At 37.2% G+C, this 1,153,433-nt stretch overlaps 4 protein-coding genes across 10 annotated transcripts; 2 read left to right on the forward strand and 2 right to left on the reverse strand.

Annotated features, from left to right (window-relative positions):
- Positions 1-4,740: 4,740 nt before the first annotated feature.
- ZNF277 (zinc finger protein 277) lies at positions 4,741-62,335 on the reverse strand. The gene is made up of 12 exons (XM_087766149.1): positions 62,287-62,335; positions 38,336-38,534; positions 35,072-35,160; positions 32,995-33,077; positions 20,803-20,894; positions 19,304-19,414; positions 15,993-16,125; positions 8,816-8,883; positions 7,567-7,663; positions 7,019-7,061; positions 6,128-6,302; positions 4,741-5,101 (listed from the first exon to the last, which is right to left on the reverse strand). Exons 1-12 carry the CDS (start codon positions 62,318-62,320, stop codon positions 4,909-4,911), a joined length of 1,317 nt encoding a protein of 438 aa, XP_087622275.1. The 5' UTR covers positions 62,321-62,335; the 3' UTR covers positions 4,741-4,908.
- A 221-nt stretch (positions 62,336-62,556) lies between these two features.
- On the forward strand, positions 62,557-316,669 carry DOCK4 (dedicator of cytokinesis 4). 4 transcript variants are annotated; one of them, XM_087765670.1, is made up of 54 exons: positions 62,557-62,741; positions 149,009-149,092; positions 150,091-150,131; positions 152,523-152,578; positions 154,500-154,596; positions 158,798-158,946; positions 160,283-160,367; positions 162,019-162,170; positions 184,670-184,751; positions 185,354-185,414; positions 187,340-187,472; positions 189,024-189,112; positions 204,572-204,697; positions 220,978-221,102; positions 222,623-222,785; positions 224,342-224,448; positions 225,105-225,261; positions 231,027-231,124; positions 231,229-231,312; positions 231,403-231,503; positions 232,217-232,298; positions 233,347-233,517; positions 234,956-235,148; positions 243,011-243,138; positions 245,328-245,462; positions 249,929-250,027; positions 257,022-257,116; positions 264,639-264,714; positions 266,314-266,414; positions 267,086-267,144; positions 269,299-269,447; positions 270,992-271,077; positions 276,383-276,409; positions 276,572-276,667; positions 278,410-278,470; positions 282,106-282,199; positions 285,925-286,073; positions 287,814-287,900; positions 289,185-289,289; positions 291,548-291,689; positions 292,307-292,473; positions 293,778-293,864; positions 295,562-295,738; positions 299,182-299,265; positions 301,081-301,200; positions 301,555-301,676; positions 301,965-302,085; positions 302,622-302,703; positions 302,922-303,031; positions 304,185-304,352; positions 306,522-306,594; positions 309,135-309,248; positions 310,195-310,256; positions 313,558-316,669. In XM_087765670.1, exons 1-54 carry the CDS (start codon positions 62,705-62,707, stop codon positions 313,981-313,983), a joined length of 6,075 nt encoding a protein of 2,024 aa, XP_087621796.1. In that variant the 5' UTR covers positions 62,557-62,704; the 3' UTR covers positions 313,984-316,669. The 4 variants fall into 4 exon arrangements, with proteins under 4 accessions (XP_087621796.1, XP_087621798.1, XP_087621797.1 ...); XM_087765672.1 differs by lacking the exon at positions 304,185-304,352; XM_087765671.1 differs by lacking the exon at positions 276,383-276,409.
- Positions 316,670-337,772: 21,103 nt separating this feature from the next.
- On the forward strand, positions 337,773-818,046 carry IMMP2L (inner mitochondrial membrane peptidase subunit 2). Of its 4 annotated transcripts, none has more exons than XM_087766618.1 (6): positions 337,773-337,831; positions 354,905-355,042; positions 362,520-362,623; positions 661,405-661,470; positions 718,168-718,270; positions 817,554-818,046. In XM_087766618.1, exons 2-6 carry the CDS (start codon positions 354,908-354,910, stop codon positions 817,671-817,673), a joined length of 528 nt encoding a protein of 175 aa, XP_087622744.1. In that variant the 5' UTR covers positions 337,773-337,831; positions 354,905-354,907; the 3' UTR covers positions 817,674-818,046. The 4 variants fall into 4 exon arrangements, with proteins under 4 accessions (XP_087622744.1, XP_087622743.1, XP_087622745.1 ...); XM_087766617.1 differs by lacking the exon at positions 337,773-337,831 and adding an exon at positions 342,326-342,462; XM_087766616.1 differs by lacking the exon at positions 337,773-337,831 and adding an exon at positions 342,807-343,180.
- On the reverse strand, positions 545,077-580,842 carry LRRN3 (leucine rich repeat neuronal 3). Its single transcript, XM_009466123.2, has 2 exons — positions 580,331-580,842; positions 545,077-548,106 (listed from the first exon to the last, which is right to left on the reverse strand). Exon 2 carries the CDS (start codon positions 547,753-547,755, stop codon positions 545,629-545,631), a length of 2,127 nt encoding a protein of 708 aa, XP_009464398.2. The 5' UTR covers positions 547,756-548,106; positions 580,331-580,842; the 3' UTR covers positions 545,077-545,628.
- Positions 818,047-1,153,433: the final 335,387 nt, after the last annotated feature.

Consider the following 1,153,433-nt stretch of genomic DNA (forward strand, 5'->3'; position numbering starts at 1 on the left):
ATTCCTTGAATCAGGGAAGCACTTATATAATGTATGTTTTGTGGGGTCCTTTTGCTACATTTTAGTGGTTTCTATGCTTAGGTCCATGATTATAATTTAACCTGTATGTGCCAAAAGGTAACCAATTGTCCTCCTGTCCCCAAAGCTGTTGTGAGAACAGAGCGGCAGAGGCTAAATGACTAGTTTTAGGTATTTCCTATGTAGCTACCAAAGCCAGTTCTCCATTCCAGAAGGCAAATCATCTGATCCATGTAGATACCTACCTTCAGATTAAATGAATTCCATAATAGTAGGGTAGAATTCAGCTCTAAATTAATATAACTAAATTTAGGAGTCCAAATGTAGGTGAACAGATGTGACCTAGGTGTCTAAGTTTCCATTATAGTTACTGCAGCCTAAAAGAGAGATTTAGCTACCAGTCAAAGGTGCTGGATTTAGCTGCCTTGTCTTAGATATGCCTCAATGCTATCTGAGATACTCCATGGTATTGGAAATGCTCATAGGCAGTTGACAGAACTGACACAAGACCTCTGAGAGAGCAGCACCCTTCAGGAGCAGCAGCTGGAGACCACAATATTTTCAAGCATCTCAGATGACACTAGATGTCTGTGGGAAGGGAACTGAATAATGTTTTATGTGCTTACTTTAGGGTGAGCTGAATGACTCTAGGATCCACAGAATACATTTATTGGTTATAATGGAAGCTTAGACATTAGGCTCACACGTAACCTACACACAGGCAGCTCTCAGTCTCAGGATGGTAAACCAGATGGACAGAACTGTGTTCCGAGGAACATTCGTGGAAAAAAAATGCTTTTATTTCTATCTAAATTTATGCAAAGATGACTGATGTATTTTTAGTTGTAAATATCCTAAATTCCCCCGCTCTTCCTATGGAGAGAGTGAATTTATCAGGGATGTAAAACACCAAATTTGAGTTCAGCTAAGGGGTTACATGGTAATTTCTAGAATAGTTACCTTATCTGTATCTTCAGTAGCAAGAGTCTGGGAAAAGCTGTGATATCAAATCCAAGAAGCAACTAAAATTTTCACTGGTGGAAGAAGCCAAATTAAGTGTGAGTTAGTAGCAGAAACTTCCAATACAAAAAAACCCCAAACATCGGGGAGAACAGCACATTCAGTGCTCATGGAGAAAAGGAATTCATTTTACATGAACTAGGCTCTTCACGCAACCACTGTTGCGTGTAGTATTTCTACGGCAGCTGATTCTAATGACTATTACATGGAAGCAGTAGTCCCTTCCAGGGTTACAAATAACCTGTTCCACGTTTAACCAAGTCTGATGTACCTGGCAGAGATAGATGAGGGCACAATTTGACCACAGACACTTCGGTAATTCTATTGTAACTAAGGCCCAGAAAGCATTATGACTTAACAAAAACTTGGGGAAAACAAAGTATTTTTCATGTTGCCTCTGTGAAACACAACTTTTCTCCAGGGACCTTTGATTCTCTTTTGCCTTTGTATATGTATAAGTAAAATGCAAATAACGCAAGATCATTTAATACAGCACCAAGTCATAAGCAAAGCTGTGAAATTGCTGCTGTTCAATGGCAGTGGATGGTAGATGTTGCCAAGATCTATGTCCAGTGTCCACTCTGGACTTGAATTTGAGCGTGGAGACTGGTAACCTTGGAAGAAAGCGACTGTACTTCTGTTCACAGTTCAGTTTCTTGTGTCAGACTTAGGTCAACAACTCTGTAAAATGGGAGAAAGAGAGAGATACTGTACCAAACATCCCACTCACTAGTAGAGATCTAACCGGAATTCAGAAGCAGCGATGGCACTGAGAGATGACAATAGCAGAGAGACTTTTCAGAGCCTTATTTAGGTGTTTCGCACATTGGTTACCATTTAGCCAGCTGAGAGCAGACACTGACAGTTCTCTCACAGCATGCCAGACAAATGTAATACAGAAACTGAAAACAGTAAGCATCTTAAATGAAAGTCAACGCCCATTAACTTGTTAAGTCAGATGAAGTCTGCAAAGAATTGTCAGAATAAATTGTGCATGGAGGAGTATCAAAGACATAATTAAGGTATTTGTAAAAAGGGCAGGAGGAATTACTGGTTACCAGGACACAAGGCTTTTTTCCTCCTTTTATCCAGGTCCTTCTAAACAAGGGGACAGCTTTACCTAAAGCAAAGTAAGTGTGTATAAGGAGTCAAGATCTAGGCTAAGAGGAAATATTACGGTAAGAAATGTGCATTGGACTTAAACTAGCGTAGCTTTTTTCATACCAATTAGCACCACTCATTCTACTGATCTGACTCTCTCAAGAGCATTTGCCAACCCCAACTCTGGCTTTGCTTGAGATAAAAAAGCCAGACACTGGCTTTGCTTTAGATAGAGGACAAGAATGCCTAGGGAAAATTGTGGCCATTATACAAACAAATATAGTATGCTCCAGCAAAACGTCGATTAAAAGCATCATGGTGCTAAATGAAGATGCTAAATTTTTACTCTAGAAACTGTACCCAACTCTCTCTGTGAACCTATGGAGACTTTAAACCTACTTTGTTGCTTGCTGTTCAGATTGGAAGTAAAAAGGTCAACCCTAATTTGACTCCTCATGTTCCTTGTATTTTCAGTGAACAGTTACACATGGCTGATTTTTTCCTAAGTACTTTTTCCTCTTTACTCACAAAAGACAACCAATCCATGTTATTTATACAATTTCTCTTAAGATATTCTCTTAATTCTACACTGATAAATTGCTACTTCAAATTTCTGTTAGAACCAGGAACAGCAGTCATTCCATATTGCTGATATTAACATTCTTGATTTCATTTTGTAGGGATTTGTGTGACTCAGCATTACGTTCCTCATGATTAGGAAACGTTTTGCAATTCCACTTTATGATATATCAATAAAATTTTATCTTTCCCTTAATGTGCCCTTCTGAGATGAGCCTGCCATAAAACACATTCATGTGCTGCTGATTTAGCCATAGTTCTCTTGCTGATTTTTTCCATTGCTCAAGACACTTATCATTAATGTAAACCCCATCAACTCTTACTCCCACCTCAGCTAAGAATCTGACTGAAAAGCAAAGACTGGAATCAATTTCTAATTTAGGAAGAAAATAACTGCTTGGGAAGACAATTACTTAAGAGGGAAAACAAAATAATCAGCAGCAACAGCCGTTGCAATTACTGTGTGAAATTAAGAAATTTAGAAATGCAAGAAGTACGAACTATAGCTTATTTAAGACGGTCAGATGTTCTAGTTCAAAAATATTGGGGTTGTTCCTCCTAAATTTTTGTACCAGTTTAATCAAAGCCAATGCAGACATATGACTACATCTGCTCCCTTCTTTTGTCTGTATCCTCAGCACCTGCTGAACCACTTCTAGCCCATCTCCTCTTGACAGTCAGATATTGCTTCTGTCTCGGTTTCATTGTGCAGTTAAGTGGCTGATCTGTCTTCCGCAGTACATTCTCAGCATCCTCTTGTTCTAACTTATCTCCAGAGCACTTGGGCCCAAAAGAAAATAAGAAAGGGGAAGCAGAGAGAGGTGCTAGAGGGTAATGGGTAATGCCAGGAGAAAGCAAGTTCAATGCAAACTAAAAGAAACTGATGCAAATATATTGCAGGGTGAATTAGGTTGGATATGGAAGCTTAGCAGAACATGGGTAAAGGTTTGAACTTTAGCCCCTGCTCCCAGGGACTGCTATATAATTCTCAATCACTGTATAATGACAAACAACAACTCTTATTGACAGCAATCTATTTCAGGTAAAGAGCGCTGTGCAAAGGTAAAGCTATGGCTTTGAATCTTCCCAGGCAGGGAAGGGCACTGAGCCAAGACTCCCATACTTTGAACAAGTGCTCTAACGCCGACCTAAAGAAGAAAAAAGAATGTGCTGCCAGTTTTGAAAGCGGTTATACATATTATGGAAAGCCAAACTTGAACTCTGGAACTACTTAAGACTTCAGAGGAGAAAGAGAAGCAGGAATACCTAGTTTGGATCATCCTAGCAGGACCTATGCTCTGAGCTGCTTTGCCGTATCAAGACTGAGGTGCTTTCTGGACATGCTGAAGACTTTCTGTTACTTTGGGAACCTTAAAGTTCAATATTTAAGGAAATATGGTAACTTTAATGGACAGTTGTGTTGAGATTTTGAGGATTTATTTGGATTTATGTCTGCAATCCCCTAAGTCATTTCTTTTGCATCTCAGTTCATGACCATACAAGAAGTCTACTTTAAATTCTTTGGATCTTTGAGGAAACCAGGATTGCAATTGTTCCTATGCTTTTTTAGGCTTTAGATTGGCAGCTTTCCATGCAGTCAGATATCCATGGGCTTTACCGGTGTTTCTGAGACAGTTTTCAGAACAGGCACCATATATCCTATATATTGATGATGAATAATAGAGATATACAGATCCGTTTTCACTTTGAAGAAGGTCTAAGGTTAAAAATACCAAAATTTGCTATACATAACAGACCAAGAATTAAATTTGTCTCTTTTCCGTATACTAACAGCAATAACACGTAGAAGATTGACTCATTGGCTCATACATCAAGACACATTGTCTCAATTGTTTGTGCCTCTCACAAGATGGCCTTAAAATAGAACTCAGATTCTAATGTATTCAGAAAAAAAAAATAAAATGAAAAAGCCCATTTGTAAATAATACTACAAGTATTCGGAGAGCCAAGCAGAAAATCCAGCATTTAATTTTAAAATAAAGCTAGAATTTAAAGGAAGATAAACCAAAAAAGTTTACATTTAAATTTTATTTAGCATTCCCGTTCATGTAATATTTGCCCAGTGATAACATTTATGAGTTAAACTGTATTCCAATATTAGTGAAAGAATGTTTTTTTTTTTTTGTCTTGCAGAAGAAACACTCAAAGTTCAGCAACTGTAATTCAAGGTCAAAGTTTCTCCTGACTCTTGTTCTCTTCATATAGGAGCTGGTTTAAAACACTGCTCTGTTTGAGAGCTTTTAGATTGGATATATCTTCACTTACAACAGGGATATCTTCACTTTGATCCTCAGTTATCAGATCTTCACTGTCTGACAGTGTACACAGGAGCGTATCATTTTCATAGGTAGGAAAATAATACCTGAAACCAACAAGGCATAATTACTAGCCACATATTTTGTTTGAAAGAGGCAAAGCATATTTTATGAGATTAGATTTTAAAAAAGGAAAAATGAGAAAGTCTGGCTGTCTGCAATAAGAGTAAATAGCACACCCAAAAAATCAACCGGCATGTACATCTTAGAAGAGTCATACAGAAGAGTTGGCAACAGACAAGTCCTTCCCCCTACTTCTTCACCTGTATGTTGTCACAACTGAGGCCACAGATCCAGATTTGTCCCATAACAAATGCTGAACTGAGATGCTTGAGTTAGAACACTCCCTGTGCTTTACCACCTATGGCATCATCCCCCAGACCTATGCAGCCCACTTACTTACAATCTGAATCGGTGTTATGTTATGCTCTCTCTATTTGCCGTGGAGAAAACTAAGGGTAAACAACCAACTTGTTTTGATGCCTGAAGTTAGGTAGACATTACGCATATATCTACACTATACATGCAAAAGAAGGGGTTTACTAGCAATATGTTTACTAGCAATGAGATATGTGCCAGATGCCCATCCCAGGCATGATCTGCATCTGTGTAGAGAGCTAATGGCTGGAAGAATCTCATGCCTACAAGTGGGGCATTTGAGATGTCACTTTGGTGCACAGATTCAACCTTGGTTCCACCAGGAGGGAAGGTGCTCTGAGTGGACCGCATATGCCTTTCACTGTTCACTGCACAACTGCAAATACAGGCAAAAGACAATTTTGCAACAATGAACTTCTCTAGCCTACTGACTTGACAGTGCAGACACAATTTATGGAGATAGTGCATCCCGGATACTACTAGAAGAGCAGTATCACATGTACATTTTAGCTTCAGACAGTACAAGGATTTAGAATTCTGAGTAGTTTTGAGACCACTTATTATTTTATCTGGTCCAGTAGAGCTGCGGAGCTCAGAGCACTCTTGCACTAGTAAAAACCAGAGGTTTCAACTTACTGTTTTACAGACATTATCAAGTTAACAGTATAAATGCTGGAAGAAACGTGTGCCCTTACTGTGGTTGATCCCATGTAGACCTGGCTGGCAGGAATGTAATGTGTTTAGTCTCTTCCATATGACTTATCAATCCTCCTTTAGACTGAAATTTCTCCTGGCAGTTGTAACAACGACAATGATGGATTTCTCTTCTGATGAAGTTCACTAGCTTTACTTGCTGATAAAAGTTCAGACCTGGGAGAGACGGTAGTGAACAAGCACTTGAGGAACATGAGACTTAATTTACAAATGCTTTCTTGGATTAAGCATAAAGATTGATAAGGGTTTACTGAAGACCAGCACTGCCTGACTGCTGTAACTTAGCAAATTAACTGAACAAATGCTTTTTCCCAGCTGCAGGGGAACTAGCCCTTCTTTTATTGTAAAAATTGCAAACACCTTGCTTCCTCTCAGTCTACAGCAGAAAGCAAACATTGGATGAACACAACTTAGAGCACAGCCTTCTAACTTGCAAGCAAGTCTTAGCAGGAATAACAACAGCAACAATAATTATAATGATAATAATGATGATGACAGTAATAATGATAGTAATAGTAGTAGTAGTAGTAATAATAACAATAACAATAATAATAATAATAATGACAAATAATTCTTCCAGGGCTCCAGCAGCCAGACCTGGGACTCATAGAGTGGGTGTTTGTAGAAGCTACTCTGCAAAAGAATCCAATAGTTTTAAAGAAAATATCACACATCCTTGGCACTAACAACAGTTCCAGAAAAATAAAGTGTTCTTGGTGTTCTCTTGTCAGCTGGCAGAAACAGTTTCCATAATGGAAAAGTTAAATGTCCGAACAAAAGTCAAATTGATACAGTTGTTTTCCACTATTCTTATGATGTGTTTTTCTCCACACTAGTGGCAAATGCTGACAATTACAGCATCTCTTACTCACCATGCTCTGACTTTATTTTAGGAAAGTCAAATCCATGTGATTTCTGGAAAAACAAAAAAGGAAAGAATAAAATATCTTATTTCCACTACTTCTACTATTCCAAGTTAAAAACAGCTCAGCTTTTCATAGACTGCCACAGACATATGCATGTAGACGTGCAAACACTAATACCTGAAACAAGCCCCCAAAAGTTTTGTTTGATCAGAAACTTTTATATTGTTAAACTGCAATGCTCCTGTTAAATAGTCTGTTAAAAGTGAAACACAGATGCTAACCATCAAATGTATTAAATCATCAAATCACTATAATATTAAAGATGCTACCTCTTTATTTTCTGTACCAGTCTGGACACTCACAAGTAATAGCTAGTCATACTGTCTTGACTCCTCGGCATATTTTAGAGAACAGATGCTAGAGCTGCATGCAGTACTTTAGTTCTGCGCTAGAGAGGGCATTCTAATGCAGCAGCTGATTTGATCTTAACAAAGATTCTACAATCTTTTTAATTCCAAAGTGATGAAAGAACTGGTATTTAAAATAAGTCTTACCTGCATATGAAGATACAATTTTTCTGTGGTGTCTGCTTGTTGTTCACAGAATAGGCAAACTGCACACACAGGATGCTCTTCCCAGTCAGACCAGTCTCTTAATCATAAGAGTCAAAAAGATTCATTTAATTGTGGAAAAGAGAAGAGACATTTTGTGAAAGTGCACTTCAGATACTGCACTCACAGCACTAGAAGTAAATCCAGAGAAACTGGGTACTTTAAAGGGGTAGAAGAGACAGTATGGATTTATAGCTGGATACATGATTAGAATCTGGTTTACAGTCTAAAAAAATTACAAATTCAAGAATAATTGAGCAGTTACTGCAGACAGGCAGTTAAGTCCTACTTGAATTTGCCTGCACTAACAAACCAGATCTTAACTTCAGATTCTATCCAGTTTGGCAAGTCATCAAATATTGCATTCAGTGTTTATTTTTATAAGGTCTTTTAAAATTCTTTTATACCTTTCTAATCTTTCAATACACCAGCCAAAGACATAATCATCAGGCAGAATTCACTCTAAGTGTTATTTACTTATCAAATATTATTTTTCCTGAAAGAGACACTAATTTATGCTACATTTAGACATGCTTTACAATACTTTACCAACACATCTATTTAGAACTCCAATACTGCTGAAAGATAGAAATATTATTGCAACCAGGTATGATCAAGTAAAATTAAGCTCAAGGCACAGACAGAACCAGTAAGGTCAGGGGCCCTGATACCCACAAATTACTTCCTGCTTATTCAATTCTCTACAGCCAAGGAAGCCACCTCTGCAGTGATCTGAGGGCCTGGACCACAGAAGAATGCAGAGGAGAGGTGGATGTTGCCCTCGATCAGCAATGTTGAGAAGTTTCCTTTGAAATCCTGTTATCAGACTTTTTCATACCATTTCTTTCTCATGCTGACATTTTTGATGCTTTCTCTTGATTTTTAAATTTGAGCAAAGACCATTTGACCGTTTTCTAGTACAAAAGTAAAAAAAAAAAAAAAAGTTTTGCCTACATCATTACAAACCCAAAAGGCTGTTGTTTGAGCTATATGCAAATGAAAAATAGGCTTGTGGTTGAAATATGAAATTTACAGCCCTTGTTGTGGGCAAGTGTCCAACAATTTGGAGTTGATTTGATTGGCATAAATGAATTTTAACTGTGTACTAACTATGCACAGTATTTACCCTGTAACTACTTTCAACAATAATGGTCATGCAAGTCTTTATAATGGGCACATAAGTAACTCTTACTCTTCTAGGTTATCTAGTAATTCCCGGTCATCCTCTGACTGCACTTCCTCCCAGGACTTTCCAAATTCCTGGGGAGAAAAAAGAAAAGAAAAAGAAAAAGAAAAAACATTTCCTGATTCACGTCACATTTTATGTATCAACTGAATGAACATCTGGGAAGTCACAATCAGCATCTTATTTTGGATGACTTTGGCATTTCAGTGAGTTAAAGGTAGCCATACAACACGGCTTTAGTAATAATTTTTAAAACAACAATTTGTTTTGTCTTTTAATGGGGCATTCCCCACCCTATGTCTGGGAAGAAGATGATTTGGCACAGAGCTCTAAAGAAAAGGATCCAAGCTCTGTGTAAAACTAGAGTGTTGCAACACTACCAAGATGTTCCCGAGGTGGGTATGTTATCACTGCCTCGAGTTTGCCATTGCTCATTCCAATCTGCTTACCTTGCTCTTCATGCAGCATATGCTGCTTAAACAATGCAGCTATCGCACCTGAGACTTTAGTTGGCATAGCTACACCAGTCAGCGCTTGTACCTTGTACAAGGTTATGTGAGTAAAAACACATGGTGTAAACCTAGCTAGAGAGTGCTCCAGAAAGGCAGTATGAGCCAGGGCATAGATTTCTGAGCTAGGCTCCAGTTTCTCTTCCATCCTCTTCACAGATGTGAATGCAAGCACATCTATTCATGGTGTTGTATTCTTCCTTTTACTTTTTGTGTTGTTTATTTATATCTTAAAGACCTTCAGCACAAAGTATATCACAATACATTTGTGCAGCATTCAGCACAATGACAAGCACTCTCAGCGTGACTGTGATATAAATAACAGGCAATAAAAAGCTGAAGTACCCTACTGAAATACCAGCAGTGATCTTTAGCTAGTGTTTTTCTTTCCTCTGATTCTTCCTGCCTTTAAAAATAAACCAGAGCAAACTAACCAGTAATCGAAATAGTATTTTTGAACTAGTACTTCTGACGGCTGTGAAGGATTCACAAAGATCATAGTTGACGATCTTGTCTCCATTAAAAAAAAGGCAGCTAATAAAAAGATCATTCTTTCATTCAAATATTCCTTCTGATAAGTACATTTAATAACATCCTTAGTAACAAGTGTTATTATTGCCTTTATGGTTGTTTGGAAAAAGAAGGAAAAGATATCCATCGTTTAACAATTTAATGAGAATTTTCAAAGCTGTTAGTGTCTATCAGGTAAATGATAAACAAATGTCTCTAGACAGCTCTAAACATAATGTCATCATATATTACAGAATGAAAATTCAGTAATTAATTCAGTGATGCTACACGGTAGTGTGTAAACTCTCTGAGTTACAGGGGAGACTCATTAATGTCACCGTTACTGTGAGATAACATGAAGCCATTAACACCACTCACCACATGTTCTCCCAGCTGCACACTAGTTTCCTATGGCTGCTAATGTTAACACCTTAATGAGAGGATAGTGGCTCACAACCACTGCAAAATGAAGACGAATGCTCACAATTTTTCCCCTTACCAGCTTGAAGTATACATGCACAAAAGAGTATGTTTGAAACAGCAGCCGATATTAAGCTTCACCTTTTAATTAAAGGTGAAAGGGGAAAACCCAGCACAAGCTTTGTTATTGTTGCTGTTTCTTCATGGTGTTTCTGCGAAGAAGGCAGAGAAGGATCTTGTAAGAGGTCTCTGTTTCCCTCATCTACTTATATTCACAGGAGGAAAAAAAAAGGAAAAAAGAAAGAGCTAATCAGGTCTTGTATCACTGGAAAATTGCATGGTGAATGGATAACTAGGGACACTGTGATGAAAGTGCCAAGAGACTGAGGCTGAGCATTTGGGTGGGAAAGAATTCATTGAAACATTCTTTAAACTCTTTCAGGTTTTTTAATTTTTCTTTTTTTAAAAACACTTTCTCAATTCTACGGCTTGATGGGGACCTGGGACCAAGGGTGCCTTTGTTAAGTATTCAGCTTTCCTTGCTCTTTCATCCAAGATGCAAGAGCTCCCAGCAATCATCTCCAGAGACTCCCAAGAAATTCTTAACAAAACCAGAGGAAAAACTAGACTTGACATTGTTAATAGTTCAAACAGTAGAAAGCGCATAATTAAAAAACCTGCAGGCCTTGCTATATATCTAAGGAAAAACAACTTTTTTTTAGAAATAGTTCCTGTGTATCTCTCAGAGTGGAGGATCCTACAGAAAAGTGAGGAGAGCATGCAAATGTGTGTGCTTTGATTTCCTCTTCCAAAACGAAGTCTAAATGCAGAGATGAATTGACTCACAAGACAATTTATCTTCTCAACTTGAGCACAGTTTTAAGGGTTCTACAGGGAGAAGGTCTGCGTGCTTCACTGAGGCAACACACCACAACTTGAGAAGAAGTGCTGAGATGGGAGAAACTAGAAACAGCAGCTGGTATCTCAAGCAGTTTTCCCAAAAGAGCAGTTACTGAACTAGATGCAAATGTAGTTCCAGGCCTGTAGAGCTCAGAAACTCCAAACAGATGCTGCTTTTCCCTGCAAATTTCCTCTTACCCTTCTTCTCACCTGCCTTACTGCGATTATCGGAATTGTTTTATATTGCTGCAGAACTTAGAGATGCTTTATCACATAGAAGAGATGGTCTTACCCCAACATTAGTTAATAGACATTGGATGAATTTTAATATGAAGTGTTCCCCCACTTGGGGGATTTTATTAATTCTTGAACTATCGCCAACTGATGAAGGGTTTTCCTTTACTATTTTGCAAAATATACCCTACTTAAATCAAAACAGGCTAAATATAAATAGTAACATAACAAAACATTCCCCTAACAGATAATAACGATGATTTAGGACTTGGCAATAAGGAGAAAACATCTTTTTATCTTTGAGGAAAAGTAAAGGCTTTATGAAACAAGTTTTCTAGTAAGTAACAGGTACCATTTTCAGCTGTCTAGCTTAGTCATAAGTGCATTCGTTATAGTGATGCTACTATTAGTCTATATATCTATATATAGACTAATATATCTATATATATAGACTATATATATCTAATATATGATGTTACTATATTACTACAGATTAGTAGTCATTAGTCAATTTGAAAATAAAGATCTGTGCTTACTGCAAAGCATACTCTATACTTAAAATGCTTCTGGTAACAATCAGGTGAACACAGAAAGGCCCTGTCAGTCTGGATCTGCCTCTGTTCCTTAGGCTGGGAATAAGAGAGTTTTAATACTGTCTTCTGCTCTTTTATGGCCACCAGCAGGCACCACATACTAAAAAGTTCTTCCCTCCCCATTTTTACTTGACTCTTTGTGCAAGGTGAGTCATGGGGCCACAGGCTACCACAAGCACAGAAACAAGAACATTAGGTTGGAAGTTTTTTTGGAGAAAAGAAAAATAAGGTAACCTACACATGTACCTTGGATGCATTGTTGCTCAGTTCTTCACCCTCTAAAACCAGTTGGTGTTTTTCAATTTATACTTCAAGCCTTTCCAAATAGGATTGGTATCATCTTCCACACTTACACAATACTGACAAAATACCTCCAAATCCACTGGGGAAGTGACCCCACTGCCTTTCAAGTAATTTGCATAATTGCAAAACTCCCGCTCTAATTTAATGTAACTATCTGATAATAAACTTTTGATATTGTTTATGAAAAAAAAAATCAATTACACAAGCACAGGACAAAAAAAGCCTCTACTCCTACTAATGATCACGTGTAATACTCTTATCTGTGAGCAACAGAATACTAATCTGTGAGCAACAGAACATGTCAACAATATGGGGGTAGACAAATCAAAGCAGCTTGTAGGTCATGACAGAAGTTGTAGAAAGTCTCAGAATACCAAAATATTTACAAAGGAATTTGCTTTTATATTACTCATTGCTATGCCAAATTGGAAATTTAGGGGAGGGAATTACCAACACACAGACATAAAATGTAACTTAGGTTATGAAAACAGATTCTCACAACTGCACAAAAAACACAAGTGAAGCCAAATGCAGAATGGAGGGAAAGGAAGAAGGCAGGCAAGCCTACTGCCCTAAATGAAATCAACGGGAGCTCTGCCATCAGCTTAAGATGTAAGAACTGGCCAGAAGATCAATTCAGCAGACATTCTCAGGACATCTGAACAAAAAGGCCTTAAAACCTCTCAGTACAAAAGCCACAAAATAAAGGAAACTGCCAGTTCCAGCTTAATAAGACTATTTTACGCAGTGCTTGGTGAAGATAATATGTAATGGAAAATTCTAAAAAAAAGGAAAATAATGTCTGTAAGATGTTATACTAAAGAACTATCCATTTAAATAGCTTAAGATCCAGTTGCTATTCAGAAAAGCTTTATGGTGCACATCCTAAAAGTAAAGTGGATAAGACTGTGATAATATTGATGTTTATCATTAGACCTACTTAGTCTTATAGTCTCTTTATGATGAAAACAAACTTGATCAGACTGGCATATAGAAAGATCTTTGTTACATTCTCAAAATTCAAATTTTTCTGTGAAAACATACCAAAAAATAGATAAATTGTATGCCTACATCTTTAGGTCAAGATGAATTCATTAGTAAATTTTGAAACAGTACATCTATCATTTCAGATAAGATATCTAATCCATGTCTGTGTCTGTGAAATTGTATAATTCCCCTGGACATTTAGAGCAATGCAAAGCACAGATCTTTAAGGCTCATTGAGAAGTCAGTAAAGCTTGATAGTACACATTAAAAAAAAAAATCCTCTAGTAAATTGTGAAGTGCTGGGGGAGAGGAAGCAAAATCACTATAGCAAGTCATTACAGAAAGCAGACCTTGCATAACATCTAGAATTCATTGAATACAGACTCAGCTAAAAAAAAAAGAATCCTATCACATTAATATAATCTACTGTAGACTACATATGTGCTGTAGAGAATAATGTTATTTCTCCTTACATGTAAAGGCCAATCTACTGAACCCCCAGTGAACAAATTAAAGTTCCTCCCTTTAATATTTTTCTCCTTTGTACAAAAATAAAGGGTTTAACAAAGGCTATTTTTGAAAGCAAAGACTTTCTACTACATAGGAACTACCCTAAAAATTTCATGTTAATGAAAAATTTAATCTCATGGAACATTAGTGTGCAAATACACTTTTTATAACGAACTATTTTATAAGTGTTTAAGACAGAGTTTTTAGTCTGTTTTTAATCCTTTCTTCCCAAAAAATCCTTTCTTTAAAAGAAGAAATGTCAGAAGTTCTGATATGGCTACAGTTTGAAGGATGAGAAAGACTGAGTAGAAACAGTCCACTGGGTAGAACGTACTGAAAGATAACTGAAAATGTGTGGAAAGAACATGGCTATAGCAGAGCATATAGATCCAGACAAAAAATTGTGATCATTCAAAGTATGTTCCAGAAGAAGCACTGGCAGCACACTGGTACAAACCTTGCACATGCAGACCCCCCTGCCCAATTTGAAACATTTTGGTGGTTTGACATATCTTATTTGAATTATATTTACCATCCTCTGTCTGTAATAGCAAGGACCTGAAGAATACATCTCTAAGTGATGCTGCTAAGTGATTAATACCTGAATTGGTTCAGGTGGTGTAAGAAGTTACTCTGCAAAGCCCTGCCTAGAATACCAGCAATAACTGAAGAGGACCGAGGCCCTGACTTAAGCACTGTCCTGTGACTGCCCATGCTGTTCAGTAGTTTGCACGCTCCGTGGCTACGCCAGCAGCACTACCCAGACAATGCTTGAACATGGTTCAGGAAGTGTACAGGCCACAGATCATTCTCAGTAGACAGCATGGACTAGGCCACCGGTTTTGGAGCAACTGGAGAGAGTGGGAAAAGAGGTTAGGTATACAAATATTAGCCTTGCTGTTACAGTTACTTTGGCATATTCTGCTTGTTAACATGACACAGCCACTGTGCCTGCACTGATGTTATGACCTCCCTGCACATCTCTAAAATTTCTGAAGGAGTATCACATGGTTCTCTCTGCTTCTGGGCAGTCAACTAGCTCAATTTCCTGATCAAAGCTGGGACAGATTCAAATCCGAACAATGAATGGAAATTAGAGACAGAAGGTAATTTAAAGAGAATGCCAAGTTCTGAAAACATAAGATTACCTGCAGGACTAGCAGAGAAGAATGGAACTATTAAAATTACTTAAAACAATTACAACATTAAATTGAAGTTTGTTAACTTGCAAGGAAGAAGTGAATGCTCAGTTCTGTTGAGAAGCTGAGAACATCTACGCTGCAGAACTCTACAACTTTTTCCCCACTGTGCAGCAAGTACAGGTCAGTTTTTAAAGCAGTGATACAGAAAAGAAAATACAGGCCTCAGATCATTGATCTTTGGAGGGCAAGTATACAGAATCACAGAAGGAATTCTCTCCATCTTGGGTAGAAGGGTCTTGGCAGAGCATGAAACATACATCTTTTTGTTCTTAGTATTCCAGTAAAACCCAGGGAGAGAAATTAAAGGGAAAGAGTAGGTAAAACAGTCAAGGATGCCTATTTATAACCTGGATATTAACACATGTAGAAGGCACAAACACTAGTTCAGGTGGATTATAGTTATTTCTGGCACAGAATGTAGCAGCTTTCAAAGCAGCTCCTATATCAATGAGTTGAAGACAGCAAGTAAAAATCTGTTACACATACATCCATACACACTCTCAAAGGTCTGAGATAAAACACATTAATACCTAGCAACATACACCTACCTGGAGGCTAAAAACAAACACTTACTTTTTTATTTCATTTATGTATCTTTCATTTTCCTCCTCTTTGCATTTCATTTAGACTCTGAAGAGCACTTCCAGCTTAAGGTTTGTAGAAAATAAGCTCAAAGCCAATAGCATTCAAGTTAGACCTCCATTGACTTCATTACTCTATCTCATTTTCCCTTCTGGTTATTAAAGCAGAGACTGAACACTAATGACAGGATGATTAGCATCTCTTCAAGCTGCATTCTTGCATCTCTCAAAATCAATTCTCAACAACAAATGTTTACTATTCCTTAGTTTAACAATTATCCAGAATATCATATCATAAATGAGCATATTTCTCAAGAGTACTTCATTTGATTTTTGACCTTTGTACTAATTGCTGGTTTGGAATTACTCACTTTTAACAAGATACTGTCTGTATCTCTTTAGTCAATATACTAATTATTCATAGAACCACTTACCAAGTAATTAATGATATAAAATTTGTCATATTCTTTGTTTTTGGCATTGATTCTGCGATGCTGCTTCTTTCTCATGTGATCTTTAAGTGTGTTTTTGTCTCTGAAGACTTTTTCACAGTATAAACACTGCAAACTAAGATAAAAAGGTGAACAGGTCAACATGTTAAAACGAAACTAGTACAAGATAATATCCTTAAATTAGCTGGAGATATATACAGTAAGATTAATCCTAAGCATGTGAGAGCAAGCTAAATGAAAAAGAGAGTTTATTTGAAAAAAAAAAAGTACAAGATAATCTTAGATCACAGTAGAGTCAATCAAACACAGAGATGACAAAAATGACATAAAATGAAAACATAGATAATAAAAAAGTTTACTGTTTGCCCCACATGCAAAGTGGGAGAAAATAGTCCAACCAAGGGCACGGGAGGGCTGCTGGTTAGTCAGTATGTGAACTCTTAACACAGCATGTTCTTCTGCTGGCATCCAATCCATCAGTAACTCTTTCTTTGTAATTTAGAGTGAAAAAAACCAAACTCTGAATGTGCTACATATCTTTAAAGACAATTTAAATTAGCTAATCAGAAGTTTTATACTTCTAACGCAACAGGGAGGCTAAATGAAAGTTTGCCAGGGTGATCAATGGGTTTTGAAATCCCGAGAAATCAAATTTAGTAAATAAATTCAGACACACACACACGTATATATATAATAATTAATGCATATGTATATACATACATATATGCATGTACATATATACACATATATAGACATGAATTATTATATATACACACACATTACTTGAGAAGGTGAAAACATTAATTAACAAATGAGAATTTTACCACAGTATGTCTTCCAGAGCAATTCAAACAAAACAGAAGTATACGTGCTGTCTTAAATTCTCCATTACGAGCACTATAAAATAATTGTTCTCTCCACTGTAGTATCAACTGACACCTGAAAGTTGAGCCTATAAAGCATTAAGTCAAGTCTCTTGACTCAGACAATGGACTATGAGGACAGTAATCTGCATTTCAGCCTAAATGGGCAATTCTCCCTGAAACAGATGATGGTCATTTTTTTCTGGCAGAGATGTAGCAGAGCCCTGAGCTTACAGTAACATCCTTGTTTACTGAATGTAGGTCTTGAGCCTCTAGTTAGCCAAAGTGCCAAAACATTTTTCTTACAAGTGATGGCTTACATGTCCTATGGAGATAGAGACAGTTTCTTGGGCTGTTTGAAAAATTATCTTTGCAGGGGGATAGGGAAAACCCCTAGAAAATAATGTCTCATGAAATAAAAACTTTGTAAGTGTGGTATTATATCTTTGTATTGGAGATGCTGGATAGCAGGAAAAAAAACTTGATGGGAGGGATAAACAACAGCACTTTAAGACACAAAACTCAGGGATATTAAAAAAATGCGGTGGCTCTGAATTAAAAAGATCACCTTTTTTTTTTCTGCTTTATCTGCTTACTCACAGATAAAAGCATGCTTGATTGTACAATCAGAAGGAGTTTTAACAGTGTCTGGGTCAGGCCTTTCTGTGTTTTCCCCAGGGTTTAAGATATAGATGTTGAAGAAGAAAATTATTTTCTTACTCGAGCATTTGCCCCCACAAAAACCATTAAAATTGTGCCTAGAAGGTCTGTACCTACACCCTGAAAACTCTCATACTCCTTCAGCAAAGGTGCATCCAGATTCCCCTCAGCTCTTGTGTGTGGAGCAGCAATTCAGGATTCTCAGTATCTTTTTGCCTTCCAAGAACTGCTGTAACATTTAGTCTTACTGTTAAGGAAGTTTTCAGTTCTCCTTGTGCTGGCAGCCTCAAAATCTAAATACTGCCTTGTTGGTGAATGATAGGTCCAATGGCAGAATATATCTAAGAATTTTAATATCTGCTTTGCTCCACCTGTTAACAGCAAAGTGTTTGCTCTATTTGTGAAAGGCATTTCCAGGAAAAGTACTTAATGTTTTTCCTCAGCGTACACAATGTAGTCATGCTATTTGCCTGAAACAAGATTTTTCTCCTCTTAATAATATTGTCAGGTACTATTCTACTAGCATAGCTATTAAGTTTTCTTAGCAGTAGGACGAGTGGCCTTTCACTGCTTTGGAAGCAATTTCAGCATGTGTATAAACTACAGAGAGGACTGGCTTTGAGAAACCTCCATCTAAACGAAACCCTCAGGTCCTACTCATAAATAGTAAAGCTGCAATTTATCAGTGAGCAAGGTACCTCAGTGCATGAGGCAACACCTATGATAACATAAAAGGCATTCTTAATACATCTTCATTTCTGGAAGAAGTTAGACCTGTATCTGTTGTGACTGCACATTCTTTGTCAGGCCAAAGACTAAATTAGAAAGCACTGTTGGCTTTCCCGTTCTTTCAATCTCTTTTTTAAATTTTTTTTTCAGATGTACAAACCAATGGATCCTAAATTTACTTGGAAGGATATTTAATCTAATTTTCATATCCCAGTTTTCACAAATCCCAGTGTTCTGCGGCTTTTCATAACTAAGCCTAAGATTTAGGCAAATTTCTCCTACAGTCTTTGATTACAAATTCTGTTAAAATCTAATAAACTTGTTAAAGCTACAGTTTCACTCTTAAGGAAGTACATTTTCTGCTAGAGCCCAATTTATATTTGCGGCATACTTCATACTGTCCCATTGATGAAATCCATAAAGGGCACTTAGATACTTGCAAAGAAAACTCGAAGTGAAGAGTTTCTTGCTCTTTGCAACCCAAGTTCTTCTCCCAAATTCCCTTTTTAACTTCTTCAGCAATCTCAGGTTTACATGTTTCTGAGGCAGCATATACACTGGCTTTCCCCTTCTGCTCTGGGATGTACTCTATAAGCAGCAAAGAAGGGAGAGACCAAACATCTCATGTTATCGATATACAGAGAGGCAAATGAAGATTGGCATAAGAATGCTGCATTCGGTGATTAAAAAGATGTTTAGCAAAAAAAATGTTATGATGAGAAGGAAGAACATTAACTCTAACAGTTATGAGAAAAAGCGATGTGCTATTATTCATTTCAATGGAAACCGTGCAATGCATAACAACTGAAGCACTGCACGTGACTCCATTTTTCCAGCAAACACATACTGCGAATTGTTACGAATTAGCTTTCAATAAGTCAACAAAAAGCCTTCTAAGAGCACTCACAATAAACTTACATTCTCTCTTTGTTTCGTCTTAACTAACCATGAATGTTGAATTTATTTTAACTCAACTTATTTCCAAGGTTAAAAGAAATATGAGCTAAGTTCATTAAAAAAAGCAAACAAAAAACTACTTACTTGTTGAGCTTCTCCTGTAATACAGCCAAGAATTCATAGCAGTTCACAATGTTATCTGGCAGCCCAATGTTAAAAGAATGCTCTCTTGCCATATGATTGAGGAGGACAGATCTACAAAAGACATTCAAAAATAATATTACATATTTTTGAATACATAGAAGAATTATTCAGCTAGTGACTCGAAATAAACCAATTGTTCTAAAAATTCACAAAAGCCAACATTAAATAAACAATGATAGCATTGCTGCCACTGCTAGAAAAAAAAGAATGCAACTTCATTGAAATAGGAAGTTTTCAATTTCAGCTCTACTGAACATTCAGTAACATTTCAATTGCTTAATCCGTGTGCATGCAATATAATCCTTTAAATGAAAATTACAATATAGCTTATTTTGACCCTCACTGTTAGCTAAGCTCATTTATTAACTTGAATAAGCAAATCACATGTTTCAAACAACCGTCTTGAGAAACATTCTAAAAGGCCATTTGTCAGTTTTCTCTGTGCTGGTTAACAAAGCAGAAATTCTTGGGTGTGATATGCTTTTACATCAACATTGCTTCCCACAGCACTATCACCACAAACAGCACTCAAAAATACCAATGAACAAACATAATGGATGTTCAAGTAAGTTATTATTCTAATAGAGGTATACTGGCTAATTCCTTAGGTGCCTCAACTTCTACATTTGGGGACTAAAGAAACATCCAAGTGTTAACACTGGTGAGCCTTGCTTTTACCACAGTCCCAGCACAATTTTCAAATCACATATTATGTGAGACCCAAGAGTAAGCAGAGGATGAAGTTCTTGGGGGCTGAATGATGTGAACTTCACTACACCGGGTAGTAAAGAGAACAGGACACTCACACAACATTGGGATGACCTGCATGGACATAACCCCAGGTTCTTCTACCTTTCCAGAGTATCAGAACTACCCATGCAAAAAGACATTCAGCGATAAGACAGTCTCTCCAGCTGAAACAGATCTCCTGTGTAAAGCCAGATGTTCATCGGAGCAAGCACTTGAATGGAACTCCTGCTCGCACTTCCCTGATGCAAAGCACTCCATTCTCACTCTTAATTTTCCTCCCTTCTTTTTCATTCTATCTTCAAGTTCACACTGGTTTGGTGAGGTTTAAACAGGAAAATGTGTAACTGGATAGAAATATATTTTAACAGCCATACTGGCTTAAACAGCTCTCCTTGCCACTAAAACAACTGCTGAAAAACTTCTCTTTAAAATGATTCAGTTCCAAACTCCAGCTTACTGTGTAGTATAAAAAGTTGTACTGGAATAATTAAAGGATTAAAAAGTGGGAGGGGGTCTATTTAAAATGGCACTGCAGTTGAAAGAAATATTTAAACTATACCTTAAAATGAATTCTATATTCTGAGTCCTACCATTAGGCAGTAACTAGTTCGATGACATTAATATCCTAAACAAAGATGCTGAGCAGATATGAAAAGATAAAACAAAAGCAAACAAGTTAATAAACAAACCTGTTTCCTGTGAATTCTTGATCACAGAACATACACATACTATGAAAACTTCTGTCATATCTCTCTCGCTGCTGCTGTTCTAGAATTTCTCTCTATGAAAAGACACAGATACAGTTATTCAGATAAAAAATAACAATAATTCCATTACATAAGCTTATTGTACCTCTTTATCCTTACTGGTAACCATGAACATACAAAATTAAAATGTGCTGCTGAAACAATCCAGATGTTGGTATTTTTTGAGGATGGGTTCTCACAAAAATTACAAATATAATTACAGTATGGGCTCCAGTCAAGTTCCATGAAAATTCTCCAAGTATTACGCAAGGTGCAAGAAACAAAGACTATCCACAGTGAGATTTTATGCAGCTATTTAAATAATTCTGTATATAACATATCAGTTTATTGTTTCTAATTAGGTTCAGATTTACTTCTGGTATTAGAGAACAAGTTTATGGGTAACCATAATGCCCAGTTTAATGATAAACTCAATTTTACATAGCTAATTGCAGGCAATCTAGAGGACTTTTTCATAATATGGAAAGATGACAAGAGCCCTGGCAATGTCTGCAAGGAGCTATGGCGTGTAATAAACTCAGGGAAAAGGAGAAGCTGATTGCCTTTACCATTGGTCCTGTTTAATGTAGAGCAACAGGCTAGGCTAGACACTTTACAACACCTAAACACAATTTTCCTAACAACAACAAAATCATGCAGCAGGTGGTTTTCTCTGGTGCTGTAACAGCAGCAGTGTAGTTATACTGTGGAGTTACTACACACTTCAGATGGAAAGGTCATAATCTTCTGGGACATGGGAGAATCGGTGTTTGGATTAAAACAGCATATTTTCAGCCTGGCAGTACACTACCCTGCACTTGTGTTTTAACTACAGAAAAATGGTAAAGGATTTATTTTCTGTGCAACGTAGAGGTGCTACTGCCTGCTTTCTGACATTCGGGATTCTGACTGAATTTCTTAGGGGATTTTCTCAATCTCTTTATCTCCTTAGAGCTGGCAACAGTGGAGCTTTGTGTTTCTCACCTACCTCTTTAGTACCTTTCTTGTGTGGATTAAGGCCCAAACTTCCTCACAGTCTACATGTAAATTCACATTCAGCTATGCCTGTTGGGTAAGCTCCATAGAAGGCAGAAAAGAAAGAAAAGTAAAGGAAAAAAAGAAAGAAAAAGAACCCCAAAAAGAAATAAGAGGAAGGCTTCAGCTATCATCGTTATAGGTCCAAATGTGTCCTCCAGCATGGATGGGCTGGTGTGGGCCTACCACACCACATTGCATTGCCCACTGAGAGATGGCAGGAAGCTGATATTGGGCAAATAGATGTCCTGTTCGTTTCTTTTCCACAAAGAGCAGCATGCTGTATCCAGCAAGGGGCAGTGGGATGAAAAGGATGCCTGCTGGAGAGCACAGGAGCGTGCCACACCTGAGTTAGATTTGGCCTAGGGCCACTGGCCACCGTAGGGGACAAGGGCACTGTGCCTTAGCCTGTTTTAGGGCCCGCATTCAACCACACAATTGGGGACCTGTAGCTGTTGCACATTAGCTAAGAGTCTGTTACCCTGAAAATGCAGATCCTGGGGCTTTTTTGTTTGCTTTTGTACTACAAGGTGTGCATTTTCTGTTGGAGTCATGCTCAGCAGCACCTACTCAAATTCCAGGCTATATCCACTCACGTCCTGCTGCTTATGCAAAGTGTCAACTAACAGAAATAAAAATTCCTCTTTTTCAGGGCTGACTCCTGAAAGAGATAAATGGAGCATAACACGTCTTGTGAGAGCCCTTGAGCAGAGACGCAATTAAGTAAGGATGTCTGTCTGCTCCACATGGGCAGCGAACATCCCACAGCACGTCAGTAAGAACCGGGGCTTTCTCTGGTACTCGTAGCTATCACCTTTCTCCGCTCAGCAGCACGTCTGATGTGGTTTGGCTAACCTTCAATTTGAAGGCATCTGCATGTAGTTTATATACTTTGTAAAAAGCACTAGAAAGAATCTAAAAGAAAATCAAAAGATACCATGTACAATTCAAACATTAAGATAGCAAGGGTTCAAACCCCCCCCCCCCCCCCCATTAATGTTATTCCAATGTAGCTTCCTAATTGTACTCTACTAGGAGGAAAAAAAAAACGTTCTGCAATATTTGGCTGCCTAACTCCAGATTCCCATCTCATACAAATTGCTTACTGGAGCCCTGGTGTGCCGCTACTCCCAGTTATGCCTGAGGGGAAAGGAGAAGCATACTGTATCCTCCACACAGACGGTGCTCCTGCTATGCTGCTCTCTCACCCTTCCCGTCTATTTTCCAAGGTAGACACTCCTTTTATCAAATGTTGGCATCATTCCTTTCTAGAGGGAACTTTCTGAGCCAGCAAGCAAATCTTGCACAGGTGAGGAATTAAAAGCACTGCTTCAAGTCAAGTACAGCGAAAGCAAGAGGTCTGCTTTTCTTCCCTACAGACACTCCCAAACACCCTTCTACCACTGCTCCATTGCTGGGACTCTGAAGGGAGAACAGCAATTACAATAACTTGCATAAAACTTTTGAGATTTTTCTGAGTGGAGACTTTCAGCTGGTAATGAAAGTCAAGCTTAAACTGAAGTTACGAGGCAAGAATTGAGTAATTTATTTTAATACCTGCACCAGTTTTCCAACCTATTGGAATTGTTGGGGTTGTTAGCATTAATTCATGGCTGATACTAAGACAAAAAGAACCAAAAACATTTCAGCCATGAATATTTTCCAAAACTTTTTTAGGATACTGTGTCATATCAAAGTATCAGAGAATGAGAGGGCAAAGTCACTTGAGGAAAAAGTAAACAGATCACAAAATACACATATATTAGTTTTCTTTTTCCATAATGAATAAAAGAATTGAGCACAGACAGAAAAGGTAATCCAAAACACTACAAAAGTAAGTGAATCAAATGTCACGGCTTGATATCAGGAAAATAGTTTACAATACAGTTTGTTGAGTAACTCCTAACCCCCACATCTTTTTATCTTTTGTGAGATGTTCTGACAGCTATTTGTCCTCCACTCTCTCTGTCATATTCTATGATTTGCTAACCCTGCCCCTCCAAAAATCCATTACTTCACAGAAGACTGTCAAACTAGTCGTGAAACAACCATTGACAGAACAGATATCCCCACTGATACGAAGTAGAACTGAAATTACAGAGGCTTTTAGTCTAAACTCTTTGTCCCCACAAGCCATACGAAGCTTATGAGATCAACCAGGCATTGTCAAGAATAAGTACTGCTAGATGACAAGTTCTTGTAAGCACATTTTTAGACAGAGCCTAGCTCAAATAAGCAGTAGATATGACTGTTGAAGTTGGCAGCTTCCCATGGAATAGCTTTAGGAAAATTCTACAGGACATAAGTGGTTGATCACCTTCAAATGTGGCAAATGGAAGCTGGATATTACTGATCATAATTACATGCAACAAAAATGCAGTTGTTTTGCGGGAGTACTTAATGTATTCAATAAAATCAAATTCAGTTTTAATCCAATTCCCCTTTTTTCTGTCTGGAAAAAACCTCTTCTATAGGTCTTAGTCATACACTTTCTACTATATGGGTGATCTACCATAAAAAAAATCCAACCAAATTACAAAACACTACCTATTCTGCGTTTTAACTAATAAAAGAAAAAAACATGGTAAGGACGTGTAACTGTTTGTACCAGGATGATCATCTTTAAATACACCAGCACACTAAACTGCTAATACAAAAGCAATCTGATCATTTGCATGACAATTTGTAATTTGGAGTCTAGGAAAATGTCCTGCACATTCATGATGCTCAGTTTGAGGTTGTGAGGAGCTCAGACTTTCTCCTAGTAGATGGTAATTTAAAAAGTGCCTGAAAAAGAATGTGCCTGTTCCTCTCCTAGGAAGCAATATTTTGGAAGAAATTACCCATTTTTTTTCCAGAAGTGCTTAAGCACTATGCATCAGCAAGAATTCACACTGATAATCAGTAAAAGATGAAAAATGCATACTTGCAGCTAGTAAGCACTTTTCCCTAAACAATTACTTTGTCTCTGGTCTATAGTTCAAGAGACATTCAAGACATACAAAATGACTTCAAAAGTTAAGACTAAAAACTAACCCCATCGAATGCCAAAAGCTATGGACTCAGGACAGTTGGTTTTATGGCACATTAGACTTTTCTGATATTGTCATTCCTGCTACCCTTCCCTCCAACAGACAGTATACCCCAGGTGTTAAATTGTGTTTCTTTATTGCTGTCAGACCACTGCTTTTTTTTTTTTTTTTTTAATCATAAACTCCTTTACTAACAAGGCCCTCATGAATAATTCACATAGCTATGTAAATGCATGGCTTGGATCACTGACATAGAACAACCATTCACAACCAGCACTCAGCACAAGTTTTGCTGCTTTTAATTCCAACCTGAAGAAAGAATTGGTGGTCAAAATTTTGCCTGTTTTTTCCAACTACATCAGTTGGTCCAACAAAAATATATTACAGTCCAACAAAAATATATTACTTCTTTCTCCGAACCCTGTCTCTTTATAATCACAGCACTTCAGATACATAAGAAATTAAGGCAGAAAGTACTTCTCTAGCTCCAAGATAGAGGCAGATTAAACTGCACACTGACAAGATCATGCAGTGACTTTGACTGCAGTGAGACCTGAATTTATCATTCCTCAGTCCAGGAACCCACTTGTGGATTGAAGGACTGGATTCTGCAGTTCAGTCTGTAAAACTGAGCTAACAGCAGTATGTGTCTTCTTTTTTAAGATGTTCAGGACCAAAAAAAATTACTGCCATAAGCCCTCACAAGGCAAAGTCCAAAGTTTCTCGTTGAAAGACTTAAACATACAAGTAATCTCAACATACAAGTAATCTCAACTTTAAGTATTTCAGTACTGGGCTGGATTGGGGCAAGAGCATATTGTAGTTTGGGGTTCTTGTTGGCACCTGCCTTGCCAGTTCTGGTCCTTCGCTCTCATCCTCTCTAGGCAAGAGACTAGAAAGACAGCATGTTTACAAATGATCACTTAAGAGCAGTTCCAATGAAAGCTTTTTATAAATGATGCTATATCCTCTGGGGAGGTAGTTTGCCTGAAGATGTTGCTTTGAAGAGGGAACCATGAATGTTACAGTGTGAAGGACTCAAACATCTGAGCACTCAGTCACACTGTTGTGAAGAGTGCATGATCACAGGCCACATTGCTTCTGTTATGATAACGGATTCATTAATACTACTCAGAGTGTCTGCCTGAGAAATAAGGTACTACCAGAGATAGCAATGTGGGTGCGAATTTGGATCTAAATAATATAAGACAGAGACTTCAGAATAAGAATACGTATTTTATCAAGCTCTCCTAGATAATCTCTCAAACACACAGTGTGTATCTTTAGTTGTAGTTTCTTCCAATTTAAATAAGAGTTACATTTCCCTGCTGAGTGCTCACAGAAACTAGCTATTGCTGTAGGCAAAGGAAGCCAGTGAAATAGATTCTGGGCTAAAAAAAAAACAAAACGAAACAAAAAACCATGCTGACAGATCACAACAAGAAGCTGCTTATACACTTTACTGGCAATAAAACAAACCAGCACAGTACTGAGTCAAAGACCAGGACTGGTGACACTTGAGATGCACTACAGTCTCTTAAAAATTTGCCAAGCACATTATTTGACAATTATATACACCATTAGGATAAACTGCTCTTGGAATAAGAGAATTACATTTGGTTTTGTGTCTACAGTTTCCTCAAAGATTGGCTGATGAGCTTTAGATTGTGCTTGTAGCTGCTAAATAGGAAAAATATTTACAAAGAATCATGGTGTCGGAAACTTCATGTCTCTCTAAAGACCTGCAATCTTAGCTGTATATCAATAGCTTGTCTCCTAAGGTCTATATTCAGCTTCTCGCCTTACTGATCACTGTATTCAGTTCTACCACTTCAAATAGTACTCTCTTGCCTCTTGAGTACAGAAAAAAATAATCTTCCAACTCTGTAATCATTATCATGCCCTCTCCAATGTCATGTCAAGAAGAGTGCCTTTTCTTTAATATTATCAGAGATGCCTGCTGCAGGAGCCCTTCAGGAAACAGCTTAGCTGTACTATGCATGGGAATACAATAAAATTGTCAGGATAGAACGTCCAGTCTGGAGCACACTCAACACTTTTGAAGCCAGCTGTCACATCATCCAACATACATGTGTTTGCTGACTACTTTGTGCACTTTACACTCTCATCCAGTGAATGTGAAAATTCATACATAGTTCAAGAATGTCACAAACAGAGCCCCACTGGCTAGACAGACAGACTGGCACATCAAAGACTAGTCACTAAGGAATGAAAGATGATGGCATTAGAGACACAGTCTTGGGACAGAGAAGAGACAAAAGCAATGGGGCAGTGACTTACTATCTTCCAAGAGATGCTGCCTATCTGGAGATGAAACTGAGAGTACTCCATCTGGTACAGGCTGATCACTCAAGTGGGCATTCCTGACTTTTTACTAGATACTCTGATAAGATGTTACCACAAAACGCTGTGAACAAGAATGAAGTAGGAAAAGGAATGGGTAGCATTTTCCTGAATCTTTTCAGTTGAGTTGAAGGCACAGGCATAGATCAACATCTTCTGGAGAGGAATATATAGCTACAGAAACAGTGACAAAATAGGGAGCATTTAAGAATATTATCATACAGCTGGGGAAACAAAGTCTACCAATGAGTCCCCTGACAAAGAGAAAGAGGACATCAGCTTGTCAGCTAAGTGGGGAGACTTTAAACTAGGTTTGAAAGGACAGCAACAAAAAACCCAGAGAGAAATACGAGTTGTGACCAACTGGAAAAACAGGAAGTCGGGAAGCAAATGGTGGTCATGAGGGGGAAAGCATATAAGAAGGAGAACAAGCTCGACAATCTGCTGAACCACAGATCCTAGGCAGACTGAATGAGTACAAAGACCAAACTATAACTTAACTGGCATTACAATAAATTGGCAAAAGTCTCAGGATTGTAATACGAGTGTTACAAATTTATCATGAAACCTCTGAGGTGCATTCTCCTGACTCTTATTTTGGATGACAAGTTGCCTCTTAAGCATATGGAAAATGTTTTTTTCTGTACCTTATCCTTGATTGCAGCCTAGTCTTCACAGCTCAAGATCAAAGTGAACAGTGGGAATGAGTAACAGGGATGGATATAAGGGATTGTTCCCCTTGCTTGTCTGTCCCACTTGCTCTTAGGTTCTTCCTCTCTTCCCTATCGCTCCTCTTCTTGAGTTGACTCAGCTACTGAAGCGATACAGGCTAGAACCTACACTTGAAGAGGCTGTAATCAATGACAGGTCAGATGACTCAGGCTTTGAAAGGTACTGTGACACTGATGTAGAAGACATTCTTACAGCTTGTTCAGGAAGCTGAGTCAATTACAAAAGGGAGGAAGAGTTTCATATGATGAAAACTAAGTAATGTATGACGTATGACTAAGTAACGTAAGACGTATGGAAAGAAAAAGAGGGTTGAAATTACAGTAGACGTACCACAGGCTGCCAAGCTGAAGCAGGAGAAAGGTGAAGTTTGTCTGAACTAAGACAACCAAAAGAAGATGGAGACAGGCTAACACAGTAAAACGGGATAGCAAAAAACAACCTCCTGCCACCCCGAAATACATTAGAAATAAATGGCAAAGAAAAGCAGAGATCCATTACTTAATGTAGGAAGAGACCAAACACAGACAAAAGAGGAATGCTTGCAATATTCAGGGCTTCAGTCTTTGCAGGAAAGGTTAATTATGTCACAACAGTTAATGAAATGCATTTAAAATAAAAGAAACAAAGAACCAAGACCAGAAAAGGGTAAGAAAGGGTTAAAAGTTGGACGTTATACATATTCAAATCTGACAGAATTTACCCAAGAGTCACTACGGAATTAGATAAAACGATTTCTGACCATTAGTGTGACAAGTCTTCAAAAACCCATGGAGGATGGGCAAGGTTCTAGAGTGCTTGAGAAAAGCAATTAAATACTGAACATAGGCAAAGAAGGACCTATAGAATTTCAGATGTAGGTATTAACATGCTGACATTATTAGCTGCTCTGGAAGCACTTCTGATGTTGCATTACACTATACCCGGCTAGTATCTTGATCCCTTCCACTGCATAGCTTCAACTTCTTGAACCTTGTCTTAGCTTAAGCTTGTGACAAACTGGGGATCGTACAAACAGCTCATCCTGGGAAGCCAGTATAGCTGAGTCCCTCTTCCAGTTTTGGTGAAGACTCCTCTTCAGGGTCTATTTACTGTCAGGAAGAGCAGCCTCTTCACTTAAAACTACGAGTCACATGACAGGAGAATAGCTGCAAACATGACAGCAAGACAAGGTCAGTGCTGTGGTAGGAAGTGTACATTTAAAAAAAATAGGTTTGAGCTTTTTACCTTTTTTAGAAAAATCTTACAGATAAGCCCAAGTGGCTTATGCTGACACTGCCCCTCCTAGTATCTTGAGTTTTGCCGCCAGGACTTCCTTGCTTGGTACTGCTTCACAACTGCGAATTCTTTGTCAGGACTGTGTTTTTCCAAAAGACCGTATCTGTTTTGTATTACACAGCCTTGTCTGCTATTTCAGCAAGCTGTGCTCTCTAACCTAGTTCAGGCTCATTCCTTGGCCTCTCTCAATACATCACAGTCACCATAATGCCTCTGCACGACATCCACCTTGGCTAGCTCCCCTGCTGCAATACAGCCTGAAATATTCCTAAACCGGAGTTTCAAAACTGCAAAATGAAACGCTTCAGCTAGCACATTTTAAAGACAACATTTGTCCTTGTTTAGGCTTGCTGTTCGAGACAGCAGTTAGGATTCAAAGGCTGCAGAAAAATTACCAGAAGTTGTATAGTTCTGGTCTTTATTCTGCGCAACTCACATGAGCCCCATTTGTCAGCTCACTCTTAATTGCTGGACTTGTCTGGAGGTAAAAGACTTCGCAAAGCAAAATAACTATTTAACTTGCAAGTCAACACTCAGATTGCAGCAAAAGGAAATGAAAAAATAAACAGACTACATTGCTGTAACTAAAGCTGTGACTCCATCAGCTCCAACTACAGCTGCAGCTTGATTTCACAAAATCCTTCTGTAAAAACTGGAGATACAATTCTGATATTTAAACCACTGTTAATAGCAAAGGCTATTTCACACCATAATAAGAATGCATACCTCCTTCTTTTCTAACTTAATTACTCCATAAATAGAACCAGCACTTGCTTTGGGCTAAATCCTGCACTCTTTTCTGAATTTGAGGAAATGTCTGTTTGCAGAGGAGATGAGACAGCCCACCTGCCAACAGACTCTGCACTCCCTTGACACTGGCAGCAGAGAGAAGGCCTAGTTGGAATAGGACTGCATAGCACAAAACACCACAAAACCAGAAAAAAAATGCCCTTTAAAAAAAGAAGTACAGTGCAATGTGTAGCAGCCAGGAGTTACTGTTACAATAGACAGTTCCATGGAACTGCGTGCCCACGTGCAATATTCAAGATGTCTTTCATAACCTCAAAGGGATTATAGGAAACTGGAAAAGGTACAGAGAAGTGCAACAATGATGGACAGTGAAGAACCACCAGACAGCATCCTCAACCTGACATCACTGAATCATTGAGGTTGCAAAGGACCTCTTGAGAGCAACTAGTCCAACCCCCATGTCCAAGCAAGGTCACCTCGAGCTGGTTACCCAGGACTGTGTCCAGTTGTGCTTCGAATATCTCCACAGATGAAGACTCTACAACCGCTCTGAGCAACTTGTTCTAGTGTTTGACCACCCTCACAGTAAAAAAGTGTTTTCTTGTTTTCAGAGGGAATTTCCTGATTTTTAATTCATGCCCATTGCCTCTTGTCCTGTTGATGGGCACTACTGAGAAGAATCTGACTCCCTCTTCTTCATTCCCATCAAGTATTTATACACATTGATAAGATCCCCCCTGAGCCTTGTCTTCCAAGCTTAACAGTCAAAGCTCTCAGCCTCTCCTTGTATGAAGGATGTTGCAGTCCCTTAATCTTAATCTTAGTGATCCTGCGCTGGACTTGCTCAAGTAAGTCCGTATCTTTCTTGTACTGGGGAGCTCAGCACTGGACACAGCACTCCAGATGTGGTCTCACTAGTGCTGAGTAGAGGGGAAGGATCACCTCCCTTGACCTGCTGGCAACACACTTCCTAATACAGCCCAGGATGCTGTCGGCCTTCTTTGCCATGAGGGTGCACTTCAGCACATGACTAATGAAAGACATAATGTAAGGTAGATAAACCAGGAGACAAACCATGAATGGTTTGGATAAGATTAAGGACGAATTGTTCACTACCTCTTCTAATACAAAAACCAGCCAGGTGTGAGGTGACAGGTTCAAAAGGACCAAATAGATGGTTCTCTCCCAGTGTGTCGTTAAGCTGTGCAACTGCTGCAGGAAGCTGTGGATACTGGAAGTTTGTGTGGGTTCAGAGTTGGAGGTTCATGAAAGAAAAATCTATTGTGTTAATAAACACAGATACAATGTTGCTGAATTAGGAAATTCTTGAGCTGCCAATTGCTGCAGACTAGGAGAATATTTTGAGAAATAATCACCACCAGATCAGAAAAGGGCAAACACCACAGACACTTTGCTGCTGTCAAGGATAAGATAGTGATCGAGACAAACCTTTTTTACTGATCCAGGACAGCTTCTCTTACAACGAATTGGAAGAGAACCATGCTAGGCATGAGTGCATCGGCTGCTTTTTTCTGAGTCCACACCAATCCAGTGGACTTACACAGGAATGCAGATTTCAGCTGAGGCAACTCCAACTCCATGGGAAATCCTCAGTGGCAGAACTACCGCAATTCTCCTTTGCAGGAGCTGGGATCCTATGGAGAGCTGTGTAAGACTTGCACATCCTCCACAGGTTCTGGGGATTTGCTAGTCATGTGCCGCAAGCTGCAGAACGTTACTTTAGCCAGCAAACTGAAACAGCACTCATAGGGTAGTTGAACCAAATGGATTTTGCCTGCCAATCCCAATTTTCCTGGGGACTGGAATTTGTTTTTTTGTAAGCATCTCCTTCATTCTGAATGCTTATGATTTAAGGTGTCTTTAGTTCCATGCTGTGTATGTACAGACTTGTAATAGAAACATACCAGAAGAAACAGCATAACAAAGGGTTAAAAGGCCTGGGTTGACAATTCCCAGGACACAGCTGCCAGCAGTAAACTGAGGAACATATTTATGTAAAGACCATAAGGCCTGCACTCTAACACCTCACAGTACAGATGACTTGCCAGCAGAAGACCCTGCATCCTAACACAAGGAGACTGGCAACAGGGCTGCTACGTATCACATAACATTCATTTTTAAATTAGCCCAACAGCAAAAACAGACTCCAGATGTGTATTTCAAACAAGAAAACAACAAAAAAACCCCAGTGGTCAGCAACCTGGACTAAGACTCATGGAAGCTGAAGTTAGCAAGAGCTTAACGTGAAGGACCACCCATTCAGGACTGTCAACTCCTAAAAGATACGAGATGTATGTCCAAAGTACCAGGTTGCCATCACCTAGTAGCAAGAAGAACCAGAGCGGTTCATGAGGACTCAAGAGCTGGCATTTCTTGTCCCTTGCATCTTACAGAAACAATACTGGTCAGGCTTCCTCCACTCACGCACCGTGGTGCTTGTGAGTGTGAGAGTGTGAATTCATGAAATCTGGGTAAGAGAGCGTGAATGCACAAACCCAACTTGCTTGAAGATTTTGTAAGTAGGTATCACCTTCCCTTTTCACAGTATCACACATTGAGTTTTATTTTGCTAATTTCCCTACATGTATATTATTACACAAAAGATAATGTGTCAATGCATTGCAGATTCCTGCAAGAAGAAAAATGTTTAGCACGTTCAGCCTTTTTCAGTGCTCTGGGTGTATTTTCCACTCGTGTGGAACACTGACATAAAACCTGTAAATTTATTCCAAGGAAAAATCTATTATAAACAAGGAGTTTGTGTATGTTTGTGCAGCAGCTAGGGAAATGAGCTTAAAAAAATATTAAAAATCAGAATTTTTTAGTTTAGCAAAAAATGCTTTCACTTTAAAATGAGCACTAAGTTACCATATATTACACTATGGAACTGTTTACCTCAAAAAATGAAACAACAGTAATTTCTTACCAGTCTCTTTTGCTGAAGCTGTTCTCTAAGTAATCTGTCTTCTGGTAAAACATCACATAGAAGAAAATAATTGTCCTGTTCTTCTGTAAAGAGATTAGGAAATGTGGGTAAGGGATGGGAAGTTGCAGCTGCTTTGAATATTTCTGGCACCTAATTTGCTAAATGTTTGGAATGTGTTAAGAATGTGAGAACGTGTTTTTTAATCTATAAAACTCAGTTATTTTAATTTAATAATTTAATGAAACATGCTTAAATATTTGTATATACATATTTATAAGATCTTTACATTGTTTATACTGTGGTACAAAACCAAAAGTCTTGCATAGGTTTTCCCCACTACCAGCCTTATTCTTTTTTATGATGGTTCTTCTGGAGACATAAGGCAATTTTAATCATTTACATTGGTTACAGTATAAAGTCAGCATGAAAGAAACATTAAATCACTTTTAATTTTATCTTGCATGTGGGATTTTCAGTTGTTTCCCTAAGTAATTGTCAGTTTTCAGTAGTTATCATCATTTGGTATACCCTCCTCTTACCCTGACTGATCACATTACCTTTTACCATCAGATCTTGCTCCATCTCCAGATATGCACCACAAGTGTTTAGTAACACACATTGAGACTTGCCTAATTTACATTTCTACTTATATGTTTTAGCCACATTTTATGTTTACTAACCTTTTTACTATTTATGTTCATATCCAATTTAATAATAAAACAAATCTTATTCAAATGAATTATCTTAAAATTACTCATCATGTAAGAAAATATAAAAACACTTTAAAAATATTTTGCATTTGAAAGTTACTCATTTATTAATCAAAGGGTTATGTGGCTTGTGAACTGAAATGATCATTATTAAGTCTTCTACAATTTTAAACTTGCTAGATTTCAGCCTTTCCCATCTTTTCATACAGAAGCCTCTATGAAGAACAGACACACCCTGATTTACAAGCTATCAAATTTGAAGGAGATAGCCATTAAAATTAAAAAAAAATCTGTTAACAAACACACAACGAAGTATTCTCATTGTCTTCTGGAAGGGCTATTGATGGTTTATAATTCTGGCATGTTCTGGCATTCAGGCGCTTGATTTGCAATTTTCAAACTGAGTGGTAAGTGTTAAAATTTCAGAAGCAAAACCATACATATGTAAGAGAAATGCAATTATGGTCTTTGGAGTGATTTTCATGTTTTCTACGACTATTTTTCTTAAACTTAATTTGAATAATTAAAACAATTTATTTTCATCCATTTTGTACTCAGTTTTCACCTTCCACCCATCTCCGACACTGGCTGCATGCGTTTCTTCCTCTCTTTTAAGATCTCCATGGAGAATTAAAGATGCAGGAAAGACCTAACGTTCTCTTATCTGCTTTTAGGTAAACTATATTTTTCTGTTAGAAAAGGGGAAGCCAAAGAAATGCATCATCTACTTGGGAGAAAAACACTTCCTTCGCACAGTCATCACTGTCCTTATGATGGAATGTCCCACTGTGCCAATGCAGCAGAACCGTGAAGTATGGTCTTTGGTCTTGTGTTGGAGCCCAGAAAAGGGCAGTCTTTGTACCCCTACCATGAAGATATTGTCTCCCAAAACTCTTGGGGCAGTAAGCACTGTGGCAGGGGAAAGGAAGGGCGATTGGTGGAAGCGTCCATGATGTCCAGGAAGAGTTAGTGGCATCAGTGGGGGTGGTGGACAGGGTGAAGTCAGAAAAGACAACTCACTGGGAATGTTTCTCCACATTTCTGGAAGGACTGTCATCAATTATTCATGCAGTGGGTACCAAAGCTTCCACAGCCATGATGTTAGCAGCTCTGCTTCTAGGCCTTGATTTGTAACTGGCCCTAATTTGACAGCGCATTTAAGCACGTGTTGAGCTCACCCTGACTCAGCACAGTGCTGAGACACGTGTTGCAATCCTTGGAAAAGGTAAGTTAAGAGTTAAACTTTACCTCTGTGGTTTCCTGACCAAGTGTCAGATTACTTCACACCTGGCAGATCAAAGCAGCAGTATATGCCAGAAATTATCAGACGAGCTGGCCAACAGAGAGTAAACAAGCAGCATATTTACCTAATGGAGCTTCCGAATTTGTTCTTATCACACTACAAAAGTCTGTGATGGGCTGTTCTGCAAACCTCTTCTTCCAGTACAAGATATATCTTTAAAAATAAGGGGGAGATGATTAGTGAAAAAGGAAACATCAAAACAAGTTTAATAAACAGTTGATTGGATCTCTCTTTTTCCATCCTCTACATTCTTAAGTGTTTTGTGTTTTTTTTTTTAATTCCTGTCTCTGTTTTTTCTTCCTTTAATCTAGTTTTCCAATTCATTAAATTCATTCAGCTTCATTAAAACTGGGTTTAACCATCCTGTCAAAGTGAAGGACTCAATAAGACAGATTTGCATTAACCTTTACATAAACACTGTGACCTATTCACATCTCAGACAGAAGTGCCACTCAGATGCATCTTTATTGAAAAGATACACTACACAGTACTCTCAAATTCCCAAAATATTGTGGTTTGTGTTCTGCAAGATGCAGGCAGAAATCTGAAACCTGGTAAAAACATCAACTTGTCAAAAGTGAGGTTTTGGCAGAGGTCTCCTGTGGAGTTACAGTGAAAGTTGTAGATTGGCAGACAACTAGAAAGACAGAAAAATGAAGCCCCCCAAACACCTGGAGATAGGATAGCAGACAGAATAAGGAAAGCCCTAAACATATCTAGAAGGTTTAACCCATCAACTACAGTTTAGAAACATTCCTGTACTAGGATTGTACCGTAGCAGCATTAACAGACCCCAACTGAGATTAGGTTCCCACTAACTAGAAGCTACTGTTGAATCAAGAAGAAATCATCACCTTCAATTATATGATGAAGGGAACCAAGCAATCCTTGTGCTAATTATTCAGAATCTTACTATAAAAAAAAAAAATCTGAAAACACTTAAGTGCATGCTTATACTTATGACTCGTGTGTGATATAAAGCATGTGAGAGTCTGTAAGGTAAAGGCTAACTATTCAATGTCGGCTTCCTATTGACATGCCATCAAATTAGGAAAAGAATCATAAAAAAATAGATATCATTATCATGAGGACATTTCTAAATAGTTGTAGCTTTTAATACTTGTGCAATCTAAAAGTTTACTTGCCACAGCTATCACATCCCATGGTGGTTCATATTACCTCTATTCACCATCTATCTTACTATATGAGGACTTTAACTGCAGCAGCCAAGGAATCAGCACGTATCTGTTTCTGCTAACTTTGACATGGAGAGGATTAACCTCCAGTACAGCAGACAGCTAAGAACAGTGAAGCCAGCATGCATGGCTGAAGCTCATTCAGAGGCATCATTAGATGTCAGTAAGTGAGAGGTGAGCGTTCTGTTGTCCCCCGCCTACTCCACTGCTTATAATGCACAACGAAACAGTCTTGGTGCTACAAGCAAGACAGCAAGTCTTCCAGAATAAGTCATCCTTGAGCTTTTAGGACATAAATGTGCAAATGAAGGGATTTCAACATGCCATTTAGTCTGTCCCCTGCACTGAAATAAATGAACACCGTTCAGACAAACTCAACGTAACCATAACCATCTGTGTCCTGAAGCTTACTGTTAAGGGATTTCATATCATAACACTTAACCCAAATAATCAATGATCAAATAAAGCCAATGCCTTGTCATATTTCCAGGGAGAGAGAATGAGTGATCAGTGTCCATGCGTGATCATGTCCAGTCATGCAGTGGAAGCTTATTCTCCTTATCTCTTCCCCTTGCCCTAATGCCAACTTATCTTCACTCTTCCAAGTTAAAAAAAAAAAAAATAGTTTTCCATTAGCATTGCTTTTCTCTGTATTCTCCACTTCTTGTAGTTCTGTCAAGAAATGTATTCCTAAGACTGACTGTAACTAATTGCTAAGTATAAAAAACATACTATGTTTTCATAGTTGTTTCCCTGTATTTTCCACACTTCAGTTTAACACCTCCTTTTTTTGTGCATAGTATTAGAGCATTTTACTGATATTCAGTACAGCAAATAAGTGAAGGCACACTTCAGAGTAACAACTCCACCATTTCACATCCTGGGGCCACTTTTTGTAAGATTTGGCTACCTTCCAATTGCGTTAGCAGCAAAAAGAATCTAAATGGACATTTTCTCGAAAAGGTGATTTTAAAATACATTTCTATTAACGCAGAATAATCCCCCAAGCATACTTAAACTGGCAGTCCATGACTGAGCAGCTCTGATCTCTTTATTTATCTGAGGAAACTAGCATTATCTCCAAAGAACATTGCATTCTTGTTATGCCTGCTTTCAGCATAAAACCAAACAAAAACAAGTTATCAGTTTTCATTTTTAAGCAACGTTAAGCTCATACATCTGAATAAGGATTTATACGGCTTACATTTCTCTTCCTAAATTTCATCTTAATGTTTCATTTTTTTTGCATCTTGATAGACACAAGTTATTGGCTTTGGCTGAGTAACTAAACAGAAGACCTATCAGAAAACTCCTTTTAGTTGAGAAATTATCCAGCTAACATTTAAACACTGCACAGAACTATCTATAAACTGGCAGGTACTGCCTAGTCTACCGCCTGGCCCATACATTGCTGTGTGTGAAAGCAAAATGCCAAGCAAGCGCCTAGTCTCTGAAGTTACAAGCCAGCTGGGGCCATGCCAGCTACTGGAGGAAGTTAAGAGAGAGAAAGCCAAATGTGACCCTGCTGAGATGATCAATGACACAGCTGTAGAAGGAGTCACGGTTGCCTGTAGATCACAGTACTGTATAGTTAAGGATTAAATGTGATTTCTACAGGGAAATCCTGGCATCCTTAAAACAGGGCAAATGAATTTCATCCCAGAATGTGAGAGATCCTGTGCTGAGCAGCTTCTGCATACAATACACAGCTTTAGGACGTTGTACAGTGGAAGAAATAATCTTGTCCTATACGAATAAAACCCAAAATTAGGAGAGTTGATTGTCTAGAATGTGCTTTACAAAATAAACAGCTTTCTAGCTTGTACGTAACCTGTTGATTAGTGACAGGACCTGAGAAGTCCCTAGGATACGTCAAAGAATGTCTAACATAGGAATTGCCCTGTATTCTAATATCGAGTCCCCTGGTCCCAGCAACATCTAGGGGCTGGGGAGGGGAATGGGAAAACAACCTTATAATCCAACAACAAAGAGCTCATCAAAAAAGTAATAAAAATCCTCCCACAACACCCCATTGCTTTTTAAAGTATTTTAAAAATATGATCTCTAGTTTTCTGAAGCTTTCTATAACATCTGCACACATACACACTCATTTTAAACAATATAACCCTTACCTTCTAAAATCTGCAACCAGTTTCACATCTGCTATGACGAGTTTGTGTTCAATAATCATGTGCTTCAGGAGCTGGTTTTGTTCTGCTAAGAGATAGCATTCTTTGCAGAAAATACAAGGCACATCGGGAGAACTTTCTACAGCAGCAACACCACCTGGACTTTCTGGCAGAGACAGAGGCTCCAAAATACACTCTGAATCTAAAATAAATTAAAAAAAGAATTAATTTTGACTAAGTGAATAAATCTACATCACTTGGAGTACTTTTAGGCAGTATATGTAAAAGCTGCTTTGTTGGGTCCCAGTTTTGTTGCATTGATCACGCCAGCAACAAGGTGCTTGGAAGCGAGTTGACTGCATTATTTCCAAGAAGGGTGGTGGCAGGTTAGCACAGCACAGTTCTCAAGTATCTGCTCCAACTGAAACTCCCATCTGACATCAAGTCAAACGGACACAAGTGCTCTGCTTATTACTAAAGGAAGTTTTATGATAAGAAACCTACTTTTCTTTCTCTCACTACCTAGTCTACCTGTTGTTATGAACGAAGCTACCCTCTTTGCCACATTTCTTATACTATCAGGAAGGCTTTAGACTGCACAGCACAAACTGTTTTGTATGTTGATTTCTCCTAATTGTAATTTTATTTATTGCACAATACTTATATCATTTTCTGATTGACCCTTGAAGGTCTGTATGCATTTGTCTTGCCTTTTTTTAGCATCTTGCTTACTGTTCTGTGACAAAGGAAAAGACTATTCTTGATAAATATTACTGCCACATGGAAGCTTATGCCCACTGAAATACTTCCTAAGTGTACAGATGTTGCGGAGGGGCCAGCCATACCCCATGTGGAAAGGTCAATGGCCCGTGTTTGTACTACACTGCACCAGTCAGACGTAGGTTGCTCAAATGACAGCACACAGAGATGAGTCACCGGCTGATGTTCTCTAGGTTCACTGCTGTTTGTAGTTCAACAAGTGGGTGGACTGCACAGAAGTGCAGTAGTACTGCAAACAAGCAGACAGACCCAGGGTATATATGTGTGTCCCCCATTTAAACAATAGCAGTGTAAATTCATAAGCTCTTCCACTTATATGGAGGTATAAATTAGTGTAATTCATTAAGAAACACTGTGTGACCAACAGATTTCAAGAGCTGGCCCCATTAGCCTAACTAAATTCCAGTTGTCCAGAAATAAACCGTGGTGTTCATTTTCCAAACAAATCATATCTCTGTCTTTGGTAAGGGTTTATCTTGGAAGCAAATGATAATTTCAATATGTATCTTCGATTTCAGCTTCATCAATTTTGGATAAGAAAAGGAGAGTAAAAGCAAAGAGAAAAAGCTCCCCAATAATTCTTCCACTCTGAGGATGAAAACTGAAAAGAAAACATCATGGGTCTCCTTGATTCTTGTAATATGAAGTTAACTTGTGCAGAAGGAGAATGAACTCCATGCCCCTGGATTCCTGCAGTGACATGAACACCTCTGTAAAGAAAAGAAATTTCACAGAATCATGGAATGGCTGAGGTTGGAAGGGACCTCTGGAGCTCATCTGGTCCAATCCCCCTGCTCAAGCAGGGCCACCTAGAGCCAGCTGCCCGGGACCATGTCCAGTCAGCTTTTGAGTATCTCCAAGGATGGAGACTCCACAGCCTCCTTGGGCAATCGGTGCCAGTGCTCGGTCACTCTCACAGTGAAAAAGGTGTTTCTTGATGTTCAGACAGAACCCCCTGGGTTTTGGTTTCTGAAGATAACTAAAGAGTTAAGAAAAAGGCCATCTCCCAAACCTAGTATTTTGTCACACAGGAATTTTAAAATGTGTAAGGTTAAAGGAAGTTGAATTAACAATATTTATCAGATAGAAGAATCAAGGTATGACAATTTTCACCCTACAAAATTCACATGTATGCATTATATATTGGCAAGCACACCAAATCTGATAATTTGATAACTTGTCCACATGGAAAACTTGAAAAATAATTTAAAAAATCATAGCCGTTTAGGTTTTTTTCCTAGGAAAATAAGCTATTGAAGCAGTGCTCCCCCCCCAACCTCTGCCAAGACTTTGAAATAACCAAAGAAGGGCTGCAAGTTTCAGAGATGGACCTGGGAAATTCCTGAAAGTTCTGTGATGAATTTCAGGTAAAGGAAGAGGCACGGAGAGGGTAACAGGACTCTGCCATCCATCGCACATGCTGTTCAGCAGCGGCTGGCCAGCCCGTGTGGACATGGAGTGCTCCAGAGCAGGCACAGCATGTGCCCCGATGGCTGCCTGATGAGGGTGCTGCAGGGGACAGAGGGTAAGCTGGAGCTACTGGGAGCCACAGGTGGGAGAGGGTACAAAATCAAAGGAAATAGGGCTTCATCAGTTCCATGCTGCTCCTGGAACAACATATCTGCCCTGCACAAGTGTTGAGGCTTCTACTTATGACATTTGAAAAATAAAACTTCTTGGAAAGGCAGTGACTTAGCTGAAGATTGATGGTCAGGTTACACTGACAGCCCATTCCCTTCCCCCAGACATTTTTACTTATTAAGCTGGCATTGTATAAATTGTTCCATTTTTTCTTACTTTAAGAACAGCAGCTGCTACACTAAGTGCTAGAGCAATTTTCATGAAAGGGTCCGCTCTCCCAAGCAAAACTGATGTTACCTGCAAGATTCTAGGTTTGTGCATTCTTACAGTCAGTATGAGTTTGTTGCCTGAAGAATCATTAAAACATGTTTACTGAGAAAAGTAGAGCAACTTAATTTCCTTTGCAATTGCTGACTCTCACTGATGCCAAGAGAACTAAGAAGATACTCTGTCAGCCAGTTCAGCTGTGCCCAGCTTTTTGTTCATTTTTGGTTTAGGTCTTTTGCAATGACCTATTTAAACATTTACAAGTCCAAATAAACAAGTGCCTATCTGCCTCAACAAACCAACTTTCAGAAGATAGGTGTGTGTGGCAACATAGACAAGGAGCCGATACAGTTATTTAGCACGAGTACTCGGGAATAGCAATTGTTTGGGTTGGAAGAACAGAGCTGTTAATCTTTAATTGTAGTGGTGAGTTGCAGAAAGGAACAAACTCGGGTGAAGATTTTTTTGCTGCCCAAAGACAGTAGCTAATACTAAAAGAGAAGAACTTAAATATAGACTACTGGACTGGTGTGGCAATTGCAGAAGCTTATGCAATTTATTTCAAAGGCACTTAAAGGAGGAGGTGAGGGAAAAAAGAATCCATGAAAATATCTTTGTACTCATCTGCTGTAATAAAACACTGAACAAGAGAGAAATGCACAGAGCTGAACAAAGATGCACAGCCTTTAGCGTAGCACTTAATGGACTAACACATAACACAAACATCAAAACAGTACAAATATAGCTAAGCATATTATTGAAATCTCTGCAAAAGCAGCTAATTCGGATGCTGTATTTGGAGCAGAGTGGCCACAGGTACTGAAGAAAAGCTGTTAACTAAAGCACAGCTAAGGGCTAACAGGGAAATAAAAACACTCAGATTGAGTTCTTGGACTCCACCAGGACTCCCACATGCAGAGGCACTTGAAAATGAGGGAAAAGCAGCCCGCTTTTCTCTTAAAATCTAGTGCCACAAGAATGACTTCGCAGGGTCAGATTAAACATCCATCTAGTGCAAGTGCCCTGGCCGACAGTGGCAAGAAGAATTACCTAGGGAAGTGTATAAAAATAGGGTAAACAAACAGTAATCACACAAATAACATAGTCTTCCAGAAATCTGAGGGTGGAGAGTTTAAGTCACAGGCTGTACATGTACCTCACTTTAACAGCATTTTATGGCTTTCTTTTTTTCCATGGATTTGTTTCAGCACTGTTTGAAATCATTCGTCTTTAACATCTACAAAAACCTGCAGCAACATTTCACGTTCTCTTAATGGTCCTTCATTCCTTGTTGCCCATGTTCAGCTCTTGGCTAGGTCTACTCTACCCTTCTTCATGTGCTGAGCTGGGGGGGGTGGTTTGAAAACGCCCCAAGTGTGGAAGAAAATGGATTTCTATATCAGTGCAGTTTGTCCTCAGTCTCTTCTCTATTTTTTTTTATTCCTAGCATTTTATTTGCTTTTAGGATCATTGAATTAACCACTGAATTATCTTCAGTGATTTCAAAGTCTCAGAGAAGCTGTGAATCAGGTGTTAATGTACAAGACAGTGGACATATTCTTTGTGTTCACTCCCATGTGTGTTACTCTGCTTTTTTTAACACTGAATAACACTTTTTTTGTCCAGTTCACTCAAATACCATGAGATTCTTCTGCAATGCTTCAGTTGGCCCTCCTGCTTACCACTTGGGTAAAAAAAATGTGTATTAACAGCAAAATCTATCCCATAACCCCCTTCCTATTTGTGTCTGTGGTGAACAGCACAGGACCTAGTTACTTATGAGAACAGAGCCCTAAAAAATCCATCCATTAAGTTTCTGCCAAATCATCCTGTCACCACTGAGTTTTCCTCCACTGCCTAATGGAAAAACAGCACGACTGTCATGCAAACAGATATCCTAAAGGCTTCACAGAAAGCCCACCAAACCCAGGAACTAAGAAAATCCCTCATTCACAGAGTTGACAGTTGACACCATGTTGTCCAGCCTTTAACAGGACAGATAAAATTGTGGTCTTTTACAGCTAATTCAGAGCTAAAAAATATAGATAAGTAGAAAGAAGAGACTAGAGGAATATATTCTTTGAAAGCAAAGACTAAGAAGTATACCCAGTTCTTCAGTGGAAAATAAAATGAATACTTTGAAGACATTTGACAATGAGATGGTATAGAGAACAATTTGGATTACACAAATTACTTTCAAAACTAGAATAAGCACTATTGTTTGTTATAAGCACCCATAGGATACCTAGTGCAATGGAATCCTGATCCCTGCACCAGAACTCTACACACCATTACAACAGTGATAAAAGAAAATTTAAAAAAGGCTGCCTGTTACAGAAATTACATGGCTTCATTTTAAGTGTTGTTACAATATAGACCAGTTAATCTTCACAGCTAATGAAGCAACAGGCTCGAAATGGATTCGTTTTCCTTACTGGAACATTTTTCGTTTCAAATACAATTGTTCTCAACTCAAAACTAATGTTAGTTTGCACATTAAGTAAACGTTACACCCACACAGTTATAATACTGACTATAGCAGTACAGGCAATGTACTCTACCTGCACAATCACACACGCAATTATCACAAAGCAATATGCCGTGTAATTTTATGGCCAATACATGATGTGAGTATCAGAAAGAAAAGGAAGGAAAGATTTGGCATTTGAAGGTGAGTTGTGAAAGGCAAAGTTGTCAGAGATGGTTTAGCCAGTGTAACAGCTTGCTGCCACCAAGAAGTGAAAGGATGTCTCATTATCCCGTCTTTCTCCACCTTATCCTACCACTCCTAACCATCTACTACTGCTCTTCTGCTTGTGCTGGCTCCTATGCTTGCCAAATCCTTTGACGAGTCAATTCAGCTCTTTAACCAGACAGAACTACTCACTTCTTTCTTTTTGCTCAATAATGTTGAAAACGCTTACAGAAGAGTCCACCAAGTGCAAGAGTGAACTAAGGAGTGCATGGTGAGAAGCAGCAAGATGAACAGCACCTTCCTCTTCTCAGCTTCCTCCTGTCTTCTCAGCTTAACAGCCTCAGCTGTTTCATTTAATTTTACCATAAGCATACCTTATAAAGTGTGCAAGGTTCCTTCGAAAGCATTACACACAAAGGAAAAGAAAACAGTAAGGTTTTTAAACTGTGCCTCCTAACAAGGATATCCAGCACTGGCTTCTGTTCGCAAAACCTACTGTTGTCCGCATAGGCATACGTAACACACTAAATGCAGCAAGAGCTGTTGTGCTCAATTCTTCTTGATTGCACGTCTGAACTATGTGTTCTGACTAGATCTGGGGACCAGTTGAACACTGCTGCATAAATTACATTCTCTAACTGGAAAGTGGAGGTACTGGGGTTCAGATCAATGACATAACTTCACTGTTACAACTCCTAACTCACATGGCTTGGCCCTGGGGTGCAACCTGCAGCCAGGACTTGAGCACCGGAGCTCGGGGAGAGGCAGACCCCTCCAGCAGGCAACCAGCGAGCTGAGCAAGGAACTCCTTACATCAGTCTGCAGGGAACGCTGAGGAGAGGGGCACTCGTACCCTTCTTTTTGAAGCTTTGCCACCAGATAAAAAGGAATAAGAGTCATGAGACCAAAAGGAAAGGAGATAATATGAGTCCAAAGACAAGGGTTTTTAACTAGGGAAGAAGAAATCTAACTCTTTTTAAAAAGATTAAGCATTTTATTATCAGATGAAGAATACTCTGAAAATTCAAGACTGCACATGGTCTGAGAAATGAAATTATGAAAGACGATTTCATACAAATTGGCTTAAGACACATATTTACAAGTTTCATGTCATTTTTTGCAGTTTATGGCGCAACAACAAGGCTTTAGGTTGAAGAGTGTATTATGTAAATATAGACATGCAGAGTATGTATTTATAAGCCCACTGTTGGTAACACAAGGATAATGAAACAAAATATGAACATCTGCTGGAATGTTAAGTGTCTTTCTAATTAAATCCAGTAGTTGAATGAATCAATTCATTACCAACAAGTCTGGTTTATTATCTCATTAATACAGCTGGTTAATATTATGAGGAGATTAGCACAAGAACTTGAAATGATCCTAAAACAAAAATGAACGCAACAAAGATATACAGGCAAATAAAGGAGTCTAAACAATGAGTAAAAGACTGAAGTTTTTAGACGTGTAGGGAACAAAGGGGAGAAAGAATGACAGGAAAACAAAAGACACCTAGCAAACCTGGCACTCCACACGAACAGCATAACAGATGCCGACTGGAAAACAGAAAGGCTGAGCACCCTCCCCCAAGCTCACACTGATTACATGGCAAAACCATTTAGTTATCAAAATGACCAAACCCCCAGATATGGTACATTAGGGAACCAAGCTGGATTCCTATAGGTAATTCTGCACAAAACAGTGCTGCACTTAAAACTCTTCGGGAAATGAGTAGTTTTAAAGCTTTGTCTAGTATTCAAGTTTTTTTTGAGCTATAGTGAAAAAGAATATTGAGAAGCACCAGCTTGACACTTGAAATACACACATGACAGCTTCCCTGTTTTGCAGCCTTGGCACTGCAGCATCTATTTGTTGGCACAGCAGCATTCCCTAATTTGTGGTCATATTCTTGGAAGAGATTTTACACTGATTACAGGATTTTTCCTTTGTTTTCTGGAGTATGAAAGATAGATGACTAATGACTTGCCAAATAAACAGTATTCAAAAACAAAACTCAGAATAATGGAAATAAAACACCCTGTCATCATGCTCACCAATACTACATGCAAATATGTTCCTTAGTGAAAGAAGAATCAATGTACATAACAATTTCCTAGCTCTATATATTAAAGCACTCAAGTACTTCTATTAAGTTGAATTATCATTGAGTCTGAATTCACGAGGAATTATTTAGCTATTACTTCTGCTTGTTAACACGCGATGAATGGTATTTAGTTAAAATGTCCATGTGCTCTAGGAGACAACACATCCTGTAGCTTCCCCCAAGATCAGCCAGTTTAAACCGTGCCCAGTTTTTCATTGAATGCAAATGAGCACTTCAAAAGAGTACTTAATCCTACAGCTAAACCTTGTCAGTTTTACAGAAACTGTACATATTCTGCAGCATCCGCTGTCTGGGAATATGAAAATTTTACTCCAGTCAAATGACAGTTTTAAGAAAAGCTGTGAGTTACTAAATCCTAATATCTCAGGACTGAGTTTCTATAGAGCAGGTGTCTGCTGGGAGCTGGAACTAACAGAAATACAACTGTGCTTAATAGCCATATTTAACAGGGCTGCTCTGTCGGGGAGCTTAGGATGTTGCAGTTTCATTAGCATTAACAAGTGTTGCTATGGGTACCGGAGCACAGGCATCAGAATACAAGTGAATAGGAGTGGGAAAGTGATTAATAAAAATGTGAAGTGTTGGAATTTTAATAAAACAAAAGCAATGTGCTTGCCAATAAGATCATGTTTAAATAATAGACTACATTATTGCCCAGTTCACCAGCAGATATATGCCACTGCTCATCATCTTTCTGCTTAAGCCCGGAAAGGCAAAACCCTACATCAATAAAAATAAAGACCAGAGCAAAACCACTGTTCTCACATTCAGAGGGACACACACACACTGATGAAAGTGACCCTAATAAGTATTCATTACAATATTTAAGTGCTGATGTTAATATGCAATTTATAAATATTTAACAAACTACAGACAGGTTCTGTGCAAGCTCGGAGCCACATAATACCTCATTTCTGCGTAAATGTCATGGACTCACATTAGCGTAACTAAACGCAGGGTTTGATATCTTGGTCACAAACATGAAATGATATTTATCTAATTCAGAATGAAATTTTGAATAATTTTATTACACCCTTTAGAGCTACTCTGATTTCTTATGACTGTTGTTAAGCAAAATCAGTACCATTTCTGTTTACAGAACACCTAAAAGGTGAAATGGCAGTATCACAGGAGTATCTGTGCTGTACTCAAAATACATAGCCAATTCCTACTCTTAGCAAAACTAGGGAAACATGTCTTACCCTCATTACCAAAAGAATGTATGTTTACCCATTTTTTCCCCCCACCTTCCCTGTCCAAAAGCTGGAATTAAAAACTGCGCAGCAACAGTAATTCCCACGAGGGACAACCCATGTGATGATTAATTAACAGCAGAACTTCTGCTTTGCTATTTCATTAAACACTGAAGGCTGTAGTTTCGACTCTACCTACAGCAAGTAATTCCTTGATTTCAGCAACATCTTCAAAATATCTCCCAAGTCTTAATACACCCACTCTCATCCACTTTTGCCAGTCAATAAATTCTTACTGATTCCTTTGGAGGTGCTTTAGGATTTAGTCATGTTGCTTTCCCCCTGCTATGGGTGCTGCTCTGGGCTCGCAAGACAGACCCTGCCTATTCCCTATGAGTTGCACTGTGATGGGTATGCAGTTTTTCATTACTCCCATGGCTAAAACACATTCTCGAGTTTCAACACGCTGGTGTTTCACACCTGTGGCTATAGCTGCCTTTCTAACCCCACTCTGCCCGCTCCTGCAGGATGCCCTTACCAGAGTCTTCTTCCTCGGAACAACTTCAGCACTCAAATCTCCTCATGGGTGTGACAGCAATCAGGAAACCAAGTTCAGTTTAATTACTTTATGCAATTTTCCATAAAACTTAATTCTCATTTCCTTCTACCCCTCCCTCTGTTCCCTGCCTGCTACCCAAACCCGCGCAGTGCAGACGTGGCACGCATATGGGTTACACCACCAGCCAGCAGTCTCCCTTCATCTCCCAGCTCTCTCCTTCCAAGAACACTTGTTTATCTTTACTTTTGTCATACAATCTCCCCAAAGTTTTTCCCTTCCTGAATTTTGGCCTTGGATGCAGTTTTCCTTGCAATCTTTGTGGTTAGCTCTACGAACATTTATTTGTGCAAACATTTTACTTAGGTGAACAATTTTATTCAGTTCAGCGGGCTATTTGACTTGTTATTCACCTCAATGTATTTGCAAGATGAGAACTGTAGATCACAAATACATGGAGGCTGTCTTAAAGAACATCTATAAACAACTACATCTGTCTACACTTTTTTTTTAATAGAAAAGCAATAAAGCAAATCAAGATGACTCTGAAGTGGTACTCAATACTCGGTGGTCTTCCCTGACATTTTCTCCATACTTAAATGTTTATTTTTAAAAACTGGTAACTATGAATCACTTACGCTTGCATGAATTATTATACTGATCTCCAGAATAATAGGACACTTCAACAAAAAAGATATTTTTGAAGTAAACAATACCAGCCTTTTCTTGTTTAGTGTGATCACATGACATGGTAGACATGGAGAGCCGAGATCCACATTATGTACTAAAATCAGGGATTAAGAAGCAATGATTAAACCTTACCCTATTATCTGGAAAGGCTAACAAGGTAATTATGTAGCCTGAAACTCAGAACATTCAGTTACGAAGAAGAGGAAGAACTACACAGTGCTAGGTTAACGGCTGGACTCGATGATCTTAAGTGTCTTTTCCAACCTAAATGATTCTATGATTCTATGTGTATGCGAATGTAGTACTTGTGTGTGCTACCAATGCTGCTGTTCCGCTGACTCCTCTGCAAGTATTAGCAAGTTGGACATAGGCATGTCTTAGTTTCCATGTACTGTGATTGTGACCTTAGCTCTTCCACAAAGAAGAGGTCTTAACAGTGTATTTAATAAAGATAGTAATACTCCTTCATTGCTACGATTTATCTTTGCGGTGCCTTTAACGACTACTGTACTATGCCTAGTGTCTTTTATGCCAGCATTGCTACATAAAACCTGTTAATTAGTTTACTCTCTACTTCTTGTTATCATTATTTAGTAGAGATCAATAATTCTTTATTACAAGGATTTTACGTATCTTTTTTCTTGTCACCTGTCCTTTTCCTCTAACAGGATTCAATTCCCAAGCACGTTTATCCCCTTGATGTTAAAAGGATTGTCTAGTGGTCTTTTTAAACGATTGCTTTACATTCTGTAGCTAAAGGAAAGGCGGTGTGATTTTCCTTTAAAAACCTAAAGCCTGCTTTAGCCATTCCTATGAGACAGCCCCATGTCATTATGACAGGAATTTTTACCATGCTCCTGACTAAAATGTTTGCATCACAGTGTTTCTAACTCTTTCCCACTGGCAGACATTCCTTGAAAAAGGCAACTATTTGAGAAAAACAACTAAAAATAGTGTGAAATTTTATTTTTAAATGCCACTTTAATTTTTTTCAGACTCATATGAATTAGAACTAACCTCAAAGTGCATCCTGAGAAGTCCCATTTCTGGGAACCTGATGTACGTGGATGTCATACCGACCGAACAGGTTGAAATCTCTCTCAGGTATTCTGAGAGAGCTTCCTGATACTCAGAAAGCCTTCAAGGCTGAATCGTTCAACCGAATTTTGTACTTAATGAAGAATCAGTACGAGGAAGAGGCCCTGTGGTGTTAGAAGCTCTGTGATCTGTTGCTGCTTTCTCAGTGAACGGGAGCTTTTCCAGATGGAGAGTAGCAAAAGAAGTTGTTTCTACTTTTAGAATCAAACCTCTATAAATTGGTATTCAAACTGGAAAAAACAATGTCTGAAAAGGACAGTGCATTATAGAGTGCAGTGATGTGGATCAACATAGTTCAGCCTAATTGATATCTTAGCTCAGGAAAACAAACCTCGGACTGTATTTCAAATAATCCGCTATTTATATTCTTTATAAATAAATTTTTGAAAATTAATTTCAGAAGAAAGTATTTTCAAGTCAGAGCTCAAATGCTAATGTCTTACAGATCAAAGGGACTATATCAAATTTCTATGAGCATATTCTGACTTTGTCCCAGAGTTTGAAATAAGTATTTTTGTGATACTGGACTTATTTACCTTGTCCTTCACAGATTCATTAAACATATGACACAGATCTTGACTTCTTAAGTATGATATACACTTACTAACTGATACTGCTAATGGAGCTCATGGACATGGACGGTAAAATAATTGAAGTTAATTTCCTCAAGAAACAGAATTAGAATGTTAGAATTAGTGATACAAGCTGTTTATGTTTTTCAGGCAACATTTTGCTAACTGTATAAATACATGCAGACTCCTGAACATTAAATTAGTACAGTAATAACACAGGCTGCATGTTTTCATCCCATATAAGACAAAATCAAATTAAAACCTCAAGCAGGATGTTTTCTATTACATACCAGCCTTCAGAGAAAAATCTCGATCTCATTTATTCATGCATTACTGAGTCATAATAAAATTCAGTGCTGGCACACTGGTCAAGACAAATGCTAGCAAAATGCTCCAGTGACAGCAGCATCACTTATTACGGCATGCATTTGTTTCATAACCATTCCTGTTTTCATATTGTGAGCCTTGTGCACTCCCACCACGGGACTGCCAGGGCTGACCTGGGGCACCTGGTACGAACTTTGGCAGAGGTCCTGAGTCATGGGATGCTGCGCCACGCTTCCCTGCGCTAGCCACCAGCTCTGTCCCCCTTCTTGCACCTCTCAGCACAGCTCTGACCCACACAAGTCCTGCAGTCCCTGATCACCCTCCAGCTGCTTTGCACATTGGCTGGGTTTAGAGAGTAGTTTTGGTGCACGTGAACTAGATCCATCGGGAGTCCAGATATATTCGAAATGCATCTCAACCCCTAGCAGAGACATCTGGGTCTAAACTAAGGAGCATTGCTTCAGACAGCTTTGAAACACCTGCACATTGAGGCTGTTTGGTGTGGGAAGGCTGACTACATAAAATCCAAAGCAAAACTGCCAAACCATGCAATATAGTTGCAGGGACGGCGGCACTGATTGTCTTTATCTACTGTGCCTTATTATTTGTTAATGTGGACAGAGCCACACCATACCTTACCAGCTTGTGAGGTTGAAACAGATGGCATATCCAGTTGTAAAGCTTCTGCACCACAGGGATAAAGAGAAAGCTTTTAACCTGCTACTACTACAACGATCTGGAGGACGGGATCAAGTGCACCCTCAGTAAGTTTGCAGATGACACGAAGTTGGGTGGAAGTGTTGATCTGCTGGAGGGCAGGAAGGCCCTACAGATGGATCTGGACAGGCTGGATCGATGGGCCAAGGCCAATGGTATGAGGTTCAACAAGGCTAAGTGCCAGGTCCTGCGCTTGGGTCACAACAACCCCATGCAACGCTACAGGCTTGGGGAAGAGTGGCTGGAGAGCTGCCTGGAGGAAAAGGACCTGGGGGCGTTGGTCAACAGCCAGCTGACTATGAGCCAGCAGTGTGCCCAGGTGGCCAAGAAGGCCAACAGTATCCTGGCTTGTATCAGCAATAGTGCGGCCAGCAGGACTAGGGAAGTGATTGTCCCCCTGTACTCGGCACTGGTGAGGCCGCACCTCGAGTACTGTGTTCGGTTTTGGGCCCCTCACTACAAGAAGGACATGGAGGTGCTGAAGCGTGTCCAAAGAAGGGCAACGAAGTTGGTGAAGGGTCTGGAGCACAAGTCTTATGAGGAGTGGCTGAGGGAGCTAGGGTTGTTTAGTCTGGAGAAGAGGAGGCTGAGGGGAGACCTTATTGCTCTCTACAGCTACCTGAAAGGAGGTTGTAGCAAGGTGGGGGTCAGTCTCTTCTCCCAAGTAACAAGTGATAGGATGAGAGGAAATGGTCTCAAGTTGCGCCAGGGGAGGTTTAGATTGGATATTAGGAAAAACTTCTTCACCAAAAGGGTTGTCAGGCACTGGAAGAGTCTGCCCAGGGAAGTGGTTGAGTGTCCATCCCTGGAGGTATTTAAGAGACGTGCAGATGTGGTGCTTAGGGACATGGTTTAGTGGTGGACTTGGCAGTGCTGGGTTAATGGTTGGACTTGATTATCTTAAAGGTCTTTCCCACCTAAATGATTCTATGATTCTGTACTACATAGTGCAAGAAACAGGAGCAGCTGTTCTTTGGGGTTGGAGCCACCAATGACAAATGGGAGGATGACATCTCAATGAGCAAGAATCAAACAGAAGCAGCTGGGCCATTTCACACTGGTCACTGTCTGTCAGTCATAAAAATCAGAGAAAAATACAGGAAAGTGGAAAAAAGACCATTTGGAAGAGATGGTCCAGTGACAGCACGAGGCAAAAAAATCAACAGGCACATTCAAGAAACCCAGTTGAAATATATTACTAAGAACAGACAGGTATCTGTCTGAGAGTTTTGGACCACTAAAGGCACTGACAAAAGTTCTACTACAATTTCTCATTTACAGCTCTACTATGGCGAACTATTAGGATAGAGTGACAAACAAGCAATGAACATGGAAATACCTGCTGGGAAACCAGGCAGACCTTGATATCAATGATCAGACATCAGCCTTGCAACTATACCATTCCCTATAGTGCCAAAACATTACAAATTGACAGTTACTGCTGTACACTGATGATCTAAAATCATTTATAATCAGAGAATAACTCAAGCAAAACACAATGCCCTTTTCATTTGCTTCATAATTACAATTTGACTGCTATAACATGTAGCATATTTTGAAAAATCAATAAAAACTCTAGTTCAGCACTCCTGGCTCCATACCATAATCAAAGTATCAAATATGAGTACTATTCCTGTACGAAGTAGTTTGAGCACTCCACATCTGTACAGCAAAAAAGTGTTATTGCTTATACTACAGGGCATAAATCTGCCCCATGAAGTGAGGCAGAGAAGCTCCCTAACATGAAACTGTATTGCATAAATAGCTACACACATTACATTTGTACTCTTACATAGTATCTGGCTTATTCTTACTGAGGAAAACTGCTTGTGCACCCCCAAATTACCTAACCCTACTGTTTAGCAGTTTGGCATCTTTCAAAAATTTGCACATTATATTGCAAGCTAAGCAGTGCAGTTTCAGTGTTATTATGCAGCTTTAATGGTGCTGACCAATACATCGTTTAATTCAACAATTATCAGGTCATTGGACACTAGTTTTTTTCCTCTCCAGTGACTGTAATTAATTACTGATGGCTTGAGACAACAATTCTGCAAAGAACCTGCACTTTCACATACACATTCCCCTGACTTCAGTGAGACATCGGTCAGGATGATATGCCCAACTCTTCACAAGCACAGACCTGCTTTGAAGTTGCACAAAACTAACCCTATCTTTTCCCTCCCAGTTCTTCAATGCCATGATCTTCCCCACATTGTGCGGGGCTTTTATTGATGCAGTATTTAAAGCTATTTTAAAAGGTCAGTAGAAAGACATTCAGATGCTTCCAGGGTTTTCTCTTGGCTTCAGCCTGCTGGAGTTTGTGGATGAGAATGTGAAGCAGAAGCCTCAGAGAGAGTCTGGGAACAATTGTAGTTCTAGGATGCAGATGTTCACACGAAGATGCAGAGTTCTAGCAGGGGTCGCAAGACACGACATGGTGGAAGGAAGCACACAGGGCTGGGAAAGGTTATGAAGGCTGTTTGGACAGACAAGAATTTCACCTATACTGAAGTTAAAATAGTTAACACTTGTAATTTCATAATATTTAAGTCCTTCTCTTCCTTTTTTTCCTACTGTCTGTTCTTATCACAACCGTATCCCAGTTTAAGCCCTGTATCCCTTCATCAACAAAGCTGGCTAAAGTCTCAAAGGGAGAATTCTATCTCCTGTTTATATGAGAAGCACACCTTATGGCAGACAGCACTGGCTACAAGGACTTACAGTTTTGGTGTTCTTTCAGAAAACCTGTGCTCCCCAGTAAAAACAAAACAAAACAGTGAACAGGGTGGTTCAACAGGCATAATAAACTATCCTGGCATCTGTGGCACACTTAGAACATTCAAAAAACTTGTAACACATCCCTCGTTCACACCTCTACATCTAAATAAAGCATGTCCACATCTATTGTTTGTTTGGGCAATGAGAAACCCTTTCAGGTAAGAAGCAGGTATGGGCTAATACTGAGACATTTTAAAGTATTTCATCAATCTGTAGACTGATGAACCACCACTCACTGTTGCTCCACTGCAGGTAAGAGAAGGCCTGAGCAGAGATTTCAAACAACTTAAAGGCTTTAGCATGCAAACACGTTATCGTGTTTAACTGTTTTGTGGTCCACAGGCACATACTCACCAGGTAGCCTGAAGCAGCTTACTTCTCAAAGAACTCCAGTTACTATATACAGCAGCTGATACGTGGTAGCTTGCTCGTGTATCAAAGCCTTTACCTGCTACTAAGCAGGCAAGAATTGGCTTAGATTACTGGAATTAAATGCAGCTGTATGTCCACTAGTAGACAGTTAAATTATATCTAGCAAAGATAAAGGCCATCCATCTTCTCTTTTTCAGCTATAAAGCTTTTCTGAATTCAGAGAAAACCAAACAGCAAGCCTTTATTGGGTATTTTTGGAGAATACAGTATATCCTGTGTCTTGTGCTAACGGCAGCTATGTATCCACGCTGAGGTGTGGGGGACACCCCTTTATCTTCAGATAAAATACAGTGCACATTTGTAACGCAATTATTTGTAAAATTATGACAGGATCACAGGCAGTTCCGATCTGTATTACCAAGCAATACAATCCATTACTGATTTTATTAATCCATTACTATCCATTTAATGAAATACTTAGTTTCACTTGTATATTTTGCCATCGTCAGCTTTTTTTTAAGAATCGTGCTGTGGAAGGCTAAAACCACTAAAATCTTATTGTAACATTACATGAAAGGATTTTGCATTTTTACTCTTCAAACGCAGAAGCACATAAAAGGTGCAACTGTAACTTGGTAATTTCCAGCCCTCCATAAGATCCACATGCCTACCAGGTAACCATTCAAAATGGCTATGAGATTGAATTTTTGATTAAAAATCATAACAAATGTTCTTAAAACATTTTAAAATAACACTGTTTTAGGAGATTCATTCTTGTAATCATATTAAAATAAATTGTGTTGCACTGACAGAATTAGCAAGTGAACTTATCCTCCAGGTGTAATTGCTAGTCATTCAGTTCGCAATGACTAACCTCTGTCAAACCAAGATCCTTTATAGAGCTTATAATGCCTACTGGTAGAATGAATCTCTCCTTCCCCTCTCCAAAATCTATGGTACGGTGGAAGCCCTAGGTCTTGAAATCCCCTATTGAATGCATAGGTTTAACCCAAGAAACGGATCACCGGTGGTACTCTAGATCTGTGGAAGCCCCTTGTGGGAGAAGAACTGAGGATGCAACCATGTGTGTGGACGATTGGAACTGGCTGAGGTTTTAAGGAAGGGTAGCGAGAAGGATAACAACCTCTAAAACCATCAAATAGAAAAGGGCAGATACGGGTGGGCTGGGTGAGCCCATCAGGCTAACGTCCGGAGGAACTGTGATGAACAGACAAGAAGTGGCAGCTGTATGCTTGGGGCAATGGTTGCTTTATCACCTGGCTGGGGTTTTCACCCATGGCAGCGTGCAGCCAGCAGCTCCCTATTCACAACCACGCACGCGGCGGATGTTTGAAGAGGAAGGAGGTAACCCGCTCACTCAGGGCTGATCTGCATAGGAGGGGTAATATAAGGATGTGTGGGATGGGAGGGCATCTGGTTCATTACTTTATTTGGCTAAGGACCATTCAGTATAAGAAAATTAACAAATAACAAGGAAAGTGGTAGATTAAACACAAACACACACAAACATTAATGAGCAGGTGATAACAGAGACAGTAAGTTGTCTTTGGTCACTATAGGAACTAATGCCATGAAAGGAACTACTCAGCCTTGAACAGGTTCAACCTGAACTTTGTCACTGATAAGGAAGGGGAAATGTGATTATCGTATGTATTATGGTATACGTGAGGGTGTTTGTGGAATTGCGTGAAACTTGCTAGGGGGGATCAGAAGCGGCTTGTGCGATTATGTTTATCTTATTATGGGAAATTCAGAGGAGGGGCCAAAGGAAGAAAGGGAAGAATGGGGCGTGAACAAACATCAGAAAATGAAAGTGGGGAATAAAAAGGGCCAGTTGCATTTAAACAGGCTGCTGGTCGGTATGCTTCTCTGGTCAAACCCTGCACCTGATCACCAAAGTCTATCCTTTCTTCTTACTAAATTCTTTCCTTTTTTTGTGTAATTCACCCTCGGTGTGAATATGTGATACTGCTGCAAGGCTTAAGAGCCAGCAGCTGCAGGTCACAAGGTCTGCAGGTCCAGGAACCAGCAGCTAGAGGGACCATGGTGTGTCTACGTTTTCCTTGTGAATTTAACCCTGTATGCTTTGTGTGTGTATGCGTAATTTGCTAGCAAGGTTCAAACTGGAGTAGCCAGTGAGTAGAAGGAGACCTGTATCTGGAAAAACTCAAGGTCTGAGTCAGTAGTTGGGCAAGGGGCCTGGGGTCCAGCCATGGATGGAGTCAACGCCTGGCAAGGCAGTCCAGCCAAAGCACTTAGAGACTCTGCTAATATTTGAGGGATCCATGACCGTGGGGTACATGTGAGACAAGTGTGAGTGCATGTATCCATTTTGATAGCCAACACCAAGTTGGATTTGCTAGCAAATAGGAGGAAACCTGCATTCTGGGTAAGAGGGCCCAGGCACAGATATCAGACGGGTTTAGAGGTCATGGTAATATTCAAGGGATCCATGAATGAGGGTGTGCTTCTGAATCTGACACTGACGGTGTCTGTTTTCACTAGTGCACTTCAATCCTGATCAGTCTTTGCCATTCCAAATGGGACTCCAAAGTACCACCCTCCTTAACCCTCCACATCTTGAGAACTGGCTTTAGCGCAGAGCACAGCCACATATATTGCTGCTGTTGCCATTTCCCTCCCGACCTGGCTCTCCCAGGGAAAGAGGATTATAAAGGGAGTAAGAGAAGCACTTTCCCTTTCTGGAAGAGCTATAAGTGGCCAGGTGCCACTGCTGGGGAATCCCTTTAATTGCTCCTTCAGCAGGGCCACCCTGATGCATGCATGAGCTTTACCTAAGGTGCCCTGCAGCACCGTACCCTCTAAGATAGCTTGGAGTAGCAAACGTGAAGGAAGCTGTCATTACAATGCCGCCATCAGAAGCAAGTTACCAATAGCCTGGGGACATAACTTAAAAGTGGAAAAAGGGAAACACTCATCCACTCCCCTCCTTACTTCCCAGCTTCCAAAGCAGAAGTGAAGCAGCAACATGGAAGCCAAATCCCACCTGTGTTTTAGCATGTGGGAGCCAAGAAGTCCCTTGCTTTCCCCACTCCTGCAAAGTTTTTGGGTGGACTTTAAGCTACCAAGCTCAGTAGGCAGAAGAGCTACAGCGAAACTTCATCTTTCTGACTCCTAATTTGCTCCTGTTTAAGGGCAGAGATTATGGCACTGCTGAGAGCCAGGTACTTCTCATGGCAGTTGTGCTTTGACATGCTTTGCCTCTCAACCTGTCATGCTGTTGTGGCTCCATTGGGTCTAATGAAGTCTAATCCTAGGGAAGAAGGTGCAGGAACTATGATGAGAGATCACACTCATGGAGAGGCAGGAGTGGCAAGGTGAGAGGGGATGATACACAGGAATTAGAGGTGGAATTGCACAAAAAAAAATTAAAGAAAAAGAAGAATGGATCAGCAGGGGTGAAAACAGGACCCAGAAGCAGTTTGCAGATGACAGCTGGTGAGATGCATGGCAACAGGAAATGAGTGGTGGGACCAAAGGCAGAGCTGTGGGCAGGGAAGGCTGGCGGTTCGGAAGGGGGCAGGACAGAAGGAGTAACCGAGATGGGTGTGGGAGACGGCAGGGGCAGGAGGGACCAAATTAATGTTGGAGAGTGACAGGCTGAGGAACTGTCATTAGAGAATCAGAGGGGCCTTCTAGAGACAGACAACAGCTGAGGAACAGAAGCAACAAGTGAGAAATGAAAAGCAGGCTCAAACTAACTGAGAGGACAGCATGAAAGGCTGGAGAGCCATAAAGGACAAAAGTGGTCAGCGCAGAATCATAGAACCATTTTGGTTGGAAAATGCCTTTAAGATCATCAAGTTCAACCGTTAACACTGCCAAATCCACCACTAAATGTTGCATGGGGTTGTTGTGACCCAAGTGCAGGACCCAGCACTTAGCCTTGTTGAATCTCGTACAGCTGGCCTCAGCCCATCGGTCCAGCCTGTCCAGATCCCTCTGTAGGGCCTTCCTACCCTCCAGCAGATGAACACTCCCACCCAACTTGGTGTCATCTGCAAACTTACTGAGGGTGCACTCGATCCCCTCATCCAGATTGTTGATAAAGATATTAAACAGAACTGGCCCCAATACTGAGCCCTGGGGAATACCACTTGTCACCAGCCACCAACTGGATTTAACTCCATTCATCACAACTCTTTGGGCCTGGCCACCCAGCCAGTTTTTGACCCAGCGAAGAGTATGCCCACCCAAGCCGTGAGCAGCCAGTTCTCCACGAGAATGCTGTGGGAAATGGTGTCAAAGGCTTTACTAAAGTCCAGGTGCACAACATCCACAGCCTTTCCCTCATCCACTAAGTGGGTCACCTTGTCATAGAAGGAGATCAGGTTAGTCAAGCAGGACCTGCCTTTCAGAAGTGAATAGACAAGCTGGATCGAGCCCTTTTTTTGCTGATACATAAGCAGATGGGGAGAATCATGAAGAAAATTAACTGGAAGCTAAAACACCCACCAAAACCTTGGGCTGGTGGAGGTCAGAGCAGCAGAAGGGATACCCTGAGCACGTGGCAATGAGACAGCAAGCCCGACTTCTGCAGCTGAAACGGAAAACAGGGCAGAAAAGGTGCTAAGATACGCAGGCCGATGACTGGGCCCTGGCCTGAGGTTTAGCTAACATGAGAAACTACTGGGCAGGACAAAAGAAAGGTCTGAACATAAATAACAGAGTGAGAAGCTGGTAAAAGTTGCTGAGAGCACGGTGAGGAAGGGCTGGCTTTCAGGTAGTTAAGAGAGGTGTTATGTGAGAGACAGCCAGGCTTCAAAAAGGCTTGGGTGTGACAGTGTTGAGACCTTTTGGGGAGTGAAATCTTGCAAGGCACACAGGGCCAAGGTAACCGTATCAGTGATACTGGGTGAGGCTGAGATGGCCCAGGTAAAAGCATCAGAAATACCAGATTTGGTTATGCATCAGGCAGTGATTGTCAAGCTGGAGTAGTCGGTGAGCAGGAAGAGACCCTCACCTGGAAAGACCCGGTGTCTGAGCCAGTGGCTGGGTAAGGGGCCCGAGGCCCAGGAATATTGAACAGACTTAGAGCCCACATTGATATTCAAGTGGCCTGCAAACACGGGCGTGCTTGCGAATCTAAAGAGGAATTGTGTTTTCCCTAGTGAATGTCAATCCTGATCAACCAGAAGGGAGGAACAAGACTGGGCTATCCCTATTCTTGTTTATGCGAGTGCTGTCAGTGTTTTTGAGGGTATGATAAAGGCACTGCTCTATGGGTGCCTGTGTGACCAACCATTTTTTGTGTTTGTGCGCATTGCATGTCTTGAACGCACGCTCAGCCTTGCTACTGGCCAGACCTGCAGGCAGGAACAGCAGCAGCTGCATCCATCAACCCAGACGGAGAAACCTCTCAGGTCTGAGAGTACATGGGGCTGGCTTTCAGCGACCAGGAAAGAGGAACCCCTGGATCCCAGAGTCCACTGGGTTGAGTGGCTCTCATAGCGTCCTTAACAGAGGGAACTCAGAGCTGAGCTAAAGAAGTGATGCTTACAGTATCAGGAACAAAACAACTTTCACTAAAGTATCCTCTAGGTAGCAATGAAAAAGATAGACTTCTGCAAGACCAGTCAAACTTTAGTTTTCCACAGTAAACTGCATTCCCTTAAAAATGGGACACAAGAGAGAGATGGGGAAGGAATAAGAAAATCATGCTGTGCTCTGGCATGGTATACTCCAGCATCATGGTATTAAAAAGCACTTGAGTACATTAAGACCCTGAGTAGGGAACCGTAACTGTCAGACTGCCGATGAAGCTATGAAAAACACACTTCCAGATGAAACCTCATTTTAAAATCCATTGACAGATGCTGTAAGAAATGTTGATATGTAGCATAATTAATGTAGACTGAACAAACTGTAGTGTGGATAGTGATATGTTTATTACAAGCCACTGGGTGAAGGCTGCTGGAGGGAACTAACTAGAAAGCAACACAGTCCTGGATTACTATATACAAGCACAGGCTTTCCTGTCAATAGGAAACTGCAAGACAGGGAAAAGTATTTTATTTAAATTTCCTACATACTGTCTCCAAAGAAGTGATACACCTTCTCAGGTGCATATGCAAGTATGAGATGTTGCTAGAGTGAATAGCCTTGTAGAAATGAAACCTCTGAAAGAATAAGGATTTTGCTCAGAGACAGGGAAATGATAAATATTAGGGTATGGTATTTTCTTTGCCCACAGACAACATGATTTATAGTATAAGATCTGTTTACCCTAAACGACTGGGCTCTAAATGAATAATTTTGAAAAGGCTATTTCAGCTGTTGGCTAGTCTTGTCTTTGTTCAAGGGAAGAAGAAAGATGCGGTCTGAGTCTAACACAAACATGCTGTAGTCAGTCATGGTTAACATGACAGACAGCATTTAAAAGGCTGTGGCAGAATTTCATGACTCCCAGCCAACATGTTGGCAGCCCTCGCTTATGGAGGCAGGGATAGCTTGGGTGTACGTGGAAATCTATAGGCTGGGGTAGAAGTTAATTTAGCCTGGCACCTATTATTTTGATTTTCAATAGTGACTTTTACACATTTCATCACTTAGAGACTCCAAAGGATCTGCCAGGGGATGCAAGGCAAGTTTGGGAGCAAAGACACCAAAAAGTTCACTAATCTTGTCAATGAGAGTTCGAGCTCACTAATAGGAAAACAGCACAGGTCTCTGAATTCCAATGGCAAAAACTTTTTTTCATACTGGTGCCAATGTCTTTATAAGAGTTACCTGGAAAAACCTCAGGGTAACCTCATCATCTGTAGTACTCCACAGACCTATATACAGTTTCACACAGAAGACTTGCACAGACAAAAGTGACCGTCCTTTTCAACAGCTAAAACGGCACAGCTTTGCCTCTGGGTGCAGTTACACTAGTGTGGAAGTACCCTAAAAGGCTCACGCCAACACACTGCAACACATAAATAAAGTAAGAGTACTGCTTTAACTGCTAGCATAAATAAAGTGATATTACTTTTGTGAACAGAAGCAGAGCACATAATAGAGAAACAACGCAAAGGTCACTTAAAAGATCACTCGCTCCCCAAGTTTGACAACTAGAAGGGTAAACATGGAATAAGTGCGTTCTAACTCTAGGTTTGAAACTGCCTGCTTGAACACGACTTTTCTTTACGTTGTGTCCTTCACACTATCGGCGACTTAAAAATTCAACATAACTTGATAGTAGAAGCTAAAAGACAACCTAAACTGAAAAAAAATTAAGCCACTTTCCTCTCTTAAATGTGAAAATGTTAAACCCGATTTTTTGTTCAGCTCAAACTGAAATCATCCCTTAAAATTTCTAGTTACCAGTTCACAGTAATGATTTGCTTGGAGAACATTTTTTCAAAACCAGACACGCTCATCTTAGAGACAGCCTGTACCTGGTGAGCCCTGCAGAGCAGCATCGTATCACCGGAGTTTTGTCCTTTTTTCTATCTGTTCCTTCCCCCAGGACACGAAGATGTAACTCAGGCTCTTGCTCCTGCCTCACAACGCCTGGGTTTCTCTCAAGAGAAAGACAGAACTCACAAGAACCATTTCAGCCTGGGAATTTCTTGCAGTGTACCTACAGTGAGCTCTAGCTAAGCCGCCTGTGGAAGGCCATAGGCATACAGGCCTCTCAACACGGACGGAGACCTCGCTGTTCTTGCTGCTTAAGGTGCCTGACTTATCCCTGGCCGTCACCCCCGACAGTCCATTTGTGCTCCTCGCTGTACACCATCTGCTTTTCTTTATCTCTGCACATATATGTGCTGAGATACGGATTTATATGAGAAGTCAACAAGCCACCCAGACTACCAGCTCCACGTCCCCCCTCTCTGGCACACTGCCGGCACCAGCTCCCTCTCCAGCACAACTCACTGTTGAAGCCTCTCCCAGTCCCCTCAGCTTCGTGTGCCAAGCTCGGGGCTTTGCTAAGAGGAGGAATGGCACCAGCAGGGCCAGAAGAACGACTTACGTCCCTTGTAACCACCGCTCCGACGGGCGGCCGGCGGGGCCCCCCCGGCGCCGGGCCCTGCCGGCTGTCCCACACGCGTCCCCCGCTCCCCGCCCCCAGTGCCCCGCGGAGCCGGCCCCGTCCCACCGCCCGAGCCTCGGGGCCGCCGGGAGGAGGGGAGCGGGGGGGTCCCCCCTCGCCTCCCCGCAGCGCACTCACCACCCCGCGCCGGCGCCCCGCCGGACGCTGCCATGCCGCCGCCGCGCCGCTCCTCCCGCCCCGGCGTGAGGCGGCCTCCGGGAGCCGAGCTCCGCCCCGCCCCGCCCCGGCAGGGAGCGCGGGGCCAGCCGGGGCTCGTAGTCTCTCCCCCGGCCGCGGGCGGCGAGGGGCGCGGCCGCGCCGAGGCATTACGTTCCCCGGCGTGCAGCGGGACGGGGCATATAAGTGGCTGGCGGCGAGCGCGCTTCAGTCAGTCCGCCCGCCCGGCAGAACAATGCTTTCGCCGCCGGGGCCGGGCAGCCGCGGCTGAGGCGCGGCGGGAGCAGCCGGGCAGCGGACGCGCTCGCCGGCCACCGCCGCCGGTCCCAGCGGAGGGGCTGCCGGCCGGCAGGGGGGCGGGCGCACGCACGCCGCGAGCATGTGGATACCCACGGAGCACGAGAAGTACGGCGTGGGTGAGTGAGAGGGCGAGCGGGGCAGCGCGGCGGGCGAGGAGCGGCGGCTGCCGGCGGGGAGCGCATCCCGCGGCGGAGCGGGCTCGCCCCGCGGGGCCGGCGTGGGCTGCCGCCGTCTCCCGCGGGAGCGCGGCGGGGGTCGGAGGTCCCGCCGGGGCGGCGGGGGGGAGCCGTCCCCTCCTCAGGGGCGCAACAAAGGGCGGCCGCTGCCCGGCGCCTCCCGCCGCTATCCCGGGGATGGGGCCGGTCCCCCGCCTCCGAGGCGGGCGCTCGGCTTCTCCCCGCCGGCGCTGGGTGGAAAGGCTGGTGTTTCGCGGGGAACAAAGCAGCCTTAAAAAATACCGCTGGGAGCGGCGACCCGGCGGGGAGAAGGTCTCCGGCGGTGGCGGCGGCGCCCCGGGAGGAGCGGGAGCAGGAGCGGGGCCGCGGGCATTGTTCGCGCGCCGGGGGGTTTTGTCGCTGCTTCGGTGGAAAGCAGACAAAGTGTCGCTTGTGGGAGTCGCGCTTCCTTGCCTGTTTATTCAACTCTGCCCGGTGCAGGGCTCCGAAGCCCGTTGGTTTGACTTACGAAGTGGTCAGGGAGGCTCGCTGTGATTTTTCTGGTTTTTTTTTTTTTTTTTGACACCACCTATTAAAACCGCCAGCGCTCGGTGAGCTCTGGTGGCTCGTCCCGGACAATAGCCCCCTCCGACAGAGATGTAGCTGAACTGTTACACAGACCTACTAGCGTAGTAAGCAGCTTTCGGTCTGTTTACGTCGCGCTTGGACGCGGGGTTGCGTGCATTACGGAGAAGCGGGAGGAGCGCGGAGCCTCCTTTGTTGTTGCCTGCGCGTAGCGGCGCCCCGGTGGGCGCTGAGCGCGGCAGCCGGCCCCGCGCCGTGCCGCCCCGTCCCGTTTGGAGTTGGTCCCAGATGCTGCCGCCCTCCGAACGTTAAATTATAGAGATCATCGCTGGGATTTATTTTCTTGGCTTCTTTATTTGCCAGGTCACAGCTGGGTTGCAAGATATTGATTAGTCCTGCCACCCGCCTTTCTTTACGAGGATGGGCAGAGGCTTAAAAATCACTCTGGGACTCCCTGGAATGGCATGCTGGATATTAGCACTCAAGTATTTCAAGCCGCAGCCCTGCTCTTAGTCTATTTTTTTTTTTATTTTTGAGCATAGTATACTGTTTCACAGCTGAAGCATTTTTTTCCTGATTTATGAGCTGAAAATCACTATGGAGCATCTTTTCTAATACTGAAAACAAGCAGCCAAACACTGGTCCCTTTATGTGAATAACTGCCCCCTGGTTGCTAAACAAGTGATATTCCTTAATAAGATTTTTCTGTGTTTAGTAAACCTTTTCAGGTTTACACATAGATCACTGTCCAGCTCTTCCTCGTGTACCGCGGCTGGTATCCCTGAAATCTTATGCCTGCTAAAGAGATACAGTTGCGATTTCTCAATAGTGGGCTTCCTTTGGATCAACCAGAAAATGCAATGCACTACAAAGATCCTCTTTATTTGTGTAAATATAATATAGTCACAAAAAGATGCTTATTCTTATTTAAATTCATTCCATGGTTTTCTGTGATTTGCCTTCCAAAGGCTATTCAAGATAGTAACAAAAAGCCACTGTTCAATTTGGGTCCTCTATACCCCTAGGATGGGAGTGATATTTTAGTTAATGTGACCATTGCAAAATGTTGAAATACTAACCTGAAGTAATTTTAATTTTTCTCTTGGACTGTGTTTTATGCTATGTGCTCACTCACCTGCATGATGAGTGCTGTCTGCAAAATCTTCACACCCAATTGTCGTATAAGCTATTGTGCTCTATAGCAGTGGTAGGGGAGGGAGGAGAAAGAGTTGTATCTTGCTGTATAATTTTTTTAAACTTAATGTAAAGTGAATTTCATAGCTCAAACTTGCATTTTGTACCACAGACCTGCTCATATATTTTCTTTTTTAGTGATGGGATTATTATGTTTTCAAACGGTTTTTTTTAATACTGATGTATTTATCTGCCCTGGTAAAATGGGTGCATTATAAAACTCCTTTGAGAATCCCGATTAGTTGTACCAAGCATATGTATCCTTTGTGTAAAGAGCTCAGGCTCGCATCAACATCAGATCTCATCTGCATTTTCAATCTGAATTTTGCAGCACATGCTGTGTGGTGCACATTTCTACTGTGACATGCCAAAATGGATGAATAACCAGGCAACAGCCACCTGGTTGCACTGAAGGGTTGCTGGTAACCAGGTGGCTGTTGCTCACTTACACAGCCTGACTGATTCCCGCTTTGAGGGGTAGTTAATACAAGTAACAATCTTCTCTTCTTCAAATATTTAAACTTCTGCCTGCTAGCCACTGGTAATATCTAATTAAGTTTTACTGAGCAGGTTACTTTACTCTGAGTTCATTTACTAGTAGGCAGATACACTGCCAGTTCATTTACTAGTAAATAAAAATACTGTTGTAATGAACATTATTACACATATGTGACACCCTTTGTACTGCAGTTATATGTTTTTATTTCTAAGGCTGTAGATTTTGTCAGTTATGTATTATCCCTCAGGATGCTAAAGGTGAAATAAACATTGGAATATTTCTGGTTCTGAGAAAGTTTGCTTTGTCTGGGTTTTGATATCTTTATTTTCAGAACAGAAGGTTAAACTTCTGTATTTTGCTTTGAAATTCCATATGTTTTGAATCACACCTTCAGCTGTTGTGTCAAACTACTAGTGATGGCATTGCACAAAGGATCCACTGGTCAGTTATGTGGAGTATTTACATCAGCATACTTTGTGCTAAGGGTGGGAGAGGTAAGATTTTTTGCTGTTAATAGTATCTAAATCTGGTAGAAGTCAAATGGAGTTGGCTTTCATAAATGCTGTGTGCTGTTCTATGTGCATTTAGAACCTAACAGAACAGTATTGTTTAGAACAATAACCAAACCTTTTGTTAGTGAGTCATTTAAGACTGCGTAGCTGTGGATGCTCTGCAGGCAGCAAACCGGTAAGTGTAGCTTTCAAAGGTGACTTTTGCTGGTGGGTGCGAACTGGAAACTTTTAGCTGTAATAAATAAATCACAGGACTACATAATTATCTTGTAGCTGCTCTTTGGAGTGAAGGTACAAGTTCTGTTAGATAGCCTGAATATAGAGGATCAGTTTTTCTTTTTGTCTCACCAGATCTGCAGATTTACCTAAATCTGCAAGGATGCAGTTATGCTTTCTGGAACATAGGTGATTCGCCTTTTTCTACTGAGCACAAAGCTTCTCAGCATTTCTTAGGAAGGCATTTTTTTTTGGATTAGGATGGAAAGATTAATTAAGGAGAATAATTAAAAACAGTTGCTGACTGCATCATCAAATTTATAAGCAGAATGGTATTCCAGATCCTGAAGTCATTCCGTACAGCAAGATATACCAATTTAACTCAGACAAGTTTAAATAGTGCTTGGTATTTTTAGTGTGGTTAAGCCATAAATCTGCCTTCCCAAGGGGGTATGAAGTGTGGCCATCTCCTATTTTATAGACAGAGAAACGGAAGGATCAAATGACTTTGTGCTGTAAGCTGAGGCTTATAGGAGGAAAAAGACGGGGTGTATTAGTTGATCACAGGAGCAGTATTGACTAGCACCTATACAAAAGCCAAATTCAATTGGCTTGTGCCGTGTTCTTCTGAGTTGCAGCCAGACTAGTCTTGCTAGCAATCCTCTTGAAAGACAGCTAAGACATCTTTATCTTCATGCTGTAATTGCTTTCTTGACTGCAAGCTAACTTCACTGTAAATGAGCTTGGTTTGTTTAGTTCAACAACAAAAAGACAAAAGACTATTATGTGGTTAATGTCATGTTGTATCTCTGTCAATAACCATGCTAGACTTCTAATATAATGTGTTTTAACACAAACACTTCATCAGCTTCTCTTCATCCATCCCCAAATAGTACAAATGAAGCCTTCAATCTTATTTCTTCCATTCTCCTTTGTTGATCTTGCCTCACATTTCTATGTGGAATTCAATTTGTATTTTTGCTTTACACTAATATGACCACTAATAATGATCTATATCCAAAGGTTCTGTCAATCTACCTTAAAATTGTTTAGGGGTGAGGCAGGGCAAAACATAATGCATTTTGGGACTCATGAACCCCATTTGGCTAATGAACAGTTGGAGGAGTATCTTTGTTTTCTTGTTACAGCTTGTGACTGTAGGTCTGGTCACCTACCAGTAGGTGAAGGTGAGGTACTATGGGGCACTGAGTGAAGTTGACAGGATACCAGTGCTCCCTTCGCTTCACTGGAGTGATGGGAGCCCACTCTCATTTTATGAAATACTCTGTAAGTTCTAGCTATCTGAGGTGGAAAATGTGTGGGTCTTTGCTATAGCAAGCTTTTTGACATGTGACATATTGTCATGGAGTCTTTTACATCAGTTTGGGATGTCAGTGAGATAAAGATGATATTTTCCTGGTCTTCTAGATAAATAATAACTTTCAGTATCTTTCAAAAATGCAGTGAACTTGACTCACAGCTTTTAGACAAAAAAAAAATCACTGACTATATTCTGTTGGAGAGCAGAATATGAAGGTTGAGATTTTTTAAGTCATTCTGGTCATAAGACTAGCCTTAACTTGAAGTGTTGATAAAGTAGTGAAATTGCCTTAAAATAAGACTAAATCAAGATTTTTAAATAGATTTTTTTAACAGCTGCCTCCAAAAAATCTAGAGTCTTTAGTACGGATGTGATGATTGAATGCCTTTATCTCCGAAGGACAACCCAGAGCTGGTTGGTTCATTAACACCTTCTTACATAGCACCCTTCAGAGATCTCATCTTTCCTATTCACTACATATCTGGAGCTACTGGGGAAGATTTTTGAAGGCTGATGTCATTTCACGGTTAGCTGTGTACTGATGACACTGTGCTTTTCTTCCTCTTTCACTGTATTGAGGGTTTTTTGCCACCATTCTCAGTGCTGGACTTGTGTGGCTATTAGCTGGGTCAGATTGAGCCAAAAGATGATGGAACAATGGTGAATTAAGTAACGTAAGGAGTGAAGGTGAGAATGTGGTCTCCCTGCTGAAAGGGAGAATGCTTTTTTTTCTTATCTAGCATAGGCTAATGTAATCTGTGATTGCTTCTGGGAGCTCAGACAGCACGTGATGGAGTTGCTATCTTCTCTGTCAAGGAAGCTATAATTGGTTATTTTACTCCTACCACACAGACATCAGCAACTTTTTGCACTGCTGCAAGAGTGTCTGTCTTTGAGACATCTCTTTGCTTCCCTAACCTGCAGCCCAGAAATGAAACTTCAGAATAGAACAGGGTTCCACATTTACAGCGTGGTTCAAGGTGAACATGTTATCTACCACATTCCATAGTTTCCAGCTCATTTCTGAGTGTAATTCACCGTGTAGGTTTTGGTCTATAAAGTTCTCCATAATTTGAGTCTTGGGATCAGGGAAAATCCTGAAACATTTTGACTGTTTGGATCATTTGTAACACTTGAATGTATTCAAGCAACTGAGACAAGGCACTGTCAGCAGAGAGTTCACACCCCTGGGAGATGCGTTGCTTCATTTCTTTAGTTTTGAGAGACTGAGTGTTGTGCGTGGGTGTGTTTTTGGTGGTTTTCTTGCTACTGGATTTGTAGTTGATTCTGTGAAGGTACAGGGGAACAAACTAGATAACCCCTCAAAGCCATTTCAAACCTGTCTTTGTGGTTCTGCACAGAAGGGTTGAAATGCAAAGGTTTTGCTTCACTTTCAGTCTGGAATTTCTTTTGTTACTGTGGGGTTTTGCATGTAACTGTGTATGTCATTGAGTAACCTTCTGTTTTGCTTTTCCTCATTTTCTTTCTGTTTGTCTGTTTGAGGAGCTGGGCAGAATGCCTTTAAGGTGACCACTGTACCCTTCCCAGTCATTTGGAAGCCAGGAGACTAACCTGGGGGGAGATGTCCCTTTTTATTTATTAGTCACATGCATTTTGTTGTGAATATCTCTAACATTATGTAATACAAAGGATTGGTTTTGTGTTGGAGGTGATCAACAGAAACATAAGAAAGATATGTTTAGAAAGAGTTTTGAGAGATTTAATCTGTACTACTTTCTCAAGGCCAAGTCAACTCTGTCACTTCTGAAGGATGTTTGCTGGCATGTTCTTTGAAATGCTGATAATGGAATACCTGCAACTTCTGCAGTCAGTGCTTAGTAATCTTACTACTAGAATGTGTTTAGCATTGGAGTAGTTTTCCTCTTGCATGTATCGTTATGTGTATATGAAGACTTGCCAATACTGTCTCCTTTTCCTTGTATGAATAGCTCCAGTTATTTCGTCCCTTCCTTGTAGATGATGATGTTCTTATCTTTGACCAATTGATCTATGGCCAAAACCGGACAGAAAAGCTTTATCAGGTAAAGCAGGCGAATCTTTTTAGTGTGTGCTGTAGGCAATGTGTCTGCTTGTCATTCCTGGTGTGACGTTTGTTCCCCTTTGCAATAGGATCGCATTGACTCATGTTCAGTCGGGAACTGCTAATCAATCCTTCAGATCCTTTTCCGGAATACTGTTGTCTAGACAGTCATTCTCCCATCCTGTATTAGTCAGCTGATTTCTGCTTATGTGTCCTTAGTGAACAGCACCTTGTTTCCATACTATTTCTCCTATTTGTCAGCCACGCTGGCTCCCAGATTTCCTTTCTCACATAAGCCTGTTGGAAGCACCTTGTCTGACAGCTTTGCTGTGAGATGCAATTTAGGAACTGTACTCACTAACAGAAGTGGAGCTTGTTAAGAGAAGCAATGCATGATGAACAACTAAAGATGCTTGAATGCCACAATGATTTGCCATTAGTTTGCCTTTGTATGTTTAAAGGAATGTATTTTTCAGATCTTTGCACTGACAAGAGACTGAAGTGATAGCTGTCTTCTGTTTCTCTTCAGAATGCATGTTTCCAGTTATTCAGAATGCATGTTCACAGTTACATAGCTTGAAGATGATATGATAACTTGTCAACTTTGCATTCTTGGGCACCTGAAATGTTTCGTTTGAAAATAATGCTGATCTAACTTCCAGATGCTCAAGACTGGATAGGAGAGCTGCAAACAGTGCAGGTCTGAAAGTCACCTGTGCCACGGGGACAAAGACAGAAGCTTGGATTTTGCAATTTGTAATGCATTGTGCTTGCTGTTTTCTGTTGTTTTGAGTAAGAAAATAGGATGAAATTAAATCAGTTTTGCAGGATTAAAATATTATGGGATGAGGCAAAAAAATGTGCTCATGTTCTCTTGAAGGAGAGCTAATATAAGGGGAAACTCCTGCTGATACTGATTGCACCTTTCATCCTTCTCCAGTTAAGGAACAAAGTCAATTTATTTTTTTCAGATTCAGGTGCAATTATTTGTCTACTTTGTTAATAGTAACAGCTGAAATTATTACAACTGAAAGTGGGTAAAGTCTGCTTACTCAGCTCTCTAGTATGTTGAGTTTTGTTTTCATGATAGTTTGTGTATAGAAAACTGCAAATAGTAATGAGGTAATAAACCCCAAAATGGGGTTGTTAGTTAGCAGAACTTGCAATAAGGCGTTTGAGGCATAACTTAAATTCATTTCAGTTTTGCTTTCTGTGTTACTGGATTTCAAGTGTGTGTGTGTGTGTCCTTTCAGGGCTCTGGAAGCAGGTGGTGGCTGGTCTTAAGCAATCAGTAGCTAAATGATGAGCTTGTTCAGCTCTTTCTGCAGCAGAGAAGAAATGGAGTGCCCTTAAATCCATTGCTTGGGATTTCTTGATTTGATTTTTGTTATTTGCACTGAACTTATGATTTGAGTTTTATTTAGAAATGCAAAGTGAGTTCTTAACTGTTAAGGTGTGTACTGACATATTTTCATGGATAATTTGCATTGAGTGTATGGGAATCTATATATGCTGTGGTTAAGAGGTGAGCACCGACTGCACAATAGGGACTCTTCTGTAATAGAAGTTATTGAATTCTATTCAGTTATTTTTAAAACAAAGCAGTTTCTTTCACTGTCATAAATCATTGACCACATATAATAGGATCATGTTTCATTTCTTGAAACTCTTTGAAATTACAGGTTGCAGTCCAGAAAGCAAATGATTACTCCATGAAGCCTTTTTAACTTTTCTCTGGAGTAGTGTAGTGAGCTAAGCATGTATGAGATGTTGGAGGTGGGGAACCAGTGCTTCTGGTGCTTTGTTTTGTTACATAAGTTAACAACATAGTTGTTTAGTTTACAACCCCGTGCAGTGCTACAGGCTTGGGGAAGAGTGGCTGGAGATCTGCCTGGAGGAAAAGGACCTGGGGGTGTTGGTCAACAGCTGGCTGACTGTGAGCCAGCAGTGTGCCCAGGTGGCCAAGAAGGCCAATGGCATCCTGCCCTGTATCAGAAATAGTGTGACCAGCAGGACCAGGGAAGTGATTGACCCCTGTACTTGGCACTGGTGAGGCCGCACCTCGAGTACTGTGTTCAGTTTTGGGCCCCTCACTACAAGAAGGACATGGAGGTGCTGGAGTGTGTCCAAAGAAGGGCAATGAAGTTGGTGAAGGGTCTAGAGCACAAGTCTTATGAGGAGCAGCTGAGGGAGCTGGGGTTGTTTAGTCTGGAGAAAAGGAGGCTGAGGGGAGACCTTCTTGCTCTCTACAACTACCTGAAAGGAGGTGGTAGTGAGATGGGGGGTCAATCTCTTTTCCCAAGTAGCAAGTGATAGGACGAGAGGAAATGGTCTCAAGTTGCGCCAGGGGAGGTTTAGGTTGGATATTAGGAAAAACTTCTTCACCAAGAGGGTGGTCAAGCATTGGAACAGGCTACCCAGGGAAGTGGTTAAGTGCCCATCCCTGGAGGTATTTGAGACGTGTAGATGTGGTGCTTAGGGACATGGTTTAGTGGTGGACTTGGCAGTGCTGGGTTAATGGTTGGACTTGATGATCTTAAAGGTCTTTTCCACCCTAAACAATTCTATGATTCTTTGCAAGTTAACTGCAAAAATTGCTATTTGTATAATACAATAATGAAATACAATGGGTAACAGCTTGATCCTTAATCAAGCTGTAGATATGTCATAGACTATTTAAGTATGAAATAGTTGTACTTATATGAAGTAGCATTCATGCTTTTGTAGATAATGTTACCCATAAAATACAGAATATTATTTTTCTGAGGAAAACCCCTGTATAAAGATGGCTATTTGATTTTAAATGTACTGTCTTTTTTGGGGGGGGGAAGCATTGGAAAACTTCAATGTCATCAGCAGTTCATAATGTTACCGCTGATTTCCATAGGTACAATGGAGGTACACTCCCTGAAACGAAGTGGTGTAGAGATGGGTGACAGGTTGTAAATGCTAACTTTTTTGTAAGTAATAGTGGTAGTTTTCATAAGGAATAAAGTTGGCTAATAGTTTGTACTTTGCAGGAATGTGCCTCTTTCCTAGGCTGTGCGGTTCCTTTCCTAACATCTGCACTAGGTCTGTTAGTACAGTGAGGATACAGAGCTTGACTTGCAATTTCTGCCTTTGCATGGGATTCAGAATTGCTCCTTCTTGTGTTAACATTGTCTCCCCTCTTACTGTGATAAAGAAAGAAATAATCTGAGCACGTATTTTTGAAACAATTTAGTGGACAACAGCTGGCAGAGCTGCTGTGTTATTCATGGTTAGTAGTGGAGACTTTATTAAACATTCTTCACTTATCTGTCTCTTCCCTATTCCTCTACCTTCCCCCCCTGCCCCCAGCTTCCTTCCTTTTTTTTGGTCTGTAAAACTTCAGACAAAAAAAGAGGAAATCCTAAGCTGGAAAACAGAAGATTCCTGTTCTTCTATTGCAGTGTAAGAGAGCACATGTTGGTTCTGTACAGAGTTCATTACTGTAGCTATACTTACTTCTCTTCCTCCACCCACCCATATCAGAAGAAAATTGAATAGCTAATTATAACTCAAGCCAAAATGATATTACTTCATGATATCCTTTCTTCCACTTAAAATAACAAGACCCAAAAGCTGAAATTCTTCTCATTGGGCCAGATGTAGTTCTGAGTGCTCAGCTGTGTTGAACAAATGGGCTTATTCCTATTGCTCACTAGGTTAAATAGGTAAAATAAGGGTGGAGATATCTGCCTGCACATATTTTGCCATTAATTTGTCTTGGGAAAATATGTCAGTGATAATAGTAGCATCTCAAGTTACAGATTCTCCAGTTGCTTACATAACTGGTAATCTAAATTCAATAGCTTAAACTGTTTTTCTTTTTTTGCAAATCAGATTGGAAGACAAAAGACTTGTCTTGTCTTTTCTGCATACAAGTTAGGCTTTTTGTAATGATTTAATTATCCAAAGACTTTGAACAATTTCTTTCTACCAATTAATTGAAAAAGCATAGTAGATGATGGAAATAGGTAAAATATCAGAATAATACGTATTTTTCCAGGAAAGTGTGTGGTGTTCTTGCATGTGAGGCAACTGTTGGTTTTACAGTTTAATCTTCTTTGCAGATGGTATTTGGAGATGCAACATGGTAAACAATATTCAGAGGAATCTGAGGTAATGGGCTCTCCAACTTCTGAGACAGTAATATGGAAATCACTTACTCCATAGTCACCTGTGGAGTTGTTTTTTTAAGCTACTTGTCAGTGGTTGCTTCTGGAAAACACCACTGTTTTGGTTTTTAATTTTTTTAATAGGAATAGTAGTTTTATCTCAAACTGAGCAATTATAATGTGCTTTAACATAGTATTTAAAACTTGTGCCCTTGATGAAAAGCCTTGGCTTCCTGGCAGCATGAAGGATGAGTGGTGTCAGTCTTGCTGCTGCTACTTGTCTGTTCAGTGTTAGACCACATCTACTGCTCTTGTATCTTCAAGCTTAAGTGTGGTCATGCTTGTTTACATTCAGAAAGTTCACTTGAAAGCCTTTAAGACTGAAAATTGTTGGGTTTTAGTGCAATTGCATGCAAAGGCAAGTGTTTCCTTTGTTTTGCTTCTGCAAAGACTCCATTTTACTGAATAGGCTGGGGCTTGAAGAGCAATGCCTCTAAAAATGTGTATTTAATAGGTATATTGAATAACACCAGTTCTAAAGATGACTGAGAAAGTACAGAAGTTAGTTGTCGTATTAAACAGACACAAATTATGCAGTTCCCTCTTTTCCCAATGTAATTGGAAAAATGTAACCTAGTAAACGGAAAAAGTGCAACTGTAACATTAGAGAAATCACACAGGTTTTCATGATGATTCTTACAAAGATCTGTTTGCATTTATATTAATAAATATTGCCTCCAGCTCTCTTTTTGAGCAGCCAGCTAACAGCATCATAATTGAGGCGTAAATGTGGTTGTACAGCTGATGGGGATCTGCGGCCTTCATCAGTGTGGTTTGCCTCTCTGTGGGTTCCTCAGCAAAATAGTGACCAAGTAGAAGGGGACTGGACTGATGTGGAGGTGCTCGCTTTTAGAGAAGCAGAGGTCCAGAATAAACTTATTTAGCTGATAAGTGTTGAACGGACTCTTTTAAACTACAAGTTGGAATCTTTTGGCTAATCTATGAAGTGGATTTATTGTTTGTAGAACTGTCAAGCTTGGTTTTTTAATGACCTCTGAAAAATGCCACTTATGTTTTTACATACCTTATGCAAAACTTCAAAAGCACTCTGTAGACTACAAATAGCAGGTTTTATGTAAAAAACATGGGGGTTGTGTAGCATAGGAATATGCACAGCTACAGTAGCATATGTTAAAGTAATTCAGGAAACTCAAAATAGCATATTGTCTTGAGTACGTGTGTGTGTGGGGAAACTTTGGTGAGCAGAATGTAATTGTCTGGGGACCAGCATGACTGTGGCCAGGCCAGCTCTGGTGCTCGCCCAGCTCTGGCCATGTGCTTCCCCCCTGCTCCCTTGTAACAGCTTCTGTGATGAACAGTTGAGATGAGCTGATCTGGCTGAAAACTAATCACTTTTTGGCAGGGAGGGATTTCTACTGGATCAGCACCTCTATCTGGGCTCTGATTGTCTGCCAGAGTATGTGTGCCAGTGTGGGGGAGGTGAGGGAGAGTACAGCTGGGAGTACAAAAGATGGCAGGACCCCAGTGCTCTTCATGTGTCTTGCTCGAAGTGCCTTGCAGCCGCAGTGTATCAGCGCTTCCTCGTGCTATACTGGTGCTGCCAAACAGCGGGGCTTTTCTGCTTTGATGGGGATGTGGCTGCAGGGTTAGCCTGCTGGGTGTGTGGCTCTGAAGGCACTGGCTCCCTTGGCTGCTGAGGAGGGGCTGGCTTGCTGCTGCGCAGCTGCTAGCCCTGGTGCCAAGGAAGTGGCCTCGCTCAAACCTGTAGGCGCATCAGATGAGGTGTAATAGAAAGCTACAGCCCGATGAGAAATTTTAGTTGGCCTGTCAAGAGTAATGGCTGTTTTCATGGGACAGGAACAAATAATGAGCTGAAGTGATAGTTTAATTGTATGTCTTCTCATCCAGCTGTTTGGTCTGGATTCATAAGTCTGCTGTTTACTGAACCCACTGTTACTTCTAAAACTCTTCTATGAATTTAGGTTACTTCTACGTGCTAGTGCTGTTCAGATACAGTCTTAATTTGAGCACTTTGACTAGCATGGCAGTAAATGCTTTCCTATTCTAGAGGCTGCTTAGTAAGCAGTTGCCTGTCCTCACTATCTCAAACTTTGTCTCCGCATGCAAAAAGCAGAATTGTCCAAGCACACATTTTGGACATTAAGTTGGGATTGATTCTTGTCGGCTCTGAGCAGGCTGCTGAAATAGTTTGTGTGTACCAAGATTAGAAACTAAAAATTCTAAAGGTGCCACTTCAGTTCTGTGGATGTAAAATTTGTCTAATTTTGCCATGGAGCAAAACTTTTGGAAAAAGGTAGAACAATGACAGATCTGAGAACTGGTAAATGTACAGCAGGAGTTCAGTGAGATGTAAGTAACAAAGTAAAATGAGTACAGATGTAATGCTTCTAACATCCTTTTGAGAGGTCTGTGTCTCATTGCTGCATCCAGAACTTAAACAGGTAAACTTTGAGTCCTTTCAATATAGTAATATGGGAAAGAAATATAAACACTTCTTCTGCCTGATATAATCAAAACCCATATTTTATAATGATAACACATAATAATGTGGTTGATATGAGAACTTGAATACCCGCAGATTAATGAGAACTGTGGCTTCTCATAAAATGATCGTTCCTAAGCATTGCCATTGCCTTGTCAGTCAGAATAATTCTGGGGATAATTCTGAGGAAAAAGCTTTGGCAGTTGTTACTTCAAACTATCTCTACTAGTCTTGTCCCATTTTCTTCTTTGCTGTGAATGTCTCTGTGATAGCCCTCCTGGAAACCATCAGTGGAGTGCCTGTGCATCCTGCACTGCCACAATCGTGTTCCCTTCTTTTGACTCTTGTCCCCTGTCACCCAGCTCCTTTGACTGTCTGTCATTTGTTTAGGTCCAAAAACTGTGACTCAAGCTTAGAGAAAGTACTCTCCTGTTAATTATGCAATGTTTGTTTTGTACCATGAGTAAGTTTTGGACACATAACAAGCATTTTTAGCACAGGAGGAATTGTTTGATTTGCCTGTGATCTATGGGGATACCAGACTTCTCAATGTCTGTTAAATGTGAAACAGCATCCTTACAACTTCTCTGGTATGGTAGCTATAACGCTAGGGGATCACATACATGATATCCATCCTACTGGAGGCATTTTCTTGGGTGTCTTTCCCTCCTCTTTATAATTAGAGTAGTTGTGTACTGACTTCTATGTTCAAAGCATTTTTTATCGAAAACACCCACTGGGGGTGTGTGGTGGGTGTACTTGATGTACAGAAATGTAAGAGAATAGGAACTGGAATGTGATACATAACCCGTGTATGTATTTTTCAAGTTTCTTCAAGTTGGCAGTTGTCTCGCTTGTGACACTTCCAATTGCTGGGTGTTTTCAACCAGTTTTCACACAAGGTTTTGGGTTTGTGTGTTCCTGCTGTTCAGCCCTACCACAATGAACTAGGAGGTGAAGGGCAGAAGAAAGAGCTATCATATGTCTGATAATCACTGGGATGGCTCACATCCAGATTCTGTTTATGAAGAATTCCATAGCATGACCTTAAAATATGTGACTTGTCTGAAAAAGTCAATATTTACTACTTCCTCCGAAGTCTTGAATCCTTGATGCCCCTTTAAAATTTAAGGGGCAGGTAGTTGTTATCAGGCATCAATATTACTGTTGCTTTTTTGCAGAGATAGCTTAGATAACCCTTAGCCTGCACATCTGTATACATTCTAATTGGGTTTTTTACAAATCTACAATATCAATTTGCAAAAGGAAGTTCTTTATGGGTGATATCTTGTATACAAATGTAGATACAAAGACAATTTAATGATAAAATACACAAGTGATTTGGAAAAGAATAGCTTGGTCCCCTCAGATCTATATTTAATAGGAAAGCTGTTTGGGCAGGTCTGGCTTTGCTTCTTTTTAGTTCCAAAGGTTGGATACTGGGTAATTCCATCATGTGGTTGTTTTTCTTCCTCTGTGGAGGACTTTAGCTCCAGAAATTCATGTGTGTAGTTCAGCCATAAAATTCTTCGACTTTTTCTGAGTATTAGTTATTACATACTAGCTAAAAAGAAATTTGTGTTCTGTATGGATGTTGACTTAACGTGTGAAGGCATTCCTGCAGCCTGTGGTATGTCCTGCAGGCCCTGGGGAGGCGAGAGGAATGCTGTGGCTTCAGATGTCGCACTGAAATGCTGACACTGCTAGTGTAAAATGTTGCAGCACATACAGTATAGCATACCTGATTTAAATATCTCTAGTTGTCCAATCTTAGAGATGGAGCAGGATTTGATATAATTTGCTTTGTAATCTCATATCAAGCTCTCTTCAAGTCAGCATTATGCACTCATGTGTGGGTGAATAGCACTTGGCAGGCTTTTCTGGCATGTGGCTCTTCTAACATCTCCTACAGTAATGACGTAGAACCAGAACTTCTACCCTTCCCCCTACTTAAATTACCCATGTGCTTCTCCCAAATAACACAATCCTTTCTGTACTTTCTGTACAACATTAGTTTCAGGCTAAATTAGTTTATTTTTTCTGATAATATGAAAAGAAATTTATTTGTACAGTTGTGTGGAGATATATACAAAGATCTTGGGCCAGTTTTATGGTTAACTTACAAACGGCTTTTAGAAACTATTTGCTTTGTTAGTCTTGCAAAGGTGAATTGCTATAAATCATGAAGTGAACTGAAGACGTGTTAAATATGTATTTTTATTTGTAATTCTTTGGAGGGGCTTTATTGAAAGTATTGTAAGCTTGCAGGTTGTTGCAGCAGCTTCAGTTGGAAGTGAAGGGAGACTTGGACAGATGTGCCTAGGAAGTTACTTGGCAAACCCAATAGAGGATGGTCAGCATTGGCTTGCGAAGAGACTGGGTGAGGGATTATGGAGCCTAGGTAAAGTGACAGGCAGAGACAGAGGTCAGAATCGCTCTGTGGTTTTATCAGGTCATGAAGTGGGACTTGCAGAAGGGTTTACTAGTGAACTGACAGAGGGAAAAGCTGTAGTCAGGCACAGAGTGAGGAGGAGTTATGACTGTAGTGAAAGGCACAAAAATATATGAAAGTGTGGGAAGCTTTGTGAGAAGCTTTCTTTATGCTCCACTGATGGCCTCTTTGTGGCATCTGCTGCCTGCCTGTCCAGTAGGGAAGCCATAATTAAGGTTTGCTGCAAAACTTGCAGAATAAGGATGGTGGGGGCAGCAGATCTTCTGGGCAGTTGTTTCTAGACAACATGCTGGCAGGGGTTATGGTTTGGACAGGATATATAACATTACTGGTGGTGCTAAATGGATCTTATCAAAGCACACTTCAACATCTTGACATGGTCTATTTCTGAAGTGCTTGATTCAGCTTGAATTTTCATGGTATCTTGTTTTGTTGTGTGGTTTTAGGTAAGGACTTTGGATTTGAGCTTTCTGTAATCAGTTGTATTATCTTAGTTTGTAGGTCATGCAGGTTTTAGTTTGCTGGATAACAACTCTGAGAGATTCTTGAATGTTGCTAATGAGCTTTGGGCTAATCAAAAGACCTTGTCCTGTGGTGCTAAGTAAGGGCTTGCTGTTCTCTGAGCTGTTCCTGAAGATAGAAAATTCTCACTTCCAGAAGGCTGCTTGGAAACTTTTGCCTCAATGTTTAATTGTGACCAAAGAAGAGTGCTTTAACTGGGAGCTCACAGGGTCATGCTCTTTCCTGTGTTATGGGCTCCAACTATTGAGGTGCTAGTGGATTAGCTAGGAATAGGCAGTATTGAGCTGCAACTTGAGGATTTGGTTGCTTATGTGACCTACAGATGACAGACGGTGTTGATTTTTGAAAGATGTAGATGCTACAGATGTTATCTATATCTGTAAGGTGTTAATGCTGCTTTGCCAAGGTAGTGGATTCTGTCAGTGTCCTGTTGCTTATGGGAATCAAGTTTGAATTTCATTTGTAAGTGAACTTTCAAGTGGCAAGACCGATCTTAATTAAGCAACATGTTCACTTGGCTTTAAAATAAATGCTTTGTTTGCTGTACAAAACATTAGCATTCCCTGTATTGTCTGCCATCTCATTTCACCTCAGTGAAATGTAGAGACTAGTAGAATTTGTCTACCAAAAATACCATTTATTAAATAAAATGAAGTTCAGAAGTGTAGAAAGTGATGAATGAATGATATTTTTTTTTTTGTTGAACTAAGGTTGATTGCACACTGGCGGACTCTTTTTGGCTGCTGCTTAGAGCTAGGGTTCTGGGGCTGCTGGCAGGCACTTTTTGTTAGAAAACAGGGTGAGTGTGTGTGAGAGTACATGTGTACCAGTACTGCTCAAAATACCATAACAAAGGGCTGTTGCAGAGAGTGATAGGAGTTGAACCTGTATTATCATGAACTGTGCACAGTAGGAGCTCAATGAATGCCTGCAACATTTTTGAAGTGGCCTTTTTATTGATGAATCACAATAGATAATATTACAATGTTTTAAATGCCTATTTTCTATAGTTTACTTCTGTAATCTCAAATGTGTATTTGAAAATGCTGTCTGTTTTCTTATCACTAATATGATTTAAGTTTTCAAGTAATACAGCTGTGTGTCTGTTGTGGGAGACACTGGTGACCTTACTAAAGACTGAATTCAGGCCATTCGGCTACCATCCAAATGCTCTGCCAGCTTAGCTACTTGACCACCTGCTTCTGTTTTTCCATTCCCTTTGCAAATGTAGGTTTTGTTCATTTTCTGGCATCTCAGCATTGCCTTTTGTAAAAAAGAAATTAAATCATGTGGGTAAGGTCTATGCTGTAGACTGCTTAGGGGTCTTTGCAGTTCTTGCAGTCATTTGAATTTTCATTAGCCATTCAAGTGTGAGTTTGGAAAAGAACAGAGGATGACAGCTTCTGCACCTCCACACTTGCTTTCCCCAATGTGCCTCATACATTTCAGACTATAAGGCACAATGGCAGCTGTGTAGTTCTGCTCAGTCTCACTGTAGCTTTCCTGCTCTGCATGACCTTGGTGGTTATCCCCAGTGGGAAATGTGCAGGTAGCACTGATATGCTACTGGGGTGTGACGGTATTCCTTAAACTGTCAAAACATGCAGCTTAAGTTCTTCATTCATATTTTTCAACATGAAAAATTGAGGAAAAAGGAAACGGGGATCATAAATTTGACTTGGAGACAAATGGTAATGCCTTTGAGTATGAATCCCTTAATAACCTGATGTGGTTGGAATGTTGAATGGGGAGTCTCTGGTAATGAGTTACATTCCCACATCTACTACTGATCTGCTCATTGACTATGTCCAAATTACATGACCTCAGTGCCTGGTTTGTAAAGCAGCCTGCTGAAAAGCAGCCTGTTGCTGCTGACTGAAAGCTTGTGTACTTGTAGCCTCTGACATAGCTGAGATAGTTCAGGAGTTACGTCTGTGGTTGGTTGGTGAAAACTAAAGAAAAAAGGGTTGGCTGTTCTGTGGCTTCTCACTGTGTTAAACGCTGCCATTGGCTTCCAAAGAGTCTGTCTCATTTTTGTCAACAGATACAACCATGATGCTGTGCTTTGGGTGCACATGGAGATTAAGGCACTAAATTTTACAATAGAAAAATCTCAAATTACTTCTGGTAACAGCATGAATGCCAATGGATTGTTTTTATCTTATGCTTTTAAAAATGCATTAATAATGTGGACAACAAAGTTCTCCCCTGTTTTTTTCCACTGTGTCTGAAGGCTGCCCTGGAGAAGCCCTACGAGGCCATGGCACACTTCCAGCCTGTCCTGACAGTACCCATGGTGCAGTGAGTGCTCATAGCATCAGTTGTGTGAAGCCACATTGCATCTCTGCAAATGCCTGGTGGTACCATGCTGCTCAGAATGCATCTCTACCTCACACTGCCATCCACGTACATAAGTATTGCTGAGTGTAACTCACCATCACCTCATAGTAAAAGAGGTTTTTGCTTTCCAGCTTTCACCAGCTGTCTGTCTCTAGAGACTAATGTATGCATCTGGTATTCACAGGCGTGGTCTACCTGAGTGAATAGATGGAATACTGCAGAAGCTGTGCAGATGTTTGGAGAACACCTGCTTTTATTTTGGTGTTTGCTCCCATTGCATTCTGTAATACCTGTAAGAAATAGCATCTTTCGAAAGGTGACTTGACTACCTGGACTGTCTTCTGCTGGTTGTTTGGGCAGAAGAAAATAAGTTGAGCAGGCACTGGTTATGGATTTGATCTGCATATAGCTATGCACATGCTTGCAATATTGGCTGGACAAATGCGATGTTAGCTGGCTCTATTGCTTGTTAGACAGATGACAGTGACTTGGCAGTGCTGCAGTGGGAACTTTGGCCTGTGAGGCACAGACTATTAAGAGGATTGAATGCCTACATGTTCCAGCATTTGAAACAGTATCTATGTTAGAATGATGTGATCTGGCATCAGGATATGGTTGTGGAGACTCCACTGAGAGATGGGGGGAGGGGGGGGACACAACGCTGCATGAGGTCCATGTAGATGTGGGGTTTAGAAGTTTGCCGGATTGTCCCTGTAGTGTCTGGAGGTCCCAAGGTTTCCCCTCTGACATCCTAGAGGATTGCCCAGTTAAAGGTTAGATGGTGTAAGTTGTCAAGAAACTTAACTTCCTCTACGCTGTCATGCTATAGAGGCTTCAACAGAAACATTAAGAATTCTTTAAGAATAGCTTACTGTTTTTTGATAATTTATTTAACAGAAGTGGAATACTTGAGCTTCCACTTTTAAGCTTTTTACAGTAAATATTTATGTTCTCTTTTGATTTTTGTCTATTGGGTACCAAAGATGTACTTTAGAGCCAGTGTTCCTTCACTCATTTCTTTCTTTTTGTCCCCTGCTTTGTAAAAGAATCTACCACAGAACAAGCCCACAACACAAGATGATAAATCGTTGTTTAAAAAAAACAACAACAAAAACCCAAAAAACCCAAAAATTTCCTGAAACAAAATACAAAACAGTCCAACTTCTACCAATGAGTATGTAGTATTCTGCTTTCAGGATATTAAACAGACAATGAAATTAAATAGTGCACATTGAAAAAAAGAAATCTCTTTAAAGCTAGTTACTTGTGAGCATTCAGAGTTAGGTGGGGGGGAAGAAGTCTGGCTTAGTGTCCTCCGATACAGAGGAAAATTTCTGGTGTTTTCTCCTGTTTATAAAGTTTCTATTTAACAAGTGGCAAAATATTGTATAATAATTGTATATTATAAAGATCAGTTGAGGAAAACATTACCTCTTTGAACTGTTTGCTGTTAGTCTTGTGCAAATCTATTTTAGTGTCAAATGGATTTTTAGTGTCAAATGGAGATTTTTTTTTCTGTTCAATGGTGTACAGACATGTCACTAAGTAGTGGATTGCTATATGCCAGCAATGTGCCACTGCAAGTTTGAAGTAGTAGTATTTGGATTAAGATAACAAATAACAGCTTTTCTTGATATACACTGAAGAGACACTTGTTAGAGCATCCAAACTCTCCAGACACTTATTTACTTTTTTAACTAGTGGTGTGCTCAGGATATCTGGGCTTTAAAAGCCTGCATAGATTTTGACAGATGTCTGTTAGGAAGAGTTTAAAAAGGTGATGAGGAAAAATGAGTATTTTGTTTCCAATTTTTAATTGTTAAGTAATCAACATAAAGCCCAGGGGTTTTGTGGCTAAAATTTAGGGCCATATTTCTCAAAATAAATGCAGAAAATTGGAAATTCTGTGATGCAATGCATTGTTTTATCTTATTTTCTTTTAACCTTTTCAGTCTTAGACATTTTGACACGAGATGCTATCAATGTCAAAAGCAGTTAGGTGTAGTAACACTTGGGTTGAGAACTGATTATCTGTTTGCCCTACCTTGTTAGGTTATTGAAAGAAGAAACAGGATCAATATTCTCTTTGCTATTCTCCAGACATTGCCACTGGAGAAAGACTTAGACTTATTCTGGCTTAAAGGTTTGACAGTTGACTTTGTTATGCCACATTAAACATGATGTGAACATGCCATACATGAGCTATTGATAATTCTTGTTTAGTCTGGAGAGAGAGAGGTCTTGGTTCTCAAGCTGTTATGCCCAGTAGAGTCTTAAGTGCATGAATAAATCTTTATTGCATTAGTTTGCTGTGATAAGTTTAGTCAGTGTGAATGGCCAACAACTTGTTGCGGGGGGATGGGGACTGATGAGAGGTGTTTGAAAATATTTCCTGCAAAAAAAGGACGTGGTGCTGTTAAATCTTTTTTGTTAGTATTTAAGCTTCTTTAAGGTCTGGAACCAGAAAGGCCTTGTTATCAAAAGCAGACTTCATGACAGACAGATCTGAAGTACCAAAAGAAAATCAAACTCCTATTACCCATTTCTGTCAATTGGACTAAAAGCTTGGCAGCTGCTGGGAGAGAGGAGCAAGCAGAAGGGAAGGGGAAATGGACAAGGTAAAATTGGAGTTTCCTCAAAAACGTCCAGTTATCTTGAGGTATTTCTGAAATGCTTTTATTTCCTGTTGATATTTCTGCTTGATAGGAAGATTTTTGGTAGTATCTGTAATGCAGGATAGGGATTAACACTTTCAGCAAGACCAGAATATTTTTTTGACAATACTTTCATTTATTTCTAGATTTGGCACGGTAAATCTGGAAAACTTACTTTCTGGACTCTAGCATTTTCTTCTGTAGAAACAGCTGCTTTTATAAGATTAATAGTTTGCTTTTTTAAAATTGCTCATTTTCCTTATGGTTTATGAGGGTGTCAACACTATCTTATGTTTTAAATAGCACTGGGATTCTGTGTCCTTCAGGGTTTATACGGACAGCCTGTTAGCTCTCCCAGTTGACTTGAAAATTAGAGATGTCCCCTATAGTTATAGGAAGACAAAAGGTCTGTTGGTTTTGAGTAACACTCAACAGTTATTTCTTATACTTCAGTTATTTCTAATACTCATGTATCAAATAAAAGGAGACCTTGAAGTCCACCACTATTCAAGTTCAGGTTTCACCTCTGAAATTTCCTCATTAGCTACATCCATGACTTGTTAGTTATACTCTGCACATAGTTTGGAGATACAAAGTGGGCACAGACTAGAAGGAAAAAGTAGTGGAAAAAATCTGAATGTGGTAAGATGAAGCCAGAGAGAAGACATTTAAAATGCAACCTTGAAACTGTCAAGGGAAGTATTTGAGAGAGGAGAGTTGGAGGCAGTGGAAGGAGGAGTTGTGAAGAAGGGGTACAGAGGAGGTCTGCCTCTGGCTGTTGTGAAAGTCTGCTTAGGCCCATGAATGTGGGAAGATAAATGAATCTGGAGCATCACCTGTTGTCTGTGGTTTAGCAGCATCCTCTTTATTAGTTATCTCAAAGTACTGAACAGTGGAGATGAGATGTCATTTCCCCCTTTTCACAGAGGGAAGTAACATCCAGTCTGTCCAGCTGGTGCTGACTGACTGGGAATGCAGGTGCTCTGGTTCATTCTCTGTGCAGGCACTTCGTATACTGCTGATGTGGGCTGCCATTGCCCTTTGCAGCCTGAGCTGAGCAGGTGTGCTCAGCCCTCTTGTAACCTCTTCCTCAGTTAATTCCCAATAAATGTCCTTGTTTCCAGCCCTCCTCTTCAAGTTCTTCTTGCATGCCTTGCAGCAGGTCACTGCGGAGAGAGTTAATGACAAGAAGTCAATGGGACTGATTTGGGGAAGTCAAAGCTTGGAGCTGTGAAAGTGGAAGCATCCCAGGCAGGAGCTGCAGGAGGGGAAGTGAAAACAGGCTGATGAGTAATAGGCAGATGCCTGTCCAGGACTCCCTGTGCTAACTTGTTTGGGTTTTTTATTCACATCCTCTCACCGCTCTGGTGCGTGTACGAGAGCTCAGGCCTGATGCAGACATACTCCTATTGCTTCTGTTCTGTCTTGCCTGGCAAGTGCTGAGGTATATGCGTGTGTGCCTGCCTTCCCTCAGGCCCCTCTCAGTACCAGCTTGGAAGGTGATGGAAAGAAGCTGCAAAGGCAGTTCTTCCTAATACCTGCTTGTAGCACAAAAAGCATTTGAAATATCTTTTGATTCAAAAAGTATGGGGAAGGCTTCAAATTATTAACTAAAACACAGCATATTACTTTCATATAATAGTTTTTAGAGTTCCTGGAGGACATCAATAGCAGTGGCTTAAAAGCTATCATAAGTATATTTAGTGTTGAGCATGCTGGAGTCCTGAGGCCTTTAGGTTCTATTGCAATAGAAATAATGGCCTCTGTGGTCTAGAGATCTCCACCCTCATCCATAACCAACATGTATGCCTTACACTGGCCACACGTCTTATGTAAAAGTTCCTTGTACCTAAACGTTAGCAGGTGGGTGTAAAGCATACTTTGAGAGCTACCTCTAGTCTGTCTGTCTGACAAATGTCAGTGTGGATAGTCTGGCTTGAGGCTGCACCAGGTAATTGCTGAGAAAGTTTAGAAAAATAAACAATCTGAGTCATGATGTGAGAGAATTTAAGACTTGAACTTGAGAATGCTTTGAATATGCTGTCAAAGCACTTATGTATGCTACATGTAATTAAATCTAAATTAACCTCCACTGCATACTTGACTATACAATCTAATAAACATGTATATGGGCTGAGGTGTGTGTCGTGCAATGTAAATGTTGGAACACTGCTATATTGGGGTAGGTGAGAATTCAGTAGGTTAGAGTGCCCTGGTCAAGCCTCATGGCAGTCTGGCATGTGAGGAATCAAGACTTACCATGGGCCATCTTACTCTGATAACTGGTCACCTTTCCACGTTTCACATAATGCAAAACACTGTTACAATTTTCAGCTAGTGTAAATGAATTTGGAAGTGGACATAATGGAGTGGATTTTGTTTTTTATCAATGCCTTGTAAATCTGAAGTAATACTACTGAAGATACTTGACCTTACCTAAACCAGAGAAAGAGGGGAGAACTTGGCTTTTTACTGTAAAACCAAACATATGTAACTTGATTTTAATAAAGTTGATATTTATTTTTAATAATTCATAGAAATGTATGTTAAAATGGATCTTTGGAGAAAATTTTATTGGTGTTACTTCAAGTAGATCTATTGTTTTAATGAGTCATTTTAATAAGGCATTATGATTGGCAGCTTCTCTAGTAATTAGCAGACAACTTCTTTCCTGTATAAATTGCTTTTTTGATATTAATGAATATAATACTAATCAAAAACCACTAACTCATAAAAGCAGGCTAGTGAAAAGAAATAATTACTGAGAGCTACAAAGACTCAGGAAAATACTGTGATTTTTCTCAGTTAATTTTAGTTTCTAAAACCTTCTGGAAGAAGAGCTTTGAGATTTGTTTTTAAAATTGAACTGTGCCTGCATTTCTCTCCATGCACAGAAAAAACTGTTATGTGCTAGTCTTCAGAACCAGTTGTAAATTTTTTCCAATGGGTCTAGCATTTCTTGCTGTGTCAATGTACATATAGTACTGTCATTTTTCTTGGACTGGCACAAACAAGTGCCTATGATGATTGAAGTGATTGACAAAATGAAGTAAAGTCTTTGTATTTTAGGAACAAGAACTCTGATAGAGATGAGCCCTGTTAGAGATCTTCCCTGTCTGGGTTTATTAATCTGTGCCAGTATTTCTGTAAGATATGAGAGCACCTTTATCTTATGGAAGAATAAATGCCAGTCTCTGTTTTATAAATTCTTTGCAGAGAACAGTTGTTCTGCTACAGTAGACAGTGCTCAATGTAATGATCTATAACTTTTCTTCATGAAACATGGAAGCTGTCCTAAATTTTTGAGCTACTCTAGAAGGAAAGTGATGTGTGCTGTTGTCTTTTCTAGAACTGTAGAATTTGTTTAAAGTAACCACTTACCCCAGCAAATATTTAGGATATCCTTTAAGAAACACTACTACTTCTATTTTTAATTTTTTTCCCATGCCACTTTCTGCAAAGAAGTGCAAGCATAGGTTAGACTTCAATGGACTTTTTATTCTTTCCTTTACTACATGTCGTATAAAGTTTTATGCTTAGTGAATATTGACAAGCATTTCACTATGCAAGGCTGTTAAAACATGGTTACCACACCTTGCTTGCCAATATTTTTTGCTGCAAGTGTTGTTTAGCTCTTCATTGCAATCCCTTCATCTTTGGGACCCATTGTTGGACTCTGTCCAGCATGTCTGTCTCTTGTACTGGGTACAGTTTTTTGGGTTCCAGGTTGGGCCTCCCCAGTGCTGAGTAGAGGGGAAGGATCACCTCCCTCAACCTGCTGGCAATAATTTGTCTAATGCAGCCCAGGATACCATTGGCCACCTTTGCCACAAGGGCACATTGCTGGCTTGTGTTCAACTTCATGTCCACCAAGACCCCTTGGTCCTTTTCTGCCAAGCCGCTTTCCAGCTGGGTGGTCCCCCACATGTACTGGTGCATGGGACTGTTTCTCCCCAAGCATAGGACTTGGCACTTCCCCTTGCTGAACTTCAGGAGGTTCCTGTCAGCCCATTTCTCCAGCCTGTTGAGGTCCCTCTGGATGGCAGCCCAACCCTCTGGCATACTAGGCACTCCTGCCAGTTTTGTATCATCAGCAAACCTGCTGAGAGTACACTCTGCCTGTGTTGAACAGGATTGTATGTAGTATTGACCCCTGGGGTACACTGCTAGTTACTGGCCTCCAACTAGACTTTGTGCCATTGATCGCCACCCTCTGGGCCTGGCCATTCAGCCAGTTTTCAACCACCTCACTATCTGCTCATCCTGCCTGTACTTCATCAGCTTCTCTTGGAGGATCTTATGGGAGACAGTGTCAAAGGCCTTACTGAAGTCCAGGTAGACACTATCCACTGCTCTCCCCTTGTCTACAAGGCCAGTCATTCCACTGTAGAAGGCTATCATGTAGGTATGTGTTTGTACAGATGTGTGTTTAACTTGTAACTCTTGAAGTGTTGCTCTGACCAGGTTTGCTTCAGAATCTGTATTATTTAGACCATAAATCTCTTTGTAGGTTTCCACACTTGAAGCTATGAACTCTTCTGTTTAAGATAAATGTCTAATGCTATGCTAATTGAAAAGAAATATATTTTATTAATTGTGGAATGCCTTAATGGTATATTTCAAGCTCAATTTTCAAGCTTTGGAGCATCTGTAATTATTTCCAGATTTTTTTAAAATATATTTCATTAAAAGTAACTAAGGTGTGGTCTGCTGTAACTATATCATTAGTCCCCTGCTTCGTCTGATCTTATGTGATTAAGCTTATCTGATTGTAACAAGCCTTATACTGTGCAATTCAAAGATAAAATTACAAGAACTTCTACCACATATTTCTGCCTTAAGGCTTAATATAAGCAACTATGAAATGAAACTTCAGCTTGGGGACAGTGTTATGGGTTTTTTTTTCCCCATCTGCTAAAACCAAATAAAACCCCCCAAAGTGTCCCATAATTGTCAGGTTGCCATGGAAACTAACTTTCCATAGCATTGTTTTGGAAATGGATGTCTTATGTACACACTCGAACTGATTCAACTGCAGCAAAAGTAATAGTAAATCAACTATGTGAAGGTAACCTTAAACCTCTTGCTTAAGCACTTTTTTGTGTAAGTCTTTACAATGAGAGAGTTCATGTAATGATGTTTTTACATTTAATTTCTGTTGTACTTGTCAAATAGAACAAGGGTTTCTGCTCTGGTGACTTTGGCTACCTGCTTTTCCTGAAGTTATAAAAATGAATGACAAAAGAAAAGCTCTAGTCCTTTTGGATGAGATTGAATGAATGCTCTGCTGAACATGGTACAATGAATTTCCTTGGGTCATTTCATATTATGGGCTTTGTTTGAGGCGGTTTCTGTGTCCCTTAACTGAATTTGTAGGACTAAAACTAAGGAGAACTTGTTAAACTAGGAACCTTTAGTTTAAAATGTTCCAGGTCGGGTATTTTAACTTTGCCACAGTAATGAGCTACTGAATTTATAACTAAGTGGAAGGACGTGTGAGATATAACTGAAAGATTTAGGTAATTGTGGAATAGTCACGTTATTATGTAGAAATGAATACCTTTTACAATTGTAGGGGAGTTTGCCAAACTGTAAATATTGGTCTGTGGCACATGGTGACATCTTCCACAGCAGAGATACAGAACCTCTCTGAAGTCACATTTGTCTGAGCTGGGTCCTAAGAGGTGGTTATCAGGCACACAGGGCTACTGAGTTTCTCTCACCATAGTCTTGTCCTCAGGCTTTGAGCATGTCCTTGGATGGTGACACAAGCATCACTAAACATCTGGCATCCTTGATTACACAGAAGGAAATAAAGACCAAATTTCTTACAAAAAGTCACGGACAAATTTCAATGCACTTTTTTCTGATGGCACACCTGGTGAATAATATACTGTTAGTACAGTAAAGACCCTCTCCTTGTAGCATCAGATGCAGAAGGGAACAAGCATTTTCCATAACTGTAAACAATGATTTTTTTTTTTTATTTTTATGTTTGAGGAGAGGGAGTATCTCTTTTTATCTTTACCATATGTCTTCAGTAGATGCCGCAGCCTAGGAATCACAGTGCAGAAGGTGCAACGGGACAGATGTTTTCTTCAGTTCTGTTTTAGCTGATGTTAGTTGGCTCTCAGGAGTGCCCCAACCTACTTGATCCTTCCAGAGTCTTTACATCTGTGCTGGGTGATGGGCTAGGAAGAGCATGACTTCTCTAAATATCCATTCCCAGAGCTCCTAAAGGACAGGTCTGAGGAAAAGACTTGGCAGGATCCTGGCAGATGTCATTATAGTTGAAACAAAGGCCCAGGAAGGAAGAGGGTTGGTGAGCATGTGTCTAAGTATCCATATAATACTTAATACAAAGGTTTTGGAATGGTTTAAAATCTTTCCCCTTTACAAACAGAAAATGTTTGTACAGGACTGGTTTGGGGGAGATACTTAGAGTTGCTCTGGGGGTCCTGGTAACTGTAGACCTAGTACAGAATCAGATAATGTATGATTAATATTTAAACCTTATCACAGGCTTCTTTCAGTGTTTAATGGAGGCAAAAACTCCAGTTGCCTTTTTAATTTTTAGCAAAACTCAAATATACTTCTTTAGGAATTAAAAGTATTTTAAGAACTTCAACTGTGGGATTTGCATTGCTCATTTGTCCTTTAATTACCTGCTGGCTGCTGTCAGCCACAAATTTCTTGCAGTATAGTTTTAGCCATAGCAATTATGCAATAATACATAGGTCCTGGGCTGGGAATATGGAAACTGCGTTCTATTTCTGTCTGTTCCTCAGTTTTGTTTTGTGACATGCAGCAAATCACCAAACCTTTCTATGCTCATTTGTTAAGCCTAGGGAAAAAATGATATTCTTATATTTGTGAAATATTGAAGATACTTCAGACAATGAATTGATGTGTAGTGTATATGGTTTTTTTACTCCTTTAAAATACTTAGATATCTTTATTTCTATTAAAGTTCAGAGGAAAGTGATATTAAACTCTCTTAACTTGTATATCTTTGCGTAAAAGGGAGTTTCTGAGTTACAGGATGTCATGGTTGAGGTAAAGTATAAAGCATGGAACAAAGTTTTTAAAATGTAATTGTGTGTGAAAGTAGCTGTGCTTGCTAAACAATCAAAACAGTAAACAGTGTTTTGGTACCTGTTGGTTCTGTTCTTTTCCATTTTTACAACATAGAAGTAAAAAAGTTTATCCTGGCATTAATTTTGTTTAACTGTATGCACTCACATCTATGGAGTGCTCTGGTTCTTTTTGGAATAGCTGGAAACAGCACACCTCCAAGAAAAACTGACGTGCAACTTGTTAATGTCATAATTAATTAAAAAGCAAATTAGATTTGGTAAAATATGTTGTATTCCCAAGATCAGTTGTAATTCTTTGGAGATGAAGTGCTAGGTTGAGGGCTTTCTCTGTTTTTATTAATTTTAGAGTATAAGAGAAGATACTTGGGCATAATGGAAGGAGTAAAAAGAGTGAACAACTTTCAGTACGGACCTGCTTTAAGTATACTTCAGTTGCTCCAGTGTAAGGCTTTAATTTCACTTCTGCTCAGAAGAAATTGAATTCTTTGGTTAGAACAATAGAAGGAGATTTCTTGTGATGCCATGGAGCCTGGCTCACAGGGAGGAGCTGTCACCTGTCAAAAGTACTTACAGAGAGTACAGATCGCTGCATAAAATAAACCATATTAATGTTTACCTAGGGAGTCTATAATATTGAAATGATTGCCATGAGTAGACCCCAGCTGTATGTTGATAATGAGAAGTCATTGTGTTTACATGGTAATTGTTTTTTCTAAAGACATATTTTGAAGTAGCAGAGTTAATTGGGGTCAACCTCTTGGCTGTTATGTGTGGGCACGGTTCCATTAACTTGAGCTGCTCCTGTGGTAAGCTTATCCTTTTATGATAAAAATTTATGGCCCTCATGTTTTAAAAGGATTGAGTATGGACATTGATGCTTCTTTGCATAGAACTGGGGATTGTCTTTATTTGAAGCTCTTTGATCAATGTTTGATGAACAGGGTGGGGGGAATTCTTAATGTGACTACTTACATCACAGGTAAAACCCATTTAAATTTATTAGCTGCATATATTGTGCCTGACTTTGTCATGAAGTCTTCACTCCACTGCTAACCCCTGTTTTTCTGTGGTACCCTTAAATGTGAGGAAGAAGTAGACCATTTTCTCATGGCTCAATAGCTTTTTGTTTTCTGTCTCTCCTGAGTCCTCCACGAGAAGTGAAGTTGGGGAACATATGCCTCTGAATTTGATCTAATTAATAGTGTCCATGATGTGGCTGAGTGACAGATCTGTACCTCCTCACATGGTGGAAGAAGGTTGGGCAATACTCGCTTTCCTTGGCTCCACTAAGGCAAAACAGCTATTTCAGCAAAAGGGCTGAGGGTTGTTGGCAAAGTCTGACTGAACAGTGACTGAATGTTTATTCGTGTTCAAACAAACACATTTTATGTAGACTATGGAATCAGGCACTTCTGCCTGAAGAAAGCAAGGAGTGAGAGGAGAATAGTTCATTGTTGTGTATGATGTGCTATTAAACGTTTAAAAATTTCACTAGATATGATAAGAGTCAGCATGTAGAAGTTATAAATGTACAGTTCAAAGGTGTATCTCCACTCTCTAAGCCTGCTTCTGCTAGGAAAACCAGAATGAAATAAAGGATGGAATGAGAGATTGTTTTAAAGACTATATAACTTCAGGTGATGATACTTAAACAGTCTAACAAACTTCCCGTTTTTTATTGTGCTTGGCTTTATTCTTTGAACAAAGCAATTCTTGAATCATGATTTCATAACACTTTGAAAAAAGTCAAAGGTTTTGACTAAATTTAAATAGACTGATACTTGGACTATTCACGTCTGAAATAAAGAGCAGCAATAACTGTCAAGTGGTAAGAACATAAAGGAAATCTCACAATTAAACTTAACTTTAGTTAGCTGTGTTGGGAGCCATTTCCTTATTTCTGTAAGAAATTGATGATATTCAGCAGAATTTTAGGTTTTCATGTGAGTTACGTAGGTCAGGATGTCAGTAGGTTGGTATCAGAATTCCTACCATAGCTTCCATACTTAAATTTTTAAGCAGATTAGGAAAAAGCACATTGCATTATTCTCCTGTGCTTTGTATTTTAAAGAATCTTCATGTGCTACTTGCTTACAAATAAAGGGTACCATACCTAACCATTTAGGTTTTCTTTTGTCCTTTGAAAAATGCCTTTTTCCTAGGAAGGATTTGGTTTCAAATACTGAACTTATCTTTTAGATAAACACTTACTTGGGCTTATAACATATACTGAATTCCTGTAGAATAGTAAGACTTCTTTTTGAATTGTAGAAGTTCTGTGTGGTTTTTATGGTATGGTCTTAGAGGTCTATTGTCCCCTTTGTAACATTAAACAATGTCTGGTGGTGATAATGAGTTGAGCATGTATATGAAGGGAAATATTACCCCTTAGTGGTTTTTGAAGAATTGCTGTGGCAGATGTTGTTCTTGGAAAGAAGGTATTTTCAGGATTTTATCACCAAACAGTTTTTAGGACATTGAGTAAGAGTTGAAGAAAACATTGAATCTTTTGCCACGTTGTAATCCAAAGAAAAAAGATACCAAGAATGGAAGGAAATACTAAAAGGAAAGACTTAAATACCTGATTTCATTCCAAGTATATGAGATTGGGATACACTTTTTAAAAGCTGCCATACTTAATTAAAAATGAAGCAACTTCGCAGACCAGAGCTCTTTGAAAATAACACATCATCTCATCCACTGCTTTTTTGACTTTTTTTCTGTACGACTTTCCTGGGTGAAACATCACTCATTCCTTCCCATTAAGCTTATGCTGAAGCTCAGCATTTCTTTCAAATGTATCCATGATTAAACAATCACATAGCATATAACTACTTTAGGTTTACTTTTGCATTCAGACACTCTGCACACAAGAAAAACCAAAAAACTAAAAAAACAAAAATCAAAGACTATAAACACTAGCAGAAAGTTGAGATGGATTATTTAAAGCTTGTTGCCATCTTGAATACTGGTTCTCAAATATACAAGTATTTCACTTTTTTCCAGTTCAGGAAGAAAACACAACAAAATAATTGCACTTGCAAGTTGGAAGTATTATTCTAGCAAGGGAATTGCTAAATGCCTTTAATTGCTGATAACAATTCACAGAGGTTGCGCAGCTGAATATCCTATACTTTACCCAATTACTATGGCTATTGCTTTCAGTTCCTTGGAGTTGAGCTTGTTTCTGTCTTGTCTGAGCTGTGACCAAGCTTGGTAGGAAGTGTGTGGCCACTCGAGTTTTGGTTTAATGTACAGCTTAAGGAAGTAATCATCTAAAAGCTTTGATGTATGAACAAATTACCTTGAGAAACACATTACTAAGGACAGGTGCAGGCAGGACATGAGGATATTTACTTGGAGACGAAGCAGAGTACTTCATAGAAGGGCCTGTTTCTTTTCATTGATTAGAAAGGAAATCTGATTTGCAGGTGGTAAGATAAACTCCATTCCATGCATTTTAGGGAAAGTCTAAAATGCCAAAATCCAGTCTACAACCATACAAGGGCCATCCTGGTGTGCCTTTCTTTGCGTTCAGCTCTAGCAGTAGTGTATCCCTGCTGCTTCTGTGTTTTGCATAGGACAAGGTGGAATAGGCTGAATGTGGAGTTGGTGGGTAGTAGTGTGTGTTTTGAAGAACTGCTTTCAATTGTGCTTTTCGTGTGATTTAAGTTTAGGCGCCCTACTATCCTGTTAAGTGGGACTTAATTCCATGATCTCTATGCAGAGTTATCAAAATGCTCTCAAAAAAACCCCAACACTTCCTCCCTCCTGCAAACAAGGTAGAGAATGTCAGGTCCCCCGAACAGCAGTGGTCGGTTGTTTTAGAGGCCTTATTGTTCTAATTCCCTACCAACTGCGTTGAGTCTGAGTCTGTGGCAAAACTGAGCACATTCAAACTCTGAATTCTGCAATAATGAGAGAGGTTCTCAATGACATTTCCCAAGATAGCAAATTCTCTGAATGATTAGCTGACCTGGGAACTATGGGGCTATTTATACTATTTATGCTGTAGAAAATTCTGCTCTCACTCAAAAGTTTCATCCTTGTGGACACTGGCTCTGTAGCTTCTTTTTACTTTGTCTACAGCTTTTCCTGCATGTCTGTTTTTTTGAACGCAGCTCTTCTAGTGTGCATTATTTCTCATGACATTGGGGATGTTTAATGTTTTAAAAACAAACATACAAAAACACTTTGCAAGGTGACAAAGACCAAGCCAGGCAATAAAAGTGCAAGGTATGAACTCTGTGGAGTAGATGGCTGGTATTATTCATGGTGTATGGGGAGACAGGAAATGAGAAACTGGCTTATGAATTCTGATGGGACTGATAACCATGACAACGGTGGCTAATACAAACTGGACTGCAGTATAATGTATGGTAAAAGGTATTGAGGAGGTAGCTTTCTGGGGGTTTATTTTAAATTTTGCCAGTGAACACTTGGAGTTGTGTCACTTGAAATATGTAATTCTGGGGTTTATGGAAATGATAACTGTTTAAAACTTAGTGTAATGTATAATAAATGCATCTTAGCACATAATTCTCCCAAAGTAACTTATCTTTTTTATAACATTGCTGCTGCTTAATTGAATATCTCTCAACTGTTGTTCAGCTTACTCTGTTTGATACAAGGAGCTTAACTTGAATATTCATTTGCAGCAATCCCTTCCTCTTAACTTCCTGCAGGTAAGTAATGCGCTGTCCCTCATCGGTTTTAAACTGTTGGCCATAAGTCCTTTGCATGCTATTCCTGAGCTAAGGGTTTGGGCATTGGAACAGCAGTAAATTGCTTTAAAACAATGGAAATGGGGAAAGATCAAGCAGGATTTAGCAGGAGTTCAGGAAATTAGTCATCTATCAGTGTCTTATGGACAGACTGCTTCACTTCCAAATGTAAACACATAGAAAACACTAAATGCTTGCATTTGTGTCTGAAACATCAAGAGTATAAGGCTGAAAGTTTGAGGATTGACTCATATGACTGTATGTGTTCTGTGTTTCTTAGCTTCCCTGAAAGTTTGGAAGGCTATGAATGAAAGTACATTGCAAGTCAGATTGCCATACCTATGTATTTGATTAATGTACACTGTCTATTAAATGAAGATAATGGAATAGCCAGTTACTGGTTTTGGTTGTGACACCTAACACCATACCTCACCACCCCAATTTAATAATCTATAATTAGATAACTATTAGAATTTTTTCTTTCACAATAACTACAAATTAAAAATAAAATCATATTCTCTACCTATGTGTGCAGACAAGAAATGGGAATTGAGAAGTTGAGGTAAAATTTGCGTGTGACAAAGATCTATGTTACTGATAATACTATTAATAACTGTAAATAAATTGGGCTGGAATAGAACTACCAGTATTTCAGCCATGCTTAAAAACAAATGAGCTTTTTTCTTTTTTGCACACAACAAAATTGTAAAATGGAAAATTATCTTACAGATGGATCATGTAGCCTTTCTTGTAAGAATACGGAAACCACATTTTTAATTGGAGGAGTGATTCATTTCCAAGAGGCCAGGGTCTGCTTCAGTGGGAGGTGTGAAAAGAGCTTCTTGGGAGCCACAGAACCTGCCAATGGGGAAGGTCTCCTCTTGATTACAGGGTAGTGGATGTCACCTAGAGCTTGTGGGTTTGTGACCTTTCAAAATAGTTCATATTTTAAATATTGCTTCTAATAGTGTTGGGTACTCTTGCAAATATCTGGTTCTTTCTGGCAGTTTTACTAAGCACTTGCCTTCTGTTTCTTTCTGTAATTAGACACAGTAATTACTTGTATAAACAAGAATTTCTATATGAAAAAAATTTTTTGTTACCAGTTTTAATTTGGTAGCCTTTCAGTTGCATTGTCTACTTGTAATTTCATAAGAAAGGCTGAATAGATGTTCCTGACCTACTTTCTCTGTGCTGTTCATTATACTGTGTATCTCTACCATGTTGCCCCTTTAGGGACTTCATTTTTCAGGGGGAACAACTCCTTCGAATATCCCTTCATTAGGATGCATTTCTACTGCTCTAATCTAAAATTTGCTTTGGCAAAATTAAGAAGCTGTGGTCTCCATATTGTCAGTCCTCGGAGAACGTTTTTCTTCTTTTCTGATATTTGTAAGAAAGCTTTTGCAAGGAGTTACTTTCCCCAGGGAAACTTTCTTTTCTGCCTTGTTCATAATTCACTGACAAAACATGTTGCTGTTATGAGATGGAGTACCTTGCTGTAGGTGGATTCTCTTACTTCCAGATACTTTACCACTGTTTCTCTCACCCTCTGGCAAGATAAAGATTTTTCCAGGACAGAGAAATGAGCTTTTCTGTATTTAGATACTAAATTACATGTATGCAATTGTACTTCTCCCTCAAGGTAAGAGCAGTCATACCTAAAAATCACAGCATGTCCTAACTTTAACTGTTTTCCTTATTTCATGACTTTACTGCAGTAGAAGGGTTAAGGAAGCATAAACTTTTTTTTGTTTCTTCAAACAGCTGTTCCCTACTAGGAAAAGGGGCACTTGGATTGGTCCTAGGCAATGGCTAATGTTGAATTTGGTGGTTCATCCAGAGCAACTATTTAATGTGCTATTTCAACTACTACTTCAGTTCTCTAGACAAACTATTTTTTGACAGTGGCTGGCTGAGCTGTACGACTACGGGGCTGGTTGAAAAATTGCTTTTTCTTTCGTGCAGATGAGTTGGCATATATGAGTCTTATTCAGTGACTGACTCCCTCTAAGGCAGTGTTTCAGTGGATGTTTATTAGGTATCTTAAATTCTCATGACTTAGTTGCCTTCTGTTACTACTTTATGGTGGACAGTAGTTACTTTTTGCCACACATAGCTTAGTGGGTGCTGGTTGGGGGAATGCTTTACTGGAAGAGAAAAGCTTTCACAAGTGTGGGATTTCTTTCAGGTTTTGTGTAAAGTCACTGTTCAGGACAAAATCTACTTATGTTTGTAGGATTAGGCAAGTTAGAGTTAGGAAGAGGGATGTCCCTGCATGTTTCCACATGTATTGGGAAACCTTAAGCTAATCATGTGGGCAATCTTTGCCTGATCATGGACTGGACCTGCTATTCTCTTAAATGTTTGAGAAGGTATGTTTGAGAGAGTATATAACTTAAATTGGGTTAAAAGTTCAAAAATGGAATTTACATACAAAAGCAAGCTTCTTGCTTTCCAAAAGGCAATCCATAAAACAGGGAAGAAATGAGTATTGCTTCTATATTCAGAAAATATTTAGAGAAGAGAGGGAGGGAGATAAACTAAGGTACACTGCGTAACTCATTAATTATATTCTGACTGGCTGCATGTGTGGAATGAAATTAAGAGATGCTCAAGAAAATAGACAAATATTCCAAAAATGCCTTCTGTCTAGAGTGCCTTCCAGGAAATGATGGGTAAGGTATTAATGGGGAAATGACTTCTAGGCAGTCACAGGTAGTTTTATTTTCCCAAAGTCGAAGTCTGGGATCAAGAAGAATATTAAGTTATTAAAAATTGCTGCCTGGAATAGGTATTCTGAGATGGCAACATGTATGTAAGTAAAGGAATTGCAGACACTGCAGTACTCGGGAGTCAGCAGAGCATGAGACAGTGCAGTACAACAAAGGCTGGGGGGTGTGCAATATGTGTCTACCATGTAGGCACAGCAGTGTCCACTGCATGCCTGCTTGTGTTCATGTTAGCTGCCTACCTCAGGCTCCTCTAGCCTATATGACAGCCATAGCTATGGAGAGAGGCAAAAATACTGTAGTTCTCCTGTGACCCTTCCTTTCTGCTGGTGCTACACTTGTGTGAATGTATATAACATCGATCTGGAAGCAGCTGTTTGGGGTGACTTTAGCAACACAGCAATTGCAAGCCCTGAAAGAAGAGTATCTTGCAAACAGAAATTGTTAGTGGCCTCTGAGTAGCAGTCATGTTCTTGGCACCAGCTTATAAATGAGCCTGTATGTTAATACATTTAGCAAGTAGTTTTGTTATCCTGGGCCTATGCTGAATGATAAAGGTGAGCAGCTCACCTTGGGAGGAGAGAGGTAGGCATAATGGAAAGCTATCATGGTATGTGAGATTGCAAGGCAGGATAAGTTATCATTTGCCCTGTAATCATGACAGGATGCCAAGAAATGGGATGTTATAGTGCAGAGATCTACTTTGAAATCAGGTGAAATGTGAATTTCATGCTGTAGAGAATGCAACTGTAGGGCTGTCATTTCAATATAAGTCCACAAAAGAGAGCAGAAGAGAAGTCGGGGATACAGCTGTAATGAGCTTCTCTAATGGTTGTGAAATATTTCTTCTGTCTTCCTACTCCCTCATAGGGAGTGATACTGGCAGTGCTGGTTCCTCTTTTTCCACCATGCCATATTTTGAAACCAGAGAAATATTTTTAGAAGCCACTTTTCTCTTGCATTCTTTGAATGTAGCCTGTCCCTTTTGGAACTTGTAACTGTGTCCTGCACTGAAGTCCTTTATTTTCCCCAGCTCTTCATAAAACAATCTTAAGGGAAGGGGGGGAGGTGGAAAGCAAGTGGGCAGTCTTAGTTTTTTTATTACTGTCTTCATTTTGTTTCCTGAAGACTGCCTCTCAAATCTGAAAAAGCTAAAGCTGTTGGGACAGAACTCCTTCTACCACTACTGGGGTTGTTTCTTTTACGATAAGGCTTCCATGGATATACAAATTCAGAATAATGGTGCATATGAAAAAGAAACAAGGCAAGATGTAAAACACATGTACCTAAGCACAAAACCACTTAACTTGCTTAGAGTCAGTCCACAGCTTGAGTCAGTGGTTAGAGTCTGAAGAGAATCCCTGAAAAATGCAGTTACTCCTTCCATGCAGAGTCAACCTGGAAGCACAGGAAATAACAAGGTTGTTCATGTTCATTATGCCTATGATACTTCCCCTCTGCCCCCTTAAATGTTTGCTTTCTCACTTAATATCTGTTATCAAAATGGTCCTAGTACTCACTAAATGAATGATTGTGAGATTTAAACTACAGAATGTCTGTGCACTTGCTGGCTGTCTGTGTAGAATGTACCAGTCTTGTGAAACATTTTTTTTTCCTGTGTTTTCTGAGATATGTTGGTTATGAGCTGTGTATTTGAGTGTCAGTGGCCTTGGGTGATGTGCCAATTGCTGAGCAGTCAAACATGTGCAGTTCAAAGCAGCTCTGAACATTGTGCAAGGGGAAACATATTTACACAATCTGAGAAATCTGGTTGGATGTTCTGACATACTTGGTTTCAGTCACTGGAACTGAATTTTGATTTTTCTCCTTGGGTAGTATTTGCATCTCAAGTATTTTAGAAATTACAGTCCTTTTGGACCAAACAGTTTCTGCAAATTCAGCAATGGGAGGAAAGGCCGACCTAATTGGCAAATGCGAAGTGAGTTAAAATCTCTAGTGTGGCTAACTGGAAACGTGAGAGCTGGAGATGAACTTTATTAATAAAAATTGCTCTTGGGAAGAATTGAGAAATTTTATTCAAAGAATTGATGAGGTATAGACAGAACTTTGGCTTGAAGTTGAGGGTTTCTTACAACACTTCAGCTAAATCAAAATGCAAAGGAAGGACACTTCATCTGATGTGGGAAGAGAATTGAATAAAGGTTTTGGAAAGACAAAAATGACAAACTGCTGGTGTTAACTTCACTTAGTTATTTACAGCCACCAAAGTGCTGAATGAGAACTTTGAGGAACTTCCACCCTTTTTCCAAAGAAATGTCAAAAGTTATCAGGTGTGGTCTAGAAATTAAGAGAAACTTCTAAGGCTGACAAACACCAGAAAGGCTTTCCTTGGCTTAAGGTTTCATTTGCAAAAGAAAATTAGGATACAGGTACCATACTACTGCACACTTGATGTAACTATAATTTTTAAGTGCAAGACATTCTAAACAAACTGTTGTGGTTGAAGAGGAGGAACAGAAAAACAGAGCAACCATGTAACAACAATTCCTATGCTGAATGCGTATTGCAGTTGACTGGTTTTCAGAGGTTTTCCCTATGCTTCTAGAATCTTGGTTTGGAATAGACTGCAGGATCTCATGCTGATCTTCTCTATTCTTTGCTAGCTTGGGAGGAATGTGTGTGTATTGAGAACACATATGCACAGCTACTTCTGAAGGTTATTAAAGAATTGCTTTAATACGTTATTGTTTTGAATCCAATCAATGAGCAATGATTTTGATCCTCACTAGAAGCTCTTATTATGCCTGAAATAGTTGTTTTGGAAATACAAATAGCCATTGGTAGAAAACTCCTACTCTGAAAATCTGAACTAAATGTTGTTATGAGCTTGAGACATGCTGTCCAAAAGTGCTTCTTCCATTTTCTGTCACATTATTGACATTATGAAAAAATTACATACCTCTTAGACATTTGTTTACAATGAAATGTACCTGTTAAATTGAAGCTTGAAAAGATCTTTCTATTCCTGCTGTCCTGCTAGATTAAGGAATAAAATATTAGGAATGCATTAGAAGGAAACTTGGCTTCAAAGCAGAAATTTAAGAAATGATGGAAACATTGTGGGCGCACACCTTTTCTCCTGCAAATTCCACACATTATGTAGACATCAGTTCATTCTCCTTCTGCAGTTTGGATTTTCCAACTACAGCAACATTCTGCACAAGCATCTTCTGTGGCTTGACATGTGTGTGCACACATGTACCTAGAACCTGTCTGGGATGTCCTCCCTGTCTCCTCTCTTTGAGTGGGAATATGGTTGTCTTGTACATCTACAAGCACAAGGGATGCTCAGGAAAATGCTGGCCAGGGTAAGAGCTAAAAGCACTTGGTGTAAAGGGTTACCGAGACATTAAAAATGGTAATTGCAGAGATTAAATGGGTCTCTGACTAGACTTGTGTATGCATGAAAAAAAAAAATTGGTGCTTATCATAAAGTTCTGTACCAGTTTGAGCTAAAAGGAGTGAAATGAATACTTAGGCATAGCTAACTTGTCTAAACTGACTGTTCAACATAATTTCCATAATGGAGAAGGAATTAAAGAAAAGATAGATTTTAAAGTGGCTCCTCCAAGTATATTAAGCATACATATAAGTTGTATAAAAAGTTAAATGATGGCTGCTTTGAGCTGTTTACATGAAGTAAAAATGTAGCCTGTAACCCTGAATAATGCTTTCTATCTCATTTAAAAATTAGATGTCTTTACAATTCAAGATTGCTATTCTTTGTTATTCTCTGTGGTGGGAAGATACTAACAGAATCTTAGTTGTTCTATTTAAATAGCAGGTGGAAGCAGCTAATAACTGGTTCAGGTGGGTCATAGAAGGATTATGATTCAAGAAAACTGGTACTAAGGACAAACACATATACTGGTGTGGTGGGTTGACCTTGGCTGGCTGCCAGATGCCCACCCAGCTGCTCTCACTCCCCTTCCCTCTGCAGGATGGGGGAGAAAGTAAGATGGAAAAACCTGTGGGTCCTTCCCATATGCCACAGAAAACCTGCTCCTGTGTGGGCTCTCTATGGGTAGCAGCTTCCTTCAGGACATACCTACCTGCTCCAGTGTGGGATTCTCCATGGTCTGCAGGGGGATCTCTGCTCTGGCACCTGAAGCATCTCTTCCCCCTCCTTCACTGACCTGGGTGTCTGCAGGGCTTTCTCACTCCTTTTTGTTCCCCCCTGTCAGGCATTTTTGCCCTTTCCTAAATCTCTTTTCCTTGAGGCACCACCATCTTGGCTGTGGGGCTCAGCCCTGCCCTGCCCTGGGTCGGTTGGAGCCAGCTGGCACCAGCAGCCCCTGCTGCCAGCACATCTCCATGGACACCCAGTGCAATAAGGGGTTTGTCAGCTGTCTCAGAAAAACTACTGTCAAATTACTTGAGGAAAAAAAAACAGAATAAGTGACTGGCTTTGGTATGTTAAAACACTATTTGACTAATCCTACATGGCAGATTTCCTGTTGGGGCTTTTCAGGACACCTTGCTGGGCTGACCAGGCAACTCAGAATTAAGGGATAGTGAAACGTGAGTATTTAGCCTGTTGGTACATATATGGATTTAAAACCGTGTGCTTAGTGTTCCTCATCTAGTTTTTTCAACTTTTATGAAAAAACTTGCTTAATGTGATTTAATAAGTAATAATTTTAGAGAGACCTTGAACAAGTGTGAAATATTTGTGACCATATACTTGATCTCATATAGGTGTAAACTTCTCCCAGCTCTTACCCTGCCCTTCCCAAACAGACTGCAGTTATGTGAGTGTCTTTCTAGTGACATGTATACAAGACTTCAAACACTAAGAACTTGCACACCCTCCGCCCCCAATTTAGAAACCTGTTAAATTCTGTACTTTTATCTTCACTCAAAATAGGATTTGGACTTTGTAGCCTGTCTAGAGAGTCATTAAATTTGGCCTCTTCTTGATCAAAAAAGATATTAATTCAGGATCAGATTTGTTAGTCGCATTTGAAAATAAAACTTGGAATATCCTTTCTCAAGCAGAGCCAGAAAGTTGTAAGAGCTTCATGTGTGCTTTCTTTCATTCAGTCTCATCTGTGAAATTATAAGTTGTTAGAGTGCTTGCTGGACTAAGCCCTAGGTAGGGGAAGGGAGACCTCTTCTCCCTGGTCCCTGAATGCCAGTCCGGTTTAGGGCTAGAAATGCGTAGAGGCTATCGACTGTAGGAACCTACAGAAGTAACTTCTGCAAAAGCTGTTAAGGGCTTTTGTAGATGTCATTTGTGTATTTAGAAACGTGATTAAATGCATGGTGTACAGTTAAAATGACATCTGAGTGAGACACCTTAAAATATATACTATAATACTAAATGTCTGATCAAAAATAGAATGCATTTTTGAAACAGCCTGTATAGGACAAGTCTGAGCTTCCATTAAAACCTGAGGGCTTTAGCAGAAGCTTTGGTGTAAGATAGTGAGTGTGTGAGCCAGTTTACTTGATGGGCTGTAAGGAGCAATTTATTTTTATCTGAAAGTAGAAGATGGCTGGATGAGGAATTGTGCACCTCATGTTCATCGTATGCATTCAGTGCCTGAATTCTTATGCAGAGCTCTTTCTGATTTGAGGCTGAAGAAGCTAGCATACAAAAAGATTTTTTTCTTTTCTTTTTGAAGTAAAATATAGATTTGTGGTAGGAGCTTTAAAATGCAGGGTCCTCCGAAGAAGATCATTTAACTGCAACTATTTAAATTTGTCTGAATTTAGCTATCCAGCAATCTGGGTACATGGTGTCCCTTACCCTTTAAAATATCGACATGGGACTTGGTGGATGTGGTAGTTATAAATGTTCTAGAGTGCTTTGTAGACTTTGGAAAACATTTTGAAAATGGTTACTACTTATTGTTCCTCATATAAATATTCAGAATTACAGTGGAAAACCTACCTTTTTTTCTCTCAAAGCTGATTCTCTCTATGCTTTCAGGAATCTAGACTGTTGCTTCTTTGTGGTTAACTGCTGAGCTGCTTCTGTATGTACTGTGTTACAATCAATATTACTTAAGCTTGTGGCTTTATTGTTATGTGGTAGTACATTCCTGAAGTAGACTGTTTTAGTGGCAGAGCAAAAGTTGTTGGAGAAATATTTCCCTCCAGCTGCCTGAATGCATATGTATTACTTACATTCTCATTATTTGCATAATTATCATCTTGCTTTGCTGATGTGTAAATCTGGAGCAGATGTTATGGTATGCTTATATAGATATAGACTAATGGAACCTAATTCTGTCTAGGCCTTTTGGACACTAATTCCTTTAGGTATTCATGTCTACAGCTGATAGGAGAAGCTTGGAAAAGAAAGTTCTTACACTTTTTTATATATTGGATATGAAAAATTAAACCATAGTAAGTTTCTCTTTGTAGCTGAAACTTCCAAAATGAATCTCGGACATGTCTTAATGAAGACACATTTTCTCAATGTCAGATGAAGTTATTGACAGCATTTGTAAATAGTAACTAAAAAAACCCCCAAACTCAGTTCGTTAATGTGTTAGTCTGCTCTTTAAACTTCTTCCTTCACTTGATTTTTCAGGCAGGTAGTATAGGGTAGCCTGTGGCCATGTGAAGATTTCTGCTCTGCAGCTCATAAGAACAAGGAGGTTGCTGAACAGCAGTAATTGTTAGACATTGAGGGCAGGCTGTGAAATGGCGTGGGCTAATTAGTTGTGACTTCAGCTGAAAGATGGCACCTTCAGGAGATTAAGCCTGTATCTTGCATTGAAGTAGTATTGTTCTCAAGTAAAGACTCCAGACTGGAAAATACTTCTATAACTGTTTATTTTAAATGGAGTGAGTAAAATATGTATACCTCAAAGAAGGGAAGAACCTAGGTAATCTAGGTAATACTAGGAACATAGTACAGGGACACTTTAGTGATTCTGCAATAGTTGCCTTGTTTTTGGCAGGATTTGACCTCAGCTAAGCATCAGCCATGAAGGACCTGAAATGACTCTAAAACTAAACAAGCATTGTTGCGTTGGTTGGGTTCTGCATGGGTGCAGCAAGTGTACAGGGCCAGCAAGGACCTGGCACGGTGCCCTGGCAAATAAAGCTTCCCAGAATCCACAGAACTGGGGGTGCAGCACAAAGCTGTATTGAAACTTGTGTGCCTTGGAGTTTACAAGCCTTGGCTATGCTCAGATAGAACATGAGAACTGGGGGATTCTGCAGCATGCAGTCCGCTGTGGTCACAATTCAAGGATTATGGTCTTAATATACCTGAGCTGGTTCTGCATAAAACTAGCTCAGCTTTATAGCCAAAGTGAGTAGTAACTTCTTCAGATCCATGCTGGTGCTGGAAGTAATACAGCTGTTCAGCCAGGCATGTGATCATTCTTGTCTCTGCCCCCCTTGCCATTATTGCTTTGTAACAAGAAAACTCATCATGGATGCTTGAAAGGTGTGTCTTTTGAAGATGTTTTCTAGCCTTTTCATCAGCTTTCTTCCAAAACTTAAGAAGAAAAAGTTGAAATCATAAATGTCTCAGCTTGCTATTTAGCGCTGCACAATGGATCCTAAATCGTTCAGCCTTATTTTCTGATTTGCTTACTAATGCTTTTCCTTTAAACTGTTCATGTTGGGGTTTCGACTAGGTGACCTTTAAAGGTCCCTTCCAACCCAAACTATTGTATGGTTCTATGCTTGTCTTTAAAATTTGAGATCATCAGAATCGCTTTCTGTAATTTCTGTAAATGCCTGTTCTGCCACAAGAACCTGTTAGAGCTTCCTACTATGTCCATGGAATTTGAGCTGGAATTTAAAACAGGAAACTTCTCCTGTGCTAAATTCAGAGCAAAATAAAAAGTAAAACTTTAAACTAACACTCGTGTCCTGCCATTCTCTGTGATTTGTATTATGGTTGGTTTAACTGCTGCCAGTAGGTGTCTTGTGATAGTTACTCAGACTAGCTCCTAAAAAGCATTGTCATATGTGGTATTGGAGGCATCTCTAGTAGGACTGTTTGCATACTGAAATAAATGTAAATAGTAAATTCTAAGAGGCTCTCATTTCAATCAAAATTTAAAAACAGCTCAATATTAAGTTGATGAGAATACTAGCCTTGAGTATGTTTCTAGAACAGATAGACTTTAAGTGTCTGGCTTGCAGGAAGAATGTTAGTATTGATGGAGAAAAGTGGAGTTTATACTTTGTGGCCAAGAATCAGAAGACCTGCATCCTTCTGGTTCAGCTGGTGCTGGTGTGAACCTTACTGAATGATGTCTTCTCTCTTCTTTACCCTCTGTTTATGTTGTAAGGTATTGTGGGTAACAACTTGCTCTCATTACTTATTTGTACAGTACCCAGCATGCTAAGACCTTCCTCTGGTGCCTTAGAATATTAGAGTAACAGAAATATTAAGGGGGAAAATACAATAGAAATACTACAGAAGTATGCAAGTGAAACATCAATGATTAAATAGCCATCCTAATATACAGCAAAGGTAATAAGTTTAAATCAAGTCTTTTTTTAATCTTTCCTTGATGGCTTATGTTTAAAATAAATAACAACCCAAGCAAAACCAAAAGACCTGTAAGAAATTGTTCCTGGTTTTACCTCTTTCATCCCTTCTGCCTCCCAATCACTAACATTGTAAGAGAATTCTTTTCAGGATTTTTTACCTATTCCAGCAACTTCTTGTTCACTGCTTTTATTTCTTTTCCATGCCTCTTCCCTCCACATTGCAAACCAAGCAAGGAGTAGGATGGGACAAAGTGTTTCATTTTGTAGACTATTGAAAGCACTCATGTTTTCAGGCTGAATTCTACTTCCCTACAGGCTTGATTAGATGTTGAGATCTGATGGAATACAAAGATGTCTGGTTTTTATGGTTAGTTATGCAAGTTGTGGATTGTACCCCTGTCCTTTCATCCCTAATTGCAGCTTTTAGAGATGATTCAGCACAATACTTAAATAGTACTTGTGCACTTAAGGGCTTTGCTGAATTTTGATATGGGACACCAACCAGAAATGCAATTGAATGGGGGAGAAAAGCAGCAACTCCAACCTTTGAAACATAGGTAGATAACATGGAAAACTACTGGTCTGGGGTTCTGTTTTATGTTCCCTGTAAAAAGTCTTTTTTGTGGGATGGCTGTTGCATGGATTCAAGTATGTACGATAGAGCTGTACTAGATGCGGTCAGTTTTTTTCACTTACCAGCTACTTCTGCTTGTTTTGAAGGTATACTTCTGATGCTAGAATTTTCTTTATAGACATTTAAGAAGCTTCTTGAGTTGCAATCAGCCTCTGTAAAGCCACTTCTATTATAGTAATCTTTTTGAAAACTACCTAGTCTTCAGCTACTGTTTTAAGTAAACAGGCTTTTCAGTTTCTTCTAAGACAAACTAGTGTCTCATCAATATGTATTTGCATGTGTTCCCTTTCCCAATTATGTGAGAGCTGGAGGAGTAGCCTCTGCCATTGTCAATTCTTTGTTAGAAATGAATAAGCAGTTGATGTAGTATCTTGGGTGTAATTCCAACGTTTTTGATAACACTTATGCTACTGTCTTGTTGGCAGTAAATATATGACTATATTGCCATTATTTATATACTGAGGAAAGGAGTACAAAAATACCATGTAAAGTATGTTAATTCTTTTAAGAATTGGCATTGTTTTGCATGATCACAGCTGTAGCTGGGTTTTTTCCCCTGTGTGCGATGATGCAGATAAAACCAGATCTTGCAGCATATTATAAACTGCTAAAAAGTCATCTGGATCTCATTTGCTTGTGGAATTGTTATTCTAGTCTGTGGTCCCTACTGTGGACTTCACTACTGTGAAGATGAATAAGAAGCAAAATAAAGTGTATGTCATGTAGAAGGAACACTAAAAACAACAGACTGTGTGCTTTAGCTACCTTCCACATGCTGCTGATGCAAAAATCCTGTTGAATTTGGTATTAAGTTATAGTTAAGAGACTTGTTGTAGTGATTTCTTGTATTTCTGTGAAGAGGAAAGGCAATATGATCTGCATTAGCTGATGTACTTAGCATGTACTTATGCTCATGAAACTCATGCTAAATTATTTCAGTGCTTCACTGGGTAAATAGGAACTTAAGATTTGATTAATTCACTTTTTATGGCAGTTTTTTATGTCTGAATTTGTACTTGATGAAGCTTGGAAATTTTTGAAGATTGAAAGGTTTCAGTAAAAACACTGGATACTAAAATCTCTCAATACTTTAATTGTGCATTCAGCACATTCAGGTTATGTTTTTAGTCTATGGGAAGTTCTAGCAAGTCTGACAGCAGAAACCAAATTGATGCATCTAGGTTAAGTTGGTTGTAGAAGCAAGTGTAGAAGCAAGAAATGTGTTCTATTTTGCATCTGTGACTGACTTGTATAATTAGTGTTAATCAATATTGATTTGATATCTTTTCCTAGAATTATATGGGTTTTGTTAAATAGTTTTACTGCTTTAATTCAGTCTTGGGGAGCTTTAATAATGCTAACAAATATATTTGAAATACAGTTTCAAAAGCTACTGTTATAAAGCTGTATTTTTTTCTAGTTATGTTTCTTATATGCTGTAGACTTCTGAGCCACCACTGTAATAGCTTATTTTGAGATTTGGCCAGGATAGTTTTAAATGACAAATCTGCTTTTCTGTCTCTTTGAAAGCATGCGATAGCTTAATCTTACAAATCTGAACTCTTGCGAGAGTTCATAGGAAAAAGGATTGTTGGGGTGCTGGTCCCTTGTTCTGTTAATGCTGATGTAAATGTCTTGATGTCACACGCTTTTATCAGGTGAATGGTGATTAAAGAGCATGATTGGGACTAGTATTTCTTGTCTAGTAAATGTTGATGGTCATATGTTTATATAACTTCAAAGAAGTTAAAACAATTATTGTTTATAGGATGTTGAGCTAGCAGTAGAGGACAGGTTTCTGAGTTATTAAAAGATTTTGGAGGAATTAGGTCCCTTTTTTCATTTCAGCTTTTTGAATTTTATCATAGAATGCTTTTAATACCTGCCTACACATTTTCTTGACATTATCTTTAGAGTTGCATGAGCAATTTTCAACATTGCTCTCTGTAGCTCTTCAGCTGTTCAAAGCCTGCTGGTGTTAATGAGAATTGAGACTATTGTTTCCTCTCTAGTAATTTCAACTTCAGTTATAGCAGTCTGAGGAAAAATGATCAGTTCTCCTTAAATAACATCAGAGTCTGCATTTTGTGGTAATGTTTGGTTCACAGCAGTTTTAAAAAAAAAAAAATTTAAGCTGTTTATGCCTACCAGTCCCTACTACTTTCTGTGTTCCCCTTCACAGTTTGCTCTGCCCTCAGCTTTTACTGTTTTAATCTTCTGAGTTGTCCCTTTCTGTTACACCCCCAAAATCCTTCGGGTTCAGTTCTCATGAAGTATGCAGAATTTACTTTCTTCATCTCCTGCCTACCCCCCCCCCCCTTAGAATTCCATTAATGCTTAATATAACATTTCCAGATTTGTAAACTGAATAAGGTGCTTCCAATTTTAGTACAAAATGAACTTGGTAAAATAACAATTGAAGTTGAACCTTGGCTTTAAACTTGCTAGTGGCTGCATTGCTGTTCTAGAGATCTTGTGTGGATGGCTAGCTTTGAGTCAGCTTCATTGGATACAATGAACAGCCTAAGTAAAGGCTCACATTTAAACTAAGTTGTTTTTTGGTTGCCAGCAATAAGTAACCTCTTGTTTAGCTGGGATTATAAGTATTAAATTGTCCTGAGGATCTACTAAAACATCTTTATATACTAGACAAAGCCTTTGTTTGAAACTGGATTTCATAACTTTGATCAGGCTGCCTGAAAGACATGCACGCATGTAACTTATGGCTCATGGGAGAGAGCTGAATTTATTCATGTTTTAATGTCATCAAAATTGTTAAGACTTAATTACATCTGCCTGTAACTTAGTTTCTGCCCCTGCTTTGAAGACCATTCTAACTGATTCAACATGCTAAATCTTCATTTTTGGTGTGTAGATACAAAAGAAGAAAAATGCACACATGGGAAAAGGGTATTTCCTTCTAAGCCAAATACAGTAGTAAAAAATAGTTCTATTGCATTGTTTGAATTAGTCTTTAAAAACCCACTTTTGATTAAACTAGTACCCCCGACTTCTTTAGAGGCTTTCATACAATTTTTTTGTTTCTCTATGTTACTAGTCTAACTTGAAGCCTGTCATTACTTTTTTTTAATCCACTGTGGCAGAGGGAGATGCAACTCTGAGCTATGCAGGTGCAGTCGGTTAGCTTGCACATGACTGCTGTGTTCTCTCCTTGGCTTTTAAAGCAGCACAATTTTTTTGGTCTTTGCCAGTTCCTCTCAGTAAAGCTTACCAAGAAAATGTTCTGCATCTTGCTGACATGTTCTTTCTCGTCTCATTCCTGGGGAAGAAATGCTGCTTCATTCTCCCATGTCTCTCAGACCCAGACTACTTGTAGCAAAACTGATGAGCTCAGATTCCTGTGTCCAATTAACAAGACCTCCCTTAGTCATTAGTAGTCACTGATCTCAAAGACAGTGTAGCTAGGTACAATAGTACTCTGTTTTGGTCATGATGGAGGCTAAAGGTGGGATCATGGTATATAAAAGGTTGTGCTTGCTACCATAAAGATCCTATTTTAGCACAAGTGTGTTAGACATTGCTACAGTTCAGATTTGTAGCAGAGTGTGTACCCTTCTCAGACTATGGCAGAGTTTGTGGAGGAGGCTTATTTTTGTGTGATGTTTTGGTGCACTAAAATTTGTTATGGGCATGCTTGTATACTATCCTAAATTTTTATTTCAAATTCTTATGTTAGAACATGGTATGAGAACATGTTCCCATCTCTCCCAGGCTGAAATATGGTATGTGATAGTACTTCTGCCTCTGGTCTGCTGCAATGAGAAGCAGGTCAGTTCTGGTTTACTCTGCAGCATGTGGCTGGAGTCATATTCAGAAAATTGGTGCTTGTATTTGGCTGGCTTATGGGGCAATAATGGGACCTAGTGTTCTCCATTTACTAGGGCTGGATCCTTTTTCTGGACAAAGCTAAAGGGGTCTTTGGTTCATCTTTCCGTATGTTTTTAAACATCAATAAATAAATGTATAAATCAAATTTCATATCATATAATTTAACGTTGCAAATACTTGCAAAATAAATGGTTTTATTTTTACATTTAGCTTATAAAATGAGGCCTGTGTTCTATTTTCTGAACTTCATTCTTCTGCAGAAAAGGAAAACTAAGTCCACAGTTAGAACTTTCAATCTCCAGCTTTCATATTTACTGCGATACTGGAACAGACATTGCTGCAGTTGTGTTTGAGAAGCTCTCTGGTGTTTTAAAGTTTAGAATTAGAAGTTACTCTTATGTTAAATTTCTTTTGTGCATCCCAGACTAATTAAGAATTCATTAACATGAACTGCTTTGCCACTTCTTATTGGTCATGAGCCTAGAGGTGTAGAATAAAATCCTTGAAACTTATTTCACCTTCTAACTAGAGTGTTTAGGGACCAATCAATTCTGAAGTAATATTCCACTAATGGTAGTGCAGCACTTAGATTGGGTGCACACACACATTTCAATATATTGTAATATATGTAACCTGCAAGCTCTGTATTAATGTGTTTACTTTGATTCCACTTTGTTCTTTGTGTGTATGTATACTTATGTAAAATCTTTGTCATACTGGGTATGATTGTTCCACTTGTTCTGCTTGCACTTAAATATCTGGAAGCTCAACTTTCTTGATGTTTTTAGTCCACACTGAGTGTTTTAAAAGGGGGAGAAAAAATCTGGTATAGCCCTGCAAGTTCTATGTGGAAAAATCCATAAATTTCACCTAATGACTATAATCTGCAAGATATTTTAAAATAAGCCTATAACATAAACAATTAGAGAAAATGGAAATGTGGTAGAAGGTGTACTTGCTGCCTTTCCTATTGCATTATTAAAAAAGTAATGTTCAGCATTCCTGTCCTTACTAGAGCTGGTAGAGAGCCCCCAGCCTTATGAGGCTTTTCAGTCAATATGGATTTGCAGAGCAGTGTAGATGGGGAGATCCTTTTAGCATCAATCTCAAAAACCCAGAAATCCTCAAAGAAAACAAAGAAAGTCTAATTCCATTAATTTTTCAGTCTTTGGACACTAAGCAATTGAGAAAGGGACCAGAAGTGAGATCAGTTCCAGAGAACTGATACTGCTGTGTTATGATCTGTGAATCATTTCAACAAGTAATTCACTTTACTTAAGCTGAAGTCAGCTGAGTTCTTAGTTCCCCATGCTCTCTAGTCAGACTTGAGGAGAGGCTTCTTTCTTCTTCTTGGGCACTTCCTGCTGTGGTAGGAGATGTTACATTGTTGAATGCTAGAGTACACTTCCAGTAACATATAGCAGCTGTAAAGACTGGATGCTATTCTGTAGGTAAACTAAACTTTAAAAAAAAAAAAAATCAAACCCCACCAAAAAAACCAAAACCAAACCAAACCCCAGAAAAACCCTCAAAAAAACCCAACAGCTCCCCCAACCCTGAAGTCTTTTATTGCTTTAAAGAAACTGAAGTAACATCTGCAATATAGTAATCATCCAAGTAATGCTTAGATACCCATCATAAATTTAGTTTGTGGAAATCATCCATTGATTGTAATTGAGCATAATAGACATACTTTCCAATGGCCTTCTCGTCTCCTATTTTTAGAATCTACATCTTTTCTTTGCCTGAGGTGTAAATGTTTAATGATTTGGTGTTTCTCTCGTTATTAAATTTAATAGTATTGTTTGTGGGTAAAAGATGGATTATGGACTGAAAGGTTTCCAGAGTTGTGGGGTAAAGGCAGGAGGTAATCAGGATGCCTTTGCTTCCCAACCAGTCTGATCATGGTCAGTGGAAAAACAGAGGATGCTCTGTTGTCCCTGGGATACCTCAGCTCATACCCGAGGCTACAAAATCAGATGCTGTGGGGACCTTGTCCTGTAAAGTACACAGCCTCCTCGAGTAAGCCCTTTCTCTCTCCCAGGTCTTGATGGCACTTTTGCGTTTGCCTAATACTTGACACTTCAAAACGCTACAGATTTTTTTGTTAACTGAGCCAGACTTCTACAGATGGAGGAGGAACTTGAAAAGGAGGCTCACAGTAGCCACATGGCCTGTGACAGGTCTCTAATATTAATCAGGCCTCTGGGTAGGATATGCTTTGGAAGGCTGCAATAGCTCATGGCATTTTTTCAGAAACTTGTGGGTGCTGTCAGGAGTACTCAGTATCCTTTTTTGTTATATTTCTGGGTTCTTGTTTTTCTTTAAAAAAAAAAAACCAAACCCAACACAACAAACTGCACCCACCAAAAATTCTTTGACTCCACTGCTCTCATTTTCCTTCCCCTTCCATTTGTTTGCATGTATTCACTACCTCCTCTATTTTGCACACATTTACTCTCTGGTTTTGCGGATTGTGTCCCAGTTTGCCTTCCCAGTACAGGTTTTAATTTTATAGGATAGGGTTTGGAGCTGTTCTTGCTGTGGAATCCTCTGGAGACAAAAAGCAATAAAATGGAATCATCAACCTCCTGTTTGAAATGGGAATATTCCTTCTCATTACCTGGCTCCTTTCTGGAAGGAGAGGAGGAAAATAAGAAAAGGAGACTGCTGCCATGACTATAGCTGCTACCACCACTGTTATGATCATGTAGCTCCTGCAGCCACTCTCACTGCCAGCACATGGGAGTAATTAACACTGAGAGAAGATCAAAGATGTGAAGTGCATACCCTGCTTTATGTATCTGCAGAACAGCTAAATCAAAATGAGAACTCAGCAGAATTATGCAAGAATGGCAAAGTTGGATGCTTTTTGTTTCAAACATGACTTGAAAGCATCACATACTGTAATACTGTAGAAGTAAATTATTAATGTAAACAAAGCTCTGTGCTGCTTGTGAAGCATTTTTCATATAAAACTGCACTGCTGGCTGTCATGGCTGGTGAAGGCACACTAATCCTACAACAAATTACTTCCTAGAGCTCTTGGATGGTATCAAAGGTCCAATTGGAAGCCATCATTGCTCTCTGCTCCAGTGTTAAGATACCAGTTTTTCTATTAATTGCATGATGACTGTTAATTTAATCTACAACAGATCAATGGTAGTGAACTATGGAGTATGTTATTTCTGTTGAGTAGTAAGTGAATGGGATGTTTGAACTAGCTTAGTGTTCTGTTGAAAAGGACAGCAATTGATTGATGTGGAAAAAATGAATGGGAGAATAGCACTGTAAAACACGTGCAAGTCTTTTTACCCTTTCTACCCTTTCCTGATACTTCACTAAAGTTATGGTCACAATTTCTATAGCATTCATGATTTCTGTGAAATCATCGCTGACAATCTAGGGAATAGCTAAAATTAAATGCTGTTTGCTGTTTTTCAGAAGTATGCTATCTCCTCTGCTCAACTGTTCTGACCAACTCCTCCCTTGTCCTATGTGGAAAAAAATCTAAAGTATTGCCATGACTCAAAATCCCAAATTACAAGAAATGAGCTGAAAAATCCATTTAATTGAACTGTAGCTCAGTTGTTTGTGCATCCTATTGATAGGTTTAGTTTCAGGCCCATAGAATTCTTAGATTTTTTTTTTCTGTGATTTTTTTTAATGAACCCTCAGCAATAAGAATGCAAACAGTCTGAGATTTAATGACTGCTACTGCCAAGAGAGCTGTAGCTGATATTTCTACTTCCTCCTTGTATCAAAAGATCAGTATTGTCTTGCATTTGAAAATCCCAATTACTTTCTAATGTATTATCAGCTAGATTGTGTGGTATTTAATATAATGGAGTTTTGAGCATGTCTTGCAACTCTTGCATACAAGAATTCTTCTTTGATTCTGATAAAATACTACTTTCTCTTTGTACTCTGAAACAGGAAGTTAGAGGAATTAACTCTATATCAGAAATTTCAGTAAATGAAAAGGAATTGATTATTAGGAGGGAGCAGGGAGCCTCTTCCATGAAGTCTTGGTGAGCTGTTGTGAAAGGTTACTGTAATAATACTAGCTGTGAGGGGAGCGGTTCCTATGTACCTGTCTGGCCAGGGACAGGAGATCAGAGTGCCAGCTGCCTTTTGGTATGGATGAAGAAGCAGTAACATGCAGGCAGTTCAAGAGATGAAAAAAATAGCTCTTTTAAGCTATGGCATCTTCATACGTAAACCTTACTCCCTTCAACTGTCAACAGGAATTTGGATAAAGGAAGATAGGAGAACACAACATTGTTTTAGCCAGTGTTGCAACAGAAGGTTTTTTTCTTAAATTTTGTTTCTTTTGCAGATGACTTAAGCATTGAAGGAATTCAAATGGGTACCAGTTTGAGAAAACGGAAGGAATGTATAGTATTTAGGCCATGACTGAAATGTTTTGCTCTTGCATTTTATAAAAGCTTATAATGCATGTATAGAAATGTTTGTAGAAGACATGATGCTGTTTTAATATTTGTCAAATGTGCGTAAAAGGAGTACAGGAGTCTTGCAGTACCCTCATTTTCACTATGGTAGTAGTCTTTAACTCTGTCTGAAAGTATATATGCTTTGTTCTCAGAATTCACTGATTGTCAAATCTGATTGCTTTGAATTAGACTCTTTTATCATTAAGAGGTTGATGTAAGACAAGCAACCTTTTTTACTGTTATGAAGATCTTAAAGAATTCTGGAAACTACATAAATGCTAGCTGTATAGGGAGCATCTAATGTCTTAAGTTGAATAAGAATTGCTATCACTCACATTACTAGGCAGTGGAGGCTGGTGCTAAAAAGACCATTTCAAAATGCAGGTGCATGACACTGCAGTAATGGATGCATTTAACAAATGGGTTTGAAGTTCACCTGAATAAAAAAAGTCAGCTTTCTGGCTTCTAGTTGTGCTTTCTTCAAAGATCAGAATCACAGGAAAGCAGAGGCTGGAAGACACCTCTGGAGATGATCCAGTCCCATCCCTCTGCTCAGAGCAGGGTCAACTACAGCATGTTGCTCAGGGCTGTGGCCTGTTGAGTTTTAAGTGTTTCCAAGCATGGAAACTACATAACAGCCTGTTCCAGTGTTTAGCCAATCTCACCATGAAGTGTTTCCATTGCATTTCAGTTTCTGTTGCCTGTCACTGGGAACCACTGAAAGAGTCTGGCTCTGTTGTCTTTATGCACTAGTGCAAAACTGTTTGTACACATTAATAAGATCCCCCTCTGAGCATTCCATTCTCCAGGCTAAACAGTCCCAGCTCTCTCTGCCTTTCCACATATATTGTGTGCTCCAAGCCCTTTATCTTCATGGCCGTTTACTGGATTCACTCCATAGGTCCATCTCTCTCTGGAGAAGCCCAGAAGCAGTTGGACTAGATGATCATTGTGGGTCACTTCCAACTGAAATCTCCTCACCTCTCTTCCCTTCTTGTACTGGCCCTGGCATTCCAGCTGTGTCTTACCTCCCTTGGTCTGCTGGCAGTGTTCTTCCTAATGCAGCCCAGGATGCTATTGGCCTTCTTTGCAGCAAGGGCATGTTGCTGACTCCTGTTCAACTTGGTGTTCACTAGGGTGGTCAGGTTCTCTTCTGGAAAGCTACTTTCTAACCAGTTAGCCCCCAGCTTCTACTGGTGCAGGTGTACTGGTGGGCTCTGAGCTTCTGGTCTGGTGGCTGGAGGGAGTGCATCACCATTCTTTACAGACAAGGCACTGGGAAATCGCAAAAGGAGGTTTTTGTAGGGACATGTCTCTATGACGGAAGGTGATCATTGTACTGATGTGTACCTATGCTTCTGAAAGCATCAGTAGTAATTCACTCAAAACTTACTGTTACAATAAATGTGTAAAAACATTTAAAAATTTACTATTTTAGCAGTTTCCACTAACATGTTTAGTTTGCTCTATACATATGTCTTATGCTTTTTGATTATGTAGTAATTATAAATTGTAGTGAGTACACTTTAAAAAATTCCCAAGATTTTCAAGACTGATCAGAGAATTTTGAGTGATGCTTTGAAACTTTTAAAGGAAAGCTTTACTATTAAAGCTGATAGATCACCACTTAGTGGAAATCAGAACTCCCTTTAGATGTCCCATTCTTTATTGAAAATCTTGGTGTATAATGTAAGGAAAGATATGGAAATAAGTGCATAAGCAGGTCGAACGGCATGTAGTTTAACTGTTATCAAAAGGGGGTTTTTTGACTGATAAACTACTGTCAGCCCTCAAAATTTCTCACTGATTAATGAAAACCTCTTTTGTGACACTGGTTTGGGAACACCACTATTTATGGCCTCCTGTTCCACCACTGGTATGCACACCACAGTTTGTGAATGACAGATATGAAACTGAGATGGTTAATGTGTGTGTGTGTGTGCTCCATAAGCCTTGCTTATAAACTATTGTCAATTATTTCTGTTAATTTGTTACTTGAAAATAAACTGTTTTACTCTTGATGTATCAATGTAATGTAAATTAGTAATGTAAATGTAAATTATTAAATATGCCATGAATTGTGATATTATGTCCAGGCAAGCTTTATTGCTTATATAATGTCTTTTACTTTGAAAACACTTTATGCATGCTATATGCTGCTCATAGTCAAAACTCTAGTGGTAATGTGGAATAGATAATTGCAAATAATAAGACTCATGCATCTGATATAAAAAAAGTGGTGTAGCAAACATTTTTAGCTTTCTGCTTGGATCAGATAGTTTGCCAGTCTTATCTTTCCTATACCATGCATTGTTGAAAAGAAGGTATATGCAATTTAGATTATTAAACAGATGTGACTGCCTAAAGCCTGTCAAACCTACTGTAGCACTAATTAGTTATTTTTAAGCTTATATGTTTCTGCATTGAAGGACAGGATTTGAAATGAATGATTATGCTTAACCCAGTGATTTTTTTTTTTCCTGGCTATTCAGGGTCTGAAACAGCACTGCATTGACTAAAATCTTCCATAGGGCTCTACTATGTAGTAGGAAATAGCAGAGACATGCTGTCTATACTGCAGCCGTTTCCACTTTCCTAGGATTAGTTAACTGATTTCTCTTATTAGAAAGACTCAAATGTTGTGCAACATGAAGTACTTCATGTCTTATTCCTGCCTTTAGAGATTGATATAAACAGATGCAGATTGGTTTGTGAGCAGAATTGTAAGCTGTATTTCAGTTGTGGTGGGATTTGAAGATTGATTGAAGACGGTGCAGTAATGCTGACACAACCTTCAGGTAATGCTGTACCTGCTCGGTATTGCCAGTACCTTGTGGTGTGTAACACTTCATCAGCATTCCAAGAGTCTACAACTTTCTACTATAGTAAAAGCTTTCTGTTAATATAACCAGATTTATAGATTTTAAAATAAATAATTTCTCTACTTGTGTCTAAAAATCTATTTATTTAAATGATGTATTAAATAATAAATGCATTTTGTGCAACTCTTTCTTATGGGCATTATGTAGTACTACTAGGAGGATGCTTGAAAATGCTTTTCAGGTATTTCATAAAATGGTAGCATTATCAGCCATAGTGTTGAAAATATTATTTTTATATAAGTAATTTCTTTAAATATGGAATTTTGGCTTGGCTGTTATGTGCTGAAGACAGGTGAGGACCATTTTGTGTGCCAGGCAGTTTCCCTGAAAGGGCCTGGTTGTTTGGCTGACAGCTGAGCTAACCTAATTCAGCTGGAAAGTGGGACAGAGTTCAGTTGTGCAGATCACTTCTTGCACTGAGTTATTGACTGTGTTTGCTGCCTCTTCCCTGAGAAATTTCACATTCAGCAAAATCAAATGTATGTGCAGTCTCCAAGGCCCATTTATCAAATGAGAACAGTACCTGAGATCTCAAAGATTTGTTCAATACTTTGAGAAATAAAGTAGTAGCCTTATATTTCAGTACTAGCTTTCCCATACTCGATTTTGATTCTTAAACTGCAGGAAGCAATCTATAATGTTTACTAGAAAGAATGCTATTTGTATTTAATTATTTTCAAAATTAGAAGCATAGACATTTGGCAACATGGGTCACAGTTTTTAAATTGTCCTCTGATCCTTCAGTTGAATGCTTCTACTTAATTTTTTAATATGAACTAAAAATTTTCATATTTAGATCTTACTAATCAATGCATTTTTTTAAATGTTATGGCAATTTATCTGTGCATATTGTTTTCCTAGGTATTGTGTGAGTCTCTATCCATTTCTATTTGCTGAAGATTTGAATAACTGAAAACTATATTTCATTATGCACAGGGCAAGTAGATACTCTTTCTTTAATACAAGCCTTCATGCTTAGGCTTTTCTGACTCCCTGGGAATGCAAGGAGCTTACTTTTACTTGAATTGTGTATGTTTAATGGCTGAAAACACAGAATTTTAGTGACACACACACACTCCCCTAACACTGAAGAAAGCTGTGTTACTAAAGTTTTAATGTCATGGGGATAGAGAGGGACTCTCTTCAGAGAAACATTGATTTATTTTTCTTTGATTTACCATGTTGGGGGATTTTTTTGGTAGACTTTATATTCCTTTTGGGGGAATTTTTTTGGTGGACTTTATATTCTTTTCGGGGAAAACTTTTTCTATCAGGTGTGTCCACATGAGGAAGTAAAGTTAGAGGTGAGAATGCTTTTTTCTTTTTAGTTTGGGCCGGGTGGACTAGGTAGCCCAAAAATAAATGTCTCTAATACTAGAAATGTATTTTGCTTGTGGTAGTTGTTCAGATAGGACCAAGAAGAACAGAAGTGCTTTTATGACTTTCAGTATTGCTGTTAAATTAGCAGTTAAAGATGCAAGTTCCACTCAGCTAAATGCTGTAACAGCATACAGAAATACATAACTGCAGTAAGTAATCTCTTTCTTCTCTGACACTCTCTTGTCTTTACTTTTCTATTTCTTTTCTATGAGATAATGTCTGGGAACGTAAGACTTGCGATATTGTGAAGCAATTGTAATTGAGGCATTGGCGTTTGCTGCACTAGAAAAATGAAATAAAAATGATTTGCTGCATAGTTAATGTTAGCTATGGAAACCTCTCCACACAAGTGTCTCTAAGGAGGGTGGCCATTAATAATGTTGAGCTTTGTGACGATTTGGAGAGGGCCTTGTTTCTGCCTGCCATGGGAGACAGCACAAGGATTAAAGCATAAGTGCCAAATGCTTCATAGCTTTTCTCCTTCAGATTTCATGCAAATTCCATAATGGATCAATTTGCATATTCCTGGGTAGCTTGCATATCTTGTTTAAACTCTGTAGTTTTGTTCTGAAGGTTAATCTTAGTAAACTATGTTTATTGTTTCAGTGTAAGATAGAGATGGGACAAGTCTCTATTACTCTGCTTATGCCTCACCTTGATCCCAAGGGCATGGGTTCTTTTTGAGCAACTTGACAATTTGGGTTTTCATTGTCTGCTTTATTTTTATGGTTCTGCTAAGCACTAGACACTGCAGGGAGTTTGTGCTGTGGCAGCCATCTCTGAAATCCATTTGCTCAGGAGGTGCCACCAAGCACCCAGCTGAAGTAAGCACTATTACACACTGATGTGTGTGGGCCTGCAATAAATGTTCAGTTGAAAGAAGTGTTACAGCACTAAAAGTGCAAGTTAAAGTTGAGGCTCACCTTCCCTGTCAAATGGATTGAAGGCAGAGTCTGCTGCAGGTCTGGAGTTTGTGGGTTGACAAATACCTTTGATTTATGGTGAAGAACAGTCTGGTGAAAACCCCGCACAGCCACGTAAGTTTTGATGCATGGATAATGAAAGCCTTGGAGTTGAAGGTATGGAGAAGGTTTAAGTAGGATTTAGTTGAGCTATATTTACTCTATATGAACCTTTTCAGAATTTGTTATGAACTCAGTTTGTAAACCCAATTTTTTGTCACCTAGTCTCTTCTTTCTTGTTTCTGTGGGCTCTTGAGCTATTTGTTATTTCAGTTTCTCATCCTGTTTGTCTCCCTGTAATTGCTTATAACTAGTCTTATCAGCCTCTCCAAGACTCCTGAATCTTGTGAAATGTTGGTCTTTAGAATAGTCACTTGCTTTGGATGGTCTGTATTGAATCAGTATCGGATAGAGCTGCTGTAGTGGAAAGTGCTGCATGAGCTGTGAAGCTTTTATCAGCCCTCCCTCAAGATACATTGTGTGAGAGGGGAAAAAATGCGAAGAGAATTTCACCTGAGGGATGGTGGAGGTCACTGGAAGATGGTTGGCAGCATGAAGCAAGAAGAAACATCTAAGGTGCTACAAAGAACAAAACTCTCTGAGAATTTTTCCCTGCCACTGAAATTAATGATCACTAGAAATTAAATAGAGAATATTTGGACTAAACAGCACAGCTCTTTCCAGTGGGATATATGTGATCAGTCATCCCTGGAAGGTGCTGTTGACTGGTATCTTAACTAGACTAAAACTTGTATGCTGCAAGATGTAATTTTGCATTGGTAGAGGAATTCACTAATGATTCAATAGATAGCTTTTATTTCTAACTTTTGTTCACTTAAAATGCAGACCTAGAATGTTAATTTTTCATGGACAAGTAATTTGGGTAGAAAAGAGCAAGATTTGCTTTTTAACCCCGACTTGACTGCTGGGCTGTGTACCAGCTCAGTCTTTGTAAAACTGTATCAGTAAGGATTTCAAAATGTACAATTCTTTGTATGCTAACAAAAAGGTTCAGCTCCTTGGTGTTGGAAACACCTTGTTACCCTCCTGTGATTGTTTGTTCCTACCTTTTCATAGATACAACTTGCTGATTGTGTGATGGTGGGGGTGGTTGTTGGGGTTTGGGGTGGTTTTTTTTGTTTGTGGTTTTTTTTCTGAAAAGGAAGTTAAACTTGAATGAAACTTTTATTACTTAATGGGCCTATTTTTTGTTGGTCTCCTAGTGAATGGATTTGTTGCCTTAATCTCTCAACTTCCTGGACTCAGCCTATTGCCAGTTTCATACAAATATTTACATGTATCTGGTAAAAGCAAAAGTGAAGGACCTTCTGCCTTCCACTCATTGTATATGTTTGATATTTTGGTTCTGTTGATGGTTTTTAAGGGATAGGCATTCTTTTCATGTGTTTCCTCCCATCTTCCCTTTAAGGTAATAGGTACAGCCTCTTCTTTTGTTACTCTTAATTTTTAGTCTTGTCAGAGAGAGAGTGCACTTTTTACTCTAATACACTGAAGTGAAAGGTGTTTCTGTTTGATTGTCATGCAAAGCTGAAATCTGAAGTCCAGATGTCTGGTTTTAGCTCTATTGCATGCTGCTTGTTGGAGTTTGTGTTCAGTCTTCTACTTCTAAAACAGCAATGATTTTATCCACCTCCCTGGTTTTTAGGGGCTATTTTTTTTTCACAATAAGGCTGTGCTCATGCTTGTTTTGCGCTATTGCAGGGCATACCCACGCTTTCTAGGAATTTTTACTTCTACTTATTTTTATCTTTAAATGCAACTTAAAGATTTTCTGGAGACACTCATTATTTGACTTTTACCTGCAGTCTATCCTAGTGTGTTTCAGATGACAAATGCAGTTGTCATCATTTATTCTTTCACTGTAATTATATAAGTTTTAGTTAGGTCTTCCTACTTTGATATGTGTAATGTATGTCTCTTTTGTTGCAGTATGTCCAGGAATGTGCAGATCCAAACAGCTTGTATTTCATCTTGAACATTTTTCTCCACAGAATACCTTTCTACTGTTTATTTTACTTTGGGGGAGGTTCTCGTGGGCATATCAGTAGGGTCTACAACCTGGTAGATGTGCTTGAGCAAGATGTAGGAGTGCTGTTGATTCTAGGGGTTCATCAGAAATCCCTCTTTCTCTGAGAGCAGGGCTTAGGCAAAGGACTCTGTTCTGAAGAACACAAGAGCTTCAGGCTTTATTTAGACAAGTCTGTCTTCATTAAATAGAAGTTGTATTCACTGTAGTCTCATCTGAGCTGGGTACAAAATGTACAATTACATAGCTTTTAAAGGAAACAATTTCATGGGACTACTGAATAATAATTTTTCTTCCTCCTTTTGAAGATCAAATGGATTACCCTTAACATTGCTTCTGAACAGGACAACAAGCAGGAAGACTGTAAACATAGTAAAAGGGCTCTTCAGGATTTACTTGATAGTTTGGGGTTTTTTATCCTTTCTTTTTATGCATGGTTGCAAACTCAGCTTGAGAACTCAGAATAAATTACAGCATATTCAAGGTGGAAGCGACCTCAAAGTCTCTAGTCCAACTTTCTGCCTGAATCAGGGTGAGCTGTGAGATGGGACCAGGTTACTCAGTGCATTATCCAGTTGGTAGCCCTGAAAACTTAGTTAGGGAGACTGCACAACCTTCCTGAGCAACCTTTTGCACTGCTGGACTGCCTCGTGTTGACTAAGTTTTTTCCTTAGATCCACTCAGATAGAAAAAAGTCTAGGAATTCAAAAGGAGGAGGAAGGAGGAATCTGTCTCACTTACATTTCCTACCTCCATTCTTCTCATTTGTAACCTTCTCCCTCTTACTCTTCTGTCTGGCCTCTATTTTAACCTCAGCTCTACTGCCTCTCCTAGTGTCACTGATGTGAAGAATACATCTCCTTTGAATGTCCCACAGGCACTCCTCTTTAAAAGTTTGTAAAGATGATGATAAAAGTAACCACAAAAGGAAGCTAAGGCAAAGAATGCTTTACTAGTGGCATTATGTTTAAAAACTTTTTGCCTCCTTGACACTCAAAGCCTGGTACAGATGGTAAGCAAAGGAATACGCTATGGTTATTTTGCAGTTTTCCTTTTCTGTTTAAGGATAGCATGATATGTGTTAAAAGCGTATTTGAAATATTATGCTACCAGAAGCTACGACATAATGAACACTTTTTTCACAAATTTTAAAATGATATTCTACAAACTGCTTCAGTAGGAAAACTGTAACAACATGCATACAGTTATTTCTGATTTTTTTTTTGCAATTTTGGTAGGTTAAAGTTTTGGTAAGTTAAATTTTTTGGTTAAGACATAATTTTTTTTTTGTGATATCCCAGAGCTGAACCTCAGTTTTGCACCTAGAGGATATTTTATGAAATTAAAACAGAGGTACTGTATTTTGTTAGAATAATAGTTGTAAAATTAGGAATTAATGTAACAAAAAATACCAAAGTATGCAGAAGGAGGTTTCAAAAGATGATGGCATGGAATTTAGTGGGTTATTCAAAGATTAAAAGGTTAAGATCTGCCTTTAAAGACTTGAAAAAAGTGATGGTGGATTTTACGTCTAAAGTCTAATGAATTTAAAAACTGATTGTGTGGTACAGACTTCCTCTGAATGTAAAGTCAATAAGTTGATATCTCAAGGGAACAATGCTGCAATCGGTGTTACTACATGTTTTCATCCATGATGTAGTGGAAGGCTGTACAAGTAAGATGATATGGCCCAACATGGTGGTGGTTCACTGCTGTTCACATTAATAAAAACATAGTGAAGTACTAGTACCAGAGTCTCAGACCAGTGGAGCCAGGCAGAAAACAAAGAAGTTAACTTGCACTAGTCAGTTATATTAAGAAAAAAACAACTTATTCATATAATTTTCTGACTTTCAGGTTCCTCATTTGGAGGCTGGGAGAGGGATATTAGCAGAATTTGGCAGTTTAGTAACAACAGATCCTGTTCAAAAGAGGAATTTAAAGCAAATAGGGTTCTTTAGCTGTTTTGAAAACAGATAAGAAAAATGTGGAAAGTATATCCATTGAAATGGTGATTTGCCTTCAGACAGAGTAATGTTCAATTCTAATGTCACAGATAAAACTGAAGCAGGCTAGATAAGTCAATCTAATCTGTTCTAGGTCAAAAATCAAGTTAAAATGGTTGTTTACAGATTTATTAGTGGGACAACATGAAATGATAGAGATGCCAAAAGCTAATTGGGAACTGAAAGGCAGTTTCATTACCCAAATGTGTAGATGGTGCTTTAGATAAGATGGTTGCTGATCATGTTGTCTAACTTGAAAATCTGGAGATTATCCAGAAATTTAAAAAAAAAAAAAATGGAAACCAGTTCATGCAATCTCATTCACCTCCTGGAATAACTTGAATTTCTTGTAACAAGTAGTTTGATTAAATTAAAAATTTTAAAAATCTCTCATAACAAATCAGCTCACAAGTGATTTAATACAGTTTACACTGGGGAAACGATTGTATCTGGTTTTGTAAAAGGCAGATGTATTAAGTAACCTGCGGTCTTCCTTACAGCGTACTAAATTATGTATAAACTTGCTATGTGAATATAAATTTTTCTTTTCTACCTTTTTCTTTCCTACAAATCTGTCAGCATAAAGAATAGCTGCTTTCAAGCTTTTTATCCTGAGCGAAGGTCATTTCTAGGAATGAATGTGCTTTTCTTGATAAGATGTGACCTACAGAAAGTGGATGAGAGCTTCAGGCTTTGTTTGGGGTAATAATATTTAATACAGATGAAAATCTTTCTTTTTGAGGACGTAGAACCTATTAAAATTGTAGTAACCGCACATTTTTCTTGTCATCTGGAATATGCAAATTAAATGCACTGTGGCAGTTAAAATTTAGTTACATAAGTCATCGAACTTCGAATTGAAACTTAAATTTTCTAGCTGAGGAAAAAGGAACAAGAAAGTTATGCATCTAGAATGCTGTGCATGTACCTTTTTCAAAAACGCAAACCAACCAATAATGGGTTGCTGGAAACCAATGGATGGTTGAAAACTTTCTTACAGAGAAAAGAATGGAAAGTTAAGTTTTGCTGGTTTTCTGTGTGGAGAGAAGGGTACTTAATCTCATTCAAGGGAACATACCATGTGATTGCCCAAATGTTTTAAAAATGCTCATTATCCTCAATTGGAAACTGTATAAATGCTACCATTTATTAATATCTAGTTTCTGTGCATTTAGATGTCTTGCTTACTTGTTAGATGCAAAAAAAAAAGAAACTTTTCCTTGATATGAAGACAATTTTGAAAGTAACTTGGAAACTTCTGAATTTCACCAGTGTCCTGAGCTGAGCAGCTTTGCAGTGGAGTATGAGGCAGATATTCAGCTTTATTGATGCTTAGCATATGAAACATATAGGTCATTTTCTCACAATTTTCACACCAGAATTTATGCTCAAAACATCTCGGGCATAATGTTATGGGATTAGAACTGCATATAGAAGGGAACAAGCTTCAACAGACTTAAGAAGCAAAAAGTACTGAACTCTAGGGAAAATTTAAAATCAGAAAGCCAGAGTGGTAAGTGGAAAACATGCATACAACCCTGTCCTTATCAATGCAAGACATACTTAATGAAATGATAGATCACAGAAGTGGTGTCAAACTGTTTAAAAAAGAAATCTTTTGTTCGAGGATGATACTTACATGTTTAAGCTGCAGATAAACATTTGCTGCTCTGTATTTCTAGTTTTGTAACGGATTGTTCTGTGTGCGCAGTGATTTCTGAGGCTTGAGTTAATATGCTTATCCTCCTTGCTGTTTTGCAGAAGCCTTTAAATTTTAGGAAGTGAAGAAAGTCCCTTTGCCTAGTCAAAACCCAGAGGTACAAGGAAGTACAATGTCTGCTTTTATTCCTTTGTTAATTATTCATATTAATTGCACAGACTGCTCTTCCACTTGTTGAACTCTGTTTTGTACCTCCCAGTTTTTATCTCTTGACTGTTGCTGAAGGTATGTTCAATAGGTATGTTTAACAGGTGTTTGTACTAGGTGTTTGTGTAGGTCTTGCTGTAATGGAGATGCATGGCATGTATAATGAAGTGTGTGGTTTACGGGATACACCATAGTTGCCTACTTTTAAGCAAATATGATGCTTCTGAATGATGTTCTCTTGCCAGACCTCGAATGTCTGTCTGTTTTCTTGGGGAAGTTGGGGGATTTTGAGGCCTGAGAAGAATGATACAGTGAAATAGTTCAGGTTTCTATCCATGTTTGATTTCTTGGTCCTTTGTTATGCAGTGGAGGAACACTGTTTCATGAATTAAGGTAGTTAAGTGAGGAATTCCCCATTTCTTTGGTCCTGAGAGCATTAAATGGATTGTTACCCCAATAGCTGCACCTTAGTTTGCTGGTAACTACAGGGTATGTAAGGTATTTGAAGTAGGAACTTGCCATGTATACCCTGGTCAGTTTAGCAAGAAAGAATTAAAAGAAGCTTTTAAAGTTGCACTTTATGGGAACTTTGCTTCTGCAACAGGTGAGCACCAGTGGCTGCAATGTCGAGTGCGCGGCAAGCCAGTGGATAATGCAGTTGGGCCTTTTAGAGGGAATGGCCCATGTACTACATTCAGGCTCCCGTCTTCAAGCACAAGGGTAAAGAGATGTACATCTGCATTCTTATATTTAATGCTTATTGTTTGTTCTGTGAAATACAAAATATGTAATCTACTTGTGTTTCCGTCAAGAGATATAAACAAGTAACTTTCAAACTTCTCTTTACTTGTGTGTAGGCTCACTTTCCATCTTTTACTTATGTCTCCAGACTTGGACAAACACTAAATGGAGAGACTGGCAAATGTGCCAAAGCTGGAAATTAGGAAGCAAAATCACTTGTTTTGCCTACAATGTCCTCATGTTTATGTCTCTTTAAAATAGTTGGCAAACTCCCAGAATATTTGAGGTTTGTTCAAGAGTAATACAGCTGGGTGAAAAACTAGCTGCAGACATGATGTATATGTAAGTGATAGTTCTTAAAAAAATACCAGCAAACTAATTTAAAAATATTAAATGCTTTATTCATTTGCTACTTTTAGTAGTTTGATCTTACATAGGCTTCTTTGACTGTGGTCATGAATTCTGCCAGTAGTGACCATGCCTTTTGTTCCAGGTATAGTAACTAAGCATGATGCTTTGTTGCAGGTCTGTCAGGTGAATGAGAAAAATAGTGATTTTAGACTCATGTTTTTGACTAGCTGTTCAAACACTGGATTTCTGGATAAGCAAACACTTTAAGCTCCATTTAAGTGAGCAGCCATTCCTGAGATCGTTTCAGACTCCTCTTTTTCCTTCTTCCACTCTTAAAGATGTTCAGATATATTTTTATAAACAAACCCAAACACTTTTTTGACTCCTGTGCTATACATATTGTACTGTTGACTAGTGTCTTCTAGACATTAGAACTGTTTCTTTGGGCTTGTCTTAACTGAAGGCTTTTTGCAGTAATAAATACCTTTGTAAATGCTGGTTGATATTTGTCTCTTAAAATGAAGTGGTTAATTATTTTGTGATTGCTAGTTTAGATGTTGCTGGAATGTTTAATCTGGGCTACAGATATCTGTAATTTACTCTGGCATGTCTAGCCTGATCCCTAGGGTAAATTGCAATTTTTTTTAGTTTGGAAAAAAAACAGTTTGGGATTGCCTAGCTAACTTTGACAGTTATATTTATGGCAGCATAATTGGTTCAGTCATCTTAAGTTTAAAATATAATAATGTGACAAACTTATTTAACACATGCTTAGAAAAGGGTATGGGGGAGGTAATTGAAGAAACACATTGTCATCCTTTGGGACTGAGATACTAATGCAAATCTTGGTGAGGGGTTGTGTTGGTTGCTGGTTTTGTTTGTTAGTTTTCTTTTTTTTTCTTTCCCCTCAGTGTATCCTAAAACTATGCAACAGCCAGTTGCACTACAGTTACCTTGGCTGTCTTTCTGGAATACTTGATTTGCCTTGGTTTTGTAATTGCCTGTTCTGAAGGGAGATGGCCAAGGCCCACCACTAGTGTTAGAGTAGGACAGAGGAACGTGGTAACTGCCGAGGGTGAGAGCACGAGGTTTGTTGTGGTGGGCTCAAGTAATGGAAGTGGAGCTTTGTCCCACCTTCAGGCTGTTGGTACTGATGTGCTAAAAAGCCAGTACTTCACAGATGTTAACAAGAACTTTCCTGCTCATGGGGAAGAGAATCTTGGCTACAACTTCTCTTCAAGTTGAATAAAAGTCCGTGTTTATCACAGTATCTCTGTGATTATGTAAGTCTAGCCCCAAAATAATACTTGTATTACAGCTGTGGTTGGGAAAATGAGTCTACAGGGGAATCTAATGCCTTGTGGTCAGCTTGAGCAAATCCCAGAAGGCAGGATGGGTTGCTCTGTCACTGAGGTCAGTGTGCTGAAAGAGCTGGTTTCCTATCTTGCTTCCTTTGTGGGATTTGTGCCCATAGCTACACCCGTTGGCAGCCGTGAGATTGCAGTGCCACTGGTGCCCAGCCCTCTCCAGTACTGCTTCCTTCGGCATACTGACCTAGAATACTGCCCTAGATCTGTTTCAGAGGATTTCTTTTAATTTTCCCCTTCTAGCTTGTCAGAAACCCCCTCAGGATGTTAAATTGGTTGGTAGTTGCGATGTGATAAATTGGCTGCTAATTAGTTTTTTCTAGAAATGTTAGTTTTTACCTTTTAATTTTTTTCTACCCTGCACTTGTTCTGACACATCAGAATGTTAATTAATCTTGTTAATTCATCTATTTGTGTAAAAACAGATCCTGTAGGCTACTGTTGTTTCCTATTAAATTTTGGCCTTGTACAACTGTAAACTAGCCAGTTCATTGACTACCAGCAGTTGCAAACACTTGTGGTGTCCCTCCATTGCCAATTTTTTGTTTATTGCAGTGCTTTTTTATGATAAATCACAACACTGAGGCTCTCATGCACAGTAATTAGTATCAAGTCACTTCATACTGAAGTCCTTAACTGTCAAATATGAAACGCTGACTGTCTTTTTTTGGCCTGTGCCTAAATAAGAGACATAAATAATGCTCTAAAATAGGAAAGGATGCTGATGGCTAGTCAGAAAAAGCGTTCATCTTTGAAATGGTCAATGTAATCCAGAAATCATAGCAATCTGCTACTTGTTTAATGGCTTACATGGAATGACTCTTCTGGTCTTAGTCCCATTCTCTGAGGGCAAATGACCACATCATAAAAAAAAATAAATGTAAACACTTGCTGATGTCCTTTGAAGAAAAAAAAGAGAAGCCAACAACTGAATGCCTTTTTCAGCATCTCCAAATTCAGCACCTCTCTTTTCTTATAAGATTTGAAGCTCTTTGTAATTTCCTTTATGCCAACAGTTAATCTTCTCTCTGGATAAATATCAAAATCTAGCTGTGTGAGAGCTGCTAGGTTTGTCTTAGCATTGTTGGGTGTCACTTCAGTATGACAGTGTGCCTTAGTGTTTCTTAGGTTATGGCAGACTCATGTTGTGTTTCAGCTGCACTTGCCTAGTGAGAGTTATCTGTATGCTACCCTTTCATGAAAGTGGGGTCCTGGTGAGACCACTTGTGATCGCAAAGAACTCTGTCCTGAAAAGATGCTGTTCTGACCTTGTTGGCACTGAGTGTTTACAGTTACCTGTCTAGGTAAATGTTATATTAAAAGGATATTAAAAATATTTAAGAATACATATGTTTCTAAAAGATTTCTCCACTTAATTGCTTCATTCCTCATGGATAAAAAGTTTCTACATTTCCTCCCTGCCTCAGTTTCCTAACTTTTCTGGTGCTTGCTTTTTTTGCTTACATTGGAGTTTTTGAAAAGCTCATTCTTACACTTCCCTCTACCTCACAGCACATCAACTTTGCATCATTGATGCAATCCCTTTTTTCTAAGAGTTCCCCGGTATGGGAATAAGCTGCCTCTTTCTCTCTCCTGCAGAACCTTTCTGTGACTTCCTCAGATTCCTCAATTCTTCCACTTCCTTTTGCTGCTTCTTCCAAATCTCTCTGCCTCCACCCACCTGAGACCAAGATTTGCAAAAATCTGCATTAATAATTGACAAAAATGATTTTGTCTTGGAGATTTTTCCCTTTATAATGAACTTGGTCTGGTTTCCACCGATAGAAGTCATTAAAGTTTAATGATCCTTGATTCCTATTACCCACCCAAAGGCCAGTTGGCTAACACATGTCACCAGCCTCTTGGCAATGGAGAAAGCACTCATGGTATAACCTTGGCATGGATAGACAGATACTCTAAACTGTTGCACTTGATATTTAAAGATATTTAAATATTTAAAGCCTTATTAAACAGTGTTAAGAAGTTCTGTTCTGGCACCTTAAAGAAGATTCGGGTTTGGAAGATTCCCCTACAGCTACCTTGATTACAAAGCAAGGCATCTGAAAACATGACTGTATATTGACAATAAAGGCAAGTCTAGTACTGTGGCTCTTAAAAATGTAGAGAACAAAACACAAATTTTATGACTCATGGTTGCACCTAGTCACTGTATTATATCCAGTATAACTTTCCCTACCATAACCATTTTTGTTTTTCCTTTTTGTATCAAAGCCCTGGAAGTGTACAGTACTGAAAATGTTGTTTGTAAAAAATGGTGTAAAGAAATAAAAGAAAAAACAAAGCTGCTTGGCAGCAGTTACCTAGATTACTTCCTGGGTATAATAATCTAGAATAAGATTAACATGCTATGTTGAATGCAGTGTTGGTGCCGTACCATCTCACTTTTAACGGATGATACCATGAGTGCAGTGCTTTATTCCCAGGGTGAAATCTGAAACACTGAGCTGGAAACAAAGTCTCTAGATACAGTAACTGTCTATCAGAATATACCTTTCAGATTTAAGAATGAGATTTGGGAGCCACTTATGAGAATTTTACTTACAATGAAGAATTTTATCCTCAAGTGTTGGCCTTCCCTCGGACAAAACAAAACTGTTTTGAAGTTCTAATATCCTAAATGTTCAATTAACTCATTGAATATAGGGAAGAGACAAATTTCACTTAATTATTTAACTTATTAAGTGTTAAGTGTTGAGCATATTAAGTACTGAGTCATGATTACAGTTTGCAATATAAGGAAGCCAGACACTTTGCAGACTTTGTTCATTCTTGGGTCATTTTTTCTTTGTTTTATCAATAAACGTAACTTTCAGGATGTGCTGAACATTACGATAAATGTGGTTACATAAATTTTACTTACAAATGTCGCTCACGGAGAAATAACTCTGGTGTTTTCCTCTTTACCTTTCACAGGTACATAATTGAATTGGAATTTGTTCTAAAATACTTCTGTGCAGAAGTTAAATTAAATTCTCCATTAAGCCTGAGTTCTGAGAGTATAATTTAAAAACAAATATATATAAATATATGTATATTTTGAACTACAATTTCTATATAATGTATTCAGTCCCTTTAATACCTTCTAATCATAGCATTTAAGATAATACTGAGGAGCCGTAAATCATAATTAAGGAAAAAAATACTGGAAGAAGTCTAGATCAATTAGAAGTGGTCTAAAAGCACATGGTTTTTCATTAACACTTATTTTTAAAGGTGTGTACATAAGTATTTTTCTGTTTGCAGAGACAATGGATCCTTTTGTAGTTGAGGCTTGGTCAAAATCAAGCGAGGGGGAAGAAGTATCAACATTGCAAGGAAGGTGATTTGCATACTATTACCCCTTAGTCTTTGCTTTCTGTCAAATTTTAAGCTTGCTGTGACCTACTTTAGAGTCTTATGATGAGATTAAGAATTCCAGTAAATTCTATGTTGCAGGCTACAGTAGTTTTAGCACTTGTGTTTACATTACCACTTTTGTTTTACTGGGAATAATACACAGTTTCTCATGGTAAGCCTTTAAGTCCTTGATTCATTTACCTCTACTGATTCTTGTTTTTTCTTTGTTGTTTTTGTTTGTGGATTGTTGGGTTTTTGTTTCATTTGTTTTGTTTTCTAATTATGTAAGAGAATACTGTCTTGTTTTCATGATTTTAAGTTTCTAAGTTATATCAGGCAAAATATTGCAGCTGTAGGTTCACACCGGCTGCTCCAGCAGTCAGCTTTATTATGAATTCCAGGGCAAACCCAACTGGAAACATTTGTCCTGCACCAAAATTTTGTAAGTCATTGCCAGAGTATTCTTTTTGTCACCACAGCTATGACAGTCTGGTAGTGTCTTTGCTTTTCCCATCTTAGTTATACTAGAAATACGAGAAAAGCAAAACCCACTCTGTCACTTGGGTATTTGTGGCTGTATGGCAAAATGTAGTGTCTTGCAGAGGTGCCAAAGTGACTCTGAAAGACATCTCTTGGATACCAAAATTAAGATTAGATGCCTTTGTGTGGTTAGTAGGCATGAGTTAATCTGCTGAGAAATGGGTATAGTATAGTATATATGGGTATAGTATAGTATAGTATATTTTATGGTTGGACCCAATGATCTTAAGGGTCCTTTCCAACCTAAGTGATTCTATGATTCTAGTAGTGGCTATTTTGCCACTTGTGCTGCTGCTTCACTAGAAATCAGTATATGTAATTCTGCATGGGTCCTGTGTTGTAGTTTATGAATAATCCATAGTTTTGAAAAGCATTAACAATTTTATAGTTGAAAAAAATGGAATTAAGTATGAAGTTCTAAATTGCAAAAGATATGCTTCAAAAGATGGAAAGAGTTTTTTTAATAAGGGAGGAGTCAAAACTGGAAGGCATCTCATTCAGTACTACCCTAAATTCAGGAGACATGAGAAAATCTGAATTGCCTGAGTTTTGCTTTACTATAATTTGGTTAGCTTTTTTCAGTATACTTGGAATAAGTTAAATACACTTAAAGTATTATTAAAGGGAAAAAACCTACCCTAAAAAATAAAAGCAGGAACACTATTGTCCTGTCACCTAATTCTGTTTCCCAGTCCTAGCTGTACAAGTTTTAAATAGGGCTCATGTTGATGAAACCAGGTCAACCCTGAATATTTTATGTAAATCCCTAGTCCTAATGGAGTACATTCATAGCTCAAAAGCCTACCTGGGCAAAGCAAGGTTGAATCATTAAGGTATCTCTTAGTCTTGATTTGGTATGTACTTGCCCTACATTACAATAATTCTATTCATCGGTTTAGTACTTGTAATGGATGCCAATCTCCACACTTAGTCAGGCCATTTCTGTGTCCTGGGCACTACTGTGCTGCTTTTAAAGGCACAAGTGAAAGATCTCTTCAGTTTAATTCTAATTCATCCATCACTGTTTGCTCCTTTTATTGGTTGTTGCTTGCTATGTGCCAATGTTAGTGGTTGTTTCAGTCCTTAAAAAGAAAAAAGGAGGGGAAGGAATTGAAACAGTAAAATAGAAATGATAAGGCAGATGAAAATAAACACATTTAATTTCATAATCAGTACGCCAACTTTTTTCAGAAAAGGTGAAGTGTTGGTAGGGGTATTTCAAAATAAAATTCATAGTTTGTCTCTTCTCATGTCTAATCCAGCTGAAATATAAAGGCTGCAAATTCTACAAGATGTACTTGAGCAAGAATATACTGTTTCAGCTTGCTTGACATCTCCAGTTCTTTTGGAGACCGAAAGCATAAAATTGTCTAATTTCCATACATTTTAGAAAACAAGTATGAAAAGTCATAACACTTTACTTACCTGATGTTGCTCATATGTAATTTCCTTTCTGTGACACTTCAGTGGTTTACATGCAAGCCTTCAAGAATTAGGTAGGATTATGTTGGTCACATAATGGTATCTCTTCCTGGCATGACAAGCAACCAAACCACCGATGAGTGTAATTATCGTATCCATTAACATTGCTGCTGGTTGGAACTAATGAATTTCAGTGCGAGCCCAGCAGTGATTGCTGGCTGAGCTTTCAGATAATCCCAGTGAAGTAGAAAAGGGATTCCTTTTCATTGGGATGGTGATTTTAGAGTTAAACTGCATATTTTTATAAGTGAGTTGAATATACTATATTTAAATTGTTTAAGAAAGTTACAAGCAATGTTGCAAGCCTTGGTGTGCCTCTTACTTTCCTCTTCCTCCCCAAGTTTAACTGTGTATTGAGTTGCAAATACTTTCCTACTCCATAAAATGTCACTTTGATTTGGTCTCTTCAATTTGCTGTTAGGAAGAATAAACCCATTACAGGCTAGTTGTGTTATTGATTGTTTACATACCTGTAATAGCTTTAGTTAGTGGGTACGATTATGATATGGATCAAAACCTGCTGCTGAATCAAATCCAGAACAGTGTTTATTCATGTGTGGTGCTGCCAGTGATTCTGTATTTGAGTTGGTATCTCAACTATTTAAATTCAGAGGTCTTGGGCAAATGATTTTTTGAGAAGGGAAGGGAATAATGCAGAAGTACTAACTCATGCAGTTGTTTTAAAGCCAGATAAGTAAAAACAGTAATTTTCCTTAGAAAGTATGTTTGTGCTTAGCAGTCTTAAAATTCAGCATTTGGTTTGGTTCTCAGCAGCTCACTTTTTTTTTTAATGGCTTTGAAAATCTTTCCTTTAAAAAGAAGAAATCTCCATATAGTAGATATGCCACAGGGTGTTCACCTTATCAGCCCTGAGGGCTTGTTTTGCTCAATTTTAAAAACATCCTTGTGGTATACTGATCATCTAATTTAATAATTTTCAACACCTGTATATTGCTGCTTAAGCTGAAGTTGATATCAGAAACTGGTGGAGTATAGGAACTGAACAACTGTCAAGCTGGATCAAGCCACAGATGTCTCTCACCTGTCCATTAATCCTTTATTGGGAAAGTGTATAAGAAATAAAGGAAGTATAGATTCAGCCATAGCTTTTAGAGACTTCCAAAGCCAAAGGGTGCATTAGGACTGTTGTACGTAAGTCCTCCTATATCTGTAACCCCTTTTTAAAACTTCTCCTGTTTTTGACCTTCACGGAGTTCTGTGACAGTGATGTTCTGTAACTTGATTATGCCTTTGTAAAAATATTATTTGGTTCATTTCAAACCTGCTGCCAGACCATTCATTCCATGAAGCTGTTATGCTTTGAGGAGAAGGAAGGGGATAATAATTTCATCTTCATTTTCCCATGTCTTTTGTGATTTGCATACCTCTGTAATATCTTGTCAGTTAGATCTCTTTTCCAAACTCAGTTCTTCGCTGCAGTGGAGGGTGATGCATGCCCTTAATGAGCCTTCCTGTCTTTCTCTAACCAGAACCTGTTCTAGTTTTTCTTCCATTTATTCCAGAAATGTGGAAGAGAATTTTGTGCAAGTGGGTGCTTTACCATGGATTTTGGTAGCAGCAGAACTTGAGTACTGCAGCAATTGGTTTTATATAGGCTTTAGAGCTTTGAACATGCTGTGCATTGGCTATCATGTGCCACTTGCCATAAGCTGACTCTGATTAAGCAGAGTTTTGCTTATACCTTACTGTACATTTTTTTGTTTGCTTGTTTATTGTCATGGTGGCAGCTACAGCTGTTATCTGAAGCATTGACCTTTGAGATAAGAGTGTAGGATAGTGTAGAGGTGGTGCTCTTGATGCAGATAAAAACTTATTTATCTGCTTGGTGTATCTTGCTCCTGCTTCTATGGGTGATGTTACTGTGAGACTCCGAAAGAATTTTTTTCTTAGGCTAGATTGGGGGGAGCTGTGGTTTCTTCACCTGTCTTCTTGCCTAGTGGATTCCTGAGCACTGTCATTGCTGTTGGGCAATACTGCTTTCTTAGTGCAGCACCGTACATCTGCAACTTGGTCTTTGAAAGAAGAAAACTGGGGATTTAATTGTGGCAAATAATTTTTATCAACATTTCTTTAAAGAATAAATTGCTTTGAGATGTTAGTGTTCATAACAGAGAAGAAAACATCATATAAAGAATTCCCAAGGTAATTTGCAACAATCCGTCTTTACTTTCTCTGTGGACAGTGCAATTCTGAGCATTAACTGCAGAACACTGACAAGATACTTCATGGTACGGTCACACATGTAATTATTGTTTTGGGTTTTGTAATTTAAAATGGTAAGGTCTGGGTGATTTATTCCTGCCAATTGGTTTCTGAATTAATATGTCCTTTCTAAGGGTGTTGAAACAAGAAGCAAAAAGCCCAATAAATTGGGAACCAATTTCTGAAGGCAGATATTAAAATTTTTAATGGCTGTGCAATGGAAGAAATCCATTCACACTCCACTACCTGACCAAACAATTTGTTCAACCACATGCATAAAAAGTATGATCACTGTGGTTTATCACTTAGTAAATGTTCATTTTCATGAAATTTACCTATTTGTGGAATCTCTTTTTGCAAGGGGTCTTCTGCCTGTGTTTCATATTCTTGTTTCAGAAGGGCTTTTCAAGCATGGGAAGAAAACACAACTTTGTCCTTTCCTTACTTCAGATGCTGGATAAATCCCATGAGGCCTTAGTTATTCTATCTGGATCCCCAGGAGGCTATTAATTGTAGGGCGAAAAAAAAACCCAGTCTTTAAGAAAATGAATGATTTTTAATTAGTATAATAGTCAGCTGTGTGTGATGTGATGAATTGTGGCACTGTGGCCAAGTCTAGCCTTGGTGTTGCTGTTTGTTTTCTCCCACCCTGGGAGTGGTCCCTTGCAGGGCAGCAGCCTCCTGGGAGGAGGCTCTGCTCTTCTTTGCTACTGGTTTTGCCTTGACTTTCATTTCCCTTCATTCCCTGCCTCATCCATGACCCTTTCAAGTGAAGTTTGGCAACTTTTCCTTTAAGCCTGTGAGTTTTGTACCTCAGTTCAGTGCAAAACAAGTACATAATGTGGCTTAATGGTGTGGACAGTGGCCAACAAGATTGCAAATCTGCTTGATTTGAGTTAGCTTATTTCAGCTTTGTTCCTAATGTACTGGCAGACACCAGGCTGACACAAGTCTTTTTACCTGTCTCTGCTCATTTTTCTTATTTACAAAAGAGGCTTCTTGTAGTTTTTCTTTAAGAGTTTTGTAGGTTCTTTCATCTGGAGAAGGATGGAAAAACTCCTTAGTACTACAAGAGAAGTACTTGTGTCCATTTTGCCTGGAACTGCCCAGTTGCTTGTCAAGACTGTGACTAGTTTCACTCAGGAAGTATTAACATGGTACAGGATGGTAACATGTCTCCCAGTAATAATTCTTTAGGAATACATCACTGTTGTCCATGCTTTCTTGGACCCATGGTATCCCAAACTTATTCCTAGGCTTCTGTGCCAAATCTAGAGAAAGGGGTAGGGAGGGAACTGTTACAATGGCAGTGATTTTTAGTGACTCTCCCAAGGTGTTAAAACCAAAAAAAATCATCTTGTCTCTTGAAGTACTCGTACATAAAAAGATAAATGTTCAGATGCAGTGATGAGTTGTAATATAAACATTTAAAGAGGACCGTTTGCTGATACGCTTCCTTCTCCCAACACATCAAACAGAACAGTTGCACCCTTGGCAGCAATCTTCATTATCCTAATTGGTTGCATATACTTGTCAGATACATTTTTCACATGCTTTTGTGTGCTTTTATAAACAGCCGCCAACTGAACCTAAACTCTCTTCACCCTTGATTTTGGAGTAACAGGCACTATTCTTAAGCAAGCATGAGCAGAATGTGAGGGTTCTGATTTTTGAAGAGGATCCTACAGTTGCACTTCTGAAAGTGCACTGTAACATCACAGAGATACTGTTAAAAGTATATATCCAGGTAGCTTTTTTAATTTTTCAGAGCTTTGATTAGGAAAAAAGTGTATGCACTTGCTAGATTTGTTTTAGTCATACACTTTAAGATACTTGTGGGATTATGTTAAATATCCCTGAAGTTTTCAATTTTACAGAGATTATGGATTAGTGATGAAACTCTGCAGGGCTAAATACACTGAATTCTGCTGGCTCAACTATTGAAATTAGGCTGAAAAGGGCAGTGGTTATTTCCAACCATTCAACCTAATAAACCAGCTTAAAGCCAGAGTGGGATGCTTAAACTTGCGTTCAGCAGTCTCTGAGGATTTTCACAGGAGAAAGTAGTTTTGCTTTGCTAGTCCTGATAGCTGTATTCCAGTCTATTTGAAATGTCTCTCAATTACACTAGATCAAGAAAGTTCTGCCTCATTTAAGATAAAAAACATGTGCCTGGGTATTTGTAAGTGATTTGTAATCATGATCTTCCTTAGTTGCACTTAATTCCACACCTTGCCAAACTGTCCTGTCTTTCAAGTGGTTTTCTGATACTCAGTTTGTATCTGCAGAGAATTGACTGACCTGTAGGACAGGCTACAAAAGCTCACAATTACAGTTTCTTTTTAATGTTAGCTAAATTGCACAATTTGTTTATTGCATAAGTTGGTAAGGTTTTTGTTTCATTACTGAAGAAATGACTACTCATGATTAAAGCCATATTCCAATAATTTTTGATGTGCAGCAAAAAATTGGCATTTACTATTTAATGAATATGTATTGTAAGTAACAATGTAGTTAAGGCTCATAGCTTACAAAACCAAAATAATTTCTTGAGTTATAAAATGCTAGAGAGAACATTGCAGGTATGTTAAAGTCAAAAAAACAGAACTCTTAGTGGTAAAATGAAAATACTGAAAATAAATTATAATGAAATAATTGAATGTCAGAGAACTACAGATTGCCAGGACACTAAAACTCAGCTGAAATATAATGATAACAGACAAGCTGAAGAATAGCATTGCAAAATTGCAAGATGTGTTGATTTTTTTGGGGATGTTTTTTTTGGGGCGTGTGTGTATGTTTAAGTTTCAGTGATGTTTTTTCTTGTCTTCCACTGATGGCAGGTCAAGCAGAGAGCTAAACCCTGCTCTTTCAAAGGAAATACAAGAAAATTGGACCGTGTTTCATCTCTAAGGTCATTTGATGGACCTGTGTGTTAGAAAAATTTTCCTGTGGAAGATGGGTGCTATGTCTTTTTTGTGTTAGTGAAGAAAACTTATGCTCTGCTTTTCTTGGCTTCCTGGAATGCTATTTATTACTTGAATGGGAGTAAACAGTGAAATATTAAGGGGAAACCAGTCTCATTTGCCAAACTCTTTGATACCAAACACATGGAGTTTCTCAGCTACTCTACTGTTGTCTGTGTTCCCCTTCGGTGGCTCTGATAGTTGGTGAAGAGTAATGCTGCAGCTTGCACAGCGGTCTTGTTTTCTTTGCAGTTCACAAGACTACAGCTCTTCTGAGCTTGGGTTGCATGGTGCTACTTGCAGTTTGTTAAAGACTGTAAAATTGTGCCCCCCAAGTTCAGAGCAGCATGTTGTGTTATAATGCTTTTGGGGAGGAAAGAGGAGAATGGGGAAATGTGTGGTTATTAGACTTTGGACCATACCCAGTGTTCTCACATAAAGTCAGCATGAAATTGTAAGGACATACTCATCTATTCAAGCCCTACTTTAAAATAATTGTTGTCTTTTTATTCTGAAAAAAGTGAAGTGTTTTCTGGGAGATATCTCCTGTGCCTATAATTATGTGAGGCATTTGATTTTCCTGTTCAATTTCTCCTGGCTTTGCAGGGATATGACAGGTAGTCGGTGAACCTTCTGGCATATACAAAAGTATCACCAGGGATCTGGATTTGAAATCATGTAGAAATTAATCTCTCTTAAATTTAATTTTTTGGTGGTTTTGGTGAGCACCACCTCATGCTTTAAATGAGGTCCAAAGTGAACTGAAGAGTTGTCATGAGATCTGGTATCTGCGGTCACAGGGCTTCGTTGGCTTTGATGGACCTAAGATAATGCACTTGTGCTGTGAATACATTAACCTCCCTTCTTTACCATACCTGACACTTACAGAAAGTTAAAAAAAAAACCCAGGGGTTTATTTGATTTTAATCAGAAACTTTGGTTTCCCAAAGGCTGTGAACAAAACATGAAGACTTTTTCAAAGTCTCTTTAACTTTTTAAAGTTAAACAGCAATAACTCTTTTCCTTCGTTATCCTATTAAAAATTAAAGTAATTACTTAACGAAGTTTGAAAATGCTTAGAATGTTGGAAATACTTAGTCTTAATAAAAGACAGTGAATAACATAGCTATTTTTAACTAAAAAGGTTGTTCTCATACACAATGTCATCTTAACATAATCTACTTTTTTCCACTCATTCCTTTCTCCTAGCTGGATTTTTAAGCTGTTGCAGTTTCCAAGTAATGAAGAAAAATGACACTTAATCCACACACTGCTCAAGATGGCAGTCTTAGAGCATCGATACTGCATCTGTAGCTCTACATTAGAGAATTGTAAGTGAGACCAGCTGGTTGGACTGCATGTAGACTAGTTTGTTTATTATAATTTGATTGAATGCATGGAATCTATACCTGATTGTACTGAGTCCGCCTTGCCTTCTACTGTGATGCCTCTGACAGGTTTTACATTGACATTCCTTCTCTGTAGAGAAGACTCCTGAGCAAATTCATAGGGAGGAGCTGTGTCATCTATTAATAGACTCTAGGGTGTACTAGATTTTCTAGACTTGTAAAGACCTGTTTTATTTTCTTTTTACTTTTAAATTCCTGGTTCTAGAAGTAGTGCAAATCAAGAAATTGCTCTTAGTGAGGGCAAGATGTAGACATAACAAGATGCAGCAGGAGTTCAAGAAATATAAAGGGTTTAACTAGATATTTGATAGAAGAAAACCAATGAAATCTCATACGTGCAAGGACAGGGACCCTGGTGGTACATGCTGAATTATATCCGTTTTGGTGTTCTAGATTGGCAGCCGTTCTCAACAGCAAATACATGCCATCACTTGTTACTTTTAGTGCTCTTTTCTAAGATATAGAGCCTAATAGCTAAGGTACCCAAAGTAAAGAGTTAGCAAAAATATTTGCAGGTATTGGGAGAACCGATCAAGCTATTATCAAGAGATTATAAGGTTCCTGCCTGTAGCTGAGATGCAGGATGAGGAGAGCTTGACAAATGTTCAGACAGTCACACTAAACTGATTATCTATGTTAGAATTGTCCTGTGGTTTTTGGAAGCATTGTAATCGGGGATTTGAAAGTGATTACCTTGCTGAATTCAAATGTTCAGACCAGCACAGGAGGGAATACAGTCTGCTGCAGCTCTGTGCCCTTTGTGTATTTCAGACTTGGCATTTGCCTTTTCTGTATAGGTAGCTGGTGCTATAGCAGTAGGAATTCCAGGTAGTTTTGTTTTGTTTTTCAGACAACTGAAGAACAGTTGTATATAAGTATTCTACTTTATATAGTATTTTCAAAGCTTGGATGTTGACACAAACTTTTTTGATTTTTTGATGTGCCGTGAGGTATTTTCATGAATAGCTGTTCAATAAATGTTCTTATTAGGAAAATTCCATGCAAGCACTCATCTCTTAAGAACAATTGACTGCTGCACCTGAGCAGAACTTCAGATGTTCAAAAGCCACACATGGCTCAGGAGTCCTGGACTGTCATTATCCGAGCTATGCGTTTGATCCTTTTAACTGTGGTGCACATGTACAGGCAAGAGAACTTGCATTCCTTCATTTCAGTATAAATTTGAGTGTTTATCCTCAATCTGCAAGAGATTTAAGGATTGCTTCTGTTATTGAAACTAACATTCATATATATATATTGTTTTTTGAAAGGAGATTAGATTGATTCCCCCCTACCCCCTCTGCTTTTCTGTCACTGTCTTCATTAGCTTGTTTTTGGTTTGCAGCAAGCCTCCTAGGGTATCTGTAGGCAGCACAACGCATTACTGAACAGATGCATGTATTAGAAGCATGAGCTTGTAGCTATGCTATCATGCCACTCCATCCAGATCAGTTTGTATGTAGGCAAAGCTCAGTGCACGTGATGGCCTTTTACAGTAAGTTTTGGCCATTCTGCATTAGCAAAGTTGTATGCCTCTGTGTTTATGTGTCTAACAATTCCGCCTATTTAGAAATCTAAAAAGGTTCTTCAGCTTCTTTTGAGGAGAAACAGCTTCATCCTGGAAAACGTACAGCTAAGGTGCAGAGAGGGTGACAAGAGATTGCTTATTCAAACTTTCCCACAAGAACAAGGGGACATGAAACGAAATTTTAAGTGGCACTGTAAAACAAGGAAGACTTTTCGCCGTGAAGTGTATCTAAACTGGAGAGCTTACTGTGACTTTGTGGACAATGACATTATGATGCATGTAAAGCCTGGTTAGGCAAAATAATAGAAGAAAAATCCATCAATCGTTGTTGAAAACAAATACCATGTCTGGCTCAGGAGATCCCTGTGCCACGAAATGCTGAGAGCTGTACCGAGGGATGCTTGCATTGCTTATCAGTGGTCAGTAGCTTCAGACATGAGTTTACGAACAGTATCCTGGGTAGAGTCCTTGGTCTGTGTTGTGTGGTTTTTTTTTAAATGGCTGTCCTGATGATGTGCTCTCTCTAATGTTGCATTTTCTGCAGCTTACAGTGCTGAATGTCTGTTGTATTTCCTATCCACAAGTACATATCAACAGATGTCTTTATTGCAATAATGTAAAAAACTCACTGAATCAGAGCCTTCCTCAGAGGAAATGTATATACATCTTTACTCATCAGCTGAAAAATTGCATAAAAAGTTCAGTTTTCAATCCTAAAATAAAAATGCAACTGTAATTATTGTTTTAATTAATATAATTCCTTTATTATGTTAAGAGCTCCCTGATTTCATTTATTACAACTTTTATTTTTTTCAACTGTTGAATAGAAAAGAAACCCCTTGAAATGGTTGTACCTGAAAGTCTCAATCTGGTGAAAGAATGGCACTTTAAATGCAGAATAACAACTTTTAAATTTGCTTTTGCCACTGAGAGGACCTGACTTCAATTATAGCAGATAATATCTGGAATCAATAATATCTTCTCGTCATCTGTTAGGAGGAGAGGAACAACAATGTCTGCTTCATTAGTTCTTATATGCAGATCTCCAGTTATTTCAGGCATAAAGATTTTAAGAATATAACCCCAAGCAAATCTTTGAAGTGGGCCACTCACCCCTGTTACCAGCTAGTCAATTCCTTTTCTATCAGAGCATCTTGCTCCCTGTCAAAACCAGTCCCTCTGACACAGTGTTCCCACCCTCCAAATCTCTTATTTTCCAGTGTGTCTTTACCACATTTCTGTGTGGTTCATATACTACCTCTGACAGTTGGGGCATCATGACTTAGGGCATTGAACTGGAGTCTATTTTTTACTCCAGCATTTAGCATGCACAATATGGCCAAGTAATTATTAAAGTAATTATTGAAGTAACTTATATTTTTCTACCCTGTATCTTTTCCCCCCTTTCCTCTTTCTTCAGTTGAAGGACTGTTTTTTATTATGTGAAACCTGAGTCTGCTGTTGTGGTACAAATGCTCATTTCTGAGGTATTAATAGTTGCTGTAGATGTTGCTTCTACTGCTATTGATTCCTTTATAAGCGGGGGCGTACATCCTGCTACTCAGCCAGGAACTGCAGTGTACTGTGTGTCTCCTTTCACAGTGTTGAGCTTAATTTCAACTTGTGACAGGGGGACATCTTCAGCACCATGTCACATTGCACCCTTTGTGGGGAGACATTTTCCTCTTATAAATGGCGTGAAGCTAGCCATGAAACCCAGCATGCTCTTGGTGAGTCTCAAATGCTTCTTTATAATGCTAACTCACATGTAAGATTTGAATGCACTAGTTGCAAGTAGAAAAAGAATCTTGTTTTATTTTTCAGAACAGCAATGCTCTCTGTGCTGTAGATGAGCAGAAGGTGAGTTCCTGCACCAAAAACCTTAATTTAGGCTTTAATTAAGACCTTGGGCTTGAATTACTCTTTTTATATGCCAGGCGCTGGCGTATGTAAAATTGTCCAACAAAGTGAGCGCAGGCAGTGATTTGGATGAGAGCAGAAAGATGAAGTTTCTTTTGAGAAGCTGAACATAGGAGTTCCATTGGATTATTCCTTTTCTTTCCTCTTTTTCCTAATTGGAATGGTGGTCTGATATGAAGGGTCACACATGCCCTTGTAGTGAAGAACTTTGTGAAACACATAGAAAGGATGTCTTGTAAGGTCTTACGTCACATTCTTGATTGAACTGACTCTGTTCTATTGAAATGTAGAAGAATATTAAGAAAATATTAGTACATTTGATTAGTTTTAGCAGTTAATCACAGGCAGGTAACTTGTTGTTTCATAAAGGTTCGTCTCTTTCTGAGTATCTCTCCATAGCTCTCTGAAATGGGTTGTTTCATAACTTGGGATTCACTGTACCTACAGTACCCTAAAAATTTTAAGCTTGGCATTAAACCCGAAGATGCTTTAATATTGCATGTCACTGTAGTTCTCACCATATGATTTCACCTTCTGTATGGCTTAGGTTTTTGTACTGTGTTATTGTCTTGCTTTCTTATCTTCTGAGGACCCTTTGGCAGCAAGAAAATATTTAATAATGCCAGTTAGCTGCTGTATTTGAACTCAGTTTCTAAAACACTTCTGAGAATATATCCTCCTACAAACTTTTATTGTGGAGTTCCACATTTCTCCTGTGGCTGAGAGGTGATTGAAGAGGGCATCAATCACTATGCCTGTGCTTGAAACACAAACAGGACATTTATATGACCTTCAGGTACTACAATGACAAAAAAAAAATGTACCTAGATGTAAGTGCTTTTGATACTTAGCTTCCTGGGGACATGCGTGTGGACAGCACATCTGCAAAGACTGCAGATACTGGTAGGTGAGCTATATTCAGAGTGGATTTCTCTTCTTCTGTCTGTCCTCCTTTTCTAGGGTCTCTGCTATCCAGTTGCAATGGAAGTGAGAGAAGGTGATAACCCCACCAGCTACTGTTATAAGAATGAAAATGGTGCATATTTGATATACATGGCTTGGTGAATGCTGTATATATAAAAAGTCCAGTTCTGAGTGTGATAGATGTGTACTGCTCTCAAGTTAGGTTGAGAACAGCTTGAGCCACGGTCACTGCAGAGTGATTATGTACTTATTACTACTAGGAGAAAGAATTAAGGAGCATCTGCAAAGTGTTGCAGAACAATGTGGTCATTGGAGGAAAGGGCGAGAGGTTCAGTACATCAAATTGATATCATGGCTTGGTTGAGCACCCTTGGTCCTAGCTGAACCACTGAACCCTGGGATCTTCTCTGGTGGAACTGTAACTACCTCCTTCCATGACTTCATCATTATCTTCCCTGTAGTCTACTTATGTATATACCCCACAGATAAACTAAAAAGACATGAATAGCCACCTTCTGTCTCTATTCCAATTCTGTAATGCGACTTGATCAGTAGAAAGTTAGCCGAGTAAACATTTGTGTGATAAGTTTATTTGTGGATCCCTGTGTTTTGCGTTAAATTCTCTGCTGCTCTGCAGTGCACTTCTGTTTAGAGTGGCATTGCTAAAGACCATGGGCTGCCTATTTTGAGCCTGACTTCTCTGCAAGACCTCTGCAAGAATCCAGCCAGAGTTTTGTGAGTGGATCGGGTGAATGTGCTGGCTCAGTGGTACAGGTGATGCTCTCATTTCTTTCTTTCTTTTTTTCTGGTACTCTGCAGGCTATCCTAGAAGATATTTCAAGGTAGACATTTTTGTCTTCCATACATGCTCTGAAACAAATTCTAGCTATTTTCTACACTATATCAGATTTCAATCTTTTTTTGTTCTAAAAGTTTTTTTAAACTTCTCTTAAAAATAGAAAAAGAAAAGAAAAATCTTCAACAGATCTAGTAACTAAGTAATAAAAACTGAATGTCACAGCAAAGTCAGATCATAACAATGTGACAGGATATATTGGCTCTTAAGGAGAAAATTACTGTCATTTTTTTATCTCATGAAGTTTAAAAATAAGACATCACACAAGGGTTTGGTTTTGCATGCTTCTTCTGTTAATTCCTTAATTTTATTTCAGTGGCTGTAGGTGCTATTTTGGCAGGCTTCATAATTTAGTTTTGCTTCTTGCAAGCTAGAAAGGTGACCAGGATGACTCCTCTTATTCCAGTGTCACAGAGGAATTTATACATTGTCTTGATATTCAGGGAGTTTTGTTTTTATTTTAATCTGTTCATAGTTAATAAGCTGTTTTAATTTTTAGATCTTTGTATAAGAATTAACTGAAAAATTCTCATTTTTCAACCCTTAGACAAACCTTTCCAATGTACAAATGCTGTCTTGCAACTAACTCTTTTAAAAAATAGTGTACTTGATTGTGGTGGGGGAACCAAAGTAGCTCTTTTTATTTCATAATGCTTATCTCGGGGTATTTTCTTTGAATATCTTGGAGACTAGGAGCACCAAAATGAACAGAGATTGATTCAATACACATGTCGGGGGTTGGAGTGGGGGAGAAGCTCAATGCTATAAATACTGGTCACATGTTACATCAAACTCTTAGGGACTGCCCAGGCACATAATCTCACAGGCTTTTTTTGAATGGATAAATACAGACTGTGGGTTAAGCATAGGGGTGATTTAGCAATGACTGAAGTGATGATTGAATTCAGTGAGTTTTGAGGGCTTCAGATTCTGAGGAAAGATTTGGCAAAAATGTACTTTTTTACATTTTGGTACATGCCATCCTATGTATAAACTGTATCCCGTTGGTTTACTCTTAAAATCTGGAACTTTCTGGCAAAGATTCATGAATGAATCTTCAGTTTTCGTGGTTGCTGACAGCTAATCTCTCAAGCTGCCTTTGAACAATGTGACAAGCACAGGCGGTGGATGACAGGTTATATTGTGTTTGAGTGTAGTCTCTGCCTGTGGTGGGAGAGACCTCCGACAGCAGGCAAGAGCTGCCAAAATGGATTGTTGTGACTCAAAATCTTGCAGGTCCTTTGGTGGAAGAGTAGTTACTTTATATGCATATCTGCATCCAGGGGGTTTCCTTTTGGCTTTTACATGTGAAGATTTGTTCTCATGCCTCTGAGCTCGTGTATTTTTTACTTTGCTGTGAGATTTGGGGTTTCCTATCTAGATGGATAGAGATTTGATAGCAGCAAGACTGCTGTTAGGTCACTAAGTAATTTTGTGCATCGTGCCCTACTGGTACTGGCAGAAGGCCGTTTCCCTCTTAAACTTCAAAGTTAAGGTCCAAAAGAATATTACTATACAGAGAATCAAAATCACTATTGCTTGGTCTCATGGCCTGAATTAGATAATATATTAAGTTCAGAATTTCAAATACAGTAAGCACAGTGTTGAATAGCTGACCTGCTATCTAGCATGTTAATGGATTTTTAGCGTTTGTAGGAATGAGCATTCTGAGTGGCTTTTGAGAACTATATTTTTGGTTCTGAGTGAAAAAAATAGCTGGCTATTTTTTTTAGCACTAGCAATACAAGACTTAAAATTTGACCATTGTAAGTACTTGGTAACATATGTGCTCTAGTGGACATTCTGTTTCTGAGGCATGTTTTATCTCCAGCAAGGGAAGCCCATTTCTGTAGCTCTTGTCCCAGCTTGAGCTCATGGCCTGGGATTCACTGGCTTTGGGGAGGCTACAGGGGAGACTGTGTGCCCTTCATATGTTTTAGTGAACAGCATGCTTTACTGGTCTCCACCCCCTAACTATTTCCTCACATTTGGAATTATACGAAGTATTGGGTTTATAGCATCCATTAAGCACATGTGAAATAAGGTTTTCCTTTTGTGGTGTGTGGGTGGTATAGATAGCAACAAAAATATTGGCACTTTCAGCTTGCAAAATTCTAAGGTTTGATATGTGTTAATGTGAGAATTTGGAATAAAACGGTTTCTGTCCTTCAGGGTAGTTATGGTCTAGCTAACAGTGTTCTCCAGTACAAGCTTTCCATTCATGTGTAGTAGGTTTTTAAGTGTTTTGGGTTTTTTCAAGTCCGGTATTTTAAATTTTCTTCTCATAAAAGTGGCTTAACCTCTGATTCTTTCTACAGCTTATTAAATTTCAGTAAGCCTGTTTGTTCTAACACTTAACTTCTCCTGTTAATATACTATTTTTAAGATGAATAATTTATATTTTAATCTTGTAAATAATTGAAACTTATTATCATTTTCAGTAATAGCTGGTTTTCGAGGGACAGTCCCACATGGCATATCACTGGAGATTGGAGACACCGTTCAAATATTAGAGAAATGTGATGGTGAGTTCACAGGTTGGAATTCCAGGGATAATGAAGTTTCATATACTGTTGATTTGAACCCCATTACTATTCATTTACTTTCTTAAATTAACACATTCTTGAAATCAATAATATAATACATTTTGGCCTCTTCATTTCTTTCACAATTCCAATGAGCTCTAATCCCTATAATAATGAATTTGCAGTTCATTCCTTTTATTTAATCTCTGTTTAATAAACATTCATAGAGGACAGCAGTTAAAACAGCAAGTTCTCATTGTGATTTTTCTGCTTTCTTGGTGTTCCCAAGGGAAGCCTGGCTGCCATCAAGACCCTTTCAAATGATTTCAAAGTCCATAAGTTTAAATGTTAAAGCAGTGTAAACATTCTTTTCTAGCTGTTCTGAGGAAGAGAATGCTAATGATTTTAGCAAGTGTCCATTACTAGTGCATGAGAAAAAGTTGCATTTCTTTCATAATCTACCTCCTTAATACATTACCTAAGGCTTGTCTGTCAATGATTTTTTGATTATTTATGATTATATAGGTATTTTTTGGTTTCATATCAGGATTATATACTGTTAACCTTGTAAGAAATTTTCTTACAGAAAGCACAGGATCTGTTCTTTTGAATCGGGTGTATTATGATTTTTGTATAGTAATGTGCTTGATAGATTTAGAACATGAAGTCCAAAAATGATTTGTAAATGTTTACAGTGAATATGAAACTATTTCCCTTTTGACTGGTGTGGTGTCTAGTGCAAAATATACCTGGGTTACATTGTTAAAACGTTTGGGGATACAGGGTTAAAGAGTAATTCCTGAAATTGTGTGAATTAAGTCATCTGAGGGTGAGCTGTTCAAACAAAATACCTTTCATTGTATGGAAAGTCTTTTAGATGAGTGCAGTCTGACAGCACTGTGTAATTGTCATATCTGTCCAAAAGGGAAAGATGAAATCTGTTTTACATATGGAAATGATTTGCATACTTTAAAAAGCAAAATGTTCTTTCTTCACAGGATGGTACAGAGGATTTGCCTTAAAAAACCCCAATGTTAAGGTAAAAGTCAATTGTAGTTTTGCATTCTTTGGCGAAAATGTATATTTACTTTTTAAAAGTTCATAGTCTCCATGTATGTATATAATGTTTACTCTTAAAATAAAACTAGAGCTTAGTCAAGTATATTATTGAAATTGCTTTACTTAGATTTGGACATGGATTACACTTCTGAAATGTTCCTGTGTATTAGGGTGGTACACTTTACAAATCTGAGGCTCTCGTGAATTTTCTTTCATTTACGATTTTTAGATTGTGAACTCAGAGGAAGCTAAGTTGAAGGGAAAAGACTACTGAGAATACAAATTGTAAATACTGTTGGAAAAGTTGGTTGGACTGTGCCCACTTTTCTTGATGTTTTGAATTAATTTAGAGCAGCCAGTGGAGACAGCTAGTTTATAGGAGCCACATGCAGAATATCAGCTGAATAAAAGATATGTATTGTCATGTAATATATGTGGTTCTTTTTATTTTTCTTTGTCGTCTTTGATTTCCATAGTAGTATAGCTGATAGTACTCTACACCAGACTTCACTGATTTTTTTTTCTACATTCAGTCATGAAATATTATGAAATTCATATTTCAGTGTTTGTTCATGTTGAATACATTTAAGCTTTACCTATCTTATTTGTCTTTCTATTTTCTTAATCTGTCCTGTTGACTTGCCTCTGTGACTGTAAAGATTGTTTTTCATATGGGAACCCATTTCAAGATTTCCTTTTTTTCCTCAACATTAGTACTAGAGTTTTTAGTCTTATTAAAGCCATTGAAGAAAGATCTTAAATCATCTGTTGCTCCTTTAACCTGCATTGTAAGCTTTGCTTTTTTCTTTTTTCATTTCCAAGCCCCTTCAGCTGCAAAATAGGGCACATATATGTTAATTTCCGAAGTTTCTAGGGGCTCATATCATAAGTCATTGGCCTTCTGTGCCTAGCCCTGCGGGCTCTGCTCATAAATTTCCTTTGCTTTATGTGGAAGATCAATGTGAACAATAAATTTAGTCAGAGTCTAATCTGATGTTTACTACTTTGACCTTATTGATACATATTGCAATTTGATTTATAAGACATGAGTGGTTGGGATTTGTTATTGCATCTTGTCTTTTGTTGCAATTCTCACCACATGCTTGCTGTCAGTCTTGCTTTCTGGTCTGTCAAATGTGTTGATAGAAGTTATGAACAGGTTTTCTAAACATGACTTGATGTGTGAAGAAATGAGATATATATTTTCTGCTTTCCTAGCATGAATGCAAATAGTTTTCTGAATTGGATTTTTGAAGGGAGTCTCTCCGAAAGTAAAATAATAAGCGCACCTTGTAACTCCACTTGTTATTGGTACCGCTCTGTCAAGATTCTTCCTTTGTTATTCTGCCAGCTTTGATGTTCAAAGAAATTATCTGTGAGAGCTGGTCTGCAGTAAGCGTGCATATGCAGCCATCCTGTTTTCTGGCACATCGTTACAAGTGCAAGGCTGTACATCTTACTGTCCTTGGCAGATGATCTCCTGAACTACTTTATGTTACAGAAGTGTAGGAGTATTTACAAGGGCAGTTGCCTCCGCATAGTAGATGCGTTTTTGTTGAAGGTCTAACGTCTGTGTTAAAAGAAAATGGGGCACCATCATCACAAAGGAAACCTGTATGCAGCTGTACTTATTATAAAGAGAACATATATGTATTTTCCCTAATTGCATTACGTAACAAGCTGTAGCGTATTACGTTCCCAGCCTGAAGCTGAGTTGCTTAATTTTGCTTATTGTTCTGATTTATGAAGGTTAGCATGCTGTAAGAGCAGTAGGACTGTTGCAGCAATGTTGTCCATTCAAAAGAATGCTGGAGAGCCCTTAAATAACTACAAAAGGACCATTCCTGACACTGAGGCTCTTTGGTAGGCATCTACCACAGCTTTCCCATGCACTGCAGGGCATAGTAGCCACCAAATAAAACTTTATTTTGACTACTTTCTGTATTAACTTAACTTTATTTTGATTGAACTTTGACTTTATTTTGCTTTATTTTGAAAATCCCTATCTGAAGATACTATTTTTAAGATGCTGTTGGTAAGATATCCCCCACAGTTGGTTCGTTTCTTGTCAAGGTGGGAATAATAAATAAAAATATCAAGGATAGGTGAGCTCTCAAGCAATCTTCTACATGTTCTACATGTGTTTATCTTCTAATTTTCTGAAATACTGAAGGATTTAAACTCTACTGAATATGGCATTTTAGATTCTGTTAGATCTATACTGAGTATACATTGCATTCTTTTTTGTGCATGTGTTTTGGTAATTATTTGGAGGACTTGTAATTCAGCATGCATTTGCATGTTAAATGGTACTCCATATCTCATGTAAGGGCAGTTTTTTGTTTTTAGCTAAACAATTTTTATTTTTCAGGGCATATTTCCGTCCAACTACATTCACTTGAAAAATGCCTGTGTTAAGAACAAAGGGTAGGTGAAATGTTCTGGATTCAAATATTTAAGCATGGTCAGTTGCTTGTCCCAAAGATCTTTTGCTTATAAGATAAAGCAGTGATTTCATTATGTTATAATATCATATCTTCAGCTTACTGCCACAGGACTTGAAATGGTTGTCCTTAACTAACCTGATACTTCTGCATGGTCATAAAATTGGAGTGACGTATTCTAAAAAGACATGGAGTACAATTGGGAATATCAGTCTGTATTGCCTCGAGGAAAGAGAAAACGATTGCTTGTTTTCACTTCCTGTTAAGTTTGGCTTGAAAAAGGTATTGCCTTAATTAGAAGTTATGCTGTACAGAAGCTGGCTATCGGCCTGCTGTTTAAGATTAGTTGTTTTCTCTGAGGACAGCAGCTGTATCATGGCAGATAACTGGCATTTTACCAACAAATAGTAAGATAATGTATCAGTTCAATGGCAAAAGATTTCACTAAAACTATAAATGGAGATGTTTTTTCCTTTACTTCTTTTCTTCAAGTGATGAAAAGCCAATGTTTATTTTTGACAAGTGATCTCTCTTCATTTTTAGACGAGTTAATAAAAACCAGAACAATTGGTTAAAACTAGTTAAATTTTGTTTTGGAACTCAAATGTTCTGACTAAAACACTCATTTTTATTTTTTTAGATGGAATACTTACCTTGACGGTATCACTTTTAAAAAATTTTTCATTTGTCAGTGATCTTAGTTCAACACAGTTTTACTTGATTTGGGAGCGTTCACATTGTATCATTTATTTAGATTTATTAATAGAGAACTGATAGGTAACAGTTTAAAACCTGTTTAGGTGAAGATATTTCTTATCATAATAGATGGATGCCTAAACATCAAGTGTAGGTGACCTTTATTTTGGGAGCATGAATGAGTGAGTAGAAGGTCGATGATTCATGATGAGCAAAAATAATCATGAAGACTAATAATATTAAAAAAGTCTCATTCCCACTGGTGAAAATGGCTCTACATTACTGCTAAACACTGTTTGTGATGGAGTTGAAGCCACATGTGGCTTGTCATGCTCTAGGATCCTTTCTCCTTTAAAAGTGGTTGTAGATAAAACTGAGGGTTCAGGGAAATAAAATTGTTATAAACCATCACAATAAAACAAAGCTTAAAGATAGAATAATTTTTGTTAGCAGACACCATGACAGTACTTGCAGGGAGTTCAATCTTTGGTGCCTCTATTTTCTTTGTTAGTATGTTTCCTATTCAGGCCATGTGCCCTACAGCACATCATGGCCGGGGCTGTCACATTGTTACGTTAACTTGATAAGAGTGAAATAATACCATGAGAAAAGTAATCCAGGCATGAATGCAAACCTTTGAAATATACTGTGTGTGAGAACAAAGTGGAAGTGATGGTGGTATGTAAAGTGATGGTGTGGTGGAGAGCTTGGTCTTGACCAAGCCAACCCAGCTTTTTCTTGGCCAGCATCAAATAGGCAAGAACTTGCTCACACTGTATTAGGTTTCTTTTGAGTTTTTATATCCTCTTTCAGTTGAAGGAATGGAATTTCCTGTCTTATTTCTATAAACAGAGATGTAAAGAATGGCAACAATCACTGGTTTGGAGTATAAGCTAAAGCGGCAAGATCCCTTTGGAAACTGTGGGAATTACTCTGCTGTGAAAGTAGTTTTTGACATCCTTATCTCATAGTAAAAAAACTCTCACTTTGACTTCTCTGGACCAAGACTTCCCATGAGGATAAAATTATTTTCACTCAAGACTTTTCCATGGGGGTTAAACGAAATATACAAATAAGTGTCATGGGCTGAAGGAGCACCCATGTAGGTTGATAGACATCACTGTTGGCAGGAGGAAGTCTTTATATTAGTAACTGCAATGGGATTTGTAGTGCTTGTGTAATATCATGTGTTCTTCTGCATGTTACAGACAATTTGAAATGGTTATTCCAACAGAAGATTCTGTTATTACAGAAATGACATCAACTTTAAGAGACTGGGGAACAATGTGGAAACAACTCTATGTGGCAAGTACCCTGAATAATGTTGCTTTGATTTAATGCCAGCTCAAAAGACAGTGTTGTTTAGGTGCTCTAGTTTAATTTAAATATGTATTTCAGAAAAAAGCATTCAGTTTGGTTTTTAACTGTTCTAATTATGGCTACTACTGCTGCTAAACTTCAGCAACTTATTGAGTCTTGTCCAGCTTCATCCTGTAGCTGTTGGATCTAAGGATTCCTTTGTCTGCTAAACTGAAATGTTGGAAATAAGTGTAACAAACAATATTGGTATTTTCTAGAAATATATTAATGAAAATCTCTCAGCCAGTTGATTTGATTTATACGCATTTTCTCAATGTTTTTGTTTCCTCTCACGTCCAGTCACAAGTGCTGAGATGTGTCCATGCTATTTGACCAGGAACTCTTGCATATGACTTAGATCAAGGGATGCCAGCTATTGAGTCCTCATTGCTGAGGGAGGCTGGGGCGTGATTCTTGATTAGCAATAGTGAACTGATTTTGGATTTGCCTACCACACATCACAGAAATGGATTCTGGTTTTGAAATTCTTCCTTATCTCACACTTTTAAGTTTTACTTAAAAGTCCCATGTTTCACAGTTCTCTTGTTTTCCTTATCTGGATATTTTGTGGCTCTGGTCTTTTTCTCCCTCTGACATCTTCAGGTCAGTTTGTTTCTCTCCTTGTTTGAATGAAATAGCACCTCTGCTGTACCATGGTTATTAGTGCCTACCTTTCCTTATTCTGTCATTTCTTCTCGTACTTTTTATATACATTTTCATATTTCATTCATACCAGTCTTAGTAATTCTATTACAATTCCCTACAGAGTGCCCCTCTATGAAATTGTTCCACTTTAGATACTTAGTCTTACCTTTCTGTTTTACTATCTTAGTAGATTCCTCTTCTCAAATTTCACTTTAAATCATTTTTTTTAGCCTTAACCATTCCTGTTTTCTGAACTTATGCTGTATTTTCTATTGCATTTCTGGACTAAGAACTGGATATACTGTTCCAATAGCAGTTGTGTGAGCACCAAACACAAAGTAGCAATAGGCAACTATTCTTTCTTTCTCAGAGAACACCTGTGGTGTGTGTTATTTCTATAATTTCCATTTACCACTCCATCGCTCTGTGCTCACTCTGTAAATGTGGCCTCTCCAATTCTGTAATTACCTCCCTTAAAAACTTTAGTTGAAGCAAAGATTATATCAATAAAAACGTTTGTGTTTTTTTTTAATTAGGGTAGGGAAACTTTTTTTGCATAGAGAAAACTCTTCCAAACTCAGCCACCTGATGGTTTCCTATTTATAGTCTTGTTTTGAGTCACTAGTCAGTTAAGCAGCTCTTACTCCATTATATAAATCATACTGATGTGGGATTATTCTACTTTATTTATCTAAATATTGTGCAGTATCAATAGGATCTTGGATACAAGCTCCCTAGACTGTTTTTTACTCCCATGTCTCCTGAGAACCTGCTGCAATCTCCCATTCTTTTGAGAGGTTTCAGATCAGTGACTTACTTTTTCACTGTAAGAAATCATACCATTTCCTTCTCTTAATTGGCTACCACCATAGATAGAAATTTTTTTGTTTCAGTGTACTTACAGCACACAGAAAGAAACCAGTTCAATATCCCCCTTTATTCTCACTGAAATTCAGCCTTCCCTGACCATTCTGCGTCTTAACTTTTTTTGCACATCATAATCTAAGACATAATATTTGCTGTAATTTCTTTTTTCCACGCCTACTTCTGTTTCCTCTATTATGCCTACTTCTATTTCCTCTGTTAACTTTTTTACTTGACTGTAGAGTTGTGTTTTTAAAGGTTTAATTAAAATATTTTAGTGTTAAATTGTGATTTGCATCGTGATTGTCTTCAGTTTTTAACAGTTGACCTAATCTACTACATTATAATCAACCACGGTTTGGAGATGGCAGCATGGGCACATATAAAATGTAATAAAAACCTGTTCACTTATATCTAGATAGTCTCCTACCCCTCATCTTAACTCATTGCTGAGTCGATAATTGAGTTAAATTGTGAGAAGATTAGCTACCTTCTGCTTATACAGGGGCTGCTTCTGCTACATAAGAAACAGCAATGAGTGGTGCCAATAGACCTACTACAAGTCAGGATGGTACAGAAGTAGCCAGTCTGTAACCTTTTTGAGATGATTGTATGGATCGTGTTCAGAGAGGCTGTTCAGAACCAGGTGACCTTTCTGAAACCTGCAATTGGAGCAGTTGCTAATTTGCTTAGTGAAAGTCTTTATACAAGAACCTACAAAATCAAGTATTTGTTTGTCAAGTACTTGTTTGTTGCATTCTAAGTAATAGAGTATCATTTTAAACTTGACAGTGAAATCGTGATTAAGCAGTATGAACAGTTTCAAGAACAGAAACAAGAGACTTCCTTCAAAGCTTGTTTGAAACTTCTCTAGATTATAATGGGAAGTAGTTTTCTTGAATGTGTGAAGTGTATCTAAGTGTGACTGCTTTGTGTATATTAGCAAGTAGTCTATTGGCTTCTCCTGGAACAAAGGAGCAAAAATATGATCCCTTAGTGTAGAGACCTAAATCTATAAAGGAAGCACAATTGCTTGTGGATCCACTCAGCACTTTGAGATACAAACAACTCAGACAAATTCTAAAGCTTTAGAAAAGAAAGGATACCTGAAAATGTTATTTTGAGCTTAATAGTGTTGTTAAACACTAGCATGTCTCTTGTATTCCCATGAATAATTTACTTCAGTAGAGCTTATCATCAGATACTGAAAACAAAGATGCACTGGAATTAGTATTTATTTGATTTGTTTTTTTAACTGTAGAAATGAAATTTTTATACAGTAGTGTCTGATGGAAAACTGAAAACATACTATCAGCTTAGTTCTCTATAATATTCCTATAAAGTCTCTTTTGTCTCTTGCTCCTAATTCAAGGGCTTTTTGTATAACTTTTTTGTTTTCTTTTACTTATAAAGTTCATATATTCCTATTCTTACTGAAGTTGTTTCTTTTTTGGCAACTTTTCTCTTCACTGCTGTTGTTATTGCATCTTCAGAATACACTGGCTTGCTTTTTTTTCCAAACAAAACCAAGACAAACAATAAATTAATGCCCATTTTAGTGAGCTTATGAATTGAAGGAATGTGAAATAAAAAGAGCAGATTTATCAAATGGCAGTTTGTCAGAGCCCTTGGAATATCAAAGTTATTGACAGAGAGTAATGGTGCTTCTAAGTGAATTTTAAGTTTTCATAGCAATTATGCAGCAAAAATAGCTGAACTTTGTTTTTATGCCATTTGTTCATAGGGAGAAAGAAAAGGGAAATGGGCTTAGGGTTTTTTGGCAAGAATTTGCAGAACAAATCTGAATAGGGATGTTTTTTCGATTTTGTGTGATGCATCACTTAAGTGGAGGTTGCAATAACTTCCTCAAGCTAAAGTTTCTCAGAAAAACTATATCAAGTAAAACCACTTAGAATTGGTGAACGAGGAGTTAAAAGAACTTCTGTTTGGGAGGAAACTGTTATGGGAAATTGTTTATGTCCTTACCTGGTATTATAATTAGAGTAGGAGGATGTGGTTTAAAAAGCGATCGTATTCACATCATTTCTCCTACTTCATCGTTAGGTGAAGAACAACTGCCTGGACAAGATGCTGTCTATGTGATACTATTTACTTATGGCTAGACAGTAGTGTGTACAGTTCTATCCATGCAAGAAAAAGTTAAAAGGACATTAACACTCTGGTTCAGAGTTTGCATGCTAGGAGCTATTACCTTTTTATTCCCTTATGCATATGAGTTCAAACAGTTTTGAATTACGTCATCACATACTCAGTTTGGATGAGACAGCAGCACAAAATAAACATGCCCTTGGAATAAAACAGTGCTATGGCATGAAACAATTTTTTTGTTGAATTTTTGTTATATCTGTCACATAAATTAGACTGTGTTAACATGAGGCGTAAGGAGTTGGAGTAAAATTTTGGAGTGAGTGTGGTGCAAAGATGGGGTCTGTGGTAAGCTGAAATGATTTTATACACGTGCACACACACATGTGCAGGTTAAAATGGTCACAGTACGATGGGAAGAAAAAAGAAGTAGAAGAATAAGGAGTTTTCTTGATTTCCCCACCATATCTGTGTTATTAGGATTGTCAGTTTATACAGGTGATGTAGAGGCAATTATATTTTTATCTCACAGAGGAATGAGGGGGATCTCTTTCACCGACTGTGGCACATAATGAATGAAATCCTAGACCTGCGAAGGCAGGTCCTTGTCGGCCATCTCACCCATGATCGAATGAAAGATGTCAAACGACACATCACTGCTCGCCTGGATTGGGGCAATGAGTGAGTAAATATAATAAATGAAAATAGTGTAATGTAATTATAATGCCACAGCTTTAGGCTCGTTGTAGAATGTTGAAATGAGGAACAAATTTGACAGGCGTTACCCTTTTTTAATGGACTTTCTCCTTCATTGTTTTTCTGTCCGCTATGTTTTAACAGTGAAAAGTGACTCGTCGTTTTATTTTGCTATTTTTCTGTTTTTTACATAGCAGTGGTATGGTCTACAAGAGAATTGCATTGGAATATCTGCAGCATCCTTTTACATCTTCTTAAAACATACCTGGCCAGATTCCTATGTGAAGCAGTTAGCATAGCTCTGTTGTCTTAACTGAAACTATATTGGCTGACATTGCTTCCTTTTTGACTTGTGTCACATGATTCAGTTCCTACTTGGGCATCTTTAACATACATCTTGCTACTATACTCTGCATTTTTCTTTTATCTGAGTAACTAATAAGAGCTAATGCAAATTGTATTATCTTTTTTTTAAAGTGAGAAAATGGTTAAAATACCTTTGGCATTTGGGTGCTGTTTCCAAGGTCTTTTTCTTTAGCCTATATTTATTCACTTGAACTCTGACTAAATGCAGCACTATTCAATAGTAGAATTAACTGAATTTCAGGGGTTTCTGCTATCTGAAAGCCTAAATACCTATCATAGTGGAAGAATTGTGATTAACTGTGTATGATTAGCTGTCTGCTTAGAATTTTGTGCTAACCGAATGGAATTGTGATGGTTTTTCAAGCGGTCAGTTCCTAGGCTTTAAAAACATATTTTTAAAAAACCTAATCTTTCAAGTTTTTCTAAATTCAGCATGACTGCCCCATATGTGTTCTTAATCTTTACTGCTTGCCGCTGTGCTGAAAATAAGTTTTATTCCTGTTGACTCAAGTTCATTTCATTATTTTGTTCAGGGGATACAGCCAAGCAGCTTTGATGCCATCCAGTCCAAATTAAAAATAAGCTGATGTTTTGGCATTTGGTGGATTTTCTTTTCCATGGTTGTCATTCAAATTGATAATACAATTCACATTGTACAATGTTCACAATAGTACAAAGGACAGTATCCATTGTACATAGTCCATAATGTGAATCAGATTTAAAAATTGTGGAAAAAGTATTCTATTAATGTTACAAAGTGAAAGGGGAGGAATTGTCTGTCAATGGTGAATACCGCCAAAATACATTAAAACAAAACCAAACCCAATTGTAGAGTACCAGTGAACATGTACATTGTTTGTTGGAATGTTTCTGTTAAATGTAAATAGAAGCAATGAGTTAATTTGTTTCCTTTGTATGTAGAAACTACTTAACTGTTGTTCCATTTCTCATACAGACAACTGGGACTTGACTTAGTTCCAAGAAAAGAATATGCTATGGTGGATCCTGAAGATATCAGCATTACGGAGCTCTACAGGCTGGTATGTAAATATAATACTCAGTACTTTTGTTATCAAACTGCATACTGATGTTTTGATGGCAGCTTTCTTCTACTTAACCAAAAGTACTTTTTTGGTCATATAAACTGGCATTTCATAATGTAATGAGTTTTACTATCAGAAAGACGTTTTCTTTTGAGCAGTTAGGTCATCTCTACATCTGTATGAGATGCTTTTATTTGACATCAAATTTGTGGGTGCACACATCTCATTTTACATGTTAAGTTTTATTTTCTGATATATCATTAAAATTGTGACTGTTAACATGAATCTAATCATCAAGAAAAGCTTATGAGACTCTCTTTCATTAGAGCTTTACCGGGCCCATGAGTCCTGTTAGATAAGATTTGTGGAAATATAATGATATGCTCATGGTAGAAGTATTGTCACAATTAATCATACTGGGCTATTGGTCTCTTCTAATATATTAATGTAAATAGCAGTTAAACTGCATGGGAAAGCTCTCCTTTGGGTATAAAAGCCCATCTTGATTTACGAAAACCAACACTGATATTTCTTATTCTGATTTAATCTCCAGTGAGGTCTAAGAAAACTTGCCAATTCGTTTATGTGGGCTTTGGCCCATATTTAAGTTCTGCAGCTGTTACAGATATACAGTTCTGATTCTTACTTGCTTAAGACTAAGCTTTTATTTAAACTAAATTTTATTTATGTTAACTTTTGTATTTAAATATAGAAGAAAGCAAAAATATAATTGCTACAATTTTCTGTGGAACTGAAGTTATATTATTTTTGATAATTTTTAGATACTTACATTGATAACTTGTAATGTCAAGCCTAATAGTAATTTCTTCATGCTAGAATCAGTATACCTTAGGGTAGTTTCAAAGTCATATGTGATCTTGCGGAATCCTGTTGAAGCACTAGATGAAATACAGTGAGGAACCATTAATCATAAGAAGAAACATATAGAGGAAGAATAACCCAGAAACTAATAATGGAACTCATGGAGTGCACTCTCAAAAATAGAGGGGGGAAAAAAAAAAGCCCAAGATAACCTCAGTTTGAAGACTAGCTTAGAAAGATTGCTGTTTAAATTATTTTTAGTACAACGTAAGAGAGAAATAGTACAACTTAGTATTGTCCTACTCTTAATGGGTGATTACAATGGTGAAGGTACAAACCGTGAAGTCAAATCAAGAGAATTTAGTAGCTGCTATATAGCAGTTTGCTAAAGATTATAAAATATGGACATGGTTTTTTCCATTTTAAAGTACTGGTATTTAGTCTTCTGCAAAAGCATTTTTTGTGTGTTTGAATACTAGAATATCAGATGATTAACTATTGAAACCAGCTATGAAATACTATATTGTTACAGCACAAAGCTTTAAAGTGGCTTAGAATTTTCAGAGTAGAAAAAAGGTAAACCTCTAGAGGTTACTATTTTTTTCTCCTAGAGATAATTATGATGGATTGCAACACAGGGAAAGCCACTTCCTTGTGTTCTCAGATTAAAAAAAAAAAAAGAAAAAAAACTATTACAAGCTAATATTGAATTAAAAATTTAAAAATTGGGATTAAGAAAGTAGTTCAGTATTACATTTTTTACCTCTGTTTTGAGATTTTTACGATTAAGTCAAACTGGCTGCTGTGTTGCTTGTGGTATTTTTAGATGGAGCATCGTCATCGAAAAAAAGACACACCAGTACCAGCTAGCAGCCACCATCTCTTTGTTCAGATGAAAAGTCTAATGTGCTCCAATCTCGGAGAGGAACTGGAAGTAATCTTCTCACTCTTTGATAGTAAAGAAAATCGGCCAATCAGGTACAATATGATTTTTCACTGGAATACTGATTTTACATAAGTTTTGTCAATATAGACTGTATGTCTTGATCCAGATAACAAATTTCACACTTAGAAACAGGCAGAATATTGTCTTGATTCAGGATAATTTTTTGCTTCCTTTTGAAATTCAGTTTCTCTACTTAATAGTGTGTAGTATTGTTTCAGATTAAATAATGTATATTTCCATATTGTTTACCTGTTTCAGTTAGTTTTGATGTGTAGAAACATATATACATGTATGCCTACAGAGTGAATGTTAGTTCTGTGAACTAAAGGTCATTTTTCAGTATCTCTATTTGCCTCTCTCCTAATCAGTGCACATTCAAAACTTAGAACTGTTGCTTGCTCTGTAATATTTGAGATTAATTCTCCGAGGTACATGAGACTGGAGGGCTGCCCTTAGTCAGTGAATTAAGACTCTTTTTATAAAAGAAACCTGTACTTCAATGAGGAGGTGCCTGCTCTTCAGTGAAACAGTCAAACCCAATCTCACATCCACTTAGGGTTTGTTTGGCCTCTTTTTTTCGGCTGGGAACTGATCCTGGAACCATTCTTTTTCTGTTTGTCGTAGTGCTTAAATTCTGTGAGAGCCCTGAAAACCTTTGCTTTTTTAAATATTCAGTAGTTATTTCTACTCCCAGCACACTTCTGGCCAAGAGAGAACATGGGAGTGAGTAGTAGCAGAACCACTATGCACTTAATAAATGTGAGCACAGGAGGAGAGCAGAGTAAGTGCAAGAGCTTTGTAAGTTCTGTTTGAGTAATATGCCAGGAAGACTGAACCAGTAAATGCTTGTGCAGTGGTGATGGGTGTGGTGGGTTGACCCTGGCTGGACACGAGGTGTCTGCCAGGCTACTCTATCACTCCCCTCAGCTGGACAGGGGAGAGAAAACATAACAAAGGGCTCCTGGATCAAGATAAGCACAGGGAAAGATCACTGGCCAGTTACCGTCATGGGGAAAACAGACTTGACTTGGGGAAAATTGATTGATTTGATTGGTAGTAAATTAAAAGTAGAGTAATGAGAAATAAAACCGAATCTTAAAACACCTCCTTTCTTCCCGGCCTCATCTTCGCTCCTGAATTCTCTACCTCCTCTCCCAGTGGCACAGGGGAATGGGGGTTGCAGTCTGTTCATCACACGCTGTCTCTGCTGCTCCTTACTCCTCAGGGGGAGGGCTCCTCACACTCTTCGTCTGCTCCAGTGTGGGGTCCCTCCCACAGGAGATCTCCATGAACTTCTCCAATGTGAGTCCTTCCCACAGGCTGCAGTTCTTCACAAACTGTTCCAGCATGGGTCCCTTCTATGGGGTGCAGTCCTTCAGGAGCAGACTGCTTCAGCCTGGGTCCCCCATGGGGTCACAAGTCCTGCAGGCAAACCTGCTCCAGTGTGGATTCCTCTCTCCATGGGTCTGCAGGTCCTGCCAGTAGCCTCCTCCAGCATGGGCTTCCCACGTGGTCCTTTGGGCATCCACCTGCTCCAGCGTGGGGTCCTCTGCAGGCTGCAGGTGGATATCTGCTCCACTGTTAGCCTCCGTGGGCTGCAAGGGGACAGCCTGCCTCACCATGGTCTTCGACATGGGCTGTAGGGGAATCTCTGCTCCAGCACCTGGAGCACCTCCTCCCCCTCCTTTGCTGACCTGGGTGTCTGCAGAGTTGTTCCTGTCACATATTCTCACCGCTCTCTCCAGCTGTGGTGGTTGCTGTGCAGCAACTTTTTCCCCTTCTTAAATGTTATGACAGAGGCGCTACCACTGTTGCTGATGGTCTCAGCCTTGGCCAGCTGCAGGTCTGTCTTGGAGCTGGCTGGCATTGGCTCTATCAGACATGGGGGAAGCTTCTAGCAGCTTCTCGCAGAAGCCACCCCTGTAGCCCCCCCACTACCAAAACCTTGCTATGCAAACCCGATACAATGGGAGATCACCTTCTGGTCAGAAGGCACCCATTCATCATTTGCTGCTGGTTGTTGGCCACTGTATTCTCTGCTCTTTTCACAATAGAAAGAACATGTTCTGGAGGCAACAAACATCATCTCCTTTAAGACTGGCCACTAGAGGAATGAAAGACTAGACTTCAAAACAAAAACCACTTCAACTAAGACAGCTCACAAATGCTTGAAAAGAAATATAAGCTACTGCCGTAAGCCTGTTAATAGGTAAAAAGTGTTACTCAAAATGTGTACAAAGCCATGACTGTGTACACTAGTTGTTGTCTTGTATATCGTAATAGGAATTTGGGAACTATGTGGAATTTGGGCTGAATTTGACAAAATTATATCTGTGCTTTGTAGCTGGGCAAATAACTAACCAGTGCTTTGAAGGAAGATTATACTGAGTAAATTGATTTTTATTGTTAATGAAATCTCACATAAGCAACTATTCTTACAATGTTAGCTGCTAAATACTGACACTTCATTTTGGCCTGCACTTTGGATATTAGTCACCAAAATGCAGTTTACTGTCATTTCTGAGAATTAAATGTGCATCAGGGCACATCTCTTGTGTTCACTCCAGTGAATGCCACAGGAGGTGATAGATTTAGGAGAGAGCTTCAGACCTTGACAAAAAACAATTTGGGTGTTATGGATTGCTGAAAACAAGGTTATGGCAGCAGTGGTAGTATGAAAGCAAATGGATTGGATTTCATGTTCACATGAAAGCACACATTCTAGAGCTTTGTCACATGCTTGCTGTGATCTGACCTTTAGTTATTGATTTCTGACTCCAGTGTCTGTTTGCAGCTGCTTTATTATGTGCGAACTTCCTCATCCCATTACTGGCAAACCTTGAAGTATGTTGCCATGAATCCAAACTGCCTTCTAGGACATGGGGGGAATGACAAAATGAACTTTGTGAAGGTGGTTTGCAACCATCTGCAAAACAAACAAACATACACCCCCACAACAACAAAACCACAACAAAAAACCCTCCCAAGAAACAAACAGATGTCTCAACATGCTGAAAAAGCTGAAACCAAGAGAGTTTTCACAAGAACAAATTAGGTGCAAGGTATATCTGTATCACAGGATGAACTCTGGAATGCAGAGGTGGCCAAGCTGGAGATTTATATGGTCTTTCTGGACTAGACCTGGAAGTGACATAACCAGGTTATCCCAGAGTTAAACCAAAGCTAGTTGGTCTTGGTGCACAAGAGTATGGTATGATGTATAATTTTTATTCAGTACAAATGGGTGGGATAGTTCAGAGATCTTTAGGCCCTGGTTGATGCATGCATGAAATGAACAGCCTGCCTCAGAAAGATGATGTAAGAGAGGAGACAGTGTCTGCAGCTACTGCAGTTCACACCCTGCAATGACGCCAAAGCTTACTGGCAATAATAGAGTTGTGGAGCCTGGATATGAGGATTCTTCTGCTTGTTTCTGATGACAGTGCAGGTCAAAAGCTGTGTGTGGCAACACCTTAAAGTCTGTCACAACCTAGCTGCTGTTGGTTTCCTAAGTTGCTGTCTTGTGGTCCAGTAGAAAAACACAATGAAAATAATAGATGAAGCTTGTTAATAGCACAGATAAACTTAAGGAACTATACATGATAATTTATTTCCTGAAACAAAGATCTTTGATTAAGAATAGAAGTATATGAATATACGTGACTTAAAATGTATTTCTTCAAGCTGCTGCTTATGGTATTAGAATTTTTGGGTTCTGTTTCTTTGGACTCTGTTGCTTTTTACCTCAAGTTTCAGTTTTGCAAGCACTATATTTGTACCAAGCTTTTCTCAGGTGGGTAGTCCTGCTTGTTTTAATGAGACCATTTGAATGCATAATGTTAAGTACAAGCTCACCGGTGCAACTGCTCCAAAAATGTGGCTTTATGTGGATGCTAGTATAGTGTTCGTTGTTCATCTGATGTAAATTGACATAAAGCAAGTGATCTCTGTAGCCTCTTGAACAAAGAGTTCATTTGGAGAGAGTAAAAATAGCAGAAGAGAGATTTAATGATAGAATTTCTGCTCTGATATTTTTCTTAAGACTAACTTAGCTTCTTATGAGGTGGACCTACAAATGTAAGATTGATCTCTATATTTCATCTTTTGTAACCTCAGGTTTATGTAATTGAAATAGCAGCTTTAAAAGATTGTTGGAGCACTAGAAGCAATGTTATCTGATTACTTTTTTAATTGATTGCATATCTTTTTCCACAGCCTCTTTTTGTTTTATGTTACCCGTTTTTTACATTCAGCTGTTCGAACAGAAACATTTGTTCAAGTATCATGTTTATAGATACTGAGGTGGGGCAAGTATCTACAAAAAGGAGTAGTAAGGCTTTAGGAAGGTTGAGTATAGCAGCTCCCTTCCTAGTCCAGCTGCAGACTAGTGCAAGAAAAAGCAGCCTCTGGGCAGGATGCTCTTATTCAAAATGGTTAGCAGCATTTGGAAAGAAATACAGCATGTTCGAGCTCATAGCTCACCTGGCTTCTTCATGTTACAGGCCTGCAAGGAACTGCAGCATATAAATGATATTTTGCAGCATTTTTCTTTGAGATTATCTTAATGTATAAATCTATCTGTATATTGTTGCAGAGTTTATACAGAATATTTTCATTAAATTTTGAGTATTTATACATTACTGATAAGAGGATGTCATTTTTACTAACATGCATAAAACAATTTTTTTGTGATAGTGACTTGGCAAATTTGCAATTACTGATTTTTCTGATCAACTGTAGTGTCGAATACTTTGAAAGGGTTTGATTTTTCTCTTCCTTTATTTTGAAAATATCTGAGTTATTAATAATGTGGATTAGCATGTTACCATGTGGAAAAGTCTGCTTTGGAAAAACAAGGAAAAAAGAAGGTACTTGATAACATAGGGAAGGTATGGTTTAATAGCTGAGCTTTATATCTAAGTGCAAGAATAAGGTTGTCCTTAGGCAACTGTAAAGTTGTAGTTTTCTCAGGCAACAGTAAGAACTGATCAGGCTTACAATATAGTTATTGAATAATGAAAGGTAATGAAACTTTTTGTTGGTTTTGCTATAGTTATAGATTCTCTCTGAAAAAAGCATACCATAGCAACTGAGACAAACCAAGTTATAAGCAGAAAGCACAGTGTGTTAACAGTTCTTTCATTTGACTTAGTGGGACTAGAATTGTGTGTCTAATATGAAAATATAAGATAATTACACACTAAGAACAGATTAAAAGAATATAGGTGTTTAAAGTAGGAAGAAATTTAGATATCAAATTGAAAACTACAATCCTGAATGTCAGCACACAAATTTTCTGATTCTTGTGACCCATGTATTTTGCCACAGGAACTAAGTTCAGTAAGTATTCTTAGCTTAGTAAGTATTCTGGATTCTAACATGATGCAATGTTAGATACTGTTTGTCTTTGTAAAGACAACCAGAGGAGGAAAAGGAGAATAGTAAAAAGTGTAAAGGGAATTACAATTATTACAATATTTTAATGATGATTGCAGTAGCTTAAGAGATAGTTCAGACTCCCTGGAAGATAGGAAATGTAAGTTTGACTATTCAAAGGCAGAGCAAGAAATGGAGCATGGGTCTTTCTTTTCTTAAAGAAAAACCCAATCTATTAATAGAAATCTGTTCTTCACTTACACTACACTCTTGTTCCTCTTTATTTAAAAAAAAAAATAAATAAAAAAAGAATCCAAAGTGGTCACTGCATGCTTTATATTTAAATTTAGTATTTGCTCCTCTTTGTCACCTATTCTTTCTCTGATTAATTGTGCTTCATTAGAAAAGAATTGGTCCTGAAAGAACATGCAAGTATATCTTCAGGACTGGGGGGGATGCCATCAGGCTCTGGACTCTGAGTAGATGGAGTTATCTTTCTGTAGTCACGACTAAGTTGTCAAGATTAAGACATATGCCAATGCGTAGCATTTCCTTTTTCTTTAATTTTAGAAGGTTTCATGATGAATAAATGGACTTTAGGATTGGAATCCAGCTTTAGTTATTATTATATTTAATTTATTATTGGAATCCATCTAAGCTTAAGATCTTTGTGTGAACTGCGTCTCTAGACTTCTCTTACAGTCTACAGAGACATCGTTATAGTCAGTGAAACCTAGAAAGAGATTCAGCTGATGAAATGCCTGTGTCTTCTTTAGGGCATGTTGGCTAGCTCTTTAAAATCCATAGACTGTATTGATTAAAGAGCTGCTCGGTATACTCTGAAGTAATTTTGAGCTGAATCCATCCTGTTTCTTTTTTTTGTTTTCTGTTTCACTATGTTAGATCTCAAATTTGAGCCTTCAAGTTCAGTTAAGAGTTGATGCTGAATTCATAAAGGCTATAGATACTCAAAATTAGTTATCTGACTTCTTGACATTAGCCCCTCAGAGTGGAATCCATAAGAAAAGCACTCTGAATTTGCTCTTAAAATATTTGCAAAGGATTTAGAGTAAATGGATCAAAAATAAGTGATATATGTATATATAAGTACAAATTTACTACTGTTGCTTCAGTATATACTGAAATTCTTTTGTTAAAGCAAGCGTGGTCTGTGTGTCTTGTTATTATGTTGTGGTAGGCAATGTACATATTTAAGGAATATTCTTGTAATTTAACATATAAATTGGTGCTCTCATTGTGTGACCTACCAGTGCATTTCTAGGATAGCACCTTATTTTAAAATAAGAGTTGGAAATTAAAGCCATAAATGCATTAAACCATTATTGTGGTTATGATAATGTGTCTTAGTATCCCTTTAGTGCTTTGAATAAAAGGAAAATTAGGTAAATTTAAAACTAGGTTATTCTCAATTAAATATTTTTTTCATGTTAGAAGCATGGATAAATGCTCATAATTTTCCCAATGTACTAAGGATTAGATGATAATATGTTTTTCAGGTGAGATGTGAGAAACTGTGATGTTGAAATGAATTAGTGACTTTCCCAGAGAAGAAATCTGATGTCAATAGTGGCAAAAACATTAGTGTGGTGCTTGGGGTTCTTTTGACCTTGTTGTGGTTTAACCCCAGCCAGCAACTAAGCACCACGCAGCTGCTTGCTCACAATTGCTTACAATCGCTCACTTCCCCCCGGTGGGATGGGGGACAGAATCAGAAGGGTAAAAGTGAGAAAACTCATGGGTTGAGATAAAGACAGTTCAATAGGTAAAGCAAAAGCTGCGCACGCAAGCAAAGCAAAACAAGGAATTCATTCACTACTTCCCATCGGCAGGCAGGGTTCAGCCATCTCCAGGAAAGCAGCGCTCCATCATGCATAACTGTTACTTGGGAAGACAAATGCCATCACTCTGAATTTCACCCCCCTTCCTCCTTCCTCCCCCAGCTTTATATACTGAGCATGACACCATACGGTATGGAATAGCCCTGTGGCCAGTCTGGGTCAGCTGTCCTGGCTGTGCCCCCTCCCAGCTTCTTGTGCACTGCGCCGAGCATGGGAAACTGAAAAGTCCTTGACTAGTGTAAACTCTACTCAGCAAGAACCAAAACGTTATTCTTATCCTACATCTAAAACACAGCACTATACCAGCTACTAAGAAGAAAATTAACTTTATCCCAGCTGAAACCAGGACAGACCTTCAGACTTCATAACTGAAGATTTCTCTAGATTGGTAGCAGCTGTGATGCATCACTTGCATGTCACTTCGTGTGATCAGTGCCCACTTTGGCCAATAGGGATTTTTTCTGTCATCTTCAGTAAACTAGAGATAGATATTCTTTTGTGATCACTTGCCATTTGTTTGGGACAGTATGGGACTACTTTTCTCCAGGCTTTTTTTGTTGCTGGAAATTGCTATTAAAAATAACTCTTTCTAATTGTGCTGGCATCCACAGTAACATCAGTTCTATTGTGTTAAGGTAGATGTAATAATAAAATACAGGTTTGTTTATGACTTTATTACTGCTTATTAACAATAATGAAATTACTTTGCAGACTGTTTCTGTATTGGTATAATTGTCTAACGTGTGTCTTCATGCTTTAAGAGGCTTTTTTGGACATGAATATTCTAATTCCTGTATCAAAGCAAGAACTGTAGATGTTTGCTCTTGATAGTCAAGTATTTAAATCTGAGTGATGACACACTTACGCACTTGATGCATTAAGACTACAGTTGCAAATCATTCATTTTCTACGTAATTGGTGCATACTAATTTCACTTGACTGTGTATGCACATGTATATATCCATATTTTCTAGCTAAACGAGCTGCTAGGAGTAATTTTTGCTATCACTTAAATTAACAATAAACAGCTGAAGTCAGCCCCTGATGATTCCTCGAGTTTTCTCTGGTGCGTTCCTGTATCTTTTTCCATTTGCCTTCCCTTCTCTCTGCTTTGCAGTTTTCTTTCTTAGAACAGTAACAACCTGAGTGGGACAGAGCAAGTGTGTGAATGGCACTGCTTTAACATGGTACAGCCATACAGCTTGTCCAGTAAAATTATTTGGTTTATGCACTATTACATCTTCTAACCTTACATTCCTCTTCCTATTTTATTTCAGTTAAGGTCATAAGCCCTGTTTTGTGTATTCTTTAGTTTTTTGTTCTTTAAGAAAGTAAAAAGCTATCTTGATGATGCTTTAATTTGTAGAACTAATTACACTATTAGAATCCTAATATACAGGCAAAATTTTTAGCATATACAGTTGTAGAGTAGTGTTGTTACTGTATTTGGAAAATGAAAGAGGTCCCTGATCACATCTTCTCTTGAGGCTTTTTTGTCTTCCAGTTCAGTCCTGTCTTCCTGGCCACTGCTGAGCTCTTACTGGCTACTTAGAGTTGTACATCTTAGTCTGTTTCTGAAGTATATTATCTCAAACATACTCCATCTAGATCTATTGAGAGTCCAGACGGTATTTAATTAGTGTTGTTAAGAAATGCTTTTATAAAATCTGTTCCTTGAATCTGGCATGCTCAACAAATGTTTGAGAAAAGCAAAATCAGAAGGACTTATCAATTTAGTACTGAGCTTTGATGGTTTGTTTTTATATCATCTAATTTTGGTATAACTAGATGAACAGTTTGAAAGTCTGACTGCTGTCTACTTCAGCAAGTAGTTCCAGCCAGTGGAGCAGCAGTTCATGCTAAGCTGAATGTTAACATGTGTAAATGTTTTAAGGATTTTACTTTGGACTAACTCTGTGGTTGTGAGGACTGAGTGGCAAGAACATATGTTCCAGTTTGGTTTTATGCAGAAGAAATCCAGTTCACTAGCTTAGACTGTTCTGGGTTGTGAATCAAAATGTGGAGATGAACAGAATTTCTTCAAAAGCTAACACCTGATTCAAACTAACCCAATCATGTAGATCACAAAATAGTGTATGTAAGATGGATATTACAGGATCATAGTTTGAATGGGGGAAAATCCTGTAAAACATGGAGTAACTCAGCTGTACTCATGTAACTTTTTACTTTGGGAGTTAAATGACTTTTTTTTTTTTAGCCTTTACAATCACATTACAAAAAAAAAAAACTGAGTTAAAAGGGGATTATAGACACCTGGATGCAGTTGACTTAATGTGAGATGCACTTACAAGAAAATAACTAAGTTTAAACTTTAGGTAAAAGATAGGACATTGTTAGAGCTCCAAAGCAAGACTGGAAATGAGTGTGTTCAACATTTCAGCAGAGTGCAACAGTCCTATGTTCTTATTCTTTTTATTAGCTACTTTTAAGGCTTTTCTATGCCTAAGAAATTATCAGTAGCTTCCGTTCCGTAAAGCTGGAATATGAAGATACTTAGATTCCCAACATTTAGAATACTAAAGAGTGTAATGATAGTTGTTTGCTTTGGAGGTATCTTCTTCTCACCAGCACAAAAGTTAATGAAATTAACATCTTTTCTTGCTGTTAGATCACACTTACAAAGCCAGTAGTATGTACTTCAACAGATTACACAGTTACCAGTTTTGTAGTGGCAGAATTTTGGAGAAATAATGACATCTGATGATAGTACGTGCTTTTCTCCCATGCGTACTTGTATCATTTACCCAATACAGCAGTTTGTTGCAGCAGTGATGACCTTAATGTAGCCGGAGGGCCCATTTACACTGGAGCTCTAAGAATACCAATCCTTTAATCAAACATATATTGAGGTTTTTTAATCAGATCCTGGAAAGATCTCACTTATCAGCTTTTAATAGAAGCAGTTTAACAAGTTGCAAGGGACAAAGTAACAGCTGTTTTCCTGACAATGTGCATTATTCACTGAGACTCTGTTAACTTTATTTCTCACCACAGGAATATTCTGCTGTTACAATAAGAGCAAAAAAACCAAAATCCCAAAGGAAATGTTCATCAAATGACTGTGTTCAAAAAATCAAATATCCCAATGTCCTCTGAAATACCTACCTTTCCAGTGTCGATACTGTAAGCCTGTAGTTGTATTCATAGCACATTGCTATCCAGACATCTTGCCTGTTTTTATTTTTTAAAGAATTTTGAAAATACTGACAACACTGGGCAGTGTATTATGACAAAGGGAATGGAGGGTATTAAGCCTGCTCCCTACATTGGTTCAGTTTAGACTGTGGACCCTGTTCTTGGCATTGATGAGTATGCGTAAGAATGCTGCATCATCTCCTGCCCAAAGTCCCAGTTGCTTTACTGACCTTTACATTTATGTAGAGTTTGTGCCTCTGTGTTATGCCAACACACTGCTGTAGAAATTATTTTTCTTAAATCTATAATGTGACACACAGTTCTTCTGTAGTAGTGTCTTTTCTAAACCATTTTCTTAATATTATATTTCTTTCCAAATAGCAATGCTATTAATAGGACAATTTCAAGGCAGCACTTCAGAAAGATGGAGTGCGGTAAGATTTTTCTTTCATTGATATACGTGTTGTGTCTGTGTCAATAAGATATGAATGTCTGATCACAAATGATTGATGCCTCTGGCCCTATCTGTGTGAGGAGCAGAGATAAGTTGGCATGCTAATCCTCCTTTTCCTATCACCTTGAACAACCTTGTTTGTAACTATCATATTGCCCTCAAATGAGCACAGCAGCACAAAGAGGAATAGGCTGTTTATCCAAGGCCAATGAAAGCAAACTGCATTTTCTATTTTGTGAGCTTTTGATTATATGCTTAATGATTGTATAAACTCCAGACCATATCAAAGAATAAGATTACCCTTCCTTTGCGGTACTCTCAACCTCACCTTTTTAGTGACATTCATACACATCATCAATCTTCTTATGACTTTCTTTGAGTTCTGCTATTACTTTAAATTGGTTAAATCACTTGCTGAAAGCTGAAATCCACATTTTGTTGGTCAAAATATTCACTACTTTGTGTTCTGATTTATTTTTATCCCCCCGCCCCAAAAAGCCATAATATCATTTTTTCCCTTTAAGAAACAAACACTCCCCTCCTCCCTTATTCTATGAAAATCTTAAAGGATTTTGATATAGTAAGAGAATGTTTATAGGCATTTTTTTTTTGCAGCCTCCATCAGCATCTTCAAACTTTGAGATCTGCTCTGTTATAGCACAGCTCAAAGAACCTGACTTTTAATTATCCCTCTATCTAAAGTTTACACAACTGACTATTATTAATTGTTAACAGTCAGAATAACAGCAAGGAAGGGCTTGGATACCTCTTGAATCAAGCTTGATAATACATTTCCATTACCCAGAAGGCTCACTACTAAGAACCCATGATATCTTTCTTCAAAGGTATCCCTGTGGCCTCTCTTGAGCAAGAGCTCAAAGATTCAATATTGCTTTAAGCATGTAAGTGGGTTACACTTGAGTTTCAATATCTAGTTTCCTTAGGATCAGTGCTCCAGACATCAGCGCTCTAAATGCAGGAGACTTGAATAGATAAATTCTTTGTTGCTTCTAAACAACATTGAACACTAGACCACAAAGGAGATGGAGAATGTATTTGTGAAGCTGTAGGGTGTATACTCAGTGCAAGGCTATGGAAGTTATTGAAGTACAGGAGAAGAATCCTGTGCGGATGGTCCTCTGCCTAATGAAGAATGTTGCATGTTGCTGTGAGGAACAGTTTATTAATTATAGTTGTTTGAAACTTCAGGGCAAGTAAAGACAAGTGGTAAAGTGTTGTAGTATGGCAGAGGTGCATTAATTCACAGAGGTGGAAGATGGAGAACAATCTGTAAAGAACTGTATTTCTGTAAAGACCCGAATGACCCAGTGGTCTCTGTGCTGCCTTTATGTGATACTTACACATAATCACAAAATCATGGAATGGTTGAGGTTGGAAGGGAACTCCAGAAGTAATCTGATCTAATGCTGCTAGAGCTGGTCGCCTAGGACCATGTCCAGATGGCTTTTAAATGTCTCCAAGGAAGGAGACTCCACAACCTCCCTGGGCAACCTGAGCCAGTGCTCAGACACCCTCACAGTAAAGAAATTGTTTTCTGATGCTCAGAGGGAACCTCCTGTGTTTCAGTTTGTGCCTATTGCCTCTTGTCCTGTCACTGGGCACCACTGAAAAGAGCCTGGCTCTGTCCTCTTTGGACCCTCCCTTCAGATATTTATATATGTTAATAAGATCCTCTCTGAGCTGCCTTCAGGCTAAACAGTCCCAGCTCTTTCAGCCTTTCCTTCCAGTCTCTTAATAATCTTCATGGCCCTTCGTGGACTCTGTCTAGTATGTTCATGTCTCTCTTGTACTGGGGAGCCCAGAATGGGACACAGTGCTCCAAGGGTGGCGTAACCAGCGATGAGTAGAGGGAAGAAGGATCACCTCCCTCAACCTGCTGGCAATAATTTGTCTAATGCAGCCCACGATACCACTGGCCTCCTTTGCCACAAGGGCACATTGCTGGCTTGTGTTCAACTTCATGTCCACCAAGACCCCTTGGTCCTTTTCTGCCAAGCCGCTTTCCAGCTGGGTGGCCCCCCACATGTACTGGTGCATGGGACTGTTCCTCCCCAAGCATAGGACTTGGCACTTCCCCTTGCTGAACTTCAGGAGGTTCCTGTCAGCCCATTTCTCCAGCCTGTTGAGGTCCCTCTGGATGTCAGCCCAACACTCTGGTGCATCAGGCGCTTCTCCCAGTTTTGTGTCATCAGCAAACTTGGTGGTGTCATCAGCAAACACCATGCCACATCATCCAGACCATTAATGCAGACCTTAAACAGGACTGGACCCAGTATTGACCCCTGGGGTACACTGCTAGTTACTGGCCTCCAACTAGACTTCGTGCCGTTGATCGCCACCCTCTGGGCCTGGCCATTCAGCCAGTTTTCAACCACCTCACTATCTGCTCATCCTGCCTGTACTTCATCAGCTTCTCTTGGAGGATCTTATGGGAGACAGTGTCAAAGGCCTTACTGAAGTCCAGGTAGATGCTATCCACTGCTCTCCCCTCATCTACCAGGCCGATCATTTCATCATAGAAATTTATTAAGTTGGTCAAGAAGTTTTTAGTTCAGAACCACCTGCTAATTAATTTCAACTTCTTTATGGTTCTTTTCATAGCATGCTTATCATGCAAGTGTTTCATGCTAGAAATGTTATTTTGGACTTTGTTGTTTATACAATGTGTGCATCTATTGTTCCTTTCCATGTTTTTTCCAAACACTTGATTCTTCATTTTATTCTAACATTAGAGAAGAGAACTAATTAGGTTTGAGAAATGGTTGGGAGGGCACTTTGAAAACAGATTTGGAAATAATTTTTGGTGGTGCAATGTATTTCAAATACAAAAGCTAGAGAAACGGAGAAAGAATTTTTGCCCAGAGAGGCTGTAGAAGCCCCATCCTTAGAAACATTCAAGGCCAGGCTGGATGGGGCTCTGAGCAACCTGACCTAGTTGTAGATGTCCCTGCTCATTGCAGGGGGATGGACTAGGTGACCTTTAAAGGTCCCTTCCATCCCAAAGCATTCTATGATTCTATATATGTGCATATATGCACGCACATTAGTTGATAGTCAGATTTTCTGCTCCTGTATGTACAATATCTGATTGTTTGATATTTGTTTTGTGTTTCTGAATGTCATGGAAATTCAGAGGCTTTATTAATAACGCTGCATAGAGAGAGGGGTTTGTTTCTACCATTATCTATGAGAATTAATATAATACTGGGAAAAAAAGTGTGTGTGGTTTTTCCCAGTTGTTTAAGGATACGTTTTAACTGTATCTCAGACTAAGTTACCTGATCCCAATAGCACAGAATTTCTGGGAAGAGTGAACACCGACTGGAGAGGTAGAGTTCAGACTGGACTTTGTTGTAGTTTTTAAGCAACATAGAGTTTTTGTAAAGAAAAAACATATGTACATGAAAGTGCTTAGTACGATGCTATATTATATGCTATACAGAATCTAGGTGCTCCTTACAATTTTTAATCTATCATTAGGTGATAGGCTACTCTGCCTTTTCCCCTTAAAATACTATTTTTTAACATGTATAACTTTCACTTCATTAACACTGTTCCCTGGAAATTATTACTCAGATACCTCCACATTTTCTGTGGATGCTTTTTGTCTTGAAGTAGTCTTGGATCCTGACTTTCTGCATGCAAATGTGCCTGTTAAGCAGGGCGGGGATTGGAGCTAAAGGAGCCAGCAGGGTTTCTGGAAAGAGGGAACAACCTGTGGGAACCAGAAGCAATGAACTAGCTCAGGGGTACTTTTCCTTTATAGTATTTCCACAAAAGCATAATCTGCACTTCTACTGGATCACAGCATAGAGTAGCTCAGTGTTATTTTCAATTTCCTGTGCAGTATACACAAAAATGTCTCATCTTCCACAGTATTAAAACTGTGCTACAGCAAATTGCACAAAACCAATGCATATATATCTATACCTTGTAGATGCAGGAGAAATGAAGCATCTTGGCTTTTCTGGCTAGCAGACTCTTAAACGAGTCCTCCATTCTAGTTTAGTTGCTTATTACTCTGTTTTGTCCCTCCTCAGAAACAAGATAAAAGAAAACCAGCCTGGTTTTATTAACTTTCTGCTCATTCAGGAAGTAGTCCTGATTTTAGCAGGGGGGTTGAAACACCTTGAAGGAAATGTAAAGGTGACTTTGGCAAGAGAGCAGCCACTGCTCTATTAACAATCCTTTATGCATTTGGAATAAAAATGCCTCTTTAGATTGGTAACTTGGTATGTACATTTGTGAATGTTGTTGTTAATTTTCAAAAATTTTTGTCATCCTTTATATATATACACACACACTCTCTCAGTATATAAGCAGGTTTAATTATTGCATTATTGGCTTTGTTTAAGACAAAACACCTGGTAATTTGCCCTTGCAGACAAGAATATATTTGGTATGATTGTAATTGGAAGTAAATACAGGGTTATAAAAACAGCTTGAAACAGAAGCATGAAGTTCCAGAAACTTCAAAAGTTTCCCTTCAGAAAATGTGCCTCATTTTTTCCAGTTATTCATTATGAGCAGAAAGATTCCTACGTGCAGAAATATAGACAGGACATATATAGTCAGTCAGCCTTTTCTTGGCAGAAGTAGTGAAGTAATAAGTCATAGGGCTTCTCCTCTGCTTGGATCCTGGGCGAGGAGAAATTCTGGAGTAGGACTTGTCAGAGGAGATTAGCAAAAAAGTTGTTTCTTGGTCCCAGTCAGAATGGAAATGTGAAGGATGTGCCTCAAGTGAATAATACTTTTTTGCTTGAGAAAACTGACTTGAACTGCCTGCTGTGGAGTTCCTCCACGTTAGAGGTAAGAACACTAAAGTGCTGGCCCAGTCAGTCAGTGTGCCCTATTAATTACACTTTCATTTGTTGTTTTACAAAGCAAAACAGTTCTGAAAGTAGAGTAAAAGTCACGCTCACTGACTGATAGACTGACCCATAAAGTATTCAACACACACTAATCAAACATTGGAACTTGGGCCTGTTATCTACCCCATGAGTATTCAGGCTACTTTACCTTATGGTGTGAGGAGGATTTGTTTGTGAGTTGGGTTTTTTTTGTTGTTGTTGGTTTTTTGTTTTGTTTTGGTTTTTTTCTTTCACTGAGTCTGGTTTTGACCTGAAAACTCTATTTTTGGATTTAGAAACTCTTCACAGGAACATACTAATGGGAAATTTCAAAATCAGTGCATTGGTGTCTTACAAAGATTTCTGTAGGTCTGTTCTCTTTCTCCCTTGTACCTATCAATATTTAATTTTTTTTAGCTTTCAGATATCAATAGCAAAATTATATTTTATTTATCCCTTGCAAGTAAGTAACTTTTTTGGTACCCCAGTTTTACATACTTATCAGTGGCAATAGTATAAGCAGTTATGATTTATGTAGTGGGAAGAACGTGTGTGAAAGCAATGTTTGGCGTAGTTGCGTCCTCCAAATGGCCTTGTGATAGTTTCTGTAATAAATGTCTTTTCTACAGATTTATATTGCCCTTCATTGCCAGGTGGTCAAAAGGGTTTGTCCTGGCTTTAAGAGGTTCTAGGTGTTTTAATAATACTTCTTTTTACAAATCATTCATTAATCTGAATTTGTCCAATGCTGTGTAATTTGCTGTCATTAATGGGACATTTTTGATAAATTGCTCTTTAAATACTAATCGTTCTTGAATTGCAAGAGAATAACATTTTACTTCAGGGTAGTGTTCCAACTATTTTTTGAGGAGTTGACATTTCAGCGAGCCCATTTGCATTGGCCTGACTGCCCAGACTGTCCTATTCAGCAGTTGTACGGGAGCTGCTGCATGTGAATTTGCAGCAAAATAACTATATTTGCGGATAAGTAAAATGAGGTAGATATGGTAGGAATGAGTTTCTAAAAAAAGGCACAAGTGTAGTCTAACAAGAAAATGCTTTTAGAAGGGTTTGGTTTTGTATTTTATGGGGAGACAGAGCCTGGTTTTAATCATATCTTTCATATGCCCTCAAATCAATAAATAGACGTGTTATTCCCAGGTGTGAGGGTGTGTTAGAAATTAGTTGTATTTAATGATGTAGCTCCGTTCCTCTCATGAATATCCATATTCAGTGAAACAAATGTGCCTACCTATCTACTGTTTAAAGATTCTTTCTCAAATATCTTCTACATGCTGTGGTTGGAGTAAGGGTGCTAACTTATATAGGTCTTTGATCCGATTTTGTGTACATAGATGCTTCTTTAAAGCAGACAAACCAACCCAAGCAAGAGGAACCTGTGGTATTGATTAGGTCTCTCATATGCATTAACAAATAACCCTCTTACTGTTTGTATTGTAAAAATTAAAAAGTAACAGGAGAAATAGTTGTTTTTAATTGCAATGATGAAAGTGCTGCAAGGGATGACCTGTCTTGTAGCTGGTGCAGCTTAAACAACTAGTTACGTTTGGAAATGAATGCAGTGTTAGAATAGAGGCATGTGCACCAGCCATGGCATATTTGTGACAGATTTAGGTAATGAGATATATTCAACACTAGTAGTATTCTGGTGGGTTTACAGATCATCTTACTGAGAACGTATTGCAGTCACACCAGCTACCGGCAAAAGGCATTTCAGGGTCTGCGCAAAAGAATACAGATTTGCCATTTGTAAACCCTCAAATGGTAATGAATACATAGGAGCCCAGGTGTTGTTGGAGGGAGGGGATTTTCTTAAATGCTTTTGTTTCCCTTCACTTTTACGAATTCCTCCTGCTCTCTGCAAGTTTAATTTCCATCTTTGGGGAAAGATACAGCAAATCTGTTTGTATCCGTGCTGTTACCTCAGTCAGTGACTAGGATAATAATTGAGACTGTAATTCAGCTTAAAGGATCTGTAGGTCTGTGTGCTGATAATGCTGTGCTGCAAAACGTTTATCCGTGGTGGCAGACTAATCTCACTATTACTGAGAGCTGCAGCTTCTGGTGTATGTTTCTTTAGTTGTAAATGCCTGCTGATAGATTCCAGCATGCTGTCTGTCTTTTAAAACTCTATTGTCATCTTTTGGCTCCTGTGATACCTCATGAAAAAGAACTTAAAATCTCTGTTTCCTAAGTAACTTGTTATTCTTTTCAAGAAATGTGTAACGCTACCTTTCAGTTAAAATGCAGGTGCAAATATCTAAACTAATGTAGGGTGTGTTCATAAAAATAGGGCTTCACAGCATAAAGCTAGCATTTGAAAATGTTTTTCTTCTCCTTCTCCCATGTTATCAGCATGGGTAGGAGATATGAAGATAAGCTTCGATGCAACATCATAATATAATTTTGATTTATTTTTGTTAGTGTTAATGCTTTGATCTCTATCTGAAATTGGCTGAAATCTTATTTTTATTGTTCTCAGTCTTCCTTTTTTCTCCCCCTTTGCGCATTGCTACTTATTTTACAGTTAGAAATTTGGGTGTGATTTTTGTAAGTGCATAACAAAGTTAAAATACAGGGGCTGACTTACTGTGGAACAGCTTGTACTTCTACGTCATGTTGGCACATTTATCATTCAGTTGTTCTCTGATTAAGAATATACTTTTAAGGCTTTATTATCTTTACTTCAGTAACATGACATGTTGTACCACATTTCTCTGCATTTCACCACTAAGCATGAGGGTAATATTTTTGTCTGATCTTGGTTTTATGAAGTCAATGAGCCTTTAGCTGTAAATGAAGTCAATTCAGATTTAAGTTCTTAATGAACGTCTGTTATTGGTGTTCTGGAATGTGATACACTTGAGCTGCTGAATTATGTAGCAGTATTCTTTTGTTGTCTCTCGTTATTTGCTTTAGAAATCACTGTAACCTATATTTAAGTAGAGAGCATTTATAAAGATGTCTGAAAGTGAAGCTATATCGAGAACTATGACTGTTTGATGACATAGCTTTACCACAAGAATATGCCATGTGGTATAAACCTGGCTGGTTCTTTTTTTGATAGTGTGTTTATAAATCATAGAACAAGCAATCTGTCTAGACTGGTAATGTGTGACTGGTAACATTTTCCTGCTAATACTAAGGAAATAGGGGTCACTTATGAAAATAGAACGGTTTGTGGCCATGTTTCTTTTAAACGTGTGTGTTAAGCCTGCAGATTTGGAACACATTGTTACTTCACTAATACATGGGAAGTTACAGTACAAAAATCCCTTGTTGACCTTCTTAAATTAATCTCTTCAGCATTAGTTATTTCCTTATTTTCAGTAGGAAGACAGCAGAATTTAAATGTTTGCAGCACATTTAAGTGGTGAGATTTGTGCTCATAAATTCATTGCAGTCTAAACTAGAATAAAGTCGTCTTAATACAAAGGAAAGGTATTTCTGCTTTGGGGTACTGCTGTGTGTATTTGCCATATATGTCTATGTGCAACTGACTGCTGAGAAAACTGCTGTGCAGTAAGATACTAGCCCTAGACTTAACCCTCTGGAGTTTTTGCTGCTGTTTGAAGTGAAGATTTCAGATATTGGGAATTCTGTCTTTGTTTTAGGAAGGCTGTTTACTTTCCTCAACCATTTTCTAACCTGTTTGTCTCTACAGAAATCCTTTCAAATGGTATATAAATGCACATGCTCTCTGTACATTGTCATTTTTTTTCTCATAATCTTATAACTCTAAATGCTTGTATTTGCTCCTTGGTAATGTTCAAAGGTAACCATTTTAATCTGAGCTGTAACTGTTGCTGTGATATGTTTCAAGCAAAAAAAATGTATCAAAGCACTGAACAAGGATTAAGACTTATTTTTTTTTATTTGCTGTTTTCAGTTTGCTTTTTTCATCGCTGCTGGGTCCTATGCTTCAGTCAAACAAAATTTCAAATTCAAATGAGGAAATTAGATCTGCATAATCATTACACGTCTGTTGCAATCAGTGTATTTCTTTGTGGCATGACAAAAGTCCTTGGCTTTTAATTGTGTTATGAATCATAATCTCATGGTCTGTAAGTATAAGCAGAGCTTGAAAATTTCATAGCGTAGTGGATAGTGAGTAGGAATCTTTCAAAAGATGTGCCTTTGTTTCTGCAGAATGTAAGCTTCAATAAATATAGAATACACTCCCAGTTAAAGTCAGTATTTGCCAGTTCATAGGTAAAGTATGAAGACAGCGTATCCACAGCAAGGCAGTTTTGTGTTGAATGGTATTTTATTTTGAACCAACATGTTTACTTGTTGCTTTAAAGACAAAAAATGCAGTGGAATGTGGTGTGTACATATGTAGTATTTTTAAATAGTTCTACAGGCTGAAGATAAGGTGGTAAAATTCAGAATCGCTTTGTATTGGCCAAATTCATGTTGACACGTACCAATGCACTGCAGTCTTCAGTGCACAGAAGCTGTGTTGTTACTGCTGGAACAGAGACTTTTTTCTTTTTATTCAGTTTTGTATGGTGCCTACCATAATGGGGTCCTAAAGCTTTAGCTGCTTTGGTAATATAAATAATAATTCTTGGTCAATGTACAATAACTTTGTGTGAGACCTATAAAGACAGCTTTACACTTTTTTCACTGTATTTTCCAATATTGCAAATGAGCTAAATCTAAATGAAAGGGCAGAATTATTTTGAAAACCATTTTTAAATCAACAGCAAAATACCAACTTGTTTCTCTGTAAAAATATACTCACATAAACAGTCTTTAAAACTCAATTTTAAGGTTTCCATGGAGACCTAAGCTGCAGAAGTTGGCTGTATCATAAAACATGAATGTTTCTGGGAAAATAGGATTTTCATGCACTTTGAGGTATTTGAGTTCAACTCCACTATTCTTAGGTTCTGTCTTTTATGCTGTCTGATAAAAAAGCTGCATAACTGAGGATTGCACAAATGTTTTCAAATAATCACAGTGAAAAGGTCTAAGTGTTTGTATGTTCAGCCTGGATAGCTGGCACATAAAAAAGTGTTCCCCAGACATAGCTCTTCAGAAATGTGCTCTTGTGTAACAGCATCCTGGGCTGTGTCAACAAGAACATAACCAGTTGGTTAAGGGAAGTGATCATCCCTTTCTGCTCAGTGTTGGTTAGACCATGCCAGTTTTGGGTCCTCCAGTACAAGACCAATATTAATGAACTGAAGTGAGTTCAGCAGAAGGCCTCACATTGGTTGCAGGCAGGAGCTCCTGCTTGGGGAGGTCAGTCTGAGGCAGTGGGGCTTGTTCAGGCTGGAGAAGGAGCTGTTTTGAGGAGAGCTAAGTCACGTTCCTGTACCTACAAGAAGATCAATAACATCAATGGTGCATGGTGGGATGAAAGACAAGGGATATAAATTGAAACAAGAGAAGGTCCATCTGGATATAAAGAAAAAATTGAGAACAGTCAGATACTGGAATGGTTTTTCCAGAGTGGCTGTGTGGTCTCTGTAACTGCAGGTTTTCAAGACCCAACTGGCTAAAGCTCTGAGCAAGCTAATCTGACCTTACACCTGACCCTGCTTTGAGCAGGAGGTTGGATTTAGAGGCCTTTTGAGGTCCCTTTCAATGTGAATGACTCTGATTCTGTGAATCATCGATCCAGATTTTCTACAAGGCAAATGCTGGTTCAATAAAGATTTAATTAGTCTCTATTGAGTTGGATCTTATCCAACATATTCCTAGTGATTTTCCAGCTGCATTTTGAAAAAGCAGTGGATGGTATAGAGCAGTGGTAAACCACATTTAGCCTCCAGGATAAGCAGAAGAGGTGGATACAACTGAGAAAAACCTAGCTGCGCTTTGGAAACTTGGTTTCCGATTTGAGCATTACAGGGCATCTAGACTCAAATGTCTGGCCAGCTGGGGGTAAGAAGATGAAAAGAAGCATATATAGCACTTCCGACTCCTTTGCTTTTTCCATCTTCTACATTTCTCACTGCAGAAATATGGTTGTTACATTTCCTATGAGGGTATATCTTGGAGAAAATTATCCAAAGCATGAAAAGTTTGATTTTTTTTTTCATAAACTTCCCATGCATGAATTGCCAAGTTTGCTCGAAGATTATTCATAATGGCCCTACTATCAAATAGGAATGTTACAAAAAGTAATTTCTCTTTCAGTGGGGTCTTATGCCGCCTTCTATTCTGAAATAAGAATTCTCTCCATCTCCCTACTAGTGGTATTAGTACTTATATCAGCTGCAGCATTTAACATCCCACAGTAGATTGCAAAACAGAATTCCGAAAAATGAAATTTGCCCTGATGGAACTTCTAAGACTCTTACAGGACTGCTAAAATCAGTGTACTCTAATGAGATATTTTGGAGTTAAGTAAGAAAAATGTCCCCTAGGATCATCTTCCTGTCTATGAAAAAGAATATCAGTTGAGTACGAGCGTGGCAATGTTGACGTTTGTTTAGCAAGAATCAATACCAACATACTACACACCTAATTTCAGTTCTAGGATAAATGGATTTTATTGCTTGTGTTTCCCTGTGTACTAGGATATACAATATCATTCTTCCAAATGGCAGTCAGCCTGCTATTTTGTATTGAGTTTTCGGTAATTTTATTAAATGATCAAGTAAATCACTACCCTTCACTAGTCTCTCCCCTTTTTTTTATTAATATGTCTGAGACTTTTATAAAAGAACGAAATAATTTCTTTCTATCTTGAGGAAGGTTGCATCTGGAAACAAGATCAAAATGAGGTCTGCATTGCTGTAGTGTTGTTCAGCATATCTGTCATATTTGTTTTCTTACAGTGAAAGGTTTTTTTTAAGACTGAATAGAAATGGTTTGCCAAAATGTCCAGAAAAGCCTGAAAGACACTGTTCTCTCTTTGTGGTGAGTTCTTCCTATTCTCAATCTTTGTTGTGCTGTTTTTTGAAAATAGAAGTTGGATTAAATTATTATTCTCTGGTTGACTCAGAACTGCTCCCTAAGCTTTTACATTGTTATGAATATCAACTCTAAAGGCTAGTTAAAGTGTATTGCTGAACTCCCAAGCTGAATGTTTTCTGGCAATGTGGGGACACTCATCCGAACTTCTACATGGGCATATGTACTAGTCTTTCTCCCTGCAACAAGGACCAGATAGTTTTCCTCCTTGTGCATTTCGCTCCCCAAAGATTGTTTGTGCAGCACTCTGTACTTTCAGAATATTAGGAATTGCACAAATGCATGACTGCCATTCAAGGCACACAGCAAGTCTCTTGTGTCCTCCCACTGATTTTGCTATGCTACAGCATATTCTAGCCCGTGATATTTTAGGACAGTCGTTCTGAGTGCCAATTCAAAGTGTTAAAGGGATAATTTGTTAGTGCTGTATAAATGAACTCACTGTTCATTTATCACTTCCACTGACAGTGAAAGCAGTGTGTAAAGATCTCTTCAAATGTCACAATTTAATCAGGAGTCATAAATAATGAGGTTCTGATCTTGTGCAGGATTTGGGCAGCAGTGAACTCAGGAAGGACATCTATATCACTGTGCACATTATCCGAATAGGTAGGTATAATCGTCTGTGAGTAGAAATCTTGCATTTCTTAGACATATGACAGTAAATAAAGAAAACTGCTCGGGGTCACCTTTGGGATTTGTTAGATTAGCTAGGCCTTTGAATATTTTTTTGGAAAAGAAAATGCCTGGTTTTTGATGGAAAAATTGCTTTGGATTTCTCAGCATTGTTTTGTGTTATTTTTCAAGTGTACTGCTAACTGAGTTTAGATGTAGGATGTTTTTGTTACTATCACAAAACAAAATGAAAGTGTCAAATGTGACTGTCTTAAGATGATGGAGGTGTTACTAGGGAATCCATTCTTGTTTCAAAGACTAATTTCAAGCATCCTTTGTCAATAGAAAAACTTGCCTAGAAATTTAGTGTACCTAATTAGTATGTAATATCTGATGTATATCTGAAATTGTTCGGATGAGTTTTTGTCTTCTCCCTGACCCCTTTAAAAAGGGGTAGAGGGAAGGAAGTGGAGGAAGTCTCATAATAACTTTAATCCGTGATGCTATAGACAGCTGTCAAGTCCTCTAGAACAAAGCGGAAGAAAAGTGTGTGTTAGGTATTTATTTTAAGAAGTTATCCTCTGGGCTGTACTGATGTGAAACAATAATCTTCAGGCCTGCTTCTGACCTCTTAGATATATTGTCGTCTTTGTAAACTGTCTCTGTAGTTGCATCAGTACAGTACTAAATATAACTTTTCTTCCTATTTTTGAAAGGTATTTTGGTTTGAAATATGGTTGCTCTAACTTGTGCTAAGTTCAGAAACAACTTGTTACAAAGTAAACACTATTTTACAGCTTTGAGGAATAATTTTTCCTTGCATTTTCATGCTGTTTTAGTGTTTCATCATAATATCAAAGTACTGTGTTTTGGTTTTGTTGGCAAGGATTGGGAAAAAGTATGGTAAACTGATGTAATGCATATATATTTGGTAAGAACAAATGCTTTAAAGAAGAATAAGGAGTAGAATTTTTCCTATTGTATAGTTTTCAAATATGTTCTCTGTCAAGTTTATAAATGACCCACTGAAATATTAAAAGGTTAAAATAAAATTTATATGCTGCATGGTGTGAAAATGAACAATTACTCTTCTAGCTGCTGTGATGCATAGGAATATTTGGAGGAGGCATTGCCCTGCAGTGACTGCAGCCAGAGGCTTTTCTTGTCGGAAATTAAGACTTGGTGGGAAAGATACATAGCTGCCAGTGCACAATTGAATAAAATGGTTAGAAAGAGTGCAGTTTCAAATGCCAGGAACACATCAAGAAGATTGATCAATTATATTTAAATCAAATAGAAGAGACTAGGAAAAATATTTTGTTTCAAATCTGTTTTCCTTGGCTGCCTTGTTTCTTTCCTTATCATAAATTGTTCTTCTGCCCTTTGTCATCTTTCCTCCCTGTGTTTCATCTCTGCTTGGTTTTTCTGTAGCTGGTCGATTATCCTCTTGCTAGCCAGTTGCCTATTTGGAAGCAGCATTTGATTACTAAATTGTAATGGCTCAATCACAACACCTCTCATATAAGTCATGAGTATCAACAACCACAGTAAAATAATTCTTATTGGACAGCAAATGTTGAACACTCTGTCATGTCTGAACTCTAAATTTAATTTGCTGGTGTCATAAGTGTGCTATCACTGGGTATCAGAAAGTGTTGTTTGTTGAATGGAGGTCATGAGAGGATGAGCAGTACCTCTGGTCTGACACCTTTCAAGATCACCACATATTTAGTGGACTTCCTATAGCATTTGTTATCCTAATGTAGTATGAAGACGGACCAGATTCACAGTGAGTATACTTGGCATCGTCTGCTCAGACCTGTCACCATACTGAGCTGGATTGCTCTCTGCCTCCCTTCTGTGGTTTTGAGAGAGACAGTTCCATGGATTATGCATCAAATATGTATTTTGTTTGGCAGGACGAATGGGAGCTGGAGAAAAGAAAAATGCCTGCAATGTACAATATAGACGGCCCTTTGGCTGTGCAGTCCTCAGTATTGCAGATTTGCTGGCAGGAGATTCAAAGGATGACCTCGTCTTAAAAGTATACATGTAAGGAATGCTTTTTTCCTTAATTTTTAGAAATATCTTAGAGTCAGTTTGCATCAGAAGCAGTGGTGTTAAATGCAGTGTGAGTAAACAGCTGTTGCTCCTTTCTGTTCCAAAAGAGCGGAGGAGCTAATTTCTGGGTTTTTGTCACAGTTTGGAAATTTTGGCTAGTTGTACAGATGTGTTTATAGAGTGGGACAATATTAAAGATAAAGGTTATATCTTTTTAGATCTTTGTGTATGTTTCAGCATTTTTCACATCCTTGTAAGACCTTCTGGAGCTCTCTTTTTATGGCAACGTGAAGTGCTTTTAAGACTTGTTCAAATGTCTTGTGCTGCCTAGGCAGCTAGTGAAAGTACTTTATAACTACGGAAAAAAGCAGACAGTATCTTTTTGTGAAATTAAGCAATTATATAATGGGGATAACAAAAGTGTAAAAGGCAGTTAGTGCTGGAGGATGAAAACTCAAAAATAGGTTTTAAAATGAATGGTCGATTAAATAGTGGATTTTGGCTGATAGTAATTGGAAGAAAGTTCAGTTTTCTAGTTGTAGCAACACAGTGCATGTAATTTCCTGCTGATCTTGGACATTACAGTAAGAACTGTTTTGTGGAGTAGTCTGTTCTAAGTACATAAACCTGGAACACACATTGTCATGCACCTGAGGAAGTTCTACCCCTCCCAGGTTAGCACTTGAATCTTGAAGACATGGAATTATTTCAGGCAGCCTTTCTCCTCTCCTCTGTATCACTCTGCTGCTAATTACAGCTGCTAGAATCAGTGCTGCAGAAAAGCACTTTAATGTGACAGTGGACATGTGGGTTGGCTCTTATTTAGACTCCCAGGATGTTAAAGTCCGAATAAGTGTTCAGTGTTGGCTAACAAATTGTTAGATTTGTCTGCCTATTGTATTCTGTTTTGGTTTTTTTTTAAATCTTGCCTGCTTGTTTTAAAATAACAAAAACAATGGAAGATGAAATGTTGCTCAAAACCAGATTTCATGCTAAGACTAACTCCAGTCTAAACCATGAAAAGTGATTATTAGAACATGGTCAGTTTTTCCTCATGGAAAAGCAGATATATTTTCTAAATGTATACTGAAATGTAATTTACTCTTTCACTGACTACCTCCTGAAAATCACATCCTGTTTTAAATAACTTTGAAGTGTACAGCACAGATTTTTCTGTCTGTTAAGACTGGCTCCGAGTCCTGCATCTCCTCTTGAGTGTCACAAGATAGATTTCTGTGTGGTTTAGTGCTGAGGGATAGATCTATACAGATGATGAGCTTGGTCACAGCTGAATTCCTGAGCATAATTGGTCATATCTTTCTCCCACCCTTTGCCACAGAAAGCAGATATTTCCATGGTACCTTTCTCAAATGGTAAGAGCACTCTCACCCTTCCCACTGAGACAGGCAGTTTCATGGGGCTTTATTAGCTCCTATTGTGTTATTGGTTTCATGAACAAAAGAGGATTTGTTTAGAGATAAGTGGTGAAGCCAGTCTGAAAAAACTTGTGTTCCTGTTTCAGAGTTGTTATCTTTTTTCTAGGTGCAACACAGAGAGTGACTGGTATCAGATCCATGAAAATATCATTAAAAAGCTGAATGCACGTTACAACTTGACAGGCTCCAATGCAGGTGAGCAAGTTGCTATATTTCTGATTGTATTCTTAGGATGTTCTTAGTTTGCAAATGAAGTGGCTCTATTTTAGAAGGACTAATGTCTATGAAATAAATGTTTTTTTACATAGAGAAAAATACTTGTGTTAGGTGAAAATGTATGATATTGCTGTTCATGTGCACATTTAGAAAAAAGTCACTGAATTTTCTTCAAGGAGCTACGCAGTTTTATTCTGCGCTGAGGAGCTACAGTTTGATGTGGAGTTAAGGTCACATGTGGGGCTGGTCAAATTACTGATCCGTGTTGCTTGACGTTTCTGCTTCACTTTTTCATTAGAAATATAAAATTTACTATTGACATTGTATATTAATTAAACTTAATGAAAAAATGAAATGGGAGCTACCAGTGCTATTGGCCAGCTGAGCAAGATGCAGAGTTGATATTTAAGAACTTGCCAACAGTCCTCCATAGTCAGCTATATGTCACTGTAACTGTCATCAAAATAAATTCGGGTGTGAGACTTAAGAAATGGGAGACAGCTGACCTTTGTTATAGTGAGATGGTGGTTTGACCCATAGGATATGTTGGATTTGCTTTTTTTTTGTTGTTTGTTTTTTTTAATACCAACTTGTTAACTTTTTCTGAATGCTGTCATCCAGGGATGGAGTCAAACTTAAAATGAAACCTGAAATGGAAGCTTATGAGTCTATTTTCCTTGTGTTCAAATATTGTTTTGTCCTTGTGAAAATATGACTATAGAAAAATCTGACCAACTAATTTTCCAGGTTGTACTATAATTGTAATCCCTTTCATGTAGTAGACTTCATGCTCTTTTAACTTGGTTTCAAGCATAATGATTGATTATCTTGAAAATGTACATTCAACAATCTTCAGTGATAACCAAGAAGCACATAGAAAGCTTATAACTTCAGTCTTGATAAGTAACATATATTTAACCATTTCTAATACTGTTATTTTCTCACATAGAGTCTAGCCACATATATACATATATTTAAGGTTTAGAATATCATGCATCTTATTGGACAATAAATATAAAAATCATGCAGTGAAAATACAAGAGCACATTACTGAGTAAATATAATGTTGGGCTTCTTAAATATGTTAACCATATTCATGAAGAACAACCTGCTCTTGGTCATTCTGACTGTCCATGTGATACCTGCTTACTCTGTGATATATCCTTATCCTATTCCATTCTTATGAAATAAGAGTTCACAGTTAAATACCCAGTTGTCCTAGGAGGCATTGGATAAATTTGAATACTCTTAATTATGTGAATATTCAACATGAAAGGCGTGTGGGACATGATTTTTTTTCCAGGTTACAGGGGACTGGAAACTAAAGCTAGCAAACTGAAGATCAGTTACATTAAGTTTTGTCAGGGGAGAGAGGCAGAGAGAAGAGCAGCACAGAATTCCAGTAGTGCATATGAAGGTTAAGAGGGGAAGAAGCAGTGAGCAGTAATGCCACTTTGAGTACTGAGCAACTAAAAGATAAACTATGAAAGGTTATTTACATTGCACATATGAAATTTGTTCCTGTGTGACTGCTTAGCAGCCTGAAAAAGCACTTGCAAGGCTTTAGCAGTACATTCAGATACTTCTGCTGACACCTCATGGAAAATATTGTTGTTGTGCTAGTTTGTATCTTTCTTTTGCTGTCTCTTTCTCTAACACTATTGAATGGCTGGTTCTGAAGCCTCATTAGCCTTGTCTGCCACCTTATAGTTGTCAAAAAAGGAGAAAATCTTGCATTACAGGAGATAGGGGTCTTTTCTGTCTCTTAGGAACCGTTGCAGGTATGAGCCAAATATAGGAAACCTTGAATTTTTGATTTATATCGCACTTGCTCTTTTTAAATCATGTTAAAAAGACGTAAGAAAGGAGACATGGTAAACAAACAACAGCAAAGATGCTTCAGACCATTGTCTATGCTCTAGGCTTGTTCTCTCTTCAGATTCTGTCCTGTACAGTTTCTTTCAGCTCAGGAGATTTTCACACAAAGTCTTTAGTTTCCGCAAATTATGTCCCACTGCTGAAATAGTTTGAGATAATTCATAATATTCTTCAGAAAAAAAATTCTTCCAGTTTTCTGGGGAAAACTGAAAAGGAACTCAAAACGTACTTTGTCTTGCGTGTAAAACACATATTGTCTATATGTTATTGACTATAACATTATTGACTATAACATTTGTATATAGCATTCAAACCCCCACTCCCCACTACTACTGAAGTAGTTTTCCACTTCAACTCATGATAATTCTTATGTACAGAATCCTCTTGCATCTTATTCTCAGCTTCTGTCTAAAAAAGATCCAATAAAGGCAAACGACTGTCACTTCTTAATACAGCCCAGAAAGGAGCAGGGGACAGACATTCATCCCCTTTCCTCTTCTCAGTGGATGCAGGAATGGAAGGACTCAGTCTCATGGATAATTTAGCATCATTTGGCTGGAGTGGGAACTGGAATGCGTTTTCTGCATGAATTTCTAGCATTAACAAAGGGTAGAGTAGCAAGTAGTGCATCGAATTCCTATACACCACTAGTCTTTGTAGCTGGTGTCAGGTATCAGCTTACTGGAAGACACCTGGTTGCTCAGTGCAGGAGATCAAACCATTAATGCAATGACCAAATTGTACAGCCTTTGCTGCATTTAGTAGCATTGTTATTTCTTACATTGAGTTTGTAGTATTTGTAGAATAAGTACTATTAGATCTAGATGATTTCTTAATTATTAGGCAAACCAGGTTTCAGTAATATCTGGAGTGGAGCTGGCTATAAAAACTATTTTTCTTATAATTTTTTCTTAGAATTAGAAGCTAGTTACATTGATTTAAAATGCAAAAATCTGTGGAAAAATGAATATTCCTGCATAGAGATCACACCTAATTACATCAGTCTTACAAGTCAAATAACACATTTCTATTCCTTTATCTGTAGGACCAGAGATCAGTGAAATGTATACTACAGATACAGAAAACAGTTACTGGCTTATCTCAAACCATATAAAATAATCCTTTATTCCCTTATAGTATATTTTAGATAGTGAAGCCTAGCCAAAGTCAGTGCTTTCATGTCAAAGCTCAGGCTTCTGTAAAATGTCAAAATCTTTGTAGTGTTTGCAGTGTGGGTCATAGTTGCAGATCTTATTCTTTGGGTGTGACTGTGAAGCTATACTCTGGACCTTTCTTGGGGCTACAATAAACAAAGTATTGGATGTGGGCTGCTTTTCTCTTTAATAAAGCAGGCACTAATGCACGAAGTGCCTTGTAAACTGTTATTGATCATATAGCTGCTTCATTTGCCCACAGAATTACTGTCCTACCAATGAACCTGTTGATTTTAAGAATGGTTTGAAGTGCATTTTAGGACAAGGGGCAAGAAAACGAGGCCAAATCTGGTTGTCAATAAACATGGTTTTATACCAAAATAAAGACATACAAATCAGAGAATGCAACTCCAATTCTACATCCTTACGCAGAGTCATGGATTTCTTTTGTTCTTCTGATTTTTAGTATGAATTTATCACATGCAACTTTATATTCTTGCCTATGACACTACTTTTTTTTTTCCCCTTCCAGTTCTTCAGACTTTCAAAAGTTGAAATGTAACTTTTTTAATACGGCACATGATGATGGAAGGAATGTCTAGTAATTGGAGCAGTCTTTTATGTCTAGTGTTTGGAGCAGTCCTTTGGGCTCTGAAGGTAGAGGGTTCTTGTCCACAAAAATTACCCATTTACGACTATGAGCAAGTTACACAGTTAAACAGTGATGGTTCTTACTGTAATCCCTACTTAAACACCATCAGCATCTTCAGAGTACCTCCTTAGGCACAAGATCTTCCTGTAGGCACCTAAAGCTAAGGTAGCTTTCATTTCCACCACTGCTTGAACTTGAGAACAGGTGGGTACCTGGGTGCATCCAGGACAGTCAGGATACGAGTAGGCTAAATTTAGCTTCCTGAGCACTAGGCTGGAAAAAAAAAAAAAAATGCTGGAAATGGTTGCTGTCACTCTTGTGCTGTTTCAGGGAATATATAAATATTCACTGGGTTTACTATAGAAATAATTTACTCCAGTGTTTGAGACATTCTTCAAAGACAGAAAATGTCTCAGTTCAGATTCTGATTTGGAAAAGGATTTTCAGTCTCTCGCATGTCCCAGATGAGCATGCTAATCACTTGGCTTCTCAGACTTCCCCGCAGCAACTATTCAACTTTGTATACAGTCAGAAAATATTCATTATACCATGGGGAAAGTGCAAGTGGCTCTAAAGCCTGCCAAGCAGCACATGATTTTCCTAAGTGTGATCTGTATTCATGTCCTCTTAGCAAATCCTATAAAAGAGAGATTCAAACCTTGGTCTTGTGTTAGATGTGAATATTCTCCCCAATGAGTTATCTGATAAAAAGCATATTAAAAAATTGATGAAAAATGCACTCCAACTTCTTTCTTTGCCCTCCTTTGAGAAGAAAGACTGGATGGCTTATTTTAGTCTGGATCCAAATGCAAGCTTTGGACTCTTGTGTGGATTGCATTAAAATAGTGAATGTAGTGGGAAGGTCTTTTCTGTGCCATTATCTTGGCATGCTCTGATGAAGTAGACAAAAGTGATGTAACCTAATTGCATGTTTACCGAATGCAGTGTAGTAGCAATGCCAAACCTACATTGCAACTCCACTGGAAACACTGTTAATTGTATGTTAACTTTAATTGATGGGAGGGCCTTAAGCTTTAGAGGAAACATTCCACAATGGTGGGATTTCTCTTGCCACTCCTGACTTGAGCTTTTTTTTTTTTTAATATGGTGGCAGTGTTAATTTTTTAGCTGTTACATAGGGGATCAAAATACAGCTCTTGAGAAATCTACATAAATCATATCCTCTTGCATGCAGTTTATGTCATAAAAAGAAAAAAAAAAGTCAGAAATCACTATGTTGTATCTGGTAGCTGGCAGGAATGTGAATTTTTAATTATGGTGGAGGCAAGACCTGAATTGGGAGGCTGTTTTTAAGACAAATTCAGGTTATGGTTTGATTTGTAAAAGATTGTCTTAAGTCTGTCAGCCACAAACTGTTAATTTCTTCCTTTAAAAGAGAAAGATGCACAAGTAGATTTTTCAAATGATTAGTTTACTGTCTGTAATAAATTCAAACTTGTTTCCATGTACCTGTGCAAAAATCTGCAGGCAGAGGGTCATCCAAAGTGATGCTGCCTAACAAAAGGAGACCAATCAATAAATGAGCAACTGCATAATGCACTGATAGAAGCATGGAGCACTTGAAGCCCATATTGTTGACAGATGTTTGCCAAGAATCCCATCATGAGGAAGGACAAACTGTCATCTTAGGTGGGAAAGTTATTTGTTAAATCATACAGTAAGTTAGGTTGGAAGGGTCCTCAGGAGGCTATGTGGTCCAACAGCCGTTCAAAGAGAAACCAACTTCAAAGTGGGATCTAACATTTTTGAAATTCAGTGAGGTTGCTCATTCACAGGCACATTTCATTATACTGCTATCGTTTTAGTTCAAGCAGACCAAAGTAAGTTTCCTAAAGCAAACATCCTTGCTTTTAGGGAACTATTACCTTATTTGTGGGTTTTTTTCCCCCAGCGTACATGTCAGTTGATACTAAATCTCAGTCTAGCTCAGTGGTCGTATACGAGTTGGTCAGAGGAAGCATGAGGTAGATGAGCCCAATGCATGAACTCACTGACAAGATGCAAGTTCTGAGACAACTATGGCAATAGAGGCAGTTGGATAGAAACAGTGGTATGTGCTTTGGGGCAGTATATGCCTTCCCACACCCATTTACCTGCATTCAACACTCTTGGCACTCTGATAATATCTTTTCTCTGTGATTACTGTCAAACACTGAGAAATTTAAAAAAAAAAAAACACAAAAAAAACCAGGTGGAAAAACAGATACTTTCACTATTTCATCTCCTATTTCACAGAAGTAAATGTGAATTAGTTTAAATTTGGCTTACAAATTCCTTGATTCAGAGGGGAAAGCCTGTTAGAGTCATTATTTTCCTTGCAGTGAAGAAACTGCGGAGGCCCCATGAAGTGATATAACTGAGGAGCATCATTTTTCCACACTTTGTATGATGAAAAGAGATCAAATACAGCAGGGAATTAGTAGCTCAGTGTAAGCTTACAGAGTGCAGTATTTCTAGGAAGGGAGTTGTGGTAACTTGCAGTATTTTCTAGATACAAGTAGTGTGACTATGTTTGCGTGACACTACCCCAGCAGTTCGCAGCATTACCCCACTCAGAGGTGTTGCAAGGAGAGCTTCCTCCTGTGAATCAGCATGAGAAATGTCAGATAGGAAACAAAATGCGCATTCCCTGCTGGGAGCAGCTATAGCTGTTGGCCACAAAAAGGAGGTGTAGGCTCACAGTGGAGAGATGAGTGGAGCAATGTCTGGTGAAGAATGAGGGCAGGACCGGTAACATAGTTGACAGAAGATAGAACAAAGTTGGTAACTTGTAGGTAACTCCTGGGCACAGGATTAATCACATCAAACTACCTCCTGCATCTGTGCTCAGCTAAGAAAAGATCCCTGGTGTTTGTCTGTTCTTGGCAGGGTTCACAGATGTGTCAGTGGTGCTCTGAAATCTATTTTGTATTTACACATCACTAACATTTAAACAGCAAATGCCTTTATTTAATTACTCTAGTTCTGTGACAACTTATTAATCTGTCAGTTTTAATCTTTGTTACGTTTTGTGACAAGGAGATTGTGTATTCTGTTTTGATGTGTTTAAGAATTAGTTGTCACTGAAGGCTGCTATTTGAAATACATTTAAAATAAGAATAGTGCTCATATGTGCTTTGCTAAGTACACAGTGAATTAAGGCATTCCTTTTTGTTCTCAACAAATGCTAAAGCTGAAAGATTAAATATATAGAGAATTTTGCACATAAATTGTTGTTCAAGAGTATTTGGCCCTGAATGACAACTTTGATGTAAAAAAAGCCAGTTTCAGAGCAGGTTTTTAGACAAAAGTTTTTAGAACTTTATTTTTTCAAGTACTTTTTACAGCTGGATGATATTGTTCAGCAACCTAATGTTAAACCCTTTTCCCAAATTCAGGAGTAACCGAATCTTTAAAAGCTGTAGCCTAATCTAGCATGCAATATTAAGTATGGTAGTTTTGGGAAAAGATATTAATCCTTAAAGGTGGCAGACTCATAGGCCAGTCATGTAATTTTGTATATTTTTGCAACAGTTCAAGCTTGTGGTGTTGTCTGTGAAAGTTCTGGCTTTACCATAACGACTTAAAAAATCAAATTCAAGGTAGATTTTTGGTGTAGTTATCTGTAAGTGTCCTTCATATAGCACAACTTGTACACTGTGCTGAAGGTGAGGGCCCTATTAAAGTTAAACTCATACTGTGCTCTTGGGTGTTGCTAAAAGACTTGTTTTTAGAGAAGAATGAAAAATGTGCCATTGCGATACTGTCAGGGACATCTTATATCCAGTAGAAGCCATTGACTTGCTGTTCATCTCAGTACTGAGATTATGCATGTGATTGAAATGGCACCCAATTTAAACCCTGAAATTCCTAGCTAAGGCTACATAATGAGAATAGCTGGCTCATATTTCCATCTTGGAGTTGGGTTATGTCTTAGCAGTGAGATTTTTATAAGCCTTTTCCAAAAAATCATTCTGCTTGCTACTATTAAATAGTGTTGTTGACTTCCTTTATGTACTGAAAGAATAAAAAGTCTTAAGACTACTTCAAATGATAAATTATAGAACATATATGCATGATTTTAGCTCCTTCAAGGGTTATATTTACAAATTCATTACAAACATTACCTGGGCTTCTATGGTGGTGGAGTTTTGTTTTTTGACACTTTCTTTAGCTCCCAGTTAAATGTTGACTGTTTCTTTATTTGAAGTAAGACACATAATTGGAATGTAAGTAGCTAAATTTCCAATACAATGGTGTGAAAGCGGTTTGCATGGCAGAACTGCACTTCATGAAGGAGAAAATAACAGGTGTTTCCCTGGAACTTTGTCTGTTGTTTGCACTAGAAGCAATATAAAACATTTATAATTGTAAAATTGTGTATTTTGTGCACTGCCTAGTATTCTAGTTAACAAAACAGTATGTAAAACTGACGGTTTAAAAATTTTTGAGCAAGATGATTTGCCTTTGCAATATAGCAATGTAGTATGGAAATGGATATTTACAGGCTGTGTGTATTGTTAATAGAAAAGGGCATCAGTGGGCATACTAAGAACTAGAGAAATTATTGCTGAGATCTTTATGGTATAAGGAGGTTAGACTACACGCTTATAATAGTCACTTAGCCTCCTGGTCCTTTAACCTTCATTGTATGGTGATTCTAGCAAGAAATACTTGAGGCTCTACCATCTCCTCTGTAAAGAAATTCCAAGCCAGTTTTCTTGTGATAATGTAATGCCATTTGCATTTAAGTGTTTGTGTTCCATGTGACGAAGGAAAAAAATGCAACTTTCCACACTTGAGGGCATTTCTGACAAAAGCCTTAGGTACAAGAGCTCATTTAATTAAGGAGCTCCAAGAAAGTTTTCAAAATTTTGCAAAGGTTGTTTTTCTTACATTCTTTTTTACTGAGCTAAAAAACAGAATTTAAAGCTGAGGAAAAGAGAGAGTCTGGAGTTTCCTTTGATAATTCAAAGTAATCACGAAGTCTTCAACAAGGCCAGTGAGGATTGAATCTACCTCTCCTTCTTTTTTTTTTTTTTTCTCTCTCTGTTCCCAGCCTGTAACTTGTGGGATTTACTACATAGATTTTGTTGTGGCCAAATTGCACCAGATTTATACAATTATTTTTCCCAGATCACATTAAATCAATAAATCATTTGTTTGCTAATAACAATGTGGAAATCTACTGGTTTTATCTTTGCAGTGGTAATTTGGACACTTGAAATACTACCAGAAATGGGAAGACCTGTATGCTTTCAGAATACTTTTAACACCCTTAGGCAGCTTTATTTGGACAGATGCCTTACTTTATTACCTTTCTTAAAATACAAACAGTGCTGAATAGCATTCTGTCCAAGTTTTTTTTTCTGTCAGCTTCCTGAGCAGCTGCTAGGCATTTTCTTCTTAATATGATCTAGGATTCTCTGCTGCCAGTAGATAGAAGCTGAATGTAAATGGCTTCCCCTCCCTGCAGAAGCTCAAATGCAAATGAGTGGTCTGTAAGCATAATGAACAGTTGCCTTTTGTCATAACTAAATGCAGAAATCAATAATGCAGTATAAAAGCTGTTTTAAGGTAAAATGAGAGATCTAACAAAAATCTGGAATGCTTATTCAGCAACTTGTCAATTTTCTGTATTCTTTCATCTGAATGATAAAAATAATCTGTGGTGAACTATGGTGCTAGTTAATTGTGAGAAGTTTCATGTGCTTGCAAAAGAAAGAAAAGCAGATCTGTTTACAGTACAGCAGAGTTTTGTAGTAATATTTTCAAAACTGGAGTAGATAAAGAATAATAGCTAACACAAGAGGTTTTAATTACCACTAGGGAGGTAATGGAAAATTTTTTCTGAGGGAACAAAGCTACACTCTGTACCTAATTAAAGAAAATGTGCCAGTCCTTCAGAGACTGGGTAATAATTTTCATTGTTGTGTTTTAGCTCCTAATGTTCTAAAAATGCAAAATTTGTAGTTATGAAGTTTTGGATAGATTCGAGGTCTCATAGATGGCATAATGATCATCAACCACAGTCAGATGCAGTGTATGGTGGCATGTTGCAGTTTTCTATTTTGCTTTGTCCATGCATAGCTGTTCCAGCAGGAATGCTCTAATTTTTTCTAAAGCAGAAAATTTTGTCTAGTGCATGAAATGAGATGAGAAAGAACTGATGTTGACATGCATCATCAGACTGGAATAAATTAAAGCTAAAGGATATTACCTTCGTTATGTGACAGAAAAAGTATTCATGTTTCCATAGGAGAAAATGAACTAACTTTCTACCTTTGTATACAAAAAGAATACCTCTGCATTCTTTTGACTGCATTCCTTTTCCTTCAGTGACTTCTGTTTTTGGCAGACTGGCTGCTGACCAAATTCTTTGGAAGCTTGCTCCACCTTGACCCTGTCTCATTACTGTCTGGTGATTAAACCTTCCTTTCTAGGAGCAGTAATGTTTCCTCTCCACCCCTTCCTTTCTTCTTCATAGAGATAGCTTTAATCACTTGTACATTGAGTTCAGTAGCTTTCTGGCCATTATGGTATTCAAAATTCTGGTTACATTTTGGTGAGGAAGGTGGTGTCTTTCAACTAGTCAGTTCCTTTTCATTCTACTTTGTTTTGCAGTGTGTCTGAGGGACTCCTTGACTTCAAATAAATGTGCAACCTTCTGAATCTGAATTGCTCTGTGACATGTCAGTATTGTTTAAATGATGTTAGTTAACTCTGATAGTCAGGTAACTTGATTTATAATGAGGATACAAACTTTAGTCCCTTGTAAAAAGTGAATTATTCCATCTTTTTAAAGTACCCCATGACTTTTATTTCAGATGCGTGGTTCCTCACTCATGATGGGTGTCTAGTTTCTTTGGCAAGTGTATTGTATTTTTGTAGACCCATAACTATGGGGTTGCTGTGGCTTGTAACTGGCCACAGGCTTTGTGTTTAGCTAACAGCACAGTCCTCTACCTATCTGGCTTTGGCTGGCTGGACTTGTCTTAGCCTGCCTGGAGGTTTGTTCTGACTTATAATTTATTATTTTGTCATTAGATAACCGCTTTTACATCTACTTTATTTTATCTCTTGCTTAGCTTTGTACAATTGTGTGGTGTAACCCACTTTGGTATATATGTTTTGTATTTAATAGATAGTTATAACATGTAGTTACACTGTGTAGAATTAGCTATCTATAACCCTAGACTAAAACAGTACATAGAAGAGTAAAGACATGCGACCATAACTGAGGCCTTGAAAGTACTGGCATGGAATGATACTAGAGGCCCCAGACCTATGAACAGCTCACCAGTGGCCAATTACTGGTCATCAAATAGTGTGACCTTGAGAACAGGATAAAACCAGTTTTAGGGGAACCAAAGAGAACAAAGAACAGATATGTGGCATATATAGAACACATCATATATGATGAGTGAAAATGTAATGCAGACTTGCAGACCAGTGAAGAAATAACAGGGTGCAAAGCACATTAACAAACATAAAAATTACTCCAAGAGGAGCCTAGAGAGAGAGGAGGAAGAAACAGGCAACATCCTGCTCCTCATGGCAAAGGACTCGGGATGCTGATAACTCAGTCATCATACACCACCTTCCCAGGTTGAAACCATTGACCCTAAGACCCCAGAGGGGCAATGGAAGGGTGAGCAAGGGGTAGATACTGGAAAGATTGTGTGTATGTATGTCATTTTAACAGTATTTTGTTTAGAGTGTTAGTATCATTGTAAATGGACTAATAATAATGTCTTTGGTTAGACTGTTATAACTTTCATTAGGACTAAAAATAAGTTTCTGGCTTTTCATATACAGTGCATTCCTTTTGCCCATCACAAGATCCTGAATCTAACAAATCAGTGGGAATTAAAGCAACCTATTCTGTAACTTGGGTGTCACACCTCAGTAACAGTATGCATCTTCTGATTTTAGGCCCTTAATGCAGAGGGGTCTAGTTTCCTTGCAAAATTAGTGGAGCTTTGAGAGAGCAATCAGAACACTTAACTGGGGATTGCCTACTTCTTATTGATTATATGAAGTCCTTATGCTCTTAACTTTAGTGTTTTTACCAGATTTATCAGATCTTCTGCTTCCCTTGCTGTCAATTCCCTTGTCATTTGGCAACTGGATCCTCAATGGCAAGATTGTTAACTTGAAAACTTGTTTTTTGGAAGTTCTTCAGACTTCCTTCCCTGTGCATCTTTACTCTCTTTCCATTCTGGTTTAGTTTTACTCTTTCCTATTGTACTGGACTGTTTACACCATATAACATTTTTAAGTAACTCTGCTATCTTTAATCCAATGTTCTTCATTATTCTGAAGAGTTGGGGGTTGTATACCATTTATATTCCAAAGATATATTTAAACTGTAGGTAAAATGACTAAACCACGTTATAAGTGTGTTCACTGAGAGATTTTCTTGATGCTTTTTGGATACAAAAAGATGTGTCACGTCCCACCTGGGGAGGAGGGGGGAGGAGTGACAAAGATTCGCAAATCCTCTCGGTGTGGATTAAGGTGGGCCAACACTCAAGGTCCGTACACAAGCACCAGCTTTAATAGAAAGCTTCTATAGAGACAAATATTGAGCACAAATATTCGATACCCACCAACCCTCTCACAGTTATATTCACCCCAACTATGCGGTTTTACAGAAAATCAAGGTAGGCTATGCAGTACTTGACTTCAATTTAACAAATTTAACAACTTAATCACCTTAGGAAAAGTGAAACAAAAAGAGAGAGAGAGAAAATCACCAGTCCTGGATCCAGCGTTGGTCCTCACCAACAAGGTGAGGGAAGCAGATGATTCTTATAGAGATGTTAATTCTGCGCAGGGTGCTCGGTGAGAATAATTCCACAAATCACGCACGCATGAGCACGAACGTAAACACGAGTACCGGTATGCACATGAGAACACAACACACACAAACTACAGCACATTTATCAGGCTACATGATTAGTATAAACCTGCCTAAATTTACACTTATTGGTTAGTGATTAACATTTCGTACACTATTGGTTTACTGTATTTAAATTAGCCTTGCTTGCTATGTAAATTAGCACGCATGCTCCTTTCAGGTGTGGGGGGGCAAGTCTTTTCAGTCCTGAATTGAGTCGGTGGTCGTGATCTCCCCTCGCCACATTTACCTTTCACCTACTTTCTGCAGTTTTATCTTCTCTGGCCACCATCCAGTCTTTGGTGCCAAGATGTTCACTTTTGTCAGCTTGTTAGCTCTTCTTCAACGTTAGAGCTGTTAGTTTTCCACAGTTTGTTATCTTTTAGCTCCCTCCCAAATTCCTTTCCCAAGGCACAAGTGGTTAGTAGTTTTGCTAATTGGAAAATTAGATCAGTGACCAGTCAAAACCAAGAGGAGTGATACTAGGACTGTCCCCCAGGCAGTAGGTGGGGGGGGGCGGGGGGAATTAAGATGCTTCACAGACCATGGGGAATGGGGCCGAGGCAAGGCCACCCTGTCTCCACAGGACTCCCTCCCTCACCCTCACTCCAGGGTACGTACTGTCTGGTCCTGGGGCCTAGCGACCATCGCTCTGCATTGTGGTTTTAGCACCAGGCTGTTTGAGACATCTTGTTGTTTTACATTAGCATTTCTCTACAAGATGACTCTTCATTTTCTAACAATGAATGCTGTGAAGTACAGAGCTCTAATACCTTTCTTGCCTTGCATGAGCAAGTACTTCAAATCCTTGACAGGCAGCTTATTTCTCAAGTTAAAACTATTTTACCATTGATAAGGTTTTTTGACATTTATCTCATTTTTGAGCTAAATAAAATTCGTCAAGGAAATCTTTGAAATATGTGCACAAAGAAAACTGTAGTACTAATTGGATTTGAGGTCTTCAACTTTTTGTTTAGAGAAAACAACTTTACTCAACACCAGGCGGTGTACAATATCTGATTAATGCTGTTGTAATTGATGCACTGGCAAATGTTTTTTAGGTTTCCAAGGAAACGGTACAGTAGGGGCATATGAGGGTATGAATATATATATGTGTGCATAACAATTTCTTAAAATACAAAAAAAAAATTGGAGGTGGGCTAAATATCCATATTTGTAAGTGAGCTATACCCAGCCTAGCACTTTCCATCCAGCAATGAAAATCTTTTCACCTGCTCTAACAGTGTCTGAATTTTGCCTGTGTGACTTCTTACCAACCTCCTGTACCACCAGCTGACCACAATGTGGTTTTTGTTTTCTCATCTACACCAATAATAATTGTCACTGCTTCCTAAAAGTTGTTAACTGGATAACCACAGAACAAATTCCCATTACAAAAATAGTTAATGTCCATGGCATTGAATACAGTCCTTAAAATAGAATAGACTTCACTGAATGTTTTTCCTTGTAAGATTTGTTTATGTACTCAGTTGGAGATGTGTAGGTGAGCTCTTTTTCGTAAGAGAATGGAAGTCTGGTCAGAGTATCACGTTTTCTGGAGTTGCCAAGATAATAAAATGTAAGCGTAGGTAAGAGGAAGAAGATAAAAGTTGTCATGCTAATTAGACCTCTGATCTCTTTAGTGCAGTAGCCTGGACTGGCAGTACTTAGTACAGATTTTTCAAGCTCTGATTTAAGAACCATCAAACTTCGAGTAAATTTATTCAGTTAAATAGTAACATGGTTGTAGGGGAAATTTCTTCCAAAGCCCAAAGGACTGATGACCTTGTTGTTCAGTCTGTGTGTAAGTATTATTTACTTACGTATAATCTAAAGTTAATTATGACTCTCCTGAGTTGTCTGTTTATCTCCAGTTGTTCAGTGTATGTGAAGAGTTTGCTCTTATCTTCTCCTTGATCTGTATGTTGACATGTGATATGCTGTACTAATGTTGAAGGTCAGGGAAGATCAATCTTTACAAGCTGTATCATCCTGACACTTACCTCGGTGATTATATTTGAAATAATGAAAAGGCATGCCTGTAGTTTTTGTTAATGTCAGCTGTAATGAAGTATACTGTTTGCAATTTATTTGTATACTGCACATATAGTAGATGAAGTTATTCTTCCTTGGTTCTAGAGGAATAAATATTGGAAAATGATTATATGGCCACCCTTGCATTTTTCATGTCTTCTAGCAAACATAGGAAAGAGCATGATTGATTAAATCTGATGAATATTGGAAAAAAGTTGTCAGTCATTATGAAATTGCTGTGCCTAAGTAAAAAACATTGATTATGCTATATTGGTTTATTAGAGTTTGAGATCTTTGATTAATAAGTTGTATAATTTTCTATTGGGTTAAGCGATGCATTGTAATGAGACTTCCACATTTCTCCCCTAGATAGGGACCATTGTGTTTGCACCTTTTCTTGCATACCAATGAAGGCAGCATTGTGTTGAAGAAAGTGAAAAATTGAAATGGTAGCAAATACTGATTGACATTTCACTAAATTGACATTTTTCTAATTCTTTTTCCAGTTAAGGCCCCAGTCCATCCCTATTGAGATAATTTTGATCCAACATGTCATCGTAGTTCAGTTACACATCAGTAATAATTTGCTAATGCTTTTTTCATGGGTAGTTGTCAAGCCTTTATTAATTTCTGGATGTTGGTATCCTTCCTAAATACATAAAAAAACTTGAGGTGCATTGGCTTGGTATTATTGAACTTCCTCTGAATTTTCTGAGTTCTCAGGAATGCATATACACTTGCAAGTATTTTTAAGAAGTACTGATGACCATAATCTTTTTGAATGTCTTATTTTTCCTTGTTTTTTTCTTCATTTTCAGGTCTGGCAGTTTCTCTTCAGTTGCTTCATGGAGACATAGAACAAATTAGGAGAGAGTATACATCCATGTTTACCCATGGAGTATCCATAACAAGGAAACTAGGTTTTTCCAATATTATAATGCCTGGTAAGTTAAAAAGAAAAAAACTTTCAATAAGCAGCAGAAGAAAGAACTAATGAGAAATTAATTGGTTTTCAACTGCTTTCCAAATAAATACTGTGTTCTAAAACTTCTTAAACTTTTTCAGAGACTTTTGTTAGTTTTTTTCAGATAGGAGAAAATGGTGTCTCAGTGGCCCCATTGCATTATATATTGTATAGTTACTGTGTGAGTGTGAAAAGGGCATACAGCCATAGCAGCTGCCTTTGAGAGGGAACCCCACTTCATAGAAGTGAAGATGACTGAATGCAAGACTGCTGAGCTCTATGCAGAGAAAGATAACCAGCGGAATATTATGTTCTTAAGAACTGGTAGCTTTCTAAATAAGGATTCACAGAATTTCACTGACACTGTAGAGCTTCTGGTTTCACCAGGTTTGTGTCTCAAATACTGGAAATGAAGATACTAGAAATAGATAATAATAGGGATGTAGAGGCTTTATTTTGATTATACTGTATGACAAAATGTGCAAATACTTAAACAGATGCTAAGGCAGGTAGAAAGATTGTGTCAATATGAATGTGAAGAAGCAAATACAGGAAGAAGATTACAGTAATATCTATAGTTCTGTCCCTGAAATGAAATTTTTAAGAAGTTTAATGGGTTGCAGGAAATTATAAGGCGAATGTCTCTTTAAAGGAAGAGCAAACTTGCAAGCAGACTAGTTTGGCATGATTATGGTGGTGTGTTGCTGCTGAGAAATGTTGCAGGGAGGAGCTTGCATCTTTAGTTTCAGCTGAGTCCACACACAATACTTTCTGTCTCAAATGTAAATAATCCTCAGGACTTGCAGATTTTTAATACAGACTACCTTCTTCTTACAAAGATCTGTCTTTGCATTCCTGTGTACCTAATTCAGAAGTAAACTAAGGTTCTGAGGCAAGAATAAATAAGCTTCAATACTTCACTAATCAAGGAGGTCTTAAATAGGCATTTAAAACTCAGTAATGAGACTCAGCTTTAGCTATGGGCATGTATTTTTCTTGAACTTCTGCCTGAAACTTGACAACTGAGAATTCACTCTTGTGTTCTTACTGCCAATTAAACATCTGTCCTTCTGCATCCTTGATCAGTACTACTAATCACATAAAACAAGCACAGAACACAAGTTAATAAAATAGTTTTAGCGTTACAAAAATACTCTGCTGGCATGACTGCAATATTTAGAACAATAAGATGCATGAGTCAGGTGCCATTTTATTTAAAGGTAGATTATATATATGTATGTTTAATGGAAGCATTCAATTGAAATCTTATGGCTTATTAGCTAGGGTTTATTTGTTGTATTACTGTTGGATTTGTAATTTGAATCAAATGAGTATTGCAGATAATATGGCTGATAACAGTAGAAGCAGTTTTACTGAGCACGCTATAACTCCCATTAAGAAACCTTTCTCCGTTTATCTATGATCTAGTGACCTTCTGCTCTGTTATCAAATTTTCTAAGTTCTATAAATAGCTCTTCTATCCCTTGACTTTCCAGTTGTGAAATAACGTGATGTACTAAACTGCAAAAACCATGTTATAGCGGAGTACTGTGTAGTCAGCTGCTGGAGGAGTTTCTCAACTCAGGTTCAAAGAATGTGGAGGCTCAGTTTGTCCTTTTTTTATTTAAAAAAATAATATATGGGTTCTGGTGTGCTGCTTTCTCAGTCCAAATGTATGCATACCTCAGTTTAGAAAATGTACAACGTTTATTCTATGTTTACTGGCATAGAAGAGGTTTCTTCTAAAGAGAAAATCATCTCACTCTTGCTATGAGGAGTTCCAAGGGCTAACCAGAGCAGTATGCCCTAGGCACTGAAACGCCCAGAGGAACCTGGCCTTTGAAATGCTTTTTTCTTTTAAAGCTCCCTTTCATTTTGTTTCTCTTCTAGTGTCGTTTTTCAGAGATAAATTAGAGAACTTCATCTTTTGCCACTGGAAATGGTCATTAATTAGATCTTACTTTATATTTTTGTTGAAAGTAAGTATGTTGCTGTGGATAATTAGCACTTAGGTTAGGGTTCTGAACCAGACTCTCTTGAATTATTCAATAAGAAATACTTCATGCTGCTAAACTACAGTATCTCTTTTATAAATGCCATATTTTAAGTCTCTTTCCTATTCTGTTGTATTTAAACTCTCTGACCTTCATTTTTCGTTATATCAATCCTCTTCTCTTTGGAGGTTTTCCTGTTAAAAGCTACTAGGATCAGCATACATGCCAAACCAGAATTTCGTTCACAATAATAATGCATGTTTTTATAGAGCAATGCTTTTCATGTCACTGGAGCCTGACAGGGTGAAGCCACAGAATGCTTCTTCCAGCAGAAGAACTCCAAGTGTTTTAGGATATGAAGTAGATGGCTAGAAAAAAGCATATATGACTCAAAAAGGCTCCGAAATAACTAAGTCACTTTATTCTAGCTGACAGAAGAAGGAAAGGCAGTGAAAGTATTATTTTGTGAGTCTAATTAACATGCATTTTCTAGGTTTAACTGGGTTGTGTAGAGTCTGCCCTTAAATCCACTAGTAAACTTCCCAGCATCCTAGTGTGGCAGTCTGCAGATGTACAAGCCAGTATTCTTGGAAAGCTTTGTACAGCATCGAAGAACAACTGCGCTTACACCCTGAATTTGTCTTCATTTCCTGAAAGGACAGACAACCACATCATTACTTAGTATATAAAATTTAGCATTTAATATTTACAAACATACTATACTTTTTGAGCAGTACTTGTATGTATCTATGTATTAACATACGTAATAGGTGATGGAATATGAAAGCCCTTTTGTATTTTTCTATACATACTTTTACCAGCTTTTTTGCTGTTATATGTAGTGCACTCTTACGGAATCGGTTTCCAAATTTGACTTAGAGTGTCTGTATCAGCGCATAACTTCAGTGCTGCATATGCTCATGTGTTCTAGCGCATATGCATGAGCATATTCTTTTGCATCTTTGTGGAAGATATCTAATTCCATAAAAAAGCCTGATCATTAGTGTGTGTTGTCTGGGGTTTTTAGAATTGGAATGAACCCTAGCACAGCTGTTTGTCTAAATGGGGACTTACTGGAGGAGCCATAGCTCCCTGCTAGGACTGTCAGTTGTACACAGACTCTAAACTATCATGTGGTAAGCATCTGTCTAGTTGCACATCTTCCTTTCTTGTGCTTATCAGACCAGAACTGCGTCTGCTTTACTTTATTTAAGCTATGCTGTTCTTAATAGTGCTAAGGCTGTTACTGGTAGTAGTAGTCTTGATTACTTGGTACATTCAAAGCCAAAATCCATTCAGCATGAGACACTAGCATATAAAGTAAAATAATCTCATGTCTTTCTGAATTGCTTTTTATTAAGCAATTCAGTTAGGTCCAACCCTTACTTCCTGGAACTTTACCTGCAAACTTACTCTGTGCAGCTTTGTCTACAATATCAAAGATAATTCTAATTTAAAACAGCTATAGATATGATTTTGAAAGGCTCTGTATCTTATAGAGGACAGCAGCTCACCTCCAAATGTCTTGGTCCATAAAACATACTGCAGTGTATAAACAATTGGCCTGTTGGCTGACATCTCAACAGATTTTCATAGATGGATATCAACTAGCTATAGACACCCCGTTTCAGCTTATGATCTGAACTGGTAGCATTACCACTCCTTGCTCCGAGTTAAGATCAGAGTTTGTTTCTTCCTGTCTATTCAAATTATTAAACTCTTATGATATTAGAAGAGGTTAAAGAATTGACAAGTCAGTACAATAGTATTACTGACCATTATTTTCCTTGTGCATAAGCTTAGATGGTCTATAATGCTGGTATCTATAGCTGAACTAGTCAGTCCTGACTGCAGAGTTCTTGGTTTGTAGTCCTTCACTCTGAATTTTTTGGTCCTCTTCTAATCCTGTGATATCATCTCACAAATAACATAGCTAAAGACTCTACATGAAGCTGCTGTATTAATTTCTGCAATGGAATTTTAATACTTTCGGACTTATATTTGTCAAACAATGAAAGTTGCATTTTGTTTCTCAATGTTTTGTCTTTTTTTATGATTTCTGCTCATTCAGCAGATAGAATGAGCTTCCCAGGATGTTGCAGTGCTTTTAAGTTTCCTACATTAAGCTTTCATATGCTTAATTTAGGAAAAATAACTTAGAGTTTTTACCATCCCATCTGCATTGCTTTGCATTTTTCAGCTTTTAATTTCATTAGATGTCCTTTAGCTGTCCAGTTAAATCTCATCAGAATTCTGTCTTTGAAAGCTACTGAATATACTCATTACTCCTTCATCTGGATTATTAAGAAGTCTTTTATTCTTTTCATGTGCAAGTACACGCTCTCCCATCTTTCTAACTTTCCATTTTCAGAAGCTTTTAAAATGAAACTAGAACTAGAATCTTTGTCTTTTTATACAAGTGATCTCACAAAATGCTATCCATGTGATAACATGCATTTTTCAATGATGTGAATTTGACTAGGAACATATTCCCTCTTTCAAAGCTTAGAATAAGAGTCTGGAGAGCAAAAATGCAAAGAAAGCTAAGGAATCTGTTCTCTTCATCATGGTAAATGTCTGTATCTGTCAGTGTGCTTGGACTTAGTAAAGAGCTAGGATTCTAGGAAAAGAAATATGTCTGACACACTTAAGCATTTTTCTCCCGTGAGCAGTGGTATGAATTTTTTTCAATCTTCTTCATCCTGTGTGGAGTACAAACAGCCTAAATTTAACACCTGCTATTGTTTGCTGTTCTGATTTCCAAGAAGCCAGAAATATGTATTTTTAATTACTGAAAGTAATATTGCCTGGATATATTAGTTACACAAAATATGTTTAAGCAATATTGTGGAGTAAAGACACCCTGAATTTTGACCTTTCATGAAACTGTAGTACTCTATGGGGAATATGCTCTGCTTCCCAAATCCTATTTTAATACTTTCTTAAAGCTTTGATCCTGTCTACCAAAGGAATTATCATTTCTACAAGTCACTGGAGAAAACAAGGATACTAATACATGACTCTGTACTTGATTAGACAAGTGCAAGGAACTTCTATATTGTTTTCCTTCTCCTTCCTATCACCTCTGTCTTATTTTCTTGGTTCATTAGGAACTGAAGGAAAAATAGAAGAGAACTATGGAGAGGGAGGAAAGGCCAGAATTTAATTGGACTTCCCTTGATTTAAAAATCTCTGGAAGTGACAAACAGGGAAAAGGGTCTTGTGCAATTTATAGTATTTGGAAGAGTAAGCTGGCTTTCTTTTGAGCATAGAATAAATAGTAGTGATGCATGAGAAGTGTATATGAGGATAGTTATGGTTTGGAAGTCTTTCTTCAATAAACCAGGTAAGGAGCACTAGCAAACTAATAAGTGAATGCTTTAGCACTGTAAAAACGTCTTTCAAAATTCTGTTGGAAATATTTTCTTTATATTGTAGCTATTCAAAATCAACAGGTCAAAGTTTTCTGTTAAAAAAGCTTGTAAGTCTTTTATTCCCCACTTGTTCAAAGCAACTTGTTTTACATCTCATTGTTAAAAGGAAGAGCAAAAAAAAAATAGGTCAGAGCAATTGGGTCTTAAGTGGTAGATCTACAATCCGTTTGAAATCTGTAAGTATTGCGGTTTGAGAATCCCTCATAAAGGACATTTCATTTGCTTAATCAGGTGTTTTCTGATGAGTTTTTCTTAGGGCTTGTTGAGAGTTTCTGTAATAAAGCTGAAAATGCAGATAATGTTCTGTTGAAAAAGGAATCTGTTTATTCATCTTTGCCTTTGATTTAAATGCCAAACATTACTTAATCCAATAGTAAAAAGGTAGTAGCATTACCAAAGTCATCAATGCTCCTGAAATTCAAACACATGCAGAGTTGTTTTAATATTTGGCTTGTTTATAAACAAGAATATCAGAGATAATATTAAAACTAGCTAGCAGTATGTAAATAATAGAAATGGTCTTATCTCTTTCTGCTCATCCCCTGTCATATACTTAAATGCAGACGCACACCCTGCCCCAAATAAGTTTTGTCAAGTATCACCCAGAGGGTCCCAATCTCAGACCTTTTCTTTGTATGTATATATTTAAGCACAGAGTACAAAATTTTTCTCATTCTTGAGTCATGTGTGAATATTACTCATAAATAGTAATTATTATGAGTCTATGCAAAAGCTTCTTGCAAGTAGCAAAGTTGTTCTTTGCCACAATAACGGAGAAGTCAAGGACTTCTGTATGAGGAGAAAGCACTGAACAGACAGCTTGACTGGTGGTTGTCATAGTCTTTAAATCTGACACACATTTACTGGCAGTTTCAAGCATGTCAATGAGATTTGCCCTGTTTCTTAAAAGTGATGAATGCATTTGCTGATAAGCAGCCAGCCTCTCTTTTGGTGTATTCTACAATGTGAAACAAAAAAGAAATTGTTTCAATAATGGGATTTCACTTCCTACAGTGATGAAATTCTTTGTGAAATGCAGTGTGCCTGTATCTTCCTGAGCTGATCTTCTTAAGAATGCCCTTCTCTCACGTAACATCCTTCTGATGATTTTCATGAATGATGCCAGATTGCTTAACTTGAATGTTTTAAATTTTTTTTTTTCTCATTAAACACAACTCTGGATCATATGTAAGAAATCAGGAAGGCAAGGCAAGAGGCCAGCATGGCTGAGTAAAGATGTAAGAAGGGTGAGGGTAAGAAGGAAATACACAGGCAGTGGAAACAGGGACAGGTATCCTGGGAAGAGTATAGGGACATTGCCCAGTTGTAGGGATGGGGTCAGGAAGGCCAAGGCGCAGATGGAGCTGAACTTGGCAAGGGACATAAAGAATAATAAGAGCTTCTACAAGTATTTCAGACAGAAAAGGAAGGTCAAGAAAAGTCTACCCCACCCCCCCCAAGGAATGCGACTGGTAAACTGGTAACAACAGACAAGGAGAAGGCTGAGGTACTCAAACTTTTTTTGCCTTAGTCTTCACTGGCAATCTCTCTTCCCACATGTCTTGAGTGGATGGACCTCAAGGCAGGGACTGGGGGAGCAAAGTCCCTCCTGCTGTAAGAAAAGATCAAGTTCAAGACCACCTGAGGAACCTGAACATACGTGTCTGAGACCTGACGAGATGGCAGTCAAGCAAAGTCCCCAGTGACTGGAAAAAGGGAAACATTGCACTCATTTTTAAAAAGGGTAGAAAGGAGGACCCTGGGAACTACTGACCTGTCAGCCTCATGGAACAGATCCTCCTAGAAGCTATGCTAAGGCACATGGAGGACAGGGAGGTGATTCGACACAGCCAGCACGGCTTCACCAAGGGCAAGTCCTGCCTGACCAACCTAGTAGTCTTCTATGATGGAGTGACTACATCAGTGGACAAGGGAAGAGCTACAGATATCGCATATCTGGACTTCTCTAAGGCCTTTGACATGGTCTCCCACAACATCCTTCACTCTAAACTGGAGAAAAATGTATTTGATAGACGGACTGTTTGGTGGATAAGGAATGAGTTGGATAGTCGCATCCAGAGGGTAGTGGTCAACAGCTCAATGTCCATGACCAGCTAGAGATCAGTGGCAAGTTGTGTCCCTCAGGGGTCTGTATTGGGACCAGTACTGTTTAATATCTTCATCAGTGACATAGGCAGTAGGATTGAGTGCGCTCTCAGCAGATTTTCAGATCACACCAAGCTGAGTGGTAAAGTTGACAAGCCTGAGGGATGGCATGCCATCCAGAGGGACCTGGACAACTTCAGAAGTGGGCCCATGTGAACTTCGTGAGGTTCAACCATGGCTAAGTGTAAGGTCCCGCACCTGGGTTGCGGCAATCCCCAGTATCAGTACAGGCTGGGGAATGAAGGGATGAAGAGCAGCCCTGCCGAGAAGGACTTGGAGGTACTGGTAGATGAAAGGCTGGACATGAGCCGGCAACGTGTGCTCGCAGCCCAGAAAATCAGTTGTATCCTGGGTTGTATCAAAAGAAGCATGGCCAGCAGGTCGAGGGAGGTGATTCTGCCCCTCTACTCTGCTCTGGTGAGACCCCACCTGGAGTACTGTGTCGAGCTGTGAAGTCCTCAAGTACAGGAAAGACATGGACCTGTTGGAGCCGGTCCAGAGGAGGGCCACAGAAATGCTCAGGTGGATGGAATACCTCTGCTATGAGGACAGGCGAGAGAGTTGGGGTTGTTCAGCCTGGGGAAGAGAAGGCTTCAGGGAGACGTTATTGTGGCCTTTCAATACTTAAAGGAGGCTTATAAGAAAGATGGGGATACAATTTTTAATATGGCCTGTAGTGATAGGACATAGGGTAATGGTTTTAAACTAGAAGAGGGTAGATTCAGACGAGATTCAGTCTGAAGGAAGAAATTTTTTACAATGAGGGTGGTGAAACACTGGAACGGATTGCCCAGAGAGGTGGTAGATGCCCCATCCTTGGAAACATTCAAGGTCAGGTTGGACTGGGTTCTGAGCAACCTGATCTAGTTGAAGATGTCCCTGCTCATTGCAGGGGGCTTGGACTAGATGACCTTTAAAGGTCCCTTCCATCCCAAAGCATTTTATGATTCTATGAAATCACCAAAGTTCAACTGCCAGAAAGCATTAGCAAGAGTTTAGTATTGCTATAGTATTCCAGGACTTAACCTCTTCTCCTCCCACCCCATGCCCCCAAGTTAATATGTTACGTGTTAATAAACACATATATTTTGATAGTTAAAGTATTTATAACCTCCAGGTTGTGACTACTGCAAATATGATCAGCTTGTAGTGTAACTTGTTGAAATTTAGGTTGCATGCTGGTGGTCAGTGCTGCATCACCCAGACATAGGGTCACCTACTTTTGAACTGAGCTCTTCTGTCTTGTTCCCTGTGTTTCTGTAAACTGCTTGTTCTTATAACTTTAGCTGTGCCAGTTCCAAGTTTACTGGGTTAAAAAGGGAGTGGAAGATTTCCTGCCCTTGTCTTTTCTCTTCCGGTTTTGCTTCTTATTGTCACTGTATCAGCATGGATATTAACATCATAGATTATCCTAGTTGCTAAAAGGCATAGCATGGATTGATCCAAAGGGTAGGAGGGAAGATGGACTAAGGGACCCTAGCCCTCTTCTCAAGTTAAAATCACCTTCTATATGTTTTTTTGAGATCCTCCCACTGACAGTAGCTACACAGCTCTTGTTCTATTCTACAAAGTATTCTAAGGAGCTTTTCTCTAAAACATTTTGCATCCACAAGATTTACATTCTGGATAATACCATTTTGTCTGTGCCACATCCAGAGATTTTCAGTCTTTACAATTGAAATTGTTTTAAGAGCTGTTCAAGTCATGTTTAGGGTATGAAACAAAGCCAACTCATTAGCTTGTATTTTAGAGGGATGTAAATGAACAGGAACTTTCTTTAACCAAAATAATGTTTTCTGCTCCTTTTCAATTCGTGGTTCTAAAGGACCTATAATTCTGAGGAAAGCTTTCAAAAAAGCAGTTCCTAACAAAAGCTCCTAGTGAGTTCTGTGTAATTATTTTTAAATTAGTGGCTGCTGTCAGGACAGTTTAGATTTGTGGACTGAAAGCTATAACTATCAGAGATGCTATCTTGTTCAAATACAATCATGCTGTGTTTTGTTACAGTACTAAATAATCAAATTGGAATTTATTTTGCTAGAGAGCTTTTCAAGGATAGCTGGCAAACTAAACTTTTCTTTCTAACAAAAACAGCTACCTTTGATCTTTGACAGCTATCTTCAGCTTGAAAACCTTGTTCCATATTAATATGCTACAAGAAATTCTACAGTTCTAAATGTGGTTGTAATACGGGAAAAGTCTTGTTATATCATCTGTGTTCCAGTTGTAACTTACAGCTTCCTCAGTGTAAGTTTAAAAACATTTTTGTGATGAAGGATGATCATTACTTTGATGCTTAGGTTAGGTACAAATGTTTCTAGAAAAATAAGAGAACAAACAATACATTAATGCAAATGGTCTCCTGATGCTTGTCCTGACCTGACCTTCTCCTTACTAGTGATTACCTGTCTTGTTCCTGTCACCTGAGGTTCAGTGGGAGCATTCAAGCCTCTGCAAGCTGGGGGCAGCTTGCACGTAGGTCCCATAGATAGCTGGGGGTACCCCCTGTGAGCAGCAGCAGACAAGGCAAGAAGGGTTTGCAGGCTTTTCCTTTCTCAGACTACAAATAGTGCTTTCATGATATTTTTGCCAGGTCAAAGCTGAAATGTATTGGCAAGACCATATGACCAGTACTGCCAATGCTGTGCTCTATGCATCTTGATTTAGCAACCCAGACATTTCAGTTCAGCACCTTTCACATACAATTAAATTCACTTGCTAGAGTAAATGTCCCTGTAGAATATGCACTTAACACTTGTGCTGCATGGGAAAGTTAAAGCTGTATAATCATCCACATCACTGCAGCTTTACATTTTTTTGTTAAATTCTATGGAACTTCAATTTCCATTTAGCTCTAGCCCTCACTTCATAGTAAAGTTCTTGCTGCAGTGCTTCAGTCTGTGGCTTTTAATATTTAAAAATCTGGTTTGGGTTAGCCAAATACATGAAATAATATAGTGTTAACTAAGTAGTGCTAAAGTGTTGTGGTTAATGGGTCACTTCTGTAATTAGGACAGAATATACTGATACCCTTTTTCAACACATCGCATTATTGTCTGAAAAACAAACAGCTTCCCTAGATACACTCTTTGATCCTCACAGTTCTTCTGTTTTTATGAGACGGCTTATTACTTCCTATCTGCATGGGGACCACCACCAGCCTTTTTTTTTTTTTTTCTGCTTTGCTGTTTGTCACCTCACATCCAACCTTCTGCCTTACTTATGGCTGCTTGTAACACGTTAACCTCATTTTTTTATTGGGATAGTGGCGAGAAAATAGCTGTGCCAAGATTAGCAGCTTTTTAAGCAGTGAAATGATTCAGACAACACAGAAATGCAATACATGTTGTCTTTTAATTTGCTTTTCTCCAGCTTCTGTTGACTCAGCCCATAACGCACATCTCTAGATGTGAAGGGCACTCCTAAGGAGACCTAGGTGGTTTAGCTTCACAAAACATGTTTAATGATCTTAGTGTGTGTGGTCCACCGTTCTACAGTCTTGTCTTACCCAGAAAACTGTATGTCAGTCCTAGACAGAGCTGATGTATAATGGGGTTTGACCCTATAATGGTCAACGGTGCTACTAACTGGGTGTTCACATTCATTGCACGGTCCAGAAGCCCTGGTGAATTCAGAAAGCTTAAAGAAACTGTCACAACAGGAGTTGGGGGATGGACATGCTCCATAAGAACAGGCAAAAATGAGCTGCCCTTTCTTTTGAAATAAATGCTTTCAAATGATCTAGATCTTTCATACCACACAACTTCATTATAGGTAGAGGTAGGTTTCTCACCTCAAAGTTGAGCGTGATTTTTGATACTGTTTTCAGTTGCTTATTCCTGTACCAAACTTCATGCTGAAAATAATGATTGGATGTTTTCACTGAAACAGATCTAGAGAAGAAGACTTTGTATTTCTCAACATGGATATAACCTGGAATAAGTCTGTTGCTTTTTTCATCGTGTTTCAAGTTTCATATCTGATTGAGATTCAATCCTATGTTTTTGACCAGTAATTAAAATCTGATGTACTGTGCTATATAAGATGTACCTCTCTTGTTTCTGCATAAATTCCTTGCTTTGGTCAAGTATTAGACTGTGAAAAAAATCTCAGTGCATATACACCTAGGAGAGATTTGAGTCATATAGATACTTCAGCTGAGAAACTGTTTGTACTCACCAAAGTCTACCTCAGAACTCAGATATTCAGCAGGACTTTCCCTTTCAGTGCTACTTATGACTGTAATTGCCCCTCTTAGTGAAAATAAGATGATTTAATCTGTCCGAATTGTCTGTCTGGTATACTGGTTAAGGCAAAGATCCCACAGAAAAATGATGTATGTTTTTGTAATCAATTGTGTAATTGCAGTTGCTATAAATTAAAAAGATCAGTTAAAGGAATATAGATAAATTCAACAATTTGCTGATGTTTGAATACTTTATAGAGGAAGTTGGAGTTGTTTTTACTGGAAGAGGGATCACAAAAGAATGCCCTAACTTGGTTTTACACAGACAATCTCAGTTTTTGGAGAGAGAATTTCTGTTAAGGAAGATTGACGCAATGGTATTTCTACGTTGGGGAAGTAAAAGTGATTAAGATAGCTCCAGAGCAATATATTGAGGGTGAAATAATTTTTTTAAATTTGGATCCAAATATATTTGTCTAAGTTTTTATTACAATTTTCTTTCCTTTTTCCTTTCCAGAGTGAAATTTACTTTCCAAATCCATTTTCTTTTTTAGTCAGCTATTTTCTGATAAGGCTTTATGCTTGATTTTTACAATTCCATTGACTTTTGGATCTTATGAGCTTTTGTTCCTAATATGTTCATACAAATATTGTGCCAAAGATTTGTCAGGAGCCTGCCTTTAAGTTCTTAACGTTCCAGTACACTTATCTGAACTGTGCAAGTTCAATATAGTTGGTTTTCTTCCATTTTGGTTACAAGTAGTGATCTTTTGTAAACTAAAAGTGAAAGACGTGTGAGTACAAATCCAGACACAAGCCCAAATTTAAATGAAAACCTACATTTTTGTAAAGATTATAAAATGTCAGATATGCTACATACTTTTGAGAAAAGGAAGCTGCTGTTACATCTACCTGATGCAGATTGTACCCTTGATATATAGCCCATAGTTTACATTCTTTTTGATTAATTTTCCAGTCTATTTCGGTTATCTCCCTTTTGCTTTTCTATCCATTTCCATATAAAACATCGTTATTTCTCATACTCTTCTCTTGGATTTAATTTGCCTTGCATGATAATGGAGAAAATCTGGCATTTGCTTTCAATAACATGACCCATGTGTCTTGATTTGCTCTGAGACATTGAAAACAGAGTAGAGCTACCTGAATTGGATGTAGATCAGGACAAAATTCATCTGAACTATCCTCTCATGACACTGATTACAAACCCCGCCAAGGTTCTGTAAGAGGACAACAGGACAATATCTGTGAAAGTACATCCTACTCCTGTGTCTTTTTTTCTCAATGATTTTATTTCTTTATTGATTGATTTCTTTATTGATTTTACTGTCTTTATTGAGGTGAAACTCAATGGGTTTGGATGTTTTTAAAAACCTTAAAAGGCAGACACCGTTTTTGAAAGCCTGCTTAACTTTGGTGAAGCTCTAATTACTTTTTCAAGAAATGCTTTCCTATTTTTGCATAGAATCATAGAATGGTTTGGGTTGGAAGGTACCTTTAAATAACATTTTTAAAGATCAATCATCCCCGCCTCCCCCATAGACAAGGACACCTTTCACTAGACCAGGTTGCTCAAAGCCACATCCAACCTGACCTTGAACACTTCCATTGACAGGGCATCCACAACTTCTCTGGGCAACCTGTTCCAGTGTCACTTTCATTTAAATCCTGTACAATTTACTCTATTTAAAAAGGAAAAAAATATGGTTTTCACTGAGTTTCGTCTGGGCTAGGTCATGAAATTTGTGGTGGAAGTGGTTATTTGGTTATGTTTTTGTGAAGACCCCATGGAAAACTGAAATCATTTTTTGCTGATAAATAAAAATGACTGAAGCTAGCACAAATGCATGTAGTATTCAGGTTAATCTTTAAAGAGAAATTGCTGCAACTACAAGTTGTGTGTTAAAATCAGTTATATAACAAAGCTTCTCTTTTTCATTATTTTGTGTTGTCATTTTTCTGACTGTAAGACTCTTGAAAGCAACCAACTACCAGCACTTACTAGAACCGATCCTAGTGTAAGTGTATGCTAAGCAAGGACTCAACATATTGTATGCTCTTAGGTGAGCATAACATACTAGCTTCTAAAACTTGTAAGATAAAATATTACTGCGATGTGGAAATAATCAGAATCTAGTAGTTTTAAGGGTAATTTTATGACCTGAATAAACATATGAACAGTTTCACTGATTCACATCAAGGGCTTGTCTAGCTGAGTGTTGTAAACAGACAACTAAGGAAGAGTAAGAACTGAGCATGCATAGATGCATGAATGGTAATTACCCCCTGATGCTCTCCCAGCCTCCAGCTATGTTCAGCTCAAGGGATTCCCTGAGCTGCTTGTGATCGTCTGTTTCATATACTTTAATGGATCTTCCTTCCACAACTTCTCCATTCTTCTGTTGAACCTTTTACATTTCTCTCATTCATAACATCCTTCAGAAAGGTTTTGGTTTGTTTTGTTTTGGGGTTGCTTTTGTGTTAGTATTTTTACAAACCTTGCTGTCCATTACCTGAATAACCACCACCCTTTGCTTATTTTGAGCCTGACTCCCACCGAGAACCAGAGATGATTCAATGATTGCACACACTTATTAGTAATTCAGCTCTTTCATCCTTGACTTCACACAAAACTCTTAAGTGAATACCATCTGGTCCTGGTATTTGTTTCTGTTCATTCTGTCTAGCTGTACTCTAGCCTCTGTCCACAGTTGTTTCAGAAGGTAATTAATAATAAGGTAATACAATAGTAGATTTTTGCCCTTTTTTTTATGGGCATGGTTCTTGAGGGCTTGATAACATAGCAGTTTCCTCTTTTACTATTTTTTTTTCCTGTGGCAATGGTTTAGATTGTGCTTTGGAGGAATCATTTAATTATTTTACATACAGTGATGGAATAATGTTATAAAAATATTAGAAGACTGTAGCAAGATCATTGCTTTGGTACTTAAAAATCACTGGAGAGTTGCATGCAGTAAAATAAATGCAAGAAATGTGAAACATGAGAGTATCCTAGAAAGTGCAAGTAGGCCAAATTCTGTTTGCATATTAAAATGAAGCCAGAAATTAAAGATGCACTAATTATTTAACAGTTACATATCTTTTAGGTTTACCCACGGTACAAGTATCCATCTCATGTTTGACTTCTAAGTGGTACACCTATAAATACACAAAATTGTCATACTTGACTTCTTTTCACCAGTGCTCAGTGAAAATCTGCTTTATTAAAAGAGGATATTCCCATTATGCTAAACTTGCATTTCACTAGATTAAAGCATATATTCTCAATTTCTTTTTCTACCAAATCTAGAAATTAGAATTTTAGAAGATGCTCCTAATTATGATGCTGTTTGTCCTTCATTTTTTAGTGTTTCAAAAGGAAAGTCCAATTGCTTCCAAGTAGTTCTAGTAATGTTTGTCCAGGGCTAGATGAGTTTACACTTTTTAGAAATAGATTTAGCATTTTCAAACAGAACAGGGGCTTCCCTACCATGCCACTCCAGTCACCACCCTTACTGCTTTTCCCTGCCTGTCTGCCCCCCCCCAACCGCCAAACAATCTTTATTCCTTTCATCAACTATAAACTTTGTGGTTTGTGTCAGTTGAAACTAAAATAAAATTACCATTGATCTCATCCAGAAGATCTGGTCACAGTCTGACAGAATACTTAGCATGCTAACATAAGAATGTGCAAAGAATTTAAATTTAAATGTGCTAGCAGTTTTTAATAACTTGTACATACTATGTAACACTCAGGTAGTGTCTGTCTTGGATTTGTAGTTTGAATGTGTTGATGAAGATTTTAATTTCTCTGAAGCCTTTCCAACAAGAAAAAAATAAGCTAACCAAGAGTAACTTTTTGCTAGGAAACTTTGGAACACCCTGTCAGGGTAAAATATGTTGAGAACTTTTAGATCAGAAAGACAGATTCAAATGCTAGCAATCTGGGAAGCCTGCCCTTTAATGGAAAGAACACCAACCTCTTGTTTTTTGCTTCTTCAAAGTAATATCCTTTCTTTTGAGATTAAGTGTAGAAAAGTTGTAATCGGTTCTTAAAGGAGACATTAAACAGAGAATTGTAAAGATTACAAATGAAAAAAAAACCTTAATATTGCCTTAGATTAAAAGAGGAATTAAATGAGGTGAAGCTAGACACCAGCTTCGGTATAGCTGGAGATGCTACTGTAAAGACCAAGAAGAGCTAACAGATAAGTAAAAAAACCCTGGGACACGGTTTAGTATGGTAGATAACTTCTTGGGCTTTTAGAAGGCTGAAGCTTTGTTGGTTTTCTTGGTTTATGAAAACAATTGTTATTATTTAAAATCCAAAAATACTGATAAATTGTGGGTGTGATACTATCCTTTGTTTGGAAGAGAAGATGGAAGTCTCCTAAAGTACTAAGAGCAAAAAGGAAGCAAGTTGAACTGACTTTTGCACACTTTGTGTTTGGTTTTTTTATAGGGGAAATGAGGAATGACTTATATATCACTGTAGAAAGAGGAGAATTTGAGAAAGGAGGGAAAAGCGTGGCCAGAAATGTGGAAGTGACAATGCATGTCGTGGACAGCAGTGGTCAAATTTTAAAGGTATCTTTGTTGTATGTTTTTCCTTGCTGTAGTTAATTTTATGTATACTTTTTCAGATATAAATCATCTGTGTCATTATTTGAAGAGTACAAAATTGTTTTGGAAGGGTTGTGTTTATCTTTTACTGTCTTTAGATATTCAAAGTATTTCAACTTTACTTAAAACCTTTAAAAAATGCACATTTGTTTTACTTCCTTGATCAATTACATGATTTGGATAAACACCTATAATTGCCAACCAAATAACTAATGATTCCATTAAGATGCTGGAAAATGTTGAAGCAAGATCAAGTTTTGGAGAATTATTTATTTCAGAATAATTCTTCTTAGAAGGTATGCATTTCCTCATGTTACACAGAACATGTTTTGATCATTTTCGAGTTTTTTTTGTCCGATTTTAATAAATCGGAGATCCTTGATCCAAAAATCACCACCATGTATTAATAAAAGAATAAATTAATGCTCTTTCTTTTCTTCAGATTTGATTGAATGCTGCTGGTGATAGATAACAAACAGGCACTGTTTTATTTTTAATTTTTTAATTATTAATAGTGTCTGAGATTTTTTTCTGTACCAGAAGATTTCTGTTCGCCTTCAACCTTTTCCATACATATTTAGTGTCTTTTTTTCCCTTTTATTTGAAAGTACTTTTTTCACATGTTCTGCATTATATTGAGGGCTGTGGGGTGACAAAATAAAGAGAGGCTGACGCAAATAGTCTGGTGCAAATTGTGTGTGTGTATATGTGAAGTGGGATTGTGCGTATAAATGCATGGCATGCAATGTATGTATGTTTTTGTATATATAAAAATATATATACATATGCATGTGTGTATATATATCCTTTCTATATATATAAATACCCATAAAAAATAAAGGATATTGAGATGCAAAGGTGATCCCTTATAATTGCTGAGGAGAAAAGCTACAGGTTACCTTTCCCACAGAGAATTAATAGGTATCACCAAGTCAGGACTTACACAAATCCATTTGCCTACTTTGCTATGGAGACACTATGATGGGTGTTGCAAAGGCAACAAACATTTTGCTGCTTCTTAATCAGGGAATCCAGATTTCTTTCTTTTTTCCTGCTGGGACGTGTCACTGCTAACAGCAGGGTTACAGGCTTATTTCAGAGGACCAAAGATCTTACTCCTGGGCTGTTCTTGTCTCAGTTAAATTCTTGTTTGTTGCTTGGGCATAACACTGGATGCATCATGCTGTGTCATGGGACTTCACATCGCATTTGTTGCTTAAGCCTTCCTAATCACCCAGTTCCCCCTATATAATACTTCGATTCTCACCAGTGTGGATGATTCTTGCCACTTTTTCTAAGCAGCGAATATTAACGAAGTGCTACTGGTTTTGTGGGTTTAAAGATATTAAGCATTATACCACATGTGGCATTTATGAGATGAATGTAAATATTAAATAGTCTTCCTTGTAAGAACAGTCCTTGATGACATCTTACCAGTGAACTAATCTGCCTTTAACCTCTGATCAATACTTTTTCTTCATTAGGATTTTATCTCGTTCGGCTCTGGAGAGCCACCAGCCAGCGAGTACCATTCCTTTGTGCTTTACCATAACAATGGTCCCAGATGGGCTGAGCTGCTGAAACTTCCTATTCCTGTGGATAAATTCAGAGGAGCACACATCCGCTGTGAATTCCGGCACTGTTCCAGTAAGTGCTGTTCACGACTTCTGCTCGTCTTCTCCTTTACAGCTACAGTCAGCACATGAGTTTCTGTAATATCTCAGGAAGAAGGCAGCTGCATGAACTTTCTCTAACAGTTTCATGACGCAGTTTCTCAGGCTTGCAGCTTTACTTGGTGGAACTCAGTGCTTTGGTAAAGCCTAAATACCAGGAGAAACCAGTCTAGTTTTATTAAATAGAAATAGGCAACATTGCAGCTGCAAATGTAAACAGAATTTCAGGTAAACTCAAAATGCAAATTTAGAATTTACCTGGTGAATTATCTAAAATTATACCTGTTCCTTAGTACATGTTTAGCAATCCAACCAGTGGGAAGCGTATGTAGATACATCGGGGTCAATTAACGTCGCTTTTGTATTGCCTTTTTTTGGTTTTTATAAAATAAAATTTCAAAATTCTCTAAACATTCTGAACAATTTTAGAGATGATTTTGAGGTAAGAATTGAGGTCTGGGTGTATGTTCTGCATAGCAAGGTATGTGAGACAGGTTTCATAGCTATGGTGCTGACTGCTGTCAAGCTTGTCGAGAAAGGTGGATAAAATTGTATGCCTTTTAAACTGCCGCTGTTGTTTGGCTCTTTTTGGTAGTGTAGATATAGCAAGATTTGATTATTTGGATTGCCTTTGTGGAAAGTGCCACATACTGGAAGTTACAGTGTATTTAGATTTCGGGTACATAAACTTAAAAATGTAAGGAACAGGTAATATAGGAAGAAATTTGCATTGATTTCTTTTTAATATTTCTTTTATAAGCTGTGAAGTAATAAAGTGGTATGTTTCAAACTGATGATACTTTTTTTCCCCACAATCTTTGATATTTTTGTTATGGTTGCCTACACCACCTCTGTGCTAAACTGTACTAAACTGTCATATATACACATTTGATGAAAAATTGGTTGATTTTCAAAAGTGTTCAGTGTCTGCACTCATTGGCTTCAGTAAAATCTGTGCCGTCTCAGTGTTTTGTAGTCTGCTTTATGTTTAGGTGATGAGTTTTGGAATTTGAGCTTAGGCATCCAAGTTTGAAAATGTTATCTGCTGTCTAACATTCATGTAAGGAACAGTGACATCTTCAATCGTATCTATAGAGGCAGATGCCTTATTTGAAAATAGAAGTGCAGTGTAGCCTGAGGCTAAAAATGGAGACCAGTAGGTAGAAGCTACTACAGGGGATAACTGTCAGAAAAAAAACCCTTTTCTATTCATGTTGGACTGGCTAGGTAACATTCATCTGGGTTTCCTGGCATTCTATATATTGCTAAGACTAGATATTTGTTGGCTTCTGTTATTTGTTGTTAATAAATACCCAATCATGCCAGAATACTGTTTTCTGATTTACAGTGAGATAAAAGAAACCATTACAGGAGATTAACGTGCAAATCAGAAAAGAAATTTAAGATAATCTTAGTCTGACTAGCTGCAAATAGCTTCCGGTATACTTTCTTACATTGTATTATATCTATTTATTTTGTCTAAATATGTAATAATAACTTTAAGTGCTGCTATTTACATATGTATTTCAGCAAAAGAAAAGGGTGAGAAGAAGTTGTTTGGCTTTTCTTTCGTGCCCCTGATGCAGGAAAATGGGAGGACTCTGCCAGATGGCACCCATGAACTCATTGTACACAAGGTAATTTGAATTAGTAATCAGTAGCTGCAATGATTCCTCTGGAACATACTTTAAATGCCCAGAAACATTAGGTTGAGAAAGTCTGTATTCATTACTAAATGAGTGATAATCTTGTCACCATTAAAATATCCATCGCTGATTGTTTAATATTAAGCTTCCTGTTACAAACTGCATTTGAATCTAGGTATGTGTTTTAGTGCACAGGTTTTACTAAGTCTTGCTATTGTATTACATTGTATTTATAACATGTAAAGTGAACCCCATGATACCCTCTTACTGAATTGCTGAAGTTGGAAAATCAAGCAAGCTCATTTATGCAGATCTACTCAATGCTATAATTTTTAGAGATATTTCAGTTTTGTGGAATTTTTGTTTTCACATTTAACAACTATCTCTTTGTTCAGAGGATTTGATATACTCCCAGATAAATTTTACATTTTAATACCCAAATTTGTAGCTATTCATCTGACATATCCTGTGCAAATTTGTTAGCTTCATATCTGACATTGAAGTCTACGATCCAAAACCAAAGTTGCAACAGGCATAGTGAAAATTCTTCTATTTCTGGCAGAGAAACAATAATAATTTATATAATTTAGGGATTTGGTCCTTTGGTTTTATGCAGTACGGTTATTTTAACTGGTTTGTTTTCACAGTGTGAAGAAAACACAAACCTTCAGGATTCTGGTCGCTACCTCAAACTCCCCTTTTCAAAGGGAATTTTCCTAGGAAACAACAGCCAAGCAGTAAAAACCACTAAAGAGTCCTTCTGGATTACATCCTTTCTCTGCTCCACTAAACTCACACAAAATGGTAGGATATGTTGATTATTTAAAACATGATGAATTCAAATGTGATAGCTAGCCTTTACTGTGCCAAGCAAGCATGGATGTACTCAAAAATAGCTTATGTTCTATCCATTTTACAAACTGGTTTTCTTCATAATTTTTTATATCCAGATGGAAACCAATGCAGCATGATAAACCACTGATTTTAAGTAGTTCAAGAATGCTTTTTAGATTAACATGATATTGGAATCAAATGCGGCACTCTTGGAATCAACTATCAAAACCCAGCTGCTTTACAAAACCTCTTAATCTGTTTGTTGTAGAGTTTTTATGAAATACTTACTGTAGGCTTTAGGCTGTGGCAGTTTGGTTTCAATTAGGCACATACTGTTTTTTTGTTGTATCACTTCTCTTCCTTAAAGCCAACAAACACTTACTACTACTTATTCCAATACACTGGATATATGGAGCAGCAGATAGAAATACATGTGTTTGCGCTCTTTACTATTGCTCTGTATAAAATTCTTAAGATTTTTGTTTATTTGCTATATTAACTACAGTTTGTAACTGAAACAGTTTTCCACAAATTTCTAAATATTGTGTATTTGCTTGGCAATGTGTTTCTGAACCATTCTTTGATATCCCCACAGTTTTATACTATTTTTTCTGAGCTGTTTATCACAGTTTTAAGATGTCTCTATTGTGTGTGAATGACTGTCTTTACCTTTGTTATATGTATGATGATAAAATTGCTAATTGCTTTCAAATTGATTATAGGTGTTTAACAACTAGAGCAGCTTTTTAAATTCAGTAGCATTGATTTTCACTGTTCAGTAGCAAGTGTCCAAAATAGAACTATGTGCAAATAGTAAGTGGTCTGTTTCACTGTGCACATCCATTCTGTATTCTCATAGCAATTAGCTTCAAGGTAATAAAAGTTAGCCAATAAAAGATTTTCCCAAAGGTTGCTAATAGGCAATCAGAGTCTAAATTTACTTCAGTTAAAGGCCTTGATTTAGGAAATCACATGAATCTACTGGTACTTACACATGCATGAAAGTGATGCCCAGATCTTAAGTGATAAATAGTTAACTGATAAATAGTTGTGCTATTGTCTGGGGTTATAATACTAATTTATGTTCACAGTACAGGAGTTATTTTGTACTTAATGTAAATAGATGTGTGACATAGGGCATAAAATTTCCTTTTTTTTAACCATATTCTGAGTAAGAGGGTGTAGAATATCTGAATAATATTGATCCCCTTTTCAGCTCTGAAAGAGTTAACAATTATTTCAGCAGTACTTCAGAGGGTGGAAATATTTTCAATAGACAGGCTCATATTTTCTCCAAGGATCTTCTTTGGGAAGTTCATCTTGGTGAGTTTCCAAATCCCCATTCTTTTAAACAAAAATTTGCCAAAACCTATTGCATGCTCAGAAAATGAACATAGAGCAAAGCATGTGGATATTTGGTCATGTGAGCATTATTTCAGTTATCCCTGAGAGAATGTAGCATATTTATTAAAAAATACAGGAGTAAAAAGATCTGTGTATTTACTTTTTTAGTAAACATTTGTATTAGTATTTTTGGAAATTGCTGATTATTTTTTAATCTGTTTTTAATTTTGGAGATTTTTCTGAAGTTCTCCGAGATCTGTCTGTGTCTACAAACAACAATGTCCAGCCTGGAAATGCATTGAAAATTCTGCTATTGGTCTGGCCATGGGGTGCGGGAGGACCCCAAACCCAGACTTGTAAAGGGTGTGACTGAATTAGGCCACAGCTTTACTAGCTTGCTGAGAAATTTTACTCAGCTGTCATTCTCTCATTGATTGTTCCCACATGCCATCAGCTCTCATGCATATTAAAATTATGGGGACTGGGGGAAGGAGGCTGTCTCCCAGTTGTTGGGATCCATAACTTCCTTACCCTGGGTAATTTGGAGGGGTTTTTAGGATTATTTCCAACGAATTTTCAGAGACCTTCTAACCAGGGGAGTCTGTGCATTCATCAACGTATCTCATAAGAATACGTCCTTATCTAATCTGTCTGCCAATTAGCTTTTCCTTAGGTTGACTTTTGATCCTGTATAGTTAATCAGTTAATGATAGCAAAAAAGTATACCAGCTTTTATATATTATATTCTTAGCTGGGTAATTATATTTCATTATCCTAAAAAAAAAAAGCAAGAGAGAACACAGTATTTTTCTACTGAGTAATTATCAATACAGTCTTACTTAGTTTTTGACATATAGGAGGGATCTCTGCCTGCTAGAGACTCAGGATCCATCCAGCAAGTCAGAATATTTTAGCAAGTTGGCATCCACTCGTTCCTCAGCACTGATCGGCACATTCCCAGTAAGCAGCTGTTCATCAGCAGAGCAACATGCCATATAGCATGTCTATTGCAAGGCAGAGGTGTAATTTCTCTTTTGCATTTAAAAAAAGCCAAACTGGTGATTAATAAAACAAAAGTAATGAGGCAGCTTTCCTGAGTGACCCCAGTTTAGAAGGGAGTGTTGGAAACCACAGAAGCAGCCTGTTGGAAGAAGAATGTAGACCGTCAGTTCTGGAATTCGGCTTTTTCCTTTTGAAGTGCAATAGTGCTACACCAGGCCAATTTCTGATGTCTCAGGATTTATAGGAGAGATGGAAGGATCATCCCAAACCACTTCCTTTTTACACATGATTCTAAACCTTTTCTTAAACCTAGCGCTTTGGATTTAAATTACGGACTTTGAGAAGGGAAGTGCTTTGTTTGGTAGGAATGGTAGGTCAAGTGTAGCCTATTTTTAATGTACAAATCTGATCATGAATAAGAGAAGGCATTGGAAATGTTTTTCTTCAGCAAATTTATCAGCAGCATTGACTTTTTTCCTTTTCCAAAAGTATGTTTTCCTAGTGGGCCTATTTTGGAGGACAATTTTATATTCTCATTTGTCTTAATACATGACACATTGCTATCCCTTTCCCTTGTGATTCACATGTCAGATTTTCTATTCATGTCACTTATGCTTGGGCTATTTGCTAATGTTATCTCAGCAATGTCTTGCCTCCTTAGCATTTTCCTTGAAATAAGTGCTTTGAAGTGAGTGTCTGACACTTACTTTCTCTTTCTTTTTTAATCCCCCAACAAATCCCGAATACTGAGTGTCGGCTATCTTCCCACCAAGTTCCTCCAGCAAACCTGTAAAGAAATATTTTTCCTGCTATGAACTGACAGCTTTAGCTAGTCTCACTGCTCCTCAACTTAAGTTAAGGCTTAAACAGAATAAAGTGCAGAAATCCATTTAATTATCCAAAAGACAAATGCAGTTCACTGGATTTGTAATGCTTGTTTCTTGAAAATTCCTAGCAAAAGGAATAATAAGACATATCATTTGTCCTTGATCTTTGGGATGTGTCTCTGATGCACGTGTGCGACCCTTCAGCACTCTTAGTGCAACTCAAGGATCTCTTTTAATCCAAAACATTCCATACTAGCACAGGGTGAAGCAAAGCAAAAAAGAAATGTATAAATGCATAAAAACAATTTGTGCCCACCAACATCAATTAAGGCAGGAAAATATTAGTGGAATAGCATGCAGGGTGTTTGCCATTAGCACCTCTGGCAGATTTGTATATAGATGGAGATTTATTTCATGTTATTGAAGACAGAAATAGTACTCAATTTCTTGTTGTGGGAGAGAGGAGCTTTCCTGGAGCAAACTGGGAAAGAAATAACACAAATGTTACTTGAGTGTGAAAAGAGTCTGTGGTAGAAAGCACCCAAATAGTTGCTGAACCAGGAGGAACACTTGCTATTAGCTACTTAGTTTGATAAGTACTGAGAACATTTCAGAAGAACTGGATCCTTCTAATACATTGCTGGACAGTTCTCGACTAGACCAGTGGTTCATCTTAAACTGATGGAAGGATTGGATGGTGGTTAATTAAGGTTTTCTGCTTCAAACGGCCAGGCTTTGAGAAATTCTGAAAAGCTGGTTAGTGAAATGTGGAAGTAGTAAATGTGAATGTAAAGGAGCTTGGGGATTTCTTTAATTCATTGGTTCAAAAATAAGTGGAACTTTGTGCTCTGAATACAACTTGAAAGGAGCGCTGCATACATGAGTGAGTGTGTCACGGGCAGAAAATGTGAGGAGTAAGTAGAGAACCTGCAACAGAAGGGAGAAAAATAACAACAATGTGTCAGAGTTCAGCAAGGGTCAGGATCAAGTGAAAACTGCTGAAAAATGAAGCCAAGTTTGCAAAACTCTGTTTTAGGATATTGAATGGTATGGGACATGAAATTCCCAGTCTCATAGGGAGGAGGTTTTTTTTAGTACGTATCTGAAGCTGAAGGCAATAACACATGACCCAAGAGTAACGAATATAGTACCTACATTTAAGACAGGTGAAAGAGTAGATATGTTAACTGGGCCATCACCCTCCGATGAATTTCATTCAAGTATTTACAAGAAATCATGGATGAAAAAATGGACATGTAGCTAAATGGAATGTGCTGTAAGATGAGTTTATCAAAGACGTATCATGCCAGAATAAACTTCTTAATCTTTCTTTTCAAAGGTTTTTTTTAATCATTATTATTCTTCAGAGGAAACGTAGTAGATCTAAACCATCTGGACTTCAATAACATACCGCATGGGAAATTAGAAAAGATAGAGAAAGAATTTTAAAACTGGTAAATAAGGGCTAAAAGGGAACTAGCAGGTTGCACTGTAATGGAAGGAATTTCCTTCCTGAGTGGAAGGAAAATATTACTAGATCTGAAGAATTAGGCCTGGGATTGGTCTCTTGTTTGGAGGGGTGGAAAAGGGTGGGGATAGAAGTTGCTTCACTAAAACCTGAGACACTAGAGAACCTGTTAATGAAATTTACTGCTAATATGTAGTTGAAAAGGCTCATCAATTGAGAGGGAAAAATCAAAATCTGATACAGGTAACACAAGGTAACTTTGATTTAAATAATTAATAACAAAGAGTAGAAATTAGATCAAATTTAATGGTACAAAAGGCAGGATCATACCCTAGTGGAAATTCTTGGAGGTTCTGCTGTAGTCAGGGAGCTGAACAGTATTAAACAGGAGAAAGATCTATTGGTGTCACCAATATGATGCATGTAAAAAAAAATCCCAAATTCTAGAACATATATCAGGTGTTAACAGCAGACATATGAGCTTGCTAATGATATAGAAAACAGTGATGTAATCTCATCTGTAATGTAGTTACCATTTTGGTCAAGAAAGCTGAAGGAGAATGAATTAAAACTGGAGGAAGTATGAAGACACTCAGGTATTTTTTTAGCTCAGAGGAGTTTATTTTCCAGAAGAGGTTGTGCTGCTTATTAATAAAGCAAGATCTTAGAGGCATTGTTTGTTCTCTAAAAAGACGTAGGAAGATGAGTATTTTAAATACATACAAACTAGTAGTTAGGAGACTATTTCTAGCTGTCAGATGACAGCTCTGGAAGACATCCTTCAATGGGACAAGAGACGGCAGAATAATTCCTTTTCTTAAGATGGTAGTTGACAAATATTTGAACAAGATTGCATGATATATTTGCCACAGGAGACTGATTTTAGTGACCCAGTATTATATTCTGTTATTTCTGTTGGTGGAGCAATTATGGGATGGAATGAAAATTTGTTGTTGGGCAGATCATATTATAGCAAATCATGAGATGTTTTGTTTTAATGAAGCCAAGTTTTGCTGAGTGGACTGTAACAGTAGAATTTAAAATTGGAAATGCTGCTTTGCTTCCAGCTTTAATCTTGCATTTTGTTTTTGCAGGAGATATGCTTGACCTTCTGAAATGGAGAACCCACCCAGACAAAATTGCAGGATGCCTCTCAAAATTAAAAGAAATTGATGGTTCAGAAATAGTGAAGGTATATACCATTCTATCCTTCTAGATAATATGAGGGAAGTAATGCATTTGTGTGTCAAAAAGCACCTATTTAATAACAAACTGTCTCTTATTCTCTCAAATTAGTTTCTTCAAGATACACTAGACACTTTATTTGGGATTTTAGATGAAAACTCTCAAAAATATGGATCGAAAGTATTTGATTGTTTGGTAAGTTTCATTTTATGATGATGCTTAACACTATTTAAGAATTAAGTAAAAAAGAAAAAAGCTTTTTTTTTTTTTCTCTCTCACATTTAGGTTCACATAATAAATTTGCTGCAGGACAGCAAGTTTCACCACTTTAAGCCAGTAATGGACACTTACATTGAAAGTCATTTTGCAGGAGCACTTGCATACAGGTGAAGTCTGTACTTTTTCTATCTGATTTGAATACTGACAGTTATTGGTAAACTAAGCAGAATCAATCATTAGGTTAAATTAAATGGTATCATTAGAAATAAAATGCAATGCTTATATGAGTGCCCAGATTTAGGCCATTAAAAAAGAGTAAAACAACTTTAAGTTACCTGAAAGGTTACTTGCTCTAACATTGGCTTCATTTTTAAATCTTTTTCTTCAGTGGATTTCTTTATTTGAAGTACTTTGAAAAACATAGGAGCCTCAACATCATCTAGCTGCAACTGTGTTCACTATCTTTGTAGAGCAGTGCACTAATAAGCATCTGCTGTACTCTCTGTATTTATTTGCTGCCTAGACTTCCATTGAAACCAATGCAGTTTAATGAGACTGCAAACTGATGCATGAACAGCAGGGATAGTCCATGCTGGCAGGGACTCTTCTGGCTTAACTGAGCTTGCGTATCCCTGTCAAAATCATTCTACTGCATATGTAATGCTGGTATTATTTCCTGTTTGTTAGAGATCTACTAGGTGGTTTCCAGCAGACTGAAAATTAAGTGTAATGTTGGGCCTGTAGTGATCAGCAAAATCTAGTCGTGTATATTCTATTTTGTCAGTGTTTCTCATATGACGGATATTGGTTTGCATTTTAAGTGCAAAGTTAACCCTTCTGCCACTTCTGTGTTATAATACTTTCTGATGTGGTATTCTAGGGATCTTATAAAAGTACTAAAGTGGCATATCGATCGAGTCACTGAAGTAGAGCTGCATGAGCACATACAGGAAGTACTAAAGGTAATAAAAGTCATCGAAGGCAATTATGTATTTGAATGATGTATTCATACAGTACCAACAGGTTTAACTTAGGAGATGAAGCAGAGTATGTATAAATGATGGAATGGTAGTACTAGTTCTAGGGAGTTGCAGACTCTCTCGGTGCAGTCAGTTTGTTCATCGTTCTCTTTTGTCAGTAAGTTGGTCAATGTAGCTTACTACCACTAGACTCTCTAGCTCTATTTTCTGTACTGAATGAGGATATACATGAGTAAGAGTTAAATCTAAGAAATCAGATGTTGATTGCATTGGTATTATTAATGTCTGTTGCATAACTGAATCTGAATGGCAGACGTGCATGCTGACTTAATGGTTCAAAGCTGACATCAGGGAACTCTGCTGAAAGTGGTGGGTTTGATTGCTCTTGCCCTGTTTTGTACCATCAACAAAGCACAGCATGGAGTCAAGCTGAGTTGTACAACACAATAATTCCATTTGGGACAGGTGCTACAGTCTGGAAATAAAATTTCAACGTGGTACCCTTCTGTGCTTTTCTGTGCTGCTGTTAACTTAGGTGTCTTGCTAATAAGAAAGGGCTGTATTTTTAATTTATGTTCCAACAATTTTGCAACTTAATTTAAGCTTTTCTTTTTTTTGTATTATCTCGTTAACAGCTGACAGGAAAACAACTTTTACCAGGCAGAGAAATTCTAAGAACAGCTCAAATGTTTGAGCCTATTTCTTATATTGGCCTTGTATGTTTATACCATACATGTTTTTGTAGCCAAAGACATGCAGGGGATTGGGGGCGGGGGGGGGGCAGTGTTAAGGTTTTGCAGTTTTCCATTTGTTAAAAAAAAAGTGTTCCCTGGTTTGTAGAGATTATGAAAGGCAAGGGAAGAGCATTTCTGAGTATGTGCTTTTCAATAGAAAGATTTGGCAGTATTAAATAACATGATGTCCTGTATCAACCCTTGTCATTGTTTGAATGATATAATTATTGCATGTGTTCTATTTAAAGGTGAGCTGGTTCGTTTTTATGAGTTATCTCCGATTTTGACATTTGTAGGCACAGGAATATATCTTTAAATATATAGTTCAGTCTCGAAGGTTATTCTCTATTGCCACTGGTGGACAAAATGAGGAGGAATTTCGCTGCTGTATTCAAGAGCTTCTTATGTCAGTACGCTTCTTCCTTTCCCAAGAGAGCAAAGGAGCTAGTGCTTTATCCCAACTACAAGTAAGTTTTCAAGCATGTCTTACTGCCACTTTCAATCTCCAATATAGAAAATGTATGTGTGTCCTTACCTATATTCCCAGGAAACAAAAAGTGTTTTTGCTAGAGCAAAATGGCATTTTCAGGTCATCCTCATACCTTTCGTCCTGTAGTGTGAAATTTTCATACCAGCAGCTTCTAAATATGCTTGGCAAAGATAATCCCAAATCTAATATTTAATTTTGGACTATCATTATATTATAATTATTATATTGCTGGATACCAATAAAGTAATTTCACTGTTTGGGGCATTTTACAGCTTAGTGTAACCACATTGGAACTGAAGAATTTGAGCCATACAAAAGACTATCAGAGTTTTTATGCTTTACAGAAAACTTTTAAGTCTTGCTGAACTGTATATTTTAATACTCAGCTGGTATCTTTATTTCAATTGAGACTACTAAAATTGACTAGTGCTAAAGCGCAGAGGCAAAACACACAGGAGACAGCTCTCTACATTAAGTGCCATAGATTTACCAACTTCTACAGCTCATAGATATACTGTCCTCTTTCCCTGTTTCTGTAACCAACGGTGTTTAAGACCTGTTAAGAATTATTAATTTCTTAAGCTCTGTAGAAGATTGTTCTTCCAAGAAAATGGCAAATCGGAACAGAGTAGAGAGGTGGTTCTTCCATCTCATGTAAGCAGGTGGAGTAAAAAGATAATAGCAAAACGACATAAACACATTTGGAATTCCTCTTCAGTATCTTTAACCTTGTATATCATCTGTTCTGACACCAGTGTGAAGAAGATATGAGTAGCTTTTCTCAATCAGGAGGATTTGGAGAGGAAGAAGGGAATGTCAGTTCTTGCTTCCTGTCTCTGGCATTGCCTTCCTTTCTTTTCCAGTGTTTTGTTTCCATATTCGCTGTACTCACCAATGAATTTCTAAATGTATTTTAGGATTGTGGAAGTGAACCAAGACTGCCAGTGCTGTCTCACTCTACAATAAAAATGTTCGTTATTTGAAAAACAGAAGATACGGAGGCTGTTACATTACTTATGTTAAAACAAAGCAAACCAAAACAAATCCACTCAAATCTTTCTTCTGATTTCAGCTGGCTTCTGTTATACTTTTAAAATTTTCCTCTCACTCATAGATCATGAAGAATCTGTAAAGTATAAATATTTTTATTCTAAGTTGAACTTTTTACTTTCACTTTGTCCTGGGAGAAATGAATAGTCATTAGATAATGCTTAAAGTAAAACAGTCACAAGTGTAAGTGAATGGGAAGATATTTCTTCTGAAAATATGACCATTTTTAAAGCTACTAACTACCCCTGAAATGTAAAACCAGGCTTTTTTCTACAGTTGCTTGAATTTCTATACTTATTTAAATTCTATAAATGTCAAAACTATACTGCAATATCTAACTGTCCATTTTTGCCCTTTTCCTCTAGGCTGTATTTCTCAGCTCATTTCCATCGGTGTACTCTGAACTTTTGAAGCTCTTTGATGTAAGAGAAGTGGCAAATTTGGTTCACGATGCTCTGGGCAGTCTGCCAACAGTCATGCATGGGGATGAGTCCCTTCAAGCTGTTAAACTGCAGAGTATTGGAAAAACTGTAGAGAGTCACCTGTACACTAACCCAGGTAAGGTTACCCTGGGCTGCCTGCAAATAAGGAACTCAAATTGTGTGGTTGGTATAAGGGCCAGCAGGTGTTGAAGGGAACGGTGTTGCTCGGAGTAGTGCTTCCTAAGGAGCAATTCTGGAAGCACTGCTCTGTACAAGCTGCTCATTTACAAGAATACAGTTGGTTAAATTTAGTGGTTTGTTTCTTTGGAGGCAAAGACTCTTAAAATATAGTTTTGTTTTGATCTACTGCTGGCAATATGTCTGTGAAGGAAGTTTGCCTTATACTTTTTAAGTGATTATAAAGGAAAAACTAAATTGATTTTTTTTTTTTCTTTATTTCTCCTTTGGGGGCAGTTGAGCAAACAGATTTTCACTTATCCATTAAGTCTTATTTGTGTAACACTTCCTAGTTCAGCACTTTCAATCCTCCATTTCTTAATGTAGCATAAAAATGCTGTACAAATGCAAGTGATAGTTGGTGCATGAAGTATAGAACAGCATAATTATTTGCTATGTGGAAGAAGCTGTGTGGTGGTGAGCCTGACATTTTTATTTTCTATTCTAAGTGAAGCCCATAGAAGTGACCAAATATTAAATTTAGGATGAACTAATTTTAAAATAAAAGAATGAAAATAGAAGAGATTTAAGGAATTCTAATAAGTATTAATTACTCACCAAAAGCCCTCTTGAGAGCTGTTTGGGTATTGGCTGATGATGTTCAGTAGAAACAGTAACTTCTACCTTCTAAGACATTCAAGATAAACACATTACAATGATGAAGGCTCTGCAAAAACCACCAGGATATGCATAAATATTTTGACATGCTGCAAAATAAAAGAAGGTATCTTAGAAAATCTTTGTTTTTAAATGCTTTCGGTGATTGTACTTTAAAAGTATGAGCTCAAAAAAATGGGTAAGAAGTATTGGGTCCTGGCTACTTTACTTCATTCTGGTTGTGAAATCAGCTTACCCTTTCCCTTGTGAGCCTTCATGGCAGTCCCTTCCAAAACAGTTAGCTCTCCCTGCAGCTGATTGATCAGACCTTTGATACCCTGAGTAGATGATGACATATTCATGGAGCAATCTTAAGGACGCTCTAACTTATGTTTTTTATTTTCCAAACTACTTAGGGACCAGGTAGCATCATTTCCATTTTCCTCCCATTATCTCAGTTAGGTCAGCCTAACCAGAAGATCCAAATGAATGAATGTAATTAGAGTTATTTAATGCCATGTAAGGGACTCTTGGGGACTTTCTTGGAACTGTAAATCTGCTTTCAGCTGTATGACAATTTCTTTCGTTTGTTTCCTTTTGTAAAAGTGTTAGTTTTTTATTCAAATCCAGTTTCGTTATTAAGAAGTCATGTGAGTTGGTTTGGCTATAAAAGCAATGAGAATTACATGTTAAATTTTACATGGAGTGCGGGTTATACACAAATAGAATATAAATTTTTTAGACCACAGGGAAACTGATGTGAAAGACATTAGGCATAATATAAGCTCCCGATGTCCATGATAGGAAGCTCAGGCAAACACTTGTACAGTATAATTTTAGTCATCATTAAGTTGAAGGGTCACGGGGAGATCGGCATCTTGGTCTCTTTGCCCTTAATGTTTTATCTCTTCAAAATACAAAAATATAAGTAGGCTTTTGCTCAGTCAATCCCTAGAAGGAAGTCCTTTTAAAATCCTCTTGGGAAAATAAATATTGCACTAGACTATGTTAATGTCCAGAGTAAACTGTACATCTTAATGTGAAGTTGAGGCTTGCTGCTGTGAAAATAATTGATTTCTCCCCCAGATGAAGATGATGAACGCTGCAAGCTGTGGCGCTAGCTAACACATTGTAACTAGTTGGAATGCAGGAAGTAACTACTTATTCAAATGTCTAAAAATGAGGAGGGCACTTCTTAGATAACATTTTCTGTTATCTGGAGCTTGCTTGGAAACAAGCGAGAGTAGTTTAGCATGGAAGTTTTGCGCATTTTGTGCTTTAAGGGCCTGAACGTCTAACATGTTAGCTCCCACTGCTGCAGAAATCAACTGCACTAAAGCTATGCTTTCGCTAAAATTGGGAGATATATTTCATATGTTGTTGAAAATGGAAACATCAGACATGCGGGGATTGATTTAAGGTGCCCAAGCATGGATGTTTAGTACAATTTCAGATGTATTTGATGTATCTGGTCTCCACCTGCCTCTCTAGGGAATGCAGGTTATATATTGTAGTTACTGATCATGTGTGGATAGGATGTCTGAAATGGCTCTGCATTGAGGCTTTCATATAGCTTGCATACAACCTTTTTCTATTTCAGTGATTTTAAACTTCAGCTCTTCCAATAGGTAACAACTACAGAGATGTTAAAAGGTGTCAACAGCAGTTATCTGCCTAGCTCCTGTGAAAAGTTTGTGTGTGTTAAGGCCTTACTTCTGTTTTTCTATATTGACTTCTGCATCTCTGTAGTACACTACATTGGGTGTCTAAAAAGAAACAGATAACAGCTTTCCTGCTGATAAAGACTAGCAGTATTTTTTTTCCCTCTTGGCCTTTCTTCCAGTCTCCTGGTATTTTGGGTGTAACTCTTTGGATGCATCCCTGTTGATACTTGTAGAATCGCCAAATTGATGACCTGCGTAGGCCTATACCCAGAAGATTTTCCATGTTTGCCATTTCCAATACATCAGTAGTCTAGCACTCTAGTTGTCTTTTATGCATTAAATATTATTATAGTTTGCTTTGGGGAAGAGTTAAGGGCAATAACAGAGAAACACATCTTGAACAATGTCCTTCTTGACATGGTTAAACAGGAATTAGTAGAATGCCAATAGTTTTTTTTCCTCTAAAGGCACTACTTTGAGCTTGGAAATTCAATAGCTATGAAAACATGAGGTGTGTAAGTGGAACATTTAGGTTTCTTCCTCCAAAGGGATGAGTTTTCTTGGAATCACCACTGATCAAACATGTCAATTACCAGAAGAGAGATTACATTAGTAGGTAAAGTCCTAAAAAAAGAAAATCTCATATTGATAAAGCCTGTATCTTAGCCTAGTTATAATCTGTGGTGCAACTCTTTAACACATGGAGAATGTTTTTACAAGGCAAGAAACTTTGTGTCTTCCCAAAACATGAGGATTTGGACCTCTGCACAAGAGTAGCTGGGTAGCTTTTCCTTTTCGTGAGGCAAACTGTTCAAAACAAATAGAGGAGGGGTTTAATTCTCTGACCATTTACACTATAGATATCACATGGTATATATGATAGGTACAAATAGATAGATAGATATAATATGAAGCTAGGAAAAATCCTGAGGTGATGTTTTAAAGATATCTTCGTTTTATTTAATTTATTTTACATGTAAAGTTTTATGTATTTTGTTTTCTATATAACTTATTCCTTATTTGGTTTTTATTGTTTTCCTTATTTTACACTGAAACCCACTACTAATAGATCAGAAAAATGATAATTATCTATTTGTTTTCTTTGATGTTGACTGCTTCCCTCAGTCTGTTTTTGTGAATGAGTTCATCTAAGAATTACATCCTGTATATCACAGGAAACTGTACATGTAGGAAACTCTGCTTCAGTAGTCATTCAGAAATTAATATCTGACACAATCAGTAAGAATAACTTAATATCTTTGAACTGCCTCGCGGAAAGGACGTTGTTACATGTTAGACTTCCTATGGGAATGAAAAAAGTTGTTAGCAAGTTCAGGAAAAGATACCATTAAATAAGGAGGTTTAGTTCTAGAAGCTAGATATTATGATTTCCCTCTTATTCCATCATTTTTTCAAAAGAATCAAAACTCTTTAATGAGACTTGTAAGATATCTCAGTAATCACTGCAAGCTAATTGATTGCTCTAAAAATGCAAAACGCCTATCATTATTGAAATTGTTGATACAAATCCTGAATTAAATTTAGCTAAAATGCATTAAACTTTACATACTAACACAGATTTGAAAAAAGAGAGTCCATTTTTTCAAAACATAAAGATTTTACACATTGATCTGTAGTACCGTTTTCAAATACTCCAAGATCTTTTTCAGATTAATTAGTATTTCTTAATTTGTCTTCCACAGCAATATACTATTCTTTGGAGTTGTTTGTGTATGTGTGCTTCTATACACACTTGTGGGGGGATGTATGTGTATATATTGCATACAAAAATTCAGCTTTTATTAGTGCCTCTATAGTGGAGAGCAGAAAATGTTTTGCAAAAGCTTTGCAAATGATGCTTTGCATCTGTGGCTCTTCTTTAGGCCAAGAGAGGACTTTCTCAGCCATACCTGTGTTGTCCTTCTGCACTACAAGCAAATTTTTTCTTTCAACAGAAAACAGTTCCTCATAAAATTTTTTTTGAAACTGACTGCTCTGAGAACAGTGACGTGTCTGGCTTAAGTGTTTTCTTCTCCTATCACCCTCAAATCCAGTGGTTCTTCCAAACAAGGAGGTGTAAATTGAATAGGTCCAAGTAAAACTATCAAAACCAAGAGCAACTTTCTTGCTTCTCACTGTTCAAGGAGAATGCTGTTTATTTAAAATGTTCAATTACACTAATTCTTTCTCCAAGCAGACTGAAGTTTTGACCATCTGTTCAGCTATTGAAATGAATATAATCTTCTTGAAATTAATCTTTAAAATACACTAGAATAAAGGAAGTTTTGTATGTCTGTGCAGGTGCTTTACCACTAGCTGAAAAGCAAGGAGGAAAGTTGTGCTGTGGGTTAAATATTAAACATTAACGTAGCTTGCATAGGAAAGTCACAGTGATTGCCCAGAGTAGTCTCTCTAATTATTCCAAGTATGTACTCGAAAAGCTCTATGTCATGATTTTCTTCCTCTCTTTCTACATAATATTTGTAAAGGGCAAGTATTAGCATTTTAAATAGTCAGCTAATTTGCCTTCTTGCACAGAAGAAAAATTAGGACAGTGACTGATGGCTAAGAGTTCTGATTATTGCACTGTTCCTTGCGTTCATTAATTTTTCTATATACAGTGGCTGACATTGAAGCTGACAGCTTTTAATAAAAAGAATAACCTGAGACAAATGTAGACTACGTTCTCCAAACTTTCTCACATAGTCCGTGGTGTGGCTCAGAGGTGAATATGCCAGCTCTCCTCTTCTGTAATACCACTACATCTCTCCACCTAAACAGGTCAAGACAGAGTTATTTAGATTATGGGCTTACGAGGAATATATCTAAAGCTGTGTTATATGTGGTAGTTAATTGAGTAACTGGCACTGTTCCCTCCCATGTACAGTTGCAAGTCATTGTAAGATGCTTTTTGCTAATCTGTTTGGTCTTGGTAAAACAAATTCCTTATAGTTTTATGGAGCTTTTGCAAAAATGGGATACTTGAAACAGTTGAATGAGGATGCTCAGTTTTGCCTGAGATGCTTCAGGCCATATCTTATATATGAGTTGGCTATTTACAAGTCAAGTCTTGCTACACCTAGATTCTCTGGTCTTCAAAATGGATTTCGTAATGCTGCACTTACATGTAAGCAGCGCACAGAGTAATGGGCACCTCAGAAAAGGTATCAAATCCTGTGTGTGCTCCTCAGGAACCTGCCTAGAGTTAACCAACAAGAAACACCTTGGCACAGGGCTGCTCCTGTTTTCTCCTCACCTTCTGGGCTGAGGGATTTGAGTAAGAGAGAACCTGCTGTCCTCAGAGGACCTGTGGCCCAAAGGATAAGGCTCACACCAGTAATGTGTGAAAGAGCTGCTCTGACTGCTCTGTGTCAGTTGTGGAGCTGAGTACTGATTTGAGCATTTGCCTGGGAATGGAAGACCAGGTTCAGTGTTCTGTCAGCCTGGAGTCAGCTTCCTATCACCTGCCTGCCACGAGAGTACCCCAACCGCAGAGCCTCAGGCTGGTTTACACAGTGAACCCTTCATCTCTTCTCTTGAAGAGGTGAAGAATTCTTCAGGTAGTGAAGAATTCAATACAAGTAAGCCTAACAGAAAGCAGGGAAAAGGAGCCATCCCCTGTAACCTAGAGGTTAGGTCTTTTTTATAGGAATGGAGAGTCCTGCTTTTTTTTTCTTCAGTTAAAGGCATTAGCTCTGTTTTTTCATCAATCAGTAATCAATAGGCAGATTTAGTCATGGAGATCAGAAGCTAGCACTTCCCTAATCACAGGTCTGCACATTAGCCATCTTCCGGCTCGCTTTCCTTTTGACCCTATAGATCTTGACGTGGATGGGTTGGTGGCAGCTGTGCACACTTGACTTCTCAGACTACCTGGGGCAACACTTTAACCTTCTGTTTTTTAGACAGACAAAAAGAAAATGCCTTGTTGCTTTGGTTGAGATTTTTCTGCCCAGCTGCAGTACTACAGGCAGATATGAACTCTCAGGCCAGTCCTGATGAAAACCTATTAAGGCACTTGCAGAAGTAAACAGTCACTGGATAGAGGCTATTTGTTTCCCGATTTTGGGTTCCAGTACCACTGGTTTTATATTCATTGATGGCCTTTTGCTTATTGCCATACAGTTTTTCTTTATATTTTTCTTCAGTAGGAAGATATATTGGAATACCTGAATAAATAATAAGCATGAAACACCCATTTAAAAAGAGCTGGCAAGCTTTTTTCAAAAACAAGAATATGCTTAAGTACTGTGTACAAATCAACCTGTCCATATGATTTGTCTTGTGTTATACAGATAACTAGACAATGAAAACAAGATTAGTGCCGTATTTCAGTGAATGAAAGTAGCATTCAACAAATAAAATCTCAGAATAAATCTTTTTCTCCCTCCTGGAAGAAATAGAGGAAAAATTTGAAGGGAAAAAAGTGTTTATAGAAAGACTAATCCAAACAGTACCTGGTTGGAAAAATTATTTTAAAGGAGTAATTTTCCAGCTAGATAAACTCAATTTTTAGGAAATAATTACATTAATGAACAAAGGAACTGAGTAGATGAATATATTTAGATAATGTAGCATATAATCATCATTAAAATTTTAATAGAGGAAATGATTCAAGTACATTTATATGAGAACATCATTTCTCAATTATGGAACAGATCTAAAAACAACAATAAAATGAAAACAGACAACACCCATTCCATTTATCAAGTTGTAAATAGGTGTTTAATGTGTTATCAGGAGTGTAAGTATTAGGGCTCTTACCATTTAGTGTTGTCTTTAATTATAAGAAAAAGAAGCAAGAAAAGGTAGCATGTTAATGAAGCTCTTGCATAATTTTGAGAGAATTCAGGGCTGAAAATAGCACCAAGAGCTGCGTTTAGAAAACGAAATAGAGGAAAGGCAAATCATTTTACATAGAAACCAGTAGTCTAAATTGCTCATACTCAGTAGGAGTGAGGAATGTGGAAAAGTGAAAATCCTGAAAGAAATCTGGAAGTACTGCTTGTCTGTAAAGTAGAACTCATTTGTAGAACATAAGTTCAAGACGAAGTCTGTTGTGACCTTGGCTTGCAAAGGGATCCTGTCACATGGCAGGGAACACTAGAGCATAATTTCACATTATTTTGAATATGACTATTAGTGTGCTAAGTTTTTGGGTTTTTTTTTGTTTTTTTGTGGTTTGTTTTTTATTGCATGACAGTTCAATAAATACTTAGAATTTTCTGTTATATATAGTATATTCCACACAGTGGTGTGTTTATCCACCCATGATATGACATACTGACCTTCAGCATATTGTTTATTCATCAAATATTTGCTTTAGGATATTTTGATTATGAAGTAAAAGCTTCTGCTTATCAAAAATGTTGGTTAAACCAAGTAAAAGCTGCTGCTTATCAGAAATACTGTTTTGGACTGAAGACACATTTTATTTCTGTATTAAAATTAAATGATTCTATGAGAAGCTCCTACTCATAAAACTTCTCATTTTTTCCAGATTCTCGATACATTCTTCTTCCAGTAGTTTTACATCATCTCCACATGCATTTACAAGAGCAGAAGGACCTTATAATGTGTGCACGTATCCTTAGCAACATATTTTGCCTCATCAAGAAGAACAGCTCAGTAAGTAAACACCACGTCACATCCACAAGGTGTTGAACTTCTTTATATGGCTCAATGACATTTAATGACACAAACTGGATCTTCACTAAGTCCATTTTAGAGTTCTCTGTGTAATGATTCTGCATAAACATGTCATTTTGATTTCTCATGAGCCTTTTCTTCCCATGCAGAAATATTTTAATTGTAGTGCATAGTGTTCTGCCAAGCTTTGACTCCTTGAGTGTTATGTTGGACAGAAAGAAATGTCCACTTTCTTTTAGAGGCATTTTCTATTGTGGGCTGTTTAGTCATAGGGGACACAGTGGTGATACGGGTAAATAGATTGATATGAGTATTGCAAGGGGGGTTACGGGGGGTTACACTTGGCTGTTAGTTGATAAACTTTGTGGCCAATTTCTGATGTTTGTGTTTGCAAATTCATCTGTGAAAGCTGCATATAAGAGAGAGTTTAGATAGGTATATTGCAAATATGAAGACGATGATGAGTTCTGACAGGCAAAGGGATATAATACAATTAAAAACAAACATTGCCTGTAGTTAGTGCGGTACCTACATATTAAGGCCAGCATACATTACATTGTAATGCATTAGTGAGAACTGGGTTTTGTGTTTCTTCATACCACTGTCAGCAATTAAAGTTGCTCCAGCAGTGATTTGATATGGATGTGGCTTGCAGCTTTGGCACTGTAACAACATTTTCATTGGAGCTGCTCTTGGATTAGTATAATACCTCATCACAAGATAAAGTGATAGATGATAAAGCATAGCTGTGGTTTTGGATTGGGAGAAAGGCTTACATATCTGGTCTTAATTTCAGGAGATCTTTCATTTGGAGTCATCAAGCCAGAGATGTACACAGTAACAAGTGGATGTCTACATAAAACTCTCTCCAATGTTCAGGATATGCAGCTACTGCTTTTAGTAGTCTTTGAGTCATTGAGAGTATTCACAACTTGGTGACTTTGATATAATTTTTGTGGATCGGTTCAGAACTTCATTGCTTCCATGGTAATCAAGATCATTTAGAGACTGAGGGAACAGGTGAATTTGCAGTCAGGCAGCTTTGAAAATTAAGGTGGTTGGCCATTCTCATAGTAGTTTGTACATGAGTCCTCATGGTTGATACAGCTCCTAAATATACTGTATACTGTCTGCCTTCATGAGTAGGATAGTTAATAGTTGTTTGATACTAGACAAAGTGACAGAGAACATGGCCGTGACATTAGACTCATCTTGAATCCAAACAGGAATTTTGAGTTTTGTTAAAAATCATATGCTTTGGGTGTGTAGGAAGCAAAAAAAAAAAAAAAAAAAAAAATCACTCCTACACCTCAGTGTCAGCAAAGTTGAATGATTTGTTTGTCAGCTGAGTTTTAGTTTGATTGTGTGCATTTGATTATGAAGTGTTTCTTTCTGCGAAGAAATGTCATCTTAAATTGGGGATAAAATCACTCAGATTAAGATGGTGGTGTCTGCTGCAGTGGAGACAGAAGACATTGTTGAAGCAGGGAAAACATTTCCATCTGAATTAAAAAGGAAAAGTAACTACAACTTGACTTCATCAAGTGTTTTCATGCATGTAATTAAGGTATCCCTGGTCTCTTTTGGCGGTGAACATTTTGGTTCCTTTGTATCGATGTTGCGTACAAGTGGTTGTAGGCTTACATAAATGACTAATTTGTTTGTGCTACTCAGTTGATGGGAAGCAATGTAGCTGGTCCTTACTGCTGAAGCAGGTCTTGAAGGTTGAGCACCATCTGCTTGTTTCTGGTGGTAGTTTCGAAGTGTGAAAACAGAATTCTACTTTTTGGAATTTAAGCCTCTCTTGGCAATTTCCCCAGAAAATATATGGGTGTTACCTATAAAAATCTTGCCTGAAAAGTTCTTATATATTATTTACTGCTTTCTTCTAAACGTTAATTGAAAATAGAGCTATGCTAATTTGATGAACGCTTACATATTCAAAGTCATCCCTGTAACTGTCCTCTATATTTCAGTACAGTGTAATTAATTGAAAACTGTTAGAAAAAAATCAATAGGATTAAACAATATCTTAATTAGAGAATAGTTCTTGTTGCTCAAATGTAAAATTCATAGTAAAACTATCATTTGTTTCTAAAACAACATCAAAGGAAATATGCCTGTGGTCATCTTTCTATTTTAAAATTTTAAATGTTTTATTATTTAAGGAAAAATCTGTCCTGGAAGAAATTGATGTGATTGTAAACAGCCTGCTAGATATTCTGTTAAGGACCATACTAGAGATCACCAGTCGACCACAACCATCAGGCTCTGCTATGCGCCTCCAATTTCAAGATGTGACTGTAAGTTTTTTTTATAATGAAATAGTTCACAATTGTCACTGGTTGGACAGCTAGACTTGTGACAATATTGTCTTTAGATTGTAATTCACAATGTCAAGATTTTGGATATAAAGCAGAGAATGAGGAGAACAAAAAACTTATCTTGCATTTTGTTCATTTTCATTGGAAATAGTAATTTTTTTCAATAAATTTATTTATAAATTGTGATCCAGAAAAAAAACCCAAAAGATAAAATTTCTTTTGAGTGTGTTTGAGGTCAATAATTATTTCCTTATGTTTCTTTTGTTGACAAATTTAATAGCTTTCTGAAACTCTCTTTTTGAAAGCCTGAAAATGGAAAAGTATCAATCAATAACGTTGCATGTCCTAAAATGCATGCATTTTTACATGATGAAGCAGCTCTAAAAATTCCTGTAGAATCTGTGATGCTAACTTGTACAAACCCAAATTTATTAGTTGAAAGGCATTGTTCTTGAAAGAACAATGAAAGGCTGAGCATTTGAGCTTCATTTCTACCACATGGAGTAAAGAGGATGGATTTAGAAGATTAACAAATGATATTTTGGTCAACCTGCTGTAACAACTCATGCAAAATAGAAGGTTGAAATGCAGGCATTTATGAACATGGATGAAACAAAATAGTGTTATTTTGCTTTGTTTGCAGCAAGGTTCCCAGTTTACTTTTGAAGGGCAAATCAGTTCTAATATAGCAAGGGATATGACTCCAATATGAGGTGAGGGGGTGACATTTTGTGCAAAGAACGTACTGTGCTGTGTGAGTTACCATCCATTATATGCTTAATTAATTAATTGCCCAATTTTTACACTGTAATGGTTTTTGTTATTGAATAGATGGTTGCTTTTCAAACCTGAATTTCCTCTGAGATCAAGCATTTTAAAAAGCATTTAACAGCTGTGGGAGAAATGTGGTGTTGGGCTTTTTTGTTTGTTTTACTTCATCCCACAGAGAACAAACATTATATGGAGTGTTTTATGGAGCTGACCAAGCTCTGCAGTAAGATAACACCATGCTTTAATCACTGTGATTCAGCAGGACTATACATCTAAGAGTTTGGGGGTTTTTTTCTTTAAATTACAAAATTACAAACGTACGCTATGTGGCATATCAGACCATTACAAGAAAATCTCAGCTGAAGTAAGGATTGTAGTATTAGACTGTTAGTGTAGCAAAGCTCTGAGCTTATTGGTTTCTTCTGAGATATCCGCTTCCTTGAAGATTAAGTTTTCATAAAGCACCATGACAGCCTAATTCTTTCACACTATCGAAAAATTAGACTCTGAAAGTGCTTTCAAGTTGCAAAATTTTCTTTTTATGCATCAGAAAAGCCATGTCACTTTCACCACAGGCATCTCAAAGAATACTTAATGTGGAAGTGACTCACAGCACAGCATAAGGCAATTATATACATTTATGTAGTAACATCATGCAGTATGGGCTTATGGCAACACACAAAGCCGGATTCTTGGAACTATTTGTAGAGCAAGTATGATAAAGTACTCAATGTGAGTACAGCAGTAAAGTGTTCTGGTACGTTACCATTATTTCAAGTTGCATGTATCATAAAATACTGTTTGTGAGATGTATCATGACAGCACACTGGATAAAATTTTGTCATGCTTTTGCATCAGATATAGTCTTCATTGTGGAAGTAGTCCCAAACTCATCTCAGCGTGATCTTCTAGGCCCATGTGTCAATGTTTTTCTGCACAAAGAAGCAACATAAAATCAGGTGGCATCAGTCTGTGCGCTGCCGTAACTACACCATCTCTTTCGTCTCAAGTAGTTTCGATACTTTGGTACCATTTCAGTTTTCAGTGAAGAATCTTGTTAGATGGTAACCTGCGAGATGGATGTGATGCTTTAAACTGAGCACAAAGATGACGTCTTCAGGGTGTCAGTGTTACAGATGTTGCACTAATAAACATTGAATTTAATGCAATGGTAAAAGTGAAACTTCTGCTTTAGGATGTCAGTGATTTAGCCCTTTAGATTTCCTTAAGAAAAATGCATTTGCATATAAAGAGTTAGCAGAAAGCAATCCAATTAAAGTGAACGTTTATTGATTTCAGATCTTGGAAGTTCAGTCCCTCAGAACCTAAATGAATTGCAATTTAATTGTGAGCTCCATGTATTTTAATAATTGTGCTCCTTAAATAAGACACAAAAAATTACTTAAGGCTTCTACCTAAGGGAATTGGATATACTGCTTGGCTTGACTTATGACACTAGAATCAGATCCTAAATAGTTTTTATCAAGGTCTTTGTGTGTGGAGTTTGCTTTCGTGCATGATTTGCATGTACCCTGACTAATTAGTTTGTGGCTAACACTGGCAGAAATCTTACAACATACATTTTTGTGTTGAGTTCAACAAATGCAGCTGAATGTTCATTGTTATTTTAAAAACCAGCTGCCTGTATAGCTACCTACATTTGAATTAAAAGCTCAAATTTAGAAGTCAGTTAACAATTAGCTAAAGCTGGTACCCTTTTAAAGCTGATCTGTCTGTCAACTATAATAGTACAGCTTTCTATAATAGACTGTGATTTTTAATGTACTACTATAAGACAAAGTAAATGTGGGAACATCGAAGGAAGGTGACTAGAAAAGACTGCTTAAAATGCTTAAGCAAGAAGGGAAGTATTCAAAAGGTTCATACTCAAGCTAGCAATCAGGTAAGCTTACACTTTTTACTCTGCTTATTTTGGCTAATTAGCCAAATCTGAGTGGTCTCGGATTTTATAACTGGAATAAAAGTCTCCAAAAATTGTGCCTATTTAGATGAACCTGCATTATACTAAATGGCATGATAAAGTCATATTGAGGTTAGATATAATGAAATTGAAAATATTAAAAAATAATGGTAAAAGTCTTTTTGTTTTCTGAAGAGAACCTGATAGGGTTGGAAATCAATTTTCAGATATTTATGAGATGGCAGCTGTAACCTTGATGGTTATGCCCAGTGCATGAAGATTAGGAGACTTTGTAGCCTTAGGATATTGTTTTGAGAATGCTGTGTTCACTGTAAAAAACAATGGCTTTGCAGGGACGTAATTAATTTGGGATCTTTATTTCAGTGTAGAATCCTATTATGAGCAAGGCTATTATTATTTTATTACCAGTGAAAGCCATCACCTCACACACCACCCAGTATACAAGGTGTAATCACAAGTGAATTAGGCCTTCCAATGTAAAATCCAGAATACCCGTTTCTGTGAAAACATACTCCTTTTTTTATATTATTTTCTGTTTTTAATGAAAGATGGGGGGAAATCTTTCCAAAATTGGACTTGACAAACTAAAGAAAGACACCCTTTTAAAGTACTGTTATACCTGTCTGTTTCCCCCAGTCTCATTCCCCATTCCTGGTGGATAGAGGGTAGAAGTGTATTTCCCGCTTTTTAACAGGCTTGTAAGATTTCAGAATTGTTCTTAAGCACTGGGATGCAATCCATACATTTCACTCTTTCCTGTCCTCATCCATTCTGCAGTTGGACCAGACTGATACCATTCAGTGTTTCTTCCCATTTCAAAAGTGAGCAAGTATACAGGAAAAAGAGAGGGAGAACCTATTCCTTCCCATAATGTCTTGGTCAGTTGATTGCTCACTGGAGATACCCAATGCTATTTTCTGCTCTTTTGCTCCTGAATCCCATGCTGTTTGAAGGACAGCCTGGTGAATGTGCATCAGTAGAGACAGGGAGGAATCCGCACAGCAGTCCAGTAAGTCCCTCAGCTGCTCCCTGGAGCATCCCTTTTCTGGAGTGTGGAGTGTGAATCCAGGAATTGTCACTGTGGGAGAGAGAGGTCTTGCCCTATGATTAAGCTCAACTTCTGGATATATGTTTTAATGAGAAATTCCTCTGTAGGTCCAAGGAAACTTCTGATCAAAACATTTTCGAGGTTTGTTCAGTCCTATAAATGAGTTTTCTTTTTGACAAACATGTCTTTTGTGATGAAAAAAAATGTTTTGAAAAAATTCCCAGCTCACTCCATTAATTTATTCCCTAAAGGAAAACAAAAGCATTCTTCCCAGAACTGTTGCAAAATATTTTTGTTTATATTTGTTTCAAAACTGAATTGACTAAAAGGTTGTAATTTTAGCAATCTAAATCTGTTTAAAAACAGATACAAGGGAAACAAATCACAAATCAAAAATCAAACTTTTACTGGTTTAGCCCTTCTGGAACTATTTCAAATAGGCTTTGCTAAGCAAGTAAACTTAATTTGGGGAAAAATCATTCTTTAAATGGGAAGGAAGTTCATAGCAAAGTTAACGTATTTTCACCAAATATGGAGTCTTAAGAAATAATGTTTCCTAATTGTAGATTAATTTCTCTTGCATCTGTTATTTATTTTTAAGTGCTTATAGTATGACACTTTAAGCTTAAATGCAGAAGACATTATAATATCTATTATATTTCTATTCTTGGCTTATCTGAACAGGGGGAATTTGTCTCCTGTTTGTTGTCACTCTTGCGACAAATGACTGATAGACATTATCAACAGCTTCTTGACAGCTTCAACACAAAGGAGGATCTGAGGGTAAGTAACAGAATTGTCTTTCCACTTGTTCAGGTCTCTCTTTATTTCTCTTTTTGATTTACCTCCCTTTAAGATATTTCTGTGCTTTGATGAAATGCCTTGGTATTTAAATGCAATCTGTTTTTCAGATTAGCCAACTTTTGCACAGGCTTTCAGGTCTACTTAGGTCCACTCTTAGGGTGGGGTTAGGATTCTGTTGCTTCTACAATGACAGCAGATAGAATGGGGATGGGGGGCACTATATAATAGCTTTAAAGCCATAAACTTAGCCTCAAAGCCTGTTTTAAAGGTTAAATCTAGTCAATCTAAGGTTCTGCTTGATTCTTCCTGCTAGGCAGTTGGGTGGTGTTTTTGTTTTATTGTATGTATTATTTATTTATTCATTCATTCATTCATTAAATCATATATGTCAATGGCAAACACGGCTTGAGAAATGCCTATTCAACCAACTCTCCGCTTTTCGTAACTCTGCAGCAAGTCCATTGGCAGGAGGACCTGTCAGACTTGTAATGTCTATCTACCCAGTTTGATCATGGGAGAGAGTAGCTTCACAACGCTTTCAGGGCAGCTTCTACCAATTTCATTGATGGAGTTACCAGGTTCATGGAGATACAACATTTTTAATTCCCTTTTGGAGGAGGGGGATGGATTTTTTAAAAAATGTTTTAAAAGTTAAGATTTCCTGTATAAAGGTATATATTAAGACTGCCGCTCTTCTAGACCCTGTGAAACTTATATAGTACCAAATTTAATCCGCACAAGAAATCTTGAGTGATCACTTATACCCATTATTCAGCCAGTGATCCTAGATAGGAGAGTACTAATGTCCTAGTGTGTTAATCTATTTTTAGATGTTACTCTTAAATTACCATTTGATAAACTTAAGTACTAGCCTGAAAAGGGGAGTCTAGCCATGGTGCAATTTCAGATTTCCTTCAATTCCTGATAACTGTTTAGAGCTGTTCTGAAAAGAGCATGCCATCCGTGAGTGCTTTTTTTTTTTGTAGTGAGATGGTCATATTGATCTCAAAAGACAGAAAATACTGCTGAGAAGTTCTCTATTATGAATCAAAGGTACTACCTAGGAGTTACATAGGGTGGATGCTTTTTATACTAGTATTACAGCATCTGTTTTCATCTAGTATAGCTGCTATCCTTAGGCAATTTTTAGTATATTTTGTGGAACCTAGGCATTTTTTACTGAAAATATTTTCCCTTTTGTTTTAGTTCTGAGCAGGTCTATATTCCTAGGTTTAGACTTTTATATTTCCTAGAGGTTTCAAGCTTGATTTCTGTTTGATGTATCTGTGAAATACAGTGTCGAGTTTATTCAGACTGTCTTGCTTCTAGAACGTGAAAAATCTCTAGAATTAATGCTTGAATGGTGTTTGATTTGACACATTTATATTCCCCCCACGCACATACCCTACTATTATACAGAGACATATGGAAAGCAGCTGTAGCCAGTGCCATCAGCTATCAAAATAGAGGTCTTAAGAACTCAAGCCCAGAGTTTATTTCCATTCAGATCTCATCAAATCAGCATCACCTCCACCAGTGATTCAGTGGCAGTAGGTTGATCATAATTAATGCAGCATTCCTTCTCTTCTGAATCTTAAATAATATATTGGTTTTTTTCCTCACTTGGAAATATCAAATATCACTGAAATGTGTATAACTGAGAGCAAGAGGGAAGCATGAGAGCTAGTGTGTGAGGCTGACACTGCTGTTAATCATGAGGTGATTGTATATGACTTAAATGATCTAAACCATCTTGCCACTTACCTCTGTATTTTTCTGCTTTGTTTGCCAAGTGTGGAACTTCCTTGGTATTCTATACTGCTTTAAGAAATGACATCAGTATGAGCAAATGAAGATTCACAAGGTGTAAATATCTGTGATAACACTTTTTTTTTTTGTCAGATATGCTTTTAGAGGCTGAACTAGTAGCCATAGTTAATCTTGTGGGTAGTATGTACTTTGGGATTTAAGCTTCAGTGGTAACTACCATCAGCTTGCTGTATTTTTGAAACCTCTTTTTGCTCCCAGTCAGTGATGTTGAAGTGGATAGGGTCTTCCCTAAGCCACATTACAGGTTACAAATCTGATAGGGGGTGTGCAAGGGACTTATCAGAGTGTAACCCAGGCCTTTGAATTGCTACCTACTGTGTTTTTTTGCTTTGACTACCTCTGTTTATAATTAGCCATCTATACTGAACGATTAGGCACTGATATCACAAGGTATCTCTTCTTTCTTCCAGACTAATTCTCAAGGCAACTATGTCACGTGCTTGCATGAATGCATGTTTGCACAGCATTTGTGATACTATTGAAAAAATCCCCCCACCAAACCACTTCTCCAAACAAAAATTCACTCATGCAAGTACTTGTAAAAGGGAATGAAGATTGTCATTCATTCTATCGAAATATATTTGCAGTTCTTATTCTTTTTTTAACAGTCTATAACAAAATTATTAAAGACTGTTTCCAGCTTGTTAATCACAGTATAGCAAAATGGAGGCTTTAAAGGAATGACATGTACACATTTTTATGACATGCATCTAAGTGGTGCTTTAAACAAGTGGTTGTTTATGGAAATATTTCCTTTATTTTGTAAATATGTTTATTTTAAGTAATTGACATGGTGACTGTTTTTATTTTAGTCAGTTCTTTGAGAGTCAGGTTTTTTCCACACAAAGCAGAAGACAGAAAAAGCATTTTATGTTTGAAAACATGCAAATGAAGTAACAAAGAAATGACAGGGGATTCATGGCTGAGTGGTAGCACTGGAGACTATACTTCACTCACTTTTTTGAAACATTGAATTTAATGAGGCAGTAATTTTAAATGCTTTCTTTTATCTTTCAATATTATTTTAAAGATATGCTCCTTTTGCTTTCTACAAAATACCATCATCTTCTATTAAATATATTTTATAGAAATTTATAGAACAGAGGCGCCCTTGTAGGCGGATATTTGCTGCCGCAAAAAAGCTCAGATATAATTTATGACAAAGGTAACAGTGGAAGTTATAAATAGGAGGAAAGAAGTGGGAAAGTGAATGAAAAAAACAGTATATGTTAGCACAGTGCAGCTTTGACCACAGCAGGGTGGTTTTGGTTGATATGTGTGTGTTTTTTAATAGATTAAAAGAAGACAAAACAAATTGATAAGCACCTGCCAGAAGGTCTAGTTTTTATCCATTGGCAGTGTACCCTACATAATGTGGCAGAACAGATATACAGGAGAGATCTGATGAAGGAAAAGATAATATTTCATGGGGATGGGTGTAAACCTTACTAGTTCTCTCTGATCCCTCTCTTCCAGCTAAAGGAGCCTGAACAGGGTAATGTGGGTTCTGAATCCTACCACCAAGTGCAATTTATTCCACTGTTCTCTAATGACCCCTTGGACACAGGCTGTGTGAGGTCTGTAGGTATGGGGAATGTCTCTGGTGGAGAAGCTCAATTCTTCCCCTGCTATGCAGCGACATCTGCTCACGTATGGGACTTCTGAAAGGATGAGTGCTGGGGCAGAGGAGTAGCTCTGTAACAAATATTTGGGTGGCTTCTGATGTAGATTGAGGAAGCAGTGAATGAAGGAAGATCTGGGAAAGGAGTAGGCCACAGGATGGATGAGTTGTCCAGGCAGAGAGGGGTCACTGTTCATCCTCTTTCTTATGGGCACCTTGTCACTCTGAAAAAAAGCTCTAGGATGCTCTACAAAGACTCAGTCTCAATTATCTTGATAACTCTGCAGTGTGAACCAAAGCAATAGATGATCAAGCAATTAGCTTCAAAGTGGACTGTTCACCCAAACTAAAATGCTAACATAGATGCACTCTGAGCGATCCCGTGAAGAGTCTGACCTCCTTTACAGAGGATTTTACATGCATACAGGGAAATGTGAAAGAAATTCCAAGGCAGTTTTTGATTAGATGAATAGCTGGTTTTCAGTCTTTCAGAAGGCCGTGCTTCTCACTTAATCACAGCTTGATAATTTCATCAAGCAAATATTCCTGCTGGAAGAAACTGAACTATGATATTGTGATATTATTTAAGTGGTGTAAGATAGTACTAGAGCTTATGTACACTAGGTAGGAATATTAAGAGATGGTATTTAGAGTATGTAAAAGGACAAAATTACTCCCTTGCTGTCTCTTAAGATAGCAGGCATATGAGACATTAATTATATTTGTACTCAACCAACCAAATGTTAGTTCGCTTACACTGCTGGCAAAAATCTTTAAATGTTAAAATCTGTTACTAAATCATTATGATGTGTTCAGCAGAGCAGATACAACTATGAAACACAATAGTGCAAAGGAAACAGTTCAAAATATAGTTACAAAATTGATCTTCCGCGAATGGTACTTCATAGCAACGTCTTGTGACGTTTGGACCATGAAACAAAAATGAGCACTTGCATCCTGCAAAATGCCAGGCATTGAAATGATGATCAAATCATTTTATGGAATTGCTTTTATTATTATTATGGGTGGGTCCCTTGGGAGTGAACATCATGAGCTGTGCTGACACATGAAGGATACCAGCACATTAATGGCAAAGTATCAAACTAGTCAACTGGCATTTTACCCTTTGGTTATTTTCATGCTTATAATAGATTCCTAGAGAAATGTATTACCAAATATACAAAAACTGAATCACGAAAAACTAAAGTTAGCTACAGATTAGTTCTGTTAACAGAAGCTTAATACTTGTATCTTGAAAATCTTACAACTGACTAGTTTTCCTAAAGTTTTTTAGAAGGTATCTATTTCTTTCAGTTATATTTCAGCTTTGAATTATACTCCATTTTGTTTATATGTTTTTAACACGTAGTCTAACAAAGAGATCTTCAGTCTTATTCAGGCTTTTCAAATGCCCATTTTGTATCTAATATCACTTATCACTCCATTAATGATGCAACTTTCTATTTTTTCTGTTAAAATTAGAAATAATTAGCCTGGTGTTTATGATTCAAAATTTAATGCCAGTGTCTGTATTTGCTTTGTTTTAAAGTTTGCCTGGAATAAAAGATTTATTCTGGTTTTAGCCTAGTTACCTAAAGAAATGAAGTATATAATCTTCCTCTCTGTCTGTCATTCTTTTCTTAATGACTTTTGAACCAGCTCATGAGTTGGAACAGGCTTCTCAGGGCAGTGGTTGAGTCCCCATCCCTGGAGGTATTTAAAAGACATGTAGATGTGGTGCTTAGGGACATGGTTTAGTGGTGGACTTGGCAGTGCTAGGTTAATGGTTGGACTGGATGATCTTAAAGGTCTCTTCCAACCTAAATGATTCTATGATTCTAATTTCAGCAGGCTTTGGCAGTGGCCCGTGGGTCTCAAAGGCACTAAGTTTACACCTCACGCAGCCCTTTGGTTTTAAGTCCTTAAACAGTTGCTTGGTTTTCCAAGAGGAGCCATTTGGTCTCTTCAGTTCAGCAGCCAGTCAGTTAGCTCCCTAACACCAGCAACATGTATTGTGTCTGGACAACACATGGGATAAAAATGGGATATGGGAGAATTTGGGACGTTATTGCGAGGTGACATACAGCAACATTCGAGGCATTCCCATATTGCTGAGCACAGAGCTGCAGGGATTACAGTACAGGGAAGGGAGGTAACCCCTAAAGAAAAAAAAGGAGCAGGCAGAAATGTTGAAATTTAGCTACAAGGTGCAAAGCTATAGGAAAGCAGTCTGGAATAAACGTGTTGCTTGTAGAGCTACTTCTTTATCTGTAAAGCTGGTCACCTGCATTCAAACACTGTTATCTGCAATGAGTGTTGTTTATGCTCTTTAATACAGAGAACTTTTTGGCATCTTGCTCAGAAAACAGGTTGTCTCTTTTATGTAATCTCTGGTGGGTGGGCGCAGGGATCTCAGCTGCCTTTCCCAGTGCCTGCATTCGTCCCCCTTTACAGTGATTCTCTAATGAAAGACATCTGTTGTGCAATGCCTGTCATCTACGCTTTGGTAAATGCACTTGAGAATGTATTTTGGTGTTCAAAATTATTTGGTATCCTTTGGTTGTATCTTCATCTCATCTGTGTTTCGGGCTAACTCTCTACAAGTGTGGGCAGAGTCAATACAAAACATTTCAAGGTCAGGTACCACACCGATTCTGTTAGGCATGTTATATCACTTACCTCATGCTCTTCATGATCTCAAAAGTTCCATTTTGCTTACTAAAAAAATACTGGCAGTACTATACACAATCGAGATGAGCCATTAGAAATATTACCCTTGTTGGTAGTTTTATTTGTGAAAAGAAAAATCTGAAAAACTGTGTGCTGAGAGGAATAGTTTAATTTAGTTATTTATTAGTGGATTAAATGACGTAGGAGATGATGAGGCTAAAAGCTCTTAAGCAGTGCTTTCTACATTCAGAGTAGCTCATGTGTGTTCACTGTTTTTATAGATTCAACAAATGAGGCAGAATGGTTAAGTGACCTGCATACAGACAGCTGCAATAACAGTTCAGGGGCCTGGGCATCACTATTGAATTCACTGGGCTTTGCAAACCCAATGATAAAATTGTCCTTACACTTGCTCTCTTTCCCATCACATAATGCTGCTTTTAGAATAAATCTGGAAAGTGTTGAAAACCTGGCATGATTAAGGAGATATTCAGAACTCTGTAGTGTTTGTAAAATGCTTTTTTGATTTGCAAATTGTTCTCAGGATCGCATTTGTGGAAGTGTATGGGTGGAAACCAAATGCATCTTTGACATTTCTCTTATGCATTGCTGTCAATCAAATGGCACATTAAATTATTTTCCTCCTTTTAAGAAAACTGATTTAAATCACTATTTGAAGCTTTCTTGGGGAATCAAAAAAATGAAAAAATATTCAGAGGTGTATCTGTGTTGAAAATAAATGCAATTCTGTGATTTCTATAATGAGTTTTTGTCTCTGATTAAAATATTTTTGAAGCTCACCACTCTTTTTAAAGCAACAAAGGCATATGACTGCTTGTTTTCCTTCCAAAGGATTTCCTGCTGCAGATTTTCACTGTATTTCGGATACTAATACGACCAGAGATGTTTCCAAAAGACTGGACAGTGATGCGTTTGGTTGCAAACAAGTAAGGCATTTTTAATGTTAATAAAAAATATGGGTAGTATGCAATGATCATGGTATAAATAAACAAAGTTATATGATGTATGTAATAAAAATTCAAAATATCTTTTATAATGCTGGCTGCAGTTTTTCATTTTTGAATTTAAGATTTAAAATCTCTGGACTTATTTTACACAATAAATTCATAATATAATCTGTACCTCTTTCTATTCTGAATTTCAGTAAGCCCACATAACTGGAAACTCAGAAACACTTTTAGAGAATGAAGATGCTAAGCATCAACAGCTTTGTTTTCCAAGTAGCAAATGACAAATCTCAACAGAACTTCATTTCAAATCTGTTTGTTGAAATGCTGAATTGGTAAAGATTTGTTTGCTCTCAAAAAGGAATTATCTGCTGTAATATCATTAATGATGTTTTTGCCTGTTTGTTAATTTAGTGCTCATCAGAAAAATCACAAATTAAAAACTGCAAATCAGGAAATGAGATACAGCACAGGCAATGGTAACGTAGGGCTCTAAGCATTGCCTAGTGATACTTTGAGATGTAACCTGCCTTTGAGCTATTCTTTCTTTGCTCAGGCCTTATTTTTAGAGAAACAGGTTCCCAGTGTTCCTGAGAAGTCATTACAACAGGTCTGAAACTATTGAATTTTATTTCACTTATATCACCAGCTATCCTTTTTTGTAGGCTTAGCTTTAGATCAGATAAGCCAGCTGACCAGTCAATTATACAAATGCAACTGTTAGCAGAGGAGGGGGGTTTTTTAGTCAGACCTAGGAATCCAGAATTTAGGATTGACTGAAATTTTCATGGTACGTATTGCAGTGCCTGGTGGAAATAGGTTTTTAGTCAGCATTGTGCCTGCTGGCTCCAAGGAGAATTTAAATTCATGGTGCTGTACAGACTAGTAGTAACAATATTATTGTTACAATTAAATTTGGCAAAACTTGCTTTCATATATATATATATATATATATATATTTGGGGTGTGTGTATGGATATGCAAGCATCATAGTATTTGTTCAAACTTTGTCATGACTTGAAAAAAAATAACATTTTTTGCTCATTTTTATTACCTTGCTTAGTGTTGCTGATCTTGCCAAGTTTTGAATTCCAGCCAAAAAAAAAAAAGTTAATAATCAAAGAATGGATATGATCATTTGTTTCTGTGTATGATATTACAGAAGATATGGCTGATACCAGCCTGCATCTGGTAATCACAATTAAGAAATAAATTGAGAAACACAGGAAAGAGGGGAAAAAACATAGGAACTTCTAGACTAAATATATAAGCTAAGAAATTGTTATATATTCCAGAAACAGCTGGCCTGGCAGATGGCTTTGCAACAGCTGACATGTACAAAACTAAGATTTAGGAACGACCTTGGCACGTGTTTCTCAGGCTGGTGGTGTTCAGATATGCTAAAGATGATGATACTAAGTTCTGCATAAGGAATATTTACTTGCACCAGCATTTTACTTAGCATCACACATCTCCTTTTATTAATCCATGTCGTGTTGTTTCTGACTATCTAGGAGGTGACTCTATGTCCAGTTCTGTCAAGCAAAGAAGATAGGCAGAAGTTGACAATAACTGCTGGTGGGAGTTGGCCATGAGAAGCCGATCAGATCGGGTAGCTGAACCCGATAACACACAATTGCATAAGCATTACTGCCAGCAAATGGGATGTAAACACATCTTTTCCAGTTCAGCATTCAGTAACTGCTTTGCTAGGCTTTTGTTCCTTTGTGGAGGAAATGCTGGTTTGCTATGAAACAGGGGATTGGCCAGGTGTACTTAAAAATGTGTTGTGAACTGAAGGCTCATCGTTCCGATGTTATATATTTATGGCTTAGTTTCTGTTCCTTTTTGAGGCAGCAGAAAGGAAAATCCACTTCTGTTCTCAACTGCAGAGCACTGGTTTTTCTGGAGCAGTTTCTGAACAGGAGGTCCTGCCTTTCACTGGTGTCCCCCACTGCCATTGCAATGGCTGCCTTCCTTCAGCTTCCCGGGGGTGTTCAAAAGCCCAGAGCCACAGAATAATAGCATTGCTAGAATTGTCCCAGCCCAAAATCTTTCAGTGCAAAGGGAAGAGCCTAGAAGCAGAATGAGAAATTAGGGCACTGCCTGCACCACGGACAGAAGCAGCTGTGAGCCATTCTCCCTGAGCTTCACTCGATGAGTCAGAGCGCTTCAAATGATCTGAGACTCTTCAGAATTGAAGGCAAAACTTCTTGAACTCCTTGCTCCTCCAGCCATGTCTAAAAGGAAAAACTAGAAGGTCTAGCCCATGTTTTTAAGAGCATAATCAAGTAATCCATTAACATTCTGGATCTTTTCTAACTCCTGCTTCCCAGGAATAAAATGACTGTCGTGTTTCCTGTGTCAGATGGCTGCCTTCTCGGCTGTCTGGGCTTCAGCCTGAGAAACGGTAGCTAATCTGAAGGCAGTGTGTGTCTTGGGAGCTTCACCCATCACTGCAGTCACATCACCAGCAGCGTCTTTTCTCTCCCCTGTCCCTAGAGTGATATAAAAATTCAACCTGTCTGGTATTTACAGGAAGAGATATTTAGCCTGTCTGAGCCTAGGGAAGAAATGAGTCCTAGCAAGGATATAATCAGGTAATAAGCTTTTCCTGGGGGGGGGGGCGGGGGGGGAATACTCATTTTTTCCTCTTATTTTTATATGCAGAACTTCAATTACCTGGAAGATTTTTAGGTCTTAAAATGCCATAATGCTTTCAATATATTATATTTGTATATAAAAAATATTTCCCTCCCTGGCTTCTAGATTTTTTTTTCTTTCTTGTTGCAGTGTTTTCAGTAATTATGTAGCATCTGATACTTGGATGCTGTCTGGTATAAAAAAAAAACCAAAAAAAAAAACCAAACAAACCCTGAAGATACTGTGAGCTCAAGAAGACAAATCTGTAACTATCCAGAAATTAAGATACTTCCTGATGATGCATGCATGATCTGTAATTCTGAATGTGCGGATGCCCAACATGAAAAAGTATTAATGGCTAGTATTATAAAACTACCAAGTGACTTCCAAAATTTGAGAAATAAAGTGACATTTTAAAAGGCAGACTTAGCACTAAAGCAGAGAAATAGATCTTTTTTGAATTGTGTTCTGTGCTGGAAGGAGAAGAACATGCAAAAAAATCCTTAATGTTTATTAGCTTCTAGCAGTTGAGCAATGAGACAGAAATTAGCTCTGTTTAAAACTGCATAAGCATGTGATATCTGTAGGGAGCTAATCAGCATACATTCAGCAAAGCAAAATAATTACTTATGGTTATCCAATATTTCTAACATGGATATTACTACTGAGTGGCAAAATATGTTTTTATATATACTATGGAGAATATAGTTTTAATTTCTTTCATTATAGGGATAGACTTTCTACATCAACTAAGTAGTAAGCTAGCTTACTGGCCTTCTAAGCAAAGCTTCTATTTGTAACTGCAAATGAACACCACATAATATAGGAAGATGTCTCAATCAGTTGCCTAGCGCCAGAGAGGAATCCAAAATCCTATAATAAAACAGGCCAGACTAAAATTGAAACTTCTTGATATCTTCATAATGTCTCTCTCAACTGAAAATCGCTGTGTAATGGTCACTTGCTTACCTTACCCTAAAGTTAGGAAAAGGATCACTTATCTAATGCTTTAATTGACTGGCATCTTTTGAGAGCATTTAACAGAGTCAGCTGAACTCCAGATATGTTGTGTTTCATTAACAATTGAGGAGGTTTTTGGAGAGCAAAGTGAGTTTCCATTACTTGCTGAGCTAAGATTTGATATTTATAACATATTATGCATATGTATTACGGAACAATGAACTAATTTTCCACTGCTCTTGGTATGCAAGAACCTTTAATCTTAAAGATCTCTGTATGGTTTACTATGTATATCCTTTCAGCATTTTGTTGAATGGTAGAGATGCTAGATCATCCAATTCTCAATTTGAATTTTATAAGCATACAAAATGGATGTGTGAATATTCTTATTTATAGTAAAATAATTGATCTGTAAAGTAAGATCTACTATAGTGTTGCTTATACTAAAATTCCAAGTGTATCTACTGATAGCTGGGCATAGGGACTTTAAACAGAGAATCCTTTTGGTTATCTAATTCAGTAATAACTGAAAGACATTATTATTATGTGTTAAAAAGTAACTCAAACGGAATACACAGTAAAGGAAGACATCAAATTAGCATTAGTTTCATCATTATGGCTGCTTTGAAGAATCCTGTTAACTCCCATGGTGTGGGAGTCTGAGACTCCTACAATGAACAAAAATTCTTGCTTTTATGTAATACAGAGTGTTGCTAACAACGTTCTTGCTTTTATGTAATACAGAGTGTTGCTAACAACTGAACCTGGCATTCAGTCTGTCACAAGCAGCGTATATATACGTAGGTATGCATGTATCAATAAGTTTATATACATAGGTATGCATATATGAATAAGTTTATATACATATAACAATGGATATACACACATATATGTGACTCTAGGTTCATTTCATTTATTTATGAAATATGAAAAACTTGTTGTTCAAACACCTCTGTGCTTGTAAAGATTTCACTCTGAAATAGCAAGGGATGAAATGAGAAGCTGGTGTTATATATTTGTCCCATATCAGAATGGAAGAGAGAGCTTTCATTTTCTACTGTTGGCTGCCCAGGCAAAAGACAGGTTGCCAGAGCACGGTCCAGGCAGCAAATGAGTAGTTGAACTTCTGGGGGCTACTTTGGAGTTTTCAAACAGGTTATTGCGGAGAAAACTTGATGGAAAAGCCACTCTGTCAAAAACGGCCTGACCGGACCCTGGGTTAGCATTCTGTATATGAGCCCAGAATAATTTATTAGCTAAAAGCAGAGGTTTTTCTCCTGTAAAACAGTCAGTCGCTGTGAACAAATTTGTGGCAGGTGGTAAAAGGAAGAAAAGCAAGTCTTGTCACAAACTCAATGTTTTCTAGTTTGATATTCAAATGGATTTTAAATAAATGTTGTTGTTGTTTTGAAATCATTGGCTGGGAAGCAACTTGGAATGTGAGTATTGTATCAGATCAGGCAGCTGTCCATCTGTCCTCTGGCTGCTGTCTCTGTGCATTTTTACTTTTTTTTTATAGAACCTATATTATTGGTAGGAAAAGAGGAAAGATGAACCCCCAACCTCAGCAATGTTTTCTGTCCTACCTGATTTTAGTTTGTTGTGGATTCAGAATAACAGATTGTGGGTCAAAAATGATGGCTTCATCTTTCTATGTTCAGTCTGATGTTTTGAGGGTTTTTTTTATCTACAAACATATATACTCTCATTCTACAGATCCACATTTTATCAACCAATCCATATCATATCTTTGACTTACCAAATAAATCAAACCTGAGCTATGTTGGCTATAGCAAGAAATACCTGCATTGCAGTTATTCTGTTATCTCAGGAAAATTCTGGAAAAAAATATTCTAAAAATTGCATTTGAGATTTCTACTCCAATCACCTTCTCTATAAGAATTTAAGCAGATCTTTTTCTTCAGTTTCACCTGCCATGGAAGGAATGTGGCAAGAAAGGAATTGTCTCAGACATAAATAGAACTATGTAATGTAAGCTTGGCAATATGTTTGCACTTCTTGAGATCTTGTGGAATTTTCTCTTGCATACAGTTTTTCAGAGATTTATTTACTTTGGACTTAGGTTGAAATTCTACATAGCAATAGTTCTGTTGAACTGACCTCTTCTATCAGAACATCTTCCTGAAATATGCAAACTATTTCCATTTTGTGAAACGTGCTATAAATGAAATCATGCACAATAACAACGACAGGACTCTTATCCGTGCCTTGATTATTAGCTTTGCTTATCTTAGTTTGTTAACGTTTCACTTTTGTCTTCCATGCTGCAACAAGGAGTGCTGTACACACACTGTAATTCCCCGTTAGAGAAAAAGTGGGGTAAACTGTACAGATGATGCTAAACATGGAGCACTACTTTGCTAGAAAAACTACAGTGTAATTGTTGAGAAAATAATATGTATGACAATTATATTTGAGCAATGGAACTAGAACAAATGAAACTTGAGAATCAAGCAGTGTTCTAAAAACAATCTTGGTCTTGGCTGTTACAAGTGTTCAGACACATCAAACCAGAAGGTAAAGTTTGGCAGGGACAGGCATTTTGAAAGTAGAGAAATGGAAGCAAACACTTGAACTAGTAATAAGCTAAATGATACATAGCCATTTTGCATTTATAAAATTGAAATGTGAAAAAAAATAATTTGTCTCCTAGGTGGGTTCGTTAATGTGTAATTCTTCAGTATTGTGAAGATGAAAAATATTATACCCTTAAAATATATATATTGCTGTTGTTATATTTAATAAAATGTATTTTGTCTTGAATGCATTGCAAAAATAGTAGAAAATGAAGTCCAAAGCATGGAAAGGGAAACAAATTTTAGCATTGTAACAGCATACAGGTCAAGAACCATGTTCAAAGAAGTACTAGATATATTAACAGTAGGTAGATGGCAATTAAATGAAATGTGTAGATGTAACCTTTTTCTCAAAAGGTCTTTAAACAGTTGACTGTTGTAAAATACATGAGTGTAACAGTGAAAAGATCATTCTATGTTTATCTTTTTTCCTCCCCCATAAGCACCCACTACTGACTACTTTCAGAAATAATTTAATGGTTTTTAAGGATTTTTGGCTTGACTAAATATGTTGATAGACACAAGTGCTACAGAGGTTAGCTTAAGGGTTGAATCATTGAAATGAATTATATTTAAATAATCTTTAAGGATGTTCTGTTTCTGTGGATTACCGAACTTGGTTGCTACAATGTGCAAGGCTGTTATTGACTCCTGGTGACAACCACTGTGTAAGGATTTTGGTCATATATATTTATCTAAGATAGGTTAATGTAATTCAGGCAGGGCAATGTATGACCGTTTGCAACATATGAAATAAGGATCTTTAGATGCAGATCTTTCTCGCAGAGGTCATGCAGTTTTGCTTTTATCTGTTGTCATTACAAAGACTCTTTGTCTATAGGGCTGTAATATTATATATTGGTAATTACTAGGTATTTTATATTTATAATCTATACGCGCATATTTTCAGTACCAAGAAAGCTGAAAGCAAATTGCCCAACTGTAGGCATTAGTGCTAGTAGGACAAAATGTGTGTTAGATCTGGTATCGGCATTATTTGCGGAACAAAATTTATGGTTTGTCTTTTTGATCAATTATATTCTTCTATGCAGAACATCTGTTTTCAGCACACATTCTTACATCATACCTATTTTTATTATTTTTTTCTTAACGTGCATATTTTATTTTCTGTCAATAGGTGCTGTTAGTAGTCAGATATTTGTATATGTTTAAAATGTAATATTGAATGCCACCATACATGCTACATCTATTTCTTCATTAGAAAATTGTCTGGCTCTGAGTATTAAATATGAATTTCCACTTAATGAAAACTACTGTCTTTTTCATTCTTTTCTTCCCAGTGTGATCATTACTACAGTCTTGTACCTTTCGGATGCCCTTCGTAAAAACTTCTTAAATGAAAACTTTGATTACAAGGTAGAGTAAATGTGTCTAGCATAAGATAGATGCAATAGCTGCTACATCATCCTGTGGCTTGGTTGTTTGTTATTAAACTTAGCTCCAGCATCTAAACAGCTAAAACATATACTAAATCAGCAATTTCAAGTGCTCAGAGATTTTTTTCTTAAATAGAGGACTATCTCAAAAATCAGGAATGCTGTGGGTATTTTAATTTCTTCTTATTTTTCATTTTGTTATTTCATCATCTATGTTAGACTATTCAGGATTTTTGCATAGCAATTTTTGTGATTATAGAAACTAATTTTATCATTTGTCATTTTGAAGTTATTGCAGAAAGGAAAATTATTCCATTTTTGAATTGATGCAAATTTATCAAAAATGGGTTTGCATTTCTGTAATTTCTCTCAAGACCAATTAATATGCTGCATAATTAAAATTAGAAAATTATGACACTGCATGGTGAATGTAGTTAAAGATGTTAATGAGCACCTCATACAGTGAGATATGGCACCTATGATAAACTGTGAATTACGGAATGATGCTTTCAGAATCCACGTGAGAACACCTAGGAATGCATCTGAAAAGGCCCATTCCCATGGAAACCTGAACGAATATTCTGCCCAACCCAGAGACATTAGTCTAATTGCTTCATCATTAAAAGTGCAGGATTTCCTTTCTAGAGAAGACAGCGAGCTCCTGTTGACTTCCAGCAGAGTTGTGGGTGCTTCTCTGAAAATCCAGGCTCCTGTTGGAGAGATTGGTGGGAATGCAGATTTATCTACTTCACATAACTGGACATGAGGAAGCCTATCCTTAATGAAGTTCCACAAGTTCAGAGGCTAAAGCTGATAAAAGAATTGCCTGTAGACAAGGCATCTATGTTCCTTAAACTTGCTTAGCAATGTTGTTACTCTTCTGCAGAACTGCAGTGTCTGGAATAGGGCTCCCCCTACACTTCTTTCTTCTTCCTGCCATGGAACATCAATAATTGGATTATAATAATTAATATTTTAATGTATTTTAGCTTTATCTTTAAATTTATCTTTACATCTTCTAAGTAGAAGATTCAACATCTGATTCATAAAGCATGTGCACAAAACATCTGTATATTTGCAATATGTTAACAAAACCTGGCTTCGGTTTTGTCCAGTGAAGCCTGCAGCAAGTGAGACTTGCAAATAATATTATAAAGTAGGATGGGCCAGAGAATGACAATTCTGTTATGTGATAGCTTTTGAGATGTCAGATTTTTTTTTGTTTTTGGACTTAAAGGCATAACTTTTTCTAGTCTTCTATTTAAATATACCAAAAAATGTTTCCAAATTTAGAAGGTAAGGTTTTCTGGTTTGGAGGGATAAAAAAAAAAAAAATTATCTGCAACTCTGAAACCTTTACATTTAAGAAATGTAGAATATGTAAAACAGATGTATTTCTGCTGAACATTTTGAGGTTGCTGAAAAGTATACTTGGATGCAAAGAAATTTAGTCAAAAACAGTTTAATTTATTAGTTGAGACTGAAACAAGTGACGTGATTTGAAAATTTGCATCTTGAGTGGTCATAAAGTGGTGGTACTGAGAAAATGAAATAACCAAGTGCCATATGCTTATTGTAGATATGGGATTCCTACTTTTTTCTTGCTGTCATTTTTATAAACCAGTTATGTCTGCAACTGGAGATGTTCACACCTTCCAAGAAGAAAAAGGTTTTAGAAAAGTAAGTACTGCTGTCAGCTTCTAGAAAACTGTAATAGATCAAACGCTTTTTAAGATGCGAGGCAAGGGAGGTTGCAAAAAGGCCTCCCAAAAAGGTAACTGTAACAGTATTTCCACTGACTAGAATGAGAGTTGGCTCTGGCCCTTTGTATAGGCCTTCAGAGCTGATAGCAGCCTTCGCAGAAGTGCCCAAATTGGTTCAGATATTGGGAGAAAAATAGCCATGTTGTAGCAGTGCCAACACTAACTTCTAGTTCATGCATAAATTGTTTCGCACTTGTTCAGGTGTTTCTGCCAGGCACTGCACTGTTGTCTGTATGAATTAATTGTATTTCTCTAAGCTAGAGCAAAACTATTTGTTTTCAGAGAGAACTACAGCATATTACTGCAAAAAATAGCTTTTGCTTCACAGCTGTGTTACTGATGTATAGCATTTATAAAGAATCAGTATCAGTATACTTTTGACAATATTGCAAATAAACCTGGGTTTAGGAATCTTTTAGCTGGGTACAATGAAAAGAGAAAAAACTTGGAAGAAATCATCACTTTTAAAGTAGTTTTTTATGGACTACAGATGAGACATTTCATTTAACTATGTCACAAAATGGCATATGAACTTGATTTTCTTAAATGACCTTTCACTGTTTTGCTTTATATTTTAATACATTGCAGATATGGTGACATGCGGGTAACAATGGGATGTGAAATCTTCAGCATGTGGCAAAATTTAGGTAGGTAATTAAACACATCATCACTAGCTTGTAAAATGAAAAACAATTATTATTTCTTCACCTATTAAATACACTTGCCAGTGATAGAGGAGTTGTTGATAATTAAGTTCACATGAAGTCTTGATTCAAGTTTAGGAGAACCCTAGTCATATGTAGTTCCCTTCTTAATAGCTAAATTCAACTTTCTAAGCCTTGATACTGTATCTGACCTATCCCTGTTCCTTCAAAGAGAACTGAAAGAATACCATCAGAGAAAATTAGAAAAGAAAGTACTGCTCTTTTTGAGCAGAATTATTATGCCTGGAAATATACTTATGTTCACAATTTTAGTTCTGTTGCCAAACAGTTTAAGGAACAGACATACATCTTAATTCTGAAGCTCTCTTGAGATGCTGGATTTGCATCAAATCTTCCCCTAAATCCTAGTTGCACTAAAATATAAAGGCATAAACAAATCAGTGACTGATGTATAAATGACACATTGGACAACACAAGAAGAATATATGTGTGGATATAAACTTAGGAACATTTTGGTATTTATAAGCAATAACTGTGCAAACTGTTTGAAAGTATGAGCCTCACAGAAATGCAATTAAACTGATGCTTGGGAAAAAAAATCAAAACTGAGTAGAAGATTTGGACACTACATTTGTCATCTTAATATTTCAATTATTCAATAGTTCAGTTCATTAAAGGGCTCATTAAAGATATGAAGATCATCGGTGGTTACTGAGATACTGTCATCTCAATTCTATACATCTCTTGCCCAGCCAGATATGTAATTGCAAAAAACTGGTCTTTCTGATCAGCCTGTACTAGAAAGAGACATGTTAAAAATAAGAAACATTTGCTTATTAATATCTTGTTAACATTTGTTGTGTAGCATATTTTACTTATTTACAGTATTTAGTATTGCTTACTCACTCTAAGGCATCCCTCTAAATTATTTGGATACATGATGGGTATTTCTAAACTGGTATATCAAGGATCCACTCCTGGGTCCCATCTCCTTCCTGCATGCTAGGATAAGAGCTTAGTGTGTATCATCTCCCCCTTCACATTGTTTTCTGCTGAATGGAAACCCAGTATGCAGGCAAGGAGAGAATCATGATACCTTTCAATAGGGGCGAGTTCTGTCGGGTACAATATGGAGTTCATCTGGTCATGTGTCCAATTAAATACTGTAGTCAGAATATTTCATATAATTGGTGTTACGCTAGTCAGCATTTTACAGTTCTCTTAGCAGTAAGAGTCATCATAAGCCTCCATCCTTGTACAGTCACCTTGCTTTCATATGGATATGCATCCCAGGATGTTTCCAGCAGAGGGAATTCTGGATTTCCTAAACACAAACACCAAACAGAGCAGCAGGCAGGGGTTACTGTCCACGGGAATACCCAGAGGTGGGCTGGGATGGAAATGAATTCCCAGCTGGAAAGTCAGTGCATCGTGATTCATAATCCTCCTATTCTGAAAATATCGGAAGTCTTACGCCTGGAGAACTGGAACTAAATGGTCAATCCTTACTGTATGCCATTTCTAGCTTTCCTGACAAGAACTTAGTTTTGTAGTTTCTGCTAAGTAGAATATGGAGAGTTAATGGAAATTGTTTTAGTACTGATTTTAAAGTGAGTTGTTTTGAGAACAGCTGAGTCACATCTTCCCGTTCCTGCAGTCAAAACATGTACTTCCATTTCTGTACTCACAAAACTAAAGATAGGTGAAAATCAAAGTACTTACCTCTTTTTGATGAATGTGTAATATCAGACTGTTAACCATTTTGTAAACGCAAGAATGTAGAGCTTGGAAACCAAACCATTCCCGTGAAAAATAAATGAAATGCTCAGAGAGGGCTTTGTCTCTCTTCGTTCTCCTTCTTTAAGACTAACTTGCGATAGAGATTGCCCACTGTCACTTCTGAACTCAGTATTGCATAATAAAATCTGATAAACTGTTGGCCTTATATTCTTCTATTGTCTACAGCTTTACTCTGTACTTTTTGGGCTTAAGAAATAGCCCCTGCTGTGATGGACATGAGATAAAAAAACTGTAGGCATTTAGAGTGCTATTTTTTAATTTTTGAGATACTTGGATTGCTTGGCAGCTTACAGGACACCCAATTCACATTCAAGTTCATGTTCATCTTCATTTTAGGGGAACACAAGCTTCACTTTATTCCAGCATTGATTGGCCCCTTCCTGGAAGTGACCTTGATCCCTCAGCCAGACCTGAGGAATGTCATGATTCCCATTTTCCATGACATGATGGACTGGGAGCAAAGGCGAAGTGGCAACTTTAAACAGGTACTGTATGTGAAGCTGTTCATAAAACAGGACTGAAATTCAAGCACTTCAGACAGTGCTGGTCCCAACCATTAGTGGTTCAGGGTGGAGAAGGTAGCCACAGCATTATACCTGTTGGAGATGGATTACCAGGGTTTTTCCTTTTTACTCTCTGCAGGGGTAGTAAGATTCTGCAATTAATGGTATCATGTTAGTAATGTAAGATGAGGGATAAAATCCATGGCCTGCTGAAGTGAAGAACAAAACTTGAGTTGTCTTCAACAAGGCGGATTTTGTTGTGGTGATTTTTCATCTCTGCTTTACAGCAGTACAGTCTACTGGTTAGATAGGATTCAACTAGTTTCCTTCCCAGTTAGTAAGAAAAAAGATCAGATGGTCCTTCTGAGGAATGTTCTTCTGTAAGGATCCAAGTATTCTTGCTGCTCAAACACCACCTTAACAGGCTAGGAAGGAACGACCAAGTGTGCCATCTGCTCCCGCAGCTCCCACTCAGTTCTTTCAGACTGCCTCAAACCATTTCTCAGTGCCCTCCTTCCTGCTGCTTCAAATGAAGGAAAGCAGAAGTATTTGAATTACTCCCAGGCAATCATAATGCTTAGGGTGGGAGCTGTATCTGAAACACAAAACAAACTATTAAGAACGGAGGAGTGCATGTGATGTAAGTAGGTAGCTTTTCACTATCAATATATAAGCTTATTGTTAAAAATCACCATAGAAATGTTAATGAGGAGTGAGAAGGAAAAAAATCCGCTTGTTCTGCTTCTCTGTGTTCTCAGCTTGGGTTTAAATGTAAATTGTAGTAGATTTATTCTCTAATAAAATATCTTGACAACAGCTTGGTTTCTCCCCCAGACTTGTGGTTGCTAATATATTACTGCTGAAAAGGAGGTCTGAAATATTAACACATAGTGTAGCCTCACCTCTATATTTTTTTTATAATCAATACACTTAGAAATATGCATTAAGTTTCTTTGATAGCTAATACGTAAATCCAACAAATTGGATTTCTAACCAAGTACACTGACAGGTAAGGAAGGTTGGGAAAGTAAATCTGAGCGCCCAAGTGTTCTGAACTATACAGATATTTATGAAAATTAATTTATAAAGAGTGGGGTGCAGGTCAGAAAAGATGATATTTTTATTGATGTCTAAGAAAATGGCTTGTGATTACAGCCCTGCAGTGAGAATTCAGGCAATTTATTTGGGCTGTGTGCTTTTTGTCTGACTCCATAAATAGATAGCTGCCTTAGCAGCAGCAAATGCTACTCAGCCTGTAGTTTTAAAGTCACGTTGCTCAATTTAAATTAGCTCCCTCCCTCAAAAAAAAAAAAAAAACCCACACCAAAAAAAAGAAAACCCCACAAACCCTGGGAATGATAACAGCTTCAAAGAGATGAAGTGACTTATCAGATTTACATGATTGACCAGTAATTCTAAGATATGCATTTAGCAAAGTCCCTTACATAAAAACAAATCTTCCCTCAATTTTCTCTAATCTCATTAAAGGAAAAAGAAGCTGTTTACACCACACTTATATGTTGCAGGTGGAAGCAAAACTGATTGACAAACTGGACAGCCTAATGTCGGAAGGTAAAGGTGATGAAACATACCGAGAGCTCTTCAACAGTATGTGAGTAATATGTTTATCTTACACTAATTCCTTGAGTTCAGTTGGTTGTATCAGATGCTAATGTCATTGTAGAGAAGTAACGCTTAAAACAGTTGGGAATTTCTTTTTTTTTTTTTTTTTTTTCTCCTCCTCCTGAAAATCTGAGGAATAAAACATTTTATGGTGTTGTATGGCATCTGTAAAGTCTGGCTGTACTCCTTGCATACAGCTATAATTGGGAAAGGCTAAATCTGTTATATCACAGAACATTCTCTTTCTCTACCTGCTAGTTTTAAAATCAGAAAAGCAAGAAATGCTTTATAATTGTATAGGGTGCAGGTAGAGCTCAAATGGAGCATTTTGAAAACAAGGCATGAGAATTCAACAAAAAGCTGTTTAACAAGTGATTTTCTGTTGCCAGAAACTTGTACTCATCTGTGTAATGTCACTTGTTGATTTCTTGATGTATATGATTTTATTTATTCTGCTAATCTTATTTCTTATTATTTTCTTTTATAAATTACTTGTTAAGCTTTTAGTATATTTTAATAAATGACATATCACTGAAATCTAATAGGAAAAGCTAATAATAATGCTGAAGTCCCTAAGGTTACCCATAAGTTTTCCCATTGACTGAAATAAATGATTGTCACAGAGCACAGGTACAAAATAACTAGCTGAACTCTCTCTCTGTTGTTCCTCAGAACTCAATTCCACCTAAGTGGAAGGTTTCACTTATTTCTGGTGTGTTTAGTAGATGTATTGTTCCTCCTCAGGATTCCAAGCTGTGTGTTCTTCAGTACTTTGATCTTTGTCTGTTTATATGGCTTCTTAACCATTTCTTCTTCTTTAAGTATTAGTTCTGGCTCTGTTGTCTTTGCTTAAATAACAACATTCAGATCTTGGTGTCTGTGAATAGCAAACATGTAATAATCTGTAATTGTACTGAGTTGAACAAAATAAGAGTTCCTAAACATGTATGATTCTATGATTTACAGAAGCAAAAGTGGGTAGAGAGATTAGGCAGAATATTACGGAAATGGATGAATAATGGTAAACAACAGTATAGCATGCTAAAGCAGAACTTTCTTGTAATTAGTCATGACATTTTTCATAATCTGAGTAAAGATAATAAAAGGTAAGATGGTTTCAATATTTTAGTAACACAGTATTCTAATTTCAAAATGAAGTCATTAAGGGAAAAGCTCTAATTATAAAATGAAGCCTAAATGCATTCTCATGTGCAAAATACATCAGGATGTCTGTCACTGAAATAACTTAAAGCTCTATAAGAAAGCATATTGGTATGAAATGCAGTTCTTAATTTTTTTTTTTTACTGTTTTGAGTTAGATTTAAACTGGGGGATGTTAAGATACAATGAAAAATGGTGAGAGCCTTTTATAAATCTAAATGCTGAAGACGTAGTCATAGTAATTTAAATTGCAAAATGTCTCACAGCATCAGTGTACTTGTTGTTTCTGTTCTGGTATAACAGAAGTTAAAACTAAACTCTTTGGGAAATTTCAGAGTAACTGCTCAAGTTCACTTCCAGCTTAAGAAAAAATAGTATTTATCATTAGTTTTTTATCTGAGTTTAATTTGACTCATAAATTAACACCTCTCAAGAGGAGAGCTTGCAGAAGATACTAATCTAAAATGGAGGATGACAGTGTTCTAGGGTATGTGAAGGAAAATGATTAAAATCAGATGGACAGTTTAGGGAGCTGAATGCAAGGGACGGGACCAATTAGCCTGAGGGTTTTTTTTCCATTTCTTCCACGAGTAATTTAAACTAAGCAATATTAGTGTCTTTAGACAGTGCAAGAAAGCAGACTTGTTTAGGCTGAAGTGACAGATGTGTTATGTACCCAAGGACTGTGAAACAGTAACATAGTTTTGCAGCAAGCAGTGGTTTTGTAGTCTTTAATGAAAGCAAATGCTGCAATATACCTCATCTTTTTGAAGATTCGGCATGGTTGGTTTTGATAGGTATAGTTGGGAGCCAAGGGGATGCACATGCCTACTTTGGATACAGTCTAGTAACTGCAGTGGGTGTGACATGTTCAGGTTTTGTCATGCTTTTTGTTTATTTTGTCTGAATTGGAAAATGAATTTCAATCTCTCAACTTCCACGTTAACTGTTCTTTTTCCAAAGACAAGCACTTCATCTTTCTTGAACATCTTCTGTATTAAAGGACAAATTATAAGCCTCTCCAGACATATCTAAAATATTACGTGCTTAGAATTCACTGCTTATAATGGCATTAGCTTTATCAAATGAAAATAGTGAAAGTAGGGGGAAGATTACTGCTGTTTGGTTTGAATCAATGTCTTTCTAGAGATTTGAATGTAACCGCTCAGTGATTAGCTCCTGATGTCATGTGAAGAGCTGCAAAGCATGGAATAGTGAACATTTTGCTATCATGAGAAACTAGATATTGTAATTGGTACCCAGTGTAATCGTGGTATGAAAGGTGTCCTGATCTACATTTATACTGTAACACTGCAATTGAATTCCTGAGTTAATTAGCACAGAGAGAAGAATGATTTCACTTTATTAAACAGTTGTTGGTTAGAACAAAATCCTTGGAAGCCAAGGGATATACTCAAGTAGCTCTTTTGTTCTGAATCCAGTGGATGCTGCCAGTTTATTACTTCTGCAGCTGTATTCCAGTTTGGCCTAACACAAGCCATTTCAGGTTTGGAGGTTAGGTGGCCACATTATCAAAGCACAAAACCTGGGCTAGTGAACTCCACTGGGGGCCTGACGACGAGGCTTCTCTTTGAAGAAATTGGAGCTGACATTCAAGCTGAGCAGGCATTTAATACCAAGCTCTGCCAGTTTGTGGGTGATTTCTCTAGCCATGAAGCTATTATATAAGAAGTGATGACTGCTACCTCTCCCATGCCGTCTTCAGTTTTAATTTCTTCTGCCAATTGCACGACGGAATTCAGTACTGCCCGGTCCATTAGACTCTTGTCTGGACTGAGTCTTTCAGAGCCCTTCTGAATATTTTTGTGGGGTTTGGGTAGCTCCTCACTGATCTCTGAACTTTTGCAGAAAAGTTTGACTTTGACCCATCTGACTAGATGAGGGAACCTGTGGCTATATAGGGAGGTACCTGGAGGACTTGTACTCCAAAAGAGACATCCAGATGTTTTAAGGCACCTTTAGGATTAGATGCCTGAGAGTTTGTGGTCTGAGTAACTCTGTGGCTTCAGCATATAAAGTCCACTTACTACATGACTGAGCTAGCCTGAACATTGTTCTAAGCCTGGTGCTCATTCCTGGAGAGCTCTGATCCTCTGGGTCCCCACTCCACTCTCTTATTCTTGGGAACAAACAAACAAACAAACCCAAACCAAACCAAAAAAAAGAAAAAGCACCAAAACCCACAACTGTTCAGGTGAGCCCAGATGTTAGGCTATAGTAGCACGGATAAGGCAGAAGTGTTTGCATTTTCTGGGTTGTTTATCCCCCTTAGTGCTTTATAGAACATAGCACCTTGGCTGTGCTTTGGGACCTGTAAGTACCGGGAATTTAATTCTATCTAGATACAGCCATGAGGAAGCCAAGGGATATGTTTGAGTAGCTCTTTCATTCTGGGTGTTTGTTCTGTGCATTGTGGTAAAAGATGTATGATGGAGAGGAGTAGGCCTGCATCAGAAGGCAAGTCATAAAACTGTTCAACTGATGACATTGATGTCAGTTTGAATAAGTACGTTGAATGTATCTACACAACCCGTTCGTGGAAATAGTATATTTATAATGAATATGCCAATACATTTATAAAGAACATGCATAAGTCAAATACAGATGAAAACCATCTGTTTTAAAAGCGAAGTCAGACTTCTGCTGTTTTTTCTACAGGAACTGTAGGTAATTATTTTGATGAATTTAGGTTGAAATGTTCCTGTTTAACACAGAGTTGAAAGGCAATAGAAAGGAAAAATCAGTGTAGTAATGAGTGCGTAATAATGTAACAGGCTCTACTCTTATTTCTTGTTAGACAGAAAAACTTTTATTGAAAGGAACATAAGGGGTTTAAAAGTGAATTAAGTTAGCCTGTGTATTCTATGTGGAAAGCAGAGATGCCAGATTAGTGCTTCAGCATCTTCTGGTTAAGGATGGCCTTGTCATCTATCTCTGCTATAGCAATGACAGGTAGCCAGTCTCTGAATGTGAGGGAAAGACATCTGATTGCCTCCTAACGAGAAGGAGTCTAAGATCGATATAAGGGTACAGAATGAAGACCAATGTTTCCTCCTTGCTTCCAGCAGAGCACAGCTTCATTTAGGCCAAATTAGTTTGGAGAATTGCATCTGTGACATCCCCCTCTATGTAAGGAGCTGAACAGAGCTGGAGTGTATAGCTTATGCAGTTGGCATGTAGGAGTTATTGGGCGCTGTTATATTTTTGGTGAAATTTGGACGTAGGAGTTTTATGGGACTGAACATGCTCAGTATAGATGAAGGTCAGTGGAGCTGACAGCTTGCCCACTGCAGACAGAAGGTTCGGAGATGCTATTAACAACTCTGTAAAAAGCTCTGAGTATACGGATGTGGTGATTTTCAGAGACTTCTAAGTAAACCATACCTGAGTGCATTTTCAGGGAGACTGCTAAAATATCTCCATGGACATGGTATCCCTCTGAGGTCCTGCACCAAAGCATAAAAGTAACACAGCCCTGTAGATAAATATTTCCTTGTTCATCCTCAGAGAGGAAATGTTGGAAATTCATGCCTAAATGATTAATATTTGATAAACCTAAGCAGTGAAAATCAGAGGCCTATAACAGAAAGAAATATTAAATATAATTTTACTGACAGCTCCACTTACAACACCATTTTGAAATCTTTTCACTTCAATGTGTAATCTGCATTTACATTAGTGTAAGAACTCAACACAACAGTTTTTAATAAAGAATCTTATGACAATTTAAGCTAATGGAATTTTACATGTGTATGATAGTCTGTTGTCAGAAGGAAATATTAAGTGAAGAAGGAGAATCGTCTTATTAAAATCCCTTACCCATTCTTAAATTTCATGTGTACTGAAATACTAGAGAGGAGGAAAAGTCTTTGTTAAAAAAGTTGAGGCCCAATTGAGAAGGTATATTGAGTTGATAAATAGTCTTTCCTAGGTACATCTTTAGAATCCCCATTTTCTGATGTATCAGCATGAAATGAACATATGAATTTTATGTAAGAGTTCTGTTAAATCTTTGAGATATTAATATATTCTGAAAAATAGGTATTTGATATATTTTAACCTGATGCAGCTAATATAAAAATCATTTGTTTTGTCAATGCTTCCTGGACTAGAATTCCACTTTTTGGTCCTTATCCTAGGTAAGACATTGTTTGAAAATTGTGCTTCTTGGGAGGGTGTTTGTAAAAGAAAACCTAGCTATCAAAGATGTTGCTAAGGTATTAAGGTACTGGTAAAAGCAGAGTGGTTGTCATAGTGACCGTTAAAAATAAACGGTGAAATTGTTCTGGCTTTTTTTTCAGTCTACTGAAGAAAATTGAGCGGGAAACATGGAGGGAAAGTGGCGTTTCGCTAATCGCCACTGTGACTCGCCTCATGGAGAGGTTACTGGACTACAGGTGAGTGATTATCACAATTTATAAGTAAGGTTGTCATCTTCAACATATTAGGAGGCAAACATGGTGATCTTGTGCAAATGGCAACTGCACATGGACACATCAACTGTCCGTGCTCAGGACCTCTGACAGCAGCTGCTTAGTCAACAGGAAAATGAGACAAGCTGGCTGAAAACCAACCAAGTAGCCTCCCCATGGTATGAAGATTCAGTGGCTTGCATGAGTTTCCTACCAAGGAATACAGGAACTTTTGGTAGTAGGTTAGTGACTCAAGTCTGTCTGAAGACACAAAGCTCAATACTAATCACCTGACAGTTGTTTTACAGAATATGTAAAATTCTTATCACTATGTCAATCATGCGTAATTGTAGTGTCAGCCAGCACAGTAAGTATGTATACAAAGATATGATCTCTGGGTGAGAAGCTCGCATCTGACTGTACCACATGAACAAAGGAGAGGGAAATAAGAGATATACATTCCCTTTCAGGAGTGGGAGACTAAGAGGGATTTTCTCATCACTTGTGAAGTCTGTGTAGAAACTTCAGATTTCAGCTTAGTCCTCCTTATTGCCATCAGTTATAGCACTTTGTAGAGCTTAAGTGTTAGTTTTTTCCCTTGATTCCATGGGGGACACATGGTAAGACTTGCTACTCCACTTGCTATCCCCACTGATAGTTTGAAAGGAAAGCTATTTTGTCAACAAAGAGACTGAACCCTTAATTTCTAGAAGCCTGGCAGTGCTATTCTTCTTCAGGGATCGGTTGGTTTACAACCTCCAGGGGTCTCAATCCAACATCTTTCAAAACAGTTGCGCATACTGGTGGTTATGAGAGTATTTGGGACGATTGTTTAGCCATGTATGCAAGAATGTTTTAAAATTACATTGAATTTCTTTTAGTGACTGCATGGTGATCTCTGCCTGTTGTTTTTGGTTTGTTTTTTTTTTACTCCAGTATGGTTATGCTGACACTATTTTTCCCTTTGTGATAATCAAACTCTGTATGGTTCCTTTTTAACTTTTGACTTGGGGGGTCAGATCTGTTGCCTCCTCAAACAATAAATGATACTAATTATAAAGTGGTACTGAGGAAGATCTGGTGGATCTTGGAGCATTTTGCAGAGGAGGTCAGTGTCATTCTGCTTTTTCACAGAGAAGGAGCTAATGCTGTAATTCCATGACCAATTTAGATGTACACTGTCTCTGAAGAAAGCAGACTCATCCCTGCTCATTCCCTCGTTCACATCACCCTCTTCCTTGTGCCAACACAAGCGTGTTTGCTGCACTTTGGTGATCTGACTGATGTGGGCTAAAACTAACCCAGCAAAAGATGCTGCCTAACCTGTATCTCTTCCTGAGGTTTGTGCAGGCAGCAGTGCAGGACTGGGAATGAGTGCCTGAGAGCAGGAGGAGAGTGGGACTGCCTCTTTTGGCAGCCATGCTAGCTTCTGCTGGCATGATTTGAGTACGAGGTATGAAGAAACCAAATGATGTCCAGCAGTCACCTAGCAAATCAATGACAAAGCCAGAAAAAAACACGGACTTTCTTGACAATTGAGGTATTCCATGTCCTAGAAAAGGAGGCATGAAATCCCTTACACACCTGGGTCAGCTGTTCACCCAAATGCTTTTGGGTTGCATCATTTCAGTCAGCTTGCCAAGCCAAATATGTCTGTTTTCTGAGGTGTGCTTCACTGTAAGAGGATAAATGTCATTCCTTTTGACTTTCACTACTTTCTGTTTTAGGGACTGCATGAAAATGGGAGAAGTGGATGGCAAAAAGATTGGCTGCACTGTTAGCCTTTTGGTTTGTATAATATTTTTTCTTTCCCTTTTTGATTTCAGTTGAGCATTTTCTAGTATACAGCCACACATTTGAATAGGAGGTACCTTGCTTCTTGATGCAGTTTGAGTGGAATAATACTGCACTTCAGATCACTGATTTTTTTCAGAGTGAGATTGATACAGGGGAGTTAGTCTTCCTTGGTATTTTATATTTGGGCTCTGAGAGATCTCTAAGACTGCTTTATTCAGTTTTCAGTCTCTTCCCACTGGACAAACTTCACCAAAGCGTTTTCCAAGTTTAATTGGTCTCTGACTTCATAGAAACAAACAAGCCTTTCCTCCTTCCCGAAACCCAACAAAACTTACATGATTTCTCCTGTTTCCTTTCTTCCCCAATAACTGAAGCAAGTTGGTTCTTATGACATACAATATGGGATATCTTCTGAAGACTGCAGGCTATCTCTTCACTTCCCTATAGAATAGCCAGAAATGCTGCTCAAGACCTCCTCTGGTCAACAAATCAACAGTGCAAATTTGTACTACGAAAAAGATTTCATTTTTGTTTACAAGATGCATTTTGGTTCTAGGCCAGTTTCCACTGACAAGTTTGTTGACTTCCATTAACCTTGGAAAGTTTCCATTTTCATGGTGAATGTTTTGGAAAGCTATATTTTTAGCCAGGGAAAAAAACAGAATAAGCTGACTTGTAATTCTGCATTTTTGACGTCAGTGAAACAATTTGGTATCACTTCTAAGCAGCAGTTATACATAAGAGAATAAAGGATTTCTTCAGTAGGAAAATAGTGCTCTCTAAATAGGGATGGTTTACTACATAGCCATAGAGCAGCTGGCTTTCTGTCAGAATATTTGGCATGATCTGAATACTGTAAAGCACCTGGATTATTTTCATCCTATCACTATGGAGTTTTTAAACTATTACTAGCAAATCATCCAAGATTTGCACAAAAAGAAAATTTAAATATTTAAAAACCCCAAAACACCATAATACTTTTTAATGGGATTTTCAATGACTTGCACAGGCTAAGGCAGATTTCATATCCTAATACTTTTCAGACAAGTTTTAATACTATTTGCACACCAGAGAAACAACGAATGCTAAATTTTGAAAAGGAAATTTCAATTACAGAAGTAGAACACAAATTTTAAGATACTTGCTTGCCCATATGATGGATGAACTGGTTGTCATCTCAAAAGATTTTTCATGCAATGAGTAATTAGAGGACTGTATAATGTTAAAATTATTTGAAGTCCAGAGGAGGAAGCAATATTTCATTTTTCACCAGTACTTTGAAGGTATTCTGACTTCCAAAGATAAGAGGACTGGTTGGCATGAAAAGAGAATTTTTATGTTGTTTTGTCATAGAAGTATATGCTATTCTTCCAGAAAATAGAATTGTCCAAGTTAACCAAGTTATCAAATTTACTGGAATTATGCCACGTCATGAAATATGCAGAAGGGGTATGCACCAGCAGCAATAACGTAGATGAAAGGAGAAGGAACTTTTTTCCTACTCTCCCACCCTCTGGATCATCTGGGGTAATTAGTAAATGCTTGTTTGGAAAAGCTGGTTTAAGAGGTGTTTAATGGAGTTAGTTCCTTATGCATATGAATCACCTAACTCCGATTTGAGAGTTGAATTTCTAATGAAGGAACTCTGTCATCAGAGTTGTACAAAAGCATTGAAAGTATACTGAGTAACTTCTGGTAACTCACTGAGGAGTTTCTCAGGCATCTCTGGTCCTCATTGGGGTTTGATATTTAATTGTTATTTCAGGTTCTATTAATTTAAAATTATATCTTCTTTTTACAATGGGGACATTTTACTGTGATGCTCTATGCTGGCATATGACATCATGCCATTTAAGTAGAACATGTCCACATTGCCTGTTTGAATGTTGTTTTCAAGCTGTTTTTTCTTAGGAAAAAAAATCTTTATTAATTAGAGAAGTCTACTTTTTATATCATGTCCCTTTTAAAGATTACATCTGTTACATTTTATATCTTGAAATAGTTTGTTGAAAAATCACACAACACCTTTATTAGCAGGATGTATTTGCTGAGCTGTGACTGGGTTGTCTTGCTGTGGTCTGCCTTACAGACCAACTGGACCTTGTCAGAGCTGAGCTTCAGAGAAGAACCAGTTGATTTGTATAATTCAGATTTGTGACAAGTACTAGAGCCTTTAGTGCTTAGGGGTAAGAGCCAAGAAGTCTAGTACTGCAGTTCAGTGCTGTATTCTGTCTTAATCTTTATGCTTTATTACTCACAATTCTGTATTGTAGATTATGCTTTTTTCAGACAGGTAAATATGAACATACAAGCAGATATTTTTTCATTTTCTCTTCTGAAGAGAAGCATCTGTTCCTGATCTATACCTTGTGGGAGGAAAAGAGAAGTCTTTGGATTATAAAGGCAGATGGTGGCCTAAAGGGGGCATGTCATTACAGAGCTATTGATATGTAGTCATTTTCTCAAGTCAGTTAAAAATATTTTCCCTATAAAGTGTTTATTTGATATTTTCATAATGTTCCTCCCACCTTTCTGTTTGATAATAACTCAGTTTAGGAAACAGTAGCACGGAAAAAGAATACTGTACAATAGGGGAAAAATTTTGGCCGCTCGCTTAGAGTTCGAATTAGTAAGTGATTTGAATAATAGAACAGAAATTGTTAATTCCTAATAAGGACCAGTACTAGATTCTTCTATCCTATAAATTTTTTATTAACCAAAACAGATTATCCTGAATGTTAAGTGTGGCTAACGGGGACTCTAGCTGCATGTCTGTAGTGAGTATGGCAATACTTGTGAACAGTGCTGTAGAGTTGTGCTCCTCTCCCTATAACTTTTTCATACACTGTTTTTTTAGGGCTTGCAAATAAATAATGAGTGTTTTGAACTAAGAGTTTTGATGTTGCATTCTGTATTTTACCCACGTAACAACAAATAGCAGTTATACATCCAGAAATCTATAGCCACTTCTAAAAATTTTGTCCTGGATATCACTTTAGAGTGCAACTTTATATATTTCAATCATGCAATGCAATATCTGTGCATTAGTTACGAGTTCCCAGCATCGGTTAGAGCTAAAGAAATCATGTTTTTCACTCAGGATTGTGCTGTTTACATCACTGAATAGTTCTTCGTAAAGCTACCAAAGTCCTTCTGGCATTTTGCTACGACAGAAGGAAGAGTAGATGTACCAGGCAGTAGGTATTTTGTTCAAATGTGAATACAAAAGTCAGAGTACTGTCAATATTTTAAAATCAAAATACAGCTTTCAGCAAGATGCTAAATGGCCTAAGTAAGGCTATGTGGGTGCACTTTTTGGATAGATTAGTATTTATAAAGAAAGAGCGGTCAGATTTCAGTTCTATCAGGTTCTTCCTCTTATGTCCTATGAGAATTTAAATTAAAAAAACATTCAGGAGCATGTTGACTTGTCTACTGAAAATCTACTATTCTATTTACTATTTCCTACTGTATTACTGCAGTTCTGTGTAATGACTCTGTACATGTGAAACTTTCAAATCTATGCGTGTATTTCTAGAGCATTATGTTTGAAGTCTTTGGTTTGTAACCACTGTCATATATTTATTAACTACTACATTTCATTACAAAATTCAATTTTATTGCAGAATTTTTATAAGACTGAACTGAACAAGGAAGAGATGTATATTCGCTACATTCATAAGCTGTATGACCTACATCTGAAAGCACAAAACTTCACAGGTAATTGAGTACAAACTAGAAAAAGATATTTAGGACTGGTCCATGATTTTCAGTCTTTTGTAAACCTGTAAGCCGTATCCTCAGTGCAGAACATACCAACTTAGGCAACAGCTGAGTTTCCTTGCACAATTAATCTCTCTCTCAAATATGGCTTTTTTTCAGCCCCACAACTCTACTACTTGCTGTGCCGTGTTGAATGTAAATGACTGCTATTGATACACACTAGCAATAAATGTGTGATACGGTCATTCTTCACCCAAGAGGAGTCAAGTTTAGAGGAAGTTTTTATGAGTCTATTTGGTAATATCTGAGCCTATGTACTTTTTTGTAATGCTGCTGGTTAGCTGTTTGGTGTGGTATTCCTGCACAGCTATGTTTCAGAACTTAACTTTTAGGTTAAAAAAAGAAAAGAAAAGAAGACTCAGATCGCTTACTAACAATGAGACATACACCCTAAAACCTGTAACAAGTATAGCGTTTTGCTGATGTCTTTCTGAGTCTTCGCATACCATGTTTGCAGTACTGTTGTCCAGGATTTCTCAATGCGAATTTAGTGCCAGAGCTGGCCGTTATCTTTTAAATGAAGAAATAAGTAGATAATGTGCATGGTTGTTTATACAATGTAAAGTGCACTTCATTTGGGTAACTACATGCCATCAATAATTGTTGGAGAAGATAAAATCAGTATCTCTTTAAATTAAACAATCTTTGGTTGCTAAAATATTTAACGGACCTTATAATACCTGCATCTTTTCCCCGGTGTTTGCAATTGCAACTGCATGTGTTCATAATCTCTCCAGAATTTTTTCCTTCTTAAAAGCAGGTTAGTTGGCTGGGTGTCACTAGTAAACAGGCTACAGGTACCTACTGCCACAGCAAATTTCCTTATGCTTTTCTGCTATCCATAGGAAAGATCCTTTGCTTAGAATTTCCACAGTCCCTTTGCAGTTTGTGGGTTCAAATTGTAGACTAGATAGCAGGATATATTAAGGAGAGCGATCCATTTTCTCATGTGACCTGGCAGTAGTGAGTCACAAGAGAGTTTTGATTATCAAGCAGTATCTTTGCCACAGCTGGCTTTTGTGCCAAACTGTTAATTTCCTGATTTTACATAACAGATCTTAGTAACTCTTTAAGCAATATTGAGTTCCCTTTACACACTGGCTGCTAATATGTGTCCAGTTTACCTTCAGCAGTGATATGAACCTAATTTTTTTTAATTGTTTTGCTATCCATTCTTATTTTAAACAGTATTTTGCTCAAAATTTATCTCCAGGACTTTGTTGTATTTCTTGTGTATTTATTATTAACATGTGTGATTTTTGCATTCTTCGCCATGGTAGATTCCACAACTGATTCCCCCCCCACCATGAGAGCCTTAAGGAAGGATTGTCTCACACCCATGGCGTTGGGATAGAGACAGTCTTTCCACTAGAAAACAGACTTACGTAGTCCATTGCCTTGCCTTATCAATCAGTGACAACATACAGACCTCTTGTAAATCAGCTGATCTAAAGTACACGGGAGCAGGAAAAAAAGTTTGCTACTTCAGCAGCATTCCTGTATGTTGCAGCATTAGTTTACTAACTGCATAGTTTCATTCTAGGGATGAAGCCAGCTTGCCCTTAAAATAATTTTTCTCTCCTTTCATAGTATGATTTACAGGACTGTTTCTAATAATCGTCTGTAAAGAAAAAAAAGTCCTTTTAATATAAAACGTAGCTTCAAATCTTTCTTTACCCAGCACTCAGTTACAGCTATAAATATAACTCTCTTGAGGCTGAAGCACATAAATGCACTGGTTCCTCTTGTGTCCCCTCAGTCACCTGAGAAGTGTAATGAGATTGTATCTATCCGTCTTTGAAATGTTTCGTTTTTTGAATCTTTCCTGTATAAATTGAATTTCCCACATCGTGAGCCAACCCTGTTTTTCTCCTTACTGTTTTGGTGCACAGCCAATAGTTACAAACCTCTCCCAAACATACCAATATGTTATTTGTTATGCTGGCCACAGCCAGACATAGGATGCTGGGTAGAGGGACCCTTCAGACCTTTTGTCCAGTATGGCCATTCTTATTTTAGAAACCTTCTATATACATTTATGGTAACTTTAAAAAATATTGCTATGGCAGAAAAAAATCTGTTAAAACGAAGGACTTGCATGCCAAGTTAGAAAGGAAGGGTCATAGTGAGCTATCCCGACATGTATTTATGCTCTGCTGTCTTTTGCTTCCTTATCGTTTTGAATGATTTGTTGTTATCAACTTAATGGATTTTTTTTAAATTGGTATGTAAATGTTCTGCATATTTTGAGTACCAAACTGTAGCTTGAAATTATGACAAAGTCAAGCAGCCTAAAAGCTGGGTGATGCCAGAATTAAGATTGTCTGCACAACTTCAGCTGTCTCCGTTGCACATATATGTTGCAGTGCAGCATCATTTTGCACCATGCTTAGCATTTTGCAACATTTTGATTCAAAGCATACTCTCCCACAAACATCTGCTGCAGTGATGGTTTTTCATCCACGGGTTCTTAAGCTGGACATGTTAAGAGGAACACTACTGTTACAAAAAAACTCCATACAGTTTGGTTTAAGTCACCTGTCTTATGGGAACTCATATGGCAGAGGCAGAAGTAGGATATGGTTGTCTTGGGCAACCTTACCTTAGCATAAAAAGTACTTTAGTACTTTATAGTTATTTTTTCCTTTATGTACAACATATAAAACCTGCAATAAAATAAGTCCAGTAGGCAACTTCTTCCTGCAATGCAGTATGTCTCCAGAATGTGACCTGTCTGTACTGACTGATGCAAAGTGGTCCTGTGAGTGGAAAAATTCCAAGAACAATAACTTGGAAGACAATAATGCATATGTGGTTAGCCAAATTGAATTGTCATAATCAGTAGTAATTCTGGTGTTTTGTAATTGGCCAAAGCCTGACTTTGCAATAGAGAGATTCGTTTAATATTAGTTTTAGTGTACCGTTTCTGAAGAATTCTTTAAATCAAAGTAAAAATAATAATAATTTTGATATTCCCAGATAATTTCTCCCAACCATGATCTAAAGATTACTACACAGTTCTCTGACCAGAGAGCAACAATAGGTTTCATCTTTCCAAACCTAAAAATAAATAAAATTTTAAAAATAAAAATATTTTGGGTGCGCACTTCTAAATTATTTGTTATGGTAGAGTGTTAAGGCTCAGCTATGAGGGATTTATTTCTATTATGTAAAGAATGGAGTCTATTAAGCACACATCTGCCTCTCCATTTCCCTCCCAGCCCTGATCTCTTTTGGACTGTGTCCACAGTCCTACCTACCTTCTTTCCTCTTTCTTTATTGATGTTCCTCAACCTCTAGCCCTTGTTCCCTTGCTCAGACAGTAGAGCCATTGAGAGTTTCTCCTAAGTGGTAGGGAAGACTAGGACTAAGCAGGAAATTGTTTCTTAATTTCTCTGTCACGTTTGTATTGTCAGACTCCAGGAAAACTGTCCCAGTGACTCCACTTTAAACAGTGTGTGAAAATTGTAAGCTGAATTTATTATACCTATAGACAGTAACTCTGTCCAAAACCAGCATTACTATCTGTCTTATACTTGAAATAAATCAGTTACCCATTAAAAAGGTGTATCTCATCAGGAGCATTCACATTTCTGTGTACTTTGTTTGGCTGTTTTGTTTGTTTGGTGTTCATAAGTACTGTGCTATAATTTGTCTTGTAGAGGCTGCCTACACGCTCCTGCTGTACGATGAGCTGTTGGAGTGGTCTGATCGGCCACTGAGAGAATTTCTCACCTACCCCATGCAAACAGAGTGGCAACGTAAAGAGTGTCTCCATCTGACCATCATTCAAAACTTCGATAGAGGAAAGGTAAAATAGTCCTATTTTACTGAGCGGATAGTTTAATCATTTTAGGACATTACTTCCAGGGTTGTAGTCTTTTCTCACATAAAGGGGCACTGTTTGTCATTGCCTGATTAAGCAGTTACTTAGCGACACAGTAGGCTTCTTCTAATCCTGTGTTTGTATCCTAGAAATCCCACACTTATATGTGAGAATAATTTGCACTTCTGTAGCAATTCGCTTTGTAACTGTCAAAGCACTTTATAAAAGATAGTATAATTTCTCCTCATTTTAAAGGTGGTGAAAATGAGCCATATAAAGCTTATGAAATTCGCTTAGTGACCAAGTGAGGAAAAAACTCAGGTGTCTGGATTATAAGGACTATGTTTACACCTTATAAATCATGTTGTGTCTTCTTGAATAGCAATTGCAGAATCTCTAAAAAGAATGGATTTTGGGGATCACAGTTCATTGTCATCACTGAGAATGCTGATTCTGAATTAAGCGAGAGTAATTATCCTGTAGTCTAAAATTTTATATATCCTTTGTGTGATGATTTGTCCTGCTGATAAACAAGCAATTGCAATTTGTGTAGCTAGTGTAATATCCATGTAAGCCTTGTAAGTGTAATCAAACTGATGTTGATCACTTTTTTCAGAAGATTCTGTAATCAGCTTAGAGTTTAAATTATATGGTGCAATAACGTATTTTCCAATCTAGAAAAATTAAGGAGGATATGTTAAGAATACAATTTTAAAATGTGAAAGTCATACTGTGTTGATTCAATCTCATATGTAGTATCATAGAATCATAGCATACCAGGTTGGAAGGGACCTCAAGGATCATCTGGTGCAACCTTTCCAGGCAAGAACACAGTCTAGACAAGATGGCCCAGCACCCTGTCCAGCTGAGTCTTAAAAGTGTCCAGTGTAGCAGAGTCAACCACTTCCCTGGGGAGATTATTCCAATGACTGATTATTCTCATTGTGAAAATTTTTCCTCTCATGTCCAATTGGCATCTCCCTGGGAGTAACTTGTACCCATCACCCCTTGTCCTCACTCTGTGACTCCTTGTAAAAAAGGGAGTCTCCATCTTCTTTGTAGCTCCCCTTTAAGTACCGGTACATGGTGACGAGATCACCTCTAAGCCTCCTTTTCTCAAGGCTGAACAAACCCAGCTCTCTCAGCCTATCCTCATACGGCAGGCTTCCCAGACCCTTGATCATCTTGGTGGCCCTTCTCTGGACTCCCTCCAGCCTGTCCACATCTTTTTTGTATAGTGGGGACCAGAACTGTACACAGTATTCCAGGTGTGGCCTGACAAGTGCTGAGTAGAGAGGGATAATGACTTCTTTATCTCTGCTGGTGATGCCCTTGTTGATGCAGCCCAGCATCCTATTGGCCTTCTTGGCTGCAGCAGCACGCTGTTCACTCATGTTGAGCTTCCTGTCCACCAGGAGCCCCAGGTCCCCTTCCACAGAGCCACATCTCCATCAAGAGAGATGTGTATCACTTGCAATGACTTGTATCTTATGCAGTGATAGTCCTGTAAGATCATTTATTAAATAAGTCTCTAAATATATTTTCGATCCTTCAAAGAATTCATCAGTATTACTCAGCAGCTATCAGTATGTCTAATGGACAATACGTTCAAGTAGTTTCAGTTACTGGAAGTATGACTTAGTATAGAAAGAACAGACCACTAATAAATCACAAATTGTCAAACAGCTGCTTTGAAATTACTGAACATCTTTTACTTGCTTGCAGTGTTGGGAAAATGGCATTATCTTATGCAGGAAAATTGCAGAACAGTATGAGAGCTACTATGACTACAGAAACCTCAGCAAGATGAGGGTAATGTACTTATTTACTGCTTAAAAATATGGTCTGTTTAATATCATATAGCCAAAATGAATCTTTCCTGACACAGCCTTCCTGCTTTCTCTCTGTTTTCTTAGAACTCTAAGCACTGGTTCTTTCTTCGTTCTTTCTGATACTTTAAAGATTATTCAGTCTTTCCTTTTCTTGTCTGCTTCTGATGGATTCAGTTTTATATTACAGCTTCCTTTTTAAATTTCCTTTACGTGTAGGATGCTTGCTGCTAGGACTGACTGAAATATACTTAATACAGAGCTGATTAACAGCGTTATGCAAAATTCTCAGCACAAAGCTATGTGGCAGTACTCCCTGTGATCTGCTTATTCCATATAAATTTAGATATCCCAGTGGCAGAATCCTGTAAGCAAAAGCAAACTGACTATCATCATGTGAAGAAAATAATTAGTTTATGCATGTTTAATTAATTGTATTTAATGTGTTTTGTCTTTGAATTAGGAAATATCTTTCTACTATATCTGTGCCACCTGTGTTAATCCAAAAATGGATTATGTAAATCCAAAACTGGATTATGTAATTCCAAAAATGGAATGCAGGAATTTCTTACAGCAATATAACTAGGCAGCTGTTGATATCATATACACATTAAATAGCTGTCTGCATTACCTAAAATAGGACTAATACTGTTTTTCACAGTATTAAAAACTTAGGAACACAAAATGCTTTGCTGAAATATCACCAGAAAAAGGGAATTTTGACATTAAGATCACTTTGTGTCAGTGTTTTGAGTGAAATAAAAGCAGGATGTATTGATCAAAAATGATGTTAACTGCTATTGTGAGATTTCTAAAGGAACTTACATTAGACACTTAAATCTGGACACAACTCTTTTGAATATGGAAATTGGACTTTGCTGACTAAACTGACCACATTACTGCCATGTGTTTGGATGATTAGCAGATTACTGGGTCATGTGTTTCAAACTGTGTTTCTATTACTTCCATTTTTCATTAAAGAACTATGCATGTTGTCATTAATCTAATATTTTACCCCTTTAATATAGGTACTTCATATTTAAAAGCATGTTTTTTTAATTCTTGGAAACTTTCAGGTCACTAAGAGGTATAAGTATTTAATCTGATGCATTCAGAGACTTCTAGATGTCCTTATCATTGCTCAGAGGTGCACTGCGATTCCAGTACACCAGAGCAGTGTGCTAAAAGACCCTCCCTTTTGTGATAGCTTAAGGTAAAAATATGTTTTCAAAAAAGACTAATTGCATTTCTTATCAATCTCACCCAGATGATGGAAGCATCTTTGTATGATAAAATCATGGATCAACAGCGTTTGGAGCCAGAATTTTTCAGAGTTGGATTTTATGGGAAAAAGTTCCCATTCTTCTTGAGAGTAAGTGAATTGAAAATAAACAGAATGGAGTAATTCTGGAATTCATGCTATCAGTCATAATCACTTTCTCTATGTGAGAATTTGATCATACCATATACAAGTTCTTACCCTATGAGAAACAGGGAATTCTTTGCAGTAATTGATGAAATATCTTCATGTTTTCAGGGTTAAGAAAAGGTCGTGTCTAATGGAAAGACAAATACTAGGCTTCCAGACTCCCACATAAACTTAATATTCCTGTTTATGTTAGAAAACATGCACCTATACTAATCCACAAACCAACATCATCTTTTCATGGTAGTTTGTTCTGTTCATCCTGTTCTGCTTCTGCTGGTGGTCTCTCAGAATGCTGTCAGAAGAGGCATCCCTTGGCAGTGGGACATCAGTAATTTAGCATTTGAGTAATTACACTCCCAAGTTCCATTTTTTTTAAAATTACTTAGAAATTCAACATGCTGAGTTTCATTGATCGTCAATGTACTAAAGCTGACAAGATACATAAAGTTACCCTTGAACATTAATCTTGGATTCTGAAGTTACTGAAGTGCCCTTGGAAATGTTAGTCCTGTTTACCCTGTTCCCCTCTTCCACAGTCTGCAGTGGTTTAGCTGCATTGACTGTCACCTTGGGAAGAGAACAGAATCCATCTTCTTCATGGAGTCACTGCAATCATAATTCAAGCTCCTCTTCCTATGGTAGTTCAAATAAGTGACGAAGGAACTTTGCCTTTGTGGTGGGGAAAATTGCAAATTCCAAATGGTAAATATAGCATGAAACTCTCCCTTTAAAAGCAATGCATAAAAAGTCTGATGGGCACATAGTTTTTGATATTACCTAGTAGTCATCTGAATATAACATCTGTATAAACCAATTCAAAATGTTAATTAGAAAGAATTTAATGTTTAGATTACTAAAAATACGTCAACTGATGAAGTAAAAATACTAGAAAAAGTTGCACAATAGTGCAGGCCTCTCAGACCTGTAGGTCTCTTACTGCTTATGCATCTGCCCAGGAAGTACTTATGCATTTTCCAAGTGTACATAGCACAGATTTATGGTTGCAGCACCAACAAGGAACACCTCAAAGCTTACTACATTTGATTTAATTTTTTTATGGCAAAGCAGTTTGTAACTCTGGCTGTGTTTGCTATAGAAGGAATACTATAAAATAAAGCTTTCAGATTTTAATTTGTAGTTGCACAATAACACTATGGCAGTTGATTTCTTGCAGCGATTCCCATGAAAGTCCAGGCTCTCAGAATTCAATGCTTCCTGTCTCTGTTGTCAAGATAGAATAAAGACAACAACTGTTTCTATCTAGACCTGCTTCAAGAGGAACACATTAGTAATGACTATTTAGAATTTTCTAGTATAGATTTTAAAAGGAAATTCATTTAACAGTGTTTTTAGAAAAATGGTTAAGATATTTCCTTCTTTCAAACATGTGTGCAAGGAGAATCAAACCAAAAAGTGCTGTCCACAGCTACAGGAAGCCCTCGGCACCACCATGGTCAGTGACTAGTTCCAACAGTACTCCAGATCCAGGAGTCTCAAGTTTACTATAGGTTGTGTGTTGTATCTGTATTGATGTTGTACAATCTCAGGAAAATAATGGTGCAACTTCATAGTGGGCATCCAGGTAAAAGAAATTATGTTGGAGCCAGGAGTATTCTTTTACTTCATATTGCAAAAACTGGATAATTTTAATTTACCAGGCTGATAATTCATAAGCATGTAGAGGACAAGGCAAATTGAATGCATTCTACCATTTTGTTATGCGTTGTTTTTCTTCAGAATTGTGTAACTTCAAAGCAAAGTTTCCTAGTTCCTCATGGAAAGGACTTTCAGGCCATTTCATTGTCTTAACTGTCTGTTGCATTATATTTTTGTTACATATTTTATACAATCTGATAAGTTGTATTAGTTATATATTTTAATCCAATAAGAACAATTTCTCCCTTCAGATTTTTATTAACGCTTTAAGTATAATTATTTGATTTTTCCAGACTTTTGAATAAAACATACTTTATATGGTAAGATTTCCTTCTAAGTAACCTGTTCTTTCTAGATTGCTTATTTTCATTCTTGCCTTTTGTTTCATATTTTTTTCCTTCTTAAAATGATGTAAAAATTGCCCAGAAAGTCTATATTTAAGAGCGCGTGTTTGGATCTATCTAATGATACCCAATTATTTTTGCATAACTTGCTCTTGTTTTGTGGTTTGTTTTTTTTTTTTTTTTTTTCCATATTCTGCTCAGAATAAGGAATTTGTTTGCCGAGGACATGACTATGAAAGGCTGGAGGCCTTCCAGCAGCGAATGTTGAATGAGTTCCCGCATGCCATTGCTATGCAACATGCTAATCAGCCAGATGAGACCATCTTTCAGGCAGAAGCACAGTGTATCCACATAATCACAAACCCATACACTGCAGTTACGTCTTCTATGCTTTTAAAAAATGTAGGTACATCTATAGCCAATTTCAATCATGATGTGCCTCCACTGAAATAAATGGTAGGTGAGAATTCCCTTGCAATTTGTCCCAGTCACTCTGTTATGTTTGGAATTTTTTTGTGTAATTGTTGGTTTTATTTAAAAATCCCTTTGCAGGTTATTAAGATTCTTACTTTATCCAAAAATACTTGTAGAACTAGCACCGCTGTGATAATGGTGTATCAGTTCAAGTTACAGTAATTCAAGTTCTTACAATACAACAGAATGTTAGCATGGCATAACACATTGTGTGTAAGAATATATTTAATTAAATCCCTTTAGTCCATGTACTATTCCATGTAAGTAGCTGTATTTCAAAAATATGTACAAAATTTTTAACAAAACAGTACAAAGAAATCCCAAACCATCAAAAAAATCTCTCTAGATCCTTTTCCAAGCCATTAATAGTCTAGAAGCATTTAATGATACACACTTTTTAAAGAGTTTTTCTTTTGTCATGCTTCAGGAGTCAATATGCTTTGCTAATTTGAATGAAGTGGGATAGCCTTAACTCTTTACGTGTAGATTTGCAGATTTATGCAGTGACACCAATTCCAGAAAACCAGGAAGTCCTGCAGAGAGACGGCATTCCCAATAACATCAAGAGCTTTTACAAAGTAAATCACATCTGGCGATTTCGATATGACAGGCCATTTCACAAAGGGACTAAGGACAAGGAGAATGAATTCAAGGTAAAATACCATGCCATTTCCCAAGCTACTGGACCTATGGATTTATTTGTAACATCAACAATAGTTGTGTTATTGAAATGTCATCTACAGTTGTGTTATTCAGCTGAGTGTGGTATAACAAATTCTCTGGAGGAGACAGTAGCTCAGGTTTGACTATTTCACTTCTCATTTTAATTAAAATAATATGAAAAATATATGGGAGATGGGAAGGTCTTGTTGTGTATGGGAATAGGAGAGAAAAAAGTACCCATTTGTTCTTGCATCAGTGATATATAGAAGGCAGAACTGGAGACAACAGAGCGGGCTCCAAAGAAGTTTGTAAGGCAGATAGGAAAACATGGTTAAGTAATCAATCTGGGGTATGGATAGGATTGCCAAAAGTATATTTCCCTAGAGCAAGGGAGAGACAGTTTTGACTAAACTGCAGCATAATGTTCTGTTCCTGTGATATCAAGACTAGAAACTACCTCTGAACTTAGAGATTGTCTCGGGGAAGAGCAATAGTTCCTTCCCTAATATGTAAAAGACTTCTGTTCCTCCTAATAAAAATGTCACACTGAAAATTCACCTTACATTCTTCTGGCATAATTTTAATTCTGACCCATTAGAAACACTTACATCCTGACGCAGAATATATTCTGGTATTCAGACACACACAGAGAATTATCCCATAATAATTTTGTTATAAATTTAGAGGAAAGAACTGTAAGGGTAATACATTAGCTACATTAAGTCACTGCTGCCCTCTAATTAAAGCTTAGAGCTTTATTTTAAGTGTACAGCTTATATATATTTTGTGTACTGTCCTATGTGTTGATTTGTCATTTTACAAACCTCTTGCACAGTGTGTTTAACAGTAGTACATTTGAGTATTCCATCAACCATGCATTGTGGAATCTGAAATAGGATTCACAGAGGAGAGCTGGTCACTGTGTGATCTGTAAGTTGTTCTGCTTATGAACTCTATCTCTTCTCAGATGTTATCTCGGAAAGGAAATATTAAAATGCTAATTTAGTTGTGAGTGAGTTTTGGAGATTAGGGGACAGCGTGTAATATAGAATAATACCATGCTGAAGAGTGAAGAATCAGCAGAAATTACTGCTTAGTAGTAGATCCTAGGAAGTAAGGAGAAAAGTGAATGTCTTGGGCTTCTGGGATAGATATTTCAGTGGAAATTTGGATATTAATACTTTTTTTTAATGTATACTGTTACTTAAATGAAGGTATTCATAAAGACAACTGGGAATAATTAAGAAAAATACAGGAGCAAATTCATGAGATAAATTGGTTTTGTATATTGTAGAGTCTATGGGTGGAGAGAACCACACTGATCTTGGTGCAGAGTTTACCTGGGATATCTCGTTGGTTTGAAGTGGAGAAACGTGAAGTAGTAAGTATGAGACTGACTGCAATACGTATTGTGGGTTAATTTACTTCCTCATCCATATGTTCTTTGATGAACTACTTTAAGATTTGGTACCCATATCTAATTTCACTGAGCAAGTTTTCAAGCTGGCTACAACAAAATTATTTACAAAGTATTTTGAGTTGTCTGATTTCTCTTATCTTGAAAAGTGTTATTAAGAACCACCCTTATGATTCATTTAAACAGTTGAGGAAAAAAGAAGTTGAGAACAATAATGGGCAGCCAAAGGCAACATTTAATGTCAGCAAATGACTTTCTTAAAACTCAGCATGATGTAACGTTTAGTACTTAGAATATCTATAGCTTAACATATCTTTCAGTGTTCTTGAAAAGTAAACATTTTCCAAGTTCCTGTACTATACTGAATGCCATGTAGGTATATCTCTGGTCCGCCTAGAGCTCTGTTGAAGTTCCCAGATCTCGGCATGGGCAGGGAAGCATGCCTACACAGAACCTGTAGGAACAGGGTCTAATGTAGCAATCTGTTACTGACACATTGTAATTTCTTCTCCTGCCTTCTTGTTATATTTCTTAGAAAATCCTTAAATACGTTTCAGATGTATTCAGGAGTGCTCCTCATATAAAGATCTCTAAATAATTGGTCAATTGTTGAGCCCAGGAGTATAACATCTGTAACTATTTTCCTTCCTGTCAAAGCCAGTCTTACAATAGTCCCATTAAATATAGGGATACCATTGTACAACTGACTTTCTCTAAAACTGTATTGTGGTTTTCTTTCATAATAGCAATAAAATGTCATTTGTTCACCGTCCTCATATTCTCCTGTAGAAAATCAAAAATGGAATTTAGTAAAAATCAAAAAATTGTGTGTGACATGAGAAATTTTATTAGTTGACTCCTACTGAGTCCTTAGTAGGTTAATATGAGCCCTAATGTGAAGATCCTCAGTTTACGATTGCGTTACCATTATAGTCACCATTTCCAAAAGTTAACTGTAATAATTTTTCCTGGGTGTGTACTAGATCATGACTCAGATTTGTGCTTGTATGTTTTGGTGAATTATGGCAGCTGCAGGCCTGTACTCTTCCCATCACTTACCTTTCGCTTTTCCTGCAGTTCATGCTACCTGTGAGAAAAGCTTCCTCACCCGCTAGAAAGGAGGACAGGCACATCCCGCTCAAGGACTGCCCTTGACTATAACTTGATTATCATTTTAGCTCAAAGCTTATATTGAAACTCCTCATCCATAATGTCTAGTTGTTGACTTCACTTGGGAGGGGGGAACTAGCTTGCCCATACTTAAGCTCTGCTCTGTGCCCTTAAGCATGGTGAAGCTCTCCCTGACCTCAAGCCCAAGAAGTTACCAAGGACAGTTTAGCCCTGAATTCCAACGGTTCCACCACAGGCTGAAGTGTGTGAGTGTTTTGCAGCAAGGGCTGAATATCTCTCAAGGTCAGATAATTAATCTATAAGAGAGGAAGGGTTGTTTATTTTGGTCCTTGATTACATGAAAAAATTATCTCTGTGCTCCGAGTGTACACTCAGAAATTGTAACCCAGGTGAGAAGAACTTTTTCTGCCCCAATACTCTAGAACATAGAATAACGTTGTTTTCCTTTAAGAAATCAAAAGTTGCCTTTAATATATTTCATCTTTCAACTGAAGATTAAGTATGTTTGCAATGTTCCTCCCTCCTTTCAGGTGGAAATGAGTCCCCTTGAGAATGCCATTGAAGTCTTAGAAAATAAGAACCAGCAGCTGAGAACGCTGATTAGTCAGTGTCAAACTCGACAGATGCAAAATATTAACCCTCTCACGATGTGTCTAAATGGGGTCATTGATGCAGCAGTTAATGGTGGAGTTGCTAGATACCAAGAGGTAAGCAATTTTTTTTCTGTTATTAAAAATCTGTTATAAGACAGTTTCTTACTGATTTCTTTCTCTGTACAGATGAAAGTACTGTATCAATAATAGTTTTAATTATACCTATATTGCAGTTTTGGCTGAGGTGATGTTAAATATGTATACCTTTACTGAAACAACCGTTTTGCTGCAGATAGTCCTATAAACTTACTCCAGTAATGAGTTGATTTACAATTACCTTGCATTCTTTAGTAGTTCGTTTGGGGATTTTTAATGGAATAGTTAATTGTAACTATATTATTATAATATATTCCCTCCCCCCGCCCTTCTAGGTCAGGAGCTGCTTCTGGGTGACCAGTAAATTTACTTTTGTGTGCTGACATTCTAATTTTAAGATATATATGTATACACACACATATAAAATTCTTAAGAAATTTATTATCTTGATGAATCATGTTTTTCTAGATCCTTCTTCTTTCTCTTTTCCCAGTTTTTAAGGAAAGCTATTTTCTGAAAAAATCTAGTAAGAAATAATACATATAATTAAGAGAAGTCTAACGCTGGATTTGTTCCCAAAAGTTGTTCCTCATTATTATAATTTCTGAATCACCTTAGGAGAACCTTAAATGTTTGGGATGCTGTGTTTCCACAAAGTTCTGTGGAATTTTGAAACCGCAGTAAAAAGAATCGAAGAATACTTTTTTTCAGCCCAGCTTGATCTTCCTCCTAATAGTCTTATGAAATACTTGAGTCTGCTGGTTGTTCCTTTTCCATTGAAAATGTCAAGTTGAGTAATATTCTGTCCACTTGTCTCAAAGGCTGCAAGATTCAGTGTTCACTCCAACAGTGTTAAATTTGATAAAACTGTATCTAAATTAAACTACAAGAAATTGAATCTGCTATAGTGTTAGAATCTGTCAGCAAAACTGCAACGTTATGAAAATTGAGACTAAAGCAAAGCAGTACCATGTTCGATGTTTCCCAGCTGCCTTTAAACAACAACAACAAAACTGTTTAGTACAGTAAAGCACCACGAAAGGAGTCCCTTGAGAAACAGAGTCATGTCAGAGCTATGTCTGGTTTGAATTAGCAGTGTCAGAGCTAGCTCAGTGTCTCTGCATAGCTTGCCATTCTTCATGAGCATATTAAAGGTTCTAGCTTGCTCCTTTCTTATCTTTTTCTTAGCTGCAATTCTTGATCTAGACAGTCTTCATGTTTCGATTCCCTTCTGTCCTCTCCTCCTTTCTTGCTATATATCTAAAATAGGACTTCTCACCAATTTGTGTTGTAAACACCAAAACTGATAGAAATAGTTGAGATTTGGGTTTTTTTCCTATTGCACCTTCACTCTCTTTCCGTGTCCCTTTTTCAGTCTTTATATGTCTTCCTGCTGTCACTTTTTATCTTCTACCTTCCTTCTTTTCCTCTCCTCTGTAAATGCTTTTCTCTGCCTATCTGTTTCATTTGCTTTTGCCTTCTGCCCTGTACAAAGCTCAAAACTCAGTCAGTCTTGGAGCATGTGGTCTTGAGGTAAGCATGACCATGTCTTTACATATTACCCTCTTTTCCTTCGGCTAACTTTCAAGCTTTAAGAAGTGTAAGACCCAGCAAATAATGCTCTTGGGCCAGCTGCTGCCTTCTTGATTCTGCCCTCCTTTCCCTCCCCCCCCACCTTCCCTGCTCCTGATGGGATAAAAAGCACTTTGACCAGTATTGCAGGTGTTAAAGCTATGCTTTCACTGGTTTCAATACAGGAACATATTCCTGGAAAATCTACAGAAGTAATTATTATTGTGCAGCACCTTCCTGTGTGCTAAAAAATGGCTGTAGACTGAACTACTGATTTTTTTAAAATTTTTCTGAACACTGCTGGAAGAGTGTGTTTTGTGCCCACTAACACCTCTCAAACTGCAATTTGTACTGTACGTTACATTTCTTTTAGCTCCTTTACATGTGCTAGAAGAGTAGAGGCGCTTTCCCGATTAATTATTGGAAACCACCGGTTCCAAGAATGTTACCGGATTTAGTCAAATTCTGATTTTTTTTTTTTTTTTCTAAAGTACTGGTGACTTTATTTGAAGTTAGAGTATTACGTTTCTGACTCATATTACAGATCTGTATAAATCTCAGCCCAAAACCACTGGGACACCACCTGCTTGACACTGAAAGAACATTAAGCTTGTAGCTGAGGGGGTAAAAAAAATCAGCTGGTAGAAGTTTGGGATTTGGGATTTTAGCAAGTATCAGAGGGTTCCTTTTAACAATTTAAACATGAATTCTTGTAAGTCTACTTAGTGAAAGGAGCATGTGAAATAAATGTTCTTCATTAGAGTATCAGCATTTTCTAGACAGGTCTCAGCACTTCCTTGTTACGGGTTGTCACAGTATAAAGTTTTGGAACTGAATCAGAGGAAGGCGTATACTTATCTCCAGCTCCACTGCTCCCCATGTTTACTAATGATTCTGCATAGCAAAGACTTTAACAGCTGAAGTTGGATGGAGAACCTTGTAAAAAGTATGTGATGGAAATGCTAAGACAGGTGCAAAAGGAAAACGCAGCACAGAGCAGCCACTATTATCCTCTCAGCTCTATGGATAGAAAACCATGTATATGTATAGGTATGCGTACGGACACTTTTTGTGACAAATGCATTCTTGAGAAGGTCTAGAAATCTCCCAACTGAGCAGCTGGGAGCTTTACAGAACAGTGTCAAGAATTGTTGTAAATTCAGTATAATCCCCTTGCAGGGTAGGATAGGTGCCATGTTAAGAAAGATGCAGTCAAGAACAAACAGGGGAGTGCTATGTCCAGGCCATTGCTGGTGGGTAAAATGACTTCGGGGTACTATAGCTGGTGCAATTTGAGCATTGGAGATGGGGTGGAAAGTCATGTGAGCTCATGAACACACCTGGATGTTCGTCAGATGCTCCTGAAGTAAAAAGTTTGGCTTTTTGACATCAATGTCACTGTGAGTTCTTTAAAACATTATTTATATGAAGAGTGAATAAGATGATGATGTCACAGCTCCAATACATATAATAGCATACAATTCCATGCTGTTCTTAAGCTATCTTTATATTTAAGGGATAATGAAGCTCCTAGTATGAAAAGACAGGAAAATCTAACTCTCTGTAATTATTTGAAACTCCTATGTCCCAATTAATGGGGAAGGGATATTTAGTTCAGGTGACCTGTGTTTGGTTTCAACTCTGGTGTGCAGGTTTCCAAATTTGATTCAGGATCTGTGCTGGACAACTGGTAAATTCCACTCAAGAGTGGCTACATCTTATTTGCTCATAGTCTCCACCAGTGCATATGTGAATAATTAATTATTTAGCATTTATTATCCTCTATTGCAGTAGAAAGGAGCTTTTGTTTCAAAAAATATCTAGAAATTTGTTTAAAAAACAGTGGTGTGTTCTTACTCTATGTTACTTTGTGATTTTATTCTGCTTAGGCATTCTTTGTCAAAGAATACATCTTGAACCATCCAGAGGATGGGGAGAAGATCACGCGCTTGAGAGAGCTGATGCTCGAGCAGGTAAAGTGGGGAAAAGACTGACTAGGTGGCCTGCTCAGCTGTTCTAGCTAAAAGTGTCCCAAAATAAAATATAAAATTTCAGAGGTAAATAATAGCCCAGTAGTCTTCAGTATCTTCTGAATTAGATTCTAAGTAGACAGCAACTTCCTATACGAGCAGGTTTCTGGGTCACGTTAATATTTTTTTCCCTAGTCCTTTTCCTCATCATATTAATCACTTCAAACTATTCTAAATTAAAGGTTGAATGAGTGGTAAGTTTTTGTCTTGTGATGCTTATATGCAAATATTTGCACACCACATTTTACCACTACTACAGAATAAACATTGTCTCATGGAAACATTTGATGGCTTCAGCAAATATTTGTATGACGTATTTTACCAATACTACAGAACAAACATTTTCACTACAAGGTTTAGCATAAGAGCAAAAAAAACCTGAAAAATCTTATTACAGTGGAAGACATCTAATAATAATTGCTGAAGTAGGTAGGCAGTAAACGAAACACCAAGTGATTAAATTAAACAGATGAGTATGCTATGCATTATATGATTTTTGCAGCCTCAAATATGAAGTGTCCCCATTTGGAAATGCTGAAATAAATTATATTCATTAAATGATCTTACTAAGTATTTCAGCTTTTTTAACTGACATTTACCTATCTTTGTTCTATGCAGCATGTTGAAATTTCAAACTTTATTGCCAGCTTGGGATAAAGAGGTCAGAGTATTGGAATTTAGCAAGATGGAAATTCCATTTTTCATCAGCATTGTGGTATCTTTTGGTTGGAGCAGCCAAAGGGACAGATCCTCAGACAGTACAAATCAGAATAGGTTCACTGAGCTCACTTTAATTTCCTTTAGATAACGTATAGTAATTTACATTGCAGTTTCATTTTTTTAAGCTGTAGTTAATCTCACTAACCCTTACAATTTAAAACTGGAGTTAATAACTTCCTATGACAAAAACTTGAATTCCAAGTGACAGCAGTTAAACCCTGTGGCACCCACAGATGATTTAACAGAAAACGCAGAGCATTGAGAAGGGGCGGGATGGCTCTGTGCGTGGATGGATGTGCTGCAGTCCTGACCCCGGGTCAGTGAAGCTGTGCAGCTGTGTGCCCGCTCACAGGCTGCCTGAAAACGTCAGCCAGGAGCTCTCATCCAAAGATATTACAGCATAGTGTAGCTATGTTGTTTTTAAATTTGACTTTATCTGATTCCTCATGTAACCAATTCAGTATTTTAAATGCCTGTGACCAAATCTGAGCAAGATTAGAGTTTTAGCAAGGTTATTCTGAAGCTTGTTATGCTTTGTGTCAAGAATACACATAAAGCCACCACTTACTGAGGTCTCTGGGGAGTTATAATAGGATAGGGAACCATAGATCATTGAAAATATATTACAGGGTCTCTGGTGGATGTGGCCATTGCTGCTGTTTCATGCTTTTTATAGCTGTTCTTGTAGAAAACAGCTCTTTATTTAGGGTTTAGAATGCTCCTTTGCAAAGTTGCCATTTATCCAGATTTTTCACTAATTTATCTATGGTGGTTTCTTATATTAGAGTTGAATTTGCATAGGCCAAATCTTTGGGAAAGTTGAATAGTAAAATGGGAAGAGGCATAAATCCTCTTGTGTATTACTGGGTTTGGCTTTAGGCCTTGTTTGATTACAGGTCTGTCAGGGATTTAGATGCTTTTAATACAATGTGCATTTTGTTGGACTTTTTTTTATTAGTATCCTAATTGATGATGAAAGCTTAAAGAAAAAGGATCAAAAATATATTCTTCCCCTCTTTCCTCCTGTCTCTTCTGCAGGCTCAGATTCTAGAATTTGGCTTGGCAGTGCACGAGAAGGTGGTGCCGCAGGACATGAGGCCATTGCACAAAAAGCTGGTGGATCAGTTCTTTGTGATGAAGTCAAGCTTGGGAATACAGGTATGTAAGCAGGTGCATGGATAAACCAGGTTTAGCTTCAGTAAGGGCTGTTTCATTTTGCTAAGCAACAAATAGTGACATCTTTTGGTTGTTTGCCCACATTACAACTTGCAGAAGTATTACAGTACCACAAAGTGAAGAGAAAGTTAATAAACTTTCCATACAGTGCAGAGACAAATAGTCACATTTTACTAAAGGGAAATTATCATCAGTGGAAAGTTAAGATATTTTTCTTGCTAATGATGAAGCTGATCCAAAATGCAGATATAACTATTCAAATGACTAACTGTATCTTACAAAATGCTTAATAACATTACGTTCATTTTAATTATTCTTCTTGTAACAACTCACCAGGAATTTTCTGCCTGTGTACAAGCTAGCCCTATTCATTTCCCAAATGGAAGTCCTCGTGTATGCCGAAATTCCATACCTGTTTCTATGAGCCCTGATGGTGCCAGGGTAATACCACGACGCAGGCAAGTTAATTTACTAGAAACTGATAGATTTTGTTACTCATGGAAGATGACCCGTAAAATACTTTTATTGTGTGCACGGTTCCTTGTATGGTCCGCATGAAGTATCTTCAGTCATTAATAGCTGATATATATATATATATATATATACTTTCTCCCTTCCCCCCCCCGTCCCCCCCCCCCAATAACTCCAAATTAAACTGTGGAGATTAATAAACATGCGCTGTTTTCACATGAAAAATTATGACTGGCAACTAGAGTTAACCATTTTGTATTTCATTATTCATATAGTCCCTTGAGTTACCCAGCTGTCAATCGGTATTCATCCTCATCACTGTCATCCCAAGCTTCTGCTGAAGTCAGCAATATCACTGGGCAATCAGAAAGCTCCGATGAAGTTTTTAACATGCAGGTACAAATTATTGTAATTCTTCAAACTAAACAGAATCTTTCTTACAAGGCTATTTACTAAATTAATGCTTCTATCATTTCATTCAGAAATCTAAAGTTATTGCTGATACTTCTTTTAAAAAACAAATCTTTAAATGGGCTTTTAACCTCCTTAACTTAGAAAGAACAATTTTTATGTAATTGTTTTTTCTTCTTTAACTTAGAGCATGAATTTTTTACAAAAGTAACATGCAGTAATGCACTGATGCAAAGTCATCTGACCTTACATAGACTTTTCTGTCCATTTGTCACAGTTATGATGTAATTATTTCAATATATTAATTTCATTTCTATTTATTTGATATTTTACTACATGTTTGTGTAGTTACATTAATGCTTTTTATACTGGTTTGCTATTTTGAAATACTGAAAAACTAGTCTAATAAATTACAAGTTCTTGAAAAGTACATTATAAATTTTTGAAAAGTATGTTATAAATTTTAGTTTTCCAAACCAGTAAGTGTCATGTGGTAACAACAGCATCTCTTCTATACGCAGCCTAGTCCATCTACCTCAAGCCTGAGTTCCACTCATTCTGCTTCACCTAATGTGACCAGTTCTGCTCCATCCAGTGCCAGAGGTCAGTGCTCGTCTCCCATGGTAAACCAAATTAAATGGTTCTTGATACATTACACAGCTGAATTTCTGCATGATATCACTGGTCAGACATCAAATTTAGCCAATTATATGAGAAATAGGAATTATTGGAGATAGAGGATTTCTTTGTCATAAGTGTAGAATTGAAATGTCTGAGTTTTCACTGCATGAATTTAATCACTTGACACATTTGTATTCTAGCCTCTCCTCTGTTGTCTGACAAACATAAGCATTCCCGAGAAAACTCTTGCCTGTCCCCAAGAGAGAGGCCCTGCAGTGCTATCTACCCTACTCCTTCGGAAACCTCACAGGTAGGAAGCTTGTTGGGAGGCCTCTGAACACAAGTAGCTAAGAAGACGATAAAGGTGCTTGTTGAACTTCAAGCAGATTCAGTGTCTGCTCATTGCTGTTAATTTTCAAGGGGTTTTTTTTGTTTTTATAAGCAAATGCTCAAAAATATTATACATGAAAGAGATGTGAATAGACTACATGGTGCTTGATCGCATTTCTGCTTGATTTGTCTAGGTTTAGATCTGGTTTTGATATTTACTCACTGCAGTGAGAGAGATGCAAAGACTTGCCAGATGACACAGCCTGCTTGTGTGAAACAGCAGCGTTGGTTCAATCTAGGGAAGAAGAAAGAAAGAAAAACCGTTATCATGGCAGTTGTCCATGTTGACCTCCCCTTTATTTCTTCTGAAATAGCTAATCCTAGCCACTGTGAGATAATAACCCACTCCATGTGGCAATTCCTTTTTCTCAGTGTAGTTTCAGAAAAGAAAGATAGATTTTGTTACTCCAGAGAAAAGAATGAGTTGAGTTCTTACCTTAAAATTACTGTTACGTAGGTCTGTATGAAATTTGTATCTTTTGAGGTATCGGAAATACAAAATGAGCTTGGTGAGCTGGCCAATTTTGAATCCTTATTTCATCTTTTCTTCTTAATGGACCTACTTTCCTAAAGTGCTTTCCTTTAACACAGTTGCTCTTTTAACCCATGCTATCACACAATGCACTTCTTGCTGAAGCTGAGAAAGACGAGAATATAAGTACAGTGTGAAAGGCCCTCGTCTCAACACTCTTATTTTCACCAGAAATTTTGCCTCTGATAAAAAAACCACCTTGGTAGTCTATGATCCTTTATTTTATAAATGATTTGTTGGTTTCTCATTAGTTGTATTCTTGTCCCTTGCTGCTTCAGTTATTGAATTGGCTTTTGATTTCATTTTTTCCTCTTTTCTCTTTAAGCCCTCATGCTGTTACCTGAGGGCTTAAGAAGTAATACTGAAGCTTAGCCAGACTTAAGGGCAGTTCTCAGGAACTACTTACTGATATATCTACTGGGCACTTTCTCAGTGGTAGTGGAGCCAAACCAAACATACAGGAAAGACCAGGAGATGTTCTATAAGTAAAGCGGTTTTACAGTTTGCCGCAAAGAAAAAATTATCCCATTTTTGCTCCCAGACTGCAAACTCTTGCTTTGCCAAGTGGAATGTGACTTCTATCCCCCACTCTACCCGAGATTCGATAAGGGAGGCTGAGGAGCTCGTAGGCCCAGTCTCCACTCTCTCTGAGACTCGCCCAGCAGGAAAATCTCCCAATCTGTCTCTACCCTCAGTCTCCCAAGAGAGGGTAAGTAGAAAACTAACTTGCTCGTACAGTGAAGTATGTTTCAAAGGTGAGAAGGTCTGACAGTTTCTTTCTGCCCTCGTAACCATAAATGAGGAGATATCTTTCTGGGGAAAGGTGCAATTTCTTTCTTTGGTGCTCTATTCCCCAAGCAGTAAAAATGGACCATGACCAGAAACAAAATGCTGATTCTCTGCCTTCTGATTAAAAAGAGGAAAATAAATCCTCAGGACAATTCTGAGGAGATATCTTAGAGATACCTGCAACTCTCATTAGAATTTAGAGGCTCAAACTGTTCCTTGTCCTTTCTATTTTTGTTCTAACACCAGTTAACCTTAATAGTCTTGGTTGGAGCTTCACACTAAGTTCATGAGGAATGGACCACCCATTTATGAATGTCTTTGTTATGGCTTAATGAATGCAATTTTCACAACAGTTTTTCAACTGGGAAAGATGAGATACACAGGCAAATTCCTGCACTTGAAGTCCTTTCAGGCCATAGCTACCTCATTTAAGGAAGTTTGATGGACTTCATAGAACAAGACCACAGCAGTACTGTATCCGCTTCCCTCATTGAAATTGATGCTCAATGTTATCTATGTACAGGTGTTTTCAGTCAAAATCCATTTGTGCTTGCTTTTTGATCTCTGGCTGAGTGATTGTACAGTGTCTCTCCATCTTTTCCCATACTCTGAAGAGGAATGCCTGCTGCCATTGACTGGTCAACAAGCCTCCTTAGTTTTTGCACTATTATTCTTTCTAATGGAGCTTTTTGGGTTTCACATTTTTGAGTTTTTTTGTGTCTCATTAAACATCCTGTGATTGCTCTTGTTCTTCCATACGGTTTTATATTTCATTATTTTAGTATGTCCTCGTTTTTCTGTATTTCATTCAGCTTTTGTCTCTTTACCTCCGCCAATTTAGTTGCTTTTTCAGCCTTTGCTCTTTACCTTCACAACAGAAAATAGACTTCAACACTTGCCCACCAGATCCTGATGCACTGCAGACTCACTAGGCAGTGAACATTCAATCCAGACCAGGCAGGAACATATGATCACATTTTCCGTCACATTAGAATATGCATGTAGTTGCACCACCTTAGTTTAATGGTAACTCCAGAAAAACAGATATTACCTGATCCAGTAGGACTCTTGTACAGCATGGATAGGCAAACCTAGTGTAGCTCAAAGTCTACCAAAGCATTCTCTCTGAGATGTTGTTTCAAGTCAAGTTGAATTGGCCAAGTATTTGTTCCTCACTTTGTAACATGGAGCTGCAACATTAGACCAATGATGATTACTTCGCAGCTGGGTTTGCCATCTGGTGGAACCACAGCATAGTGCTTTGCTGATTCTGCTTGGTCCTCTGTGAACAGAGGAGGAGATATAACAATTGGATTTGATTTGATTTGGATTTCACTGATTGTCTGATCTTGCTTTAAAAAAAAAAGGAAGGAAAAAAAAGTAAAGTTTGTCTGTTTTCATTTCCTTTGGAAAGTACATCTGAATTACTTGTAGAATTAACTGTATGTTGTTTACATCTGTTACTAAGATAAACTAGTGACCCATGGATTATTTGAATGCTGCCAAAAGAAATAACTAGTGGAATCTTAAAATTGTTTCATAAATTCACTGTGATTTTTTTTTTAAATAAATATTCAGAAAAGGAAAGACAAACACACTTTATGGGTCAGCTCTTATCCACAAGAGAACTAAGAACGCTGCTACCAAAAAAGTCAGGGTTGGAAATAATACACTGCTCTTCTAAGATGACAGCTGTGACTTGGACATTGTCAAACATTACACCTTGTTTAGATCCTGATTCTGCAATGAAATTATCGCAAATCTATCCCTGCAGTTGTTTAGTAATCTATCAAGATACCACTTGAGGAATGAGCCTTTTTTTTTTTTTGGGAGTTGGAAACTGTCAGAACTCAGTACATAATAATCCTCCCCCTGATTCCAGTGTGTACAGTTTTCAGAAAACTAGTCTACTCCCTATTTATATACACATATTTTTATTAAACTATTTACGTTCTTAGGTGATGCTTATCACTCTACCTCCAAAGTAGACCTGTGTGGCGGGGATAATAATAAAAAGATACTTGTTTTCTTAAAGGCTACTGAAATACAACAGCAGCTATGCATAAACCATGCTGTTCTCAATTTACAGAGAATGCTGTTTAATCACATTGGAGACGGTGCTTTGCCACGAAGCGATTCCAATTTGCCTGGCCCTGACAAAGGTGAGTGGAAATGCTGCATCATACCAATCTTAGAAGCAATGAAAATATAATTAATCTGTCATATTCCTTTAGAATGCTAATTTTTTTGAGTGTATATTGTCATCTCCAAGTTTCAAAACATTCTAACTAACTAAATTATGCTAACACTCAAAACACTTTGCCAAAAAGGGGGCAACATGGTGTTCGTTTGAACTGAGTGTTGCACTCGGAAGGGCCCAGAAGTTTGCGGGAAGGGGGGATGGGGCAGCAGGTTGCAGCGGGCTGCCTGTGAGAGCTGTCCTTTCTGCTTCTCGAGAGACATACGGGGTGATGAACCCTGGAGATGAACTTCTGGAGACTGGGGCAGAGAGAAGCTAAAGAGATGGATAGAGTCCTGGAGTTTGGTACCTGCAAGTCCTCTTTACCACATATAAGTCACGGTGCTTTTGGTTACACTTTGATGGAAGAGAAAAGACCAGTTAGTGGTTTGTTGGTGGTTTGGGTTTTTGTTTTGTTGTTGTTTGTTTTGTTTTTTGTTTTTAATTAAAGTAAATGAGAAACCTATGAATTTCCATAGACAAAATATTGCTTTCTATAATTTTGCACATGGGGAAATTCAATATTGTTGGCACAGTTGTTGTGCCAAGATTTCATGTGCTCCACATATATAACATGCTCCATTATTTCATTATGCTCTGCCCTTTGGTGGTACCCTGAATAAGGGATACCGTAAAACAGGTGTATTGAAAATAAATATTTTAAGAATATACTGTAACAAGAACTGACCAGGAATCAGATTTTCATCAATAAAAGCTGATTTTCATAAGTATTTTTGTGTCCAAGTTTTTCTGAAAGCTCAAGTGTGGAATTTTTCACAGGGCTGAAAAACATGAAATAATTTAACATGGAAATGGAAAAACTTTTCCACTGGCCTATGCAGCCAAGTACATTACAGAATTGTTAAAATAAAATATTCTCTCCTGGAGACTTTAGGAGTCCAAAGAACTGACTGCTTAGATGACTTAAAAGAAAAAAAAAAAAAGGCTTGTCAAGAGTTTCAGGCATTTGAAGTACCCAGGTCTGATGCCAAGTCATTTTTAGGATGAGGGCAAAACTTATACTGCTAAGTGACAGCCTACAATACAAAGCAAACAATGTGTTGCATATTTTGGCAATAAAAAAGCAAAATGATCCTCTAGAAACTAGATTATTCTGTGCACTGTTCTCAGGGTCAACTAATGTGCAATTATACTGGAACAATATTGTTATAGATATGAAACAAATATTATTTGTACTGTACTTCTTGTATTAAGTGTGGTATATACTGGTGTAGTGGGATTCCAGTCCTTCTGAGAGCCCTTGGTGTTGCTATAATAGCAATAACTGATACCATCAGTTAGCAACAATAGTTTGCTTTTCACTTCATCTTTGTAAATGAGCACAGAGCCCCTGCATGTGGTTCTCTGCTCACAATTATGAAATAAGCAGACAAGAAGGAAACTGTCATGGCAAGGCAAGAGGTTTGAGGCTTTGAAGGTGGGGGCATTTTTTGGTGGTGGGTTTTGGGTTTTTTTTTTGGGGGGGGGGGGGGGAAGGGAGGAGGTGTGAAGCAGTTTTTTCCACCTTTTTACAGGATGTGTAAGAAAAATTGTGGGGTTTAAGACAGCTTTGGTCTTGTCCATGTTAAATGCCCTGTCTTTCTGTCTATCTGACTTCTTTCCAATATTGGTGACTCCTTGATAACATGAGATAATCCAGTTCTATTAAGGAATCTGTTCCAGGCCTTACAGGATCATTCAATTATAAAGTCACAGAATTTGGTAGAAGTCGCACAGACAAATGCAACAGCCAGTTTTATACATGTGAAGGTGTTAGTTTACATGATCAAGCAGAGATCCTCGATGATGGCTACAAACAGCATATAGATATTTTCTTAGTCCACAATAATTTTTCATTTGATTTTTTTCAGACATCTTCATTTCTTTCAATTTTTACTCCCTCCATTTTGTGCCCTTCTTTCCACCTTCTTTCAATTCTGAATTTGTAGCCTATGCAGACAACAAAAGACTGTTAGCACTGAAAGCTTTCTGAGGGAGGCTGATTGGAATTTGGCAAGTTCCTTTCTCTAGTCCCTTCTGTATATAAAATGACTTAATGGAAACAGTTTATGAATAGTCTGTTCCCCTCTGCCTAGAAACATTTAAATAGGACTCTGGTGCAAAGATAAGCTTGAAGCCTGTTAATATAATCAGTTTATCTCCCTTTGTGGCTGGATTTGCGGTGCACCAGAGTGCTATCTCAGCTGCTACTGTTGCTGATGGTCCCACCTGCTATACAATCGCAAACTGACCGGAGGGCCAGATGCATACATCAGGCAACCAGAAGATTGACGGCCATTATTTAAGAGCTTTTCAAATGCTGATGTAATCATGAGAGCTTTTCAGGCATGCTTGTTAAGTTGTTTAACATTTTCACTCTGTGTATTTTTACCCTCTTGGGTAAAGGCAAGTTAGAGAGCTAGAAGTGTTGACGCCTATATCGGCTTTTTCGTTCTCTTCCAGCTGTAAATACCACCCCCAGCAGCTGGAGCCTGGACAGTGGGAAGGAAGCCAGAAACACATCAGAAAGTGGAAAGCTTATATCTCCTCCTGTACCACCAAGACCTGCACAGACTGGTGAGTTAATGGACATTTCAGGCTAAGCTTCAGTAAAAAAAATTACTTGAGGGCTTAGGTTCTTTCCACTCTGGTTAATTTTTAATTTCTTGGGCAGGTTAATTTATTATTTGATTACTTACATGGAAGGCTGTAGAACTGCCTCCGCAGGTATTTTCATCTTGTTAATGTTCTCTCTAGCATTGTTTCCAATACTCGCCCCTTCACTTAATGACTGAGTAGTTTCAGACAGTTCATGCTGGTACTGGGGAGGATGATCAGATTTAATCTTTTGATCTTATGATAATTGGAGGTTAGCAATCAGAAATGATCATTAACCACAAAGAATCTTACCGGACAGAAAATGCACAGCAATCATGGAAGTATATGAGTTCTGTTACTATAACTAATTTGCCTTTCAAAAGATTAATTTCTATTTAAAGGAAAGGCTGCTTAAGTGGTACTGTAAATATAATTGCTCTCAAGGGAGTGAAGACGCTTTTTGTGTTTTAGACTTACGCCTCAAAGTATGTCCAGGCATGTTTGCAGTATATTTACAGGTAAATGCTTGATGTAGGTACATTATGTATTGTCTTTTTTCTTATTTGACATACAAATAGATAACATATTTCTTAAGAAGAAAAAGAGGAGGGGAAAAGCTATTATACTGACTTTTTTTGAATCCTGTTGTCATTTGATAGGATGTAAACCAATTTATAGTGATATAAAATTTGTCAGAGAAGACAGATGCAGAAATTTCTTATTCTTCATTGTTTGTAATGCAAGATAATCCTGAGAACAAAGTACAATAAACAAAATCTCTAAAACTGTTTGCAGCCATCAGGCAAGTACCTAGAGGGAACCAGAGATAATCCTTGTGTATAGAATGATCTTCTAGATACTTAAAAAGGTTTCTTAGTGAAAATTGTAATGCCAAGAGTGCACTGAAATCTTTCTGACTTCACAGCATCACCAGCAAGACACATAGCCTCCGTTTCCCCTTCTCCTGCTGGCAGATCACCAATGAAGGTACTGTCTTATTGCAGTGAATCACCTTTCTGGGACAGGTTGTATGTGTTGTGGGATAGATACTATATATTTATTATACGTTATTTGGGATTATATTATGTTTTCCTTTTGTTATTATATGCCTGTACAAAAAAACATTCACAAGAATAAGTAGCCATAACAATTACAGCAGCTCTGAAGATTTTCAAAACTGCAGGCAAGAAACCTAATCTTCAGACTTTTTAGCCTCTGAATATTAGGCTTCTCACCTACATGGATAATCAAGCTCACCTGAGTCAGTGGACAGAAAGGGCGTGTAAGAAATAAATGTAAGGCATGCCCGATGGTCCACCTAGTCCAGAATTCTGTCTCCAACAGTGGCAAAAGGGAAGATGCCATCTAAGGAGAACCTGTTGTGCAACCCATTCCTCTTACTCCTCCAGCATCCAGAGCTGTTGGATTAGGAGGGTGTGTTAGAGAGTAATCCCTGCTTCAGTTGTTTTAATATCCATTTCCTCTGCAGAATGATCCAGGGAGGTTGTATAAGAAGTTGGAAGTAGTTTGAAGCCTGCCAGTAGGAAACATTAAGCACAGGCAATAAGCATTTGTTCTTCTCTGGCAGTTAAACACCCAGAGCAATTGGGGATCCAGGCTAAACTGAGCAGGTTTCATTTCTGTTTCAAGATATTTGAATGTGTTGGTACCCACTTGTTGCACAACAGCTTATTGGCTGGAAAACTTGACCAGGAAATCTGTGTCTTCCACAGCACTGGAGGACATGAACATGCAGCCTGCACCCCAGTACTGACAGACTGCACAACATAGCCTCGGGGATAGCCTCTTCCACTCCATTGAAGGAGAGAGAATTCTGCAGTTAGAAATATGAGGGTCAACAACCTGGAAGGATAGCAAATAGAAAGGAGCATGACTGGTGCTTCAGGCACTCAGGTGTGAGGGCAGGGGGGGACAGCCCTGCCAAAGTGGTTGTCCCTCAGCTACCCAATGCCTAACTAATGCTGCAGAGGTAACGCATCTCCTGAGGAGAAGCAAAGTAGCACCCCAAAAGGCCTCCTTTCCCCTTGAGGTCCCTAGTCACAAGTCCACAGCCATTCTCCCATTTGTCATCCCATGAACCTGCAACTTTTCCACTTGTGGCTGCACAGTGGTCCAGGTTCAACATGGAGCAATTGTGCTGGCCATCTGAGTGCCCCATAGCCCTATTACCATAGTATGCCTGCTGCTGAAATGAGCACCGATCCCAGGTTTCGCACTAGCTGCTTACTAGGCAGCTCTTCAGAGCATTAGGTTCTTGTACAAAAGGTGAGCAACTCTTCCTTTTTTCCTAAATGCACTCAGTACTGATGATTCTTAGGGGTGTTTCAAGCTCGTCCTAATATCTTATTCTAAAGGCCTGGACAGAATTTAAGCATTTTACAGCCAAAGTCTGGATTGTCGCTTGGGAGAGGAATGCTGGCCTAGAATACTTCTGAGAGTTGCTGGATCTCACTTCAGACATCCATGAATTTCCAGACTGTTCTGGTGTCTAGACTGTTACTACTGGTACAAGCAGTCTGCACTGCTGTCAGGAATCAAGTGCTTAACCCTGCTCAGCTCTTAAATTGAAGCATCCACGGTTTACAAATATTTGCTTTTGTTCTGAATGACAAAAGCAAAGGTCCTAAATGTTATCTATGGTCACTTAATCTAAGTGTCAGGCGTTCTTGGAACGTGAACCAATTACATAATTTTTTTTAAAACCTTGACCCTGGACATTTGTGGGTGTAGGAGTGCAGCTGCAGCTTCCTCACACGCAGAGGAATGGGACAAGTAGTTAAACAGGCTCCTCACAATGTCTGAAATGTCTTCAACACTTGCTCTGCTTTTCCCTAGCCACATACAGGGCTTAAATTTTAACCTTTGTTCCAACTGTTATGTGCTGCCAGAGAAGGCCATCTTAGTACAAAACCCACTGATGTAAATGAAGATTTTTTTTTCCATTGCTTTCAGTGCACTGTGGATCCAGTCCTAGATGGATAACTAAGATTATCTCAACAGCATAAAGTCAGTGCAGCCAGCTCTATACGCCCATGCCCCCCTCTTTTTCCTCCCCTCCCCACCCTTTGTTGCATGGCTCACACTCTCACCTCAAGCTGAGCAGCTGAGCGCCAACCAGTCTAACGAGAATTGGGGTGAGAAATTTGTCTTTGTGATTTCTCCATCCCTTTTTTTAGCCTGTGCTTGAGGCCATTAAGTCTAGATTGTCTCAGATGGATCCAGTGAAAATTAGATATGTTGCAAAAACTTTTCAACTTGCAAAGCATGGTCTAACCTTTTACAGTTTTCAGTGGAAGTTGCTTCTCTAAAATAGGACTGCTCAATGTTTTTAGGTAGGGCTTTACTGTCCCTGCCTTTTATTCTTCGTCAGCACTGATGTTGCCGCTTGGGCCCTCAGCTCCCCATCCCTCGCCTTCCCCCACAGACCTGTGGGGCTGCTGGTGCAGCCATTTGCAACCTTTGCCCTCCGTTGGACCCTTGTCCCTGGGGCCCGCGGTGGTGTTCTGTGTTTCGTGCAAGCAGCACGGTGTGTCCAAGGAACCGAACGTCTGGGAGATGGGGGAGTGGAAGGGTGGAGCAGCTGCGGTTCAAAATGCTGTCTGGAGCAGCGATGCCTCGCCTCCTGCCTTCCTGCTGCTGCCCCGAATAGCAAGACGAGCTGCGGGCCGAACGGGGCTGGCACCCAGCAGCAGCGACGGGCTTGGCATTTGCTCTGCTCTTTACCTCTTACGTTGGTATTACAACACACTCGGAAATGATGCCACAATGTAAATGCACTTTTCATTGCATGACGGTGCACTAAAACTGTGAGGAAAAGCTTTGGAAAATGAATTTGGAACATGAGAGACTGAAATAGCACCAGTGACTGGGATGCAAGTCCTGTGCTTTGGCGTTAGGGGGCAGGACACGACTAAGTATGCCCTGTGCAGGGTTATGCATTTCACTTAAAGCTAGGAAAACTGAGGGTTCGTTTTAAAGGCTTCCAGATTTTTCCAAGGTATTATGATAGTAAGATAACATTTAAATACAGTTTTACTTCCAGTTACGTGAATTACTGGCATGAGTACTGCTTAAGGTGCACCTAGGCACTCTTGAAATGAGCTTTTTATTGGTTTCTTACTGCATTTTAATTAAACAGGGGTGCAACCGTTTATGTTTATCAAGCCTCAGAATCTATGCGCTGTATCTCTGTTTTCAGTCTGAGCGCAGAAATGCTCTCCCTCGTTTACTCCAGGTAAATTCTTCTTCTGCCCTTTCTTTCGAGCAGGGGTCTGTGCAATCATTCACACCGTCTCCAGTGGAGTATCATTCCTCGGGGGTCATATCCAACTCCCCGGTGCTGTCGGGGAGTTACAGCAGCGGCATCTCTTCGCTCAGCCGATGTAGCACATCAGAGACATCGGGCTTTGAAAGCCAAGGCAGCGAACCAACAGTGACTGTCCCAAGCTACAGCGTTCCTGAGGAGCCTGTGAGAAAAGAAAGTAAAACCCCGCCACCTTACAGCGTGTACGAGCGGACTTTGAAACGCCCTGTTCCTCTACCTCACAGCCTCTCCATCCCGCCCGCCACAGACCCGCCGGCGCTGCCGCCCAAGCCGCAGCTGGTCCGGCCAAACAATCTGGAAAACAGCAGCAGGAGGACTGAGCAGGTTCCCCGGCCCAGGCCTCTGCCCCGCAAAGTCTCTCAGCTATGAGAAGCCACTTTTGTATTTAATTGCAACCAATTCCTTACCGTTTAAGAAATAATATTTTTTAAAAATGGTAAAATGCGTTTAGTTAGGCACTTTAATATTTTGCCCACCTTTTCTTTTGAGTAATTTTAAAATGCTTATTAATTTTGTTGCACATTTGAAATGAAATTACTAATTTAGGTTGCCAGATATTATAGGAAGCATGAATGAGAGAATTTTTTTAATTTCATGGTGGTGAATACTGATAAATGCTTTTATTTGTACTTTATTTTTATTTAAAAAATTAAATCTAAAACCCTACAGCTCTCATCTGAGTTAGCCGAATGCTTCTTACAAAATACAGAATATACTGACTGGATCTTTACTACTAGAGATAAATGCACGCTTTCTAACAAAGTAGTCTGTAGACTAGGATGTTTCTGCAAGTAGGCTGAAAGTTTTCTCTTATCCGATGAACACGTTGGTCATTTAAAATGTATGTGGAAAAGCGGAGATATAATGCAAGTTATACTGCAGAGAACTGTTATAAGAATGTGGTTTGGAATTTTTGAAACACACACTTGGTTTATGTTATTTTTAAGATGGACAAATACCTGCATTTCATTCAGCATACATCACCGTTCTGGTGAATCTCGATAAGGTTTTGTGCCATTAGTGTATTACTGTACCTGACGTATCCTTTTCTTTTTGAGGTGCAATTTACTTTTATTCTTCCAGTTAATGTTGTTTTTGTTGTCGTTTCGGTTTTGTTTTTTAAAAAGCTAGCAGTTTGCTAGTGGAGGTTCTCTGCTGTTTTTGAAAGTTCACCCTGAAATACAATCTGTGTATGGAACAGGTAGAAATTAATTGTTTGCTTAACTTGTGTACAAGAACCAGTACTGACTAGTACCAAGGCAATACACTAAATGAACAAATTTTTAAAAATAAAATTTACTGGATATCGATCAATAAGTTTCAAAAGCTAATTGCAAAGGTCATTAATAATTCTGTAAAAACCTAGCAAAAATCCTGGACAGCTCTTTGGATGTGTACATACCAATGGAGTCAGGTTTTGGATTTGCTTTTTAGCTTAAGTTCATCACCATCATCTTTATTGTAGGAGAATGGTGTTTGGCCTTAGGTTGTATTTTAGTGACTGGCATCTGAAGAGCTCTGGAAAGCTAATGCCAAGCCGTAGGAATGTGGAGGGGAAAAGAAAAGAAAAAAAAAAAAAAAGCACCTTCTGTATGTATTTTTTTGTATCCTCTTTCTTTTACTGACTGTTTAACATGTGCTTGGGAACAGGTGTGTGAACTGCATTTTAAATCATGCTGTTAAAAATATTCTCCCTCTTTTGTTGGGAAGCTCATGTTGATTTTAGCTGTGTGTTTGATTTGTTGATAGTTTAACTGGAAGAAAGTGACCACTTTTTATATTCTCTCAATTAAACCTTCAGCAGTTACAAGCTGTTGACGGTAGTTATAGAGGTTTTCTATAATAAATGTTCAAGTATTTTTGTACATAACTGGTAAATTTTAATAAGGAGTGTACCATTATGTGAAAAAGAAGCAAACAGTTGTGTATGCAGTAAGATTGTTATAATTATGCCAAATACTTTATGTATGGAAAAAAGAATATTTGTAAATATGTGCTTTTAACAATAATTCTGCCATATTGACTTTACAATTTTGAATGTCAGAAAAAATTAATATATGTTAAAATATTTATGTTTTAGTGAAAGTATTCATAACTTGAAAAGGAACATATGAATTTTAGCTTTGTATCTTGCTGATTTCAAAGTCTGAAATTCCTTGAACTAGCTCTTGCTTTCTACTATAACATTTTTGTGTCTGTAACCACATCATAAAAGGTGTAGAAGGCTACGTATTTATGCTGATATAAAGAGGTAATGCCTGAGATTTAAATAAGGTGTCACAAGTAAGATAACAAAGCTGCTTTGATTTTATTTTTTTTTCACCCCTGTGTAGTTTAATAGATTTTGTTGACTAGTGCTTGAGCACGGTATGAATCAGTGTTATTCGCTCCTGAAGCCATTTTTTTATTTCTGGCAGTGAGCAGAGTTGATGACTTTATCATTTGCGTGTATTACTGAAGTCAGCTTTGCAGCAAAACACTTCATGAAGTTTGTTTACCTAAACACTCATATTAGTTGCTGCATAATGTTAATATGGAATAAAAGGACTTGATTAATCTTTACAGTACAACTTGTTTTCTACAGAATGAGAGATGATAATTCAGTTTGTCATGGAATTAAAGTTCTGACTCATTGTCTTGCTAAATCCAGTTTTCTTTCTGTTAAACATCTCCTGATGGATCTAGTTTTCTCCCTATTTTGATCCGTAATTGCTTTGTGAGACAATGTGGAGAGTATTGACCTGCTCTTTTGAACAAGTGAAGAATGTAAAATTTACTAGGAGAGTTCACTGTAAATTAACCTGCATGAGCACTCTGTTTTTATAACCATGACATCAGGAATAATCTGAGTGAGAGCAGATGGTATAAAATTGATCAGAGGACTCTAAAACCGAGCTGACACATTTTTTGCTTAGCCAGTTTTGACAAATTGATTCTGTAGATCAGCTTTTCAACCTGATTTCCTATAAAAAATGTAGTATGAAATTTTGTTATGTATGTTGCAACACCCAGCGCTTGAAAACCTAATGTAAATAAAGGTCTTGTTTGAATTTTATGTATTACTCCTAAATGTAGTTTTATCACTTTCTGGATGACAGTGAGTAATTCAGAAGCTCATATAAGAGGACCTGTAAGAACAAGTTGCTGTTACTACTCAATAGCTTGAATGTTAGCCAACAAATGCATCATAGGTAGGATGATCTTGTATACAAATACTGCATTTGAGATGCTGGTACCTCTGGGATGCCACAGAAGCAACTGCAGACTTGGCTGGCCGGCTTTGAAATGGTGCAATTCAGACCAGTTCTCATGATGGGCTAATACCTCTGTAGTATGAGTGAACTCAATTATCATCATGTCTCAAGTCAGATCATAGCCAATAGCCCATGTCCTGAAAGAAGCAGAAAGCTGCAGTTACCCCTTGATAGTAAAGGTTTCAAGGTAGTGCAGGTATGGCCCTGTTCACAGGGAATGGGGTGTAGCTATGTGTAAAGCTGCTTTTCTGTATGAAAGTGGCACCTTGCCCTCCTGCCTGACCATTTTTCTTGTTCACAGATTGTCTAACAGCGCCTGCAGAAAGCATGGTAACTGAGCAAAAAGATACCAATAGGCAGGAGTCAATGCCTGAGGTATACATGATGAAAAGCATCTTGCTTTGACTGTAACTGTGGTCAGTGAGGCATGTAGCAGCCTTGTATCAATAACCTCAGGTGCTGACAGACACAGCTCTTTGCTCCAGAGCTCTGCTGGTAGCCCACAACGCTCTGATGATCCAGGCAAAGCCTTGACATATGCTCACTGAGGGGCAAAGCCTCATCTGCTGGGACAGTGTGAAAGGATGTTAACCACTGGAGCCCTTGAGATTCTGACCTCGAACCAGATTCTGTAGGAGAAAGCCCTTTCCATAATAATTTAATTTGTCTTTAGCTTCTCCCTGTCATTTTAATTCAGCTTTTGACATATATTTCATATAGGAAAGTAGGATGATTAGTTGCTTTAGATAACACTAACAAAACCATTTGTGATTAAACAGCAAAAATACGCAAGCCTTAGAAATATGAAAGGTTTAGAGCTGCATACCTCGGGTGTGCACTAAGCCTCAGGATGGAGTGACTCTTCCTGGGTGGTAAAATAAGACTACTGAAGAAAGGACATTCAATATTTTTTTAAAATTGGATTGTTCAGTAAGGGACTTGGTGTGCTTGTAGTGAGAGGCTGGTGGCTTTGAAGGCTTCAGTGGGGACAGAGCCTATGACATGAGCCTCCCAGGCACGGCTGGGCAAACTTACCCAGGTTAGAACTTGTGTTCAGGATACAGTCCATAGCTCCTTTCTAATTGACTGATGCTGGATTTGTGTTTATTTCAGGAAGATTGCGGAGAAGAAAGGAGAAGAAGGTGAACAATTGGAAAAAAAAAAAAAAAGGAGGGGAAGCAAATATAAACTAGGAAAAACCTTTGATGGCTAGATGGTGGTGTTTTCACCCACCCAGGAAAAATAATAATGGGAGAAATTGAAATATTAGCTCAAATTGAAGCATCAAATCTATTTCTTTAAGCTGTTGTAGCATCATTTTATACCAGCTTAACTGCTGGTTGAGCTGAAGGGGGCAGAAGGGAAGTTGGAAGTCCTCACAAAATGCAGGATTTTTTTTTTCTTTTACAAATGCATTTTTTTCCTTTCTTTTACTACAGCTTACCAAAGGAAATATGCCAGAGGACAAAGAAGTCTGACTGCCATGAATCACAAGGGCAAAGAGTTTCTAAATCCCCAAACCCTGCAAAATATTAAAATATTTCTGTGGTTTTGCTAGACAGTTGGTTTTTTTCTTACCCCATGGAGCATAATCGATAGTGTATTTTGCAATGAACATCTCATTATTTTAGGGAGCGAATCCACGTCCAAGTTTCATAGGAAATAGCTGCTCTGATAGCTCATAAGCTGCTGAAATTTTGCTTATATATTTAAATGTTTTACATCATTGATTTGCTATTAGTATTAGATCCACTAGTGTATTTCAATTTGTTCCATTTCCTTAGAAATTATTTTGCAGAGGGATTCTCTGCATTACATTCTTGCTTATTTGTGACAGACTGCTATTGCTGCTGGTTTTCCTTGACCTCTCTGACTTCCCTTGAAGTGTTTCCTCTTGCTTTTCAAAAGAAAGGCCGTCAGCGAGGAGCTGCTTCAGCCTTTCCCCTGGGGAATATTTCAGAAGCGCAGCCCGAAGGGGATGCAGCACGGGCATGCGTCTGCTCCTGGGGGGAGGATCACAAGGGCTTTCAGAAGAAAAGCTAGGGGGGGGAAGTTTACCTGTAGAGCATCTGTAGGAGTTTGTGTTTGCAGACATAGCAATAGCTCAAGGACAAGGACTAATTTACTAAAACCAGGAGGTGGAGTGTGGGTAATGTCCTGCATGGACTAAGTTTTGCCAAAGAGTGAAACTCAGTCCCAGCATACCCTGTAAATGGAAATCCTTTGCCTTGTTTCCTGATCCTCCTCACAGAAAAAATAGGTAGATACACTTTTTTTTTTTTTTTTAAGAGTTGTTGAGCATGCGATAAGGGGAAACAAACTACTCCTGTACAGGGAGCAGAGAAATGTTGAATCTATAGTTTAAGCCTAAGATGACTTGAGAGACCATTGCTATGGGTCTTTGGGCCGGCTGCTATTCAAGGGATGTATCTTGTGCAATAATTTCTCCTTACACTCTGAATATGCTCTGGTAGAGCCAAAGCAGATTGCTCTGTAGAGCCAGCTGCCCACATGCTTTGAGCTCCCCTGCCAGTCTCAGTTTTGCCATCTGTTGCAAGAGGAGGGCTTGCTGCAGGTGGGCTCTCTGGAGCAGCCGCTCCTGCGGCCTAACCACTGGGCTTGTTTTTGGGACATTCAGTTGACCTTTGTAAATACGGTGCTGTGGTAAATCCAAGGATGTGATACAACACCCAGTAAAATGAATGCATGGTTCATATTGAGGTTGTTAGAAACTGGCATGTGTCTAAGAGGAGCTGGGCAAAAGCAGCTGATACCTAATGAATTTAGTCCCAGCTGAAGAAAATAAAAGTCTAACACTGACAACAATATACTTTACAATGAACAAAACACATCAATAAACTCAGCTGGTTTTTTTCAGTGAGTGCATTAGGAGATGAAACAACAAATATTACCTCGCTGTGCTCTTCTCAGGCCATTAAGCGCAGCAAAGGAAGATTGTGCACGCTGGACAGAGGCTTTTTATGTTGCCAAGGAGAGTTTTCCCGCATCTGCAGTCCTCCCTCCAAGTTCTGTCTCAGAACTGAAGCACATCCTGTCAATACCCCTAAAGCTATAATTCAGTGGAGTTTTTATAGCTGTAAAACCTGAGCTGCATGATGATAAGCAAGGAAAATCAAAGCAAGTCGTAACCTGCTACTTGGAACATGCAGACAGGGTCTATAGGGGAGCAAGCAAAGAGAAAAAGAGAAAATTGTTTTTCAGGTCATAAAGATCTATTCTGACTTCTGGAATATTTGCTACTTTTTGAGAAGTGCTGGATTTTTACCAGATATTTTACTGAGTTTTTCCCCTCTGTGTGAGATAATGCTGGGGGGTGGTTTTCTTTGGTGTCCATGTAGGTTTGAATGATGTTATTCTTGTACCTAGAGAAAATGGTGGGGGTTTTTTCTCAACCTTGTGCAGAGAAAGGGTAGGACAGAAGAAAGAAGACAGAAAAGATTGTGGTCAGTGCTACGTGATCTCTTAGCTTGGAGGCAGTCATGTTCAGAGAAGTCCTCTCTCTGGCCCTTGATCCCAAAGCCCTTGATCCCAAACCTTTAAAGGGTAAAGATCAGCTCTAAATTGTGAATTTACTGCTTGTTTGAATGTAGATTAAACGTAGCTTCCCAGTCCTAGAAAAGAGTCAACAGCAATCCAGAGAGAGAATTGTGTTTATGAGTGAAGCCAAGCCTGGAGGCACCTCCAGTGTTTGCTGTAACACTCACATAAGTATCTGAATGTGAAAGGATAGCCGCTGAGAGACAGAGGTTCACATGTTCCTTAAGAGATGTATTTACTTTCTGCTCCTCTTTCCCTCATGCCCAAATCTGCCTGGCTTAAGGCACAAAGAATCATTTCACAGAAGCACAGAATGGTTGAAGTTGGAAGAAACCTCTGGAGCTCGTCTGCTCCAGGCCCCTGTTCAAGCAGGGCCACCTAGAGCCACTTACCCAGGACCATGTCCAGACGGCTTTTGAATATCTCCAAGGAAGGAGATTCCACAACCTCCCTGGGCAACCCGTGCCAGCGCTCGGTCACCCTCACAGTGAAAAAGTGTTTCCTGATGTTCAGAGGGAACCTCCTGTGTTTCAGGTTGTGCCCATGGTCCTGTCATTGGGTACCACTGAAAGGAGCCTGGCTCCATCCTCTCTGCACCCTCCCTTCAGGTATTTATATACATTGACGAGATCCCCCCCAGAGCCTTCTCTTCTCCAGGCTGAACAGTCCCAGCTCTCTCAGCCTTTCCTCATAGGAGAGATGCTCCAGTCTCATCATCATCTTCATGGCCCTTCACTGAATTTTCTCCAGTATGTTCATGTTTCTCTTGTACTGATTTCTCCGTGAAGTGTCTTGTAATCACAAAATGGATTAGACAGAAAAAGCACCACCTTGGCAACAGTTTTCTTTTTCAGAGCAAATCCTATGGAGTACCTGTGCTGGCCATACCCACTGATCTCCCTGGAGGCTACGTGGCTGGCATGGGTGAGGGGAGAGGAGTTAGCAGGGAGAAGGAGATAACACATGGGGAAAACAGGGCTGCCAGAGCCAGTTCAACCCACCTGGATTCAGCAGCTTCCCACACAGCTCTGGCCAAGCAGCAGGGGCGCTTGGAGGAGCTCCACAGCCTGGCCGCTTGCTGCTGGCCCCTCAGGTCATGGGTGAGCTCCATCTTGCTGTGGAAAGTGTGCTTTTGCACGCGCCTCAGATGTGGTGAGGTATGGGCACAGACGTGCACCACAGCACGCCGCCCTCTCTTATTTGGTGTCCTTACTTCTGCAGCAGTGATGTACTTGTGGTATGTTGAGTATCACAACTACCTGTCACAGTATTATACGCAGTTGTCTTACCTGCAATGAGCTGCAGTGCTTTAAAGAACACAGAAACAGTTAAAATGTCAAATTGTGAAACAAAATTGCTACTTATCATTCTCACCAACCCTACATTTATTTAGCTTGAGAACTTGGAAACTTAGTGGATTTTGCAAATTCTCTTAGTGAGCTTTTTCTGGTTCAGTGCTATTTTTATTGAAGAGATCACCAGCCCATCTTGCAAGTGAAGCTTTCAGCAGTTGTGCTAGATGAAACCAGGCGCAGTTTGAATGACAGGTCTTCAATACTGCGTTGGCTCGTTAGAGGGATTTGTATTCCACACTGAACTGAAGGAAAGGGAGTGACCTGGGAGACTCTGAGCAGGCACTAAACTGTGGAAGCAGCAGCAGAAATGATGGCAGATGGCAGGGTCAGCTCGTTAACTGCATTTATCTAATTGAAGACTTGCCATATATTGTCAGGTAACAATAAAAAAAATCATCTGTCAGAAATTCCACCTGGTCATAATTGATCATCATTAATAAATCTGTTCCAGAACAGGCTGCCAAAATCTCAGCTATGATCACGTAACTCAAACTAATTAGCGAACGACAATTGCTGAGATGAGTTGCTTTGGTTGGGTGATGAAAGGAACCAAAGCCATGGCTGCCGTTGTCAGGATGGAAAGCTGTTTTGTGAAGGTTTGCTGGGCTGACAAAACATGTGGCTAGTTTGCTGGTTTGGTCTTTCTCTGATAATTTGTGTGTTGTGGAACACAGGGCTGTAACGTTTTTTTCTAGAAACACTGATTATACATAAATGAATAAATATTGCAGTTAGATTAACCTGAATTTGCTCTGAAAGCAACAGGTTTATCTCTGATTTCTACCTTGGTCTCTGAAGAAAAAGGCAATAAGCAGTCTATTTCCCCAAATAAAAAAGAGACTTTGTTTAAACCACATTATGAATTTCTTGCTGACATAATATTGACAAATTTCAAACAATAAATTCACCTTGTATGGACTTCTCCATGCTGCACTCCTGAAGGAACACCATGCTTCCCCAGCAGGCTAGCATGGCCTGGCTCCGAGCCTTTATTTTGAGGGGCCCGTTTAAAACTGGTGCTCTGAAATGTGTGCGAGTGCTTGCAGTGAGGCAGGAGCTCGCAGGCAAGAAAGCATCGTGCCATGCTATCCTCGCACAACACGCTTAGCAGCACTACAAATAAATAAATGAATAATGACAGAGAATGACAGTTTTTTTAATCTCACCACTGAACTCTCATCTGGCTGCAGTGCAGTCGGTAGCACTTTGCAAAAGTTATTGCTACAGTTGGTTTTATTTTTATCCAGAGCAGACAAATTGCTGTGGCTCCTCCTTTGGTCTTCTGTAGATGTTTTACTCTGTGTGCCCTGCCTGGAGAGCAACATATTGACAAGGTCACACAGCAGTCAAGGGAGGAATGAGTGATCTGCCTTACCTGCTTTGCCTGTATTTGAGTAAGTGCCTATTAAATGATGCTTCTGCACAGCACAGTCAGAATTGCTCAATGCAAGCAAGAGGGCAGGCTCCTATCCTTAAACATGCTTTCCAGTGGGAAATCATGGCAGAGCAGAGCCAGAAAATAGGTGAATATACAACAAATCAGAACAACTGAAATACTGACTCCACAGGGGAGACTGGGCCTGGGTGATCAGGTTATTAAGTTGTGTACATTGCTGTATGAGTTCTCAGCACCCAAAGAAAAATATATCAGGTAATATTCAGGTCAAAAACATGCTGAGTTCTTCAAAAGGGATATGTTTTTACACAAACAGGTTGCGAAGGGACTCTAGTTTTTGTTTTTTTCTCTATGTGTTTGGAATAAATAGCAGAGACTGGTGGTGGATAATGAAGGTGTTAAGAGAATGTGTCGAAGAACAGTTTATTATTATTTTAATGACCTTGTAAAATTATTTAAGCAAAACCAGTTTTCCAGTGCTTGTATGCTCACTGTTTGCATTGGGTTGTCTCTTCAGACTAAAGACTGGTTTAAATTTAGTGGTTTATTAATAAGAGTTTTTTTGTAGAATTATGCATTATGCAATTGGGAATAGCCACTCATTACTGTGCATAATTGGAATTCTTCATACAATTGGAACAAAAGTATTTAAACTTCAAGACTGGCTCTCTAAAATATTTTTGCTGTAGGCGGATTGCAACCTATATCATTTCCTTTAAGTTCCTTCTTCTGAGATCATTGTTTCTAATAGGAGTATGAAAAATGTATATATGATCTTGTACATACTCAGGGTGAAAGTGGAAGCTCTTTAAACCATTTACAATCAGATAGTTCAGAGGCAATCATCTTCAACAGACTAATCTTGAAATCCTCTGATGTGGTGGAGAATTGAAGCACTAAAATTGCAATTACTATGTAGTTGTATTTTATTTCTGTAATGTCTTTTGAAATCAAGTGATGCTATACATTAGAACTTCAAAAATCCTTTTTGATATACAGCATGCAATTAATAAAAATGCAAAATAAAAAAAAATATATATTCTTTCTAAGCTGCCAGAAATAAATGATAGCAATGTGGCATGTTACAATCCTCCTTTTTTATTTTTTGTCTTTGGACAAAACCTGTCAAATGTAAAACTTGAAGTAAATTGAGAAGTCTAAAAGCACAGCTAGCATACTAAATCTTCTAGATTCAATGATTACCAATGAAGTATTACATACAACATTGCTGGAAAAAAAACCCAAACATGTTTTAAACCACTAAATGATTATCAGAGTAACTTTTTGAAAACAAAAGTTTGGATTACAGCATCATCTGGGTGCTGTTCCACAGATTTCAGAGTACTTATTCCCAGTTTGCATGAGCTGAATAAATAATGAAAACAGTTTTCCCTTTACCTCTCCAGTCATAAATTCAGAAAACCGTTCACCTTCCCAGACTGATTTCGCACCAAACTACATAGAAAGGAATGAAAAAGCCCACCCCAAACAAAACAACAACCAAAAAACCCCAAACCTCAAACCCATACACTCTGAACCCTAAACAAAAACATTTCAGAATTATTACCTTTAATTTACATTTTGTCCTCACACACATAGAATTTGCCCTGGTAGAGCTGATGGGTTATGTCCTAGTAAGCCTCCTACTCAAAGCTGTAGTGGCGCTTAGTGCGTATGACTCACAGTGCTCCCCAGAAAATACAAGAATTTTACCTGGTATTTGATCTTAGTTCATGCTATAATCTCTGTGTGTCGCATGAAAGTGTGCTTTATAACTGATACAAGTGGATGTTCTTGCCTCACTTTTCAAACAAGACGTACAAAGAAGGTTTGCCATCATTATGCTAACTGCACAAAATATTCATGATACTTTGACAAAACTGGACTGCTATTCGTGGAAGATATGTTATTTGATGTTTTTCCAGGTTTTTTACTTGCTCAGTGTTTGCAAATTAGTGTAACTAAGTCACAATAGATGCACTATTCTTTATTAAGAATAAATATTTTATTGTATGTTAAAAGCTTGAAGGTTCACATTTAATATTTCAGAGGTTATTTTTTCACTTTGTTCTTAAATCCTAGGTCTCAGGCACCTGGAAAAAAAGTAAAATTATGAATTCTTAATGCAAACTACCTCCTTCTTTTTAGGATAAATAATTCATGCTATGGCTTAGTTACAAAACTGAAGTCAGTCATCCAGATCTGATTAAAAATAAAAGGTTTAACAAGTAGATTCAGTGGAGTTACTCTGGATTTACAGCAAGGTAAATTGGAATGGAACAGAATCTAACCTGGAGAGAGCTATTGAATTTAACTGAATGCATACAATACATCAAATGCAATACATTCAAAGGGATATAGGTATCCAACTGACAACAGGTGCATGCAGTCCTCCAAAGTCTTCAAATATGAGACCCAAAAGGACAAGGCCTGACCTCACACCCTCTTCTTTGCTGATACTTAAAAGTCTGTGTGAACGTGTGTCTTTGCATTTAGCATTCTCTAGGTTTGCAAACAGCCATGACTGAGGCATGCCTATATCATAACTATGCCGAGCAGCTAAGCATTCAGCTCATACACAAGGCTGCAGCGCTCAACCTGATAGGAGTTCCCATGGCCTTCCTCCTAGAAAGGGAAACACCAACAAAATATGATCAGAGGAGGCAACACCTCCTCTTTTACACCATAGTCGCACAGTTAATGCATTCAGCCAGTATGTGGCTGATCCATACATAGCTTCCAGATAAATCTTTGACCACCGTGGAGACCACCACAAGGCAGTTGCAGCTGTGGAGACCATACCACAGCTTGGGGCAAACATGTGCTATATTGGTAGTCTCTTCCCAAATTTCATGTTAAATATTATGTAAAATTAATTATGTTAATGTTAGTATGCATGTATTAAAGTTATATGTACTATACTTTAATGATGTTAAATACTAATTGGCGAGCCTGGGAGCCAGATTCCCAAATTAAACCCAGATAAATGTCAAGCCCGCCAGAATGAAGAGGTGATTTTGTTCTTTCTTGTCACGTGTCTTGTTCTGTCTCAGTAGTTAGTTGTTGTACGTGTGGTATGTTAGCTGCTCTCCATTGGAAAATACTCTGCAGTGCTCTGTCATCTACAGCTTCCCCAGCACACAAAAGTGCTGTCCGTAACAGGCTGCGAGCCTCGGGTAAAGCTCTCCTGGTAAAGCTCTCCCAGTTTGGGTGACATAATCAGCAATTTGCTGGATTGTCAAATCTGTGGAATCACAGCGTGATTCCATTCATGCATTTCGGTGCGGAGCAGGAAACCGTGATTACATACCTGCCTCCTGCCTAGCTGATTTCATTTTTCATTTAATAGTCACCTGCTGAAGCAGAGTCAGAAAGCAGCTCTCACAACTTGTTTAGCTCCCTGGGTAAACATTTTGGTAAATAAGATGTTGCGTATATCACCAGCAGCGGCAAAGTACCACAACACGCGACTGAGCTCTTTAAAAAGAGCTAATGCGGATGCCTGTCCTCAGCGCAGGATTTGCGACAGCACTTGGCCTCTTTCACCTGAGTACGCTGGGGAACACAAGCCTTAGCAATGGTGGAGCTCCAACCATAGCTGTCCCTGCAGTTTTATGATGGACTAAGGAGGCCAGGTAGCTTCACCCGGCCACCCCGAGGACCAGATGCCCCTCCATGTCTCCCTCAGGGCAATGCATTCCCAGGTGGGGAAAGAGAAGGAGAAAGGCAGAAGCATCCAGGTTAGGTACTCACAGTCAGCATTAGAACTAGCCTTAAGTATATAAACACAGAGTATTACAACATCTGTTTCCCTGCAAGGGATATAAATACTCTTACAGACAAGTTTGCTGAAGAATTCACCTGGCCATAATTGAACACATTTTCACACCATTTTCTAAGAAAGATGCTTATCAGCAAACATTACATTCAGATGAATATCTTTTGATCTTGAAGTTCCAAATTATTTTTTGCTAAGCCTTAAAAGTTTCATTGTCTATGAACTTCCCTGGAGGTCTGAGAAGAGCTTTGAGGAAGAAAATGAGCCCTCTAAGCTTCCCTGTGAACATACAAACACAAGAAAATTAAAAACATGACTGTTTTTAAGCGAATGCTGTCATTGAGGTTCATTTTAATGAGAGACCTGAAAACCTGCAGTATAATGCCTTCATTTGTCCAGGCAAGAGGATATATGCATATGTGTAACTGAAGTCTGGGAAAAGCTTTAGAAAAATTTCCACTGATTTCCCTAATTTCTACCTCTAAATTTCGTATTTCTAGCTCCTGACAAGGTTGGTGTGAGATTCAGCTTCAGTGGCTCATGCAGGAATGTTAAAGATTAGAGCCTGAAAAATTAGTTGAGAAAATGTTTAAAAATGAAAAACAGAGACCCTTCCTCAGTATTGAAAGAAAAATCTTGCGGCACATCTTAAGTGGCTTCAAAGCTGAGTGGCGTAGTAACAGATGGCTGCATTAGATCTGACTAGTCTGACTAGTGCCCTCGGAAACTACATACAGCATGGATTACTGGTGAGTTTATGAAAGACTGCAGTTCAAAATGCAGATGTGACCAGCAGCCAGAGAGTGAAAAGTGAGCCAAAGTCTTAACTCCATCATGTCTCCTTTGCCTGTTACTGTCCTCAAGCATGGGTAGGGCTGGCACAAAGGAGTTTGTTTGCCTGTCCAGAGTACTCAATCCATGCAGAACAGATGGAGCGAGGTGTGTTGGGTGGACAAAAGTGGTCAGACAGATGAATAGCCAGGTAATTTACATCCAGAAATGTTACTATTATTTTATGTATATGCAAAGATACTGAAGGAGCAGACAGCAAGAAGAGACAAAAACCCACTCAGTATAACCCTAAGGGCTCAAAATTTCTTTCCAGAGAACATACAATGTGCCTCGGAGGTATGAGTTTAGGCTACAAAGTTGAGAATTGCCCCCTACAGAGTACCACAGGATTAATTTTACAGGAGCAGGTGGTTCGGTGCCTAAACCGTATGCCAACCTGGTCAGGTTTTGGAAACTACTCATTTTGGCTGCAGTCCTTGAGGCCTAGCAGGCAATTTTAGAATATGCACTGAGCACTCTGAAGGAAGTAGGAGCTGTACAAATTGCAGGAGTAACTCACCATTTTCTTTTACATCTCAAACAGCAGCCAGTGTCTTCTCTTGTATATGGGGCCAGACAGTACCTTCAGTCTGGGACATACGGATCAGCCCTAGGAACTCCTCAGCTTCAGAAATGGAAACCGAAAGGTGAGCAGGGAACTGGGATCAAGCTCTTCTGCTTCCCAGCAGACTTGTCTAACTCTATTCTGCTTGTATACTAAACACTGCTGTTTAAAAACAAGTAGCCATATTCAGATCTTTTGAGAATCCCGATCCTTTGGGGTATGCGTAAGTCATGCTCTGATAATTCACATCAGATTTAAAAGACTTCTCTGTTCGGTGCCTTGATTTAGGTATGTGCAACCGTAGCCGTGTGCTGGCAGGAAAGCAGGATTTCACAAAGAACTTGCAGGTCAAATGAGGAATTATCCACAAGGTTATACAACAGCTGAGCAGTAGGCTTTGGACCATAACCCTAGATTTAAGTGTCTCTATTCTGCATCTGATGCCTTAGTCCTTTATTGGCTCTAACTTCATGTGTTTGGAAAGGGTTTTTCCCATGGGAGGTTTAGAAATGAAGCTCTAAAAGAGTGCAGCTATCTGTTCTTTGAAGATTTTGGATTCAGAAGGTGCTGATCTAATTTAAAAAAACATTTTAACTCAGCCCAGGCTATCCAATTAGAAGTGAAAATTGATTCAGCAAACAAGATGTGCTCAGAACATGGTGGCCTGACAACCTGTAATAAGGCCCCCCAAATAAATACTAAATAGAGGCAAATGGAGATGCCAATTGCTCTTAACAGTGACACCCACTGTTCCTCTGTAACATTGTGTCACGTACTTATTTTAAATATATTGGTAAAGAATGTATTATGTTTTCTAAATTAACAATAAATGGAAAAAATAAATGAAGTTCCGCATAGCATTAGTAAAGAAAACCTTTTAAGAATGATGTGATGCAGCCACTGCCAGTGCCACGCTGCTGACTAGGAACTAATTATAACTGCCCCTCCAGCCCTGTGTTTGCTCACAGGAAGGTTTTGGTTACCCGGCATTGTGCCGTTGCGACTGTCCATGGCCAGCAATGCTGCTGCTTCTGCAGGAAACAATGATATCGCATATGCTGCTGCCGACTGAGGTGCGGGGGGGTGGATCGGAAAGAAAAGAGAGAGAAACTGTTGCCATCCTCTTCCAAGTGCTGCACTCGGGGTACGCGTCCATTCAGTAATTGCACAGGAGTTCAGTCGCAGCAGGATTTTGTAATTACACAGCTTAATTGTTCCTGCCTATTATATATGACTCTTTGTTTCTGTCATTTGTCTTTCATATTCACCCACACTCTCTATTATATTTCTGCTTGCTTGTCCCCCACTTGTCCCCTACCAATTCCTCCAGATTCCTATGTGCCATTTCAGTACGCTTCGCCATGCACGCCTTGGTTTAATTTCCTCCTGCCTCTGCTGTTCAGTGTTTGTCTCAGTAGCTCTCAGCCTGCTCCCCTACTTCCATTTCAGCTCCCACTCTCTCATTTAAAACCGCTCACGCTGATTTTACTTAATGCAGTATAATTAAGTGTAGGGTTTTTCAGAGGGAAAAATGTCACTTTTCATAGACCAGAATGGAAGATTTCACAGGATGATATCAAATCTTGCGAACAGACTTTAAGATCCCGATGATGAGTCAAACAGTGTCCATTCACTTGGAGTTTTTGTGGGGTTTTCAGGTTGTTTTTTTTGATTGGTATGGACGATTTTTGTGTTTGCTTGAGGACCACTCTGAAGGCCAGTCTCACCTACAAACTTATTTAACAAAAAAAGCCACAGCGACAGAAGACTAGCACTGAGGGAAAGATTTGGCTTTGGCTTGCTCGGTATGATTACTCAGAAAAACTGTATTTTGTAACTATTTGTATACACACAATGTAAATAATAAAAATATTACAGTTTTTTATAGTGACTGCCCCTCCACCACTTCTAGTGCACGTTGGAGCACCTCCTGTAGGATCCTATCTGGCAGCTGCAAGGGAAAAGGTGGAAACTTGGAAGTACTCAGCTCTGTAGGGCACCTCCTTACTCCTACAGCTCCCACATGTCTGTGCAATTTGACTTGGGCTGCCATGTTCTTCTATTATCCTTGGATTATCATACATGGCATCCATCTTCATTAACTGTGGCACAAGTAATGTGCACAGTGCTTCATGTTTACATACATTGTGGTCCTATGCCCAGTCCACTGTAACAGCTGGTTTAACCCCAGTCAGCAACTAAGCACCTCACAGCCGCTTGCTCACTCTCCCTTGGTGGGATGGGGGACAGAATTGGAAGGATAAAACTGAGAAAACTCATGGGTTGAGATAAAGACAGTTTCATAGGTAAAGCAAAAGCTGTGCGTGCAAGCAAGCAAAGCAAAGAATTAATTCACTACTTCCCATCGTTCAGGCAGGGTTCAGCCATCTCCAGGAAAGCAGGGCTCCATCATGTATAACGGTTACTTGGGAAAACAAACGCCATCACTTTGAATGTCCCCCCCTTCCTTCTTCTTCCCCCAGCTTTATATGCTGAGCATGACACCATACGGTATGGAATAGCCCTTTGGCCAGTCTGGGTCAGCTGTCCTGGCTGTGTCCCCTCCCAACTTCTTGTGCACCCCCAGCCCACTCGCTGGTGGGGTGGTGTGAGAAGCAGAAAAGGCCTTGACTCTGTGTAAGCCCTGCTCAGCAATAACGAAAACATCCCTGTATTATCAACACTGTTTTCAGCACAAATCCAAACCACAGCCCCTTAGTAGCTACTATGAAGAAAATTAACTCTGTCACAGCCAAAACCAGCACAGCTATAAGGCGGGTAACTTAGGGCTCCACACAATCCTGTCAGGAAGCTTACTCCTTCCTCTCTATACAGATGCCATATATGAAGCATCCAGCCTCACTAAGGCCTTCTTCTGAATCCGGCATCTTTATGAGGAAATCACTGCTTGGATGGCCCAGGATGTTCACGGATAAACTAGCAACTTGTTATGCATTAAAAGAAAGGAAATTAAGGATGCCTGTGTCATCCACTTGTGATGATGGCAGAGGCACTCCTGCTTTGCAAATGAGGTTTTCCAAGAAGATTTTGATAATGAAGCAACCTAATAAGAAATCTTAATCTTAATGTTTGCTGCTGGTGGTGGAATATGATAAAAACTCCTTTGTTTTCCAGGGGAAGAAAACAGAGAGGAAAAGGAGGGCATTCAGGCTTTGGGCCTTGAGGATACCATCAGTGAATGTGGCTCTGAAACTTCTGGCACAGTGGCATGCTTGCGGACTGCCTCTTAGCCCAAGCACATTACTACCACTGGCCAGCCTTTCCATGAAACACTGGGCTGCCTCTTAGCCCAAGCACATTACTACCACTGGCCAGCCTTTCCACGAAACACTGGGCTGCTCTTTCCCAAGAGCAGCTGCATCCCCAAATTCTGGCTAATGGAGGAGTGGGACTTGGACTTCCCAGATGATTGCTCTAGGTGTTGACACTGGAGCAGGTGCATAAATCTGGTACATCTAATTTTTGGATCTTCTCAGTTTGAGTGGTGGCTGGGAGGGTCTTTCCAATGTATTTCCAGATGGGGTAACATAGATGGCTTTGACACATTTACTCAATAATGAAAATCAAGCATACTCTGTGTTTCCAACCTTATGTTACTACCTTTACCAAACTTAATAAGCTAACTAGAACAGCAGCAACATAATGTGGCCTTCAGCACTGCACTAGCAACCTTGGACCTTGCAAACACACCAGATGCACCCAACAACTGCCTGCCATCACCCTCCATCCAACCAGAGCAGACAAGCTACATCAGCTTTGTCCTGTGCCTTCCCCACAGGATCATCTACACCAAAGAACAACAGCAGCTTGCTCAAGCCTGTCCCCTACTTTCATACCCCAAAACACCAGACCCATAACTCTTCCTGCTGTTTGATCTGCTGTCCTTTGTGATTTACATGAGTCCTACTCCATAACAGCAAGGAGGTCAAAGCTTTCAAGCCACAGTTATTCATGTTGCTCATCAAAACAGTTCAGGCTGACTAGTCACTGGCCTGACTCTCTCCCGGAATAGGCTTGACATGTACAGTGTGGGTATTAGCTCTTGCAAGGTTCCCTATACAGATTCCTTAATTTAGAAGGGAATCTTCTCAGGAGAATAGCTTTGTTGGTCTGGTCTGTAGGAAGCATCTGTAGCAGTTTCCTCAGCACTCAGTGAGAGTGGTGCAGTGAAAGCCCTGTGCGTCAAGTGGCCAACAAGCAAGATTCTGCAGAAGGAAGGTACACAGGGCTGCCTTTTGGTTTAATTTTCTTCTTTAGAGTTACTGTTTTACAGAAGGGTCTTTTTCAATCTGTGATAATGCATTTTACTGAGGGCAGAGGTCAGCAGCTCAAGTCTGAACTCCAGGCCAAGAATTTTAAGGTAATTAGACCCAGCAATTCTTCACCATGCGTATTTTTATGGTCATATGTTGTTGTTATAAATCTACCCCAGATTATGTCACCAAGTCTTTTGCAGCTGTCCATGCTCCATGGAGGAGTTTTAGACACGTGGTCTGAATAGACTCTGTGGGACTGCAGATGTCAATGGTAAGCAAAAGAGTTTGCATGTCAGGAATGTGTGCTTGCTGTTAACCTGTGTTTGCACCAGTGAACAGAAGGTGCCTATCTGTAAATATTTTCTAGCTGGTGGCTCTGAAGACTTTAGCTTGCAAGGTATATATTGAAATATATATCTTTTCTCTAGAAAAAAGTCTTCAGGAGGTTCTTGGCCCCATTATTCCCTTTCCTATTAGCAAACTCTGAAAGGTTCAAGTACTGCCTGCTTGTGTCACATCCCTAGATATGAAGACATGGGCCAGTGACATCTGTTAACTTGTAGCAAGCTGATAACCTCTCATAAGATAAAAAGCATCTTCAAGTCACATGCATAGAAAAGATGCAAGAATTCAGGGCATGCAGTAACATGTAGCTTGGAAGTCAGGAAAGATGCATGAGAAGGAAAGCTGGGAAATACATGCTTAGCAGCCACTGAGCAACTTTAGAGGCTTAGTACATGGACAGCTGTTCTCCTTTCCTTTATACTAGGTACTACGCATAGTATCAGTTCTCTGTTCTGTCCTTTTTCCATCACCATTGCTGTGGTCTGAGTACTGGAAAAAAGACTGAGCAGAGATGGCAGTGTACATGTTAGTGTGGACCTACAAGGCAGCTAATCGCCCTGAGTACGGGCCTTCTAGCAGAACAGGACCATGTGTTATAGTTCAGGCTGATGCATTTTGCCATCAGCATTTTAAGCTGATGGTAAAAGAATACAGGTGCAAAGTGTGAGGGACTGTTTTCAGTGTGAGGAGAAAGGAAAAACTCCAGCCCTGGCTGCCTTGTGCAGCTGAGCTGCTCCTGTTGTTAAGGCAACAGAGGGAGATGTCTGCTGTAAGAGAAAAGGGTCGAGAAATTTGTCTGAATGACTGAAGACAGGTGGGAGAGAGAGAGAGAGAGAGAGAAAGAAAAGAAATTGGTTCCAGGAGAGATGTGGCAGCAGTCACTGACATAGGAGGGACGGAGGAGAAGGCAAGTCTGCCTACGTACATGCACATCGTGTCACATCCATCTCTTTCCTTGAGAAGACACGTTCCTGCAGCACAGAGCTAACAACGCGGCAATCCTCACTCTGGACGTGTCAATACTGTGTGAGGTAAAGAGAGTGCGTGCTTAGCCCACGAGGTAAACATTAGCAGGCTGAAACAAAGTAAACGGGTACTCTGAAACCCTGGCTGGCACTCCCAGAGTTAGTGTGACCTCTCAGAAGGCATGAATCACCCACAGAGATCAGGAAGATTCAGAGTGCCAATTACGACAGTCATTAATGCCCCCTCAGTAAACGCAGGGAAAGAATGTGTGCTCTGCCTACACCGCTAAGCTAGCTGGGCATGCTGTGTCACCTTGACCACAGTGATCTTTTTTGGCATAAACTAGCTAGTTCGTGGCCTTACATGAATGTTACAGAAACTGCAGAAGCTGCTTTTTTTTAAGCAGCTACGCTGTACATCTGTATGAACCTGGAATGGCTTACTAGCGGCTTCTCTCTCACCTGAAGGTTGACATGGATATTACTTATATGTACACCAAACTACTGAGATTCAGCAGGCATATACTTGCTTAGAGATCCTCACCCAACTTGCCAGACTCTGGCTGTATCACAGTGGCTTGCACAGGTCCGTGGCTGGTGCTAGCAGGGGAAGGATAGCTTCTGAAAGGAGCCTGGTGTCTGATTCCCACCTGGCTGTTAGTGAAACTCCCAAATCCCTCCTTTGCCTTGCCTGAGTCCCAGAGGATCAGCCTATCGCATCATGCTGTAGCAGTGCTTCAGCATCTGCTGAAGGCTGTAGGCACACTCTCCTATGAGGGGCTACAAGGGGACTCGGGTCTGAACATAAAGAAGGCAGCGGGGCATGACAAGAGATCTAGGGGACCCTTGTTGCAAGGTATCAAATAGCACGGAGGCTAGGTTTTACACCTGAGGGTACTGCATCCTTGTAGTGTGGACCTGGGCAGTTGGGTGGTGCACCAGGAGCCTACCGTGTGGACCAAACCAGAGCATTCATTCCCACAGTCCCCTCACTGGGGCTGCCAGTGGGACCATGGTGGGTTAACCTTGGCTGGCTGCCAGACGCCCACCAAGCTGCTCTCTCACTCCCCCTCCTCCAGCTATAGTGTCAGGGTTGATATAACCAGTGTGACTGGACACTGAGAAAAATGTGACAGGAAGGGCTTTTTTTTTTTTTCATTGCATAGCGTAAGTTAACATTTGAGGAAATTATGACAGCAAAAATAATACAGACTTAAGTGTAAAATAAATGATAATACTTTCTGATGGGAGGCACCAGCACTACAGGTTAAGGACTCACGGCACTCCTATTTCCTATTAGGTCAGCTGGCCTGTGGGACCAGTGACTAGACTCAGAAGAAGTATCACCAGAACCCATTTCATGGCAGACAAAAAGTGTGTGGGGCAACCTGGAGGCAATCTGGATGCAAACAGTATTGCAAACCATGTTGCTCTAACCCACAGAGAACAACTCTCAGTAGGAGGACTAGGACCAGTAAAAGCAAGGAATGTACATGCATAAGAAGATGGCCTTTTTAGGGTGCAAGTTATTCATTATGCTTGCTAGAAATAATGCTAAAATAAAGGTGGCTACAAACATTCAAGGGCACACACCTTTAACAAGGGTAGATACTCAAGGGTGAGACCACAATTTCTCAGGTGCTGAAGCTGTCTTAAAATGCCTCTTTCTCTGCGGCTTGGTTGAAGGGTGGGTTGCCCCACACAATTATTATTCTCTCTAGTTGAAAGCAGACAGGTGGGGGAGGACTGAATAATGAACAACAGAAAATTCCTAAACTTTTTTGATGTTCAAAACCAGCATATTTTTAAACAACAAGCTACGAGTGGGCAGATGTGCTGCTACAGGTCAGATAAAAGCGACCTGTCAGATAAATAACCTGGTTATTTACGTTAGTGACAGGAGTGCTGCTTGTGTTCATGTTTTAACACTCTTTTTTTTTTTGAGTAAGACTTCCCTGGACATTAACAGTTAATGGAATTTGAGGAATTGCAAATGCCTTCACAAATCACTTAATCTGATGAAACAAGCAAGGAATAATACAAAGGGTAAAAGAGCCTCAATATCCTGCTCCCATCAGAGTATTATGGGAAACCTGTAAATAAAGAAAACAAATCAGTGCCCAGTTCACACTTCATCAGCTGCCTAACAACTTGCAAACAGTTAATTACACTCCTTTAAAATGCACGTACAGGAGAAACGATTCAGAAATAAGCCTGTATAATGAGAAAGGACAGCACAGAAAAACTGGCTCTGCTCAGGTAAATTTAACCCTTTAAATTTTACAGTGCTGAAAGAATGTACTGTATGTAATAGCAAAGTAACTGTTGGCTGCTTTATGCCAAGCATTTACTAATCTACAATGATTGCTCTACATTTGTTTCTTGTTAATAACCTTTGCAACCTTTACTCCTCGCTTAAAAGGAAGATAAGGGTTTACACATTACATATAAAAATTGAATGCTAAGTTAGTTATTGTTGATTAAATATGTTTAAGACTACCAAGTGGTAAGTAATATTAGGCTGAGTTACTTTCACATTTCTGAATATTTAGGATCCATGTAGCCCAGTAGCTCAGTAAATACAGTATTGCTATGGCTAGTAGCAAAACATGAGCTTCATACTGACTTTGCAAATCCTCGGGACTTGTTGGGCTTTGCTGAACTTGCTTTAGCATGCTTGCAACTCTGTTTTACCTTGTTTACCTGTAACAACAATTTTCTAACGATCAGGTGGTAATTGCCTAATATGCTGATCTCCCTCTGGTGACCAGCGATAGGACACGAGGAAATGGACTGAAGCTGCATCGGGCGAAGTTCAGATTGGACATTAGGAAAAGGTTCTTCACTGAGAGGGTGGTCGGTCACTGTGACAGGCTCCCCAGAGAAGTGGTCACGGCACCAAGCCCGTCAGAGTTCAAGGAGCGTCTGGATGATGCTCTTAGTCATGTGGTTTAGTTTTAGGTAGTCCTGTGAGGAGCAGGGAGTTGGACTCAATGATCCTTATGTTGTCCCAAAAACTTGGGTCCGTTACCCAGTGTGCATTGCCCAATTCACACACAGAGTCGAGGTATTTTCCTTTATTACATAAATGCGCAAATATGGGTGCATGGTACAAACCAGCACACCGTTGATGTAAGCTAACGATTATTTATACAATCATCTAATATATATTCATTGTCCTTTATTAAATGATTGGTTAAAATTCTTCGCCTGCCATGTAAATTACTACGCATGCTCACTACAATTCTCGAGACCTTTACTTCCTTAATCTTTTGGGTTGGTGGGTTTCTTGAGTGGGTGGTCCTCGAGTTGGTGATCGTGATCTCCCACTGCCGGAATTACCTTTCCCCTAAGTTCACTTAACTTTGGCAACACTAAGCAGTCCTTCACGGACCGTTAGTGAAGCAAACTATCATTCACTTTAGAGTTCTTTGTTTTAAGACATATATCCTGTTTCATGACGCCGTAGTATTTTTAGAATAAAAATGAGCAAGGTTAATCTTTACCAACATCACTTACAGGTCCCTTTCAACTTGAGATATTCTATGATTCTATTATTCTATATTTTACTTTTGTGTAATTTTATATAATTGTGTCATACAGCCATAATACGTGGTAATAAGTGGTACTAAGCAGTCACTTGTTAGAACGAAATGTTTATGCCCTTACCATAATAATGCAATGCAGGGGATTACAGTCAGGGTATGACAGGAGTGGGGGGAGGCACAAGATGACACTGGAATCCTCAGGGTTGTAAATGAGTCACCTGCAGTCAGTTAAAAATACACAGACCTGGGAGCTGGGGAAAGCCTGTTCTAGGGATAACAAAGAGGACAAAGAATTCCCATCACACTGAACCAAACCACCTTAGCACCGACAGAGGCAACAGAAGGGTGAGCATAATACCAGAGACAGAGAGGTGGATGTTAGGAAGTTTGTATAAGATTTTTAACTGTATTATACTGTGTTCAGTTTTGGGCCCCTCACTGCAAGAAGGACATTGAGGTGCTGGAGCGTGTCCAAAGAAGGGCAACGAAGCTGGTGAAGGGTCTGAAGCACAAGTCTTATGGGGAGCAGCTGAGGTAGCTGGGGTTGTTTAGTCTGGAGAAGAGGAGGCTGAGGGGAGACCTTATTGCTCTCTACAACTACCTGAAAGGAGGTTGTAGCGAGGTGGGGGTCGGTCTCTTCTCCCTAGTAACGAGTGATAGGACAACAGGAAATGGCCTCAAGCTGTGCCAGGGGAGGTTAGGTTGGATATTGGGAAAAACTTCTTCACCGAAAGGTTGGTCAAGCACTGGAACAGGCTGCCCAGGGAAGTGGTTGAGTCTCCATCCCTGGAGGTATTTGAAAGACGGATAGATGTGGTGCTCGAGGACATGGTATAGTGACGGACTTGGCAGTGATAGCTTAACTGTTGGACTCAATGATCTTAAGGGTCTTTTCCAACCTTAACGATTCAATGATTATTGAGATTTTTTTATTTCCTGTAATAGTACTGTTTTCTTGTGCTGTAATTATTAGATCTGGACTGATAATTCTTTCATTAGCCTGTCAAGATTTTACCTACACTGACAACAGACTCTTGACTTTGCAAATCATATTTGCTTCCTTTTTTCCTATGACAAGAATTTGAGGGTAATAACCGTTCCTTGAGGAAAGCCCACACAATGAAGTTGACTGTTGTAAGTTATTTATATATTTTCTGCCCTTCAAAGATTATGCCAGTTTCACTGACCAATGATAGGATTTCAGGAATAATTTTCTTGTGTTTCAATCCTTTTCTTTTTCCCCGATGGAGAGGTCACTACAGTTTTATGCTCTGCTGCCTGCCTGACCAACTGGAAGCAAAATCTAGTTTATTCTGACCAGGTGGTGTTTCAGTATGTATGAGGCATAACGTAAACAGCATGTGTTGGTCAAAAGAGTATCAGCACCAAGGAACAGAAATGTTTGCCCGAAGATCTTCATATGGTAACTTCCATACAGTGTCATAATCAACCCAACCAGGTTTTTTCTTTTTCTGTGTAAGCAAAGAGCACTGAACCACGGGTAAGTGCACAGGTACTAACATCAGTCAGGGAGTTTTGGCCTGTGCTCCTGCCAGTATTGGTTACCAGCCTTCAGCTGGGTCCCTGGGAACTCTGGCACAGGCAGGGTGGGATGTTTCTCCTCCCACAGCGAGCACCCTGTACGTGTCTACACCTGAGTGAGTTATCAAGATGCACTCAGTAGCAACTGAGGAGAAACAGGCTTTTCTTAAAATGTAATTGATCTGATTTCTTTGCAACACCCACCTGTGAATGAGATTAATCTTGTCCTAGAAGGGCCCTATGTCGCCTCCTTGACATACAGGAAATTTAGACAAATAGTTCATATATGGATAGCTACGTTATATATATATGGGTAGATAACCCCCACTGAATAAAAACTTGCATCTGAAAAAAAAACCCCACAAAAATGAGTGTGTAATCCTTTATCAGAAGACATTATCAGAGCCCAGAAGCTAGCAGGGGTTAGGTGCCTAGTCATGTAATAAAATGGAGATGTGTAATAATATACTACTGAGGATGCCACGATCGCTTTTTTCCCAGTACAACAGCAGGTTTAAGATTTATTGCCCTCTTTTGTGCCACACCATTCATTGCTGTCCTCGGTCCTCGAAGCCACAGCTGGATGATACGAAGTGTTTGTCTGCAATACCCATTTAAGCAATCAGGCTTCTTGATCTTGTGGCTCCAGTGCTCATCCCCTCTTTTCCCAGCACCTTTTCTGCACTCTCAGGCTGTCGGACCCAGCCCAATATTCTCCTCCAACGCACACCGCTTCAGAACAGGACACTCAACACCACTCAAACATTCGTTCCTTTACTATATGGAGGAAGATAAACAGGCCTTAAATACCCTACAGATACTTGTATCTGCAAATGTATGGTACTTGATTTTAATGCACAGCTGGTCTTGGGTATCTCCTATAGATTTTCCATGCTCTTAAAATGCAAAATGAAATTAAGCTAGGGGAAACTGAATTAAATGTGTTTTTAGCACAAAGCTTGCCGCAGTCTGCTGAGAGTCCTTTAAATGGATACTGTGGTACAAAAGTTTTATGGATTGCCAAGAACGCTTTAGTGGTACTCTCAGCCAAAAAGCAATTGAAGAGGTGGGTGAAAAGGGCATGCTTTTTCTTTATTTCAGCCACTGATGCATCAAAGCATGGAACAGCAAAATATTTTCAGTAGCTATTTGTTAGAGTTGAAAGCAAAATAAACTATTCTCTACTTCTAGGTAGCACTGTAACTGCAGTAGGAATCCTTATGAAAAAAAGAAGAAAAATAAAATGATGTGAACATTAGTAATGCATCATTTGCAGCTGGTAACTTTAGTGTTGGCTTTGATAAATATAATTTTATCTACAAATAAATGAAGAATAAGAGAATGGGTATTTCCTGCTAGTTGTTTAGCACACGCATCATTTCAAAATGAAGAAAACTGCTGATAAGCCATCATCTGATCTCGAAAGGTTTACAGCAAAAGTCTTTAATCAGAGAAGAGTTTCAGCTCAGGAGTTTCCAAGGGAAATATTTCATATCATCAGCTCTGAATGCACGGAAACATCGAGGCACATTCCTGTAAGATGTTTCCCTAACGTCACAAATGAAAGTATAATATCGTGTTTCGCAGCAATATTTTTGAACATTTTGTGAAGATTTCCCAGTTAAAATATTTACATTATGGGTGATGAAAATGAAGATGGTGGATATCAGCAGCTGAATACTGTATTTATTCCTGCACAATGCACTTGAAAGGCTTGTTGTAGAATCTTACAGTGAGCACGCAACTCAAATGTGTTAAAGAAATAATGCATTAAGTAAAGGGTAATCAGCAACAAAGCGTTAGTAAGAATTATTTGACTGTAAAGGTAATGCTTATTTAAAAACGTGTCAAGGGAAAACAAAAAATGAAATAGGGTAACAATCACTGGTTTACACTAGGTAACAAATATGTTGGCATCACGTTATTTCAGCAAATAAAAGCACACTAAAGCTAACTCTGTTTTTTGGGAAAATGTTGTTTTAAGTATTAAAAGCTGTAAGCATTGCTGAAAGGTTCAGATTTGACAAGAGGCTGGGGATGTTGTGTTTGGAATAGTGTGTAACAAAATTCTATAGATTATGTACACATAATTCAAGAGCCTTGTACTAAAAAATGGTCTTAGAGCATGTATTCCAATTCAGTTCATTAATAAGTATTCTATGGTATTGTCTTCTGAGATAGTTGATTCCTATCTCAAAAACTATGGAAAGAATATTTTACCTTGGTAAAAAGACGTGGTCAGACTACAGACAAGTATACATTCATACTTTCACAGCTGAGCTTCAAAGTCAAGATAAGTTTAATTATAAAAAAATTTATATTTGAACTTAAACGTAACATTTTAATAATAAATGACAAATAACTGACTGCCATGGTCAGACAGAGGTGTCATCTTAAATAGTTTCTGACAGTGGCCTGACTAGTAGCAGTATCTCCCAAGATCCACGTTAGGCACTCCCTGAGCCAGAGGTAGTTTCTATATGTGCGTAATAACCCTTAATGGGTTTCTCTGCCATGAACTTGCCCATCAACTCTTGAAGGTATATGAACTATCTGCGAAAACCTCTTGCTTCAGACTATACCGGCACTTGCACTTTTTATGGCAGCTGACAAAAACAACCGAACACTCTCAACTGTGAAATCGCAAACCCTAATGTATCCATTTGCAACAGACAGGAAGAATCAGCCTCCATTCTTGAACACAGGCTTGGAAGTACAACGCAGCCAGTTGTGACGCGCAGCAGGCGTGGCTCCCATCAGTCCAGGTGAAATCTGGTACACACTATGAAAATCATCAGCTGAACAAGAAACCTGCGTATTTCTGGGTAGATTACAATACATGCAGCTTACGCAACTTATTTATAGTGAAATATTATGTAAAAATTCCAGTATTACACATTATTATTCAAAGCCGCTTATTTTTATCCGATTGCAAAAAACGGCCACAAAGGTGGAGCCCTTGTGCAGTTGGATCTCCATCATCACTGAAGGAAATCACGGCTGCTGCAATCCAACGGCCTCAAGTTTTCGGGGACTCTTGACACAATCTGCAAACGCAGAGACTTGTACGTGACGATCAGACCAAGCACGTTATTTTTCGTTAAGGGCCTAGTCTGCTCCGTCTGCACACGGCAGGCCTGTCAGGCCGTACGGACAGTGGAGCACCGCACCCAGCACGCTCGGCGCACGGCCGCGGCAGCCGGGTACCCCTCACACCGCGCCGGGAGCTGTGCCGCACGGTCACCGCCCGGCCGCCGCGCCAGGGCCGCTGCCGGGCCGCCGTTCCGGGGGAGCGCGGCGGCCCTGCCCCGACGGGGCCCGCAGCCTCCTCACGCCGCGCCCAGCGCCGCCGCAGCCGTTAGCCCACGTGACCGCGAGCGGCTGGCGCGCGGCGGACGCGCTACCGGCCCGCCCCTCGCCGCAGGGAGGAAGGGGTAAGCGGGCAGCAGCGGCGGGCGGGCGGGGCGACGGAAGCCGGGCGGGCTCAGAGCGCGGAGAGCCGGGACGGGGAGCGCGTGGCGGGGCGAGGACGTGGCGGGGGAAGCGGAGGGGGAAGCTTCGCCGTGGAGGAGGGAGCGGGGACGGGCCTGAGGGGAGGGGGCGGGGGGGGGGGGGGAACGGGACGCATGCCGCCGGGCAGGCCCGGCCGCGAGCCCGCCCCCGCCCCCGCGCGCGCCAGGCGCTCGGTGCCGCCCCTCTGTCCCGCCCCTCCCTCCGCCCGCGCGAGCCGGGGGCGGCCGTTGGGGGTGTGCCCGTCCCTCGGGGGAGGGGCGTGCGGGGCCGAGAGCCGCGAAGGGGCGCAGGGGACCCCGCCCCGGCAGCCGCCTCCCCGCTGGTTGCAGGGGCGCTCCCCTCTCGGAGGCGAGGCGGGCGGTGCGGCCGCAGGAGCCGCCGGGTGGATGATGATACTCGCGGACGTGTGGCGTCATGACGGGAGGGCGGTGGCAGCGGGCGCGGTGGCCGGGCACGGGCCTGCTGGGCGCGCGGCCTGGCGGCTGCGCGGGGCAAGCACCGGCCGCCGCGGGTCCCTCAGCCGCTCCTGAGGGCCTGCCGTGCCGCGGTCTCGTGTCGGATTCCTCCCGTGTCCTTTCCTCCGAGATACTCATTCGCAGTGGGGAGGGACTGGATTAAAAAGAAGTGGCAAAGCTAATGGTGTGAAGCACTGTTCTTCTCTCTGTGTTCTGACTGTTAGTGATGGTAGGGGGAGGACTCGTGGCCACGCCGCAGGGTAGCAGTGAAGCAACGTGAACAGCGTTTGCTTGTGTGGGAGGGAACGGGGGCCTGAACGTGACTTGGGGGTTGTGCTCCTCCGTTTACTTGCATTTTGTCTGCAACTGAGACTTCTGCTGTGCTCTCTTCTTGGTCCTGGACTGGATGCAATTCTTATTTAACATATTTTCCTGTTTTTATTAAATTTCTACCTGATCTTGTATTTGTCCTATGAGGACTACAGTTAATGGCAGTTCTCTAGTATCCTGATGGAGTGGCCATCCTGTTACCCTACATCCTGGACATCTGAGAGATAAATTATTATTTTGGTTTATAATGATATAACTTATCTTAAAGTGGCTGCTTTTCCATGTCTGGTACTTCAACCTGTTCTCGGTTTAATGCTTCTCTGTATAAAGGGTGCAATGCTTGAAGCTGAAGAGATTCAGCCAGTTCCTAGACATGTCTCTGTGGTGTTCTTATCTTTTTTAAGGAAAATTAATTTTTTTGGAAGTCAATGAAAAGCTTAGATAGAAAAACTGCAGCTGAATACCAAGTAGGCTCTAACCGCGTAGTATCTTTTAATTAGCCAGTATTCCATTGTGATTTTTTTTTTTTGTATCATATCATTGCTGTTCCATTGAACTGGAATTAACTGAGTACATTGAGATACCAAAAAAGGAGAGAGGTGGTCTAGGAAAGCTGCTTTACATATCTCTAGGTAACTTTCTTGTACCAGCACATATTTATTTTCTTTTTCTTCCAAAAAGCATACATCACACACACTTGTTCATTTTTCAGTTAGGAAGAAAATAGCAATTATTTGTCAACAGAATATGCTTGGAAGACAAAACCTCTCGGGGATTTTCAGGTTAAATGAAATAATTTCTCTAGAAGACTTTTAAATTAGACTTGTGTTTTCCAATATGCAGCTTTGTAGCTCAATCCACCTGCATTTTGTAAAAAATGTAACACTTTAAACTACTGTGATTGGGAGATTTCTAGGAGTCTTTCATTTCTTTTACTTTTAAAATTACAGATTCTTCTGTGTAACGTGTGTTTGGTTACTGAAATACTCTCCTGTAATTGATGGGAAATAACTATATACATGGTATAGTAGTGGGTGGTATCCAGATCCATGAGAAAAATATTTAAATCATGCTGAACAATAATTAAGATTCAAATGGCTTCACAGTCACAGTTGGAATTTTGTATTGAGATCTTTATAAGTTGACCAGTGTGCCACAGATTCCAACTGCTTCTGGAATACCTGGTTCCTGATGCTTTGATTTTAGTTCAACAGGACATTATAATTTTAAAACAATGACTCTATATGCCACATGATCTGCACCGCATGATTTTAAGATCCTTCTGGACCAATTAAATTTAGTTGCAGTTCTAATTAGTGGCCAAAACATGCAATTTTTCTATTAATTGATAAAAAATTTTTGGAGGTTTCTCATCCTCATTGAAGTCTTGGCAAGAATAAATAAATCCTAGTTCCTATGCATTAGAATTCTTTCTGTTAAAAATAAATTTATTTTGACACTTGAAAATGAGTGATTGAAATTCTAGAACCAAGTTAGCTGAAAAATGTATATTTTAGTGTTCATATTGTATAAATTATAAAGCTTGGACAAGCTGAAACCAAAAAGTTTTAGTTATAAATCTAAAACCAGTATCAGTCAGCGCAGAACGAACATTTGTAGTTTTACAGAAATCTTTCTCTTGCTTTTCAACTGAAATTATTTAGTCTTTAAAATTGAGAAATATAATTGTGTTCATATACTAGGGAAAAACATTAATTGTAATTGCCTGGAGTGTACGCTGCAAGTCCTGAACTGCTGGAGAAACCAGATACTGACTTGCATAAATAGTGTGCTGCTGCTCTCTGTCAAAATGATTTTGTACTTTTAACTGGTGTGTTCCTGAACTACTAGAGTCTTAGATACAAAGGGGAACGGCCCCATGGATAATCTGTCTCTTGCTTTTTGAAAAAGTTACCAATTTATGCCAGAAATTAATCAGCAAATACTAAAATAACTTTTTGCTTTTCTAATGTAGCTATAGATGCTCTAACTGTTCGTTTTCCAATAAAATTATTAATTATGTATTCCTCAGAGTATTTGGGTTTAGTTGTTTTGAGTTGTTAAACCGAGACATTTATACGGCAGTTGAGACGTTGTCACAAATCCGAGGCTCAAAATCAATATGGTGGTGAATGGTTATTAGAGAGTACACTAGGTACGCTCTTAGAAAGTCCCACAGTGACCTCTAATGTTCAAGGATAAAACCTGAGTTGTTAAAATAAAGGCGGTGGTTTTCGAAGGCAGAATTTTAGGTATTAGTTTGTACATTCAGTTTATTAATATGCCACAGATAGTAGATAGTAAGCAGTTGGTTCATCAGGTCTTAATGCTAGGATTCATGGGAATATTATGTTGGAGAGTCAGTTCTAATTCCCCACACAAAGCCTTTACAGTAGTTGTAGGAGAACCAGTTACTTTCGTAAAGTACATTCAAAATGGAAAATACCTTTCAAGTATTGAATACGTTCTCTCTATTCTTTCTTTTGGAATTATTTATTCATACCATAATAAATATTATTGTCAGTTATTATTCTGTCCTTATATACTCAATACATACTTGAATTCTTGAAAGATTCGTAGCTGCAAAGCTTGTTTCTTGTATTTGCTCATTTGATTTTTCCGTTAGGCTAGAAGAAACTTCCCTGTTCTGTACTAAACTTACTTGTTCTTAATCCAAATGCAAAAACTTCTAGAAGAGTTCGTTTCTGGCAATATTCGTGTTTTCAGTTGAATACTGTTATTCTTAGGCCGCTTATTCGATGTTATATGAATACTTAACATGATATATTTTGGTTAAAACTGAATACTCCCTTTTTTTGTTGTTTTTGCCTAAGTTTGATTCTGGATAACCACAACCATCATGACAGTTTCATGGCACTTGAAAGAATCCAGAGTGTTGACTAGATAAATGTGCAAATGAATTGAAAATCAAAGGTTATGCTATTGTTTACTGTAAATATAATTTACAAATTTAGTGAGTTTGGAGACACCACCTCATTTATGCAGTCTGCTCGAGACCAAAACATAACAGCAGCTGGTAGTTGTTTGCAAAGGGCACTTCAAATCAGTTTATAAAATTAACTTACTTTGCATGTGTTGAATCTTTAAGCTGAAAGGCAACACAGAACTTTCAGTTGCAAGAAGCTAAATACGTGTTATGTTGTTCACTTGTGTTCCAAAATTGATGTAATTTAGTACTTTCCTTTATGTTCAGTATATGTGAATGATTATTAGTTTCTTTGAAGATACAGAAACATGAGTAAAAGCAATTATTTTATCTTTTATGTTAGAACAACTGGTACTCTGCCAGTCATCTGTGGGATAATACTTGAAGACTTTGCATTACATCTAAAGTTTAACTGCTCTGAAAAGATCTAATTTATAACAATTACTGATCTTTTTTTGTATCGCAATACCCATAGAAAAGTGGTCATATTACTGTTCTTTTTCTTGGTTGCTTACGTGCATGAAACAAAATCCTGAATAACTTGTCAGAACTGAGGGGTGACTGATTTTTCTCCACTCTGAACTAGTTGTTACTTTAATTGCCGAGAGTACCTTTCGTCTACAGTTACATTTTCTTCTGCTTTTGCTTTGTATTTTGAGAGTGAAATGTTTTGTTTGGAAATACACAGTTATCCATGGCGGTAAGATTCATGTCCTTGAGACGTGAAATTAATTGGTAAGAATAAGCAATATGAATTTCTTCCCAGCGCAACCAACTTGTGGATTGAGCCTTTGTATGTGGGATAGATCCCAGTAATGGGATGTAGTAATATTAGCTTAAAAGAAGTATCAGTTCCACATTAAACTGTTTTTTGGGTTTTTTTTGGTCCCCCCCCCCCCCCCCCCCAGTAATAATTCTGTGACAGATTAGGTTGCTGATTGTTGTGGTTTAAGCTTTTTTGTTTTGATGTGTTTTGTAAGCTGAAGGTTCACTGTGATGATCTATTTTTGTCTGCTTCTGGGAACTTCTATGCATGTTATAGCTCTGAGAAGATTACAAAACTGGACTTTTATTGTTGCTGTTCTGTGTTGTGGTATACTGGAAAAAATTCTGCATATTTCATAGTGATGGGAGCTATTGCATGGAAATCGTAATTGTTTTAATTCAAACTAGGGCATAAGGAAATGGTATATAATGGAGTTGAGGCTAACAAAATCTGCTGCTTTATATTTGGAACAAGTAAAACATCTAGGTATCAGGACAAAATGACTAACCTAGGAGAAACAGAACAGCAGAGCATACATGCGTAGCTACTGAAAATGCTGATTAGGTTAGGATTTGCTGCTTCAGTAATACAACAGTCATTTCCATGATCTGTGGCATTTCCATGATCTGTGGCATTTCCAAACTTGTAATAGAGCAGTATTCTTTAATGATCGTGTGCCAGGGAGTACAGGGACATAAATATGATGGAGGAATATTGTGAGGAAAATGTGTGTGGAGGATGTAAATACATTAATGGAATAGAAATTTCACCACTACGATGGAATAATACCAGGATGGACTTGTGTTTAGTGAAGGGTAAATGAGAGCTCCTCCTGGAACTGGACAGTATTTTTAAATGAAAACAGACTAGTCTATTTTGATTCTTCTGTGACAGTCATTACCATCATATCTATGTGCATCAGCCTGTACTTGGATAAATTTATATGAATTATATTAGCCTACTAAAAAGTCTGCATAGTTGCACGCTTACAAAAAATTAATGTAAAAGTTATTGAAATAAGGGTCAGGCTGCACGGAAGTACTTCTCTCTGGTCTTGTATCATGAAAGATTGTTGAAAAGGCACATGTAAAAAAGATCACGCAAATCCTTGTACTGAGCAGCATCTTGTTCATCACGGTTGTTAGACCAGGTATAACCTTCTCTTCAAGTTATACCAGTCTTATTTAAAACAAAAGCTTTTGTGCTTCATTTTATATTTCATAGCATGCAACAGGATTGGGCTCATTCATGTGTTTTGGTATTTTCTGTTCTGAAAGTCTTCCTTGTTTTCAAACCATATATACCCGAGTTCTAGTGTGATGCCATTGATTTATGGAAAAATGCATATTGCCATTGACAGATAAGTTGGTTATTTACGGAACTGTATATAGTATAGTTGCAAATTTCTGAACTAGATCAAATAGGTCATTTCAAACTAACATAGCAGTCTTGGTTGGGCAATTGTTTTGCATATAGGTTGTAATTCCCTCCTTCCTGTTCCCTCACATGCCTTCTTGTAGAAGCACATCAGGGGCCGTTTTATTTCCTTTGTGGATGACTGCTAATGCCTTGTTTTTACAGCCTTTTTTCCTATCATACTTCTGTGGGTAATTTTTAAGTACCTAGATTTGCAAATATATTGTAACCTGGGGCTTTCTGAATGTTACTTGATGAGTTTCTGCAGGCTGTTTGATAAACAGTGTCTTCTAATGTGCAGGCAAGTGTAAGAAAAAATAAACATTTTATACATGGAGAGCTATCTAAATAGCATCTCTGCTCCATATGTTGTAGTACCCACGAGAGGCTCATTATAATCCCCGGACCTTTTGTGCACCAAATACTTCAGTCCAGATAATGCTGTGCTCCATCTGCCTTAATCTCTGAGCTGCACAATGTGAAATTCTTAATGCTTTGACCTGCTATATGCTAACATTTTTGATCTTGGATTTTTCTTGTCCATGTTGCCATTTCAGACAAGTTTTCAAGGTTGTTGCTTTGAAGTTTGTCAGTTCTACTGAATTATTCTCTCTGCTTTTTTTTCCTGAACCAAGGATAATTTATAAATGCCAATAAGTGTATGCATCTCTAAATTATTTTTACTATGTTGTATGTGTTTGATTTTGCTGCGCCATCTTTTAAGTGTTGTCATTTGTTGATTTTATTCAAGGTGTCACTGACTGGGCAGAGATCCAGAAATATGTGGTGGTGAATTTTTTTTTTTTTTTCCAGCAAAGAATCCTTTGCTTGCTCCACTGACATAGATTTAAACCTGCTGTATATTTAGCCAGCAGCATAAAACAGGCATAGCACTGGTTTCAGAATTTTACTCTGGAAATCTGATGCTCTTAAAATCTACAGATACTTCAGAAATCTTTTAAATTTTATATACCAGGGAGTTCCACTCACTATCATTAAACATTGATACTTCACAGAGATCTTATTTTTAGAAAGCACTTGAACCAGCTGTTACATACTGATTTATTACTTGGATGAATTTACAATTTTTAAGTAGTATATCTGATTACCATCTTTTATTGTTTATATATTAGGAAATCGTGATATGTCTTTCAGACTTGTTAGTATATCTTTATATACCTAAGAAATTATTAGCTTCTTGTTCTTAACATTTTTGTTGGCTGTTACTAGCCAACGTTTCTTCAGATCTGTATAATTAGATTTAAAGCTGTACAATGTTGACTGTCCATTCTGGAGGGTATATTCTTCTTTAAAAACTAAGTAAAACATAATTTAAAGGAGCATTAGAAGTAACTTTGTAACCTCAGATTCTAAAAATAAAGTAGATTAGAGACTTGGAAATACTTAGTTTCAACCTTGCTAAAATTTGTAATTCACTTCGAACATTGGACATCAAAATTTTTCTATATAAATGATAGGCACATGTGAGATTTATGCATTTTTAATGAACCAATTCATTAATTTTATATAGAAAAATGTAAATATAAAGTAATAGATATATATCTATAATATAAATATAAAAAATATAAACTAGAAAAATTCTATATTATAAATATAAAATTTCTCTGTAATATAGAGGAAAATGTATCAAATTGAAATATTAGAAAGCTATGCCCATATTTCCTTCAGTAATTTTCATAATTTTTCTCAAACTGAATGTGTTTTCTAAGAAAACAGTTAATTAGAGCACATTGAGGTTATAAAATATGTCTAAGAGCAGAATATTATCTCCAGGAGTGGTAGCTATGTAATCTTTTCTTTATTTTTAAACAAATACTCCAACCAGAAAGTTATTTGTTTTTTAAAAAAGATGGTAAGGATCTTTGTTGTGTCTACCGTTTACTACCGTAAATTCTTTCTTGTGACTGCTGTAAATGCTTATCGTTACTTTTTTCCCTTCTTTCCTCCTAAGACCTCCTAAGTATAAGAAAAGAAATCACTGCACATTTTAATCAAACTGTATTTATCAGTTGAGGATTTTCCATTCACGTGTACAGTTACTGGTAGAAGATAGTGCTGCAAACTGTCTTTCTGCTGCCTGCATTCAAGCTCTTCCCCTGTGGCAATGCAAGACAACTTGAAGCCCCTCTTCCTGAAAGAGTGATGTGTAACCTTCCATCTACTGGCAGTTGGATGATGAACTGTTGTGTCAGCAGTTGCATGGCAACTCTGCATGTGCATATACTTATCCTATGGTAAATGCTTGTCTGTGTTTTTTGGAGGGGAAAGTTTATGAAATAGACCTGGCAAAAATGTTCATACCATTGAATGAAATATTGACGTGTAGTAACTTCTTACCCTTGTGTTAAAAATGTTTTTTTATATGGAAGGACTTCAGGTTAAAGACGGATTTCTTTTTAAGTAGTTCTTCTCAAACTGTTTAAAATGTGTGTGCATATGTTTGCTATCTTTTGGGAAGAAGGGCTTCTAGAGTAGAGTAATCTCCAGGCCTGCTCAGTTTGTGTCCTGGGGAAAAGCTGTCCCTTACTGTGGGAGGTGGGGAACCAGGAAGCTTTCAGAGTGTAGTGTGTGACTGGAAATGAAGGATTCATCTTGGTGTGGATGGAAGATAAAACCAGTGGTTTGATCAATTGCTTAGTGAAGGAAGGAAGGAAAATTCAGGGCAAGTAGAGAAGTCCTTCAGCCCAACAGCTGTTGTTGGCTTTGGTGGCTTTGCAAATCGATTGCTTGTAGGGGTGCTGTTGGTGTTTTTCCCCTCATCTTTATTCATATTGTGCCTTGTAATACTGCATGTGTCCAAAACCACAGAAGTAGGACCTGAACTCCCAGCTTTGTCCGCAGCCACGTAATGCTCCTGGTGTTGCCTTGGTCAAGTGATGTATGGAGAATGTAGCATTTTGTCTTAACTGTTTTAATCTGTCTGCTAGATTCTGTGTCACTATTAATTAGCTGGTAGTGTCCAGGAGCATATGGTTCGTCTCCTGTGGATTGTCTGACCAATTACTTTTCTTCAGATATGAGATTTTTCTGTAGATACCAGCATGGGGCTTTTGCAAGAAGTTTATAACAAGATCTGTCAATGGATTTCATGGAAGGGATGGGCTGAACATTCATGCTTCATTATTAAGGAAAAATAGGTTTTACCATGAGGAATTTAAGGAGTAAGTAAATTCATCTGATTTCTTAAAGTTTTTTAAAAAAATTTCCTAAATCAGTCATATTGTGATACATCTGTCAGGCAATGTCTTTCAGCTCAAAGAGTGACTGTAGAGAACTTGTTGGATATGTTTGTGGGCAAGGTCTCAAAATTGTGTTTTCAAGCTGACGTTGGTGTTAGAGTGGAGGAGGTCTGAGATATGCCAGACCTTAGAGCAGAGGTGTAGAATTCCAGCCAGAAAACTCGAGAGGTGAAGTTCAGAATCAGCGCATTGAGAGAAGGGTGTTAAGGTTTATAAAATGGTACAGTTTGTTAAACAGTAGACAAACCCCTGATTTTTAGAGATTCTATTTTTATGTGGAATAAAAGGTAAATCTGTGCTGACTGAGGCAATAGTCTTGTTTGGTAGACTGGTTCTAATAAACAGTTCTTGAACCATACGCTGAAAGTAAAATGTTTTAACATTTGTCTTGAATTGACAAGGTTTTTGTTCTGTTTCACAACCTATTTCAGATTCTTTGTGAAAGCTGTTGGTGCAAATTGAAAATATTTTCAAGAAATGTGTAGAAAGAAAATATGAATAAATTACAAGCATTAAGTACACTTAGTCTTTTTACTAGTTAAACTTCTGTTATGAGCAAGAGTTCTAGATTATGGTGAAGTATTTCCACTTAAAAAAAAAAAAGTAAAATAGATTTAAAACCTTGTGAAGGTGAATGTCAGAAGTAGTAGTAAAGGTGTTGCTGTCTTTTAGAAGTCGGATCTTGTCATTGCAAAGCTATTAATATCTATAAAGAATTTTAGTGAAGAATATGCTGATGGCTTACTTTGTAGAACTGTATTTCCTCTCCTAAGTGTAATCCTTTATGGAATTAAGTAGCCATATCTATGAAGGAAATACTGCTTTCAGTACTATTTCATCAGAGTGATTTGAATTTGTATTTTGCATACAATTAGTTCATTACTTCCATATTTCTGAAAATGCAACAGAAAAAAATTATTTCACAATAGTGAAATTCTAAATATTCTGTTTGTAAGAGGATTGAACAAAACTGCATGTATTTATGTTTTCTATTATTTTGATTGAAAAATAATGCTGTGTTCTTGAATATAAATACACTGAAAGACTCAAAAGTTCAGGACACAGTCTGTTTTCTCCTTCTGTTACTGTCTGTTGGAGTTAGGATGTGATAGAGCGAGCAGGGACTCCACAAACTGATCTTGTGTGGGGTCTACCAGGGATTCATTAGGTGGAAACAACAGTTTAAATTGGATTTTCCAATAGGGGAAGGACAGCATTTCTTACAATGAAACTGCAGTTACATAAAAGTCTTGTACCTTTGCAGCAGTACCTGAGTACTCAGCTTGCTTTTCAGAGGTATAACTAATACGATCAAACAACTTGTGTTTCAGCGTACTTTGTAGGTATTTTTCGAGAATGTTCAGTGGTTCAGGGCTAAATACATAGATGGGAGATAGCATAATAAATGGTGAGTTGGAGTGAAATAGTCCCATGTGTCATTACTTAGCTGCCCAGCCTGCCAATATGCTTTTAACTTTCTGATCTAGTAGTGAACAAGGAGTCGTTGTGTTACTGTGTCCCCCTATGATACAGGTGAAAATTTGAATTGATTTTACGTGTTTGCAGTTACCACAAGTGTGGAAATGATGCATTTGTGCATTTTGATGTGTGAAAATATTTAATAAAGAAATGGTAATGTGTTGCAAATAGTCAGCTTTTCTGTACATGACACACTCTGTCTTTGAGGGTCATGAATTAATAATTACCAGTGTATAGAGAGAAAATTATTTACCGAATTTTAGAATAGAATAGAATAGAACATTTTTCAGTTGGAAGGGACCTACAATGATTATCTAGTCCAACTGTCTGACCAATTCAGGGCTGACCAAAACTTATAGTATATCATTAAGGGCATTGTCCAGATGCCTCTCAAACACTGAGAGGTTTGGGGTATTGACCACCTCCCTAGGAAGCCTGTTCCAGTGTTTGACTACCCTTTCAGTAAATAAATGCTTCCTAATGTCTAGTCTAAACCTCCCCTGGCACAGCTTTGAACCATTCCCACACATCCTGTCACTCGATACCAGAGAGAAGAGCTCAGCACCTCCCTCTCCCTTCCCCTTCTCAGGAAGCTGCGGAGAGCAATGAGATCACTCCTCAGCCTCCTTTTCTCCAAGCTAGACAAGCCCAAAGTCCTCAGCTGCTCCTCACAGGACATGCCTTCCAGCCCTTTCACCAGCTTTGTTGCCCTCCTCTGGACACATTCAAGGACCTTCACATCCTTCTTAAATTGTGGGGCCCAGAACTGCACACAGTATTCAACGTGAGGCCACACAAATGCTGAATACAGTGGGATAATCACCTCCTTTGACTGGCTGGTTATGCTGTGTTTGTTGCACCCCAGGATGGGGTTTGCCCTCATGGCTGCCGGGGCACACTGCTGACTCATCTTGAGCCTGCTGTCAACCAGCACCCCCAGATCCCTTTCTGCAGGGCTGCTCTCCAGCCACTCCTCTCCCAGTTTATCCTTGTGCCTGGCATTACTCTGTCCTAGGTACAGGATCTGGCATTTGGACTTGTTAAATTTCATCCCATTAATCATAACCCAATGCTCCAGTCTATCTAGATCCCTCTGCAAGGCCTCCTGTCTCTCAAGAAAGTCAACAGCACCTCCCAGTTTGGTATCATCAGCAAACATGCTAATGGTGCATTCAACTCCTGCATCCAGATCATTGATAAATATATTGAACAAAACTGGACCTAGAATTGAACCCTGGTGAACACTGCTGGTGACCAGATTTTGGCTGTAAACTCCAACTAAATGCTCTGTAATCAGTTATTTCAATCTAGTTGATGGATTATTTTTTTAGAAATACATAATTAGGTTTTGTCTAGTTATATCAGTTTGCTTCTTGCTTAGCTGAACTGTTATCATTGAGTCATTTTTATCAAGTACTTCTGCTAGCACTGGATCACAAGAAATGGTCAAATTAGCTAAAGGGTAAATGTCAAGTATCAAGCTCTCTTCTGTAAAGCAGACTTTTAAATTCTGATGAAGGTTTCTGTTCTTTTTCATTCTCATGTACACGTTCTTTTTTTTTTTTCACTGTGGATATTGGGAGACCCTAACAGATAATACAATTAATTTATTCTTAACTGCTCCTTGTTGGATTGCTACAATGTTGTTGTTACTTAAAATTTGTTTTATAACAATTTTTTTTTTTCCCCCATTTTCTTCCTATTTTTCAGATTATGGCACAGGCTCAAGGTTTGGGGAAGAGATACATTAAAGCCTTTTTTAAAGGTTTCTTTGTTGCTGTTCCGGTAACTGTGACTTTCCTGGATAGAGTTGCCTGTGTAGCAAGGGTGGAAGGAGCATCAATGCAGGTATTGTTGGAAATATCTTTTGTGTGTCAGGAAATTAAAAAGTGACTGTCCACTGACAATAGCAAGGTGGAAAAAAATCTTTTTCTCAATTGTTATTAAATGACCACATTGTAGTATAGAATAGTTTAATTTCAACTTTGTTAAACAAATACCTTTTTGATGTGAGAAGAAAAGCTTTTGAGAACAAAACGTGCCAAAATTCTGTCTTGGTAAAAGGAAAATATATAGATAAGTAGTGATAAAGATTTTATATATATATATATATATATATATATATATATATATATATATCATCTCAGTCATTTAGAAATAAAGATTTCTTTTTTTGAGCACTACCTTTTGTCTCTTGGGATTGAATTGATGACTCACAAAGAGGCTTTATTAGTTTTTAGTAGCTGTATTATAGGAATTGTAAGGCAAAACTGGTTCTTGCTGTACTTGCTCTTATTAATGAACAAGTATGGCACCATTTCAGTGAAGAATACTGAAAATGGCATGAACCCAATACTAATACCTATGCTTACCAAGACATAAGTATCAGTTCACTGATTTTACTTTGGTTATACTGAAGGTGTATACAGTGTAAGCAAAATAATATAAATCAGCTGTGTAACATTTAGAAGAGAAATACTCATGATAGTCAACAGCTACTTTGTTTCCTCTGCTATTGGGACTTGAAAAACATATGTTGTAATGTAGTTAGCCAATTTTTGTATTGTTACTTTGCATTTGAAATCATATGCACTGCCTATTGCTGTGCATCACCACTGATAACTATAATTTATTCTGTTCCAAATTGCAACATTCCAATTAGCAGAGACTAGGGATTTGATTCTTGGATGCCAAGCCCTCTTTTCTGATTATCTGAGTAAGCTCAGAACCTTGAAGAGAGGTTTCACAGCAATCAAGATCAGCTGCTGGAGTTTGATTTGTGCAGCATTCATCCAGACAAAACTTGGGCTAGAACCTGGGCTTGTCTGATTTGTGTTTTACACTATAGAAGAGTATGGGGTGGGGAGGAGGGAATGGCAAGGTGGCATTGTGCTTTTTGTGTCAGTCTGTAATCTGATGTTTAACCTCTGTCAAGAAACCTCAGCTGTTCTAGAAGGCAGCTCTCACTTCAAGAACAGGGACCAAAGTAAAATCATTGTACTCCAGTAATTCTAGAATCCAAGACCAGAAGTTAAGTGTAACATAAGTTACCTTTGCCCTTTTCATGAATGTTATTCTGAATATTATTGATGACCCACCAAAGGTAGAAGAATCTCAGGGCGTGCGGTTGCGGAGCCAGAAATTTGCTCTAGAAAGGAAGAGAGGAGTGGGAAGCTGGGAAAAACATTTGCATTCTCTTTTTACTATCTTCAGACAGGAGAAATTCAAATACATAACACAGCATTTATGTAAAAACAAAAGCAGCCAGACAAATACAACTCACCCATTTTCCATCTTCCCATTTTTTGTCTCTGTTGGGATCTAGAGCCACATGCAGCATTCAAGATATAGAAGCATCTTGAATTTTGTGGTTTTGGTGTGTTGTTTGGTTTTTTGTTTGTTTGTTTTTCTGCTAACGAGCATGACCTGAGCATTTAATTTTCGAGGGGTGGTTTTTTTAGCCTTTCATTGTTTGGTCTTTTCGGTCTCTGACGTAATGTTCTGTTTGACACCCATTCTTGTTTGGATGGTTTTACCTCAGTAGCTGGAAGGAAATTTTCTAGATTTCCCTACTCCACAAGTCTATTGAGGCCCTCTGGTCAAGACCTCAGTTTTATGTTTCCTTTGAAGTCAAAGCCTCAAGTGTTAGGGAGTGCTCTGGTATTATTCTGCAGTGTTGCTTCTGTACTCACTTGAAGGGCATATAGTTAACTGTGGTTTATCCATGGAAGATTTGAAAAACAGTACAGTTATTTGCTCAGATTTATTCAACCTGACAAAGAAAGATATGCACTCTTTGTAGTGGCTAGGGAAAGCAATATATATTTAGTGGGTGATTAAAATCTAAGCTCTTCCCTTAATATGTCTGTTGACTAAACATTCTCCCAGTTGATTGGGTAGCTTGAAGGCTGACATTTCTAATTTTACTGACATCTCGGTGTCTGTAAAATTCTCTCTCTGGTTTTATTTTGGACTGTAGCACTGAAATAGAAGTTTGTTTTAAACTTCTATGCCTATGGATGTTTTTCAGACTACAAAAAAAACTTCCTAGTTCTTCTAATAAGATACTAATTTCCTTGCCAAGATTTATTAGGCACCTAACTAAGTCTGACAGGGACATAATTATAAGGAATATATCCCTCTCTTGCAGAGTAGCTTGAAGGAGCACTGGTCATTGCGTTGCAATTCCATCTATTTACTGTGTTGTCTGAAGAGTGATCTACGTTGAATGTATCTGAAAGCTTTGGGTATGAGGGAGAGTGAAGTTCAGTCAGCATGTAGTCATATATCCATCAATCACATGCTTCCAATGACATCTTATTTTCTCAATTTGAAGATATCATGGTATGATTCCCAAGACTTTGTTTGTAATAGACATCTAAAACATCTAGCTGGCTTTGTGTACTCATCATTGTGGCTCCTGCTGAGCCTTGTCATGGTTTAGCCCCAGCTGGCAACTAAACCCCACACAGCCACTTGCTCATGCCCTCCTGGTGGGATGGGGGAGAGAATCAGAAGGGTAAAAGTGAGAAAACTCATGGGTTGAGATAAAGACAGTTTCATACGTAAAGCAAAAGCCGTGCATGCAAGCAAAGCAAAACAAGGAATTCATTCACTACTTCCCATCGTTCAGGCAGGTGTTTCCAGGAAAGCAGGGCTCCATCACGTGTAACGGTTACTTGGGAAAACAAACGCCATCACTCTGAACATCCCGTCTCTTCCTCCTTCTTCCCCCAGCTTTATATGCTGAGCATGACGTCACATGGTATGGAACATCCCTTTGGTCACTTGGGGTCAGCTGTCCTGGCTGTGTCCTCTCCCACCTTCTGTGCACCCCCAGCCCACTCGCTGGTGGGGTGGTGTGAGAAGCAGAAAAGGCCTTGACTCTGTGTAAGCCCTGCTCAGCAATAATGAAAACATCCTTGTATTATCAACACTGTTTTCAGCTCAAATCCAAACCATAGCCCCATACTAGCTACTGTGAAGAAAATTAACTCTGTCCCAGCCAAAACGGGCACAAGCCTGAAAGTAAAAGTTCTGACAAGAAACAAGGAATAAATCTCTCTGTGTCATGCTCGCTCTCCTACTCTTACTCTCTGTTGCACTCTCTCTCTCTCTCTCTCTCTCTCTCTCCCCTGCTCCCCACTTTCTGTTTTTGTTTTGGACCAGCCTTACTGCTGCTTTATGGTTTCTGATGATAGTAATACTTTTTGACACCCTGGCAAGCACGCTGCATAAAGGTTCCAATGAAAATACAAATTTTCTGATTTATTCCCAGTCAATTAATACAGATTTCATGCATTTAATTGTCTCAAGCTGATTTTGTGTTTCTACAGTGCTTTCAGCCACCTGTCATAATTCTTTCATGTGCGCTGACTTCAGTGTGCGTGAGTATTAACTCTAACTTATAGGGAATAACAGTGAACTATTGCAGTTTATAATTTTAACATCTTTTTAATTGCTTCATTACCTTCTTTTTTCTTTCCAAAATTACTGTTTTTTGAATCCTTACAGGAGATGTTTTTTGTTGCTTAGGATTTTACAGATTGATGTGCTCATCTAGCATTTTGTTAATAGTGCATTTCAAGTGAGTAGTAATCTGTTTACAACATTGAATGTAAGTGACACAAATAACTGGTAATATGATTTCTTACTTGGCTGTTGTGTATTTTTTGTGACTTGTCTTGTAATGCTGGATGTATACTTTAACACGTTTGCTATCATATGGACATCTTTTTCACATCTTGATATCCATTTATGTTTTTTTTTTTCTATTGAGTTTCAGTGCTTGTCTGGTGTTAGGAACTCTTCATACATAATGATGTGGAAAAGGGAACCCCCCCTGGATATTTAAATTTGTGAATTCATTAAACCAAATGGACTGTTTTCAAGTGAGATGGAAGATGACAGCATATGTGCAACTTTATATGCAAGTTCTGTCACAAACGGTTCAATACCAAGGATTATAGCAAGTAGCCTGACCAGCAATCTCTGATGAAGCACACTTGTTTCAGCAGCAAACATTATTGAATATTCTATTCCATTATGCATAATAGCAGTTCTAATTATTATGTGGCAGTTTCTCCTAACTTTATTATTAGGATTACTGTACCTAAGCTTGTGAGCTCATGTGAATATTCTTTCTGTTCCCCAATCTATAAGCAAATAAGTTGTTACCTTCTGGTATTCACTAGCAGCATAACAACTATCAAGTTAATCATTATTTGTAGTAAAAGGGCATGGTTTTACCTTTCTACTTATGGAACTTCATGTCCTGTGAGGCTTCATCATATGGCTGGGGATCTCAATTTGCATGCTTTTAGCGTTAGATTAGTTAGTAATTGGAAAGAGTGAATGTTTTGTGACTTCTGCACCACAGTTCTAAATTAAGGCCCGTGTGTCTCATTTGTAGCGGGCTATTATGCTGAGAACTTGGACAAACAAGTTATAATGCTTCAAGCTAGAGGAAGGAAGAAGCCCCTGCATTATTTTGTTTCTTAAAAAAATAAAGAGCCCTTGTGAACCTATTTGTTGACTACTTTTTCAGAAGCTGTATTTTTGTTTCACTAGACCTGAGACCTTACTACTAGTAAAAATGTCATGGGGAATAAGTTGTCTCTGAACACACTGCATTAAACTCTTTCTATGCTTTTTGTTGTGGAATCACAATTTATTTATTTTATTTATGTTAGAGAAAGACTTGCTGTGAAGGATTTAGATGATTTTTTTTACGGAAAACTGTAGTTGATGTAAAATGAAAGTTGTCTCCTTCTAGTTTTCCTTACATTTCTTCTACCAAAATAATATTTTTGTCTGTGCATTTTGAATATGTCAGGTTGTTTTGTGGGAAAGAAAAAAAATATTCTGCACTGTCATATTTCTCTCAAACATAATTCTAATATATAATGAGTTGGATATCCACTCTGTATGTCAAAACCACATGAGCAATGTATTGTTTAAAATAGCAAGCAGTATGGTATTACATTTAGATTGCTTTAAGTTAACAAGATTATGTAATATCTAAATGTATTTAAACTCTAAAGCATTTCCTTGGTTTAAATACAGAAAACAGTAGGAGTCAACTGGGATAATGCAACTAGGGCAATACTGTAATTATCTGGTGTATTTCTCTGTAAGATGAAGTTGATATAGATTTAGTTGTGAGGAAAAGTTTGTGAACACTCATGTAAATCTTTTCTAAGTATCAGCTGTGAAATACATTATCTCTTGTCGCAATGGGTTTAAAATTTCCATTTGTTTTGACCTTCTCTGTTGGCCCTTTGAGGTAGATACTTTTTGAGTACCAAGCAGTTTACTTTGTGAGAATATACCATATGTATGATTCCCGCTTTCTAAGATCTGCTTCTTCGCCTAATGTCTAGTACCATTCTTAGCTTCTGGCCGATATGTGCCTGCATTTGGTAAAAGGAGTGTGACTGTGAATTGTTTGTGAATCTGTATGTAAAGAATTTGTATGTAAAGATACTATCCTTTGGTGGAAGATGCTATGAAGGTGGAAAATCATTCTGGAAAATCCTGATTAAAAAAATAATAATCAGATATCTGCTCATTAGCTTTTAGTTTTCATTTATCTGGGTCTTGCAGTGCATAGACTCTAGGAAATAAAATAACGATGAGTGTTAATGTACTTACAGCTTAGACTTGGACCATATTTCTGTGGATTTTAATGTGATCTGCTTTGATCTGCAGACTTACTTGACTAGAAATTTGCCCTATAATCCACAGCTCAAAGCGTAACTAGCCTCATTTGCTGTTTACCTAAACATATTTATTTATGTTTATTTATTTATGTTTATTATTTATTCTTTTGAACTATTGTCTTCTGTACTGTTCATGTGAATTACACCTACTCAGGACCCCAGCACATTACTTCTTGTTGCACGTTAAAAAGCTAGTTTTTTCACAAGTTCCGTTTGAAAAAGGTCTTTATCAACTGATCTGGTTAGCAAAGAAAAGGTGATTGAGGAAACTGGAGCAAAGACAAGTCAGCACTTCTAAATAGCTTTTAAAGTTAAAAATGAATACTAACTATCCATCCTGGTTTGAGAGCATAGTTTTACTGAATAAAAATACAATTAAATTTAACACTGTGTAATTACTTGTGTTGAGAACAGTTGATTTCAGTCCTACACCTGGGTTGGGTTGCTCATCAAAGGTACAGTCAGTCTGGGGAGGGGAATCTCAGAAGTGAATATCTGGTGGTACATGTGGACGGCCAAGTTATACTGTAAGGTGAACACTGAAAACCTCTCTTACAAAAAATGAAATTTTAGCAAACATTGCAGCTATCATACTGATAAATGAGGGGCTGCCTAATCTCAATATTCTGCTTTATTAAATATGTAACCTAACTCTAGAGTCTAAATTAGAGGTCATCTGCTGGCCAACTTGGAGATACTGTAATTGTATTTGAAGAGTCTGAAAAAGCTTATTGAGAAATAAGCTATTAAAAGACTTTAGTCTGGATTATTCTTAAATACTTTCTGTCTACTAAGAGAAGTATTTATATCGAAATAATGCCTGCAAAACCCAATGAAGACAGTACTGTGATGGGCTACTTCCTTCCGCTGCCATTTCTGATGGGTTAACTCAGAGCCAGCATTAACCAGGTACCCTGGTTTTGTACCACGTCACACAAAATAATTTTGTGTGGTTCTGTGTACCTCCTGATACGCTGTACTAATTAATTACTTGGGGTTTTTTTTTGAATGTTGAGGTTAGTGAACAGTCTCATTTCACTGTATGGTTCTGTGAGAGATCATGCTTCTTTGTATCCTGTTACAGAAGGCTCACAATTACTGGCAGTGTCAGTATATGCTGTAGGTGTGGGGTTTGTTTTTTCCCTTTGCAAAGAGTGCCGAGATTACTATTGTTACAAGTATGTATTTCATTTTTAGTGCATTATGCTTGTATAAGTAGTAAGATGCCTGCAGAAAGTTTGCTTTTTCTGGGAATTAGTGTTCTTTGTTCTCCTTTGTTTTTAATATTAAATGATATACAGTAATGGCAATCACTTCTTTTCATCAGGCTTGTCATAAGTATGTATCCTGTGTAATTTAATTTGCATGCAGTAGTGCGTTGAAAGTTATGAACTGCAAGTTGCCATAAATTAATGGCATTTAACGTAGCTTTAATAAAGAAATATATTTCCCAGAATAAAACAAATTCTTGATCTTCTTATAGTAACTGGGTACATTTTACTGATTTTAATGGATTTTACCTGTTGATGGAATGAGAGCTAGGTGGAAGATTCATAAAGGAAATGTAGATCTAAAGCTGGGTTTTTTTTTTCCCCCTCTCTCAGCCTTCTTTGAATCCTGGGGGAAGAAAAGCATCTGATGTAGTGCTCTTAAACCACTGGAGCATTCGAAATTATGATGTACAACGTGGGGACATTGTGTCACTGGTGTAAGTCGTTCTGCATACATTTCCATACATGCTTATATAAATGTTGAACCATCAGTATTTAATATTTAATCTAGAATACTGTAAATATATACATGAACAAGGAACATAACATTTTTAATAATGCATTATTGTTATTCTTATTATAAGTTTTCAAAACTCAGATGTTCAAAGAATGTATTACCAAGTTTTTACTTGAAAGGAACGCAGTGTAAGATATTATGTGATACAGTATATATATGCACCAAAACTGCCAAGAAAAAAGAGCTGTGAGATAAAGAGAGAAAATAGATAAAACATTATGTGGCTTAATGGAGTATATTTTTTAAGTTGTTTGGCTATGCACTCATATTTGTGAGGAAAATAGTGTTTCTTTACCAAGTAATACTAACTGTCTTTTTTCCTGGAGAAATCTGGCTACTGAATAAAATTTTAAATAAGATCACAAGAATTTAACCATCTCCATAAAGGACAAATGTAGCAAAAAAAAAAAAAAGTTTTACAATTGTAATGGGGAGGTCTATGTATCAAGCCAAAAGGTGGCGGTGTTTCGCTGTTGAAAATATTCAAGACTAACAGAATACAGAAACCCCATTTCAGCCTTAATGTAATATAGAAATGGAATGTCAAAGTGTGCTTAACTGACACAATGATATAATACATAGTCACACTACATGCTTGGATAGCTTAAGCTTTTAGTTTTGTAAGTGAAATGCACAATATGTAGATTGTAACAGAACTGTCTTTGGAAGCTATATTATCTGGCTTCCTTTTTGTCATGTATCTCTTCTAAAATCGTCCCATTTTTTTGCCTGCTTCTTCACTGTAATGGTAACTTGTATGACAATTTTTACTACCAGCTCTTAAAGCAAACTCTCTCATGCAGTCTTCTTTTGTTAGAAACTTAAAATTTACTTTATGGTCTGTCTTACTGTCTGGCATGTAAGATTTTCTGTAAATGGTCTAGCTACAAATATGAATTTATTCATATTTGCAACACCTAATATTGCAAAAGGACTCCAATTTCAGGTCACTTAATGACTGCTTGTAAAATTTGATTCTGCCTGTGTGTGCATCCCTCTGCCCAAGTCATGGTCTGGTGGTTGTTTAAAACAGTGAATGTAACTGATTAGTAATTAATGGACTGAACAGAAGATGAGCATGTTGTCTGATCAGAAAACACAAAGAATAGTTTCATTCTTATTATACTTCTTGAAGGTTTGTGGTACCATCTGAGCCATCTGCATTGATTGCTTTCACTTCGCTATATGTTTGAGCAAGATAAGTAATATTTTAGATGCTGTGGGTTTTTTGTATGTTTTGCGAATTTTCGTGGTTAGGTACACCCACATGGAAGAAATCACATTGTATTTATGCATTGTACTGAGGTTTTTCTTAATCTTTGGGGAAGTACACTGAATAATCAGACTAGAGAATTCAAAAAACACTTTAAGAAAGGAAGTTAAACATTGTAAAAATAATCTATTGAATAGTTTTGAGATGAAAATACTGAAGGGTATTTTATATATCAGTAACAACTTTTAAGCTGTTAAGTACTTCATGATATGGGTTTGTTAGAAGCAGCTTTGGCCTACTAACTTATTGTAATGTCAAGTTTTTAATTGTGTTGCAAAGACTTGCAGGATATAGTATCTGGATGTGATCTGGTACCCATGTGAGTTGTTTTGAGACTTACCTTTTGGTACATGAGGCTTTTATTATGTAAACGGGTGAATATTTTTATCCTTTTCATTTTGATTGTTTACCTATGATTTCTGTAAGTCACTAGTGAATAGATATCCTATGTATATGCATGAATTTTACTCGGTGGTCTTCAGGATTTGGCTGATTTAAGCAAGGCATGAACAGGGAAGGTCAGTCTCCCATTAGCTGCTGCTTTTTCTGTTCCTATCAGAAGTTCAGATGAGAAAGTGTTGGTGTGACTGAGATAGGCAGATGGGTAGGTAAACCTTCTTTCATATCCTACTTGGATGCTTAATATTTATCCCCTGTCTCCTCTTTGCCAAGTCATAGTAGAAAATAGCTATGAGGTTGTGGGAGGGTGGTCTTTTGCAGAACAAGAGCTGAGGTCAAATATTTCTTCGTGGCAGCTTGACCAGGGCCATCCAAGCTCTTTGCTTTCTTCATATCATCAGAAATACTGCATCATTCTGGATGGGTGCTGTTTCTATCGCAACTCTCAAAAGGGACTGTTGACATCCCAGCTGGGAAAGTCCAGTGTAAGTAGATGGCCAACAGCCAAACCTTGGAGCAAAGAGATGAATTAGTCTTGGTGGTCCTGGATGCCTCAAGAGAGGATCAATCAGCCTGTGATTATGCTTGTGATACTGCTTGCAGATCCAAAAGTTTCTCCTCTCTCGTCCAATCTAGTTCTTGATGAACATATATGTTTTTGTTATTTGCTGACTTTGATTACAAATGATCATCCTGTCCCCAAGCACTTGCTGGTGTTTGTGCCTGGTTAAGGTATTAAATGGAGACTGCATGTTTATGGAAACATGTGTCATGTATCACAACCACAGCTGTGAAATGAGCCACTATGTGTGCACACATCAACATAGGTTTTAGACATAATATTTAGAATGGCATTAGTCCTTAAAAGTATAAAATTAGAGTAAGATAAAATCAACGGAGGGAATAAATTGGTAGGAAATAATGATTTGTTTACTCTCAGTTTAGTGTTTTACAAATAGTTAAATCTTACCTCAGTTTTTTAGAAGATGTTTTAAGTTAACAATTTTTCTTTTAGCTTGAACTCATCCTTATTGATACCAGAATTAAGAGAGCTCAATGTTACATGTTATAACTTTTGAACTCACAATTTTAAGTTGATTCAGAACTAAGGGAAATTGATATAATCTTTAATTTGATCACTTGCTTGAGTGCCTAGATACTACTATTTTACTGGGACTTAATAAATTAAAAATCAAAACAGGATTATTTTTTCAATAAATTATTTAATTTCTATTATTACGTGTTCCAGAATACTACCTTTGCATCTCTTAAACAGATGCAAAAAAAGTGTGTTATTTTCTTTGTTTTGAAATGCTTTTATTTATCTTCAAAGAGAGAATATAGTTATGTGGCGTGTGAGGTCACCTTTGAAAGATAAATGAATGCATATTTTTGCCAGGCAGACCTTGATCTTTCAATAACTTTTGTGGTGAAACAGGCATTTTTGTTTTGGAAGAGCTCTGCTGAGGTAGATCCCAACAGTTATATAGAACTTTATCAAGTATTGCAGAATGAGTTATAGGATGCCTATGCTTCTCCCAGCTGGTTTTACTCTGTAAAGTTGGAATGCCAACAGCATTGTAGCTGTAGCAGTATGCATCACAGCGTGTGCTGCACAGCTCATGCAGGTCCTTGGGAATATATGCTGCAACGGCACTTCCTGCTACTAATGGAGATAGTGCTCTTCTGTTGAGTATTAATGGACATTTTTGCCAACTTACCTGTACATAATTTGGTTTCTACTGTGTACAAATGCAGGTGGTATTATAAAAAGATGTTGCCAAAGAGTGATTTATAACTCTAGAATTCATTTTACTTGTATCTACTGAGAACCTTATATCGTGAATGTAAAATCTTGCCCTCTTCTTATTCCAAATTTCCTGTCTTAATGTAGAAAAAAGTTGTTGCAACATGCAGAAGATTGCAAAATCAGTGTGTGTATGTAGAATGGGTATTTTATTGATATGACTAAATTTAAGTAAGCTTTTGAAATGAAGACACAACAGTATTAATTCAGACATTTAAATTTTTTCTTAGGTAAATAGAGGTTTGGACTTTGTCTTGTTCTTTACTTGGTTAATAGGTTTTTAACAAAGGAGTTAACGACGACGGCAGTATAAATAGGGTTGTTAGATTTTTCAGTGGTGATATTTCAAGGCTGTAAATATTCACAGACACTAATTTTAGCCTTTGGAGGTTATGTTACTTCTGTAATAGAGAGAACACCTTCTCCAAGGTGTGACTGAGAGCGGGAACCTACTTGCTGGGTAGTTTGCCAGGTGTCCCTCCATTTCTAATTTAGAATGTGTGCTTATATGTTAAATAAAAATAGCTATGCTAATGTAATCTGGAAAAAGATTGAGGACCAGTGCTGTTTTCTGTGCGTTCTGAATGGTAACATGATTCTAAAGTTTTGAACTATAATAGCTAAATGAAAATGGGCAGTATATTTAAAAACATGTTTTTAAAGGTCAGCTATAATAATAATGAAATAAATATTGTATATTTTGTCAGCTTCTTGTGAGTTCTTTTATAAGAGCATAATTGCTTTAAGTACAAAACCAACTTTTTACATAGAAAATACCTTGGCGTTTAAAAAAAAAAGCTTACTTCCTATCTTCTATCCTGATGAAGGACACTAAGTAGCTTCTGTCACTGCTTCCTCTGACTATAAGATTGTGTTCAGGCCTTGCAGCAAACTCCCTTACTTTTGGTAACTGCTAAGTATTTTTGTATAAAGTTATATGTGTTTGAGCTCTGAAAAATCCGGTGCAAATCAACACTCTGGAGGAAGAATTAAAGTACTGCACGTGAGGTTGTCTCTGCTGCTGTATCCCTCGCTGACATCTGTTCAGAAATGAGAATTGGGAAAGATAGTTGCCACAATGATATTATGTGATGGTTCAACAAGTTTGAGCCTATTCACACAAATCTGAATAACCCAAATTTGGCAGGAATGCTGTCCTGTTCAGTTGATGGAAACAGAGTGTTCTCAAATGGTGCAAAGTGAATACATACTACTCGTAAAATGTCACTAATTGGAATTTCATTAATAAGACTAGTCTAGTAAAATAAAAATGAGTAAGAAGGTACTTATTGAAGGAACTGCCTTGAATTTGAATCAGTAGTTGTAATTATGAAAAAACTTCCTACTAAATTCTGATAGAGGTAACATGAATAGATATTTAATGGTTCTTGCATTATTTTTAAGAAAGCTTCTTTCTGACTAAGGTACCGTACATTTTACAAATACCTCTGCGTGACCTTCTTAAGTCTTCCAATTTCTATTCTATTTTTGTTTGTACTTAGGTCCCTATACCAAGTCATCTGTCTTCTGGCAGGTAGGACACTGCAAAGGAGGTTGTGCTGACATAGAAGCTAAATAATCACTTTACTTTCTGTGCCTCAGTGACCTCAGAAAATCTTTTTCTATTCTGTTCTTTTAGCTGGGGAAAAGAACCCTCATGTCTTTTCCTCATAAAAGTAAAATATGTAGTTCTACTTTTATTATCTGTGTTACAATCTATTCTTAGAGTAGATAACATACTACATATGAGTGTGTTAATACTGTTGATGAAAGAAAGACTTGAATCTTGTAAGTAAAAATCCATTTTCTAAAGAACATTTTCAGATACTGTACATGATCCCTGGTTTTATTATGAAGTGCTCAGGATGGATTTAAGTAGGCAATTATTGTAATACTGTGGAAACTGAGCAGTTGTGGAAGAAAGAAGTTGTTGTAGTTGAAGTTATGGTTATTTAATTTAAAGTCTATGGATATGACTCGGAAGTTTACAAGATTTGATTGCAAGGATGATTGCTGGAGAGAGTCTGGCTAGAATCTTTAGGCCAAAAAGTAACATATATGAATGTTATAGCTTACACATTCTTTAGTGATCAAATTGCAATTTGAAGAATTAATTTTTTTTTTTTTTTTCCTAAAAAGTTAATGATGTGGAAGTCAGTTGGATGGGCTAGGCCATTTGTGAAAGAGGTGTTAATTGATTGGGAAAAGTACTGTATAGTTATAAATGGTGCCAGTGTGAACTTCATATTCTGGTTGATTTTGATTTTATCAACCTTGCTATTGAATTAAGAAGCAAATTGTTGCTTATTGAATATTTATTAGAGCATCCATTAGAATACTACATTGCAAGTTTACTAAAAACCACTGCATTGATTACTGAGTTAAGCTGATGGGACAAAAGTGAACATTAAGCTTACATACATTAAGCTAGCATAAACCAGCATGTGGCCAATTTGTAATGAAAAAAGAAGAAATTGTCATTCTATCACAGCAAATTATGTCAGGTAAAATTATTAAATTTACATCAGATACTTAATAAGGATATAAGTGGATCTGGAACCTTGCTGTAAGATCAGTAATTTTGGCTCTAAAAGCAAATGTTGAGATTTAATAACAGAAGACCATTACCTGAATCAGTTTTTTTATTCTAGTTAGCATCCCTTGAATAAATTTATGGACATCAGCGTGGTTGTCAGAAATTCTGTTTAAAATGTGAATTCCTATTAGTTAGAACATAGTTTAAGTATGTTACAGCCTTATAGTGGCTGAAGGGTACAACTTGGAAAAACCATAAATTGCCATTACCGTGTCTGTTGCTGTTGGTTTTGGGGTTTGGTGGGGTTTTTTTTGTTTTTGTTTTTTTTTTTCTGCATAGAGCCTTTGCTTTTCATTTAAAATGCAGCATTGAGGGACTTGACAAAAATAATTAAAATCAGATGCACGGTCTGTGATATTTGGTTGAATTTACTGCTGAGATAAGTAGCATAAAATTTCACTAAGACATATTCTAGTGAAAGTGGAGGGAAATTGCGATCTTACCAACCTCAGTACCAATTCAATAGCATCAAGATTAAAGCTGCTTTACACAGGATTATCTACTGATCAGTACTCCTTGGTTTAAGTATTTTTCTTCTTGGCCCGTCTGTATTTACGCTGGAATAACTGTGAGATAAGGTTATGTTGGAATTCAGCCAGATTAGGATGTGAATAATAAACACAAATTACATTTGAAGTTTCATCCAAATATATATATATATATGTATATATATGTCTGATTCTTTGGAAAGCAAGAAAGACGGGAGAAAAACTGTTTCTGTTGTGATCTTTAAATTTTAAGATGATCAGATAAGGTGTTAGCAGCTAATTAATACATAAGGAAGACCTATGTTTTGCTGAAGGAGGACCATTAACAGTAATTTTTAATCTCAAACCAAAATTGATTTATTTATTCATTCGATTCATTTATTTTTACTTCACTTCTTAGTGATCAGGCATATGAAGATGAGAAGGGGGAAAAATCCTCTTCTAACAAATGAAATAACTTTTACCTGCCTCTATTCAATAGAAGAGGGAACAGCATAGAATAGGTTTTTCTGCTGTTCTTGATGATGGGCATCCAAGTATGTTGGAGATCCTGAGTCAAAGTGGACAGCTGCTTGAAATATTGCAGAACTCACAGCCATGATTTGATTGGCTGGAAAGCTGTCTGTGATCCTGTACTCGGCCTCACAGTGTGATGGCTGACTGCCCTGCGAAGGTCATGATGAGCAAAAGGAGCTTGAAACCTGCCTTGGTTTAGAAAAATGTCACTTTTACCTTTTGAAATATTTATAATTTAGATGCTAGGAACTTGCTTTGCTTTCAGCAGAATCTGGTGATATAAATGCCTGCTGCGATGTAGGTACAGAAAAGTAACAGCATATTTTTCATAAACTTTTTTTTTTTTTCCTTAAACCTTAAGAAAATTTGACAACTCTGATAGGGAAATATTTGATATATTTTTTTCTCAGTCCATTTCCAACTGCTGAGAAGTAATTACTAGTTATTTATGCCTGGCATTGCTTGTAGGTACCTAGAGCTATGAAAGGTTTTACAAGTCAGTGAAATAGTCTACACAATCTCATTGCTGGAAGAGGCAGGAAATGCGTTGTTGTTTCAGCAACTAATGGGGAATTCCAATGCTCATTCTCTATAGGGTACTCAGATTAGACACCTCCTTCTTAAGTAAATTCAGACTGAACGTCTGTGATGGTATAGGATAAAAAAAGTCATAGATATTCATATGGTTATCTTTGCACAAAAGTATCAAGTGTATTTTGGTTTATGATAAGTATAGATGGACCATAATTTTTGAACGTGTACTCAATCTGCTGACCAGATAGCTGGAAGCTTTAGAGGACTGTTAAGCTGAAAGTAAACTGATAGTTTGTTGAAAGCAAAGTAATTTCCTTCCCTTGAAGGTAAAGGACTTGTGAGGAAGCCAATGCACCAACTATGATTCCTGAAGAAGATATGTATCAAAGTACTTAAACTTAGGTTCCACTGAACTGATGAAAATCGGAGTGCTGAATTGATGAAATACTAGATTCAGTTTAAGATAAGCTTCTCACTAGATTAAGATCTTACCTTTCATATTGCTTCACTTGAATTGTGAATGATTCAAGGGTAATACACATTTTGGCTCTAAAGATGCTGTATCAACTTCAATTATGAAGAAGTTGTTCTATATTTAGAAAGGGAGGGAGTAATGATAAATCTTTTTTGTAGAACAACTCTGGAGATCAGCTTACCCTTTCTTCACCATATGAAACCATTGTCTTTCAAAGATACCCAGTTCCTTAACATCAAGGCTTGCATATTCCAATGCTAGGTTCTGTTACCTGCAGTAGTATGAACGCTTTAACAGAGAAATGTATGTAGGATGTTGTAATATGATTCAGCAATGCTTGAAACGTAGAATGCAGTAATTTTTCTGAAGCAATGAAGCTTGATAATTTTTATTTTATTTTTTTTAAAGTCCTGGACATAAGCTGTTAAACAAATGAAGTTGGTTCTGTAGTTTTTGAGTACACAAAAAGATACCTAAATACATTTTAGCCTTTTGTGCAGGTAGGCTTCTTTTGTGTACCGTCTTGGAAATACTGAGGTGATACTTTATTATTCGGGATATTCCATACAATGTGTTCTTGGACAAATTATAGTTTAAGTACTGCCACAGCTGACTTCATGTCTTTTAGTAATAACTTCCCCTAAGCCAGTTTAGTCATTTTTATTATGAGCAACCATAAATATTAACTGCAGAATGTTACTTGTAGGAATCTTTCAATGAACTATACATATGCTGACAAAGTGAATTCTGCTTACACATCAAAAATATTTATTTCCAATCTAATTGGTGAAGTTGGAAGAAAAAACATGGGTCTTGACCTGTGCTGAGTATATTGTGGACATGAATATTTTTGCATGTAATAAGCAGAGTCTTGGCCTTGTTTTCTGTTTTTTCAGCCTGTTAGCAAAGGCAAAAACAAGGGAATGGCAAATTATCAGGTTTAAAATGATAATTAACCTTATCATCACTGTATTTTCTAGGGAAATTATATTAGGCTGTATTCATGAATGTAACATTAGGTTTTTATGTGCAATCAGCTGCTCCTGGAAAGTGCAATTGAACAAAATTTGGCTTTAAATACATTCATATATGTTTGTTCAGCTGAGAGGGGACATTACTGCTCTCTGTTGTCAACTGTCTATCTGTTGATTAGCCACGGAGAAATGGCGTCAAACTCTTCACAGAAGTGCACAGCAAAGGGACGAGAGACAGTGGTCACAATTGCAGCAAGGGGCATTCTGACCAGATATAAGGAAAAAAATGCAGAACTAGAATGGCTAAGTCATTAGCTAGAGAAACTGTGAAACCTCCATCCTTGAGGTGTTCAAAACTTCACTAGCAAAAGCCCAAACACCCTGATGTACTGTTGCAGTTGCCTCTGTTTTGGCCAGCAGTTGAAGTAGATGACTCCCAGAGGTCCCTTCCAACCTGAATTATTCTGTTTGTCTACATCAAATGGAATTTCAGCAATGGAACTGTTAAGATATGAGACATAATTGCTGTACCCTTTCAAAGTTAAAAGTCAACATTACCAGTTAGTGTTTAGAATATGCATTATGTGGTTTTTAATTTGTTTTATAGCACAGAAGTGGAGTTTCTAAAAACCTCTTACTCTGTAGATGTTGTTGTGATATTTGTCTTACAACAGCTTCTAAAAGACCCAGTCATGCATTGGAAGCCTGTTGTGTTAATAGCTGAACATACAGAGAATGGTAAGATTACATTTGGGTTTTATAACTAGACTGTAAATTCCCTAAAGCAGAAACAATGAGTAGATTCAGGCAGCATGGTGAAACAATCAGTAGGGTGGGTGGCAGTCTGCATGCAGACGGCTGAGCACTGGGTCATGTTTAACATACTGTAGTAAAGGGAACTGCTTTGCAAATGTATGTGGAGAGCAGTTCCCAAGTGAGAAGAGGAGCCTGGAAAAATACACAAGTAATTGTTTGCTCACTTGTTAAATTTTCAATTACATCTGACCGGATTCATTCGTAAGGGACAGGGTCAACATTTTGACTGTAAATCAGAGAGAAATGTGTCAGGAATAAAGTATAAAAAACGCTTAAAATGAAAGCAAAAAAAAAAAAATGATAGGAACTGAAAGCAAAGAGAGGGGTTACCTACAAATTTTAGTGTCATGGTTGTAATTTAATGGCTTGATGTAGGAAGCATCTACAAGAATCTTTTTCATTTATTTCATAAATAGAACTTAAATTGATTCAAACTTGACCTGTCTCCTCTGCCAATATGGAGCAGAACGACCTAGCCTGCTACTCTCTAGCCACTCAGCTCAGATTTTCCCTGGTAGTGTAGGTATCTTCTTTTATGGCTACCTTTGTGAAATGTAAAAAAGTAGTATATAAACAGAAATTTGGACTAGGGAAAAAGGTAGAGGTAAAAACTTAAAATTATGGTTCACTTAAAACTAAGATCCATAGCATAATGCCATTTAGTGTTTTGGTAATTAATAGTGTATATCTTAAGGCAAAAAAGAGATACCTAGTGAGCATATTTCTTGTGTTATGTGTTGGTTTATGTTTGCTTTAAGGGACAAATTAGTGGCATTCTCAGAACAATAACTTCGATGTTTCAAGAACTAGGGCAACTGTAATGAGAGAAGCGTGGTCTTGCCATATAAAGGGAAGTATATTGCCAGCAAGCAAAAGGTAATAGCATCCTGTGCACCCAGAAGGCCTGCTGTGATGTTTGCATCTGCATAAGATCCCCTTCGCCCTCAGAACGGTCTGTTTTTAAACTGGTGCTGAGTTTGACCTTAGTAAAGAGATACTGTTAGAAGATATTTAAATGCGCAATCATGCACAGTGTGTTCCTCAGTCCTATAGGACACTGACAGTAGTAGTTTCTACAGCAGATTTGCATTAGTTTGCACTTTCCTTGATTTCAAAGGCTTATCTGTTTAACATTAAAGGGGAAAACTTAATTCCAAATTACATTCCGTATCCTTAATTGATAATAGTTTAGATGAATCCGTGAGACAGAATTAGAGACTTAGCTTCATTGTTCCAAACAGCTTATGATGAGATGGTTTCAGATTTCTGATTAAAATAGGAATAGCTTCCATACAATGTGAAATGCTGACTTTGTTGTTAACTACATTTTCCTCACTGTGAGCTCTGATTTCTTTGTAAAACTTGTGAAGAATATAGATTGTTCTGGGTCAATATAACCACTACTTTATAAGAACAGCATGCAGACCTTTGAGAATTGAAGAAGGCTGTTGGTATAGTTGACATGTATTTATTTTAACATATTTAAAATACCTTGCAAAGCCAGGAAATTGTAAGAACAATAATCTTTTATGAGTCTCTTGTGACCTTCTAAGATAATCTTTGACCTTTACGTTATCCTGTAATATCCGGACCGTAATATTGAATGTTAGCTAGATTTTTAAAATAAATTAACTTAACACTTGTCACCCTTACTGCATGAAACCTTATGCTTTCCTGTGGTCAGACAGTGCTTTTTGTGCGTCAGCAGGACTGCAGTACTACCACTTAATTGAGAGAGAAGGCACCCCTTTCCATGTTTTAAAACTGACAGTGATGGGAAGGTGCAATGTTGGGATGAGTCTTTACTGGGAAAAATTTATGATATTGTGAAATTGTGTTAGCTAATATTAAGTTAAACCTGATTTAGCAAAACAAAGGACCTCTGAATGTCTGCACCCAAATTTAGCAGAGAAGTGCATCTTAATATCTGAAACTTTGTCTAGATGCTTCTTAGTTTTGATAATTGAAACAGCTGAGCACGTTCATATAGAATATTTCCTCCTCTTTATTCCCTTTTCGTCTATCCTTTTTGAGGCGTTATCTCAGTGGTTATCTTTCAGAAAGTTTTGAGTAGCTGGCCTTCCAATTTTATTCTTCTGGTCAGTTCTCATTTGTAATCCTGTGGTCATATCTGATGTTGAAGAGATTACAGACTTTGTGAATGCATAAAGTGTGTTGAGGTTTATGTAAGTTTTTAGACAGTGTAATAGTTGATTCGATGTTGTGTTACCTTAAAACTGGAGGACTGTGGTCTGCAGCTTAGGAGCTGTTGTCTCCCACATTTCTAAAATCTGCCATCATTATTCCAGCTGTCTAATTCTAAATAGTTTCCACTTTTCTCCTTATAGCACGTAACAAGTTTTTTGTGTGTGTTTGGTTTTATGTGTGTTTTAATCAGCTTTTACCTGTGGTTAGTGATCAGATATAAATAACATATCTCTCTGGTTTGTACGTGAATGAATTGACACATTTGAAAATACTTAGAGCTTGCAAAGACTCTAACAATTGTGTTCAGGATTTCAGTGGTGCTATAACTATATGCAAGGCAACTCAGCAGGGCTTTTCAGTTCACAAGATTTGCTAATGCAGCAGCAGTTAGCCGCCAAGGGAAATTTAAATTTGAAGGGACTCTTCATGTCCTGATTTGTAAAAGCCCTCCTGGGCTATTCTAGAAATTTCTGCTAGCAACTACATTTAGCTCTACTGTTTGGCTTGTTTCAATTCCTGTGTGCAGCTGTATACAGTTTGCTAAAGCTCGTGAGGTATTACATTGCAGCAACAAGTACGTTGTCTAGATGGTAGCGGCAGGGCTAGCAAATGTGTCAGCCCCTGGTGTTCAGACAACATGTACAGAGCATTTGGTCTTATTAGCACAAAGCATTACTTCAGGCCAGAAAGAATCCATTTTGGTATCTCTAATCTACCAGTTATACTCCTGCTCTATGCTATGTTAATGGTAATATGACTGATACTGGAATGGTTTCAGTAAAGATTCTACTGTTTGTCTCATACTTGCAGTTGACAAAGTGAACAAATAAAACATGTCAATACTGCTTTTGTCATGAGCTTCGTCTACATGAAGATAAAAGTTGTACAATTTTTAATGTTATCTCATGAAGAACCCTTTTTTTAAATAAGCACTTTGAACACAACAGGTTTGTGATTCCTGTATTCATATATTCCTGATAAGTCTCCCATGTGTTTTCTAAGAATAAACTGATTTTGGAGATTGCTTCGGAAGTTTGATCCAAGTACAAACGGTGAACAAATGTAGGCTAGTATGAATAGCTGATATTCAAAATGATCTTCAACTTAGGAAGAAAATTAGCCACACTAGGAATTTGTGAACTGTAATAGCAAAATTATTAATGGATGTAAATTGGTGAGATTATAATTAAAAAAAAAAAGTATGATATACATGCTTGCATAATAATTTAATAATGCTTATTATACGTATGCAATATTTGTAGACTAATTTCAGATTACATAACCCATTTGGGAAACATTAATTATGGACACATAAAGGTCATATTTTGAAACAGTTGGCATGCAGTAGCAGAATGACTGCAGCATATCACTCACACCTGTTGCAAAAGTTCTTAAACGTGTATGCTCTTTATGAAAGTCAGCCATTTTCTCCTTTCCCTGGGTGACTTGGAACAAAAGCAATGGTTGGTGCTGCTGAGAACCCAGATTGAAAGGATTTGGAATCCCTGTTGTCGTAATTCCTTAGAGCGTATGAGGTTTATATTGCCTGTGAGAAGAGAGACTGTAATCCCTGTCTTGCTCTTCCAATCTACAGCCCAGAAGATTACTCTCAACTTTTTCTCCTTAGGGTCCAAATCCAATATATATTTTAAACCAGTTCAGAATATCAGAAGACTTAAAAAACCGCAAAAGGGAAAATGTTAAATGTATTTATTTTAGTTTATTGAAAAATGAAAGATTAAAAATGGTATTTATACTCTTTTAATGTGTTGATTTATAGATGTGTTTATGGTCTATATTATAGATTTATAGATGTGTTTATGGTCTATATTATATTCTATATATAAAATTTTTAGATCCTAGAATGACACAGTGTTGTATTTGAAAACAAAATCCCTGTTCATCAGATTGTTTAGAGTGTGCATGCTTCAGCAGCTGAAGGTCCTCCCCATAGAATGGTAAGCTTCTAGTCAGATATGAGGATTATTCAGTGTCTTAGTAATGAATAGGAAATATATATGAGAGTTTTTTTCAATTTAGGGCCCATTTAAAAAAATAATCATTCTGACTTGTGCATTTACAGGCAAATGAGAGCTCTTTCTAGAGTTGTTTTCTGTCTGTCTTTGGATTGTTATATTCAGGAGGATACTAATAAGCTGAAGGGAATTTGTAACACTGCAACCAATGTGATTATGAGATTTCTAGAGAGTGATGCTAAAGAAACACATATTTAGGTTTGTCTCCAGTTAATGGGTTTTGATGCTTGGATTACATCTGTATCCAAGGTCCTACCCAAGCCACAGATGGTGTGTTACTGGATAATGAACTACTTTCCAACCCGCACTCCATTTGCGTGTGTAAATCTTGGGTTGTCAATCATGCCACTTTCAACCAGTCCTAACAAACACATACAGAAACATCAGAGAGAAAATAAGGAAGCTGATAACAGGCCTGTGATGGAGAAAAAAGTTATATGATCGACACTTCATGAGATTGTTCTGTTTTTGTTGATCCTAGCTGCATTTTGGTGCAGTGTCTATTCAGTAGAGATTCTAGAGAAGGAGTTGTGACATCTTCATTTTACTTTTTTTTTTTTTCCCTGTTTTATTTCATCATTGCAGACTTCCCTAAACAAACAGGTTACATTAATACTTTCCTTTTTCAGTGCTTGCAACAGAATAGTTCATGTGTTAAAGTTTGGCCAGCAAGCAAATCTATTTCCTATCTTCATAGCATCTTTTGACTTGGTTTTTTTTCATTTGAAGAGTCTCTAATGAAGCCTTAAGGATGAAGCCTCTAGGTTATTATTTTATTCTTATTTATATTTTGTCATGCCTAAGGATGCTGATTTTGGACAAGAGCATCATTGTTCAAGAAACTCCACATAGATTTCTTTGTTGCCTCAAGGGGGTTTTCTGCGTTAAACTTACTCCAATTATCTCTATTGTTTTAATAGTTAGATATCATAAATCAAGCCTATTCACCAGAATTTCTCTCTAGTCAATGGAGAAAAATGAGCACTTCCAGAAATGAATTTTTATCAATTATCCGTAGACATTTTGTTTTAAATGATGGGCCAGATAAATGCCATAGATTTTAATTTAGATTAAAAACATATTTCTATATGAATTTTCCATTGCTGGCCCTAAACTAGGTGACCAAATATTAATGAAATTATTTGAATTTGTTTCACAATACAATTTTAAGGATTATTTACATGAAATTTACTTACACTCAGAAAAAATATTTTTCATGTTATATCTTAAATTTCAGGGTGACATCTCTTTTACTCTTCACCGTACATATCTTGGAGCCTCCCTTTGTGAGATTGTAATAGCTGACCAACAAGGGTCTTCAGTGTTACAGTCAAATTTTCATGCTGTTGTGATAAAGCGTCTGTTAATGAGTTATACTTGCAGGTAATTAAATAATATTGGGGGTCTTCCTTACTGTTCTTGTATTTACATCAATATTTTCTTTTTTCCCTTCTTTCTTCTCTGTCTGTTAAACCACACAGAAGAGAAAAGGTCATAATTTAATGAATGACCCCTTGGATCACAGATGCTGACAAAATGAAGCCTGAAAATTTTAAATTGGCTGGCTGCTGTTATCCTAACAGAGCCCATTAAAGTCACACAAGAGAGCATAACTTATTATGTCGTGAAACTGTGACTTTTTCATGGTTTCTTTGTAAACATGACAAAATTTATGGATGGCATTACTGATACTAAGTTGACAGAATTAAAACCAGTGTTTATGGATACAGTTCAGTAACTTGATTTAATTAGATTCTCACCACATTGATCTAAGAGGATTTTCAAGCACTATTTTATGATGAGGGTTTAAAAGAGAATGCTGAAGTTCTCACACAAGTGATGAACTGAAAGAAATATTTTCATTTAAATACATATATATTTAACTAAATACTTATCATTTGGCCTTTTGCACTTTGAAACAGTGTACAGTGATTTGTACAGGGGCTTCAGCCACTGTACAGTCCCAACTTCGGCTTTGACTAATAGTATACTGCATTAACACTGGGTGTATTAGTGTAGCAGAGAGGGATTCAGCTCTACTCAAATAGACACATTAGAAGTGGGATATCAAAATCCAGGCTCCATTAACAGTATTGACTATAATGGGAACTTCTGACCCTTAGTTCCTTTATTGATAGCTGCATTTAATGTGGTGTATGCAACAGTTTCAGAAGTGAGTGAGTTTATTAGGATAATCAATTATCTCTGAATCTGTCAGAGCAGATAGTGCCTTTGAATTTCTTCTTTCCTGGTTTCTTCCTGTTCCTTTCCTTTCTCAGGCTACCTGTCCCCATTAATAACCAATCTGGTTGTAAATCTACTAAGCACTGTATTATAGCTCTTTCCTATTTGATAAGCTTTACTGAAAATAACAGGCAATAATAATCTCTAAAATTTTTAAGCTGAAACTTTTGGACATTTAAATAGGGTAGGCTATTGGAAAGTGCAGCATAGACCTGTGAAGTGAGCATAAGGAATGATAAATTGAATGCCAATTGATGCAAAAAGTTGAAAAAATTAATGAAATTACTGATATGAATTTATGGAGACGCCGGCGTTACATAAGGGCTTGTGCTCCATTAAATATGGTAGATGGTTGTAAGGATATTGTGTTGTATGCATCTTAAAAAGTACCTGAGAGATTTTACTTGAAAAAAAACAAAATTACCAAGAAATAGCATTCATCATGTAGAAAAAAATTTGTGTTTCATTTGATTCTGCACAAGAATGAGATTATAAAATTAAAGTAAAAATTCATAACGCTTTTAAAACACAAAGTAATTTTGATTCCTGTTAAACATGGGCAGTAGCTTCAACTAGGAACAAATACGTGAAAGCTGGCCTACTACCAACTTACTGCAAGCCAAAGTAAATCTTAAAATGAAGTCCTTCGGTGAGGGCTCTGGTAGAAGTGTAACTGGGAGATCTTTTAAACCACAGATTTATAAATTAAGTTTTTGGCACAGCAATTGCCAAAATAAAATGGACAGTCAGAAATTGCGATGTGGAGGTTATAAGTCCAATGAAAGCTAAGGCTACTTCTTGGAAATCTCTGACAAAGAAAACATTTACTTCAGCATCTGTTTCCAAAAATGGCAAAAGAAGGTAGCAAGTGTCATGTGGTTTCCCTGTCTGTGGTCAATTCCCCTTGTAGTTCCTCAGTATTGACAGCTGTTGGATGTGCTTCTTGCCACTAATACAGTCCCTGAATCTGTCCAGCATCTTTTTAAAACTAAACAAATTCAGGGACAGCTGATCCATAAACTGCTAAATGTTACCTCTCTCTAAAACTTCCTGCGTCAATAAACTGCAAAAATTGTCAGGCATTTTTTTGTTCTTCATCCAGGGAATATCACAAATCCATGCATCTGAGTATTAGGTTTCAAATTTGGATTTCAGATTTAGCTGAAAATTGTGCTAGTATTGCATATCTCAGTAGCTCTTTATGTAGAATCCAGGTTGGGATGTATGGGAGTCTGAGCACAGTCTTCAGAGCATCAGTTAGAATTGAAGGATCTCTGCAGATTGAGTTTTCTCAAACATAAGAAGTTGCCAGTTATGTGAAGAGTGTGTATTTCTTGCTCAAACTTCACCTTCCTTTGCACAGATATTGAAGCAAAATGAGAAATACGCAAAGATGATCTCCAGTTTCTGTGCTTTACGTAGGAAGGTATCCATAGACCAGACGTTGACTTCTGACATTATCGTTGGCTCTGAGCTACATGGTTTGTATCTAGTATTAAATTTATATCTTAGTGATGTCAAGATGTATTTGAAGTAGTAGTTCTGGAAGAGGAAAATGAATGGCATGGTAATTTTTCTTGATATCCACGATTCTTTAGTGATGGTGCTCTTAGGATGAGATATATTTATTTGATTTTTAGTTACTTCTGCCATTTTTTTGTACTCCCAACTTGTATCTGTGAAGATCATAATTGTGAAATCTATGCAAAATAAGAAAGCAGGAGAAAGGTTCATGTACTTTCAAAATTAAACTTCATTGCTGTATTATAGTCAGAAAGATGCCTGTAGCCAGATGTATTGGTTTTATGTACCTTTTTTTTTAGGATGGTTTCAAATTCTGCTATCAAACTTCAAAGTTTATTATGAGCCCTACAAAAAATACTTTTTTCCCAAATGACAAAACAAAAACCTCAAAGAACTCCACACCTGTGCTGCTCTTTTTTTCTTTCTCATACTAATGATTCATAATGTATCTAATACTTTTATTTGTTATTTACAAAATCTTGCTGTGATACCTTTCTGCTGTGTGTTAAAATTAGAGAGAGGAGCAAGGTGTATTGAAGAAAATGGTAGTCTTTAAGTCAATCTGGTTTTGTACTTTTCATCGCACAGTGGATTCGTTTTTTACAGTTACTGGTTTAACTTAGAAATTCACAGCCTCTCAAATATTTTCCTTTCACTGATGAAAGAATGTCATGACAATGTTGAAGGTTGCTGTATAATAGGAACAAAGATTTTGTTTTACTAAATATACCAAACTCTGACCAACAGTGACGTACTCACTTGGTTGCTTTCTAGTTCAGTTATAAAAATAACCCAGCAAAGCTTCCTTCTATAAAAGGATTATTCTAGGGAACATTTGCTTTACAAAGAGTAAAATATATTCTGTGTTACTACATTTGACAGAACAGAAGACATGCGGTATTCTTATCCTGTATTTAAAAGGAAGTGATGCTCTATTACTAGAATTCAGAGATTATTTTCTTAGGATGATATAAAAACCCCTTCCTTAAGGAATTTCATGGTAAATTTTAAAAAAATATTTTCTTTTTATAGTGTTCTTCATACTAAGATAAATAATAGACTCTCTAAGGCATGATGGAATATATATGGGAAGAGCTTCTACTGTAATGAAAACCAGTGCGGTTTGAAGGGATTATACAGTAAAACAGGACTAATCTAAGAAAACACATTTTTAATATTGCTGAATGTTTTCACTTTCAGGCATTTTCCAGAATGCTGATGTAGCCAATAAAAGGGCGCATTCATCAAAATGCATAATTTAATTTAAAAAAAAAAACCCAAACCACACCAGTTTAAGTATACAGTACTCAGATTTCACATGAAGGTGAAGAAACCCCTTAGGGCGTTTAAAATTTATGAGGAGTCTTGTGATTTCATTCATTATGTTGACAATATGCACAGCTTCTTTTGAAAATGGATTGGACCAAAAAAGGTGAACAGACGTGGTTGTAATAGCTCTTCCCATAGTGTATGCTGAATTATGAGAGTTACTTCTGGTTATACGTTACCCAGGAGGACTGTTTAATGTGCTTGGTTATATAGATCTGCAATTTTTTAGCTGTGGGCTGCTATCCATATTGAGCCATAAATTTATAGTTGATGTATTGCTTTCTAGGCAGACAACTCATACTCTGATAGAATTAAGGGGCAAGAATTGATTTCCTGCTAAATAAGACACATTTCGGTTTAAAGTATAATAAATGGAAACTGGAGTCTTTATATGAAGCAGATATATTTTGTAAATATTGCATATAGAAAAAAAAACTTTTTATAATTATAGATTTGCATATGGATACGGAAAGAGACCTTCTGAATGAAAACAGTATCTGTAATCTTTTTATCATTTGAATTTTGATTGACAGAAACATTTCTGCTAACATATCTTTGACTGCTGTGGCTCCATGTCTATTCTGGCAATATACCATACTACCAGAATATACTTTTAGCTTGTTTTTAGCTTGTATTAAGTACTGAGGTGAATATTGCATGAGATAGCGGTCTCATATGCTCATAAGTACCATAACAAAAAAATGCTTTGTAAAAAAAAAAAAAAAAAAAAAATTAAGTGGTGATTGCTTATCAGCTTTGTACCAGCAAGGGTCTTAATGAAATTTGGAAGGAGGCTGATTCACTAAGATGCAGAGCAAAACCTTTTATGAACTGAAGCAGTTTTTTTCTAATCAGCAGTTAAGCTGCCAAGCAAGTCTGCTTAATTTCACTTCCACCCTGTGGAAAGCAGCTGCTGTTTTAGCATTTTCATGATACTGATATAACAAGTAAAGGAGGAAAGAAACTACCTCTGCTGGCAGAATAAGGAAAACTTTGTTGTGTTATTTCAACTTAATTTATATTTGGAATTACGTCCTCATTCAGAATTAAAAAAATCCTCCGTCTCCCCTTCCTCCCTCCCTCCCTCTCTCCCCCACGCACTCTTTTTTTCTCTTTTTTTGTCTCCTCTTTCTCTGTGTTGTTTTTGCAGTGAAGAATGCATTGTGTAAAGTTTAATGAATTTGGATCATTCTTCATCAGAGAGAGATTTATCCTGGAGGATTTCAAGCCATGTTTTTCCTTGTTTACTGTAAACTTTTTCAGTTGACATGAAATAATGTGTATCCTTCTTGAGGATAAAGGAAACATTTTTCTGTAAATATTATTTCCCAGTAGTAGTCTGATTTTGTGTCAAAGCTGTGTTGCTGTCTGGAAGGAACACCCTATCTATCTATTTTTTATTTTCCGTGTGAATTTTTCATTTAATTAGTTTGCTACTGTATACCTGTATAGCTGAAACTGTGTATTTACTCTGAAGTAAAGGAAGCAGTTGCCATCTTACAGTGTTTTGGCTACTTGGTTAAAGCTACATGCCCATTGTTTTTCTAGCAAGTGCTAGAAAATATGTGCCATCATTTGGATTTTCTGTTCTTGGGGAAGAATCTCATTCAGATAGCTTTTAAAATTATTCAAGATATCTGTAGCTGCAGAACTCTACTAAACAAATTTTTAGGATGGTATCAGAAATACGTGTTTGTGTGTGTAATGACTTTTCTGAAGATACATAGTAACTACTGAAGAAAGAAACATCTTTCTTCTGAAGAATGGCATAATGTTTTACAGTTTACTGTAGGGAATGTAGTTGTTTACAGAAATTCAGAAGGTGAGGTTTGTGCCCAAGAGAAGTCACCAAATTCACCAAAGAATTCTGTCTGGATGATAGCCAGGCTAAAACTGCATAGACTTGGGATTGTACGCTGAATACTTTAGATATTCAAATAACACAAAGCTGTCCAGTCTAACTGGGCACCGTGCACGTACTCATTTGGTCCCCTCCATACTTTCCTGCTGTGCTGACATTTTAAGCTTTTCCAGAGCATTTTTCTTGCCATGCCATCTAATTTGATATATATGACGGATGAGTTGGCTCTGGTCCACCAACCAGTGGTTGATAGGAGGATTTATAAAGGAGGACAGACACCATTATCCAGTGGCTCAAATATGCTTTTAAACACAGCATTCAAAGGAAACCCACCAGTAAACATAGCCCCATTATTTCTTTCATCATGTGACACCTTTATATGATGGCACTGAAATGAAGTGTAATCCTTTGATTCAGATGTCTGCTACCATTATGTGAACCAGGATTTACAATGTCTCCAAGAATTTGAGCTTTGAGAAGGATGGAAGATTCAACTTCCATACTTCTACACTGGAAGGTTTGATAAACCTGGAAGAAATGCATTTCAGCTGGGAAACAATTGCAAGTGTAGGAGTTCATAGTATCAAACATCTTATGCTGTAACTTTACTTATCTAGTGTCTGTCTTTCTATAGGAAAAAAACCCCCACAATTGTGAGAGTCACCAAATCAAATGAAAAATAAACTTCCTCTGTTGGAAGAGAATATCCACGTTGGTGACATGTGAGGTGATGCTACTGTTTTTGTACTTTTATGCAAATTAGTCTTCAAAACTGTCAAGGAGTTCTTAAATTTTGCGTATTACATTTTATTTGGCAGTATCCTTCTTTCTTGAAATAAGACCTACAGAATAATACACTATCATAAAATGCAGAGAGTAAACGAGTGAAAAGTGAAATCACATTGCTGTTGGTGTAAGTTGGTAAAATCAATGAAGATTAAACAACCAAGTCCTTTGTTGAGAAATCAGTATACTATTAAATGGTTACACAGTGCTACTAGAGTTGACATGTTAATGTAGAGGTATCTAGAGCTGCCGATGGATTTGATTATTTCTGCATGGCCAAAGCTCCCTATCACCTGAAACTTGTGTGCTGAAAGTAGTCCTGGTCAGCAGTCCTGGTCAACCGGGGAGGTCCCGGATGACTGGAAAGTAGCAAACGTGACGCCCCTCTACAAGAAGGGTCGGAAGGAGGATCCCGGGAACTACAGGCCAGTCAGCCTGACCTCGGTGCCGGGGAAGGTCATGGAGCAGGTCATCTTGAGTGCCATTATGCAGCAAGTGCGGGACAACCGAGGGATCAGGCCCAGCCAGCATGGGTTTATGAAAGGGAGATCCTGTTTCACTAACCTGGTCTCCTTCTATGACAAGGTGACCCGCTTAGTGGATGAGGGGAAGGCTGTGGATGTTGTCTGCTTGGACTTTAGTAAGGCCTTTGACACTGTCTCCCACAGCATTCTCCTGGAGAAGCTGGCTGCTCATAGCTTGGAAAAGTGCACTCTACGCTGGGTTAAAAACTGGCTGGATGGCCGAGCCCAAAGAGTGGTGGTGAATGGAGTCAAATCCAGTTGGCAGCCAGTCACGAGTGGTGTTCCCCAGGGCTCAGTGTTGGGGCCAGTCCTGTTCAATATCTTCATTGATGATCTGGATGAGGGGATCGAGTGCACCCTCAGTAAGTTTGCAGATGACACCAAGTTGGGTGGGCATGTTGATCTGCTTGAGGGTAGGAAGGCCCTACAGAGGGATCTGGACAGGCTGGACCGATGGGCCAAGGCCAATGGTATGAGGTTCAACAAGGCTAAGTGCTGGGTCCTGCGCTTGGGTCACAACAACCCCATGCAACGCTACAGGCTTGGGGAAGAGTGGCTGGAGAGCTGCCTGGAGGAAAAGGACCTGGTGGTGTTGGTTGACAGCTGCCTGAACATGAGCCAGCAGTGTGCCCAGGTGGCCAAGAGAGCCAATGGCATCCTGGCCTGTATCAAGAATAGTGTGGCCAGCAGGACCAGGGAGGTGATAGTGCCCCTGTACTCGGCACTGGTGAGGCCGCACCTCGAGTACTGTGTTCAGTTTTGGGCCCCTCACTGCAAGAAGGACATTGAGGTGCTGGAGCGTGTCCAAAGAAGAGCAACGAAGCTGTTGAAGGGTCTAGAGCACAAGTCTTATGAGGAGCAGCTGAGGGAACTGGGGTTGTTTAGCCTGGAGAAGAGGGGGCTGAGGGGAGACCTTCTTGCTCTCTACAACTACCTGAAAGGAGGTTGTAGCAAGGTGGGGGTCAGTCTCTTCTCCCTAGTAACGAGTGATAGGACGAGAGGAAACGGCCTCAAGCTGCACCAGGGGAGGTTTAGGTTAGACATTAGGAAAAACCTCTTCACTGAGAGGGTGGTCAAGCATTGGAAGAGGCTGCCCAGGGAAGTGGTTGAGTCTCCATCCCTGGAGGTATTTAAAGAATGGATAGATGTGGTGCTCAAGGACATGGTATAGTGATGGACTTGGCAGTGTTAGGTTGACGGTTGGACTCGATGATCTTAAGGGTCTTTTCCAACCTTGACGATTCTATGATTCTATGAAAGGCTCATTGCACGTAATTAAACCTAGTCAAGATCAATGAATTAGATACTCTCCCACTTTCCTATGGGGTCCACTCATTAGGCTTTCTTGAAACATCCATCAAAAGTTCAGAGAATTTAAACTAGCTCTCCTGCCTTGTTTATGGCAGGTCTCTGAAACAAATCTACTGTTTTTCCTCTTCCTCACAATAACCTTTGTATCTCATACTCCAGGAAATCCACCTCCCTGTGATCGTGTCCGGGCAATCCACCCTTTTTCCTTCTTCTAATCATGTATCTCTGTTTTCAGCAGGGGCTTCCAGTTCTCCCCTTTTTCCTAGCCAGTGCTTTGTTTCTGTGGGCATATACATAGTTTTGTCTCTGGCACTTGAAGTACAGAAGGAAGAACCTTCCTCTTGTTTCTACTGGTTCCCTTCCTAAAGCGTTTTCCTTCTCCTTTCCTAACAGCCTTGTTCCTTGTATCCTGACTGTTCCTTGTGCTAGCCTGTAAGCCTGATCTGCAAGGAGAAGGAAGGACTGTGTCTGGTGCAGCTGTTAGGCCTGAGCAATGTGTCACTTCTCAGCTCTCCATTTCCCAGAGCAAGACCATACATCAGGACAACCCAGCCTAGGTTTAATGAGACGGACACTGGAAGAAGAAGTTGCAGTCTCTAGTCTTACTTGCATTCTCTACATTGGTTGAAATATTGAATTACTTTCCTCGAAAGAAAAGACAGAATTTTTCTGGAGCTTCTCATACCCTTCAACTCGTTTTGATACATTTCATCACAATTTACCCTTCTTATAATGCTAGTTTTGAGAAAACATATTTTATAAATAAAGGGTACTAGAATCTTGATATATCAACACAGTTTTTTACTTTTCTATTTTTCTGTACTGGTATTTACTGAACAAGATTTAAAGCTTTACAATGTCTAAAAGATTGTATTATCTCTGTTCATCATGACAGTAAAAAGAAAAGCTTACCTAGTTCTGTTTTAGCCACCTTAGTTTGGAGTTATACAATCCTTAACATTAATTCTTTACTCTAAGCTCTCAATTTTAGTTGTCTTCTATATCAATGCTTTGATTCGAATAATGTTTTTAGAGTATTTTCCAGAAATAACATTTACCTGAGATTGTCTAAATTCAGCTCTAACTTCACAAGGCTTTCTTTTATTTCTAAGAAGTATCTTTTTCCAGGTTGGATCTTACAGGCATCACCTCTAAGCAGGTTTGCAGTGCTGTATCTGCTGGTTTTTTGATGCACTGTACATATGTATGCTTGCTAGATGTGACTTTTTTCTCCTTCCTCTGAGTTGGCAGCTCTTGGCTGCATCACCTGCATTTGTACATTGTTTTGCAAATACTATGCCTGGCCCTACATCCTGTATGCTTCTTGTTTTACACTGTTTCTGGCAGTATTTCCTTTGTGAGGGTTCTCCGAAGTTTTTACTTTGTATTCTTCCATTTTTTATTTCCTTCTGTAGCCAAAGTAAGTATATTTGTGGGTTTTTGTTTGGTTTTTGTTGGTTTTTTTCTTTTGGGCATTTTCTTTTTGTCCTCAGTGTGAAGTCATATCTTTTGTTAGTTCTTTACCCCTCGTCCTCCACCCTGCAGCTTTGGCTATCTGAACTGAATTAGTATCTGATCTGTTATAATGAAATCTGCCAAGTACCTTAATTATAAGTCTGACTTATTAGTTTAAAATGAATAAAAGATTCTTCAAGGACTTCTTTCACTTTTTGCAGTTTCATTTGCAATCTTTCAAAAGTGTCTCTTTTGGGGGTTTCAATATTATTGCAATTTTAGTTCAGAGCTTGCGCTTTCAATCTGACTCTGTTTGGAAACTAGTTAAGTCATGAGTTAGGTATAGGTTCAGCAAAAATAAGACAGTAGTTATCAGTGAAATCTATTTTTTACTTCAGGTGGATTCCAGCTTTTCCCATACAGATGTAAGATACTTATCTGATTCTCTTCTTACCATTCATCAACGTAACACTACTTTTGGTGTGCTAGTGGCCTTTAATTGCTGCACTAGTATTTTTCCCTCTCTCTTATTCTTAGGGGTCTGGTGTCCTTACTTCTCTGATAATCTAATTAACTTAGTTCCTAACTATGGAGTTATGGACTTATAACTTTGGAGTTTGTGGTCCAAACACCTGCTTAAAGAGAGCTAATACTAGATCAGGTTGTGCAGGGACTTAACCAGGCATTTTGAGTATCTCCAGTAATGAAGATCACATAGTCTCGTGTGAGTTCCAATTTGGTATTACTTGTTTGTTTGTTTAAGAGGAAAAACAGAAGATGTATTAAAATAGCAAGTGTTATTGAAGTTCAAGCCCCCTATTTGAGAGTCTGTGATGCAGGGAGATGCTGCACCTGACCATATCCTAATTTTCCCAACTAGTTGCTCAAGAAAGATAGGTGCATATTTCTGAAGATGCTTACATTGATGTGGTTGTATAGAAAGTGACACTAATTCTGTTGGAATTGTAGGTATGGCTGATAGAATACAACTCTCCATGAGTGAAACGGACTGTGAAGCCAGAACCTGGCCATTATGTAAAGAACGTATTTAAAAAAAACAAAAGCTGATCTTGGGTAGGAAATCAATCCCTTTGTATTTTTTGTCTTACTATATTAGATTTTTTTCTTTAAGTTCTTTGTTCTGTGATAGTGGCCATTTTGCTGTACTTGAACTATCGTATTCAATTCAAATATTTTAATGTTACTGGGAATCTTAATTTTCAGATTATCAGTCAGATGTCATATATTTGACCAAATGAAAATTGGTGTTATGCAGAGATATGGTGTGGGATGGCAACAGCTCCTTGATTTAAAAATATATGTATCGTCTGGAAAAAAGTGGAGAATAGTATTTGAGTGGCAAGCTTTGTACGTACCTCCTTGAGGAAGGAAGTGTTATATTTGCCCAGTGTAGGAATTGAGACTAATTCCTATCCGCCATTTCAAATATTTTCAGTACTGTTTGGAAATGAAGACTATCCTTGAAGGACAGATGGCAATTGCATACAAAGCACTTTCTGAACTGTTTGCTGTCTCAGGCTCTATGCTAAAATAGGAAAGCTGACAATATGTACTGTATTATCTTTTCATGGAATAATAATCACTTCTTGGAGGTTGCTTCTATAGGTACTTTATTTTACATAGATAGTTCAGATGTAAGCCATTATGTTTTCATAACAAAAAGCATTGGTTCTTGCCTGTGTCATTTAAATGTTTGAGAGTAGCTTTATAAGCAGGATTTTGAAGTTAAAAGTTGTAACTTTTTTCCTTAAGGTTTCAGTAGTTGCTACTGCGCTTCTGTCTTCATGTAACTTTAATGTTTTGGTTTCATCATAAATGTTGAGTATATTGAATATTCCAATATTTGAATGCATTATAATTGTATGAGTATCTCATCCTTGTTTAGAACATGTTCAGTTTTCATATACATTTATACCTAAAGCCAAATTTTGATAACTCCATACCACGCTAACCCTGTATTATTGATAAACCAAAGTCATGTGCACAGTATAATATGCTTCATGAAACAGTGGGAAACACTTTAGAAAAGCTGTTTCTAAAGGTAACTTCTACTTACTATAGCAAACCCTGGGAAGCTATAGGCAACTCTTTGTGCTTGGTTCATTTACATTCAGCCATTCAGTGAAGTGCTGCCTCTGACATTTCAGTGAAATGTAAGACCAGAAGGAGGGAGTGCTGATATAATTAGGTATTCAGCCTTTTTAGATCAGGCCTTCTGTCCCCAAAGACCTGCTTATGGTTGCAAATTTTCTTTATAGTGACAGAAAATGAGCTGTGCAAGCACGTATGAGACCTACCATGCTATAGTTTCCAGGACATTTGCAAAATTTCCACAAGCTCCCAATGTCTTACCAGGTCAATAATGTAGCTGGATGGGCATATACTGCCAGGAATTTTTTTCCTTTTTCCTTCCTGTTTTAAATATCAACCATACTGCATGCAGATCCCTTTCATATATTCAGTTTTTCCTTGTGCTTATATTACAGACACTCACCTTAAGACACTTACCAAGTTAGAGGAAGCAGTTCAAGAATATTTTTGCTTGCCTTTAGAAAGCTTGGGCTCTCTAAATGAATTCTGAACTTCCCATGTTGCCTACTGACAAATATTGTGCATAAGAAATTCATATTATTGTAGGTCACTGAATTAATTTTCAAAATGCCAATTGACATGATTCCCTTAGGGAGTTGTAAGTTGCAGCCTTGTATTATGTTCCAGCACAAATGTGGAAATTCAGTGTTTTAGAAGGGAAAGCATTTGTAGTACTGGAAGAGCTTAACATGAATCGGGTGATGCTTTTCTAGCATTTAAATTCTAATAGATGGAAATAGGCAGACTTTCTAGAGATTTTTCACTGTCATTGCATGTTTAACTTTCAGGAGAAAATTGGGATTGGTGTCCTTACTTCTGGCACCAAACTTCACAACTGCAGTTGATTGTTGTACGTTGCATAACCAAAAACAGAGAGTTAAAGTACTAGTAATGGATACAGCATAGTTCAGTCCAGACACGGGGACACAAAGTGCAGGAAGAGAAATAGCTGAAGATAAGCTATCCAGAGCTATTTGTGTGATTGTTGATTGGAAAGATGTATGGGATGGTACTGGTATTTGTTATATCCTGCTGACATACGGCATGCATTCTGTTTCCGTCAAATAGTCAAAAATAGAGCAGTGTAGATGAGAAATAATAATTAACCAATAAAATAGGCTTTTCACTTAATTATAACGCTGCCCAGTAGCAGTGCTGCACTTAATGGCTTGTCAGCAAGTGCTCTGTATTCCTCGTGCGCTGAAGTTTATAAAAATGGTAATTTTTATTTTGTAGAATTATGAAACATGATATTCAGTTTGAGTCTGAAAGCCGAGTTGCTGTCTTTGCCTGTCCTCCATTATAGAAACCCTCTAACATCATCTTGTCTACTTGAAAATTATGACTTGTTTGGGACTAATACAGAAGTTACCAGAATCAATGAATCACTTATTGTGAAAATGCTATGAGTTTCTACAAGCACAATTGTATGCCAGCACATCATTCTCATCTTTGGAATATCAAAATTTTTTTTCTTGTAGGTATGCTTCTCTGCTTACAGTGGGACTTTTTTCACTTAACATAGCGGAGTAATTGTGACCCTCTGAAACTTGTCTGTGATGCTGTTGAGCCATCACTCTTGAATTGGGAATCCTCACCTTAGTGACAGGAAATAAGAAAACAATTACTATACTTTTAGCTAGCTAGGATAAAACACTGGGTAATACGTGATATAGAATATTTTTGTTTTGTCAGCAGAAAGACTGACTTTATAGTATATTGGGTCATTTTCCAGTTCACATCTCTAATTTGTATGATTGTGTCCTTGAATAAGTAGAGTTCTTTCTAGCATTCTCCAGTAAGAGGTTATATTAATAATACCTCTTTCATTTTAATTTTACGTTTTTTGTCAGAGATTGTTCAATTTTTTTTAGAGTTTGATTTCATAGCTTTTATCTGCATGTGAAGCTTTTAATGGCACCCTAGCATGTCGAGATATCATAAACTACTTTATGCTGAACTTTAAAAGCTGTTTTATATGTCTTTTTGGGTTACATGGTTAATGATGGGTTAAAAGCTAACACGAGTTGAGGAAAGAAGAGGGAGAGAGGGAAATGCTTTCTTTGTATTGTTCAGACTACACAGTGAATTTACATGAGAATTTTATCAGCATTCTTGGTGATATGCCTTCTCTGAATGAATTCCCCACAGATGCAAATTTTTTGGACTGGCTTCTTTATCTTTCTTCTTTTGAGATACTGGCTTAAAAGGATGGATCTGCCTTTTATGTGTAGAGAATGATGCCTCGAGACTTACTTGCCATATATTTCAGACAGCCTGTCCAGCTGTTGAAAGAGCAATTCTGCAGACAGCCTTGACTTGTACTAGGGGTGAGGTCGAGGCATAGAACTGGGGAGAGTAGCCACTTCTTTGACCACCCTTTTTACTACAGTTAGTGGAAATTACTCAAAACACTCCATACTCTGAGCATAAGCTTGCCTATGTATAAGAAACTTTTAAAAAGTCGGACATTTTGTTAAGGTAAGTATCCATGTCTTTGTATCTTCACTAAACTGGAAGACATAGATCATAGGATCACAATCTTGATCATAGGGTAATTCAGGCTGGAAGGGACCTCAGGAGGTCCAACCTTTTACTCAAAGCAGGGCCAACTGTGATGTCAGACCAGGTTCTGCTGGGCTTTATCCAGCTGGGTCTTGAAGACTTCTGAAGATGGAGACTGCATAACCTCTCTAGGCAGCCTCTTCCGCTGTCTGCCTGTCCTCACTGGGAAAAAGTTTCTCCTTATATCCAGTCTGAACCTGTCTTGTTTCAACTTATGCCCATCATCTCTTGTCCACTCACCATGTACCAATGTGAAAAGCCTGGCTGTGTCTTCCTGATAAGCTTGTAGGTATTGGCATGCTGCTAAGACCACTTGGAGACATCTCTTCTCCAGGCTGACCAAGCTTGTTCCCTTAGCTTCTCCTCGCAGGGCTAGTGCACCAGCCCCTGACCAGCTTGGTGGCCCTCTGCTGAACGTGCTCCACTTTATCAATGTCTTTCCTTTTCTTGAGGGCTCAAAACTGGAGACAGAATTTTTAGATTCCCTGTCTGTGAGTGTATGAACTGATCCCCATGATTTGGTGTCATCTGCAAAGTTGATGAGACTGCACTCTGTCACCTCCAGGTCACTGTTGAAGAGGATGCAGTAGTTCACTTGTTACTGGTCCCCAGGCAGAGTACCACCCATGAACCACTACCCTTTGAGCCTGATCATCCAACCATTTTTGTTTTTTATCTGTTTGATTTTCAACCCATCCAGACTGCAACGTCCTGACATGGATACAAGAATATTGAGAGAGACAGTGCTCTTTGTGAGAATCAAGAAAAATTGCATGATCATTATTGACTTCCATGTTCTTTTTCAGAGTTAGAAAAATTTCAGTTAATATTATTGTAGTAAGACTTGCAGGTATAATACAGTAGCTTAATATATTTTGTAGTGCAATTAAAATAGCTCTTCTGTGTAGATGACTAAGTTACAAGTCATTAACTTAAACTCAGTAAAGTCAAATAGAGGATAACTATTGCTTTCACTTGGAGATACTTGTGATTGTTTGGGTTTTTTTTTCTTCCTACTTTGCTTAAATTTCCAAGTCTTAGCAGAAGATTTTTAAAACCCATGTTTTCCGAATTGGATGCCTGCAGATGACCTGGCAAAAAGCCAAACTGAAAAATATGTTTATTTAAAATGAAGTTTTGATCTATAAGGAAGACTTGAAAGACTGGTAACCAGTATGTAGCATAATAGTGTGGTTATTGGCATTTGTTTTTCTAAATTGAGAACAGTGGTCTGTTCTACTTAAAAGCCAGTAATCAGTATCTGTAAGGATCTTTGCTGGTTTTAATGTGAGTAGAACACTGGACTCTTTTATATAACTTCGAGTAAATTAGTTGTGGGGGTTTTTTTCTAGCACATGAGGAAGACAGAATCAAATGATTGCATTAGGATGTATGTTTGCATGATTGTTAGAAGGGTTTTTTGTTGTATTTTTGTTTGTGGGGTTTGTTTGTTTATTTTCCTTTTCCCCTTCAGATGGAACTACTGTAGGAGGTAGCATGATTTCATGGCTCAATTGGTTCTGTTCTCTTTGGAGAAAATGCTACATTAGGAGAAGGTGCAGAATTCATTTTGTTTAATGTTGTGCAATCTGAAGGCTGACATTTTAAGCTGTAAGCACAACAAGCAAAACCTAGGAAAAAAAATAATTCTGCTTGGTGTAGTCTGGGATTTTATGCATTACCTACTGCATCACAACAAAAAATCATTGTTTACCAAGGTAAGTGAAAAAGGACTGTTACTTCAAGGCAGAGGTATGTCAGATAGCTCTTGCACTGTTGCATGGCACCTGGAGTTCTCAGCATAGGTAGTGGTAGTGACAAGTATTGGAAAATTACATTTGTATTATGGAAAAAACTGTGTTGTTTTCTTCCTTTAGGTCCCAGCATCATGAGGATGACATAGGGCTCCTCTCTGTTTCGGTAAATTGCAGAAGTTGCAACTTAGTACATCTTGCCTCCCGTTTTGTTAGAGGAGTGACACCAGAGGGGGAAAATGACTGTCTGCTCTGGGCAAGAAAATCCAAATGGAAATACTAAATCATTTTAGAGTGTAGTTAGCCTACATTAATATGGGCCTAGAAGAAAGCCTGAGGTTTTTGGTCTTGATGTAACTTTTGATTGTATATATCGTATAGCTTTGAGAAGTGTTGTGCAACTTCCAAATACACTTTATAAGTAATATTTGGGTTTTTTTATTTTAAAGGCTTTTGTGTCTGTGTGTACTGTTCATCAGGAAAAAAAAATAATCAGACTTATTCAATCAACTACACTGTGTTCAGCTCTTTACCTTTTTGAGCCTGAGACGACTTCAAGGAGCTCAATATTTGTCATCCTCACCTCACACTTTTCATAGCTTTTTTCACCCAACCGCAAGAAAAAGTAGCATGTGTGATATGTATGTATACATATGTATATATGTGTGTGTGTATATATATGTAAAGACTATTGGTAGTGTCACATAATATTATGAAATGCTGTGAAGTTGCCAATGCATTTCTAATCTGGTAAGTTTGTTACCAACCATACAAAAGCTTTTTTCTTTTTTTTTTAATTTGGCATAGCTTCTTAAAAAGTCATACTTATTACTATGCAGCTTTGCATACTAGAATATGCTGTAATTTTCTTCTTTGCTTCTAAAGAAACAAAATGTGTGCATTTTGTAGTGATACAAAAAAAATGATTGAAAGAAAGCCTTTTCAGTGTGATTGCTTTTGTAACTATCTTGAAACTACTTTGTGCTGTGAGGGACAGTGTTGAATTTTTTGGATAAATACTGTCTGTGGAAACCTCATTGTATGTAGAAACTTACTTTATTTTAGCACTTTGAAGGCACATAAGCTTAATTTGTCTCTTAATGTAAAATAGACCAGTGAAGTGGCATACACAGGACATTTTTAACTGTGGAGTTCACAGGGGTTTTTTGGGGGGGGTATTTATATTTTTGTATTATTTTTTATTTTCTATTATTATTTTAACAGAGAGGTGATGCACATTTTAAACCAAGTCAGCTGTGACTTGCTTTAAAATATGTATATATGTTTCACTTGCTGGCATTCATTTTGAAAGCTGTTGACAGATAACGTTAACTCTAACAGTATCTGGTCCAATTCCCGAGGTGTATTGTGACTAAGGGGTCTCATTTGTACAAAGTTTCAGCCTTTTTGACAAATGCCATACCTGGCAGATTGGGTTCAAGGTTATTGCCTGAGTCTTAACAATTTGTCAATGGTTGGTTGCTTCCACAGTCTTAATAGCATTTTGCTGAAAGTCTAGTTTTCTGTATTTCAAAATATCACACCTCTATCCCTTTTCTACTAGTTATGTTGTGTGGTCACAAGAGTGACTTGCTCTTTATTACTAATACATGAAATATATGGAAACCTGAGGTCTCTGTCCATCTATAAAATAGAACCAAATCGAGGTGATGATAATTCCATTTCAACATGATGAAAAACCAAACGTACTGATCTGATCTAGTAATCAGTAGTCCAGATCTAGTATGTGTGTTCTGTGAACTTGACTTGTTTGTAGCTTTCACTGAAATTTTAAAAACAAATACACAGCCAGATTCTGTTCCTTAGCTAGATTACATGCGCGTGAATTACTGAATGGATTATCTAATGATTTCTCTTCTTCAAGCTTTGCTTTTGCATATAGCCTTGGAACTAAAAGTTTAATAAATTTATTTTCTTGATGCTGTCCTTCTTTTTTTAAAGTTTACTTTACGACAGAGAAGTTATATGGAACATTTCAGTACAAAGGGAATTTTGGGACAGAAATCATAACAAACTGAAAAGGATGACATTTATCAGAAGTTTACAAATATTATGTTAATTAAGACTGTAACTTTTTTTGTTTCTTCTGGCAATTCAGAAATACCTTTGTCAGTTTTCAGCTTATTCTGTTCTATTAAATTGGGAAACTGGAAAAACACCTATGCAGATAAACAGTATGATTATTAAAGAAAAATTTGAAAACTCATAATTGACTTCTCAATTTGAGCTTGTTTTTTGTCCTCCTGTACTTCCTTACTTCTAGAAATTATTAAAATAATAGTTTATCACAGGCAAAAGGCAGATCTGATTTCTAGATTTGATTACTATCATTAAAACCTTATCCTTTCTCTGTTATGCTCATAAACACTGACATAAATATTGTTAAAATATTCAGTAGCTATTGAAGATAAATTGTTCCAGGAGATCACCTAATTATCCAATTAATTGGGTATTTTCCATTTTTGCTTTGTCATTGTAACAAATAAGAAATGCAGATTTTTGGACTGCCTTTATGAAACACCTGCTTTTATTTATGAGAATGAATATGAAAGGAGTTTCTTTGCATGACTTTGTATTTCTGCCTTTGTACTTTGTATTCTGTTCTCTGGCTGAGGAACCTTAAAGATAGCCATTATGCTGCTGAATATCAACAGACTTAATTCCTCTTTATTGGCTTTCCATACTTATGTTTAAAAAAGGCATATAAACATCTGTTTGCAATGGTAATGATGGCAAGTCTTCTGTTAATACTTAACTATCTAGCTGAACAGCAGTTAAAGAAATTACATTTCAGTAAACTCAAATTTAAAAAAGGGGGAAAAACCTTCTATGAACAATGGTTAACTCTTATTTTTTATAACTGTTCCAATTTAATTTCTTTAGCACATAATCCTCTCATAGAATCATAGAATGCTTTGGGTTGGAAGGGACCTCAAAGATCATCTAGTTCTACCCGCACTGCCATGGGCAGGGACACCTTCCACTAGATCAGGTTAGACAAAGCCCCATCCAACCTGGGCTTGAACACTTCCAGGGAGGTGGCACCCACAACTTCTCTGGGCAACCCATTCCAGTGTTTCACCACCCTCACAGTAAAGAATTTCTTCCTAATATCTAATCCAAATCTACCCTCTTTTAGTTTAAAACCATTGCCCCTTGTCCTATCACTACACTCCCTGATAAAGAGTCCCTCCCCGTCTTTCCTGTAGGCCCCCTTTAAGTACTGGAAGACTGCTATAAGGTCTTCCCGAACCCTTCTCTTCTCCAAGCTAAACATCCCCAATTCTCTCAGCCTGTCCTCATAGGGGAGGTGCTCCAGCCCCCGATCATCTTTGTGGCCCTCCTCTGGACCCACTTGTACAGGTCCATGTCTTTCTTATGTTGGGGTTCCCAGAGCTGGATGCAGCACTCCAGGTGGGGTCTCACCAGAGCGGAGCAGAGGGGCAGAATCTCCTCCCTCGACTTGCTGGCCACGCTTCTTTGGAGGCAGCCCAGGATACGATTGGCTTTCTGGGCTGCGAGCCCTCATTGCCAGCTTTTATTTAGTTTTTCATCCACCAGTACCCCCAAGTCCTTCTCCACAGGGCTGCTGTCAACCTGCTCATCACCCAGCCTGTATCCACGTTTGGGATTGCCTCGACTCAGATGCAGGACCTTGCACTTGGCCTTGTTGAACTTCATGAGGTTCGTATGTCATTTGGTAGGAGTTCACAAAAATATCTAGGTTGAGCCTGATACATCATCATTCCTTAGCTGCAAACATAAATCAGAAGCCAAGGGACTAACTTGCCTAATAGATTAGGTCATTCTTATATAGTTACCTTCCTTATGATAAATTTATAAAGGATAGTCTTTATCAAATAGAAGGCTATCACCCTGTTGGGAGAATTGTAAAATATCACATCTCCTATCCTTATTTTGCTATATCAGCAAAATGACTATTTAAGCTCAGTCACTAACTCAATTACGAGAAAAGGTATTGAATTTTTTTTGATGAAGTGAGTCAGTAACGTTTCATTTGCAAAATGTATAGAAAACATTCTAAGTATTTCAATTTTCTATCTCAAGTGAAAGAGCAGTTATTAAAAAAAAGTGTAACACCCTGCAGACAAAGAACAAAACCATGGTTTTTTTGTAGCATTCTAGTTGCCTTTGTCACTTCTTTCTGGAATTTTGTGTGTGTCCCTGTTAAATTCTACTAGCAACCACAAATTAATTTTAGCTCCCGTAGGTTTTTGTCAAACAGGTTTCTTTCATATCCTCTGATTTAAATGGGAGTATTAGCATCATGAGTGCATTTTCTTTTGAAATACGGTAGACTTCTGTGAGTTAGGTACGTAAATACTGTTTTTTCAAGTGTTGTGAAGTTAGAATACTTGTTGGGGAAAGAATAAGAAAATGTGAGGCTAGGTAAACATTAAAACAAATAGTCACAGTGCTGATAATATGGTAACAATTAAATGCCACAAAAAAAAAATTACCCAGACCTTCTCTGAAATTAAGCATATATGTCAATCAGGCAGCTGATGATGATCCTTAGTGCTAATACGAGCAAATGTTATGACACAGTTCAACAGAAGGATGTGCTTTCTCTATGCTTTCCTTAAATATACTTAAATGTTTGTTGAGTAAATATACTTTAATGTTTGTCAAGTGATAAATTTTAAAATATTTCATTACATGAACAATGAACCCTTTCATGGTTTAAAGTAATTTTAATTAGCATTCTACATGAAGAGGCAATTTAGCTGACTTTTCAGAAGTTTTTAATATGTTTTCTCTGATTTGTCCAATTCTTTGTTGTTTATACATTTTAGCCTGAAATTGCTCTTTGGGATGTGTTATGATACCAGGATGTTCGTCTGTGGGTAGGGAAAGTGTTCAAAGCCTGCATTTTCATCAATATGTGTACTTAAATCACTTGGATCCCTTCAGTTCTGCTTGAATGATGGAGTGCTGAGCTTGCTGAGCTGTGTTGGTCCCTGCCTTCACTCATACTTCTGAGAAGATGGGGTTTTGCAGTGTGGCTGTTTCAGGTTTTCTAGGTCCAGCGTTTCTTCTGGATGTTAGACACTTAGAGTGCACTCCTTGGCAGCTGGTCCAAAATTTAGTCCCATCCTATTTGTAGAAACAGAAGAGTGGATACAGAGACATGTTCTACAGGAGACAAAAACAACTTGCCAAAACTCTCTCTTTCTCCCCTCTTCCCCTTTCCCTCTGTATTCAGCCGTGATCAAGGATCCAAGCCCCATCCCTGATACTGCATGTATAACCATGGCTTAGGCTTCTGAGACTGCTAAGTTGAGATAGCTGAGAAAATGCCTACAGAGTAGAATAATGCAAGGTCAGGAAGATAAAATGAGAGGTGTGGGTTATATTGTTGAGATAGGAATCAGCAGTAACTCGAGTTGGAAGACACCAGCATGAAAAGGTATATGAACCTAAAGGCAAAAATGGAGTCAGCAAGAGATGTCAAGTCAGCACCATTAAGGATCATTTCCAGGCAGCAGTGAAGCATGGCCCTTTCCAACATGAATGATAGCGGTTAAGGGGAAGGGCTCTGTGTGTCTTGCCTGGGTGGTGATAATACTAATGCTTAGTCACCTCGTGAAATTGTAGGTATATTTTGTATGCATTAGCCAATAAATAGTTCTAATATCATATTTATTGTTAAGTAAGTGTTGCATTTTAATGGTAATTTAAGGTTTATTCTGCTTGCAGTGACTTTTTTCCCACAGCTAATGGTATTTGAACAAAGTGATCCAAAGAAAGAGGGATGCATACATTGTTAAAGAGTTAAAATGAGTTTTTCTTCAAAACCACAAGTTCTTTTTTGTGGCCAGTATGGTATGTTACTTGAGCTCACTGGGGAGTTTGTGTTCATATAAGCTTCCTATACAAATATTCTGCTGGAGTTTTTAAAATTTAATAAATTAAAATTGTATCATTTGCCATACATTTTTCCCCTGGTGGTAATTTGCTATTCATTATTGTGTAACGTATATCGTACTAGTTTATTTCCCATATTGCAAATTGCTTTATTAGCCATTTCTTAAGCAATAGTGTAAATTAAAGTGAAATTGAGCTATAATATTACTGCACTATCACAGTAATGTGATCGTATTCTTTCTACAGTGGGGGATGGACATAAATCTGTCAGTAGCAAAACCCACAGAATACAATACAAATCCACACCATTTTATTGATGTGGTTTTTAAGCTCTCAGGTCTATCAACCAGCTAGCCTGAATATATTGAATTTACTTTTGCTGTAGCAGTGAACAAATCAATTCTGTAGTTTTGCACATAAGTGTCATAAAAATCAGATTTAGGATGTCATTGTGCTGATTTAGAAAGAATTGATTTATTATTTACATTGAATTTGAAAAAAAAGTGTGAATGTAAAGAACAGATGAAGTAATGGAGAAGATAATTCTAAATTACAAAAAGCCATCCGGACGTGGTCCTGGGCAACAGGCTCTAGGTGGCCCTGCTTGAGCAGGGGGGTTGGACCAGATGACTTCCAGAGGTTGCTTCCAACCATTCTGTCATTCTGATTCTGTGAAAATAAAATCTAGAAGAAACCAAGTGGTGTCCTATCACTACATAAGTGTTTTCAAGTAATGAAGGATTGATTTACTTTTTTGTTATCCTTGCACATGTTCCAGTGAGAATGTGGGAAACTCATACTATGTAACATTGGTAGACTGGAGAGATTCTGGAGGAACAAAAAAAAGCTTTCTAAAGGAAGACAGAAAACCTGAGTTTAATTAATCTAGGAAAAAAGGAAGATGAGGAGAAACATAGAATTCTTAGTGTAAGGAGCAAATTGGACAAAGTTAAGCCAGGCATAAATCAAGTATTATTGGTTCCACCTCAGTGCAAGAAGTCTTGACTGGGCCATCTCCCTCTTTTCCAAACCTGATTTTCTTTGATCTTAACTCATTGCCTTGCTCTTCCATCCAAAAGAAGTGAATCATTGTCTAAGATCAAAACTGATTTTTGACAATAGAGACTTACGTCCTGCTCTTGTTAATGATGGTAGTTCCCCTTAGTTAACCTGGAGGGTTGAAACAGGGCACAAGTGCACGTTGATTGCTGGTTGATAGTTTTCTGTTGCTACTCAATATATGGGACGGTGAATCTTCATTGTCAGATTTCGTGGTTAAAATTATTTTCCAATAGAAGACATGGCAGATGTCATCTCGAATTCTTTGCTTTTAGAAATAATTTTTAAACCATATAATCTTTGTTGCTTAATGGAAATCTGCTTGACTGGAGCAGTGTAATAAAGTGAAAACCAAAATGTTTAGGCTGTATGGTGACTGCAAATGTACAAAACTGCGCATGTTCAACTGCATATCTGTAGAAAACTACAGTAATTCAGATAAATAGTATACAAATTTAAAAATCAACTACACATATTAGCCAGGTCTCTGCTGCTTAATTGGCTTAAAGTATTTCACATTGGATGTGAAGAATACGTTTATATATTAATAGCAATCCTTGTTCAAATGTTTTACATGTCTTGATGCATCTTAATCTCAACTCAACCCACAGGTTTTGTCACTGTTATGGAGGAAACTCTTTTAATATTTTATTCACTTCATCCTACATTATTCGTAAATCTAAGATCTATTAGTGTAGCTGACAGAAAAAGAAGGAAAGTTTTTAATCTTCATTAATATTTGAGGCATGTATATAACTCCTGATGGTACCAAAGCACGAATTGTATAAATTCTTCGGCCACAGAAAGAACAAGCTATTAGCATTTCTACTGAGGAAAATCTGAATTTTCAGTAAACATATTTTAATTAAGTTCTTAGCAGTATGGGCTTTTTTAGGCCTGCTTTAAGAAAGGTAGTTATCAAAACATGGTTAATAAATCCATTCTAGAATTTGTATACTTTAAAACTGTGCTTGATTTATATATGAGATGTGAGAAACAACTGTCTAAAACAAATTATCTAAACCATTGTGTATGAAGCAGTGGAATGAATCGGGTGTTCATACTGTCTTTCTGGAAATTGCATATGTTGGAAATGTTTCTAATTCCTCTAACTCAAACCATTTATAACTGTTTGTAAACAGCAGAAAACAGAAGTTCAAAAACATAGCAGAAAAAGTGTGTTTCTGTAAAAAAATGAATAAAATGTTTAGAAGAGGCATGGAAAGTTACACTCAGTAATTTGTCATCTTAAAGTGAGGTGAGCAAAGCAAGCTTTTTGAAGACTTGTTACAGTACAGCACTAACACGGCTTGAGTGTTGCATATAGTCGTTACAGCTGTATTTTCATTCTGAATTCCTTTCCAAAATATTTTACTTTCTTCTGGACCTTTATTTTCCAGTCAGGAACATACATTCCTTAAAAAGAAAATATTTAATAAAAATGATGATACTGACTACACAGCAATACTTTTCTTTTGTTCCAGGCTTCTTTTGTTTTTCTTCTTTAATCTTAAATGTATTATTGCCACGAGTGTTCTGTCTTTTGATCACAGACTTGAGAGGAGGCAAGAAAAAGCAATATTTATGAGTCCAGTAGGCATAGCAGAGCATAAGTTTATTACTGCCTTTTCATGCTATGTTTGCCTGATAAGTATCAACTTTAAATAAAGCTTTTGTTGTTCTTGCTATTTTGGTTTGAACAGATTAGTTTCTTTTTAAAAGGCTTGAATATACCTGTTATAATTTTTATTCTAAGTACATTTGGTAACATGTGAAAACATGAACTGGTGGTTAAGCCAACCTGGGAATCTGTTTTCCTTGCTTTGACTTTAGAATCAAGGGTCTGGCTTTTTAAAGTGAGTTGTTTAAATTCACAAGAAAATTTACTTGTGCTGTTTTTTGCTACCATCCCACCACACTACCCAGACCTGGGGGATGATGTTTGTATACAGGTCTAAAAACCAGTTTTGTTCCAGGACACACTGCTCTCTATTTCAGTATACTTCTTAGAACACTTTTTAATGTTTGCTGTGAACTGTACTTCTAGTTCTCATTTAAAGAAGATTATGAACTGTGAATGCGCAGAATAAGCAGTAATATCCAGCAGGATTCTTTTGCATCTCAGCAATCATACTTAGCTGTGAACTTTTATAATATTCAACTAATATGTTTATTAATTTATTGACTTAGCTTTCTTATAGTTGCATTCCAGGCCAAGCTTGTTGTATGGAGGTTTGCCAGCACAGCTGTGCTGGGTCATGGTAGGAGAACAGCAAACCAGCTAAAGGTGCTGGGCAGACAACTCTTCGGCTCTGCTGACAGCAAATAAATACCTTTTATCTGTTTACTCTGTGTCATTCTGAAGAGGTGATGTAGCTATACTAACAGAAATACTCCTTCTGTTGCCATGCAATGGCTGGGTTGTACCTTATTTAAATATATCTGTCTAAAAATGAGATTTTCAATAAAACTTAGTCACCTAGACTTCCTTTATAATTAACAGGACAAGCAGGCACCCTGAGCGAGCAGTTTATCCCATTTTAAAAGACATCTGATATAGATGGGATGAATTGTCTTCTCTTCATGCATGTCTGTCGCATTGAGCTGGATAGAGGATCTGGATGATTAGATTAAATTAGACAAACCTGTCTTTTAGATAGCTGAAGTTAAGCATGATGAATTTGACATGTAGGGTACCATACGAGCAAACATACAGTGACTAACTGTAAGTTATTCTGAGGGATAACGATTGCACCATGTGTAAGTTTTTGTTAACAAAACAATGAATTCTGTTATCAGCCTGAAAATAGGAGTGAGCTGTATGTAGGCAGTTGTATGCAAAGCCCACAAAAACAATCATATGTAAAATAGATTAGGTATTTTAGAAGATTTCACCGTAAGACATAAGAATAACATATTAACTTGAAGGGACTTGATTTCTACACATAATAAGACACACAAGGAAGGAACATTTGAATTGTTGGTGAGTGGTAAAGGAAAATGAGCATCTCTTCTGGATCTTAGCTTCACAATGAAAAGAGATTCTTGAAAGAGAGAGGGGGAAAAAAGCAAAAGCCTTTCAGCCTGGAAAAGGAGCAGATTCTACTGTGGCAAACGCAGTGCTAACATATGAATTAACAATACTGCAGCAGTAGTACATTGGCATCTTCTGTTTCAAGAGACTTTTAGCACAAGTATATGGAACTAATAAATGATTAAAAAACCCCACCTTTTTCACATACTGAAAAATCAGGCAGCAGTATAAGTTTCCTTAGGTTATTTCTAGAACAGTAACTTTAAGTAGGCTTGACTGTTTGCAGGAATAACATTACTATTTAGAAAGTAAGTAATGAAAGCTAATGAGGGATTATTAGAGGGAGAATAGAATCAGAAATGTTTTAAGCCCTCATTTAGTTTTTAAGAGCAGGGATGAGAATTTTAAAGAAAGCAGGTGACCTCATGCCAGTTTACAGTGGGTTTAGTTAGTGTTGAAGACAAAAATTTGGTGTGAATGAATCACAGAAGTAGTTGAATTTGGCAGTATTACTACAACAGAACTTTTTGATCTTGTGTGATCAATTTTATTGTCCGTTATATTTGCACAGACTTGAGCTAAATACCAGTTTACAAACAACTGTAACGGTATACAAATCATCTATTTCTATGTTACTTTCTTAAATGATTAAGTATTTAACCTGTTTAAGTACTAGCTGATTTAGTTAACAGATTGGCAAAAATTCCTTTCTGTTTCATACTGCACAATCTTTGTTTGGTTGGTTTTATTGATGCATTGGTCTGGGGTTTGTGCAATGGGTCAGGTCTATTCAATCTATAGAACCCTAGGGCAGAGAAGTGAGGAAAAGGAGCAGAGTCAGATAATTTTTTTTCTTGTTTTATTTCAAGCTTATATAATGTTTTTATATATTGCTCCCCCCATCCATTTTTCTCTTCCAGATAGTTGATATTTTACTTCCTTATGTAACAGTTGGGAAGATCAAGAAATGAGAGAATGCATGCATTTCCATAAAAATTGATTCATTAATAATTTTGCAGCATTAATAGTCCATTGTTATCTGCAGACTTCATATTCTCAATAAATCCAAATAATGTAACAATAAAAATGGGCAAAATGAAACAAGGCTGCGGGAGGTTCATTGTTGTGCTGATTCCTGGTTTCTATCAATATTTCTGTGTTCAGTAATCTTTGTATTTTGTGCAGTATTCTGCTTCTACTGCAGTATTGATTGCTGTTGTGTGCTGGAATGGCTTAATATCTTCATAGTGGCCTGTAAGAAGGTATGTTTCTGCCCCACGTTACTGCTAAGAAGGAAGATAGAGAGTTATGCAAGGGAAAGGAGTAGCAGATGGACAATAAAAATAGAAGGTGAGAAGGCAAAATAAAAAGACAGGGAAAAAAGGGTAGTGGAGCTGTATGAGAATGGAACTTACATTATGGGAGAAGGCAATGACTACAATCCTCCCATTACACAGATTGTTTCTTGGTGATACGTTGTGAGTAAGCCAAATGCAGAGTTTCTATTAAGGCTTTCATTGCTTACTCTAACTATCTCTATGGTGTACATAGAGAAGCCTTTGTAATTAGTATGTAAGACTATGCCTTGGCTTTATACAGAGCAGTATTAAACAGGTGGGAGGAAAGTATACATGGCTCTTTGTCTAGATTTGTTATATGCAGGTACTTTGCAAAAAGCTCATTTGAATGAGGGACGCCGAAGTGGACTAATAAAATTTTATGCCCTGGAAATCGTTATCTTACCCTTTACTCATCAGGTATATGACACCTCAAATTATTTCATAGAATATTAAATAATTTTTGTCTGCAGAGTGTCCCACACTTGAAAACTGCATGACACTCATTTTTCAGTAACACATCTATCCAGTGCCTGGAATTTGAGCAGATGAAACCTGTCATTCCCTTCACTGTATTTTACTTAGCATACTGTCTTCTTAAGTGTTTCACTAATATCTTCTTATGTTGGTCCCACTGTGTGGATTTAGGGTCAGAAACCCTGTGTGCTTTCTGTGTTTCCTGCTTTATGTTTTCAGATAGTTCCAGAAAGACCATCAGAAAGAGCAGAATACTGTGCAAGTGGTGTCCATTTTTCGTCTTTTGACTACATTTAGACTCTTAAAACCTGTCTTAGATTTTATGTCTGGAGGTATTCTTGTGTTTTGTTTTCATTATCTGTAATCTTGTTTCTTGGGTTTGAATTTGTTTTCAAGCATTCTCCTCACTGACCCCTCAATTTCATGTCCTTTGTTGTCTAAGATCATATGTATTTCTCCAACTCCGTTATTCATATAGATTAAAAAAAAAAAGTGTTTTGCATAAGTGGCTAGAGAGTTTCCAAAGTGTTGCTTTTAATCACTCCTGTGTCACCACTGGTTTTTCTTACCTCTGTGGTTATCCCCAATTTAGATTCCCTAAAGCTCGCAAAGCACAGTGGCTCATTTTTCAGTGACATGAGAACGATAGGAAGCAAAATAACTTCTATTTTAAATGATAGGTAATAAATATTTTAGATGACTTCAGCTGTCTTGCATCTAGACAGTTATGCATCAATAGCTGTTCTGCAGAGGAGCATACATGTTGCATACTTCTGTCTATTCTGCGTTTTTATCAATAATTCTTTCAATTCTGTGCTTTAATTCCAATTTAGGTCCATTGATAATTTTCCCTTTAATCCTGATACTAGCCTAGTGTGCTATTCTTCCTCCCCCCCGCCCCCCAAAATCCCCACACCTCATAGTTGAAATAAGTGTCTTCCACTCATTTTTTGCCCATAGATTTCTGCTCATATTCTTTTTCTTTATTTTCCATTATTTTTTAATAAAGGAGTTAGGAACTTCAGGCAAGTCGCTTATATTTGCGAAAGTATTCAAGTAGTTGAGTCTTCATTTGGACTTCTAAGTCACAGTTTAGAACACTATGTGTCAGTTATGTATTGCCTGACTGTATGTCTTTCTGTTATTTTTATATTAGGACTGGCTATTAAGGTCCATGAAATCCAGTAGTATCTGTAGTGTAGTGTGAAATGAATAGCTTTATGGAAAAGGTAAGTGTTAACCTTCAAATTGTACAGAATAAAACAGTATTATGTAATATTGCTGAAAATAATAAGCATAGAAATCTTTCCAGTAGATTAAATATTTACTTATTAAAGCATAGCTTATTATTTAGAAATGAATACACATTATTTCCTTATATTTTAAAGAGCTACTAATTTTGTTCACTTACAAGTTTGTAACTTTAGCTTAGTTCACTAAAACAGTACTCTTTTATTGAATGATTTTTAAAACTACCATTATTTTAAATAATCTTTTTTTTTTTTTTTTTTTGCTTAAAGTTTAAGAGATTTATCAGTGTTTGTGTGTGGTGTCAGAACTCCTATTACATTGAACCTCTTCATTGAACCACCTTAAAATGACACTGGGCTGTCTGCATATTCCATTTTACAAGATCTTGCCAATTAAACCAGATATTGGTTCAATTTGTTTCATCCAGAGTACTCCTTTCTGCGGATAATAATAATTTATTGTTATCAGTGTGAATCCTGCTTCAGCAGTTGTTTTTCTGCTCTTGCCGTTTTTTGAAAATCATTTATGATAGTGGTGGCTTCAGAGAGGAGTATCTCAGTTCTGCTGTCAGGGAATGTAAGAAGTGGAAGGCTTTAGGAAGGGAACTGTGCTCTTCTGCTGCACTCCTGGTTAGGATAAGAAAGAGAGTTTGACTGCCAAACTCTCCTTGTCTGTTGTTCTAACCAAAAACCTTACCATCTTGGGGCAGTCGGACTGTCCTGTAGACATGACAGCCATGTTTGGATTCAAGCAGTGTTTGATTCTCAGATTGCAGCTTCCAAACATTTTGATACTTTCAAAGGTGATGCTTGTCTTCTGCGAGTTTTCTCCTCCCTTTTTAGCAAGAGTGTATAAATGTCCAGATATTATGCCTCATGTAAGAGGGGCATAGGGAGGAGAGGTGCTCCTGCTCAGACTTTCCAGTCTCTGAGCCTCTGTTGGGAGAGAGAGAGAGAGAGGGAGAGGGAGAGAGAGAGATACACACACACACACACACACACACACATATGTACACATAGACAGAGAAAGGGAATCAACAGTACCAATTTTATAAATGATTAGGAGTTGCTAGAAAAAGACTTTAATTAATTTCTAACAACTTAGATTTCTGAGTAATATGGAAGATGTAAGTTTCTTTCTTCTATCCTTCAGCTTCCCTCTTCACTTCCTTATTGGAATTTTCCATGTTGAGCTGTTACAACAGACTCCTAGGTTGGCTGCTGTATCTCCTGTCTTCGCCATCTTTCTTTTCAAGAACCCTTTCACAGGAATCTGCTAAGGCAGACTTTTCCAGTTTTTTCTTCTTCTGAGGACTGCAGAGTCGGTTATTTCCTAAGGAAAAGGGCTTGGTGGGGACAAGGTACTTAGTCCAAAAAATGAACAGAAAGCCCATTAGGCTTCTGCCATCTTTTGCAGGTTGAAAGCTGGACCATTATAAAGCAATCTGCAGTTGTACCTGTTCAAGTGTGAGGGAGGATGTTGACTATTTTTTCATAATATTATGACCTTTGTTTCTTGGAAAATACCTTCTATTTCTGTGGGATTAAAATCACTGTAAGTAATGACCATCAGATCTTCTTTTCAGGCTGTCCATGATATCCAAGATATTCTCCAGAGCCTACCCAACTTCCTTTTATTGTTCAAGCCTTCATGCTGTGTATTGTTGCTCCTATGTATTAATAAGAATCATGGAGGTCAAGAAGAACCAGTGTAGGAGAGACTAATGCTGAGATATATGCAGTCTACTGTCTGAAAGTTTAGATGAACTGCATGCTTTAAAATGTCAGGGTTTTTTTCCTTCCTTATTAGTTCAATAGTTTGGCTGTTGGCTTGTCTGTGTAGGAATGCTATAAATACCTCATATTGATGTCTGCATTAATTTTGACTCGATCTGTCAGCTGTTTAAACTTTTTATTGTCTTCTGTTAACATTAAGAGAAACTTCTTACAGCCCTCTTGGGAGTTAACCTAGCACTTTGGGTATTGTCAACATTAAACTTTCATATTTGTGCAAGTAAGATTATTGGGTGAAAAATCTAAAAATAGTTAACACCATTTCCTTAGTCTGAAAGTAAGACAGAGCTCCTAGTTAGCAAAACAGTTTGCTTATTTTCTTGTAAGAAGTGGAAACCTGTATTAATAGAGGAAGATATTTTGGAGGATATTTTTAGAACATAAATTCTTCATGAGAAAGCAAGCATGGGCTTCAGAGAAGTGGTGCATGAGCTTTCTGAGCTGGGTATATGGCAAAGATACCACAAGGTGCATTACAGTGTTCTTATACTTTCATTGGCAACATCCTTTTAAAGTGACACAAATTTAAGGTGATAATTGAATTAAGGAGAAATAGGATGCAGGACTATAGAAGTGAAATGCAGGTATTTTTTCAGAAGACTAATTATAAGTCTATTTAGGCAAAGCAGGGTACAAAAATAGAAGTGGCCTACCTTCATATAAAGCCTTCCTCAAATGTGTTTTTTTAACGTAGTCATCTGTGTCACTATGAGACAAATGTCAGCTTCTATAATTGCATGGGTTTGTTTCTTTATATTCTGGATGCTTGTTCTTGCAATATTGTTAATTGTATCTGCTGCTAAAATAAAATTGTTATGCATGTTGCTTCAGGAACTGGTCTCTAGGCCCCTCTAATTTCCATGCTGTGTTGATTTGATCATTCAGATGAACTCACTGTAGTGACTGTTGTACTGTAAAGTGACAATGAGAGTCAAGAGAACTAATAAATATGGTTACACAAATCCGACTTTTCTAGTGGTAGTCCATTTTGTACATCTTATGAAATTCCTAGGATAACTTCAAAGAAATCCTCAAGTATCTTCCTTTTAACGATTTTATCTCAGAGTTACCACTGGTGCCAGAATGCAGTAGAAAATATAGCAGCAAGTTTTTGGTTTTGTATGTTCTTTACCTTTAAAAAAAGTCTGTTCTCTGCTGGAAATAATTTATAGCTTAGGTAAAACCTGGTTTTGCTCAGTAGTTAAAGGTTAGAATTACGGTGGGAGATTGGTGGTTAAATGAAAGTACCTACTTGTAGGTATCTAGGAAGTTAGGTGTTTAAAATCCTGTGAGGTACAGCGGAGATCGAGTCAAGACCATCTGTACAGGCTAGAAAGCAGATGGATGCTTAAATGTAAACACCTGAATTTGACTTTCTGAACTCAGAACTGAAATGTCTTAGTCTTTATCTCAAAAAAGGCCTGTGCCAAATGTCATTATTCTTTTGTTGAAAAGTCGTGTAGGCATGTAATTGAATTTGTGTTTGAGAGAGGACGTTGAACCTTCTACTCTTACTGGGGTATTTTAAAGGTAGCTATCTTAAAAAATGTATTTTTACAGCTTAGTTTCATGAGGGATTGTTTGAGTTTTCTGTAACACTTTCTGTTTACGCAGTTGTAATCCAAAATGACCAGTCAACAAGTTGAAGAGAGAACATCTGTGGTTACTTAGTCAAACAATTTTAATTTATATCTGTTGAGCTCAACATCAATGAAAGGAATATTGCTTCAGAATGTGAAGTGCACTGGAATGGGAATTATAACAAATATAACGATTATTGAATGATTGTTGAATTATGTGGTTCTCTAGGACGTGCTTCTAAAATTTGGTGATCTGACAGAATCTTTGTGTTCAACACAGTGTTCCAGGGTTGACCAGGATTTTAATTTGCATGGGCTAACTCTTAGTAAAAACGTCACCATTTTTTCTTGCTTTGATATGCTGAGGGTGGAGAAAACTTCTACACAGCTTTGTTTTCCCACTTTTCCTGCAAGGGATCCATACCATTTTTGAAGGTCATATATTTACAATATCATTAAATCCAGCTTCCTTATTTTGCATTGTTGCTAGTGTTCTCTTGTATAAAAATGGATGTACTGTTTTTTTTTTTTTCAAAACTATCTAAAACATTTTTTCAGTTAAAATCTCTTAAAAATTCATACACTTACCTTCAAACATTTTTATTCAGCATCAATTTTTCATTCTGTTTTAGTCTGTTTAGACTTCTGTATATCTGGTTTTCCCATATACATCTGCACCAGTTTGCAGGCTGGACTTTTAAGAACTTTCTGTATTTATGTAGGATGTGGTGAGTGAAGCAGGGACTGGTAGCACATGATACACAGTCATGTCATACCTGTGCAGTAGGTCAGTACTTTCCAGAAGTGTCAGCTCTGTTGCATGTGCGGGAGCTTTGTACATACATATAACACTGCAGTTTCCTAAACAGTCAACATTGCAGCTGCAAGAGGCATCCTCCTTGCTTGGCTCAGTGTACATGTAACCGTCCGGTAAATCATACTGATGAGCTGGATAAGTGGCAGCCATTTGGAATGTTTTCTTCTATTTATTTGGGGTTTTTCATTGTTTTTGTTTGTTTGTTTTCAGAGAACGTTGTAAACCAGATCATTTCCATAATTCAGGTCTTTGGGGAGCTCTACAAATGCTCTGTCACAGTTGGAATGGGGTGTTGAAGGAGAAGAAGGTGAAGGCAAGGAGCTGCAGGGTGAAGAGAATGCTTTCTTCATTTGATGCAGTACTGGGTAATGTTAGTTTAGTCTGTCCTTGAAATCACACTACAAGTCTGCTGCATTTCGAACGCACTAGGTGTTTGGCACTTGACTTATGCATATATGCATATGCGTGTCTGTGTGCATAGGAGGTTCGATACTTGCAGAGAATATGGAGTTTCCTGTGCGCATGCTGTGCAATATAAGCACACGCATTTCTGTACAGGCTTTTCCAACACAATGGGAAATTATTTTAGTTTTGTAGTGAAATATTCAGCTTGATGTATTCTTTTAGGTTTGAATTTTAAACTATACCTCTGCTAGGCATTGGTTGCATGTAAGTCTACTGACAAAAGGTTTTGGTATAGTTGATATTGGATTTCTTGCTCAAGATTGGTTGATATTGGTTACAAGAAATACAACGGATTATCTTCCAGAAAATGTTGCTTATTCTTATTTTCCCATCCAATTAACTTGGATTAGTATTTAATCTTTCTTCTAGAGAATACATTCTGCAGTTTAGACATGGTTCATGTGACTCAGTAGCTAAAAATTTCCACCTTGATTTATGTTTCCAATAAAGTTTTTGAAAGTTTTTTTCCTTTAAAAACATAAGATTACTGTATTTCTCAATTAGAAACCCTTTTCTCTTTGAGTTTCTATGATTTACAGAATATTAAAAAATTTATGATAAAATGATCTGTAAAAATACTCATTTTTCCTCTATTATTAACATAGAAATGAAAAGTGCGCTAACAAAATTCATACAGAATCTTTAATGCTTTCTGTAAACTATTCATTTCAGGAAAGTTGGAAACTCTATTTCTGATATATTGAACTTCACTATCTTATGGATTTCTTCCAGCTGATTTATTTAATTTGCTGTTTTATCTTCAATTTATAAGAACAGTTTGATCCTTTGAAATGTATGTCTCCCACTGAAATGTCAAGGTTTCTGCTCTCAGTATAGTTTTTACTTTAGACTTACTGAATTTGATTCCCACTTTAGTATCATATTGCATTCAGTTTTTGAAACTTCCCATGTCAGAAAACCTGGTTTTATTTTTTTTGGTAATATAATAATTTTTTTGCTGCGTTGTCACTTACTTTTTTTTTCAGTCTTTTGTGAAGATTCTTTTTTTTTTACATTCATGAACTGAAGAGCCCATGCATTTAGCTTCTCTTTCTCTTGGATCATGACTAATCACCCTGTCTCATGGCCTATAACAATCAGCATAAATTTGTAGTGGCCATGATATTTTCTTTGGGAAAGAGAAGACATTTTACATGCTTTTTACAATCTGCAGTGGATACTACTCATTTTCATTAGGAACATTTCTGCTCTCTGTGTCAAGGTAATGGGAAAGTACAAGGTAAAGCAACTATCTTGGTTTGAAATTTAAAGACATCTGGAAAAATAAGAGTTGAAAAATAATGTTGTCTGGTGAAAAAAAAGATAGGTTATTTAAGTAATCTGGGTATGCAAGTGGAGGACAAGTATCTCATGCACTTCATCTCTCTCAGAAAACATTATGTTAGAATATCCTGTATGAAACTGTTGATGAGAGTGAGTATAACAATACTAACTTAGACTTTCATTGCTTTTATTACCAAAGTTAGGATAGACTATGTATCTTTAGTAGCATACGTATATTTGGGAGCCATGTATAAAAACATTAGGACAAACAGCACTGAAATAAAACTAAGAATTTATTAACTTTCAAAACAGTACAAAGTGATGAAACCATTTACAGTGATAAGCAAATAGAATTCATCTGATATTTCTCACTTTTTCTGAATGCCTGGTACTAATCACAGTCTGAGAAAGGATTTGCGCTAGACATGGCACAACTACTTAATGCTACCTATAAGACACTTCACATAAAATATACAAGTGTTTATACATTTAAGATATGTATTGACACTAAATCAATCCTCAGAATGGTTGCTATGCAGAAGTATGGTGGCTCTATAAGTTGCATTTATGGTCATTCCTAATCCAGTGTAATAGTTTAAGGTTTTCTGTCAGAACTCTAAATTTTATCTAGCACTAGTGTGTTTAGTTTATTCATCACAATAGCTCAAGGGTAAACTAAAAGAAAAGACATAATTCATCTTGTTGGTAAACACTTGGTAGGACTTGATTATGCTAATTGATTTAAATTTTGTACTGCAAGTATACAAATGAGCCTCTGGTACCAAACAGTTTAACTCTCTCACAGATAAAGTGAAGTTGAAAAACATGTTTTGAGAAAACGGGCTTAAACATGCAAGTTGTTTTTTTCATGTTCTGCAATCTAAACTGAATACATTTTACTGTTCTAATGTTGCAATTAAACATAGTTAGAAGCTACATGCATTAGCAAGTTTTTAATGGCATTTATGGTCATCGCAATTCGATATGGATGACTGAATTTCACTGTCAGTTATGGATAGATAGTTCTGTATCATTGGGTACTGGGAAATGATCCTTTGTGCTGTGTCAGTTTTTGCTGGAATGAATGGAAGAATTCAAAAAAGATACTGTAAACCAATGTCAGAGCTTCTTCAAAGAAAGTGCCTCAAGTAGTCTCTGTGCAGGACGGAGTTAAACAATATGTAGAACTTATTTGTCACAGATCAGTTTTTCACAAATTTTCAACATTTTTAGTAATTTTCAGTGTTCTATTAAGGTAATATATGCTAAGCCTCAGAACTGTGAATCATTTTCTAGTGTCTTTTCACACTATTTTAACAAATTCATGATGTGCTATACTTGGTATGTTTTCCATTTCTGTTATTTGCTAGGTGGACATCTTATGCCTTATTAAGATGTTATTTTATCTGTTTAATGCAGAACATTTGAAAATGGGTTTATTCAAGTGCATATCATATTATCTTTAGGTTCTATACCAAAATTCAGTTAATTTAACCATCTTATTCAAAAAGCATCTCTTCCCACTAGTGTGCTTAACCATTCACATTAGCTGAGTTTGCAGTAGCAGTTCAAAAGTAAAGACTACTGAAAGCGTTATGCTTCCAGTCCTCTCTCTTTTAAACCTGTCATAGTTCAATTATAGAAAGGCATCAAAACTTATAGAAGTACTATGTGAAAATGGATCTCTCTTAAAGTAGCTAAGAAGAAAACTTTTTGCAGTAGTCACAATTACCATCGTGAGAATTTTCTAGTAGGGTAAATTGAGGTGGATTTTCTGTTGGTTTTTTGTTGTTGTTGGTTTTATTCTTTTTTTTTCTTAATGCTGCTGAGTTATTAATTGTTTCTTTCTCAAAAAGCTATATGGGGTATCTGCAAAATAAATCAATAGCAAATGCAAGGAGGTAGTAGGAGCCTTAGGTAAACCTCAGAGGGCACAGACGCTGTATTATGTTCTACCTCAGGGTAGGCTTAGTAGGGGGCTCTGCCAAGATAATCAACTGCTGCAAATTTGGGAGATTAATTTATACACATGACTGAGAGAGAGCTCCAGGAACTGAGGATTTATTAAGGGTATCTGAGATTCATTAGAATTAAAACAAGTAGCTTTTCTTGAGGGAAGTGAAACAGGCTATGCTGACCTGAAAATACAGAAACAAGAAACATATTTCATCAGTAGGACAGCTGAGTGTTGGAACAGGTTGCCCGGAGAGGTCGTGCAGTCTCCATCCTTGGAAGTTCCCTACAGGATAAAGCCCTGAACAACCTGACCTTTCTGGCTGAGCCTACTTTGAGCAGAGACCTCCGGGTGTCCCGTCCAACTGGTATCATTCTATGATTCTAAAATACCTTGAGTTTTATGGCTTGGAAGACAAGGGGACAATGCAAATATGAATGTATATGAAACTGCTGTTAACCTAATATTTCTACCATAAGATCTGTACCATGAAAATGTTTGTATACAGAGTTTAAACTCAAGTATACTTACACCTAATTATTTTCTAACCATTTTTCTATGAGAAATACATATTGGGTTTGTGTCCTGGATGAAATACCAGATCAGGGCATGTGATCTCTAGTTACTAAGGCTAGGCTAGGCTAAGCTATGCTAGGCTAGGCTAAGCAAGCCAGCAGCAAAGTGGGAAGTGACTCGATTAGGAGAAAGGTGATTAACACTTGTTAAAAACCAATCAAACAAACAGAAAGCCTTGGAAAGAGTTGAATAGCAAATAAATCATCAATTTAACTTTCAATTGTTCATTTTTTTTGATAACTAAAGGACTATATAAAAGATGTGCCCTTGGAAAGACAAGTAGTAGTCATCTACCTAATCAAAAGCACAGTGTTAATCCAAGAAATTTTCTCCTTAACCATTTCAGTAACATAAAAGCCCCCTTTCTTCCAATCCAGAGAAGTCTGTTGTGTTGTTATGTACCATTATGGTACTTGCAATTAATTTATTTTTATGTTTTTTCTCTTCTGTGGTTTTGTTTAAATTAATATCTTGAACTGTTAGCAGCCTTTTGAATACTTTGGAAAGTTGGTAACGAGTCAGAAGCTGCCCATGATTGGGATTTCTTGTCAGATGAAGGTTAAAGGTCCCATTTGATAAGACAGTTGCAGCAACTGGCTCTGGTTGGACCAAAATCTTATAAAAGCCATAGAGGGTTAGCTAAAAGCAGTTCAGAAGGACAAATTTAACCATCAGCTTAAAGGAATAGTTTACCCTTAATCAGAAAATCAGTTAATAGCATTTAATGTGTGTTCTGTAGTCTGTCTGTAAGTTAGCTGCAGATTCTTCATGGCTCTAAAATACAGACAGTGTGACCTTGAGATAACAAAGAGGGTGGGTGAGTGAATTGGTCCGTATCTGATTTTCAGTTGCCTTGTTCCATGGAAATAGTTAAAACAATTTTGTCCTGAATACTTACCAGAAAGCCAGGAGATAGCTTGGATACAGGAAGACGTCTACGTTGGCAAGAGCAGTAACAAGGAACAGGCATACAGCTCTCAGTACTGTCATTGTATCTAATTACTTTTGCCAGTGTATAAATATTCTTTTGCTCTTTTTCAGGACTAATCTCTCATCGAAAGCTCCATTTCAGGAGGCAATAGATAGGCTACTGAACTGCATCAGGAAATTACCCGAATCAGAAAATGCAATAGAAACAAAAGGCTTTATTGTCTACAGCCACAGTAAACACACCTACTGCCTCTCACCAGCCCCAACTGTTACAAGTTATCCCTCATCTGTTTGCTAGAGTCATCCTGATGTATTTTTAAATGTTTTCAGTCCATCACATTTAAATGAAGTAACTGTACTTTTTTTTTTTTAACTGTTTTTCCCATATGATTAACAATACTCTGTGATGTCCTGTAGTGATTCTGTTTGGCCACAGTCCACACAGTCCCTTTCAGTGATCTGCACTGGATATTTTCTCTTGCTTTCACATATTCTAAAATTGTTGTTATGAGGTCAGAAAAATAAGATTTCAAATTAGGTAGCAATGAATATTCGTTTGGCAATCTACTAGAAGTATTTCCCAACTAAATGAAGTGTCTTGTGTTCCTACCTAGACACTGAATCTAATTGACTGCAGTCTATAATGGCAAATCTGAAGGCAAAATAACTTTTTTCCCTGTAGGTGGTTATTGAGACTTCTCTGAATAGACTGAATATCAGTATATTCTTTCCCCATCAGGGGGCCTCAATATGAATTTTGAATTGTAGTTAAATAGAAATAAGCAAGTGTCCCAATTTTCAGTTTCAGTTCCCCACTGAAATCCTGCACTCTATTTTACAACTTAATTATATCAATGCAATGACATTGTTTCCTAAACTCCCACTGTAGGATATTTATGTTACAGTAGTCCTCATTGTTTAGGACATTGTGAAGTTTCTGAGTATTATCTAGGTGAAGAAATGCTAAATAAGCTCAGATTTTAACAACAGATTTTATGAACTCAAATCTAATCACAGCATCCTTGGAGATCTAGAATACAGAGCAATATACCAGCAATGATACTGGCACACAAATGACTGTAGTCAGCCTTGCATGCTGCATTCACATTAATCACACCTGCAAAGGCTAGGATCCATGCAGAAAAGTGATACAGATAGTGCTTTACAGATGTAGTAGGCGAGAGCATAAAACAGTAATGTGTGCAGATATGAAAGACATTTTTTGACATGACGGAAGGAAAGCTGTCATGTCAGCTTTCATTTTGACATTTCATTGAAATGAAACTAGTGCTAATGTACCTGAACATTATTTCACTGAGATGTGGTAGTCTAATCACATTCTGCTTTATATTAATAAATCAAATGGGATATACTGAGGAGCTGTGTAACAGCTTTGTCAAAAGACATAAACCCACAAAGTACGAAATGGTGTATAATGGATGTATGATGCAGTTCTGACAAATATGAGGTAGAGTTGTCATTCTTCACTCACTTAGATTATACAGCAAAAAATGTAATAAAATATTGAATGAATCAAAGGCAGCTAAAATATTGTTGACATAACTAGATATTAGACTTCAATATGCATTCATTCTATATGTATAGAAATCACTTGCTTTAATATTTGAATTTCATAAACCCATTTAACAAATAAGAATTTATAGGTTTTGTAAATGACATTTTTATCTGGAAACTCAAGGTTGAAAAAGTGTTGTTTTTATGACAGTGGATGCTAGTTATTTTTTCTGGATCTGTGATGTAGTCTGTATAGTATATTATTCTCAGTCTTACTTACCTGTTGGTTGCAGTGTAGAATAATATGTAACAGTTCTTAAACTGTGTATTTAGTGGTGTAGCTTTGAAAACACTTGCTTATAAATCTTAACCAATAATATTAAATTCCTATGCTAATTCTGCTTTAGATAAACAAAAACTAAAACTGGCATTCACACTATTATGGAAAACCCATAAAACTCTCCAAATAGTATTTTAAGAAGCATGCAAAACCACACAAAAATTATTTTCTGGATATATCCCTGATTTTGCATGCTGGAAAAAGGCTGAGGGACTGCTTGAGCAGGTTGTTAGGGAAGGACAAATTAAACTCTGCTGTGTCTTGCCAGTGGCTCAGGTGGGCTGTGAACATTACTCCAAGCTGAGAGATTCAGTTTTCTTACAATACACAGTCTAACAGGACCCTGTATTCATCTATATTCTTACCTATATTTAATTTTAACTTTATGACCATAAAGCAAATTTCATGTATAATCTAATTTTTTTTCTCTGAAGAAAATAACAATTTTAGAGTAGCCAACATATTTTATTTTTTCCTTTATACATGACTAGTGCTCTACAATGCATAATACTGAGACACACTTACAGTGTAATACTTGCTTCTTGGTATAGTTTTAGTCCATAGTAAATGTTAAGTATAGTTAAAGATGCATGGATAATCATAGTCTTTTGCATTATTTTCTATGTATGTTATCTTACACATTCTGTATTTTGCCATAGTATTAAATTTGCTCATTAGGAACCAATGACCTGTAAATCCCAGGAGGCAAATTTAATTTTATCTGTAGCATAGGGTGTATTCAAACATCTGTTTATTGCAGAGCAGTGGACCACAGAATATGCTTCTGATGTCCAGATATAAAATGATCCTACATAGGCTGAAATGTGCTTCAGTCTGGACTTGACTTTAAATGAAGTGCAACCAAAATACTTTAATAGTGGATCTCATCAGTGCTTTCTTTATATGCCTGTATACACAAATTATTTATGTTATGGTTACAATTACTGTCAGCTGTGCAAAGTAGATGATTAAATCCCAAGTGATCTTTAATTTTTGTATTTATTTTGATCACCTATTGAAAAATATAACTGCTTCAGGTTTTATTTTCAGATGGAAACTGCTAATTTTCTGTCAAGTTAATGCTAAATAAAGCTGTTAATTCTGACAACTAAAATCCTCTCTCATTACATGAAAATTGCTGTTGTGAATATACAAAAAACCCACCAGTAAATGGCTTTTCTTTTCCTTTGGCTGGTTGTTTGGCTTAAGACAGTGAAAGTATTCCATCTTCTGAGATCGAGGATGAAATCAGTATGACAAGACATCAGTGTGATGAAACACCACACTTGGTTTATGTGTTACAGATTGAATGGAGTTTTAGGAAAACAATACCTGGCTCTGAAAATTCATTGAGATAAAAATAGTTGGAAGCTGGGAGAATATGGGGCCAAGGGGGAGGGAAGCATGAGACAGGCTTTCCTTCTCTTAAACACTTCTGAAGGCAGCTCGTTTTCTAACTGCTGTCAGAGATGGGATACCAAGATAGATGAGGTCTTTGATCAGGTTCAGTATGGCCATTCGTATGTTTTAAAGTATTTAAGAGAAAAATGGTGTAGAAGGGTTGTTTGAAGAGTCATACCTTCCTCATTTTGCTTAGTTGCAAAAATTTTCCTTTTGTGTATTTCAAACATGCTGGAAAACTGGTGTGCTGAAACAGTTTTGTTCTAGGTATGAAAATTTCTTATCTGATTTTGTATTTAGGCAGCATATCCTTGCACAGCTTGTTTGTGGAATTGAGTTTCTACTTCTAATCAGGCATTGAAAAAAAAAATCTGTGTTGTTGCTGCTATTCCGTATTTTCAGTATTTTGTTTCTCGCTCGTTGGTTGGTGCATGGCAAGACAACTGGTTCACTGGGGTGCCCTTGTTCTGGTGGGTAATTCCTGGTAGAGGAAATGTGAACGAAAAGGGTCGGAAAATGGCTTGTGTTCACTTGCTGATCTGAAGTGGAAATGCACTGCTGAAAGTCTACCGCTGGCATTCCTGGAGATAGGAGTCAAACAGCTTTATGAAGTGCAGGCATAACAGCACAAAGTATCTTTTGAGAGACTGATTTGTAAACTTGAAATGCTGTTTGAGAGAAACAGCCACAGTGCGGTCTGTCTTCTCTAGAACTGTGTGGCATGGTAAGCCAGGAGAAAAGTGATCTACAAAACTTGTAAAGAAGTGCACAAGTTAAGGTTAAATATTATCCTGTATCTTAGTCCTTTTGCTCTTTGCTGTGTTAGGGAATACAGAAGTGTTTTTTTTAATCCACAACCTGTTCTCTGTCATAGCCATTTAAAAGCATCGATGTGCCCTGGAACGAACTCTCTCTTGTCTCCTTACCTGGGTGACTCCAACCCCGTTCTTTACCTTCCACCATCATCTTTTAATGGTTTGAATCTGTAGATCTTTGGTTTAATCCACAGTAGACTGTCCCTCATTTTAGCCTGTTCTTTGTTTTTCTAATTGGTGTGTGCTATGAAGTTGTGTGTGGAGGGTCTTTAAGCCCTATTAATGCCATTTTTACCAATACATGCATTCATATAGGCCTTCTTTTGTCATTCCTTTTTGTTATTTCCTCCCACTCCCCTTCATTCCCATTAATTCTCCATTCATATCAGTATTAACATTTATATTACAAATCTCGATGGCTGTATGTTTCTCTTAATGTGTGCTTAGTTTAACTTTTTATACCTCTATGCCTGTAAAACAGCCAGGATACTAAAACTCAGAGAATGCCATTGTAGCTAGTGGTAAATGTCTCAGCCATTAATAAAAGTGAAATGCTGCCATACTGGGTCAATCAATGTGATATTTTATTCAAGGCCAATATTTTGGGTCATTGGTACCTGTAAAATCAATGGAATGATGAGGAACAAAAGATAACAGAAAAACATTCCCCCGTCCCCCAAAAAAGGTGTGTAATAGAACGGTACATCAATTTAAGAATGTTACTAAAACTGTCCTATTTTTTAACTGTAATGAACTTCTTTTTAATCTGTTATGAGACTTTGGGTCTCCATTGGGATGAAAACATACACTCAATCTCTGAATCTTTTTTTCTTTTTTTTTCCGGTTTCGGGCAATGGATGGATCTAGGATCAGTAAGACTGTTGGAAAGACAAAATTAGTTTGGTTGTTAATGACCCCAGGAGGTGGCAGGCACTTCAAGGGATTCCTGAAGCATGGATAAACCTCAAAACCATCTCCCTCTCTTTTGGTGGGCATTGAATGGGACTTTGCTGGAATAGCTGTGCTTTGAAGCAGTGTTTCGTGGTAACCTTACGCAGCTGGCTGTGTTGCCTGCATACAGACACAACAGGCTAGGACAGAGGGCCAGGCAGCACTTCTGTGCCTCAAGGTACAGTCCCCGGCTTTGCTATTTGAATGTGCTAACACAGGCATGTGCTTAATCTGTGCAGAACTTTTTTAGCCTGCCAGATATTATGAATGTGAAGACGGGGGGGTGCCTTTTCAGGTACATTGTCATCTTTTAGACAAAACTAAAGTGGCTTCAAGTTCGAACAGCAATTGCTGCTGATTTTTTTTTTAATAAGTGAATCAGAGTCTATTCTCTTTTATAGAAGATACCTAAACTATTAATTGTGAAAGTATCAAACTTCTGTGCTTTAGTGTATCTATTTTAATATTAACTATATCACATATGTCTCTTTGTGTTTCTTACATAGAGACAAGAAGTTGAAAAAAAATTATATTTGTGTTTTCAACTAGATCGAACCCACTGCCTGATGAAATGTCAGTAAGAAAAAGTGCAGGCTTCTGTGACTTGACTTCAGCAGGGGGATGACATTTCCCCCCCCCTTTCCAATCCACTAGTTGAGTTGTGTCCACAAAGAGCAAATTTTTTGTTTGTGTTTTAAATCTCAGTTTGTAGCTTAGCTACTGATCTGCAGTTACCCATCATCAGGTCTTGGATTCTGTTTGCTAACCTATTTGTAAGCACTTAACACACTGTAAACTGATCGCATTGAAGACAGTTGTACAGGTGCAGGCGGTATAAGCAATTTTATCATTATTGAACTCGAACAAAGTATAACTGTTTAAAGATAACAGGAAACTCTTGAATTTGTGATTCAGAGGCGGGAAGTTTTGAGTTTGAGGACTGATTACTGCGTGAACTGCTACCACTTCTCGGCTTCAAAGAATCTCCAAGAAAATGAATTAGTTACTCAATATCATCCCAGTACACTACAGAAATGAGATGCAGTGATAGAACCTCTGTATCAGTTCTCTGAAGCAGGAGTCTTATTTTCTTTCATATTTGAGCCATGTCTAGCACATAAGTAGAATTATGTAAAGCCCAATCTGCAATAAGAAGAAGGAGGCAATTTTGTGAATATATAGCGCACACAGTAATTCAGTTTTCAGGAAAGAAGCATTTTTGTACTTAGGACAGATTAGTAAGATTATCTGTTTTGTTGTCATCATCATAATCATCGCCTGCTAGGAATGGATAAGAGTGGCAAATCTTCCTAGCTATCTGGTCAGATTCTATTTGACCAATCCCACAAGATGTCCTTCAGCTTGGAAACTACATGATACCTTATATTAATTTCACAAATTTATGCCATACTGTTTTTATATTTTAGTGCTAATCCAACTCAAAAATGCACTGTTAGATTTTAGAAAACATTAAATTGATTAATATACAGTGGTTGTATGTACAACCTTCTTGCAATTGAAACTTTCCATAAAAATAATGCTAAATAACTTCGGGAATTACTTCAGAATAATAACAAATGTTATTGATGCATTATAAAATGGATGGAATTTTTTGTCTGATTACAACATCCTCCTTTCAGTATGCTTGGTTTTGAGAAAATAGCAGCATTTCTATAATGTATTTTTGCATAAATTATCAATATGCCCTTTCAGATTTAATCCAATTAAGTCTTGAAATTTCATGGATTTTAAATTTATGCTTCCATGTGTGAACAATAAACACAGAAATGAAGGAGACAGGTTTTAATAACACACTGATGCTTGATACCTTCATTCTCTTAAAAAATAAAGTACAATACATGGCCTTTTGCACTGATATTCTATTGGGGCTAAGAGATAAGAGCCAAATTCAAGAAACGGTTTGGTGGCCAAAAATCCTGAAGCAGGATTAAACACTAAATTCAGGAACTCATGTGCAATGATTTTAGGTGCTTAAGAAGTTAAAGGCAAAACGTCTATAACAAACAGGGCTTTACACATAGTATATAATATCAGATATATCTAGTAATGCCATAACTCTTTACTTGCAGTGTGCTTGTCTTCCGTCTGATGGTATTTAGGATTCAGAAAGCAAGCATCTTTGTTCTGAAGTCCGGTGAAAAGTTGTTGGATCCAAAACATAAGCAGAGATGGTCTTTGGTATAGGAGCTTGGAAGTTGATGATCTACTCAGTTTGGGGGTCATAAGCACTCCTCAGCTTGAGGGTGTTGAGGCAACATCCTAAGAGTATTTCTTTCAGAAATTGCCCATGTGCCTTTATTTGAGACCATAGCCAAGAATAGGAGGATACTTCTGACTCTGATTTACTTTGTGGGTAGTGCTTTCATTCCCTGCTGGAAAAAGGAAAATCTTAATTCTAATCATAGGTCATTTCCCTAGGTCTATATTCTCCAAAGAAGGGTTACTTTTTTCACAGTTAAAACATTTTATGTGTTTCTTGTAATACCTAGAAGAATGTCTCACTAAAACTCCAAGTCTGATTCTTATCTGAACAACTGTTACTAGCATTGTTTGTTATTTGGAATGAATTACATCTGCAAGTGGTTGAATAATGAAATTCCCCAAATGAAGTCTCAAGATAAACTACAAATAAATATGGCTACCTAGATGTTTCTGGAGTTAGGTATTTGCTTCATATAATCAACTGGTTCACAATTAAGGATATGCATCAGTGAAGACAAGCACATAATGAAGATAAAGAATGGCTGTGAAGGCTTCCTGATCTTAATATGAAAGAATTAATTTAATTAACTCAAATATAGGAAGCTCTGGCAGTTATTAAAAGGATTGGAAATCTAAAGAGACTTTCATATACTGATGGCCTGAAGAGACCTGCAATTTTTTATGACATATTACAAATACTTTCAGATTTTCTACGGTAGGTTTGGATATAAAATTCAGTAGATCAGCTGCCATCAATCAAATATATTAATGCATGTTTGAGGAAAATCTGTTTCTTTCAACTTCCAGCCACAAGGAGGCTTTGGAAAGAAAGGTCACTCCATTGGTGGAATTGCATTCATAGATCTGTAGCAAAATATGTCTGGAGAGACTGTGAGAGAACATATAATTAAGGGTTACTGAAACTGAGGTATGCCTCAGCAAGTCCGAAAGACTCCTTAGATATATTGAGCTGTGTACACTGCTGAGGCATAATGGACACTAATTCTTTTTGTATGAGAGATGAGAGAAGAAAAAAGCCAAGAAACTAGTGACAGATGGGGGCTCTAGAAGCTATGGTGCCTGACACAATATCTAGAGAAGGATCTAGAATGAAATTGGTGAAATAGAAGCAGGAATTTCTCACTGGGTGGTGGAGGAAGCAGCAAGTGATATAAGGTGATGATGTGAGGTGATGGAATGATATAAGGTGATCTGACCTGGCCAGTGCCTATGCTGGTTTGCAAACTACTGTTTTAAATTACTTTGAAAAACATGCTGTTTTGATGATTCCTTAGCTTCCTAGGCACGCTGTTTCAAACCTTACTTATCATTAGAAATAGAATATTTTTTCTCAGTGTCTTGTCTGTGTCTATCGGTGCCATTTCAGTCCATTGCTTTTTATCCCATCCACAATGGAAATGAAGAACTGTTTATTACCCTCCTCTTTACAGCACCTTTATGTTTATTTGAAGACTTGAAGACTTTAAGTCTTTACTTCAATCATCTTGTTATATTAAATAAACTCAACTAATACTATATTTTTGCTGTAGATCATATTTATAGACCTCTGATTGTTCTTACTGCTCTTCTCCGGACTTCTGGATTCTCTGCAGTTTGTCCAAATTTTTCCAGAATTGTACTGTCCAAAATAGGACACAATATTTCACCCAAGAACTTATTAGTACTGAATACAGTGGAAAATTGCCCCATGCATTATATGTAATCTAAAAAGAGATAGTCCATTGCCATTGGTAAGACAAGTAACTGATGGTCATACCCAAGTTTACTATTGATAGGAATAATTTTTGCTAGTAATATACTACTTTCCTGAGTTTAAACAAGGATGGCACCTTCATTCTAACAAGCATGACAGGATGTCTAACAAGTATGTTACAATGTAGTACATTCTGGAGAGTTTTCGTCACTTCTTTCATTGATTATCGCCATCTTCTTTGGCATTTAACATGGTTTACCCTTTTATTTATAATATCTGTCAACTCTGTGAGCAATTAGATCCCAGGATCTTCTTGTTTTTCCCCAGCATTTCCCAAAATATCCCTGTTAAGGGATCATATTACTTTTTTAAATCATTACAGTGCTGACTCATGTTCAGTTTGTAAAACTCTTTGCCCCAAATACTTTGTTTTTCCTGTTGCAGAGAGGAATAGTATCTCTAGTCAAATGGAAGGCGGCAGTTCTAATCGCTGATGGTAGGCACCCACTCCTTTCTAAAAGAGCGTTTATACTTTAACATTGGTGCAATGCCATACTGAAGAAGAGACTGTAGATATCAAAGATCTTGAAAGTATGGTCTGAAAGAAACAAAGACATAAACATATTTCTTACAATATAAATTGTGTGTTTCCAGGTATTATTGGAGCACAAGATAAATCATTCTATATTATCTTATTTGCTGAGCCTTTTCCGAGCAAGTTTTGCCAGTGGCAAACAGTATTCAAATAAGTAGAAGTTTTTCTTAGCTGATGTATTACATGTATTCAGATCATTAAAGATGGGTAGATCTTAAGTAGCTCTAGACATCTAGAAGTAGTCATCTAGGCTCCTGTAATACTCAACAGAGAGGAAATACCACCTTCAGCGGTTAATTCATCACCCTATAAGGATGCTAAGTAAAGCTGCATGAATCATTTCAAAGGTATTTTTTTCTTCACTGACTGAGAAGGGGATTTAGATCTCTAGCATAAACCATGTTTTGACTTCAGATGCTTAAGGTCAGTTGAGGTAAATCCCTGTGTGGTTTAGAAATTGTTGTTTACAAAACATCCATGAAGCCAGAGTATCTATATTATAAACATCTCTATCCTGATGAAGTTTATATTCTTTTTTTGTTTGTTTTAAAGAGGGATTATGGATTTATATGTATATAGTAATGTCACATGCAAACAGATTCTCTAAATATTTTTATTTACTGATAACATTAAAACGTAAACTTCTAAAGAATATGTCATGTTGTGTGTGCCAGTTTAAGGACATTTTCAGTATCTTCTCTATATATTTGGTGAATATTCTGATCATGAGAGCTTTGAGTATTTGTTGAGAAAGTACACACAATTAAAGAACATTATTATTTCCAGTTTTAAATACACATTAGCTGGTACTACTTTTCAGAAATTCATTGTGGTGAACAAGAAATCGTGATGGATCCCAAATAAACTGTTCTTCAAGTATGATTCTAACAATTAAAACAACAAGTAGGTTCATAAAAGGAAATTTTGGATATTCATTCAAGCTAATTTTGCAACCAGTGCTTGCTCATTACTGAGAACTTCTTACACATAATGAAGAAGGAAAGAAATAGGAACTTGGACTCAATAGAACCTCTGAGGAGGTGATACTTGTTTACTATTGCTTCTGGCATGATGATATCTTTTATCTTCCGCTGCTGCTTTGCTTGCTAGTAAGGAGTGATAATGAAGGCTGATTTTTTTAAGGGCTTACTGCATACCCTGAAAAGTGTGAGGATAAAAGATTTCAGGTAGAACCAGTACATTAGTTCTTTTATAAATGCACTGTCTTTGTTATCTTATGAGTATAATGAAACGGAAATCACAGAAAATGAAATAAGTCATAACTAAACATTTACTAGAGACTGGATGTGAATCAGTATGTTTTAGAGTTCTATTTCTGACCAACACAACGAATCCTTCCTGTGATTCTATTTAAAGAGACACGTGGGTTATAGTTTTGACTGGATTTGTGCTGCCTCATAAGCTGGACATAAAACAAATTATGCACATCAAATTATTAGAAAAAAATTTAGGTTTCTGTTAATGAAAACAGGCACTAAAGATGTAATATGCCTTATTGCCACAGGAAATTAAGAAAATTTGTAACTGCTGGCTCCCTTTGATAATGATCTCTAATTTCTATCTGTTTGTAAAATATATAAATCTCGGTAATTTCTAAACTTCATTCTGCTCTCCAGTTGAGGTATAGCATACACTACTACTTGGGACACCTCTGAATCTGTCAGCCAGAATCAGTAGTTATGTTTTTTTGCACTATTTTTTTTTCATTGTGGGGAGTTCATCTTGGATAAATATATAAGTAAATCAAGTTGAAGGGCACGTTAAAGTTGCATATGAAATAGTTCTGTGGGAATTTGTTGCAGTAATTTCTCCACTGTTTAATGATAAACAGTTATGCACATCACTTCCCAAGCTATACATCTTGCTCTGGCTTTTCAGTATTATATAGAACCCACCCACAGACACACATGTGGATGCTGTCCAAAATCCAACTGTTATCTAATCCAAGAAACAATATACTTCTAATTTATCTATATCAATTCAAGACACAGGCCATAGATAAATGCAATGCAGCTTGTAGTTTTCTTTGGGCTTTTTGTTTGCATGGGGTTTTCACGGGTGGGCTGGGGTGTTGGGAAGTCTTTGCCTTGTCCTTGAGTCCTTAAGTTTTGAATTACTTTTGAGACATGTAAATGCTTCAGCAATTTTCCAATTCCTGCTTGAGATAGGAAGCTCAATCTGGGACTGTGACATGTCAGAAGAACTATGAGGTATTGCTTTCTGATTAATATTTTAGGTTAATAATCTGGTCAGCAGTGTAAGGCATATAAATGTGCATTGTGATTAAATTCTATTTCAATAGAAAATTTCAGATACAGTTTTTTAAAAAGGCCAGGGGAGCATGTCAATGAAAAAAAAGAATATATTCCAGAATGTTCAAGTCTATATTCAGATCTTTGCAAGAGTTAAGTTAGATTCAGACAATGATTGAAGCTTTATAACGTGCATTTAAATTACAATCTTTAGATACCCTTTGCCAAGTGAAATTAAATATCCAATTTTTATATACAATGTATGTGAAGAAGGACCAGGATTGAGATACAAAATTCTGTCACAGTAGGTAGGCAAAGATTTAAATTGATCAGTAATGGCATAAGCCTTTAACTCCTGGGAATTTGGGCATCTAGTCTATACAGCAAGGTAGCATCTGTGTCTTCTCAACATCCTAAAATTTGGCCTTAAATTTTTCATTTTTTTTAAAGAATATCCACCTTTCAAAAATGGAAGAAGGATGGGTAAAGAGGGAGTGAAATAGTACTGCTTTCCTCTTTCACTAATGGCTCCCTGCCTTGTGGGGGGCTGTGGCTCACGCTTTCTCTGACAGAAGAGGTTTGATACCCAGGAGTATGCCATGACTACAGCGCTGTAGGGTATTCTGGGATAAAGGTTTCTTTTCTTCTGCAAGCTTTAGCAACATAATCTTAGGCACTGAGTGAACTGAGGTGCCTGCAGGGCTTTGTGAACAACAGAAGTGTTTACATGTTGGACTTAAAATCAATGAGGTGCCTTGTCTCCCATGTTCTTACTTTAAATTTCTCTTCCTGTGAGTACACAAAGAGATATGAAGTTACGTCTGTACAAATTGCAGTTTGTTTAAAAAATGCAATTTTTTTTTACACTGTTCCATCTTGGTGGTTTTATAAGTAGTTAGTGTAATATCATTAAGCCATAGATTTTAGAACCCTAGCACTCAAACTAATTTTTCAGATTTGTATACTTTTAATGGATGTCTACCATTAAAAATGCTATGTTTGAGTCAACTCACATGTCATCTCTTCTGAGAGCTAGTTATATGTCAAAAACTAAAGCTTGAAAAACTCTTAACAGATTTGTGCCAGATTCTCAGGTCATGCCAATTGGCCTGTTATCACTGAAATTAATGGAGCTGTACTGATTCATACAGGCTGTAGATTTGGTTTATTGCTTCCAGGTATATTGAGGATGATAACTGTGTCCAAAAATGCTCACTTTCTCTTGTCCAAATTGCTGATGCAGTAGGTAGTGCTCTTTGAACTATATTCCTGAATCTGAATTTCCTTTTTAATTTGCTGAATGTTCTCTTTAAATTACGTTTAGAGTCAGAAAGTCACAGGTATAATACCATAAGTTATACACACTGTCGAGATCTTCACTAGCTAGAAAGGGTTAGTACTGTCTCTGATTAGAGCAAAAGAGATCCTTTTGTCCTTTCTATTCAAGAAAACTAAGTTATTTCTGAAAAGCCTTTCAAATAATAGTTCCTTCATTTTTCTTCTCTTGTTATAACCAGGAGTTACCTGAAAGAGGTGATTATATTAAATATCATGCAAAGAAAATTATCTGAATATTCCTAATTTTTAAAGAAGTTGTGCTGTAGTTTCCTCTAAACTTTTTTTTTACTTTATCTTTCTCTATTAGAAATAAGAATCTTTTCATAATGAATGTAACACACTGGCAGAAAAAAAGAAATTTAAAAATATTTTGTAATATTTTAAATATAAATATAATATTTTAAAATAACATAAGGGATTTTATTTTAGGTGTAGCTTGTTTTAGATACATTGTGTTGAAGTAACTAAAGGAAGTGACTGAGAAATGAGAAATGCGAACAGTTTTTGTCTTTGGGGGTATTGATCAGTACTTGAAAATGTCTACTCCGTTCGCGTAGTATATTTTCAGATGGTGGAGAAAATACACTTAAGAATGATATATGACTTTTATTCCTGTTGAAAACTGCATAAGTTTTGTATTTAAATATTCTATTTATTGAGAAAAATCGCTTTTTTATCCACATACTTAGAAAAGCATTGTAGACCTTTGTTTGAAAATGCATAATATCTTGTCATATGGTAATCCCATACATAATTAATAAAATTCTTTGAAATTGTTCTTTAATTTGTACGCCAACCCCCCAAAAAAAAGCCACATTAGAATGGTATGGTCCCTGACAATAGTTTTTTTTAATCTATAATCTAACTAAAATGTGTATTGTTACATGGAATTAAATAGTCTTGAGTAATGTATAAAATATGGTTAGAAATTCTTAAACAAATCAGCTTTTTTCTTGGCAATTTTAAAATAATGCTGCTGGAAGAGTATTTCTCTTGGAAGAGCAAATTCTTTTTTTACTCGCTAAATATATTGTGACTAAGAACTAAATGTTGCTGGATTTAATTATTCGGCATACATCTAATGGTTAAAAGATGAATTTCAGATAAACATTTTTAGATCCTGTGAAATAATTTGGAATTTTGGGATCCTTGTTACCATGGCCTTGGATAGATCCTGGTGTTGTAATCTCTGCCAAGAACCTATTTTGACATATGCAAGCAGCTGGTACTTATTTACAGAGAAGAAAAGAGACATGCAAAGGCTGTGTGAGGTGTGATGCTGGGTAGACAGCATGTGTAATCTGAAGAGAGCAAGTAGAGAATTGTTGGAGAATGATGGAGCCTTAACTGCCTTCTGCAGCTGTGAGTCTCTGTTGTAGTACAGGGTGATGTGATGCTTCCAGAAGCTACAATTTATAATATATACCTCTGCTGTGACAACTTTGATGGGTTTAGGTCCAGTCTTTATCCAGCTGTTATAATTAGAAATTACCTTGCGTCTATTCTGTAAGTTTATAATAGTAAAACCAAACAACTTTAAACTCATCTATTTTCCAAAAAATCCAGATACTAAGTTGTTTCAGTGAAATGCCTTTAATTTTCTAAGAATAAGATAAGTTGTGGTTTAATAATTTGTAGTACAAGTTACCAACCCTGGCCTCTGATGTAGGTGCACAGTGCGTAAGATATTTGTAGTTGCATAGTTGGTAATGTTTGAGACTGGCCAGCCCATCTGCTGGATGGGCTCCCAGTTTGGGCAGAGTATACTGTGAGACTGAGCATGTGTGGGAACAATTAGATTTTCCAAAGTTGTAAAAAAACATTTCAACCCCTTCCCCCCAATGGTTTTTCCAAGTATTTTAACAAATGAACGTGTTTACTTTTGCTTTGGAAAGCCTCATTTAATAGAGTAGCTCCATTTCTAGATGATCTCTTTGTACCTTTCCTTTGAAAATCTGTGTATCAACATTATCTTTCTTTTTAGGGCATTTACACTATATTTCTCTGTGTGTGTGTATTTTCCCCCTGTTGAATTTAATAGATCATAATGAGTTGTATTCCATTGAATCAGTATGTTTCATTTCATGGATTATTATGGAAGTACTGGAGTGTGATGGCTGTCTCTGGGCTGTTAGGTTTATCAGGATAACCTAGCTACTTAAGAAATATTAAAATGACATACCAAAATCTCATGGAATCTTCACTGAAGAAAATCAGTGTGGGTTTTACCTTAGTAAATAAAATAGCATTTTTAATAGTTTGTTTTTGATACCCAAAGGCAATAATCCACATTATGGACTTAATGGCCTGTGAAGAATTCTGGAAGGCATAACAAGGACTTTGAAAACAGTAACTTCAGAATTTTTTTGTTTTTAAATTAAATGAGCATAAAAATTAATCTAATTCCCCCCTTCAAAATTTAATTTGCTATAGCTCTCCAAGATTAAGGTTTTGAACAATATGCCAAACATCAGCCTGAAGGTAATTGTTATGTCCAAAACATGGAAAGGAAAATGGGGAAACTGATGACTAAAATATCTGAAATAACTAAAGCTTCTTGGGTTGGCTTTTTTTTTTTTTTTAATATTCTGGATTAATCAATAAGCAGTTTATCTGAGGAGGTAATCTAATATTAGAAGATCTCTCAATTTTTCCACTTTAAATAATTTTTATTTTTAGTATTATATGGATAAAGCTACATTTTTTTAACTTTGAGTAGGTTTTGTATATTTAAATGAAATCTTTGTAGCACTTCATAGTGCTACTCTTTGTGTGTAGCACACGAACACTTCATACAGACAGGGTTGTCATGTGACTGAATTAATGTTGCTTGTTTGGGGGGAATAAAGCAGTATTTCAAAGGATGTGGTGGGTGTGTGGGTCAGATGTCTCATGGTCGTATTCAACTCAGCTAGTATTGCCTACAGACTTTGGAATTTCTCATGTGGTTGAGATCTCTTACATGAAAACCGGAGAGTTTAGTAAGCTTGTTTTTTAATTGGTTCTGTCCTTGTAAACAATCCAATGAAAATTATTAAAGTTCAAGAAACATTGTTTGCTTGCATAATAAAATAAATACAATGTGAGTTTAATAGCCTTACACAAAACTACAAACATTATTAGCAAGTTAATCTCAGTAGTTTGTTACCATGCTTGCAGTATCTTTGGCTTAATGAAAGCAAGTGTAGAAACCAGTAACAGATCACATTTCAAAAAAGCAGTTCTCCCTCTAACTGAATAATTACATAGATTGCTTTTATACTTCTATGCCATGTAATTTACATACATATGTAAATTATGCATGCATATGTAAATTACACCTAATAATTGCATAGATGCTAATATAACTCTTAGCATACTTACTGTACCTGTTAAATGCTGGTTAACATAATTTCTATACTGCAGTACCTGTAAAATTTTAGAATGTTAAAAATTAAATTTGCAGATGCATAAAAGGACACTGCTTGAATTTTTTATAGCGTAAACTGCTACTAAAACATTATTATGCTGAGTTTGAAAACATTCCAAATCTAATATTTAACTTACCACAAAAGTAATTGCTCTTCTTACTGGAGTGAGAGGCCCGTATGCTCTTCCTTAAATTAAACTACTAGATAATTATCTTAATTTTATGTGCAATTTAGAAATACTTTTTCTGCTGTAGACAAAAGAACATTGTAATCAGGCTTCTTGAAGCCCTACATGGTTTTGTTTTATTTATCTCCTTAGACATTAGCACTTAAAAGTCTTTATGCTAACAACAAATACTTTAATGCACTCGTAGCATTGTAACTATGATTTTCTAAGAATAAAAGCTTTACAGGTTTTGTAAGGAGGTGGTAATGTTCTAGACTAATTACAATAACTGGAAAATAGATCTCATTTTGAGCACATGAGCCTCTAAGTCTGAAATAGCAGGAGAGGTGTTGAAGTGCAACTGTAAGTTGTTACAAGTTTAACCTGTTTACTGAGCTGCATCATCTGAAAGAAAGAATAGTGGTATCTGTGGAGCAGAGGTGGAGTAAGGAGAAAGGATATTATCCAGAGAAGAGACAATAGAGTCATTAAGTCCTTTCAGGCAGGGAAATAGAGATGATTACGAAGCATTGTGTTAGGGACGAGTGAGAATTATAAAGCATAAGAATCCTAATGTTCTCTGTTGTGTTTTTTAGCATCCTTTGGAGTTTATGTTTTAGCTCTCAGAATCATCTGGGTTTTCTGAGTCTCCCTCAGAGTCAGAACTGAGAGGTTTAGAAGACTCAGTGAAAGATTTGACGGATTTCTCTAGAGTGGCGTGTTTATTTAGTTAAGGATCTGAGATTGCTGAGCTGAGCATCGTGAGATTACAATACACAGTGAATGTTAGTGGTGTCTGAGGGCTTACTGTATTTTATAGCTTCCTTGGGGTGTTTCAAGAAGCACCTGGTTTTATAATGATGGATACGATAGTTTGCACGATTTTCATGTATAGTAGATTGTAGGTTTTCTTTTTTATGTCAAGTACGGTGGCTAAGAAATTGATACTGCTGTAGGTGTATTTGAGATTCAGTTTGATGGAGAAGTAGTGGTTATTGAGTCTTGTAATAGAAATTTGAGGAAGTCCAAAAGATAAGAATGTTATCTGTGTATTTTGTGTGAATAATAAAATGGTGCTACATTTCGTGTCTCATTTTTAACTTCGCATGCTCTGGATCAGTCCATATGGGCAGGTGAAGTAGTTGCAGATGAGAATGGAATCAATTTATGTTTAGGCAAGATAGATAGTGAAGATTGACCACGATTTGCTCTTGTGGGACTGGCCAAGGTGGTGTTGGGTTTACTTTTATTTTTTTATGTGTGGAAGAAATCTGTTGTTTCCCAGAAAACTAAACTCTTGAGCAACTGGAGGCTTGATGATGGTTTCTGTGGATTCTGTTGATTCTTCAGTGAGAGTATTCTCTTGCATGTAATACAAATGTGGTAGGATTACCTTCTGTGTGGTTTCTAAATGTGATGGATCTGTGAGTGACAGCATAGATTGTACAGTTTTTCTAGGAGCTGGTAAGGATGGGACCTGATGTCATTGTCAATAATGTGAAGCAGGATGCAGAGTCTCTGTTAAGACCTGGTAGCAGGTAAGGTCAATCAGTTGTTGCTGCAGTTTATAATTATACTATCACATATTTCTGTTGACTTCAGCAGAAGAATGAGTGATGAAGTCACAAGCAAAACCAGCTATCACCACAACTTTTTTCCTTCTGAAGAAAATCTATAAAGTCCTTGGCTGTGGTTATTAAATCAGCAGACAAAAGACGAGCTTAGGAGGAGAGGTATCAGATAGGAAGATGGACTTGTGTATCTGAAAGATTAGCTGTTCAGCTCTTCGCATTATAAGATTCCAACTGAGAGGGAAAGAAACTGTAAGACATGGGCAAAATAAGTAATTCCTGGGATTGATTTTATTTTCTTACCTCATCCCTTTACTTTCTGGGAACAAGAATAACTTGAAGAACATTTCAGACAATTATAGTGGAAACTTTAACAAGCTCTGATACTTTAAATGAAAAGTATATACAGATTGCCAAGAGCAAAATTGGGTGGTGACTACAGAATAAGGATTATAAGGGCACTTGAGAAAGAGCTGACATTAAACATCCCTTTACTTGATCACTTTTTACTGAAATAACTCCACCCTGCGGAGCCTGTACCTAGGTATCCCTGTGAGGTCAGTGCTGGAGACCTAAGACAGCCAGCAAGACTTCAGATGCCACTTTCCAGAGGTCTAGTTGGAAAGCGTCTTAGAGTCACAGCAGCCAATATCCACCATGACTGGTCCTCTGTAATAACTTTCAATATCTGCACTCTTAAGAACTCTGGTATTGACTCGCAGTAGTTAAACAGCCTAGAGCTAATAAACTGCTAGCCAATGCTATGAAAACAGTCAAAAGTAACAACAATGCATGGGAAAGGTTTAGCAGATTTTTGTTTGAGGTATTTTTTTAGCTGTGTTTTGATTGAGACTAGGTTGCATGTGCTTATTTCTTTTCCCGTAGAAAGCCTTGTCGTTTTTCAGTAAAAACACACTTGTCTTTGCATATGCAGAACGAGGCAATGCTTACAGAAATTCAGAGAAGATAGTTTTACAAGATCCATCATGAGTGGGTCTTTAAAATTTCTGCACTGATTTCTGCAGTGAGAAATGGAATTTTTCGATGAGGGACAGCAATGGCATCGATATTCCTTTGGTCATTTGAAGAGCTGAATCATTCCCCTTTCATTTTCTGACCTATGAAATCTGTTATTCCATTTGTTGGATAGAAGAAAAGAACAGTTTAACATGAGACAGCAGAAAGGAAATGTTTCTCTGGAAGACTTGAGTGTAGGAAGAGGTGGCTGGTAAGTAGGTTGAGCACTGCTGAGAAATGTGTGTCTCCTGACAATTGCTTGCTATGTTTTGCAAAACTTAGGATAGAAAATGGTAGTTACAGACATGAAGAGAAGGTTTCAATCTCAGAACAACCAGAGGATAGGATCCTAATAAAAGTTACAGTTACTCAGGGGAAAGAACAAAGCTATTTTAATGCCAAGGTCAAGTCAAAACAAAGGCTTTTGTTGTAGTTCTTACCTGCTCTTATAGTTTACACCCGAATACAGGTCTGTGGGCATGTGATGGCTGTTTGATTTGTATGTGTATTCAATATTAGGAAAGACAGCATTTTTTTAAGACTCTGCAGTATTTACTATGAAATAGGTAGCTTCCTAAAGAGCATGTAGGTGGAAATGTTTTAGGAGGCAAAAAACAGATGATATTTTACCTATAAAACATATCTCTACCTCAATTTGGGGGAAAAAAAAAAAAAAGAAAAAAGATTCCTTTAGCAGGAAATCAGTGGAATGAAACATATGAAAATGCTATCTCCATAGAATTGATATAAATAAATGAACTGTAGCTATTGCATCTAACAGACACTTGTGTCTGTACATGCCTCTTTGTGTCATGTCTGTGCATGCTTCTTTGACATCCAGACAAACTAATTCAAGGTTCTGATTTATATGATCATATCACTTCACGAAGTATAGTTACCTAGTAATCAGTTATAAGTAAAATGACAGAGAGATCAGAATTCCCTGCAAGATGATACTGAAATCCTAATTGTGTGCGAGCATGTTCACTGCAAGGTGACATTGAATCAGAGTGACCTTGGAGCAGACAGGTGTTCTTGGTAGTCAGCACAGCAGAGCTATAGGGGATGCTGACAGAAGGATTTGACAAGCACAAAACATTTGCTGCTGGCTGGGAATATGTTCCTCATTGTGTCATGGTTAAACAAATCTGATACCAAATTCTCCCTTTCCTTGCCTCCAAAAACCCTGTTTCATAGTGGTTTTCTACATTCGAAGGCTAGATGATACATAAAACCCCGTTTTCTTTATGGATACAAGTCTCAATGTGAAAAAGACTGAAGTGTCTAGGGGTAAAATTGCACCATAGATATTAAATAAATACTTTGATGAGGCATAGTAATGAAACAATCCTCTCGCTTAACAAAATTGCGTATTTGCAAAATAATCAACCCAGTAGCACGTCCCACCAGCAAATAGGTCATGTCAAAACATTTAGAATCACAATGGGAAAAAAACACTTTACAATGCTGTCAATAAGTAAAAATAAAACTTTTTGATCATAGAAATATTTTTTAACCCTGAAATTTTCACACTTCTAAAATTAGATCTTCATAATTAAGTAAATGTTTTGTTGTCTTTTTAGTAAGTTTTATTTCTTTTCTGTAGCATTTGCTGTGTTTTCTTCAGAAAGCGAACATTGTATTTGCAGTATTTGCTTGAGAAATATTTTGATAGTATGCTATTTGGGTACCTCATTTTACATCTAGGAAACTAGAGGACATTAAAGCCAAGATTATGCAAAGTATTTACTATCTTTATGTCCAGATGTTAAAGACAAGTGTTGAATGATAAAGAATTTTATAATTTCCTTTCTTGATGGCTTTTTCCAAGACTTGATATTGAAGCTACTCTATATATTGATAAAGCTTCTTGTTCAAATGTAGGTGCTTTTTAGACTGTGCTTTTTTCTTCTTAAACTCTGATAGGTGACACAAGAAGTTCTATGCATCATAAACCCCTTATATTAACAAGAAGATGATTTGCATTTGTTTCAACAAAATAATTATGAGCAGTATTTAATTTACTGAGAACTTCAAAAACTGCTTTTGTTCCCTGTTCCAATAATTTGTTTTCATTGCTGTCCAAAAATGCTTTAAAAGGAAAAATCTACATGCAGTTTTACATTTCTCACAGTCAAAATGCCTGGTATATATTTTATATGTAAATATATATTAAAAAATTTCAAGCCATTCATGTACATTACTGCCATGCAAATATTATTTAATGCATAAAATACTTCTAAAGCAAAATTCAATAAATGCAGAATTCTCCATGGAGAGGCAGTTGGAAAACCCATAAATTTAGATTACACAGTCATGTCAGTGAATTCAAATTAATGAAATGGCATCCCACACAAGCACTACAGTAATTTACATATTAATTTCTGCTAATGTTTTTTTATGGCTGTAACAGACTTGTACTAGTCATATTCGATAAAATACAACAGATTGTGAAACAACAAACAGTGAGCAGTTGGGTATGATTTATCTGTTGTTCCATTGGATCCTCATTTTCCCAGGAAAATGCTCTGTCTACATTATTAATGTCTGACAATTTTCTTGTATTCATGCCCTGAAGCAGAATATGTCTGTTAATTTTGTGTAGCGGTTGCTTTCCTAACAAATGGTATTTATTTTTCATATTATGACAATACCAATAAATAGAAAGTAAAGCTAGCTTTGTGGAGTTGGGCACTAATGTCAAACACACATTTCTGTGTGTACAAGATTTACTTGTTTTAACTTACAGAGATGTAAATATAATTTTCACTGGACTTTTTTATGCTTTCATTCTATACCATAGTCCCTACTTTGACATTGAATGTTTCCTTTTCTTTTTTTTTTTTTTTTTTTTTAATGGGTCCTACAAATGTGTGCAAAGAACATGCTGTGGCAGGATGTGCTAGCAAGCTGCTTCCCTTCAGAAGATAGCCCGTGTCCGTGCAGTTGTAGTAACCTCCTCCAGAACTCAGGTCTCTTATCGAAAGACTTACATTAGTTGTCTTAGCTTCCCCTCTGATTGAGTGGCAGTGTAGAACAGAATATAGTGCGAGTGGAGGAAATATTGTTTTCGGAAGCTCTAGTACTGCACTAGCTAAGTGGTGGGTAAAGTCATGTACAAAGTCTCTAGAAAATCTCAAAAACTTCTAATAGGTTAAAAGACTAATACATGCTGTTAATTTAAATGGTACCTAAATATCAGATAACTTTGAAATCAATATTTCTTTTTCCTAAATGGGAGTATTAGCATTACATGAATAGTCAAACACTTACTGACATGTAATCCTGGATCCTAGAAAAGAAATGTCCTGCTCATATAGAGTTGTGAGCCTTTGTGGGAGAAATATTCCATAAAATGTCTACTGTTGACAGGGTAAGTAGGGATAGTGAGAACGTGTTTAGCATTGATGCTTTCAAGGAAGAAGCTACAATGCCTGTATCTGTATACTTGTATACAAAACATCATGCTTGGTTTTTTTTTTTTTCTTTTCTTTCTTTTAATTCTGGCAATAAACTTATCTCCCTGGAATCTCAGAAGACTTAATTTCTCATTTCTTTTTACTGCATATCATTTGCATTATTCTGTGCTATATTTTATTTTTGACTTTAGAACTTCAAAAAAGAAATATTGGATAATTTTCATGTCTAGGTTGAAATAAAAATAAATTAAAAGCTTAATGTTTTTGAAAGTTTTTAGGCAAGGAGTATATTACACAAATTTCAGTGTGACTATTTAATAATACTGCAATACTGATACAAACCAAAGTGCTTTAACAAAGTTGCTAAATGTAATGCATCAGGGTGTGTTTTGGAAACAAAGAGCATCTACTGCCTACTCCAGCCTTTACCTGTGCTAATTTTTTACAGGTATTACCCATTCCTGGCTACCCAGTAGGCATGGTCTCAGCTTCACGTAGTTGTTTACAGTACCAACCTGTATATATTTGAGTGGAATGGTTATTAGCTGAGTGTTGCATCTTTCACTAGCTGTAATTGCCTACACTTCTAAACATTTTTAGCTATTTCCAAGCTAAACAAAGTCTCAGTTCAGTGCCACATGTGCATCAAGATGTAAATTAGACGAATTTTAGGTAAGAAAGCATTTCCAAGTTAGATTTCTTTTTCTATCTGCATGGATATAATGAAACAATGAGATGGCTTTTTCCACATTTTTCTGACCTCTTTGATTTCATGGTAACAAATTCCTGTTCTGGTTTCATAGCTCAGCCTGCACCCAGCCTCGTGTGTTGCAGGTCCCTGGACCTGTCCCACGGCAGGTAAAATACAAATCTAAATACCGCTGCATCCTCTTCAGCACAGCACGTGGTCGTACAACTCTGATCCTCATGTCTTAGTAATGACTGCATTTTCTTGATTTTGGAAATGAAGAATTAGAGGCTCGCCAAATCTAATGTATTTCAATGTTTTTTTACAAGAGTGGAATGCTTTTAGAAGTATCTTCTGAACGCTCAGAATGATTCACTGCTAAAAACAGTGGCAATGGGAACAGAAAGTGAAATCTTGTGACAATACACCTACAAATGCTTTTCCTTGAGTGTGCCCTTTTTCAGGGGATGCTAGATTTGCAATGAGGGGCGTAGCGTCCTCATGCGGCTGTAATATGGTAATAGTATTTGAATTATTGCAGTCTTTGTCACAATTTGTGGCTTATTTAAGAAATATAATGTACAGAATTATTTAAAATGTTCTTGGAAATGGCTATAGTGACTAGTGAAAGGAAGATAAAATTCAGGCTTCATACTTCCATGTTCCCTTTGTACTGCACATAGCTTGCATTTTTAAATCTTTTTTTTTTCTTTCCAAGCATGCATTCTTACTTTATCATTACTGTATTTTTTCTTGTACGTATGGAACTGACCTTTTTCCAAAGCGGCATTAACTAAGAGTACAGGAATGACTATGCTGGCTCAGACCAAGGTCTGCTTAGCTCAGCATCCCCTTCCCAGGAGTATTATCTAGTCTTTGTGTTGTGCTGTTTCCATTATTATAGACAGGGAGTACCTTTCTTCTTCTATAAAAATTACATTATGTACTTCAATGGTGAGACACAAACTGTACCAAAATCTGTATTTACAGCTGTAAAATGGTTGACTTATCCATACTAGTTGATTCTATATCAGCCATTTGGAAACTTCCCCTTCTTTTCCCAGATGACATCAGTATACATGAAGCTGTGCAAACAGATCAAATAAAATGAGCAAGATTACTTGTCCACGGAAGGCTGTCTGAATTAATCAAACTTGATAAAACTTTATGCATATAGAAGTTTCAAGTGTTTGGGGAAAAAGTTAAGGGCAAATTTAAGTAAAACAGACTAGAAGGAAATAAATAGCAGTCACAAATGTTTTTGCTCATAAACAGAACAAGTTTTGAAGGACATAATTTTTCGTACTGCATTAAAAGTAGATTCTGAGGAAAAGATTTCAATACTGAAATGGTACATTTATAAAGCTGTTCTCACCTTAGTCATGTAATTGTGGTGCATTTTTCCATGCAAATATGTATTATGCAGCTCTTATGATATCTAACATTACTCTTGCAGGGAAGAGAGAATGCCTTGGGTGGTACAGATTATATGTGTTAGCAATATCATACATAGTAAATTAATTAATATTAATTGATAACATTTTACAGTATCATTACGGGGCTTCTGGTTAAGTGGTGGACAGAATTGCTAAGTGACCTATTGTTTCTAAAGCCTTTCTTAGGAATATCATTTGAATTGCTGTGAAATGGTAAAACGTATTTGCTTATCTTGTAAACAGTTAAATAATAAATCTGTATTCAGTGATAGTTTTGCTTAAAAATCAGGGCTTCAATTTGTACATGGAATAAAACAAGAACCTTACATTTTACTTTCTGAGAGACAATATAATGTTAAAGGAAAACACTTCTTGAAGTTACCTCATTTTTGAGATAATCTTAAAAATAGTTGTTTTGAAATAATTGTTTTAGTTGCCTCAAAAAACAATTTTCATAACCTGTCCATTCCCATGTTCATTCAATCCATGTTGTTGAATAGCAAGAGTGGGCAAGCAATTGGACCTTAGAAGGTCTGTAATGTTGGTCTTCCCTTGCATCCTGTTGCCCAGAAATAGGTTGTTTTATGGGATGTTTAGAAGTCTTTGAACCCTAATACCAGTTAAGCATGTGGCTGGTTCTTTTGATTATCAAAGTTATCCTGATGATCTTAATATGAGATACAAAAATCTTATTTTCTTTAAATATTCTCAGAAAAAATTAAAGAAGTTTTAACCATTATGGGTGTTCCTGCAGCAATTCAGAATATGTATTTGTAAAAAGATTATATTAGATTTACAGCATTATCAGTAAACAGAGCACATTATTTTTATACAAATGTATTGTTTTTTTAAATCTTTAATGCATCTTTGAAATGGGTAGTTTCTAGTGTAAATGATTTGCTAACTATTCTGATATGAATATTTGCTGTTTGTTACTTGTAAGTTTTACATAATGGCTTCTTCCCTGGATGAATAAACTAAGCTTTTCAAAGTGGAGATGCACCTGAAAAATTTAAATAGTGTTTATATCCTTCTGACAACTTAATGAAGCACTTTCATTGTCTGTTTTTTTCCTAGAAAAATAGACAGAGGGAGGCAGGGAGGAGGGGAAGAGGGGAAGGGGTGGAGGGAAGAGAGAGAATGAGAGCAGCGGGAGAGACCAGAAATCAAGCAGGCTTCGAAATGTTTCAAACTCTTAAAACTTTACCTATTTGGATTTGGGGTGGTTTTTTTTGCTTTTGTTGTTTTTGGTTTGGTTTTTTTTTTTTAATCTGTACTGTGTTTCACTGTGCACTGTACATAGTACCCCTTAATCAGCATGTGTGTTCATTATAATTTTCTGATGTTTATTCATTTATGCATTTCATTCAGCTGAGATGTTTTTGTCCTCTCTAGTGTCCTATGTTGTGATTTGACTTTTTTTTTTTTTTTTTTTTTTTTCTCCCTGCGGAAGAACTGAAACTAGAGTAAAATCTTTCTTTTCTTTCAGTCCAGCTTGGGTCACCCAGATTTATACCCCCTAGCTCACAGAATATTTTCTCACAGAATCCTTCTGTGGCATCATGCTTGTTATTTGTCATGTCATAGACCAAAATCTTTCCCTTCACTTCATTGCATTTATGAATCTTTTCCTTTTGTCTGTGGAAAAGGTAGAAGAGAGAAGATAGAGAAATATCTTCTCCTCTCCCCTTATTCTTTGGATAGAACCTGCAGGAAAGAGAGACAGAAATCTCTGAGGAAGTAAAAGCTAAATAAAAAATATACTGTTTCTTCAAGTACTTTCGTGATCTGTAATATGCATTCTGAAATGGGTTTGGTATGGGATGAACGATGGAAATGGACAATGGTAACATTTTTTATAATCCAAAAATGTGGACCAGGACAAATGGGCCCTGACAAGATACACTTAAGTCCTTCCAGTAATGCCCATGTTCATAGAAAGTTCACAGTGTGGGTAGGGAGATCAGATAATGAGGCACCACATTACTTAATGTTGCTTCATATGGATCAAGGAAGATGGAGAATTATTGGCATGGAAGCCAGCTCCTGCAAAAGCCTATTCTGCAGCCTGAGGCAAAATTCTCTTTGAAGCTTTCAAGTTGTATGTATTTTGTAAAGCGGGTTTTCCTTTTTAATCTTTTTTTTTTTCCTCTACATTGCTCTGTTCTTTCTTTTTCATTTCTTGGTACTTCAGTGATTTACTACTAAACACGACAAAACTCTCAGAAGTGAAGGGAACTTATGAGAATGTACTTAACACTTTTATTGGAGTAACAGTGACCATCACATAGCACGGGGAACTGCAAAGTGCAAAAAAGTTTTTTAAGAAAAGAGCTTTTTAATAGGTTCAAATGATATTCATTTAGGTAATTCTTTTTCCTTGTGAGAGGAACCATATTTGACACTCCTTAACACTTATAATCTGTTTATAAAGGGGTAGATAGATATGTTTAAGATACTGATTACTTTTTCTCAGAGGCTATTGAAGATTCAAACCTCACTTTTTTTATTTAGGAGAAGCTAATTATTCCCATTTCACCAACAATGCAACATGGGAAAAGTACATATTCTTGGTTTAGAAGAATTGGTACAATATTGGGCAGTTTCAAGTCTATCAGTATTTATTTTATAAATTGTTTTTCTGATGCTAAAAATTCTTCATCCTCCTCTTAACTAATTTATTCAAATGTGTAATACAAGCACTGATGTGCAATTATGATAGCAAAAAAGAAACAACTTCTAGATCTGGAACAAGACTTGATGCGTACCAGTGATGTGTCTGGTGGTCTATAGTGAGGCAGATAGGGAAAAAAGGCTCTCCAATGTTTGTTATGAGCTTTATTGCTTTGAAGATAAAATATTTTAATTGAAACATGAAGTACAGATTCCAGTATACTGCGTGAGGTTGGTAGCAGGTTTCTTTTATTTTATGTACAGTTGGCTAGGGCAACACATGACAAAACTTGAACTTCAGCACAAAAGCATGTCTGCGATAGTAAGTTTAATTATCATTTGGTAGCAATCTGCTGTCCCAGATAGCAACAAAGCATGTCTGAAACATTATCAAATGTACTGCTCTGAAACTGCAATGTTAACTGTAAAAATCTTTTACAATTAAAATAGTAGCACCCTCCAGTGTGGATTCAATTATACTGGTTAAAATCCTTTACATAAGTGTAGGTGTTTAAAGGGACAATAAATCCCTGTATAACAAAGAATTTTATACTAGCATAAATATGTTGAAAGTAGAGATTGTACAGTAGAAATATGGCTCAGATGAGAGGTTTGTGTAGACACCTGGTGGGTAGTCACATCTTAAACATATATAGCTTTTTGCAAAGTTGGTCTGTGTCTCTGCCCTTCTATAGGTACTAAACACTTAGATCAGGAAAAAAAAAAAAGATTGATTTAAATAATTTTAAAGTTAAGCAATTGCATCAAGATTTTATGCAAAATGACACCATATTATGATAGAATTGAAATGCTTTTTACTTTATTTACAGTGATTGTTTCTCATAAAAACTAATTTATTTTTCAAAAGGTTAAGGAAGGATGATAAATTGGCTTGCACTTTCCTGTGTCATTAAGCTGCACTTTTTAACCAAAGAACATATGGACATTTATGAGAACTGATGGAGATCTGAAAGTAGTGGTGACAATTAATGCTTCAATAAATATTCACCCAACTGAATCCAGCAGGAAGGGCCATTCGTTTAAAAGTATTTTGTGGTATTTAAAGCTTATTAAAAAACTTTTGAGAAAAAACTTTTATTCTTGCAAGGTTTTAGATGATTTAAATATATTGTTCTCCTACAGAAGTGAGATGATACTCAAAGCCTTTTTGGCATTTTTCCAGAAGGTAGAGGAATTGGTCAAATTAGTTATGCATGTCTTGTGTGCCATCATGTTTATTTGCAAATTCTGTAATCCAAGTCTTCATTCTTTGAATATAGTAACAATAAACAGCAAATGTTCTGACATCTAAACCTCTTTTTTCATTGAGCATCTTTAGCAGGATCTCTGCTTTGCTTTACTCCTTTGCATTGAAGAAACATAGGGCTAAATGGGACTTCATCTTTTCAACCTGTTCCTTGCCCTCATAAGGGATCGTATTATATTCTTTCTTATGAGTTCCTGTGACCTCCACAAGCTCAATTCAATCCTGTGCTGGTGCCCAAAATGGCCACGATGTTTCTAGGAATAATTACATCATATGAATCTCTTCCTTGCACCCAATATAACTTTCTCTGTGGTAACTGTGTACATTCATTGTAATTCTAAAAAGTATTTTTTATATGTTCTTGAGCCACAGAGTACATAATTTGGACATTCAGAGCAAGTAAGTTCTGATTTTTTTTAAAACACTTTTTTTTCCCTTTCAAGAGGTTAACTACTCTTTCTGTTAACTATACTTTCTTTAGAAGTTTAGTATTTATGCTTTTCTAAGGAGGTGTTAATTCTGTATTTTTGGTATGATGTACTGGATTATTAGAGGTACATATATTAGATGTGTGTATGTATACAGTTAATATTATAACTAGGAAATTATGATATTTTCCTTTAATATTTCTGTGCTACATTTAAGACAATCTCACAAAGAATTTTGGAGTTACCATCTAAGATAATTTGCTGATAGAAGTCCTAGAATCAGCTGTTAAATTAACAATGCACCCATTTATAATCAGTTAACTCAAGCATAATGATCCCAGGTATAGAATGCTGACTTGCTTTTCAAACTGTATATTTAGATAGGAGTGAGGGATTTTTAGGTTGGATATTAGGGAGAAAAAACACCACCACATGAGACGACCATTTTTGACGTAAAGTAAAAGCACTAGTTTATATTGCCTAAGCAAGTTGTAGGTCTTCTAATTTTGGTGGTGCATAAAGAGACCAGAAAGCCTCTGTCAAGAATGCTGTAGGTAAAGATGTACCTGCTTTGGAGCATAAGGATGAATTTGGAGACCTCTTAAAGTCCCTTATTCTCTCCAATTCTGTTTAAGAATTAGGCTTTCTCTGGAATGATGTTCCATAGTCTCTGCAAAACAATTTGCAGAAATGAATAATACATGTCTTAAGAATACTTTTTATTATTATTGAACAACTTACGTTGGCATTGTAAAGTTCTTTTATGAAGTTATATTATAATATGATGTGCAGTGTTTATGATGTTCTTTTCTCATGAATACTAAGTAATTTTCTCTTTTTGTGGGAAGATACTGTAAGAATATTAGTTGGGAGAAATCGGAAGTAGTTCATTTATTCACTCATTCTCCATGCTGGTGATTCATAATACTGTTTTCTTTTGTACAGTGGAAGTAATATCAAGAGAGAGAATATTTCAAATTCTTTTCATATGTTCCTTAACAAACCTTTGCATTTCTTTGCAGTTTAACATAAACTTTTCTATTTCCTGCCTCTAGTGTTTAATTTTCTATAACGCTTGTTAGATTTCCATGTGTTGGAGTTCAGTTTGGGGAAAAGGGGGTTATAACTAAAGTTTCACTCTCATAGAATTTATATACATGAGTAATGAAATACTAAAACTTTTTAATGATTTTTAAAATTTTTTTAATTTATTTTTTCTCTCAAAGGATCCTCCTTATTGTATGAAAAAATAATTGAAACAATTGACTGCTGAAACTTCAGATTGCTTCCAATGAAAAGTGTACCCATCCAAAATTGTACCTTTGAGCCCTGTTACAGCCTTTCACTTTTGGCCAAATGGGACGAAATAAGCTCAAAGAACATTGCTTATGAAAGATATGAGGAGAGATTTTTCATTTTTACTGCTTTTTCTGTCTTACCTTTTCTAGTAGAATTTCATCTGCTGTATAGAGATTCTGCCAGGAGTTCTGGTGTTAAGAATCTGCAGATATCCAGAATGCTCTGGGCAATGTTCCTGCCAAAACCATAATTAGATTCTAGAAAAATATATCTTCAAATGGAAAGAGAGTGTAAATATATAAAAGTTGATAATTGGATAGTAAAAGGAATTACATATGGATTTACAGAAATTTAATCTGTAATCCTTTTGCTTTCCTTTTTGTCTAAATTTGGAAAAGTATTCTGTTGAATGTAAAACAGCAGTCAAGAAATTAGAACCTAAATGTAAGTAATTTTTCTGTCTCCGGAGACAACCTTGACTGTCCTATGAGGTATGTTTCAGAAATTTTTTTTATATGAGGTTTTGGAATGGCGGCAGTACCACATTAGATATAGTGTAAAAAAATCATACTAAGTGATTCACGTGTGTGGAAATTGTTCTTGCTGTGAGAAGCAAATTTTTTTATGGGATCCTATTTAGACTGTGAACTTAGAAAACAGATGTGAAGTCTGCATGCTGCCCTACACCAATTTACTGATTAAGATGCTGTGATAATTTAAAAAATACTCTTGTAGTCAGTAGCCAGAATAGGTGTTTTCTGGGTATAGGACCTTGAAATTGATTTTTGCTATTATTTAACATTTTTAATTAAAATTTTTAAAAAAATTGATATTGAAATATTTTATTCTGCAAATATAATAGAAACCTTTCAGACTGACATATTTTATTGCGTCGATGTGTTAAGCTGGAGGAATTTATGCTATTTAGCTTAGTTCTAACATTTTAAAACATTTTTGCATTTTGAGTCTCGTAAGTTTGGAGTTGATCTAAGGATGCACTTCGTCAATTAAATAAATACAGCTTATTTCTACATGCACTTCTTCTGTAAGGTGTATTTTTTACTGTTGACTCCCTGTTTCCTCCAGGAAAGAAATTCTTCCTCTAGTGAAGCTGGGTCTCTGCTTTCACTTGGAATTTTCTTTGAAGTTCCTTTAATTTAGCGAGTAGCCAATTTATAGTCAACATTTCCAATGCATTTTTGAAGATTTTTTTTTTTTACTTGAAAGTTGGCTTTATTGAAAAGTACTATTAACCTTTTTATTTTTTAATAATTTAAAATATGAGATCTTTTTCTCAACTTATTCTGGTGAGATTTAGAATTCAAGGAGTTTTTGTTTTCTGCTGTAGAATATATAGCTAGTAAGAGAGGAAAGAAGAAATTAATAATTCCTGCATCACTTCAGCCAGTACCTTCCTGTACCTACATTTCTAAAATAATACTGATATCAAAATACACCCGTCACCTGAAGTGTGTTGATAAAATAATTCAGAATGAAATATCAGAGATTGTTATTGTCAAGTATTCCAAATGACTTTTTATATGCAGCATGTGTTTTGCAGTGATATTGAAATACAGAAATGGTCATGCTAATCACGTAGATATCAAAGTAAGAAATGCCCTTGTAAAAGGGGAAACACCTCAAGCTGTCTTTGTGGTGGTTTGGATAGGAAGGATGTAATTTACAGTAACTGCTGCCCAAATTCATTGAAGTTGGTAGAAAAGAGCAATGCAGGTATGAAAATGCCTCCAGTGTGGTAGGCAGCCTTTTCCTTTGCTCCCTTTTGCTATCTGAAATACAATTTTGTCACTTCAAGATGAGCAGCAAACTGGAATAGCCTCCATATGTTTACATCCTTCATCTCCATGTATGTAGATAACAACATGACACTTTATCTTGTCCATTTCAAAACATCAAACCCTTTATGCAGATTTAACTTCACCCTTTTCTATTAGGTCAATATTTGAAGATTATTCAAAGCCAGGACTGGGTGATTCCTTGTTTATTACTTTTATTGGTGCTTTTGTAATTGGTACCTTATAATGCTCGTAACTCTTGAAATAGGGAAGAATATTGAGATAGAAAAATAACTTGTGCTTTCATTCAGATCTTTGTTTTTAATTTAAAACACAATTCAATGAAATAGCTGTGATCATTTGTAGTGGATTTCTGTGTTCTACACCCTAAAAAGATAAAGGCTGTATTTGTTCTGCAGTTGTTTTCTCTTCATTTGTGAAATGAAGTGCTGTCTCTTAAAGACAGGAGCCAATAGGGAATTTTCTAGGATGACCTGCAGAAGTTCTAGTTTTGCAACTTTATTTCTTATTTCTGGGAGAATTGATTGCAATAATGGTATTTTACTTGAAAGACGATAACTTTTGAGCAATTTAACATCATAAATAATTACACAGCAAATTAGATACACAGCTAAGAACTAAGTTCCTTTACTTGTAATTAAAAACAGAAAAGTCCACCTATTTAAAAAATGTGTGGATGTGGTGCTTAGACATGGTTTAGAGGTAGACCAGGCAGTTAGGTTAACAGGTTGGACTCAGTGATCTCAGAGGTCCTTTCCAACCTTAACGATCCTATGGTTCTATGATTTGCTCCCTGGTGAGTAGAACTCCTTGTTCAACAAGTGCTACTTAAGGAATAACTTGTTTTGCTTATGTAATAATTTCTTTATGCTGGCAAAGAACATCTACTAAATGGGTGCTGATATAACAGCTGATGTCACCATTTTCTCTCTGCAAAGGTCTTTAGTAACTGGTGAAATTAAATTAGAATTAAAAATATTGGAAATATAACTATAACAATGGTAACGTACACTGGACCTGTTCACTGGGAAAGAGTATTAAAAATGGAGGCAAAGCATTATCAGCATCTTGCCCATAATTTCTGTTGCAAAAGCCACAGTATTCTGCCCTGGAAAATATAGGAAAGAGAAGGAAGAAAACATTCTGCTTTTCCCAACTCAGAACAGACGGGAGGTTCGTATTTGTCCAATGCAAAGTCGAGGTATTAGGGAAAAGGCTGCTGAACCAGGTCCAAGAGTAACTCTTTGGAATCAGAGATCTTGGTGTTCTCATTAGAGCTGTGAGGGAGACAAACCACCACACAGTTATTGTTTGCTTTTTTGATGGAAAGATGTTTCATAAGTTATTCCCTGGCCCTGGAAATTATTCATGCTCTGTATATGCAGGGTCAGGAACAGGTCTTCGAGGACAGAAACAGGCAGAAAGTACTAGAATGTTTATATCATATAAAACAGGGCAAAATGAGAGAAGTGTCTGTTACGGGTGTCATTTTTCAATAATTTTTAAGTAACTAGCCATCACAACTTCGTGGCAGCTTAATTTGCAGGACTACACTGTAGCTCATCCACCAAAAAAAAGGGTAGGATGGAAACAAATTGCTCAAAGGAGAAATATGAGAATGGAAAACACAACATATATTTCCCCTAACTCCACCAGTCATGCCCCAACTCTGTGAGTGTTTTTTCACTTCTAAAAGTGAACAGTAAATATGCTCCATCTTCATCAAATTACTTTCATCAAGTTAACTTTTCTCATGCACAACCTTAAGTGAGCTCAGTCGTTTATGATCTGAATCGACAAGTTATTTTCAGAAAGGCCTGATCATCACACGTCCCTCCACTCACTAGTGAATAGATTCTGCTTTTGCTTCTTGAGGTGTTTCCACTGCACGTTCATCTTGCTGTGCATACTTTCGCTTTTATTTAAAATGTCGCACTGTGTTACATAACCAAGATGTTACTTGCTATGTGAGCGCTATACTTGCTCTATATTCATAGACTGGGGATGAGAACGTGTCCCAAAAAACTTGGCAGAAGAGATGGGGAAGATTATAAGACAAGTTGCCAAAAAGTATATTTCTGAGTTCCTAGGGATTTTCTTTATTTTGATTCTCTATTAAAAAAAAAATAAATCCGTTAACACTTTGCATCTTGTCATTTTAGAGCACATGAATAAAAGTTTAAATAAAAAAAATTAAATTAAATAAAAAGATTAAAGAATAAAAATTTCCTGATGAATTGAACTCTTAAATGCAACATTGAATATGGTTCACCACTACTGCATTTGAATTATTTATGAAAACAGGAGAAGAAACAAAGAAGTTAAAAACCACATATGTATGGCCAAAACAAATGTATAACTACAAAATGAAATTACACAAAAAAGTGTTGCAGTCAAACACAGTATTTTCAAGAACAAGTTTATTTTCAGCAATATTGATATACAATATTTTAGGATCATGTTATTTTAAAAACCACAAGAATTATAGTTACAAAAAAGTGATTTAGCTTTTGACAACAATGTGAAGTAAACTGTGTCTGCAATAAGATGTAGACAGTAACGAAACAGGGAAAGCTGACAGGTAGTAATTACCTTGTTGTCACCTTTTTACAACAAGAGGAAAAACTGCAATGTCATGACTTGCTTAATTTGGGACTGAATTTTCAGACATGTAGGATGCTTGTTTCCATATATGACAGAAGCTCTCAGATTAAAAAGAGAAATTACTCTTTAATCTTATAATTTCATTCACTCTTATCCATAAACATAGATCATGTTAAGTGCTTGGCAGTCCTTCTAGTTTGTTAATTTAATTATTACACTTCTGCAATGCTTCTCAGTAGTAAAAGATACTCAAATATTTCACCAAGCTAGAATGATTCTATTGATCTCAGAGGAGCTATTGCATTGTGTAATTAATACCAGCGTAATCAAAGTGAGAGTTTCTTTTGTATGTCACTAGAGCCCATTCCTACTCTACATGCTATAAAGGGACATGACTGCTTACAATACTGTAGAAACCAGATCTGTAAAACAGTTTTGTCAGGTTTTACTCATCTATTTGCTTGGCACTAGAGCTAAGCACCCATAATAATGTTTTTTATAGTTAAGTACACTCTTTCCTGTAATAAATAAGAAACCCCACAGGGATTCAAAATACATGAAATTACAAAATAATTACTTTAAAAATGTAATTTTTGCAACAGTAAATTATACCAAGTGGTAAAGTGCCATGGGTATATTGTATCTGTAAAACACATTGCCTCAGGCAATTTTTAACTGGTTTTGTTCTTTTTTTCTTTTGTGCCTGCAAAAATATTTCATACCCGTTTATTTAGTTCAGTTACATGTTCTCCATTTTGTTTTGTAGCTTATTTTTCCGTAAAGGCAAGCAGCCCTCAGTGCTAGCTCTTCTGAGTGCCATCATTTTCTAGGCATTCATTCTCAAGGTTAGCATTTATTAGTCCTAACGTTCCATATCTTCCCTCCTACTCCTTTGTACGTACCTTTTTCTGTCTATCTGCAAAGCATTTTTGTTCTGTACTTTCAGATCCCTACTGTAAATTTTCTGATGCACATAAATAATTTACTAAATTTATACCTGTGGGTATAAATTTTAAGTCCATTTGCACGTCTGAGTTAACATACCTTTGTATTCTTCTTTCTTCCACTCTGAATACTGTCTGTTATTAGACTGGCAGTTTCTTGAGGTCTTTTTCAGCCTGTAAAACGCCTAGTATACCAATAATATTTTAAGAGGATAATTATTTTGTAAGTTTATGTGGTGAAATTTTGAAAGATTTTCCACTTGCACCATGATTTATAAAAAAAGCAACTAAAGGACCTCTTTTTCCTGATCTTCAATATTCATTTAACAAGGAGTACTATGTTATTCCTTCTAAGCAACAGCCAAGAAACACATTCAGCTGTGTGCTTCTAGTTTGTTGAGATTTCCAAAACTAAGCTCTTCTTCAGAACTGTGCTCCAAGTCTTGTTTTGATTTTTTTTTTTTTCCCTATCAGGAAGGCAAGACTTATAGAGAGGGGTAATGATTTTTGTCAGTTAGAAAAAAAAGGCAGGCTTTTGGGCACACAAACCCAGATCTTAAATGCAAGCAGCCCAGCTGTATGATTTTATTTAATAAAAGATAGTACTGATAGTACTTCTCCCTCCAAACTCTGACTTACTTATATCCTTAAATACTTACAGCTATAACCAAACCATGACTTTTTACTTTACTGGCATTAATCTGGCATACAGAGTAAACTCTATAAAGGCAGCAGTGCATATTATTATATTTATCAGATTCTGGTTTCAGTTGTGAAAATTTAAAACTTTACCTAAGCATACTAAATAATAAAGAATATATTCACAATGAATGATACTACTTACATAATATCCCTGATAAGACTACAGTCTTTGACCTGGGGAGAGTTAAATTTACATTTCTATAGTTTACAAAGCATTGTTAAAAGTATTCACTTTTTCCTTAAATTCTGGAACTTTAGGAATCCTAGATTCTGAAACTTCAGGACTTCTCTTCAACTTTTTTTCCAGTTTTAAACTTGCATACTGTATCTTAGCATTGTAAGAACAGTCTAAGCAGGAGAATTTTTTGCTATAAGCAGGCTTGAGTGGTGAGAAAGGCTGTGATAAGGAGAAAGGCTTATCTTAACAACTATTCCAAGAAAAATCAAGCTGTTCTGTAATAATTAAGCTGTCAATAGTATTTCTCATATTTACTGCTATAGTAGGCGGAAAAAATATCAGAAAGAAAATATTTAATCTGTTCCAAAATGAACTGGAAAGGAGATAAGGAAATTCATACAAAGGATCTCTGTTACTTTTCTGTAGTATTTTTCCAGCTTTTCTGGAGAAAAGCCTAGGTGGAACCAAAGATGTTAGGGGAGAAACAAGGTTTCTCAAATGGGCAGTCTCTGACAGAAGGAAAGTAGGCAGTAAGAATGTATGTTCAAGTTTTATATTAGTAGTGCAATGTACTTCAGCTCTTTGCTAAGACTCGTGTTACTTAATGTGCTATTATTAGCCAGAAAATGGAGGATGAACGGAGAGGTAGAAAATTTTGCAGAAGACACAACACCATTTCAGCTACTTAAATTGGGAAGGTTGTGAAACACTCTAGCAAGACTGATTTAGTGAGTTGAGTGGCATGATTGCAATAGAGATTCATCTGGATAGCTGCAGGGCAAGACAGCCTAAATAATTATTAGAAATGTCTCTAAGTCCTAAAATTACAACCACTCAAACAAAATATGGTTGAATCACAAGAGCAATCAGGCCAGCATCAGGAATGGGAACTAATACATAAAACTAGCTAGCTATATAATTACACTATGTTCTATAGCTGAATTCATCTTCTTGTAGTTTTTTCTCGTATGCTTCTGTGGGCCAATCTCCAGTTCTAAAAAAAAAAAGATAAAGTATGATATAACACTCACTGATGGCGAACAATGAGGAGTAGGAAAAGAAATCAAAATTGGAACCACAGCACTGACAATAAGGATCTCTCTTTTTTCCCCCCACCCCTGAAAGAAGCAACAACTGTAGCATGGGTGGTAGGTGACTCTAAAAGGAATTAAAAATAATTAATTTATCATAAGAAAGGCAGAGACTTTAGAAAGAGAGTGGCATGAAATTACAGAAGGCTGATAAAGTATTTGAAATGTTGAGCATGTTTACGTCATGTGGAGATCACTGTAACTGATGATATAACTTTGCCAAGATCCTGAAATCCGTGATAGTGTGTAGCCGGAGGATTAAGCATAGAGGCTTATTAGTTAGCACAGTTGCCCAGGAGGCAAACTCTGTTTTATTTTAGCCAAAGTGGCTTTGCGTAGTTCACCACAGCCCTCTAACAACCATTCTGGGGAGAAGAATCCTTCATCTAACCTGTGAAACTGGACTGTTGAGTACTCAGTGCAAGATTGCTGCCTGCAGAAGGGAGGACGAGCAGTCTGCAGCTTTGTGTCCAGTGGGATACACAGAGGAAGCAAAACTCAGTGTTCTCTGGACGTTTCTAGACTTCAGTCAGTCATGTGGATTAAGCACATACACACACCGACACGTAAGTGGACACACGCCCCCCCCTCCCCCCCCTACATTAATGGTGCTATAGAGGCATGTGCTTCTGGGTGCTGGATTTTGACTTCCTGTCTACAGTGATAGCCTCTCACCCTCATGTCACTCAGATGTTTGTCTGTCGTGGCCCAACCCCAGCCAGCAACCAAGCACCACACAGCCGCTCGCCCACTCCCCCGCAGTGGGATGGGGGAGAGAACCGGAAGAGCAAAAGTGAGTAAACTCATGGATTGAGATAAAGACAGTTTAATGGGTAAAGCAAAAGCCGCGCGCGCAAGCAAAGCAAAGCAAGGAATTCATTCACCACTTCCCACCGGCAGGCAGGTGCCCAGCCATCCCCAGGAAAGCAGGGCTCCACCAAGCGCAACGGTCACCCGGGAAGACAAACGCCATCACGTCGAACGTCCCCCCCTTCCTTCTTCTTCCTCCAGCTTATATACTGAGCATGACGTCATATGGTATGGAATAGCCCTGTGGCCAGTCTGGGTCAGCTGTCCTAGCTATGCTCCCTCCCAGCCTCTTGTGCACCTGGCAGAGCACAAGAAGCTGAAAAGTCCTTGACTAGTGTAAACTCTGCTCAGCAAGAACCAAAACATCAGTGCGTTATCAACATTATTCTCATCCTAAATCCAAAACACAGCGCTCTACCAGCTACTAAGAAGAAAACTAACTCTATCCCAGCTGAAACCAGGACAGTCCAAGTAGAATTAACACATTGTCAGGAATGGTTTAACCTGTCCTCAAAAAACTTCCAGTGACGAAGACCCTGTAAGATCCAGAAACAATATCTGTTCTATTTTTCTTTTTGTTGATCGTAATATGATATGGTACCAGTAAAAGTAGGTACACTTCAACAATTTCTTGATGAAACGGTGAAAACACTGAAATGCTCTGATTTGATCACACCATCTCAGTATTGCCCAGCATAAATTAATTTTCATCTCAAGTTTCTGGAACACTGCCAAATGAAGTGCCTCTGATATGATCAGTGATTGTTCCTAGTCTGAGATCTGATTACTGTTTTCCTTGTAAAAGGAAACAACCTCCCATCAATCAAACCTGCGAGCCAGAAAGTGTGATCTTACCGAAAGACAACAAAATCCTTTACAGATGGTGTGTGTACTTAGTACTACAGCTCTGGATTAATCTTGACATGCCATCATCCTGTACAGATACAACCTGAAAATGTAGGTCTGAAGAATACCCTAGGAATGAATGTTAAGGGAAATGGTTAGAGATGTGGGAAAACTCCCTCAAAACAAAATGAAACTACTGGAGCAGTGCCTTTTTCAATAAGCAGGAACCTCTGAAGTGATGGAAAGATATAAAGTATTTTGGAAAGATGTAAGCTTCAGATTGGTCTGGGGAAGAAAGAAAGATGACGTCTGATCCAGAAACTGACATTTCAGCAAAATCGGGTGGTATCTAAGATTAAAATAAACTGAACATCATTAAGAAAGAGACTCATAATAATAATGCTTTCATTATTTAAGATACTCATGAAAAATACATTCTTTTAAAAGAATTATTTTAATACCATAATTGTCTAAACAAATGGGCTAATCAGTTAAATCTACATTAGCATTTGAAATAATAGGGAGATACAGAAATGTCTCTCTTTATTTTTTTTCATTTTACAGACTGCAGTTAATTAACAAGGAGAGCAAAACAACCGTTGAAATGAAACTAGTTGACTTTTCTCACAAAAAAAAAAAACGTTATTGTATATGAAGGGATTATGGAAAAATAGGAAGTACATGCAAATACAGGCCTGTGTTTTAGTTACTGTCTTATTGGGTTGAAAGAATATTGAGCTATTTAGTAATAACAAGCTAGTGTTAGGCTTTATATAAGCAACAGCACAGAGGGACGAGACATCAACTTTGCTAGTGGCTTTCACTGGTAATTGGTGACATAAGGCTAGTTTTTATACTCAGCAAACACAAGTTCCATTCTGAAAACGAATATGTAGAGTTGCGAAGACAATTTTCTGTGTCTGTCTCATCTGTTTTCAGCTCCCAGCAAGACCAGTTAGTGTTATTTTCTCTGACTTCCCTAGATGCCTTTGGTAGAGCTATTGAAAATACAGGAGAGACATTCTGCTCGGTGTTGGTTCTTACACTGAACCTCTGCATCATCTAATACCAGGCATGGGGAGCAATTGCAGAAAGAAGCTTGCATGCTTGATAGCCCTGAAGCAGATCATGGTACTAATTGCCTAGCATGACACACATAGTCTTCAGTGTAGGATTCACAGAAAATGTTGAATCAAGGACTAGAAGTTCAGTTTCTGGCATGATTAGTTTAATTAGGAGAATGAGTCAAGCTGGTAAACATGCCCAGTTTTCCTTTGGGAGTAGATGAACCGTGCTGGCTCTATGGGAGGAATGAATATGTTCAGTATGAACAACATCATCGTAGGGTAAAGCAGGTGACCTCAACAGAGTACAAGCAAAAAGCAGTCTTCAAAGATTTGTCACTTTGCAGGATTTAAATAGGTTTTTGTAGGCTGAGAAGAAACTATAACTTCATAGAAGTTTAATCTCTGGACAGATTTGAAGATCCTAGTTCAAAAGAAAGGGTCATTAAAATCTCTCAATGAAATCATTGTAAGAACTTCATGGTATTGGCAGAATAATATATTCTACCTCTACCTGGTTTCCAATAATAGTTGAGCAATTTTAATTGGAAACTTTAAAAAAAAAAATTCAGCTTTTAATAGACACCCAGCATAGAAAATTCTAGTCTGAATAGCGGAGGTTATAAAAGCTGAATCTTCCAATTAGGCAATAGGTGTCACTGTACATGCTATCTGTAATGATCCTAAGGAGAATGTAATTTAGGTATCAAAGCAGGAAAGAAATATTTCCAATGACCTGCTTTTTGTTGAGGCTAATCAAACAAATTAAAACAATTTACAAGCTAATTATAGTCCCTTTGCAGCAGCAAGTGTTACTGTCTTAGCACTTCAGATAACTTCTCTCATTGGTTTGGAGTAGGATATTTAAAAGAGACAGTGGCAAATCTAGATTGATAACTTCAGTTAATCACTTGTATGCTGCTTGCCAGACTTGAAGAGTAAAAAGCCATCAACCACACATACATGTGGACATAGTCTGGGACACAGTTCAAACAAATATTTGAATCATTGTAGTCTGTTAGACTGACTTAGGAGTGAAATACCTTCACTGACAGGTGCTATACTGAATCAATTTGAGCTTAGCATTTCTGGAAACTACCACAGGATATTTAAAGCATTTTTAGCTGAGAGTTCTTTTTAGCAATCTAAATCCTTTTTTTTTTTTTTTTTTTCCCCTTCTCTATATTTCATTCGCAAAGAATAATAACATTCACATTGTAAGCTCTCTGGGCAAAGATAGACCTGCCATTGTAGAGGGCTTTGCACAGTGACCCCTTTGGGGCCGGGTCCTGCTCATTATAATTATCCTTCTATTCATGCAATTTGACATATTAAGAAAAGCTATCACAAATAAATCAAGTCTATTTTAATCCCTTCTCTTAAAATATAACATTATAAATTGCATGTAAGACTAATTGGCGCTTGACCTTTATATTGTTATATAGAATACTTTCTAAAATGGTTTGGAGTGAGTACTACTTCTAAATGAAATATTTTGAGTCATCATCCTTCTGAATTGCATTTGAGTTTTCTGGACAAATGGATAAAGACAGATGATATGGAAGTACTTTTAATGTGGCCTTGTCTGTTGACCTATTTGAGGCCCCTGAAATAGGTATACACCCAGTTTAGAAATATGTTATGCAGCATTCATTTCATAAGCATGGGTTAGAGAGCTCTGTGCAGGATAGTACGGTGCCTTAAAAACCTGCTGGAAATATGTCATCCTTTTTGGCATGACTGTATAGCTGTGCTATGAAATCTAGGTCTTTTTTACAAATAAAATTTTTGAACATGTTGACTGTAGTATAGGCTAGTACTGTTAATTGAGAAAGAGAAATAGATGAACATAAACTCAGTGTTTGTGATTGTTTTTTTTTCCACCTGGCATTGTTGCAATTTAAACTGTATCTGTAAAGTCCAAGTGCAATATTTTAAGATGTCAGCACTTTTTACCCTTTCCCAGCTGATAACTATTAGGATGATTTTTGTCTTAACATCCTCTCTGTTCATAATGGCAAATGTGCAGTTTGCTGTCAAAATGTGTTGAGGTGTTGGATAAGAAACTCTTTCCTGTTTACTAGATTTAACTCCCTTTTTTCTTTTCCAAGAACAGGATGAAGTGTGAAGGTGACAGGCACTTGTTTCTTCGCAAGTAACAATCAGAGTTCAAATCTTGTTCTTTACACAAGATCTCAGAAAAAGCAATAACACATACCAAGTACAATGTTCTTTTTACTACATATAATTTGCTTGATTTACTGTGGTTTTATCTTCTTCATTTGTGACTTGCTCATGTAACATATCTTGTCATAGTCCAAAAGTAAATTATTGAAGCAGAGGCTTCTTTTTTCTGTTGTAGTGTGTCTTGATTAGTAGTGTTATAAATAAAATTCTCTTTTCCAAAACTGAATGATTTTCCTTACTATGCAAAATTAAAATTAACCTAGGGGCTAGCAGTCCAAAGTGTCTGCTTGCCAGTCATCGTCATCTACAGATTTTCTTGGTGAGCTGCATAGTGTACTATTAGATGAATAATCTGTTGCACATTTGTGAGTATGTAAAATAATCTCAAATTCACCATTAACATTAAAAGCAAGATGTGAGATTGTTACTGTATCCTGCTTTAAAACTAACTGAAGCAGTCTGACTGTAGTAGGGTTTCTGCCAAATAGAGGAATCCTACTGCATAAGTTATACATAGATCTGTACAGTACGTGGTGCCTTGATAAGGATTTAAAATTGGCCAAATCAACCAATTACTAGTTGGTTAATATTGTGCATAGAATGAATTTGTAGCTTGTTGGTTCTTGCAGAACAAATCTTTAAGTTACAAAAGGAATAACATAATTGGCATTAATTACACACCTATATGAGCAGATTGAGGGAGTTAGTTGATTAAGCATCCATCTTCTTATCATTTGGTAATTCACTGATTAACAGAGGTATGAAACAAAATGACATGAGTGTAATGGGAAGAATAATGTTTGGTTGATGGTTTTAATGCATACGTTTTCTGTACATTTTTATTGACAGGTGTTTATCACTTAATAAGGCCAAAAAACAAAACTGAATTTTGAAAGACAGTTGTCGAAAGTACCTGCAATATATAGGCAGAAAATACCGTCACAGGAACAACAGAGTTCGAAAAAAAAGAATCAGTACTGAATATAGGCCACCATAGGTGGAGAAGTTTGATGTCTGGGTTGGAAAAAAGCACTGTGATGTGTTTTAGGGTTATTTTCCATTCTTAGAAATTGTTCCTGCTGTTTTTGTCTCCATCAAATGAATTTTAGTATGAAACACTAATATCTGATCCCATGACTGAAATAGTAGATTTCCACTTAAGGAAAACAACTAATTCTGTTAAATTCATCTTCTCATTACTTTATTTTAGGATAATAATCCAAACAGTTTCTGATGATTAAATCCATTTTAGTAGCTGTATTTCCTAAATGCCAATTATTGTTTTTGAATGATTTGTTTTAATATGGTACCTAATAGAATGAGTAAGTCCTTATCCTTTACATCTTACTATGCTTTTTATGGCATGTGTTTGCTGTGTTGTGTGAAACTAACTCTAAGGTTGTGGAGGAGCCATTTAGTCGCTTTTTACTTCTTGAGATGCTTTTTCATAACTTTGAGTTTCAGGAGCTGGTTGTTTTTCTCCAATGGATACCCATAAAATGAGGACGTCTCTCCAGAAAGTCTTTGTAAAATCCCACAGAACACCAAGTAAAGGTGCTAAGAGATTTTGTTTTGGTTTGGGTTTGTTGGTTTTTTTTTGATGGGGAGACATGCACACCATCTACATAGGTTTTTAAAGAGAACAGGTGAATTCTCTGGGTATCTGCATTTGATTACCATTACATATTTTCAAAAACTACAAGCTGGACATACTGTTTGCACTGAGGGTCAGATAAATTACTGCTTTAAATAATAAGATAACCTTCACATGTATTACAATTTAAGCATTATTTCTAATCATTATTTTGTATGTAGATGTAGCCCCTTTGCATATACACATTCTATTTTAGAAAGTAATTGTCCTGTCAGATACACTTATCATTCTGGTTTTTTGTAATTAGAAAATTATAGTGGTACAAAGTTTTGAGAATCCATCAGAAGCAATACCAAATATCAGAAATTTTAGTAAACACTGAGAGCTGCTTTTTTATCTAAAGACAGAGAATTTCCATCATGCCTATCTGTATTTGTATAGTCTCTGAATGTGACTTTGGCGTTATATTGTCCTGCTTTCTAATCTGCACCTGCTTGTGTTCATCCATCTGGCTAAGTGTGAGGTGCTGAAATCTATGCTTCTGCCAAATATAACCAATGTTTAACACATGCTTATGCCCATATATAGGTCTCTGCTTAGTCATATTTTTCTACCATATGTCTTGCTCTTCAATTAAAAATTACTGGGTTATTTTTTATCAGATAACAGACTAATAACTTTGGTTACTGTTACATGAAGAATGAGTCATCTTTCACTGAGCTTTTTGGTTCCTGCTTATCTTTCAACTTCTGTATATTCAACAAATTATCTATTTCTCCCATTTTTTTCATCTGTAACCACAATTTTTATAACCTCAGAATGCATATAATTTTAAGTGAGTCAAGACTTTTGAGACAGATAAAATTCAGTTTCATAATGATTTTAAAGTGGATTCTGGACAGGAGAAAGAGAGAGCTAGGAAGGATAATTTAAGGGTGTTCAGGGGGGCAAGAGGAGCTGTGGCTTCTAAAGGGCTGGGAGCACAGGCGCCCTCTTTTTTCTCGCTTCCTCTCTTCCCTGCTGCTCAAATCCCTTTGTCTTTCTCCATCGTTTTAGTGTTGAGAATCCACCAGACTCCATATGTTTATTTCAACCAGATCCATTAAGTAATAGCATTTTAGTATTCCTTCCAAATATGTAGCTTGTTCTGCTAGTCTGCTGCAGTGAGTGATTGGAAGGAGAAGGAAACAGAGAGGCCAAGACTGGCTCTGCCTCTGTAGGGGAACTTGGTCAGAATAGCCACTGAGCGAATGGAGTAGCATGATTATCTTGTCCACTTTGTTAAGTGGGTGTTTTCAGAAGAAAACAGACTCTTGATTATGGTAATACAAGATTAAAAGTGGCTGACTCTAGATGTATACAAAACTGCACCATTTCTAGTGATCAAGTGCTTCTTTCTGCCCCTAATTACGAATATTTTTTTACTGTAAAACTGACTGTATTTGACATGCTTTTGAGCACATTTGTTTGTGAGATTAATGTGAACAGATGGTAAGGTGAGCATCACAGCAACGCCTAAAATATGGACCGTGGCTGGAAGGTCTGTTTCATTCCAGTAAAGGACAATACTGGTGCTGTATAACTGTGATACAAAATGCAATGTTATGCAGACTTCTTTAGAAAAGGAAAAATCCTGGTTTGTGCAGCTGTTTAAAGTCAAATGGCTGCCGTGAAAATTAGTTTCATTTACATAATGATTTCATAGGCTAAAATATTAGCAGTCCTATAAATGACTGAAATGTCTGTTTGTTAACGCAGAGCATTTATGCAGTTGTTAGAAATGTCTGACATAATCTTTATGCAGAAATACAGACTGAGGAAATTGAGTGTGAAAATAAAACACTTTTTGGATATATCTGTGCTGTTTCTGTTATTCTAAGAAAAACATTCAATTGCCTCCGTCATTTTGTGTAATTGATGACTGCAAAACAAAAACTCTTCTTATTACCATATGAACACATTTGAAGTTGGGATTAGAATGCACTGAACTTGTTTTTCTGATGGCCTTCAGTGAAGATTATTCTTGCTTAAAACTACTTTAGAATTTGAGGTCTGGAAGTAGCAAATGTGATTGCAATTTAAAAGAAAAAAAAAACAGGTTTCAGAGGCAACCAGAAGTACAGACGTCGCCAAATTAGTGAAAACTGAATGGATAATCGAATTAATGAATGAATTGATGAATATGACATGCTTTTGGAAGAGAAATCATGGCTGTTGTGAAAGGAAATCTTGCCTTTCGCAAGATTATATATATATGGTGCTGCTTTGAGAGAATTGGTTGTTACGTGGATGCTGTTAATTAATACGTTTGACTGGGATTTCTAAAAAGTGTTCACCCTGGTCCTTTAGCAGAAGCTATAAAGAAAACTAAATAGTTATTGTGTAAGTGGAAAGGTTTGCAAGCATAAATACTTGATTAAAATGCATGATGCTTTGGTCAGTGAAGGGTGGTTTCCAGTGAAGTCTGCAAGATCTTCATTGAACAGAGGCTTTTCAATATATTCATCAATAATATGGGGGGAAAAAAAAAGTAAGAAGTGATATGAGTCAATTTGCTGTTGACTTACTAATTTATTAAGGGTAGTTAAGATAGCACTAACAATGAAAATTTGTCAGGGGACTTTATTGAGTTGAGTGTCTGGCAAATAAGATGGCAAATGAAAATCTTTATAGGTAAATGTGAGGTGGTGTACATGGGGGGAAAAAAGAATCTTAGGTCCATATATAAAATTATGGGGTCTGAGTTGACCGTTATCACATGGTAATGAAAGCCTGGGATTATGACATGTAATTCTTTGAAAGCTAGATGCTCAACAGCAGACAAAAAAGCAAAGCAAGTGCTATGAATTCTTAGCAAAAGAACAGAGAACGAAACAGAGAATATAATTATAAGATTGTATAAATCCATGGTTTTCCTGCATCTTGATGACTGCCTACAGTTTTAGGTACTGTTTCAAAAGGATATAATAAAACATTTAAAAATGCTCATGTTGGGTTGGACCAGTGGCCAAAAGCATATCGTTATGAATTATGTTTCCCCTGTTCTTACAATTTTCCATAAGCATCTAGGGAAACTAGATGCTGGACATGTCTTTTTATGCTAGTCAAGCTGTGTGAAGGGAGTGAGACTTGCCAGAAAATCTTCAGGCTTAGGCTGTTAGCAAACTGTACCAATTAGGTGGTCTAAAGGGAGGGAAAGCTTATTGTAAATGCCTGCCACAGGTTTTTAGAAGTCTGTTGGAAGTTAAGGGAAAGTCTTGGGAATAGGACAATCTTTGCTGTCTACAAAAACTACAAGGCCTACACGTTTTGCAAAGATTGTTGCCTCTCTTGTGCCTAATACAGTTGTATGAAAGACCCAAATGTACATGGAACACTGAAATTACATGAGATTTGACAGTACCGGGAAGACAGTTGGAAGTACAGTAGTATAATTTATATCTCATGGCAAGGAGCTTCTTGGCCACCTTTTACTATAAACTTGGTTTCTGTCACATATCTGAATTATTCAGAACTTCACAATCTTAGGCTGTAAATCATATTGCTTCAAAACAAAGTTTACTAATGGACAAATAGTTTATTCCTTAGAATTGCATCTTTTAAGAAAATATTATGTGTGAATCTTTATTTGTTTAACAGTTTATACCAAAACGGTAAGAGGTTCTGAAAAAATGAAACATTTTGAAAATTAAACATTCAGATTTTTGTGTCAAAACAATTTAGCTAAATTTACTTTAAATTAGTGTAAAAACAAGTCCAAATTAAACCCATCAGCCAGTCTTCACTTTCCTGCACTCCCCAAATTGCTCAGCCCTGATAGATGCCAGACATAAGCATTCATGCTAATTCCTTCATTATGCTATTTACTATCCAAAGAAAAGAAATAATGGGTAGAAATCCTATTTCTAATTGTGAATAGTCTGAGCTCGACATTGCTGTAGATTTTTATCAGCTAATCTGGATGTGAGACAATAAAAAGATTCATTCTAAAGTTTTCCATCTTGCCAGACAATTTCAAATTAGACAAGAATCTCTTGGTCTCTGATGGCTGTGTTCCTGGAATATTCAGTATGTCAAAAATACATAGTTAGCAACACAAGCCTAAAATATTTTGCTGTGTCATATTTGATTCTGGGAGATAGGGGATGCATTCTGTCAATGTGACTAATGACTAATTAGGCAGTCCTATAAGTGAACAGAGTACAATTATAGTTACACACTGACAAGGACTTTTAGTACTACATATGTTAGTTTTTGAGAAACTGAAATTTAAGTTTCTCATTAGGCACATTGCACTGTAGCCTAGAAATATTCATGACGTTTTTTCCATCCTGTTGAATTTTCCACAGCATATGAAGTAACTAAATTATGAAGGGGTGCAAAGAAATTGGACTAGAGAATAGAACATCATGTAATAACTCATAGGATCTAAATGAGGTAAGGAAAATGAACCTAAAATGCATGACCAAATCGTAATCAGCCATCACAACAGGTCATGAGCTATTGTTGAGATCAGGAGGCATCAGTTAATGTAACATAAGACACTGCATAGTCTTTAGATTCTCTTGAAGGCCTTTTCAGTGTTAAATTAGAAGAGAGATTGTTCTCCAGCAACAGCATTTTACATATTTTGCTCACTGAACAGTTGCATTACTTACATAAAAGTGAACTTCTGCTGCTTTCTCAAAATACTGCCATCTCAGCAGTGCTGGGACCATAAGTTTCCTTTTTAGGAGATACTGAGCAGGACTGTATGGCCATGGGCAAGTCTCTGTTCCTTAGAAAATAAAGAAACAGTATGATGCTCCTTGAATACTTTTGCATGTACTGTGAGTTTCTGAAAGATCTCTGGCAGTTCTGGAAAAAAAAATCACAAGTAACCTCCATTAGCATCTCAAGAAGGGATGGCAGCCTTTGAGGTGAGCACGGGGAGTACTGGATACACGCTTTTTTCCATGACTGCCAGTGGATAAGTGGGAAGTTACAGCTTCCAATGCCAGCTATATTTTTTTTTTGATGCCTGTAATTTAGCAGTGTCTTGGCTAATGGATGCAATAGGGCCCACATCCTCTTTTTTCTGTCTCATCATTTCCATAGTCATCTATCTGTAAGCATGGTTGGTTTTGGATGTACCTGTGTCACCTTGCTTTCCATCTAAATGCACATATAGCCAACATCATTACAGTAAAATGAGTTTAAATTCACTAAAATTTGTGAATGTTTTCCAAAGAACTTTTTCAGACAATGAAACGCCATCTGTTTTTGCACAAGTGGTGCTGAAGCACAGAAAAAAAAAAAAAAAAAAGAAAAAGGCTTTTTCTAGGTTACAAGGGAGACAAGTTTGAGACAGCTCTCAAACTTCACCTGGAACCCCAGCATACCTGGCACCCTCACTCATGGGCTTTAATTCTCTTCTTTCAAAATTGTGTATATGACAGAGGAACTATCATTGTATAAATAGCCAAGTTCTTCTATCTAACCTCTGGTTGGAAGAAACCCCAAAAGTTTTATGTATAAATGAAAGGATTAGAGATGGGTAATAATAGGAGTTAAAGCTGCTGAAACTATACTGCAATGAATAGGTCATCATAGTCATTTTATTAGGCTCAGTTCTGCATGCAAGGATTATGTACATTCTGGGTCTATAGTGTTGAGTGTCTCTACAGTGAAGCTGAGCTTTCTTTCCAGGGAATCTAAGGGTTATCTCCAGCAAACTTCCTGATAGGAACTTACTCAGGAAGAAAATAATATAGTCCCTTCCTTGTCACTTATTGTTACTTTATACTCAAGAAAGGTGTAACACTGGAGTTAACGTAGATGAATTAGGCTTGAAATACAATGGCATAAGAGTAGAAAGAAACTATCCGATCATTTGCTCCATACAACTTGGCTGAAATCAGTACAGTTTGTTTACTATATATGTCTTAGTGTGCAGATAATATAATTTTAAATACTAAGTGTCTGATCTTCCAAAAGGAATTTCTCAAAGCAGGTAAGGGAAAAATATCAAGGTTACTGTCTTTGTTAGTAAGCTGCCTTAAAAGGTTTTCATATGCGGTCAGCAATGTTTTTTGACCTTGTATAGTGAGTTGTGTTGCTAACAATTCATTTGGAGAGATATCTTTGATTCTTCTGAGAATTATTAGGATGCTAAAAACCAAGAACATTTTCCCTAGTGCAATCAGATTGAAATAAACTGGAAGAATGCCAGGTTTATTTCTGATTCACCTCAAATTTAGAGTATCAGAGCAAATGAAGAACAATTTTGTCCCTTGGTTTTGTGTTTTTGGTGTATGAAACTAGATGTCAAGCAAAGCTGCAAATGATAGAATGCAAGTGCTTTACATATTGATGGGGAGAAGTTGGTGTCTTTAATGTCTGTGAAGCATTAATACGTTAAACAATAATAGCTGTGCTGTTTCTATTGGGAATCAAGCAAGAAAAGCTATTCTATTTTTGTTCCTAGCCCTTGCAAGAAATATTTGTTTGCTTTAAAACTGTTTTTTGAGTCCAGTGTTGTTGAAGAGTTGTTAAGAAAACAAGAGCTGTGGTGTACTTGAACATCCTCATCTCTGGTTCCTGGGATTTAGCTATATCAGTGATTTATTTCTGTTTGTTAATTGCAAAATAACAGCAATTTTAATTTGAAATGCTTGTTAGTAACAGTCTGACAGTCCTTTGAGGGATAGTAGATAACCTTCTGTGTCCTGCAAAGGGATTAGCGAATGCTACTCTGGGAACGAAATAATTATTTTAGTGTGAATGAGTCCAAAAGCAGCCTGTCCAAAAACGAAAATAGATTAGAAATTTGGAAAGAAATATACAGCTATTGCTTTTGGCTATTAGCTCTGCTCATCAACCCAATGTTTAAACTCATAAGCTCATATAGAAAAGTTTTTAACATTTTGTGGAGGAAACATTACGTGAAGGACTGTTCCAAATAAAGGGTACCTATGTAAGAGAGAGTGGCCTCACCTAAACTGTAACAAACCAAGCTGTTGACACTTAGCATCAAGAAGATTACCATAAAGTTTTTAAATTGAGGAGCTGTAAGAAAGCTGCGAGGTACAGAAGAAAATGTGGTTCAGGATGACATTCCTACAGTTGAAGATACTAAAATTATCCTAAGTGCAGTATAGCTCAGAGGATGGAACTAATTAGAAGGGAAATAAAACCAAATGGGTTGCCCTTTAAAGAGGGTGTCAAAAAAAAGGCACCAAATCAATAGTACACAAGCTTCCATACAAATTCTGGAAAGCAAAAAAATAAGGAGGGGAAAATGCTAGCCCTAGGTCTGTCCGAATTTTGGTGAAAGTTAAGCTATACGATGCTGTAATATCAGAAATAAAAACATATAGACAAGACAAAGCAAACCATGCCACTGTTAGAATAATACCATATTTTACAGAGTTTAGAAGCAAATTACCACAGGGACCAGCTCAGGGAGTAACACAGTGGAACTCTGTCAGGAAAAGGGGTTCTGTTATACAGGATTTTAAAAAAAAGCCCATTGGGCAAGTGAATTGGAGATTGTATCTGGAAGGACTAGAAGCCTGGGATTCATTTGGTCAAGTGGAGGTGTCTAAATCTAAGCTTATTGTTTAGACTTCTCTTACAGTCAGTGGAGAGAAATGGGCACTCCCAGGTGAGTAAACCATCTCATTTTGAAACAGACATCTAAAATAAGTTACACAAATTGGGTCCTAAAAGTGACCGTTTTCTCTCTATTCACTATAGAGCATAAGGGGACTAGCTGAGATAGAGACATCTCCAAAGCACATGACATGAATCCTTCCTGAAACGGCAGTGAAAGTAGGACATGCAGATTTCAAAGTTTTTAAAGTGGCAGAAGAAAAACCAAGGAAAACAAGCCATGCAAACTGACAAGAAACACAACTGAATTTGTTTTGCTTTACATGTCTTATTTTGTTGTAGTGGTTTAACCCCAGTCAGCAACTAAGCACCACACAACTGCTTGCTCACCCTCCCCCTCAACCCTGGTGGATTGTGGGAGAGAATCAGGAAAAAAAAGTAAAACTCGTGGGTTGAGATAAAGACAGTTTAATAGGACAGCAGAGGAAGAGAAAATATAATAATAATAATAATAACAACGATAAAAGAATATACAAAACAAGTGATGCACAATGCAATTGCTCACCACATGCTGACTGATGCCCAGCCTGTCCCCGAGCAGTGGTACCCCCCTCCTGGCCAACTCCCCCCAGTTATATACTGAGCATGACGCCATACAGTATGGAATAGCCCTGTGGCCAGTCTGGGTCAGCTGTCCTGGCTGTGCCCCCTCCCAGCTTCTTGTGCACTGGGCAGAGCATGGGAAGCTGAAAAGTCCTTGACTGGTATAAACACTCCTTAGCAACAGCTAAAACATCAGTGTGTTCTCAACATTATTCTCATGTTAAATCCAGAACACAGCACTATACCAGCTACTAGGAAGAAAATCAAATCTGTCCCAGCTGAAACCAGGACATAGTCACATTAATTTATTTTTCTGTGCATGGGAAAAGAGCCTCCTTCTGTTTGAAAGTACCAGAAAATTCAGAATTCAGCTTACATTTTTCCAAAGTGTATTGCTAGTTGCCAGTTTTTATAGGAAGCAAAAGAGAATTCTTCTCCATGATGCTGAGAATATAAAAATAACTAAAACATCAGTGTGTTATCAACATTATTCTCATCCTAAATCCAAAACACGACACTATACCAGTTACTAGGAAGGAAATTAACTCTATCCCAGCTGAAACTAGGACAGTTTTTTTTTGTTTGTTTGTGGTTTGTTTTTTTTTTTAAGTTTATAAAGAACCCTGTGTGCAACTGAAGAATTTTTAAGAAATTGAAGGTTTAGAGATCTAGTGTTCTTTTTTAGTTTTTTTTACAGTAAAAATCTATGTAATCCTGCCTACAAAGTGGAGGAGAAAACAACTGAGTAATAGTTTCTGTTCCAGATTTCTAAAGGATGCTTCTGTTCAGTTTGTTTTGGTTTGATGCCTATTACAGCTGAAGCGATCCATTTATCCACATTATTTTAGAAATGTGAAGTGTTTTTAAAATGTCAGAGAAAAGAAGGGAAAGTGTGGTTTCATTAGCAGAAAGATGATCTTAAAAAAGTCAGTATTCATGCATGTTTTTCTCACTGTAGTCATTCAATGTTTTATGGAAACATATAAACTGGTTTAAAAAAAGACATAATCAGTTTTTAATTTAGGAAGAAGTAAATCAGTGGGGTGAAAAAGAGATACAAATCTTGAAAGAATTTGCCTCAGAATAACTTCAGAATTGCTTCAGTGAAATCCCAAAAGAACAAGCTTTTGTTGGACAAAATTGAATATTTCTGTGCAATTTGAAATCTGTGCTGCCTGAACTATTGTGTATCAATCTAGGTTGCTATAAACAATAACAAAATGGTTGACTGCTCCAATAAAGGCACTGGGTTATTTAAATTTGCATTATCATATGTAGTGAGTAGCTGTGAAAGTGGCAATGTGTGATTGATACATGACCTAAATCAGTCTATTTTGCAGAATTACATGCCTTTTTAGTTATTTTTTACTTAAAAATAATTTAATAGTTGTTACAGCAAACAAAGTCCTTTTACTTTGTTTCTGTTCAGTGAAAAAACTGCACAACTCAGTGGGTATTAGTTTGATTTGTTAGATCATACTTATGTAATCATGAGCAGAGGTTTTAAACCTTTATTTAGTCTCTGGAAACTTTTCTAATAACTTCAGAGTGAATAGGTTTAGGTTTCCACTAAGTTAATTTCTGCATCTGTTACCTGAAAAAAAATATAACCACTAGGAGCAGAGAAGTTAGCACTAATGAAAGAGTACTGAAAACATAGGTAGAAAAGTGGGTAGACATGTGGAGTTAGTCAATAAATTGCTCAGTTCAAAGGGGTTAAGGAATGTTATTCTATAGACTTTTCAACCAGAAATTACTTTAGAATAACCAGTAATCACCTTATCCAAAAGACTTTCATGATCACTGTACTGTCTCTTCTGTAAATGTGAAGGTCTTTTTTGATGTGGTCCAATCTTCCAATTCTGATCTGTGCAGATTCAGTGATATGTTTGATACTTTCAACCATATTCTTGATGCATGGTATGATTTTCTAGCATACTCTGTCACTTTTTCCTCTTTAATTAGTTCTTATTTTATTGAACACTTAAATTTTGTACTGGCAGTTTACATTTTCTTAGGCCTTTCTGACCATAGATCTCCATTAGATCTGGTCATAGATTTCAGTACTTCACATTCTCCATCTTGTGTTCTCATCCTTGGTACTCTTCAGCTATCTGTGAACTCTGTATCCCATTTATGGTGCTGGCCTTTCGTTATTTTGAGAAGATGCTGAGTAAAAGAAATTATTTTGAATTAAAGCATTTCTCCTTGTATTTGGACTCAGAATTTTAAAATAATTTATGGGAATTCTTCAAGAAAGACAGTATTTTATGTTTACGTGCAGCCTTATTCTTGAATGAACAAGAAATGAAATGTAGCCCAGATTTTGCTAAATGAAAACAGAGATTTACTCTAAGTTCAAAGTGTAAGGATTTATCATTTAATGATGATTTTTTTTCTCTTTGAAGATTTGAACTTTGAAATTCTTGGAAGAATAATTGTCGATCTCACAATATTTTTTTTTCCACTTAAAGGACCCTTGATCAATGTGTTAGGCAATTTCTCATTCTAAATCATTTCAGTCTTTGATTTTTATTTTGAGAGTTCATAGGCTAATTGCAAAGAAGTTCCAAGAAAACACAAAGTACTATCTATATCAATAACTCACGTTTTTTAATATTTAAAATCAACTTTGTCTTACTGTAGTCTATGCATTCTGTTCTGTAATTTTCAGCCGTGCATACTTATTTTACCCTTTGGAATAAGCTTTGTACATGTGACTACTAATAGGCTATCTTAATGCCTTGTGAGAAAATAAAAAGGAAAAGTATCTCTCTCAGCTTTGCTGGAAGGATGAAGCTTATTGTTATTGTTAGCATTTGTTTCATTAATTACTATTGAAGTACCAAAATGCTGATGATTCAGAGGATATAGAGGAAAGTTAAATCAAGAAGATTATGCATTTTTTTTTTCCTGAAGGCTGTAAAAGAAGTGACTAACTTACACTTTTAGGTGATGGCACAGCATCGTTTCAGAGACTTGTTGAGGCGTGCTTGCCAGAGATACTTCCTACAGTTGTCCAATAGCTGCAAAACATACTCCTGATCAGAGGCTTGCTTAATGCAGGATGAGCTGTGTCTGTTCCCTCTCCTTTTTATTCTAGAGCACTTTTATCTCCTTCTGGGTTAAGCAGACCGAGTTAATAGTGTTCTGGTTGTCAGAGCAGCAGCAGTATTATGTATTGTTCTCGGCCAGGATTGCTGGAAGGAATATATCTGAGGTAACTCCTGAGTTTGTCAGAAGAGCCATAATCATAGCCATAGAGATGTTTTAGTACTCAGATCACTCAGCACTCTTCTCTTTCATTGATGCCTGCTTTACAATGCAGGGCTACAGTTTTGGTCATAATGAAGCTATTTTCTTACACTGTAACTACTTTTGTGAGTTCTTGTACACAAGAGGAGCTGTCTAGGGAAGAACTATTTAGGGAAGAGGTAGTCTTAGGAAAGGCAGATGTGTTGAATAATTTTAAACTTTCATATGTTTGTAGATAATTGAAGCATATTTCTTTTACAAAACTGTTGAAAAAATGCCTCTTAGATTATTTTAACTTTTCAATGAATGGAAGATGTATCTTCTTATTTGAAGAATCCACAACCAATTTAGAAAACACCAGATGAGATGAGAAGTCTTCATTGATACAGAACTAGCCAATTTCTAGATGAGCACAGGAACTGATTTGCATAGTTGCTACAAAATGTCAATATGTTAGACTCATCAGTTATCTAATCAGTAAGTTACTGTGTATTCTGACAGTCCTCTATGAAGACAGATTTGTTTTACTTTGCATACAATAAGTTGTTTCTATAACTGTTGCTTCAAAGAATTTTGTCATCTGTGAAATAGCTTTTTCATGTAGTTTTTGTTGTATATTTCCATACTCAAACTGCATAGAAGAGGCGATTAGTAAGAGTAGTTAAAACTGAATATATATCAAGAAGAAAATCAAATGATTAAAAGTCTTTTAAGTTGTGGTTTCCAAAAAGAATATTTTATATCCTGTAGTTGAATGTTATGAACCCTTTAAATGCTGTAACCTGAAAAGACATTAGAAGCAGTCTATCAAAGTCAGTGAAATACTGATTCAACAATATCCTGCTTAATGCTGTCCGGCAGTACATTTCATCTGTACATGCATTTGGTTCTGCAGTAATGAATACAAATATGAACTAAAGAGAAAAGATTTAGAATTAACCTTTAAAAAACTCCACCCTTTGTTAAATATTATTTCAGGTTAAAAATATTTGTTATTGATCTGAAATAACAATCCTACAAGAAAAGATAGCTTTATAGTTAAAGATAGTTAGAGAGAGGCAGGAGATACAAATCTGGCAAGCAAGTATATATGGTCATATCTGTGTAAATTATTCCAGATCTGTTAATTACTGCTGTGCTTTGAATATGAAGAAATACTAAAAAAAGCTCTTTGGGTGGAATAATTGTGGTTTTTTGTTAAAGCTATGGTCTTCCATGTTTGGTTTTGTTTTTGAGTTAGGGTCTCTGAAATAAGTTGTGTACTGTAAATTTTTATTTAACAGAAATTTTATCTGTGGTATCCTTCACATTCTTCTGTCATATTATGTCAGCTGTATGAGTGCTACCAAAACTAAAATGAATCTTGGGATTAGCAGTCCAGAGACTGACTACAGTCTGCACAGTTTATGGCTTGAAATGAAGTCTCTTGGGAAATACCTCAGAACTGACGTGTGAGGCACCAAGAAAAAAACAAGTGCAAAGGACAATGAATTAGGTGTGTCATAAATGTAGTCAAAGAGCAAAGAATCCTGGTGAAGAGTAAGTGACAAGTGGAGTGAAAGGCTGTTCTGAGTTAGATAAACATGGATCAAAAGCAGAATAGACTGATTGTAGAGGCAGGAAATAATTGGAGGAAATGTGCACTCCTGGGGAGGATGCATCCAGAGCTCTGACAAAAGGGAATTTGGGAAGCCCTTTTACTCCTCTAATGTAGACCTCAGGCAAAAGGACAAGTTACTAGCAGAGGTCAAAGTCCTCTTTCTTTGGAATTTTCATTACTTGAAAGGTAAATTTGATTTGTGGTGGGTGAAGCAAATAATATATAACTTCTTAGCGACTGAAGGAAAACATATCCCAAATCAGTCATAATCTATAAGATTTTTTTCAAGACCAAGCACTTGGGAGCTCAGATCCTGCAAACTTTAAGAACCTACATACATATAAGACTGAATCATTGAGAGGATCTTGGTAATAGTATGTGTTAAAACCTTTGTGTGTAATGGGAAATTTCAAAACAATGTACATTAAGTTCCTACATGTTACAAAATAGAGCTTTTTTTGAAACAGTGTCCTGGTATGGATAAATCTGTAAAACAGGGTTAAGTAACAGCAAAACAGTATGTATGTAATTTCGCTATTCTTTGTTTCAAAAAATGTTTATGTGTTCATGAATTCTGTGCATGTGCCTTGCAATACTATGCAAAAGTGTATTTTAAAACATGCAGGATGTTAATTGTTAAATTCACTTTCTTTTATTGATATAGGCATGATCCTATTTAGTTTTCCTTCATTAACAGGTTTTAGATTTTTAAGGGAGTTGTAAAGCCAAAGTTGTTCCTGAAAAGGCATAACTACACTAGGAATATGTAGGGACACCACCACCAGTTCCTCAGACATCGTTTTCCTGTTATAATCCAACACTATAATGATATAAAAACAATAAGCTCTTTATGGACTGGCACAGAAATTAAATTACTGTAGAAATCTCAGATCATAACTATTTTTAAAACTGGATTTCAGTGGGCAGGTTTTGGAATTACTTGTGATTGCAATGGAGAAGTAATAGATTCCTTGTAGAGTTACCCCATTTTGAAGATACTTGCTACTGCAAAATTGAATTATGAGGACATTGAAATTTAACAATGTGATGTTAACAGCATTAGGGCCAGAAAAATACACAGCAACACTGCATATATTTACCAGGTTAGTCAGCTGAATTTCCTTAGGAGAATATGATGTAATTTTCCAAAGATGCCAAATGATGCAGCTTCACAAAGAAGTTATCAGCTAATTTTATTTTAAGTAGCCATTAGGTTTTGATCTATTTTGGCAAACATATCCCTTTTTTTTTTTTTTTTTTTACTCAGGAAAGATGAGACATGAATAAGAAATTGCCATAGTTTAGCCAATAAATTTAAAATTGAAATAACTTTCACCAGAACCACTATACTGCAAAGTGTTGCCTGTGTCAGTTGAACCCTGCACTCAAAACCAAAAGTGGATAAGCCCTTTTTTGGTATAAATGTAGAGTGGATAAACCCTATACCACCCAGTAAAGTGAGTAAATTTATTGACTGTTTTGCTTCCTATCCTGTTTAGGTATATTCTTTTCTAGTTTGTTCCTCAAATGGCTATCAGGATGCCTGCACTGTTCCCATACTTTCAAAAGCATTATTACTGGGCAAACTTATGCTGTCTGATAAAAAACATGGGTGAGGTAGTGATGGAAGCATATTTATGTGTATTGTCTTTTCCAAAGCAAGTTGGTCTCATAAACAACTTAACTGTGATGCTTAGTATAAAAAATAAAAAATAAAATCCATCCTTAATTTAGAGGCGATGTAAGATGAAAAGAAGCCTTGGAAGGGGAAGAAAGAAGAAAAAGAGAATATAAGAGGACATGTAGAAAGTCTGTTTGTAGGAGATCTTCAAAGAACTGGCATTTCTGATAGTAGTCTCTTAAGCATCTACATTTTCAGCATTCACCAGGAGAGACAGAAGTTCTGATCCCTTTGAAATACATGCACTAATGATACCTAATACATTAAAAAAAAATTCACGTGTGTAATATTTTCTTGATGAAATTAAAAGGTAATGTATTTGGTTAGAGTATAGGTGGGGAGATAGGAGGACAAAAACATATATAACATCAGGTAAAGTGATTACCTTGCATTATTGGAAATAAAATATTAATTCATAGGTTTTATCAAGGGCCTTACTATTTTCCTCACATTATTAAGGCAATAGTTATGGTTTTTTTGGATAGTACAAATTATTTTCTTGGCTAAGAGTCTTACATGCTTCTAAATTAATGTATTGCTGCTTAGCGGAGATCATGACATTTACATGTGACTTTTTGAGTCAGATAGTTACAGATGTTGTAGGATGACATCTAATGCCACTCAGAACAGCTCTTCATTTTCTGCCATTGAGCTAGATGTCACGTATACAGTGAACACAAAGTCTCAAAATGCTTCTGCTTACCTTTTCTGAAGCTAAAGAAGATAAACTCCAAGAACTCCCATTTTTCAACAAGTATGAATTCCTTTTTAGAGTAAGTTTTGTAAAGTAAGATTGCAGTAATACTTAGAAATAAACATCAAGAGATTCTCTTTATGTGCTGAGATATCTATAGTAGTCTTTGATAGCATCAAACCCTGAAAGCCTCTGCTCCATCAATGAGATTTTCAAACCCATATTCAAAATTAGAAGTTACTCAGAACACTGTCAACTTCAAAAGAAAGAGAGTTTCCCAGCTTGAGCTCACAGACAGGAAGCTTCACAGAGCTTTATACAGAAACATGTAAAGAATATATACAGAATAATCCAGCCTCCTGCTCACAACAGTATGCAGCATTCAAATTTACACTTTTCCTTACTATTTAGGACATATCCACAATATTCCAAATTTATCACCTGTTGTTAATGCTCCTCCCTTAATGCCTTGGCATCATATTGGAGCTACATTCATTGTTAATTGCTAATGTTTTTATTTTATTGTTAGTTTTTATTTAGTAATGTTTCATTTATTCTGTCTTTGTGTAATTTATATACTGTAATTTGATTATATGACAAGTCTAAGTTTCATTATTTGACCAAAATCCTCCAGTGAGTCTCACATTATTAAATAGACATATATATTTAGACCACAGGCAATTGTGCACATCTTTGGCAAATATATTCCTTAGTTTAAACTGTCCTGTCACATCTATTGGTATTTTCCCTACAGCTAACATATATTGCTTATCAGTTTATGGTTTGCCTATGAAATCCCATTTCACACATCACTTCTCACAATATTTCATAATCACACAGTCAAAAGATTTTGCATAATTGGCGAAACAAGGAAGTATTAAGTTAAACCATCTTTCATAGTGTTACTTAAATTGATGGTCAGGTTCTTTGCTGCTTTACCTTTTCTGACATCAGCTGCTCCATTTTTGACACTGTTTTAAATTTAGTGGTGTTAGTAATATTAATTGTATTTGCATTATGTATAAAGCAGATATTTTGATAAGCACCACAATATTAAAAATAAGATATTGGGGAGCTAGTTACAAACATAGATATACATTTCTCATATTCAGGTCAATCTTGGGAGTCCTGTCTCTCTACTTTGGTTTCATTTAACTCTGTGTTCCTTCCATACAGCTTTCCACTTCCATTGTTGTATCATTAGCACAGAAGATTCCCTTATTTTTTGCCAAAGTTCAGTTATCATTGTATGTCTTTTAAAGTTTGGAGGTTCTCAATTAAAAATACCATACACCTCTTCTACTTCTGTCATATAGCACATTTGAGAAGCTGAGAGAAACTTCTCTTTCTTTTATATTTTTGCTTTCATTCAACAGGAGAGTAAAACCATTTTTTGTACTTGATTGAGGTTCTTCTTTTCATGTTCAGCTTTTGGACAAGCAGAGTCTGATTACTGGGGTTTTTGTATATTTTTTTGTGAATCATTCTGCACTACTGTTCAGTAGGTGCTAATTTATCCCATTTCAGATACAGATTCTCTAAATTGTCTAGTTCTCTGTTTTTGACTTTTTGTCTTTCTTCTATTTGAAAGTTTGCCATAACTGTTGCCACTTCTGCTTGGAAATATGTATTGAATTGTATTTTCAGTACATTTTTTTATTTAAGAAGTGTTTTTTCAGTACTTCTTTTGAGCAGCAGATCTCATGAGCATTGCTGCTTTGGCATTTTTGGTAGTTTTTAAGACCTGGAATTTGAGAATTCGTTTTAGGTGCGTGTAAAATTATAGCTTTGCTTTTAATTGGTGAACACTGACTATTTTCTCTATCCCTCTTCTGTGGACCTGTGGGTTTTTCTGGACCTGCTGATTACCATTTCTGAACAATTTCAGGTTTTTCCTACTCTAATTTCAAGACTGCAGCAGAGCATCTCTTGTAATGTTGTCCAGTCTGTCCCTGAATATTTTTGTTTACTATTTGCTGTGTGCTTGTTTTCGGTGACTTGGGTAATGCTCATCTGAGGTTCGGCATGGAGAAATGAAGTCTTGCTGTGGATGATAAGGATGAGAAAAGGAGCAGAAATTGACCCAAAGTTGTAATTGGTGACCAATATGCATTTTCAGTTTTTAATTTTCAGTGCAAATACTTAATTTTGAATAAAATCAAGCCAAGTGATAAAGTATTTATTGATACATTAGCTGATGTTATGTGATTTCAATGTTTTTACAGCAAATCCAATGTAAAATGTGAGCTCTTTCAAATAGAGTGCTTTCAAATAGTACATATAATAAAATTTAAATGTGGTTAATTAGAAAAGCCCCTTCCCACAGAGGTGCCTGGTGCCTGGAGCTGCCCCCAGCTATCCCCCAGCTGCCCTGCTCCCTTGCTGGGGGCAGTGGGAAGAGCCCTGGCTACGAGGCTGAGCCCTGGGGAACCCCCACCGCTCCTGGTGCCCCTGCCCATGGGGAGCTGCCAGCCCACACAGTGCCCTGACTTTTTTTTCCTTTTTAAAATTTAATCTTAGAGTGTGTATGACTTTTATATAAAATGAGAATTATGTTGATTTTCTTTAATTTGACAAAACTTGCAATTTAAGGATGTAAAGTAAATGGGAAACAGTAAAATAATGAGACAAAATATGAATTGTAAGCCAATGAGTATACATTAATAAATCTGCAATAAGAAGTGCTCACTCTACAAAGGAAAAAATTTAGATGTGATTCAGAGGCCTTCTGTTTCAGATAGTTCTCTGCTTCCAAAAAACTGCTTTATCAATCATTTTTGTAAGTGCGCCTGTAAATTGGTGTGTAAATGAAGTGCTGTGTCTGTTCTCTCCCTTGTTTTCTTTTATAACCTGAACCAATCGTCTGCAAGGCAGATTCATTTGTTGCTTAGTTGAAATAGAATGACTGCAATTCCACAAACAAATTGGGCCTCAGTTAGGTGCACTTTGTCATAAATAATCTCTGAGGAGATTGGATTTCTCTCCTTGCTGATGTACTTCAGCTGTACGTTAAACTCATAGCTTCTTAAAGGCGCTGAGTTATTGCTCAGAGGAATGATCACTGAGCTGCATGCACCTGTCCTTGTTCTCCTGTGCTGTAGCCATCTCTATTTCCCTAAAGCATATTCAGCAAAGTTTATGGTAAAAGAAACTACTAGTCCATTTTCTAGGATTTTTTTTCATTCTTTGTCCCAATTTTTTCTTATTCAACTTCATGATACACAGCCCTCTCGGCACATATTTCTTCATGATCTGGAGAGAAAAGCCATTTCATAGATTGGTTAAGGGCATTTTCCATGGTCAGGTCATCTAATACTCATATTTCACATTCAGCAGTAGGCCACTTTGAAATTTAACAGCATGTCTTTATCAGCTGCAGGAAATGTCCTTTACATTTTCATTTATAAATTTTACAGTTATTTCTTTTGCTTTGTTATAGAAGTTTGCTCTCCATTTCAGTGTAGCCTTTTCCTTTTCTTTCTCAAAAGCAAACTGAAACTCCTTAGCTCTGTGGCTGAGATGGCTGGGGTGCTGGCAGCGTGATAATGTAATCTCTGCATTTTCCCAAGCTACCTTCTGCAGGTTGTATAATGGATTGAGCAACATCTGCAAAAGTATGATAGTTCTGATCTAGCCATTTCTGCACATGGCCAATCAGGCTCAGCAGTCTGAATTATACTTCGTTTAGATGGGATTACATAACTATCCCAATGATAAAAAATGGACTGAATGATTCCCACAATGGAGAAAGCTTTAAATCTTTATATATAAATAGGGGATTTGCATGTTGGATAGATGGCATGTTCATATTTTGAGTGTCTTTGCATTTGATCTATTTCTTATCTGAAAAAAAAATGTATAGAAGGATAGTGAGGAATAGAATACTAATTCTTATGTAAAATACTAAAAGAATAGCAGAATCACTTATTGATGAATGAGCTAATTTTTGGTGCATATGATGCTAATTTAGAAAACTAATGAGACACAGTTTCTCTCTGTCTCAAATCTGATCAGGTGTGTGATGTGTTGTTGAAGAGATGCAAGTGTGGGCTTTCAATTGACAATATTGTCCTAAATGCTGCTCATTTAGGACAAAATAACCAAGCAAGCTGTTAATATAAATCCAATTGATAGGCTGAGGATGAGTACCAGGTGTAACAGGCAGAGTGGCAGCTAGTCAAATGAAATGGTACTTTTCCCACATTAGCCAGTGATCACAGACATTACATATCAGCTGCATGTAGTTTATAATATAGTATTTCAGTAGTTCAGAAGTAGTGAAATTCTGTCGTCATGCATCATATATGAACATGTGAACATGGATGTGAGAGTGGACAAATACTCTCATCACTACAAACAGTGCTGTACTGTACTGTAAATGGGCTAAAAAACCCAGTATATATAATCATTTTTCTTTCTTCTGCCATGTTGCACTTTGTATGGCTCAGGTTGCACTTCTGATACAAACCACCTCACCGACTGTGTCAGGTTGCACATGGATGTGAGTAAGTAGAGTTGGATATAAGTGCATATACTTGTCAGAATGAATCAGCTTGCTGTTTTGTATGTAGGCTGAAGGAAGATATTAACAAAAGAGCAACCTGAAGGCAAAGAAGAAGAGGCCTTTGATGGAGGAGCTTAACAAAAAGTATTTGAAGGATACTCCAACCGCCAGTTGGTGGTAGATTGGATGGGGAGGAATTAGGCCCAGCAAAGTAGGAAAAACGTAGGCTAAACATGGTGTTTTCAAAAAGTTTAGGACAGTGATATAAATTTACATTTTGAAATGGAAGCAATGAAGGACTCACCAGAGACAGTCAAAGCCATGTGGTTTAACAACAATGCTGTTGCACAAAAATTTTCACTGAGACAGAAAGGATTGGTGAGAGAATAGCTCAGGGCCAGAACAAGACCCTATTAATAGAAGTGATGAGCTGCTGAACAGCAGTGCTTGCTGAACTGTGTATGGAAATAAAATGATAGGTACTAGAGAGAGATTTTGTATAACTGATGAGGGGATAGAGAAGAAGGAACAAGGAAAAAAGTACAGCCCATAGTCTTGAAAGATTAAGAGAGTAACAGTCATAATAGTGATGGAAAAGGGGGCAGAAAGAGTTTGAAAGTGTAGATGGGAGAATCGTTTGTTTAAAGTGACAGTGGCATACCTCAGAAGAGATGTTAACCAGGCATAGGAGATAAGTTGGTACGACAACTTGGTAGGTTGGTAGGTTTTTGAGTCATCAGTAGATAGCTTTATAAGCTGTGTGAGTGGAGGAAAGTGTTCACAGTCACTGCAAAAGTGAGAAGAACAGGGTTGAGCACCAAGCTCTGCTTTATCATCATCATCCTATCAGAAGAAAAAATATTTTTTGTAGTAGAGTACCAATAAGTTTTCTGTATTTATGGCTCCCTTACTAAAGCTTGTGTATTCTAGTTTGAAGCGAAAACAGGTGGGAATTTCTTTTTTATCTAACTCAAGTTCGCACACAGTTCTATTTCTTCAGTGATAGCATAAGAAATGTTGTAAATAAAGTTTCTTCCTAACTGAAGGAAGAATGCCTTTTAAAACTGTTCTTATTACATGTTTGAATTGATCCAGAGCTCTACAAAATGTAAAATGATTGAATTATTCCTCCCTGAAAAGTGGACTCAAAGTAATGATGGGTTCCAGTCAGGGTGCTTTAGTGTAATTGCCAAGCAGCTGTCCATTTTGCTCACAGTGTGGTGTTAAATTTAAATAGAAAATATAGAATGCAACGTAGAGGATTTCAGAGGAATTGTGCAGTGGATGTTTCATAGGCTCACAAAATGCTCCACAGTACATATTATTAATTAGGTAAATACGTTACATAGAGAAAAATCTTTCTATTATTGTGAAAAAAGAAGCAGGATGGTTTTAAAAAATCCACTGTGAACTTTTTAAAAGGGATTGCTATGTTATTCATATGGTACGAAAAGGGTTTTTTTCCTATATCAATTATACATTGCAGACATTATTTTAATTTTATTAGTATTACTACCTTGCAAAATTGTTATATGTGGTTATGACTGTTCATTCTGTACATTAAAAAGAAATGAGAAATTTGTTCTGAACATTACCTACTCCTGTTTTCTTCACACAATCTATGATTCCTACGGTGCTCACTGAAGGTAACGACAATTACTTACTTTGTACTGAATATTATAGATACTAAATATTCATGATATTTAGTTATCAAACTTCTTTTCTTAGGTGCATAATTTTTGAATGTATTTTAATATACAGTAAATGTCTTTGACTCTTCTGTGTGGTAAGATGAGATGGGCAGAATGCTCTGGAGGAGCAGGGCTTGAGGTCAGCAAGTTCTGAGTGTTGGTTTTCCTTTCTCCCTTAATGTCGTTACAAAGCTCCATAGACAACTAATATTTTGCTTCGATTTCTTCACCTGGATAGCGACGGCTGACTAAGAGCAACTTAATTTTAATAGGCCTTTGAGTCAATCTATGTGAAAAGCTTATTGTCTTTTCTCAGATAGGTTCATGTTATTATATTTCATTCAGATTTCATGAGGTGAAAAAAAGGATAGTGGCATACTCATTTCTTCTACTGCAATAATGGGCTCCAGTGTAGTTATTGCTCTCTGTTATCATATATCTCTCTTTTGGAAAGTACCTGGAAACAGATAAATACCTTATTTTCAGAAAAAAAATTAAGAACTGGAATCATGTCCTTCAGTTTTGCCTATTTAATGAGTGAGAAGATTGCCTTATGAGTCAAACTATAAGATACATTATTTAATTTATTCACAGCAAAACTCTGAAAATTCTTTTGTTGGTACTCATCACACCATCACTGTGAGAAAGTGATATTTTTCTCTCAAATTGCCTGGATATCTTGCAGGAATTTGCTGAAAGTTCTCAACCTTCTTGAGCAGAACAAGTAGCTTCAGCAATTATGCTTTACTTGTTCTAACAACATTTCTTCCTGCATAGTAGACCAAGATTACTCTGCCTGCATTTCTTTACCTCTGTCACATGAAACTAATATAATGTAAATATTGCCCTGTTAAGGATGAGGCTTTTCTGATCTAATGTCATTGGTTTTGTGTTTCTGTGTGATATCTGTTCATCTTTTCCTGCTGCTATTCTAGAATGTAATTCATACTCCTGAGCTTTAGAGAATGTCTGTGTAAACTGTGTAGTCAGTAATATTTTAATCTGCTTCTCTATAAAAAGTTGTATCAATTTCACTTTTTACTGTAAACTCCTTGAACACAAAGATCTTTAAAAGATTAATGACCAACTGCCCCAAAAGGAGCAACACATTACAAGGGGATTTATTTCTGGTTGAGTTTTTCTTCCGTTGTTTTCTAGCCATGTAATGTTGTATTGACGGAAGTTTAGGTTTATTGGAACATTCTACAAATGTAAACCCCTAAATGGATAGGCAAGATGTAGAATGCATATTTCAAGCAAATTGAATAAATCCAAAATTTAATTATGAAGATTTTTAGAGTGATTTCTTTACAATTATATTTTCCTTGTACCATGGAGTGTAACTTGCATGTTGGCCTGGCCACCCTAATTTCTGCTATATAGTTCTCTGGACATTTTATATTAAGTAAGTTAAAAGTTCTTTTCAAAATCCTCTGTGCTTTTCCCATCATTTTAGTTTTTCTATTTTTTCCTAGGCTTTTATAGGATGTTAAAATAAATAGTAACTTGATAGATGAAAGCTTCATATTGTGTAGATATGTTTTATTATGGAGATTCAATATTCTAATAATTTTATAAGAATATGAAGGGTAGAGACCTGTGATCCTTTAAGCAGTAATGTTATTTTAATGGTAGGATTTTTCTTCTCAATGCAGCTGAGTTAAGAAATATGGAAACAGTAGCAATAATTTTGTTGATATCTGACACTGAATATGTGTTAGTGAATAGGCTTATGTTGACATTAATAGCATTCCCGTATTTATTTATTGGCATAAATACATTCTTGAACTGTAACGTAGTGTATTACATTATATTTTAGGCATGTTTATGTTGTACGAACAATGTTCCTTAGAGAGTGATCTTCATTCTTTGCTTTAGTACAAATTTAAACTCAGATTTTTGAAATTGTTTAATATCCACAGTGGGGCCGCGATTACGGAAACCTCATCATCCATCTAATTTCCTAAACCCCGTTACAGAACCAGTCAGTCCTGGACAGTTTCCACTGAGAAATCACCAATATGAAGGCTTCTCACTGCTCTAGTAACCAAACCTCTCAATACACTGGCTGTTGCTCATCAGCTAAACTCAACATAGGCACTGAAAGCGCTTCAGCTGTTTGGCCTTTTGGAGCCTACCTTGGTATTTAACACAGACCTGTCACAACAGTTCTGGCATATTTTACTGGGCATGGCAAGCAAGAGTTTCTGCAAATATGTATTTGTACAGGGATTTAACTTTGAGTATTTATTTAACTTTGAATTAAAGCTTATGCTCTCACTTGGCCGTTTAAAGCCTTTTATGCCTATTTCTGAATGAGGCGCCTAACCTGGTTACGTTGTTCAAATGTGCTGAATGTTATTAAGAGCCTTTTGCTTAATTCCCTTAGTTACTGTGAAACTTTATGCAGGGTCGTAATTATTAGACTTCTACAAGCACAGTACAAATTGATCTATGAGGCCTCTTAATAGCATGTTAACTATTTCTTGTCTCCATTGAATCCCATGATACTGTATATTTATCTAAAGTAATCTCCTCGGTCCCATAATTATAAAGCTTAAAGATTGCACCAATAATATATTGATGTTAGGAATCTCTCTATTCAGCTTTCTGGCTGAGCCTCCACATATGGCTCGTCATCTTGTGTAACTTCAATTAGTGCTTATTTCTGCCCTCCATGGGGAGCCAGTTTGGCATACTTTTTTTTTTTATCTAAAGCTCTTACAGTTGATCACATGTGGTTGCTGTTTCTAACAGAAAGTATTATACTGTGTGAATGTCATGCATGCACAATTAGTTGAATTAAAGTTTTTTGATTACATTATTAAAGTCATTATTAAACAGAAAACAACAGAAGAAAATATATTTTATGTTTGTGCTTGTGCTCACATGGATTTCTGAATTTATTTTTATTATTTTATTTTTATAAACTTTAGGATTTAAACTGAAATAAGAGAATGATGTCACATACTGGAATGGCTATTACAGAAGTAATGCATACTCAGATACAAAGATCACAAAATGTCTACATCTTGAAAAAATTTTTCCCTTTGTGAATTATTATTTTGGAAGAATATAACTTTTATATAGAAATATCTTCAAGAGTTCCAATTCCAGATTTTTATCTTGAGTTTTCATAGACATTTTTCCTTTTTAATAACTTAGTTTCCTTTTTGCATGTTGGGAAACATAACATGAATTTAGAGTATACATTTCAAGATAGAAAAAACGCAAGAAACTTCTTTCTTGTCTGTGTTATTTTCACTTTTAGTTTTGAAGAACAGGAGTGAACTTTTTAGGCTTTACAAGTAGGTTGGGTCTTCTCTGCTGAGTGGGTATTATTAGTATTTTTAACAGGCTCAACAGTTACTAGAGAAGATGTTTTAATGCCATAGAACAGGGACTGCTTGTTAGACTCCTACAGTTACTACGAAATAAGCTGTAAAATGGTCTGGATTACTTAGAAAAATTACAAGTGCATGGGCAGGGCTTAACATTTCTTTGCCTGCAGTCTTTCTGGTTTTGATAGAATTAACAGTCTGATTTTTAATGTCTAAATTATGCCAATGAAGCATGTGATAGTAATGTAGTACAAGGCAACATCTTACTGGGAACATTCTCTAGCATTTCAGTTTCTAAAAATGAATATTTGCTGAGTATTCCTTTATGAAGTGCATGTCTTCTGTCTTGCCATGCTACTTGTCACTGTGTGAGGAGATGCTGCTGCAAGTTTGCCATCTTCTGCTGTAACATTACTGTCTTCAAGGCAATACTATTGGCCATTGTGTTCACTTTTAAAGTTCTTCCTATTCTCCCTCAACACCCATGTAAGGGTCAAATACATTTGGCTTGATAATAAATGTGATTGTACTGCTTAAAGACAGAAGCAACTGTGCTTCAATGGCTATATAGGAAGCCTGGGATACATATGCAAGTGAAGCATATAAAGTAGTTGGTGTGAATAATCCCCAAGTGACTTGAAATACTCAGTTTCCAAAGGTCAAAGCTTTAATATGTTACCACCTTCAATTAAAGTAGTTCGGGTATATACTAGTGGGTTGAAACAGCTGGTAACACAGCATGCTATTGTTTTCAAAGATAAAATATAGCAGTTCATGGTTCTTTAAATATTGAATGAATCCACCAGCCCTTCATGGGTATTTTCTTTTGCAGTGCACACTAGGAGAAACATAGCCTGTGTATCTGAAGAGACAAGTGAGATGTATGTCTCCGATTTTCAAGATTCTGCTGGAAATCAATTGCTGCTGATTTTTAGCTGTCAGCTTGCCCTTGGCTCTCTCAAGGAGGTCCTAAATGATCCATCAGGACAATCCATCAGGAGAGTGTTAGTGGTGGTTGTCATTGTTAACCTACGGTACTCTGGTGACACAAATAGCCCACAGCTGGTGGATAATCTCAGTGAGGCAGATAAGGACAACCTCCACTTCATGAGATGCAAAGCTTCCAGAAGCACATACAGCCTGGAAAAAAGCTGTGAATTAGTTGGGACTACTTTGACTAATAGTAGGGAGTGGGGTAATTGCATGATTCATATGGATTTAATAAAAATGGAACAAGTCACTGAAGTACAACGGCAGGTTTGTATGAAATTCTTACCACTGAAAAAGATTAAAGGAGGAGAATTGATAAAAATATTAAAAACCCCAAATGAACCATTTGTTTTGCAGTTTAATGAGTTGTAAGTTATGCTGCTACCTCAAACCTTGCTTGAACTTGGTCAGAGAGTGTATATCCAGTACAATTCTTAACATATGCATAAATGTAAACATGTGAGGAATCCCTTTAAAAGCAAATACTATTGTGTTGATTAAAGATCAAAGGAGGCCACTTCAGCAGTCCAATGAGAGCTCCGTGGGGCTGGGTGAGTTGGTAGCCATGAAGCACAAGGCTGAGCTGCAGCCAGCCCCTTGCAAAAGCAAAGGAGGGACCCCACAAGGCTTCCCACAGCTGCGGGACCCATGGTGACACAGCCGCACTCCATCAGAGCTGGCCACATCCATGGACATGCTTCTGGACAGCCAAAGGCATATGAGGGGGAAAGAGATAGCAGAGCTTGTGGGTATGCTTGGGGCCCTGACGCTTGTTTTTGCATTTTTACAAAAATAGTGTTTTTAATTTGTAGCCAAATTGTTCTGATGTATCTGTTCCTTACCCAGTTGAATATGTATTTGTGACTAAAGTAGTCTAAGGAAATCATCCAGGTTTGCTTTATAAAGAGGAAGGACTCACCCAGAGGGCAATTTGTCCCATCCTGGAATAGATATCTAAGGCAGGTGGTTTTAAACCCCCTCCAATGTACTGTCTTTCCCAGTTCAATTAATCAAGAAGAAAGCTTAGCTGTAAAAAGAGCTCACTTTCAGTCACAAGAAGCTCTTCAGTCCAGGCAAACACATGATAAACTGAGCATTTCTGTTCTCTCCAGCTGCTTCAGTTGCCTGTATTTGACCTTTAGCAACAAAATAATCTCTTTAAGTATGCATCGCATGGACATCGTACAATTGGTTTAAAAAAAATATTTCAGGAAATTCTTTTTCTGTATTTGTATTTATTTTAAATACATATTTAAAAATAAGAATTAAAAAAGTTATTTCTTAGTCTTCAATATACAATCTGTCTCTCTCTATATGACAGCTACCTAGAAAATTAAATGAAAATAGACATGTCTAATCTTGCATCCACATCTCATAAAGCCAAAAAAGGACTTTTATTTCCTGTTCCATGAACCTTGGCCAACCATGCTTGAGAGTTTTCAGGCATTTGTGTGTAACAGACTTTAACTCCCAAATGAAATTATTTAATTAGGTGTTTGTCCTCATCCATGGGTTGAGATGTGTATCGGAAGTCTAGCTGAGTAGAGATACAGTGTTTTGTAAAATTTTTGTAAGGTGTTGAAGAAAAACATTTCTATTTTGTTTTCAAAAGGTAGTTAGTTTTCAAGTTCTGATATCATTATTTTGTTTTTACAAATCATTTAGAATTAAATTGAATTGGATATGAATTATTTCTCTCCTCTTTTTTTCCTAGCAATATTGCCTACAGCCTGGGCTCTTGAACAAAATGCAGTTTATTATTGATTTTCTTTTGTTATTCTATTTGAAAATGCAGAGATACAATGTGTCAACAACATGTTCCTGCTACATCCAAACTACTTTTTTTAAGATATTGTCAAATCGAATCAAGAGAAGACTTGTACATTCATGGAATAGATCCAGATCAGTTTTTCTGGTGCTATGGTAAATTGGTGAGGAAATGTTTTGATCGATCTAATACTTTGAAATGCTGTGCACATTTGTCTGTCTTATTGCTCTAATTCAATACAGAAATTACATAATTATCATGCAAGAATCACATTTAATAAGTATCTTTTGCAGTTTCGGCTTGCTTTACTTGCCTTTCAAAGCAATTTCTGTACATCTGTTTATCAATATTTTAACAACTTGATATAAATAATAACGGCATAAGATTGGTCTCTATTAAGTAAAAAATATATTTTTCTTTATAAAAATAACAAACCAGAAAACTGCATTACTTGATGGACTCCATATGTAGTTTCAAATTTCTCATTTAAATGGTTGGGTATCAGATGTTTAAATTAAGCATTTTGAAGTTGAATGATCCCTCTTCCGAGTAACTTTTTTTCTGATAGGCCTTTTTTTTTATTTGCGATGTTCTCTGATTACAGTGAAGTGTTCACCTTCCTTTATGTAGAATATATGTAATGACTAAAACTGTATTAGGTAGAAGAGACGTTTACAGTAAAGACATTTTAAGGGCTTTTTATATCAGCTATATCATAAGTTCTTTGTTCACAAATCACGATTCTGCGTCTTTTATTTCTAGAGCTGTTATGCGTCAACTAGTAAAACTAGGATTATTTTTCTGTCCTCAGAGTTAAATTTCAGAAGGATAGCAGATAAGACATTAATAGACAATAATTTTTGCATAAGGTCTTCCAAACCTGATAGTGCTGAGATGTTCAGAATGTATCTTTTGGACTAGACTTTTCCTGGGGAGGGCCTTCTAATAGATAGAACAGCCAGTAACAAAGAGTAGTTATCTAGTTTTGATAACCAGCATGTTGTAGTCGTGAGGTGTATCTCGTACCCTATAGCATTCTAAAAACATGCTGTTAGCGTTAAGACACAGGAGAGGTAGTTACAGAAAATGCAGTTGAGGCAGTTTGGTTGCAAAAGAATGTGGATTTCAGGAGTCTGAACGAATTCTGTCAAAATTCTAGGAGTGGGGAAGGAGTACTCATTAGCAGGTGAAAAGTAAAGAAATAAGAAAAAAATACAAATATTCTGTGAGCAAAGTTGAAGTCTGAAATAATGAGGGTGATCTGAGAACAAGAAATATACATCCTAATGCATCAGTTATTTAGGAAGATTTGTCTTGTTTTATTGACCAGTTAGGAAGAAAGTATTTTTTAAACCAAAGCTAATTCTCATATTTAGATGACATTTTAATCAAAAATAGTGGTAGGGCATCTAATGGTTAATCTTAAAACAGAATAGTTAAATGATTCTGACATCTACTGGTATTGAAATTCCAGGAGTTTTTAAAATGTATGAAAGAAGTACAAAGATAGAGAGCATTATATTTAATATAGAAAAATGATCATGCTATGTCAAATTACAGGTTCATAAAGGTATTATTGGATGGAGTCTTTAAAAATACAAACTGAGTACTAAAATGCTTATTTGGGTTAATTTGTTTGTGTTATTAATTTGAAACAGGTACCAGTTGCATCTTACCATGTTATGTACCTAAGATGTTAAGCCTTCATCAAGTGAAATGAAACTAAGTAAAACTTGCCCTCTTGGGGCATGTATATATCAACATGAAGGTCTGATCGTTGCACCGATGAATAGATTCCTTTCAGCTTTTCCTGGATCTGCTGAAAGTAGCACTATCAATAAAAACATGCTGGCACATGCTTTATTATTGGCTAGCATCCCCAACATGTACCAAGTCTGTGGCAGCCTTGCTGCTGATGTGTGTGCTTCTGCATTTTCACTGTTTATACCCCCTCTAGCTAGGTTGTGCTTTCCCATGCCGCAGTCCTACATTCTTTTTGCTGAGCAGATACACCAACTATTCTTAAAAATAGCTAAGAGGCTTTTTCTGTAGTTTTGCTGAAAGACTAGTTTATTAAATATGACAGATGTATGTGAAAATCTTAAAAGCTACTCATTAACAGTTGTATAGCTCAATCATTTGAGAATTGGCATTATTCCAGGCTTATGGGGAAGAAGCAGGTGTAGACAGTCTAAATGACATAAATCAAACAGAAAAACAAAGATAATTTTTTAAAAAATATTTAATTTAAATGGAGAAGTTGTTTTATTTCTTTAAGCCTTAGAAAGTCTTGAAAGAAAAACATAGACTTAAAATTGCAGCGTTTGGCATTCTGACATTTTCCGTTCATGCATGTTCTTCAGTGCATAACACTAATTTTATTTTCTTGTAGAGTATATAAACTGAGGCATAGCCCCCAGTAGTAAGGCAATGAAGGTTTAAAGCATTTATGCATAAAGCTGCCTCAAAGGATAATTAGATGATTGTAATGGTACTTGCTTTGAGATAGCTAATTAAAAAAAATCTATTGCTCCCAAGCTTAATTATTTGAGTAATGATAATATATTAGCAACCTCCAAATTTCAGCTACAGCCAGCTAACATTAAAAAAAAAAAAAAAAAAAAAAAAAGTAAGTATGAAATTTGGGATTTCCTCATGAAGTCCAACAAGGTAAAGCTTTACTAAATTTTGATTTTAATAATTTTCTTTCTTACGCACTTTTTCACTCTGTAATCTTAGAAATTCCATAGCCAGCTAATGAGTGCTTTATAAACGACCCTTTGCTCTCATGTCATACATGAATGCCAGAGTATGCTGATGTCTTGTATGGAAGTTGCACATGCAGCTGCTCACCATTATTTCAGAGGTGGTGGGCATTGATACATCAGCTTCCATTGCCAACTCCTGTCACAAGTGGTGTAGCTGTGAATGCCGCTCTAATTTATGTCTTTAACTAGCCGGTCTATTGCCACCTCAGTGTTGCAAAAATAGCGGGATGCATGCAGTTGTTGAAAATTGCTGTTTCTTTGTGTCATGTTCCCTTTAGTTATAACAAAATGAAAAAAAGAAATTTTTGTTTAGTTTTGTAAAGCTAAAGCTTAAGCCATTTGTAAACATTTCTTCAGCTTATTATAAACACTTCACTGACATAATGTCATTCAGATATACAGGAAAGAGCAAGTGTAAAAATAAATTTTCATGGTTTTTTATACCAGGAGACTATACCTCACAGCCTTGACAGCTTTGCCTTCTATAAATTAATTACTAGAATTTCAAGTTGCCAATGTACTTCAGTCAATTGTTTACTAGGACATGTCTGGTGATGCCAGTATTTCACTACTTATTAAAGACTTCTCACAATTTTAAAAACAGACTGTACAAATATATTGTTCTTTTCCCATTTCCTCTGTAACAAATAAAATCAGAGAAGACCAAAACACACTTTTATGATATCCGAGCACATCTTCCCTGTCTAGTCCAAAACTCTAGAAAAAAAATCAGATAGCACTTCAGGAGCAGTATTTTTAAAATTTCTGATGCTTAACTATTTAAACCATGGTAAAACAAAAAAATAACAGAACAGAAATTCCTTTTTGTCTTCCCCTTGAAATCAGCATCAGTCTCCTGTTTCACTTTATAGAAAAAATGTTGATGTCCCATCGTTCCATTTTCTGATCTAAGAAATTGATGGTAGAGCTCTCACTGATGTCAGTAAGGGCCATGATATTAATATGTGGGAAATATATTAGAATGCTTTTTCCGGGAAAATTTGAAGAGCAAGAGAAGCATTGAGATCAATGTATAACAATATATATTATGTAACACAGTATGATCACTGATAACCACTTTGTAAAGCTTATATTCCTGTATTCTCAGAAATGACGTTAGCTGTATTAGTCTAGAAAAGTGCTTAAATCTTTTTTCCTTTTCCTATGATTTTCAAAATCATATATTGTATATATTGGTGAAAAAAACTTCATACCTTTATTAAAACCTCAGTATCTGCATTTCTATTTATAATGTTAGAAACATAACATTGAAACCTGCAAGTTGTGAAGGATAAAAAGTCATGTTTAAATAGAGAAGCTAAATTACTCCTTCCAAGAGCCAATAAAACTGAAAAGCATTCATTATAAAAGTAATAAAAACTTATGAGTCCCATTTTATTAAAACTATTATCCAGTTTCCTGATGGAGCTGGATTACTTAGAGAATAAACCAGTGACATTTTATGTCTTGCAATGGGGTTTATGTCTAAGGTGAGGTCTCCTGAAATTAGATCAATGGTTTTAATGTGAATCCTAATGGATGGTTTTTTATGTTGTAAGATCACAACTCCCAGTTTAATGTGAGTACCTTCTTTTCATAACATCATTCTGCCTCTGTTTGTATTGGCACAGAATTATTTTTGCCTCTTGATTAATGAATGAGAAAGCACGAGCTTTTTGGAAGTAATAGATTAGCACTTTGTTTACTAAGTCTCTGGGTCACATATAATGCAGTTCGTATTTGATATCCATGTTGCTTCGTAATCCATGTTAGATGTTTTCTTGTTTATAATGTATCAGTCTTTCAAAAATTACCACCAAGGCTAGTTCAAGTTTAACATAAGGGATTTTAATTTAATAAAAATTGTGGTTTCCCAATCTATTTTTACCAAAACAATTTTTATATCTATATAGCAGATAAATGTCAGGTCAAATTAAAAAAGGTGAAACCGGTTGCAAAGTGAAAATATTTTGTATATATCAAATCCACACCACTATTTTTTTTCTCCATGTTTAATGAAGAGCATTATATCATCACAATGATTGCTAAGTACAGCAGTGGTGTCTCTAGTCATTAATATGACTAGCTGAACTAATCCATTGAATATTTTTAAGCCTCTGAGTGTCCACATACCTTCACTGAACTGTAATGAAGTTATAATGACAGACAAGGAAAGAAAGAAAACAGAGCGAAGTAATGGGGAGGAGGAGACTGATTTAGATGGAACAGGTATTGAGAAAGAGTCAATCCCTGTGTACAAACAGCCCTATATTGGTATGAAAGGAAGAATGAGGTCCAGAGGACAAACTATTTTCTTGGCCTGAAACAGAGAAAAGCACAAAAAGTTAAGAACAAAAGTATGTATCAGCCACCAGTCGTAAAAGTTCTTTTCTATGTCAGTGATCAGACTACTGCTTAAGTAGTCAGAAGTCTTCCCTTTAAGGCATTCAAGTAATGTCATTGAAAGCTGCACATTTTAAAATATTTTGATGCATATAAAACAACCAAAGAAAAAAGGTATTTAAGAAAAAATACAATATTCTTTTTGATCTGCTTGTTTACCACATAACATGAAAAGCAGAAAGGGTCCATTTTTCCAATGAGTAGAACTGCATCACCAGTTGTGGTGCATCGGGACCTTATTCTTTGGTTTTGGTATTTATGACTGTAAAGCTTACAACAAGCACATTCTTTTAAAGACTCTTATTGCCTATAAAGAGCAATATAGGAACAAAAATCCAAAGAAAACTCTGTGTCACAAATGTGCAGCAATTACACAGAAACTGGAAGCGTGGACTATTAATTAGCCTATATTGAATTACTTTGCTGTTCATTATGAAATTTAGCAAATAACTGGATATGTTCTACATGCTGGTTTTGAATAAAATTGTTTTTCTTTCAATTCAACATGATGTAAAGAAGCGAACATAGAACAAAGAACTATCATTTAAAACCAATTAAATAATGGATTAAATAATGTGAAGGTGCATTTTGATGTGACCAAAGGTGAAGAAAATTTGATGAAAAATTTGATAAATTGTTTAGTCTATTATCATTAATTAGTATAGTACTCATCTTCTGTCATCAGAAGATCTTAGAAACTGTCTGCTGTGTCTTTTAACATTTATAGAAACTTGATGTCATGAAATTAGTCTTCAGAATCAGTTGGTTTGCTGTCAGCCCAGTTTGTACAAGATGAGCAGTAGCAGCTGTCAGATGAAATACAGACAGGGTTCCAAATGCATCAGATATTCCATAGGTAATAATGGGATTTCAGCTCCTCCTGTCTGTATCACTTAAAATCACAGTAAATAAGCTCAAACAGGCGGTTGTAATGAAAGCACCTTACCATCATAGTAAGTGTGAAGAGTAAAACTTTGAATTATTTATCCAGGTAAGTTTAAAAATATTCTAACATATAAGAAATATTAAATACTGATTAGTTTTAACAAGTACAGGCTAGGAAAATAACCCCTTTCAGATATAAGAAAACTTATGTTTAGATCATTTCAGTACACAAATACTCATGGTTCATTAAAGAGAAAAGGAAGTTATCTAAAATTTATCAGCTGTACTTATTGAACCTCAAAAATTTTGTGACTAAAGTGTTCTCTTAGATTTCATTTCCTAATGTGGATCATTAGCTGCTTCAACATGAAATCAGTGATTATATTTAGTGTTATTATGTGAAATTCTCTACTATTTTCATTAGCTGATATTCCAAATTTGCGTCACTTCTTATTGGAACACACAGCTTTGTGACTACAGCTAACTTCCTTTAGTAAATTGAGTGTGACATTGTGAATATGTTAAAATATGGTTTATTAGAAGTTAAAAGCAAAGTAAGTATCACTTTTAGTTTATCTATTATCATTGGCATATGATCTCATATATGTAGATTATGATTGTCATATAAAACAGCACAGAAACTTAAGAAAATGAGAAAGATAACCTTATCACATTGTTTTAAAGTTCCCATATATGTGAGAAAAAACTTGGAAATCCTTTTAAGAGTGTTATTTGTAAAGTGAGAAATTTGTGACAAAGTTTTCAAGTGATGAGTGATATGGACATGATTCAGTATAGAAGTAGCCATTTCTGAAAACTAAGCATCTTTAAGGTGAGTCAGATTGTATTCTCAAAATTCTGGACTTCTTGGCTTTTGGATATATGCCACTAAAGGCAGAAAAATGGCATAATTTAAAGAGATGCATACAATTATGTGTTAAAATGAACAATACAGTGACTTGTGGCTTAGTACGTGATTTGTTCTCGTGAGGATCTAAATGTTAAAACAGATTGTCATGAAGTGAAATCAGAGGCTGAAAACAATGGATAAAATTTAAAAATCATATTGAGCAGTTTGGGCTACGAGGCCTGGAATCAATTGTTGGCTAAGGAACTACAATAAAAATAATGACAGGGCTACCTATATTATCTACAGCTGTGAAAAATAATATAAGGAGGAATAATTTAGGTATTAGTGGAGTTTAAAAAGCTAGTAAGTATTGCATGGTGTCAGGAATTCTGTCCACATCTAAGGGACAAGATCTCCTATGATAACAATAGCAAATTATGATTCTCAGTGTCTTCAGAGACAGGATGCATATCCTTTCCTCCAAGCTGCTTTTTCTCGTAATTGATTGTCCATTTCTCAGCCTGTTTTTCTGAATGCTCTATAAAAAGCACTGTGACATGCATAGCTTCTTGTGTGTCAAGGCAGAGGGTCTGCGCTCTCTCTATTATTTCAGCTGTAAACCTTTCATGCCTTTGACAGGCAATGCCCATCCAAATAGTTTCTATCCAAATTCTACCTTTTACAGTGTACAACATTTCTTGCCTCCACTTCAACCTTGTGCTTTCCAGGTTCTCTGTAGTACTGAAAGCTGGCAATAAATATGTTCCAGCATGGTCTGGCAATATATAGGAGCCACACAGAGTTATGAGGAACAGGCAGGTGAGCCAGTTAGGCAACAAGATCCAGTTATCTCTTGTCTTGGCAGTCCAAGACTCTTCCCCTGCCCAAACACTTTGTTTACCTGTGATAAGCGGTGGTTCAGGAGACGACTGGCATATTTGCAAACATCTGCAGTATGGAAGCTTGACAAATGCAGCATATGTGTAAAAGAAAACACAAATTTTTGTACATATTTGTACAAATGTAAATTTTTGTACTGTGCTCTTTAATGAAAAGAGTTAACACCTCTGTACAATGAAAAAACTGTTTATTCATTAAAAAGCTATTGGCATAGAGTATGTGGAGGCTCTTAGAACTCCCCATGTAGCCCTCATGGCATACAGATCTGAGGTTATTCTCTAAAACATAAGAAAAGGTTTAAAAAAAAGAAAAACGTAATTTTTATCAAAAGATAGCAATTTCAGATTAGAATCAGTTTGCTGATCCTATCTACATTCTGGGCTAATTTTACTTCTTTATCAGAGTAATTCAAAATGGTTACATTTTTAGATTTCTAACTGAAATATGTCTGGAATTTCTTTTATGTGAGAATTTTTATTCTTTCCTGTTTGAATGAAAACAAATTATGAAATGTTAAAAATGGCTTTTCAATAGAATTTTTTTTTTTCTAATAAATTCTGCAAGCAGTTATAGTAGATAGAAGTTGATCCTGAGAGCTATTTTAGCTTTTATCATCATCTGTGCTGTCGAGCTACAGTTATGTTTTATGCTGGGGAAACCATTTGTACAGGCAACTGTTGAACAACAAAATATGAAGAAGGATTGTTATTTTAGTTGGTATTTTAGTTTTCGTTGTTATTCTAAAAATTGTCACAAAGTAGCGCTAAAGCCTTGCAATGGACAGAAAATCCTAACAAGAAGAATTTGGCTTTTAAGTACTTTTCCATCCACCTAAATTTGCAGGCTTTTTGTTCAGATAGTACAGAAATGTATATCTCTGGAACTGTCCTACTGTACAGACTGCTGGCCTTTTCCATTATGCCACTACTACATTTTATTTTGATTTCCTTCCCTTCTCCTTTCAACACTGATGTCTTCTACTTTTTCCACTGTAGACTGAGTGGAAGACCTTTGTCTTTGTTGTGCTCAGGTGTTACACAGAGCTAGAAGCCAGGTTTCCTACAAAGTTACAATATATCCCTCTAGACATCTCAGCTTCCTCCCCATTTCCCATTATCCCTCCCCCTGCGGTACACTCAGTTCTTTCCTCTGCTGTCTACCACGGCAATAACTCCATGTATTCCTCAGCTTGCCACTGCTTTGTCACCCCATAGTACTTCTAGTTTCCATCTAACACATTGTATAATACCCACCACTGTGCTGTGAACTCCTACCTAGGGTTGTGGAAAGGGCAGAACTATGCCATGGCTCATCTGGCCACAGCACGGGCCATGTGGAACAGAGGATGATTATGGTCACTCTATAGTCTTTTCCCATGAGGGTCATTAATTAGTGTCTCCTTTCCCCCTCTGCTGATTTTTTCTTACATTTGCAAAAACTTAACACTGTGAAGCTTAATACATTGACACTTCATATTCGTCTGCTAAATTAGGTGAAAATTATTCAACAAATTAAAAGAAAGCTTTCAAAAGTGTGGATCTGTAGACATAGGCAATGCAATCATATCAGAGTTGATTCCTTTTTTACTTCCTGAAGAAAATCCAGGATATAAAGATATCACTTTTGGCTCAGGATTCTCTGGACTGAAAATTGCTCAAAGCTAGAAACATTTTCTAGGGTAGTTTGGATACACAGCTACCCTGTTGTTATGCTTTTCGCTAAAAATCCATTTTTGGCCATTGTCAGACAAGATGCTGGCTTAGGTGGACTATACTTACTTTCTTAAACTAAACTACGAGATTGGTAAGTCAGAGATTTTATTTTGTTACAAATTGGAGAAGAGGCTGGTGGACAGATAGGAAAATGATGTAATTGTGTGGTGACTTACACTGTTAGAGGTGAGCCCCAAATCAGCAGTATTAAAGAACGATTAGGAAAATACAAGGAAAGGAGGGATGGAAACAGAACAGGATGAGTAGACTGTACGTTGAGCAGCCCTGTGGAGAAGGACTTGCGGGTACTGGTAGATGAAAAGCTGGACATGAGCCGGCAATGCATGCTCACAGACCAGAAAGCCAACAGCAGCCCTGGGCTGCATCAAAAGAAGCGTGGCCAACAGGTCGAGGGAGGTGGTTCTGCCTCTCTACTCTGCTCTGGTGAGACCCCACCTGCAGTACTGCATCCAGCTGTGGAGTCCTCAGCACAGGAAGGACATGGACCTGTTGGAGGAGTTCCAGAGGAGGGCCACAAAAATGCTCAGATGGATGGAACACCTCTGCTATGAGGAAAGGCTGAGAGAGTTGGGGTTGTTCAGCCTGGAGAAGAGAAGGCTGCGGGGAGACCTTACTGTGGCCTTTCAATACTAAAAGGGGGCTTACAAGAATGATGGGGACAAACTTTTTAGTAGGGCCTGTTGTGATAGGACAAGGGGTAATGGTTTTAAACTAAAAGAGGATAGATTTAGATTAGATATAAGGAAGACATTCTTTATGATGAGGCTGATGAGACACTGGAACAGGCTGCCCAGAAAAGTTCTGGATGTCCCCTCCCTGGAAGTGTTCAAGGTCAGGTTGGATGGGGCTTTGAGAAACCTGGTCTAGTAGAAGGAGTCTCTGCCCATGGCAGGGGGTTTGGACAAGGTGACCTTTAAAGGTCCCTTCCAACCCAAAGTATTCTATGATTCTAAGATTCTATGATTGTACATAAACTAGTACTAAAACCTACAAATAAACACATGATTGGACTCTGAGACTGACCCCAAAACTAGGAGGTCTAGTCATCTGACTTGAGAGCCTTCAAAACCATTTTGTTATTTCAGTCTGTTAGAGGCATTTTATTAACAGTATGACTGTCTGAGCAGCTGTTTTTTTGTTTTTGGCCACTTAATGAACATTAAGCACTGTTCACAAAACCCCAGTGTGATAGGTAAATTGTTCCCTTTTTCGCACTTTCTATCATTAATGGAAATTATGGAGAAAGGCTATTAGATTATTTGTCTTTCCAACTTGTGGGGTAGTTTTTTCTTTTACGGGAGTATTTTTTTTAGAGCTGTTTTGGTCATGGTAGTTCTCAGTCATTTCACATATTGGCAAAAGCATTTATTCTGTCTCCGTCTTCAGTCTCTTTATTTTATTTTTTTGACATTGCTCTCTCTCTGTGTTGGGATTCACATGTACGCATATTCTTAGATTTCCTTTGTGCCTAAAAATAGTAATACTGCCTGTTCTTAACCTATTTTCCCACATTATGCCCTTGTAGATTCAGATTCACTTTGAAGATTGCTTGAGTATCTAAACTCTTCCTCTAGAGCTAGCAAGTTGACCTGCACTCATACTTTGTTCTAGTTATTCAATGAACACCAGTTATAGTTCACCCTATATATGTTTGTCATTTTTAGAGGCTGTATGTTTGCTGTGTATTTTTTAGTGGTATGTGTAGACTATCGTTGCCTCTCTGTTTAGCTTTCAGGTGAAATTCTTGTTAGTTCTTCTCCATCTGAGTGATACGGTTCTACAGATTAGGCTCTACAGAGGGGTCTGGACAGGCTGGATCGATAGGCCAAGGCCAATTGTATGAAGTTCAACAAGGCTAAGTGCCAGGTCCTCCACTTGGGTCGAAACAACCCCACGTAACACTACAGGCTTGGGGAAGAGTGGATGGAAAGCTGCCCGGCGGAAAAGGAACTTGGGGGTGTTGGTCGACAGCTGGCTGAATACAAGCTGGCAGTGTGCCCAGGTGGCCAAGAAGGCCAATGGCATCCTGGCTTGCATCAGAAATAGTGTGGTCAGCAGGACTAGGGAAGTGACTGTCCCCCTGTACTCGGCACTGGTGAGGCCGCACCTTGAGAACTGTGTTCAGTTTTGGGTCTCTCACTACAAGAAGGACATCGAGGTGCTGGAGCGTGTCCAAAGAAGGGCAATGAAGCTGGGGAAGGGTCTAGAGCACAAGTCTTATGAGGAGCAGCTGAGGGAACTGGGGTTGTTTAGTCTGGAGAAGAGGAGGCTGAGGGGAGACCTTCTTGCTCTCTACAACTACCCGAAAGGAGGTTGTAGCGAGGTGGGAGTCGGTCTCTTCTCCCAAGTAACAAGCGATAGAACAAGAGGAAGTGGGCTCAGGTTGTGCCAGGGGAGGTTTAGATTGGATATTAGGAAAGATTTCTTCACCGAAAGGGTAATCAGGCATTGGAACAGGCTGCCCAGGGAAGTGGTTGAGTCTCCATCCCTGGAGGTATTTAAAAGACATGTAGATGTGGTGCTTGAAGACATGGTTTAGTGGTGGCCTTGGCAGCGTTAGGTTTATGGTTGGACTTGATCTTAAAGGTCTTTTCTGACCTAAATGATTCTATGATTTTATGATTCTATGTCTTGTCTAGAAAGAGTAATCATAATGTTAATCATAATCATAACTTTTTTATAATATCTCATTTGAGTATAATAGAAATTCGGATGACTATATTTTGTTTTCTTGTGATTCAGCATTGATCCATTAAGTCAGATATAGACATAATCCCTACTGGGCAAATTCTGCACAAAGAGAAAATTTAATATAAACCGAAGTTCATTCTCCCTGGTAAGTATAGCTGGCATAAGTGTTAGGTATCAAATAAATAAAAAGAGTCTTTTCTCATTTACCTCAAAAAGATTTGTCTGTAAATTTTATAGATCTATAAAATTATCTTTATAAATTTCCTAAATCTCTCTATAAAGCATGTCTCCATAAATTGTGTAAATCTATAGATTGTAAATCTACAAAATGTATAAAAATATAATCTTGACATGTTAATGAAATGAGATTTGATAACAGAATTCTAGCAAGTTCTCGTGGTTCCCTGAGAAGGCCAGAGCTTTGAAGAGAATCTGCCTTGACCTTCTCTTTATAGGGAGCTCCTGAAAAAGACCAAAAGATTTTTAAACTCATAAAATCAGTTTATACTGGATAATTATTTTTAAATAGAGAAAAAAACCCCGCATGGCTAGGTTAGGCAAAACAGAATAAACAGGGTGTCAATATTACTCTTCCCATGTACAGTGAATCCTTGCAAGTAGGTCCTTCATTCATCCCATGCTCGGTTTCAACTACTACATGGCTTTCTGGGATGAAGAAAATTCTGAGTCATCTCCTCTGATCCTTACTAATTTTCTTTCTCCTCTGATGCCTGGTTGCATGTGCCCTGCTCCCCTTGGTATGCCCTGCTCTGCCATCCCTTGCTGCCTTTGGGACCTTCTGTCCCTTGGTGCTCGGTTGGTCACGATGAAGGCACAACCTTCTGGCTCCAGATGGTTTTACCTGACTCGCTCTACTTGAAGAGACAAAATTGGCAAGTAAGAACACACAATAAAGTAGATCGTGTCCATCACAGAAGCCATAATTTAAGTGAAAAGTAATCTCTGATCTATAAACTTTATATTATATACCTGTGAATGGAGGGAGGTTAAACATCTATTGCTATCGATGGTCCTTTTAAGACTGAAGTCCTGAGAAACTCATCCCAGTATGGTTGCTTGGAACACAAGAAATATAGTTCCATGGTCAGCATTCATAGGCGTTAAATGGATGTACAATTTAGCATAAAGTTGCTCATTCTAGTGTCGTTCTTTATTTTGACAAATTAGCAATAAACGTGTTCAAATAAATTCAGTGGGTAATTACAGAGAAAAAAATTATCAGCACAGACCTCGCTGAAAGCTGATATTTAGAAATGTCCACTAAATAAAACCTGATGATTCATGTATATAACTTGACATGTTGAGGTTAATCTACCATAGCAGTTTATATCTGTGCAAAATTTGTGTCAAGAAAAACAGCCTTTGATGTTTGAGTATAATTCTTTGAAACAATGTTAGAACAGAAGAGCACCAGTGGTTTTGGTGTCACAGTATGTGGAACATTATTTACTGAATCTGTTACAAGGGAAAAAAAAGTCTACCACTAGCAGAATGCCCCATTTATTTGTGCCGTATCACTAACAATGAAAAACCAACATAACTAAAAAGAAAGCATCACAAATGTTGCATTTTATGGGGTTCACATTAATTTTTGTCGATCTCAGTTACTTTTATTTTTTCCCTGCAGTAAGTGGGTTTTAAGAAATAAGGAATTTTCTTGAAAGAATGAAGATGTAAACAGTATTTAAAAACAAAAAAAACCCTCCCATCAGTCTGCCCAAACTATAACATATAGAAGAAGAATCATGTGTTTCTTCCCCTAGTGAATCTCGCTTCCAACAGATAGGATTTCCGAGGCTGTCTGAGCCACAGGTTGCATTTGTATTGTTTTGTTTAATACCTCTGACCTAATTTAATATTCACCCTCCATTAATTCTGATGACCCCTTTTGTACCTCTTCAGATTTTTGGTCTGTAAAATATCCTGTGGCAATGAGCTTCTCATGTTAATAACAGTTATCAGTACCACTGATGTTGACAGTAATTCAAAGTTGCTTTGAAATGGGAGTTTGTGGCAGATGTCTAAATTTGAGTATGTTGAGACATTTTTCCTTGACTTTGCTGTGCTCTGGATCAGGCCGTTTTGAACTTTGCTTATTTACTGGTTTAGTCAAATGTCTATGCAGCAGAGTAGAAAAGCAATAAGAAAACTCAGAAAACAGCTATGCTCTTTTTAGTGAGTGTTAGTGCAATTGTACTTGTCCTTAATGTTGAGCTAATTTCCTGTTTGGCAGGCACTACCAGTATTTCACTTTTTCATTAAAAATAGACAGAGAGGGAGAGAGAAAAAAAAAAAAAAGAAAGTGAGGGAGATGTAGTAGATGATGTAGATTACAATAGTAATTGACACAGTGGTTTAACATGCCACTGGGATAGTGTATAAAGCCTTCTGCCTTTGAAAACTGCAGTTCAGCTACTGCTGTTTGGGAACATGAACAGTGATGGAATTTACTTTTTTCTAAGTTATTTGATGGAATCCAGATGAGAGGAAATGATATTTCAGTTATGTGAACCACTCACTGAAAGTACCAAATATCAGTATGTGACTTGTTGCTGATGACATTCCAGTCTAAAATTGGAAGCAAAAGAAATTTTAGTCTTAGATGAAAATGGCTGCTGTCATGGTGCCCCCCATTTTAGCAAGTCACATTTAAAGATAATTTATCTCAAATAAATTACAATTCTCAAGTTTGTCCATCATCATATTTTGGTTCTATGAGGAGCTATTGAGGTGCATTTCTTATTTTCAGTTATGTGCTTGCATAATGAGTATTTCTGAAGTCGTATTTTATTTAAGTTTAAGGATGAAAATCTGATGTACAGCCACAGTGATTTTTCTCTTCTATGAAAGTGAAATGCACTCAGGAAATGCATTTCATTGTGTAAATTAGTGTGGTAGCAGCCAAGCCTGTTTAACTGCTGGCTGCTGTCTTTCACCTTATTCACTTACTACCCTCTTTCTTTCAAATGCTTCAGTTCACACCAGATGCTGATTGAGCAACAGCACACTAAGGCATCAGAAAGCTAACCTGGCCACCAAAATAAAAAGCGTTTTATAACTTAGCGTGCTGAAATTACTCAGTGATGAGCCTGATGGTCATCAAAGCCAGAAAAAGGGTAGGGAAGGGCCTGAACTAACCGCTAACAAAGCTGTCTTTGAGGGATGTCTTTGATATCTATTTGATATGTTCAGCTTAGAACTGCAGCCCAATTTGCATGCTTGGGCTCATCCAGCAGGGTAGTACTATTCAAAAAACTAGCTTTACCTGGCAATGGATAGTACTGTATCAAAAAGGACTGCGTTGATACAGGATGTCCTACCTGAATCAGTTGCAGGTAGTGAGAACTGTGGGAAACCCAAGGGTTAATTTACATCATCAGAAGCAGAAATGCAGCTGAGAAAGAGTGACCTAAAGTAAGCTTTTGCCACAGGTCAGTGCCCATTTTGTGGAAGAGGTGGGTCTTGTTTAAAAAAATGCATCTCATTTCTGGGTATTTGTTCAAACTGTGTAGCATCTTGCCAGTAACTGGAACAGAGAAATCACTCTGAATCCAGACCAGAGTGCAAGATAGCTATCAGGCATGTTATTGTTTCATGTTTCTGTCACTAAATATAGCAAGTAATATCCTAAGCCGTGCATTTTTGGCAGAATGAACTAATATTCTTTCACTTTGAAATTTGTCAAGTACTAGGGACTGACAGACCCCCCCCCACGTCTTTGCCCAGGGGGTTGGCAGTTCAGAAATGGAATAGAGATGAGGGACTTCCTACCAAAAGCTTGAGGTCCTTCACAGATTGGTGGAGCTGTCTTTGGCTGAAGTCCAGGACCTGGTTTGGAAACTTGCTCATGTGAGGTACTGGTTAGTGACAACTGTCTCGTGTTGGCAACTGTTAGCCAGAACTTCTATGGCATCCATGCGGAAAATTTGAATTTTTTCCCCCTTTCATTTAAATAAGTGTTATAAAAGACAAACCACAACTTGGAAATAAACTGTATAAAATTTGTATGAGTTTTCTTCATGCTAGATTACTGTCATTACAGAGTTTGGTCAGATACCCATTCTGTTCTAAGTACCCAAGTATCTTGATTCCAGCCAGTTTTAGCTAATTAGTAACTCCTATAAGTATGTTTTCTTCCATCAGGAAAACCGTATGTTTAGGAACAGTTTTGTAGTCTTCAAAACTGTACATGCTTTCCAAGTGCTTCTGGACTCTGTACTTGATTATTGAAGCATTTATGTATTGTGGTAACTTTTCTGTTGTCATCCCCTTTTTGGCTAGTGGTTGCATATCAGTAAATGAGGACGGTGTTTGCATGATGCTTCCTATTTTGCTTCCAGTTACTAAATTCAAAAAGTACAGATTTGAAAAGGTGAGTTATAGGTGATTGCTTTTATGTATTAATGGTGCCTATGGAGGGTCTCATTAACACTCACAGCATGGAAAATTCCTGCAGCTACCCTACAGAGCACTGGAAAACATGACTGCTGAGCAGGCTTTATTGTTTATGCTTCATTTTTCTAATTTATTCTCTAAAAGGGTATTTTTGCAGCCGCCATATGACAAATAAGATACCGTATGGGAAAAAAGAAATGGACAGAGGCAGCAGAAATACTTCTTTGATTCATTTATTTATCACAGGGTTTTTGTGTTTTTTTTTTATTTTGGGAGTGGGGGTTTCATTTTAATTGTATTCTTGTGAATGCTTAATTTCCAATCTGGTGTTTGGTACATTATTAAAGTAGCAATCAGTGATAAAACATCTCCTTGCCATGTTTACACTTAGAAAACTAAATTATATATGTACAATGAATATATATATATTTTATAACAGAGTTATTTTTTCAGCTATAGTATGAATTATATATGTTCTTATGAAGGTATTCATCCAAATCTAATGCTACTGTTTCTTGTTGATATTTGAGGATAATTTTGTAAATTTAATTTATCGTAATTAAAAATTTTTACTTTTTAGAACAAGAAGGAAAAATATTTTTATACTCCAAAATAGGAGTTCCTTCCTTCTCCTATCAATAAGAAGCAGAAGATACCCTGCAATTCAGTGGTTCAATATGTATACAGTAAAGGGCAAGGAGACCATATTCTTCATTATGTACCATAATGCTTTGGATTGCTATCTACTATATAGTGTCTTCCCCTTTCTGTCTTGCAATTGCATTCTTTGATGTTTGGCTGGAAGAGCAAAATGGTCTTCTTGTGCTAGAAGTGATACCATTGTCTATAAAATAGTCAACAGCAGTACAGCAGTATTTGGATACATATTACCCTGAAGGCATCAGTCTTCTATGATTGACACCCAATGTATGTGTTCATGAACTAGGAAGTTGTAGCTGGCAGCTGAGCCTGTAGTTGTCAAGCTACTACACCAGCCAAACCTTTTTATATAGGGTGCTGAAAACTTCTGCAGCATAACATACACTGATTTCAGACATAATCTTATCTTTTAAAAGCATTTACTACTAGAATGTATTTGGACGTTTTGGGTAGGATTTTGGGGTTTTGAGGGTTTTTTGGGGTCTTTTTTGAGAGACAAGAAGGGAGGGAAGGAAGTGGGCAGACTATGTGCTTGGAGATGGTCATATTTCTTCTCAAGAAAGCTGGAAAGTCTTGTATTGACTCCTCTTAGCTTAAATCTAAGGTCTTAAACAAGATAGATGAGTTTGTTTCCCTGCACTTTTGGGGCTCATTCATGCTTTTTTTGTTTATATGTTGGTATTTTCTGTTTTAAATTCTAATGATGTCTGCATGAATAGTTCAGGAATACTTGTGTCTCTCAAATGTGGCCTCTTTTCCTGATTGTGACATATACCAATTGTTTAACTCATTATTTTCCCTACATGTATTTAATAAAACAACATAATCAAATTGTTTGTGAATATTTCCTTGTGTAGGTTGGGTATTCAGCGTTCAATATTCCTGCTGAGCTACTAAATTATGATTTTGCAGATATATTGTTACTGGATAAAGTTACAGGTCCTTTATTGATTGAATGTGTGTGTATTTCTGTAAATAATGATATATGTTTATACATTTACACATAATATTCTCACATATGATTTTTGCGCTGGTTTTTCAACATCATTTTATGTGGCTTAAAAAAAAAGGAAAATAATTCCTCAATTTTAATGTAAGTAAGAGTTTGGAAGCTAGAAGTTGCCATCTGTCATTGATAGCATGAAGATGTATGTGAGGAGCCTTTTGATTCCAGGTATTCCCTTTGCAGAAACTCTTAACGTTCCATCTTGTATGTCTTGAATATTTTAATGGAGAGAGCATATCAGAGAAAGATCTGCCAGAACTTTTGAAATTTTGTAGCTTGTGACTGTGATACAACGAAGATGGGTCCGTGGACTTCACATCCTCTGGGACATTAGAACATCTGTCTGCATCTGTTCAAGAAAAGTACAAACCCCATAAAAAGACTGAGGCAGGTTTCTTAAGTCCTCCACTCCTCTTTGTTCTTAACTAATTTACAGCGAGCTGCAGTCTGGGTGGATCATTAAGCTTGTCATAGGGCCTTTTTTTTGGGATACAGCGATTAAAAGATCAGGTTCCAAGGTCTCTAAAGCAAAAGAGACTGAGAAAGAGGTGACACTCACAAATGATCCCTGTCATTTATCAGGACTTTGCAGGAACATTTTAAATATTCAGTGCTTTAGGAAACAGCCATTTTGGTGCTTCTCATCTAGAGAAGACTTTTTTAAAATCAAAATTTTTGTGGGTAGAGAAAAAATGGGAAGTAATTCTGAAGAAAAATTCTAATCCCCTCCAAAAAGTATGATATATTTTATGAGGGGGATTTGCTGGTTTACCTTCTAGGCTATACTGGAATCCATAAGGCAATGACTGTAGTTTCTCTCTTTATATCCCACAGTTTCTGATGTAAAACTAGCAAGCTCATAAAACCCAAGAAAATATGCACTAAAATGAAGGTGGGGTGCTGCCACCTAAAATACATTTGTTTAATATATTTTTAATTGATTCTGCCATAATTTTTCCTTTCTTGGTCTGAGGCAATTAAGTGCTCTGTTACTTTTATTCTTGTGGAATTATGACTTTTTTTGTAATCTGGTCTACTGAATATATTTCTAGTATCTATGATAAATGCTGAGAGTAGCATACATCAAAATGCTTTATTTTGCTCAATTCAAAGAAATGTTTACTGGTGTGAATTTAATGGAGTTTTTATAGGCTTGTAATTATACAGTGATACAAAGTATCACTGAATAAGGTATTAGCCAAGTGTAGATAATGTGTGTTTTAAAAATGCAACAGTTTTCTTGACTTCATTAGTTTAGGTGTGTCACATCTTAGCGCTACTCAGCAGTGCTGGAAAAATTGAATTTTGCCCCCTTGAGAGGAAAGATAAAATGCTTTATTTTGCTTTCATCTAATGAATAGTAAAATTTTGCTGAAGCAGAACAGCTGCTGTTCTCTGTCCTCCCTCCCCTACCCGTTGGCATGATTGTCTCCTTTAAGTGAACTCACTGCCCCAGCAACAAGCCAGCTGTGCTTGCCTGTATCCCAGCCTCTGCAAATGTCAGGTGTTTGTACCTTGTGCCTTTGAACGATGTAGGGACATTGATTAGACAGGGACATAAGAGGCACTTCACTCTGTCCCTGTGACCACTGGGCAACTCATTGCCTGTTCAGCATCTCTCTCCTTTGGCTATGGAAGGACTAGATGAGAGCAACTACACAACCATGTGCCCCATAAGCTGCCAGCTAGTTTCATTACTGTCCACACCATTCCCTCCTTAGGGAGGGTGACGCTTCAGCTCTGCTCTCCTCCTCCCATATTTTGTTGCCTTTACTAGCCTGACAGCCCAAGTAATTGACGATGCCTTTGATGATGGCTAAATATAACTCTGGTCAGTCATGTGAAAATATAGCAGTTTAAGCATCCAGTTCAAGTATTAAGTGGATGTTTTAGAAATAAATTTCACTAAGTGGGAAAAAAACACCATATAGGTAGATTGCTGGTATGCATTGTAAATAAGTATGTGCATGTTTGTTGCTGCGTGATTGTCTTTCCTTTTGTACTAGTAATATAGGCAGCCAAATCTATGAGTGATGAGCAAATTGCAGTCAGATGTTCAACTAATACTGAGTCATCCAGATACTTAAGCTGGCATGAAATCTTTATATCGGTTTGTATTTTTTCCATAGTTGTCTTTTTCCTTCTGTTTTCTTAACCTTGTCAAGTTTTTTTACTGACTCATATGTTCCTTTCTCTTGAATTTCTGTAATGAGAGGTTGCAGATGTATTTAAGTCCTAATGGATGGAAGAGACCATTACTTTGGAGATAAAGACAGGAAAATAATAACCTTTTTTCATCTCTGTTTTTCAAAAGGTGGTTCATCCTTGGTAGCATGGCTTTTTTTTTAAAAAAAAAAGAAAATTATTCTCTCAAGTAACTTGCCTAGCTGTATATAAGGAAAAACAAAAATTATTTCATTACCTCATTACATTGGCAGTGTTCTTAGCTTTGCAATTGTCCACTTTGTATTTCTTGAAACAGCTGTATTTGCAGGGCAGACATACTAGTGCGCAGAGGGAGGGAGAAGTTGCTCCATGCTATTTCTGCTCTAGCTCACACCTGCTTTACATCACAAGGCAGGAAGAGACTTTGTAGCCTTCTCCTCTCCCTCTCAGACAACACCATGGCTATGTCTAGATCTTTAGAGTTTTGTACTTTCTTCATCAATCTTTAGGTAGCAAATCTGGATGATAGTTCAAATAGCAGGTACACACCAGCTGGAAATCCTATAGATGCTGATTTAATTAAAAAAAAAAAAAAGAAAAACAACAGTAATTTGATGATAAGAAATCATCAACTGTCCTTTCTAAAAAGGATTTTACGGTGTTTTAATGCTTTGGATTATTGGACTGTGTTTTGTCTTTAGCAGCTCTCTAATGTACAGAGATTAAACATCTATACAGTGAAAGTGTTTATGCAGGTGATTATTTAATTTACTATTTGTTAGAGTCCATACAATCAGTAACAACAAGCCATAAATCAAAATCTGCTGTGCCTTTCTGCTGACTGAGAAAATACTGTATGCCCCAACCATTCAAAAAACACAGGAATGCTTCTGAAGAACCATGAAATTAGCTTCCTGAAGGATACAAGATGCTTTCCCCACCCCCAAGTTGTTTTTGAGGGGTGTGTTTGTTTTTTTTTTCATGAGGAGGAATGGATTTTTTTTTTTTATTTAAAGCTGAGATTCTTTTTCCATTATTTAGTTTAAATAATTTGTCTTCTAAAAATTGGATTATACATAATAAAATGAATATTGAATTATCAATGCTGTAAATAGAAAGAGATATTAACTCTGAATGGACAATTGTCTGGTTTTTATATTAGCTGGTCTGCAAGGCACCTGTGGATCCTATATTTTCCTTCCCCAATCCACCACATCACCCAATCAGGACATATTGGAAGGCTGATGGATCAGCCTGTAGTGTTTGTATTGACATTAATATTGTGCTGATGCCTAGTATCCCAGTCTTGAAGCAAAATTTGGTTTTGCTGAGTTTTAAACAAAAGCAGTTTCTTTACAAGGAAAGCTATAATCCTCAGTGCAAAGGAGCAGATACATATGGTAGCCTAAGAGAACCGACACCTTAAAATTTTTATTTATTTAAATTCTGTATTCTACAGATGTGAAACATATTGAAAAATTGTCTGCTCTTAGCTGAATAAACCTTTCTCCAATAAATCCATTTTAACGATGTTAATATTTTTCTTTGATATTTTTTCCAGGAAGATCTTTGAAAACCCAAAAGTTCTTCATGAGGAGGACTTAGCTGAACTGTATTTAGCATGATTGCTTTACAGTGTTTTGATATTCGGGATCTCCTTCTCCCAAAGAATGTCAGTTGCTAGAAAAAAAATCAGAGATACAATGATCATCATTGAATATTTAATGTTATCCTTTTTCCCTTGCTAACAAGTCAATTCCTGCTATTGTTGAAGTAATATGTTTTAAGGTACCATTTTTCTCTACATTAAATAATATTAGTGATATTCATATAGATGTCTTGTCATCTGACCTCCATTAAGTCTAGTCAGGTTAGAAAAGAAGTTGCAAGTATGACTCCCAAGATATATTTGAACCACAATAAAGAAATCTTAGGTTCCTCATCTTTTGCTATCTGACTTAGCTAATTTTACTTGGTATTAATTATAAAGCTAACAATCGTGATCTATGGCAGGAAGGACTGTTGGGCTTTATCTTCCTATCTGCCATGAAAGAAAGTTCATCTGAAATTTATTCTTAACATGCAGAGCTACTTCACAACTGTTTGCTACTCTTGGGAACCTGATAGTATACACTTATACACTTTCCTAAACTACCCTGGTTTGTTATAAAAGTTGCTTCAAAAATTCTCTCATTGGAAGTTGAGATACATTTTAATATTAATACCCTGATAACTGAGTCAGGACAGAAGTCATGAGAGGCCTTGAAACAATTTGGAGAAAGAAGTTTATTCTAGGGATCTTAACTTGTGTCTTTTGTTCTCGAGGTTACTTCAGACTAGAAGGCCTCATGTAAAAGAAAGAAAAGTCTTTAAGAAGAAAACAGCTTTTTACAGATGCAGAGGTGGAATAGGCAGCTTTACCAAGTATGCTGCATCTCAAATACAATTTTTTTTTCAGGTGGTGGTTTCAGTTTTTTTCTGTATTTGTCTTTAGTCAAATAGAGTAATGGGAATCGTATTGGAGCACTGTATAGGAAAGAGTGAAAATAGTTTATATCGCTTATGTTAATCATTTATATGGGCTAGTATTAAAAAAAAATAAAATCTGCTAATTCAGTCACAGGGTGGGAATATTGAATGACAGTAGTAGAGAAAATTTAATAATTCAGGGACTCTTTCAGTTTCCTATTTTATTTTAATGTTATAGTGCCCTATAAAAGAATACAAGAAGAGGTAACCTAATAAAAATATGCTTAATTTGCTACCCTTAACTGTCACGCTAATTGTGGTCTTTCCTACTTCTACTAAAGTGACTTAATACAGTAGCTTTAACATATTTTCATAAAATTACCTGCACTGGTCAAGAATCATTATAAGGTTAGAAAATATAGGTTTAGACTGTTTTGCTTGAGTGCAAAATGTTAAGTTATTTCTGACTGTATGAAATATTCTCTTTGATTACACTTTTATAGATAGCACATACTGCAAATTTTCTCTTTACTGGTGACCCCTGGAGTCTCATTTCTGTCAGCAGGTGTATTGCAGTACTTGATACAGTGCATAGTATCTCAGGAGATAATATTAAAATAGTTTTGTTGTTCTTCAGTTTTAAGAAGAAAATTAAAGCATCAGAGATAAAATAGTTTTAAAAGCCAAAGATATATTATGTTTTGTTCTTTATTAATTATTTATTGATTTTTCATATTTCTATTTATTTCAGATTGGAAAATGAAAACAGAATACTGGAGTTTCTTTTTCCTGGCTATGAAACTTTAATTTCATAGTCCTTTTTCCTTGTCATCAAGGATTGGATTGCAAACACTAGGAGAATGTTTGGTTTGAAACTCTGATTCCCTTGGAATTTATTGTAAACATAGCAACTGTGCATCCTTATTGGTAGAGTATCAGGAATGAGTTAAAAAAACCCAGTTCTAAGTTTGCCAGGAAAATTATGTTCATGGCTACATGGATAATTTTCTGGTACCTTAAGTCAGACAAATTTCACTCTGACTAGACATTCCTATTTTACTTTTTCTATACCTAGATTTAGATCTGAATCAATTTTGTAGTCTCTAATGCAGAAATACTTAGTATGTTTAATAATTTTTTGAAAAAATTTTAACTTTGTAAGCTGAACTCATATCTGTCTTCATATGAAGTTTCTGAATACCCAGATTCCTATAAAATCAGTTGGGTTCCTGCTCAGTGTAACCACAGAAAAAATCTTAATGAGTGAACAGAATAAGACTACACTATCCAACTGATAGCAATTTTCCCTTATGCATGCCTACGTAGCAACAGTTTTTTGAAGTCTTGCTTGAAAATTGATTTCTGGTAAAGTCATAGTAAGCATATGTCAAGCAGAATACACTCTCTTACTGTGCTGCCAATACCTACTACCAAAAGGTTAAACAGTTCATTTTTCATATGATCTAAGGTTTGTCTGTAATCAGCTTCTTAAATACAAATGTAAATTTATTTGGTGTGGATTGGCTGGATTTGGAGGCTGAGGCCTGTTAGGGCTGGGAAGAGTGAGGCTGAAGAGTGTGAAGAATTGGACAGGTTGGGGAAGAGACATCCAGTTTTGAATTATTTTGGCAAAGTGAAATGTTTCTGACATTTACGGATGGCTTGTCTAGGAGGAATGACTAACAGGGAATGGTAGCCAAGAGGAAATTGATCTGTGTGTACAACTTGGGCTACCTAACCTGGGAACTGTATATTCCTCTAATATTAATTTTTCAGGATTTAATGCTATTCCACTGAGTCAATGAAACTGTTGACCTAGTACAGAGATTTTTCTTATTACGTATTATATAGAATGTAAAGATCTACAGAAGACTGTGATCTAACCTGAGTGTACCTTTGATATTTTACTGTTTCTATCTAGCTGCTTAGTTTCCATCTGTATGTCTCTGACTTTCTCAACCATGCAAGAATTAAATATGCTGCTTGAATAGTATAAGAGCATAGAGAGGATCCTGAATAAAATTACATACTATCCTCCTTCTCATCAATGGTGAGAAAAATTTCATCTTTTGTGGAATTCATGCCTCAGTCATATGTAACTAATCCTGAATTATATGTAGTGAAACATACAGTCATCCATGTAGTGTGTTTCTACCTGGGTGAATCATTACTTAGCGATCTGTTTCCCAGCATTAGGTTTGACTAAGTGGAACAAGCGAGTAGGAGAAAGGTCAGTATCCAGAAATGAAGGCATATATTTTGAACTGTTAATTAATTTAAAAAATTCTTAAATATTTTTTAGCAGTTTGCTTATGGACTACTACTTTGAATGTGTGTTTTCGTTCTTTATCCAGATAGTTTTAAAGGAACTGTATAAATTCTTGGATTTAATAATCATTAATTACTACTTATTCAGTTTTCAGTCAGTGATTAGGGTTTTTGAATTTTTTAACATTTTCTAAATAACAGAAGGGTGAAATAATTCTAGCAATTGCATTTAACAGGACTTATGAAATGAATTAATTCTTGGAACATTTCTGACTTGCAACCATATCTACTAGTTCCTGGTGGCTGTTCCGTTATCAAAGAACAAAAATAATATGTCACCATGAATATCAAAGGCTCCTGTTTTATTCAACCAACTATATAGATGTTAAAATATAAATTAACGAATTAAGAAGTCTTAAGTTCAGATAAGCGTAGTAAATGCCTAAGAAAACCTTAGAGAATCTTCTTGCTGGAGCTCAAGAAAAAACCCCAAGCCACGCAGATAGTCCAAATCTGGGAAGCCTAGTGTATGTGTACACTAAAAATATCTGTGCTATGCTGACAGATTAAAAGGGCTTTTAATGGCATAAAAGTTATACTCACATCTTTATGGACTGAAGTCTTCCAGTGATGCAGGATTGGAAATGCAATATCATGTGATGTTCTGGTCTTGCGTGCAGAAAACAAGGACCTGTCAGTATCTAATGGCTGTATATTCTCTCTGCTACCCCTCTGCATCCATCTGTTTGCTAGAAAGATTAAGTGATTTCTCAGTTAAGTTAGAAGTTTTGTAGACTTTTGTCTACACTTTCTTCTCACTGATAGTACCACTTGGTCTAATTTTATGTAGGCTAAAATCTACGTGGTAACAGCTTTCAGTTTCAGAATGCTCAGCCAAGCCAGCAATGCTCACAGTGATGGTGGCAAGTCTTGTAAAATACCTTGATGTTTTCAGGCCAAAAACATTCTTTAGGCAAAGTGGAATTGTTATTCTGTCATTCCCTCCCTCCTCCTTTTTCTGCATTTTCACAAAATATAAATTATCCAACATAACATCAGCTGTGAGAGAAAATGGTTACATCTTTTAATTAAAAAAAAATGTAGAGCAGGAAAATGCCCTCCTGTTGTTAGATCTCACATCTGTGCCCATTGCATATTATACTATGGTTCGTTATGATATTCAGTGGACTTCTGATCAACAAATTTAGTTACAAATATTCTGAAAAGAGAGCTTGAAATCCCACCATTATCTTTTGAGTCCACGGCAGGCATTTTTTACCTGCGGGCTGCTTGCTCATGTGAAAGCAAGCACATTTTACATTTAAAAGCACTTCAGTTTTTGCTTGAATTAAGTTTCTCTTGCAGCTGGCAAAGTCAGGATGACCTCAAGGCTTTACAAATAAATATGTTTGCTATGTTTTCAGTTTACTAAATAGGGATTTTGGTAAACATAAAAATTGTCTTTTACAAAATAAACCACCAATGGCATCCTGGCTTGTATCAGGAACAGTGTGGCCAGCAGGACCAGGGAGGTGATAATGCCCCTGTACTCGGCACTGGTGAGACCGCACCTTGAGAACTGTGTTCAGTTTTGGGTCTCTCACTACAAGAAGGACATCGAGGTGCTGGAGCGTGTCCAAAGAAGGGCAACGAAGCTGGTGAAGGGTCTAGAGCACAAGTCTTATGAGGAGCGGCTGAGGGAGCTGGGGTTGTTTAGTCTGGAGAAGAGGAGGCTGAGGGGAGACCTTCTTGCTCTCTACAACTACCTGAAAGGAGGTTGTAGCGAGGTGGGAGTCGGTCTCTTCTCCCAAGTAACAAGCGATAGGACGAGAAGAAATGGCCTCAAGCTGCGCCAGGGGAAGTTGAAGTTGGATATTAGGAAAAACTTCTTCACTGAGAGAGTAGTCAGGCATTGGAACAGGCTGCCCAGGGAAGTGGTTGAGTCTCCATCCCTGGAGGCATTTAAAAGACGGGTAGACGTGGTGCGTGAGGACATGGTTTAGTGGTGGACTTGGCAGTGCTGGGTTAACGGTTGGACTTGATGAAAGGTCTTTTCCAACCTTAACGTTTCTATGATTCTATGAAAATTTAGCTGTGTAAGCAGCAGTTAGTAGTGTGTATGTAGTGAAGTTTACTTTTTTAGTAGGCAGACCGTAAACAAATTGCATTTTTTCTTGATTTGATTGTGATTGATGGAGGAAATATCTAAAAATGCAATTAAGGAAGAGAGATGGTTATATTCTTCAGAACATGAAGCACGTTGTTAATGTAGTTCTTAACTTCCAACAAAAGTGTGTGTGGTATAGGATTGTTTTTCTTTAAGTTTCCACTAAATTTCTTTGTAACATCTTTATGGAATTTCTTAAAATAATAGGGCCATTAATGTAATTGTGTAGTATAAACTGTTGTCTTTGGTTTGAACATTTTGAGTGCATTGTTTTTGTTTGAATGCATCTTCAGTCTTCCCATCTGTTATCTAATTTTTTTTTTTAAATACTAGGTTGTGGTTTGATTTAAAGTGTGTAATAATTCCAAACTTTCATAAAAACCATTTTAGAAATATGAGGTGCATGGTATATTCATTGCTTCAGATATTGATTAGGTGAGTGTGTTTGACTGTTTGTTGTTAGAAAGCTGTTTTTCCTCTAAATTGCATTGATTTAGGCAGAGTACACTAGACAGTAGCAGTGTACTCCATTTACTGTTGCAGCATGCAAAAGTTCTCATCTATTATGCTTTATTAAAGTATATTTTACTTATTATCATTTTTGTCTAGAGAAGATACGGTTATTTCATTGCACAAGTCCAAATCGTATTCCTTCCTGTCCTGTTGTGTTCCAAAATGGGATTGTCTTTTTGAGGCAACTGAGATTCTTTAGGTTCATACAGCTTATAAAAAACAATTTCTACATATGCCACTGTCTTCAAAAATGTATTACAACTACTGGTCTGAGTACATTATGCAGTGTCTGTGCTAACATGACTATGCTATCTCAACAACAGAGCTAGCCCATTTAGAACTACTTTAGGCATCTCTGTGATGCACTGACAGCAGAAAATCACTTGCAAAAAATTCATTATATGGGTTTCGTCTATGCGTATTAAGTGTGTACCAAAAAAAGTCGACTGCATATCTGCAGAAATGAGTTGTTTAATTCCTTAGTTTTTGGTATGATTTTCAGTGAGGACATACTTCACAGATTTCACAGGCTATTCAAGTCCTGACAAAATGGACTGCCTCCTTACAACTTCTAACTTCTGTTCATGAATTTATGTTTATGAGGTTTGTTTGTTTGTTTTCTTGATGCAGCTACAATGGAGACAAGAATATTATGAGACAGGAAAGTATCTCTGTGAACTTAAAAAAAAAAATATCAGGAAGACTCAGCCAAATGGAGTGTTTGATATTATTTAGTCAGTTAAAATACATGAATTAGAAAATAATTGATGGCCAGGTTTAAGAAGATATTTCGGTGCCTAAATGCATGAATAAGAAAATAGCATCTGGTTCAGTTCAAGATGGGCACCTGTTTGGTGTTTGCATATGAACTTTCTAAGCTTCTGCTCTGACTAGGGAAGATCTACCCCATGTCCAGGCTTAAGAGCAAAGCCTCCATCATTCATGTAAAATCATGAATTAACACAAGCATGTTCCTGTATCTGCTGTCAGGGAGCAGCAAGAGCAAGGCAGATCTGCAAGGGGGATGAGTCAATGGGACCCTGTGCCCTCACCGAGGGATGAAAACATGGGAGCAGAGACAGGATCTGGTATCGGGGCTATTGACAGCCCCACACACAGCAAGTGATGAGCCAGGGCCGGGGGCCATCACAGGAGTCCTGTCAGCAGCAACAGCTGATGGTATCAGAGACAGGGCTGGAGACAGGCTGCAGTGGGTGTCCAAAGTCCATCCATGTGAGAGGGCTAGGGACATCTGCCCCCAGCATCGCTGGGGCAGGGACTCCTGGGCCATGGGCAGGGTGGGAGGAAGCCCCAGGGGAGGTGAGCAGGAACATTAAGGCCTCTGGGTGCCTTCAGGGCCCAGACATTTGTCTACAAAAAAAAAAAAAAATGCACCACTAACAGTCTGTTGTGGTGGTTGTGTTTGTTAAATGCGCATTAAGAGACAAATGCCATGTTGCTTTTTCATCACAACATGTAAATTAAGTTTCTTAACAGAATTCCCATAAAACTAGCAAATGCCAGGTACCAGGCTTTGTCCTTCAGTTTAACAACTTGCTAGTAGTTCTGAGGCTTATATCGACATAGGGTTTAGTAGTATCTAGTACCTAATCTTTGTCTTTTGAATGCAAATTATAATATCAAGTTTTTAAGAGCAGTTCAAAAACATGATGTTAGTAGTAGCAGGCTTTTTTAAGCACTCAGGGTTTTGTAAAAGGAGGTTCTTTAATGAGCCATTCTGACATCTTTGTTTATGTGCATAGATAGATGGATTTAAGAATTTGCTTGAGTAGAATCACTGAGAGGTCACGACTTACTTATGCTAATCTTGCTTCAAAAAAAGCCCCAATAACACAAGGAAGTTGTTGTTTGTAAAACTAGAAGTGTAAATTGCCATCTTGCCTGTTCAAGCCCAAACATATATGCATCAGAGATTTTAAATAATGCTGATAGCTTTGTCCGATATTTTTCCTCAAGAATTGACAGGATAAGTAGACAAATTCTAAACCTTCTTTCAAGATTGTAGTAATGTTATAAAAATCAATTTCTTTCCTTGAAATTTTTTTGCACTTCTGGAGAAGTAAATATATACAGAATATCATGTTAAGACTGAAAAAATCATTCAAGGGCCAACAAATTAGGGGTTACAGAAGGTTGTCTAGGGCTTAATTGGGAAAAATGTTGTCACTGTTTTCCCTGCACTTGATAGTGATGAGAAATCCCTGGCATTACTGTCATTGCTTAAATCTCTGTACCTTTGACAGTGGTGATCTTTCAGCTTATGTATTTCCACTTCTTATATCCAAAACCATTTTTCTTTTTCTTGTACCTGAAAACATAAAGGTTGGAGATTATTATTGGCGCACTTCTTATACCATAAAAGTTAAAATGTTACCGATAATGAACAAACAAGGACAGAGAAACTCAGAGAACTAGTTGATATCATGAGTGCTTTGCTTTCTGAAGTACTTTTGTAATGATACAGTTCCAATAATATATATTTTGACATATATTTTTTTCTCTAAACATACAAACTTCACAGAGGAAATATTTTTATTTTGCTCTGCTTCACATTGTTTCTTCAGCTCAGAAGTGCTCCAGTGTCAAACTAGTAACTAAAGAAAACTTCACATATACATGTCCAAGCCATACATTTTTCTTGTGGATCTGCCTTGATTTTTCAATTTTGCATGCTGCTTTCTTTCACTGCTGCATTTCCAGCCTGTAAGAATAATGATACTGAAATCTTCTCGTTTCTGGCACCATATTTGTTTCTGAACTTACTAATTGGAGCAGCAATTCTTCCACATGATAATGCAGTGTGATCACATCAGCAGGACTCTGCAGTTTGCTATTCTCAGATGGTGTTCTGTGTTTGAATTGATATAAGGATCACTCCAAAGAGTTCATGTGCTCAGTTTTGAGATAATGATACATTATAGGAAAGAAACAATACTTCAGTCTAAGAGATGGCACGTTCCTGAATCAGATAATGTGGCAGCTGGCTAATTTTGTATGAATAGGTCTGCTTTGATTTATTGTGATTAAAATAAAGAAAAGAAAGGAAACACAAGACATACTGCTTACTTAGGGTTAAGTCCTCTGCTACGTTATATGTGCTCTTCAGGTTAGTAAGCTAGAAGTCTGTTGCATGGTAATTGTACATGTTTAACATGGCTATGACTGTATTATTTCTAAACACTTGATAGATAGCATTAAAACTTTCAATGAGTAGAGAATTATGCTCTTCTAGTATATGGAAAAATACTGTACATATTGATGCCTTTGATTTAGAAATACCCATTAATGAAAACTTAGTAGTATGAATGACTCTCAGCCTTTTCAGAGAAATGAAAGAATACTAGTCCTAATAGTTGCAGTTAGCAAGACTAGTTTCTTCTCTAATGATGTGAAGGTTTACAGTGTAGTGACCTATAAAACTGGCTCCCATCCAAACCTCCTGTTTTACAGTTGCTACTGGACTGTTTGCCTAGCAACACACTTAATGGACCTGTAGGGAATTTAGACTCACAGCTAAAGGAGTGTAGAATGCTGAAGAGGAAGACCAACAGTTCAGGTAGAGTAAAAATGAAGAGAAGAAAGCATCTTCTTGAACAGAATTCCAAAACGGCATCATTTTTTGCACAGAAACAGCTCTTTCCTACTTTTCCTTTCACTTGCTTTCTAGATATATAAAAAATAGTTCGTACTGTAAGGGTAAGGGGGTAAACTTCTGTTGATTTTATTATCTTAAAGTCTAAATGTTTTTTTTATTTTTACCACCTCCTCCCTCAGTTTTTGTTTAATGAAGTTGTGTTGGATGAAAAGAGCATTTGAAAGTGAAATGAGTGAGACAAAAAAAAATGCCTGGCAGAAATAAGCAAGGGAATTTCTGCTGATAATGGATGTCGTTGATTCTGTTTGTCAGTCTTTCAAGAAAACTGCTATCTAATAAATGTTTTCTATGAGCTTACCCACTAAATTAAAAAAAGGAAAAATGTCTTTCAACATTTTATGTGGTGTCTTAGGTGATGTCTTAGATATAAATCAAAACACAAATCAATTCTTTATATATGGCAAGGTAATACTTTAAGACAGTGGAAATCTAAATTAAGTTTTGGTTAGTCTTTTTTCTAAATCTTCCTCCTAGATACAAATCTCAATTTGTTTTCTTCAAAAGATACGTTGTCTTTTTAAAAATTTATTCAATGAGAAGTTTTGCTGAGTTTCAAGTCACAGACAGTGGCAGACATTGTTTGGAGGTCATTTGCATTAGGTTTTTCTTCATAACATATGCATCAATCAGTTAAACTAAAAATGCAACCACTTTTTTATTGTGGCCTTTTGACTCTGCATTATAACATTGAAACAGAAGGTTCTCCATATTTTAATTTTTTCATTAAAAAAATTAAACTGTTTGAACTATATTCTCTAGTTCAACAGTAAGTTGAGCTCAGGGACTGAAGTTGTGCAATTTGTAGGAGGTTAGACTAGGTTATGTCAGTAACTTAATGTCACTTTGAAAACCAGTAGTACTGCTGTAAGATAATCACCAAGCTCATTCCATGCACAAAGAGCTCAGGACTATAGGGCAATATTATCTTATATGCAGTGCTGCAAAAACATGTCCATACTAATTCAAAGTTCTGCTCGGGTCTGAAAATGGGCTGATTTCATTTAGCATGGAGTCAAAAGACAAAATGTCTGTCCCTCATGTATCCTACAGCATCCTCGCTGCAGGTTGTGTTCACTGCCCTCTTCAATTCCTAGATTTCCTTGTGAGGAAGCCAGAACAAAGAATTGGGGAACCTCAGCGGATTATCCAGATTAGGTTATAGATTACCCAGGTTATTTGTTTTTTCCCCATGGATGATTGAGAACTGACTATGACTGTCTCTTAAGAGTTATTCCCAACACTTTTGGATCCTGGGCATTATAAATGTGGAAGTTATGCCTTAGATTTAACTTGTTTTATTGCCCCGCCCCAAACATTTCCTTCTTTGTTACTACTGGCTTGTCTTCACTTACGAAGTGAAAGTGGAGCACATAAACATTATGTTGGCTTTAGTGTTTCAATTACTACTATCTGAGAAGGGTTACTTAATTCAGTAAGAAAAATACCGCTACTGGAGCCGAATCTATTTAGCTAAAATGGCTTTTTGGAGAGAAAACCTCCCTGAGATATTGTGGAATTTGTTATAAAAATAGCCACATTGCTATTTAGTTTTAGAGTTGATTACCTAAATAAATAAATCCATAGCTGTTTTTTTAAAGCTAGACAATGCTCTGTAATATTTTTATATTCTCAGCATCATGGAGAAGAATTCTCTTTTGCTTCCTATAAAAACTGGCAACTAGCAATACACTTTGGAAAAATGTAAGCTGAATTCTGAATTTTCTGGTACTTTCAAACAGAAGGAGGCTCTTTTCCCATGCACAGAAAAATAAATTAATGTGACTATGTCCTGGTTTCAGCTGGGATAGAGTTGTTTTTCTTCCTAGTAGCTGGTATAGTGCTGTGTTCTGGATTTAACATGAGAATAATGTTGAGAACGCACTGATGTTTTAGTTGTTGCTAAGGAGTGTTTATACCAGTCAAGGACTTTTCAGCTTCCCATGCTCTGCCCAGTGCACAAGAAGCTGGGAGGGGGCGCAGCCAGGACAGCTGACCCAGACTGGCCACAGGGCTATTCCATACTGTATGGCGTCATGCTCAGTATATAAACTGGGGGGAGTTGGCCAGGGGGCAGCGATTGCTGCTTGGGGACAGGCTGGGCATTGGTCAGCAGGTGGTGAGCAATTGCATCATGCATTACTTGCTTTGTATATTATGATGATGATGATGATGATGATGATGATGATGATGATGATGATGATGATGAGTATTACTACTGCTACTATTTTACTTTTTTAAATTTCAATTATTAAACTGCTCTTATCTCAACCCATGAGTTTTCTCACTTTTGCTCTTCCGATTCTCTCCCCCATCCCACTGGGGAGGGGGGAGTGAGTGAGTGGCTGTGTGGTACTTAATTGCTGGCTGGGTTTAAGCCATGACAGACTAAGAGTTTAGTGTATCTACAATTGTTTCCTTCAGAACAATATATATAAAAAAAACAAGTTATGCGCCAGTATGATACTGGAGAGTCCTATGACCGATGGTCCAAGGTAGCCTGAAGAATTTAAAAATGAGAATAAAGGATTCAAAGAAGACATGTGATACAATAAATTCATATTTTTTTTTAGTAAGACTTTCTCAAAACTAAATGACACCTTAAGTATTCTCAAGTAAATGTGACAGACTCCATTAAAATTGCCTTATTGCCATTGATTTTGTACAGATGGTACTCAGATACTGTGGTAGTAATTCTAAAATGAGACTGAAGAGATCAGAAAAATGAAGGAGTAAGGTTGAAGCATCCTTTTTTAGTATGGAAATTTAGTAAATTAATGTCTTCTTCTAATGTTTGGGCTGTTTAGGAATGGTGCTATTGAAGAGGAGACAAATTTCATATGTAATATCAAATTGTTTGGATGAGGTAGTACCATAAAAGACTGAGGAACTCCAGAAAAACAGCCAAGGTGAATAGGCAGTGTAATGGAATGTAAAATTCATTAGTAACAGATGAACAGAAGTAGTAAGCTGAGTTACCCTAACAGTTCCTAAGCGAATTCATTAAATTTACTATTACCATATAGTCAGGTAGAACGATGAATACAGGGAGAGATTTTCTTGAGAAGAGAGGGTTTAAAAACTGCAACTATTTCATTTGGTCAGTAGATGAATAAAAATGTTCTCTGGAGAAGTGTAAAAAATAATGATTGGTACAAGGAAGGTAATTGAATTGTGCTGATTGCTGCTTCTGGATACACAAGAGCAAAGACACCTTTAAGAAATTCAAAGCCACAAAATTATAAACACCATAGGGATTAAATTTGTCTTTCTTTTCACACTATGTATACTTAACTTCTGGAACACAGGGCATCACTGATACTCAGGGGAATTACTCAGATATAAAATACTGTCTTTATTTGCTTATTCTTCCTGCCTTCTTTTCCAGGACAAATTGCATCAAGCGCAGATATACTGGCAATGTAAAGTAAGGGGCCTTTAGCAGACATGTTATGCCTGTGTAGCTCCCTTGTCGAATTGAAGCTGCATCTGAGTCTATGTGTACTTAGACATACATAGAGAGAATTGATAAAAATACATTTGGTATGGCATAAATGCCAATCATCAGAGGAAAGCAAGAATAAATTAAATGTATACTAGGTCATAAATATGGGGGTGTTTTCTCAGCACATCTGCTGTGTAATACATGTGCTATTTATTAGTATAAAGTCCTTAGCAAATGTTTGAATGATTTTCTTAACAAAGTGATTTAAAATAAAAGATAAAATCTGATTAGCAGGAAATTCCCATTAATTTTCCTTGTTATACCAAAGGCAGTAATCTGGTTTCATGATATGAGTAGTGTCTGTACAGTGATTCTGCAATAAAGTAGTCATTTTGTGAATGTAAATAAATGAAACACATACTAAAGATGCAGAGGGTTAATTGAGAGCCATCCCCAAGAACAAAGAAATATTATCATCTTTTTGTGTCATCTTGATAACAATAGACACTGGGTTTTTTGCAATACTGTTCTCCTAAACCTCTGTTGTGTTATGCAGCCATTGCATGTCACTATATCAGAACAAAAGAGAAAAGATTTAGGGAGATTTATAAAACTCTGCTGGATTTGAACCTCACTCTCTCCAAAATAAGATCTGCCTCTGGCTTAAGTTAACTTTAATTCTAAGCCTGAAAAAGTTTCATGAAATTGCTTCTTTTATGGATTTCATTTTTTAATTTTCATTTTTTAATTGATAGCTAAACTGATACCACTGAATTCATACCTTTCTGGAGTTAAGTTTCAGTGAAATAGTTTCCAAAGGCTAGTTCAATTTTTGTAGCATCCTTTTAGGAGCTATAGAAGGTAAGGCTTTTTTGGAGCATTCCATTTTAGACCAGTAATTAAGGCAATTAATTTTATAATTATTGTTGTCAGCCATGTTACTAACCTTTTCAAACTGTCTAATCTAGGAAAAAAATCTCCATTCTCTAATGTAATTACAGTTAATTAATTTCTAATATGAACATTTTTTTTCCTGCTTTTTGTCCTTTGCATCTAGAGAAATTTTATGTCATGCTATGATATTGATATCTAGGAAAACATAGGTATTTCACGATAGCTTAACTGACTGTAAATATAAGAGCTATTATTTCTTCAATGTTAATGTTGAATCTAGCAATATATGTGGAATAAGTAATTGCATATTAACCAGAATGCTTTTCACAGTTGCATATAGTTCATAAGAGGTTTTTGTCTAAAGTAAATCAGGGTTTTTTGGTGTGTGTGAAATAGAGCATTTCGTGATTTTTAGGAATGAGAAATTTATTTGGTAAGGTTTTCCATTGATAACACTGCATGTGCATTTATTAACTCAGAATCTTTTGAACACTTGAATATCTCATATTGAATATAGTGGTGCTTGATTTCCACTCTGAACAGAAGTTGATGGAGCAAATTATGCAACCACCACCACACTCTGGATCTGAGTTTATAGGCACTTACATGCCTAAGTATGTGCTAAATTTTATTCTAGTATCTAGTCTTAAAGTCAATGATTGCAAGATTAGGAAATTGCAAACGTTCTCATATGAATTAACAATATAACGGTAATCTAAATACTGATTTTTGTTGCTTTTGTTGTTTTTAAGGTGGGAATCAACCTTGTAATTTCTGCCATTTGTAGTAGTTGCTGGTTATTATAAGTAACAATAATGTATGCTACAGGACATATGCATCTATAATTTTTATATGTAATAAGTAGGCTAGAGATTATGAATGACTCATTCTACTATGAAATTACTGGGAATCCTTTGTTTTTAAATAAAAGGAAGAAAAGAATGTATGAGCTAAAAATATTTGGGAGAATTGCTCAGTATAACATCTTGAGACAATTAGAAAAATGAGATTTCTAGTACACAAAATTTTAATAAGCAGTAGAAAATATTAATCTTTCTCTTCTTTTTTTTAACTAGATACAGTATATTGTGTTGCACACAAGGGAAAAATATCCATGTACTTTATAAAGCAGTAATTCATGCTGAGTGGTTATGAGCAGTCATTCAGAGAACAATTGATTTTACAGTATTGTAGACTGGGTTGGAAACTTGTGCATTCATTGCACTATACACTATTAAAATTTATATGTAAAGTTCACATTAAAGTGGCTGTTCTAATACAAAAATATTTTAAAAGTGAAACTTGACCATCTTAACTGCAGAACAGGATTTTTTTACCAGTATCTCCAAATCAATTGAAGTGTGAAATCTTTGAAGGTGAAGTAAATAGAATAAAATACTAGAATAATATTAATTACTTTAACTAATTAAAATATTAGAAATTACTAAATATTTTGCCTTACTGTGTTTAAATAAATTGTTAAGACCTATGAAAAAGCTTTAAGAGCTTTGATATTTTGTAGAGTAATGTGAAGCCTTTAGTCAGTACTTTTTATAGATATTATTTTGGCTATAATATCAAAGTCTGAAGCTTTCGCAGTATTAAAACAAAAATAATCATAGAATCATACAATCAGAGAATAGTTTGGGTTGGAAGGGACCTTTAAAGGTCATCTAGTCCAACCCCCCTGCAATAAGCAGCAACATCTTCAACTAGATCAGCTTGCTCAGAGCCCTGTCCAACCTGACCTTGAATGTTTCTGGGGATGAGGCTCCAGAACTTTTCTGGGCAACCTGTTCCAGTGTTTCACTACCCACATTGTAAAAAATTTCTTCCTTATATGTAGCCTAAATCTACCCTCTTTTAGTTTAAAACCATTACGCCTTGTCCTATCACAACAGGCCCTACTAAAAAGTTTGTCCCCATCATTCTTGTAAGCCCCCTTTTAGTACTGAAAGGCCACAATAACGTTTCCCTGGAGCCTTCTCTTCTCCAGGCTGAACAACCCCAACTCTCTCAGCCTGTCCTCATAGGGGATGTGTTCCATCCATCTGAGCATTTTTGTGGCCCTCCTCTGGAACTCCTCCAACAGGTCCATGTCCTTCCTGTGCTGAGGACTCCACAGCTGGATGCAGTACTGCAGGTGGGGTCTCACCAGAGCAGAGTAGAGAGGCAGAACCACCTCCCTCGACCTGTTGGCCACGCTTCTTTTGATGCAGCCCAGGGCTGCTGTTGGCTTTCTGGGCTATGAGCACACATTGCCGGCTCATGTCCAGCCTTTCATCTACCAGTACCCCCAAGTCCTTCTCCGCAGGGCTGCTCTCAGAAGAAGAAATGGTGTCGTGTTTGCAGTTGAGATGAATGTGAAATTTGAATCAAGGAAAGGCATCGAGGTAATGATGCAGTTAAATGCACCATTAGTATGAAATTACATTAAATAAGTTGCATTTGCTGGTCTGACTAGCATGGAGCAGGAAGAACCTGAAGCTGCAAAGAGAATGGAGATTTGCTTGTCACTTATCTATCTGATACTTTAGTATGGAATTAAAAAGTAGGTTCTATGGAGGAGTCTACACAAGTAGAAAATTTTGAACAAACATGGACTAAAATTTTACAAGTTCTTCCATCATTAGCAACTTGACAAAAGAAAGGAATTATCACTCCTGTAGCATGATTGACTTGTTAGTTTGAGGAACAAGGATTAATGGAGACCTAAATGACTGAAGACTTTAAGAAACAGATGCCCTAAATACAGCTTAAGTCCCTGCATCTAGTATTTTCCACTGAGTTTCTAAGGGAAGCTAAGAAAATGTCAGGGACGGGGATAAAGGTAGAGCTTAGACTGTCTGTAACTGGGTTAAAATTTGGCAAGTGCTTACGAGATAATGTCAAGATCGCAGGCATTAGCCGTAACAGAGAAGTAAGAGCTAGTAGTTAAACTATTACTAAACTGGCTTTTTGTGAGAGCAGGATACCAAACTCAAATTGATGTAATTAATTATTATTTTAAATGAAAGAGCACAATAATATCAGAAGGTAAAATGAAAGCAGTTGCTTTTTTTTTTTTGAATGTTCTCTCACCAAAGGTAGCATGACTAATTAAGGTGTGTCTCTCCTAAATGTGTTCCTCAGGACACAATAAGATTTTGACCCTGGTTGGTGCTGTCAATTTGAATGGCTAGTTATTAGGATCTCAAAGGTAGAAGCAAAGGTTGTTCGCTTTAGTAACAGGCAGTTCTTTTGCCTGTGGACAAAACGCAAATGATTTCAGTGGTGTAGTGTGTTTGAAGTCTTAGAGAAAACTAGTCAAAGTGTTTGTCAGCATACGTCAGAACCAATAAGCCTACCCCTGATCAATTCTTATTGCATGTGGTGGTGACGTTGCAGCGAGAGTTTATTTTGTGCTGTAAAGGGGAAAGAAAATGTGAAAGTAGTTTGGGAAAGTTTTGTAATGAAATATTTTTAAACTAGAAGCTATTTCTTAAACTAGAGAAGCACATGTATTTACATATATACTGATTGTGAGATTAAACCAGTCATCACCTCAGATATTATTACTTATGACGAATACTTGTACTGATAGGGTAACCTTAGAAATTGTATTAGAGAAACTGGATCCTATGAACTTCAGGATGCAGAGGAGGTTTTTTTTGTAGTCTGCTAGAGCCAGCTTTGGTGCATTGTAAGACTCGGGGGGGCCTCCTGTCCTGGTGCAATAAATGTGAGGTTGCTGTTGTTCTGTGTCCTAGGGGTCCAGCCAGTGGCGAGGCTAAGCACACGTCCTGCACAGACGGATGCACACACTGTGCAGTACACTCACTTGGCTGGCCACACAGATCAACGCAGACAGAAAACAGTTTCTTTACCAGTACCAGTATAAGCATACAAACATGAACAGCATGGACAGCCTGATCTTGTTCCCCCTGCCCAACTGATCAGGATTGAAGATTGCTATTGCTCACATCCAAACCCATCCGCAACAGATGGGTTTTAGGCATTTAATTGTTCCACCCAGAATTGTGCCCCGGGCCCCAGTTTCCTACAGTTACTGGCAACCAGAGCTATGGACCCCCCCATACCTGCAGTCCCTCTTGAATGATTGGCACTGAGAAATCTCGTCCAACAGAGGTTCAAGTTCAGCCTGATGTTCTCTAGCAGATCATACACATATGCACGCAGACTGGAAAGCATACTTACACAGAAAATAGTTAGGACTAGAGTTTAATGAGATAGGACAGATGCTGATCAGGTACAACACTTGGCCAGACAAATGTACTGACCAGCCACTGGCTTACATGTGAGTGGCCCCTTTTTTCCTTATGTTTTCCTTACTTAGAACCATAAAATAATTTGGGTCAGAAGGGACCTTTAAAGGTCATCTAGTCCACCCCCCTTGCCATGGGCAGGGACTCCTTCTACTAGACCAGGTATCTCAAAGCCCCATCCAACCTGACCTTGAACACTTCCAGGGAGGGGACATCCAGAACTTTTCTGGGCAGCCTGTTCCAGTGTCTCATCAGCCTCATCATAAAGAATGTCTTCCTTATATCTAATCTAAATCTACCCTCTTTTAGTTTAAAACCATTACCCCTTGTCCTATCACAACAGGCCCTACTAAAAAGTTTGTCCCCATCATTCTTGTAAGCCCCCTTTTAGTACTGAAAGGCCACAATAACGTTTCCCTGGAGCCTTCTCTTCTCCAGGCTGAACAACCCCAACTCTCTCAGCCTGTCCTCATAGGGGATGTGTTCCATCCATCTGAGCATTTTTGTGGCCCTCCTCTGGACCTGCTCCAACAGGTCCATGTCTTTCCTGTACTGAGGACACAGTACTGCAGGTTGGGTCTCACCAGAGCAGAGCAGAGGGGCAGAATCACCTCCCTCGACCTGTTGGCCATGCTTCTTTTGATGCAGCCCAGGGTATGGTTGGCTTTCTGGACTATGAGCACACATTGCTGGTTCATGTCCAATTTTTCAGCGACCAAATCCTACCAAATCCACCTTGATTCTTTCCTCCTGCCTGTCCTCCTTCTGCTTAAGCATCCCATAATAAATTTTACACAATCCCCAAGTTCTTTTTCCTCTCTGTCCCAGAATAAATCTTAACACCTCTTTAGGTAATAATCACCTTTAGATTGCAAAGTGTTTGGGGAGACAGTTTTTTTCCTTGAGTCACCTTGATGGGTTTCAGACCAGGTACAACAGTGTAATCATTCTGTAATGGTCTCAAGAGTGTTGATTTAGTGTGCTTTATTTTCACAGATTAGTTTATTAGGGTTCCTCCACCTGTCCCTGTTAAGATGTTGGCTACAATAGAATTCTAACATAAGTTTTATCAAAAATTTTAGAAAGTTGACTCTTTAGTTAAAAGGAAAAATGTTTTGACCCCTCTGCATTTACTAGAAAATAAAAGCCTCTGTAATTTCATCTGGCTGAAAAAAAATCACATATCTCCTTACCATGTTGTTAAAACATCATTAGAACTCACTGACACATCAGGAGGATGCTTTGAATGCTAAGCATTTACATAAATTAAAAAACTGCTCAGATGAATTCATGAGAGTCCATGAAAGGCTTTTAAATGTGAAGGTACATGAAAGTTCTCCTGGGTGAGGAAATCCCTGAGGTCTGGAAATTTGAGGAGATGGTAGGCTGTATTATGGGAAAGTGTCATGGAAGGTCACTCTGATCCTGTGCTTTTCACTAGGCATCTTCTGTTGAATGTTGTCAGAGACAAGATACCAAGCTAGGCAAGCTTGTTATTTGGATATATCTATCATTGTATTCCTATGTATATACTTGATTGTTAATTGTTTGCTTAATAATCAGAACTTAATGTATCTGTAGCTTAGCTTACCAGAAAATTTATTTTCTAACATATTCCTCATTCCCACTAGCCAATGATATTATCTCATATCCATTTATAAGCTCTACTTATTATCAGCTTTCTCCTTTGTGACTGAATGTCTTGATTTCTGCTGCATTTTCCTTGTATATTTTCGGCAATTTTTCTGAAGGAATAGGTGGATTTTGTCTCCATTTTTTGTTCTTGTTTGTATCCTTTTTTTTTTCTTTCCACTTGTCCATTTTACTGTTATTAATTACTGCATTTCCAGTGGACTATCTAAAGCTCTGAGCAAGGTGTTGTTTGGGCTCAATTTTTCCTCTGGACCACTTTGGAAATATTTTTATGTTGTAAAGTAGTCTGTGCTTTTCCAAGTTCTTAAATTTTGTGACACTGTCGTCATAGTGGTGAAACTGCATGTTTAGGCAAACAGTCTGGGACATTACCTTACTTATAAGAGAATTATCCTTGATCAAACTGAAATTTCAAGCTTGACAACAGAGTGAAATGTTAAGAAGGAAGGGCTGAAGGTATAGAACAAAACCATGCCCCAAAGAAATGAAATTTTGAAATAATTAGCAGTACAAGAGGAAAGATTTTCTGGATCATCAAAGTTTCATACTTTTTTTGGAAGGAGGAAGGTAATTTGAATCTTTTTTTCATGTTGATTGATTTATTCTGAATTTTTTATACTCCAGAAAAATGGATGCTAGTTATAGCTAGTTACTCATGTCTGCATAGGAAAAAATGAAGGAAATATTCTTATATTCCGTTTCGCAGTCTGTTGCTCTACATTTATGCAAAAACATGCCATTTAGATATGTAGAAGGAGCGTTGTAATGAAAATCGTAGAATATCAGAAAAAGCATGTAAGAAATTCCTAAGAATTTAGTCAAAAAAGTGGACTATATTTGAAATAAAGTATGGCCACATATTGAAAAATTATGGAAATAGTTGTCTGCATTATGAATACAGTTTTAAATTTCAATTTATGGTTGTTGCTCATTTTTCTGCTGTGCACATCAGTAACGTGCCTGGCTCTGTCTTCTTAGTAGCCACCTCTTAGATACTGAAAGGCTGCTACTTATTCCTCCCAGTCCTTCTTTTTTTCAGGCTGAACAAGGCCTCAGACTCTCTTCTTAGGGCAAGTGCTCCAGCCCCTGGCAGCTTGGGAGCCTCCTGCTGAACTCGCTCCATTTGATCAATGTCTTTCTTGTACAGGGAGGTGGGGATCCAAAATTGGACACAGTATTACAGAGGTGGTCTAACAAGTGCTGAGTAAGGGAGAGTAATTGTTTTCCTCAATCTGCTGGCTACTGTCATGTTAATATAGCCTGGTATACTGTTAGCCTACATCACTACCAGGGACATTTAGCCAACTGTCCTTAGGACCCCTGTGTCTTTTTCAGTAGAGCTGGTTCCCAGTGAGCTACTCCGAGGTTTTTACTCATTCAGGGGTTAGTCCATCCTAGGTGCAAGACTTTACATGTCTCCTTGCTGAAGTTCCTGACAGCCTGCTGGCCTAATTCTCCAGCCTTTCCAGGAGATAAGGAATTTGTCTCCTCCTCCAGGTTATTGATAAAGATGCTAAGCAGTGTAAATCCCAGAATAGACCCCAGAAGAACACCACTTGTGACTGATCTATAAAGAGTACAAATCAGTAACCACTACCCTTGGAGCGTGGAGTGGTGTTGTCCAAACTGCCATGGCTAGTACTGTGTATTTTAGCACCTTTGTGTATACAATGTAGGTATAGCACCTTTGTGTATACAATCAGACTAATAACGTTCAAATGCACTTGGACCCAAGCTAGTAAAAGCCTTGAAGTGCTGCACAGCACTTTATGGACTTGCTAATTCAGATCTCTCCAAATTACATCGGAGAGGCATCTTTAAGTGTAGATATATCTTTAGAGACTCAACAGATCAGCTCTGGGTTTACATACAGACACCTACTTGGCTTCTTCAGTCTCTCTTACTTCCAAATTTTCACTGAGTTTTCAGTTAGTTTACTAACAGGTTTAAAATGGGTTTAAAAAATATCCTTTTTTATAAAAACGTTTCTGTTACTGTATTCTGTCTGCCTCTTTTGCATCAGTAAGTATTTTCATATATAACTGAAATATATTAACATAACTTGTATAACAATATTAAATGGAATAATTCTTGTCTTCCATCTTTCCTCTTCTTAATTGTATTGGTCTTGTTTTCTTTTTTCTCTCCTCTAGTCCTGCTCTTCCCTTTTCTTTTTCTTCAAGCTTTTATTCTGTGTGACAATGATTGGCTTATTTTTTAGTGGAATACACTTGCTTTGGATATGATTTAGAACAAACTTGAATACATTCCAGTGTCTGTTATTGCTTTTAAATGGATTTTTTGAGTTAATCCTTTAGAATTAATTATTTTTAAAGAAGTTTGAGGCTTCTTAAAAGCAACAATAAAAATTGCTGTGGCTCTGGTAATGTTTAGAAAAATCACAAACCTTAATTGGTTATTAGTGGCATTATAATTGATACTGTTAAGCAGCTCCTAGACCTTGAGCTCTGTCTTTAATTAGAGACAGTTGTGTCTCCTTCCCTCTGAGATTTCTTTATGAAAGTATTTTGCTTAATAACGCAGGGTTATCAGCTTTCAATTGTCTTCTGGATGAAACCTCCCAAATGACACTACCTGTTGTATCTAACTTCCTCATTTTAGCCAGAATTTCCAAGCATGCTCTTCTTCATTGCTTAAGCATTTACTTCCTTTCATTTTCTAATAAATATTTTTATGCTGCTTGTTTACAATTAGTATTGTAACTTTTTCCTTGACACTTGATGAATTATGACTCATAAGGTCATAGAAGACAAATTATAATTTGTCTTCTAAGCATGATTGTTTCCTGTTGATTTTGGAATACACATAAGGTCAGGCTTCTTACAGCTTTTTTCTGTACTAAATATTTTGGCCAAATCGAAGGACATACTCCTGCTGTCTTGTCCCTCTCCCCCATTCTTGTTAAGTCTTGTCTTCATTTGAAACTTCTGGATATGTATATTTCATGGTATCTTCAAGCTCACTTGTTTTCCCTGGCTGTTCCTTCATCTCTTTGTCATTAATTTTTCTCAGTTTTTGATAATACTGTCACTTCCTCTTGTCCAAAATTTGCTTCCAACTACTGACTCATGTCTTGCTACCTTTAATTCTTGTGTTACCAGGATGGGCTGTTAGACCCAGTGTCTTCACTTGTTCCTCTTCAACAATCTTTCCTATATCTTTCCTTTACCCTACTTTTCTCCTTCACCATCATTAAAACTACTTGTAGCACGTTTTTGTTCATTCAACTTATTTTTTTCTCATATTTATTGATTTGATGCTGTTTCAAACTTGATCTTTTAGCAATTTTGTCCTTTTTGGCCACAGTTTTCCAGCTCTCTTCTTTTCTGGTTTGTTCTAGAATATTTCTACCATCCTATGTCACAATTTGGTTTTTACCATTGACTTATCTACCATTGAGTATCTATAGTTTTTGATTTTTCCCCACTTTTATTTGTAATACTTACATGGTCTACACTTCATTTGTTAGCAACGTATGAAAAGGTTTGTAATCTATCATTTTTGTTTTAAATATTTTTTTCCTTCCTTAGACTTTCTCTCTATTTTCTGAATATTTATGAGATAGTTTCCACACTCTTGATTAAAGTAAACCCCTACTCACTGGAAAGTCATCTCATTCTACATAGAGTTTGGCATATTTAATGTAAGGGTTCTAGCGAGAAGAATTTAGATTATTTTGTATACATCCAGTGTGATGCAATATTAATTCTGGGAAGGGAAAAATAAAGTTCTGTGCCACAATGTTAAACAAAAGAAGAGATGCTGATAGTGGGAGAATGATGTTGCATGACATACAAAGGCAGGGAACTTTCACGTGTAAGATAATTGAAGCAAAACGAAATTTTCAAATGAAGGAGACAAAAGGAGGAGGAAGACAAGCTGAAGCCTAAGAAATCCTGTAGGAAGATAATTGTTAGTTAGAGATGAATAGAAGGAGCAGGCTCTTACAAACTTTTTAGGTCAGGAGGAGTAAGAATCTGAGGAAAGCCTATATTATTTGTGGTTTCTTAAAATAAAGTAATTTAGAATATATTGTATGGCATATTACTTTTGTTTGTAATTAGATAATATCTGAATTTACAGAACATTCCTTTCCTGGTACTTAAATTTCTAGACTTCAATATTTCTTTGATGGATATTGAATTATTTAATCCTGAAATAGATGCTCTCCACAAAGTATTCTATTTCAAGCATTTTAAATAAATAATATTATTCTTTTCCCATTTTGTCTTAATTAAAAATATATGTAATGTTTTCAGTTAAATGAATGATGTACATTGCTTTTATACTGTCTTTAGTAGAGCCATGCATATGAAAATTTTTGAGTGCCATGAGTCAGATAGTTAGGTTCATGGGGCCAGGCTTTTGATGATTCAGGGACATGCTTAGTAATGTCCAAAACCTGAACGGGTCATAGTGTAGTACCTGTTAAATTCAGTGGAAGTTACACACCTAAATGCTTTTGCTCTATGAGGAAGTACTAGTGGGCACTTATCTACCTCTTGATGTGATAGAGAAAAAAACACTTTGACAATATGTTTTTTGTTTCTTTTATTTGAAACTATTTAGTTGACCAATGTTCAGGGCAGCAGGAGGCTTTTCTGTTTGGTGAATGTGCTTTGGTGTAATATGTTTACTGGTGCATGCTTGTAAATTGTAATATGCTTTTGAAAGCCTGGATGAATAATAAGATTATTCTCTTTCTGTTTTCTCTTTCTAATAATCCAGACATTACAGAAGCTAGAAATAACTTAAAATTACTCTAGCTGTAGTGGACATCTTCAATTTTAATCAGCTTTTCTAAGACCAGGGGAGAGAAAGTGAGCTTTAGTTAACATAATATCATTTAAGAAGTGTTGACTGCTGAAGTAGGTGGGGGAACAGACTGCAGAGTTTTCAGGGTTGCAGTTTTCCTCTCTCTACACTTGAAATTTGTACTCAAATCCACAGAACAATTCAGCTTTTTTCTGTTCTTTTTTTCATGTAATTGGAAATTATAAAATGATAACAAATAGCATAGAGAAGGACACTCTGGAAATACATTTCATAGGAGACTGGGAAAAAGATAAACGTTAATGAAGTAGAAAGTAGTTAAAAAGGAGGGCTGCATGCCCACGCTGATGTGATTTTGTGTAAGAGCAAACAGTAGATTAATGCTAAATGAACAGGAGAAATATGAAGGGTGAGAGAGAGGTTGAAGTTCCTGGAAGGAAGAAAAGGACATTATTGTGAATGGGACTCTAACAGCCTGAAAGGCAACAGAGCGATTTGGACATGATGATGTAAATATACATTTGTAAGTGTTGTGACAGTAACTGTGCTATTCTGGACTTGTCAAACTAAGAGTCTGGAAGTCATGGGGATACAGTTCATCCTAGCTTGACTACTGAAATTCTCTTACATGGCTGTAGAAGAAATGGAATTGAGATAGTGGTGTGCATATGTTATATAATTTGGGTATAGATAGGCGAACTTGCGCAAGCAGGTATTTTAGGAGAAAGCATTGTTTCATAGTTTGGAATACATTGTGTGGCACATGAATATTCAATACAGCACTTAGTTTGCTAAAAATGGACATGTACTTCTCATAACTACCTGCATAGCATTTATGAAATAAATTATGTTAGACTTTAACACTTAAAATTGGTAAACACTTTAATTTTTGTAAAGCACAAAACCAGTAGCAAATTGTTAAAATGCATATGACAGCATTTTAGTGTGTCAAGTCAAAGTAATATAAAATGGATTTATATAACTTAATTTTTCTCAGAAGCTATCATTGTATTGCTGTTTACACAACAGTCTGACTAACTAAAATGCATTTTTAAAATAGCTATCTAAGTAATACATATTTACCTATCTCATTTTATAGTAAATGTTAAGGTAAGATTAAATTAATCTAAGAGAGTGTAATTGATAGTAACAGTTTGATTTAATTTAATCCTTTTATTACCTGATATGTAAAGACAGACATAGCTGATTACCTGTAGTTTAATGATGGTAGTTGCTTTACTATAGTGAGACTAACTTTAGATGTTTGGTTTTCATTTTATGTACATATTGGACACTTTGCACTTAATTTAAAAGTGATAATTCTAACTATTTGCAGCCCTTTTGTCTTCCACTTAAATGTTAGAATATATAGGAATAGATGATTTTTATCATATGGTTCTGTGTCCTATAAAATCATTCCACCATTATGTCAAAGCATTGTCTTTTAGCTGGCTTTAGTAATGTTCAGACAGTAACCCAGTTTCTTTGGTGCTATAAAGTATTCAGCTGTATGTTTTTAAGTTTAGCTGGAATTCATGCTAGAGACAGAAACCAAAAGACATTATAAATGTTAACAGCACAGAGTACAATTTCATACAAAAAAATAAGAATTTCTGACAAGATTCTGCCCTCATATGTTATTCCCAACAGCCATCTCAAGGAATTTGACTTGTGCTCCCATGCTAAATGACAAAACTGTAAACCCTTTGACCTGTAAAGTATAGTATATGAATGCTAAAATGCTTTCTTTATAGAATCTAGGTCTGGACTGGAAGAAATGTGTATAAATGAAGACCATCATCAATGCTTTTCAAAATTAGAATTAGATATTTCTCTTTGAGGTTTGTCTGTCTTTGACCAGTACAAAGCCCATGTTTATTGTAGTTTTAAAAGGAGCATGTTCCTCCTTCTCTGTTGAGGTTCTGAAGCACAGCTAATTAACTATCAGGAAAGCTTTGAGATTTGTTTTTGTGTTTCCTAATTATTCAGTTAGCTTGAAAAACAGCATTAATTTTCTACTCAGTTTTGTGTTGCCCATGCTGCTACACACATCAATTTGGGCATGCCTCACTCCTTTTTTTGTCTTGCAGAGATAATCTTCCCATTTATTTATCTATTCTTCAAGGTCTAGTGATCCAGATGGTGTAATTGCTAGGCTTAAAAAGATGAACAAGGTAATTCTTTCACTGTTGTGATGTCACTAGAAAACATATTTAGTGTGTTTAGTCCTTAAAAAGAACATAAATAGGTTCATTTTTGCATCTTGATTTCTTCCTTGTCTTCTGTCTTCTATTGATAAAAGAGACTCTTATTGCTGTACTGGCCATTGTTCTGGCACCTAGCTCTCAGGTCATCTTAGGTGCTGGAGAGTGAAATAAGTACATGCTTCTGTAGGAGTCCACTTCTTATTTGCTTTTTCATCTGCAGCAACAGTCTGAACTGAAGGGATCACTTAGGAATACCTTGTAATTAACATGGGCCTCTTCATGTTTTCTTCCCTATCTGTGTGAACCTGAGAGCTGTCTGTCTGGCTAGCAACAATGTTGTCTGATCAAATCCACACTGTGCAAATACTGACAGGCAGTCTCAGGGTGATATATGATACCAAATGTCTTGGAGGAATCTTATCCTTGCATTGGTCATGGGAAAAAGGAAAATCTGCATGACATATGGAGATAAAGAGTAAAGTTGAGTTGGACTGTGAAAAGGAATCAGCATGTATATTTCATGATGATGGCTTGGAAAGTAGTTTTGTCTCATGCATGGACATTTTGAAGCAGAAAGCAGTGTCTAGGACAGGAGCTATAGCCTTCCTTGACCCTTAATTTAGCACTGAGCTATGGAAGACTATCTCCTGTATGTACAGCTGTCCTCAGCAGTTCTGTTTTCACTTGAGGTCTAGCCAGGACACACAATGAGAACAGTCCTGTATTCAGAGTAGTGCTTAGAACTCAATAATCTGTAGATCTTGGTAGTCTCTTTAATGGATAATTCTTGGAAGGAAGAATATGATTATTTACCATGGATGTTACATTCTTCTAAGAAGTTATTTCAGTATGGAAGTATTTTTCTATATACTTTCCTTACTTTCCTTTCTCTATTTTAGTAGAGAATTCCTACTAAAGGAAATACTGTTCTATGATTGAGGTATTACATGACTGTATACTTTGAATGGGTGGGAGAGAATCAGTGTATTCAACTTGTGAGGGAAATTCCAAATTTCCATATTAGGAGAGTTTACTTTGTAGAAATATGAATGTAAATGGTCTTGGATCAAGAAGCTACAATCATTATGATATTTAATATCTTGTTCTTTTGGCCATTTATTCTAAATTGTACTCCGCACCTGAATACCTACAGCATGTAGCTTTGTGATTCCCAAAAGCATTATGGCTATTTGGAGCACTGCGTGAAATTGTCATCAACACGAATAATGAACGATAGCTACGTAAGGGTAAAGCAGATGGAGTTGTTTTCCACTCTTCTAAACTGTAATATTAAAAAGAACATCAGCTATTTTAGGATCAGGAATAGGCCATCTGCCCAAATTGCCTGCCCTTTCAGCTTTATCTTAAAGCTTTCAGCTTTATCTTATATTATTGTTGTTATTTTCATCTGAATGTCATTACATTTTTGCTTTATTTCCTTGAAAAATATTTCATCTCATTAGCTCATTAGTTTTACACCATTTTCTTTAAGAATTCCACGTCTTTCTTTAATATTTATATTTTGCTATTCAAATATTTTGCCTCGAAATATGATGTTTGCTTGACAATTTTTTTATTGAGTCAGACAACATCTGTCCTTACTGGCCATGTTGCAAATGATGTGACAGTCTGGCAACAATAGTAGCAGGAAATAAGCAAAGAACCCACAGGGATCATGGAAGGGAGAGGAACAGAACATTTGCATCAAGACAAAGAAAAGGACTTTGGGAAAAAAAGTCTAAAAATAATTGAAGCTGAGAGACAAAAAAAAAAAATGAGCAAGTGAGAGAGATTTGTAAAAAGCATTTTTTAGCTGCCAGAGGAATTTCATTTGTGGTGTTCAGCTTTGTCTGAAGGGAGGAATGACTTAATAAAAGATTCAGTTGCTTTGAATACTGTTGATTTATAGTCTTGAATGTCTTTGTGGGATGAGCTTTAGAAAGAATTAAATATTTTCCAGTGGAACTTTTTAAAATCTGAAATTGTTGGTTCAATGAATATCAAATTTTCTACAAGAATGTCAACATTTCATATCAGCATTTCATTTCAGATTTTTTATTAATTCATCTTGTGTAAATACTTGTATTTGTTCTGTGACAGTAATTTGGCAAATGAAAACAGAAGGTTTTCTTCCTAAATGTCTAAAAAAATCATATAAAACCATTTTAATGTTCCAAGAACACTGGAATTTCTCCCCCTCCCCCTGCCCCTTTTTTCTAAATAGGAATGGGTTTCATTAACTGTAAAATAACATTTTAGATAAAGATCAGTTCCCATCAAATAGCTACTTTTCTTTGGACTGTAATGGAAATTCTCTTTGTATGTGATTGTTCTTTCGTAGTTATGTTCTTAAATATAAGCATCTAGAGTTCTTTTTTGATGCCCTGGGATATCAGAGATACACATACAGGGTTGACAAGACCTACGAGAGACAGGAGCACATGTGTCCTTTGGAGCAACAACTGAAAGTCAGGAGGGATGCACTGAAAAGCTTTCAAAATGAAACTGGATATTTGTGTCTTGTTATAGCTTTGTTTATGTCATTAATCATCACAGTTTAAAGGTTATTTAAATGGTTAGCCAAATAACAAATAGTATTACTATCTGTAAAGTGTATAGACTTTTCATAGGTGAATATACTTCCATTTTTTCTGAAAAAAGATATTGATATTTTTTCTTCACATTAATTAAATGTAAAAATTAATTTTTGTAGTAATTCCTAGAAATAGAAATTACAGAGTCATAGCTTTTGTTTCATTCATGTTTGGCAGCTCTCACAATTGATCATAATTTCTTAAGCAGCCAAAGACAAAAGTGATTTGTCCATTATTTGAAAAAAATAATCCAGATTTATGATCATTTGCAGTCTTTCTTTTACAGTTGGCTTCTTTGAAGATCAGTCTACTTCATTTTTTAAAATTGAAAATGGGAAGGCACTTCAATATAACTGCAACTTTATATCTCTCTGAGAATACTGTAGTCAAGTAGGTAGATGTACACTACTTTTATTTAAAGTTTTTCTTGAGTGTTCAAAGTAACAAGTCATTCAAACATGTTGTCCATGTGGCTTAACCTTATATCTCTTTTTGAAAACTCTGGCTATAGAAATGAAACACTCTAAAACCTCAATTCTTCTGGTACTGTCTAGTATGAACTTATTTTCTAGACAATATAGGCACCTTTTTCTGAAATGTCTCTTCTCATTCAGAATAACAAAGAATATTTTATAAGATTATTGTTGATCATTGTGTCTTTTCTATTGCTGGCCAGTACAAGATTGAGGGAAGAATCTCCATTTCCTTTTTTAAGTTATCTTGAGGTCACTGCTTAAGGTTACACAAGCAGAATGAATTTTATTAGTGAATTTTGGAAATGGAAATTTCCTTTTAGGATATAAATCAACATTTATTCTGTGATCTTTTATCTAAGATTTTTAGCTACTATTTGGAGTTACGATTTCACATCATTGTAGCTAAAACAGAAATTTAAGTGTACATATGTAAGTTAGCATTTGGCTGTGTTAGCTGATGGAATATTGAAACTGATTTTTGTAAATGTTTTACCAGGAAGTAAATGCTTAATCTTTTTAAGAATAGAACACTACTTTTCAGTCTAGTAGCTGATAGAAAGAAGTAAGGGAACTGAATTTAAAAAAGTGACTTAAAAAGACTTTTCATGTTTTGGGTATTGCCTAGCCAGACATTTCAAACACTCATGTTTTCCTTCTCTCTTTCATTAGGAGCATGTTTTAGGATGAGGGTTGCTGTCAAATTCCAGGATAAAGTTAATCTATTTCTGAGCTACTATTTTCTGGTTTGAATAATCAGTAAGTACTGCATTGGATTCCTGAGAGAAAACTATTAAATAAATGGAAACACAGGTGTGTAACAATGTTTTTCTCTGTTTCTGAGGAAATTAAATATAGCTCGTTGTCAGTTCCTACCTCCGTTAAAGAGAGTAAACATCCCAATTAATAAAAGACATAAAAATTTTAGCCCTGCGCCTACTGTGGAAAAAACAAATTTCCTCTAAATGAAGAGATTATTAAAAAGTATACTATACCACTATTAGGAAGTTCCTCCTATACGTTTTTAACAGATTGTACTTTGCTGAAAAAATTGTTGTTAGATTTTTTTGGCATATGTCTGTGAAGTGATGTGAGTTTAATATGCACTAAGCTATTAAAGCTAAAAGGTGCATTTATTACTTCCTAAGGACCCTCAGGTTTATAGAGTAGTATATCTGTGGAAGGAACAGCTATCCATTTTTACACACAGCTACACAAGAATCCCACTGCTCACCCGTAGCTTCTGTGGGGATTTTAACATGAAAAATGTCTTTGGTCATGGAGAAATAATGAATCTTTTTAGAGATTTGTTAGTCTAATATCATGGAGTTGTTTCTGTGTAGATATTTAAGATGTTATGTTTATAGGGATAGTAGGTGGCTCACAGTACTGCCATTGAAAGCTTTGCCATGTGTTCTAGAAGGTACTACTTCTGTATAGTACATAAAATAATGCAATGCAGATATAATGAAATAAAGGTCTGCAGACAGGCTAACATGTTGCTAATAGAACAGAAGTACTTCACACACACAGAGAAGTGTATATAATAAAAGGATCAAACAACCATTCATTGAACAATATACATGTCGAAATCTAATTTAAATGTGTTTAAATGGCCTCACCTCCAACATGCTTTTTGCCTTTAACATGATCTTACAGTAAATAGAATTTGATCAAAAAATATCATTAAACCTACGTTTCTGTTAGAAACATGTAAAATTTCAATATAAAGGTATTTGAAATCTCAGTAGAATACTGAAGAATTATAATACTGTTGACATGTAAGTTCATGAATAAATGGATGTTGATATTAACTTGAATGTGCTAGTAAGTATGTCTTTTTAAAGTTTTAATCTAAATCTGCAAGCATTTCTTTCTGCAGATCCTTTGGTAAGAGTCAGAACTCTTTGAAGGGATATCTTCTCATTATTGCAGTTGTATTCCTTTGTACCTCATCGGTTAAGCACCCCTACCAAATCACAAATGCTTTATTCTATGAGTCACTAAAAATTATGCGATCTCATAACCTATTGTAGAGACACTGTTGACCCTGTTCTTATAGACATTTTCCTAGTATTTCTTAAAGTTTCACTTTTGAGTCATAGCAGTGAAGGCGTATTTGCACAAATAAAGAATGTTACTCAATGATGGTTAGTTACAGAAGATGCATCTTGTTGGTATGCTGAAAACAAAAGCTCAGCATATACTTTCAGAGATACTTTCCGAGAAAGGAAGGTATGAAGTTGTAAAATGGCTTACTCAAGGACATGTGAGAGCAGGATTGCAAAGCTACTTTAAGAAAATGCAATTATATTTCTCTTTTTTGAGATATAAAGGAAATAATTTACATCTTAACAATTAGCAACAGGATAATCCATTTCTTCTTAAAATGTAAGGTATATTTTCATTTGATACCAGTATAAAGTATGGAATGATTCAAATATTTGTGAGACTTATCTAGTTACATTTCAGCTCTCAGAAGTTTAGTATGAGAATTCTTCCGTACAAAAATGCATTTTACCTGTCAACAAAAACTTTTAATGAGATATTTAAATAAAGTAAATAAAGCCTGGACTTATTCTGTGAGGGGAAAAATTCTTCTTACCAGTGCTCCCCATTAGACTTGTGTTTGTGTGCAGTTGTATAACATTGTGCAGAGATGATTTTGCCTGAAAAAAATTAGATTCTCATTTCTAAGCTCTAAGCATTGTAAGTTCTAAATGTAGTTTGATTCCAAAGGTATATATACAAGATATACCTACAAGTTCTTGCTGACAACTACAATATCTGCTTGCTGATGGGTCCCATTCGAGCCACCATTTCGCGAGGAACAGCTCCGCTCCGGAAGCTCTGTCCACGGTGCTGAAATCTGCCGCGGCATTTCTCTGCTTTATTTCAATGTGCCTTTATGTGCGATAGCGATTCGTCAGGTTTGTAAACTTCCTTCTTCAGTGAAACATAGCGACTCTATGAATATCCTAAGTTTTGACAGTTTAAAATTAGTATCAGGTTCCTCTTTCTGCCTTTAACAACTTTGAAAATTACCTTTACATAATTTAAAAATCCAGGGATTTAACTGAAAAAAGGACATCTTTAACATGAAAACAAGTTATTCATTAGTACTAGGTAAAGTGAAATTAATTTTCGATGTTATAAGTGTTTATAGACCAATAATATTTTCAAAGGATGCAATAAACTATAGATAAGTAGAAAAGTTAATGTCTAAATACAAGAAGTAACTCTTCTTCTATCTACAAATACTCTGTCAGTGATTCCACAGAAATGTTTACTTCAACCAGGTCTAGAAAGATAAAATGTATATTATTATAGAGTTTAAAAAACGTTGAAGTCTACTAAAGACTTATAAGAAATGTTTGTTACTCCTATTTTTACTTTGTAATTCAAGCTACCTATGCATTCTGTGAATCTTCCTTAAGCACAACATTCAGAGATAACTCTTTTTTTCTTTATTCTTCCTATTTGTTTTCATATATATGAACCAGAATAACATAAAAATTTTGCTGTTGCTTTCTTTGTCAGGAGGTACCACATCTTTTCATCAGGGATCTTAATGGTCAGATGTCTTTTCTCTACTGGGCTTGGGAGTAGTCACTTTTTCTATCCTAACAGAATTGGTGTTAGCTTGTAATCAACATTCTGATCAGCAGCTTCTTGTGCACATTTGCTGCTTATGGGCCCAGTCCTACTCCTGTGAGAACTTTAGCTTTGATATTAGTAGTCAGGTATTTATTGTTCTCTTTTCGTTTTGCTTCAATTGATTTCTACTAATAATGTTTCTGTCAGTCATTTATTGCTGTTACATTTTGAAAGCTAAGGAGGTTTATAAACCAGTCAGTTGTTATTGCTGAACAGAAGTGTGCACGTCCAGAAAGAAAACCTTAATATTGTTTAAACTGTTCAAGCTATCTGAGTTCCCTGTATGGCCAGCCTAAAGTTTAGACATCACTAATAACTGAATTACCCTTTTGACTGAAGACAAAATATTGGATTATATTATCTGAGTATAAACACTGCATTCAGTTTCCAGGCTTCTGGGAAAATACCAAAGCAGCTCAAAACTTGCTGTTATCAGTAGCTAACAATCTATTTCCCTGTCAGTCTTATGTCTCATTCCCGCCCTTCTTCTCTCTTCTTCCTCCCACAATAAGCAACATGTAAAATACGGTTATTATTATGGGTTAGTACTTTATAAAAATATTTATTGTGTGGTTTATTGCAGTTATACAGCCTAAAACCAGCAAAAATATCCTATGTGCTCAGATTGGCATTTTAACAGGAGAATATGTAAGGAGATATTTTATCAGGCAGAATGAGTTTGTTTATTGTCAGACAAGAGCTCCCAGAATGTTTTTTTTAGAAACAAACAAGCCAAAAACTATTTTGATTTTAATCAAAAATGTATTTTCCTCATAAAAAAAAGTCACGTACTCACTGTGTCTACTCTACAGAATTTGTCCATTTCATTACACCATGTGTCAATCCTAGTATATCTGTTCACTGCAAAAACTCGTGGCTAGTGTGTGTAATACAGCACAGGAGGAGGTATTGCTCAGTTCCACTACTTTTATATAATAATTAAAAAAAAAAATACAGAAAATGTTCTTGGCTACTTGCACTGTATTCCAGACTTAAAAGTCCCATGAAAGTTCTAGAAAATGAAGTTAATTGTATTTGGTTGGTAGAATACCCTTAGAAGCCAGTTAGTTAAAATTCTTCTCTTATGCTGAGTCCCATTTGTCGGCAGCAGCAAAGTCCAGGCATCTAGTTCCTAAAAGAAATACCTTTTCTTGATGCCTTTTTATTCAGCACAAATGCAGTCATGTGCTTTTTATTTCAGAAATTAAGCGATATACTGAAATATTTATGACATATTGGTCGGTACACCTATTACAGTTGCTTTTACTTCCATTGCTGTGCTTTTTTCTTTGCCTATGTCCCAAAGACTGATTAGAGGAGGATAAAGCTCATTGAGTGAAAAGGATTGTTTCTTCAGGTAATTCTTTAGATAGCTGTGTCCAACGTCATAGTTCATCTCTCGTGAGATGCAGCTGTAGAGATATATCACAGAGATGATTCCCAAAAGAGCACCAAGGCAGGCAAGGAATCCTATTATGTTGTTCTTTTCATAGCTTTTCATTGCTAAGGACAGTCCTTTTGTGGTTACGTTGACACATTGTTTCTTATTCTGTGAATAGATAGTTGGAATATCTATACAAATTTTGTATTCAGTTGATGGATTTAGATGTGTAAGATTATATACCTTTATATCAGATGGTATTCGAGCGCTCTGTGCAGCCTGAGAGTTTTCAGCTTTCAGAAAGGCTGTCCATCTAACACTGGACTTCAGAATTTTCGAACTTGCTTTCCATGAAACTAAAACAGAATTAGATTTTATATCTTTTATTTTAATATTCAAAGATCCATTGCTGTCCTGAGGGAAAGAGCCATCCACTTTAATCATGACTGACTTTAGGTCTGCCCCAACTAAATTTGTTGCTATACATGTGTATAAGCCACTTTCTTTTTGTGTTACATCACTTATGTCTAATGTTCCTTCAGAATGAATGTAGTATTTATTAGAAATAGTATTAGGCAAAAGTTTGTGTCCTGATGGTGTTATCCAGTAGATTTCAGGTTCTGGTTCTGCTGTTGCTCTGCAGTGTAAGGAAATATGGCTGCCAGTTTTTAAATCCAGAGTAGATGGAAAACTTTCAGGAGCTATCAGGGGGAGACAGATTTCCATCATTTCCCGGAAATGTATCTGTCTCACATTCTGACCTTGGAATTCAGGAGGGTCTACACAAAACAGGGACTCCGGCTCCATGAAGCGAATGTTTGTTTTATTCATGTTAATCCAGCGGATGACACAATCACATCTAATGGGATTGCTGTGTATACTAACTTCTTTGAGATTAGGCAAGGATTCTATTGTACTGCGGTACAGGGCACTCAGCGCGTTGCTGTTGAGCATGAGCGATTCCAGCTTGGGAAGTCTGTAGAATGCATTTGGATGAATGTATGATAATCTGGGGTTATTGGTAGCTTCTATTTTTCTTAAATCTGGCAAATTATCAACAGCGAGACTATCTATAGAAATCAGTTCAGGCATATTATTAATTCCTAACTCTTTTAGGTGCAGCATATTGCTAAAATCTCCTCGTCGTATTCTGTTAATAGGATTCTTATTTAGGTCCAGAAATTTAAGGTTTGTAGCCTTTTGAAGAGCAATGTGGGGCACTTTGACAAATCTGTTGTCGTAAAAGGAGATGCTTTCTAAATTGTCAAGGCCAACCAAAGCATTATCTGGTATTTCAGTGAGATTTATGCCTGCTAAAACTAGGCTGCGCAGATTGATAAGAGGCTTAAAGTTCATATCTTCGATTCTGATTATTGGGTTTTCTCCAATCATGAGAATTTCAAGGTTAGGAGTAGCTTCAAACCACTTCCTGTTGATCATTTGCAGACCATTTGAATTGAGATGAAGTCTGAGAAGATTATTGAGGCCTATGAAAGCTCCTGGTGCAATCACAGAAAGCAGGTTATGATTAATATAAAGCTCTTGTAAATTTTGGAGTCCAGAGAGACATTCTTCAGGGAGCTCAGTAAGTTTGTTTTCTTCAAGGTACACTGAAAGCAACTGTGGTATCTTTCTAAGATTAATACTGGTCACTGAGGATAAATTGTTCTGAGATAAATCTAGACCAGTTAAATTCACTGGGAAGTCTACTGAATGTTCGATTTTTGCAATATTATTAGTCTGCAGAAGTAGAACCTGTGTGTCGGCAGGCAGTCTGGCTGGGAAATTAAAAAGGCCTAAATCATTGCAGTCCACTGTTGGAGCCTCCATATACACAGACCTGGGGGTGAACCATGGTCTGATCTCACATATACATGACTCTGGGCAGTCTGCTTTTTTTTCTACAGCTTGTACTAGTGCAGTGATAATTAGGCCAAGCAGAAGATTAATTTTGAGTTGCATGTCCTTCATCTTAGCTCAAATGTTCAGAAAAGTAACAGACCCTTTAGTATTCCACAATTATGGTTTTGGAATTCAGTATGACCTGGTCAATTGATAATATTCACACTTGCATTTTTCCAATGATGATCGCGAAGGACTTTCTTCCTGAGGATAAGTGATAAATTTGTAACCAACTTGTCCAGTAGTAAGAGGCATTTTGTGGAAATGAAGGTCACTCTGTCCTTGATGACATAAAATTGATAAGCTTTGTGAAGATGAAGTATGTTTAGATGGTCATAGGAGATTAAGCAATTCATTTATTTAGTAGTATTAACTTCAAATCCCATGATTGATTAGTGTTTGCAGGAATGACAGGATGACCTAAAATATAAGAAGAGGAAATAATTAGTATAAGAAACTATAAAGTTATAAATTAATTTAGCCATCTTTTGCTCTCTGGTGTTAATTATTGCAGGCAAGAAAAGAAAATGACTGTGGTGCCTAGAGTATTGTAGTGGTATCCAGATAGCATAAATGAAGTTAATATAGTAATATATCCTTAGACTTGTAGCGTGTCATACATCCAGTGGAGCATTGCTCTACAGAAAGATGAAGATCCACAAAGTATAGAGCAAAATATATCAGTGAGATTTGTCTACATATTTTATGCTCCTTTAAAATATTTTCTTTTTTCTTTCAGTTATCACTAGAAGCAGACTGAGTTCTGTTGGCTTTGAAAATGTAAACACTGAGCAAAATCCTACGGAGCATGAATATTTAACTTTTGAACATGAAGTTTACAAATATAAAGAACATAATTTATGTGTAATGAAAGGAAAGATGAATGGTTGGATGAATACACATTCCTAATGATGACATTCTTAGGCAAGCCTGTGAGATATTTATACAAAAATACATGAAATTGATAATCCACAGGTTTTATCATTTTCCAATTCTTTTTGTAGCTCCTGTTTAGGAAGAAAACTTGTGTTTTTTTTTTTTAAAGCAGTAATTAGAAAGAAATATGTGCCTCATAATAAATAGCTCATCATCTTGCCAAATTCAGGCTAATTACTGGCTTGCTTGTTTTGGCTTCAGTAACTCCAATTGCAAGGAATAATAATAACAACAGAAAAGTGTCTTTAGAGTGATAAGAAGGAAAAAAATCTACACTAGCAATTGCTTCTTTGGTCTGTAGCACTGGAAGAATCTGAAATTTGCTATGAAGTTGCAGATTGTCTTCATGTCCCACACTATAGTAAAGACTGACGTCTTAGCATCTTGAAGCATCAAATGTGTCCTCTCCATATTTTTGGTATGTACTTGCTTTTTCTGGGGAAAAAAAATTCCTACATTGTAAACTGTGTTCCAAGCCATGTAATTCAAAAGCTTCTGTGTTTTCATATATGAAGTAGTACACATTAACTGCTTCATTTGCTTCAGGATATAGACTTTGCACTAACTTTAAACAGACTTTGTCTCAGAAGACTGTCATATGATACACATTTATGCCCTTTCTCCCCTTGCCTTTAGTGTTAAAACTCACAGTGACTTTGTTTACAAACTGTAAGATAAGATCAATGCTTCATTGACATTGATAAATAACTTTTGAGGTGTTGCTGGTATAGATAGAGAGAATTACAAAAGTCAAGTGTCAAGGATTTGGATTTTAGGTTTCCTTTCCAGGCTTGGGAGGACTGGGCATATTGACCACGTAGGTATTCCATATCAGCACAGAGGAAAGGTGTTGGACCATGTCAAATGACATGAGCATTGGGCCAATTTTAAGTACATTTGGCAAGTCTTTGAGGCTGCTGTTTGTGTTATGTACATTTAAGGACATTTAGTATTTTATTTTGACATGTAAGTGTATTAATAAAGTGAACAGACAATGTGTGAGATAAACATACAGAAAACATTCTGCTGTTTTGAGGATTAATAATATGTTTTTATGCAAATGGCCCAGTTTATACTGAAATGCAAAGACATGCTGACTGAAATAGTAAAAATGTGTTCTGTTCCTTTGTTCTGGGAAATGAGATGAACTTGAGGCTTGCGGGAAAATAAAGGTTTGCATCGGACTGTTAATGCCTATAAATTGCTCTTAATTTTGCCACCAGGAGGCAAGGTGATACTCCTATATGGAGTACTGTCCCATTTCCCAAAGATCTCGGTAGAAATCATTCTATGCTAAATGCACAGATGTAATTTACTATGTAGGGAGAAAAGAGGATGTCCGTGGGGGGAATTTTTGAGTCATGTTCTTGATGCACTTTCTAAAGCACATGTCCCATTGACTTCTGGAATTTTATTTGGATTGTATATTAAAAATGTATCTGTAAGCATGGCAAATACAAAATGTAAGCTTCTAATAATTGAAAGGTCACTGGAAATCTTACTTGAATAGTAAATTAATTGAGATTCAACAGACTGCTACTGCAGCTATCAAATCAGCATTTGATCCCGCTATGATGCTCAGGGACTTCTGCTCAGTAGAGGTACTGGAAAAGTATTCTGGGGAAGTATAACTACACAGCTGGCCTGGTTTTCTTCTCCTCCCTGGACGTTTGCTGTAGGCCACTGTGAAAAATAGGATGTGGACCAGGATCGACTTTTCATGTGTATCCCAGGTACCTGAGAGGCTGTACCAGTTAAAGCATGTAAACTACTACATTTTTGTGTACATAGAGCAAACATTCTCCTGGATTTGAGTTTATACTCCTCCTGAGTTTATACTTCAGCTCCTATGGGATGCTCAAGCCAAAAACAAGGGCACCAGTGGACATTATCATGTCATGTATATTAGAGTGGGCTTTCCACAAAAGGCAGCAAAAAAGAAGAGGCTGGAGATCCAGGTTGAAATTCTTCTTCTTTATGATTTACTCTGATGTCTTTTCTCTTTCTGGTGAACTCTCCAGCTAATAAGCCACCAGCTCAAGCTCATACGGTGTTCTAGCATAAATCTTTCGTATTTCTTCAGTTAAAGTGCTTCTGCCTTGTATAAAATATTCACTGGGTTTGAGTGCCTTGAATAACAGATTGTAGAATAATTTTCACACTCTCTCCCAGCCTGCACAGTTGTCGTTTCAAAATACATTGTTTCATTTCAGAAAGATTTTTGGTTTAAATAGTGTCATATCTATGTATTATTTTACATGAAAATGATTTGGTATTATCATTATTTGGTATATTATCATTCAAGGTGTGGTATAAAAGAATGTTTCTGGAGTAGTATGAATATCCATCGTGGCTTATGAGATCATAGAATCATAGAATAGAATATCTCAAGTTGGAAGGGACCCATAAGGATCATCAAGTCCAACTCCCTGCTCCTCACAGGACAACCTAAAACTAAATCATATGACTGTAGTACACATCATATGACATAGTACACAAAAAAGTGAAGTAGTGAAATGCATAGCAAAAATTGTATACAATCATTTGAGTGGCAAAACATTTTTGTCGGTCTTTTTGTTTATAATAGTATTACTGTGTGACTCTCATATACGATGTTGACAGAGAAGGTAAGAAAACATGGATTACTGATGTTAAGTCTTCTGTTCCCACTTGAAGAGATGAAAACCCAGAATCAAGTTATGCAGTATGGCTTTCCTTATGCCAACGAGTTGTATTGATTATGTGTGTGTGTGTGTGTAGGTAGTTAATTTCTAACCTTGAGATGTGTTTGTTTGAAGTGAGAAGTGAGCTGCAATTTACTGTAACAAAATAAACCTCATGTAAATTTATATCTTGAACTCAACACTATCAACTGAAGTTCAATTTCCTTGAAGAATGGAGCATCACAGAGATAAATGTTTGTATTGGAAAATAAGGATATAACTTTGTGATACTTCGAACTTTGGGAATGCATTGATTCCCTTTCTTCATTAATGTACAGATAATAGTAAATATGTACTGGTAACACTAAATAAGGATTAAATTGAAATAGTCTTACTAACAGTGATTTTCAGAATTTTCATTAATGGGTTCTAGTGCTTTAAAGCTAAATGCTTTGTACCATCTGGAGTTTTATGTGAAAGTTTTGCATTTCACGTGTCCAGTTTTAAAGGTACTAATAAGAAGGACAACGAGAACCTGAAGGTTATTTGTCCTGTTCCTTTGAGTAGTATTTAAAGTATCTGTGATTTACATACACAGAAGTTTCTATGCAAAAGTGATATTTTCTTTAAAAAAAAAAGTTAATTCAAATAATGCAACTATGTGAGCATTATCTCTTAAGCAAAAATACTATAGCTCTTTTGTTAGTGGGTTTTGGTGACCTCTCAAGATTTTTGATGTGATGCAAGCAATTCATAAAACTTGCGTCTACTATGGTGCACAACAGAAAAGCTTGTAGAGATGAGGCTCAGCAGCAAATTATCACCAGTAAGCTGAGCTGTGGGATAAGTGTTTTCACACACGCAGCAGCAGGAACTGTGCATCATAGTTTTGGAGTCTTTGATGTAATTCTTTACCCAGCTGCATTAACAGATCTTTATGCGCACTCTGATTGTACATATATTTCTTCTGCAGATAAAGTGGTATGGTTTGCTTCCTAATGTCTGCAATTAAAAAGTCTAAATAGAGTATGTGTCTAAAAAGTTAGTATTGCTTATTAGTAATGATATTCAGTATTTTTATTATTGTTCTCCTGTACTAGAACTTCTGTCCTAAAACTGTTTAAATCTTTGTGGACAGATTATTTAATTTCTTCTGGAAGATCATCCCTATAGCAATCCATACTTACTGTCTTACTAAATATGGTGTGCCTCTTACTTTTAAGGTATTATCTCTTGCTTTTAGAAAAATGCACCCTGATGTGTGTGACTTTTTGCAGCCTAATTATCTCTTGTGTAGACAATGATCGGTATGTCTTAATTAGGTTTGTTTCATTTACTGCTATTGACAGCTGGAGCCTTGGTTTACAAGAGGCTATCACCATTATTTGAGCTGGAAAAGACATTCAGTGAATGAATAAACTGAGCAACGTTTCTCATCACTGGAGCAACAGACAGCTAAGAACCAAGTCAGAGTGGGCAGAAAGGAAAAGAAACACGTCAGGTTTTGGCAATCTTTCTTTTCCACTTCAGCAGTTAGAGAGACAGTGATAAAAATTAAAAATGCAGCAGCTACACTGCAATGTGCCCTGCTGGCAATAAGGCAAACAGTTCACTTCACAAGGACCAATTTAGAGGTGGCAAGCATTTTGAAAACACAGCTGTTCATACAAAGCTACCTTTCAAACACATCAACTGAAAGAGCCACTTCTCAATTCTTGTCATTATAACCACTTTGAGCAGTTCTAGGGACAGAAATATGGAAATGTCACTAACCAAAAATCGGGCATGGGACATTTCATACCTCACCTGATTGTAGTTACAGGACTTAGGGTTTTTTTTGTTTTTTGTTTGTTTGTTTTTTTTTAAGTGTTAGTTATGGAAATATACAGACTTAAGTTTGAACATTTAGTATCTTTCTGACAATTTTTTAGGGCAATTCTTCCTTCTTTGTTGTATCATTAAAATAAAAAAAAAATCCTTTTCTTGGGGAATTTTTTATTACAGCATGATTGGTAAAAAGATGCAACAACTTATTTATTTGACATATTTCAAGAATTGGCACAAAAATCTGTTTGTTTTTTTTTTCTCTATAAAAATGTAACTAGGATATTTTTGTTGAAATGTACAGGAAGTTTGTGACTGAGGCAGGAGTACAAGTTTAGGTTAAAGCACAAAAAGATAATATAATAGATTTTCATAACAGAACCGGTCTTGAAATAAAATATTTCTAGAAGTAAGCTCTACTAGCTAGTCCGATACAGTTGCTGGAAATTATATAGGCTTTGTAAAAATGGAAAGAATTTCTGCTGGCATATGTAGTCTTACTTTCATTCCACTCTCTGGAGCAGAGAGTTTCATACAGAATCCTGTTTCTCTTTACAAATACAAATTAACAGTTCACTGTAATATGCTCTATACTGTCTTATATTCTTACATATACCTAACATATAGTCTCACATTAAAACATGGATGAGGATTTTTGGAAATTAGTGTGTTTCTGACAATCTCAATTCTGAGGTGTTCAATTTGGGAGGCTGACAGTGTCACATGACAGTTGGATTTTAAGAGTCTTAGGTTGAAAACCTCAAAAGTGAGGTCCTGAAATATCTGGACATGTTTGAAAAATTTGATTAGGGCTTCCTGTTGGGATGTTGACTAATTTTGGAAATCTACTTTACTTTTTTTATAATGATTGATTTTTAGAACTTCAGGCTGGCCCTGAATAGCAGTAAGTGCAAGATGCAAAGGAAATGGCAAAGCTACTTGTATTTAACCCTAGAAGCAACTTGCAGTGTCTCAATAATTATTTCAGCATATGTGTTTACATTTGTTTTGTGAACTTGTTACACCTCCTTTTCATTTTTTTCCTTACTTGGAATAAATTTTCCTGAGGGAAAGCCACAAGCTTAAAATGTTTAATATGACTGTAAACCAGGACAAATTCTCACACCTTAGACCATTAGAAGATAAGAATGACAAGATTTTATACATCATTGAAAGTTCTTTATATCCATGGACATCATGTGCTTTGAGGTTACTTTAATTTACAGATAAAGACAGATTCAGAAAAACATTATGATCAGCTAGATTTACATGAGATTTACCCTTTCTCTTTCACTAATTGAGTCTGGTCTACTATCCTTGTGCTCTTGCTTACTGTATCTTAATGCAATTTAACTGATATCAGAGGAATTATCACCATGTACAATTCATTAAGGACTTACTGTAGTTCTATTTCTTGTATCAATCAAAAATTACATTACAGTATTTTGGAAAATGTTGTAATATAATAAATCATAAAGCTCTGAAAATACAGTATTTAAAACAGATGTACTGAAAACAAAAAAGTAAAATGGAAGCCAAAGGAATACTTACATATGGTATATGATAATTTATTACATATGCTATTTTGGAATAACTTTTCAATGGACTTAAATGAACATTTGTTAAAACCTTCTTTTGAAAATGGGAGGAAGGAAAAGATATTGCACTTGTTTCCTAACCTATTTTAAACTAGATTACCATGACTGACCATGGAATGGCAGATAACGGTGGGACCATCTGCATGTGAAGTAAGGTGTTTGTCAATCATAATCACAGCACTTAATAGAAATAGTACATAATTTTGTTACTATTATTAATTTGGTGGAGGCAGTGGCATTGTGCATTGGAGCCATAGTGGTGGATAAGGACCATGCCGTCTTGTGTGCTAACTTGCTGCAAAACAAAACTATGAGCTTTACTCCATGGAGCTTAAAATTGAAGTACAAGAGGAGGGACAACTGATGACTCAGACAGGGCAAGTAAAAAAAGAAGTCACTATGACAATCTCCGAATATCCTTGGGTTTATGCTTTTCCTCTAACCGTAGTTCAGTAGTTTACTGTCATGATCCTGGATTACTTTTCCAGGCTTTGATTTTAGATTTTCTGTCTGTAGATCTCTCTCTCATGTGCTTTTAACTTTTAATCACACACTCCCTAGCCATTGAATCCATCTGACCTTTTCACAAATGTCTTAGCAAAAGAAGATGATAAGTTTGTTTGATGATACTTGGTAAAGGAAGTAATCATATCAATAATTACAGTTACCTCAGTTTTTTACTTCTTCTCCTAATATGAAGTGCAGAAAATAATTTTTAGGTATTCTTTTTGAGTGAGCAGAGATGTTAGAAAATTATAGTTACATGACAAAAGGATGAATTTCAATGGAAGTTGCACATTTATTTACCAATTGTGTTCTAATCTGTCATTTATGTTCTAATTTCTAATATGGCCTTCCAAATCCTCTTGCAGTATTTTTAATGTGTGGCAGTTAGACTACATCTAATAGTTTTATATACTTGGATTAATTGTAAAAGAAACTGAAAAGAATCTGAACTGATTTCTTATTTTATTTCTTCTTCTTAAATCAGATATTTAATGTATAATTCTGATGTTTTTATCTAAAAATGAAACTCATTGCTAGTTACTTGTTTTGATTTTTTCTTAAATAATAACTGCACATATATATTTTCTAGTTGTCAGAAAAATAGCAAGGATTAAATGTTGAAAATAACTTTTCAAAGTACTTAGACCTTTGGTATCCTTGTTGTGGTTCTTAGCCTTTAGAAAGGTTTCACTGTATAAGTGACTTATTTATTGTTGCCATTATCAAGCCATTATGTCAAAAAATTATTGCTGTAACTTGGGAAAGTAATGTGTTAGTTTGACTTAGATTTATTTGTACATGTTCAACTTCTTTTTGACAGTTGTCATGTTAGTAGCGGAGAAGCACATATCAGCAGTTACCTAGGCACATAGTTGGCAAGAGAGCAGTCACGTTCTGGATGTGGGTGAATGTACCCAGTTACCAGATGCTTCAAGCAGATGGCCAGAACTAAAGATGAGTGAGACCAATTTTGGCTTGATTTTCTAGAAAGCTACCATACTGATGCTAGGGGTCTACAGTACATTTGACTAGTAAAGAAGCCTAGCCAAAATCTGGCAGAGCAAATTGGCAAAATCTGCACTTTGTGATTTTTTTTTTTCTTTGTGGCTCTTGAAATGTAAATATTAAACATGCCTAAAACATAGAAATAGGTGTGTTCAGGTAGTTGTAATAAAGACAGAGAAAGATAGTGGCTGTACTTAGCACATATTTTCCTTGGGAATCTATTAGTTTATCTTTTTTTGATTTATCATGGGAAAAAGGTCACTGTAATAAAATTAGCATAATAATAAACATGATAATTTTAGGAGCTGCAATTTCTATTCTATAAATTTTCAATAACAAAGATTTAGGCTTGAAAGACCTAAACTCATTTAAATCATCAGTCTTTAATGGCAGACTCCTAGTGTTTAGAGAATTCAACTTTTAGTTTTTGGTATATTGATGATTTTTTTTGGAAAATGGTCATGTCAAGGTAAATGCTAGAATCCCAGCCAGTACTTGATGTATACTTATAACATACTGCATGGAATGTGGTTTCAGATCCACAAAGGGAAATAATTTATTTTTGAGGTGCCAGTAGTGTATGAGATAATATTTTCTATGTCATGAATTTTCCTACCAAATTAGGCTGAATTGCTTTAACTTTATAATTGTGAATATATTGGGTGATTACTTTCATTCTGAGCCACCTGGGGAATCAGATTCACAATGTATTGTTCAACAGAGATGGATAATTTTTTTTTAAATCTTGCTTGAGGCAGTGTAGAGAAATGGATTGATGAAAAAACAATTTCAGGATGCAAAAACTGACAATGGGTAAAACCAAATATTATTGTAAAGATTAGGAAATTAAAGTTCTGTTTTATGCTGTGTTTTATATCAGTTGGAGTGATTTATGCATACTCATAAATTACAAGCTCATAGAGATACTGTCATTTCTGATTGCAGAAAGTATTTTGATCTGTATTTAGTTTTAATTACAGTTTTTGCTCAGCTGAGCATCTCATTAATAACATTATATGTTAAGTTTTTTTATATGATTTGCAAAACTAACTTTTAGTGCTTTTTGTGCTTTTATGACCCATTCGTCAGCTCCAATCCACACTATAGGATTACCATGGTTCATTTCTTATTTCCCCTGAAGTGAATATATTAAAATGCTGATCTTCTTTTCTCTTTATGATTTGCTTTTTAAAATAAGACCAGAAGAAAGAGGACAAATACAAGATAAATAAATAGCAACACTTATAGTTAAGTACAGTATCCCTTCTACTGTGTATGGCACTACAGCTAATTAATCATATAGTTCCTGGAACAGTAACTGAATCCTCTTTCAAGTATTTTTCTGTTCCTTTCAAAATTGCAAATTTATTTAAACCATTGTACCTCTCCAGCATGTATAGGTTTGTAGCCACCTTCCCCATTCCTTTTTTTCCCAATGTGCAATCCTTTTAGTGTTTCCTATTATTTTAAAAGATTTTTTTGTATTTTGTCTAAAGTGAAAAATTCACTTAATTCCTTTATGTTAGATGATTTGGCTCATTAGCATGTCACTGAACAGGATTATTTCGATTATGAAACTTACATGATATAGCCACATCTTGATTTTGTATTTCTTTCTGAGCTCTCCAGCATCTATCATCCTTCTACATCACCTTTCTGCATTTTGGATGCCAAATCTGACAGCAGTGTTAAAATTAACATTCTGATCTCCCAGAGAATTTTGACCAGTATTTACTGTTCAAGTATTCAAGTCAATCAACCAGATTGTGAACACTGTACTCAAAGCTTGCACTAGATTTTCCTTGACAAGCATAATTTCTCTTGCATTTTGTTGTAATTCCCAGTTATGATTCAAAGACTAGGCATAGACATATCTGCTATAGGTGCCTATGTAAAGACATGTAGGAACACTACCTCACATATTACGATAAGAATGTTAGAGATTCACAGATGTATTTGTGCAATGAAATGCATCTTGTTATGGGAAAATGTCTCTTCAAACTGAACAAAAGATAAGTTTGAATTAAGATACTGAAAAGATCCTATTAGTGGTGATTATGGAATGACAGAATGAAAATTTTTGTTCATCACTGGTGTTGAAGTGGGATAGATGAACCATTTCAAATTGTCCTTCCAGTTTGTCCTTCCAAAGATGGATTAGGCATAATTTTGTAATAATGATAACGTTAAGTTGAAGCAACCTGCTTTTTTGTTGTAAGACATTTATTTTTAAGGCTGACTTCAGCCTTTCTGCTCTCAGACAATGGCATAGTTCTCTTTTCCAGCAATAAAACAACTTGAATAAGTAAAGAAAGATAGGTATTTCAATAGTGTGTAAGTGTACTAGTAACTTCTGCTTCAAAGTTGGAAGATGTTAGAGGGAATATCAGAAGTAAGGAGAAAGACATGGTATGATTGCTTACTCATAGGAGGACCACTGTCACTAGTATGCCAAAACCCACTAGCTTCGGTAAGAACTCTCGTGAAATGCTGTATATGTTTCTGGTCACTCAGGTTCAGTAAAATGAATTGGTATTAGGGTGCAATCAGTTAGTATGAGGAAAATGATAATAAATCTTTGTGAAGGGAAACTAGGAAAAAGAATGCTGCTTCTGCTGTAAAACAATTTTAGATTTGTTGACAACAGAGGAGAAATAGCTGTTAGTTGTTTGTACAAATATTAAGTACAGTGATATATTGTTTACAGGTGGATGAGGAGTAGTTACATATATTGAAAAATTTGGAATTGTTTCTCTCCATGTATGTACATGACAACTGTAAGAAAATATGTCAACTAAGAAGGGCCATATGAAGATTTAATTGCAAAAATGTTATTCCAGTTCTTAAAAATATTCTCAGAAATTGTCCATATTGCTGTTGGTCTTCATTGAATTAATAAATTCTCCCCAGTTAATTTATTTAATTAATAAGTTCTCACCAGTTAACTAGGAGTATGTATGGAAACTAACTAGAAATAATGGAAAATATATACTAGCATGTATGGGAAATAGCTAGGAGTATGTATGGAAAAAAAACATAGCAGGCAAGTGTAGTGGAAGAACACTTTGCATCCTATGTAAATGCTCATGAAGCATTTGAAGAAAATAATGAGATTTCTGGATACATACCATAAATTCCATAATACATCCCATAAAGTAATAGAAGAAAGTAGAAATAGAAGGGTAGAATGATGTTTGGGGTTTGGTTTTGGTTTTTTGTTTTGGTTTTTGGGGTTTTTTTGAGGGATATGGATATTTCAATAACCTCCTCAGAAATTGCTCTTGGGGTTTTAGAATTTTCCACTGTTCTCTACAAGAAACAAAAGCAGCTGGGATGCCAAAGTTGCCTGAGTTTCTTTAAAGTCATCCATGTAATTTGCAATATTAAAGCAATAGGTGTTGCTGTAGTTCAGAGAAGAAAAGTACACATATACCATGGAAGAGTTTAAAGCAGAGGACACATATCAACTCTCTGACATTTGGAAGGGTTGATTTACAGCTTAACTGGTCCTTCCTCAGCTAGTATGTTAAAACCAAGCAGACAGTGTCTCAAGAACATTTGATCCAACATCTCGAAAAAGAGATTCAGGTGACAAGGTGATTCTCTAAAAAATTGCATTTCCCACATACAATAGGATAACATGATAAGGACAGTGTAAAGCGTACTAACACAAGCTTAACAACTGGTATGGATTTTGAACTTCAAATGCTTTCCATGTTTTGTTTTCTTTGTATTAAGAATGTTAAAGCAATTTAAGGTGACATTTCCATGCTCATTAACAGAGGACACAGAGTCATTTGCGAGGCGACAGACAGGTGGTTTATAACTTCCATCATTATAATATTGAACAAGGTGACAACTATTGCCTGAAGGAAGGATAATTATCCTACAAGAGAACTTAAACTACGTATTCAGTTCACATTTATAGGAACTGGCAGAAAAAGCCACATACCAAAGCTAAATTATCCTTGTTTACCTGTTTAAATTGTGGTTAATCAAATTAATCCCTGATGCACATTTATTGGTATTGGTTTGTGTATTACATTAGCTAACTCTATCAAGTGAATTGGCTATTGGTCTTCAAAGGTATCTGCATTACCTATTACACACTACTGCAAGAAAGTAGAACTACTTACATTTTTAAAGTAAATCCAGCTTTAACATTTATCATTTGGAACAGGGAGTGCAGAACAGTGTGAGTATTCCAAGTCCTATATTTTCAAACCCTGACTGATCAGATTCACTGGTAGTGGAGAGCGATCATGATATACTCCTGAAATTCCAATTCTGAATCTCCAGTACCGTCCAGTAACTTTCAGTTAGTTGAAGGTTGAGATTATTCTGGAATTAAATGAATAGGCAAAGCCATCTGAATGGCTGAGAACTTGAAAAGTCCTGAAAACATTTCCATGAAGGTGATAGAATGCTCTTTTCTGTCTCCTGTCATGCATGAGAGATAATGTGAGCCACCTCCAGGGAAGATGAAGTAGCATTTGAAAGTTATAGAAGTAATGAGTAGAAACTTATCGCAGTTACGAGGTGAAATAGCTTTGTTTGGCAGTCCTTCAGGAGCAGCCTTTTAGGATTGATCAAGACTTTCATTACAAGCAGTAAGGAAAATACCGTAAAGGCCATAAAAATGTTTGACTTGAAAATTGGGGTTTAGTTTCATTGTATTTCCCATGTTGCTGCTAAACATTAGAATTGAATGATAATTGATGTTACAAATAAAATTGCTGTTTAGTTGCTCTTTTTTTACAAATAATTATTCTTCAAGGGTCAACTTTTAAAACATTTAAAACATTTTTAGTTAGTTAATAAAAGCCTATCTTGGAACAAAATACTGAAGAATTATTGAGATGAGTTCTCTTTACAGTCAGGGTGTCTAAATCCCTTTTAATGTCCTTGTGGTTTATGGAGTCATACAGACACAGAAAACTGATATTCTCTAGTCTAACATTTTAATGAAAGATGGAGAATCTACTGCAAGTGGAGACATAGCTACTTAGTTACAAAAACGTAGCATTACCTTGAAAGAAATAAAAATTAAAGACTGCAGTTACATATTGATGAAGATAAAGCAAAGCTTGGTATTCCTTTGAAAATTGTCACGTAGTGATCTGCGCCAATCCAAAAGGTTTCATAACAGGTTGAGCAGGTTGTATTATGAGTAGCTTGGTCTATTTCCAAACCCTTTTTTGTCAAGGGAATTCCTGCTTTGAAATGGATTGTTGTTTTGTTGAGAGTTAACAGATCTTTTGAATGTATCTCCAGTAGGATTGTGCATCCTTTTCCTTGTCATGGCTATCCAGGATAATGATCTAATAAATAAGATGGTGTCAAGGATATTTTGGGTATATGCAATGCTCACTTAATGATTGCAGATCAAAATATTATACTATTAACTATGCTCAGCTGATAGGCACTCATAGTTGTTTTTTCTTAGGCTGGATAATCTCATTTTAACACTGTGTACCTGCCAAACTGATAACCTAGGAAATGTCAAAGTGAAGGAATCTTGATAAGTTTAATTTGTCCCTCTTTCTGGTCTCCCAAGCTATTTTCAGAGTTTTAATTCTTTCAGGAATTGCTATAGGACCTCCCCTTTGTGACTGTGTCAGAGAAGTAAGAATTCCATTCTGTTAAAGCAGAAAGGTAGCTATTGATGCCCGCAAATACTTCTTCCCTATATATGGACTCAATTTCTAGAACTGTTAAGAGAGAGACAACATTTCTCTTCTCTGAACTTGTTACAGAACATAAAAGAACCTTACAACCCACTAACTATTTTTAGTGAATGGGAAGGTTTGTTTTTATTTATTTTGCTTTACTGTATAGATAAAATAGTAGATTATATACAAATGTGATCCTTGAAATCTAATGGAAAGATAAATCTGCACATTCTAGTGAAAAAAAATCTTTCTGCTTCATTTTCTTAATTGTGAAATAGCATATTTTTCAAGCTGTTATTAAGGTTTGAAATGATTAGCCTTCATTAGTTTGGTAATTAGTTTAGGCAGATTGTTTTGCAACAGGCTCATTCCTGTCTTACTGCTACTGAGTATATCATATTTTTGTTACAAAAGTCACTCTCGAAGAATTTTTCACCATGGTTTTAATTGCTTTCTCTCTTAAAAATAACAATAGCTAAGAAGCATGAAACAGAATTTGTTTCACTGGAAAAAATCCTTAATTCCAGAGGCTACACATACTACTTTGATATTTTAATGTTTGAAAGTGTTAAGCTTCCATTCTGCATGCTATAGAAAGAACGTTGCAGGGTTAGGTGGATTTTACAAATAGGTACTAGACAAATTATTTGGTTCTATCAGGCAACATACTTTTAAAGCAGCAATTGTTGTAATACAGTCTTTATTAAATATCCCTTTTTATGTTCAATATTATTATTATCAGATTTCAGTGACTTCTGTCTGATGTGACAATATTGCTGGGGGCACTGACACTTGCTGCAATACCACATCTATTTCTTTATAAAATAGACATTGTCAGTAAAGTTAAAATAAAGTTGCAGAGATTCGCCATAGGAAAGGAGGATATGGATAGAATATTCTGGAGTTTGGACATGTGTTAGAATCCAGCTGAAGTTAATTGTGGTCTCATTTAATTTTGTGATTGGAAATTATTCAGAATACTTATTGATTGGAAATCAGCTTAAGGTAGCTCCATCCATATCTCCCAGCCTTGCACGTCCTGATTTGGGGAATGCTGATATATAGTGTTCATAGTCTTCCTGCCAGTCAGCTTCAGACTTTAAAAGAAAAGTATTTGATAAGAAAAGTTATCAAACTCTTCAGCATGACTATGATTTTTCTTTTTTTTTAAATTTGGTCAGTTGCAGTTTAGCTTTGTAAAATAGCTGTGGAATTATAAGAAATTTGTTAACTTCCTCCTTGACAGCTAGAATTCTGAGCACAATTTAAAGTGATAACATTATAATAAATTAAAGTGTTGATTGATTCTGAAAGCTGTAAGTACAGTTATAACAGTTTTTGTCTACTAGAGGCAGACAGAAGCGAGTAAGATGAGAGGAAAGAGAAATTTTTTTTTCTTTGTCTATTTTGTCATTCTTTTGCTTACCATCTTTGGAAGTTAACTGAGTTGGAAGTAAAACTGAATTGATGTTAAGTTAATTCTACTTCTGCTCTACTCAGTGAATTCTAGCACTTCTCAAAAAAAAAAAAAAAAGAAATTTCATTGCTTTGTCCTTCGAGGGCTTTTTTTTGTTGCTCAGGCTAAGGCTATCTGTTTAATGGCTGTTTGGGGACCCATGTGGTAAGAATTAGACTTCTCAGTCCTTTCCAGGCCCGAAAGAGACAAGTGAAACCAGCAATTACCATGCCATCAGCCTGCTCCAAGAACTCAGCTTTTATCACACATAATCTGAAAGATCTCAATTTCTAGCCTAAGCTCCATGTCTCTTTGGATTATCAATGCTTCCTACTTTCTGCAGTGTGCTGTCATATGTATTAGATTTCATTTACCATTCCAGATTACAGAATTTAACTGCATGTTCTTTTTAATACTTTTTGGGTTTTTTTGCATTTAAGCTATTTAAATAACTACAATAATTCATATTTGTTGTTTGATATTCTGAGTTTACTGTTTACTCTGTGTAATATTTTCTGTTGGAGCTACTTTCTAAGTGAATGACTCACTTTTCGTAAACTACTGCTTATGAACTTTGTTGAATCCAAACCAGAATTTGCTTTGCAGCTGAACAATTTCAAGTAATAGACCCAAAATTTATTTTGCACAGCTTTTCGTGTGAACACAAATTTATTCATACAAACAAATTTGAAAAGGAAAAAAAGGATGCAAATATTGTCCTGAAATATCGTTCAGAATGTTTGCAAATATTTGCAAATATTTTTTGCATTTTTTCACAGGTTTATCTTCCTATATCATAGACATAAGTTCTAAAAATACTAGAAATACTTCTAGAAATACTTGTAAACTATTTCCTGAATTCCTATATTCAAGGAACTTGAACAAAATTGTCCAGTGCATGGTGGTTTTTTTCTGCTGAGAGATGCTTTTTATGCCACTTAGAAAAGTCTATTAATTCCTAAGGGCTCAATTGTGTCTGGTTAGGCATAGATTATAGAATAGTGTGGTGATGAGCTTCATTTTCTAAGATAACCACATGGACCTAGAGTGCCTCTGGAGCTTAGACTTGTACAGAATCACAAATACCTTATCTTTCTAAGATAACCACATTGACCTAGAATGGCTCTGGCTGTGGAAATGGTGGATTTCAGGACAGGAACTTGAATATGGTGTTCTCAAATCTCATTTATGATATGAAAAGCAAAAATCATCACAAGCCACTCTTTTCCATATAAGCAACAAGATTTCTCACTGCTCCTTCCTCTCTGCCTACTGACAGAGATCTAGTCACTATCAGGTTAGGTCTGCATTAGTTTGCTTCTATTGTTAAAAATAAAAATGACCTTTTATTAAACCAAAACATATCATAATAAAGAAGCTACAGTTTAAGACAGCAGATCGTGAAGTTTCATTGATAAGAACAGAAAAGTATTGCACAGATAGATCACCTGGAACGTTCATTGTACACACCAAATTATTGCTCACTCACTTTGAAACAACACATCTATGGCCTTGACATTTAATCAGAGCAAGAATGGCATTTATTCAATCTCATATTCAGTAAGCCACCAATTAAAATTAGTTTTCTTAAGGCCAGTAAAATGCAAAGTGCTTGTTATTTTTATACAGATTTTTCTTTTCTTACTTTATGTGCTTGTGCTTTCCCTTGAAGAACATATGTTTGGGGACTTAAACCATAGAGTGGCTTTAAAAAAAATTATTTCTCTCTCTGTTTCTCTGTCTCCTATATTTCATAGATTTATTTTGTCTGTTGATCTATCTATACAAATACAAGACAAACCACAAGAAGGATTTTGTTTAAAAATAAAAAGAACAATTTCTAGACATATATATTTATACCATTAAAAACCAGTATTGGTTTCTATTGAAAGTTTACTTAGAGCAGGTATTAAGTTTATATAAGAACTGAAGTAGGTAACATACGCAGAGCTAGCACTGACTTGAATGCTTACTTACAGAGAGACTGTACAACATGCAACCTGTGTGGTGTCATGAGTGGCTTTGTGTATCTGTACTGAGTGCACGTAAATGTAATAAAATCGTTATAAATTCTCATTAATTGATGAGGATATGATACATTCAAATAACTACTCTTGGTAGAAATTAAAGATTATCTAGTATTTTAGCTCTAGTTTTACTTGTTTAATAGAGATATAGATTATGGTTTATTGGTATTTACATCCTTGGTAATTGTTTTTCATCTCACTATAAAAAAACTAGGCTGCATACATGCATAACATATTAGAAATGCCATTAAGCAAATGATTCTGAATTAATGTTTTCCCTCTCTATGCTATGCAAAACGAGTTTTCCCCAATTAATTTACAATTGATTACTCTATATTGTGCCCCAAGGGAATGCAAAAAAAAGTCTGTTTGTATATTCCCTGCTATTCTGTTTCTGTAGTTTGATTAAACTAAGCATCAAAAGAATAATTTATTTTATGTATTACTAAAGGTAAATTATTTTAAATTGTAAAAACCTAATCACTTATTTGTGTGTGTGTGGGGGGGTGTTCTGGACTAGCATAACATTGCACCTGAATTTATTGTGTTTATTTTTATATATCTGTAATAATTTTTGGAAGTATATATGTTCTAAAGGGAAGCATGTGCTTTAGCATTTAGACTGCCCTACATGCGTAGGTATATGTGGTATATATGAAATTAATGTGCTACTCTTAGTCCAATTCACAGACATCTCAGAAGCCTTCATTAATGTCTGAGGCACTTTTAGCTTGAATTCTTCCCAAAGCCTAAATACAGAATTAGCCTCTCTCAGTTTAGCCTCCCCATCCAAGAGGTTCCTATGCTGCTAGACCTGTCAAAACTTCTGGCCTGTTCAGGACTTCTACAAGTGCTGCTGTTTTTCTTGTCAGTCTAATGCTATCATTTGCAGTTTTAGCCAAATGCCATTCTTTTTAAGTTTTACAAAATCTCCATCTCTGATAACTGCAGAAAAAAAGTATCTGGGCTTCCGTTTTCTTCTGTTGAGCTATTCCTCAGCTTTTATATTCTTTCCTAAGGTACACAATAACATAGAAGAAATCAGCAGAGACAAGTAAAATAGGCAGAGCAGCATTTACTGGTTAGAGCTTGTGAAAATAGCTAATGGGAAGAATATTCAAACATACGAGTGCTATTTAAATCCAAAGACTTTTTAATTTTGACAATTCTGTTTCAAGTACAAATTTAGAAATATTCTTATTATCTGAATGGACACAGTTATGTATTTGGAATGAGAAGTCAGGATTTAACCAAGTCTTTTCCTCTATTCTATCCAAAACCATTTTAATGTAAAAACCAGAAAAAAAATGCACTGGGAGATGGGAAAAAAAGCTTAAGATTCCTAGCTTAACCTATAAACTATAAATTATGAGTCCTGGCTTGATTCCTGTGCTGACTGCTTGGAAAAAGGTCTGTCTCTAGAACCTGGGCTGTGGATCTCAGGTGGACAGAGAGGCCTCTTTCCAGACTTCAAAATGCAAAAGAATGACAGAGTTTTCCTTAAGATGTATTCATTAATAGCTACCTTCAGTTGGCTCCCTTTTTAGCATGCTGATTGTTTTGCACTACTACTGCAAGACATCTTCTCATAAATTGTATAGGGCCTAGGCATGTAATAAAGAGTTTACTTCATTTGGGGAGGGAGGGCAGATAATTAATGATTACCTGTGAAATGCTTTAGTTCTTACTTTGAACTAAACCTTCACCTTTGACAGATGATGGGAATTGGAGATCTACCTTATGATTATGCTTTGGAAGATGATATTTCCTATATCATTAAAGAAGTTTTGCAAGTTTTACTTGTTTGGTATAGAAGTCTACTAGAACTGTAATAAAAAGAGAATGCAGAATGCAACTGTCAGGTTGGACAGAGTATACATTTTTCTCCATGCAACTCTTAATCTTTTTTTTTTTAATTTACACATAAAACAATAAAGAAAATGAGATTGCAAAAAGAGACCTGCAAAATATATACAACTACTGTTGCTTTAATATGCCTTCTTAAAACTTTGAGAAAATACGTGTACCTGTTGTGACACTTATTTCCCAATTCTCTGTGGTGCTGAGAAATCCTGATGAAAGTGCACAGTATTATTCTGTTATAGGCTGCTCTGTATCTCAGAAATAAACTGAGTAACATGTGGCAGTTGCTAGGGTAACCATTTTTTTGCATTTTGCAGAAAAAGTCCAAGAATAAAACACATGTAAATTGGCAGTGTGGAAAGCAATATCATATACAGTCTCATATTCTCAATTTGTTTTTTATGGTTTTCCTCTATAGTATTGACATAACAATGAATTAGATCTGCTTCAGCTTTTACCTTGAATCTCTCCATACATGTGTATTTTGCATGGCTCAGGAAGTCATTTAAGCATTCAGCTACTAACCTTAAACTGGTTTTTGCCCTGTCAAACTATTTATATTTACTGCCAATAAGATAAGCTGTGGTTGCTGTAAGTGCTGATCATGTTCGCTGGGTGTGATTATCAGGTCATGTAAGCAGAAATGAAATCGAATTTTAAAAGTTGTCTTGTGCACCATTAAGCATCTATCCTGAATATGAGTGTCTGCAGGCATTTAGAAAGATGAGATTTCATTGTTCACACAAGAGTCCAATTTAGGGCCTGAGCAGGAGTTCTTATTAAGGCAGCTTTTTTGTGCTTGTTTTTGAAAATGTTTGGTAATGAATTCTGCAAACTGTTGCATAGTAAGAAACACATCCTTTTTATAAGAAGAAATAATTTTATAAGGTATTAACATTTTGATTTGAATTACATTCAAATACTTAACCCCAGTGAACAGCAACAAACAGACATTGCCAGGCAAATGTAAAGATCACAGCTAAGAAACAGCCTATAATACTATGTTGGTATTATTTTGGTGAAGTGCTTGGTACTTCTAAAACTTCTTTGTACTTCATACTTTTGCATTTCAAGTATGCTTGTGTTGGAATATTGACTTAGAGAGTTGATATAATACCAGTGATTAATATCAGCAATATAATTTATGTTTTTCAGAAACATTTTTCTTAAAAAACATTATCAAATTATAGCTTTTACTCGTGCTAAAGAACAAAAATGCAAACTGTCGGCACAAGATGTTTCTAACATGCGAAAAATACTTTAAAGGCTTTCTGACCCTCCCTCTAACCTTAGTACTAAGTAAATCTCATGACAATGATTTTATGCACATTCAGAACTTAGAACTGAAAAGACTATCTTATGTTATCCACCGATAACATTAGAGCAAACGCTGAAATTTAGTGCTGCAGCTTATTTCTGCCCTGATTTACACTCCACAGCTTCAGTGAAGATACATATAGTATTATAGCATGGTTCTAGTTTGTCATCCTTTGCACATTGCTGTCTTTTTTCAAAGATTAGGACTAAAAATGGTGTTCATTTAATCATCTAAACAAGGATACTCTAAATTTTAGGCGACTCTAATTGACCAGTTCATGTTTCTTAAATTACTCTGGTAGAAGTAATTACTGGATTAATCTTGATATTGGAGGTAACTATGAGAAAGTCGGCACAAATAATAGCTCCAAACTGGCAAGATTTCTCAGCAGAATCACTCCTCATGAAACTCGTTGCAGGTTTATGTCATGTAAAGAGTGAATCAGTTTAAGTATATTCACTACACAAAGTAAAATACCACTCTAGGAGTGAAAGCCAAAGTTTAGAGCTTAACAGAAGTGGTCATTATGCTAATTCTAATTCACAATCGCTAATGCTGTATTTTCAAGACTGTATATAAAACTGTAGTATATTCAGTCTCAGATCTGTGGAATACACTGAACACCTGGCTGAGCAGAAATACACAGATTACAAATTAAGATGGTAATGTTTCAGGGAATTGTTTTCCTTCCCTACTGGAAAATAGTTGTTTTCTGTTATCTGAATAAATATAGTGTGTTATTTTAGGAATTTTAAACAAGATAGGAGGGCTTTTAAACAATTTTTAGTATCCCGCTGGGATGCGGTCAAATTACCCTTCTCTTGTTAGGTAACAACAAAGCAAATATTGCCTTGTGACTAAATGGAGTTTTATTTCCTTTATTTCTATCAGACTGTCTGCCTTCTCAAAATTTTCAACTCCATACCACTGGCTCAGAGGCTAAACTCAAAACGTAGCAAAACAGATTGGACAGTGCCTTTCGCCTCTGATAACATCTTAATTGCTCTCATCCGATGCACTCATACTAAGACATCTAAGCAGGCTCTGATGAGGAGTAATGCTTTAGATCATTACCTAAGACGATGCTGGCAAAGGAGTGAGCCCCCTCTACGGAGAGGATCATAGCATCTTGGGATACTCAAATTGGAAAGGACCTCAGGAAGTCTGTAGTCTAACCTCCTGCTGAAAGCAAAGTCAGCTGTTATGTCAGACCAGCTTATGGAAGTTAAAATCAAGCTTTGGAGTTTCTTACTAGTTGCTATGCAGGATTTATTAATCTCGTCCTTTGACCTTCCCATTTCTTATAGATCATGGCTGATTTCGGCTCACGTGGATTCAATACTATACTTTGACATGCCAAGCAAAATTTGTTTTTAAGCAATGCTAATGCAAATTTATTTTTTACGGAATTGAACATTGTCCTGAGCCCTGAGCATTGATTACTCTTTATTGCTTCTATTAAAATATCTATATTTCAATTAATGACGGAGTAGATGACTTCCACAAAATATACTCAGACTTTGTTGAAAGTTTGGCTAATGTCTACATGAGAGATTAAATAGCAGTATAGCGGATTTAGACCACAACTTTTATGTGCTTACCACTGACTAGTTGTAGATAGATAGTCTACAATCTCAACATAACTATTATTGTTTCCCTGCCATATTTGTGTCAAGCATGTATGGTGTGTGTTTATACAAACCTTTTATCAATTTGTCTTCATTTTTTGTAATGTTTTCTATGTCTTTGTGCTGTTGCTAGGGCTGATATAATAACATACAAACATAAGGCATTTTTTGAAGAACTGATAAGTAAAACAAATTTAAAACAAAGTAAAGACTAAAAAGACTTAATCCACATTCACTTAAGGTAAATGGAAAGATTTTTTACTGCTTTCTGTGAACTTTTGGTAAACCTCAGAGACTGTCAGAGCAGTGATGAAGAATAACACTTGAAAACCAGAAAGTTTATGGGTTTTCCAACCCTTAAAACAGCAAAAGGTATTTCAGTTAGGAACAGAAGGCTAGGACCTGTGTTGGCATAACTCCAAGTACACCAACTCCAAGTATATGGATTTATATACTTTACTTCAGCTGAAATGGTAACCAAGGACCTAAGCGTACTTGGGAATTTGGACAATGTATGGGTAATTTAACATTTCAGCAATTAAATCGTTGAAATTGCATGTAATTTTACTTCTCTATTCTAGTTACAGTTTATTGTTAAATGATACCTACTGAAGGCAATATTTAAAAGCCTAAAAAAGGCACCTGGATCTGGAGTGCATTGAGAAGCCTCTGAAGGCAATGGGAGCACTGGCAATCAGCAGCTTTAAAATGTAAACTTTATTAGAGGAAGTTCTTTTATGTAAGTACCTAAATATAAATTTGAAAAATCTTTCTCTGACTTCCACTTTCAAAGCCCTTAAGGCAAATACGTAGTTATAACAGAATGCGTTCTGTTCTATTTAAATCAATACTTTTGCAATGAAATCACACATTTTTATATGGTGAACCATATATTTATTATTATTTAATACAATCCTATCTAGAGCAGCTTCTAAACGTAACTGTGAACAGGATTAGTAATGGGTATAGAAGTTAGAAATTATACCAAATCATAGAAGGACAGATAGGAATAAGTACTATAACTTCCATCATTAAAATGGAGCCACAAAGAATCTAGCACTACTGTAATTAACACTGTGAATGTCCTTAATGTCCTTTAATGTAGACATTAAAGTTTGCATATTTCTTTCAAATATATTGTTTTAAAAATTCAGTAAAAAATAGTATATCCTCTCCATAACACCAGTGACATCTGGGCTAGTAGCTTGACAGCACAGGTCAAAATATGTAAATGAAATAATTCTGGTTTTGGTTGTTTTTTGTTTTTGTTTTTTCCCTATTTCCTTTTTATTTCCCAGCGTGACAGTAATGATCACGAACGGAACAAAATTATTAAGACATGCTAACTCTAGGTGAATGGAGTGTTCTTTAAGAATAGCAAAACTCCAATGTTAGACATCTTTTTGATAGGCTGGAGAGGATGAATTTATGCAGCAAACGTGAAGATCTGAGTATCAGAGGATCACAGTATATTCTTTTCTTCTTCAAGAGATATAACTCATTAATGGACAAGAAAAAGGTACATGGGTCTAGAACAGAACTGGAGAAAACAGGACACAAATCATGAACAGTTTTGCAATAAATTCTAAGTTGCAAGTTAACCATTATGACTAAAGAGTAAAAAGCCAAAGTTCTATGTTAAGTCCCTCCTCAGAATGTCTGGGATAATTAAGTTAAACTCTTACTGCTACTAATGACAGGAATAAGAATACATCTTCGATGTCCATACTGTTTGAACAAAACTTTTTACTTTCCTCATTCATTTGTGAAGTAGGCATAGGAAAAGAATATAAATTTAGTTGGGGCTTTTGGTTTTTGTTGGGTTTTTTACTAAGTAAATTAATTATGGTAACTCTTAAAAACAAAATACGCATAATCACATTCCATTTACTCACAGGTCATAAAATGGCAATGTAAACACTGATGTCCTTCATAGAGAAATGTTTACTACAGACAAGTGAAATATAAATAGGAGGAAAAAGTTACAGTGAGGACATTGTGTTTCCATTTTGAAACACCATTTTAGTGTCTATGGGTTATATTTCAAGGTAAGGTGCATATTAAATGTTGAAGAAGTTTGCTTCTCCTCATCAAGACTGATGATATGCTATTCATTGTTTCTGAATATTACTGTTTCCTCACACAGTCAAACCAGAATGCACAACAGTTGCCAAATGTTTGGTATAGTTCTGTTTAATTAAACTCCATTTGACCAGAAGTTGAAAACTGGGTTTGTTTCCAGTGTCTCTCAGTGTAACACATGAAAAACTACCTAGCCAACTTTTCTAGGCAATATGGACTGTGATTTCAAGTCTTTTTTGTAACTGGCTAGACAGATTTCCTTTTATCAGAAATCTTGTTTTTCAGAAAGTTTTGGATGTCCATCTAGATGTTTTAGATAAAGAGGCTGTACTATAATATGTATAATAATTAGCATTATTCTAAACAAGAAGAAACGTTCTCAAGGAGTTATTTTTGTCTTTTACTTTGCAGCATGAGTGGAAATGAAGCTACATGATAAATTTTGTATTTGTAGATAGAAAATTATGAAAACACCAAAAAGCAAAGAGAAAAAGCATTTACGAATCCCTTCTGCATCTGTTGACATCAATGGGAATTTTGCCATTTAGCACAAATGGGAGTAAAATTACACTCAAAGATGGCAATTCTGAGGACCATCTGTGAAAGGTTTCTGGATTGTTCTATCTAGTATGGAAATATTAATGGTGATAGTGTCATTTGTTTGTTTTTAGCAGATAGTCCTCTTATAATCACTTTTACACAGAACTCAAAACAATGTTAATGGGAAAGCAGAAACAAACACAATTAGCAAAAAATCAAGACGGAATAAAAGGTAACAATTTCAGTTGAGGTTCCCACAATGGTTTTGATCCAGCCTGGTTTTACTGAGGTATTTGAACACATCAGAGATGACCAGCAATATACAGCATCACCAGCTTTAGAGGTACAAGAGAGGGCAATTTATGCTTTAGTATTTGTGGCTAATGAGGCAAAAATATAGATATTGTGTGAGTTGTAGTTAATCAGATTTTCTTTGATTTATATCTTAAAGTTGTTTTAATATACCCTTTGCACCTTTCTTTTTTTTGTGGTTAGCAGTAACAGAATGTGTGTTATAAAATGAAAGTGTACTTGTTACAGAATGAAAACTGGTATTTGGTTTTTATTGTGCTTTAAAGGCATGGAAGCATCTGTACCAGTGTGAACACAAAGGCATTGGCTCCCCTGCCTGCTGCTGAAATAGAGCAGTGGTGAGGGTATAGTCCAAGTGTAGCAGGACTTGCTCTGAGCCATGGGTTCTTGGTAGCAAGTTTAGGAATGAAAATGTACTATTTTACAGATAACACCACTGAAATATAGAGCTTAGTTCATCGTATTAAAATGACTCTCTGCACTAATATCTAAGGGGATTGGTTCCTATCAGAGTGAGTATAGGGTTTGTATGATGTGTGTCCAAACATGCAAATTATTCTTGGGTCTGTGGAAGTGAAAAATGTAGAACTATTGCTGTGCAGTTCCACAGATTCCCTGGCTGTTGTTTCTGCCCAGGAATGATAGAGTTCAGGAGCTCAGCTGCTGCCCTTGGAGGGCAGAGTACTTTTCCTTATGTGTTTTTGGGGTTTAGAGTCTAACCCAAGAGTAATATGCTGAATATCCCTTTTGTCTCTTATTCCACAATGAAAATGAAATGACTGAAAATGTATTTGTCTGACACACTATTGATGACTGGATAATCTATATCAAAGCAACATTCAGAAGAATATGTTACCTGAATTATACATGCTGGGTGAAATTGCTATTCAGACAAACGTTTCTAGCTTTGCAGATCATTATATTTGCAATTACCTCATTTTGTCTTCTCTCACCTCATAAGGATACCTCTATAAACTGGTACAATGGTCATTAATCATTCCATTTCTCTCAAGTGCTGTAGAGTTTTAGCCTCCTATTTGGGCTTACCAGCAAGTAACTGGCCAAACAAATTAAAATAAAGTAAGTAGTAAAATTACTGTATTCTGGGAGTGTCATGAAATAGCTGCTGTACAGTCTCAGCTGTCTTTTTTCAAAGTTAACACGGTGCGTCCTGTGTAAAAAGAAATATATATTCAAAAAGGTGTAATACAAAAAATATATATAGGATAAACTTGCAGTGTTATGCTTAGAGGATAACCTAAGTAGCTCTGTGTTGTTATAAACTGGTATTAAATGGGAGTTGTGCAGATATGTCCCTCAAGCTACAGTGGTAATGAAGCACCACTTGACTGTAATTTTATTTTTCATATCAAAAGGCTTGTTTTATTTGTTTAGAATTTGATAAGAGAAAATATTGTACTTTATAAATTCATTGTATTGTTTCTGAAATATACTTTCAGAGTGGGGAGGGAGGAAGAATTTTTAAAGCACTGCCTGATTTCCATATGGGACACATGAAAAAGAGCAGTGTCGCGTTATGCAGTGGGTTTGGAGCTGTTGTTGCACAGGGAAGAGGTTTTTCTGGAAGGCTTAGCCCCCATGTGAGCCTTCACTGGAGCGGGCTCTCCTGCTTCTCTGCTCCTTCTGTGGCCTGCAACATGGAGCCAGCTGGTGTGAGGAACTCAGCAGGTAATTCTGTACTTTGGTAGAAACACTGTGAATTAGCTCACTGTTAAGTGTCATCTGCAAAAATTGCTGATGCTTGACATGACCTCTAGAGAAAGCTGCTTTCCAGAGGGGAGAGGAAGTTCAGGGACTTGAGAGAACTTGACAACAGGAATGAGCTTGGGGTGAAGAAACAAATGTCTCTAGTCCTTCAATTTACAGCTATTGTGACACTTGCTAAAATCTTTGAGAAAAGTCTCTGTTTCCGCACAAAAATTATTCTTGTCAAGATGAACAATTTTATTAGGACTTTAGGTACAGAATAAATCACATAAATATTATGTAAATAGTGACATGTATATATCTCTGTTTTCAGCAAAGATGTGCTACTATTGTAAAGCAGAAGTAGGAGACATTTGTGTTTATCCTTATTCAGGGAACAAGTTAAACATTTGCAGTTACTTAAGTGCCTCCCAAGTCAGGGATATATTTTTTGCGCTGTCTCGAATAAGGATGACTTTTTGGTTTAGCACCATGACGAAACTAACGAACCTGATTGTCAGCTGTGGTTTCCTCTAACCCCACTAGAAGAGCCCTAGTAATGTCTGACCATCACACTGCTTTTGTAAAGACTGTTAGGAGAGTCATCTTCTCTCATCTAGGATGATGGCTATTCTATGGTGATTTAAAAAATGTCTCAGTGCACATCTTTGCTCTTTGTTGTGTGTTCTATTACCTGATGTTTATTTGGTTTATTATTCTGTAATTTATTCAACAGGCAATTTCTGAAATTGTCTGATCCCTAGACAGAGAATTGTATAAACAATCTTTTTGATATATATATATTTTTTTTTTTTTAATTTTTTTTTTTTTCATACTGGTAGGTGCATGTCCAGGGAATTTTTGGTACAGCTGAACTTAAGATTTTTACCTTTCTTATACCAAATGATTTAGAGACGTTAAAGTATTTCCTGGCAGAGTAGTTGTTATTTGCATGACAAGAACCCTCTAGTAAAAGACGCTTGGGGTAATACTAATAAAGAGTAGATATTTTGAAAAAATATTCCCTGTAGCATTTTATCCAGCTTTGCAGTGTTTACCCCTAAATACAGATGCTTACGCAGGAAAGAAAACTGCTAAATGATTTCTTTTTTGCCAATGTTGTCAAAAAGCATTTCCCAGTTTGACTGAGACTGTGGGAGTTGAGAGCAGAAAAGAGGCAAAAATTCTTTTCTGCTCTAATTCAGAGGTCAGTAGAGTTAAGCTACCATTAAATTTGGGGCAGATATTTTAATGAATTCCAGAAATACAGCAGCTGAATAGAAATAATGGGAATACAGAGATCTTATTTCTTATTTCATTTGAATTAGAGCACTACTGTAGCCAAACAGTTACAGCAAATAGGCAAGCTGAAAGAGAGTGAGTTTTATTGAGATAAATCTTTTGTGAGGAAGAAATATTTCTAAATGAAGGATAATTGTTTCAAGGATACACTGTATAAATTTGTGTTTATGAAATTAAACTTTCCCTTCATTTTAATTTCTTTGCATTTTTTTGTGCTTTGCAGAAAACCAGTAAGCAGGTTTGGGAATGCTAGGAGTGAGAGCATATCTGTAGCTTGCTCTTCCAAGCAGTTTCTAAATTAAAGCTAAGAAATCATAAAATAGAAGTAAATGAGCATGATAAATACAATCCTATTTATCAAATAATATTTCCTTTGGCTCGTACAACTAGAACATGTCTTTAACTATTGAGAGAAGAAAACATGCATGTGTTGACTATCTTTTTTTATTCCTTTGCTATTCCTTTTTTATGGTTGATTTATTATATAGTACCATCTTCCGTGTGTAAAGAATAGGAAATCCTGTCAGGAGAGGGTAATTGGATCACGCAAAATTGTGAAAGTAGTTTGTATTTCACCCCCATGAAAATGCTCTTTCTCACCAGGTGGCACACTCAGCTACGCCACAAAGAACCCAAAGTGGAATAATCTGATTGACATCCATATTGGATAGTTCTCTGGCACAGATGAGTATAGCTCCATGTGCTGTGCTAATAAAACTTTATCGGTTCAGGTCAGCTGAGGATATGAATTTATAGTGGAAACATTGACGACATCATTTATAGATTTTGTATATAACACTGAAGATCATAATGTTTGTTTAAATAAAGTTTTTGGCATGAAGGATATTAAGGAAAGTTCTTTATGAACAATGTCGTTTCACAATAATGGCATTTGACAGTTTGTGGACTGGTCAGTTGAATAAGTAAAAGGCACAGTAATTTGTTTTTACAGTTACATTACAGATGTAATGAGAAGTATTGATTTTTCTCTTAATACTAATGTGTTTAATGACCTTTCTAATGACATCTGTCGCTACTTTTTCTTCTTAAATTCTACTGGCATTTTCCCTTTGGTAAAGTAAAGGATTTTAATTGCTTGTTGTATTGTTAGAATGAGAATTAATATTCTTTTTGAAGTAGCATGAGAGCTTGAAGACTTATTCTATTAAAAAAAAAAATTGTGTTTTAGAAGTTGTCCATTTTTTGGTCTTCAGAAAATAGTTCCTTGAGTGCTACATGTGAAATTAGTTTTTCATTGTCAGTTTTTGCTAGCTGATCTTAAGTAGAGTTTGTGGAATTTAAAGTGGAAGGCTTTACTAAGATAGTTTCTGACAATGTCTCTCTGAAGAGTTTTCTCTTCCTTCAGCTTTTAATGGTACTATCTGAAGGAAGGATATATGAATTAACTAAAACATTGATGTACCATAACTCACCACAAACATATACCTATAGTTCAAAAAAAGGTTTAATCATTTCTCTGTGGTGACTTTTCTTTCAGAAGATAGAGCTTATCTTGAAAAACTCTTTGTTTTCTACATCTTCTTCTGTTGCTTTAGATGCTCTAAAATTTGGCTATTGAACACCAGCCATTTAAAGTTGGAGTGGTTGTCACCAAGCAGCAAAGCTTTTGATTTGCTTGTAGAATCATTATTGATATAATAAAGATTAGGGGTAAGAGTCAAAGAAAGTGGCTCCAACACTGCTAAATGGTTTGCTCTCACTTGCAAACAATTTTGTCCTCTAGTGTCAAGGATCACAAGTGATTTGCAGGACATGAATATTTTCATAAGCTTCTCATTCTTGGTCAGTTCACAAAGATTATACATGATATTTTTGATCTGCATTACAGGTAGCAAAGTTGCCTACTTGATCTGGTATGATTCTGGTGCAAAAGAGGAATACTTACCTACTTCTGGGTACTCCAAACAGGCATGCTGTGATGTCATGCTCAGACCTACCACCCTGAAAGGCGGTACTTCGGGTTGCCATAACAACATCAGCCAGTCATTGTCTGACACTACAACATTATTGCAGGAGCTTTGAGGGAGTATTAACCAAAATACAGTCACCATCCGTTTTGACTGGTTTGCTGGTTAAGAATGTCTATGCTGTGTACTCGGACGATGCATCTACAGCATATTTTCTCTGTACATGTATGATTGGAATGACCACATTTTTCTAAAACTCTTTGGCATATTTATATAATATTTTAAAGTAGCTCATTAGAGTATATGTGGCAAAACCCAACACGCATTAGTGTAAAATTACTCATACTTACTTAATTTTTGCATTAAAAATGAGTAAGGATAACAATTCAGAAAAGCTGAGCATGTACCATGGTATATAATAGAAAAAAGTTTCATCTGAGTAGTCCTTTGCATATAGCATGAAGAGATCAGAATCAGGTTTTCTCCCCTTATTGTATAGCATATTCTGTAAAAATCCAGACCAGCAGCTTGAAATTCTTGTTTTAACAACTAAAATGCATATAAAATGTGGGTGAAAACTGGATATTTAGTTAATTGAATGAAAGATTGTGGTTCACATAATAAAATAAGCCAGCTTGCTTTAACCAGATTTCATAGACCATCTGAAATAGAGGAAGCAAGCTTGCCAATAGCAGGAGCTAATGCTTCAATACCTTTCATTTTGTACTCTGAAAAGGAAACCTCTTCTTAAGCTCATTCATTTTCCAGAGGAAATATCGAATGCTGTGGCATATTGTCAGAGCTGCTTTATTGTCACCATTTACAAAGGTCACCTGAATTAATTGACTTCTTACCATACCTATTGTTAAGCTACCCATTTCCTGACATTTATGGAAAGGTGGCAGCCTTACAGCCATTGGCTATCTGTTGATGGTTGTTTCACAATGTTTGCTTCTCAAAACACAGTAACTCTAAAATTACATGCAAATAATTGCATTGCTGCAAAGGAACAGATTCTTTATGATGTTCTCCAGGGTGTACAGGAGTGAGGGGGTGGGGGGAGAAAAAAGGGGTAGGAGAAATAATCTAAATACTGAGCTGTTTTTAATACAGACGTAGTATTCTAAAAAGCAAACAGAAACATGCAGGAAGATTTAGATTGTATTTTTTCACTTTGAAGCATGCATTAGATAGCTAACGTGTCTTTTTCATGGTGTAAAGTAAAATCTCTCTCTGGCTTTCACCGATGCATGAATCACAGATCCATGCTGATGGACTTTACTGAATGTGTTTTCATCTGAAGGGATAGTGAGGTACTCTTACGCTGCATGAAAAAAATGACATACACATGCATAAACACAAACACAGTAGGCAACTGTAGTGCTAGCATGGAATTTTATGTAGATTAAATTAGTTAAATAGAGAATCACTGTCTTTTTTCTAGCCCCCTGCATTTACTGCCCCCTTCATCCCCCTATGTTGGGTTCTTCTCTTTCTGAACAGCATTGCTGGGCAAAAACTCCAACTAGACATGTGAAAATAAAGGCATGGAAAGCAAAGACAAACAGTTCTGAGCCTTCCTGTACTAAAACAGGCAAAGCTTTTATTGTGATGGATTTGAACAGTCTCCTTACATGAAAATATACTTTAGAGGCACCCTGCTGTGATCCTGTTAATTACCAAAGAAGATTAGAACTCTTCTGCTTAATGCAATCCTTTTTACCTAACACGTCCGTTCCAGCTGCATCAGTAATCAGACATTCACACTGTCCCTTCTGACTGGAAGGGGGATGTTTTTAAGCGAAGTCATTTGCCACAATCCTTAAGATGTAGCCTGGCAGAAATTCAATAACTGTTTGTGATATGCTCATTCAGCCTCGCTGCTCAGTGGTTTTTAGGTCCTGACATAAACAGCATTTCCCTTAATCCTAGCACTGGAGAGAAGAAAGGAGGCTGTCCTGTATCTTGTTTTATTGGTTTCAAAACACAGAGCAACTGTGTAATTTGATTTTGCATCTGAAACATCAGGGGAAATGTTCTCCCTTTATAATTTTTTGTCCTTTGATCTTTCAAGCTAACAAATGCACAAACCTGATATTCTTGCAAGCATATTTAGATTATCTCTGGCACAAAAAGCAAATTGCATTCGCATTTCCGTTCAGAAAGTAAAATGTGAAAATACGCTAATAAAATAACTTTACGAAAAGAAGAAAGGGGAAAGAGTTTACACGTTAAGACAAAAGCCAGGATAAAATTGAAAATAAAGAGGAACTTACCCTATAATAAGAGTAGTTTCAGAGCTGGAGGAGTTCTTGCATCTCGGTAATTTTGATTCCTTAGTTCAGGTAGCCACATACTTGTATTAAAGCCAGAGTCTGAATAGATGTGCATGCATGTGTGTGTGTGTGTGAGTCTGTGTGCATGCGTGTCTAACGGTATATAATACAAAGATGTATCTATTGATATCCTACAACATGAGAGACTCTCTGTGCTGCCAGCTGAGATCCCTTACATTTGCCAGAGCGCTGTTGCTGCCTGGCTGGCTGAGGCTCGCAATCCAATGGAGAGAGAGCGGGGGGACAGAGAGGGAGATGCTCGCTAGCTCTTCTTATTTCTCCTTGTTTCCATGGTGGTTAGTGGTGCATCGTTCACCCGCTCGGTTGTCACACTGACATGGTGCTGCCTGCTCAGCGGTCATTAATAACTGAGCCCCTTCCACTCCCCAGAGAGGAGCCAATGCTTCGGCGTGCCCAGATGCCGCGTAGTACGCGTGGCTGCGCCAGCCTGGTTGGCCGTGGGAAGCTGTCTGTTACGTGACACTGCTGCTTTGGGTACGGATACACGAAACAAGCCTTTGCACGCTTCCAGAGATCTCTTCCGATTTGTGGGAGTTACAGGGCATGCTTTGTGTTTGTACAGAACAGCTCGGGAGGTTTAAGTCGTGTCCCCCCCCCCCCCCTTTTTTTTTTAAAGCTATATAAGGATCTTATCTGTGTTGAGAACAACTTATTAGAGATCACTGAAATTCTGCAAAGGCTGCTGTAGTTCAGAGGATACTGCATGTTGAAACCATTTGGGAAAAATGCTTCCCCCCCAAGTTTTGCTGCCTTTTTTTTTTTTTTTAGTTTAAGAAAGTAAAGGATTTTTCATACTCCTCCTTTTCCAAATTTTATAAAATATTGAATTTTATTACATACATTTATCAGTAGAAAGAGCAGTAAAACACCTTTCTGAGAAATAAAAATTCAGAATAAACTGAGGAAGGGATTGGTTAAATAAAATCAGATTCTTTCAATCTCTGTCTACCTGACTCTCTCTTTTATGGCCATCTCATTATATAAACAAGAGGCTGCACAGATTTTTCCTTCCTTTCCTTCTTCCTTCCTTTCTCCGTTCTCCCTTTGTGAAGAATTATTTTTGTTTTCTATTTGTTCTGTATCTATCTGTGAACAAGGTACATACAAACCATGAAGGTTTTAAAAATTGAAAAATAATTCATGAACTTTTTTTCAATTTAAGGGAAATATACGCTGAAATATATCATCCCTTCTAGATATACAAAACAATAAAGGAGACAGATGTTGTTAGGAAATTTTTTTTTAATCGCACATACTGTTTTATATATAAAGGAAATTACTTTGTAATAGAAGGTGAACAATAGCGAAATACAAAGAGTTGGTTATCAACAGGTCAAAAGGAAGAAAACGTTGGCTATGTTGCATGAATTCAGTACTACAGCCCTGACTGAGGCAGGCCACCCTCTAGTGGATTAAAGTGAAATGTGGTTCTGATTTCACACTCCTGCTTTGTTTGAAGAAAGGCTCACAGTCCTGTCTAATAACAGTATGAAAAATTTCTGAAGATTAGCAAACAATGTAAGTTAATGTACTTTTTGCAACAGCAATAGCACCAGAATCCTATTATAAAATGGTTACTATTTTATGAATACTATGTATCATTTTGATTCACTTTGAGTCTGAGATCGTGGACTGCATTATTTTTGTTTTTATTCTGTAAGAAAATGATTTTACACTTCATAAAATCACATACTATGAAAAGTGAATTAAAGTAATGGCAACTTCTTGAATAAATTTCAGTTTGTTATAATTGGTTAGGACAAATTTTGCAAAACCAGTCCTGTTTGACTCACTGGTACGTACATTGTTGTGGCTGTAAGAAAGCAATTTTTTTCCCTTCTGCCTCAAATTTTTGAATACTGCATTTAAACTAAGTACAGGGAGCAACGTTTTAAATTTTTTAAAGATGTCTACTGTTCAGTTTTCATACAACTGAGTAGGACTGCCCCATATATGAAATAATGGCATTTAAGTGACAGGCTGCAAATACATGAAATACTCTAGGGTGGGAGGAAGGGCAAGTGGCCCTCCCATTTTCTGCCATTCTCTTCTTAGGGGCATTACATTTTTTTCTAATGTGAGTTAAAGAGGTATAACAAAAACAGTTGAGGCCGACCCATCTTTGGTTATCTTTCGGGTCTTCTGGCCTGGGGTTGGGACAGGGAATACCTCAGGCCAGAAATATGTCACATTACCTTTCTGTAGCCTCAGGGCTCATTGGTGAAACCTTGTCTCTCCTTTGCCCCCATGAGGTGGCTCTTGGAGCCTCTGATAGTACTTAATGTTCACCACCATGAGCTGCAAATACAAAGCATTTTAAATTTCCCAAAGTGAACCTATGAGCCTTCCCTGCTGACCAACGTAACGGCCTGTGCCTGATGGGACAGTGCTCAGGATATGTTAAGGAAGCACAACCAAACGCCAGAAAAGTAAGCCTGCTAGCCCCCATAGGAAAAGTGGAAATCCTTCCTGATCCCAGCCATGTGGTTAGTCCCAAACGATCCCAAACAAAAGATGTAAACCTGTGCTACAGGGATGAGGTCATGGGTGGAGTAAGCGAGAAAATTTCAGAGTTTGGGCAAAATTAAAAATAGGAAAACATTCTGTTAAAGCCAGATAAATACTTCTGTTTCTCTTATCTCAACCAATGGAGAAAGAAAAGATCTGGGGAAAAGGGAGTAAGTAGGGACTACCATTGCCCTACATGAAAGCTTTCTTGGGTTTTGCCCCTAACCTCACGTACTCACTGTGGTTCATTCAAAATCTGGCTTTCTAGTTAACATGAGAATCATGCAAAAACATATTCAATAACTTGACATGTGAAATTAAGATTATAGAAGTGCTTCATTTTGGTTGATTGGTATGGACTGTGTAATTAGAGGGCTAAATAATTAAATCAGCTAAAGTATACTTGCATAAAGAAAGTGAGTTCTTATGATAGACTTTATATGCAATTAAACTACCTCCTTGATAGGCATACATTTACATATTAGTTAAAATGTTATTATATCATAATAAAGTTCTGTTTCATAAAAAAGTGAAATAATTGAATTTTTAAATTTGGCTAATGCTAAAGAATAAATTTTTATTTCAAAGTATCTGCAGGAGAAAAATATCTTTTAGAACCAATACAATTATAATGATTAAGGTTCATTAAGTTATTTTCCTGCTGATTTCACAATGATGCTTGATGGTTTTAAAATAGCAATGTAATCTATTTCCCCAGAATTATATATATAGCTTATTAGGTTACAGGGTAGAAAAAAAGCATCTCAGACTGATAGAGAGATGATGAAAGTAATGTAGGCTAACTCCAGGTATTTATTTAGCATGTATTTTATCTGATTACTGAATGCACATGAAAATAAACTAAGTAATTATTTGTTTGTAATGGACAATTAATATGATACTTTAGTTATTAAAATACAGTCATTCTGTGCCTGCATTTTTCTTAAAATTGGAAGAAGATTTCAAAACTTTTTCCTTTTTTCATTACATAGAAAGGTGGAGCATCCTTGGACTTTAATATCCTGTAGGCTTGTTGTGATTCAGGGAATTAACAGTGACCATTTCTAGTATGTTTAGGCTCTGAGAACACAGCTGTGTTTAGAATGCAGCAAGTGTAGTTAAAAACTGAAATAAATATCATGCAGTTAAAGTAAAAAACCCACAAGTATTTGATTTAAATTCTAAGATGGAACAGTTTATATCAGAAATTGGCAATTAAAAAAATTCTAAGTGCATATCCATACAGATTATGTCGAAGTGTAAAAGAGCAGACACTTTTTGAATACCTTTACTGCTTACGACTACATGTAGCCCTGTCTTGGTTTCTGAGGCACCATAACTGCAAGGAAGAGGGCTGAGTGGCGGCTCTTCGCACTTTTCTCCTTGGAGCCCTCAGAGTGAAAAATAAAGGAGCTGGTGTTTGACAGATTAATTCTCACCAGTTCTGCAAAGCATAGACTTAGTGTATCTTCCGTGTGAGGTGTGGGGAGGTATTCCTTTCTGAATGAGGGTCCAGAATTGCTCAGATTCAAGGAAATCTGTCTTATGGCTTCATCAGTTATTAATTGACTTATTAATTATAGGCAGTAGTCATTGAGTGATTTGCCTGGAAGAGAGAAAAAAGGGCCACCACTTTGTGTAACCCTGTTCTGCCAGCATTTTCAGTGCAGTGTCGTCAACCTGATACTGTCACGCGCATTTTTAGATATTATGACAACTAACATTGACATTTTCCTAAGGGCTATGCTTCCATACAGACAAGGAGTAAGTTTTATTAACGTGTATCTCTCTGAAATGGAATAATTTTTTCAAGGATAAGCAAAACCAACATTTCTAGCTCTAGCTCTTTGTCTTTTTTGAAGACGAAAGGCTTGTGGCCAGCAATGAGTTCAAGTTTCTAAATACAGTTGTACTTCATAATGGAAAGTGTTATGCTCAGATTACTTAACCTGCTACCAACTTTCTTTTATCAGATCTCAGAGTTAGTGTTGATAGGATAGAGAGAAAGCAGATGGAAACAAATCTAGGCCATGAACCTGTAAAGAATTTCACATAAGGAAAAGTTCACATCTACACAAAGCACCAGTTGCTTCATTAAAAGCTATGTAGGTAGTAGGTGCTATATGACTTAACAAAATCTGGAACTGCGTAGTAAAAGGAGTTGTATAGTACAGGCAAATTCAATCGTGTGTGATGGGGATGAATGAAAGCAGGGGTGATGAGCTGATGCTTATCTTGGTGATCAAGGAGATTTTGCATATTCCAGCAAATTTGCCTATTCATGTAGCAACTGTGTTCTACGAAACAGAAAGGACAAGATCCCAGGCAAGAGCTACAGTCTCTTTCCTCATTATATGTCCCAGAGCTATAGTCAGCCTTCCTCAGGAATGGCCTGAGGTCTGAAAAATCTTAACATGGTTTATACTTATTGGGTCTAACTCAGAGTGATATCCGAGTTCGTCTAATATTCATCCTGGCTGTATTTTAATAGGCAAGAATCTCTGGCATTCCAGCATCTACTGAAAGCTGGAAGTGAGTCACACATAGCAACCACAACCTCGCTATGCCACGTGGGAAACTTAATGAAGAAGGAAGTAGTGAAAAGCAGCTAGAGAATCCTTATATGCAGCTGGATTAGGTAGAGGAAATACAGGATCTGTAAAGAGGTTTTCAAGCTCAGTGTATGTATTCCATTTTCAAACTGATTTCACCTCCGTATGTTTATGTCTTTTGGTGACATCTCAGTTTTTGTAACCTGTAGTAATTGGATATAACTTACTGTGATCTTCTCGATGGTAGATCTTTAAGACTGAGATGCCGTTGTTGATTTTATAAGGATCTGCTTATTGCTCATGGGGCCCGGTATGCACATGGGATATACCTTTTAGTGTCATGGCTCTTTGAGTTAATCTGTATCTGAGGTTGATGAAGAAAATGGTGGCAGTAATAATTTGATTGCAGGGCCTGGAATTTTCATCCTGACTGTGACTTGTTATAATTTTTATGGGTGGCAGTAAATCTTGGACATTCTGTCCTTATAGAGAGGACTTTCTCCATTTCTTTGCTCATATCTGTTTTCCTTTCTATGGAGCATTAACTAAATTTTTATCTGAAACAGATTTACCCTTTTTCTGTTAACACTGTGCAGTGTGGCAAATAGTACATGATCAGTGAGAGGGAACCTCCTTCCCCCACTAATCAATTTTTTTAATTTAGCCACTTTCCCTGATAATGTCACATTTATTTTTTTAAGTATATATGGCAAGCCTCAGTGTGTTTCTCAAGGGCGGAACTTCAGACTTGAATTTCGTACCTTTTTTGACGAAACTAAACAAAAACTATTTTGTTACATTTTATTTAGGTTTAATATTAAAAATGGATGGACAACAATAGTAATTCTAGATTATTTGCTTTTCATAACTATTTGCACAGGAGTTACATTGCCGATTTAGAAATCTGTACAGTGTCACTATGCTAAATATTAGAAATAGAATGTCATTTTGCTTTTATTTACTTTTACTCTGAGATTAAAAGAAGTGTCATAGCAATTTTCCCATGCCATCAATAGCATTCTTAAATAGCATTTGAGAATATACGCATGGTCATGGGTAATTGTTATGAAGTTATATTGGTGGTGACAAAGAACAGCACAGATACGTGCAGTGTGTTTTCAGAGTATGGTTACCTAATGATAGTTTAAATCAAATACACTAAACTATTGGAGTGTAAAGGGTACCAAAGTGAAGTTCTTAGTAGTTTGGTTACACAATTTCATTTTTTTCAACTTGCAGATCTAGAAAATTAATTAAAAGGTCACTGGAATATACAACATCCTTACTGATTAAAAAACAAACTATTTAATTAGGAATGCAGTAAATGTTTCACCTCTCCTCTGTAATTTGACTGCCAAAAACTGTGGGTGCACGTTAGGTATTTTTCTTTTAATGTAAAGTTATCTTTACATTAATAAGTTGGGGGTAGAAAGGATCATGTACATAATGACTTACTGGAGGAGGAGCTGTTTCAGAAGCTTTCACATAGTTCCCATTACTAAGGAAACCACTTATTTTGTCTGTGCATGTTTTGAATAGATCTCTCATTTGAAGTCTGGTGCTCAAACACTGAGGACTGCATTATAGCACTGAGAAAGAGGCAAAGGAAACAAAAGAGGCTTAAAACCACTGCTTCTTTAAGGAATACAGTCTAAGAGTATTGTATTACATGCTTATGAAAGTGTACACATCTGTTTATATTTGAGAGATGTATTTATATGCATTTTGATTGTTTTGTTCCTACTAAAACCAAAATGAAAGTATTAATAAGTAAACCGGAAAGCAGATGTTGTTTTGTCCTGCACTTTGCATGCCTCTATTGTAAGGACACTTGATAAATCCAGTGTACCATTAGAGTTCTGATTTTCATTATTAGATTGAAGTAGAAAGAAGTGCCTATCCAATGATAATGGCTAAAACAAGACTGTGAGGATGGCTATGTATTCAACTGTTGACCAAACCTTTGCTTGGAAAGTTAGTCCATTTTGGCAAAATTCCTAGCTTAAGTTTAAGATATGACTGCAAATACACGCCCAAACATGCTTACATTATATTGCGGCCAGCACATTTTCCCCACATGAGTAGCACATGTATTCTGTGTTGGCCAAACACTTATATTAACAATTGAATTAAACCCCCCTGTATTAGCAATTGTGTATGCTCAACTGGTATGCTCAGAAACAAAAGGTTGCCTTAGTACAGCCAGACGAATCTGGTTTGAGGGGATATGTTTTTAAAGTATAAGTATTTAAATAACTTGGAACCGATTCCAAACTATTCCTTAAAGATCAGTATTGTTCACAAATAAGCTAGAAGTGTCAGTGAAATGTAGAAATCTAACAGATTGCCAGAAAGCTGTAGGGAAATTAAGTATGTAGCTAATAAGTGTTCTTATTCAGCATGTCCAATATATGAATTAGTTTATCAGTTAGTTTTTCTGTCAAACAGGATAGAAAACCAAAGACAAAGATGGAAATTTCCATTTTTAATGTCTACAAACCCCATGACTCTGTAGGGTCACATGACAATAAAAACAGTACTACAGAAAGTTAATTTCCTTTGAAAGTAGAAATACATTTTATATTTTGTGTGTGTTAATGCCAATTTATTTTGAAATGAAGAGCCTTAAGTAGTCAGCAGTTGATACCTGATATGTCTGATGAATAATTATTCTGAATATAAGTTACATAGTTCATGTGCCATTTTGGGTGATAAGAGATTACTTTTAAAGCTAATACTCTTTGAAGGGATTTATGTGTGTGTTTGTGCGCACAATTAATGAGCAGCCAGTCCCATATAGATTTTCTTCTTTAACTCCTTGAATGTTAAATGAGAGGGAGAATGACAGCTGTGCTAAAGCTGACATGTCCTTGGTTTGACTTAGTTGGATACTTTTGGGTGAAATAAAATGTCTTTAGATTACATAGAGATATCAGAACTCATTTGTCTCACCTAAAAAATATCAATTTTTAATATTCCAGAGTATTTGTGTTGTTTCAATCTTGTACTGGTTATGTTTGCTTTCTACTGTCTTATTGCAAGGATTCACAACATGTGTCAAGGTACACCGAAAGCATTGCTATTCATTATCCTTAAATTTATGCTTGCAGCAAGAAATAAGATCTTCAGTGTTTGGTAACACTGACAATTTCCTTTACGATGTAACTGGTATGTTTCCAAAAGGGTGCATTCAGCCTCCAACTCTCATCAGTATTATCACAAAAGAGATGAAATCAATATTTATTTATAAAATAACTGGTATAGGTACTCTCAGAAAAAGCTAACATCTGTTTTGATACAAGAGTGTCAATTTACCTGGTGAGGACCAAGACCATGTGATACTGACAGACAATTAAGAGTTAATAATTGAATTTGTAATTCTACTTACCAGAGAAGAGGAACCAACATTTTTTAATAACTTAATTGAAATATTTAGGTAAAAAGTATAATATAAAATGCAGTAGATAATATAAAAAACAGTTTAGTGCCCAGTAAATTTTGTGATGATATCACTGTGAGGAGGAGGCAAAGGACAGGGAGAACAGGAGAAGGAGGGAGGCTTTCCCTTGATAAGCAGCTCAGAGGAATATAGGAATATCATTCAGAAATGTTTGAACTTTAATAATAGAAATGGGATTACACTCTAAGTAGGCTACGATGAAAGGTCATTTGGAGCCAATAACATGCAATTCTGCTGTAAGTTGTGGACTTATTACTTAGAAATAACTGAGGAGAAGAACGTATCTCTGTGTTACTGGTCAATCAATAAGTATGAGCAGACAGCATGCCATAGCTGTGAGAAAAAGCAAATATGGTCCTACAATGCACCAGGAAAGTTATTCCAGTAGCAGTAAGGAATTAGTAGCACTTTGGACACCTCATTTAGAATAATTCATTCAGTTGTAGTTTTGTGCTTGAAAAAAAAAGTGAACTCAAACTGGAACACATGCAATTAAATACTGTTCAGATGACAGCAGAGCCCACAATACAGAGGGATTTATAAAACCTTACCTTGTATAGTGTAGGAGAGTCAGTGAGAAAATAAGATTCCTGCTGATAAATGCATCCTGCTGGTATACAATGAGGTAAAACTAGCAGAAGAACAAAATGTGTAAGTAACTGGATTTTTTTCTTCATGTTTGCTTTTCATCACATCCTGGGACAAGTTTCCAGTGGAAATACTTTAGGTAGAAAAACAAAATCAAGAGCAAACCAAAACAACCACAACTCAGATGAAACTAACCACTAACAAAAAAAAAAAAAAACAAAACAAACCAACCTTTAAAGATGCTGATTGGTATATTTATAAAAGAGATTGGTTTACAAATAGCTGACTTCATACCTACAGAAGAAGGAGCTACATTTAACATTTTAGGAAGATCTTTCTAGTCCTTTTTTGCTTACCAAAGGTAAACCCTACTTACCAGATTTCTGTATAAATCCAGTGCCCATCTCTATGTTCTGAATTCTATTAAACTGTTTTTGATAATCTTGAATATTTGCAAGCATGGGAATTTCTAACTCCCCAACTGGTGGGAATACTGATTTTTCAGTGATAAAACAGCTTTTCTTAATATTTACCCCAGCAAGTATATATAAAGCAAATATAAGTTTAGTAATTTACATTGACTTACCATTATAAAATAGTGGTTTAGCTATCTATACATGCTAACAGTTGAGTGGCACTGCAGAAAGTTCAGCAGAAAAAAGAAAACTAATATCCATATTATAGTCTTTGATTTCCACTTCTCTAGATAATTCTGGAAACAGTAATCGCCTTGATAATATTCTCTAAAACAAATTGTCATCCAAAGCCTTAGATTTTACCCAAGGTTTTGTTCCCATCTGTGACTTTGATGACTAAATAGAAACCTCACTCTGTTCAAGTAATGTTTTCAGTATCTTCCACTGTGTTGTTGTTTTTTTTTTTTTTTGTTATCGTGGCAGATAATCTAAGTTCAGCTACAAGGAAGTTACAAAAAGCCTTATATGTGCAAAAAATGCATATAAGCTTCCCTATCACATTATATGCAAAATCCAAATGCCCCAAAATTGCCTAACTTTTTTTAGTGTGATCTTTTAACACTCTTAATTTTGCTGACATCTTCTTTTTCTATGAGTAGCTGTAAGAAATAGCTGTAATAAATCCACTTTTTAGATACACCTGTATTTCTTCCTTGGGCCTTAGGTTGAATTCCTCTTTAGCTAATAGGCCACCTATATGTTCAACCATCTCCTGAAGCGGCTTTAGTAGGCAGGTACATCATTTCATATTTTTCTACAGAGAGATATTCATCAAGGTAACAAATATGATGATGGAAGAGTATATTTTTCTCATTACTGCTAATTCGAATGTTATGCCAAATAGGCTTTCAGGAACCGGAACACAGATAGTTATGGCCTTAATGAAATAGTAATAACATTCAAACTGGAAACCCAACAAGTTAAAATGCATGGTTCAAAGAGGAAGAAATCAAACTGCTGATTCATTCTCATATTTTCCTAACTGTACTCTCAGGCCACATATTTTTATCATGGCTGCTGTTATGTCAAATGGAGAATATTGAACTGAACATAAAGGAGACTCAATATTGCCATTTACAAACGTGCCTCAAGAGTAACCTAAATGGTGGATAATTTGCTATGTCAGGCAGGAGCACTAACTTTTGACCAGGAGAGGAGATTCTAGTAATGCCATTAATTCCACTAACCCCTCCTGAGACCATCCTGGTCCTGGGTATGTGTACAGCTACTTTTGGAGAGAAGCCAAACTCTTCATTGCTGGCTACACTGCATTTCAAAGCCTTTAATTGAATGTTCCTAACTGAACCAACTATAAATTACCTTAGGCTTTGAATCTCACTTTCCACTGATTCATCTTCCCTGTGCCCAGTCTTTCCCTCCTCTTTGTGGTTGTGCAAAGAACATGCAATTGCTTTCTCCCACCTCACTCCTAATTTTGAAAAAAAACAGTTCACCTTTCTTTTCTCAGAATTCTTCCCTGCTGACTGCTCAGGTCTTTGTCCTCACTAGCTGAATGGAGATTTCAGTTCTCTGCTTCCTCTTCAAGGTGTCTTATACATCAGACACTTTCAATGATGTCAGAGGGAGGGCTGGCCCTCGCTGCTTGTGTGGGACCTATTCCTTCCTTTGGCTGTTGCAGAAAGACTCCTGTATTCTTGCTTCAAAGACCCCTCTGAAGTGGGGCTCAACACATGGCGAATCTGACCATCTGATCAGGACGCAGCTCTCAGCCGAAGACCTGGTTCACAGACTCTGCTTATGTGGATTTCCCTTCTTTCTAATACAGATTGTGCATGGGGCAGGCAGGAGGAACACTTACGGATAGGGTAAGTGCTGCCTGATCAACATCTGCCCCCTCACTGCAATGTTCTTGGAGTCAGCTGAGCTGCTGCAACCCCATTTCTCAGTTTAAACTGTGGAAAGGTGAAATCATGGGTGCAGTCCATTTTTCTTCTTTTTGGTGGAAGGGAGTGGCAGAAAGAGATGCAGCAAGGCATATATTTAATGGGTAAATGCTTTGACAGCTTGTAAGGCAAATAAATTGAAAGGTCAGTATTCTGGCTTGGATGAACTGGTGAGAGAAGCTTTTATTTTGCATATGCCAGTATGACCTTTTCCTTGCCAATGATCAGCACAACTGTAGTCCAAGGGTTCTAGAGTGTTGATGGCACCAAATATCCAGTGTCTCTCCATGCAAATTTTCATACTGCTTTGCCTTGAATAAGTTTTGGCTGTATAAAGCTTGAAGATCTATGTTCAGAATTTACTAAACCCCATTTAAATATTTATTTATAAATTAGGCTGACATCTTCAGTATATTTATGGTCAACACCTATTTCTGTGTTTTAAATGGATGCTCTGCAGATTGCTTTTTTTTTTTTTTTGAGTGAGTCTAAAATTTTATGATCTTGGCTAAGGAGTACAATATGAATTATTATCCTTATTCTGTACAGTTTTTATGGTTCTTCTGAGTCAACCTAAATGACAAAGGCTTTTCAGTGCAAATGCAAATAATAACAAATTAAGACTTTTTTTTTTTTTTCCTTAACACACAAATCACTAGAGAGTTAAGATGTGCTAATTAACTGGCTTCAACCCAAAGCAACAGGCAGGGTCCAAAAAGGTCCAGAATTTAAAACCAAGCATCCAAACACGTGAGCTGTCTCTTGCACAGGTTTGTAACTGTGAATTACTAGCTTTGCCTGTATTAGTTTGAGCATAAATGTGTCACAACCTTTAAATAGTATGATTAATCAACCCTTTCAGAAGAACTCCAGTATTAGAAAGCTCTATAATACATGGCAAATCTTTTTGTTCTGAGAACCATACTTCTATTATTTTACCTGTGTTAATCCTGTGAATATTAAAATCTTCATAGGCTTTTTAAAGGGTTTAAAGAAAGAGAGAAACTGTTTTTAAACAATGAAAGACTATAGGTCTTTATTTTTGAAAGCATTCTATAGGCTCTATAAATACTTACCTCACCTTTAATACCACATAATTCCATATTTCAGTAGTTCAGTGGGATAAAGCACTGGCTCTCTAAAGAGCTTGTGGAAATTAAACATTTAGCAACATTAACATGGGACTTATTTGGTAGCTAATTTGCAGTAATTTATTGGTAACATCTCAAGGGAGCATGGAATCATTCTCACTTTTATTGACAAATCATTCCCAAACATACTTCTAGGGAATGAGATAGATGTTGTAATAAAATGTTTTACATTACAGGGTTCAGAATTAAAGTTTTATAATGAGAAATTTACTACTGGTTTTCTTGAAGCCATGAAAAATGTGAACTGGTAGCTTTCATGGTAGCGATTTTTGCGTATGCCATGGTCACTTTTCCAAGGCCTATTGTAAACTCTACTTTTATAGGCTTGGTAAGCAAATTACCCATAAGCTAAAATAAGTAATAGTGAGAAACATATATAAGTGAAAACCTGGGTAAAGTGTTGGTTTTGTTGAAGAGAGTTTTGTGAATTACTGATTTCAGCGTGATGAGAATTTCACGTCTTTGTTTTAGCAATATTAGTATGAAGCTATTCCAGAAAGAGGAAGAGAGGAGAGAATCATAGAATCATAAAATACTTTGGGATGGAAGAGACTTTTAAAGGTCATCTAGTCCATCCCCCCTGCAACTGGCAGGGACATCTTCAACTAGATCAGGTTGCTCAGAGCCCCATCCAGCCTGTCCTTGAATGTTTCCAAGGATGGGGCATCTACCACCTCTCTGGGCAACCTGTTCCAGTGTTTCACCACCCTCATTGTAAAAAATTTCTTCCTTATATCTAGTCTGAATCTTCCCTTTTTTATTTTAAAACCATTACCCCTTGTCTTATTGCTACTGGCCCTGCTAAAAAGTCCCTCTCCATCTTTCTTATAAGCCCCCTTCAAGTACTGAAAGGCTGCAATAAGGTCACCCCACAGCCTTCTCTTCTCCAGGCTGAACAACCCCAGCTCTTTCAGCCTTTCCTCATGAGAGGTGCTCCATCCCTCTGATCATTTTTGTGGCCCTTCTCTGGACCCTCTCCAACAGGTCTATATCCTTCTTGTACTGAGGACCCCAGAGCTGGACACAGTACTGCAGGTGGGGTCTCACCAGAGCAGAGTGGAGGGGCAGAATCACCTCCCTCGACCTGCTGGCCATGCTTCTTTTGATGTAGCCCAGGATACGGTTGGCCTTCTGGGCTGCAAGAGCACATTGCTGGCTCATGTCCAGTTTTTCATCCATCAGTACCCCCAAGTCCTTCTCAGCAGGGCTGCACACAATCCCTTCATCCCCCAGCCTTTCCTGGTACTGGGGATTACCCCGAGCTAAGTGCAGGACCCTGCACTTGTCTTTGTTGAACCTCATGAGGTTCACACAGGCCCACCTCTCCAGCCTGTCCAGATCCCTCTGAAGTTATGAAAGAAGTTATTTTTGAGATACGCAGCTCATTAACAGTTAATTTACTGTATATGTTCCTGGATGGAATTTGCCGGAACACTATTTTCACATCCCCCTTTGTCCTGCTTTTTGTGTGCGTGCATGCATGTGTGCGTGTGCGCATATGCATTTCTAGTGAATTTGGTTTTAGATAACACAAGTGTATCTGCAGACGGGATGATCCCGTCTTCTGTCTGCTTTTAGCCTGTGTTGGACAAAAGATATTAGATTAACCTTTGCCCTGACTCTAGTTTCAAATCCTTTTGCCATCTGCATTTATTCCGCCTTAAGAATTTAGTTCCTTACGGCTAAGATATTCTGCTATTTACTCTTTTCTGTTTCCATGATGTACCTTGTTATCACATGAGCTTGTTTCCAGTGACTTGGGAACTTGAGTAAGATACTAGACTTTGTTAGTCATCCTCACACTTTTAGATATATGTATGTAAACAAATTTTGTATAGTATAATACATATATGTATATGTATATGTATATGTATATGTATATGTATATGTATATGTATATGTATATGTATATGTATAAAACTGAATATAAATAAATTTTAGATGTATGCATATTAGAGCATGTCTTCATTCCCCAAAAGGCAGGTCTCTAAGTTGGTTCCAAGCAGTGGTAAATGCATATGACACAGTGCAACACCATGTGAAGGTACAACCTTACATCCAAAAGAGGGTTTTGAAAACACTTAATTAGAGCCTAATTCTAATTAGCTTGAAAGGAAGATATATTAATCCAGCAGTACAGCTCTGAGTTTCAGTCATGGCTCTCTACATTGTATAACGTGCTTTCAAATTAAGCTCCAATGTGATATGAACTTCTTTTTCCTAGCATATAAACTCACAAATTTTCCAGCTGTTTCATGTTGCTGTTCACTTATCAGATTATGAAAAGAGCCATTGGCCTAATGGGCAAAAGAAAGAAAGTTACATTATTTTGCATGATGGATGATTATTTCTCTTGATTCTGAATATTTTTATTTTAAAAACTGGATGATTAAATACTTGCTTTAAGTTTAGGATTTCAGTCCATCTGTAGTGCTGCTTACATTGTTGGATAATAATGATGTTTTCAGATTTGCTTTTAAATATATTGTAGAATAAAAGAGACTATGCCACGAGCCAAGCACAAATACTCCACCTTTGCACAAAACCAAGTAGCTTAAGTATGAGGCTTATGACCATTAGCATCAATCTGCTTATGTATTTAAAATCCATGTTTAATTCATTTAATGTAATTTTTTATAGCCTTCACCCTGTTTATAACATATCTCTTCAAAAAATTACAGGTTTTTTTCTTTCGTTTTGTGAATTTTCTTTCAAAATACAAAATTCCTTTTGAAAGAATTTGTTTGGGGCAGATATGTTCTAGCTGTCTTTCCATTTCTAACCTTACTTTTATGTCAGAACACTGAGATGCTATATTCAGTGTGGTGAAAAGGCTATTCTTCAGACTTGGAAGATTTCTTGAAAAAGGGCGATTTGGGGTAACATTCTTTGCCAATCTGGTTAGTTAAACCTTTCTGTAATTTTTAGTGCAGTGAAGAAAAATCTACTTTCACCTATTGTAGACAGTTTTGAAACTCCTCATTTCACTTATGTTTCTTACTGCAGTTCATTTCCTTATGTAAAATTGGATACTATATTATTTTATACCTGACTCTTAAATTTTCTGGATTATGAGATGGATTATGAGAGCAGTCTTTTTGCATCTTTTCTGTTCTGTTCATCTGTTTGAAACATACCCGTATTTTTTAATATACAGTACAAAATTTTGTCCAAACAAATAAATAAATGTGGCTAAACATATGTAGAAAATGTTATTTTCAGTACTATTCTGAATATTTCTTACAATGCACATTGCTTAGATTTAAAGAGATTTCTATAACTTATCTTCCCATTTCCCTTTGTTGCTCTATAACTTGTGCACAAAAAGTAAATGCCACATGTAGAGTCAAGAATTTACTGAAGGTCTAATGAATGTCTTCTTAAGCTAATAGAGTTAAAAGTGAGAGACACAAAGTATGACTACAGGGCAATGTATTCAGGTAGGTTGTATACTGTTGTATATTGTATACTGATGGATATTACACAAAATCTTTAAGCAGATAAAGTCAATCTTTTATGTAAAATTGCAGTATTTTACAATGATATAATAGTCACTGCATATCAGATATTTAATTTGTGATATATTTTTATTACTAATCCTAGAAGTGTCTTTTGGTTAACAGGTCAACATGTGACCTACTGCACTGCTTTTAGTACTATATTTTTGATGTCTTAAAAATTGACTTTGTAGAAAAATTTAATTTACATTGAAATAATAGGTTGTGATAAAGTGTTCCAAGGCATAAATTGAACACATCTGAATTATTTACAAAAATGTGAAAAAGCTAGTAAAAAATGGCAAGATGGAGAAAGGCAACAAAATCATGCAATATATTTTCTAGCTGATGCTAGAGTTTATTCCAGAATTCTTATTGTGCAACTTATCAAATTTCTTCTAAAAAGAAATTAAAGATGGAGCTACAGTAAGACCTGAGAATGCTAATTGAGTAAGAGATATGTATAAAAAAGAGAACCTGATTTCTAAACCAGGAACACATTCAGTGTAGACAAATAATTTGGAATTTACAGAATCAAATGCTCAAAATGTGCCATTATATTAGAGAACAGCCTTGTGCTTATTTTCGTAGAAAAATGGACAAATAAATAGGATAGCAAAACTGTTTTTCTTTCTGACCCTACTTGGAGTTCACAACTAAGGTGAACAATGGATAGCACTGCTAAGAATATGTAAAGCAGGTCAGTAGTTAGGGAATGTAAAAGATGAAAAGTGTGCTGAGGCACATAAAGTTACCCTAGCTGAGAATTTTAGGATGTTTTAATTGACTTCTGTCTTCAGTTAGCATTTCTACACTTTCAGCACTTAAACTTCAGATCTGAAACTTTGCTTGCTTGATCTCCTCCCCATAATGAGTTATTTTTTAATGTGAATAAAATGATTTTTTTTTAATTTTCATAAAACAATTAAGTAACCATGAACAGAAAGCACGCCAGAATAGAACAGAAAAGTTGCAGTACTTAACTGGAGTTTTAAATTGGCAAAAGCACTGAAATATTTTAAATTGCAATGGAACAACAACATTATAATTGGCAAAACTTCCCTTGATTGCTATTTGCACAATTACCTACAGCAGCAATTGTAGTGTGTATGCTCCACAAAGGTAGAATGCTGCCATTAAAATAGAAATAAAAATATACCTTTTCATAAGGATGTTAGGTAGCTCAGGAGGAGATAAACTAACAAGTCTTAATCCTGGAATCCATTTCACAGATTCACAACAATACTTTGCATGTAACAGGAGACTTGGTTAAGACCACAAAAAATGTGTCTGCCAGGTTGACTAAACTAATTTTGTTACTTCTAGACGTTCCATCCCTAACCTTCTCCCTTATTACTGTTTTATGTGTCATCTGCTCCTGTATTAGTATTTGACACATATTGTCTGTTCTTGTCATTGCTTCCAAATAAAGAAAATTTATGTACCGGCTAAGAATATGTTTTGGTACTTCTGATACTCATTTTGAAATGAAAAGTTAGTTATAACTACTCTTCCTTGTGTGTTTATCATTTTTTAAGAAGTGCTGATTGGAGTGGAGTTTGCAAGGTATACAAATTCTGGCCTTCAAGAAAACAGCACTTACTTTTTAAAATAACTTTTCTATATGGCCAAAAGGTTAATTGTGTCAAAACCTGTTCTCTGTTCTCAAGTCATGTAATAACTGTGGGACATTTTCTCAGCTGCTACCCTGGAGATAAACAGAGTTCTTTTCACAAGTCCTCTCACTCTACTGCCTTCTGTCCTCATTAAAGTTTCATGACTTTTTAAAGCAGAAGTTTATCTTTATACAGATAAGTAATTAAGTCATAAATATTTGGACAAGACACCTTATTTAATATATTTCTATATCAGCAAGTATGCCTACACTCTAATACCACAAGATGGTGAATGTCTATTTCAAAGCTGCAGGGTAGTGTCCCAGTATATTTCTTCTTCTCTTTCGGTCATCTTCTGAAGAAAAGGTGTAGTTTTCCCCAAACTTTTCTAATTGACCCACTGGGCAATCAAAATCACAAAGAGCTCACATTGTGGAGTCTGGCTGAGTTAATGATTTAAATCTTCCCAACTTCTAAATACCTTTCAAACATTTAAATTGACATATTGTTTTTAACACTGTGTAGCATTCCACTTTGTTTATAGTCAGCAACTCAAATACATTGCTTAGTTATTCGTTATTAATACTACTAATTATTAGTTTCTATTAAAAGTCAATAGATAAAACAGCTGAAAAGGAGAAGCAATGCAAAAGAAAAGAGCTGCATGGTTCTGCCTTCATACCTCTCTCCTCCTTGCTGACTGTTCCCGTCACGCAGCATACATGCATACAGTCACTCAGCGTGTTTCAAGCAGTTGTTTGCTCTGAAGTGGGTACAAGCAGTTCATAAAGGAGCTGAACAATGCCCAGAGTAGGACTGCATGGCTGGGAGTGGAGAAGAGGAACAGTAATAGTAGAGAAAGGGACAAGGAGAAAAAGATCTGGTCCTCTGAGAGCAGCAAGCTCTTACCAGTCTGGTACTGGGCTGTAAAATGACCTTTGCAGATCAGCCTGCTGGCTGCAGTTGTTCCAGCCTTCTGCCATCAGCAACTGCATTCCCCAGCCCCTCCATGGGCTCTCTGCCTCCTCTGACCCTTTGCTCAGCACTGTCAGCATGCTGATGTTTGATACTGGCAACAGGTGAATGGTGGTCTACTTTCTTAGCATCCTGAAGCAGTGCAATGAGTGATGGATCCAACAAGTGCTGGAGCCAGAAAAAGATAAAGGCTAATAGTGAAGAGAAGAACATGGCAATCAGCTGTTAGACAGGCTGAGGCTAGTGAAGAGCTACAGGGTAATGCCTGCGGAGCAGGCTGACATGTCTGCAGAATACATCGCTGTTGAAAGAAGCGCATCCTCCTTTTCTGGGCTTGTTTTCACCCTCATGTTGACTTTTGGCAGAAGAACTTGTATGATAAACTGGATAGATGAGCCGATATGGCTGAAAAAAAAGCATTCCCCCCCCTGCCCTTGGATTAGTTTAATTCAGATCAGTGCTACTGCTGAAAGAAATTCATATTGAAGTGTGGCTTAACTTGGAGGCAATAGGAAATATTTCTCTGAGTATAAAAATAAAGGCTGGCAAACTGGCTGATAGAAGAAGATGGGAAAGCCAGACCAGGAAAGTCAGAGACACAAGGGTGAGTGAAACAGAATTGTGTAGTACAAAGTCTAATTAGGAACTAATAAGATTTTTCTGTTATAAGCTGGGAGTTATAATTGAAAGTGTCAGAGGAAGAGAGAGATCTGGCTTTATTAGTCTCAGGGTGACTAAAGCCATAAATGTGACATGGCAATGAAAAAAGACAAGTGTAAAGATATATCAGGATGTATTACAGCATTTTTAGGAGTGAAAGGAAAATATTAAAGGCAATGTACACAGTACTACTGGGATTATGATTGAAACATGAATTCTAAAAGGAAGAGGTGCAAGGTGGGTAGCTAAAGTTGGGGAAAAAGAGACTGTCCTACACAGGTATTATAAAAAATTCTCATTATTTATCTTTTCAGACTAAAGAAATTGTACTGAAATTTTCATTCTCAAAGAGAAAAGCACTGGCAGAGCGAGAATGTTTGAGCTGTAGAACAATGTTAGCAGAGGAACAAATGTGTATATGCTGGCAGTGATGACTTATTTTGTAGAAATAAGAGACAATAACCATTTGGGAGTGAGATTCTTGATTAGTCAGTAAATGTGCTGGGTTGGTTCTTTGTCCTAGTACTAGGAAGCAACTTGACCATTCTGTCACGTGGAATATATAAAATACATAATTGTAAAATCTGGAAACTAGACATAGAAATCAAAAGGCTCTTCTTTCTAAATTAAAAATTTTTAATCTTTTTTCCTCCCAGTACCAGAAATGCTGGAGAGTAGAGGTAAAGTGGGAGGAACTGGGAATGTGTCTCTTTCATTAGAGGAAAGCAATTGGTTATACTTCTTCTATTTATGATATTTGGTGAGGCTGAAGTTTATTCCCTAAGATATGAAAGACAGATTTTCTGAGTGAAAGTTGTATATTGCAGTAATTCCTCTCTTAAGCCTTCAAAGCACAAAAAGTCAGGCTGTATGAGGGTATGTGTAATGAGAAATGTAGTCTTCTTTAAGGACTGTGAACAAATAAAAAGACTCAATTTGTTCAGTAGATCATAGCATCTATACAACTCATAAACAATATATCTGTTTTCAATTACTAATTAACAGTTACACTAAAAAAAATAGATGGAAATGCATGTTCCCTTTGATATCTTCTGTTTTTTTAAAATTGATTACATCTCTACACAGAAAAATAAGTATTTTCTATGGTTTATTACAGAATATTTTTGCATTGGCGACAGAGATGTTGGCATTTTTCTAGTAGAAGAAAGATGAGATAGTAGTGACCACTGAACAGCTTCCTCCCTAAGATAGGTATGTGGACTGTTGCTTTCAGAGAAGGGACCAGCATAAAGAACATATATATGAAATACATAAATTCCTCTAAAAAAAGTTCCTTAAAAAGGGAAAGATACCTTTGCATGATTTTCTGCATTTCAAAGTTTCCACCAAACCGTATATACTCTAAGGTTTTATTTATAATAAAAAGATGCTTCTCACATTCATTTTTGTAAATATACTCTAATTCCAACATGCATCATTGCATCTTCATCAGTCCAGCCTTGCAGAGAACAGTCTGTACCAAGAAAGTTCATAGCCAACTTCAGGTGTGACTGTCAATGCATACAAAAATCATGAATTCCTGTAGTTACTAAGTACATCCTGTTCTTTTTGCTCTTAAATGACAGAGAAGTTGAATGCATCAGTTCTCTAGGCACTCGGTATTTGAACATTTTAGTTCACAAAAAGGAATAATGTGTGTTTTTGTCTGGCCCTAAATCCACAAAGCACTTAGGCTCAATGCAAGAAAGTATTCCTAGCCAAGAGAGCCCTTTAGCACATGCTTAAATGCTTTGCTGAAGCATGGCCAGTTAGAGCAGATTGCCAACATTTCGTGTCATGAGCAATAGTCTACTCTTACTTACATTCATTTACCTTCACTGCAGTTGATAGGTTTGCTTAATGCAGTTACTGCTACAAATCTAGCATGCAGTTAGGAGTCTTTTACAATGCAGCTCCTTTAATTCACAAGCTGTTTAAAGCACTGCATGCTTTCTCTGTTTAGTTCAGGGGCTCCAGTCCTCATTTTGGACCTCTATGTTTACATAGTAATAGTCATCTATCTAGTAATTTAAAATATCTTTAAAGTGTGTAGGTATAATGTGGCTGGGTGACCAAGAGTGTTTAATTTTTTTTCCCTTGCTACAGTGCATTTAAATTTGTAAAATTAATATTTTATTAGAGCTGTCTTTCTGTATTTAAAATGTATTTTGGCAGCACATTGAAGTTAGTTTGAGATGAAAATTAGTTTATGATAAGCATTCAAAACCTCTGAGCTAATTGTTTAATTAAACATCAGTGCTGGCCAATATTGTGTCTCTGGAGCTTAGACAGAGAGGTGGGTCCATTCTAGAGTGAGGTCTGACTCACAACTCCGTAGTGGGAATGAAAGATAATATTGACTATAATGTTTGTGTATAGTATAATAAACCCTTTGTATGCATTTTAAGGGCTTGTTTATGAGGACAGAAGTGCAAATATAGCTCTCTGTGGACAGAGACTTAAGGCCTGGTCTTGGGAAAAATTTGATAGTGATCTGAATAATATTTGTGTAGTGTTCATCCTTTGTTTTGCAAGTGTTGTCAGTACTGGGCCTGTTGCTACTGATTGTTGAAGAGATTTTGGTTCATTAGATTAAAAAGCTAAAGCTGTGCTATGCCAAAAATGTAGATTAATTAGTAGTTTGTTCATAATAATTTGTTTTAATTCTCTTTCTCACTTATGAACATTCTCTTGCTTGTTTCTCTTAAAAAATAGCATTATACTGGAATAGGTGAAAAAGTGAGTGTTCGCAATAGTATGGCTTTCTTACCTTTTAAATTTTCTAACTGTGGTCATGAATGCCGTAGAATGTGTAAGTGGCATTTAATTCTAACGGCAATGTTCTCATTAACATTAGGTAAGGAATAAAGATAATTATATTCGTTTCAGGACAATCTAATAGATATGGACTTGACTAGGACATGTGGGTTCAGTCTCTTGATGACGGACTTTCTATGTGATCTCTGTCCTTTTCCATTAGTTCTCATCTGTTGATGCACTGTAGATATAAGCTTATTGACTATGATGTACCAGAAATCATAACAGTAAGAATAAAATAATTGAATTTTGTCCTTATTTTTCAGAAACAAACCACAAAACCAATCTACATTTTCGAGAGTCAAAAAAAAAGTGGGACTCATGCAGGAGCCACAATTTGTGTGTATTACATGGCAGTCTTCAGAACTGCTGCTTACTACTGTAAATCTCTTTTCCTCATTCCTCCTTTCATTCTGCTCCCAGACACTTACAATTTTCCATGATCTTGCTGCTGCAGTCCTTGGCCTTCCTTATATCAGTATTTCCTAGCATAAGGTCTCATAATTTTACTCATTTTCACTCTTCTAATGTTACTATTACTCTTCAGATTGAGGACTTTTCATTTTCAGCCTCCTGTAAAACACTGGAAAGGCCCTTTTGGCCATCACATCAACCCATTTACTTTATTCCATAAATTCATATGGTACTTTGCATATGATACATTGCCATAAAATATTCTGCTAGTACTGATCACCCCTATCAGAAAAAGTAAAACCCCAATGATTTGGCTCATCCTTAAGTGTTACACTCTGTCAAATAATTTTGTTATGTGTATGTGAGAAAGCAATATTCTAATAGAAATAAAATCTGAAGCTCTCAGCTTGTGTCATAATAGCTGCCTATTTTATTGGAAGTGAAGTTTGATTTAGCTTCAGGAATGCTGGCCTATATATCTTTGCCCAGCGGTGTGAGAAAGGGGTCTCAAATGAATACTAAATTTTTTGTAGAATGTCTGCACAACTTATACATGTAAAATTTTATAGTGATGTTTTCATTAGTTGTCTTTCTTTTGAAAGTAAAACTACTGGAAATTGCTTGTGACTGGGGTGACATCATGAATTAGAAAGGACATGAATTTAATCTCTCATAGAGGCAGCTGTGTGTGGTATTTTAATATGGTTTTGGAGAGAAACAAAGGAAGGCTAATTAATGTGTTTATGTAAATTCTACAGATTACAGTGTTTAGCCACAGTCAGTTTTTTACGATGGAAGGAAATGATGGTTTTCCTGTCCATGTCTGTTGCAGAGATTTAGGGCCTACACAAACAAATAATTAAAAAACATAGAATGCTCTGGTTGCTATAGACAAAAGCAATTAAACAACAGGCTGATGAGAAGCTTCTTCTGACAAAATAATTTTATACTAAATGAAGAAAGAAAGATTTCAGTTCAGATGGTGCTAAGTACTTGAATTGCAAAACACAGTGACACATTACCATGACCATAAAACAATAAAGTTTGTTCTGTGGTAACCGAAAAAAATTCTTAAGGTTGATAACACTGGCAAATATGGATGTACCATTGAGAAGCATATTTTGCTTTATGGAAGCAGTGAAAAGCCTTGTCTACTTGTTTAAAGGTCTTGTCCTACTATTTCAATTTTATATTTCCAGCAGTGGTAGTAACAGAAGCTGAGCCATTAAGAATAAGATTTCAGTGACCACCTATATTATTGCTAACATGCTCAGCAGAGTTTGAGCATTGGTCAAATGTCTGTATGCACACCATGTGATGTGTCAGCTATTGTTCATGTCTTAATCAATTTGGACCTTTACATTTTTAATCTATAACTTAGAAATAATATTTTCTTCCAGTTTTATTTCTCTGCAAATTGTTTTCTAAGATGTGTATAATTTTAAGCATTCCAGATTATATTATTACTGGTCTAGCTTTTGTTGAAATCAATGCTAAATGAATTGTCATAAACAATTATAATTATATGGAGGAAGGAAAATATGAAATGTAAACAATTTAATTGCGAGGTGCACCTTTCACTAAGATTCAAATGGAAAAACCAGGCCACAGAAACTCTGTAGGAGCCAAGCAAACTCTCAAAAAATGAAGTTTTGCAAAGATGGTAATAGAAATTATATTATGGATTTCTTAAGACAAAATATTTATACCATAAAAAATAATTATATAAAAGATTAAGAGAGACAGAGGATATAATTTTTAATGCTTCCTTTGGGTCAAATTTGGCAAATAGTTTTTGGTCAAATATGATAAAATTCAAACCAGCTATACTTTTTTTTTACATTTTTAGGTAGTGCCTGAGTTTCATTACAAAGCAGCTGTTATTGTTGTATTTGAAAATACCAAAGTGGGGTCGATAATCCTCCATGTCTCTTACAATAGAGGCAAAGGTCACTACATTTTACTTTGTTCCTAGATATACACTCCATTGAAGGAATCTTTCTAAGAAGGATCTCACTACTTTTGTTTAATGGTGGGATGTCTTTCATCTCAAGGCAGCATTTCTGAATTTATTGTAGTTTTTTTGATCTCTTTGAGGACACTCCAGGCTTAATACCCTATTTTTACTGTCTTATTTTGTTTTACATTCCAAAATTCTCCAAAACACATACAATAATTCAGTATTGTTGAAAAGGCAGAAAACTGACAAGAGCTAGCTCTTATGTCTAGGTAAGTTATGATTTCTCCCTTTTCAATAGGTAATTGAAATTCATTAGTGTTAAACTGGAGTGGGGAATCCCAGTCTTAAAGCAGTGAAGCTGTCCATTGTATTTTGTTAAACATGCATTTGGACTGACTTCATGTTGCTAAAAGGAGGACTTTTGCTGTTGGGTTTTGCGTGTGACAATAACATGGCAGTTGCAATATGTTACTTTATACACACAGAGGGACCAGTGACATTGGGACAACCTTGGAAACGGGGCACTTTGACTGCCAGTTGAAATTAGGACAAAGAAAGAAACAAATACAAAAACTTGAGATGAGATGAAATTTTCTTTTGCAGAGTGTTACGTTTTTATGAAGTGAAAAATCAAGATGTAGAGGAACGTTAATTTTATTGCATGTTAAAATTTTAACAGAGTGAGAGAGCTTTTTGTTGGAATAAAGACAGTTGGGCTGAGTGTGCTGTAGTCCTCAGAGCTGCTTCTTTCCCAGGTGTGCCATATTTAGGTTTTGCCTATTACTGCAAATTGCCACTTCATTGATTCTTGCTGATACTAAAGATCCATAGATGACATCTCATTTCACTCTAAAATTGAAATGCCTTTAGATCACTTTACATCAGAGGCTGTAAAGACTTTAAGCTTTGGATACCAAATGTGACATTATAAAGTAGAATTTAAGTGTTTTAAGCCTACATAGATTTTGATAATGCAATTATTCACTTTCCTTATTGCTTGAAATTCAGAAATATTTAACTAGACATAATATCAGTCATATAGCAGATCAATGTATGGTAATTGTCATATTTGAGTAAACCATGTATTTTCTGTCTGCTAAAAATTGTGTTGTTCAGGTGTGGCTTTGCAGCACGTAATTTGCAATTTACCTACTACCAGGCTAATACTGTACAGGGTCTCTCCCACAGGTAGTTGCTGTTGTGCATTTTTTACTCCTACGTGCTATGAAAGATCTTCAGAATTCTGAACAGGATTAGAAATGTATCTGACACTAACTTCTAGCAGGCTTGAGCTATTAAACAGAACTGTGAAATAGCAGTTGTAAGAGTTTGATTGATAAACGAGATTGATAGAATATTTTTTTAAGGAAAGAAAAAAATACCCTAATTTCATCTAATGTAACCATCAATAGTAAACGCTTCTTGAAGAGGAAGAAAAATAGTTAAATTATTAGATGCCGCTAAGAAGTCCTACCTGCTTATTTTGTATGAATTCACATAGTCTGGGTTTGTCCAAGATAAGTAGTGAGAATACATAGAGACTCCATAAAAAGTTTGTCCTTGTGTTATTTCCAAAGCAAATATTCCTGTATAATACCAGGTATCACTTTGTATGTGTATATGGGAAATGTGGGTCTTGATTTCAGTGTTTGTATGTCTAGTAATTCTGTATTTATTCTTTAGATTAGCATGTATATACTTGCTGATACTTAATGAGACTAAGTCATCACTTTTTTAATGATTTAGGATTAATTGCTACAGTTGTTATGATTTCATTAAATGAACCGTAGAAAACAGGACTACCTGACCCCTGAGGTTGCTTCTAATATAGCTACCTCTCATCAATGTAGAATCAGCTTTATCTAAATTATATCTGACAGTTTTCTGCCTAACCCACTCTTAATAGCTTTCAGTTACTGAGTGGTTTAAGCTCAACTGTATTTCCTGAATTAACTTATGTGATAGCACAGGAGTCAGTAACAAAAGTGTAAATTTATTAAGTTGTGGAATCTTTTTAAAATTTTTTTTAATGATGCTATCTTTTTTTTTTTTTTAGTGATGGTATTAACATTTAAGAGTGAGATTACACTCGTTCCATAATGAGAATAAAAGAAAAAAGAAAAGTTGTCTTTGGGGCAAAATCTGTTATGATTCCAGACTACTATATAATGGAGATATAGTTTATAATTTAGTATTTTGTAGATGCTGCATTGTTATGTTGATCTATTAGACATAAATTTTCACTGTTGCATGGTAGAAGTCAAGATATTTCGTATCAGACTGTAGATGCAATGGCATCCAAACATACATAAATCAATATCCCAAAAGGTTGTTGTGGATGATTCTATGATGAACAAAAGTGAGGACGATGAAAGTTTTGTTTTAAGATGGAAACATTAAATACATGTTTATATTATACATACATATGTTTATGTGTGTGTGTTTATATATATGTGTATATATATAATGTTCAAATTATGTGTTCAAATTATACATGTGTTCAAATTCTATTTATATATGATGTCTCTCTATTTTTTTAAATAAAGTAAATGTTTATATATCAGCTAAGAGATTAGGAGAAGGTTGAGGAAGATGACCTGTGAAATATTTTGTATATATAAAGACCAAAGACAGGAAGGAATATGTAGGGTGTTCCCATATAAGATGTTATAAGGTAAAATTAAATGACAGAAAATGTAGGTAGAATCTTGGAAAAAGCTTCTTCAGAAATATATATTAACTGGAAATAATCTCACAAGAGGAATGGTAAATGTCCTATTGTTTAGCACATTAAAAACTGCACTGGTAAAATACTAGAAAATGTACCATGGAGAACAATCTTGCTCTAGTGCAGAGACAGAATAGTTGGCCTACTAGGCATTTTTTATCTGTTAATACATATGATTCTATTTTTTCTATTCAGATTTTAAGCATCTCTTTTAAAAAAGGCCTGTTCTATAGACAGTATTCTAAAAGGATGTACTGTGAAAAGGAAGTAATGCGGAAAAAAAATACAGCATTCATTTCATGTGCATTAATCAAATATGCACCCAGTATGCTAGCACTTTCCTAAAAGTGAAAAACACTGTTGCTTCCCTACACAGAGGCAATGATTATAAGATGGGGAATATAAAAAAATGGCTTATGTACAGAATGCATTGCTTTACTTTAGATGGAGTTAGATCCTTAGGAAGAATTTTCATGTGGCTTTTACACAGATATTTTAATATGAGCTAATGGAAGACATTGGGACTGTACATGAGAAAAGACAGTAAGGGGACTGTATAAATAATATCTTAATTAAAGTTATGATCCGCTAAGAGATTAAACCAATCTATCTACCCTTAAGCACATGAGAATTTTAATTGACTTCAGTAGGTCAATAAGTTGTTGATGTAAGGCAAGTATTTGGGTACATTGGGGCCCACTGGCTGTTGTTGAGATCTACTAAGATGTTTGCCTGACAGCATAATACAGTACTGATACTTTCATTATATTTGGGAAAGAAGCAAAAATATGTTTGCAGCAGCCATCTCTTCTTCCTTTTCAGAAGACTGTCTTCATAGTTATTTGCAGTAGGAGCAGTATTCCTCTTTGTTGCATTTCCACTGACAAATCAGTTCAACCTTTGCCTTTTGGTTTTCTTTTTAGATCTTAAGTATCCAGCTATGCAATCTGGTACATTAGAGGTGAGAGGGAAAAATAAAGCTTCAAGTCAGAGTACAGGTAGTTCCAACGAAAGTATAGTCCAATTATGTTTGCCACATAATTTGGTTTATCCATTTGATCAAATAATTAAATCTCTGTAAAGAATGGCTTCATGATGTATTTTAGAATGGCTGGTCAGTGAGTAACTACCTTAGAAAATGGAAGAAGAATCACATTGGGAAATTTTAGGTGTCTTTCACTCCTAATAGAATTCCATATGAGTAACTGTGTTAGATTCAGCTTCTGAACCTCAGAGGGTATTTCTCTAAGCTGGTCAGCAGCGTTGATTCTGTGTCTACTGTAGAGTTTCATGTAGAACACTTACTAAAAATTGGGTTTGTTTGGCAGGTGGTCCTCCTTAATTCAGCAATATATAATCAAATCTTCCTTGAGAAACCACAAAGGCACTGTTAAACCTGGAGCTCTAATTTTAAGAATCGATATGTTTTTTAAAAAATTATTTTATTTTGCTTGCTTACTACAGCTTAATTAACAGAAGTAGTAATTAACAGTAGACTAGGAACTAAAAATAAAAAGGTTACCACTGAGTTTCATCCTTTCTTCTTCTGCATAAATAGAATAGCAGAGGAGATTATCATATTCTCTTCTGATTACTGAATGTTCTGCCAATGATGAGTTGCTTTTTTTAAAGTTTGGGCTTAATTATGTTACTCTTAAGCATAAGTGGTTTAACAAGTGGATAATAGATCTGAGCCCTTGAATGTTAAGAATTGTAAATGCAGCTGTCCTGATTCAAAAATTTATTTGACTAGCGGTAATTCCATATTAGCACATGTGGCTATTCTTGCTCGTGCTGCCTTTGGATTGCCCCCCAGGCTTAAAGGGGCAGTAGGGAAAACTACTGGGAATTGCCATGTTTTCTGATAGCCAAGTGAAATGACTTTGAGAATTCCAGAGCATAAATCAAGATTAATTTCTGGGCATGCATAGTTAGGTGATCCTGAGATCAAAAGATTAAAAAAGAAGAATGTAATGCTCCTGATAAGAGGGATTTTTTTAAGATAATGGATGTATTCTATTAAAAATAGAATTAAAAAATATGAACAGTTCTTTCTGATGTTTGGGTGTTTTTGAAGGAGTAATGATTTCTACATGCAAATTAAAACTGGACTAGGGTAGAGTTTTCACTTAAAAATCTACAGTGAAAACACTGGAAAAGTATTATAACCCAGTGAAATAGTTAATCATCACATAGAGAACTGAAAAGATTAAAGAGTCTTTAGGGTGACATTAAAATATAATTGCACTATTTCAAATTAAGACATATAAGCATCACTACAGACATATGGAGAAAACGAGTTGCATTAAAGCAAGAAAAAGGAATTCTTATTTAAAAGTTCAGTAATATATTTGAAGATAATAAAGACTTCAGAGCTAGAGTATGCTAATAATTTGGTCCAGACTAGCCCCAATAATCACGTAGTGTAGAAGGTAATTATATACAGAATATAATCAAATTTGTTTATAATATAGATAGTTCTTTCCTTGGGGGAAAAGCACTGATTATGAGTAGTTCTTTATGGCTTAAAGGAAGAGTGGTGAAGATGTATAAATATTGTGGGACTTAAGAAATTTAAATACTGTTAGTGATATATGCTCAAGTCGATGGAAAGTTTAATTAAAATCTAAACATATTTACCATTATTGCTAGTCTTGTGATTGAAACACAATAACTTATCTACATACTGCAGTGTTATACTTGCACCGAAAGTTTCAAAGTGCCTCTTTGGTCTTCCTTGCCAAACTAAAAATAATGTATCTAGTAACTCTTGTGTTCACGGTATTTTACTTTTGCTTCTCTCATCTAGATAGTAACTGACTGCTGTAGTCCAGAAATATTCCTTCTCAAATGCAAAATAAATGTATTCTTTGTTCTGTTAGTTGTAAGTACTTATGGTAACAGCAAAATGTATTTAACCTCATTCCTACGATCTGCTGTTCTTCTGGTAGACGAATCTGTCCCTTAGTCAGTGGTGGTTTGGCACTGAGGGTGAGGTGTGAATGAGTCTATGACTAAAGATGAGGTTACTTGGATTCAGAATATTCAGTTCAGCCAACTTGGGTGAATCAAAGTTGCAGTGGATAAGTTTGAACTGACAGATGACAAATTTGCATTTCATTTAATGTTTATGTATTTTCCTGAAGGTATTTTTGGTAGCATGTAAATAAAAGTGTCAAGATGTTTCTTGCTAAGTACGCCCAGAACTGTTAAGCTGCTGGCGTACAGCGTAGTGTCTCAGCACATATTCATGCATTAATAGATAATCTTTTGTGAGAGGTGTTCCATGTACTTGACTAAGACCTTAAAATAAAAACAATAGAGTATGTTTTATGCATTGAGGTTTTCAGCAAAGTTTCTAAGAAGTGTAATATCTGCCAAAAATATCTGGGATCAGTATCCTAGCGCAGACTAGTGGGGTTGTAGCTGGAGAGGGATGGAGCCTCAGTGATGCTAAGCCATTACAGTACAAACTGATTTCTATCATTATCATCATCAGACAAACTTGGGAGTTTTTCCCTTCTAAAAAGCTGTGTATTGTCTTCACGTGAATTATAAATTTATAGGTAGGAACTTGAGAGTCTAGGGATAAAAGTGATTCAGTTTCATTTTCCTTCAGTGTGAATAAATATCACTTCATCTTCCCAAAAATGTCATTAAAAGGCCTGGATGTAATACACAATTTAGCCAGAATGAGAGTATCATCAACACATACTTCAGATTTTCTCTGAATGAATGCTAGTTTAGTTGAACTGAAGCTGTGTGTTAATTTACAGTTTAATTAACTTACAAGCTGTGTGTTAATTTGCAATTTAGCTAACCTTGTTAACACATTATATAGCTGCATAAAATTATAGTATTTTAGAAAAAAAATAAAGTATATATTAAATTAAACTATTTTAGTAAAATTATACTATTTAAGCTAGATCTCCACTGATGTAAATTAATACGGACCTTGCAATTCAGCTACATCACAGAGATGCTCAGATTTACACTAGATGAAACTTGGTTTGTCATTTTATTTTTAAGGTATCTGTCTAAAGAAAATATTTTTTAAAAAACCTTAGGCCTTGGTTATTCAGACAGATAGCTGATACCCAATGGATTTATAACTGAGGGGAATAGGATTTCAACCAGCCTGTAAGGAGGAGAAAGCACAGATGATGCTGATTATTTGTCATTTAAGGCCTGAATGTTTCCTGGTGGTATTGTCTTTCTTCACCAGTTTAAGCAGCCTCTTGCATTTGTTATTTTTAAAAATGCGTTTTTTTTGTGTATTTATAATAGAAATAGTACAAGTACCTGTTGCCCTTGAAACATTTACCGTCTTTTAGTTCAATTTTATGTCCTTGGCAAAAAGGGAGCTCTGAAAATTAAACTGAAGCAGTACCATCTTCGGTTAAAGGAATATGCCTTCAAAAATCAGATCAGTTTAGTATCTGTGAGATCTTCAGAATCTTTGCACATTATAAACACTAAAACATCTGTGCTTACTGAAACCACCTTTGTAGATGTACTAGTACAAGTTGCATGTTAAGTTGAAGCTACTTGCCTGATTTTTGGAAACACTACTCTTCTGCAGGTATCAAGCTGTCTTTCTGTTGACAGTTGATCCTCTGAAGGCTATAAGAAGTATAGTTTCCTATTTTGAGTAATTTTTACTACAGCAGAAATGCCCATCATTTTCCACTTTCTTGCTTTGAATTACAACAATATTTTGTTCTAGAAAAAGGCTTCCAGAGGTAAGAAAAAAGTAATGGGTTTATAGCAAATAAGCTCATTCTTGGTCAAGAGCTTTGAACCCCTGAAACTATTAAATCATCACAGCCCTTAAAAAAGTTAATTTGATAATTAGTGCAAATTTAACAGTGGCAGAAGATTTAGCAATAGTACAGTCTTCATATAAATATTTTGAAGTTATGCAAAAGTAACAGAAGAATCATCATAATTCCTGCAAACACAAAACCAAAAATACTTCTGTAGTTTTTAAATGCATTAAAGAGAAGACATCAGAATATATTTATGTTGTAAAAGTTATTTCACAGTTCAATCAGTTATCTTGCTGTGTAATAAAAGACCCTGAAATTAAAATGACCCCTTTTTGCAGAGTGTAACTGTAGGATTCCTTTTACTATGAGGCTGCCTTGATTTGATCTTACTCTTACTGAAACGGAAAATGATATCCAACTAATGCATCTGAAGTGGGTTTTTATACCATCCAAAGCTCTCTTGTGAAATTAATGGCTTCTACTTCTGGCCTCAATTACACCTTATGATTCTCCAATTTCATAGGGTTTTCCTTTTCTTTCTTCTGTGATTTTTCAGTATCCTTCTGGTGATATTCTAAATCAATCTGAAGCACATGCATCTGATACAGCACATATTTACAAAATAAAACAGACCCACCCAGATTTGAAAATGTCAGGAATATGATTAATGTTCTGTGCTGTGTGTAGTAGTTGAGAATATCTATCTTAAGTCTTTTAAAGCAACTAACATCTTGATCAAGAAAATCAACTTACAGCAGAACAGCATAATGACTGCAAAATGTTAATTAAATTTTCCAATGTTAAAAAAAATCATTTTCAGTCTGACTCAACCTAGACAACAGTGTTATTAGCTGAAAGTTAAATATCTGCTTCCTACCTGTAAGTACTCATTAATGGTCCCTTTTACTTAGTCTACATGCACTTTTTCTACCACAAAACACTGTGTCATACAAGTAAAATTTAGAAATAGGTGTTTCTTTCTAACCGCAAAACCCACACAGTGTATTTGTTATTTGAGGGTGATATAAGTAATGTATAATGCAGACTGTTCTGCAATCACGAGTTTCTTTTTGATCTTTATTCTTTATAAAATTTATGGAAAAATGTTCTGTTTCTCCTGATTTATAATGTTTTGGTTTTAATAATTAAAAAAAAAAAATTGAGGGGTGATATTTATAGTGTAATTTCATTCACTAAACAAACAAAAAGTTTGCAGCTGCCAACATGATAGATCTCTGATTATGACATTGTAATATAAAGGCATTTTAAATTTAAGAATTCCCTGCCAATCTCATGTGCCCAGTGTTCACATTGCAGCTCCTTCCTGAGGAGACTGAGCTCTTGTTGTCTTGAAGTTAGAGTCCTTGAGCTCTATTGTTCTGTCAGATTTCAGAATCAGTTCTGAACTCTTGTGTTTAGATGGGTGTATTTACCTCTAAAGTGTTTTGTCTCGTGTCTTCTCCCAGAGATTTTTTTTTTTTTTCACTTTTTACTCTGAAGAGTAACAAGAAGTGAAGATTTAGAACTCCTTACTCTGAAGAGTAAAAAGAAGTGGAGATTTAGACCTCTGCTTGGAGTACTATTTATTCAGTGGATCCCATGATCCTGGGTATCTTAAGATTGATTTCATTTTGTCTTGACTATGTCAGCTGTGTTATCACCACTAATTTGTATGTGGACAACCTGCGATAAAGAACCAGGAAGGAGCAAGGAAGAGAAATTATGGTAAAAGTTTAATAGTGAATCTGAATGCTTGCTCCATAAAGAATTTTTCTGCTTACACTATGGATTTGAGGGAGATAAATAATATTTTTTTCTTTCATTATGGCATCTACTGGGTTCTGATGAGAAGAAACATAACCATTTTAAAAATGTTTTTTAAAATTATATGTTAGATTAATCTGATTCAGCTCAGTTGACAGCTTCTGTAATAGCAAAGACATTTCTTGTAAACAGATGCTCCTCACTGAAGTTTTAGGATGGCTCAACATTTCTTCATTGCCTTATTCTTGATTTGGATGCTGGTCTATTAATAAAGATTGTTTGTATCCTACTACATAAAGTAAAAACAAAAAAAAAGAAGTCTCCCCAAATATTTACACTCGAATCCCAGCTGCACTTCTCACTCAATTCTCACTTTCAAATTTACCAATGGCCTTTATAGCCCTAACCTTCCTTTCTTAGGAGATTGCGAAGGTTGTCAAGAGAGTCATGATTCTAGCCCACATCTTCAGATCAGCTTGACCAGTGTTAAAAGTTGAGCTCTCTTTTGTCTTTGGTAGAAACTGAGTTGGTCATTTACTTGCAATTGATTGTTGTAGTGACAACTGGTGGAAAAGGTTATTAAATACTTTGGCCGTTTCTCAGCACTCTCTATGTCAATAGCCTTTCCTCTCTATTGAATGGCACGTCAATATTTTCTTTGTCTCTCTCACTACTAGTGTATTTACAGGTTTTTTTTCATGTTAATCTTGTTTGTTTTTCTTATTTGTATTCCATAATGTGTGTTGGCTTTTCTTATTTTGTCACTGTATATTCTTTTCTACTTGTCCTACTTTATTGTTGTTTAAGATCTGATTTAGTGGAATTCCAGTCTTTGGAAGGCATATGGCCTTTCCACCAAACCTTGTGCTTCGCTTGGTTTGGCTAGCTGCTGGCTGACAAAAATCTTTGTCTACTTTATCACACCAGTGCTTATGTTAATTTCTTTTTTTAATTTTTATTATCATGGCTTGTTCAAAGTGTATTGCTATATACTGAGAGCAGGCCTATACAGTTTCCTATCAAGGATTCTCCTAATTAGGGATTTACTGCCATTGAAAATGACAGCAGTTAACAGCCTTAGCAGCAGTAGTGGTAACAACAGCTGTCAGGTGTGTGCTGGATCATGAATCCTATTTTATGAAACTCTGGCCAGTATAACTGTGTTTAAAAACTGCCAGAAATGCTCTTTCAAGAATTTTGATATTTGTGGAAAAGTTCTTTCCTTTGGCGTGTATAACATATTTTATAGAGGTCTTGCTAGCAGATAAACACTTCTTTCTAGTGCCTCTCAGGAACATACTTTAGTGTTGAAATCAGTAGACACTTTTGTGAAAATTCTCCATACTGAGCTGTACTCTAGCAGCAGCGAAAATGAGCTGCTTCCCCCCTCTAATTTGAATGTGAAGGTAGCGTGCCTGTAATTGCATCCACTGATTGACACTGAAGTTGGGATATCACAATAGTGTTGTCTTTGGTTTCTATTCTATATTCCAGTAACATCTCAACTCTTAGGTGCTATGAGAAAGACAGAATTTTTCATTCTTTTTGGCTTTAGTGCCAAGGTTACTGATTTCCATGGGTATTACTTCTTATCTGTCCACCGGGAACCAGGAAAAAGTGTGTCAAGTGCTCATTTCACATGGGCCACTAGACAGCCATCTGATGTCCTGGGCAAATCTACATTCCTCTTTTCAGTAGCAGTTTCATACCTGCTCAAACATTTATAGTTTTTTCCTGTACCATTAGCTAGTGGTCGGTTTTCAAACATGATAGAAACCATTTGCCTTGCACTGTGAGTTACCGACAATGCTATGAGAAATGAAAGTGGTGAATTTTATTACCAGCATTCCTCATGTGCCTTTAACCAACAACCCTGATGTCTGCTTATGCAAGCAGTGGATCACTGCATAAAAGAGGAATAATCTGAGCCTGGTGCCGGGCTGTGACCTGGAAGCTGAAGAGCATTATCTTTCCCCAGAGCTATATAGTTCTGCTCAGGAATTTACTTTGACCTTTGTCCTGTCTCTATAGATTAGGAGGTTTGCTGTTTGTGGCAGTCTCACGATCAGAGAGTAATGTGCTTTTTTTTTTTCTTCCTTGCCTTCAGCCTTTATTGCTATCTAGTAATGTAATAATAAATTATTTACAATATATTTCCTCATGTGCTTTGTATGTCTCATAATATAAACACAATTGAAAATACACTTTAAATGATTGATGTTGCAGTAGAAATAGAAAAATAAAGTGGTTTTGTTCTCTAAAAGTAATGAAGTAGCTGATTTAATACAGTTCAAGTCTTTAGTGGGATCATATTGTGTGGTAAGCCTCATGGTATAAAAAAAAATCAAATACATGATAAATATATGAAAACCATAAGTATCATAGGTGTTCAAATGTGAAAATATAGACACTGCAATCTGGTTTATTTCCATGACAAATAATGTTCGTATGGGTGCAAAATCATAACTTCAAAATAGTATACTTACCTGTGAATTCAGATGTTTTCACAATATGATGAACACTTCTGTTTTAGAGGTGTATTGCCTGAGTAGCTGGAGACATTGTTATTTGAATATTGACATTTACTGTGTCAGTGTTTTTTCAAGTCATGTATTCATTGCACATGGACTCTCTCTCACATGTTACTGAATTTAGAAAAAAAAAAAAAAAGGTGGGCTAAACCCTGAAACTCCCAGGTAAGAGAATTTAAACTTTTCTACATAATTCCCTTTGAAATGTTGAAATTTGCCAAACTATCATGGGCATGTCAATGACTTTCAGTTCATAAGCTCAGTCATTGCCTGATCTAAAGTTGTGATATGATATCTCTGTAATATCATACCCTACTTTTTGTTTCTTCATTATCACTTGCTGAATATATTTTACATATTCTTTTCTGGTTAAACAGGTACAGAAGAAACAGTCCTCAGATCCACAGAGTATGTATAGAATGGGGAAAAATGGGGGACAAATGCTTTTTTTTCAAGCAAATTGCTATTTCAGTTGAACCTGAGAGTCTTCATGAAGGTCTTCATTAGCTATAATAAGATTCTTTAAGAGTCCCACCTGTTCTTTCTCAGGTCCAAGAGAAAAATACATGAAAAGCTTTGATTTTCCTCCATCCTTCTCCACCACAAGCCAAAGTTATTTTTTACTGAGTCGGACTATTGTCATTGACTTCCCATTTTAGACCATTCTTTGTCTTTCATGTTGGGCATGCCTTTTACAACCTTTCTCTGCACAGGTTTTGCCACAGCAGCATGTCAAATAACAGGTGCAGTTAAAAAGTAAAGAAAAAAATATTTCTAAATTGAGAAAAAGAAAAAATTATATTACTGAAACACATGATCTTTAAAAAGGAAAAAAACCTGTGGAAGATTTCCTAAGAGAATGAGATTCATGTGGAGAATTTGAGATAAGTATTTAATGCTTTTTTTCTTTTGCAAGAGCAAAAGTCAGTAGTTACAGCAATGCTTGCAGAACACTGTAGATGCATTTTGAAATGCTCTCTTTGCATGGGGATTTTATGGTTAATTACTGGTGTTGGTTTATTTGTGTACTCTTTAGAGAATAATTATTAAGCAGATTCAAAGGTGGTGACAGCTGCAATGCCTCTATGCTGATTGCAACAGCTAGTTTGTGAAATTTGCAGACCAAATATGTCCTAAAAATATTGTGACAGTTTGCTTGCAGTAATATTATTTGCTGCTTAGTGTTTGTCATTTCAGAACTATATGCAAAGTAGGGAGTGACTAGAAAGCAAATATTATAATAGTAGAAATAACACATGTATTATAGCTGGCAAAGTATTTTTTTGTGTTTACAAGATATACTTCAAAAGAGTTGCATTCAGTAATTTATTATCAAACAATATTAAACATTATTTTTTTTTCCTTTGAGAATGTTTGTATAATTATTCAGGAAAGAAGATTATAGGAGATTAGAGAATGGTTGTACAGAATACTTTCATCAGCATTCTAGCTACTGTTCACACATTCTGTCAAAGTTTTTAAATTCTTGACCTTTGAAATTTTCTTGGTTTAAATTTCATTAGCTATTAAAGCAGATGTCTTTCACCATTCTATTGACTGCAGATCGCTCTGTACTTTTCCTGTTTGTTGTAGGTCTATTATTTGAACTGACACTGTTAATCTTAATGTAATCTAAATAAGCATTCTCAATGCTTTCAAAAAAGCTTATTCCTTTAATTCATTTCATATTGGGACAAAAAAAATAAGGCTGATAAAATCAGAAGTTGCTTTTGAAAATCTTTGCAAACAATCTCGTATTTGGGATTTTGTCATTTGGTAGTAGTGCAAGTACTTACCATTCCTTTTATCTGCCTAGGTATTTAAAGTTTGAGAAAGGAGAAAAGGGCATAAATGTTCTGTTCTTCATGGTTTCTTTTGAATTTGCTTCTTGTTCTTGGTCAGTAGAAGAAGAATGCCTATGACCTTAGGCCTGCAGTAGTAAGATACCTCTCTAAAAGAAGTGCAAAATTGTCCTGTTTGACTGGGAATCCCTGTCAGCCACCTTTCTTCCACTACCTTTTAGTGATTGAAAGTTTTGTCTCTCTGGGACAACCTGTATAAAATTCTCCTTATAAAAGTCTGAGACTCAAGTGGTCTAATTAAAAACAGGATTTATTAAAAGCACAGAAGCTGCTCAAGATTAGAAGGAAAGAAATGTTTTGCATAGCATATCTAGACTGACACTCTGCGAAGCTCATCTAGATAGATCTCCCTGGAGTTTAGTTACAGTGAATAAAACTACCTTACATTTACAGAAAACCTTTTTTCTTTTTCTTTCTGACTTTCTTTTTAGGCAGTTTAGTGGCAGAAATCTTCCCTTTCAAGGGACTCAGGCTTTCTTTTTCTTCCTTATATTCTGCTCCTTTACATTTGTGACCTTTTCTGTTATTAATTTTCAAATTGTTGTATCAAGTCACTGTTAGTGTATTTATGCCTTCCAAAGACAGGTCAGCCCTTTCCTCATGACAGAATTCAGCATCATTTAGAGACTCTTGTTCAAAGTAATTAAACAACAGATATGAGTTGGCATCTGGTCACGTCTGCAGTCTGGGTTGTCTACAAAGCCAATGTCTCTGACAACTGAGTGGTCTTGATCAGTGAGTGAGGGAATGACTTAGCAGAGACAACTGTTGATCAAACCCTTGCTGCTAAATGATAGCATTTTTGATTATATTTTTCACTATTGCAAATAGGACTCATTTTCTTTGCCAGCAAGATGTCACTGAAAATAACGTCCATAAGAGTTGTTGCTATTTCATGCATTCCAGAAGTGGGTTAAAGACATCCGGATATAGTGGGATGTTACAGGACCTTTCAATATTTTTTTCTATTTTCCTATTTCTACCACAATGGCTTCAGGAAGAATATGGAGTGATGTTATGCCACTAAAGGCCATGGTAGAATTACAAACTGTATGAAACTGGAGAACAGGATATGAAATGTTTTCTCCAAATTCACTCATCTTGAAAATATCTTTCTTCCTGGCTTTGAGGGGAAATGTTCAATCCATGTGTTCACAGAACGTATACCCAAAATGCTTTTTCCTTGTCTCAGAGCTACTTCTTAAAGGAAGGAAGTATTATTTCTTAAACCACAAATCTCAGGACTTACTAAACAAAACAAAAAGCATAATACAATTTCTATCTTGAAAAATTAGTCCAGTTTCAATAAAATTAAAAGAAAATAGACAAACAGAAATACCATTACAGCAGCATTAGTGTTTTATTTCTGATTGAGTATCTTTGACTCATCTGTCATATACAGAGCAAAAGATCGTCTCTTTGCCCTCCCTCACATAGCATTGTTGAATATGTTTAGCATTTACATACAGTGCACACAGCTTAGCTCAGTAGTTCATAATTGGTGAGGTCATCTCACTGGCATGGAATAAATACATAAACCAGTGTGGAATCCACATGTATAAATATTGCTGGATCTACCCTGGCTCGGTGCACTGTACTCCTAAGGCTGGGGTGGACAGGAACTGAGGTGGCAACAGCAACTTCAAGACAGAAGAAAGAAGCTGAACTTGGAGACATTCAGATTATTGCCATCTTTCTCAAGCAAATCTACAAAAAGTTAGGGACCACTGGCTTGACTCGTAGGTATCCAGCTGACTGAGCCCTGGGCTATAATTAAGGTATTCCTAGGCAGAAGTAGAGATACAGTGTGTTCAAACTATATTCTCAGTATTGTTCTCTATATAAGCACAATTGGCTGATATTAGAACTGAACCTTTCCAAAAATATTTGAATGAAAAGTCAGGCATTCATGATATTGGAATTCTGATTGTTGTGGGAGTACTTTTTTAAAAAAATCCATGGTTCTTTCTCTTCCAATAAAGACTTTATAATGGCTTTCTAGCTATCTTTTGTTTGTTAGATGCATGGTTGTTGTAATTGCCTCCCCAAGCACTGAGATGCACCTAAGCCTTGTTTTACAGAACTTCTTATTTTATGTCTTAAGGTACATTTTCTGTTGAAATTTTTTAGCTATTTATATGTAAATAAGTAAGTTTTCTGTAATTGCTACCAGAATAGCCTTTTTTCAGCCAAGTAATCTGATCTAAGTTGCACATTTTATTCTTCATTATCCACTCATAATGGCATTTGAGGGCAGTTTGATCCATCTTTCAACATTACTTTCCTAGGTAATAATAGAGAAGAAAAGAAACTTTGTTTTGAGGATTAAATACAGCTATTTTTTAATAGCATACAGTGCTAGACATGGCACAACAACCGAGTAGGGAGCAGAAAATAAGCTTTTAAATGCAAAGAAAAAAATAATTTAAATTGCTTGCTTCAGATAGGAATAGGAAGAGGAAAGAAAGATAATTGGGATTTATTTGAGATGAGAGACCAAGAACAGTATATTGTACATCAGACAGATAAATAAGTTTGGGATGTAATATTTTTGTATTTAGCTCATAAAGGCATATCTTCCACCACAGAACTGGTTCAAAGCTATTGAGAGTCAGTGGAGAGCTTTCATCGACTTTGGTGGAATTAAATGAAACCTATGTAAAGGATATCTGTGCTGCTACAAACAGGAAAGTCATATGTTACATCCAGAGAATGCCTACACTGAATGGGAAGAAATGTCTATTTAAGGCCCTCCCTCAAAAAGAAGTGACACTGATCTAAATTACATTGATATTTAAATCAATTCAATCTTATCCGTGCAAGTTTCTCAATGTATGCATTTGAATCTATTGCAACTGATCTATAGCAAATGAGTGATCAGTTGTGTGATTTATCTATAGATACTGCAATGCGATTTTGTATGTATAGCTGGAAGTTATGGAAAAGTCAATTATATTTCTCTAGGAAAAGCACTGGGTGCAGAAAGCCTGAAAAATAATTTTGAGAGGATAGACAGAGGAAAGATCAGTGTAACCAGAAAACTATTTCAGGTCTCAGAATAGATGTAAAGTACACCAGTTAAGGAGACCTGTATTTTGAGGTGGTACCATGCAGAGAGACATTTTATTAAGTCACTTCAAGTTTTTTTTATTGATCATGACTAAGAACTCTCTTTTAGAAATGTTAGTGGATTTGGTGCCTTTCAGTGTCCTGAGAGGAGGGAGCACTGGGTTGAGACAGGAACTCCAAGAGCAGTCTGCAAAGTCAGCAGCAAGGAAGAGGCTGAGTTATTCATAAATACTTTGTGTATATGATATAACAGGGTGGAAATGCTGTGTTATTGCTAATAGTGGATCCTTACTTACATTTTGAAAAGTGGGAAAGTTGAGTTTTGCTCAGAATATATTGAGAGTATTCTTTGATGAAAAAGCATGGGAAAGAATGGGAAATTTTTGGAGAAATGATTGCCTGAATGTTAATTGCAAGGATGATACCTTGTGCTGGTGTATGTAGATTCATGCGTGTTTTTGTTAACCTGTTACAAGCTTGTAATTTAGATGTTGCATGTTGTCTATACAGCCTATTAAGGTACAATGAAGATTCCTGCAGAGGGTAATTCAGATCTTCTAAGCTAGATATTGAAGAGTCTGACAGTGAGATAGCATCCCTGAAGGTCTAGATGTCACATATCAAAAAGTGATACAAAATGTCTCATTTGATGTTCATTGTCATTCATGCAGTTTTCATGAACTCTTACATATTTTAGAGAATGTTCATGTAGTGTGGTCAGTGGAGAAATGTGAAGTATTCATGAATATACATGCATATTTAATAACTGCTCCCAAGGGTATCTTCCTGTTCTGGTAATTGGTGTTTCACATTCCAGCTCCTGTACTTGTGAAACAAATTGTGTCAGATTTGTCAGTCAGAGAGACTGCACAAAAGATAGTTCTGGAGGCTGGATAGATGCTTGGCGTTTCAGATACAGAAACATGCATGCTCCTCTCTGAATAGTGCGCAGCCAAAATTTCATTAGACTTTTATCCATGGGAGACATTTTTCTGTTCTGTCATCAATCTGGTAACTACCTTCTGTTCTTTCTCCCACAGAAGCCTTCTTAGCTAGATCCTGTGGAGTAGCTGTTTTGTGCCAAACACCTGTACAATCTGGCCTTAAAGATAGTTTAATCGGTCCAAACAGACTTCTTTTAGGTCAAGAAGTGATTTTCCCATGGTATAAAGCCAACCTGTTGCCCTGACATTGTCACTATTTTTGATTTAATGAAAAATGAGTGCCATGAAGAAGACTAGAAAGTGCACTTTGACACCAATTTTGACTGTGGGTACTCTTGTAATATAAAATAAATTAAAGCTGCGTTCAAGCATGGGCAGATGAAGAAAATGCAAAGATAATTTTTGTATTTCAGTTTCCTCACATTTTAGCCTACCCTTTTCACAAGAAAGTAAGGAAATAACTGAGTTTACATACAGATTATTGCGGCGGGATTGTTATGAGAATCTATCAAAATCACTTGTCTCCAAGATGCTTCACTATAGCAGCAGTTCATATGCAACTATTTACCAACACAAACTTAAAAACGTTATTCTAAATAGGAAAATTTTGTTCATTATAGCAGTGGTTGGAGCCATTTTCAGTAATTACTTATCCTCCAACGATATTTAGGTTCCAAAGGGAGACTTGCAATGCTTGATAAACCTTAAAGAGAAATGACAATGTGGTTTCAAATGGCACCCTGGAGAAAAAGCTGCAAGAATGTGGCTTTGGAACATGGATCAGAAATATTTTACTTTTTCTTCACTATGCTGCACAAGATGGCTAGAAAAAGGACAAAAAGCATTACAAAATTCTATTGATTATATTAAATGCTTGGAAAGTTTAAGCATGAATATGTAATAAAAAAAATATCAGAAGCAGGATTCCACATTAAACACTTGATATTTAATGATTTTTTTCTCTGTCAAGTCTGTGCATGAGAGAGAGAGAGAAATGAGACCAATATTTTTCCTTTTGTATGAGGTGCTCATTTATTAGGACAAATCCTCTTTTCTCTACAGAAGCACATATGGCAGAAGGAAGCAAAATAAATCTGGTTCCTCTTTGTAGAACGGAACAGGATATGGGAAGCTTATGTTAGAGTGTAAGAGGATTGCAGCCTTTCACATTAGGGACATATGCTTGAAAGGGATCCATCTGTACTGCCGTGCAGACGTGTTATCGGGGCTCTGTGACTGCACTGGGCAGGAGCCAAGGCTGCTGCTGCTGTCAGGGACTCCAGCCACATCCCAGCGAGTGCTTGGAGTGAGTGAAGGTTCTGCACCCCACTGAGGGTTCCTTTGTCAGACCAACCTTCTTCAAATCGATGCTTGGTTCACTCTGTGTTTTCAGAGATGACTTTTTAAATTTGTTCTCAGATGCTTCCTGTGAAAAAATAAAAATATCCATTTTTGAAAGGAGACCCAGTGCCTCCCAGGAATATATTTTCATGGGTGAATTTTGAACCTCTTTGTAGTAGAGAATTTTAATGGAAACTCAGAACAGAACTGTTAGTTTAGTGTGCAGTTGTAATATGTTGTCTGAGCTGAATAGCATGCACAATGCAGGGCTTTAAACTCTGACAGGTGAATAGGAAGCAGGAACATTTCTTACTCTTGAAATTCTCTGGCCTTAAGCCAGTGTACTTAGCATGATATTATTAGCACTTTAATTTAATATAGAATTATTGGACTCTGGGTGAATAGAAAAGAGTGATTCAAATTTGAAAATACTAAACTGCATAAAATAACTGCCATTCACTGACGGTAATTGTCTTTGGTCAAGGGCCTTTCGTGGTAGTTTGACTCCAATTCAAAGCACACAGTTGTTGATTAAATATCATCTTTTAGTCACAGGGAGAAAGAGGTTTATGTTTCTTGTTACCAGGTCATCCTGCTTTTATTTAATTTTCTTTTCATTTTTCTTGCCCATGTTGTCATTATGAGACCCGAACAATTGCTATAGCAGAGCAGTTATAATAACATAGAAAAAGAAATTTAACCATATTTGTATGTAAACTGCAGAACTGACATGCTTTATTTTGACTTGCTGCTCCCCTCCTGTTTTCCAGGCATTGATAACATACTTCTGTGTATTATCAGAACTGCCAAAGCTGAGGATTAAACTTTACTACAGTATAGTAATAGTATAAGATTGCTCTTTCAGTGCACTGAAATAAATGTTTGCATTACTGCCTTAAAATAAATGCATTTGGTGCCTCGAAGGTTACAATGCAAGTAAACCCATAAAACTATCTTTAGAAGCCTTCACTGCATGGAAATATTTTCTTCTTCTTCCTAGTGAAATATTTTTACCCTTTCATTTGCTACAGTTTCTGTCCTATGCCACTCTTAATGCCAATAAGCACAATTTTTCTCAGGGCCAAAATCATCCTTCAACATTGTTTTCTTGCTGAAGACTCAACAGTTTACTATTTGCATAGTCACAATCTGTTCTACTTTCAATGCACTGTGCTGCTTAGTCCAATCTTGTTCTTAAAGTAGAGTCATGGGGACTATCTCCAATTGTGAAACACAGGCGCACACCCCAGCCACATCCCTGTTCTATTTTAGACATGTCCTAATTTCCCTGGAAAGGAGATCTGTGTGCCTGTGCCAGAAGGGACATCTGCATGTCACCAGCTATAGACGATCAGGAGACCAGAGCTTCAGGACCATTGCAGATGGCACTTCTCCTGCTCTAGACCTGGTGGTCAGGACCTCTCAGTCTTGATCAGAATATCAGAAGGTGTAATGAGCATGCCAAATACGCCTGTCTCTGTGTCTGGTAATAAACCAGATAATAATAAACTCTTCAAATATTGAAGAGAAGAAAGATACATATGGATCTACATCTGTAGTGTAGGCTGAGAAGATTGTTTCCCTGCCTGGTTTTAGGAAAAAAGAAAGCAGATTCATATGCTCAAAGAAACCCTCGATTCCTTCTTCCAGCATTGTCTGGAATCCTGTATTGGAGTAGGTGTAGCTACTGAGGCAGAAAGCATTTTCCCAGTGGTATCTAAATAAAAGACAGTCTGTCCTTTTTCTGCTTCAGTGGCACTAAATATTTTTTTTTTTTTGCAATGTCCACAAGAAATGTGTGTGTATGTGTCTGTGTTGGGGTGGTGGTGGTATTAATCGTTGTTCAGTTTTCCTTTCATGGCCTTCATAGTCAAATCATCCTGGTTTCTTCTGAGGCTACAAGCCCTTCAAGCAAGGAAAAGACTTCGGTTTGTGTGTTGAATGGTTTATAGAGTATTGGCAAAAGTTACAAATAAGGACTAACTGTACATTATACAAAACAAACGGATTGTGGGGCTGATTTCATTTTACATAGGTAATACAGGAGTGGCTAATTGGATGTATGTCATTCAAATAGAGAAAATACAGAAAGAGTGTGTCAGAGTAAAGAGAGTCAAATGATTTTCTCTTTAGAATAATACTAAAGAAGAAATAATATATAGGTAGTTTAAAGATAATAAAATGATAAACCACCAAAGTGATAGAAACCAAATCTTAGTAATTTATTTTCAAGCTCTCTGATGAATAAGATTTCTTCTATTTTAGTCCTGTGAAGTCTCTGATATGTCTTGGGAACACTGCAATTAAAGTTGAGCAAAACATTCAGTCACCCACTGATGCTCTTATTATAAATTATTATTAGGATTTTAAAACTTAACTCTTATTCATAACTAAGATGAGAGGACAAAAGCCCACCAATTTTGGCCTTGTGAGATTTGAAGTTAGTTGTCATGTCTTGTTTGGCTCAACACTTGCATGAGCTAGTCTTCATGAATCATCAGCTTTTTAGCTGGTAGTCTGTTTACATGTCTGCAGCAAATTCCTAATTTTCTTTCCTTTTTTCTTTTTTCTCTCTTTCCATTTCCTTTCATGTGAGACTCTGAAAGCATCTTTTAGCTTAGAGTATGATATATTTCCTTTTACATGCATCCTATTCAGTTTAGACTTCAAGATTTAATAGGAGCTTTATGTAAGCCTGAGCAGCTTCTGCTTTCATATACAAGTTTGCCATCTCACTAGGAAATCACACAGAAACTCTGAAATGCAATAGTCATTATCTTGGTATCTATATATTTCTTAAAATTAATGTAATGTATATATATATATATAAAATTTAATACAGTATGCACACATTTACTGAACATTTTTAGTAATAGTGGGATATATCTCTCAGCTCACTCTGCCGTTTTGCACAGCGCAGCTTAAAGGTGCCCAAAGAAGGCAGCTCAGAATTCACCTAGGCCAGAGATATCTTCCAGAGAGATGACACCAGTATAATTTCTCCCTTTCTCTTAGCAAAGGAAGTCTGTTAAGAGCTGACCAGAGAGCACCAGCATGCTGCTTTTTTTGCTAAGTGGCATCTAAAGGCCCACTTAGAAATCTCTGTAGGTTATAAAAGCAAATAGGTTGACCTCGTATATCAGAGAGTTAGTTGGATCCATGACTTCCTGAATGTTTAGAGAAAAGGGGAATGTGAGAGAGAACCATTGATTTAAGTATAGTGTAGGTATTGAGTCTATTGTGTCAATTAAAAAATCCTGCAAGTCCTCTACAAGATCTGTTTATAAATAGAGGAATCATTCTGGAAACAACTCAAATGCTGTCACCACTGGAATATGTTATTTTCATCTTAATACTTCAAGCTACTAAAATTATTGTAGTGCTATAATGATGCTATGGGGTAATATCATGCTTTATCCATGTTTTCTAAACTTTGGGAAGAGTAGTTAACAGGTGGATGTGTCAAGATTTTTATTGCCCTTTCTTTAAAATCTAGGAAAATTTAAATAAGTTTAAATAAGGTGATTTTATTTTTGTCTTATGTAGACATTGACTTAGAAACACCTAAAGAGTTATCCCAAGAAAAGAGCTTAGTGTTCCTCATTAGTATTGTGAATATAATTAATAGAACTAAGCAAGTGAAATAAATTGACATTTCAATAACTGTCCAATGGACCATGGATTTACTAGTCTTTTGTTTGCAGCAATTTTGATCAAACTTGGATCTGACAAGCGTAAAAATAAATTAAATCTGTAAATTGGAAAGGTTGTCTGTTATTTTATATGTTATTTTATATTTTAATGTAATCATTGTAGTCACTTTTATATGTTCAGGTTGGCTAGCCTTTCAATTTGTTGTATTAGTCTAGTTGAAAGGAGCAACTCAGATAGTGCACTTGAACTATCTATACATGCGTTTTTTCATAATTTCTGTGTGTATGTAAATGTAATATTTGTAGAAGAATATTGACGTCACTGGAGGCTGCATTTCTCTATTCACAACATTAATGCTGGATGGTGTGTATGTTGGCCTTGATCAGCTGGGTGCATTCTTGAGGGTGGTTTAGTTTTTGCAAGTACTTTATTGCTAGCCTCTCTGATAAAGCAAAGAGCACCAAATACTTCTTTGTTATATGAACTTGTCATAGAGGAACCATATGCGTAAATACCAACTTTACCCCCTTATGCTATCAATAGATATCTTTCAATTAGTAATAACTAGCCAAGGTGACTGTAATAGCAGACATTGTGTTCATGTGTCATCCCACTGTTATTGTGGGATTTAAGCTTTTGTAACCCTTGTGTGACTGTGGCCGGTGAATAAAATTGCTGTCAGTCTTGCATGTTACATTCATTTGTGACAGACTGAATTAAAATAGCTGACCCATTGTAGCACCAGTTATTTTTTATAGATGACCCCATACAACATATGCTACATCTTCCTAATCCTGGAAATAAAATGGTGTTAATCAGGGTATATACTGTAGGAAAAGAGAAAGGATGTAATCAAGAGGTGGCTGGAGTAGTGTTGAAGCTTGTAAAAAAGAGCCTCGCTGACAAATGTGGGCATATCACTAGGTGACATTGATTAAAATAAACAATCTGTGTTGTGAGATTGATGTCTGTATATATTGCATTTGTATAATTCAAGTCCATTTCCTTCAGACTGAAAACTGCAATGGCAGATGATGAAATGTGGACATTTCAGCATAAATATTGAAAAGTACAACTTCAATATCCAGTCAAATCACACTGAAGATAGTATCAGTAAAAACAAACTGTTAACATCGAGGTAATTTTTGTGTAGAAATTACCTCTGTTAGGCTCCTAAAAAGCATTACTTTAAACAATGTTATTGGTTTCCTTTAGTAGGGCCATATTAATCATAAATGCTTACTTTCCAAGAAACAAGTAGGAATCATGACTTCCCTTGGTAAACTCCCAAGGATGCTCTCACATATTTAAAAATGACTCCTTTTTGAGGAAATGTTCAATAATGAAAGTAGTGGGTTAACAATCTGTTTTCACAATGTATATTAATATATCCTATTTTTTTTTCCCAAAAGTCTAAGTTCAAAGTGAGGACCAGAAGAACACCACTGTTGTCACATGCCATATGTTTTTCATTTTTTCTTTAGTTGATGTTAATTAAAAAAAAATAAGGAGAAAAACTCATGAAAAGGTTGATGAAAATGATTACAGTTACATTGTATTGCTGTTTGCTCAAAAGCACATGACAGATTAGTACTGCAGTTGCAGGACTACGTTCATCTGTATAGTGCTTATGCTACTGGTGAGTGTTCATTCGCAGGGGAGATTGATTTCACTGGGCAGACAAGTATAATTGCTCATCAACATTGATAAAGGTTTTGCAGTTTACCAATGTGATTAGATTACAGGAAGATACTACAGCTACCTCTGTGACTTGCAGTATGTTAGTCTACTGTATCGTATATCCGCAGTGTGTAAAAATATGTGGGAAGTGTACAGTGGTGACTCAGGAGTGACAGTGGTATCTATTATATAGTGGTTCATTATTTGTGTGTTTGCTACGTGAGATGCCAGCTGTCTAAAACTTGCTTCCACTTCTTAAAATGGAGAATATTTCAGCTGATTTTCACTTATCTGAGAATCCAGCAGATGAACTACTATTTGATGAAATAACTGGATATTCTTCCTTAAGTTCCTGTCTGAATAGAGCATTTAGGGAAGCTGAAATTGTGCTCATCAAATAACATAGTATCTGCATTTCCAAGGAAGTGATGAGAATGAATGCAATTTGGTACTGTCACAAAGTGTGTTGATCAGTAATGTACTGGCATTTCTAGGGCAATAGTATGAAGTTCTCTCCCCACACATTTGGGAAAAGGAGGCTAAAATAGACCCTTTGCTTTATGAAAATCTGTCTCTGGCTATCTCTTGCATCAACACCATATACTTAAAAAAAAGTCCTCAGTTTTATCCTGTAAATAGTTAGTCTTTTTTTGCCTTTTCATATGTGGGAGCTCTTCTTTGGGAATGATTATAGCATTTGTTTAATCCCAGGCTAAATTTGTTCATGGTAACTTTATGGGCATGGGTCCTGTGTCAACATTTTCTATCCTCACAGTATTTAAAAAGAGCAATAAATGTTTCTTTCCACTTTTTGCTCCAATTTCTGCCCCCTAGTATATATAGAGAAATATAGTATAGTCTTCTGTCTTTGCTTTGTCAGACAAACCAAATTCTATTAGTCATTTTTGTGAAATAGAGTGTGACTTGTGGTCACACTATTACCTCTCCTTGTCGTGTGTTCTGAATTGCCTCAGAATGGATGGCTGGATCTGTATGTGGTACCTAAGTGATACTTTCTGTTCTTTACTGCAAATAGGTTACATGGGTCTCTTTCACAGCTGCATCATGGTGATGCCTTGTAGTCACCTTGACAGATGATTATGCTACATTTTATTCTTCTACTGTTTTGTACTTTTGGGATGTATGTTTATCCTGCATAGGTGTGAAAGTAAGAATTTTGTTTCTTTGCTGTGTTTTGTAGGATAAGACTGTTAACGTGTAATTTATAAACTGTAATAAAAAAGCCTGTGCATCTTTAAGTGCAGACAAACTGGTGGTTACTGATGAGTTTTTAAAACCAACAATTTTTATAACTTGTGTAATATTATTAAGGAGTTCTTTTTTAACAGCGTGGACTTTTAACAGTAGTAATTTTTCTGTTGAAAAATCCTTAAGAGCACACCTGTAAGATTTTTTGTTCTGTTGAAAGAGACTGTTAATAAACTAAGGAACAGTAATTGTATGATTTTGTGGTAGGCTTTTGGTTTTATATGAACTAAGATATTTTATGCTGTGCTGGATCTAGCCTTCATCAAAAATACATATCATTCCTCTCTCTTTTTGCCACTGACATCTATGGAAAATGTCTTGAATACTCATCTACAGAAGCTAGATACATGATGATATAGTTAAATCTGTAACTGTCCAATTAGAGGTAAATTGCCAGTCAGCCTATGGCTAGGTTGGTTTAATAAAGGGCATGATGATATAGACATTTTATTTCTTAATTTCCTATGCAAGTGAAAGAATAATTTTTAAAAATAATTGTTGCCTTAAAGCAATGACACAGTACACGAATAAAGTTCAGGACTTATTTTTAATTTCTCTTCAGTGCCTGTTGCTCACAAACCACATAATTTTCAATTTGCAATGAGAGTCCTATATATATGTAAAATAGATTTTCCTTAAGTTATTTTTGCTGTTTGCCTGACTTTCACTGAACAATGCTATTTACCCTCTAATGTTTATTTGGACCCTGTTAGACTCTTAAGTAACTGCAACCAGGACTCTGAGATGTGCCCTGGTCGCATGTGTCCTGGAACCCATAACGCTCATCTTGCAATTGGTTAGCTCGGTGATTTCCTGCTTGTTAAAAATTTAAAAGCCTTTTACAATTTTCTGATGAAGCGTTAGCCCTGGAATAGTGCTTCTGATCTATTGAAAACAGGCCTGCATTTCACCATCACCTCACACAGACTCCTTAAAGTAGTCTGCAGCACATGCTCCTCTCCCTCTCCCCATCTGTTCCCCCACCCTTGTTGCTGCCCCAACTAAGCCCCAAGGTTTCACAAACGACTTGCATGTACTGTCTGTATCTTTAAAAGGTTTCATCTGTTATTTTCCATATCTGAAGTCTGTGTGAAAGAGAGAGCTGCTGCAGGAAGGACCCCATCCAGCACTCCAGAAGTTTCTCTCTCCTGTCATACACAGTTGTTTTTAGAGAGGGAAAATCTTTTCCTTTCAGGGAGTTCAAACTGAGTCAGTGTGCAGCGAACAGGACCACAAAACTCAGCAGTTTTTTCCCCTGCTGTCCAGCCATAACCCTTTAGTAGTACATACATGCTAAACTGAAAACATATAGTTCTTGTGTCTGTGTTGAGGACCTATAAAATGTAGAGTAATAGCTTGCTTGATGCACTACAGCAGGGGCAGTATTGATGTGATCTAAGCGACAAATTAGGAGAATCATTTTTGCAGCAGCATTCTGAGTGGGTATGAGTGGAACAAGATTGCATCTGGTAAGGGCAGAGAAACTGATGTTGCAACAAATGAGATATGCAATGCTGAGCATGCAGTTGGGAGTTTTACATGTGTGAATTTCCAGATATAACAGAAATAAAGAAGATAAAAAGATCTCTTAAAAGGAGGAGATTTTTGAAGAAGAGAGACACCCGAACTTTATCCTATTTGGGTGTGAAGGAGGTAATGTAAGGGCCATATTACCTTGTGTTGAAGCAAGCAAACAGGGCACAGCAACAAGTAACTGGATAAGGAACAGTCTTTTGAGAAGATCAAGGCTGTTCAACTTTTTTGGGGGGAGTGGGTGATTTGGAGAGGAGCTGAAGTGGGTCAGCAAGAAAATGACAAATACATGAGGAGATTAGGGAGAAGATGATTCATTAACACAGAAATTAAAGCAAAGACATGAGAAGAAATGTAGGAAGAAGAATTGAAAACAAGAAGGAGCTGATCGTGAAGAGTTGAACATAAGTACATGGCAGAGATAAAGAGGAAAAGAAGGCAAGTCACTGTTTGCTGTGCGGTGTCAGAAGAAGAGATAATAGAAGCAAGAGCTGATTTGGAGGAGGAGAAGCTCAACAGATCTTTCTCATGGTCTGTTTCAGGAGGGAGGCCTCTACAAGCTAAGGCAAGTAAAGAGGTTATATCACACTGAAAATCTACGTCTCTGGAACGGGCAAGAATATGGAAAGAAAGAGGTATATAGAGGCTTTGGATAGCTGTCAGCTGGCACAACCAGAGCAGAAGTATTGTGAAGAGTAGACTTAGGGGATCAGGAAAAGCTTTGGAGCAGGAAGGCATGTTTGGCAGACTTATTACTGGAGTTTGAAGGAGAATAGGAGATCTAGCTGTGTTCTGAAAGAAGATTAAGAGGATTAGAAAAAGTAGTGGAAACTGTGGACATGTGAAGGTTTTTTAGGGAGAAATGGGGTGAGTGGGGAGAAAGGAGAGCATAAAGGAGAAAGTGAGCGCAAAGTGAGCCTCAGCAAAGGAATGTGATGAGTGCTATTGCTGAGTGGTTATATTTTCTGTTGTTTACCAATAAACCTGTAGATAATTAGAAGTTTCCAGAAAACAGTGATATTTCATCACATTTTCATACCTGATTGATGACAATAATGTAAGGTATGAAAAACATGTAAGTTGAGAGCTATGCATTGATTGGTTTTAATTATGTCAGCCTTTTTCACTGCCCTTTGAAAATTCTTGAAATGCAATAAACACTGCCTTTATTTTGAGCCCTGGAAATAAGTTGTTTTTGCTAAAGATAATAGATATTACTCCAACCTAGTTTGGGCAAATTCATTAGGAAGTCAAGTCCTTCTGAATAAAGTTTTCCAAAACTGAAAATAAAGTATAGTTTTTTGCTTTGTTTTAAGCAAACCCAATTGCAATATTCCTGGTTGTATAATTGTATTTTTACCTTTGGCCAGTATTAAGTGTTCTTTTGTATTCATTCATGATATCTTTGCAAAACCCTAAAAGAGCAAGACGTATAACATGTTTGTGTGTCAAAATATTTATGAATGCCACAATCTTTCAATTTTCATCCTTTTTAAAAATATATATCCTGAAGAATATGCAGCAATCAGGGTATGGTGGAGAATAAGGTGGAAGATTCTGCTCCATCAGAATTTTGTTAGCAGTGCAAGCAGAATAATTTAATTCTGATCAACTGAAAGGTAGGCATTTAAGTAGAATGTGGGATTTCCATTGAACTATATAACCAAATGTTATTTTTTTGTGTTGTACATCAGTATAATCTAAATTCTGGCCCACTTCTGACAGAGATTCAAATGGGCACTCAGGCTAGCTCCTAGGCCTGCAGGTGGCATGGAAAAGACAGTTGGCTGTATCCACATGAGATACCTCTTCATTCACATAAGAAGTTAGAATGGAAGAGTTAGACAAGATTTTAGATACTGGAATAAAATACAATTTCTATGTAAATAAATAGACTGAAGACTCAGTAACACATGAAGCCAAACTGATTGAACCCAAATGAGATGTGACCAACTCAATTTCTTTAATTAACCATCGGATAAATTAACAAAAATATATTTAGACCTGTAATAATCTCTAAATGACAGTCAGAGTTATACTTAGCAAATGTTAAAAACAAAAAATTGCTATAAATATATATATTTTAGTACATTTGGACTCTCCTTATGAAGGCTACAGCCTAAATACTACTGCTAGAATCACTTTGTAAACTGTGTGATTTCCACTTCTGAATGCCCTCTGATTTGACAGTTCTGTCGTGTGAAATGTGTAGTATTAAATGATAAGCCTGTATCAGAATTGGAGTAGGTAAATGCTATCATTGTGAAATGATGTATTTACTTAATGTGGTGAGGGGATCAGGTAATAAATGACATCGTAATAGTTAATATGGAAGGATGGTATTAATGATGAAAATCACTAAGGAATCACAAATGGAAGAAAAAATAATAAATGAGGAAAGCAAGATGAAAAGAGTCACAATAATTCTTCCTTTACAAAACTATAATAACGATAAATGCTGAGTCTCAAGCCAAGCAGATTTTTATTGTTAGAAATGCTTATGACAGAACAAGTTTGGACAACATCTTTGTTCCCTTGAACATCACAATCTTACATGCATGGGCTGTCTGATTTTCTAATTAAAATGTTAGTGTTTTGAAATGACAAATCTAATGCTTTTTGGAAATTTTTCAGTATATATCAAGTTTCTGCTTGCAAACATTTACTGATGTAGCACTTAATAATGTCCCATCCACAATATCTGTATCCAATAATGGCTTGCCAGAAGGGCAGAAAAGTTCAAAACTGTGAGATTTAATCTATGTATTAACCAGATTCTTCAAGAGCCATAGCATTTTAGCTGTGTTAATTTTGACAGGTTTGTTTTATCCTTACCACCTTTGTAACCCATATAGTACCTTCCTTTGACAAAGATCTAAATTCACTGTCATACTAATTGTTTTCCACGTTTTGCTAACCTTTTTAGATAGCTCACAACACTTATGGAGCTGGTATTTAGGACTTAAGCTTTTCCTCTTCTTTTGCAAGGAAAAGCAATGGAGATGCTGAGAAAGGGAAGGGGAAGAATAGTACCTAGATGTAATTACTTGATAAAATTAATTTAAATTGTGTGGGAGTTAATCCTTGAGTCATCACTGGCTTGTTTTGATGAAGATGTTGGTGCTGTGCATAGATACTGCCATTTCATTTTTTCACTTATTTTCACTATATGAAATACAAGCCTTTGAAAACTTATTCAGAAATATTATCCACGCTGTGGTGAAAGGTTTAGAATTTTTTTTTCTTTATTCGTTACCTTTAAGTCTTTAATCCAAAATCACCAATATCATCAGTACAGAGATGTACATTAAATTCATTATCAGAAATTAGATGTGTAAACTGAAGATAAGAAGTTATATATTTTCCTCAATCTTTCAGAAATATATACTGTTGTTAATATAATAAAAAGTAAAAAAAAAACAACACAACCAACAACCCATGAATAGAAACTATAACCAATAAAGGGATATCTGTAGAGTTTTTGTATGCTAAAGATGATCTCTTAAAGTTGGTGAAATGTACACTGGCACTGTTTCTTAGTTATAGCTATTATTCATAGCAGTCCTTAAATGTCTTTCACCAGAATAGCGCTGCATATAAAAGTAACCAGATTTCTTTCAGGATAAAAATTGTTTCTGAACCCTTTGTTTAAGACATTTAAATATAGCTAAAATTATATAAAAAAAATATAACAGTCTCCTTCATTGGGATGTATTGTCTAGGAGGTGGTTTTAGGCTGGGATCTGAAGAAGCCTCACATTAATATCCTGCAAGAATCAAATGTCTAACCAGTAGTGGTGGTGGTATTCCATCCCACCCATTCATACAGTTTTCTGTGAAATAGACAGTATATTTGACATTCTTGTATTCAGAATTCTAGCATGTTGCCTCTGCAATGTACCCACTCTCAGGGGCATCCAAAGGACAAATATGAAGCTAAATTTCTTGTACTCCCCCTGCCTGAATGTCACTCATATTTGTCCTTTTTGAGCAAAATAGAAGATAAGATTTAGTAAGTTCAGACATGAAGACACTTCAACAATTTGAATTAAGGACAGAGTAGGCTAACAGAGCTTACTGTTGTTTTCTTCAGTTGCTATTACATAGATTACGCATTTAATTGACAAAGTATTTGCTTAAAACTTTTTTTGTTTTCCTCGAGAGGTTTATGAGACTGTTACTTCCTCTTCACTTTCTTCTTGTTAGTGACAGTGTTTTCAGCTATTTTTTTGATTGTTTTTAAAATTCATTCTATGATTTTTCACTGAATTAATTTTGAAAATTCACTCACAGCTGTTAGTGGGTGTGGCCTGCAAAATATCATTCAGTACTCACTTGGTTTAAGTAGAATGTTTATTTATATATTAATTACTAATAGTGCAGAGATTATTGCCCATGAATGGAAAACAACCAGTCATTCGTGGGTAACAACAAGGTTAGGTTAAAGCTCAAGTAGCGACAAGTTGCTTATAATCATCTTTCATTTTATTTTTCCTTTCTGATCCAATGAATATTCACCAAGGGAATGATAATTTTAACTAAGTGATTTGTAGCTGGATGTTAGCCAAATTAGTTTAACTCCAGGGATTGAATGCAAGTGACATACAAGGACAACACTAATATATTCACTGTGAAGTTGGCAACCTGAATGAATATAAAAAGTAGTAGTAGGCCTGAATGTATGCCTTAATCATAAGTATCTTGATATTGGCTTAGAATTTTGATGCTTTTAGATGAACTTTTTATACGAAAAAATGCTTGAATGATCTTATTAAAGCAGCCTAATGAATCTGCTCTATGCTATGAAATTCTTGCCAAGACATTTAGAAATGCAATTAACTACAAGAAAGGTGTAATGGCAGAAGTTATTTTCACAGAAAAATAGTATATTTGGTTTATTCAAATTTCATTCTTAAAGGCATTGGTGGTGGCTGGTTGCCTTAAAGATGCTTTACTGTCATATGCTGTTGGATGACAATAAAACATCTGTGTCATACTTTTAAAATAATAGTGAAGGTATAATTCCCCTGCTTATAACTAACTAGCAAGTCTGTGGTTTCAAATGCTGTAACATATTGCTGTATTCCCATTCTGTTGCCAAAATTAATCAAGTGTCATTTGCTTCTCTATGGATTGTTCAGGTAGATCCCCAGGAGGTCTAAAACTCTTTTCTTTGGAAAAGGCAGCAGTTAAAAGTATCTTTATTTCCTTTCAAAGAAGTCTGCTTCAGGACTCATATGATTTATTTTTGTCAAAGTTTGTCTTGAAAATCGCCTTTCAGTTTCTGAATGCAAAGGTAAACATCCTAGGGGAAAAAAAAACCACCACCAAAAAAACCCAACTATACCATACTCTTTAAAATTAATGAGTTGGTTGGTTAAACTTTAAATCTCAAGCTGCATTTGAAGACAAGGTTATAGGTTGTAGTTCAATAGTTATTTACAGGTTTCCTTGGTCTAGTTGCAAGTATTTCAAATGCGAATTACAGACCTTGTCTTGGCTTAGCTTCATCAGGGGAAGTTTTTCTACCATTTATTTCTATGGGAGCTAAACCGAGTCCTGTAACTTAGTTTGTATTAGCTTGATATATCCTAGAAAATCATACCATATTGGCTTGATTTTTTGTAGAAGCAAGCAAATTGACCTTGACTTTTAGCATTAACAGTAGAAACCTGCTTATTTGGAGTTGAGTAGCCAAAGTTCACATGGGTAAAGGGCCTGTGTAATTTCATGTTGTTTGATTTTTATTTCTTAAAGAGCAGCTAATTTCTCAGGAATAGAGGCATAATTCCCATTGTCAGTCTTCTCAATACCTTTATAATTAACAAAACAAAAGACTTGTTCATTTTTATTTGTACCATTGCTAATTAGGTTTTTCTGTGCATTCTGGTGATCTCATGCTGTTGAAAATCTTTTCAAGTTGCAAAATTAATTTCAAATATTTTCAGTATTACAAAATTTTTTGGTGTCTGTCAGTTTCTAGCACGTCCTTTTGTTTCACTTTCTACCTAGCAGAATCCCACTGTACCTCAAAATTAGAAACAAGCTGATTTGAATGCAAGTTCTCAATAAGTAGCATCTTCAGAAGAGGGAAAAGTACAAGCAGTTGCTGGTATGTGGAAAAAAAGATATTTACTGCAGTGAAACTGAGGAAACAAAAATTACATTGCAAAAGAAAATATTTTCATCAGAAGGCTTGTAATAAACCCCAGTGAGAAAGGACAGTCTTAAATTATTCAAGCAAGGTTAGGTAGTATGACTTCTTTTGAGACATCATTTCACCCTTTCACTTTAAAGACTTGGTTAGAATTCGGTATTTTCACATGCTCAATATCTTTACTAAATGCAGTCAAGATGTTATTATTTAACAAGAATTTTATTTAGAAGTCACATGCCCATTTTCAGTTGCAATTAATTTTTGTGGCACTCTTGCTAAAATGCTTGATATCAAATGTTACCAAATAGCTTGGAGTCCTGAAGAAGATGATGCAGGAAGTAGCAGACAGAGGCTTCTGAAAGGAATCATGACTGAGTTTTTTGGGAGATAGTAGTCAGCAGATATTAGTGTCACAAAACTCTGCGGGTAAATAAGTAGATAGGTTTTGAATAATATGTTTTGTCAGGACTAAAATAAGAACAAGAGAGAACAGAAACCTTCTTCCACTGTTTTTATTTTAGAAGATACAAAATACTCAGTCATATTCCATGTACATGAGCTTCTACCTGATGAAGAGAAGATATACCTCCTGCTAACATCCTCCCTACTTTTTGCCCATCTTTGGATAGTTGCATAGTTGCATCTTTTGCATACTTGCATAGTTGAATACATTGTGAAAAGTATACTTGGTCTATGATTCTTATGGAGTCGCTTTGACAAGTGAGGTTACATATAAATAGCAGTTAATTGCAGAGATCTCTGAAATTTCCATTTCAGTGAAACCTACTATTATGCTGACCCTCACTTTTACTAGATAATTTATTTTAAAAAATTAATGTTGTGATTACTTTGTTTCTTTAAGTATTTAAATGTAGCTTGATATTCTTTATTTTACAAAAACTTGAAAACAGTAAATATCTTTATATGATTTTTCAACTGTCAAAAAATCCAATATGCAGTTATGTGTGTAAACAATAGGTTTCTGCAGTAGGATAATGTATATACATTATCTGTCAAATCTGTTTATTCCTACAGGATTTGACTTCAGCAAGTATTATTCAAAGTGAGAAAATCTATTTAGAACTGTCTCATTGCCTTGTGTAATCTGCTAAATCACCTGTGGCCATTTATTGCTACAGTAAATAGTGTAAAAATATCCCCACTCCCACATTTAAGGGCAGAGAGAACTCTCTGACCAAATATCTACCCAAGTTAGAGAAAGCAAGAATTGCCCTTCCTCACAGAAAAAATTAAACTGAAATGAAACTACTTTGGAAGTGTGAGAGTAAGACTCTAAAGACTTCCCTGTATTAATTACAGAGAAGAAAAAAGTGCATAACTACTTCCCAACTGTGGCCTGCAATGAGAGGCTTTTTAAGGTTTAATGAAACAGAGTACTTGAAAATAGCAGGAATGTAGCTGGGTGAGTGAGTGGGCTGGTGATCTGAGACAGAGTGTTGTTAAGCTCTACACAAATGATGGTGAACACAGAGGCATTGATGCAAGAGGCTATCAGGACCCATTCCTTCCCCTGCTCTGTTACCATAATCGTCATGCTTCATGATGGCCAAATAGGAAACTACACTTGGTAGATAACAGGCTGTTTTTTAGTAAAGTTGTTCACTTTTAACTTTGCACACCAGCTACAGTAAACCAAATGTCAAATTTGCTTAAACTGATTTAGCCAAGGACTGTGTTTTTCTGAGTGCAATCAAGAAGTTACAAGGAACTGAGTTATAGCAATTAAAAAAGTTACTATCACTCTACAGAAGTTGCTGCTCTCAGTGGTAATTAAAAAAAAAGCCCAAAATAAAACAAAAAAAAAACCACCAACATTTTTGTGACTATGTTTGTGAATGCCATTAATTCCTGACTTCCAACCAAAGATGGTAGATTCTCCCTGAAGTTTGGTGACTTCTTAAACCACCCCATTCATAATCATCCAGCCATGCCAGCATTGCCAGTTTCTGCAAAACGATTTCTGTCCTTCAGTCCTTCTGTGCATCTATCCCTGCCATCCCACAGTTTAGTGAAGCTTAGTCTCCTGCCCAGTGACCGGCTAGATAGTACAGCTTTTAGCATGTGGTTGCTCATTGTCTGGCACATGTGGCAAAACCTCTGAAGCTTCCTTTTTCCTGCTCAAAGTAGCAATTTCCTTTCTTGCCCTGAGCTGCTCATCTAGTTTTTGGAATGATCTTACCAGCTGGCAGATACAATTGTTATACTCAACACCCAGAAGCTTTCATTTATTTACCATCCTCAAGGGATACCTGTTTCTGTGACACAGAGAAGAATCAAGAACATCCATGGAAATGAACTAGAGCTTTGTTAAACTGGTTTAAACTCATCTACATTTAGGAATTTGCATTTGTTTAATTAAAGTAATTAAAAATTTATTTCAGTTATGTTAAAGCCACTTTGTCAATGCTAATCAGGTCCTTGTAGTGCTTTAGTGCTATATGAATTAAGACAAAGGCATTCTGGCTTAGTGGGTAGCCTGACTACTTAAAGAGTTGAAACTGAAAACCCTCAGGGAGTAACGAGGAGCAGGCGAGAAGAGAAGGGGCACAGGGAGCTGGGGACAGGGGGGTGGCAGGGTAGTCCCTCACCCCCTGGGGGAAAGGCCTGCAGGCCCTGGAAAAAAATATTGTGTGTCATAAATAGCCCTTTTAAAAGAATATGTGAGGCCCTGCTCTGTCCCCTCAAATGTATGCGTTTCTTGTATGGAACTCAGGAAAAAAAGGAGAGTTTATGACCTTTGGAAGAAGGGGCAGGCAACTCAGGAGGACTACAAGGATGTTGTGAGGTTATGCAAGGGAGAAGATTAGAAGGGTGAAAGCCCAGCTGGAACTTAATCTGGCCACTGCCATAAAAGACAATAAAAATGTTTCTATAAATACATTAGCAACAAAAGGAGGACTAAGGAGAATCTCCATCCTTTATTGGATGTGGGGGGAAACATAATGACAAAGGATGAGGAAAAGGCTGATGTACTTAATGCCTTCTTTGCCTCAGTCTTTAATAGTCAGACCAGTTGTTCTCACGGTATCCAGTCCGCTGAGCTGGAAGACAGGGATGGGGAGCAGAATGAAGCCCCCATAATACAAGGGGAAGTGGTTAGCGACCTGCTACACCATTTAGACACACACAAGTCTATGGGGCCAGATGGGATACACCCAAGGGTACTGCGGGAGCTGGCGGAAGTGCTCACCAAGCCACTTTCCATCATCTATCAACTGTCCTGGCTAACCAGGGAGGTCCCAGTTGACTGGAGGTTAGCAAATGTGACGCCCATCTACAAGAAGGTTCAGAAGGAGGATCCAGGGAACTACAGGCCTGTCAGCCTGGCAGCCTGGCAGCCTCAGCGCCAGGGAAGGTTATGAAGCAGATCATCTTAGAGTACCATCACATGGCATGGTACAACCAGGGGATCAGGCCCAGTCAGCATGGGTTTATGAAAGGCAGGTCCTGCTTGACTAACCTGAACTCCTTCTATGACAAGGTGACCCGCTTAGTGGATGAGGGAAAGGCGGTGGATATTGTCTACCTGGACTTTAGTAAGGCCTTTGACACTGTTTCCCACAGCATTCTCCTGGAGAAACTGGCTGCTCATGGCTTGGATGGGAGTACTCTTTGCTGTGTAAAAAACTGGCTGGATGGCCGAGTCCAAAAAATTGTGGTGAATGGAGTTAAATCTAGTTGTATTTAACCAACCTTATCACTCTCTGCAACTACCTGAAAGGAGGTTGTAGCGAGGTGAGTGTCCGTCTCTTCTCCCAAGTAACAAGCAATAGGACGAGAGGAAATGGCCTCAAGTTGCACCAGGGGAGGTTTAGATTGGATATTAGGAAAAATTTCTTCACTGAAAGGGTTATCAAGCATTGCAACAGGCTGCCCAGGGAAGTGGTTGACGTATTTAAAAGCTGTGTAGATGTGGTGCTTAGGGATATGGTTTAGTGGTGGACCTGGCAGTGCTAGGTTAATGGTTGGACTTGATGATCTTAAAGGTCTTTTCCAACCTAAACGATTCAATGATTCTAAGCACCTACAGCTTATGCATAGCTCACTGTTAAGGGTCCTTCAGACAGATATCAGTTGACAAGCTCAAATTTTTTCTGTATAGCTAATGACTTTTGAACCCACTTTGAGCTAAGTAGAAAAGGAGCTCTTAACCAAGGAAATAACGAGTCCCTCAGGTGTCTTAAGTTGGGCATCCAGTACGACTGCTCATTTTATAAAATTTCATTTGAACTATGTTAGTACTTTCTAAATTATCTATGATTATAAACTGATTAGTTGAGTACAGGGTTGCATTTCCACACGTAATAAAAAAAACATTAAATACGCAGTACGCGCTTGTGTTTATATAGCTAATTTTCTTTCCAAAATTTATTATGCTTTTCAGGGCTTGTTGTAGTGAAATGGAGAAGGTCTTTCTAATTTCATTCTTACATTTTCTGCTCCACTACATGAATGATGAAATTGTGATTCAGCAGTTGTGGAGAAGACTGCATCTGTCTCATTAAAATACTTAAGAGTCTAAAATTTTTCTGGAAGGTACGTGATGTCTCATTGAACTGCTGCCAGCACTCTAAAATTCATTTATTCACAAATGAACTTGGCAGTAAAATTTCTAGTTTATACAAGTTTTTATTCTCTCTTTCCACCTGATCTTCAAAACCAATCTCTTGATGACATTAATATTTTAAGAAAAAAAAATTGTGTTTATAATATGATTATGAGCTGTTACTGTAGCTTACAAAATTGTTCTTGAGTGAACACTGTTGCAAGTACTGTTAAATGTAATCCATATACTTTCTCCTTATTTATATTTAGCATTTTGTGAAGGTATGTTCGGATTTTCCATAAGCTGTGAAATATTTTTTACTTTTATGTGTATAGTTACCACTCTATTGACTTTTGCAAAGACTGGACTACAGACCATCTTGTCAAACTTGAGAATATACTTAAAAGAGCAAATGTGATCTGAGATCTGCTAACCAAGGTTGTTGTAGAAATTTATTTACTCAGCCAGCTGTCAGCTGGATGGACCAGCGCTGAGCTATTAGGGGTCTGAAAACTTTTTTATGCATTTCCTTTCTTGTGACTGTTCAAATGAATTCATAGTTCTTGGTTTATGCTTTTTTACTTTATAAGCTTTATTTTTCATTCGGATCATATGCTGTTAAACAGGGTTCCTGCTAGTCTATCTGACCTTTTTAAAATTTTCTGCTTAGACTCCTATGTTATAAATTCAAACAAGTTAACCATTTCAATGCACCAAAACAAGAAAGCCAGTAAGAGAAAAACATGTCATTAATTTCCTAATTTCACACTCTCACTAACACAGACAACAGTTACACCACTTCTTTAAGTTACACTGTGATTTTTTTTACAGCTTTTTTTTTTTTTTGAAAGGATGTTTTCCTCTGGTTAAAACAACCACTTCTTCCATTTCACCCAAGGTTTAGGTCATCAAATGTAAGTTAATGGAGCAGAAGAGGGGAGAAAGTTTAAAGAAACAGAGAATGACTGCTGGAGATGATGTGAGGAGAGTGCAAGGTTTTTTTCCCGTTTAATTTTTTTTCTAACAGACAACATTAAATTATTCAGTATGTAAGTGTATAAAAGAAAAAAGATCTTGCATCTGTCTTTGGATTGGCTAACAACTCTCAGGATGTAAAATTAATTTAAATATTTGTTATCCATGTCTTGAGAAAGGGAAACTCTCCCACAGTTATACCCACAATTTATCATGCATAAACATGGGCAGCGGAAGTTTTTCCATTTGGCCCTATTCTGTACATGAAACTTGGTCCTGAAGAAAATTTTAAAGGGTGTTGGAGAACTTCAAATGTGAAAATAATATTCACACTTTAAGGATAATTGTGAGTAACCAGTGGAAAAAAATGCAACATTAGAATCTTCAAATGAAGGTAGGATGCCAAGTTGTGTTTTAATCGAACACAAGCTATTAGGCTCAATATCAAGTTAAATGCGTGAAATGTTATGACCTGAACTCTCAAGCCTACAGGTATGTTACCAAACACAGTTGTTTCATGGCAGCTAACCATCTTTCCCTTTTTAGCTCCTGACAGAGAAAACATAGTTTGATCCTTCTTTTACTGGAAGTTAAAGTAACTTTCATTGTCTTATATTTGGTGCTGACTAGTAGCGCTCATAAGGATAATTACCATCAACCAGCTAACATATCTTGCAGTTTTGTAGAGCTGTAAGGGGAAAATTCTGGTGATGATGGCATTGCTAGCATGTATATACAAACCCTGGCATGTGTAAGAAGTCAGACTCAAGATTATTTCCCTTCCTCATTGACCCTAAAGTATATCAAACAAATAAATGGAATGAACTCTGGTGAATAAGCTATGAATTCACCCAATTGTGCCAAGACGATAGAATATGTGTTTTCATAATGTGGAAGTTTAGCCATTAAAAACTTGCTTGCATTACAGAAGTTCAGCCCAGACTGTGTCAAGTTTCTCTGAGATGACTAGCCTTGAATCTACTTTAGATTCTTGCCTTCAGATTCAGGACAGGTAAGCAGGCTATATTTTTTTCATGGTAGAGACCACATGAAGAAAATCCTTCCTGAAATGATGCAGAGTTATTGTTATAAAACATAGGAACTGAAAAAGAGCACAAATTAGCCACAGCATTCTCCAAGTTTTTTCAACCAGCAGTGATTTTGTCACTGTCACAGTTGATGTATAAACTAATTATCAATGGGTTAAAGAGGTCTGTATAAAATGTCGTGCAATGTACATTCTTCTCTCAATTGAAGACAACATATAATGATATTGGGGAGGTATTTCAACTATTCCTTTCATGTATAATTCCCCATACTTTCTTTATGAAATAAAAATATAAAAAAGGAAGTTCAAAAAAAAAATTATTATTTCAGATAGTGAATGTGTTGGCTGGACTAACGCAACTGTGGAGGTAGCAGGTGTTGCCCTTTGTGGAGAGACATCTGTCAGTGTACCAGCAGTGCAGACCTTCCTTGCCTCTGTGAATGAATTGGGATGCCTCTTGGGGGAGGTTCAGGGTCCGGGTTACTTGCTATTCACTGCATTCAAAGAGTTAATACTGCCTAATCCTAGCAAAGACAATGTTTGTGAAAATCTAAAGGAAGAACAGCTTTTGTTTTTTCCTCTTAGGAGCTGATAAACAGACAGGAATTTGAGGGATTCCCAGTTTGTTCCTATATGACAGATTTATATCACAAACATCCTTGCCTGCTGAGCACTCCTTGCCTGTTGCTAGTTTTGCTGCTGGTGACTCCTCTTGCCAACTTGAACCGATCACAACTTAAAGCAGGGAAATATCTTCTGTTCCAAATGTGACAACTATTTTTTTTTTTAAAATAGCATTTTGATTATGTTCCAATTATCCATTTGTAAAGACTAGTCCCATTGCATACTGTCTGCACAGCAGACTTGAATAGCAGAGATGAGTGCACTAGTAGCTTTTTATCAAACACTATAAATCACGAATGTTAGTAGTATTGTCACTTAGTGCTTTGAATGTACAGAGTTACAAGTGCTAATGTACAGAGAGTTACAAGTGCTAAGTCTTAGTATTGCTATTTCTCAGTTAAAAAGAAACATGGTCTAATCCTGAAGTTTCTGAATTATACAATGCTTTAACCAAAACTCACAGACACCTTTTTATACTCTTGTACAGTTTCTTTCAGAGAAGTAAGGTTATACTTGCACCATCATGGCTCCAACAACCCTACTACTATGCCACTTATTAAACCTATTACCAGCTTGAGTTTTAAGGAACTGTGTTAGTAACTGTTTCTGCAGTGATACATCATTTGGAGCATATATGCAAAAACTATCTTTAGATTTTGAGGCAGAAGTATACAGTTAGTATCTCAAAACACTACACCATACAGTTTAAATATATTTCAGTATATATTTTATGATCTTTGTTTGCAACAAATAGGTATCATAAATGGATAGTAGAATATTACTAAGAGAATCAAAATGAAAAGGTTAGATTGTTCTAAACGATTAAATTTGTGATGCAATAGGCACTAGTGTTGCAAAGATCTGTATGATTTCCCACAATTTTTGCTCTTGAAATTCATCTCTTCATAACCCTAGTAATTTGCAGTATTATTCTTGCTTTCTTAAGGTAAGGGTGTGAAAGGGCTTCTCTCAAATGTAGCTGCATTGAAATTTGTGTTTCAAACCTGTTTTGGATATGCACTTCTTATTAAAATATAAAGGCTTATGTTTAGAATGTCAAAGACAATAATGCCAAGTTTGAATTAGCTGAGTTAATCTTTCTGTGCTTCTAATTGATGTTCTGTGTCAACAAGGACCAATACATAGTGTCAACACATTTCAGAATTAGTCAGTACTGTCCAAAATATACAGAATAATATGTGAACCACATATTTAAAAGATTCGATAGTAGCACCAGTAGAATTTCTAAAAAGTTTTGTTAATCCCACACCATATCTTGCATTTCTTCCTTCCAGGTTTTCATGCTGCTGAACTGCAAACATTTCCAACCACTGAAAAATAAAGAATTGCTTTCTTTCATACTAGTTTCTGACACAAGCCTGTATCATCAGTCCTTCTGTTTTGCATTTACTTTTTGTTGTCCTTCTGACTGTTTTCTACGAGGGGACTTTCTTCTTTTTTCAGAAAATTTTCAGAAAAAAGAAAGCTTTTATAAATAAAACAATGCATCGATGGGTTAAAAGAAACATAAGAGTGGCATAAACATTTTGAGATTTAGTAAAACTAGAATTCTAACATGGATCCACTCTGAAAAAAATAATAAAGATACAAAAATGATAAATACCTTGTTTGAACTTTTGCCTCATGGATAGAGGAAGGAGAGCGAGGAATGCATCATCAGAGTGAGTGTGTGAAAACTGTCTATAAAGTTTAATTCATCCTTTCCCCCTCCCTTCTCGCCTCTTCTGCCAATCTCTCCCTTTTCTAGCCATATTCTGAGCAGCATATCATTTACTTGGAGAAAAAGGTGACAGGGACCTTCTGGGGGAAACTGTCACACAGGATTGGGTTTGACAGGCTGGATGGGGCTAGGGCTGGTTTTGCTGCTGCCTGAGAGTGAAGAATTCATTTTGGGTGGAATAACCAGAGCGGACTCTAGCGTGGGAAGAGCTGGGAAGCAAGTGTGCAGACCAAACCCTGTGGCTGTGTGTACAGTTGGGGAAGAGAGGGAGAGCAGATTGGCCTTCACAGAGAAGGGGAACACTATCTAAAAAGCTTGGAAACTGCTTTGTGTGAAGGGAAAATCATCTGTAAGTATAGATATTTTACTCATTCGTGCTGTTCACTGTTGGTGACACTAATGGTTTATTTCATCTTCCCTTTTTATTTTTTTAAATAAATATGTTTGTCATCATACAAGAGAGGAAGTGTCTTGCAGCTCAGAATACTAAAAATCTCATAGCAAAATCCAACACAGGACACAGTTTTACTCTAGACAAACTCCTCAAAGTTCTTTCATGCCTGCTTAAGTGATCAAAGTCTCTTAGAACAATAGCCTCAGTTATTGTACAGGGTCCCTTCTGCTATCTGTGAAACCACACAAGTAGAGGATAATGCAATTAGTATCAAGTGGAGCACAATGCATGATGATCTGCTGACATAGAAGATCGGGTTTTGAGAAAGAATATCATGTGGAAAAATACTCTCTATTAGATTTCCCATTGCTGCTCTTTGCCAAATCCTCATAAGCAGGTCATAACTCCTATTATTACAAGGATTTCAGTCACAGTAGTCAATCTATGGTTAATTCAGCCTGACTTCATCTGCAGGGTGGACACCTGCAGTTAATTGTGAGCATTTTTCCCCAAATGCTATCTAAGCTAAAATCAGAAGTTGTGAAGAAAAAAACCCCAAACTTTTCTTTTTTTTAAGCATATCTTGTAACTTTTGCAAATGGCATTTTGTAACTGTTGGTTTAAAATATGTAGGTAACTTTCCCATTTTTTGTTTTGCTAATGTTAGTTCTTAATTTTTTCTGTAATCTCTTATAACAAATACTAAGTAAGTTTTCAACTACATAAATAAGTTATCCTCAGCATCACTCTCTATTTCTGAAATTTTATTTTATCATATAACTGTATACAAATTCCAGTGAATTTACTGTTATATAGTCTGGGAATAATTTATTTCTTTGCGTGCTTACTGAGCACATAGAGATCTTTAGGATTATGTCCTCTGCATAGGTTTTTTTAATAGCTTTGAATAGAGATTCAAAATTATTTCTTAGTTAAGCCTCTGTCTTTACCTTTTATTAGTGAGAAGATAATTGATTTTCATTTTCTAGGTCATAAATATGGAAAAAATACTTATATTGCATGTGGCACTACTTTACAAAAATAATTGCAAATAATTCCAGACTTCTGTTGGCCTCTAGAGATCTTTTAAATTGTTGGTTGGTTTGGTTGTGGTTTTTTTTTTTCCTTCCTTCTGTGAATTTACATTGACATAATGTCTTTATTCTTAAAATAAATGAAAGTGTGTTACAACTATTTTAAAAGGATACATTATGTTGTTATTGCTCTTCCCTTTACCTCACCATTAGTACTTCATTTGCTTTCCTGTGTTATTTAAAAAAAATCTGCTACGGATACTTGTAAGATAGATGAAACAATATTTTTAAGCAGTTTGTCTTTAATCATTTAATATTAAGATGGCTAGACTAAGCTGACGTCTGGCTTCCTTTGTATTCAATGAGGAGAGAAATTCTCCTCCACAGGGTGATTCATCCCACTTTAATTTTCTGTTACATTCTGTGCACTGACTATAACAGTCTTAACTCGTCCGGAAGCCTTAGTTTCTTGACCATAGTAGAGGTTAAATTTGAGAAAGTATCAAGCTACTCAGAAATATCAAGAAAGAGATTTTCTCAACAGATGCTTGAAGTAGCATATAGAAAAAATTAAAAAAAACCAATGTGCTTATGGATTTTAGGTGATTTCAAAGATAGCTAAAAACTTCAGATTCTTCAGAATCACGATTTTGTTTCCTAAATATTGTGTTAATCCTATCTGAGATGCTAAACTTGGTCTCCAGTAGAGACAATGTGAGACCTAGGCTTCTTAATTTCTAAATTTCTTTTGAGATAATATTTTGGTTCCTAAGTCACTGATATTTTTAACATCTAAATATGCATCCAGTACTTTTTCAATAATTGTGGTGGTGTTATGTAACTGGAAAAGTTTTCTGAAACCCCATCAGAAAGGAATAATGATTGAAAATTGCTGCAAAATGTGTAGTGTGTAGTCACAATTAGGACAGCAACTGATTATTTAATTTTGCATGCTTAGAAGAGTTGCCATTGAAAGGCGGTGGTAGTGAGGTGGGTGTCAGTCTCTTCTCCCAAGTAACAAGCAATAGGACAAGAGGAAATGGCCTCAAGTAGCGCCAGGGGAGGTTGAACTTGGATATTAGGAAAAATTTCTTCACTGAAAGGGTTGTGAAGCACTCACTGGACCAGGATGCCCAGGGAAGTGGTTGAGTCCCCATTCCTGGAGGTACTGAAAAGACATGTAGATGCAGTGCTTAGGGACATGGTTTAGTGGTGGACTTGACAGTGCTAGGTTAACAGTTGGCCTCAATGATCTTAAAGGTCTTTTCCAACCTAAATGATTCTATGATTCTACAAATCTATGAACACGGGTCTAATCCCAGAATCAAAGAAGGTATAGAAGTGCATCTTGCAGAATGTAAGATTCTTTAAAATAAACATAATTTAAAAAATTATTCTAATAGATTATGTATAGATTAAATAGATTATTTGTATCTAGTATCCCATATGGCAACCTGAGAATCATTATCAAGCATTTGGTTACATTTTGGCAGTTTTCTGTGTCTTTCCCTCTGTTGTCTGTTGCAACAGAAGTCAGTCATATTTTATTTCTATTACACAGCAGAATATTTGGGCAGCTATAGTAAAGATGAAATATGGTTCCTATGCTACAGCATAATGGTTAATGAAACAGTGAATATATTACTGTTGTTGACTTAAGCATAGAAGACCAGATACTCTCATTCCTAGATTGTGCTAACTTCCTATTTGGTAGATAAATATTTCTATGTATGCTTTCAAAGTCAAAGGTTAAGATATGGAGTTTTTCAACTCTTTTGGAAAAGGTGAAGATAAGGTAAAATGGCCGGTTAAAACAGCAAGTAATTAATTGAGTCTCTCTGTTAACAGGAGGAAGGTCAAGTGCACATAACTATTGTGATTACACAGTCTGCATTACAAGCGGCTGAGTCGTTTAACCTCAAAGTGGTTGGATTGGAAGGCTGAGAACCAATTAAATGAGATTTTACTTCAAAATAGTAGCTATGCTTCTGAGTTACCATAGCATTTTGAGGTTTTTCAGAGTGACTTGTCATATAGTTTTGCAATACCAATTAGTTTTATTGCAGTGAAACATTTTAATTAGAGTTTTCAATTTTCCTTTTTTTTTTAATTTTATTTTTCCTTTGCCACACTTTAGCTAACTGGCTGAAATTTTTAAATGGTAATTTCTAATGGAGATGTATTTGATTTTTTCCTTTCTGTCTTTTTCTTCACTTTGTCTTGTATGCAATTCTGAAAGTTTTTCAGATGCACAATTTTGATTGCTGGATCCAAAGTGTAGAAAGAATTGCTTAATTTTGTCATGTAGGAATTATACGTCTAGTTTACACTGGGGAGAGTCCATAGGTATCCACTCACAAAGATCCAAATTATTTACAATAACCTTTCAACATCTGTGAAAAATGCTGAAAATCTGCTACTACTAATGTCTCATCTAACAATGAGGCTGCAACTATATAGCATGCTGTAGATATACCAGGGAAGTCTCAGTTGCTCTGAAAGTATGGAGATCTTTATTTTTTTCCCTCCAACTCCTTTTTCATCTTAGTGTAGGAGATCTCTGCTAAATAGCATCTGGTACCAGGAGATACATTATGGATGGGTATTTACCATGGAAGCTAGTTTTTTTCTGACTGTATTATCCTTGGAGAGATATGTTCCTGCTCTGTTTGAAAAATCAGCTAAATCAGAATGTGGAGAGGAGCTAAGGAATGGGGGCCCATGAGAAAGAGAGAGAAGGAACAAACGTGGATATCCAAGAATTGCAGAGCTTGAGAGAATTGTTAACATGTTCTAATTATTCCATGTCTATGTGGCAACGTGTAAGACTCCTTTACTGAGGCTTTATGCAGGTGATATATTCAGATTGTTATTTTTGTTTAGAGATTGATCGGAATTCCCCACGAATTTTCAGGGAAGCATTGTTTTAGGTTATGTTGAAACAGTTTAAAATTTAATAAAAATAAAATACTACCTTTCCAATAGTGCGTGCTTGCAATCTGTAATTATTATAAAGCACTACTTTCAGTAAAAACAAAATAGTTTTTTGGCAGTGAGTGATTTTGCTTTTTAACAGAGGTTTGACTAAGAAATGCTAATGTAATGTGGAGTTAAATTAAAAATTGCAGGATGTTATTAGAAGTACAGTTTTCCTCATATTTTTAATTATATTTTTGTACATATTTTCCACTGGAGCTGCTGAGCAAATCAAGCATCACTGGAACTTATGCCTAACCAGTTGGTGCAACTGCTGCCGTGAAGTACTTATTTTGTAAATTATGGGTGAAAAACGGTGAACATTCAAAATGGTTCACTAAGCCAGTATTTATTAGGACTGGGGCCTGCTTCCTCAAACTTAGCCCAGAGGGAATCCAGGAGCAATTGAAGAATGTTTTCCATTGCTCTCATTGTCTGCTAACACTGTCAAAATTACGTATTATTTCTGTATAATATTTCTGTTTGAAAAAATTGCTAATCTTTGTCACTTCCTTTAAAGTTATAACACTATTTAAGGTCAAAACTGGGTCAAACATTGCTACTGACAGGCGAGCATAGACTCAAACAATTTTTGTAGTATGGAATACTGTTTGGAAAATGCCTCTTTAGCAGTTGAAGGGGAAAAAAGACAAAGGAGAAAATGCAAATGACTTCAAGACTTGCAATAAATTTCCAGTATTTAAAACAAAGAGAAAGGCTTTAGGAATGTCTTCTCTGAGCAAAATGATCACATGGTTTATTTCTCATTCTATCAGTAGAAGCCAAAATACAATTAAGGTCAATCAATTCAGAAATAGGTTTTATCAGGCAAACCTGGTGTGTTTTATCAATAAAATTACAAAGCAACTAGATAAATATAATTTTGATACAGGCCATAATATAGCATATTTGGTTTCTTCAAGAATTCTTTTTGCTACCACATAATATCCTGATCTAGAAACTTGCCTTTTATGGAATTAATATGGGCCACATTAGACAGATTATAAAGAGATTCAGTTCAACTGTGAAGATGTAGATATGGTTGGGGAGACATCTGTGAATGGTAATATTTCCAGCAGATTGTTTTGTGACTCAAAGCTACGTACTGGTTTTGTCAATTGTCTTTATAATAATTGGTTAAGCTTGCAAACAATACAGAGATAGACAGGGCAATAAATAACCAGACGGCCATGTCATTACAGCATGACCTGAATCACATGGTTACTGTCCAAAAATATGTTTTACAGAATTGAAGTGTAAGTAGTAATCAAAACTTTATTGGTTAACTGTTTTAGCAAGCAGTTTATTCAGAAAAGGATTTAGATGTCACTTTTTGTATCCTTTCAACATCAGCTCCTAAGATGAAAAGGATGAGCTTTTTGCCTGAATGTACAAAATAAATGCAATGTTGGGAAACAGAAAAGAGATTTTACATTGAGCCAGCATAATAATACCAGGTTACTGTACTTAATTTATTATTATGTATAATAGCAATCTAAGCTGAATAATATTAGGTTCTCATGTCTCTGTGCCAAGAAGAAAATCGAAATGTTTGAAGAAGTTTGAAGTATGGTGACAAAAGTGGTCCTGGAATTGGAAAACTAACTCTGTACTGAGAAGTTTAAGGAGTTCTAGCTGATGAATCAAAGAGAAATTTAAGAAGAACTGTTGTGCCTAAATCTTTCTGCATGAAGAAGAAATAAGATGTTGAAGGTTTTTCTGCCTTGGAGGAGAAGGCATGAAATTGAAGCTGCTTAGATTCAATTTTGAATGTAGATGCGATTTCCTAATAGCAAGGATAATTAAACTTTGGAGTAATTTCTCTGGATGTTAGACTCGTTGTCACTCAGAATGTTTGAGACAGGATATCATAACCTTCTCTAAAAATGCTTTATAATAACATTAGGTAATATCCAAAAAGACAGAAAAGAAAAAAAATCTGTGGGCTACAACGGTTAATTAAGGTGATCAGTATGGTCTCTTCTGGCATCAGAGCCTGCATCCCAGAAACATGTTGTTTTTTAAGGTATCAACATCATGATTCTTCATATACTTGAATAAGACTAAAGGCTGTACACAGTTAGAAGTGAAAAATAATTTATGTTGTAAGGCACCTCTGGTGATTATCTAGTCCTACCAGCCACTCAAGGCAGAGTCAACTCTGAAGTTGGGTCAGGCTGCTCAGAGCCTTGTCCAGTCAAGCTCTGAGTATCTCTGTGATTCCCAGCCTCTCCAGGGTCCAGTTGAGAACTGAGTATCTCTGTGATTCCCAGCTCTCTGGGCAACCTGCACCACTGCTTAACCTCATGCAGTTTGAAAATTTTTCTGGTATCCAGCTGGAATTTCCCTTACTGCAACTCATGCTGTTTCCTTCTGTCCTTCTGCTGTGCACCTCTCCAAAAAGTCTGAATCCCTAATCACCAGTTAGATAGATGACAACAGGAATTAAGCCCTTTGTCTCATCTCTGATCTGCACAAACCCAATTTCCTTAGCCACTGCTGTTACATTACTCTTCTGTTACTGTTATTTTGGTGGTCCGTCACTTTTTCCAGTTGTAAATATCTTTCTTGTACTCGTGGAACCAAACTGAACACAGATATTGGACCTGGTTACTGAATACATTTAATGCAGAAATTCTATATAATAGAAATTTACAACAGGAAGGACAGCAAAAAAGGATAAAATAAGTGTGCTCATTTTTTTTCCTCCACTATTATATGATGTGTTATTTTCCACAATACAGAAGTTGTCTCAGAACCTGTGATGTGATTAGTTAAACGTTCTTTATTATGAGATTCATTATCTCCATAAAGAAGTATGGAATTTAAATAAAAGTTACAGACTGGGAAAAAAGTGAAATGAATGGATTAAAAATGTTTTGGTTTAGAAAATATGTGCATATATTAAGTAAATTTGCATTCTTATACAACATTTAGAGTTGGATATGTTGGATCTGCTTTATCATAGCTATAGTTCTGGGAGGGATGAAAAGAATGGATATTGCTACATAGTTCCTACAGTACAGACTTTGAGCATCAGCTGCTCTGCTGGCAACAGGAAGCTCCTTCATCATAGACCAAGGGCACAAAACTTTTTTGAGGGTCAACATCTTTATCTAGTGTATGATGCAGCTATGTAAAACTCCCTGTTTATCTTATTAAGCAAGGCCAGAAAATATGGATGAGATAGCTCCGCTGCCTGTATTTCCTCTTCCTCCAAGCATGTTTTAAAAGTAAAGCCACCAAAACTTTACTTTGACATTCCCAATTCTGTATATATATTAATGCCATTTATTCTGGGCTCCGTCTACATTTTAGTTACTGCTCTGGCTATTTTCTGGATCCCCAAAAGGCTTGAGAAGGAGATAAACAACTAATTTTTCATCATACATCAATTCTGGAAGTTCCCAGAAGTGTAAACCTTAACTATGTTGGAATGTTTGATTAGACAGGAATTAGTTTTGGGAAATGAAGAGGTCACTGAGTGAATGGCTTTGGATCACAGTGTTAGACTAAGATCTCAAAAGCTCCTCCTTATCTTGTTTTATGGAGTTAAATCCTTTTCAGTATCCGGCATTAACAACATAAATAAAAGCAGAAATAATGTTTGTGAAGATGTCCTTCACATGCTATAACAACATAGTGTTCATTGTTTCAGTTGCCTCCATGTAGGTGACCAGCAAATCACATAAATCTCAATCTGAAGTAAACTTCAGAATAATCTGAAGGCAAACTTCCAGCTGCTGCATAAACATCTTGCTTCTGTCTCATAAAAAGTGAAGCCATGTGCTAACAGTAATATACATAAATATGTGTATACATAGATACATGCATATAAACAGTGTAAACTTCAGGCACTTTTCACTGCAACTTTTTAATAAATACCTGTTATTTGTCCTGTTCTAGAAAATGCTCAGTTAATATAAAAATTCCAGTAATTTTCAAAAGTAAGCACAAAACCCATGTAGGTTGCTAGGACAATGGATGGGTAACATTAAGCATATGTAGATCATCGAAGTATCTAATTTAAGCTATCTGTTTGAAACATATTAGCGGCTTATTCATTATGAGTTCACAGTATAAGGTCTTATCTTTTTCTAATGCATGCACCCAGAAAATCTGAGTGCTCATTCAAGGAAAAAGAAAATAAAAATTATCCTACACTGTAGCATTTATTTAGTTGGACTTTACTGTTATTCAGGTCTAATTTCATTCTTCTTTTCATGATAGCTATTGTGATAATATCTGTTGAAAAATATAATTGCTTTTGGTATGTCTTCTGTGTGTCTGAGCATCAAACATTTTGTTTGATCATTATCCAGGATCAGTAAGGTTACTTTTTTTTTTTATTTATTACAGAGACTGCATGCTCAGCAGGGAATGATATCACATAGCATTTGGGGATACATGTTAACATATCCCTTTGGAGAATAGAAATGAATCAACTCTCTTCATTGACTTATCTTGTTGGGATCTTAGGATATAGCCTAAAAAGCACTCTCTCTCTAGAAAAGCCTGTAGAAACTTCAGTTTCAAGCTCTTAAGCATGATTTGCTGTGGACTAAGAATATAGTTAGACAACTCAATGAAAGAAAGAAGGGTCAAATAACACATACAAAAAGTGGATATATAATGAAAGTTTCATTATTGATCAAATGTTATTTACCTTATGGAGCAGTTATTTAAAATTGTGCTAAGCAATATCCATTAGAGTAAATAAATAATCGAAATGATGGAAAGCGAAAAGTTCAGGAGCAATATTGTGACTGAAGTACTCATTTGCTCAATCAGGAAAGGAGAAAGCCTTCAGAGAATTGTCAGCATGTTTATCTGACAATTGCTTGCTAAACAGTGGATTTTCCTGCTGGCTGTATCATTCCTCCTGTCTTTCCTGGCCAACATGTTCTGTAGTACTGCAGTCCCATACTGTTCAATACAGGGTTGAACACAGAAGAATGGATGCTTGTACAAATTTGTGTGTGTGTATATAAATATGTATATATGTATGGTTTTTGTAAGAGCATATAATTAAAAATAAAACCATAAATAAATGTTTCAATTTTATTGGAGTAGCAATATTGAGGTAATAACTAGAAAAGATTGTTTTCCTGAAATAGAACAAAGTGTCACTTTCTAATAGAAATTCAACTATTCTTCTATCCCTCCTGAAGAAACTAACTCTTCTTATGAACTTGTCAATTATTAGTTTATTTCAGACTGTAGTGTTGGGGATGCATAACTGATAAAACCCAGCTGAAGCTATCTGACCAGTTTTCATCATCTCAATATTTTCTCTCCCTGCTGACATGCAAGTGTGTCTTCAGCTCTGAAAAGCATTTTTTTTTTAAAAAGGAAGTTTAACTCTTTACAGCTCTTCTGCTAAAGCATATCTTTTAACTTTAGAACTAAAAGTGTATGTAGGGAGAGGAGGGTTCCTATGTAGTCTGCATTTTTTTTCAGCAGTATCAATTGTATAGATAAAGGGAGACCTGCCCCAGAATAGTGCTTAGGCAGGAGGTTAGAATATTGTATCTTGAAGTACTTGCTGGGGATGAATACAGAATTTGAATCTTCCCTAATCACTGGGGTGATCTACTTTCACCTCTACTTAACCTAACTCTCTCAGTTCCTTTTAAAACAAATGACCAAACGTAAGAGGCTTTAATCCAAAATTAATGATGTCCTCATGATACGGGCATTTGTTTTTCTTCTTTTACCGTGGTGGAATCGCTCATTAGTTTTTAATGAAAGCTAGGTGTGGTTGAGGGATGAGGACTATAGAGCTGAAAGTCAATACAGAATAAGACAAACATATAAATTTAGGAGAAGGAGCTAAGATTGTTACCAGAAGTTAATTGTGGCAGGTAGCTTATGGTGAGTTGCAAAGGCTGCATCTGGAAAACCACAAACAAATACATACCAAATGTCTAATTTTCCCTTGGTAAATTGTTTATCTTAAAACTCTGAATCTGGATTTTGATGTCATGATTCATGTCTTTGTGCATGAGGCTGGGATTTCTTCATTGCACTGTGCATAAGCTTAAAGTTTGGAACAAATTAGAAATTGTTGCTAAGGCAGAGTGAAATGTCCTGTTATTGGAAGGTATTTCAGACAGAGACAATGTTGGTCTTTTGTTCTATTATTTGCAGCCAAGCATCAGGTGATCTGTAGGTGAAGTTTAAAGAATTGCTTTGACAGATAAAATAAAAAATATTTATCAGTCTTGGATGCTACACAGGCCATTGCTTTCTTTTTGTATTACACTGTGGTCATTCTCCTGAGGTGCTTGAACAAAGAATACTGATGTTTGAAGAGAAATTGGTAACAATGAATTATCCTCAAACTTGATGGCTTGAGGGACACACTGCTAGACTTGCCTGTTTTCTGCTTTTCTTCATGGAAAAAGGAAAAGTGACTATGAGTGGAGTAGAATTCAATCTGCTTTTAAGAAGTGGATTTAATTTCCAGAGATGCTTTTCCTAGTGCGTTCCTGATGTGCTGCTAGCTGCTACTTGTGCATTAATACTTGTAATGTGCTTGAGATTTTCATAGTCATTCTTACTGTTTCTACTTGCACTGATGTCTCTAATCTATGCATAGTGAAAAATGGTTATATGTAGATGAGGAAATATTTTTACTGAGAAAAATGTAATCTTAACTTTTTGAGAGGCTAATTTAGAAAATCGTCAAGGAATGGTGACTGCTCTGTGAAACAGCAGATATGGGTCTGGCTGGTAAATGTATGGATGGTTGTTATTAATTCATATTAATGATCTTTATATCTTCTGAATGACATCTTTGGGAGACAAAATATATTCATTGCGTGTAAGAAATCTCATCTTTTCCCACACAATATCACTTAAAAGGAACATGCCTGAATATGACCTTTCATATAAGGAGCATGAAAAAACACTGTTAGGAGAGGTGCAAACAGTTAAATCAACAGTTTATTTTGCTTTTCTATTTCCTTCTGTTTTGAATAAATAATTTTCAAGATTATTGTTTGTTACCTCACTCTGATATCAGTGAGAGAGAAGTACTAAACAATTACTCGTTACAATGTTTGGGTTTTTTTTCTCCTTCATTTTTTAATTTGTTCCATACCTGCTGCGAAATTTCAAAGACAAATTGCCTATATCTGCATGGTTTTGTGATTTCCATAATCAATGAAATCCCAGTGTTACACTAAAAGCCTTTCAGGAAGGCATCAATATCCACCACTTCAGAACTAGTCTCTTACCTCCTGTTCAATCACTGTGGCTCTTGAATGAAACATTCTGATTGCCTCTTGAAAATCCTTGTTTTAAGAGTGCCTGTGTTACTGGCCCATTTGAGCTTGCTGCTCCCTCTCTTACCAGTCCTTTGCCATTTTCATGAATTTTAATCAGAACGTTAGTATAAAGTTTATTTTTAAACTATTCTGGCTTCAAATACTAAAAATATTCCTGATTTATAATAACTATCTACAAGGAATTCATTGAAGTCATTCTGATAAATAATGTGTTTTGCTTTAATTTGTCATTACTGGCAGAAAAGTAACCACACTTAGAACAAGTGCTCATATCTCACATTTAGAGTGATGTTTATTCGTCATTACAATTTTTTGCACAAGGAAGGCAAATTAAGTGAGAGCTTAGTAATTACATTACAATATGTACATACTAATCAAGTGAAAATGCTTACATGGGGAATTTCAAAGAAACTTTGAAATTAAGATGTTAAATCAGAACACAATTTTGTAAGAGTAAACTTAAAATTTGTTTTCATTCAGTCTTTGAGAAATGCACAGTTCATCACATACGTTACACATTATTATTTCCATTCCTTAAATTTTATATGAAAATATTACAATCTGAGCCTAAATGAATTAAAAATGAAATCAATTAAATATTTTTAATTTATAATAGCTTGTAATAATAAAGATGTGTTGTTTTTTCTTAGACTGTGCTCTGCTTGAGAAAGAGAGGTGGTCAATGCTCGAATGAGTGTGCGTTGAAGCCTAATAGGGAGCAGCAACAGAAAGTGCTGTGGATAATCCAGATATTTCAATCATATGAGCATCTAAAAATTGATTAATTCCTTCCAAGACTGACATGTAAAATGTTATAAAAATGTGTATTCTCAGCCTGATAAACAACATGAAAGACGAGACTGAACTGGAATATAGAACTCTTTAGGTAAAATTAATGCTAAATAAAATATTACTGTAAATGATATCTTTTGAAAATTCCAGTGATGACTAGGGAATCAAAGTATGGTCCTTATTCATGTTCACTGCTCCACACTGCTTTGTGAAAATAGTATTTTCAGGCTTAGTAAACTGTAAAGTGAAACTATTTGATATTTTGAAATTCAAATTTATGCTTCTTGAATTTTGTTTCATTACATTGAAATATAAATATATTTCAAATATATTGACAAACACAAAAAAGCCCAAACCACTTTTAAAATGTTTGGAATACTTTTTTGGTTTCATATTAAAAAAATTTGAATAAGCCTGAAACTATTTTTCTTTTTAACTTCTGGAATTGAAAGTGAACTGCAAATGCCTTTAGTCATGCAACAGTGCAGAAAAGTTTTTCATCCAGACTCATCTCAGCTTTGCTTTTTAGGGAAGTGTAATCTTAGTGTGCTACCAGTTGACCAAAGTTCAGCTCAAATGTACAGGTCTGTTGTGGGGATGGCATGGCCAATGTTTTTAGGCATGAAAACTGTATAAAGCTCTTGTGATTTCATGTCTAGCAGTCTGTACTTGGAGTCTAATATACAGAACCCAAGCATCAGCAGAAAATCAAAACCATTTGTTGACTTTTGTCAACAATTTTTTTGTTTTGATTTGTTGATCAAAACCATTGACTTCCCTATATACAAGCAGCAAATAAAAATAATTTTTTAAATAACATGAAAGCACTCTACTAAGTTTGCATAGTTAAATAATTAAAAGTGAAGACTGAAAAAAAAAAGAGGTAAAGTATATAGAAAAGAAAGAAATTTTATGATGCACATGTCTACATTAACCTGTCAAAACTATGGTAGAATAACACTTCTAGTAGTCCTATCTATTAATATGCATCCAGAAAGTTAAAGTATTCAGGCTGAGCATGCAAGTTCAGCTTTGCTTTCTTATAATACTATGTAATGCATGATCAGAATCCACTCAATAAAACATGCTTATAGGAAAATAACTTGAAGTTAAAACATGGTATTGCATTAAGAAGCTTTGGGTAAAGCTGAAACTTTCAGAAAATTTTACAACTTCTTTTAAACTTCCACATTTCCTTTGGCAAGGCTTACCTAAATGTGTGATAGATATTAATATAACATAGGGAGATTTTTTTTTTCCCAAAGTGGATGAATGACATGAATGTTTAAACACGATATGATGTTAAAGTTTGATGGGGAATTCAGGTTTTAATACATTAATCTATTTGCAAAGGTACTCTCTTCATTGGTAGTGGGGCATTCTACTTTGAATGTTGTGGAGTGTATTTTTCATGATAAAAGGTATGTTGATTATTGTGGTGTTTGTAAGCAGCATCTTGATTTTTCAGCATCTGCTTTTCAATGATGGTTTTCAATGAGAATGATTACAGTAGCTTCATGTCAGGGTGGAACATCATGATTGATGCTATATCAAGGAGAACATGGAATCTCCTAATGACTTTAATAGTGTCTATTTCTTTGTGGAATTTCTTTTCATTTCCTTAAAACAACGGGAACATTACTGATTGTATAACCTTATCCCCTGTCTCAGGTCTCCTAGAAACCCTGAACAGAAGATCATTAAACGAGTGATTGCTCTTGAAGGAGACATTATCAAGTAAGTATTTTAAGCCTTAGTCTCTGAGTCTTTATAGGAATAGTGCAGCTTTTCAGTGGATTTTAAATCAGTATCCTAGACAACGAGAACTTTCTAGTATTTTCTTTCTATCTGTTCTTAACAGGGATGTCAGCATTGTACCTGTCTCCTTTTTAATGAGAGGAGAAATGCTACACAAAACTACTCACTCTTTCATGAAAGGTACATGGGTGCAAATAATGCTTGTTTCTTAGAATATCTCTGTCACGTATCAAGGCAGGTAATTGTACAGCATTTTTTCAATAAGACTATAGGGCTGTGATTTTTCATTAGAGAGTCCAGCTGCTGTCTCATACTGTGGTTGGCAAATAAAAGTAGGAATTTTTTAGGGGTTGGGTTTTTTTGATTTGTTTCAGATTTTGGGGTTTTTAAAATTTATTTTATTTTATTTTTGAGACAAAGAACCCTCATAGATGACTGCTTTCACTGCAGTGTATAGGAATCTGTAGGAAATATGGTGGAACTGATTGGGAGTAAATTATTCTATCAAAAAAAATTGTAGCAAGAGTAGACTCTAGAGTACTTCAAGACTTGGTTTACTCTGACAGATAGGCCTTCCTGCTGGGGCTGGTTGGAAATAAATTACTAGTAAATGTAAATCAAAATTTTTTGTGGGAACAGTATTGTTTTGATGAAAATGCTTGTTTGGAAGGGTTTCTTTTTCCCAGGTACAGAATAGAATTGGCATAGAACTGGGAGGGTAAGTCCCCAGTTTCCCACACTAAGATATAAATGACCCTGGGAGCTCTCAGCCAATATGGCAGACTGAGACTCAATTAATTTAGATAATGATTCTTGCTCTGGTGTAGTGAATACTTAAGAAGTACTTGGCAGCTGCAATTCAAATCAACAATTTGAGTGTGGTTTCAATGAGCCGTAGTTAATAGCAGCACTGGTGGGGTTTTGGGCACTATGGAATATATCTGTGTCTTTTTTTTTCCCCTCAGGCAGTTGATATAATTTCTATTTTATTGAAAAATTCTGCATCATCTCAGTTTGAAAAATGAAAATAAATCCTGACATTTCTGTTGAAGCAAAATAGCTGAAATAACAGACACTAAGAAGATAATTTGATGTCCAAAAACTATGGACATCTACAGCTAAAACTAGATATCACTTTAAAGAGCTAAAAACATAGGAGTAGTATCTGCTACTGAGTGATACCTTTTATAGATCTGTGTCCTTAAGAAGGTACTTATTCCTTGATGTAGTTGATATTAGTGCTCTAATTCATATAAGTGATAAGACTGGTATTCATGATTCAATATTCCTCATTCATTTCTGTAGCAATGGCAAAAAGAGATAGCAACATAAGGTAACTTCATGTGTTACTTTTCACTGTTCTATATTATTAACATATTTGTCTGAATTTTTGAAACTGAATGTAGTTTTTGATAATACAAAAGACATTTAATAACCTAAATTCCAGCTGTAGGAAATTAATTATGCTGTACATTCAAATGCTTTAAGACTCTGAACTTTTCATTAACTTCTGTGGGTGTTTTTGGCCAAATGGACAAAGGTGTGGGGCACAATAGCTGTGAGAGTGTGTGCAGAATACTGATGAGCCTGCAGGTTAGTGAATCACTCATGGGTACAGCAGACTGTACAAAGATCCTCATTTGACTTTGGTAAAACCGGTTAGATTAATTTATTGATAGAAATATTAATCTCAGTAATTCAGATGTGCTTCTTTTAATATTTGAGTGCATGAAAATTGTCCCAGAGCCTTTTGCTTTAACTGTAGAAACTAGATTTTAGCTAAAGAATAAATTATTGGACTATTATAACTTCTTAAGGTTTTATTACATATTATCGTCCCTTAATTGTGTATGTGTAGGAAATGTAATACTTGACACTTTTCACGGCACTAGGGTAAAGCAAAAACTTAGATAATACGATAAAACAGCAAAGGTGGCAAGATTTTTCTAAAATATGTATTATTTTTGTAATGATACTGCAAGCAGGTATATGACTAGGATATTTGTGACTGAAAGCATGTATAGAAAACATAAATAGAAGATTTCGACTCCTATTTGATGTCTGAAGACAGTCTTTATTACAAACCAAAAAGAATTGGTTTTGATATCTTAAGATTTTATGCCTATATATTTTTATATATTGAATTATTCCTCATCAGCATACAATGATGCTCCGAATGAAATTGAAAGTTAACATGGATCGCGTACAAAAATGTGTCTGAAAGTATGGGACTCTTCCCTATTGTTCTGACTCTTTTTTGGTATGGGTGAAACGTGATGCAAAACTAATATATACTGACCTTAGAGGAACATGTGAACATCCTCATTCCTATCAAGGATTCCTATCAAGATATCAAGTCTTTGAAGCGGAGTATATATGCCTGTATGCTAAACACCCCACTTCTTTAAGCCTTTTGCTACTCCATTGATCAATAAGAATTCCTTCTTTCTGAGAAAACATCCAGTCTCACTGCAGAGCAGTTATTACAGTTCCAGGGTACAGAAAAGTGGGAATCATCAGTTAGATATGGTGGGGTTCTAGCACTTTTGGGGCTGTTTGTGGGTACAATGGTTTTGTGGAGAAGAGGTGGTTATACAGAGAGTTGTGTTGTGTTGGACATTTTATCTGGAAGGTCAGTGCAATGTACAAAGTGTATCTGTTGCTCTGCAAATTTTGCTTGCTGTCATGTGACAATTAATTAATACAGGCTTTCAATGGTGAGTTTTCCAGTCTTCCATTGTGAAGAAAGGCTTGCAAATAATTGTGAGTTGGAAGGTATTTTCATTTAGTGTTCCATGAGATAGGTGATAGGCAATGTGGTCTGTGAGTCTGTAGTTATGCTTTCATAGATGAATGAATTTTTTTTATTTGATCTATTTGGTGCATGATTAGGCATAACTTATCACAAGAATGCTGTGTTTTCTCATGTTGTCAATTCAAATAAATGAGTTAGCATTTTACTATTTGTTAATTACTGAAAGCAATGGAACATCAAATAGGCAGAGCCATTAGTACTGTAGGAAAGGTTCCTTATATTTTGACTTGAGTTCAGGTGTTATGACTCCACATCAGAAAAAAAATCTTTTTTTCAGTTCTTCATTTCTAAAAGCATTAAATAAGATAAAAATTGTGACATTTTGAAAATAATAATGACTGACTTCTAGTTTTTGAAAAGGAATGTCGGTGAGAGATCTATAATGGGTCCATTTTGACCTTTCATTTTGTATTTTTCAGGTAGTCAGACATTATGGACTCCATAGTACTTCACCTTTTGAAATATGCTTTGAGGGACTGAAAAATGCTACAGACTCACTGAATAAAAATTCTAGCATTTCAATTTTCTGTTCTTGTTTCCAGCCTAGTTGGTAATCCAGGTGAAGTGAGTTTGGTAGTGTCTTGTAAATCCCTGAAAGTGTGTAGTACATGCCACAAACCTATAACAGATAATTTAATTTGGATAAGCTAGTAGAACTTCCTCTTCAAAAGAATTTAAAGAATAGACAGAAAATGACCACTTACCTCTTGAGAATGAATCTGTAGGTCAGCTTGTATATAGACAATATTGCAAAGTGTAGCTCCCATAGATCAGGTTTTGTTTTGTCTTCCATGGATTCACAGGACAATTAACTTTAAGTAGGAAATCACTACAATGGTTCCTGAATATTGTTTAAATGATAATTCTTCCAAAGGAGGCCTTCTTTTAAAAGTCGATATAATCTAATTTGTTAAAAATTAATGTTGGTATTATAAAACACTTTGAATAACTTGAAATTAAACTTATTAAAACTCATTTATCTTAAATGCACTAGTGGAAATTCAAAAATCTATAGTAATCTACCACAGATGAGTTATGGTATGTTTTCAGTAACACAAATAAATGAAGGTTTATGCAAAGTAAACCAAAACTGGGATTAAACTAGTAACATTATATAATGCAATATAATATAATATAATATAATATAATATAATATAATATAATATAATATAATAGTTATAATATAATATATATCATAATAATAATATGATTTAAGTCTGTTCAGTAATTTGCTGAACTAATTTTTTTTCCGTCTGTCACAGTTGCACAGGTCTGCAGGAGCTTGGTGTGCCAATTCTGTTTCTTGCATACCATTGTTTGCTTCTTAATACTGTATCTGATTTAAGAATTATTTGTGATCCCCTAGGAAGAGTAATTTTAAAAAGTTTTGTCCAGGGATATCGTTAGGCTACTTAGGAGTCAGTGTTCTGAAGGACCGAATGGTTCAGCAAAATGGTTCAGCCAGCAGTGTGCTCAGGTGGCCAAGAGGGCCAATGGCATCCTGGCCTGTATCAAGAATAGTGTGGCCAGCAGGACCAGGGAGGTGATAGTGCCCCTGTACTCGGCATCGGTGAGGCCGCACCTCAAGTACTGTGTTCAGTTTTGGGCCCCTCACTACAAGAAGGACATTGAGGTGCTGGAGTGTGTCCAGAGGAGGGCAACGAAGTTGGTGAAGGGTCTGGAGCACAAGTCTTAGGAGAAGCGGCTGAGGGAACTGGGGTTGTTTAGTCTGGAGAAGAGGAGGCTGAGGGGAGACCTTCTTGCTCTCCACAACTACCTGAAAGGAGGTTGTAGCGAGGTGGGGGTCGGTCTCTTCTCCCTAGTAACGAGGGATAGGATGAGAGGAAACAGCCTCAAGCTGCACCAGGGGAGGTTTAGGTCAGATATTAGGAAAAACTTCTTCACCGAAAGGTTGGTCAAGCATTGGAACAAGCTGCCGAGGGAAGTGGTTGAGTCTCCATCCCTGGAGGTATTTCAAAGACGGATAGATGTGGTGCTCGAGGACATGGTATAGTGATGGACTTGGCAGTGATAGGTTAACAGTTGGACTCGATGATCTTAAGGGTCTTTTCCAACCTTAACGATTCTACGATTCTATGATTCTATGAAGATGATGTTGCATTTAAGTGTTGCATCTTGCAAAACTGCTCTGCAGATGTGAATAAGGAAATACTCCTTGTTTCTCAAAGCATCACAATGCAGAGATAGATCATTATGTATTAGGCTGTAGGTCTAAACCAAGCTTCAGTAACTTTTCAACTTTTACTACAAGGTCCATCATTAATTGCAGAAACTACTCCCATAGAATGTTAGGAAGGACAGAGATATAAAGGGGTTCAAAAAAAGGAGTGGAGAATTAATAGAAATAAGGCCCATCAGCAGCTATTAAATGCAGCAATCACAGTGTAACTTCATGTACTCCTGTTGTCAAGTTCATGCAGGTTGTTATATTTCTTCCAGTCAAAGATCCCATACTGCCTTAAAATATAACCAAAATCCAGCCATTCTGTCCACTTGTTGGAGAACCCTTTCAGCTTCAAACAAACTGTTCACTACTCCATGCAGGTGTGTGGTTACTTTTTTTTTTTTTCCTCAGAGAGTAGGTGGCATCCAGTATCCCTTCAGTATGAAAAAGACAATCAACAAGTTTTCTTACTGTTTTGTTACTGAACTAGCTCAATTTCATCAGGTAGTTTTGTCTTCTATTTGTTTTCACTGAGGACCAGGGATGGTTGTCCAACAAAACAGCTGTCTTCATGTAGAGACTCTACTGCTTGATAGCAACTTGTATTAGATTATACCACAAAATTACTGTCTGCCTCTAGGAAGCAGAATAGCCTTCAGAAAAACTCAGACTTTGCCAGTGTTGTGGCACAAGAATGTCTCTATACGTAACATCTTCAGGGCAACCACCTGGCAGGAAATGCATCCAGACCTTTGCTGTTTAATCACACAGAAATAATTTTATGTTCATTAGTGCTGTAGTAAGAATCTTCTTGTTCCCTCTCCGTCCCTCACCCCTACCCTGACATACACACAAAGACCTCTGGTAACTGTTCTGAGGTACTGGTGATGTGGTAAGGTACTGCTTGCAATGACTCAAAGTTAGAATAGAAAATGGAATATCAGTAAAAGACTTCAAAAGACTAGGAATCACAGTTGAACATGATATACAGGGTATGTTTATGTCTGTATCCTATTCCCTTCTTCCTCAAAGTCCATTGTCTTTGTCTTTGGGTTGTGAGTACAGATCTGTGAGTGTGGGGATCCACATTGACAAGAGTGCTAGTGGGATCGACAGAAATAAGAACTGATTGTACTCTACAGAGACCCAGCACTGTCCTCAGAGATTACTAATTTTGGAACACTTTTCCTTTTGACTAATTGCAGTCTTCAGATTGTTCTGTCTTTGTACTTTATGTAGCTAAAGGATGTAGTAGCAGTCAAACTACCCCTTAGATGAAAAACTCTTTGTCTTCCAAAATATTTTTATTTTGTGGCCACATGCACAGAATGCATATCTCATAGGACTTATGCAGTTTATTTTGCATTACACTATTGTTAGGTACTGATGGGATTTTTTAAGCCAATGAAAGTTTTTTTTTGGTTCCAGCTATACTGCTCTGTCATGACGCATCAGCATTGATCCTTGCAAGTCTCCTAAATAGAGTTTCCATTGATTTTGACTCCATTTCCATATGCAGAGTCCTTGGATGACTGGACTCCATTTCTGTAAATACAAATGATGGGAATGTATATTGGTACAGTGTCTTTAAGCTATAAAACCAATCTGACAAACCCAGGATGAAGATTTTCTGTGTCCATAATGAATTTCTAAGGTTCTATAGATCTTTCGGCCCAGTAATGAAGGTCTGCAAAGATGGATTTCTAAAATTTGGCATTCTTCATACTCATTATAAAGTATGGAGAAATGTTTTTGCTTTGCATTAGATTTTGGTTGCCTGATATTTGAGGAAAGTGCACGAAGAGACAGAAAGAATAGAAAGTTGAATTTCAGGAAAAAACCTTTTTTTTTCCACATTAGAAAGTGTGAGTGTTAATATTATAGCAGTATTTACTCATTGCTCCATGCAGTAAGGTCTTCATTCCTTTAATATCCATAACATTTTAAAGATACATTTTCTTCTTAAAAGTACAGATAGCAGCAGTAAGATTGCTAAAAGATCGTGTGTATCATCAATACAATTTCTCTGATATTTCAGTTGGTTTCATTTGTCAAAATTAACTGAAAACAATGGAGTTACAATGTAGACCCAGTGTGACCTCTGGAACTCTTAATATTAAAGGAAAAAAGACAATGTAATATGATTCTCTGAGATAGTACAGAATTTGCAGTGTTAGCTTACAGAAAAAAGAAACAACATATCCTATTATCTCTGAAGTGAGGAGGTTTGATTTGGGCAACACTAAGACACAATAAAAGAGAGACCATCAATAACACTAGTTTTCACAGAGTTACTATTCAGACTAAACCCAGAAGTACTAAAAATTGAGTATGCAATTGCAATTGCAATATGTACTCGGCTACTCTCTATTATATTATCTGAACCAAGACACAAATGACAGCTGCATCTACAGGAGGAAGAAAGGTTTTTTTTTTTTTATTATTTCCTCTTTTTTTTTCTTTTTTTTTTTTGTTTAATTAGAGAAGCAGCACTCTAATTTGCAAAAAGCGGCATCTCTTTTAAGATGGTATATCTGTGAACACTGTGCATAACGAGTCTCAGTAGTGTTCAAAGACTATTTTAATCTGCCAGAGTAATAAACTGTGGGGAAGTTTTTTAAATGCTCTGTAGGCACCTTGGAGTAACATTTCTCATGGCTTTTAATAAATCTCTGTAGTTATGCAGCCCATGGTTATTGTGAAGTATACTCCAGTATATGCAGGAAGTGTATCTGCAGACACTTAATGCCAGCATTAGCTGTACCTGTGTGAAGTACCATTCTATCTTGTGCTAATATACATTATAGAATTAAGAGAAAAGAGGCAGACAAGTACTTTATGTCTTTATCATTGAAAAGTACAAAGATGGAGAACAGAAATCTGGGAGAGGAGCTGGGAAAAGTACTGTTGAAGTATCATGGCCTGTCTGGACTGTTCTTACACCAGCACCTGAGAGCAAGTAACTTTTGCTGTTTTATCCCACCGTTGGTCAGTTGTGAAGTTCTCTGCAATGCAAATATCCCGAAGAGTTTTAGTCACCAGTTCACTTCTGACTGGCTTCCATGTACTGGAGTAGAGACCGATGTAAGAATGGATCATACTACTAATAGGCAGATCTTTATTTTCTGTGAAATTATTTTCTAGGATGTTGAGGCCTTTAGACAGGTTTTAAACACAAACATTATGAACAGGTCTGTGATACACACAAATGCTGTTTTAGGAAAAGAAAAATATACCATCGTGTCATAGACCACACACAGACTTCTGTGTCCAGTATTGGGCAGGAAAGACATTGATAATCTGGAACAAGTTCAGCAGAAGGCCCCAAGTCCTCAAGCTGGTAAGGGGCTGCAGCACTTGCCCTGTCAGGAGAGGCTGGGGAAATGGGGCTTGTTCAGCCTGGAGAACAGGAGGCTTTGAGGTCACCTAACAGCAAGCTCTCAGTACCTAGGGGGAGGTTAGCAAGAAGGTAGAGCCAGACATAGTGGTGTAGTGGGCATAACTTGAAACAAAAGAGATTTAGACCGGATGGAAGAAGAATTTTCTCCATGAGAATGGTCAGGCTGTGGGGCCGTTGCCAGAGAAGCTGTGCTCTCCATCCTTGGAAGTGTTCAAGACCTGACTGGATAAAGCCCTAAACAGCCTCACTTGATCATGTAGCTAACCCTGGTTTGAGCAGGAGTTTGGACTAGAGACCTCCTGAGGGCTCTTCCAACCTGAACTATCCTATGATTCTATGATATCTAATACTAATTTTCAAATGCGTTACGACACATTTAGAGGAATGTTGTCTTTGTTAGAAGCTTAAACAAATGCAGTGTATTCATCTCATTTAAGAGAAAATGTCTTTTGTGGCCATTTCTCTTTAAAGAAACACATTTGATTTCTGTTTCACTAAAAGTTGATTTGCTGCCAAGGCATCAGACAGTTAGAAAAGACATGCATACACGTATAATCATCTCAATAGGAAGCTCAATGGGTTGTCTTTATGAAGATTTTAAAAACAGTGAGCAAAATGCACTAACACTTAAAAAATCCAATAATTAATAAAATGCTTTCACGTATTTTAATTTTCACAAGTTATTTCCTTTTTGCTTTCTAAGCTACGGATACAAATGTAATTGGTGGTCTGAAATTTGTCACCAAAATCCATACTTAGGAATCAGAATAAAAGGTGTGTTTAGTAAAAATGGTCTTTGGCCTGAGCAGTTTAGGACTTCATCTTCTCAACATTTAGATGGCTGCTTAAGTAGTTTCTGGACAGAAGTTGAGCTCCATGTCAACTCGGATGCTCATCTATATGTATGGCATTAAAAGCTCAGTTTTATGAGAACAAAGATGGGGGGTAGGAGGAAGGAAATAGTATTAAACCCATTTTATAGAAGAGGAAGTCAGGATGAAAGATGGTGTTGTAGGCTTATGGTCATATAAGTGTGTGGGACAGCCATTAACTGAACTCCCTGGGTTCCTCATCTCAGAAAATGAATAAGTTCATGTGTTTGTCAGCAGCAGATTTTTCTAGATGTGCTGGAAGGCAAACAAGGTTCAAACCCGGTAATTCTGTGCACTTTCCTTCTGTAAATCGAAAGGACAATTTTTATTAGCTTGAGCAGTATTAGGATCAGGGATATTGTTATGTTTGCAAATTGAAGGAAAGCATGCTGAAACAGAAGAGTCTACTCTGAATAATGTAAATAAATCTTACTGGTTATTTCATTTTACAGCAGTGCAAAAGTCCTCTCTATCCTACTTGAATATATTTAGGGTACTGAACTCAGCCAGTGACACAGTGAAAGAGTTGTATACACCTACCAATAATGAGTAGAAAACCATCTTGCGAGCTAGGCTCAGTATGGGGTTGTTTCATTATCTGCATTGTTATACTGGCTTCAGAGTCCCAAATGATGACTTTTTTTTTTTTTTTTAACTGAATTCCTTTGTCTCCTTTGAATGAAGAATTAAGCAGTCTTTCTTTTAATTTCAAATCAAGTCATGGTCAGGTAACTGCAAGTGACTGAGTTAGTGGTTTTTAAAGTTACTGCTTTTCTCTGCTCTCCTTCCATTTCTATACTCTCTGTCTCCCTGCCCCCCGCCGTCCTTCCATCCCCCACAGCTGGAGATACTGCTCCCTCATGTGAGTCATTTAAGCTGACCACGTGCATGATACTACTCCAGTCTAATGAAGAAGGTTAATTTCTATCTGCATTCGTGTAGGGAAACAACAGCAGTTACATCACTTTTGATGCTGTATATGACAAAAAACATAGCTCACCTCCAAAGTGTTCTTTCTAAATGCTCATTTTTCCAATGCTTTCACCTGGGCTCCCTTTTGGAACTGCTGAAGGCAGCTTAAATGAACACCATGTACTTGGCATTATAATGAGCTGACAGGGACCACATGTCTGCTTACCAACTCCAGCTGAAGCACAGTAACTTCTTAAAATGCACTAACACTGCCATTTGTGATCATCTGAACATACTCTCATAGGATCGGAGTCTCAGCTGGTATGAACCATCTTAGCTCTGTTAATGTTAAGGGAAATAGGCCAATTTAGTCTAAATACAAATCTGGTTAAAACACTTTTTGGGATAAGAACATATGCAAAGTATATAAAAAATGTCACCTCTTTAAAGATTTATAGTTGATTTTATACATTCCATGTTTTTCTGCTGAGTGGAGTAATGGATACAGAACTCTACACAGGATGAACTGATGATGCTTTATCTCCCCCCCCCTTTTTTTTTTTTTAAATTTAGAAAAATAGTGTAAAGCTTTCTATTTGTTTGCTTCTTTTCCTCATTAGATTTGCATCCTGACAAAGTTCATTGGTGCCAGTGCATATTTTATAGCACTGTTTGTCAGCCATAAGCAATAACTGCCCATTTTTTAATTTGAAAATTTTGAAATTATTGTGTTTGCTATTATGTAAAGCTTGCAAATATATGTTGGCAGAAATATTAATTGTAAATTGCTCATTTAAAAAGATTGCCTCCATAGTTTTGCACTGCAAACTGATCTTGAAATGAGGGCCTGAATAGTTCACAGTAGCAGAACTAATAAGGTTTTGAAATTGATCACCCTGGTGGTTATGAGATTCAAATGAGAATAGGAGGGAAAATGACTATTATCTTTTTTCATTATTATAGAACTGACTATTGTTGACATTCTGCTTCTGTGAAGTAAATTGCATGATGAAACTGTAGTGTATTTTGGGTATAATGGGTAACAAGTCATTAAGCGGGGTCTCCAGCATCTGTGCATAGGGGAGCCAAAAATATTTTCTGCTTTACTGTAGTCTGTTGGCAGTGATTGCACAAATAATTTCTGCTCACTGACCATTATGCCACAAGCTTTTTAACATGAAGCCAAAAATATATTACGATAAACTGTATGTCATGTACTTCTAGAACTTCAGGTATATCCCTGATAGCATTTCTAATAACTAGGTTTCAATTTTGTATATATATCAAAAATAAATTAGTATTTAGCATATTCAAGGCCAGGTTGGATGGGGCTTTGAGCAACCTCGTCTAGTAGAAGGTGTCCCTGCCCATGGCAGGGGGTTTGGAACTAGATGACCTTTAAGGTCCCCTCCAACCCAAACCATTCTATGATTCTATGATTTAATCATTTATTATAGCATGAAGGGTAGCAAGTGATAAATGCTGAAAAAAGATTGTGATAGGATTTGCTATAACTGAAAACCAAAGCATAGTGCCCTACTAGTAGAGGTGGGAGTCTAATAAGTGATGGACCTCTAAAAGAGAAAGAATAGAACAGTGGATGAGGAAATCAATGAACAGATTAGAAATAGGTACATACCTAAAAAAGAAAGGTGACCTTTAATAGATTTCAGGGGACTGACTTGGTGATTGGCTAAATTAATCACAGTTCCACTGCTAGTGCAATTTTCTGTGCAAAAACCCCAAAATTGCCTACATGCAACATAGTGGAAATGGATGGCATGTATAATTAAAAGTAGCAGTATCGTTTGTCTATTCAGGAGTATTATGGAGCATGTCTTGTCATATTTCTGATGTAGTATATGTAGGTATGATCATATTTAAAAGAAGGATTTAGTTTTCTAGTAATAAAAGGCATTCTACTGTTTCTAAAGCTTATGCAGTAGTTAAAACTTTAATTAAACAGGTTTTCAAGAATGGGGAATAGAGACTAAGTTCATCAACCAGACAGATACGCTTTGTAAATGAAGAAGAAAGCTAATTAAGCCAAGCATAGGAGCATAATATTAATTTTTAAAAACACTTCAAGCATATTTGTAGTAAATCTTGCCACAGCTATTTCATATTTCCTAATGAGTTATTCTACAGTTTAGGTTCAGCATCTATGCTGCCAACACTCCACAGCCAGGTAAAAAAATTGTATCCTTAGGCATTATGCTAATGTTTATTTCAGCACAATTAACTCTTTGAGCCCAATTTATGGAAAGAAAAGGGCAAAAATAACATAAGGAATTTTTAGGTACCAGAATATTTTTCATTTCTGTAAGTTTTATTATTGCTGGTCTCTATAAAGAGCTCTCTCACATGGGATAGAAAAGGGTTAAATTTTGTCATATGTATGGAAGGCAATTAAGGGAATTAGTGAACTTCTACATTTCCTTCCATATGAAGGCAAAATTCAACTACATGTTTTTACATTGTCAGATTTAGATAAGTTGAAAACACTTTCTGATGTTTGGCTGCAGCGTTTGTGCTTCTATGTTTCCTCAAACTATTTATCTAAAAAATCTTGAACATTTTGAATTATTTGAGAGATGTGATGAACCTGTTAGGATGTTGCTTCTTTGGTCGAGTTTCTGTATTTCTCTAAAGAAAGCTTTAGTTTCCTGACAGATTACCAAGACATCCCTAATTCTTGTCTTCTTCTGCTGGGAAATATTGATGATGTTTGAACAGGTTCAGTTAGATCATTTGGGATTTCTACTACATAGAATCTGAAACTTTGGGTCAATTTTTGAAGTAATAACAAATGCCTGAGGACTTTTTAACCAAAATGTTTCCCTGTGTCAATTCAAATACTCTTTTTTTTTTTTTTTTTTTTTCAGAGAATATAAAAGTATAGTTAATATTGAAATTTTCAAAATTACTTTTCTTCTGACTGGGCCACATAGACTTAAACTGTTTCACTGTTATAATTAGTAGCATTCTTAATGTTCTTTCCATCATTCATGCTTAAGATTACCCAAACATGGGCAAAAATATCAGGAATGCTACATACATATCTACTGATTTTTGTAGAGGAGGACTTAAAATCTGGAGTATTGTCTGTGTTGCTCAAAGGCTGAGCAGACAGGCTTACCTGTGAAGTCCATAGCTGATGGTATACATACTCTTAATGACAATGATAGCTTTCTTTGAAAATTAAAAAAAAAAAAAAATTAAAAAAAGAGAGTGAGACAAAGAAGGAGAACAGAAAGCTACACCAGTGGCCAGACCGAAAGGAAGAGGCTGGGATATCTCCAGGCAATACTCCTCTTCCCATCATTTTCTCCAGTGCCACAGATATTCCCCTGAACACTTCACACAGTGAATATACAGTTACAGCAGGACCAACTTGGTCTCCCTGCTGGTTTCTTTTACACGTTAGTGCTGATGGTGCTGACTGCAGCACATTGATCAGGTGCAGATGTTGCAGTCATTTAACTGGTTGTGAAGTTCTGTGCATGTGTATTTCTGGATATTACTTCTGGGATATTTAATTAATCATTATCTACTAATGTTATCTACTAAGCTCTACATATTCCTGATCGTAAAGTTATAAACCAAAACCTAAGAAGTGAGAGGTGGAAGAGGGGTGGGAGGAGAAACGGTGACTTTAAACATCAGTCATAATCCATTCTCACGAGAAACCCAACATCAGAGACATATCAAAGTCTTGCAATTTGATGATGCAGGGCCAGGAGGGCAAGAGTGTTTGCGAGTACAAGGTGAAAGTATTGCCACAGCAGCCTTGGGGTATGTCAGTGAAAGACTACAAAGTCAAAAGCAGACTTCAGTGCTACAAGTGAATGGTTACAGGGCTGTAAAGTGAAAGCCCCTAATGTTACAAACCTTAAAGCACAGGGCAACATCCGTACCTTTCATTTCTCTGTGGATAATGCAAATTTTTATGATGATGATGAAAAAGAAAAGCCAGACCATTTTGTAGGTGATTTGAGACTCATTATTTAATGTGAAGACTTAAAAATTCTGCATGGACAGAACTAACCAATTACAGTAGAAATACCTGCATCAACGGTTAATCAGATAGTGTAGTGCAGTGTAGTGTAACTCATCCTATAACCCCCCTTCTTTTCTGTGAATTTTTAGGGAATGTTTTAGGAAATTATGTTTCTATTCTCCCTGACGTGCTCATGTATCCTCTATACATCTTTGTACCCGTGCTAAAGTTAGTCTCTAAGAGCCTCTGCATAGGTAATTGTGTTCTGTTCCTATGTATCCTTTGATGTACATAACAGATTTTGAGGAGTCTTTTAGAAATATTTACAGATCTGTGTACACTATCCCTTCATACACAGGCATGTGAAGATCATTTTGAACATGACAAGATATGTGGGACAACCTTTGGCCCACGGTTGTCTTTTACCAGACTTTAAGAAGGTTCTGGCAAGTTTCATCTTTTAGCTGCTCAATTCTGTTCTGCTGTGCTTAAGAGTTAGGTGCTTGTTGCCAGGACAAGGGCAAGAGATTAGCATATGTTGCTGAAGAATGTTTTTTGCTTCTTCTCTTAGTGGCTACTTCTTTAAAGGTTGAAATAAAGTGTTTCCTGCTATGAGCACTTTCCGTGTTGTATATTCAGTGCTGAAAGAAAATTATGTAATTTGTATTTGGCATATTTGAATCCAAGGTCTTCTATAATAAACCATTGAAAGTTGAGTGACGAATTAAAAAAGTCTGTCTCTACAACCTTTAATTTCCAAAGGAAAACTCTAAGTTTTACAGGCTTTATAAGTGGGATTCAGTTGCTTAAACATACCTGTCTAGTTGCATTTTAGATGTCCTAGTTATCCTGTCTGGTCTTATGAGCTACAGTTTCAGAAGGGCACAGTTCTCTTGAGCATTGTGTTATAGCTGCCCTTGTCATGAGGATGTCTCAGTAGACTCCCTAAAATAGCACCAGTCACTTATGTGTAGGCACACGAGTCACCCTTCTTAACAAATTAGATGGTTCATGAGAAGCAATTAAAAATATCATGCTGAAGTTTTGGCAAACATCCAGCAACTTTTGGGGGCTTAAATCTTTGAGTCATTTACTGTACAAAAATTGTTCTTTGAATTTTCTTATATGTACGTGAAGTTAGCTTAAGGATGGTGTACATCATTGGAGTGTAAGGAGTACACCTTTAACAGCAATGAGTGAAAACTATTTGTATTTGAATCATTCCTTGTCTCCCAGGTATCCTCACTGGTTCATATTTGAAGAATGGTTGATAATAGAAGAGTATCCCTGATATTAAGGCATGTGACCAGCTTTCAGTGCAATTGTCTTGTAGACATTATTTAACATATGATGCTGGGAGAGCTGCTTTGTTCTGGAGAAGAAATTTATATAGAACACTGGCTGTGACAGTCTACAGTAAGGACAGAAAGTGACAAGGCCCTGGTTTTGCTAAATTTATAAGCCCTTCTAAATATTTTATGTAGTGTACATGGATTTTCAATTTGGATATAGAACACATATATATACATATATCTACTCATATAAATGCATTTTTATATATATGTATAAGTGGTGTATACATGAATGAGAAAAAAACCCTGCCAAATTTGTCAAGAATCAAGAGGTATAAGATAGGTCTGCCAGGAATAGAACTGAAAAATAAATTGAAATGAATCATGATTCGGCTATTCAAACCTAGATTCTGTGTTGTCACTTTACAGGCAACTGAAACTTTCAGTCTAAATATAAATTAAGTGTATAATATATGCTTAAACACACTGACTTTAATTACAAGAAATTCCAAACATCCGTTACTCACTGAAGACAAATTCTGCTTAGATTAAACAGAACCAGATTGGAGGAATAAACTTCATGTCTCTTAAAACAAGGAATGATTGCTGCGCTGGTGTTCTGATGTACCTGAAACTCCCCGTCTGACAGTCACAGTGGCTGGCAATAAATGCAAATTTGAAAAGAAATTAAGTTGGAGAACTTAAATTGTTTTGCTTTCCCTCTTGTTGGGCTTTGTTTGGTAAAGTTATACAACAAAGATATTGTCATGAACAGGACGTCTCTGAAAACAGGGTTTGTATCCCTGTAGATCTGCAGAAAGAATGAAATGTTTCACTTATTCTGAAAACAAGAAATTTGCCAGAAATTGCCCCTGAAATTCAGATTAAATTGAATATAGCTATTTTATTTTCAGTTTTTACCTCAATTTTAAAGTATTGCACAGATACAAGTGTGATTTGCTACAATAGTTATTTCTAATGTCAGACATGTAAACATCATCAATTGTGATCACCCTGCAAGGTTCTGTGCAGAGAGATTGTTGGATAGGTCAGCAGTTGAGAGATAATCAGAATCATTAGTCATGTTTATTCCCTGTCAGCTTTTCAGATACTGTAATTAAATGAGGTATAAAGATCTTATTACCAAACGGAGTCTGTAGTCCCCAGTGGAAGATGCAATACAGCGTGAATCTCAAATTCCAAAATAAAACCTGCGGTTCAAATTGGAGCTTCACAAAAGAAATCACATTTGCAAAACAGAACGGAGTTCCAGTTTCACACAGATATATCTTCACTCCATCTCAGCCGTGTTCTGATTATACTAATCTTTGGATATTTAAAATAAAGTGAGTCTCAATTTCTTATCAAATCACCATCAGTTACTTTTAACGTTGTTTTAAAAGTTTCTTTAAGTCTTGACTACATGAGTCACCAAATCACACTCACATGAGCATAATATCAGAATGCCGTTAGTATCACATTATTGGCTACAGCAGATCAAGGCCCCCGGTAAGTTTAAAACCATCTGATTTCAGACACGCAAAATGCAGTTAAGAACTACATTATCATGAAGCCCTGTCTGGCTGTGCAGGAACTCAGACATTCAGACTGTCAAAAGGAAGAAGGGGACCCATCACCAAAAACTAAAGAATGCCAAATGTATGTAAACATAAATACCAGGAAAGTATTGTTAAGTTGCCATATTTAATGTACGTTAAAGCTAAAGAGAATTCCTGAGAATGTTGGCTGTTAGAAAATTAGGAAAGCTCTTATTAAATCCCCAAATTAATAACCTTGTGTTTTGTAATTTTTTCTAAGCTTTTTTAATACTAACAATCACACTGTTGTCTCAGTCCTGTTGGAAACATGTTTTCTTCTCTGCTCCCAGGAACAGTACTTGTAACTTTGTCCTTGTGAAAATGGAAAAGCTCAACAGCAATGACAGTATGAGGGACTGAAAACCTGACACATTTCCACAGCTCACTAAAAATAATAGGTGCAGATGTCATTTTTCTGCTCTTCTTTGGAAGAGGCTCTGGAGATTTGTCACAGTATGGAGCATCTCCACAACCACTGTATTACATCTTTCGGGCAATGCCTGTAGCAGAAGCAACACCAAATAGAATTTTCTCTTGAGTCTTGACAACATACTTTGATTTATATAGATATTATGAAACAGTAGTTTCAGGATTTTGATATGTTACTGAATATACGATTGTATAATATACAGTTAATATAGCTGTAAATAATTCATAGCTGGTCTTCTAACATCTTCTATTTTCTGTGGTCATTGCTTTAAAAAAAAGTTGACCAGTAGTCTTGAAAACCCTGGTAGCAAATCTGCAAATACATTGGTGACTCTTCTGATATAATATTCAAGTTAAGTAATTTTTTTACATGTCTTTTCTATTTTATTACAGTGGAAATATGCAAAAATAAATTAAACCAGAGAGTTCTAGAGTTTGTAGCCTGGGGGAAGTATATGTTAAGTAGTTAATTTATGTTTATTTCACTTCATTTAGAGCTATGTTGTTTTTTTTTTTTTCTGAGATTTATACTGCATTCTACTGGGAGATAAAACGTATGTTTAAGAGGCTAGTAGTAATATCTGTCTGAGATTGCTCTTTCACCAGCATCCACTGACTTCTAGAAGTGAATTAATGTCATTATTAATGTCTAATATGCTATAGCCTATGACTATAAGAACATATTTGACCAAATGTACTGGAGAAGTTTTTAGTTCCACTTATCTCTCAACCACCTGTATCCTGTTAAGAACTAGATAACCAATTTTACTTTGTATGACTCTGATATATTCCATATGTTTGTTGGTATAATCAATGTAAATCAGCCTTTCCAGATGTAAGTTCAATAGGGAACTACCAATCTGTATGTGATTTTATGCAGTTTGTCTAAATGAAAGATTCAGATGCAAGATTTTGCACTGGGAACATTTATTAGATTTGATCCCCAAACTAGGGACTTCTTGTCAGTAAGCTGATGAATGTATGGCACTGACATCTGTATAAGCTAGAGCTTTTTTTTCTTGCAGTGCATATATGCTGTCAGTAATCCTCTTGGAATGGGAGATGCTAAATTCGATATAATCCCAATGAGTTGGTATTCAAAACAGAGTATAATAGTATCTGACAGTACAAAAAGTAGGAATATAATTTTTTTTCCCAGTCCGTAGTATGGACTGGGGCAAACCTTTCCTCCAAGGAACCTCCGTAAAAAAATATCCAGTCAAAGAATCCAGCTTCTCTTAAAACAAAGAAAGAAAGAAAGAAAAATTTGGAGTAGACTATGTCTTTCCTGTACTGATGCATCAATGTAGGTAGTCTGTCAGAGATGATAAGGTAGTTTGTCATGTGCTTTTTACTTCACAGAGAGGCATCGTTCTTGTCATCACATTTGTCATGAAAATTGCAAGGTATAAGATAATTGGCTACGAGTTGTTAGAAAAGAGAATGGAGTGGGGGGAATTTGTGCAACGTAAAGTGAATAACAAGCAGGAATATGATAGTTTTACAGAAACCAAATTTAATTACTTAACAGAAACATCATTTTAGGACATAGTAGATAATGATTCTGTTCAGTACAGAAATGGAGAAGCCTCAGCAAGAACAGCAGGTTGATTTTTGAGTGTACCTAAAAGGTGCACACAAAGTGGTTAGATGAGGGAAGGCTGAAGGAACAGGAACATTTAGAAAATATATAAGATTGTTAGAGGAGATCTGATAACAATTTTCAATATGTAAAAGTTTGCTACATGATTGATGTGATTAACTACTCCTCATAGTTTTAGAAGACATACGAGATTAGAAGTGGTTGGATTAAACTGTTAAGAGTTATGCATTAAATATTCACATTATTAACTAAAGGATTGTTATGTATTTTTTTATGCAAGAAAGTTATGGTATTTCTACCACTGGAAGATTGTAATAGCAGGTTAAACAAACTTTTGAAGAAATGGCTAAATTTCATGAGGCTTTCGTTTGTTAGATTGTGTGAATGCCCATAGCATAGATATTTAATATGGAAAGATTAGTCCCATCCTATGTTGTTTTCGGGTGAGAAAACAAAATTTGGATGTGTTGCTTGTGACTGTAATTTCAAGATGACTTGACCTAAAAATTCTTCTCTAGGAGGAAGCTCATGACTCCATTAAAAACATCAGAGCTCTGGAAATGTATATAGAGTTAGAAAAGAAACGGTGTCTAATCTACATAGCATGTATGTACCATAACGCGCCCCTTGTCTTTGCTTCTGCGTAGCTCATGCTGTGCCTCCTTTCCAGCCTCTGTATACTTGGTTTTCCTTTCCAAGGGAAGAATGGAAGGAGAGGATAGGATGTACTCATGGGTCTTGTACTAACATAGGACTAGGATGGACCAGGGGTGATCTGGAAGCCAGGAATTGTTCCTGAGACCTACAGTTTGGCAATAGGCTGAATCTCTTAATTTTAATAGACTAATGGGCTAGTTAGAAGCCCAGAACTTTACTGTGTACCACAGAGGAAACTGAAACTTGGAGATATAGAGCTGCATCAGTTATAAGCTCCCATAGTAAGGTAATAAAGTGAAAAGAGAAGGCTCAAGTATAAGGTAATTTCTTTCCACAATCACAGCCTTTCAAAATGTCATAGTTTTCAAGTAATTTTCATCAGTTTTCAGTGATTACAGCTGGCAATGCAGAGATAGCCATTTGAAGAGGGTCTAGATATAATCTTGGGAAGCAAGTTACTAACTTAAATTCCAATTCCCTTTATTTATTTTGTCCTCAAAACATATGGAGATTTCGTTGTATAAAGGTATATGTATATACACAGAGACATATATTCACTGAGTATAAAATATATAGTATATATTATATTATTAGATATGCTTTTATATGTGTATAATTACATATATATAATTATACATATGTGTGTGTATATATATGTACATATAATTGTGTTCACAGTTGCCTGGTGGTACCCATGGCTGGAAGAGCAGGACTCTCTACTGCCATCACTGCCATTTTAAGGAGAGTTCAAAAGGACTCCAGTCTTTTTGGAGGCAAAGCTGCAACAACTACTACAGTCAAAATGATGAGATAAAATGGAATTAAAGTCTGCTGTAGCCAATAAATTTTATTTTCTCTTCCTACCTGGGAGGAGGAGGAGGAGGAGGAGGAGGGAGAACAGCTATTTAGAAGAGTTTCAGTGCTTTTACATGCATACATGAAAAGCACTTCTTCAGGCAATAGAGACGAGAAAAACTTAAGCCATTTGAACATTTTCTGAACCTGCTTATCTCTTGCTTTCCCTCTGTTTCCCTAGACATTTTGCATGTCAGTTGTTTCCTCAGGCACTTCCCCTTTTCTTCCTTTGTCCTGGATGCTGTTGGAGGAGGAACCCAGGGAAAATTCCTTCTGGACAATAATCATTGTAATAAGTAGTAGTGTTAATGGGGAAAGGGCACATTGTGCATTGAACAGAAGGCCTAATTGAGCATGCAATTGCATCATGTCTCTCTGTCTAGTAACATCCCTTCTTTCATGCTGTTATTAACTCCTAGAAGCCCTATACTCCTCCCAATCTCTACACCACTTTTAAAAGAGACAATGATAAAACATCAGAAGACAACTGCATTTCAAGATTTTTCTGTCATTAAAGATTTCACCAAATAAAATATAAACATTTCCATAAATTCTCTGCATGAATATGATTCTTCTCTCAACTCTATTAGTTTGTACACAAATAAAGTGATTTCCATGGGATAAAGGTGATTCCTGGTTCCCTCCTTTTCCCTCTTATTACCTCCTATTCTTCTACAACTGTCTCTCCTTCTTCCTCTAGTCACACATGCAACAGTTTATTGTCAACTTTATTTCTCTGTCCTCTTTTATTTTTTTTAATGAATTTTTATTCATCCTCTTTTATTTAATCTTCTGAGTTTTTAATCGTTTATGTGGCTCTTTACCCTTACTGTGACTCATTATTCTTGTGTGTCTTAAAGAAACTTGTCCTTGATCCCAGTTGTCTTTTTAGCATGTGTCTCATTTTGCTTAATCTCTTTTTCCATCTATAAAAATAACTGAACTTTTGTGTGTGGTTTTTTTTTTTTATGATCAGTGTTTCATGTTGCTGGCTTACTCTTCTGTCATGGGCACTCTCAGTTTGATTTGCCCATTCGCCTGAAACTTTTCTCACCAAAGTCTTCCTAGCCAAATTTCAAGACCATTATTCTGTTCTTATCTTCCTTGATCTATCCGCTACAGTTTATTTTCTTCCTCACATTCAAAGGTTATGTCTAGTATAAAATCCAAGGGTTTTTTTTGTTTTTGTTATTTTTTTTCTCCATCACTGAATCAGGTTTAAGTTGTGACCCGGTACTCTGCATAAGTTATTTTCTTGAACATATATCTAGGGTTCTGCATATATATTGTGCTATCACCATCATTAAATTTACCTTAGGTGACATCATTCGTGTAACTGCAAAACAAAGTTATTTCCACTCTAGATCTGCTTCCAACTGTCCAAAGTAAAAATCTTTTTCTGCCCTCCTGACACCTTCTTGTGGATGTGCAATCAGCAACTCCCATTCGACATCTATTCCAGGGCTCTTACTTGCCTTACATCCAGGCTGGTCTCTATTTCCTTTCTCAGTGTGTGTCACCCTGTCTCTGCTTGTTTTTCGTCTCACTTGGGTCAACGTGCCAAAATCCACTGCATGGTTTTGTCAGTCCTTATATCAGGCTGCAATTATGCCTTCTAGGCTCTCATCATAAAAAATATTTCATAGGTCTAAAAAATGCGTGTGTTCTGTGTCTCTTCAGAAGTAAAAGTCTAGTAAAAGCTGAATACCTTTAGACTTGATTACTGTAGCTATGACCTCTCTAGTCTTGACAAATGCAAATACACTATTTTTTGGGGGGTGTCAGAGGGGGGACTTGGGGACTCTTCTTGCTCATAGATTTATCTTGTCACCTCTGTTTCTTTGGGTCCACCCATAAATCATCTTGTCATGCACAAGTTGCAAATCATCATTCTCAAGACTCAGTTCTTTCTTCATTTTCAGTCCTTTATTATTTTCTGCATTGTCTAGTAGTATACAGAACTTGGCTTCTGCCTCTTCTCAGCCTGAGGAAGAACTTCCTCTGACCACTAATTTAATAATCCAAGTAAATACTGTCTAGTTTCTTTGATGTTTCCCACAAAAAAAAAAAAAAAGAAAAAGGGTAAACCTATGTAAATCCATTTGCTTAGCTGCTTGTGACAATCTTTATAATATTTGCAACTTTAGAGAAGATGCTGTTGTATTGGTCTTTGTAGTGATCTCCTTGTTTCTTTGTGTGCCTGTATACTCACTTGCATCCAGTGCAACTTTTATATTTTGATTGTAAACCTCTTGGGACATGATAGAAAAGCTGTCTTAGTAATTCCAGATCTGTTGGTAAAGATTCTAGATGCTGGTTTGACACAAAAAATAAATACCAATAAATAAGGGCTTTATTTGGTCACAATTACCTGCCTGCATGAAGTTTACAACATGAATCTGACCTATATAATTGATGCTCTGTTTATGTACAAAGCTTAAAGAGTCTTTTAACACATAACTGTTAGAATTTAGATATATTGCAGCTTGAAATGGTTTAAACAGTTTCAGGGAAAAAAAAAATGGTGTGTTTCTGAAATTCTAGATAGCACTGATGGTATATTACCCTATAGTGCTTTCTTTTATTTCATGCCTTTCTTCATTTTATGTATTTGTCTCTGTTCTTTTTGAAAATCAAGTCTATCCTGTGGTAATGTGATTTGCAGGAAATGAAGAATAAAGCACTACAAATGAAGTGCTTTTAAACAAACTGTAATTAATTACATGTGCAAATACATTGGCTAAGTTTGGGTTTGCAATTAGATAACTAATTATGTTGAAAATGGCATAGCATATTTAAATAGACGCCAGTGCCTCTGGCTCATCCAGTTCTCTCTAGGCTCTTATTTAAGTATGCAACTATTCTCTTGCTGTTAGGTATCACCTGTTATAGTTTAAAAGCATGGTTGCATGCCTAATTAGACATATAATTGTGATGTTTACATATGCAAAATATAAAATCTTTGTATAATTTAAGGTGCATTCTTCTACTTCACAGAAAAGCTGTCCATCAAACACTGTACAGAAGATCTGTTTATTATTGCAGCATTTCTTAATAAAAAAAAAAAATTCCTCACTATAAACTACAGAATCCAAACTGTTTCTTTGTATAATGTCTAGCAGCTACCTAGTTAGTCCCTTTATAATTAGTCTTTCAGCTACCTGTTTAAACCTGGTTCCAACCTCATATAATCTTTCAAGGTAATTGTTTATAGGAAGATGTTTAAACTCCTCATAGGAATACTAAGAGGTTTTGAAGAAAGGGGATAGACAATTATCTCTCAGAAATAATGTAGATCCAGCCTAATTGCAAAAGGTAGAATGAGATGAATCATGTCTCCAGCATATGCATATGAATCATGTTACCAGTTTCTTAGACCTTTTTCAAATGACTAGATACATTTTGCATGAGATGATAACATTATCATTCTTTTTTTATTTAATTGTTGGCTTATAAGACATGAGGACCATATTTCTGCTAAAGAATATCAGAGTTCTCAGAACAATCAGAATTAAAGGTAGCTTCAGGGATTTTTTAAGCAGAATTTTTGTATATGAATGACCAGATAAATTGGGTTCTAAATAGCAAATATCCCTTTTGATAGCCATTTCTTTGTTCAGTCTTCCAAAAGAGAATACTGTCTACTTGCTTATGTTCACATTAACAGAAGATACTTGTGGTGTTCAAGTCAAAGTATACAATTTTAAGATACTGCATATGCATGTGTGAATTATTTCTGTTAAGATACACAGTATTGATTCCTTGTACAGTAGGTGGTATTTTCGTTGTTTGAAAATGAAGACAAGTACTCATTTAACATTGTGTTTATTTTAGCATTACATTTAGGAGAGCAGCTGGGGACAATATTTTGATTTTAAAGTTGGTCTAGGGATGACATAAGAACGTCTTCTATATAAAAAGCTTAAAAATATTTAAAAAGCTAACATTACCTTTATCAATTCACAGGCAGTGCTGGAATAGTAGACACCAGATAGATCTGATTCCAATTCCTGTGTGTAAATCCCAGACTTTTTGAGGAAACCACTTGCTTAGTTAACAAGCTTTCTTAAAATTCTTTGCTTTCAAATATATCAGTCTGGTGAAACATCAAAAATTAGTGAAGATAATGTTGGGCAGAACATACACACTTCAGTAAGTATGAATAATTTCATCATACTATTTCAATTAAGATGCAATGAAAATTAACCAATATTTTTACATAGTTTTGTTGTTAAATGCAGCCTGCGAGTCTTAAAATTGAACTCGTTCTGCATACATTTTTTCCCCAAGGGAATGGTTCCAGAGCAGTTCTTTTTTTTGCTGGTATACAGCACAAAGCAAACAAAATTCATAAATCATACTGACTGAAAACACAAGTCCCAGTTGCTACTTAATGAGGCTTTAATCCATTTTGAACATTGGATTTTTTGCTGTTCTTGTTTTCGTTAATATAATTTCCTTTTCCTAAAATTCCTAGGGGAGGAGAAGAGGGAATATTGTTAGAACAATAGCATGTCTTCTATCTAGTCTTTAAGGGAAGCAGAGATTGGGACATTTTTTCAAATCTGAATATTTTTAATAAATCTCTTCTGAGCCCATTCATGAGCTCAGAGAACTGAATTATCACAGAAGCACAATAATGGGTGAGGTTGGAAGGGACCTCTGGAGATCATCTAGTCCAGCTTCCCTGCCCAAGCAGGATCAGCTACAGCAGGTTGCCCACCCCCATAGACAGAGAAATATTTGTGGAGCAGCCACGGTACCCTGTGAGAATGAACAATTCCCTGAAATCTCTAAAAAAAAATTGTCAGGTGCAAGGACTGGGCACAGTCCATCGAGGCGTGAAATTCGAAGTAGAAATTCTAGAGTGGGATGTGTTGGGAGGGGGCTGCCCCCCCATAAGGCTCAGGTGTCTGGGTTTAAGTAATTACTGTTCGAAGCAATGTTAAGTTTTTACCAGGTATTATATTTGTTGAATATTTATTTTATTATACAAGGCACCAGCACAGAGAAGACTAGTTACTCATCATCTTTCTGTGTCCTTTTCCAACAAATTTCATAACATGGTTATGACTGAACTGTGGAAGCCACAGGTTATCAAGCCAGTTCTCCTCCCAGAACAAGTTCAATGCTGCTTAGTGCTACATTTTACTTTCTTTTTTTTTTTTTTATGGAGTATTGTATACATATGTATATTCCAGAAAATAAATATATTGTCTTCATAGGATAAATAAAACATGATTAAAATGTATTTATTTAGAAAATGGTTAACCAAGACCTTTTTTTGATTACTGATTTCTGTGGGAAATTTTACTCAATAGTACCTTCAGAAGATAATTCTCTTTAACTCTCAATTTACTAGAAATCTTCTTCCAATTACATTTTAGACGGAAAGCAATTACCTTCCTTCCTTTCATTCCTCCTTTCCCCATCTTTTGGTAAAAATCTGTGAATGGAAAAAATACCTAACTTAGGCCTTCTTGATAGATTATTTTAGTATTCACAAATATTGCTGCTAGAGATCCACTGTTAATTATCTGTGACAAGTTTGCTAGAAACAGTAAAACACATTTGTACAGGGAAAAATCACATAAACATCAGTACGTTGTAATGAATTTTCTTCTAAAAAAACTAAATTGGTTTGGCTTCATGAAGGCATCTCTCATGGTTGACTAGCTTAATGTTCATTGTGTCAGCTGCAATTTGAAGGTTATTAAGCCTGACCTAGATTTCGTTGGTGTACAGGTTAACCTACTCAGTTATCTTTTTGTCTGTGTTTGTTTTAGCTCTCACCAAATTTTACTTTTAAGTTAGTGATTTGGAAACTCTAAGACCAACCCAGTGATGATAAGAAAGAGAATTACTCTTTGTAGAAGTTAATTTTGTACATTTTTTTCCTTTGCACCACATCCTTTTTGAAAACAGTTATCCAAGGATAAACAGTATAAAAGTAGGGATTTAACATACCCTGGCAACATGCTTCACTAGTTAGCTACAGTAGCAGTCACCAGAGGAAGTCAGATCCTTACCCCTCATCCCACTCCATACAGAGAAGACAAAGTGAGATTAAGAGGGAAAATAAAGAGGGATTCAGTTAATGGAGAAAACTCCTCATTACAATTGGGTGACAGAGGGAAGCTGTTGGAAGTGCATCTATTCCCACTCTGAAAAGAGAGCAATGCTGCTTCTGGAGGGACCTCACATTGCCTTGTGTTTTGAAGCTTTATTCTAAATAAAATGGAAGGTTTTGAACTTAGCATCTTGATGAACAAAACTCGTATTTGTTTGTTTTCTTCCATTAAAAATTTAGATTTGATTAATGCTGAAAAATGCTTCCTTGTTTAAATTTTTTGTGTTGTTTGGTGTTCTTTTCAATTGAAAAGCACTGCCTGGGTAGTTCTGGAGTCTGAAGTATGCTGTATTTATCCACAAAACTGTCTTTGTACTAGATAACAGGAGTTTTTATATGGGCTCATTCTTTCTTTATTCAAGACGTGACCTTCTGCTAATACTCATCCACTGAGGCTCAGTTCTATGCTCATATTTATTTTTCCATCACTCAGGCTACCTTTCTCTTCCTATGTAATAGATTTTAAATGAAAAAAAAGTGCCAGAAAATTTTTCTTATAAAACCTTCAGTTCTGTTCATCACATCCTTTGAAAGAATGAAGCACCATATGTGTTGTCTCAAACCTTTACTTAATTAATTTAATTAACTTTGAAGTGTTATTTAAGTTAAGGAGACAACTTTTATTGAAATATTTATTTATTTTTTTCATCTACTGTGGTGGAAATTGTAGTCATAAAATAGAAATGAAGCTGGGAGAATGGTCTAATCAGCTTTCCTGCAAATAAAAAAAATCAACTATATTATAACAAATGTTTGTCTGTCTTATTCTTCTAAACCTTGCTGAAAGCTAACCTACAGCCTCCCTGGAAAGACTATTCCAGTGCTTTGCTGTCTATGTAGCCAGAATATTTTTCATAATAATTCATAATAATAAATTATGTTAGTGAAAATTAAGCAATTATTTTCTTTTGCTTCTAAAGTTATTGAAAAAATTGATCATTGTTCCTTCTAAAGAACTTCATACAGCGCTGCAGTTTTTATGTCCTGCTTCTTGTACTTAGTGTAATTTTTCCAGGCTAAAAAAAACCTAACAGCCTTCTATTTTTCCTGACAGATCTTATTTATCACAGGATTACCCTACCACACAGAGGGGAATCTGAAGAGACGGCAGATGCATAGGGACACTTCTCCAGAATATTCTCCTAGCTTTGAGAAATGTCTTGAAGCTGATGATGTCTGAATAAACTTTTCACTAGACTTTTCTTCCATAAGTTTGATCACTTTTCAAATCCTTTGAAACTTGCAGCATCCACAACACCCTGTGCAAACAGTTCTGAAGCTTTCCTGTGCACTGTTTAAAGAACCAGCCGGTTTTGAATTACCAATCACTTTTTATTTGATGTTCCTTACATTGTCTATTGGAAAAGTAGTTCCCCGTAAATAGGGTGCTGTTCACAATATTTTTAGTTCTTCATCACTCTTTTCTGCCCAATTATCTCTTTCCCAGGCTGAATATTCCAAGTCTGCTTAACAAATGTATTGCTTTTCTCTAAACCTTTGTCAGTTTTACTGTGTCATTTTCAATCTCTATCAAGATCTGTTGTATTAGGCATCTATATTAAAACTGCACACAGTATTCAAGAGGAGATACACCACAGTTTTATATAATAACAGAATTACTATTTCTGTTTTTTCTCCTCTATTTCTTACAATGAACGACATTGGATTTGACTGCTAATAGACATTGAGCTGAACTTTGTTCAAACTACCAATAATTTTCCCAGTTATACCTTTACTGTGTGGTAACAGTTAGATCAGAGCCCATCCCCATGTGCATAAAATTAGGACAGTTTTTTTTTTTTTTTTCCCTCTTCTAGAAGCATTGCTTTACCTGCACTGAGATCTACATCTGTTTTTGAAACCTAGTATCACTTGTTTGCTCTTTCCTGGATTCTCTCCAGCAGATTTCTCTTTTTCTTAATTTCAGTGCTGTACTCCAGCTGGGACCTCGGCAACTGCTAGAAGAACAAATGAATTGTCAATTTCCTTCATGTTTTATATGCAACACATCTCTTAATACATCTCTGTATGACATCTCTCAAATACACTTTTTTTTCCATCAACGTTATCTTATATTTTGTTTGTGATCAGCTATAATGACCAAAATATTTACTGCAAAATGGTTGTGGAAATATTCTTCAGTTACTCCTTCCTAAAAACACCTCTTCAGTCAATCTCATGGTGGTGTTTTTTAGACCATCTTTAAAATGTAATAGAATAATTTAAAATTCTGATACTTCTCCTCAAAGTCTTTACAACCCATCACAATTTTGTTTCCTCAGCAAATGTCATTAGAGTACTCTCTATTCCATCTCCTGTTTCCATAGTAAAAATGCTAAGAAGAACTAAGCCTGCACTTAGAGTCTTTTACCTATCCAGTTTTTCTGTGGGATGAGCATAACTCTAAAGACTACTTTTCATTAGCTGAAATATTAAAGATAGTGGAAAAACAGATAATCCAGGTACTATGGAATGCATTAGGGAGCACTATTCAACTGCACAATATCTGTGGGTCTGCCTACAACTTAGTGATCATGCAGTTGGCACTAAGCTTCTCCAGTGGAGGCTAATTTCTGCAGACCCACTGCAGAGAATATAAACTGTATTATTTGGTGCTCTGGAAGGATTAGTAATCCCAGTGCAGCCCCATTTTTCTTGCCCCTCACAGAATCTAGAGAAGGGTATGGCATGATATGGCATGCTATAATAACCTGTGACCTACCCCTACCCATCTTAACTTGGTGCTTTACAGTCAGCACTGCTGCATTCCTGCATTCCTGCTACACATGTGGCAGATTTGTTCCCATGTCTGCATAAAAACCACCCCAAAACCCAGAAGTCACACGCTCCTTAGAAACCCTGCTGATGAATGGATACATTGCTTTAGGAGAATGCATCTGACTCATGGGATGCCAATCAGACATCATTGATGTAGGCTATATTTCCTAGTTGAGCATTATGCATCAAAAGCCTCAGTAAAATTAAGATATAACACTTCTATTGCTTTTCCCATGTCTGGTAGGTCAGGTGTTCTAAAAAAAAAACAAAAACAAAAACAAAAAAAGGGTCAATTTAACACAATTTACTCTTAAAATCCCAGCTGGATGTTTATCATTTTGTCATTGTATAGATGGTTTCAAGTTAAATCTATCATAATTTCCACTGGCATTGTTTTGGCTGCGGAAATTAGACCAACTGCTCAATAATCGCTGGATCCTCCTTTTTATCTGATATAAACATAGGTGTTGTGCTTGCTTTTCCTAGGCTTCTGAGATATCTTCTGCCCTGCATGAGTTCATGAAGATAATCACTATTGTTTCATGGACTGTGGTAGTTAGTCTAAGGGAACTTCATTCTAAATTACCTTCTTGCATACATCCAGAGTCTCTCTCTTATACAACATGTTCTCTCTGTATTCTGGTTTGCCATCCTAGCCCATCATTAAAATTCCTTTAATTAAGTGTTTGGTCGTGAATTATTTTTTGTCAAGGCTGATGCAAATAAGGTATTAAGCCCTTCAGCCTTCTCTCTGTCCTATGATAAAAAATCATATTTTTTTGTTTTATATAAGTATAATGACTGTTAAATAACTGAAGTACACTTTCCTTTGCTTTCTTTTCCTATCTTTTGATACTGAACTGTTTAGTTTTGCCTTTTAAGCTCTTTTCTTCTTTCAACTAATTTCATTCTTTACCCTTACTGATTTTAAGCCTACAAATTTGTGCTATTCCTTTGTAATTAGTTTTTTTTCTACACCTTTGTTTCCACTTTCTGTAAAAAAGTGATGCTTTCCCCCCATCTTTAAAGCATGTTTGTTGGGTTTTGATTGCTTTCATAGAGACACATTTCATTTTCAGTTTTACCATGAGTTGTTCCTTATAAGGCAGAATTAAATGAACAGTGTTGTGCTCCCTCCCTAATTTCTTCTATGCAACAAAAAATATATTCTGAGACTTAGTAGAAAGTGTGTGAGATACCCTGTTGCTCTCACAACCATTGAGCTAGGAGTTAAAATTTCTCATTCCAATTACCCTTCCTCTTGAGAGTTGCTTCTAAAAATCACAAGTCTACCTCCTACTTTTGATATGTAAAATTATTTTGCATAAAATAGGTTGCTAAGATAGATGCAATGAATGATAATTCATCTGAATGTGTCTCCTTTGATAGTAATGAGTTTAGAATAGGTTTGTAACCTTTAAACTTAGCTAAGTGGAATCCCAGTTAATGGGTTTATACAGTATCTAACAATGGGACTCCAATCTTGATTGATGCTTTTAACATCTTAGAGAACAAGAACTGTAAAATGCATAAATTTTATTTTAACATACAGTGGATAGAAAATGTTTGGTTTAAGGGTCATCGACTGTGGTTCTGAGCAGATAATTGGTAAAAGATATCACCATTTATAATCTTAGAAGGAAAATTACTCTTTCATACAGCTATTTAAAATACAGCCTTATTTAATTTCATAGTACAATAAGTTTAAACTAATCACAGTGGAATCTAATCATTATGAGGGTGATGACCCTTCCTGTAAGATCTTACCTAATAATCTTTGCAATAATAAAGGGGTTTTTTTGGAGAATATTTACATAAGCCTTTAAAAAAAAAAGTAACAGTTAAAAAATGTATTTATTATAAGGCTATAATCTTTATCGAATACACAGCAATGGGAAAAGATTCTGTTAGTATTTGATCTGCTGGCTAGCAATTGATGCTACTACTAATACTATGAACATAATGAAGGAGATAACCCTGACAAAATACCAAACAAATTTTAAAAAAATAATGATTATGGATTTTGATTAAGTAAAATGCATGTCAGGCACGATAGTGTAATGAAAAGTAAATGTGTTAACATGTATTTTGTATATGCCAAATGTATACTATTCACCTTTCAGTCAGTTGTTACAAAATTTGCTGGCATATTAAGTGCGATCATGTCTGAGAAAGAGCCAGGCATGTGCTGCAAATATCAGAGATATTGGTGCAATGTGACAAGATGAGTTTGACTGTAATAGAATAAATTGTATCAGCGGAGATGTACATCTGCAGCCAGCCTACATCACTTATCTCCCAGTTTTCCAAGACAAAATATAAATTCAGAGGAGGTCATTATTTTGAAAAACCTTGAATGGAGACAGATATCACCAGTGCACTTTCTTACAGCAAACTTTAGTGATATGCAGTAAATAGTAGTTTGGATAACCTGCAGAATTTCTAAGGGTTGTATACAAATCCCTAAACAGTGTTACACAATTAAACATTGTCTTTCTAATTGTTAAAACTTTCTAATTCAGACACAAATTATGCACATATATTTCTACTGAAAGCTGTACTATGGGCCTCAAGCCAGTGTCTCATAAACTGGGTTTAAGAACCAACCCAGTTCTCCCTGCTGTAGAACCCAGCCTCCCTTCCAGCAAAGGGAAAAGATGACCAGATTATCCTAGACAGGGATTTGGAGTGCACAGAGTGTGATCTGGATGGCTGAAGTGCTCAGGAAGTACCATTAAAAATTTTTTCTCTGTTCCCTTGGGTCTTACTATCTGGCAGGAGGACTTTGAGACCAGAGGATGATGAACAAAACCGGTGCGGGGTCAAAGCTCAGCAAAGAGGTTCAGCACAGGCTCTGTGATGCTGGCTGGTGTGAGGCAGCTCAGCATTTGCTTTATGATGCATAAAATACAAGGACTTTGGTGGTATGGATGGATAAGTGCAGACTGTGTAACAAGGTGGAGTTAGAGTCTGAGGAAGTTGTATATGTATGTGTCTGTAACAGTGATGAGACGAGGCTGGGGGCCCAAACTCATACACAAAAAAAGAAAAATCTAACATTTAATGGTTATGAAAAGTAATGGTGAGAATGAATTTAATGTGTCAGGATGTAACATCAGGACAGTGAGATGCTGGTATGCTGTAATTTGCTTACATGTAAGTATATCTCACTTTTGTATACTGTATCTTAATTAGTTCTTAGCATGTTGACTTAGAGATGCATTAAATATCATATGCATATAAGCAAAAAAACCCCCTATAATATGGAAATTTAATTTCAGACAGCAGGCAGAAAAGTCAGTTTGTGTGAGAAGTCAGGCAAACAAAGAAAGGATCTATTAATGTACATCACGAGTAAATGTGTGAATAATTAAAAAAAGGCAGTTAAAATACTTAAGTTTTAAAAGTAAGTTTTAAAGAATTTTAATAAGAATCATCTGGGTTTATCTAGAAAGGAAAAGCAGCGTGATCTAACAAAAGAGTCAGCTGGAACTGTGCTAAGAGCTGTGTTTGACCAGTTTATTGAGTGTACAATAGAAAACTACAAACGCTGAGATTTTAAAATACCAGTAAGTATGACATGCATTAGATAATGTAGTCTTGTCAGCTTTTTGATCCTTTGATGTGTTTATCTGTTCTTTTCAAACAGTTTAAATGTTAGTGAGTTATGTGTAAAAGGAGTGGATATTTGAAGGTTGAAAAATTTGTATTATTGTCAGGAGGCACAAAGTTAAAAAGAAAAGTTGGCCTTCATTATAGATTTTACAACAGGGTTAATTTTTAACTTTTCAGTATTTCTAATCTACTTTTTGTTTTCTAAAGGCTTTATGTATTGTAAACATTATGGAAGAATAAAATCAATTTCATGTTTAAACTTATTTCCTTGAAACCATTCTAGTTTTATTCTTATTCCTTTACTGTATGCATTTCACTGATTGTTCCAGGAATATTAAAAATATCTTTTTCGCCAGATACTGCTCAATTATATGTTGGAGAGTTCACCAAAGAGTTTACTGCCTAAGGTCCTCTGCTCTACTGTGTGTTTTGCAGGCACAACAGTCTTCCAGTAGGGTGTTTACTGAAAGGCTATTTCTTATGTATGTCAGATAAGGCTGAGAGAGTAGGAGTTTTGTCATTCTCATTTATCCATTACTTTAACCCCAACACTCATCTTCCTCCTCTTAAAAGATATATAAAAAACAAATAAATTAAAAAGAAGCCTGACATTTGGAGACTGGCAGTCTTCAGTTTTCAAAGGTGATGAATATCTAGTGCTCCTGCTTATTGTGAAGTGCACATAGTCAAGTCTTCTGAGAGTCACTCACAAGAGTTTATAAATAGAATATTCTTATTCATTCATGTTAAAAAACTCACTGTTTTTTAAGATCATACCAAATTGTGAGACCTCTATCTCCTTACTTATTATGTAGGGAACTATCTGTTAGTTGGGCTTATTTGGGACTGGGATAGCCAGGGAATACATAATTCTTGTGCATCACACAGGAGTGCATATATGGGAATATATGTGTACACACACACAAACATTTATAGGGCTAGACAGAGAATTCCTATCGGACCTGAGCAGGCCTGCATGAAGCTTGAGTGCATCTCCATTTGTATAGCACTCACAGATAATTGGAAGGTGACTAAGCCCCTTAAAACGCTCAACTGAAGTAGAGAAATTCTATGCCAGAGTCTGTAAATGGCAAAGCAAAGCAGACAGGCCCATAAATTTTGATGTCAAAATGTTTGCCATTAATGCTCTCTCTTTGGACACTATTTCCTCTAGATATGCCCAGCTATCACATCACATCTGAACTTATATTTAGAGTTTTAATAAATGTCTGACTTCATTTTTAAAAAGAACAGACGAGTCATTGACAGAAACCAGACCAGTTAGTTCTTGAGACATAAGAACTATCCTGATTATATTACATTTGGATTTATATTGTTAAGATGAATGATGGGGAAATTGCCAAAGAAATCATATAAAGCATATAAATCTGAAATGGAACAGAAGACTTGCTTGGTTTCTTGATTTCTTGCTTTGTGGCTTTCTCTTGCTTTTTTGCTTTGTCTTGCTTTCTTGCATTCATGCTTTTTCTGTTTCTCTCTCTCTCTCCCCTTTTCTGTTCAGCATAAGTGAGAGCAGAATCAGATCTTCAGGGCATATTCCTAAGCAACTGTATTTGGTGCAGAGGTCTGGGATGAAATGATGGCCCCCACTGAAGCTGACAGTAGAACTCCCATTGACTTAAAAAAGGACAAAAGTTCACCCAGGGAGAGCAATCTACCTCTTGCGAGGAAGTAGTCCATGGAAAACGGGTGGGGAAAGAGAAAATTTATTAAAAAATATTACATGAAAGCAGCATTATATCTGAGAATGTGTGTACATAAATCAGAAAGTTTAATATTATAGTTCCCATAGCAACAATAACTGTGCCACATTGCACATTTCTAATAAGGTGTCAGTCCTTTAAAAGCATGTAATGTAATAAAAAAGTATTCAGTATGTAATGTATGAGAAGGAGCTATGTGGTCTATAACTTTGAATTTCTTTTTTTTGCTCTATTTAAATTCTTAAATTTTTTAAACTTTTTTTTAAGGGTGAATAAACACTATCTTGTTTATCTTTTATATCCCATATCCCATGACCATTAGTGCCCTGAAGATAAGGCAATAATCTGAAGAATGTTTTAGGCTTTATGTTTCTTCAGGTTTTGGTAGCTGATAAGACTTTTGATAAGAGTGCATCTCATGGCAGTGATTTTTTTGAGGAGAAAAAAATATCCAAAAATATTTTCTGACCAGATAGTAGGCCAGATTTAAATCTGTAAAGTCAAGCGGAATATGAACCAGTGATTTAAAAATAAGAAGATTCTCTATTCTGAGCCATCCAGCTTTGCAAGGAAGTTATATTATTATAGAAGATCTAAGTCCTTTGCGTTAAAGATATTGTCTTCATATTTGTACATTGCTGAGCATGTACTGGTAATACTGAAAATAAATAAATCTGGTTGAACAAGTGAGTGTCCTGTTTGTATTCTTGGTATTTCTTCAGTTTATCTTTTTACCTTTTTCTGTCATTTCTCTCGTATAACCCTTTGATTAATAATATGCATCAAACAGGCATAAAAATGTAGACCTGATATAAGAGGTGATGAAATATGAAAATCAGACTTTTCTTGAGGTTTTCTCACTGAAGATGTAGTAGCTATTAATAATCAGACTAGTCAAATATTTGTCTGATTTTTTTTAATGAAGTATTATCTGTGCAGAAAACACCCAAGGACTGATGAGAAATTCTTCTTTAGCTCTGCCACTGCTGCTTGTAGCAGGTTAGTAGATCTAACCAAGTCCTCAAGAACCCTTCTCTGGACTTCCTAAAATGTAGAAGAAACACTGTGATTTGCTAGACATTTGATAAGAGAGGGAAACATTTCACTGAATTCAGTATTCTTGAACTCCAGATTTGTTCATAAAGAGATAGCTGTAATAACACCATGGTTCATAGGAATGCACCTATTGGGTCTCCTGTAGCAGCAGTATACAGCAGAGCATGGTTTGCTTTCTGGCTTGTGAGGAATGGAGGTAAATAGTTCCCAAATGCTTTCTGGTTGTTATGGAGCAAATTATTTTCCTGTTCTTTTAATTCCATATTTTTTGCAAAGCTAAAGCAATGTATAGTCTTCATTCCATATGTTGTATTTCCTGAATAGGGACTGAAGACTTTTATGTGATCCAGCTTCAAAACCTGCAGCAATCAGACTCACAGACTGAGCATTGAGTTTCATAACTGCCATAAATGCTTTACATTGAAATATGAGACTGAAGTGATTCATTATATTAAGGAAACTTGATCTCATGGAAATCTACAGAAAACTAAGAATTGTAATTGCACCTTGTGTATCAACTAAGTATCAACTGAATACAAATGTTCTGTACATCAGAACATTATGTATTTGTCCATTCCTATTACTGACCAGTCTATAAAGTATGTCTTTTACAATTAATCTAGAGCTAGGAAATTCACTCTGAAGTATTTGGTTTTCTTTGCTGCTGTCTGTCTTCCTTATGTTTTGTACTTTATTTTTTTATGTGATATAGTAGTGATAATAAATGCTAATGCTAATGTTATGGACCTAGGAAATGTTCCCTTGCTGGTAGCTTATGCTATGAATTACCCATTCCAGACTTTTAATAGTGTTTTCATGACTTTTTTAACTGTGTTCAAAAGCTGCCATCCATTTCCTTGCACTTTAAGTCTACTTATGGTATGCGTATCATGCATTGCATATGTATTGTTTCCTAAGCAAGCCTGGAGTTATACCTCCCTCCCCCCCTCCCCCCGCCCCCAACTCATTTTCCTAATATCTTCAGCCTGAAAAATCCAATGGTCTTGCGAATTTAATGGCTTATCACCTGCCTTTTAGCTGTTGGTGGTTCTACTATTGTCCTCTCAGAGCCACTATATTTATTATCTGCAAGGTTATCATTCTAGAGAAGCAGGTATGCACAGCAGCAGAGAGCTGTGCTGACAGAGGAATGTGCAGATAAAGAACATACTTTAATGTGCTTTTCACAAAGCAAATCTTTGCAAACCAATGTATGAAATGGCTGCATCTCTGAGGTATGGAGGAATCTTTTGCTGGCTATCGTGAGTAAATGACATTGCATGAAGAGAGAAGAGATGACATGGAGCTTGAGAGTATGGCTCTATAGAAGGGCTATATCACAGCGAAAGAGTGTTCAAGGTTTTGTGGTGTGTTTGATCTCAATGGGCACTAAGAATTTTTTTGACTGACCGCACTCAACCCTTATTAGGTGCATGCTGTCTCTAAAAGTATTTCTTAGGGTTGCTGAGAAACCTAAAAGCCATTGTGGAACAGGTCTAACGTTTATTAGCCTTTCCCTTAAGGAAGTATAAAGGAAGGGGAGAAGTGTTTGAAAGGAAGTATAAAGGCCTGGAAGGAAATAAGAAAAAAACAAACAAAAAAAAAAAAAGAGAAAGAACTAAAGCATTCCTGAAAAGCAACAAAAGTCTGAAATAGAAATGACTGGTTTGACTGCTGTGAATCTGATCCATTTTATTTCCAGGTTTCCCAACAGCTGTTTTTAAGCTGTTATTGGTCTAACTGGGAAGTTTCTTTGCACTAGCAATGCAAAAGGCTGGGGTAGAAATCCTGCTTCCTTCTTCCTCCTCAGTAACTCTGCTGTTAGATACTTTTGATGTTGCTAATACTTTGCTTTTTCTCAGTACAGCAAGTCCTGTAGTATTTCCACAACGATATAGCAGGTAGCTTTTTAGATATGAGGATTATTTCAGACATACCAGCTGTATTGCTGGTTATTGCTTTCTACTGACTTTCCATGGTGAGATGCTTGTTGCAACTTATCAGTTGAGAAGCTGAAGAATGAAGAGAAAAGCACATAACATGCTTTTGTGTCTTAGGAATTTTCCCAGTAGGAGATAGCAAAGTATGATTGTCCCTGTCCTAAAATAGATACTAACTAATTCATTGAATAGGAGGAAGAGCTGGCAATTACCTGGCGGCAACTCTGTTTCACTTTCCTATGCAACACTTCCCTATTTGCTCTCTCTCAAAGGCCAGTGCAATATAATAGAGCTCTAAAGCTGTTCTCTAAAGAAATTCACATGTGCATTTTTCTGCTTTGAAGCAAAGGTTTACAGGGTTTTTTTGAGCTGTCACATGTCTGTCAGATTATTTCCCTTTCACTTGTAAAGATTCTCTGCTATGACAGGGAGAACGACTCGCTGGGGATTATACAGTGCCACTTCCTTGCATAGCTAGGCATGAGGAATTAATTACAGTCTTAATGCTCAGGGGAAGTGACAGATTATGACTGATGGGGAGTTGTACTGGAGCGGCTCATCTGAAAGAAAGGCAGAGAAGGTTGGCTCCCTTGGCTCCCCTTGCACAGTTGGGGCATAGAAGTATGTGCTTTTTAAATTGCAACTGGGATAGGAGACTCCCCATCCCAGCCCTCCAGCAACATATGCGGACCCTTAACTTCTCCTCTGGTATATACCAGTACTTTGTCCTTAGTGCAGATACATTCCCAATGGCCATAATGCATCTCTCTCTGGGCAATGAAGAGGACAGTAAGGGCCAACATCTGAGATAGAAGCTCTTGCTGCTGATACCTATGGCTGGCTCAGTGTATGTGGCACCAAACCCACATTATTGTTCTCCTACCTTCTGTTCTGTTGTGATATAACTTTGTTCCTGTGGGAGAAACCCCTGCAAATCCAACTCATCTATGGCCTTGCAGAAAGAAGCCTGTGGAAATATGTTAATATTAATAATATCATTAGTATTTCTATTTTTCTGTTTGTAGTCCATTATCCCTGGTTCTGATAAAACTGATTTTTTCCAGTGCTGAAGAACAAACATGAACAGATGGGACTAGGTATTGTACAGCTAAGTTATTAGAACAGTGTATACAAATAATTTTCTCTTAATGTGTTAAGAGACTGATGGAAACTCAAGAGAAAAATCACAGTTAAAAACTATCTTTATAAATAAAGCCATACGAGTGGTCTCAAGATATGGTCTTGTCTGGCACTCAGGAAATCTGAGGTTTGTTGAACAGACTTGTACAAACCAATCATTCTTTGTTTCAGATCCCTTTGAAGTACAGACTATTCAGACTGATTGGGTCTCCTTTTTTTTTTCCCCTTCTGAAATCACTGGGAGTACTCAGGCTATATTTGGAAATATATATATATTTTTTTTTTAAATAAGAAAATGCAGAATTTCTACATGATTTGCTGTTAAAAATATATATTAGTTTTGGTGAAATTTTAATTATGGATGTTATTTATGGCTAACATTCTCAGAGTGGCAAAAGACATCTGTTTCATCCTTATGCAAATGGGAAGGCAATTAAAATAGTAGGCTTTCTGTGGGGACATGAAAACATTTTCCACTGGGTTGAGTCAGCAGCCTATGGAATCTGATGTTAATAACAAAAAATTGCAATTTGTAATCTTTAAATAGATTAATGATACAAGTCATTAGACTGGAAGTCTTATTCTTGATCCTTTTGCTTTGCAGGATGCCTATAAAATTTCACTTTTAAATGTATATTGACAAAAGGTAATGTCAATGTTCAAAGTAATGTTCAAGGTGTGATACATTCTATGTTGATCCTTTTTTCTTCTTTCACATACCTCAGATTCAGCTTTTGGTGATGACTGACTTTACACTTTGCTAAAGCAGAGAGAGCCTGATATCCATAATTTCAAAATATGTTTAGGAACATATACTTCATTGTGTTTTGATTCTAAATTATGCATTTCTTCTGGCCATCATAAGTAGGAACAGTTTTGATTTTGATTGATTTTTATTCTTCTTTTCTGTGGTTTGTAAATAAGAATTTAGAGTTTTGTGTCTATCTCACACTATTATGATTAGAGGTCTTTTCTGTGGCTTCCTGTCACTATACTCTCACTTAGAACCATCTGATCATACTGATAACACTTTTTTTTCCAGAAATCCGAGCATGCTGGGATTCTCTGTTTTTATACAAAAATATCTCTGTTTTTCCCTGCTCTCATATTGCAAGATTATGTAAAGCAAAATCAGAAATACTTCCTGTGTAGTTCTTTGTGGCTCAAAAAAGAAATACAAAAATTCCCCTACTTGCCAAGTATTTATGATACAAGACTCAATGAAGTGTTCACCATACTTGTTTTCCTGCTAAGATACAAGGCAATGACAAGCAAGTTGCTGCTATGACCAGACACAGGATTAGGTTCTCTGTTGGTATTTAAAATGGTCAAAGAATAATTCTGAAGGCTTTTTCAAGAATTAATATTGGATGAACATTTTCTTGGTTTAGTAACATTAAATGGAAAAACATACTCGGGGAGAAGGAGAATAGAAGAAATACACCAGTTTAATGAGACATCAGTTGACTCAATGCTGTGAGGTTACCAAATGCTGTGGAAGTATTAATGAGGACAATGCCCTTTCCTTTTGTAGGTGATTCAGATTATTTCTTTGAGGATCTTTGGTTTGAAAATTTTACTGCTTTGCAGGGTTTTCCTGTTAACAAAGCAGCATGACATTCCAGTGTTGTGAGAAAAAAAGAAACTATTATTAATGTCTACTCCTAAGAGCAAAGATCAGCTTTCTATACCTTTTTAGGCTCCATGAAGCACTTCTTTACTATTATCCAATACTGGTCTGTGTGTAATTGAGCTCTTTCAGAAAATATGTTTAAAGATGGTTTCATGTGGCAAATAGTAGGATGCTCTGAAAAGTATAAGACTGTTCCTAAATTAAGCATTTCTGTTTATTAGGTTTCCACTGTTGATCTAAATTGTAATACCAAAGGTGAAAAACTAACAAAATATTCAGCGAATATAGGTCTGTCTTAACAGGCTGAGAATATAAAACCCCTAAAGGATATTGTCAATTCTTGCTTCTTGAGACATGATTTTAAAGACAGACATAGAGAGAAGTTAAAAACAACAAAACCAGTGTTGATGATGCAGTTGCCTGACATTGGCAACACAAGAAATCTTCAGTTTGCAGAGGCTGAGGGGAGAAATACCTAAGGTTTACAAAACTGTGAAGGCAGTACATGAGCTGAATTGTTCACCAAATGCCACAATACAGAAACTGGGGGCACTTGACGAGACCGGTGGGAGATCGGTCTATAACAGACAAAAGAAAGTACTTCTTTACACAGCAGATAGTGAACTTCTGGACTTTGTTGCCCCAGGAGACTGTGTAGGCAGACAGTATTAGCAGATTCAAAAATGGGTTAGACAAATTCATGGATAACAGATCAATAAATGGATACTAAAAGGAGTAGACAACGATGTACGATCAAACACCTCTGATACAGTAAATCTCGATGCTCACATATTCTAGTCAGGCTAACATGCTTTTCCTGGGCACTGTCTGCTTTTGCAATTATTTGGAGTCAGACTATAGGGCTACATAGAATGCTGCTCAGACCCAGAAATAAGGCATTTTTTATACTCCTCATAAAAGATTAATGATGAGTGTGCTTTTTGAATTTACTGTAAAATTACCTTAAACACCAAGAAATATTAGTATCTATGTTTAGATATGAATCTAATATCAAGAAAAGAGTTTGCATGATTTTTACTCCAAATTATAATTGTTTATTTGTAGAAACCTCCTAGAAAATGTCTCCTTTTAAGAATAAAAATACTTGAATATTTGTTTCATTCATGCTTATAATTTTTTTTTTCCCTTAAAGTAATCATACAGTAAGGGACAGAAATCACCAGTCACTCTGACTGATTACTCACTTGCTGAGTGCTTTACAGGATTGTAGTGCAAGAAAAAAATTTTCTTCAGTGGAAAGAAATATTAGAAAAATTATCCAGCACGTAGATTTCTCAAGGTGGTTATGCTAGCCCTCTGAATAAACATGTACATGTTCAGATGTTCATGTACACACCTGTATTTAAGTTATAATATCTTGAAATATGAAAAAGAGAGTTTTTTCTCTCTGATTTTTCTGTTTCAGCTAAGATAAAAAATAGGAAGAACCTGAATCTTGCATTAATGTTTAGACAGTTGTCTAGAAATTAAAACCAGCTGTTGTGTGCTATGATCTCTGCATTCTTTGTTTGTACTAACTGTCAGGCATGAAGGCACCAATGTAATTTAATTAATGAGTTTAATTAGAATTGTGAAGAAATCATGGAATTAGGCACCCGTGACTTTAGTTATAAAAAAGTGCTTAAAGATACCTCTGTTTAAAATTTGAAAACTAAAGTTACTGGTATTATTTCAGTCTTTTTATTCAGTAATTTATGTCTACTACTTGAAATTATTTCAGAGGTCTCTTTGGAGCAGTGTGTATCAGACACAAATAAATGGACAGACTTTCATTTCAAGCAAAACTCCTTCTCTTTTATCCATCTTGCCTTGCTGGAACTTTTGAACAAAATGTCTTGAATAGACACACTTCGAATTCAACTTGGTTAATTCTTGAATACATGAATCTTTCAATGCTTCAGTTGTCGAAGGCCATAGGTTTTTATTCTAGACCAAAATTACCTGGGGTATGACAGTGCAGTGATGTTTGGGGACAGGGAAAGAAAATATGATGCCTCACTGCTCCCCAGGTGGACCCAGGTACATAGCTGCATGCACTGTGAGCAAGACAGGCATACAAGGACCCAGATAGTTGTTATTATCTAACTTTGGCTTATTGACATGTGGTAGTGGGATCCTTCTTGGGAGATCTGGAGGCTCCCTACCCAAGGGCAGGTAAGATGTCCAGGCAATCAAGGTTAATCTGTCGTCTGCTCTGTTGGCATTTTCAGTGAGAACCTGAGGCAGCATCAGGTGTCCATAGGGACACAGGGATTCATGTCAGATAGCATGGTCAGCTGAAGAAAGGATGGACCTAGCCAGTGAATGAGAATTAAGCTTGTTGCTTTATAATATTTAGTCCAGCAATAATTACACATTATCAGTGCATGTTTATTATGGTTAGGCAATAACCCATTCCTGGTTACTTAAATTGTCTCATAACATGCAACTCAGGATTTTTTTTTTAAATTCAGTTAATGTAGCTGTGATGGAGAAGATGCTGAACACTCTTCATATTTTATAAAAGTAATCTATAACTTTCACTGGATGTTTCCCAATAAAAATAAAAATGAAACCTCTCTCCAATCACATGATTTTATACAGCTGGTCAGGAAAAAATAACTGAAATATTTTACAAACCAAAATGCAATTTTTGAAAAGTATTCCATGATAAAGGCTCCTGAAAGTGGAATTTTTTTTCTCTTGAAAGTTTGTTTTGGAATTATTTACATTCTGCTTCAGAGAAGTCTGTATTACAACTGCTTTATTATATTTTGGTTTTTATTTGCATATTGATTGGCACTACTTTCACTGTGTCTCCAGGCATTTCAGTAGTAGTAATTTATACTATGTTATACACTGATAATGCTGAAAAAAATTAACACCTGGAAATTTCTTTCAAAAAATATTTCTTGGCAATTGCGGATTGTATTATAGGTCACTTTAACTTTCCATTAATATAAATATCCTTTAAAGTAAGGTTGATGTATAAACCAAGGTTGAATTTCATTGTAGCTATACAAGAAATGGAAAACCTCAAAGGATGAAGAGTTGTGCAAAACTGTAATTTGTAAGTTCAGTCTGTAAGAGCATCACCAGTTCAAAAGTAGGTGTTTTCTGCAGTCTGATCTACATATATGTGCTCATACCTTTTAACAGAAGCCATATGAAACCTCTTGGTTTTAGATTTTTTGCAGCAAGTTTTTCAGGTTAAAATCAGGCACGTCTAAATCCAAACCAAGCTTTTATGACAACAGCTATTGTTGCAAGAGACAAAGATTGAAAGTAAATAAATAAATAAATAAATGAATAAACAAACCCACTTCTTTCTTCCATTTAGTTTGTTTTTGAAATTTCAGAAAAGCTTGTGATGAATGTTATGTGAAATTTCATATTGTTCTTAGTTTCCATTATATTTCCCAAATTATGACGTGTTGCATGACATTTATAAAGTCTATTCTGACTGTGTAACTCTTTTTCCTTGATTTTACAACAGTTCTTTCAGATTTTTTCTCAGCAGAAAGTATATTTCTGATTTCTAACACATCTTCATTATTATTAAATAAGTTTTCTTACATATTTGAGATAAAACAGTTGAAATATTTGGGAGTTTTAAAACTCATAATCATAACTTGTATCAAAAATATACATTTACTTAATAATACAGAGTTAATGTTTTTATGGCTTACTTGCTAGCTTCTCAATTATCTTTTTGATAGTAATGTCCTTTAAAAAAGAAAATGCACTTTTAAGGGGAAAGCTATTAAAGGCATCTTTTCATATTTTTTCCTAACAAGCATTAATAGAAGGAAACATGTAAAGTTTCAGGCTTCCATTGTACACAGAATAACAACTCTCCCCTTTCCATAAATAAAAAAAAAACCACATCTTGAAAGCACTTATTAAGTTAAAGGTTCCACATTTTGTATATGCTGCCTGAAGCAGATTAGGAAATTTTAATACCTTTAGTTAGTGCTAAGCAATAAAGAAGGTATAACAATTAGCTTCTGTGTGAGAGCTGTGTGGGTGGGGAATTATTTCTTACAGTTGGAGCTAGGCAGAGATATTGCCAGACTCTTTTAGCAGTCACAGGTCTACAAGAATCTGATTTTAACTGAGACAGCTATTCACAATGCTGATCTTACAAGGTTTCAAAAAAACAGATGGGGTATTGTTCTTTGTGATGTGTTAAAACTTCTTGTAGCCGTTGCAAATGCCATTCTGACATGAGAAACTCTGCAGAATCTCTATTCATTATTTATTAAATAAGCTCTACAGAGTCATGGATCTTACTTTCTCTCAGTCCTGAGTAAGTTGTTCTGGAGTCTTTGCAGAGTAGGTAACTTAAAAAAAAAATATTTTGAAAGGCCCTTTTACATCAGCAAGCAAATATTTTGTCAGTCTTGGCAGGACTGGTTAGATTGTGCTGAATGTTACTCTCTCTCTCTCTGGTGCTTCAACAGTACTTTCATTTGTATAGCACAGTGCCCTCTTTCAGGTTCCATGGGCTCAGTACAATCCAGACCATCTGAATCTCAGGCTAAATGCAGACTCGGTGCCATGAGTCCCGCTTCTGTCCCAAACAGAGGTCTGGTATTCAACCAGTTCCTTGGTACTTTATTATAAGCAGCTATACATGGACAGAAGCGCCAGGTAGTTTAGCAGACAACGCCTAGACACCAAATTAGCTGCAATCAAGAGCACAATTAACATCTTGTAAAGTCTGAGTGGGCTTTGATCCCCCTCTTTCTTATTGCTGGTGAATGCCATAATTACCAAGCTGTAAGCATGTTCATGGTGACTCTGTGTCCCGCCATTCCTTCAGGAGGTGAGTCGAGGATTGAGAGCTGGTTGAAATTTAATTGGAAGAGAATCAGAAAGACAGCAGGATTCAACCAGCCTTAAGCTGAGGAGACTCCAGAAATCAGAATACAAGAGCATTAACCTGTAGCCCAGTAACCTCTAGCAATGATGAAGAGGCACAGCTGCTGTGACCATCTCTATCACCACTTTTTGAAAAAAGAGCTATTCTCCATTTAGCATTTCCTCAGAAGAGGAATAGGCCAACAGGTTTGTCCATGATGGTAGATGCCATGATTTTCCCCTCTGGGATACAAAGAATTTTGAAACTTTTTTCTCTCCTCCCCTCCTCCTCCTCTCACATGTACATGCACAGAGCACATTTGTTGGAAGGCTGGCATGACGTCCACCCTAAGGATGAGAAAACACACAAGGTAGGTAACCAAAGGTCAGGCTACAGCCTCTCCCTTGACAATTTCTGTGGCAGAAGAAGTGGCAGAAGAACTGCTAAGGGAGAGGTTTTGGGTGAGGAGAAAAAGTGGGTTCAAGCAAGAAGAGCTTTATAAAGACCTTTATTTAATAATTGCAGATTCTTCAGGCTGGAGATTAACTGCTGAGTCGACTTTTAAGTTGCACAACTTTCAATCTTGAAAAAAGTTGAACCGTCTCTTTTCTTAGGTTGGCATAGGCATTACTGAGAGAAAAGTTTCTACATCTGTTACTGAAAGAGGGAAAAAGGAGAATATTGCTGCAGTAGGTCATTAAGCCCAAACCATTAATTATGTATCAGGTGAAATCTCGGCCTTGTTTACAGTACTGCAAATCTTAACTGTTCACTTCAAAACAATTGCCTTCAGTTCCTTCAAATGTGTCTAAAGATAAAATTTTACCCAGTTATTTTCCCAGTTGATTCATTATTAATAAAAAGAGGGTGTGGGTTGCAAGAATTAATCTTTTTGATGGCAGTACCTTTTTGGTCTCTATTTATCCTCCTGTTCTTGCAGGTATAAAATTTCCAATTTGAGAACAATGGTTGGATAATTTCACTTAGATAACCTAGAATAATTAGTAAGTTTTTACCTTGATAAAATTATGAAGCTAATGATAATGAATCTAACAAATGATTCCCATCCAATATATGATATAATATGATATTGTTAATAGCTGTTAGTGATATTAGCAAAAACCTGCATTTTAATTATCAATATAATTTTGTAATATGAGAAGGTAATGAAATGATACACTCATTTGGTTAATGGGACTTTTATCTAAAGAGGCAAACTGAATAATTTTCATAATCTTAATTTGAAAGGGCAGTGTCGGCACTTGGAATCAGAGAGATTCACAAATGAAAGATGATAGAGAAAAAAGAGGTATTGTATTTAGCCATTTAAATGAAGTCGATGCAACAGATGAAATGTTGCTCTTTTTCTCAACACAAAATTAGTTTTGTATTTGTTTTAATTTATCCTGAAAATAGCTATGGTTCTTCTGATTAAGAGAATGTGCTGAGCAAAGGAATGAAGTAGTTTCAGTATCTCAAATGCGAGTGACAGTTTTGTGTAAAAGTCTGTAGGAATATTTATATTCATATACATATAGTATATGCAGTTATCTTTAGATAGTATCAAATGATGAACAAATTGCAAAATATATATTGATATCAAATATAGAATTTTCTAATACTTTTTTAAAGTAAATATACTCTCAATACAGTTAGAGGCAGTAATCCAAGTTATATATGGACCTTGAAAGGAATATGGTCCTTGAACAGGTATTCCACAGTATCCTCAGCAGTATTTTGCTGTAGGTTTAATCAATTTGGAAAAAAAAAGAAAGGCCAGATTCTGAAATTATCTATCATCTGTGTGATTTCAAATACAGGTTAGCAGAAACCATCCATAGTTTCATTAAAAAAATCACCAAAATTACATTTTCCTAAAAGGGTTGAGAAGATCTGCCATGGAAAGAATCATAAAATGAGAATGCTGTTAGTGCTAGAACAGATGAAACACATGCAGGGAAAAGGAAGTGGCACACCATATGAAGGGAATAGTGTAGAACACGCAAGAATGAAACCACACACAGATGTTACAGGAAAAAGGGATAAAATCATCTGTGGGAGGGAAGCTACTGTTAGTTGATCATTCTTAGCAGCAGGAGCAAAATGAGTTCTGCTTTGCAGGGACAAGCAATATTAAATGCTTGAGGTAGCCACATGCCTCCTGACGATGTAAGCAAAACTCTCAGGAACAGAGGGAAATTCCTGTGCTGCCAAGTGTTATGTGCATGGTGATCTACAGTGGTCTTTTACCTAGTTTCTGAAGGAAGGTAGGATGAGTTGAAAAAAATACAGAAAGGCAATGTGAGGTTGGAAATGAGAATCATAAAAAGTGACTGCAAATGAATACAAAGAAATTTTACCTGAGGAGAAATTATTTCCTTAAAATCCGGATTCCCTGGCATTGCTGGTTGATACTGCTGCTGCAGCTCAACTGTTCATGAGACCTAGAAAACAATTTCTAGTAGCTGTAGCTTTTTTAACTCAACTCACAGCACCTGTGTACAAATCCTTTGTGATGTGGATATATACATACGGGTAAAAGTATCAAAACAGGGGCAAAACCTAGGCCCTAGATATGCAACATGTCTTTAAAGCATAGAATAGAATATGTAAGGAACATGAAATACAATCTACAAATGTTATCACCTCATATAATTATTGTCAAAGATTAAATGTAATTATAGGTTTGGGAAAAACTCTTAGTGAATTGCAGATATCATGAAAAACTTCTCCAGAAAGAGATATATGAAGGAGAAAGGCACAGAGATAAAGGATATAGTGTATCATGTATATTGATCGTATAAAGCAACAGCAGCTCTGTAGCTGCTTACTCATTAAAAAGCTTAAGAGTGTTTTGAGGATATTTTGAAAATTCAGGAAAGAAAGAAAGAAAGAAAGAGAACAGAAAAATGAATTGTGTTGAAATTATCTGTGAACAGAAATTTGAGCAATTCTCTGGGACAGTAAGACAGTTAGAGGCAATGATTCCTCCTCCTTTTTGCAGTCTAAGTCTTTGGTATGTTTTGGTCAAATATATCTGGATTCAGAGGTATGATTACAATCCTTTGCTGGGAAACTGATCTGTCAAGGATACCTTTGCTCATAGCAGTGACCCCATCAATTCTGTGATTCTCATAAGCAATGATCTCTCATCTTTTCTCTCTTATAATTATTTCTAGTCTCTTCTCTGTTACAGTGCCCTGTCTGGTACAAAATGGGGTGTTATCAAGAAAACTTCAGGCTTGAAATGAGTGGATGAGCTGGCCTGTTTTTTGTCCTTTCAATCATTTTATCATTTTAGATAAATATGCACAATAGTACATTCATTTCATTAGACTACTAAGTGGAAGAAATTTTGTAGAAAGGCCTTTAACACTGTTAACTTATTTTAATTTACATATTTAGGAGTAACTAAAGAACAGTTATTTTACAAAAGAAAAAAACCTGTTACAGAAAGACTTGAGGGCAAAATCTGATGAATCTCTTTAATAAAATGGAAGGCTTCGTAGGCAACCTTGTATATTTATCTGCATTATTTACAGTACTTTCATCCAAATATGATAACAACAATACTGCCATATACTGAGAAATGAAACAAATATAAATAATATGATGTTGTTTGGACTTGGTTAACTGTAAATAGTGTTGACTTAAAAATATTGTTATAAAAACTATCAACTATATTATATAAAGCATTTAAAAGTTTTTCTAATTCAATTTTTGCTTCTATAGCTAACAGGTATTCAGAGAAACATGTTTAATCTATTTGTTGTAGTTTAATTGGGTGGTAGTTTTGTGTGCCTTAAGAAAAAGTGAGATGACCAAACTAGTGCTCAGACAAATCAGACAAATTTTAAAGATAGCAGAGGAGTGCGTAGAGGAAGAAGATATGGGGTCAGAAGTTAAAGTGATATGGCCTAGGAAACCTGATTTTATTTCAATGTATATGTGATGTGAGTCATATGTATTTTCATGTGTCTATTTAACTGTATATATAAAATAGATAGGTAAAAAAATAGGTCAGAATAAAGCTTGCAGAGAATAAATGGTTCATCAGGTCATATGTAAAACAAAAAAATTATTAATATACAAGTGGATGTACAGAATATATTTTCATATTTTCCTAACTTTCCCTTTTGGTGGGGGGAGATAAGTCTTTGCTAAGATAAATCTATTATGCTAAACTTTGAAGAGTAGCTTCTGTACCTGTTTGTGATGTGGCACTAAAAATAATTTCTTCTTGTCACTGACATGTGTGCATCAAAGTTGTCTTCATTTCAATTTTTATAAAGGCAGAGTGCTTTTTGGATGGCAGCATTTTAGAACACTTAACTTAGGCTTATATGTTTACTCCGATAAGGTTCTTTTCATCTAGTCATATGTCTGTGAAACTACCAATATGTACTAATTATAATACATAATCAAAATATCAAATATTTTGTAATGCAAGTATCATTTATAAAGCACATCTTGACATAAAATAATGGAAATTTTAAATTCAATTAACAGTGCATGCTTAAGATGCCAATTAATAGTGAATTATTCAATAATCACAGCATTAATTACTGCCTGAAAGTCTGAGGATATTTTCAAACTGCATCCTCACATTGGTATCTTCTGGCCTTAGAATTAATATTCCCAGTTCTCATTGTTCTGCCAATGTAGAATAAAGAAAGCCTTAGTGAAAATGAGATCTAGGTTTTATTAACCCATATTAAGGACAGCTGCATTAGTAATACAAAATTTTGCATGACTACATTTCGTCTGGTTTCAAAATGTTATGCTGTAATTGGCTGTATTGCATTGTCCTGCAAAATAGTGATATAATTGTGTTTCTATACCTCATTCAGTGTTGTGTAGCCGTCTGGTAGAAATAGTTTAAAAGCTATCTGATGCAATACATGATGCATGCATCTGAAAGTTTAACTAACTTTCACACAGCAGGTAATTGGCAAAAAGTGTAAATATTGGTATCTGATTAGACTGCTTTTTAATTTAAGTTGAAATCCAGTAACTTTCCTGAATACTGTATGTTTTAAAAGTGATTAACTGCTATTTTGAAGAGGCTGGTGAAGCAAATAATGGCTAAATAATTATTTTGTTTAGAATTACATGCATTGTGAGAAATTATCTAATTAATAAAACAGAGCTACAAACATCTCCCATACTTTCCATATCAGATTTCTACTTATTCTTAGCACTGCTGAGTAATAGGAACCTGCACAGGTGCATCACTTTGGTAGGAATGCTTTAGCTGGGAAAAAGATACCATTTGCAGTTCGGCATCATGCTTGCTTTAACTGCTTAGTTATTTGTTAAAAAAGGTTGTGTTTTTATCATATTTCTGTTCTGAATGAGGAAACCAGTAAATTAGTCTGCATTTTTCCTGAAACTTCAAAATCTTTCATTGCAAAGGGTGAAACCTATAGGATTTAGACACTCAAAAATTTGCTCAAGTATAGCCAAAGGAAATCTCTGCCTCCTTAATGGCTGCTCCTAATCTCACGAAATCAGAGTCTCTTGTTTCAGATTCTGTCATTTCTGTGATTCTGGCATGTCTTCTTTTGGGGGTTCCCTTCTCAATGTATCAGATCTGGCAATGCTCCAGAAGCAGTATCCCAAGCACAAAGTCTCCTCCAGAACTTTCTCAGTTCTGGATGCAAGTATTAAAGTCAGGCCTCTGAGTAATTGACTGATTTGCAGCTTTTAAGGAAAACACATTTCAGCTCTGAGGCAAAAGTTAATAGCTGCATACAACCAGAGAATATTCCCTAACCTATTGACTTACTCTTATGCATAGTCTGTTAACCTGGCCTTCAGAAACAAAATATTTAGTTGTTTCACATACATAACCCTGTCTTCTAAAAGCAGTTGATTTAAATAACAGCTTGTGGTCAAAGGAATATAATATATGTAAGGGAAGCATTAAAATAAAAAGACACAGATGGCTATATGTGTGTGTTGGAAGAGAAAAAGGGGATTTCTTAGGGGCTGGCAGGTATTTAGTGTCATGTGGAAGATTCTAATACAATTTACATGATATACTACAATAAGGTTCATGTCTTGGGATCTGAGTGTCACCTGAAATTGAATATCTTACTATTTTTTCATCTGTGAATTTGATGAAGATGGATGTATGCGGAAAAATTCCATGTGCAGCAATTTATATTATTTGTAAAAAGTTGCTCTTAAGTATGATAGAGACTACCTATTTTACAAAAGGGTTTGTATTCGTTTCTTATCTCCTGTGCAAACAGAGGAAATTATCTACAGTGTCTGTTCCATGATGACACCCAGAGGTATGCAGATTGCTGAGACCTTCTGATTTCTCAAGGTCAAATCAAACTGAAGGCAATCATTCCTCATCCAACTTAGCTGAGCCAAGTTGCTTGCTTTGGCACTGGTACCACATCCTAAAAAAGCAGATTTTTCTTGCTTGTGGGCAGGTGGTTAGAATACCATATAGAGCTCATTTTTGACTGTCAGGATTGAAATTATTTCTCAGCCAAGGACAGATATAAGTACATCTGTTAACTATTAAATCATGGAGAAAAAAACCTTTGCAAAGGTTCAAAATGTACCTCAGACGTAAGAAAAAAAAAATCAGAATTTCAGACCAATTTCTGGAAAAATGACCAAAAAGATAAATGTAATTCCATTACATTCTGATCAAGAAAATTACTGCAACTCTTGTAGACTGTTCTTAAGCTAGTGGGAGTTTAACTACAGTGTGAGCAACAGTAGTATAGGTGGTTATTACTAACCTGTCAAAGACTTTGGTAAAACCTGAAATTTTTTTTGTACACATTGGTATGGTTTTTAACAGGTGCTTGAATATTATGTATCAAAATCTGGGTATTTTAATGTCCTTGCCTGTGCTATTCCTAAAGCGAACCTTTAAAATGGGAAGGGTAAGAGGTGTTAAACAGTCTTTATTGATTTTTACTTCAAAGATACTAGGTCTTAGAAAGAGAAAGACTACTCATTAGTAGAGGCTTTCTGAAATTTAAAAGGTTGTTCAGTAATTATAACTCATCTAATGAACTAGATATGAAATTAACAAATACTGAGTTAATTATTACTAACACCAATTGTTCTCCTAAGAATTCATTCAGACATCTTCTAAATTTAATTAAAAACTTCATGTGTGAGAGCTAACAGAGGTCAAGATTACAGACAAACTTAGAGAAATGAGTCTAAGTATACTCAACTAAGAAAGAAAAATAGGTTTTTACATTACTTTCAAAATATACAGTACATTATTGACTGCATTTCCTGATGAGCTAATTGTGCTTTTAATTGATATTTGGCTTAAGGATTTTAGGTTTTGTTGTTGTTGTTGTTGAAGAGTGCTAGAAGCATTCCAAAGTAATTTTTCACTTTATATTGTATTAATTTTTCACAGGCATATTGATCATTACACTTATAATTGTTATTTATTTACATGGGCCTGAATCTGAAAAGTGGATGCCAGTTGCCTGCAAAGTTATCCTTAAGAAAAGGGCTTGAGTCAACACTTCTTCTCTGAAATTATGTACAATTTGTGTTAGTAATTTGTCCTTGTAGAATTGCACAAAAACATGGGTTAATAGTTTTCTCTCAGCATGTCTAGCTAAAATGGTTAGCTAGTGAACTGAGTGAATGGCAGTTTGTACATTTAGAGCAAGAGCCATGTTGCGAATGTAGCACACACTCACGGTCTCCTGCTTGCAATTTAGGCCAGAGACTGAAGTGTTTAATTTCTGCAAGATTCATGTGAGAGAGGGGCAGTGTTACTAACTGACTAATTTTGATTATGAAACAATTTATGCTCTCTTCATAGGAGAGGAAACAAGAAGTTTGGGGTTTTTTGTTCTTAAAAAAATCAACATAATTTTTATAACAATAATTAAAAATAACCTACTGTCATTAACCAAATATGGCTTTCTGAAGCCTGTAACCTGGTTTGCTTCCATGAATGGTTTATTGATCTGTTGTGGAATAATTCAACAATGAAATTATCTTGAAAATTAAAACCAATATTAAGTAATGGATGATCCAATTTACTGTAATATGAGCTTATTGCTGCAGTTCATTACTAATTCATGGAGTGAAAAGCTTAAGTAAAACTTTGTTTTCAAATTTCAACCTGCATTCCACAGGACAGGTTGTTTTTTTTTTTGCTGAAGTGGATGCAAAGTCCCTAGATAACTGCCCTATGCAAATGCTACACTAACAGTTTGAAGGAATTCTCTTAGGAAAATAGATTTTCTTGCCTCTCTTTTGTTCACAGGTATACAGGTACTTATTGTTTACACTATATCTTGAATTTTTTTCTATTGGACCTACATGGGGGAAAAATCTGACTACTTATATACCCCATACATTAAATGGCAGGAGGTTTTATATTTATCAGCTGAGCTTACAGAGGGATTTATCAATGCAGTATCAGTCCTATCTACTAAAGTAGATAATTAGAACTGCTGCCTGTTTCTTTTCCATTTCTTTTTCTCTCCCCTGTTCCCTTACTACATTTATTAACATCATCAATTTTAATTCTATTTCCTCTAAGTCAAAACTTCTTGTGTACAATCATCTGCTTTTTTCGATATGCAAATTTGTACATAATTCCTCTTTAATCACTGTAAGAGACTTTTTTTTTCATAAATGTAGCAATTTTTTATGGTTTATCATGATTATTTCAAGAGTAGAAAAGAAATATGTATTTTCCTATGTTGTAGAAATAATAAAAAGAACCAATGATAATTACTGCACTCTGTAATCTTTTTCTTTTTGCCTTAGGCCTTAAAGAACACACTATACACCTCTATTAAGCCTTTCTATTTTCACAGGGTCTCTGCAAATCTCTGCAAGATCTATCCATGCAGGCCAAATTGTTTCCACTTTTGTTTCCAAGTACTTATTGAAAAAGCTTTTTTTTTCAATTTTTTTCTTCCTTCCTGTTAGTGATTTCCTAATCATAATAAAGGAGGAGATTATTTGGGGGTAAGAGATTGTGTTCGGTCTGAGATGAAGTCACTGACTGGCATTTTCCATGTTATTTTCCTGACATTTATGAGGTAAACATGTCAGCAGAATTAACTTTCAAATCCTTTCACCCTTCTGGGTGAAATTCAGTCTTGTGCATGAAGTCTGTAAAGGTACAAAACTTTATCACAATCGTCTACTCTTCTATATTCAGGAAGATGAATGGAAGAGAAAATTAAATATTTTTTTTGGGCTATTGTTTGCCTTTATCACTGATGGAAGATACTAATTTAATAATTTTCAGAGTGTCTAATCAGACAGAACAGAATTAATGGCCACTTCTCTCAGCCTATATCTTAAGACATGTTTCCAGTAAAATATAGTCTCATATGGTACTTTATAAAAGAAATTATCAGTGAGACAAAGCATTATGGAATCTCAAAACATAAATAATTTTGTTGTCCAGACTGTATGCCATATTTCTTAAAAAAAAAAAAAAAAAAAAAAAGCAGGAATTGCATAGTAATAAATTGCTCTTTTAGCATAATTAAATTATTACAGAACTAGTCTTTGTGTTTAAGAAATCATATATTTACCAGCTCAGGACAGTTTTGCATTTTTGTTTTGAATGGTTTAGGAACTCAGTGTTGAATACTGTGTAATATTAAACTGTTCTAAAGAAAGATGAAAATCAGAGACATTTTTTTCTGCAAATAGGCAATTGTTTTTTCAGCTTCCAATGAAAGCACAGGTAGATCTTCCATTAGAATACAGTTCTGGCATGCTCATCCTTTTAGCTGCCAGAAGAAGCTGTTTGAAAAAGTACTGGTTGGATTTTGCAATGTGCAAAGTAAATAATTATTATTTTTATTTGACTAATAAAGTCAAATAACCTTAATAAAATGCACTTTTGAGGATTCCTTATTCATCTAATATTTCATGGTCTCCAGGTTATTAATTAGCTTGTCCTTATAACATCCTCACCCCCCCCCCCCCAAGCCACACAAACCTCACCAGAAACAGTTTTCCCATTTTGACTTGTGAACATCCCTGATCAGTGCTGTTGCACAGTTCAGCTGAATCTCCTGGTGAAGGTTATTTTCTCTTTTCAGTTGATTTTCTTTAGTTTTAGAGCTTGCTCCTTCTGCCTCCTGCTTTGGGGGCATATCTTCCAGACGGTGAAAAGTGATGAGCAGCTGGAGGCAACAAGCTAAAGCAAAAGTCTGTTTTTGTCTATGAACAGATTTGGTTATCCAAAACAAAATAAAAGGTATCGCTATCTGTAGTCCTGTTTGTAAATGCTTCATCATGGTAATAATTTGGTGTGCACAATAAAATCACCTCCCTGCATGAATGACTGCAGAATAACAGATCCCATCTGAAAGAAAGCAAAAGTGTATGGTAGAAGGCAGACTGGAATTGTGAAAATGACAGCTACTCGGGAACTAAATACAGGAATTTTGCATACTCTGCACTTCAGCTTTAGGACTTATCTGTAGTTTGTCATTTTTGTAATATCAGGGCATGCTGAGGCACTGCTTCAGTATGAATTTCTGTGAAGAATGACTTGAATCATCAACGTAATTTTTTGCAGCACTTGGCCTTCTCTTAGAGGTTTCCTTTAACTTTATCCTGTTTAGCTTGTTACAGCTGAAGAAATCCTACCCCTAGGACATAAGCATTACAGGAATCCAAGCTCCAAATCCGAGGTCAGTTCAGATATGCCAGACTATTTTTGTTGAATACCTAATGCTACCCCAGAAGAAAAGCACTCTCAATACAATATCTTTATGTCACTGCAACATGTGTCCACTGGCATTTACCTGAGATAAAATCTGATGGTTCAGAGAATTGTTACTACAGAGATGGAAATAAGAATCCCTTAATTATATTTAACTGAAAAGTCTCTTGTTCCCAGTTGTGATGTGATTTCTGCCAAAACAACATAGTAAACAGGCCCTGATAGTGCAACTAGCTCATACAAAATTGTTATGTGTATTTTCACTTGAGTAGCACTCTTGAAGTCTAAAGGACTTCAGCATGTTTTTTTTTTAAGCAAGTGTTGGATGATATGCAAGGTCAAATTCCAACACAATAAATATGTGAATTTTCCTAACAAAACATTATAATTTTTTAACTAATTAGCTAATTACTTTAACTAATTTAATTAATTAATTTAATTAATTTAACTAATTTTGTAATTCATTTTAGAACCATTGGATACAAAAAGAAGTATGTGAAAGTTCCACATGGGCATATTTGGGTGGAAGGTGATCACCATGGACACAGCTTTGACAGCAACGCTTTTGGGCCGGTAAGTCAATTCTCTATATCATTTACACTTTGCAACCGAAAAGCAGTGCGTGTCTCCTGGGTCATTTGTGCAACATAGCAAATATGATTGATTGTGATTGGATTCTTATTGTTTTTGTGAGAATGATTAGATTTTACAAAATATCTCGGTCAGCGGAGAAAGACTTTGCTCTTAACTATTATAAAAAGAATAAAGACTCCTTTTAATTCCCCCACACAGAAAGAGAAGTGGTGAAGATTTTAAATTTGGAGGGATGTAGTGGAGGAGTAGCCAGAGGGCGAGCCAGCTCCCTGTAGCTGACAGATGCTCCCTGAAGACATGTTGCCAGCTGATGTAATTTGGAATGGTTCCCTCCTGGGAGCTTGGTCTTGCTTTAGCGTCAGTGCTGGGATAAAGAATTAGGAAACCGTAACTGCACTTAGTAAGTGTTAAGTGCTAAATTGGTCTGTGGATGATGATACAGATATTTCAAAACTTTCTCAAAAGTAAATATTTAAATTTTCTTTGTATAAGGCCATTTTCATATTGAATGAAGATAAAACGTAACCTGAAAATCTGTTTCTTGTCTAGTAAAAGTGTGCATCTGTTTATCAGGAAGACAGTAAATGCTTTCTCTGCATTCTAGTTTTGGTTTGGTTTTGGTTTTATTACACTTTGTGTAGATTCCTGTTCTTGTTTTAACTTAATCTAGCATGCAGGAAATAGTTGCATAAGCTGTGCATCCTGCTGCGGAAACACAAATACTTTTTGCCCTATTCCATATGCAGGTTTTTGACATGTGTCTTTAAGAGAGAATACTCTTCTAATATTATGAAAAAACAGTTGTCACAGGGAAGTTGTCAAGGCTGGATTTTTCCACCCTTATGCATTTCATACCTATTTCATACAGAAGTCACCCCACTGACTCGAATTGAATTAATGACAGCAAGGACCTTATGAGTTTTTCTGGCTTCTGGAAGTTTAGCCCAATTATTAACTTGAAATAATTTGTTTTCCAGAAAAAATGCAAAAAAGGCCTACTGTCTGGTTTGGAGTATGTGATGCCATTGCTTTTCTTTTGGTTTGTCGTCACTTTTTTTGTGCTTGTATTTCTTGCTATTTTTCATTATTATTTTCCTGCTACTATCTTCTAAAATTTCTAACATCTAGTTTTAGAGGTTCTTTCCTGCAGGATTTAATTCAGTCTATCCTGTGAAGGTATCTCTTTCCTCCCTTAGTAGGCTTTTCCTTTTCTGTCTCATTCTCTGTTCCCAAGATAAATCTTAGTCATAAAGCCACTAATCTTTTCACTTACAAATATATTGCCAGTGTAGACTCAGAGCATAAGGAAACTTCAGCAGTTGGGCATTGGTTTCAGATTTACAGCAGTTCACACAGATATTAATACAAGATAAAATCCTCAAGATAGGCACCATGCAGCTTTCATACAAGATAGCATGTTGGGGTAAATCTAAATACCTTCAGATTTTTACTCAATTCACTGATGTTTATAAATATTAGAAAATCTCCTTCACTAGGCTTTGACCTCACGTTAGTCATCAGCTGCTAGCTAACATCGGATAGTACGTCACTTTTCTTACAGCAGTGGCACCTTTCGAGAGCTGGTAAGACATTTTTGACAGCAATTCTCTAGCTTTCTGCAGGAAGAATGACCTTCATATTATGTTGATGAATACATTACAGTCAAGTCAGCTGTAAATAGGTATTTTCCTCTGAAATTAAATTGGAGCAGCAATCATTGAGTACAGGCAAAAGGGGGCAGAAGAGATCACAGGGCTGGAAACTAGCTTGAAAATTTTCATCTGTAGAAGAAAATGGAAAGTGTGTTTAGAAGGACATCCTGAACTCCAGGTTCTTTTCCATTCTACACACGTTAGATTTTAGGTTACTGGGACATTTTCTACCCCTCTGTCTGCTGTACTCTTGAGATCACTTGCACAAGTGAATTAAGATATTAAAATCGCTCTCTTCAAGCCATTCAGAAGGTATATTATTCTTAAACACTTTTGCTCTCATAAGACTGCAGCAGTCATAAGGAACAGGCTGCACAATGGTAAGACATGAACCCATTTTTCTCATTTTGTTAGAATATAGGTCACTTAAGAGATTAGTTTAAATGTTACATGTGTCACAATTCTGACTTGCAAAACCAAATATATTTTCTTGCATCAAAAGATTCAGTAAAAATAGTGTATTTTTAAAGTGGATTGTGTTGTAGGCTATTTTTTTCAATTTTCATGCAGTCTTATAGTAGGAAGGCATATATAGTGTAGACAGACACAGTAATGTTTTGTAGATGAGCTTAATGAGTTACATGGGGCATAAAAGGAAATTATGGAAAAACAGATTGAGAACAGATGTTAGAATCATTTTTTCTCTTGGAGAATAACAATGTATGTAACGGCCTAATGGGTTAGATTGATAAAGCAAAAACCCTGATACCAATCAAGTTCTAAATTAGATACACCTTTGGAGAGATATGAATTTCTAAAATGTAAAACGTTGGAAGATTGAATTATCTTTACTTAGTTCATAAAAATATTGTAAAATAATTTATATTATCTCTTCTTATTGCATTGGTTTTATAGGACTAAAATTGCAATGTTAAGTCATAGAGAGATATTTTCCTGAAGTGTGTAAATAAAATGAAAATGTTTTAACTAAGATTTGTAAAGGTTTAGTATTTCCTTTCTGCTTAGGCCTGTCTTTGAATAAAATTAATACCTTAACTGATCTTACAAAAGTAACAGGACATCTGTGGGTAGTGCTGAATTAGAAATGCTGTTAACTCTCTATATGATCAAAACATACATATTAATTACCTTTCCAGAATATTGGACTCAATTAAGTAGTGCATGGTTATTGTACATTGTCTTAAAAAAAAATACTTTGTGCAATACAGAATGACGGTGTTATATAATACTATTGCTTTGATACTGCCGTGTTTCAGGTTTGGAAATATGTTATGTTAGCCATTCATAATGCTGAAAATAGCTCTTTTGAATAAAAGCCAATAAATATTCAGAGAACTTGCATCTTTTTACCGTTATTTAAGGGGATAAAAAATTACATATCACTGGAAATTTATTTCAATTACCTGGACTGGAATAGCAATTTCTACTCAATTAGCTGTTACTTTTTTCAAATTCTTATAGAATGAAGTCAAGCTTTTATGATATTAGCTTAGCATTCCTTAATTGGCATACTACAGGAGTGTAATCATGAATAACATATAATTATGATACCACTTTTTAATGTTTCTCCTTTTTGCTTTCAATTCTGGTAATTTTCCTGTTTTGGGGGGCCTTTTTACTATGAGGTTGTAGTTTGACAGCATAGGAAATCTAACATTACTGTTCCTGGCAATGCTTCTGCTTTCTTAGATCAGAAATGCAGGAGACAGTATAAAGAATTGATCAAGTATTAAACTACTCTGCTGCTTAAAATTTCTTGAAGATTTTAAAGGGTTAACTTTATTGTTAACTTTCTACCAGATCAGTTACTGTCTTTGCCTGCACAGCCAGGATAATACCAGCATAAAAGCAAAGTCATGATTTATATTCTGGATCTGACACTCTGGCTAAATCAAGGGAAAAGTCATTATAAACTGTACTTCATCCAGATGTAATGTGTAGAGTTGGCATCCAACAGTGCAGAGATGATTTGCAACCAACATGCAAAGGTATCTGAGAAACAGTTATTAATAAATGCATATGGTAACTGATATATATGTATATATTCCTGGATATACACATATGCAGTGAATAGCACTCTCAGAATTAAAATAATAAAAAAAAAAGTTCAATTTTATCTTATGGGGATTTGTTTGGTGAATGTAATAGTCTTATTACTACATTTCTATGTTTCCAAATGCGTCCAAGCTGAGAATACGAAAGAGCTTTATAAAATTAGGGCTTGAAGTCAATGGCAGTCTTTCAGCTGTCTTGTAAAGGACCTGAACAAAAGCTCATTAAAGTCAATGAGAGATTTCTACTGGCTTTAATGGCTTTGGATAAGAGTCTTTATGAATTAAGCTTCACAATCCAGTGTAAGGGCAAAAAGGCTATTATCCTCCTTATCTTCCTGGGAAACCTGGGACACAGGTAGGTTGAGTACCTTGTCATAAAAGATCATTTTGGCTCAGCCAGGTCCCTATCCTAGTCCTCTTACTAAAAATACATCTATCTTTTAACGTGTTTACTCTTAAAACTAAATCCCATTGAACCTGAGCCTGGCTTTTTGTTTAACAGAAGTTTTACATTCATAAGCTTCAAATGAGTAAATTGCTTTTAGTCAGCATTACTGTAGAGGCCGTATTTATGATTGCCCATATAAGCAATTCTGTACTGTAAGTTCATGCAATAAACTATCTGAAAAACATTCTTCTCTGTTGAACTATTTTTTCTTTCAGCAGCACAAACCTGTAGACTGTGACTAGAAAACTCTATAGACTAGAATGACATTCAAAATAAGTGAATATGCTGAGTTTGTTAGTTATTTTAATTTGCTTTTCAAAGGCTATCATAATCTCTTTCAGATATAAGACAGAAATGGTTTAACTGTTAACCCTCAATGGGCAAATTCAATTAATAACAGTAATGGAGTGTGGCCTATTATAATTATTTTGTTAAACTGATCCAGTATTTCTCTCTTTAACTACTGTTAGTGAATACAAATAGTCAAAAATAGAAAATATGAAAAGTTCATTAGACAATAAGGTGAACTGAAATAAGACACTTTTAGTAAAGTGCAGTGCATGACTGCCGGTAAAGGAAATATTTGAACGAAGAGGTATGCAGCCTGTGAGAGTAGCCCTTCTTCATATGCTCTGTCTTCTTCTAAGAAAGGTTCAGAGGACAGTTGAAGGAAGAAGCAGATATCTTTCCACAGTTCTGGATTACTTATGTAATAGGAAACAAAGAATGCCACGTGTCCTAAAAGTGCACATCATCTTGGTGATGATCTTGCCATCTGCTGAAGCTTTCATTTATGAGCTATAAACTAGTGCAAGAATCACATATCACCATGAAATGGAGCAGCCTCTAAGGCAAAAGGTGGGAAGAGTTTAACAGCTCACAGTAGTGTACTGAACAGCAACCTGTTAAAATTACACAGTAAGGTATGTAGGTAGGCAACGCACACTCTTCCCACAGAGAATTCTGCCAAGTCTCGAAATACTCAGTGACCCCATTTGTGTCTGCATACTCCAACCAGCCATTTGGAGAGGCTTAAGACAAATAGTTTCAATAGCAGGGTCCTAAACCCTATTTTTCTTAGTTTAGACTGAAGTCAAGAGGAGATGGTCAAGCATTGCGAAAGAAAAGTGTGATTTTAGCAAGAAAACATCTACCTGTGCTTATACTCATAAAGTTAATGTAGATGAGGATAACAGTGATGGCAAAGTAGTCAGTGAAGGCTGGGAATGACCTACTAGGGACTTGTCTGCATCAATTTGCCAACTGGTGTTGCAGCTTCTTCTGCTATCTTTTTGTTACCACTCTGACCAGTACTTGCACCTTCACTTCGCTGTGTAAATGTAGCCTTGGAGGGTAGCATGACTCTTATGGGATCTGTAACATTCTGCTTTTTCTTTTGGGTATTAAAGAAGAAATGAAACTGTGTTTAAATAGGATCTGTAATGCAAATACGCAATCAATGACATTGCATAATATTTATCCCTGGCCACTGGCAAAAAATAAATAGGTAAAATTGTTTACAATCAGGAAAAAAATACTTTGCATATGGAGCATGAAGTTACCAGTAGTAAATAGCATGCATGCACAGCTTGAACTTGTAAATGTCTATGATGAATAAAACAGATAGGACATTATGTGTTAAGACTTATGATAAATAAACCTCGCAGGGTAAATATGCTTGTCCCTTTTGAGAGAATATTGTATGTGAGATGCAAATTGGGATGGTGGCTTGTCTATTGAGAATGACAATTCACTCCAAGAGCTGCTGAAGGGGAGCCTTGATAATAAGATTGTGTGGCCTCACTGTCCATTAAATTATCATGACTAACTAAATTTGCAGTATAGGGAATAAAAAAGTCTTCTATGGCTGTCCAAATTCTCTTGGAAACTGAAATATTTAGCCTGATCGTAGTCTGAACCAATACATAAAAATTTATCTTTCAAGCAGCCTGGGTATCAGCAATCCAGACAGGACTTTCTTTCTGTACCATATCTACCTACCTGAAGCATTCCTGACAATATGCTCAGAAAGCTTTTCCTTCTTTTTGTTATTCAATTAATGTAAATAGGATGGTAAATATGATATATTCTCTAAGCACATCCAGAACAGAAAGTTTTTTGAATGTCTGTGACTAAAAGCTCTCAATTAAGTCTACTCTATTTCTTAATTATGGAATGCTCATGAGGACTTGTAAAGTAGCAGAAAGGTTGGGGTTTTGTCTCAGTCATGTCAAATTTTAAACATTTTATGCATTCAAGCTTATTTTCTTTATTACTCTACTTGGAAGTGTTACTGTTATTTCAGATTGTACTATTTAAAAAGCTTCAGTCATCCTGCTTATGGAACAAGATTTATGTGATAACCCCAAGCACAATGAATTATTAATCCAAATATTTAGTGAATATTTCTGAATGCAAGTACCTTTAAAGGATTTTCCAACCACGTTGGAATGAATGGTAGGCTGAACAGCCTACACCTGTTTTTGACATCACTTACATTGAAATAAACCAGGAAAAAAAAATATTGAAACAATTTTAGATTGATTTAATGACATATTAGAAGACATCAGAGAGCTGTCAGATTCATACCATCATTTGTGATTAACTAATTTGAATAGCTCTGTATTCACATATAACCATTTGCTGAACCCTGTATACCTCTTCGTCAGTTTCCTTACAATTCTATTTCTCTCAACTTACAGCCTGAAATACCCTTATATTCGATAACCACTCTGCAGAATTTATAGCATTATATTCTTTATATAGGATCTCATAAATTATTTGTTTTAATGGAAATGAGGCACAAAGGAATCTTTGCTGACTTTTCTATAGTTTAACTGTGTAGGGGATTTTGATTCATGCTGGCATTCATATTAAGATTTGCCAGGATGTCATTTAAAAATCCATTGAATGTTTTTGCTTCTTTCTGTTTTTACTTCCTTGGACATGGAACATTGTCAAAGTTCAGTCACTGATTACTAAAATAAAGTTCTAAATTTTAGTTTGCAGAATTATGGGAAATTATTATCTACCTAATTCCATTTTTGGGTAAGATAGCTGCTTTAGTGTAATAAGCATTTGTCTCATTAAATCTCCCAATCCTGAAATAAGACTATTGGACCGTAGCACCTTGTTTACACGATTCCACATCATACTGGGAGGTTAGAAATGTATATTTATATGGCAGTGAATGTGCAAACCAATGCATATTTATTTATTTACAAGTCTGTGTTTATTTATTTTAGGAGCAAAACATTAATGAAATATGATGGGTAATATTAATAGAACTACCAATGCTTCTATAAGTTATTTGAGGGAAGTGATTTTTTCCATCTACTTGGTGCCTGTGTGGTCAGGAGTGCTGTGCTTTGGGGCTTCCCTGCACAAGAGTTGCAGTGATGTAGGGAAATGAGACCCATGAAAGGCCGCCACGATGGAGCTGTAGCACACAACATAGAGGAGAGCCTTCAGGAACACGGCTGGTTCAGCCTTGAGCAGAGAATGCTGCAAGCAGAGCTCACGGCTCTCCTCAGCTACAGTACAGCGCACAGGGAAGGCTGGGCCAGACTCTTCTCGGAGACGCAGTGTAGCAGGACAAGACACAATAGGCACAAGTCACAACATGGGAAATTCTGAATAGATCTTAGGATATTTTTAATTTTTTTTTTCTTCATTATGGGGGAAGTCATGCTTTGATTAACCAGAAAGTTTGTAAGATCTCCATTCTTGGAGACAGTAAAAAAATCTGACTGGACAAGGGTCTGAGCAACCTGAGATGGCCCTGCTCTGAGTAGAAGGTTGGACTGGATGACCTCCAGATGTCCCAGTTGTCAGTAAACTGTCCTATTTAGGACACGGGACAGCAAACAGTTGTCAGTTTACTGTCCTATGTGTTAACACTGATGGATCCACATTTATCAAGAGTGGAAAAATGGTGAATTTATCTACTATAGTACTACTTTTCTATTGTTGCATTCTCTCAGAAGATTACAAAGTGTATCCAATTTCATTTCAGATTGTGCAAGAGTTTTTTGCAAACCTTTACCCATGTTCCCTCTGCTCTAAAAGAAAAAGTTTGGAAAGTATATCAGGTAGCATGAATCTTCCTAATTTGGCCATGTTTAAAGTTCAGCCTGGGCAGAGAAGAAAGATTTTCCAAATTCTATGGGTTTTTTTTATAAAAATAGCATAGAATGGACAAATTTATTTATGATTTTATAAAGAAATCAAGCTATAAAAGTATAGAAATAATTTTCTCATTAACATAATCATGGTGTTGCCAGAGGAACTTTCAGATTGATAGCAGAATTTTAAAGTTGTTCTCCCTTTCACTGCAGGAGAGACAAGTAAGAATAATTCTTGAGAGGTAAATCCCATAGAATGCTACATTTGCTGAGAGGAATAATGCCAAGTAACAGAGCAGTAATTATGTTTACAAAACAAATTGTAAAATATGTTCCCTTTCCCTTGATCATGATTTGAGACAATGTCACTTAATTAAAGTTGGGTATAGTCATTTTAATTTACTTGCTCTGAGGATTTGGGCACTGCAGATTAGCTTTTATTAGGGTTTGAAATTTTATGTAGGTTTTAGTTAAGAGCTGCTGCAGCTCAATGTCAGATCCAGGTACCAGTAAAATTGTTCTAATTCTTCTCTTGTAAGCTTTGAGATTTAGAAAAGAGTTGTATATAATATGAAAACTGGTATTAGTTGCAATGAAATAGCAATAACCTTTAGTAAATGTTGTCAGAGTTATTGTCTGTAGAATATAGCTTTGACTTGGTGCACAGCCAAGAGAGGAAACTGAAGAGTTACAAGCCTTACCAATTTTACTTTTGGATCGCCTTAGTGGGACTCGGGTCTTTTTGTGGTTAAGCCAGTCAGAAGTTTTAAAGCCAAAAGCTCAGCTTCCTCCCACTAAAAATGCTCAAAAGAAATAACAGAAAGTCTAAAAATCCTAACTTGCTAGCAGTTTAATATTTTTAATTCTGTATTATGCCTGATCATATTCACGTTTTCCTATTATACAAATTAAAATTCAGGTTTAATTTGCAACTTATTAAAAAACAGGATTTGTATAATTTAGATGCCAAAATAACAGACTCTTGGACTACTCCGTAACAGATGTGAAACTGGTATCCAACATTGAATTTTGGCCATATACACGCTATATCTAATGAAAGCCAGAGGAAGCCTACGACCAAGACAAGGTGTAATAAACTGAAAAAGGAGAGGGATCAGAAGAAGTAACTGCCTACAAAATTCTCCATGACTGCTCCTTGGCAGTTTATAGCTCCACCTATTGTAATAGCTACCTTCACATTTCAGAGACTTTGGCAGGAAGAAAGAACACTCCAGAGGATGGTTTTTACAATTTTAGTGATTAGATAGAGGCATTCAAGAATCCTTTTTTTTTTTTTTTTTTTTCCAGACTCTTAGAATGATGTCACAACCATGGGCCACTAATTCAATCCATTCTTCAAAAAGCTGCTAATGTAGGTTTCCACATACAGAATAAAGCAGAAATGCCTGCGTTACTCTTCCAGACTGAATCATACCAAAATGGACATGCACTTTGGAGTGAAAGTATACATGCTGCCCAAAAGGTTCCTGGTATTGCTGCAGCCTCTGTGTTCTCTGTATCCTCAAGCTGCAAACAGATAAAACACTCCCCTTTGCCAAGCTCAATATATATTTTTCACTCAGATATGTATAGTTTTCTGATAAGTCCTGTAATACAGGACTTGAGAAACTGCTTCATATATGTGAGATCTGTATTCAAATATGCTGTATATGCTCTTATACATTTTCAGCTGTTACTTATTGTCAGAGTAATTTTGGAGGCCCTCCCAATTTTACTTGGTTCAATGAAGGCATAAGTTCACAACTCAAAACACTCCCTAATTAACAAAAAATCTGCTTATACTTAGTGAATGGGTCATGTAGAGAGTACGTCTACTCTTCCTAGTTATTGATAGCTATTAAAATGTTTGTAGTATCAGAGCAAATTTTTGAAGTTTATACCATAAAGTTTATATCTACTTCCTTATCTAATATTCAGTCTTCCCTTGAAAATTTGTTCAAAAGTAAACTTCATCTACTTTCCACTGTGCATAGGCCAAAGCAGACTGTGCTGTATGAGTATGCTTTTAGGCCACCTTTCTCTTTCACAGATGCTGCTGCCAATGGCCTACTGGTGTATTTCTATATATCCTCCTTGAGAGAGTATCTTTAACTCTGTGCATGCCTTATGACCTCTAAGACTGTTTTTTCAGGGGGAAAACTAGCACCTGGAAAATGTTCCTTTGGTATCCCAGACATCTTTACTAAGTATTTGAGGTTATGTTCACTCTCCTGGATAGTTCTCATTATCTTTATCATAGTGTTGTTCTCTGTTTTCTTCTGTTTGAGTTAGTACGAAGAAGCCATCTAGGATGGTACTGAACTGATAAACTGAAGTTCTCATGTACCCATAAATACAGAAGTAATTATAACTCCTTTCCCGGTTGTACCAAAGAAAGGTTTTATTCATGTTGATAGGCTAAGAAAACTAGGCACTAATTTCAAGAAGATTCTAACATTAATCTTTATGCCAAATCAAAAATTCTTTTTAAGATAAATTCATCAAGTAGAATAAGGTACAGTTCACATGACAGCAGTAACAAACTTTGCATTTCTGTTGTAGCATTCATCTCATGTTCAAACTATATCTTTAAAAAAAGAAAATAATAAAGATACTGTCTTGATCATTTATATTTGCATTTTCATGCAGTGTGGGTTGTATAGAAGGCCTTATTTCACGTCTGTGCTTTAGTTTGAAGTTTTAGGAAATGCAGCAGCCTGAAGTAAGTCATGCACTATAAAAGAAGAAAAATATAATAGGATATCTGTCTTCCTTGATTTGCTTTCGGAGTTCTCTCCTGGCACATTTTACACAAATTAATTCCACAGTAACAAAAACTAAAAAGGTATTTGGATTACTTCAGCAGTAAACTAGCAACAGAACCATGTCATTTCAGTTTATCACTTGTTGTCTTTAAATGTGTGAAATCTTAGTTCTTCATCACATTGCAATTGATTGCTTATATATAGAAAAAAGCTGCAGACTTCACAGAGAAAAGATAAAAAAAAGAAATTATCGACTGCCAGCTGAGCCTTCACATTCTCCCTGACTTGCAGATTTTTTAGTGAATCTCACACCACCTGAACTAGAACAGCACAATAACCTTAGCTTTACCCTTGTTGCTATGTCTCAAGTTGTTAGGGTATTATCCATCAAAAAGAGCTCTGTCCCAAACAGCACACTGGGCCTTTGAAATTATAACCTGCGAGACAAATCCTGTGAAACTGAACTTAACCTCTACAGCTAGCTTTTATCCTACTAGCATAAATCTGTGTTTCTTAAGAGGATGTCTTCTTCGTACCCTGAAGAAATCTAACATATTAACAGGGTTACACAGGAAAAGAGCACATCCACTTACCTCATTCAATGAGTTTTTGCACAAAGATTTTGAAAAAAGAAAAAAGAATTAAAATATAAACAAAAAATCAGAAAAATAATTGGAATTTTTAATCTTTTCCTGTGATAAGTTCTCCAGAGACAGAAAAGTTGAGATAAGCTAGAGAGATGATAAGTTATAAAGTAATTGCTAAATAAATAGCAAATGTTCCTTGAGTACTGTTACCTCCAGGTAGGTCCAGTTATAAAGTATCTCTTGTTTATAAACTCAGAAAGAAAGAAAGAAGTACAATACCTTCTAGTTTTGCAAATCTGAATTTTTAACTTTCTTGTCAAAATATGTGAGGTCATAGCAGACATAGTATTTTAACAGAATCCAAGATTTAAAGGGGATGATTGATCTGTTGAAAATCTGACTTGACTTTATTATGTATAATTAAAGAACTAGTACACTTACCATCTAAAAAAAACTGAACAAATTCTTTCAAATCAATGACAAATATCTAAGTAGAATAAACTTAGTAAATATCAACATTATAAATCTGTATGTAATTCAAATGATATTCCTTTTTCAACAGGACTTAATAATATGCTGCCTTCTGTAGCACATGATGGTTTCACTATTGATCGTTATGATCTTGTGCTCTTGATAGTGTCTTGCTGCAGAAACAAACACTAATGATATAAAACTAACAATAGTATAACACCTTTAGGTGAAACAAAGCGTTGATACATTTCATAAAAATGGGTTTTGATTATTCTTCAGAGACTTTTTTGTCAGAACAGCTAGGTGCTTTTTCTGAAAAGAAAACTGTATAATCTAAGGAGAAATAGTTCTCTCTACCAGTAGAGACAGTAACAGATACCCATGGTATAAGAAAAGATTCAGTTATCTTGGGAATAAAAAAATTAAGTTTATTCTTCTGTCAGAATTCCACTTTAAAGCCTTTCTTCCTAGCTCTCTAGAGAAAGTGCCAATCGGCATTTAAATGCACGTATTTTAAAATGAGCTTCATAAGGAACTAAAAGTATCAAAGTTTCATATGAAAAAAGAATACAGAGATGCTGCTTATAGTTTTTGAATGTCTTTAAAATGGAATGCTGCCAGCTTTCTGGAGACTAATTTAAACTTTTCATAGAATAAGTGTTACATAGCATTAATGACTGGTAGCTTTAGATTTCATGTCTTATCTGCAACCAAAGGAAAACTCAGGATTTGTTTTCCATTAAATTAGGAACTGGACAAAAGATACCTCTTTTTCACAGTATTCTCATCACCTTGAAATTTCAGTAAAAGTGCAAATTAAGCTCCAGCATTAAGTGGACTTTCAGTGACAGTGTACTAATGACATTGAGCAAACTCTTAGAGAATTTTGCATTGCATTTTTCTATCTTATATAGATATATATTCCACTTTTAAAAATAATTTTTTACCTGTGTTGAGGTCTGGGACATCTACGATAGCTTCATTACCTAAGTCAGGGGAAAAAAAAAAAAATCCTTTTGTAAGCTAGAATGGGTTGATCTTGTGTCTGGTTTGTACAGTATGTTAAAGTAGTAAAAGCTTGGGAAAAATTTTGTCTCTGTGGGACTAAATGGGAGTTTTGCCAGAGTTCAGTGAGGTCAGAGCTTCATCCCCCAGCAGGTTTTTCCTACTGATGCTATGCTGCAGGCTTACTGCACCACAGACTCTCCCCAGCAAGGGATGGCACACAGCTCACCCTGCCATTCCTTTCTCCAGCCCCTGCCATGCTCCATCTGCCCAGGGCTGGCCGAGAAATCAGAGAAAGAGATCATATCTTTGTCACACAATCACGCACCAGAAGAATCTTGTTCTTGCTTGATATTTAAAGGTTTCCTCTGTTATTCTGATATTGATTTGTGGCACATAAATGCTAAATACATAGATGAAGAACTAATCTTCCTGCTTGTATAGTAAAAACCTGGCCTTCAAGCTACCATAGTCAGAGGTAGCACTTTGCCAGTGAGGAACATCTCCCAGTACTTAGGACTAATTCTAAAACTCAAAATTGATTGCACGTGTTTTTTACAGTAAGAAAAAGGACTGCATACCAGAAGTGGAATACGTTCCCTAACATCCTTTCGGTTGTGTATGTCACAAATGCTCATAGTTTCTGAACTGTTCGTTATAATTCACAGCCTCTGTGCATCACAAGCTAAAAATGAAAACAGCAGGCAAACTGCAAATACATTTGCAGTTGTTTTAGTTGATTATAGGTACAATATCAAGCATGAAACAGTAAACCAAAAGTCCCTCAGGGTTCCAGGTAATTAACTAGAAATACACTTAGTGTGGCATTGCTAATCCAGTTATATAAAGGAAAAAAAAAATTTGCTAATAATAACAACCTATATTAGGCTACCTGAATAAAACTCACGGAGAGCCTCTTAGGATAAAGGCTATTTTTTTATTATTTTCAAAAGTTTATTTGTCATTATTAAAAAAAAAAACAATATAATTTTTTGCAGTTTGATTATGGCTCTTTGTTATATTTGCTCTCTTAATTAAGTCCTATCAGTATACACTCTTTCACATTTAGTCACAGACTGAGGTAAGGATTACAGAATTGCTTGATATTGAGTACAAAAGTGTCTTTCAGGCCATGTGCAATCTCATCTACTTTGATGTCTTACTCATCCTAACTTTATTATTTTTTTGAAATAAGATGTATGAATACTCATGGCCGCTTTTTTTCCTGAGCATCTGAGCAACCCTAGATATATGTGAAAGGGTTCACTCTCATGATGGGTCTCCTGAAAGGCTTTTCATCTGTCACACCCAGCAGCCTTTGTTAGTTCACAGCAGAAGACACTATAGATTTCTGTTTACATGGATGAAATAGAAAAGAGTTTGCTTTTCTATAATACCTTCTCTATGTCAAGGTATTTCAAAGCACTTGAAAAAACATCCCAACTGAGTTCAATGTTACTGCAGTGTGTATGAGTAGGCACTTGCAGCAGCCCTTCAGGACTGCATATTTAGTAACAGCACAAAGACAGACAGACATTTCAGCTAATATAACGATAGAAGGTATGTTGAAAGGATTGTGAAAATGTGTGCAAGGAATTTCACTGTGGGAAAACAAGCAAACAGACAAAACCATCAAAAACTATGTGAGACGCATAGCATGTTTTAAAACATTTTCCTCATGTATAAAAGATGTAAAGGATTATATGACTGCAAGATGTTTCAGGCTGAAGATATTTTCTTGTTTAAATAACCCCTGCTCTCTCAACGTAGTTCATATAAGACTTTCAAGATCACCGAAAATATAAAACTAGCATCGTGTTGTGCTCTTAGCCTTCTCAGCAGAGAAGACAAAGAAGTAAAGCACTGTGGATACTGAATTCTTTTCCATTACTGAATGTGGCAATTTCTCTGTGCTCTAGAGAGTATAAACTCCATATAGATTTGGCATTGCTAATGTGTGTTCTCTACCTTTTTGTAGACCTGACACTTGACAACTCTCAATTTAGCACCTTTCCTCTGCATTAATCTTGCATTAAATATATAGATACCTGTATATTTAATGATTTCACTCTGTTTTTCCGACATGTTTGTCAAATTCCTAGTGTTCACTTTCAAGTGCAGGCTAATAGACTGTCCCAAGGCAAGCACTGTGGTCAGCAGGTCATCTGAAATGTATACGTACTATTTTTGTAGCAGGGATGGAAATCTTGATAAACCAAAAGTGCTTGAGAATGCTTAGCCAAAAGCTCAAAAATGCCATTTCAAGAAAATATTGTGCAAAAAAGATTTTATAAATAATGGAGAGTTAAGGTAAGGTGTGCATTTACATCTGTATTTGTAAGAAGGCACTTAATAAGAGATCTAACTTTCAGTAATGCTGCATACCTGATTCTTTCCATTCATGAATCCTCCAGAGAAAATCAAGGCATTTTTTGAAGTCCAGTGAACTCTGAACCCAAGATCCGCTCTTAAGTCCTGCATTTATAAAAAACCCTAACCCTTTTTTTACTTTTTCCCCCTGTGTTTCTGTCTCCTTCCCTTCACATTTTTCTCCCTTTTTTTTTCCAGGAACAAAAGAAAATACATCCTTTTACAATGAACTTCATGTATTTCTCGTCTTTTTAACAGAAATCACTTTCAGGTTCTCTGTTAAATCATATGAATTGCATTAGTTGACTTTTTTTATTAGTAAGCAGCTTTCTGAATCTTTTTTCTTTTCAGTGCTTTGAATTGCTGAAATGGAAGCACAGTCAGTTTTCAGTCACATGTCTTGAACCACAGGAAGAAAGGGAACTCTGTTGTCTAACTGTTTCTTGAGGAACAGTTATTCTTTCTAATGGAAGTAGCAGTTCTCAGACCTTGAGATTAGGAATTCAGTCTGGGCTGTTAGAGGTTCAGGGGGCTTGTTGGCTTTCAAATATTGCCTATGGTTCTCAGTTTGTTCCACTAAATTCTTTCTGAAGAGTCAGTTATTTGGCTTTACATTACACATATTTATACTGCTTTTTAATTTTCCCTTTTTTGTATCAATTACATTTGATTCCCAGAGTGTTATATTCTCCAATGTGAGTCAGTCTGTGAGATATTCAGAACAGAGTGTGTGTTCATACATCTGCTAAAGCTTCATACACCTTGGGCACTCTGTAGGAATTAAGAAAATACATTTTCTAAAATGATGAAACATGACATTAATATAGAAAATGTCAGTCACTAGTTATATTTTGTCAGATAAATAGTATTTGCTGTGGCAGAGTTCAATGCTTAATAATACATTGTTCTTGTCAGTACTGTTTAAAGTGCACATGATTCATACTAAACCTTTATCTTACCTGATAGTGAAAGTAGGCACTTAGCATTTTCCTAAACCAAATCTCAGTTCAGAAGTTTAATACACTTCCATATTTACAGCAATAGAAAAGAATATTCTGCCTTCTCCAGAGATTTATTTATCTCAATTGTATAGAAGAGGTTTATGCTGCCATTGCTACATTACAAGATCTACTGAAACATTATTTAACAATGCACAGTGTGATAATGCTGGATTTGCATATATTAGAAAATGTTTCCTGTTTAAATTCAGCTTAGAATTAAAAAGTATGTTTCCTAGCAGAATGAAAACATAAGAGGGGCAACGTTGCATGATATAAATATTAAGAAGCTTTGCAAAACTTCTGTTATTTGGAAATATGCAGTAGTAATATTTTATTAAAATATCACATGTTCCATTTCCAAGTTTTGGCTTTTTGTTTGTCTTCTAAAAGTTTTAAAAGAAAGGTCTTATAACTGTTTTAAATTTTATTACCATATTGTTAATTTGCATATATTTTAGCTATAAATATCAGAATAAGTAAGTTCTGACAGAAAAGACATTTTATGTATGACTGTGTGAATTCCTTCTGAGATTTTTTTTTGAGATTTTTTCCAAACTCAGTTAAGTTTGCAGATGCTTGCAGATAACCAATTTTGTCCAGATTTGCTTACGCCTTTAGGTAAGATGAGGTTTCCCAGGAGAAGCATACCTTACAATCATTTTCTCCATTCTGTTTAGTAAGCTTCCAAACATTTGTCCTCTTTCTTACACAAATAAAAAGACTCAATTGCTTACATTGGAAAAAGTGGCTATGGGTGATAGTCTTGTAAAAATTATCTACCTTTAGGAATAATTTTTAGTCATGTTTTTCAAACCTTAACATTTTCTTATATTTGCAAATTCACATCAATATTACTTTACACAGCATTGGTACGGCATCATCTCAAGTACTGTGTGCAGTTTTGGGCTCCACAATATAAGAAGGATATAAAAATATTAGAATGTGTCCAAAGGAGGGCAACAAAGATGGTGAAAGGACTAGAGGACATGACTTACAAGGAGCAGCTGAAGATATACTTTGTTCAGCTTAGAGGAGACTGAAGGGTGACCTCATTGCTGTCTACAACTTCCTCATGAGGGGGAGCGGAGGGAGGTGCTGATCTCTTCTCTCTGGCGTTCAGCGACAGGACGTGAGGGACTGGCTTAAAGCTGCATCAGGTGAAGTTCAGATTGGGTGTTAGGAAAAAGTTCTCACTAGGAGAGTGGTCAAGCACTGGAACACTCTCCCAAAGAAAGTGGTCATGGCCCCCAATCCTGCCAGTGTTCAAGATGTGTTTGGACAATGTTCTTAGATATGTGGTTTAACTTTGAGGTTGCCCTCTGTGGAGTCAGGAGTTGGATTCGAGGATCCTTGTTGGTGCCTTCCAACTGAGGATGTTCTATGATTCTATGGTTCCTTTTGGCATAGAGTGAAATTTTGTACACAGACCTAATCTGACTGCTACCACTTCTACTGTATAAAAATTACAAGGGTAAGGAAGATGTGATATCCTAGACTGTGAGTTTGAAAAGGTTTTGAATACTTATATATTGATATTTAAAAAAATGTCAAGTCCTTCAGTAAGGTAAGCCTGTATGAAACTTTTGCTGTTCAAGACCTTGAGTGTGTAGTTTAGTTAGTCATCTAGCATAATGCACATTACTGCTGCAACAGAATGTGTATGCAGATTCAAATATAGAAATGTATGTCTATATTCTTCAGGGAATTAGAGATTGCTGTAATGTATTTTTAAGACTGACACATCAGGACAGTTTTAAGCTTTAAAACAAAACTTTACTAAACTCATTCATTAACAACACACTTCATGCTAATTGTTCATTTTCACACATTATTAATCACCAGCACTAAGTGTACGGAACTGTTAATATTTATACTTACACTTACTTAGTGGGCTTGTCTTCCTTCTTCTCTGTCTTTCCTCCTTGTGCTTGATGTTTTTATGCTATTTGTCCTACTCCCAAATGGGAGATTCCATCATGCTTGTCTGATTTTTGATTTTGCCATTCATCTTTCTTGTGTATTCAGCAGGATGCCTATTTGCAGTTCTTTGCTCTTATTTTCTTCTATCTAGCATCACTTGGGTATCTCCTATGTCCTGTGTCCACTGTTTGCCCTTTGGTAGTCACATTGCTCACATACTTCTGCAAAATGCATGCACATTTTGTCTGGCTATGCATTCAAAGCGTCATAAAAGACATATACTGTTGCTGGTTACTCTATTTTAGTTGGATTACTTTTGAGTTCAAGGCAAAGGATATTAATTATACCCTGATTTATTCTTTATAAGTTATAATTTATAGATGTCACAGGCTTCTGCTTTAGCTACATTACGTTACTTTGACTGTTTAGAGGTTGCGCACTAAGTTCAACTGCCATCTAGGATCCCCTTTTCACCTATGACACCTCTAGAAGGTGATTCATTCCATCAAAAACCAGGGATTTTAGGTGGATGGGTGAATCATCCTCCAGAACTGCCATGAACAACACAGGACAGTCACTGACTAATATAGGTTAGACAGCTCCCATCAGATGAGAGAAATCCCATCTCTATGGCACTGTCAGCCTTTCCACTGGCAAGTTCTTTTACAGCTGCAGCCAGTTTTCTAGCAGTTCTTACACTAAGGTTAAGTAGGGAAGATCCCTCCCTGTTAAGTGCTGCAAGAGTGGATATTTATGTACACTGAAAATTGCAAAATTGTATTGGCATTGTTGCATTTCAGGTAAACTCAATATAATTTTCTAACAGAAACAAATTCTAGATTCCTTTATGTAGTACCACTTTCCTGGTTATTCTCAGGAAGTATTAATTTCTGTTTTTCAGAGGAAATGTGATGCAATTTTAAGGCTGGATTCACATTTGCTTGTATTTGGCCTATTTTCCTAGATTATGAAGGGCTCTCAACTATCCGTTTGCCCTTGCAAAACTTAATAGAACTTATTCAGTTAATATTGTTTGCAGTCTCAGTCACAGTTAACCTTTTCTATAACTGTAAGTGTGAAGAGACAAGAATCTTATCCTGAGTCTGGTAAAGGATATACTACCGTGGTTTAAAAAATACTATAAAATAATAACTGAAGTCTACATCATATGGAATCAATAGTCTTGATCTCCGTTTGTCTGTATTTTTTCCCTTCGCTAAGTCAGAGCTCCTCATCTTTCAGTGCAAAGCTCTCTGTACCATCTCTGCTCCTGCTGCATGCTGCTGAGCTCTAGTTATCTCTGTTTTTCAGAGTTGTGCACCTCCAGTGTTTGATTTTTTTCCTTCCTCTGTACTGCTATGCCTTCTTTTCAGCCTTGCGATCTCTTTTCACTCTGGCAAAATCTTTGCCTTGTCTGTTCAGACTTCTAGTCAAATTATGTTATTTTATGCTTAGCTTTACAAAACCAGCATCTGTTCTTTTAACTAGGAAAGAATGAACTAGAAAACAAAAAATTAAGATGATGACATCTTTTACAAACTCTACACATCTTCTGTGGTTTATAAGACTTATAATAACTGATACTAGGCATGAATTCTAACACCAATGCATAGTTCGGATCACAAAACTTTGGTTCAAGGCCTCTACCATCTTTTAGAAGCAGCAACTACACTTGGCAATTCCTTATAGTCAATAAAGCACAAAGTAGCTTGAGAACTGATTTTAATCATGACTCTTTAGGCTTTTAGATGTGCTGTAACCTGAGGTTGCAGCTGGAATGTAGGGCATCCCAGTACTCCTGATCTCCTGATCATCCAGTGTAGGAAGTGTTGCAGTTTTCTTGAGGTCTATATACCCATGGCCATAAGAATGGGCTTTTGTGTATCTTAGACTTGCCTTGAAATAGTAGGTTGGAAAATGCCCAGATGTCCCAGCTGAGACATTGACTCAAAATTATCTTTCAATCCCTTGAGTTCACTCCTGTCATTTGGCATGGGATTGGTAGTAGTGTGGGGACACAGAATCATCTCCTTCTGAACTAACTAGGATTTATTAGTAACAATTTGTCAGATTTCACTATTAGCACCACAGCAGCCAAACTAGAGAGACATGCCTGAATCCTGCTCTAACCGTGCTTAGGATTTCTCAGTAATTTTTAAATGCTCTCCATTTCTCCAATGTATGCAGATGCTTTTTCAGCCTGTGCCTGCCAGTTGCAGCTGACAGCTTCCCCTTTTCTCTTTGAAGGGGAGACCTTTTAAAAGATCAGATGTCCTTTGATCCCAGGTTTGATAATTTTCCATATTCTCAGCAGTCAGCCAAAGGGCTCCTCCTTGGTTAGAATCTTAGCTGTTGTTTTGGAGGAATGTTCTGTTCTGGGACATGATTTATTTTTGCTGGATAATTATTGTAATCATTATTTATTAAGTAATGATTATAAAAGTACATAAATTATATACAAACAAGCAATTACAGATGATGTTATTACAAATGAAGTATTGTAAATGTAAATAGAATGGCAGTCAGTGTTTGTACAAGGCACAGGTCCTCTGTTCTCCACAAGAATTTCACTGAAGTTCCCAGCAGCAGGAGCTAAAGGACTATCCCGCAGAAGCCTCTCCTGGCTCCATTAGCACCCTCCCCTACTAGGATGTGCTGCCATGCAATAATACAGTTGGCCTGTGATTTTTCAGACAGCTTTCAAGTCATGTTTTCAAGACAATCTGAAATAGTTTTAGTGTGATGCTGTTTTCATGCTTTACAAACATCTTACAGCTAGCTCTTTCAGTTTATCCACCCACTTTTAATTCTGGCAGATTGAGCAACGTATGTTTATGTCATTACTGTACTGTGTGCTGTAAAAATATAAGGAAATCATTGTCCTCTTCAAGAAACTTTCTGTTTAATTTACTGTAAAAGAAATACACTTCTGTATCATATATTGGGATAAAACTGTCCAAATCTCCATAAGTAACTATCCAGAATCCCAGAAATCTTACATCATTGATACATTCTTCTGAAGAGCGTTCAAATGCTGCACATGCTGTGGTCACTGAAAATGATCCTTATTCTTTAGAAATAAGTACATTCGTATGCATTACACATTAAAAATGTACTAGCTTGTGACCATCTATTCTTTAGCTTCTATTCCCCACAGTGGACATTTTTTCAAATATTTCTGTGCCAGTCTGTTTTGTGCTGGGAAACCTTTTAGCCTGATTACAATTCCTTGAAAATTGCTTAAAGAAGCTGACCTCTCTGTTTGGAAGGAGAAATGCTGTGATAGTCGCATTAGTCCTCATAAGAAATATGAACAATGTATTAGCAACAATTATTTAACAGGAAATGAGGCTTTCATATTTTCTATATAACCCATTTTGAAAAGTTTATGTTTGGGGGAGGATGAATAGACAGTCATCAGATTAATTGTATAAGCAGCTTTTTTAGAAATAGCCAATCTCCAAAGAACAAAAAAAATCAGCTGCAAGATGATCTTGAAAAAGTGGTGAGTATTTACTGAGTAGAATGCTTTTAAAAAATAATTTCGAGGGGATTTGTATTATTTTAGGAGCAGAATTTTACAGCCCTTGCTGGTGTAGGACGGATAGTAATTTTTTACACTTTTCCTTACTGGTTTCTGAAGTGTAGCTAGGGATAAAGGCATATGGGTTGGAAGACTGCATGTTTGTTGAATAGCCATCTGTTTCAGTATCCCTTGGGCATAATACATCAAAAGGAGATTTCAAAATGGAAATGCTATGTGACCATTGCAGTGATGTCTTAGTTCACAGAAAGACTGAAATCATGACACGAGAAAGTGTGAATTGCTCCTCCTGTTCTCTGTGGTGTTAGTTTTGTAGCCCAATGCTCACGGATTATATGTCAACACTGTAAGCTATCATCCTGTTCATCAAAGTAGCCAAAATTTCCAAAATGTGTGTATCCCAAAATACCAAGCAGTCTCCTTTCTTAGATCCCAAAATGCACTCTGATCAAACTCAAAGCCATCAGCTTCTCTTCCATTTCTCTTTACAGTGCCCTGCAGTGTCTTTGATATGAAAACCTTAGCACCCTGGAAACTGAGCTAGAGTCAAATTAATTTAATAAAATAAATAATGTACATAGTACAGAACTGATTGCATTAGCCAGTTTAATATTTAATTCATAAAACTTTCCATGTTTTAATTTACTTGCTGCTGCCACTGCTGCTGCAGAATTTACATTCTTCTTCAGCACAGGTTTGCTGGAGAAAAAACATTTTCAGTGATAGAATACAAAATAGTAGGAAAAGATAAAGGATTAAATGTGGAAGTGAGTTAAATGGTGTCACTGTGTGGAAATCAGATGAAATAGTGCTGTCTGCTAGCAAAATGTAATGGTCTAGAAGGAGTTCTTGAGTTTTATGATAGACAAAATGAAGATTGGCCTTGTCCAAAACTATATTTTTATTATTATTATTGCTGTTATTGTTCTTATGATTATAGCACCACAGGTGTAATAAGCCCTTCATAGACAGACATAGTAAGGCCATGATTTGGTCCGGGTTTATGACAGGTGCCCCACCATTATACTGGTGGGCAGTGGAGCCACGGGCAAGGATGCAAAGGTGCATCTGTGTGGACTGCAGTTCAGACCTGGACTTCATTAACCCTTAGAGGACCCCAGAATTATGCCTGGGCCAGGAGCCACGCTGACTTTCTGTTTAGAATTTTGGCAGCTCAATCCACCGCATGTTTTTCTGAACTTTTTTTTTTTTTATTATTATATTGATAAAAAGAAACCCTTTGAGATATCTTTTCCTAGTTGTCTTAAAGGACTCGCAATGACTTGGAACAATATGTTTGCTGGTTTCCATCTGTGATTAAAGTTATGTTTAAACGAGGCGGCATGTGTAGGTCTTATGCTGGCTTTTATATTTCTGGGTTTCCCATTTCCCAGAGTGCATGGGCTGGCCCAGAGCACCCTCACCAGGACACCCTGCCCACGGCACTGCCTTCCTTCACTTCCACCTTGCCTGCCCTTTGGAAGCAGCTGGTCTCTCCGTTCCCTCACAGAGCTGTCTTATCTTTCTTAAAGAAGCAGTTTTATTCCTACCTGCCTTAAAAAAATAACGTGCAACTTACAGAATCAGAAAATATTGATAGAAGGATTTTCAGAGAAAGTTTCAATCTGACTCAGCCCTCCTGATTTAGCTTTTCTAATTTCTGGCTGTAGAATCCAGTTAAGACATCATAAGCTTAGTGTCCTGCTTTGGCTAGGAGTTTTAGTTTGCAGGGCAAACGTAATGATTTGCAGTTATAGTTTTGTTCCCCTGCCCACCCCAGTTAAAGCTGCCTTCCCTTAAGCACTGCACAGAACCTCAGCTACGAGGCTGCATGACAACCAAATGTCTTACAGAAAGTTTTTTCCTTTGTTTAAAAAGCAAAGTACAAAATTGAAAATGAACAAATATGCAGTGAAATATAGTCTCTTCTGCTGATCTCTGCCAGTTTACTGTAGCAGAAATTTTGTGTGTCTTTCCATTTTTTGGTGTTTTGTTTTGCGTACATCTAGGTGAACAGTTCTTTATGTAGTGGTTCTTCTCTTGGTTGTCCATAGTAGCACTACATAGGTAGACTAGGCGGAGGATAGGGAGGAGAGCGAAAGGAGAGAAGAAGGAGTGAGGAAAAGGAAAAGAGAATAACAAGCAACCTGTGATAGTCTCCTAATGACCACCTCTGTGAGCTGAGTACAGTCTAACCTGACCCTCTTCTTTTACTGGATGCGTCTGCTTTTGCCTCCTACCTGATTGCCTTCCTCATGTTGTTGTAACTCTTTACTGTGAGAGAGGCAGGAACTGTGTGTCTTGTTTAGCAAAAGCCATCTGACCGGCAGTCTTTGCTCCCTACCCTTTGGGGCTTCCTGTATCCTTTCCATCATATACAGCCATCGCTGTCCCGTCGCCTGTGAACCTGAACTGAAATTTCCCAGTTGGTGCGGTATCATGCTGTTTCTCACCATCTGGCAAGCCAGTATTTTCGTCCAAAAAGGTTTGAATTAGTAGTGTAAAGGAGCTAATTATGATCAGTGAGTGTTTCATGACATGCTATTATACCCAAACAAACAAGAAATTAATTGTGGAAATGTTTTCTCCAGCAAGTCCCTATTCAACTGATTCAAAGATATAGGACAATGTGCATAAAGAGTGGTTTGAAAAACATTGAAAAGATTATTTAGCACATACAGCGTAACCGATTTCTCCACATGTGCTGAATTACAATCCTTTTGGGATTATAGATGGGCAAGTACTCATAATATCTTGGGTATGATTTGTTTACAGAGGATTTCACAGCAAGTGCTTTAACATAGTTCGGTAGCCATAGAGCTTCAGTTTTGTCTTTGAGGTTTCATAGTGAGTTTCCCAGGCAAAACAGTTCATTTGCTATTTTTGTAAATACTCTACACAAATGCTTATTTGCTCTATAAATTTTCATTTTTCTTTCTTTTCAAACCAAACTACACAAGGACAATGTGTTCTTTTAGAAAATACCACAGATAAAATTGCACACTGCAAAATAGAATTTATATTTGTGCGTCAAAATTTGTTACTTCGAGCTGAAGTTATTATTTGTGTTACCACTTATACTATCTTGTTTCTGATAAATTCCTTTTTTTTTTTTTCACCAACCAATATGTAGTTCTCTAAAAAGTTGAAATGTAAGTATAGATTTCTGCTTTGAATTTGTGATATCAAAGAAGCACAGAAATGCAGGGCTGTTTGAAAGCTCAGTGACAACCTAGGCCACTGCCTGCATGGAGACAGGATGCTTGTCTAACCTGTTCTGTGAAGGAGATCTAACAATTTCCTTGTCTTTTCAAGTCTTTTACTATTTTTAGAGTTAGCTTTTCTTCACAAACCAAGATCTTCTTCGTTGCAGTCATCTGATTTCTTCTAGTCCTTCCTCTAGTGGAGATGGAGGACAGGTAATCATTGTCTTTTTGTGTGTGATTTTACTTACTAAAAGACTATATTTCCCTCCGATTTCTTTTTTCTAGATTAAACAAGCACAATTCCTTCAAGACTTTCTCATAAGTCCTGGAGAAATTATCTTTTGTGGTCACCTGCTCTGTACTTCCTTCCCAACTGATGTTCTTCTTTAGTATCACATGTAACCGTGAACACTTCTCCAGAGGAAGCCTCATGAGTGCTGCACAGAGAAAAATTACTGTCTTCTGTGTGTCACACACAATTCAATTTTTAAAACAGACAAGAATGAGATTTGCTGTTTTGCAAGTGTTACAGTGTTAACTTTTCATTGACTGCCACCCTCGGACCCTTTTCTGGGGATTTTAATGATTTTCTCTTGCATAGTCAACTCTAATGTACATGTCCCATTGACATTAAAGACTTGTCTATCAATCATTTAAGTTCAGACTGCGCAGGAAAGGTTTCTGATGAATATGGAGGAAATACTTGTAATGCAGATGAAAATACAGGGTTTTCCCATTTTACCTGATATTTTCTTGTGGTACATCTGAAATATGAATGAGAGGGCTGCACTCCAATTATTGTATTCATTTATTTATTCTAAATTAACAAAACACAAGAAAAACTGAAATGTTCTGTACATTTTGTATTTAATTTTAAACACAGTTTAACTGTTTATTTAAGATAAACCTGATAACTTAGTGTTGAACCTTGTGCTTCTCAAACTTGTTTCCACTGTCAGAGCACTCTCATGTGCAGTTATTGCTCACCTGTTTTCAAATGATTGGAGGAGAAGCTAATGTACCCTGTGTTTGCTTTAAATATGGTGAGAAAGATTTGTACACAAGTAGTAAACTATATTATTTAATTAAGATTGTTGAAATAAATGGATAACAGCTGTGACCAACGGATATTTAAACCAAGCCTTCTATTCTCCTTCTTCTGGCATCTAAGCAATACTCATGCAGTAATTCCACATCGAAGTGTGTGGAAGGGTCCTTTGCATTGGGCTCTTGATGGGGGAGAAAACAAGGCTGTCAGGAGTCTGGCCGTGACTGCCTGAGACCATGCCCAAATCTGCATAAGCTGAAGTGGCTGAGGAGCTACTTCAAAGTATGGTACTAATTCTAAATGACCTTTCAGTGTTCAGTAGCAAAGTAAATATCTGATTAGTGCAGGAAGAACTTTAACAGAGTGGGAAGCCAGGAGAACATAACTGTATTTTTTGTAGTCTGACCTTCAGACAATAGTTTATGATTAAGAGCTCTAATAGAAGAGGTAGTCAGCACTGTACTTTGTGAACAGTCCAGTTGGAAGGTATTCCACAGAAATAGCAGATATTAATGGTTATATTGCAACTTTGTATTTAGAAAGATGACACTGGAATTTACAATCAGCTTGAATAAAGTCTAATGGGAGAAAGTACTGCTTCTACTTCTAAATAACAAATTCCAGCAAAACAAAATGAGGATCTTAAGTTCTTCCTGATTTCTAAAGCCAACTGAAATAAGAGATTCATACTTTTTCTCCCACTGTAGGACCTGCCTGTAGTTTTCACCAGAGGACTAAGCCAGAATAGAAAGAAGGCAGCAACGATGCACCGAAGCTGGGGAATATGCCTTGTGATAGCATATTCCCTGACAGCCTCAAATGCCATAAAACCTCTTCTGTCATACAGTTTGGCATAACTGGGGCATATTGCTGCATATGCCAATGTGCAGATGTGTCCATCATGACCCCATATATGCAAGACATCTTATTCTGTGAGTCTGATGACTTGCGAAGCCTGAGCAAAACAAAAACAAAACAGAAGAAACCATAACCAAATTGTGACCCACCTTACTGCACTAATTTGTAACATGTAACGAACTCTAACACTCAGTTTCTCAGGCTGCCAAACCACGGTCTTGTCTTAAACGAAATTTTTTATACTTTGTGGAACAGAACAGTCACAACTAGCAAACCCAGAATATCTGTGAGTTTCTGTTGCTATGCAAAGAAGTATGAAAAGACAAAAGATTCATGAATCAATTACAATTTAGGTTTCTAAATGTGTAAAGGCATATATGACTGGAAATCTACCATTGTACAATAAAATAGGTTATCTTTTTTTTTTTCTCTTTTTATTCTAAAAGGACTTCTTGCTGCAAGAATATCTATTATTCACTGTTGCAAACAGGAACTCAGTGCTATATATTCTTTAATACAGGTTTCCGAATTAGATTAGAAACATATTAAAAAAACAAAACAAAAGCAGTATCTGGGGCACAAACTTCACAGTTAAAAAAGGTTGAGGATGAGATGAAATACAATGTAATGATAGCATTATACTTGGTCTCAAAAGTACAATCAGAAACTTCTTTGCTTACAAGTCTCCACAGCCCTATAGAGGTCTGTGCCGCTTCACATTTATCTTGTCATTACCTCTGTCTGAAATAAGAATTTGGATTGAAAGACAGACAAATATCCATTTTTTATAGAATATTACAACTCAACAAAAGGAGGAAAGTATATAACATGGGAGAGAGGAAGCAAAGTCTTGGAATTTACTAAGTTTGTTGGCATGCTTCCAAAGGGAACAAGAGGTTGCCCGGGGAGGTTGTGGAGTCTCCTTCCCTGGAGATATCCAAAAACCATCTGGACACAGTCCTCGGCAACTGGCTCTAGGTGGCCCTGCTTGAGCTGGCGGGATGGACCAGGTGACATCCAGACTTCTCTTGCAACCTCAGCCATTTTGTGATTCTTTGATCTTCAAAGGGAAAATCTTTGGACCATCAATGGCTGGCAGGGATGCAATATTTACCATAACCACTTTAGAATATCCTGCCTCAATAGCAATCCTGAATACTGCAAGAATGTTGATGTTTTACTAGAAGCTTCTTATTGTTTCAGCTTCAAAGATAGGCCAAGAGTTTGGGACAGATTATATTGTTAGCTGAACTATTTTCCTTTGCTCTACTTTACAAGTTATAACCAGGAAGGCCTCAATTTCACCATAGCTCTCATTAGCATGAGACAATAGGTATTTCATGTTGCTAGCATAATGTGATTTTTTTAAAAAATGAAAAAAAAACCCAACACGACTGCTGATAGCTTTTCTCTAGCGTATTCTGAAATTTTCCTCATTGTAAACTCTTTGACATAGTAATGTCTAAATTATGAGAGGTTGCCAAAATACTGACTGTTGCTCAAATCAAATAGAGATGTACCCTCAAGGTACATCCTCTGTACCTTGAGGGGCTCACAGATAGATAGTACAAGAAAAATAAAAGGTGAAGGAGAAGAATTTTTTTTTTTTGTCCTTGAAGAAACAAAAGATAAAGTCTTTGAGCACTAACTTTTGTTGTCTGCTGAATGCTAACCCTCAGTTTTCTGTAGATATTACATTATGGGCATTGCCTTATAAGAGGGAATTTGATCTAAGAATGTGTGTAGCCATGTAGAGCAGGATAAAGAGGCATAGATGGGAAGGTATAGGAAATACCAAATGATTTTTGGATAAGTGGGATTAGGTTGGTACCACTGGTAAAGGAAGTAATCCCAGAATCACAGAATGGTTAAGGTTTGAAGGAACCTCTGGAGGTCATCTGGTCCAACAGCCAGTTTCCCAGGACCATGTCCAGATGGCTTTTGAATAGCTCCGAGGATGGAGACTCCACAATCTCCTGGGCAACCTATGCCAGTGCTTAGTCACCCTCACAGTGAAAAAGTGTTTACTGTTGTTCAGAGGGAACCTCCTGTGTTTCATTTTGTGCCTGTTGCCTCTGATCCAGTCACTGGGCACCACTGAAAAGAGCCTGGCTCTGTCCTCTTTGCACCCTCCCTTCAGGTATTGATTTATATACCTTGATGAGACCCACTCTGAGCCTTCTCTTCTCCAGGCAAAACAGTCCCAGCTCTCAGCCTTTCTTCATAGGAGAGATGCTCCAGTCCCTTAATCATCCTCGTGGCACTTCATTGGACTCTCTCCAGTATGTCCATGTCTCTCTTGTACTGAGGAGCCCAGCACTGGGACCAGCACTCCAGACGTGTCTTGCCAGTTCTAAGTAGAGGGAAAGGATCACCACACTTGACACACTGGCAGTACTTTGTCTAATGCAGCCCAGGATACCAATGAATGAATTGAATGAACTGAACCCAATATGATGTAATGAAGTGAATCCAATAAAAACTGGAAGAGTTACTAAGTGAAAAAAATATTGAGAAATTCTTTGAAAGTTATTATCAGAAACATTAACTTTCTGTGATAGAAATGCAAAATTCATGCCCTTATAGTTCAATTTTGCCTTTTTAAGTTTAGGAGATGTTAGTTGTGTGTCCAAATTGATTTGAAGTGCAAAGTCTTTGTTGGCCAGTAGCCTTTTCAATTTGTTTTGGTTTTATATGATGACATACCTGCACTTTATTATCAATTAATTCCTTGAAATAAATGTGATCATGTCACAGAAGGAGGTGAGTGAATCACTCAGTCCTGCTGATTTCTAGTATTGTGAACACTCCCAGTAGCATTCACTGGCCACACGGCTATAATTCAGCTGTCGCCTGCAGCCAGTCTCAGAAAATATTTCTTCACATTTTTTCTGGTAAATACTGTACAGTGCTCTTTTTATGGATCTGTCACTTGAAGTGAAGAAAGTTATGGCACAAATGTTTACAGCAGGCAATGGAAAACAGATTTCTTCTTTGTTTTAGATTGCAAAGTTATCAGAGGAGAGGCTGGATACAATCTTAGTTTTGTTCTCTGCTTTTGGCATGCCATTGGCTATGTGCATAAACATCCCAGTGTTTAGAAAGAACTTAAAATAAATAATTTAAAAGGATGCAAAATATAGAATATGAAAGCCTTTAGTTCTTTAAACAGAATTTATTATGTTCAAAGTTACATCTCAATAAAAGGAAAGCATAACTTGAATTAAAATATTAATCCATCCATGCCATTTAGTTCTTTGAAATATTCATAGCCTTTTTTTAGTGGTCGTGGTTTGTGGTAGGGGGGGTAATAAAGTGGGGGATGCTTTGATGAACAAAGCTTTCATCAAGACCAACACAGTCAAACTGACAGGAATGTCCTTCATGAATTTAGAAAATTGGCCCAGCTGGGAGTTATGTTATTGTAGAAAATCCTCTTTAAACTTCATACTCCATACTCATAAAACACTTAGAACATCATCAATCTCTTCCTCCAAAATCCACTTCCTTCTCTCTCTTTCTAGTGCAGACTTCCAGCTCAGTCTTAGTTACTCCCCCATTTGTTCTTGTTTCAAAGTACTATCAGTACTATTCAGCTGCCGCTAAAACGTGTCTCATATTTTCCCTGTGTGTTTAATGTTTGTTTTGCTTTCTCTTCCCCCTCATCTTGCTTTCATTTCTGTTCTTTTCTATTCCCCACTGTATAATCTTCAAGGAAGAAATCCTATCTTTTTAATGGGTTGCATTCGTATAGCACTAGATGTAGTCACTGGGCACTTCTCAGACAAAAAAGGGACAGCTGACAGTCTGATTTTACTTGTGACAGTGTAAGTTCATGCAGGGTGGACAGGAGAACGAAATATGCAACAATAGTGCGTTGCAATTACATGGTTAGGCTATCTCAACTTTTGTAGTAATTCTATTTTTTTAAAGTCTGCCTATAAAAATATAGCTTGTATCCTGTTTTCAGGTCCTTTGTTTGTACTATGTGGGTACATTTTTGAAGTGGAAATTCAAGATAGAAAAAAGAAATGCGAGACATCAGAAGGACGAAAATAGATAACATAGAAGACTGTTGAGTACTACTGGGCACCTGAAAAGCAAGGCACAGGCAAGAAGACAAAATAGGTGAATACAGGAGGGAAAGATAAGTAATGGAGGATAACATAAAGTTAATTGGTAGTATTTGAACAAATGAATTAATCTAGTGGCCAAAGAGAAACAATCAGTTGTGGCAGTGACTGGAAGAATGATGATACTGGGCTTTGTCAGAAGCTTCTTGTATTCTTGCAGTAGCATAAGTGGAGTGTCCCCAGGTTCTGCTTGCCTTTTTAGACCGTACCCTAATTATTATACTCCTACACTGGGTCATTCATACTCTTGTCCAATGAGCAGAGAAAATACAAATGGGAAAGAAAAGATCTATAAGGTATTTTATGTAAAAGAAGACACTGAACCCCTCTCCCTGTAAAATAGAAAGCATAATTGTTTGAAACAACAGATGTCTTTAAAAAGTTCTACTTATAGGCATTTATGGAATTCAGTACAAATGTATGGGCTTATCTTTGTGTGACTACTACTAAAGGGAAGAACAAAACTTTTTATTTCTCTTATTGTGTTTTGGGGGGGTTACAAATACACAGCAGCCTAGGTATAATGCAGTGATCTTTTATTGTCAGTCAAAACAACAGTAAGAAAAACCTTTATTAAAAAATTAAAAAAGGAGAAAGGTAAGATAAAAATACTGTTCCTGTAGTCATATAAAAAGAGCTTTAGATAAATGTCAAATTAGTTCAAGGTGATAGGATTATCAGGCTTGTCTTTCTTAAATCTTGTTGGATTGAGTTTGATTCTTCGTGTGTAAAAATAAAGCCAAAACTTTCTCTCAGTGTCTTGCTTTTTTAAACTACAAGAGGAAATGTTTGACAGAGTTCACACAATAGTTGGAGAGTACAGGCATTTGCACTAACATTTTAAACTAGAATTCTTATATGATGTTTTCCAGTTGTAGAAAGAACTGTAACTTTTACAATTCCAGGGAATTCCACAATTTGTAACTGTCTAAAATTCCAGGGAATACTAGGCTTCTTATATGCACATTTATAAAGTAGCCTCCATTGGAAAGAGAAATAATTGATGATCTATTATAGTAATTTATTATAAATACTCATAGGGCATTATGTTCGTTACCGTGACTTTCAAAACAAAAAGGTACATTCACAGTAGTGTTTTGGAACAGGAAATCTTTGTTACCTTCATCTTATTTTGAAACTTGGAGGTGCTGTGACCTACATACGGGTTTTGTGTGACTACTACTTAGATTTTAGGAAATCCAGTCCTATTCTTTAACCACAAAACTATCTCTTAGAAGGAATTCACAAGAAATATAATTATCTTGAATTTTAGTTAGTTAGTGATCAAAAATTCAAAGGGAACAGAATATTCTAATTGATAACTTACTCCTATACCATGGTTGCTGCTGGACTTCTTGTTTATCCTGTAGATGTTCTTTCAGAATTATATAAAATAAATCACTTTTGAGCATTGAATTTTCCTTCCTTTTCCTCCCTAGCAATATATGCAAATCTGATGGGCTTTAAAAGTACATGGATGTAGACTTCAAGACAAGCTATTTCTAAACAACTAGGACTTCCATTTACTAGTGCTTTTTTATAAGAAACAATGGCAACTGCAAGTGCATTCAGCACTAATATTCTAAAAGACTTCAGAGTTTGAGATTTTATACAAAGTGATAATGTCATTGCTGTAGCCTTTACCTATTGTTTGGAAGTCGATGACATGAAGTCCTGAAAAATTCTTTCAGTCACAGTAAATGATGGACTGGACTAGTTTCCAGTTCTCAGGTCGAGGAGTATACCTCAGCTGTACCTTGACATTATATTAAGGTGAGGTTCAGATTCCTTCCCCTAGACATGTGAATTGCTAACACAATGCAAACAGTCCTGATCACATTGTCAAGGACTAATTTTTCAGAAGCTGCTTCAGCTTCTCCATAAGTCTCTCTCTACCCTAACTTCTCTTTCATTATATATTTCTCTTGTAGTGCAGTTGCCTCAAAACCATGGACAGATGTGAAATATCGTGAGAATTTTTAAATAATTTACTTCATGGAAATCTCCTCAATTATTTTTTTTATTCTGTTAGAACTGGTAAGAGATTTATTAAGCTGAATAGAGAGGAAAAACATCGAATAGTAATTTAAAGTGACATAATTTTATGTGCATGTTTGGAATTTGAAAATCTCAGGGGTAACTTGCAGGTTTCACTTGTATTTCAGGTATAGAGAGGAAATGATTGCTCAGTGTGGGTGCCTTCAATCCAGTCTAGAGTAATGCAACTCGTAATAGCTAGCAAGGATGCAACCTACTTATTGTGCTTCTTTGTATTTTCTTGGATCTTTAGGGAGAAGAAAGGGCCTTTTGAGGATCTTATTTTAATTATTTTATGGGCTTTGCTTAAAGTCTCCTTTATTATTCTGAAAAGTGAAAAAATGAAAAAATTAAATATACAGATTAGGTTTTAATGCTATAACTTTTGTAGCTTCTTTCTGTCTTTAAACAACAGCTTCTCCTATGAGATGATGAATGAAAGTCTTCTGTGTTTGAAGATTTCTTTTGGAAATAAAGGGTAACATAAAGAAATTCTTCAACTGTTTTGAGTCTGAGTATGGGAAGGACCATTTACAACATTCAAACACTTTGTAGGGCTTCAAAGTAATGATAACTCTAAGAGAACTCTTAAATCATGTTAGAATGCTCAAGTGACTTATATGTAAATTGTATTCTTGTAAATTTTTAAAAGTAGTAAGAGCAAGTAAAAATACCACAGCAAACAGAAAACTACATACACTGCAGTTGTACAGAAGTAAGCAAAGTCAAGTGTTGTAGTCAAGAGTGAAAACTCTGCTTAAAACTTTCTATTCGTGCCAGGACTGTTGAAATCGCAAAAAGCTGTTTCATATAATTTGTTACCTCTTAGTTTAATTTATTAATATATTACCCTCTACCACATTCCTCACAAAAAAAAGAATACTTTGCAATAAAACCCTGTAGATTCAAGTTCCAGGTTTTTCTATGACAATTTATTAGCCATTAAAGGCATGCCAATATTTGCAAAATGACAATTAGTGTTTATAGAGCCTTACTGCACTTGTAGAGAGTCCAGAAAGAATTTCTAGTATTTTCCTCTCTATTTTAGAAAGACTGTGCAATTCACATATCTGAAGTGAGTAATCTTAGTTATTATGTCATGCTGTGAAGCTCATTTTTCCCTGTTCCTAGTTGTTAACGGTATATAAGGATGTTCCATGTTCAAGAAAAGAAAAGTATTGTTTCAACAGAAATGTGAAAGGGAAATATGTAGATAGGATATAAGGGTCCTGATAATTTAAAATAATTTAGGGACTGGAAAAAGAACAACTGCAGATATGCTTTCTCTTTTTATTACACAATTATTTCCTAGAGCATATTTCCTAGTTATTTATACAGTATGAATGGAAGTAATAGGAGTAAAAGGGCTACACGTATTATTATCACATGGAATATATATCATGAGCACATCTGAGATCTGCCAGAGCCAAAAAAACCTAAAACATACACACATGCTTTTGGAAAGATGTTCCAGACAGAAAGGCCTCTGCAACATCACCCATGACCTTGGGTGCATTTGAGGTCCGTTTTCCGCCTGTACAGGAAAGTCAGTGTTGATCAGGGCCTTTTAACTTTGCTGCACAGGATGCTTCATTCATAGTCTGTGGCAGTTCAGGTATACCTCTGGTATCAGGTAATCTTGCGCAGATGTATGGAGTGTGCATGAACCTGGTTTAGCCTTGTTCAGGGCAACTGTGAGAATAACCATGGTAGAACAGAGAGGGAAATAAATTCTGTTTAGTACAGGGTTGAGGTGGGTTAAATCTGCCTTGATGCTGGGGGTAAGAGGCGTTAAAGGGTTTCCCTTTGTCAATGACTGATTCCTAATCTGCTCTGGGACAGAGTGGCTGCGCGCTCCCTTTTACTCAAGACTTTTCATTTCTACTTAGGCTGGCTCCTTGTCCTTAGATTCTTCTGTATTTTATCAATATGGCTCAAAATAAACATTTTTCAGAACAGAGAATTATTTACAAGTTTATCATCTGACACATTTTACATTTTTCTTTTCCTTGTCAATTTATACCCATGGAAAAATCTTCTGCCCTGCTCTGCGGGCTCAAGCCGTATTTTGAAGAAGACAGCAGAGGCACTGTGAGTTTTCAAGCAGTCGTTTATATAATATGGAACAGGGATGTGATAATAATCTTCAAACTTTCCTGTGCCCCAAACACTGGCTGCAAGTGAAAGGCTGTTTGTTGTGCAAAACCTTTAAGAACAAGGAACAGCAAAAAGCAATATCTTCTATCAAAGCACCAGCAAAATGCCAGCACTGTTCAAGAATGGGATGGTCATTAATTCACCTCACAAGAAATTATCCGCATTCAACTTGCTCTGGAGATGTAACTCCTTGTGAGAGTTAGAATCCCCAAAGAAATTAAAGGTTCCTTACCTCAGTGGCTAAAAGACTCTAAATATTTTAAGATAATCCATATGCATAAGATGCATAATTTCTCTGGAAAATGAAGGAAGAATACATCAGAAGATTGTTCAAAAATATAGTAATTACAAGTATTACTTGAAGAAATTATACCAAGGTAGCACTAAGGAAAACCAAAACTGTTTAAAGCAATAACTAATGATCCACTAATTTATTAAAAGAGAGAATATTTTTTCCTTCAAGAGAAATCATTTACTTTTCATAAAATGCTATATGATTTGATTGCTTCATTGAAAAATAAAGTTCAAGAAAGAGTTAAATTTGAAATGTTGAAAAGCATTGCAAGATACCTAATGGTTATGCCTGAGCTACCATGTGTAATGTTGTAGATGTTCATATGCCAGTAGCATAGGACCACATTTTTTGTACACACTTTGTTGCTGAGTTTCTGTCATGTCATAAGTGCTGAATTCCAATGAGAAATTTTGAGTAACTTGTGGTTCCATTCTTTCTGACAGCCACAGTGGGCCGAGTGGATTTGGATCAGGTTTTTGTTATAAGTGAATGCTTGTAACTTGATGTCATTGTACTTTAAAAGCTTTAAAAGGTCATGTGAAGTCAAAAGAATATGTGGCACCCCATTGCACCTTCGAAGGCCTCCATGTGCTACCTTTGTATCACAGTATCATACCATGTTAAATACCTGTAACTGAGTAAGTCTGATGCAATATCTAACTGTTGTCCAAATGATAGGGCACTTAAACTGCAAACTTTCCACTTCTATTTTGGAAGCTTTCACACTAACTGGAGGAAGTTAACAGTCCTAGCTTATCATTACTGTTCACAAAAGTTAAATCTGTTTGTTCTATTGTGAGTATCAGTGTAAGTTCTTTTCATTCTTACGTATTAGTAAATACAAGTCTTGCACATTTTTAAAAGTAGGATCCATTTCATTTTGTTCTGCATAGTCTAGGAAATCCTTTTACTAGTACACACAAGTGATTGTGTTCTTTCCATTCTTCTCCCCCAGTGGTTTCCATCAGACTCTTGCCTTTTTTTATTAATCATAGTAAGAATGTAAATATGTAATTATGTGTAATTTCAAAATCATTATTTTCAGTATTTTCCTGAGTATAGCTTTATTGTCTTTTCATCTTTTAAAATCTGGTAGGCATCCAGATATTCTGAATGTGTCTATTTGACAAATGTAGAGGGCTTTTAGACTCAGTTGTTTGTTTACTATGCTTTCAAACTTTTTGAGTATCTGTTTTAATATTCAGTAAAATAGTGTAAGAAAAAACATCTGTACTGCAGCTGCAATGACACTACCTTTACATTTGCTCTTCAGCAGGAAATCCAACGTATTTGTGTATTTCTTTTTTCTTTTTTTTGTCATGGTTTAAGGTTTGAAGAGTGCTAAGAAAAACAGAAATTATACAATTTGCACTTTATTTAAGTGAAACAGCTCAAGAATGTAAGTGCTGTGTTGGCTTTAATCCTCTCTTAATCTTCTGCCTTCTTGGATATACCTCTGCTAATAACTGAAAGATCATTTACACATTACAAGAGTACTGAAGAGTGTTTATCAGCCCAAATATTATAAATGTACTTCACTTTATGCTATGTTAATGCTAATGGAGTATTATAAGCCAGATTTATCAGAAAAGTTTGAGTTGTGAGAAATCACGTTTTTGGTGGGGTTTTTTGATCACACACACACCCCCCCCCCCCAGTATTAATCTATGGGACAGGTATTGAAATTATCTCAGGTGTTTCCACTGTCCTTACTGAGGGTTGTCAAAGTAAAAAATATCTTCAGGAATGAGCTGTTAATTAAGAATGGCCAATTCAGAGAGGATCTTCAGAACATTAAGTGAACAAAATAGAACATTGCGTAATATTCTTGATCCTATTTTAAGAAAGTATTCATTTATATGCACTATATAAATTATTATGAACTTTTCCCCACAAGGCTTCAACCTCTCATCTATGTTCAGATAGTAGAAGCATCCTAGTTCATCAAAATATTTTCTAAGGAGCATCTAGAGAAATGCAAAAGCAAAAATTACTCATGTAAAAATATTTCCTGTTACAAGTTTCATCATAATCACTGGAGTTAGGCCAGGAACACATGTAGTCTCTTGATCTTAAAGTTCTAAAAGTGAATTTCCCCATAATGCTTCAGAAGAAAATGAAATATTTTTTTTAATTGATGTAAGAAAATTAAAACACATTGGAGCTGCCATTCTAATGTTTTGAAATTTATGTTTGCAAACTTCTTTTTTCTTGAATGAGGTTTCTTATAAATCCTTGTTTGTCTGCCCTTGTTCTTTGAAGACATTTATTAGCAGACATGGAATGAAGTATAGTTATTAGATGGAAAGTTTTATGTTTTTTTCCTTAGCACAAAGTACGTCTTTTTAGGTAGTTAAAGTCTGAGGACAAAACTGAATGTTAATATTTGCATGCACAAACTCTGATTGCTATTGAATTTGATGATGCTGTTTTTAGCGCCAGTGGCTGCTGGATTCACAGTGTTCTGTAACTGTGAAAAAATGCTGAGATATCTACCACGTAAGAGCTATCTAGAGCAAGACCTGAAGTGCAAAGGCAGAGTAGGTTTTCTTGAAAAACAATGTATTTTAAAAGGTCACTTTTTCTTAATTCTGGTCTTGATAAAGGGCTATAAATATTTTACCCAAAAGCAGCCATGCCCATTTTATGTCAGAAGGTCCTCAGTGAAATTCAGAAACTTCAAAAGGAACGTTAGAGGAAGTTTCTTGCTGCTCTCAATTTAGAATGGTTTAGAATGACAGGAGGCCAAAAGAGAATGAAAATGCTATTTGTTGCAGGTGTAGCTATATCAATTCTACCTTGTTTTTTGGAAAGGAGACATTTTCAAAGAGGAGGTCTGATGATGAAACCCATGTATAAACTATCCTTGATAGGCAGAGTATCTTAAGAAAGCTGAGGTTGCTGATACCTCAGTATATTATAAGCATACACAGAAGTGGAACTGAGTACATAACATATTGCATTTCATTGGGTGCTTTCATGTATAATTCCCATCACATCTGTATTTTCAATTTCCTATTCTCTGTGCATCTCACTGAGTGAACAGTAAATAAAATCTCAGTTGGCATTTCTGCACTGTTCTTTTTCTTGGAACTGTACTTTGATATGAGTACCTCATCCATCTGCTTGCTCTGAAATTCCCTCTTGGGCTTAGAATACAGGTGCTATTGTAAGAGAATTTGTTGAATATTTGATAGAGTTTGTCTTATGTTTACAAGTAATGAAAGGTCACCACCCTTGTTTATTGGGATTTCAACTATCCTGTGCTGACTGCATGGAACTATTCATATAAAAGGTATCAAGCAAACAGGTGAGCATAACCTTTAAGGTAAAAGCCAATAGTTTTGAAAGACATTGTTTACTGCAGTATAACTTTACTAATATAAAACCACATGTATTTATTGCTTTTGAGAGGAACAAGAACTGTACTGGAGTGACTGGTTTCTTGAAGACTCAGAGCATTCCCAGGGTGAACCTGATCTTCTAAGGTGTCTGAACAGGCTCTATGTCACAAAACATTTCAGAATATCAATACACCTTATTAGCTTTCTCTCCTAAGGAAGAGATTCCTGTGTGTATTCAATATTGTGACTAGTTAACACTTTTAAGACAGACACACTGAGTAACGGAGCAGGATTCCCTTTCTATCAGCCCAGAATAGGTACTTCTGTAAAAATAATCAGTGGGAATACACTTAAATATCTAGTAGCTGTGCTTCTTTTGAGTGTTTTAAAATCTGTCATGTGTTTCTTCCAGGATTTATTGCAGTGTAATTTTATGGTCAGATTCTGCAACTTTCCTTGAAGACTAAAAATTTCAAAAAAGTCTCATTAAAATTATTTAGATTTCAAGAAAACTAAAGTTTTAACTTGGTCTGAGAGCTGGTGTTAATGTTTTCTAAAACTGGGTCCATTTATCAATACAGTAATGGAAACATTCGTTTCTTAGTTTTGTATGTGGCAGTGTACTGTTAATTGGCCTGCACACATTGAGAATGTTCATTCGAGCTTAGTCTTAATGCATCAAAGAAAAAAAAAAATCACGTCTTTTTTGTATGTCAGTCACAATCAAATGTTCCAGCTCTTTGAAATGAATGCTTTTAGTTAAAAGTCTCCTTTCAATATGGGTCTTACTGTTGTGTTCTGCGTGTTTTAAGCTCTGTCCATCTAGCAATGGGCCAGTCCTCCAGACCTTCATCATATTGAAGCTTATAGCACCTTTTCTTCAACAAAGTAGAGCTTAAGAGGCTTTACTGAGGAAATTAAATAGGGGTCAAAAGAGCTGAGTACATTTCAATCAGTGCTTAGATGGAATAGCCAAAGTTATGTATGGTAGCAACCCAGCTATACTTTTTATCTCACAACATTTAACATCATCTTTTTTTCATGAAAGCCTTTGAAAGATGTGAATGTTGTTTTTACTTTAGGTTTGATAGAAGAGATTTTATTAAACTTCAGCGGAAGAGGTTTCTTTATTCTCAGTGATTTCTTTATTCTTAAGAAAAAGGGGAGCCCTGAAAGAGTCTTAATATTAAGATCTGTTTCAGATAGAAAATGATGGTGATTTTCTTCAATGTTGCATTTGTCAGCAATCTTCTCAAAAGTTTTACAGCTCCTAAGTTGCAGGACTTGCATTCTGCCCTAAAGTTATTCAGCCAGCTTACAGAAGAAGCCAGCTGATGGATAGCTATGGATGGTGGCATGGCAGTTTTGTCACCACTTTCAATGAATGAAGGAATCAATGTCTACCTGAATCAGATGTAGGTCTTGAAAGAAGACTGAAATAGCTTCACATTGCATTCTTTCTATCATCTCAGTGACAATTACAAGGACATACATGAACTACATAAAATAGTTCCCCTAGCATGGCAGAATCTTAACTGGAGTTCAAGACCCTGCTGGCAGGAGCCTGCCTGCTAAGAAACAGCTTCTCTCCAGTTTTTGGCAAGTTACCTAAGATCAGATGCCACCAGAGTGAAGTAAATGCACCTGGGACTATTGGCTTTTCTGAGATGCAAACAAATGTGTTTGAAATCTGTGTACTTCTTATAGCATGTATTCTGTGTGAAGACTTGTTCCCAATATATCCATCTCAGTTAGGACACTGAAAGAGATTATCTTCTCAACTGCCACACCAGTAAGGATACTTTTTATAGATATTTCTGAAACAACCCAAGAATGCCTGAATTAGCTGCAGATGCCTGGAGGATAGTCTAATTCAAGATGACCTGCAGCCATATACACACATCTTGAAAGTGTCAGGTGTCTAACCTGTGTTGTAATCCTAGTGCTTTTGCTGAACCCCACATTGTATGTCCCGCAAATACTTCTCATAAACTTGCAAGGGGACAATCAATCATCAACTCCCTGTAGCTAGGGACTTATTAAGACAACTAATATGGCATACCAAATAAATTTTATACTTTTCACTCTGTATTACTGAAGAGTATGTAGCAACCCAGAACATTTCTATTCAAATCTTAGCAACAACCTGTGATTTATTATTGGCAAAGTAATTTCATATAGAGCCAACAGAGTCTATGTTGGTAAATGGTAAAACTCATTTACCACAAAATACTGAAGGCCTGAATTTGGTATTCCAAAAAGGGTCGGTGATCATTGCATAGATTTGTTCCATATTGTCTTTTAATGTTTGTTTTTTCTTAGTCCCATTGTCCAGGAAGGATATTCTTTAATGTGGATATACTTAGTCATCCACTGGGGATTGACATCGGCACGTTTCTTAAAGGTAGAATGCTATATTAATCTAGGCTAAGTGTATTCTCTCTCATTGTGTAGTCTGGATCATTATCCCCTCTTTGTTACTGCTTTTCATTCTTTCAGCACTGTGGGGTCCAAAATATGTAGCCACCTCCCCTCTTATGTCCTTCTAGAGGATGATGATGGTAGCATAAAGCCCATATTTACCCTTCATGTTCTTAAGCTTTTCTTTTCTTCATTGTTCTGCTTTCATTTTGTCATTGGTATTAGTCTACCAAAAATTAAAATAATTTTATTATTCTGAGGACAGATTAGGAAATTAAAAATTCAAGTTGTCTTAAACATTTCAGTTCAGTGAAACTCTTCTACATTCCACCTGACCTGATCATAGATGATTTAGCCTGACAATGATACTTCTGTTTATGCCCAGAAGAGAAAAGTGCATACATTTTAAAAGAAAAGTCTGTCCAAGGCTGGCAATATAAGTTTCCCAAGATGCAAATTGTCCAAGATATTCTCAGTGAAAAAAGTGGCTATTTTTAAACAAAATTTATATCACTTTGCTTTGGTGACTAATTAGTGTATACTTCATTAATTGCAGTCTTGACGCAAAAATTTGCTAATGGTCCTGTGTTAATATTTTTAATCCACCAGAGTTATTTATGGTATAGTCAGAGTTGATTTTTGTAATCATGTGATTAGTGAAGTTGCCATCTTCTCCACCCCTAGTACAGACCAAGGAATTGACTATTATTTTTCCCTGGGCAAGTGAAAAACAGGTTGGTTCAGACATCCTTTAATGAGTCATTTTCTGCATACCTATTTTACACCCTCTGGGATGCTATCTGCTTCTGTGCTGTTTATATTTCTTTTGTCTGTCCGCAAGCCAAGCTATTCAAGGTACTTGCATGTTAAACGGTATGAGTAACATTAGCAGGCTAAGATAGAGGGATAGTGTTGTGCTGCACAATCATCCAAAAGTCATACTTTGATCTGTTGGGCACATTACTTCTATTTCATTCCTTATAACTCATTTTTTACAATAAATGGAAACATTTCTTCAGATTTGGGAGCAAAATCTACAACTTCCCTACTATCTGTACCTATGAGACAAGCTTTAGTATCTGACTAGTCGTGATCCTGGACTTCATTGTTCAAGTGAGATCTGAATCAACATACGGACCATTCACATCTTTCTAACTTTGGGCAGGATAATTCCTAAGTAAATATATAATAAATATATAATAAATATATAATATATAATATATATAATATATATAATAAATATATAATAAATATATAATAAGTGAAGTTCAGAAATGTAGAAAATTTATTAAGAAATTAAAAAAGTTATTAAGAATACTGTGCTCCCATTCTCTTACAAGCTTTATGCTGAGTCAATGAATCCCACTGTGACACAACTTCTCATGTTCCAGATATTTTATTCCCATCAATTTTTGATGGTTACCTCAAAGTATTAGCTGACAGAAAATAGTGAGTTATATCAACAAATGGAAAAAAAGTATCAGTGTCATAAAAGGAAATTCCATAAAGAAATATGATTCACAGATAATAACTTTCAAAAAGCATGGGCAGTGTAACAATTCTGATTTTTATCAGTAGCCTTACACATTAAAATTTATACATGTAAATTAATTTTAACGTTTTCATTTAAATTGCTTCCATGGGCATAAGAACTGACCTTTGAAGTGGTTGCTAAAGAGACCTGTACTTGAATGTAATAACAGGCACATCCTGAGAATGCATTGCAATTTAAGACTGGAAATAGTGCAGTTACAGGACATTCAGAAAAGTTCATTGAAGTGGTCTGCATCACTGATACCACTGTGCTATGTAAAATCTGCATAAAACTATTAAGTGAATGGTAAAGGATTAAATAGAAATTGAAAGGGAAAAATAAGTTTCCATGAATTGGGTTTCATTTGCAAATAATTCAAATGTGATTATATACAGATAATGATAATGTAAGGTCTCAATCATGAGTGTGTTACTTGTGTTATCTGCCCATAAATGCAACTCTGTCAACGTTTACTGTGGAGAAGTGCTTTGGTAAATCTTGGTCATGATTGATGTTGATTCAAGTTCAGATTCATGTAAGAAGGAAGGAAATAGTATATATTATATGCATGTCAAGAGGAGAAATACCAAATACATAATTTCGTCAAAGTTTTAATTTAAAAACTGGTTTTGATGCTGTCACATATTTCTTTATTGCATTTCTAAAAGGTAACAAGACTTTGAAGAAAACAAGACGACACCCCCCCCAACTATTTCTGTTTTCTTCATTAATTGTGTGAGAGAGAAATTATAGAGTATATCAATTACACTGCAGATGATACTTGGTTCCCCTACATTGCATCACCAAAGATGAAGATCTGCATCACTGCAGATGAAGAATAGTCAGAAAATAAAAAATTAAAGCCAGCTTTAAAATGGAAGCAGAAGAGAATATATAACCATTGAGTAAATATACATTGTTAGAGAGAAATATGTCAAATAGAAGTTATAGGAAAAGAATTAGAAATGAAGCTGATGATAAACAAAATAGGTCTACATTTTTGCTTGAATATAGTATCCGATTTATGACCACAGACTAATTTTCATTTTGAGGCTACATATACTACATGCAACATCATAGAACCCAATCTATATTACTTTAGTACTATTTTCTTTACTTCCGTCTATATATTACTAGAGAGATATTGATAAATAAGAGGGGATTCACAGATCTGCCATAAAATTTATCAAGAGGAAAGCTATAGCACTCATAATTACAGTGAAGGAGTTGGAAATACAGTTCAAAAGCCAGAAGGCAAATACAAAGTACTGTTATATAAGAACTAATAATTGATTTTCAGGATATGAATCATGAGTTTTGGGCATAATGTTGGCAATACTGTCATACTCAGGCTGGACTTGCTGTAATCTTTCAATTTCACAAGGGCATTTCATATTCTCATCAATATAGAATTCTTTTTGCATTAAGTGAGAGTTAGAAATCACCAAGATAGAAACAGATTTGATTTTTAGACTAACTGTTGAATAAAAGAAAAATATTTATTAACCACTACTATTAATGTACAATAGATCTACTAACTCAGGTTTGTTTGTCAGAATTTATTCCAAAACTGAAATTTAGTCCTGTAAGTATATACCAATATGGTGAGAACAGGAAGTACATGAAACTTTCCCCAGATGCAAAATAAAATTGCAAGTAATCTTCTCTGTAGTCCAAAAAAGTTCAGACACATTTATGTTATTCTGTTACATTTTCTCATTCACAGTCTCAGTTCTAATTAATACCAAAGGTTCTAAAGAGTCCTCCTTGACAGGCTGTTCTCAGCCTTTATGGCTGCACTGCAAGAAGCCAACTCATACAGCTTTGAAAAGCTATGTATCTTTGTTAGATTTTCTCTCCATAATTAGATTCTGTAGACTCATTTATTTAGTTAAGTTTCAGGGAAGCACTGAACTTGTATACACATCTGAGGCAATCCAAATCTCTAAAACTGCTTATCTCAAATTCTTATAATACACCCTGCTGAACACAGTGGAAGAGATTTTTCTGCCATAGTTATGTTGTCCAGGCACAACTGAGGATTCTTTGCTTATATTTATATGGCTGCAGGAAAACACTACACACAAATGCTCCTGCAATATTGAGCGATAAGTTGTGCCTAAGTTAATAAACCTTTGTTGTTGTTTTTGTTGTTGTTGTCATTGTTTACTATGAGAGTGCACTCTACTTGATAGGTAACTAAAAACGAACTCCATGTTTTAATAGCAATTACAGTGACATGGCATCTTATGCTCCTATAATAGCTCATGGGAAATATATAGAGGAAATATTTTTGCCTGGATGAGTACTAGTTAGCTATATGGAAGAGTATGAAATAATCAAATAAAATACTTTCCCAATTAAAGAGATTAAAAGGAAAATAAAGTTTGAAAAAAAGCATAAAGAGTCACAAGTCTAGAAGTATGATTAAGCTTGAAAAAAACTATGAAATATATAGGTAGTCTATGGCAGTGCACAGAAACTCTGCACATCTTCAAATTTTATGACTGCATATTTGGCAAGCTTGCATTTGTTAGATGAAAGATATGTCTTTCTCTACAATCCACAGAAGCCATATAATTTCACTGGGGATTTGCGAGTATAGTAGGTTGGATTTGGGAAGTGCCCTATGGACTTTACCAACATTTTTTGCTCCATTAGAAAACAAAAAAAAAGTATAGCAAACTGAAAATGCTATATGAGAAAAAGGTCCTTTAATATTTCTTTATTTCAGACCTAGCCCAGAGGCAGAAAAGGTGCTCAGATAAGATTTGATAAAAAGTATGTCTAAAACATGTAATGTGTATTCAGAATGTTTTGCTTAGGACATGCAAACGTATTTTTAAAACATAGTCAGAAGTAGCTGTGAGGCAAAGGAAATAGATTTTGAAGGCATTATGAAAATGATACATTACCATTTCTGGTCTTGTTGTGTTGTTTTTTTTTTTCTTCTTTACAATTGACAGGTGATTTTGTTAATCCTATGAGCAATTTTTCATTCTCAGCAGGTATGTCATTATGTATCTATCTACATTTTAACTTGAATTACCAAACAAAACTGCTGATCTCCCAGTAGATTATCACTATGCTATTTTTTGGAAATCAGTAGGCCCTTTCCAAGTCTTTCATAACATCATTGTTATGCAAATGGTGGCTACTTGGTGAGGAGACCAGACAGAAGATGACACCATTCTAAATAAGGCAGCATTCACCCTTTCATAATGCAATTATTTTTATACCCTGCACCAGTAACATTTCAACATTGATTGAGCTAAGGACAGATTTTGATGTAGTGTAGATGTAGACCTGTAAAATCATGTCTTTTTGTACTTGTTGCTGCATGGTGATTTTGAAATCAAATACATTCACCTAGTTGTCCTGGTTTCAGCTGGGATAGAGTTAATTTTCTTCTTAGTAGCTGGTATAGTGCTGTGTTTTGGATTTAGGATGAGAATAATGTTGATAACACACTGATGTTTTAGTTGTTGCTAAGTAGTGCTTACACCAGTCAAGGACTTTTCAGCTTCCCATGCTCTGCGTGGCGCAGAAGAAGCTGGGAGGGGGCACAGCCAGGGGGGCTGACCCAGACTGGCCACAGGGCTATTCCACACCGTATGACGTCATGCTCAGTATATAACTGGGGCGAGTTGGCCGGGGGGGAAGGGATTGCTGCTCGGGAACAGGCTGGGCATCAGTCAGGGAGTGGTGAGCAATTGTGTCGTGTATCACTTGCTTTGTACGTTATTATTGTATTTTATTATTATTATTATTATTATTATTATTATTATTATTATTATTATTATTATTATTATTATTACTACTACTACTACTACTACTACTACTACTACTACTACTACTACTACTATCATTCTATTTCATTTTACTTCAATTATTAAACTGTTCTTATCTCAACCCAGGAGTTGTCTGACTTTCACCCTTCCAATTCTCTCCCCCACCCCACTGGGGGGGGGAGTGAGTGACCGGCTGTGTGGTTCATAGTTGCTGGCTGGGGTTAAACCACAACACTAGTACATTAAAAACATAGTGTATTTCTTAGTACAGTGACTTAAACTATTCTCTGAGCACATATGGTCTTGTTTGCTTCTATGTCCTTGTCAGCACTAAGAGTTCAGCAGGCCAATTTTTTTAGTTTATCATTACATTACAATTGTATTGTCTTTTCTGTGAGTAATTACAGCTGCTAGAATTAGGCACTATATATAAGAAGTTTACATTGTTCCTTCTAATGGGCAATATTGTGCCAGCATCAAAATTGAATTTTATCTGTCGTCATGCTTCTTGTTCACCTACCTTTATTAGGTTCTTCTGAAATTTTTTATTACTTTTTTTTCTAGTCATTATCAGTGTTATATTGTCCATAATTCTGAAGCAGCTCACTAGAATTAGCAGCAGCATAACCTCACTCCTGATGCGACTGGCATTTTAAGCACTATGTGAGACAGATATAATCTGGACAGGTTTAGACAACAGAAGGACTGAATGCTGGCAGTCACTTAATGAATGTGAGATGCCAGCTATTTCCAGATCATAGGATTGGGTGTATGCCCAGCCACATCCCAACAGGATATTTGGATGAGACTTGCATGTACATCATTCTCAGCCCTCCTATCCTGTCTTCTGTTGACAAAAAGTGTGGCAAATAGGCTAGAAAGAAGTCATGGCCTTCTCCAAGTCCAGTCCCCTGATCTGCTCTGCCACTGTAAAACCTGGGACTTCCACGTGTCCACAATGCCCACATTCATGAAGTCTTCAGTGTCTTGTAAGGACCAGTGGTTGCACTGTGGCTATGAGGAAAGCAACAGCAAAGTAGTTAACAAGGACACACAATATTTTGGGCAAAAACCTCTCACTGTGAATGCAGTCTAGATATGCATATCTTCCCAGCATGCTTCAGAAAGAGTTTTAGTTCATAATCAGATATTTGGTTAAAGTTGCCTCTGTGAAATACAGGCATATGGATTGTGCTTCTCTGGAGAATAAAATTCTTTCTTTATAGACAGTTTAATTGCCTGCATGAAACACGCAGGTAGAAATTTGTACTGCAGAACTAGAAGGCACAACACAAAATACAAGACTTTAGGAAATGACAAGTTCTAAGACATTTCATATTCCTCAGTCCCAAATTGCTTTGAGGTCCTTGATGTAATTACAGTCCTGGGAGACCTGTCCCAGTTGTGGTGTCCCTATTGTCTGCCTGTCTTATTGCAGCTCTAGTCAAAATCTCCTTTTGGTGCTGTCAAACCGGTACGTCCTCTCACTCTCAGCTCCATGACCTCTGTTTCAGGGGTATTTTGCCTTCTTCTCTTGGCTGGATAGTATGTTTTCAATAGTCCTTTAGGACAGGCAGTGCAGTACATTAAGTTTGTGTAAATTACTTGAATGAAGGTAAGGTTTGACTCCTTATTTGCCTGAGTATTGTATCCCTAATTTAAGCCTTTAGTTCCTAAAAATTCAATAATTTTTCTGTAAATTCCAAACCCCAATTTTCAAGCACATCTTTCTACTAGAGTTTACTAACTGTGAATTAGGTAATGAACTTAATATACTCTTAGCAATGCAGTTACCTTAGATGCTAATGTTTCATTTAGGCTCATGAATCGATAGATACTTTAAAAAGCTGGCCATTTCTGTTCATAAGTCTGTATATGTCTTTCAGGAAAAAAAAAAAAAAAAACAGACAAAAGAGTTAATACAATGAACTGTTCTTCTACTTAGAAAAAATGAATCTTAACAGGACATCTGAACATGTGCTTTAGCTGTACTTATCTGTGTGGTTTTTACTTGTCCAAATGTTATTTAGGCCAATTCTTATATAACACAAATAAGACAGAAGATATGTAAACAGTGGTGATCAGATACATTGGTTAACACAGCCTGTAGTTTATCTGACATTATATGGATTTTTCTGTCAAGTCTGAAAATATCCTACCCTACTTATTTGCAGTTTCTAGATGTTGTTCCTAATGGAAACTGAGTGTGTAAACCAGAGGTATCAGAAAGTAGGAAATCTGACTATACTTGCCATCAGAAAATCCCCTCCCAGATTTTCCAGTGCTTTATCAACACACGTTTGAAACTGCAATAAACTATGAAACTGATAATCAGGAATGATTGGATTATATTAATGTATTAGTTTTAAAACATTTACTGGAACACAAAGGATCAGAATACAGCTCATCGTAATCCAGACAGCCGTATAGGTTCTCCATTTACTGCCCTGAAGTGTGAAATTCAGAATGTACTTTGGCTTCAATACAGCTGATAAAATTGCATATGACAGTGACTGCAGAACATTTCATACAGGGGATGATTAATTGCTTGTCTTAATATCAACATGAAATTCTTTCCATGCAGTGTTATTTTGCACAAAGCATGCCATATGATGTTGATGAAGATTCAAATTAGGTAAGACATTAAATTTTGGCTGCTTTTTGACTGCTCTTTTAAAAAAATTTAGAGTTAAAAGACTTCAGCTCTTTTAAACAGAGTTTTAGTCTTGAGTGTTGGAGGTACCTCTTAATATGTGAAATTCACTGAGAGAACAACTTCAGTATTTGAATTTCTAGAGTTGTGAAGCTGGTTGCAATCATTTCATTTAATTGCATCTTTTTATAACTGCTTTCAGAGAAAGGTAAATTCTAAGCTGAAAGGTAAGAAGTGGGAAAATGAGACAAGTAACAAACAGTAAAGGTAGATGAAAGAAAGCTCCAAAACAGGAGTTGGAAAAGCTGCACTCAGTGTCCTGGTCCATTATAGATTTTTTATTTGACCTTTACAAGGTCAGTTAATGGGTGAGTGTGTCCATTTTTAATGTCTTCAGCACAAGTATTATGCTTTAAAGTATAGAGAGGGGTCCATTTAAATACCTTCTATAGTTAGAAATAGCATTTACTAAAGAGGCCTTAATATATTATTGACAAGTGCAGGACAAAAGAGAGTAGACTGCAACTTTTCGTAATTCAAAATACCACTAATATATCTTTTATTTGTTGTTGTCATCGTTCATCCTCTATGTGGCATGTATCATGTTTTCTTTTGAAGTAAGCACTACGAAATTGCTGCAAAGCAATAATTCTAGACTGCTAGGTAATATATTATGTGCTGTGAGTATTAACTGTGGCAAAGTGATGAGAACAGTAAACAATTTTTAGGTACCCCGTGAAGGAACTGTTCATCTTTTCCATGACATAAAGTAGAATTTCAGCCCGTAGGTCAAAAATAAGAATGCCTGACCCTGAATTATGAGCTATCAGTTTCAACTCCCCCACCTCTTCAAACCTAATACCATTTTTCTGTGATTTCAGTATCTGACTTCCCTGAGCTTTTTTGCCTCGTGCTAGCGTAGATGAGCTCTACGTAATACACCAGCACTGGAATGCTTTGTCAGTGATTGTTAAGGGAGAGATATAGTCAGCGCATATGCACCTTCTCAAGAGACCATGCAACTTCTGTGTAATGATAAAATGTCTTTACTGGTACAAATTCCTGAATTATTCCTAATCCCAAATGTTCTACAAGTTTGGTAGCACTTCAGTGATTATTTGTTTGTGGCCGCATCTGTCCCCTTGACAAGCTGAATGCTAAAATCATTTACAGTTTGTGTGACGCAGTGGTGAACATTAGGCTTTTCCTGAGGGTATTTTCTGGCCACCACCAGATATTCAATGTGTTTAGATGCCATAAGAGTGGAGGAGGAAGATTTAAGAGACTCCTCTTTAAACTGCTTGGATGTCTAAGACACTACTGGTGCCTGTTTTTTCATGCAAAATCTTCCTTGGACACATAAAGATGAGCTCCCTTCATCTAAGGGCTTCAAGAATTTCTGATTTTCCTGATATTCTAAATGCTCAGAGCATGTCTAACTTAGGGTAAACACTTATCAATGGTTTCAAGGCTCTCTTCAGCCTGAGTAGATTTGAATACTTCGCTTCCACATCTCATGAATGTCTAAATTGCTGAGCTATGAGCTACTCTGGGCAAAGGCACCCACTGCCTTTCCCTCCTGTTGAATCTGGGCCTGTGCATAGCCAGAAAAGTTAAGTTGGCATTAAAGCATGGGGAGCAGGTTAAAATTGAGCTTTAAAATAGAGGAATTCAAGCGTGAAGTCTTAGATGTGTGACCATGTAATGGATGCCCTATTTCATGCAGGAGACAGAACTCCCACCGTACACTCTTTTCCTTTTCCTGCTTGGGATTTAGAGTTTCTGAGCTCAGCACATTGACCCTTGGGAATCACAGTCTAGGAACACAGCTCTCTTCTGTACCTCTTGGAGGGACTTTAGGTAAGTGAGTTAGTATGGTGAATTCTGCTGGGAGACCCCTATGCATTGCATTTAAGTCATATTTATGAATGCCTGCATGTACATTAAAAAAAAAAAAACCACAAAAATTGTGGTTTTGCAGTGGAGTTGCTAAGTGAAATTGTTTGTCCTACTTTTGCTATTATTTTATTATGAGTAACATTTTCTGATAAGCACTGAGATATCCGGAATTTGGTCTTGTATTAGTTTTCAGTTACACAGCAGCAAAAGAAAGCGTCATTGCTATATACCCAACTGAGCAGTTTGTCTAACTATGGAAATGTTCACATAGGTTAAGATCATGCAGCATCTAAATGGTGAGGTTTAAGAGTCTTTGACTTTTTCTAGTACTAATTCTCTTGGGTAAAACAGCTGTTGACATTAGCAAATATTTTATCAGGAGACTGTGCTAAGCTAGCAGATCACAGTTTTAATGGCAGGAATTTGAAAACACAGTATGTGTAGGGAGTGAACCCAACCTTCGCAGAGGAGACTGTGTTTTGTTTCAGGAGAAGAGGAAGTTTGTATTCCCGTTCTAATTCCTCAGTGGGTGATACTGTTTGCCTTTCTTCCCTTTCACTTCAGTGCGGAGCAGCGTGATGTAAACATGTGATGACACAAAGGGCTCTGAGTTTATCAGAAACGCATACTGTGTACATGAACAAATACTGGGCATAAACCTAGGATGCGTGCTGTTTAAACATGCAGCACACCTGCTAAACTTGTTGCAGTTGTTTGGATGAGGAACTTTAGCAGTGCAAATGAGTTTGGTGTAGCTGTTAAAGTACTCGTAGCCACTTAAGCAAGGAGAGCCAGATATAAACAGGCTTTGAAGGTTTGTTGCAAAACATCACTATGGCTTTTCTTGCCACTAATCATAAGGTGAAAGGGTTGTTATCTTGCTACTTTCTATCATGCAAAATGCTTGTAGGATGACTTTTTCTTTTGCTAAGGCAGTTCTATACGAGATGATAAAACTTAGTCTGACTAACTATCAAATGTGACGTTAAGGACATAGAACAAAATGTACAACAGTGTACTGGATTTTACTTTTTTATTAGAAGTTTGTTAGGAGAAAAGGGAACATCCAAGCACAAGGATAACAAAAGTGTCCCCAAAAACCAGCCTTACACATTGTTGTCCAAAACTACATTTGCTGTGCAAAGCAGAAGTCATTTGTATAAGCAAGTTGCTATGTGTTTTTTGAACTGTATGATTTCTTAACTCTTAAAATGTCTTTCCTCTTTCATTGATGTCCTTGCAGTCTCATATTTCTGAAAGTGAAAATTTGAGTCTAGACCTTGAAATTAAAACCAGCTAAAATCAGAGGAGCCTTCATTTATAAATGTTTGTTTAACTGTACTGTCCTTGTCAGAACGGGGTGTTGGCATTTATCTGGTATGTCTTTGCTTCAAGTAGTTGGTGACCCACCTGGCAGCTAAAGAAAAATACCAAAGAAAAAATGTGTTAGAAGTTAGACATCACAATGAGGGTTCAAAATTGAATTGCAGACATATACTACAATGGTATTTTTCATTCCATGAGATTGCTGGCTTCCAACGTTATGGAGGAATGCCTAATTAGAGGGAAGGCTGCAAGTTAATTCCCAACATGCTCCTTGGCAGCTTTTTCATTTCACTTATAGGTAGGAGCAGGTGGTGTCATTTAGAATTAAATACTTGATGTCTAGGTTGGCAGGAAAGCAGCATTTAGTGATTAAATGTCCCTGAAATGAATCTCATTAATTGTTCACCAATTTGTGGTAATTTTATTTGTATTTCCATACTGTAATGCAAGTACAATGGAACATCATATATTTAAATTGCACTTAACACTGAGTTTAACTAAAAGCGATAAAGGACCAGAATAATTTCAGAACAAAAGGTCTTACAGCAATACAGTGTCCTTTTTTTCTGAAATAAGAAAACAATATCTTCTGTTTCTTTAAGTTGAGATTTAAAGGGGAGATCTTCACACCTTGCTAATTTGTAGTATTATTTTACAACTAATTTGCTTTTGTTGTACTGTTAACCTATGTAAATGCATATACCTTACTCATATACTATGTAGCTGTTTTTCATAATATTGCATAAGTGGTAATTATGCTACATTTATATGCTAAAAGTTGAATTCAGTATTGCACTATGGGTATCTAATGGTTACTGAATGGTGTGGTGGCAAAAAAAAACCCTTTTAAAAAAAAATATCTTTCAAACAATGAATCACGCTTTTAGTCTAAATATACTCAACAGAGGCTCACCTGTGCCTTACTGGTGGAGCTCTACATTGCAGCCATATTTGAGGTGCCCCAGGAAGGACACAGTACGCTTGCTGCTTTGCATCCATCAGCTCCATCAGTTAATATTGAAGGGAAAAAGACCCATACCAATATTATATTTCTGTCATTTATGGGTCTAATAAACTTGAAGAATGCATGGATTCCATTGCCTACAAAATGAAGGTCCCAGGATTGGAAAGAATTCTGATACTGACTCCAAGATGGCACTCGGCATCCAAAAAAGGAAGAAATTTTAGTTCCAGGTTGGACTTCTACTTGTTTTTGTGCTCTCTATAGATTTGCTTGAAATAAAATTGTCCTGTTAGAGACCTATTTAAGAAAAGAAATAGTATCAGCAACAGGTAGAAGGCAGTTTGGCTTAAAAGCCATAGTGAGAGTCAAGTTATCTGCTTTCCTCTGTTTATCCTGTTCTAGACATTCAGGTAGTGCTGCAACATTTCCATTTGAAGTGGTTTAGATCATGCCTACCACTTCAACCAGTTTCCTTTGACATTTCTTGTAACTAGACTTTTTTTCCTCTGTTGCTGTCTCAGTCTGATTTGCCTCATAAAGCTTCATTATGTTACTCAGAGAAAATTTCTGTGTTCTGTAAAAGTGATTAGTTTAAAGAGCACCTTTGTACTCTTATTTCCTAAACAAATATGTTGCATAATGAGACTTAAATTAGTCTGAGCAGCTCAGAGACTCTGGGCAGGACAACTGCAGCTTGGAAGAATTTCTCTCTTACATTTTCTTTTGTAGTGTAATTAACTAAGTATTAAAATGCTCAGGAAATTTATATCAGTCACTTTTTCATCTCCAGCTACCTGTTAGTTGAAAAACATTTTACGTGCATGAGACATGCTCTTTCACTGTTACTTTCTTTCTGCCACTTTAAATTTCATGTTACAGGCTTCTACAAGAGAATAAAGCTGACCTTAATATGGTGGCACTTTAATACCATTGCATGATTTTAATACTGACTGACACGATGATTATAATAATTTATGTTATCATAATGACTTTCCTGTTATTATTATTGTGATCCATTTTTTCATTATCAGCCAATATTAAGATCTAATTTAACTTACAAGATACATATCAGGCAATTAATGTTGAACTAAAAACAGCCCTACAATTTCATTATAACTCAACAGCTTTATAGTTAAATACACTGAACAACCTAACAAAGTTTAAGAAAAATTGATTACACGCTTTATTTATTTAATAGTTGTTTTCAGAAGAGTTGTATTGACACACAATAGTTATGATGCAATAAATTTTGACAAGTGAAGCTCATATATGCATATAGGACATTAGATCTTATATTTTTACATAAACTGTAGACTGCACTCCAGGAAGTAACCGAGTTTTGATATTTCTGTTTCTGAAAACCCAACTGAAGAATATAAAGGAATTGTAGGTCAATGGCTGGATGTTTGGTGTTTACTTGAATGCAGTTACCTTTAGGGTATATTGTTGAGCAGTTCAGAACTGAAGCACCTAAAATCATTGTCATGTTTATGAATGTAGGCTGACTCCTACTGTCTTTTCATTGATACTCAAGCTATATACTTTGAAAACGATTTGACACATTTCTTTTCAAGTAAAAACCTGTGAAATAATTTGATTCAAAGTAATCTATGATCTCTTTTTGGAACCTTTTCCAATCCAGCCCTTTCACTGTCATAAAGAATTTTCCATTATCATGCCCCAATTTTTTCCCTTATACATGGCATCCTTTTTGCACTACATCCAAAAAAGACAGTGATGCCAAAGCTTTCCAGAATTTTGTTCAGAGCTACATCCTCCATTCTCTTAACTCTGAGTGAGAAAAAGTCAGCCTTAGATGGAAGGGATGGCAGAGAGATTCCTGCTGTCGACAGATAGTAAACTGACAGAAAGATGGAACAGCGGCTCACACAGTCTGGCCTGAATGGAAGCATGAAGTAAGCACAGTTAATAACTGGAAGAGTCTGTGACTGGAGGGGGAGGAACAGCTAGACTAGAATAAAGAGCATGACAAAAAGTTTAAAAGAAAAATAATTGATAAGCTAAATAATCATATTCAGTAGCTATGAAAAGTAGCTAAGAAAAAATGGTGGTCAAAGGTGTACAAAATAAAAATTACTTGGTGAACTGTTTTGTGTCATAATTTAAAAAGTAGTAAATTTATGAAAAATTGCCATAGAGTTGTGCAATTTACTTTTGTTCTAATCGGTTTGTGGGATTCAGAGACATTACTCTGTTCTACAGGATACAGGAACACATATGGATGCCTAAAACACCTGCACGTGCTTGCTTCTAACTCACCAGTCTGAATCCAACATCCTTCCCATGCAACAGGCTTTGAATTTCCAGATCCCCTTTATTCTGTTCTCCAAAAAGATTGTCTTCCTAAGCTCTGTGCTAGCTGTAGTTGTGCTTCACATATCCATTTGCTTGCTGTGTCTTACTCCTTAATTCCTTACTGTTTCCTGTTTAAAATTTCATACATTGTTAACACTTATCTCCTCATCCTGCTAGTTATATGCTATTTAAACTGAATCTCTCTCTTATAAATTAATTTTTCCAGCTTCACTAAGAATTTTCTTGATTTCTTTGATCTTCTTCTGTTTTGTTTATTTGAGACACAAAGAAGCAGAGGTCAGATGAACAGAAGGTGGGATATAGGAACAGAACAATTTTAGGAAAAAAATGCCAGGAGGAGAAAAAGAAGCAAAGAAGGAAAAAGATGGAAGAACTGAAAGCAGCATTTGAATTAAATGTAGAAGAATTATTCTTATGGAAACTGGATTATGAGTACATATTGACCCGTTTTTACATACCCCACAGAGAGGTGTGTTTACTGGCAGCATTCAGCTTTGCCTCCACAGTTCATTGTTGTGAGATTGCAATTACACAGCTATGAACTTCCTGTTATTATTTGTCATTAATATGAAAATGAGCCTCCAGGGATATTGATTACACACACCTCTCTGCCCATATATGAGGTTCAATCAACTTCTGAGTGGTGTAAGGAGCGTTGTTACTCTCCCTTGCTCCCAGGATTTGGTTGTGTAACACATACCACAGTATAGTTCTTGCAGTAAAAGCTGCTGTTGTAAGTCTTCTCTTTTTTACTTCATTTTAAGCATGCGTTATTAAGAAAAAAAATAGTCTTATATACAGGCAAATCAGTTTTGAACCCTGATTTCCACTATAGCAAATCAATCTGCTCTACAAACTACATTTTTCACTTTTCCTTTAAAAAGGCCAGAATTTTCACTGAATAAATATGTGTAAGTAGGACGTTTGCAAGAAGTTCCCTTTGAAAGAGCAGCATTACATATAAACTACCTTTAAGGCACATACCCTCACTGAATTTGTTTTGCACTTTTCATTATTTTCAAACATGTCTCAAAGGTAAAAATCAATATGAATATGTTCAGAAGTTGTAGTCTGATGTCGTGAATAAGCTTTTATATTTTTTGAAAGACCTGGTAAGGAACATATTTTACATTTACAATTTAATAATACCTAAACATTGAAGAAATACATATGAGAGCATGCAAAGAATTTTCACCAACATTGATACTCCAAATGAATATAGAATTTCTATGCTCTTAGAAAAAGGGATGCGTTATTTTTTTTCTTCAACTGTCAAGTTAGTAAATATATTCTTTGAATGGCTTAAGAATATAAAATGTTTTTCCACATTCATGTGGAAAAACCAGAGCCTTTCTGGTTTATTCTTATTAATGTTACAGATGATACATTTACATAAAATTATCTGCAGTTGTCGATAAAGAGATGCAAAACTGCAAACAATAACTAAAATATTGTATTTGGAATCTGTATTTTCAAAAACGTTATTACACAAATAGTATATGTAAACTAATAAAATTTTGGACACCATCATCATGTGTGGCTACTGTAGGCATGCTGGCCTGAATGTACTTCTTTTTCTTTAGACCTGAATAATTAAAGCTATAAATTAGTTTAGGGGGAAAAAAAAAAGAAAAAGTAAGCACCTAGGTTAGGTTTCATCTTATCCAAAAATGAGACATGTATTTCTGAATTAGTGACTCAAGGCTGTCTGTACAATCAGTGAGGAAGAGAGGCATCCCACATGAAAAATCATATTGGGAGTGAAATGACATATCTCAGGATAAAATAGCTTTTGGTTGGGCTGAATAACTAGAAAGGAAGCCACGAATATGTGTCTCAGTCCTTTAAGTCCAACTTTTAAACACTAAAATGTAGGTTGGATGAATAGAAACATTAAGCATAAATCTAAGCTTCCTACTCAGTTTGATAAAGTCCTCAGATTTGCTAACAGTTTTACCAAATTCCCAATGGTAGGCTACCAAATCTTGCATAGAAATGTTGTCCTTTTTAGTCCCAGTACTTCTGAATTGTCTACAATTTTATCCTCAGTTTCACTGAAAAATGCTATATTCATCTATTTTTATTTATTTTAGCATCAAATGAAGTAAAAAATAAACTTGACTAAAAAAACAAATACAGCACTACTCAGTGTACCTTGCTACTTCCATTAAACCTACTACCATCACCCTAACTTTGATCCCAGTCAAAATAATGGAATAGCTGTTCAAAGCTTGATAAATAAAGACTTAAACTAGTCTACCTAAAATAATGCCAATCAGCTGGGGATTATACAAAATATAATGGATTTTATGGAATCCAATATTTTTAATGAACTTGCAAGTAGGACTGCATGAATAACTGATTTTCAGTTCAGCTAATGAACCAAAAACTAATGTAGAAAAAGGGAATCTAATTTAATTTTTTATATTTGTTTTTGTAATACTAAACATACTGAAACATACTTTAGGACAACATGAAACATTTAATTTGATAGGAAACTAAACTTTTCATTTGGAACATGCAAAGCCCCCAAGCACGTATTTTAATGAAGTGTTGTAGTGCATGCTCCCCATGATCAGAATACCCTCTAACATCCTGTACTCCCAAACAACTTTTTCTAGGCTGAGGTCAGTGAGGTGTTCTGGATCACTGTTATGTTGCCCTCCAGCAGCATGGGTCCTGATTCTTACCCATTCTGATTGATCAATGAAGGAATCTCGGCCCACTGTGCTGAAAGTAATTCTTCAGGAAAAAAGAAAAACAAACCCACAAAACTATTGAAACATTTTAGTTATAAAAGATGTTAAAATTGGAGCTGAATATACTCTAAAATGATACATATGTACAATCAGAAACTTTCAGAACCATTTCCTGCTGCACTAAGATTACCTTGGCAAGTTCTCCCAGGGCTGGGGGAAGACTGATGGTTGGTTAGATCTTACCTTACAAAGAAGTCAGGAGATGACCAGGTGTACATCTGGACCTGAAACGAAACTGGGATGCATCCCTGGATCCAGTAACTGACATAGCCTAAATCATCTTACTTAAAAATTAATTGGTTGTTTCAAGATAGCGTTGATTTCACTTGATGGAAATCAAGCTCATTCTACATAGGGAGATGTATATAGAGAAGTATACCTGTTTATGTGAAATTGAGAGAATTTTGTTTTACTGAATATTTTATTATTTTTTTTATTGGTGTGAAAGGTTGATCAAGTCAGATACAGACGTATTTTTCAAAAGATTATGCAAACTGGAAAACTTTGGTCACCTATCTAGCATAAAATAATACATATTGCCAATTTTTAGACAAGACTGGGTAGTAAGTTTTCTCTCCCTTTTTTAATGCAGTCCTTCACTTGGAATTTTGATTCTCTCTATTGCATAAGCAGCAGAGTATTATGATAGCACAAGATTGTTTTTGAAAAAATTATTAACTTAATTCACCTGTTAAATATTTTATCACTGTTGTTTCCAATTACAAAAACCCCTAATTATCCTCAATGACATTAACATTCATAGGAGTATTTGCATGTGCAGTAATAAGTGGCACTACTTTGAGGGACATATTGCACTTGAAGGAATGTGTTCATTCAGTAATAAATTTACATAAATGCAGGTGCTCTCCCATGAAGTGTTAGGGAAATCAGAAAAGATAACACTGGTTTTCATTAATGTGTATATATATATGTATGTTTATGATAACAAGGTCTTTAGATTTGTGTGATAGAGGAGCACACATGCCTTTGAGAGTCAAAGCAATATGCACCTGTTAATATATTATTACTAGAATAAAATAAACAAGAATTTTGGAGGTTTAGGAGGAAAATGTTTTGATCTGCCATCTTGGTGTCATGGTTGAAGACCAAATGAAAATGTGGAGGCTAAATGGATTTGGATACCACAGCACTTTAATCACATATATATGCAATTTTACAAATTGCAGGGCTTCCCTGTTCCACAGGAGAGATGCTGCAGCCCTGCAGAGCAGTCAGGTATGTGAGTAGTGCCAGTCAGGCTATGCATGGTCTTGGGCCCCGGCTGTGGGGTCCTCTGGGCTCTTCCTTGTTCCCTGGTGGTCCCAGATGCTGGTGCAACGTCATGAGATTTCCTCCCTGGAGTCTTTTGAGAAAATCTTGTCTAACCTCAACATTCCCCAACTGAGTGTTCTTAGTTATAGAATTGGCTAGAGAAGAACTTCATAGAATCATAGAATCATTAAGGTTGGAAAAGACCCTTAAGATCATTGAGTACAACCATTAACCTATCACTGCCAAGTCCACCACTAAACCATGTCCCTAAGCACCACGTCTACCTGTCTTTTAAATACCTCCAGGGATGGGCACTCAACCACTTCCCTGGGCAACCTGTTCCAGTGCCTGACTAAAACTTGTTGGTGATTTATCTGTTGTTTTCTGATTTGCTGTCAGTGCTGGAGGTGTTCACAGTCTGGACATTTCTTTAGTGCTTCTGCGCTTCTTGAGGGTCGGCAGATTGTTGGCATAGTTTGGTTATCTACTTGAGCACGCAAAAACTATTCAAGGTGCAGGCTCTTGTTTGGGACAGGTGATTTATGATATTTTGTCTGCTTCTACTTACACAAAACATTTCCTAAATCTTTCTACTTTTATTGAAACTAAAATCTGGCTAAAGCTCATGGGGTTATGCTAACAGCTATGCTAACCAGGCCTAACTCATGTTAACTGCTCCACTCAGATGTGCTGGAAAAGTATGTTCCCGACGCTTCTGCTAAGAAGTGAGGCCACATAAAAAAGGGTTTGATTCCCTGTATTGCAGCTACCTACACAAAGATATTCATTATAGATTTTTCTTCATCCATAGCTGGTCTCGGAGGTCTGCAGTCAGTACAGCTACTGATCAGTACACAATAAGCATCCTCCTCCTTTGAAGTATCTAAGAGACCCTCACAGACAGTTGAACCTAAACAGACCTCAAGACTGACTTAGCATGGCAATTTCTATATTTCTGTGTTTACAGATGCAAATTACATTTTATTTCTTCTCTTTGCTAATTAGCAGTGGCCAGAAGCTTTATCTGCACTTACAAATACCATCTTTGAAAGTGAACACAGCTAATAAGAATTCCCACTTTCATGACAGTAAAAAGCTCTTATTTTTTCTTTTCTCTTCATTATTGGTCTCTTTTTCTTCTTTGTCTCTCTTTGCCAATCTGGATGCATCCCCTGTTTCTTGTATGGCTGCAGATGGTGACAGTACAATGAGACTTTTTAGTGATGTGATCCTCTGCACTTAGGAGTCTGCATAGCTTTTGCTTCAAAAGCAAAGCATAAAGTTGTACTTAAAAAGTATATCACCCAGCTTTGAAAACCTCAATTCTATCAAGCTTTTTATTTAAAAACAAAGCAAAAAAGTTAAGGAAGCTATGCCAGATTATTTTTACAGTGCATTGTTCAGTCCAGATGGATATTTGAATTTGAAGACAGACAGATAGTGAGTTTCCTTAAGTGTGGGCAGCTTTGATAATAATGTAAAAGTGGGAAGTAGTTGTTATAAAGAGAATGAAAAATAAAGAGGAAAACTAAAATAAAGCTTCCTTACAAGTAAGCCTGAATTTAAACTGCTGTCACTTCAGACCTCAAAAGTCTAGCAGAGAAACAACAGTTTTGGTTTCTTCCTGATCAGTGATGTGGTGACATTTCCATATTTGTACTGCTCATTCCAAAATTTGAGCCATAACTCACCTTTTGTTGGTAATTGACATAATGTGTCAAAAACGAGTGGGATAGTTTTCTGCTGTGAATGATAAAATAGAGAAGTAAAGGCTTTTGAAATATTTAAAACAACTAACAGGCTCCAGGAAAAATATGCTTTCATGTACTTAGCTGTACAAAACCTGAAAGTGAAAGAACTTTTTGTTACAGCTTCAAAATCTTACATAGTACAAGAACCATGCTGAGTTGCTGAGGTCTTTCTGCTCTGTCTTCCTGTCATTCACCTGTGAAAGTGTAATCCTAGTGGTGGAGGCAAAGGATGAAAAGACTGGATTAAGTTGCAATATGGGCTAATTGATGAATGTGAATATTAATGAAATGTATTTTAATGGATCTTGCAAAAGGAAATATAGGTTAAATCCATAGGATATCAGTACAATTTCAAAGATAATTTTCTTCTGTAAGAGACGCAAGAGTTAAGACAGCCAACATAATAAGTATCCCAGCATGTCTAACAAAACAATGCATGTAATTTTGGAAACCAAAGGGTCTTCAGGTAGATTTTGAGAGGTTTATGAACAATGTCAATTATGGTGGAATCAGTGACTATGTCTGCTTTAGAAAGTAGTTTGGACCAACAGGAGCTGATCTGAACAGCGATACAGAAAGCCCTAAATGGCCTGTTGCTCACATGATACACACTGCAGTGGTTTTTATCTTGGAATTATCTCTAGTCTGATCCCACGAACTATTTGCAGCTGGAGAACTTTAGATATATCTTGCAGTTTAGTTTCATCTGAAAGTAATTGTATGACCCCTTTTTGGGTTTATTTGTTTGCACATCTTTAAATGGGTGCAAAGAGACCCTGCAAGCAGAATATATACAAATATACATATATATGTCTGTATGCATGCACATACATATATATGTCTGTATGCATGTTCACAGTGTATAAAACAAAGTAAAAGAAAACCCAGCCATGTAAAGGACTGAACTATTGCAAACAGAAACACTAGAGAACTAGCTGGTGAAGAGTGAGTTGAATTTGTAACTTTGTTTTTAAGAAGAATGATGTTAACTTGGAATTTTTTTGAAAAATACTAGGCATGATTTGGGTTTCCTTTGTAGTGGGAGATTGAGGAATTACTGTCTAATAACAAAAGATTAGTGTGTGATCTCATTGAACAGTATGAATGTGGTAGGTTTTTATTTACAATAGATTTTTATTTACAGATTTTTGATAGAAAGGAGGGTTCATGGCTTAATGAGATCAAGTGGTTGGAAGCTGAATTTGGGCAAATTAAAATAAAAAATAAAGGAAATTAATGATGAAGGGCAGTAACCTCCAGGATAACTTGTCTGAGGGTACTGGATTCTTATCACTTGCAGTCTGAAAATCAATGTCTCTTAGTAAGGAATTTTTCTATACCTCATTAACTTAAGTGACTTACATAAGTCACTTAAGTAAGACATAAGTGATTATTGTAGAAGGTCATAGCAGATGATCATAATGATCTTTAAAATCTGTGAATCTGTTAAAGAGTATTAAATATGTACACTTTCACTCATTAAGGTCATGTAGTTTCTGTAAGTTCCATGGAGTCTAGAAGGGGTCATTGGATGATTTAGTCTGATCTCTAGAATAATGAAGTCCATAGAATTTTGCCTGAGGATCTTTTTGCTTTCAGACAGGTTATTTCCTACATCAGAAATGCTTTTTAGAGAGAAGAAAACTTATTTCATTATCTGGAAAATGCAACATGTACACAATGCAGTCTGTAGTAACATTTCTACTGCTCATAGAGCCCAAAGCATTCCTCATTCTAAGATTACAACTGATAATATACCTATAATTTTACAAGAAATTTAATTAAAAGATTATATATGTTTTGGTAACTAGAGATTTTAAATCAGTGGAGTGATGCCCTTCAACCTTTAACACATGGAGTTTAGGATGATATGAAAATGGCTAAAAGGATCATTCATTGAGGGAGCTCAGAATAAGCCAAGATGGAAATCTAGTTATACACAGTACAGGAAGCTCTCGCTGTCTGTTACTTTCACTATTTGTCTCAATAAGCTTAAAGGTTCCACAAACACACTTACATGGACATAATCAGCGTGCTGTGTGGAAATTTAGCTGGAGGACTTTCACGAGTAATGCAAATAAACTACCGTTTGAAACTGTGCATCTTTCAAACTGCTTCTAATTCAAGCAGGCTACAGCAAGAAAAATGTAAGCTAGGTAGGCTGTCTGCTCTTTGGTCAATGATCATATACTTCTGGGTCTGTGGGGAAACAGATATAGCAGGAACAAAATAGCAGATATTTAGACACAAACTCATTCAGTCACAAAGTGCCAAGAGAGGGATGCGTCTTCTGCAAGCTAGTCCCTTTTATTTGTAAATAAATAAAACATTGGAGTGCAATTGGGGTGGGAATTCATGTCATGTAACTCGAAGCTTTGTAAAATGATCTGGTTGTGTCGACTTCCTCTACTGCCAGCAGAGAGAAATAGTCGCTCCTGAAGGTAAATCATCTTCCTTACCTTGGACATGTCCTAGAATGGTATGAATTGACTCCTGATGACAGAGTCTCTCATCTGGCTGCACGGATCTAGAAGTTAGGTATTGAGTAAACTTCTCACTCAGACTATTTAATTCAATGTAAATAATATATCTAAATACATTATTCCTAAAAGTCAGCTGAACTGGCATAATGCATAGGTTCCTCCTGCAGACTCATCTAAATAATTCGGTTTGTAATTCTTGTAATCTGTGCTCTGCAGGATCAAGGGAACTGGATATGGCTGATCACAACATCAGCAGTTTTTTAGTGCAGAGTTAGGAAAAGATGGTAGGTCCTTTCCTCACAGGAGAAGATGAGAGGCAATAAATTGAAGAGTAAGCTTTGACACTTTACTTTCTTCCTGCTTAAATATGCCTAAATATGCTCCAAAGAGCTAAGTAACATACATAAAGGCAATTTTCCTAAAAGTCCTCTGAAGTCATATTTTGCTTGGTCTCCTCCTATTAATACGCCATAACTGTGACTAAGGGAATGTCTGATCAGATCCTTTGCCTTGCTCATGTATTCTCAAAAAGCTAAGTGGATTCAGGTACCTCTGCTGCTTTCTTTTGTGTGACTACTCTTTAGAACAAAAATACAATATGCAGCACACTTTAAAGGCATGCATCCTGTGAAATAGGTGCTTCCCCTTAAGAGCATAAATGGTGCCACAGACAAGTTGACTTCAATGGGAATATTAAATTATGTGCATGATTTTGCTCACAGTGATCCATAAGTAAGGTTGTTCTTACCTTAAAGACAGAATAATGAATATGATAAAACAAGACATTAATTTATTTTCTGGTTTATTCCTATAATATAAATTCATATAAATTGCCTAATTAATATTTTTTAATTGAAACTTGGGGATTGAGAGCGCATTCCAGTCCTTAAATGTTGTGGCTGAAATCCCAAGGAAATGAAATGACTTGGGAATGTAATTTCCTCATGTTCAACCACCTTCTTTTCTAAATAATGATCACAATCCTGTGCTTATGTTTTATAATCTGTTACCATGGAGATATTACCATACATACAGGATGGTTGCTCCATTGCATATAATCAAGTAGGATAAGAGTGTTGATTGAAATGGTTGTAAAAAATCTTCATATCCAATAACTGAAAGGGAAAAACAGAAGAAAATCAAATATGATTTAGCTAATAAAAGAAATAACCTTTGATCACGTAATTGTTCAAATTTTCTGCTTTAGATTCCTTGTCTTGCATTGTTCTTTATTGTAGGAAACACATACTTTTTACCTGGATTTACAATGAAAAAATCATTATTGAGTAGCTAAATAAATAATGATCCAACACAGATTGATAGCAGTCTGACTACTAGACTATATTTAAGGGTATGTTTCTACTACGATTGTATAACACCATGGCAAATGGACCTAGAAAGTATGACACTCAAAGTGATTTTGCTTCATATTTGAGGTAGAAAAAGAAAAATCCTTTTCAGAATTATTTTACTTACAAAATCTGTCATGCATTTAGTGTATTTTTAAATACAATTTTCAGAATGCTTCATTCAGTTTAATTGGTAATTAATTTTGACAGTATGTAATTTTTAATTATTTTTTTAGTACTACATAGTGGTCTTAAGTGTATACTTGCAAGGACACTATGTTATAAATCTATGTCCAGTTCTATAGGACTCTTTTATCATTTTGAATCATTATTATTATTGCAGAAAACTCCAGTGGCTTTCCCAGCGCTGTAGAAGACACTTAAATATACTGTGATTCAGAAAGTATTAAACCATGGAAAAACCACCCTCATGCAAGTGTGACAATTTATATTCTTAAATACCTTGTTGAATCAGGCCATAAAATATTCCTTGCTTTGACTGCCTCTCAGTATAAAAGACAGGCAAGATAAACAGAGAGTCTTGAAAGGACTGAATTGAACTTGCTACATAAATCAAGATTAAATGCTTTTGAATATTTCCAGTAGTTTCTTAGAATTCTTTTCACCTTTCATGCAACATTGGTATGTCCTAGACTTCTCAGGACTGTGGGTCAGCTGTTGTGAGCCCTCCAAAAGAATGCAAAGTCGGGAAATGTTCCATGCCCATGCTGCAGGAAATCAGAAAGCGGAGAATTGTCACTGAGAGAAGGACACATGGCTGTCCTTGATAGAAACCAAAAGAAAGAGATGATACAAGGTTGCTAGAATGATGATGGATATATGTAGATGGTCCTTATAGTTAAATCTGTTATTGATTGGATACTTACTACTTGAATCCTTCATATGTCCTGAAAAAAAAAAAAAAAAGAATCCTTTTTACCAGGAATTCTCCATCTTTTGCTTTAGGTGTTTACGGTAATAACGATTGAGTAACTGTTATGACTACCAGGACTACAGGAAAAGTAATCAAATAATGGCAATAGTGTATACTGCATGCCCTTCATTTATTCCTTAGAGGAAACCCAGTTTGTGAAGACATATGTTCTGCAAACTGAGCCCACAACCACTGGGAGCAATATATACAATCCAAATCTGTCAGCATAACACAACAAAACTGTATATATCTAACTAACATGCTGACAAGAATACCAATAAACACAAAAGGGAAGCCAGAATTCTCACTTGCCGCTAAGCTCCATTAATTATGTTATAGACAGCTTTTCAGCATTTTGTTTGGGTAGAGTAAAAACCTACAACTGCTATGTATTTGCTTGTGTTCTATATGTAAATCAAATTTTCTTCCTTGATGGTAGTTTGTTTTCTAATACTACTGAAAAAAAGAGGTTTTAATTTTCAGTCATTTCTTAAATTTTCATTCTTACTCCTGAATATGTAGCTGTCTGCAGTGAAAATGGAAGTGTACCCACTGGAGTCTGCAAAAGTGTGGCATGCTATGAGTTAACTGATTTTTTTTTGTTGTTTCTATAAAGAGTTTTAGAGAAAAAGGTCCGTATAACCAACTTGAATAAAATTATAAATTTTAATCAGATATCTTAATCTAGTCAATACAAATAATATTCATAAACTACCTTTGCAGGTGTAATTTGATCATAGCCATTCATTATGATATTCAGTAAAGAATGGAGGTATTATTACTGTTTAGAACTATACCTCTACTTTAAATATTAGAGTAAAATGTAGTAATATTTCACCCAGATATTACTATTCACTGACCATCTGTGCCTGCAAAAAAATTGAGGATTGTGTCTCAGCGTTTTCAGAGGAAAATATTTCCTTTATCTAATTGAACTCTAAAGGAGCATTTCTGAAGACTTGCATGAGAAACTTTCTTTTGCAGTCACTGATGACAGTACAGGTAGAAGTGGTTGTCGCCCTGACAGATTCAGAAGGCAGATGATAACCTTGGTGTTTGGGTCAGCATTACTTGTTACAGAAAAATTAATTTGGATGTAAAAAGCTGAGCCATTTTTGAGATGATATTGAGTACATGATAGTTTAGAGTTTTTCATTTGCCTACCCTGGTCTTCTGATACTAAAGGGATTAGTCTGCTCTTCAGAGTGACATGTTCTGGAGAAGGTAATACAGAAGACCAAACTATCTTTGACATAGATCGTGAATCAATGCAGTGCATGCTGAAAAAAGCACTTGGGAGCTAGATATTTAGGTAAATAAACTACTAGTTTTAAGCTACTAATTTGTCTGTCTTTATCTTTTTCTTTGCACACTACCTCAAATTTTGATAGCCTTAAAATAAATGTTAGAACAGCCCTCAGGTGACCTTCTTTATCATATTCACAGCATGCTTCCTTGATATAAAATTCAAGTTGACAGCATTGTGAATAGAGAAATATAGCTGTAGATTCTGTGATTCACGTTACCTTGCAAATGTGCTCACATTAGATTCTAGAAATAGACATTTGTATATAATGAGATATACCCTAGTGGGCAGCAAATCAGATGAGTTTCCCAAGTGTTTGAAAAGAAGGATTTACACTTTAAAATTCAACAAACTTTGTGACAAGCAAGGGAAAATCTCCAGATTGTCTCAACATTGAGCATTTTGTTGCCACTTGGCCGAGTGGGAGTTGGATAAGGTGTTGGAGAGCTGCAAACAGGATACGGTGCAAAAAGCAGAAATCTCTAGCTAAAAGCCAGGGTGGTCTGTCTGGCCTGAAGGGTTTAGGTAGGCCATTTGCCCCAAAAGTTGTTGCAATTGTTGAGGGCTATTAAGCCCCCTTCTCATACCAGCTTTGGAGCAAATTTTTACTAAAAAAAAAATAATAATAATAAAAGCTGTTGTAGCTTTTGTTAGATAAGATAGATACGAGGGAATTTGTTTAAGTAGACATTATGAGAGAGTTATTGCTAGGTTTGGTAGAGTGTAAGGACAGAAGGTTCAGGACAACTCTTCTGAAGGGAGGGATGCTTTTGGCTGAGGTCCTTCCATTAGTTATAATGCCATTGCCATATGCTGAGATATCTTTTACAAAACTTATCCTTGAAAGTGCTTTGCATCCATTTTAATTCCAACATGTTTTCATTGTTTTATAGTTTGTTTGGTTTTTTTCCATCAATTGCCCCTTTACGTTTCAATTGCACATGCTGCTGCTAAACTTAGGGCAAAAGAAGAAGGATGGGTGGAATCTGTTTGTAACTGCATTCTCAGTACATAACTTGTTTGAAAATAAAAGCTAGAAATATATTTAAAATCTACTCTGCATTTACTTCTATAGCACTGCTGGAAATAATTTCCACACCATGGGGACCTCTTCTGAGGGAAGCAGGGTGCAGCCGCAACAGAGGCTCCCTGCAGCTGTGTACTCAGTAAGAGTTTTGCTTCTAGGGAATGTGCAGTTTCTAATTATGAGAGAATCCTTACTTGGCATAGGAATGACAGGCTCATCTGCTTGTTAATAAAAGCATTTATTATCCACATTATAATATATGATGTGTATTGGAAAAGAGCTGCCTGTAATCATTATGGAAACTTCATTAATAGCTCACTATAGTCTGGAAATGAAATCTCTCCCTGAAAATGCTAGTCTTAGTCTGTGCTTAAGATTAGTAGGAAAAAAAAATAGGTAGCTTGTTTTCTCCCACTTTTTTGTTTGTGCCCATGCTTGCAATGTGTGCATAATCAGTGAAGCTGTTTAGACTGTTAGATCTTGGCCCTGTGATTTACTCTAAGCAGGAGGATAACTGCCACTATGGGAAACCATACTGAAATGGGTGGGTATCTGCACAAATCACACTCTTGTGTCTTGGTTTTAGCTAAAAAAAATCATAAATAATTTTTTTTTCCCAGCTGATAATTTTATTGGGAAAATGAAATTACTGTGTATTTATCAAATTCATAACAAGCACAAAATATATTTACTCATTGTGGTACAGATCCTAAAAAGGATCGCTAAGGCAGAAATTAAATGACCTTCAGGCATCTAGACCTCAAATTTTAATATAAAAACAACTGGCTGCTTGCTGTGGCAGATTTCTTCCAAAAACTTCTGGTGGTGGGGCATGTGGATGTTCCCATCTGCATGCCTGTACATAACCTGGTGACTCAGAGCTCCCACAAGTGTGCTGCATAATCCTGGCTGCTGCTCCCTGCTTTCTGCAATATTTCTGTTTTGTGTAGCTAATCTTCAGTGTAATGTCTCTTCTTCAGAGGAAGGTTCACAGGACCTTCTTCCTGTGGCTGTAGGAATCTTTGTATTTTTCTACAGTTGTAGTAAAGACAACTTTAAGGGCTGGCGACCGGAAGATCACGTGCTGTAACGGAAAGAGTTAAGGGTCGACCCTCCCTTGTCTCCATCCCTTATAACATGACACGCCTACTGCTGGGGGTATAAAGCCCAGGTCCGCTGGAGATCTGGTGGGATAACCTTAATGTGTAGTGTTTGCTACAGGTGGGGACAGCCTCCTCCCTCGTAGGCTAGGCTGATGCCTCCTTCCAGGAGAGAGCAAGGTTGCTGGCAGCAGGGTAGACTTCAGTCCCACCTTTCTCCACTGAGGCCCTGTTGTTCGATTCAGGCAGCTCCCTGCTCAGCATGCAGGTTTTCATAGCTCCTACTTTTAGCCCTGTGCAAGGTCCAGCCCTCTTTCCTTCTGGAGGTCCCAGCCTTCATCGTATCCTTTTCCCTGCAAGCACTGATTTTGCCTCTTCTTTTTTTTCCTTCTCACCATCTTCCTTCACGTAGTTCACGATACCGCTGGGATCCCACATCGGCCCCCGGGACCCAGTCCAGCAACCTATCAGTCAGCTCCCTTTCCACACATTGTTGCAACTCTCCCCAGGGGTATTGAGGAAGTGGCAGATCCGCCGGTGCAGGAGGTGCCGAAGGTTCTGTGAGCGACTGCTCTCAACTCCCCACTTGTATCGGGAACACCTTTCCCGACTCCTTTGCTCCCGCTGCGCCATAGTCTCCCTGCACCTCCCCTTCCTCCGTTGGCTCAGCCCCCAGTAACAACGGTTCCATCTGTGTCCCACAGGCCACTCCTTCCCAGCCAGCCTGTGTCCCCTCCAAAACTAAACTTGTTGGCTTTTCGTTCCCAGGAGATTCATGCCCCATCAGCGCGCCACCTTGCCGCAAACCCCCTCTTGAGCACCCTTGTCATTACCGACTTTAGTACCTTTATGAGTTCCGCGAGCTCCATCGCTGCTGCCTGATCACATCGGGGTCACCACTGTGTAGCAAACACTACACATTAAGGTTATCCCACCAGATCTCCAGCCGACCCGGGCTTTATACCCCCAGCAGTAGGCGTGTCATGTTATAAGGGGCGGAGACAAGGGAGGGTCGACCCTTAACTCTTTCCGTACAGCACATGATCTTCCGGTCGCCAGCCCTTATCTTTACTACATACAGTGATGCTCACTTTCAGTGGGTTAGCACAGTGCAGTTGTAGCCCTTTGGAGAAAGAATGGCTCCAGAAGTGCTTGATGCAGCTTGAATCTCCTCTGACTGCGCGAAGGAATCTTGCTTCCCAGGCTAGAGCTCTCATCACATACAGGGGTTATGTACAAGACATGTCTATTTGGCTCTCTTCATCTCTTTTTAGGTATCTTTATTTATGACATCAACTGTGTGAGTTTCTCCCTATATACCTAGGTCTCTAATTGCTACAGGGGTACAGGGGCTTCTGGGCTTAGCATTTTCTGTTGGCTATCTTTATTTGCTGCCCACTCTGAGAAGGGAATCTGGCCCTTTGAAATATCCGTGAGTTTATTTTCTTAATAACATGCATGATACAATCCTCCAATTTGACTGGGAATTATGCATGTGTGTGATAGGGTAGTTGAATTCGTTCCTTATGTATGTAAAAACCCTTCAGGCATCATGGTAGTTTAGGAATTTTAAAGCTCAAAGGAGTGGGAGGTCATTATGAATGCACTGAGCAACTGATTTTGCTGGTATCTCATATCAGAAGAGACTAATTTGGAGCCAATCTTTTCTACATGGCAGTACAGCAGTTGGAGTAATTTGTGTTAAGTAAAGGCCAACCAGAGCCACAGCTGAGGGGCTTCAAATACTTAAGAAATCGCAGAAGCTTTTGCTGAGATACATTTTGATCCGAATAACTTGGCAGTCATGGAAAAAGGTGAACTCATATGGGTCCTGGTCCTCACATTTTATATTCCTTAAATGGGTAATGTCAATTGTTTTACCCCTTGTAAAATTGGCTGGTGCCATACAAGATAGCAAGACTCTTTACTTGGTCACAGTCCAGTCAAAACGATTGCCTCTTTTGAACTTGGCAAAATTCTGGCCTTACTGAAATTGCTCGGTTTTTCCACAGACACCACTGGAAAAAGGGTTCACACTTTTGTGCTTTTAATAAAGCATTCTGAGAAGCTTTCTGTAATTGGTTTGCTCCATGATAAAAATCTGATTATATATTACTTATAAATACTTATATATAAATATGCAAATATAATGCATTGTATACAAATATATTTATAATGCAATGTAATGTGTTAGGAATATTCTAGTGTACAAAGATTAATTTTATAATCATATAATTGCTAAGAGTATTAGATTCTCTACTTCCAATAATGTATTTTTATTTTTCTGGATGTCTCATCTTGTTTCCTCAAGGTCTCTTAAGCTTGCTTGACTACTGAATTTAAGGAAAGGCACTGGTCTGCTAGACAGAGCTTAGTCAGGAAGGGCTAGACAAGCCTAATATAAAACATTTCATAGATGTGTCTCACTTTTTCTGTTCTTGTGGAGACCATGGGAATGCTGTAAACTCTTTTAACAATGCATGGTAAAAAGTGAAATTACCAGTTTCTTGTTTTTGCCTGTGCTTATATGACAATTCAAAGCAATTCAGGAAAAGCTGTCTTTTTCTTAGGCAAGCACAGCCCTTAGCGCACTGGATTTTAGCTTCAGGCATCAGAGGTCTAAAAGGCTGACCAACAGAGAGATCATTGTTATAATGAATTTGTTCTCTGGCTGCCCTTAAGCTGAAAGTCATATATGAGGAGACAATTTTTTCTGGAGCCAAGCTAGTGTGACAAATGAACAAACCTGGTCTCTACAAGACAATCAGTATTTTCCGATTATTAGATGTATTTGCTTAAAGCTCAGGAGAGCCCTGTTGTGCCCATTTCCACGCCTACAATGTGAGCATAATGATATCATCTTATGAAATTTGCTGTGACCTACTGAGGAATATCACTATAAAACCATAGGAATTATTAGTAATTTATTGTATTTATTCTGCATTAAAATGCCCATTTGTAGCTTGAGATATGGCCTGTATTTTGAAAACAGGCCAGTATCAAAGCTTATAATTTTCTTCCTGCTGTTGTATTCTGACTAGCTCTAGATTTTATTTGCATATTGAACCTCAAGCCTGAAAAGATTTTAGGTTTCACAGTGTTGAGGTTTCTGAGTTGCTTAACAGTCTATGAGAATTTTTTGGTTTTGTTTGCATAGTCTCAGTTAAAATAACCTTTCTATGCTATTATAGAAGAGTTAGTGAAGTAATCCAACTGAGATGTCAGTTCCCTAATGCTCTGAGATAGTTTTGCTTGACAAACATGCTCTTGCAAACGGTTCTGATAAGCTGAATATGTTGATGTGCTGCTCAATGCACAGGGATCAGTAGGCAGCAGCTGTAACTGTGCCTTCATTTTTTTTAAAGTGTGAAGAATGTATGTGTTATAGAGGGAAATATGCCTGAAAATCATAACTGTCATTTCAGATTTGATATCACCCTCAGAGTTTTAAATGAAGTGGTCCCTGCAAAGTTTGAATACTGCAAACTTTTATTTTAGAGGCATATCTGTGCTTCTGTAATTAAAAGCCTGCCAAACTTACTCAGAATGCCTGTTTGTGAAAAGATAGAATTTGGATGTCAAGAAATGTTTCTGAGCTGAAATGTGGCAGATAATCTTATTCCAGAAACAATTTATTCTAAAATTGAATTGAATGTATTTTTGTCAAGTTGTGATGTTGGAGTTTAGATTGCATTTCTGTGCTGCTAGAACAAGATCACTAAAAAATGCTATAGATATTTTCCACACAGTGTTATCCCTCTTTTTTGGCACACTATATCACAACTGCCCATCGTGTGGTAATATGATGTATAAAAGTTATGTATGCTTTAATGCCAAGCGTTACACTGAAAATTTGTGCAAAAAAGAGTTGGTAAGAGAAATGACACTTCAGGGGTCTTGCAGCTTAGCACGTTCCTTTGATTTCTTTTCTGATTATACTTAAAGCACAACGATCACGTTTCAGATAAAAGGGAAGAATTAAACATATCAGAGTAACACAGATCACACAACACAGTAAAATGTGCTAATATAATCAAATTCAAATATGCCCATTCCTTAATATTTACAGTGAACTGAATAAAAGGAATTAGGGATAAAATTTAGGAATGAAGGACATTATAGCAGAAAATGAAATTATATGTTTCACCATCAAAAAAGAAAAGGAGGAACAAAGAAGAAACCGACTTTATACCAAGTATCCAAAAGCAAAGAAATTCAGTATATAGATTGGCTGTCAGATATTGCATTGACCAAATCTTGTCTACAACATATAGGAATAAGAATGTAATGATAATGGCTCATTTAACTTAGATCTACAGGACTGCATTAACAACACAAATCCCTACATAAATGGAACAGCAGCAAAGGGGTTCACATGTACAGAATATTTTTTTTATTTCAGCCAAAGATTAATCAGCAGTAAAATGGATAGCAACTGATGACTTAATTCCCAGCTTTTGTTTGAAATGTCTCAATGGGATGTACCAACCAGTAAGGCATTTCCTTTGGAAAGAACCTTAACATAATCCAGGAGGTATTTTGTAGTAATTTGCACTGCCACGACAAAGCCTAGATTAAGCCATTCTCGTGTCAAGCCTGTTCTAGTCTTACGATTGTTAACACAGGTAGAGCTGCAAAGGCAGTGGGAAGTTTTAAGCTTGTGTTTATGGTGCTAGAGATGCCTTTGCATGTAATAATGGAGTTGCCTGTCTAGCTTTTATATATTTAAAGCAAGTGTTTTAGCTTTTGAGACAGATGGTAAAATCATCAATGAATTGAAACAGTTGTGAGAAGCGTAAGGAGAGGTGGCAGCTAAAATTGCTGCATCCCAAGATTGTTTCTAGGTTTATGAATGCTAACCCATACTTTTAACTGCACTGATAGATAAACAGGATCCCAAGGATAACACAGAATGAAAACAGCATGTGCTTACTTCAGATTACTCCACTGCTATGTATAGGGATCATGTATGGTTTCTGCATGTTTTAGCTGCTGAATGATCTTCAAGAACTGGCCTACACATGGTAAATTGTAATAACCTGACAGAGAAGAGTAGGTGAACGATACTTGGAAAATAATCAGCTTTAGGGAAAACTGACACAGAAAAACTACTGAATGTAACAGAACCTGCACAGAGGGTTTGTGGGGATGTGTAGATGAAGATCAACAATTTCATTCCTGAATACCTGCATTCATCAAGCAGTAACATCATTTGTTCCAAAACCAGCAGGTCCAATTTACTTACTGATGGGTATCTAGTCCCTTACAACCACAGCCAATATTTAGGAATAGCATGTTTTTTAGGCAGTTACCTACCTTATCTTTCAATAATATATTTTTTTATCTTTTCTACATTTGCATAGCATATAATGTATAGGAACACCTGAACCTCTGGCTGTAATCACTTGCTTGGAAAATTGGCTAAAAAAGCCATTGGTAGGTATTCCCAAAGGCTAACTTTAGGATAATGTCTTTAGGGTGCATCTATGGTCAATGGAAAAAGAGAAAGATAAAGGGATTCTGTAGACAGTGATTCAGCAGGGTCCTAACCTTTGCCGGCACTAACAGTAAAGGGAGTCAAGACTAAGTAGCTAGTGCCTAGAGTTAGCTACAACACACACATTCTTTCTTGTATTTATTTTTGTCAAATTATGACAAAATTCCTGTATTCCTGAATGCTTTAATTGGATTTAAACTGTTGTGCCAGGTTGCACTGCTTATGCTTTGTTGTGATGCAGCTAAAATAAAATACCAGATATTTAACCTTGTTAATTAATATGCAATGAGTCACTGTGGAAATAGTTCTACATTTGGATTCTGCTCATTAACATTATATAATTTGGATTATATACAAGTTGCTAACAGTTTACATTTTAATAACTTTCAAGATTTTTTTTTAATGCTTTTTAATTGATCCTGCTTTCCAGGATATACAGGAGTTATTTCCAAATTGAACAGGACAAGAAAGTATTTCCCTAACTAGGAGAAATAATTATTGTGTTGCTGTCCAAATGCCCCAGCTTTAATGAATTAAAAAATCTTAAAAATCTAAATCTATGTCACAGTAGGCCTGCTAATACTACTTTTCTTTAGAACACCTGTGACATCACAAAAAATTGTTGAATTCATTATGAAGAATGAGAAAAGGGAGGAATGTATGACAGTAAGTGGGTTTGCTCATAAGCTAAAGGATTTTAAAATTCTTTTCCTCAAGGCATAAATGATAACAATGGAAAATGGTTTTTTAGAAGTAATTTTATTTATTTGCTGTATCCTACGGGGAATAAAACAAATAAATGAATGAAGGAAAGTGCTTGCCCTTTCATGGCCATAAATTACTCATTGTTCAAAATGATTTGAGTTGTCAAAGACACAAGATTGCATACTGTTACTTGAGAAATTATCTTCTTTCATATATTGCTGTGTTCTCCTTATTTCATGCTCTTTTTTTGCTTGCTCTAGTTTGTCATTTTCAGTGTTTCAGGCAAAGAAAAAAATGTTCTTTTTATTCTATTAGAGAATAGAAACTTCAAGACACATATTAGAGGCCACTAAATGGGGACAATATCAGTTTGTCATTGTTTTGCTGACTTTGATTAGCTGGTATTGATTTATACTGGCTTGTTTCTGTCTGTAAAAAAATCCTGGGATATTTAATTAAATCCCACATTGGCAATTAGCAGCTGTTACGGTGGCCACTTGAGAGTTATATGATTTCATCATGGCCACATGGTTGCAAAATCCACTCCCCGACCACCAAGTTTGATTGGATCTCTTTCTGCTCTAAATGTGAAATGAGGGGGTGCTGGATGTACTAGACCTACTGCATGGCTTTGTGAGATTTTCTTTTTAAATTTATTATTAGTGTTTGCAGATATTCTGGAACTTTATCTTTAATACTTTTTTTTCCCTGCAGTTTCTATAAAAGTAATTCAGGAAACTGTAGTAATTTTGGTCAGTCCTTATTACGCATATTGCAACTGGCTTCATATCAGCAGTCAGATGGCCACCAGTTGCATATAAACTAGCAACACTGGCATTAGGATTTAAAGATTACATTACTATTTAAAGGAGATTTGCTTTGACAAGGAAAAGGATTCTCTCTTGCAGTTTAGAAAAAAAAAAAAAACGACAAAACAACAGCTTTTAACTTTGCATGATAGTTTAAAATAAAAAAGAAAATATTAATGTTTGCTATAGTTCTTAATATGGTGCATTTCATAATACATAATGACTTAACCAGTGTAATAGCTACTGTTTCTTTCCTCTAGGTATAGACATGCAAGATGTAATATTCTAAACGTTTGTAAGAAAACATTTCTAATGGAACCTCTTTTTACGCATAGACCTTCTTCATTACCTTACCATAAAAGTATTCAATCTGAATCTAGCAAATCTACTGAAGCAGTGCCTTATTTTTAAAACTTAAAATTGGTTTGGAAAGGTACATAGTTCAATGACTCAGATAAAACTAATAGATTAGCTAAAAAGGGAATCCAGTAATTTTCTTTTTTAATCCTTGCTTTAGTTTATATCTTAAGGAATGATATCACTTAAGCCTTGTCTTTGCCTAATAGAAATGATGATTTTATTGGGGTCTCCAGGGACATTCAGAATTTCTGTGAAACTGAAGGTTTGTTTAGTCCAGAGAGACAGAAAAGTTTCCAAGATTGTTCTTGTAGAAATGATAGCTAAAGATATTTAATCATACTTTCCCCTGGACAGCAGTTTACATCCAGTTCTGTTTTACTATGGATGTAATGATTCATGCATTCATGTACTCCTGAATTTATTGCTATGTTTTCCTCTGTATAAGAGCAAAGCTGTATTCCCAATGAAGATACAAGCTGGGACAACATGAAAGTGGGTGACATGGAAGTACACAGGAAATGATAGAGTTTGCAGTCATGCAATTTGTTAGGCTGAGGTTTGTTGAGTCTAGAGATGCCAGTCATCTTTAAGAAATTGGTCTTTATAGACTGATTATTACAGTGTATTAAAAAGGAACAAAAATAAAAATGGTCAGGCACAACAAGCAAGCTGTGGATTACATGCCTCTTACAGCAAAAGTAACGTTAAATAGAAAGAGAAAAAATGAAGTTGACTTCTACTTAGTTCTTGGTATTTGTGAAATAGGAAGTGCAATTTAATTTGCAGATGGAACAGCATTTCCAAGTTATCCTAAAATTAGTGCCTCCTTGAAGAGATGAGTAGCACTGTTAAACAAAGAACTCCCTGATGTATGAGACATGATAGCTGCCTTGCTGTGCAGTCTACTCTTAGCAGAAAGTTCAGTCTTCCCTGGCTGAGGAACTCTGAGGATCTGCACTGGATCCTCTAGACAGTGCCAGCCTTTCTACAGTCTTTAATGTCTTAGCTCTTACTACTCTTTTGAAAATGTTACGACTTCTGTAGATATCAAGGTTAGTGACCTATTAGATTGATTTTTTTTTTTTTTGTGGGGCATGTGAATTTTAGGGTATGTTGATGACTTAGTAAAAAAACAGTAAATCCCCTGAAAATCTGAAGCTACTTTTAGTACATGCCGGTACAAGCCTTTCTTTGATCTTCATTTGGAAAGGCTACAGTATTCTAGGAACTGTATCTTCGTCATTTGTTCCAATCAGCTGTAAAAGTCTTAATTGTTGGTCTGCTTGATCATTGTTGTTGTTTTCATAGAAATAGTGTCTTGATCCTTTTTAACCTGGCTTAACATCTCTTTCTGAAGGCTTATTTCTCAAGATAATTTTCAAGTTGAACTTTCATTTTTCCCTTGGGCAAGTCTATGATGGTACCAAGAGACTACTGATCAGATGATTCAGTTTTCCTTACTTCAATCTGCTTCTAAAGAGAGTAGTGACTCTTCCAAAATAACATACACAGCAGCAAGTGTGGATTCTTCTATAATTCATAAGACAGTATAAAGTGCAAGAAGAGTATATCAAGGACACTTCATTTCAGAGAAAATATTCATGCACTACCTGCAGAAGCAGAGTTCCAGCATAAATTTTTAAGTATAACCACTTCTTTTTTTCTCAGTTTTTCTTGGTTTTTTTTTTTTTCGATTTCAAACTGAAAATAGAAACCTCTAGTTTACTTCAACCTAACAAATATTGTGAAAAATGAAACTTGCAGTTCCTATTAGCTTAATAGAACCATACACAACAATTATAACTATAAATGAATACAAGCATTATGTGTTAATTGACCTGGAGTAAAACTAGGCTCCATTGTCAACTAGGAAGTTGACAGTGACTTTATCACATATCTAAAAATGAAATAAAAGTATATCTTCATTAGCCATGCCTTTTTTGATAAAAAGTCAGCCATTTCTTATGTTGGAGCAGTTCTTGATTACTTTTGTGTATGATACTTTTTTACTATATGTGTACGCTGGCACATAAAATTAGCACATAGGCTGGACACATAGAACCCTCTAAAAGCAGATGAAATCCGAACTTTCCCTGGCACACCACCTTCTGATATTTTCCAGCTATTATTTCTGCATCTCACGATTGCATGTCTGGCAGTGAATCCTCAATATATTTTTATTCTTCACTGGCTGCAGGTTGCTCGGGCTTCACACAAAAGATCCAATCTTAAAGTACTTTTAGATGAAGTTCTTTTGACTGTGAGTAGTATAGAGTGACTGACTCATTTCAGATGTGGTCCCATAGAGAAAACATGGCATATCTGCTGCACTGGAAGTGGAATCTAAAGAAGAAAACCTGGGAACTGAGGTTAAATTGACAGGTTTTAAAAAAGAGAAAAATGGATGGTTTAATGATAGACAATAAGTTCTTGTTTTTAATGTGTTATGTTTTAATTCTGAAACAAATATTTTTAATCTAGCTTTGCATCACTGATTTTTTTTTTTTTTTAATTTATTTTTGGTGGCAGTATGTTGCCATGGTTAAAACAGAGGCAGTATATAACAATGCCTTTGTGATGGCTGAGGTGAGGTGATTTCTTCCACTGAGCTTAGCAGCTTCCTGAGCAAAGCATTTTAAAGCAACAAAACTAGATATAACAAATGTGTTATTTAGATAGGTTCTGCTACATTTTATCTGACTACCTCAAGGGACTTTGGCTTTACTATTCTCATATTCCCTCACTCCCAGAGCTGTCATGTAATATAATGGTATTTAACGAATTGCGTTTGGAAACTGATTCTACTCAAGGTCACTTAGATTTCAAACCCCTGTAACCTACGCTCAGTAATCCTCCTGCAGTTATTATAGCTCTCCTTTAGCATTGCAGTATAAAAAGGACTCCTGAGAATTTTCTGAGAAAAAAACCCCACAAATTATACATGAAACTGGGAAAAGCAATATCAGTCACTATATACTGGTCCTGGGCCAGTGAAGTCCAAAGGGAGCTTTGCTGTTGTCCCCTCTAAATTTAGTATCAAGTCATTTGGGAAGCTAATTTAATGTCAGATGATGTCTTGCATTTATTTCTAGCATATCTTTTGAACAGATGGGGTTTAATGGAGAATATTGCATGGTTTTTAAGTCAATATAAAAGCCCAGATTCTTTTAATCTAATTGTAAGCCTTGAACAGAGACACCCAAATTAATAGCACGGCTGCCTAGCCTCCCTCTACAATCAATGGAGAGAAATGGAGAAGACTGATACAGCTTACTACAGGTCTACATCACTGTGTCAAGGTCCTCTCTTTGCACTGGTTATCTACAGAGCTTAGCATGATTTTTAGTTTAGGCTGTCGAGTTAGGTGGGAGAATCCAAGTTTGCTGAATTTCTCACAGGATTTCAAGAGTATGTTGAGAGAGGGTCTAGTAAACAAACAATCAAATCAGTCTTCATTTAACCTCAAGTCTTATACCTAAATGTTTTCTCAAACTCAATTTTCTAACTTTAATTTCCTAAATTTATTATGTATTTTAAACCTCTCCAAATAATGTTAATACCTTGATCAGTAATCACTACTCTCTCACCTTTGTGTTTTGGACATCAGAGCACTTCAGCACAAAGTATTAATTGCCGAGTTAAATCAGTCTTTTTCTTATGTCTCACTTCAGGACTTGAATTATGTTAATTTGGGGCTATCAAAAACCCTAAGGTATTTGAGTTATTATCCCTCCAGCATGCAAACACCTTTTTTTTGGGTCAGAGAGATGTTCATGTAGGCAGTCTCTCTAAAGAAGGCAAGATCACAGCATGTATTCCAAATACAGAGAAATTACTTGAAATTCTTCTCTGGTGATTGCCAGGGAACTTTTCCTATGTAAAACCAAGTACCTTTGAATTAGGAAAAAATACAACAGTATAAGCCAAGGATAATAGTGATAAAAATATTTTAATCTCTCTCTTCATCCACCCAAGGTGCTCTGAACAGGGCCTGTACATGATTTCTTTTGTGGGTATTTTTCCGTATGCTTCAGTAGACATTGGATCATACCAATGAGCTTAAATCCAGTGTCCACTGAAACAAATGAAATTATATCCCTTAAATCTAATAAGCTCTATGTCAGGCTTGTAAATTTTACAGTAGTCTGCACTATATTCTAATAGCTGTCTGAGTCTAATGCCTGTGAGGCAATTGGCTGCTCGCTACTCATATCTTGTCTTATATAAATGGACAGGAGATTCAGAAATTTCGAAGGGAATGAATGTTCCTCCTTGTTTGCATAAGGCTTTGTTCTGGTAGATAAACAAGTTCTCTAAACAAGTCCCTCAAGTCATCAACACTTTTTAATGCTGAAACGAATTTTTAGTAGCATTCACATTTCTGTAACAGAAATAAAAATATCTGAGATTTTTTTTGTTAGTTTGTTTTAGTTTTTGGTTTTTTGTTTTTTGGGTTTTTTTCCCCCTGGGATTACCTAGAATGACACTAAATATTTTCCTCCTGTTTTTTTTTTTTTTTTTTTCCTATGAATAGGAGTATGTTTACCTAGCAGTTCAGTAAGTACCATAAAAAACAGTGCCTGTGTACTAGTGACATTCATAAATCTCATATATTTGCTGCAAGCTCTCATGTTTCTCAGATAAGTCATGACAGGCTGTGGTACTGTTACATATTATGCCTATTGGAAATAATAGTCCTCATCAAAAGCAAAATGCAGTGCAATACTAGGCTGTCATCTACTTATGTCAGTGTAATAATACTGTTAAGCCTTGCTACTCACACTGCTCTATAAATTAATAGTTGAAACCAAAGATTCAAGAGGTGAAGTCTGACATATACATATTTTACAGTCTTCCATAAATCTTTTTTTTTTTTTTTTTTTTTTTTAATCTCTCATTTTACAGAGGAAATGAAATAAATCTTAGGGTCGGATTCAGGTGTCCTTATACATGAAGAATAGCACTGGCTTACAGGAACAGTCGTCTCAAATTTACTGCAACTAGCTTTCAAATAAGTTACTAATCAGTTTGAGGAAAGGTTCCAGACTCCAGTCAATGTTCAAATTACATCTGAAACTAAGACATTATGAAATTCACAGCTCAGGGTGGCTTTTTATATGCAACATATATCACTATTTAAAAAGAACAGAGATATATATTATCGACTCTGGGTAGTTTTGTTTTCCCTAGGAAACACCAATGGCCATTAGTCTCTTAAAAAGCCTTAAACATTATAATTGTAATCAAGAAATTATGAAAAAATTACCAGTTGTTTTTTTTCTTTTTATCATTGTCCCTGGTTTGTTTAACAAAGATACTGTTATTTTTATTTTGACATTTAATATTAATTTGTTTTATTGTCATCTAATTGACTTTCTGTAGAATAACAAATAAATATTAACAAAAATAATTTTGATGTTTTTGTTAGCAAGCACATCTTTAAACACTCCATGCTTCAAGTAGCTTATTTATGAAAAATAAAGGGCACTTCATATTTCTGAATATCTATTTTAAAGACAGTTTTTGTACTACACTTTGAAGGTTGAGGAGTTTTCAGAACCTTTACTGTAATCATTGCCATACTCTTAAAATAGCAAAGCAAAATAAAAACTCACACCCAAGCTTTCCCTATGGGTGAGATGTCATGAGAAACTTGTTGACTCCTGATTGATACAATGTGACACACTCCAAATCCCAAAAGAATTTTACACAGAAATGCCATAGCTCATCATGTTAGTGTCTCTGTCAAAGAGAGAAAAGTTAAGGCTTCATGAGCATGTTGGTTACCTTTTCTGTTCAATTTATGGGTCTCTTACATTGTACCAGTGGCATTTGACAATGAATTGTGGGACACAAACTGAATAATTAATGATTTTCTAGTGACTAGGTGGATGATGTCAATGTATCATGATCTAGGAGAGAAAAGGAAGGACAAAATACTTGTGATGGCAGAAATTTTAGCTTTCTTTTTTCGAGAGAATAATAAAAATGTTACTATTTACTGATCAACAGGGCCCATGTATCAAGCATAAATTATCTGACAAGCTGTCATCTGAGCACTATTTCTGACATGGCTTTAGGATCCAATCACAACTTATAAGCTATCATTTTTAATTACTTACAAATAGTTCTAATGAGCATGTTTCAGAATTTTGATATTTTAAACCCCTTTCAAAAAAACTCATTAAATAGGGATTAATTTTGTCATGGTTCTAAGTAAGAAATCTCAAATGATAATCATCAAATAGTCTCAACCTTTTTTGTGTAGCAGCAATAAATTTAGCTAAAGTAAGATGCACTTTGACATAATAGAGATTCTGGTACCTCTTTCTTAGTAGCTTCATGTCTATGACACTCAACAAAAGGAATATTTTATGTGTTCCTTTTGTTGAGTGTCACAGACATGAAGAATGGTAAGTGGAGACCAAACTTTTTTTTGATTGTCATAGGTTTGAGAAGATGTTGTCTTTTAAAAGAAAGTCTCAATTTCTCAATTTCTGTGTATGTATATTTTAGTGTACACCCTGTCTAGCATTTTCACCAGCTCAGGGCTTGGTTTAGCATTCTCAGAAAAGAATATTAGTGATTAAGAAGTGTTGAGAGTAATGCCATAGTACAGGGTAGTAGAACTTTAAATAAACACAGAGTCATAAGGGCAAGGCAAGAGTAAGTTTTCCTTGACAGAAATTGAATGTATTATAGCCTCAACACTTGAAAACCAAAGAATCATAGAATCATTAAGGTTGGAAAAGACCCTTAAGATCATCAAGTCCAAACACTAACCTAGCACTGCCAAGTCCACCACTAAACCATGTCCCTAAGAACCACGTCTACCCATCTTTTAAATACTTCCAGGGATGGGCACTCAGCCACCTTCCTGGGCTGCCTGTTCCAATGCCTGACTACTCTTTCAGTGAAGAAGTTTTTCCTAATATCTAACCTAAACCTCCCCTGGCGCAGCTTGAGGCCGTTTCCTCTCGTTCTATCACTCGTTACTAGGGAGAAGAGACCGACCCCCACCTCGCTACAACCTCCTTTCAGGTAGTTGTAGAGAGCAAGAAGGTCTCCCCTCAGCCTCCTCTTCTCCAGACTAAACAACCCCAGCTCCCTCAGCCTCTCCTCATAAGACTTGTGCTCTAGGTCCTTCACCAACTTTGTTGCCCTTCTTTGGACATGCTCTAGCACCTTGATGTCCTTCTTGTAGTGAGGGGCCCAAAACTGAACACAGTACTCGAGGTGCGGCCTCACCAGTGCCGAGTACAGGAACACTATCACCTCCCAATGGAAGAAGCATTATAGCTTCTTTAAGCACTAAAGCTAATAACTGAGGCCAGCTGAAATATTATCCCTGAGAATAAACCACTTTTATTATTTTTTATTTTCTGATGTATTTTCTGGATAGTTGCTATAGTGCAAACAATATGTATTCTAAAAATTTCATGTTTATTTTGTCTCGCTTTTGAGGAGAATCTCAAGTTCTCTTTAAACGGCATTACTCTCTATGACTGAAAAGATGACCATAGCAATTTGCTTTCATTGCAATCAGACAGGTGAAATGGCTTTCCTGAATCTAGATGAGGTTTAAAAAAGTAACAAGAGAGGTAGGATGCGCCCCATTAATCTCAATCAAGGTCTAATCTAGAGTGGTGTTCTGTGGCCAGAGAATTAAATATTTGTTCAGTTGCCACAGAATTTAGCTTTTTTGTTGGAGAATTCACCTTTTGGCTGAACTTAGAAATTAATCTGTCTTGGAAATTATTTCTGTGTCCCTTGTCATCCAGATTCTGCTTGTGATTATGCCTTGCTCTCCAGTTTTCTCATAAAAGAGTGTTTGGGAATTTATAGTGGATCCCCTTCCCACTGTATGATGGAGCTAGGCAGCAGACAGTCTGGGAGCCGGACTTGGGTGCTGCTGTGCCCAGCAGTGGAGGAAGGTTGGCAGGACCTTCTGCCTGGGGAATGCTACCAGCCAGCAACTAGGAAGCCCTGAAGATGAATAATTGAGGCCAGCTGGAGGTTCCCCCATTTCTTGGCACACACAGGGGAAGGGTAAAAGGACTGCCAGAATAGCATCAAAGGAGAAGTCCCTCAGGAGTTGTAGCCAGATTTACCAGGGAGGAAAGCATCAGGATCCTATCCAGATATGATCTGTATATAAAAACTTCCTTACACAACTGTGTACTAGAGAGCTATGCAATAGCTGAGAATTAGTTTCTGCAGAGATTTGGCAGAGACTATGAAGAAAAGTGATGTAAAAGTACTCTGAGATTGCAGAAAGAGCTGCCTTGCTGTAGAACATAGAAGGTGCTACATTGGACTCTCCTGTTGCAATGGAAGATAAAGTTTATTCTTTCTCAGTAGAAGTGTGAAGCTCTTGCCCTCTTACCTAATGTATTAGTACTAATTGGGAACGTTTTCCAGTTGCAGCTAGTGCTCACTGAATTTATATCAGTACTGAAGTTTCGGGAGGAAGTCTGTCTTCTAATTTCAGGATGTAGGTTGTTCAAGCAACTCTAAACTCCCATCCAAAGTTTTGGTGCTATCTACATCTTCCTTCCCCTCCGTGCCCCCCCCCCCCCCCCCCGCCAATTCTCTTGAGAATCTGGCCCTGCATTTGTTCACTTTTCATAAGAACCACACTTTCCCTTATCATTAGATACTAATTTCCATCTTCTTGCTGCATTTTGACACGATATGTTTTTGTCTCATGGTTAAAATCACATCCTTATGCCTACAAACATACGGTGTGGCAGCCTCCAGTTTGAGATTGATTCACTCTTCAAATGGGTAAATGCTGCATACCACCAGATGGTGAGACTTCTGAGGACAAGGCAGCTTCAGATTCACCTCTGGCTGTATGTGACTCCAGATAGCAGGGGGACTTAGGCTGCTGTGGGAAATTTGGAACAAAGCATGGAAGTCTTTCTTTGCAGGTTTGGGGGTGGCTTTTGTCTATTCAAGAATAACAAGCATTAGACTCATTGAACAAGAAAGCACACAAAATATCTTTTTGGAAACAAGAATGTATAGTTCTTACCAAGCTCAAACTGGGCTGCTTAAGCTGTGTGGTGATTGGAGGACAAAGATGTTACAGGGAAGTTGCCAGACATCCATTGCAAAGCAATTGCAACGGCTATCTTTCCATAGGTTTCACCTATAGCTGACAGAAATTTAGTACTCTAAAGCAAGCTAGGAGATGAACTATTCATAATAGTCTCATTAAAATATGGATCACTTTTTTCATCTGCTTTGAGTGCTAAGATCCTGAAGCAGAAAAAACAACTCAGTAAATATACAGAACTATATTTTCTCCAGAGCAGACTGATGAAAATGTATCAGATTGTACTGTCTCCACATGTCACTGCTGCTGTCTCCTCAGCTAATTTCAGAGACAGTACTTGGATCTCCAGGCATTGTAGCAATGGTGATGGATACACAGTCTGCTGCTAAGCAAAAATGTGATTTCCGTCCCCCAAAACACTGAGGTACAAAATAAATGTTGGATTTGCAGCATATTTTGAATGAGATTGTGTTATATAGTTAAGTGCTTAAAAGGAATTTTACTTTCGTTGATTTTCTTACTGGAAGTGAAAAAGTTCCATGTAATGAATTAGTTTTAGTGGTGTTAAGTTTTAACATTTAGATCTTTCACATCCTAAATGTGCTAATCCTTTTCCTGTACTGATGACCTGTCACTCCTGTGTGACTATATCTTGCTAAAATAGCCTAATACATATAATCTGAAAAACTGAGTAATTTAAAGAGTTAATAAATCTGGATCATCAGCTTACTGAAATTGTATTAATTTTATTTTATTTTACTTAATTTTAATGATGTGCTCAAGTGTTTTACTTGAATATTTAAAGTTCAGCACATGCTTTGCTGAACTATGGCCTGATTAAGACTATGAGAGAATATTTTATTAAGTATGCAGACAACTGAATTCATTAGTCTTCCACTACTTTCTTGCTCATGCTGTATAGCTTAAGAGCAAGTCTTAATATTTCCTTGAGATAAATATAGCTCTTGATGGTAAAGTAGTGGATTAAATCCAGTTACTGTATTTGGCTAATGAGGAAGGTAACTTTTTATTTTTAAACTATGCAGTCTGTGACTCAGTTTTTTGGTTTATAGTATCCTGTCTTGTTATGTAAGGATACATTAAAGAAGGCTAGAGAGCAAAGCAAAAACAGAAAAAAATGCGGAGTATATGCCAAGAAGAATAACAAAGGTCTTGAAGAGAGCAATGGGAGAACTGTCTGTCTACAAACTGTTTTTCCTGTGTCCTAATGAATCTGAGACATTTACTTGCCTTTGGAAGATATAACACAAGACTTTGAAGAAGCCTGTGCCCTTCTGAATGAGCAGGTGCAGTGGCCAGTAGAGGTTTCCTGGGACATCTCAAATGGCAGAAGATAGCTCTGTTTAGGCCAATTAACTGGACCTCTGAAGTAATGGTCAGGAAGCTCATATGTGGGCTTCTCCTGTCCTTCCTACTTTTTCTGATGTCCTCATAACAATGGGGAGCTGCATTGCCCTGGCTGCTGGTCCCCTGCCCCTCTTGTGGATCAGTCAGCTCTACCTGGGCTGCCAGGTACATGAGCCAGGCCTGGAGACTTGATCCATCATGTCACTTCTCTATAAAATTGCCTTCTGCATAAACAAGCATGCTTCCTCACTGAGGGAGTTTTCTGTGGAGAATTAAACAATCATCTCACATGTGAGACCTGGCCTTGTACACTCAGGACTGCATAGAAGAACTGCAACAGTATTTGATTAAGGATATGAATCTTATTATACCTCTGATTTATTTTTGTGAAGCTTTTTCCTCAGCAAAACCTGTTATGCCATTATCTTAAGCTGATCAGGAGTGAACTAAAAAAAAAATATATGAATATGAGGAGGATTAGTTATGTAGGATGTGGAAATTATATTCATAAGTATATAGTGTCAATTATTTAATCATAATTTCTGTTACAAAGTGAAAGGATAGCTACATGATTTGAATTATACGAAGAAGCCTTGCATTTTGACAAATGTCACAGTATCATAAAAACACAGAATGCTAAATAATAGTAAGATTGACTAGGGAAAAAAAGAATGTTTTGAAGATAGTTTTTTCCAAGTGAAGTAAAAGCTGGGTTTAGTACATTTAATCTCTTCTCCATAGTTTTAACAAAAATACACAATAAATCAGATGAAGAGAAGAGAGGAAATATTTAAGCATTCTTAAATTCATAGCTATTATTATAGCTATAAGGGGGAGAACAATCTTTGTATATATCTAAAGTATTTATGTGGGTTTTTTTTTCTGGTAAATCAGCTTGGGGAAATTACATATACACAATTATTTTGATGAAATTTGCCATTTTAGGTAAGCTCTAGCCATCCTCACACAAAGACCTTTATTAAGAAGTCTTTTATAATTTTAATAACATATCATGCAGATATTTAATGACATTTTGATACCCTAGCTGCTCATTGAATATTTACTCCCCATTGCTTTTCATAGCTCATATTGCCAACAGCATGTTTTCTGTAAGTCAAAGTGTTTCTGTATGCCATTTTAGAAGAAAATGTAAGCAAGCCTCACAGTAGGATTTTTTTTGAAATATTTAGTTAAGTGGAATAGTCTATCGAACAGTCGTCTTTTTAAGGTAAGAGAAAATCAAAATTATTTTATTAACGGTATTGCAACAACCTCATTTGTATCAGACTAAAACTGTTAAAATGTGTGATACAAAAACGGAGAAGCTGTGAGTAGTTGACAGATCTATTTGCTGAACATACAAGCTATTGTCACTGAAAATTTCTGAACAGTTCTAGCTTTAGAAAAGGCTTGCTTTGTCCAGTAACAATTGTAATATCATAAGGTGTTGTACCATTTTGTTTTAATTAAGAGGTATTTTCTCACCTATTCCCTTGAATTAGCTTTTCTGGCTACTGCTAGCCTTCTTTACTTGGCCTTTTTTTTTCTTACCTCAGCATTTGATAATTGCTGTAACATGATCTTGCCTGACTGCCAGGTATCTGCCAAGTAAAATTTAACTTAATGAACTTTCCCAGACATCTGGGGTGTGCTGCTCCCAATGCTGCCCCATCACAGCACTCACTGAGGGAGCCACTCAGGCTGGAGCCGCTCCTAACAGCAGATGAGGCAACAGCAGGATGGGATGTTCTCCATGACACCCCTTAGTGTCGATACTTCTCTAAGTTCATAAATAGCCCTGATTTTTGACCTATGAGATCAGGTACTTTTCTGGAAAGAATATGAAGAATATAAATTAAATGCAAGAGGTAACTAGTATGTGGGTTTTTTTTACACATCACTTGTCTTGAAGAAGAGTTTGAGTGTATCTAGAAATCAAAGCCTACTGTTTCCTTCCTTTCCTTTTATTCATCCTGAATGAGTTTGAAATGTCATCTCTCCCAGCTTGCATGCATATGATCCCTGGCACAGTCATACTTTAGGAAATTTGGTGAAATTTCATCTACCTTCTTAGCTTGTTTGCTCAGCTTTGCAGTACTAGTCACTCATCATTAGGGCCTGCTTCATCTGTGAGTGTGCAGTGGAGGCAGAGCAGGAATATGCCAGAGCTCTCCCTGGTATTGCACAGAGCGTCACAGTAAATGTCCGTGGCCAGAGCAGTGCCAGGACACCTCTGTCCAGCTCTCCTGGAAGCACAGAGCACCACAGGGGTGACGAGGCAGAGGGCATGGTTCCATCTGCTCAAGCACCAGCCCTCAGGGGTGAATTGGGTCTGCAGAGGAGAGGGGTAGTGAGAGGATGAGTGCAATCCCTGGGTAGTGTGTGAGCTCTCGGAGCTGCTTTGTGACTCCTTCCCTTGTACTCGTTGCACTGTACTGCTGCTTTTGCCAAAGCTTTAGAATGAAACTCTAAATTAATGACACACAATGGAGCAAAAATGGAAATCAACTTAATTTGCAATGTACAGCATTTCTGTATAGTGTCCTAAGTATTCAGTCAAGAAAGACAATGCACATAATCAATATCAGTGTAGTAAGCTGAAAAATGTCACTAAGCCTGCCATTCTTCTGACTGTTGGCACTGACACAATACGTCGCTGAACAGGAATTCACATTGAAGGCTTTTATGTATTACTGAATAATTAATATGCATAGATTTGGGATATAGCTAATGCTTTCTAGGGAAGATAATGAATGTGTTTTAATAATTGTTTCCTGCCACTTGATTTATCAATTCTTAAAATATTGAATTGCAAATACATTACTGCTTTTTAATGTAGGGCTCTTTCATGAAAGCTATTAGTACATTTTGTTCGTCTGTTGGGTTACATGACTTAGTGACAATCCTATTTAGTCTAGGAATTTTATGCCTCACCCAGTGAAATATTAAAAAGCTTTTAACTATTAAATGATATTTATGTATATCCAGCATGCAAAGCACATCATACTGTGCACTAAGCAAATTCTTTTACCATTTTTATTACTAGAAATCTAAAATAAATAACAGATTGGTTTGTAAATCTTTTTGTAGACCTATTTAGCATAATGGTTCTGTTAATCATAAGCAATAAAGAATCATTTCTAAGAATGCTATACTTAATGAAGATGAAACAGTAGTAGTGCTGGGTTATATATGTTCACCTCTATTTTAAAAAGATGTCTTTAGAAAACACAGAAGAAGAAACCGGGAAGGACTGAAGAAGTTAATTAGCTATAGTGTCCCTTTCAATAATATATCCTTGACAATTCCAAGAAAATGCATTGAGGCAGAATTCAGCTCATAGAATATTTGTACCAAGCCTGTTACTGTGTTTAATTTAGTCAATGGCATTGACAGCTGATTTCTTCATGAACTGACTAAAAAATACACTACTTTATACTGAATTGCTTTAAATCTGCTCTACTTTTATGAATGTAAATTATGGTTCAAAGTTAACTGGTCTCTGTCTGCACATCTAAGTGTAGAAAAATCTCATATGTGAAATATATTCTGTTTTCAGTGACCATTTCCTTCCTTTACCTCTTTTGTAACTTTGTTACAAACTTTGTTTAACACAGATGTAGATGATAGAACAAATGAGAATGCAACCCAGTTATTTTGATATTTAGTACATTACATTTTTCAATTCAATCAATAACCTGAGCTTTTATTACAATGCAGTGACTGTGCTCATGTCTTCTGATATGAATAGCTTAAATTGCAAAACCATGTTGAATTGGAGCAGTCACAATTGTTATACTAATTTCAGACAGCTACTCTGTGCTAACATGCAAATTTTATTCATTCTGGGAATCATCCATTGCATTTGAAACGTATTTCTCTCTTTTCCATCTTATTTTGTGATTATGTCTGTGCATGGATGTGTACTATATGAGCATCCCTTTTGAGTGTCTATTTTCACTGTTTAAAACTTTCTTAAAATAAAATAATTGTCATTTATGTATTTTCAGATTTTTTATACTATATTTTCTATCTAAATGAAGACTTCTGAATTTGATAACTTTAATAAGGATCTTTACTGATTATACAGTAGCTCTGTGAAAGAAAACACATATGGGATGTTTTATCTGTAGCTGGAGCTGCTGCTTCAGCTATCAAACTAATGGAACCGTAATGGAACACTTACTAACAAAATTAATGGGCTGCATTCTTTTCTTTGTCACTAGATCTGTATGGCTCCATTAGGTCTGATTTGTTCAGGGACGAGAGGAAAAAATGATGAAGATGCTAGTATTTTGCTATGTAGTTGAAAGGAATCTATCACTTTTTTTTCGTATTCATGAGCTAGTTAACATCTTGTTATGCCAACCTTCAGTGAGCTGATATAAGTTAAAGAACATCTGTTGTGGTATGGTTTTATTTACAAAATAATTTACTGATTCTCATCTTTGTGTTATTCTTACATTCATAAAAGGAGGTCAAGGATATTTGTTTCTTCTGCCATTGTTCATTATCCCAGATACTTCTACTAGAGGAAGTGGTTTCTCTGGGATTTTACTGTAATCCACAGGATTTTATTTTTATTGAGCCTTTTTCCTGCTACTGCACTTGATAGTAGTTGTTTCAAAGTTCAACCATGTACAGAAAATGAAATGTAATAGCAATCATGTTTACTTTCTATTAAAGTATGGATTTTTTGAAGAGACTAATTTACTGGGAGAATTCTCTGTGAGACTGTTTTACACCTACAATCTAATATCAAAACCCAGTGCAACAACCTTTCTTAAGGACAAGCAATCTAATTTGACACAGATAGCTATCCCACGCTATATATTTTTGTTAGTATTATAGCTGAAACACTGCATAGTCGCCTAAATGTTTCTGTCCTGAGGTTGTTTTTGAGATTTTGGGGGCTGAAATATTCTAGAACTTTTTTCTCACCTTTCTCATTAGCCTGGTCCCTTTACACACAGTTTTCAACCTGCACACAAATTTAGCATTCCCAATCTTCCAGAATTTCAGTATAGTCCAACTACAGCTAATTGGCTGATAGGATATAGGTAGCAGAGCTATGAACTCCTAGATTTGGAGAAAAACATTAAAGCTGTATGTCTGCTCAAATGGTGCCATCTATAAATCACCCATGATTTCTCCATATGAAAGGATTTTTCACCTAACGTATTGGCACCTTTCAGAACCTCTGTGAGGAGTAGCAAGTATCCAGCCAGCAAAATATAGTCTGAATAGACCTCTACTGCTACAGAATTACTCCCCACCATCCCCAATGAGTTTGTGTTAGAAAACAGAAAATTTGAGAAGAAAATTTTGAATACAGCTGATATTCCATGATGCTGAGCATGTGAAAGGCTGTATATAAAGCTTCTTTACTAACCTGCATATGATAAAAAAAATGTAATGAGAATGTATTACTTTGGAGAACAGAAAGCATAATTTGAAACAATGTGTTTGTTTGTATTGTTTTAACTCTTTTTGGTTTGAGAGAATTTTAATTTTTTGTGTTTGCATGTTTATCATTGGCCATGGCATTTGGAAGGCCTGTGCAATATTGCTAGAATATTACTCAGCTTAAGAGACTAAAGCAAAAGTGACTCTTCAAAACCAGAGGCTGATACATGCCTTTAAAATTGTGATTTTCTGGCTGTTGATGAAATTTCTCAAGTACACAAGTTATCATCTGTGGCGCTTGTTATTTAGTTCTGTTTCTAGTTTGTTAGGTAGCTATTACTGTTCTCTTCCAGTGGTATTTTAGAGGATTTGCACAATTTAAACATTTATTAATCAGACCAGGAGACAAAAATACAAATTAGTATTCAATTTTTTCTAGGCTTAAACATGATGAAACAAGACCATTTTTTAGATACTATTTTTTAGTATTTCTTCTTCAGAAGAAGCATATTTGTATTCAAGTACTTATTCAAGTACACTCTCATAGTGGATTGTTGTGCTGATCCAATGTTAAGGATTACTGCTCTGCTTTATTATCTTCCTATTACATTTCCTATTATATTCTGTGACTGATCTAGATATTCCCAGATTTCTTATGTTATTTTATAATTCGTAATATGATTATTACAGGACCTTCTGTCACAAAGATGTAAACGTTTCATGTATATTTCATGTTTTTATTGAAATAACTAAGTTAAATTTCAGTCACAGTCCCCCAAAATCAAAATACATTGTCAGAAAATAATAAAACAGTATATTTAATTTTCTTTTTTCTGATCTTGAATGTTTGGGGTTTTTTTTGAAGCAGAAGAAACAGTGAAACCAAAATGTGTTTATTAAGATTTCATCAAAATCACCATTTTTGTTTAGGAAAAATAAGAAAAGAAATACTAAGTGAGGAAAATACCATAATCTTTCTGTATTTTGCACCACTTAATGAGAGTTTATGTAGTCTCAATTAGGAAACCAGCAGTAACATAATGTTACAGTCAAAACTTTGTTATGAGCAAAAAGGCAAATATTTCTGATACAGAAAGCCACCAGTTCAAGGATAGTTGCATTAAAATCTTAACACTTTACTGTATTTTACTTAGACCATTAATATGGTTAGTCCAGTTACAATGATATTACCATTCACACTCCAAATTATCAAATTAATGCAGAAGTCTCAGTAAAAGTATAGTTTAAAAATGTCACACAAACACTTTCAAGTATCTACCCTTTTCTCAGTGTTTATGCTGCCCCTTTAGGTCCTAAGGTTGGCAGCACCCATCCTCCTCAAAAAGAAGGGAAAAGGGTGGTTTAGTGAGTTGCTGGCATCCTGAATTCTTCACTAGGAGGACAGTGCTGTTGATGGTTTCTTCTTCCTCACTCTCAGTTCCACATGGGGCTTATTTAGTACATTTTCTGACATGTTTTTTTGCCTTTTTCTTTCTTCATTGATTGGCAACATCACTTTTTATTATGTATTTTGTTTTACATATGTTAGTACATTCCTTGTTCTTCCAAACCTTTTTTTCTCTTTGTTAGCCTTAAAATCATTACGTCCAACTCCTCAGCCAGTTTGTTGGGGTTTTTTTTTGAATGCTTATAGGCCTGCAGTCTTTATTATCCCATTTCTATAGTCTTGTAAACCACATTATTATGTTCGTCATAAACATTTCATTCTACACAGAATAATTATTGTATAGGTAAAAACTTTGATTATATCACAAGATTATGCAAGTATAAATAAATATAAAGGATATAAGGAAAATGCAACAAATTAGGCAGTAGTCACCTGATCATTAGAAAAATTGTTGCAGCTAAAGAACCTAAATCAAAACTCCAGATAGGCAAGGGAAGTTCAGACAAAGCCTGAGAAATTAATCTTGAGGCCTTGCAGAGCTGGTACAAGGTCTACGGCTTGTTACTAGCAATGGCAATACTGGCTTACAGAGCTACAATAACAGCTGAACATTCTTGCACTGTTTTTTGTCTCTTTGTCTTATTATTACTTCTCATTAGAAAATTAACTAGTTAGGAAGTCTAGCTTTAGAAAAGGTTGTAAAGGCCTGGGTTTTTTGGTTCTGCGTTGCTGTTTTTCAGGTTATATTCAGTGGTGCTGTACTTTCTTGTTTTAATGTTGTTACAGAATTTCAAATCTTGGCTGTTTAAGCTAGAGCAAAATCACCAAAGGTTCAAGGAAAAAAGAAGCAAAGAGAAATCCGTGGGGAGTGCACCTAACATAAAGTGAACTCGCAACTAGGAGCAGTTGTACCTGAATTTAGCAGGTTGGATAGACTTTACATATCCTGACAAAGTTGAGAATAGCCTTGTTAGGGTTGCATCCTTACCTGGAATTTACCTTTTCTTGAAATACGAACTGAAGACCTGGTTTTCCATAGAAAATTTGGGTGCACCATTGCATGCTGCATCTATACAGGATTCTTGCACAGTCTGAATGCTGCTTTTGCCACTGTGATTTGGGATTAGAAAAGGCATCACGGTAAGAGACAGTGAAGGTGTCAAATGACAAACAGACAAGAAGAGGGGGAGAGTACAGTCTGTAAATCAATGAGTATTTTAAAACAACATATTTTGGAACCAGGAGAAGTGATAGTAATAGATGTCTCTATACTAATAAAGGTGCATTTATCCCAACCTGTTAGGACAGAATGAGTAAGAGAGTTGTAAATACCAATGCAGATAGCACTATCAAGCTTAGGCTTATCTTTCCCTAATGCAGTGCCAAAACTAATCAGTCTCCATACAACTAACATGCTAACAATGAGCTGACTCTGAGGACATATGCTTTTATCACAGTAACAGTGTCAAAACAGCATTATACATTCAAAACTTATTTTGCAGATAAAATTGCTATGTTAACAGAATGAAATCTCAGTTGTTCAATTAAATATTCAAAAACAAACAAACAAAAAAAATAGAACTAATACCTAAACAGCTCAGGTTAGGGTGAATAATATGGATTCAATTCAACATAGCGTCTGTTGTCGCCACAGCAAGAATAATAAACAGATCATAATGTAGAAAAAAAAATCAACTATTTAGATTGCTGTCATCTCTTACTCATGTCTGTAAATGAAATACGTTCCTCAAAGAATTTGTGCCTGTAAAGTACTCATTTTTCTTATAGTTAAGACAGTGTTTCCAGGGGGTAAACTTATTTTCTTAAGTAAAGAGAGTAAATAATGTCTGTAAGGGAATTGATTAGTCTCTTTTTTCATGGATTATTTCAGCATTTCACTGTTGCAACAGAAAGTATAGCCACTCAGTTCACCTTTTGTCCATATCTAACCTTGATGAGAGTAAAACCATTAACAAGGGCAGGTTATTCTCTGTGAACAATTCTGTTCTTCCTCAGTGAAATTCATGGCTGCTGTGGTAACTACAGAATAATAATAGGCAATGGACAAAAGTTATTAAGGTTGTTTGCAGAAGTCAAACATCAAGGTGCTTTTAAAGTGAGCCTTTAAGTTATTATAAAAGAAGCCCTACAGCATCAGTGTCATTTGTTATTTAGTAAAGACTTCCATCACCCAACAATACTCATTTTTCCTTTTTAACCCTAGTCATGTTGTCCTGTAAATCAGGTTTATAGGAAGGATATTTCTTTATTAGTTTCAAGTCAGATGATGGTCAGTAGAAGTAATCCTCTGGGCAAAATTATTCCCAGCTTCAGCTTCAAACAAGTTTTGATTCATTTATTACATTCTCAGTCTGCGTGCAGACCTCCTACTGACATCAGTAACAAGCAATGCACTGAGAAAAACACAGAGCTTTGAAAATGGGATGTTATTTGTGTTTGAGAAGAGTATTTTAACATTTTTCTCTGTACTAATGCTGTCACATTTTATATGCAGTGGTGGGGTTTGCTGTGGTTTTATGTTTTGGCACCAGCCTGTAATGTGTGTGCCATCATGCTGTATACTCATGGAACAAATCCCCAGGGCAATATTACATTTGCAGACTACTTTATGGGATAATTAAGATAACAGATATTGTGAATTCCATAAATATCCAACAAACTACACAGAAGTATGTAAAAAAAAAAAAAAATTAGCTAAATCCTATCAAAATGGAGTTGTGACTTAGCAGCCTGTCCTTTGCTTAACCGTAGGAAAAAAGCTGCAATGGATCAGGGAAACAAGTGATCCTTGCAAGGGATCAAGCAAATGAAATATCATGCTAGCCTGCAATTTCAGTGATCTACTTCAGATTCTTTTAGATATTGTGGGTTATTAAGTAACCAAATTATATTCAAGTAATTCAGCACCTGCTTCATCAAGCTACAGAATATGGAATTAGATATAGACCACTTCAGCTTCACTGATTTGATTATGTAGTAGAGAGAGACTGGTGAATACACATTAATCCTATGAAATTAAATCAAGAAAATTAGCTGAAGATATTCCTAGGGGTCGATTTGGTGTCTATTTGCATAAAATGCTGAATTACCTGCTTACTGAAATAACTTTTTTTTTTTGTGATGAGTAATGGAATGGAACTGAAGAACTGAGTTTATATAAAAATTTAAGCAGGAATGTACAAGCTTAAACCAGAAATCCATTTAACTGTTGGCTCTCACAACAACCAATACCAGATCATTAGAGCATACAAACAAACGTTATATAATTTTTCACTCAGTGTTTCCTAATGTGGAGTATGGAGCCTACACTGTTACTTTGTTTATGTTCAATTATGTGTAATGGACTTTGCTTCTATTATTATTTTCTGAACCAGTTTGTTATTCTTTTCTGGTTTCTTCAGTATCCTGTGTAATATATGTAAGTATGATGTAATCGTGCACACTCTGAAGAAGCATTTCCTTTTTGTTGGCTTTAAAAATTCTTTAAGATAATGCTATATGATGTTTCCTCATTCTTATGAGAAATGATGACATAATAGGCAAATAAAGCCTATGCATCCATGCCATTCATAATTTTATAGACTTCTGACCCTGTTGTCTCTTTAGGAGTCTGAATTATTTAATATTTTCACATATAGAGAGATTTCAGTATTTCTAACCATGTTTTTGTCCTGTTTGTAACTTTTCTATTGGAACTGGATATTTTATAGTTGGTGGGAAGCTTATTACTCACTATTGTCTACAGAAGTAGTCTAAACAAATAATTTAAGATGCAGAAGTCTATCCTGCAGGCTTTTCAAATTAAGCGAGATTAACTCCCTACCAAATTACTTAATTTCAACGTTAAGTACGGACATTGAAGGCCTGTGTTTTTATCTCATTTTCTTAAGGTTTTCTAAGCAATTAAGTTTTCTAAAAAATGCCACCTATAATAAGTGACTCATTTGTAAGCAATATCAGTATTCACTTTTATTTTGATTTACTGAAGTACAACAATAAAAAATAATAATATGGTAAAAGATGTTTACGAAACATGAATGAAGCATAAGTAGTCCTAGAACTTCAAAAATATTTGATCTGTAGGTGTGTTTCAAATAATTCAATCAGAAATACATTTTCATCCTGAGGAAAATATTTACAATTTACAGTAATTTCCATTTTTGGTTGGAGACAAAATGGAATTTTGAAGGACAGTGATAAATAGAAAGCACAGCATATTTAGAAAAGCCACTGTCCTGGTGTGGTTAGTGTACATAGCTCAAATGCAAGACACAAGTTCTGTTTAACTTATTCAGAATAGGTACTTCAGCCTTGTTCTGCCGTACCCAGAATAACTGATAACGGAAAGCTTTCAGTGGATTATAGAATGCCTCACCTGTTTTGACCAGCTGTTTTTCTTGAACCTGAAAAAAACATTCCTAGTTCATGTTTACTACAGCCAGTGCACTTCAGCAAGCTGGTTTGAGTTCCATGAAATGTTTTATTAAACAAAAAAAGAAATTGTCACTGAAGCAGTTTTTCTTTTCCTCCCATTACATGCATGAGATGTTCCTCATGCATGCGAAGTTCTCTACTTTGTATTTTCTCATTGCTCTAACAAATCATCATGTGCTTTGCATTTTCCACATTGTATTTTATTTGCAGTATTTAATAATCTCTCTGGTTTATATATTGGTTACAGGTTTCTCTTGGACTTCTACATGCTCGAGCTACTCATATCCTCTGGCCTCCACAACGCTGGCAGAAGTTACAGCCAATGCTACCTCCAGAGCGCAAACCACTCCAGAGAGAGCAAGAATGATCTAAATATTCAGATGGAAAAACACTGAAGTGAAATTTAACCAGGAAGAGTTGCAGCTTGTAAGAGCTTTGCCAAGTATGCTTTAACATCAGGCACCATATCAGAAAATACATGCAAAATCTTCATGTTAAAATGCCACCTTAAGTGTAAAGTTTGTTGTTTGTTTTTTTTTGTTTAGCTGTTTGTTGTTTTGTTTTTTTTTTTTTTAATCTCAAACAGTAGTGTCTTGTGCGCTATTTTGGTTTGAAATAACTGGTTGTAGAAGGTTTGAATTTTTCTGGGAGCAGTGAAATGCTTGACTTGTTATGACTGTACTGGTGCTTCCCTGGATAAGAAATTACTAAAACCTTCAATAAAATATTTTAATCTTTTACATTCAACTTGTTTCTTTAGTAAGGGAATGGAACCTTTATTATTATTATTGACTGCATATGAAAAAAAACCCCAAACACGTAATATGCTTTGGATTGTCCTATAATTTCTAATACTGAAGAATCAGTACTTCTGTAGCTGAAAAGTTAATCACATATGTAATAAATTTTTTTCAAAAAGTTAATGAGATTTTATTCTTTTAATGCAGCTTGTGTTTATTATTAAACTGAGTACATATTACTTAGTTTTAATTTCTCTTTCAGGAATGTTTTATATAAACATTCCTTGGATATCTTGCTGAAGTAGATATTCAGTCAAAATATACAAATTATATTGCAGTATCTGAAGGCAATGTTTCATTCATTTCTCAAGTATAGTAAATCATTGTTAGTATTCATTTCAACATTTCTTTGAAGCTATGTAATTAGATTATAAATACTAGACAATTAATACTATAAATATGTAATTAACATTATAAATACACTCTGTGAATACTCAGTAAACTTCTGCCTGCACACATTATAAGTGAAAAGAATTTGAAGAATGACACATTTTCAGCTGCAGATTATTATTGAGCTAGCTTATTTTCATAATTATTGAATTTTACTTCAGATAGGATAGTACTTTAAAAATTTAACAAATCACACAAAAGATCTTTAAACATTTCAGCTAAAATCATGTAATTATCAGAACTGCAGACAAGATGAAAATAAGTCTATAGCTCTTTGAAAACACACATCTGCCTATCGGTTAGATGATAGGTTCAATCACCCTGAAAACTCTCTATTACTCTCTAACCTTCTTAAATGCTCCAGCTCTGTAGACTCTCTGAACACTTTACTGTCTACATGTGCCATGATCTTTCTGTGTTCCAAAAAGCTGTTCCATAGGTCTCTGAACTCATCTTAGTTAAAACTAATGCAGTTTGTTTGGGTGTTAATTGCAGTAAATTCACAATTATTTTGACTGGCATAGGGTGATTGAGAACAGTAGTTTGCAATCTTTTTTTTTTTTTTTTCAAATTAATTAAAAAAACTGAAATGAGTTCAAGAAATTTACTGCAGTCATAATTAATTTTGGTGACAAAGATGATACAAACACACATCCATGAAAGGAGACAGAAAGAGACAAATATAAAAAAGAGCGGAACAAAACCAGATTAGATGAGCTTTATTTCTCTCAGTTGTTCAGGTCTTCATTTCCCTTCTTTCCACTAGTTCAGCCCCTCCCTCCTCCTCCTCTTGAGTATCAACTGAGTAGAAGTTCTTACACATATTGACAAGCTGGAAAATTTTGTTGGCTGTTCTGATTCACTGGTACATATTCTGCAAAACCAGTGCCAGAGAGTTATCAACAAAAACAAAGGCATTTGTTCCTCGGTTATTATCTTGATTATATTTTTCTATTTGTGTTGTCTAAAGATACAGCCAAATGTGTCTGCATCAGCTACATTTCCAAAAAGATTCTCTGAAGTTCCTTAGGACTGCAGACCTTATAGAAGAAGGATCCAGAGATATGTGAGAATAAAATTACAGATGAGAGAGAACCAACGGCTGCATGCAAGCTCTTAAGGGGTGCCAGATCTTGCAGCCCAAGAGAGGTGAGGCTGCTCCAGCTCCATGTCCCCAGATCCATCCAGCAGCAAGGCCAAGCATGCATTCCATCTGGGTACTGTGTATAACACATATGTTACATCCATATACATGTGACTGGCCACACGCATCAACAAAGACAAACGCACTTGGTACTTACTTAAACACTGATGGCACCAGTGACCTCATCCTGTTCCTCTCACTGGCTGATCAGGATGAAAATATGTAAGTGGGAAATATATACAAATATATACAGTGTGGATGCCTCCAGCATCAGACACCCATTTTGCCCAGTATACAGAATCCTAGTCTCCCCATTTGCTGGCACCTGGACAAACAAGCCCCCAGACACCCTCCGGTAGATCTCTCCAGTATCTGGGCTTAGACACCCAGTCCATCCAGCTGTTGGACCTGGATCCTCACTCTCCCCATGCACACACATACACACACAAATGGGTCTCCCAATCAAACCACAGTCCTGGCAGCTGGCTGGGACCCCATGGTGCCTCTCTTAGATGTGGTGTCACCTCTAGGGACACCCTCACCTCGCCCTCCAGGCCATGTTCCTGACTTGCCAACTGGTCCGGCTTGGTGCTGCCCAGTGTCATTTACTGACAGAGCACTCTCATCTCGCCCCATACTGGCACCACAAGCTTCCCTCCCCTGGTCCACCTCAGCCACTGGCACTCAGACCGTCCCCACACATGCACACAGCCCAGGGAGCTCTGCACCCAGGAAAATGACTAGAAATGGAGTTTAATGAGGAGATGAGACAGACTGCACTGATGAGGCTCAGGCATCGACAGACCAGCACCTGTCGATGTGCGACTGGCTCCTTTCATACCCTTCTCTCTCTATTTTTCCACACTTGATCGTCCCCCAACCACCCTCGTTTCCCTGACTTCGGTCCCCTAAACATCCCACAACAAGTCTTGTGCAGTACTAAAATGCTCTTGTCTGCACCCCACAGCAAACCCTATACTCCTGGGCAGTGTCACCAGTCTGTGGGGCAACCCAGAGAGCCTCCCCACTGACAGCTGGGGTTAGCTGTCCCCTGTGGGGCTGGTTCAGGGGTTCATGCCTGTGACTGCGTTATTGAGGTCCCCCCACCATCATGCTTCTGTGCTCCTTTATGGCTGTGAGGATGAGACTTTCACAGTCTGCTGACTCCTGTAATAGTCACAGGGAGCTAAGTCATGGTATTATTTGGCTTCCCCCAGCTGCCATTGCTCCTCTGGGCTCCTTTGTCTGTGCAGAGACCAGCTCTTTATCACATAACCTTATACAAGCTATGAAAGTTTAAATGTCCCAAGTATTCAGCTGTGACATGTCTCAAGGAATACATATTCATAGAATCATAGAATCATAGAATCGTCAAGGCTGGAAAAGACCCTTAAGATCATCGAGTCCAACCGTTAACCTAACACTGCCAAGTCCATCACTATACCATGTCCTCGAGCACCGTATCTATCCGTTCTTTAAATACCTCCAGGGATGGAGACTCAACCACCTCCCTGGGCAGCCTGTTCCAATGCTTGACCACCCTGTCGGTGAAGAAATTTTTCCTAATATCTAACCTAAACCTCCCCTGGCGCAACTTGAGGCCGTTTCCTCTCATCCTATCACTCGTTACTAGGGAGAAGAGACCGACCCCCACCTCGCTACAACCTCCTTTCAGGTAGTTGTAGAGAGCAAGAAGATCTCCCCTCAGCCTCCTCTTCTCCAGACTAAACAACCCCAGCTCCCTCAGCCTCTCCTCATAACACACGTGCTCCAGACCCTTCACCAGCTTCGTTGCCCTTCTTTGGACATGCTCCAGCACCTCCATGTCCTTCTTGTAGTGAGGGGCCCAAAACTGAACACAGTACTCGAGGTGCGGCCTCACCAGTGCCGAGTACAGGGGCACTGTCACCTCCCTGGTCCTGCTGGCCACACTATTCTTGATACAGGGCAGGATGCCATTGACCCTCTTGGCCACCTGGGCACACTGCTGGCTCATGTTCAGGCAGCTGTCAACCAACATGCCCAGGTCCTTTTCTGCCAGGCAGATCTCCAGCCACTGCTTCCCAAGCCTGTAGCGCTGCATGGGGTTGTTGTGACCGAAGCGCAGGACCCGGCACTTAGTTGAACCTTGTTGAACCTCATGCAGTTGGCCCCGGCCCAATGATCCATCCTGTCCGGATCCCTCTGTAGAGTCTTCCTACCCTCCAGCAGATCGACACTTCCACCCAACTTGGTGTTGTCTGCAAACTTACTGAGGGTGCACTCGATCCCCTCATCCAGATCATCAGTGAAGATGTTGAACAGGACCGGCCCCAGTACTGAGCCCTAGGGAACACCACTCGTGACCGGCCGCCAACTGGATTTGACTCCATTCACCACCACTCTCTGGGCTTAGCCGTCCAGCCAGTTTTTAACCCAGTGCAGAGTGCACTTATCCAAGCCGTGAGCAGCCAGCTTCTCCAGGAGAATGCTGTGGGAGACAGTGTCAAAGGCTGTCTCATAGCTTGGACAGGCGTACTCTTCTCTGGGTAAAACACTGGCTGGATGGCCGGGTCCAAAAAGTTGTGGTGAATGGAGTTGAATCCAGTTGGCAGCCCAAGACATAGAATTGCATCTGCCTCTGGATGCCAGAGTGGACTTGTAGAGCAAGGAGAGATATTACAAGCTGATGAGGAATTGGTACTCTTAGCAGACTTGAGCAACTGCATCTGAGAGAGTGACAGAGCAAAGCTATGTACCTCAGCAATGTCTGAGCATCACAGCTTCATACGGAAAACCAAAATGCCCACTGAGAAACTGGAAAGCTGGTGCAAGTAATGAATGATCATCTAATGCGTATGAAGTTTCTCAATTAGGTGTTCAGGATTCCCTGTGACAAAGAAACACTCACCATAGCAGGAGATAGGGTGAGTTTCCTTTCTTCCATCTATTCATCCCTTAAGATAACATACCTAGAAAATACAACATGAAGACTAGCAACCTGTCATCACATGCACAAGGCACTAGCTGTTCAGGTCTGAAGCCATTACAAAATGGATCATTTAATGCAGAACTATCCAAGGAAAAGAAGGCAAAGCCAAGAAATAGATTATGCTTTAGTAAACAAACAGTTTACACTGCCTGGCTCCTCAAGTATTATTAACACCAAAGAAATAACACACTTATAAGACATCAAAGATTGCATCTAAGACATACGAACTCAAAGTAGCATAGTAAAGTCAAGTGATGATAGATATCAGCTCTTGCTATGCAGAATTTTGGTTTTCACAAATCTTTTTCATTCATTTAGATTTGTTTGCCACATTAAAATCAGAGAAAGCTCCAAACACTTCCAGCATATTACAAGTGAAATAGCTGTCAGAGGCATCGTTCTGTAGGTGTATTGCTCAGGAGTCTAGCAGCTGATGAACCTGCATGCTCTTGTCCAACTTCCATGATCCTTTGGTATTTTGCTAAATATTGAATAATCCACTCTGTTTGGAATATTTTACTGTCATTACTATTATAATCAAGAAAATTATTACTTTCTTCCTCCCCACACCAACATGGTCTATTCTTCTTATCTTGTCCAAGGTCATATAAGATAATCATGATAGGTTTGGAAAAAAAAACAGGATTTCTTAGGTCACAGTCTACCTTCTTAGTGGCAAGACTGTCATTCACTGTCATTCATTGTCATGCACAATTAATGCACAAATGTACCATTTGTGATATAAAATACAAATCTAAATGAGAGAAAAAGATCAGTGAAAACCAAAATTCCAATTAAACCTCTTAGCCCTCCACCACAGTATGGTGAGACGGAAAGATGAATCCTTTTAGAGCTAAGGTTTCCTGTGGCAATATAGGCTTGTATAAGATGTAATGAGGCCATACTAATGGCAAATACTGTAGAAAATGTCCTTCCGTAAATATCAAATTTCACCCAAAGAGACTGGATTTGTTTAAATAATATGTAGCAGCACTTTCTAACCATCCTACTGAAGCTGTGTTTTTGTGCAGAAATAAATTAAAGTTCTTGAAGAAAGCTGGAGGACAAAGGCTGCAAGAAAACCACATGGCGGTGGCTTAGAGGATAGACCGGGAACTCCAGAGATAGCAGAGCTGAAGTCCTCATCCCTGCATATGTACTCCTTTTCAATAATTCCCTTGTGTGAAGTAAATGTGCAGATTATTAAATCTGATGCCACAACTACAAACTTAATTTCATCTAGTGTATTCCAGTGTTTTTTAATTAAAAAAATATTATGTAGCCTATTGTGGAAGTTCTAGCATTATCTGTTATGCCCCTGAATGCTGTGAGTTTATTTGTTTGTTTTTTAATTTGTGAAATAAAAGATAAGCCAGAAGCTGGTTTATGTAATCACACCTCAAGAGAGTTTTAAGCAGAACATTACACAGAAAATATTGCCAATACTCAAACTATGTCACCATCCAAATATCTGCTTGACTGGAATTTATTAAGAGTGTTATTGGATGAGTGTCTCACCTTTGGATGATTTAGTAACTAAAAACCTGAAGGTGTAGAACATTTAAAAAATACAGCAGCTGTATCTGAATATCAGGTTATCCTGATCATACAGTGACAAAAACTTTAATTTAAAAAAATGTTTAATTTGTGATAACTTGTTGGAACTATATTAACCCACCACATCATGTACTATGTTCCTCATCCCACTCACAAATGTCTCAGCATTTTATTTAACATATAACCTTTTCTCATATCCTTCTATTAAATGTCAAAATTGAGTTTTACATCCTTTGCGAGCTAAAATGTACCACCCTCATAGTTTTTCTTATACACATTTCAATTAATAAATGAAACATATAACAGTATTTTTTAGCAGTCACTCTAGTTTTATCCATTTGATTACAAGGGTTAATCACACAAATGGTCCTGAGTTTTCTGTAGGACTGTGATGTCTCAGGATCTAAGATCAGGCTATAGTACTTAACTTTTTAACCTGCTCTTGATGAGTCTGCAATTAAAGAAATGCATTTCTTTTATTCTCCTACATTCTTCCCTCATTATGAATGGATGGTTTCTGAATCTGACATGAAATATCTTAAGGGTTCAGATGAGTAGTCCATTTGTCTAGTAACCTGTTCCTGACAAGGGTCAGTAAGTTATACTTCCTATAATGAAGAGTTTGGAATAACCTGCCATAAGGGAAATTACTTTCCAACCCCAGGCGGTTAATGTTAGTGTTATGCCCTGAGGCATGAAAGTTTAAATTCCTTACTTATCTTACATCCTTTCTAATGTAACTGAATGTTCTCATTTTCTATACAGATGTTTAATGTTCACTTCAACAGCAACATCTGAAAAGTCTCAATTTTTAAATAGCAAACAGCTGAGTAAAGTCTGAAACTTTTAGCCTTAACTTCTGTTTCTTTGTGCTGTCCCCTATGTTAAGTTGGGAGCAATTATTTCTTTGTTGGCTGCTTTTGTCTGTGGGACACTTGGCCCAGAGTATCTGTCTGAAAAATCTGGTAAATGGAAATATTTTTCTTTCAGTTCTCTTACTCTAAGGAGGAAAAAACATTATCTTCATAAAACATTTTGAGAAGCACATATTAAGACTGATAACAATGTTCATGATTATTATCATGTATGTTTTACACCTTATGAGTGTCATTGTTAAAGATTACAAAGATTCAGGTGGCACATTGCTATACGTGTGCAAAGTTAGTTACTATGGTCAACATACGTGAAGCCCTAATGTTTAGGATGCTTGGGCCCTGAAATAGATCTGTCATCTATGCCACCCAGACTCCCAGAAAGGTGCACAGGAAGACTCGTGCTCTGGAGTGCCAGAGTCAAAACGGGCAGACTAAGAAGGGCAATATTTTATCACTGTGCTTAAGCTGATGGTGGCAAAACTGAAACCAAACCTGTAACCTTCTGTGGGGCTACAACAGTCCCAGGAAGCACTGCTTACTGGAATCCATTGCCTGGGACCATATCCTGGTCCCAGGGGTGTGTTTTATTTTAAAACAAATCTTGAGAGAAAGGTGCTGAGACTGACTATCTTCTACATGACAGCTGAATGGTTAGTATATACACACCTACAAAATAGCAATGTTCAGGCTCAAGGCTTCCTTCATCCTGAAGAGCTGACACCAATCAGATAACCTTCTACAAAGAAATTACTGATTTGGTAGATGAGAGGAGAGCAGTGGATATGCTACATAGAAATAATATTCAGGGAAATACATAAAACTGTGAGGAACAAAGTGCTAGAGGAAAGCTGAAATATCTTTTGCCACAGCGCTCTCAACTACAGGATCTTTTAACTTGTGACCAAGATAAGATACCAACATTTTTAAAGAATATCCACAATGGGAAATAAATTTCTGTAAATGCTTGGCAGAATCTATAATAGCATTACCTAACACCTAGTAGTGAGGTCAGCCAATTCTTAAGGCTTCATTTTCAGTGAAAAGAAGGTTGTTAAGTGTCCAAAGAGAAACAACAATTATGTCTAAAAATAGAAGCAAGGTGAAGCTTGAAATAGAGAAGCTCACAAATACCGACAAAAATTATGACTAAGATGGAAACCTCCACTTTTAGGCTTTAAACAAAATGCCTTGGATTTTATTTCAGCAATTATCAGATGTTTTTTTCTCCTGCCAGAGGTCTGGAGTGATAGCGGGTAAATGGAAAAGCCATGCCATGATCTTTCAAGTACTTCTTCATGAAACCCACGTGTGTCAAGGGTAATATCTTCTCACACTGTTCTAATAATAATAAAAAGATATCTTCTGTGCCTGAAGTTTGGAGAACAGTTGAGATAAAATTAATTTCTCATATCTGTTTTTTTTCTTTGCTCTTTTTAATCATCCATGTCAGGTGTTAGCTGACATAAAGCATTGAGTAAACAGCAGACTAACACTCTCTGACTATAAAATTGTGTTTTCTTTCCTGAAAGATAACAATAATTGTCCCTTGGAGATGGTTCTGTCCTACTAGCAGAAAAGATCTCAGCTCTTACGGTAGGATCCAGAATCTAAATGGACTTTTTAGGGCTACCTCATGAAGAAGCGTTATGGTTTAGCCCCAGCTGGCAACTAAGCACCACACAGCCACTCGCTCACTCCCCACCCTGCCCCACCATGGGATGGGGGAGAGAATCAGAAAAGTAAAAGTGGAATACTTGTGGGTTGAGATAAGAACAGTTTAATAATGGAAATAAATTATTATTATTAATGGCATTATTAATATTATGAAACATTGTAATGAAAAGCAAAATAACAAAAAGAGAGAGAAATAAAACCCAAGAAAGACAAGTGATGCAAATGAAAAACAATTGCTCACCACCAACCGAGCAATGCCCAGCCTGTCCTTGAGCAGTGGTTCCCTCCTGGCCAATTCCCCCCAGCTTATATACTGAGTATGACATCATATGGTACAGAATATCCCTTTGGCCAGTTTGGGTCAGCTGTCCTGGCTGTGCCCCCTCCCAGTTTCTTGTGCACCTCCAGCCTTCTCGTTGGCAGGCCAGTATGAGAAGTTGAAAAGTCCTTGACTGCTTACCAACAACTAAAACATCGGTGTGTTATCAACATTATTCTCATCCTAAATCCAAAACACAACACTATACCAGCTACTAGGAAGAAAATTAACTCTATCCCAGCCAAAACCAGGACAAGAAGGAATACCAAGTCCTACATAGAACTTCTAGGCTCAGATTCACTTACCAAACTTCAGCAATTTAACTGAAGCTGTACTCATATGCACAACCCTGCTTAATTGACCTTTGAAGACTGGGCCCTTCAGAGCATGCTGCAGGACTTACGTGGATTGAGTCACTCTCCGAAGGTGTCAGTCTCTTTTCAGTGGCTCTAAAAGAGCTTTTGGTTGCCTCAGTTAAGTTAGATGAATCTGAGGCTTGATTTTTTTATATAATTTAATACTTGCACAGCAGATTGCCATCAGAAAACTTAGATAAGTCAAAATCAAGGCTGAATTGTCTCCTAGTTCTGCTTGAATTTTATTACACAGATTAATCTTGAACTTCCCTTTGATCCTACAAAATTATGTAGCTGCAGGTTTCCCCACATACTGACTTCTTTCTTGATAGATTGTTCACAGTTGGAGAGTACTCAGGCTGACAATGACTTTGAGATTTTTAAAAACAATTTCCACCAAACCTAATGTTTATTTTTTTCACAGAAATGTTGAAAAGAACATTTAGACATTTTTCTTTAACTCACATATATCAGCCAGATTATACAGAATTCTGTTGATTACATCACATTTTACACAAGGAAAACATCTGAATAACATCACTCTACAGGTGAGTTTAAAAGTTCACAGTCCAGGCAACTTGTGCTTCATGTTAACTCTACTGTGGATTACTGTTAGCTTATCATTAAGAGATCCCATTCATGTTGCCTACTCTTTAAATTAGTAGGAATTTTATGTGAACAAGTGGAACAATATGTACTTTTCTCATTTCTTAAATGTTCACAGAAAAAATAATCAAAAGATTTGTTCTAGATCTTAGCAACTAAATCCAAAATTAATTATGTAAGTGAAGTCTTTTTTAATCCATGCTAAACACAGTAGTACTTAGCAAGTTTAACAAAAATAAGAGTTTCTGTTCTCTCTCTACAGTTGCTTAAACTTACTTGGATTGCCTTATGGCACAATTTCAAATCTGGCATTAAGTCCTCAGTAACTGGATGCCAAGCATGAAAAGGCCTGTTCTACAGCGATTGACTTTTTAATACTTTTTGAAAATCAGGACTTTGTCCTTTTAAGGCATCTGAAATTATATGCTTGCCTTGACAAATCACTAGCCACTAGCGAAAATCACTGCAAGGACATGATACTAAGTTTGAATACATTTGCTCTTTTTCTAACAGGATAAAAAAAGAAAATTATTTCCTCTACCTTTTCTATATTAATAAGCTGTATTTGAAACAAACCCTTCTCAGGCAGATGAAAGTTTTTAAAAAACACTGAAAAGGTTTGATGGGTTTTTCTAAAAATACTTAAATGCACAACTAAATGCATTACCTTGAGTGAAAGGTAATGGAACTTTTTACCCTAAATCATTTTGGGATAAATCCAAAGAGTGATTTGGGCATATAACAGTCAGCACAAGTTCTTTAGCTTATCATTTAGGCACAATGAGTCTAATCTCTGCTGCATATTTTTTTTCTCTCTCTTCGCCCCCCTCTCCCCCCCCCGCAGAGATGTTACTTAATCCTGTAGGTATCTAAGGTATGAAAAGCTATATTCACAAGGTTTCAGGTGCTACACTACTTCTTTAGTGAATTAACATCTTCAGTCTGAATACCCAGGCTCCCTATACAACAAATAAGGGAAGAAGAATTGACTATGGAAGAATGAGATTTCTGAAGTGCACTGAATAAGGAAATGTCCAAATTGTCCAAAGGCAGGAAAGTCAGTCTCTGAGATTGCATCAGTCCTAGTAAATTAAAAGTGCCTAGGAAGAGTCTCAGGCATAGTTTTGTCTTGGGAAAATTAGTACTTATTCAAGCAACACCCAAACATTTACACGGGCCTGTGACCATTCTTATAGACGGTTTGAATGCAGTGACCCTAATTTGGACAATAATAACTTATTTAATAGTGTGAATGTAGGACATTGGTATCAGTGCCAGAGAATGAATGGCCCTAGACACACTTCATTTACCTATATGGATATAACATAAGGCACTTGGTAGCCATTGCTCTTCTGGGATGCAGACTCCTCTCTGTTCTTTGCACCATCTGCTGGAATTAGTTGCTGAACACAGCTGTTTTCCATGCTTTCTACTCATACTCCAGTTTTCCTTTGTTAGACTATTTGTCTAGTTTGCAGAAAAGCCAGTGTCTACTCCACAGGAAGGATGTGACCCTGTATCATCCAAAAAACCAATGTCATCTTTTTGCATTTTAGGAGAAACTTTGTTCATGAGTTTCACAGAGCTCTTGGATCTTGGTCTAGATGATCTGTGTATTTGATCCTGTCTTCATACCACCGTTTTCTGTCCTTGCAATGTCTTGCAATTCTGAGATGTTATTTAGTAAAAGTATCTCTTTTTGTTTTCTGAGAATTTTCTTAATCTCTGCACTTTTAAAAATCAATATGGAATATTTTCCCATGAGTATTTCTTCAGAGATTCAATGACATTGTCCTTACTTTTTCTTCACACCTTCCTTTCAAAACGTCCTTCCTCAGGTTTACAAGGACAAAGCCATTTCAACTCTCTGATCTATCTATTTGCAGGTTTTGCTAACCTGCTTTGAGAGTCTTACCCTCCCTCCTTTGGGGTTATTTTTCTCTTTTCTCTTCCTTGGGAAAAAAACAACACAAAACAGGCCAAAACAAGACCAAACAAAACAACAAACTGACAAATTAACCCCTCCTCCCAAAAGCCCCAGACCCACAATTATAACCTGGATGTATCTGCACAGAGGAGGAATGCAAGTGTTTTTAATAAAAGGCAGCCTTTGCCCACTGCTGTCTCAGGTCCTCAGACATCCACTGCCCATTCCCATGAACAATGAGTGTCTCTGCAGTTTCCCTCATCGGCAGTGCCAGCAACAGCCTTGAAGTAAAAGCTGTAATGGTTTGGGAGCCTTTGCAATATTGCAAAAAGATACACTATTTATCACATCATGCACTCATACAAGGTAGAGATGGAAGAGAGCCTTGGCTGAGGGAGCAATTCTGCATTTTTCCAGCGAATGCTGATGAAACACAATGCCTGTTTGTCCCACAGACTGGTGAACTGCTTGTACCTGAGTAACAGGTCAGGGTCCTTCTTTCCCACTCAGTGCTACATGGTGGAGGGCTTGCCATGGTTGTTGAGGGCATCTCCCTCAAGTCAATGTAATATGAAACATCTCAGTGTCTTGGAATTTCTAATTTTTTACATAACTTTTTTTACAACTTATCGTGTGCTGCCTAGTTGATGTCTGAAACATAAACACATCCTTTCAGAATGGAAATATAAAAATATATGTAATTTAAATTAGCATAGAGATTCAAACTCTTTAATTATAGATTGCAAAGTTTAAAATTATAGATAATTAATTAAGAAAGCACATGTTCAGCACTGATGCTTCTTCAGCTCTTTAAACATCAGCCAATTAAGGAAATCAAAGAAACTGAACTGATGAGCAGTGTTTATTTACAATAATCTGCTCTTAAGCCTACGAATGGGTGCAAATACACGTTTTACTCATTTCTATCTGCATGGATGAAAGGTGTCTATATGAATAAAACTAATTAGTTACCGATGGAAAATCTACACTGTTACATTGCAATCAAAACTGATGGGCCTCATCGAAGGTTTAGCATATTACAAGAGCTGCCAATGCTTTAACAGGAATAGGATAATTCCCTTAATTAATGCACATAGTTAATATTCTATTTAGAGACAAAAAGCTGCAATGATAGAAAACAGAAGCTTTCTTTTCCTGACATAAGGAAAATATAGATATTTATGATGTGTCGCAGACATGTCTTTTGACCTACTTTCAGTATTCAGTTTTAGAAGATTCCAGTGTTACAGAATTGTTAGTAATTCTGTTATGCATATTCAAGAAATCATTATTTCATAGCCACAAAATATAAAACAGGTAAGAATTCATGTTTTTTCGGAGCTTCATTTAGAAACTCCTATGTCTTTCTCCCCCAGGGAGATACACAATAGAAATTTCATATATTTAGCTCATGTTTAACATTATCAGAAAATAATGGTAATATAAATGCAGTAATATTTAGGTAAATCATTTAAATACTTGCAACTTATTTATTGACTTGTCCTGTTATGTTGAAATATTTCGGGGCAGGATAACTGCAGTATTGGAAGCATGGTCTGGTGAATCACAGAATCATGGAATCATTTACATTGGAAAAGACCTTTAAGTACATTGAGTACAAGCATTAACCTAACACTGCCAAATCCACCACTAAACCATGTCCCTAAGTGCCATATCTACACATCTTTTAAATACCTCCAGGGATGGGGACTCAACCACCTCCCTGGGGAGCCTCTTCCAATGCTTAACAACCCTTTCGGTGAAGAAGTTTTTCCTAATATCCAATATAAACTTCCCCTGGTGCAACTTGAGGCCATTTCCTCTTGTCTTATTGCTTGTTACTTGGGAGGAGAGACCGACCCCCACCTCGCTACAACCTCCTTTCAGGTAGTTGTAGAGAGCAAGAAGGTCTCCCCTCAGCCTCCTCTTCTCCAAACTAAACAACCCCAGCTCCCTCAGCTGCTCCTCATAAGACTTGCTCTCTAGACTCTTCACCAGCTTTGTTGCTCTTCTTTGGACATGCTCCAGCACCTCTATGTCCTTCTTGTAGTGAGGGGCCCAAAACTGAACACAGTACTCGAGGTGCGGCCTCACCAGTGCCGAGTACAGGGGCACTATCACCTCCCTGGTCCTGCTGGCCACACTATTCCTGATACAAGCCAGGATGCCATTGGCCTTCTTGGCCACCTGGGCACACTGCCAGGTCATATTCAGCTGGCTGTCGACCAGCACCCCCAGGTCCTTTTCTGCTGGGCAGCTGTCCAGCCACTCTTCCTCAAGCCTGTAGCGTTGCATGGGGTTGTTGTGACCCAAGTGCAGGACTCGGCACTTAGCCTTGTTCAATCTCATACAGTTGGCCTTGGCCCAATGATCCATCCTGTCCGGATCCCTCTGTAGAGTCTTCCTACCCTCCAGCAGATCGACAGTCTCACCCAACTTGGTGTTGTCTGCAAACTTACTGAGGGTGCACCTTGTCCAATGGAAATATCTTGAAAATGTAAAAACCTTTTAAACTTCCTGGAATCTTAAGTGGAGCTATGGCTGCTTGCAAAAACCCATAAATAAATAAAAATCCTCACTGCTTCTGCTTGAAGCTTGTTCATGGCCTGCAGGGGGTGAGTGACTGCCTGGCCACCTGCATCCCCCGAGGCCCTGTGCCCCTGTCCTCAACCAGCAGCATCCCCAGCAATGTAAGGGCAACATATGACAAAATTGCAGGGTTGATATACACAGAAGATTTATTTTACTTGTTGGCAAAAATGATAACATGTGAGAAGCAGAACGGCTTACCTCCCGGAGCAGATGAAGGCCTTGCGTAGGAGGGGAGTTGTTTGTTGTTTCACTGCCTCATTCCTTGCCTTGGCTTACTACTGTCTCTTCGTTACCCATGTACAGCTTCTCATTTTGTCTTTTCCATTTACCATCTCTTCTGTAATTTTACCAGTCTGTAACCTCTGGTAATAATTACCTATGCCTAGCATGTAAACTAGAGGCAAAGTGTTAAAATTTTATGCTTTTTCAATGTGCCCCCTCCAACTATTCTTTTTTTGTATTTAACAGTGATTTTGGAAATTATGTGTTAGCTACTATGTTCACTAACAAATCTGTGTGCTCACAGGGGTTCACTGGGCACAGAGAGCCTAAAATCAGTGCTAAATCTTGATTTAAACTTTGCCATGGCACTTTGTGAATGACAGGACAAATCACATCATTATCTTAGTTCCACCTTGGTGAAATACACATTTACATTTGCAAAAACAACCTAACAATCTGCATTAGGTATGATTTTAAATTTGGATGTTGCAGCCTTGGTAGCAAGAGGGTCCCAATTTCAACTCAATAACAACTGAAACAGTTGTGTGATTGGTTGGACGATATTTCCCACTGCCCTGATCTCATCATTCCAGGTGAAGAAACAACCAGCGCAAAGCAGTTAAACAAATAATGTTATCCCAGTCTGCTCATTTGAAATAACTCTGATAAGCAGTTTGAATTGTAGCTTTGCAATTGTAATGAAATCTTTTAAAGTATATTTTGAAAAATACAAGCCATTTTCCAAACTCAAATCTAAACATTTTAACTCTATCGACATATTTCGTTGTTTCTATATAAGTGATCAGTGAAATGAAAATTATATAGAACAATGTTAATGTAAGAAAAAATAGTCTTCTATATGCTTATTTCTAACTTAACTTAAAGAAATATTTATCCTGTTACTTCTCAAATCTTTTGCCCTAAAGCAACTGTGTTGTCTGCTGTCATTTTTAACTTTCTCCACATCACAGTGTTGAAGGAAAAGACTTAGCAGATAGTCACTAGGAACCCAAGCACATCTCGCGTGATCAATTATGTAAACATGCTGACAGTCACATAGCTCGTAAGTCTAACATAACAAGATTTCTATATAAATAGTTCCCTTGCTCAGGATGCCATTGGGATATTACCTGGCAAAGTGCATTTTAAATATGAATTTTCTGAAAACTATAGACATGTATTTCTTATTAAAAGTTTGCCCTCTGTTTAGTTTGTTCTGGTTTATTACTTGTTTTGAGTCAGATTTTCAAATTCTTAATGACTTTGAACAATTAAATTTTTCCCAAGGATTTGTGTTAGAATATATAGAACTACATATTTAGTAAAATTCTGTTTAGAACGAACTGTGAGAGTCTGAATATATGAAATGTTACAAAAATCCTAATTTGTATGTGTATTATTTAGCTGAGAATATGTTGGGGGTCATTTAACAAATAGTGTTTGTTTTCATCCACTGAAACCTAACTTACTTTTTTAATCGTATAATTAATACAGTGGACACACAATTCTAAAAATATATATATAATCATATACAAATACTTGAAGTTTATTCTTCTGCAAAAGATGGCAGTGTTTTATTTCAATTAAAAATATGGAGAGGAAAGATTGCAAATTAGAAATTAAGAGATTGTCTTCAATCAGATCTGCAGGGTGCCTAGTGGGAAAGAAAAGCTCAGAAGACTAAAACACTAACCTCTGAGTCTGCAACATTTGGTCAACATTTGGTAGCTGTTGTTTCTGATTTCTCATACCAAGTTTTTCAGCTGAGCTGTTTCCTGCATTTTTAGACTGGATATGTGCTGTCAGTTTTCACCACTGGCAAGCATGCTGAATATTATTGAAGTCAGCAGGTTTACAAGTTCAGGCAAGTCCCTGGCTAACCAATGTATCTATACACGTATTATTATCTTCTATTCTGTTCCACATATTATATCTAATATAATCCCATTGAAATGTATTTGAGAAATGATACGCAAGTATTAGTTTTAATTACTTGTAAAACTGTCTTTTTATAAGGTATTTTAATATTTCATTGGCCAGATCCCAGCCCTTGCTGAAACCTGCAGGAAAAAAGATAGTTCACTTTGGAAAAATTAATGCTCTCACAGAAAACTGCATTTAAAAATTATTTGCTTAAAACCTTAGGAGAAAAGTTTGATTCAGACTAATGTTTTTGTTTGATATGCCAATACAAGATGCACTTGCTCATTAACTTTCTACTATGCTGTCTCTTTCTTTGTTATGTAGTGGACTGTGGTATATTGACATATCAAATACGTTGTTTGATATTAGGTTCCTTGTCCTTCACTTCATTTGTCATATTTTTCGTATTCTTACTGTGGCCATCACTCTTCAAGACAGAAGCATATCTCATGTATAAAAGAAAAGCAATTTTAAATCCCATCACTGTGAAAAAGAAGCATGTGGGAAATCAGCAGAAAAAAAAAAAAGAGAGAGTAATGAAGAGATATGCAGATTTCTTATCTCCTTTTCATTTGGGCATCTTGTACAACAGTTCAGGAGTGAATGTATCTCCTGTTCCAGGGGATCTCAGGAAACCTTATAATCTTGATAAAGGTAAATGCCTAGCAAGATTAACTTGAAAGAGACAAAATATGGCATGTATACTAAAGGTTAGTTTTAGGAAGCGGATGAGCAAGGAGAAAACTACTGAGGAATGTTGGAGAGGAAAATTTATTTCACATAAAATTCTATCTTGATAACTCTGTTGTTATAGAAAGAAATAGCAGTGGGTATTGAAACTCATGATAGTAACAGAGAAACCTGTACAGCAGGTGAAGGTATTGTAAATGTAAATTAAGTATGAAGAGAAAGCGACATGAGGCATCTGGAACAAGAAATGGACTTTCTGGAATTTTGCCATGCTAATAGCTTACAAAAAAAAAAAAAAAAAAAAAGAAAGAACAGAGAGTGGATTACATAAAGCCAAAGGATTGTCTGTCTGTAACAGCAGGCACAGTACTACAGTTTTGATCTTGACTAAGTGTGTTAGACAATGTTGCTGTTATTTTTCAGATTATTTTCTTTATATTCAGTTTATTTTGCTTGAATTTAAGCCGAGTTTTACATTATGATATATGACATTTCAAGAGGATTGTCCTGTAAAGGAAAAACTCCGGATACTGAAATAGAATCTGAGAGAATAGTATTTAGATAAATATCATGAACAAGTTTTATCACTAGCATGCATGATTGTAGGGTACCTCACAGTGCAGAGCAGCTACTAAACTAATAAGTAAGACTTTTGTATTTGGCTTTCAATTCTGAAGTACCTTTTGTTGCAAATGGGATCAATAATAATAGGTTAATATGTATGTAAGCCTTTCCTCTGCTCAGGTCAAACAAACCCAGACATTAAAGCAGTTGACAGAAAAGCCATTCTGGTGTTATTTTTTCATTGAGGACTTCAGACAAAAAGTATTTTTTAAGGGAAAACACAGGTTTTAAAATTTTGAAATTTGAATCATTCAAAAAAAAAAAAAGAAAATGGCATAAATGAATATTTCTAATTTTATTTAAATAAGTTAATTAGTTTTGATGGAATTTTTTTGGTCTGTTCTCTGATTTTCCAAAGATTATCATGCTGACAATTCACAAGGAAACAGCTTTTGCTAATTTCAGGTAAAATTTTAGTTAACAATGATTAGAAGAGTCACTTTATGGCATGTGAGAAATTGTATTTAACTGAGCATATGTCCCATCATCATTTAACAAAACTTGATTTAAACTAGACTAGTAAAGACACAGGATCCAGTTCAGGGTCCAGTAGACAGTGGTTTAACATTAAAAAAAAACCACTGTAAAGTTAAGACTTAAAGATAGCCTGGATTTGAGAATGTAAACAAAGGATGCTGCAGTTGTCCATACGAAGGCAGGTCACAGGGTTATCTCGGAGGGGAAACAGCTAAACATTGTTTTGATTACGTCAATTTTAGATAGCCTCCCACAAAAGAAAACTAGAGGAAGAGGACAGAAATTTAATATGGATAGAAGCAGACAGATCTGGGCTGCAGAGGTAGGTCTGTGAATTGTCTTTTTAGAGACTGTTGTGAATAATCATTTGTGTATGAGGTTATCCAGGCAAAGGAAAAAAAGAAGGCCACACTATGCCATGCCAATATAAATCAGGAATGGGGAAATCTCTGAAGAACACAATTAATGAATACCGATACAAGTAATAAGTAGGAGGACCAAAATAACCCCACCAAAGTCACAGAAGAAGAGTAAGAGTAGTTTATATTTTTCTGGATAACCTAGTCAGACTAGTCTATACTTGTCTATACTTATTGCCTTTGTGCTCAGTCAGAAGCTAACTCTTCAGCCAAGCTGGATTTCAGATACTCTTGCTCAGCTGGCTGCACACTTGACTGAGGACAGGTTATTGGAGAGCTGTAGTTCCCTGCAGAATGGAAACCAGAAATGCAAACCAGCAAGGCTGACACTGCACAAAACACATTTAAACTGGTAATGGTACCTGGCACCTTCACTAAGCTTGGGGAATCAAAGCTAAGGCAGCACTTAGGGTTGGAAGTGGTTCTCAATTCAGATGGGAAAACTTCATTTTTCTTCAGATGGAGCAAGTCCGTGTTCTGAAAATTGTTAAGAAAAGAGTTTGTGGAAGTGTGCCAAGAAGCATGAGTGTCATGAGAGTGACTTTTGTTATGACTGGTTCATCTATGATTATTTGGAATACATATTTTAAATAATTCAATCACCTATTTGGAAACAAAACAATACTGCAAGTCAATTGGCAAATGCTTTTCAACAACTAGAAGCTTTTGAACTCCTTACACCCATATTTAGCTTCAACTTCTATTATTTTAGTAATCTTTCTGCTAGTTTTTCTTTATTAGTCACAGTCCATAATTCTTATTTTCACCCTATTGATCTGTTTGATCACAATAAACTTTCCTTCTCACTGGCACTGGTAAAAAATCCTCTCTCCCTTTTTAAAATTTTATTCTTACTGTTCCTAGTTTTCACTATGTTCCTTAGCTACCCACCTAGATTATTTCCTTTTCCATGAGTGTTTGTTTTTTTCATAGTCTTCAAAACATTTTTTTGAGTTTTCCAGTACTGTTATTATGCAATTCAACTTTTTGAAAATACTAATAAAAGTTAACAAAATAAAAATATAAATCATTGTTTTCTTTTTTTTCTCTTACGATGTTGGTACCTTTGGATACTACTGCATTTTAAAATTTAATTCGTGTGTATCCATGTCAGAAAACATAATTATCTAGTCACATGACAGACCTAACCTGACATCAGTCATTTCAGTACTAATGTATCATAAAGTCAAATGTTGCAACGTTATTATCCATGTGGTACCTGCAGCAAAGCAAGCTGAGATTCAGAGCACGGTTGGAACATGATGGGCAACAAAAATTCCATCGATGAATACCTTACATAAACAAGGTAAACTGTGTCTTCAATTGTATGTACTCTTTCTACTTAAGAATCTTTGTTTTCAAAAAATGTCATAATTTCTGCCCTCACCTTGTCAAAATTACTCAAGAAAAATGCAAAAACTGCAACAGGTTTGGTTTGGTTTTTTTAAAGGTAAATTTTCTTGTTTGACAGATTTTGCCTTCATGGTTGGAATTAAACAGCAGCTAATTGGAATGTCATAAAGTGGTTTAAGTTCTGAGAGTAAGAGAACACACTGGTCAGAAAAGCAGAGTTCAAATCAGTGGCTAGGTCATAACTGAAAGGTCATAGAATGTGGTTAAATAGGACATTGACCTGTAAGTCAGTCTATAAACACATTGTTAAAACATGGGACATGTCAAAGATTTGAACTCTAACAAGAAGTTTAAATTAACTGAAGAGTCAGCTGGATAAATTGTTGAAGAAGGAATTAATTGGAGGGCAGAATGAGACTTGGGGATTAAGAGAGGTCTTGTATAGATTGGTTTGATTTTTATCTAAATGAAAACAAATTAAGTGAAAGAAAACAATCTAAAGGGTAAAAGGGTTAAGACTTAGTATATTACATGGTTTCACGCCTTATGTATTCCTATGCTGTGGTCCTAATCAATCTCAGTTTTACTGACAGAGCTGTAAGTGCCTCTAAAGCAAATCAGATACTGTAGGTAGAATGGAAATTATTTAACATGATGAAGTAGTTTCTTTGAAAAATATGTATCCTTGGCCTACAAGTGCTCAAAATCAATGCTCAGTGCTCTGTTACAGATGGTGGAAAATATTGTGAGGCATACAAAAAATAGTCATTATGTTAACTTCCTTTGTCACTGAACTGTCACTAGATTGTCAAAATGAATAACTGAAAACCTATGTATTTAGTTTAGAAATCTTGCTATGGAGAAATGATAGCTGATATATTGAACAATGATATTCCTGTATGTATTAGTGTATTTAAAGAAAGCAATAATAAAGGAACTCTTCACATATGGAATAACTATTTTATAGGTTATTATGAAAAATAATTACTGAAATGAAAAAAACTCATTGTCTTATTACTCATGGTCATGTCCATGAAATACACATTCAGGGAAAAAGAAGCCTAGCTAAGTTAAGGATATGCAAATATTTGCAGATAAACGGCGCATAAGCAGAGTTTTGCCCAAGAGGCCACTCTATATAGGAACTTCTCACAAACACAACATGGAGAATGATTTCTATATGGAGACACTGCAGGCCAAAGTTCAGTGAAGTGGAGCTGGAGGTTAATGAACAGGCAATATATCTGCATAAACAAATGGATGTACCTCTTGATTAACTGCATGTGGAAATAAATTTTTATCAATATATATTTTCTCATTCACGGTCAGACTCTACTAAGCAATATTTGCTTAAATGATTCTTTTATTAGTATGAGTAAAGGGACTGCTCATATTTAGGTTTATCTGGAAGGATACTAGTACATAAAACATGCGTGGCTTTTTCTTTTCCCTTGCAATGTTTCAGGATTTTTTTTTTCCATTTAGACTCTATGAAGTCTAATAGCTCAGATACAGAACAATTAGACAAAATAACCAAACTATTTGCAAACATCTGTGAATCCTTTTATTCCAGAGCTCATTTTGTTACTACCAGCTAAATGTCCATATTCAAATTTTGTCAGGGTACTTGTATTACAAATCAAAAGGGAGTAACAGATGTATTCAGAATGTGTATCCATATTTATTTTCCCAAGAAATTGCACTTCACCCAATTCATTCTTAGGAAACATTGTGAAAACACATGTTCTGGGAGACATTACAAGACTGCGTTGGAGTTGGTATTTGTAGGTGTGTAACCACTGTTCACCCTTTATAGACAAGCTGTGTTCTTGTTGGTAGAATTATACAAATTTTTGAATGGAGGAAACTATAATCAGTGTAAGAGTTTGCACTGTACTTTGATTGCTAGCTAGAGTTTGTTCCCAAGTCATAATTTATCCATTGAGGCCAAGTCAGCTAGAAGTCTTTTGCTTTGATTTGTGAAAAAGGATTACTTGAGTGCTGTTTCTTTCCATCTCTGTTACAGGACTTGTATAAAAGGGTTACACATGAAAAAATACTGAAACTCTGTCAGTATTTCTTCCCATATTGGGAATTTGACCTGCAAGATGTTGAACATCTGCTACTAGTGCTGATCTGGGATTTACAGATTTGGATGGTGAGTTACTATAAGAATAGACAAGCACATATAAATATAAAATGTAGGGAAGATTAAGAAAAATAAGCAAAGCACTTGCCTATTATAATTTTTAGTTTACTGAACCTCTCTTGCCCTAGAGGACTTTGCCTATTATTGATCAGATAAAAGTGAAATGATAAATAAATAATAATGTAAATGTAAATATAAATATAAATACAAATATAAATACAAATATATACGTTTTGCTCATCAAGTAAGTATGCTAGAGCTTCTGTTTCCTCCTACAGTGTGTCACTATAGCTGTCTCCTTAAATTGGAGTGTCACTGCCCTATGGCACTGCTTTTAGAAACAGAACTGTGAGCCTGTAATTTCCACATTTTTACAATAATTGTGTTAAAATGTTTGCCTCACTGTGAGATTAAAAGGAAAAAAGGTTATTAATGATATTTATTTTCAAGTGAAATGTATTTTTTTAATTAAGTAACTTTCTCAAAGCACTCCATTATACAATGGAGTTTTACTTAGAACACAAGAAACTATAAGCCTACACTCCCATTGACATTCATGCACAGGAAGAAAAAACACCATGTTCAGAATGTGATTAAATCATGGTGATAACCCTCTGAACATCATTTTATCCTGTTTCAGCAGAACAGGGAATCATTCCTTTAGTTGTAGTGCTTGAATCCTATAGGATAAAGCTGAATCATAGAATCATAGAATGGGTTGGGTTGGAAGGGACCTTTAAAGATCACCTAGTCCAGCCTCCCTGCCATGGGCAGGGACACCTTCCACTACACCAGGTTGCTCAGAGCATCATCCAACCTGACCTTGAACACTTCCAAGGTTGGGGTATCTACAATTTCTCTGGGCAGCCTGTTCCAGTGTCTTACCATCCTCATAGTAAAGAATGTCTTCCTTATATTTAATCTATATCTATCGTCTTTTAGTTTAAAACCATTACCCTTTGTCCTACCTCTAGAGGCCCTCGTAAAAAGTCTCTCTCCGTCTTTCGTATAAGTTCCCTTTAAGTATTGAAAGGCTGCAATAAGGTCTCCCCAGAGCCTTCTCTTCTGTAGGCTAAACAAGTCTGCAATTCTCAAGTTTATTTTTCATACTGAGCTTAAGAAGTTAATATGATTGAATTTACAAGTTTTTCAAATGAGGCTACAGAGGCTTTTTAGATAAGTCTTGATTTTCCAGTGAGCAGATCATTCAATTTTTAATTTTAAGATACTTATATCATCATTTCTAGATAAATACCATCACCATAAGCTTAACTATCTTTTAAAGATGCTTACTGATATCTTTTATAAACATGATAATAGGGAGCTCAGGAGAATTATTCAAGAAAATGACAAGGATCTTGCAGTTGACAGTTAGATGGAAATTGGGAAACTGAGTTCAAGAGAGCAGTGCAAATAAACCATGCCTAAAATGTCTAGGTACTTGAGAAACTTTCACTGCTTAATATTTCAAGCAATGATTTTCCTAGGTACCTAAACCTGTGCTACTTATTATAACACATATAATTCCTGTCTCAGAAAGCTGAAAATCTCAGAAAGCTCAGAGGAAATGGCAGTGGGTGACCTGACTTCTTCCTGAATCAGACTGTTGCGCTGGTACTAGACTATAAGATATTACAAGTAAGAGCACAACCCTTTTCTTTAGCCTACTGTTCAGCCAAGAATGCAAAATTCATGGCGTTGAATTTTGGACCAGACCAGGAGGAAGACAGACTTTGCAGACAGCCTGCAGATGACTCAGTTCCAAAACTCAGTTCCTAGTAATTTGGTCTGTAAATTATTTCAGATTTATACCTAGAGAACATTTGACATAAAATTCTGTAAAATTAATCGAAGTTCCTGTCTCATGCTTTCTTCCTTGCCTTAGCCATGAAGAGAGTGTCAGACTCTGTACCCCAGTTTTATCAGTTCAGAAGTAAAAGCCTAAAGGCCAAAGTTCTGCACAAAAGATCTGGGGTTTCTATTTACTGTCTTGTGTGTTTCCCACTAAGTATTCTAGCTGTTATAAATGCCAATCTGGGATCCTACCTTCTCCCCATTCTTTGTAGAAATAGTAGTTCTGAGCATCAATACTGAGTATATATAGTTGGTTTCCCACAGAAGTCTTGTTAATCAGTGCCCTGCAAGTGGTCATAAAGCCACGGGTTGCTTACAATTCACTAGAAGAGAGCCCAACCTGAACAGGTTTCCACCAGGTCAGATGACTCTGTAGCCTCAGTGTCTACTTCAATTTCTGACCCCAAATCTATTAATCAGATAGAAGGCTTGCAAACAATAGCTTTTGCAAATATCCCTTTACTTTAGAGGCGATCTGAACATATTGATCTTGTAGCTTTTAATCTACATCTGTATTCATTTTTATGCCATATGCAAATATGATAGATTAATGGCATCTCACACTACAGAACTGATGACTCAAGGCTAAGGGCAATGTGACTCTAAACAAAGGATCTAGGCCCTATGTATACATCAGCTCATGACACATTTTGGAACACTGGTAGCAAAATAAAGTCACTATTTTGACAGAAATTAAACTGGACTAGTTTAGAATGAATAAGCAGATGCCCACTCTGTCCATTCCTTGACCTTTTCCAAAAAAGGGTCTATCCAGCTGGTTGGTTTATGAAAGAGGGAGATTATCAGTCTCAGATGAGTGGCAGAATTCAGCAGCTGTTGGAATGATGCATGCCAATTCTGTTAAATTGTTTGCCTAGTGAATTTGCAGAGAATTCGAAAGACATGTAGAAGTCAGCATGGATTCCATTCTGGCAGTGCCATGACAGACTTTTTCTGCTACATGGCTCTTTCAAATGAAGCACCTTCAGGAAAACCAAAACTTTTAAGTGATTTTCATAATCCTTCTAAAGCCTCTGATGCTATGAATTGTTCTGATTTGTGGACAGTCCATTTGGCTGCCCTAATTAGTAGATCAGCAGTATCTGGTTCCATTATATGAGAAAGAAGGTTTCGTCTTATTAAGCAAAGATGTTTTCTGAAATCTTTATTTCTTTCTCAAATAAGTTAAATTGACTTCATATTGGCACTGTGTGTGATGCAGTGTTGATGGACAAATTTAAGGACAGCTATCAGCATATTCTTGAAACATGTAAATACTAAAAGAATTGCTCACATCCTTCAGATATCCAATTGTCCACTGATTGCTTTGCTACAAAGCACGGTGATCTCACAGTCCATCAAAAAACCCCAAGGCCCAGAATTTATGCTTCCCACAGGACAAGGCAGCTTTGTAACAGTCCCCTTAGTGTCCACTGATAATATGTGACTCAGGCTGCCAACAAGTTTTGTTATCTTGGTAATGAAATTTGGTGATTGCTGATGATATCATAAAGTATATCGGCATGGCTAGCAATACTTTGGTAAATTATGGTGCCAGCCAATGATTGAACTCAAAATTAGTTTTTGAATGGGAATATTATGCTGCTGTAGTCATAGTTTTATGGCTTCAAGATTTAGACAGATTGCTATGTAAATGCCTCGTTCATTTCCACCTATGCTGCTTTCAGCAAATACCTAGTGTCAAGTGGGAAAATATGATAACCAGTACCGAAGCTTTGCAGGTCAGTAAAAGCACTGACATTGACACTATAATTGTCATATCTCAGATGAGACAGCAAAGTCATATAGTTCATGTGCCTGAGGGGAGCATTCCATTTTTTTTTGATAGAAAGACAAAGGTGCAGAGCTGGGTGGCTGAAACATTAGGAAGATGATCTCAAAGCTAATCTTAAAGCTTGCAAAGTAAATTTACATCTCAAGACAAACTTTGATGGCAACAATTTCTGTAATTCTAATGACCTTGAGGGACATATATATCTGGCTTCTAATACACCAAGCTGAAAAATCTTCAGTGTGGAGCAGAAGAAAATAAGAACGCGATAAAAAAATAAGATCAGAAAGCATACAATTCACAGGCTGTCCCGGCTTTTGCCTGTGCCACATACACAGTCTACTGTGCCTTCCAACTGGACTCACTCTTATCCTAGAATCCATGAGTGAACTTTGGAAGGCCAGTGCAGATTTTCATATGTTGATGACAAGGGGAAGTTTGTTTCCCCTGTAATAGCATGAAATGGGATGTTCGCCACAAGTCCCTCTTGGATCACTCTTGACTACTCCAGAGGGTTTATTGTCTGTTGTTTGTTTATTGTCTACTTGCTTTGAATATGAATGTGGGAAAGGCCAGATTTAGTCCTGAAACAGAATTCGTATTAGTGAACTTTAGTGAACGGATGCTAGTATCTAAAGAGAATTTACTAGAGTATTGTGTTATTTGGGAGCTTTTTACATTTGGATGCAGAACAAAACCTGGAAATCTAAACTCTGTGAATCATAATAAGACTAATTATAAAATGCATAACTACAGCAGAATTTAATTAATGCAAACTGCAGCATTGCTTTCTATAGTTAGGAAAGATGAGTTGCTGTCTTTTCAAGCAATAGAAATGTTCAAGTGCCCTACAAAATAATTAAAGTCTGAAGTGCTCCCCTAGGCTTGAACCAATGGGGAAAAAAATAAAAATCAAAAGACATAAAGATTTCACCTTTCTTTGGATTTTTATTTCAGTTTATATTAAAAAAACGATAACTGTAGTTTAAATTATAAAAGCTACACTCTAGTTTCAGTGCAGTACCACTGAAATTATTAAACTTATTCATGTTAAAACAGAATAATTTGTTCAGCATAATCTGGTCTGAAGAAAATTATCTTATGACTTAAAGGGGTCATAACAGTTTCCCCAGTGTCTATGAGAAACCTATAGTAGGACCTCAGAGAGAGTTGAAAAAGTTAGCTATATTAAATCTACACATCTGAAGGTTAAAGTAGGAGAATGAAACATGTTCAGGTTAAGTGATGCTATTAATGCCATGACTTCACATACAGTCTTTCTAAAACATTAATGTATAATCACATAGTTACTTATGCTTACATATCCCATTAACTATTTCTTTTATACCTAGAAGAACTTGTAGAAAATGGAGCACATATCTTTGAAATAAAGCACAGGTATAATAAATACATTTCTTTTCTGTTCTTCAGTGTCTGATCCTGGAGGCTAAAGGTGCTATTTCTCGGATGGTGGTCTTAAAAAAAAAATCAAAGCTCCATCTCGGTCTGAAATTCCTTAAGTTTTAGTCAGTATTCAGATGCCAAATCTAGTTCTGAAATCTAGGATATAGCACCCAGCTAATGCACTGGACACTGGACAGATGATCAAGATGCTTGTATTTGCTTCACTCAGACATTTTTTTTAACAAGCTGCTCAGTTTACTCTCTCAGTATCAATCTTTGTGAAATATTTCCTTACTGCTCCAGGGTAAAATATGGATGTCAAAGCCCTTTAATAATTGAGAGGTCCTCAGAAACAGCAGAAATGCTGGTCTTTCCTCTGAATCCACAGTAGTATCGCTGTTTACATCAGAATTTCTGTGATGGATCAGACTTTGCTATCAAGAAAAGACCAATTTCTTTCAAAAATACTGTGTCCTGACATGGATACGCTGAAAAAGAAATCTTACCAGTCAAAAACCAAAGCCAGGGAAAGGCTAGAATGGGTTAGTAATACCCAATTTTAAGTTTTGGAAGACCTTGCTAGGCTTCTCATGCACACAGTATGGATCCATCCCACACCTTTGTAGTCAATAGGAACTCTTCTACTGATTACATATGTATTGGTCTGATCATCTTGTCTGGTCATTCACCTGTTCCCATGTGTATGCAGCCTTTATCACTAATGACTAAAGGCAATATTCACGGGAGTATTGTAAAGGACCGATAGAAAATGTGGTTTTGTCTCGACATTGCCGCTGTAGCGCCATCCAGCGTCACGCTTCGAGAAAACCCTCTTCGCCACAGTTTTGAGGAAAACGACCTTGTGCGCCTGTGCAGGGACTAAAGGCGCGAAGAGAGTCGAGGCAGGGACTAAAGGCGCGAAAAGAGAGGCGGGGGCAGCACGTCCGTGACAAAGCGCATGCACACATTTGCCATCTGCGCATGCGTGAGAGCCCCTATATAAGGAGCACACGTGCTCCTCAGCGGGGGCGGTGGCAGGGCGCGCGACCGCTCCTTCCATTCCTGCAACCTCAAGGCCTCCCCCGCTTCGGTCCCCGACGAAGCCTGAGGCCACTTGTAGTAAAGGTAAGGGCTGGCGACTGGAAGATCATGTGCTGTACGGAAAGAGTTAAGGGTCGACCCTCCCTTGTCTCCGCCCCTTATAACATGACACGCCTACTGCTGGGAGTATAAAGCCTGGGTCGGCTGGAGATCTGGCGGGATAACCTTGATGTGTAGCGTTTGCTACATAGTGGTGACCCTGACGTGATCAGGCAACAGCGATGGTGCTCGCCGAACTCATAAAGGTACTAAAGTCGGTAACGACAAGGGTGCTCAAGAGGGGGTTTGCGGCAAGGTGGCGCCGGCCTGCCGCACGTAGCGCGCTGATGGGGCATGAATCTCCTGGGAACGAAAAGCCAACAAGTTTAGTTTTGGAGGGGACACAGGCTGGCTGGGAAGGAGTGGCCTGTGGGACACAGACGGAACCGTTGTTACTGGGGGCTGAGCCAACGGAGGAAGGGGAGGTGCAGGGAGACTATGGCACAGCGGGAGCAAAGGAGTCGGGAAAGGTGTTCCCGATACAAGTGGGGAGTTGAGAGCAGTCGCTCACGGAACCTTCGGCACCTCCTGCACCGGCGGATCTGCCACTTCCTCAATACCCCTGGGGCGAGTTGCAACAATGTGTGGAAAGGGAGCTGACTGATAGGTTGCTGGACTGGGTCCCGGGGGCCGATGTGGGATCCCAGCGGTATCGTGAACTACGTGAAGGAAGATGGCGGGAAGGAGAAAAGGAAGGCAAAACACCTGAGGACGCCCCATTGTATCCCAGTGATCGACGAGTGCTGGACACACAGAGAGCGGAGCGCAGGACATCGGGGGGGGGGGGGGGTAGGGCTCCCCCGGCACAGCCAGTGATACCTGAGCCACCAGAGGGAACCCCTATCCCTGGGGCAATGGGAAATCAAACTGGTATTCCCTCACAGTGGAGGGAGCCTGTACACGATTATCCCATAAGCTCTGATAGCAGTGAGGGCGAAGGGGGTGACGAGGGATCCTCAATTGTTGCTCATCTGCCCCTGATTCCGAGACGGACTAACGAGGTTTCAAGGGAACTCGAGGCATTGATCAGCCGATTGAGAGAGGTGGTGGCAAATGCAGAAAGTCTTATGCCAGGGGGAATGCCGAAAGAGAGGGCAAATGGGATGGATTGGCGAATGATTGCAAAAAATTGTGTCTTGGAAGGAGTGCGATTCCAGGCCCCTCCGATTCAGGCATTTCCTATCCGAGCAGCCCCAGGTGGGGGATATGAGTGGCAACCGTTAGATGCGAAGTTGGTGAAAGAATTGGTCACAACGGTGAAAAGTCATGGATTAAATTCCCCAGAAACCCAAGTCCTGAGCAGGCCAAGGAGGCAATATTGCTTGACTGCGCACGTACGCAAGCAAACCCACAAACCGCAGTGTTGCTAAGACAGTTACCCATAGGGACCACGCTTTCACAGATGATTCGTTACGTGCTGGAACAGGAACAGGTGCAAAGTATGCAACCGGTAGTGGCTGCGGTCCATGCGGCCTGCCGCGGCGCACAACTTACGTGCCATAAGTGTGGGGGGCAAGGACACATGGTGTGACAATGCCCTTCAAAAATAAACACCCCTGGAACAGGGGAAGGAGAGAGAGACCTACGATGCTGGCGCTGCGGGCGACTAGGCCACAGAGCTCGACAATGCAAAGCGGGGAATCAGCAAAGGAGACCGGGCTGGGGAAACGAGAAGAGGGGATGGCCGAGGGCCATGCCATCCCCACCTGCCCCAGCGATCAGCTCAACAGGCCCAACGACAGCAGCGCAATGTATGGTACAGGGAGTCTCTCCTTCCCCGGGACCAGCACAGTCGCCTGCGGTTCCAATGATGCAATATCCAACTCAGCTGCCTTGGGGAGATGGGAGCACGCAATAGAGGAGGCTGGGGATAGAGCCTCGCCGTATGTGGCACTCACCCTAAACATGACCACACGACCAGAAGTAGATATTATAGTTACCCCATGGCTCCCAGAGTTGGGGGGAGCACCACGCCTCGTATTAAGAGCCCTTTTGGATACAGGAGCGGATGTTACAGTAATCCCATCACATCTATGGCCAGATGATTGGCCACTCGAACCGAGACGTTCGCTGCAAGGCGTGGGAGGCATGCAGACCTCGCATCAAAGCAGGAACCCAATGCAAATTATGTTGAAGTATCCAGAATCCGGACAAGCTAGGGTAGCATGGTGTAACCCCGTCATTGCTGAGTTACCCATTGTCATCTTGGGACGATGTTGCTTGCAGAAGATGAATATAGTACTGCATACAAATTTATCATAATGGCCACTGCCTGTGTCCGCCCATTAAAACTCACCTGGTTGACAGATAAACCAGTGTGGGTAGAGCAGTGGCCATTGACAGAGGAAAAGAGGGCGGCTGTTCGACAATTGGTACAACGAGAACTTGACGCAGGACACATTGAACCCTCTACAAGTCCCTGGAACACCCCCATTTTCGTGATAAAGAAAAAATCGGGAGCATGGCGACTGCTACATGATCTACACGCAGTTAATGCATGTATACAAGACATGGGCCCGCTACAAGTGGGCCTCCCTTCTCCGGCCATGATTCCACCTGACTATCAAATAGTGGTTATAGATATTAGAGATTGCTTTTTTAGTGTTCCCTTGCATGAAGAAGATAGAGTACGCTCTGCCTTTACTGTTCCTGAGCCTAACAATCAACACCCGTGTGCCAGGTATCAATGGAAGGTGTTACCACAGGGCATGAAAAACTCACCAGTCTTGTGTACACCCGAACAACCGGTCACTGCCCTGATTTACATGACAGATACCGCTGGCCATGGTTTACTAATTCAAAATAATGGTGAAAAAGGCTGGCCTTTTGCTTGGTTGTATCAAGGCAAACCAAAGACAGCTTTAATTTCTTGGCCAACATTATTATCCCAGTTTATTCTCCGCTGTCGGAGGCAAACTCAACACTTAACAGGGAAGGACCCAGAGGTCATCGCATTGCCCTGTTCTTTGGCACAGTGGGAGTTGGTACTTCCACAAGTGGGGCTCCTGCAAGCAACAATAGCTGAATTTACGGGTCGTATTGAAGGTCTAAGACCACACCCCTGTGGGGAGATTATCCAGGTACTCCATTTTTTGCCAGCTAGTGCCATAGTTGAATAACCCACCGGAGGCCGCACGGTTTTTACCGACACATCATCGATTACTGGGAAAGCTGTCGTTACATGGCAGGAGGATGCTCAGTGGACCCACATTAGTTATCAAGATCAAGGGCAATCCGTGCAGTATCTTGAGGCCAAGGCGGTATGGATGGCTCTCACTCAATGGCCCGAAGAGGCCTTGGATCTAATCACAGACGCTTGCTATGTATATAAGTTACTGAAGAAGTGCCGATGGGCACTTGGGGCAACGTCGGAGATTGCCGGAATGTTGCTCACCGCACTGCAAATGAGAACCGCCCCTGTCTGTCCTATCCATGTTAATAGTCATAGTTCCATACCGAGTTTTCTTTCTGCTGGGAATGAAGTAGCGGACAGCTTAGCAAAGAGCGTACTGGCAGTTGAAGAAACTTCTAACCTCAGGCGAGCTTTCCGCCTGCATGAGCTGCTCCACTGTGGAGCTCGCGGTTTAGCTAGGCTCGCTGGCATTACGTTGCAAGATGCTCGCTCTGTGATTGCTGCTTGTCCTGTGTGTTCCAAAGGTCCCCTCTGGGAGGCAGGGGTAAACCCTCGAGGGTTGCAGCCCAACCAAATATGGCAGCCTGATGTTACAATTTATGAACCCTTTAATCCACATAAGTATCTGCATGTCACAGTTGATACCTGCAGTGGAGTTATTTTAGCGACTATGCATGCTAAACAAAATGCTCTCGCAGTTATTTTACATTGGCAGGACTGTATGGCGCAACTTGGCATCCCACAAAAAATTAAAATAGATAATGGAGCGGCATATGTCAGCAAGAAGACAAAGGACTTTTGCGCGCGCTGGGATATTCAGTTGAGTCATGGCATTCCCTATAACAGTATGGGCCAAAGCATTGTAGAATGCGCGCACCGCACATTAAAAGAGTTACTCGACCGACTTAGGGAGGGGGAAAAGATAAGCCCAGGAACAGGGGTTCCCCCTCCCCTTGACCCTCCCTTATTTCGGGCACAGCATCTGTTGACGACGGCACTAATTACCTTAAATCATACCATTCGAGGGAACACCTATAAAACCCAGACTGCAACCCAGGCACATTTCCGGCTCGATGAGAACGAAGGGCCTTACCCTTTGGTTCAAGTATGGGACCTGCAAACCTGTGAATGGGGGGGTCCTTATTCCCTCCGTTGCCTGGGACGTGGGTATGCGTGTGTGTAAACCGAGAAAGGGATGCTAGAATGGGTACCACGTCAAAATATTTGACCGTATAGATATTAATCAATCTATTGAGTCTTATCTTGACAGGTTACCATTTTCCTATGCATCCTGATGGTGTGGGGGAGTAATGAGGGAGCTGCGACGAACTACTGGCTGGATTGGGCAAAATCCATGAACGTAACGGATGCGTGTCTGTATAAGTCTCACCATATATTGATTATTTTACGCGCAGCTTCCCCAGCAAGATCCAGAACTACTGGAGCTAAGGGAGGGGGAAATGTAGTAAAGATAAGGGCTGGTGACCGGAAGATCACGTGCTGTACGGAAAGAGTTAAGTGTCGACCCTCCCTTGTCTCTGCCCCTTATAATATGACACACCTACTGCTGGGAGTATAAAGCCTGGGTCGGCTGGAGATCTGGTGGGATAATCTTGATGTGTAGTGTTTGCTATAGCCACTGAAGACCCAGCGGAAGATCATTGGACTCGAAGTGGTGGTGATAAACTCCTCCTTCTCTTTCTCTCTCCCTTACTCTTTTCCTCTCCTCCCTTGCCCTCCGTCCTCCCTCCATTTTCGTCTCCCCTCAAATAAAAGTAAAAGGTTGTATGACATCTGACCGATTCCAGCATCTTAATCTCGTCCTTGGGATCGTATCAAAACCTCCCCCGACATTGGATCGGGACAAGTATGTTTTGGGTTTGTTTTTCATTTTTAGTGCCCTGATTTGTTAGTGTGCTTGTGTTTGTGTGTGTTTGTGTATTTCTGGGCACATATACTTTTGTTTTAAGTGATGCCAATTGTATTTAAATGGTGACATTTATATCTCTAAATATTAATAGTTACAAGTACCTGTGACCAAGGAGGATAAAGGTCTTTAATGTTTTACAACAGATGTGAAACTCCAGATATTTTTTAATTCTTTATTTTATATATTGTGTATAATTCTCATTTTCACCAATCATGCAAAGTTTTTGTTTCACTTCTGTCCACCTAGTGTCAGCAAACAAGAAATATATGTACATAAAACACATATTAGTGTATTATATCAGTAAATATCAGTTACCGCAAATTCATTATACAAGGTCATTTCAGCTTCTTACTTCGTTAGACAGAGAAATCTGATAACATTACTTTGCATTCCATAATCACTAGGGAAACTAACAAATATGACAAAGATAATGAGCATTCTTCCCTACCTTGGATACTTAAAATTTCTTACATTCCTTGTTGAGGATGTTTTCTCACTCTTCCCAGGCTCCCAAGTAACACTTTTCTCTCTCCTGAGATCCCACTGTCCTTTCTAAAATACCTTCCTTTCTTCAGTGCCTTTTAAAAGAACGAGCAAAACTGTGCTTACTTATACTAGTTTCAGGGTGACCCAACCTCACTATTAACAGAGAATGTTCTGGATTTTCACAGTTGTTAGAGCAAAACTGGACTTTCAAATTCACAGAAGCTTTCTTGTTTTCAGAACAGGGGAGGATAAGGATAGTAGGCTAACAGCCTGCACCTCTGAGCAGGGTATGTAAAGCCCTTCATTTGATTTGAGTGAAATTTTTATGGTTTTATAGGTAGTGATGCCACACACTTGGGGTTTTTCCATTCTGTTCTTCGTAGACAGATGTGGTCTTTAAAGTTTCAGAAGTTGGTGCTGACACACAAAAAAAGCACATCTTGTTGCTTTTTGCTTATTTCTGAAAATAGAGCTTCCTTAATCCATCAACACACTAATCTTTTTTTTTCTTTTTTTCTCTATTTTAATTTGGGGAGGGGTGGGCATGAAAGCTGTTTAATCTGTGGCAGAGTAACATTCAGCAGATGGATTAGAAGTCTTATCTTGCTAAAACCAGCAACATCAGGAATCGATATAGGAGTGACTTCCTCAAGTAATATCTCAAGGCGGAACACACAGTTTTCATAAGTTTACAGAAATAATCCTAACTCTTGCAGATGTATCTCTGAAGTGATATGGAGAAATATGATCCTGTCAGTATGGTTCAGGCTCACATAAGGTCACAAGGGATGAACATTTGAGCCCAGGCACATCTTCAAATAGCCTTTTGCTCCTTTTTCAAACTGAGCAGCTGATGTAGCTTACAATCTTTGACAGCCATAACCAAATTTCAATTTGACAAACCGGCTGTTACCTTTTTTCTTTTCTTTAATTTTACATCAGGCACAATGAACTAAATGCAAATAATATCTTCTTCAGTCATCAGGGTGTTCTACATGGAACAGATACTTTTACATTTGCATGAGTAAATAACATCTATTCTGCACGAAAATTCCATAAAGATCCTAAAATGTCTGTTAGCCCCTTTTCATGAAGGGAGTCCAGCTCCTGAAAGCACTTTATACAGTGAGAGAGCCTACGCAGGGAAGCTGAACCACAAAAGCTCAGTAAGCACTCAGTGAATGCTCTTTGGTATAGTTGAGCCTGACCTTTGTTCTAATCTAGTGTAGTTCTACTGCTATCAAGGGAACTGTAACAATTTATACAGGGTGTGAATACAATCTGTAATATTTATTAAGCCTTTCTTCTACAGTAGAAATAACTAAGTATCCAACAAAGGTAAATCAATGCAGTGTCATTGAAATCTATGTAGAAGTGCTGATTTAAAGAAGCAAGAGTCCTGGCCCTCAAGCCTTTCACAAATGAATGCAATCTTTTTATTGGTATTGTCTTCATCTACTTACGAAGTCCTTACGTTACAAATTAGTTTTTCTCTCTTTGTTCTATGTCTTTCTACAGTAGCACTTCCAAAGTGTGAGCCTCCCCACCCTCTCTGACTGTCACCACTACAACACTGCTAAGGTCACTGACTTCCATGCTGGAGGTTTCTTCCATTGCTTCCTGTGAACACTTTCCACCATTGCCAGAGGGCTGCTATCAGCACCGCCTGGCTCCTTAGTCCCCGAGTGTCGCGGATGGAGTGAGAGTGCACTTGTAAGGGCAATATGTTTATTGATAGCAAAGTTTGATAATAAATGCAACAGTGGTTTAATGAGATTTGATGGCAAGATACACTTTATTTACTGCATAGAGGACAGGGTCAGACAAGACTGTCAGGGATACCCTCCCGTTGAGTCATGAGGTTCGGAGACGACCCCCTTGCTTTCTAAACTCCTTCCCAAAGAGGAGTCTAGGTGCGGCTGGATCCAATCCTAGTCCCAGATTTGGTCAACAGTTTATGTCTAAAGGATTATATATGTGCAATCAATCCTTTATATCACTTAGCTAAGATTTCAAGGTTTAGCATGTTATTAGCCACTTACCGAGGATCTGTTGTGGCAAGGAATCTCTCAACCTTGAGAAGTAACCTTGAGAGGCAACCCTACTCAAGGGGAGATCCTGGTGTGCAGCCCACTGCTGTGCAGGAGAGCTCTAAGGGCTCTTGGGCTGCTCACTATTTATGGGAGTAAGATGATTAACTCATAGTCATATTTACACACCGCCTGCATATGTTAGTTTCTTCCAAATCTAGCTTGAGTTGGACACTGACCAGCACTGTGATTAGGTAGACACATTGCCATAAATTAGCCCTTGGCTGTTGTGTTGTTATTTGTCTCCCCCGAATCCACTTTGAGCTGGATGCATCCATTGCAACTGCCACTGGTGATTATCACTTGAGCAGGGTTATGGGAAAAGGTCAGGTGGGGGGGTGGGGCAGGAGGGTACAGGGGGAGCACACCGCCACATTGGGCAAGACTGTGCTGTAAACACAAACCCAGGTCTGGCATGAACTGCAAGGTGAGGCCTTTTGCCTTTGTCAGGTGTAGCACAGGACTTACAGTCAATGGAGTACATGGCAAAAAATGTCTTTGAAGCCATATTAGAATTTGCAGACTACTACAGTGCCTTACACTGAAGCAGTAAAGATGTGTTTTAATCACCATAGACTGCCTAAGGCAGCGTTAGTTAGCCTGTAAGGTTATATTCAAGAAAAGACTCAGTATCTTTGGTTTGGGTTGTGAAGTGCCTCAACTTTAGGGGGCTGCTTGCAGCCCTTTTCTAAACAGGCTGCGCAGCTCCATTTTTGGGACATGGTGTGGAGAGTATGCTAAAAGACTAAAGAGATTCTGCCTTTTGATTCTGCAGTCAAAAGATTGTTTTTAATTCTTCTTGCATGTGCTCTTCGCTCCAGTGTCTGGCCTCCAGAGAAAATGGGTAGACAAAGGATGGCTCTTCCCAGAGGTCCTACTGAACTTCTCACTCATGAACCCACTCCTGTGTGGAGGCACAAGCATGGATCTGCTCTGGATCCTGACTGCAACTGTGCTGGTGGGGCAGCAGTAGACATCTCTGGGGGTGAATCACTGGTGCCTAGAGCAGAGGCTCCCACCCAATGAGCTATGTGATGAGAGAAAGCAGCATATGTGAAAAGCTGAACCCAAGCTACTGAGCCCTTCCAGGCTGTCTCAACAGTGGCAGAGACACAGGTGAAGAGCTAGCCATCTTGGAGCTGGAAAGAGAGGAAACAGGGATGAAACAATAGGATCGAGAGAAGTTTGAGACATTCTCAGTCGTCTTCTTTTCTGATAAAAATGACTCCATCCCACCCAAGCCCCCACTTCTGATTTTTCCTCTGATGGAGTTCCTGCTCTGTATCTGCGTCAGAAGAAAACTCATGTTCTCCTTTGTAACACAGTTCCCACCCTCTGAAATTGTTAAAGGGGATGCTCCACTGAAACTAATATTTATTCTGCTTCTAAGTCTCAAAACACTTTGCACTGAGGAATCTGCAGCTGCATAGAGAATTAAACTGAAAAGGTGTGTGCCATGGCTTGTACAAAACTTTGCACCGGTTGGAGAACAACAATTGTTACGTTTGCCTCTGCCTTGCTAATTTGCATATGGTTGAAAGTGAACAAGCTCAAGGGTAATTAAATATTAAAGGTGCAGAAGGAGCAAAGAAAAATATTGATCAGTAGGAATGCTAACTTAATATTTTTTCACCTTCTGTTTATATAAGCAATCTATTCTCTATGATCAGAAAATGAAAAATATGTATTGCCATAACAAACACCTTTAATGTATGCACCTGTCACTTACAGCAGCATATAACTCGTGGTCTTCCTGACCTTGGCAGCTTTACAAGGTGTTGGGAATTGAGTTGATTTTTCTTATCTTGGCATATGAAGTTTGAGAGTGTGTTTCTGGCTCCATTTCCTAAGAGTGCTTGTGGCATGAACACGATGTATACACAGCAACTTTATATGCATCAGAAATAGAAATATCAGGAATGTCAACCAAAGCAGACCATTCTGGAACACTTTCCTCCTACCAGCTGCTGAACATTTCATACAGACAGAGCCTGTCTCTGCTTTTATTAAATCCTATGCAAAGCTCTCAGGAGGCATTATGCAGTACCTTGCCCTCCATAAAGGTGACAAGTGGGGAAATTATTGAAGCTTTGCTTACAGTAAGAAATCTCAACACAGAAATGTTTGTTTTCAGTTAGACCAGGTATTTGGAAGTGTCTTCTATCTTAGGTATTTATTTCACACATAGAATCATAGAATGGTTTGGGTTTGAAGGGACCTTAAAGATCATCTGGTTCTACCCCTGCCATGGGCAGGGACACCTTCCACTAGACCAGTTTGCTCAAAACCCCATCCATTCTGGCCTTGAACACTTCCAGGAATGGGGCATCCACAACTTCTCTGGGCAACCTGTTCCAGTGCCTCACCACCCTCATACTGAAAAGGTAGTAACTCTGTCTCATAAACTTTAATCCTCATATGTCTAACTAATGCCTTAGCTACTGGAAAATTCAGAAGCAATATCATTTATCATAATTACTGCATGAAGTGTGGTAGGTATGTCCCCCCTCAGTACAAGGCAGGTTAAAGCAGTGAACTGTTTATAGCCATAGCTCTTCAGTGAGGGTAATCTCTTGGAATATGGATGAAATCTTTCTTCTACAGGCATTTCAACAGTATTTCACATGGAAATGCCATAACCTCATTTTTCTGTCACAAATTTAAGGAGTGGAGACAACTATGAGTCAGACAGAAGTGATATAGGAATCTGAAAGTCCTAAACAGCAAGTTGACTCAGGGAGTAAAATTTAAAATAATGATTACACATGTAGGTGTGCAATTTAGATGCCTAAATCTAACAGAGCAATATAAGGATGGCATGGAAACTGGGCTGGAATGGCTAAGCTGGAAGCAATATGTACTGGATTAGAAGAATAAACTATTAAGTGGCTTGAAAATTGTACACAGGCCCAAAAGGGCTCAGAAGATCCAAACATCCACCTGATAGCTGTGAACGAGCATTGTACCTTGAGGTCAGTACTGGGCACCATACTCTCCAACATCTACATTGATGACCAGGTTGATGACAAAGAGTGCAACATCAGAAAATTTGTAGGTGGTTCTAAACTAGAGAGAGTTATTGACACAGAGAATAGCTGCAGTTTGGTGGTGCCTCTATAAACCTGAGGACAGCAACAGAAGCACGAGGAAAGTCAGTGGGGAGAAAGGCAGAACTCAGCACCTGGAGCAGAGCCTGCACCATGTGGCAGCATAGACTGGGAAGCAAGTGACTGAACATCATTTGCAGCTTCCAGCACCTGGTTGTGCTGCCATCATGGGAGAGCTGAAACCCAGGTGCTTTTTGCTCATGAACCCAGGTATAGTCACACAGTCTATTGAGGGCCTAATATAATTAGCCTAACTCATGCACAGAGTACTGAGCCGATTCAACCAGCACTGTGGGGGAAAAAATTATCCTTTTTATTTTTTTTACAGTATAGAACAACATGTTTTGTTTTGTTTAGTGGTATGGTGAATGTTTTGCATAAAAATTCATGATCTTGCTGGCTTCCTGAATATCTCCAGTTTATCTGCATGACTTCTGGGCCTCAATAAGATCCCAGCAAGGCTGAATGTATTAGCTTTGAAGTGGAATAACTTGGTAAGTAGGAACCCCTTTGATGTCATCAAGCCATGGTAGACTTATCTGATGCCTGTGACACAAAAAATAGCCACAAAAAGGATTGAATTGGCATACAGCTGTGTTGTGAAAGCTCTAGAGTGTCCAAAACTGCCTCTGAATCAACTTCAGTTGATTTTATCCTGGTATCAAGGATCAGTGCTAGAAAAGCCCAGTTGCTCAGTATTTTTTTCCTCAATACATTTGTATTTTTCCACTTTAGTGTGATTCTTTGCTAAGGTTAGAACCAAGTATTGTGTTATATGAAGTTACATTTGCAGTAGGAACTATTTACAGCAATCTCACCAAAGAAATAACCTCCTTTGTTCATGTGGCTATATACTTACTGCCGATTGTTTCCCATGATGCATATTTTTAAAGACTCATATTAGTAATAAATAGCTCCAGGTGAACACAATAATATTGTCATTCCTACCTACTCTTGTTTTACTCTGTCATCGTTCCTGGAATATTAATTCTTAAGGTTTACACGTAATGCTAATTAATCTGTCAGATATGCTCATATATTCACATGCCTCTTGCAAAATTTTGACTTTTGATTTCTTAAAACGTTTCTATAATGTAAAAAATTTAAATGTATTTGTGTATTGATATACATATACACTTATATTTATTAAAAAGTATGTTGTTAGTCAGAACACACATTAGAAGTACAACAAAAAAACAGCTGGAATCTTACACACTTTAAAGTACAACATGAGTTTTCCAGTCTCTTTTTGATAACTGCAGCTATAATGTAATACAGTGGCAGAAAAGTAAATTACACACAAAAAATCCATTTCCATGCTAATGGAGTGTGTTGTATAAGACTGTTAGCATGCTTTCAGAGAGCAAATAGATGTTATTTAAGAAACTCGCTTCTTAGAATAAAGGTGTACATTAAAATTACTGTCTGAAAGATTCTAGTCAGCTAAAAAAAATCTATTCCCTCTTAATGAAAGCATTTATTGCTAAGTAGAAAATGCCGATGAGACCAATGGCTAGATAAAAAGCAGTGAAGAGCTGTAAAGACTGGGATTTTCCATTTCAAAGCCCTTTAACTGGTTTCACAATAATGGTTTAAAAATGAATAATATAAGATCAGGAAATTCTGTGGATGTCAACTGGCAACAGTTTCTGCCAGTTTTCAGCCTGTACAAATGAAATTCCTCCTGAAAAGCCTTTAACTGGAAAAATACTGTGGAGAATTTCAGCTGAGGAATGTCATAATCAGAGTCGAAGAAAGAAAGAAATGCTTTGTATGTGTGTGTGTGCGTGCATATGTGTATGTGACTGAGACTGAGAAAGAGAAGGAAATTGTGTATATGCACTAGCAGTACTTTGCTAGCATTTTTTCCCATTACATGAAAAGATTAACAGACTTCAAAAGCGGACAGGTAAATGGCACAGTCACAGCTGCCTGTTGATAAGTTCTGCTCTCCAGCAGTTCTACTCAATCAGTCCTCCTGCACTATAGTGTACAGTCTATAATAATTTCTTATTACTAGAAGAGTGAGAACAGTGATGTCTTCAAAAGCAGAAGCAGAAGAGGGCTGGGAAATGCAACAGCAGAGTGATTCTTCCACATGCAAGCTGGTAATTTGCTTTGCTGGAGGTGGTGTTCACCACCACTTTTATTTGCAATCATTTAGGGAGGTAAACGTGTGCTCCAACAAATGTTCACAGAGAGCAAAGCAGTAAAAAATTCCAATGAGAGTGTTTGCATTAGAAGCATTTACAAAACTATTTTAAAAAGCTATATTTTATCTTTCATACACAGTACTAGCAGCTGCATGTATTTGTAGAGCGTATTTTCTTCCTTGTAGTTAGAGTGCTATGAAATGCAGAAGACCCAATGCAACTCCCTGCTCTGTTTGATTTGTATCAATGGTTAGACTCCAGCTTTTCCATCTAACTACTGAGTATTGTGCAGATGAAACATATTCATATGGATCTTGTCTCTTGAAGTTCTGCTTCACACGTGGGTGTTAAATATCTGTTGGAGCAGGTTGGAAGCCTTTCTCTTTCAGCTGAATCCCTCAATGTTGTTTACTTTGTATATGGCTGAGTTTCCCTCCCCCCATAACATATTTTGTGGAGTTACCAGATCAGACCCTATAGACTTAAAAGAGGAAGCGAGAAAAAAAATCCTAGCCCATGGATGCACATTTCAAGTAAGCTAGATGTCTAACTGGTTGATTAAGCATAGGTGAATGGCCAGCAGCAGAAATGACATAGTGGCAGTACAACAGAGGAATGTGGGCAACCATCAAATTATTATATGCAAAGGATGTTTTGCTGAGGCCTTGAATATTGGTCTTAGGAACAACAAGAAGTGCTTAGGCTTGTGTGTTTTCTATGTAAATCTAACTTGCTGTGAGTTAAGGAGCAGTTGCCCATATTCGTTTCCCTGAGTCCCCATTCCCTTCCCATGGATGAAACTGTGTCTTTCTTTTCCATTCACTGTGAGGCAGGATATGTCCTAGTGTATAGTCCTCTTTCTGGTTACTCCTGATAGTCAGCTGAAAGTCTGAATATCCCATGGAAGACAAAGAAATATACACACTGGTGTCTCCCTGGAGATGTTCAGCCCACGAGCACTTCTCACCTAGATAGCATTAGTTAGTTCGTCCTTGTCTTGGCTGCAACAGCTACATTGGACCATTGTGGGTATGTCTATACTTGGCAGAAGGATGGATTTATGCCAGATTACAGTGACTGTAACTATGCCTAGACATTGAGCTTAATGAAGGAACTGGCTGTCCCTAAAAGCAATATTCTATTTTTGCCTTGGTCAGACACTCACACAGTGGTGTGGCAACAGGTGGCAGGAGAACAGAGGCATCAGGAAAGAGAATTTAACATGGATTTTTAGGATGGCACCACTATTTCAGCAGCCAGATTTCAAGCTGGTTAAAGTGATCTGATGTGCTATTAAAAGACCCTCAAAACCAGGCTTAAGCTACTTCTTTTTCTTCTGACATAGCAATACGTGAAAAACTTAGAAAAAACCCAACCCTGTTGTCTATTTTAATCTAGCATATAGGGCATGCTAAAAGGATGTGGGATCAATTTCTCATTCCAAATCACTTAAGTCAGAAGTTTTGAGCCTGAGTTTTTCCCAAATGAGTTCTCTAAGCATTGAGTAAATGGATGTGTATGTAGGAAAATTTGTCTTTCTTCTGCTTTTGGTTTGTGTAAGGAAAAAAAAAAGTAATCACCTTGTACTATATTTACACCAAAACATAGCATATGTGAAAATCTAGTGCCAATAGAGCTAGCTCCCAAAGTTGAAACAATATATGCATATGAAGGCAACGTGGCACCTGAGCTACTTAATTGTATTTAGAAGCAGGGTTTTCAAGCTTTTATTTGCTGCTGCTTTAATTGTTTATGATGCTCTTGGGACTCACGCTGTTATCTCTGCATGGCATTGCACTCCACCATATATTCATGCCAGCCTAATTAGAACTAGCTCAAGGGCCTTTACGCCATATTTTATTTCATGGAATAAGCATCCCATTTGATTCCTGACTCAGGGTTGTGAATCCTTACTAGATGGAATATTTTAATCTTTGCCTTGGAGTTAGAAATCCTAGACCCAGCTTTTTCCTTGACGTCTCCTACTATCAAGTAGCAGCATACGAGAACTGGAAGTAGGGTCAGGTAACCAAGGTGTATAGAGATACTGTCCAAGAGAGAAGGGATGGAATTAGGAAAGCCAAAGCTCATCTAGAGTTGAATATGGTGAAGGACATGAAGAGAAATAAGAAGGGCTTCTCCAGGTCTCTAAGCAGGAAATGAAGACTAGAGGAAATGGGAGCACAGTGCTGAACAGGATCTGGTAACAAAAGTATACGGAAAAGGCTGAGGTACTCAGTGCTTGCTTCTACTCAGTCTTTACTAGCGTGATTTGTTTTCAGGAATCCCAGGCCCCTGAGACTAGAGCGAAAGTCTGGAGAAAGGAAGCCTTACCCATGGTAGAGGAAGGCCCAGGCTGTGGAACATTTAAAGAAACTGGACATGCACAAGCCCTTGGGACCTGATTCTTCAGGAAATACAGTTTTTGCAGTCTTTTCTGAGTTCACAGGTGTTATTGAATATGATATCATGAGATGCACATTGTCCCTTTCTTGCAATAGTTACCTTATTTGAAGAAGTGAACTTCTAGCCTTATTCTTATTGTTTTGTACACATTTACGCAGTCTGACCTGGTAGTCGATTGACATCTGATAAGCAAAGAACAAAGAGAACCCCATTCGCTATGATTTATAATCTCTAAAATTCAGTGTGCATTAGATTGCTTTCCTCTTTTTATCTTTACTTCTTTCTGGCTAACCTTTGAAATTGGTGACATTTCCTGAGTACTAAGTCTGTCTGTTAAAATGCATTGTCTGGGGCTGTTGTTACTGTTTAGGTTACTGACAAAATGCTGATAAATGATTGTTCAAGATGTCCTGTTTATATAGTTTTAACAATGATGTTCATTACTCTACTCTTACAAATTTTACATATGAATTATGTTAGCAATAGAATTAACTTTTTGGTTTTATTTGATATCTTGTTTGCTGATGTGAAATCTGTTGCATTGTCTAAATTAGACCTCCTGAAGCATTTTCATGATCCAGTGGGATACTATTTTATAGAAATGATATACACACATTCTAGTCTCTCCCTAGAATCAGATTGTCTTATATTTTGGTTGTGTTTTCCCCCTTGCTAAAGTATGTAGTATTATAGAAGATTTAGAAACACAAGGATATAAAGAAAATAGCTTGTGAGTATATTAATCTATCCCAAAGTTGTTTAAGTCATGTTCCTTTTGAAAGTCAAGGTGATGTTAATATTTGGTGTTAAGTCATCTAATCCATGCTGATTTCTTTTAGCTTTCATTGAGATCTATCCACTCAAATTAGATTTTGTTCTCTTCTTGCTCTTTACTAAGCTTAGTTTGTGGATTTTCATGCAACTTCCAGTGAAAAAAAAACAATCTTTCAAAAGATTGCTTAATAACTTCCATATTGCTGAATGATTCTGTCAATTCCAATGTTAATACCCCCAAGAACTTCTTTTATTCTGTCCCAAAGGCAGTAACTCCCAAAGTTCTTGTCAAGATGTCCTTTGTAGTTAATTTTCTCCAATGTCTTACAAGTACTTTGGTTTTTTTTATATTATATGTGAACTCCATCAACTGTAGGGTGAGTCATACAAAAACATTGAAATAACTCATCAGAATTATAAAAAATGCAACCTAAATTGCAAAAGTCAGAAGATGTTTTTATCTTCGATAAGGTGCTTTTGCAGCAGGTTTGGGGAAAAAGTGTTATATTTCATCACTGTCTGTCACTTATAAATCCTATAGCAGTGTACCTATTTTGAGTGAAATTGGTCTCCTCTACAGTTTATCCTATAGTGTAGACTTACAGATATTTATAACAGGTATCTGACAAAATCTATTTTCTTGTTCTTGTTGAGCTTATTCCTCTTTAAGTGTAATATAATTATGTATTAAATTATCTACTGAATAATGTATATATATTCAGATATATATGAAAAAACCTTCCCATCAGTAACAGATGGAAACTTTTGGAAGGCCATCACACACATTTTACAAGTTACAAAATGTAAGAAAATTACATTCATTTTCTTGAGGAGCAGGCAGAAAATCTTGTGTGAACTGTGAAATAGCTTTTCTTAAATTGGCAATAGAATGTCTATGCATATGTTTAAAACTAGTTGGTAAAAATGATGGCATTAATTGCCACTTAGTGTCATCTAAGAAGACAATTGATTAAATTCTGATCCTTATAGAACTACTTGAAAAATATCTGTTACCTCCATTATATTTGGGAATTACCATACCTGTGAGTTTTTCTCTAAAGTGATTCAGTGCTACATAATGGCACCCTTAATACTACTATTTAGTGGTGAAACACTAAGGAAAGGAAACGGACCTCCCATACCACAAACAAAATACGTTTTTGTTGTTTGTTTTTTTTAACCTAAGAAGGTTATATTTGCTTGTGATATTAGTATAATATGTCTGTTACTGTTTCAAAAACTTATTCTGTTTTAAACCTGTATTAAAGATCATAGAATCACAGGGTCATAGAAAAGCCCAGGTTGGAAAGGACCTTGAAAGAACCTTTGGTCCAGCCTTTCATGGGAAAGGGAGCCTAGATGAGATTGTCTAGCACCCTGTCCAATCGCGTCTTGAAAACCTCCAGTGATGGGGACTCTACCATGTCCTTGGGGAGGCTGTTCCAGGGAATGATTGTTCTCACTGTGAAAAATGTCTTTCTTATATCAAGATGAAACCTCTCCCAATGCAACTTGTACCCATTGCCCCCCTTGTCTTCTCCATGTGGCTCCTTGTGAAGAAAGCACCTCTGTCCTCTTTGTAGCTGCCCTTTAAGTACTGGTATACTTTGAAGACATTCCCCCAAGCCTTCTCTTCTCCAGAGAGAAGAGATTTATCCCTTTCAGTCTTTCTCCACAGGGTAGGTTCTCCAGCCCTTTGATCTTCTATTATGCTTAGAAATTGCAAAATTTACCTATGGATTAAAAATGGCCAATAAATGGGAAATTTGGCTTAAAAACCAGAAATTAGAGTGGGGGCTGGTGAACACGAGTACAGCCTTGACTTAGGTCTCAGTTGAAACTGAAGGGCTGTTAGTTTGAGTAGTAGAGATAATAAAATTAAACATACAGCATCAATAAGATCACTTTGCAGGTTCCCCTTTTCACAGGATAATCATGGATACTTTGGATAAAGTAAATGTATGAAAGGGAAAGTGTTAAGTGCCCTCAACAGAGGGCACTTCATCAGATAAATGCAAATAAAAGAATCATTTAAATAAAGAATTATTCCTGATAGTACTTAGACTGTAATAATTGTGATCTAATTGAAATAGATTCCTTGCATATTGCCTCTTTCCATTGTACACAATATGATGTTTGCAGTGGTCCTAAGGGTGCTGAGAACTCATTCTGCATGGAACTAAAAGGATTAGAGCTGGTCAGGAAATGTTATCTGTGAGGACTCACAGGTTGTTTTCATGACTTCTACTGATGCATCTTTCTGACGGAAATATTATGTGCAGCATGAAAAGATACACAGGTAGCTGATTAAGTAAACCTGTCTTTTAGAAATATTTTTCCTAGCCATAAATGTTAATAATGTAAGGTTCTTAGGCCTTTTCGCCTAGCTGTTGCATTTCTGTTTCTTTGCTGTAGCATTCTTTGCAGCGTCCCCTTTGAATACAAGGAGAGATTGCCTCCAGAAAATATTTACTCTTGCATATTTTATTTACCTATTTATTATAAGTCTTTAGTAAGGCCCCTAAAGTAGATTTATTTTCTCTGCTACCTGGAAATTGTTGTGGAAGATGCGTGGTATGACGGTGTTCATTTTGCCAAGCTCTATTATATTGTTTCATTGGCACTAACACATCTGTAATCTAATACCTTTTAGTCTACCATAAATGATGTTTTCATGCAATTTTTAATGCTATCATGGTTCTCCTAAATAGAAACAAAGTTTTAGAGCTTGTACAATAATTCCGTACCAAAAATGTTGAGAAAAGGGAATTTATTCTTGTGGAATAAAGAAAGCTTGAATTTCATAGATCTGACTAAATCTTAACGTGACTGATGTGTTAACTTCAAAGCATCATTTCAGGCTGATCAAGGTGTTGAGCTGGGAGACAGTCAGCAGTTTTGCCTCCTAAGGGTTTATATTACTATTTCCTAGTATTAATATTCTCCCATATCAGTTCACATCCTTTAGGTGCTCTTATTTAAATGGAAGGAAAATTTTGAAGATCACCTCAGTCAGGTACTAACCAGCTTCATAACAGAATGGTGTGAAACTACAAATATCAAATGCTGTCAATGGAGGAAAATGAATTGTTCTAAGTTCACTCAAAATTGTAAACAATAAATAAGTTTTCTACAGGTCATGCCCTTCCTTAAGGAACCCAAGAGGTTTAGGGACTTCATTCATATTGCAAACATTTCATGCTAGTCTGAGTAGCAATTAAGCACACAGACATTTCTTTGAAACCTGCCACTCTCATCTACATAACATAGCTTAATGTATGATCCATGATTGCCAGGCCTGCTTGAGGGCATCAGACAGCCGACTGTTCCTCAACTTGGAAGCTCAGTAGGCAGAAATCATCACAGTATATGCATGCGAGATTCAAACTGATTAACCCCTTTCATGCTTATTTCATTGAATTCTGTACCTTTTGCATCACAGAACACAATAATCTGAGTTCAATGGTAATATACAAAACTAGGAAAACTCAACAGAGAACTGGGTTTGCCTGTTTTTGAATACTTCCTTTCTCTGGTAAGATCAAAAAGACAGACCCTACACACAGCCTTTCTCATAATGTTTTCCTATCCTATTCTCCACTCCCAGAAATGAAAAGGCTATGTGAAAGCAATTTTAAGAACATCCTTGTGTATGAGATGAAGTTCTTCTGTAAATCTGAATGACTCACAGAAGAATGGCTTGATTCAATCCAGTGACTAGGCAGAAATGTTTGTTATTTCCTTCATTACGCAAAGTGGTTAAAACATCGAGATTGGAAATGGCTTTGAACAGGCTTAACAGAGACAAACAACTAACCTCCATTCAAATAAGGTCACATCTTTCTCCTGGTATATATGGCTTCTTCAGTGTCACAACTTCCTCTCAGCACAAGCGGGGACAGCCAGATCTGCTTCCCTTGGGTTGGCCTTCTGCCTAATGTAGTTATGAAGGCTCAAGTTGTACCCATTCACAGTGACGCTCATAGGCTTAGACAAGGACAGGCTTTGATTATTCATCTTCTGATTATTCTTGCCAAGGCAAAGGAGGAGCAGATGACAATTTTCCAAAAATGTCCCATTTTAATCATAGAATCATAGACTCATAGAATCGTCAAGGTTGGAAAAGACCCTTAAGATCAGCAAGTCCAACCGTCAACCTAACACTGCCAAGTCCATCACTATACCATGTCCTCAAGCACCACATCTATCCATTCTTTAAATACCTCCAGGGATGGAGACTCAACCACTTCCCTGGGCAGCCTGTTCCAATGCTTGACCACCCTCTCAGTGAAGAAGTTTTTCCTAATATCCAACCTAAACCTCCCCTGGTGCAGCTTGAGGCCGTTTCCTCTCGTTCTATCACTCGTTACTAGGGAGAAGAGACCGACCCCCACCTTGCTACAACCTCCTTTCAGGTAGTTGTAGAGAGCAAGAAGGTCTCCCCTCAGCCTCCTCTTCTCCAGGCTAAACAACCCCAGCTCCCTCAGCCTCTCCTCATAAGACTTGTGCTCTAGGTCCTTCACCAACTTCGTTGCCCTCCTCTGGACACACTCCAGCACCTCCATGTCCTTCTTGTAGTGAGGGGCCCAAAACTGAACACAGTACTTGAGGTGCAGCCTCACCAGTGCCGAGTACAGGGGCACTATCACCTCCCTGGTCCTGCTGGCCACACTATTCTTGATACAGGGCAGGATGCCATTGACCCTCTTGGCCACCTGGGCACACTGCTGGCTCATGTTCAGGCAGCTGTCAACCAACACGCCCAGGTCCTTTTCCACCAGGCAGCTCTCCAGCCACTCCTCCCCCAGCCTGTAGCATTGCATGGGGTTGTTGTGACCAAAGCGCAGGACCCGGCACTTGGCCTTATTGAACCTCATGTAGTTGGCCCCGGCCCATCGATCCATCCTGTCCAGGTGCCTCTGCAGGGCCTTCCTACCCTCCAGCAGATCGACACTTCCACCCAACTTGGTGTCATCTGCAAACTTACTGAGGGTGCACTCGATCCCCTCATCCAGATCATCAGTGAAGATACTGAACAAGACTGGCCCCAGTACTGAGCCCTGGGGAACATTTTCTTGCATGTAGGAGTTTTCTAGGAAGGAAACAGCCCCAAGGTAGATTGGGTTGCCTGTGTTTTTCCACTTCATGTATTTAATTTCAAACTGTGCTATGGCTTATTCTGAAAATGCAGGGCATGATTTGATACTCCCCCATATAATTCTTCTTTAGGAATGAATTCTTCTTGTAAAGAGACAAAGCCAGAGAGAATGACTTCTTTCCCGGCTCTCAGCCAGCCTTCGTGTCTTCAAATTACATTTGTTCCCATGGGGAGCATTGTGTAGGGTCAGGCAAAACATGAAATTAGACTTTAGGCTTGGGATGTTTCCTCTGGGTTGTCATTTCTAGACTCCTGCTATTATAAACTAGCAGGTAACATATTATTTTCATAAGGTACACGTACACTATTTCAGAGGCATTCTTTCCAATAGAAACTTTCTTTGTAGTTTAGAACTCTGTAGTTTAACAAATTTGTTAAAAAAAAAAATTTTTACTTGTCAAAAAACAGATTAGAGCTGATAAGTGGTCCATTTAGCCTAGTAACATAGTGAAAATAACACCTTATTCAAAAAGAACTGTTTTTTTACTGGGCAGTTATGGAAATCCATAGGAGATTCTCAGGACCTTACATAAGTTTTTAACCAAGGCTTGCTAAATCCTTGTGAACTTTTCCTGTCCTTTTGGTGGTCAACCTCTCCGCATCCTGAGGCATGGCTTCTAGAAATTGTCACCCAGAACTGGCTTTTTCTTCACTTCCATTTCCTAGACCCAGGGACTGCTGCCAACTTTAAGCACATTTTATTGACAGAGGCCCTTTTATAGAGCTCGATTATCTGATGAACAAGTAGCAAACAATGACTATTTGAACTTCTCACTGGGGAGGCTGCAATCCAGGAACCAACCAAATTTGTGAAAGCCTTTCACAATTTCTTCTACTTAATTGACCAAATCCATCTGGAGGGAGCACATTAAAAACTACAGAGCATTTGCTCTGTGTTGGAGAGCATTGTACCTTGCATGTCTGCAGTGTGAGGTTTAGTTGACAGATTTAATTGTTCCCAGATTCAGCATTCCTCATTAGTTTGCATTCAGTGCTGTGTCTTTTATGGATGGTAGATTATTTGACATGACTTTGTATTGCAGAAATGGTTATTTCCAAGCTGCTGCTGAGAGACTGCAAATGATTTTTATTGTCTAACACCCACAAGTTTATACTTTCACATTCTTCTACCCAATCCTAATGAACCTTGCTTAAAAAGGAAAATTTAAGCATGACTATCTCCTCACTGTAATTTCACACACATTATCTTAAACAAATGGGAGTGTCTTGAGACTTGCACAGTGCAGATGCCAGAGAATATCCAAATGCTCATTGATTACAGTAACAGTTTCAGTCACAGATGATGTAATTCTCCCCTATGACTGTTCCTAATATAGAAATATAAAAGGGGGGATTGGTTGCTGGCTTTACTAAAATGCATGTTAAAATACTTTGCTGTTAGACCATGTAAATTTCAACATTCTTGGAATGATGCTGTTCCTTTCTCTGATCTCCACAGGAACGAGTAAGTATCTTTGTGGTATAGTAATAAATAGCAATGATTATTATGCTGCAATAATAGCTTACCTACAAACTGAGTTAAGCTTGCTTCATGTTGTGTTTATGTTCATATCATTCATAGTAATACATTCAGATTTCCTTTAAGGTTTGGGTGTTTTATTTGTTTGGGTTTTTATTTATTTACTTTTTAATAGCCAGCCAGTACTAGCCTGTGTCCTGCCTCATGTTTCTGCACCATTTTTAGAATTGGATATGCTCTTTATAAAAGAACCGTCTACAGAGAGGTGAAAACTGCAGCTAGCACTCAGGCTATGTGCATGCGAGGCTGATTTCTTGGTGCTGCCTTTCATCCTGGACTCCTTCTTCCAAGTTACATTCAATTAGTTACTCCTTATTTTAGCAATGTCTGTAGTTATCTTGTATCTTCTGTGAGTGTTGCCTAACTTGATGGGGCAAGAAGTGATTAGTAAATATGGTATCATATGGACATGGACTCTATCAGCAGCCCATTTGGCATGCCCGCCAGTTCTTCCTATTTACTGAACAACCTACTGTTATTTCCTAAAACTTACTGTTTGAGTTATAATCACTGACTTCACTCTGGCTTTTGACCTGCCTTTGCTCTGCAGGCATACTTGATTTCATTTCCGCTGCCCTGACTTCTATTTATATTATATGCCCAGGATTAATCTTTCATCATTTTTTTCTATGAGTGCTTGTGCAGCTATCTTGAAGCACACGTAGTGGCTACAAATTTCTGTTTTCTTCTGTTGTTGATGTCTATGCCGAACACTTGAAAAATGTGCCTGAAGTTTCTCAGTCAGTTCCCAACTCTGAGTCGATGAGAACCTTTCAGGAATGAGAGTGTTTACTAAACATATGAGTGGAACTCCTGCCTGTAAAAATGATGTCTGCCTTAGTCATTTCAGCACCAAGTTGTGATTTAATGAGGTTGGAGAGTTTTATGATGTCTGAACAGTTGTGCATTTCGTGCCGTTCAATATACGTGTTCAACAAATTCATGGCCTGTAGTCATGACTTTTGGCTTGCTCTGTGCATATTGTTTTATGTTAAGTATGAAATGTTTACTTGTCTCAGTGTCATCTCCTACATTACCAGTTAGGGCTATCTTGCATTCACAGCTCATCCACAAATAAGCTGGCAGTAGTGATAACTGCCTTTAGCGTTGGATCCTAAATTCCAGATTATGCATTGTTTTAATGGATGGAGCAGCTTCACATCAAAGTCTTTTTGTGTTGTTTGGGGCCTTCTGGAAAGATGCACCGCAACTGTACCGCATGGATAAAGCTTGTCTCCTGTGCTACAGAACTGCTGTCTGGAAAGCATCTGTGTTTTGGTCTGCAATGTGCTGTCTGCTAACAGCACTTTTCTTTGACTTACCTTTTCATTGTATCATTGTAGGCTGAGTTAGAAAATTCAGCAGTGGCTTTTTCCTGATGCTTTTTAATATGATGTATGGATAGACTATGAAAAAATAATTTACTGTTCCCATAAGTTATTGAATTTTATTTATTTATTATGATATGTCTCAGCTTTCAGTCTTTCAGTTTCTCTAGGTGCCAATATAACCAAAACAGAAGAGTTCAGATGTCCTCAATTTCAGCTTGTCATCATGCAGGCTGTTACTGGAACATGTTAGTAGTCATTTCAGTTTGTTATTGTGATTCTGGATTGCTTCTTCCTTGACCTCTATTTCTATTACAACAAAAATGCCATCAGCAATTTTAATTCCTGGGAGGTCCTTACTGTCTGGTTACAGCAGCCCCATTTTTGGCCACAAATTTATCTGACTTTACCATTTAACACTCTATTGGCATTTGAAGTCATTAATGCATTAGCTCTGAATAAATTTGGTCTGATTTCCTTGGTTATTGTTAGTAAGTAGTTGAAAATGCATTCCAGCTATACTCCAGTTCACCTTTGATCTCATATTACAGTTATAGTTGAATAGCTTGCAGTCTACTGGAGTGTATCTTATGGGAAATCTTAGCTCATTCCTGACATTGACTTCTCTGAAAACCTCTGCATCTCAAGTGATGACAGGTACTGCTGCTTTTTGTCACAAGAATTGCTTTCAGACCATGTTAAGTGATAAATTAATCCAGCTGCACACCATGTTGGCAAACCTTCAGTGTTGGTCTGGAGATGAATTCACTGGTAATGCCAGAGGAGAGGAGAGAGAATTTCTGGTATGACATGTACTCTGCACTTGAAGATTGCATCAATCACTTTGAGCCTGGCTTAGCTGCTTCTGTGACGCTCATTTAACCAAACGGCAAAGTCAAAGTCAGGCAGAAAAGCCAGCTGCAACTCTCCCAGAGGATTCCCAACTTTATTAGTTCCTTCCTAAAAAATGCCCTGACATTAGTTTCTATATGGGACTTTCACGCAACCTGAACTCAGTTCAGATTACTGACAAGAACATTGTGATTGTATAGATTCATGTTTATTATGAAGACATAGTCAAAGTTGTTCTTTTCTAGTGTACCTACACCAAGATGTCATTCTGTATTTTGTGTCATTTATTCTGCTCCCTGGTTTGATCTAGGATGACCTGAAGTACACTGTACACTATTGGTGGCTTTGCTCTCACCACTGGATGCTTTAGTGATCCTTCTTAGTTGGAAATATTTTTCTATGGTTAAATCTATTTTTTTTTTAATAATTTATCACAAAAAACTGTCTAGTCTATAACATGGAAACTTTCATGTCTCTGGAATTTAATAAGAAACCTCTTACTTGCAGCCTGCACCTCCTCCTGAGGAGCTGTCAGGTCTAGCACAAAGCTTGGTGACCTTGGCAGTGCTATGGCAGGATATATGGCAGGATAGCCTTCCCAGAGCTCAGAGTGGGACAGTCAGATTTATTGACTGGTAGCCATACAATAAATATTGTAGTATCTCTTTAAATGTCTTTTAATGTCTCCCAGAACTATTGTTGATATTTGCCAAAGGAATATATGAATGCTTGTAATGAGCAATTAAAACTCTATCATATTAGTGATATTGAACATAAAATGTAAAAGTTAAAATATTTTTAAAAGTCTAAATGTATCAGAAATATTTATCTTTGTACTATAAATAGAACACTGACATTCAGCTTAACAGTGAGATACATTTGATGATTTTATTTACTACAGTTTGGGCTCCTTTGTCCTTTAAAGCCTCCAGCATTTCCCTCACCAAAGTCTGTGCAACTTTGTACCACTGCTGTCATCTCCAGGGTCATTATCAAAGATGTAAAGAGGCAGCACCCTCTGGGTCTTCTATGATGCATCTTGGCCCTGATATTTGTCTCACTAATCTCTTGAGGACTGATTCACTAAGTGGAGACTAGGTCGGCAATGTTGACATTAATAATGCTAAACATGGTTGCTACGCCTCCTTCCAAAACATCGGTGTTAAGAATTTGGATTTCTTTTACGGTAAGAGTAGAAAATTTAGAACTTTAGGTCTTTAGGTCTATAGTGAGTGTAGAAAATTCTCAACAGCTGTTATGTTTAGAGGAATTAACTAGTTGGAAGTGACAAGGAAAATGATGTGACTCAAACCGTGATACTTTTAGCGCATAGGGAAAAGCAGGCAGCTGGCCGTTTGGAATTACTTACACCATATTCACCAAAGCAGTGACTTTGACTTAGGTCTGCTCTTCCCAGCAAAGCTATTACCACCAGGCTATGAAATCATTCTTTCATGGTCTCTGTATTTTGATGTACCCTCGTTGTAAAGTGGAACACGCACAATAGGAAGGAGAGAGTCCTGCTTATGCAGGTCACATGGTTGCTGGTGAGGACATTCCCTGGACTGGGGATTCAAACTCCTTTTGACAGGGGTGATTTGGACACATTCCTGATGAATGTTATAACCTTTAAATTCCTGGAGTAAGTGAGGCTGAAGCATCATAAGTATCACTGCCAGTTCCACCTTTTCCAGCTATGTTTTCTAGTGATTTCTGCCAGGAGGTGATATGAGTAAATAAAGCCCTTTTTGTTATGCTATACGAGGTTAGGCAGGAGACAAGTGTTGAGCAGGTGAGTGCTGTTGGGATGATGGTATAGAGTTCATTTGTGAGACCTATAAATTATGTGGGAATTTTCAAATGGAAGAGTAGGTATCTACAAAATTAGGCAGGGAGTTTGAGAATATCACTGATGCCAAAATCACTGATGTGGTTAAAACTTTCCGTAACATTATTTCATCAATAACAACATGAATAACAAAAGCAAGGTTATTATTTGAGGTACCTTTTGTTTATTTGCAATATTTTATGCAAATAAACATATGCATTAGGTAGATGTCCTGAAGTTAACTAATGAAGAACTCCCACTGAGTTGTTAAATAATTAATCCCATTTTTAGCATTCTGCTAGTCATTGCATCTGAAAGAATTTTAGGAAATATGATTAAACCTATCTTGAACATATTAGTTGATACTCTAGAAGAGATATCTTCTTACTATTTGTATTTACTGTCCAATTAGATGGCTGGCATTTTACCAGTTTTTGCTATAAAGAAAAGAAAAAAGGAAAAAAAAAAGAGAGAAAAAGAAAGCCATAAGGAAAACAAAAGGATGTACAGAACAAATTGTGTCTCTGAATGCAAAAGAAATGCAGTTGGCTTTGAATGCTGTTTCACAGTGCTAACTTTTTACTAATATTGTTGAAGCTTTAGAACTTTTTCTTATGGAGTGAGATTATCATCCCTGTAGACTGCCAATTAGCCAATGTACTGATGGCTTGTGTTCTAGTTTAGATTGCTTCTGCAACACTGTATGACATCTCATACGGATTAAACTTAAAAAACTCATATACTCAAGGTGGATCACTGACAAGCTTCAGTCTAAATGCTGCATCTGTAGCTTTGGCAAAAAAAAAACCCAACACAGTATGATGAAACTTCCTTAATTTCAGCTGTTATTTTTATTCAGAGAAGAGCATTTTTGGTATCTTTCAACTGTGTGTGTTTGAATATGTGTTTGTGTATATGTGTAGTGTTAAAGTAACCCTTTTACATTTTCCTGGTAAACCAATGCTTGATTAAATTACACAGTAGCCATTTCTGGTCTTCTAACTAATCCTATTGCCTTTAGTCAATTTAAAGAGTTTGTTTTTATTTTTTTTTTTAATTGTATATAACTGAACACATCATACTGTGAAACTTAACACTATAAATTTAATGTACTGGAGCTGGATATTAAATAAGTAATCAACTAGTCAAATAGCTGAATAAGTTTCTTTTCCTCCAAATCTCCCAAGGCACCCACTGCTCTTCTTCACAAGTGCTAAAGGGGTTTTTTTGCATGTGTGTTTTATTTTCTGTTTGTGTCTTACTGTAGGGGGGGCAAAAGCTTAATTAAACTTCAGCTATGGTTTGACAAAATTAGAACAATATTTTCAGCTAAAAATTATTAATGTTATAAACAAAGATGATAGCATAATGAGAAATAAACAACAGTGTGAAAATACACCTTTATTTTGGTAGGTAAAATAAGAGTATGATCCTGAAATAGAGTCCTAGGTGAGCCAGATTCTGACACCTCCTTCCTTGAAATGCATCTAGACTTCAAGGGTCTAAAAGAATAATACAGAATTAAAGCTTTTTAGCAATTAAAATCATGAATTTAAAAAATGTAGCATCAATCCACTACCAACCCTCCCCCCCCGCCCCCCAAAAAAAGATGGAAATATTCAGACTTTTTTTCTTTTGTATGAACTCTGTAGAAAGAACTTCTAACTGACTGCCAAATTCTGGATTATTGACTGAGACTGGTAGTAATATTAAAAAGATCCAAAGTAGGCCTCATGAAGGTGCTACTCTGTATTTGGAAGGTTAATGTGGTCTTCCCCATTACCAGGCAATTCATATCAGAGGTGCTTTAAAACAACAACAAAGGAAAAAAACCAAACCTATGCTAGATTTACTTATTATAGGACAAAAATACAAGTTTAGGTAATTCAATGCTTGCACTTAAATTTTAGTGACTGAAAAGAAAAAAAGTGTCAAAACAATTAAATTATCCCATGAAATAATCACTGAATTTGTTTTCAGACACATCCCAGTAACATGTGGAATGATTAGCTGCATGGCTTCACATGATTATGTCTCTGCTAAACTGCAGTCAAATGTTAGTCTTCATGCTTTTCTCTTTTTGCTAGCTTTCTGGTAATGCAATAATATACTGAATTAAGAGATTTGGTTATCAAAGGGAACAATCTTCCGTTCTGCAGTAGAGCATGTCACACAAGCACACACTGGAACCATGAAATTTGATAGCATTTTAAAGATAGCCTCCTTCACTAGCTGTTATTGCATACAAGAAACCACAAATTAAACTTCTATGGTTGTAAACTGGAGAGAGATTTTAAAATTATCCTGCTAGAGAAAGTCTGAACTTTGGAAATGACTACATTTTTTCAGCAAAGATTATTGGGTTCAGATTTAATTCTTTTTAGTTATAATTAAAGGGTAGTATTTATTTATCTGTTACTGAGTTTGTAAGAGAACAAGATTTTTATACGTGTGAAAGTCTTAATCCTTAAACTGATATAAGAATATGTTTTCACTTACAGCTGATGCAGAAAAAAATCCCGAAGGAGAAGATGGTGCGTGAAGGACTATGTCAAAACCAATCTTTTTTTAGAATAATGACCTGAAATTTAATGGACACACAAAAATTCAACATTGTTCAATAGTGATAATGCAGAATTACAAGCAAAGGAGAAATTGTCCAATATTTCTTTGTAGGTGCCAATTTGCATTCTGGCAGCTGGCCAGTATTAGATGTCTAGAATATGACAGGTTTACAGAAAACAAAGCACTGGTGTTAAAGCCTAGCAAATATTAAAAGAAATGAATGACACTAAAAGTTGAAAAGGGGCAATTTTCCCATTCGTGAAGATCAAAATCAAAATTCTGTGCCCTATCATGTAACATATGTCAGCTTATTTTAATGAACATTCCATGTTATATCAGCCTTTAAGTTCATATTTGTCTTGTTACTATTAAAGGGAATTGCCCAATATTTCTTTGTAGGTGTTAATTTGCATTTTGGCAGCTGGCCTTCAGTAAAAAGTTTAGTGTACTTCCTTTAGATATGACTTTGACATTTATTCTTAGCAAGGTAAATAGTGTTCTAATGTCTTTCATTTTTTAGAGTATCCTTACAAAAAGAAAGACGAAGCAGACACAGAAGTGATCTGACCTTTCAAAAAATATTTTCAACTACTTGTTGCTCTATTAAACTGCTTTTCATGATTCAAAACATGAATTCCAAGAGCTAATTATCACATCTGTTTTCAAAGCAGAGTTCACTGAAAACTTTCAAAAGCTTGTCACAAATATTTTTGAACAATTTCAAGATGAAGAAGGGTGCATGTGGCTATGAAAAAAGAGTGCTGATGTATATATATATAAAAATTTACATAAGTCAGTGATTCTACACATTTACTTAAGGATAATTTTTATCATAGGTGGTTGTAGAAAGGAGACTGTTTTACAGATAATTTCATTAATAACATGTCCTTTTACTTTACATAAAAATATTGGCATTCTATCTATTTAGAACTTAAATTTGGCTTTATTTCCCTGAAGTAGGATGTCTTCAAACATGTGTAAATTACATGTTTTTTCATATCTATTCTATATGCCACTGCTCTCTTAAATCCACCAAAATGTAACATAAAAAAGAAAAATCAAAGTAACAGAAATAACAAGATGACAGTTGCACATGCCTGTATGGAACCCTTACAGGTACACTCTGGATGGCCTTATGTTGGATATCATTCTGCACTGGTTCTTATTTCATTAACAGAGGTTGAACAACACACATTTTATTATTCAGTAGAATAAGGTTCCTGCTTTTGTCAATACAGAAAGATTTCCTGAGGTAGTTCATTGTGTTTAACTCGAACATCAAGAGCTGGATTCATTCATCTATAGACCTGCAGTACAGATATTTCTATCTGAAATTAGGCAGTGTAAAGTCACCTTTTTTATGTCAATGGAGGGTAATAGATATTGTTTCCATAAAGAAGAAGAGATAGTGATTTGTTTTTTTCAGCACTTACCCAGAAATTTACATGTGCAAAACCACTCTTAACCCTGTGGTGTCCTAAATTCCCCAGGTACATATATGTGTGGCAATCAAGTTTCCCTGGCACCTCAGTTCTGATATTGGTGAATGTGTCACTGGTGTGCTGACTTGTGCTCCTTTGCTCGTGGGCTTCCCAGGGCAGGAATTAATGTCTTCAAATGTAGCTTTGGACCTTACTGTGTAGACGGCTACATCTGAACTAGCCAGTGTAAGTTTCATTTAAGTCGGTAGACATAAACAGGTGTACGAATAATTTTTCTGCTCTGTTTTGTAATGAGTTTTTAAGCTAAGATAAAGCATGCCCTTAAAGTGCCTATTTCTTCCCACTGAGTGTAAAGGGAGTCTGGACAGCTAGCTCAGACCACTGGTTCCACAACCTTATATGAACAATACCATAGTTACAGTTCAGTGGCTTTAATTTATCTGAGTATTTCAATATTTTCCTAAAATCATAGAATACCTTGAGTTGAAAGGGACCCATAAGGATCACTGAGTCCAACTCCCTGCTCCTTGCAGGACTACCTAAAACTAAACCATATGATTAAATGTGTTGTCCAGATGTTCCTTGAACTCTGACGGGCTTGGTGCTGTGACCACTTCCCTGGGGAGCCTATTCCAGTGACTGACCACCCTCTCAGTGAAGAACCTTTTCCTAATGTCCAGTCTGAACTTCGCCTGATGCACCTTCATTCCATTTCCTTGTGTCCTATCGCTGGTCACCAGAGAGAGGAGATCAGCACCTTCCCCTCCACTGCCCCCCTTGAGGAAGTTGCAGACTGTGATGAGGTCACCCCTCAGCCTTCTCTTCTCGAAGCTGAAGAAGACAAGTGACCTCAGCCCCTCCTTGTAAGTCTTGCCCTCGAGGCCTTTCACCATCTTGATCATCCTCCTCTGGACACACTCTAATAATTTGATGTCCTTATATTGAGGTACCAAAACTGCGCACAGTATCAAGGTGGGGCCACACCAGTGCAGTGTAGAGTGGGACAATCACCTCCCTCGACTGGACATCTGTGCTGTGCTTGATGCACCCCAGGACACGGTTGGCCTTTTTGGCTGCCAGGGCACGGTGTTGACTCATGTTCAACTTGCCATCAACCCAACCCCCCAGATCATGTTCCATGGGGCTGCTCTCCAACCTCTCGTTCACCAATTTATATGTATAACCAGGATATTTTATTCAAATTATAGTCCCTTCATCTTAGTTAATCTGCCTGTGGATATGTTGGCTGTTTTGGGGGGTTTTTTTGCTTTTTTTTGTGTGTTTCATTTTGGTTTGTTGCATGGTTAATCCTAAAGAAGGAGTGACCCTCAGCAGTCAACCTCTGCCCAACCTTCACTGAAAAAAAAGCCCAAACAACAAAAACACCCCACATATTTCCTCATGACAACACATAACAGTCATCTGCAGTGGCCAGACCAAGTGAGTCTGAGTCTATGCTGTAACCAGATACACAGTAATATTTAGAGATTTTTTTAAAATTCAAACAAAATTTAAAAATTCTCTCTTCTACAAAGAGAGACACACACCACACCACCACCATCACCACCCCTGTTTTTAAAACAGTCTTTAACTGTTTGATTAGTGCCTGGTACTTGAACAATGGGAGAGGCCTGAGAAAATTAGAGTTTATGTGTGTCTCATTTTCTTTTAATGAAAACAAAATGGTTTTATTCATGCTTACAACTTAGGAAGCAATGGGCATTTCTACTTTCTAGAAATTTGCAGTTTAAGGAGCAAAACCTTAGAAAATCAGTCCTTTTCCTACATAAGGAATTCAAACAGGAATAGTTTTCTTTTTTGGAAATAATAGAATAGACCTCTTCCATACAACAAGCTCAAAAACTTACAAGAAGTATATACAATGAAATAGCTCATCTTTACCCTGCACAGGTCAAATTAATGTTGTAAAATCCATCTCTGTGGGGTTTTATTAACTCTTCATATTAGCTTCCAGCATAGCTGTTTTATATATTTAAAAGAATGACACCATTAAGATATATTCCACATAGCTAAGAGTTAAGAATAACATTTTTTAAAGATATAGCTGATGTAGTTGATGTATAATGTGTTCTGCACTTTGTGGGTGTTATTCAGAAACACAAAAGGTGTTATTCATAATGCCTCTTTTACTGGAAAATATATGCTCACTAACTTAGTTTCAAATGCTGTTAAAAGAAAATCTGCAGACAGAGTAAAAGGGCAAAAGGGTGACATCTGGCATAGCAGACTTTCTAAGATGGTTTTGGCACACAGCCTGCATTAAACAGCAGACGGTGAGAAAAAAAAATATTGGAATCAAAAGAAAATAGAATGAAAAATTGATTTCTAATCTTTAGCTGTTGCAAACCAGTCAAAACTAGTCAAAGTGCTTTAGTTTATTATCTGTCATGTCTTGCACTGGGCTATTCTTTGATCTCTAAATGACCCAAAAACGGGTCTGAGGTGTGACATTTTGTCAGCCTGATTACATCTACTCACTGCAGCATTTCCTAATCGCTACACACTTGATTTCACCTTTTCAGTTTTCACCTGAATGAGTGATATACAAAAACATCCTCATCATTACCAGACCTCATGCACTTCATTTTTCAGAATGGCTGAAATATGAAATACATGCCATGGTGTTTGAACTGTGGCCAAATGCATTTTATACTTTAAACAAACAGTGCCATGGAAACTATGATATGCAAGTCCTTGAGGGAAAACAGTCCATGCATTTCATCTACACAGGGAAAAAAAAGAGAAAGAAAAATGTAGATGTTAGAATTATTAAACCTACATAGAGGCAGGGACATTTTTTAGAGAGCATGTCTGACTGAGCCAAAAAATAGAATTAGTGATCTCATTGACCCTTTTCTTTCATTGAGTTACTTACTGGACTTCTTTGTTTCAGATGTAACTAAGGAGGAGTGGAAAGGAGGGTATTAGTTTTGAGTGATCAATAACTCATTGCTTTGCAGATTCAAGGAGCTAATTCTGCCAAATCTCTGAGTTATCAATTCTTTCTGTCTAGACTATCCTATGCACCTGGGAGGTTTTCTTGCCTTTTAAAGCACATACACATTAGGGAGGTACTTGTCTGATTTCTGTGATGCTGATGAGAAGTCACACTGCCAATTAGCTTTGAGAGATGTGTGTTTGCATTTATGTATATATGTTTTATTCTGAAATCATAGTACCTCCCTCTTTTTTGAGCTGTTTGCTCCTGTCAGCTTAAATGGATGTGGAAATGTAAAACTACACAAAATGTAGTATAATCATCACTATATAATAGCTAATGTAGCTATATAATAGTTAATACAATAATAATAGGTAAATGCACAAACCTGTACTACACAAAATGTAGATAAGTCTTTTGCATGGCCTTGGGTTTCTCTGTTTTTCCTTGTTTTGCTGAAATGCTTGCCTCAGCATGTGGGTTCCTCTACTTTGATAGACAAAAAAAAATTATTAAGGTTTTTTGACCTCTACTTTTGGAATCAGCTTGGGCTCACTGGGCACTTGAGGCATGAGCATTTGTTTTATGGTGCCTGCTAGTCTGAGGATTTAGATAGATGTTATGGAAGTAGCATTCATAGGTCAGGGAATTTTATACTGTTGCTTATTGGGTAACAGAAGAGAAAGTTTGATTCTGAGCTCCTTCAGTAGATTTAAAATAGATTCCACTAATGCAGCGCAAGTCGTGCAGTATCACAAAGTAGATCTGTGGAAGCAGTGTATTTGGAGAAAACTAACCAACCAACCAATGAACCAATGTGGTACATTCCCTTTTCTCAGACGCTGTAAAGAAACTTGGAAAAGCAAGTTCACTTCTACAGCTCTGTGATAAGCTATGCTGCCAGATAAACACGCATATGTACTTGATATGTATCTTAGTCCAAATTTCTCTACTCAGTTTTTGATGTTGCGAGTCATTACTAGGTATATTTTACATTTCTACATTGAAGTATCACCATCAAGACCTATATTTTACAAAACAGAAAGGGAAACATTATAGATTGAACTCTTGCAGTGCACCATTACTCTGGGGAAACAATGAAAATGAAATTTATTCCCCATTGAAATAAATCTGGAAGTATCAACTTAGTTTCCCATGAACATTTGCCTTACATCCAATATCAACGTAAAATTTGGCAGAGTTTACTCATCTTTGCTCAGATGAAGCCAAGAACTAAAATAAAAATGAAGAACAATTCAGTGTTGAATGCTGATGGCAGAGATTTGGGCATAAATTTTACAGTGACTTTAGTTAGTGCTATTAATTCTTCACTGACACGTTTAACAGAATAACCTGAGCTGAGGAAAAACTAATAAAAAATAACATTTGCAAAATAAATTAGTAGCATCCACTCTTGTAGGTCAGAGAGTATCTAGAAGTCCTTTCCTTCCTTTCACTAGAAGAGAGGTATCTAAACCAATTTCTCATTTTTTTTTCCCCCAGTCTTCTTTTTACCTATATTTATGTTGTGGGAGTACTGAGTTGCTAAATCAGCTCCTATCCATTCTTGTAAGGAGTCCTAGCTACATAGAAAAGTAAAAATTGGCTGAAAGTTAATAAAGTTTCTTCCTTCAATGAATTATAAGTGCATAAAAGTAATTCCAATAAGCTAGCTCTAAGAAATTTACAAAGAATGAGCTTCTTGAAATTGCTTCAAATCACTTCAAATCAGGCTAAGGACTGATTTTCATCCTCCTCCTCCCATTCTACAAGCAATGCCTACAGGTAAAACATACAGTAATATGGAAAAATTCCTGAACATAACTGTATTTAGAGTTATTAAAAAAATGGTACTTGGTATTGGGCTATAAATTACTATAAATAGGTAGTGAGCTATAAATGTCTAAAATGAAAGGCAGGCAGAACTTCTCTACACACATGAATGAAGGAAGTATTTCAAGAATACAGAATGTATTTTTCACAAGCTTTCTCCCCACTTATTAGTGTTCATAAAGGCATCCATGTATTTTCAATCTTGCATCTGCTTTTTTGTCAAGAATTATGTTTGATGGAGGGGAATTACACTCTTGCAGCATACTAGTTGGGCTGGTAGTAGTATGAAGCTAATTGTTTTAATTTCAACTGTAACAAATTAATGTTTTGAAAATTCTGCAGCTTTATTATCCTACCAGCTGTGCTATAAAATCTGCTCAATACTGGCTAATGGAATATGCTGTAAGGACATGATCCTGGGTGAAAAGATGTGGGGAAACTGTTTCTCAGTTTGGCTTCAGACAGCTTCAGTGCCAGCAAAGGAAATTACTTATGTTCTCCAGGAAAGAAAGGAGACAAAGGCCACACATGAGAAATGGATAGTCTGAAAGAAGATGGATATGCACAAACGTCAGTATGCCTCATCATTGTCACAGCAATATGCATTACGGGTTTAGTGTATTAGTTTGGATTACATTTCACGTTTCTTCCCATTCTTTATTCCGCTTATTGTGGGAAAGAGAAAATCCCATATCCAATCCATCAGTCCAAATACTCCAAAATTTGGGCTATGTCTCCATTAGCTAGTGATCCAGTGCAGTTCACTGGATCCGTATATTGAATTTGTTGGTGTTGAGACCCACCCTTTACATCTGCTTCATATGTGATTTGGGGGTTGTGCTCCAGCCTAGCTTTAGATTGGTCACATGAATTCCACATCCCCACTGCATGGATGTCTTATTTTTTGTCACCTTGTCTTGGGGTTTAACCCTGGCAGGCAGCTCAGCCCCACACAGCTGCTCACTCTCTCCCCCCGGTGGGATGGGGGAGGGAATCAGAAGGGTAAAAGTAAGAAAACTCATGGGTTGACATAAAGACAGTTTAATAGGTAAAGGAAAAACCAGGCACGCAAGCAATGCAAAACAAGGAATTCATTCACTACTTCCCATCGGCAGGCAGGTGTTCAGCCATCTCCAGGAAAGCAGGGCTCCATCATGTGTAATGGTTACTTGGGAAGACAAAGAGCATAGCTCCGAACGTCCCCCCCTTCCTTCTCCTTACCCCAGCTTTATATGCTGAACATGACGTCATATGGTCTGGGATATCCCTTTAGTCAGTTGGGGTCAGCTGTCTCAGCTGTGTCCCCTCCCAACATCTTGTGCACCCCCAGCCCACTCGCTGGTGGGGTGGTGTGAGAAGCAGAAAAGGCCTTGACTGTGTAAACCCTGCTCAGCAATAATGAAAACCTCCTTGTATTATCAACACTGTTTTCAACACAAATCCAAACCATAGCCCCATACTAGCTACTACGAAGAAAATTAACTCTATCCCAGCCAAAACCAGCACACCTTGCCTCTCAGTCAAAGCTGTCTGAATGCAATCATTTGTTATTTTGGACACTTATGTTTCCATTGGGAGTTTGAAAGTATTTAATGCATTTCAGGAGCAGAGCTTCCAGTTTAGTATCCACTGAAAAAGAATCTAGTCTGTGCACTTCAGAACTGCCCTTTAAAATGAATCAACTCACAGTCAGTGAATGCAGTTTATTCACAAGAAACACTAGAGCTCCAAGACAGTAATGAAGACTCAGGCTTTATTAACTCCTGTTGCATTAAAGAAATCAGTGGCCATTTAAGAAAATATAAACTGTACTTTCTTTTCCTGTAAATTGACATATAAGTAGCAAACAGCAAGCAACATACATAATGTTGGGTGCAGAACCTGAAACAAATTCATTTTAGGACTGAGTATAAATGACATTATTTTCATTCTATGGAAATTACTCCTAAAAATATGTGTTAATGTAAAAATTATGTCCAATTCCTCATCTGGTTATCTAAATTTATTAAATAAAGAACTATCAGGTTTTCCAAAATTACTGAGTACCCATTATTTTCCATTGACTCAGTGACTTTACAGTAATGTGAAACCTATAAAGAGAAAAGAAAGTCCAATTCTATATTTAAAATAAAGATTAAAATCATACCATACCAATTTATAGCAACACATGGGAATCTCAAATTTTATACAAAACCATCAGTTTGTGCTTACTTAATCTTCTTATCTTACATGTTAGCTTAAGTGTTAGAGATATTTGACATGTTCAGAGAATCCAGATTTCTCATTTAAATATACTGCCTATCTTTTAAAGAACAGTGAATGTTTTTCTTTATATTAGCTGCACTTGTCTGTCTCTGATATCTTTGTTACAGTTTCTTTCTTCTGAATCATTCTAATCAGCACCAAAAACTTTTCAACTTTCAAATAAATTTACACCCATCTTACTGCTGTCTCAAACTGAAGAGAAGTTTCTTGTTAGTGGTAAAAGTTTACATACAGAATTTTATCTTGACATCTCAGAGTTTCTACACAGATCTACTAAGAGAGGAGCTGGAAAGACCGCATTTTTTTTTATCTTATATGAATTTATGTACTGTCTATATGACCATAGTATATTTTGTAATTTTCATTGGTAATTACCATTGGTTAGCATGGGTCTTTTTTCTTATTTTTTTCTTCCCCCCCCCCCCCCCCCGAGAAAAGCTGTTTTATTAAAATTTCATGTGCTTTTGTTTTTCCTCAAATTGCCTTGTTCTTATTTTGATCTGATGTGAAGAAGGAAACCTTTCCATGGAAAGAAAAATACAGTTTTGGATAATGGGTTAATTTTGGACAATGTTAAACAGTTTTTGAATTCGTCCTCAAGAAAAATTCTGTCTTCTACTGTAGCAAATTTTCTCTCTATGTTAAATTTTTTTATTGTGGCAAAACACAGGAGTCATCAGTACTCCCGTGAGGTTTAGGAAGTAATTTTTGCTCCAGGGAACTTGATCTGGGCAACTCAGTAGAAGACAGATTATATATTCCACGGGAAGCTGCTGTCAAGAGAAGCCAAAACAGTGGTTTAGGTGTTTAGAAAGCAGAAAGAGAAGACAGCTGAGAAGATTGCAGTGGTTTATGTGAAAGGATACTGCAATATGAATGAGAGAGTCATGCATGCTGTAGAAAGAAAATAAAAATGTGGGAAGGAAGTGGCAGGTTCACAGAGCGGGTTAGACACAAGAGTTGCATGATGCAAGGTATAATCTTGGAGTAAATGGACAAGATTTGGGAGGGTTTGAGTATGACTGACTTCTTGGCTTTCATTTAAAATAAGTTTTATTCTCATAGTTGCAAAAGAATAAAATAACTTTAACTTAAGCCTAAAATGGATCAAGGCATCCTCCTGGATATGGCATTCATCTTTGCCAAAGGGATAAATAGCAGGTTCCAGAGACTATACCATAGCTCTGGGGTTGGCTTTTTGCCACTGGCTGGGTAGGGAAAGTTACCTGCTTTACATCTACCTTTCAGGGAACACTGTTTCATCTCTAAGTTTAATAAAATCCACATGATTTCCCTCTCTGAATTGAGCTTACTGTATATTGCTACTGTTCTTTTAAAGCTCTTTGAGGTCAGTTTGTGCTGAAGTTGGAAACTGGACTGAAACATGCAGAGGCTTGATTGCAGTCTGTAAATAAGGATACACTAACTTGATTAACTTTGGAAGTTGTTTTCCTTTTTTTCTTGTTGTTATTCTCATCTAATTAAGGTAATTGTAGTTAATTGAAAAGGCATGATTGGTTTAATTGGATCTGAAGCTGCAACAAGAAAATCACTAACGATGAAGGTGGAATTGATTTGATGGAAACTACTCCAAACAAAAGTGCAGTCTGAGTATTATGGATCTCTTCAGAGAAAAGCATTCAAGAAAACAGTCATTTTTTCATCACACAAGCAATGAACAGATGCAGGACTGTTGTACTGAAACTAAGTAGAAATAGTGTCAATTTAATAAATTTGTCTATCTTTGCTATCTTATATAATGGGCTTCATCTTTCTAATTGTATTGCAAGCTGCTTTAATTTGCAAGAGATGGTGGGGATGGAAAGTTTATATTGTTTAGGGAAGTAGGTTGTACCCATCATTGAGCTCTAGGAGGATCAGTGCATATTGGGGGAAAGCTCAGATCACATTAAAATTCATTAGAGTTTTAGATAGCATGGTATCCCTTGATTTGTTCAGTTCCCTTTGTAAAAAAATTATATCTAAAGGACTGAGGAATTAAAATGTTCTGGTTCTGTCCCACAGGGAATTAGGCAATAGGGTCTTGTTCTTTGATACCCACCAGAAAAAGGTCCAGAGTGCCCCTGGGGTTCATGGAAGGAAGCTTTGAAGCCTTGTGTGTGGAGGAGGAGCAGCAATGTACTTAGCATAATTTTTACTCAGACGAATTCGACAGGAGTCATACTGTCTGATAAAACATTTTAGCAGCTTGACTTTGAAAGAGCATGCCTTTTCTGAAGGTTCAGTTTTATGGTTAATGATCTACAATTTGTTTCTGAGGGATTAAAGACATTTATCAGTGGAAATGAGGTAAAAATGCAGATGTTAGCCATTGTCCACTCTAAATGCTACAAACTATACAGGATCTGGTTTTTACAAACTCTTGCAGGGATACAAGAAAAATGAGAATAATTCTCACAAGATTATATTAAAAACTTCATTTTTATTGAATAATTCAACAGAAGTGATGCCAACAAAAGTATTTTTTCCATTGGCTGGAAACTATGTTCGTTCTAGATCAGACTCAACCAAAAAGTTATGCAAAACATCATGGTATAAAAATCATAAATTTAATTTCAAGAATTATTATGATCAGACTGAAAGGCATAGGTTAAAAATGAAGAGGAATACAGCCAAGTTGTAGTTAAAAGAAAGGCTTTGGGACCAGTGAAATTTACAGTTTCAACTACCTGGAGAAATAATGAAGACACACTGCTTAGTTGCAATTAGAAGCATGCAAATAAAGTAGAAATGAAATGGACAGAAGTGGCTGACCATACCATGTACAGCATTACTGTTGTAAACCAATGCAGTTTCTTTGAATCAGTGAAGTAATACTATTTACATCAGCTGAGCAATAATTCCTAGGGAAGGAATGTTTTCTCGCCAACTTGGAAATTGCGTCAGTATTGACATTATTGTATGTCAAAATGGAATTTCAAAAGTAAAAATATTACTCCAAAAATGAATTTGAGCACATGTGGTTATTGCAAGGATTGAGAAAGATCTGTTCTTCTTGAGAAGGCCCTTAAGTGAATGAGGAAAACACTGTTTTGAGGAGAGTTTATTGGCTGTGGCATACCTCATGTAGCTGCACTACCGTGAGCCTGAGCTGGCTCATGTCCAGCGAATGTGGACCTTTCCATGCAGCAATTTCATAGGCAGTTTACTGGGTTATCTTGAATCAGGCTGCACCCCTCCATACAAATAGGTCCACAGTGCAGTCCTAAATGGAGGTGAAAAAAGATGGACTACTGTTTTGTTTGGAAATGGTTCATACTTTTGTTTGCTTGAATTGAGGGACCAAGCAGCCTGGAACACAATCTTGTCAAAATTTCTTTGCTGTCTCCCCAGTGTTCCTTGGAAGGGCTGTGGTGTAAAGGATTCTTGGTTGGTTTGTTCCCCAGACTTGTATTATTTTTGTTTTACAGTAACAGGGAAGTGAGGAATGACGGAAGGATGAGATTCAAAATGGGCATCTCCTTTAGAAGAAAAATGATTTAGATAAAGATGGGAATTTTGTATCAATACATTTCTTTACTGAAAAATAACTATCACAGCTAATAGAAAATAGCAACAAGCATCAAATGTTAGTTTTATGTTAGGTTCCTACATTCATATCTGCAATATTTAGTATCTGCCTGTGTAAAAATGTGCAAACCTTATGTCCCAACTTTCAAATTCATATATTAAAGACTTGGCAGAAGATGACTCAAATTTAATTATTTGCACAGGAAGCCTGCAAAAAAGTCAGAAATTTAACCCATAAAAGCTGAATTTCCATATTTAGGGCATAATGTCAAGGAACCTCACCAAAATGCAAGTGCATGATGAAAAATAAAAATTGCTTTTAGGTCAGTGAATTATAGAACCTGCTAATTTGTCTCACAGCTTCATCTTTGCCACTTTTTTTCCCCCTAGTAAAGTTCTTACATCAAAATTTGAAAAATGCATTGAGGGAGAGAGAAATTTGAGAAAGAAATGGGCTAAGTTGAATGAAAGGACCTGAATTTTAGCATGACATTTTATAGCACTGAGTACAATACCTTCTACTTAGAGGTCAAATTTGATGTTCTAGATTCCCAAGATTCCCAGCTGGTGCTACGATTGCTAAATATCCTGAATGGTATGGTATTTCCTGTCCTATATAGCTAAATCTGGGGCCTTTGTCCAACATGAGAAATACACAAAGAGGGGTGTATTGGGTTTGTGTGGCAAGGTTTTGGCAGCAGGGGGGCTACAGGGGTGGCTTCTGTGAGAAGCTGCTAGAAGCTTCTCCTGTGCCCAATAGAGCCAATACCAGCTGGCTCCAAGACAGACCCACCACTGGCCAAGGCTGAACCCACCAGCGACAGTGGTAGTGCCTCTGTGATAACATATTTAAGAAGGGGAAAAAGTTGCTGCACAGCAGCAACTGCAGCCAGAGAGAGAAGCGAGAATATGTGAGAGAAATCACTATGCAGACACCAAGGTCAGAGAAGAACGAGGGGGAGGATGTGCTCCAGGTGCCAGAGCAGAGATTCCCCTGCAGCCCGTGGAGGTTAACGGTGGAGCAGATATCCCCCTGCAGCCCATGGAGGACCCTGCACTGGAGCAGGTGGATGCTCAAAGGAGGCTGTGACCCCATGGGAAGCCCACACTGGAGCAGGCTCCTGGCAGGACCTTTGGACCCATGGAGAGAGGAGCCCATGCTGGAGCATGTTTGCTGGCAGGACTTGTGACCCCGTGGGGGACCCACACTGGAGCAGTCTGTTCCTGAATGGCTGCACCCCGTGGAAGGGACCCACACTGGAGCAGTTTGTGAAGAACTGCAGCCCGTGGGAAGGACTCACATTGGAGAAGTTTGTGGAGGACTGTCTCCCGTGGGAGGGACCCCACGCTGGAGCAGGGGAAGAGTGTGAGGAGTCCTCCCCCTGCGGGGGAAGGAGCGGCAGAGACAATGTGTGATGAACTGACCACAACCCCCATTCCCTGTCCCCCTGTGCCACTGAGAGGGAGGAAGTACAGAATTCGGGAGTAAAGTTAAGCCCAGGAAGAAGGGAGAAGTGGGGGCAAGGTGTTTTTAAAATTTAGTTTTTATTTCTCATTATCCTACCCTGATTTGATTGGTAATAAATTAATTTATTTTTTTTCCCCAAATCAAGTCTGTTTTGCCCATGACGGTAATTGGTGAGTGAGCTCTTCCTGTCCTTATTCTCTCCCCTGTCCAGCTGAGGAGGGGAAGTGATAGAGTAGCTTTGATGGACACCTGGCATCCAGCCAGGGTCAAGCTACCACAAAGGGTTACTGCCCACATGCAGATAAATCATACATGTGCTGTTAATCTGTGCATGCACAAAGCAATTTGACATTTCATACACAGCTGCTTTGACTGGAGTTACTGAAAACATTGGATAGCATCCCTGTGTAATATAGTGGTTTGCGAAAACACAGATGAAGTGCAGATATCTCTAAAGCCTTGCTTAATTATTATGTCTGTGAATGTATGAAGAGCTGTAATGCAAAATTTTGCCTGTACTATTTTGATAACGTGAAGATTTTTTCTGTTTAAGTTACAATGACAAAATTAATTCATGACAGTTGAGCTTTAACCCCCTTTGTACTTTTCTCAAAAAAAAAAAATGTGTAAAATAGGTGAAAAACAGTTTTATGTCAAATGTAAAGCTATTCTATTACAGAGCTTGATTTAAAAATGGCAGCTCTTACATGAAAAATGATGGTGAGGAAAGAGTAAGTGGAGGAAAACAGTGCAGAGAAAAAAAATATTAATTTGTTTCATGTTTAACTACTGATGATAAAATATAACTATAAATTTTGAGAGTAATTTTTATACTGAATGATATTGTATAATAGATACAGTATTTTTTTCCTTAAAATCCTACTATAAAAATGTATAGCAGCACACCATTTCTAGAAGAAGTAATTACTTTTTTATTATGATCATATAGCACCTTGCCTGGCTGTGAAGTTCATGGACTGTGCACTCATTTTTGAGTTACAAAGTCATACTGATGTTAGTTTCTTGTAATACCAATATATTTTCTATGACTGCTGCTGAACATGTCTCCAAACTGAAATCTCCAGTTCATCTGGATAGCTGAATCCTAATAACTTCATGTTGAACAATGCAAGGTCATGACTTCTTTTGAGGTACAGAAAATTCCTACTGAACTACTTCAGGTTGGAAGTTGGTGGCAACAATGTACTTCAGAAATGAAAAGAGTGTGACATGATACACTGACTTTTTTTTTTATACAAAATAAAATTATTTTTTCACAGATGGCAATTAATACCTGATAACTATATGCAAGCTATTGTAATGCCGCAAAACTATATATTAGCACCATGATAAAAAGTCAGCCATGTTTTTGTCACATAGCAATGAGAAATTTAATTAATATCACACTTTTTGCCATTATTGAGAGTGTAAACATTTTTATAAGGTTTTAAAATTGCATGACTGTATGCACCCACGCAAATGTAATTACGTATTTCAAAACAAAGAGAAAGAAAATACAAGCTGATGTGATATTTTACTGGCATTCATTCACAGCCATGCTATTCACAGTGGCAACATTCCCTCTGCTTTCTATGGAAAACACAGGTCATTAGCTGCTAGATGAAGGCGGCCTTCAAACATAAGGGCCAAGCTGTACCAAACGCTTAAGTCATTATTGGTGATGGTTTAACTGTACTATCTATGATATTTCTCTTCCATGGCAAACCACCCAGGAAAACACTAATGTTTTCAGAAAAGCTAAAACACACAAAAAGTTTAGAAGTTTGTAAATTTCTGGGCCATAAAACTAAAAGCATGTTGATTTGCTTTAACAGTTGTGTTGCTACTTCCTGGAACTACTCTATGTAACAGCTAATATTAGGTACAGAAGGATTATTGCCAGTGATCCATCCTAATACCTGACATTTTACTCCATAAAGGAAGCAGAGACAACATAATCTCTACATTTGTCTTAGTACCATGAATATAGAATCAAACAAAGCCTGATCTTCATAAATGAATGAAAGCATAATCTTCATAGAAGTGGTTGTGTTTTAGCCACTGCTTGTCTTAGTAAGGATCAAACACAAGCTACTTATTAAAGAAGTACCCATGACAAGGTAAAATAAATAAAGAAATGAAAAGCAGACCAAATTTCTGTATACAGTGCCCTAAACCATCAGCTTGCCTTCTTCTCAAATCCACTGGAAGAATAAATCTCTTCACTTAAGGATAATCAAGAACTAATAGACTAAGGCATCCTTCAGGGAGCAAGTTTCCTAGTAGTGTCCCTTGAATGGTCCTTAGAGGGAAGCCTAACTGAATTTCTCCACTGTCTAGAGTGGTGGCAGTATGATCTAGATATGAAAGTAGGTGTATAGAGATATATATACACACATACATTTATGCTTGGTAAGGAAAAGAAATTATCTTCAATATAAGTTTCAAACTTCTAAAACAAAGCCAGTTTTTTTGAGCCAATATTTAGTACTGTTCTGTTTGTAAAGCAGAGATTTAGCGCATCCTACTGCACAGGTCTCAAAGACTACTGTTAGAAATCTCTGAAAGATATAGCTATAACCCTTGGATGGCACAGTGGAAGTCACAGGTAAATCTAATGGCAAGGGCTAACCCTTAAAATCAGTAACAGTATGTGCATATACCACTAACTTGTTTCTAATAGGAAACACTGAACACTCTATAAGTAGCATGTCAGGAACTTATTTAATCAAATGGTGAATAAAATCACAATATTTCTTTCAGGAATTTAGTGTTTCTGGTTTTGACCTTAAATGAAACGACAAAGCAAAGAATCAAACATTTAAATTAACGGATACTTTTTATGCTTTTTAAATGACCCATTTAGTTTGAATTGTAATCAAAGGCTTGAGAGAGCTCTTCATAATCCAACCTGATTTATGGAAGGCTTTGTGGTTAAAGGCACTGGGCTGAGACCTGAGAGTCTTTACAGTGAAGTAGCAAAAGGTTAGTTTGTTAATGTTTGAGAAATGCTCTGACACGCCAGAGATGCAGCTGTATAAATAAGTGTAAATGTGGCTTTCAGCTCTGAGGTTGGTTGGAAAGAATTCCTGCAATGTTCTGCCTAAATCAAGACCTCATTAGAGGGTTAACAATTTATTTATGGAGGGATTCTATATTTGCACATGTGAGCAACTTTTAAATAGGTATGTCATGACAACCTAAACAAGGTGGTAAACTAGAAATCACTGATAGTCATAAACAGACATTCTCCATATCATTTTACTTCTTATGACAATTTGAATTTTACTTTTAAGTGAAAGAACCACATTCTGTGTGGGATTCTCAAATTGTTTCCAGTTTCATTTCTCTAGGTGTTCTCTTAGATATGTCTTCTGTAGCCACACAGGATTTCCCCTCCCAGTCTTCTTTCATTTCTTATAGGCGACAAAGTCATTGACAACTTGATGTATGGACATGGAACTTTGGTGAACTTTGTACACTCCTTTGCTCTCTGTGTCCAGTCTCTTCCTCTGTCTTCCATTGTATAGGTGAGACCCAAGGACTTGGTTGTGTTTAGTAAGGATAGTGTGGCTGTAATTCACAGCTTACAGAGATTGTTAGGGATCCTGTGCTGTGAGTAGCACAGAAGTAGTTAAGTGTGTGAGGGAGTGCAGGAAACAGTTAATTGCTAATCTCAAATGAGGCAGCAGAGCTGATTTAGGTAACAGGCTTAAAATCTGAGAAACCAACAGTGGAAAGAACCAGTGTAAAAATCTAATGGAAGTTTTACTGTGATAAAGCTGTGACTGCTAAAAGCACCTACAATGAGATTTGGATTTGACTGCAAATCAAATGAAAGACTCAGAGGAGCATGCCAGTAACTAAGATTCAATATTATACAGAGATGATTAGATACACTGAGGGAAACTGTTATTGAAGGGAACTGGATAAGGGACTTGAAAGCCTGTTTCTTTAAGGAATAGGAGCAACAGCTTTGTAAAGAAGGGATGCAGACCCAATGGAGGAAATAAACATTTCCTTAAGAAAGAAGAGAGGAAATAGAGAGTCCTGCAATGGAAAGGAAGGATTAATGTTGGTGAAAGCAATGCTTGGACTCTAGCAAACAATGACATCTCAATGATAAAAAGTCAGGAAAACCAGATCAGTATGGTACCGTGCTAACAGAAATTTGTTGATGATGATTCTTCTATTTAGTCCTGAGTTCCTGCCACCCTTTGATGCTGCTGCTTTTGGATGAGGTAACAGAATCATCCATCTTCTTGTGTGCAGTATGTAGAGGAGTCAGCCAGATCTTAGGGTTTTTTTGGGGACTATAGCATCACTGGCATCTGACAGCATTCTTGTAGGCTGATTTTGTCCACTTACTGAAGCATTCTAATGTATGGAGAAACAAGAAAAATTTCTGCTAGGAGATACTTTGTCTGGGAAATGACTGGCTGTACTAGCAAGTGACAGGATTACAGAATAGCTATCTCCTATCACAGAGAAATGACCATGAAAATCCAGTGGTGATTCTGTAGTGTATCTGGAGAGGTGCTCCCAGGAGCTGAACTGACAGGGTGAACCCTCTCTGTCATTTTAAAGGCCCTGGTGAGATCTCAACTTTAATATCATGTTCCATTTTGGTCAACATATTAAGGAAAGATGAACTGAAATCACAACAGCTGCAGAGAAGGAATGTAGGGTTTTCCAGGGGAATGAAGAGCATATCTCTCAGGAAAAGAGATTAATCCAGCAAAATGAAACATGAGGGAAGATATTGTTACTGTGTATGAGTATGTCATGGGGACAAGCATGTGAGAGAGAACTATTTTTTAAGATAAAAGATCGGGCTGGCATGGGAACAGGTGGCTATCAATTGGGTATCAGTAAGTTGAATCTGGAATGAGAAGACAGGTTCTAACTCTCAGAGCACAATTCTGGGTCAGTCTTCCAGGCACAAGTACTGAGGGCAATTCACCCCAAAATGCTTTAAAGAAAGAACTTGGAGAGTTTACGAAAGTGATTTCATGTTTGATTTGTCTGCAGGGAGCTGACCCAAGAGGTCTCTGGCAGCCCTATGAACAGATCATATACCTTCATCTTTTCCTTCAAACTGTTTTGGAGAACTCGTTTTTCTACGCAATCTTCCCCATATTACTCATCTTATCACTATTCTCTCTCTACAGTTTCCTGTGTGTCTCGTGCTTTGTCTTTGTTTCTTTTGTGTGACTTGTTATTATGATCTCCACAGCACAGAGAATTTATCATTTATACAATGGCACTTATGCTCATAATACTATATAGATGATTAATAATAATTAATAGTACCATCTGGACTATCAAGCAGTAACAACTATATAATCATCAGCCTTTTCATCTGAGTCTCCCAGATAGCTATTTCATTAACTGTAAGTTTTCAAAATGTAATTAAATGTAAAAATTTCCACAAAGAAAATATATATATTGAATAGAAGAAAAATCTTAAACTATTTCTTTGGTTGCAGCTTGAATTCACCTAGTACATAAATATTGTATATGGATTCACACATGCATGCTATAAATGGCTATATATAATGCATAAGTCGTCTCTATATAAAATAAATATTTATGGAAAAAACACAAAATAGTGTGAAATCATGTAACATGATTAATCTAATATACTCTATAACTCTGTGTCATTCAAGAAACAAAACTTAATGAAAATTTGGTTTAGAATGGAAATGCTCATCATTAATTTAATGGGGAGCTGTTATGATTATGCCAAACCTAATGACCTTTAGAGGAAATTAAGCATGTTATAACCTGGAAGTGCTCACTTAACTAATTCCTGAGGAACTGGAAAAAAAGGCCATCAATTTATTTTACTGTTTGTAGTCCCAAGTGGCATTAATCTGATTTTTCATTTTTATTGTCCTCACATTATTTCTCCAGGCTTTTAGGGTAGTCTATAGTCTAAAGAGAGGGCAGACAGTTCTAATGTCTCTGCAGATAGGTTTATTGTCTCTTGCATCGAAGGATTTCCTCTGTGCTCCTGTTTCAGTTCCTTCCCTGATGTTGAGTAATTTAAGCAATATTGACAAGGCAGCAGTGCTGTGAAGTGTTATTCATGCCCAAGTGCCCAAAAAGCAATTGGCCACAGAACCTTTAAAAAGCAGCAACAGTTGAATGAAAAACCTACAAATCAGAATTCTTGGCACATTAATAGCAGTCATTCATTGAAGCAAATTGAATTACTGCATGTAAATTAGTTTTAAAAGAGGGTAAGTGTGACTAGCTACTACGTCTGTTGTCACAGTAGTCACACTGTTGAGTTACATGTGCTGTTAGTCTGACCTGTCTATAGTTTATGTAATCATAACAATTAGAGAGAAGCTAAATTACAACCTCATTTCCTCAAATATAGTTTATGCACAAAATTTCAATGAATGTTAATGACAGAAAGTCTAAACATCTGTTTTATTCCATTTCTATGATCATTTGGTACAAAATAAAGACTGACACAGATGCCCAAATTCTTAAAAGGCCTCAAGTTTTTAACTGATTTTAAATTATAAACTAATTAATAGCTATGCTTTTAAATTAAAAAAAATATATAGTAGGGATATGTAGTAGCATATCTGATATGGTTTCTGTCTAACAAAAACCATATTTTTGTTGTATATAGCAGACAAATATTAGTTTGACCTGACAGCATTTAGTGTTGAAAAAACTTGTTCATACAGCAGTAGTGTGACACTGCATCTGGTCTCAGCTGGTGCAGGCATGGTGCCATTCTATCCTGGGTAGACCACTTTTTTTCCAGCTTTGAGTGTGTGTAAATTTTAATTGTGCACAACCACAACACACGTTATAAACCTATAGGCAAAGGCTGGATCTTGCAAAAGATGGCATTTCCTCTTGCAAAGGAAATTTTCCTGACTGAAAGATGTTCAAAAGTCATCACTTCAACCACATTGTTAAAGGTTGACACTAAATGATTTATTCAGTATTTCAAAGCCATTTTCTCTGCAACATAATAGAGATAATTTATTCAGAAGCCTACTTCTAGGAATCATTATTAATGCAATGCTTATAAATGTTATCTTAGTTTAAGGAATCATAATGAAAAAGTTACTTTACAAATTGCTATTGAACAGTACCTTCTCCATTTACTGATGAAGTAACATCGATTCATTGAAAAAATTTTCTTAAGTTCTCAATAAGTTTTCCTGTCAAAGCCATTGACATAAGAATCAGCTCCATTGCCAGTTTCATAGGACATATTTTTGTCTTAGCTTAGCTTACATTCTTCTGAAGAAGCAGAAACTCATCAGGTAGCTGTGCTGATAAAACTGGAGAAGAAAGAAGGAAAGCCTGTGTATGTTTCATAATAACTGGACAGAATATTTCTTTATGCTCTACAGAAACACCTGATTAATTTTTTTTTTTTTTTTTCAGGTTCTCCTATTTCTGACATTTACCACTAACTCATAGGTTGTGGTATAGTTGAATATATACTCTTCAGCTTTTTTTATACAATTCCTGGGGCTGACACAATGACCAGAAACACGGGCTCAGGTTTATCACTGTCCTTCAGCAGCACAAAAGCAGCTGCAAGCCTGCCACAACTTGCCTCTTAAACTAGGTTTATGGCTGTTTGTCAATGCAGATGGTTTCGAAGTTGCTTTGTGTCACTGCAGAAATATGAAAGAACCAAAACATATCAGCGAATTTATCTTCCAATTACAAATTAAATTCTTTTCATTAATTTGCTGTTTTCTTTTTTAATATATTATTCTTTATAATAAATTTATATTTACACATATTAACATCGGCCCTCTAAAATTCTTCCATTTGTCAGATCTTTGTTCTTTGAGGGGAAAATTCTGAGTTTCTCTATGCTTTACATTAGGTAAAGAAACTTAAAGGTGACATTATTTAGGCTGTTCTTGCCAATTCTGGACAAGGAAAAATTTAGTTTTCCTGACATTGCCATCCTGATCATTTTTTATTGAGGTTTTTTTTTTAATGTTCTGCCAAAAATTTATTTGCATATGCAAAGGAAATGATATTCCTTTTAATACTACCACATTATTTTCAAGATACATGCAGCTTTTTTAATAGATCCTTAGATATAAGAAATATATCTTTACAGATATGAACTTATGAGAGAGGTAAAGGGAGCTCTCATTCTATACCTGTACTGCCAGGATGGCAGGTGGTGTGCATCACTTGGTAGGGAAGGAGCTGCTTTTTTTCTCCAGCCACATTGTTTCCATAGCAGGGCCTAGGTCCAATGTAGGTAATGGAACTACACTGACATACTAAAGGTCTAGTTTAATACAGTCAGTCTACAGTAGAAATTTGCTTCTCATTTTAGAAATTTATTTAATCTCTTTTTCTATTTAAATATGACATTTTATTAATTACCTCCGTATTCTCCCTACCCCTTATCCAAAAGTTAATCCATATAAGAAGTTCTTATTTAGTTTATGTGTGGGAAGAACAATATTTGGTTCTGTTCTCCCTGTCCTTGTGAACTTATAACTGCCAACTATTTGCACTATACACCTTTTTGCTTCACTTGCTCTGCTTGCTTTAAAAATCTGCACATTCTTCCATTTATGCTATTGTATCTGCATTTGAAATCCCTGACATCTGCCTTTTGACTTTTGCTTAATCTCATTGATTTCTATGCTTCTTTCTGACACTTAAATTTTATGAGTATTAATAAAGATTTTACTCTTTCTATCTCTTCCTGAAGTATGTTCTGATTTTTTCATTATACATGTTCTGTACAATAGTTGACTGCAATCATCTTTCTCGAACTCATTACACATTCTCTGCAAATGTGCCTTTTAAATTTTAATATCTTCAGCTCCTGTCTTTCCCAGATAAAGTCTGATGATGGACTATGCAACTGTATGAGTGCTACGTAGGATAATTCAAAATGTATTTTCAAGACTTCATCCTCATGTGGATCACACAGCATTTTCATTTAATTAGAACATCAATGTGTTTGTTTTTCTCCAATGAATTTTATTGCTGCATGGCATGAAAAGACTATTTTCCCAAACAGTCCTTCAGACACATTCAGCAACTCAAAGAACTTGACAAACACTTGCTTTTTAAAAATGTTAAAGCATTATTTGGCAGCAATATAATATATTACACATAAACACCCTACAGATGATACTGAAGCATATATTGCATGTATTGTTTTTGTGGAAAGTGTATTATAGAGACAAAAGAGAACACAATTTGTCTTTAATCTCAGACCCTCTGGGAAGAATATTCTAAATGAAGAAACAAATTTCTTCATTAGATTTTCTACTTTCTAACATAACTTTGATAGTAAAAGAAGTGTTTATACCAAATCAAAGGTCTGGTTTCAAAGAAGTCTTTGGGACAGTTGAATATCTCAGCATATACCTTCAATGACCTTGAATAGAAGTTAAGTAATGTTCCTTTAATATTTTTTCTACATACTTAATACATTCCTGAGATGCATTTTTAGTCTACATCTCAGCAGCATCACAAAACTCACACAAACATGCCTGCTAGAGCATTGTAGCTAGTAGTATATTATTGTGTTTCACTGTTTCAAAATGATACCTTTCCTTTTGTCTATCAATTTATGTTTAGACTGCATTGCCAAGTGTGACTGCTAGACTTCTAAGTCTCTTCAACAGGCAGCATGAGGGGTTTTTCAGTACTTCTAGAAGCACATCCTACACTTAATGATACTACAATTAGTGACTCAATCAATCCCATAGATGATAACTTAAGTCCCCGATCAGTGTTCTAATTCTGCTGATGCTCAGTTTCAATGGCAATGCATTTCTTCCTGTATCTTCCCATCTTTCCAAAGTGCTATAACTGAATATAAAGCAGACTGAAGAGGATCCATGTAAAAATACACTTAGAAAATTAATCAATACTTTTATGACCCTTTTTTTTTTCCAGAATAACTCTTAGTTTACCTTGAAGTTATGTTGTTAGCATTATTTCACTTTTCTTTGCAAAGTTATCTTTCATGTACAAAACTCCAGTAAGTGTATAGGTATGACAACTTCAAATAGTTTATCCTTTCTGCATAATACTTATTTTGCTCTCTAGATTTGCTGACTTTGGCTAAGTCACAGTTGTCTCCTTATATCTTTTTATTGATTATTGTGGTTTGCAGCAAAACATCAGTAACACTATCAGCTCAACAAACCACATATTATCATAGAGTAAATAATGGACTATAGCAAGAAGAAACAAAATATAGAAACAAAAAATCCAGATGATAAAATCTTGCAGTAGTCATGGCTGATATATGCCTATTGATTATTATACAACTCTAGATATCAAATAATATGTAACGTGATATAAAATGGACCCCTGGCAATTATCTCAGTTGTAGCAAGAGTGAGAAGTGATATGACTGACCTAAACCATTGGTTAGTTAATGTAAAAGATGTATCATTTTGGGTGTTCTGAGATTATTTGATGTTGTTTATTACTGAGGGAGACAAATTATGGTAGATAAAAAGAGTTTTAACTTAGCTGTATATCTTTCCACATCACCAAAACAGTCAGTAATGAGGATAGGACTAGTACCTGCACAGTGTTTCTCCTGTACGTTTGGTAATGGTTACTTAGAAATCAGCCCTCAATATCAATGCTGTGACCATGTTTTCCATGCACAGAACTAGGAGAAACTCTGCATTTGCTACTGGAGAACTATTTTGAACCCTAGTGTGATGCAGTGGAGCCCTAGCATGACATAGTTGCTGGTCAAAAATATGCATTCCATTTATTAAGGATGGATTTACACTCTCTGCATCATATAGTGAGAGCCACCTAAAAAACTTTAAGTCTTCCAGTGGTCAATGGAGGACATATATAGTCACTGAAGTTCCTTGCTTTGCCACGGGAGTATTCAGAGCAGGAGACTAACATAGGTGAGATGAATTATCTTCTGGGGTATAATCCCCATGGGCAAAATTCATTTGCTCACAGATAAGAATTTAGTGCCATTTTTGGTACTCTAGAAAATTTTACTTGGTCTTTAGCTACTGTCCACAGTGGGACAGGTCTTCTGTAAGCTCCATGTAGATGTCTCATAAGAATATAATGGCTCTAGATGCCTATGTGAGAGTGACTTCTAAACTAAACATAGAAGGAGATTAAGAAATAAGGGCTCTACATACAAGCTGGGGGACAAAATTAATTTGGCTAAGCAGAGATATTTTTGAGATCCCATGTTAACTGAAAGAATTGCGTTGGGTTGGCAGATACAATAATGGATTTATGGGTGACACAAAGTGCTTCTAGAGACACAACCATAAGCCAGGTAAGATTTCCTATGGAAACCACCATGGCTGTGTGTTTAGAGAACTGAATCCTACCTCAAATGTCTCACCTCCAGTGTTAGTGAACAGAGATCTGAAATTGTCGTTGATTAGGCATAAGAACTTAGTGTTATTTGAGATGCTAGATAATCTGGTTTTTGCATTTTTACCTTCTTTCATTAAAAAACTTCAAGTTACTTTACAGAAGCTCGTGGCATAAACTATATCCACTTGACATTGTTTTCTCAGTGGGGAAGTACAGACCTGTGCCCATTATTGCACAGTACTGGGGCCAGTTCAGTTTAACATCTTTATCAATGTTCTGGATGAGGGGATCAAGTGCATCCTCAGTAAGTCTGCAGATGACACCAAGTTGGGCAGAAGTGTTGATCTGCTTGAGGGTAGGAAGGCCCTACAGAGGGATATGGACAGGCTGGACTGATGGGCCAAGGCCAATTGTATGAGGTTCAACAAGGCTAAGTGCTGGGTCCTGCACTTGGGTCAAAACAACCCCATGCATCACTACAGGCTTGGGGAAGAGTGGGTGGAAAGCTGTTCAGCGGAAAAGGACCTGTGGGTGTTGGTCGACAGCTGTCTGACTATGAGCCAGCAGTGTGTCCAGGTGGCCAAGAAGGCCAATAGCATCCTCGCTTGTATCAGAAATAGTCTGGCCAGCAGGACTAGGGAAGAGATCGTCTCTTTGTATTTGGCAGTGGTGAGGCTGCACCTTGAATACCGTGTTCAGTTTTGAGCCCCTCACCACAAGAAAGACATTGAGGCACTGGAGCATGTCCAAAGCAGAACAACAAAGCTGGTGAAGGTTCTAGAGCACAAGTCCTGTGAGGAGTGGCTGAGGGAACTGGGGTTGTTTAGTCTGGAGAAAAGGAGGCTGAGGGGAGACCTTACTGCTCTCTACAACTACCTGCAAGGTGGTGGTCAGTCTCTTCTGCCAAGTAACAAGCAATAGGACAAGAGGAAACTGCCTCAAGTTGCGCCAGGGGAGGTTTAGGTTGGTTATTAAGAAAAATTTCTTCACCAAAAGGGTGGTCAAGCATTGGAACAGGCTGCCCAGGGAATTGGTTGAGTCCCTATCCCTGGAGGTATTCAAAACATGTGTAGATGTGGCGCTTAGGGACAGTGCTAAGTTAATGGTTGGACTTGATGATCTTAAAGGTCTTTTTCAACCTAAATGATTCCATGATTCTATGCCCCAAGGTATCCAAGATATCTGGATGGGTTGGCAGAAATTACCCAAAGACTTATTGGAAACCTTATGGGGAAATCTTTCAAGTCTGTTCTGTGGAATCAGCATGTTTGGGTGCTTCTCTGAAATGTCTCTACTCTAGCCACATCTGGAGTGCAGTGTCGAATTCTGGGCTCCCCAGTAAAAGAAACAAAACAACCTGCTGAAGTAAGTGCAGCACTGGGCCAAGAAGATGATTAAGGGACTGGAGCACCCTTCGTACTAGGAGCTGCTGAGACAGCTGGGACTGTTCAGCCTGGGAACAGAAGGCTCAGGGAGGGAGAAGGGATCTTGTCAACATCTATAAGTATGTTATGGGAGGGACTAAAGAAGAAGGAGCCAGACTCGCCTCAGTAGTGTCCACCAACAGGACAAGAGGTAATGGCACAAACTGAAAACCATGAAATTCCATCTGAAAAGAAGAAAACATTTTTTTTCCTTTGCGAGTGGTCAAACACTGGAAGAGATTTCCTGAAGAGGTTGTGGAGTCTCCATCTGCGGAGATATTCAAAACCCAACTGGATGTAGTCCTGGTCAACTTACTTTAGCTGACCCTGCTTAAACAGGGAGTTGGACTAAATGATCTCAAGAGGTTCCTTCTAACCTCAAATGTTCTGTGATTCTGTGAAACCTGCTCTGCTATATAGCAGTATCTGTAGATAGCGAGCAGTGACCCAAATGACACTGTAGCCTATATTTAAGCCACTGAATAGAGGCCCTAAAAATCGGATAGATCCTATCAGCCAGTGAGATTGTGTTCAGCTGACTAAATGCAGGTCTCTGGTTTCCTTAGTGATGGCTCAGGGCCCCCTGCCTGCCTGCCAGTGGCTGTGCCAGAAGAATGTAGATATCTTGTAGAATCTTTCCCATAACTGACAGAATCATGTGGGTGCCTCAGTTATGTTAGGACACCTCAGACAGCACTACATGCCTTTATTTTTTCACACCTGTAGACACCTTAGCAGGAACTGAGTCTACCTCTAAGCTCTACTGAATGTATTGACCAGATCATCGCTGATTATAATGGGATCTTAAACCTCTGTTGTCTCTATAGGACATCCAAAAGGTATATCTAAATTTAGATCTCCTGCTCTGAATTCACCCTCTTCCTGTTCCCCACAGTGGTAAATTAAATGTCGTTAAGCTATCCCGTTTCCTAGAAGACTGTAAAAATCAAGTACAATTAAAACCACAGTTTATGGAAATCTGCTACTGGATAGAGAAAAGGAACTGGAGAGTCCATCTGGGAAAAGAGGTACATGATGAGCATTAGACTTTTGATTTTATTTGCTTGGGGAGAATAATTTTTTCGTTACCTAGTCATTTTTTTGTAAGAAGTACAGGTGACTCCAAATAAGTGTATTTTGTTGGGAACCATCCATTACCAACACTTGTTTTGGTGGAAATGGAAAGCTGCAATAAGAATAATCTTTAAACAAATATAATTAATAAAGAAAGATTATTGATGTGTATTGACATGTATTTCTGGAAAACACTTTTTTAAGTGGTTTACACGGCTCAGGGTGAGATATTATCCTGTCCAAAACTGATTTAAACTTCTCTATCTTTGACATGCAATGTTCATTAATAGTTGTTCTTTGTAGGCGTTTTCTTTTTTTCCTTCTTTTTTTTTTTAAAATTCTTTTTCCCGAAATAAAATCATCAGGAAGGAGGAATAAAGGGTAAAGTTTCTAGTTCCCCATAGCAAATAATCTTGCCACCTGGGAAAAAAGTGGAACTGTTTTGGAGCTAAAGATACAAGTTCTTGGAACATAAATATCTAGGAGGATAATTAACTTGGTATCTCAGAGGGTGCTGTTATCATTCCTTCTGATGCTGCAAAATTATGTATGTTTAGTGTCTTTTTTTTAACAATATGAATACTTTGAAGTCACAAACAGTTGGATATGTGGGATGGTGGACAATAAATAGTGGTCAGAATATTCTGTAAACATTTTTAAATTTTTTTTCTTTCAATAAACAAAGAAAGATCAAGGAAAGGTACTCTACTTTTCCAAACTGCATTTCTGGCTTGGATGATCATGTAGTATATAGTAAAGTCCCAATGTTTAATCAGTTTGGGGAACATTCTCATCAAATAAACAAAAGACACGACATCCCTAATAACAAAACTATCCTTTCACCTTCAAGTTCTTGCTTCAAACTGGGTAGAAAATAATGTTTAGAGTAAAACTCTCAGTTTGGTTTTTTTTTGGTTTTTTTTACAGTATAAAAATGCAGATTTTCCCTAGATTCTTTGAAAAGTTCATTTTCATGATCAAAATTAAAATTAAGATAAAAAAACAAAATCCCTGACACATTGTAAAAATTTACCTTGAGGGTTAAATTTTGGCTCTGCTAAAAGCTGTATATTGGTTTCAGATCATGTTGCAGAAAGCTGAACAATTCTGATAATAGGTGGCTTTACTAACTCCACTTTTAATTCAATATAATTTTTGTCTCACTCTCCATGATTATCCTCTGCACACATGTGTGTGTCTGTGTCTGTATATATATATATTCTGTCTATTTGTGAGTGAGTGTATGTGTCTGTCTGTGCATTTATAGAGAAAGAGTGAATGTGCATGTTTTATCTTTTAACTGTTTATACAAAACTTGGAGGCAGAAATATTGGGAAAAATATTCTGAAAGGGAAGGAAATTTTTAAGTGAACTTAGCAGTATCCACCTTATAAACAGTTATTCCATAGAAACCTATAGCATTATTTTGTACAAATATGTAAGAACAGAAATTTACTCTGTTTACAAGTTTTCCCCTTTTTGCCCTTGCTCTCCTACCCCTCTGGTGTTCACTGATTACCACTGCAGAGATAAAAGGAAACTGCTGTTAATATATTTCAGGCTTTTGTAGTTCAATTCCTCTAGGAAATCTCAAGCTCATAAAGTTCAAGTGTACACAAAAATTCTCAAAACCTTGGTCTGTCATTAGTTTAAATGTGTTTGCAAGCACATCTGGTTCCTCAATGAAACATGATGTACTTTAACCTCTTCAACCTTTGCACAGCAAATACTATCTTTTGCCTGTTCCTTTCAAGCAATCTGAACACCTAAATCATGTACAAGTATTTATGTATTTATGGCATGAGGAAGCCTTCCCTCTTTTATGAATTCACATAGCTGGTAGTTGAAAAATAATTTCACCTGAAAATGTATAACATGGTTTGGAAACACATTTTTAGAGCTCTGTAAAGTGCTCTAAATTAGAAGCACCTGTGAGATGAAAGTCAACTTCTAAACCAAAGATCAGGTGTCCTGTACATAAAGATATGGAATTCTATATGGCTGCAAAGGAATATAACTTTCATTCTGTGAAAGAGGGAAAGGACAGTAACAGCACATTTATCTACTGTGAAAGAAATTCTACAACTCTACAGTAAATGTGCTAAGCATTTGCACACTACAGTGAGCTGTTACCAAAATCTAATTTTCAGAAAGTGGCAAAATTTTCAACCAAAAAATGTTATAGGTTTTTAGAGACATTATATGAAACAGAAATTTTGTACATTGGATGTGATTTATGAAACAGAAAAACTGGACAAATGCCTATGCCAATACAAGTTAATGGAAAATAAAAGCAGTAGTTGTTGAATGTATCTTCAGAGTTCCAAATAACTGATATTTAGATTTTTTAATATATGCTATACAAAATATATGTGAGGAAAGCTGTTACAGTGGTCTTACTGAAGTTATCGGACAACACTGCTGCAAATATTTAAACAAATTATGGGAAATTAACAAAGGCGGCCTTTGGCCATTTGTTAAAATTTCCTAACATTTAGAAGTTGTCTGGATAACCAAAAAGGTGCTTTTTATTGCAAAGCAAACCAAGCCGTCGCATGTTTAAATGCAAGGTAATTATCAAAGATATGTCAGCATCTATCTTTTTCAGTTTGTGTCAAAATAGTATCTGGGTATGTGGAAATTTCCACATGAAATGTTTAGTAGCAAAATGTCCACACAGAACAGTAGTTTGAATAAACAGATCTATTATTTCATACCTTTCATTGTAATAGTAGTTAATAGTTTTCATTGTAACCAAAAGCACCAATATATCCTCATTCAGATTTTCTTAATCTTCACCTTTGGCATCATGTTGGTTAAGCTGAAGAACACTGGCTTATCATTTTTCAGAAAGAACCTTCTCTATCCTAGCCCAAACAGGTTTTTTTCCAGTTACTCTTATCCAGTGAAGGGCTTCTGTTTCCACTAGAAACTTAGACCTTTAAGGTTACAGCTGCTTTGAATAACTCTCAAAAGCCAAATTTTAAAGATCTATGAATTCATCATTATTCACTATGTCAGCTGGCTGGTTGGCTGTCTTTCCAAGACACACCTACATATTTTTTCTTACCCTAGGCAATGTAAATTATAAGACATTGGGCTGTCCAAGATACACAAAATTTTAGCAAGGTGACTATTTGCAAAAACCTTTTTCTCTTAATAGAGATACAGTGAAAGTTTTTGAATTTTAATCCTGTTGGGTGAATAACAGTCCAGATTTCCAAAACTAGCTTTATACTATTGATTAAAAACTTAACAAAAAGATGTGAATATGCTATTGCACACACAGAGACAGAAAAATGAAAGTTGTTTTATTCATTAAAATGTGATAACACAATAATGGTTGGTGTGAACTATTTTCAAGATGGTAGCAAGTATTTAAATAAATTTGCTGCATATAGTGATGTCACATCTGTTTCAGTACTGCAATATATTGAAACTCCTTAATCTTTCTTGGCATATTACTAATCAGTTTTACAGGACTAATTGCATGTTTTATAACGAGTAGAAATAATGGCAATATTTTTCAATTAGGAGCTTTAAATAAATATTTCACATATTATGATTTACTTATATCTTTTTAATGACATAATTGCCAATATCATAGCAGGAGCCTATGCATAAAAAGGCAATTAACTAAAACAAAGTGATTGGAAAATGAAGGAAATTAGTGGGGTTTTTTAATCAAATTTTGCCTATCATTTTGGAGAACACCAAAAAATGAGTTCTAAGACATAAACAGAAGACTTCTTTGTGGATTTGTGGATTTGTGGCTTTTCAAGGGGCAGAACAAACCTGATGAAATGGACAGATTTTTGTGATGAAATAGGTGACTTTGTGGATGTGGGGAGAGCAGTGGGTGCTGTTTACCTTGCTTTTAGCAAGGCATTCAGCATGTTTTCCCATAAGGGAAATATTGATGAAATATTGACTGGATAACTGGGTGGAAAACTGGTTGGACTTCTGGGATCAAAATATTGAGATAGGAGATCCAAAGTACAGCTGGCATCTGGTCACAATGCGTGGCATCTCTCAGGGATTTATATTGTATTTGATGATATTTAACATGTTTGTTAGTGGCCTGGAAAATGGGATGGGATGTTAACAAGTTTGTAGATGATACCACTGAAGGGCAGGTCTACTATGTGTTGAGAGAGCTATATAGGCTGGAGAAATGGGCTGGCAGGTATCTCAGAAAGTTCAACAAAGGCAAATGCCAAGTCCTGCACCTGGCGAGGTGTAATCCTATTAGCAGTTGGGAGTTGACAGGATAGAAAGCAACTGTATCAGAAATCACTGTGGAGTGTTGGCAGACAGCAAACAACGTTAGTCAGTGTGCCCCTGAGGTGAAGGTGGCCAGCTGCATACTGGGCTGTATTGGCAAGAGAGTAGCCAGCAGAGGAAGGGCAGTGATTATTCCTGTCACCCTGACACTTGTGCAATTGCATTTGGAGTACTTTGTCCAGTTTTGGGTTTCTTAATACAAGAAAGAATTTGATGTATTGGAATGAGTCCCATGGAGGGAGACGAAGAAGGTTTGGGGGTTTGTTCCATTTTAAGAAGAAAAACTTAAGTTAATGATCTCATTGCTGCATTTGACCACATAGTAGGAGATACAGAGAAGACAAGCAAGACTCTTTTTAGAAGTACAATGTGATAATGAAAAGAGGCAATGGTCAGATGTTGCGGCACAGGAAATTCTGATTAGACATCAGTAAAAAAATATTCATAATGAGGGAAGTCAAACATCGTTTTGCCAAAAAGGTTGTAGGCTCTCCATCCTTAGAGATAGTCAAAACAGAATTGAACAAGGCCTTGAGCATCCTGGTCTAGCTGGACCTGCTCTGAATAGGAGGTTGGACTGGACAGTCTTCAGAGGTTGCCTCTAACCTGTATGAGTCTATGCTTCTACGAAAGCCATTTTTGTCTTGCATACAATTTGGATAACACAAGTGTGACAAGAGCAGTGGGACTTATGTTATAAGTATGAAAATCAAATTTGTTCTTTAGTTGTAATTGTGATATAGCTGGGTATCAAGGCTGTGCCTGTACACACATCCAATGCTTTTAAGTTGTTAATTCCATGAATGCTTCAGGAATTCCCCAACCATTAATCTGCATAGATGAGATAATAGGGTGGCTAGAGACACAGAACCAACTTCTGACTAGGTGATTCTTTGCCTTCATAGTTAAGTATTAAGAATCAGTAGTCCTCCTGTAGTGCCATCGAGGACTACAAGAAACTTGCTAGGACATGCAGAGATGCAGCCAGGAAGGCTAAGGCTCAGCTAGAACTGAAATTGCCCAAAGATGTCAAGAACAACAAGAAAGGGTTCTTTTGATACATAAGCAGTAAGCAGAAGCACAGGAAAGACACAGGCCCATTGCTATACAGTGCAGGGAAACTAGTTACTACTAAAGCTGACAAGGCAGAGGTTCTCAATACCTTTTTTGCCTCTGCCTTTACCGGCATAGTTGGACCCCAGATCACAGGATCAAGTAGCTGCAGCAACTCATGTGTTGACCCAGCAGTAGTGGAGGAATAGCTGGTCTGTGGCCTCTTGCAAGGGCTGAACCCACATAAATCTATGGACTCAGATGAAATCCACCCCAGCGTATTTTGAGAAATGGCTGACATTGTTGCAAGGCCACTGTCCACTGTCTCTAATCTTTGAAAAGTTATGGAGATCAGGGGATACCCTTGATGATTGGAAGAGGGCAAATGTCATACACATCTACAAGAAGGGCCCAAAAGGGAGCTCAGGAAACTACAGGCCAATTAGTTTTACTTTAATCCCTGGGAAAGTAATGGAATGAGTCCTCTTAGAAACTATTAGAAGCCAAATGAAGCAGGTGATTGGGAAAAGCCAGCACAGATTTACGAAAGGCAAATCATGCCTGACTAACCTGATCACCTTCTACAACAAAATAACATCTTCTGTCAACATGGAGAGAGCAGTGGATATTGTTTACCTGGACTTCAGCAAAGCATTCAGCACTGTTTCCCAGCCTCCTCCCAGACAACCTGGCAAGATACAGAGTGGGTGGCTGGTCTATGAGATGGGTAGGAAGTTGTCTAACAGGCCACACTCGGAGGGTGGTGATCAATGGTTTTTACTCAGGCTGGCAGCCTGGCACCAGTGAGGTCCCCCAGGGATCAATACTAGGTCTTACACTGTTCAACATCTTCATGAATATCTGCACGAAAGGATTGAGAGCACCCTCATCAAGCTTGCAGATGACACTAAACCGGGTGCTGAGGTGGACGTGTGAGAAGGGAGAGCCCTCTTACAGAGATACCTGGACAGGCGGGAAGAGTGGGCAAGCAAGAACTGTACGAAGTGCAGCAAAGACAAGTGCAAGGTCCTGCACCTGGAACAACATAATCAAAGAGCCCAGTACAGGCTGGGGAGCAGCTTTGCTGAAAGAGACCTGGGTGTCCTGGTGGAGAACAAGCTTAAACATGAGTCAAGAGTATGCTGCTGCAGCAATGAAGGCAAATTGGATCCCGGGCTGCATCCACAGGGGCATTACTAGCAGAGAGAGAGATGTGATCATCCCACTCTGCTCAACGCTTATCAGACCACACCTGGAGTACTGTATCCAGTTCTGGTCCCCACAATTCAAGAAATACATGGGCAGACTTAGGTGTTTAGAAATACATGGGCAGACTGTGGTGTTTAGTTGCCTACTGGAATTAACCCACAACAATTAGGTTTTTAGCTTTTAACAAACTCTCTATGTACCTGTGCAACACAATTATTTCCTGTCCTACATATGAACACAGATGGAAACACATTGCTCAAAAGGGGAAAACCAGTCAGATTATGCACTGTAGTAGCACTTTTCTATCACTGAATTCTCCCAGAAGATTATAACATGATGTATCAAATTACATTTCAAATTGTGCAAGTGTTTGCAAACATTTGTCTGCATTTGTTTGATTCTGAAAGGAAAGGGCTAGAAAGTATATTAGGTGGCATGGGTAAGGTGAAATGACTTTCTAAACACAAGGCACATCTGTGAGCATTTAGGAATTGTAGTAACTGGAGTGATGTTTCAAAATTTTTTCTCACTTTCGCTATTTCCCTTTAGGTTGTGAACTTATTCAAGTGAGTTTAACAGCACTTTATTGTTCTCCAGAGTTCAGATAGTTGCTAAACTGCTCATTGCAGCTTTACATTTAAAATGCTTGTTATAACTCCCTACAGAGTAGTAAAACATTATGTCTTACCCCCATTTGAGCATACAGAAGAATACTTCTAACACCTTTGTTATTGCCACTACTCGAACTAATATGTTTCACCACGTCAAAAACAATTGCCATCACTTTGTAATTAGAAAAGAGTGTGGGGAAAAAAACCCTCCATAACAAATGCCTATGATGATTTGCTTGTTTGTGTGGATACGCACAAAGAAGGACAATTCTGCCACAAAGAGCTTACAAATTAATTGACAAATATTCAAATAATCCCATGCTTGTGACCCAGAAAAAAAGCACTAATGTTACCTTAAATAGGTGAAAGAACTTTGGATTCCAATATTATCAAAAGTTTGTTTCAAACAAGTCTAGTCAATTGGAAAGCCATTAGCACTTCACACTGTCTGATTTCTACAGAAATCTTCTTGTGAGGACAAGCCAGGCACACAGACACAATGCATGACTGTGGAGATTACAAGGATAAAAATACACCAGCTGGGGAAATAAACGATGTTAGCTTGAAAAACATTGCCACCATTAGTCTGTTGTCACAAATTCTTTCATACATATTGACCTCCACCATATGTTTTTAAGTCCATTAAAACAGTATTATGTTTCACTGCCTTAGGAAACTCTGGAATCAATGTGTCAAGGTCAAATCTTCTTCATAAATACACTTTGCTTTGTATAGTTTACTCTATGTTGATTTGCTAGCTGAAAAATTTTCAAATACATAGAGGTAGGGCATGATAAATAGTTTCATCTGCATATTTGCCGTTCCTTCTACTTCCAGACACTACTAGTAAAGATCATTCGAAAAAGAAGGACTGACAATCTTGTTAGTAAGAATGCCTATTCTGGCTGCAGAACGTATTTAGTTAAAAGTCCCTGAAACATCTGAGTACTGCAAAATAAAGATTACTTTCTGTCTCTGCACCTAACATATACAATAAAGGTACAAAGAAATGTTTGTGATGTTTACAGTCTAGCTAGTGGTGCTTACATTGAAAACATGATGATAATTTCACTTTAACTTGTCAACACATCTTCCGACTTAAGCAGAATGTCTGAAGTTACGATTCCAGCCACAAGAAATCATTTGGAGATACGACTTGCAATAAGAATTACAGAAAGTAAATACATTTTAGAAAAGAAGAAGGAATGACAAAAGCCAGATCAATTGAAGTGCAAGGTTGGCTCTTTCAGTACCTCTTTGGTTAGAGTGTTGATCAATGAATTTGTCTTTGCATTGACAGTGATAATAAAGGATGAAATGAAGAGTAGAAGTTGGCCATTCTTGCAAAAAGTGCGTTCCACAATTACACAAGTTCCAAAGCTTCTGAGTCATAAGAAAGCCCATTGACAAATCTGCCAGATACTATTAAATGCTATATACAGTTTCATCTTCTGTATGGCTGTCGAAGTTGGATGCTTCAAAACCCTCATAATGCAAGACTCAATGCACACAAACCTCAGCAGGTTAGGTGCTTAATTTAAATGGGTCAACTAAGCTTATTCTTCAGGTAGTGAGAGTGATAGGCACCTCTAGAAGGTAATTTTTTCTTTCATACTTTCTGGGTGGATAATATTCTGATAACATCAACTAAATGTAGTGGATCTTCTTAAACTAGTTAGGCAACTAGAATATTTCGGCATTAATATTATGGATACTTAATGGATAAAGTTTAGTGTCAGCTTATGATATTAAAAATGTCAAAGATATTTGAGAAAAGTTTATATTAAAAACAACATAGAACGATAATATACTAAAAAGAAAGAATGTACCTTTGTGGACATTTAACAGACACCATTTAGCGTAGTTGGGAACTTGTACTATCACACTGAAGAAATGGAGAGGTCCAACTATACTGGATCTGAATCTGCCCCTTTTGAAACCTTCATCCCCCCATAAGTAATGTAGAAGGTCTCATTGGTTAGATTTTTTTGCTCAATGATCTCCTGTACGTGCCTAAATTTGGACAGAAATAATCTGGTCCATGATCTCCATGACTTAACCTCAAAGTACACCAGTACCTCCTTGTATAGAACAACCAAACAGAGTACTGGCAGGTTTTGGGACATAATTCATAAATATTTTCCTGTATTACATTTAGCACCTTGACTGGATGGACAGACAAAAACATTTAGTCAGGTCTGAGCTTTACTGAGTAACATCTTGCTAAGTTGTCTCCTTGAAATCAGTGTGACTACTCAGTGAGTAAGGAATGACTACTCAGCATGTGCAGTGAAATGGAATCTGACCCATGATATACCACTTCTGATGAAAAACTAGGATATTAAACAAGGTACATTAAATAACAGTAATACCCAGAATGTCCTTTTAAAATTAGCTTTGTTGATTGACAGATTATTCTCTGTTGCAGACTTTAAGACAAAAGCATCATTTCAAATATATTATAATTGAAGTCCTGCTTATGTTTCCTGTTAGCTTCAAATTCTCGTGTTCATCCTATTATAATCCCCTGCTTTACAATACAGAATCTAAAAAGTAATCTTATTTATTCATATTTTCCTGCAAGCTGCTGTTTTATTTCTTTTCTTTTTCTCTTCTCCCTGCTCTTGCATTCCTATCCTCTCCTAGTTCCTAGTCTCACTTAATTAAAATATAAAAATGTCACTCACTTCTTTACAACATCAAACCAATTTAATCTACCTTATTCTCCTACTGGCTGCAGGCAAATTCTTTGTCTAAATACCAGTTGTACTGAACATTTAGTATAAATCTGTGTTCCTATCCCGTCTCCACCTGCAGTCTCCATCTCTTTGTAGCTGTAATGGTAAGAGATTGAGGGAACTTGGGAGGGCAGAGGGGGCAAGGTTCTGGAGATAAGTGACCAAAGACAAAGTGCAAGGATCAAAAGAAAAGGGTAGCTTTTCAGCTGGAAGAATGAGATTTGCACCGTGTTGGATAAAATGAAGATCAGTGGCTAAACCAGTAGAATCTATTTATACACAATTTCTTCTTTAGAGAGGGGAAGTATGCAATTACATGAGAAGAGACAGCAAGGTTATTTTATAAAGAAATTGCTTTGTAATATTCCACAGGTTACAGACATTTGTTCTGAGCATGCAATGATAAATAGCTTTCTCCCCCAATAAGCAAAGCAGTGAAGATATTTTGCCCTAGGCAAGCACTGTTACTTCCCTGCTTGTGACCTGGAAGCAGAGTCAGTGGGCCCATACTAACAACACATACCTAGTACAATACACGCAATACATAATCTCTGCATGAAGAGGGTTACTGTTCACTTGCTGATGGGGAAAAAGGAAGGGCAGCACACCTTTGTAGTAGTGCAACACCAGTAAAACCAAAGCAGACCAGGTATCATTTGGGTGCAAAACATGTAGAGCATAACATGGTCCCATGATGGGAGTGTAGTCACTGGGGCTTTGTTTGTTTGTTTGTTTTGATTTGTAAAATTACCTTAGAAAGAATTAAAGACTCTTGTCTTCTCTGTCCCCATTGACCCACTTTCATCTGCTCGCTTCATTTAACTACAGTGTCTTTGTGTAACAGTCAATGAAGACATGCTTCATCTCACCTAAATTCAGATATCTAAAAGCTAGATGCAGGTAATTTCCTTAGACTACCAGTAGAATTGTTGGAGAGAAATGAATGCCACAAAGTCAGATTGAGCTGCCCTTTGTCAGATATCCACCTCAGCCAAGAGAATTGCTCCCTGATAATTCCTGTTTCTCTCCTTGACCACATGTTACTACTTTGGACCCAGTTGCATCTTTACATACTGACATTAGAGCAATGAATCCTACCTCATATCTATATTGGTTCCTATTTGTTCTATTTTAGCTATTTCACATAAGAAAAAAGATACCACTTATATATAGTAATTGCACTTTGAATTTTGAGATGAGAGGAAGATCAGCTAGAAGTAATTTATTTAGATAATTTTGGATTTCCAGAAAATTCTATGAGGCCTTACAGTAAAAATTCATACAGGACTGAGTATTATAGAATCATAGAATCATAGAATTGTCAAGGTTGGAAAAGACCCTTAAGATCATCGAGTCCAGCCGTCAACCTAACACTGCCAAGTCCATCACTATACCATGTCCTCAAGCACCACATCTATCCATTCTTTAAATACCTCTAGGGATGGAGACTCAACCACTTCCCCGGGCAGCCTGTTCAAATGCTTGACCACCCTTTCAGTGAAGAAGTTTTTCCTAATGTCTAACCTAAACCTGCCCTGACACAGCTTGAGGCCGTTTCCTCTCATTCTATCACTCGTTACTAGGGAGAAGAGACCGACCCCCACCTCGTGACAACCTCCTTTCAGGAAGTTGTAGAGAGCAAGAAGGTCTCCCCTCAGCCTCCTCTTCTCCAGGCTAAACAACCCCAGCTCCCTCAGCCGCTCCTCATAAGACATGTGCTCTAGGTCCTTCACCAACTTCGTTGCCCTCCTCTGGACACGCTCCAGCACCTCCATGTCCTTCTTGTAGTGAGGGGCCCAAAACTGAACACAGTACTGAAGGTGCGGCCTCACCAGTGCCGAGTACAGGGGCACTATCACCTCCCTGGTCCTGCTGGCCACACTATTCTTGATACAGGGCAGGATGCCATTGACCCTCTTGGCCACCTGGGCACACTGCTGGCTCATGTTCAGGCAGCTGTCAACCAACACCACCAGGTCCTTTTCTGACAGGCAGCTCTCCAGCCACTCCTCCCCCAGCCTGTAGCATTGCATGGGGTTGTTGTGACCAAAGCGCAGGACCCAGCACTTAGCCTTATTGAACCTCATGCAGTTGGCCCCGGCCCAACGATCCAGCCTCTCCAGGTCCCTCTGTAGGGCCTTCCTACCCTCCAGCAGATCGACACTTCCACCCAACTTGGTGTCATCTGCAAACATACTGAGGGTGCACTCGATCCCCTCATCCAGATCATCAGTGAAGATATTGGACAGGACTGGCCCCACTACTGAGCCCTGGGGAACACCACTCGTGACCGACCGCCAGCTGGATTTGACTCCATTCACCACCACTCTCTGGGCTCGGCCGTCCAGCCAGTTTTTAACCCAGTGTAGAGTGCACTTTTCCAAGCCGTGAGCAGCCAGCTTCTCCAGGAGAATGCTGTGGGAAATAATGTCAAAGGCTTTACTGAAGTCGAAGTAGACAACATCCACAGCCTTTCCCTCATCCACTAAGCGGGTCACCTTGTCATAGAAGGAGACCAGGTTAGTGAAACAGGATCTCCCTTTCATAAACCCATGCTGGCTGGGCCTGATCCCTCAGTTGTCCTGCACTTGCTGCATAATGGCACTCAAGATGACCTGCTCCATGACCTTCCCCGGCACCGAGGTCAGGCTGACAGGCCTGTAGTTCCCCAGATCCTCCTTCTGACCCTTCTTGTAGAGGGGCGTCATGTTTGCTAGCTTCCAGTCAGCCGGGACCTCCCCGGTTGACAAGGACTGCTGATAGATAATGGAGAGTGGCTTGGCCAGCTCCTCTGCCAGCTCCCTCAGTATCCCTGGGTGGATCCCATCTGGCCCCATGGACTTGTGTGCATCCAGGTGGAGGAGCAGGTCACTGACTGCCACCTCCTCGACAACTGGGACTTCACTCTGCGTCCTGTCTCCATCTCCCAGCTCAGGGGCCTGAAAACCCCGAGGATGACTAGCTTGACTATTAAAGGCTGGGGCAAAGAAGGCATTAAGTACCTCTGCCTTCTTCTCATCCTTCATGGCCAGGTTACCTTCTGCATCCAACAAAGGAGGGAGATTCTCCCTGGCCCTCCTTTTGTCACTAACATATTTATAAAAACTTTTTTTGTTGTCTTTAATGGCGGTGGCCAGTTTAAGTTCCACCTGTGCCTTCGCCTTTCTGATCTTCTCCCTGCATATCCTCACAACATCCTTGTAGTCAATGGCTCTGGATGGATTGTGTTATAAAATAACACATGAACATGCTTAAAAATCCTTCTGTTTAGAAGGATGATATGTTGCTTCCTGTGCACCGCATCAATCAGTTTTGTATGCCATTATATAACCTTCTTAACAGTGTAAACTGAATATTTTTTCTTCAGTACATCAGTGCCTCTGTTTATAGCTCTCGGCTGGCTGCTAAAATGCTTTTAATCTGAGGGGTTGTTTTGTGTATTTAATCATTATATTTGTATTTTACTCAAATGCTTAGAAATTCATTAACATTTTTCAGGAAAAAAAAAAGAAAATAACTTCTCTTCTAAGGACTGTTCTACAAAGCTTTAATTTTCATAGTTAATCTGACTGTTTCTCTGCCAATTTGCCATGCCATTTTACTGCTCCCCATTTACCTGGCAAGAAGCTGATATACAAATGTTCTCTTTATACTGATTCTAAAATCACTTTCAGTTTATGCCACTATCCATGGTTAGCAATCAGTAAAAGGATTATTGTTTGAATTAATTTTGTAAAAATGTCATCAAATCTTCATGAATATGTTAAGCTTTTTTTCGATGAGTCAATAGAGAGACATTTATGCAATCTACAGGTAACCTCATCTAGCTTTAAATGATTTTTTTGATATTAAGAGAAGAAGCATGGCCAGAAGAGAATGCTTTTGCTGCATACTTTAGATAAGTTACAGTGAAAAAGTGGTCATTTTATCCATCAGCACTGGGTGAGTAGAACTCCATACATCTCACTTCAGTTGGAAGTTCAGTGACTAGACAAAGCCAGTTGAGGACTTCTTCAAGAGAATGAAGCTCTCACTGGAGAGATATAGACCCCCAAAGCCTGATTCATCAGAGATACCCATTTTAGGAAAGGTGACTCACCCTTATATACTCACCTCCAAACCACATTATTCTTTGGTAACTGTGTCATTCTGACTAAAGTAAAAAATGTTGTGTCTTCTCTGCTGTGTAGGAAGACTGAGACATGGTGAAACAAAAATATTCTTGAGTGTTCAGGCTTGGAGCAAAATTAACCTCTTCCCTGAATTTCCTAAACAACCCCCCTGTCTCACCTCAGGATGGCAATAAAAAGATGCAGAAGTTAGAGGACTATGTCGTCTCACAGGGAACAGTTCTACTACAGCAAGAAAAAGAATGACTCACCATACAGAAGCATCTATATCTTTCTATAGTGAAACATAGAACTTGCTAGGCTTTCATAATGAAGGCTGATATTTTTGTGAATTCAGATTTTTGACTGATCATCTTTTGGTGATGTTTTAGAACATGAAAGAGAATGGCACTCTAAGCTTGTTGCTGAGGTGGCTGGTGATCGATTCAACAACTTTGAACGATGCATATATAGAAACAGTTAGTGAAGAATTTAATTCATCTCTGCTGATTGATCATGATATTTTAGCTTTACTTTTTACTCTCCACTTAGCTTGAAAAGGAGGTTCCTTTAATTTATATTAAGATAGCATTTTAATTCACTTTAAAAGATTTTTGTTTTATTTGATGAAGTGCTGTATAATACAAAACATTATAGTTCAGCACAGAAATATTCTGATCACTGAATGTATCTAGTCAGGAACTCGAGTGAAAAAACATGGTCAAAAGGAAAGGTCATTAGATCTCTACTCTGACCAGAACTGTGACTGTTATCTTGGATATTTAGGACTCTGTAAAGTTGCTGAAAACAAAAATAGAGAAAGATGGAATTAATGACATTTACCAGAAGTTCATGAGACACTCAAAAATGAAACTGATAAATTTCTAATTGGGGTATAATCTACTGCTTACAGCAAACCTGATTTAAGGAATGGAGGAAGGAAAATAGGATTTAAAACTTGAAAAGTGTTTGGAGAATTTATTTACAATTATAGATCAGATCTCCATATGAGGCAGCTTCTTAAAAACCATAATAAAGAACAGGATGAATAAACACATGGAAAAATGTTCCACACTGTGGAACAGGTGGCTTGGAAGTAAGATGCATTATACAGGTGTATCAGAAGGAATCAGTGAGTGTGTGGGCAATTGATGCATGTGAGATACTCAACTTGGGTTTAAACAAACCTCAAAAAGCATAAGAGGGAAGGAAGGTCCTCTTGTAAGGATTAGAAAATTACTGAAAAATAAGAAATGTAAGGTGGGGATAGGTGAACAGTTTTCTTAGTGGTAGAAAAGTTATACACAAGATTTTGTGCTTAGATCTCTGCTGTTCAGTACCTCATTAAATAAAGTCACAAGGGTGGAGAATAATGAAGTGAAAAAATCTCATACCCAATCATAAAAAGCAACTAAAGAAAATTTACAAGGCATTTACAAGGTCCAGTCAGAGTCCCCAGTACAGAAAACCATCCTGATGCCCAATAGTTACAGGAAATACTAATCACTCTCATCTATCTGCTTTAAGTAGATGAAAATGGGCACACCCATTTATGCTTTGGATACTCAGAATAATATCCTGGGAGTCTGAGTTCTGTCATGGGCATCTTAGGAAGCTTGTTTCATAGATTTATTTCACTTTTTGTGTGAGAAATGCGTTATTGTTACTCACTTACCTGTTGTATTTCACTCTACCATACATCTAACTCAAACCATGGTAAGTAAAGTCCAGAATAAATTATTTTGTTTACAACATGCAAAAGAGGCAAAACAGCTACAAAAGTTTACAAAAGAAAGAAGGGGAGAAAGAAAGAAAAACTATGCTTAACCTGCTTGCTTTAATGTTAAGGTGAGAAACAGTTATCACTTTCTTCCTTTTTCTCATATTTAGGTGATTCGTGATAAATTGTCCAGACAAGGTGATTGTCAGGGATTTTCTGGTTTTGGTTATCATGCTCCTCCTGTTGCATTATTAGAGAGCATCTTGTCGTGGTGATGCATGTTAGATTTTACAGCAAATCTCTCCTTTGAAATCCTCCGAGGTTCCAGACATATAATCTCTTTCCCCAAAATTTTTTTATGTCTTCCTTCTGCAAGAGAAAGACAGCTTCTCATGTCTCTTAATCCAAAGAAGTGGATTAATCCACATCCTTGGAAATGCTAATGTGTCTTTGTTAAATCAGATGTCATTTTGTCTGCTTTGCTAGCTAATAAACAACTTTTGCTTTAGCAAGAAGTAAATCCTCCCTCCTCACCCTGTCTTTGTTAACTCATTGTGTACATTTCATCATAAAGTGTAATTCAAATAAAATTGTATGGTTTATATCAACCTGTATTTTATATCAGTCTGGCCATAAAGATACATATAAAGATCTAAAGTGGATAAATGTTTGTACCTTATCATTGGTTCTTGAATACAGGTCAGAAAAGACAATAACTAACTTCTCTCACATGGCAACATTGTGATTGACCCTTGTTATCTGCCTCTGAAACAATATTCTTATACCAGAAACTACAACTGGTTGCCTAGAGAGACAGGACAGTCTCACAATACTGAATGATTAGGTGAAAAAATGGCAAATGAAATTCAATGTGGGTAAGTGAGAAGCAATGCACATGGGGAAAAATACATGCATGATGTTAGACTTTAAATTACTTGAAATCACTCAGAGAAAAAGATCTTATTAGATAGTTCTCTAAAAAGCTCATGACATACTCCATAGTGGTCGGAAAAAGCAAATAGACTGTTTAGGATTATTTGAAAAGGAATGAAAAGCAAATAGAGCAATCATTATGCCACTAAGAATCCATAGTGTGCCTCTAACTTAAAAACTTCTGCAAGTTCTAGTCTTCCTTTATCAAAAAGAAAAAAGAACTAAGAAAGGCACAGATAAGTCTAGCAAAGATTATTAAAGGTTTGAAGCAATCTCCTATTAAAAAGTGAAGCTTACCTATAAAAAGGACCAGGACTCTTCAGATTAGAAAAGACAGTTTAAAGAAAGATAATATAAGGGTTCGTACCATTGCAAATAGTGTGGAGAAGAAAGACAGGAATTATTTTATTTTGTTTCCTCATTTATTTAACTGTGGGACTCATTGCCACAGGGTGCTGTAAAAGCAGAAGTGTAAAGACAGACAAAGCAGTCTATGAGTCTTCAGATTGGAAAGAGACAGCTGAAGGGAAAGACAATGGAAGTTCATAAAAGCATATATTGTGTGGAGAAGGTAAACTGGGGACAGTTTGCCACTCTTTCTCCATTATTAAACTGTGGATCTCATTGCCACAGGTCTCCAGCAGGTCAAAGTATAAACGGGTTCAAAAAGAAATTCATAAAGTTGAGCTCCATTGGAGAACATTTAACATTATGGTTCAACTGCAACCTCTGGCTCAAGGTACTAAATTACTCTCTTCTAGAAATGATCACTTTGTACAGGTCATGCTTCCTGTACTCATCCCCAGGAATCCACTTTTTAGCCACTGGCAGAGGGAGAACGTAGAGACAGACTGATATTTTGCTCTTGTGCTCCTACGGTTGTTTTAACTAATTCCAGGGCTTTGGGACCCACAGCTGCTCTTCCATACATTTATTTATTCTCAGATCAGGGAGGTGTGCAAGTGAGACCCATGTATACTGTTTTCCCATGTGTATTCTTTGCCATTCAGCACACTTAGAATATGCAATTGGCCCTTCCTGCTGAGTTGCACAAATCGTGTTACACTTAATAAGAGGAACAGCTTGGCTTACTCCAAAAACTTTGTGATTTTTCTTATGTGGAAACACTTACATTTAGTCTGACAGATTTTCGAGAAGTTTAGATAAAGAATAATTTTTACTTATCTACAGCTTTTGTTAATAAAGTCTTTATGATTTGGTGGACTTTTTTTTTTTTTTTTTTGTCATAATTTTGGAAATGGGAAAAGAGCAGAAAATGTCCTTAGGAAAAAAGGAGATTTTATTTCAAGGCATATACCTGCTACTGGATATAGTTTTGAAGTTTAGTCATTGTCACTTTGCCTCAGAAAAATTTGTTTAAGGAAACATCACTAGGGTAGGATACAAGCAGGTAAGGTGTCAAACCAAGTGAAGTGAATGAAATGCCTCATACCTATGATGTTAAAAAAAACTTTAAAAAGCCTTATAATGTTAAAGTTGAATTATTATTGTATGGCAATTATTCACATTGGGCACCTTATTTTAGGGCCTTATAGACCATGCAGTGAGTAAGTATACATTTTGAGGCACATGATATGTCACCTCTCAACAAAGGTCTGTGCTTCTGCAGTATAATGAATTTTAAGAATGATGCAGAAATCTCTACCAAGTGAAAATGGCAAGGAAAGTTCTGGCAATAATATCACAAAATGCAATGATGTTGTAGGTCACAGTGAAGTAACAAAATATTTCTGCTATGTCCTTTGTTGTTAGGCTAATATTACTTTAACTGCTGATATTCACAGTATTTATAATTTAGATGTAATTTAAATAGATAAAGTGCCAGAAAAAATCCAAGATGTGTTGCAGATCATGATTGATTTGATGCTCATTTCATTTAAATACATTTGTATGTGAACAGCCATCCCAATATATCTATTATAACACCAGCAGTATGACAGAATCATCATTCCTTAAAATCTCTATTACTAGACTGTAAGTGGACTGTTAAACTTTGGCTCAAGGGCACAATAACCCTCATACCAGCATAATTTAATCATCAACATAAGCTAATGGAAAGTTAAATTCGATGTTCAAGACAGTGTAATTCTTTCCTGTTTCATATATTCCACGCCTATAGATTTTCCAAAATGGGTAAATTTTTTATATTGAAATGTCTTTCCAGACATAAATATTTTAATGCATTTTTATACACTTATTATTTGATGGAAAGGAAATTATTTTATTTCTTTTCTATCTGCCTTGAGAATGATGTTTTTATTCTTCTGGAAAATATTTTCTGATATATAACTTTCAAGAAATTGAAGTATATATTTTTCTATACTGAGTGCATTGACAATAGATTCCTTTAACTGACAAAATCTTTTTTGGGATCCTGTTGACAACCGTATAAAATATGCTATTTGGCCTACAAAATGTTGTGGACGGTTACTTATAAAGGGAAATGACCTAACAGAAGTTCATAAATATCCTTTTGCTTGATGTATGAATCTGCCCCAAAGATTCTCTCTGACATGGTGTAGCCAAGGGGCACAGAGTGAAACCAGGACATGCCACATGTGAAGACAGAGCAAAGACAGCACATCATCCTGCTAATGTAGATTGAGGAAGATCATGGCTGCTCTACACTTTATAGGGCATCTCTGACTGATACTGAAACATTGCTCCATTTTCTGGGGACAACTGAAGCGTACAGCAGCTTTCCTGGCACGTCTTCCTTCCTGTTTATATTCTCTATGTCAGTAATACTAAAGTAGCTCTGTACAGCAATAAACAGCCTCCACTTGCAGCTGAATAGATTGTGCCAAGCAGGTTAGCACTAGAATTCTTTGCTTTGCTGACCCGATGTAAACCAAGTTAAATGAAGAGGATGATTGGGGCCAATATCTCTTGTGACAGTCTATGGGGTTCATATGATGAAAGAAATTATGGTTTTGTTGCAGTGACCCCATTAGAGGTTTTTCTATACTAGTTGCAAAATGACTTTATTTCTTTGAATTGTAGCACAGTGTAAACTCAGCCTATTCTTTCAAAACACTCTTTAAAATTGCCTCTTCTGTGTCTACCGGTGATATTACCATAGCTTTCATCAGAGACACTATGTTCATGTTTAATATGTCCAATCAGTAAAAAGATAAAATGCACATCCTCATCTTTAGCTTTTTTCCAGGCTCTTCTACATTTTTCTTTTCACTGAGTGATTGCGTGACCTCCTGTAATTTCATTTTATCCTTAAAACCAGCTGGATCATTCAGCACTGATGGAGTGGTCTTGCATCAGTCTGATTTTGATTCTGTGTGTTAGTATAGAAACCAAGTATAACCTAATGGAGTTAGACCACTGACAGTATCTGGTTTCTGTTAGATAAGAAGTCAGGCCATCCAAGCTCTTTGCAATTATTTAGCTCATTTTAAAAATACAGGTTATTAATTTTAAAATATACCTGTTACCCAAATGCATCCCCAAAGTTTAAAAGATCTAGTGAATCGTGGAGTATTTGGATGGAATGTTGTCACAGTGTTGCCTGATCATATAGGGCATTTACGAGGGAATCTTTTTGTTGATACCTAATATTATCTCATTATGTATTGTTCAGATTTATTACTACAGGTGATATGAAAAAGAAACAGTTGATTTTTTTTGGTGCACTATAAATTGGTCGTTAGCCCAAATGTAGTAAATTCTATTGGATCTTTTCTTGTTATATATTCAGATCTTGTAAGTCTTAGAGTTATCTTTCTAATCACAAGGCAGAAGGGTCCTGCATGACTGAGAAAGGAAAAGTCATACTGACTAAACTTTGGAGTTTAGTTAACATCTATTTAGTTCTAGTACTCTACATACCCTTGTCTGACATAAAATCTTTGTCAAAATGTCAGTGATGGAGTGTGTTCAGGTAAAGAATGATCCTAAACATTTTTGAGACATTTAATATGATATTCTTGCAAAGCCAAGGAAGACCAAACTCTACTTTCTTATCATTTATAAATAGGAAAAAAAGGCAGGAATTATGTCTTCAGGAAAAAAAAAAATCACCAGATTTGTCCATGAAGAGCATGGCTTCATTAGTTTGATGTCATAGTGTGCCAGACTACAGAACACATATTGAAGGAGAAATTTACTAAAGTTACTGCATAATGGAAAATGGGTAGGAGTGCCAAACTAATCTTCTATATTTCTTTGATAAAGCACCTGGTCTTGTAGGATTAAAAAAAAAAAAAAATAAATTGTGCAGTGTTGTGGAAAAACAGTTAAATTAGAGATGATGGTGGCTGACAGAAAAATTGCTGAACGAGTATGAAATTAGTTAAATACAAGAAGGTAGCTGCTTGTGATGAAAAGAGGATGTAAAGTGGGGAGATGTGACTAGTGTATTCCTCAGCTCATGATGTTAGCATGAAAACTGGTTTGCATTACTGACATTTGATGACACAAGTTAAAGGACCTTGTCAATATAGAAGGACTAGGGTATTGTATGAGAAAAGTTTGATGTTCTTCAGCTAATAGAAATGAGCAGATATTCAACAAGAAAAATTAAAACCCATGACTTTGCATTTAGCTGTGAGATTTAGCAGAAGCAACACAGGGAGACAATCACCTAAGTATATTAGATAGTCACAAAATACTTATGAGCAACTAATACACTGTGAGACTGAAAAAGTTAATTTATCTGAAGTTGCTTTAGGAAGGATATTCTAACACATATGACGATCGTAATAATTCGTAAGTAAGTGAGCCAACCGGGGGAAGTGCCCTGCTGGACCTGCTGTTGTTTGTGAACAGAGAAGGCCTGGTGGGTGATGTGGTGGTTGGAGGCTGTCTCGGGCTCAGTGACCATGAAATGAAAGAGTTTTCGATTCTTGGAGAAGTAAGGAAGAGGGTCAGCAAAACCACTACCCTGAACTTTAGAAGGGCGGACTTTGGATTGTTTAGGAGTCTGGTTAACAGAGTCCCTTGGCAGGCAGTCCTGAAGGGCAAAGGAGTCCACGAAGGCTGGATGTTATTCAGGAAGGAAGTCTTAAAGGCACAGGAGCAGGCTGTCCCCATGTACCATAAGTCGAGCAGGTGGGGGAGAAGACCGGCCTGGCTGAACAAAGAGCTTTGGCTGCAACTCAGGAAAAAAAAGAGAGCTTACTGCCTTTGGAAGAAGGGGCAGGTGACTCAGGAGGACTACAAGGATGTTGTGAGGTTATGCAGGCAGAACTTCACTGGTAATAATGTACACGTACATATGTTCAAGGCAGATGAATTTGGAATGCAGATGTGAAGAAATGTTATTAGCTGTATCAGAGAAGGGAATCTAACACACATAAATGTGTTTCATCTTGTCTAGCAAAACAGAAGCTGTGAAGGGACATGGCTGCTGCCTGTAAGTGCACTGGGGAATAAATGTTATGTAAACTGAGGGGAAATGTTAGCCCAAGAATGAACAAGGATAACTCATCATTAATAAATTTAAGAGGAAAGTCAAAAAACAAATGTCTAAATGTTTCTGAAAATAGTTCCCTATAAAAGAACACAGATCATTATTTTAGGGTAGATATCAGATCATTGTGTTCAACCCAACCGAAAAGGACTCGAATCTAAAATTCACAAGGTCAGGTTAGTAAAAGTATTTTAAATAAGTTCAGAATAAGATACTTTGAATTATCCCAAGTTAATGAGGTATAAAACCATGGATACTCTCACTGTGATAAGAAGCTTCTCCTTTCCAGTGGTAAATGTAAGCTAACTTGCTCTAGTTCCACAGAAGGTAACTGGGCTTTTATCATCCCACATATACAAGAGGTCAGTCACTCACGGTGTCTGCCCACATGTAGGCTCACTCTCTCAGCAGAATCAAGACAAAGTGAGGCAGCTTTTCATTTAATGGAAGAGAGGTTATCTGCCTCTCATTTACTGCAGAGCATCAGTGGATCAGCTTTGAGTGGCCTCCAAGCAGAAGACAGCAGAGCTGCAATTTACCATTCCAGGATAACTTCATAATGGGCAAATCTAAAATAACCCCTGGATTTTGCATCCCTAATGGATGCAGAAATGTCATGTTGCATTTAGATAACTATAGTATATGGCATGACATAATTGCCTGCAGTAATACATTACTGGACTGAACGATCCAAGAGGTTCATATTCATGTATACTCCAGGCACATATGAAATGCAAAATTTATTATAGGATTCAGGATGTTAAACATTTGAAACTGCATTACCCAGCTCTTCCTAGTCTGAACAAAATTCAGTCTTTCTGATAGAAAGTTTTTTTAATGTTTCCTGCCTGTTGTTGTTGCTGAGCTTTTTTGAAAATAACTGTTGAAGGACAGGATGACTCTATGGTTGAATCTTCACATACATTGAACAGATGCATAGAAAATAGAAATTTTTAAATATTAAAGGTCAAGATTTTGTGGTGAAAACCAGGACTGTAGCCTAGCTATTCAGTTCAGAGAACAACTTGCAATATTTTTTTACCTGTGGGCATAAGCACAATGTCATTCTTAAGGCAAGCTTCCCATCCAGAGGTTATACTCTCTGAGGTCTACCAGAATAGAAAATTATCTCAGTAGGAGCTTAAAGAAATTATATGCCTTAAACAACAAATTATGCTTGAATGCATGACTGTTCACCAGTGAATTCAAATAGGACCTTGTGAGTAAAATGCAAAGGCTATGTGCTGCTGAAATTGGATTATAGCTGTCAGGGAGCCTATTACAGAATTCATTGCTCTACTTCATTTGGTTCTTTCAGTTGAAAACTAATGACAGGGACCACCCAGCCCACCTCCACGTCAGAAACCATAAATATGCAAGTGCCAAGTGATTTAAACAAAATGTGAAAAAATCCAGTCAGAAAATAGCTGTTCTGGCTGTGAGAATGAATGAAAGGATCATTGACATGAGCATCAACATCTCCTCTGGCAAAACCAGAGAAGACCAAATGCCTTAATGTAGACCATTCTGAGGTGATAAAATTAATAAACATTAAGATCTATTGAATATCCTACAGAAATGAAAGAAGGCACAAATCCAGTTAACTCCACCTCACCCCCCCACACACATACTTTTGTAGAAAACTTTTTAGCGAGATTCCCAGATGAACCATGATTGTGCCTTGACAGGCTCTCAATCTAAAGATTTCAGTACTTTCACCTAAACAAATGATTTAGAAAATCACCTTGCTGAAGACAATTTCCGTAGTGATTAATGAGATTCTTCCTTCATTAGCCAGTTCACTGTGCCACTAAGAAGTTGGTTTGGTTTAGTCTGATAATCCCATGTGGAGGGGAAACTCAATGAGTATATGCTATAAAAAGATGTTTTTCTCAGGAATTTTGTATTAGATGGAGGACACTTGCAAGTTGGCTGTAGTGGGGAATATCTAGAAACTTTTTAATTTTCACTTCCTTTCAAATGATCACATGTCCACAGTCAATTTTCTGCCCAATTTTTATATTTCTCCTTATCTGTTTCTTGTTTTTTTTTTCTTCTCTATTTTACTTTCATAGCATGATCCAAAACCCCCACAGCATGGAATATCCTCCTCAGAAATTTTGGACTGTGAACTACTATCAAACCTAAACATTTCCTGAGAAACTTCATGAGTACACTTGGATTTCATGGACCACTTTGTGTCTGCAAAACACAGTAAGGGAAGTAGTGTCTTAGATGATTTGGTTAGCCCTTGTCCCTAGTCTCCATTCTTTACTTTGGATTCCAAAGTCTTTTTTTTTCAGGGTTCTTTTCCCCTATAACTTAACAGCAATCTGGTATTTTGGATGAGTAATGAAGAGGCTTCATTCGTGATGCCCTTTTCCCACTGGAATTTTTATTTCACAGGAGAAAGTATCACTCAGAGTAGGAGTTTCCCAGGCAATGTTATCTTTGAGATTCTCCTCTGTAAAGTAACATTAGTGTTAATTCACTAGAGGAATGATCGGATCCTAAAACAACAGATAAGATATAGTGTATTATTTCTGTGAACAACATACTCTATACACCTCCTAATGTTTGACCCGGTTTTTGAAAAGTGAGCATGAACAGGTTATTTCCAGTTTCTCTAAATGCAAAAATAAATTCAAGCAAGCAAGTGATAATGATGGAGTATTTTCCTAGGCAGAATGATCTGTTGATATTGCTTTGTGCTGATGAAGTGTGATGATAAAGTGAAACGCATCTTGCTACTGCATGGTCATTTCATAGTAAACCACACAGTGGTGCCAAGCAAGTGTTTAGATTCAAAAATATTACCAGTATTACCTTACTAACATTGTTGGGCACAGGAAGAAGTGGTACATACTTCTTTCTTGTGCTACCTCCATCTCTACCTTTAGTTTAGATCCTTGGAGCTGGTACAGTTAGAATAATTGAGAGCCTCCCTCACGCAAAAGTCACCACAGAAAGTGTGAATGTAACTACTACATATATTTGCACTCCTAGAGATAAGATACATACTGTTTGTTTTATGGTTGTAGTTTCTGTCCTATTATCTCTTGATTGTTGAGATATGAAAAAAAGAATTTAAAATACATTAAAATTATTGTAATTTTCATAGGAGACAATTTCAGTGTTAAAAAAAGAAATGTATCCCATCATGTTCAGCTTTGTATCCACTTTCTGGTGTTCTAGAAGTATATTTTCGCTATTAGAGCATCTGCAATTTCAAAACATTATGCCAGACAAGTACTACAACTATGGGACTCCATAGAGAGAAGGTGGGCCTACTGAAATAGAAACCATTCTGTCAGATAAACACTTTCAAAATAAAGATAACTCTACACAGATGTAACATATATTTATAGGCACATGGCACCACAGATTTTTCTTTATCTAATAGGTCCAAAAAGTGTCCTGCCTTATGTTAGTTTCACATGAGGATCTTTCTCCTCTCTCAAAGAAATTAATCTGTTCTATAATCCTGAACATGAGTGGGTTTGTTTGTAGTAGATGAAGCCTTCCTTCACCAAACATTAAGCACTGAGACTTAAGCAGTAAATTTCACAACAGGTATTGTGTATTACCATTCATGCCAGGTGCTGGGTATGGAATTCACAAATCAGTATGAAATATGTGATTATCCAGAACAAATGCAGTGGTCCAGAGGGCGTTTACATCCATCCTCATGCTGAAGAAGCAATCCACTGATCCAGCAGGAAATTCCTTTCTTACGTTTGACAAAACTTCAGAGTCTAAAGCAGTATTCTCTTCTCATGTACCTCATTCATGTCTTGGAATCTGCATGATTGAACACAGATTTCTATCCTCAGCAATCTGCTCTTTGTTGTCACTCTAGCATAGATGGTTTCAGACCATGCCTACTCACGTCAGGAGATCTAGGTCTAGTGCTGAATTAGAAACAGCCCTACGTACACATGAGGCACTCAAAAGCTGCTGAACCACTCCATGAAGGTGAATCTGGGCACATGCAATAGGCATCAAGTTAAATTTCCTAATAAAAATGTAGACCCATCAGAGTCCGAGTCATCTGAGCAAATATGTATGCATACGAAGTAGACTCTTCTTATGGTCAGTGAAGTGAGTACTTCTATGGCATAATAGATCTTATCCTAATGTTAATGCCTAAAATAGAACTGAATTGTACCTTATGCATTTTTGGTCATTCATTATAAAGAGGTTTGAATGGTCGGCTCAGACTTAAATGCTGACGTTGTAGATCCAAATTATGTGAGAAGAAACCCTTATGGATACGTGTAGATACCTAGGTATCTAGATCATGAAGCCCATATGGGCTCCTGGACATTTAAGCAGTTCTTAGGTTAATCAGTGTTCTTACAGATCTTTCTTTTGGATTTAGGTTTCTAAATTCTACTTAAAACATACTGTAGATATTGGAATGGTTTTTTTTATACCTTGCCTTTAAGGACTACAGGGGAATTGCTCCTGAGAAACATTATACTAAGCAATGGAGACCTGTGACACTGTACAAAAATGGGTTTTGGAAGTCCTCCCATACCCTGATTTAAGTTTCACTTTCCTCATTATACTGGAAGAAGGAATTGAAGTATATTCTATTGGACATGGAGAAAAATATATGTTGCATATCTCACTGAAAGTAAAACCTAGTCCTTAAATGGCCTATTTATCACACTGCTTGCATTCCTCAACATAGGTTAAACATGAAATAAGAGTAGCTCCTTGAAGGTGGTCTTCCTGGTTAAAATTAACATTTTAAAAATTTTGCCTATATTCATAGGGGGTTTTAGGTGGTTAAACACCCTTTATATTTCTAGAACTGAGATGACATTTATATATCTAAATCTTTGCCCGCCTTAAGCACCTTGGTGCTTAAGTTATCATATTTTCCTCAAGTTTGTATGGTTTTAGTCTGTCTTGTGAATCTAGTGCCTTCTTCCTGTCCTGGGTTTAACAATCTCAGAAAGCAACCTAAGACTACACATTTTCCTCATTACTTCCTTCACAGTCAGATGCACCAATGCCAAAGAAATAAGTGGTAACATATCGTAAAAAAGCACTTCACTGTAATGCTTGCACCTTGTTAGGTGATAACTGACACATTTCACATTACTTTAGAGTCACCTGAAATAATTCCAGGCATACACTAAAAGAGTTCATTGGCTGCTCCTTGTGGTATACTGATCCACTGGAGCTATGTATTCTTTGCTCTAGTTTGCTTTGCAGTGTAAAGGCTCTCCAGCTCATCATTCAGTCACAGCACAGGTTGCAGTGTCTTGTTAGTGTTCTGATCAGTGTGACTCAGAAGAGACTGCCTGAAGACTGTACGTAACTCATGCTTGTTTCATTGCATTAATGTAAATGGCAGAAAGTTAAATGATAAATTTTTCATAAAGTGACTGTAGCCAACATGTAATACCTTGCACTGGACCAGAATCTTAGCTAATTTTGTGGTGCATATGCTGCAAAGTGGAGACAGGTCGGAGTTCACTGTAGAGGAAAAGAGAGCAAAAAGTTCATTTTTGCAGTTCTCCCATCGTAAGAGCATTCTGTGCATGATCATTTCCCAGAGTAAGTTGCTGATGTTATTGTAATTATCTATATTAGCATCAGTCCTGCTCATGGGCTAGCATGCCATTGTATTAGAAGCTAATAACGAAAATCAAAAAAAGGTCTCTTCTGCAAGAATCAGTATTCTAAATGCAAGGGATGAAACATCAGATAGGTACAAGCACCAGAAAAAGACCATGCTATATGACAGGCAGTCCTGCTAACATACCTGTGCCTGACTTTCCCCAATTTCTGTTTTCCCAGGCAATTTAATAAAAAAAAGGGTTCACTAAAAGAGGGTAAAGGCAAATATAATTGTGTACAAGTAGCTCCTCCCAAGTGGCAAAGGTGTGTCAAGCACAGAGGTGTTTGCTCAAAATTTTTCCCAGGTGGGTGACAGAGAATATCGTTGTGGTCTAGTCGAGGAAAAATTACTGGCAAGATTGGATACAAACTGGATACAGAGAAGGGAAATATATTTAACACAGTACAGAAGGGGAAGACAGGGAAAATAGAGGAAGAGATGGATAACGGTTAAAATTTGATTGAGTAGAAACAAAACCTTTGTAGCAGCATCTCCATGGTTATTAGTAGGGAGGACTGTTTTTTTCTAATCTTTTCTAATAAAAAAAAATCCTTTCAGATGTTGGGATGCAAAGTAGTGAGAGTTTATCTTCGTGAATGGGCAGGACAGGCTGTCTCCTAGATCTGTCACTCAGGCTGCAGGTCTTAAGAAAATCCTTTATACGGAATGAGAGAAAGGTTTTAGCTGAAGATGATACACAGGGTGAGGATCCTGACATGCAGTTCTAAATAAAAGAGCTAGCAAGAAATATTTTTCAATAGAAATGAAAGAAGTCAATTTAGCTATAATGATTAGACATTTCTAAAATAAAGTTGGAGAAATCTCTAATATTTTGGTTTGGACAAAAAAGGAGAAGGTGGAGAAATGAATAATGCTCCTCTGCCGCCCCTAGAAAGGCTACCTTATGGATCCACTATCCAGACACATTCCAGAAGATGGTGTCAGGATGGATGAATGCTGAAAGATTTTATGCTGACTTTTTACAACTAAACCACCCCTATGTTTTGTCTAGAATTTTTGGTTTTGTTTTCTCATACCAGTTTTAGACTGGAATCTTCAGGTGATCACATTACAATAGAGGACCTAAACTCTGTAAAAAAAATTCTGACAAATTATTTCCAAATAAAGGAATGAGATTTTATGCACTTATCCCTGAAGTCCATGGCAGCCATTTCCATACATTTTAATAAAAATTGGATTATGTCTGAAGAAAAATTAAACTGAGAAACAATACCAGTGTTCATCGTATTTGTTTGTTGAAGTGCTCCCTCATAGATGTTTTTCTGGAAAACAAGGACTGGCTAGTAGGAATGCATTTTGATCTTTATTTAGGAAACATACAATTTTCACAAGATAACCAATTAAGACCCACTAAGATCAGTTGCTAAATATCAGCTGCCTGTATGCAGTGACCTAGAACTTGCCATTATATGAATAATAGGCGCTAAACAAAGAACACAGGCATTAATTTCTGAAGTGGAAGAAAAGAGTAAATTACATTTTAATTTATCTGTACTTTGAATAGCTTTGCCTGAAGAATTTTTGAGTTTAGGATAAAATGGAAATTCATTCACTTATCTAATTTTTTCGACTTTTTTTTGCATAGTAGCAATCAGATCTATTGAGACTGGTTAAAGCTAGCAAATAAAAAACGTATTTGACAAAGACAAATCCTCTGTTCTGTGTAATAACCTGCAAATAATTAATCAAATAATTGACTCAGTCGGCGAGGAGCACAGCAGCGGCAAGGGAAGTCCTGTGGCTCAGCGCTAGACTGGGGCAGGCGAGTGGGTTCTTGGAGTCCGGGAAACCTGAGGGCGAGCAGAGGGACCCATCAGGAGCTGGCAGCTCTCGTGAGTGAGGCTGACGTGCGGCTGACGTGGCGTGGCGTTGCCAGGAGCAACAGCGGGAGTTTTAAATGGCCCCTAGGGAGCGCGCGCGGTGCGCGTCAGAAGGGCGTGGAGCGGCAGTTTGCACGGCAGTTTGCGCAGGCAGGGCTCTGCAACCATAGCCCAGGGAAGTGCTCTAGGCCTCTGGCAATATGATGGGCACTCGCCTCAGGGCCAAAACCACTGTTCCTACAGAGAAAGCCCCTGAGATATCTGACGCATCCACCCAGATGGATCTGATAAGAAAAGAAACATCAGTACAGGCGGTAGGTTGCAGCAAGTGCCCAAACCCTTCCCCTGATGAAGAGGTAAGTATCTGCATAAGGTGCGCACAGGTCGATGATCTGTTATGTCAGGTGGCCGAACTGCAGGAAACACTCAAAAGGCTGCGCAGTATTAGAGGAGCTGAGACAGAGATAGATAGGTGGCCATGTTCCTGTGGCAGGCACCACTGAGAATGAGGCACCTTGGACCCTGGTGACTAACAACAGCAGGACTCCACATCAACCTGCACCCTCCACCATCAAAATCAAAACCAGATATGAAGCCTTAACAGCTGAGGACACCCATGAGCAAGGCCTGCAAAGCCTCCTGCAAGGGGAAACTGTACCAGCAACACACAGTGGACTCCGTAAAAAGAAACGATGAGTACTCGTAGTGGGTGACTCTCTGTTGAAGGGTACTGAGGCACCCATCTGCCGACCTGACAGGGAGTCACGAGAGGTATGCTGCTGTCTAGGATCTAAGGTTCGAGACGTGGCCGAGAGGGTGCCACAACTCATCAAGGAAAAAGATTATTATCCGTTGTTACTATTTCATGTAGGCATGAACGACACTGAAAGCCGAAACCTGGGTAAAATCAAGGAAGACTTTCAAGCCCTGGGGGCGCAAGTGAAAAACATTGGTGCCCAGGTTATCTTTTCCTACATTTTGCCAGTTCGAGGGAAGGGGGTAGACAGAAATAGGTGCATAATGCATATCAACTCCTGGCTACATGGCTGGTGCCGTCATGAGGCTTTTGGCTTTTACGACAATGAGGCATTCTTCGATGACTATAACATGCTAGGGAGGGATGGAATCCACCTGTCTAGAAGGGCAAGTGAATCTTCAGCAACAGGCTGGCTAACTTGGTGAGGCGGGCTTTAAACTGAAGGACTCGGGGGGGTGGGGTCCAAAACAGAAATGCTCATGCCACCACATCCAACTGGGGAGAAAGTCAGGCCAACCAGAGCGGTGACAGGTGTCCTTTAGCTGTCTCCCAAGATGTGTACCAGGGGAGCAACCACCTCAAGTGTACGTATACAAATGCACACAGTCTGGGAAACAGGAGGAACTGGAGCTCTGTGCCCAGTCAGAAGGTTATGATGTCATAGGAGTAACTGAGACATGGTGGGACAACTCACGTGACTGGGGAATCGTGATGGACGGTTATAGGCTGTTTCGCAAAGACAGGCAGGGAAAAAGAGGTGAAGGAGTCGCACTCTATATTAAGGAAAACCTCGAATGTATCAAAGTCAACTATGGTGATTGTGAGTACTTTATTGAATGCCTCAGGGTTAAAATCAGAGGGGTCGTCTCCAAGCAGGACCTTACAGTGGGCATCTGCTACCGACCCCCAAACCACGATGATAAAGCCAATGAAGCAATATTTGGGACACTAAGGCAAGCTTCTGGTCAACAGAACCAGGTTCTCATGGGTGACCAACTACCCAGACATTTGCTGGAAGAACAATACAGCAGCTCGCATATCATCCATCAAGTTCCTGGAATGCGTAGAGGACTGTTTCCTCTTACAAATGTTAGATGTGCCAACCAGGAAGGAGGCACTACTGGGCTTGCTATTCACAAACCAAGAAAACCTGCTTTGTAATATCTCAGTCAGTAACCACCTTGGCTGCAGTGACCACAATATTGTGGAGTTCAGGATCCGGCTGAGGATGCTGAAGGTTAGCACCAAGACAAGGTTTCTAGATTTTAGAAGAACAAACTTCAGCTCGCTCAGAGCGCAGCTGGGAGGGATTCCGTGGGAAGCTTCCATGGAGGATAAAGGAGCCAGTGAGTGCTGGGAGTTCTTCAAGAATGCTCTCTTGGAAGCACAAAACCAGTTTATCCCCTATAAAAGAAAAGGAAGTAAGCGGAGCAAGAGGCCCCCTTGGCTCAACCACGAGCCCTTGGATCTGCTTAAAACCAAAAGAGATGCGTACCAGAGATGGAGAAGTGGAAGATTGTCCAGTGAGAACTACAAGGGCATTACCAGAGTGTGCAGAGATGCAATTAGAAAGGCAAAAGCTCAACTTGAATTGGAACTGGCCAGAGACGTCAAAAATAAGAAGAAAGGGTTCTTCCGGTATGTAAGTTGCAAGCAGAAACAGAAGGAAAACATAGGCCCACTGTTAAACCGTAGAGGTGAATCAGTCACCAACAATGCTGAAAAGGGAGAGGTTCTCAACACCTTCTTCACCTCTGTCTTTACCAACACTGTTGGAACGCAGGCGTTGGGAACAAAAATCCAGGAGGATGCAAACATAGACCTACCATCAGTGAAGAAGAAGTTAGTATGTGAATTATTACAGGAGCCTGACCCCTACAAATCAATGGGCCCTGACGCCATCCACCCAAGCGTGTTGAGAGAGCTGGCTGATGTCATTGCGAGGCCACTCTCTATAATCTTTGAGAAGTTGTGGAGATTGGGGGATGTCCCAGAGGACTGGAGGAAGGCAAATGTTACCCCTATCTACAAGAAGGGCTCAAGGGAGGATCTGGGTAATTATAGGCCCATCAGTCTTTCTTCAATCCCCGGGAAAGTCATGGAATGGATCTTCCTGGGGGCCATCACGAGTGAAATGAAACACGTGATTGGGAAAAGCCAACACGGCTTCACAAAAGGCAGATCGTGCCTGACAAATCTGGTGGCCTTCTATGATAAAAAGTGACCTGCTCGGTTGACGTGGGGCGAGCAGTGGACGTTGTCTACTTGGACTTCTCCAAGGCCTTCAATACGGTTCCCCACGGCCTCCTCCTGGAGAAACTCACGTGTTATGGCCTCGACAAGTGGTCTGTGCAGTGGATGAGGAATTGGCTGGCAGGCCGCACCCAAAGGGTGGTGGTAAATCGCTCTTTTTCAAACTGGCAACCCGTCCAAAGTGGGGTCCCCCAGGGATTGATATTGGGCCCAATTCTATTCAATATCTTCATAAGCGATCTGGATAATGGGATCAAGTGTAGCCTGATGAAGTTCGCAGATGACACCAAATTGAGTGGGGAAGTAGACACTCTGGAAGGGAGAGCCACCCTGCAGGAAGATCTGGATAGGCTGGAAGAGTGGGCTAACAAGAACCTTATCAAGTTTGACAAGGACAAGTGTAAGGTCTTGCACCTGGGAAAACATAATCCAGGAGTGCAGCTCAGACTGGGATCCACCTGGCTGGAGAGCAGCTCTGTGGAAAGGGACCTGGGGGTCCTGGTGGACAGGAAGCTCAACATGAGTGAACAGAGTGCTGCTGCAGCCAAGAAGGCCAATAGGATGCTGGGTTGCATCAACAAGGGCATCACCAGCAGAGACAAAGAAGTTATTATCCCTCTCTACTCAGCACTTGTCAGACCACACCTGGAACACTGTGTACAGTTCTGGTCCCCACTATACAAAAAAGAGTGGACAGGCTGGAGGGAGTTCAGAGAAGGGCCACCAAGATGATCAAGGGTCTTGGAAGCCTGTCGTATGAGGATAGGCTGAGAGAGCTGGGTTTGTTCAGCCTTGAGAAAAGGAGGCTTAGAGGTGATCTTGTCACCATGTACCAGTACTTAAAGAGGAGCTACAAAGAAGATGGAGACTCCCTTTTTACAAGGAGTCACAGAGTGAGGACAAGGGGTAATGGGTACAAGTTACTCCCAGGGAGATTCCAATTGGACATGAGAGGTAAATTTTTCACAATGGGAATAGTCAATCATTGGCATAATCTCCCCAGGGAAGTGGTTGACTCCACTACGCTGAACCCATTTAAGACTCTGCTGGACATGGTGCTGGGCCATCTCGTCTAGATTGTGCTAGAAAGGTTGGACCAGATGATTCTCGAGGTCCCTTCCAACCTGGTATTCTGTGATTCTATGATAATGATGTTGTCTGAAAAAATAATACTTTAAAAATTCAGGTGTAATTACTTAGGATGCTGATATCTAGTATTATAATTTTGAAATAAATATTTGAGCTTATTAAATATTGTAGTTCTGAATTGTGCAGTAGCATAAACTGATTTTATTACCCAGGCTGCACTGAGTAGAATTTAAGGAAAATGGAGACACTGACCTTTAAGATTAATTTGGTACTATGTTGTTAATTTATCATAAAACAGCCAAGACTAGTAGTAGGAATAGTCAGGACAGGATTTCCACAGACAGGTAAGCCTTGATGGAGAAAAATCAGTAAAAATGCATCAGATAACTGACTAAAATAAATTAATGAAAATATGTTTTCAAGATAACTGTGAGAGAAAGTTTACTGCATCAAATGACATATGATAGTGTCAAGGTACACATGTATTTGTGCAAGACAGGGAACCAGAGGGAGCATTATTATCTGCCTGTCTCTAACGAGGAATACCTGAACCTGCGTGAAGGACAAGGGCCTGGATGTAAACCTTTGTGCACTGCTCTTGAAAGGAGTGCACTTTAGAGCCCTGGAACTGAGGGAAACACAGGGGTCATACTGAGCTGCTGTGAAACATGCATGTAAATGAGACTGCCAGTGCTGAAGTACATGGAGGTGCCAAGAGGTCAGAGCAAAGACAGGAGAGAGAAAAGGGCAGGGATGGCCTGACTGCTTCTCCTCATCGTTTGGCATGGAGAGGAGGAGGGGGATTTGGTGACAGATTTACAGCAGAGTCCCTCTTCAGAGATCCAAAGAGGTACTACAAACGAAACGCAGGCGTGACAGGTACAAAGGAAGCAGAGCTGGTTCAAGGTGTAGTTACAACAGACACTTGCCTGCATCTTGAATGCTTATAACAAGATTGGTGTTCAGAAGTCTTTTTAAAATTGAATTACACATTTGGCCTTTATAGTTCAGAAAAAAATTCTAAAATTGCCACTGGAACATAACTTGGGAAGTGCCGTGTGTGTGTGTGTGTGTGTGTGTGTGTATGTGTGTGTGTGTGCACGTGTGCACATCTCTAGACAGGCTGGTAAAAATAGCTCTAATGGGTTGAACGGCCTGAGGCATCCGTTCGGTGGCTTATTCAGGAAATTAAATGGGTGAGGTCACAAGTGTGACCTAACAAATGGCATTCAGTTCTATACCATAGCTAAAAATGAGAGAAATAAAATAAATGGAATTTATTAACAAAACAAATACTGCAGAGGCTGCTGTGTTGATGATTTTATTAATTTCCATATCTAATTTAACTGAGTCCTTGAGTATAATTTTATCTTTTTTGAACAAACTGCAGACATGAGGCAGTAATATCCAAGGATTGTGCCTGAGACCATACACCCAGGTCTCACAGACTGCATGAAGGCTCACCTGTGGGATGCTGGCCATGCACAGACCCAGTGAGGGCACTGCCCAGCACCCAGCAACAGAGTAAATTAGATCCCACACTTGTGCATACACCCACAGATGCACATACACACACTGCTCTAAACCAATTCCTCTGGGAGTCTGATGGATCCTCACCAATTTATCAGATTAGAGATAAGCTCTGGTGAAGGCACTGGGGGACCTTAACAAACTGTACTGCTTAAGCTTTTAAGAGAGTGAGATTTGTGTCTCTTGTATCTTGTGATTTTCCTTCAACAAAACACTAAATTTAATAAATGCTTTTTAAAACCCACTGAAGCAATGAAATCCACAGTAAAAGACTCTTTCAACATCTAAGCATGCTACAGGGCACAAGAAGTATTGTCTATGAAGTGTTTCTTTTATAAATTAATTCACAGCAGCCAAAAGACCTGGATACATAGCTGACAAAAGAATAGTATACTTAGCCCATAAACCTCAAGGTTGTTATTTATTGAAGACTACAAAATAATACACCAAGGAATAAATTTTCAGTGCAGTTATGGGAGTTGTATAGCTAAATTCCCATAAGCACGGCTGTGAAAATATAAATGCAAGAATATATAAAGACAAGAATTTAATCACTTTTGTAATAAAATTGTAATTAATTTAACAGTAATTCCATTTAAGTTCTAATGTTTTTGTACTGGAATCAAAACTTATTTTCATTGCAAAGAGAGCACCTGCCAATAGACAAATTGCTGGCTTTTTTAATGCAAAACATATCTGTGTGCCTTACGAAACACTGACTATGAAACTATGTGAATGCTTTAGAGCTAACAATAAATAAATAATACCAGGCAATCACTGTGCTTATGGCCTTGTTTGTATAAAACAGACTCACAAATTTCAACCATCATGCTGATATGACAATATCATTAAACATAATGTTATTCCTACATAGTTACTGAAACTAGTTGAAGTCCTGTCATAGGAAGACTTCTCACTTCAGTATGATAAAATTGTTTAATTATGATTTCATCATTTTTCATTTATACTATGAATCATAGTTTCATTTTGACTGTTCTGAATAATGTTTTACTATTTCATGTATTGTAAGTAGTAGCAGATATATCTACATACATATAATCTCTTGTACTTTAATGACTCAACATTGTTAACAAGAAACTTGTACTGAAATTCTGACATTTCCAAAGAAATATTTCCCTGGAACTGTATCTTAGAAAACATTGACATTTGGTTTTTTCATTTTAATCAGAATAAGAATAGATTCCAAAATGTCAGAATTTCCTACAGAATGTGAATTCTCTTTTTGACCACCTCTAATATACCTACAAAAATTCTAGTAATGGTTCAGTGGCTAATGTTCTGTAATTTACACTTCTTTTGCTGAGTAGCAGTGCCATATTGTTACTTTGTGATCATTCTGCTGTACTACTTTAAACCCTCTCTTTCTCCTTGTATTGCATTGTCACAGAAAGTTCACAGGGATTTTTGGTGTATAGCCTTCCACACTGGAGCCTTCATCTGCAGTTACTGTGTCTGAGTCAAGTAATGGTGGCCACAGCTGTATCTTCTTGGGACAACAAATTATTTGACTGCTGGTCAGTGACATCTGTTTGGAGCCACGAGCTTCATCTTCCCAAGGCAGATGCATCCAGTCAAAGTCTATTGTTAACTGTATTTACTCTACAAGCTTCTAGTAGCATAAGCACTGTGGTCCAGGTTGTAGCTGTTGGCTGATTTAGTTCTAGAAGGAAATGCAAGAGGGGAAAAAAATGGCCAACAAATAATGTAAAGGGCAGTATTAAAGGTAGACACAAATCTACAGTATATGTTCCTGTGATCTCGTACACCGGAAAAAACGTCTGAAAATTATGTCCCTTAATAGAACTAAGAAATAAAGAATAGATGCCCATCTGCTATCCAAAGACATGCACTAGTAGACCCTTTGATATGGCCTAGCTGCGTAATGTCAGTGCAATTCTGCGACATGTGCAGACAATTCCGCATGCACAGGAATCTCCGTGTTCAGTCCCCCTGTTGTTTTCGTCTCACCCTAATCCAGAACTGATGAACATCTTCAGTGACTCAGATCTTACCCTGATCTTGTACAACATGAGTTAAGAGCACCTGAAGAGAGCAAGAGCGGAAACTTAAAAAGAGGTCACAAAGGAAAAGACCTTTGCATTACCCACAGCAGTTTTAGATCTCTATTACAAAAAGATAACCCATTCTGAATATGCAGAGCACTTCTCTTCAGTATTATTTTGATAAAATCTGAATAGCTGGGTACTTGCAGAAATGTTAGTCTTCAATCACTGCTTAATTTGACCTACTTCTGTGAAATACATAATTTGGAAGGTTATTGAATATCTGTAGAAAATGTTCTCTGTGATCACAGAGATATAATGACTCATCATATATGATGACTTTTTGTGCCAGTGATGGTAGGGTGAATGTACATTGGACCAGAATATGTCATGGGGCCTTTCTGAAGTACTTAGTACAATACTTCATTACTTCAGGTGACAGTACCGTTTGATTCCATTTTCACATTCAGTAACTTGTATCTTTTTTCAAAGCAAAATACTAAATTAACTTCAAGCAGATTTAAAACAGATATCAAAGAAAACATATCCCAGATTATTAACAAATGGAGTCACATGTTGTTGGCCATAAATACACATGATTATAAGCAAAATCCTATTCATAACTGGCAAGATATCCCTTGGTGCCACTAGTTATATGGTTTACATTTGTTGGTTGAAGAGATACTTAAGTGCAAGAATAACATATCTCCTGGTAATGCTAACCCATAACTTTTAACATCTAGCACAACAGCTGATGAACTTATTATTATTATAGCTATAGAAATCATAAAAATAGATACCATACTGAAAACAGTTACTGGAAACAGAAACATTGGCTACCTATTGTATAGCAGAATCTGTTGTAAACCAGATAATTTTCTCTAAGCAAATGTGACTGTGGTTTAGGAACAAATATATGTAAATCTGAGGAAGGCTTCAAAAACCTTGATAACAACCAGTCAGTCACAGGTAAACTATAGTACCCAGAAGCAGCATCTGCAAAAGCCAGTAGTCAAAATAAAGAACTACGTAAGCTACAGAGGAAGAGGCTAAGGATGATGTATGGGTCCTACTTCAAACTACCAGGAAAAAAAAACTGCTTTGATCAGGATTCACTGGCCTCAGCCATTTTCTGGACCTCTGATGCTGAGCTAATCATCCTTTGATTATTAACTGGGCCAAGCTGGGATCAGGGCAGGGCACAGCAGCAAGCCACCAGCAGAACCTTCCACCATCCTCTGGTGGAAAGTTTTTTTTTCAGTAAAGACTGATTGAAAGAAATAGTAGTGTAACACTTGAACTATTTTGGAGGTTAGCACACTCACTAAAGCTATGGAGAAAGCAAGATTTGATTCTTTTATCCTCATATAAATAGGGTACAAAGCTTCACATATTAATTTCATAAAAGTGTTTAGCTGTACCCCTGACAGATCTTTGCTACGTTACATCATATTAGAATCCCTCCTTCCCCCTTTTCTTACACTTTTTGTATCTCATACCCCTCTTTTTTGTACTTCTTATTGTTTGGGTAATATGCTCATTCTGACAGGAATCACAATGCAAGTGACTGATTCCTCTTCCTCTGGTGTATATTGAATGCAAGTCTCCAAACCACGCTCTGGCTTCCTTTTCTAGCTCACTGTTTGACTTTCAGACTACTGCATTGAAGACTATATCAATTGATTTTTTTACTGAGTTCCTGTCCTAGCCCTGAGATTCAGAAATTGCAGATACCCCTTAATTCATTCAGAATCAGTAGGAATGACAACTGCTCCCTACTTTCCAGTTTCAGGCTGTTTTAATTTAAAAGGCTATTTATAGGCATAGTAGCTAACTTCTCGTAGGCTAGTCTAGAAAGTGCCAGCCTCTCTACTTCTGCTGTCCTGTTCTCCTTTGCTGGTATCACTGTCTCACAGGTGTATGCTTTTGTCCCCTTCAAAAGTAACTCATTGCCAAATCCTGCTGTCTCCGTCTCAAAACATTCTCCTGTTTTCCCTATAACCTTAGATTTTTAATGAAGTCCTCATATCCTGCCTTTCTGCCATCTCCTTATTAGTAGAATACATGTCCTTCAGGGTGAATATCTTTTTTATCTGTCATTGCAACTTATGTCATCCCCATTGTATGGTTTATTGAAGGCCATATATAATTCTGTCCTTGTGTGCTTAGGCACACTTTTTTTTAACGTTTCCCTCATTCTTTGTTCAGCCAGCACAACCAACCCTAACATGCTCTTCACGCACATTGTAAATAAAGATTTCTGTTTTCTCGCCCGTATTGTTTTTTAAACTCTTTGTTAACTTTAATTTACTTCTACTGTAGCAGACCACAATCTTCCATGCTTCAAAATTCTTCTCGATAACGCACTCTTAGACAGGTAGCTACACACATAATGACAGGATTATAACAGAATCTGAGGCTGTCTATATAAACTTATAAAAAACAGGAAGCAGCATATATAAAGAACTTCATCATGGTTGCCATGGTGATGCCTTAAAAGTTAGAGGACACTGCAATTAAGGTTGCCTGCAAATATTCTCTTGCCATGTTTTGTTCCCATGCAATGGGAAAGATAATAATCTTAATTAATATGTTTTTGTTTCTATTTTTTTTTTCTATAGGACCCCTGCCTCATTCAGGGTACAGAATAGAGTACGAACTAAAAAAGCAAGCACCCACCACTGTAGTTTCGCCTACACCTTTGGACATCTTATTTACAGCAAAACATACAAATTATGGTCTGAAGACAGAACCGTTAATTTCCTCTTGACTTTTTCATGGCATCCATCTGTACAATCTTCCTAAATGCTTCAAAAAACCGAACTGAGTAACTGTCAGCGCTCGGTTCTCCACAGATGGATTATCTGGGTTGCAGATTAAGCATGGCATGGATGTACAGACATGTAAGCTGACCCTGTGCAGAGCCAGCATGCATCCAGCTGGACTTTGGGGCAGGCAGAGCACCCTGCAGCCAGTGCTGACTCCAAGGCTAGCTCAGGCTCAGCAGCACAGCTGCTCTTGCAGACAGTGAAAGCGAGGAAAGCCAACCCTACAGTACATGTGCTAGTGACGCGGGCTCTCAGTGCAGGTGCCTCTGCACTGTTTCATTTGAAGTGGGAGCACTGGTGGGTGCAATGGAGAAGCGGCTAACCCGGCTCCACATCTGACTGCTCGGAGCCCAGCAGGGCTAATTGGCTTCAGTGTCGATACCAGTCCTGCCAGAGCCAGACTGTGAGGTGTTGCCATGATGCGCAGTTTCTCTAGTGGCTAAATTATTACACCAGTTTTCCTCCCTTCCTGATGCAATCAGTCATTCCTAGGCCCTGACTGAATTTGTCACACTGTCAGCTGCCTGTGAAGTTGTGCTGTAAGACAGCTGATGGGAATTAGGAGGCTGATAAACAAACAGAAAATGCTGAATACCTGACAAAAAAAGTATTATGATTTTTTAATAATGATGATTTTATTGGTCTGGCTCACAGCATGAATCCACATACACAGTTGAATCAGCCTAACTGAGTGGGTACTGTAACGTGTTATGGGGGAAGTTTCAAACAGCCAGAGAGAGGGTAGGTCAGGGGCCTCAATTAACCAGCTTTGCTATTGCGCACAGGGCAACATCAAGCTTTTCCCTAAGCAAGTCATCTCAGATACCAAATTGGACCTGACTCGTCAAAGCTCTGCACACAAAGTAGGGTTACCTTTGACTTTGTCACAGTTGTGAGAGCTGAGCACTTTGGATCCAATTTTCAAGTCAAACCTCTGGAAAAGAGGACTTGGTGATTACTATCCACCTGATAAAAGTTTAGCAAGAACTACTCAGCTGTCCTAATCATGGAGATATCCTTCCTATTGCTACAGGACCGTGCCTCTCTAACTGCACAGTTATCATTTTGTGATAAACAGGCAAGGATCCTACAAATACACATTTATCTCCCTGTTTAGCTCTCATTCATCTCCAGATATTTTTTTCTATTATTTTAGAAAAACAAGATGTGCAAGTAAAATTCACCATAGTATTCTAAATATCTTCATATTTGAGTGTCTGCCTTTGTATTCTTAATAACATTATTTCAGCATCCTTCTCTCTCTGTACCCTTGTGGGGGGGGGGGGGATGGGGGGCTGAGTGTATATAATGACTTTTGACCCATAAGTTGTGGCATTATAACTCTGTCATCAAGGTGGACACCAATATCTACTGTTCACTTATTTTCTATTCCTGTTTTCCATGCTTTCCAAGGACCTGTTTTCTTCTTATTTGTTATTTATGTGCATATTTATTTTAGAATCTAAAATCTCTGGGATAAGAATTTTTCATTTTGTGATTATACTCAATACATTCGTAGGTTTGGCGGAGCGAAATTACTACCATCACTGTAACAATTTTAAAAATAACTTCAAATGAACCAATTTTTTTCCTCCTGTCACAATATGTTATATTAATAAAGACAATGCAAAAGGCTATGTTATGTTGTGTAAGTAGCATAAAATGATAGATTACACTGTATGTAGTCAGTTATAAAACTAAAAATTCAGCAAACAAAAATTTGGGAATAAAAAAAAGCAATTGAAAAAATCCCCTTTCCTGGTGGTATTGCTCTAAGGCCTTTCTCTTTTAAAATTACTTACTATATGCAGAAGTTTCTTACCATTTTTCCCCAATTCATTTACTAAGTAGCATTATTTCAGGATCACTTTACTCTCTGCAGAAGTTTGAAAACATGATATTGTCATATTATGCATAGGCTGGAATGGTGATAGTATATGATTCCACCTCCTAAAGAGCCAGTTCATGGGGGAAAAAAATCCATCAATGCCTATTAATATAAATATACACAGCAACAAAGATACAAGCTTGGACCCAGGAAGTCCCTAAGCTTTAAATTGCTGAAAATGAGAACAGTGCACTGGAATTGTCATTTGTTTGTGCTGTTCTCACACTTCTTTTACAAAAGCAGCCATCATTTGTCTACTATTAAAAAACTGTGCTGAACAGATTTTTAGTCTGGCCCAGCATAGCTGTTCTGTTATTCTGGTAAGTGCATTACATTGTCGTATACTGTCATTTTCTTTCTCAAGGCAAGGCAGTAGAAATGGAATTATTTCACTCTTACAAGATTTACAGTGGAGTCTGGTTCTCTGAAATGTTTCTTTAAAAGTGATTGCTTTGTTAGAACATTAGCTTGTTTTCTTTATTACCTAATATGAGTGAAATTAACTTGTGCACCATAGTAATAGTAGCATCAGTGGACAAACATATACTTCAGTACAATTGAATAAACTCTCAGTAGCCCCTATACTCAGATTTATTGTGTATTTTCTTTTAGCTGATATAAAGACCAACCTAGAAGTTTAATGGCAATAAAATATAAAACAGGAATACAAACTGAAGTTCATTGCTCCACAGAGTGGAGGAGTTTGAGATCTTCTGCAGACAGAAACACATTATGCAGTATATATATACAACACAATATAGACTATACATTGTTCACAGGTAATTCTGTACCTACTGCTTGAAGACATTAGGGCTGCAAATAAATGATTAGGCCACTGATTGGGCCTAGTGGCTGAGGTAACTGAATGGGATGTAGAAAATCACCGGACACAATGTGAGAAACCACTGGATGTGGCAGTAGCACAATGAAGAGCTAAAAAAATTACAGGTAGCATCACGAGGCTGTCTGTGCCCACAGGTGTTTAAGGGGGAGTTATGGGAGAGATGGCTAAACTTCACAGATAATGGGGGTCCAATGATCTTATGGGCATTAAAATCCTCAAAGGCCAGCAGGGCCTAGTGTAAAGGTGTCAGCGATAACACATAAAACAAAGATGGCCTAGGTAACAGGCATACCGAAACTGGGACTGATGAGGATAAGCTAATCACCAGTAGGTTGTTTCTTTGGGACTGGGGGTGGAAAAAGGTAAGTACAAAGGTGGTGAAAAGGAGGGTCAAAACACAGGAAAAGAGAGAATAAAGTTTGCACGTCACACAATTGATGCTATTTGAAGACACTTGCTGAGCAGCCCTGCATGTGACCACTGCAGCCTAAATTAGGAAAATAAATCAACCTGCTGTTATGGCCACACCACGAGTGTCAAACCTGTTTCTGCAGTCAGGAGGATGGGAAGGGTGTCCCTGGCTTGCAGGAGAAAACCCAGACTTGATGGATCACGAGACCTGATATCACTGCATCAGTACCTGTTTGAGTCTGGTGTCATCAGTATCTTCACAATAATTTCCTAATAGAAGTAATTGGTTAAGTATTCAGAAAAAGCCTTTTTGAGGCCAGTGGGAAGCAGAAAGTGGAGGCAACAGTAGGTCTACTTCCACTTGCTAAATAAATGATCTTGCTAAATTGCCTTTTTATTTACCACTTGCTTAATGATGCCTTCAGCTCATTTTTCTAGCATTGGTATCTGCAGATTTCATTACAGTAAGTAGTATATTTTCCTGAGTTCTAAGTTATAACCCTTGTCACTTTCTAAAATTCATGTCATATAGGTTGAAGTCAGAGAAAATAGTATGCTCATATACCTACCATTTCCATATGTGCCCATCCTCAGTATGCACACAGAAAACACAGGTGAGCTTTCAAGAAAAGTTGTCAAAATTGAGACCTTCTAGTATGATCAGCTTGCATATAATGACATGACTAACTACAGATTTGCCTATGTATTCTAGGTTTTATTACCTTAAAATAATCTACAATCCCTTCCCTGTTCTCAAAGTAAGAAAGTGACAAGCACCTGTCTTTTCCCATTTTTGTCTGGACTCTCGCTATTTTCTTGATTCATTATTCCCATAACAAAATCATTACCTCAAACTTTCAGAGTTCAGAAGATACATGTCAATCACCACTTGCAAGATTACTAAAATATAACCATATATAACCCTATGTCTACTGGATATTTACTACTTTATGTCAATTAACAAACAAAGATTAAAGATATTTGCATAGGTAAGTAAAGTAGGCTCGTAGCCCTGTCCTACTGAATAGAGAAATAGTCAGATTCTAAAAAGCATCAGTACACATGAATGCCTTTTCCCACAGGCAGTTGGCTTTTCTTCTCTGGTTTAATCGAAAGGCTCAGAGAAAGTTTGTTGTGTGTGTAAATTGTGGTAGTAGTGATAGAATATTGGTGACATTTTTACACTCAGCATCGCAGTGATTTTTCCACTGACCAGCTGCAAGGCATTTTTTTTTGTCTGGGCACCATGGAGCGCCTGCAAAGCACAGCTGATAGCCTTTTCAGCTCCATCTGGGATCTGCTCTGACACTACTTTCCCTGTCACACTTTAGGGGCTTTACATAGCAAAACTATGGCCCAAAATGGTCTTATTGTCATTCAGTACCTCTTCTTAATGTTCTATTTCTCCTCTTCCTGCCTTCGCTCTTTACCATGGTAATACTTGACATCCTTTCCGGACGAGTTGCTCTTTTCATGCCAACAGAGCAAATAGACTTGGCAGGTAGTTTGGCAATAATTGATCATATCCAGACAGTAATTGAATTTTGTTTGCTGTCGACATGGAAGAAGCCAACACCATGCTGTCTCTTCTGTGACAATAAGCACCAAATTACATTACTCATTTCATTGCTCATTCTCCAATCCATTTCTCTGGATATGAAACTCTACAAGTTACATGGATGGGAGAGGGAGAGAGAAGGAAAAGGCTGAGGACCCAGCTTGGCTGTGACTGTACCAAGTGGATAGGTGCAGTCAGAATAATGAGTGGAGCTGTGGCCCCCTTTCTCATGTCCTCTCCCAAGAGAATCCACTGTGCTTTGGTTTCAGCCAAGCATTTTTTGCTCATTTCACATTATCAACTCCACAATTTTCAGGGCAATGATTTCAGATTACTGTATAGGGACCTATCAGCAATATTTATTTTTCAGTGGGCCAGAAACTCCATTTTGGCAACTGTGTCAAACACCATCTGGGGCTTAGGCTCAGTTTGTCTTAATCACAAACAGTGCAATTGGCTCTGTATATAACACGAGACATTTTTGTGTCTGTTGCAATACAATACTTCCCAGCAAAATTTTGTGTTTTATTTACTGACACTTCTTTCAGATGTGAGTAAGGATAAAGTAAGGAGTCTGGCAGTCGCAACCTCCTCCTCCCTGCCCCCCCACCCCATATACTTAATCCCTGTTAGGTGTGCTATCTGTTTCAACATATTAACAGGGTCCACCAGAGATACAGCTGCTTTAATGGGATTGTTCTGCTAGAGGGAGGAGAGTAGATTGAAGTCAGGAATCAAACACACATTCATGTACCATAAAGGCCCCTTCTGCACAAGGAGGTGTGACTGGGTCCTACCTACACCCATGGGCGAGAATAGAACAAGCTGAATAGAGGAAAAGTATGGGCTGAGAGGAAATGTGTGAAAGTCTCCCGAACAATGACAAGCTCTAGAGATTTGTCATCCTGTTGCATCTTCAAGAAAAGAAAGACCCAGAGTCTGCTGAGCATGTAAAAGGCCACCAGGACATGCTGGCACCAATGAAGGGCTGTGCAACTCAGATCACATCTGAGGTGGCAGTGGCAGCCGTCAGAGACACCAGGACTGTATGTGCTGCTGAGGAAACAAGGGACCCTGTGAGGGACTCTGCACACCTGCCTAGAAGCCGCTGTCACGCCAGTGCAGCTCTCCCCTGTGAGTAAACAGCTGGGCTGGCCTCCACCCGGGTGACTGTGAGTGACTGCGGTGTCTGTGCGATAGTGTGTACCTGTGGGTGCGAGAACAGTGGGAGGGAATAAGCAAATGTGCCGTGCGAATAATTATCTGCTTTTAATAATACTGGCTTGGTTCCCTTAATAATGACAGACTAATAAAATATATTCCAATAAATATTACTGTGATCTGTATCTTCCCCCAAGTCATTTCTGTATCAAGAAAAGGGGAATTTACAACACATACACACACACACACACAGAGAATGTATGTATAAAATGGTCAAGAGTCATTTGCTGCAGTAGGTACAGATGCCAGAAAAGATCTTAAGAGTTTTTGGAGAGCTTTCCAGTGCTTTGCAGAATCAATTGCACTATTGAAAGCAAAACTCTCGGGTTAGCATTATAACTGACCTAATGTTGTGAGTTAGAATTTAACTGACTTCACTGAGATTGAAAAGAAGTAATTTAGGACAGGAATTGCTGGTAAATGTAATGGATACATTACAAGCTGGTTTCAATTTCCTTTATTGAAGAAGTTGTAAAAGTAATGCCATTTCAAAGTAGACCTTTTGCATTTGGACCAAATGAGGAGGCCATCCTGTGTTTTCTCCTAACACATCAGTGCTTGGCCGCTTTTGAAATCACTTGGCCTTGCGACTGCCAATAATAAAACAAAAAGAGCAGTTACTAGTGAATAAAGTAGTGGACTTATTTTGGAAAGTACGGTATGCCGAACGTATCTTTCTTTTGGAAGAAAATGACCTAGTTATGTCTGAACATGAAACTGTGGTTTCTGTGTGATACCACAGGATGAAAGAGTGCTGTTTTTCTTTTTCTTATTATCTTCAGTCTTCAGGGTTCCTAAACTGTGGGTGAGAATGAAGTTGACCTGTGAGGCCAATCTATTATCTCTGTCAAGACAAGGAAACCTCTGAGAAAAACTTGAAAAATATTGGTACTTCTGATTCTCTTTGAGACACAGAAGGCCTCAAAAGCAAGAAAGCCCTTTTTGTTTTGTTTTTTTTTTTTTTAAATTTTTAAGGTGGTAAATTTACCAGAATCCTGGAGAGAAAATTGGTGTAAAATTAAAAACCATAAATTTAAGAGAACTTGATAAAATGTTTCAGATTAATCAGAGTTCCTTGTGACTGTAGAAACTTCTGAATGATTTGTGAAGTTTTGTAAAATATGCAAATCATTTTATGAATTTATTTTGCCTTGCTTCTTTCTCTCTTGAAGTTTTCTCTTTGCTTTTTTCTTAGACAAAATGTGTTTGATCTTATGCTGGAGAGGGTCAGAGGCATTGACCTTTTCCCTTGAAGCCTGCTGCACTGGCAGCTCCAGAGGAGAGGAAATATTCCAGAAGTCTTCTGATAAGGAAACATAAATGCCAGATGATGAAATCACCCCTAGGAACTTGAAATTAACAAACAGACAGGGCAATTAAGAGTAGGCAGGAATACAACAACTCAAAAACCTGTAGATCTAAGATGCTCTTGTTGAAAGGGTATGGAAATTTAAGGGGGAAAAACCAGAGTGTATCCTGTTATTCTTTCTGTAAAGATTAGCTCATACACAGATGTAGTTCTTATCCTCCTGTTGCCTGAGATGCGGTCTTCTTTGGTGGGAGTATGCTCTCACCCTTCTCCTAAGCTATTCCCTTCTCTCTCTCCAGCAGTAGCTACTGGCCTATCTCTGTGGCCCAGGAGTCTTCTCCCTTCCTGTGTGCACAGTGCTATGCAGCTACTCAGTTCCTGGGTAGCATTTCACCTTCGTTTCCTTTAGCCAGTTTTTTAAATTAAGCAAAATTAGTTCATTTGATTGTGATTTCTGACACATTGCTGCCAAATTGGGAAAATAATGTGTACTTCAAGAAAACTGCGCCATTCTGCCTTTTGAAAAAATCTGGTTCTGTAAGAACTCAATGTAGAACAGCTGTGCTGTGACCTTTGGCAAATGACTTGGTCTCTCCATCTCTATTACAGGCGTTGGAGAAGGTATTAGGAACACTACAGAACTGATGTTGCAGCAACCCTTGAAAGTATGGCTGTACTTGGACTTAGTAAATATGAATACTTTGCCTCATTTAATGCAAACATATCAGTGAATCTAATCACGCACAGAAAAATGGTAAATGGCAAAGTGGCTAACATTTTCTTATTTTCAATGCATTTCAGTTAGAGAAGTAAGGCATTACTAATTATTAAGTTGCTTTTCTGCTGAACATGTCTAAAAAATACCTTGGACCTGGATCTACGAAGGAAGCTCTGGCTGATTTCAGGATGAATTATCCATCTCAATACCTCTGAGGAGCTGGGCTTGAATGCTTTTTCAGATTGAACTTTTATTATTATGAAAATATAGCAAAAAAGAAAATTATTTGTTTTGTCATCCTCTTAAAGACCATTTTAATTACTGAAGATTGAAAGGGCATTTAATTTTAATTTAGGAAAATCAGACAGTCCTATCAACAGCTAATGGCTTGTTACTGTCTCTCTCTCTACTTAGCAGTGGAGTTTTTCTTGTTTTTTGCTCTCTTTACAATATTTATATTCAGAAGTTTCCTGAAAGGTGGAGGAATGCATTGTTAGTATTTTACAGATCAGGAACTGAGGAGTACAGAGACAAAGAGGCAGATCTAAGCATTTTAGCAGCAATGTTATAACACCTGCCTTTATGATACAGAGCTACTACATCATCCTCAGCCCTATGTTCAGCATCTTTGTTGCCTGTCTTTGCAGTTAACTTGGCACTAAAGAATAATGCCTTCAACAAATGCATGTTGAACAGAAAGCCACTTAAAGTGGCCAGTAAAAACATTAGAAGATTTTAGTGCTTGTAATTTAGTTGTTTACCAGGGCTTACTGACCCTAGTTAGTTAGACATCCTATGGTAATCACTTCTTGGGAAGACAAACGCCATAGCTCTGAATGTCCACCCCTTCCTTCTTCTTCCCCCAGTTTTATATGCTAAGCATGACATCATATGGTATGGAATAGCCCATTGGTCATTTGGGTCAGCTGTCTCCTTGTTGTGCACCCCCAGCCTCCTCATTGGTGGGGCAGTGTGAGAAGCAGAAAAGGCCTTGACTCTGTGTAAGCACTGCTCAGCAGTAATGAAAACATCCCTGTATTATCAACACTGTTTCCAAAACAAATCCAAACCATAGCCTCATACTATCTACTTTGAAGAAAATTAACTCTATCCCAGCCAAAACCAGTGCATATGCTTTTGCAGTTCAGCACTGTTTGTTCACTACATTTATATAGGTTTAATGATATAGAATGATTGGCATGACAATAAGAGATTGAGATCTAGATTTCCTCTATGAGTGTTCAGAATTACAAACTTTGATTTTTATAATAGAATCCTGAAAGTCTTCCCATGAATATTGCAGCCAGTACAATTTATTTATTCAGACCTTCAATAGGAAACGTACATAGATCTACAAAGAGTTTCTAACCTGCAACAAACTTCATTGCTAGGATATTAATGGGAAGCATACTTAAAAAGGATATGAAACTATGTGGATTAATTTTAAAAATCAATTAATACTCAGAGATAACATTTTGCAGCACTTAATGAGCTGTACTCCTGACTTTGTCATAGTTCTTGTATTCCTTTTTTCCGTGCAAATTGACATAATATGGTATAACATTTATGTTTACAATAACTCTCCTGACTTTGGTTTACAATTTTTTTTTTTGCCAGCTACAATTGTTGGTTTGAAATATAGAAAGGCAAAGTGATGAATATCAAGAAGCAGTAGGATGTCACAGCTTGCTACTGTCAAACTCATTGGGATTTAGGCAATCTTTTCTTGAATCCTCATTAAACCCCGTAACACCACCAAAGATTAAAAAAAGAACCCTATTAGATCTATACAAGGTGATACTCAGAAATAAAACTTACACAAGAGTGTAAATAATGCTACTTTAACCAAACACATCTTTACCTCTTTTAAGTTCACAAGATGGCCTTAAGTATAGGAAGAATTTTCAGAAATCAGAAGTTGTGAATACAAGTCCCTGCAAGGCCTGACTTCTTCTAGCCTTTAGAAACAATTAGAGTGTTGTTGGAAGGGCTGCACTGTAACTGTCAGTCCTGGGAGAGCTTCTGTGTATTAATGGAAAATGCATTTTAAGGGCAGATGGATAATAATGACATCATCTTTGTCTATGTGACAGGCATAGACACTGTTATCACTCAGTGTGTGTATGCTCTTGTGCATGACTGCACATGCTGATGTATTTACATAACAGCAATCGTTAAATTGGTGGTTTGCTGGTTTTGTTCCTCTCTTTTTCTTCTTACACAGAAGAGGTGAAATCCCGCTTAGATGTTGACAGTATAAAGGATGCATACAAGCATCCTTTAGGAGGGTTAATTTTAATTCTTGACAGTTTGATTTAACCTTAGTTTTGTTTGCCTACCACAAATGAAGCGATATAACATTTATTTCTTGCACCTCCCTGCACACACTACATATTAATAGATTTATTTTTGCCCAGCTTCATTTCAGATAGCCTATTTTTTTTTTTTTCAGGAATGTAATTTATTATTATAGAATGGTTCAAGGTATTTTTTTAATGGAAGATTGGCTTAGTGAGAAAATTATGGTTTCTCATACACGTTATAAGAGATCTAGGTTTAGAACAGAGATTCCTGTCATAGAGTGGGAGAAAGCCTAATTGCTCATGTCATGCAGAATAATCCTTGTTTCATGGTTTCTTGACAGGAAACCAGGATATCTATGGATAATAAGGATCTTTCATAATCATCAAAAATAAGGATAGAACAGCCCTAGTCACTGGTTTCACACCAGCTGTTCTCAGCAGTGTCTGGTGGGAATGGAGCCACTCTCCGGTTTCTCCTTCTAAACCAGCTCCTATAGAACAGCCATGGGAGAAAGAAAAAAACAGCTGTGCCAAAGAAAAAGGATGAGAAAAGGTGTGATCCATGCATGGAGACAAAGTTAAGCTCTACCTAACGTCTGCACTAGGTATCTAATTTGAAAAAGGGATTCTCAAAAATTCTGCACAGCTACAATATATTCCCTGAGGAATCTAAATTCCGTAGCAATCCATTTTTTGCTGTTTACCTGAAGATCATAGAATCATAGAATCATAGAATGCTTTGGGATGGAAGGGACCTTTAAAGGTCATCTAGTCCAACCCCCTTGCAATGGGCAGGGACATCTTCAACCAGATCAGGTTGCTCAGAGCCCCATCTAGCCTGTTCTTGAATGTTTCCAAGGATGGGGTATCTACCACCTCTCTGGGCAACCTGTTCCAGTGTTTTGCCACCCTCATCGTGAAAATTTTTTTCCTTGTGTTTAGTCTAAATCTGCCCTCCTTTAGTTTAAAGCCATTGCCCCTTGTCCTGTTGCAGCAGGTCTTGCTAAAAGGACTATCCCCATCTTTCTTATAGGCCCCCTTTAAATATTGAAAGGCTGCAATAAGGTCTCCCTGCAGGCTTCTCTTCCCCAGGCTGAACAACCCCAGCTCTTTCAGTCTTTCCTCATAGGTGAGGTGTTCCATCCGTCTGATCATTTTTGTGGCCCTCCTCTGGACCTGCTCCAACAGGTCCATGCCCTTCCTGTGCTAAGGACCCCAGAGCTGGACGCAGTACTGCAGGTGGGGTCTCACCAGAGCAGAGTAGAGGGGCAGAATCACCTCCCTCGACCTGCTGGCCATGCTTCTTTTGATGCAGCCCAGGATACGGTTGGCTTTCTGGGCTGCAACAGCACATTGCAGGCTCATGTCCAGCTTTTCGTCTACCAGTACCCCCAGTTCCTTCTCCTCAGGGCTGCTCTTAATCCCTTCATCCCCCAGCCTGTACTGATACTGGGGATTGCCCCGACCCACGTGCAGGACCTTGCACTTGGCCTTGTTGAACCTCATGAGGTTCACACAGGCCCACTTCTCAAGCTTGTCCAAGTCCCTCTGGATGGTATCCTGTCCCTCAGGTGTGTCAACTGCACCGCTCAGCTTCGTGTCATCTGCAAAGTTGCTGAGGGTGCACTCGATCCTGCTGTCTATGTCATTGAAGATATTAAACAACACTGGCCCCAGTACGGATCCCTGAAGGACCATATGTATTTGTATTAAGATATGTGTTTGGTTTGCTCAAAACCACATAAGCAGAGAAATGTCACCTTTATCGCACAACACATAAACAATTTGTAATGTATATTCTCCTCTGACTCTAATGTCCATGATGCTAATCTTGCATTTTTTTTAATTCACATGAAATGCAGACTTCCCCATTGAACCATTGAATTGAGACTAGACTACAGGTTTATCTGTCCCAAACTAAGAGTCCTAACCACCAGAAGATAGTTTTGCTCCAATGGATATTTTGCCTTGGCAGCAGGGCTGCAGAAAATCTGTTCTGCACCTGGAAAAATATCCTTTCTCCCATAGGTGGATATACATATCCATCTTCTGTTCTCCTCTCCCTCATGTTTCCCCTACTTGCACCAGCAGAAGTAACCACCTTCAGCATGGTGACTGAGAAAACCCCAAGCACACTTACAACTATTTACATGGAAATGTTGAAGACTGACATATCTTCAGTCCTAAGAGAAAGCAGAAATGAGATTTTCCTAAATCATAGAATCGTTTAGGTTGGAAAAGATCTTTAACATCATCAAGTCCAACCATTAACCTTGCACTGCCAAATCCACCACTAAACCATGTCCTCAAGCAACACATCTACCTGTCTTTCAAATACCTCCAGGGATGGGGACTTAACCACTTCCCTGGGCAGCCTGTTCAAATGCTTGACCACCCTTTTGGTGAAGAAGTTTTTCCTAATATCCAACCTCAACTTCCCCTGGCACAGCTTGAGGCCATTTCCTCTTGTCCTATCGCTTGTTACTGGGGAGAAGAGACGGACCCCCACCTCGCTACAACCTCCTTTCAGGTAGTTGTAGAGAGCAAGAAGGTCTCCCCTCAGCCCCCTCTTCTCCAGACTAAACAACCCCAGCTCCCTCAGCCGCTCCTCATAAGACATGTGCTCTAGGTCCTTCACCAATTTCGTTGCCCTTCTTTGGACACACTCCAGCACCTCGATATCCTTCTTGTAGTGAGGGGCCCAAAACTGAACACAGTACTCGAGGTGCGGCCTCAGCAGTGCCGAGTACAGGGGCACTATCACCTCCCTGGTCCTGCTGGCCACACTATTCCTGATACAAGCCAGAATGCCATTGGCCTTCTTGGCTACCTGAGCACACTGCTGGCTCATGTTCAGGCAGCTGTCAACCAACACGCCCAGGTCCTTTTCTGACAGGCAGCTCTCCAGCCACTCCTCCTCTAGCCTGTAGCATTGCATGGGGTTGTTGTGATTGAAGTGCAGGACCTGGCACCTAGCCTTGTTGAACCTCATACAGTAGGCCTCAGCCCATCAATCCATCCTGTCCAGGTCCCTCTGTAGAGTCTTCCTACCCTCCAGCAGATGAACACTTTCACCCAAGTTGGTGTCATCTGCAAACTTACTGAGCATGCACTCAGTCCTCTCCTCCAGATCATTGATAATGATACTAAACAGGACTGGCCCCAGTACTGAGTCCTGGGGAACACCACTTGTGACCAGCCACCAGCTGGATTAACTCCATTCACCACAACTCTTTGGGCCTCGCCATCCAGCCAGTTTTTGACCCAGCGAAGAGTATACTCATCCAAGCCATGTGCAGCCAGCTTCTCCAGGAGAATGCTGTGGGAAATGATGTCAAAGGCTTTACTGAATTCCAGGTAGACAATATCCACCACCTTTCCCTCATGCACTAAGCAGGTCACCTTGTCATAGAAGGAGATCAGGTTAGTCAAGCAGGACCTGCCTTTCATAAACCCATGCTGACTGGGCCTGATCACCTGGTTGTCCCATACATGCCACATGATGGTACTCAAGATGATCTGTTCCATGACCTTTCCCAGCACCAAGGTCAGGCTGACAGGCCTGTAGTTCCCCGGATCCTCCTTACGACCATTCTTGAGATGGGTGTCACATTTGCTAACTTATAGTCATCTGGGACCTCCCTGGTTGACAAGGACTGCTAATAAATGATGGAAAGTGGCTGGGTGAGCACTTCTGCCAGCTTCTTCAGTAGCCTTGGGTAGACCCCACCCAGCCCCATAGACTTGTTTGTGTCTAAGTGATGTAGCAGGTCACTAACCATTTCCCCTTGGATTATGGCAGCTTCATTCTTCTTTCCATCTCTGTCTTCCAGCTCAGGGGGCTGGGTACCCCGAGAACAACTGGTCTGACTGTTAAAGACTGAGGCAAAGAAAGCATTAAGTGCATCAGCCTTTTCCTCATCCTTTGTCACGTTTCCCTCCATATCCAATAAAGGATGGAGATTTTCCTTAGCTGTCCTCTTGTTGCTAATGCATTTTTAGCAACAATTTTTGTTGTCTTTAATGGCAATAACCAGATCAAGTTCTAGTTGGGCTTTGGCCTTTCTAATTTTCTCTCTGCATAACCTCACAACATCCTTGTAGTCCTCCTAAGTTGCCTGCCCCTTCTTCCACAGGTCGTAACCTCTCTTTTTTTTCCTGAGTTCCAGCCAAAGCTCTCTGTTCAGCCAGGCTGGTCTTTTTCCCCACCGGCTCATCTTTCAGTACATGGGGACAGCCCACTCCTGCACCTTTAAGATTTCATTCTTGAAGAATGTCCAGCCTTCCTGGACTCCTTTGCCCTTCAGGACTGCCTCCCAAGGCACTCTGTCAACCAGACTCCTAAACAGGCCAAAGTCTACCCTCTGGAATTCCAAGCTAGCAGTTCTGCTGACCCCCCTCCTTGCTTCTCCAAGATTCAAAAACTCTATCATTTCATTATCACTGTGCCCAAGGTGGTCTCCAACCATCACATCACCCACCAGTCCTTCTCTGTTCACAAATAAGAGGTCCAGTGGGGTGCCTTCCCTAGCTGGCTCCCTCACCAGCTGTGTCAGGAAGTTATCTTCCACACACTCCAGGAACCTCCTAGACTGTTTCCTTTCTGCTGTATTGTATTTCTAGCAGACATCTGGTAAGTTGACGTCCCCCACAAGAATAAGCACTAGCAATCATGAGACTTCTTCCAGCTGCTTATAGAATACTTCATCTGCATCTTCATCCTGATTGGGTGGTCTGTAACGTACTCCCACCACGATATTTGCCTTGTTGGCCTTCCCCCTGATTCTTACCCAGTCTGAAGGACTGCTCTAAACTCTGACCAATTACTTATTATAGTGCATCAGGCACCAGGGAAATCTTTTCTGTCCTTTTGAAAGTCAGAAGCAAGATCTGCTCATGTTTTGAAAAAAAAAACCGGGGTCATATGGAGGAGAGTCTTCTTTTCTAGAGGCTTTGGGATGGAAAATGTTGAGGGGAAGGCAAATTACTTTCACTACTTATATGGTGAAAGTAGATTTAGAGATGGGTAGGACTTAAGCCATGCCAATGTTCTCAGTATTGTGATGTGTTAATTTAGGCCCTCTGTATCCAAGTTACAGGTCTTTAACCCTGTTCTGAGATACACAACTTGTATATGGACGCTGTATGATCCACTGCAGCATTGGGTGCCTAAAGCTTAGGGGCTGGATTCTGAGCATTACAGCATTGACATCTCTTTGGACATCTGAGATTGTCAGGACATAAAATGCAGGAACAGAAAAAAGAATGGAACAGACTACAAAGATATAGTTGCAGGTTAACAAAGAGGACAAAGGTAAGAAAAAAAAAAGGGGGTCATTTTTGTTGAAAGAAGAAGAAATTATCTGTTGTTTTCCTAGAGTTGCTTTGTAATTCTGCATAGCTAGAGAAATGTGTAGGCTTGGAGGACTGAGTGTGTAATATCTGTAGTTTGCCATTAGAGTGGCCTTTTCTTTCTTTTTCTTTTTCTTTTGTTTTTGGAGGGGGGAGTGTGAGTGTAGGTACACATGACACGTGTTTGGTTAACTTGTTTTTCCCCTTGTGGTTAGCTCTTCCCTCAAATTTTGGCTGCTGAGTAGCACCAGTGCCTCTTAGCAGCTAACATGGACTGAAACATCTGGCTGCTTTCTCCCTTTCCAAGTGAACATAGACTGCATCAGCTTTTCTGCTCCCTGATTAGTTATGCTCAGACTGCAAGGAGAATGAGAACTGAAGGTGGGAACGCCTCCAGTTCACATTATTAATTCCCAATGTGCCTGGGGAGGTGGCAGCAGGAAGAGAGAGGGGAACACAGAAAAAGTAAAAAAGTCCTTAAATATAAGAGAAGATGTGGTCTCATGCCTAAAAGGAAGGAATGGCTTTCTCATAACAGCAAAATCTTTAGGACTCCAGTCCTTGGGTGCCTGGGGAATCCAGAGAAGGGATATGTACAGCTGCCAAAGCTGGCAGGAATGTGTGTCCTGGACATGTGCCTGGGTTTCCTAGATGTCTGGAAATCTGCTGGATTTCTGCTAACTGCGACGATCTGCCAGCAGAAGTGGTGGTGTTAGCAGAAATAGAAAGGAGTTGACGATTGTTGGAGCAAGGGACAGTGCCCAAAGGATTGGCAGAGTTTGGGTCCCAAAAGGAGATGGAAATGCTGTACACAGCTAAGATGACATTTTTCTGATATTGCCAAGTGTCTACTCCATCTGTAAAAAACAGTATGGTTGGTAATGCATTTTTATAATTTCATTTTGGTCTGTTTTGTGCTTTTTAACAAAGAAAATCAACAATATTTCCAATGTTTTTCTGGTGGTCTGACTTATGAATGTCAGATTTCAGCTACTATCAGACATCTGCATCTCTCAAAAACTAGACTTTACATTATTTGCAGTGAAGGATCATGGAAGCATGGCAGTCCTTAACAGCAAAGTCCAAAATTAAAGGCATCACTGAAATGTATTATGTGTGAAACCCATTATATTTTTTAATAAACTAAAAAAGTTTTGCTGATTGGAATATGTCTAGGTTCCCGCATGTTACAATTTAATGAAATACTTACTGAAAAATCTTTCCTGAAGTACTTCTATTGAAATACTACAGCAAGTGGCAGATGGCAACGCCCAGTAGACTACAGCCTGGAAATTCTTTCAGGACTTAATTATCTTGCATTGTGAGGAAAACTGAAACTTGAAAAAGTTTTATGTTTTGTTTTTTGTGCAGTATGTCATGGGCCACCCTTTAGTCCCAGTTCCCACTCTTACTCTGAATGGTTTGCTTTGATTGTATCATGTTTGAATACGTTTTTAGAAACACTGAATTAATCTCTTTTTCTATTCAGAAAAAATAATTTTGCAAAAGGTTACATTATTTTTCAAAACAAATGTTTGTTTTCATATTTCAGTAAAAGCACGAAGTAGGGTAAGTGGCCCCATTAGGATGAGGATGAAAAATCTTAATAGAAAATTACTCCACATGAACCAGTCACAGTCATCAGACTTAGTCAAAGGATGGCTTATATGTCCCAGCTGTAGGGCAAAGTCTAAAGCTGTGTAGTCCTTCCTAGCCCCTAACACAAGATTGAGTTTAGGCTTCTGTTATCTTTCTGAGAACTGCAAATATTTTCTTCTGTTTTAATTCATGCCTGTTTGCATCCACTGGATATTTTTATTTTCAGTTTCAATCTTCACAAAAATTTGAGGGATGTATTTGTATTCCACTGAATCTATTAGACTTTGGCACTGATTTGAATGATTGTAAAGAGAGACGTCCAAGTGGGAACATTTTATGCCTATTTAGGAGGCAGTTTCACATTGTTAGAACAGTGATTGTTAAGGGACCTAAGCTAGGCAGCACACAATGCTTCTAAGCTTGGCATGAAACAACAGGACAGTCAACATTTACATCCTAGCATGTCCCTTACAGGCATTTATCCTTATAATCTTTGATTCCAGTTGTATGATAAATATGATAAGTACTCCCTGCAGTGTAGGCACATTAAATGCAGACAAAAGATAAGTTTCAAATCAGAATTATCAGTATAAAACAGAGAGAAATAAGGGGACAATGAGTAAAGACTGGGAAATCTAGGCATATGTTGATTTAGAAGCTGGAATTGCCTCCACCTGGGAGGTGAGACTGGTTCCACCTTGTCTAATTACCTAATGCTCAGAGTGACTAGTAAGATTACGGAGAGACACTAAGATACATGTTTTCTACAAAAGGAATCTTTCCCTTGTACCCTTCTGCTTTGCAATAACCAGAAATCACTATTGCCTGCTTTATTAGGAATCTAGATCTCATATAAGCCTGATTATCCCTTAAGACTCATCCCTCCTAGCCAGCAGAAATGTACATTTGCTCGGAGATTTTTAGAGCAAAGGAAAAGAATTCCAGTTTGCACATGCTTACACTTAAAAGTTATTGTCTGATTTGCTATATTTTCCTTTGTCTTTATTGATTGCTGTATTAAATCTTCTCGTGAAAAGTCTGTTTGAAGGGCTTTTGCTTTTCCTTGCTACTGGAAAATGATTGCTCTGCCATTGGCTGTGCTAACAAGTTGCTGCCTCTGATGTATGCACAATTATACACAGGCAGCACTTTAAAAGTATATCTCTTAAAAACCCTCTCTCTTCATTTGATGAAATGTTAAGTAACTGGAATTGCTTGTTGCTTCTCAAAAATGTCATGAAGCTTATAATCTGCCAGGCAGAGATTTACTCTGATTGAGGGAGGGAGAGAGGCACTTTAGTTGTGTCCATTATTACTGATTATCTGTGCATATGTGCTCAGCTCACCTGACCTGGTGGCTAAGCACTGCCCCGGTGCCACCAGTACTTTTCTTCTCCATAGCAGCGATGGTGTCAGGTAGGCTTTCTGACTACAGTAAGAGCAGCTGTTCATACTGTGGCTTCTTCCAGTCTCTGCAAAACATGTTTTCCTTTGGGTCAATGGAACATGAAGCAGAGGATTAGATTAGGATTGCCAAAAGTAGTCTTCTAGTATCAGAGGCATTTTAATGACCTAGTCATAAACTTCACCTTAAAATCCAGCAGGGATTTTTTTTTGTTCCCATTGTTACTACTGTCAGGTTGTTTCAGAATAAAACCTCTTTCCTCTGAGGTTTAGAACCTTCCTTTTAAATTGCATGTGGTCATTCTGTTCCCAGCTTTCCACACTGTTGTTTAATTTACATGGTGATTGGACTCTAACGTGCACAACATACTTTATGCCTCTCCATATTTGGCTAAGCTAAACAAACCCATTATTTTGTCTCCCCTCAGAGGGCTTTTTGGTCCCTTGATCATCCTAATAACTCTATGTCTGTTCCAGTTTGGATTTCTCTTTCTGGTTGACCAGAATTTTACATAGCTTTCACTGAGGCAGCTGATATCCCATAGCTGACGCACAGGGGTAGCCATGGGATTGCAGAACAGACATCAGAAAGGAATGCAAAAAGAGGGAGACTCCAGACTCCCTCCAAACTCTACCCCTCTAAATCCTCTGGTAGTGTTAGAGGGAAGAAATGGACAACTGTCTGCCAGATTTGATCTCTGTCCAACTAATTAGTTAGTCCAGTCCCTCTTCTCACCTTCCTTTAAGCCATTTGGATGTGTAAAGAAGCAAAATGTCAATACAGGCTCTGTGCAATGTCTTTTATGCAGCTCAAAGAGCTGATGTAGAAAAATTCTTCTGGAACACCCCTCCCTGTCATAGTGCTTGCAGTAGCAGGACCTGGTTCAAGTTCAACCTTATAGAAAAATAGTTCTATAAGCAAAAGCCTCAATTTTGCACTTTGTCATGGAGTTGTGACACTGCCCATTCATAAACTTTGAAGCAAAACAAAATTATGACTTCAGCCTTTCCATAGCTTTGGGCAGGACCCTGAGAAAGAGTAGCAATATTTTTCTTTATTTTCTCTTCTCTAATTACAGATTTTAGACACACTTCAGTGCTTTTTCAGATTAAATCTGCTTCTTTCATTTAATGTCACTATACTATTCACCAGGGTTTGTATGCCAATAACCTTAACAAAAGAAAGGGTTCCAGCCTTTTTTTTCTCTAAAAGATCAACTTCTTCATCACATACCTATGTTCAGCAAAGAGCAATAGGAGACTTCCTCAGTCTAAAATGCTCCTGTAATTTAGATGCAAAATTTAAGATTTAAGTCACAAAGAGCTTCAGATGTAATCAAGAAATTACTACAACAGTGTCCGAATGAACCCTGCTGGGAAGGAGCCAATGCAAGGACTGAGAGGTTCGAGTACCTTTTCCATTAAAATTATTGCATTATCTCAGCCATCACACAAAAATACTCCCCAAAAGAGGAATTACTTAGCAATTCTAAGGAAGGAGCACCATGATCCAGTCCTTTGCTAAGCTCCTGTGTAAAACTAGTCTGTAAAGCCCTGTCAAATTGCCTCCTTCTTTTTTTTTTTTATTCCTTTGACACAAGCACATTAACTTAAAACCAAAGTGGGAATATTGCCAGCAAATCTTTTAAGGTTAAATGAGCTTGGAACTTAAAGCTAAAACTGTTAGAAGTATGGGGTTTAATGCAAATTATACACATTAGTTTGAATGTCTGATGAACCACTGAATGTTTTACATAATCATTTTGTTTCACCTGTACTGTTTAATTACCAGTTTCTTATCAATAGCCTGCTCAGGATATACATTTAGCTGCTTGCCAGGCAAGGTCCTTTGATCCAGAAATACTTTAAGACACGGATTTCCAGATGTGCCTAAGGGAACCAGACATCTGGCTTCGAATGGTCATGAATCTTAAAGAACTTAAAGGTTTCTGTACAGGATTGCTGAATATTCCTTTCACTTTCATTTTTATTTTGGTAGTGCTTAGAAACCTCATCTATTGTGCTGGCTATTAAGCACATAAGCATAATACTAAAAAGTTAAAATTTTGCATGTAAGAAAGAAGCCAAAAGATGGAAGACAAGATAATATGATAAATAAATAGTGACCAGACCTTAACTTCTGTGTGTGGGTACAAGGAGTTTCACTGACAAGCAGAAATTGCAAGGACACATAGTAGTTAGTCTGCTCAGGGAAGTGCAGCTCTACCCTTGGAATAAGTACTGTGCAGAGCTATAACTAGTACAGTTTCACCAGATGCACCGCTATTGGAAAGAGTAGACTTTCCCAAAGAGCAGAGATGCCATGGAGTGAGCATCTCAACACCACCCCAGATCTGTGCATTAAAGTCCCAATGGGTCCAAGGGCTATAAACACAATCAGTCTTAACTACAGCTGCAATTAAATGCTATTTTTTCTTTTATCCTGGTTTCGGCTGGGATAGAGTTGATTTTTTTTTTTTCCTAGCAGCTGGTATAGTGCTGTTTTGGATTTAGGATGAGGCACTGATGTTTTAGTTGTTGCTAAGTAGTGCTTACACTAGTCAAAAACTTTTCAGCTTCTCATGCCCTGCCAGTGAGAAGCTGGGAGGGAGCACAGCCAGGACAGCTGACCCAAATTGGCCAAAGGGGTCTTCCATACCATATGACATCATGCTCAGTATATAAAGTGGGGAGAGTCAGCTACAGGGGAACTACTCCTCAGGAAGTGGCTGGGCATTGGTTGGTGGGTGGTGAGCAAGTGCATTGTGCATCACTTATTTTGTATATTCTATTATTATTATTATTTCCCCTTCATTTTCTGTCTTATTAAACTGTCTTTATCTCAATGCATGAATTTTACTTTTTTTTTTTTTTTTTCCTTTTTTTCTGATTCTCTCCCCCATCCCGCTGGGTAGGAAGGGAGTGAGCGAATGGCTGTGTAGTGTTTAGCTGTCTGCCAGGTTAAATCACAACATCTTTACAAAGAAAGAGATACATGCCCAGACTGTACCTCTGGTTCAGAAGTGGTTTTATCTCTTGGGTAAGAGTGAAGTATTTTATAAATGCTTTGTGAATCACCGCCAATTATGTATGCAGTAGGGAGCAACACAAAGGCTATCCTAAGAAAGGGAGAGGCCAATCAAGGAGGTGAAGGAGGCAGAGATATATGGTAAGAAAGCAGTGGAAGGAAACTAATTTGCAGGTTCAGCTGCCAAGAGCAAACTACAGTGGCAGGTGTGGAGGGAGTGTAGGATCCTAGATGAGCCTGGATTGTCCCTGCTGCTCCTGCTAGTTTCAGCTACTGTTGGAGACTGTCTCCAACTCTTTAAGGTTTGCCTTCACCTATGCAGGCTTCTGCCTCTCCTACCTCATGTGGCTGGGGGGAAATGTGAAGGGGAATTTTTTATTATTTTGCATCCTTCTGCCTTTTGAAGAGGAATCTTGTATTCCTCCCGGGAGTCAGTTTACACTGGAAGAGATTACCATTTTATACAGGTCATGTTAATTGTTTTAATATAGATTTTGAATAATTAAATAAATATCTTGCAATTCAGACGGCAGGAACAACAGACAGAAAGGATTAATGCATATTGTGAGTTCTATATCTTGGAGGAAATAGTCTTCTATAAGTACAATACATATTTTCAATTAAAAACAATTTTAAAATGTTTCTTTTAAATGTCTTTGCAGTCTTGGATATATTATGTAAAGCTAATTTTGTAATTGTTAGAAAAGTGCCCATGAAAGATTAGTACTTTCAAACCAACATGGATAAAATTGTGTGATGTAGAAGCAATTTACGCTTTTTAATAAGTACATTGTTCTTGTTGAAAGAGATTATTGTATTTACTGACAGCCAATTTTCTAATGATGAATTGTCTAAAAACCCTTCTCTCTGATATTTTCAGTAAGGAGCTGAATAAGTGGTAAGCTAATTTTTGTTTTTCTTTACAGATCAAAGCATTCTTTTAATTATATTTCGCATCAGTGTTACAGATAAAGATATGACTGTAAGAAACAGTAGCCACATTACATTGTTAGAACTGTAAGTCTGTGTCTCGTCATTTAGATCAATTCCTCTCTATTTTTTTAATTGTTATTTGTTCGTCCAGGGTTTGAACCAATGAGCAAGGAAATCAATGAGAAATCCCTGCCAATTTCATAGATTTTTCGGTAAAACTTAATGCCAAAACTTTTTTCCTGTGTATAAACATGTCTTTTTTTTTTAATTAATTTTCAAATACTTTCTGTTCCCCCTCTCCCCCTAGTATAAAGCAACCATAAAAGCCTTGTTGACAGGGAAGTGGTTTCTTTCAGAAAAAGTATCTTAATTTAATCTGTGGACCTCATCTCACACTCTGCTGATATATTCTGTGCACATTAACTTCTATTACAGTAAAATCCTGTAAGTAAAGTAACTCCAGCAATGATACAGAAGAAGTAACAAGTATGTATGACATTGACTTGTGTCCTGAATGAGATAAAGTGTAATGGGAAAACTCAAGTTTTCATGGTTTTCTCTCTCTTTCTCCTACATGTACAGTAATTATGAATGCATAAAATCCTCCTCAATCCTTGCCTTTTGAAAGGATCAAACATCCTTTTCTCAGCCTCTGCACACTTGCTGTAATGTAAAGGAGTGAAGCACACACCTTCTCCATAAGTATCCTTGAAATGGTTAGATTAATTGTGCACCCATTGGTGCAACAGTCGCCAGCTGAAGAGCGCTCAGGTACTGACCCCTTCCGGCACCTGCACTTCTGCGCATCTGCACATCGGTTCTGCAGTACCTTTTCTTCCAGGCTTTTCAGGGCAAGGTGGGGAGCCCCTTTTGTCCTTCCTGCTCTAGCTGGTGTGCTGAAAGTAGTCTGTATCCCATTAGGCAAAGAAGAGAGAATGTGTGCACGTAGCAAATCTGACTCCATTACTTGCCGCTTTAGAAAAACGTTTTAATCTCTGATGATAGTCTTGAACACTTTCAAAAAAAAATGGCACTGGAAGGACAGAAAGAATAGCCTACAGTCCAGAAGGGAGCAGTAACTGTAAAGAGAAGATGATGACTGAGTCCCCTTGGAATGTAATACAACAGAATCTGGAGGCACACAGCAGCTGGGAGGTTCTCACGCTCATAGGGTGAATGGAGTTTTGTAGGAGTCTGATTTTTGTTTTGTAGGAGTCTCATCTTTATTCCAAATCTTTTTCTTTTGGATCTGGACAATGTGGCTTCAGACTGGCCTGTGCAAAGCTGTGAATAAATAGGAAATGAATAATAGAGATTCTGGTCCCTTTCTTATTTCTCCACTTTAAGTGAAATACGAAATGAATTAATAAAAGGGCACCTGTGTTGAAAAATCAGGTGATCTACCTGATTAGAGTATGAAGGGCTACATTTAGCATAACATCACAATGTTGAAAATTATAAGCAAACGGCTATAGAGTGGTAATATTAGGATTGTATTAATAGGCATTATACCACAGTATTAAGCACATCTGAAAGTAGCAGACTGTCTGCACATCTAAAATTTCAGTTAGGGACACTGTGTGAAAATGCAGTCAACTTTATATCACAATATGTAGATATGTAGATATGTAGATATTGTAATATCTGTATACATGTTACTAGATCATACATCCTGATACACATCTAAAATATAAGACCTCAAATATTGGTTTCATCTGGAAGCTTGTCAACACCACATGTTACTACCTCATGGAGCCTCCTAAACTCCCTCATTAAAGACAGCTTAAGTATCAGAATCATTCTGTGGGTAATAAGGAGCTATTTGTGGGGTTTTAGCTTCAAAGAAGTCTCTATTCCACAAATAAATCTGTCTGGAGCTAATTCTATACCTGGTAACCTCTGGGGTATTTCAACACTCCCTTGCACTGTGCAGTTTAGATACATTTCAAATACACTATTTTTTTTAAAGATGCTTGTTTAGTGTGTTCTTATCTATTTGGAGTGTCACAGCATTCATTGGCCAAAAGATCACTATGTGGCTTTGAAAAAGGCCAATGTCAACAGCCATCTTTTACAAAACATCAAGTAGGCAGAATTTGCTGCATAAAAAGCTGCACTAGGAAACTATCACTGTTTCAAGCACAGACAAATTAGCAGTACTTCCAAAGTTTTCAAGTATTCTGGTATCTGCATTTTTTTACTTGATCTTAATATTCTTGACTGTAGTTCAGGTGAAAAATGGAACCTTCCCATAACCAGTCTCTGCTCTCCTGTGTGCTGAACACCACAGTGATGACTTTCCCTATTATACCATGCCTTTGACTGTAGTGTGTCAGCCTAAGCCAATGACTATTGGAGCCATACACTCTAGAAATAATAAAGTTCTCAATCATAATGCCTGGATCTACAGGCAAAAGGAAAATGCATAATTATTTTGCCAAGTGGAGATAAAAAAAGATATTTATGATCACTGCTGCCAAATAATTGCTCAGGGGAGACATTGATTTGAAGAGCTCTCCATGGCTGTACCATCACTCAATGCAATCCCTCAGTGAAATAATAATATTTCACATTTACAGTATATTGTATGCTTTCAAAGATTATAACACACCACACACATGTCAATTAGTTAATTCCCCAAACTATGCTCTGAAGCACTATGCCCTGGGAACTACTATTATAATGCTTTAGGAGTAGATAAGCTGAACTAAAGCAAACAACATCTCATACAAAGTCAGTGACCTAGTCAGGAACTGAAGGTTGGAGTCTAGTTTTTTAATCACCTTGTTAACCCCTACATAATAATGCTAGTTATTGGTCTTGTTTACCAGTATATTTAATTACTTATTTACCTTTTCAGAAATATAGAAAATCAAGAAACCATGTACATATGACTTTCAAATACCTCTTAGAGCATAAACACTTTTTTTTAATGTTTCAGTTATATTTGTTTCTACCGCTGCGTAATGTTAATTTTACTAAAGTGCATGCTAAAAAGCTTTACTTCAATCTGTAATCACTGGGGACTTCTAGGTTTCCACTATATTTGTCAGCATCTTATATTCTTTAAATATGTCCTCTGGGCCATGTTTCAGCTAAAATCTTTGACAATGTTATTGAAACTATGTTTTGAACATGTGTGTTTAGTATGAATTGATATGCAGTAGTGTTTGAGGTTTATGAGACGTGCTCTTTAATGTGAACAGTCACTTTGCCATATGGTTCTTAAATTGAAACAAAGGATACACACACAATGAAGACACTTGGGTGCCAAGAGATTTATTTTATATAGTCTGAAACAAAACATTCAAGGAAAGGAAAATATTTTTTTGAAATAGTTATTGAAATTATTGGCACATGCATAAACCTTTAGTAAAGGTCTTTTCCAAGTAACAGATTTTTACCTTTCATCATTAGAGACTCCTTCATGTTTACTCCCATCATGCCTTATTTTCTGAGCTCGATCCAAAGTCTATAGTGGTTAGTGAGAGTGTGAAAGTTTGGAGAATTGGAGTGAGGGCTGGAAATTTGAGGAACTGTCAGTTTTCTGCTTATGGATTCCAGCTGATGTTATGAAATTTCTGAAGGTATTGAAGTCAGCTGAAAGCCACATGGAGAATCTGAGACAGGAAGAAGCTGGAGAAGCCATGTATAATAACCTCAGTTTTGTGAAAACTGGGCATCTTATCTGTGGATATCTTCTGTGGATTTCTTCTGTGTTGATTGGGAAGTGATGAGCTTTTTCAGAGAGCACTTTTTTCCCAAAGACAGAGAGAACTAATCATAGTCTGAATGCACTTCTTCCCATTGAATACAGAGGGACAATAAATGACCTAGCTGTCATGACACATCTGATGTCTAGACTCCCAAATGGAGGAGATGAGTTTGATTTAGTCTTATCATTGACTTCAATGACTTGTAGGTTCCAAAATACAACTAATTATACTGTAAAAGAAGAACTTTTCTTTTTTTAGTCCTAAGAGCCAGAACTGTGGATTGCCAAAGTGTTTGTATTAGCATAAAATAATGTATACCTAGGTGCCTGTAGGTTTCTATGAAAGACCATATGTTTATCATATTTAGAAAGCTGGAATAAGCATACTTTTACTATAGTTTAGAGTCTGGCTAAATGCATGCCTGTTTTAGAGATATTTAGAAATTTCCCCATTCACAGGAAGGGGGTGGTGGCAGGTCACAGAAGTAGGTCATGGAAATCAAAAGCTGTGTTTTCATGAACAGCCAAAACAACCTAATGACTCTGCCACCAAAGAGGGAAGATTTCGTGTCTTCTCCCTTCATAAGCCTTACCTTCCTGCACCCCAACAAGTCCCATTCACACTGTCCTGTCAGCTCCCTGAGATCAGCTTTGAAAAGTATTAGAAGCATCCATGACCTTATTCAACTCTGGCCACTCCCCTTCTTCCCTTTTTTACTAGAGTAGCTCTTAGGGGAGTCTGACGAGCACCAGATTTACAAAATAGCAGGAGCGTGGGACAAAGAGAAGAGAAGGGAAGAGAACAGGAAGAGGAGGAGTAAAATTTCCTGGTTTCAGTAGTGGCGAGCTGTTAAATAAGCTTGCTGTCCAAGTGCTGCTGCTGGGAATCATGGACTTCTACTTGCAGATGAAAAAGCTGGGAAAGTGGGAGGATGAGAAGAATACGGTTACAGAGTATCGGAGAGAGTTTCAACTTGAAAAATCAATTCTTTACATGAGGAGTTGTGGGCAGATCTTTATTTTAAACACTGTGCAAAAAATGGTGTACTGAGTTAGGGAAAGCCCATACTTAACTAGTAAAAATGAATAATGTTAACAGAAATGCTATTAATTTCAGGCTAATATTTGAAAGACATTAGACATTTCTTTTCTCAGCATTATAGCACTATTTGACCAGGGGCAATAACACTGAAACTGTTTTCAATCTCTGGTTGTACTTTAATAGGACTCTTGTAATCAGTAGAACACAGCCATGGTGAACTCTTATCTTCAAAGAGCTTTACAAACATTAATCCTGCCACTTCTGATTTTATTCCATGATCACTTACTTATGCTGGGGGTCAGGACAGCAAAATCATAGCCTGGGTCCAGTGCCATTACCCATGTTGAACAGCCCTATTCTCTGCCTACTGATTTAGTGCACTACCACTAGGAACTGGGCACAAAGTGCAGTAGAAGTGCTCTGATATATTTCCTTACGCTGTTCTTTTATTGTGATGTTGAAGATGGCTTAAAGGCATTTATCTCAAAAGAAACTATAAGAATTCAAAATGTTTGGATCTTTCCAGACTGCAACAAACGGATAAAGGCAGGAGCTTTTAGCTGCTCACCTTTTTGTAAGGTGGAAGTATATAAATCCAGCATAAAATGAGGATGATGGAGGTACAACTAAAGAAATTAATTTAATGCACCCTACAAATCAGTACAATGTGTATTAAAAAAAAACCAATATAAGCCCCATAATCATTCTCAGTAAAGCTGATGACAGATTGCTGAATTTAAACTTCAGTACTGTTCTAACAGCCCATTTATAACGTTCAAAGTAAATGCAATTAGGCATATTGCTCTCATTATCTTATGTTCAAAATTAGTAGATTTTATTCCCAGTAAAACCTATGAGTCGCCTGTTTGAAGCCAAGCTTGTATCATCTAGTTGAAGAATTTACTCAAAAGGAGGAGTTTGGGAAGACAGTGAGATAAGTGCACTGTCTGCATGAACCATATATTACCTTGTAAAACTCCAGAAAAGCATTTTTGGAGTTCAGAGAGCTTATTTCTATTCTTATTTGTTAGAGGGGTTATTTATTTATTTATTTATTTAATGAGCATTTGTGTAGTGTGCTGCTGCAGATAGGATAAAGTTTGGTTTCTTATCTATGATTGCAATTTTTATGCTGAGTTAGCAAGTGGTAGGGTAGTATCTGCTGCCTCATCATTAATATATTTATGTTATTGAAATTAAGGTTATTATCAAATCTGTTAAAAATTTCATACATGTGTACATAGCTGGCATGTAGGAAAGGATTTATCTGAAGGAGATGTGTAACTGAAAAAGAGGCTAAAAGGAAGACAATTCATAGGCTAATGCTATTCCATACTTTTTGAATTTTGGAATGAGAAAAGAGAGACAATGAAGTCAGTGCATCAGTTTTCCTCCATTTATCTTCTTTTGAGGAGGAAAAAAAAGGTATCTGTGAAAACAGAGCAAGAAAAAGAGTGACTTCACTGTGGTAGTTTCATATATTTATCACAAAAACCACCATGGAAATATCTAAGAAAAAGAAGGATTTGCACAACTAACCAAAAGTTGATATGAAAGCAGAACCATTAACTTGGAAAGGCAGAGGCACAGAAAAGCTATCATTTATTGTCTTGAGTGCTAATTGGTACTATAATTTTTTTTTTTTCAGTAATGAAGAGGTTATAGAAAGGCTCCAAAGCTTATCATATGTGGTTATGTCAGCTTCTAATCTATTTATATTGAAAAATCCTGAGGCTCTCCTACTAACTTAACTAAAATATGAGCAGTATCACAACAGTTACCAATTGCTCTGAGTAGAAAGAGGACTGGATACCCGAGTATGACTGAAAATGCATTAGGGAGAAATAGAAGACTGAGTTTTCTCAAACCCTCTGGTATTTGAATTTCACAGAAAGGAAATACAGATCTCATTACATCTAGTTTTTGATATTTGGGCATCCAGTTAGGGGAATAAACGTGTATCCTGGATTAGGCAAGGGCCATCAACATAGTGTGTAGGTGGAACTGCTAATTGCCCCGTGGGTTTCCTGTCAGCATTACTAAGGAGTGTCATACCGCTTCACTCAGCAGCTTTAGGAGGCTTCTGTACTTAGCAAAGCCAAGGCATATTATGCTGAACTGCTGAAGAAGTACCTTTACTCAGTAAGTATAAGTATCCTTTTATATTGTAATGACAGCAGGAACCTACCTTTCTTTGTAGGAGTCAATATTTATTTCATTAATGCCCACTTGTAGCAGCTTTAACACACGGTAGTTATACATCTGTCTCTTTAAACATATGAACAGTTGTGTGCACAGTGGAAAAGTTACCTGGAGCAGTTTTTCAGTAGAGCTCTCTTGTTGGCTTTGCTGAAGTAAATATTGAAGGTGGTGTGGCACTACATTTTCCCTATAAAATCTAAAAGCCCTACTTTTTTATTAGAGCCTCAACACCTTCAGTACTCTAGAACTATTGTAAAAAAGAAAGTATTTTCCCTAGAATGTTAAAAATATGATTCCTTTTCCTGGTGATGGTTCCCTGTACATTTCACTGGGTTTCACATTGCTCTGGATATAATAGTACTGCCTTTCTCCACACATTGTTCTCTCTATTGATTTCTAGTGAGATGGGTGCAACTCCTGCTTAATCAGTTGAATAGCGTACAGCTGATGCTCTAATTGAGTCCACTGCATCTAGCATTAAATTGCTAGCTTGACACGTGCTCAGTATTCAAATAATCATACCATCACCCTCTCAGCATGTGCTAACAGAAAAATGGGTCATATATAGGTGTCTGGTGAAGAAGCAGACAGTTCTGAAATACATCTAAACAACATATTTACACAAATGCAGACACAGAATTAAATGCATTATAATGGACAAAACCAGTACAAAGCAAAAATTATTATACCTTTTAATGCAGAAATCCTCAATTAAATGGACTTATTTGGCTTGAGAATTTTAGCTCAAGGTAGGTCTGAGGTTCAGACAAGTTGATACATCAATATTTATGAAAGAAAGGGAAAGGGGTAAAATTGGAAAGTTTCCTAGAATATTTGAGAAAAAATTACTGCATCATTTCATATGAACCAGATATATTACCTAGATGTATTAGCAGAAAATTGAGGGTATATATTTGTATCCACAGAGGCAGACGGAAATAATCTTCTGCCTGATATAAGAGCTCTCTTCAACCCTTTCTGAGGAGATATCTCACTCCCATACATCCAACTTATTAAACATACATAGGATCATAGCACATCATAGGGAATGTGAGAATGAAATGAATGAGACGGGTTGACAGGTTTCTAAAAGGAAGACGTGATAGAGAGGAAACCACGGAAGCAAAGATTAAAGCATTAGAGAAACCACATACATCTCTATTAAAGAAATCTCTATGCGTAGCTTATATCACTAACCATAGAGTTAAAAAAACCCAGGTTGTATGGGGAAAAAAGATATAACATATCCTGAGAAATTGTTGTATATTATGGCCAATTTTTTAGAACACTTGCCAAGATTTAGATTAGAAAGTATGGCGTACACTGGTGCTAGAGTCTGATATGATGTTATTAAGTCTTTTATACACAGCTTTGCATGTTAATACCATGCTCTCCTTTGATCTCATTAGTCATCCAGCAGGAAGAAAGCAGAAGACAGTTCCTTTACAACAAGAAGCACAGGTACTGAAATAGCTAGCTTCTTTGTAGGACCCCAAAAAGGATTTAACATGCTACCTAGCATAGTTGTTCAAGGCTTGAGTTATTATCCCTGCCAGAAAGACACTATACAATTAAATGTTGAAGTCTTCCTTCTAATGGACCAAGAGAAGTCTTTCACATCTCTGAGTGTCTTAGATGAAGCTGGAGTTTGTTTGCCTATTTAATGTTTGGATTGGTGGGGTTTTTTGGGTTGTTTTGGGAGGAGGTTTGTGTTGGTGGAAGCCATCACCGATAGAGATCAGGAGTTTGGTGGATTTTGATTCAGACACAGACTGTCGGGACAAACAAAAAATACTGATGTTGTCTGGCTGACTGTCCTACTAAGAGAAGAGCAGATGAAGCCTGCACTAACAGCCTTTCATTATAGCATTTAATCTTAATAAATTGTGCCAGGGGACAATACCTCCCAACAAACTATAGTACAGTGAGGATATGCTAATTAAGTGGAAGTGGATTTCTTGTTTGATCAGACTGTATCTGGTTGATCTGTGATAGCAATGACAGCAACAATAAACTAATCTCATCCACCCACCCATCTGGTATTTCTAATGTGTTTATTGCACTGTTGTATCTACATCATCAGTCATGGGTGTAAAATATGTAAAGACTGCAAACATAAATAAGGAATGACATATTAATTGAGCAACATGCAAATTGCTGCATTTACAGTGCTGGGAAGTGGGTACTCTAGGGAAATTCTCACTACAGATCAGCTGCTGATATGCTGCTGTTAACACCCAGCCGCTTGCTTCTGCCACATAGAGGTTTGTGGTGATACCTACTGGCACTTAGTACTGCACAAGGAATGGCTTAGTACTGCACAATGAATGCAATGAAAATATATTTGCTGGGCACTTAAATGTGATTCTGTAAAACAGTCATGGGGGGGGGGGAGGCAAAAGTGCACACCAGTATTTCATACACATTAAATTTATTTACTGTCTTGAAACTTGCTTACACAGAGAGCCCTCTTCTACAAAGCTGGCCAGTGAGTGACTACCTTCTCTTGCTTTCTTCTTTGTTCCTGCCTGCCTTGGGGTGCCTGCATACTCACTCAGTCTTTCTTTTCAGATAATTAATCTTCCAAATAAGCATTGTACTGTCCCTTGGGCATTAACCATTAAGTTTAAGTTTCTGCTTTTCAGTCACTGCCATGTCTGATTCAGCTTTATGCACTTACCTCCCTGCTCCAGCCTTATCAGGCAATCCTTTTGTGACAAGAATTTAGGGAAGGCTCTATAGCATTGTCACTATTTTCAGCCATTATCATTCAGACATGATAATGTCATCAACAGTTTGAACTCAGTTGTTGGCTGGACTGCAGATTTCAATTCCTTTTTCAGGTGTTTAGCTATTTTAGATACACTTCCATTTCTTCAGCTTCCTAATTGAAAGTGGTTGTTTTGCATCTTGCTTCAACTTACCTCTTTAGTTTAAGTGTATTACATTCCCCATCAAACACTCTGGCCTGATCAGAAGCTTTATTTTGTAATTCCTTTAAATTTTAAAGCTTAAACTAGCAGATTAAAGCTATCTGATGCAAGAAAATGACAATTACTTTCATTTCAGTTTTTTTTACAACTCAAGTGTCTTAATAGCATGTAAGAACATTTGCAAGTTTAAAAGTTAGAATGCCCTTTAAATGAAGGTTATGTTCAAGTGAGAAAAAGGTAACCTTGATTTGTATAAGCAAATTACTTACACAATCAAATGCACTTATATATACAGTTATACAAACATGCAAATACATACATTAACCTGCCTCCCCGCTTTTCCCCGGATTTCCTGTATATGCTGGAAAATACAGTGAAAATACAGATGTAAATTTCTGTGCATTCATACTCTATTACTTGGGTGGGGGTTTGAATTCACTAGTATTTAGAAGTGAAATAGAAGAAGAAACAGAGAAGCATGCTAGCGCATCTTATCTGAATTTTTAGAGCACAGATTTGTTTAAATCTCAGACATATTTTCCTCTCTGGTGGACAGAAACCTCCATGAAGAAAATATTGATGAAGAAAATAGTTGGCATACAGCATTCAATTGCTTCAAACAGAAGAGCCAAGGATGTCAAAGAGCTGGTGCTGGAAGGTTCTTGTTCTTGATCTCCTAAAACTGCATTCCCTATGTCAATTCATCGTTTCCTTTAGCTTCACTATTGGTACTACAGGCACTAACTGTACTACAGGCACAAAACATTTGGTATCTATGTCAGCTCCAAGAACCAGCGCTGTCCTTACAAATACTGCACAATCCCAATCAATTTCACTGAAAATAAGATATGAAACACATAACTAGGTAGCAGCTAATTTGTATCTGAGTTTCTGAACTTAGCTTCCACTACACCTTTCTAACATCTAAGCTTTTGGGAACACAACATCCACATGAAAAACATTTCTGAAAATAAGCTTCATGTGACATAAGTAAACCTCAACAATTTTGTCTCTGTTAGTGTAAATGTGAATACATTATTTGTAGCAATGAATTGTGCTGCCATTAGCTTTTTCCAAAACTGATTAAGGAACAAAATTGAAACGTGCCATTTAACTTTTCATGAGAACAGTCTGCAACAGAGCCGTGGGTATTATAGCATATCAAGAAGATGATGCCGTTTTACCAAAGATGTTCTATATTACCCCTATTTGGCAGAAGAAGCGCTAAGCAATAGCTTCAGTGAACATAAAAACATGTGTACGAGTACATATTTGAGCATGAAAGGCCTAAAATAAAACTCAAAAAAATACTTTTGCTTAAAGGAGCATTGTCGAACACACAGTCTGCTAACTGTTGTGATAAGAACTGGACCAAAAGGGATAGAAGATCATGTTTTCTGCAACATACGATAAGGAACTCATCTCAGCACTCTTTACCAATTTAATGTACATAATGTGCAAACTGTACTATACTCACTGATTCCTTAAAAAAAATAAATTGATTACCATAGCAACTGTGGGGAAGTTAATGGATTGAATATCTGAACAATTCCAATAGGTGTAAAGTTTTATAAACAGAATTCTCACCAAAAAATGTATGTTTTAGCAGAAAAAATACTCAATATGCAAAACATTATGTTTAATTAGATAATTTAAAAGCATTGTATATGAAAAAATAATTAAGAGAAATCCTGAAAGAGGCATTACTGATTAAATATTTTTTGAAAAATGTCAATAGCATATTTTACCTGCTCTGCACATCTATAAAGACTGAGCATTCATTTTGGAGATTTGGTAGCTATCAGGGAAAATTATTGTGCCACAGGGAATTTGTATAAAATATTCATTCAATTAAGTATTCGAAACCCTCTGAGCCATTCAACTACTCAGTCAAAATGAGTGTATTCTAGGAGCAGAGGCATTGTTTTTGTGATAATGCACTGAAACTGATTTCTTAAGCAAATGCACTTTTTGACTTGCAGATCAATCTAACAACAGTATGATGATGAAGGCTGGTTTCTCACTCAGGAATTCCAGAAAACATTTTGCTGGCTCTGCTGTGATATAAATACAATTTGTTGTGTTCTCAGTAAAGTTATTAAGATGTTACAAGGCCAGAGCTACTGCTCTGAGTTAGGGTGCTTTGGTTTGCTGGGTGCTCAGACTGATGCTGGGATGCACAGCCTTCCAATTTGTCTGTTTCTCACTCTGATTAGCATATCTTTTTTTTTTTTTAAACTAAGCTTATTAACATTGAGATACTCTATTCTGAGGTTTCTGTCTGCTTGCTTTATTTTTTCTTGATTCAAATGAGAAATAGAGATGTAGCTTTTGTTCTGGTGCAGATTTTTCAGGCTGTGTTAGGAACCTTGCCCCATGTTGATATGATTCAAAAACTACCACAGTGGGCCTGGCTAAAGGTCCATTTAGTATGATTTTTCTGTATACAAGAATGGCCATTTACAAATATTTCAGACAAGAAAAGAAGAAATAGAGGACATACAGATGACTTTTCCTTAGGATCTCCTTTTGCATCTTAATCATTTTATTTTAAAAGTGTATTTTATTTTAAAAGTGTACTGGGTAACTTTTTGCTTTTAGTTGCTTCTCAAAGTATTTTTGACATGCTTTAGCATTTCATTTGCCCTAGTTTGCACAGCATTTTCTATTTTTCTTCTTTGAATGGGAAAGTGTTTAATTTTTTTTTTAATTGGTATTTGCATGTTTTATTCTATTTTTTTTAACTGTGCTGGATTTTTTGTTGAACCTTTGCAAATCTTTCCATAATTGTACATCTTTGTCCTTGTCCTCCAACTTGAAATGTGTCCTCCATCTTTAAATGTTTAAACAGTCTCTCTGTTGACATTTACATTGTGATTACTCTATTATAAAGTGACTATTCTGGAAGAATAAAATGTGAACTACTGAGGACTAAATAAAAAAACCCTTATTTTTCTTTTTGGAGATCTGCACTTGCTCCAAGAATGAAAGAAAAAGAAAATGTTAAAAGACAGAGAAACTAATGTTAAATATTAAGACAAAGACCTTAATGTTAAATTATGTTAATGTTAAATATCTCTATTTGAAAAAATAACAATAAATTCATAGACTGTTAGTATTTATACTTCACCACAGTGTAGCAAGAAGAAAGTCTTGTGGTTGACTCAGTGCATACATCTGTGCTAGCAATCAGTCTGGTTGTAAAGAATAAAGAACCGGGGTTTAATTTCTGTGCTCCTGTGTGGTCTCAGGACCCTGGGCGTGCATTATATATCTGCCAGCAAGCACGCTCACATCTGTTGCTGGCACTAAGCATGCACTGCGCATGCATTGTGGGGTAACTGCTGAGAGCCTGACACAGGGGCTGTGTCTGGGGCTGTCTTGGTGGCTTCTCAGTGTGTAACTTCCACCATGGACCTGCCAGGAGTGAATACATTTTGAGAGCACCAGTGCTGACCGTGTATGTGCACTGCTATTCCATTCTGGATTGATCAGGACAACCCAGAAATGATCTGTAAAAGTTCAAAATGGTTTAAAACAGATTGCAGTCTTCTCGTTGGCCTTCCTTTTAGTGAAAATTCATCCAGCTCACTCTCCATCTATCATTTGCAACATCAAGCCAACCTGAACATAATCTTTCTTCTTTATTTTTTGCAAAACAAGATCTGAACATCCTGAAGTGTTTTGTCTTGTGACAAAATGTTTAGTGAGCTAGACTTCCCATAGCAAATTTTTAGCATCTTTTTTTTTTTACCAGTGGTTCTCTAAAGAGGTATGAAAATAAATCTAAAGAAAACACAGTATCTGGAAACATTGTGTTACTGATTCCAAACAGACTGCAAGTCGTAATGCAATAAATGTAATAATTACAGACAGGTAAGGCTTGTGCAACAGTATGTACTTCCTTCAGCAACTTTCCTCAGGTGTGAAAATTCTTCATTGTTCATTCTGCCATTGCATCACAACTGTTGCATTTTTAATAATATTTTACAGCTGACTAGTTCAATATTGTTTAATGTAAAACTATTTTTTTCTGAGCAAAGTGTTCCACAAATTTATTCAAGCTGTATACAGGGTTGATTCAGAAGATGCTATTCTTGCCATATTTTGAACTTTACTTGAACTGTGTTATGGTATATCTTAAATAAATACAACAAAGGATAGTGATGTTAAATGTAACTAGATAAATTTCATATGTATCATCTAAACAGTGACCATCTGACTGTAAAAGTACTAACATAAATGGTACAGAAATCTAGTTTACATGCAATTCTAGCTTATTTGTATTTTGGGTAGGTTATATATTCAAACTAATACTTTAAAATGGCTAAAATTAATAAAATACTCTCTGTATTTGCTTTTTATCTGTCTAAAATCTGTGGTCTTAGGCCTGGATTCATGCCACATAAGCTTACATACTTAACCATAGTGACTAAATTAAGAACATACTCTCTCTAGTGTCCTTACACAGTCAACAAAAAAGGCTTACCACCTTCAGAAGAGTATTCAGCCCACTTAAGATGTTAATTTCCTTAGAAGCTGGCATTTGGTCTCTATTGATCACAGAGGAAACTATGGCTTGCAGAGGAGACCATACTGTACTCTAGGCACCACAGTAAAATGCCTGTGTTTAAACAGGAAGAATGGAACAATAAAGTCTAAAATAGTATGAAAAGGTTTGCTGCTAAACCCCTGCATTTTAAAAGGCTTTGAATCATTTACATATATTTCTCCAATGCAGTATATTTCCACACTGAACATTTCAGAGAACCAAAAGACAATCAACCATGGCATTAGTCCTAATGCACATGTATTCAACCTCAAAATCCTTACAGGAGGGAAGAACCCTTGCTATATTTTTGAACTGTAGAAAATGGGAACTACACAAAAAAGAGGATGCTAGTTAAAAGGAAATATAAAGGGTAAGTTGAATTGGCAACATATGTGCACTGGAGACTGTTTAAAGAAGCAGTAATATTAGCAAACAGAAATCATCAAATGAAAAAGGCTCCAAAAGGGACAAATAAACAATCAGAATGATTAAATGTCTCAATAAAAGAGGTTAATAGAGGCAAAAATACATCCTTCAACAAATGAAAGTTGTGCTCAAATGAAGAAAACATGATAGAGCAGGTGTTCTGCCAAGGTAGTCATAAAACTAGTATAAATCCAGCAAAAAAAAAAAAAAAAAAAGAAAAAAGGATTTGGAGAAAAGCATGCTAAAAGCTGAAAATATAAAAATATTTTAAATACATCTGACTGCAGTAAATGCAGAGAGAAAGGTGCCTCTGAAGATTAATCCAGAAAAGGCACATCTTCTGAGATGTGCTTTGAGAATGAGAAAGAGAGAACAGTAGCATTCTTCTCTGGAACTGGCATACCTGATTCAGGCCTCCACATTAGAAAACCTGTCTATGAAGAATAACAGCAAGGAGTCAATCACCTGAGAGGTGATAGCTGGTATAGAGTGTCCCACTATCTGGAAGAAGAAAAAGAAGTGTTTTTGCTGTTACTTCTTTCTAAGTAAAAAGTCATGGCTGTGGCACCTTCCTAGAAGATGAGATTTGAACTCAAATGCTTCTCCAGGCTGGAGACTGAAATCCATGGAGGGTTTTCCCTGCTGGCTTGTGGTCAGGGCATTTGGAGATCAGGGGAAAGACAGTTGTTTCTGACAACTTTCTTGGGTGCCTTCTGCCTCTCATCTTCTCCAGGTCAACAACCCCATTTGCCGTCCTGGGACCCAGAGTCACCCACAGGGACTAAATCTTCCTCCTGTCGGGGCAGTGAGAAGGGAAGGAGAAGGCAAGAAGCATGAGGTGGGTGAAGAACTGGAAGATTCTTTCAGAGACAAAGGCTTTCTGGTGATGCAGCTGTGAGAGCAACTTTATAGAGGTAGATCCTAATTACTGTTCCTGAGAGAGACATGTCTACTGCACAGCTTGGGCATCCTCTCTATCTCCTGGTTGTAGCAACTGGAACAGACACTGGGTAAGCAAAATAAGTGATCTGGCACTGTAACACTTTGTTGCTGTATATTCCTGTGCACGGTCTGGAGCAAGTGCTTAGTGGAGCTCAATTACTGCCTTTTTTTGGCTGCCAACCAAGATTTCAGATATTTGCATGTGTATAATTTTTTTTTTCATCATATGTATGGTAAGTTGTGTATTCTAGTTCTTGCTAGAATTAGCAATTTGAAGTTTTTCAATGACTAGACTACTTGTGTGAGAATATTTGTTCAGATCGGTAGAAGATACTACAATTCATCTCATATTAAAGAGCCTTAAATCAAGCTAAAAGTGGCTGCCACAACAATGTTTTCAAACAGAGCTCAGCTAGTAGATTGTTTTTGCAATAGCTTTACAACTCTTGGAAAGTAAATCTCCCAAGTAATGTAATTATGAACATCTTTATTAAAAATAGAATTTTGCACCTGTGTGAAAGCACTTGTGTCCATCAAACATGGAGGTGGGTACGTACACTGTAACTATTTGATTTTTAATTTTTTTTTCCTGACACTCGGGTATCTATTTTTACTTCTTTTTTTTCCTCACAATTAAAAGCATGAAAGATTCTTCTTTGATGTTCATGTTTCTATATTTAGGAATGTTAATTTCTCAGAAGTTATTGGAAGCTACAGAAATTAATCTTTCTCATGGTATCACTGTCTCCTTGGGCCTCTCTCCATATCCATTCATAGAAATTAGAAACATCCTTTTTGATCTAATGTATCATTAGGTGTTTTTAATCTCCTTTTCACTGGGCCTAAACTTTGCAGTATTTTTCTTTTCCTGAAATTGACCTGAAAAGGGGCATTCAGCTACTACAGAAATTAAAGTCACTATGTGTGCATGCACATCCTAAGGTTTGCTTTGGATAACGGGTGTGTTAGTGATAAGAATGGGAGATATTTCAAAAAGTAGGCTTGCCACATCCGTATGCTCCAAGAATTCATAGTTTACAGTTTCTGGATCATACAGTCTCCTTTTCTCATTAAAGGTAGTCCTAGGAAAGGCAAGGCTTTATTTGAAGGGTGTGCCTCTTCAGCTCTGGGTGTGACTTATGATATATCAGACTCTATCTGAGTACTTTTCATACCACTACTCTTCCACATCCAGGCTTGATGACTGTTATCCATCCACTGCTAGTTTCTTCCAGGATAACACTCTGTATGGAAGAAACATCATAACTTGTTGAAGTTAATTGTGGTGTCATAGCTGAGTTTAAATGTCTTCAAGGTGTATTGAAAGATATTATCTGTTCTCTTAGTAACTGTCAGGGCTGCAAGAAAATGTACAGGCCAATGACTAGGACCTGGCCTGAGGTTAAGCTAACTGAAAAGCATACGAAAAATTACTGGAGTGATTAAGAGGAAGTTATATGACAAATGGTTGAACTTCATGGATGACTGGAGGGGAATACTGGGTGCTTTTTAAAGATTAAAATATCGCCAGACCAACTCTAGCTAGATAACAGCATCAATGATACCATCTCACATTACAGAGGGTAATAGGAACAGAAATATCAAATTTTGGAACAGATGTAAAAATGGGAACCAACGGGGAGAAGAAAGGAAGGGTAAAAAGCAAAAGATATTTTTATTCTAATTTTCCTTACCTCATGACAAAGAATTATATTAGAATCTGAAACTTTAATATATCCAGTAACTTATGATACAATAATTTTACATTTTAAATGAAATATATTATAACTGAAATATTTCTGAGATTCTTTATAATCAGAAGAATATCAGCATTCAATATTGCATGTTCTCAGAGAAAAGTTTGAAGAGGACAATAGCTGACCAGGTTTTCAAAATGTCTCAATCACTGTAGCTCTCTTCAGTTTTATAGAGTTATACTGAATTACACTGGCTGAAGATCCAATGTAGTGTTTTTTATCTGAAAAATATCACATGGTTTAACTGTGCTAGTACAGAATGCTGGGTTGAAATTTTTACATGTTTTCTTAACAGGGAAAAATGTGAACCCAATGTACAATTATACTGGGAGGAAATATAAGTATAATAGTAGCAAATGAGGAGATATTGAGGACAAACAGCAATGGCAAATAGTATACATAGATAGTATACATTAAATACTGTAAAAGATTTATGTGCCTAATTCCCATTAGATTACAGTAGGATTTTGGTATTGCAGAACTCTGTAGCTAGAATATAACTTCTCTGTTGCATTGGCAACAGCTGTACAAGTACACTGAAGGAAAAAACCAGATCTTTTAAGGTAAGGCTAGAGAAAAATTCTAGCTTCATCACTATTTCAGATGTCCCAGATGGGAGATCTGCAAAAAGATGGAATATCATTTAGCTACTTCATAAAAACTGTATATATTATGCATATGATTGCCTAATATGGGAATGGCATTGCAGCTCTTGGTCAGGCAAAGCAGCCTAAGATGACAAGGAGGATATTTGATAGTCTTTTCTAGGAAGGAGTAGGACACTGTCTCTGGTATAAAATGTTTTGCTTTAGTCTGAATGAGAGGCTCTATGCAATGAGTGCAGTGTGGGTACAACTCACTGGCTAAAGCCCAAACCCCTCTCTTTCTCTTCCCATCCTCCCATTTAATCTCTTGAACTGGAAGCTCTCTTGCAGAGTTGCCTCAGGAGGACAGAGTAGCTTCCTTGGGAGTTCTGTAAAGCTTGCTGTATCCTGTTTTTTTCCAAGTAAGAACTTAAAGCCTATTATGAGACTTGAACCAACCTCACAAGGAAGTAAAAATTAATGAGGTGTGGTATTCATGGGCAGGGTTGTAGGCCTATAGTGGTATTCCGTTATTTTACATCTTCAGTATTTACATAGTTGTCTCTTAGGCCTAGTCTGTAAAAAGCCAATATAGGATTACTTATTACTATTTTTGTCCTCAGAGTACTCAGTTAATGACAACACTGTCTCACAGAAAAGTTTTGTGTATTACTGATGTGACTATAGCTATGGTTAGTACATGTTGGTTAGGTCATGGTTGATAAAATATGACCTCAAAGCAGCTTTCTATTTGCTGTCAGTATTTACCAGTTATATTGACTTGATATGAGTATTTGCTTCTGAGAAGTTATAGAGAGAAAGAAAAGACTGTTTGAGTAGTCAGTTATGGTAAGAGGTCTGCAACTGATCCATGGAACCAAATAAAATAATAAAAACCACTGTGCTTTTTGTAAAATGTTTGATAATTGTCCACGAAAACTGTTTAATTTTGGCAATAATCTTCTGGGCCAAAGAGCTAGGTGATTACTGTGATTGAAAACTCTTCCTGAAACATAGATGCTTACTAGTATCCAGAGGGATCGGCAGTTCAAACCAGCATAATTCTGTTGACAGACAGTTGTTCCTCAGTGAGGAACCAGCTTCTTCAGATAGGAAAGAAAACTGAAAAATCTCAGTAACAAAGGCGAAGTTCTTAGCTAAGAAAGAATTCTTCTGTCTTAAAAACTTGTTTTTCTCCTATATTGCAAGAGCTGCCCTAAAACAGCTCCTCAGTATGCCATTGCTAGATTACTTTAAAAACAATGAGACTCCAGGTTCCGAGTGGCTACTTATACTTATTACCATCTGTCATGTTTGCTTCCGAGATGTTTGCAAACTAGAAATTTAGCATTTAAAGAAAGAACAGTTCTGTATATCTATCATATGTTACACTTCACAATGAGACAATCTATTGTGCCTCTGCATTGGCACCAGGTTAGGGGCAGAGCAAATGATCACTTATTTCAGAACTATGAATTTCTGCCCTTTTAAGGCAGGCCTCCTAAAAAACAGATGTTACATGTGAATAAACAGAAAACTAATGTTGAGGTTCATCTTGTACAAGTTAGGCATACAGGCTTTCTCTATAGTCAATCAGACAATGGCCAGTGAGACAGTCCCCTTGAGGAGGCAAATCATCTTCTCTGCAGAGAGGGAGTTAACGTGAGGGTTTCCCAGAGGGCACACTGTCTCTTCCTGTCCATATTGCTGCACATCAAGACATACATACGTAACTATATATACACATTATGTACAATGTGTAAGATACAGAATATATAAAACATAGCATGTTGTATATTTTTATTTGTTATATATTTTATGCATTATACAAACTGATAAATAACTAAATTAATTAACAATTTATTTTCTTCCTATGTCCTGCTCTCCAGTTACTGCAGATTGAGCCTTTTTGACTAGTTAGACTAGATGCTTAATTACATGACTGAGGTTATGTAAGATAACTCCAGCAAAACCTAAACCTATTATCTTGAACAGGACAAGAGTCAGTTAAACACACGGGGACAATCTCTTACATGTGCTATGTATTAATAATGAGCATACATATTTAGATTCAACTTTTTGGCATAACCATTATTAGTAATAATTAATTCAAAATCATGTATTACCCAATCATTTTTCCACATCCTTAGATAAAAGCATAACATATTCAGATGCTGAATACTGCTGCATTATATCAGAGCAAACAGCGTAAAGGAAAAGTGGTCATACATAAGTTTATCCACAGCGTGCATTTTACCTACGCGTATTTAAAACTAATATATTTTACTGACAACACATAAGTTGTATTTTAACTCTAAGTAACATAAAATAAAATAATGAGTTTTGTAGGTAAATTAATTATATTATTACCTTGTGGTGGGTTGACCTTGGCTGGATGCCAGGTGCCCACCAAGCTGCTCTGTCACTCCCCTCCTCAGCAGGACAGGAGTGGGGAGAAAATAATATGGAAAGACCTTGTGGGTCAAGATAAAGACAGTTTAATAAAGCAAAAGCAAAGGCTGCATGTAAAGCAAATAAAAACAAAAGATTTATTCTCTACTTCCCACCAGCCGGCAATGTCCAGCCACTTCTGGGAAAGTAGCTCTTCAGGACGCATACTGGTTGCTCTGGAAGACAAACGTAATAATGAATGCCCCCCCACCCCCACACCTTAGAATCATAGAATCATTAAGGTTGGAAAAGACCTTTAAGATCATCGAGTCCAACCGTTAACCTAACACTGCCAAGTCCACCACTAAACCATGTCCTCAAGCACCACGTCTACCCGTCTTTCAAATACCTCCAGGGATGCAGACTCAACCACTTCCCTGGGCAGCCTGTTCCAATGCTTGACCACCCTTTCAGTGAAGAAGTTTTTCCTAATATCTAACCTCAACTTCCCCTGGCACAGCTTGAGGCCATTTCCTCTTGTCCTATCGCTTGTTACTGGGGAGAAGAGACGGACCCCCACCTCGCTACAACCTCCTTTCAGGTAGTTGTAGAGAGCAAGAAGGTCTCCCCTCAGCCTCCTCTTCTCCAGACTAAACAACCCCAGCTCCCTCAGCCGCTCCTCATAACACACATGCTCCAGACCCTTCACCAGCTTTGTTGCCCTTCTTTGGACATGCTCTAGCACCTCAATGTCCTTCTTGTAGTAACAGGCCCAAATCTGAACACAGTACTTGAGGTGCGGCCTCACCAGTGCCGAGTACAGGGGCACTATCACCTCCCTGGTCCTGCTGGCCACACTATTCCTGATACAAGCCAGAATGCCATTGGCCCTCTTGGCCACCTGAGCACACTGCTGGCTCCCGTTCGGGCGGCTGTCAACCAACACCCCCAGGTCCTTTTCTGCCAGGCAGCTCTCCAGCCACTCCTCCTCTAGCCTGTACCATTGCATGGGGTTGTTGTGATCGAAGTGCAGGACCCGGCACTTAGCCTTGTTGAATCTCATGCAGTTGGCCCTTGCCCATCGGTCCAGCCTGTCCAGGTCCCTCTGTAGGGCCTTCCTACCCTCCAGCAGATCGACACTTCCACCCAACTTGGTGTCATCTGCAAACATACTGAGGGTGCACTCGATCCTCTCATCCAGTTCATCAGTGAAGATATTGGACAGGACTGGCCCCACTACTGAGCCCTGGGGAACACCACTCGTGACCGACCGCCAGCTGGATTTGACTCCATTCACCACCACTCTCTGGGCTCGGCCGTCCAGCCAGTTTTTAACCCAGCGCAGAGTGCACTTTTCCAAGCTATGAGCAGCCAGCTTCTCCAGGAGAATGCTGTGGGAGACAGTGTCAAAGGCCTTACTAAAGTCCAAGTACACAACATCCACAGCCTTTCCCTCATCCACTAAGCGGGTCACCTTGTCATAGAAGGAGACCAGGTTAGTGAAACAGGACCTCCCTTTCATAAACCCATGCTGGCTGGGCATGATCCCTCAGTTGTCCCGCACTTGCTGCATAATGGCACTCAAGATGACCTGCTCCATGACCTTCCCCGGCACCGAGGTCAGGCTGACTGGCCTGTAGTTCCCCGGATCCTCCTTCTGACCCTTCTTGTAGAGGGGCGTCAAGTTTGCTAACTTCCAGTCATCTGGGACCTCCCCAGTTGACAAGGACTGCTGATAAATGATGGAGAGTGGCTTGGCCAGCTCCTCTGCCAGCTCCCTCAGTATCCCTGGGTGGATCCCATCTGGCCCCATGGACTTGTGCGCATTCAGGTGGAGGAGCAGGTCGGTGACTGCCACCTTTTCAACAACCGAGGATTCATTCTGCATCCTATCTCCATCTCCCAGCTCAGGGGCCTGAAAACCCCGAGGATGACTAGCTTGACTATTAAAGACTGAGGCAAAGAAGGCATTAAGTACCTCAGCCTTCTCCTCATCCTTCCTGGCAAAGTTTCCCTCCTCATCCAACAAAGGAGGGAGATTCTCCCTGGCCCTCCTTTTGTCACTGATATATTTGTAAAAACATTTTTTTGTTATCTTTAATGGCAGTGGCCAGTTAAAATTCTAGCTGGGCCTTCACCTTTCTGATCTTCTCCCTGCATAACCTCACAACATCCTTGTAGTCCTCCTGAGTCACTTGTCCCTTCTTCCAAAGGTGGCAAGCTCCCCTTTTTTTCCTGAGTTGCAGCCAAAGCTCCCTGTTCAGCCAGGCCGGTCTTCTCCCGCACCTGCTCGACGTACGGCACATGGGGACAGCCTGCTCCTGTGCCTTTAAGACTTCCTCCTTGAATAACATCCAGCCTTCCTGGACCCCTTTGCCCTTCAGGACTACCCTTCTTCCTCCTTTCTTTTAGCTTTTATTGCTGAGCAGACGTCATATGGTATAGAATATCCCTTTGGTCAGTTTGGGTTAGGTGTCCTGGCTATGTCCCCTCCCAAGACCTTGCCCACACCCAGCCTACTGGTGACAGGGGAATGCTGGAGAGACAGCCTTGATGCTGTGTGAGCCCTGCTCAGCAGCAGCCAAAGCACTGGTGTGTTATCAACACCTTTCTAGCTAGCAATACCAAGCACAGCGCTATCAGGGCTGCTATGGGGAAAATTAACTCCACCTCAGCCTGAGCCAATACATACCTTATCCAGCAGAAATCTTTGTCCTATGGGCTGCCTATAACTTAAGGAAGGAAGACTGTGTTTTAAGCATGCAAGCAGTGTACATGTCATTGAGGCGAGGAAGCCAGAACACAGAGCATAATGCTGCCAGGGTCTGTCAGATTCATTAGGTCCAGTTCCCCTGTAATCACAAGCAATCAGGTTACATAGTTCCACTGATATATGTATTAAGCTTCTCTTCATCTTCTGTATTGTACTAAAACAAAGTTGCTTTATCAGTAAAAAGAAAATGTATAATATGCCGCTGCAGATAGAAAAAGTTAATTTAAATCCTCAGAGGCCCTTATACAAAAAGTGAAAGGTAAGACAAATGATCTGCTGGGGTATGTGGAGGAAATAACAAGCTCTGATGCAGTTTCATTCCTGGCAAGACTAGTAAGCTAATGGGCATGTGTATTGAAGCAGTGAAACTACAAGAAAACTTCTGCCTTTCACTCTCAGTTTCAGGAAAACAGGATGTTCTCCCCTCTAACTATACTCCTGGCATAGGCAATCTCATAGCTGTTTTCTAGAGGAACATTTTACTGGTAGTAATTCCCTCACACAAATGCAGGAGCAGAAAGGACTCAGTCCCCTGTAGTTGACCCTTATGAATACACAGGAGTGAAAAATATTATAAGTCATTATACCTCTGTTATGATGTTGTAGAACCCGGTGACATTCAGTTCCTTGACATGGATCTACCTGTGATTTCTTGAAATGATCACACCAAAACCATTGAAAAGGTTTTTGGTGTCTAATGGTAAATTTTACTGTACCATAAACAAGGGGGGGAAAAAAAGTTTTTAAAGAGAAAACTCAGGTTTGGTAAGCAAGAGAAGTTAAAAGAAGAGGTATCTTCCTTCCAATCCACTGAGCTTTTGCTAGTCAGTTTGCTTTTCTACAACTTTCAATGGCTCCTTGAGTTGTGACAGGCTCTACAGAATAACAAGTTCACCACTCAATTCAAGCTGGAAAAGGCCTCAGGAGGTCTCAAGTCCAACTTCCTGCTCACAACAGGGTTAGTTACCAGGTTGCTTAGACTTTTGTCCAGTCAGGTCTTGGCAATTTCCAAGGACAGACACTGCATAACCTCTTTAGGCAGCCTGTCCCACTGCCTGGCTGTCCTCATGGGGAAACTCTTTCTCCTTACATCCAGTCTGAACCTCTCTTTTTTCAAAATATGTCCCTTATGTCTCATCATCCCTCCATGCACCAAACCCCTGTCTTCTTGCTAATCTCCCCATAGGTACTGGGGAGGCAGCTGCCACATCACCCCCCAAAGCCACCTCTTTTCCAGGCTGGACAAGCCCAGCTCCCTCAGCATCTCCTCAAAGGGCAGGTGCTCCAGCCCCAAGCAGCTTGGAGGCCCTCTACTAAACTCACTCCGGGTTATCAATGTCTTTCTTGTACTGGTGGACACAAAACTGATCACAAAGCTCTAGATGCAGTTTAACAAGTGCTGAGTAAAAGAGGATAATCATCTCCCCCAGTCTGCTGGCTGTACTTGCATTCATACAGCCCAGGAGGCTGTTGGTCTCTACTGCCAAGACACAGCTGGCTCACGTTCAGTTTGCTGCCTACCACGATTCCCAGGTCTTTTTCAGAAGAGCTGTTCCTCACTCAGTTAGTCCCCATCCTGTACTGTTGTGGGTAATTAGTCCATATTGGAGTAGGACTTTGAATTTGTCTTTTATTTCCAAAATGGGTCTCAGTTGGATAATTCCTTCAGCTCTGAATATCAGCCCTACCCTCAAGCATATTAACTGCACTCTACAATTTGTTGTCATTTGCAGACCTGATGAGTATGCACTCTCTTACCTCCTCCAGATCATTGACAAAGACATTAAACAGGACAGGTCCCAGGAGAGACTCGTGGTACACTGCTTGTCTCTGGGTAGAGTAGACTTCATTAATCAGTAACTTCTGAGCACCTAACCAGTTTTTCACCCATCTACTTGTTCACCCATCTATACTGTAACACTCCAAGTTGAATGTAAGAATATAAGTAGATCATGTCAAAAGCCTTGCTAAAATCAAGAGAGTCAAATATCATCTGCCTTTCCCAGTCCTCAAATCCAATCAAGGCAACCAGGTTGGTCAGGCATGATTTACCCATTTTAAATTTGTGCTGATGTTTCCAAAGTAGCCATTGCTCAGAGACTGGGTGAGTGTCAATCTGCTGGTGGGAGATGTTGAGTGAGTGAGTCTTTGTATCTCTTGTTTTCTTTTTTTCCCCTTTAATTATTAAACTGTCTTTATCTCAACACATAAGTTTTTCTTGCTTTTCTCCTTCCAATTCTCCCCCTTCCCGCTACGGGAGAGTGAGCGAGTGACTGAGTGGGGGCTTAACTACCAGCCAGGGTCAACCCACCACACTCCATCCATCACACAGGATGCACAAGAAGCGTAATGTTGCATGGCTTACTAGTACTGTCATCCTCATTCAGAGTGGCAGAGCTTATGTTTTATATATTATCTAAATTTTGCTATTTCCTGGCTAATGTGTGCTTAGGTACTCTGCTATAGGGATATTTATAAAAGGTGTGTATCTGAGTACATGCTGACTTTAAAATAATTTTTGAAAGCAATCTCTTTCTGTGGTTTTGTGTTTAATACTTTTACTGCTGGATATGTAATAATGGTTAAAATTTTTCAAGAACTTAATGATTGTAAAGATTATTTCAGAGTTTATGCTATTGACTTTGAGAACATTTGCAAAGCAGTTGTGTATTGCTTCCTCCACCTCTGCTGTGCTAATCTGGGCATGGTATCTAGTTCTCAAAGTGGAGCAGGAGGTGAGAAGATCTTAACATACGGCAAACTGTTGCCAGGCACTGCTGTTATTATTCATTTCTATGAGTGTACAGAGTTTAGCACAACTGATACCTTATGATAAGTATGGGTCTCTAGGTGCTAAAGCAATACAACTGTTAAATAAAGTTTCTGTGTACAGATGTGCAGACAAAGAAGAAAAACAGTTTATTAAAGCATCCTGTTAAGGAACACAAAGCTCTTTCTGTGGTCTCATGTCTGTCAGTCTTTGGAACTTTCATCCCATTTTTCATCTTATTAACATATCAAACAGCCAAATATTCCCTGAATGCAACCCATGTTTATAAATACTGTCAGCGTTATTGACATTTCATCACTTTCAAAGTTTCATGAAATGATGAATATGTAGACTGAATTCTATTCTAGGAAACAAAATTAGCTGATTCCAGGCCACTCCAGACATATATAGACTGTACAGAAAAACAGATTCATCCAGATAGTCAAGAGCAGTAGGTGAGTTATACAGACCCGTTGGTCAGGTTCTGGAGATCTGTTTAATAGCAGCTGGCAGCATGGGGATATTCTTAGATCATTCTGTTTTCTCTAGCTAAGCCAATCTAGCAGAAGTTGGAACCCTCCTTTCTGACTACATCTCTGATTAAATAAAAAAAAAAAAAAGGAATAGTATGCCAATACTTTCAGATAGAAGATAATTCAAAGCAAATTTTATTCAGTAGGGCAATGAATTGGAGCAAGCCTGAAGCAGCCAAACTGCAGGTACTGCATATGGCAGACCCATCAGCAATTTCTGAGCCACCAGCACAGCTGCCTGAGGAACCTGCCAAGAGGCCAGATGTCACTTTTGGAAAGCTACATAACACAGCTTGAAGTGTGAAGCCTTTGATGGCAAACCATTTTCATTGGGTCACATTCTGATCACATTTACATTGTTTCAAAGCTGAGATTTTGCACAAAATAAATGAGAACAGAATTTCTTAAATGAAAATATAAATGGCAAACCAGTTGAATTTCTTAAAAGAGAAATAGTGAAAGAGAAAAAAATGTTTAAAATAGGATTTTCAGTTTGCAGGAATATAGTTTTCCAATAAAAACAAACATTTATATGTGTAATTTAAATAATGAAAGCAAAGAAAGGAATTAAAATTATTGCACACATTTCCCAACAAGGTTTTAAAAATAATTCTTATTGCAGATTCATGTAAATTAACTTTCATTATCATTTGATGTGCTAGCAAATAGGTGCGTTACTAAAAATCTAATGAGTATGAGGTGCTTAGCCATGAATACTTTTTAAGGATTTTTTTTAAATAGTCTGTTTATTAGAAGACTTTCAAGATGCTACTAAAGGAAAAGTATAAAACGATAGACCTAGTAAAAGCAAATTCAGACTGTCAGCAACAAAGTTTAATCCCTGTGTGTAAGCCTTACGATGTCTCTCATGTACGCACAATAAAACATGCTGTAAATTTAACAAATAAATGACACATCAGCATCATTACAGCAATACTCTAGACATGCTGAAGAGTTAATGAGAGAAGTCGTGATTTTTTACCTCTAGGGATGTAAAAGACCTGTAAAATTTTTAAAGACTATTTAAAGATTATTTCTTTTTAAAGAAATAAAGCTTTGCTTTTTAAGAAGATAGTGACTATTTTGAAATCTATTTATTGGGGAACATTTCTTTCATTTTTTCTATTTTGGTGTGGAAGCATGAACAGCCTGATCTGCAATGTTGCCTTAACCTCCCCAATGTCCTCTGTGATAATCAGAACACTTTATCTTTAGCGTTCTCTTTAAGTATAGATTTGCCCATAGATACTCATAAGGCTTCAAAGCTCATGCGAAAAACACTACAGCCCAGTTTTGATTGCGTAGCACTAACAGGTTTTGCTTCTGTACCTTTCTCCATGTCTGTCAACCGAAGGCCTTTAACAAGACGACATTATGTTTTCTGGAATGACAAGATTCACAGAGCATAGGAAAGACTCTCTGGGGCTGATCCATGATTGACGTTATTTTCCTCAAGAGAAAGACATGTTATGTATTGGGTTTTTTTAAGACCAATGGGACCCTCTAAATGTTATTGACAAATCTACATTATGCCAGCTAAGACCAGTTCTTTCCTGGAAGAATTATTAATAGAGGGCTTTTCTTGCTCAGCTACATACTTTAATGCTTTAGTTTTTTCTACAATTTCTAAGAAAAAAAAAAGTAGTATGATCATTGTACTATTGCCAGTAGTCTGTTCAAAATCCATTAATATAATGACATATGTCAGAATTCATTACATGTATTGTGTGTAAAACCTGCAGTTTAGCACTAAAAAAACATGGAAAAAGAAGAAAAATGGGCATTTAGTGCCATATATCTTGTTAAACAATTAAGAATATGCAACCTCAGATGCATAACAATTGTTGCAAACCCACATGCAGGAAATACATGCTGAATATTATTTTTATATGTGAAACTGATCCTTTGCTTCCATTCAGCTTGTAGGTGGCAATTTAAAGAACTTCTTGGAATTTGGAAATAGCCCTTTTTTCTTGATGAAATAGAAGCTTTATTTGAAGTTCAGTGGTTTTTAGGATAAAGATTTTTTTTAACAAAATATTGGTGGAAAAATTAACAAGGGAATGTTTAATATCTGTCAAAAAAATCTTTTTGAAATGGTATGTGGTTTTTTGCCAACTTATTATAAAGTCATATCTCAAACTGAGGTTATTTTCTGTACAATGGAAAACTGGATGATTGTCCAAAAAATCTAATTTTCAGTTGTATTTTATGCTTTTGATTAAAATATAAGTATTTGTGTGCCATTTACACCATTTTGCTGCTCTAAAACACTCTAGTTTTCTTAATCACATCCCGATAAACAGATTGTTTACATCCCAGTTAAGAGACTGTTTGGATTTCAGTAAGGAGAACATGCATGAAATTTCAACAATAGGAAGAATCATACAGGTCATTACTCTGTTACATGATGTTTAAAAGGGTTTCAAGCAGCTCAACCATCTACTCTAACCCTCTGGCCCAGGAGAGAGGTTTCACTGTAACTTAGGCTATCCCTAACAAACATTTATCCAACATGATTGGCCTTTTCAGGCTAAAGAGATGACTGAGAAGATGTTAGACAGGACTGAGAGTGGCACTGGGATGGTGAATAGGGAAAAATAGTTCACTGCCTTTTTCAGGAGAACGTATAAGCATTAAATGGAGATGCCAGGTGGAAGGCTTAAAACAATCATTAGGAGATAGTTCACATAAAGATATGAAAAGTGTTTGCATTGGATGTTGTGTAAGCTAAAATCTTTAAATGGGTTCATGAGAAAAATCCAGAGGAGAAAAATCCAGAGAAGAAAAATCCATCCAAGACTATAAAACACAAACAAAATGTCCTGGTTTATGATTCTCTTAGTCAAAAATGACTGGAGGCTCGGTGTGTATTCTAGGAGAGACATTTATATCCACTGCCACACACTCACTTCTCTTTACCCTTCCAGAACACTGTGAAAACATTGCCCCCCCTCACCCCAGGAAAACCATCTAACTGGTCATGCAGTCTCCCCTGAAGCCCTGGATAACTCTAGCTGTGGAGTAACCTGTTTCAGCCATTCTTATGCTCTTATATCCCTTAAACATCTGCTAACAATGTTCAAGGAAGTAATTTTCCAAAATTTCCCTTAGTTTGATAATTTCAGTGCTTGTCACAGTATTAGAAAGTTTTTTGTGACATCCAGCAATATCTTTTTACTGATAATCAAAGAGATTATCCTTTTGTCCTTGCCCAAATAGACATGGAAAACCCTTGATCATAATCTTGTTTATAACATACAACAAAAGACAATTATCAAGTTCTCTACACAGTCTACTATTTTAGAATTTAAAAATCTGTACAAAACAAATCTTAGATCCTATCTTCTAAATATCTTTTTCTGCTTTATACTGTCTTTGGTCTGTCTGCATCAGTGTCATTCCCAAAATTGGATGCAGACGACACTTTCCCAGTACTGAGGGGAATAATTTCTGAGTTTTATACAGAATACTTCTCAGAGAATCAGTCTGAAACTGTATGATAGCCCCGACTCCCATTAGCTTTGTCCTACAGAACCTTTGCCTGCCTTACGACTGCCTATAGCCACTTTGTCTCTATGCTGCGTTGATGACGCTGATTTTTTCTTACTGCGAATGGTACTTTGCACTTTTCTTGGCTGAACTGCCTCCTGATGATTTTTGCTATAGCTCCAATTTGCAAAGATCATCCTGAAGTCTGATCCTCACCCCAAGGGTATTTTCGATTTCTCCTATTTTGGGGTGATTCACAATTTTCATGCACATACTCTTTATTCCCTTATCTAAGTTAGTGTAAGTATGGAATAAAACCATGCTGAAACAGCCCCATATAAGATTTCTTTTGGATTAACCTTCTTTTAGTAAAGAATTGAGAAAAAGCCCTGCTTTTTTTCAGAAATAGTTTCATTTCATTTGAACTGTATTTTCCTCATTTGCTTATGAGAATATCCTATATGACCTATATGTAAAAAATACAATAAATCATGTACTATTTCCCATTGTCCACCAGAGCAGCCATTACAATAAAGAAGGAAATTATACAGTTGTTGACATAACTATGCTGGCTGCTTGTTTCAGATGTTATTATCTCCTAGGAGCTTACAAAATGTTTGGTTTAAAAAAAGTTCAGACTCTTTCCATGTACTGAAATCAGACTCATATCTATAACTTACTGGTTCTTCTTTCATCCCCCTTTTAAGAATAAATACTATGTTTGGCCTTCTTCAATACCCTGGGACTTTCCCCATGCTCAGTGGTTTGTCAAAGAGAATGACTAATGATTACAAGATTGTATTAGGTAGTTCCTTAAGTACTTTGGGGAGAATTTTGTCTGAGCCTGTAAATTTGAATGCGTCTGATCTATGTACACTTTTAAAGCTATTCTTTTACAAATTCTGCCTAGGCCTGTCTCCATGTTAAAATTAATTTTCCTTGGACTCTGGTCACAATTAATCTTTTTTTTTTTCTTTTTGGGAAGAGTGAAGTGAGACAGCATTGACTACTTCAGCTTTCCCTGAACCATCCATTATGTTTACTTTTCCCTCAAACAAATAATAGCACTAAGATGCCTTAGTCTTCCTCGTAGTTCTAATGTGGATGTGGAACTAACTTCGTTGCTTTGTTTGGTCTCATGGTAGTTTTGTTTTCATTCCTGGCCTCTTGATTTTGTCTTTTCAGACTGCACTCTTTTCTAATGCATTCGCTACTTCTCTCCACTTTTATATGACTATTTACTCATTTAAAAGCCTTTTGAGACTCTGGAGGTCATTCAAAGGGCATAGTTCTAAGTGAGTGCTATGACAAATATTATGTGTGTTTATCTATAGCATACATACACACAGTGGCATATGTACACAGATTTTATATTTGTGTACCAAATATTTATTCAAAACATATGTATCTGTTCCCAGTAGATGTAGTGGAGTACTTAGGTCACTGAAGTAGTGCACTTTTCAAGTACTTCATCCTTGATGTTCTCTCCTATTGAAAAGCTGTGCAGATGTTGGAGACCATTATGTAGGACAGGGATCAACCTCTGAAGTGATATAAATGAATGTCACCCATTATGTGAGTGATAATGCCAGAAAACAGAGGAAACAACCTAACATACACAAATATGCCTTTGTGATAGGATCTGATGTAGTCTATTAAACTGTGATTTTCTTTGAATTCTTAGGCACAATAAAACATTCTTTAATATTTCTTGGTATAAAAAATGACTTGCAGTCTTGCACAAAACCCCACCTACCCCCTCACCCACCCACCCAACCAGAAAACCAGTTTAACATAAATTTTGAAAGTAAAGAGGTTAGTATTGAAGTGGCTAATATTTTCACTGTAGCAATGACAACATGCATCTTCTCTGAAGGAAAAAACCCTCTGAAATAGGCAGCTATAAAATGATCTTCCAGAAAGTCAGCTAGAAAAATGTCCTGATTATACTACTGGCCAAATACCACTGGCCAAAGAAGTTGAGGAAGATAACATTCAAAGTCAATTGAATGTGCATTTGGAGCAGTGATAGGATCCAAAGTTTTCTTTGCCCACATTCTTACTGAAAAAGACAATCTTAAATTCTTGAATTCAGAACATTCAGACAATGGTTTCTGTCATGAAAAACTTTTCCTTATTTTTGTCTCTTTCTTCTCTCGTGAATCATTAGCTGAAGGAAGGAGGTCTCACTCAATACAAGTAGATGTGTTTTTGAATATTCTATTATTCATTGTTTGTTTAATCAATACATGTTAACTTATTAAGTTCATGATTATCATGTAGAATTACCTGCTCAGAGGTGAATTAACAGATCTCTGTATGTTGGATTAGCAGAAGACGTCGTAATTCTGAGAAAACATCAAAAAATAACTAGAAATGCTATAAATCATTGTTTTCTAACTTTTTTCTTTCCATTCTTTTTCCTACTGACATGCATTTTATTTTATTTTCTGACAGTCATGCTCATAATCAAGTTGCAAACCACTGATGGGAACCTGCCTGTTACAGGCTTTCATGTATAATAAAACAATTGCACACCACTATATTGTAATAAATTGCTTAAAGGAGTGACAACTTAATTATCTAGAGCGAGCAATGGGCTAGAATTGAAATACCTCATACCTGTGGATAATGACACACTTAATCTGATCAGAATAGTATCTGGAAGACAGCAGTTTGGGTTTTGACACCCAAATTAATCACCCAAAAATAACTGCCTGAAAATGCAAACAAATGTTGATGTACCATTAAGAATGCAGGAACATGGCCACAGCCTGGAATAGTAATATAGTTGTAGCCTAGCAGATATAATATAAAATGAAGAACAAGGGAAGTGATAAATGATATCTTAATATACATTTTGTAGACTCAGCTCCCTCTAGCTTTTTATATGATGCTCTTCTACATCACCTCTGAGTTTCTTGGAAATATTTTTTTTAAATACTGAATACACTAAAAATTCCATAAAATGAACCATCAGGAGTGACAAATCACTGCATACATAATATGTAGGAGACAAAATAGTTCACCTGTATCTACATTAACAGACCTTGTTCCAAGGGAGGGACAGAAGGAACAATATTAATCTCCCTATAACTAGCGATGAAGGAATTCCTGAGTTGTCAGGGAAGAATCCTCAGCTTTAAACTTCTGTCTGCTAATATTTGAAATTAAGTAAGAGATTTGACATGTATCTGTAAACCTACTTTCTACAACTGTAAGGAAACAGTAATTTCTTTAGGCCAGACTATGGCTGAAATAATGTTTATGTATGTATATATTTTGCTTAAATGACTAGGACATGTTTTGCACATTCTCTCTTTCTTTCTTACTCTGCAGTAGCAATACAAAGAGATGTATTGCTCAAATTAAGTTCAGATGCTTGATGACTGTGGATGCAATACTGTATGCCAACTGGTGTGAGAGAGTATAAGGCAAAGGCATAACTGATACTATGAAAAATGAGGCAAAGGCACAGCAGATGCAAAATTTCTTGGGTAATAGGTTAAAAAGCAAACAAGTACAAGTGTTATTCAGGTTATTGTATGATAGGACATTTAAACAGTTTCATGTATATGGTAGTGTAACACGGGCACATAAAAGAGGTGGATGGCAGGCAAAGTGGGAACTAGACTCTTTTGTAAGCTACAGAAACTCCCAAGCCTTGCAGCAGGAAACCTGGCCAGTGAAGTGGTGGACAAGAGCCTACTCATTCCATCTCTAGTGAATATAGTTTTGTTACTGTGGCTTTTTTTTTTAGTTTGGCAATAAATCGATGTATCCTGCATGAGTGGAATGGTTTGGGGTCTTATGTACTGTATTGCTATTACTGTTCCTTTTGTAACTTCTGGTGTAAATATGTGCGTGAGGAAAGAATCCTGACTTGCCTGGGAACTCAGACAACCCATCCTAAAATGTGACAGGACCCTGACAACCTACGTTTTATAGCTGTAGTGGAATGTAAATGGTTATCTGGGGCTATTGAAGACAAATCTGTTCTGGCAGAGCCTAAGGAGTATAGTGATTACCAGGTAAAATGGTATTTACACAGCACGATGGTGGTGTCTCTCTGACTTCAGTTTGGCTTTTCACACATCAGGGGCAAGGTCCTTTAAAAGCACCAAAATGTACAACAAGAAGTGGGTGGGACATACACAGGTAAAGGTGAGGGGAAGCCTGGGAGTGAGTAACGTGTGATTTTGGTATCCCAACTGCCAAATTAATTTTCAGAAAACCAAACAAATATTTGAAAAATTAATAGGACAACACTTCAATCCTAAAAGCCATAGCCTACAGCCAAAAGCAGTAGGACTGGTAAGTATGCAAAAGCTTATTCACTTTACACGAAGCTGCAAAACTAGATTATCAATTGTGCAAGAACTGGATTTGTCATTATTTTAACACTTTGGTTTCAACTATCAGGAGTCCAAGACAATATGACCTGAATCAAGTTAGTCAAAGTATATGAAATACTTCACTGAAAGTCTGGAATATAGAAGCATTGTTGTTCTGAGAACCTAGTGATTTTAAAGTTCTGTATTATTTTTAATGTGTTACAATTTTGGAGTTTATTCCATACTCACTTCTTTCTGACACAAATTTAAATAAAACTAATATAAGCATGTTCTGTGCTACCACAGTTTAAATATTTCTTCTATCCTAAAAGGGGACTCAAGATGACCTAAACAGCTTTTCTTTTCCTTTCTTTTCTTTTCTTTTCTTTTCTTTTCTTTTCTTTTCTTTTCTTTTCTTTTCTTTTCTTTTCTTTTCTTTTCTTTTCTTTTCTTTTCTTTTCTTTTCTTTTCTTTTCTTTTCTTTTCTTTTCTTTTCTTTTCTTTTCTTTTCTTTTCTTTTCTTTTCTTTTCTTTTCTTTTCTTTTCTTTTCTTTTCTTTTCTTTTCTTTTCTTTTCTTTTCTTTTCTTTTCTTTTCTTTTCTTTTCTTTTCTTTTCTTTTCTTTTCTTTTCTTTTCTTTTCTTTTCTTTTCTTTTCTTTTCTTTTCTTTTCTTTTCTTTTCTTTTCTTTTCTTTTCTTTTCTTTTCTTTTCTTTTCTTTTCTTTTCTTTTCTTTTCTTTTTCTTTTCTTTTCTTTTCTTTTCTTTTCCTTTCCTTTCCTTTCCTTTCCTTTCCTTTCCTTTCCTTTCCTTTCCTTTCCTTTCCTTTCCTTTCCTTTCCTTTCCTTTCCTTTCCTTTCCTTTCCTTTCCTTTCCTTTCCTTTCCTTTCCTTTCCTTTCCTTTCCTTTCCTTTCCTTTCCTTTCCTTTCCTTTCCTTTCCTTTCCTTTCCTTTCCTTTCCTTTCCTTTCCTTTCCTTTCCTTTCCTTTCCTTTCCTTTCCTTTCCTTTCCTTTCCTTTCCTTTCCTTTCCTTTCCTTTCCTTTCCTTTCCTTTCCTTTCCTTTCCTTTCCTTTCCTTTCCTTTCCTTTCCTTTCCTTTCCTTTCCTTTCCTTTCCTTTCCTTTCCTTCCCTTCCTTCCCTTCCTTTCCTTTCCTTTCCTTTCCTTTCCTTTCCTTCCCTTCCCTTCCCTTCCCTTCCTTCCTTCCCTTCCCTTCCCTTCCCTTCCCTTCCTTCCTTCCCTTCCCTTCCCTTCCCTTCCCTTCCCTTCCCTTCCCTTCCCTTCCTTCCCTTCCCTTCCCTTCCCTTCCCTTCCCTTCCCTTCCCTTCCCTTCCCTTCCCTTCCCTTCCCTTCCCTTCCCTTCCCTTCCCTTCCCTTCCCTTCCCTTCCCTTCCCTTCCCTTCCCTTCCCTTCCCTTCCCTTCCCTTCCCTTCCCTTCCCTTCCCTTCCCGTCTCTTTCTCTCTCTTTTCCAAAACATTTTTATCAGACCAGAACTTCTTATATTCATGTCAAATTGTGATTTGTTAACTCTTTCATTAGTGAACATAGAGCCAAATCTGTACCTGAGATACCTGATCATGGCAGAAGAAATATTTTTTCAACGATACTTCTTACTACAGCTTATAGAGTGTAACATGAAAACGTTAAGAACTTCTATTCTTTAAAAGAGTAAAGAATCATTTTCTGAAATGTTTAATGTGTTTGTGTACTTAAACATAATGAAAAGTTTATATTGTTCACATCTATTAATCATTAACCATGCTGAATTTGTTGAAAATAAAATGGATTTTTTATGGTTTTCCACATAAAACCGGATAATGCATGTCCTCTGCAGAGGCAGTGCTTATTCAAAGCAATAAAAATTTTGCTCAATAATTTTAGAAATTAGTCCTTTAATTGTGAATATCGCTAAAATATATATCAGGGAAATTCTCATAGTTTGCAGCTACAATTCTTAAAAAAAATGCTTTGAGGCAGAAGCCTCAAATAAGCAGTAAGGTTGTCTAGTAAATGCTCAAACATGTTTCACAGAGACTGTGGACTGATCCTGTATCTGGTTAAACTGGAGACAAATAATTTCTTTGTGAATTCTGGGGTAAGCACAGTAGAGTACCTGATGTGTTAATAACAATTTATGTAATGACTCTTCTTCCTTGGCTGTGAGTGAACCTCTGTCACAGGTTCTGTATTTAAGGCATGAGCTGGCCAGTGGGCCATTTAATTACAGGGTGGGGCAGAGAACAAAAATAAGATTATAATACAGAATTAGAACTTTAAAGCCCAGCTCCACAGTGTGGAATCACACCAAGAAATTGCAAATTTCACAGCATTCATAGTTAGAAAGTTTCTGGGTTATTTCCCCCCACCTCATGAGAAACATCACACACAGCATCTTATACCGAATTTATTTTGGTTAACAGCATGTCACGGCATTTTCAATTTCAAGGGAAACTTCATTTCCATAGTAGGCAGCTTTACATCAGCCAGTGCATTAAGGTAGTGAGCATGCAGTAGCTTACATCTCTCTAACACTCACCTTGGTTAGGATAATTCGTCTCTCTTTTTCTGATAATACACTTACCAGAAACTGTATTTCTCAAGTGCCTGTAGAAGCCTTTATGTATGACATCCAGTGATGTCATTACATAAATATTGGAAATAGCAGTCAACTAACCAATGTCATCCGGATGACAAGATTCCTCTGTAAACAAGATTTCAAAATAAAAATAGTAATAAAGAAGACAACTGATAAACTCTTACTAGTCTGAATTATTCAAGCTTTTCAAACTGGTTTCTTTCATTCTTTTTGTGCCCATGTCAGCAAAACAGTATTCTGTACAAAACCAAGAGTCAGAGAAAAGTTAGATCACCCTCTTCTTCCCACTATCTGACCTTCACTTCCCTCTTTCTCACTGTTAGACTTTTGACTAGAAATACATAACATAACTGGCAACAACCATGAACATTGCCTTTCCTTTTTATTTTCCTAATCAAGATATTGCCAATGAGTGTATTACAGAACTAGTTCTTATTACAGACTTGACTGCAAAATTACTTATGACACATTGTACCCGTGGACTATATCTGATACAAAAGGCATGGGACCGCATTTAAATAATAATAAGAAAATGTATATATGGAGCCCTTAGTATCTGTGTCAAGTATTTTTAGTAAACAATGTTTTTTGTTATAACTGTGAAACACTGTTGGTGGATTGAAAATGGAATACCTCAGCATCCTGAAAGAATTTCACATTAAAATACTTCAAGTTCAGAATTAAATATTTTATTTATTTATTCTATGACTAAATATAATTGTTTTGGCTCTCTAGACTATGATTTCTTGAATAACACAAGCCATATGCCTTAATGCCAGAATTGTTCTCTTTGGAGTCTCATTAGTTTAAAAAATATCTTCTAGAAGATATCAAGTCCTGATTTAAAAACTCAGAGAACGGGGAAACACTGCAGGTGGTAGCAGAAGTGTCTAGGTACTGGGCAATTCAGTGGGTAAGTCTTTACCTGTTTGAGTTGGAGGTAATTTAGTGACATCTGTTACACTAAGCCAGCAAGAACTGTGGGAGAGTCTACTGCAATTCAGTGTGAATTTAAACAAGCCATGTTATCTCCAATTAATTTTTTTTGTTGATGATTTTTTTTAAGCATGAGCTACCAGTAATACTGGCTGATAAGAACCAATTTTCATGTAGATAGACAGATTCTATAAAATGATAAATTAATGTTGACATGGCAGAATGACAATTTGAAAGACAGGAACATGAGACAAAGAAAAACCTTACATTTCTTAATTTAATGTGCTGGATGCTATACCATGATTCTAAAGTCTCATTCTAAAACATGGAAGCAGTTGCATATTACTTTTCCACTAAAGAAATTTGAGCCAACCCATTCAAAATCTTTTTCTCAGTTATCTTTTTTGTTAACACAAAATTGCATCAAGAAATAGTCTAATGCTGTTGCAGAACAGATGTTGATACTGAATAATTATAAGTCTTATTATTGAAATCTGACTGAACAAGTTAAAACAACCTTAGAATAGTTATGAAAATTGGGAGGAATGTTATAAGAGGATCATATAACATTAGAATGTTAAACTCCAAATCCACAGAAGGAAAGATCACAAGAAACATCCTAGATCTTTTGGGGAAAAAAAGCAACCAAAACTGAAAATTTTTATGACACTTTGGAAAGTCAAAAATAACGTCTTAGTTATGCTGTCTATGAATATGATGAAGCTTGCAGTTAAACCTAGCCTCTTATTAGCGAATTATTGACATTATGTATCACATAACAAGTTTAAAAAATTATGACTAAAGTATAAATTTATGACTGCAGCATTTTGTTTCAAAACTCTCAAGCTTATTAATAAGAGCTCAGTTCTCATAGAAATACAATACCTGGTAGTGATGTCAACATTAGTAGCTGCTTGTGATTATACCTGTCCTGGTTTCACCTGGGACAGAATTAATTTTCTTTCAAGTAGCTGGTATAGTGCTATGTTTTGGATTTAGGATGAGAATAATGTTGGTAACACACTGATGTTTTAGTTATTGCTGAGCAGTGCTTACACAGAGTTAAGGCCTTTTCCTGCTTCCCACACTGCCCCACCAGTGAGTAGGCTGGGGGTACACAAGAAGTTGGGAGGGGACATGGCTGGGACAGCTGACCCAAACTGACCAAAGGGCTATTCCATACCATATGACATCATGCTCAGTATGTAAACTAGGGGAAAAGCTGTCTGGAGGTCCGCTGCTCAGAGGTCCGCTGCTCGGAGGTCCACTGCTCAGGAACTAGCTGAGCATCGGTCAACGGGTGGTTGCAATTGCATTGTGCATCACTTATTTTGCATATTCCTTTATCATTATTATTATTTTCCCTTTCTTTTTTGTCCTATTAAACTGGCTTTATCTCAACCCATGAGTTTTACCTTTTTTTATGATTCTCTCCCCCATTCCGCTGGGGAGCGAGTTAACAGCTGTGTGGTGTTTAGCTGCCTGCTGGGTTAAACCACAGCAATATGGTATTACATTGATAAATTCAATGTTCATGTATCTCAGAGCAGAATCGAATCCAGATAGTGAATTTTTCTTTTAGTTTAGCAATGGAACCACATGTCACATGGAACAATGACTGAAGAAATATCAAAAGCTCATTTAAAATATCCCAAGCTCCATGATTCCATTTTGCACAGAAAAGCTTTTTGGGTCTTGGCTAAAACTGTGTAGTCCAGATATCCAGTAATTACTTCTAGCTACCACAGTTATTTCTGCCAGCTGGGCAAATAATTTCCTGCGAATATTCACTTTTAAATGAATCCTTTCACTGGTACTCACTGCTTTATGTTCGCCTTTTTGTGAATATTCTGGCAAGTGAGTTGTTGGAAGGAAGATGTGCCAATGACAATAATTTTCTATAGCAATCACAGAATATTCAAATAAAATGAATAATGAATTTAGCAACTTAAATATTTATACTTTCAATTCTGAGCTTTTCTGGCCCTAGAAATTCTTTGTGTTTCAGAAGATTCCTAGTGTATTCCAATTGCTTCAGTTGCTTTGGTCTTCTGCTCACTAATATAATAAGATTTATTTCTGTGGATTTGTACCCATGGAAATTAAATCAGAATTGTGATTTTATCTTTAGAATACACTTGCAATAATATTTTGTGAACATGCTATTCACTGGTGTCTGCAGAAAATAGTCTTTGAATAATTACTATATTTGAGAAATATGATTGTGAATAATTCATACAGAAGAAGGAAGATAAATTAGCCCATATGTCTATTACAAATAATTAATCACAGACTCAGAGTTTTCTGCCTGATTAGAAAAAACATCCAAGGCAACATGATAGTAATTTTTGGTCAATAAGAACCATTTAAGGAGATTCACAGTAGATATGAACTGTGTGGTTGTATTTGCATATGTATATTTTAATGTGTTTATTATTATCTCAACCCTTCTAAATGAAATAATGCACCTTTTACCATTATCTTAAGGTTCTCTGCTTTTTGAGCATCTCTTTTGAGACTGGAGGTTTTGTTTGTTTACAGTAACACTAATAATAATAAACTAACCATTGTTAGGTTGAGTTTAAGAACAACGTTAATCACTTATTAAGGTCACCTTTTTGAAAAATTACTTGCGATGATTACAAGATTAAAGAAAAAAAAGAAATGAAGCAGGGAATATGCAAATTAAATTTACATTAATCACATTTCTCTGCATGACAAGGACTAATGATATTACTTTAAAATGAGAGAGTTACTCCTGAACTGGTGTTTCACAGCTGACTTTAATTGTAATGGTAATTTCATAATGAATCTTAATAATATTATATTCACAATATCAGCATGTCTTTCAAGTATGAGTGCAAAAATAATTTGCTATTAGTTTCAAGACTATGTTACTTTTTTGCATCCAAATACAACAGAAAATAAAACAGAAAACAAAAAGCCCTCTTTTTTCTCAGAAAACAGAACACAACTCAATAGCTAAGTCAAATCATGTAGTGACATGATTTTATTTAGGTAAGGAACCTTTTATAAAACAAAGGCACTTTTTAGATAAGATTTTTTCAAATGTATGCTGTCTCAGAATCTTGCACATTTTTCTTCTCATACTCACAATAAGGATGCTTTCACTAAACCTTCCCTCAAGGTAATGTAAAATTCTTATCTGATTTTTCCTTTATTTTTTTCTGATTTGAATAATGGCATAGTCAAAATTAGAAAAATAACCCATGGCACCAGACTTATATACAAAACCAACTTTAAAAATAGTAAAACACTAGTAAAAGAAGTCCTGCAACAGAAATTTACCAGTTAGAAATAAACTCTTAATTTAAATGCAGCCTTCATTATTTGGGCATATTGTACAACTCTCCCAATTGCAGAATGGGAAGCCCAGTTTCAAAGCCTGTGGACATAGGGGGTTTGTGTATCCCCTAAAAGTGAAACAGTATTGTTTGAGTAGAACAGACTAAAGTGTGTGCACTGGAAGCCAAAGAAGCCTTGTGGAAAGTAAACTTTCTGCATGTCTTCCTCTTTTAAACTGAGATGCATGGCAAGCTCTCAGTGACTCTACATGTAAGTTTTTACTTTACGTTTTAACACAAACTCTGGTATTCTCAGACTTTTGCAAGACAGAAGGTGTTAGTTTGTCTTTTGGCGATATTTATACGTGAAAGCACTGGTCAGTACTGGAAATCCAGTCTTTTAATTCAGGTAGGTAAGTACGATTGTTCTTTAGAAAGTTAACCTTTAAAATATTTAGAAAACACAAAAGGATCCATCACAAAATTTCTAAAAAATAACATTCAAATAATTTCCCCCTTAATCAATACATAAACATATATAAATATATATATACTAATTGTTCAGGTGAGTCAAAGCTTCCTATGTACTTTAATTGTCAAGTTGCTCTTTATAGCACTTTTTTTGTACCTTGAGCATTGTATTCTGACTTTTTCAGAATAAATGTGATTGACAGGCATGGTAAATGCTGTCAAATTGATGGATTAGGGTTAAAGGCATCCACAAACTCTCTCTGTTCTGATTAACTTGATCTTCAGAAATGTTCTATCTTTAGAAGCATCTATCAGTGACAGTGCCAAAGGAAGAAAACCCCATAAGGTTAAGGTTTCATTATGATACAAGTATAGGAGGGCTTCTCTTTTTTGTTTCTTTAATTTACATATAACTGTTTTGCTTCTAGTCTTTGGGATGAAGGAACATCTCTTTGAAGAGATCATGAAGTTATCATATTCATGTTGCCTTTTCATACATTGAAACAAGATGAGAACTTGCCACAATAAAAAAAAAAAAAAAACGCTGTTCACCATAACAGATGAATGTAGACTGAACACTTGGGACTACCTCCCCTACAAGAATCAGTATTATCTATGGAACCTTGAATGTAGGGTGGTCCTTATGTTTGAGACACTGCTGGCAGCAACACTCTTCTGACTTAAAGCAGTGCATCCTCCTGTGATCATAAGAAATATATGGGAACGCAAAACGAGACTAATTTTTACTGTGGAACTAATTTTAGCAGAAAATATAAGCAAGCTTCAGGGATATAAAGTTCCTCAGTCATTTGTGCTTGCTCTAAAGCAGCCCAGTTATCTATGAAAGAATTCACTTGAGGCAAAAAGGAAAACAACTCTATTCCAATAACCTGACCAGTTTACATACTCCTCAAATTACTGACACACTTTGAGTCTTCTACTCTTGTTGTGTGGGCAAAGAGAAGATGGAAATTATCACTGTAGGCACACATGAGAATTACTCTCTAGAGAGAAGTAATAAATCCTAGATTCTACTTCTGAGAAGGCTTATTCTTTAAAAGCATTAGTTCATCACTTCAGGATCATTCCCAGTTCATCTATTTAATCCATTTTCACAGTAGTCAGTTTGATACAGATACCAAATGTGTTTTGACCCCAGCGGGCAACTAAGCATCACACAGCCACTTGCTCACTCCCCCCTGGTGGGATGGGGGAGAGATTCGGAAGGGTAAGAGTGAGAAAACTCGTGGGTTAAGATAAAGACAGTTTAACAGGTAAAGCAAAAGTCACACACGCAAGAAAACAAAACAAGGAATTAATTCACTACTTCTCATCGTCAGGCAGGTGTTCAGCCATTTCATGGGGCAGTTTACATGGCACCAGGCCTGCTGGAGACAGATGGGGTTCACCTGTCACAAAGGGGGAGAAGGATTCTGGCTCAGGAGCTAGCAGGCCTCATTAAGAGACCTTTAAACTAGATGTGAAACGGGAAGGGGATAAAACCAGGCTTGCTAGGGATGAGCCTAGGGGTGGCATGCCTGTGTTGGAGAAGAGATCTATAGCTCAACTGAAGTGCATTTACACCAATGCACGCAGCATGGGCAATAAGCAGGAGGAGCTGGAAGCCATTGCATAGCAGAAAAACTATGATGTGGTCGCCATCACGGAAACATGGTGGGATGACTCACACAACTGGAGTGCTGCAATGGATGGCTACAAGCTCTCTCAGAAGGGACAGGCAAGGAAGGAGAGGTGGTGGGGTAGCCTTGTACATTAGAGAATGTTTTGACTGTCTAGAACTCAGTGACGGTAATGATAAGGTTGAGTGCTTATGGGTAAAGATCAGGGGGAAGGCTAATAAGGCAGATATCCTGGTCCGAGTCTGTTATAGACCACCAGGATGAGGAAACAGACGTTATTCTACAAGCAACAGACAAGTATTCTACAAGCGGTAGGCTGAAGTCTCACAATCCCTAGCCCTTGTTCTAGTGGGAGACTTCAACTTACCAGATATCTGCTGCAAATACAACTCAGCAGAGAGAAAGCAGTCTCGGAGGTTCTTGGAGTGTGTGGGAGACAACTTCCTGACACAGCTGGTAAGCGAGCCAACCAGGGGAGGTGCCCCGCTGGACCTGCTGTTTACGAACAGAGAAGGCCTGGTGGGCGATGTGGTGGTCGGAGGCTGTCTTGGGCTCAGCGACCATGAAACGATAGAGTTTTCAATTCTTGGAGAAGTAAGGAAGGGGGTCAGCAAAACCCCTACCCTGAACTTTAGAAGGGCAGACTTTGGATTGTTTAGAAGTCTGGTTAACAGAGTCCCTTGGCAGGCAGTCCTGAAGGGCAAAGGAGTCCAGGAAGGCTGGACGTTATTCAAGGAGGAAGTCTTAAAGGCACAGGAGCAGGCTGTCCCCATGTGCCGTACGTCGAGCAGGTGCGGGAGAAGACCGGCCTGGCTGAACAGGGAGCTTTGGCTGCAACTCAGGAAAAAAAGGGGAGCTTGCCACCTTTGGAAGAAGGGACAAGTGACTCAGGAGGACTACAAGGATGTTGTGAGGTTATGCAGGGAGAAGATCAGAAAGGTGAAGGCCCAGCTAGAATTTTAACTGGCCACTGCCATTAAAGATAACAAAAAAATGTTTTTACAAATATATCAGTGACAAAAGGAGGGCCAGGGAGAATCTCCCTCCTTTGTTGGATGAGGAGGGAAACTTTGCCAGGAAGGATGAGGAGAAGGCTGAGGTACTTAATGCCTTCTTTGCCTCAGTCTTTAATAGTCAAGCTAGTCATCCTCGGGGTTTTCAGGCCCCTGAGCTGGGAGATGGAGATAGGATGCAGAATGAATCCTCGGTTGTTGAAAAGGTGGCAGTCACCGACCTGCTCCTCCACCTGGATGCGCACAAGTCCACGGGGCCAGATGGGATCCACCCGAGGATACTGAGGGAGCTATCAGAGGAGCTGGCCAAGCCACTCTCCATTATCTATCAGCAGTCCTTTTCAACCGGGGAGGTCCCAGATGACTGGAAGTTAGCAAACTTGACGCCCCTCTACAAGAAGGGTCAGAAGGAGGAACTAGGCCCAGGGAACTACAGGCCTGTCAGCCTGACCTCGGTGCCGGGAAAGGTCATGGAACAGATCATCTTGAGTGCCATTATGCAGCCTGTGCGGGACAACCAGGGGATCAGGCTCAGCTAGCATGGGTTTATGAAAGGGAGGTCCTGTTTCACTAACCTGGTCTCCTTCTATGACAAGGTGACCCGCTTAGTGGATGAGGGGAAGGCTGTGGATGTTGTCTACTTCGACTTCAGTAAAGCCTTTGACATTATTTCCCACAGCATTCTCCTGGAGAAGCTGGCTGCTCATAGCTTGGAAAAGTGCACTCTGCGCTGGGTTAAAAACTGGCTGGACGGCCAAGCCCAGAGAGTGGTGGTGAATGGAGTCAAATCCAGTTGGCGGCCAGTCACGAGTGATGTTCCCCAGCCCTCAGTGTTGGGGCCAGTCCTGTCCAATATCTTCACTGATGATCTGGATGAGAGGATTGAGTGCACCCTCAGTAAGTTTGCAGGTGACACCAAGTTGGGTGGAAATGTGGATCTGCTGGAGGGTAGGAAGGCTCTGCAGAGGGACCTGGACAGGCTGGACTGATGGGCCGGGGCCAACTGCATGAGATTCAACAAGGCTAAGTGCCGGGTCCTGCACTTCAGTCACAACAACCCCATGCAATGCTACAGGCTGGGGGAGGAGTGGCTGGAGAGCTGCCTGTCAGAAAAGGACCTGGGCGTGTTGGTTGACAGCCGCCCGAACGGGAGCCAGCAGTGTGCTCAGGTGGCCAAGAAGGCCAATGGCTTCGTGGCTTGTATCAGGAACAGTGTTGCCAGCAGGACCAGGGAGGTGATAGTGCCCCTGTACTCGGCACTGGTGAGGCCGCACCTCAAGTACTGTGTTCAGATTTGGGCCTGTTACTACAAGAAGGACATTGAGGTGCTGGAGCATGTCCAAAGAAGGGCAACAAAGCTGGTGAAGGGTCTGGAGCATGTGTGTTATGAGGAGCGGCTGAGGGAGCTGGGGTTGTTTAGTCTGGAGAAGAGGAGGCTGAGGGAAGACCTTCTTGCTCTCTACAACTACCTGAAAGGAGGTTGTAGCGAGGTGGGGGTCCGTCTCTTCTCCCCAGTAACAAGCGATAGGACAAGAGGAAATGGCCTCAAGCTGTGCCAGGGGAAGTTGAGGTTAGATATTAGGAAAAACTTCTTCACTGAGAGGGTGGTCAAGCATTGGACCAGGTTGCCCAGGGAAGTGGTTGAGTCTGCATCCCTGGAGGTATTTAAAAGACGGGTAGACGTGGTGCTTGAGGACATGGTTTAGTTGTGGACTTGGCAGTGTTAGGTTAATGGTTGGACTCGATGATCTTAAAGGTCTTTTCCAACCTTAATTATTTTATGATTCTATGATGTCCAGGAAAGCAGGGCTCCATCACGCATAACGGTTACTTGGGAAGACAAACATCGTCACTCCGAACATCTCCCACTTCCTCCTTCTTACTGCAGCTTTGTATGCTGAGAATGACATCATATGGTATGGAATATCCCTTTGGCCAGTCTGGGTCACCTGTCCTGGCTTGTGCACCTGGCAGAGCACGGGAAGCTGAAAAGTCCTTGACTGGTATAAACACTCCTTAGCAACAACTAAAACATCAGTGTGTTATCAACATTATTCTCATCCTAAATCCAAAACACAGCACTATACCAGTTACTAAGAAGAAAATTAACTCTATCCCAGCTGAAACCAGGACACGAAATGTCAGACAGCAGCAAGAATAGGGTTACCTCACCCGCAGGGACAAGCCACAAATCAAGGGTAACCACAGCATAGGTGGTGCCCTAATCAAAAGCCACAGGTCCACAGGGTCTTAACCCTGTGGCGGTAATGGAGGCCATTAATGGCCAAAGCCACAGCAATGGATTAACCATATCCAGGGCCCATTCAGGGACTCCACAGAGGAGCAGAAAGGATATGATGCCTGAGACAGGACCAGAGACAAGGCTACAATATCTGAGGTCCAAGGAAGATACAACGCCAGAGAGAGACCTCCTGCTGACACGTAAAAAACCTTCCTGGCATGGTTGACTGGGGACATGCTCCATCCAGAAAATTCCCAGCTGTGGCTTGGGAGTGGTTATGACTCGGTGTCCTGGTTTCAGCTGGGATAGAGTTATTTTTTATTAAATTTTATTTAATTATCCCACCAGGGAGGGGGGAGTGAGCGAGCGGCTATGTGGTGCTTATTTGCTGGCTGAGATTAAACCACAACACCGGGTTCATTTCAATAGGCAACCTGGATGTAGGCCACCCTTTTTCAGAGGATAAGATAATTCGCCTGTATGGCTGTGGCCAGAGAGTCCCCAAATCTTCCAGGCTATACAAAGGGCTGCAGCAACATTAAGTTTTGGTATAGGTAAAGGCTAGCAGAAAAATGCTTTTGTGTGGAACCAGAACATTCTAGTCATTAGCAGTGACTCAGGAAAGTGTCTTGTGTTTGAGGATAAACATTGAAGGTGTGCAACTGAACCTGAAATGGAAGACAAATCAGATCTAGACTCTGGCCTTTCAGAAAGAAGAGTCTTGATATAATTCATTTACTTGTCTGTTTTTAGATAACTAAAAATCCCCAGATTCCCTTTTCCTATTAAATACAGAGAAAGAAACACCTACAAATGTGATCCATTTAACTTCTGAGATATTTGTCTAATTTTGATGAATCACTCTCTAGAGGTGTCTACTTTTGTTGATTGGTTAGAGTAGGAGGTGGAAGTAATTAGCTTCGGCTTCCATATTTATGTTTTGGACCTCTGAAATTAAGCATAAATCCTACTCCTTGCATACTACCGCTTTCATTAAATAATATCCCGAGGCCCAACAGCTCGAAAACATAAACTGTGTTTTCAAAAGAACCACTGAGAGCTGCAGAACTTGTGTTGCCATCATTCTACCTTTTTGGCTACCAAACCTTCAAGTCCTATTTCTCATGGCAAGTGTGTTAAGGAATGTCGACATACAGGAATGTATGAACAGTCCCAGCTCTCTCAGCATCTTGTATGAAAGGTGCTCCAGTCCCTTAATCATCTTCTTGGCCCACTACTGCACTTGCTTCAGCAAGTCGATATGTTTCTTTTACTGGGGAGCCCAGAATTCGACACTGCACGCCAGACGTGGCCAGAGTAGAGACATTTCAGAGAGGCACCCGAGCATGCTGATTCCACAGAATAGACTTGAAAGATTTCCCCATAAGGTTTCCAATCCATCTTTGGGTCTTTTCTGCCAACCTATCCAGATATCTTGGATACCTTGGGGCATAGAATCATGGAATCATTTAGGTTGAAAAAGACCTTTAAGATCATCAAGTCCAACCATTAACCTAGCACTGACAAGTCCACCACGACTACTAAACTATGTCCTTAAGTGCCACATCTACACGTCTTTCAAATAACTCCAGGGACAGGGACTCAACCACTTCCCTTGGCAGACTGCTCCAATGCTTGACAACCCCTATGGTGAAGAATTTTTTCCTAGTATCCAATCTAAACCTCCCCTGGAGCAACTTGAGGCCATTTCCTCTTGTCCTCTTGTCTTATTCATAGAAAAAAATAGAGACTTACAGATCCAAACAAAAAAAGAAAAAGAAAAAAATTCCCATTATACCTCTGGAGCATAATTATTGATCTGAGAATTATTCAGAGTGTTATTAGGTCTTTTAGGGCCTCTAGAGCCTCTTCTCCTCTGCTTACCTATTTGACTCTCTCTCCTTAGAACTGCAACCTGCTCAATTTAGATAATTCAAACCTGAAATTGAAGAGGTTATCTTGAGAACAGACAGCAGATCTTTAACCAGTTTCTACCATGGTTTTCTTTTCCCCTTTTTCTTTTGGGAAATTTGTGTTGTCCTTGAAGTTTAACAGAGTTAAGTTTCCAATTGTTTTTCATCATATCCACCAAGGAAATGTTTTCCAATGTTAATTAATTTTGATCGTCTAGTATAGTCAAAGGTGTGTAATGCCTGCCATGGTCCCTATTAATGGATTGTTGATCCATTATAGGCTAATGATAACATCAACAAAATTAACCAGAAATCACATTTAACATGAACAAGTTCCATTAAGTGCTGCATTTATAACTAATGTATTCAAGATGACATGGTGGTCAAAAGTTGCATGTCACTGTGCACTTTTTTATTTGAAGGGCAGTACAGTATTTTATCATCATTGCTTATATGAACATGCTTCTGACCCTTTTAGCAACATTTAGCTATTTTAATAACTCTTTTGTCCTCTTTGTATCATGTTTTTCGTGTATTCAAAAGATAAAATTATGTAAGTTGACACATTAGGAAATGCCTAATAAGACAATCTGGAGTTTCTGATGTGCCAAACTATACTGGGTAATAAAAAGACCTGTATCGCTTATGTTTTCAGAAGAAGATATGCTTCTGGTAAAATTTTGGGGGGTTTTGTTTTTTAATCTTTTGTATAGCTGAAATATACTGTCTTACAGACTACTTAGAAATATATTTTTACTTTTATATTTCTTCAGCAACTTATTTCAAAATTGTTTCCTAAACTCCAACAATACTTTCTTTTTCTCAATGCATTTTATAGTTACACATTGTACTAGGCTTATTCTGATTCCATGCATCTCTTGGGCCTATTTCAAATTTCTCTTTTATCTGAGAGGTCTTTAAACCTTTCAACAGTGTAATCATGTCCAAGGAGGACATAAGACCTCTGCATTGCTTTTACAGCCTAAGGAGTCAGCTTGCATTTGCTTTTGGCCATAGTACACAAAATAAGCCCAGGCATATCTCCACCTGCTAGGTAAATATTTCCCTAGGACTACAACTGGCAGTGATCCGCATAATATTTAAGAGCCTTAGAACTAGTAATGGGTTTACTATTAAATCCAAGTAGAAACAAAAATTAAACGTGAGTTTTCTAGGGAACTGCATTAGCTGCTCAGGGACTATGACCAATTATGTATGAAGGTTCTAGAAACTGGAAGAAAAATCTGAGAAAATTATTTTATAATAGCCTAAAATAAAAATTGATAAAATCAGGAGATTACTGAATGAACTAAATGTCATAACATATTCCCATAAGACATCCCAGCTCCAAAGAAAAAGGAACTTTGAAATCGACAATAACCTCACAAAGCTCTAGAAACATTTGTAGCCCCATAACCTGGTAAATGCGGCCTTGTAACTGCTATTAACAGGCCACAGTTTTTGTATGAACAGTGAAAGCCTCAGGACCTATCAGGCTTTCGCTGCACTTCCATGGTCCACTTGGAGAATGACCAGATGGTCATTAGACATTTGGTTTAGGTTTAGATCACCTTTGCCCAATAGTGCAGGGTGATGCCTACTGTTACCATAGTGTCGATATATTTATGTAAATAATGGCTTGTAGCAGTTTAACCCCTGTAGACAGCTCAGACCCACAGACCTGCTCACTCACTCCCCCCTGGTGGGATGGGGGAGGGAATCAGAAGGATAAAAGTGAAAACTTTTATAAAACATATAATAAATAATGATTACATAATATAATTGAGGACAAGTGAAGAAAAAGCAAGTAAGCTGATGGTTTTGGCAAGCGTATAAAAATAACCACATCTAGACCCAAAAGCAAGGAAGAATCCAAATCTACCATTATTACCATACTCTTTTTGGACCTGGGACACTGGCATCTGGCTTTATCAACACACTGGAAGGGTGAGAATAAAATCAATTATAATAATTAACTCATGGGTTAAGATAAAGACAGCTTAATAGGTAAAGCAAAAGCTGCACAAATAAAGAATTCATTCAAAGCAAAATAAAGAATTCATTCAGTACTTCCCATCGACAGGCAGGTGTTCAGCCATCCTCAGGAAAGCAGGGCTCCATCACGTTTAATGGTTACTTGAGAAGACACATGCCATCACTCCAAATGTCCCCCCCCTTCCTTCTTCTTCCCCCAGCTTTATATGCTGAGCATGACGTCATATGGTATGGAATAGCCCTTTTGTCGGTTGGGGTCAGCTGTCCCAGCTGTGTCCCCTCCCAGCTTCTGCACTCCCAGCCTACTCACTGGTGGTGTGAGAAGCAGAAAAAGCCTTGACTCTGCGTAAGCACTGCTCAGCAATAAGAAAAACATCTCTGTATTATCAACACTGTTTTCACCACAAATCCAAAACATAGCCCCATGCAGGCTACTATGAAGAAAATTAACTCTATCCCAGCCAAAACCAGTACATAGCTAAAACCAGCTAGTAGCTATGGTGTGCAGCAGAAAGAGCTATCTATGACACTAGAAAAGGATTGTAGCATAGAGGTGTGGAGCCACAGGGTAACAACAGGGGCCTTCAATGTGCAGGCCCAGGCCCTCGACTATAGACACTAGTCACAAACGGTCAACCACCTGTCGCTTAGCAGCTTGTAAAACCAGCTTTAGGGGATCAAAGAGAACAAAGAAGAAATATCCAACATATAATAAATAATGATTACATAATATAATTGAGGACAAGTGAAGAAAAAGCAAGTAAGCTGATGGTTTTGGTAAGCATATAAAAATAACCACATCTAGACCCAAAAGCAAGGAGGAACCCAAATCTACCATTACTACCATACTCTTTTTGGACTTGGGACACTGGCATCTGGCTTTATCAACACACTGGAAGGGTGAGAATAAAATCAATTATAATAATTAACTGTATTATTAATGTGAATTAGCTGTAATAAATGTATAATTTGGACTATCAGTATTAGCATCAGTTTAATTGGACTAATAATAATTTTGATTAGATTATCAATAATTTCTTCACTCTTTTTATGCACCTTCAGAGTCTGTGAACTGCAAGAGGTGTAGTGCAACACACCAAAGAAGTATTTTTCAGGAAACAAAAATCCCAACCTTGTGGAAAACGAAAAGGAAAGGAACATAAATTATGTACTATACAAAAAGAGGAAAAAGGAAACACAGAAGTATAGGAGTAAATCTGCTTTCAAATGCCTAATTGTGATATTCCTTCTCAGGACTGTAGGAGGTGGGTCAACTGGACCTAACACAATTTAATAAATTTAGCTGCCGTTGAAAGAGAACAACTATTACATATATGGACACAGACACACACAGACACACACGCACATATGTGAAAGATTCAGGTATGAAAAAAAACCAACAACTAAGTAGAATAAAAGAATTAAGGGAAACTATATTACTTGTTTGACTGAATATTTAATTGGAACTTCTAATATGGTGATCTTTTGCATTTTTCAAATAATAAATATAGGAATATGAATTTTAAAGAAAAAGCATTGGAGAAGTCCTATTTTGGCAGGGAACTTAAATATATAGATAATACTATTTTTATTAAGCATTTACTTAACTCCCATGGACCTCAGTGATAGTGTTTGTGCTTAAAATTTGGCTGAATGAACTGGCATTTTCTGATATGTGGTTTCATCAGAAAAATTCTGACCATATATAAATAGAACAAATGCTGAAATAAATGCTTTGTAACCTCTGAGGAGAAAGAAATGAGTGTCATTTAGGTAGCACAACGGAAATGTCTGTTTAATGCACAATGTCAGTCAAAAAGAAGAAAGACAATACCAGGATTTATAGGGAAATGAATAGAAAGCACTGCTGACAATATTATACTGCCATTATGGAAATTAAAAGGCATATTTTCCTTTTGCAGCTTCTCAGGCAGCATGTGTGATAACAACATAATATATCTTTTCTAGCCCTAACGAATATAAGATGAGTACATCATAATAACACTACAGCAAAAGAAATATATATTATGTCTTATGTGTATGTTAGAGTAGGCACTACCTTGTTACATCACCAGCTCTGGCATAGCTATTCTGAAAACTAAGCTAAAGCTATTTTTATTTTGTCATTTTTATTTTTGTAATTTCTCAAGTCCGTAACACAGCAAACCCAATGTCTAGTTCTCAATGGCATAAAAATGAAAGTATACAGCAGTTTTTTACATTTAAAAACTTTTAAAAATTGGTAAATGATGGAATACTGTTGGTCACAGACTTCCTTCTATGGTGACTCATGCAGTTATGGGTCAGCAGCCAAATCTGAGTATGACAGGCCTGACAACCTGTGGCATGATCTACCCTGGTGTAATCTTCCCTGTCTCACTGGGCTGCCATCTGCCAATGCAACTCACCTCGAACAAGAGCAGTGACAGGGTCACTCTGCCTGGTAAAACCAACAGTAGAGGCATATACTCTCATTTGCCTTAGTGAATTTCTTATTTTCACTGATGTCAGAGTAAAAGATAACTCTTTCTCAAAAGATTAATTTCATGTGAATTTTCCATTTGTCCAGGCTTAACACAATTGAACTTGAATTTACATAATTTATGAAAAAAAAAAAATCTTTCCGTAGTTCTCAGTCTTTAATTCCAAGCAAGATATTTTAAGGGATTTGTTTCTTGGTCCATACTCCAAGTTGTTCCTGCCCTGCATTTTTATTAGACTCAGATTCTACAGAGCTTTTTTGTGTGTTTTTTTCTTTTTTTTTTTTTAACCACAAAGGAATAATCTTATTTTGTTGTCAAGGACAGAGATCTAAATACAAGAGTAATAACAGGAAAAGAACCTTCACAAACTTCTATCCAGAAAACACAGAAGTTTTAATTTAAAATGCTTTCCAATGTCTTAACATAAAAATGTTATCCATTTTATTAATCAGATATTATGACATTAGACACTTTCAAAACCAGCGATAACCCCTCCCCCTGATAAGTTTTATGAAAATGCTTCAGTTACCAATTTATCTTCTTTTGCTTGCAAATGTTCATAGAAAGAAATCCATGAGATTTGTAGGTCTTTTTAAGGGATATAATAAAAGAAACTTGTAAGGTAAGAGAAGCTGAAAGTTGTCATACCTGGTAAGAAAAGCAGCAGCCAAATGAGGGTTGCTTTCTTGTCATTGACAATACTCTGTGCTTTTTAGTAATAGTTTCCTCTTTATCTGTGGCAAAGCAAGTATCTTTAGAAGAAAACTAACAACTGTCAGAGCATGAAATACTGGAATAGCCTTTTAACCAAAAAGTTTAAGTGAGGAAACTAGCTGATTTTTAAGTGAATTGTGACAAAGCAAGGGATTAAAATGATGTAACTTCATGTGAGAGCAAGAGACCAGCTAGCTCAGGAGATCCTGTCCAGTTCTCTATTCCTTGTAGCATTTTTGGACCAGTGTAGTATCATCTGTAATTTTAAAAACTGCTGTGTCGTGGCTTAACCCCAGCTGGCAACTAAGCACCACCCAGCCGCTCGCTCACTTCCCCCCGGTGGGATGGGGAAGAGAATCAGAAGGATAAAAGTGAGAAAACCCATGGGTTGAGATAAAGACAGTTTAATAGGTAAAGCAAAAACCGCACACGCAAGCAAAGCAAAGCAAGGAATTCATTCACTACTCCCCATCGGCAGGCAGGTGTTCAGCCATCTCCAGGAAAGCAGGGCTCCATCACGTGTAACGGTTACTTGGGAAGACAAACGCCATCACTCTGAACGTCCCCCCCTTCCTTCTTCTTCCCCCAGCTTATATACTGAGCATGATGTCATATGGTATGGAATAGCCCTTTGGCCAGTCTGGGTCACCTGTCCTGGCTGTGCCCCCTCCCAGTTTCTTGTGCCCCTGGCAGAGCATGGGAAGCTGGAAAGTCCTTGACTGGTGTAAACTCTACTCAGCAAGAACCAAAACATCAGTGTGTTATCAACATTATTCTCATCCTAAATCCAAAACACAGCACTATACCAGCTACTAAGAAGAAAATTAACTCTATCCCAGCTGAAACCAGGACACGCTGAAAACTTAATCTCTTGTAAGCAGTTTACTTGTGTTTTCTATACTGTGTGTGAAAAACCTGAGAGCTAGTCTGAGATTTCTGGTGTTCAAACAGATGAGTATTGAAGAAAATTCTCATCACTTATTGAAAATCAGGACTTTTTAAAACATTTTAGGCTGTATCTTTGAGAATGTAGCTTCCTCAAAATAATTTATAAATCCTTGAGCTCTTGTTTGGAACTCATCTTTAATATGTGAATACAATCTTACAGTCTAAAGGTGCTATACAAACATGGTTGCAATAAGGCTTGGAGGATGAATCCCAACAATTTTCAATGGGTTCCACATTCATCTGTCAATCAGGCATTTAGTAAAAGGTTCTATAAGATTTGAAAAACACTAATACCTTGTATAGAAATTAATATTGATGGACAGGTTGTAAATGCCTCTCTCTTTCTTCGGCTTTGAAATGAACTGGCACGGAGAACTGATTTTTTCCTGCTGGCTTCCTCAAATGAAGAAGAAAGCTGTTTCCCTTGCAGTGGGAACAACTGAACTGAAAAAAGCTCTTAGAAAAATTCAGGGTCAAGACCCTCTATTTTCCATCAGTTAGGGCAGAAATAGAATTGAATTGTCTTTTGCCATAAAAGTATGCTGGCCAAAGACTAAGTTCTGGGATGAGAATTACCAGTCAGAGCTGTTGAAATATTTCATTACTTGCTTACTAAATAAATATTAGGGGGGGAAAAATCCTTGCTAAAGAAATACGAAATAAATACTACTAAATAATTCATAATACCTTCATCTTTGCCAGAGTGGAAAGAAGAAGAGGTAACTCTTCCATAACCATGTGCTTATGGCAATCTGTTTATAAATGCCATTTTTTGATTCCCATCCTTTCTCCACAAAATATTTAATTATTTTAAACAGAAGTCAACAACTGTGATTGATAGGAAAGAAAACCACCTCTACATACCCTGAAGCATAGGAAATCCTCTTGGGAAGTGAGATAATTAGTTATTCCCTAACAATATAAGGGTTTTGACCTTTAGCCTCTTACATGCTGCCTAAGTGTGGCTTATGCCGTAACCTGTGTGGTGCAGAAGGAATATCTCTTCTTTTTTTCTCAGTTTCCCTTGATTCCAGAGGGGGGAAAAAAAAAAGAAGGAAAAAAAAAGGGGGAAAAAAGGACAGTAAAAAATAAGCTACTTACTACAGAATTGTAATTATCTTTTTTAGCTAAAATATTTTCCGAATTTCATTCACATGTGCAAATTTTTTTGAATTGACTAAAACTACAATTTCAGTAAATACACTACAAACCATAAGCTAGACTATTCAACAAAAATTGCTACTTCCCATGCTTAGAATTGTAATGCTTAGGCATTTAAACCTGAGAGGAGCTGACCTCCACTGACAGGAACAACAAAAATACAAATTAAATATTATAAGCCAGTGTATATTTTGCCTAAGTAGTTTTGAAATGGTTAGTATAAAGTTACAAATATATAATAGCCACAATACTCTTCAACTATGTACTCCTAAAACAATAAAAAGAGTATTGTCTTGCTATATAATATTTTTTTCCTAACATATTTTGAGATTATAAAAAAATAGTTTTCATTAACAGTTAAAAGTAATTACCATTGCCTTCATTGTCAGCAATATCAGAACAATGGACTGCATTCTGCTCTTGAGTTGAAAATCTGAACAGTCAGTAATTTCTAGTTGTCAGAATCAAATAACAGATATTGTATTTTAATTAGGAGGTGACATAAGTTAAACATATCAGTTAACCAATACAGTAGGGAGTACACTTGAGAAAGAAACGGTATCAATATATCAGGAATAGCATGATTTTCTGTGAATATATTTTTTCCTCAATGTTAATTGATGTTAAGAACATCACTGAAGGCCATCCTTTCCTCTTTTTTTAACACTATCAGTTCTATATCTTCCAGATCAGTTATACTTTTCACGTATTACGGGTGTATGGAATTGAGATCTTCCAGGGAGTATGTCTGGCATATGGCTTGGCATCTGGCTATTGTTTGTATTCCCTCATCTCTTCTCTATAAATTCTTGAAGATTTTTTGGAATAAAATCTTTGATTTTTCTGTGAGCCAATGACTTCCACCCTAGGGATAAAGGCTAGCTCTTCATTGCCAGAATAACCAAGAATGTTTGGCATAGGTTTTATACAACATATGCGTCTTATTTTATTTAAAAAATCTCCTTTGCTTTAAAGGCATTTACAAACAGTTAATCTACTTTTAATGTATTCTGCAAAAGCTTCAAATTATCCTGCTTGAATTCTAAAGAGAATTAACTTTAGTCTTCTAATATATTGTTTCTCAACCAACTGTTAGCTCTACATCTGTGTCAATTTCTTGTTTGACTTTATAATTTCCAGGGGTATGAGCAACCAAGCAGTCAATTTGTACTGTAACTTGAAGGTAACTCCCTGAGAAGCTGCAGGTTTTTTTCCTGTGAAGAAGTTTTTGGTATCACTGAAATCTATTGTTTGTGGGAATTTTACCAGCTGGGTTCTTATGCAGTAAAATTATCAAGCTATGCAACTACCTACATAGTAGCTTACTTGTAAATATACACAAACCTAAGATGCTATAGTGTTTTCTCTTTCACTTCAGAATTCTGAATCATAAATCAGTAAACCCACAAACTTCAACCCTATTTTTTTTGTGAGAGGTTTGTGTTGGGTGAAGTGTAGGTGCAAATACTCAAAGATGTATCATGTTTCTTCAGAAAACTTGATTCACTGTCTTTTGACAGAGGAAAATATTATAGCATGTCAGATATTCTGGATTAGCGTGCTTTGTTGTAAAGAAGTGATGGGCTAGAATAACATGAACAGATAATTACTACAAAGCTGGCCAAACTTATATCTTTGCTGTTTCAGCTGGTGCACATGGTATCAGAATGGAGTAGGTGATAGTGTCAGATTATTGTAGGTCTTATTTTCTATCTGTCTTTCCTTATTCTTCCATGTCCCCATCCTAAAATGCCTTAGTTTGCCCAGTTATATGCCTCATTAACCGTTTTTTCATATCCAATCATCATGGCAATCCTATCACTCTTGATATGATATCTCATTTTCTAATATGTGGTATTACATTTGCTTGTGGACATACAGGACTCTCAGACTGCAATGACAGCTGACATCTGTCAGCTAAGGATATAACAAAATGGTGGAGAAGGTCTCATCCTATTACTGCAGATCCTATATATTTAGTTGGTCATATTTTTGTTTGGTGAACCTCCAAAATTTGAAGCTGTGTTTTCAATTATAGTTTATCCTTGGTCACAACTGTTTGGGCAGTGTGTTCCCTCCTTCCTCTTACTATATTATCCAGACTTATGTGAATCATAACTGAAATAATGCTATTTTAGTTTGTACCATCTTATGTCATCTCAATCTTGAAATGACTGACTGACTTTTACTTTACTGGACATTACAGGTGAAATACAGTTGCTCTACAGATACAAGGAGATACAGATACAGTGAGATACAAATTGGAGACATCTAAACCTGAGAACATGACTAAGTTGCCTAGATATCAGTATCTAGTGCCACTTGAGAATTTTCAGGGCATCATACCTGGCCTCTATCAACAACTACAGAAGAGTACAGGTCTTTTGTCGGTCTTTTGTCATATCTTCCAGCCATAGATGTCTCAGATATCTGAAGATGTGTTGGATAATGTTAATTACCTATATCTAGGCAACTTAATCGAGTTGTAGGGTCGACATATGAGGCAGTGTCTAAATTCCCATTGTGGTCAGTGGAGACCTAGAACTTTTCTTGATTTCATAATTATAGGCCTCCAGAGGTATCTGCATGGAGTAGGCAGATAAGAAACAGGGCTAAAAGGAGTCTTGTGGTTTTCTGATATGGTAGCTGAAGGCTAGGAAGAATACACCATGTCATCTCAAATATCGCTAGACATCTATCTTAGGCAACCAGATTGCTTCCTTAGTCAATGCAATCAATTCAGCTAAGAATATTTTCCTCATCCTAAACAAAACATCTGGTGACCAGTCAACTCAGCATCTCTCTATGCTTCACTGACAGTATTGAGTGTATCTCCACTGACTGTTATGGGAGCCCCTAGACTGTGATGTCATCTAACTTACCCCTAGACACTCAAATGTAGATGTGAAAGTTTAGGTGTCAGAATCTTAAACTGAATCCCACCACACATCATGTTCTTAGATTCTGGAAACCAGACTTTTAAACTGTATGCATAATATTTTTAGATTTCATGCCAATATCTGTAGCCGCCCCAGAAGGCCCCTCAAATCAGTAAAACAACATGACTGCAATTCCTCTCACCAACTGCTGACCTGCAGTAGTTATCTACGTTTGAGTTACTCATCCTTTACAGTCTCTGAAGAAGTATAAAATGTATTGGCAATTCATCTGACAAGTTATAAATTGCAGTCTTATAATGAGATGTGTTATACCCGGTAAGCGGTCATACCTCTCTGGTACTTCTAAAGGAAACCTTCAGTTCAGACTAAGATACTTGCATTACTCATGTATATCCACATGTACATATGTGTTCCAGTGGATTCCACCTATGCAATCCTATTCAATAAAAGCTATTTAATAACTCCAAAGTGGCAACTTCAGTTTCTGTTAATGAATAGTAACTTGTTAAATAATGTGACAATACCATTCCTGTTTGATAGTATCCTAAAGAAAAAGTCAACATCTCTGTGATAGCTAAAATATTTCCTATCTCTATGACAACTAAAGTGTTTCATGCCACTATCTACACGTCTAAATGTTGGTTTCACATAAATAAACTTTAAATTATTTTGACATAATTTACTTTGACACTGTGTGCTCTTTCATATCAGTGTCTGAACATACAAACTTACATTCAAGGAAAGCCAACAAATACCTGGTTGCTTTCTTTCAGTGGGATCCAGATAGACTTTACAGATCACAGCTTGGAAGAGTCAAATACAGAAAGTGTTTATAAATGGTGAGAGATCTAGAATAAGAATGTCACTACAGATTGTAGACTCCAAAAAGGTAAACCAGAATTGAAATAAATAGCAGCTGATTTTATCAAGCGCTCAATATAAAAATAGGACACCAAATTACTGATTTTTTTTCATGTTTCATGTTACTATTAAGACATGCTCTGAAAGCAAAGGTTTGCTGATTTCTTGTACTTAATACAGTAAAGGGTGTTCTCATGGATGATCCTGAAAGATGGAACATTATATATATATAGTTTCTTAGGAGTATGGTTACCATTCATGGAATTGTATAGAATAAAAAATAAGACGACTTGAGAATTATAGAAAATGTTTTATCTTTAAACGTGCATACATTAGTCCCTTTCCACTATTCATGTAATATATTTGTGGGAAGAAAGTAATAAAAGTTACATATCAAAAAAACCTCTCACATTCTGATTGTCTACAGGGCATTACAGTAGATCATGTAGAGATGCCATATTGCTAATCAAATGATTTCTGTAAATGAAAACAGCCAGTTAGTTGGTAACTGAGACCCTTCCCCCTGTAAAACAAATTCAGTAGCATCTGAACGTAGCGTAACAGAAAAATCATTGAATGAGACCTGTGGGGCATGTGTCTGCTTGAGTTCCAATGGGATTATCACTTCCTAGGTTGCTGGAGGAAATAAGTGTGCAGAATATCCTAAGGTGTCTCATGATTTAGTCTTAGAGACACAAATTTATCCACATTGCAGGGCAATGAACCAGAAAATATCTCAGAGCATCATTCTGATGCAAATTCCAGGGTGTTTTGTGCTTGGAATTGACAACATTTCAACATAAAGTGTATTCTTAGAGCAACATAATATGGCATTTTAAAATGATTGATTATATTCTTTATCTACCTCTGCTTTTCCCCAACAGACATAACAAAGTTTATGCTAGTACATGATTTCAAAGCATGTGACCAATTGTAACAGATGAAGAAGCTGAAAAAAAATATTTTTCCCAAGTCATTCTATACATCTTTTTGTTCCCAGTGGAGTAAATCTTGTTTTGGCTACCGACATCCCTGAGAGACTTTCCAGAGATTTTGCTGAGTTTAGATAAGACTGCACCTGATTAATGTCACTCTTCAGCTGGATACTCAGCGTAGGGGGTACACTGGTTGTATCAGATTCCAAGCCCACACAGCATTTTTCCCCAGTCTTCTCTGCTGTTGTCCAGAAAGATGAAGAACTACTTCTGTTAGCTCCCTCCGTGATGGCAAATAAGATCTTCTGCTTGTGATCGTAGCCTAAGGAATCAGAAAATGCATCTCAAGGAGTAGAAACAGAAAACAGGACCTGAATATGGAAATGTCTGCACTGAATCTGATCTGAGCTCCATCTAGCTGTATGTTCCGACACACGATCACACAAACACTGAAAACCTCAAGGGAAGGTAAAAAAAAAACGCCAGCACTTTTATAAGTAAAAATTGACTACAATTCTGAGTGATAAACTTGAATCTAAAAAAAGAAATTGGATTGAATACTAAATAGAAAGTTTAGTTGGCTTTCTTTGATTATTTTCAGTTCTTTCAATACTTTTTTTCAGACTTTCCCCTGGTTACCACTTTCTGTGACCTGTGACACATGGGTCTTAGGTGTTTAATGCCATTTCTAACACCATAGTATACTGAAGACAAACATTTGGGACTGGGATCCACAAAAGTGGTGCACTCTTCTGGAGAAACAGCTAGAGGCCAGGCAGGATATGCTCAAGCATTTCAAATGGCATAACATCTCCATGAGGCAAAGGAATGTTATCAACTATGTGAAGAAGTGTTCTATTAATACACACTTCTAATTTTCCTATCCATGTTTCTGTTTGAAGCAGCTGCGATGAACAGCAAGATTTTTTCTTCTCCACATAATTATTTTGCATATTTTTAACATGACTTAAATTTTTTTTAAGTTCGTTTTCTCTCCCTAGAAGTTTCTCTGTTATTCATGGAGAATTTCATGTTATATATATCATATAATATTTTGCATATTTCATACATATAAAAATGTCATACTGATGCACATTAAAATCTTGTCCATATTATTTTCCATCCCATTTGTTACTCACTCTAAATTCTGGTTCATCTTTTGGCTACAGCTGGGTGGAAGATGTTTACACTGCACCTAAGAATAACTATGTAAAAGCTTTAATGAATGTATTGTTGCTGTTGATATTAGCAGTAAAGGTAAGCCTTAATACCCCAACTTAAGACTAGCCCTGGGATATATCTGTTTCATGAAGTTTCCAGGAATTCTAGTCACTATGTTGGCAGCATTAATCTTTAATAAGATTATTACTGGGTGTTTATAAACCATAAGAATCATATGGGTTTGTTTTATAATTTTGTTGTTGTTTTTAAATGTTACACAAAGCCACAGAGAACAAGTAAACATGCACGCTTCCAAGAAAATTAAGCACATATTTCCTGTAGTATGAAGTAAAACTATTACAGTTCAGTGTAACTTTCTTTCCATAAAATTGGTCATATTTTGACATGCAAATGTCAATACATTATCTGTTAGGTGAGAACAAGTAAAAGATATGCAATATAATTGTTCTAGATCTTTCAACAGCTTTTCCAGTGTAATACAGAACCCAATGATACACATGGTTCCAAAGTAAGCTCTATCTCCCCGCAAAAAAAACCCAAAAAACATATTTACAGAAACCAGTGAAAATAAGTGGACACATGGTGATTTATGGTACTGAAAATATTCAATATATATGAACTTCTGCTTCTGTTGAACACATTTACAGAAGGTGGAGATTTTGAAAAAGACGGACTTGGAACAACAAAGTCATATATAAACAAATGATGCAGCTGTATGGTCTTGATCACATTCTTGTGAGAAAGAGCTGTAGGAGGCACAGGCTTCCTACCCTTGCTCAGGAGCTGCCTTGAATCCTAGTCCTTGTGTCAGTGATGATATAGCTATGTATGTGCCTAACCACATACCTGCTGATCTGGACTTGACCTGTGGACTTGACTTCCCAGCATGACCCCAGACTTGCCAGGAGATCCCTGGGCTGGCTGTGCTCTGCCGCTCTGTGTGCTGTGCGACTGCACCTTGGTTGGTGCAGGCACTGTCCCTGCCAGCCTTGCTCTCAGAGGAAGGCTGTAAGGAGCCACTTTCTCTTGCTGCTTGCTGACACAATATCACTGAAATAGGACTTTTTTATTATTATTTTTATTTGATAGGTAAAGAAAATGAAATTTTGAGGGCATACCGACTTTTTCAAGGAGAAAGAAACAACAACAGCTAATATAAGCCTTTAAAGATTACAAATCATAGCATCATAGAATGGTTTTGGTTTGGAAGAGACCTTAAAGATCACCTGGTTCCAACCCCCCTGCCATAGGCAGAGACACCTTCCACTGGACCAGGTTGTTCAAAGCCCCATCCAACCTGGCCTTGAACACTTCCAGGGATGGGGCATCCACAACTTCGCTGGGCAACCTGTTCCAGTGCCTCACCACCCTCATAGTGAAGAATTTCTAATCTAAATCTACCCTCTTTCAGTTTAAAGCCATTACCCCTTGTCCTATCACTATGTGCCCTTGTAAAAAGTCCATCTCCAGCTTTCTTGTAGGCCCCCATCAGTTACTGAAAGGATGTTATAAAGTCTTCCCAGGGCCTTCTCTTCTCCAGGCTGAACATCCCCAACTCTCTCAGCCTGTCCTCATAGGAGAGATGCTCCAGCCCACTGATCATCTTCATGTCCCTCCTGTGGACTCATTCCAACAAGTCCATGTCCTTCTTATGTTGGGGACCCCAGAGCTGAATGCAGTACTCCATGTGGGGACTCACGAGAGCAGAGTAGAGGGGGAGAATCACCTCCCTCGACCTGCTGGCCATGCTGCTTTTGATGCAACCCAGGATTCGGTTAGCTTTCTGGTCTGCAAGAGCACATTGCTGGCTCATGTTGAGTTTCTCTTCAACCAACACCCCCAAGTCCTTCTCCTCAGGGCTGCTTTCAATCCATTCTCCACCCAGCCTGTATTTGTGCTTGGGATTGCCCCGACCCATGTGCAGGACCTTGCACTTGGCCTTGCTGAACTTCATGAGGTTTGCATGAGCCCACATCTCCAGCCTGTCCAGGTCCCTGTCGATGGCATCTCTACTCTCCAGTGTTTTGACTGCACCACATGGTGTCATCAGCAAACTTGCTGAGGGTGCGCTCAATCTGACTGTGTCGCTGATAAAGATGTTAAACAGTGCTGGTCCCAAAACTGACCCCTGATGAACACCACTCGTAACTGATCTCCACTTGGACATCAAGCCGTTAACAGCAACATTTCAAGTGCAACCATCCAGCCAATTCCTTATCCACTGAGTGGTCCATACATCGAATCCATGTCTCTCCAATTACAGACAAGGATGTCATGCAGGACAGTGTCAAATGCTTTGCACAAGCCCGCATAGATGACATCTGTTGCTCTTCCCTTATCCACCAATGCTGTAACCCTGTCACAGAAGGCCACCAAATTTGTCAGCCATGTTTTGCCCTTAGTGAAGCCATGTTGGCTGTCATTAATCATCTCCTTATTTTCCATGTACCTTAGCATAGTTTCCAGGAGGATCTGCTCCATGATCTTGCTGGGCATGGAGGTGAGGCTGACTGGCCTGTAGTTCCCCGGGTCTTTCTTTTTTCCCTTTTTAAAAATGGGAGTTATGTTTCCCCTTTTCCAGTCAGTGGGAACTTCACCAGACTGCCACAGCTTCTCAAATATGATTGATAGTGGCTTAGAAACTTCATCTGTCAGTTCCCTCAGGACCTGCAGATGCATCTCATCAGGTCCTGTGGACTTCTGTATCCTTAGATGGTCTTGAGCCTAATCTTATCCTACAGTGGGTGGTTCTTCGTTCTCCCAGTTCCTGCCTTTACATTCTGCAACTTGGGTGTTGTGACTAGAGCCCTCTGGAGAGGGCCCACATTTTCCCTAGTCTTCCTTTTATCACTGACATACTTATAGAAGCTTTTTTTTATTGCCCTTGACATCCCTGGCCAAATTTAATTCTATCAGGGCTTTAGCTTACCTAACCTGATCCCTGGCTGCTTGGATAATTTCTCTGTATTCCTCCCAGGCTACCTGTCCTTGCTTGCACCCTCTGTAGGCTTCCTTTCTGAATTTGAGTTTGTCCAGGAGCTTCTTGTTCATCCATGCAGGCCTCCTGGTGTTTTTGCCTGACTTCCTCTTTGTTGGGATGCATCGCTCTTGAGCTTGGATGAGGTGATGCTTAAATATTAACCAGCTTTCTTGGGCCCCTCTTCTCTCCAGGTTTTTATCCCATGGTACTCTACGGAGCAGATCCCTGAAGAGGTCAAAGTCTGCTCTGAAGTCCAGGGTAGTGAGCTTGCTGTGTGCCCTTCTCAGTGTCCTAAGGATCTTGAATTCCACCATTTCACGGTCACTGCAGCCAAGGGTGCTCTTGAGCTTCACATTCCCCACCAGCCCCTCCTTCTTGGTGAGAACAAGGTCCAGCATAGCACCTCTCCTCGTTGGCTCATCTGTTGCTTGCAGAAGGAAGTTATCATCAATGAATTCTAGGAACCTTCTGGATTGCTTATGCCCTGCTGTGTTGTCCCTCCAACAGATGTCGGAGTGGTTGAAGTCCCCCATGAGGACCAGGGCTTGTGAACATGAGGCAGCTCCTATCTGTCTATAGAGGGCCTCACCTGCTCAGTCTTCCTGGTTGGATAGCCAGTAGCAGACCCCCACTATCATGTCACCTGTGCCTGCCCTTCCTTTAATCCTGACCCATAAGTTCTCGGTTGGCTCCTCATCCATCCCCAGACAGAGCTCCATGCATTCCAGCTGGTCATTGACATAGAGGGTGACACCCCCTCCTCATCTCCTCTGCCCGTGCTTGCTAAAGATCCTGTATCCTTCCATTCCAACACTCCAGTCATAGGAGCCATTCCACCACATCTCTGTGATGCTGATAAGACCATATCCCTGCAGGTGTGTGAGTGTCTCTAACTCCTCTTGTTTATTCCCCATGCTGTATGCATTTGCATAGAGGCATTTAAGTTGAGCCCCTGATGAAACTGACTTACTGGCTGGAATTCCTTTGTGCTGTTCTTCGGGTGTGCTTCTGCTGACTTGTCAACCTTCTCCAGGCTCTGGGCATCTATTGCTGGCACTGGCATCAAACTGGTAGGAGTGGGATGGATTGAGGTTCCCCTCCCCCAGCAACCTTAGTTTAAAGCCCTCTTCACCAACTTGGCAAGCCTATGACCTGCACTCTTCCCCTCGTCTGATGGATGGACTCCATCAGCCACCAGTAGACCAGGTTTCTCAAAGTGAGTCCTATGGTCTAAGTAGCTGAACCCCTGGCCGTGGCACCAGTCCTGTAACCATTTGTTGATTTGCCAGATTCTACTGGCCCTTTCAAACCCCTTCCCTTTGACCGGGAGGACTGATGAAAAAACTACCTGCACTCCAGAGTCCCTTACCGCTGCTCCCAGGACTCTGTAATCCTTCTTGATACTCCTCAGACTGCTCCTGGCTGTATCATTGGTGCCCACGTGAAGAAACAGCAGTGGATAATAATCAGTGGACTGTATAAGGCTTGGTAGTATCTCAGTGTTATCCTTGATACGAGCCCCCAATAAGCAGCACGCCTCTCTAGAGAGTGTGTCAGGTTGACAAATGGATGCCTCCATACCTCTCAGAAAAGAGTCGCCTACTACTATCACCAGTTGTCTTTTCTTAGTTGCACTACAGGGAGCAGATCAGGCTGTCTTACTCAGCTCCAGCATCTCTCCAGATCTGTCGGGTCTTTCCTCTTCAGTCTGCAGAGCGGTGAAGCAGTTCTGCAAGGGCACCTCAGGCTTTGGGGGAAGTCTTTTCCTCCTGCTGGTCCTTGCCGTGGCAAGCTTCCATTCTTCTGCATTATTGGCCCCCCTCCCTTCTGTGTGTGCCAGTGGGGGAGTTTTTGGCTGTTTGGCTGTGTGCTGTGAGTCCACTGCAGACTACGCTTGGAACTAGCTATCTAACTCCTTCTCAGCCTCCCTGATGTTACACAGCCTTCTCACCATCCGCTGCAGCTCAGCCACCTGCTGCAGGAGGTGCTCCACCTGGGCACACCTTTTGCAGGCAGGTCTGCCTCCTGTCCCTGCCCCGGGAGAAAGGTCTAGGCACTTCCTGCAGTCTGAGGTCTGCACTGCGGCCTCTCCCCTCAGCTGCTCTGCCTGCGTGGAGGCATTGGCCACCACTGGGGTAGATGGTGCAGACCCCCCAGCCGCAGCTGCAGCCCATCATTCTGCCTTGAGGATCAGGTAGGATGAGTGCCCTTGACCTGTGCAGATGACTTTTAAAAGAATAAACTGAAGTTTTTAGACCACACCTTTATTAGTAGCATTGTTTGCTGAAGACTTCAGGTAAATTTTGTCACAAGAAAAATAAGGTTGTCTGAGAAATCTCAGTGGTGAGATTCAGAAGTGACAACTGGCAACATGAATTGGAAAGAAAAGGTTTTGCTAAATCTTTTGTTTTTGTCTTACTTGGCTATGAGGAAAGCAGAAAGGCAATACAGAACATGAGAGAAAAACATTTAAATGGCATTAGGGCTTCGTTGTTGTTTTATCTTTTTCGTTGGAGGGTTTTGTTTTTTTTTTTGGAACCTACCCAGGAGAAAGGTAATTGTGCAATTAATTTTCATTTGTGTTATAAAGATCTTTTGGTTTTATAGACTGCAAATAAAAGGCCATAAAGATATTTATGCTTTTGGTATTTTCATGTGATGGGGTTGGCGATGACTATGGTCCTGGCCAATATTTTAGCTCGTAAAGTTTGCAGGAAGCTGGGCTGGCCAGCCACCATATATAATAATCAGCTGGGACTGACAATGGCATTTAGATCTGGATTTTGAACAGCCATGCAAGTGTTTAGATTCTTCTTTGATTAATCCCTAATTAAACCTGGAGACTGCTTCCCAGTTCTGAATGTAGTTCAGGGTTTCAATTTTGAATTGTTTGCTTCCTCTTAAGGTTTGGCTTATTCATTTTCTTATTTATACTTATGTCCCCTTTCACAGTGTGAAAACTGTGTGCTATATTTCTGGCCTTCACCTATTTCAAACCCGTATTTTTGGGGTGGGCCCAAACAGCTCTTCCTAGCATGTAATGAGGTGAACACAGAAAATAGCCATTGGGTGTGCAGCAGCAGCTTGGCCTTTGTTGACTTTTCATTTGTTTTCCTTTTACCAAGAGTTATGGGGAGGGATGTAGAGAGACCACACTTGCAGGCTGGAAATGTGTCTTACATATCAAAGAGGGAGACCCTTTTGTCACTAATTCACAGGTTTATCTACAGTGAGGTGAAGCACTTAAAGTGTTAGTTGTGATCTTTTCTATTTTTTTTTTTTCTTCTTTTAACTGTAAATCAGACTGAAGATTTGGAGAAAGATGCATTCTTGCCTACCCGTCTCATTTATCTAATGGGGAAATTTCTGAATACCCTGGATACAGATGTTAAGCTTCATGTACATGCATGTTCATCTCAAATGTCACATTAATCCTGATGCATATTTCTTGATGGTTATTCCTGATGCATGCTTCTAAGAATATCTTTGCAACGAAAAGAGATTAAGAGAAAGAATATAAATAATTTATGGACTTGTATCTAGCTTGGTGCAAGACTAAAGGAGGGTGTCGTGGTTTAACCCCAGCCAGCAACTAAGCACCACACAGCCGCTCGCTCACTCCCCCCTGGTGGGATGGGGGAGAGAATCGGAAGAGTAAAAGTGAGTAAACTCATGGGTTGAGATAATGACAGTTTAATGGGTAAAGCAAAAGCCGTGCGCGCAAGCAAAGCAAAGCAAGGAATTCATTCACTACTTCCCATCGGCAGGCAGGTGTTCAGCCATCCTCAAGAAAGCAGGGCTCCATCACGCGTAACGGTTACTTGGGAAGACAAACGCCATCACACCCAATGTCCCCCCCTTCCTTCTTCTTCCCCCAGCTTATATACTGAGCATGACGTCATATGGTATGGAATAGCCCTTTGGCCGGTCTGGGTCAGCTGTCCTAGCTATGCTCCCTCCCAGCTTCTTGTGCACCTGGCAGAGCACAAGAAGCTGAAAAGTCCTTGACCAGTGTAAACTCTGCTCAGCAAGAACCAAAACATCAGTGTGTTATCAACATTATTCTCATCCTAAATCCAAAACACAGCGCTCTACCAGCTACTAAGAAGAAAACTAACTCTATCCCAGCTGAAACCAGGACAGTATCCACCCCTTATTCCATACCATTTACATCATGCTCAGGTCCCACATTATCCAATACATCCTCATTAACCACCACCCCACTTATTTTATGGACCACCCCTGTAAAATGTCTGTAAAATGTCCATAAACATCCACAAATGTCCACATAATGTCCATTGAGTTCATTTAGTCCGAGACTTTGGGCTCCATCTGTGATGGTGGTCACTCAGGACAGGAGAGGTGGTGTGTTGCGTGGAGTTATTGGGCACCAAAGCCAGCTCAGGTTGGGTCACTGCTGCACTTGCACTGCTTCTTGTAAGGCTTCTTCTCCATTGGTTCAGGTGGTTCCTGGTATGGTAATTCCTATAACATGCAACTCAGATCATGGGTTACAACAATTTAAAGGTATTTCCATTACAATCTCCACCCCTGGCCCCTTTGGACCAGACCATTGGGCTTAACACTGCAATGGACTCCTCCCCTTGCCCCTGCTCCGGCTTGGACTTATCCACAGACTGCAGTCCCTTAGGGGTTTACCTGCTCCAAGCGGAGCCTTGTCTATGAGCCACAGTCTCTCCAGGGGTATACCTGCTGCGGCATGGATTTATCCACAGCCACAGTCACTTAGAGGTGCACCTGTTCCCACATGGCCTTCTCCATGGGCCACAATGCTTTCAGAGATATACCTGCTCCAGCGTGGCCTTGCCCGCAGCCACAGTCTCTTCAGAAGTAAACTTGCTCCACCGTGGCCTTACCCGCAGCCACAGTCTCTTCAGAAGTAAGCTTGTTCCACCATGGCCTTACCCATGGCCACACGCTTTGAGGTGCTCCAGCATGACCTCATGCACAGCCACTGATGCCTCAAGGTGTACCTGCTGCAGCATGGACTTATCCACAGCCACAGATGCTTCGAGGTGTACCTTCTCCAGCGTGGACTTATCCTTGGGCCACAATCCCTTCAAGAGGTATATCTGCTGCGGCACAGACATAACCATGGCCACAGATGCTTCGAGACATACCTGCTCTGGCATGGGCTTATCCACGTCCACAGACGCTTCGGGGTGTCCTGCTCCCGCATGGACTCATCCACAGGTCACAGTCCCTTCGACTCGAGTTCACACTGGAGTTCCAGCCTGTCCAGTACAGCAGCACAGAAACAGCAGCGATGCCCTGGCCATCTGCCAGCCCAGGCGCATGGCCATTGCTGTTATCAAAATGTTCCCAGGCACAGCAGAGTAAGATGATAAGCAGTTCAGCAAGCAGCAAAAGCAAAAAGCAGCCACTAACGAGCACTAGACTCTAATATACAGTAAGGCAAGCAAGCCCCATGGCAAGTACAGAAGCCTGCCGGTTAATACCTAAACAGCAATACCTGCTATAACTTCGATCTAGCACATTCCAGTTAAATCTGTCGTTATCTCGAACCCTTCGAGCCCCGCGTTGGGCGCCAAAAAAGGACTGTCGTGGTTTAACCCCAGCCAGCAACTAAGCACCACACAGCCGCTCGCTCACTCCCCCCTGGTGGGATGGGGGAGAGAATCGGAAGAGTAAAAGTGAGTAAACTCATGGGTTGAGATAATGACAGTTTAATGGGTAAAGCAAAAGCCGTGCGCGCAAGCAAAGCAAAGCAAGGAATTCATTCACTACTTCCCATCGGCAGGCAGGTGTTCAGCCATCCTCAAGAAAGCAGGGCTCCATCACGCGTAACGGTTACTTGGGAAGACAAACGCCATCACACCCAATGTCCCCCCCTTCCTTCTTCTTCCCCCAGCTTATATACTGAGCATGACGTCATATGGTATGGAATAGCCCTTTGGCCGGTCTGGGTCAGCTGTCCTAGCTATGCTCCCTCCCAGCTTCTTGTGCACCTGGCAGAGCACAAGAAGCTGAAAAGTCCTTGACCAGTGTAAACTCTGCTCAGCAAGAACCAAAACATCAGTGTGTTATCAACATTATTCTCATCCTAAATCCAAAACACAGCGCTCTACCAGCTACTAAGAAGAAAACTAACTCTATCCCAGCTGAAACCAGGACAGAGGGTGACAGGTCTTTATCCTGCTTTCTTTCTTTCTCTATTTAATTTGACAGAATGGTACTTCCAGCACCCAGTTACAGGTTGAACAACCTCAGAACAACCACAGATAGTCTGGATGCAGTGGCAGTAAGCAGCATATAGAAACCTCCTGCCTATTCTGCTTGCCATAAGGAACACATTGCTTGTTTTAGCATGTAACGATACATATATTAACTTCCTACCCTTAGGGAATTTTATGCTGGAAATCTTACAAGACCTTATTGCGTCGATAGCCTTGGGCACTGCCAAATCTAGCCGTTATGACAAAAGGATTGCACAATTAGAAGGTCAAATCTTTTAACAAGAGGGCTTCATGCTCCCTTTTTCATCTCATTGCTGACTCACGATATAACTCCTACAACCGTGCTTCTGTCAGAAATCCTCAGTTTAATTGTATTGATACGTCAGACAAAAATACACATGCTGAATACTTCTGGTATGTGGAAGTTAAATCTTTAATGAGTTTTGAAAGTCTTCAATATTTAAAGATATTCCTGAATTAATGAGTGAATTCTCAGGGTGGGGGCTACCCATGGGGTGGACAAGGCAGATCCTCCTTGGCTAGGTCCAGGGAGTGGTGGGATGGGGAGGACCTGCCTTGTCCACGCCCAGCCAGGGACTGATGGCCCCAGGCTGGGCTGAAATGGGATTCTGGGCCATGGGCAAGGGTGGAGGGAGGCCCCAGGGGAGGCTGTAAGTAAACGTCTCAAAAATGCAGTAAATTCTAAAATAAGGTTAGATTTACTGCTACTTGTGACTTGTTTGTGCAGTGCTCCAGGTTCTGTTGAAGAAATGTGTTCAAGTATTTTTAACTTACTTCTGTACATAATTGAATTAATGCAATAAGTGCTTTGCTGCTTTGTTTTAATGGGTGATTTCTTTGTTTGGGTTGATTTTTTTGTTTGTTTTTTAACACGAGGTATACTGCAGTGAGATCAAAACTAGCATCATAAATGTCACCATAGAAATGAAGTATGGATTACATTTCTAGGGATACTTTCGGCAATTAGTTTATCCAGATTCTTTCCTATAAGACACAGACAATATTGATTTTTTCGGATTTTACAGCACATAAAAAGAAATTACGGTGTAGCGGAAGTGAACACTGAACTTGGGCCTGTTCATAATTTTGGGGGAAGATTAAAATTAAGGGGTTTTTTGTTCTTTGCTAAATTACTATTAGAATGCCAAAACCGCCAGGTTTAAGATTTTATAATCTTATTTTATCTGGAGAAAGAGACAACAGGCAGAATAATTCATTAAGCTAAGGTTCATGATGACTGTACACAATTCAAAACGTACACAGATTTTGCTGACAAAAAGAAACCTTAATTTTCTTTCCCCACTTTGTTTCTAAAAAAAGTAAAAATATGAACCTTTACGCTGTGCTCTAGACTGATGGTTGTTATTGCACAGCAATCTGTGATAAAAAACAATAGCAGTAATAAATAATGAAATCTGTCAACTATTGGTAGGGAAAAAAAGACTAATGGATACAGGACTGTTTTAGGAGATCTAAAAGAATATTGGACTAAGATTGGGAAGAAAACTTGAAAGAAAAAATTAAGCTGCAATGATTTAATGTATTTTTTAAGGCATTGTTTTCCTCAGAAGTACTCAATTTGTAAAGATCTGTTTTCCTTCTGTCCAGTAAATTGATAAAATAGAAGTATAGTATTTATGCTCGTTCTTATTTTCCTCTGATCTAAGCTCAAGGTCACATTAAGTCAGAAATCTCTCCTAAAGTGTTATTGCCATGGTATAGAATCATAGAATCATAGAATTGTTAAGGTTGAAAAAGACCTTTAAGGTCATCAAGTCCAACCGTTAACCTAACACTGCCAAGTCCACCACTAAACCATGTCCTCAAGCATCACGTCTACCCGTCTTTTCAGTACCTCCAGGGATGCAGACTCAACCACTTCCCTGGGCAGCCTGTTCCAATGCTTGACCACCCTTTCAGTGAAGAAGTTTTTCCTAATATCCAACCTAAACTTCCCCTGGCACAGCTTGAGGCCATTTCCTCTTGTCCTATCGCTTGTTACCAGGGAGAAGAGACCGACCCCCACCTCGCTACAACCTCCTTTCAGGTAGTTGTAGAGAGCAAGAAGGTCTCCCCTCAGCCTCCTCTTCTCCAGACTAAACAACCCCAGTTCCCTCAGCCGCTCCTCATAAGACTTGTGCTCTAGACCCTTCACCAACTTCGTTGCCCTTCTTTGGACACACTCCAGCACCTCAATGTCCTTCTTGTAGTGAGGGGCCCAAAACTGAACACAGTACTCGAGGTGCGGCCTCACCAGTGCCGAGTACAGGGGCACTATCACGTCCCTGGTCATGTTGGCCACACTATTCCTGATACAGGCCAGAATGCCATTGGCCCTCTTGGCCACCTGAGCATACTGTTGGCTCCTGTTCAGGCGGCTGTCAACCAACACCCCCAGGTCCAGGTATAGAGTCGCATAAAGTGAGTATTAAACCTAGAATACATGCCATATAGTGTACTGCAAAATATCATGACAGTTTATTTCTAAGAGTAAATATAGTTTACATATACAATTTACTAATATTTACATATACAATTTACAACATTTTACAATCATGAAATGATGGTTGCTATACATGCTTACTGCTGTGTGCAAAATTTAATTCACAGTGTGTTCAAATGAAAAGATATAGACTGAGGTTTCTACTGGATGACATTAGGACAAAGTCTTTTACTTCTTTTGACATGCAGCATAGCTCATTCCTGTTGTTCAATGACAGTTCTGAGAAAATTGTTTTACTTTACAATAGAAAAAGTTTGAGAGACATTGCAGGTGCTTTATTAATCTTACTGTTTTGTCAGACCTCGCTGTATATTAAAATTGTTGCACAAATGAAACATCCATAATGGATAACCTATTTCCTGCATCAAGAAGAGATGTTCTTTCTTCATGAAAATTTATATTTTTCTTGGAAATGTAGCCCACTGCTTTGAATCTTTTTTCAGACCAACCATTAATTGCACAAAAATTAACACTACTTGACTGAGTACTATTTTATATTTTTTATCTTATTTTTATTGACAGATTGAAAATTCGAACTGTAGGAGTTTGGAATCCTGTTTAAATGTGTGGTAAATCTTAAAGAAACAGAAAGGAGATCACATTTTTTCCTCTTACAGTTAAAACAAATGTTTTAGCCTCAGCCACTTTTGAAAAAATGAAAGAATAAAATTTGTCTGATCAAACTAGTAAAACAAGTTTAATTAGCCTACCAGCCCTGATACAATTGCCATTAAATTAGAGGGTCCCTAATAGCGGGTCTCACAAACTGTAGGATTCTGCCTACATGTGCCAGCTACTACTGCCTTCCCCACCACCACTGCCATGAGTAGTAAGGGCAGAGGTGGTGAGGCACAGAGAAGATAGATACGCATAAGAACTGCAGCTTACAGGATGAGAAGGTTGGTAATCATTTAGGAAACAAGAATATACACACCAATGCATGTAGCTCACAATGAGCTGGATTGGAGACAAAGAAGAATAGCAGAAACCTTGCTTCATAACACAACTACAGAAAATATGCATCAGATAAACTGGACATTTTAAGTTACTGGAACATATTCTGTTATTATTTAAAATCAAGTATTATTTGTTATTTGTTATTTATTATTAAAGGTTATTAGCAATCTTCTTTAATTTTCCTGAGGGAGAAATTAAAGCCAGAAAAGATGAAGAATTAATTTCTTATCTAGAGGTAAAAAGGGGGTCTTGGAAAAAGGAAAATAGTTCTGAAAGTAAAAAGAACTATACAAAAAATGCACAAAGTCATTACTAAAAATGAGTGCTTTAAAGACACAGCAAAACAGATCAAGGACAAAAAGGTAGTTAGGTGTTCCAGTTGCCAGGTGTTCAATACCAAGGCTGACTAGATGTAGCAGAATGAAAGAGCTGAACCATCCCACTGTCTGACAGACCTACAAACGGGATGAATTTTGTGCTGCACAGTGCCACATCTTTTCTCTTACTTTGTCAATGGCAGACAGTACTAAGGTGTTGGCTAGCAGCCGCATGCTATATGGAGAATCCGTGAGTTCATAGTGCCACAGCAGGGAAGCAGCAGATGGTGGTGCATGGGGAAGTGTAAAGCCCTCGTAGCCCTTTCCTCAACCACCAGATCCAGGTCTGATTCAGACAAAGAACTTAATGCAGCTGTCCAGTTTCTTAGGAGATCCAGATTTTATAAACATGCCTGGTTTGATAAATGTTCGTAGAGCTGGAAATTGCATTTAACTTAACAAATTCACTCAAAACTGAACGTCCTGTCTAGTGCGAAGAGATGTACTTTGTCGTTTGCATAGACACTCTGTTAAATAGCTTTTTTAGGCTTCTGTTGCTACATAATATTTCTAAAAAAAAGAGAGGGAGAGAGAGAGACTTGGCTTGTAAAATTCTGGAATTTTTTTAAGGTAATAAATAAAGAAGTGAGAAAAGAGGTGATAAGACCTACAATATGAAAGAGGAAGTTAAACAGGGAAATAAAATATCATTCCCCTTGCTTTCTTCACAGACATTTATCCTAGGAAAACCCTAGGAAGCCTAAAGTTATACCTAAAGGAGTCTTTATTGTAGTGTGGGTGCACCTGGCTACTCACACAGCCATATTTTCAACAAGACTACTGAACAACATGCAACTGAAGCAACTTTTCTATTCATTATAAGAATGAAAAGTATAATGAATTGAATGATTCTTCTAATATTTTAAAAGTCTAGTGAAAAACCTAACTTGAAGTCAGTGTTCTATATTTCACTATGGTACAAAACCAAAAAAGCAGATTTCTTGTGTATGTGTGTACTAGGACTGTCTGACAGTAATCTGATCGTTTCCAAATTTGAAAACTCATCTTTGATGGGACATAAAAAGAAAGTGTTGCTTGTTCTATCACCTTAATTTTCATAGTGCTGCAAGTTCTAACACAAGTATTTCAGAACAGTTTATATTCTTTCCATTACAGGTTGCAAACATCTTAATGAAGGGTACTGATCAGTATTAATTAGCAGTAGAGCAAAATACAGCATACAACATCATATTATTGCCTTTTTCCCTACAGCACTGTATGATTACTTAAATGCTGAAAAGAGATCCCTTCTTCTGCAAAGAAGAAAAGATGATGTAGTATATGACAACAAATCCAAGGGTTATTTCTCAAGATCTTGTGACTTAGTGACCCCTTATAAGGTTCATTTTTTATTCTTTTATATTAGATGATTATTTGAAAATGTGTCTTGTTATTTGCATTAGCCATTTAGATACTGCTATGTTTATTTGAAATTACCACAGCACTCTACAGTTGTCGTGGGCATTCATTAAACTTCACTGTGTTTTCTCAAAAAAACAACCATATTCCACTATATAGGTTTACATAGACTAGCAGAAACATCCTGCTATAGAATAGCCACTTTTACTTAAATTCTACTCAGGTATGGAGGTAAAGAATTACAGACTACTGATATAAAAATCCTGATTTTATTTAAACATGTATGTTGAAAATACACCTTTATGACAAGATTTGCAATCAAATGAAATGTTCATGAATGGACAAACAGCAGATAAAAAGCTACTTTTCAGGATTAGGTTTTGTTCCTAATTTGTGGCTATATCACCTATGAGCAAAAGCTGTTTAAATGAGGAAGCCTGGAGTGACAGAAGGGGAAGTCTGTAGTTCCGTAATAGCAAGATTTCTTTAACATTTAGAAAAGAACTTAGCAAGTTTCCCTCTCCTTGCAAAAGTGACTTTGGAGCATAAGGATTGCTCTGTGCTACCTGCATGTTACATTTATTTCAAAGTTCAGCTCACACTTCTGAAAAAAAGATGTCTTACTCTCTCTGAATGAAAAGGCTCTACAAACCCTTGCCATTTTAGCTCTAGCCAGATACAGCTTGTGAGGATTTTTTTAACCAACATTACACCACCTATATGGTCTAACTATAATAAATTTTATGTAGGCAAACTTCTTTGTTTTTCAATTTCATATTTCTACTTCCCTTTTCCACTCACAGAATATTCTGTGAGTTTAGGTACCTGATGATAGCAGAGATAACATGGGAGAATTTAAAGCCTACTTCAAGCTTTGAGCCAAAATCAAATGAGATTACAAGGAAACCTGTCTTCCAATTGGTCAGCTGTTCAATTAAAAAGAGGGTTACCAAAATAAATGTGTGTTTTTGTGTCTGTATGTATATGTATATATCAGAACATATATGTATTTTTCATTATTTAAAACACAGTAATGTACAATTAACAGGGTTGCTTTACAGTTTCCTAATACTAACCAGAGTTCAAAGCCAAAAAAATATTTTAGGAGTGTCTAAACCTTATGAAGAAGCCAAATATTTTTCTGGTACTTTGGTTGCCTTAATGAACTGGAAGTTACTGAAGCTTATTTTAATCGTTTGTGACCTGCAGCTGCAGTTATTAACCAGAATAAAATGTGCATAATGCAAGTTTCAAGAGATTGAGGCTGTCTGAAATGGAAAGGAAATTTTGTTACTTAAGATTTTGGCTCAGTGATGCTTAAAATATATTTATCTCTGCACACAGATATTAAATGACCCATGAATGGAGTTTGATTTTCTTACTGGAGTTGAGAGGAGGATCTTGCTGTGCCAGTCATGAACTCCACACTGTCTTGTGTTGCCCGAGGAGATCAGTCTCAGTTGCATACACATTCCTGCATATCCAGCTATGAGTAGCTTAGATGATCGGAAGGATAAACCTCACCATTTAAATGCCTCATGACTCAAGACTTCTTTAAAGCCAATAAATATTTAAAATAATTTCACAAAGGGATTCTCTCACTTTTTTGACATAAGTATTTAACAGATCCCCCAACAGTAGATCAGATAAATTGGAGAGCAGTTTCTACTTGCCAGGATGGCATCAGACCTCAGTTTTCTCAAGAACTGACAGGTGTGGTCACGTGGTGGCAGCTCTGATAGACAAAGGAGCTCAACACAACAGGCAGATCTTAAAGAGTAACCTCCTCCCAGCACAGATACTGTCCACCCCGATGCTCAGGAAAAGAGGTGACCAAAGTCTGATGCAAAGAGGCAGTACAGAGGAGGTGGAAGCAGGATAGGCTTGACACTAATTACTTAACACTTGACTTGACAGTTGCATCTGGAATACTGTGTCCAGTTTTGGGTCCCACAAATCAAGAAAGATACCAACAAACTAGAGCAATTTCAGTTGAGGGCCCCAAGCTGTTTGGGAGCTAGAGCACTCACCCTGAGAGGAAAGGCTGAGATTCTAGGCCTGTTCAGCACAGAAAGAGGCAGCTTCAGGGATGCGTAAGAGCAGTCTACCAGTACGTATGGGGGGGTTATTAGGAAGGCAGGACCAGACACCACAAACCTACTGAAGCAGAGAAATAAGACACTGGTCATAAATTACAACAGCAAAGGTGCAACTGGTTATTAAAAAAAAAAAAAAAAGAAAATCATTATGAGGATAATTAAGCATTGTGACAGAGTGCCCTAGGAGAATGTGGGGTTTCTGTCCTTGGAGGTTTTCAACACCTGACTGGAGAATGTCCTAAGTAACCTGGTCTGAATTCAGTGTTGATCCTGCTTTGATCAGGAGGTTGTACTAAAGACCTCCTGTGTTGCCTTCCAACCAGGACGACTCTGTGATTTTATAATTGAAGAGCAGTTTTGTACACAACCTAAAAGTACCCCAAGAAATGGGTGACAGATTCCAAATGTCATTTAAAAAATCAGCAGATTAGGTTCCACGTAAGTCATCACCTATTCATCTATGTCCATGCTTCTTTTTAATGACATTCTGTACTACTTCTGTCCTTGTTATCTTGGTTAATGCTTTGGAAAAAGAAATCAAGGTTTCCTAATGCTACAGGCATGAATTCCAAATAAATGTGTTCATTAAGCAGAGAGTGCTTGGCCACTAATGGCATCAAGTTAGCAGCCGGCCACATAATTTTAATACTGTTCATTTTTCAGGTACTACAGTCCGTATGCTGTCTTGCCTCAGTTATCCCCAATTAAGAAGGCAAAAGAGTTGAGTTTGTCTTTGCTGGGTTTCTGAAATTTTCTTTCTTAAAAAAAAAAAAAAAAAAAAAAAGGGGGGGATTGAGAAGAACCAGCCATTTTTCTTCTGTCCCTACAAAATGGCAGGTCCTCATTGCTTTATTTGTGCAGAGATGTGAGGATGGAGAGAGTTTAGACCTTATCTAGACCAGGGTAGTGATTTTGAGGACAGTGTGAATTAGCCAGTATTTTGAACAGAAGTTACCTTTCAATGTATAGTTAAATCAAGATTTCAGCTAAGACAGAGCCCAAATAGTTTGGGGTTTTTTTTGTTGTTGTTTTTTTGTTGGTTGGTTAGTTGTCTTTTTTAAAAGCCCCTGGATCTATTTTTGGTTTTATTTCAAGTTCAAACAAGATTAACATGCTGGGTATATAGTTTTGCATCTATACACTGTTTAATTTGGTCTAGAATTTAATTTTTTGAATGTAAAGACAAAAGTAAAATCACCCAAGAACTGACGGACTTCTAAACTTGTTCACATAACAATGGCAATGAAGAACACCTCAGCATAAGTGAAAAATGGTCATTGAGAGTGCATAATTACTGACAACCTAATAACATGGTTTGTTCCAGGAATGCTTGATCAGGAGCTAAGCTATTCTGCATTCCAGTGTCAAGTGTCAATGACCCAGACTACCTATGCAATGAAGTTGAATGTAGATAACATAAAATCAGTAGCAAAAAATCATTAACAGATGCTAAACTGTTCAGGCTAAATCCTACTGGATAAATGCAAGCTTGAAACTGAGCAGAGTTCTGGATTTCCATTTTTAACTGTCTTAATTATTTCTGAGATAACTATTTAAATTGTATGGACACAACTTCCCAAAATACACAATAACATAGTCAAAGAAACAGAGAATTCCTTGGGTGAAGCAAATTATTACAAATCAAGTATAGTCTTGAAGATTTTAGCCAAAATATCTCCCAGCTTTACCCCATCATTAATGTTTAGTTATTGAAATGAAGAAGGCAAATTAATGCAACCCCAAATTTTACTAACTATCCATTGACAATTTAGCAAATACAGAAGGGGACTGTGCACTATGGGAAATATCATTATGGGACTTAAGTCATATTTCAAAGATAATTATTTACGACTAAGTGGTCAGAAGCTGCTGAAGTATTAACCAAAACTGTTAACTCCTTAAGTGAAAGGAACTTTGCTAAAAATACTGTGAGAAGTCAAACAAAACTTGTTGAATATGAAAGTGTCTATTCCACCACTGGTACAACATCAGCCAGAATAGTAAAGACCAATGCTGCTACCCTGAAACTTTTAATCTTCCTTATCAGAAACTGGTGAACACATCATTTATCTGACTTCAGCAGCATCCTTAAAAATGACAAAAGATTTTCTAACCTTTCAAGTTCTATAGATCTTTTATATGTGACAGTCAGAGAAGCTGTAACCATGCTCCTCATTTCATTCAGACACCAGGTGTGAATCTCATGTTTCTTTATATTTAAATTTGTACCTAATCTTACCTAGCTTCTTATGTGACTACTCACTGTTGGGTTTGAGTTTATAAACTGTTGTTGCTCATGTTATTTCTAATGACTGAATTTCATAACATCTGTAATAACAGCATATTCTCCACTGTCTCTGTTTTTAACTTGAGCCTTTATTTGAATGTGCTGTTATGAAATGATGCATCCCTTGTTCATTTTTCATGAAGCAAGCAAGCACTTATTCTTATGATCTCTTTTTTAAAATACTTCTATGCTTTCGCAACATTGCACACTGTATTTTTGTATATTTTGAAGAGCATAAATTTTACATTTGTATTTACTTTCATGTTCTTTCATTCTTTTTTTTTTTTCTTGTACATTTTGCCATTGGGTGAGTAAAAATATAATTTCCCCAGGAGGTCTCATTCTTTTCAAATTAATCACTGAGTGTTCTTTTCTGTCACAGTGGAATTCAAACTGAGATAAACAGCAAAAGCATATAACATTTTTTTTTATACTTCTGTGCTGTTAGCAGTTGCTCTTTGAAGTGTTTTTCCCTGTTTGTAAAATTTGTGACACTAATAAAGCATTACACTACATATGACTGTACTGTGAGCTATGTATCCCACTGAAATACAGAGATAAAAGCCACAGATATACATTCAAACAAGGACATATCTGAATAATTCTAAAGAAGACTTAAAGTGAGGTAGATAGTAACATGGTGACTCACGTTGTTCTTTGAAATAAAGCCACACTCCCAAGCATTTGCTGCTGAAAATTGCTGCCCAGAACTGTGTTAGCCAGAACTGATGTTTTCTTTTTTGCTTTTTGCACTTGCGGGATGATGGAGAGAGAAAAAAATAGCAAGGTTAAGTACTTAATGTTGATCACAGTATTGATACAATGGGAGGGGGAGATTTCAGAAGGGATAGAGGAGATGAATGTTGTGTGTTAGCAATCATATCCAAAGTGTCTCGAGGAGAAACTAGGCAATTGTGTACGAGTGATCTGGAATTTCTTTTAGAGACTGACTCCAAGGTTATTTTGCTCTTTCTCTGTTATATTACACGGTGCAGGAGAAAAGTCTAGCTATATACCAGCATCTACTATAAAATTAATGCAGTGTTTTCTTTCCAGATAGTTCAAAGATATTCTTTCCTTAATAGCATGAATTTGTAACCGTATTTTGAGTTTTCTACATACAGCCTAAAGAACACTTTTGCTAGCCAGGAAGTGGTTATTTTGCCCCCATGTCAAATCTTGCCTCCAACCAAAAACAGGATTTTTTTTAACAAGGTTCCCACATGCTTAAGTTTTAATTTAGCCTATTATGAAAGGTATTTTTAATGACCTGTTATTATACTAGTCTTATCCATATATTTGTACCAGAATACCTACTTATTTTCTAATTGAATGCGAAATTAATTCTATGCGGTAGTATAGATGGAACAATAAGAAAGGCAATGTATTAAAATGATTTAGCTAATAAATATTATTTGTTTTGAAGTGTTTCAGTCATTGTTGAGAGGATTGCATTTCCATAACATCTCAGAGGAAACATCATGTGAAAACTGTACACATAGCCCAAACAGAAAAAATAATCTCATAATTCCAACACCTGCTCTGATGTCCCATTGTTGCTATTGTCCCAGTTTAACCAGGAAACATATATCCAAGATCAAACCAAAGAAATAAAAGTCTACCTATGAACAGCAAAAGAAATACAGTGTGTTCATATCCAGTCGATAAATTGAAATGTTTGCAGAAGTGTTTCTGTAATGGTGTGTCCACATCATCAGCTTCTCCTGCTGGAGAGGTTGATTCTTTGTAGCTGTAAGTTCATTTTTCCTCCAGGAGTCATTACTAGATGCAGCACTGAGGAACTGAGCATATGAAGAAAAAAAAAAATTCTTACAAAAAGTTTATACAATGTCCAGATTTTATGACATTTCAAATAAAAATTAATACTTTTTTCAAGCTGAAAATACTTTTCCAACTGAAAATATTTTCAAAGTAATCAAAATTTTAAATTCTTCAAGAACTGTATTTTTCCTTACTATAAATATCCTTGTAAAATTAAGAACATCTTTTCATGAATTTTCATAAATTTTGCTGTTGGTATTTAAATGGTAGTTTAGCAGTTTTTCCAGCTGCTGCTCTGAAGTGAAGAATAATTCTGGTGAGACAGAAGTGCTTTGGTAGTAGCTGTGAGACTCAACATTTTTAGACACTGATTTGTGTTTCTTTAGCCAAGGGATGATTCCAGCATGCACCGTGTCCGATTCACTGATGTGTGTTACCTGCATGTAAGAAATCAGTTTTCAACAGAACTGATTTCAACTTTTCGCTATTCAGACCACACACATAGTGAAACCTCAGTCCACCACCAAGACGATGCCATGTTTTTTCAGGAGCTATTATCTTGCTCTAAAGAGGCATATTGATTTCAGAGGCATTTAAGAGGCAGAGAGCATTTATCTCTGATCAAACCAGTTGCCTAAATGTAACTATTGTCTTCCTCCTAAAGACGTGCAACCTAGCGCGATGTAAAGATAAATACCTGGTCCTCTCTTTTTTTTGTTAAATGTGTTCAATACTGTTAAGCCTTTCTTCCCCATGTTTGATCTATAAAAAAATGAATATAAAATGAACTTAATATATCACTAGTGACAGGTTCAAGAGAACCCTGTTATTCTTTTTAACTGAATGGTAAATAAATATGGTTAAATATGCAAAAGGAATTTCGTAATGAAGGTGTATTATTGCTCTGAACTGTTTGTAACCTTTGCCATTCTCTTGTAAATTTTAATGAAAATCCAGTGCTGGCTTTGTCACGTTGAAATCGGAACAATCAATTAAACTGCACTCAGTTTACCTTTATCTTGCTGGTGTTTACCTGTTTTGTATGTGCTTCATTTTTTCTTAACTCAAGAGAAGCCAAATTTGAATACTTACGTATTGAGATGGAGCAACTTCTGCTGCTGCAAACAGGCAGAGTGGGATTCAGTTCCAGATTAAATTACCTAGATTTGGCTCACCCTACAGGGCAATCTGTCAAAGACCTTCACATAGGTCTGGCCTGTAACTGTCTTTCCATAAAGGTGTGGGCCTGCTGTAGGTCCTGTCCTTCTTCCACTAGTCCTGTGCGAATATCTCAGATATCCTAGGGCATTTCACATATCTTTAGATGACAATGTTTAGGCAAATTAAGCTCCTAGGTCTTTACCTAATGTAAAGAGAGTTTGAACACTAACCATGTGTGTAAGCATCCTCACATAAACCCCTCAATACCATGTCACCCATAGGAACTGAATCCCCCTTCTTGAGGTCAAAGTTGTTTTGCCTTGGATTTCAGTTAGTTCAGGATTGGTTTTCTTAAAGTCCAGGGTAGACATGGTGCTTGAGGACATGGTTTAGTGGTGGCCTTGGCAGTGATAGGTTAACGGTTGGACTCGATGATCTTAAGGATCTTTTCCAACCTTAATGATTCTATGATTCTATGATTCTATGATATGTTTTATGATCAGATTTATCAATTGTGAACAAATCATGTAAAATCACACAAAATATTTTGGGCCAAAATTGCTATTCAAAGGAATAGACAGTAGCAGGTAAAGATTTCCCCTGCACAAAGGTCAACTCTTTTTCCAGATTTGTAAAATTAGCTTCAGGTTTACCTGAAAAGGGATTATAAATCAGGTTGCTTTCATAAAATAATACTCAGAATGCAGTTCTCTGAAGTTCTAACAGCTGGTTCAGCATATCAGATCTCTTAATATCTACAGATAAGAACAATTTGAAATAAAAATAATTGGGTTTTTTTATCTGTAAGTGATCTTTTCTTCAAACTTAGAAGCCCCACACCCAGCATGGCCTTATGTGATTAAATCTAGGTCCTCTTTCATCAAGCCTGAAAGAAATTTTCTCTTTTCAATGGTCATCTATATCTCTCATGCTACTCATTATATTGCTAAATAGAATACGGTGTCTCAAATTCTGGAACCTTCAGGCTAAACCAAGGTCAGTAGAATGACTACACAAGGCCATGAGTTGCTTTTGAAAAAGATATTTCTCTTAAATACAATAACTGAACTCTACTTTTATACAGAAAGAGGTCAGTATACTCAGTGTTGTCTTGCCTTTTTCATATTCCAAATACTGAAAAAAAGAATCTGCATTTTTTTTGGACAACATTTAAATCCTAATTAATCGTATTGCTCTTCTGCTTTTTTGAGCATGGGCAAGCAGGATAGGAGAGAGCAAGAAATCTCTTGATTAGAAAAATGACTCTATAAACAACACATTCATCAAACAGGGAGCTGGACTTCCACCTCTACAGAATGTTCCTCTGATGATAGGACATTAAGTGGAAAAGTAAAATTTATGGTGATAAATCACCATGAAATCTTCCTTAAGGCAGAACCATTCTCATTGAACTTTCATATCAACACATTATCTTTCCTCTCAAACTTGATTCCTTCCAATTATTAATTCACTGTGCTACTGGGTAGTTCCAAGGAGGACTTTTGGTTGTTATTGAAAAGTATTTCAGCATTGAAAAGAATCTATACAAGTTGCATTCACATTCTTCTGTATCAGCTGCCTCATTCTTTCCCGTCTCTCCGTATGGCTACAACTCCACTTTAAACAAGTCTCATATAAACATTTCTTTACAAATATTAAGTCACAACCCACTGTTAAACAGGTGGTTAAAGTGGTTTTAGGAATAAGCAATGTTGTACAGATCCAGAAAGATACCTCCTTTTCTAAACACTGATAGCTGACAGAAAAGCTTCTCATATGTAACTTCGCTGTATTTCAGGGGGCCTTGTAAACTGAACAAGAAACTTTTTCAATAGAAGCAATAATGAAGCATGGCTTCATTTGGCTGTGCATTTCATATCTGAACTGCAATGTTACATTTTCCTGTGTCAAGTTTCCTATATTCTCCCATTACAGCATTTTAAGCTTTCTTCTGCACTCCTTTCTGGGATTCTGCCTGTTTTGCACATACTAATTTGGCCAGTTAATAAGAAGTGCTGATTGCCTGTCTGACCTCTGCTCTCGGCCTCTGTGTAAACTCTATAAAACACTTCACCTCTCAGCTGCTGGTATGTCAAACCAATGACTGTGGCCCTGTACAGGCTTTCTGTGGAAATTTAATATTTTTCAGGTATACTCCTCTGACAAATCTGGTAAATGTTCAATAGCATTCCAAAATCTGAAGGGGAGAAAAGGAGGGAGCAAACAGATAGGAAAACATCTTTATGTTCCAATACATAATAATTACAGCTGCATAAGCCTTATTTTCTAAATACTAAAGCTAATCATTGCAAAGTTACACTTTTTAACAAAAATATGGGAAATGTAACAGTAGATAACCTTTTAAAATCTTATTCTATACTGGACCAGCTTATATCTCTAAGGAAACTTCTTTTCCTTCCTCCACTTCTCTAGAGGCTACATTTAGGTGCTCAGCATCCGGTTTTGTTTATGAATAGACTTAATTGTTTCAGATCACCTACATAAAAAATGTAAATGTACCAATTAAATTTGTCATTGGGTCCAAAATTCTTTGACTGCAACATATTTTTTTGGACCTACATAAAACTGATGTAAAATAATAGCAAATCAGAATCTTACTACTGGACACTAATTTCACTCTGATTTTTCACAATTATTTAGCTGCACAGATAGAGATGAATTTTTATCTTGATTCATATTTGTTGGAAAAATATATCCATGTGTATATATATTTGTATTGCAAAAATAGTTTGCATCAACCTGTTGAATATTTGAGAACAGCAATAGAACATGTTAGCGTGTTTTGAAACATGTTTACTTTGCAATTATTTTTGAAAGGTTCAGTGGTCTATTGGGCCAATTTCAATTCCCAAGGATTCGTTTGAAGGTACACTGGAGTAAAATGAATGTTTTTAAGGGGAAAAGTATGCACATATTTCATAACACACTATCATAATTTCTAGTACACACAATGTCAAGGTAAAAAAAAAAAGCATGGAGCTAAAAGTGTATTATATTTTTTCTCATTCCTTTGTGTGTGACTGGCTTTCAATTTTGAGGAAAAATACTGTTTTTCTTCACTGAGTCTGAGCTCTTTTAAAATGCTTCCTTTATGAATAATTATTTCAATATAGAGTTGGCACTAACACAATGTTTATTTTCACTGGAAGCAGAAATGATTTTTTTTAATCAAGAAATTACATATTGTCACTCTGATCTTTCTAAAGAACTTGGACCCACTGACAGTGATTACTGTAGATCTGCACAGTTTTAATACTTGGAACTCATAATTGCTTTTCATGGTTAAAAGAAAATAAACGAACGGCAAGTGCAGTACAAAAAAAAGAATGTCATTCAGTCTTTAACACATTCTTGCCCCTGCAAAGAAAAACAAGAGGATCTCAGCTAGGTGTTTCCCAAATCTTCTTTCTAGGCAAAGCATAAAGGATTTTGCCTAGCACTGTATGAATTTAAAAAGCTTTTCAGGTTAATCTTTTACTGACAAATAAATTGTTGAATTTACTAAGCTTAAGATGTATGACTAAATCAATCATAGTATACATATGCATCTGTGAATTAAAACTTATCATGTATTATATTCCTGGAATTGTTAGGCATGTTCTCTAATTCCTTGGATACCTAGCTAGGTGATTCTGAAAAATATTAATTAATTTGGAAAATATGGTAGCTTTTCTTAAGAAAATCCTGTAGTAAAAATCCATCATTCACTGTTCTGAAAAATTCCGAGTTACCAAGCAGAAACAGTATCATGTGACTCAGGTGACTAACCACACCGTTTAAAAAATGAGCAGTAAATGGCTGAAGCAAACAGTTGGCAAGAACTCATATGCTAAAAGGCAGAAGCTGAATACGTTCAGTTAGAGTAGACTTTTGCAGTTAGAGCAGAGCACCGTAAGCAAGCAATATGACAGAAAGCAACATTATGCAAATGGAAGTAATGTTAATTAACTATCTTTTGGAAGAATTCCAAAATTGCAATTGTAATACTTTAAGCATACAATAGGTGAGATGTCTGCTGTTGCATAGAGAAGCCAACTTTAATTTCTGTCCAACTGTTAGTGTTGGGTTCAATTTGAGTCAATAAATACTAAGAGCAAGATAATCCTCCGTTGCTGGAAAAGGCCACTAATTTTCAGATGCGCACTAGTTAGTTTCAATAACGGTGTATCTGTAAATTTACTTTTCTTGATAGTGTCTTCTCTGTTGCAGACATTCAACAAAGACCTGATGTTTATCATAACTAAATAAGGTAAGTACTTCTTAAATAATTATTCAACCTACTGGAGTTGACATAGCTGAAATAAACAGCACAGCAGTAAAACTGGGGACAATTTTGTTGTAAGCTCCAAATCTGTCATTTTGCCACATGACTAAAACACCCATAAACTGAAGATATAATAAAGACTTTGGTAAATGTGGTTGGGCGAAAGCGAAAACGATTCCCTGTAAAGGAAGTTTGTTTGCTCAGAGATTATGTCAACTTTTAAGAATAAAAAGAAAGTTGGCAATTATCTATCTTAGCCTTTTATAAATCTTCCCATCACTGTCACATTTCAGAAATTAAATCAACAGCAAAATCGCTAATATACTTCACAAAGTTCCTAATACTATTGGTTTGGGGAAGGAGGTGGGGAAAGCAAAATCTTTTCCTTGACTGCTGCCAACATTGTCTCTAAAAAAAATGAAAATATTGTTGTGTTCCAATTTTTTCTCTTACCATCCTTTTTAATGTGTCCTAACCTTCAACAATAACCATTGAAGATTTTTGCAAATTTCAACCAAACAGAATGGAGGGATATAGAACAGCAGCCCTCACTGATAGAAAGGTCACAGGAAGATTTCATACCCTCTTCAGCATGATAGAATCCATACAGAGGATAAATTTTTCAGCAATGGGAAAAGCTCACGTCTTCTTAGATACCAGCCTGTGCCAGTCAATCATAAACCGCAGCAGTGTGAAATCACAGGAAATCACACTTCTTAGAAACCAGGAGATCATTTATTTTACTGTATTTTTTAGTTTTATCATGTGCTGTTGTGTTTAAATTTGTCACTCTTTCTTTAAGTTAGTAGGGCATTTTCATCATCTGTAGTGGTCATCTTTGACTATTGTTACCTTGTCTCTGCTGGTTTACACCCTTAACTGAAAAAAAAAGACCCCCAACCCAACAATTGTTTAGTTTTTTCCACAGAAAAGATGTACATGAAAAAAAGATTCCAGCTTAGCTTCTGTCCAGGAAGAACAAGCAAAATTTCCAAATATGCTTCACCAAAACAGGTCTTTCTGGAGATTGACAATAGTCAGCATAGCTAGGTAGGTTGTCTTGAAGCTTTTTTTACCAGTCTGACAACCAAATGTCTATGTGGCTTTACTGTGATAGTAGTAGTGATGCATCAGATGAGAATTAGGTACAGAGCAGGGTTCAGCTAAGTACACGGTATTTCACATATGGTGTTTCACATGAGTGAGAAACTCTCCAAGAAAGCACATCTATTTAAATGCCTTCATCAATCTGCAGAGATGGGATGTCAGAGAAGTGGAACAATTACTTTTTTCGAGTTGAGTTCTACCTGAGAAACTGGAGAGACTGGAGTTGGTCTCCTGTTCATCTTCTACAATTACATATAGGAATATAGTAACTACCTCCTACTAAATGTTGCCAAGAAGTCCAATAGTCTCAGAAGCTACTTTTTCTCCCTATGGTTCTTTTTGTTTCACCAAGAACAATCTTCTTTTTCCAGACTTCATTTTTTCCCTTTCTTCTGTCCTTCCATTATTCATTTCTCAATATTACTTCTTTATATTGAGAGAATTTGTAGATATCTAAGGAAATTCTAATGACCTGTGCCCATATTTGGTTTGTACAACAAAACCATTTGTCCCATATCATAAAAACTGGGGTGTAATGCAAATAAATTAAAACAGATAAACTCTGTTTTATACACACGTGAGATGGATCAATGCTCAAGTTACATAAATTCTGCTAACCTCTAACCTATATTTCTCTCAATTTCATCACTGCTTCCTTGTGAGAATTCATCCAAAGCTGGAGTGAACTAAGTCTACTAACAAAGTAGGCACACTCACATCAGTCCTTTTGAGTCAAATAACAAATAAAATAAATCAAAACAGCACTAAAAATTCCAGCAAAGATGAAGCTTAAGGAAAGTTACAAATCACTGTGCCAGACTGAAGACTATCTGTCTGCTTCTCCCACATAAAACTCTGCATGGAAAATACTGTGTTGGTAACAATGATATATAAACCATCCTCTGAAGCAAAGCAGTGACATTTAAGTTGTCTTCCAGTGAAAACATTTCAAGACTTAATACCCCAGCATGATCTTTCATCTCTTACTGCTGCGTGGTTGCTTTCAGCAGACTGAACACAGCATCAGTTCATACTCCCTTCATGTTTAGGAGGTTGCCTTCCCGATTCCCAGGGCTGAAAAGAAATAGTGAACTAGATTCTTAAATGTAAGCTTGACATTTCTAGATGTTGATAAAATGCACTGGAAAACGTGGATAGCCACTTCCTCTTCTCCCTTGAGATCTGTGACTGAAGTACAAGGAGAATATTCTTACTTCAAACAACCTATATTTTCTCTTGAGTCAGCATCAATATTGGAAAGAATTTTTTTTTTTTTTTTTTAATTGGGTATATTTTAAAGAAATCAGTTTCCAAAGTGCCACATTTTTTGACCTGTCTCTTACAAAACACAGACTTCCTTACCTTTTCTTAAGTAGTAATGAAGTATGTTAGATTTGAAACCCAGAAAGGAAAAACACTGTCATGAGTCAGTTCTCTTGCTTAGTTTTCGTAGAAGCTGGGTGGATTTAAGCAGAACCTTTAGACAGTACCTCAAAACATCCATGTGTTGGTGTGCCTCTCACTCACATCTGTCTTTATACTAATTACCTTTACTGCTTTAAACTTCATTTCTTTTCCAAGCTTGAATTCATCCAAGTTTAGCTTCCAAGTGTTGGATCTTTCTCTGCAAGACTGAGCAACCCCAGTATCACATCTCGTTTACTTGAATGAGCACTTGTATTCTGATTAAATCACCTTTTAGCCTTCTCTGCAGATTTGCTGAGTTGATTGAGCTCTTTAAGCCTCAAATAATAAGAGTGGTTTTCTAACTCCCAGAGCATTTTTATGTCCCTTTTTTGAACTATCTTCAGTATTTCCATATTTGTCGGGATGTGGTCACTGGAAGTAGACACATCTTTTCAGAGGTCTTTCTGTTTCTCACATACTAAGTCAAAACCATTTTCCTACTTTAACTTGACAGGCTTCTTTTATGCATTCATGGACAGTATTAGCCCTTTTGCTCCAGTATGAAGCTGACAGGTCACATTAAGGAGGTTCTCTGATGATTTTAAGTCATTTTCTGAATCACTGCTTTCTGAGGTAGTCTCCTCCTCTGTAGGTATAGACCTAGTTCTTTCTTTCCTTTGGTATTACCCTTATTGAAGTGTGTTAAAATACATTTTGCTAGGTTGTGACCATTTGTTTCAGAGTGACTCAGATAACCAATCATTTGCCCTCCTCATTAGTTACAATTCCACTTCTAAATATATCTAGCATAGGGTTCATAACATTGTCTAATAAAGACACGTAATAAAAATGTTCTATGTGTGGAACCCCAGTAGAAATAGCCCCACTTACTGATCTCTATCCACTTAAAAATACCCTGTATTGTCAGTCTATAAGCTGGTTTTAAGCCATTTAATATGTGCTATGTTAATTTTTTACAAGATTTTAATCAAGACATGTTATGATACTAAACCAAAGATCAGTTTACCAAGGCATAAATTTTTACCAGACTGAGCTGCATTCTTAATAATAAATACATAAATAACACAGGAATTGTTATGAAACTGAATCCAATGTAATTTGTTGCGTCTGCTCTACTTTTAGTTACCGATAAGACTGCAAACTTTGTATAATATTTCTCTGATCTCTTTGTTGATAAAAAGACAACTTAACCCAGCAGAACTTAACAGGGAAAAGAGGTCACTGGTTTTATTGGAACAAGAGTCCCTGCTACCCTGTAAATTCATTTATCTATGTAGTCGAACTTGAGGTGAAGTTGTAGTGGATCCAATCCAGCGCCATTATCAAGCAAGCTTGGGAAGAAAAGGCCAATAGCAGCATTTCTTTAACAGGGGAAAACATGCCAGAGTGACAGGTAAGCCAGCTTGGCAGTTCAGAAAGTATATGAAGTAGCCCCATGGAAATTCTGCAGGACTTAGTGAAAAATGTCTTATGGATTTTTAGGTGCCAAACTATTGGTGACTAGATGCTAAAAAATAGCTTACATCAAGTCAAAACAAGATCAGGCTGCTCTTAATAATCTTACACACACAAACGTGCACGCACTCAAACACCCACGACCTGCTGGAGAGTTTCTGACCACAGCAATGTAGATAAGCACATTTAGAGACTGTTGTCATCCCAGGTTTTCTCATGAACATGACCCTTGGAAAGCACATACTGCCTGAGAATTGTTTAATGACTCAGCCAGAGGCATAGGGATCAAATATGTAAGTTCCAGTTACTAGTTCTGTGTCTATTCAGGACATGAGTTTCAAGTATTAAATAGCATATAATGAAAAGGCAGAAGGATTTAACTCACTTGAGTAATCCTATTTCCTAACATTCATTATCAGTAACTTCACAGCTGCTGTATGGCTTACTTATTAAAATAAAAATTAGGAGGAGAAATCTGTTGATGTCAGATTTATTCAGAGTGGCAAGACTCACCACCCGACATATCTAGGTAATTAGAGGGGGGCTTTAGCAGAAGGTTAGAGCTCAAATATTAAATAGGGTTTATTGCTTGTCATGCTGAATTGAGTCTTGGCTAGCATAAGGAATTTTCCCAGTAATGTTCTGCACTGACATTATGCAGAGATATTTGAATAGTTTCTCTCTTTAGAGTCCTCGTTTTTTCTCCAGATAATCATCTTCCTTTATACTATTGTCTCTGAAACACCAGTTCAGTGATTCATCCTTAACTAGGAAAAAACACAGATGAATGGTTAAACAGAACCACATTTCTTTCAGGGGAAGCATGTAGGCAAGGGCAAATTTCTGAACAGAGGTGATATCAAGGACATGCTTATGTATTTTACTAATTTGGAAGTGGCATCACCGGGGATGTATTTTTTTTTCTTCCATTATTCTGTTCTTTTTTCTGAGAAAGATTGTTTTTTTAAAAAGGGTGCACTCCAGAGTACACCTACCTAGTTATCCTTCTGGAAGGAAGAAGAAAGAAGCCTAGATTGGTTTGGAATAGGCTTCCTTGCTGTGTACTGCTCCCCCTTCTGAGAGTAATGTCCCAAAGAATAGAGGTCTTCTAGGTGTGCAATCTTAAATAGCTATGTTAACAAAATGGGGGAGGAATGGACAGAATATTTGCAGGAAGAACAGTCTCCAGTCATACTGGAGATTATATCTTCTCTAAACACAGTCCCACACACCGCTTTGTGGAAAGGCTATTTAGCCTCCAGCATTTGTCACTGGTCTTTGCATTAACACACAGGCCATTGAACTGGGTGCAACAAAGCACCCCTCATGCCCTGTGGTAGCCAGGCTTACCTTTCATCCTCATCTGACAGGCAGGTGACATTCTATCTGTTTGTATTCAACCAGCTCACTTACTGGTGCTTTCAAAATAAAGCTTGTAGGTGACAAGAGCATCATCTCTGATATTCAGGTAATCAGAAAACTGGATATAATGCTTTCATACTGATTTCCTTCCTCTAAAATAGCAGAGCATTTTTCACCAGCAAGATTTAGACATGCTTTTTAAAATATGAAACTTACACTATAATCTTGCTTCTCTAGATGAGCATCTAATTCTTACTGTAAAAGAGAAAAAAATTATAAAACAGGAAAATATTTTGTAGTTTTCCTAGAGGGAACAGTATAATAGAGGTGGACTAGGTATGGGAATAGAATTTTCCCCAATATACAATTCCTGTATCTCACCTGTGGTTCTATACAAGCATTATAAAAAATGTTTCAGTAGACAAAAAAAGAGAGTGATTATGAAAAGTGAATTAGCAATGATTTGGATAGCCAGCTGTTTTGGTTTAATGTGCATGCTGGTTTTTGAGACATTCCTTCTGGTGTATTTGAACATACTTAGTTTGCCATCCTGTTAGATGTTTGCAGTGTAGAATACAACAGAAACCAGGAGAGTGCTGTGAGTGTTTTTGGACTGCAGTTCTGCATGCTCACAGCTGACCCACAGCATGCAGTATCTGGTAAAGTCATAAAAGTGTTCATTAAAAGGAAGGAATTTATACTATCTGTTATTAGGCTCTTTGTTGACATTGTTGTTTGGCAAAAAAATTAAGGGTTTTGAATTGGCAAGGTGAAGGAGTGAGAAAGGTTGTAGAGTTTTTCGAACACTTATTCTTCACAAATAGTCATTCCAATGTTTTCTTTTCTTCCCAGCCCTGTGCATTGGTAAGTATTGGAAGTAATGCTTTTTTGATACAAGTCTTCTGATCAGGTCAATTGGGGCTTGTTTCCAAATAGCACAAATAAAAGTTACATGGAAATGCTCCTTAACACTATGGTTTTTTTGGCCCAAACAGAAATGTGCACCATCTACCACAGCAGAAGAAAAAGGCAGATGTTGAAGAGGTGTTTTTTGGTTTTGTGTTGTTTTTTTTTTTTTTAACTGTAATTGTTCAGGACTTTTAAGAGTCCGTTTAGTACTCTCCATTTAGAAAAGTCCTTTTAACTCAAAGATAGAAACCATGATATAGTTCCTAGAGATGAAATTATAAGTGATACAGAAATACAAATTTGAGTGGGAGGCCAAAGAGGACAATGTTTCACTGATAATTTCCCTTTCCACTCCCACACAGTAGCTCAGAAACTTATTATTGCATCTTTGTGCTCCTACCAACATACATGAATCTCACAAACTGGACATGCAAAAATATGTTCATACACATGTATCTTTCATGCATTTAAAGTAGACTCCCTATGAGCACAAATGAACATTAAGGAGCAGGTTGGTTGCAAAATGGTGAAGTTGGATATCTTCAGGGTCAGATATATCCTTTTGTTATTAGTAGAAGAGTTCAGTTTTTGAGTATAATACAAATCTACTGCAAAGCTGCGTCTACATAACAGCCAGTGAAGAAATATGAACTTAGAAGATATATGTGGTAGTGTGGCTCTATAATGTCCTGGTAAAGATGTCCAACTCTTAGAGTTGCTGAATACTGTATGTATATTCCTGTTCTGTCCCCAAAGATAGAAATTAGTTTCTTCTTTGTGGACTTCAGTGATGTTAATTAAAGCAAAAGAGCTACTTCCCACTTCATGATGAGCTGTGGTTTAAGAGATAAGATTTGCTCCTGCAAATAAGGCAGAACATTTTTCTATACCAACAGAGAATATTACAAAAGATGGCCCACTATGCACTAACTCAGGAGGACATGGTATAGGCTGCAATATAGGGAGCATCTTGGCACTTTGTTAATTAATGCATGCACTGGAATCAAAGGAGATGCCAGATGGGAAGTATGGTCCCTTCCATGTCTCCACATCTTTCCAGTATAATTTCACTTTCTTTTTTTTTTTCCTAATGTTAAGTAAGGCGTATACACCCTACAGCACATAAGCTTAAACAACATTACAGTGGGAGATCTAACAAATGTAAAAAGTGAGCAAAAAGATATTGAAAACATGATCATAAATCAGGCAGGAAAGACTGACTTCAGGAAAAACAAAAGCTGACACAAGAAAAAAAAAACTAATTAGAAAGATATTTTCAGTGAGAAAGGGAAAATTGAAAATCATTCCTGTCAGTAGCATTTAAATTTACATTAAATTAAACTTTCATTTTTACTGTAAAATGTCAAGAACAACAATAAAACCCACAACGTGATATTAAGTTCCGTAAATGGTTGCATTATTTTGCAGAAAAAAAGGTAATAATTCCTTCTAAATGGTCTAATATAATTGTGACTGGAACAATGAATTTATTTGTAGGCTTCTCATTAACAGAGCAATAAAGTGCATAGAATTTAGTCCCCTGAATTATCAGAATACTCATCAACAAATAAGAAGATTCATATGTAGATTGCTAGAAATACAACAATAAAAACATTGAAAAAGCTTCTTGTATTACATTTTCTTTATAATGTTAGGAAAAGAGTCTGGATTACACATCTTTGATGTTTCAAGGTATTTCCAGAATATTTCTTTATCACAGTGACCATGGTGATACCTATGCTGTTTTAGTTCATTTTATCCCTTGGAGCTAAAATCTGTAAGAATAATTTATCAACAAAACTGACAGTCACAGACAAAACTTTCTTCAGTACAGCACAAAGGCAGGCAAGCAGAAAGGATATAACAGGATATAATTTAGGACAATCATTGGCTTTAGCTATGCACAAAAGTAGTGTAACAATCAAATGAATTTTTGACAGAGGTGAAGGTTGGGGAAGAAGTTTGTATCACCTTTTAGAAGGCTCAGAATTTGAGAATGTGATTGAGGAAAGTTAAGTATAGACTTAAGACCAAATCATAATTGACTACATAAATAACATAACTGAGTTAGAACTTTTTCCTCCATCTCCCTAAACTTTCCTCAAGCAATCAATCCAAAGTATACTGATACCATAAAAAGATAAATAAATTATATCTGTATTTATTTTAATTGTATTATGCATCTCCTAACTACACTGAACCAAGAAAAGTCATTTGGGGGAATTTTTAAAAGGAAAATAGATATTTAACTTGGAGGAAATATATAACACATTTTAAAAGGAGGTGTACTTGAATTAAGACCTTCCGAACATTTTTCTAATTTCAGTGTTATTTGGAATTTACATATATATAGGACTATAAATACTAAATGACTGCCTTATGTATCTATATTTGGATCTGCAGATTGGAATTTATACCAGTTAAACAGTTCTGATAACTAACAAAGATAATGCAGAAACCGTTGCTATAAGTGCATGTGGAGACAAAATAATTACTGTATGTTAGGTTTTTTTAACATTTTTAATTTCAAACAAGCACCAGATACTTTGGGACCTGCTCCAGTACAGCACTTGGGCTCATTAAAATTTAGCATTGTAACACCTAACTGTAGGTGACCATCACCTGGATGGGAATGTATACCTTGCATTGAATGTCTAAGTTCCCAATACAGTGTGCAGGAAAAGCTAAGAAACGGAACAGCATGATAAGCAGAAGTCTGCCTGGATCAGGAACCAGTGCCTTCGAGTAAGAGAACTCCCCAGTGCTTTCCTTCACAGTTTTCCACTCAGAGGCACATAACTCCTGACTGTGTTTAGCTTGCAAAGTTGATGGGAATAGAAGCCAAAGAAAAACAGCTGTGAACATGTTCAAGTGATAGCTTCTTTCTCGCTTTGTCCTATCACATGAGTACCATGGGACAGATGATCTGATCCAGTATCCTCACACATATACACAAACACACACGTGCGTACACACACGCACACACATAAAAAGCAACTGCCCTTGAGAATAAAATCAGAAAACACTTCTAAAATAAATCATCACATTTTTCTTAGTGTTTCTCTTTTTGTGCAGCTTCTTGAATTCCCAGTTTTCCCTCTCATGTTCCATTTGACCTCTGTGCTTGCTTTTGTACTGAGCAGAACTGTGACAGTGGATGCAAAACTCTGATGTTGAACAGATGACTTGTTAGTATGGTTTACTTTTTTTTCATTTGACTTCATCAGTTTTTACTACCTGGGAAACTGTGCTTTTACTGATGTTTCCACAAGAAACCACACATACTGTTCAGTGAGCAGTTTTGAGGAAGTGGAGGACTCCAAAATGTTCTTACTGGTACACAGGTATCACATACTGCAAACTAATAGTCTTACACAAATAACAATGATATGAATAAAACAGCACAAGACTGAAATTGAATTGAAAGGTTACATGACAGACTCCATTACATATGCTTTACTAATAAATAGTTCCCATTTACCTTTTAATCTTTTTATTCATTTTTATCTTATTTTGCATTTTTCTGTTTTGAATTTGACTGAATAAGAGATTGTAAAGAAGCAGATCATTAAAAAAAGGGTAATCCAGTTCAAAAATAAGTATAAAAATCTAGAAACAAAGTTGGTAGTCAGAAATTAGATGGCCAAATTCCACCACTGAAAATAATTTTCACGGGAGGGACACAGTATCTATGCTTTGACATGCTTTTGTAGTTTATTAGAATTATTAGCCTACTAAGAACTGGATATAGACACAATACAAATTATCCATTCAGCTTTATCAGGTATACTTCTATAATAATTTTGTGTTCCTTAACTACAAGTTAAACATCACACATTATGTCTGGCAGCTGCTTTTGTGACTATTGCATAGCAAGAAATGCCTGCTAGAAGTTGATATGAAGCTATTCACAAATCCAAAAACTATGAAGTAAGTACGCTAGTCTTGTAAAACCCTGTATAGTAATTCTCAAGAGTTCTGCAAACACATTTGCTAGTACTTACTATCGATAGCTAGAAATTCAGTGCAGTCATGATATATCTCAAGGAAGTATAAGAAACTTCTAATAGTCTCTCACACATGCTGCTGTACATGATAATGTAAAAAGGATTGTGAACTGTCAGTTGTTGACTTGTGCATAACTCTTAGCTCAGCTTAACTCCACACAATTACTTACTAAAGTGTGAGTGTAAGATAACTTCCTAGAGTGTTTTGTTCTCCTGACCACTATGCCTGTCTGTTGTGAAGAGCATGAGCTGTTTCCTGTGTTCATGCAAAACAGCACAATGGGAACTAATTTTTGTTAGTGTTTCTAGGAGGTCTCATTACACAAGTTAAAACATTACCATCAAATAGACCTTTTGTTGTGAAGTTGAATGATACGTAGATAACATTGAAACACAAAAAAAAAATAGACAAAAAAATTATCTCCTCCAGTCGTTGACTTTAAACCAAACTTGATCAAACAAAATTATATTTTTTTTAATTTCCCTGTGAATTTCTGAATGTCATTGATGGCTGCAGAAAGGCTGGCTATCAAGCCCATGGAGTTGCAACTTCCAGGATCCCCAAGTCCTGCAAGAGCAGCTGGCCCAGTCTCTTCTGGGGCTGGATACTTCTCGGCTGTCATGTTATCAACCTGATTTAATCTTGGCCCAAGGCTTCCCTGAAGATTTTAGGTTCCTCAGGTCCAGGACAGAGTCTAGACTGGTTCCTTCAGGCCCTCTGTCAAGCTCATTCTTGTGAGCTTTATATATATTTTAAGGTTAATGACTATTTTTTGAAAAATCGTGTTTTGGCAGAAAGCTTCTAGTCAGTTTTAAACTACACTTTAAGATTTCTTAGAATTTCTTACTAAAATTCTGTGCACATACTGAATTTATTCACTGAAGGTGTTCAGAAGCTCCAAGGGTACAACTGAGCATAGGCATAGTTTTCAGCAACCTGTTTTGTACAAAGAAAATGCATTTCCGTTGTGTGCTGACCATAACATACAAAAATGTCCAGGAAAACCAGCAAATAGAAGACAATTTGCTATTTCACAAAAAATGTAGTGCCAATTGATGGAGTAACTTGTTTTGTCTATAATGGAATTTACATCATTATACAAAAATAAATCAAAAAATCTCTCTCAGTGAAACAAGATCTCCAGATCAGGAATTACACCTACACCTGTGCTTGCACAGCACCTTGTGCAGTGTAGAATAGGGAACATAACCCATGTTCTGTTGTTTCATAACATTAAATTAATTTCTACTGAGATCACAGAATAGAAAACATGATTGATATTTATACCACAGCACTGCAATTGTCTGGTTCACAAGCACAATCCAAATTAGTTTCCTATTTCTCAGGCTGTGCATTCCTCTGAGTATTACACAGGGAGCTGGCGGAGGACAAGCTAGACATTCATGAAAAACAAGAAGCAGCTTTAAATATAGTCAGTGTTTTCAGAATGGCATAAAGGTGACTCAACACAGCCTTAGCTCTATGCTCAAGGTTTGTTTGATTATAGTTGATCTGAAAGAAAGAATATGGATAAGTTTTAGGAAAGTTATATATAGATAGACAGACAGACAGATTGATCAATTGATCAATCTATCTTACCAAAGAGATAAGGTTGCCCTCCTTGTTGTGTTGAAAGAAAACTGAGAGATGCACGAGTCATATCTCACAAGATAAATTCATTTTATGCTTGTATGAAACTTAGGCCTGAAGCATAAACCCCAGGATTCATTGGAAACCTTGTAACTAATTTCAACAGGGTTGGACACTAAACCTTATATTAACATCTTATTATGGCTAAATTCCACCTATGAAATATTAGGGCAAGAGAACTACTGCTTCAATGACAGGAAAAAATTACATTTGTTGAAAATGAACCAAATTGCATATAGAATTTGCTTTTGTTTTCAATTAAACCTAACTTATATTTGTGTAGTAACTAGTATACAATCAGTTCAGAAGTAATGTTTACAATAAATCAGAAGCAGTTGAACAGTCTTGCTAGAAGTCAGGTATACAATCTGTAATAAGTGGATGACAAATTGGTTTTATTTTTCTCTTCTAAGGGTTTAAATAGTGTATTTTTATGTCTTGTTTAAAATTTCAGTACTCTTCAGTATCCAAAAATTGTATATAGTAAGTGATTCATATTTTTATTGGAAATAATAAGTGAAGACCCATGTACATGAAGATTGGATTCTAGTTAATAGTTCACATTAAACATTCTTAAAGAGAAGGAAGCTAATCTCTATTTCTTTTGAAGTAATTACAATTTCCTGACATAAATTCTGGGATTTTTAACTTCATCCATAAAATCAAAAAAACTTTATCCAGTCTCAGTTGCTGCGTAGAAGTAACCCACATGCTGAATTTGCAAAGGACAGTATACAGTAGAAAAGAAGTTTTAATTATTTGCTGTATTATTTACCCTCACTGGAGAGAAAGGTGAAAAGTGTTCCACTTAAAGTGTTCAGTTTAATGCTGTTAATTGAAAAAAAGAGTTTAAAAAGTCAGAAAATTGAAGGAACATGTTTAAATATCAGTAAGACTATTTCTGAATAATTTAAATGGGAAGTCAAAAACTTACCTGTACATGGAAGAAATAAGAAATAAAGCATTTTAAACATATCTTTATAAACAGTTTTGAAAATATTTCTCCTGCACTTCATGAAAAATGGAATTTTAATGGTCACTGCAAAAAACTGAGGGGAACTTTATTCCAAATTTGCTTCATAACCTAGAAAACCCATGGAAACTTGCCATTTTGCTATTTAACTGGCCCCATCAATAGGTATAATAGCACCTCATGAGCTCACAGTAGTGGTGTAGATATTACTTCTTTATATTTGGCAGCTGTCACAAGAGTCTCAGTTACACTGACAGTACCTGTGCCAGCAAACAGACTTCACACATGCACTAGTGCAATGGTCCACCTTAAGAAATGAGTATATACTCATGGGTCATTGGACGAGAACCACTGCAGAGCTGCCTTTCCAGGCCATGGCCATGAATTAGGATGTGTTGATATGTGCCATTTCAGAGGGTCAGGTTTGACCCTCTTCCTTTTAATCCACACCCACCCACGAGCTCACTCTACAGCAAATGAAAGATGCAGCTGACAGAGCCACTTTAGCATCTTGTTCCTGACTAGGAACACCTCTTGCAGCCGGCTGCTTATTGGCCACTTTGATTTTCTCAGGATGATCCCTAGCATAGCTTTGATTCAGGCAACTTGCATGTTTCTGAACAGTTCCTCAGCACTGTTCAGGAATTACCACTGATCAGGCTATTTTGCACATGACTGCTCTGTGCTGTAGGCTATGAGATTTTAATGATATAGACATGGGCGATGTGTTGCTCCTTGTTCTAGTGTCAAAGAGTCGTCATATTTTATTCACTAACATAGATGTAGCCTTCAGGACTGTTTGTGATCACTAATGTGTCTTAAACCAAGGTGCATATGGCCTGACACCAGCATTTACTCATTTCTGCTTACACAGAGTCTGATGTTGCTTCACTATGTACTGTTTTTATGTGGATTCAGTGAAGCCAATAGGGACTGACAAGCAAGCAGAGATCTGTGTAACCTGAGACAGGAATGCCTTTAGGCAAGGAAATGCAATACAGAAAGGAATTCTTCCATAACCCCATTTACTGGGCATCATGGACGTCCAAAACTGGTGAATGATCTTGGCAAGTGAAATCCCAGACTATCAGACAGCCACTGGTATTTTAGCTCCCAATGGCTAGCCTCATTACACTCCGTTCATTTCTGTAGAGGATTGTTTCATTACGGAATGTTCCCTGGAGCACATGCTCTCACTTGCACGCCCTTGCAGAATGAAAATGGTAGCCAGATGCAAGGTAAAGCTCTTGAGGCCCTTGCCACCTGCCACACTATCCCCAATTCAGCCTCTTTTTTCTACTGTAATCATTAACCAGCCAGGGACATTTTAGTGACTTTTCATCACAAAGGCATTTGTATCTACCTTGCATTACTAAGTACATGTATATTAAGAAGCAAATAAATAAAACATTTCTGTGAAATGTTATGTTACTGTCCAAGCGATTCAGATGCAGAATAGACTTCGGAGTAGGGTGACGTCCATGGGGGTTTTAAATCTCACAGCACCTTGGTGACTACTGGAATGCTGCATTTTACTGTAGACTAAGGAAATGAGCATCATATAAATAAACACAATCTGGCCACAGACCTTATCCATTTAAAGTGTTTTACCCAAATATTTCAGAGAAATAAGCAACAAAATCAATATTTTAGGATGCCAGGGGTAGGGCACAGGGTCTGCTCCTTGTGGGCAGGTGAGCTAGGAGCCAGCAGCCTCTGCCGGAAAGGGGTGTGGGTGGGGGTCTCCAGGGGATGCTGGTCAGGGCCACTGGGGCCTCCTGATGCTCTCAGGGCCCTGACACCTCATACCTTAATGGACATAAAGCATTTCTCTCACATATTACTGGCTTATACATCTAAAGAGGGGAGTTTTGGCTCTGGTATACTGGAGCAATGCTCAGTTATATATAGGAACACTCACTGATAAACTTCCAGTGTTTTTGACGTCTAAGGAAACATTGGAATTAATGGAAAATATGTCTCATGAAGTAATTAATTCACCTCCAGAAGTTAGGAACAATTTTCTGCTTTCTATGGGAACCTATGTAACAGAAGATAGCAGTTGTGGTACATGCTGAGAAATCTCTTTACCACTGATAGATGTGTTATATTTGCCTCTCCTACCTCCACTGCAAGCCACCTTGTATATGATGATGGGATTCATTTTGTCTATCTACACCTGTTTGAAAGTAGGTTTCTAGTCTGTATATTTGTTATACAGAGGGATATATTATAGAATCATAGAATAGTTTGGGTGACCTTTAAACGTCATCTAGTCCACCCGCCCTGCAATGAGCAGGGACATCTGCAATTAGGTCATGTTACTCAGAGCCCCGTTCAACCTGACCTTGAATGTCTCCAGGGGTGGGGCATCACTGTTTTTTCATAAAGAGGGAGACTTTCCATATAAGCCTATTCTAAGGGAGATGTTTAAAAGAAAGATAAAAATGCAGCCTAACTCTGCTGTACTTAACTTTTGTAGCCACTCAAGGAACATACTGGCTAGCTTAGGCTAAATGTCCAATTTTTAGATGGCTAAAGTTAACTGAAAAAAGTCCTATCCCAGTAAGGAGAATGCTCTCTTAAATTGCTCAATAAATCATAGAATCATAGAATCGTTAAGGTTGGAAAAGACCCTTAAGATCATCGAGTCCAACCGTTAACCTATCACTGCCAAGTCCACCACTAAACCATGTCCTCAAGCACCACGTCTACCTGTCAAGAGTTTATTACATGAAGGAGAACCTTTCCCTACAACTTTAGTATTCTACTTTCAACACTTTATGAATGTTTTAAATGAGGTATCTTTTTCTTTTACTGTCTACCAGTCACTTTTTCCATATTTTTGCCACCGTGAACTTGTATTGGAAGTAAGAAGGAAGGTTTCTTACCATTTTGGTAGTGAGGTTCTATAAGTAATAGAGTCAAAATACAAATTAGTTACAAAATGGACCTGATCATTATATCAAAAGCATTGCATGGTATGGTTGCATCTGATGAGAAAGAACTTGACAGTTCAGGAGGGCCTATGGCAGTTCTGGTTTTATGTATGCGTAGTGTTAGGAGAGGTATTTATAGTGCCTACCACTAGGTACGGCATGTCTTAGCCTAGGTTTGTTGACTTATAGAGGTAACAGAATAAAAGAATATCTCCCAGAGGAACGTAATTTATGACCTCAGAATACTCCTTTACAGCTGGGTTCCCTTTTTTATTATTAATTTAGGGAAATTAGTCCACAGTTACTCTACAGTGCAAAAGACAACAATTAGGCCGTGTGGAATCTTCAGTAAGAAAGTAATAATTAGTTATTTTTCACAGACACTGATAGGAAAACAAGATGCTGATGGGAGGATCATGGTTCCTCTGAGATGATACAGAAAACAAATTTTTAAATTGACTGAGATGTCCTGTGAGAATCAGGTACATGATACCCTAATCTATAGGAAAATGACTTAATTACTACTTTGAAGTTTAAAAAGTTTAAAATTTTTTCTTTTTTCCTAATTTTCTCTCCTGGGCTTCTCCCAGTAAACAATTTAAATATGCTATTAGACTGAAGATTGAGTCAGATTTACTGATATGCTTCTTAATCATACTTAATCCAGTGGAATTGTTTTCTTATAGCACAGAAAAGAGAGCATTTTTCCAAGCATGTCATAGTTTTAGATGTAGGTGTGATTTGCCCTATAGTGAAGTCTATGATAAAGAAGTAACATTTTCTGCAGTTGTATTTAAAGACTTATTATGTAGTTTGAGATTTTAGTTTTATGTTTTCATTGATCAGACTAATCTTTTGTCAGTTTGCCTACAAATCTTGCTTTGCTTCTATAGTGAGGCTAGTAAGGCTACAGTGCCATTTCTTTAATTAGAACACTGGAATTTTTTCATTTGATAGTTTATAAAGTAAATATCAGGCCAATAAACTCATTGTCCAAATAAAACAGGATTAAAGTTCTGTTATACCTCAACAATAAGACCTTTCATAGACCTCCCTTCAAAACCCACAGTTTTGCCTAGGTTCACTAGGATTTTGCAAATGAAATTCTGATTCTGACCTTGCATAAGACCAAGGTTTCCTCCATTAAAGTTTTTTAACAAATCCATCTCAACATTTCAGCTCTGACCTTCTCTCTCAGTAGAAGAAAGAACATTTGAAAAAATGTTACGCAAATACCATGTGAAAATATGGGTGGTTTTTTAGGTCCAAATCAGGCAGAAAGTTGGAGCTTTGACTTTTTGGGATGACTTTGTCTAAGACAGTTAATGAAACTCAGATGAGGCTCTCCAGCTAAGTTAGATACAAAGGCAAGAATTTTAAAAATCTTTTTTTGCTTGACAACATGCCTGTAAAATAGTAATAAAATTCTTTGCTCTATTTCCATACTCAAAAGCTCTGTTGTCAGGCTCTTATTACAGGTACTAAACAACCTGGTTGTAGTCAAGACATTCTAATTGGTGTTATGGTATGTCTTTTTGTCCTCAGCTTTATTCTGTGCTGGTATGAATGTGTTCTTAGAGCAGAATAGACCAATGGACATGAAAGTGTTGGAAAAAGTGTGCTGCCAGGAGTTGCACAGATAAATAAAATCCTTAAACACTCTGTGAAAAATGGCATGATGAATCTCAGTACAAAGTGCTGTTATTTCTCATAATTTTAACTAATTTGGGGATTTTAAATTTTTCTAGATTGGAAGATCTAACAACTTATTTTAACAACTCAGATGAGTACTAGCACTTGAATATCACTGATCTTTGGCATACTGTCAGAGACTACTATATCCCTCTATAGCATCAGAATCTATCTTTCCTGTGATGTCAGTCCTCTTTCACTTCAGCATGAGCTAAGAGACTCTCTTGCTACTGAAAAAACAGGCCAAGCTCACTGTAGTTAGAAAGGAGATAAGAGCGTGTGTTTGTGAGGAGAGGTAAAACTATTGCAGCTTTTTGTGCCAAAAGAAATCTCCCTTTGCGTGAATTCAGTGTCACAGGCAAAAAACTGTGTGAAAAAGGATTTCTTACTTACTTAACATATTCTTCTGGTGTGAAGGAATCATTTCCAACTAAACATCTTACAGAAAGCTGCTTACTGATTCTGCTAAGCACATTTATTGAGAATGAATTCTTCTAATTGCCAAAAAGACTTCTGTTCCAAACATTTATACCTTGTTTCTAACCAGAAGGCAAGACATACACTGATGGGTAGAGAAGGTATGAATCAAATTGTGAGGTGAGTTACAGCCTTGTATAATGCTTCTGAAATTAATAGGTCTTCGCAGGTATTAGATCAAATGTAAACTATACTTCTGTATATAGAATCATAGAATCATTAAGGCTGGAAAAGACCTTTAAGATCATCGAGTCCAACCATTAACCTAACACTGCCAAGTCCACCACTATACCATGTCCTCAAGCACCACATCTACCCGTCTTTTAAATACCTCCAGGGATGCAGACTCAACCACTTCCCTGGGCAACCTGGTCCAATGCCTCACTACCCTTTTGGTGAAGAAGTTTTTCCTAATATCCAACCTAAACCTCCCCTGGCACAGCTTGAGGCTGTTTCCTCTCGTCCTATTGCTTGCTACCAGGGAGAAGAGACCGACCCCCACCTCGCTACAACCTCCTTTCAGGTAGTTGTAGAGAGCAAGAAGATCTCCCCTCAGCCTCCTCTTCTCCAGACTAAACAACCCCAGCTCCCTCAGCCACTCCTCATAACACACATGCTCCAGACCCTTCACCAGCTTTGTTGCCCTTCTTTGGACATGCTCCAGCACCTCGATGTCCTTCTTGTAGTAACAGGCCCAAAACTGAACACAGTATTCAAGGTGCGGCCTCACCAGTGCCGAGTACAGGGGCACTATCACCTCCCTGGTCATGTTGGCCACACTGTTCCTGATACAAGCCACGATGCCATTGGCCTTCTTGGCCACCTGAGCACACTGCTGGCTCCCGTTCGGGCGGCTGTCAACCAACACGCCCAGGTCCTTTTCTGACAGGCAGCTCTCCAGCCACTCCTCCTCTAGCCTGTAGTGTTGCACAGGGTTGTTGTGACCCAAGTGCAGGACCCAGCACTTAGCCTTGTTGAATCTCATGGAGTTGGCTCCAGCCCAACGATCCAGCCTGTCCAGGTCCCTCTGCAGGGCCTTCCTGCCCTCCAGCAGATCGACACTTCCACCCAACTTGGTGTCATCTGCAAATTTATGGAGGGTACACTCCATCCCCTCATCCAGTATACAGTCTGTTTATCAGATTTTTTTTTCTGTTTACTTTCCATCTGAATAAAAAGGAATGAAAAGGTAAAAACAAATTAATTACAAGATATGAATTAGTCTTGCTCCACTGATTATACCTGAATTTATTGTGTTAGTAATGTACAAGATACTTGCTTCAAAATTAGCTTTTCAAAAGCATAACTTACCTGAATTAAGTCATGCTTGAGTTCCAATGCTTCTGAGAGTTATTGCAAAGTATGATCCCTCATTCCTATATTCTTACCAAAAATAGTCTTCACTCAGAACTATTTTCTTTTTGTAAAGGCATGATATTTTACAACTACAGTAAGTGAAAAGAGGAGTAGCTGAGATTAAAGTGCCTCTGACAACCTAAGTACTGTCTTCCCCTCCCCAGAAAAGCTCTATACTTGTAAATGTCACATGTTGCATTTAGAGTAACAGAAAAAAAATAAAGCATTCTCTGTTTTTATTCTGCTGTCTTACTTCCTGTACTGTGGATACTTGGTAACACTCAGCAAATGGAACATCAATGGAAAGATATACTTTGATTTTGGCAGGTTTGGGATCTGGCCTTTTGTACATGTCTGGTTTTATGACCCAATTAGTCTACTTCTCCTCTTTGAAAAGGATGACATCCCAGACATAGTTTTTTTTGAAAGAGAGGAAAAATATGATAAAATCTCAAAATCCAATGTATAAATATTCTCAGTAAGTGTAATATTTTCAGTGATTTAACTTTCTCCCTCTTTTACACTTCACTTTAAGAAGATTAGTTTTTTAGTGGATCCCAAGTGTTATTTAAAGTCTACGAAATTTAGCTGACCAAAACCCACCACAGAGAAACAAATGTCTCTTACATATGTATAAATACATATAGGCATGTATACATACATATATTTATATATGTACAACAATTTCATTTACATTGAACATCATTTTGTGATGCTTTGTGTACCATTGTTAAAAATGTGCTCTTTAATCAGCACTGCCAATACTAACAGAACTATTTTAAATAACACAGTGGAGAATGCCAGCTTTTCCGCCACTGGACTATGTTTTAGTTAGCATTGTGGATAAAAAAATGATGGTTGCTGCACTCTTTTATTTATTTTAAGAGATATCTGCCATGTTTTTAGGAAAATAAAAAAAAAAAATGATGGCTAAAGCTCTGAAGTTAAATTAAGCTTTGCTAAGAGGTTTAAACTAAGTTGGATACATAGAAAATTAAGAATGTAGTCCTGAAAGTTGGTGTGTGAAACCTCTTTCAGTGATTGTGCCTCATTGACCTCAAATTATATGTAAAAATTACTGGATTAGAACTCTTTAGGTGAAGAATAGTGAAATCCTCAGGATTTTAATTTTTTTAAAAGTTATTTTGAATTTGCATAAATATTTCAATCCAAAAAGTTTGGGCAAACTCCTGAGTGCCTTTAATTTCCAAATTCACTCTAAACATGTTTGTTGATTTCTTGACCAGATCCATTAAGGAAGTTTGAACATATGTCTGGCTACTATTACCAGTCATTTTGGTGAATAATATGAATCAAAGCAATTAAAATTGTTCACATAAAAAGAATTTGGCTCAGAATTTGGACCATCAAATGACTACCAGCCAAGTTAAGAAGAAAGTTTCTGCTTTAGTACAACAGTGTAGTTATACAGGTATGTGAAGTGGTGAAAAAAGTACTTAAAACAGGGAGTTAGAGGCTAGTATTTCAATTTGATATCTTTCCTCTTCAAAGATATCTGCTAGAAAGGGAAGGTGATGATGTCCACAGGCAAGGCTGGCAGTGACCTAAGGAGGGAGAAAAAGCAACAGAAATAAATTGATGTAAAAAAATCAGCATGAGATGAGAGTTTCTATTCAGAGACAACATAAAAGCTTCTTGTATTTTTAGTATCATCTAGCAGAGCTTAGCAAAGTAAAGATTCAGGAAGTAAAGATGAATCTAAAAATGGTTGTGGAACTCACTGACGTTTAAAGATATACAGGATACGAGGCTGTAGAAAAATATCTAGAGCACAGACTTTTGGACTTAGATATTGACCAGGAATGCATGGCAGAGGAAGAGACAGTTACAAGACTGACAGTTACAAGACTAACAGTTTAAGAGGAAATTTGCTGGACTGAAGCAATAGGACTAGAAGAAAAAAGAAAAGAAAAAAAAAAAAACAACAAAAGCTCAGTGGAAAAAAGAGATAATGGAGACAATAAGGAATCAGAACATAGGGGGGAAAGATCAAAAGACAGAATCATTTGCAGACAGAATGAGAAAGTGATGAGAGGTAATTGAGCTCCACGCAGATAGGAAGCAGCAGATATGTGTGACCATGAAGGAAGAAAATCAAAAGGCATATTGCCAAAGCAAATTCAGGGAACAGAAGGGTTTTGCTGTCTGTCAGATGGTATCTGAGAAGAGAACAGTTCAGTCAGAACAAAATGGCTCTCAGACAGTATTCCCTCCTACAAAACTTTGGTTCAAATACTAGAAGACAATGCTAATGACATACTTCGCATCAGAACTAATGTCTCTGGCAGATTCCTATTGAAATGGATGAAAAGAGTTAAGTTCATGTATTCAAATAAAGTTTTTAATGGAAAAGTTTGGTAGAGTGAAGTATGCATAGAGGCCTACGCCATAGCTTTTTAGTGGTTGGGTGCAATGAATTCCACTGAAACCAATTGTGCAATCATACAAAAAATATGCAGAAGTTCAGATGGCCATGCACTGACTTTTATGGGTCTTTGGAAAAGCCTGCTGAAGATGCAGTGGATTAATAGCAATTCACGCACACAAGAACTAGTCTCACAAGAAGGGCTTTATGATAGGAATATTGTGTGGCATCCACAGAAAGGGAATTTGTCAAAAGACAGAGAGAGACAAATGTCATACCACCTGGCTTTGGGACTCTGGGTTGTTCATAGATGAGAAGAGTTCTAAACTAAGAAATGATATTAAATTGAATGAAGTAATGTAGAATCTGTTGCTGATTCCCCAGGTCCTTTTACTTTCTTCATACTTCTCATAACCTTTAAGTATTGTCTACTGTTGGAGGTAAACATAAGAGTAATGAGCTACTAGTCCAATCCAGCATGGCAAATAGCCATATTCCTAGTATAGACCTTTCTACTAAAGAAAGTAACAGATTTATTCAAGTTACCATATAAAATAAAGGAGGGGACAATGTATTTTCTTCTTTGAAATGTTTACTACAAAAAAGGGTCATAAGAAATGTTTGCAGGCTGAAAGAAACACCTATCTTTCATTTTCAGATTTAACAGCCTTATTCAGTTGAATCTGTCCAGATGATTGAACCAACAAAGAAACAAGACATTTAACAAAATATGTTTATTTTAAAACATATGTGTTTTGATGTTTTCTGTTATCATTGGGACACTGGAATAAAACCAACAGTTTTAGTACTACTCCCCCCACCCCTAAAAAAACCCCACAACACAATTCTATTCTGAATTATATGGAATATTAAAGTAGACTGTAGGTACCCCTTTCCATATGCATAATCCTACACTGGATGCTGTTGATTTGTCTAAATTCTATTTTTCTTTAGACAAAATTGAAGATTTTCTATGAATTTGAACACAAAGATACAGACAGCAGTTTGGAAGGGTTAAGCTTTGCACACAGACTTTTGCTTCAATGACCCTTTTAATATTGACATAATATTTAGCATCATATTTGTTAGAGTAGCTTACACAGAGAAAGGTATCCAAAAGGACATACTTCTGCTGAAGGTGACAAGTAATCTAATGACCTCCTTTAGAAAGAAAAGAAAAGAAAGTCCTTCAGGGGTGGCTACACCAGCCTGACTTTGATATTCTAAGCCCTGCCTGGAAGAGGCTTTATTTGTCTGTTGGCTGTAAAGAAAACTCAGCGAGAGTAGCAAACCAAGAAAACCAGCCTCTGTGACTAATCTTCCTTGAGTTAAAACATATTGATTCAAAACTTTGTGGTGCAGTATTTGTTTACTGGTCAAAGCCTGATATGAGTACCAAAGCAATTCAGCTACAGAATTCACACAACTTTCATTAGCCATCAAGCTAACAAAGAGAGCAATCCCATCCACTCTAGATAATGGAAAAAGAAAACAATTTCTAGAATCTTTCAAATCAGGCAGCTAGTCTCTTCAGTCCTCTAGCTAATAAGCTACTCTCTGCATGAATCCCCTTTCTGAACTGGAAGCCCTTTAAATCTGCCAGATGGAAAACAGGCTCCCATGTGGTTTCCCATCTCCACCACCTATTTGTCTTGGCAAACAGGGCCAGCTGTCCTTCTGGGTCTGTAAAAAACCACCTGGCCTCTTATAGTGTTCCCCATTGTCGTGGTTTAACCCCAGCCAGCAACTAAGCACCACCCAGCCACTCGCTCACTCCCCCCCGGTAGGATGGGGGAGAGAATCGGAAGAGTAAAAGTGAGAAAACTCGTGGATTGAGATAAAGACAGTTTAATGGGTAAAGCAAAAGCCACGCGCACAAGCAAAGCAAAGCAAGGAATTCATTCACTACTTCCCATCGGCAGGCAGGTGTTCAGCCATCTCCAGGAAAGCAGGGCTCCATCACGTGTAACGGTTACTTGGGAAGACAAACGCCATCATGCCCAATGTCCCCTCCTTCCTTCTTCTTCCCCCAGCTTATATACTGAGCATGATGTCATATGGTATGGAATAGCCCTGAGGCCAGTCTGGGTCTGCTGTCCTAGCTATGCTCCCTCCCAGCTTCTTATGCACCTGGCAGAGCACAAGAAGCTGAAAAATTCTTGACTGGTGTAAATTCTGCCCAGCAAGAACCAAAACATGAGTGTGTTATCAACATTATTCTCATCCTAAATCCAAAACACAGCACTCTACCAGCTAATAAGAAAATTAACTCTATCCCAGCTGAAACCAGGACACCCACGTAAACCATTCCAGTGGAGCACGGACGTTTTAACACCCCAGCAGAGGATTCCCCTAGTGCAGAAACTACACTGTACTCGCACAGTTCTTTCTATAGCACTCCTTCATGTAGAGTATAGCAAGGAGATTTACCATAAACTTTCAAACCTGTAGACATTTGGCTTATTAGAAAAAATAGTTAAAACAAGTCATCTGTTCTCAGTCAAAGCAAAATCTGAGCAGCATAAAAATAACTTTAAAATCATCTTTCTGCTCCTTCTGACACTTCTCAAGAGGTTGAGCACAGAATTAGACCTCCATGTTATTCATACAGCACTCTGAAGCATGCTGGATTCTTTGTAGATCAAATGCAATGACACTTTCTCTGACTTTAGAAGATAGTCTAATTTTAAACTCCCTGCAAGTTATGAGAACTGAATAAGGGGAGAAGAAGTGAGGGAGGAAAAGTATTACACTAATATTAAAAAATAAAAAGGCCCATGGTTTGTAATTTTCCTGTAAGAAATCTGGTCACAATTTTTGTTGTACTTTATTTTCCACATACTTTCCTTTAGGCTGAAGGTGAAAAAAGTATCCTCTATATTATCTTCATCCATGTTTTTGTGGCATCCCAAATTGGCATTTCTCTCCCTTTTGGGCAGTTATCCAAAACAACAACATATCAGTCCCTACTTATATATTTTCACAAAAACAGTCCACTTGGAAAACAGTATGAGGTGTGTGTATATAGAGACATAAAAAGGAAGGAACATGCCATACAGGGGAAAATACTCGCTGTTTATCTTAGATTGAATTCCTTAACAAATGGCAAAACCAGCTTAATAAGAAACCCATTCTGGAAACATACACAAAACCATAAAGATTCAGATTGTCCTTTTTCTAATTAATATTTTCTATAATTTACTGATAAGAACTGTTACAATGGGCATCATCATACTACCAGAGCAAAAGCTGGCCACAAAGTACTAGGACACAGGCTTTTTACTAAATTTGTTACAAAGGTGTAAAAAATATAGCAAGAGTTTGTGAGTGTAATCCCTTACACTCAGCATTCAACGCACTCAGTTGCTGAATTGATGTAGTCAGGACATGTCACTGGACAGCTCTTGGTTTTTGTAGTGGAGGAGTTGTGACCCTGATGGTCAGCTCACTCTCTCTCACTCTCTCATCAGCAGACATTAGTCTACTTTACTGTGCCTTGGTCTACATGTCTCGTTATTTGCTTTCTTCAGAGATCTGCAGTTTTCATTTGTTCATACCAACCAGGTATAAGTCTTATGTTTCATGGGGTAGAGGTATGCTTTAATCATTAGTATAAGCATTATTTCTAATGCACAATGGAGGTGCAGAGTTTGTAGTATATTTGCATAAAGTTCTGAATAATAATATGGAGCAATGGGGTGCCATGTTGAAGTAACTGAAACAATGGAATTACCTACTTTCTACTGCATATTTTTTGTACTGCTAAAATGTTATACCACTGTACAAGAATTGGTACTCCTTCCAACTTGTAATCTCCACTCAACACATGCACAGTCAGCATGGACCTACTTACTGTTGATTGTGCTCACATTAGAGCTCACAGGGTTTAATACCACATTTGTGTTGATCTTTATACCTCATCAGCTGCTTTTACTCCTCTTTTGGCTCTTGGCTGGTAATAAGAATTCAGTCCAGCAGATACTTTTTAATGTAAGTGGTCCTTACAGTGTGCAACAACAGAACAAAATGGAAGATTACTTATGCAGAATCCTCCTCTGTTAACCAAACCAAAGGCTCTGGAAGAGATACTCTTATTGCTGTAGAGCCTCACAGAGATCAGTTCTAGCTCTAACTGAAGATATCTCAAATTTCTACTTAGTTCCTACTTCAGATGGTGTTATGCCACATGAGCAGGGACAGGCAGGTGCAAAGCTGATGTTGGGATGTCCGCCAATAAGAAGGACCCGGCCATCTTGGGGCCCTGGCAGATCCTCTGTGCTGGTAGATGTACACTCCTGTGCCTGCTGTTCATTCTGACAAGCCAGGTGACCATCACTATCAGCTCAATTAGATTCCCATGAGGAAAGAAAGTATAGGAGTGTTGCACAACTGCATTATTTTGTAACGTATATCCTTCGTTGTGAAAGGCAGTGTGAGTCACGAGCCAGTGTTTTGTCTTACATTTAATATGTGACATTTGGCATGCCTGCAGTGTTACTGTGCATATCTATATCAAGTTCTGGGAAGACTGGATAGCCAAAAGACTGACAATATATACATGATATACCAATCTGAAATATCACCTTTATCTCCAACAACCCAGATTTCTGTCTTCTACATAAATGGAGAACAGTTGACTGTAGTTGAAAATAAGAAAGCTGTGATACTTGTAAAACTGGAACTTCTTTGAAAACTTCCTTTGCAAAAGTAGTTTTACAGACTGTGATAAGAAATCATCTTTTCAGTATTGTTTCCTCACTGAATACATAGCTCGGTTCAAAATCTCTCTTAATTTGGTGTTCTTGATCTGGCCAGATGCTTCTTCAAGAATCAAGCATGTCAGAGAAACTTATAAAATTTCTGTAATAAATATACCAGCACTTCTACAGTATGGACTCCTCTTTTACTAAAATATCTTGGTATGTGCCCCCTAAAGAACATTAAAAAGTGAAATGTCTTGTTCATATATTTGCATACACTCTTAAAGTGTAAGCCAGTTAGAAAATGTCACTTCCCACTTTTTAATATCTTAAAGAAGCTGTCTCTCTTCCCTCACACCCAGGGAAGGTTTTGAAAGTCTTTTATAAAGAACTAAAACCTAAAATACTTTGATTTAGAAATTCCATAGCTGTGTCTTCTTGGACTTTTAGTTTGGTGTGCCTCATGTTTTAATTTCCATTTCACTCCCTTAGTCAGACTACTGTCTATAATGCTCTTCCGTGTTTTCTCTTCATCGAGTGAAACAGGTGCCAAGGCCTTACCTACATCACAGGAAAGGAAATCTGGTGGAGGAATAGAATGTACATATTTACTAATATCTAAAAATTCCCTCCTCCCCCAACATTGCTCTAATTATATTTCACAGGTCAGTTTTGGAAAAAGGAGTGGAACGTTTTCCCCTAGTATAGACTTTACCTTTAAAAAAAAATAACACCAAAATAAAGAAAGGAAAATTTTGCCTTTATCTATGAGATTAAGCTATGAGAACAGCACATATTTGTTTTGTTCTTTTAGCTCTCAACACATTTCAGCTAACAGAAAAGTTTAATCTTTCCAGTCTTCTTGCTAACATAGACATAACTTTTGAGTCTTGAATTGTAAAATCTCAATGACCTTTAACCATAGAACAATTGTGAAATAAGTGACTAATCAGTATTCATTCAACTTTGTTATACATACCCATTGTTTTGATACTACTTGCTGTTGGAGAAGTGATAGTCATGCAATGTAATATAACTGTTATTTATTTCATACACAGAGATTGCAACATTACCCAGAACACAGGGACTTTAATTGAACCATTTCCAAATGTCACCATTTACTTAGGACATGTCATGAGATAAAGGTGAATGCATGATAGATGAGCAGATATAAAGGTGCTTAATTTCCTGTCAAACTGCACTAAAAAGTCCATATAAGTCTCTTCTACCCACTCACCACCTTTGTCTGAACTTAACACCACTGATAGTTTAAAGATCTGCCTCCTCATTCAAAAATGTAACTGTCCCTTTCACCTGTTCTTTTCAATTTCCTTCTGTTTCTCTTTTGGTATTCACTTTGTTACAAAAAGACAGATATCAGCCTTTTGAAGAAAGATCTTGACACATGAGTCAAAGATATTAAAAAATGAAACACATTCATCAGTTAGAAAGACATTAATTTATACTAGCATTATTGCAGACAGTGAGAAAAGACAAATGTCTATTTCATATGAACTTAAAAACCTGACATGTAACTCCAAGCATCTTTCTCAAAATAAAGACTAGACTTACTCGAACTGTAAGTTAACTTAACTTACTTAATTATCAACTTAACTGTTAATAACAATAGAATTTTCTAGGTATTGTAGTACTAAAAAAGCCAGCTTGCTCTTAAATTGAACAAAACACCCCTCGGAAAAGGAAATATGTCCTTTGTTTTCTGTAGGATACCAGCTGGTTTTCTGTTCTGGAGGAAAAGGGTTTGCTAATTACAGCTAAATATAGCAAACTAACTGGCAATATATTGCTTTCTATGATCTCCTCACAGATCATAATCCTGTTTGAATGCATAAGAAATCCCAATTCATACCTTCATTGTTGTAACTTGTATTTCGGGGGGGGGGGGGGGGAGGAGGGGGAGAGAGAGAGGAGAGAGAGGAGAGAGAGAAATGGGGGGGGGGGGGGAGGGGGGGGGGAGAGAGAGAGAATATCACTGTGGTTGAAATGAAACTTCCATTAGAAACCAGGACGACCTGTGTGAGGAGCAGGAGTAATTTACCCCACATGTTATCACAGTGCTAGTATGTGACATTTTGGTTCAGTTCCTCAAGAATAAGTCAAGTTTTCCAACTTCCCAAGAAAAAAATGGCATACGTAGGTTTTCATGTTATCACACAATAACCATAAAAAAATTAAATGAGAAAATGTATTGCCTTTTCCATTTTCCTCATGCTCTCAAATTTAGGGCACCAGACTGTGAGAAGCTATATAAGCAAACAGTGAAAGTCAGTTCAAGTCTTAAAGAGCTCTCGGTCAACCATTAGTCATTTAAACTTCACCTTTAGTTAGATGAGAAAGTAAGCATTAGTCTGTTTTCTGGTGTGGTAAAGTGAGACAAGAAGGACAAATCAAGTGACTTCATGAGACTGAGGAAAGATGATGAAATCAGATGAAAAGAGAGCATACAGTGAACTGGGCATTAAGCCTACAGCTTTTAACAAACAATTCAGTGACCTAAAAATAATTCTATACATCCATTGTATGTAACTAAGTTACTGAAAGTATTTTCTAGCTGAAGTTCAAACTTCTTTAGTCAGACAAGAAGCTTGTGTTTGATATGTTTCTCTTTCTGACTCAATGAACACAAATTACTGTACATGTGTTTGCCATTATTAATTTTGAAATCACCTTCTATATGTTTTTTTCAACATTTGCAGAAAATATTTTTTTTTTTGCTTCAGCAAACATTTCTAGTAGTGTACTCAGCTGACAGAATATCCATGACAAATGAACGGAGGTGAGAACGCAGCTTAAACAAATTCATTTAAACCTTGAAACCTTCCCTCTCTGAATACTTGATATGAGTGAAACCTTGACTGAAACAATTCAGATTGAAAGAAAATGCATTTACTCTTAGAAAATGTTAGTGGTACAAAAGGACATCAATTTTTGTGGGTTACACCTTCACATATACGACCATTGCTGCCAACGTGCTTGATCTATTCACATCATTTTAGGTAAACAGTGAAGGAACATTGTGATCTCCAAGTGCTAAAAACAGAAACTCCAAACAAATGTATGCTAAAACACAGCCAAGCCTGCATGAGAATAATGCATGCAAGTTGCTAGTTAAAATCTGTCTTTTGCCCATGGTGTAATTTGTACTCTGAACACAGGTCATATGTGTCCTGTAAATTTGCCTGTATTCTGATGGGTGCACATTGTAACAAGCATGGCAATTGAGTAGTTAAATATAAGTCAAATATAAGTTTTTACTTGGATACAAATTGAAACAAAAAATCACTCAATATATCTAGCTCTTTAGTGTAACAAGGAACAAGATTCAGTGGTAAACGAATCTGCAAGAGGAAAAGAAGACTTTCAGACCACAGATTGAAGTAAGTTCCAATGTACACTCATTTTTCTTCACAGGTGAGAAAAATTAGCATTCACAAGCAAACAGAATCCGGTGTTTAGATTGAAAGAAACCAGCCATTAATAGTAGCTATTTGGAATAAGGCTATGTGACATCTTGTATAGATACGGTATTGTGAAGTGAGGCAAGGGGAGGTAATGTTCATTCCTGTTAAGTTAGATATTTAAAAGTTGTGGTCTGATGCTTTCCTGTCATCCCTTCATTTACGTCTCATGGTTCTGTATGGCCTAATAGGCCCTGAGAATTTAATTTCTTTGCTTCATGAGTTCATAAACCCTAACACAGAATTCAAAGGGGGTTTGTATTTATAATATTATATACCTGCCAAGGATTTTAAGCAATAGTCTTGTTTAAACAGGATAATTATATGCGAAAGGATTTAGCCTAATACACTTCTATGGCTCTCCATAATGGATTAATGGGCAATGCTATTCAGGAAAGCCTGCTTTGATATTTGCCAAATGTGAATTTTTAATTTAAAGTGTGTGGGTGTTACTTTTCTCTGATTGCTTAAATCTCCCATCAAGTGCCACTGTATAACATTGTTACTGCTTCTTGCTTTCCAGCAGCAACTTGATGCCATCCAACTTGTGATGAGACAAACTCCAGGAGAATGTAAGTGTCCAGAACATTATCCAAGCCTGAACTCTTCTAGAACACCAAGAACTACAATTAAACTAATTAAACTCCTGTAATGTGGCATTTTAAATTACTGCAAATGGGTAGAAACCTTTAGCTGAATGATGAGGTGTATAACACAATGCCTTCTCTTTCACTAACTGCCTTTTATATTGGCAAGATTTTAATGAGCTGATAAATTTGTTCTCCAGCACTATCCAATGAATGATGCTGTATTTATACATTAATAAATTAGTATATCCAGTAAGAAAAAAGCCATTAAATCCATTACATGTTTTTCTTCTACATATATTGCGTGCAAATAAGACCAACTAGAGAAGATTCTATTAAACAGTGATATCTACTGGGGCGAAACTATAATTATTTTTTTCACTTCCATATCTTCTTAAAGTTATATATGTAAGAAAAATATTGACACATTAGTTGTGCTATTTAAGACTTGAATAAACTGGAGGTCATTTTCTAATGGTTAGGAAGTAAAAAAATGAAAGAAAAGTACAAGTCAAAATCAAAGACAGTGCCAGGCATACATAACACTGGTACAGGACAAGGGGGTCAGACCCTTTCTCAGTCAGCCTTATACTCTGTGGCAAAGTCTTCCAAATGCTGTCACTGTATTAGTTATTTTGTTCCTCTTTAAAACACTCATCAATCCTATCCCACTTGCACCCAACATGTTCACATCTCCATTGTAGCCCATAGCTGAACAGGCTTGTCAGTATACAGTTTCTGAAGACTTTGAAAGTGTGAACTGACTGTTTAGCAAGACATAAACGGTGTGCCAAAAGCCTGAAGCATCAGCTCTGAAAGTACAGGCTGCTTCAGTGATCTCATGCAGAGTCCCAGATGCTGTGTCTATAGTTACTATGTAGAGCAGCCCTCAGGGTAGCCTCGAGGCCAGCAGAGCTGCCCGTCTACCTCGTTTGCTTGTTGAATCACCCCAAAGGCTAGCTCTGGGGCAAACCTGCTGGTATTCCTGGATGGGAATGGGAATTTGCAATGTACCCAGTCCATAGGCAACAACATTTGTATGTAGCCTTCAGCTATTCTATTTGCCATTTCAGTGACATCAAGTAGGGAAAAAAGAAAATAGTCTGGAGATTATTCCTTGAAGGTGCCCTTAGGTTCTTCCTAAGAGGACTCAAAATATTTGCTGTCTTAAGGGCAAAAGGGATTTCTGGCAGCCTTAGTTTAGGTTGCGGACAAAAGATAAAATGGATGCCAAATGTGTACAACATCCTCTCATTCGCAGCAAATATGAAGTCTTCACATTGGGTACAGTATGGAGGTATCCACACAGTAGATGATTCTGAAGTAGTGAAATGTTTTCCTACTGTTTAAAAATGTTATTTTTTAAAAAAGCATGGTCACATGATCCAAAGACTGAATTGTTCTCAATCCATTGATCATGCATATATTCCTGGCCTGATAAACTATAGTGCATAAGTTAACTTCAACCTTTAACAACTTTTGAAACATGATGAGGGTAGCCTTAAGCTCGTACGTTTTATTTCACAAGTAGAATAAGATAGGAGCATGCATAGATGACTACTGCAGCTCATGCAATTCATTAAAGTGTAGTAACTTGTTTGAATTGCTTGCTCACACATGAAGTTACCAGAGCAAGGAACATGCTTGCAGCAGCTGGGCACTCTCCTTTTGTTTTTTCTTCTTTCTACCCTGAAGTGATACACCTGTACTCACTTTTCTCCCTGTCTCCCCTGCACACAAGAGAAAAGCAACTGGATTACAGTACATTGTTTCCTCTCGAAAGCAGGCAGAGGTCAGAAGTGCACATGAGCTTGAAACAAAAAAACAGGGAGCTGGAAGTGCAGCCTATGCTGCTTATGGCAACAGCTAATTTGAAAAGACAAATCCATTAAGTTTATCGCTACACTGGTTCCCTTCTTCCCTCCCTTGTCCTTCTTTTCCCTGTGATAAGCATCATGGCAGAAGAGGGCTCTGAATTCAAACAAGACAGTCTCAAGAGATCGTCTTCAGGTTTGGCCTTTTGGAAAAAGGACCCAAAAATCCAGAGCTCAAAACCAATAATTCATAATGCTCCAGAATAAGAAGAAAACAGATTCTTTAATGAAAGGTGATTTTGGAGCACAGGTCTCCACCAATGAGAACATTCTGTGATGAGTTTGCAGTATAAGACAATAACAGGCTGGTGTGTTTGTTTTTTCTCTGAGTTCATCACATCTGGAATCCACACTGTTCCACATTAATTCATGCTTGATTATCAACACCATTGGATTTTTCCATTTTTTTTCCAGGCGTAAATCACAGAAGATCGAATAATCAAGACATGGTATTTTAGAAAATATTGAACTTTTCCTTCCTGGACCACAGAAGCCTGCCTCAAAGTATTGTACCATGAAAAAAAAGAGTGTGAGGGAACACAACCACATTGCAATAATTTTAAAATGCATTTATCCCAGAAAATGTACTCCCAAAAGTCCTAACAGCTTTAGTCTGGACCTTATTCAAATAATTTTTATTGCTTTTAATGAGTCTTGAAAAAATGGAGAATTTCAAAGGATTAGGGCATTAGTAAGTTTTTCCAGTAATGAAAAAACATTGCAAACAACATTAATTAAAGTGTGGGGATAGCCTGATGTCAAGCCCAAGGAGTTTCATGAGATGATTAATCTGGGGCTCTGCCAAAAAATATTTAGAGACTAAAATTACTGTCTACTGTGCCAGTTCTGGAAGGTTTAAATATCATCCAAGATATTTGCTGTCCATTTTCTAAGCAATACAGGTCTGGTTAATAAAGGCTACTGTTGTGGTATAGAATAAAGCAGCATCTCTAGAGTATCTGGCCTAGCACAAAATGGCACTTGATTTAAACTTACAGTATTTGAAATTAGGAGGGTATAAACAATATATCTTTAAAATTACTTATTGAAGAATCTAAAGCTGTACGAGTTACAAGGGAACTATTCATAAGTACTTCCAGTTAAGTGACCTCTACTATACTCAATAAATCTTTTTTATAAATAACCTAGACAATGATACTGAAATCATTACAGTCAAATGTATAGATAACAGATTACAGGTTCAATAAATAATGAAGTGCAACACTGTTGCAAAAGTGCTTAAACCTCTTGAAGAAATGGTTACCTCCCTTTCTATTAAAAAGTGCCCTGTTAGGTTGTATCTGGGAGCAAATAAAAGAGTCTATATTTACACAACTGAATATTTAACCTTGAAAAGGAGTGAGTCAAAGAAGGATTGCTTGTGCTAGATGATTTTCTCATTATGTAATCTTAGTGCAATACTTGGTAAAATTTGCCACAGAAAATCCTACAAAAGTGAAATTATCTTGCTCCAGAGCGTCAGTAAGTCTTTTGGTGGAATACTATATACTTTTATGGTACCCACTCCTCAACAAATCATTAGCAAAAATTCAAGGTAGTTTTAAAATTATCCAAACAGCTGCGAGAAAGACTTTGGCTGCATAGCTTAATAAACTACTACAGTAATTTATGATAAAAAAAGGTTGAAGAAGTCGACTGGATCAAAGACTGTGGGTGCTTAAATATGGAGCAAAAAAGAGATGGAAAGAGGAAGGCTTTCGACATTACTGAGAAAGGAAGAAAAAGTCAGTAGTTGCAAAGGATTTTTAGAAAATTCAACTTTAAATGAGAAAAAATCTCTAGTAGTGATGATAATTAATATTGGTACAGCTTATCAGTGAAGACTGTAGCTTCAATATTGCTTGGACTCTCTAAAGCAAAACTTGTGTATATTGTTAAAGAGATCCTCTGACCCAGGTTTGAGAGGCATTCTTCAGCCCACAAGAGACAACAAAAACAGAAGCAGTGCTCTTTTGAGATCTAAAGGGCTGTAAATATGAGCATTAATTCTTCCTCTTCTTCCTCTGCCTCAGTTAATTTTCATTCTGACTGAACTCTCCAAATACATTTAATACTTCCATCAGCATACGTAAGGCAAATGGCTTTAATCAATTCTCTTGCTTTATGTCTTCTCTGGTTCCATAATTTGGCTTCTGATTTTATGAGGGTTTTTATTTGGGTGTGTTTTAATATCATTGAAGGTGTCCTTATTGTAAATGACCAGTCAAGTCTCTATTTGGCTCATTTAATTGTCCCTTTGATGGCCTCTATAATCACACCTGGCTATTTTCACGAGCAGTGGCTGTGTCCAAGAAGCGATCAATTTTATTTCATTTACTTCTGTGTAATTTCTTTATCAACATCACATCACTGACAAAGTAACTGCACAACTGGTGTTAGCTGCATCTATTGGTGCTGGAGGTGCTGGAGCATGTCCAGAGGAGGGCAACAAAGTTGGTGAAGGGTCTGGAGCACAAGTCTTATGAGGAGAGGCTGAGGGAACTGGGGTTGTTTACTCTGGAGAAGAGGAGGCTGAGAGGACACCTTATTGCTCTCTACAACTACCTGAAAGGAGGTTGTAGTAAGGTGGGGGTCGGTCTCTTCTCCCTAGTAACGAGTGATAGGATGAGAGGAAACGGCCTCAAGCTGCGCCAGGGAAGGTTTAGGTTAGATATTAGGAAAAACTTCTTCACCAAAAGGGTGGTCAAGCCTTGGAACAGGCTGCCCAGGGAAGCGGTTGAGTCTCCATCCCTGGAGGTATTTAAAGAACGGATAGATGTGGTGCTCGAGGACATGGTGTAGATGGACTTGGCAGTGATAGGTTAACAGCTGGGCTCGATGATCTTAAGGGTCTTTTCCAACCTTAACGATTCTATGATTCTATGATTCTATTCTGGTCACCTTTCTGCCTTGTTTATATCTGAGCCCAGACACTAGTAAATAACTTGAGAATTTCATGTCCCTTTCTGGGGCAAAAGGTGTGCTGTCCCCAGCATTTTATACTGCTGATCCCTCTGCTCCCATATTCAGAATTAAAATCCCATTCACTTTGAACTCAAGAACAGAAATTTATTTCTTCAATTGACCTCATGCAAGTAAAATTCAGAAATATTCTATTAAGGTGTATAGCTAGAATACATGTATCATGTAAGCAAAAACACATTAGAACTTCAGACATTTTAACTAGACATGTTTGCAGCTGCGCTTGCATTTGCAATTGTCCTGACACTTTGCTTATAGTTACCACTCAAACATGGTTTCCCTCAAGGTTTGGAGACCACAAGGGCTGAATTTCAAATCAAAGTATATGTGTGGCCCAGATACACACACACTATTAATAAGGTGATTATTTTGCTCTGAGAGAAATGTATACAGAAGGCAAAGTCCTTAAGCTGCTCCTTAGCTTACTATTTCATTAATATATAGTGTGACAAGACAAGTATTCAAATACAAACAAATTAATTATGTATGTAAATTAACTTCCAATTTAGTTGTCCTGAAATACAGCAAGGTTAACAGAATTACACTGAAGTTATTACAACTGAAATGACAAGAAGATGCATTTTCATGTTGCTGGTTTAGAGACTTAGTATGAACAGTATTCAAATGGCTTTCCAATTTGATTCATTTGCAGAGAATATGTTCGAAGTAATACCATAAAATGTGCTTGCTCTCTCTCTAGGCTTCATACATCTGCTTTATGGTTTGCTTTAATAACAAATATTTTTATTGTTGAGGTGTGCAATAAATATGACAGATCACATCCTGCAGCCTGCAAGGTATGAGGAAGAACAGGCTCTGTATGAACAGAGGAGATAGCCTGTATAAGACTAGAACATTGGGGCTCATATTTCTTCAAATATGGCTTGTTTCCCTGTGACAATTAATAGATAAGTTGCCCTAGGGGCAAGTATTCATTTATGAACTATGTCCAAGGTTGTATCATAGGACTTATCTCACTTGATTCGTTTCTTTGCCAGTTTTAATAAAATTCTATAGAGGAAGGTGCAGGGTGGGCTAAATATGTGACTCATACTATAAAAATTATTATTATTTTCTTAACTGGAGTGTTTTAAGATCTTTAGTATACAAGCAAGCACCCCCTTCTACATAGGGACTTGAATAAACAGAGTATGTTGGGTTTACGTGACAACGTTGTGGTAACAGAACAGATTGCAGGTGTGGCTTCTGTGAGAAGACACCAGAAGCTGCCCTCGTGTTGGACAGAGCCAGTTCCAGCCAGCTCCAAATTGGACCCACTGCTGGCTAAAGCTGAGCCCATCGGCAACGTTGGTAGTGCCTCTGTGATATCATGTTTAAGAAAGGGTAAAATACGTTGCACAGCAGCTGCGAGAGAGGATTGAGAATATGTGAGAGAAACAACTATGCAGACATTGAGGTCAATGAAGAAGGAGGGGGAGGAGGTGTTCCAGGCGCCAGAGCAGAGATTCCCCTGCAGCCTGTGGTGAAGACCATGGTGAGGCAGGCTGTCCGCCTGCAGCCCATGGAGGTTAACGGTAGAGCAGATATCCACCTGCAGCCCATGGAGGAGGCTGTGACCTCATGTAGAGGAGTTCATGCCAGAGCAGGCTCCTGGCAGGAACTATGGCCTACAGAGAGGAGCCCACGCTGGAACAGGTTTGCTGGCAGGACTCTTGTGCTGGAGCAGTCTGTTCCTGAAGGACTGTACCTTGTGGAAAGGACCCATGCTGGAGCAGTTCTTGAAGAAGGACCAATGTTAGAGCAGTTCATGGAGGACTGTATCCTGTGGGAGAGACCCCATGCTGGAGCAAGGGAAAAGCATGAGGAGAAAGGAGAAGAGATTACTTGTTATAAACTGATCGCAACCCCTGTTCCTTATCCCCCTGTGCTGCTCAGGGGGAGGAGGTAAAAGAGTTAGGATGGAAGTTAAGCCCAGGAAGAAGGGAGGGGTAGGGGGAAGGTGTCTTTAGTTTTGTTCTTATTTCTCACTATCCTACTCTGTTTACAAATAATTGGTAATAAATTAAATTCATTTTCCCAAGTCAAGTTTGTTTTGCCTGTCTGTTTTACCTGTGACAGTAATTGTTATCTCAACCTATGACCTTATGATTATATTTTCTCCCTCTGCCCTCTTGATGGAGAAGGAGTGATAGAGTGGCTTGTTGGGCACCTGGTGGCCAGCCAAGAACAACCTACCATGCAAAGAAAAGCTCTCTCACTCTCCTTCAGAAAGCCCTAGTCCTTGCATTTCAAGTTACATACGCTTATCCAGAGTGAGGCAGACTTGGCTTTAATGCCCTTCTTACCATAAAGGAAGTTCAGTTTATATGTTTAACTTCCTAGAAGAAAGTCTTGTGTACAACCATATAAACAAATTTGATTCAGAACACTCAATACTTGCCCATTTTATCATTTTTATCTTACACCAGGGTCCCAGAACAGAATTTGGGATTCACTGAGTAAGAGATAAATCACAAAAGGGAACATGCCTCTATAACCCAATAACTGAAGAACTCAACTACTTTCTGCCTACTCCATCTTACCTAAAGACATCTGGAGATTAGAACTCAGAGCACTTCTTCCAAACTGAAGGTTATATTCCTTGAAGTGTTTCATAAAACACCATGTTAAGATTCCTAAAAATATTTTATGTTTTCTACAGGAAATTTAGGGGCTTTAGATTCCATTCTAAAATACAAGACCAGCATTCATCAAATCAGTTAAGCAAAGCTTAAGAACCTAGTTAAAATTGATTTTAGAAAATACCAGCTAACCTGTCACGGAGTCTGAGATATTTTGGGTGCCTGAAATGGGATTTAATTGCCTGTGTATTTGTATTTAGTGCCAATTTAGATATGCTAGACTGTCCCAATTGATTTCTGCTTGCCTTTCTAGAATTCTGCTGATCTCTTGTAGCTGATATTGTGTATCATATCTGTCAGCCCTATGAGAACATGTTGGACAACTGGATGTCTGAAAATGGGAGATGAATCCTACTTTTAGGACTTGAGAGAGAAATTTCTCTGCACACATGAAGTTGTATTAGCAGGATTCTAAAGTTATGTCCTGATCTTTGGTAAGCAGTGGATCATTTGGATTACAGTTGTCCAAGGATCTAAGACCCCAGGAACAGATTTGCTCAAATCGTGCCTACCTCATTACGACAAATCAAAAAGAATGTAAACTTTCAGCAGGTCCTTGCTAAATCACTAAGCGTTCTTCATGTTCAAAAATCTACCTGTTTATACACTCCAGCAAGTTTGTAGATGATACAAAATGGCAAGGAGTGGCTGAAAGACCACCATTGAGAAGGACCTCAACAGGCTGAAGAAATGGGCCAAGAGAAATCTCATGAATTTGAATAAAGGGAAATGCCAAGTCCTGTACCTGGAGAGGAATAAATCCACACACCAGTAAATGCTGGAGGCTGACCATCTGCAAAGCAGCTTTGCAAAAAAGAATCTAACAGTCCTGGTGGACAACAATTTGAACATGACCCAGAAGTGTACCACAATGGCAAAGAAGGGCAACAGCATCCTGGGCAGCAATAGGAAAAGCACCACAAGCAGGTTGAGGGAGGTGATTCTTCTCTTCTGCTTAGCATTAATGAGCGTGTCCAGTTCTCAGCTCTCCAGCAGAAGAGAGTTATGGACATACTGGAGAGATTCCAGTGCAGGACCACAGAGATGATTAAGGGACTGGAGCACCTTTCATACAAGGACAGTATGAGAGAGCTAGAACAGTTCAATCTGGAGAAGAGAAGGTTTGGGGGCCTGGCAGTGGGGTGCAGATTTTAGCAATGTTTATAAGTATCCAATGGGAGGGAATGAAGAAGTGGGAGCCAGATTCCTCTCAGTGATGCCCACTGACAGGACAAGAGGCAATGGAGACAAATTGAAAAACAGAAAATTTCATATGAACATAAGAATGAACTTGTCAAACACAGGAAAAGGTTGCCCAGAGAGGTTGTGCAGTTTGCATCTCTCAAAATATTCAAAACCTGAGAGGACACAGACCTGGGCAACCTGCTCTAGTTGATCCTGCTCTGAGCAAGGGAGTTGGACTACATGGAGTACAGAAGCCCCTTCCAACCTCAACTATTTTTTGATTCTGTGATCCTGCTATTTAGGTACTTAACAGTGGACTTTTTGAATGGAGCCAAATGAAGCCTTAATGGAGAATGAATATTTTCTTTTTGCCGGTTGAACTACACTTGATTAAGGAATGCAGTTTACCTTGCTGTTTGATCAGGCATCTATGTTTTGGAACTGTTTCTGTGGGAATTAAGGAAATCTTTCAAGGCCTTAAGTCATTTAAACTGGACCAGAAAAAATACACAATTTCCTGTAGAGAACAATCTTTCATTGGCAGAGGTTAGACTTTGTGACCTATGGAATACTTTCTAAGCTTAATTTATTATTACATCAGCAATAAAATAACATTTGCTCTACTAATTTGTTATACCATGGAGTGAGTCTGTGATTCCTTCTTTTTAATACTGAAACATTTTATAAGCAATGAATTTAGCACCTTGTGTTAGTACTAGATTTGCATTTATAGTACAATTGCTGTTACTGCTGTTATGTTTTATATCATAGTTGTCTATGAAAGTTGGGAGATGTTAATCAACTGAAGAATGCCAGTTTAACAGACATGAGATAATAAAAGGACAGGGTGATAACATTCATTAGTTTAGAACTAATAAAATCTGTTGTGTGTAATTTACCTATAATAGTTAAGGCTCACTGTAATTGGTCTGTCATTTTTTAGCACTGCAGAATATGCTCCTATTCTCATTATAAAAGCTGTTGTTACAAGGCAGTTTGTAGGTGCCGTAGCTTGATTCATTGAATTCTAGTAAAATTATAGGTGTCATCTCCAGGAGAAGAAAACCAGAATGGGCCAAATATGCTCTTTATGCAATGTCTTCAGAAGGCACAAATTATTAGTACAAAGGATATCGGCCCAAAGTTTCTTAGCCATGATATAGTTTCAGGCAATTCCATTGCATGTCATTAAAGACTAAGTTGAACTGTTAATATCTGAAAGCTTTAATGCTAATTCTTGAGGAACATGTGACAGATGGATATGGTGAGATGAGGGTAATGACATGAAATACACCCTTTGACAAGTCTTGCATTGTCTTTCCTGGCTGAGAGATATTACCATTTAGCCTATTTAGTTTCCATTTTTCTCACTTCTGTCTGTGATTTTTTGGAAACCACTCTTCCTTTATTTCAGTGGCATATTGGATAAAAGAAGTCAGAAGCTGCTTCCAGGAGGATGAAGTGAAGGCAACTTACATGCTGGAAGAAGAGTGCCACCATCAACTAATTAGAGAAAATAATGCAAAGTTGTCTACTGCTAATAAAATATTTCTGAGATCAAGACTCAGTATTGAATTGGATTACAGATTCACCATGCTCTGATCAGTTAAAGATGTAGCAGTGAAGCACGAAAGTCATTGCTGCAGTAAGATGAAAACACAAGGAAGGAAGGAAAAGGAATTGCCCTTGAGTTCAGAAAAGTGATAAAAAGAAATAGGAAAACAAAATACAACTTGTGTAAGTGTTGCAAATGAATTTTTTTCTATCCTGGGGTTATTAACCTCCAGCACTGACTGTTTGTGACACTTCAGTAATCATCTGAAGGGTGACAGAAATTATAAAACAGCTTAAAATATTCCTATGTACCTACACAAATAGTGGCTGATAGACCAAGAAAGTAAGGGAGTGTAACTAGCTGCATGGGTTGGACTCTAGATCTCTTATTTTAAAAAGCAGCAAAATAAACAATTATCTAATGCTTGTGCTTTTAATTCAGTCAGTACAAGATATGTTGGTAACTTTTGAAAAGAAACTAGGCATATTTTGTATGACTGCTACTATCATCACAGAAAACAGATCCTAGAAGCATAGAATCATTTAGGTTGGAAAAGACCTTTAAGATCATTGAGTCCAACCATTAACTTGACCCTGGCAAGTCCCACTAAACCATGTCCGTAAGCACCACGTCTTTACACGTCTTTTAAGACATACCTTCAGGCATGGGCACTCAACCACTTCCCTGAGGAGCCTGTTCCAATGCTTGATAACCCTTTTGGTGAAGAATTTTTTCCTAATAACCAATCTAAACCTGCCCTGGTGCAACTTGACACCATTTCCTCTTGTCCTGGCATACCTATAAAATGCTTTCTGGTAACTTGTAAAATACAACCACCAAAACTGTAGAACAGTGCAAAGATGTTTTCACCATGAATAGCATTTCAAATCAATCTTTAGTTTGCAAGTTTTTTATTTGAAGATAGTTGGGGCTTCAATACATTTATTACAAATTAATCACAGAATACTGTAAGAATAGTTCTTATTCAATGCTTTTGACCAGGGTCATTGAAAAGATTCAGTGTCTGTTCTGTTTAGCTGGCATGGAGATCTGATGACATGTTTCAGTCCCTGGAACTGATGCTGAGATCTCATAACTACTTTTCATACAAACATATAATTAACTAATATGCTGTTTCTCTGTTTGTACATGTGGAGTTCAAACTGTTACCTTACCATCTGCTCACAGAAATGCAGAGTGATTTTAAAAGGTCCTGAAAGGAACCTCTAAAGACACTTTCATGACAGAATCCTACCATAACATGTTATATTATCTTGGTTAAACTAAACCTATGGTTCCAAATACTGCTAATCCTTATCTGCCATACCCAAAAAGATATCAATGAAACATTGGTTTTGGTCAACAGAAATGGAAGAGTAGGTTTAAGGTTTGCTCTGCTCTCCTCATATAATTGACTGCAATCTGCAGGAGGAGTTAATCCTCTGAGAAAAAGTTAATAATCACATGTACGAGAGCATTCAGCATTTATGGATAAGAAATGTGTTTCTCCAAAGAAACCTCAAGTCATTGATGCACATAACAAGGTTATTAGGCCAATGGGCCTTTATCATTAACTTTACTTACAAAGATCATAAAGAAGAAAATTGTATTTCCTGATTTCAATATGACATCTTTAATAAACATTACTGATGTAGTGTCACTTCAGCTTCAAGCACACATGGTTACATACTTGCTATTAAAGTCTCCGAATAGTGGAAACTGAAAAAGAGTATTATGCATTAATACTTGAAGTACAGTTGAATTGTGCATCATGAAACTGAACGAAAAATGAGGAGGAACACTGACGCACAAAATAGTAAAAGAAAACTTCACATTCACTATTAAATCTTGTGATTATACACAGTAGTAAAGGTCTTTTAATTAACAAGTAAAATTTCCTTTAAATAATGATTAAATATTTTAAAATTAAAATTTAATTTAAAATGCATCTAATATCTCATCCAAATACTATAGTAGAAAATAGTAGAAAATAGTTCATAATGTGAAGTTAGCATGAAAACATTAAGATTTCCTAGAATTAAAAAGGCTGTGTAAAATTCATTTGATCCCTCATGTATATGCAATTTGACAGTGATTTTCAACATATGATCAAATATTCTAGTTTCACATCTGTTATTTCCTAACTTCTCCACACCTGTTTTGGCAACTACACTAGTGTTACTATAATAAAATACTTGCATAAAATTCCTAGATTTTTTTTCCTTTGGAGCCAGACTGCTACTCAATTAGCAACGACCCTGCTGGCCCAGAAAAAAACTGTCTGCTTTTGTATTTTTCTTCCAAACATAGTTGCATGCTGGAGGACTGCCTGGCAGAAAAGGACTTCAGAGTATTGGTCAACAGCTGGCTGAATATGAGCTGGCAGTGTGCTCAGGTGTCCAAGAAGGCCAACAGCATCCTGGCCTATATCAGAAACAGTGTGGCCAGCAGGACTAGGGAAGTGATTGTCCCCCTGTACTCAGCACTGGTGAAGCCACACCTCGAGTACTGTGTTCAGTTTTGGGCCCCTCACTACAAGACAGACAGAGAGGTGCTGGAGCATGTCCAAAGAAGGGCAATGAAGCTGGTGAAGGGTCTAGAGCACGAGTCTTATGAGGAGCGGCTGAGGGAACTGAGGTTGTTTAGTCTGGAGAAAAGGAGGCTGACAGGAGACCTTATTGCTCTCTACAGCTACCTGAAAGGAGGTTGTAGCAAGGTGCGTGTCAGTCTCTTTTCCCAAGTAGCAAGTGATAGGACAAGAGGAAATGGCCTCAAGTTGCACCAGGGCAGGTTTAGGTTGGTTATTAGGAAAAATTTATTCACCAAAAGGGTTATCAAGCATTGGAACAGGCTCCTCAGGGAAGTGGTTGAGTGCCCATGCCTGAAGGTATGTCTTAAAAGACGTGTAAAGACGTGGTGCTTACGGACATGGTTTAGTGGGACTTGCCAGGGTCAAGTTAATGGTTGGACTCAATGATCTTAAAGATCTTTTCCAACCTAAATGACTATATGATTGACAGTAACACCAAACAGATTTCCTGCCTTCTTGGCTTCTCTCAGGGACCAGGAATTTTCTCCCATTAAACTATCCCCAACGGCATGATATATTTCCTACATCAGTTGCAGTGAAATTAAATTCTGTCATCATGTATGTACAGCTAGGAGCTATCCTTTCTACTGTCTCCATGTACAGATTTTCCTTTTTGGATTTCCCCTAAGATGGCTCCATTTCTTTAGGGACCTCTGATGGCAGATCTTATTAAAAACCTGGAAACATATGTACATTTCAGCAGTTGGATTTTCATTATCCTCAAACTCTAAGGATGCATTAATACCAACATATTTAATGTGCCTACAACTGTTCTCTGGCACTTGAACTCACTAGCAGGGCCCAGTCCATGTTTCACATTCTCCAAAACAGGTGGCTCCATGTTGAGAATGGTCCCTGAATTGCATTAGCGCCTAAATTGTAAGCAGGACAGTGATAATTGGCATGAGTGAAAAGCCTGCCATAGAGTATTCTAATACTTTATTGGTAAATACAATCAAGTTCCACTGTCTGGGAATGTTCCCAAAGTAGCCATTGACTGTTTTACTGTACTGTGTTGATTTTGGATGGAAAGACTGCTCTCTATAGAATCTGCATTGATTCTTCCTCCTTTCCCACCTCTCTCTCTCTCTCCCTGCCCCCCCCCCACCAGTTCTAATTTTTACAGTTTGCCTGAAGTTAAATCAGATTTACCAGTTCATTTTCTAGTTCTCTCCTTGACTATTTTAAAATTGATGTCCTATTTGATCCTTCCATCCTTCTGATTTTAGCTGGTAGTTAGCAATTTCATATTTGATTACTTTTAGAGTTCCTGGCTGAATATCACCTCTTCATGTCAATTTCTTATTAATTTCTTTATTGGTTTATCTTAATAGCCATTTACTGACACTTCTATTTGAGACAGTTCCTTAGACTGTTCCCTCATAAAAAAAAATGAAAACCATTATGGAGACACATCAGCAGAACATAAATATAATACATGTTTAGCTGTTCTACTACAGTTATTTCTTCCTTAAGTGTTTCTTTAGCACCTGCATCATCTTTGGACTCTCGGCAATTCTTTGGCAGTCTTCCTGACTTCACTGTGCTTAAAAAATCTTTACAGAAGTTTTCATGTTGTTAGTAAGCCACTCTTAAACACTTTTTCAAAACTGCAATGTTTAACTCACCATCATATATCCTCTTTTATCCTGCTTTCTTCATTTGGACCCAACTTTTATCTTTTGAATATTTTTTAAAAAAATTTATAACAATCCCTTACACTCAGCTGTTTACTAGCTCTTTTTAGCCTTTCAGATAGGTATTCTATAGAGACTTTGTTTCACATATGGCTTTTAATTTTCTACACTGTGTGCCTGAGAGAATTTAGACATATTAACTCTCTTCAGTTTCTTTCTGTCTTTCTTTGTAACTATTTATTAATATATATGCAGTTTTTCTTTCTGAAGTTAAACATTATTGTGCTAGATTTCTGTAGCTCTTTTTAGCATGTAAAGTTGTTTAATTCTAATATTTTCAAAAAGTGATCTGTTTAGGTGCTTTGCTGGGCATTTAACACTAAGTCAGGCACTGCAACACCTCAGTCTAAGGAACGCAGCAGGGACTTTACAGAGGAATCTAGACTCAGGGTTCAAAACCTGGACTTCCCCCACAACAGATAGAGAACTAAGCATTTAACATTTGGACTTGATGATCTTAAAGGTCTTCTCCAACCTAAACGATTCCATGATTCTATGATCTCAGAAAATGAATGCTAAAACTCCCATGATCATAAAAAGTAATTAAAAAAAAAAAAAAGGCTTAATATGGTAGTCTGGATTAACTTCCAATTTTCTTCCTGCCTGCAGCAGGAATGTGAGAGAGATCTATCAGTCTATCGAGGTTCCTCTGCATTATGTCCTGAAGACAAGGAAAGACATATTCTTGGGTGGACTTGAGCAGCACCGAATCCTTTGTGGTGAAAATGGTGACAAAGACAATGGTGCTGTCTCTTATTTATAAAGGAGCGTGGCATCCAGGCAGACTTCAGCTCTTGGCTTTCTTTATCTTGTAGGATTTCAAGCTTGTACGTCTCCCAAGCCAGCAGAATATCTTCATCATGAAGTTAACATAGTATGTTCTACTCTATGTCTCAGGGAGAAGCATTTACAAAACTACTGGGGCTACACAAGCAAGCAAAAGTATGTGTGTCTGTAGTCAAGATGGTGCACTGGGAGTCAGGGGTTCTGCTTCTTGTTCTATTTACACATTTAGATGCTGGAAGGATTAGGCCCATATGAGGCACTTTTTTATAGCTAAAAGTTGTCCCTGCTTCTGACCTATTGCAGGGATTTCTGCTGTATGAACTACAGAAACAGGTGACAGCAGTAGCTGGTTAGCGTCTCCCTTTGAAGCAGCAGCCTGAGAAAAGGAGGTGCTTTGAAACAAACTGTTGAGAGCAAAAGAATAAAGATTTAGAGAAGAAGACATAGTGATGAGCCCATTCCTCTTTGTTTCTGTCCTCCACATCCTCACTCCCAGCACAGTTCTTTCTGGCATACCCAGCTGAACTACTGTCCCAGTTCTTACTTTCATGCTCATTCCCTCCACAGGAACGTGGTTCTTTACACAGATTCTTTACAGGACAGTCTTCTGGTTAACATAATCTTGTTCAGTTTCTCACTGTATATTATGCTCGTACAATAATTTCATGATCTATATTCTTGACATAACCCTCTAGACAACTGTGAAATCAATGTTTGTTTATAAGTAGTAATTAAAATATTTTTTAAAGGCAAATCCCTTCTATTTCAGGGAATTTGATTGTACTTTTCAGTTGAGTGTTCTCAAGAATGTGGCAATGTTAAATGGTTACTCTTAGATTTTCTTCCTTAAACTTCAAGTTTATTTTAAAGGATGAACTAATAAATAAAAAAAAAAAGTATGCCTTTCAATTTAATAACAGCTATTACTTTAGTAAGTTTTAAATTTAGATGTAGTTGTCAGCCCATTATTTCAAAAAGGCTTGTGGTTAGGTCATAAACTCCCTACACAGCTCAGCTTGTTACTACACCAGTTCAAGACATCTGTCTGTAGACTGAAACCCAACATTTAGATTGAACAAAGAAATGTCTGTTTTGTTTCAAAACTTGTCTTCCACCATAAAGTTTATAAAAACTGAACTTACCATGCCACCATGAAAGATGAAACAGATGAGGGAAGACCAAGACTATGAGGTCTGCTTGGAGCCTTGCTATGTCATTTAGCCTAAATAATGCAATACACTTTTAATATATGAACAGTTTTTATGAGTCTTGAGAAACAACAAAGGTTGGGCTCAAACTACACTAGGCATCTCTTAAAATGAAGAGCAAAGCTGCAGTATATAGTGTGTTCAGTGTGTTCTTTAAGTGATGATTTCTTGATGATAACATCCTGAAGCACAGACTGGCTTATTTTTTGTTGCCTCCAAATGCTATTAGGACAAATACTTTTTACTGATGTTTATGAATAGAAACTGACATTTGTAAATAAAACTTAAGTCTGTAAATTGTTCTTTGTTGGATTTCTACATGACTGAAGGCACAACAAAATGTCCTGTAATGAAAGTGTTTTTATAGTGGTTGAATGTCAATGTGCAGCATGTTAAAGTTCATTATAGTGTTGAGCATACTAGGAAATGTGTCAGTTTGTAATGCTTATGGCTGATAATGCCATCAGAATAAGTTCTGGTTTATTGCCACATAAGCAGCAAGAGGAAGATGACACTTCTAAATAAAATTAAAGTGTTTTCATATTTCTCTTTACTGGTTTTCTGCATGGCAGAAACACTTAAAATTATGAAGGCTGAACATTAAAATTTAGTGCAATACCCATGTAAATATTGTAATTCACAGCATATCTGTACTCTCATACAGCCTGTGCAGTGTGAGTATCTGGAGAATTTCACCTTATCTTCTTTTCTTCATTCACATATATTTCAGATTGCACTCTATTCCAATGTCTTTATTTAGGACAATAGCATGGCTACTAACTCCAGCTGTATTTTGAGAGTGACTCAGAGAACTTCAGGATCTAAGATATTCAAAACAGGTATCTCTATTGGGCAGCTACTCAGAATAGCAAGAGGCAATTTGATAACATGTTGGAGTGCAGGAAGTTATTATAATCGATATGTGGGAAAGGAGACAAGAAACAACTCTAGCAACAGGAAAAGAGACTCAGCTGCTGAAAGAAGCATCCAAAATCACAGGTCAATGCTGGGTTATTTCTGTGGCAGATAGACATAGTTTGTTTCCTTCCCAGAGAAGAAAGGAATGCCTTTGTTACCCTTTACTCAAATCAAACTCCAAGTGTATCCAGGCTACCTCTATGCATGTCTTATCACAGAAAAAAGAAAAAAAAACAGCTTTGATAGTTTAAGAGGTTTCCAGTTGCTATCATAACCAAGCTGCATTTTCAAAAGTAGTTTCAGTGGTTTTGAAAGGTTTTCTTTCCATACCACAACAAAATTCAAAACCGTGGTCCATACTTTGGGACCAGGTATAGACGATGATATTCACCATCCTAAAGCTGTGATTCCCGTAGGAGTCCTTTCCTCCCTGTTTTCAGGAAACAAAAGACAAGAAAGATTCATTGAAACTAAAGTTACTGGGATGTGCTTTCTGCATCACAAAAAACTTTACAGATGAGAATAGCAAGGCCTGAGATCATGAAAACAGCATTATTTTTAAAGAATTCTGTAAAGAGGACATCCTCAAGTAAGATCATACCCAAACTACTTAGCTTCAAGTTTTGTGCCAAGGTTCCTGACTGTCATTACCCATTTCAGTTTAGTCAATTCTTTCAGGGCAGTTTATAAAGCTTTTGCTTATGTGCAGAGGTGACCTAGCCAGGACAAGTAAGAGCTTAATTCACTGCTCCTACTGTCCGAATTTAAAGTCAGGTTCCGACATACTTAACAGAAGGGTCTCCTCTGAGATGCTTGGCATGCAGAAGTTATACAGAGTGTCCACCAGTCATGTGCTCCCAGGGTCACTTGTCTGGTGAGAAAGCTGCCTTCACAGCTCACCTTACTAAAGAACATAAAGGGAGATGTAGTCATATCCATAAATTTACCAGTGTCAAGAAGAGGTGTTTTGGGTGCTTCTGTATCTCATAGTGAAACATCATAGTACAGTCATATACAGGAATGCTCCCAGGATTCCCTACTATGCACTGGATAGCTTTGAATCATGGCATACAGAAGTACAAGGAGTAAAACAGTTCCCAAAGATAAGGTTGAGAATTGTGCAAAATCCCTAATGTTGTAGCTGCAGGTCCAGGAGAGTTTTGTTACCTGGTCACCACACTGGGACAGAGTTGATTTCAGCTCTCTAAAGCTAGAGAAATCACCTCTCTCTCAGTGCCAGAGTTCCTGTGCTGTCCATTACATTACGAAGACAGAAGGAAAGGATCAAGGTAAATGCTAAAAATTTTTACTGCAAGCTTTTTTTTTTTTTTTTTTTTTTTCAGAAGGCAAGACATAGAAGGAAATAGGAACCGGTTCATATGTTAGTGATTAATATCAATTACTAATTAATATCAACTCTTAAAATGAAGAAAAATCTAAAAAAACTGCAAAACAAGACCCCATCGACATATCATAGGATATAGGTTTCTCCATTATTAGGGCCAGAAATCTAATTTGAACGAATTGGTGAGTTGTTCCCTGACAAAGGAGATGCTTTCTGCAGATTTGAAGACCTGGCCTGGGATATACTTTGTGAGATACTGCATATCCTTAAAGCCTTGCTATAGCTATGACAGGGTCCAAATACTCTGTATCCTTGTGCTGCAGAGAGATATATGTAACCTGTCCCAAATGAGGGGTGTGATGTATACCACTTAAAGGAATAAAGTCAAAAAGAAAATGAATGAAGGATGTAAAGTGTATTTGTCTCTCTGAAGACTAAAAGACAGAGGAGCTTCCTCTGCAGGTGAAGTTCTCAGACATTGAAAAACCTACCACTTGTGGACAGTCTGTACTATACCTGTTTTATTTACCGTCCTTATCAATTTCTTAAGAACCAAGAATTAATGAGAGCTAAAGGGGATAGTTGGCTGCTCCCAAGTCCTCTGTGGCCAGAGAGCAGGCAGGTGTTTACTTTCCAGGCAGCAGTGGTACAGGATTGCCTGGTGTGGTCAACAGCTGTCCAAGGGTAGAGGAGGGAGCCTGCATGAGAACCTCTGGTCTACCAGGTCAGGTTGCTTGCCAACACATCTGTGTCAGTCCTGGATTACTGTCTGGCATACAGTGCTTTGGGGAGAACTGAGCAGGGAAATCTCATGAAATCTGAAATAACCTTGTTCAAAATAAGTACTTTTTAAAAATCTGTAAGAAAAGAGATCAGAATATACCTATAACCTTCTTCCTGCTCTGCCATTTAATCTGCCTCAGCTGTCCTACGTCACCAGTCCTTCCTCTCAGATCTCACCAGAAGAGACTCGTTGCTGTGTGTGCCTGGGGCAGGAGGGATGCATATATTTTGCTTTGGCCACAGTGAGCTCCTGTGCACACAGCAAATATTCCTCAGTGTGTGTTTTGGCTAGGGTTGGCACTACAAGGCTATCAGTGTTGTCCAGGATTTTGTTTTCCTAGCTGAGAAATGTGGGAGAAAGGCAATGTGATTTAACACATCTGCTCAGAGCAAAGGCAATTATTTCCTTCTCTCCCACTCAGTCTTTCACACCTGTGAAAATCTATTAAAGTAAACTCTAGCTTTGCCCATTGCCACCTGCCCTTCTCCCACAGGAACCCTGTCTTCTTCTATTTCTCTCTTCAGTATCAGGGAATTACAATATGTTTAGCCACTTGCAGCTGCCTCAAGGACACAGGAAAAAAAATCCTCCAAACATCAGGTGAGGAAGAGGAGGTATTGGATCAGGAAAAGTCAGAAGATCTGCCCAGAAGACCCACTGTTCCCACTCTGCAGTATTTTTGGCAGGACACATCAGCAGCTGTGCAGTTTTGCAATTTCGTTTCAGCAACAGTCCCGGTTTAAAGCATTATCAACCATGTCTGGTGAACATATGTGCTCTGGCAAAATTCAACCATTACAACTGCTTCAGCTGTGTACCTTTCCTAGCAAACTGCCCTGTAAACCAGTTATTCCTGTGAACAGGAGAAATATTCATTGACTTGAAGGCATCTGCTCAGAGGAGAACTGTGATGGTTATTCTGAGGGCTGTCTAGCAGTTGTTAGACACGAAACTTTGTTTTTTTTAGACATTCATGGTATGTAGTATAATTTCTTCAGGCTAAAAATGTCTAGTTGTATAAAGCTTAAATAATGCTAGTTAAAGCAAGTTAAACTCCAGTCACCTAACTATTGTACAATTTTCTGCTTCAGCTAAGAATAGCTAAAATAAGACCAGAGAAGTCTAGACAAGGCCAGGCAAGTCCTTAGGCCTTATATAGCTAAGCTAGTACAAAGTTGTGGTCCACTAATAGCAATGGGAACACCACAATTACTACAGACCTACACAGTGTTGAACCTTCTTCTACTATGTGAATAAATGTCTCTCACAAAGTGTTGGACTTTACAGTAAATACTAGTAGCTTTTGATTCCAGTAGCTTAATGTAATTTATCAAAACTATGAAAAGCATGACACACAACTTCACTCTCATAGCTTATTTCAAAATAGTATAAGAAGTCGTGGCAGTTGCTTTAAGAGAAATAATTTCAATTGTTCTAGATGAATGACTATATTAATTTCTATTTTTCCCATCAAAGTCAAATAACAGGGTTGTGAGACTTGATTAATATTTTTGCAAAGCAGAAGTTTTCTTTCATACCACTAACAGGCTCAGCTAAAGACTGTACACTGTTTATGATACCATGACCACCAAGCTTGTCTTTTCTTGTGAGGAAGTGTGCTGGTTTAAAATAGATCCTCTGCTGGGCTAATTAGGAAGGTGTATTAATCCCAAATAAGTCCATGTTGAGCTCACTTCTTAGCTAAAGAGCCTGAATTCCTGTTGTTCTGAATCTTTTGAGCTGGTTTAGAAGATAATGGTGAAAATACTAGTAAAAAGATTACACCAAAATTTGCTGTGATTACTAACACAGGTCAATCTACAGAGCTAGACACTTCCTCAAAATCCTCAGTATACGGACCCAGGTAATGAATATGTATTAAATACTGTGTACACAACCCTGATTTCATACCTCAAAATGGGGTGGCAGGGGCAGTGAAGCTCCTGAGCAATTCCCTGTGGAAAGCCAAGTCACAAATTACTTAGTTTGGATCAGCAATATGTAGTTATGAGACCTTGAATAAACAATTGCCTCTACATTCACAGGGAACACTGGAGAAATTCTCTCTAGGATAAAAGAAAACTAGAGCACTTCAGTAATATAACCCTTATTATTATAAGATATTTCTGTTATACTAGAATACCTCTGTAGTGCCAATAAAAAAAGCCAATCTGATGCCAGTGTCAACTGCATGTTCTACTTAGCATGGTTATTTTATTAACAGACACTGATCTCTTCTCTGACAGCAGACTGAGAAATAAGGAAGGGGAAAACTTCCTACAAATGCATAATGCCTGAATGTTCTGTAAGGTAATGTTTGTTTAAATGTGAAATGCTAAAGTATTTTCTCATGTATCAATTTCCCAGAGAACCTAACAAGATACATAACAGCAGCAGGAGCTAAATGCTAAATTGTAGTCTGAAAAAATCATTATTTCTCCCTCTCCCCAAAGAAGAACCCCAATTTTCATATCAAATTATAAATGGTTTTCCAACCTCATAAGGCTAAATAAAACATAATTCTAACCAAATCAAGCTTTAAAAAGTCATTTTTCAATGTTGTTGAAGTGATTTCTATTAATTACTTCCCTCAAAAAAGCAATTTACCATGTAGAAAGATGACTCTTCTGAAAGCTCCACACCAGGCTCAGGGCCCTTCTGATTTACCTGGCAGTGGTCTATCACACACGGCTCTGAAAGAAGCAGAGACTCCTGTGTTAAGTATTCCAGCTAATCAAGTCAGATTGCTCATAGGGACAGCCAGTGGCATATCCATTTACTGTAGCTCATTCACATGAATTTGTCATCAGCTCAAATCTTGACAGCTGGTGCCCTCATGGAAGACATTCACTTATTTCATAGGCAGGCACGTCAGACATCCCCACTGCCTGACCTTCCTAGAATTCTAAGTACCCAGAATACAACTCCTAATTTAGCACTAAAAAACTAGCTTGACCTACCCAACTCCAACTGAATATTCTGAGACTAATATCTCCCTCAAAAAATAGCATGAAGGCAATATATACGAAAAAGTTTACTTAAGCAGAAGCCATATGAAAATGTTTTCATGAGTATATCTGCAAACATATTTATTTTCAATAATTTAAGAAAAAATAACACCTTAAATATTTAGAAGATTAAAATCTAGTACTTCTTTGAAGTATGAAAACATCCCTTTAGACACTTCTTTTTTTTTTTTTACTGTCTATTGCCAACATACTATTGTAATAAATAATTGCAAGTGTACAAAGGCACAGTGCTGCACTCAGGCCATATAGCGCTGCATTAGAGGAGTTCCAAAGTTGTGTATGTATCATTTGAACCAAACAGTCATTGGATGTTAAGTACCTACAGAAACCCAGGGAATGAGTTTCTAAGTACCACTCAAAGTAACACTTCTACAGTCAACTTTGTATAGGCAATTCTTATAATCAAGTCCTGGTGGGCCTACAGATGTGTAATACACTGACAAGAAGACCATAAATAATAACAGTTCTCCAGCAGTCAGGGATAAGTTATTAGTCACTACCAGATCATATTTTAAGTCATTTTTTTCAAATCTGCAGAAGTTATGGTAGCAGAACCAGCATGGTAAACTAGTTAAACTCTTGTTTTAGCATTGTCTTATGCATCACATTTCTCAATCCATGCATTTTTCGAGTATCTTTTTGGACATCTACTGAAACTTACCTTAGGAACAATACAAGTGGATAGATCTCTATACAGCAAGCTTCAGACAACTATTCCAAGACCAACAGTGTTAAAAACACTGCATTCCAGGGACACTATTTTAAATTTTGCTTACAGTGGCTGAATAATTTTAAGGCAAGAAAAGAGCATTTATAATCTATTAATCAAAAGATTATTAAGTCATGCACCCTCTCTACTGGAGAGGGGAGGAAACCACCTGTAAACACCGGTCAAAGCTTAATCACTATAATGAGTGGTTGGGGCATTTTTCAAAACACCTGGTATCAATACTGCAGCACCCTTTCTAAGAAACTGGATTACTACTGATTCAGCTCTGACGTTGTTTGGACAATATAAAGTTGTCGACAGGCTTGAACTCCTTAGCGTCTAGACTATAATTTGTTAGTGTGGTATAGCTTCTGAAGGAATATCAGCGTATAGTAAGTAAACATTAAGGGTCCTGATCTACAACTGATCCACGGCACTGTCATGGTCAGGCCGGGCCAGATGCAGTAGTCTTTTTGTTTCTGCATTCAAATGCTGCAGCAACTTGTCATTTCTACAACAACATGAAACATAGTTACAACCCATAATCTGGAAGTTCAAATATGATCTGATGTCTTCAGAACCACCAGTTTCTTTTCTGCCAGGAAACTTCAAAATTTCAGATTTATACATCTCACTGTCTTCCCACCAAAGATACCTTTGTTAGGCAACAAAGACCTCATTTTCTTCCCTTCCATATCTTTTCAGTAACTTTATTCTTTGTTAACATTTCTCCAAGTGGTCCTAGAGAAAGCAAATTGAGTGAAACAAAAATGTAAATTGTATGTCAAGAGTTATTAGGAGACAATGAAGTGCAAACCACAGAAAATTACTGTGTCATTGAATAAATTTATGGTTTACCTGTTACTTAAATACTGGTTGCCTACCCCAGGGATATAACAGCAGGTTGAAAGGTAAGGTTGAAGAAGGTCTTTACATCAGTCACAAGGATGGACCTTCTTGCACCCAAAAAATAACTAAATAAACTAGGACTATTCAGTCTGAAAAAAAAAAAGCAATCAAGGGAGTTATGATACAGGTCTACAAAGTCAAGGGGGTTGTAGAAGAGTGAACAAAGTGCAAAAAAGTAAGGGCATCAAATTATGTTATCAGAAATAATTAAAAATAAAAAATAAAAAGTAATGATTCCTCCTACAACATGCAGTAATGATTTAGAGTACTTTGCCACTCTGGAAAGCCAAGAGTTTTAAACTGGTTCAAGGATGGACTAGATGTGTTTAAGAAAGAGAACTCCAATGATACACACAAGTGTTGCATGGCTCAGAAGGCCTCCAAGACACAGATGGCTGTGGATTGACCATGCATGAAAATTGCTGTTCATGCTGAATCTAGTCTCCTATCTTTGTCATTTTTTAGCTGCTAATACAGACAAGCTACTTGTATCTTTGACCTAAACCAATATAGCTAGCTTTACGTGCTCTGTGGCTCTCTCTGCTGTTTCTTTAAGTGCCTCTGAAGCCTTTCGAAGAAGCCTACAACCTCTTATTCTGCTGTCACCATTCTGTTTGTGTTGCAGTTTTTCAGAACAGATGTTTTCAACTGGGAGCTGTCACAGCTAGAAGAAGTGAAGATCCTTCTCTGGGCTCGTGCAGTGGAGGACAAATTACTGCACTACAGTAAGGTTATCCTTAAGCTAAAACTGCTTTGATTGTACTTTTATGAAGTTCACGCCCTACAAATACAGACATTGACAATCATTCCATCAGTTCGTTGGCAGTTATGTGGTTCAAGTACAAAAATCTGTCTAGGATGAAAATAAAATAAGCCAGTTAAACAACATGCTAGTTTATACTGATCAGAACACAAAGAATATTTTCACTTCAGCAGAATGGGGTTTTGGACTCACAGTCCTATATAGGCCATTCCTTTGCAGAAGGCTATTTCACTAAGCTGTTATTATTATTATGTAAAACTGGTCATTCCATCCAACACTAATTAATTTCTCTAATCAGATATTCTAGTGGAAACGATATACCCTAGCCCATGAATACACAGCTTATCAATATGGTTTTTTTAATAAAATAAGCTCTTTGTAAAATGAGGAATGATTGTATATCTTTTCAGTGTCGGTTGCCCTAAGATGGTATTATTCCTTCCTGTCAAAATAATGCATCTAAAAAGAATAGAAATACAAATAATGTAAAACCTATTTGACCATGGTTGGTTTTGAATGAATGTAGAAGTAGAAGGAAAAGGATCTGGAGGTAGCACTGCATGAAAATATCAGAGATGACTGGTCAAAATTCAATAAGAAGATCAGTTTATGAGAAAAACTGATCTTACAATGTCTTTTGATTATATATGGGCAGTAGGTACAGCACACAGTAGAATGGTGGGGGAGTGATGTGGCTCTACAAAATCTTGTTTTCAGAGTAGAACCCGTGACCTGTTCTGGCTGCCTCCGTTGGGAAGAGAAATCAGCACAGCTTGTTCCACATATGACTGTGGAACAGAGTTTGTTATAAGCAGAAATCTGAGCCAGGTGTAGAGCTTCCAGGAAGAAGTTCTGCTTCAAGATTCAAAGACCTATTGCTGCTCGCAATTTCCCTTCCATGCTCTTATCAGTAGACAAAACTCTTGACCTAAAGAACTCCTCAGCCCTAAAAAAGAAGGGGTCAGACAATGCCTAAATGCATCAGCTAGTGATCCTGCCATGATTCCTACCTTTGAAGAGAGATTAAAAATATCTCCATGTGTTTTTATAATGACATGAAAATTGGGGTTTTGAAAGAAACACTTAACATTTACAATAGTAGCCACTTTCACTGTAACAATACATATTGTTACATGGTATGTAAGCAGCTTTTATAAATTTGAGAAACATAGCCAACAGACCTGAAAAATGGTACCATTTCAGTCTCCAGAACAGTTTTTTTTTGTTTTATCTAGCTGCTGGATCAATATCAGTAAGCCCACATTACACCAAGGGCAAGATGAAATATTAATTACAGCTACTATGTTTAAAATAGTATAAAATTATAAGACTATCTTTTAAAACTTACAAAACATTAGAAAATAAGAAATAAAACATACAAATTTCATTTTTTTTAAAAAAATAGACCTGTTTATTCACTTGTAAGTCATATAAAACTTTCTGAACATCTATTTCATCAGGTGGTGAGACCTGATCATGGTCATGATTGGTGTTTTATATAACTCAAGGATTTTAACCGAACAAATACCTTTGCAACATCATGCTCCTCGTTATTCATAAAAAGGAATAGTGCTAAAATGAGCTGCTTTGTATATTTTTTTCTTCAGAAATTTCTAGAACTGCTTATTCTTTGGCTTTGTAGTGTGTACTCATTTTAAAAATCATAACAAAAGTTAGTAAGGTATATGCACACAGCTACAATATCAAAAAATGGTAAAATAATAATTATCTTCATATTCAAACACTTCCTCATTTTATCGTCTTTGCATGTAAAATTTATAGAACCTGTCTTCCTAAATCCCCTCTGTCAATAACGATGGGTATATTTTTTAAATAACTGAAGAGTCCTAATGTGGTCCTTGATCAGACTAAAGCAGAACTGAAATACTGTAATTTCATGAGCTGTCCTTTTAAGCAAGATTCCAGCCTCTTGCTAATGAATGCAGTTCATTCATATTAAAATAAAATGTAATTTTATCACTGCTGATATGACTTGCAAAATGCTCATCAAGATAATGCCAAATATTTTTGAAAAGCATTCTAGTTTCAGAAGACATTACTTTCAAGATTGTATGTTGTCCCTGTCTTGCTTTTCCTTTTTCCCAGATTTTAATTTTACACTTTTCAAACTGATGCTTAATTCTTTTTTGTTCTTTCTCCATTTTCCAAATGGTTACTGTTGAGGAAATCACCACATCAGAGCTGAGAGAAGCATGTATGGGAGCTGAAGGAGAGGGAAAAGAAAGAATTTGAACAGAAACCAAGGGCATTTTTTGTTTCAGGTTGAGTTGAACTGACTGATTTGGGGTTTTTTGATTTATTTTTGTTTTTACTCAGGTTATTATACATGATTGGTGAACAATATTTTATTTTACATGAAATAATTATTTTACTTTTTCAGAAAACCATTTTATGTGTAAATAGACAATGCATGTAAATAATAGGGTTTTTGAGCCATGAACAACATTTGAGAATGTGTAGTGCTATTAAACATTCCATTTCTGGTTGCAACGTTTTATTATTATTTGTGTGTTTATATTAATGTATTTGATGAATATAAATGCAAGTTTCATTTTTTTCCTTTTAAATTTGGAGCCACTGTAGTCAAAATAGGCAAATGTCTTTCTTTAATGTTTTCAATGGTGTTTGTGTCTGCAAGAGTTAAAGCAGCTTTCCTTTCCAAAATACATACTATGATCATTTGTATTTAACTCAGAAGTTCTAGGCCTCATTTCAAATATCTATGTTTTCTAGAAATCATATGTAGATAACAATAACCAGTGAAATAAATGGCTTTTTATCCAATCTCATTAACTGATCTTGTAACAGTAACAGATGTAACAATTACATCCAAGAAAACAAATTATTTTTTTTAACAGACTGCCTACAGCAGTTAACTCATTCTTTTTAGGACGTTGTCCCCCTTTCCTTTCAGCCCTCACAAATTAGTACGTTGTTCCAGTTTTAAGGCTGTTTACAAATAGGCCTGGCTCCATTTCGAAGACTCACTCTTTGCCTTTGTTGTATTATATTTGTCTTCTCACTATACGAATCATCACAGATGAGAGTACTGAAAAGCAGTTAAGTTAAGATTACTTATCCAAACTGCTTCTTGTTGTGGTTAAATCTTGCTTATTTTATAAATACACTTTCCTGTCATGGAAGGACGTTTACTCAAGTGCTCCCTATGTTGAGACTTCTAGGAACAAAAAACAGTTCTCAAGTGAAGCTTCAAAGTTCAAATTGCCAAAATTTTGAGCAGATAGGAATGATCACAAAGTAGGGGTTGTTCAGGTTAAGCTGTCCTTAAGAGGTTATAGCTCTTTTACTAGAAGCTTCAGCCCTCAGCTGAGCCACGGTAAGAGACCTTGTATTTGTACCTTTGTATATGAAGGGAAACAATTGGTTTTTAAACAACTCAATTTTGTTTCGCATTTGCAGCAAGCTAAGATGTGCACAGGAGGGGTTACTGCAGCTCAGATGAGGGTCAGCAATTTTCATGTGTGGGGCAGTAACTTCCTGAAGTCATATGAATATTCCTCTGATCTTCAAACATTCTTTTTTACTTTCATTCTTTCTGACATGTCTAAGATCCAGTTACACCAAATCAATCTTGTTCTATGAGCATTTTTTCTAAGAAGTAGGGGACTATTTTCTAGTCCAGTGTTTTCAGACCAGGGATACAATTCCCACGTGTTACTGTTCATTTCTACATTAAAAAATATAAGACACCTACTCCAATGACCTAAAGAAGGCCACATTTTGGATGCAGAATACTGGCTCACCACTGAGCTACTACTAGTACCTGCCAAGTAGTTAGTCACCAGACTATAGATTGAGAGCCACTTCATGTACCTTTTGTTACTGCTATAAATAATGTTAAGGACTTGAATTTGAGACTTGGATTCCCACTTCAAAGCTCACATTCTTTAATCTTGCCCTTTGAGATAAACAATTTTTCTCATTTGTTAAACCAGCTGATCCCCAAGCTGCCACATCTTCAGTCCAATTGGTAACACAGCTTAACATCATCTTCTCTATTAGCAGTAAACCAGTCCTAAGATTGCTTTTTCCTGTAATTATATTTTTAGCTTTATCCTTTCCAGATGACTCTTGGCAAGACTCTAGAAGTAGCCATTTGAAGATTAAAGGTTTCAGCTACTTGAGAAATTATTGTTTATTTCTCCTTTAATCACAGGTTTTCTACAGAGACTGCAGTCTTACAAGCATTTTGACACAGCAATCAATGAATGGAAATGTTTGGAAACAACCAGCACCGTTTTTTTTTATCTTCTCTAGTGTCAATATTTTTTAGCTTCTCTAGTGTCAATATTTCAGTAGCCCATGAAAATCCTCATGGAATTTAAGAGCTGTCATTAACCAAAAGCCAAAGCTGACCTGTGTGAATGAAGTGCCATAAATGTGATGAAACTGGTGTCATTCAATAATGGTAGAAGTTAACTGGACCTTCACAGCCAGTTCAGGCCCCAGTGACAATATAGCATGATGACATGGGGCTTCTTAGGATAAGCAAAAAAATGGATAGAAATATTCAGGGAAAAGGTGGCAGAGAAATACATGTCACTGTAAAAGCCATTATCTGTATTGTGCAGAGCAGAAATAGCTGCTACTGAAGGGGTGACTATACGGAAGTTCTACTTATACTTCATGGCCTATAGGAAAAATTTTCTTTTGTTTTGTTTTTGTTTCTGTTTCAACCTATAATCCTACCTGCTTATACCAAACATCCCAGCATGCTGCTCAGTTACCTGGAAACAATATTTTTATGCTTTTCAGAAGTTGTCGCAATAAAGAGCAACAATATTTTAACTAAAACATCTCAATGTTGCCACTTTTCCTGCTGAAGGTTACTAAATTGAGATGAGTGAAATAGCTTCTCTCTGTTGAATTTGAAAAGGCTTGTAAAATTTGAAAGAGCAAAAAATTATCAACTCCCACTAAAGCTTTCTAAATTGAACATGATAATCTTTGTGAAAGACTCATTAACTGAGGGCAAGAATGTCAAAATTTAGATTGTTTCATTTCATAATGCCACAGATCTTATAATACAAGTCTTAATCTTTAGATATAAACTAATCATAAAGTTCAGAAAAAAACCACTCTTCATGTTGTTCTAAAACTGCTCTGCATAGCATATCTGAAATAAAAAATACGGAGGTAGCTTTGTGGTTGAGAGTTTGTCTGTTAAAACCCAATGTTGTACCAGACCTCTCGTTTTGTACTGTAAAGCTAGATAAGAAAGCAGAATATAGTAATTATTATAGTAATCTCCAGCTGGAAAGATACATTAATGTGAATAATAAAAGCTTGGCCTTTATGAACACTAATATGTTTTATTGGAAAGATTTGTTAAATACATCAGTAGGGTTGGGCTTTAAATAATAGCATCTCATCAGCTTCTTCAGACACAGGGTGGAAAGGACTTACCACAGCTCTCCAGAACTATTCATCCAGGCATAACAACACATATATGGATGAGAGCTGCACTTCTCACAGACTTCCATTATACTGTGCAACAGGTGCATTTTGTACTCCTGTGAGACTATGGAAAGTGGACTTTGTAGTACTGAGTTTAGTACTGCAACTTGATGAGAATTTCAAGAGAGATCTGAAATGGATAAAACCTTAAATTCCCCCCAAAATTATCAAATCATACACTGAAACTTCTGCATGAAAACTTGTTAGTCAAGTAAAGAACTGGGAATGACTGAGACAGAAACTGGAAATCCTCTCATGTAAATCTGTGGTCTCTTTTTCTGAGAGAGACCACTCTCTCACTTTCCCACTTACCACTTTCTTGATCAAATCCTGTACACTCAGTTTCAAGAAAAATCTTTTAAAAATAGAATTATATAACTGGCAAATATGAAATATTTCTAAAATTTCACATAGAAAAAAATTTAACCATCATTGAAATAAACATACTACTTTGAAATATATTTCCAGAAGTGCTCCAATTTGTCTTAAAGAATTTGAGCTAAGTTCATTTTTATGATAATTTCTTCCATATTCAGAGATTATTTTTACAGTCTACTAATGAGAGACTAAAAAAGATACAGTGACTATAGCCTTTCAATACAATAAGCACAGGATGGGAAGCAGGAAAAAGATCCCCATCAAGGGTTGCATATAATATCATTTGTGTGCTATTAGTTGGTTGATTTCATCCCACATAGACTTTGCCCCTGACAGTGACTGTGATGGCAGCGTTGCTAAAGGAGGAAGAACCTCCTAGAATAAGTAGAGAAATTATTTTTCATGGTTCAATAACAATAGAAATAAGTATCATGAGCTGTAGTTTATGAAGTAGAAGTTTCTCAGCTACTTATAATGGACTGTCAGATGTAAGACAGCATGTGAATGGATAGGAATATTAAAATAATTCTAGCAGAGCTGCTGAGAACAAAATTACTAAAACATTTTGTACTAAAAAATCACCAAAAGATAAAAAAAGGCAAACTGGTGCCAGAAAAAGGAGGAACATCATACTGTGATGTCACCCATAGGCATTCACATGGATCACTTAATGGTGATCTTATGTTCCAAGATTTGCCCATTGCTGAAATGATACATCCTGACAGGATTAGAGTATTCTGTATTGCCAGCAATGTATAAGCTCTTAGTTGAAATGGTCATCTTTTTAGACTGAGACTTAGCTGAAAAGGACATAATTTTCTCTGTAGTCACTGATGCCTTTAATACATGTAAATATCAAAATGTTTCCAATTCTTAATCACCACCCACTTGGAAGTGTAATAGTCCATTCTTTGCTTGATGATTTCCAAGCCAGTAATGAAGCAGCACTGGAACTCTGAAAATGTAGAAAGTATACTACAGTCAAATGATTTAAACATTGACAAAGTGTTATTATTTGTGGATGATAACTCTACTGCTAAACTTAGGAGACATAATTCTATCTGCAAATTAATGGGAAATGAGAATAAATACATTTCCAGTTAATTATCCAGTTCATATACTGCTTAATACTGAAAAGCAAGCTCCAGGTGAGCCATAATTTTATCCTGCAGACACAAGTCCCTGATCATTATTATTCGTTTGCCAAAAAAGTTTTAGAATTATAGGAGATATTTCATTTGTCAGATGTGAATACAGGGAAATGGTCAGGCATGCCCCCATAAGATAGCTACCTCAGTATTCTCCAGTTACAAGGATCTTAAATATTTATTTAGCTATAAAAATTACTTTTAGTTATATTAATGAGAATTGCATAATTGCTGTTTTTGTGGTAAGTATGACGAAGTTAGGAATGTTGGAATCATCCTCATAATGATGAAATACTAATACATTTTCACAAAGTGCAAATAGTTTTTCATGATATAGTGTTTAGTTTACAGGTATCTGATTTTGCATGTGCTGATGTTTGTGACATGGTGCATTATTGCATGCTTATATACAAAGAAAGAATTTGCTACAATTCTTGGTCATAAAATTGCATCTTTGCAAGCAGAATAAGCAAAAAGGAATTTCATTCTGTGACATGCATTAGATTTCAAATGCTTGATTTTATATTTTAATGTCAGCTAACTGAAGCAACTTAACTTATGAGTTAGGCTGTTGAAAAAAGGGAAATGGCAACCATTTCTGAAAACAAAAACAGATGAAGTATAAATTCTTAACAGAAACATTGTGTACTCAGAGATTTAACAGAATGTAAACATACACTTCAGAAGTCTTGTATTAGGTCTAAAAATATATCTTGAAATCCTAGTTGTGTAAATTTCTTAAAAGTTGTAGAATTTATAATGCTTGTTCTCATCTCAGAAGCAGCAGAGAAAATAATATTTTTTTGTGTGCAACAGATTTGGACAGATTAGAGAAACCTGCTACGTATTGATATTAAATATAATATTCAAATTAAAGTTAATTCCAATTTTATATTTTAAAAATGTTAATAATTGATTTTGAAAACAAAAAAAAATACTGAAATTCATTAGCAATTATTGCCCTTTTAAACAATACACAAAATTTTATGACATCAGAATTTTATATTTAAAGGAGGTGAAATTGTAGACCTAAGAGATATCTATGTGGTTTATTAAAAGAGGTAGTATTACCCTAAAAATTTCCATAATATAAAGGATTCTTCTTTATTTTTTATGAGGTCATCCTTGAGCAGGCAAAGCTCACATTGTTGCTGTGCAAGAATATATTCATCTTTATGATCAGTGAAGAATGAGACAGAACAAAGGTGCAGATTCACTCTGTATAGAGAATCCTGCTGAACAGTTGCCAGTTTGTTCAGGAATAAGGTCTAAAACCTTCATTCTGCTCATTATTCCATAGAGGTAGACTTGTGTCCTAAGAAGTAGCCTTTGGCTTCACTGGAGCATGATAGTCTCCCTTTGTTGAGTAACCTGCAGCATCAGCAGAATAATATGCTGATAACAAAATAGCTCTTAACGAACCTTGCAAAATGTGTTAAGCTCTGTTCTGCAAAATAAGTTCACTGTGTCCACAAAGGACTGTATCCCATGTCAGAATCCTCTGTACTAGGGGTTATTTAGAAATGCCTTTTGGGATAGAAATTGTTTACACTTGAGTTTTATATCATCTGTAGATCTGTTCACAGCTTCTACATGTCCAAAGATATCATTTAGGAAAGAATTGCCATCATCTGAGTAACGCTACACAACCAGAACAGGAGGCATTAGTCTACCCCTTACCGTATTCACAGCACTTTGAAAATGTTAGATGAGAGAAGCCTGTTGTACATTACAGAAGCAAGAGCAGCACATTAGATGTAGTAAAACAGACACAAACACAAACCCCAACAGTTTCTCTCACTGGCATTCCCAGCGAGCCTGGAGCAAGTGGAATGAAGTTTATATAGTAGAAGCTAAAAATGAAAATGAAGACTGAAGCAGGATTTGGCTAAAGACTTTTTTCTAGAGGCAGATTTATTTTTTTTTTTTTTTAAAGAAAGTGCACAAAGTGCCATTGGAACTCTGGCTTTTCTGAATAAGTTTGGTTAGTGATGTAAATATTAGATTTAAAAAATTATGTTAGTTAGCAATATCTGTTCAAATCTAAAAGGTGATTGATTAGCTGCTCATCACTGAACAGTTAGAGTAGTTACTGCAATTTATTTTGTGCACTTCTTTAAAAGATGTAAAACATCAGGGTGAAATTCTGCCTGCACCAAATTCAGTAACAACCTTCCATTGGCTTCACATATCATTTCATCATATTTTCTTACCCTGCACAAACCTACTAAGAATCAGGGTGGTTATTAGCATCACCACAAAGTTCCCTCTTCTTCTCAGTGCAATGTAATACCAAAGACTTAAACTGACTATAGCTGTTCCAGACAGAGGCAGGTATTGTTCTGTTAGTTACGCTGAATGAGCTGGACAGTATTTTGCAAACAGTGATAGTCTATTCATACAAATAAAGCAAGGTTCTGCAAGTATTTATGTCATCAATTCAGCTTTATTTAGTGTACACCAAAAATACTGATTTAAGATAATGATTTGAAGAAGCAATGATATATATTCTACTTAATAGTGTGGAACTTCACTAACAGAAAATCGTCAGAAAGACTGAGCGTACATTTGCTTGTTTTAGCATCCTTGGTGGCACATGCAGCAGTTCACTGACTCCAGAGAAATTCTTCTTTGCTTTCCTGTTATGGAAGACACTACTGAAGCTGAAGCCAGTGTTACTTCTTCCCTGAGATCCAACAGGATGACAAAACAACATTGCCAAAGCAGACACAACTCACTTGCATTTTTGGTTTCATATATGTAAGAACAGAATAGAATAGAACAGAAAAAAAAAAAAAACAGAAACAGAAAAACAGAAACAGAAACAGAAACAGAAACAGAAACAGAAACAGAAAGAGAAAAAAAGGAAAAGTAAAAGGAAAAGTAAAAGGAAAAGTAAAAGGAAAAGTAAAAGGAAAAGTAACAGGAAAAGGAAAAAGGAAAAGGAAAAGGAAAAGGAAAAGGAAAAGGAAAAGGAAAAGGAAAAGGAAAAGGAAAAGGAAAAGGAAAAGGAAAGGAAAGGAAAGGAAAGGAAAGGAAAGGAAAGGAAAGGAAAGGAAAGGAAAGGAAAGGAAAGGAAAGGAAAGGAAAGGAAAGGAAAGGAAAGGAAAGGAAAGGAAAGGAAAGGAAAGGAAAGGAAAGGAAAGGAAAGGAAAGGAAAGGAAAGGAAAGGAAAGGAAAGGAAAGGAAAGGAAAGGAAAGGAAAGGAAAGGAAAGGAAAGGAAAGGAAAGGAAAGGAAAGGAAAGGAAAGGAAAGGAAAGGAAAGGAAAGGAAAGGAAAGGAAAGGAAAGGAAAGGAAAGGAAAGGAAAGGAAAGGAAAGGAGAAGAAAGGAAAGGAAAAGGAAGGGAAAGGTAAAGGAAAGGAAAAGGAAGGGAAAGAAAGGAAAGGAAAGGAAAGGAAAGGAAAGGAAAGGAAAGAAAGGAAAGGAAAGGAAAGGAAAGGAAAGGAAAGGAAAGGAAAGGAAAGGAAAGGAAAGGAAAGGAAAGGAAAGGAAAGGAAAGGAAAGGAAAGGAAAGGAAAGGAAAGAAAGAAAGGAAAGAAAGGAAAGAGGAAAGAAAAGGAAAGAAGGAAAGAAAAGAAAAGAAAGGAAAGAAAAGAAAAGAAAACAAAAGAAAAGAAAATAAAAGAAAAGAAAGAAAGAAAAGAAAGGAAAAGAAAGAAAAGAAAAAAGGAAAGAAAGGAAAAGAAAGGAAAAGAAAGGAAAAGAAAGAAAGGAAAAGAAAGGAAAAGAAAAGAAAGGAAAAGAAAGGAAAAGAAAAAGAAAAGAAAAGAAAGAAAGAAAAGAAAAGAAAAGAAAAGAAAAGAAAAGAAAAGAAAAGAAAAGAAAAGAAAAGAAAAGAAAAGAAAAGAAAAGAAAAGAAAAGAAAAGAAAAGAAAAGAAAAGAAAAGAAAAGAAAAGAAAAGAAAAGAAAAGAAAGGAAAAGAAAGGAAAAGAAAAAAGAAAAGAAAAGAAAAAAGAAAAGAAAAAAGAAAAGAAAAGAAAAGAAAGAAAAGAGGAAAAAAAAAATTTCAGTTGGAAGGGACCTACAATGATCATCTCGTCCAACTGCCTGACCAATTCAGTGTTGACCAAAAATTAAAGCATGTTACTGAGGGCATTGTCTAAATGCCTCTCAAACACTGACAAACTTGGGGCATCGACCACCTCTCTAGGAAGCCTGTTCGGGTGTTTGACCACCCTCCCAGTAATGAAATGTTTCTGAATGTCTAAACCTCCCCTGACACAGCTTTGAACCATTCCCACACATGTCTGGTTATACTGTTTGATGCACCCCAGGATGGGGTTTGCCCTCTTGGCTGCCAGGTCACACTGCTGACTCATACTGAGCCTGCTTTCAACCAGCACCCCCAGACCTTTTTCTGCAGGGCTGCTCTCCAGCCACTCCTCTCCCAATTTATACTTGTGCCTGGTGTTACTCCATCCTAGGTGCAGAATCTGACATTTGTACTTGTTAAATTTCATCCCCATAAACATTGCCCAGATTGTGTGTTGCTCTCAACAGAGGCATGATAACAAAGCACTGAATCCGGGCTTAGTACGCCTTGCCAGTAAGCACAACAGATATGCAATCAATCCTATATTCTTCCTTGTCAGCTACCTGTTCTATCAGACTCATGTGAGTCATGAAAGGGAGGGAGCATTATGCCTTATAATTCACTCCTGAGTAAAGTACTGGCTTTCCTGCTCTGTAAACTAGAAATTTGGCCCAAAGCACCTGATTTCACTTACAGTGGTTTGGTCATTCTTCAGAGAGCACAGGCAGGCAGACAGGCTGTGAGCATGCATCCTGCAGTCATGTCCACTTGGGAATCCCATACTTCTGCAGTGTCTCCACATTATGGTCCAGCCATAAACAGGCTACATTCTGCATAAAGCTAAGTTTATGAAACCATTCATGTTTGCAGATTTGATTTCTCAAAGACAAAAACTGTGCAGGGTATGTCTTCCTTCTAACTATTTCATACCTCATTGAGAAAAAGCTTAGAATTTGGAACATGCAGAGGACTTTCCAAGAGTTTAATTAAGAACTGTGATTTTTCTCTTGGGATTCACTTATGTTTGCTTTCTGTTCTCAGGAAATTAAATACTGCATTGTACAAAAGTTGTACTGTTTTTCAGTGAGAGAATTACTATGTCTTTGATGAATATATGTCCCCCCACAAAAAAAGTAACCCTGTGTTTGCCAGCTCATGGAAAATGTCAAGTACGAGCTTCAGAACATGGAGCTTGTGGCCTCTGTTCATTGTGTTTGGTCATACTTCTCTTGTTTATCAACCTAGTGTGCAGTTGATTTATTTCATATAAGGTATATGTAAAGTGCAATCATCGGCAATGAAGCCAAGTGAATTTTTCCCAATGACATCAATAGAGCCAGGATTGGTCTTTCTCATGTTAGCTTACTAATTTACAAGACAAATTAAAAAATATAGCCACTTGAACTGAATATGAAGAACACAAATAGAAAAGTTATTTTTTTACCTATGTCAGCTGAAATCTGTTGAAAGCTTTCATATATGGATGACAGCATACATCACATTGCATGCTGGTTTTGAATATTGCTTTCCATTGTCCTGGTATCATTTAACGGCAGCCTGGAACAATTTGGAGTTGGTTTTTTTTGGACAAATGCAATGCAGTACAGTATGCAGTACAGTAGAATTACTGCAGCATGAAACTGCTACAGTGACATACAGTAAAAATCTCATCACCTATTTTTTTTCACACTATCATGTGTACAATATTTATTCTAGAACAAGTACTCATCCATTTCACCAGCTGTCCAGTTTATCAGTTAACCAGACAATTATGATCACATTTTTTGTCACTAGCATTCTATGTCAAATTATCAAGATGAGATCCAATTATGCAGGCCTACTGCATGCCTTCGTTCTGCAGCTCATTATAGTGCACACTTTTTTGGGCAGAAGTGAATCATTATATCAGTGGTCAATGTTTTAGAAAGAATAGTTTCTATGGTCTTCTAACATATGCACATAAAAATAGACATCTGTTTAGGGTAATAGTGGTACAATTAATGATGACATAGACTGAAAAGATACCTTGTACAAGTGAACAGATGCCTTTATTTTCTAAGTAGCTGACCTCTGAGTTTTCCATCTGTATTGTACAGAGTTAAAAGAGGTCAGTTGTGGAAAACTTTATCTAACATCTGTGGTGATAATGGAAAATCTATATTTCAGCAACTACGCTAGCAAATTCTATGGCTTCTTTCCATCTTTTTAAGTATAAAACTGAATCTCCTCCTCACTGTTTTAGAAGACCCTAGAAACGGGGAGGGGAGGGGAGTGGAGTGGAGGGGAGGGGAGGCGGGGGGAGAGAGAAGGGAAGGGAAGGGAAGGGAAGGGAAGGGAAGGGAAGGGAAGGGAAGGGCAGGGAAGGGAAGGGAAGGGCAGGGAAGGGCAGGGAAGGGCAGGGAAGGGAAGGGAAGGGAAGGGAAGGGAAGGGAAGGGAAGGGAAGGGAAGGGAAGGGAAGGGAAGGGAAGGGAAGGGAAGGGAAGGGAAGGGAAGGGAAGGGAAGGGAAGGGAAGGGAAGGGAAGGGAAGGGAAGGGAAGGGAAGGGAAGGGAAGGGAAGGGAAGGGAAGGGAAGGGAAGGTTGGTTAATATCCAGGACCACCAATGTAATTGCAGCACCACTCTATCACCTTTGAAAATTGATAGTAATTGGGGAAGGTTCCTGATGAGGAGGTTCCTGGTGACTGGAAAAAGGCAAGTATCATTTCCATCTTCAAAGGGGAAGAAGGAAGGCTGGGGGAACTGCAGGTAGGTCAGCCTCACCCTAGTACCAAGGAAGTCTATGAATTGAATCCTGTTGGAAGATACGTCCCGATACATTAAGAACAAGGTGACAGGGAACAGCCAGCACAGAGGTGCCAAGGGTAAAATTGTGCCTAATCAGCATGAGTGCTTTTCATGATGACTGGATCTTTGGGTGAGGGTAGAATACTTGAACTCCCATAGCATCCTTGTAGCTGAATTAGGAAGACATGGCCTGAATGGACAGTCTTAAAGGTGATTGAAAATCTGTCTTGACCTGTGAATAGAAGTCACAGTTGTAAGTCTAACTGGCAGCCTGTTAAAAGTGGTGTCCCTCAAAAGCCAACATACAAGGAAAAGCTGAGGAAGCTGGGTTTGTTCACCTGGAGAAAAGAAGGAAAAGAGAGGGTTTTATTGCTCTGTAAAGAATATGGAGCCAGTCTGTTATCACAGCTGCATGTTGAAAGGATGAGAGGAACAGTCAAAAACTGCTGCAACAGAATTCTTGGCAAGATATTAGAAAAAAAATGTGTTAATCATTATAAGCACTAGAAGCATTGAAAAAAATATGCCCATGAAGATTATAGAATCTGTGTCACTGGAGATTTTAAAAACTCAGCAAGACATGCCCTGAGCAGCCTGATCTAGCTTCAGAGTTAGGCCTGCTTTCAGCAGGTGTTTGAATTGGAGGGCCTTAGAAATCCCTTCCACCCCAAATCATACAACAAACCTAATCCCCTATACGCTATCTGTTCTGGCTTGCCAAGGTCATTCTTGAAGGCTGAGATCCCAAAGTCCAACTACAATTAGCAAACTCAGCTTACCACCTGGTACTTGTGATTTTTGGCCATGCCTTCATGTGTGAACCTGGTGAGCAAATAGCTTATTCTTGACGTCTCTAAATGAATGTAGGCACCTTTATTGTGCCTAACACCATTAGGAAAATATAAATGAGTCTCTCTGTTGTCTGATGTGCAACAAAGAATAATCTTTTTTTTTTTTATAGCTTTTGAGTTTATTATCACTTGATAATGGAGAACTGTAGCAATAAAGCATGATCATCATGGTATGAACAATAGTTAGTTATACAAAGAAGTTTATTTGAAGCTCAATTTTGATAACATTTGCTTCCTTTGGATACAGCTTCTTTTAATCAGAGCTAATACTATTTAATCTGAAAACCTAGCCCGGCTGGTTATCAACTAATGTACAGCCACACAGGGTAGTACAGAGCTGAATATTTTACATGGAGAACAAAGCTTGAATGTAAGTACTAAGCAGTACTTCTTTAAATCTCTGTGGGAGGAAGTTTAGGGTATATGCATCTGAGAATCCCCTAGGGACTGGTGTGACATTGGTGTCTGCTATGATGTAGAGTCAGAGAAGCTCAGGAAAACCTTCTTGATGGACTAAAGCTCTTTAATACAGCAAAATTCTCAAGACTATTAACTAAAGAGAGCATAATTAAAGATGCATGCTGTTAATCTAAAACATACCCAGATTTTTTTAGATGCTACAATATGTCAGAGTGTGAACAAGCATATTTTAAAATGACAGGTTAAAAAAATAACATTCAACTATTGGCCTTACACATTCCAAGCTAAACTGTTGGATTCAGCCACCTAAATTCCCTTTGCTACATCATTACCATATTTTAAAATGTAGTTTGCTTTATTTTCCCCCCAGAATTTTCTCTTCAACTCCTCTGCTTGAATCATAAGGTTTTTATCTGCAAGAGTAAAAAGAGCGGGTTTGATCCTCTCCTATTGCGGAGAATAAAGAATACCTTTATTAAAAATAAATGTAAACATATTCTGCATTAGAGGACAAGACAGTACAACGTATTTCAAATATCTCTATCTATCATGATTTAGAAATTATCAAGGAAGGCTTTAAATGGAATACACAGCTCATTGATCACTGCCATTTCATCGCAAAATACATAGAGTCTTTTGGAAGAGAAACCCTGTAACCTAGCAGTTAGTTTTCTCCATATCAAAAGGTTTCAGTTACTGCTCTTGCATTGAGGATGAACACCTTCCCCAGAGGAAAGGCAGCATGAGAAAGGTGGAGGGAGCGGGATTCTTCACCTCTACGATTTAAGCCATTGAGTCATAAAAAAAAAAAAAAAAGCAAAAAAAAAAAGCATTGTAATGGGACACTCAGTTAAGAGTGCTAAGGAGAGGAAAAGGCCTTGGGAAGTGGCACCCTCCAGGCAGCTGCTTGTTGATGTTAGGATATCTCCTGATATTCCCTCACTGATGATAGGGAAAATCATCCTGTGTCCCTCCTGGTCATGGAGGTAAGTCAGACATGAGTAGAGTGGAAAGAGCAGTACCAGCATCCTGCTCCAAACTGTGGTGATCAAGCACTGGGCTGGGTGACATGTATTCCTGATCAGCCCCAATCACATGATTTACTACCCTTTCTACAGTTCTTTTCACAGTCCAGTTTCTTCATCTTTACCACCGTCATCCCCTCCAAATAAGCCAGCTAGCCCTATTTACTCTTTCCCCAGGGGTCTCAGTTTTGCTGACTTTTTACACTTATTTATTATTCATTATGTGGTTGCCCTGGAAAATTCCACCTTGGTCAGCAGTTCTGTAAGGTAATGCCTCTCTTTATACACAGTTTTTCATTTCTGCTATTTCTCATGTTGCTGTCGTCTTAGTTTAGCCACTAGTCAGGGTTGGCCACCTGCATTTACATCACTACTCCTTTGCTGTCTGTAACACCTGTATTTTCTCTTGCTGTTGCCTTTATAGTGCAGTTCAGGGTGGACCTTTTGTCTGAATACTCCAAAACAAGGAGCAGTCTGTAAATACTGCTTGTTTATTTGGCCTTTAATGTGCCCTAGATAAAATACTGGCCCCTAGGAGGGGGGACCAGAACATACAACGTTATTGTCATAAAAAATGTTACTTAATGGCTTTTGATCAAGTTTTACAGGAAGAAAACTAAATGAAGCCAGGAATCTGCATATGAGGATTTTTGCACTACACCCTGATGGGCTCAGTACCTTTCCCTGAGGGTATGAACTTCTTTTGTTACTGTATCTAGCCTAAAAAGTCTCAGAGTGTACTGCTCCTAGAGCCACCTCTGAACCCTGGATTTGAATTGCCTTAGAAATCACAGGTTCTCCTTCAGACCTCGTGTACAGGTCTCTTCCCTTAGGGTGACACTGTGCTAAAGCATCAGCATTCTTTACGTGGACTACCACATCCTGCAAAGAAAACTATGGCCTCAGTTTAGTTTGTAACGATCACAGTTCTCCAGAACAAATTGCTGTTCAGTCAGAATCTGGAAACATGCTATTTTCCCTATTTTCACCATAGAAATGTAGAAAGAAGAAAAGAAACCTTTCTAACCTTTATAGTGGGAGAGGCGTTTGTGTTGCAAAGTAACAGAAAAGATGTAAAATGGCAATGAACCTAAGAGGCAATGTCTTTTATTGATGGGGACAGCTCTGAACTGCCACCCTGTAGTGATAACTTCTTGTTTTCCTCTTTTATTTTTAATCCTTCCAGTTTTTAAGAAAGGAGGTGACATTATGTATCGACAGGTACATATGGAATGAAGGAGACTGGTGACAGAGCAGAATTGGCATAGTCTGTGAGCAAATGGTATTAAACAATTAATTTATATTTCTGCTTTAAGTGACTATGCTAGAGTTTACAAGGTAATATTAAATAACTAGGAGGAAAAAGACAGGCCTTTCATTTACATCCACTGATGGTCATCAATGAAAAGGAATAAACACAGGCATTTTTTTGCAAGCAGTACTTTCATTAATGTCCAAGACCTTCAATAAAACAGACAAGGCCAAATTTGTTTCTGTCCGCTATTTCTTGACACCCTCTACTTCTAGGTGTTGCACAGAGCTTCCGATTGCCTAAACATGGATTGTTCCATTGGTTCCAGTAGAGACATAATGATTTATAAGCATTGAAATCCAGCATCGTGTGTTTGCAAAGGGTATAAATCAGAGCAGAGACTGATCCATTGATTTTCCTCCCACTTCCTTGTCCATGCCTTGTGCTTTGCAGTGCTTTCCTTTTTCTCATCGGTTCTTACAGATATTGTCTGCAGCAATTTTAGTCACTTCTGTCCAGAGGTATAACAACTTCCAACCAAGCACATCCTTAAACAATTCATTTAATATTTTCTTTCTAATCAGATAAATAATCAATAATAAATTTGAATAATAAAGATTCAAAAATGCTGATATGAGATCATTGTATAAGAAGTTACTTCTATTTTGACTATTACATTTTACACAGTGATGTTGTAATTTAAATATATGTAGATTAAATACTATAATCTATAATGACTTTGATGCTCTAAATAATGATTATGAATTTTCTGAGTTCTTGACTGGACTCAGTTTTTATTTCTAATCTGTATAAATGACTTGCCATCGCTACGTATCAGATCATTAGTGGAGATTTACACAGATGATACAGTGATTTATTATGGTTCTCTGAGATCTCTAGATGTAGTTTATGCCCTGATTTCAAGCATGAATGGTGTCAATGATTTGCTTCAACTAAATAATTTATCACTAGAAACAAAAACAAAGATTGACAAACTGGGTGCTGTACTGTGAATAAATTAATCTGCTAGCAGTATATCAGAAAAAGGGCTCTATTAAAAATTCTTTCTGCAATAAAACAATATGTAAAATAAGTTCAGTAAATAATATGGAAGATGTTATTCACTACACATGAAAATGAATCATGGTTATCCGCAAACTAGTGTCGAAGTTGTTTTGTGTATTGTTAATTTAATATTACTATTAAATTCATAAAATGGCTGATCTGCACTTAAGATTAGATAGATTAATTTCTTCAGTCAGTTGCAGAGTCATGTCGTCGATGATTTCAGCTTGCATTAGTGTTTAACATCTCTTTAACTTCTCTTTGCATGAAACAGTCAATGAAATGCAGTCCAATCCTGTGCTACTTAATCAAACAAAATTTCTATGAACATCAAATATTTACACTGTCTGGAAAAAGACTGGAGATTTGATTCACTGATTTATAAAGGGATTTTTTAAGTACCTTTGTAATGTTGTAAAACCTGTCACTTGCCTCAAGACGAGAAATTTTGCACATTTATACCTTTGCAGAAAAAGCCTTAGTATAGAATATTTCACACTAATGTATTCTTTTAATTACCTCTGAATAATTTAATTGCTTAAAGGTATATACTGACATTTTAGAATAAAAATGCAATGCTCTACAGTTCTTGGTCATCCTGTAAATAAGGGAAAGCTGTCACAAATTTGATTTCTTTTTGTACAAATATTTCTTTACTTGTTTGGTGCCTCCTGTAGTTTGGCACATCTTTAACATAGTGTCATAAATGAAGTGAAGGTGCAGCACCACAGGATTCACTTTGTGCTAATAATCAGAGAATTATTCACAGTACTGTGTTGCTTTAACCTGCTGAATTCTTTGATGCCGTGTCCTGAGATGCTGTAGTTGCTAGCTAAAGCAACTTGGAGTATGCACTTCCAGGTGCCACACCCATACCTTCCCTTTGATATACAGAGAGACTGATAGAGCCAAAGCATCCTCGGACGCATATATCACATTTTGGATAAATAAAGGCCCTGTTCCTGTTCAGGCTTAAATTCCTTTTTCAGATTATGAACAAAGGTTGGTATGATTCTAATTCTGAGAGATTAGTTTTGTCAACACACATTTTTTCATAGCTCTAGGAAAAAATATTATTTCATTTGACAGGTTTGACAATGCTATGTAAATTTTGTCCATATGCAGAGGGCCTGCCTGATGACTTACAGTCACAGTATTACCTATGTCCAAAATGAGCACCATTTTGACTAGGGCAACTGGCACCATTCAATAAAATATCAGATTTTAAAACACTAGTACTAGAAAATCTATCATTCTGATCTCCCAGAGCAGTCTTTTCCTTGGCCTAATTTTCAACTCATCCTTACATTTATAGATTTTGCTACTATTTAAAGCACTTCTACTTTGCACTCAACCATTTCATGACTCCTGAATGGAATGGTATTAAAGCATAGGTCACCTTGCATGGCTGTCAGTAAGGAACATTTTAAGACAGTGTTGGATACATTTCCTTTCTATTTCCAGTCACTTATTTAATCAAGATAAATACTATAGAAAAAATAATGTATTAGGTACAATGGGACATATTATAATATTTCACTGTGCTTAAAACAGCTATATGCTATTTCATAGCAATAAAAATACTTGCTTTGTAGTCACCACATTCTTCGCACCCACTGGATACTGGCTAATACAATGAATAAGGAATCCATTTTAGAGTTTCCTAATAATATCTAAATTTATTTGCAATCCATGTTTGAATAACTATAACACATATATTGCCTTGTCTGCTTTTTATACTAATATTTCCATGTGGAAAATATTAGTAACGCAAAAAGAAATGTTTAATTTTAATATTTCATTTTCTGTTGTGCTGGTAGTTGCAGCATTCTTAATGACATTCAGGTTACTTCGGACAATTATTTTATTATTTTACTAGTACAGTAAAAATCATACATGTATATGTAATCAGTAATAGAAAAGTTCTGTTTGCCTGTATTTAATTGCTGAATGTGCAGAATTGTGTACTTGACAAGTCCAGCTCCTGCCTCAGCATCCATGTAATATTTCTTTTTTAATTAAATCTCTTTGAAAAGGTGCAGAGCAAAAGCTCATAACTCTCCCTTGAGTGTTTTAGATAAATCAGGCCTGTTATGATTCAGTATGCACCCACACACTCACATGCTTCTCAGCTATCTTCACAGGATAGCAAGAATTAAATGAAAAACTCACTTGGGCACCTTACACAATGCGAATACAGGAAAGCTTGGCATTCTCACACTTATTTTCAGAATGATCTTTCACTCTTACACATTCTCAGTGCTCCAACTATTTTACTAGAGGTTTCTTGCAGAAACTTAATATGACCCTATGAAAAGTGAAATGAAAAACACACTATCTTTGCTCCAACATCTGTATAAATTTTCTCTAGAAGTAAAGAAACCTGCTGCCAATCATATCTTCCTGGGGAATAAAGGCTAAAATTTCCAATTTATGGTTACACTTTTGTGGTGGGTTGGCCTTGGCTGGCTGCCAGACCCTCATCCAGACACTTTCCCACTCCCCCTCCTCAACAGGATGAGGAAGAAAATAAAATGGAAATGCACGTGGGTCAAGATGAAGACAGGGAGATTACTTACCAATTACTGTCATGGGCAAAACAGACTCAACTTGGGGAAAATTAATTTATTGCTAATTAAAAACAGAGTAGGATGATGAGCAACCCAAAATTAGAAGAAAACAAAACAATACAAAACAAAACAAAAACCTTCCCCCACTGCCCCCTTCTTCCCTGGCTCAACTTCATTCCTTCATTCCCGACTGCTCCACCTTCTCCCACCCCGAGCGGCACAGGTGGATGGGGAATGGGGATTGCGGCCAGTTCATAACCCTTTGTCTCTGCCACTCCTTCCTCCTCAGGCTGTTCCCCTGCTCCAGCCTGGGGTCCTTCCCATGGCGTGCAGTCCTTCAGAAACAGACTGCTTAAGCATGGCTCGCCCACAGGTCACAGCTCCTGCCAGGACCCTGCTCCTGCATGCTCCTCTATGGGCTGCAGAAGGACAATCGGCTTCACTGTGATCTTCACCATGGTCTGCAGGGGAATCCCTGCTCTGGCACCTGGAGCACCTCCTCCCCCTCCTTCTTCACCTACGTGGGTCTCTGCAGGGCTGTTTCTCACTCCTTTTTGTTCCTTCCTCCTCTCTGTCAGGCATTTTTGCCCTTACGTAAGTCAGTTTTCCCAGAGGTGCCACCATCATGGCCGAGAGGCTCAGCTGTGCCCTGCGGTGGGTCCGTTGGAACTGGCTGGAACCGGCTGTGTCTGGCACTGGGCAGCCCCAGCCTCCCCTCACAGAGGCTGCCCGTCAGCCCCTGCAGACAACACTTTGCCATATAAACCAAATAAACCTTTACAGAAATATGTATCTCCCTGTGAAATGGAGTAATGATATAAAGATGTACCAGACATGTTCTTTCACTTTTTAACTTCCCCAGTTTTATCTGAAATGTGCTCAAAAGAAAGAAAATCTTTGTATGTTTTCAGTAATGTCTTTGTTATTCTTTTTTTTTTTTTTTAAATCTTAAGGAAATAGTCGTTTAGGATTAATATCCACATTTATTTCACCTTTTAAAACAAATAAGCAAATATTGCAGTCGGGCAAATCATCTCTTTGACTTCAAAGCAAGTACTATTCAAACAAAATTGAACATTTTAGTCTTTGCAAAGTCAATTTTACAGAAGATTGACCATTAAGCAGAAACCCTTGGGCAATGATGGCTAATATTCAATAAACTAAGTGCGTTTAGTCTAAAATCTAAGTAAAATCTAAATAACACCATTTTGTTTAGGTAGCTAGGTGTTATGAGAAGCCATAACAGAATCATAAAGTTGCTACTCATGTAATACCCTGGCCAAAACCTGGACTGAATTAATAATTGAAGCTGCCTACATTTCCTCAGTTGAAGACATTTTTCTTCTGTTTTTCTCTTAAACATGGTTTCAGTATTGCTGATGTAGAAATACTCATTTTTAATTCATAATTAGCACATATGCACTGCATATTTATGAGCCTAATGAAAAATATAGTCTGAAAGTATCTTCTGAAGATCTTCTGAGGTGGAAGCTGGCTCTGTACTTTGTTATTTATTGCTATAGCTAACTCAGGGTCATACATTTCAAAGGAACACCGAAACATTTATGGAAGTTTAAATGAGTTTTGACAGGATTTGTAGGTGTTTACAGCATCTTTATTAACATTTTGGAGGAGATTTATGGTTTTATATCTGATGATCATTTGTAAATCTGAAACATGTACATTACTATTAGAATAGTCTATCCAGTTTTGGAGGGAAAAATCCTAAACTGTGGTTTAAGAGATGAGTGTTAGTTGATTAATATGTTCTAGCAATTTTTTACTGGGCAGGAACTACAAGTTTTTTGTGAAGAATTTGATGAACTACACTGCAGCACCATAAAATGGATATTACCCAATAGCTGTATTGGTCTGAGAAAGTATTTGCCATTTGCCTTCTTAATTTTAGTTCATTGTATGATGATTTATTCAATTCTTCCTATATTGCTGACCATTAAACTATCCATGAAATAAAGGATTTTAAAGGCATATTGGCATGTAGACTTTGTTTTTTTAATATCTCAATCTATGCAAGTTTTAATCACTGTAGAAATTCAGGAGTACTTGCAAAAAACTTTTCCAATTGAATTAGACCTCAACTATCCACAGTATAAGAGACTTATGCTTAAGAACTGGATATATTTGTAAACTCAGATAGGTCAAAGTGTTTTAATTTCTTCTGAAATTATTTCAGTTTGTCACCACAACACAGCCTGAGCTGTCCTTGCTGACCAACTCCTTACTATTTCTCTATGATTGTGCAAAGACCTTGATCTCCAGTTGATAAAAGTAATAACTTGAACATAAGAATATAATAAGGACCATAGTGGGTCAAATCAAAGTTCAACCTATTCCAACATTTGCTAGTAACAAATATTTAGAAAAGCAAATATGAACAATGCAATACTATAGCCATATGTCCCCAAAACACTCACTTCACTTCCCATGATTTAATGTTCAGCAGCTCTTTGGGCTACAGAGGGCTTGGCAGTATTTAATAACTGTCAGTAGGGTTTTCCTTACATGCATTTACCCAGTTCTTTTTGAACTCATGTAATCATTTGGCCTCTGCAGCATGCTATGGCAAAGAAATTCCAACTTAGCTACCTAAAAAGAAGTTTGTGTTTTGCCTGTGTCCTGCTAGTTTCACTGGAGCTCTTTATTCTGTACTGCACGAGACAGCAAACAGCTGAAGCTGATTGCCTCAAACCCCTTCTGTTTCTAAACACTGGTACCAACAGTCCTCTCCATTTTCTCTTCTGCAGACTAAAGACTGCTCATCCCTAATTACAGTTGTCCTTCCTGCTCTTCTCTGTACCTTTTCTATTTCTCCTGTGCCCTTTTTATTTTAGACAGAGGGTTCAAGGTACAATCCCTCAATGAATTTATACAGTGACATAGTGATTGTTTTGTCTTGTTTCCTTTTCCTTTTCTATTCATTCCTAGCATTTGACTTGCCCATCATTGTATATATAATAGCAGTAAAATTAGTATTTTTTTCACATATACCACATTTATTTGTATTGAATTGTAGCTGTCATTTTATTGCTTGTGCGACCTTTCCACAACTCTTTACAGTGACTCCTCATTTGTACTACACTGAATATCTTAATGTTATGCGCAGACATTGTCAGCTCACATTTTAATTGTTTTGCAGGTCAGCTATAAATATGTTGGTGAAAAAAAAAAAGAGGGAGGAGCTAGGATTTATTTGAGCAGTTTCTTCATGTCATGGGCTGTCTTGTAACACAGTAGCTAACATGTTTCAGGAGTTACTCTTTTCCTCTCTTCTTGTGAGTTGTGTTGTGGTATCAGAAGCACAAACTCAATCCTCCATTTTAACTTCAAAATCAAAGCCCTTATGACTCAGCAAGGTGCAAATAAGCACCTAGTCATTCAGCTGGCCTGGACATCAGCTGCACTGAGCATCATGTCGGCACAGTAAAGACTTCTGCCCACAGAAGCTAGGGTATCTTAGCAGAGTTACCCTGCTCAGGCTGTAGGCTTGAAAGATGATTTCCAGGAAGACTTGCTACACACCGTTGCACCCTGGCTGGCACAGGTCCAAATTGCCTGTTAGTGAAAAGGTGAGCAAATGGGGAGGATACCTGATTACAAAAGAAATGCAGTATTCCTCTTTATCCAAACTGTTGAGGAAATGCCCATAATTAACTCCAGAAGGATGAACTGTACTGTAATTTCAGCACTGTAAACAGAGTTTGGAGAGTACTTCAATGTCATTTGGGACAAAAGATGCTCAGCTAAAGGCAGTAACACTATCATTCTTTTAATGGTTGCCTTGAATTAAATTGAACAAACACTGAAAAGAATGATCAAGGGGCTGAGACTATGGGAAAAAATTAAGAAGACTATCAAAAAATTATTTTTTTATGTCATTTAAAGCCATCAGATGAGCCATATGATGCTATAGATCAGCTGCGGGTTGGGGGAAAATATTATCACCTGGAATCCAAATGTGAAACTTAGACCGTATCTTTTATTGACATATAAGCAATCAATAAATGTGAAATACAGAGTAGTCCTACACCTTATCTCCTCTCTTTATCATATTTCTCAATTTATTTATTGTTGTCTGTTTCTCAAAACTTTCTTTCTACATTTTATACAATGTCTCATTTTTTTATTTCTCTTTTTTTGATGACACATTTTATTTTCTCTCCTCTTGAAAATGCTTTGCTTCACAATGTTATTGCCATTACATGTCCTACAAACATTTTTATGCCTCAAATAAATGACTGTGCATGGTTAAGTAATAAAAAATCCATTCTATTTCTATGTATTTATGATATTTCCTCTCACTGATAATCTCTCTTATCAATTAAATTTAAGTATTTGAACAACTTGTAACAATTCTATCTACTCATTTGAGTAGTTGGTGGCACAGTGGCAAAAAGATACTTCTAAATCTCCGAGGAATTGTTGACAGATTAATAATATCTAGGAATTTTCTTTTTAGTTAACATATACAAAGCTCTAATATGCCTTATTATATGAGGTTACAACACACCTACAAGACCTCTGTACCTGAAAAATTGCTGGGCTGAGAAGGAACTTAAAGGGGATTGAAACTTTTCTGTCCTACCTAGCCTAGTCCTACCTGTCTCTGCAGTGACAGAAAGTCTGTAGCTGTACTGGTAATTACCCAATGACAGTTATATCTTTCCCTGTTTTCATAGCCTCAAGATAGAGCAGTCCTTTATCCCAAAATAATCACTCAGTCTAGAAGTTTGAGATTGTATCTCTGCCTGAAAGACAGTTTGAGAAGAAAATTTGCAAATACTTTAGTGGAATACCACTGGCTGAAATTCTGGCTTAACTGAATCAGTAGTTTTTTGACTGAGACCAGAAATACACCTGCAGTTACTAGCTCCAATCATCTTAGCAAGATGGTTCATTCTTGCAGATACTATTGTTCTCCCATTCCATCAAAGGTCATTTTGCTTACCTTGCACCTGTAGCAACAAATCTTGGGTGCACCATGGAGGACACTGTATCTCTTCAGTCTTCACAAGATCATGTCTTTTTCCCTCAAACTCCTTTTTAGTACATTTTCCAAATAAAGTCAATTACTCAACTTCTTTCTCAGTATTTTCCCGCTTTATCCACAATGTAAACAAAGTGAGTCAGAAACACTTTCCTGTGTAAAAGTGTTAGGTACCTCCCTTTGGAAGAAAAGAGGGGAGAGAATGACTTGACCTACCTTGCTTTCATAGACAGTGCTGACAAGCTTACTTCTGTAGACTAACACCTCATTCTGCATGCAGTTTGTCACTAATGCTTCTTTTATTTCCAGTTACAGTTTGAAAAGATTGTTTTAAATCTACAAATAGCTGAAAAATAAAAACAAAGTAATATCAGTTTAGTCAACTGTAGTTGATTCTACATCACTAAAGTCAATAGGAATATGGTTATTGTTTTTACTCTAATAAAATTTGCCCTTAGAACTAATATCTCACCTCTGCTCACTTTGTATTTTATTAAAACATGTATTCAAAATCAAATCAGTACCCTGCATTTCTTTTTCAAACAAGATCATTTTAAATTAGGTTTGTTGGAATAACAAAGATCAAGGCACAGGTTTATGCTACAAAAAAGGAGAGAGGTACAAAAACTATAAACCAAATTTTTAATTTGAAGCTTAGGCCTCAACTTCTCACAGCTAACTGTCATCAAGTTTTTGTGGTAGAGAAAGTCAGCTTAGTTGCTTCTTCAAAAAGTACATCATCTGACATTTCTAATCTCTGTAGTATTACAAACTTTCCTTTGGGCAGCAAGCAATGCTTCATTTCTCGTTTACAAACAAGAAATTATTTATTCAGGAGAGTACTGCTACCCCTCCTCATTTGTACAGGCATATTTTTGCACCCAATTTGCCAAGTTGGCTACTCAATAAGTGATATTTCACACTCCTTCAAAAAAACATAAAATACATCTTTTAACAATAAATATGAACAATAAGAACATTAAGATCTGACGTCTTTTTTGAAATAGCAATGCACATTCTTCCTTTAGCTGGCGGAAATGAATAACCTAAACTCCTAGAAACAGGCAAAAATACTAAGCATGTATCTCAACTGCATAAAGTTTGCAATCCAAATGTCATAAATTCATGAATTTATGCCTATGAAAAGCACTGCCTTCACTGCTTTGGCTTCTTTCTAATGCCTGTTGTGAGAAAGTCTCTGTTCTATATACCTAGTTACCAGTTCACAAACTCGCCTGTGGCAGAGATGACTTCTTGGACATGTAGAACCACAAATTGTTTTGATATTCTGGTTTTCAGAATCATGACACCAGTCTTCCAGTTTCCATTCTACCACCATCAAGGTTTAAAGAAAGAAAGAAAGAACTTTGTTATTACAGGCCCAATATTGACAGCATAGTTACTAGGCCTAGTGACAGATATATAGCTATTTTTGTTAGTTCTCTCTACAAGGTTTCTCCTTCAACTTACAGAGCTAATAAGCAATCAAGGTCCTTGCACAGCCTGATGGTTGAAATCCAGTCCTTATGACAAAACCTTCCATGAGGCATAGCTTTAACTGATGAAAATCTTGTTGTGAAAATAAGTGTAATTAATTTTACACAATCATACACTCGACTGTCTTAGTACATGACTGCAGTCTTGCCCCATGTCCCAGAATCAAGTGTGTTGTGCAGAATGTAAAAATGGGTAAGGTTCCATCATGCTTGGCTCACCCAGTGAATCTACACTTAGATTTTGTAGAGTATTCTGCCATTGTGCTCTAGTTCTTCAGGCTCAGTGATTCTATTTTCCAAACAAATGTCATCCCATAATACAAAGATTTGAAATAAAATATATGCAAACTCTTTCGGAAGATTTCCTTGTAACAATAACAATTTTGGCAAACAACTCAGATAAAAATTAAAGGTAGAGGTATTACAAAACTATGTGAAATGAAACAACAGTCATTTTCTTGAGATTTTCTTGCCAAAAGGAAAACTGGAAGCTCTAATCTAACCTTAGCTATATAAGCCTAATTACTTAGTTTACCTCGCTTAAATATTGTAATTCATCATAACATAATGGTAGGATATTTCTCAGCTAATGCTCCCTTTGTCTGTCATCCCAGACGTATTTCAGAAATAGCTTCTCTTGTACTGTAACATACCAGGTTGCCACCATAAGTATTTTTCTCACATCTAGAAGCATACTATTTTATCCACTCCTGTTCATTTCCCCAATCTTCCTGCTTAATCTTTCCAGCCAGCATTCAGAATATATTTGCTGCCTTGCTATCATGTTCTGACTCTTTATCTGCCTCAAATTCTAACATATATTCCCAATTTTCAACACTATATCAGACTATTATCACACTGACATGGCTCATGGCACTTGAAGACATTTAACAAGTATATATTTTTATTTAAATACGTTCAAAATTCTGTAGATGTTGCATCTACATGTTTGAATGCAGAACAGGACTTCTAAAGACCATCTATGAAATTCAAATGAAAAATAAAAAGGCAAAAAAAGGTGATGGAAACTAGGATGGGATCCAGGAAATCTAAATCTTACTTAACCTGGAACTTTAGCAACCCCATCAAACAATCTGATGGCTCTCCAGGATTGCCTGCCTCTGCAGGTGACTAACTTTGCTAGCTAGAGAGTTCTGGGTCTGCCAGAACTTAAATTTCCCACATATTTTCAGAAGGGGGGGAGACTGTTTTCCTTCTGATGCCAACCTCTTCCCATGATTCTTGCAATTAAGGTGTAGACAGAGAAAATTCTGATTTTTCCTAAGTCCCCAGAGAATTCTCTCCAAATTATCCATCCTCAGGACTGTATTCATAACATATTGTTTCTTTCTATTAACCACACATAGAAACTTCACTGGTTATTTTGCACAAATTGAACTATCCCAATCCCCAGCTTTAGTATTTAACCTTTAAAAAGCCATAAAGGTTAAGCTTTAAAATGTCCATTTTTAATTCACAAGTAAAATTCATTTTGCCTAAATGAACATTACTCTTAATATGGATGCTTCAGTATAAATTGTTTATCCTGTCCTCTAGTAGCAACTCTCTGTTTTTTTCTAAAGCAGAACAGTATAATAAACATAACTCAAATATTGGTTTGGTGTTCTCATGCTGGTCAATGACATTGTTCATCCTTGTTCATCTCTTCTGTATTGGAAATGTGCTTACAGTACACATATCACTGGACATACATGGCCAGAATCTGATCTTCATATGTTCATCTCATTTTAATAACCTTTTAATTAACCTTCCATATAGAAAATCCTAGTTGAGGAAAAGAAACTAGAAGATAATAAGCAGTATTTAATTCTTGCAAAGAGCAAACAAGACAGAATAGAAACAGGTAATGGACAGCAGAGAAATAACTGCCAGGGATTTCCGGTTGTCCCTCACCTTCATGTTTATCCTCTCCTGTACAGATATCTTTTCACACAAAGGCAGTAACTTCTTGTTAAGTGGCATTTTAAGAGAAAATTATTCTTCTTCCTCCTTCTCTGAAATGACAATCATCTGGCAACTACAGAGAACTTAGCATGCTTTGCTAGGATCAATGTATTAAAAAATAAATTGCTTTATCCAAGAAAGCATTAAAATAATGATGATTCAAGAGAAACCCCTTAAAAATCAAGACCTCTATGCATCCTTGAATATGAGTACATAACTTATGTATATTTTTAAAGCACAACTAAGAGTCTGAGAATTTTATAGTGCTACTGGTTTAACAACCCTGACATTCAACAATCCCATTCAGTCAGAAGGTGGATCTGCCAAAAATCACAGGAGTGGAAACATGGAAAATAATCGATCTTTGGCTAATATCTTGTAGTTTGTGACAGTATAATATATATTCATGGACCTGTTCAGAATAATGTAAATATGCATGTACACTTACAGGACCTTGTATATCATCTGAGCTTTCAGGCTCTATTTTTTATATAAGATTAAAATGACACTAAAATAGGGAATTCAGACATGCAAAACAAGCCCAGAAATTCAGAAAGTTCTGCAGTTCTTTGCTAACAGCAGCATTAACAATGGTTGGAGAGTTTTTTCATTACTAAACAAATACACAAAGATAGGATCTTGTTCCTGTACAGTTCCCATTAAGAAATGGGCTGCCACTTCCAGCAACTCTGGGGCCAGGGGCTACTCCTGACCAGACACTGGAGCCCAGCCTGGGGCACCCAGGGACCCGATGTCTCTGCCCAAGCTGAGGGACGTGGCTGCTGCTTTCCCATTTGCACGTTGAACCAGTAGTGAGGCTGAGCAGATATCCCAGACACACATGCATACACACACACACACAGAGGAAAATAATGGTGCCAGCTACACAGATGGCCACAGACACAGTGCTGCCTCCAACAGCATCTACATACATGACTCACGTAAAATGTGAACATAGGCAACCAAGTTCCCTTCTTCTCTTCGGCTGATAAGGACTGAAATTCACTAGTGAAGGCACACAAACATGACACTCTTTAGGTTCACATGCACATTTGTGGTCCCTGAGTTGGCAAGTCCCCTCAGTTGGTCTGACACCCCTGCATGGATCCCCAGCCCTCTTACCTGCACCATGGGTCACCTACTTGAGAGCTAGTCCAGCATGAAGTTTGTTGGTGAATAACACACACACATGCCCATGCACGCACAGTTTGGGGAAGATATAGACAGTTCCTCCCCCACAGCTGGCACCAGGCACATGGGCAGTGACACGAGGTCCTGCTCCAGCCACCTGCGCTGAGCCCCTCATTTGTCTCATTCTCCCAATGTGGTTTTTGGGATGCACACCAGTCCTGTCTCAGTGTCTGGGGCCAAGACCCTCACACACTCCAGTAACTGACACCAAGACCCCACTGTCTCCGGTAGCTGACACCAGAGGCCAGGGGTGCCTACACCCCTGGTCTGACTCCAGTTGCTGGCATGCAATTCACTCACATCGGCCCCCTCAGCAGCTGGCAACTAGTCCTTGCAGCACTCACACACATAGAACAGAGAGTGAGATTGCACAGAGAGTTAAAAGATTTAGTAAAATAGGACAGACTACAGTGATCAATCAGAGAAGCATACCGACTGGTCCCATTTTACATGGGATGGGTCCTTTTAAAAACCCTTTTCTGTCTATTCCTCCTTTGTTCCTCCCCAATTACCTTCCCCTGCACGTTCCTTCATCAGTTTGCATAGTCCCACTGAACGCCACCTTCCAACGTCCAATATCCTGGGCCTTCAAGTTTGCAACCTTATTGGTCACAAATGCTCAGTTTGCCTGCAGTTTCTTGATAACCCATCAATTAGTGTGACTGATGAGGTTTCGTTCTTGTCCTTGTCTTGGTTATGTTTGTCTGTCAGGTCTATGTATCTGTGTGGGTTTTTTGTTGCTTCCACACTTTAATTATTATCTGCATTTACATTGAAAAAGTCCTTGATCAGATAATCTTAGTAAAGCAGACACTCTCACCTTCTACAGCCTTTACAGATCCTGCATACCCTTACAGCTCCTACTGGGGGAACCATCAGAGCCGAAGGAGAATGACTCTGTAGTGCAAAACCTGAAATAACTTTGATTTAGACAGAACAGACTAAAGTACTTGATCTGGTATTGTTTGATTATAAGTATGGTCCTCAATTAGTAATGCAGTAACAATAAGAGAAAACATATTGCAATACTCGAAGGTAATGCAGAGATTTGCTTTGGCTTTTTCTTAATACAACTCCATATAATTCAGTGAAATGAGCTAACTTTACAGCAATTTAGAAACAGCTAGTGCTACCACCAAGGCTTCTGTAACCTACAAAGGCACAAAATTCAAGACATGGGGATTACAACACACTCTTTTTTCCCCTAAGGCAAACTATGTCAAAGCTGTTGATCTAAGATATGGGGCAGTTAACAAGCTTGCATCTGAAGACTGCAGAGTAAAATGGGGTTCAGAAGGAATCAATATTTCTTCTAGATAACAGGAGCCAAGGCCACGTCATACATTAAACCAAACAACTTAAGTATAAATATCAATGTGCTGCCTGACAGGATGCCAATATATGTGCTTTAAAAGCAAAGGTATACAGCTTGGTCATATAATTAGGAATAAAGTACCAATAAACTAAAGGCATTTCTTAAAAGCACTGAAAATGTCTGAAAGCAGCAATTGACAAAAACACTTGGGAGAAACAGCAGTACGGGCAGAACTCACTCAGCTCCAGCTGAAGATCAAACTTTGCAGGATGCTTTCAGAATCTCACAGGATTGGATGCAAAAGCCTTATTATCTCCAAGACAGAAATAGATCAATACTAGCAACATTTGCAAGATTGAAACAGGTCACACTTAGGAAAGGAGATGGTATCATTTTAATGAGGAAAGAAAAGATCACAACCAGGATCCTTAAGAAGGAGACAGTGAAAAGTCATTCTCAGCACAACAGATTTAATGGTTTTCTCCTAAAGAATGCTGTTAGTGTAAGACAGAGGTTTGGTTTTCCCTGGAACTAAAAGATTATTGGCTTTTTTAGACATTCAGGTTTTCTTTGAGAAGAGAGGAATGAGAAAGATCCAGTGAATTCTAGTAGTTGTTGGTTTTTTTTTTCTAGTATATCTATATTAAATGAAAACCATATAGATACAGCTACCAGGGAAGAAGCAGCACAAAACCCCACTACAACTGACTGTCCATCCACAGGTTGACATGACTTTATAGGTCTGATTCATTTCTATCATGCATATTTTCTTACTGAGGAATCAAAGGAAAGAGTAAGCCCTAGTACAGAGTAAGTCAAGACAGAATAGCCTTCTGCCAGTGTGAGGCAAAAAAGAGCGATGACTTATTTGAGACAAATATATCCACCACTGCTCATTCACAATGTATCCTGCAGCGGTGCAGGAATCACTTCTAAGATGTAAAGAAAATTCTATGAATCAATGAGTAAAACAAATTATTTTCAAAACAAAATATTTTTTTTTTAAAGCTCAAAGGCCTCAAGTCCAAAAAAAAGAAAGCCTGTTTCATACCATTGGCATGGGTTAATGTTTAATTACTTTGATGATGCAAACACAATTGTTTCTGGTTTTTCTTAACTCTAAGGGAGAGTCAGGCCCAGTATTGGTGATGAAAGGGATCAAACCAATGAGGTAATGCTAACAGATTTAGTTGCAAAGGGATTTATCCAATTAGTACTCAAATCCACTGAGGTGATCACATGACAGGTTTTGATAAACACTTGTTTTTCAATAAATTTCACTGAACTGTCAGGTTACAGGTAGGCTCATTCATCATGAAGTTGAAGCCTAAGCAGGGGCAAAAGTGTTGAACTGACCTTTCAGACAGATGTTGTATTTTAGAATTCTCTTGTTTATGTCTAAGGCAAATCTAGTTCAAAAAAGAATGTACAAATGCTAAGCGAGAGTTATAGGCACATGCTGAATATCTGAGGACCAATAATATCTGAGTTCGAAGAACTCCTAGCACCTCCCCACCTCCTCCCTGGAGTTTGCAAAGTATAGTGAAAAATTCATGACAATCTCTTTGGATTAGATCTGAAGATGCTGAAAACACATTTGTCTCTTAAAAAATTCAGGTACCACAGGATGAGAATGAGCTGTGTTGCGGGTAAAATCAATCAGTTCTAGAACATCTGAGCTCAGGAACACAGACAGAGCCAGCTGGACACTCATCTACCTCTGCATAGAACCACCCTTTTCAGGGCAGTCTTGAGCCCATGACCCACTGCCCTTTGCAAAATGCCTCCATTTCCCCTGCATTGTGCATCTGGCCCCTTTTTTCACCTTCAAAGTATGTCAAGAGGAAGAATTAATAATACTACTTATAATTGTTTCCTTTTTAGGGATAGTCTAGTGATTAAAACCAAGACGTAGCACCACAATATTTTAGTACTTCTCCTCACTGTGCAAAAATTGCTGTGCATCTTTGGACTTATCTCCTCAACCCTAAGATAGAAATAAAGGCATTTAACTTTCTTCAGGAAAGATTTGTCAATTGTTAATTGCTGTACGGCAGGAAAGGCTGCAATAGTTATAGCTGAAACAGCATAACTCTTTCTGCTTTAAATTAAGTTAGCAGTTTTAGTACATTCCAAGTTTCATCATTAAAGATCTTGTTTCTGACAAAAATGATTTATTTGCTTTTGAAGATTAATTTAATATAAACTTAAAAATGGACCTTCTGGAAAAATAATCTGTTTGATTGATTTTAAGCACATAGTATATGCAAGAAATTTCTTGCAGAAAGGTAATGGAAAACATTTTTCCATATTTTTTAGGAACAAGTGGAGAGAAAAAGAAGTAATTGATATGTAGAAAAAGAAACATTTAAAACAGCCAGCAAAATGAACAAAACTTCTTGTTGATTTTTTTTGCATAGAAAGATAACATATCTCAAAAATTTACAGCATGTTCTGTTTAATTATCTAGACTATATGTCCTTGTTCTAGTTGTTGAATTTGTGGTGATGGTTTCTCTCCACTGGAGATTTGGATGTACTACACTGCAAAAGAAATGGACTTGCATGTGTGTGACTTAGCTCAAGTATATTTCCATGAAGGAAATTGGCCCAAGATAATTTTTTTTTTATTTGTTTTCCACAGGTATAGCAAATGCATAATGAATATATGGTTAGACGAGACCAAAAATACATGAGGCAATCACAGGGAAGGCTATAGTATACAGTGTGTGGTCTGTCTCAGCTTTGTAGTGCAAAATATAACATGAATTCTCTACTATACAAAGGCTTTGGGAGGGTTACCATCACACTTTGTTAGGAACTTCAAAGAATGGATCCCTTCTAATGATCCTTCCTCTTAAGGAGCCGCAAAAGCTACAAAAGCTTCAGATCCTGGGGAGTACAGCTCCATCTTTTTATGTTTGGTCTTTCTTTCTTCTGTCTTTTAAAAAAACCACGCAAAATCCTATGCAACATTTATTGTAAGATAGATGTTAACTTCAGGTTAATCTCTCTAAAATTCAGGTAGTGCCAGAGATAACAGTTTCTTGAGTATTCTTACCTACACTGTTAGGAAGAAAAATGATCTTATGTTTAGGAAACATTTTTATGCCTGTGGGACAGAGCTCAATTTCAAATTTTCTTTATGGCCAAGAGTAAATCAGCTATGGTTTTGAGTCATGTCACTTAACATTAGCTTGTCTAAAAGTTAGACATTCCATTCAAACTAGAGGGAGCATCTTTGCCCATAGTTCAAGAGATGGATAGTGAAATCTAGAGCATGATTCATACCTTCTTAAAATAGTCACTTTTCACTGAATTGATGAATGTGAAAGTCAGTTCTAAAACTACAAATTAAATTTAAAATGGGTATAGTTCAGCAAGCTTGATTTAGGCTACAATCTCCCCTTCTCTCATTTACTTTACAAGATCAAGTATGAAACATTGCCTATCCCTTGGGGAAAGGATATTGGGACCAAGAATACCTTAGGGATTAAAAGATGTTCAGATACTTGTTTCTGAGTTAAATGTGTGATTTTAGTTGTGTCCTGCTCAGATCCAATTATTTCTCAGATAACATATATTAGCAGGTTTTCTATGTGTGGATGTGTATGGACGTTCCCGAACACTGTGATTTCTTTAGGTGTAAAGTATTACAAGAGTTCAAAACTAATTCATACCCTGCAAGCCCATTAGTTCTTTTATTTCTCCCTTGAACCATCTCAGTTCAAGTTCCTTCATGCTTCACACCACAGATCCATAATCCTATGGAACCTACATTGCACCTTCTTCTGGAGGGCAAATTTTCTTTCTCTGATCCTCTTTCTTTTCTCCAGGATGCCTAATCACTAAGGCACATCTCAGAAGTATCCATGGGAAACGGAAGGGCAGACACTCCGCTACTGCTAATAAAACCCAGAGGTTCTAAAAGTCTCAAAGTGTTGCAGCAGCCTGAGACTAAAGTTTTGTAGAATAGTGATGTGGTAGTTCTAGTAGCTGTCCTCCTATAGCTTGAAATTTGCCTATCATATTCTATTTTTTATAAGGATTCAAGAGAGTTCCAAGAATATTGAGTTCTAAAGATGCAGAATATGACTGCTTCAAGTAGCCTGGGGGTGGTTTTGTGAATTTTGTTTGAAAAGAATCTTTAGATCCAATCATGTTCATTCAAGGATAACCAAATTTCCAGTTTGAAGCTTTTAGTTCTTTGATAGTTAAAAAGCCTTAGAGAAAAAAAAAAAAAAAAAGTCCTCTAGAAAGGAAAACAATATTGGTAGCAGTTCCATGCTGAGTGAACTCAGTTTATTCTCACTCTTACATTGAATTACAGCTTTTGGGGTTTATGAGTTTCTAACACTCACTTTATTTCTAACCATTGTGTTCACTGTTGAAAAAGTTTGGACACTTTTGAAGGGAACATCTGTAAGATATTACTTGAACGTTTCTTTCAGAGCATTACCAGTGACTTATTCAAATACAAGAGGCAACAAGCTGAGTGATTAATATTATAAGAAAGCTGTCAGTCATAAGGTGCAAAATCCAGTCAGTACCTAGGCTCACTCCTGTTTTATTTTTCTCAGTATCAAGCATTTGGCTGCACCACTTGAATGTCTTTTGTTACACTATGTCAACAATTCAAAGAAAACATGTAGTATTTTCCTTCCTTTCTTCCCTTTGGTTTTAGAGTACCCAAAGAAAATACTGTTGACATTTTTACTGTCAATTTCTGCATGGTTATGAAGTGTACTAGCTGATGTATTGAAGAGATTTTTCTCATCAGGCATAAGAGAGAGAGCCAGAGAGAGACTGAGTGCAGGAGTGTGAAAGTCCATGCTGTGCAAACACGCTATTAATTTCTCGTCTGTATCACCCACAATATGCCTTGTGATAGTGCTGCAGCTGTAATGAGAAAAATAGATGTTCTCAAATTTTGTTCCTTTTAGCTTCTGCCCTTTGAAAGGTCGCAATATGTAGAGACTGAAAGACTTGCTCAGCACAAAATATAGTTTATTCTGGAGCAGTTTGAAATTTCTGGAAATTCAGTCACTTTGTAGCCTCTTTCTATCAACAAAGCTGCAAAATTCTTTACTTCGTTCTTTTGTCATCTTCCTACTGAGCAGAATGTGCCTTTGAGTTGTAATCCTATCTATCCTGATTCTCAAAGCTGTGAAGATTTGCAGCTTCTTCAGTTACCTTCATGCAGCAGAGTTACTAATGAGCATCTCAACATGCCCCATCAACATGTGTCTCCTTCACTCAGGTCACTTCACAGGAATAAGTTTCCAATGAACAATCATGTGAAAGCCCTAAATACTCTACATTGCACATGTTCTGTTAGCTGAGGGTCAGTCTCTCAGAAGATAAAAATTATTGATGACACCATTCTGCATTAACTGAGCTCATATGCTTAGATACCATTTTCCATTAGTTATGAAAATTGAGCTTTTAACTCTATACAGCAAAATGGCAATGACACAGAGATGGTGCTACAACTAGCGTAATTCATAAAGCTACATTTATTTCAATGTCCACACTGCACCAGCTAAGGATTTGGTCCTTTAGGGTTTAGCATGTAGTGATGACAAGAATAATCTAAAGAATAGTACTGAATGTGAGATTAGATGTGTTTGAAGCCATCTTCTTTCAGCACTGCTAAAGCACCCCTGGAATACTGTATGGAGTGACAGCCCTTCACAGTGAAAAGGTAACAATAAAATAGACAAGCAGAAAGAGAAGGAACAAACACAGTTAGAGATGAAAGCTGTGAAAAGATTAGAGTTATCTAACAAGTTCATATACAAACAGGAAATATTCAGAACCTGAAATTTATGCTTTTGGGAAAACAGTTTAAAAGCAATGAAGGTGTATTTAAGAACAACCAAACGTGGGCAAAAGGCATAGGGCTGAACTAGAGAAAAGCAAAACTAAATTGGAGAGGAGGCTGCTGAAAACAAAGCAATAAGACAACAAGAAAGTTGCCGTTGAGGTTGCCTCAGTATAAAAGTTCATAAAAAATTCAAGCAAGTATTTTGAAGCTGAAATATCTTGCTATGCAATGATAGATTTTATTAGAAGAGCAAATGAAGAATATAAATTAACTTTTTATATTCTTTCAAAGTCTCAGCGTCTTGAAGTATGGAGTACTATCAAAATCTTGAGTTTTACTGGTCAGATCTTGGACTTCAAAAATTCAAATAAAAACCTATCTAATGCAATACTTCTTACATTTTGCCTGCCCCTAGCACAGCCTTCTTTACTTCTGCATCATGTCTTGTGGGAAAGCTCTCTCTTTTTTTTCTTCCCCATACTAGATGAAACTGGAAATTACGGCTGATTGAAATAGGAACAATTTCTTGGAAAACTGTTGGTGTTGTTGATAGATTCTTTCATCAGGCTTCTGAATTCACAGATGAGAGTTCTGGTCAAGAACAAGATCTACTGAAAATAGCCATTTGATGAATGCTTTAGAAAAAATGCAGGTTTAGATCTCTGTTCAGTATCAGAGAAAGCTGCGAGTCAGCAAGACAAGTGATTCCCCAGCTATGAAGTTACTAGCTGTTCTGAGATAGACTTGATCCCCCTTCCCACAAAAAATTTAAAAAATTCCAGAAGTCTTTTGCTCCAGTGTAGAATGAAAACAAATGCTGAAACCTCTTTTTTTTTCCATGAACTGTACCTGTTTTGCTTGAGTCCTGCTACAAACATAGAGTCAGTAAGATGTGAAAAAGAGTAACAGCTAAGACACCATGACCAGTGGCAGATATGGAAAGAAAAACAGACAAAGGAATTGGTTCAGGCCTGGCTTCCAGCTGGATTCCACAATATCCTTGTTTAGGCATAGCTTTTTTAACAGAATTTAACATTTGTGAACAGCTGCACATCAATAGGACAACAAAATTCATTCCTTGGACCCAATTCAAAGCCAATTAAAACCAATGGAAAACTTCCATGTGTTCTGATGAGCTCTTTTATCCTTGGACTAGATGAAGTTTTGCCCTGAATTATATGGGAGTAGCAGGCTTAAATTCCTGAGATTTAATGCGAAGACTTCAATTGTTTCTGAGGAGATAATCTAAATCCACTGAGGGGCTTGGGTTTGTTCTTTTGTGTGTGTATGGCTTTTTTCATCTTTGGTTGTATAACTTAGCGATAATAGCATTAATACTTACAAAGTGACTGTACTCAAACTGGCACATGATTTGCTTTAGGACTTGCTAATACATGCTTAGATTGGACTAAGGAAACCCAGATGTTTCCGTATCTGAAGCAATCTATATATATGGGTCATTCACCCATACATACAGGTAGAGAATATCAGCATATGCATGTTCACAAGGAAACCAGTACTACAAAGCCTGAGCTTGCCATTCCTTAGAAGCTTTTGTTCTGAATGTTTTTCAAATCCTATTGTTCTGTGGGAGAAAGCAGGTTCCTCTCATCTTTGTTTGCTAGAGGTATGGACGCATACACCAAAAGTACATAAAAGGCAGCCTCCCTGCCTCACTCCACACAGTGCTACTGTCACAGGTAGTAACAGACTTGACTAATATCTCAGAGAACTGCCTCCCCAGGTGCACAAGCCCCTGCTGCCTCAGCAGCCTCAAATTCTGAATAAGCATCCAATTTGCTAAAGTAGTTTTATGCTCATAAATGGAAAACTGTGGGACTGTTTCCTAAGAGACGGTATTAAGATTTTCAGTGTAATAGCAGGCAGAATTTGAATAGCTATACAGGTCTAATTTTTTCTTCTGTCTTTATATTTATTTAATATTGTGTGTTTAGCTTAATGGTGCAAAACATTTTTATTCAGGATTTCAGTAGGGTAATGTGGGTGGCTCTGATCCTTCTACATGCTGAACATGTGCTATTTGTATCTGACTTTACAGTGTTTCACCTGAGCTGCTGTGCAAAAGGAGTTTTAAATAAAGTGAGGATAAAGCGGTAATATTTTACCTTTAAGCACGTTATCTGGTGCTTATTTTTCTGACTTTAGATCCTACAGAGTAATCAAGATAATATAAGATGATATTTAGTCTCACAGTGTGCTGATTTGTAAACAATATTAGGCCAGAGCTATGCTAATTCTCTCTTAAAAAAATGTCATAGAGGCTATGATATATAGGCTTTTCTACAGGTACACTCAGACGTACCTGGACTTTGGCACTAATCAAGTAAGCCCTGGGAGAGAATCCCACTAACAACTCCAGGGATGTTTTTCCAGTTAATTGGGCGTTTGATTTGTATTGTTTCCATGCAAGTTAGACCTTTTCATAGGAAAGAAAACTGTGTGAGAATGCATACTGCAGTTTAATACCTGTCCCTGTCTGCTCTGCGAAATTTAAAAAGCAGCATGAAAGCTGCATTTTTTTAAATGTCAATGTACATTGTTAAAATGCTAATATGATGGAGCAGAAAGCGACAGAGGTAGGGAAGGTGGAAGAGTGAGGGCTGCAAATACTTACTTCAGAACACAGAAGGGAGTTCAAATGCGTGGTGTTCTAAGATGTCCTTTTCAACCACATCATTTTTCTCTTTACAGAAAAACAAGTAGACAGAGGCTTAATGTCTCCTATTCTTTTATAAATGCAAACTGGCACTAAGAAAAAATCTGTCCATCACTGGCAGAAAAAGTCTTACTATGCTTATTGAGTTCTATATTGGCTTTTCTAAGGCAAATAAGGCTATTCAACCATGAAATGTCCTCTGAGAGTAAGGATATTGGTAGCAGTGTTGGTGGAATGGGATTTGTTTGTCTCTTGAGTTGTGTGGATCCAGACAGTAGTAACTGAGAGAGCAGCAGGGCACTCCCTGCATGTGTTCCTGTTCTCCAACTTAACTTGTCATCTTTTTCCCCATCCATGGCAGGTTGAGATAGTGCAAGCTTGTGTGGTAAAGCACTACAGCTGTATTTTCACAACACTTTTCACATACTTCCTTTGGTTTTCAGTCCTATATCGCCTGCTACTCACCACAACCCTGTTCTGCATTTTATCCTTATACTTCCTTCCTTCTTGCTGCCTAGCTTGACTGTCTCCCCTTCCATGTTGGACTGTTTCCAGGTTTGCTTTCTTCCTTTCCCAGGTCTATCCCCTTTCTCCCCACCCTATGCACACACATTTCCACTTCCATAAACAAGTCTGACATCCTTTTCACGCTTCTAGTGACATCTGTCACAACTGTGATGATCCTCTCTTTCCCCATCCTGTTTATCATCCACACACATCTTATTACCTCTTCCCTCCCATCGCCACTCAGAAACTCATCCCCATGTCTCTGTCCTTCCTCTCCTTGATGTCCTTCCTCTCCTTCTTGATGTCTCTAAAAATGGCCATCACATGCCCAACGCCACGACCACATTCTGTCTTGCTTCTTCCTGTCTTGTGGCCTCCAAATATTTCGTTATTTTTGCTTGCCTCTTCAGCTGCTGTTGTTTGCTGATCCTGCTCTTTTTCTCAATCTCTACATCTGGATCATAATTTTGGGTGTAGCTTTTAGGATATTTGTCTCCTGTTTCAGCTGTTTTTTCCACTTTTAATTTCTGCCCACACATTCCTTCTCTGCTGAACAGCACTGTGCACAGTAGTTTCCTCTCCCATTTTCTATTACAATCCTCTATGCCCCATACACCTTCTCCCTCTTCCTCTACTGTCTTTCACATTCATCTCCAATGCACTTGACTTCCCTGCATGTTTAGCCAGAAACCACCTCCTTTCTTTCCCCTTGTCTGTAGCCCTGATTCAATTTTCTTATTCCCCCAAATTGTTTTTTTCGCTAGCTTAGCACATTTTCATCTTCAAGGCTTTTGCTAGGAAGTTCAGCATCTTTTATTTGCAGTCAGAACACCAACGAAGGAAGACAGAACTGATGCTATTTAGGCAGGATCAACTGCTCCGTTCAGGAAAAAAAAAAAAAAAAAGAGTAGCTCAAAGGTTATTTTCGTGACATTGAATGCTTAATTCTGCAAAGCTCTGGCTCTCAGCAAAAGAACATGATAAAGCATCTGGCTCTCCCTTGTATACTCCACATATAAAGAATTGGAGAGCTGGCTGTGTATTGTATAATACCTCTTGTTCAAAGAGATAAAAAGGTATTTGGACACAGTTATATTAATCCTTTGTGCCATTTAGGTCTCTTTATTACGTTACATTTTTGTATGATCATGGATGTTTTAACCTCAAATCTCATTAATTTATGTTACTTGATGTTAAGTATCAATGTTATTAATTTAGTGAGGGTTTTATTTGCAGAAGTCATCTTCAAACTTCCATATGTTCCTCTGAACAACAGCTACTGATATTAGCTCTACAGAAGGAAACAACATGCGAAGAAAGCCCATCGATCCAGTTATCAGTATCTAACACTTTTCTTTATCAGAAAAAACAAGCCCTTGTATCACTGATTAAAAGCTTCGGTGCTCTCGGTACCAAGAACTTTCTTTGAGAGGACCCTGAATGAGCCAAAGCTTTGAGGTGGATATACCTGCAGCTTTTTATTAAAGTGAACACACCAAACCTAACAAAATCGTATTCTCAATATCTAACTTATGTTTTACTAGAACACAAACACAAAAGAATAAAATAAGTTTTTAAAGACAGAAACAATCAATTCTGCTGAGGAGACAGATTAAAATAAAAGAAAGCAAATCTCTCTTGCTAATGACTCTACCTGTGCTGGGCACACTTTTTCCTCTAGTGCTGCTTTCCAGTGCCCATTCAGCTTGTACCAAAGTGATCACACCCTAGGGAGGTGCAATTTTTCCTTCCTCCTGAGGACTCCAGATTGCAGCAGGCACAACAAAGCAAATAGGCAACCTTCCTGTCTGGTGCTCAGCCACAAACTATTTAATACTGCATGATATACAATAATATAGTCAGTACATGGAAAATAAACATATCCAACAGTTCTTCCATCCACTATGCAGAGCAGTGCTGTTTCAGTGCATCTATAAGTCTGTGAATTACTGGGGCCTGTTATCTGCAGATCGTTCTATAATGTATATTTGTGCAACAGCTGTGAGGTGTTCTTGCAGCTATGCTTTTCCTTCCAAAAGAGATTCAAAGGGAGTCTGTGGTTGTCACAGATCTGTCTGTGCAGGGCTGAGATCCATTTCTCCTGCTGGTTTATTCCACCACCAACCAAAACTCCAGATGGAGGGGAGGCTTCACACCTCAAAAGCACAGTTTTATTTTCTTGATCAAATATGCCAGGTATCATGTTCATTTAAAATTGAAGGACATGTTTCAAAAACTAACTGTGAAAGTATCTTTCCTCTACTTTCTACACATAACCCCAACAAAGCAAAAAGGACAGGGAAGGGCATGCCTCTGGTAGGGTGTTCTGGAAGAAAAAAACCTCCCTAGCATGCATTAGCTTGTTTATGAGTCTGTCATTATGAGTCATTAGCTGTCTGCCACATGCTCTATCTGCCTTTCTGTTGTGTATGAAGCTTACTTCTGAGGGATAAACAAAAACAGAGCTGAAAATCAAGCAGAGAATAATTTTCTCATGGACAGAGTGTTCATGGACACTGTGGGGAGAGTCAATAGAACCCTGCAAATTATTTTTCTGAAATATGGAGGCAGATGAATTAAAAAAACAGAGTAGTTAATCAAAATCCCAGCTATAGTAGCACATCTGTTAAGAAAAGTCTCTCATTCCTTGTGTTTCACAGAAAAAATCTGACCAAAAAAAAACCCCAACCGAACCCAAAACACAAAAAAACAAACAAAAAAAAAAAACCATACAGCTTCCCTGAGGTAATAAGAGAATGACAGTGTCCAGTGTCAGGATCAGGGGAATGAAAATATAAGTACAGGAAAGAAGAAAACATTATTTCCAATTCATATTTGAAAAGGAAAGGGAAAATTAAGCTGAAAGGAGTAGAATGTTTTTCCAGTCCACCAGAGGTACAGAGAAGGTGGCCCACCTACCAGCAGTGAAGAGTTCAGTTGCAAAAAGAAAATGAGTAACAGATGAGGATTCTGGAGAGAGAAACTGTTGCTTGTGTAGCATTCATACACAGATATTACTGTATTACCAGTTTATCCACAGAAACTGTACAGGATTAAATGAAACTGCAGAAACAAAGAACAGTCTGCTTTTCTCTAATGAAAGAGGTGTTTGTGAAAAACAGTGTCTCGTAACCTCTGTTAATGTAGTATGAAGTGCTAACAAACAAATTCAAATAAAAACTTTGAAATAAAATAAAATAAAATCAAGTACTGCAATACAAACTTAACGAAAGACATATATCCAAGAATCACACTGTATACAGATTCCATGGAAAATGATAC

The sequence above is a fragment of the Nipponia nippon genome, unplaced genomic scaffold (genome assembly GCF_047370975.1).
Source record: "Nipponia nippon isolate SJK-2023a ecotype South Korea unplaced genomic scaffold, ASM4737097v1 scaffold_3, whole genome shotgun sequence".
NCBI lineage: Eukaryota > Metazoa > Chordata > Aves > Pelecaniformes > Threskiornithidae > Nipponia > Nipponia nippon.

Bases quoted from the DNA above. Each gene is read 5' to 3' on its own strand.
- DOCK4 (XM_087765670.1), top strand. From the start codon at position 62,705: ATGTGGATACCCACGGAGCACGAGAAGTACGGCGTGG. The intron at 224,449-225,104 runs GTAATTTGAATT...TTGTTTTCACAG, and splicing joins ATGAACTCATTGTACACAAG to TGTGAAGAAAACACAAACCT. The intron at 231,504-232,216 runs GTGAAGTCTGTA...GTGGTATTCTAG, and splicing joins GCAGGAGCACTTGCATACAG to GGATCTTATAAAAGTACTAA.
- IMMP2L (XM_087766616.1), top strand. The intron at 355,043-362,519 runs GTATTGTTGGAA...CCCCTCTCTCAG, and splicing joins TGGAAGGAGCATCAATGCAG to CCTTCTTTGAATCCTGGGGG. The intron at 362,624-661,404 runs GTAAGTCGTTCT...CCCCTGTCTCAG, and splicing joins GGGGACATTGTGTCACTGGT to GTCTCCTAGAAACCCTGAAC.
- LRRN3 (XM_009466123.2), bottom strand. From the start codon at position 547,755: ATGAAGGACATGCAACTCAAAATTAATCTTCTGCTTGGCCTAATTATC.
- ZNF277 (XM_087766149.1), bottom strand. From the start codon at position 62,320: ATGGCAGCGTCCGGCGGGGCGCCGGCGCGGGGTG. The intron at 16,126-19,303 runs GTAAGTAGTTTT...TTTTTATCTTAG, and splicing joins TTACAGGAGAAGCTCAACAA to TTTGCAGTGTTTATACTGTG. The intron at 5,102-6,127 runs GTAAGGGCACAC...TGTTGGTTTCAG, and splicing joins TCTACATGGGATCAACCACA to GTATTATTTTCCTACCTATG.